Source organism: Dromiciops gliroides, chromosome 5 (genome assembly GCF_019393635.1).
Source record: "Dromiciops gliroides isolate mDroGli1 chromosome 5, mDroGli1.pri, whole genome shotgun sequence".
Classification (NCBI taxonomy): Eukaryota; Metazoa; Chordata; class Mammalia; order Microbiotheria; family Microbiotheriidae; genus Dromiciops; species Dromiciops gliroides.
In genome coordinates, this window is record NC_057865.1 from 255,533,035 (window position 1) to 256,686,467 (window position 1,153,433).

The 1,153,433-nt window shown below is 37.3% G+C and overlaps 2 protein-coding genes and 1 pseudogene across 36 annotated transcripts; 1 reads left to right on the forward strand and 2 right to left on the reverse strand.

The window, feature by feature from the left end:
- Positions 1-34,167: 34,167 nt before the first annotated feature.
- ACSS3 (acyl-CoA synthetase short chain family member 3) lies at positions 34,168-278,581 on the forward strand. The gene is made up of 16 exons (XM_043969220.1): positions 34,168-34,644; positions 79,021-79,165; positions 103,977-104,165; positions 109,802-109,936; positions 118,323-118,463; positions 143,779-143,859; positions 145,665-145,760; positions 179,210-179,361; positions 203,006-203,109; positions 238,646-238,741; positions 245,347-245,410; positions 260,833-260,914; positions 262,203-262,325; positions 274,093-274,192; positions 274,294-274,469; positions 276,510-278,581. The coding sequence occupies exons 1-16, from the start codon at positions 34,313-34,315 to the stop codon at positions 276,576-276,578; spliced, it is 2,085 nt and encodes a 694-aa protein (XP_043825155.1). The 5' UTR covers positions 34,168-34,312; the 3' UTR covers positions 276,579-278,581.
- Positions 278,582-280,403: 1,822 nt separating this feature from the next.
- PPFIA2 (PTPRF interacting protein alpha 2) lies at positions 280,404-958,296 on the reverse strand. Of its 35 annotated transcripts, none has more exons than XM_043966209.1 (34): positions 957,721-958,296; positions 942,749-942,999; positions 807,985-808,038; positions 527,069-527,170; positions 506,333-506,497; positions 491,700-491,774; positions 452,325-452,441; positions 421,944-422,165; positions 405,517-405,663; positions 404,841-404,975; positions 399,038-399,124; positions 398,483-398,566; positions 398,040-398,171; positions 394,420-394,482; positions 392,781-392,872; positions 386,531-386,666; positions 384,241-384,461; positions 371,090-371,327; positions 365,069-365,098; positions 361,931-362,061; positions 360,070-360,221; positions 349,086-349,179; positions 334,200-334,208; positions 319,713-319,794; positions 314,375-314,575; positions 306,818-306,880; positions 305,441-305,470; positions 302,218-302,411; positions 296,731-296,828; positions 292,607-292,782; positions 291,145-291,213; positions 286,059-286,218; positions 284,492-284,583; positions 280,404-281,786 (listed from the first exon to the last, which is right to left on the reverse strand). In XM_043966209.1, the coding sequence occupies exons 2-33, from the start codon at positions 942,995-942,997 to the stop codon at positions 284,525-284,527; spliced, it is 3,867 nt and encodes a 1,288-aa protein (XP_043822144.1). In that variant the 5' UTR covers positions 942,998-942,999; positions 957,721-958,296; the 3' UTR covers positions 280,404-281,786; positions 284,492-284,524. The 35 variants fall into 35 exon arrangements, with proteins under 35 accessions (XP_043822144.1, XP_043822146.1, XP_043822148.1 ...); XM_043966211.1 differs by having other exon boundaries at positions 302,218-302,393; positions 360,070-360,224; positions 957,721-958,295; XM_043966207.1 differs by having other exon boundaries at positions 280,405-281,786; positions 360,070-360,224; positions 957,721-958,295.
- A 188,299-nt stretch (positions 958,297-1,146,595) lies between these two features.
- On the reverse strand, positions 1,146,596-1,151,637 carry LOC122729020 (annotated as a pseudogene).
- Positions 1,151,638-1,153,433: the final 1,796 nt, after the last annotated feature.

Genomic DNA, 1,153,433 nt, shown 5'->3' on the forward strand with positions numbered 1-1,153,433 from the left:
AGACAGGATGACAAAATTTATATGACATTTTTCATATCTTGAAGTCCAAATGATGACTATCATACTCTTCATTTTACAGGGGAAAAAAAGATGCTTTGAGAGATTAATGGCATGCCTATAATCAATCATTAATATATAAATAAAGTGGTATTAAATTTCATTATTCATGACTCCAAATATAGGGCTTTCTCCACTATGCAATACTGTCTACATATGGAAAACACAGGATGCCTTGAGGACAGCTCGTGGTTTCATCTGTCATATATAAATAACAATAAAAGTGGCAAGTAGTCTTCAGATGTAATTTCATTTTTTTAAATTTATTTTTACTAATTTATTCATTCATTCATTCACTTGTTTGCTTACTTGCTTATTTCTTTATCCATCTTTTTATTTATTTACTTATTCATGCATCTATTTAATTATTTATTTATTTGATCATTCATTCATTCATTCATTTATTGGGGTAATTGGGGTTAAGTGACTTGCTCAGGGTCACACAGCTAATAAGTGTCAAGTGTCTGAGACCAGATTTGAACTCAGGTCCTCCTGACTCCAGGGTCAGTGTTTTATCCACTGTGTCATCTAGTTACCCCCAGATGTAATTTTAAATGGATCTCAGTGTAGTCTGGCACATAAGTAGTGGTTATAACGATGTTAGTTGTTGTTGTACATCTTTCATTTTTGAAGAGGACCTATTTTATGCAATAAATTTTTGTTGTTCTGTTGTTCCAATCCTCTCTGATTCTTCATGACCCCATTTGGGGTTTTCTTGGCAGAGATACTGAAGTGGTTTGCCATTTTGTTCTCTGATAGATTAAGGCAAACAGAAGTTAAGTGACTTCCCCAGGGTCACACAGCTACTAAGTGTCCGAGGCTGGATTTGAACTCAGGTTTTCCTGATTTCAAGCCCAGTGTTCTATCCACTGAGTCATCTAGCTACCTCTATATAATACTTAGAGATAATTACACTAAGCCAACGACAGGCAGGTTGTTAGAATGGATAGATAGCAAACTTCAGGGTCAGGAAGATATGGGTCAATGAAATAACTAGTTTGGTCCAAAAAAGGTGAAATCTACAGGTCACAAACCCATGTGATGTTTAAAATAGTGCAGTACCTGGACTTTGTGCTCCCATTCCAAAGAATTCAAAATAGAGTGGTTGTCATATTCACAAGATATATAATATGTTTACATATATATGTATATATGTGTGTATATATATATGTATATGTATATATGTGTGTGTGTATATGTGTGTATATATATATATATATATATATATATATATAAAAAATATGTGCATAATACTCACCATGAGCAGCTTGGTGGCACAGTGGAAGAGTGCTGGGCCTAGAATCAGGAAGACTCCTCTTTCTGAGTTGAAATCTGACCTCAGACACTAAGCAGCTGTATGACCCTGGGAACAAACCTATGTGTCTCGGTTTCCTCATCTACAGAATAAGCTAGAGAAGGAAATGGCAAACCACTCCAGTATCTTTGCCAAGAAAATCCCAAATTGGGTCATGAAAAGTCAGACATGACCGAAAAATGACTGAACAGAAATACTCACAATATATAATTTATTTGGATGTTACATATATACATACATACATACATATATTTGGGTGTATCAACATGTGGAATGGACCTGTGAATTCACTGTTGTTGGGAATTCTCAGTGAGGAAGCTGCTTTCACCAATGTAGAAGCCTTAAATAGTTACCTGGAGGGGCAGCTAGGTGGCGCAGTGGAAAGAGCACTGGCCCTGGAGTCAGGAGTACCTGAGTTCAAATCCGGCCTCAGACACTTAACACTTACTAGCTGTATGACCCTGGGCAAGTTACTTAACCCCATTTGCCTCACTAAAAAAAGAAAAAAAAAAAAGAAAAAAGAAATAGTTACCTGGGGATCTGAGAAGTTATAGCATTTGCTCAGGGTCACAAAAGCAGTGTGTTTCTTCAGTGAGACTTCAAAAGCAGTTCTTTAAATACTTCACCATGCGATGACAGACCTGTATACCTCCACTAAATGACTCGGATGCCTGATGGTGGCATGGAGGAGTTGGCCTTGGGTCCTCCTTATTTTTCCACATAAATGCTATCTTTTGACTTTGGGCATTTTCATCGGCTGTTCCCCCAAGTTAGAATGCTTCTATTCCTCATCTATGTCTCCTGGTGATCGTGTGAGCACTCGCTCTCTCTCTCTCTCTCTCCATATGTGTGTGTGTGTGTGTGTGTGTATGTATGTATATAGAGAGAGAAGCCTTAAAGAGGTCTATAAATGTTATCATTCTCAATGACCTCAGTGTGAGTACTCCCTCCACCAATGCAGATTGCCATTCATCTGTGGTTTTCTTCCTGTGGCTTTCTGGTTCATATCAGTTACTTATGAAGCAATCCTTCCCACCCCCACACCCCCCAAAAAAGAAAAGAAAAATCTAGCTGTCAGTCATTTCAGGGATACCAGGATATCCTTTCTCTGTCTACCTGCATCTTTTACTTTCTGTAAATAAGTAGTTTCTAATTATAGTCGTAAGTAGCCTCCTAGAAGAAAGGAAGTGTCAATTTATACCAGATGCTGAGTTTCTTGTACTCTGCCTCAAATACAATTGAGTTCCCACACCTCTGGGATCTTGCTGGTCTTTGGCTGGAGTTCATCTACAATTTTGGAGATATCAGTCATAGCCAGACACACTGTATGTACACTGAGTCCAGCCTCGTGATGTCATTTTGGTTCTCTTCTAGCATGAAAGACAAAAAAAAAAAATCATCTACAATCCCGAACTCCACAGTATAACTACTGAACAAGCTGAAGAGGGCTAACCTGTCCCATAAGCTTCATCCTTGGCATGTACTCCTCCTTGGCAGGAATTAGTGCCTGGGTAGGATCCAAGATTATGTATGTTTTGCAGAGATCAGGAACAGGGTGGCTTCTGGGGTTACTCAAGATCTTATATCTCAACTTTATTCCCAGGGGTGACAATGCCTATTGGCATTGAAAACTCTACCAGGAAAAATTCATTTATGAATTTGAACGGGGTCCAGATTTAAAGATGCTTCCATATTCATTATTCCATAGGAATAATTGGAGGCCACATTATTAGACTCTCCTACTCTGTCAATAAAAAGTGGGGGGGGGGGAAGCAGCTAGGTGGCGCAGGCACAGTGGATAGAGCACGGCCCTGGAGTCAGGAGTACCTGAGTTCAAATCCAGTCTCAGACCCTTAACACTTACTAGCTGTGTGACCCTGGGCAAGTCACTTAACCCCAATTGCCTCACTTAAAAAAAAGTGGCAAGGGAAGAGAAAGGAAGAAGTATTTATTAAATGTCTACTATTTACTAGGTGCATTGTTAAGCACTTTATAAATATTACCTCATTTGATCCTCACAACAACCCTAGGAAGTAGGCACTTACTATCCCCTTGTTTTACAGGTGAGAAAACCAAGGCAGGCAGAGATTAAGTGATTTGTCCAGGGTCACAAAACTTGTAAGTATTTGAGGCTGAATTTGAACTATCTTACTGACTTCAGACTCAGAGTTTTACCCACCAAGCCACAGATACCTTGGAAGTCATACCTTAACTCCTACAACCCACTTAAGTGACATTTCCACTGTCTGGAGACAGGCTAAAGAGGGAAGAGATGATTTACCATCCTAATTCCAATTCAAAGAGCCAGAAGGGGCCGGCTGTTAAATTTAACATTGCCAGGTAAAGGAGATAGTGAAGAGACCTCCCACAACCACACTTAATTTCCTTGGCGATATTTTTATGCCAGATGTTTACAAAACCACTGTTGACATATATTTTGAATATTAGGAAAGTGAGATGTTTTATGCTTCATAGTCCTATGGTATCACTAAAAGAATATTCTTGGTTATTTGTTTTTATTTAATGGGTTTTGTGCTAGCCTTCAGCTTCCTAGCTTTGAAAACAATGAAACATTTCCCAAATGCTAGTTACTTTCTTCTATTTAATCCTGAACCCCAAATTTCCTATCTAAGATCTTTGTGCTTATAGACAAACTCAGTGGGCTGCACATTCAACTACTTCTCATAAAGATAATCAATATCCTTAAGCCTTTTATCTTTTCCTTTTGGTGATTTCAATGAATATAGGTTTAATGCAATTATCTGCAACTTCTTTCAAAAACAGAAACTACCAAGGATTTCATTACTTGTACAGAATTCCTAGTGCAGTTAGACTTTTCACCAAACATCTTCCATGATAGAGGGATCTATTGGGGTAGGTGGAAGAGCCAAGTGTTGACCTTGAAATTAGGAAGAAGTGAGCTCCAATCCTGCCTCAAGCATTTGCTAACTATAGGACCCAACATATCAGGTAACCTCTCAGAACCCAGTCAACTCTCTGAGACTATAAGCAGCAGATGAGTTACTATATCCCCTGGAGCAGGGAGTTTTTCACACTGGGACTTCCCAACATGAATGAAAACATAAGCCTACTCCTCCTTCTTGCCTTAAAGAAATACATAAACAAAAGCAAGGGGAAAAAGTCTAAATATAGTACTAATCTCCATTGTCCTGGACTTGGAGTCAAGAAGACATCCATGGTCTTAAAATGTGAGTTCAAATCTTGCCTCAGACACTCACTAGCTGTGTTAATCTGGGCAAATAATTTAATCTTTCTCAGCCTCAATTTCCTCATCTGTAAAATGGGGATTAAATGAGGGCAGCTAGGTGGCACAGTGGATAAAGCACTGGCCCTATATTCAGGAGGACCTGAGTTCAAATCCAACCTCAGACACTTGACACTTACTAGGGGTGTGACCCTGGGCAAGTCACTTAACCCTCATTGCCCCCCCCCCAAAAATAGGGATTAAATGGGATTAATAATAGTCCCTACCTCAGAGGAGTGTAGTGAACATCAAATGAAATGATGTTTATAGAGTACTTTGCAAACATTACAATGATGTATAAATGTCAACCATTATTATCATGGGGATACTGATGAACAGCTTTGACAAATATACATTTCCATGTTTTATGCCTTACTCGACACTGAGAATCAAAAGACTGCTTAACAACATTAACTGTTTTATTATGTATGAAGGAATACTGTATTATTTTACCATATATGAGGAAAATGATTTGTTGCAGAAGAGCCATTAAGGCTATAATTTTGTAGATTGCTATATAAGGAAAATGTATTGCAGAGCAGAGCCCTGAAAAATTCTCAATACCCTGGTTCAACACCTATTCCTTTAATATATTTAATTGCCTATATTTTATATCACCTATATCCTGTTTTAGTTATCTATATCATATGATACATATATTTATTTGCTTTTAAAAATACTTTATTACTCTTTTGTTTTTATATCTTAAGTTTCTTTTGATATGCTTAACCCTTTTCCACTCAGAAAGCCATCTATTTATCAGCATTGTGCTGGTAAATATTTAACAATAGACTCTCTGAAGAAAAAAAAATGGAGGTATGATACACTTTTAAAGTTTAATCTACATTATTAATACTCTCTCCATTACTTTCTTAAATCTAGGTAATTAATAAAGTGCCTACTTCATTTTTGACACTAAAAAAACAACCTTGGCCTCATGAGTTACGCCAAATTTAGGCTTAGCTCATAATAAACTGCCACAAATGTTCCAAATCTTTGTCCAATATTCTCTCTCTTCAAACACACTCCTTCCTTACTATTACTGCAGGAGATCTAAATTTTCTTTTTCTTCCTTTTTTTTTTTTTTTTTAGTGAGGCAATTGGGGTTAAGTGACTTGCCCAGGGTCACACAGCTAGTAAGTGTTAAATGTCTAAGGCCGAATTTGAACTCATGTCCTCCTGACTCCAGGGCTGGTGCTCTATTCACTGTGCCATCTAGCTGCCCCTAAAAGGCAGGATTTTAGTGGAGACTTAAAAGAAGACAGAGAAGTCAATAGAACAAAGTAGTGTTTGTCACATCAGCATCAATTCTGATAAATATCTAGCTTCTAAGATGTACCAGGCTTTTTATATCTTAGGTGACCAGGAAGCTATATCAGTAGTTGGAGCTTTAGTTCTCTGGACCAATCAAGTTTCAAGGGAAAAAAAACAGCCTAGCTTATGTGTCAGGAACTCTGGTAGATGTTGCTCCAACAATATGTAAGGAAACTAATTTTTTATCTTCTGGCAATGTTTATTAAAATAATCACAAGCTTATTTTGCTATTTCCACTAAATAAATAAATAAATAAACTCCATTTGCTAGGAAAATGTTACATATCAGAACCCACATTCCTAGCCTGAAGAGTGTTTTTGGTGAGTGTGGCTTGCCTTTCCTTTATGCAGTTCATTTTTAATTCAAAAGGTTAAGAAATATTTAATTAAGGACCTGATAGGTACCAAGGAAAACAAAGGTAAAAGTGAAACAGCCCTTCTCCTCAATGAATGTATATTCTAATGAGGGAGAAAATATGGACAACTATAAAGATGTACAGAACACAGGTACAGATTTAGTGCAGTGTCATTAGGGCAGAGGCACGCTCAGCTACAGGGATCGGGAAAGGTTACATGGAGAACATGGTGAATGAGTTATTTCTTGAAGGAAACTAAAGATACCTAAAGATGAAGGTGAGTATCGGGAGCAGCCATTGCCAAGACATGGGGAGGAGAGAAAGAGTGTGATCAGTGTACAACAGCAGATAGACCAATATGACTGAACTATTGAGAAAGGGGAGGAATGTGTAAGAAGACTGGAAAAGAAGGAACTGGACAGATTGGGAAAAGGTGTGAATGACCCCGAAAGATATTTTTGAATAATCAAACTAATTAATAAGAATAATAGTTGTTATTAACATTTGTAGATATGGTCCATATTTCATATCCTACTTGTACAAAGAGTGGAGGGAGCGGCATTTCTCATTCCTTCCTCATACATAAGCTTGGTCACTTTAATTACCCAGCAGTCTTTTACCCCTCTGTTGCATATATTGTTCTCCTAATTCTTCCCACTTCACTTTGTTTCAGTATGAAAAATCTGTACCTAGAATAAAGGGTCAGCTTTAGATAGAGATATAGTCCTATGAGTCTCTGAATCCTTTTTTTTTTTTTTTTTGGTGAGTCAATTGGGGGTAAGTGACTTGCCCAGGGTCACACAGCTAGTAAGTATTAAGTGTCTGAGGCCGGATTTGAACTCAGGTACTCCTGACTCCAGGGCCATGCTCTATCCACTGAGCCACCTAGCTGCCCCTGAGTCTCTGAATTCTTAATCCTTTATTATGGCGCAATAGTAACATTCCATGGCATTCATGCGTTTAACCATTCACCACTTGATTGACATTTACCTTGTTTCCAGTTCTTTGCTACCAAAAAGTGCCATTATGAATATTTCAGAGCATATGAGATGTTCTTTCTATCATTAACTTCCTTTGGATATATGCCTAGCATTTAAAGTTTCTGGATTAAAGAGTACAGGTGGACATTTTAGTCACTTTCATAGCAAAGTTCTAAATTATTTCCAGGATGGTTTGTTCTATTTAAAATACCAAGAAAAAACAAATGTTGAAAACTATCTCTACATGTAACTGGAAAATAATAAAATACTTTTATAATTTAAAAAATACCAAGAAAACATTAGTGTTTTATCTTTACGTAGCCTCTCTCATGGTTAAAATTTCCATCTTTTATCATCATTGAGAATTTGTGTCACCCCATATCATTATAGAGAAAATGAAACCGAAGTCTGGAGAGGTTTGTAACTTGGGCAAGTCTACTCATGGGATGCTTTCCATTTCATTTCTCTTTCTCTTTTACCAGATTGGATGGGAAAGGTGTCATGACTTCTTCTACCACTAGGTGGAACTGAGAATAACAAGTTATAATGCTTTTGATGAGATTGAGCACCGCCAACCCTTACCACAATGCTTTAGGAACTTTGGATGCCAAAGCACTGCCATCTGACAAGCCAATGCATGCTAAAGACCATGCCTTATAGCTGAACTCTTTTATACATGCTATTTTCCCCATTAAGAGCATAAGTTCCTTGAGGGCAAGGACTGCCTTTATTTTATTTTTCTTTTTTTTGCAGGGCAATGGGGGTTAAGTGACTTGCCCAGGTTCACACAGCTAGTAAGTGTCAAGTGTCTGAGGCCGAATTTGAACTCAGGTACTCCTGAATCTAGGGCCGGTGCTTTATCCACTGTGCCACCTAGCTGCCCCTTGACTGCCTTTATTTTTAATTTTTATCCCCAGTATTTAGTACAATGCTCTGAATATAGTAAAGTGCTTACTAAAGTGTTTTTTTCCTGGCAACTGTCTCAGGAATCAAGCTTCACAAGTGCTTGAGCATGTAGATCCCTAGCCCCCGCCCCAGTCACAAACAATGTTGGATGGGAACTGAGACAGAGCCAACCAGACAAATGGGAAGGAATGAATTCAAGATTCTACAGGGGCTCTGATGCCTTTTGGGGATTCAGAAAGGAACAACATACCTAAGGGGGATTTCACGAGGACTCCATAGAGGAGAAAAATGCAATAATCAGGAGCTGTGACTTGACTGACTATCCAGCCCCTTTTTGAATGGCTTCCCTTGAGTCCAACTCTCAAGAAAAGTCTGATTGTCACAGTTCACAAACAAATCTGGGAATCAGCATTCATTCATATTTCCAGATTCAAGGTGATTTAAGGAACAGATACCATGTTGTAAAGTTCTCATAGGTTGCTACCTATCTTGATTTTTGCAAAAGGCATTTCCTAGCCCCAAAACAATAAGGAAACGAAAAGAAGAAAAGAAAATCAAACGTCTTTTCTCAGAAGGAAAATATCTCATTCTTCCAGAGCTCTTAGAGCATGCTGGACTTCTTCCAAAATGATTAGGGATATGGGGTTGAATGGAATCAATCCTTCAGGTGATAATCCAAACCCATTTTGGCTTAATACTTATGTAGCAACACTAATCTGCTTGCCTCAGTTCTACCAAAAGTATATTGTTGTTCTTATCTTCATCTGGCCCCTCCAGCATTGATTTCCACTTTTTAGTCATCATAAACATTTTGTGTTAACCCATACCATTATATAGAAGCACTAGTCTTTTCCCTGTTGAAGGACCTTTCCTTATGCTTTGGACTCAGTTGTGTATCAAGTGCTTCAAAAATCAAGTTCCAGGAACAACTGGAACACTCTCCTTTAACCAATAAGGACTCTTCTACACTCGACTAATGCCACAAAGAAGGCAGATATTCTAATATGGATTAAAATTTAATATTCTAATATGGATTTTAAAAATTGTTTTATTATTTTTTTTTGGATTTAAAAAATTGAACTATCTTTAGGGTGCTATTGACAAAATGGTAGCACTCCTATTTTAGGGATGTGAAATCCCCGGTTCTCATATTAATCCCAATGTTTGTGAAAGATTCACTGGGAAAGCCTACCTATTCCTTCATATGTCTTCAACATTGCTCTTAATGCATGTGTAAATTGTTCTTATAAAAATTTTACACAGATGGGAAAATATGAATATAGGTCGGGATTTCTCAATCATATCCTTTCTGTATTAATAAAGTCTGAATTTTTCCATACCTTTTTTTTTTTGTCCTCCCCTCCTTTAAATACCATATGAGTTGGTATTCAAAGCCTTCCAAATTGTCTTGTCTCTGGCTTGAAACTCCTCTTTGTAGACCCAGTCTAATAAAGCTCTTGTGTCTTTTTCCCCCTTTTTTATGTATTTGTTTATTTCAAGTATAGTGGTTCCACTGTCTTTGATAGATCTTTCATTTTTCTTCTGTTTGCTTTCCTTCTATTTACCTTCAATTTGTTGTCCTTCCATTTTCATTCTTAAATTTCTTCAGGGTGACTTGGCTTAGTTGGTTCTCTCATCTAGCTTTTTTCAAATTAGTTTTACTGTCCACTGCTTCTTTCTGTTTTATGAGGCCCTACCACTTACAATTTTTCATCATCATCCTCTGCAAAATTTTACAAATGGATTCGTTCTATTCTAAACCAGCCTTGCCCTTGGCTGTCATATCTCTTGCTTAGCAGTCTAAAATATTTTATCTTCTTTTGCTTTGCTTGTTATAACAATTGATACCTATCAGTTACACTTTTGTAAGAAATTCTTTTGGGGGCTATGTCCTTTCTTTTGTCCATATCCCATTTTTCATCATTGATAAGCTACTTTAGGGTAAAGTTGTGTTAATGGCATACTACATCATTTTCCCATTTTTAGTCTTTCTTCTGGTTTTGCATTAATTTCAATTAAGTTCATGGTTTTACTGTACACAGATAGCTAATTCAGGAATGACTTTCATATTAATGATGTGTAATTTGCTCTTTGTTCAAATATAATCAATTTCAATTTTTGTTATGTTAGCCAGAGTCAGTCCTGCACAGATCCTTCCATTCTTTTCTTTAAGGAATCATTCATAATATATAGTCACGGGCCTCATGTGTTATCCACATGTCTTTGCTTTCTTTAATTTTTTGTTCCTCATTCATATTTTCCAGCATATTTTTGTCATCCTTGCCTATTCTAATCTTTGCACTAAAGTCATATTTCACTCCCTGCTCCCTGACCATCTGCTCCTTCTCTCCAGTTGCTTTTCTGTCCTTGAGAAAAGTCTACCTTGGGGACTGCTTTCATGATTAGCCACTACCACTTTAGGACTAAACTTTCAGGAAAAACTCCAGTAATCTTTAACTTTAGTCCCCATCCTTTGGCCAGTATCTTCCCAGTAATCGTGTCCTAGGCATGTGTATGGGGCAGGGGTAGAAGGAGTATTCTTTCATTTCTCCTACCCCCTCAGTTATGGGACAATAAACTACAAGTGTATCAACTCTTGTCACCATTCTTGGATGGAGTATGTCAGTCTGTGCTCCTATGATCCAGGTGCCATCTTTTTTTTTTTTTTAAGTGAGGCAATTGGGGTTAAGTGACTTGCCCAGGGTCACACAGCTAGTAAGTGTTAAGTGTCTTAGGCCGGATTTGAACTCAGGTCCTCCTGACTCCAGGGCCGGTGCTCTATCCACAGTGCCACCTAGCTGCCCCTCAGGTGTCATCTTTTAAACTTCCTGAACAAAGTGACCCATGCTGGCCACCACTCCCCTTTGTGAGTCATTTTCCCGATAGAATTTAAATCCCTAGAGAGTAGGGACTATCTTAACTTTTTAGCATTTGTATCCAGGGCCTTTGCATAATGCTTGGCCTAAAGTTACACTAAATACCAGAGTGCATGCTGGTTTAGCTGAAGGGCATTTTATTGAGTTCTTTGTTGAAATTATTTTCATAGTGATGTTTTAACGGATACTTATGATGATGGCTGCAATGCAAGATTGCCAAATGTTCCATGACATTCAGAAGTATGATAAAATCCACACTTCCAACTCTTACTTGCCTAAGGTTAACTTTTGAGTCAATCTTCTATTTATCTTCAATTTCCTTCTTTCTTTTGGATTCCTTTATATCAAGACGATCAAGAACATTGTGTTTTATTCCCTCCAGTAATTTTGTTTGGTCATTGGCTATTGGACACAAGATAAAAGGCAGAGTGGTGGAAGGGAAATAAGAATGGACTTGGAGTCATTGAACATCTATCAAACTTTAGTCAATCACTCAACTTCACTGGACCTCAGTGTCCTCATCTGTAAAACGAAGGCATTTGTTTAGATGGGTCCTAAGGTCCCTTCAGGCTCTAAATCATTGGTTCTATAATGTTACATTTAGAGTATCAAGAGTTAATTTAAGGGGCAGCTAGGTGGCACTGTGGATAGAGCACCGGCCCTGGAGTCAGGAGGACCTGAGTTCAAATCCGGCCTCAGACACTTGACACTTACTAGCTGTGTGACCCTGGGCAAGTCACTTAACCCCCTATTGCCTGCAAAAAAAAAAAAGAGTTAGTTTAAAATGTATAGAGAGCATAAAAATTATATGATCCTTAATGCCCCTTGCCTCCTTTTCTGCCACTCATTTGCTGAAGAAATAAGAAACAGACTCGCTTGGATGAAAGTCACTTTATGTTTTTCTTTATTCATGAATGAATTCACAGCCAGAGATTTCAGCACCAAGAGATCAACCCTATGGGGGTCGAGCCTCTTCATGGCTATTTAGGCTGATCCTAAGAAAGCAGAATCAATCTGTTGCCTAGCCTGGCCTCAATCTCAGATGAAGTAATGTCTTTAAAACTCTTAGCATAGTGCCTACACATAGTAGGAGTTTAATAAATGCCTTTTCCTCCTCTCCCCCCTCCCTGCTACCTTTTGAGTATGGTTAAACCTGTGAGAACCTGCAATTTATTGATATAGATGTCAACAACCCATCCCCAACATGATGAGGTATTGAAGAATTCCTTTGTTGTTGTTGTTGTTGGGTTGTTTTTTTTGTTTTGTTTTGTTTTTTAACGGGGCAATGGGGTTAAGTGACTTGCCCAGGGTCACAGAGCTAGTAAGTGTTAAGTGTCTGAGGCCGGATTTGAACTCAGGAACTCCTGACTCCAGGGCCGGTGCTTCATCCACTGCGCCACCCAGCTGCCCCCTGAAGAATTCCTTTGTGAAGGAAGTACACAGAGCTTTCAATAGGTGGCAAGAAAGACATGGTAAAAGACATGAATTTGGGAAGAATCTGGCTATCCCCCAGAAAACAACTGAAAGTTATGATTCTTTGTTGAACTTTCACTAATGATATCCCTCAGGACACAGGTTTGGGAAAACCTTTCTCTCAACTACCAACTCTTTTAATAAACACTTATTTACCTTGGGTTTGGGGTTCTTAACCCGGGGTCCTTGGAATTTGTTTATATATTTTGAGAATTGCATTTCAATATAATTGGTTTTATTTCTGTGTTTCTATGTGTTTTCTGCATTTAAAAAACATTGTTCTGCATTTAAAAACACAGGCATCACCAGACTGCCAAAGCTATCCATGACATAAAAAAGTTAAAAACATTTGGATTAGAATGACAGAATTGACAGCTTTGAAGCTTCTTAAAGGGACCATCCAGGCCCACCCTCTCTTTTTCCAAGTGAGGAAACTGAGGCAGATATCAGGGAAGGAACCTCCCTGTGTAGAGCAGACACAGGAAACCCATATCTTCAGATAACCCAGCTGACAGTTCTTCGTTCTTTTGTTTTGGGATATTGATATGGGGCAAGAAAAAGAAGTCCATCCCCCCCAATTTTAAAACCCATATCTATTACATTCATTTCCAAGTTTTCTGGTTAGATGCAAAGAAATATAAAGTCAATGTAAACAGGTAAAGAAAAGGGACCAATTTCTGAATTGCTTATTTTAATTTCATAAACAAAACAGCTTGCCAGAAGGTCCTGGACCTTTTCTAAGGGGACTTTATAAAATTTGTAAAAAATGAATAAACATGAAATCCTATTAGCTTAACAAATATTGCTTAAAGTAAGCTAATATTTCAGATTGTTTCTTACTTTTTAAATTTAATTTTTTTTTTTTTTTGGTGAGGCAATTGAGGTTAAGTGACTTGCCCAGGGTCTCATAGCTAGTAGTCATTAAGTGTCTGAAGCTGGATTTGAACTCAGGTCCTCCTGTTAAGGGCTAAAATTCTAGCTAAACTGTCTAAAATATCTAATGAGTGGTCGCCAATAAATTATAAGCTTTAGCAAGAGTTAGACTTTTAAGCATTTATTAAGGAGAATAAGAATTTGGTAAAGAGAGAGAAAAAGGCCTAGATTTCTATCTATTAAAGGGAGAGCACATTTCTAGCTCCCCTCTTCACTAGCGTCCTCCGGAAAAAGCCCCCGAGTCAGCGCCAGTCTCTTCCTTCCTCCTCCCACTAGTCCGCGTCACTTCCTCCCGCCAAAGAAAAGACTCCTGGTCTTGCCCTCAAAGACCTTCGCTTCATGGGCAGAACTCTTCTACAGTTAGTATCCAGCAGGTGGCGTTATTCCAATCGTTACACTCCTGAATCCAGGGCTGGTGCTCTATCCACTGTGCCACCTAACTGTCCCTCCTACTTTTTAGGATGTCAAGGATAAGGTAAAATGATTGGTTCGAAGTTAACTAAGAAACTGAAACAAATCATTTCTTGGGCTTTTGAAACCATCTCTCCTGAAGCTTAAAGTAGTACATTGGCCAAGTTACTCAACCTTTACTTTGTCACTTACCTATTCTTATTCCCTTGTTATATAAGAGAAGTTCTTGACTTTTCATACTTGACCTAACTTTCATTGTCTAGTGTCCTTTCAAAATGTCCCACTTTGTAACAACACCATAAGAACTGACTGATAATCTAGAGAAATTAGTACAGTCTGTATACAACTTTCTGCCTTGATCTCTTGACCATTTCTAAGTTTCCTCTGAAATAATTTGTAGAAAATGTTTTAAGAATAAGAAATATTTGGGATATTACTGAGGAGGATTAGTTTAGAAATAGAAAATTTGGCACAGGAGACACAGTAGTAAATGACTTTAGTAAGGTACTGTTCGATAAACCCAAACTCCAGCTTCTGGGATAGGAACTCGGTATTTGACAAAAACTGCTGGGAAAACTGGAAGATAGTATGGCAGAAACTAGTCATAATTGGGGCAGCTGATGGTGCAGTGGATAAAGCACCAGCCCTGGATTCAGGAGGACCTGAATTCAAATCTGGCCTCAGACACTTGACATGTTCTAGCTGTGTGACCCTGGGAAAGTCACTTAACCATAATTGCCTCACAAAAAACCAGCAAAACAAACCAAAAAAACCCTTTCTTTGGGGCAGTTAGGTGACACAGTGGATAGAGCACTGGCCCTGGATTCAGGAAGACCTGAGTTCAGACACTTGACACTTACTAGCTATGTGACCCTGGTCAAGTCAGTTAACCCCAATTGTCACACTAAAAAATAGAAAGAAAGAAAGAAAGAAAGAAAGAAAGAAAGAAAGAAAGAAAGAAAGAAAGAAAGAAAGAAAGAAAGAAAGAAAGAAAGAAAGAAAGAAAGAAAGAAAGAAAGAAAGAAAGAAAGAAAGAAGAAAGGAAGAAAGAAAGGAAGAAAGGAAGAAAGAAAGAAAGAAAGAAAAAGAAACTAAAATAAGGTCAAAATGGGTACATGATTTAGACATAAAAGGTGATAACATAAGTAAACTAGGAGAGGAAGGAATAGTTTACCTCTCAGATCTTTGGAAAGAGAACAGTTTATGACCAAAGAAGAGGTAGTGAAATGCAAGATGGATGATTTTGATTACATTAATATAAAAAGTTTTGTACAAACAGAAGCAATGCATCCAAAATTAGAAGGGAGACAGAAAACTGGGAAACAATTTTTATAGCCAGTACTTGTGATAAAGGCCTCATTTCTAAAATATATCGGGAACTAAATCAAATTTATAAGAATCCAAGCCATCCCCCAATTGAGAAATGGTCAAAGGATATGAACAGGCAGTTTTCTGATGAAGAAATCAAAGCTATCTATTCCCATATGAAAAAATGCTCTAAAACAGCTATTGATTAGAGAAATGAAAATTAAAACAACTCTGAGGTACCACCTGACACCTATCAGATTGGCTAATATGACAAAAAAGGGAAATAATAAATGTTGGAGAAGCTGTGGAAAAATTGGAACACTAATAAATTGTTGGTGGAGCTGTCAACTTATCCAACCATTCTGGAGAACAATTTGGAACTATGCACAAAGCAATACCACTATTAGGCCTTTTTCCCAAAGAGATCATAAAAAAGGGAAAATGACCCACATGTACAAATATATTTATAGCTGCTCTTTTTGTGGTGGCAAGGAATTGGAAAATGAGGGGTTGCCCATCAATTGGGGAATGGCTGAACAAGTTGTAATGGAATACAATTGTGCTGTAAGAAATGATGAGCAGGCAGATTTCAGAGAAACCTGCAAGGACTTGCATGAACTGATGATGAATGAGATGAGTAGAACCAGGAGAACATTGTACACAATATCATCAACATCATGTGTTGATCAACTCTGATAGAATTGATTCTTCTCAGCAATACAACAATATGAGATAGTTCCAAAAAGACTCATGAAGGAAAAGACTCTCCAAATCCAGAAAAAAAAAAAAAGAACTGTGGAATATTGATTAAGATTGAACCATACTATTTCTTTTGTTTTAGTGCTTTTGTTTTTCTTTTTGGAGGTTTTACCTTTTTACTCTGATTCTTCTTTCACAGCCAGACAAATGCAGAAATATGTTTAATGTGATTGTACACATATAACCTATATCACATTATTTGCTGTCTTGGGGATGGGGGAGGAAAGGGAAGGAAGAAAAATTTGAAACTAGAAATCTTATAAGAACAAATGTTGAAAACTATCTCTATATGTAACTGGAAAATAATAAAATATATTTGTAATTTAAAAAAAACATTAAAAAAAGAAATAGAAAATTGAAATGATTCAATTCTATCAGAAGACTTCTCCCACATTCTGGAAGTTGAAAATTCAATTGGGCACAATTGCTGTTTTGATAATTTGATTAATATCTTGGTTATTCTTATTTTATTAGATTGTCCCCCAAGTCAGAAGCAAAGACTATAGATATTTCACCAGAACATTTCTATTTAAGTTACTCCAGATAGAAACATCTAAAAAATCTGGACAACTAAAGCGTAGGAAGCTATTTTTTTTAAGGAATCAGAAATTTGCGTACCAGTCAACTGTTGTGCCAAGTTTATCACCATTATGTAACTTAATGAAACATACTATCCACCTCCAAAGAAAGAACTGATACTGATGGAACAGATAGAAGCATGCTATTTTTCAATTTTCTTTCATTTAATCAAGTTTTCTTGTACAAAATGACAAATATGGTAATGTTTTACATAATCATAGATGTATAACCCATATATGATTGTTTGCCACCTAAGAGAGGGAGGGAAAGGATAAAAATTGGAACCCAGAGTATAAATAAAAATGTTTATTATTTAATTTTTTAAAAGGAAATTAATTCTTAATAGAAGATAACCCTAATCTTAGAATCACTGGCTTTCAGAGTTTGAAGGGACCTCAGGATTTATCTGCTACAACTAGTACACAAAAGGAATCCCCACTATAGTATATCAGACAAGTAGCTATCCGGCCTCTTTTTTGAAACTCTGTCCCCAGCAAGGTTGCCCATACCACTTTTGGACAACACTAATTGTTGAGAATTTTTTTTTTTACATCAAGCCTAAATTTGCTTCTGTAACTTAACCCATTGTCCCTGATTCCACCCTCTGGGGCCCAACAGTCTTTTCTTCTGTAGGACCAATATATCCATTTTCTTTGAATGATTCTCATATAACACGAATTCAAAGCTAAACACCATGCTGGTTGCCCACTTCTCACTCCTCCTTAGTTTATTCATGTCCTTCTTAAGCTGTGGTGGCCAAAGCTGAACACATTATTACAGGTTGTCTGGATACAACTGAGCACAGAATTGATTACCATCTTACTTTTTATAGCTGCCCTTTTTTTTGGGGGGGGGGGCGATGAGGGTTAAATGACTTGCCCAGGATCACACAGCAAGTAAGTGTCAAGCATCTGAGGCTGGATTTGAACTCAAGTCCTCCTGAATCCAGGGCCGGTGCTTTATCCACTGCCCCACCTAGCTTGCCCCTATATCTGCCTTTCTGTGGAATTCTGTCATATGGACTTACAGACTCTAAAATACAGAAGAGACTTCAGAGGAAATTTAGATCAATCTATCACTCATCAGTCAACAACAAGCATTTTTAAGTGCCTGCTATATGCCATTATTGTGCTAAGCACTGGATACACAAAGAACCACAAAAGGCTGTTACTGCTTTCTAGGAGCTCACAGTCTAATGAGGTAGACAACACATCAACTACCAATGAGATATATAAAGGAGAAATTGGAAAGAATCAACAGAAGGAAAGCACTAACATGAAGGGGATCAGGGAAGACTTCATGCAGAAGATGAGAGAGAAATGACCAAGAATTCCCTCTATAATACTGGAAACAAGGCATCCTCCGCATTTTGCTTGGAGGCTCCACCTCTCCAGAAGATCTATTTTCCCCTTGGATACCTCTAATTATGAGAAACCTTTTTTCTTATATCAAGTCCCAACATACATTTTTTCATAGTCCTGCTATGTAGGGCCAAGGTGGACCAAATCTAATCGCTCATCTATAAACAATTCTTCTAATAGTTAAAGACCATTATCACATCCCACACTTATCCCTAATCCAAGTAGTTTTCTCCTCCAGTGAAAAAATCCCCACTTATTTCAATCACTGCTCAAGATCCCCAATCCTCTCTTCTGAATGCATTCGGGTTTGTCTGTAGTCTTCCTAAAATGTTTCTCTCAGAACTGAATACAATATGAAACATATAGTCAGACAAGAAGCAGGTATATGGGAATTTTCATTACCTTTCTAGATACTGTGCTTAACTAAGTCACATAGCATATAATTTATTATTTTAGGCTGGGATGTTACACTCTCCACTCGTATTGAGCTTACAGACCTTTACAATCCCTAGACCTTCCTCCCCTCCTCCAAAGGGGTTGTTTTCTAGCCATGTCTCTACTATTCTGTATTTATAAAGTAGATTTTTGAAAATCAAGTGTAGCTTGACTCCTAATGCGTTTCATCCAGTATGATTTGGTCTCTTATTCTGGTCTGCTGGAGTCTTTTGATATTTGACTGTCACGTAATGAATCCACTCTCCACCACTCCTCCTCCAGCTTTGTGTCATTGACAGATTTGATAAGTGACTTTTATTCCTCCATCCACCTTGTCACACTCTGTAAAGACACATCTGTATAACAGAGGGAAATAAATTCTTTATCCAAAGGATTTGAGCCTATTAACACTTGCCACACTGAGGGAAAGGCTCAATCAGGACACAGGACATTTTGCAGTGAAAAGCCTCATCTTAGTGAAAAAGGCAAGGGGACAGGGAAGAGGGGATATTACACACAATAACTAGGTCTTGACTGTTTGGAGCTCCTATGTAGGAGTTGAGCTAAATTGCAAATGTAATCCACACCCCCCCCACCTCCCCACACACACACCCCAAAGTTGAGGGGAAATGTTTGTATGATTCCTCAAGTTGTACTTTTTGAAGTAAATACTCTTAAAACTAACCTGGTGTCAGCTAGGTGGCACAGTGGATAGAGCACCAGCCTTGGATTCAGGAGTACCTGAGTTCAAATCTGACCTCAGACACTTGACACTTACTAGCTGTGTGACCCTGGGCAAGTCACTTAACCCCAATTGCCTCACCAAAACAAAACAAAACATCTAACCTAGTGTTAAGTGGATAATTGGAAATAGGGCAATTGGAGCACTAAAATTGGGGGAATACAAGTGGTGGGGGGCTCAAACCAACAGAGGAAATGATAGATTTCCTCCAAACCCCCTGAGAGTTTTGGGAAATCCTAGGGAAGGGGTGAAATATAATATGCTAAGCCTTCAGATATTGATGACCAGATGAATATTATTAGAAATAAACAAGGTAAATTATGACGTGACATATGATTCACATACAATGTATTTAAGGAGTAACACTAGTGGGATATAATAGAAAAAGGTAGAATTTAGGAAGGTTGTCTCCTATTTGGAAACGCTCTTTCATTTCTTGGACTTGAAATACATTTTTGTACATTTGCTATGTTATCATTATGCCCTAGTTTGTGTTAGGAGAAGCCATATGGACTAAAGGATAGGAGGCCAGAAGACCTACGTTCAAGTCTTCCCTCTGACACAATCTAGCTGTGTAACCATGGACAAAGTCACTTATCTCCTCAGGGTCCCCAGAAAGTCTCTGAGGTTTTTTTTTTAAGTAATAAACACTTTTATTTATAGTTTTGAATTCCAATTTTTATCCATCCTTCCCTCCCTCTCCTCCTCTGGGGTCTCTTTAAACTCTGAAAGCCAGTGATTCTAAGATCAGGGTTATTTTCTATTAAGAATTAACTTCGGGGGCAGCTAGGTGGCGCAGTGGATACGACACCAGCCTCGGATTCAGGAGAACCTGAGTTCAAACCCAGCCTCAGACACTTACTGGCTGTGTGACCCTGGGCAAGTCACTCTAACCCTCATTGGCCTGAAAAAAAAAAAAAGAATTAACTTCTGGGGACAGCAAGATGGCGCAGTGGGTAAAGCACCGGCTCTGGAGGACCTGAGTTCAAATCTGGCCTCAGACACTTGACACTTACAAGCTGTGTGATCCTGGACAAGTCACTTAACCCTCATTGCCCTGCAAAAAAAAAAAAAAGAATTAAATTCTATTTTGGGGGGGGGTTTAGTTTTATTTTTGTTAATAATAAACATTTTTATTTATAATTTTGGTTTCCAATTTTTATCCATCTTTCCCTCCTTCCCCATCTCCCTCCCTGAGATGGCAAGCAATCAGAAATGGGCCACACATGTATGATTATATAAAACATTACTATATTAGTCATTTTGTGCAAAAAAAACTGAATAAAAGAAAAAAATGAAAGAAAGTGAAAAATAGCATGCTTCAGTCTGTGTTCCATCAATATTAGGTCTTTCTTTGGAGGTGGACAGTATGTTTCATCAATAGTCCTTTGGGATTATCTTAGATCATTGTATTGTTGAGAATAGTTAAGTCATTCACAGTTGTTCATTAAACAATATTGCTGTCTCTGTGCACAATGATCTTTTAGTTCTGTTCACTTCACTCTACATCAGTTCATACAAATCTTTCCAGGCCTTTCTGAAATCCTGCTGCTCGTCATTTCTTATAGCACAATAACATTCCATCACCATCATATACCACAGCTTGTTTAGCCATTCTCTGATTGATGGGTATTCCTTTGATTTCCAATTCTTAGCTACCACAAAAAGAGCAGCTGTAAATATTTTTATGCAAATATCTCTCTCTCTCTCTCTCTCTCTCTCTCTCTCTCTCTCTCTCTCTCTCTCTCTCTCTCTCTCTCTCTCTCTCTTAATCTTTGGGATATAAAACCAACAGTGTTATTGCTGGGTCAAAGGATATGCACACTTTTGTTGTCCTTTGGGTATGGTTCCAAATTGTTCTCTGAGGTTTTTTTTTTAAGCTACTTTTAAAAATTGATTTTTAAAATTGTCAAGCATTTTGTTTTCTGCTTCCCACCTTCTTCCCCATTGAGAAAAAATAATAAACCAAAACCATTGTAAGAAATATACATAGTGAAGCAAAACAAATTGCAAAATTGTCCTTGTCTAATATGACAAAAATGAGAATATTACCAAAATTAATTTATTTAGGGCCATATCAAACTACCAAAGGATTGCTTTCCATATCTAAGAAATAACAACAAAATTCTTGTGGAGAACAAAAGGTCAGGAATCTAAGGCCAAAAATTAAAGATGATCTGGTAATCTGCTTCAGTGTACATTTTTCATGCTGAGAGTTCTTTACACAGAGGTGCTGCAAAGTCAATAAAAAGAGAGGAGAAGGCAAGAGAGGGAGAAGGAAAGGAGAGGAAACTGATCATAAATATTTTGAGGGCATGGATTTTCTTGTTTGTATTCAAGCTAGGTGGTGTACTGAATAGGGGGTCCACCCTAGAGTCAGGAAGACCTGAGTTCAAATTTGGCCTCAGACTCTTATTTGTGTGACCCTGGACAAGTGACTTAACCCCATTTGTCTCAGTTTTCTCATCTGTCAAATGAGCTGGAGAAGGAAATGGCAAATCACTCTAGTATCTTTGCCAAGAAAACCCCAAATGGGGTCATAAAGACTTGGACACAATCAAAAACTGACTGAACACATACACATCATAATCACCAAGGCTAAAGGATGACATTCTGTGCTAACAGATGTTTAATATGACTGAATTGAACTGGCTAAGCAGAGGAAATAGAAGCTACAGTACTATAGAGGGACAGGAAGGGAATAAACATTTATGTAATGTCTACTATGTGCCAAGCACTGTGATAAGCACTTTACAAATACTACTGCACTTGAGCTTCACAATAACCCTGCCAGGCAGGTGTAATTATTACCTCCATTTTACTTAGGAAGAAACTGAGGCAAACCAAAGTTAAGTGACTTGCTCAGGGTCATACACTTAGGCAAGGGCTGTTATTTTTCCACTTTACACATGAGGAAACGGAGGCAGAGGTCAAATAACTTGCTTAAGGTGACTTGGTGTCTGGAATGGGATTTGAACTCAAGTCTTCCTGACTCCAGGCCCAGTGCTCTATCCACTGTACCACCTAGCCACTATATAACAGAGATGGAAAAGCACACAGCATAGCTGGGTCATGGAATAGATGAGAAAATGATAATAGCAACCCAGCAAAAGCTGCTTGTCTGCATGAAGAGGAACTCTCCTTTGGTGACCCCAGAGTGGCAGAAGTTCCAGAGAGAACCCATACAATCATTTTCCTTCCTGTGTTGGGAGACTTTCTCTGAAGGAGTAATTTTAATTCCTCTTGAAATTCTTCTTCTTCTTCTTTTTTTTTTTTTGCAGGGCAATGGGGGTTAAGTGACTTGCCCGAAGTCACACAGCTAATAAGTGTCAAGTGTCTGAGGCCAGATTTGAACTCAGGTCCTCCTGAATCCAGGGTCAGTGCTTTAACCACTGCGCCATCTAGCTGCCCCCAGTTCCTCTTAATAATAAGAACGTCACATCCTTAGTGATAGATCTTATTTTCTTCCTGATGCAAATAATCCTGTGATTGCTTGTTGTGTACATACATGGGCAGAATTTACACAGTTCACAGAAAGAGCAATTGTCTTCTGGGTTTATTCTGAATCCCAGTCCTGTGGCTTGTTCTGAGTCTGACCTTGGGCAAGTCTCCACACCTCAGTTTTCTCATCTGTAAAATGAGGGAGTTGTAGGAGATGGCTTCTAAGGTCCCTTCTAGCTCAAAGTCTCAATGATCTTATGGCCTCTAATGGCTTGGATAGACCCTCTTTTGAGGCTTAATGGACAGATATGAACAAGAGTCAGAGAATAACAGACTGAAAAAGCCAGAGATGGCCTCCCTGTTGGGATTAAGTAGTAAGGGGAGGGGGCAGCTAGGTGGTGCAGTGGATAAAGCACCAGCCCTGGATTCAGGAGGACCTGAGTTCAAATCTGGCCTCAGACACTTGACACTTACTAGCTGTGTGATCCTGGGCAAGTCACTTAACCCTCATAGCCCCACAAAAAAAAAAAAAGTAGTAAGGGAAGGACTCCAATCCCCATGAATGGAAGGACCCACACTGATGAAATAATGACTCCCTCAAAGTACTGAAATGCTGTCAAAACTGTTTATTCACTGAATCTGCAAACATCCATCTCTGCATACCAAAAGACAGCCAGTTGTCATACCAAGATGCAATATTTTAGCATAATATTTAGGGCAAGCGATTACAGCCGAATTTTATTATAATGTACATGAACATCCCACAAAGAGCTTTTTCATTAAAAACAAACAGCTAGGTACTTTAAAAGATCCCTCTATGGTCTCCCTTCTTTGAATTCTATTCCCTGACTACTTTTCTTGTTAACAGTTTGATGTTTTTATTTAGCCCTTCTTGTAATTATTTCCATAGCTGGGCTACTTTGCTCAGCTGGGGCACCCTAGGCAACGAATCAGAGTTAGAGAATCTCAGCCCTGAAAGGGGCCAGGAGGATGCAGATTGTGATAAAACAATGGGATTTGGCAGATGCCCAGGGGCCTCACCTGAATGATGAGTATTGTTGGAATTGGGTGAGAATGAGAAACTGACTGAGTATCTACTTAAGGATGATTGCATGGAGACCACACCTGGCTGGCCCTGAGTGATGCGCTGGTTTACTACTGATGTCTGTCAGCAGCTACCCTGAAGGACCTCCCCTTTGGGGGAGGGAGAGAGGAACTAGGAAGGGGACTCTTGCTGATAGAAGAACTTTTTTTTTTTTTGGTGAGGAAGCGGCTCGTGTAGGCAGAGGGAGAACAGGATTCCCCCTTGTTGTCTGGGACAACAGTATTCCCCCTTGTTGTTTGGGACAACAGTTTCAGGGTGAGAGATTTCACGTGGGCTGCTAGGAAAGGAAATTAATTTCTTTCTCTCTGGCTATACCGAATTAGATCTAAGCTAGGATTTCCATGCTATAAGGAATCTGTTCTCAATTTCTCTCTCTCTTCACTGACTTTTTTTTTTATTCTTTTTTTTTTTTTTTAGTGAGACAATTGGGGTTAAGTGACTTGCCCAGGGTCACACAGCTAGTAAGTGTTAAGTGTCTGAGGCCGGATTTGAACTCAGGTACTCCTGACTCCAGGGCCAGTGCTCCATCCACTGCACTACCTAGCTGCCCCTCTTCACTGACTTTTGTTTTTGTTTTTGTTTTTTTTTGAGGGGCAATTGGGGTTAAGTGACTTGCCCAGGGTCACACAGCTAGTAAGTGTTAAGTGTCTGAGGCCGGATTTGAACTCAGGTACTCCTGACTCCAGGGCCGGTGCTCCATCCACTGCGCTACCTAGCTGCCCCTCTTCACTGACTTTTAATGTATATTTTAATAAATCTTTAAAAGCCTAAACTCTTGTTGAATTTATCAGTGATTTTAGCCATCTTCCCCCCCCTCCCCGAGGCTGGGGTGGAGCAGATTAGGACCCACAATTTAGATTTTAAACAGCACAAGGTGATACTAATCAACACCTGAAATGCATAGAGAGCATCAAACCATGTGGCTTCATTGGAGAACACATTAGAGGGCTTGTTTGCCTTCTAGGAGCTTTCTCCCATGATATCAAATTACCATTTGAACTCCTAAGTATAAAATCCTTAAAATAGGCCAGGGAAAGCAGGAGACTGAAAGGAATAAGGGGAAGAGGAATAAGCATTTATATAGCACCTAGTATGTACCAGGCACAATGCAAAATGTTTTACAAATACTATCTCCTTTGATCCTCACAACGACCCTAGGAAGTAGGTGCTGTTATTATCCTCATTTGACAGGTGAGGAAACTGAGGCAGACATCAGTTAAGTGACTGCCCAGGTTCACACAGCTAGTAAGTATCTGAGGCTGAATCTAAACTCAGGTCTTCCTGACTCCAGGCCCAGTGCTCCACCTACTTGCATACAAAGAAAATCCCTAACATCAAAGAATTTATAATGTCTTCTCTCCCCCTCCCCCTCCTGCTGCCACGCCCCTCCCTCTCCTATTACAAACCATTAAAAATAAGCAAAGTTTGCAGCTAGGTGGCACAGTGGATAAAGCACTAGCCCTGGATTCAGGAGGACCTGAGTTCAAATCCAGCCTCAGACACTTGACACTTACAGCTGTGTGACCCCGGGCAAGTCACTTAATCCTCATTGCCCCCACCAAAAATAAAAAAATTAAAAAAGGATAATCTGTGCAGCCAACCAAGGCCTTAAGAGGTCTGGAGAAAGGAATAGGTTGTAGTATGCTTTTATCTTCCAAACCTGTGTCTGAAATGTGGTATGGCAGCACCATAAATGATTCACATCTTTGCATAGGAAAAGTCCCATTTCTGATATGTGTTTTGAGATCTCCTTTTGGTGAGTAATGTATTATTACCACCACCATTTCCAGCTCTACAATTGGGAATTTTCTAGCAGAGTAGTTGGTTGAAGGGGATGAAATTATGAAGGTGGAATATGCCCTGTTTACTCAGAGTGGGGGATCAAGGGGCTAGGAAGGATCGATCTTACCTATGATGCTAGCTTCTCTGGGGCTATCAGATTCCAGATTGACTTTTTTTTTCCTACTGAGAAAACAAGGGGAGATATTTTCATTTGGCTTTAGAGGTAAAATCATTCCTTATTTTGTAAAGGACAATTAATATAGTATTCATGCCAAATGATGTGGATGTAAATTTTCTCAGCCAGTTCTCTCTTAAATCATCCTGTAAAAACCAAAAGAATGGCCTTGGGTTATTCTCTCAAGTAAGGAATCAAAATCATTATAGAAGTTTTTATCTATCCCCTTCCCCTCCCCATAACTCTGACACACTTTGGGATTCTATCTACATATAAAATGCTAAATCAGATTCTGTCGGGGAGGGGGAATAGATTTCCAATACATTAAGATCCTAACAGAAGAATAAAACTCTTACTAATTAATGCAGCTATGATAGTTATATGTAATTCATGACTATGTGTGTGATATAACACTGATTTATTTACATTGCTCAATGTGAGGATTTCACTTATAGTTAACGGATTCAAAAACAATAAATACAGAACAAAGCAAAACATCCTTAAATCCATAGTGATAAGAAGGGGTCTTGAAACCACAAGTCTTTGTTGTTGTTGTTCATTTGGTCGTTTTTCAGTCATATCTGACCCTTTGTGACCTCATTTGGGGTTTTCTTGGCAAAGATACTGAAAGGGATTGTCATTTCCTTCTCCAGCTCATTTTACAGATGAGGAAACTGAGGCAAAGAGGATTGTGACTTGCCTGTGGTCACACAGCTAGTAAGTATCTGAAGCTGGATTTGAACTCAGATCTTCCTCACTCCATACCTGGTATTCTATCCATCGCACCCACCTAGCTTCCCCCAAACCATAAGTTAAACACTATATAATGAATCTTAGCAGTTACTGTTTAAAGGTTCCATGGAACCTTCTCCTTGAGAGATCACTATTTCTTTGTTTTCATATCCCTAGAGGTAAGCACAGTGCCTTTCACATAAATAATGCTTAAGAAATGCTTTGATTTTAAAATTCTTTTAAAAATAGCATTTTATTTTATTTTTCCAATTACATGAAAACATGGTTTTCAACATTCATCTTTATAACATTTTGACTTTCAAATTTTTCTCCTTCCTTTCCTTCCCTCCTGCCGAAGCCAGCAAGAAATCTGATATAGGTTATACATTACAATCATGTTAAACATATTTCCACATTAGTCATGCTGTGAGAGAAGAATTGGAACAAAAGGAAAAAAGAAGAAAGAAGAAACAAACAAAAACGTGAAAATAGCATGCTTCGATCTTCATTCAGACGCCATCTCCATATGTGGAGAGCATCATGAGTCTTTTGGAATTGTCTCTCATGATTTTATTGCTGAGAAGAGCTAAGTTAATCCCAGTTGATCAACACACAATGTTGTTGTTACTGTGTCTAATGTTCTCTTGGTGTTCTGCTCATTTCATTCAGCATCAATTCATTTAAGTCTAGGTTTCTCTGATATCTATCTGCTCATCATTTCTTACAGCACAATACTATTCCATTGCATTCATATACCACAACTCGTTTAGCCATTCCCCAACTGATGGGCATCCCCTCCATTTCCAATTCTTTGCCACCACAAAGGGAGAAATGCTTTGATTTGCCTCCATTGCCGGGTCATCGTCCACAACCTGCCCTGTAACTGTAGGTGTGCTCCTATGCTCCATCCTAGGGATCCCCCCACACTTTTCTATCATTTCATCATCTTCTATTGATTCTGCTGTCCTCAGTATACAACTATATCCCAGAATTTTATTTCTAGCCTTGGTCTCTCTGCTGAGCTGCAGTCACCAGTTGAACTACTGGATATTTGCAGTTGGTTGGCCCTTATGTAAGTAAACCTCATTATGTTCAAAACAACATCTTATCTTCCACCACCACCACCACCCCTTCAAGGCAAATCTCTTCCCATCTTACCAGTTTATGCTAAGGATTTAACCATTCCTTCTAGGTATCCAGCTTTCACAACCTTGGAGTTATCCTTCTCAACCCTCATGTATCCAAATTATTTAATTAGTTGCCAAGTCTTTTCAATTCTACCTCCATAGCATCTTTTACATCTGTCTTCATTGTGGTCACTTAGCCAAGAGGTTCATGACTTCACCTCTCACCTGCACTATTGCAATAGCATCTTAATTGGTCTCCAATCTGGACACACCCTCCTCTAATCCATCCACTACATAACTGCCAAAATGATATTCCTAAAGCACATTATGATTTCATTCCCCTTATTACTAAATCGAGTGAATCATTATCTCTACGATCAAATATGAACTTAACTATTTTCCATTTAATGACTTTCATAACCTAGTTCCAACGTACACATATGTAGAGGGAATGACAAATAAATCAGTTTGACTAGAACATAAATTGTGTAAGGGGGAATGATATGTAATAAGGCTAAATAATCAGGCTATATACAGACTTATGCCTATGCATATATGCACATATGTATGTACAAATGTGAATATATATGCACATAAATATAGTGCACGATACATCCTTATGTATATCCTTATACAGATAGGTATATTCTTACATACTTATCTTATATATCCATACATATCCTTATATACATCTATGTATATACATACATTTGGATATATATACATATACATATCCTGATTATACATCATTCCCTTTTATACTCTTTATTCCTAGTTGAACTAAGTTATTTGCTATTGCTTGTACATTATATTTCATCTTTAATCTCTGTTGTAGAAGAATTATCTCAGTACTATGCAATATTTTCTGGCTTGGATAAGGCAGTTTTTATCAAGCTGAAAACAGACCTCTAGACATGGAAGCGGGTCTTATATTCTCCAGCCAAGTAAGGTATGGATGACTAAATTGTAGTCTTAAAAATCAATTGAGAAGTCAGGGGATACTCAGGAGTGGTTTAGAACTGAAACATAAATGAGGAGCAATAGGAATGGCAAAAGACTATGTCCTTACTTAAAAGGTAAGGAGTTATATAAATATATAGTTCTCGGGCCACAATGCTGTGTTATGATTGGAACATTCTAAGATCATGCAATGCAAGGTAAGCAGAAACTTTTCACTGTCCTCCCTAGAAAAATTGTTCTTTTTCATGGCAATATTTCCCCATAGTTTCTTCAGGTTAGCAATAACTAGTTTACCCATAGGCCTAAGCAGTTTCCTAAAAGCAGACCAAAATAAGGTAAGCCTAGGGTTCTGATTCCATAATGTACCTTTGTCTAGCTGATTCTACGTGCTTGAAATGCATCCCTGCCTCATTTCTGCCCTTAGAAATTGACTTCCCTCTAGCTTCTTGAGACAAAGGATTGTTGCATTTTTATGGCTAGCATGGATATAGATAGATAGATAGATAGATAGATAGATAGATAGATAGATAGATAGATAGATAGATAGATAGATAGATAGATATAGATATAGATATATAATGATAAATAATTGTCAATTCATTGTTTTTAAATCATAAAAGTATTTTATTATTTTCTAGTTACATGTAGAGATAGTTTTCAACATTTGTTTTTATAAGATTTCTAGCTCCACATTTTTCTCCCAGCCTCCCTTCCCTCCCCACTCAACAAGACAGCAAGCAATCTGATATAGGTTATATATGTACAATCACGTTAAACATATTTCTGCATTAGTCATGCTATAAAGGAAGAATCAGAACAAAAGGGAAAAACCTCTAAAAAGAAAAACAAAAAAAGTAGAAATAGTATGGCTCAATCTGCATATAGATGCCATAGTTCTTTTTTTTTTCTGGATTTGGAGAGCATTTTCCATCATGAGTACTTTGGAACTATCTTAGACCGTTGCACTGTTGGGAAGAATCAAGTCTATCATAGTTGATCAAAACACAATGTTGGTGATACTGTGTACAGTGTTCTCCTGGTTCTGCTCATCTCACTCAGCATCAGTTCATGAAAGTCATTACAAGTTTTTCTGAAATCTGCCTGCTCATCATTTCTTACAGCACAATAGCATTCCATTACATTCATACAACACAACTTGTTGAGCCATTCCCCAATTGATGGTCATCCCCTCAATTTCCAATCACTTGCCACCACAAAAAGAACAGCTATAAATATTTTTGTACATGTGGTTCCTTTTCCCTTTTTCATGATCTTGTTGGGTCAAAGGGCATGCACAGCTTTATAGGCCTTTGTACATAGTTCCAAATTGTTCTCCAGAATTGTTGGATAAGTTCGCAGCTCCACCAACAATGCATGTGTTCCAATTTTTCCACAGCTTCTCCAACATTTATTATTTTCCTTTTTTGTCATATTAGTCAATCTGATAGGCATCAGGTTGTTTTAATTTGCATCTCTCTAATCAGTAGTGATTTAGAGCATTTTTTCATATGGGAAGAGATAGCTTTGATTTCTCCATCAGAAAACTGACAGTTCATACCCTTTGACCATTTCTCAATTGGGCAACAATTGATTGTTTAATCATAGTTTATTATTTTTGGTTAACTCAAGAAAATCTCAGACCATATAAAAACAAACTAATCATGACAATTTCTAGGATTCAAAATGGGTGGATGGATTTGGAGTCAGAAGAATTGGGGATTTAAACCCCTGCCACATAATAAATGTGTGAGCCTCAGATTCTTCATCTCAGTTATTTTATTTTATTATATATTATTTTATTTGATCTTCAAATTAACACTGTGAAATATAAGGGCTGTTATTCTATTTTACAGATGGCAGAATGGAGGCTGATACACACAGCTAGCCAGTTTCTGAAATAGGTTTTTACTCAGGTCTTCCTAACTCCAAGTCAAATAATTAACCCATTACATCTCTTAGTTGAGTTTGTTAGAGCTGGATTGCAAAGGGCTTAAAGGCCAGAGAAGCATTTCATCTATAAAATAAGGGGGTTGGAACAGATTATCTCTAAGGCACCTTCCAGCTATAAATGAAGATTTGATTTTGAGCCTCCCCAACTCCAGGTAAATTGATGTAAGATAAGTGAAATGTACGATGACATCGACTCCAGAAGTCACTGATAAGGAGGTATTGATATGCATTGATGGCACAGTGGATAAAGCACTGGCCCTGGATTCAGGAGGACCTGAGTTCAAATCTGGCCTCAGACACTTGACACTTACTAGCTGTGTGACCCTGTGCAAGTCACTTAACCCTCATTGTCCTAAAAAAAAAAAAAAAGATGTTAAGAACGATGATCCCTTTACCAAGGATGAACATCTCATTGGAAGCACTGGTAAAATTGGACATGCCCTTGGGGAAAGGGCAGAGGAGTAGCTAAACCCAATAATGAGCAGTTGGTGTGTTTAAGACAGTTAAAGAGAAGTCAAGAATTGAAAATAACCCCTCTTTTCCTCTTGGGTGTATGAGTGAGTGTGTGTAGGAGGGTACTTCTGGGGAGTCCTCACTAAGCTCCCCTCTGTGGGAAAGTTGTTCAGCTGGGCTCCCAAACGTTTCTAATCTCTAAAGTCCTACTCTCCCTCAAACCCTCCCTTCTTTGTTGTCAGGGACATTGAGATAATCTTCTAAGGATCTTTTTAATTATACATGTGTCACTATAGTGAAGTAAAGAGCTTGGTTTTTTCCTGACTGCTGGCATTCTCTTGGGCTGGCTTTGAGTCTACTGGCTAGTTTTATGACTTAGATATATAAAAACCCCAAAGGTAGGTGGCCATTTTTTTTTTTGGCCCAGCCAATCAGGTTGTCCCTTTCCTACTCATTCAGAAAGTTCACTTAGCCAAGAGGTTCGTGACTTCACCTCTCGCCTGCACTATTGCAACAACCTCATAATTGGTCTCCAATCTGGATATACCCTCCTCTAATCCATCCACTACATAAAATGATATTCCTAAAGCACATTATGATTTCATTCCCGATTACTAAATCCAGTGAATCAATATCTCTAAGATCAAATATAAACTTAACTGTTTTCCATTTAATGACTTTCATAACCTAGTTCCAACCTGCACTTCGGTTAAAGGATCACTGGGAGTTTGTCACATTTAGATTATCTTTGATTATATCTTATACATCAAGTGAGGTGGGAACAGGGAGGGTGGAGATAAATCAAATATTTCCCTTTCTTTATGACAAAGATAAAAAAGGTAAGAAGGCAATTGTTCAACCAAGAATCAACTTTAATGAATCATCCAGCAGGTGATTATAGTGATTCTCCTGGTTTTAGGTTCTATCAGTCACAGGAAAAAGCACATAGATTTGACCATTCTCTCCCTGGTTCACAAAGATCCACCTGTATTGCCTCAAGTGGAAAATAGAAGCTTCTTTAGCATTTAAGCCCTTCCCAATCTGGCTCTAACAAGCTCAGATGTACTGGGTTAATTATTGGACTCGAGTTAGGAAGCCATCAAAACAAATCCTATTTCAAAAACTAATTCTGTGTATTTGTGTGTGAGCCTCCATCTTGCCATCTATAAAATGGAATAATAATAGGCTCCATTTGAGGATCAAATAAAATAATATATGTAAAGCACTTCACAAACCTTAAAGTGCTATCTATCTGCTATTTTTTTTTCAGATTTACTTTTACTTTACTTACTCTATCATCTACACCAGAGCTTCTTAAACTTTTCCTGCTCATTACCCTTTTTTGCCTGAGAAATTTTGACGTGAGGCCAGGTATATAGATATATAAATTAGGTTTACATAATCTTTTACTGTTGCTGAATTTTTTTTGCTAACCACCACATTCAGTACGGGTTCCCAAGACACAGTTTAAGAAGTTTGGATCTAGGGGGCAACTAGGTGGCACAGTGGATAAGCACAGGCCTTGGATTCAGGAGGACCTGAGTTCAAATCTGACCTCAGAAACTTGACACTTACTAGCTATGTAACCCTGGACAAATCATTTAACCCTCATTTCCCTGGCGGGGAGGGGAGGGTAGAAGAAAAGAAACTATGATATTAACCTTTATTGCCCCCCCCCCCAAAAGGTAGGATCTAGATAAACTGGCCAACCTGTTGCTCCTTGTACACAACAATTTCCCCCTCAACCCCTTTGTACGGCTCCCCCAATTGATGCATTCTCTCCTTACCCCTGGCTCTTAGAATCCCTCAAAGTCTTTCCCAAGTGCTACTTCCTACAGAAGTTCTGATTCCGCCAGCTGCCACTGATTTCATTCCATTTCTTCGTACTTATTGTGTATCTATGCATTCAACCTGTAGAAAGGCAGCTTGGGAAAGTGAATCCAGAACTGGCCTGAAAATGAGAAAAAGATCCCAGTTCAAGTCCCATCTCTGACACATGCTGGTTAAGTGACCCTGTGCAAATCACATGATGCTCCCAGATTTCTCTAGTGAGGCTGTCAGTTTCAGAGTAGAAGGAGGTATGCGTTGGTGGGAGGGAATTCACCGACAGGAGTTCCTTGCACAGATGAAATAGCAGGTACATTTAAAAAAACCTGTTATGCTCTTCTATGAGTAACTGTCAGAATCCCTTTGTATCCCTAGCTCAGTGGGTATGGGCACATAATTGGTGATTGGGAAATGCTTGATTGATTAATAACCAAACTTAATAAAGAAAAAAAAGCCATTCAAAATCAAAGACTAGACTCTACTCTTCCCTCTACAACCCACAACAGCAAGAGCTTCATGTAAGTCATTTCTTATAAACAAACAAGTGTTATAGCCTCTTGTGACTGTAGGTTTGGAGAAGAGGGGCAGGGAAAGTGAGGATCCTTAGGTGATCTTGGAATCTGGAGACTGAAAGGACCTAAGAGATTATCTCCTACTAGACAAAACAAAGAATTTTAAGTGACTCCAAACAAAAGTTGTCTGCCTTATGCTGAAACAAGCACATGCCAACCCTCTGCTGCAATGGGGAACAGTCAATAGGTAAGGTCTTCTCACAAAGGATATTACCTTCCTTCAAGCCCCTCCCATTTCCTCCAAGGCCCTTCCCATTATTTTAAATCATTGTCTTTGCTCCCTCCTTCTTTCTCAGCAGTTAAGAAAACCTGGAGAAGCAGGCACTTCGGAGCTGGATTTCCTTGAGAAACTTTGGTTCGGATTGGTTAAAGTTGGGGATTAAAATAATATGGGAGAGACTAGACCGACTCAAGTGGTAGCAGACCCCCACCCTGCGCTTGAATGAATTTTTATTGTTGAAAATTAGATTTGTGGATCAAAGCCAGGCCACTGGTCTCTGTTATGTACAGCTGAGAAAGTTTTGTATTGCTCGTTTCATTTTCCAAATCTGTGGAAGCTGCATGGAGGAGGGTAGTTTCAAATTTCTTTGGAAGCTTTGCTTTAGAACTCAGCTTTTCAGAGTTTCCAGCTGGCTGAGTGTTGCGCACAGGTCACAGTGTCCGTTTATTTTCAGTTGAACTTCTTGAAGGGTAGGATTCACTTCCAAGGTAGGGGAAGAGTGAGGTTCAGTGCAGAAGAGACGACTCTATAGAAACAACAATATTATTAGTGAACAATAAAATACATCTTCCAAGTTACCATTAAAAAATAACCCTGTTTTTGCCTCGGGATCCAGCTCAGCTTTTCTCACCAACTTCAGAATCCAGACTGCCACTCTCCCCGCCTTCTCTCCCCCCCCCCCCCCCCCCAACAAAACAAAACCTGCCAACTTTAGAAGTTTGCCTAAGTCTTCCAGGCCCTGCAAAGTAGAAAGCTCAGCTCAGCAGTTTTGCCCCCGGGACAACAGTGAACTCCTGGAAGGGGCGGGACTGAAACTGGGCAACTGCTCTAACAATTAGCGACCCCTTTCTCTCCCCACTTCCCGACTTCAGACCTTGACCTTGGGGCTCGGGGCGGGCATGAAGCCCTCCTGGCTGCAGTGTCGGAAGGTCACGGGCGCGGGGGGTCTCGGGGCTCCCCTGCAGGGCTCGGCAGCGGCTCGGGGAGCGGCTCCAGCCCGCCGGGCATACCTGGCCCCCCCGCCCCGGAGTAGTCTCGGCATAAGTGGGGGCTGCCGCTCCCTGTCGTCGGGCAGCAGCACCGGTGGTGGTGCAGCCAGCGAGTATAAGACGCACTTCGCGGCCTCGGTGTCCGACCCCGAGAGGTTCTGGGGGAAAGCAGCGGAGCAGATCAGCTGGTACAAGCCCTGGACCAAAACGCTGGAGAACAGCCACCCACCAGCCACAAGTTGGTGAGTGACTCCCCGACGGGTCCCCGAGCCCGCCGGGGGTGGCATTAGCCTCTCCTGGCACAGCTGGGGCAAATCCAGCACAGAGTAACGCCCTGGCGTTAAAAGATCTGGGTTCGAATGCTGTCTCTGATGCTTACAATGGCTTAGATCAGGGACAGGTGTCTGGCCCTCAGTTTCCTCATCTGTAAAATCAGAGGATTGCGCTAACTGGCCTCCGAAGTGCCTTCCACCTCTAAATCCAGCAGCCTATGGAAGTGTCCTAAAAAGCCCTGGTTAGTGCTACAGCACAAACTATTATCCTCCTTGGAGGTAAAATGACTAGAGATGGGAGCAAGTCTCAGACTCGGGTTTTCACTGGCCCCAAATATCTTTAGCTAATTTCTACCCCCACAGTCTGTCCCCTAGGCACCCTGTTTGGGAAACAGGGTATTAACCTGGAAACAACGAACTTGTTTTTCACATGTGTATATATACATTATATGCATACATATAGATATATATGAAAAAAGTTCACTCACTCATAACGACTTCTTTGTAATCCCGTCTTTTATTCTATGCATTTAAACATAATTTAAGAAAGGATACATAGGCTTCTGACTGTCAAAGGTGTCCAAGACACAGAAATGGTTAAGAACTCCTCATTTTCACTCACAAAATTTAAGAGCTTTAAGGGATCCCCCAGTCTGAACCCTCTTGTTTTACAAGTGAGGAAACTGAGGACTAGTCCTGCTTGTAGAACAAGTGCAGGAACTCGGATCTCTTGAAGTCTCTAGAGACACAGCTGAGAGTGGTTTTTTTTTTTTTTCCTTTCTATTATTTTGGGAGGTCAAGCAGTGAACTAATAAACTACCTCCTTTTCTTTCTTGCTCAGGAGTGCCAAAATATTCTCTTTTAAGTGAAAAGGACCTTTCTGAAACTATCTTTTATTTTTAATTACAAATACATTTTGCCTTTTCTGGACGAGTCGTTTGACGGTACTTTATTTAAGTATTCATTATTGCCAAGGATTTTGTTAATCAGCTTTTCTTAATACATACACATTTGTACAAGGGAACCCAGGCCTGTGATTTCACCAGAGTGGAAACCCTCTTCACCAATGCTAGTTGGCATTTGCCTCTAATTTGGGGCACACTTTGAGGCACAGTTAAGAAGTTGAACCTAGTTCTTCTTGGCCCCAAGACCCAGCCTCTAACCACTCTGCCAAGTTGTCATTCTGAAAAAAAAATGAATGTGGCTGTAATCAAGAAGACATTGGCCGTACTTACATTGCTCAATTTTGTATTGAAATGATGCAGACTGCACTAAGATGAAGAATTGTCATGAGGTTTTGCTTTCAGAATACACACATACAGAGTGTCCAGAAGTTTTAGTGCAGTTTCTTTGGTAGGGGGTGAAGTCAACAGAGCCCCCTGGATTTAAATTCTGGAAGACCTGAGTTTGAATTCTCCCTCAAATATTCACTAAGCTTGAATAGCTGAAAGCTGCACTAAGACTTTTGGGACAGCTTGTATTTCTACCAAGGAACTTGATTTGGTTTGGTTTGGGGTAGGGGTTGGAAAAAACCATCCCACTGGGAATATATATTTAATGAGTTCATTTATTTTAAAAGATACACCCCAAACTTACTTTTAGGTTTTAGCAATCAGTTGACTATATCATACATGTATAGGTATAAAGACTGGTGAGTTCCCATCTCCCCATATGGCAGGGGGCCTCAGACTAATTTTCTTTTGGAGAGAATGTTTTGAGAGTCAGTGGAGATAGTTGGCAGATTTCAGACAGTTCATCTTGGAATCAGAAACCAGTTTGGAGATGGGCCAGCTAAAACCGATTGGGATTTTCTGTTATAGAAAAAGATACAAGAGCTAAGCCTCGAATGTCTAACTGCAATTTGGAAACAAAACAAAACTGGCAGCAACCTTGGGGAAAATCCCACAGTACCGAACAATATGGAGATGTCTGTTGATACATTGTTGATATGTTGTTGAATCAAAGGTCCCATGGGCTGAATGACTCTAGAGAGAGTTTCATGGAAAAATCCATTAGGTCATTACTTTTCTAAGCTCAATATATTGAGAGACATTTAGCACTGCTAGTAATCCTTTTGATAACAGACCAGTTTAATACATGGCTTTTCCCACCCAGGAATTAGACACCGATAATCCATCATTTAAGTTACTTTCCCCTGAAACTGAAATCAGACACGAAATCCCCCGCGTGTTTATACCACTCACTTTTTGTACTGAGCATCATAACTAGCTCATTTGTCCAGTCATATCACAAATAATTAGTTGTTGTTCTTTCTCTCTCCCTTTGAGATATGCCAGTGGTGTTAAACTCAAATAGAAATGGGGGCAACTACACCTTGAGGCAGCTAAATGTTACAATGGATAGCTCTAGAAGGGGCCTGGAGTCAGGAAAACCTATCTTCCTAAATTCACATCTGTCCTCATACACCTACTAGATTAACTGTGTAACCCTGGGCAAATCACTTAATCCCTGTTTACCTTAGTTTCTTAATCTGGAAAATGAGAAGGAGAAGGAAATGGCAAGCCACTCTAGTATCTTTGCCAAGAAAACCTCAAATGGGATCATAAAGAGTAGGGCACAGGGGGAGGCTAGGCAGTGCAGTGGATAAAGCACTGGCCCTGGATTCAGGAGTACCTAGGTTCAAATCCAGCCTCAGACACTTAAGTGACCCTGGGCAAGTCACTTAACCGTCATTGCCCTGCAAAAAAAAAATAATAAAAAAGAAAGAAAGAAAAGGAAAGAAAAGAAAAGAAAGAGTAGGGCACAACTGAAAAAAGTGACTGAACAATAAACCCTTCTGAAGGATGCTCGTGGGCTGGATCTTGACTTAAACCACAAATTAACATTATTTATGTTATATTGTATTTTTATTTATTTTGTTAAATATTTCCCCCTTATATTTTAATCTGGTTGTGGCTGCACTTGGGAGTGTTTTAAGGTCGAATTTGACACATCTGAGCTACATTAACTTTGAAGATCCCCTCCTCCCCTCCTCCCCTCCTCCCCTCCTCCAGTTTTGAACTAATGATATAATTTATAGTAATGGTGTTTATGAAGTTCCTTAAGTAAATACAGATCACTGGGGAGTAATGAAGACCTACTCAACATTTAGAAGACTTAAAATAAATAGAAAAGAACATTTACTATTTACCAAATATTAACTTCATTGTAAACTGTGTTTAGCACTATGAAGAATCCAAGGTTGTTATCCTAGAAGAGTTTATAATCTATTTGGTGAGGCGAGATATACACAATCAAATTAAATAGTAATAAATCAAGGTAGGACTAAGTATGATCTTGGTAAGTGACTTCTTTGTGTGTCAGTTCTGCTGCTCTTATTTATTAAGGAGAGGTGGGGGAGGGAAGGGGAAAAGGCTAAGTTTGAACTAGAATTATTCATAAAGCTTAATTTACCTTGGATGCACATAAAAATAAAATAATTATCTAAGACATAATTATATAAATAAAACCTTAGGCAAAGTGTTTTGTCTTTCAGGGACTTGGTCTCTCCATTTGCGAAATGAGCAGTTTCAATCAGGTACCTCTGCCAATGGAATAGAAAATTCTGTGGAGTTTGGACTTTGTTTTTTGTTTGTTTTTTGTATCCCCAGTGCTCTGTACATAGTAGGGATTATTTATTCATTGATTAGTTGTTCTCTAAGGTCTTTTCTAGCTATAACATTCCACAATTTTTCATGTATTATGCTGAAAGTTGTATATATGTTTTATAGGAAGTTGCCAAAATATATTACCATTGTGAGCTCCATTTGATAAGAAAGGTTTTATGAGATTCCATTCTCAAGGGTGGTATTAGAAGCCTTTTAGAGGCATTTATGGTTCCTTTTGCCTCCCCTCCCCTTTGGATTCTCCATGTAAAATTCCAAAACAGATTGCAAAAAGAAATGAGAATATAGTTCTAGCATAGAAGGATCCTAACATGTCCTAGATAACTATGTATTGCTTAGTTAGTCCATAAACATCTCATAAAACACCTATTATGTATGAAATCCTATACCAAGCTGTGGAGATACAAAGTAAGACAAAAGACCAGAGCTCCCAATCTTATGGGGGTGACAACATGCAAACAATGATGTTGAAACAAGCTATGGCCAGCATAAATAGGAAATGGTAAACAGAGGAAAGTGAAGATTTAAGAGGACTTAGAAAAGGCTTTCTGTAGAAGGTGGCATTTTCTCTGGGACTGGAAAGAAGCCAGGAGGCTTATATGTGAATACATATATTCATGTAGTTACATATAAATATGTATATGCATATATATTCTATGACAAGCAGTATTAATTCATTTACATTATTCAGAGTGAGAAAGGATAACACTTGCAGTTAGAAAATTCTAAGAGGCAAAATCATATCAATATATGTGTGTATCATCAGAAGAGACAATAGGAAATAAATCATAGCAGTCACACCTTAGCAGACCCTACAAAAAGCCATTAATATCCAGAGGAAGAGTCTGACTTTAAACCATAGGTAGGATGATAGCTGGGGAAGACTGCTGAATATGGCAGTAAAAGTAGTCCTTTTTCTTTTTCTTGCTCAACATTTTATTTTATTGATAATGAAGCTGAGGTTAATAACACTAATAACAGTAACAATAAATGTTTCTTAATAGAAAAAACTTAAGAATCTTTGAAGGGCTATTCATCAGTTGACACAGCATCTTTTTTGTTTCATCCATAGAAATAGAGGTAGTAGGATGAAAAATGTTATTTCAAAGTCAAATTGTGTGTGTGTGTGTGTGTGTGTGTGTGTGTGTGTGTGTGTGTGTGTGTATACCTGGTCATTCTAGTGTTAAGAGTTTACTATGTACTGGGCACTGTCCTATAAAGTAATCTTTTTTTTTTTCAAAGTAGCTAGAAGTCTTTATTCTTGGTTCTATGGAGTCATGATGTGTCATTCAACTGATCATATTTCTAGCCTTTCAAAGCTATATTATTTTTTATATTAAATTTATTTATTTAGAAATTTCACCAAGTTACATGTAAAATCAAATTTTCACTTTGATTTTTTAAAACGCTGTGTTCCAAATTCTCTTGCTTCCCCCTCCCCCCACCCTTCCCTAAGAAAGTAGTCTTTTAATCTGGAAAAAAATATGCAAATTGGATTAAAGGGAAGTGGAATGGAGTGTCAGGAAAATCACTGCAGGAATCCAAGTATAAGGAAATGAGGGTTGTGATTGAGCTCTCTTTTGTAAATCTGTCTGAATATGAAGGTTCTCTCCATGTCCTTTACCAAAAAGCAGAGGAGGCTCATTGAGGAGAGGAAGGGGGACTCCAAGCAAAGTAAGCCAAGTAAGAAAGTGGATCTCTATGTTGGTATGTTGCAAAATAGTGAAATGGCATACCTAAAGATCTTGGTCTACCATAGTCAACACTTAATAAATGTTTGTTGTGTGATTGGTAGGGAGCACTTATGGCTGTGATTTCCCTTCAGCCTGCACCCATGGCAGATGTTTATCAGCTCGACAGACAGAGGGAGGGAGGGTTTCTTAAATTTGCTGGTTGTGAACTTTTTTAAAAAAATGATAACAATTTCATTATAAATGCTTTCCTTTTTAATGCTGTGTATTTTAATGTTATTCATTTTAAAACATTATGCCAAGGAGGGGTTCATAAGGTTCACTGGACTGGCAAAGAGATCCATGGCATGAAAAAAAAAAAGGTTTAGGAACTCTTGAAGTAGATGCTGTGATGTCCTGAGTGAAATAGATGAGAAAATGTGCACCTTTTACCCAGTGATTACTCTACAACACTCCTCCACCCATCAGGTCATTGAGCCATAAGGAATTGCTCAGCATATTGATTTTTATCTTTCATTGAATTCCCAGTGCTTACTTTGTTCAGTGCCTGAAATACAGTAGGCACTTAATAAGTGCTTCTCAGCTTCACTGGACTCCAGTCAGTATAGTATAAATAAGCTCAAGACATTTTGTCCCTAATCCATGGCTTACTGATGGCTCAGGCACCCCAAGCAATGCACACCAGCATATACTCTGTTGACTATGTTTCAGTGACTTAATATTGCATCTAAGATCAAATGCAAAATCCTCTGTTTGGCCTTTTACAGTATGACCCCAACCTACTTTTTCATGCTTATGCATTACTTGCCCTTATGGTGATTTTGTCTGCTTGCTATTCCTGTAGGTCAAATTCCACATTCAGCCTCTGTATTTTTATATAGCCTGGCCCTCATGCTGGGTATGTCCTCATTCCTCATCTCTGCCTCTTAGAATTCCCAGTTTCTTCGAAGTTAAACTCAAACACCATCTCCTATGTAAGACCTTTGCTGATTTCTCTCTCACATCTATTAGGTCCTCTATGTTCAAAAAATTACCATGCATTTTAAAAATTCTTATTTTTGGACACTTTGGTTCCTCATATAGAATTTAATGTGTTAATTGAGAGCAAGGATTGTTTTATTTTTGTCTTTGTATTCCCAGTGCCTAACAGGAAAGGAAGGAAGAAAAGAAGAAAGGGAGGGAGAGAGAGAGTGAAAAAGGGTAGGAGGAAGGAAGGAGGGAGAGGAAGAAGGAAAAGAAAGAAGGAATGGAGGGAGAGAAAAGGGAAAAGGAAAGAAGGAAAGGAAGAAGAAAGAAGGAAGGAAAGGAGAGAAACAAAGGAATAAGGGAGAAGGGAGGTAGGGGAGGAGGAAAGGAAAGAAGGAAGAGAAAGAAAGAAGAAAAGAAGGAAAGGAGGGGAATAAGAAAAAAGGAAGGGAAGGAGGAAAGAAGGGAAGAAGGAAGAAAAGGGAGGGAAAGAAAGGGGAAGAAAGGAAGGAAAGAGGGAAGGAGAAAAAGAGGGAAGAAAGGGAAAAGGAAGATATGTTAAGTGATTACTATGTGCTATGTATTGTATTGATCTAATATACAAGCACACAAGATAGTCCTTCAAAGATTTTATATTTTAATAGAACATAGGGAGTGGTGACCAGGGAGAAATGTTTTGGTGTCATGGGGTAGTTGATTGAAGCATTGGATGTTTTATAATTTCAGAACTAGGGTTAGAAAAAATGGGGTGAGTGCATAGGGCATGGCATGAAGATAGCAGGGAAATGGCCTGGTGGATCAGAGTCTGGGCAAGATAAGGTAAATATTCACCAGTCTTAAGCCCAGGGTCACAGGAGTGGAAGCTTGACCTCTGGGGAGGAGGTGTATGAAGGCTGGCATCATGGCATGGAGATGACTGCGAAGCAAAAAGTGCTCAATAAATGTCTTCTTAATACTCCTTAATTTCTGAGAAATGGATGCAAACTGTAGATAATGGCAACTGTCTACTATAAGGTCATTATCACCAGCCCTCTCAGTAATTTGAATGCTCGTGGTCTTTCCATTCTATCCATCATCTTCAGAACATAATTCATGCTGACGGCATTGGTAGCAACCTAATTAATCAAGTCTTCAACCCCCTGAGCACTACAGTCTTTTCCTGTTATTCAGTTATTTCAGTTGTATCTGACTCTTTGTGACCCCATTTGGGGTTTTCTTGGTAAAGATACTGGAGTAATTTGCCATTTCCTTCTCCAGCTCATTTTACAGATGAGGAAATTGAGACAAATAGGGTCAAATGACTTTTCCAGAATCAGACAGTAAGTCTCTGAGGCCAGATTTGAACTAAGGAAGACAAATCTTCTTGATTACAGGTCCAGCACTCTATCCACTGCCACCTAGTTGTCCCTAGTTTTTTCCTACTTCACTTTGACCACAGAGTGGCATCACTTTTAAGATCTATAACTTTGCAATTACATTATTAGACCACAATCTCCTTTCATTACATATCTCCCTTTCTTTCACTCCATCTAACACTCATTTTCCTCTGAATGTGACCTCTTTTCCCTTGACCCATCCCAATTCTCCTAGTCAATCACACTTCATTTGCTTCCAGATTAATTTTTTATAAATTATAAAAGTATTTAAATATTTTCCAGTTACGTGTAGAGATAGTTTTCAACATTTGTTTTTACAAGACTGATTCACTTTTGAACACATTGTCAACACCTTTAATGTTCTTCCCCAGTTGCTACTCTAAAATTCCTTGTCCTTTCTCCAAACTACCACCGTTCCTAATCTGTGAATACTCATCCCTGGATGGATGCTACCATCTTCTGGGTACTGCTTGAGAAAGTCATAAAGTAACACTGGTTTTTACCCCCCACTACAAATTCATCATAATTTTCTCTGACACCTTGCTACTTCCTGATAATACTCTGATTCTACCTCTATTGATTTTGTGTTCCTTTCCCCATAGGGATTCAACTCCTATATTCCTAAAAGTGACTACTCCAAACCTTTTCTTCTTTTGTTCCTCTTATTTCCCACACCCCACCCTATCCTCTCCATTTAACCTCAGGCAACCAAGTATCCTACTTCACTAAGAGTATTGAAACCAAATTTCCCCATTTGAATTCCTAGTAACTGAGCAGCAGCAATGCCCAATCTGTTTTTTTTCATGCAGAAGATGTCTTACCTCCTAAATCCTAACTTAGTCAAGAAGGATGCTTGTATTTTTGTCGTTGCTCAGTTGTGTCCAACTCTGTGACCCCATTGAGGTTTTCTTGGCAAAGATACTGGACTACTTTGCATTTCCATATCCAGTGTATTTTGTAGTTGAGGAAACTAAGTCAAATGGGGTTAAGTGACTTGCCAGGGTCACACAGCTAGTAAGTGTTAAGTGTCTGAGGCCAGATTTGAACTCAGGTCCTCCTGACTCCAGGGCCTGTGCTCAATCCACTGCACCACCTGGGTGCCCCTAAATCTGAGTACTCTTAACCACCACACCACCTAACTGCTCCAACAGCAACATTGAGACCTGATATCTCTATTTGAATTCCTCATAATTTAGCAGCAGCAATGCCCAACCTGTCCTTCACTTTTTGGTTTTTGGTTTTTGTTTTTTGTTTTGGTGAGGCAATTGGGGTTAAGTGAAGTGTTAAGTGTCTGATGTCGGATTTGAACTCAGGTCCTCCTGACTCCAGGGCCCGTGCTCGATCTACTGCGCCACCTAGCTGCCCCCTGTCCTTCACTTTTGCTGCAGAATATGTGCTCTCACCAAGACTAGTCTTTGAACTTTGTGCTTCTGATCGCATTTGCTGTAGTCTATTCCAGGGCTTTGCTCTTCTTCCTTACAGTTCAGTCTTTCCCTTTCCACTGGCTTCCTGTGCTTGGGTCTCTGTCATCTCACTACAAACATGATTAGGTATTAATTCCAAAAAAGAAAATTCTTTACTTGATCTTTTTATCTCATTTAACTGCCAGCCCCCTATTTCCTTCCTTTTTCCTGAAAAACTTATAGGATTGATAAAGCAGTGATTGTGTGCCAGGCATTATGCTGAACACTGGAGATATGTAAATAAAATCTCTCAAGATGGTTCCTACCTTCAGGGAGTTTATACTCTCACGGAGGAAGACAGCCCATAGAAGGGAGGAGCTAGAAGTTGGCAAGGCACAAGACTGATGTGGAAGAGGAGAGGAAGTCTAGTTGGAGGTGGAATGTACATGGCTAGAGCCTTTCATGAAACAATGGCCCAAATTAGCATCAACTGGGCAAAGTTCATCCCTCAAAATTCAGAGGAGTCCAAACTGAAGTGAAAGCAAAAAAGTTTTATTAGGAGGACAATTAGACACTAGTGCCAAGGCATCTCAGTACAAAGTACAAAAGAGACCACACCTCAGGAGAGGCAGGGGTTATTTATACTTAAAAACCACAAAGAAGAGGTTTACTAGGGTTGGGGTGGTTGAGTTGAAGAATGGACAATCTTTCACAGCACAGGAGGGACATGGAAGCAGCATGTATTTTTAGGAACAGTTGTCCACAAGTCTAGTTTGGGCCTATCTGCCATAGGGCACAGTTCAGCAAGGTCAGCCAGCAGATACCAGCAAAGGCATCTGGGAATGAAGAAGACTTTGGTTCACTGAAGGCTCCTGATTGGCTCCTTTCAGCAAAGGGACTTACTCAGTGTCCAGTGCACCTGCTTAGCATGGTAACTCATAGAAAATACATATATTTATCTCAGGAGTACTCTCCAACTAGGGAACCAGCACTCAAGACCACAGGGCAAAGAGTAGATGCTGCTATCGAGAAGATGAAGTCCAGTGAGGGCGGAGTATGGAGGGTATATTATGCTTCTCATTTCTGTTTTCTCCTTTCCACTCAACCCTTTCTGACTAGGCTTTTGTCATTCCCCCCACTCCCTTGAAACTGATTTCTTAAAGGTTATCAATAACCTCTTTTAAAAAAAATAATATTTTATTTTCCCCAATTAAAAGTAAAAATAATTTTTAAATTATTTTATAAAATTTTGAGTTCCAAATTCTCTCCCTACCTTCCTGCCACGCCATCTTTGAAAAGGCAAGCAATTTGACACAGGTTAAATGTGTTTAGTCATGCAAAATATATTTTCATATAAGTCATGCTGTGAAAGAGAACATGGGAAAACCCCAACAAAAATAGAGAGCAAAGAAAAAGTATTTTTGATCTGCATTCAGACTACATCATTTTTTTAAACTCTGGAAATGGATAGCACCTTTCATCATAAGACCTTCAGAATTGTCTTGAATCATTGTACTGCTGAGAATAGCTAAGTTATTCACAGTAGATCATCATACAATATTGCTGTTTCTGTGTACAGTGTTCCCCTGGTTCTGCTCCTTTCACTTTGTATCAGTTCATGCAAATCTTTCTGGGTTTTTCTGAGAGCATGCCGCTCATCATTTCTTATACCACAATAGTATTCCATCACAACAATATACCACAGCTTGGTCAGTCATTCCTCAATTGACAGAAATCTTCTGAATTTCTAATTCTTTGCTACCACTAAAAGAGCTGCTATAAATATTTGTGTACATAGGTGCTGCTCTTTTTAAAAAATCTTTTTAGGATACAGACCTACTAGTGGTATTGATCATTCAAAGGGTATGCATGGTTTTATAGCTCTTTGGGTTCCAAATTGCTCTCCAGAATGGTTGAATCAGTATAAACCTTCAACAATAGTGCATTGGTGTTTTAATTTTTCCACATTCCCTCCAACATTTGTCATTTTCCTTTTCTGTCCTATTAGTCAATGTGATAGGTGTGGATTCCTTCCATTTCTATTTTACCTCATGATTCCAGAATATAAGGACAGTTTTCACTTGTAATTTCTTGAAAGATGGCATCTGGGCTCTTTTTTATCATAGTTTTCAGGAAATCCAATAATTCTTAAATTATCTCACCTGGATCTATTTTCCAGGTCATTTTTTTCAATGAAATATTTTCTATTTTCTTCAATTATTTTCATTTTTTAAAATTTTGTTTTATTGTTTCTTGATGTCAGAAAATCATTGGCTTTCACTTGCCCAATTCTAATTTTAATGAAATATTTTCTTCAGCAAGCAAATTTTGTACCTCCTTTTCCATTTGGCTAGTTCTACTTTTTAAAAAGTTATTTTCTTCAGTGGATTTTTGTACCTCTTTTTCCATTTGGCTAATTCTGTTTTTCATGGTATTTTTCTCTTCATTGGCTTTTTGTACCTTTTTTTGACCATCCAGCCTATTCTGTTTTTTAAGGTGTTTACTTTCTTCAATATTTTTGTGCCTCCTTTACCAAGATGTTGACCCTTTCCCCCCCTGATTTTCTTGCATCCCATTTCTCTTCCCAATTTTTCTTCAACCTCTCTTATCAAATAAATTAATCAAATTTTAAAAATCCTTTTTGCTCTATTCTGTGGTGTATGGCCAATTCATATTTTTCTCTGAGGCTTTGGATGTAGCAGTTTTGACTTTGTTGTTTTCTCCTGAGTTTGTATTTCGAACTTCCTTGTCACTCTAGTATCTTTCTATAGTCAGGTTCTTTTCCTGCTGTTCAGTTTCCAGCCTATTTCTTGACTTTTAATATGCTAACATGGGACTCTGCTTCTGGAGTGAAGGGGGAACTATTCCAAACTTCAGTGGTTTTTTAATGCAGTTGTTTCAGAGATAATTCTAAGGACATGTAAATTTTCAGTTCTTCTAAGGTGGCATAATCCAGGGGAAAGCGTGTTTCCTCTGGTACTGTGCACTGGTCTGTGAAAAGCCACAAACACCCCTTTTCACTGTGGAACTGTGAGTAGAGTCCCTGCTCCCATGGGGCCACAAGCTCCGGTGTGCTAGTGATCCTTCTCTGGATATAGTAGCCATGAGGAGCACGACCTAGTTCCTTAAGGTTCAGGGTAGGAGGTGGAATAGGGAGGGTGTGAATCTGCTGCAGCCTGAAGACTGAGAAATTTATTAGTGGAAGGAGAAGCTGTAGGAAATGATATGCTAGAGGTGATATGCAGTATAACCAGAATTGCTAGAGATATGAATCAAAAGAGAATAGCAGAATGAGGGAAGTAGGAAAGAAGGAACAACACGGCTGGCAGGATTACCCACTGGACTTGCAGTAAAAATGCAGGAAGCAGAGATTTGGCTAGTATGTGCTGGAAGTTTTCTGGGATTTGTAATTGAAGTGTATGTGTGTGTGTGTGTGTGTGTGTGTGTGTGTGTGTGTGTGTGTGTATATGTGTGTGTTGGGAGCAGGAAGGACAAGGTTCCCACCAGGAAGTGGGAAATAAGTATTCCATTGTTAATTGGACTTAGATCTCTGTATTGTTCCCCCTGTTATTTCCATGACTTGTAATAAACCTGTATAGGTCTAAATGCTTGCTGTTAGCCTGATGCTTGCAGGGGAACTGAAGGTTCCCTGCCCCCAACTGTGTGGTCCCAAATTGTCCAACCTACAGTGAAAGAAACTGAGACAAAGCTCTGAGCTGATAGCACTTTATGAAAAGGTCCATGGCCCTCTATAATGAAGCTGACCTCAGATCTGCTTCATGATCTGATGCTCCCTTTCTCTGAGGCCTTGGTTTCATAGTGCTTGATACCCAGATGATAGAGAAGAGGCAAAATAAAATGCATGGTCTAATTGGTCAGTAGACTTATATCTTGACCTTTCAAGAGAACCTTTAGCTCACGCTTTTGATAGATTAGCCAGGAGAGAATAACCATATGTGGCGAGACTTGATGATCTTTCATTGGCCCTATGGTGGGAAATACATTGGGGAATAGATATGCAGACAGAGTCAAACAGTGGTCAAGTACTCATAGGACCTGTTGGCCAAATGCCATTGGCCATTTTTCCAGTAAAGCAGTTACAAAGGTGGAAATACAAGCCAAAATATTTGGGGGATTTTTCATACCATTGAGTCATGTTCACCACACTGGACTTGGTTATTTACTCCTCAAGCATTGGTTAAGCTCAAGCATTGACTATATAATTGCCCCTTTGGAATCAGACACATTGGAAATAAACCCAAGGTCTAAATAAAATAGATGTCTAAAGTAATCATTTCTAACTCCCATGAGTCACTTAGAAAGTCAGATGTTCCTTGGGCTTCCCTGAGGTATGTCAACATACAAATAGTTGGTGAGAAGCCTTCAAGGATAAACTTGATCTGTATAAACCTAATCCTGAGACATTGAGAAGGGTTACACATACATGCACATGGGCCTAACATTTCTCTGCTTAGAAATCTTTAGTGATGGGGCAGCTAGGTGGCGCAGTGGATTAAGCACCGGCCCTGGATTCAGGAGTATCTGAGTTCAAAACCGGCCTCAGACACATGATACTTACTAGCTGTGTGACCCTGGGCAAGTCACTTAACCCCCATTGCCCCGCAAAAAACAAACAAACAAACAAACAAAAAAGAAATCTTTAGTGGATGCTTATTGCTTGTTGAGTAATATCAAACCCATTCATGATCCTCTACAAAGATTCTTAACATGGGGTTATAAATATATTTTGATACATGTATTTCAATATAAATGGTTTCCTTTGTATTTTATTTTTATGCATTTAAAAACATCATTCTGGGGGCAGCTAGGTGTCACAGTGGTTAAAGCATTGGCCCTGGATTCAGGAGGACCTGAGTTCAAATCTGATCTCAGACACTTGACACTTACTAGCTGTGTGACCTTGGGCAAGTCACTTAACCTTCATTGCCCCGCAAAAAAGCTGTGAAAAGTTCCTAGAAACTAGGGACCTTGTATTATTTCATTTTGTACCTCCATTAAGAAGGGGCACAGTCCTGTTTACACAGTAGGCTCTTAGTAAGTGGTGTTTATTTTGTGCTTTCTGAAATGCATTTTGGCAGTTTTATAAGTGGAGATACTTTCCTTTCTTCAGTGAACTTTTGCTCTTTTGACAAACAAATATGGGGCCCACTGAAAACCTGTTGTGAAACCTGGGTGCTTCATTCATTTTGGGCCCTGACAATTTCTAATATATCTAGTAGCTTTATTTAAGGTAAAGTTATGATGTTTAAAGTAAAGGATTTGCCTTGAAGATGAAAGTTTTGTCTGCTTCTTAAGTGACCACTGGAAAAGTTAAAGTCCGATAGTTTTTTTTCTTGTTTAGTCATTTTCAGTTGTGCCCTACTCTTCATGACTCCATTTGGGATTTTCTTGACAAAGATACTGGAGTGGTTTGCCATTCCCTTCTTCAGATCATTTTACAGAAGAAGAAACTGAGGCAAAAATGGTTAAGTGACTTGCCCAGGGCCACACAGCTAGTAAGTGTCTGAGGTCAGATTTGAACTTGGGTCTCTCTGACTGCAGGCCCAGCACTCTTTCCATTGTGCCACTTAACCACCGGAGTCCAAAAGCAATTCTTAGCATTGTTTCGTGGGTACTTTAAGCATTCAGAGGATGATAGCATCTGGCGCAGGAAGAGCCCATCTGCTCCAACTCCATTATTGTATAGATGAGGAAATGAAAGACAGGAAACGTTGTGATTTGTCCAGAGTCACTCAGGTAATAGGTGCCAGTGGTAGATTTTGAACCCAGGTCTCAAGAGGGGAGGGGTGTCCATGAATTTGTTTAAAAAGTTCTGTTGCCTGTGAAAGCCTTAGTTACTATGATCAAGACAATGATCCAAGACAATTCCAAGGGACTCATGATGAACAATGCTATCAACTCCAGAGAGAGAGAGAGAACTCTCTCTTGAGTGCAGATTGAAGTAGATTTTTCTTCACTTTAATTTTTTTTGCAATGTGGCTAATGTGGAATGATGTTTTCCATGACTCTACATCTAATGGGTATTATATTGCTTGTCTGCTCAATGGGTGGAGAAGGAAGGAGGGAAAGAATTTAGAAATGAAAATTTTAAAATGAATGTTTCTCTCATAACTGTATTTCCATATAACTATTATCCTCTGTAATCCTATGTAATTTGATAAATTTATAAAGATTATTTTAAACAGGTTCCTATAGACCTCGCTAATGTGCCAAAGGGGGGCCTATGACAAAAAAAGTTAATGGCTACCTCCCACCCCCACCCCAGCTAGAGTTTTCTCCACTACCCAATGCTACCTCCATTTAAGGCTGTGCCATTTGGTGCTATTCACCTTTACTAGTATAAAGTTCAGATTTTGATAAGTTATATAGCTTGACATGGTGGATAGATGACTGGACTTAAGTTGGGAAGACCAGGTACCATCCTGCCTCAAGATTGTATGACCCTGGGCAAGTCACTTAACCCCATGTCTCATTGGGTTGATGTGAGGATCAAAGGACAATGCATGGAAGGAGCTTTGAAATCTTAAAATTATATATACATATATAATAATATTATTACTGCTACTATTACTTAATTACTTGGTGGACATCTCTAATTCCTCATCTGTAATCTCACTCTGCTTCAAATCTCCCTTGCCTTTTCCCAACTCCCTTTTCTCTATTGTCTTCCCTTCTTAGAATGTAAGCTTTCTGAAGGTAGGGACTGTCTTGTTTTCTTGCATTTGTGTCCCCAAGCAGTTAGCACAGTACCTGTCATATAGTTAGTGTTTTATAAGATTTTTTCCAGCTATTTTTATTATTACAAAAAACTCATTTTAAAATAGTCTCTTCAAATATTCTCCCCATGAAGGACTCCAGAGATGGGCTTTAGTCAGTGTTCAGAAGGTCTACAGATTGGGGCCTCCATAGCTTACTTTCCTGTTTTAAAAAAACTGCTGAATTGGGGGCAGGTAGGTGGTGCAGTGGATAAAGCACTGGCCCTGGATTCAAATTTGACCTCAGACACTTGACACTTACTTACTAGCTGTGTGACCCTGGGCAAGTCACTTAACCCTCATTGCCCTGCAACAAAAAACAAAAACAAAACAAAACAAAACAAAAAAACCTGCTGAATCTTTAGGATATCACACAAAGGAGAAAAGCTAAAAACCACAACAGTTATGTAAGCATCAGTGAATTGCCTAGAAAACCTCACAATCAATGAACAATGGGAAACTTGATAGGCTGTGATCTCTTACCTCCTGAGTGGTGTGTGAGGGGAGTGGAAGAAAGCTCTTTTGCCACCTTCTGAGAGTAGCCTGTTCCCCCTCCTCACTTCCCCCACCCCCAAACCCCCTGCAACAACTATTCTTTTCTTTTCTTTTTCTTTTTCTTTTTTTTTTTAAAACAACTATTATTTTCCAGGTAGAACTGAGAGAATATATTCTGGTTAGAGGTACTTGATCCTTTCTTACTTTTCCATTCTGTAAGTAAAGAGGATGTGAGAGCATTACCTTCCATAGTGAAGTGACATTTAAGGAAGTAGTGAGTGGGAAAGTAATGAATCTACATAATAGTATTCATGAATTTTAAAACTTAATGTATGGTGTTATGAAGATCAACTGAAGAGGGAAGCAAAATCCTTTTATCTATATCATACAGATATGGAAATAGTTATCTTAAGAGTGTTAAATTTGTCCTTGTCAGTGTTGTGCACAGTACAGTCAATGGAAATTAATAAAATAGGAAAGGGATGATTTATGAAAACCCACTCCTTGGGTTTTCATATCACCTCTAAAGAGAAATCATGAGGTCATAAAGATTTTGAGATTTAGTAAGATTCTTGAAAGTGAGAAAATGGTGTGGAGTACATGCTTGTCATCTTTGTCATTCTTGCTACCTGGGAGGCTGAGAGGCTGGTGGGCTGAACTTATCAGATGTTGGGTATTAATATGGTGCTATTACCAGATTGTCTAAGGAGGGGCAACAGGTCCAGGTGGGGAAATGGAGCAGGCCAAAGATTCCCTGCTGATGAGATAAAGGCAGGGCCATGGGTAGTCCCCACACACCCAGCCTGAGCCAGATAGAGATATCCAGTATTAAAAAAAAAAAAATTAAAGTGAGACAACAGCTGGAAATGCTTTAAGAGTAGTAATGGGGAATAAGAGCATGATTACAACAGCTTGAAGTGCTTTAATGCTAGGAATGGGGAATAGGAGAGAGTATAACCACAAGCCATTTAGGTAAGTAGTAGACTCTGATAATTGAAAACATTAATTCCTCAATGTAGGAAACAAAAGCCTGATACAAGTCCATATGCATTGGTGGGCTTAATCTACACACTGAGAAAAGTATGCCTTGAGGTTGTATGGATATACTTCACACTTCCTGTTTCTGCCTATCCTTAGTTCTTTTGCAGGGACAAACAGAGATTGAAGCTTATTTTCTTAAAGTAGAAAATCCAGGGGGTAAGGAAAGACAGAGCATGCAGTGAAAATATCACTAGTGCAGACTTGTGAACAAATGCAAGTTTTGTTGGGGGTGGGGAGGGCAGGAAACAAGAAATCCCGAAATTTAAGGAAAATTATATATACATGATTGAATCTAAATGAGTAATGTTTGCTCTCTGGGGAAAAAAAAAAACCTCAAAACACTAATTAAAAGTATAGCACTCTTGGCTTACTGAATTTGCCAAGTGATTTTCATGGAGCTTCATAATGTACATAGGGAAACCCCATATTTACTTTAATGCACTTCATATTTTTCCTGCAGTTACAGTTTTTTAAAACTTAGGTCTATCACATATGTTGTGTGGTGAAAGACTACCTGTAGTTTGCACCCATTTTATCAGAAAAACCCCTTAAGCAGATATTGAAGGTCAGAGAGACAGGGAGTGAACGAAAGGGCAAGCTCCTGGAAGAAAACGAAGTGGCTAGGATAAAAAAAAAAAGGAGAGAGGTTGTTCTTCTCAAAGAGAGGCCACCTCTTCCTCCTAGTTCGAAGAAATCATAGATAGCTAGCAGTATAGACGAGTGTAGAGAAGGGGAGATGAGGGAATTCATAAGAGGACCTCAGTTTTCTAAGCTAAGTGGGAAGTGGGATCATCTGCTGAGAGACGTTCTGTTGGAGTTGGAGGATGATTCCAGAGCTACTTGATTGGGAACAGCTGCAGAAAGTTTGCTAAGTCAATCAGGGAAAAGAAGAAAAGAATTATTCTGTAATGGTACAACCCCAGGGGAGATTTTATAATAAGAATTTGCAGGGAAACCCGGTTGCCTCATTTCCTCCCACATCATCCAGCATCCACTGGGGAGTCAAAATAAATAAAGCAGCTGAATCATGGCAGTTATCCAGAGTGGAGGGTTTGCCCCACATGAACAATGGAAAGGTAAGGCTTCTGAGGTGAAGGATGGTGTTTCACTGAACTAATTTCTTATAGGTTTGGGACTGTGAAGGGAGGAAAATGAGATGAAAACCAGTTGTGATGAACTCAGGAAATAAAAAGGAATGGAGGGAAAGCAGTTTTTACAAAGAAATAAAGGACAGGAGTTTGGGATCAGAGTTCATGATGGTAGAGATGTAATAATTTGACTATGATGGTCAGGTTTAAGGAGTGGCCCTCTCTGTGCCTGGCTGACTTAGAGTGGAGAGGCAATCCTGGGATTTGAGGAAATTGATGAATAGAATAAGGAGAAGACTACTGTAAAAAGGTATTGAACTCTTTAAGAAGAGAGAGCGACTTGGGGGCTAGTAGATGACACCAACCCAGATTTGGTTAGTGTGAAGAGGAAAGAAACCAAAATTTAGAATCCTCTTAAATTTGTGTGTGATACCTATGTCTATCTATCTACATGCATATATAATATAAATAAATGTGTGTGTGTGTGTGTATATATATATAGTTCCCTAACATGATTTTTCACCAAATATTTGCTTCCTCAAATTGCTTATATTTTATTTTAAAAGGAAAAAAATTAGAATGGAGATTTTTGAGTGACATGATCATAGTGGAACCTTTGGGAGATAACACTGAAGAATGTATTGGGAAGAGGAAAGAGAATGGAGTCAGTAGAAAAGTAAGCAGAACAGTGGTAGGAAAACTGTGACACTGTTCATATCTATAGCATGAGTTACAAGAAAATCTCACTAGTTTGGATGAATTAGAGGAAAGGCCCACTTTAAGGAGTGATGAATCTCATTCACTTCAATATAGGACAGTAATGGAAAGTGGACTTAGAGCTTAGTAAAGATTTTTATCATGCTCCAATTTAATTCAACCTGAAAACCCTATTAAGTGTATTCTGCGTGCAGGGCTCAGATGTGTGACAGCAGCACAGTATAGTGGCTAAGCATTTAGCCGAATGGAGTCAGGAAGGTATGAGATGAGGTCTTGTCTCTAACACATTCTGGCTGTGTGAACATTAATAAGTTATAATCTCTTAGTGGCCATAGGAGGGAATTGTCTCCATAATAACAAAAGCTAACGTTTATATAACACTTTGAGGTTAGCAAAGTATTGTACATATTTTATCTCATTTGATCCAATAAACTTGGGAGGTAGGGGATGTTATTATCCCTATTTTACATATAGGAAACTGAGGCTGAGAGAGGTTACCCATGGTAACACAGTAAGTAGCTGAGGGAGGATTCCTACTTTAGTTTTTGACTCCAAGTCAAATACTTTGTCCACTGTATCACCTAGCTGTCTCTAAAATAGAAATTTTACACCAATGAGATTACAGTTCTAGACCAAAAAAAAAGTTGGAATTTCTGTAATGAGTTCTGAGAAAACAAAGACATAGGCTCTGCCCTCAGAAGGGATTATTGTCAGGGAGGATGAGACATGTATAGAAATAATTATAATAATGGACATAATGTAAAAAAAAAAAATTCAAGAAGAGGTCCAGAAAGAAAGCAACAAGAAATTTGTGAAGAGGTAATTTTCTGCTGGGGATTAGAGAAGACTTCCTAGAGGAGGAGGCACCTGAGTTGGGCCTTGAAAGGAGTAAGAAACATCAACATAGATTGTGGGAAATCCCTTCTAGGATCAAGGCATGAAGGCTACATGAGAACTGAAGATGCACATTAATCTTGTTTGGAATGTACAGTTCTTCTAGGGAAGTAGAATGAGATGAAGTTTGAAAGTGGTTGGAACCAGATGATGGAGAATGATGAATGATAAGATGTCTTGGTCAAAAGGATTCTTATGGCCTGATGCAATTGTTTGCTGCCATGTTTTTGATAGAATTTGACAGTCTCTGGATAACCCAAAGTAGTCAAAGCTGCCACAAATGGTTCCTTGGTTACTAGGAATGTCCTGAGTTCTAGGGCATTTGCTTTGGATGGATTGGGAATTTTTTTTAATACAATTTGTGATTTCACCCATTTAAGGAGCTCCCAATTCAAGAACTTCCGCTATAAATGTAGATCATTTATAAGAACTAGAGTAGGGGCAGCTAGGTGGTGCAGTGGATAGAGCACTGGCCCTGGAGTCAGGAGGACCTGAGTTAAAATCCGCCCTCGGACACTTAACAATTACTAGCTGTGTGACCCTGGGCAAGTCACTTAACCCCAATTGCCTAAAAAAAAAAAAAAAAGGAATTCATAAGAACTAGTGTATTTCTAACTTGGTTTTCAGGATTTGTCCAAGGTACTGAAAAGTTAAGTGACTTGCCCCAGGTAAATTATTTGTGTCAGAGGTGGGATTTAACCCCAGCTGTTGTTATGCCTTTTCAAGACTTCTGTTAGATGTGTGTAACCTACCCACTTATGGGGCATTTGTGACTTAGAGTAGGATCTCTTGCCCAAGGATCAGGCCTGAAAGGGACTTGTCTCAAGACCAGCACTGGTGGCCTTTACTCTCCACTACAGTGTTTTTCTTCACCTTTGGATTAAGTACTAGGCATATTCCCAGGACCTAAAAAAGATCCATTTAGACTTTGGAAAACTAAATGGACACATATCTTGAATCTTCTTTCTTTCTTTTTTTTTTTTACATATAAGGTATTTTATTTTTTCCATTACATGTAAAGATAGTTCTCAACTTTTGTTTATACAAGCTTTACAATTTCAGATTTTTCTCCCTCCCTCCCCTCCCTCCCCCCCTCCCCTAGACAGCAGGTAATATCTTTATATCTATATATCTATATCTATATCTATATACATATACATATACATATCTATATCTATACACACACATATATATACACATAATAACATTAATCCTATTTCTGCATTAATCCTGTTATAAGAGAAAAAATCAGAGCAGTAATGCAAAACCTCAAAATAGAAAAAAAAAACAGCAGCACCCAAAACAAAAGAAATAGTATGGTTCAATCAGCATCTATACTCCACAGTTCTTTTTTTTTTTCTTGGATTTGGAGATCCTCTTCTATCATGAGTTCCCTGGAACTCTTCTGTACCATTGCATTGGTGAGAAGAATATAGTCCATCACAGTAGGTCAGCACTCAATGTTGATGATACTGTGTACAATGTTCTTCTGGTTCTGCTCATCTCACTCGTCATCAGCTCACGTAAGACCCTCCAGGTTTCTCTGAACTCCTCCTGCTCATCATTTCTCATAGCACAATAGTATTCCATTGTATTCATATACCACAACTTGTCCAGCCATTCCCCAATTGATGGGCACCCCCTCAACTTCCAATTCCTTGCTACCACATAAAGAGCAGCTATAAATATTTTTGTACATGTGGGTCCCTTTCCCCTTTCCATGATTTCTTTGGGAAAAAGACCTAAAAGTGGAATTGCTGGGTCAAAGGGTATGCACAGCTTTATCGCCCTTTGGGCATATTGAATCTTCTTTCATGCCATAAAGTAATGAGTTTATACTTTATTCACTGGGCAAAGCTTCTGAAGGTTTTTAAATGACATGATTGATCACAGGTTTGCATCAGGAAGATTACATTGAAAGATGGATTGTGAAGAGGAAGAAATTAGTGTCAGAGAGATGAATTAAAAGACACTAATAGTCTAGGGTGAGACTTTGATCTAGGAGCCTTGTAGTAGGCATAGAAAAAAAGAGACAAATATAAGAACTCTGTGGGTCAGAAGGATGGGACTTCATAAGTACCTGGTACAGTGGAAAGAATATTGTGTTTCTAGTCAAGAGATTTGGGTTCAAATCTCAGCTCAGGGAAATTTGTGTGACCTTGAGACTGTTGCATCCTTGGGTCTGTTCCTTCCATTTTAAAACCTAGGGTTTAAAAGATGATCTCTAAGGTCTATTTCAATTCTAAATCCTATTATGATTGAATGTGTTTCGTGAGGAAGAGGAAAGAGTCAAAGATAACTCCCTTGGAGGATGGGTAACTGAGAGGAGTTGGAGGAGATAAAAAAAAAAGTTGTAATTAGCATTCAAATTATTGGATGTGTTGATTGTTATTGATTACTATTCATTTAAATAATTAAATATGTTAAGTTATTGATTACTACTCACTAAAATAATTAAATACATGCATTAAGTGTATATAATCTGATATAATAGCTAGTATTTATATATTGTTTTAAGGTTTGCAAAGTACTTTACATCTGTTATTTCATTAGATCAAAATTATTGGAGTTCTTGAAAATGTATTTTCTTTTGCAATTTAAGCATTTATTCTATAATGTTATTTATATTATTAATTTGCTTAGAAAGTGCTTTCTTTTTAGCAGTAACAAGGGTAGATTTCAGCCTTTTCACTTACCAGATGATAATAATAATAATATACCAATTCTACATTGAGTTCTAACAGAATATATATAATTTGTGCAATTGCCAGTTTCACTTACTGGTTTGCAGCCAAAGGTGTGTATGGGACAAAAAGTGAATGGGAACTTCTAAAAGTCAATAGAGAAGGAAGAAAGGATGTGGAAATGAGGGTAAGGCAATTCATTCTGTGTTCCTTTAGTCTATCACCTGTGATAAGACTTTAATAGTGTGGCCAGGACCTTTTGGGCATAAGTCAAATCAAATTATGGGTGGTGAATGCAACAAGAAGAGAGGGAAGGTCAGTGTGTAAAGAAGCCCCAGAAGTGATCCTAGTGGTATTAACAGCTGTACCAAGCAGTATACTGGTGATAAGGTGAAATGATTCCTACACTATCTAAGTTCTTTGACTTCTGTAAGAAAGAGACAGGTCTTGACACTTACTAGCTGTGTGACCTTGGGCAAGTCACTTAACCCTCATTGCCCTGCCCCCCCCCAAAAAAAAAGAAAAAAAAAGAAAGACGTGAGGGGCAGCTAGGTGGAACAGTGGATAAAGCACTAGCACTGGATTCAGGAGGACCTGAGTTCAAATCCTGTCTCATACATTTGAAATTTACTAGCTGTGTGATCCTAGGCAAGTCACTTAACCTTCATTGCCCCACCAAAAAAAAAAAGAAAAGAAAAGAAAAAGGAAAAGAAAAGAAAGAAAGAGACAGATGAGTTTCCCAATATGCCAGCTGTGCTCACCACGGGTTGGATGAAATGAGGTGCTATCGTGATAAAAGCTTCTTGGATTAACAAGATAATGGGGGTTTCTTTTGCTTCCCTATGCTTTTATTAAAGTTAAAAAACCTTTATTTTAATTATGCATGAAAGCTTGAGTGATTAGGAAACATAATGGGAGTCCTGATGAAGGGGAGGAGTTGGTCCAGGTAGGATGAGGTTTGTAGGCAGGAGTGTGCTAGAGCTAACTCATTTTCAGTTTGAGTGAGCATTTACACATTAGAAATCAATCATGCTTCAGTTGTTGTTTTATTGATGGTTTAGTATTAAGAAAATGATGGAGAAATATGAATAAGGAAAGCATGCTGTACTTAAAAGTATACCCTAGTTGTTACAAAACATTTACTAGTACATCTCTGCTTAGAGGTATAGATCTAATTGGAATCATTTACACCAACCTTTAAACTGAGAGATAAAAGTGATTTCACCTACAGGAAGCCAACTGAGGACAGGAGCCACAGAGAAAAGTTGGAAGCTTGTTGTTTTGTCCTTCATTCTCAAAGAGGACAATGGCATTGGGAGATGATATCATGACTTGGAGTGAATTGGATTTAAATAAGGGAGGGCTGTGCAAAGTCACTAGCCTCACTCTCCAGAGCCATCTGGGACCAGTGGCAAGAAATACATCAGGATAACTGGAGATGGCCCTGGATGTAGTGGGAAACCTTGATCCTTCCCATGTCTCAGTAATAAATGAATGAATGAGTGAATACATACATATATACATACATACATGCATACATACATACATACATAAATGAATGAATAAATAAATAAAACTCTGTCTGTCAGGGATTTCCCAAAGGTTGGAGCCTACTGTCCCCCAGAAGAGGCTGTGGACCTGAGTGGTGCATATTACTAAGTAGCTGAATGTTTGACAACACCTGCTCTGGTGCAGAAGCCAATCACAATACCCCTAAAATTGTACGTTTTTCCATATAACTTTAGACTGTGAACATCTGTGTGTTTCATTTGTCAGTTTTTTTACTTTTGGCTTGCACTTTTGATTTCATTAGCTTTGGGAAAGTCTAGGGCTAAAACTCTATTCATCAAACAAGAAAAGCAACTCTCTGCAACTTACTGTCTGAGAGGTAACTATGAGCACTAGGAGGCTAGCTTGCTGTGGATGACACATCCATGATGTAGGAGAGACAGAATTTGAATCCAATTTTTCTGACTAAGAATGGTCTTCTAAACATTGTACACAGTATCATCAATATTGAGTGTTGATCTACTGTGATGGGCTATATTCTTCTCACCAATGCAATGGTACAGAAGAGTTCCAGGGAACTCATGATAGAAGAGGATCTCCAAATCCAAGAAAAAATAAAAAGAACTGCAGAGTATAGATGCTGAATGAACCATACTATTTCTTTTGGTTTTGGTGCTGTTGTTTTTTTCTATTTTGAGGTTTTTCATCATTGCTCTGATTTTTTCTCTTATAACATGACTAATGCAGAAATAGGATTAATGTTATTATGTGTATGTATGTGTATATGTATGTATGTATATGTATATATGTATATATATATATATGTGTGTATGCATATATATATAAACCTATATCAGATTACCTGCTGTCTAGGGGAGGGGGGAGGGAGGGGAGGGGAGTGAGAAAAATCTGAAATTGTAAAGCTTGTATAAACAAAAGTCAAGAACTATCTTTACATGTAATGGAAAAAAATAAAGTACTTTATTAATTAAAAAAAAAAAGAATGGTCTTCTACCCTCTGCCATACTGCCTTTCTCTAGATAGTTTATTTGAATATAATTTAGAAATTCCTATTCATGTGGTGTCCAACCACATGGATATTAGAGACATTTAACACAAAATTCTGTACATCTCTTTAAAGTAGTATTTAAAAATAATATGATACAGTTGATGTGTTGGTTAGTTTCACTAAAATATTTTTTTCTCTTTTTAATAATTTATTATTATACAGAATTGCTGTCTGAGTAGGGGAATATGAAGGGATGTATTTAGAAATAAGGAAGATGTAAAACAAAGTATCTATAATTTAAAAAATTAAAACATTATGTAGGCAAATTAATGTAACCTATAATAGGGATTTTCCTTTAAGAAATTATATGGATTTCATGACTGGTTACCTTTCCAAAACATCTCATTGCCAGGAATAGTAATTTAGTTATTTCATGATTTCACAGCCTACATGAAAATCTTACATTTTGCCAAGGTGAAGCAAGGTCATTTTGTTAAAATTATAGGTATTTAATGTTGTTCTTATTGCTTATTGATATTATTGTTCAGTTGTTGACTTTTAATTTGGATTATCTCAGACTTCTCAACCTTGTGGCCCAGTGAAGGTGATCAAGGAGGAATAATGATTCAAAGCTTCTTTTATTGCTTTAATACTTTAATTCCAAGAGACCTTTCCTGGTTTCTCCCTCTCTGCCCCCCAGGTATTCTATCTCCTACTTCCCCAATCTAAAAAGCTTGACTTTCAATTTTGTAACTGAGGATTTAGAAATTAATTTGTAATTACTGCCTCCTTAACTCTTTACTTAGTTATAGAGGGATTTGGAATCTGGCAGTCTGAGTTGGCTTAAAAGGTATTCCAAAAGCCCTGTAGTGTTCTACGTGGTTCTCATTCACCTTTGCAGATGGCAAAGATTGAAGGTTTATAAACAAGCCCCATAGACCATGCTTCATTGTGATTTCATTAGCAGGACAGATTTGTCTTTCTCTTTTGTTCAGTAACTGGAGGGCACAATAGTATTTTAGGTTGTGAAAAAGATTATGTAGAGGTGCATTGTGCATGAAAGAGTGAACATTTTAATTTGTAACATATACTCTTCCCTTTCTTTGCCTGTTGTGGATAGGGAAGTGGATAGGGCCAATATTAAAGACAAGCTGTGTACTAGAAATTTGTTTTTGAAAATTTAGGGATGAGGGAGGGAGGGAGGGACGGAGGGAGAGAGAGAGAGAGAGAGAGAGAGAGAGAGAGAGAGAGAGAGAGAGAGAGAGAGAGCGCTAGTGAGAGCAAGAGCGAGAGATTTCCCATCTCTTCATCCAAACACAATTTTAACAATATATTTTTTGGGACCTGTGATTTCATGAGTGTAGAAAATTCCATGTATGGAATCTCCCTTCACTAATGCCCATTAAATGACTAGCCTGCAATGTAGTGAATTAAATGATTTGCACATGGTCATATAACTAGATTGAGTCAGAAGGAGAATTTGAACCCAGATCTTTGTGGCCTCATGTCCTATTCCTTATTCAGTATAATATATTTCCCCTCAATAATTACATAAGGATAATCAATTTTAATCTATAGACAGTTCCCCATTGTCTCTGAGATTTGAGGACTAATAATTACTAAAGAAAACTTTCCAACTTTATTTTATCTTATTGTGCCTCTAATAGATAACTCTCCCTGAAAAAATTTCAATGTCACTTTGTTGTTGTGTTGGTGGTAGTGGTTTTCCTCGCTCTTTGTACTGATAGAAGGAAATCTTCTAAAGTTTTTACTCAGTGTCAGGACCTGTGCTATAAGCATTTACAAACATCTCATTTCAGCCTTACATCAACACTGGAAGAGAGATGCTATTATCATCTCCATTGTATAGTTGAGAAAACTGAGGCAGACAGAGATTAAATAACTTGCCCAAGGTTACACAGCTATCAAGTGTCTTAGGTCTGGTTGGAACTCGGGTCTTTCTGACTATAGGCCCAGAGCTCTATCCATTGAGCCACCTAGCTGCCTGTTGGGAGATTGAAGGTAGTCTTAAAGAGAAAGGGACTAGCAATTGTTGGTGGTGATAGTGGTGATGGGGAGATGAGAAGGACCTCTGTTGAAGAAAGGAAGGAAAGAAAGAAGAAAATAAGCATTTATTAAGCACCTACTATATGCTAAGTGCTTTTACAAGTATTCTCTCATTGTATATAAAACAAAATAGAGCCTGGGGAAAATTTATTTTTATTTTAGAGAGATAGTTCTCCACTCTTTAATACTTTTTGCGTCCAAATATTTCTAGTGTGATAATTTGAAAGATTATTTGTTTCTTACATGCTGGTACTCCCTCTCCTGGTGGAGATTGTGAATTGCTTTGGCTGAAACATCTCTTGGTGGGCAACCTTTTGTTAATGAACCTCTGCATCCTTAGCTAGCTTAGTGCCTGGATGATCCACAAATAGTCACTGAAGCCTGTCTGCCTTAATACCTACTGGAACTTGTACTTTAGTAACATAGTTTTTATGAACTCAAGATTACTACCATGAGGCATCAAAGGGAGGCTGGAGTGGAAGTCCCTATCATATTATTGTGAGTTTGACAGTTTAGAAATTAGGAAATATGATCTGAGAACTGTGACAGATCCTTGTTCATTTAATACAGTTAACAGGTTGAATTATTGGCAAGTGCATGAATGATGAGTGAAACGGTGTGTATTAAGCATTTACGGTATGCACTAGGGTAAAAGTGTGCTGCAGAAGACATAGACTGCTAGTAGAATAGACCAAAAGGCATGAGCTACTTCCTTCTATCGAAAAAGTATTTGTCATTCACTTATTTGCAGATGGCTCCTTGTTGAGCATTGTATAGAATGAGGTTATATTTAGGTTATAGGTTATATTTAGTAGCTGTTCTTTGAGAGCCTCAGATACATAACATAGGTCCTAGGATAATATTTATCGTCTTATAATGAAAGAATGGAATAACTAAGGCTGGACGAGCTAGAATATTGGGTCATTTTTCGGACTTGTCAGACACTTTGTGACCCCGTTTGAGGTTTTCTTGGCAAAGATACTGGAGTGGTTTACCATTACCTTTTCTAGGTCATTTTACAGATGAGGAAATTGAAGCAAATGGGGTTAAGTGACTTGTTCAGAGTTACACAACTAGTAAGTATCTGAGGTAAGATTTTCCTTACTCCAGGCCTGACACTCTGTGAACTGTGCCACCTTGCTGCCCCTGAGTGTATATTATTAGGATGGGAAAATAATATGTATCCGTAAGTAAGGAATTTTCCCCTTACATTTGACTTAAATTGATTGTGTTTCTTCCACTTATTGTTCATGTTCTTGCTTTTTCCATTTGTTTTATAAAAAACCACTTTAATCTGTTTAATTTCTCTTTGGTTTTTAAAATTTTCATCTTGTAGGCTTTGCAAAATGTTGATTTTTTTTTCATTTTCACATTAATTTTTTTATAAAGGCCATTGGATCATAGATTTAAACCTAGAAGGGATCTTAGAGACCAGTTAGTCCAATTCCCTCATTTTATGGGTAAGAAAATTCTGTCCCAGTGAGGTACATCACAAGCTAAGTGGCACAGTGGATAGGGTGCTGGACTTGGAGTCAGGAAGGCCCGAGTTCAAATCTAGATTCACATACTCTGTTTTCTTATTTTAAAATGGGACTAATGATAGCAGCTACCTTCCAGAGTTATTATGAAGATAAAATGAGATATTTGTAAAGTATTTGGCCAACCTTAAAGTGCTGTATAATGGCTGGCTTATTGTTGTGTGATGTCAAAGGACATAGAGATAGAATGGTTTTTATTTCTTGCTCCTTTCATCTCAAATTCTGCTTTCTTCTGGGTCTGGTAATTGTCAGAAGTTCTTCAATATCCTTTCCTCCCCACCTCAGCCCCAACTTTGATTATTCAAAAAACAAAAAGGAAACCAAAACCCCCCAAAAAACTCTGCCCTGGCTTTCTTTCCACTTTGCATCCTAGAAACTGCCAGGGATGATTTCCACCCCATGGGATCTCTGTTTTAGAACATTTTTGTCTCATTTACTCACACCTATTTCTCTTCATTGATAGTAGGCCTAGTTCAGATAACAGGCATTGATTTTCTAAAAGCCTTTCTATTCTTTTTCCTGTTCATTGGCATTATTGCTGCTGGCAACTCACTCAAGCCTAACCTGAGCTGATCTGAGTATGTGTTTGTCCTTTTATGTTGTGGTGTGGGCAGAATCATGGAATCTGGGTATTGGTGACCTGGAGATTCCTTAGTAAGAGACTGACCATGCTTTATGACTATAAAGACACGGTGGGCCTCCAGTTAGAACAACCATTCCTTCAATAGAGAAAAATAGAGTACAAATACTTTGCCTAAATACCTTTCTGTACTATAGTGAATTAATTGCCTTTTTGTTCTTATTGTTACTTAAAGTTAGTTACAGTAACTGAGAGTTTTCCCAGGAAAATTCAATTGATACTGAACCAAAAGCAACTTTCAGTGACTTAGATGGAGAAGAGGTAGCTGACTCAGTAGGCAAGCTGATGCCTTCTCAAAAGATGGTTAAAGACTCCTCTGTTTGGAGGAGATAGAAAAGTAGCCTTTTGAGTAGGCCTTTGTCCTTGCAGAACTGTTATTTGACCACCTCTTGGGACTTCCCTGTGGATTAGCTTTTGTGTTAATGTGTCAGAGAAATGCTGCCTCCATTCCCTCCAGAAGGGAAAAAACATCAGCAGTTAACATGAGTGCTTCTAATCTGCTGAAGTTGTCAGGTATGAGATCATGAGCTAAGTGAGCCCTTCCTTGTTGAAATATCTATTGTTGTAGTAATCTTGGTGTGGGTAATGTTCTAGCTCATGGGGATCTTTGAGTTCTCATTCTGCTATCTATAGGTTCCTAATCCCTCCTAGATTTGTGTCTGTTCTACATTTTGTAAATATGCCATTGGTGGCTTTATCCAAGTCATTGATTAAAATGTTTAATCTCATAGGGCCAAGAACAGATCCCAGGGACAATCCACTAGACAATTCTTGCCAGTGACATCATAGCATACATGACTGTTTTCATATTTGCTAACTGTCTACAATGTTGTATAAGGGCTGTGAGCTGTAATAAGTAAATTCATCAAATCACAGATCTTTGAAGTATAAAGTCATTGAAATTAATTGAAATTGGGGCCAGCTAGGTGGCACGGTGGATAGAGCACTGGCCCTGGATTCAGAAGGACATGAGTTCAAATCCAGGCTCAGACACTTAACACTTACTAGCTGTGTGACCCTGGGCAAGTCACTTAACTCCAATTGCCTCACCAAAAAAAAGAAAAAAGAAAAAAAAAGAAATTAATTGAAATTAATCAGCCCTCCGGGCAGCTAGGTGGCACAGTGGATAGAGCACTGATCCTGGAGTCAGGAGGACCTGAGTTCAAATGTGGCCTCAGATGCTTGACACTTATTAGCTGTTTGACCCTGGGCAAGTCACTTAACCCCAATTGCCTTACCAAAAAAAAAAAGAAAAGAAAAGAAAAAAAAGAAATTAATCAGCCCTAAATAATCTCACATTCATGAATAACATGCCATTATTTGGTCCCTGTTGTGTGCCAACTTTATGAGAATGTAATAATGCATTTAAGATAATATTGTTAAAGTAAAAACTCCAAGTCTAGCTCTCTAACCACTGTACAGAGGTATCCAATCTTTTAAAAAAAATCTTACTGCTTCTAGTTTATTTAGGAAATTGATCATCATCATAATAATAGGTAGCACTTTCCCCCCTATTTTCCAAACCTCTAGTTTAATGTGGTTGGAGCTTACCTCTGCTTAGATATAAATTCTATTCATATGACCCTAAAATTATTTGGTTTTACTTTCTACTTTTGTTTTTAATTTAGGGAATAAAACAAGCATTTCTATAACATAGTACAATAAAAAAGATGATTGCATATGAAACTAAATCTACTATGTACAACTTTAATAATATTTGTGTAATACAACATGCTACAGAAAGGAGGTAGAGGCTTAGTGTACACCATTGTCTCTACTAAGTATCGTTATACACCAGCCATAATGTATTAGGATTTATTCAAGGCCATTTAGTAGCTGATAAATGATTTTTTGTTCTATATTGTTGGAAGAGCACTAGTCTGGGTTCTTCGATGACTGGAAAAGTGGGTTGGCATGGTGGTGAAAGACCCTCTTAAATTTACCAGATGAGTTTCAGAATTTCAGTGGTTCAATCAATCAGTCATTCAACTCATGTTAATTAGAATGAACCAATTCTTACAATGAGTCTACATTCTAATGGAGGTTCCATTCTCATCCTTGTAGGCATTCCCTCTACTAACACATCTTGTTATAACCAACCTACATCTTCTTATCTTGTGCAGTCCTTGTCCATATACTCCCATGAAATTCTCCATACAGGGTCCACTGGTTCTCTTATAATAACTCCTCTACTCCACTATAGATGTTGGGCTATATAGTCATTATGAAGAGTCTACTATAAGGGCCCGGCCCTAGTGTAACAGTAATGATTAATTTTTATTAGTCCCTACCCTCAAGAAACTTACATTCCATGGGGGGAGACAATCAAATATACAGAAAACTATATATTAAATAAATACAAAGTCAGTTGGGACTATATAATCGATGGGAAAAGAAGGATGGAGCCAGAAAGAACTGAGTTCATGTCTCACCTTTAACATATACTGCCTGTGTGACCTTTCTTTCAGTATCCAGGCAACTCTCCAAGGTGACAAGTTACAGAAAAGCCTACAATCTGCAGTGGTAAAGAGAGCTGTCCCTATGGGAGTTCACTATAACACTTGAGTTGCTAAAAAAAAAAAAAAAAGCATAGATATTAGTGGAGGGAATTTACCGAGGTATTTAGTTGATTGGTTGTTGTCCTTTGTTTCTATGTTAGAGTCAGGTTACAGTGTGTCCAACTGTGACTGATCAGACCAGTATGATCTCAGAATGCTCTACCACAGATCAGCACAAAGAGTTCATGTGAACATTTGGGGTGAATTCTCTAAATTTGCCCATTATGCATTTCTTTTGAGCTACTTCAGGTCTGTTTTGGGGGGTGTGTGTGTGTGTGTGTGTGTGTGTGTGTGTGTGAGAGAGAGAGAGAGAGAGAGAGAGAGAGAGAGAGAGAGAGAGAGAGAGAGAGAAAGAGAGAGATGATGGAGAGCCTTATGTAGGAACTGGTTTTAGAAATGAGCTTTAAAGGAAATTAAGGAAGCTGAAAGCAGGAGATAAGGCAGAAATGCAAAGGTAACCCCCACCTACCTGATCAGCACAGCAAGAGACCAGACTTGGCAGACTGATGAGTATATGAAAGTGAGCAATGTAGCATAACAAGGCTGGAAAGGCAGGTTGGTGCCTGGTTGTGAAGGGCTCTTGCCACATGACTGACCCACCTCTGCTCTTGATAATCTATTTCCTGGGGGCTATCTTTTATCTTCTGGTGTCATTTCTTGTTTAGCCATCATCGTTGATATGCTGCAGCTTACTTAAAGCTGCCATAATAAGTCACAATGATGCAGGGTTCTAAAAAGAGACTGTCTCTCCATTGCCCTTTGGGTCACCCTCAATTGTGATTCTTTGGAAATTGTGGTGTTTCATGATTTGCAGAAATGGAGCCATCAGTAGCTAGGTCATCGGTGCTCAGAATAAATTATTTCAGTTTCTTTAATTTTGACATTGATGTTTTCGACTATGATTTTGAGCATCATTGCTTATGATGCAAATTATAATGACTCATTTTCATATCTTAAGAACTGAGAGGCAGTGTGACATAGTGGAAAGAGATAGATGAAGCATTAACTTTTAGATTACATAGATAAAGCCTTAATTAAGCACTGACTAGGTGTCAGGCACTGAACTAATGGGGAGGAAGCCTTGAATTCAAGTCAGTCAATAAACATTTATTAAATGACTCCTACATGCTAGGCAGTCTGCTGAGCATTGAGAAACAAATACAAAGACAGCCCCTGCCCTCAGTGAACTTAAAATCTAATGGTAGATGACAAACAAACAAATGGGAACTGAAGAGAGGGGCTGGGGGGAAGAAGGGAACCAGCACGAGACATGTTGGAGAGTTCCATGGAAGTCACAAAGCAGTGGTGCTGGTGGAAAATGAGGAGAAAATCTGGATTGACCTCCACCTCCCCCTTTTAAATAGAAGCCCTGGAACCTATAGCCATAATCTCTAGTGAGCGGGTACAATCAGAGGGGCAGAGGAGAGGGACGAGGAGTGCGTACCAGGCAGATTCAATCTGGCAGCATAATGAGATTTCCCTGGGACAGGATGGCACAGGATGAGTTCTGAAGAAGTCCCAAAGCAGTATATCTGGTGGGAAACGACAAGGTCTCACCTCTGACACATCCTGGTTCTGTGACCCAGGACAAATAACTTGATATCTCTGGGCAATTCTTTAAAATTATCAGAGGGTACTGCCAACATGCTTTGGTAAAAAGGAGTTTTCTTATCCAGGGGTTCCCTATGGGAATGAAATCACAAATCTAGGTCCTAATGAATAATTAGAGCATTTTACTTGAATTTGCCAGCAGTGTGTATTTCCCCTCTCTATACCTCAGGTTCCTTTTTCTGTTAAAAAAGAAGCCAATTAATAGGATTGTATGCATGTGATTTTCAATCATGGAATTTTAAAAGTGGGAAGAACTTTGGATATTGAAGTTTTATTTCAGATCTTCCCTACCCTTAAAAGAAAAAAAAAGTTCAATTCATTTTATGACCCCATCCTCTTCATGGCTAAACTCTTAACTGGTAGTGTGTGCTTAGTCATTCTACTTTCTCACAATTTATTTTTTCCTATACCTTCTACAGTCTGACTCTGGATATTATCTAGCAATCAACAAATGTGGACTTATTTAAAAAACAAAACAAAACACCTGCTTTATGCTGAGCATACAGAGAAAAGAAAGCCCCACCAGTCCCTGCTTACATTCTGTTACTGAAACTGATCTCAGAAGTCATCAGTAAACTCTTAATTGCCAGAATCCAAATGGCCTTTGCACAGTCCTCATTCTCCTTGACCTTTAGATAATGCTTGGCCACCCCCTTCTCTTAGATGTTCTTGTCTTGCACTCCTGTGATCTTGTTCTGTTCCAATTCTTCTAGTTCTTGCCTAACTCTTCCTTATGCCCTTCACTTTTAGATCAGCTTCCTTCTTCTATCCCCATGTGTGGGTTCCTCCAATTCTTTGTACTCTTCTTTCTTCTAAATACTCTTTCCCTTGATCTCATCTTCGCTCTCAGCTTCAGTCATCACATCCCAGCAGAGAATTCCCAAATGTATAGCTCCAACCTGTGTTTCTTTTGAACTCTATTTAACAGTAAGAGGACCGAGATCTAAGAATGCTTTAAAGGACCGTACTATATCAAGCCTTCCCAGATTTAAAAAAATAATCTTTTGGTGTTTCTTATAGCACAATAGAATTCCATTACATACATCTACTATAATTTGTTCAGCTACTCCCCAATTTATGGGCAACCTCTTAGATTTCAGTTCTTTGCCAGGAATATTTTTTTACTTTTCCTCCTCCTTTGATCTCTTTAGGGTCCTGATAGTGGTATCTCTGAGTCAAAGAGGATATTACCTCTATCCTTAGATACTGTTTTCTATCCATGCCTTGCCATCCCTTTTTCCCCCTACTGTGTTGTATCTGCTACTTACAATATGTTATCTGGGTTGGCAGGTGAACATGTGGGTTGTTTCTCCCTACCCCTTCATCTGTTTTCAATTTAAAGCATTAAGAACTCAAGTCAAGGGGACAGCTAGGTGGTCCAGTGGATAGAGCACTGGCCCTGGATTCAGGAGGACCTGAGTTCAAATCTGGCTTCAGACACTTGACACTTAGTAGTTGTGTGACCCTGGGCAAGTCACTTAACCCTCATTGCCCTGCAAAAAGAAAAAAAAAAGAAAGAAGGAAAGAAAGAAAGAAAGAAAGAGAAAGAAAAAGAAAGAACTCAAGTCAAATGCATTTTTTATTCATCCTCTTGAGTTCTTCACTTCTAGTCAAGAGGCCATCATCCTGTATCTTAAGCTGTCACAGAGGAATACAAATCCTTCTAAACCAGCTGTTCATTTCTCACATACGTTTTCCTCTTCTCAAGCACCTACCTTCAGTCAGTAGCTATGATGAAAATACCAAAGGCTTTCTTGTCCCAAGCTTCATCATTCCTAGGAAGGCTTTCTACGTTGCTTCTGTTGATCATCTGCCCCAGGTGAGTCCTTGGAAAAGGATAATGGTAACTGGATTTGACAAGTTTCAGGGAGCTCTCCATCATACCTTAGATCCATGCCCTGGCTAGACTGTGTTATCTCCCTGTTACATCTGCCAGGTTGATATATGACCATCTTAGTCCCCCTCAGCAGGGAGTCACCAACCTCCTCTGCTTGTCTTGTCTTCCTCGTTTTTTCCTGTTAGAAAAAAATAATTCTTAGAAGACTCATGAACAGAAAACCCGAGAAGATAGTAATAGCACCAAAACAGTAAACACTCTTTTTATGTCAGCTCAGAATCATGAGATGTTCTATGTTATGACAGATAATTTACCAAAGGTGGCTGTGGAAGGTGAGCCAAACATTCCTGATCTAGTGGAAAGAGCTGTGGATTGAGAGTCAAAGGAACTGTATTTGAGTCCCTGCCCAGCCACTTACTCCTTGTGTGACCTTGGAAAAGTCACTTAACCTCTATCTGTCTAAATTTGATCTTCTGTAAAATGGAGACACTACTAGCACCTACCCTTTGGTGTTGTTGTGAGGATCAAAGGAGATAATATTTGTAAAGCACTCAGCACAGTACCTGGCACATAACACTATATAAATGTTAGATGTTGGTGGTGGTGGTAGTGCTGCTGTTGTTGTTGTTGTTGGTGGTGGTGGTAGTGGTGGTGTCTTGGGTCAGATTTTAATTTTTTCCTTCCTACCCCAGGTCCGGTGGTCTCTACACTGTACCACCTGGGTGCCCCAAGAAATACCCAGTACAGCTGGTCATTTTTGTGGGGCAACAGGGGTTAAGTGACTTGCCCAGGGTCACACAGCTAGTAAATGTCAAGTGTCTGAGGCCGGATTTGAACTCAGGTCTTCCTGAATTCAGGGCTGGTGCTTAATCCACTGTGCCACCTAGCTGTCCCCCTAAAGCTGGTCTTATAGCCATGACCAAAACCAAGATTTCCTTGCAAGGGGAAAAACTAAATACTACTTTTAGATGATCAGCTTCTGAGTCAGGAAGAAAGACCTGGAATCAAGTGTTGCTTTTTATACAGGGTGGCTGTGTGGCTTTGCTGGCCGAGGTCACTTTTCACGGACACATTTATTAAGGGCCTACTATATGCTAGGTCCTGTGTGCTTGGTTTTAGGGATATTAATATTAAGAATAAAATGGTGCCCAAGATGCACCATTTGAATGCAAGAGAAAATAGGTACACAAGTGTTTACAGGATAAATTCAAAGATAATACAGAAAAATACAAGGTAATTTGATTGAGAGGGTACTAACAGAGGCATCAGGAAAAGCTTCATTAAGAAGGCCTCCATTGAGGTTTGACAAGAAAGAGACAGATTCTTTTAGGAGACAAATTTTTTTTAGGAGACAAATCCTGTTTTACGATGAAATGGCTAGTGCTAAGGCACAGGGATTGGAGATGTAGTTTCCCATGTAAGGAACAGCGAGAGAGCCAGCTTGTCTGAATCTTGGGATGCTGGATGGGGAAAAATTTACAGGGCCAGTACATATGATCATTAGGAGAGGGGTTTCTCCATCACCTGTTCCCTTGCTCTAATGAAGTCAGAGGCACAGAACAGAAAAGAAAAAGAAATAATAGTTTATTTGTTTGGTCCTTAATTTTTCCAGAATCTATGACCTGTTTGGTGTGGGTCCTTCCTTTACTGAGATTCCTTGTTACAGCTGGGAAAACTCATTACTTTGTAGTTAAGCTTGCAATACACCTCTTCTGAACTTAGCTAGATGTGTCCTCAGGTGACACACTGTTTGTCACCTAGTCCATACCTGAAGCCTTTCCAGCTTGGTCCAATATGCCAGAACGTGCCACCAGAGAAGGGCTTTAGTAGAGATCTTTTGTTCCCTAGAACCTCCAAATGAGAGAAGTGGCAGTAATTGCTGGTTCTTCTCCAGTTCTGATAATGGAAGATTTCTCTAAATCAGTCATTCTTAAAACTGTTCACCCTTCTTTGCTGTCCAGAGAATCCACTGACCCAGATGTATCACAATAACTGTGAGATGACGAATGTGCAGCCAGGAGTGAGCTCATTGCCTTGGTCGGAATTACCCTAGAAACTGGATCTCAAGCATATACAATCTCAGGTTGAAGATAAAATCCACATCTTGCACAAAGACGATAGTCTCCCAAAACATGCCTTATGTGTTTGAGAAGCCCTTAATTCCCTCAGATTTTGGTGTGGTTTTTTTTGCTTTGCTTACAAATATAGATAGTATTTAAAAATCAAACAAAATGAACAAATATGTGTATATATATATATATATATATATATATATATATATATAAAAGAGTTCTTTTAGGGGCAGCTAGGTAGCACAGTGGATAAAGCACCAGCCCTGGATTCAGGAGAACCTGAGTTCAAATCCGACCTCAGACACTTGATACTTACTAGCTATGTGATCCTGGACAAGTCATTTAACCTTCATTGCCCTGCACAAAAAAAAAAAAAAACTTTTAGAAGAAGTTGAGTTTGGCCTAAGGGCAACCAACTACCTTTCTCCAATCACAGAATGAGACAAAAGATCCTTATCTGATATCTTTTAAAGAGAGAGCAGCAAACCTCACCCAATTCTATCTCAGTTATTTTATATTTGCTAACCAGTGGGATTAAAAAAAAAAAATCTGGTTACATGTGCCTTGATAGTATGACCCAACCCAATTTGTCAACCATGTATTCCTAGTGTCTCCACCTAGAATACAGATCTGCATATACTTGACCTCTTCATACAAGTATTATTTTATGACACTAGAATTTGGACCTTGCACTAAATAAGACCAGTCAATAAGTACCAGTTAGTGTCTGCTATGGGCAGCTAGGTCATGCAGTGGTTAGAATGCCAGGCTGGAGTCAGGAAAACCTGAGTTTAAATCTGGCCTCAGACACTAATTAGCTGTGTGACCCTGGACAAGTCACTTAACCCTGTTTGGCTCAGTTTCCTCATCTGTAAAATGACCTGGAGAAGGAAGTCACAAACCACTCCAGTATCTGCCAAGAAAAGCCCCCCCAAAAATGGGTCACAAAGAGTTGGATGCAATTGAAATAACTGAAACAACTGAACAAGAAGTATCTATTCTGTGCAAGGCAATGATTTAGGCGCTGGGAGATACAAAGATAGTGGTGAAAGAGTTCATGCCTTCAAGGAGCTTATTTATATTTATATAAGGGCTCTTAGTCTGGCCAGAAGAAATTGAAATTTTAAATATTTTTCAGATATACTTGGTTCTGTTATAATGAAGACTTTTAAAAAGGAAGGAGGTGCAGCTAGGTGGCGCAGTGGATAGAGCACTGGCCCTGGAGTCAGGAGGACCTGAGTTCAAATCTGGCCTCAGACACTTAACACTTACTAGCTGTGTGACCCTAGGCAAGTCACTTAACCCTAATTGCCTTACTAAAACAAAACAAAACAAAAAACAAACCAAAAAAATGTTAATATAACTTTAGGGGCAGCTAGGTAGCACAGTGGATAGAGTACCGGCCCTGGAGTCAGGAGTACCTGAGTTCAAATCCGGCCTCAGACACTTAACACTTACTAGCTGTGTGACCCTAGGCAAGTCACTTAACCCTAATTGCCTTACTAAAACAAAACAAAACAAAAAACAAACCAAAAAAATGTTAATATAACTTTAGGGGCAGCTAGGTAGCACAGTGGATAGAGTACCGGCCCTGGAGTCAGGAGTACCTGAGTTCAAATCCGGCCTCAGACACTTAACACTTACTAGCTGTGTGACCTTGGGCAAGTCACTTAACCCCAATTGCCTCACTAAAAAAAAAAAAAAAAAGAAAAAAAAGAAAAAAAAAAAGGAAGGAGCATTCAAGGGTAGCATATCTCGGCTTGCACATTGTTTTTTTTTGTTGTTGTTTTTGCGTGAGGCAATTCGGCTTAAGTGACTTGCCCAGGGTCACATAGCTAGTAAGTGTCAAGTGTCTAAGGTCAGATTTGAACTCAGGTCCTCCTGACTCAAGGGCCAGTGCTCTATCCACTGTGCCACCTAGCTGTCCCTTGCACAGCACATTTTAAATTATAGACCAAATAGAATTCCCTATAAAAAATTAGGTACCATTTTTATGTATCTTGACTTCACATATTTTGTGTATATATAGTGTGTGTTTATATTTATGCATATGTATATATACATGTACACATATATGTGTATCTGTGTATGTACATACATATGTCTGTTCATATATATGTATCTTCAAAATGTATAAATGTTCTCCATCTCTCTCTCTCTCTCTATATATATATACAAACAAATATAGGTATGTAAAATTTACACAGAAAGATTTACTTTGAAGATTTAGTAATAGACATATTATTCTTTAGCCCATTTTAGGATACATTCTCTCTTATACTACTTTGGTCTTTAGGAATGTCAGGCTTAGACTTAATGCACTTTCTAGGTAGCCTTGGTCCCACCAAACCAACATTAACATTCAACATCACACAGCTGGAGGTGAACCTTTCTCAACTACTGCTGGTATCGTGTGTACCTCCTAGAGGGTCTCAGAGTTTGACACATCTGCAGCCCTCACAAACTTGACTCCTTGCTTCCTGCTGGCTCATTCTTCTGACTTCTTGAAGGTTAAACAAGGCCATAGTCCTCTTTTTCACCTAAAATGAACAAACAAATACTTGGACAGGAGCCCAAGGTTTCATAGGACATATGTCAATCTTGGGTTAGGCAGGCCCCTGGCCTCTACATTCATAACATCTCTGTCTCTCACAAAATTCTGCTAGATTAGAAGTCAAACTAGGAGCTATTAAATATATTCCAGGAATATGTTTAAATTGAATCTAATTTTAAGTTCCTTTGGAGGCCTGACTGTTTATGGGAATAAATTATGAATCCCCTTGTAAATCTGGATTTTCTCAATGTCAGCCTCCCTTTATGAGCTTGTATTCTCATTCTAATGTCCTAATTCAGCTCCATGAATTCAGCGAAAGAAGAGACAAGGGTACTAGTTTCCCTTTCCTTTATGTTATGATGTGAAGTACTCTGAGGTTGGAGGAAGGAGAACCTTGTTTTCAAATTTATTCTTTCTACTTGTGTGGCATTGAACAATCTACATTGCTTCTATGACAGAAGTTCACAACATTTTTAGTCACCATTCCTATGGCTTTTCACTAATAATGATGATGATTGATAAATCAATAATGACTATATGCCAACCACTGTACTAAGCACTTTAATGTCTGATTTGATCCTCATATCAGCCCTGGGAGGTGCTATTCTGACCCCCATTTTATAGAAGAGGTAACTGAGGCAGACAGGAATTAAATGACTTACCCAAGGTCAAATGGCTAGTAAGTGTCTGAGATTTGAACTCAGGTCTTCCTGACTTCAGTTCCGGTGCTCTATCCAGTTTGCCACCTAGTTGCCGAATAAATTTTCTGTTCACTGTTCAGTATGTTCTATATGGAAGGCTATCAGTTCTAGGATTTACCATGTGTAAGTAAGAAAAAAGGTGAATTTTGCAAAGAACAAATGTTATTCAGTGTATAGCACTAAAAATATTATAAAGGTTTTAAATGTTTATCAGAACACAATCAAATGGGATTCTGTTTCTTGTCAACCAACAGTTTTATTTTTGGTTTAGTTTTTAAAAGAGACACCTGCATATCGTGTTTAGCTTCTAGTCAGATTCTTGTTTGGGATTTGATTGAGAATAAGACTGAGAATCCTGATTCACACTGATAGGTTGTTATAAATGTAATCAAAGAACCAGGCCTGCTTCTCCCAGCATACTCTGGAAAAAAAAATGCAACATCTTTGATTTTTTTTAAAACCAATTCACAACTTTTGGTTATTTTGGAAATCAGTCGGCTCATTTTCCACTAGATCATAGTCACTGATTTTGTTTTTCTACCCCACTACAAAAAAGGTTTTGTTTTTTTAATCTAAACTACATACATTTCTTTTTGGTCAGAAATTATTCTTTCAGCCACCTTTTTCAAAGTTCTCGGTTGTATTAATTCCCTCCCTTTCTGACCCAGTTTAGATCTATTCTATGTCCTCTCTCCAATCCATAACTTCCCCTCCCCCCCCAACAAAACACTACTACTTTTGCTATATTTCAGCAGCATAATAAATTTATTTACAAAATATTCCCCATACTCACTTGATAAGCTTCTTCTCATAACTCAGTTTGGAACTCTTTACTATCTTGGCCTCAGTTTCCTTATCTGTAGAGTCAGATGAATGGGTGACTTCTTCAAGGTTAGTCTAGTTTAGCTATAAATCCTGCAGTCTTGACTAGCATTGAATAACCAGTCTCTGCCGAGTGGATCACCTTTCAGTTCCATCAGTTAAGTGCCAATTATGCCCAAGACACCAAGCTTGGAACTAGGGATAGAAAGACCAAGTGATACAATCCCTAATCACCCTAAAATCCCTTTTATTTTTTAAATTGGCAAGTCATCTAAGTCTTCCCCCACCCCTTCCATATGTTGCTGCCCTGCAATGTGATTTTGTCTTATTTCCCCCAGTTGGATTGTAAAGTCTTTGAAGACAGAAAAACAATCTAATCTTGAAGAGTTTATTTCTACAAGAGGTAGAGGGCAGGTATGTAATATTGATACAGCTGAGTAAATGCAAAGTAGATTGAATGAAGAAAGGGAGGGAGAGAGAGGGGGAGAAGGAAAGGGAGAGTCTACCTTCACAACTAGAAAAATGGCAAAGATTTAACAGGGAGGTGACACCAGAGTGAGCTTCGAAGCATAAAAATGATGGAGAGGCAAAGGTGAAGAGGGAGAATGTCTCTATAAAGTCTTTTTAAAACTAGGTTTGCTTCCTTAAGGGATGTGTGAGATTATTATTCTGTTTAACTAAGTTTAACTTTTGTGACCTATGAGGATGTACTAGATTGCTTTAGGTCAAAAATTATTTCTTTGCTTCTCTGATGTAATTTTGTCTATAAAAAGCCTCATCAGAATCCTAATCTTTGTTCAGGGTTATTTTTCTACCTCCTCAACCTGTTCTTACACATAATAAGGCTTAGATTTTTGCCTCTGTAATTTCTGCATTGGGGTAGATTTATTCAGCAGCAGTAACCTAGTGCATGAACTCAAAGAGGAGATATTTTCCCCCCATAATTCTTCTGTTTTCTCCGTCTCAAGTCTGTCCCTTCTCCATTCTGTCTTTCTCTTGGGTACCAAAATGTTTTTTTTTCTAAATCACAATTTTAATTGTCTCACAGCTACAGGCCCCCTCCCCCATCCTCCAGTAGCTCCAATGGCTCTTTATTACCTCCAGGATCAAATATAAAGTCTTTTGTTTGGCATAAGAAAACTCTCCGTGACCAAGCCCTTTCTTGTCATTGCATTGTTTATGCACTTTTCCCCTCCATGTAAGTTGGTCATTCAATCAGTCAGTAAACATTTATGGAGCACCTACTATGTACCAGACCCTGCTAACAAGCCCTAGGAATACAAAGAAAATTATAAGATGATCCCCGCTCTCAAGGAGGTAACAATCTCATGTATGAGATGACGTGCAACTAACTGTACAAACAAGCTACATGCAGACTAAATTGGAAATAATCAATGGAGGGAAGGCCCTAAGGTAAGGAAGAATAGCAAAAAATCTCCCTGTCAAAGGTGGGGTTTTAGGGGCAGCTAGGAGATAGAGCACTGGCTCTAGAGTCAGGAGGACCTGAGTTCAAATCTGACCTCAGACAATTGATACTAGCTGTGTGACCCTGGGCAAGTCACTTAACCCTCATTGCCCTGCAAAAAAAAAGAAGAAGAAGGAGAAGGAGAAGGAGAAGGAGAAGGAGAAGAAGGAGAAGAAGGAGAAGAAGGAGAAGAAGGAGAAGAAGGAGAAGGTGGAGTTTTAGCTGGGACTGGAAGGAAGCGAGGAGGAGGAGGAGAGGGAAAGCAATTCAGTCATGGGGGATAAAGAGACAGAGGAGACGCCTGGAGTTGGCAGTTGAAATGTCTTGTTTGAAGAACAGTAAGGATTACAGTTAATGTAAAAAAAAATTCAAGCTAATGCTTATATCAAAATGAGGGGAGCGGGAAAGTAGTGTTTGAGATTCAGAGATGTTTTTCCCCATCCTTTTCCAATGTACATTGATTCCATTCTTGTGAAATCAACATATGTGTATGTGGCCAACTTTACATTCGAAAGAAGTGAGAGTGATAAATAGGCTATCCGATGAAAATGTTTTTAATTTATTGTGGTGCTCTTGGGCAAATGTGTCCTTTATAATTTGAAACACTTAGTATAATTTATTTTTTAAGTAACTTAAAATGCTGGGATAGGGAGGGGTCTCTGATATAAAGGATAGAGAGGTGGCCTTGGAAGCAGGAAGACCAAGGTTCAAGTCCTACATCTGACATTTACTGACTGTGAGCCTGGTGAGGTCACTAAATGTCTTGGTGTCCCAGGCAACTCTTTAAGGCTGCAAGTCACAGATCAATTGCATGTCTTTATTGGTTTCATCAAAGAGATGGAGTCACAGGTCTGATGTGAGGGAGAGGAGGAGAGGGAGGGGTTGAGGGAGATGGAGATGGAGAGGGAAAGAGGACAGAAGGGGGAGAGAGGGGGGAAGATGGAGTACCAGGAATGGAAGGAGAGAAGGGGGAGAGTGTGGGAGAGAGGGAAAGAGGGTGAGGGGAGGAAGAAGGAGGAAGAATATGAGAATAATGTTCATCTCCTTTTTGATGACTTTGATTCTATTATGTCTGCCAGAGCTCATTTTTAAAGGGCACATCTATGTTTGCATGTGGCATTTTAAAATTGGCTAGCATTCATTGCCAAGTCATGTTTTTATTTTGATTAATTGTAGTTATTTCAACACTTTTCATTTCCCTTTCAGGTTTGTGGAAGGAATGCTTAATATTTGTTACAATGCTATAGACCGCCATATTGAAAATGGACAAGGAGACAAGATTGCCATCATCTATGATAGCCCTGTCACAAACACAAAAGCCACTATTACCTATAAGGAAGTTTTGGATCAGGTAGGTTTTCTGCATGCAGATGGATCATATGATTTGGACACTAAATATTGACCCAAATCTATTGGGTCCATGATGTCATGATTGGTTTTCCTTCTGGCCATCCAGGTGGCAGCCTATCTCAGGTATGTGTTCTCTCCCAAATGCAAAACAGGGTTCGACCAACCTACTTTCTCTTGACTTGTGTGACGCTGGGCAAGTCACTTAAACTCTTTTTCTCAGTTTCCTCGTCTGTTAAATGGGGAAAATAGTAACATCTACATCACAAGGTTGTTGAGAGGATCAAATGAGGTAATAACTGTAAAGCACTTAGCACAAGGCCTGGCACACAGTAGGTATTATATACATTAGCTATCATCATTATTCATGGAGTATATGGTTTGTCAATAGATTTTACTTCAATCTCACTGTCACCATCCCATTTTCTTTTTGTTTCTACATTTGTAGGATGATATTTTTCCTTTGACTCTCCTTTGTAATTTTTTGTTTGTTTTTCGGTGAGGCAATTGGGGTTAAGTGACTTGCCCACAGCTAGTGTCAAGGGTCTGAGGTTGGATTTGAACTCAGGTCCTCCTGAATCCAGGGCCAGTGCTCTATCCACTGCGCCACCTTGCTGCCCCCTTTGTTTTTTCATAAAATGTCTTGTCCATTGTGGCCCTCTCTATTCCCTGTGGATGGTATTCATTTTCATTCATTTGGTGACAGTGGTGTTCTGTAAAATGTAGTCTTGTAACTTGCCTTCCCATTAGAATGCTGGTACTAAAAATGATGAGCCTTTCTATCAGGAACTCATTAGCATGGGTAGTGGATAGAAGGTCAGCTTTGGAGGCAGAAAGCCCTGAATTCAGATTCTGCCTCTGATGTAGACTAGGTGTGTGGGAAAGTTATTAATTCTTGCAGCACCTCAGGCATATCTCTAATGCTACAGTGGTCAGGATCTAGTGGAAAGAGCAATGAATTTAGAGTCATAGGACCTTAATTAGAATCCCAGCTCTGTCACTTATTACTTGGGTGATCTTGGGGAAATCACTTATCTTCTCCTCAGGTTCCTCTTAGATAAAATAAGAAGAGAAAGTTAGACTAGATTATCTCTATAGTCTTTTATATATCCCTAAATCTATTGTCCCAAGTTACAGAAGAGTGGTCAATCTACATCAGTGAAGAGTGTTTTCACAACAGGGAGTACCCAATACCAATGAAATCATGGATCCGGATTAGAAAACAAACAGTGGAATCAGGCAGTAGATGTATCACCAGATGGTACTTAAACACCTAGTGACAGACATATGGATTGGACCTTTGGTATTGTGGAATTAAGCAGGAGAGGAAAAAGCACTAAGATTTGCTTATCCACCGAAGGGTAGGTATATAGAGTAGACTTTATTTTACTGACACAGAAGTCTCCTTGGTGAGAAAACTCCCTCTGCTAGTGTAGGGCAGCATGTTCCCTGCATCCTGCAGCTTGAAATATTGAAAGGTTAAGTGATTACATAGCCAATATGTGTCAGAAGTGAGACTGGAACTTGGGTCTTCTTGGCTCTGAGGATAGGCCTCTATCTACTGTGTTTCCCTGACTGGCAAATAAACCATTCCTATTCTCTTACAGTTCTCTTTCCATTTCTATCTATGAACCAAAGTGAGTTTTTGATTTGCATTTCTGAATTCATTTCTAGTATATAGAAAATGCTATAGGATGAAAGAAATAAAAATTTAGAGGTGGAAAAGGACCTGAGAAGCCAACATGTCTAATTCCCTCCTTTTACACATGGGGAAACTGAGGCCCACAGTAACCTTGCCTCCTTCCCTTCTTTCCTTTTTTCCTTCTTTCCTCCCTCCCTTCCTTCCTTTCTTTCACAATTGGTGTTAAGTGACTTGCCCAGGGTAACACAGCTAGTGTCTGAGACTGGATTTGAATCCAGGACTGGTATTCTATCTACTGTGCCACCTAGATGCTGCCCCTGAGAGTCTAAATAACTTTTCTAAAGTCACACAGCTGCTGTGCCTGAGGCAGGATTCTATTTCAGGTCTTCCTGACTCTTAAGTCCAGCACTTGGCTGCCTCATTATTAATGTATTATTAATAAGTGGTATTTATTTGGTTGAAGAGAAAATATTATTAACACTAGTAATAAGTAACAGTTGTGCAATTGACAATTGCAGCAGCATTATTAGTTTCCTGCTATAGGCTTGGATTATTTTCTACCGGCCAAGGATTTTCCTTGCTTGGGAGGATGAGAACCATCTTTTCGATAGCACGCTATTTATCATTGTAATTAAGTGCTTATTTGTGCATGGCTTTGTGAGCTACCATACAAAGGAATTCTTAACACAGTCCATACCTTGTGTGAGTTGAGAAACTAGGGCAAAAGCATGGTTACACAAATGAACAACATGAGATACTCCCCACATTACAAGCATACACATTTTCTAGGATAGACGATGCATTTTGCCAGCTAAGTGCTTTTCATAAGGTGTTATTCAGAAAATCTTGGTGAGCCCTGCAGATCTAGAGGAAGCAGAGGCATTGCTGCTTCTCTCGCTAAGGAGATGATATTTCAATGAGGGAAGAAATAAGGGATATGGTAGAGTTAGCTTAGGAGTTGATTTAGAGGGCGGGCTTACTGTGGAAAGAGTAGAGAAAATAGAATAAGGTAAAAGAGGTGATAAAATTGAAATTCCACCCTCTTCATGGAGACTTTTCTGATATCCCTGGTTTGTAAATTTTTTGGGGAAAGAGTGAAATAGTGGATGGAGCACTGGGATTGGAAAAGCCCAATTTGAATTCCATTTTTGTCACTGTATAACAGAGAAAATCATTTAACCTCTCCGTGTATGTTTTCTCATTTGTAAAATGAGAGGGTAAAATGATACATCTGGAAGTTCAGTAATAAAACTAGGTTTGTAAAACTCCGTGAGTTTATAATAATAATTTTTAAAAAGCAACAACCCACAGTATTCTCTATGTAGCAAAAAAGAATTTAGGCTGTCTACCTAGAATCTCTTAACTCTTGCAACATAGCTGTCCCACCTCTTTTGTCTGTCATGCATGTTCCCAATATCTTAAGTCCTCTTTCTTGCATGCAGATCATTTTTAATATTCTGCAATTTGTATTTACCTGCCATGCTTCTCTTTATAGCTCTCCATCATAGGGTTTCAGGAAGCTAATATATAGGAGTCATATAAATATATCAATAAACAATAATGATCAATCATAAATAATAATTATTAATTAATAATAATTTTTATTATTTTTATACATAGGGATTAATGTAAAATATAAGGTCTTGCCTTTAGCATGAAAGAATAAACACAATGATCTGAAATATTATCTATAGCCCCTGGTAAAATACCAAGCATATAATAGGTTCTCAATAAATGCTTGCTGAATCACATGATGAATTAAAAGCCCCAGCTTGTTTAAGTGTTTTGAAAAAAAGTTATTGTTAAGCCTCTTAAGTGATTTTGTAGGTTTTTTAGTATAGTAGCACTCAGAAATAACAATAAAAAGAAGGAAAAATGAATTTGCTGCATTTAATAAGAAATGAAGACAAAAGTAAGGGGGGAAAGATATTTCACTGTGTTTTTGGCCAGACCCTCACTTAGTCATCAAGAGAGCAGTGCCACCAACACTAGCCACTGGCCAGTTGCCACCAATAGGCAGGTAAACCCAAGAACCCCAGGGTCGGCAGTGCTATCCAAACCACAGGCCCTGCTTATAGGTACAACTTGACAGCTATTGTCTTAGGGAGCTACCCTTGGAAAGTTGGTGTCTTGGCATTCCTTCTACCACCAATATCAGCTCTCACAGATGGCCAGGTAAACCAGAAGCCACGAGGCCAAGAAACATATGAGAGATGGTGCTACCAGGTGGGCCAAAACACCACTGATACTTCAGCTACCATCTTTGCATGGACCCCACTGGAGGATCCATAGTCCAAGAACTCCAAAAATATCAGTGCTCCCAAAGGACACAAACCCTGATTCTGGTCTTTGCTTAGCAGCCATTGCTCAGGGGAAAGACATCAGTAGACAGACGTGATCTGGTAACTTTTTCTGCAGGAGCTAAAGAAAGTTTTTGGTATCACCAAATGGTTCGGTGTCAGAATAAGTTATGTTTTTCATCAATGGAAATGATGAGAAGATGCACCTTAAGGACCACTGGGACTGTTTATTTGTTCTGTAGCTAAAACTACCTATATGTGCTATCTTCCTCTTGATTTGGAGTCTATGACTTTTTTATTTTTGATTACTCTGTTTTGGTATAGTTGGTTTCCTTTCTTATACATATTTTATTTTTTTTGCATTCAAAAACATGATTCTGAGAAGGGATTAATAGGATTCACCAAGGCACCAAAGGGATCCATGATGCATAAAATGAACAACTCTTGTTCTGTGAAATTGAGTTCCTCTAAATAAGAGCCCCTATTCTCTATTCTCTGTGTATCCCTAGTGCACAGCAAAACGACTTCCATGTAGAAAGTGCTTAATAAATATATTATCATTTATATTAAATCTTTGGTCACCATTTTCATCACTGTTTGATGTTGCAGCTTACATAATAACAGGCAAAGGAAAAGAATCCTTCATTCTATCTTAATGATCTGGACTGATCATAGTAAAGACTCATTTCTTATTAAATGATTTGTTATTAAACTAAACTAAACTAAACTAAATACCATTTTCTCACTAAGAGATCTCTATAAAAATTTGAGTGCTTCTGTATCATTATATTACATTACATATAGTAGATATGTCTAAATAAAAGAGCTTATTATTTAGAGGATATGTATGTTATAAAGATACATTCTTGTGGTTGTAGCTTCTCATAAATGGATTCAGTTTGCAGAATGTGAGAAATAGGGATTAGGAAAAGAGGTAGTGAAAGGGTGGGAAAATAGGCTGGCTGTTCACCATGGAAGATATTCTAGTGCAGAGAATTTCCCATGTTCAGAAGTTGGGTTTTTTATTATTAGTCTTAGATCCTGGAGTCAGAAGACACCAATTTAAGTTTCAGCTTTGAAATTTAATAGATTTAATGATAATGCTATTTAAAATCCCCATGCCTCAGTTTCTTCTTCTGTAAAATAAGAATAATACTTTCACCTCCCATAACATAGAGTTGTTATAAGGGAAGCACTTTGTTAAATAAAAAAAATGAATGAATAAGCAAACAACAAACAAATAAACAAATAAATAAATAGATAAATAAATAAGCACCATAGATGAGGGAAGTGTTGTTATTAGATGAAGAACCAACAGGTCAGATTGATTGACATCCTTCCCACCTATATATAGAAAGGTGCATGGTGAACTATACATCATCTCAAGACTTTCCCCATATTTTTTTATGTGTAAAGACTCTACTCAAATGAATATCTAATAGAGTGTTGTGATAAAAACTAGATAGAAATCTAACAGAGTGTTGTGATAGAGTAGGTAACTTTGAATTGAGACAGAAATTTTTTAAAAATGTTCATGGTATAGCAAAAAGTTCATTTCCAGGGCTAACATCAATCAGCTGTGTGGCTTTGGACAACTGGGTGGTACAGTGGATACTTTGAGTTAGACCTGGAGTCAGGTAAACCTGAGTTTAAATATGGTTGCAGATATTTACTAGTTACGTGACCTTGGGCAAGTCACTTAACCGGTGTCTCAATATCTTCATCTGTAACATGGGAATAATAATAGCACGTATCTCCCAGGGTTGTTGTGAAAATCAAAGGAGATAATATATGTCAAGCACTTAGCGTAGTGCCCGGCATGTAGTAAACACTATATAAATGTTAACTCTTATAATTTTGGTGGTGGTGGTGATGATTATTTAACTTCACTGAGCCTTATTTTCCTCCATCATAAAATGGACACAATAGGGGGGCAGCTAGATGGCGCAGTGGTTTAAGCACCGGCCCTGGATTCAGGAGTACCTGAGTTCAAATCCGGCCTCAGACACTTGACACTTACTAGCTGTGTGACCATGGGCAAGTCACTTAACCCCCATTGCATAAAAACAAAAACAACAACAACAACAAAAAAAAAATGGACACAATAATATTTGTCCTAACCACCTTACGGAGTAATTGTGACAGTCATATTAGATTCACACTCTGACAGTATCTTGGATTTTGTGAGGTCATCTAGTCTAATGTATACCTGTGCAGCAATCCCCTTTGCTGTGTCAATGACAATCCCTCAGCAAGCACTTATTAATCAGTTATTATGTGCTCAGCAATCATTTGTTTATTCTGGTAAAGGTTAGATCTGTGTGAAAATGTGATTTCGACTCTAACAGATAACATAAATATAAATGAGAATTGTTATAACCATTATCGACATTTTCAGCACCAGAAAAAAGTCAGATCAGAATAATAACCCCCTAATTACATCCAGTTTATCCATTTACACAAAAATCTAGCAGTTATAGAAAGGCAATGTAGAATAAAAGAAGGAAACTTTTGCCACCAGCTAGTTATCACTAATTAGTGACAGACCTGTTTTGTTTTGTTGTGTAGTCATTTTTCAGTTATGTCTGACTCTTCATCGCCCCTTTGGGATTTTCTTGGAAGAGATCCTGGAGTGCTTTGCCATTTCCTTCTCCAGCTCATTTTACAGATGAGGAAACTGAGGCAAATGCAGTTAAGTGACTTGCCCAGGGTCACACAGCTAGTAGGTGTCTGAGGCCAGATTTGAACTCACAAAGATGAGTCTTCCTGACTCTGGGCCTGGTGCTCTATCCGCTGGGCCCCCCTAGCTGCTCCAGTGAGAGACATAAAATATTAATTTGTACTAAGTGCTTTCCTTACAACAGCCTGTGATGAAGAGGATGTAAGTACCATGGCCATTTGCAGGTCAGGAAACTAAAGCTCAGAGAGGTTAAGAAGAAGCTGGATGATGGTGGTGGTGGTGATAATAATAATGATGATGATGACAACAATGATAATAATAAATAACATTTATATGGTGCTTATGTGCCAAGCACTGTGCTAAGCACTTTATACTTGTTTCACTGGAGCCTCCTAATAACCCTGGAAGGGGGTTATTATGATTATCTCCATTTCACAGATGAAGGGACTGAGGCATTCAGAGGTTAAGTAACTTGCCCGAGGTCACACAGCTAGCATGTGTCTGAGGCCACATTTGGCCTCAGGTCTTCCTGATTCCAGACCCAGCAGCACTCTATCCCCTGCATTGCCTAGCTGCCAACATGCCATTGGTTGGTTGGGAATATAATAATGGGGTTTATTTTGTCTACAGATTGGACGGGATGTCCGCTCAAGCTGCCTCCAGCTCTCATATATTGTCATTGTGTAACTTGCCCATGATCACAGAGCTTGTAAATTTCGGAGGTGGGATTAAAATCAAGTGTCCTGATTCCATTTCATTTGTTCCCATCCACTACAGAGATGCACTTTACCCCTCCCCATCTCAGCCTCATCACCTGTAAAATGAGGAGATTGGGTCAGATGACTCTGAAGGTTCTTTCAAACTCTAAGATTCTATGAAAAGTTGAATTTTGACTTTCTAGGACACCAACCCAGACACGCATTTTTCCTTGGATAGGCCTCCTTCTGTCTCCTGCTTTTCTGTAGTTCAGATGACTTGATTTGAGAGTCCCCATAGTCTTCTTTAGGATATGATAGAGGAGAACCTGTTTTACAGTGAGGGTTTTAGCTTTTGTCTTTTCATTAACTCTGAACCATAGAAAACATTTTGCATATGATTTCCACTAATAAGCCTTTCTAACTTCTTGTCCATGAGAGTTCACTCAGATGTTATTTTTGGATAACATTCTTCCTTCATTTAGTTGACAAAATGAACAGGTGATCTTATATTTCAATAAGTATTGCATGTTATGAGCAAAAGGGAGTGGTGAGGATAAAATCTCAAATAGCCACAAATTGCAAAGCTAATTATTATTATTTTTTGTTGTTGTTGGGCAATGAGGGTTAAGTGACTTGCCCAGGGTCACACAGCTAGTAAGCATCATGAGGATGAAACCTAATAAGTGAATGATGTCATGTTGGCATAAGTGTCCCAAAGCTTGTTGAGGGGTCTAGAGTATAATTGAGGGAGTTAATGACACTGTCTGTATTAATGACAAGATAATATAACCAATGAAAACATACATGTATAGTGTGAGAATTGGAATGACACCCCCTGCTGGGAGGGACATTGTGAGCTCTGGTCATGAAAAGAAAGCATGTGACTTTAGTGTCCAGAAGTGATCTTTTCTGGGGTTTCTTGGCATCAGGAAGTGATGGTTTGCCACCTGTGGGTCCTGTCAATCAGAGCTACCAACCAATTAGCTTGGAGGTGTGTGTGTGGATGGCCCTGTTTCCTGTTTCATAGGAGGCTTCTGGGAGGAGCGAGGCCTTTCGTTTCAGGACCTCGGTTTGGTGGGAGGACAGATGCTTGGCTCTCTTAGATAGTTAGAGGAAGTTTGCTTTTTACCTCTCTCTCTTCACTAACTTCTGATGCACTTTAATAAATACTTACAAGTCTAAACTCTTGCTAAAGCTTCTAATTTTAGACATCATAGCTAGAATTTTGGGCCCTTACAGTAGGCATCAAGAATGTTTCTATGACTTGAGTGTTATTGTCTGTCATTGATTGGCTAAATATGTAGTTGGGGAGAAAGATGAAAGGAAATAGGAAAAAAAATCTGGATTTTTGAATATTTCATAATTAAATTGGGAGATATAAAGGGAAAGACAGCAAAGAGGATGATAAAATTATTGTGTATGTTATTATAATAATGTCATTTTATTATGATGTAATATTATCAGTAGCAAAGAGGGTGAATCATGGGCCCTGAAGTCAGAAAGACTCATCTTTCCAAGTTCCTCAGATACTTTCTAGCTGTGTGACCACAGGAAAGTCACTTTACCACATTTGTCTCAGTTTCTTCATCTGTCACTAGCTATACTTGAGTTATTGATCAACTCTACTACCTATTATCCAAACTTTAGTAATTTTTATTAAAAGTCACTAGAGGATAAAACTAATCCAAATTGAAGGATACAGGCCAAGTGAACCAATTTGCATTCAGAATTTCCAGATGGAATTATTTTAATATTTCAAGAATTTGTGATTTAATTTTGTATGAGTACTTACTCTCTCCTCCAATTTAGATTGCAACCAATACACATTTTAGTAGGTATCTTTATGAGTTGCAATGGCCAAAAAAAGTTATCCCCTGTTTGTTAGTCTGCCATTGATGAGTTTTGCATGATTGACTTAGGGAGATTCTTGGACCATCTGTTGCTGGGATGATGCACTGAGACCTTCTAGAGGACTTGTCTTCCACTGGAATTCCTTCAACAACCCAAGGTGACCTCCAAATCATAGTGAGGTATCATAGTAGGAGTTTTAATTTTATAGCATTTCAACAAGCTCATTTAAATTACACACACACACACACACACACACACACACACACACACACACATTTATTTGTTTGTTTAATTACTTCCTGGCAAGGTCCTGTTTGTTGGTAGATTGATAAATTTTTCAGTCACCAGAATTTGTGTATAGGGATTGTGATCTACAATGGCATGGGCATACCCATGTTAAAGGCTAAAATTCTATCTATTCTGTCTAAAATCTCTAATGAGTGGTGGCCAATAAATTATAAGCTTTAGCAAGAGTTAGACTTTTAAGCATTTATTAAGGAGAATAAGAATTTGGTAAAGAGAGAGGGAGAAAGGCCTATATTCATCTATCTATTAAAGGGAGAGCACATTTCTCGCTCCGCTCTCCGCCAGAGTCCCCAGGAAAAGAGAGAGTCAGAGCGCCCGGCTCCCCCTTCTTCCTCCCTGATGCCAAAGAAAAGACGCAAGTTCTTGCCCTCAGAGACATTCACCTCATGGCGCAGCTTTTCTACAGTAAGTCTCCAGCAGGTGGCGTCATTCCAATTGTTACACCCAACTGATAAAGACATATTTAGAGCTGAGCAAAGCACTTACCTTTGCTTTGATTCACTGGGTTATCTAGTGCTCCTTTTTATTGCCTTATAGGAATGTAAAATACCAATAACAAAATAGTTATGAATAGATTGATGAAATCTCAGTTCTGACCAATTTGTTGGGTTGGGGGTATTGGGGTGATTGTAGTGCTTATTTTCTCTTACTCAATTTGATTTATTACCATTTCAGTGCCATTTTCAAAGTCAACCAGCTCTTTTTAAACTATATTGCTCCTGCGGCAGGTAGGTGGCACAGTGGATAAAGCACTGGCCCTGGATTCAGGAGGACCTGAGTTCAAATCTGGCCTCAGACACTTTACACTTAACTAGCTGTGTGACCTTAGGCAGGTCACTTAACCCTCATTGCCCTGCAATAAATAAATAAATAAATAAACAAACAAACAAACAAACAAATAAGTAAGTAAATAAATAAGTAAACAAATAAATAAACAAACAAACAAATAAATAAATATATATATATATATATAAACAAAATATATTGTTCCTATGGCACATGTGATGCAGTGATGTGTATCTTGGACAAAATTGTTTTGATGTATTTTGTTTAGAGGGCATGTGTAATGGTTAATTATGAGTTGGCTTTTGAGCCAGGAATACTTGGGTTTAAGCCCCAATTCTGGTATGTTATTGGCTAGCTAATCCTAGCCAAATCCCTTGTCCTCTCTATTTCCTAGTCAATTTTCTGAGAGTATAAGATGAAAAGAAAATGCCAAGTTACTCTAAGGGCCAAATTTAGTATGGGAAGAGTTAATTGGGTGGCTAACCATAATATTGGGGTAAGAAAGAAGATTAACAACCTCTATTCAAAAAACAAAACAGCTTTTATTAATGGGAACAAGTTTAAAACACAAGTGAGGATAATAGAGATAGGGACAATGAGAAAGGGAATAGGGGAAGAGCCCAGCTAGCTGCAAGGAGCTAGCTTCACCTCAACAACACAAGCTCACCACCACCCAGAATCCACAGTGCCAAAGAGAACCAGCTGTGCAGTGTATCCCAGGCCCAGTCTGAAGATCTGCCAGACTAGCGTCTCTCTCCTTCTATCACTCTAGTAAGAGTGAGATTCTCCTCCCCAGCTTCCTCCCGAAAACCTCTGTGCAACCAGAAAACAGGGCCAACCACACACACAACCCCAAGCTAATTGGCTGTCAGCTTTGACTGACAAAACTGACAGGCTGGCTCTACAGTTTCAAGCTGGCCAGCTTCTGGATGCTGAAGACCACCTGACTTGTCCTCACCAGGTTTCTCATCATGGTGGAGCTTCCCTACAGTATAATTTGGCCAGGCCCATGTAGATGTGCAGGTGTCCAGCATGAGCTCAGTGTGCACAGGCACGTGCCGAGGTTTCTAATTTTAGCCAAGGATGGGGTCATAGAAACCCCAAATCACAATTAATTCCTTACATTATATTGGTAAAAGTTATTTCCTCATTCGGGAGTTCACTAGACCAGGTAAAGTCTTTTTCCCTTCCTTCTGTCATTTGGTATTAAGAGTGTGCACAAAAAAAAACAAAAAAAAACAAAAACAAAAAAAAGGGGGCAGCTAGGTGGCGCAGTGGATAGAGCACTGGCCCTGGATTCAGGAGTACCTGGGTTCAAATCCAGCCTCGGACACTTGACATTTACTAGCTGTGTGACCTTGGCCAAGTCACTTAACCCTGATTGCCCAAACCAAAAAAAAACAAAAACAAGAGTGTGCACAATTAAGTGTGAGGTGGAAGGTTTTCTTCAGATGTGAACACTGTTCCTTGCTTCAGGGAGAAACTCCTCTACTGCAATTATGTGATGTCCTTGTAGCCCTCATAGACCATTTAATGAAATCTGTAGCAGCCTTTCATTTATATTGATTGACTTTCAGAATGTATTGACCAACCAGGAACGTAAAGGTTAACTGGAATGTGACCTGACATTGTTTAAATGCATTTGGAGAGCCCACAGCCTTTGCTGTGTGTTTTGTTCTGGGGAGTCTGCTTGGTTAATTATACAGGTGGGGTGAAATAGTTGGCACAGCATTGATCCAAACAGTTCAGGATTTTTGTTTGCATCTTTTTACTTAAGCAGGAGGGGTGTCTTGTAATTCTATATTTTCAAAAAGTAATAACTGGGTATTACCAAACAATAAACATTTGGTAATCTATCCGTTAAACTAAAGCTTCTTAAACAGTGGGTCATGACCCCATATGGTCTTGTGTAACTGAATGTGGGGGTCGTGAAAAATTTGGCAACAGTAAAAGGTTATGTGTGCCTATTTTATACATATATACCCAGGGCCACTTAAAAATTTCTTGGGTGAAAAGAGATTGTGAGTGAAAAAAGTTTACAAAGACCGGCACTACACAACTCAACAAATTTAGAGAAAGGATTTACTTTGCATGTCTAGGTATATTCATGTACCTTGTCTTCTATTAAAAAAATTCCCATGTACTCACAGTGTTATGTTTTGATGCATACAGTAGGCACTCAATGAGTGATTTAAAAAAAATTTTGAACTTAAGAAATAAAAGCATTTCCATAACAAAGTAGATGAGAAAAAGATAGTACCTGAAACTGCAGATCATGTAACTTTCTTTTCCCTCCTTCCCCCCAAAATGACTACCATTAGACACTAATACATATATGTATATGTATGTGTACATGTGCATGTATGTATGTATATCTACATATATACACACATGTGTGTATAGATAGATTTAAATATAGATTTCTTCCTCTACCTGCAAAAAGCATCTTCCTTCATAGAACCTTTTTAGTTAAGTTGGTTATTTATAATAGACAGAAGGACTTGGTCACTCAAAGTTGTTCTTAAGTGATGAAGAGTACAGTACACAGAATTAAGAGAACATGGTATATAGTAATAGTAATGTTGTTTTAAGAAAGAATTTGGGGGCAGCTAGGTGGCACAGTGGATAATGCATCAGCCCTAGATTCAGGAGTACCTGAGTTCAAATCCAGCCTCAGACACTTGACACTTACTAGCTGTGTGACCTTGAGCAAGTCACTTAACCCCAATTGCCTCACTAAAAAAAAAAATTAATAAAGGGCATGTGAAGAAAGATGCCATCTGCATCCAGAGAAAGAATATTTGTGTGTAATGATAGCTACCTTTAGAGCGAGGGGGAGGAAGGAAAAAAAAAAAGAAATCTACATGATAAAATGGTTGTATATTTGTAGGGAATAGCAAGTTGTACATGGTAGGTTTGCAGTTTCATGTCCTATCATCTTTTTTTTTAATTGTGCTGTGTTATAGAAATGATTATTTTGTTCTGTGAAATGAAAATAATTAAATAAAACAATGTTGCTGTTGCTGTATACAACATTATCTTGGTTCTTCTCATTTTGCTCTTCATTATTTCAAGCAAGTCTTTCCATGTTTTTCTAAAATCACTGAGCTCATCATTTCTTATAGCAGAGTAATATTTCATCATGAACACATACCATAATTTGTTCAGCCGTTCCCCAATTGACAGATATCCCTGCAATTTCCAGTTCTTTGCCACCATAAAGAGAGCTGCTATAAATATTTTAGAGCATATATGTTCTTTTCCTTTTTTCCTGATCATCTTGGGAAATAGACCTCATTGAAGTATTGCTGGGTCAATTGCTGGCTAATTCTAGATTGCTCTCCAAAATGTTTGGATCAGTTCACAGATACACCAACAATTAATTAAGGTGCTGATTTTCCCACATCCCCTCCAACATTTGTCACTTTCTCCTTCTAAATGATTGTTTTTTAACTGACTGCCTTCAAAGATTATTATAACTTTAAAAAATCCTATGATATATATGCTATATGTGACATTATTGTAAAATTTAATTAAAAATACACCAGTAAAATGAATCTTTTATTTTGTTATTAGTCCTCTTTTTGAAGATGTGGATATCCAGATGTGCTTCTCTGTAACCCAAAAAAAAGTTTTGACAGAAAATACATTCATGCCTTTTGTTGAAAACAGAAGTGACAAATAGGTAAACTGGTCCTATTTCCATTCCCTCCATTTCTGGTTTAAAAATACATCTATTCTAGGGACAGCTAGGTGGCACAGTGAATAAATAACCAGCCCTGGATTTAGGAGGACCTGAGTTCAAATCTGACCTCAGACACATTACACTGGCTGTGTGACCCTGGGCAAGTCACTTAACCCTCATTGCCCTGCAAAAAAAAAAACCGAACAAAACAAAAACAAAAAACAAACAAAAACATCTATTTTGATGTGTAAAAAGGATTGATTTTGTGATGAGAGGATAGTTTTCCAAACTAAAAAGAAAATCTTGCTTTATCATCAGTGAATCCATTTAGTGGCCTGCTGAATTTCTATTACCAATTCTATGGCTTATAGTCTCAGCAAGTTATGTGAGTTTCAGAGACATTTCAGTGACTTTCCTGTCCATATTCATAAAACCAATGTGAACCATAGGCAGCACTGGAACCCAGATGTTCAGGACTAGTGAGCATTCCATAATGCCTCTAATTACACTAAACAGATAGTGTTTATCTAGTAGATAGTACTGTAGAGAAAAAACAGCTAAAGGGAGACATTCAAGGGCCAAACGCTGCTTGCTGTTTCCAAAGCTTTATTTCTCATTTAATAATCTTAATGTTAATGAATAATTTATAGAATAACCGTCCAAGTGGATGGTTTTAAGTAATAGCTAAAGCTATCCCTTTTTTCTAACAAGTGAATCTCCTGTATTTTCTTTAGCCCTGGTAAGGGATTTTGTGTGAAAGCAGGCCAAAGTTTCTTTCATTGCTTCATATTCCCCTTTATTTTAAGGTACTCCTGGGGAAAATACAGGTAATCCCAAACTCAAAGAATGAATTGCATCCCAAAAGATTTTTTTCTTTTAAGTTTTATGAATACTTTAAAAATACATTATAGACATTTCTTGATCCTCTTTTGTCACAAAGAAAATCAATAAAGGAAAGCTAGCTGGTATAGAAACCACATCTAAGACTGGATGCTGTATTCTACACCTCATGTCTCCACTTCTCTACCAAGAGGACCAAGATATGTTTCATCATCTTTTCTCTTTATCCAATATTAGTACTGAACTTTAATTAGTACTAAACTTTAGTTTTAGTTTGCTTTTAGTGTTGTTTTAATTTATATTGTTTTGATAAACATCCGTCTTCCCTAATTTTGCTTGCTTTATTCTGTATTATCAAATATATATATATAAATCTGTATATACATATTTATATATCTTCTAATATTTTTAAAATATTTCAACTTTTATTTGTTTATACATGTGTGATGTTGGTGTAAGTTATTGGTTTAAATCTATTTTCTGCCAAAAAGATTTCCAGTTTTCCCAGAAGTTCTTGTTGAAAGGGGAATCTTTTCCCCATAACTTTATTCTTTTATTTTGAAATGTATGACTTTATTATGTATTCAAAAGGAATAGCAAGCCATACACAATAGACCCGCAGCCTCATTTGCAATCATCCCCTTCACCATACAATGCTATGGAAATGCCTGCTCCACTCCACAAATTAAAAGCAAAATAAATTTAATTAAAAAAAATACATATTCCTTGCCTTTATGGTTACTTGGTGAGCTTAGGGGTTCTGAAGTCATCTTGAGTTCTGGGTGGTGGTTGCCTATTAGTTACCTATAGAACTTCACTTTTCCCCCATTACTGTGTATTCTTGAGTTTGGCTAATACTGGAATACAGTGTTCATTTGTGTTGAGGCCTTCCCCCGCCCCCGCCCGCCATTTTGTTTTAATGACCTACTTTTTTATCTTCAAGTAAAAAAAAATGTACCAATTAGTTTTAACAATTGTCCCGTTCTTCAATTGTGTAGGACTTTGTGGCCCCTTAGACCCACTATCCATTGGGTTTTCTTGGCAAAGATACTGGAATAGTATAGCTATTTGCTTTTCTAATTTTATGAAGGCAGGGGTTAAGTGACGTGCCCAGGGTGACACAGCCAGTAAATGTCTGAGGTCAGATTCAAACTCTGGTCTTTCTGACTGCAAGCCCAGTGCACTATCCACTGTACCATCTACCTGCCCCATTAATACAGGTTCAGATCTGATAATGATCCAGACCCTTCATTCTTTAATTTTTTTTGTTGTTTTGGCGGGGGAATGGAGGTTAAGTGACATGTCCAGGGTCACACAGCTAGTAAGTGTGAAGTGTGTGAGGCCAGATTTGAACTCGGGTCCTCCTGAATCTAGGGCTGGTGCTTTAGCCACTGCGCCACTTAGCTTCCCCCTCATTCTTTAATTTTTAAAATAAATTTCCTTGAAATTTTTTACCTTTATTTCCTTCACATGAATATTGCTATTATTTGTTGTTTAGTTCCTTAAAATAACCCCTTTGTAGAATGATTGGCAAAGCACTGAGTCTGTAAATTAGGTAGTAAGCTCTAGTTAGGTTTCCAGGCCAGCAAACAAAAGTGTGTTTAAGCCACAATGTAATAGAACCATGAGGAATTGAGGCAGCTGAATGAGTTCAAGTGAGAAGAAAGAAGGAAAAGGAGATTAAAGAGGATTTATTGGTTCATGTGGGAGAGAAACTGCCTCAGGTAGAATTCATTGAGCTGAAAGGAATAGAAGAAATCTTAACAGGTACATGATCATGTTTGGCAGGAAAAAGGCGATAATGACGATGTTGAATCAGAAGTTGTTGTTTTTTTTTCCTAACATTGGTACATCCCAACAAGAAACAAAATAAATTAAATTATTTTCATCTTCCTTTTTCTGTAAAGAAGGATAATTTGTAGTTTTATTTATGCACATTTTCAATGTGTTGAGGTGGATTCACTTCAAGATATTTTATGCATAATTTAATTATTTTGAATGGAACTGCCCCATGTCTTGTTTCTGGAACTTATTAGTAATATAGGCTTGTCCTCAAAGTCTTAGTGCAGTTCTAAGCATTAACCCTGTATGTAAAAGGCTAATTATTTGGCAAGAGAATGTTATTTTATATTTCACTACTTTATTGAGCCTATTAATTGATTCAATTAATTTTTTGGTAAACTCTCTGGGTTGTCTAAATTAACTATCATATCATTTCCTAATGGAAATAATTCTGCTCCTCTGCCAATGCTTATTCTTTTAATTGTTTTTTTTTCTCTCTAATATATTTGCCCCTTCTAGCACTTTAGTAAGTCGTAGTGGAGAGCATAGGCATCCTTGTAGTAGCCATTGATCTTACTCAAAATTCTTTCACTCTTTCTCTCTTAAAATCCAAAAGTTCATTTGGAAGTTTATTTGGAACTCGGAGTACATCAACCCATAGAAACACTTTTAGAAATTCTAGTTAAGTTTCCAGGCCAGCAAACAAAAGTACGTTTAACCCACAATATAATAGGAACATGGAGAATTGAGGCCATTTCATGAGTAATTGTGAGAAGAAAGAAGAAAAGGAAGATTAAAGAGGATTTATGAGTTTATGTGGGAGAGAGACTGCCTCAGGTAGAATTAATTGAGTTGGTAAGAATAGGAGTCTGGATTTGAACTCGGGTCCTCCTGAGTCCAGGGACGGTGCTTTATCCACTGCGCCACCTAGCTGCCCCCCCTACCTGCCCTACCAAAATAAAACAAAGATGGGGTGATAGAAATCCCAAATCACAATTAATTCCTTACAATAGGTATATGATCATGTTATTCAGGAAAAAGAAGATAATTATGATATTGGAGTCTGAAGTTTGTGTATGGAACCATATGTAAGTGGCTGAGAAAATAGTGACCTTAGTGTGATTTGGAGTAGAGGGAATCAGGATGAAACCAGCTACTTATGTGTGATGTGTGAAAGTCGTTAATAATGCCTTATAGTGTGATCTATACCTGACTGGGATTCCCCTCAACAGCCCAAAAAGGAGTCATCCAGTTTTTGCTTGAAGATCCACAATTGTGTGAGAGGGGACTGAGGCATCTCAATCCGTATTTTAATGGCTTAAATTGTTAAGGATTTCCTTATATTATGCTCAGATTTGCCCATTTTTGCATCTCTGAGCATGGAAGGAGGTCAGAGGGCCAGGAGAAGGTGACCTGGGAAGACTTGAGAGAAGACTCACTGCTTTTATAGGATCTGGTGCAATGACCATGATTGGAGGTGAAGAATGGACTTATTCTAGTCTAGGCCAAGGAAACAGAATGAGAAAAGGCAAAGATGCAATAAAGTTAATGGGTCTCTCTGGAGTAGAGGAACGAGATGGAACAATGTGAGGAAGGAAGTAATATGGTATTATATTTAAAATGCTGGGCTGCCACTAGATTTCAGAGACCCTTAAGTGGCAGTGAAAGGCATTTGGAGTTTACTTTCTTGGCAAACACTGAAAATTTTTGATCATATATTCAGTCATATATTCATATAGAATACAATAAGCTGACATCGACAGCTTGTCTCTGCTTAGTGATGTAGTCTGTTTCTGAAGGTGCCATGGTGTGTTTGAAAGAGTGTCAGGCTTGGAGTCAGCCCTCTCCATATTTGAACTCTGGCTCTAAGGCTCCCCATGTGTCTATGTTTAAGTCATTTGGCTTCTCTAAAGCTAAGCAGACCAGCATAACATGAAGTTCAGAGAGCCAATCTGGAAGTCAAGAAGGCTCTGGTTCTAGTACAGCCTCTGATGTGTACTGGCAATGGAGCCCTGGAAAAGTCTTTCAAGCCTATAGGCAGCTCCCCACTGATAGAAGTTGCAGAGTAGGTGATCAGCATTAATAGAATGAATTTCCTAATTGCGAGTTTCCTATGCCAGTGAAATGATAGGTACAGCCCAAAAAATGGGGGCAATCATCTTTTTAACCCATAGGATTATTATAAATAAAATGCTTTGTACAACTAAATGGGAAGGGCTTGGGAACTATGATTTCATTTATATAATGAACCCTCAAGTGAAGAAACTCCCTCTATATAGGTCCGCATCTTCTCTGACATTTATAGTTTCAGAAAATTGCCTAGGACACTGAAAGGTTACATGACTCGCCAATTGTGTCAGAGGCAAGATTTGAACCCAGGTCTTCTAGGCTTCTAGAATAGTGTCTCTACTAATTCATGTTGTTTCTCTAAAGCTCTTAAAGTGGCTACTTTCTTAGTCCAAAATGTGTGTTTGCTCATTTGTTTTTTTCAGTCATTTCTGACTCTTCATGACCCTCTTTGGGGTTTTCTTGGCAAAGATACTGGAGTGGTTTTCCATTTCCTTCTCCAGCTCATTTTACGTATGAAGAAACTGAAGCAAATAGGGTTAAGTGACTTAACCAAGGTCACACAGCTAGTAAGGATATGAGGCCAGATTTGAACTCATGAAGATGAGTCTTCCTGATTCCAGACCTGCCACTTAGCAGCCCTAATGTATCATAGTCTAATTCTTTTATTTTATAGATGAAACAGACAAGAACCAAAGAAGCTGAGACCCAGGAAAAGTCTCCCCTTTGTTTTATGAAATACGCATCTTCTTTTGATATATACTATTAATTGTCTCCAATTACCAGCTATTAAATTATTGATCACTAACTCATGAACAAGCAAATTATTGCCTATTATTTCCCACACCAGGACTACAAAGACTGGACTCAAGGAGCTTGAATTCTATCATTGAAGCTACTTTCTGTACATGTTAAAATACTTCATGAAAAGTTTGTTGATGCTGAGGGATGTGCAGGACAGTGTAGACTGAAATCTTTTTGAGGGCGACATGACCACTGTGGGAATTAATTTCCTTGAATATACATGTTTGTAACAGCTGGATAAAAGGATTTTTTTATTCCATAATGGGGAAAATCTAGTCTTTTCAGACTTAGAGGAATAAAGCAGCTGTTCTCTCCCATAGATTTACTGCAAATCAGATCAGTTGTATCCCTCAAAGATTTCTTTTTAATAGAACAAATTCTCATCCCCCCTCTTAAAAAACATTTTCCTAGGTTGACTATTCAAATCTCCAGTGCTAGTTCAGATGCTAATATGTGGGTAAAGGAATAAACTCTGCTTCCACTTCAAAATAAACCCTTACAATTTTGGGGTAAATAATTTTGGGGGGTTAGAGTTAGAATATCCAACTTATCAATTTAACATAAGCCAATTTAATAATTTTTTAAGTATTTCTCACTCTGTGCAAGGCACAGTTGTTGGCTATAAGAGGTCATCTCTAGTCAAGGCTCAGTGAGTTTTGGAAAATAATTTCTTTCAGTGGGAGGCTATGTGACTTCTCTGGACCTGGCAATTTAAATTTAATTTGAGTCGACTTGATTAATTGGTGGTAACAGCTTCCAAGAAGGGAGTAGAGTTTGCTTAACTCAATCCACTTAAATGTTGATTTCATTGCTGTCAGAAGAAACCTTAATTCAATCCCTCTTTTCATTCAATAAAAATATCCCTTTAATGGAATGGTAAGATGAACCATGATGATTTCGTGGAAATTCACTTACTTTGTCATCAATTAACAGGTCATTTCTTATTAAAAAAAAAAAGGAAAAGGATCTATATATACAAAAATATTAATAGCAGCTTTTTTTTTCTGGTGGCAAAGAATTGGAAACTGAGTGAATGCCCTTCAACTGGGGAATAGCTGAACAAGTTGTGGTATATGATTGTGATGGAATGCTATTGTACTGTAAAAAATGATGAGGCGCATGCTCTCAGAAAAACCTGGAAAGATTGGCATGAACTGATACAAAGTGAAATGAGCAGAACCAGTAGTACATTGTACACAGTAACAGTGACTTTGTGTGATGATCAACTCTGAATGACTTAGCTGTTCTCAGAAATACAACAGTCGAAAACAAAACCAAACTCATAATGAAAGATGCTATCTGCCTCCAGAGAAATAACCGATGGAGTCTGAATGAACATCAAAGCATACTTTTAAAAAACTTTATTTTTTCTTGGTTGTTTTTTTTTTTGGTCTGTGTTTTCATTTACAACATAACTCATATGGAAATATGTTTTGCATGACTTCACATGTATAACCTCTATCAAGTTGTTTACCTTCTCATTGAGGGATCCTGGGGAGGGGGAGAGAGAGAGAATTAAGAACTCCAGATTGAAAAAGAAACAGATGTTAAAAATTGTTTTTATATGTAATTGGGGAAAAATAAAATTAATAAACAAGCCATAAACTAAGCTGTATGCTCTATGCCAGGAACCATACTTGGCAATTCAGATACAAAAACAGAAATTAAATAGTCCTTGCCCTCAAGGTGCTTATGTTAGTTGGGTAGAAACAGCATATAAACTTGTTGTTATTCATACACATCATAACATGTACACACACCAATATATAAATCCAATGTACTGGTTTTTAGGTAGGGAAGGGAGGAAGAGTTACTAGTATCTGTTGGCATTAGCAAATACCTTTTTTTTTCATGAAAAATGACATTAGATAAAAAGCGAAATGTGACTGTATATTGAAGCATGGGATATAGGATAAAGAGCCAGCCATGGAGTCAGGGAGAACTGGGTCAAGACATTCTGGTTTCATGACCCTATACAAGTCATTTAAAGTTTCAGTGCCCTAGGAAACCCTATTAAGAATAGAAGTTTCAGGGGGGCAGCTAGATGGCACAGTGGATAAAGCACTGGCCTTGGATTCAGGAGGACCTGAGTTCAAATCCAGTTCCAGACACTTGACACTTACTAGCTTACTAGCTGTGTGACTGTGTGACCCTGTGCAAGTCACTTAACCCTCATTGTGTCCCCCCCCCCCCCCCCCCCCCCCGCCAAGAATAGAAGTTTCAGGACAGTTGCCAGTCTTCTTTGGTAGATGAGGGTATCTACATGGGGGTCTTGTACACCAATGATAAAATGGGTAGGTCTGACCCAAATTTAAAAATAGATAAATGAAATTAATGGAAATGATATTTTAATATATGGATAAGAATGGTAATTGAGTTACTGGGAAGGCTTGTTATTGTTATTTTTTCGATGACGATGATGGTGATGATGATGATGATGATGATGATGAATGGTGGTGGTGGTGGCAAACATTTATATGAAGCCCACTACGTCCTAAGCACTGTGCTAAGCACTTTACAAGCATTATCTCCTTTGATCCTCACAACTCTGGGAAGAGGTGCTATTATTATCCCTATTTGGCAGTTGAGGGAACTGAAGCAAATAGAGGTTAAGTGATTTGCCCAAGGTCACATTGCTAGTAAATATTTGAGGCTGGATTTGAACTCAGGCCTTTCTGACTTTAGGCCAAGGCTCTATCCACTGCACCACCTAGCCACCTATATATGACACAACAGCTAAAGTTTGTATGCGCATTTAGTATGCTTGCAAAGTATTCCCTTCTAATGTTCCTACTTCCCCTCTTTGTAGAGTGAGAAGATTATAGATTTGGAACTTTACATCCAATGATTGTCACACTTTATGTGTCAGTTTTCCTGGAGTATATTTTCTCACGTTTTATTCTGTTATGTTAATACAGGATATTATTTGCACAGCTTTTACAACTATGTTTTCATTTGATCCCCTCATAATTCTGGAAAGTCTTCTTATCTCCATTTTACAGATGAGTAACTGAGATTGATAGAGGTTAAATAACTTGCCCAGTGTTAAAAATCGAGTAAGTGTCAGGCAGAATTTGAATGCAGGTCTTCCTGACACCAGATCTCCCACTCCCTACTATGTTACCTTGACCCATAAAGCATTACTGAGGAGAGGAAAATAAGGGAGCCATTGGGGAATGGAAGGGAATATAAAACCAAAAGATATCAGAATTAAAAAAAAAAAGATAACTCATTCCCTCTGAAAAAAGTTTCATAGGAATATCTGGGAGAATGATTGCCTGATTCTCCATGAGGAATAATGTTATTTTCTTTCCTTTTGCAATGATTGGTCTGGAATAAAATCAAGGCTGGCAGAATGGCCCCTGGAAACAGCTGTGACGATAGCACCCTTTCCCTTAGTTTCATCAACCTTTCATAAGAGATTTCCTAAACGTTGAGTTGATAGTGACAGCTAGGTTATTCTTTCCCATTTCTGTTTTGTGCAGACCAAGAACCCTCAATAGGATTTCAGTTAACTTCAGAAAGTAGACCCTGCTAGTACTAAGTCAGTGAAGTTTCTTTATGGATTTCAATTTGAAGTAAAACTGGAAATTATCTCATTAATTAGGGGCTCTCGCTACCCTCTTACTAGATTAATAGGTATCATCTGACTATATATGTGTCTTTTTCCCCCTATCATGAATTAATGATTTAGACAGCATAGACCCCTGCAAGGATTTCTAGTTTTAGAATCACAGAGCTTGGGCTGAAATGTGACATAGATTAATTACAACCTGTGTGACCTTTAATCAAGCTGGTTTTCCACTCTGGACTTTAGTTTGCTCACCTCTGAAATTATATTGGACTAGATGACTGGTGAGGGCCTTTCAAACTCTTAATTTTATGATCTTATGTAATTTTTACTCCCCCTTCTTTTAAAATGCCTTTTTCTTTTTACAGAACAAAAATCTATTTTCATGATTTGTAATAATATCCTCCCCTCAATGGGGGAAAAAAAGAAAAACAAAACCATCGTAACAAATATGAATAGTCAAACAAAACAAATCCCTGTGGTGGCAATGTCCAAAATAAACAAAAATATGTCTGTAGACATACAGACTTTCTGCCAGGTAGGAGTAGCATATTTCACATCATTAGATCTCTGGAATGATGATGAAAAATTGCATCCATTTCAATGTTATATATCATGAAAATGTTGTGATTTTATTGTATATATGTGTATATATATATATATCTACACACATGTATGTATGTGTAGGTATGTATATATGTGTAGGTATGTATGTGTATGTGTGTACACATACTTTTTCCTTTTTCTTTTCATTCATTCTGTTTCTCTTCATACAAGTGTTTCCAGATTTCTCTGAAGCAATCCCTTTCATCATTTCTTAAAACCCAGTCACATTCCATTCCATTCATACATTTCCACATTCGACTTTCCACCAAAAGTAACACATCCCATTCATTCAAGGCAGTGAGGGGGGTAGATTTCTTTTTTGTAGCCATAAATGGAAATGAATTATCAGTGATCAAAGGTCAATTAGAAGAGTTTGAGAACCTTGTTTGTCCAATGAGTTGGCTTCTTTAAGTACAGGATACACCTGTGCTATAAAGCTCAACTCTGGTCTGCTTATCAAGTAATTGGTCAATATTTATCAAGTGCCTACTATGCGTGAGGCCTACTAAGCACTAAGCACTGGTAATAGAAAAAGAAGCAAAGGACATTCCCCATCCTTAAGGAAGGAATAGAACAGAAGAGTTGTCATACTAACCTGGTGCAGTCACTTTTTCCTATTGGTGCTTGGGAGAATGAAAAGAAATGGAGCAGAATCTCTGTGTCTGCCTTTATCACAATTAAGGGTCCTGGGCTCAGGACTACAGCATGTCTTCATGACCTAGGTCTCTTTCTTTATTTTCTATTCTTATACTTTCTGTGCCTGGCCCATCAGTCTGACTAGATGATCTGGTTAGATATTTGACCTCACTGGATTGATACCTGAACAATTTTGTTTAAAAGAGAGCTAGGGGCTGCTGGGTGGCACAGTGGATAAAGCACTGACCCTGGATTCAGGAGTACCTGAGTTCAAATCCTACCTCAGACATTTGACACTTACTATCTGTGTGACCCTGGGCACAAGTCACTTAACCCTCGTTGCCCTGCAAAAAAAAAATGAGAGAGACCTAATCATTTATACCAAACAGAGCTGACACCTACTTACTCCATAATAGTATGGGCTTAGTAAGAAATCCTACAGTCAATGACATAGATCTTCATTCAAGGAAACTGTCCTAGACAGAGGCCTCTCCAATTGAATAGCTAAGTAAATAATGCATAAAATAGCTTTTTAATTACTTCACAATTTTCTCTCCTCAGGTCTCCAAGCTGGCTGGTGTCTTGGCGAAGCACGGTGTGCAGAAGGGGGATACCGTAGTGATCTATATGCCTATGATACCTCAGGCAATGTACACCATGCTGGCTTGTGCGAGAATAGGAGCCATTCACAGTCTCATCTTTGGGGGCTTTGCCTCCAAGGAGCTCAGCACCCGTATTGATCATGCAAAGGTAAGGCTTTTTGTCTGGGGGAAAGGTAAAATGTTATCATCTGGTAGGATAGGCTATTTTTGCTGTGACCAAATTTAATTCAAATCCACAAGTCTTTATTAATTACTTTCCCTGTGTGAGGCAGAGGGAGGCGTGGGGTAGAGAGTAGGGGACGGACTTCAAGAGTCTGGAAGATGCGCCTCTGACCCATCTTGGTTGTGTGGCGCCAAGCAAATGGCTTAACCTCTCAGTCCTCTAGGAGATTTTTGAAGACTAGGAATAGCAGAGAAGATGCTGAACTGCATCAATAGAGGGAGTTCCTCACTAGACCGGTGAAATCCTTGGTCCCATCCTTATTCCTGTATGGCAAGCAGTGTGCTGGGCACTGGGGTTGCAAACATGGTCCCTGCCCTCAAAGAAATGACATTTCAAACTGCACAGTGTGAAGACATAAGCACTTCAGTCATTCAAACAAGAGTTTTTAAGGTGTGTACTACACATTGGGCGCTAGAAGAGATGCTATGCTCCTTAGAGAAAAAAAAAAAGAAACTGATTCTACCCTCAGGCTGCTTTCATTCAGTTGGGGAAACAATACAGGCACAGACAGATATATACAAATATAGATGAAACACATACAAAGTGGGTTTTGTGGGGATACCTGATGGTAACAGGTAAGGCCTTCTTTGAGGTGAATTTTGAAGAGTCTGGCTTGGGGGAAGGCTTGTGCCTAGGCCTAGGGGCTTAGATGAGGTGCTCCTTGAGGACAGGGCCTATCTTTTGCCTTTGTTTGTATTCCCAGCATTTAGCATTTAGTGTCTGGTACTTAGTAGATACCTAATCAATGTTTATTAACTAAGAAGGGAGATGGATTCTATTTTTGTGTGTGAGGCACAGTGTGGCTGGATTGTAAGTAGTGAAGTTGAGTAAGGTTGTAATAAACCTGTAAAAGAACATAGGAGTGACTTTCAATGCCTAATGGAGTTTATACTTGATCCTGTATTAGGTAGTGCTTGCTGCTGTTTAATCATTTCAGTCGGGTCTGACTCTTTGTGACCTCATTTGGGGTTTTCTTGGCAAAGATACTGGAGTTTTTTGCCATTTCCTTCTCCAGCTCATTTTACAGAGGAGGAAACTGAGACAAACAGGGTTAAGGGACTTGCCGAAAGTCACACAGGTAGTAAGTGTCTGGGCCAGATTTGAACTCTGGGAGCTGGGTCTTCCGGATTCCAACCCCAGTGCTCTATCCACCTAGCTATGCATAATAGGTAGTAGGGAGCCACTTGAGTTGAAGTGACATGATTGGACCTGCTGGGCCTTAGGGAAATCATTTTGGTGGTTGTATCGAGGGTGGATCAGAAGTGATGGGCTTGAGTGAGGGAAACCAATTAGTAGGGTTTTACAGTGTTGTAATGTTGTGTTTATGAGGGCATACATTATTGTGGTGGCTACTTGGATAATTTTGGGAGGGAAAAAGTGCTAACAGCTTAGGGAGATCAGGAAAGGCTTTGTGTCAGAGATGGCAATTTGGAAGGGATTCTAGTGGACACAAGTGAGGAAAGAAGGCATTCCGAGAGTGGAAAGCAGCCTGGACAAAGCCAGGGAAATAAAAGATGGAAGGGAGAATCATGTTTTAGGAAAATGAAGACTCTGGTGGGTAAAATTGGTCTGGAAAGACACAGGAGGAAGGGAGACCAGTTAGGAAGACATTAGAATATTCCAAGTCTGAGCTGATCACTAGTATAGTAGTTAATGGAATGGTAAGGAAGTGGGGCATATGGAAAATGTAAACATTATAGAAAGGTTTTGATCATTTATTGGCTATAGTAGTCAAGGAAGAGGGAACATTCAAGATTATTCTAAGAAGCCCTGGCTTATCTTGAGTAGGATACCATTCATAGAAATATGGAAGTCATGGGGAGAATTGGTTTGAAGAGCAAGATTTTGATTTCCCTTTTAGACAGATTAAATCTGAAGTTCAAAATGGGGGTGGGGTGGAAGACAGTCAGTGAGAAATATCCAGAAAGTCACTGGAGACGTGAGAAAGAGAATACACCTTTGGGAGTCATCTTCATGGAAGAGAGACAGAGGAAGGACATGTTGAGAGAGGTGGGAAGGATTTAACCTTGAATCCTTTTATTAGTGTGAATAAACAAGAGCTGAGTGTATTAGGATATGATTGATTGTGCATTTACTCCACTTATGGTTTTTATTGAGGTACCAGTTAATAGGGAGCAGGGCAGGGTTTCACCTCCTGCTTGAAAAACAACATTTCATTAGTTTAAGTTCATTGACTTAGCAGTGTCAGAAGGAAATAGATACCAATGGCAGAACATTGATAGGCTTACATCAGATTCAATTTCAATAACCCTTCAGGTATCATCTGCTTTTTATCTTTTATCATTTTTTTGTGGGGGGACATCAGTTAATCTGGAATATGTAGTGACTATAGTTATTTTATTTTATTTTATTTTTTGGTGAGGCAATTGGGGTTAAGTGACTTGCCCAGGGTCACATACCACCTAGCTGCCCCTGACTATAGTTATTAATAATAGATTTTAAAGTATTTGGCTTTTTAAAAATGGTGGATAAAGTTAGCAATATTGTATTAGCAGATGCCCAGGTTGGCCATTTCATTTGAAAGTAGCCAGCCTTGGTAAGGCAGCTAGGTGGTACAGTGGATAAAATGCCAGCCCTGGATTCAGGAGGACATGAGTTCAAATCTGGCCTCAGACACTTGACACTTATTAGCTGTGTGACCCTGAGCAAATCACTTTACCCTCAATGCCCTGCTCCCCCCCCAAAAAAGAATTCTAAACATTTTCTGTTTCACAAAGCCCTTTGGCAATTTTGTGAAGTCCAAGGACCTATTCTTAAGAATACTGTTTTTGTTTTGTTTTTTGCGGGACAATGAGGGTTAAATGACTTACCCAGGGTCACACAGCTAGTAAGTGTCAAGTGTCTGAGGCCGGATTTGAACTCAGGTACTCCTGAATCCAGGGCCTGTGCTTTATCTGCTGTGCCACCTAGCTGCCCCCAGGAATACTGTTTTTAAATGCATGAAATAAAATATGCAGGATTAGAAAGAAAACCAGTTATATTTAAATAGTTTTTTTAAATTTATGTTTTTAAAATTCATGGACCCAGGGTTAAGAATCCTTTGGAGAGGCTATTTCTACCTCTCCTGTAATCCTACACCCTTCTTTTTATTTATTTCTATTTCTATTCATTTTATCTTATATATTTCTAGTTTATTTTTATATAGTATATTTTATTATATATAAATTTATATTTATTTATTTAATTATCTTCTCAGAACAATTTTTGATTGTAAGCTTCTTGAAAGCAGGAACTCTCATTACTGGTCTTTTAATCCTCTACCATATCACATGCCATCTTGCATATACTATGAGCCCACTAAATGGTCATTGGATGGAATTACATCAAAGAGAGAAAGAATGGTATAGCAGAGAGAATGTTGGACTTGGAGTCAAGAAGCCTTGGATTCAAATTCTGCCACTATCACTCACTAGTCGTGTGACCATGGACACGTCATTTAATGTCTCTGAAGCATAGCTGCCTCTTCCGTTAACTGAAAATAGTAATCACTTGAGACCCCATTTCAAAGGCTTTCTGTGAGGCTCATTTCATGATATTTGATAAATATTTTGCCAGTCTTGAAGCCCTAAATGCATTCTATTTCATCATACCCAGACTTGTAGTTTTATTGGTATGGGGAGCTTGCTACCAAGAAAATTCCCTCCAGATGCGCAATTAGTTTGTACTTTCTGGTCCTAGAGAGTTGCCTGGGTAATCTGCCTGGGTCATACATTCAGTATGTGTCAGAGGTGGGGGCTTGAGCTCAGGCTTTTCTGACTTGGAAACCTAAGCTCTTTCTCCTTCACTTCTTTTGTAAATGTCATTCATTCATTCAATTTGCTTGTTTATCATTAAACACTCTTTTGTAATGTGATTCATAGTATAATACGTAAAAAATAATTTAACACTATATTACTATAGTGTAATATGCATCTTTCCTTGTCTATTTCTTAGTCCAAGGCAGTTATAAAAGATCTACCTTAGTGCCTTTTTGAAATAATAAGAAAAAAAATGTTACTTTTTTAATAGAAAAGTAGGACACAACTCTACCGTCAACATTTTCTTAGTCTGGATGCTTATTTTTTCCATCTTAACCTATAAACGATTATTCCAATATAAAAAATTAATGTAAATGTATGAACTTTACCTTTCTAAAAGAAAGCAGTATGGAGGTAAATCTCAAAAAAAAAAAGTTTCATTCCAAGAAGGATCAAATTTTGACTTTAAACCTTTTATGTATACTATTTTTCCCTACAGGTAAATTATAATAATTTGCTTATCATTTTAAGTTGCTTAAGAAATGCTATCTAGGGGCAGCTAGGTGGTGCAGTGAATAGAGCACCAGCCCTGGATTCAGGAGTACCTGAGTTCAAATCTGACCTCAGAAACTTGACACTTACTAGCTGTGTGACCATGGGCAAGTCATTTAACCCCCATTGCCCCGGGGGAAAAAAAAAAGAAATGCTATCAAGCTGCATTGTAGAAAACTGTTGTGTTTATCAGCTATTTAAAGTACTATGGCTATTTACAAATGAATGATATTTAACTTTTAGGAAGCAAGAAAACCAGCCTGTTTTTTTTTTTTTTTAATCTTTGATGCATTTCATTTTTTTACTCTAGAATTTTTTGTAAACCAATCTTGGAACTTTTCTTTAATATATAAAAAGTACTATTACTGTTTGTTGGACCACTACATTTTAAGTATATAATCAATTGGATTAATAATTTTACCTGCTAACTCTTATTTATTATTTTCTTTGGAAACAGCATTTTAGAAAGAAAATCTAGGGAACTATTTGTTGGGGGGCAAATTTGTATATTTTGAAACTGTCTGCTATATTTAAAAGGTTAATGCATTTTGTATCTACCTTTTAAAAATACTAAAGTCTTTTTTATGACAATGAGATTTTATTTTAAATGTAGGCCTTATTAAGTCATTAGAAGTATTAGCGGGGTAGCTAGGTGGCGAAGTGGATAAAGCACCAGCCCTGGATTCAGGAGGACCTGAGTTCAAATATGACCTCAGATACTTGACACTTATTAGCTGTGTGACCCTGAGGAAGTCACTTAACCCTCATTGCCCTGAAAAAAAAAAAAGAAAGAAAAGAAAAGAAAAAAAGGAAAAGAAAAAAAGAAGAAAAAGTATTAGAAAGTCCTATAATTTTTCACAGGCAATTTAAATTTGTGTGGCCATACATAAGGATTTGTGGAAAGTAAGGGGGTTTTGTTTTGAGACCTTTCACATAGCGAGCAAAAGTATACTGTTTTTAGCTCAAGGCTTCTTAAACTTTTTCCACTGGTGATCCCTTGTCACCCAAGAAATTTTTACTCAACCCCAGGTATATAGGTATATAAATAGGTATGCAAATCAAGTGTTTACTGCCAAATTTTTCACCACCCCCAGATTTAGTTCCATGACCCCACAGCTTAAGAAGCTTTGTTTTAGATGTAAAACACTTTTCATGCCCTGTATGAAGGATCCTATCTTACTTATATCCTTAATTCTTGAAATTAAATGTAGCTGATATTTTAACTAATCATAATGATTTTCTTTATTTTAGCCCAAAGTGGTTGTAACAGCATCCTTTGGAATAGAGCCTGAGAGGAGAGTAGAATATATACCACTTTTAGAAGAAGCCCTGAAGATAGGAGAGCACCAGCCTGGCAGAGTTCTCATTTATAATCGACCTAATATGGTAAGTCTTATTGCTGATTTTTTTCTTATTTTTAAATTTTGTGATAAACATATCTTAATTGTATGGATTTTAGACCTGCAAGAGATAATGGCTACAGTCTTCAATATGTAAAATATACAGAGCTAGGAAGAGTTGCTTTGTAAATAAATGTATTATACGTATGTGAATGCATATAAATTCACGCACACACACACACATATATATACTGAGATACACATGTAGATACTTATATAGATATACATCTATATACACATACATACACACATATAGGTTTATACAGATAGATGCATTTGTATTTTATATGCCTAGAGAAGATATGTGAGATGTTCTATATTTCTCATTATCCTGTTTTCTCAGAGGTGTTGCTTGTAAGAAGACCTCATAGACAAAAGAAAATTAAAGACAAAGGTGGAATTCATTCAGATAAATAACTGGAGTAATTCGTGACAATATCTGTTTCAGTGCAGAATTGCTATTTGAACTTTTTTTTTTTTAGAAATTTGCATGGGAAAACATTCTGAGAATGGTTACTATCTATGTGTGGAAGTTTCATTTGATATCAAAAGTTGGCATTTTATAACTTATAGTCTTCAGTGGAGAAAACAATTGGAAAGTTAATGAATTGTTCTGGTTTATCTGTTTTAAAGGATTATCATTTAGTGGCATTGCAAGACTTCATGCCTTTATTATAGGTGTTAAAGGAAAGTGTCGATTAAGATCCCAGCCTTTAAATGAAATGCTTTCTAGGGCTAATGGAATGGATGCCCAACTACAACTTAGGAGTTCCAGTTTCCATTTACTCTCTTAGTAGCCTGGACTAGTCACTTAGGATCTGACCCTTGGTTTCTTCTGCTATCACATGGGGAATATAATAGCTCTCTCACCTATCTTACAGGGTTGTTGTGGAACCAAATGAAATAATGGAGGTGGGAAAGCTTAATCTCTATACATTAGTCTTAGTATAAGATTCATAAGATTTTCCAACAGATATGGCTTGTATAAAATGTTATTGGAGTTTATAGTTGGTATTATTTTGAGTGCATCACCATCCTTTTTTCTCCCCTTCATTTCAAAGCAATTTTATTTTAAGATTATGTCCCATATAGGATATGGATACGAACTGCACCTGTAGAAAAGTATACACACACATGCATATATACACAGACATATAGGTGTGTTTTTATACACATGTAGATGTGTATGTATTTATAGACGCACAAGAATTTATATATATATATGCATGTACATATTCACATATACACATATAGACATATATTCATGCATACACATATATATACCTACACATATGCTTATATCGTATATATGTCTATCACATATACTAGTATATATTTTTAAATGTTTTAATCTAAAACACAAAGTAAAAACACAAATGTAGAAAAATAATATATTTAGTTGTTTATTGATCAACACCAAGGAAGGATTTAATTTTTTTGTTTGTTCAGATCTACAATTTCATCATTGTTCAAATGTATGGGGAATTCCTAAAGTGGAAGCTCCTTCCATTGATGAATATCAGGAGTCTTTCTAACTTAGAGTCTTAAAACATGCCTCAGAGCATGGGAAGTTTGAATGACTGGTCCATGGTATTGTAGAGGCAGTATATATTAGAGGCAAGATTTGTAGTCATATTTTCTTAAACTGAGACCAGCCCTCTCTCCTCTGTACCATTGTGCCTCAGTGGTTTTAAACAAATTTCTTTTTGAAAAACTGAAAATTAAAAATAGAAACAAAAAACAACAAACAAAAAACAAAAGAATGATTGAAAATTGCCAAAAGAACTCTTGTAAAAAAAAAACGTTTAAGGCCTCACATTATTGGATTTATTACATAGTCTTCCCTTCTGTAGATATTAGACTTAAAATTCTCTTCTGTTTAAAAAAAACAGTTCACAGCTAAAGCCTCTCTTTGGCAAGCCTTGTGTTATTGGTAGCCCTCGCTCTTAATAATGTTCTGCATAGGTTCATGGTGTAACACTTATATTCTACATTTGCTCTATCTAAAATTTCTCCATGTTTTCTTGTATATTTCCTTTGGGAGCCTAGTGGTCAACACTTCCATGTGACTGACTGCTTTAAGGATTCTGGTCATTTATATAGCCGATACATAATTTGGAAATGCCTCATGTCTAGTATTACATTGTCATTTAATTGTCCATCCTAGTTACTATATCATATTTTATAAATAAAAATTTTCATTGTTATGAAATAAATCAACCAAGCACTAATTTTGGGTCAGAAACCAAAATATTTTCTGTAAATGGCCCTATGAACAATGTGATATTTTTGTATCCAAGAGAGTCATAGTAATACTTTTTTTTCAAAAGTGCACCAGGAGCTGAGTTTTAAAAAACCAACCAACAAACAAACTTAACAACACTTCTAAGCAAAGAGGGGAGAAAAATCATTTCTTATCAGTCCTTAATTGACTCTTGACATTGTAAATTTTTATTTCTGTGATTGAAAATATACTCAGTTTGGGATTTTTAACTGCAGCTTGGGTATCCAGGATACCTTAGGGATTTTCCAAGAGAGACACTTACATAGGTTCAAATATAATATCCAATTTTGTGATGCTCTTGAGAAGTCCTCTATTGAGTATGCTCAAAGTAAATGTCCAGATGGGGAGAAAAAGAAAGTGTTTTAAAACTGTCAATTTGATTGCTACCTGGTGATTGTCATCACCATTTTAAAATCCTGTGTGACGTTTAAGTACCCCATAAGCTCCTGAACTGCTACACTCACTGATTTTACTGCTCTTTCTGTCCAGAAGGTGAATTTTAAGTTTGTTTCATAGGACCTAAGACATTGATTTGTTTGTTTGTGTGTTTTTGTTGATGCTTTAGCTCTGGTCATTTTCACATCAGAATGTTTAAATTCAGTATCAAAGTCATTTATATTTGGGCATGAGGATGGAGAATAGGAAAGTATAAGCAATTCTGATTCCTGCCCCCCTTCTCCCCTAAGTACCACATGTAGAAATGAATGCTTCATTGCTAAAGCTTCCTCTTATCACAAGAGGAACTCCTAACACTCCCTCAAAAACAAAGTGGTGTTTTCAGAGAACAGTGTGTGTATCAGTTGTCTTTCCCCTTATGGAAAATCCCCACTGATTCAGATAGTAATTAAATCCATTGTAAACTCTCTTTTCTGCTTTGAGCTCAGTGGGGTTGATAGGTATTAAGAATGTGCTTAGAAGTGATTTTTCTCATTAGCCAGGCTTATATTTTAGCCAGAGGGGAAAGTAGCTTGGCAGCTACTTCTCAAACTGGAGTTGTTTTGCCTGGTATGCAGCAGCCTTAAGATACTATTCAAGTCATTCTTTCATCCCTCTCTCTCAATTCTGTTCTCTTAGGATCAATTGGTCCTGGTGATACCTGCACACTGCCTTGTCATTTCCTTAAAGTTATGTGTCTCTCTGTGTATTTGGGTGGGTGATTATCCTTCTCTATTTCCATGAGATATAGTGGTAAGTACTTTCTTCCTACTTCTCAGTCCTGACAGTTAAGACTTTTCCAACTAAGTCCAAAGCTTCATTATGATAGAATCTTTATCCTCAAAGGAAAACAAAGAACCCTGTCTTACCATTTTTATGGTATTTTTATGAGTTCAGATTATGATTCAAAGAAGTTAATGTTTTAATACTAGTTGAATGTGTAAAGGTACCAACAAAACAAATTGAATCACATGCATCACACTTAGCAGTATGTTTTATGCTTTTAGACTTCGAATATGTCTTAAGGAATACTTTTAGATCAAGGGTTTCTTGACATGGGTTCGTTAGATACCCTTCAAGACTATAAATATTCAAATCAACTCTAAAGGGCTTATGAAGGAAGATGCTGTAGACCTCCAGAGAAAGAACTGATAAATAAAAGTACACACAATATGGTTTTACATATATTTATAAATCTGTGTCACATGTTGGTCTTCTCTAGTCCAGGTGTGTGATGATTAAAAATATGAGAGGAATAATTCTGGGTAATTTGATCATTTTATTAATAAGGTCAGTAGGTTATTAATTAAAGGATGGTCATCGGTTGTCTCTCTCTGACCAAAGACCAAAATGGTGGTGTACTCACAGCTTATATACCCTTCTAACTGTAGGTGGTCCATCAAATAGCAATCAAATCTAATTGGTTAATAGCAATCAAATCTTTTCCCCCCTTAGTTGGTATTTTTCCCCAATTATATTCATTTTTGAGGGGATGCCCATCAATTGCGGAATGGCTAAACAAGCTGTGGTATATGAATGTAATGGAATACTATTGTGCTATAAGAAATCATGATGAGCTGGCAAATTTCATAAAAAACCTGGAAAAACTTACATGAACTGATGCATTCATTTTTTTAAAATCTTAATAATACTTTATTTTTTCAAGTTACATGTAAAGATAGTTTTCAGCATTCATTTTTTCTATGATAAAAGTATTTTATTATTTTCCAGTTACATGTAGAGATAATTTTCAACATTTGTTTATAAGATTTCCAATTTCATATTTTTCTCCCTCCCTCCCCACCTCCCCTAGACAGCAGGTAATCTGATATAGGTTATATATATATATATATATATATATATATATGTATATATATATATATATATATTTACATAATAACATTAAATGTATTTCTGCATTAGTCATGTTATAAGAGAAGAATCAGAGCAAAAAAAAGGTAAAACCTCAACAAATAAAAACAACAGCACCAAAAACAAAAGAAATAGTATGGTTTAATCAGCATCCATATTCCACAGTTCTTTTTATTTTTTTTTTCTCATGGATCTGGAGAAACTTTTCCATCATGGATCCTTTGGAACTTTTTTGTACCATTGTATTGATGAGAAGAATCTAATCTATCACAGCTGATCAACACATGATGTTGATGATACTGTGTATAATGTTTTTCTGGTTCTGCTAATCTCACTCATCAGTTCACACAAGTTCTTCCAGGTTTCTCTGAACTCCTCCTGCTCATCATTTCTTACAGCACAATAGAATTCCATTGCATTCATATACCACAAATTCTTCAGCCATTTCCCAATTGATGGGTAACTCCTCAATTTCCAATTCCTTGCCACCACAAAAAGAGCAGCTATAAATATTTTTTTACATGTGGGTCCTTTTCCCTTTTTTATGATCTCTTTGGGAAAAAGACCCAAAAGTGGCATTGCTGGGTCAAAGGGTATGCACAGCTTTAAGGTTCTTTGGGCATAATTCCCAATTGCTCTCCAGAATGATGCATTCATTTTTGTAAGATTTTGAGTTCCACATTTTTCCCTCTCTCCCCCTTTCTAAGACAGCAAGCAATTTGATATAGTTCATGTGTGTACAATTTTATCAAACATATTTCCACATTACTCATGTTGTGAAAAAAGAATCAGAACCAAAGGGAAAAAACACAAGAAAGAAAAAACAAACAAAAAACAAATATAGTGAAAATAATATACTTTGATCTGTATTCAAACACCATAGTTCTTTTTTTCTGGATGTGGAGAGAAATTCCCTTCATAAGTCTCTTGGAATTGTCTTGGATCATTGTATTGCTGAGAAGAGCTAAGTCTGTCATAGCTGATCATCATACAGTGTTTTACTGTGTACATACAGTGTTCTCCTGGTTCTTCTCATTTCACTCAGCATCAGTTCATGTAAGTCTTTCCAGGTTTTTTCTGAAATTTGCCAGCTCATCATGATTTCTTATAGCACAATAGTATTCCATTACATTCATATAACACAGCTTGTTTAGCCATTCCCCAATTGATGGGCATCCCCTCAATTTCCACTTTCTTACCACCAGAAAAAGAGCTGCTACAAATACTTTTGTACATGTGGGTCCATTTCCCTTTTTTATGACCTCTTTGGAATACAGACCTATTAGTTCTAATAGCAATCAAATCTAGTTGGTTAACAGCAATCCAGTCTAATTGGTTGACATAATTGGAGGTGGGTTATATTAAAATGAGGTGTTGGGATTCTTGACTTAGGTCACACAAATCTTGGTCAAAGAAACATCAGAGAAAGAATGTAGACTGCACCCAAGAGTTTCCACCTCAATGTGGTCTGGTTCAAGAAAGTTAGTCCAAATCTTATCAGTAAAGTCCTTCAGAAAAAAATGTGAGTTACTTAGAAAGGGGAGGGGGGAATAGTATTAAACCTTCTTAAGATGTCTATTATTAATTATTTCTCATAGGGGTAAAGAAGGAGGGAGACAGTTTGGAAATTAAAATGTAACAAAGAGAGAAAAAAATACAAGGAGACAGTCAGGGGCCCCATGAACTTAGAGGAGAAACAACTGCATCATTCTTTTCTGTAACCCTAACTGAGATTTAACATTTCCTTCAATCATTGAAAAACATTGTTTGGAAAAGATAATTCACAAGGCTGCAAAAGAAGTTCATGAAGGAGAAAAAAAAAAAGAACACCTGTACTATTGGTTGTAAATCTCTAACTAGAAGAGATCCCAGAGATCATCTAGTCCTATCTCATCATTTATTAGTCACTTGTGGAGACTGATAGACAACGACATTGTGACCATCTCAAGGTCTCATGGGGCAGCTAAATGGTACAGTGGATAGAGCGCTGGACTGGGAGTCAGGAAGATTCATCTTTGTGAGTTTAAATCCAGACTCAGACACTACTATCTGTGTGACCCTGGGCAAGTCATTTAACCCTCTTTGACTCAGTTTCCTCTTCTGTAAAATGAGCTGGAGAAGGAAATGGCAAACCACTCCAGTATCTTTGCCAAGAAAACCCCAAATAGGGTCTCAAAGAATAGGACATGACTGGAAAATGGTTGAATAACAACAAGGTCTGAAAGGTAGTATCAGAATTGGGATTTAGAGCAGCTAGGTGGCACAGTGGATAAAGCACCGGCCCTGCATTCAGGAGTACCTGAGTTCAAATCCGGCCTCGGACACTGGACACTTACTAGCTGTGTGACCCTGGGCAAGTCACTTAACCCTCATTGCCCCACCAAAAAAAACAACAAAAAACCAGAAAGAAAAAAGAATTGGGATTTAAATCCAATTCCTCTGACTCTCAAAGGACTTTAAAGTGTGCTAGAGGTCACCCAGAGTAAATGAATCATCGTGGATGTTCTTTTCATGTGTAATGAGTAAAATAGAAATGGTAGAATGTCATATTGACATATGGACAATTGTTTCTTTTGAGGCTGTGTTGCTGACAAGTTCATCTATCTTCTGAAATGATCAGTAGAGGCCGTGTGTCCTTAGCCTTACTTTCAAGGTTATGAGACTCGAAGCAAACCCATGACCCTGAGATCCCTTTCTGGTCCCTTGGTACTGTAACACTTTGTATCTGTCTGTCTTTCCATCTGTTCATCCACCTGCCTATCCATCTATTCATCCATCCACCCACCCAACCATCCATTTATTTATTTTTTTTTGCAGAAAGCAAATCTGACCCAGCTTTCTTATATTCCCCAACTAAAGGTATATTTTAACCAATTGTCTTCCCATTGAGAGATTCCAGGCATTTCACTGTAGTAAAACATTCTATCAAGTGAAATTAAAAGAAAAATAAGAAGATAGGAACCCAAGTTTTAAAGTTACGAATATTTGTTAATTTTCAAAGACATGAGGCTTAATTGAATAACGAGGGAAATTAGAGAAAACCTATAGATTATCTTAATTACAATAATTTCGGTTGTAATATCTAACTTGAGTGGTTTGCATGGAAATTTCTGTGTATTTGACTCTCAAGGTTGAAATCATGATGTTGGTCTCATGTGGAAGTTAAGTTCAATTAATTAGATGGAAAGCTAAGAGGGTCAGTGGGGCTTAGTGAATAGAGACCTGGCCCCAAAGCCTGGAAAAACTTAGTTGAAATCCTGCCTGTGATACATACAGGCTGTCCCTTAACCTCTTGGTGATCCAGGTAATTCTCAAAAGCTCTGAGGTGTGAAGAAGGTGCCTACCCAGACTGGCAGAATTCCCTTTATCAGTGATATAACAGGTCTAGTCTCTATCCTCTAATTAGACTGTTTAAAAAAAATAATAAGTCCGTGATGTGGAAATATGTTTAACATGATTGTACTATATAACCTATATCAGATTGCTTGCTGGCTTGGGGAGAGGGAGGGAAGGGAGGCAAGGGAGAAAAATTTGAAACGCAAAACCTTAGAAAAATGAATGTTGAAACCTATCTTTACATGTAATTGGGAAAAATAAAATAAAATACTATTTTAAAATATCCTATGTCAGAAATAAAAGGTTTCAGAAGTATTTTTTAAAGAAAAAATTAAAAATAAATCAGATATTTGAATTTATCTAAGAACTTTTACTGTCTCATCTCTTCCTCTGTGGTGATTATTTTTTCAATGAAAACTTCTGCATTTTTTTTTTTCATCCATAGGAAACTGTCCCTCTGTCTCCAGGTCGTGATCTCGACTGGGATGAAGAGATGGCAAAAGCCCAGTCACATGACTGTGTCCCTGTTCTCTCAGAACATCCTCTTTATATTCTCTACACGTCAGGAACAACTGGATTACCTAAGGTATACATTGTTTCTATGATAAACATCTCTGACTACATGAATTTCCGTAGCATTGTAAAGGTGTTTAATTGCAGTCAAAATGTTACCTAATGCTCCTCGCCACAAAGGATCCAATTCTTAGTGGACATGCAGGTTTGCTTTTTGATACTTTAAATCTTCAAGTTGAAATTTCCACCAAGTATTAGGAATACTCAAATATGGCTGGCATATTTAAAATCATAGAGGGTCATAAGATCACGAATTGAGAGGAAAAGATTCCACAGGCTTTCATGTATAGTAACCTTACTTTACAGATGAGGAAAACATGTCCTATATAAGTAATGTACTTGGGAAAGCAAGTCAGCCCTTGCCTCTGAATTCCCTTTCTGCTTTGAAGGTGATCACAGATCTGGACATAGTTTTCAATTAATAATTGGTCATGATTATTATAATTATTTAATAATATTAATGATTAATAATTTCCTGAATAATAAAAAACACCATTTTCCCTCAATAATTGACCCATAGAGTCAAAAGGAGTTAAGAAGTTAAGACAAATAATGAGTATCGGAGGGATGATTTAAACTCAGATTCTCTGACGCCAGAGACATATTACATTTTTCTCCAAGCAAGTCAGTTTATGCTCATTGTTAATGTTTCACATAGAATGTTTCAGTAAATATGTTCAAGGTTGCACATACATGAAGGGACAAGTAAGAGGTTCAAGTAAACAGGAGGCATGATCCTCAGTTTTTTTCTCCTTCTTCCACTCCTTCTTTTCATACTCCCACTTGGCAGGGAACCCCTTGACAGAGAAGCTCATTACTTTAAAAGAGAGGTTCTCGACTGTGTGTGTGTGTGTGTGTCTATACGTACTCCTAAACCTATCTAGTGAAGCTTATGGATCCCTTATCATAATTGAAGGAAATGGTAATGGTTGTTGGTGGTGGTGGTAGTGTCCTTCATTTTTGAAGAGGACCATGACATCAGGGTGACATCATGACTTGCAGTGAATTGGATTTAAGAGAGGAAAGAAATGGTAAATTTTAGTTAATGGCTAGTGAAGATAAATATGTAGTTTTTCCCCACCCATATTCCTTGCCTTTCTAGAATTGATCCCTGGAGGTCCATAGACCTCAGGGTAAGAACTTCAGCTTTAAACAATCTTTAATGTTTAGGATCAGGCAAAATTCCTCAGTAAAAGATAGGACCTTGATGGAATGTCAATGCCATTATGGGGAAAAGAAAATTCCAAAAGGGAAATGGAATGCATGTTTCAGTTGAAAGTCATCTTTAAGCCTAGATGATTGAAATGTTATCAGATCGAGCATTCAGAATTTACATAAGACATTAATCCAGAGCATTGAGCCTCTTGACACTCTTTGGACTTGGAAGTTACTCAGATGTTAAAATGCGTATAGATGAGGGTATTTATCAAATGAAAGTTGTCAGTTTTGTTTTCCCATGTCAGATACAAAATAAGAACTCTAGATTTTATGTTTCATCATGTGTTATTGCTATACTCATTTGTCATCAGAAATCACAATAACTTAGGATTTTATCCAGCAACATTAGGGAAGGAGGTTTTTATTTCCTAAACAAGTAGAACTTATCTCTTGAAATGTGAAAACTTTTTCTTATTTTTGCTTTATATTTTTCTAAACCATATTGCAGCTTTGACTGCTTTATTAAAAGAATATAGTATGGGGCAGCTAGGTGGCGCAGTGGATAGAGCACCGGCCCTGGATTCAGGAGTACCTAAGTTCAAATCCGACCTCAGACACTTAACACTTACTAGCTGTGTGACCCTGAGCAAGTCACTTTACCCCAATTGCCTCACTAAAAAAAAAAAAAGAATATAGTGAACATATATTGGGGCAGTTAGGTGGCACAATGTATAGAGTGCCAGGGCTGGAGTCAGGAAAACTGGGTTCAGATTCAGCCTTAGCTGGATGAATCAAGCTGTGGGAATCATACTACATGGCACTGGGCAAGTGATTTAATCTCTGTTTGCCTCAGTTTCTTCAACTTTTTTTTTTTTTTAGTGAGGCAATTGGGGTTAAGTGACTTGCCCATGGTCACACAGCTAGTAAATGTTAAGTGTCTGAGGCCAGATTTGAACTCAGGTACTCCTGACTCCAGGGCTGGTGCCCTATCCACTGCGCCATCTAGCTGCCCCAGTTTCTTCAACTTTAAAATGGGAATCATAATAATAGCAACCTGCCAGGGTTGCTGTCAGGACTAAAAGATGTTATAATTGTCAGTACAGTTAGTACATTGCAAGAACTACTGTATGAACAGTAGTTATTTTGTTTTCTTACTAACTCAGGGTCGTCCTTATAAGCATTATATTGTGCTATAGTACAATGATTTACTCACCAATTCTTGAGGCTTCTTGCACTTGGTTAGATGGACTCAAGTTTCTTTTCCTTTCTTGGTCCATATCATTAGGGGGTGGGGAAGATGAAGGGGTCTTTTTCCTTGACATCAGCTTGTTAGCTATCACTTTAGACTATGATTAGCATGCCTGTTTCCCTTTTAACTTGGTGCTCCAAACAATCAACAAAAGAAGCTGAGGATATATATATATGTATGTATGTTATACATATATATGTATGTATATGTATATATGTATATATACATATATATATACAGAGAGAGAGAGAAAGGAAAAAAGAAAAAATCTTTATTATTAAGGAGCTTGTATTATAATGGAGGGGACAACATGTATGTATGTAGGTATCTACAGATTAAATACTAAGGAAATATAAGGTAATTAGGAAGGATAAGGAAAAGGGGGAAGGAAAAAATATTAAGTTCCTACTATGTGCCAAGCATGGCATTAAGCTTTTTACAAATATCCCATTTGATCCTCCCAACAATTCTGGGAAGTAGGCACTTTACAGTAGAGGAAACTGAGGCAGGCAAAATTTTAGTGAATTGCCCGGGATCACACAGAGAGTAAGGATCTGAGATTGGATTTGAAGTCAGGTCTTCTTGACTCCAGGTCCAGCATTCAACGTGCTGAACCACCAGCTGTTAGAGAGATTAGGAAAGGTTTCATAAAAACAAAAATGACATTTGACTTGTGTTTTGAAGCAAGAGAAGGAATCTATGAAGCAGAAATAAGGAGGGAGTGCAGTCCAGGCCTGGAGAACATCCATTATAAATTCATAGAGATTTAAGATGGAGGGTCATGTGTAAGGAGCAGAGACAATTGTGCAGCAGAGAGTATTGTGGCAAGAGAAACAATATAAAGTAAGAAAGGAAAGTTACATTAAGGTAAGGTTGCGAAGGACTTTAATGGCAAAATAGAATTTTTTTTTTCATCTTAGAATCGTTTGAGAATCGCTAGTGGCTACCAACTAGAACGGTGACACAGTCAGATTTTTACCTAAGGAAAATAGTTTTTATAGATGTGTGTGGGCTGGACTGGCATGGGAGAAATTTTAGATGGGAAACCCAGATATAAGACTGTTGCTATCGCTTAGGCAAGAGGGTCTTAACTAAAGTTCTGGTTGTGTGATTAGAGAGAAGGGGTTGAATGAGAGAGATGTTATTGAGAAAGAATGGGCTAGGTAATTGATTTTCATTTGTGGAATGAGGAAGTATGAGAAGGTGAGAATAGCAACATGGTTCTCAACCCAGAAGACTAGAAGAATGGTGGTGCCTTTGACAGAAATAGTGAAATTTGGAAGATGGATGAGTGGGGGATCAGGATTGGAGAAGGAGAAAGAACATTAGTTATGTTTTGGACATGTTAAGTAAGAGTCTATAAGACTGACCAGAGGCCTTTTCTACAGGGTAAAGCACATGAATTTTGTGGCCACTATTTCAGCAGCTCAGATATTTTAAAATTTACTTTTGGGGTTACACTTTTGGTCCTGTGGGTATAAATTTCTGGAAGTCTTTCCTCTGGATGAGTAGCTTATTGAAAGACACACATTTTGTTTCCCAGTGAATTATATCAACATTTATTACCATTATGGCAGGCTGATGAATGTACTTTCTTATTATTAAAGATCTTATTTGGGGAAGGGCATAGTGAATTTGGACACATTCAGTATATCGACATATTTCAAATTAGAAATTAGAAATAGAGCTGGTATTTGTTGATTCGAGGAACTGTAAAAATCCATTCCATTCTCTCTTTTCTGTGTCAAGGCTTATGCATTAATTATAGGTCAAAAATATTTTGTTGGAGAATAAATTGGTGCCCATAAGTGGGTAACTGTTCCCTTTCATGTATGGATTGGCCTCTGAGATCTCTTGCAACTTTCAAATTCTGTGATTTGTGATAGAACTATATCTATCCTACGGAAATATATTATCAAACTGTGCATGGGAAACTGTTTTTTCATAGTGAGAGAGGATTGAAACCAAACCAGTTAATTAGTGTTTGCTACAACTCCCCAAGTAGTCATTTGTCTCTAATTCTTGCCTGTGTGTTTGTGTTAATCCCTGGGTTAAAAAGTGGCTATGTGGAGTTGAATTTAACTAATTTGAATTCAGTCCAACAAATTGTAAGCAGTTTAATGGGACAGATAGTGGGGGTTACAAAGATGAATAAAACTTGGCTCTTGCTTACAAGCAGATTGGAGGATAGTTTTTAACAAGTAACATTTTGTAGCACCAGGGGATACACCCCCACACACATTTGCATTCAGGTTCCCTTAAAAAATTACCCTAATATTAAGGTATTTAGTAGTTTTTCATCCATTCAGAGCCATAGGTCATGAGCCCCCACTAGTATATTTACTTTTATGACTTGGCTAGTTTGCCAAGGGATACAATTAGTTGAAAGTGAAGGCATTTAATGAAATAGCACAGTAATAAAAGTAGGAATAGACCATTTACTCCATAAACCTGGGGCACAGTCAACCACAAATACGTTGTCATTAGGAGTAGTGGACGCACATAGCAAATGAACTTAGAAAGGCACACATATCGGGGACAGGAGTAGCAATGAGGTGTGCGTGGAATATATATACACACTCACATTCGTATGTACATATACACATGCATATATGCATTTATGTAAATATATGTATACATAAGCATGTAGGGGGGCAGGCAGAATTGGAAGGTGTCATGCAAAAGGTTATGCTTTAGCTCTGTCTTGAGGGAGGAACCCACATTCTGCCAGGGCACAGAGACTAACTGCGACAGAGCTGGAAAATAAGCAGAAGGCAGCATTTGGACGAGTGAAGGATATTAGAGGGACCTGGGTTCACGGGCACTTTCAGATAAAGATGGTGGCCATATGGATGCTCCTTTTATCTTTCTGAACCTTCCCAACAGACTCTGGATCCCATTGAGGTCCCTATGAGCTCTGGCTTTCATCTGAATTATCCCCTGGTTGTCTTTTGTGGGAGCCTCTGACAGAAGAACAAGTGTTCTAAGTCCATGGAGAGACATTTGTGGCCTCCTAAAGAACAACCCTTAGAGGCAGGAAGACCTGGGTGGTTCACTGCCCTGAAGCAAGTCAATTTTCCTCTTAGTGGCCCTCAGGCAAAACTCTGAGATCATCTACTACTGATAGAGCTATTTATTTGCCTTGATAGAGGGAGTCCTTCACCAGGAGCTCCTATATGGATAAAATCACTGATCCTGTTTAGAAAATATAAAAGGAAAAAAAATCCTTTTGGGGATCATTCACTTTAAGAGAAATGGGGGTATAGAGCCACCAATAGCCATATAGAATGACTATCTTCCCCCCCCCCCCCCCGATATCTTGGTTCAATGGACAGTTCTCTCTTCTTAGAGAATTCTAAGATGGGTTAAGAAATTGGCAAATATTGCATGTGATAGTCATAATTAGATTTTGTGGTGCTGGGAAATATCTGAAGAGGACTCCATCAAGTAACATTCATTCCTTACATTATAAATGCAGGGATGTTCTCAGGGGTAGCATCATTTTGCTCATTTTTTAAAAATTTGTTTATTTTTGCCTTTCTTTCTCTTTCTTTCTTTTCTTCTTTCTTTCCTTTCTTCCCTTCCTTCCTTTTTATGTTGTATAGACACTCCATCTTTGTAACTCAATTAGGAAAGTTTGCAAAGGACAGTGGACTGTGGGGTTGGGGGAAGGAAAGGATTTAAAAGTGAATGGAGGGAAATGGTTTATAAAGACATTCCATTCAGATTTATTTTAATCCATATGTCATTTTTGTTCTTGCTATTTAATCTCACTCTCTGACCTTGGCAGGGGTGGGAGTGGAAGGTGAGGGAAGGGAACTTGGGGCAAAGTCAAGCGGAAAAAAAATCTGACTTTTGACTGCTGTACCAATTTGGCAGTTAAAATGCTAAACTGGTTTCCCCTTTGCCCTTTATCTCATGGTTGCTCAGATCAATATAAAATTATACAGTGCCTCAGGCAACCCCCATAAGGGTTGTTTTAGATCCATCTTGATTCATTTTAAAGCTTGAAGTAGAGATTTTGTTTCTGTTGAAATACATCAAACTAAAGCTAGCCAGTCACTCTTAAATATAATTTACTATTTTCCACAAAACTAAGGGCTTTTTAATCAGAGAAAGTATCTATCTATCTATTTATCTATCATATATCTATCTGTCTATCCATCTGTCCATCTATCATCTATCTATCCATCCATCTACCTACCCATCCATCTACCTACCCATCCATCTATCTATCCATCCATCCATCCATCCATCCATCCATCAATTATGATTATACCTAATATCTATATCATGCGTTAAGGTTTGCAAAGTACTTTACACATATTCCATTTGTACCTCACCACAACACTTCAAGGTAGGTGCTCTTACTATTCTCATTTTACAGATGAAGAACCCAAGGCAGGTATAGGTCAAATGACTTGCTCAGAGTCATACATCTATGGAGAGACTGGATTTGAACTCAGATCTTACTGACTACAGATCTAGTATTTTATTATTTTATACAATCTATCTAATAATCTACACACATACATATGTTCATGTATATACATGCAAATATGTGTATTGATACACACACATGTAAGACAGCTAGGTTGTTCTGTGAATAGAGAGCTGGGCCTGGAGTCAGAAAGGCTTGAGTTCAAATCTGGCCTCATACATTTACTAGCAGTATGACCCTGGGCAAGTCACTTAACCCTGTTTACTTCAGTTTCCTCTTCTGTAAAATGAGCTGGGGAAGGAAATGGCAAACCACTTCTGCCAAAAAAACCAAAAAAAACAAAAAACCCACAAACCCAAATCAGATCACAAAGAGTCAAACATGTCTGAAAAATTAAAAGTAGACATGCATATTATCTAGGATTTGTGTTTATCTTAGTTATTCAAATAAAATAAAAGATTATTATTGTACACTAGCTTTTTGATAGGGTGAGATCTCACTCTCTTATCCTTGACTAGTTTTATCTTCTTTGACTCATAGAAAATCAACTACTAAGTGGTGGATTTCCTACTGTCAGTTTGTAACATGTTTTCTTTTTTTGTCTCCCATCCTTTCCTTATGGTGAGATAAGTCTATTCATGGTTAAAAATTAACTCAAATTCAGAAAGTTTGAAATTCTTTTGATGTTGTCCTTGTTAATCCTTGTTGAAAAAAATGCTATGACTTATATTTTCAAAGTTTTCATGTTGGCCATTGACAAAAGGATTGCCACACTAGGTCCAATCCACATTCCAAATGTACCAGTCTTTATCAATTGATGTGTTAAAATGAAGGTGTGTGTGTGTGTATATATATATATATATATATATATATATATATATATATAACTGTGTGTGTGTGTGTGTATTTTCCTTCTGATATCAACCCTAAGACTTATGCATAATTTTGTTATCCTTTAGTATTTATGTATATATTTACTCATCAGTTTCTCCAAATCCCTTTTCAGTCTCTTTATATCCATTCAGGTACAATCTCAAATGGCTAATCATCAACAAAACCATGTTTCCTATTGTGTGAAATGATACTTTCTTTTATTTTTCCTAAACTCAGCATGCTCAAGCTTTAAAGGATGCCCCCTTGCCCTAACATTTGTGGATTTTCCATTTATATTTTCATAGATTTTTTTTTCATCCTGTTTCCTCTTGGCCTTTATCTTTTCCAAGTGAAAAATCATTCATCCATCCATTATTTATTAAGTCTTCACTATATTCGGATCGCTCTGATAGGTGCTTGGGGAATTTGCAGAGTTTAGATAATGACTCAGTCTAATACAGAGAGAATATTTCAGGATAAGTACATCAAAGAATGCTAAAACAGTTGGCTTGTAAAGCCCAACTCTATAGGTTTAAAGGGAGAAAGAGTGGTTAAAAGGGGTTGGAAAAGAAAGGAAAAGAACTCATTGGGCAGAGAGAGGCAAATTCATTCCAGGAATAGGGAAGATCGTGGGCAAAAGTTCAAAGATGAGAAAAGGCAGGATGGATTCATGGGATAAAGGGGTGAAAGGGTGGGGGAGGAGAGGGGACACATGAGTGATAGTATTCTAGTTTAGTTGGTGTTTATAATTCATCAAAGGGAATGTAAGATTAAACTAGTGGTTTCAACATATAAAGAAGCTTTTTGAACCAAGAGATTTCTTGACCAGAGTCAAGTATACTAGTTAGGTTACTCTGTAACTGGTATGACATTTGGCTTGGAGGGGAGAGGATATGAAAGGGAGGACTGTCAGAAATCCATTGCAATGGTATAGGCAAAAAGTGATGAGGGTATGTATAAGGGTAATAGCAGGTGCACCACAGATGGGGTGGTAGGTGCCAGGAATATTGCACAGATGGAATCCATAGGGATTGGTGGTAGCTTAACCAAGATGATATTTTTGATAGATATTATGAAGACCTGAGGCTTTTAGGGGGCAGCACACTCAATAATTGAGTCACCATTGCAAACTAATGTGATCTTGGGTGTCTAGCAGAGGCTGGATGACCCCATGATGGGTGTAGTGTTGTGGGGATTCCTTCCATGTATGGGTTGTCTTCGCTAACTGCCAGGGTTCCATTGAACTATGACTTCAGTGATTCCAAAGGAAAGAAAAAATCCAGTTATTTAAGTTTTGCATTTTCCAGCATTCAACTGCTCTCTGCACAGTCCTGTATTCTTTTCTTCCATACCTACACCTGTCTGGGAAAGTTTCAGTCTTCTCCCTCTGGACCTTGTCTTACATTTTTTAAAAAATGCAATGGATAAGAACTATGGTTCTATTTTGAATTTATTATCATTTATTATTATTATCATCATAATATTTATTACTTATGGATTTGCAAGCTGCTATGATATCATGGGGTTTTTTCCTAAGTAAGGGGAGAAGTAAAAAATTTTGTCTGATTTTTTTTTAATACCTTTCTTAATTCTGTTTAACACTTTTGATCCTTTTCCAGAGGCAGCAGTTCATTGAACAGATTGCCTAAGGGAAAAAAGACTATAATAATATTTCGCTTCCTTTTATGGGTGGTGACCAATAGCAAAGAGTTCATCTTTCAAAACCTTGCTTTGGGCTTTGCTATATCTAAATGCAGTTTTTCCTTTTTTTCTTCCTAGTTAAAAACGATACCACATTTCTTAGTTCGCTTTTGTTCTCTTTTGAGACATAAAATACAACTTTAGGATCATTCACATGATGGCTTTCAGTGTTAAGGCTTGTCCAGGATGAACTGCAACAAGATGGTGGTTCATTAGGGGTCTTTTCTGAGACTGCCTATTTTTAATTTTATTGATGCCTTAAATTGGCATACGTTGATTCTTTGAGAGGCAGCATGATGCAGTGGATAGAGAGCTGGTCTGGAAGTCAAAGAGTCCCACCCCTGGAACATACTAGCTTTGTGATGCCATTTAGGTCACTTTAACTCTTTTTTTTATATAAATGAAAATCTTTATTATTAAAAAAAAAGAGGGGCGGCTAGGTGGCGCAGTGGATAAAGCACTGGCCCTGGATTCAGGAGTACCTGAGTTCAAATCTGGCCTCAGACACTTGACACTTACTAGCTGTGTGACCCTGGGCAAGTCACTTAACCCCCATTGCCCCGCCAAAAAAAAAAAAAAAAAAAGAGGGGCAGCTAGGTAGCACAGTAGATAGAGTACTGGCCCTGGATTCAGGAGTACCTGAGTTCAAATCTGGCCTCAGACACTTAACACTTACTAGCTGTGTGACCCAGGGCAAGTCACTTAACCCCAATTGCCTCACCCCCACCCAAAAAAAAGAAAGAGAGAAAGAACAAGAATAAAATGTATATCCACTTCAGATAGTTGTTTGAAGGAACAAAAGAATTTAGAGTTGATCCTAGACATTTTGCAGATACACAAAGACTACGTGTAACCTCTTAACTGACTGTCTGTAAAGAAGGAAAATATGTTTCTTAAACATTATCATTATCTCTATGCTATTGTTTAAAACTCAAATAATGTAATAAATCCAAAGATCGCCTCACTTTTGTTATTTCCCTGTAAAATTTCTAAAGTGCTTCCCTTAGAACAGTCCTTTAAGGTAATTGGTACATATGAAATTACCCCACAAATGAGGGAACCTCTGAGACTAAGAGATTCCATGATTTGACTGGGGTGTCAGGACATGAACTTAGAAAGTCTAACCCCATTTCCATTGCTGTGTTCCAAGGCTATTCCTACTGCCCCACGCAACCTGCCTGGTCCCTAAACAAAATGATGAATCATCTGAGGCTCTTAATGGGAGTTATTGCCCTAAGTTTCACAGAGAGCTAAGGACCTCTGAACTCTGGAGTCCATTATCAAAAACAGCAATAGAAGTAGAGTGGGGAGGGGTCCTTCAGCTTTTTATGCAATGAGCTCCCGAATCCGAATTCCTCTATTTTAGGATGAGGAATTCTGGTGGTCATCGCTAGGTAATTCTAAATGCCTCTTAATGGGGAAAGAAGCCCTAGTTCTTAGTACCACAATTCAGGCATCCTTAAGGACACATTGGGGGTCAGAAGTAAGTTTGGTGTTATAGAATGTTGGTGTATACTCTTTAGCCTACATTCTTTTTTCACTATTTATTTAGAATTTTATTTTTCTCCCAATTACATGTAAAAACAGTTTTAACACCCATTTTAAAAACTTTGTGTTCCCAATTCACTTCTTCCCTCCCTCCCCATACCCCTACCGTGAATGCAAGCAATTCAATATAAGCTATACATGTGTAGTCATGCAAAACACTTCCACATTAGTCAGGTTGTAAAAGAAAAGAGACAAAAAAAAAACTTTAAAAAAAGAAACTCAAAAAAATATGCTTCAATCTGTATTCAGACAGCATCAGTTCATTCTCTGGAGATGAATCACATTTTTTATAAGTCCTTCAGAGTTGTCTTGGATCATTACATTGCTGAGAATAGCCAAGTCATTTATAGCTGATCATTGTACAATATTGCTCTTACTTTGTCTACAGTGCTTCTCACTTTTCATTAGCTCACATGACTTTCCAGGTTTTTCTGAGAGCATCTTGCTCATCATTTCACAGTTATTTATTGCTAACTGAATTTCCCTCCATCCTACTTCCTCCCCATGTCATTTACTCTATTCTCTATCTCCTTTTACCCTTTCCCTCCTCAAAGGTGTTTTGCTTCTGACTGCCCCCTCCCCCAATGTGCCCTCCCTTCTTTCACACCCCTTCTTATCCCCTTCCCCTCCTACTTTCCTGCAGCGTAAGATAGATCACTATACCCAATTGAGTGTGTATGTTATTCCCTCTTTGAGCCAATTCTGATTAAAGTTCACTCACTCTCCAACACCCCCCATCTTCCCCTCCACTGTATTTGCTTTTTCTTGCTTCTTTTATGTGAGATACTTTACCCCCAATCTACCTCTCCCTTTCCCTTTCTCACAGTGTATTCCTTTCTCACTCCTTAATTTTATTTTTTTAAAGATATCATCCCTTCATATTCAACTCACACCTGTGCCCTCTGTTTAAATATATTCCATCCACCTATCCTAATTATGAGAAAGTTCTTATGAATTACAAGTATCTTCTTCCTATGAAGGAATATAAATGATTTAACATTTTAATATCCATTATGGTTTCTTTTTCCTGTTTGCCTTCTTATATTTTTCTAGAGTCTTGTATTTGAAAGTCGGATTTTCTTTTCAGCTGAGGTCTTTTCATCAAGAATGCCTTGAAAGTCCTCTCTTTCATTGAATTCCCATTTTTCCCCCTAAATGGATTATACTCAGTTTTGCTGGCTAGGTGATTCTTTGTTTTAATACCCGTTCCTTTGCCCTCTGGAATATCATATTCCAAGCCCTCTGATCCTTTAATGTAGAAGCTGCTAGATCATGTGTTATCCTGACTGTGACTCCAAAATACTTGAATTGTTTCTTTCTGGATGCCTGCAATATTTTCTCCTTGAACTGGGAGCTCTGGAATTTGGTGATAATATTCCTGGGAATTTTCATTTTAGGATCTCTTTCAGGAGGCGATTGTTGGATTCTTTCAATTTCTATTTTACTTTCTGTTTCTAGAATATCAGGGCAATTTTCCCTGACAAATTCTTGGAAGATGATGTCTAAGCTCTTTTTTTGATCATGGCTTTCAGGTAATCTAATTATCTTCAAATTATCTCTCTTGGATCTATTATCCAAGTCAATTGTTTTTCCAAGAAGATATTTTACATTGCCTTTTATTTTTTCATTCTTTTGGTTTTTCTTTATTGTTTCTTGATTTCTCATAAAGTCATTAGCTTCCATTTGTTCAATCCTAATTTTTAAGGAGTTATTTTATTCAAAGAGCTTATGTATCTCCTTTTCCATTTGGCCAATTCAGCTTTTCAAGGCATTCTTTTCCTCATTGGCTCTTTGTACCTCATACCATTTGGCCTTGTCTGTTTTTTTAAGGTGTTATTTTCTTTGATATTTTTTGTGTCTTCTTTATCAAGCTGTTGGCTTTTTTTTTCTTCATGATTTTCTTGCATCACTACCATTTCTCTTTCCATTTTTCCCTCTACTTCTCTTAATTTATTTTCAAAGTTCTTTTTGAGACCTTCTATTACCTGACACCAATTCATATATTTCTTGGAAGTTTTGGATGTAGGGGCTTCGACTTTAATCTTCCTTGCCACCATAGAAAGGGGCAACATTTTTTTCTGTTTGCTGTTTTCCCAGCCTATTTCTTCACTTTTAACTCTTTGTTAAAGTGGGGCACTGCTTCCAGGGTGGAGGGTGCACTGTCTCAAGCTTCATGGGCTTTGTACAACTGTTTTCAGAGATACTTCTAGGCATTTGTATTTACCAGGTATTTGCTCTTCCCAGGTGGTATGATTTAAGGAGACATATGTTTGCCACTCCCCTGGCCTGCGCTCTGGTCTGCAAGCAATCATAGGCCTACTTTTCTGCCCTGGAACTATGAACAGAATCCCATTCCACTGTGACTGCAAGCTCTGGTGTGCTTGTGCTCCTCCCCAACCTGAGACAGCCGCTCAAGACTGTGACCTGGATCTGAGTCTGGGCAAAACAACACAGTCTAACCTCAGTCCTGGCAAAGAGATCCCCATAATCTCCTTCTGGCCAATTGTTTGACCACCTTACCATCTGTGGGCTGAGTTCTAGAAGCACATGTTGCCACTGCTGATTCAGAGGCTCCCAACACCTACTCTTGGCTTACTGTGGCTGTGGCTGTGTCTGTGCTGATGAGGCCTGCACTGGGGTACATTCCACTCTCACCCAGGTACAGCAGATCTTTCCCTCTGACCTTCTAAGTTGTCTTTGGTTGGAAAATTATTCCACCCTTTCTTTTTGTGGGTTCTGGTGCTCCAGAAATTATCTTATTGCATTATTTGAAGATATTTGAAGGGGTCTTGGGGAGAGTTCAGGCAAGTCACTGCCTTTCCTCTGCCATCTTGGCTCCTGAGATATAGTTCTTCACCTATCTCCCAAGCCTTTCTTTCATATGTTGTCTTCCTCCACTAGAATACAAACTCCTTGAAAGCAGGCACTCTCTGTATTTATATTTCTAGCACTTAGCGTGGTTCTCAGCACATGTTGTTCTTATCAGTCATATCTGACTCTTCATGACCTCGTTTGGAGTTTTCTTGGCAGAAATAGCAGAGTGGTTTGCCATTTCCTTCTCCAGCTCATTTTACAGATGTGGAAACTGAGGTAAATGGGGTAAGTGACTTGTTCAGGGTCAAAAAGATAGTAAGTGTCTAAAGCCAGATTTTAGCTCAGGAATATAAATCTTCCTGACTCTAGGCCTGGCATCCTATCCATTGAACCACCTAGTTGCATATAGTAAGCATAACTTAATATATGCTTCTTGAGTTGAGGAGACAGTTGAAATAACTCTTTCTACTTACTGAAACCAGATGGTAAGGATTGGATTAGAAACCTTCTTCATATTAAATTCTTGATTGATTTCCAATCAGTGAAGTTATGAAAATGTTAATATAATCCCAATCTGTGAGCATATTTTAGCAAGCATATCCTATTCCTGCTATAAAATGTGCTCACAGATTGATTCTCAATCCTGTTCTCATTCAAATCCAAAGCAAAGAAGCAATCTAGAGACTGAACATGAAACTTAAGCTTTTCTTTCAGAAATATATAGTGAGAATAAAATGTTTGACTGACAGGAAATGAGATCAAGGTTCTCCCTAATTGATGTGACTGTATTTTGATAAATACTTTACAACTTTATGATACTAAAAAGCATTATATAATGAATGTTTCTTTATGAAAATTAATCTCTATCATATTTTTGTTCATATACATGGTAAATAATACTTCCCTGTTTTATGTTGAATAGGGGATATGGGAATTTTAAGATAACAGCAATAATAACAATGATAATAATAATAATTTTAATTAATTAGCTATTAAAAAAAACTACTGGGACCAAAGAAATTTGAGAACACCTGCTTTTACCTGCTTTACTCAGTGGCCACAGTTGAATCTTTAAAGTGAATTATATATGCCACATATTGGGAAAGTTATTGATGAATTTGAATGAGTCCAGGAAGGAGCAACTAGGGAGAGATTGAAAGGAGGACAGGATGAAGGAATTGGGAGTATTTGTGTGCATTTGTGCTTTTTTGGATCAGATTGAAATAAATATGAAAAATTTAGGGAAACATTTAAGGGATTGTAGAAATTGATGGAGAGTAAAGTAAGCACAGCTTGGAGAACAAAATAAAGACTCAATCCCAAAAGAACACTGAAGTGAATTTTCTATAAAACATATGTATATCCTGCATAAATATCTCTCTGGTTTAATGGGACCTGTCTCTATCCCTGATTGATCAGGCTGCTAACTTTGGGCATCCTATGGATCATTGACAATAGATTGTAAACCATTTCACTATTTCAAGTCATCCTTAGTAATACCTGGTGGCCAGTTTACAGACACCAGAAATATGAGACATGGAGACTATGATTCTTTGAGTTTTTGTGTGTCATGATTCACAGCTTTATGTAAAAGTAGAAAAATTTGTTGGTTGTGAGGCTTTTTTTGGATGGGTGAACCTTTGATTTCATTAAATTCATGTAACATGATGGTGGCCTTGAGAATTCTCAATATGTGACTCCTCAATGACTATACCTTGATATAACTACATGATAGACATGGAAGGAGACATTGAATAAAAGCATTTTCTTTGCTTAATAATAATAATAATCATCATCATCAACCTTAGTATTTACACAGCATTTTAAGGCTTAAAAAGCACTTTTAAAATGTTATCTCATTTTATCCTCTTTTCATCAACCCTGGAAAAAAGGTGCTATTATCCCCCTTCTTTTTTTACAGAGGAAAACCCTGTGACAAATAGAAATTAAGTGACTTAGACCAGGGTTATACAACTAGTTTAGTACCTGAAGCTGGATTTGTACTCAATGTCTTCATGACTTTGGGTATAACACTTTATCCACAGTCCCTACTAGCAGCCTAACTAAAGACTAAGGGTTGGGATAAGATATTAATGTATGAGGTATTTTATTTTTTTTTCCATTACATGTAAAGATAGTTCTCAACTTTTGTTTATACATGCTTTACAATTTCAGATTTTTCTCCCTCCCACCCCTCCCTCCCCCCTCCCCTAGACAGCAAGTTGGGATAAGATATTGCTCCTTGATTCAAATGCTTATCTGGTTGCTTTTTGTCAGTGGTTATTAATTTTATTATAAACAAAGCAAATATGTTTCACTGGATAACTTCTGAGGTACTGTCTAACTGAGATTCTTTGTCTCTGTGATTCTGATATGCGGCGAAATTATTTTTAAAAGCAGGACATGAATATGAAATTTAAAGAATCTATTTAAAAGAAATTTAAAGAACAGATGCAGAGTGAAGTAAGAAGAACGACAAGCCCAATATAAACAGGGAGGCACTGAGATAAACCAAAGCAAATGTTAATAAAGGGAGATGTTGTGTGATTATAATAACAATCAGTCACAGCCCTGGAGAAGAAGTGAGGCAGTCTCTGTCTCCCTGCCTTAGAGACATGTGGAGTTATGTGTGTTGACAGTTTCACTTGTAGCAACTGTTTCAGTTGCTTTTGCTTACCTATTTTCTATATAAGAGAAGGCTCGGGATGGTGGGGGAATAGCTGGACATTAGTATCATTTAAAAACCAAAGATGGGCAGCTGGGTGGTGCCACAGTGCAGAGCGCCAATCCTAGAGTCAGGAAGACTTATCTTCCTGAGTTTGAATCTGGCTTGAGATGCCTACTAGCCACGTGATCCTGGGAAAGTCACTTAACCCTGTTTGCCTCTGTTTCCTCTTCTGTAAAATTAGCTGGGGAAGGACATGGCTACTCTAATATCCTTTCCAAGAAAACCCCAAATGGGATCATGAAGAGTTGGATGTTACTGAAAACAACAGAACTACAACAAAAACAAGGATATCAATAAAATTTACTTTGCAAATGAATGTGGTTAATGTTCCACAATTTAAAAAATATTAATGATTTGCAAGGTTCAGAAAATAAACTTATAGAAGGGTTGGGAATTGGGCTTGTGATTTCATTGGTGAAGGGAGTTCCTGGTAAAGAACTTCCTCTTCCAAAGGTGGTGTGATGTGTAAAATCTAATTGTGATGTCTAAAATCTAATATGTGGTCGCCTTAAATTAAAAGTTTATAGCACCAGTCTTTGGGCATTAAGAATTTATTAAAGTATATGAGAAGTTAGCAGAAGAGAGAGAGGAAGAACACGTGGAGTTCAGAAAGAAGAAACCTATCTATCCTGGTGACTTCACCAGGACCTCCAACCAAAATAAGGATCCCCCATTCTCTTAGAGTAGAAGCTCTCTGCGGGACCCCCAGAGAGGACAGTCCCCCTACACAGCTCCAAGCTAATTGGCTGGTAGCATTGATTGACATGACTTACAGGCTGTTCTGTGAACAGATGCAACTTCTGGATGCTAGTCACATGCTTTCTCATCAGGGTGGTGCTGCCCTGGTTCTCATAATGTCTTTCTCAGCAGGGGTGTGACACTCTGATTCTCACAGCAGGTAGGGACTTTCTCCAAAACTTAACCAGCCCTTTATTTATCATACCCTGCTGCAGCTGTGTTTTTTTATGCAGGTGTCTATATCTGTAGGAGAAAGGGAATGATCTGTGATTTCCTTAGTATGGGGATCTCCCAGGTGAGAAAACTTACTCTGTAAATACAGGTTGGCATGACATCCACAATGTCTATACTCTTAGAGATCTCCTTGAAGTCCTGAGAGGTCGTCAACAAGTTAACTAGTCTTTAAGGCCCTACTCTGTGCCAGGCACTGTGCTAAATACTGGGGAGCCAAAGAAAGGCAGGTGGGTGGATGGGTGGATGGGTGGATGGGTGGATGGGTGGATGGGTGGATGGGTGGATGGGTGGATGGGTGGATGGGTGGATGGGTGGATGGGTGGATGGGTGGATGGGTGGATGGGTGGATGGGTGGATGGGTGGATGGGTGGATGGGTGGATGGGTGGATGGGTGGATGGGTGGATGGGTGGATGGATGGATGGGTGGATGGGTGGATGGGTGGATGGGTGGATGGGTGGATGGGTGGGTGGGTGGGTGGATGGGTGGGTGGGTGGGTGGGTGGGTGGGTGGGTGGATGGGTGGGTGGGTGGGTGGGTGGATGGCCAAATGGCTGAATAAATAAATAAATGCATACATACATACATATATTCATATATACATAATCCCACAACCTCAGAGTCTAATGAAGGACACAACATGCCACGCCTATGTACAAAGAAGATACATATAAACTGGAGATAATCTCAAAGGAAAGATATCATGCTTAAGGAAGACTGGGAAAGGCTTCTTGTCACCTAGGAAGCTAGGAGCCAGAAAAGGGGATTGCATAGGCAGTATGGATCAGAGGGGGGATTTGAACCCAGGCCATTTCCCTATCCACTGTCCCACACTTTCTCTAAAGCTTATTATATAATAAGAGGGGAAAATGAGTAGCAAATGTTCCATCATTTTGTTTTGTAGTAATAATAAAATAATATTTAAAAGATAAAGCCATTATTTCTTATGGCATAAGCAGTCATAGTTTATAAGAAATATCTAGCCGTTTAGAAATTTTATGTTCTTGAGGGATGAATTTTAAAACATAAATGTGATTTTCTCACCTCTCAGGTTAACCAGCCAGTGGTTGCCTATCCATCAAAAATGTTTTCTGACTTTAAAATAAGCTTCCTTCCATTAGGTCTCAACACACTACAACTTTTCTTCATTATGTCAACCGCAGAATGAGGGTAGGGAATAAGTCTTTTAGGGGCCCTTCTTATGCTCAATCAATAATCCAGGCCATTGTGTGAAAATGGCCGGATCTTACTGGAGCTATTTAATAAACCCCTCCCGTCATTTCTCAGGCCTTCCCTTTCAAATTGCAGCCCACGGCATGAGCATTAACTATATAGCTTTTTGTCTGGCGATAATAAAGATTATGTGCTCCTCTGAAATATATGGATTTTTACATGGCTTTCAAAATGGGAATTTTTGATCTTTTCAGAATGCAGGCTTTGATCACCCACGATGAGACAAAGGTTTGAAGAACGACATTGAAATATCACAGTAAGATTGCCAACCACATAGTTGCATGAATATTGATATTCTAGCATGACTGTGGGCGATGAAAAGTGAGAAAATTAATTCATCCAGATGCCTTACCCATATACATTTGTTTATTCAACAAATGATGTCAGACATCTAGCTACTGGGAAATGCTTTCATCTGGGTACTTTGAACACATGTGGATATAGCCTAATTGATAGGAAGCTGGAAAGTGACTTATAGCCTCTCTTAGTCAGATATTAACATGGACCGCACCAACCTCCAAAGAATGAAAAATGGCTATCACCAAGAGGACAGTGGAAGGACATAGGTTGTGTATGAATAGGCCATTGTTAAAAACAGCCATTAAGAAATTCTGAAAAACACAGGTAAAATATAGCACCTAGAAACTGGGGGGAGAGGAAAGAGCAAATGTTTTCTTCTTTCATCACAGGAAAAGAGAATAGACTGGACATAGAGCCAGGGTCAGAAATTACAGGCATGAAGGCGCCAGTGATTCTTTCATCATGTCAGAACAAAAAGAAAGGTAGAACCCTCACGTTAGACTTTTGGGAGCAGTTGGTTAAGAGTTGCACAGGATGAAGAGGCATAAATGTGTTGGCACCTACTTAATTTCTGTAGTGTATCCCTAGCTTCTAGCCCAAGACATAGTAGGAGCTTAATAACTGTTTGTCTAATTGATTGTACCACTGAAGGGATTTTAAAAAATATTTGAGTAATGAGCTGTTTGACTTTGGGCAAATCACTTCACTCTCACTTTCTTAACTTGCAAGATAAGGTTAGTTGAACTAGATCAGGGTTCTTAACCTGGGGTCTGTAGATAGAATTTGGGGTATCTGTGAACTTTGATGGGGGAAACTTTTGTCTTTATTTTTATTAACCTTGATCTGAAATTTACCAAACACTCCAATTATTTAAAAACATTATTCTGAGAAGGGGGTCTGTAGTCTTTATCCTATGCTGCCAAAATGATCCATGATACACTGAAAGATGTCATCATGTGAAGTAGATCCAGGTCCCTTACAGTTCTGATAGTGGTCTTGAAGGCTGTGGAAAGTGAACACTGTTGCATGTGTCTGACTTCAGGAAATCAGGTAGCATAAAGAAAATGAAATATTTTGTTTTCCCTCCTTTGTATTCCCTATTCATTTTTCTTTGTTGGCCACCCTTCCAAGGGCACTTTGATTGCTTTGTTATGTTCTTTTTTTAAGATAGAAATAAAGGGATGAATAGAAGGAAGCTAGTTCTAAAGAAAGAAATCGTGCCTTTAGGAGACATTAAATTTCTATGGCTCTTATCATTTAAGACCTCCCTCCACACACACATATATATGATCTTTTTTTTTCTATACATGGCTCTTTGTGATTGGTAGGACAAATTTAATTACCCCCATTTTACAGGTATGATGACATGGGCAAACATGGATGGAAACAGCATGGCTTTTGTGGACATAAGGAAATATTTGCAGGTTTTATTTATATTTTGGTTTAAAAACAATCTGGGGAAGATAGGTGGTACAGCGGATAGAGCACCAGTCCTGGAGTCAGGAGGACCTGAGTTCAAATGCGGCCTCAGACACTTAACACTTACTGGCTGTGTGACCCTGGGCAAGTCACTTAACCCCAATTGCCTCACCAAAAAAAACCAATCTAATTACAGTATTGTCTAAGAGAGACAGACAAGAGACAGACAGACAGACAGACAGCATAGTAATGGAAAGAACACGAGTTTTGGAGTTTTGTTGGTTTGAAAATCTTTGTTCCCGTATTTTGTTATATGAGCATGGGTCATTCCCTTGACTTCTGTAGTTCTCAATTTCTCAGTCTGTAAAATGAAGGGGATACTACTCATTTGTGGTACTTCACAGGGTTGTTTTGATGATCAAAGCAGATGCCATATGGAAAACACTTTGCAAAAGCTTAAAATGTTATACGGACATATTAACAAACATACTGTAATCGAAACAAAATATCGTATATAAACATATAGCAATAATAAACATCATTCTTTTTTTAGTCATTTAAATTTCCTTTATAATAGATTTTTTGTAGAGGAGAGACTAGATATCATTAATATTGCCAAAGATATCCCTGAGTACGGTATAATTTATGAATTTATCTTGTCAAAATTTTTAGAGTTATTGAGTGACTTAAGTCCTGGACTTGAAATCAGGAGGATCAAGGTTCAGACCCCACCTCAGACACTTAGTAGTTATGTGATCCTATGCATATGACTTTATCTCTCCGGACCTTAGCTTCTTCATTGGTAAAATGAAAGAGTTGAACATGATTTCTTTTTTTTTTTTTTTTAAGTGAGGCAATTGGGGTTAAGTGACTTGCCCAGGGTCACACAGCTAGTAAGTGTTAAGTGTCTGAGGCCGGATTTGAACTCAGGTACTCCTGACTCCAGGGCCAGTGCTCTATCCACTGCACCACCTAGCTGCCCCTGAACATGATTTCTAAGGTCCCTTCCAGCTCTAACCCTGGGTTCTTATGAGATGCAAGAAATTATTTCAGAACTTGACTGCCCCACCACACACACACACACACACACACACACACACACACACACACACACACACACACACACACTAAAGACATCATCTTTGTAACCATTGGTTACAAAAATTATCTTTGAGGAAATGCTACACTTTTTTCTCCCTAGATATGACTAAATACTTTTAGAGGAAAGCTATTCATGAGTTGATTATCATCAAATTAATCAAGGTTTTGTGCTGAAAGAGAACTTCTCCGGAGGACGAAATAATTAGCCACGTCCTAGGAGGATGGATGAGAAGACTTTGGAAGAATAGCTCTTTGGCTTAAATTGGAACATACACCTGTAAAGTGTACTGGCAGGAGTTTTAGAATTGCTTATATTCCCATGGTGCTCCAGAGAGCCAGGCTGAATGTTAACCATATCATCCAGTCCAGAAAGCAGTTCACAGGTGCCAGGAAAGCTACTTGTGAGATTGGTCAAGACACCAGGTGTTGCAGGTTGGGGAGCTGAGGAAGGATATGTTTCCCAGTTTGAGAACAGTGTTTTATTAGTGGTTCCTGAAGAGAGGAGCAATTTTAGTAACTGCAGAAAAAGGTCAAAAACTCTTTTTGTCTCTGCTGGTATACGCACATGTGTATGTATGTCTGTGCTTTCGAGCTTAAGTTTGTTTAATTGTGAATCCTGTTTATTATTTTTTTACAACAATTATTGCTTTTTAAATTCCAGATCTGTGATTTTGTCAGTGTAGAAAACTTTTCCAGGCCTGTGATTGTTGTGCCCCCTATATGGGTTGCCTAGTGACAGCTAGGTGGTGCGATGGATAGAATAAAATGCCTATTGACTGGAAGACTCAACTTCCTGAGTTCAAATCTGGCCTCAGACATTTCTTAGTTGTGTTACCTTGGGCAAGTCACTTAACCCTATTTTCCTCAGTTTTGTCATCCATCAGATGAGCTGGAGAAGGAAATGGCAAACCATTCCAGTATCTTTGCCAAGAATACCCCAAATGGAATCACGAAGATTTAGATATAACTGAAACTACTGAACAACAGAATGATACTGAGAAATCAAGTGAATTGACCAGGGTCACAGAGCTAACTTAACTCACAGGCAGGATGTGAACCCAGTTCTTCCTGACTGAGGCCAGCCCTTTTATTCTCTATTCTATGCTGCTCCATTACCACTGCTTTTTAAACAAAAAATAATGGGCCTGAATCTAATAGAAGTGCAAATTACTTATGTTTTAGATTTCTAAATGGATATCTACTCAATTTTCATAGGCATGGTTTTATTATTAATATTACTACTACTGCTATTATTAAGTTATAAGATATTTTCTAAACTATTTAGATAATTATCTGTGAATTAATGATAGAACCTAAATAATGAATTTACTAATAGTTTTTTCTTTAAATTTCAGAGTGCCTAATTATTCATTGGAATTTGTTTGTCTTTTGATGTGCAGGAAAAAAAAAAAAGCTTGTAGCCCTAGATTAAAAAGCACATAATGGAGGTTTGCTAACAAAATGCCTGCTACAGAATACAATCTAGTATAAGGCAAGCATGCCTTGAATCTTTTCCAAGATGGATTATAACTAGGAGTTCTAGAAATATTTCCCAACATTTTTCATTGGTAATGGATTGCCTCCAGCATAATAAAAAACATGAGAGGGGTGTACTTGTGGGCTCTTAGAGATGATTTTCCTGCAGCACGTTGTGCCTTTACATCATGAAACTCACTGAGAGATACTTAAGTGTCCTAGCTCACTGTCTACTATTTGTCGACTTCCCAAAAGCTTTTGGTGGAACAGAGTTCAATCTTAAAGGCTGCTGTCCTCCAATCAAGTGTCTTCTATATGTCTGTTAAAATCACAAAAGTTGGGGGGGGCTAGGTGGCGCAGTGGATAAAGCACCGGCCCTGGATTCAGGAGGACCTGAGTTCAAATCCGGCCTCAGACACCTGACACTTACCAGCTGTGTGACCCTGGGCAAGTCACTTAACCCCCATTGCCCCGCAAAAAAAAATATATATATATAAAATAAATTTTAAAAAAATCACAAAAGTCTCTGACTAACACACCCATGGAGATAGCTATGTTTAACTCTCTGAGGGAAGAGAGGGAGGGAATAAACACTTATGAAATACCTACTATGTGTCAGGTGCTGTGCTGATCACTTTATAGATAATACGCCTTAATCCCACTTGATGATTATAACCATTGATGGGTTTCAGCATTTTCCGAGGCATAAATCAGATAGAAATGTTCACCTAGGTTTTTCCTCAGTGACAGGAAAGATGTCCCATGCAGAGAAGGAGTAGCAAAAACATTCTCTTTAGATGAAATGGTTCTCTAAATGCTCCTGGAGGTAAATAGCTTTGGACTAATTGCATCAGTCCCCGGGAAACCACAAAACCTCCAAAATGGAACCTCTGGTCATTTGAAAGAGATTGACCAAGCCATTCACAGTAGATGAAAGAGTCATGTAGCCTAAGATTTGACATGTAGTTTGATAGGCAGCCCACTGTGTTTGTCTCTTAGAGTGTGTGTCCATGGGCCTCAGACATTGCAGATAAATATGATGAGCTAGGCCCAGAATTTAATGGAATGATAGTACTGGGCCCAATCAAGATTTGAAAATTCTGCTGCATATGCAGCATTTTCTTGTTTTGTCTCTATTTCCTCAATCCCTAGTCTAGTGTTTTGTATGTGGTAGCTGCTTGTTAAATGCTTGGATATTAAATGGAGAGTTGCTCAATGCCTTAAACTCCAATCTCTTTAACGTTAGTAAGTCCTCAGGGATGCAAAATGGCTGTAAATCATGGAAAACTTTGATGTCCTAAGAGTTAACTTTGCAAGGGGGCCCAAAGGGTAATGGCAAGATTGGGCTGGAACACAATTCCAATGAAAACTTGAGTGTGAGAAGTACCATTGAAAACACAACACACAGAGTCACCTACCACATAATGGAGTATGGAGAATCATCAGAATGACTTTTTCAACTTTAGAAATAGCTCAAATTGTATAGTCAATATCAGCAAAGCCTCATGGACCTGGGGTCAGGAAACCTTTCAGCCTTCTCAGTCATGTCCAGCTCTTTATGACCTCATTTGGGATTTTCTTGGTAGAGATACTGGACTAGTTTGTAATCTCTTCCAGTTCGTTTGACAGATGAGGAAACTGAGGCAAACAGGGGTAAGTGACTCGGGAATCAGGAAAACCTGAGTTGAAATGTTGCCTCAGATACTTATAGCTTGTGACACTGGGCGATTCACTTAATGACTGCCTGCCTCAGTTTCCTCAATTATAAAAGAGGGTTAATAGGGGCAGCTAGGTGGCGCAGTGGATAGAGCACCGGCCCTGGATTCAGGAGCACCTGAGTTCAAATCCAGCCTCAGACACTTGACACTTACTAGGTGTGTGACCCTGGGCAAGTCACTTAACCCTCATTGCCCCACCAAAAAAAAAAAAAAGAGGGTTAATAATCATAGCACCTACTTCTCAGGGTTGTTGTAAGTATCAAATGAGATAATATTTGTGAAGTACATAGCACAGTGCCTGGCACATAGTAGGTACTTAATAAATGCTTCCTCCCTGCCCTTCACCTAAAACATTCCTCTATGAAGTATGTCTAGGAAAAAAAACATCTTTTAACAGAAAGCAGGGATCCATTCCTTTAACTGCAGCCATGTGATACTAAACTTGTCTTTTGTATTTGCAGACACTTTTGCTGCTAGTCATTGGACATTCTGGAAACATTCGATCCAATTGTATAGGTGGTGCAGGAGAAATGAATAATATGAAAATAAGCAGACCTTCTTGCAAATTTTGTTGGTTTAACTGAATGTTTTCTTGCTTAGGGTGTGGTAAGACCTACTGGGGGATATGCAGTAATGCTGAACTGGACTATGTCTTCTGTATATGGAATGAAACCAGGAGAGGTAATTATTATCGGTTTTTTATTTTGTCTACTAACATTAAAAACACACATTTTGGGGAGCCAGTTAGGTGGCGCAGTGAGTATAGCACTCCTCCTGGAATCAGGAGGACCTGAGTTCAAATCCAGCCTCAGACATTAACTATGACCCTGGGCAAGTCATTTATCTCTGATTGTCTTCCCCCCCCAAAACAAATATATATATATATATATATATATATATATATATATATATATACATTTTCCCATATATTTTGTTTTCACATCACCTCTTTTGCCTAACATCTCTCCATTCTCTCCATTTCCAGAGGGAAGGAGGGAGAGAGAGGGACAGAAGGAGAGGGAGGGAGCGAGGCAGAGAGAGAGAAGAGAGAGAGAGAGAGGAGTGTCCTGAAAACCCAGAGAGATGAGAGCGTAAAGATGGAGAGAGTGATCAGTAGTGTACAAGGCTGCAGAGAGGTTAAGAAGAATGAGGACTGAGAAAAGTTCATTAGAGTTGGCAATGAAGAGATCATTAGTAATTTTTAATGGAATGATCAGGACATCTTATGTAAAAATGTATTTGCAATAATGCAAAGCATTATTTAAATGCTAATTGTTGATGTTGTTTTTGTTGTTAAAAATAACAATATTTTACACTGTGGAACCTCTACCTCTGTAAAGCAGTAGGGACATCTGTTTTTCCATTTGTCTTTTTGGGGATAAGCTTGTTCTTCGTAATTCTGAAACATGGATTTTTTTATTCCTTTCTTGTTATTTAGTCCATTTCCATTGTATTGTAAGTGTATTGATTTCTTGGTCCTAATTACTTAACTTTTTGTATTTTGTATACCGATTTCTTGCTTCTACTTATTTAACTTTTCATCACTTCATTTACATCTCCCATTGCTTCTCTGTATTCATCATCATTGTTGTTTCTTTTACAATGTTTTTCAATGAGCAAAAAATCTATTTTCTCTTCCTCCTTTGTCCTTCCATTAGAAAGAAAAAAGGAAGCAAAATCTTTATGCTAAATGTACAAGATCAAACAAAAGAACCCATAACTATAGTTTATTATGCAATGGTACTATTTCATTACTGTATATTCATGGTCCACAATTTCTTGAGTTATTCCTCAATCAATAGGCATCTACTTGAAACAAATTCATTTATTTTCATATTGCCTAAATTTTTCCATTTCCCTCTTCCTTTGGCTTCCTAGAGAACCATGACTTATTATGTTGAGAGGAAAAAAAGACAAAGAGAAAAAAAGAAGGGGGAAAAGTCAGCTAAACTAATCAACATATCAAATATATATATATAAATAGATGCAGTATTTCATCACTTTGAATCCCAAACATATACAAAAGAAATGGGGAGAAGTGGCTTCTCATAACTCTACTTTGGATCTGTGTCATTCTTTGAAATTTTGCAATATTTGTTTTTAATTGTGCTGTGGCTATTTTTAAATTAATTTCCATCGTCATAGTCAATAGTGGCTTCTTGACTGCTTACTCCACCTTTGCATAAATTAATGTATGTCTTTCCATACTTCTCTATACTCATCATATTCATTTTTTTTTCTTACAACAAAGTACTACTACATTACATTCACATGCCACAATTGTTTTAGCCATTCCCTAATCGATTGGCCTCTATTTGGTTTCCAGGTTTTTGCTAGCACAAAAATAGTATGATAAATATTTTGGTTTGAATGGAGGCTTTCTTGGTATCAGTGACCTTGGAGAGGTCATGATGATTTTAAAATCCTGTTAGCATGAAATCTCTTTGACTAGGGCTTTCTGATCGTGTTGTTCTCTTGTTTTCCAGGTTTGGTGGGCAGCTTCTGACCTAGGATGGGTCGTTGGGCATTCCTATATTTGCTATGGACCTCTCTTGCATGGGAACACAACTGTTTTGTATGAGGTAATACTTTCAGAACTAACTTTAAATTTAATTCTTTAGGAAGGTAGGGTGTTCCAAAAGTCTTAGTGCAGTTTTAATTTATTAAATCTATTAAAGCTTAAAACTTTACTAGGACATTTGGAACACTCTGTGGAGATTATAATTGTCAAAACCAACAAAACTGTAACATTATTTGTCTCCTTTCTCATTTGATGTGATCTAGTATACATAAGAGTTACCTAAAAATAGAAGCCATGATCTGGCTTTATTGCTTCATGAAACTATATTTAGGGAGATGAGAGAGATTTGGTTGGAGTTTATAGATGTTTTGTTGTTGAAAAGAAGGGAAGACTTCAGAATTTACAACTCTTCTGCCTTGACCTTATTTCCCCTTCATTGGAAAGGGATATGCTTTGGGTTCATGCCAGACCTATAGGTATTAACACACCTTCTCTAATCACTGTTTCTTATAGGTATGCATGTGCAAAATAATTGACTGTTACATATATATGTTAACAAAACTGTACCCCTACATGTAGCAGGGGGAAATGTGTTGTATGATGGGGAGTGGCTCAAAAGGAAGCCCCCTTCTCCGTGATACTGATTCCTTTGAAGACAGGAAGTAGGAGGCTAAGGGAGGAAGTTGCAACTCTGCTCTCCTCAGGGAGAGAGAATTATATCTATCTGCTCCTTAAAAAACATTATTAATCTAAGAAATATGCTGCCAAGTAACATGTATTCTAGCTAACGTATGTTCCTCTTTGTATGTGTATGAGTGTGTTTGTAAACTGCGTGCATTGCCAAATCCTAGAATTTCTGTCAGGGCATCTTGACCTGATGTCTGTGAAATATTTTTTTTATTATTTTGATAAATATATTTTAAAACAATTATTTATTTGCTTTGTAATCTTATGCATTATTTCACATTTAAAAAAAAACATTATTCTGAGAAGCAATCAACACAAAAAAGGGTAAAATCTCTGAGCTAGATAGATATTTGCTTGATCAACTTGTCCTTGAATAAAAAAAAGAAAACCAAAACCTTGTTATATTGCAGCTTTTGTTTAACTTAACAATAGAGAATATTACATGCCTTTCACGATGGTCCTGTCCTTTCAGGGGATCTTGATGGCCCTGGAAGTGTATGTGCTTGTTCCTGATTGAAGGGAACAGCTGCCAGGTTTTCCAGTTTACCCAAAGGCTCTAAATTATCACCAAGCCAGTGAGTGAAAAACATTTGATTCCATTGGCAGCTACTTCTATAAACTTGGCACTCAGTGAAGTGGCTTTGGCCAAATGGATTGCCTGTCATGCAATATTGAGGGTGATATGGATGTTATGGCTAATGTGGGGGAAGAGGAAATATATTTTCTAGGTTTGGTGAGCAGTGTGGGTGTACACATACTCACACATATATATGCACATCCACACATTATAGATACATACAACATAGGCACATGTAGTTAAGTACAAACATTCTCAGCTTCTAGTAAATTTTTGGCTTTGTGTCATTCTTTGCTAGTTATTTTTCTCTTTTCTTTGAATTTCAAAGAATAAATTATCTCAGGGAAGATCCATTTTTGGGGGGAAGAGTACCTAAAAGGGATAAACTTGCTGAAGAAGACTTACTTCATTTATTTTAACAGATAAATCTAGCCTCTGGAATTAAAAATTCTATCTACATAGCATAGTGTCTGATGCATAGAAAGGACTTAACAAATGCTTCTTGGTTAATTGATATACATCTTCCTGTGATAATAGCTAATAATAGCTAGCATTTATATAGTACTTTAAGATTCACATCACATTGTACACATATTCTCATTTGGTACTCACAGTTACCTTGAGAGGTACGTGCTATTATTATGCCACTTTTACAGCTGAGAAAAATGAAACAGAAATCTTGCTCAATGACTTGCCCAATTAGTAAATCAGGATTTGAATTCATCTCTTATTGATTCCAGGTCTTAGAGCTCTATCTCTTGGGCCATTCAGGTGCCTCTAGGCAAGGTTATCTTTTTGTTTGTTTCTTTCTTTCTCAGACCTCCTTAACGCTCTCACACTTTTGTAACCCATAGTTACCATCATCCTCTAAAATCATGGAATATTTGGAGGAACCCAGTGGAATATGGTTGTTTGTGTTTTGTTTTGTTTTGAATTTTCTGGCCTTGTACTTGTTTTTTGTAGTGCATTTTATGGAATAAGTCAAAGAAAGTATTAATAATTTGGGGAAAAACCATAAAATGGAAGACACTGAAGGGCAAGACACTAAGAGTCTTTGTGTTTTGGGTTATATGTTATATTTTCACAGGGTTCTGGCTTTGTACTTTTCAAAAGTCAGATTTAAGATTTCATTACAGAAAACTCTTTTTTTCTGATTTTGTATACCTCATTTGCTTGGCTTTTAAAAATAATTTTATTTTTATTTTTCTCAGAAAATGTAGTTTGTTAACTATAAAAATAGACTAATATTTTTGACAGTTTCTTATGGGATCATGTTTAATTTTAAAGTCTTATTTTTAAAGGATTATCATTTCACCATAAAGTATAACTGAGAAAATGAAGCAAACCTCTGAAAAGGACTTTTCCTTTATGGCTCTTATTAAGATGTTGATATTTACAATTTAAATTGACATGGAGGTTCTCTTCTGAGAGTCAAATATGGGTATTTTTATAGGCTTTCAAGCTAAGAAAGGCTTTTTACATTTTTAAATAAAGTTTTATTATGTTTAAAAACATAAAAACCATTCTTAGCTCACAGCCCACACAAAATAGACTATGCTGGATTTGGATAGGTGATGTAAACATTGTAATTGATCTTTTTTTATTAACTACCACTTTTTTGTTAATTTCCACAAATTCCTTTCAAACAAAATATCTGCAACATTAAGAGGCTGTCTATAGTATTTCTCTACCTTTGACTGATACACACAACCATTTCTTTACCCTTAATTACTTAAAATAGCATATTATTTCATACTAATTGGCAAAGCATATTAGAAACACATGCCGCTTTCTGTATCCCTTCCCTTCTCACTCTTCACACCACAGCCAGGTCCAGGCTGTAATTACCTCTCATCTACCTGAGCTATTGAAGTATCTTCCTAATTGGTGGTTACTTGTTCTCAGGACTCTCCCTGTTCCCATTCACCTTCTGCCAGACTGATATCTCTAAAGTGTAGATCTAGCTATGTCATTCCCTGTACCGCAAGTAACTGAATATGTTAAATACAAGCTAAAAGAAAAGAATTATGCTACATTGCTTTTAGATTAAAGTACAATTTTTTTCTCTTGGTTCTCTGATCTCTTCATATCTTGAATCCAACTCACCCCTTTAGGGTTATTGCACATAAGTCATCCTCACATTGTCTGTGATACAGTCATATTGACCCACTGGCTATTCCTGATCATGATTATTACCTCTTGCGTTTGCACGGGCTTTCCTATATGCCTGCAATGTTCTTCTTCATCCCCTTTCCCTCTTAGAACCTCACATCCACTCCTTGGGCATCTCCAGTGCCACCTTTGACACAAAATCTTTCTTGATTGCCCCAAATGATAGTGGGTTCTCCCCCTCCCCCTTTCTGTGTATTTCCTTATATCTTTCTTCAGGTCACTTCTTTGGAAATGTGTTGTCTCCTATAGTATAATGTATGCTCCTTACTTGCTGTCTTCCTTTTCTCTTGATATTTTTGGTATGCAGCACTTTGCCTAGGCACTTGATAATTGCTTGTCGAGTTATTCAACAAACACAATCTTGCATATTTTCTAACTTGCCAAAAGGCTTTTATATACCACCAATCCAGCCATTGAAAAATCTTATTTCCAAATGTAGTAATGCATATGTTATGTTATGTCATGTTGTGTGGGGTGAGGGGTTGAGGGAGGGCGTGTGTCAGGGGTGTTGTGTATATGTTATGTTGTTACGCTATATGTTATATTATATCATGGCCACTAGGTGGCACCATGGATAGAATGCCAGGCCTGGAATCAAGAATGCCTGATACTTACCATCTATGTGACCCTGGTCAAGTCAATAAACCTTGTTTGCCTCAGTTTCCTCATCTGTAAAATGAGCTGGAGAAAGAAATAGCAAACCACTTCAGTATCTTTGCCAAGATAAAACCCAAAGAGGGTCACAAAGAGTTGGATGCCACTGAAATGACTGAATAACATTAACCATTGTATTGTATCGTGTTGTGTTGCATTGCATCATTTACAGTATTACTATATTATCTATTTATATATTTGCCTCTGCATGTGTATTACCTGTGAAGGTAATACTCTGATTTTACAGATAGGAAAGCCAAAGGTCACAGAGATTAAGTAATTTGTCTAAGGTTACACATCTAAAAAGCAACTGAGCTGGATGTCAAACCTGGGTTCTCAGACTCTAAATAATAGCAGAGGGGGAGGGCTAATTTTTTTTTTAGTTCATTAAGAGCAGATACTTGATACAATGGATAGATTGCTAGACCTGAAATCAAGAAGACCCAGGTTCAAATCCAACCTCAGGTATCTAATCGCTGTTTATAAATATATGAGCTCATGTTTTTTGATGCAAATTTTGACATCCAGGTTGCATATCCATTTGTTACTTGTCTTGATGTGAGGTGTTGGTCCAAGCTAATTTCTACCAAACTGCTCTCTAGTTTTCCCATCAGTTTTTGTCAAATAACAAGTCATCCCATTAACTGGCATTTGGGGGTTTATGAAATAGAAGACGGCCACTTGGTTCTGTGTGTTGTGTATGCTATTGATTCACGCCATCAAACTCTCTTTTATAACCTACAGCAAATCATTTTTATGGATGTGTACTAATGCAACTTTGTTTTAAAGAATCTCCCAGAACACTGCAAAGCTAAGAGACTTGCTGAGGATCCCACAGCCAGCGTGTATCCAAAGTAGGATTTGAATCCAGGTCTTCTTGTCTAGTGCCCCAGTCAGACTATAAATGAGGCGTAAGTAAAGTGCCCTGTGAGATCCACAGTATAAAGAAACTTTGACTGAAAATTTTAATGTAGTTTTCTAGCCTTTAGCCTAGACCTTGAAGGATAAGCAGAATCTTAACCAGAGATAAAGATAAGGCAAGATCTCTAACATCTAGATGAACAAATTCATGAAGAAAAAATACATAGGACATATGACTGGGGTATAATAGCATCTAGTCTACTTGGAAATAAACATTCCTGTGTTTAAAAAAAAAAAACATAACCAAAGCATTCAGTTTCTATTCTGTACAGAAAAAATGTAATTTCCTCATACATGGTCTCTTCATAAGATTCCTCTGCTAAACAAAAGAAAGTTAAAACAATTACTTTAAATGAAATTGTTGAATATTAAAATATAGCTTTTGTATCTGCCTGTCTCCTGCAAACAGACCAGAGAAATAATCTTTAATCTTTCCTACAAAATAAAAAAGATCAGAGAATTTATATCTTATATCTCCTACAAAATCAGATCAGAAAACATACCTGTCCTCGTATGAAACAGATCAGAGACAGAAAAAAACATATCGATTTAATTTTTTTTTAATTTTTTTTTAGTGTGGCAATTGTGGTTAAGTGACTTGCCCAGGATCACACAGCTAGTAAGTGTTAAGTGTCTGAGGCCAGATTTGAACTCGGGTTCTCCTGAATCCAGGGCTGGTGCTCTATCCACTGTGCCACCTAGCTGCCCCTCGATTTAATATTTTATCCCAAGAATAAATATTGGTCTCTGCTATAATTGTTAAGGTTTGGACTGATCTTTACATATGCACATGATCATGTGGAAATTCCCCTCCTAAGAGAGAAGCTCAGGGGACTCCCCATTTCTGAAGGTAGATATGATTACAGGGCATTGTCAGTTTCAATAGTATGATACAGAAACTAACCCAGAAGCAAAAGGCAGTTTAACAATTTCAGTTATAACAAGTATGGAGGAAATACAGAAGCATCATGATAAGACTACAGGATTCTAAAAAAGGGTCTGGCAAGGATGAGGACTCCCAGATGTTACCATAAGTTAGGGACTTATCCTGAGGGAAAAAAAGTCACTAGGTAGGGTCTTTTATCCGCTAGCTATCTGGGTTCAGGTTTGGCATTTAGTTGAAGGACATTTTGCTCCTATTAACCCAGGGTTTCATAAAAAGTATTTTTGGATAATAAGGTACCTCCATCAAATCCAGTTGATCCATATATTCATATTAACAATATCCATAATTAAATCTTTCATAATGTGTTCAGTTGTACTTTGTAGGACCTGTATGATACAATATTGTTTGAAAGACCTGTTCTAATTAAAAATAAATTGAAAGATAATAAGAAAAAGGGGGAAAGTAATTGGGAGATAGTGTTGCATAAGAGGAAGATCATTTGTTTCATAAGACCTAGGTTCAATCCCTCCTCTGTTTTTTTTTTTAACGTGTATAACTTTGGGCAAATCATTTGCCCACTCTTTCCCCATCTTTATAATAAGGAAATTGGACTAGATGGTCCCCAATTTTAAATCTGTGATCCTACATTTTCATATTAATGGATCATAGCTCTTCAGAGTCATACGAATAAAGAACTATTGAAGAACTTTTTTTTCTCCTCCATTCAATGATGAATTCTAATTTCTCAAAATTTAGTTCCTCAAGTGGTAGGAGATAGCTCTCTAGCTTATTAAGTGCCCCAACTCTCCAATATACAAAAGGCAGTTTGTGAAATAAGTGTCTTCTATCTACTGTGAAGTGCCCATGTAGTTTGATTAATAAGTAATAGATGGTTCTTTTTTTATATACTATGGTAAAAGGGAAAATTTTATATTCCAGACTATCATAATCCTTTGTCTATAATGACTGTAAGACACTCAAACAATTGGTAATTATTAATTGGACATTCTATTTATCTCCTGGATAGATAATGGTTGCCCACTTAGCAGAGTAATACATATCTTATCCTGGAAGTACCTAGTGAATCTCATTCTCTAAGGGGGCTCCCTTCTGGGATAGGGAAAAGACTCTCTTCATACACGATGCTGTGAGTGAAAAGAAATCACAAGTGTCTGATTATCTAAATTATTTTTAGCCTTAACTTTCTGATGATTAATAAGCAATCATAATTTTTTCTATGGGATTCATTAAATTCCAGCACTTATTCCTTCTACTTACTTGTTGAGAATTCATCACTATGTTACTGGGTTTTGTTTTTTGGGGAGAAGGCATTTTGTATAAGCAAAGTTGGACTGTGAGCCATGGTGATTGCCTATAAAAATCATCTTGATATCGCCTAATAACCAAGACTGCCTGATTGCTTTTAAAATAGTTTTTCCTTGCAGAATTCTTAACACTAGGCTATCTATAGAGCTAGAAATAAAGTGGATTTAGGAATTATGCATCAATACGATAAATGTTTTTAGTCAAACTGTATAATTCAGTTTAAATTACTCCAATTTAGGTTAGTTTTTTTGTTTTGTTTTGGCTCAGTTTTTCAGTGATCATAATCAGATTAGCTGAGATATCCACTATAGTTTACCCCAAAGAAACCTAGCCAGAACTAAAAGTATTGTATTCTTTGCAATTCATGTTTTAAATGAATTTTTTCATTATCTGTTTTTAATAGGCAAAGATTTTCATTGTGACCAATACAACATATCCATGATGAAGCCTGTTTTCTTTTGCATGCTCTCTGTCTCTCTCCCTATCTCTCTCTCTGTGTATTTTCTTTAGTTATATATACACACATAGTATGCATGTATATGTGTGAATATGTATATACATATATACACATATACATACTATAATAATTTATAATATACATAACATTATATATTTATCTCAATCAGTACATTTGTTAAAAGATTAATTCCTAATAACAATTCATATTTGCATAGCGGTTGATGACTTAGAACATTCTCTTCTCACAAATAGTCTGGAAAATAAGTAGTAAAAATATTATTACCTTCATTTTTCAGGTGAAGAAATTTAGGCTCAGACAGGAAATTATTTGCCCCTGGTTATAGAATTAAAAAAATAGAGTCAGTGGTAATCCAACAACAGTAATAATATTAAAAATTATAATACAGATGTTTAAATTTGCACAGTGTTCTACATATATTTTCTCATTTGGTTCTCACAATTACTCACCAAGGTTGGAGATGTTGTCTTCATTTCACAGAAGAAAAAAACTAAGGCTGAGCTAGTCTGAGGAAGGATCAAGCTCCTTGACTCCAAATGCACAGTCCCCTCCATTGGGCTGCCCAGGTCTTTTAATCTGTTGATATGGTCCTCTTTCCCTCCCACCATACTGCCTCTCTCTAAGGTGATGAAAAAGGAAGGTTCCTATGATAGATGAACTGTCTTTAGGAAATATATTTTCCTCTTAAATTCTTCTGAATCTTTAGAGTGTATGAATACATTGACAGCTGTCTGTATAACAGAATTCTTGACATTTTTCCTCTATATCCATGGACTACTTCACAGAATCAAACATATCCTGCAAATTATCTGCCCTATCCAGCTGTCAGTACAATAAATGGAGAGATGCTTTGGATGAGAAATAAATTATTAATTCATACTTTTATCACGTTATAAATACACATAGAAAAGAAAAAGGCTTTTTATGGAATACACAGATTACCACTGCTCCACAGATCATTTTTTTTTTTGGTGTCACAGCATGAAAATACAGTTATCAAATTCATAAAATTTGCTTTTCTTTCTGTGAATACTCATTTAAAGATATATGCACATTTAGAGCCTTTAGTAAACAAAAGTGTACTTCTGTTTCACTGACTGAATGTAATACCAAGGAGCTACTTTTAATAAACTATTCTTAAATCAATCTTTTATTTATAGCACACATTAGGGCAGAAAGTTTTGCTTAAATAATTGACCATGAAGATAAAATTAGAATGAAAATAATCGTCCACAAATTTGCTAATTGGTCTCTACTATAATTGTTAAGGTTTGGACTGATCTTTACATATGCATAGAAAATAGGTTAGAATTGAAAATCATTTTAATAAATAGGTCTTATCATATATACACACATGCATGTGCATAGAGGTATACATGTACATACATGTGTGTACATAGGCATACATATAAAATAAGTACACAATACATACACATGCATGCATGTATGTACACAGTACACATGCATGCATGTATTATGTGGGGGCACATCCACATATATACGATGTGTATATTTATATATATACACGTGTGTGTGTGTGTGTGTGTGTGTGTGTGTGTGTGTGTGTGAGAAATATATCCCAAATGTTGAAGTTTTGAAGAATTGAGTGCACCCATGGTATGGACTTTTCAAGTAGCTGGTCTATTTTTCAGAGTGAAAGTTGTGCTGAGTCAGTGTCCAAAGAAGACTTTGTTCCTTTTTTTCTGCCTTAATAATAAATGCAATTCATGATCACTGGGTTCCCATTATGACAGTCTCATGAGTGGTTCTGTCTTTCCTTCCAATAAAATGGCCCTAGGGGGCCATGAAGGCTTGACTTCTGTCCATGTGGAAATTGTTTCTCTACCCTTCTCTGTGTTTCTCCTCTTCACCTCACATATAGTCAAGGAGGAGGGGGAGGAATTCAGGGAGCCAGAACAAGCCAACAGGAGGGCTGCCACTGCCCACAGAGAAACTGGACTCCTCCATTTTTCTCAATCTTGCCTCTCTTCTTGGCAGCTTAGAAAAGTGAAAAGAGACCTATTTTTTTGTTGACTTAATGCATGTGTGTACTTAGATGAGAAACTCATACTATCTGAACCCAATTTCCTTATCCATAAAATGAGGAGATTGCACTAGAAGGTCTCTGAGGTCCCATGTATCTCTAAATCTATGATTTCAACAAACTAAAATAAATCTGTATGCAAGGAAACATGGTGATTAGTCCATTTGTATGGCTAATATATGCAAATGCATGATATGGGAGATAAGTTTAACTAGAATGTAGGGTATATGAAGGTGGTTATCATGAAATAAAGATAAATAGACTGGAGCTATACATCTATGGGCCTTGAATGCTAGGGTAGGTCATTTGTATTTCATTTGGCAGGTAATGGGGAATCATTTAAGATTTCAAAGTACAGAGGTGATCAGACTTGAGTTTTAAGGAGATTGTTTTGCAGCAGTTTGAAGGATCTATTGCAGAGACTGGCAGAAGGGAGATTGCTGAGTGGCTGTTAAAATAATCCAGGAGAAAAGCAGTGAAGATTGGAAATAAAATAGTGATGGGGAGAATGGAGAAGAGAAGCAGTTGTATGAGCTATTGCTGAGGTAAAATTGGTTGCCAGATGTTTGGATGTGGAAGATTGTTGGGAAGAAAAAACTCATAGAATCTGGGGGCGGCTAGGTGGCGCAGTGGATAAAGCACCAGCCCTGGATTCAGGAGTACCTGAGTTCAAATCTGGCCTCACACACTTGACACGTACTAGCTGTGTGACCCTGGGCAAGTAACTTAACCCCCACTGCCCCGTTAAAAAAAAAAACAAAGTGTTCTGGATGTCCCTTTCTAGCTCTGGAATGTCTTATGATTGTAGGTCATTTGAATAGTGACTTGAATGCCGGTATTTCTGGTTTCAGATTTCTATGATTATGAAGCTTTACTCCAGTTGCTGTGTTCTAAATTCATAATGAGTGCTGATGCTTGGGTAGATTTGTGATTTGATTGAAGAAAAACAATTTCACTCTTAAAAAAAATAGATACCATATGTTTTCAAAGACACCTGTTTAGTTTTTCTTTTCCCCAACTTTAGATCAGTCACAAAAGCCTTGACCCTGGATTTGTTGTGAAACCTAGTTCCTGTGGTGCCTAACATTTATGTGTTCTGAGAGGACTCTTTTTCTTTTCCCAAACCCCATTATGAAAATGTTGGACAAATGAGCATTTTCTGCAATCCTCATGACCTCTCAAACCTCTTTGAAATAGGAATACAAGCCAAAGATGAAGCAGTTTCACTTTTCTCCATGGCCTAGGTTACAAAAAACACAAAAGACAAAAACTTGACAGACTGAGCAGAGAAGGTCAATATTCCCTACCCCCTAAGGAACACACACTTGGCGCCCCCTTTTCCAGTTTTCCTGCTCCGTATTGCAATGATGCTCCCATATGCTTGTAATAGAATTCAACTTCACATTGGGTCCCCTCTACCTGCCAAAGTACTTGGAGATTCCAACTCCAAATAGCAGAAAATTGCTAATTTGGTGATGACCATGTGGCAGCATTCTATGCTATAACAGAACTCAGCCCAAGCAAGCAAACAGAGGGAGTGAGGAGGAAACACATCTGCACTTGTAATAGAGTCCAGTTCTACACTAATCTCCCACACCCATTAAATTTACTTAGATTGTGATAGTGAGTATGGAAATGCTATATGCCTCTGGGCCAGGGAACAGACTAATGGAGAAAGGCCAATGTGCATAAAACTATGTGACACTCCATTAAGCCTCTGGGAAAGAGCCTAGCATCTAGCTGTGGCTAATTCTACCCTCCATAAGTCATTTGGGACAATGACCAAGAATGGTGAACTGTGAATTGCCCAGCATGGGTGTATCCTGAAGTGCTATGATGATCAACTTCCAGGGAAATTGCCATCAAAGGGGAGGGAGTTGATCAGAAAGGAAGCAATAAGGGAAAATGAGGTTAAAAAGGCCCAAATGACCAGTGATCTCTGAAAAAAAGAAAACTCAAATACCTTAAATAAAGCAGATAAACCATCAGGAAAGACATTAACAGCAGAAGGAAATAGACTCTCCAGGTCTAATAAATGAGTTCAGATATCTATGAATAAGTATTGTAATATATAGGAAAGTGATTCAACATTTGGTAGAGCAGAGAGGACCCTATGGGTTTTGAAGAAACTGTGGATTCACAGCATATGGTTCTTGCATGGTTTAAAAAGAGAAATGAGAATTTTAAGAGCAGAATTTATGGCCCGCACAAGAGAAATAATTGGCAGAATAGAAAAACTTGAATCTACAGTGGCATGTCTGGTAAAAAGAGAGGGGGGATCACTAATTGGGAAGGCAAATAAATAGAAGCAAAGAATAATCAGGAAGAAGAGATGCAAAAATCAGTAAAATTAAAGAAAGCTTGCTCTCCATAAAATCAAAACTTTTTTTTCCTCAGAGACAAGATGTATAGAAACAATTTAAGGACAGAAGAAAATGACAAATCAAAACCCACTTGTTATAGTCCCTTGTAAACAGTTTATTTTTTCCTCTAAAAAGTTAACTTTTTCCAAAATCAAAACCCACTTGTTATAGTCCCTTGTAAACAGTTTATTTTTTTTCTTTTTAAAAGTTTATTTTTTCCATTTATTTTTTTCCCTAAATATTAAGGGAAATAGGTAAGTTAGATGAGAGTGTGTTAATCTACAACAAACCCTGACAAACTGAGCAACTGAGGGAGGTATTTTCTCTCTCAATCTTTAAGACCCTAAGCATTTAGAGTCAATCTGGGCATGAAATGTAATTGCAGATGTTGTCAACGTACAATGGAAAGGACACTGGTTTTGGAGTGAGAAGAGTTGGGCATATCACACCACTGCAGCCTGTTAAGTGTGTGACCTTGGTCAAGTCACTTAATTTCTATAACTTTCAGTTTCCTAATCTGTCAAACTAACGGGTTAAACTAAATGATCTCTGAGGACCCTTTTAGCACTAGATGTATGATCCTATAGCCTGTATCATTCATCTTCAAGAATTTTAAATGTATTTTATTTTCCCCAATTACATATTAAGTTTTTTTAACATTTTTTTTTAATTTTGAGTTCCAAATTCTCTCTCTCCTTCTCTCCTCTTTCCTCTCCCTAAGATGATAAGAAATCAGATATAGGTTATACATACCCAATCATGTAAAACATTTCCTTATTCATTTTGTACAAGAAGATTCAAATAAAAGAAAAGAAAGAAAGTAAAAAAATGCTTTACAATTTATTGTTAACATGACTTCTAGTCTTTTTTATTTGATCTTGGGATGGGTAGGGCAGTAGTCTTATTAGTACTTTTAAAAATAGTTTGTGATGCAGCTAGGTGTCATAGTGGATAAAGCGCGGGCCCTAGATTCAAGAAGACCTGAATTCAAATCCAGCTTCAGACACTTGACACTTACTAGTTGTGTGACCCTGGGCAAGTCACTTAACCCTCATTGTCCTGCCAAAAAAAAAAAAGTTTGGAAAATATGTTTCCTATTCTGCCAATTATTTCTGTTCTAGAGGCCATAAATTGTGTCCTTAAAATGCTTATTTCTCTTTTTATTTATTTTTGATTATTCAAGTTGTTTCTCCTTTCCTTATGGAAGAATGGGCATTATCTGAGTACAGAAGAGCAAGTGGTCTTCTCTCTTGGATGCTGTCCTACCTTGTATTTTTGTTTTTTGTGGGTTTTTTTTGTTTTTTAGTGAGGCAATTGGGGTTAAGTGACTTGCCCAGAGTCACACAGCTAGTAAGTGTTAAGTGTCTGAGGCCAGATTTGAACTCAGGTACTCCTGACTCCAGGGCCGGTGCTCTATCCACTGCACCATCTAGCTGCCCCTACCTTGTATTTTTGTATAGAGAAAATAGAAAATGAACTTAATGTTTCAAGCAATTACATACTCTTATCTGTATGGTAGTTAAAATTCAGTATATCCCATTTTAAGTGGTTGAGAAATATCAAAAAGGACAATAGGAAGTACAGGGGTAACCTACTTTTTAGTCCCATCTCTTCCCTGCTTTACCTATATCACTTTAGACTGGGAGTTGTTGTTTGTCCTTCCTTCTTAAAGAGGACCATGACATGGGAGTGATGTCATGACTTGCAGTGAATTAGATTTAAGTGAGGGAGGACTTTGCAAGCTCACCAACCTAATTCTCTCCTCCAGATCTATCTGGATCCAGTGGCAAAATATATATCAGGACAATGGCAGATGGCCCTGGATGTTTAAGGCAATTGGGGTTAAGTCATTTTCCCGGGATCCCATAGCTAGTTAGTATCTGAAGTGAGATTTGAATTCAGGCACTCCCAACTTCCGGGCCATTTGTACCAAATTGAAGGTGACACATTCTCTATGCACAAATAAAATAAATTGGAGATTTTCAAAGATTGTACCTGGTTTGCATACTTAACTATTTGCTGATGAAAATATGCATACCACAACTGCAGTAGAAGCTATGCTATATATATATATATATATTATATGATATGAATATAAATATAAATATAAATATATATATATATATAATATGTGAAATACAAGTTCCACACATCATAGAAAACCTATTAGTAACACAAAAGTGATATTGCTAGACAAGCATCAGTCAAGTGTTAATTGCATCTTCTGGCACATAATGAATTTCTGTTGTGACAATTAAAAATTTGAGAGACATAGTTTCTGGGCAATTTAACAATTTTTTTTTGGTAAGAAAAGCAGCTTATTACTAAAAGGATGGTCCTTGGTTGTCAATCTCTGCCCAAAGACCCACAGGGTGGTGGGGCACAGAGCCTATGTACCCTTGAAATAGTAGGTGGTCAGTAGGTCCAAGAATTGGCCCCTGCAAAGAAAGATTATCTCCAACTATCATAGCAATTCAAAGACTATCCTCCTCTAAACTGGGGGCGGGGGTGGAAAGTTACCTAGATAGAAATGAGAAGCCTTCCTAGCTAGACAAACTCATCTGTCTCCACCGAAGTTGGAGTAGAACATAATTTTTTCCACGCTAGATTCCTTAAAAACTTGAGATGGGGGCAGCTAGGTGGCGCAGTGGATAGAGCACCAGCCCTGGAGTCAGCAGTACCTGAGTTCAAATCCCACCTCAGACACTTAACACTTACTAGCTGTGTGACCCTGGGCAAGTCACTTAACCCCAAGTGCCTCACTAAAAAAACCAAAAACAAACAAACAACAACAACAAAAAAAAAAAAACCTTGAGATGGTCTGACCAAGATGAAGAGATTTAATGCAACCTTATTAACAAGGAGAAATTAGACCTCTAAAAATCAGGGCTTTGGAAGAAGGGGAGAAACTTTGAAATTCCCCAAGGTATCAATTATTAATAATCACTTCTTATGCTGTATAATGCTGTAAATAGTATTTCTGGGTACATTTCATATGGATTACAATAAAGGTCTAGCCCCAAACAAAATTACAAATGGTAAAGCAGAACCTGCAGGATGATTCTGGGTTTTTAAGCTTTATTAATTAAGTTTTTCATGCAGAAGGAAGGGGGCAGTTACACTGAAATAGGTTACAATGCACATGAAAACATATTTTGTTTCCTGTGTTTTTGTTCTCTTTATATTGCATTTTACATATACTTAGATGTGTACTTGTCATCTCATCCATTAGAATGTAAGTTCCTGGAGAGAAGAGATCGTTCTCTCCAGCACCTAGCACAGAGCCTGGAACCTAGTAGTGCTTAATCAGTGCTTATTGATCGATTGATCTGAAAGCTGAAATTTTCAGTAACGTTTTGATGGAGAAGAGGTTACTTTCTCCATAGCATCATTTCCAAAATATGGTGAAGTGGATGTGCTTTCCTTCCCTTGCTTTCTTATATCTTTGACTTATGTGACTGGGAGCAGTAAATTCTCTGTGCTTAATACCCGTTGTGTACATAGATAGGTACTTCCTTTTATTTGTCCTCCAGCTTGGAATGATGGAGAACACCCAGAGGATATAACACATAAAAAAAATGATTCAGGGGCAGCTAGGTGGCGCAGTCAATAGAGCACCGGCCCTGGATTCAGGAGGACCAGAGTTCAAATCCGGCCTCAGACACTTAACACTTACTAGCTGTGTGACCCTGGGCAAGTCACTTAACCCCAATTGCCTCACCAAAACAAAAAAAAAACAAATAAAAAAAAAATGATTCAAAATTTGATGAGGACAACCAGGAATGGTGAATGACCTCAAGTTGATGTCATGGGGGGAAAGTTGAAGAAAGGAGGGGTGTTTTACCTGGAGAAAAGAAGACTTGGGGTGAGATGTATCTAAGAATATTTAAGGGCCGGCACATGGATGAAAGATTAGACAGGTCCTATTTCTCTTTAAAGGATAGAGTTAAGGTAGACATTTAATCCATGAGGTAACTAAAATAGATGTACTTGCCTGGGTGCTGAGAGGTAGAGAGTGAGTGTTTAAAAAAAAAAAAAAAAGATCTATAGCCAAAAGGTGAAAATTTCAAGGGTGGTAAATTTTGTCTTATTTCAAGGAGAAATAATTAGAGCTAGCTAAAAATGGAATTTTCTGCTTTGAGCAGGAAGTACGGAGTTCCCACCTAGTAGAGGTCTTCAAGCAAAGGCTGGATGAATTAGACATGTTTTAGAAGGATTTTTTTCTAGGTGTGGATTGGACTAGATGCATTGACCCTTTCAAAAGTCATGCTTTTTGGGGCAGCTAGGTGGCACAATAGATAAAGCACTGCTCCTGGATACAGGAGGACCTAAGTTCAAATCCAGCCTCACACACTTGACACTTACTAGCTGTGTGACCCTGGGCAAGTCACTTAACCCTCATTGCCCTGAACAAAAAAGAAAGAAAGAAAGAAGGAAAGAAAGCAAAAATCAAGTTTTTAAAAAGACATGCTTTTTAATCGTGTAACTCCTGAACCCCTGACCTCTTTCATTCTTGCTCACTTGTAAGCAATACTACCTTTAAATGACACTCCCATAACTTCTTCTCATCTTTGATACTTAGAGTAGGTACCAATTAAATTAAAACTCATCATCACTAACTTTAAGACTTTTAATAAGTTGTCTTCCCAACTCCCAACTGGTGTCATATCTTCTAAGAACCAAAGAGATGCAGGCCATGAGTGCATATATATTCCTCCTCTATCCACCCCTTTCTTGATTCTGCTTCTGATATGGTACTTCTGATACCAAGTAACCTCTTCTTGGAGAGCCAGTGCAATACTTTCCTTGGCATCCTTCTCACAATATGAGGATATAATACTCTTTTTATTTTCTTATATTTTGTTTTAAGCAACTGGGACCAGTAAATTGTCCATGTATAGTACCTGCTGTGTAAATAGGTTCTGTACTTTTTATTTGTCCCACATCTACTTCTTTCATTCTTCAGAAGCATAGCAATGCCTTCTGATTTCGGTATTCTGGCATCTTGTGAGTAGGCCTGTGTTCACCAAGGTCATAACTTTCTAGGCTTTAATATTATTTCAAGTTTTATCTTTCCCAGTTGAATGATTCCATTTTTTTTGTTGTTCATCCCTCCTCATATAGAAGTTTCTCTACTCTCTTGATCACTGAAATTGACCTCCCTGAAGTAGGACTGTGTATCTATGCTTTTCTTTCTTGTTTTGTTCCTGGCTACATTATATACCTTTATTTATATTAATATCACATGACATTATACAGTGCTAGATAAAACATACTATTCAGTCATTTTTCAGTCATGTTCAACTCTTTGTGACACCATTTGGGGTTTTCTTGGCAGAGATACTGGAGTTGTTTGCCATTTTCTTCTCTAGCTCATTTTACAAATGTAGAAACTGAGGCAAATAGGGTGGAGTGACTTGCCCAGAATCACACAGCCAGTAAGTATCTGAATCCAAATTTGAACTCAGGAAAATGAATCTTCCTGCCTTGAAGCCTATCCACTGTGCCACTTTAAATATAATATTAATATAATGTAACATAAATATGTAATACAACATATATTACATTATAATATATATTTGTGTGTCATATATAACACCTGGATATCATATTACATGTTAGACAAATATAAGTGAGTGTTTGTATTCTACAGAATAACATTGATATTGAGTAACCAAGATGTAGAAACAGACAGTTTAAACTGAGATCTTAGATAACTCATATAAAGAAAGGAAAGTATATGAATTGCTAACTATTCCTGAAATACAAGCCTAATCTCTTTGTTCCATAATGAGATTCTGTCTAAGTATTCCCTTTCTAGATCTAGCCATCTGATCTCCCATATATCTCCTATTATCTCTATAGGATGGAATTTCTTAGGCATGAAGTATATGTTTTTGTGCATTCTTTGTTAATATTAATAATAGCTAGCATTTATATTAATCCTTTAAGGTTTGCAAAGTGCTTTACAAATATTGTCTCATTTGTTCATCACAACCATCTTGGGAGATATGTGCTGTTATTAGCCCCATTTTATGGATCAGGAAACTGATGCAGACAGAGGTTAAGTAACTTGTCCAGGGTCACCCAGCAAGTTATTGCTTGAGGCTGGATTTAATCTCAGGTCTTCCTGACTCTAGGTCGAGCACTCTATCCACTGTTCCACTTAGCCGTCAAAAGTTTTAGGTTTTCATTGGTTTGTCCTGACTTTCCCCCAAATTCCACAGTAACATCTTTAAGACTGACAGCTGTGTCTATTAATTTCCATTGCAATTCCCAGTAGTGATCTGCATGAGTGACTTTTCTTAATTGCACTGTGACTCTCTGCATACATTGAATTTTAACTAACATGGTAAACAGGGGCATAGACACAGAGAATGGGATGCCTTTTATTCTAATGTAATGAGAAAGGCAGGGGCTATTTTTTCTGGATGTTGGTAATACCTAAAATCTGTCCTTTAGTAGGAACATGAATAGAAGTTGATGACTCAGGTTTTGCCCGGATATTGACTATATAATTTGATCTATTTCTGAAATTGGAAAAAATCATACAGCTGATGCCAACTTCTTTCTACCTCCTTGCATGGCTAGTTGTCCTAATATATTTACTTATTGGATTTTGTTTTATTTTCCCTCTATTGGGTTTGTTTAGCTTTGGATTTTTTCTCATTTTTAAAAGACAGAATAGATATATATAGATAGATAGATAGATATAGATATAGATATATATAGATATCTATATATATATATATAGTTTTTTGTCATGGATAAGACAGCCAGTAATGTTCATTGTATAATTTTTACGTATTCAAAGGTGTGAGAAACTTTCTTGAAATGAGGACCAAACACAGTCCCTTGAGTTGCTATCAATGTATACTGTACTTGTGAAGATAAGATTTACAAATATGATGTAAAAATGGTGTAAAGCATTATATAAGGATGTAGATAGGATAGCTTGCGTGTTCTCAGACTTTAGTTAGGATGAAGCCGGTGAATCCACACTCGTTCTTCCTTAACTGCAACTTAAATGCTATCTCTACTGAACCATATTGCCTCTAAGTCCACTTTCTCTTTGATAAGAGATGGGCCCCATGATTTTCATGAATTAGGTCATGGGTTCTTAGAGAAAAAGAAATGGCCTTCAGGCCCTGCCCAAGAGGATATGAACAGAAGCAAAAATTTGGCTCTGATTTTTATTGCTCCATTTTTTGCAGTTGTGTCTGACTCTGCATGACCCCATGCAGAAATACTAGAGTAGTTTGCTATTTTTCTCCAGCTCATTTTACAGATGAGTCAACTGAGGCAAACAGCGTAAAGTGATTTGTCCAGGGTCACACAGATAGTAAGTGTCTGAGGCCAGATTTGAATTCAAGAAGATGTCTTCCTGACACTAGGCTTGGCTCTCTATCCACTACACCACCTAGCTTCCCCTATGAACTTTAGGTTCTTAGAATTTAAGTTGGAAAGAACCATCTGATCCTATTCTCTTATTTTATAAGGATCCCCAGGGAGGAAATGTATAATTCCTGTGGTCACAAAGGTAGTAAACAAAGGTCCTCTGACTGTAGTCAGTCTACTAATCATTAAAGAACCCATTAGACTAATAAGAAATTCAGCCTCCTATGGTAGTTGATAATGTGGAAGAACCCTTATTTATTGTGACATATCCCAGAGACTTCCCAGAAGCTGTGCTGTGTGTTTTACCTAATATTAACCAGGAGGAGAAGGAAGTAGTGATTGGAAAAGTCTATAATGCCCATATTCACTTCATATCCCAATAATGATACCAATCTTTTTTAGGAGAAAAGGAGAAAAAGCAAAATGGGCTGTGGCTCAGTCGTACCCTGAGTTGCCCTGAAATTGAGGGCTGCTATTGTGATCCAGTTAATGATGGACATTACATGACCAAAAGAGGTAGAGATCTTGTGTCTGGGAAGCATCTGTCTTAGTGGGATTTTGTTAGGTGCCATTGAGGTCAAGGGAATTACCCTTTGGTCATGTCTCTGTGACTCTGAGCATCCTTCCAGGGAAGAAGAGAGAAGAAAAAGTCACACACATCATTCACTGCTCAACCCAGTCTGTGAAGAAATGATGGGAGAATTGTAGGGTGGGAATTCCTGATGAAGGACTTGGATCCCATCAGATATTTCGCTCTCTAAGAGTTCTTAGGAGGGGTCTCTAGTATATCCTTCCCTCTCCTCTCCTTCCACCAAGGCACACACACACTCATATGAGAGAAGACTTAGGGAATTTATGGGAGCTTCCTTCAAACATTTGAAGGGGCTGTCTGCTTGACCTCAGAGGGCAGAACCAGGAACCCTGTGTGGAAGTAACGAACATGTACACTGAGGTATTACTATATCACCCATGACTGAAATACTTCATTGTTAATATAGGATTTATGCCTTTTCAAAGAGAAGTGGGAAGGGGCAGCTAGTTGGCACAGTGTGATAGAGCACCTGCCCTGGATTCAGGAGGTCCTGAATTCAAATCTGACCTCAGACACTTGACATTTACTGGCTGTGTGACCCTAGGCATGTCACTTAACCCCAATTGCCTCACCAAAAAAAAAAATCAAAGAGAAGTGGCATCAGATGTCCCATTCTACCTCTGATGCTTTATCATTCCGGATAAATATAGACTGGTCTCTAGAAAATGGAAAGAGCAAGTAAGTGATTACCTATAGTTCCAGTACTATCAAGGTTTGGTACTTTAAAGTGAAGAGGAAGCAAACAACAAGAGGAACTTTGAGTGTCCCTAATACAGGAGTGCTTCCCAAACAAGAAGTCACACAGCTAGTAATGTAAACTAGGGATAGGAACTACTCTTGTGATTTCACTGGCTTAGGGAACTCCTAGAAAGGAATTCTCTCCACCAAAGCAGGACAGCAGCTTCCTTGCAACTTATAATATTAGAAAGTTCCCACTGGCACCAAGAGGTTAAGTGACTTGACTAGGGTCATACTTATCTTTATCTTTATCATACTTATCAATATTTTTTGGAAATGGAATTTTAACTAAGGTCTTCTTAACACTGAAGCCAACTGTCTATTATAACCTTTTTCTTCTTATACATGGGACAGAGTTAAAAATTGAATTGTCTAAATACTTTATATAACACATTAGCAAGTACCTACTCTAATAGTTCATTCTTCTATCTTCAAGAGATATTGTGCCAAGAAATGATCATTCCTTTCTTGAGCATGGAGTCAGGTATTTATTAAGCAAGGGAGGAATAATTAAAAAAATGAGATTTTTTTTTTCCGAGTTAGCTGTTGATTTTATGGTTTTTAACACAGTCTCTGTTTAATAATTAATGCTAGTGGAGAGTAGAACTAATATTGGTTTTACAAAAAAAAAAAAAAAGGAATCCATAAATGGACTGTATTATATAATCCTTCCTCCTCTCCCTAAAGCACATTGTTATTATTATAACCAAGAGTTCCTGCATGGCATAATGGATGGAGTCTGGCTGACCTTGGGGAAAATGAGTTAGCCTCTCTCCATCTCAGTTTTTTCATCTGTTGGAAGAAGCAGTTGGATTGGATGACCTCTAAGATCCCTTTCAGTTCTAAATCTATTCAATTACCATTTTGGCTTTATGATTCTAGGCCAATCACTTAACCTTTCAGTACCCCAGAAAATGGTCTAAAACTAAGTTACTGGTTTGCTCTGGTAGAGGGAATTTTCTCCAGATCACAAGATTGGACCGTACCACCATCTGAGAACGTACTAGTTAGCTGGGTAGTAAATAGGGTAAAGCAGCTGGGAAACATCCTGGGTAGTGATGGAGAGTCTGGTCTGCTTTCAAAATTAATAAAAAGCAGTTTATGATATGGAAAAGGCACTTGTGGATATATAACAATAAGAAGAAACATTTAAGGCTTGCAGAAAGCTTTACAGAAGCTTAGAATAGGAGATTTGGGAGGAACATCAGCCACCATCCAATCTGACCCATACACAATAGGAATCTCCCCTGTAACATGAAAAATAGTTATGTAGACTCCACTTATGCCGCCAAGGAGGGAACATCTTCCATTTCTTGAGTTGCCTTCTCTGTCTCTGACTGGTTTCCTCTCTCTATCACTCTCTCCTCTTTCTGGCTCTATGTTTTTCTGTCTTTCCCTCTTTCCTTCTCTCTTCTTTCCTTTGGGTCTTCCTCTCTTACTTTGGTTCTCCCTTGCTATCACTATCTCTCTGTCATCCTATGGTTCTGTCTCTCTTTGTCTCTTTCTCTCTGTCTCCCTCCCTCCCTCCTTCTCAGTTTATGTCATTCTGTTTCTTGTTTCTCTGTCTCTGTCTCCTCTCCCCCCAAGTTTGAGTGGGTCCTAATTCCAAAATGCCTCATAAAGAATAATGTATTAGGGGCAGCTAGGTGGCGCGGTGGATAGAGCACCGGCCCTAGAGTCAGGAGTACCTGAGTTAAAATCCGGCGTCAGACACTTAACACCTACTAGCTGTGTGACCCTGGGCAAAGTCACTTAACCCCAATTGCCTCACAAAAAAAAAAAAAAAAGAATAATGTATTAGACTGAGAGCTGGGAAAATCTGGATTCAGATCCTGCCTCTGATACTCACTGTGTGAATTTGGGCAAGCCATTTAAGTGATTCTCTTAGCCTCAGTTTCCTCATTTGTAACCCAAGGGGATCATAGTAAATGAGGTCTAAAGTTCCTTCTTATTCTATATCCATAATCTCTGAAATTTGTTGTTGATTCATCCTATATCTGGCCCCAATATTTGGTTAAATTCAAACATGACCAGCAGTTTTCTATCACTGTTTTGCATGGGAAGAGGAATATGGATCTTACATCAAGTAGCCTGGGGTCCATGCACTTAAAAAAATATATAGATATAGATATAGATATAGATAGACACACACACATACACATATATATGAGTATATATATATATAGAGACACACACATACACATATATATGAGTATATATATATATATACATATATATTTCAATATAATTTGTTTCCTTAAAAATCTTAAATATGCTATAGTATGCTTTTAAAAAACATTATTCTGACAAGAGGTGCATAGGCTTTACTATATTACCATCGGGTTCTGGGACACACAGAAAGGTAAGAAGCCCAGTTTCATTAATGGAGCCATGATTTCATCGATGTGGGTATTCCCTCCACTGTTACAGCTTTTGATCCATCCATGCTGTCTCATCCTATGTGACTCTTGTCCATGACCTTTCCAAAAATCCTCCCTGGATATGTTAAGAGTATTCGGTGGATCATTAGTTAGGCCTGGAAGAGTCCTATGGGTAATTCCTTTTCCTTGCCCTCCCATTTTACAGATGAGAAAAATGAGGCAAAGAAGGATAAAGTGACTTTCCCAAGATTATAAGAATAGTGGGTGACCAAGAGCAGAGCTGGCATTTAAAATCTCAAGTTTCTGTCTCCAAATCTGGTGCTTCATTAAAAAAAGAGATAGACAGACAGACTTACATATAGATGCACACACATATAAGCACATATATACACACATATGTGTGTGTATATAAATATATTATATATAATATGCATGTGTATTTCATGGATGCTATTGTAATATTAAGGGCAGCTAGGTGGCACAGCAGATAGATTATGGGGCCTGAGTCAAGAAGATTCATCTTCCTGAGTTCAAATATAACTTCAGATGCTTACCAGCTGTGTGCCTGGGTAAGTCACTTAACCCCGTTTACCTCAGTTTCCTCATCTGTAAAACGAGCTGGAGAAGGAAATGGCCAACCACTGCACTATGCCGAGAAAACTACACATGGGGTCCTGAAGAGTTGGACACAACTGAAATGACTGAACAACAACCACCATCACACTAGAACACTACTGTCTTTCAGTTTTACTATATGGCCAGTCAGCATTCTTGGGGGGATAAGGAATGGGGACTGGTCATTGTGTCTTATTCTCTAATCTTTGCATAGAGGTCATCATTGCTCACCTTCTGTGGCTTATTGAATCCTCTAATCTTTCTCTCCTTTTGCCTTTGGGTTAGCTCAGTGCTGATCCCCATCAAGGTGTTTTTTAATTCTTAGTCCTATAGCACTCCCTAGAGACCATTGTTGCTTCTATTCACTTTACTCTCTATCACTTCATACAAATCTTCCCGTTTCTCTGAAACCATCTCTTTCATCATTTCTTATACCTCAGTCATATTCCATTACAGTTATATACTATAATGCATTCAGCAGATGTGAACCCTCTTTGTATCTAGTTGGGATTTTTTTTGTTTTGCCACTATAAAAAAGGGGGGAGCATACAGATCCTTTTCCTTTCTCTTTGTTCTGTTTACGGTATAGATCTATGTCTTGTTGGGTAAAAGAGTATACACAGTTTAGTCACTCTGGAGACATAGTTTCAGATTGCTTTCCAGCATGTGAATATTACATTTCATAGTTCCACCAGTCAAGAGAATAGTTTATACTATAACAATAACATAATAGATCAACATAAAGAACACCATCATTCCAAAAAACCTATGATGAAACATGCGACTTACCTCCTAACAGAGAAGTGATGGACTCAGAGTACAGAATGAGACATGTAATTTTTTTTTTTGGTCATGGGTGTTGTGGAGATTTCTTTTCCTTTACTATCCATATTTATTACAAAGGTGTTTTTTCCCTTTTGTTTTATACAATAGTCAAGCAGCAGAAGGAGGGAGAGATTATAGACTTTTATTAATCTCAGAAAATAGAAGTAAATTGAAGAGAGAATATTCACATTTTAAAAATTGGATTTTAAAAAGAATCATGAAGCAGATTGTGATCACTGGAAGAGCCCCACGATTTCCCAAGTGCACTGCTGTTTGCTACCCTCTTTCTGTTCAATCCTGAGCCCAGATTATTCTCCATCTGGGGTACCTGCCCAAGATATTTGTACTGATGGATTAACTAGATGGAAAGGATTAAGGGCCATTTTGGGTTTTTGTCTGGTAAGTGGGTGGTCATAGCAAAATAATTCATCGAATAATTGCCACCCTGTTGGTCATAAACCTCTGTGTACTTAGCAAGACTGGTCCTTGAAAAGTAGACAGAAGCTATAATCAGAGCCATAATCAAAGCCTTTTCATCTTAACAGAAGCTTCTGGATAAATATTAACTTTAATATTGAATTAACATGGGTTTTTTTTAAAAAGCCAACACTCAGTCACCTCTCTCGTGTACATAGCCATGTAGAACACAATTCCGTTATAAATACCACAAGTATTGCCTTATGATGTGGGTGTTATCCTTGCCCCCATGATCACATGACTCAACTGTAAAAGTTTATTTAATACTTTTTCCAGAGGAGATCAAACGCCCTTAAATTATTATATCTCTTCTCCTGGTTTGTTTGAAAAATAGTGACAGAAGGATTTAACTGTTTTACTGTTAGCTAAATAATTTTTACATGGTGATATTTGGATCTTCCAAGTCACAATCAAGTGCTTCCAAATACTAAAAAGAGATTTGCATGCCCCAGGATACCTAAGAGATAGCAAAATGTTTTTAACCTCTGTAGGCTTAAATGAGATGATTGCTAAGTATAAGTATGCACAGAATATTTTTATATACATACACACATGCACACACATATTTATATCTACATATCTATGTTTATGTCTGTATGCCTATTTGTTCTAACAGTAGTCCTCTCTAGGAGAAGAAAGAAAAAAAAAAGAAATTAGCATAATAATTTTGTTGTATATTTGAAAGGAATAGCAAGTTGTGCATAGTAGATTTGCAGTTTCATGCACAATCATCTTTTTTATCATACTACGTTAAGGAAGTGTTTATTTTATCCCATGAATTAAAAATGAGATAAAAAAACAACAACCTCAAAGTATAGTTCAGGGGACACTTGCAATTCCCCCCCCCAAGGGATTTCATCTTCTATCACATATTATTTCTACAGTATTCTTGCTGTTTTTAAAAATTATAATATCATACATATAGAACAAACCAACAACATTTGCATTAAAAAAAAAAGATAATGAAACTGACACATTCAAGATAGCCAAATTCAGGAAAAAATCATTTTGGATCTGATTTGTAACTACCAGTTTTGTTATATTATGCCAGTTTATTGACTTGAATAAGGAGAAAGAGAAATATGACTTTGATTTATGAAAACAGTAGGTGGTAAATAATTGTGCATAACTACTTTACTTGGGATTAGTTATGATAGATAAAATGTTTCACACAGCTATGTATCGCGTGTGTGTGTGTGTGTTTATGTTTTAAGACAGAGACAGATAATGAACAGGGGAAAGAAATTAGAAAGGAGAGAAGAGAGGAAAAGAAAGACCTTAGTGTAGCATCGCCTCTGGTCTGTTGCCTCAACTGCTGCTTATATAACCAGTGTTGGTTCTCCAGAGAGCAGCTGACTACCCTTCCCTAGAATTCTAGGGTGTCACCCTAAGGGGATGAAGTTGTCATGGACCTCTGTCCATTGTGTTTCCCATTGATTATCGAATAGCCAGGCAGAGTTAATTAGCCAAGGTGATGTAGTAAAAACAGTGAGCCCCAAACTAGAAATTCACTTTCCCCTTTCAGACAAGGTCTCTGTGTAGAATGAATTTAAACTTAGAGACTGGATGGGGCCAAAGGGTAATCTCATAGTTCCTAAATACTGGAAACCCCTTTATCCCTTCATGGGATCCTCTTGAATTTCTGCTTAGATATAGCTCTCTGCTGGGCTGCCATAAAAGGCATTTCTCTTGTAAAGACCTGAAACTGCCTGTCCTCAGTATGTTTAGATTGTCTTCAGTGCGTCTCAGTTACCATCCCAGATGTTACTAACACCCACTGCTTCTTAGAACACAGCTACTGGCACTAATGGGAAGTTCAATGTTGGAAAAATTGATCTTCCTTAGTTCACAAGGTTGTCCTCTGGTCATCTGGGGGGAGAGAGGGGAACTCCCTAGGATCACCCCTCTCCGCCAGACTCTTGTTGCCCTCTAATATTGGTGTAAGGCGTCTACAGAACATCTTCTAGATGTTCTGGAAGCTTAACTGCTTTTATGCTTAAATTTCTTTTCTAATATATAAAGGTCCAAAAGTGTGTCTAATTTTTTTCTACCCTCTGTAGCAATATCTGATTTCATCCAGTGGTTTGAAGCAATTCAATCCTCTACTATTCATTAAAGATATTTTTACATACATCAGAGTGCTCATTGTCTCAGGGAAGGGGGAGGGAGGGAAGGTGGGATAGAATTTGAAACTCAAAACTTTAAATATAAAAATGTTTAAAAACTGAAAAAATGTTTTTAGTTCCAAATTCTATTCCTCCTTCCCCTCCCCCCGCCCTGAGATGCTAAGCAATGAGATACAGGGTTAGGGTTAGGGTTAGTGCAATTATGTAAAACATTGCCGTATTAATCATTTTGCATAAGACTTGAAAAAAGAAGGAAGGACAGAAGAATGGAAGGAAGGAAGGAGGGAAGGAAGGGAAAGAAAGAAAGAGAAGGAAAGAAGAAAGGAAAGAAAGAAAGAAACATGCTTTAGTCTGTATTCAAACAATTTAAGTTCTGGAGGCGAATAGTATGCTTCTTCATTGTCCTTTGGGATTGTCTTGGATCATTGCATTGCTGAGAATAGCTGTCATTCACAGTTCTTTTTTGTCCAATGTTGCTATTACTGTGTACAACATTCTCCTGCTTCTGTTCACTTCACTGTGTATCAGTTCATGTAAGTCTTTACTGAAATCATCCTGCTTGTCATTTTATAGCACAATATTATTCCATTACTATCATATGCCACAGCTTGTTTAGCCATTCCCCAATTGATGGACATCCTTTTGATATCCTATTCTTAGCCACTACAACTAAAGGAGCTGCTAGAAATATTTTTTGTAAAAATAGGTCTTTTCCCCCTTTGGGGGGATGTCTTTGGGTTATAAACCTAACAGTGGTATTGCTGGATCAAAGGGTATATACGGTTTTATAGTCCTTTGGTCATAATTCCAAGTTTCTCTCCAGAATCATTAGATTACTTAATTACTCCACCAACAGCACATCAGTGTCCAAGTTTTCCCACATCCCCTTCAACATCCAACATTTTCCTTTTTTGTCATATTAGCCAGTCTGATAGGTGTGAAATGGTACCTTAGAGTAACTGAAAACTTTCTTTTTAAAAATGTTTACAAAATTGTTTTAACACATAATTGGGGAAAAGTAAAATATTATATTTAAAAAACCAACTTGTTTGCACGTAGTATATGCCTTTGGTTAACTGATTTATGAGAAGAAGGAAACTGGGAAGGGAGAATAAGGAGAGAAAAAGTGAGCAAAGAAAGGAAATGAAAGTAGAAAAGAAAGGAAAGAAACTGGAATGAAGAGAAGAGGAGGCAAGAAAAGAAGGGAGCATAAGTACATTTCAACAGGGACATAGGATTTAGATCTAGAAGAGACCTTCACAATACGTTACTTTCACCTTCTTGTTTCACAGGACAGGAAACTGAGTCCTTAAAAGATGAAGGCAGCTATTTAAGGGCAAAGGGAGTAAATCAACTTCCTATTCAAAGTAGGGTCTGGAGGGAAACATTCTTCTACCTGCTTAGTATGGGGAATGAGTGTGTATGATGGAGGATAAAGAGTGCTCATTTTGGGCTTGGAGCATCTGGCTTCTCTATTTACTGTTTCGATCCAGAGACTTACTCAGTTTCTTCGGCTACAAAATCACCTCCAAGATCTATGATTCCAACATATCTCCCACTTATCTCACTTTCATTTCCATGTGGTTTTCATGTAATCAGTAGTTCAGGACAAAACAATGCTGAAAGATGCTTGCAGTTGATTTAATTGGGATGTGGGAAGGAGTAGCAGTGATGAGAATGGCTAGGTATAATAGAGAGCCTTGCATTGGCAAGGATGGTTGAGGCCAGCACAAATTTTGTTATTAGTTACAATATCTTCAGACCTAATTATTTTTGAATGTCTCTCTCCATTGACATATGAATATAAATTGATGTTCAAAGAAAATATATGAATGGGGACAATCACTTAACATTTCAGTGCCCCAGGAACCACTTGAGGACTAAATATTACAAAATAGTTGCCAATTTTGATTGATGAATGAAGTTTCCTTGCCTGGTAGTTTTCTATACTGATGAAATAATGTCTGGATCCAAAAAAACAACATTATAATTAAATATTAGCTTAAGTATAAATTATGTGCCTTTCCAAAACATGCATGAGACCATAATCTTTAGGCTTCACATTTAATTTGTCTATGGAAGCTAAATAGTATTATTATTTGAATATGCCAGCAAAATTGCTTTTCTGACTTCCTTTTTTATTACGGGAAGTATATTTCTTATTTAGGCATAGAGATATTTTTATTTTTTTTTCAGTTCTGTTCTCTTTTTCTCTCCCCTCCCCTCCCCATTGAGAAAGTGAGAAAAATAGAAGCCATTACCAGTATGTATTGTCATACAAGACAAATTTCTGCATTAGCCATATCCAACAGAACATTTAAGAAAAAGAAAAAAGAAAAGAAAATGTGCTTCAGATTATAGAGTCTATCAATTATCTATTTGGAGGTGAACAGAATCATTCTTCATGAGACCTTTGGAATTCTGATGGATCATTGAATTGATCAGAGTTTTTAAGTCTTTCAAAGTTAAGTACAGAGTTTTTAAGTCTTTCAAAGTACAGCTATTAAGTGTCAAGTAGCTGAGGCCAGATTTAAACTCAGGTCTTCCTGAATCCAGGGCTGGTGCTTTATCCAATATGCTACCTAGCTGTCCCCACTTTATTACTTCTTATAGCATAATAGTATTCCATCACATTCATATACCATAATTTGTTCGTTCAGTCACTCCCCAAATTGTGAATATCCCCTAGATTTCCAGGTTTTGAAACCAGAAAAATGAGCTGTTATGAATATATTGTACATTCAGGTCCTTTTCCTCATTTTTTGAACTCTTTGGGTATGGCCCTAGTAGTGTTATTGAAGGGTCAATGAATATGGATAGTTTAATAGAATAAAAGACATAGTTTCAAATTGCTTCTTGGAATAGTTGGACTACTTTACAGAAGTGTACCTTTTTTTCCACCTTCCTTCTAGCATTTTTTGTTTTCCTTTTTTGTCATCATAGCAATCTGATGGACTATGAAGTGGTACTTCATATTTGTTTTAATTTGTATTTCTCTAATTATTGGTGATTTAGAGAAATTCTTAATATGACTTTTGGTAGTTTTGATTTCTTCTGAAAAATTTTATTCATATCCTTTGACCATTTATCAATTGATAAATGATTAATATTCTTTAAATTTTGCCTCAGTTCCTTATATATTTTAGAAATGAGATCTTTCTCCAAGAAAGTTTCTGCAAAAATTTTTTACCCAGTTTTCTGCTTTTCTTCTCATTTAAGCTGCATTGGTTTTGTTTGTGCATAAAAATAGAAATTTTATGTAATCAAAATTATCCATTTTATTTCCTATGAACATCTCTATTCATTGGTTATGAACTTTTCCTCTATGCATAAATTTAACAGGTAACTGCTCTATTAATTTGCTTATGATATCAACTTTTATGTCTAAATCACATATCCATTTTGAACTTATCTTGGTATACAATGTGAGATATTGGTCTATGCCTACTTTCTGCCAAACTCCTTTCCAGTTTTCCCAACAGTTTCTTGCCCCAGTAACTGGGGTCTTTGAGTTTGACAAACACTAGGTTACTTTGTTCATTTGCTTCTAAATATTGTGTTCCTAATGTCTCCCAGTGAACAACTATTCTATTTCTTACTTAGTACCTAATTGTTTTGATGATTACAGCTTTGTAGTATAGTTTGAGATCTGTTATTGCTAAGCCTTTTTCCTTTCCTTTTCCCCCATTGATTCCCCTGATATTCTTTACCATTTTTTCCCTTCAAATGAATTTCAATATTTTTTTTAGCTCTATAGAGTCATTCTTTATTATTTTTATTGGTTTATTGGAGATGGGGGAGAAGAGAAGGGAGAGATCTGAACCTGTAATCACATCACTATGAGTAAGGAACTCTTGGTGTGGAAGCTTCCCTCACTGATGCAGACTGGCAACCCCTTTGTAACTTAAAGTCCTGGAGAATTGCATGGGAGCCTTCTGGAATTCAGTGATTTGCTTGAGTTCATATATAACTAATATATGGCAAAGGCAGGAATTGAAACCAGATCTCATTGACTCCCAATCTGGCCTTCTGTCCTCTCTCCCCATCATGCTGCTTCTCCTGTGGTTTCTTGTCCATTAATAAAAATATAACACTTGATTCCCTTTGCATACAAACTTTTATCTGAAAAGGTTAAGCTGGTCAGCTTGTACATAGGAAGCCTGGACTCCCAATTTTTCACATTTCTGTTACATGGTTTGTGCCAGGAGATTAAAATCATTTCTCACTGTTGCCATGGCAAAACTGTTTACACGGAAATTCCCAGCAATCAAATTTCTTACTCAGCGCCCCCTGGAAAGTGATTGGCGTGGGTTCTTGGCAAACAGAAAAAAGAATATTGATGTAGTTAATTTTGATGGTGGGTGGGTAGGTACAAGAGGTTCTTTGATATATGATAACCTTTTGTTTAAAAAAAACTTTTATTTTTGCAATGTTAGGATTAGAAAAGTCTATTTAGATGCCTTTGTTTAGAGAGTTTAAAACTGAATCGAAAGGTAACTATATCTATCCACACATATATATACATATATATACATACATATACATACATATATATACATATACATATGTATATGTGTGTGTGTGTATACACACACACACACACACACACACACACATACATACCTACATTTTGGGGGAAGGGAAGGGGCCTGTAATTCCATTGGTGTAAGAGACTCCTGAAATGGAAACTGCCTTTATTGCTACAGATCTGTGACTGTTCTTTACTTTACCCTGTTAGAGAGTTACCTAAGCACTGAGAGGTTCACTGGCTTCTCTCTGGTTACACAGCAAGATTCTGTCAAAGGATGGATTGGAACCCTACCATCTTGATTCCAAAGCCAGCTTTTTATACATTATTGCATGTTGCCTCTTATATGCATTTTTGTTTTGTTTTATTTTGTGGGGCACTGAGGGTTAGGTGACTTGCCCAGGGTCACACAGCTAGTTTGAGGCTAGATTTGAACTCACGCCCTCCTGGATCCAGAGCTGGCACTTTATCTACTGCGCCACCTAGCTGCCCCTCTCATATACATTTTTAATGATTTTTATACACCTGTAACATGTTATTATGATAATTAACTTGTTTTAAGGCTAAGAAGAAATATAATGGCCTTTATGTTTCATATGGTTCTCTCTTCTTTGGCCTTATTGAATTTATTTTAGGAAAATCATTTTGAATTCAGTTACAATTGCAAAGTCCACAATTAGGAAGATTGCTAATGTTTAAGCAAAGGTTGGACTCTTTGCTTAACTATACATTTCCTTTTTAATTTTTTTCTATTTTTCAGAACAGTTTATTTAGAACAAAATGCCAGTACTGTATAAAGAAGAGTACTCCAAATATTCTTAGATCTCAAAGATCATCTTAGATTTCATCATCTTAGATTTCAAAGATCCCTCCAACAGCTTCCCACATATACAGATAAGGAACCTGAGCCTATTATATGCAACCAGATATAACAACAGCCCATTCAAGACAGAACTTGGATCACTAACCATACATTTCTATTTCTCCTTAGTTAACATCTGGCCTCTTTATGGTTGAGACAGAATTCAGCTCATTTCAGGTCGATCATATTATATTGTCTATGGTTGGACAGGCACCAGGAGGGACATGAATGGACTTTTTCTCGGAACTTCCCTCACCTGGGTCCTTTGCTCTAAGATGCATGTAGAGGCGATGATCCTCCTAGCTATCTCCCCTCTTTGAAAGAATCGAGTCCTCCTCTTACTTCTTAGTGGTGTGCTAGAAAGTCACATGCTCTTCATTCTAGCTAATCCAGTCCTTATATACAGGACTAAGAATATGTAACAAAATCTCTCACGTATTTTATGGTAGCATTTAACTCTATCCAATAACTTCCACAGACTTTGCAATACAGTCTATGATTCTTTGACTGATTAAAATATATTCTCACTCAACTAAGGCATCAGAACTAAAATGGGGTAAGGGGGTTTTCAACCCCACCTTGAAATAACTTCTATTTCTATTGTATTTTTAATCTTTACAAAGCACTTTCCTCACAGAGGCCCTGTGTGCTAGGTAGGTGGTATGTATTTGGGTTACATGAACTGATGGGAGAACCATGGAATCTTTTAAACAAATAAAGAACAACAATAGCCAAAAAGAATCCAGATTTTTTGGGAAACTTTTTATTCATATTATTCTGTTAAGTGCACAAGTCTTGAACTGTCAAGAAAAATAGGAGATATTTATATCCACTGACATTTTTAATTAATCTCATTGCAGGGGAAGCCTGTGGGAACGCCAGATGCCGGGGCTTACTTCCGTGTGCTCTCTGAGCATGGAGTGGTGGCCTTGTTTACAGCACCGACTGCAATTAGAGCCATCCGTCAACAGGACCCTGGGGCAGCCCTGGGGAAGCAGTACTCTTTGACAAGGTGAACTGAGGATACTGGGGCAAGTCACATTCAAAACTTAGATCTGAATCAGTGAAAGGATGATGCTCTGGGGACCTTGAGTAACTATGGATGGAGAAAAGCTATTGTGAATATGATTAGGATTGACTATCCTAAGGAGATGTCTTTAAAAGAAAAGAGCATAGTGTGGATTTTAAACTGTTTCATGGGGTTGCTTTATATAATATTATATATGATTATTTCTATTATTTCTATTTTATTATAATTACAATTTGATAATTATAAATTATAATATTCTCTCTTCATATGATATAATTTCAACATGAATTGAAAGGTAGTGGGAATAGGGGAAGGCTTCTTCTTTCACAAAAAGAAACACTCTGATAATAGTGTTCATTATACTGGTATTTGGTCTATGACTGAATGTGGGGAAGGAGGAAGCAGAGGGAAGCCAGACAGGATTTTGTCAAAGAATCACAGATTTTGATCATTGTAAAAGACCTCAGAGATCACCAAATCCAAGCCAGGCACAAAAAGAATTTCCATTTTAACATAAGTAGTCATCCAGCCCCTGCTTAAAGACTTCCAAGGAGAGGAAACTATTTCTTTGGGCAGTCTGTTCCATTTTGAAACAGCCCTAGTTGTGAGGTACTTTTTCCTGAAATTAAAAGCAAATGTGCTTCTATATATCTTCTATCCATTACTGCTGGTTCCAATGAGAACAAATCTAAGCACTCTTCCATGTGACAGCCCTTCAAATGCTTGATGAGAGCTATAAAGTCCCTTCCTGGGTCTTGTCTTCACCCGGATAAACTTGACCACTTCCTTCAGTCGATCCTTATAGGACAAGGCCTCAACGCTTGTCATCATCCTGATTGTCTTTCTTTGGACCTTCTCCTGCTTATCAATGTCATTCTTAAACCATGGGAACATTCTCTGAAAGCACTAAATGAAATACATTCTCTGAACTTAGGAATCTGAGCACCGCCCTGTGAAGATAAGTAACTCATAGGAAAGAAGGAAGGAAATAGTCATTTGTTAAGTGCCTACTGGAGATCATTCACTGTGCTAAACACTTTACAAATATTATGTCTTTTGCTGCTCACAGCCATCCTGAGAGGTAGATGCTACTATTACCACTGTTATACAATTGAGATGGGGCAGCTTGGTGGTGAACTGGAGGGAAGGGTGGGCTGGAGTCAGGAAGACTCATCTTTGTGAGTTAAAATTTGGCCTCAGACACTTAGTAGCTATGTGACCTGGGGCTGGCCACTTAACTGTTTGCCTCAGTTTCCTCATCTGTAAAAAGAACTGAAGAAGGAAATGGCAAACCATTCTAGTATCTTTGCCAAGAAAACCCCAAATGGGATCACGAAGAGTTGGACATGAGTGAAACAACTCAACAGCAAAAAGACTATAAGTTGCAAAGGAGGTGTCAACCTATGTTGAAAACTATCTCTACATGTAACTGGAAAATAATAAAATACTTTTATCAGGAAAAAAAATAGAAGGGACTTTCTTGCCTGGAAGTTTTTCACAGCAATAAAATCAGAAGTCCAGTCCCTATCCTTATCCCATGACAAAGATGAGAAGAATGATGTGAGATGAAGAATGGAAGCAACAGTAGGTATTTATAGAGTGCTGTAAGGTTTGTAAAGCTCCTTACAGGCATTATTGTAGAGTCTGAGCATTGCCTAGGGCCTTGGGGGGTTCACTGACCTGTCCAGAGTCATACAGACAAATGTATAAGAGACAGGTCTTGAATCCTGGTCTTGCTGACTCTGATGACTCTGGAAGAGAGAGTGGGGCTGAAGACTTTGCACAGCTCTGTCTCTCTTCAATCCAATTCACTTGCAAGTCAAGACATCACCCCCCAGATGTCATTGGTCCTCTTGGAGAATGAAGGACAAAAAATAACAGCAATCCTGGCCGACAGGTTCTATCCATCGTACTGCACAGCCTCTCATTCAATGAGAGGTCCCCACTGTGTGTGTGTGTGTGTGTGTGTGTGTGTGTGTGTGTAAAATATATCTTTGTGTATTTTGAAACTTAGAGGATAATTTGCATAGGGAGATTATTATTTGATTTAATATATTTAGATAAAATATTGAAAATCACTATCCGAATTATAAAAAATTCATTAAAAGAATACTCTTGCTAACAAAGCAGGATTAGACTGCCTTTTGTTTTCTAACAATATTCCCTGCATATATTGAATATTTTTCTGCTGTTCGAGACTGATTTCCTCATCCATTTCAGTTTAATAATATGTACATTGAAGAGTAATTATAGCTGTTTATATCTTCAAAGCACTTTCCAAAGCTTCAGTTCTCCCAGCACCTCTTTGAAGTAGGTTACTAATATCAGAAAATGAGACAGAGAATTCAATAACAGTCTTATGTCCAAAAAAAATTCCCTGAATAAAATGATATTTTAAGTTCAGACCAAAGGATTAGAATCTTGGGGAGCTGTATCCTAAATAAGTGGCATTGGAATGATGTTTTGTGGGATATTTTAGTGGCTCTGTGATATTATCAGGGCGGATCCAACTCAGCTTTGGGGAATATTAATTTTCGGTGGTGGGGAATGGAAGTCTGGATGACTGGGTTGACAATCAGATTTAGGGCTCAAAGGGACATTGAAAGCCATCTAGTCTAACCGGCTTATTTTTGAGATGAGCTATTTGGGCTAGAAAGTTTCAGTGAGTTATCTTAGATCATACAGCTAATATGTGGCTGAGGCTAAGATTTGAACCTGAGTCCTTTTATACCAAATCTAAGGCTCTTTTCACTGAACCAAGTTGCCAATAATGCACGGCCATTAACTATTAATTCTAATTTGGGGCACTTTAGCATCCTCTCAAATTCCCTTTCCCTTAATAAGTCACTATTTTTGCTCTTCCCTTTTAGCCACCCAAATCTAGTTGTTCTCAGTGAATTTTTGCTAAAGATTTATTTGAGTATGGCTAGTCTATGTACCATAGAAAGTTGTATTGAGTCTTCTGATTCATTCCTACTCACACATGATTGCACCCTAAGTTTAGTAGAGTGAGTGTCCTGGGAAATGAACTTGTCCCATCTGTTGAATTATATTTTTTCCTCTGTGTTGACTTATATTTATTTGCAATATTGTAGAAAACCCCCAAAAAGGTATCCTTTGTAAAAGCAAAGACTCTGTCAGCTACATGATTTATACCCAAGCACTTCCTAAATGAACACAATATTAAAATTAATTATTCTGTTGTTCATTCATTTCAGCCATGTCTGACTCTTTGTGACCCTATTTTGGGGGAGTTTCTTCTCAGAGATACTAGAGTGCTTTGCCATTTCCTTCTTCAGCTCATTTTATAGGTGAGGAAACTGGGGCCAAGTTAAGTGATTTGCCAAGGGTCATGCAGCTACTAAGTGTCTGAGGTGGGATTTGAACTCATGAAAATGAGTTTTCCTGATTCTAAGCCCATTGCTAGATAGAATGCTAGGGCACCTAGGGCTGGTACTCTATCCCCTGTGCTACTTAGCTACTTCCATAATATTACTTCCAGATCTCAAATAATGAAGCCATGATGGAGTTAGGGAGCCACAAAGGTGGAATGAACCTTAAATCCTTATCCATGCTGACCTCTCCCTGTCTCTATCTCTGAGAAAATCTTACATCTGAATTTGTGATATTATTTTTAATAATTTTTAGGGATGGAGATTAAAAACAGCCTCATAGACTAAGATGTATTTTAAGTAATTAAACTTAGGGGCAGCTAGGTGGCCCAGTGGATAAAGCACCAACCCTGGAGTTAGGAGGACTGAAGTTCAAATCCAGCCTCAGACACTTACTAGCTGTGTGACCCTGGGCAAGTCACTTACCCCCTATTGCCTCAAAAAAATTAATCTTCCTATATTTATAAGAGAAAGTGTGGTATAGAGGTTAGAAAGCCAGCTTAATCAGAAAGACCTGGGTTCAATTCCTGCTTCTGACACATACTGGCTACAGTACCATAGGCAAGCCGTTCAAATTCTCAATGTCCCTAGGCAACATTCTGAAATTGTAAAATGCAGAGCAGTTACCAATCAGCATTGGTGCAGAGATAATTGATTCCTTAGCTGAAGTTTTCCTGTATCATTGATAAAATAAATGTGTATTCCATGCAACACTCCTCCCCCTCTACATGTATAGCCTCTCTCCAAAAACCCAACATTAGTAATGATCTCACATGCTATTTTTTCTCTTTTATCCTACATTTCTTTGACTTGTACCTATAATTTTATCAATGATGACTAAACTTGTTCACCTTAAAACTGTTTTTTTTCCATAGTAGGGTTTTTAATTTTGGCTTATTGACATAAATTCTTCCCCCAAACTAATTCTGCAATACAATTAACTTGATACATGACTATGCTTTTTGCCAATAGGTTACCTTGCTAATCTGTCCCCTTTCCAATATATCGTCCTATGCCATTTAGATTGTTTGCCAGCTGGATTCCAGTACTGTCATTTGGATTAGACACAATCATTATTCGTACATTGTCTTAAAAAAGGGAGAACTCTTGTCTTTTTATTTTCTCCCAGCACACATTTTGGAAAACAGTTTTCCTAACAAAGAAAAAAAATCAAAACCCCAAACATCCTAAATTTGGCATTCTCTTAAAACACTAGGGGTAGAAAACACTCAGTAGTAGTTGAGCTACAAAAGGTGTTTCAGAGTAAAAAAAACAGATGGAAATGGACAAAAAAATACAAATCCTCAAAATAAATTTAAGGTTAGTTGTGTGGAAATTTATTTTGATTTGGGGACTCTACCTTTAGGCTGAGATTAGAAAGCCTTAGGCCCTCAGGGTCTCTCCCCCTCCTCCTCAACTTCAGCTGAGAAAAAAAGCCCCGTGGGCTATACAAGACGCCAGGACAGACAGGGGGGGGGGGGGGAAGCCCCAGCTCCCTCCAACCTGAGCGGAGCTGTCCGAAAGATCCCGATAGCCTGTGCTGAGGCATGAGGCTTGAGAGCACACAACCCCCCCCACCAGCTGCGCTCTGGCTGGCGGATTAGCTTGGTCTGTGGGGGCGAAGGAAGCCCCGAGATTTGAGTGGAGAGAAGAAAAGGTACATATAGACCTGGGAGTTAGAGGAGAAAGGCTGTCTAGGGGAGATGGACAGGAGGAAAGAGGAGGACGGACTAGATAGAGACACAAGATGAAGGAGGGGGGCTGACTAGAGGAAGATGGACTAGATAGACTAGGAGGAGAGAAGGGTAACTAGAGGGGAGCGCGGACAAGGACGGAGCAGACAGACAGAATAGGAGGCAGTGGAGAGTAAAGAAGCTGAGAAAGTGAAGATTAAGAGGAGTTAGAAGAAAATAGCTGAGCCGGGAAAGTGTAACTTGGCTGGAGGTGGCCAAGGCCCTTATTGTATTCAAGAAGTTCGAAGTGCAGCAGATGGGAAAGAGACAGTGAGACAGTGGAAAGAGACCGCAGGAAAGCAGTCAGGTTGTACATTTTATTTCCTTGTATTCTTAATTTTCAATAGTATCTCATAAATAAACTCTGCTTTGATTATTTGGTTAAGAGGCTTCTTAATATTTTGCTTATCAGTTTGGGAGTGGAGCAGTGTGGTGGAACTTTATAAACGGCCCATATTAAATTAAACGCAGTCTGATAGCCAAATAGTCAAAAGTCTCCAGATTAGTCCTCCAGTCAGATTAGTCCCCCAAATTAGGCTAGCCACAAAAAATATTTTTACAGTTGGAAGGAGGAGATTAATAATGGGCATGAATTTGGTTTTATGGTTTGATTCTTTTTTTTTGTTGTTGTTGTTCTCCATTCTAATCCTTTGAGATGATTCTTATGAATCTAATTTTTTGTCCCAATCAAATCCTTCTGTATTTTGCGGGCTTGTTTTGTTTTTAAGAGTGGGGGACAAGAGTACCATCGAAGTTATAAATGATAGATTTGAATAACAAGAAAGAATTATGAAAGAAAACTATAAAAAGAAGAAAAATTGGGAAGCTCAGCTCAGAAGGGGTGCATGTGTGTGTTGGAAGAGATCTTGAAGGCCACCTAATTAAGCCCGCACCTGAATAGAAATCCTCTCTTTTACATCTCCATTTACTACTCATTTAGCTTCAAAAACCTCCATTGATAGGAAATGGACCACACTCATGGGAGCCTATACAACTTCTTGACAACTTTAAATAAAATCTTAAATTTGATGCCCATAATTAAAAGTTTCTCCCTCACAGGAGAGGTAAACTCATTCTCCTCCTCTTCCTCTTCCACCTCTTCTTCCTCTTCTTCCTCTTCTTCCTCTTCTTCCTCTTCCTCTTCTTCTTCTTCCTCTTCCTCTTCTTCCTCTTCCTCCTCCTCCTCCTCCTCCTCCTCCTCCTCCTCCTCCCCCCCTCCTTCTTTTCTTTTACAAAAACTGTTAGATATTCGACAGAGCTTAAATAAATCCAAGATCACAAAGATGAGGCTGTTTCTCAACAGTGAAGTTTACTGCCCATTAATACTGGCCTGTTCTTGTGTGACTCTAGCTCATGCTCTCCCATAAGTTAATAACGGGGAGCCTTCTTTGCTTTCTCTTGCTATCATAAGGAAGTTGTTAGAGTTCTCCAACTATTTGCCACTCACCTTTTATTTTGCCATACAGCTATCCCCTAATGACATCCTTTACTCCTTCAAAATGCTCTTTTTTCTATATTCCTTACTTCTCCTTTGCCCCCCCCCCCCCAGTGACAGGGGGTAGACATAGGGATTGGACCTGCCTGTGATTTCATTAGTGTAGGGAATTCCCTCTACCTTTGCTAGTCAGCACCTTTTCTGGAATTTAACATCTTAAAGTCTTGCCCTAGGTCACACAGGAAATATGTGTCAGGGGTTGGGGTTGAACCTGGGTGTTCCTGCCTTTTAGACCTACTCCCTAGGTGCTATGCCACACTGCCTCTGACTGATAGTCATTTAAAATTCTTCAGCGGTTTTAATGGGTTTTTTGCTTTTTGGGGGTTTGGGGGGGGGGGTTGGGGTTTTTTTTGGGGGGGGCAATGAGGGTTAAGTGACTTGCCCAGGGTCACACAGCCAGTAAGTGTCAAATGTCTGAGGCCAGGTTTGAACTCGGGTCCTCCTGAATCCAGGGCCAGTGCTCTATCCACTGTGCCACCTAGCTGCCCCAGATCTTATGTGTTTATATGAGAGATAGAAATTGCATTAGCTGTGTAGTACAGTGGCTAGAGAGCCTCATCTTTGTGAGTTCAAATCTGGCCCCAGACACTTAGTTGTGTGACCCTGGGCAAGTCCCTTAATCCTCTTTGCCTCGGTTTCCTTACCTATAAATAAGTCGAAGAAGGAAATGGCAAACCACTCCAGTGTCTTTCCCAAGAAAATCCCAGATGAGGTCACGAATAGTCAGACGCAGCTAAAATGATCAAACAACAACAACAGAAATTCCACCGGAGAGAAGGAAGATAGAAAAAGCTGCTAAGTGAGACTAAGCATACAAAGACACAATCCACACTGGAATTGACACAGTTGGGAGGGCATTAAAGGCTTCCACGATTCACAAAATATCTGAAAGCAGAAAGGGTAGCAAATGTATGGGGAACATCCCAAACCTTATTAATAATGGAGGAAAGGTGACTGACAAAACAGCAACAGCTATTAACCTATAATGCCCACTTTTCCATCTACATGCAATTTTTATGAGAATCATCTGTAAACACACCTAAGGCATTCTTGTTGAGGGGGATTAATAGAACACAAGCAGGCTTTCAGAGGTTTTATTCCTCAGTAGATTCTATTCCCTGGCAGATATAACAGATAACGTTGTCCAGCAATTTTCTGATCATAAATAGCGGGCAAGGTAGAACAACATAGTGAAGCACGATCTTTGCCAAAGTATTCACCACGTGCCCAGATGAGATTCAGGGCAAAGTTCAAGTCGAAGCAATATTTCCCGTCTATCTTTTGTAAGTGGTGAAAATGATAGCAGAAGTGTCTTAAGAGTTTACATGTCTACGTGTGCCAATGAACACGTATTAAATTATCTACCTTGAATTCTTGGAGCAAATAATTTCAGAGATAACCAGTTGTTAAAACCAGTGTCAACAGGACAGTTTTAAATTGTCGGATGCCTTGGGCCCATGGTGTAGAGGTACTTAATGTTTGCTGAATTGAATTCTTAAAAATGTTAAGGTTGACAAGTTAGAGTTCCTCTAACTTATAATTTTATGTGGCTAGTGAGATTTCATTTTGAATGTCATGCTCTGAGGCCCTATATGAGAATTTTGCATTCAAATAACTTTTTAAAAAATCAAAAGAACCTAACTGTATTTTCTAATGGAAGGTTCCTCACTAGCTCAACTACAGAACTGCGGCCACAACTCCATTTCTTTGCAGAATATTGAGGTCATTTAGCTTATAAAAATATGGATGAGCTAGTCTCTGGGGCTATTTTAAGACCTTTTTTTCTTAAGGGAGGATTGAAATGTGAGAAAGAATGGCATTAGTGGAACCAAATTTGAGAAAGAGGGATATTTTGCAAGGAAGGCGATTGCATTTAATGCCTGAAAATAACTTTTGGACTTTGCTAAGTGGTTTTCACTTAAAAATATTTGTTGGTTCTTAGCACAAACTTCTTAGTAAAGTCTCTGGCTGAACTAAGTGAAATATGGAGATAAGAAAAGTAAGGCTGATTTGGAAACACTGATAAGAATCCGGTTAGAAAACATATGGCTCTGGGTCTAATTTGAGAACAAACAAAAGCAAAATGGTAGAACCTTTATTCTTAATTGGACTTGTGCCAAGTAGCCACTTCTAACTGGTGTTGTGCGCTATCATATTTCAAATATAGGAGTAGTATAAGAGGGGGCTTACATGTGTATATATACAGAGATCTGCAAATATATGTGTATGTGTATGTAAATATATATTTTGGTCCCAAACTGTGGTTCCATTAATGTAGGCACTGGCTCAGCCTTTGCAGAATGGCAGCTCAGTTTCAGTTTGCTGTCTTTGAGAATACTTATAGGCTCAACCTACATTCTTTTTTTTTTTTTTAAGTGAGGCAATTGGGGTTAAGTGACTTGCCTAGGGTCACACAGCTAGTAAGTGTTAAGTATCTGAGGCTGGATTCAAACTCAGGTACTCCTGACTCCAGGGCCAGTGCTCTATCCACTGCACCACCTAGCTGCCCCCTCTTTTTCTAAATAATAAACGTTTTTATTTATACTTTTAATTTCCAAATTTCCTCACTCCTTTCCTCCCTCCCTCCCTCCCCTCTCCCCTCCTTGAGGCAGTAAGCAATCAGTTATGCAACCTACATTCTTAGAGGTCATCTCCTTATCTAGGAGAGTCCCTATGTTAGTTCAAATCACTTCAGTAAACATTTATTAAGCATCTACTATATTCCATGCTCTGTGCTACGTGCTGGAGATACAAATGAGGAAAAAAAGAAAGACAGAGAAAAAGGAAAAAAGAAAGACAGAGAAAAAGGAAAAAAGAAAGACAGATCTTGCCCTCAGGGAGTTTACAATCTAATGGGGGAAAACAAAATATACGAAGGAAGCTGCAAAGGTTTGGGGATGGGGAACACTTAGAAAGCATCTTGTTCCATGGCATTGAAATCAAACAGAGGTGTAGATGAAAAGAGGGAGAGAGGGTCAGAAGTCCAAATCCTAGGCTCTATAAAGGAAAGCTTTGGGAGAAGTTTGGTGTTCTACCCTCCAGCCCTCCAATCAGAGGGGAGAGGAAACTAAATGATTTGGGAAGGTGTTGGGTGTCCAAGGCAGAGTTAGCAGCATGATGATATGTGATTTGAAACCAAAAAATGCTGCTATGCAAAGTGGAGTGTCCCTATGCCTACTAGTTCAATCGCTCTCCCTCTTATTATTGTTGTTATTGGTCCTTCATTCTCAAAGAGGACCAATGAATGATATTGCAGAGGTGATCTCCAGACTTGTATGTGAATTGGATTTGAGTGAGGCAGTCATAAGCCTCACTCTCTCCTTGAGAGTCATACAAGTCCAGTGGTAAGACAAGAAGCCCTGTCGATGGCCCAGCAGTCTGATGATATGGAACTTGAGAATACATTAGGGGTTGGATTGAGATGAGCAGTTGACACAGAGGGCTTGACCTTGGCAAGTTCCATTATTGTTATCAGAGAGTCCACATGTATGTATTAGAGGGTCAGCCTCAGAGTTAGGAAGATCAAGGTTCAGATCCTGCCTCTGATACTTGCTATCTCTGTGACCTTGGCCAAGTCATTTAACTTCTGAGTTCTGTAGGTAACTCTTGATGGCTATATAAATAGAAGATCAGGTGTTGATTTGGGAGTTTCCTTACTCACTAACTCCCCTATACCTATGAAACAACTTACCACGCCAAGTTATTGTTCTTACATTAATAATGGGAAGAAAGGTAGGCAGAGTTGATGGGGAATTAACATTTTCATTTAACATTGATCAATCTTATGCATTTTTGCTGATTTTCTGTAAATATTGAATGATACATTTCTTTTTTTAATTATTCCTGTCTTTTGCCTGAATAATTCCTCATCCTGAATTATTCAATTCTGTCCATTTCCTCATGTCTTCTCTCTAATCAACTCGCTGAATCATTACTCTTTTTTAGTTTCTTTTTGCTTAATTTTCAGATGCATTTGATTGCAGTATTGGACCCAATTTTGATGAAAATTGTGAAATAAAATTTTAGGTTCATTCCACAGCCTTTCTGTGGAAGATATAATTTAAGCTACCGTTGGAGGATAGTAGGACTTTGATAGGCATAGATACAGAGGGAAACTTATTATAGGTGGAATGAATAGCATGAGCCCAGACAGGAAATCTGCCCCTTAGTGGCAGGGAAATAAATTCGTGTAGAGCCCCTAGCATCCAGTAATGGTTCCCATTGATGTAGGACTTTAAGGTTCTTTTTAATTCATCAAATGTGTTTTGGCCTTCTGTGTGCTATAGCACAGGTGCAGAAGATGAGAAGACAGAAAAATTAAATCATGCCTGTCCTCAAGAAGCTTACATTCTGCTAGAGGCGGGTGATTGTATACAAGATGCTGTACAGATTTATTAACCTCATTTCATAGAAGTGTTCACTAACTACTCTGCATATACATATATATATATATATACATGTAGTGATTACACATTATACACACACATAGATATTTGTCTCCTCCATTAGTATGTGAATTCAGATTGTTTCATTCCTTATACTTGTATCTCTAGCACCCAGCACAGTGTTCCTCACTTAGTGGCACTTAATAAAAACTTTCTGATTTATGGATTGATTAAGTGACCTTTCCCTGACCATGAAGGTAAAGTGCCTTAGCTTCGTTTTGAACCTACCTTTCCTAATGCCAAGTCTAGTCCATATCAAAACACCTGTATAGTGTCTTAAGGGGTGTGTGGGGTGGGGGGTAAGACTAGAAAGAATGGATTACGGCCATACAAATAATGATTTTGATGGTCTTTGATCATGTAATGAAACCAGCTCTGCCAAATCCTTGGTTTGCATCTTCAAGGAGGTCACTTAGCTGTAGCTGTCTGGTATTCTGCTTTCTAGCTCTTAGCGCTCTTGGCACATAGTAGGTGCTTATTGATCTTTGGCTTGACTTGAATTTTCCCAAGAATACCAATATTCACATGGGCCACTATTCCCAATAGAATATTAACTCACTGGTCATTGAACAGAAATATCATATCTAGAGTGAAATCCAGTTAACACCATTTATTAAGTGCTTACTATGTGCCAGACACTGAGCGGAGAAAGGCAAAAATTAGTTCCTGTACTCAGGGAACACCAAGTCTAATGGAGGAGACAGCATGAAAATAACTATATAAAATGTACAATATATATGTGTGTGTATATATATATAAATATGGGTATGTATTATATACATATGTATAACAGTACAATATATATGTACTATCTACAGAATAAAATGGAGGTAATTTCAGAGAGAAGGTACTAGCATTAGGAGGGAACAAGAGAAGCTTCTTATAAAAGGTAGGATTTTAGATGAGACTTGAAAGAATCCAAGGAAGAAGACACAAGGAGAGAGAGAATCCTGGGCATGAGAGCCAGCCAGTGAAAAGGCAAAATCAGGAGATGGAGTATCTTGTGCAAGGAATAGCAAGGAGTTCTCTGTCACTGAGTCAGCTAAGTGCTGTAGTGGATAGAGTACCTGGGCCTGGGATCAGGAAGACTCATCTTTGTGAGTTCAAATATGTTCCCAGACACTCACTAGCTGTGTGAACTTGGGTGTCATTTAACCTTTTGCCTCAGTTTCTTTATCTGAAAAATGATCTAGAGAAGGAAATGGCAATTCACTCAAGTATCTTTTCCAAGAAAACCCCAAAGGGGGTCATGAAGAGTCAGAAATTACTAAAAAAAAAAAAAATGAATGAACAAACACACTCCTTCTGGACTAAGAAAGTAGCCACTTTAAGTGCTTTAGAGAGACATGAAGTAGTAGAGACACTATCCTAGAAGCCTAGAAGACCTGGATTCAAATCTTACCTCTGACACAGTTGGCAAGTCATGTAACCTTTCAGAGTCAGATATGACTGAACAACAACAAACCTCTGTAATTACATTGTAAAATATAGAGAGTATTCATTGTAAATGGAGAAGAGTAAGAGTTAGGAGGATTGGAATGGTAGAAAGGGTCAGATTATAAAGGACTTCAAAAGCCAAATAGAGGATTTCATATTTAATCATGGAGGTAATTGGAAGCCACTGGAGCCTGATGAATAAGGGAGGAAGGAGGTATGTGTGATATGGTCAGACCTTTGTTTGAAGAAAATCATTGATAATTGAGTGAAGAATGGACTCTAGTGAGCAAGGACTTTAGGCAAGGAGGCTAAGTGAATGGCTATTGCAGGGAACCATGCATGCAGTGATGATCCAGAGAATTTGCATTTAATTTCATGTCTATAGAGGGTGTAAAATCCTGTGATTCATGTGACTGTTTCCTTTGCTCCTCTTCCACCACTGTCAAAGCACAAACATGGGAGCTGGGGCATTTAAAATGTTTTCCTTTGTCTGATGGCTTGACAAGGTCAAAGAAATGATCACACAGTATCTGACTTACTAGTGATGAACCTCTCTGTACTTAGATTTGCCCTTGGAGAGCAGTTTTAGTTCATCATCTGCCTGCCAGGGTTTGCATAGCCCTGGAAGACCCAAGGTCATCTCTGCTCCATGATGAGACATTAACAATTCTGGCTAAATGGTTCTACTTACTGTTCTTCCTACACGATGTTCCAATTCCTACCTTTGTGTCTTTCCATAGACTGTTAACCAGGCCTAAACTATACTCTATTCTTCCCTCTGTCTGTTGGAATCCCTATCTTTATTCAAAGCTCATCTCCAAAACCTTTCTTGATCTCTCCCAGTTGTTGGTATTTCCTTATTACCCAGCAATCAATGCATCTTTATTTTATCTTGTAATTTACTTACTTGTACATATATTATTTCTCTTTGGTAGAATGGTTGTTGTTTGGAAGAGACTATTTAGTTTTGAGTCTTGTATCCTCCAGATACTCCCAAAATGTCCGGCACATAGTAGGTATTTAGTAAGCACTTCATGAATTGAATTAGATTGAATTGAAAATCTGATGCTAATCACAATGAACAACCCCTTTAGGGTCACCTGAAGTCTTTGTATAAATATGTAACCTTTTTGAATGATTAAAAATCTTTTAGTGTATGCAAAAGATCTGTCTTTCCAAATCAGCCTGGAGCACAATTTAACTAGATCTTGACCTCAATACTTTGAGAAGTATGTGAACTTGTCCTCATCATCATTTTTAATCAAAACTGTCTGAGTGCACATTCTCTCTCATCAGATAGGTTTTAAGAGGCTTTAGCAGTCTGGTGCTTTGGGTGTTACTATGCAAGCATGCTCATATTTTTCATTTCAGAGATTGATCTTCAACCCATTTCTAATTTCATAATTTACATATTAGTTCAAAACCTTACATTTTTAATGTTGTTTTTCCTGTATCATTTGAATTAGAACTTTGAATCCCTCGCCCCACTACTTTTGACATCTTTATTTTTTATCGTAGAATAATGGAATTTCTGAGTTGGAATGGCCCACAGAGGTCATATAGATTGTTTAGTTATTTGCTTTGCTTTTTATTTCAGCTTCAAAAATATTTTTATGATGAATTTAATAAACACCAAAATAAATGGCATTTATTATATATAGTAGAACAAAAAGAGAATTGTACATAAAACTGCCTATCTCTACTACGTGCGCCTTACTTTTCTCTTAAAGTAGATTGTGAGAACAACTTGTAGCATTCACAGCTGTTATGCTTATCTGGTCTTCTTTTTCTTCTTTGCTTTCCATTATTTTTTTGAAAAAGATGCCTCAGTGGCCTTCCTTCCTTCCTTCCTTCCTTCCTTTCTTCCTCCCTTCCTTCCTTCCTTCCTCCCTTCCTCCCTTCCTTCCTCCCTTCCTCCCTCCCTCCCTCCCTCCCTCCCTCCCTTCCTCCCTTCCTCCCTTCCTCCCTTCCTCCCTTCCTCCCTTCCTCCCTCCCTTCCCTTCCTTCCTCCCTTCCTTCCTTCCTCCCTCCCTCCCTCCTTCCTCCCTCCCTCCTTCCCTTCCTCCCTTCCTCCCTTCCTCCCTTCCTCCCTTCCTCCCTTCCTCCCTTCCTCCCTTCCTCCCTCCCTTCCTCCCTTCCTCCCTCCCTCCCTTCCTCCCTCCCTCCCTCCCTCCCTCCCTCCCTTCCTCCCTTCCTCCCTTCCTCCCTCCCTTCCTCCCTTCCTCCCTTCCTCCCTTCCTCCCTTCCTCCCTTCCTCCCTTCCTCCCTTCCTCCCTTCCTCCCTTCCTCCCTTCCTCCCTTCCTCCCTTCCTCCCTTCCTCCTTTCCTTCCTTCCTTCCTTCCTTCCTTCCTTCCTTCCTTCCTTCCTTCCTTCCTTCCTTCCTCCCTCCCTCCCTCCCTCCCTATCTCCATGAATCTGATGTTCAAACCCAATTTAGGGGGAGGAGAAACACCAAAGCCCTTATAACAACTGTGTGTGTGTGTGTGTGTGTGTGTGTGTGTGTGTGTCTCTCTCTCTCTGTGTCTCTGTGTGTGTGTCTCTCTCTCTCTCTGTGTCTCTGTGTGTGTGTATCTCTCTCTTTGTCTCTCTGTCTCTCTGTCTCTCTCTCCTCTTCCCTCCTCTCTTCTCCTTCCTTTTTTCTTTCCTCCCTCCTTCTCTCTCTCCCTCCCACATTGACTAGGTCCAAAAACCTATTTGTTATTTTGCACTTTAGAAGTTCACCGCTTTTCTGTTAAGAGATGAGCAGCATGTTTAATCACCACTTCCCCTGGAAAGGTCATCTAGTCTTACCTGTGGCTAATCAGGATTCCCAAGGACAATATCTTCTACAAGTAGTTCTCTGGTCATAGCCTGATGACCTTAAGGGATGTTAATAGTCTATGGCATTTTAGGGTTTAATAATTTACTCTATTAATAGTCACTTCTGGGGGCAGCTAGGTGGCGCAGCAGATAGAGCACCGGCCCTGGAGTTAGAAGTACCTGAGTTCAAATCCAGCCTTAGACACTTAACACTTACTAGCTGTGTGACCCTGGGCAAGTCACTTAACCCCAATTGCCTCACTAAAAAAAAAAAAAATTCACTTCTAAAAATGTGTCCAGTGAGATAATCCTTGATAAGCTGAATTTTACTTGTTACATATATCATTATTATTATTGTTATTATTATTATTATCAATATTATAATAGGATTTGTCATTTCATTGGTGTAGAGAGCTTCCAGCTCTCTAGTCATTACTTGATGCTATCTCATAATACATCATAATGTAGTTGCCATCTATATGGTACCTTAATATTTACTTTATATACACCTACGTACATATATAATACATTTATATTTCAAAGAAAATTATAGGGGCAGCTAGGTGGCACAGTGGATATAGCACCGGCCCTGGATTCTGGAAGACCCGAGTTCAAATCTGGCCTCAGACACTTGACACTTACTAGCTTTGTGATCCTGGGCAAGTCACTTAACCCTCATTGCCCTGCCAAAAAAAAAAAAGAAAGAAAATTATATATACAGACAGCATATTACACACACATATATATATATATATATATACTATATGTGTAGATTTTATAGAGATTTATATATACACATGCACATATGTGTATATACACATAGATCATTGCACATACATGTATATACATTTGTTCCTTTGATTCTCATAAGAGCCTTGGGAGGTGGATGCTCTTATTATTCCCATTTTTCAGGTGAGATTGGGGCTAAAAGAAGTTGACTTCCCCTGGGTCACACAGCTAGTAGTTGTCTGTGGTGGGATTTGAACCCATTTCTTCTTGATTCCCACATCTAACTCTATATTCACTAGACCAAGGGACATGCATAGAGCTAGAAATACATTTCCTAAACTCCCTTCTTTCTATAGCCTTTTAATACCAGATCCCTAAGCTAGTCAAGTGGAGGGAATTTAAGGAACCTGGAAATAACCACATTCACATTGGATAAGCTAATCCCAATCTCTTTATTTTTAAAGATGAGGAAACTGAGGCTTGCTGTTAAGTCATTTCAGTCATGTTTGACTCTTTGTGACCCCATTTGGGATTTTCTTGGCAAAGATACTGGAGTGGTTTGCCATTTCCTTCTCCAGCTTATTTGATGGATAAGGAACTGAGGCAAACAGGGTGAAGTGACTTGTCCAGAGTCACATAGCTAGTAAGTGTCTGAGGTCAGATTTGAACCAAGGAAGTTGAGTCTTGCTGACTCTAACCACTGCACCCCTTAGCTGTCCCAAACTGAGGCCTAGGAAGATGACTTGACTTTTTGAAGGTCACATAAGTAGGAAGTGGCAGAAGTGATGCTGGAACTCTTGTCCGGGGTCTCCAGGTTCAGGGCCCTTTCCACCCACCATACTACCTCCCATTTTTTCCCCTTTTCTTCCAATGCCATAGGCATGAATTAGTGCACAGGAAAGAATTCTTGGTTACAGCACGAGAGATAGGGATGCATTCTATCACTGATGGAGGTGTGTCTTCAAGTTTATATGAGCCTTTTTTGCAGAGGTTCCAGAATTTCAAATGCTTCTGTCTCATCACAAAAATGACAATTGTTATACTAATTATACTATTATAATTATAATTATACTATTATATAATATATTATACTGTTATACTATTCTAAATACAAATAAAAAACAATAGCTAGTAATTATAGAGTGCTTTGCAAAATATCGTAAATACATTATCTCATTTCATCCTTGCAACAACCTGGTGAGGTAGGCACACTCATTATTGCCATTTTACAGATAAACTAAGGCTGAGAGAAGTTCAGTGATTTACCAAGAGTCATGCAGCTAGTTAGTGCCTGAGGCAGGATTTGAACTCGGATCTTCCTGACTCTAGAACCAGTGGTCCGATGATCCAACTTCAGCTCTCCACTTACAATCTGTATGCCAGTGTACAGAATCACTGTTCTGCTCTGGGCTTCAATCTGCTGATCTATAAAAATGAAAAGTTTGGACTTTGAACTGAGTCTGCTACCTAGCCCTGAAGCTGTAATCCTATGAACATATGAGATTTAATTGAGAAGATGTCAATCTGCTTTGGTAGAGGAATGTTCTTTGAAATTCCCCATGTTATTAAATTTACCAGTACACATGCTTATGCATACGTATCCATGTGTCTCCAGTCAGTTAGTCAATAGGCATTTATTATGTGCTGCTAGGTTCTAGGCATTGTGCTAAATGTTGTGTACACACACACACACACACACACACACACACACACACACACACATGTGCACATGTCGAGTGGTGAATGCTCAGCCCTGATCAGCCCACTCTAGGCTCAGTACCCTGCCTGTCATCCCAGAACTAATAAGTAATAGATCCTGGGGTCACACCTAGATCTCCTGAGTCCACCTCTCTTTGCCCAATACCTGACTGCCACCCTTGGGCAGCTGGGTGGCTTAGTGCCAGACACTGAGCGGAGAAAGGCAAAGTTAGTTCCTGTACTCAGGGAACACCCAGTCTAATGGAGGAGACAACATGAAAATAACTATATAAAATGTACAATATATGTGCATATATATATGTGGGTGTGTATTATATACATATATATGTAACAGTATAATATATTTGTACTGTTATACATATGTATATAATACACACCCATATATACACATATATTGTACATTAAGGGACTTGCCCAGGGTCACACAACTAAGTGTCTGGGGCCAGATTGGAACTCACAAAGATGAGGCTTCCTGACTCCAGGCCTGGAGTCAGGAAGACTGCTCTTCCTGAGTTCAAATCTGGCCTCAGCCACTTACTATCCGTGTGGCCTTGAACAAGTCACTTAACCCCGTTTGCTTCACTTTCCTCATCTGTAAAATAAGTTGGAGAAGGAAATGGCAAACCACTCCAATATCTGCCCTCCCCAAAAAAACAAAGCTAAACAAAGAAACAAAGCTCAAATGGGGTCACAAAGAATCGGACACAAATGAAACAGCTGGAAAACAGCAAAACTGCCACCCTGAAGTGTGATTCCATGCCTGAGAAAATGCTATTGTGTCAACCACTTGAGGTTCATTTTGAACATTTCAGTATCAGTTCCTTTGGATTCTTACAGTGATTGCAGGAAATAAACACACTCTTTAGCCAAGCGTTGGTGATTAGAATCTCTTCACAGTAGCATTAGCACATGAGTGACAGCTGCCTTATTCTCCCTCCAATTAGATGGGTCCAACATCCTTGGAGATGACAAAAGAAAATATCTCTGAGTCATTGCGGGGGTGGAGATTATGCTTTTAGGGTATGGGCTTACAATTATACAATCTTGGGGGCAGCTAGGTGGTGCAGTGGATAAAGCACAAGCCCTGGATTCAGGAGGACCTGAGTTCAAATGTGACCTCAGACACTTGACACTTACTAGCTGTGTGACCCTGGGCAAGTCACTTAACCCTCATTGCCCTGCAAAAAACAAAAAACAACAACAACAAAAACCACAATTATAGAATCTCAGAGTTAGAAGGGACCTCTTAGGTCCTGTAGTCTGAGCTGAACCTGAGCAGGAATCCTTTCCTAAATTTTTTCATAGGATCGCAGTTCTAGAGCTGGAAAGAAGCACAGAAGCTGTCTAATCCAAGTGCCATTCATTTTATAGATGAGGGAAATTATGCCAGTGGAGGTTAAGAGGCTTGGACAAGGTCATACAGATAGAATATGGCAGAGACAGGATTTGACCCCATGTCCTTTGACTCCACAGCCTGTGCAAGTTTGATAATCAAATTCCCTCTGTGTTTCTTTGTACCTCCCCGGCCCCTTATTGCAGAACTGAATCTGGCTTAAATATTGTTGTTCCAACTGTTTGGAGAAAGTTTGAGAATGCCTGAACCACTTCACTTTGAGGGGAAGGGGAGGAGGAGAAAGAGAAATCAAAAGAGAGCGGTTCTCTTTTGTTCCTTGGCTTCCCTTGGCTGCTTCTCTTTGTTTTAAAGAAAAGCTCTCAATATGGCAGAATATAAATCTGGGAATGGCCAATGTCAATATAAAAGGCATTAAAAATGTAAATCAGAAAAGACATAACAGCTCATCATTGTAAAAAGCCATTAGATTTTGTTAAAGAGCTAGGCTAGAATGAGATCGTTTTATTGGCTGCATAGCTTTGCTTCAGCAGATGGTGACTCCTTTTCCTGGGAAGGCTTTTTGAAAGGCAATGCTATATTGGGTATTTAACATAAAATTAGCTACATTCCATTTTGGGAAATTTATTTTTAAAAAGCTTCCTTTTTAGACTGGAAAAAATTGCCATGTATGCCTTGACTTGGAAATATTTAAAGTCAAGATATCAAATCAAGTCAATTTGCATTTATTAAGCACTTACTGTATGGGCAGACAGGCAGTTAGGTGGCAGAGTAGATAGAAATCCAGAAAGACTCATCTTCCTGAGTTCGAAACCAGCCCCAGACACATACTAGCTGTGTGTCCCTAGGCAAGTCCCTTAACTCTGTTTGCCTCAGTTTCCTCATCTGTAAAATGATCTGGAGAAAGAAAGGGCAAACCACTCCAGATCTTTGCCAGAAAAACTCCAAATGGGGCATGAAGTGTCAGACACAACTGAAAAATGACTGAACAACATATGCTAGACATTGTCCTAATTACTGGGGATTCAAAAGAGGTAAGGGGGAAGCTAGGTGGTGCAGTAGATAAAACACCAGCCACGGATTCAGGAGGATCTGAGTTCAAATCTGACCTCAGACACTTGACACTTACTAGCTGTGTGACCCTGGGCAAGTCACTTAACTCTCCATACCCTGCAAAACAAACAAACAACATCAACAACAACAAAAGAGGTAAGAACGTTTCCTTCTTTCAAGGAACTCTCCTGATGGGGAGAACAACATGCAAACAATTCTATACACATAAGATGAATACAAGTTAAATTTGAGGTACTCTCAGAGGGAAAGCACCGGCCTGGAGGAAAGGCTTCTTGCTGCAAGGAGGAGTTGAACCCCGGGGGGTGGAGACACAGAGGTAAAGCATTTCAGACATGGAGATGGCTGGTGGCAGAGAGTAGAAGGATGATGAGTGTTGGGTATAACAAACAGCAGCAAGATGGCGGCTGTCACTGGATCCTAGAATACAAATTGAGTAGTGAAGAGGAAGAAAGGAGGAAGGTTAGGAAGGAGCCAGGTTATGAAGAAATTTAAAAGCCAAAATGGATTTTACATTTGATCTGGGAATTTAGGTGAAGCCACTGAATTTTGTTATTGTTTGGGACCAATGACATCAAGGGTGATGTCTTGACTTACAAATGAATTGGGTTTAAGGGAAGCAGGGTAACTCAAAGCCATCAGCCTCGCTTTCTCTTTCTGAGCCATCCACGTCCATTGACAAGGCCGGGACTGAGAAGGTGAAGTGATATGGTCAGATCTGCTCTGTAGGATGATCCCTTTCGAAGCCTAATGGAGGAGAAACTTGTGGTAGACAGACCAACCAGCAGAGTATTGTAGCAATTCAGGCATGAGGTGATGAGGGTATGTACCAGAGGTATGACTGTGTCAAAAGAAAGAAGGGGCCTATGGGAGAGAGAGCATTTTAAAGGGCTTCTCATTACTCCCCTTCCTATATACTCTCTGGTCCAGTAAAACTGGTCTCACTGTTCTTCATATAGGACACTCCAGTTCCCATTTATGGGAGTTAGCATTGGCTGTTCATCATGACTGTCATGCATGCACTTCTCACTTTTCCCCTCAGCCTCTAATTTCCTTTCAATTCAATTGATGTCTTCTATATGAAGCCTTCCCTCATTTCCATCCCCTCCTATAAGCTGCTAGTGCCATCCCCTTAATTACCTTACATGCCCTTTTTTTATATACTTATATATAGACTGTTTACCCCAATTGAATCTAAGTTCCTTCAGTGGTGAGATTTTTTAACTCTTGCTTTTGTATCTTCAACACCCTGTACAATGCATGGTACATAGTAAATACCTAATAAATACTTGCTGAATAATTATTAAATTCTAGACAGTTCAAGCTAGAAGATTGTTTGCTATAACATTCATCATTTTATACCACCTTAAATTCCTCAAATTATCAGGTTCCTTGGATAAGTTTTTTTTTCTTATTACCCTATACAGAGTTGTGCCTTATTTCCACAGTGACCATCTTTTCTGAACCAAAAATATGGACTGATAAATGATCATCTTTTGCAAAAGATGTTTTTCCCCCTTAAAACAGAGTGTGCTAGATAAATCCAGGAGAGTTTAGTCACTGTATCTATTTTTTTTTACACATAACCAGTTATGCCTGGCTTATTAACTTCTCTGCTTCTTTTTGGGGAGGAGGACTTATAATTTTCCCTGGTTCTTTTAGTACTCTTAATAAATATAAGCTTCTTATATGCATGCTTTTCTTTTTTTCTGGTAGTGTATTTAAAATTTTTTTATCATAAAAGTATTCTATTATTTTCCAGTTACATGTTTGTTTGTTTTGTTTTTTACAGGATAATGGGGGTTAAGTGACTTGCCCAGGGTCACATAGCTAGTAAGTGTCAAGTGTCTGAGGCTGGATTAGAACTCAGGTACTCCTGAATCCAGGACTGGTGCTTTATCCACTGCACCACCTAACTGCCCCTTTTTCCAGTTACATGAAAAGATAGTTTTCAACATTTGTTTTCATAAGATTTTTAGTTCCAAATTTTTCTCCCTCCCTCCCTTTCTTTCCTCCTCTGCAAGACAGAAAGCAATCTAATATAGGTTATATATATATATATATATATATATATATATATATATGCATGCTTAATCACCTTTTACATGGACTACTTTCTCCTTTCTGTAGGTTTTTCTAGCATTTCTAATAGAATCACAGAAATTGAGTTGGAAGGGACATTTTTCCAACCCATATTAGGATAGGAATCTTCTCAATAACAGCTTCTACTGATGGAGTGGGAGGGAGGGAGATAGAGGGAAACAGAGGTGGGAAGGGAAGGAGAGAGATAGAGAGATAGTGATAGATAAATTATTGATAGACAGACAGGCAGACAGATAGATAGATAGATAGATAGATAGATAGATAGATAGATAGATAGATAGATAGATAGATAGATAGATAGATAGATAGATAGATAGGTAGGAAGGATGGATGGACAGACAGAAAGATGGATGGATGGATGGATGGATGGATGGATGGATGGATGGATGGATGGATGGATGGATGGATGGATGGATGGATGGATGGATGGATGGATGGAAGGAAGCATTTAATAATGTGCTAGGCACAGTGTTAAGTGCAAGGAATAAAAAGAGAGAGAGAATGACTCTGACCTCAAGGAGTTTGAAAGTCAACACATTCTGGGAAGCTGAAAAGTGAGAGGGTGTGATGTTGAATGTCATAATTGCTTTAATTTGTATTTCTCTAGTAGCGATTTGAAGAATATCCCTGGATGGAGTGAAAAGGTCAAACATAGAACTAAATCTATCCCATTTGTTGTCAGAGGAAAGAGGTCCTTTTTAGACTTTTAGACATTTGTTAAATTGTGTAAGATGACATCTCTATCATTTTAAAGTCAAACTAGGTGGCCCAGTAGAGTCCCAAGCTTGGAGTCAGGAGGACCTAGGTTCAAATTCTACCTCAGACACTTGCTTTTGGGACCATAAGCAACCTCTCTCAGTTTCAGTTTCCTTGTCTGTAAAATGAGGGAGTTGCATTCAGTGACCTCTAAGTTCCCTCCAGTCTCTAAATCTACAACCCTATGATGATTTTCTTCTAGTGCACGTCAATAAATGCTTTCATAAAATCTCCACACAAATTGCCTTAGATAATAAGATTTTCATTTTGAGAACAGGGACTGAACTGGTGATTTCAATGGTATTGGGAATTCCTGAGTGATTAAGGCAGATCAGCACCGCCTCTGCAACTTTAGTTTAAGAGAGTTGCCTGAAGAACTGAATTTGTGACTTGTCCAGGGTCCCCACAGCCAGTATGATTATTATGTGGCTGAAATCATAGCTGCCCCCTCACTTGTGGTCAAGTATAGTTTATCTCAATCAAGTTAGTGACATGTGTTATCCCCCGAACACATTGTTGTGAGGAAGTCCTATTGTTTCTTTTAAAAATGTATCTGCCAGAAATAATTTAAAATATGCCTCCCTCTTCAATTTAGGTTCAAAACTTTATTTGTGGCTGGTGAACACTGTGATGTGGAGACACTGGAGTGGTCTAAAAATGTTTTCAGAGTACCTGTCTTGGACCACTGGTGGCAAACAGGTGAGCAGTTTTTGAATGCAAAATGAATTCTTGATGGGAAAATAAAAGACTTAAGGAGTGTCACTTAAGGCTCCCAAGGTAATGGATGTATGTTATGGAGATAGCCGCCAGCAAGATTCACAGGGCTCTGATTGCAAAGATGGGGAACCATGTGGCATCCATATTGTTAATTAACTCCCCTGCTTCTGTTCCTGATGTTTCTATTCTTTTGCTTCTCTAGACTTGAAAACTTAAGGTTATCTTTGATTCCTTTTGAGATCTGAGATTCTTGTGTTCAATTTTAAGAATTATTCAACTAAAGTGTATCTCAGAATCATCCTCATTTCTCTAATCTTGCTGTTTCCATTCTTGTTTATCATCAGACATCTGTCTTTATCTTAACATATGGGAAGGCAATCTAGAATAAAAACAATAATGATCATGATTTTTGCTGTCGTTGTTCAGTTGTTTTTCAGTCATTTCTGACTCTCCAACCCATTTGGGGTTTTCTTGGCAAAGATCCTGGAGCTCTTTGCCATTTCCTTCTCCTGCTCATTTACAGATGAGGAAACTGAGGCAAACAGGGTTAAGTGACTTGCCCAGGACAACATAGCTAGTAAATGTCTGAAGTCAAATTTGAACTCAGGAAGATGAATCTTCCATATTGCAGGCCCAGCACTCTGTCCACTGCTTAAGCCCCCACTCCTCATTCTCATCTCCAGATTCCTACAGTGCTTAATGTGTTGTAAATTTTGGGGCATTAGCATGTATGTCATGAGTCTGATCAGCCACAGTCAGATATACTGTATGTTGACCCTGACATAGTGATATCACTTTGGTCCTCTTCTTTATGAAGAACAACAGCCACCATCAATACAAGCTCCTTGAGAGCAGGATCTGTTTCATACATGTTTGTCATTATATTCCCATTGAAGTGTGGAGTGTTCAATCCAGAAGTGTCTTCAGGGTCAGGAAGCCCTTGGATTAAGTCCTGCCTCTGATACCTATTGGCTGTAGGTTCCTGGGTAAGTCAACCTCTCAAGTGCCCCCCAGGTGACAGTACATTTCAGAGAAGATTCTTGATTTGTATTGAGAGAGGGAATTTCATCACTGGGATATACCTATACCCATGAAATCACAAGAGTGGGACAAAATTCCCATTGCCTAACACAATGAGCACTCTTGAGTTTTTTTTGTAGGTCTATCATATATCTCAAGGGATTGTGGTTTCAACAGTGTAGTCACACTTTCTAACATTATGTAGATCATTCAAGTTGGTTACTTAGTAGTTCATTTTTATAGTATTTTTTTTAATTACATCTAAGGAGAATTTTTAACATTTATTTTTTTAAATGTTTGAGTCAGAAATTTTCTTCCTCCTCCCCCCCTCTCTTTCCTCCTCCCTAAGACAGTAAGCAATTTGATATGGGTTATATATGTTCAATCATGTAAAACATTTCCACATTAGTCGTGTTGTAAAAGAAGAAACAGATCAAAAGGAAAAAAGTCACAACACAAAGAAGATGAAAAAAGTATGCTTTGATCTGCATTCAGACTCCAGCAATTCTTTCTCTAGATGTGGGGAGCATTTTCCATCATGAGTCTTCTGGAATTGTCTTGGATTATTGCATTGCTGAGAAGAGCTAAGTCATTCATAGTTTGTCATCACAGTTTTGCTGTCACTGTATACAATGTTCTCTTGGTTCTGCTCACTTCACTTTGCATCCATTCATGTAAGGATAGCTCATTTATGTGACTTCATAAGGCTGAAGTCATGTGTCTGTTTTGGAGGTGAGTCACTCTGACCTGGCTTGTCCAAGGATTAGCCTAGCTAATGGTCTTTCTCAGGGCCTGCAGATGAGGCATTTCCTGTCTGGTAGGATCACAGAGCTGGTGTTCAATCGCATGGCTTGGCCCTGAGAATATAGGGCCATACTTCTGAACCATAGATATTAAACAGGAGGTAGCTGGGGTAGAGCTCTAGCATGCATTTGTAGTCAAAGGACTTTTTGACTTCAAACAAGTCACATCAAGTTTTCTGAACCCCACTATCCTTATTGTAAAAAGAAGGGATGATGGGGCATCTAGGTGGTGAAGTGGATAAAGCACTGGTCCTGGATTCAGGAGAACCTGAGTTCAAATCCAGCCTCAGACACTTGACACTTACTATCTGTGTGACCCTGGGCAAGTCATTTAACCACAATTGCCTCAAAAATAGAGGGGGTGAGCTAGATAATCTGTGAGGTTCCTTTCATTCTCTAAATGTTGCAAGCTGGTGTTTCTAAGTAGGACTTCATTGAGGGATGTAGAGACTCTGTTCCTAAAGATGTTGTGAGCTAGGGTAAGCAAATCAGCAATTTTGAGCTGGAAGGAAACTCAGAGACCATTCATTCAAGCTTCCTCATTTTACAGATAAGGAAAGCAAGGGTCACAGATGTTCAATGGCATGTCTAAGGTTGCAGACCAGAAATATCAGAGGCAGGATTTGAACCCAGGTCCCTTCACTCTAGAACCATTGTTCTTTCCTCAGTACTGCCCCCTTTGGCCAAGTAATGGGATTCTGGCATATGCTCAAGTGCTTCTTATTGGTTTGCCTTTTCTGTGCTTCTCACTCATCCATTTAATCATTCATACCTTGGTTTGAGAGCCAGTATGGCTTAGTGAAAGAATGATGTATTTGGAGTCTGGAAATCGGGGATCAAGCTCCATAGCCCATACTCAACAACTGTGTATTTATGGATGAATTACTTAGTTTCTTGGAGTTTCAAATTCCTCATTTGCAGAATGGGGATAGAAATGCTTGCACTACCTGCCTGACTTAGGTGTTGTATGAAAAATGCTTTGCAAGCTTAGTGCATTATATCAAGGTGTTCAGTATTGTGTCATTTTCAGTCATGTCCAACCCCATTTGGAGTTTTTTTAGCAAGGAGACTGGAGTAGTTTGCCATTTCCTTCTGCAGACTATTTTATGGATGAGGAAACTAAGGCAAACAGGGTGAAGTGTCTAGCCCAGGGTCACACAGCTAGGAAGTGTCTGAGGCCAGAGCTGAACTCAAGAAGATGAGTCTTCCTGACTCCAGGCCTGGCCTATGTACTGCTTTATAGCCACCCTATGTCAAGGTGAGTTATTATGTTTTACCTGATGATCTAAGTAGCCAAATGGATCAGTTCCTAATTACTCTGGAGTTTGTCTCATTACCTAAACTTTTCAGAAATATTTACTTTCTTCAGGAACAGTGGCCTAGTTTCCTAATGAGATAACCTTAAAAAAAAAAAAAAAAACCTTTTTTTCTCCCAGAAGAACTTGACAGACTGTAAATGGGATTCATAGTTTTTCTGTCCTTATTTTTAAGAACTCATTAAAGTTGTGTGAATGCCTGCATAGGTATGCCCCCTATCCACTTAGCTTTGGTGTTGAAAAAGGTTGTTGTTGTTTTTTTAATTTAAATTAAATTAATTTTTTTTTGTCTTAGTGTCCAGTAATTTCTTTGTGTAAAGCCTTTTGTTGTATTAGAGGGAACACAAACTATAGGGACCATGTTCCCCTTCCATTGTTTTAACAGTGAAGACAAAGCTTAGACTTTGGTGACTTTTAGCCCCACTCAATTGTCCCCCATTTTACATCCTTAATGACCTGAGTTGAGAGTCTACATGTCACCCTCCTCCCCAGGCAATGAGGGTTAAGTGACTTGCCCAGGGTCATACAGATAGTAAGTGTTAAGTGTCTGAGGTCAGATTTGAATTCAGGTCCTCCTGAATTCAAGGCCAGTGTTTTATCCACTGCACCACCTAGCTGCCCCACTGAGTTGTGAGTACAGATGCATGCTGTTAACTAACTGCTGATTTTCCATGTGTTAGTTTCATTGTTAAGATCGAGTCTGTTTAACAGAAGTAGACCACAAGTTCATTCAAAAAAGAAATGTTCAGAGTTTGATCTTTTAGGTTCTAAGGACCACTTTGCTTTCCCCATGTTCTTTTGCTAAGGTCCCTGGATTTAGTAGCTTAGCAGAAGGACATTTCTGTGCTCCTGGATTTTTCATAGGTTGAATGGTTAGCAGGGAGGGACGGTATGTTTCAGAAAGGATAAATTACAGAATCACAGACCTGACAGGCACTCTGAGGTCATCTAGTCTACCCTATACTTAAATAGGAAGCCCCTTTTTAACATCCTCCAAAAACAAAAGTGGTCATCCACTATTTGCTTTAAAATATCCAATGAAGGGGCAGCTAGGTGGCACAGTGGTTAAAGCACCGGCCCTGCATTCGGGAGGACCTGAGTTCAAATCCAGCCTCAGACACTTGATACTTGCTAGCTGTGTGACCCTGCACAAGTCACTCATTGCCCAGCAAAAAAATAAACCAAAACAAAACAAAAAAACAAAAACAAGCAATCAAAAATATCCAATGAAGAGGAATCCATTATTTCCCCAAGGAATCCATTCCACTTTTGGACAGCTCTGATGGTTAGGAAGTTTTCCTTGCATTCACTTATAATGGCATCTTGAACCCCATTGCTCTTTGATTTCTGAAGTCAAATGGAACATTTTTATTGAACAACAGTTCAGTAGTTTTCAGTTGTGACATTTCTGACTCTTCATGACCCCATTTGGGGTTTTCTTAACACAGATACTGGAGTGATTTGCCATTTCCTTCTCCAGCTTATTTGACAGATGAGGAAATTGGGGCAGACAGGGTTAAGTGACTTGCCCAGGACCATATAGCTAGTAAGTGTCTGAAGCCAGATTTGAACTTCCTGACTGTAGTCTAGTGTAAGGGCCTAAAATTCTAGCTATGATGTCTAAAATCTAATGAGTGGTCACCTTAAATGAGAAGCTTTAGCAAGAGTTTAAACTTTTATCCTCTCTAATTCCTTTTCTGGATAACAGGCTATTAGCTTCTTGAAGACAGCTCTCATAGCCCACAGAAGTTTTCTCTTTTTTAAGTTAAACATCCCTATTTCTTCAACTAATTTTCACACAGTTTTAACTTGCCATCATTAATCATTCTGGTTACCTTCTTTTGGACTCTCCCTTCTGTTTTTTTCCCCTCTTAAAATGTATACCCAAGACTCAACACCATAGTCCAGGTGCAATCTGACCTGGGAAGAATAACGAGGGACTATATCTCTCAGACACCTAATGGTGAATTCTTATTTTTAAATTCTCTTTCACATTAATACTCATTGATCTTGAAGCACACTGATGTCTTCAGATATTTGCATGAAAAGTTATTCCCAATCTTGTATTTTTGTAGTTACTATTTTTTTTATCTTAAGGTACAGAATTATATGTATTCCGTTTCATCATATTTGATTTGGCCTAATTCATTCCTGTCCAGATGTGTTAGAATTCTGCCTTTGTCATCCAGTGTGTTGACAGTCTGTCTCAGCTTTATGTCAACAGCAGATGATGCTACTGCTAAAAGCTGTAAATAGAACAAAATCAAACACAGATTCCTAGGTGTTTCACTTGAAACTTGCTTCCAATTTGATATCAAACTATTAATAACAATTCTTTGGGTCATCTTCTTTCTTCTCCTCCCTCTCCTATTTTTTCTCCCTCTCTACTCCTTTCTCCTTATCCTCTAAGTCCTTCTTATTCTCCATCCTCCTTCTCTTCCACTTTCTCCCCTTCCTCTTCCTCTTTTCTTTCTCCTCTCTCCCCTCCCTTCCTCTCTCCCCCCACCCCTCCCTCCCTCTCTCTCTCTCTCTCTCTCTCTCTCTCTCTCTCTCTCTCTCTCTCTCTCCTTTTGTAGGGTTTTTTTTTTTTTTTTTTTTTTTACTAACCATTAGTGAAATATCTTCCAGGTTTCACCACCACCACCATGGAATTGAAGTCAAACTCACTGGCCTTCTGGTTTCCAGAATATGATCTTTCATTTAAAAAAAACAAATCCGGATATTTGCCCTTCTTCCTCCATTTCTTTGAGGGTCTCTAAGTTCACTGACAGTGATTTATTAATCACATATGGCGATTCATCCAATATCCAGTACATCCCTGGATTGTAGTTTATTGAAAACTGTCCATTTAAATTTATCAAAGGGAGCTACACATTCCCTTCTCATCTCCTCACCTGGAGATCTTGGGTTTTAATTCCCTATTAGTGTTTATCTTCTTTCCTTTTCTGACCAAAGATTGTTCTTGGCAGAGAACACAGAAGCAACAACAAAACTGGGCTGCTATAAGAAGAAGCATGCTACAATTGAAAAAAACAACCTGACTCTGGAGTTGGAGAACCCGGGTTCAAATCTCTTCTCTCACACATACTCTGTGTATGACTCAATTGAAGCCATTTAATCTGTCTAGGACTCAGTTTCTCAATTTGTACAATAGACTTGGACAAGTTGGCTTCTTGGATGGATTGCTTTCAGCTCTGGATTAGATTCTGTGACCTTCTCCTTGTCATTCAGTATTGTTCCCCTCACCCCTGAACCATGTTCACTTTCCTTTCCTCAGTATCTCTTTATTGTCTTTAGCTTTCTCTGGCCATCAGATTGAAGCCACTTTATTAATGATCGAGTTTTATTTGTAGTGGACAAAAGCAATCCTTATTTATTTGAAATCCTCTTACTTATAAATGGCAATAGGCAAAGTTATGTTGGAGTTGGGACAGATAGAAGTTATAATTTTTAAATGATTTTTAATCAAAATTTATACAATCATAGACTAAGATCAAAGCTCCTGAAAGATAATGCATTTCTAAAAGTGTTCCCTTTTTATACAGCGGAGTTGGGCCTTCCTGGGTATGAAAAGAGGGAAAACTGTCCCATTCTTAACCTTTAGTGTTGTTATTCTATTGTTTTATTTGAGTCTGACTCTGTGTGACCCATGTTGGCAAAGATGCTGAAATGGTTTGCCATTTCCTTCTGCATTTCATTTTACAGATAAGAAAACTGAAGCAGACAGGTCACTTAAGTGACTTGCTCAGGATCACACAGCTAGTAGGTGTCTAAGGCTGGATTTGAACTTGGTCTTCCCTGACTCCAGGCCCAGCGCTCTATTCACTGCACTACTTAGCTTCCCTACCTTTTAATAGCCTCCCTTTAAACTGAGTGGAGGGAAGGATTGTGACCCCAGCTGGCTCCAGCAGCTTGTGGTATGCCTTTCAGACTGGATCTATAGTAAACTTTGTGAAAGGTAAATTGTATATTCATAAATAAAATTATGTTCTGCGATATCTCTAGATATAATAACAAGTACAGATGTATGCAGTTAGTGCATTGAGGCTTCCAAAAGGACTTATTGAAGCTTGAGAAACAAGCATGCTACATCCCCAGTGGGTGCTGAATTTCATGTGATTTTGCGATATTTCTTTAATGTGTTGTTCAGAGAGAATTAATAGCTGCACTATGTCAGTGCAGTGGGGCATTAATCAGGTTGGAAGCGGTTCTCATTACTGTGGAAAACAGAGTGGTTTTCTCCTAACAAATACTTGTACTTTTCCAACCCTCTTCTTCCATTTTATGCCATTTGGAGGTCCGTCTAGTCTAATGTTCAGGTGGGTGTGCTTATACCCATATCTGAACTTTGGAAGGAGAAAAAAGTTCATCCTTGGTTAGTCTCCCTCTGAGGGGGCTTCCAATTTACCCTGTATGTATCTTGTATGTACATACGTGTTTGCTCGCTATCTCCTCCATTAGAACATGAGCTCTGTAAGGCCAGAGGCTGTTTGCACTTTTCTCTGTGGTGGTGCTCTTAGTGGGTACTTAGTAACTGTTACCTTTTGACTTGAGTGGTTGGAGGTGGCATTGGAAGATGGACTTTGCTTACCTAAGAGCAAAGTCCCATAACAATGAAATAAGCATTTTTTAAAGCCCCATTTTTGTTTTGGTGATGGTGGTGTTTGTGTATGTGTGTGTGTGTGTGTACTTATAGGCAGCAGGGTGTCAAGAATTCAGAACTGCTCAGAAACAGGAAAACCCAGATTCATTATCCATCTGTGATGCATGCTAATTGTGTGACTCTGAGAAAGTCATATAAATATTTCTGAAAACAATCACTAGCCATAAAACAAACCCTAAGATTGTCTTATAGAATAAGTGCTCATTTGTGTTGGTAGTGGGAGTTCCTCACCAATCAATGACCAAATATGTGAAAGATATGTGTACATATATACACGTGTGTTCATCTGTGTACATATATATTTCTCATATGCGGCTGTGGGTGTGTTGTATGTATGTGGCACATATATGTAGATATATGCAGACATATCAGTATACATAGGCAGTGAGACAGAACCCAAAATTTCATTGGTATGTGGAACTCTTATGGTAGTAAAGCTCCTTCTAACCATGCAAGATGTCAGCATCTTTATTATCATTCATATAAATATAAAATATATACACACGCATATGTGTATATATGTATATGTAATGTGTATGTGTCTGTATATACACATATCTCTGTATGTAGGTAAGTATATGTATGAATGTATACCTACCTACAGAATGTATGTATACACAATATACCTATACATATGCACACACATACATATACATATACACATATATAGTATACATTTACTCCTACACATGCACACACATATGTGTGTATATTTAAAATTTCTCTACATATACATATATATGCATATCAGATAGCATTGCATAGTACCTAGAGAGCTGATCTTAAAAGTTTGGGTTCACATTCATTTAGTCTCTACTTACTGACTGTCAGTCTGTCCAGAGTTACTCTGTAACCAAATTGTATCTGCCTTTGAGTTTATTTTTAAATTTTCATTGTGAGCATTGACACCTCAGAAATCAGGCAATGTTACAAATCAGGGTTTGAGATATTGTTTTGTTGATTGTCTAGACTTAAGTTATGGAGAAAATGTTAATAATGTTAATGTACTGCCTTTTAAAAAAGTTTTGTACCATCTTTTTTATTTATTTGTTTGTTTTGCAGGGCAATGAGGGTTAAGTGACTTGCCCAGGGTCACACAGCTAATAAGTGTCAAATGTTTGAATCCAGATTTGAACTCAGGTCCTACTGAATCCAGGGCAGGTGCTTTATCTTAGCTTATCTTTATCTTATTTTCTTTTAGTACCACCTAGCTGCCCCGGTACTGTCCTTTTAAAAAACAACAGTGGTTAACCATTTCCCCCTGCAGTCTTGTTTATGACTTTGGACAATTTACTAAATTGCTCAGTTTTCTAGGCAGCTAAGTCTCCAGGTGATAAAGAGGGTGACATCCTGAATTGATGGAAGGAATTTTGTTACTACAGTAGCTCCCATGTACCAGCAAAATCTCAGATTTTGTCCCACTGCCTCTGTTTGTATGTGTGTGCACATGCATGAGAGTATAAATAAAATATTTAAAAGCTAAATGCCACATATAATTTGTAACAATCAGCAGAACCTTCTTCATAACTAAAATGTGTAAATAAAAATTGATTAAACTATGTGACTTGGAGTTTAAGAAAACAATCTAGTCGATATATGTTTATAAAACCAGGTTGTTTTTATAACCCAATTGTAATTTGTAATCTCAGGGATAGATTTCTTGTGACTAACAACTGCTTTTATTTCATTAATAACCATGCTCTTAGGTTACTGCTTTATTGTGCCTGTGGCTCAAAATTAAGAACATAATATGTATGAAAACTGAGAGCTGATCATTTCATAAAAGAATTTTAATAAAGAGATGTATATGTTTTATACTAGTGAAGCCCTGATCTTCAAGCTTATGCTTGAATTAGTGTTCACTTTCACATCCTTTATTAAGAGTATCTTGCTGGGGGGCAGCTAGGTGTCTCAGTGGATAAAGCACCGGCCCTGGATTCAGAAGGACCTGAGTTCAAATTCAGCCTCAGACACTTGACACTGACTAGCTGTGTAACCCTGGGCAAGTCACTTAACCTTTATTGCCCTGAAAAAAGAGTGTCTTGCTGGCTAATTTTACTGAGATGGGCTATATCTCTTTGTCACCACATATGTGTACAAAGGCTGGAAAATGGTCATTCATCCAGCTACTTCGGTTGCACAGTGCCCTAGAAGAGAGAGTTGGAAAACATCTGATCCATTAACTGATTTTATTTTTTACTTTTACTTTCTACCCACTTAGAAAACATAGCTTGAAAGTAAGCATCTGTAGCCCTGGGTGATAAAATGAGTTTGTAGTGTCATTTTTCTTTAAAACACAGCTTAACAAGGGAAAAGTAATTAAGAGAACTGGACTGTTCCTCTACGTGTCATTAATTGGTGAAAATCTTATGCACAAAAAGCCCAATGAATCTTCATTTTATTAAATAGGCATCACACTGAAAAAAAAATATTGCTACATTATCTTCCTTAGCACTAAGAGGGAAATTGCGAGAAGTGAATTAGTGAAATTCCATTTCAGAAGAGAAAGCCTATTGCAGTGGGGAAGAGTCAAGGGATGGTCTTCAGATATTTTTGATCACTCTAAATATTTTTTTTTATGAAAAAGCCTGATTTTTCATAAAGGGAAATCACTAAGTGTAAATGAGTCTTCTTTTTTCAGAGAATAGGTTTTGAAAATACCTTAGAGTTAAGTAGCTCTCTTTCCTTCCCACCATAACTTGTTACAGTTACTTTGATCATATTATTATCTATCTCATACAAAACTCCATCAGTCAACCAATCAAGAAGATTTATAAGCACCTACAGGTCATGTGTTAGGTATCAGGGATACAAAGAAATCAAATGGAAATAGTTCATGTTTTCAGGGACCTTCCATTTTATTGAGGTAATAGGAACTATTGAAAGACAGAACAAACAGAATCATAACTTCTGTATTTGTGGATAGTGCTTAATCCTGGGTATTTAATTAAGAAAAGAGAATGAACCATGTGGTTCCTTGGTATAGAACTCTCTGATGAGGCAACTCCATCTACTAAGTAGCAGGTCAGCAACTGATTGCATAATCTTAGAGTTTTGCCAACATACTGGAAGATTACAAATTACTCACCCACAGTCACACAGCCTGATGTAGGATTTCAACTTAGTTCTTCTTGGTTTTGAGGTCATTGCTTTTTCCATTCACCATATTCTTTCTATTCAACACAGCAAGTTTCTATAATAATTTATGTAGGCAGATGGCTTCTTCTTTCATTACTCTGAAGTTGATTAACTTTCTATTTCCAATTTGTCCTCTGCTTCTAAGAGATGTGGGCAGTGTTCTTTTATGATCTATTGAAATTTGATGTCTAAGATACATTTTTGGCCATGGCTTTCAGATAATCCAATGAATGAATGGTTCTTAAGTGAGATTTTCTTGATTTGTTTCAGGTAATTTCTTTTCTCCTCCTCCTCCTCCTCCTCTTTCTCCTTCATCTTGACTTTGTTTGAGTATTTCTTGTTGTCTCTTGAAGTCATTATTTTCTATTTGTTCACATCCAGTTTTCATATTTTGTTGCTTGGGGAAGTTTTTATACATCTTATGCCAAGCTGTTAACTCACCTTACAATACTTCCTCCTCCTCCTCCTCCTTCTTCTCCTTCTCCTTCTCCTTCTCTTTCTTCTTTCTTCTTTCTTCTTTCTTCTTTCTTCTGTCTTTCTTCTTTCTTCTTCTTGTAGGGCAATGGGGATTAAGTGACTTGCCCAGGGTCACACAACTAGTAAGTGTCAAGTGTCTGATGCTGGATTTGAACTCAGGTCCTCCTGAATCCAGGGCCAGTGCTTTATCTACTGTGCCACCTAGCTGACCCCTTACACATAACACTTTCTTTTCATTATTTTTAATCTTTTTTTTTCTTTTGTTTCGTCTCTTCTAGGAATTTAAATTGAATTTGTGCCCAAGCTGAGTTTTTCTTTGAGGCTTTGCTTATAGATGTTTTGGAGTGTGTATGTATGTATATATACACACACATATACACGCACATACCATATATACATATATACATACCATATACACAATACACATAGTTACACATAGTTACACACACACACACACACACACACACACACACACACACACACATTTTTTCCCTTCTGGGTTTGTGTCTTGAGTGATCCTGTCAGCAGAAATGGCTTTTTTACAGTGGAATTTTTTTTTTTTGTTTGCTCATTCTTTTAGTCAACTTCCTGCCTTTGGACTTTATGTGAAGGACTAAAGTTTGCATATTTCTGGAAGGAATATCTGAACTTTTCCTGCTGCTATTTTCTGGGAATTCAGTGTCATGTTATTCCAGGATCACAGAGACAGGGTCAAGTAGAGGAATGTTCAAGCTTTCTCCATACCCAAAGACAGCTATCTATAAAGGGCGATGTCTGATCATTGCCTCCATAGTCTCACCTGCAAGTTCCTTACCTGAATTTAGGTATGAGCATCATATCTGTGGATCTGCCCTGTTTGGAATTCTAGTAGACTGCTGCTGGATTCATATACTGTCAGTCCACTAGAAAGCTCTGCTGGTTTGGGGTGCTATTTCAGAACTGTAGGCTTTGTTCTGGCTTTCCTGTCCTGGTTATTCCTCTGTAGGCTTCAGACTGGAGTGGGATTTAGAATTGAGACAATTGCTATCCTCCTTGGGTCTGTGCAAAACATCTTCTTGTTGCTTCTGAATTTGCTTCTTGATCAATACACAGCCTAGGACCCATGAAACTTCTTCATCCTGGAATTCCACTCAAAGTCACAGGTATCTTCCTGGATTTTGACTTGAAGTGTGGTTGTAAGTGATGGAGACGCTAGTTGGCACCTGTTTCTGTGCACTACACACATTTTGAATTATCTGTGTTGCCTTGGTTCACTGCCTCTCAGTGCTGGAATGCCTGTTTTCTGGTGTCCAAAGGCTTCTCTATTTTGTCTCCCTATGCTAACCTGAGATGAAAAAATGACTCATAATGTTTTGTTTTTCTTAATTTCTGATCAAGATTTGTTCTGGTGCATTTTCTAAATGTTTGGAGGACTTCTGTGTATGTGTTGGGTGCTCACTGAACCTCTATCATTTTTACCCATATCATCTTTCTTTTTTTAAGAAAATACAACTAAATATAAAAATTCCTGAGTGGGGATAACAAAGAAAGTAAGTTTGTCATTTGACGAACAGGGAAGGTGGAGACAGGTATAGATATTGAGTTATTTTATCTTTGTATGCCATCTTTGCTGACATTTTGTTAGAGTTTTCTTCATCTGTCTACCTTGATTTCAATCCCTGTCTATTACATAATGGTTTATAGTTCAGGAATGCTCAGTAGGATAAGCCGATATATTTTGGAGAATGCTCCAAATGTTCCAACAAAATGTGATTCTTTGAATGCTGGGTTTAAAAAGAAGCATTGGTGCTAAAGGCAAACTCTGCCACCTAGTGTGCAGTGACTTTGATATACATTAGGGGACCCCAGGTACCATGGTTAAAACTTTCCAAACTTTGTTAGGAAATGGCTTTGTTGGCATTGGGGATAAAATATCATTCCAGACAACCTGAGAACACTGGAACTCACCAGAGCTTTGGAAATGCCTGGCAGCAAAATTGACACCAGTGTGGAAAATTTTGGTTACCTCTAAGCCTAGAACCTAACCACTGTCTCTATTAGAACATCCTGAGATATCCTAGGTAGGGGAGTGAAATGTCTGGAATCATCATGACTGCTAAAGAATATATATATATATATATATATATATATATATATATATTTCCTGGGTGACTATTTTAACTCATTTTCAGTTATATAATTCAACACAAAATTTATTACAAATATACCATAAGCAATACACTGTGATAAATATCAGGAATACAAAGGGAAAAATGAAACAGTCCTTACTTTACATTTTACTGGGGCGTGGGGCAGCATATACATAGCCAGGTGGCACAGTGGTTAGAGCATTGGACCTGGAGTCAGGAAGACCTGATCTTAAATCCCACCTCAGAGACTTACTAGCTATTTGACTCTGGTCAAGTCATTTAACCTCTTTCAGTCTCAGTTTGCTCATCTGTACAGGGGAGACAAAAGCACCCAACTCTGAGAATTTTCAGAAAGATAAAATGATATATTTATAAAGCACTCTGCAATCTTAAAGCATCATATAAATGCTAGCCATTATTACTATAGCCAGGTCCAGGTTAGTGCAAATAATGAATTGACCAGAGTGGGTTACATGTTTTTGAATTTCCACTATTTAAAGTTATAATTATATAGTAATTGATATATTTATAAGTTACTTAGCATGGTGCCTGACACATAGTAAATGTTGTGTGGATGCTTTTTCTCCCTTCCTTCCAGTCTGATGGAAATATACAGTGTGAATTCACATAATGCAAATACTTCAGAGGGATTCATTATTCTCACTAATCAGGATAAAGATGCAGTAATCAATATAAAGTATATAAAGAGTAACATGAAGTCACTTTAAGAGGATGAGGGTACTAACAGTAATCAGTTGATAATTCAAGACTAAAGATCAAAATGCATTTGGGGCACAGATGAAATAGTCTCTGCATATAAAGAAATAGCTTAAATTCTATTCAAGTAAAGGTGAAGATACCAAATTAACATAGGTAACTATAATACCGAGGAGTAATAGGGACAAAAGATATTAGACAAAGTATCGTTGGGATACTTATAGATGGAGGGAATGCTATTATTGCAAGGCAACAGGGAAAGCTAATTGGAGGAAATGACAGTTGAGCTGAGCCTTGAAGGGAAATAAGGATATTGAAAAACAAAGATGAGAGAGCAGTATGGTCCATGAATGTAAGACAGTTTTCATGAAAACAGATGACAGGTAGAGTTCACAGAATAGCTTCCTTGTCGAGTTTGACTGAAATGTACAATTCTTTTTTTAAAAAAATTAATATTTTATTTTTCTTCAATTACAAATGAAAACAATTTTTAACATTCTTTTTTTTTCAAATTTTGAGTTCCAAATTCTCTTCCTCTTTCCCTCCCCACCCCCATTGAGAAGGCAAGCAATTTGACATAGGTTATACATGTGCAGTCATGCAAAACATATTTTTTCCACATAAGACATGCTGTGAAAGAAAACGCAGAGAAAAAAAACACAAGAAAAATAAAGTAAAGAAAAAGTATGCCTAGATCTACATTCAGACTCCTTCAATTCTTTCTCTGGAGATGGACGACATTTTTCATGATAAGCACTTCAGAGTTGTCTTGGATCATTCTATTTCTGGGAAAAGCTAAGTTATTTACAGTTAATCATCATACAGTATTGCTTTTACTGTGTACAGAGTTCATCTGGTTCTGATCATTTTACTTTGCACCAATTGATGTAAGTCCAGGTTTTTCTGAGACCATCCTGTTTGTTACTTCTTAAAGCAAAATAATATTCCATCACAGTCATATACAACAAATTGTCCAGCCAAGCAACGTACAATTATTAAAGTGAAATCATATGAGATAAAATTGGAAAGGTAGGTTAGTGTTAGACTTGGAGAGCCTTCAATATCAGAATTAGAAGTTTGTATTTTGTCCTAATAACAGTAGGGAGCCACTAAAGGTTTTTAAGCAAGTGACTGGTTTAATCAGATTTCTCCCTTAGGCAGATTATATTACAAACCATGTAAAGAATTCATTGTTAAGAGGAGAGATTAGAAACAGGGAGACTAAATAGGTGGCTCTCTATTAGTTTAGATGAGTGGATGTGGGAACCTGAGCTAGATAGGTGGTTGTGGGTGTGGAATGTAGATGGATACATTTCAGATATTGTGGAAGTAGACTTCACAGGCCTTAGCAAGTGACTGGATAGCGGAGATGAGGGAGAGAAGGAAATAAGAGATGGCTCTGAGCTTTCAAAACTGAGAGTTTGAGTGTGATAACCCTTTGGGGGGAGGGATAAATTCCACTTTAGACACATTGAAATGGGAGAGGGGAGAGATGGTATTAAGGTAGAAACATCCAGCAACATTTTGATGTGTGGGACTGGAATTCAGAAGAAAGAATAGGTCAGAAGAGAGTGTATGGAGAAGTGGGCCCAAGAAAGAAACTTGGGGGTTTCCTTCACTTGAAAGATAGGAAAGATATAACAGTCCCCCATAAGAGACTTATAAGGAGTGGCCAGGGAACTAGGAAGAAAATCCAGAGAGAAGAGTATCATAGATATTAAAGGAGTAAAGGGTAATTGACCTCTGGTAAAAGCTTCAGTAAGGCCAAAGAGAATGAGTACAGAGAAAAGGTCACTCCATGGAGAAATTAGTAACCTTTTAGAAAGCAGTTTCATTTCAGTTAGAGGGTCATGGTCAGATTACAAAGAGTGGAACATGATATTGAAGTTGAGGTAAAGTCAATAAGAAAAACCTCTTTCTCAGGGTTTAGGAGCAAAAGAGAATAGCTATTTTATGATGATAGCTTTGTGGTGGGAGGGGGTAGTGGTAGTACAGTCAAGAAAAAGGGTTTTTTTGTTTGTTTGTTTTTTAATGATTGAGGAGATAAGAGGATTATTATAGGCCAAAAGTAAAAAGCCAATATGAAGTAACAGACCAAAAATGAGAAAGGGGAATCAGTCATTTAATAATAATTCGTTAAACACTTATATTTTGTTAAGTTCAGTACTTAGCTCTGGGACACAAAGACAAAAAAATGAAGTAGTTAATACCATACATTCTCTAAGGAGGAACAACATATGTTTCTGTCTGGAAAATCAATACTATATTTGTACAAACAGGGGTATATTAAAGCCATTTTGAAGAGCTTGGGGGTGGATCAGGTGGGCTGAAAACCTCCAGTTGTTCCTACTGAGAAGGTGGGTGTCTTGATCATGAGACTCAGCCACTTCCAACTATCTGGACAAAGGCATCTATCTCCAACTTGAGTGAATAATTTGTTGTATATGATTGTGATTGAATACGATTTTGCTTTAAGAAATGATAATGAGGATATAATCCTTTCCCAAATTTCAGGTAGACTTGATGAGGTTTTTCCTTTTGACAACTCAGAAAAACCTGGAAAAACGTATAACTTCTGCAAAGTGAAATGATCAGAACCAGTGAAACATTGTACACGGTAACAGCAAAATTGCACAATAATCTGTTATGAATAACTTAGCTGTTCTCAGCAATATGATGATCTGAGACAATTCTGAAGTACTTAGAATGAAAAATGCTATCCATCTCCAGAGAAAGAACTGATGGAGTCTGAATGGAGATCAAAGCACACTTTTTATTTATTTTTCTTGAGTTTTTTGTCTGTGGTTTCTTTTATAGCATGACTTACATGGAAATATGTTTTGTGTGACTGAAGATGTATAACCTATGTCAAATCACTAGCCTTCTCAATGAAGGAGGAGGGAAGGAGGAAGAAAATCTGGAATTCAAAATTTGAAAAAGAATGTTAAAATTGTTTTCATGTGTAATTGGGGAAAATAAAATATTAATCGAGAGAGAGAGAGAGAGAGAGAGAGAGAGAGAGAGAGAGAGTGTGTGTGTGTTTTTCAAGGGTGGGAGCCTAATTCTTTTAAATCTGGAATTCATCTAGATTAGATTCTATTTACACTTCAATCAGAAGTAAATGCTATTAGTTGGGTGGGTCCCAAACAAGATTGAGATTATTCCATAAGCATTAGGCCAATTTCATCATTACCTCTTTCCTTCAGAGACTGACTAACCTACCAGGACAGGAACCTGAATGAGGAAATAGGAGGAAAAATCTTGATCCTAATTTAATAATTGGCTATTAATAGAAACATAACATTTTTCTCAATAGATTGTTAAATTTCCAATGTGAGAATTTATACCTCACCATTCAGCAAATGCTAAAAATCCATGGTTGATTTATTGTGTTGTCTAAACTTTAAAAAGTGTTGAAGGGGTAGCTAGGTGGCACAGTGGATAAAGCACCAGCCCTGGAGTCAGGAGGACCTGAGTTCAAATCCAGCTTCAGACACTTGACACTTACTAGCTGTGTGACCCTGGGCAAGTCACTTAACCCTCATTGCCCTGCAAAAAAAAAAAAAGTGCAATGGTCATGAGAATTTTATTGGGGACATAAGGAGAGAGAAGAGAATATTTGGAACAGAGATAATCAAAGAAGAATGGATAAATTTCCAACAGAATATTGCATATGTTGTCAGACATGTTTGTTTTTTGCTTAATTATTTTATTCGTTACAAATTACACGAATTTTCTGGGGGTAGATGGGTATTTAAAAATATCTATCATCAAATAAGAGGTATTAATAAATGTTAAAAATAAATACCTAAATAAATAAATAAATGATTGTTATGCATCAGTGAATTTACATAACATAAGTTAGTAGTGGACAGAGCTAGGGCATGCTCACCACGTCCTTGAATAGTGTTAAATAGCTTGGGAATAGAGACAACAGATGATGGTAGTGTGCTGATGGTATTGGTGGTTTCCTGGGGAACCCAAGGTTGAGGATTGCCAGAGACACAGAAGAAAGAGATTAAGAACTGGAGAAAACTACTTTATTGAACTGGTTAACTATGCAGTCAAGACTGTGAAGAAAGGACTTTAAGGCCAGAATAGGGCTTGTAAACTACGAGAATAAAGAAGGCTGGAAGGAATTGGAGAGATTGTGTGTGTGTGTGGGGGGGAGTATGGTAAAAGGAAAATGGGAAAGTGGGAAAGATTGTGATGAAAGAGGGCAATTTCAAGATGATGGAGGCGAGAATATTTGGGCTGATGAGTTCTAACATGATTACTCTTGTGGGTGACCGAGGTGAAGTAGAGATGAAGGTCATGGGAGCTGAGGTTGGCAAAATGTCAGGCCAGAGTGTTTGAGAGGACATCATTCTAAATAAAAGGAAGTAACCAAAGATAAGGATAGGGGTGTGGGGTTAGTCTAGAGGAATGGATAAATGAGTCAGTTAGTGAACTCTTTGAATTAGGAAGAAAAGTAACACAGAGGATGGCAGATCATAGCAAAAAAAGTTCTGAATAGGTCATCTACATATTGGTGTTAAGCCCAGCAGAGGGAGTGCTGCTGAGTGATGGTGGCAGGAGAATCTCAGAATTGTGATGGGGAATGAGAAGCATCTTCCTCCTCGCCCAGTAGTACCAGGTAGATAGGATTTTCCAGGAGGTTTCAGAGTGAACAAGGTGAGATACAGAAAGAAACAAATGGCACAGATATAATAAAATGTCTTCCATACTTTATTAGAGAAAGCTGCTGCCTTGCCTGGCTTGTACATATTTGTGTGTGTGTGTGTGTGTGTGTGTGTGTGTGTGTGTGTGTGTGTGTGTGTGTATGTGAGAATTGCTGATGTCATTATTGTTGCCTGGCAACTCATTTCCCCCCTTCCTCTTGTTCAGAGCATACAATCTTCATTAGTCAAAAGTAGATGGTTTTACTGATGATTTAAGAACAGGAAGCTTAGAGTTAAGCCCCATGCATCTAGCTTCTGAAAGGATATAATCCTTTCCCAAATTTCAGGTAGACTTGATGAGGTTTTTCCTTTTGACAAGAGGATCACTGTTTATCCAATGTTAATCCAGCTACAGATGAATTTACCTAATTCAAAGAGTGATCATCTAATCATCAGTCATTTTCATTCTTATAGTATTACAATGAGTAAAGTATATAAAGCATCTTTGGTATGATTGCTACACGTGAAAAAGTCTAATTACTTATTATTGTCTTTGTTAGTAACTTATTGTCTCAAGTATAATGAAACAGAACAGGATCCAAAGAAAGCATGAATTACCATTACAGGGTTGGAAGAGACATTGAAAGATGATGGAGCTCCCTCCTTTGCGCTCAGGTAGCATCCTATTTCAATTACCTTAAGAAGGAGAAAATTGGTTCTGTTTTTATGTCCTTTAGGTAAGGCGATCCTTAAGCTTCCTTCAGCATTTCATACTGGTATTTCGGAGTTTGAGGATTTTTTTTTTCTTCCCTACTTGTTCTATCATTGTTTTTTGTTTGTTTTTTTTTGTTTTTTAAACTGGGACAATTAACTATTTTGTCTCATGTAGTTTCACTTATGCTTTTTTGAAATAGAACTCTGGAAAACTAGGCTTTGATAAAGCCCATTGGGATTCAAATGGATCTACCTGATGATGCCTTTAAACCCAAATCACTCTAGTTCTCACTGATTGGCCAATAATGGGCCCCAACCCAAGCCTCACTTGCTCACTGTTTGGGTTTTGATGACTCAGAGTAAGTGTAAATAGTAATTGTTTCTGTTCTGGACAGAAACTCTGAGGGTCTTCCCCTCCCTGAATGATTCTTTTGTGAAGGCAAACTAGGTCACCTTTGCTCTCATTTCTTACCTAGCCTTATTCACTGAATGGGTGTTGCCTCTGACAAACTGAGACATGGGAAAGACCTTAGTTTAAAAAGACTAAGGTCAATCACTTCATGGGGGCCATCGCCAGTCATCCTGACCTATGTCTTGCCCCTGGACTCAGATAACTCTGGAGGAGAGAGCAGTGCTGATGACTCTGCACGGCTCTGTCTCACTCAAATTCGATTCGCTTGCAAGTCAAGACATCACCCTCCTGATGTCATTGATCCTCTTCAAGAATGTATGAACGGGGCAGCTAGGTGGTGCGGTGGATAAAGCACTGGCCCTGGATTCAGGAGGACCTGAGTTCAAATCTGACCTCAGACACTTGATACTTACTAGCTGTGTGACCCTGGGCAAGTCACTTAACCCTCATTGCCCCACACAAAAAAGCAAAAAAGAAAAGAAAGAATGTATGAACAACAAATCTGTGGACAACAGCAATCTGGTTTTAATAATCCCTACTGGCTTGAAGACTTTCCTTACGGACCCCTAAAGTTATCCATCCTATGTATATGTTTTTCTAAAAAATATTCTCATTTTTCTCTTGTCCTGCCTCTTCTCTATTGGAGAGCAGATGATAACCATATGATATGATAACCCTTCCTGTAATGAACAGCCATTTCAAATAAGTCAAATTCATCTTTTCCTAAATATGATTTTTCACCCCCTTTGTTTTGGGGCTCCCCTTCTAACACTGGAGCAGGGGTGACATCACTAAGACATCATTTCCCACAGTGACTGGGACCAAAAGAGCATCATCACTCAGTAGGAGAGATACCCTAGGCCAGAAGTGTCAAACACAGGCCACACACACTTGGGTGCACCCCATACAAGATGAAAATGTAATTGGGAAATATTTAACAAAGTAAATGAAAATACAATAGAACATAGATAATATTATGTTTTAAAACTAAGTCAGTTTGAAGTCAATGGGGATCTTTATGTATGGCTTAGTGGCCCCTGTTTCTATTCAAGTTTGACCCCATTGCTATAGACCAGGGGGTCTGTAACCTTTTTATGTGTTTGTCACGAGCCCTGGGTGATGTTTAGGACTGCTTTTCAGAACAATGCTTTTAATTACATTAAATAAAATGCATAAAATCGTGAAGAAAACCTGTTCTCTGTTGGAGAACAGCTGGTAACCATCTGATATGATAACCCTTCATGTAATTAAAAGCTATTAGACATTGAAATTAAAATGGATTATTTTCCCCATTCAAGTCAATATATCCCAGTGAGCCCTGGATTAAGAATCCCTATTCTAGGGGGCAGCTAGATGGCGCAGTGGATAGAGCACCAGCCCTGGGTTCAGGAGTACCTGAGTTCAAATCCGGCCTCAGACACTTAATACTTACTAGCTGTGTGACCCTGGGCAAGTCACTTAACCCCAATTGCCCCGCAAAAAAAAAAAAAAAAAGAATCCCTGTTCTAGACTGTTTCCTAGAAGGCTGCATCTGAGTCCACTGTTCTTGAATGGTCTCTAATCAGTAGGGGGTGTGCCACATTGTGGGAGGTAAGAGAGCAGAGCAAATGAACCCGGGAGAGCAGAAAGAACAAATAAGAATGTGGCCATGTGATGGAATTCATGGCTAAACATGAGACCTCTTAGCTGAGATGACAGGTTTTGACTGAGCCCTGCAGATCTTCAGTAAGAGACTCCCCATAAATGGATCTCAAGGGGCAGGTGCCACGGTACCCCAAAATGCTCCTTACCGGAGTCATTAGTTCTGATGTGACTGCATCCTTTTGAGAGGCTGGGAGTGAAAGGGATTACAATTGTGTCCAGAAGTAGAAAGAAATTATTCCCCTTCTTTTACTTGAGCAGTAAATACTTTGCTTCTTGATGCCTTCTCTGTTACTTACCATGTTGCATGACTTAATTCAACACTTTCACTGCTATAGCTATGTGTTCCTTTTATGGCCTGCCATGAGAAAGAAAATTCATATTAGATTTAGAGTGAAGATTTTGAGTGGAGGAGTTGATTAAACAAAATAGCTTCATGATACCTTTGTTTCTCTGTAAAATCAGCAATCCAGAAATAAAGTCACCACTTGGTCAGTGCAGAACACAATGGAAATATGATTTTATTGTTCAGCTTCATTAATAATGTTTCCACTTAAATAATGTTAGTGGTTTATTTTATTATTTTCAAATAAGCCCCTGTGTGTCATTTAGTAAATGCTTCATATGTCAATGCTTGTTGACTGACAGACATAAATACTAAGATAAGGGTATCTCTCTCTCTCTCTCTCTCTCTCTCTCTCTCTCTCTCTCTCTCTCTCTCTCTCTCTCTCTCTCTCTCCCCCCCCTCTCTCCCTCCCTCCCTCTTCCCCTCTTCCTCTCCCTCTCCCTTTCTCTCCCTCTCTCTCCTGCCACCATTCAGGTTATTTGTAATTTTTGGTCTAAATTCAGGTATAGAGAGAGGAATCTCTTTACAAACTGTTCCTATGCCAGTAACATTCCTAAGCTAAGTGTCACTCAACAATTCTAGTTTTGGGAAATGATTTCATTTCATAGATTTGGCTTTCATTATGGGCCCCTCCTTTATGAATCCATGCAAAGAAGGCTTGCTGTCCATGAAGCAATAGAGAGACTAGCAAGGCTACGTTGTTGGATGCTATAGGAGTTCCCTCCTAAAAAGGTGAATTTCTGAACTTAGTACATTTACGGGCATTTCAGTCTCCCTAGCAGAAAGACAGGGGAAGTATTTAAAAAATATTTCCCAGCAACAGCAGCATAGCTTTCTTTGTTTCCCTCAGACCTTTGTTTCTAATGTTCTCCCTCCCACTGGCATATTTATAGTAGCTTTAAAAAATCTATGCATTCCCAAGCTTGATCAATAGCAGACAAAAAGCAGGTTACCTGACCAACCTTTCCCTGAAGAGTTTCTGGAGTGCCAGTTCTCATCCAGGGACACAGAAAGAGCATGAATGAAGTTGAGGCCTTTAAAGAGGCCACTGTACTCATGATGCTCATCAAGACCTGCTACACGAGGTCCTTCCCAGGCAGGCTCCTCAAGAGTCTCATTTAAACTCATTGAAGAGTCTGTGTGTGTGTATGTCCTTTCTGGTTCCTCATTCCCGTATGTTGGTGACTCTGGGTTCTCAAAGATTGTGCCAGCAGAGAGTAAACTGTGACAGGCTTGGTTTTGCTAAACTTGGGACCTACCCCTCCTCCTTACCTTTCTCCCTTCCTCTACTCTTCTTCCTTCCCTTTCACTACCTGCTCCTCCTTTTCCTTTCCTCCCTTTCTTCTGTATGTATGCATGTGTGCATGCACATATATATATGTGTGTGTGTGTATGTGTATTATAATATATACATACATGCATTTATATGTATGTATATATACACACATACATATATTTGTGTGTTTATCTTTATTTGTATGAACTCACACAATGTCCTAAAAATTTTGAGCTTTGATAAGCTTAAAACTTTACTAAGACTTTTAAAACATTGAGATAGATAGATGATTGATAGGTAGATAGATTATAGATAGATAGATGATTGATAGATTATAGATGATTGATTTATAGGTAGATAGATGATAGATAAATGATTGATAGGTAGATAGATTATAGATAGATGATTGATAGATAGGTAGATAGATTATGGATAGATGATTGATAGGTAGATAGATTATAGATAGAAAGGTAAATGATTGATATATAGGAAGATAGATTATAGATAGATAGATGGAAGGATAGATAGATGGAAGGATAGATAGATTGATAGATATGTATCTATACACACAAATGTATATGCCTATATACATATGTGTTTATGTGTTTATGTATACATATATATTTGTGTGAATACAATGCCCTAGCAAACTACATTACTAAGACTTTTAAGACTGTGTGTGTGTGTGTGTGTGTGTGTGTTTGAGACTACCATTGACAAAGAACTTGGACCACTTTATCCTGTCTCAATTAAAATGTGAATACATGACAGAGTTTATATAAGACCAGTAAAATAGACTGTAGGCTTGCAAAACTCATCTGTCTGGTATTATGTGATAAATACAGATCAATAAAGCTTTCTGACTGTATAATCATATGTAACTATTGCAAATTGCTCTGCTGACTTGTACTGATTGGTCTCATCCTGTCACAATTCGCATAGGGTGTCTCATATCTATTTAGGATGTGTCATTTTTATTCCTGCTTTATTATTATTTATTTTTCTGGCAGGGCATGGAGGTTAAGTGACTTGCCTAGGGTCACACAACTAGTAAATGTCAAGGGTCTGAGGCTGAATTTGCACTCAGGTCCTCCTGAATCCAAGGCTAGTGCTTTATCCACTGCACAACCTAGCTGCCCCAATTTATTTATTTTCTAAAAGTATTTTAAATTCCTTGATTAATAGTAAATTCATTTCTGGATCTACCACCCCCACATCTTGGTTTTTTGTTTGTTTGTTTGTTTTAAGTGAGGCAATTGGGGTTAAGTGACTTGCCCAGGGTCACACAGCTAGTAACTGTCCCACATCTTGTAATAAAGAAAAGAAATTAGGCAAAATCATCCAGAAAAATTATCACATCTGGCAGTATATATATATATATATATATATATATATATATATATATATATATATATATATATATATATATATATATATCATTCCATGCCTCTAGTACCTCATGTTTCTTTCATCTTCTGTTGATAAGATTATAGATTTAGAGTTGGAAAGAACCTTAGATGGCTTTGAGTCCAACTTCTTTATTTTGGAGATGAGGAAACTGAGACATGCAGAGATTAAGTGGGCTTTTTGAAACCAGGTCTTCCTAACTTCATGCTCACTACCCTATCTGCCATGCTGCTGCCTGGGCGCAATCATTTTAAACAGTTACTCTACATTTACAATTTTTCTGGTTTCGAATGGTACAGGTACCATTCAGTTATTCTCGATAGCTAGAGAGTTTTCCTGCTGTCCTCTAGCAGTTATACAATTTTTCATGTTTGTCGTTTCTTATAGAATAAAACTTTTTTGTCACATGAAAGAAGTAAGAACATTTCACCCTCACAATCAACAAAATTTATTTATTCTTTTTTTTTTTTTAATGGAGCAATGGGGGTTAAGTGACTTGCCTAGGGTCACACAGCTAGTAAGTGTTAAGTGTCTGAGGCCAGATTTGAACTCAGGTACTCCTGATTCCAGGGCCGGTGCTCTATCCACTGTGCCATCTAGCTGCCCCCCATTTATTCTTTAAATTAACAAATTTTAAAAATCAAGTTTTCATTAAAAAGAAACAAAACAAAACTTGCTTTTTTCTTTTTGACGCAGAATATAATTCCTGGTTTCAAACAGAAAACCTAATATTTTGTTCTTCTTGGTACTAGAGCCAGTCTCTTCTCTCAATCATTAAATATCAAATAGCCTTTGGAAGGAAGGTTGCCCCACTCTCAATGGCTCTGTGTATATTCTAGAAGATACATGACTCAGGCCTTACAAAATGAGTTGTTGGACAGTGGTTTGGATCAGAAATCCGAATCCATTCTTGGAGGCATTAAAACAAGGAGTAAATCAACTAAAGATCTGTGTCTCCAAGGTACCAAGGAGCAAGAAGTTTGTGCCCAGACCTCGTGTAGCAGTGAGGCATCTCCAGGCTTTTGGTGGCTTCAACCCAAGATCACCTTGGTGAGAATAGCATACCAGTGCCATCTTCACAATGGTCCAGGCAAGTTTTTTTAGGCTCCCTAGCTTCCCTTCCATTCAGATCCCACCATTTTCTCATCCATTTCCCAGTCACTGGGCATCCATTTCATTCTTTTACTTTCCATATGAGAACTTATAGGCTTAATGATTGGGCAGAACAGATGGCTTGTGCATATTCCTTCTCTGAACATAAATGAACTGGATCTTAGAAGTATGAAGTTTTTAGAAAAGTGCGTATAAATAAATAAATATTATGGTAAACACAGTAGAGCAGTGGAAAGCAATTAACAGAACCACAAGGCTGTAAGGCATATCCGAAAAATAATTAGCTTCATGAGCCACAAACACTAGCAGGAAACTAAATACCCTGAACCCACTTGCCTTTCTTAACCTCCACCCCTAAATCATTAACTTCTTTTCCCTCTCTTAGTCATCCCTTCACTGAAGGTCATGTATGTATCAACAATCAGTGCAGAGTAAGTGGCTTCCAAAGATGAGTAGGTTGGTGGTTTATTAAATGCCCATTTGGGCTGCACCCTATACTTAGATTTGGGGATAGAGATGTGAGTAAGGTGTTGTAACTGGCTGAATCAACCTCGAAGTTAATTAATTTCTGTAATGTAAAAAATGTTTCATTATGTTAATATAAATAAAACATTTTCTTTCATGTTTTTACAAATCAGTGAATATTAAAAGCTACCAGTATAAATCTGGGAAGGGGTAGGTTTAGAGGGGGAAGATTCAGCTAGATAACAATTCATATGAAAAAGTTCTGTTGTGCTTCTTTTTTAAAATGAATTACAATATTCCTATTTAATCAACAGGGTGAGACGACAGCCCGGGTGTGATGTTAGTGTACATGCAGTGTTCCAGATGGTCTGAGCAGGCCTGAGGAGAGTAGGATTGTAATCTCTCTCATACAGGACCCTAGGTCTTTTTTAAGGTAGCTTAGAATCTAGTCAGGTTTCTATACTGCCTTGTATTTGAACTTTACAGAATCTTTTGTCCATGTTTCCATCTAATGGTGTACCCATGGGCACCTGAGCAGATGCTCAGGAAATAATTGTCAAATTGAATATATGCATATGTATGTGGGCCTAGGATTATTCATAAGTAAATGTGTGTATGCAGCATCTGGGGTTTTTTTATGTTTTAATTACCTCTGCTGGCATCTTCCACCAAGGCTTCACCATGGTGTGGAGGGAACTCTGAGCTCCTGTAGGCTCTGCTGGTGGGGCCTAAGCTCTTGCTGCCCATAACAAATTGGAGAAGCTTTGAGTACAGGCCTAATGCTGGATTTTATGCCTGGCATCCATGGAGCGATCTAGCCAAGTTTGAAAGGAGGCATTCAGCTTCAGGGTGTTAAGGAATAGATCATCCCATCTTGTGTTCAGACATCTTTGGGGTCTTTTCCAGATCTGTGCCACTTAGACATAAAGTGCCAGCTGTATAGGTCACCCTTTTATTATTATTATTTATTTATTCATTCATTTATTTATTTTAGGGCAATGAGGGTTAAGTGACTTGTCCAGGGTCACACAGCTAGTGAGCCAAGTGTCTGAGGCCAGATTTGAGCTCATTTCCTCCTGAATCCACTGTGCCACCTAGCTGCCCCAGGCAACCCTTTTTTGCTGGGACTAATTATGACCTGGCTAACTATAACCTTTATAGGACCAATAATTATTTTCAGGCATCTTAATGAAGATAATTTTAGGCATCTTCACCATTACAGCCTATACTGAAGACGTTATAGCTTGGGGGAATGGTGGAGCATTGGCCTTCCATGGGTAGAGCCTTCAAGAAGCCAGGTTTACCTCTCTAATGTGAGAAGGCATTGGAGTAGGGCTGTGGCTTCTGAAGACCTGCCTAGCTTTTGGAAAGCTTAAGTCCCAGAAGGTTGGACAATGAGTGGTGATTTGGAAGGAGTGCTTTTGGTGAGAGATTGTGGCATCTGTTGATTGCCAGAGTATCCATGTGGACTCAGTCGCAGATCTTTGAGGTAATCAATCAATGGAGCTTGGCAGCTTGAAGGCAATGGAGATTTGAGTTAGATTTGCGAAGCTGCTTGGTTAAGTGTCTCCAAGAAGTAGACAATACAGTAAGTTCTGAGGATGGTGGTGTTGGTGTTAGGATGTGAGGGTGTGTGTGGGAGGGGGAAGTGGGGGGGTCTGTATGCATGTGGGCAAACATTGGGATAATTCAGGAGTCTCCAGAAGGTTTAGAACTACTGTGGGGAAAGCCCAAAGAGCATTGTCTTTTCTGTGCCCTTGCTGGCCTGAACCAAAAATTCCAAGCTAACCCAGAAACCTAAGAGCTGTCTCAAGATTTCAGATCAGTCAACAAGCACTTACTACCTGCTTGATGTTTTCATAAGGGCTAGAGGAAAAGAAGGGAGGGAGAGAGAGAGGAAGTCATGCCCTCAAGGAGTTTATATAATATCAGGAGAGGCATGTACATATATACAGAATAAATATATACAGGGGGCAGCTAGATGGCACAGTGCATAGAGCACTGGCCCTGGAGTCAGGAAGACCTGAGTTCAAATCTAGCCTCAGACACTTAACACTTACTGGCTGTGGGACCCTGGGCAAGTCACTTAACCCCAATTGCCACACCAAAAAAATAAATAAATAAATATATACAAAATGAATGTGGTATCGCTAAAGATGTGATAGTTTGGGAGAGTGGGCACCAGCATTTGGAGGAATTGGGTAAGATTTCATGAAGAACATTGTTCTTGAGTTGTGTCTTGAAGGGAAGGAACCTATGAGATGGAGATGAGGAAGAAGCGAATTCCAGACATGGTAGGTGACCTATGCCAAGTCATAGAGATGCAAATGCAGTGGTGAAGTTCGCTAGAAAAGAGGCCATTTCAGCTGGAACATAGAGTGATGAGATAGAAATAATGTTTGATGACAGATTGTAAAGGACTCTATGCATAAAAGCTTAGACTGAGAAAGTCAGTCAGTAAACATTTATTGACTACTTACTATTTGTTAAAGTCCTGCAGATCAAAAGAGTCCTTACCCTCAGGGAGTCCACATATACACAATATGCAAATAGCTTTGTATAATCAACTGTATGCAAGGATAAATTGGAAATAGTCAACAGAGAGAAGGAATTACAATTAGGAGGGATTGGGAGAGGCTTCCTTTAGAAGGTAGTTTTAGCTGGGACTTGAAGAAAGCAAAGAAAGTCAGGAGGCAGAGGTGGGGATCAAGAGCATGGCATGCCTGGGGAACATCCCAAGGAAATGCCTGGAGTTGGGAGGGGGATGGTTTTGTTTGGGGAACAGTAAGGAGACCAGTGTCACTTTATCAATGTATGTAAGGAGGCAGGTATAAGGTGTAAAAAGACTTGGAAAGGTGGGGAGGATAGGTAAACGAATGGCTTTGAATACTAAACAGAGAATGCTATATCTTATCCTGGAGATGACAAAGAACGACCGGAATTTATGGAGTAGGAGGTTGACATGATCAGACCTATGCTTTAGGAAAATCACTTTTACAGCTGAGTGGAGGATGTAGCAAAATGCACCAAACAAAGAGATTATTTAAATGACAAATGTTTGAAACATGAAAACTTGCATTTTCTATTTATGGCAACCTGCAGGGGATTAGCCTATTATTCCAATGCTGGTTTTTAAAATTGAGGTCAAATTAGTTCAGCTTAATATAGGGAAAAAATATATACACATTCCCTAGAGCTGTATTAGAATTTCACACATATCGACACACAGCAAGATGGCACACATATTTGACCGTAAAGCTAGCGATTTCCCTTTTTTTTTTTCTATAGTTGCTAGTTAATGATATGTTTTTAAACATCATTTTAATCTGTGCCACCTATGAATGTATGGCAGATGCCAAGGAAGGCATGATGTTACTGCATAAAGATGTTTGGGACTTACAGAAAAGCATGTCTAATGTTGAGCTTTCATTATACAACTGTAATTAAATATTTGCAGAGATTTAGGTAATCCTTCCTTGTGTTTATACTTGGCAACAGTGCTTTGCTTTCATTTTTTTTTTCTTCTTCAAAATAAAGCCACAAGAGAGTAACAGCATCTTTTAGAATATATCGCTTAGAATGTCCTAGTCCCAGAATTCCAATGAACAAGATTTAATTCCAAAGGAGAAATATAGGCATGCATCTCCTTTATTTCCGAGGTGGGGGACTGTGGAGGTGGGATATTGTATATACAATGTCAGATTTCACTGATGTGTTCATTTTGTTGGATTGCTTTTTAAAATCCTTTAAAAAATTATTTATTATAAAGGAAGACTTGCTGGATAGGGGGAGGTGAAACAATATATTGGAAAATAAAGGTGGAGAAAACAAAAGCTAATGTTGTAAAAAAGAAGAAAAAGAGCAAGTTCCTGAAGTTGTTTTTCTTTTGTATTAAGCCCAGGAAATTAGTAATTCACTTTACAGCTATCTATTAACAAATCATACCTGGAGCTGATGGAATTTGAATCAACAGGAATTTCACAAGCACCTACTGTGTTCCAGGCACAAACAGGAATGAAATAGTCCCTTCTCCCAAGGGACTTACATTCTCCTGGAGAGACATAATACATACCTGGTTGATACAGAATATTAGAAAATAATTTCTGAGGTGAGTGGGCTGACAAATTCAGAGATGGAATTCTAGCACAGTTGTTGCTCAGTCATGTCTGACTCTTCATGACCCCAGTTGGGGTTTTCTTGGCAAAGATACTGGAGTGATTTGCCATTTCCTTTTCCAGCTCATTTTACAAATGAGGGACTGAGGCAAATGAGGTTAATTGACTTGCCCAAGGTCACAGAGCGAGTAAGTGTCTGAGGCCAAATTTGAACTCAGAAAGATGAGTCTTCCTGACTCCAGGATCAGTTCCTTATCCACTTCGCCACCTAGCTCCCCTTGAATTCTAGTGTAACACTACCTCAGTATCTCAAAATAATAAGTGGAATTTTGTGAAAAGATAGTTTAGGTTAAAACATTCGTTCCCATACTGGGGAAAACAGCAAAAACTTGATTGGTACCACTTGTTAGTACAATTAATTCCTTTTTTTTTTTTTAATGCCACTTTCTAAGCATCCTCTATTTGTAGCATCTTGAACTCAATTCTGCCTTAGTAGCATTTCTTGGATTGGATACCCTTCTCTTGTCCACAGAACCAACTTTGGTTGATTAGTAACATAGGTGAGCATGTGGGCCCACCGGGCCCCTGCATTCCAGTACCCTCAGACTTAGAATCAGTGGTGACATTCACTTTAGGTTGTGCTGGCACATTCACCTAATGCTTATGATAAATAATACTGATCTATTATCATCTGTATTATCTGGTCAGCTCAGAAATTGGAAAGTGGGAAGAAGAAACATTATCATGCCTTAGGGACCTCAATGAATTGTTGTCATACTTTTAATTTGACTTTTTGGGGGGGCAGGGGAGGATCAAGTGATCACAGATGTCGAGCTGGAAGAGAATTTAGGGTCTATTTAATCCAACTTCTTCATTACACAGATAAGGAAACTGAAAGCCAGGGCCGTTATAGATGACTTGCCAAAGATCATTCAAGTAGAGGCAGGCAGTATTTAAACTTTAGCCCTCTGACTCCAAATCCAGTATTCTCAGGTTAAAAATAAAGTTTTCGAGTTCTCATGTGATTAAAATGTTTGAGAATTTGGGGATCAAAATAAGAAAAAATGTCTGTTTGCTCTTTCATTGGTTCTAGAACTATGACTTGATATGTTAAGTAATTCAGTTTCATTCAACAGACATTTTACCAAGCATCTATTTACTATATGTACAGAGCGCTGTCCTAGGTACTTGGGGAGATTCATAGTGTCCTCTTGGAGCACTGAATCTAGTAGATGGCTATGACAGATATACAAATAAGCGTAAAATAGAGAAAAATGAATATTTCTATAAAGAGGTGAAGGGATGATTGCTTATGAGGAGTGCCTTACACCACTGAAATCATAGGCCTAGCCAACAAATAAAAAATTACAGATCCCACATATGTTTGTTACTCTGAGAATTAGACTTGGGATGCCTGGTTTCAGGCCTCAACTTGGTAATATCTTGGACTTCTACCTCTTCCTCACATGTAGTATCCAATTGGCTCCTGAATCCTAGCTATTCTACCAAGGCAATAACGCTTGTAAATGCTTCCTCCTTTCTATTCCCATCGTCACTACCTTGATAGAGGAACTCATTACCACACTTCTAGATTGTTATATTCATTTTTTCCAGTCTCCACTCTTTAATTTATCCTTCATACCAAGCTGTCTCATGCATAGGTCTGGCCACTCCCAATTGCCTCTCAAGTAGAATTCAAGCTCCTTTTCCTGGAATTTTAAGCCCTACGCAGTTGGGTGCTGCCATACTTTTCTTGACTTATGTCCTTCTTTTCCACACACTCTACATTCAGAACAAACTCAACCATTCTCTACCTTTGTGGTGAATAAAATTCTGAGAGACAAAGTTTCCAGATATCAATTAGAGCCGGCCAATAATTAATAAATTAATGGTCCGTGGTATCTCTTGGTAACCAAAGACAAAAAGGGAGTGTCTGAAACACTTTAAAAAATCAGGCATTTTCCTTCTGACAGGGAACTCCCTTGACAAGTAAAAAGCAACTTTGTTTGGTGTATTTTTTTTTGTGGGGCAATGGGGGTTAAGTGACTTGCCCAGGGTCACACAGATAGTAAGTGTCAAGTGTCTGAGGCTGGACTTGAACTCAGGTACTCCTGAATCCAGGGCTGGTGCTTTATCTACTGCGCCACCTAGCCGCCCCTGTTTGGGGTATTTTTCATGAGGAGGTGGACTAAGAGTGCTCAGCTCTTCCTCAGTAATTTATTGTCAAGGGGGAGGGAGAGGTCAGCTGAAGAATGAGGCCTGGTCATGAGTCCTGAGCCCTCTCTAGGTAGCTGGGTGTTCCATCAGCTTTTCTCTGGTTTATTTCTCCTTCTTGAGCCAGGCCCCCCCAAATTCTAATGAAGGGACCAAGGACACACGGATCTATCTGGGTAGGATATAACAGCTTAGTTTTTGCAGAATAAACAAAAAGGGTGGGGCCCTGCCCAAACTAGGTAAGCAGGAGATACCGTGGGGGCTAGTAGTGATTACATTACCCTGTCATGCCCTTAAGAAAAGGATTGGCCTTTTCAGAAGTAATGTCTATACAAGAACAGGAAGAAGGATAGATTGCAAATTAATAATTGGTTTTTAATATAAGAGTATATATTAATTGTCTTCATCTTGAATAAGTCTTATGTTCTTTCATCTTTGTACTTGTTTGTTTGTTTGTTTTTGTTTTTGTTTTTATTTTTGTTTTGCAGGACAATGAGGGTTAAGTGCCCAGGGTGACACAGCTAGTTAAGTGTCAACTGTTTGAGGCTAGATTTGAACTCAGGTCCTCCTGAATCCATGGCCAATGCTTTATCCACTGCACCATCTAGCTGCCCCCTATCTTTGTACTTTTACTGAAATAATATACCTAAGATGACCTCTGTCCCCTGAGTTTTCTATTAAATTCCTGCATATCTTTAAGTCCAATGCAAATGCTATTTCTTTACTAAAGGCATCCAGGATACCACTAGAATACCCCTTTCCTCCATTTACATATACACATAATATGTGTGCATTTGTAAAGTGTGTATATATGCATATGTGTATGTCTAGGTATGGATATGCATATCCCTATGCATGTTTACATGTGGTTGTATGTTTGTATGTGTATCTAAATCCATAAACATTTATTAAGTGCCTTCTATGTGCCAAGTATTGTGCTAAGGGGTAGGGATAGAAGAGGAAGCAAAGAACAGTCCTTATCCTTAAAGGGCTCACAATCTAATGGAGGCACCTGCCTGTAAACAAATTACACACACACACTGAATATTCAGTGTATATATGTAAACATGCCTCACTTACATGGTGTATACATACATACATGGAAAATATGCATATGTGAATATGTATGTGCATGCATGATGAATGGTATGTGTGTATATGATCGTGCCTATACATACCTGTGTAGTGTGTATATGTGCCTATGCATCTGTATATATGTGTACATGTCATGTGCATGTATGTATGTGTGTATTTGTATATATGTAAAGGGTAAAGCGAACTCTTTGGAAGCTTAAAAATGGCAGTAAAACAATGTTGCCTTTTTTTTTTTTTGGTGAGGCAGTTGGGGTTAAGTGACTTGCCCAGGGTCACACAGCTAGTAAGTCAAGGGTCTGAGGCCAAATTTGAATTCAGGTCCTCCTGAATCCAGGGCTGGTACTCTATCCACTGCTCCACCTAGCTGCCCGCCACATCATCGACTTTTTAAAGTACCTCTACAATCTTATATATAACAATAACAACAACAACCAAAAACAATAAGCTATCATGGCTGCAGAGTACTCCCCATGAAGCTAGATCTTTGCCATCATTATGACTAGTTTGAAGATCAGGGGCTTATGTACATAGAAAACGATGAAATATGGATTTTATGATGTTTGGGATAACATTTAACAGTGGCAGGATCAGTGTTAGAGACAGAAATCCTTGACAATTCCTTATGCGGTTCTTCAGGAAGTCTGTTTTATTCACTCCATTCCAAAGTTTTTAGTAGATAAGTGCAAGTGTTGTTGTTCAGTCTTTTCAATTATGTCTAGCTCTTTGTGATTCCTTTTGGGGTTTTCTTGGCAAAGATACTGGAGTGGTTTGCCATTTCCTTCTCCAAGTCATTTTATAGATGAGGAAACTGAGGCAGTCGGGGTTAAGTGACTTGTCCAGGGTCACACAGTAGAAAGTGTCTGGAGGCTGGATTTGAATTCAGGGAGATGAGTCTTCCTGACTCCAGGCCCGGTGCTCTATCTACCCAAACGTGTCAGCTACTTACCCACAAGAATGTATTCACAGGGACAGTTAGGTAGCGCAGTAGATAGAGTACCAGCCCTGGATTTAGGAGGACCTGAGTTCAAATCCATCTTCAGACACTTCACACTGACTAGCTGTGTGACCCTGGGCAAGTCAGTTAACCCTCATTGCCCTGAAAAAAAAAAAACAAGAATAATTTTTTTAAAAATGTATTCATGTATCTGAGATGAGAACAACAACAACAAAAAATGACTTTTTTAAAAAAAATGATCTTTAGGGGCAGCTAGGTGGTGCTGTGGATAAAGCACCAGCCCTGGATTCAGGAGGACCTGAGTTCAGATATGGCCTCAGACACTTAACACATACTAGCTGTATGACCCTGAGCAAGTCACTTTACCCCAATTGCCTCACTAAAAAAAAAAAAAAAAGCGATCTTTAATTTAATTATGTCTTATTAAATTCCCAGGGTCACTTAGTTTTTGTCTTCTGAGCATGTTTCTCTAACTTAATATATGCTTTCTTTACTGGAGGAGAAACACTCTGTTGATGTGTTTTAGTTTAAATGTGAATCTCTGCCCTAAAGGAACCTCAGCTATACCTGCTTTGGGGAAGGAACACTGTGGTCAACAAGGATTGGTGTGTGGTTTGGAGTTAGAAGATCTGTTCTCTGTCCTGACTTCACCATTTCCTAGATTGTGACCTTGGTTAAGTCACATCCTTTCTTTGGGCTGTGGTTACCACGCCTCACAAGTTTGTTTTGAAGAGACTGCTTGTTAAATTGTAAAGCATGCTATATCAGTGTGAACTGTTCATTGGAAGCTTATTGATTTAAAACCTAGCTGGACTAATAATAGCCTCTCTTATTTCCCTAGAGACTGGCTCCCCAATTACAGCCTCATGTATTGGTTTAGGAAATTCAAAAACACCTCCTCCAGGACAAGCGGGAAAATCTGTGCCAGGATACAATGGTAAGGAATGACCATTTGCCTTTGACCTCCTCTCTTGTGTCTAAAAGAATGGCTAGTTAATTACATTTTAGGTGCTGGTGGATTTATGCTCTTGATTTCGTTAAGATCTTGAGTGTATAACTGCCTATAAATTTCCCAAGATATGGTCTCAATAGATGTCATCTAGTAACGGGAAAAAAAATATTCACTGAAGGCATCTTGACTAGGAGAGAAGATAATATTCTGTGATTATGTGTTCCTTATTATATATACACACGTAGCCTCCCATTGTTGGCATGCAATAAATATAAATAATGACTATAAGGAAACAGTTTTTCTCTTTAAAGGTTATGTGTCAAGCAGGGACCTAGTGAAACTCCACATTGATTTTTCTAATTTATAGTCGTAAGGCTAATGTTATAATCTAGACCTTAACATATTTCACATAGACACGTGTATTAATTAGAAAGAAATTGAATTATCCAATGCTTAGAGCTGGAGGTCCTTTAAAAATCATCTCACCCTCCTTACTCCAGTAAGGAAACGGAGATCCAGAGGAGTTAAATGACTCATCCAAAGTCAAACAGCATTGCCAAAATTCAAAACTAGAAGGGACCCCAGTGCCCATTTAGTCTAAGTCATACCTGAAAATGCATTTCCTTTATAAAATATCTTTATTCTATTCTATTCTATATATATATATATATATATATATTATAGAGAGAGATTTAAAAGGAATAGCAAGTTGTACATAATATATTTATCATTTTATGTATGATCATCTTTTTTATTATACTGTGTTATGGAAATGCTTGTTTTAATCCATAAATTAAAATAAATAAAATAAAAAATAAATTTAAAAATAAAATATCTTTGCACATGTTTTATCCAGTCACTGCCTGAATATTTCCAATGAGTGAGAATCTGCTATCTACCTAAATATCCTATTTTACTTTTGACTAGCTTGAATTATTAAGAATGTTTTTTTGTTATAGTCCTAAATTTGACTATATCTTCCATCTATTGCTCTTTATTCCCCCCCCCCAGGGCCAAATAGAACAAATATTCTTTCTCCATGTTGGCCCTCCAATGCTTGCAGAGAAACTCCATGGTCTTTGCTATGTCTTGTCTTCTTCAGGTTAAATATCTCCAGTTTCTTTAACAGTTCTGCAAACATTATAGGAATTCTCCACCTTTTTGGTGCCATGGTTCCCTTTGACAGTCCGAAGAAGACTATGAACCTTTTTATTAGAATAATATTTCAGGGACAGCTAGGTGGCACAGTGGATAAAGCACTGGCCCTGGATTCAGGAGGACCTGAGTTCAAATGCAACCTCAGACACTTGACACTTACTAGCTGTGTGACCCTGGGCAAGTCACTTAACCCCCATTGCCCCACAAAAAAAAAAAAGAATAATATTTCTAAATGCATAAAACAAAATACATAAGATTACAAAGGAAACTAATTATATTGAGATATATTTATCAAAATGTTTTTAAGGTCATGGAACCCAGCTCAAGAACCTAAGATATAGTTTATGAATTTCCTAGACTACCCTACATTAGAAGTTTTCCACTTTATTATTTTGACTCCCCCAAAAATAAAGACAGTACTACAGATGTGGCCTGACCAGGTCAGAGAACAGAGGGGTTATCACCTCCTTATTTCTAGACCACAAATCTATTTTACCATGCCCTAAGTTTTCATTTAACTTTTTTTTTTGAATGCAGTATCACAATATTGACAATTATTGAACTTGCAGTCCATTAAGACTTCCATATCTTCTTCCTGTGATTGTTTAGTCCTGCCCCTACCCACCTTGTACTTGTGAAGTTGATTTTTTCAACTCAATTTTAAGACTAAATTTATCCTTATTTTTTTTTTTTATTTGGTGAGGCAATTGGGGTTAAGTGACTTGCCCAGGGTCGCACAACTAGTAATTGTTAAGTGTCTGAGGTCGGATTTGAACTCAATTCCATCTGAATCCAGGCCTGGTGCTCTATCCACTGCGCCACCTAGCTGCCCCTAAATTTATCCCAATTAAATAACTTTATTCAATGCCACCCCAAATTCTAGCCTGTAAAAATCTCTCTGAATTTTGATTCTGTCATCAAATGTGTTAGTAATCCTGTAGTTTTTCGTCATCTGGAAATTGGATAAAAATGTCATCTCCTTTTTTTAAATCCATATTTTTTAAAATGTTCAATGTCTTAGGGTCAAAAATAGATTCTACCTGGAGATCTCCTAAGTTGTCATGGGAATGCCGACATTTTGTTCTGAGATCAAGAAGTTCAAAATCCATTTAATTATACTATAATCTAGTCCGCATTCTTCTACCTTTCCTACAAGAATAGCATGAAATATCAATTACTAAAATGTGGATAAAATATTTCTACAGCATTTCCATTATCTGTCCAGTAGAGTTATGCTGTCAAAAAAGGAAATGGGTTTTATCTGGCTTGGCCTGTTGTTCTCAAGGAAGCCACACACTTTGATATTACTGCTCCCTTTCCTTGATATTCAATAATTATTCAATCTCTTTAATAATGTATTATGGAATTTTGCCTAGAGTTGATCTCAAGCTCATTGGCCTACAGTTTGTGGACTCTATTCTCTCTCCTTAAAAACAAAAATAAAGGAAACAATATTTGCCCTTCTTTCATTCTGTGTTACTTCTCATTCTCCACAGTCTTTAAGAGATGACCGATAATGCCTCAGGCATCATAGTTGATACTTCTTTTGGTGTCCAAAGATATTTTTCCTCTGGGCCTGGTAATGTGAACTCATCTGTGGGCATCTAGGGCCTCTCATACTATCTCCTTATTTTGGACATCTACCCTGGTAGCAATATTTTTTCTGTACATTCCAGATCACAAAATATCATCCTTGGCAGAGGAAACAGAAACAAAATGAGTACGTTGCCAACATTGACGTTTCTTAGTTGTTATCATTGTCACATGCACACTCTGAGAATCGGTCAGATGGGTCAGTCAGTCTCTTTTTTTGGAGCATCCTCTTTTCATTATTGTTATTATATTTTTAAAAGCTGGCCTCTTCCTCTTTTTGTCCTTGCCTTTTTTTTTCCCTTAATGAGGGCTGTCTCATTCCAACATTTTTTGATATTGTTAACATGTTTAATATTGTTATTACTGTGCTATAATTATTCTAGATTCAATCTGTTATTTTTAATTATTTTTGAATTAAATCTGTTATTGACCTTTGCTGTCAACTTCGGTACATGTCTCAGACCCCCAATTACCCTGATTTGTTACTTTCTCCCCCGGCCCACTATTTCAGGCATGATTCACTTAAGCATCATCTCTATCCCTCCTCCAAGTTCTGGAACAATGAAAAAATCAGCTCTGCCATTGTTTCTGGAGTGGACATCCGTCTACTCCAATCTCCTCTGCTTCTGCCCATCTTACCAGACTTATAGCCTGTGGGTTCCTAGAGAGGAAAGACTGGTTTTGCCTTTCATGATATCCTCAATGCTTATCACAGTGTCTGGAGCATAATAAATGCTTGTTGATTGACTAAATCAAAGTGCCCCTCCCTTACCACACCTCTGTGTACTATCTCACAGTCTATGCTACAGTCTATGTTTTTGTTTTTTTCAGGGCAATGAGGATTAAGTGACTTGCCCAGGGTCATACAGCTAGTCAGTGTGTCAAGTGTCTGAGGCTGGATTTGAACTCAGGTCCTCCTAAATCCAGGGCTGGTGCTTTATCCACTGTGCCACCTAGCTGCCCATGCTAGGGGCTACTATGGATAGAGCACTGAGCCCTGAGTCAGAAAGACCTGGATTCAAGTCTGATCTTAGAAAATCACTTACTGTCTGGTCCTTGTCAAGTCCCTTAACAACTGTCTGCTTCAGTTTTCTCATCTGTAAAATTGAGATAATAATAGCACCTACATCCTGGGGTTGTTATGGGGTTGTATTTGTAAAGTGCCTTGCACCATACCTGGTATATAGGAGGAGTTTAATAAATACTCGTTTCCTTTCTTCCTTCCCCAATTAGAATGTAATGTAACAGTCCTTTGACAGCAGGGACTATCTAGGTTTTTACTTGTATGTTCCCAGCCCTTGGCACAGTGCTTGGCATGTACTAAGGGGTTTAATTAATATATTTTTTCATATTGTTCATTCATATCTTCAAACAAACCAACCAACCAAAACTAAGTTGTTCAGGCGAGTTCCCTTTGCATCCACACTCCTCTTTTTTTTTTCCTCAAAATTTGCATGCCTTCAGAGTTTCATTCATTCCCTTCCTTCCTGTGCTAACTTCCCATCTTTTCTCTGAAATTTGAAATCTCTTCTGAAATCTAGGGTGTTTCTCAGACTCTAGCCGACTTTCCTTTCCTTTTCTACCACAAACTTTAAGACTAGAACCAAAGATCCAAAAACATAGATACTTGCTCCATCCTATCATAATAAACTTGGTTTTTTTTTTTTATTTGACCTGTCATATTGTGAAATGGATTTTTGTTTCTCAAACAGTAAATTTGCTTCTAGAACAAAGCACTACCGATCCTTTGGTATGACCGATTTTCTTATGTGGAAGCAGAAATGCCATGATGAAGTCAGGTGAATTACTTAGCCCTGCAAAGTGAATTTCAAGTTCAGCTATAGTAAATGCTCCTACTGAAACATGTCTGCTCCCTGCATTTCTTTTGCCAGGAAGGCTGCTTGTTCCCACATTTCCAAGAGGTGGTGATTAAGGGAGATATTAAGCACATTTATCTTTTGGCCTTCCGCAATGCTTTTATGTCTAGTTGTAAGAAAGAGTTAGGCTCTGCAGCCCAGTGGGCCGCCTATGACAAAAGCCTTTCACTCTTTGGCAAGCAAGTCATTATTGATGTGCAGAAACTCTGCCTTGGAACTCAAGCCTCCAATGTTTTACACTCAAGAAAACACCAGTTTTTTCAGACAGCTTCCAGTTGTTTCAAGATATTCCGGGATTTCAGAAATGTGTGTGTGTGTGTGTGTGTGTGTGTGTGTGCGCATGCGCACGTGCGTGCGCTTGCATGTGTGTTTAATTCACAGCAAAGAAGTGGTCACCTTTAGGTAAGGGGAAGGAAATAACTCCCTTTCTCTTCCCAAGGAAGCCGTGCTGATTTCTGTTTTTCATATAAAATGGGAGGTAAAGCAACAACAAGGATTTATTAAGATCTCAAGAGGACTCGGTGATTTATTTTCAGGGGCAACATATAATGAGAAGAGAACTTAATAAAAGCAGATGCCAACAGCCTCTTGTGCCATCTCAGAGCAGAGGTAGCTTAGTGCTGAAAGTCCTGTGACAGTGCCAGGAAAGTTATTAAGATCAGCCCTTTCAAGGATTACAGTAAGGTGATATCAAAGCTTATATCCGGGCAAAGATCTCCTGGTTCTGATAGCTCACTTTCTTTTATGGGTAGCTATAGGTCCCAGGTGAGATATTATGACTTTTTGGGGGGAGAGGAAGAGCTAAACATGTTTGATTTTTTTTTTTTGAGGGGAAATGAGAGTTAAGTGACTTGCCCAGGGTAGTCTGGATTTGAACTCAGGTCTTCCTGAATCCAGTGCTTTATCCGCTGTGTCAGCTAGCAGCCCCTAGACAAGTTTAAATTAAGGGTTCTTTAGAAGAACCTCATTAATTTAAAATATATATATATGTTTTGAGGCAGCTAGGTGGCACAATGGATAAAGCACAGGCCCTGGATTCAGGGGGACCTCAGTTTAATCTGCAATCAGACACTTGACAGTTACTAGCTGTGTGATTCTGGTCAAGTCTCTTAATGCTCATTTGCCCCACAAAAAAGAAAAGAAAAAAAATGTTTTGTATATTTTATTGATTGTATTTTGACTGTAATATTGACCTCTGTTTCAGTATAAGAGATTTTCTTTGTAATCCTGTGTTTTATCTTATATGTTCAAAAACATTATTCTGAAGAGTTGTCCATAGACCTCACCACAATGTCAAAGGGTCTACGATACAGAAAAGATTATGACCCCCTGGTTTAAAACAAGTCCCCACTGTGCTGCTTAGTCTCTTTCTTGACCTTGGGAAGTTTAATTCACCATTGTGCCTCAGCTTCTGCATTTGTTTAAAAAAAATAAAAAGAGGAAGTTAAAAAAGATCTCAAAGATCTCTTCCAACTTTGTGACTGCCTTTGAGCAACCTGGTGAATATAGCTTTCTTCTTTTTCAGAGTCAACTTATCTTTAAAGGTATATAAAATATTTACAGTGGCATTAATATCAAATGCCAGCCTTATCACACCTTATTTTAGGGAGTCTTTGGTAGAAGATAATGGTCCTCTATAGGCTCTGCAGCTGTACTCTGGGGGTTTTATTTTTAATTTTTTTGAACAAGGAGTATGTTTTGAAGACTATTACTACTGCATGTTTCTACTCTTAGAAGAAATATCTCTTATAAGGAAACATCTCTTGTAGAGAAATTGTCTTTTAGAAATGAAAACACTATTCTATAGGACATTTTTTGTTGTTGTTTGACTCAGGAGAATGTGAAGATATGCTTTATTTCTGTTTTTAGTTATTGGTCTGGTAATTCTTACCAGTCCTTCAACTTGAATAGCATGCTGTATGCCACTTTGACCCAAAATGTATTTTTTATTTGACTTTACAGTTATGATATTAGATGACAACATGCAAAAACTGAAGACCCGCACCTTGGGAAATATTGTGGTCAAGTAAGCAACATTTCCAGAACTAGCTCATAAGACACCAATCATTGCCTTCAAGAAGACCAGATAGAAGCGTGCAAAATGAGACAGTATGGGGTGACCATTCTGATGATGATACTGGTGATGATGGTAGTTGTCACAGGGGAAATAGGTGTTGTGTGTCCTTTGCTATTCCTCTGTAAAGAATTACAACTCTCTCACACAGTCCAATTAGAATAAAATGGTCTTATATTTGGGCACTAGAGAAAGAGAACCAGAGGGAAGTGGAAGACTTTGCCTCAAGGGAAGGAGATGGCTTAGAAATATTTCAGTACAGAAGAAAGGCCAAAGGTTTTTATGGAGGATAGATGGAGTGACCACCTGACAATGGAAAGTTTCCTGAGAGTCAGGGCGGGGAGGGGTTTCTTTTGGAATGGTGGTCCAGACCTCTGGAGTTATCTCTGTCTTTGAGCTCATGCAGTAGCCATGCCCAGCTGACTTCTCTGCTATAGAGTTCAATCTCCCCTAGCTTCTTAGGTGTGTCTATCCTGATATCTTGTTTGCCAGTTTAAATTTTAATAGTCTTTTAATTCCTTGATATATATATCCTAAGCCCCATGCCAGTAGTCAAGTTTTTATTTAGGACATGGTTTCTTCTTTCTTATTTGGATTCTGGGGAGTTTTGTGGTTCTCAAATATAGGAGATTTCTTTTGACCAAAGAGTTCAAGATCATGTCATATATATATATATATATATATATATATATATATGGTTAGGGTTAGCATTAGGGTTAGCGGGTTAACCCTAATGCAAACCCTAACCCTAATGCTATTTTGTGGGGGCAATGAGGGTTAAATGACTTTCCCAGGGTCACAAAGCTAGTAAGTGTCAAGTGTCTGAGGCAGCATTTGAACTCAGGTCCTCCTGAATCCAGAGCTGGTGCTTTATCCACTGTGCTACCTAGCTGCTCCCCAAGTCATATATTCTCATGAATGATCTGTAGTCTCATTATTGCTGGCCTTTTACCCAGACAGATCAAAGTCCATTGATAGCTTCTCATGTATCGTGATTCTTTTCTGCATTTGACATCTTGGAATATAAATAGATTTATTCCTTTTGATTTGTGTATTTAGTCTTTTATTGGATGGAGTTTAGAATAAAGAGATGACCTTGAAGTCAGGAAGGCCTGTGTACAAGCCCTGCCTCTGGTATGTACTAGCTACGGGACCCTGGAAATATCCTTTAAATGTCCAATGTTGCCATACAACCCTGCCTGTAATTTGAAGGTGAATTGCTGACTGCATTGGTTGCAAGGGTTCCTGAACTTGGGAGCTTCTTATGTTCTTGAAATCACAGGTCTGGATTAATTAAAAGAAAAAAAAAAGTATTGCCTTAGCAGTGGAAGCTGAAATGCATGAAGCATGACCTCAGGGGCCATGTTGCTTGTCAAGGATCAATAACTGATATTGATGACTTTGATTTCTTTGATTAGTGTGGCTTTGGTGCATCCCATGGCTGATATTACTCATCTTTCCCTTTATATTTATTCTTACCTACATCACAACTGGGAGTTATAGAACTGAGAGGGGGTCTTAGAGGCTGGCTAGTCCAACACTTTTATTTTGACAAGCAAGGCCATCAAGCTCTAGAGGGGAGCCTTGACTTTGATACTGTCATTCAGGTGGTCATTGGCAGGGCTATAATTTGAACCTAAGTCTTCCGACTGCAAATTCCAGCACTTGGGGGAGAAACAACTTCTTCTCTAGACTTTTTTGTCCCAGATAAGGATCTTGGGAGAAGTTTGTTCCTTAAACTGTTAGAACTGGAAGGAAACTGAGAGCCAGAAGCACAAAATGACATGAGATGGTTAATCTTGAAATGTTCCCCCCACTTCTGTTCATTTTAATGAAAAGCAAAAAAGAAATGTTCATCTCTCTTATAGCATCTATTAACTTATTTGACTTTAATAAAAATTGGCAATTTCTAATAGAAAGCAATTTAATCTGAAAGCAGAAGTTGAAAGTAGCTATTACTTTTATTTTAGGGATAATGCAAGAATTCTTTTCTCATGTGTTGACTGTTGTTCTTTCTTTGTCTTTCTCTTCCTCCTCCTCCTCCCCCCTCCTTCTTCTTGCTCCTCCTTCTGCTTCTTCTCTTTCTTCTGTCTCTTCTTCATCCTTCCACAACCTTAATAAGCTGGTGGTGATGATGATGATAACTAACATTTCCATAGTGTTTTAAGGTTTAAGTTCTTCACATCTATTATCTCCTTTGATTCTTACAACATTCCTGTGAAGTAGGTGCTATATTTATCTGCATTTTGCAAAAGAGGAAACTAGGTCTGAGAGAAATTAAGTGAATTGCTCAGCATCACACAGTAGTCACCTAGTATTTATTTAGTACCTACCATGTTCCAGATACTGTGTTATATGTACTGATTAGTGTCTGAGACATGATTCGAATTCAGTTCTTCTTGAACCCAAGGCCAGCCCCCTATCCATTTTACCACCCAGTTGCCTATTATAACTTTTGCATCAGTTCATATTTTCATAATTGAGAAACCTTTATCATTTATGTGGTGCTGTTGTGCAATTTAACCATAATCTTTTTAGGAAGCTATTAGAGACAGACTGCAAAGAGAATACAAAAGAGACCAATAAAAACCCAGATCTGCCATAAATGGAAGGGGCAAGAGAAGTCTTGGGCAGTTAGGTAGCACTGTGGATGGAACACCCGGCCTGGAGTCAGAAAAGACATGTGTTCAAATCCAGCCTCAGGCACTTACTGTGTGACTCTGGGCAAGTCACTTCACCCTGTTTGCCTCAGTTTCCCTATCTGTAAGATGTTGTGGAGAAGGAAATGACAAACCACTATAGCATCTTTGCCAAGTAAACCCAAAAAAGGGTTGGAAGAAGAAGAGTTGGACAGGAATGAAATGACTGAAGAACAGGAGAAATCAGGGAGGGCCTGACAGAGTTTGAATTGACCAATGGAGAAGCAAGGAGCTGTAGAACAGGGTTGATTCAGGAGATATCCCTTTTGTCATTTTCCTAATATACTGGGAATAGCCAGCCTAGTATCTAGATAGGAATTGGAGCTGGACTTATTTTATTGGCATAGAAAAGTCAGTATGTTAATTCAGGCCAGCATCTTCTCTACAATTTGTAGTCTTAGTGTTCAGGGCACTAGCTTAAGTGATTAGATCACATAGCTATTTTTTGTCAAAGGTAAGACTTGAACTTCGGTCTTCCTGGCCCTGAGACCAACTCTTTAACCACTATACCATGCTGCTTCTCCAGAGGTTCCTATTTAACCTCTAGAAGTTTCTATTTTAAAAAAGCTCTGATACACACACACACACACACACACACACTCCCATGCTTATATATTATATAATACATATATTTTCTTCCTCCCTCTTTTTTTAAAATTTCTGTCACTTATGCCCTGGCTTTGTGATGCCAGACTAGTTATCTAACTTCTCAGTGCCCCAAGAAAAGCCTTAAGACTATAAATTGCTTAATAGTTGTTGATTTTCACTGATAGACTTTCCTCATTGAGTTGATCCAGAATAAATTAAACAACTAGTAGAAAAAGTTGGAACTGGGTGCTAATGAGTTCTTTAAGGCTTGAACAAAGATTGATTGAGCTTTTTCTTTTTTTAACATCTCCTTTGGCTCTGAGGAGGGGTGAGGGCTCTGGTACTGAGTATTGCTGATATTGCAAAGATGGGGTGCGATGTGAGGGAGGGATGGAGGAGTGAGGAGTTGAGACCAAAATGAAAATCAGGCCTGAAGCTGGGCCATCATTGGGGAAGGAAGAACTGCTTTGGTTGTTTGTCTTGTCTTTTCTTTTTTTTCCTTCTCATCTACAACCACCAATGCTTCCATGAGGTCTTTTCTATTGTGTTAGCCCTGGATTGAGGTGAAAAGTGTCTGTGTTCTTCAGAAGGTGGGTAGAGAAAAAGAGGGAACAGAAAAGAAAATCCCTGATTGGAAAGTCCTGTCACAATCTGTCTGGTCCAGGTAACAATGTTTCCTCATTTTGGCTGAATCATCCTTCATCCATGCCCTCTAACTCTGTGTAGCTGTAGCCAAGGGCTCTGTCCTGGATCATCTTCTTTCTCTACATTCTCTCAGTGATATCCTCAGGTCCCATGGGTACATTTATCATCCATATGGGTATGATGTCCAAAAGTCTGTATAGAACCTCAGTCTGTCTGTGTGTCTCTGTCTCTCTCTTTCCCTCTCTCTCTCTCCAGTCTTACATTATTAACTCTTTCAGACATTTCTAACTAGATATCCCAGAGACATGTTACACTGACATGCTCCAAAAAGAACTCATCTTTCCCCATGAAACCCCTCATTCTTGCTAACTTTTCCTCTTTCTATGGAAGGCATGACATTCTTTATGGTAACCCAGGTTCCCAGCCTCAGACACATCCTCAACGCTTCCCTCTCCCTCAAAAATTGTCCCCATCACTTCTAACTCCATGATATCCCTCACCTTCTCTCTATCTATACAGCCACCATTGTAGTCATGGTCCTCCATGCTTCTCTTCGGACCGTTGAGAATAGACATAACTGGACTCTCTGCCTCTCCTTTATCCTCTTTCCACTCCATTCTTCCCTCAGCTTTCAAATTGTTTTTTACTAAAATGGAGATCTGTCTGCTCATGAAACCCTAGTGATTCCTTTTTCCAAGATGCTAAGATAAAGTAGAAACCTCCCTGACATTTAATGCCCTTCACAATGTGTCTTCAACCTTATTTTTTTGGGAGTGGATTATGGCACATAACTGTCCTTCATTCATTTGATATTTAAGTAAAAATTGACCATCCTTCTGTTTCTCACACACAATAATCCTGATTCTTCCTCTTTGCACAGCTTGGCCTCACTTCAGTCCAACTCATGCGCAAGTCAAGACTCAGCCTGATGTCATGAGTTCTCTTCAAAATGGCGGACAGACAACATTTGTACATTTTATCTCCCATATCTAGCATGCACTCATTCCCCAGTTCTGTCTTATAAGATTCCTACCTTCCATTCAAGGTTAAGCTTACATACCTCTGTCCTTATTTCTAATATGAGACCTTTCCTGAGCTCTAGTTCTCTCTCCCTGGAAAACAATGTGTGTATATACATATATAAACACATGTACATATACATATATGTGTGTATATGTTGGTGGTGGTCCTTGATTCTCAAAGAGTACCATTACATCAGTGGTGATGTCATGACTTGCAGTGAATTGGATTTAAGTGAAGGAAGGCTATGAAAGGTCACCAACCTCACTCTCTCCTCCAGAGCCGTCTGAGTCCAGTGGCAAGATATATACATCAGGATGACTAGAGATGGCCCCAGATGTTTCAGGCAATTGGGGTTAAGTGCCTTGCCCAAGGTCACACAGCTGGTTGTGCCAAGTGTCTGAGCCTGGGATTTGAACTCGGGTCCCCCTAACTCCAGGGCCAGTGTTCTATCTACTGTACCACCTAGCTACCCCTGTATTACTCTCATAGGGTATATAAGTATGTGCACATGCATGTATGCATGCATGTATGAATGGACATAAAAACATATATAGCACACATGTGTGTGCATATATGGATACATGTGGGTGCATGTGTATACACATGTGTGTGTATGTATGTGTGTATATCTATCTATCTTATATGAGACTATTTTTTGTCATTGTAACCCAGCAGAATGCCCGGAAAACAGTTATCATTAATAAATACTTGCTGCATGATTGAAATGACTTAGATGTCATATTCCTTCAAATTTTCAGTTTTCTGATACTTGGGATCATAGCTTTTTCAATTGTTTTTTTTTGGGGGGGGGGTTTGGCGGGGCAATGGGGGTTAAGTGACTTGCCCAGGGTCACACAGCTGGTAAGTGTCAAGTGTCTGAGGCCGGATTTGAACTCAGATACTCCTGAATCCAGGGCCGGTGCTTTATCCACTGCGCCACCTAGCCACCCCCAGCTTTTTCAATTGGAGCCTAGAAGTAGAGATTGGGAGAAAGAAGGGGCCTGAGTGACTAAAGAGTCCAACCCCATCATTTTCTAGAAGAGAGAAACTCTTCCTGGTCCTTAGTCTAGAGAGGTCAAATGACTTCTTCAAGATGATTCCAGATCATCTTGAAGATTTGAATGCAAGTCTTCAGATTCCAAGTCTGATGTTCTTTTTAATGCATTACAAGTTAGTAGGGATGGGGATAGGGATAAGCACTGGACCTGTGATTTTTCTGTGTACAGGGAAACTCCCGTTACCAATGCAGGTTGGTTTCTTCTCTGCAAAGTCTTAGAGAATTGACTTGACACTTTCTCTCTCCTTCTGCCTCTCCCTCTCTCTATCCCTCCATCCCTTTCTTTTTCCCTCCTCCCCTTGTTCCCTCTCCTTTTCTTTCTACCTTGCTCCCTCCCTCACCTTCCCTGTCTTTGTCTATCTCTCTTTCTCTGTGTCTCTCTGCTTCTATCTCTATCTCTCTCTGTCTCTGTACCTCCTTCTCTCCCTCCCTTGTTCTCGCTCTTGATCTCGATCTCCCTCTCTCCTTCTCACTCAGGAATTGCTATGCTGTGATGATTCAATCCTGGCTCTTTCCTCTCCTGATTTGTACCTCCCTCCCTGGAACCCAACATTTTAGGGAGGACCTCAGTCATGTTTCAGCTTAGACTCTCTCTTCCTCTGGATTCCTACTTTTCCTAGCCTGCCAACTGCACTGTCTGCTTCTTCCTCTCATTTCTCTTTCTCCTCTATTCTCAGGTACCCTTTATGTATTGGCATCCCCCTTTAAAATGTAAGCTTCTGAATCACAGAAATTGGCTTGCTTAATTGTATTCCTCCCCCAGCACTTACCACAATACTTGATATCCAGCAACAGCTTAGAATATCCATATATCCATAGAATCAGCTTCCTTAGGGTTACCAAGCTAGGAAGCCAGAGGAAGGACTATAGTATAGTAGAACTGTGTATAAAGAGAAAATGAGAAATGTGCAATTAAATTTGACTCCAACTTTCTGTTCTTTCATTTTTCTCTTTCCCATAATTCTTCCCACCTCTTGACATCCCACCTTCTTCATGAAGAGTTTCCTAATTAGATCATAGATTTAGAACAGGAAGGGACCCCATCCAGCCCCCCCCCCCCATCATTTTACAGATGATAACGCTGGAAGTAATGTTTCCTTCTGACTGTACTTGGTCAAAACCTAAAACTTCCATGATTCTGCCTTCTCTCATCACCAGCCCTCCCAAATACTTTCTAGCCTCATTGCTTAAACCGAATGTGAAGAGACCCTATACTTAATACATCAATGTGTCCTATATACGTTAGATCCCGAGCTGTTATTTGTCTTAGAAGCAGGAATTATGTCCATTCAGTTTGCTTTTGAGTGGATGAAACAGATGGATACTTCAAAATCCATTCCCTCCCTTCCTCTTTTCTTCCTTCCTCCCTTTTTTACTTGATTCTTTCCTTCCTTCATCCTTTCCTTCTTTCCTTCCTTGGGGAGAGAGGAGAAGGAAAACTAAGATTATTTTGTTAAATACATATTCATTTGAACAAGCCTGTGACCTCCAGTCCACTGTTAATTATTTTATAAATGGAATAGATGCATATACTCTTAGAACTGGACTATTCTCTCCATTCATCTAAGCAGGATCCCAGGGTCATTTGGCAGCAATGAGTTCTGCCCTAGGGGTAGGACTTCAAAGCAGGTGGGTGGATTATCTGTGGCTTTTAATTATTCATGCCAACGTTCCTCGTTTTATATGAGATAACCTGAGCTGATATTTGTGAAGTGGGTAGTTTTGATTTCTGCAAATTGTAAAATGCTGTATAAATGCTAGGCAGCATCATTATTATTAACATTATGATGTTTACTGTACTTTGAAAAAGCAACATCTCCTAAATCTCTCCATTTTTTCTGAATCATATTTTCTAGGCCACATTTCTTAATGATTAGGAGAAGCTGTTTGGGGATATTAAAAATAAAATGGGCTATACCATTATTAAAATTTAAGTCCATAAAATGGAAACAATTTTCTTTCTTTTTTTCTTTTCCATATCAGGTGATTTAGTATAGTTGATGTTTTTGCCCTCGTTTTTAACTGAATCATCCATTATGATTGGCTACGTAATTAGCAACCGAGAAATAACCATGGAAACCACCTTTCCCTTGTGGGTTCATTCAAATCCAAAATTGCAACAGTCTTTCAGCCCTTTGCAGGTTACAATGATTCATTTCAGCATGCTAAGTAGACTGACTAGCAAGGTTTGGGAAATAGTGTTTTTTAAAATCATATGTTGAGTTGATCCACTTTAAAGATATTTTGCATTCCTCGCTGTGGCTTTGTGTCTGGATCCTTCTTACAAGGGGAAGGAATCTTTGCTTGTTCTTAGGAACAGGGGAGTCTGAACACGACCCATTTAGTAACTTGCAACATGGGAGAGAAATATTATTGAATCTGTGTCTTCTATGAGGTCCTGGTATATAATTAATATTGAGTCTACAGTTTCTTTTAGAGAATTCTTCTCATCTTGCGGGCTTTAACTTCTTATAAGATAGAAAATCCTAATGATTCCTGGCTTAAAATTCTTTTCATCTCTAGCACCTACTCAGAGCAGTTAATTTTGTAGGGGGGGGGGGACAGTTTTATTATTCAAATTGCAAAGAGGACAGAATGACCAGGACTCCCATGATCATGCCAAAGGTTTAGGATAGAGGGACACAGTTGTGTCACTAGTTCCCAGATGACACTGAGGTGGGCCGAGAATGAAAGAAAAACCCAGTTAGAAAGGCTAGAGAGCACAGTATTAGACACAAAGATAAAACTCTGTTTACAATCAGTTCAGTAAAAAGTGGTCAATTGGTTGCTGGGCCAAATTCCATCTGATTCCATGGCCAATTCTGAAATTTCGTTGGCACCTGTTCCTCTTTTGTCTAAAAGAGCAGTTGATTCCCTGATGGTTTGGAGTATTCTCTATTGTTTTTACACTTGCTGGTACACAGTGCTGGATGAGTTGAATAAAGGCTAATGATGTGAGAAGTTCACTCTTTAAAACTGGGCGGGGGGGGGGGGGAGTATAATTATGTTTAAAGTGCCATCATTAGAAACCAAAATTGTTACTTTGTCTCTTGGCAAGAAGAATATGAGTCTGTGGTGTATTTGTGAAAGGCTTTTCTTCGCCAGTTAATTTATTGAGTTTTCATTGGGTATATGGCATTATGTTCACTACAACCTCTCTAGAACTTTATGGACTAGCAGTCTTTAAAGAAGGTGGGGGTCCCCACTTTCCAATGGCTCTTATTCTTACATAACCCATGAGTTCCCCAAAATGGCCAAAGATTGTGATCTATCCATACCTTCTCATCTTTTATATCATACTTGTCCATTTGCTTGCTGAGTTGTTTTTCAGTCATGTCTGACTCTTTGTGACCCCATTTGGGGTTTTCTTGGCAAAGGTATTGGAGTGGTTTGCCATTTCCTTCTCCAGCTCATTTTACAGGTGAGGAACTCAGGTAAACAGGGTTAAGTCTCACAGCTTGTAAGTGTTGGAACTCATGAAGAGGAATCTTCATGACTCCAGGACTACTGTTCTATCCCCTCTACCTCACCTACCTGCCCTTCCTTGTCCTCTTTCCATAAATCATCCAGGGTGTATTTGCCCTACATATTCAAGTCTATGCCCCCTGATTATTTTTGTATTTCATAATAGCCCAATGCTAGGGTTGGGGATTGGACCTGATTTGGGCCTGTCCTTTGTGCATTTTAGTTCAATATTGGAATAAAATGAGGCACTAGCAGATTATTCAACAATTAACTTTAGGAGGTTTACCTACCCAAAGCATAGAAATGAAATTCAATAAGGATTCTCCAATACTTAGTTGGGTTAGCTGTGGCTGCTTCATTTCCATATGGAAATGTGGCCAACTGGGTAGCACACGGTGACTCACACCAAAGGGCGGTCCCTTTGTATGCCCTTAGTTGACATAGAAGCCTCATCAGATGACCAGGACCTGCCAGGAAGGTGCCTAGGCCCTCTGGGCTAATCAACTCCAGGAAACAGCTTTGCCACCTCTTAGAGGGGAAAAAAAACTAGCCCAGCCGACATTGAGGGGAACTCTGATAGGTGTTGGCCTTTTTGGATAGTGCAAAACTTGGGTGTTCATCCTGTTACTCATCAGTATCACCAAATAAAATACTAGACCATTTCCATGCCAGATTATAATGTTCTTGATTCTATCTTTAATACACTCCTTGAATTCAAGTAATTGTTGGTAATATGTGGCAGACACCATTTTTTTTTACCTTAAGTGCTCATCTTAAGGTTGATTCTTCTTATACAGTCATAGTGTTCCATGAAAACTTGACATCTAGCAACCCTGGGACAAATATTAGTATGCAAAAACAAAGTTTTTAGTGAGATGCAGCCTGAAATTATTGAGAAGTCCACACAGTAAGCTAAGGCAAATGGACCCCATCCTGCTAGCCTCCAATTCTACTCTGATCCCTGCTCACTTTCCAAGTATAGTACCTGTTCAAGAGATTTGGATTTTATGATGTAACTCAAACTGCATGTTATAATCTGCTCATTAAACATGCTTCATCTCATGTTTTATTTTGTGGATTACTAAATCTGTATCTTTTGAGCATCTTTTAAGGAGGCTATATAATTAACTAGGTTGCAAAATAGTTATCAGCAACAGAAGCATTTGGAGGACCTTACCATTTATAGATAAGCCTTTCTGCTAGCTGGACTTTTTCAGCAAGCATCCTGTATGACCTAGTGAACACCTTTGGCAAGAAGATGTCTCTCTGTTTTATACGTCACTTGATATTAATGATCAGAGAATCACTGACCAAAGTTATTTCTGTAGCTATTTAACAGGGATTGTAGTTTAGAGGAGACTGTAGTTATTTCTTTATCAGGAAATCTTGTTACAAGTCAGTGTTGTTTGAAATATTTGGGGGTGCCTGTCTCTGTTCTAAGTTATAGGAAACTTAGCTAGGGTTTCTAATATACTACTACTCATAAATTAGAGGCTATAGCACCAGTCTTTGGCATTAATCATTTATTTTTTTTTTGCAGGGCAATGAGGGTTAAGTGACTTGCCCAAGGTCACACAGTTAGTGGCAACTGTCTGAGGCTGCATTTGAACTCAGGTCCTCCTGAATCCATGGCCGGTGCTTTATCCACTATGCCACCTAGCTTCCCCCAAACATTTATTAATCATATTAAATGTTAGTAAAAAGAGAGCACATGGCTCCAAAAGTTCAAAAGCCCTATATTACCTAGGATATAGAGAGAAGAGAGCGGGGACAGTGTGTCTGCCTCCTCCAGTGTCCCAGGCCAAGAGAAAGGGAGAGAGCAAGGGAGGGAGAGAGAGAGCAACCTCCCTCTCCCCAAGGATTTTATCCTCTCTCAGGTAGAGGTGGGTCACTGCACCTTGACCCAAGCCAATTGGCCAATAACATTCAAGTCCATTGATTGGCATGCCTTGAGGGTGGTCCATATCAAAATGAGCAGTGCCCTGATGCTCTGGATCTGTGAAAGACAGACCCTCTGAGGGGAACACTTTTCAGTTCTAATCTCTATTGTCTCTAATTAGATTCTGAGCTCCAACTTTACTGATTCTGGGCTGGCCTTAAAAGAGGTCAAGCAAGGCTCCCTCAAGTGGGGAGCCTCTAGGTCCCCCCAAACCCTGTTGTTTTCTCATAGATCTTAACACATGAGTGTGTGACATGTTGTTGGAGAAAACTCTTTAGGTTTTGTCCTCGACTGACTCCAATCGTTTTTTGAAATCAATAAGCAATGAGTTCAACAGAATCTAAAACTATGTATCTCTTACTGTGTGGCTGGGAAAATGTGTTTTGCCATAAAAAATAATCTGTGAAGATACAAATCAGTGTTCTCTTGTTTTCGTCCATGTTCCCCTTCATACATGAATTGACCTTTTTCATAAATATCTCATAGAAGAGAAAAGAAAGTGTATGGATCCATAGTTGTGGACTTCCCTCTGTTCTAAGTAATTGCTGATGTCCTCCTATTCGGCTTCTATAGAGTGGAAGCACTGTGCCAATTAAGAGGCTATTGTAACAGTCAAAATGAGTGGTGATTGTGAGTAGGGAGAAAGGGACAGATACAAGATGCTGTGGAAGGAAAATTGATAAGTCTTGGCAACTGGTTTTAATTTGGGGACGAATGAGGAATCCAAGATGATTCTCAGGTTGCAGATCTCTGTGAACTGTCAAGAGAACAAGTAAATTCCATTGGATTGGACTCCCTGCACTAGAATAGGAAGACTTGGTCAAGAATCATACAGAATAGCAAGGCATGGATGGTTTGCAGACAGCCTAAATGGAGGGAAGACTCACATCTGTAAGATCATGCATACATTTTAGAGTTTCAGAAAACACCCATAGTACCTCTGATGTAGAAATGCTGTGAAGATCAAATGAGATAATATATATGTGTTTTGTAATCTTTAAAGCAGGTATCATTGTCATTAGGTTTTTCAAACCATGACACTTTTGTGAAGCGATTAATTGCCCCAAAGAAATAGAGTGGCTTATCTTTAGTAGTTAAAAGAAACACTCATTCAGTGGGTAGCATGAGAACTCTATGCATTCCCTGAACAAATATAGTGTTCAATTCCACAAGCATTTATTAAATGACATATCCCAGGTACTGCGCTAAGTTTAAGAGTTACCAAGACCAAAATGAAGACAGTTCCTACCCTCGGGGAGCTTAGGTTCTCCTAGGATGTATAATCATGTAGCTAGATAAATTATTATAAAGTATATACAACATAATGCAGTGTTATTTCAGGAGATAGCTTCAGATATTTGAGGCAATTGGGGTTAAGTGACTTGCCCATTGTCACACAGCTAGTAAGTGTTTGAGGTAAGATTTGAACTCAGATCCTCCCAACTCCAGGGCCAGGGCTCTATCCACTGTGCTACCTAGCTTCCCCAATGCAGTCTTATTTCAAGAGGAAGAGGGTCCTAACATCTGGGAAGGGGTATTAGAAGAAGCAGACTATAGGAGGTGGCACCTATGCAAGATGTAGATGGAAGGTTTACATTCCAGAGATGGGCATATATTGTCCTGAGTCATAAAGAGTCTAGAAAGACTCAAGATGTGACCTCTGACCTGAGGGCACTTATAATCTAAATAAGAAAAGAAAATGTATATAGATAGAATATGGTATATAAGTGATACTAAGAACATGGGCTTTGGAGCAAGTGCACCAGGATCATACTCCTAACACCAGAATTTCACTCAATCTTCTATGTGAAAGGCAAAGATTGAATTGTTGAAAAGTCTGTGACTTTGATACTAACACTAAAATAATGAGAAAGTGACATATGAGTGACATAGATAATGTTTTGTGGTTCAGTCATTTTTCTCAGTCATGTCCATTCTTATTTGGGGTTTTCCTGGCAAAGGTACTGGAGTGGTTTGCCACTTCCTTCTCCAGCTCATTTTACAGAGGAGGAAACTGAGACAAACAGGGTCACACAGCTATCACGTATCTGAGGTCAGATTTGAACTCAGAAAGATGAATCTTCTTGTTTCTAGACCTGGCATGCTATCCATTGTGCCACCTCTCTGCCCTTTAGATAATGTTTATCTACATGACTTCCTTGGAGGGAGACATAAAAGGTGAAAAATAGAATTGCAGGATGATAGATTTAGACCTAGGAGGGACCTTAGAAGCCAATGAGACCAACCTTTTTATTTTTCAAATGGGAAAACTGAATCACAGAGACACACAGAGAATCAAGTGTTTTTTCCTGATTGCAAGTTGGTGATCTAAGCACTATCCCACCTAGGTAGGAAAAAAAATAGAATTTAAAGAGGTAGACACCCTGGATTGGAAATGATCTATCACTGCTTGGTCATCAACTACATTGGTGTATCCTTGTTATATGATATCCATTTTCTTTTCTCTTTTTTGTCATGTGTCATGAAAAGTATTGTCATATATATATATATATATATATATATATATATATATAGAGAGAGAGAGAGAGAGAGAGAGAGAGAGAGAGAGAGAGTGCTGACCTTGGAGTCAGGAAAATCTGCTTTCAATTTCTGCCTCAGATGGATTCTAACTGTGTAACCATGAGTTACACCAGGTTGTTTTGGTGGAGTGAATTTCCATGCTGGGAGTTTGCTACCTGAATGATATAGAGGGAAAGACAGGGAGTGCATAAACTATAGCAGGAACTATGTTTTCTTTCTCATCACCAACAGAAAATAAGTAATGATGGAATTAATAGGCAAAAAGCAGATAGGAACATCTGAAAGGGGGTCTGGTTGCACATGGAATATTTGTTTGCCATGGAATGAACTAGAGATTGCTCGTGGAGTGAAAAAAGATACTTAGCTTTGTGAAGGAGATTTCCTCTTCCAAACCCTGGAGTAGCTTTGGTGACCCCCTCACCCCAAAGTTGCAGATGTACTAGAGAACACTGAGGTGATAAGATACAGTTAATTATCTTTATGACTTCTGAGGGGGCAGGTAAATGATGCACTGGATAGAGTGCCAGGCTTGGAGTCAAGAAGACTCATCTTCCTGAGTTCCAATCTGGCCTCAGACACTTACTAGCTCTGTGACCCTGGGCAAGTCACTTAACCCTATTTGCCTCAATTGCTTATCTGTAAAATGAGCTAGAGAAGGAAATGGCAAAATCACTTCAGTTCTTTGCCAAGATGATCCCAAATGGGTCATGAAGAGAGTCAAGTATTATTGAAATGACTAAACAACAATTGATCCCTAAGGACCTTTCCAACTCTAGGATCTTAGGACTTATTCCAAGAAAGTGACTTTACTTCCCTTTACTAGCCACAACATCTGGCCCGTATCCTCGTTTTTGTTCTGTTATTATTGTTAATACTCCAGTGACTTATCAGCATAAAAATGGGCCAGATATGTTTAGGTCACAGAAAGAACAATTAATTGTCTTTGAACTTTGGTTCAAATTCCAACCCTCCCTCTAGCTACCTAGGACCTTGTGTGACCTTGGAGAAGTCATTATTTTCTCCATCTATAAAATGTCCAGTCATCTGTAAAATGATGAGATTGATAAAAAGATGACCTAGGAGTCTTTCAGGCTCTAAATCGACAAGCCTGTGGTCTTATAAACCCATCTATACCTCAATTTCTTCATTAGTAAAAAGGCATTGGATGAGGTGACTTCTAAGATTCCTCCCAATTCTAAATCTATGATTCTATGATCTCTGCTCCTTAATGGTTTGTGTACTTGTAGTCACAGCCTGGCTGGTAGATTTGGAGATCTGAGAGAAATAGAACTGTTTTCCATCAAAGATCTGTTACCCCTCTCTCTCACTGACAATATACCTTCTAACTAGCCTACCTCTATAGACTTTCATTCAATCTCACCTGCTGAATGCTAACCTCTCTGTATTTTTCCCTAAGGTTGCCTCTGCCACCTGGATCATTTTCAGGACTCTGGAAAAATCAGGAAGCCTTCAAGCATTTGTATTTTGAAAAGTTTCCTGTAAGAACCTCTGAGATACTGTTTGAGATGACTCTGTTTCTTATCAAACTTATTCACACAAGAAAAAGCCATGAGTAACTTGTTCATAAAATCTAAGAGCGGAAAGGAAATTTAAAAGGCTGTTCGATGTCATTCCTTGCTTTGAAGTATTGTGAACTGCTCAAATTGTTATTTAGCCTGAGTCGGCATTTATCTTAATTTTAACCATTTATGGGGTTGGCAGTTCAGCTACCTCCCTAGATGACCTCTTTTTGAGTTGAATCATCTTTCCTTACTCTTTCACAGTGAGGAAGTTACTTTGTAGATTTTACTAAGCTCACTTGTTGCATTTAATCTCATTTCTTTCTCTTTTTTTGGTAATAACTCTGTAGAGGGGGTAAAATATTTTGCAGTTGGATTGGCAAAATAAAAATAATTTTTAAAAATCATTGCTCCATGGCCAACCTTCACACTTTGAGAAGAGAGCTATCAGAGAAAAGACAGTTTATTACTGAGATTTTATTTGAAGCAATTCTAGCTTGGTTGATTTACCATCTGCTGGCATAGCTTTTTGGGATTTTGGGCCCTGATGCCTCATCAGGGTAGAACAAGATTAGATTAAACTATGTGATACCTTTCAAATATTAACACAGAAAAAGTCTAATTTTGAATCAAGAAGGAATGTGCCAATCTAATGTTATGTGCTACTGATGGATATTGAGACAATACTTTTCCATTAAGAAAAGAAATTGGGTTCATAAACTTTGTAGCTCATGGTTTTAACTCAACTTGGATATACACAAGAAGCTTTTAATTTATTACTAGATGTTTAAGGACCAAACAGAATCTGGCAAGCTTTGAAGATTTTTTAAAATTAGGAGCTTCATAACACCTAAGATTTATTTCTTATATATTTCATATATATGTGTGTGCATGTTTATACACACACATATACATGCATATATACACATATGTGTGTATGTATGTGTATATGCATAAATATATATACATATATATATATATAAATTTATTTATTTCTTCTACTATTTCTTCTGGTTCTGCCCCAGCCTGGATGGATGGATGGATGGATGGATGGATGGATGGATGGATGGATGGATGGATGGATGGATGGATGGATGGATAGATGAATGAATGAATAAATGAATTAATGAATGCATGAATGAATGAAAAAGCATTTGTTAATCATTTCCTTTATTCCAACCATTCCTTTACAATATCCTGAGTTTAAATGTTAATATATTAACTACATGACAATTGAAGTGCATTTGTTTTGATCTTGTGTTTACAGGGTTATTATGATACCATGGATGCTGGTTACATGGATGAAGATGGCTATTTGTATGTTATGTCTAGAGTTGATGATGTAATCAATGTGGCAGGTCACAGAATTTCAGCAGGTGCCATTGAAGAGGTATTAAAGAATACTGGACATTGAATTCTCTTTCTAAAAAAGTGAATGAGGGAGCAGCTAGGTGGCCCAGTGGATAAAGCACCAGCCCTGGATTCAGGAGGACCTGGGTTCAAATCTGACCTCAGACACTTGACACTTATTAGCTGTGTGACCCTGGGCAAGTCACTTAACCCTCATTCGCCTGCCCCCCCCCAAAGTGAATGAGAATAGGGATAGGAATATAACTAGACCTGTGATTTCATTGGAATAGAGAATTCCTGGGTGAGGCAGAATTTTCTATGGATGAATGCTGGCACCTTCTCTTCCAGAGTTGTCTAGTGCAATAAGAGATTTAGTGACTTGGCCAGAGGTGCACAGCCAGTATATAATGGAGGCGGAATTTGAATACAGTTCTTCCTGGTTCCAAGAACAGCTGTCTATCAACTATAATGAGTTCTCTCTGAATTAGAAAATAAAAAATGTATCAAAAATATGATTGGAACCCTATTCAGTAAAAATATGAACACCCACTCTCTGTGACGCTTTGCTAAGTTTTGTTTGGGGGGGGAAGCCGGCTCTGCTAAGATTCAGTTCATTTTAGTTATTTGTACATTTGATGACCTATCTGCAAAGTGGAGATACTATTTACATGTCATAGAGCTGTTTTGAAGAAAGTGTTCTGTACACCTCACAGTGCTATATGAATATATGTTTTTGGTCCAGCTCTGTGATTTCATTCTTGGATAATGTTCCAAATATGTCAATTCCCTCTACTCATACAGATGGGCAACTCATGGATAACTTAGTTTCAGAGTTGCCTGGGACCAAAGGAGATTAAATATCTTGCCCATGGTCACCCATCTAGTATATGTCATAGGTAACCTTTGAATCCAGTTTTTTGCTGACACCAAGGCTGGTTCTCTTCCCATTACACCATATTTTCTCTCATATACAAGTTCATTGTTTATTATAATTATTATTATTAGGAGAGATAGCATGATACAGTACGTAAGACATAGAAAGACCTGGGTTCAAATTTTGTCTCAGACATTTGCGAGTTTTGTAGCCCTGGGTATATAGTTTAACCTCCCTTTGTTATAGTTTCCCCATCCCTTAAAAATTGTGGTGGGAATGACAGGAATGGACTTGATGGATTCTAAAGTCCTTTCCCACTTAAAATTGATGATACTAGGATTAATTTTTTTTTAGTTTTGCCCCAACCTATGTGGATGGATGGATGGATGGATGAAAAAGCATTGGTTAATCACTTATTGTATACCAAGTACTGGGATAAGTAATGAGGATACAAATACAGAAAATAATGTAGTCCCTACTCTCAAGGAGTTAGTATTCTAAATTTTATATTTCTATTCTGTATTTTAACAAATATCCCCAATGATATTGGGGAAGAGAGAACAAGAGAGAACATTTCCATATATAAACAAAACCGAAAAATAGGAATATATGTGAAAATATAAAACTTGATTGTATACTGTTTATGTTTTTAAGGATTATAGAATAAAAAGGATCTCATGTTCTAATGGAAGAGGCACCATATACAGGGGAGTGGTGGCCAAAGAAGGGAGTTTTGGTCCAGGGAGTCTGAGGAAAGTGCAAAAGTAACTTGTGGTAACTTGTGGTAAACTACTGTTTAAAAGGGAGAAAATGTTTAATAGCACAATTAAAGCTTCAGTGAGATCAGCAAAAACAAAATTCAAGGTTCAGCTAATCTCCTCCCCTAATTAAATGATAGCCACCTTCTGTAAAGTGGGTATTTATCTTCATTTACAGGGAGTTTATCAGCCCTGCTTCTGTATACTTAGCTGTCTCGGTGTGGAAGCCAATTCTCTCATGCTCCACTGACAGGAAGGCATTTCATTAAATATTTTGGTTGATATGACCCATGTGGACTCTTGTTATAGTGTCACCATTTAAAATTGACTTTCCCTTTTGTAAGACTTGGAAATTGAAATTCACGCCTCGAGTATTTTGGTTGACTTGCCAGACAGGGACCTCTCCTCCCTGCCCCAACTTTTAATTTCTTGCCTCTTTAAAATGACTTTTTACTTCCATATGTATTTATGGTAGACACAATTAATTCAAAATATAGCTATTTCATATGCTTAGCATTTACCATCAATCAGAATGCAATAGTTCTACTCTATTTGGGGAGAGGCATGAAAATAATAATGGCAACCAAGTATAAGGCATATTCTACTTGAAAATATTACAGGCATCAGTGTGTGAATGTAGATAGAAATGAAGTTTTGGAAGACAATGGGGAAAATAGAGAATTTGAATCCAAAATTCCAAATTTCTCCCAAGTTTGTGATTAGAATCTAGCCCATTTACCATCATTTAACAAATGAATGCATATAACCTATTCATGACTTCCAGGATGTCCTCTTTACCCACTCACCGCCCCCCCCCCAATAAACTAATTCCTTTATTTTATTTTATTTTATTCATTTATTTTTGTGGAGCAATAGAGAGAGAGAGAGAGAGAGAGAGAGAGAGAGAGAGAGAGAGAGAGAGAGAGAGGGAATACACGCAAGAACAGCTCAAATAGGGCAGCTAGGTAGCACAGTGGATAAAGCACTGGCCCTGGATTCAGGAGGACCTGAGTTCAAATCCGGCCTCAGATATTTGACACTTACTTGCTGTGTGACCCTGGGCAAGTCACTTAACCCCAATTGCCCCAACCCCCCCCCAAAAAAAGAGCTACATAAATGTTAGGTGTTACTCTGGGCAGCCAAGCCTTTTTGCATCAAACTTTTCAATGCTCTGTTCAGGGTCATTGGAGAGAAGATGTCAAGTATTGGACCGCTTTTGCCTCCCATACATAGTTCATCCCTTTGTTCAAAATAGCATGATAAATAAGATACTGGATGTGGAATCAGAAGGATGTGGGATCAGGTCTCTCCTTAGATGTTACCAGCTGTGTGACCTGAGCAAGTCACTTCATCTCCCTCAATCTATTTCCTCATTTGCAAAATGAAGGGGTTGTACTCGATTGCCTCTGAGGTCCTTTCCATCTCTAAGCTTTAAGACCCTATGTCTTATGATCTATTGTCCCCCTTTTCCAAGGTAAGAATTAGGTTCCTTTGATTTTTTTTCCTTCCTTCCTTTCTTTTTTTTTTTTTTTTTTTGGTAAAAAAGTTCTATTAGTATCCATGGAAACTTGGAAATTTGGTATTAAAATGCTATACTTAAAGCCCATGGCAGTGTTCAAAAGCAATTTGCCTCTTTAAAGGTTGTTTTGACCAAATCACCATTGTTTGTTTCCAAGTTAGTGCTTCCCACCCCCCCACTAGTACAGAAGTGATGACTTCCCCAGCATGATTATGCGCCCAGTGAGTATACATTGAGAATTTTAGTATTGGCCATGATTTTTAAAACTGTGAGCTTTAAATCATTTTACATTTGCTCAATATTATCTTGCATAACATGAATATTAAAGAAGATTGGATTTTTCTCACAATTTTTCTCAGATTGCTTTCTTAATGCATATTCAAGTTTTATTTTTAATCTCGACGTTTTTCTTTCTCCCTCAAATTCTTCCCCTTAACAAATAGACCCCCCACTGTGTTGCTGTCTGTTTTAAATTAATTTCTAAGAGACTGTTGAAAAGATAAATGAAAAATACCCTCTTATTTCAATTAAAATTCACAATCCAAAATGCCACTAAAATATTTAAGGAATATATGTTTAATTGTCTCATAAAATGATAATAAACATCCATCTTCAAGGGTGTCAGCTATTTCCCAATGTGACCAAGGCTACTCAAGACAGATCTCAGGCAACACAATTGTCCTTGAACCACAGCTACCTCATGCCTGGATATGCTTTGTACATAAGAGGCATTCATTAAATATTTGTTGATTCCATAAATGGGAATTTCTGGTCCCTGCTTTTGACACCCAGTTTCCTCATTGCCACAGGACTCCTTATCTCCGAAGTCAAATTATTTGTTGCCTTCTGCTTCAAAGAGTTGAAAATGATGTATTTTGCTGCCTTCTCAAGCTCCCGTGCAACCCAAACTCTCATTTTTGATCTTTTTTCCAAATAGTGTTTGTTTAATAATGATGAAGAGTTTCTTAAAATTGCTTTTATTGAGGTTCCTCAGCCTTTAGGTCTTTGTGACACAGAGGCAGAAGGAAATTTTCTAGGAAGGATTAAAACCCTTAAGTCATCAAATGGATCTGTCATAGCATTGGAATAAATAGGGTTTCCAGTGGTGCCAATTACAGCCCATCCCTGCCTGCCCATCTGATGTTGGCCATTGTCCTCCCATAAGTTGACCAGAGAAAGTCCACCTAACATATTAGAAATCTTCCACCATGCCATTTCCCAGTCATTTGCCAGCTGAGTCACTTACACTCTGACCTCCTCTCAAGATTCTCTTGTCCTGCCACTTTCCAACTCTAGCTCTCATGTGTATTTTTTTCCATTAACACATAAATTCCTTCATTGGAAGCAACTGCATTGCATGCTTGTATTTCCCTACCCTTTAGCACTATATCTAGCACACAGTAAGTGTTTAAATACTTTTATATTCATTTATTCATTCATTCTTTACATTTAATGGGTACCAATAGAACATATGAGCTGGCTAACACTTATCCCTCAGTCTCACCATCTGGCCAACCCCTCATCCTTTTTGATCATACCTTTCTTTGATGAAAACCCTATTCCACTTCTTAGGAATTCATTGCTTGTAATATGTCACAGCCAGCTGGTGTCTCTCATTTACTACTACATTGCCCTCTGAGTGATAATTGTTGATTCTCTAGAGTTTGGTAATTCATGAGTTACGCCATGCAGCAATACTAGGAAACTATTGGTGTTAGAAAGATTGTGGGGGGCAGCTAGGTGGTGCAGTGGATAAAGCGCTGGCCTTGGATTCAGGAGGACCTGAGCTCAAATCTGGCTTCAGACATTTGATACTTATTAGCTGTGTGACCTTGGGCAAGTCACTTAACCCTTATTGCCCCAACAAAGGAAAAAAAAAAGATTGGGGGCTTTGTTTCGATGAAAGTTTTGGATCCCAGAAACCTTCACTGCCCTTAGAATGCTGCCTCATTGAATTTCAGAATCTCACGCTATATAGACCTTGTTCACAATATATCTAAAACACACAGAATGGTTTTGGGAACAGTTGCTTAAAAGACATTCTCTAATCTAACCACCTCCTTGATATAGAAATACCCGACATGGTTGCCCCAAGTAATAATATCTCGCCTCTTCTTAAGGAATTCCAGTAATGGAGAACTCACTATCTCATGAAGCCAATAATTCCATCCACTTGTGCTAGTTCTGCCCCCTGGTAAAACAGAATAAATCTAATTCCTCATCTATACGAAAGACCTTTAAATATTTAAAAGTAGCCATCCCTAAGTCTTTTCTTTTTCAGGTAAAATGTTCCCTTTTATTTCACTAAGTCTTCCTAATACCTGCTTTTGATCTCCTTCACCCTCCTCTGACATGTTTCAGTTTGTCAAGGTCCTACCTGATATATGATGCCCATAACTCTGTCTGATTGGAATGGAGAATAATTGAACTATCAATTCCCTTTCTTTTGGATTCTGTATGTAGGCTGGAACAATAGCCTAAAGTTATATGAGCTTTTCTTTTAAGAAGAAAATTACGTTACATTGCAATCTTTCAATCAACCAATTCAATTTGCTGAGTATTTGCTATGAATCTACTATATGCAAGGCCTGACTCCACTAGAAAAGAACAAAAACAAAATCTCAGTCTTGGTTTGTTTTGTTTTAATGGATTGCTTTCTAGTTAGCCTCATCTCCTTGGCATGTATTTAAACAGTGTCTTTTCCAAACTATAGATTTCACATTTATCCTCATTAAAATTTACTTCCTATATCTTTTGAGAGATGGAAATTGTCAGTTGCACAAATAAAATATTTATCAGATGCTCTGCTTTTAGCATAAAAAGATTTCCACCGGGTTAACATGTAGTGAAGGTTCCCATTATCACTATAGCTTGTCTCAATGTAAGCTTTTGATCTATTATCATGATTCATTTCCGCCACTTGGCCAAGGGATCTGGTATATAATTCTAACAACACCCATTCTCTTTCTCCTCTTATCCTTACCAAAATGTTTCTACTATAAATGACTCTTGAGATTCATTAATGCCACCCAGCTCTATATCTTCTTTACATAGTACTAGTCTATTATTTCCTCTCTCCACTGTATTTCTTTGAAAAGAGATCTGTACTTCCATTACTTTCATCTTATTCATGTGTCCCATCTTGATATTTTTAGATATATTTACTTCTTTGCTTTAAAACCTTAAGTTTACTTTATTGCCCATATAATATGCATTGAGATATATATATATGTATGTGCATATATATATATATATACATCTAGATTCGTCTAGATTCCCATTCCTCCTCTGATGCTCATTATCTGTGTGACCTTAAGCAGGTTACCTAGCTTCCCTAGATTTAGTTTCTTTATCTGCAAAATGAGGGGGCAGGACCAGATTTTTTTTTTGCCAAGGCAATTGGGGTTAAGTGACTTGCCCAGGGTCACACAGCCAGTAAGTGTCAAATGTCTGGGGTCAGATTTGAACTCAGGTCCTCCTGAATCCAGGACCAGTGCTCTATCCACTGTGCCACCTAGCTGTCCCTCCAGATGGTCTTTTCTTCCACGATCCTATGGTCCAGGGTTAAAAGAATTCTTCCTCCCTCCTCCTAAGGTTGATTTTTTGGTTTTTTGTTTGTTTGACTGGGTTTGTGTTTTTTCATTGTTGTTGTTGTTGTTGTTTGGTAATTCTTTGAATTACTGGGCAATTGAGTCTCTATAGATTTTTCTGTATCAAGTTTCATGTTTTCCACAGGCTCAAACAAACTATCAAGGACCGTTTATTCAACAATCACCATGTGCCAGGCACAGTGTTGGACACTGAAATATACACAAATGTGAAATATTCCCTGTCTTTCAAGAAGTTTCTATTCTCATGAGAAAAATGTCATGTACACATAGAAATATTTATGCAGTATGTACTAAGCAAATATAAGATGATTTTAGTGGTGGAGGCAGGGTGGGGAGAATTTCCAGTGGAGTTTTGAATCTGGATTTTTTTTCCCCTCTACAACTTTATTTTATATTCAAAACTTTTAAAAAATATCATCAAATATCCAGCCAATCATATTTCCCCCAGCTCTTTTCATACTACATCGTTTACTAACGACTTATCCTTCTTGTTAACTGAGCCCCGATCCAGAAACCAAATCATTCATTATTATGTCACTGCCTATCTATTTTCCATGTCCTCCTTTCTCTTCTGAAATCTTAACTTTCAACTAAAAAAAACAAAAACAACCCCAGGCCGAAATTCCATGTCCCTACAAGTCTTCTCATTTCTGACTAGGATTTCAGAGTCCCTATAGATACTTTCCAGGTCATTTCCAACAGTATCATTCTCCTCCATGTGAATCACCAGAAATGAGTAGTGGTTTCAACCAACTTTCCATCCCATTCAAAGTACATGTGACAGGAAGATATTAGGTCTTCTGATTGGCCATGAATACACACACCCATTTCTGTACTCCTCATCAGGAGTCAGCTACTCACCACCACAATACATTCCTTCCAGTTTTCAAGCCAGCTGGCACTTAATGCCCTAAAGTCCAAAGCAACTAGCTTGACATTGCTGTTTCCTCAGGAAGCCCAGATCTATACTGTTGGGAAAGCCCCGGGTGATCTATTCAAAGCATTCTGACTTTCCTCTTCTTTTCCCTCCTGTGACAAAAATTTCTACTTGCCAAACTGTTGACCTTGGCTTCGATTTGCCTTTATCTCCTCAGAATCTCTTATGTCTATAAGATTGTTCATCCTCCTTTAATGTCATGGAGATTTAGAAAGCATCATTTCGTCTGTTTTGAAACAACACATCAGGATTTTAAAAAAAAGATGCTTGTCTCCCCATTTGTTTGGCTCATAATACATTACATTTCTCACTAAATTTTTCACCTAAGAAACGATTTCTTCTAAAAGTGTTATGTTCAAAGTGTTGGCATATGAGGAGATGTTGAAGTAATTGGTGGTGTTTGACTTGGAGAAGAGAAGACTCTGGGAGAAAGTGCTAGTTGTCTAAAAATATTTAAAACAGTTATGAAGAAGAGGGATTAGACTTGTTACATTTTAGCCCCAAAGAACTGAAATCAAGAACAGTGGAGAGAAATGGCAAAGGGGCCAACTTAGTCTTTTTTTTTTTCCTTGGGGGTAGGGCAATGAGGGTTAAGTGACTTGCACAGGGTCATACAGCTAGTATCAGGTGTCTGAGGCTGGATTTGAACTTAGGTCCTCCTGAATTCAGGGTCAGTGCTTTATCCACTGGGGCACCTAGATACCCCCCAACTTAGTCCTGATGCCAGAAAAACCTATCCAGAAGAAAGAAGCACCTCAGGAGTGCATGGGGTGCCCTTATTGGAAAATGTCAAGCAGAGACTAGGTGACTACTAGTTGGGTATATTTTAGTGGTAATTCCCTTTTTGTATGGCTTGGACTAAGTGACTGTTTGGATGTATTCTAACTCAAATTCAGTGATTCTGTAAAAACCATAGCAAGTGGAAATTTTCAGTCAATATCATCTATGTCTACAGGACATAAGAAAGCAGATTTAGTTAGTTTTTAAAAAAAAGAGTCACACTGATTAGTTGAGAAAACATCCGGCTTATAGTTCAATTTTGAAAAACTGAATAAATAAGATGTTTGGGAACTTTGTAGCTATCTTCCCTACAACTATGGTTCATTTCACTGGCTTATTTCCCCAAGGATGGTTTCAACAGGTAAAGTTCAGCATTATTGCTGAGGTTGACACAGCACAATTAATTACCAATGGAAAGAAACCTTTTGCACCTAGTTTAAGAAATTGAAGGCAAAAGGAAAAGGATGCAGCTGGTCCCTAGAGCATGTGTAGTGTAGCCTGTTCCATTTGGCAGGTAAATATTCCCTACTGTGACTGCAAATTCTGGGTCTTCACTATCTGGCAGTTGAATTCCTGCCATCTGGAAGCACCTATGGCTTGGAAAAGAGTCTAAAACAAGATCAATTCTTTGGGATTTTTTTTTTTTTGGTCAGATGACAGCATTGGCATTTGGAGAATTTGGCTCAGCATGTCTTCAACAGAAGCATCTTTGTTAGATACTGTCTCATGATGGAAACAATTGTGCATCTTTAACTCAGAAAATCAACAATATTTTCAGGGGGCAGCTAGGTGGCACAGTTGATAGAGCACCAGCCCTGGATTCAGGAGTACCTAAGTTCAAATCCGGCCTCAGACACTTAACACTTACTAGCTGTGTGACCCTGGGCAAGTCACTTAACCCTCATTGCCTCACGCAAAAAAAAAATATATATATATATATATATATATATGTACACATATACATATACATATACATACATACATACATACATATATATATATATATATATATATATATATTTGCAATACGAGAAACAACTACTATGTGCCTGGCACCGTGGGGATGCCCCAGAAAGTAAAAGCAAAAGTCACCATCCTTGTATCCAGGATTGGCTCGTATTGATTTAGAGCCAGACTGGAAATTAAAGATCATCTAGTCTGATTTTCTCATTTGACGGATGAGGAATTTGAGGCATTCCTTGTTTGTAACTTGTCCAAGGTCAAAGGTTATAAGGTGGGACTTGAATGTTGCACTCCAAATCTGATATTCTTTCCCTTGTTCCATATTGTTTTAAATCTAGCTGGGGGAAAAGACTTAATAAAATACTATAACCCTCAGTGATGGAGTGCATAAGATGATATTGACTCTGAGTGTTATAGGATCTGAGAGAAGAGAATGATTTAGTGACTCAGTGTACTTCATGTTTATCTACTATGTTCTGATTTCTTTACGTTGTCTCCTCCATGAGACTGTATGGTCTTTCAGGCCAAGGGCTGTCTTTGATTTTTCTTTGTATGTCTAGCACAGTGCCTGGCACAAAGTGAGCACTTAATAACTAAAGGATTGTTGATGGATAGATGGTTGGATTTGGGTTTAGTTAATGAGTACTTCATGGAGGAGGTGAAATTTACATCCTAGCAACACCCAGATCTGCTGTGATGGAAGAATCCTGCCAAGTCAACTCTATGTAGCTACTGTTTTTCTTTTTTCTTTTAATTTTCTAAAATCTGTGAGACAGTTCTGTAAGATTCTTTTTTTTGCTTAGTTGATATATGAGAGAGTGAGGTAATTTTTTAAGATTCTATCCAGTATTTTTTGGGGGGGGGTAGAGCAATGAAGGTTAAATGACTTGCCCACGGTCACACAGCTAGTAAGTGTCAAGTGTCTGAGGTCAGATTTGAACTCAGGTCCTCCTGAATCTAGGGCCAGTTCTTTATCCACTGCATCACCTAGCTGCCCCCACCCCCATTAAACTCTTAATAGTTTATTTTTTTTTAATTATGGGATATATAACTAGGTGGAACCTTAGAATTTATCTGGTCCACTCTACTCTTTTCACAGATGAGGAAATTGAGATACATCAGAATACGGAAGTTATTTGCCCAAGTGAGGATTGAATGTGGGTCTTCTAAATCTAAGGCAGCTGGGTGGCACAGTGGATTGAATATTGGCCTTGGAGTCAGGAAGACTCATATTCTTGAGTTCAAAACTGGCCTCAGATGCTTTTTGTGTGATACTGGGCAAGTCACTTAATCTTGTTTGCCTTGGCTCCTCATCTGTAAAAGGAAATGGCAAACCACTCCAGCATCCTTGGCAAGTGGGGTCACAAAGAGTTGCAAATGACTGAAAAATGACTCAACAACATCAAAATTTCTGAATCTAAATACAGGGCTCCATAGTCTAGTTTATCCATTCTTATTATTTATTTTTTATGATTTAATTTTTTTCCAATTAAGCATTTGTTTTACTTCTTTTCCACCGTCACCCCCCAATTTAAAATAAAAGTTTGTAACAAATATGCACAGTCAAGTAAAACAAATTCCCATGTTGTCCATGCCCAAAACTATGTACCACTACTCTATCACCTCTCCATTAGAAGATGGGTAGACAGGGGGCAGCTAGGTGGTGCAGTGGAGAAAGCACTGGCCCTGGATTCAGGAGGACCTGAGTTCAAATCTGGCCTCAGACACTTGACACTTACTAGCTGTGTGACCCTGGGCAAGTCACTTAACCCTCAGTGCCCCCTCACACACGCAAAAAAAAGGAAGAAAAAGATGGTTAGACAGTTTTTCCAGGGATCCTCTGGAATCAAAGCTTTCTCATGGTTTCTTCCTACTTCTCACTGGTGGCCCTGATCATCCTGTGTGTAAAGTCTGGCTTTTTGGACACCTTTCTCCCAGAGGCACTCCATTCCCAAGGCCACCTCAGCAATGTCTCATTGTGCCTCATGTCGAGGGCATGTTGCGCTGTTGGAACCTGCTCTCAAGAGTCTTTTGCTAATTGGGAACTGTTTGTTTATATTTGGCACCTATTGTACATTTTCCCTGGCTTCATTATTAAGTGGCTGTAATGAGGAAAATAATCCCCTTACTTGGAAATAAGCTAAGTGATTTGTCTTAATTATTGTCAGCACTCAGTGGCTACCTGGTGGTGCCTGAACAGATGCCTTGGTGGGTAATGATGTTAGGGATTAGTAAGTCATTTTCAGAGAGGTGGCTACAGGCTAATTTTTGGCTTCCCTAGCGTGTTTCTTCTTCTTTTTTTTTTACCCCCTTGATATAGTGACTCAAATTACTGCCCTGAAATTGATATCTTTCCCTCTTCTAGTCGGTCCTTTCCCATGGTACGGTAGCTGACTGTGCTGTCGTTGGCAAGGAGGATCCTTTAAAAGGCCATGTCCCATTAGCGCTTTGCGTACTAAGGAAAGGTGAGAACCTGCCGTCCTTCCTTGACTCTGTGTTGGTGCCTTGTGTGATTAAAGATGCCTTCCAAGTGTCCCATGCTCACAGCTGGAAATCTCTCCCCCAGAAGTAAATGCTACAGAGGAGAAAGTTTTGGAAGAAATCGTAAAGCACGTGAGACACACCATCGGCCCAGTGGCAGCTTTCCGACATGCAGTGTTTGTTAAGCAGCTACCCAAGACCCGCTCTGGCAAGATACCCCGGTCAGCTCTGTCTGCGCTTGTCAATGGAAAGCCTTATAAGGTAGTCGGCTGAGAATTTGTAACACTGAATTCCAGTTTCATCTTCCCTTTGATTTCATTTGCACTGGTGAGATATAGCGTCTACGTCATTCTCCGCACCCCTCAGAGATATTTATTAGTGTCTCTGGATCCAGCCTAATGCAAGGGCCAGTAGCCCCTGGTCTTTTTATTCCTCGGGCTTTTAGCTGAGCAGCATCTGGGGTGTAAAAGACTAAGAAATAAATGGAATGTGATGGTAATGAATTTGAAAATAAGGGGGCAGCTAGGTGGCGCAGTGGATAAAGCACCAGCCCTGCATTCAGGAGGACCTGAGTTCAAATTTGGCCTCAGACACTTGACACTTACTAGCTGTGTGACCCTGGGCAAGTCACTTAACCCTCATTGCTCAGCAAAAAGAAAAAGAAAAGAAAAAGAAAAAGAAAAAAAGAAAATGAGATATGTATGTTATAACTACTAGGCTTAACAGAAATGGGAATTTTTTTTTTTAAATTGCAAATTTATGGTGCCGCTCCTATTTATAGTTCTATCACTGGGGCAGTAAAGCATCATGGATAGAATAATGGACTTGGAGTAGAGAAGACTTGGGTTCAAGACCTGTTTCTGATGCTTGCTAGCTGTATGACCCTGGGCAAGTCACTTGATCCTCTTTGCCTCAGTTTCTTCATTGGTCACATGGCAAATCACTGCAGTATTTTTACCAAGAAAACCCCAAATGGGGTTGTGAAGAGTCAGATATGACTGAAATGGTCCATCAACAAAATTGGGAACAACAGCACTTAGAGTATCTACCTCATCGAAGTTGTAATGAGGTTCGAACAATATAACAAAGAACTTGCCATGTAGTCATATCCAAATGTCAGCAGTGATTGCCTTGATAGACATCTGTAAACCTAAGTAAGGGCATGTGTGTGTCTTCTGATTATACCTATGATTATAGGAAAATATTTTCCTTTCAAGGAAATGCAAGATAATTAAAATCAAACAGATTGTCATTCAAGGTCACGTCCGTTAGCACTTTGTGTACTGAGGAAAGGTGAGAACCTGCCAGCCTTCCTTGACTCTGTGTGTGATTAAAGATCCCTTAAAATTGCTCAGTGCTCATGATTTGAAATTCCTCCCCTGGCCATACATGGTAGAGGAGAAAGTTTTGGAAGAAATCGTGAAGCACTGGGCCAGGTGGCAGCTTTAATTAATGACTGCAATGAAGGGAAAAGACTTTTTGGTACTGTTTTTTGAGGTCCTTTTTTTTTTTTTTAATCAGTTCACTTATTTAGAGCTGCAGATGATTTTGAAGACCATCTAGTCCAGACACCTAATTTTACAGATGAGCAAACTGAGTCCCAGAGAGGTTGAATGAATTGTCTGGGATCATATAACCACTAAGTATCAAGAGCAGAAGCAAAGGATCATAAATTTAAAACTGGAAGAGACCTGAAAGACCTCATTTTATAGGTGAGGAAATTGAGGTCGAAGGATCAAAGGCAAAATTTGAACCCAGGACTTCTTGCTGTCAAGTTGATTATTTGGACCACCCAGTGCTTTACTACTTCTGTGACAGAACTACAAACAGAAGTTTCTTTATAAATATGTGATTTTGACTCTACTCTTTCTAACTATGACTTTACCATGAGACTTTATTATTCTAGTACAATTGATTTAAGTTGATGATGAAAATCTATATTAAGAAATTTTCAAATGGATTTTTTTTCCTTCTAGGGGTGATGAGACAATTAGCATCTTGATCTAGACTAGAGTTGTTTTTTTAAAAAAATATTGTGGGTAGCTAGGGGGTACAGTGGATAAAGCACCAGCCCTGGATTCAGAAGGACCTGAGTTCCAATTTGGTCTCAGACACTTGACACTAGCTTGGTGACCCTGGGCAAGTCACTTAACCTTCATTGCCCCCACACAAAAAAATAATAATAATAAACCTCATACAGGGTCACAAAGAGTCAGACGCTGAACAACAAAATAGTAAATGTGGGGGTGGGAGATGTGGGAATGGAGTCAAAGGCATTTCTAACTCTGATTTTCTTTCCAGATAACTCCCACAATTGAGGATCCTCGTGTCTTTAGCCATATAGAAGAAATACTGAAACAGACTTCATGACCTTTTTTCCTCTGCAAAAATTCGCATAACAGTGGAGAAGAAAAGTCACTTTGGAACACAGAAATAGGTGGAGAATTGGAGGATCTCTGTAGTCACTAAGCAAAGTATTTGGGAAATAGAGGTTAATGATGTAGTTGACTGGAAGATCCTTAATTGATAGTAGCCTTTGGCTACTGGTTATTTCTTAGGTCTTAGTATTTTTTTTGTCTTTTCATGTTTTTTTAATGCATTTGTGGCTTTGTTTTAAATAATTATACTAACTTCTAGTACGAGCCTAATGAAATAGCTGTCAGAACTGAAAGGGACATCAGAGATCATCTTGCCATCCTCCCACCTCCCCCTTCTCTAATTTTAGATGAAGAAACTGAAGCCAAATGTAACTTTAACCCTTCTTTCTGCCTTATCTTCAAATTTAACCACCCCCATCCCTAAGAAGCTGGAATTGTTGGGAGTTTGGCACAGGAATAGAAGTGGAGGACTTATTTTATGTGACAAATTAACCGTAGAAAGAGTAGGACAATCAAGATGGCATGGAATTAGATTATTGCTTAAAGGATATTATAAGGAGATTTAAAGCTGGATGAGACCTCAGAGACCTCGTCCCTTTACTCATTTTATTGATGAGGCAACTGAGTCCACAGAAGATAGGTGACTTGCCCAACGTCCCACAGAGAAGAGTGTCAGAAATGTGACTTGAACCCAAATCTTTGGCCTCATGAAGCAATGCCCTGTACCATGGTGCTTCCAATTATGCTAAAAGTAAAATGGACCAAGTGAGACTTCATCAGTAAGTTCATTCACACTGACCTAGAACGGATAAGATAATGGAGTTTTCCAATGAACTGAAATTTCTGATAAACCCAATTTTGAACAAACTAGTAAGCCCTGAAATATAGTTACTCCCCATAAAGTGTGTGTAGTAAACTGTATTGTGTATAATTACATTGTGGAGGATTCACAAGGTACTTCAGGACCTTTCAGTACCTCTGGCTCAGGAGAATGAATTATGACCTATGTACAATGCTGTAGTTTTATTAAAAAAAAAAACAACATAGCAGGGATTTAGACTCCTAATGCTTTAGAATTGGCTATTTGAATAAATATGTCAGCTTATTTACTTGTCTTTTATATCTCTTAAAATTAGTGTGTACCGCGCAAAGGGAAAAATATGGACTTTAAGCTTTCAGATTGTAGGGAAAATGCAGAGTTACTATGTAAGAAGCACTTAGTTTAAATTTTCTCCATTAACAGATGCAAAGAGGAATAATGTGGTTTGCCAGTTTTTCAATTGATTCAATGTATAGGAAATTATATTAGCTTACCTTGGAATTTTAAAGGAAGAAGCTTTTTTTTTTTTTGGCCATTTCATGTAATTATTTCAGCTGTAAGTCCCAACAGATTTAAAAGTCAATAATGTCTTTAAAGTCAATAATGTCTTTATGTCTGGGGGAAAAAAGTTATCTTGTGTCCTTTTTTTTTTTCCTTAATGTAGTTACATTGATTAAAATGGAGAATTCTATTGGAGATTCAATTTCTCCATGCAAGCACCCAGCTTCCATCTGGTGAATAGTCACAGCAAGACAGAGAGGATGAGCAGACCAATGATAATATAAAGGTACATTGGCAAAGTTTCATTTAGTACTTAAAGATGGAGGGGCCCTTTGGCTGCAGATTCTAGTGATGACTCAAATCAGAGGGATTGAAAAATGTTATATCGTACTTGGGGGAGGGTGAAGATCTATTTTATAAGAGCAAGATTGAGAAGCTTTGCATTGTTCATTACTGTTGAAGGAAGTGTCCCCATCAGTCAGACCCCCAAGTCCATTGAAATATATATAGCCATCCCTTCCACATTGCTGGGGTTAGGGATACCCTTGTCATATGGAAAATCTGCGTAAATGTTTTTGGCCATCCCTTCCTACCAGAGCAGAAATCTGAACTTTGTCTTTTATGGTATGTTTACAGAATTAAAGGATAAATATATATTATTATACAATACTCTACATATATTTTGTACATTTCTAAGTTTCCAAATTTTTTCCGTGTTATCTGCTGGTCTTTGCATGTTGACTGCGGCTTCTGCAAAACTCCCCCCAAAATTCCCATTTAATTTCTTATGCCCACCTGTGATAGATCTAAACTGTAATGGGGAAAGTCATGATGTGGAGGGGATAACTATACCTACAGGGACATTTTAGTCTATAGAAAGCAGCATTGACCATTTAGGCACTTCTTCATTCGTATTTATCCGCCTTTTCAGCCTGTGTTTTAATCATAGGAATCATTGTTTGAAAGAAAAAAAAAAGTTTTGAAAGCAGAATCCTAGAACAATCCTGATTTCCATTATTTTAGGTAGCAGCATAGTGGATTGAGAGCTGTCCTGAAAACCAAGAAAACCTAAGTTTTAGTCCAGTTCATGACCTCCCCATCCTGTAGCAGAAAAGGGAGGGGAGTCTCTTCATTTGAGAGTTTTCTAGAGTAGTGGAGTCAAGCAGATAAAAACTGGGGGCCACTCACCCATACGTAGAGACCCCTGCAGGCCACACACTGACTTAGTCACAAATTAACATTACGTTTTAGGGTATTTTTATTTCGTTAATTCATACTTAATTACATCTTAATCTGATTAGGTGGGCACTTGGGAATGTCACAGGCTGAATGGGCCTTGTGTTTGACACCTCTGCCCTAGACCATGAAAGTGCAGATCCAGTCCTTATTTCTCCTTGTGCAATATGACTAGTGACTTTGCATCTGTTTATTTAAGGGCAGTGCCAAAGAATGCTATTAAAATATCTAGTTTCCTTCCTATTTAAGGCAATTTGTATTCTATTTACCAGATAATTTTCTTATGGAAATTTATTTTTTTCCTATCCAGTTCTTTTACTTAAGAAAATTAAATGTATCTCTTGCCTAATTGGAAAGCTAGACCAAAACTATAATGCCTTCCATGAAAGAGATGCTGCTATATAACCAAGCCTAGAAGTTATGAATTGGCAGCCATGATTAAAAACTCTAAAACTACTTATTTTCAGAAGGCACCAAAAAGTGACGTTTTCTCTAGACCAGTACAGATTGAATTTAAATCCTTCTTTAGACATACTCTCTTAATAATACCCAGTGGGTTGGGGCGGCTAGGTGGTGCAGTGGATAAAGCACCCGCCCTGGATTTAGGAGTACCTGAGTTCAAATCTGGCCTCAGACACTTGACACTAGCTGTGTGACCCTGGGCAAGTCACTTAACCCTCATTGCCCAGCAAAAATAAATAAATAAATAAATAATAATACCCAGTGGGAAGAGTTCATAGAATTGATTCCAAGGGTGAATGAAGGGACCTTTGAACTCCAGTAATAAAAGATGGTATAGAATTTAGGAATCTGTCTTTTAAAAGGCACTCTTAACTCTTTGAAGGTGTGTTTAATAGCATTTCTTCTGAATAGCCCCTCCAGGCCTAGGAGTATTCATAATAAATAAAATTGCCTGTTTACCTATCTCCTTATAGATAGGAGGTACCTTAATCTAACTGCCTGTAAGGCATACCACTCGATTCCTGGTTTGTTTTGTCATAATTATCACTCACATTCCCTTCCCTATCTACAGACCTGGGATGTCTTCTACAGGTTTATAAACAAACATTTGCAAATCCTTCTAACAGCTCATCCCCACCGATATGCGAGTTTAGTCTTCCCTCTTGTGGCAGAATCGGGTAAGACAATCATCACATTGGAATATGGTGGCTGGTTTGCTCTTCACTGAGTCACCAATGTTGTGTGTTGGTTACATCTTCCCAAACTACACTCTTTGTGTGACTAGCTACAAAACAAAGATTAAACACAGCAGTGGAAGTATTTTTTTTTTTTTATTGACAATTGGGGGGAAATTCTCTCACCGTTATCTTTCTACTGAAATCTGTCAAACAGAAGACAACAAATGTTATGTACGTGCAAACATTGCAAATTAAACTGGGAAAAGAAATAACTAAAAGACAGGTCTTGAGCTTAATAAGGTCAAGCAGCAGAAAATTAGCATTTAGGTAAATGGCATTATTAAATAGATTGTACTCTGAAATTTCCCATGTAAACAAAGAATAAACAACAGTCACACCACCAAATAAAGCCACAGGGAAGAGTTGCTCTTCTATATTTTTATACACTATATATGTTATTTATTCTGTCTTTCAGTTATTTCCTCTGATAAAAATGGACTTCAGGGAAGTCTCAACAAGGCCATCTTGGCTAAAAGCTTATAACAATAGTCATGGGTCTGGCGAATGCCCTGTTCCAAAGACAAAAAAAGGTGTGTGTGTTGGGGGGGGTAGAATTTCTGCGTTACTTGTTTGTTTTTAAGTAGGAAATTTGAGCCTCAGACTCCTTGCAGTGCTTAGAGATCACTGTCTAATGCTGGCTGGCGACTGAAGACCTTAGAAATGTGGTTATTAGGAAAGAAAAGTTCTTTCTTGGTCCACAGGTAACAAGAAAAGATAATGTTCCTTATAAACTTGGTTTTTTAGTCGTTGCTTTTGTAAACAGTTTGCTTGGTTTTGTGTTGAAAAGGATAGTGAGCCATCACAGTGCTTTTTCTACGGGTACTGGGCATTTCAGGTTGCCTTTGAAGATCCATTTTGGCTTCATTTCCAGGTGAAATCATTCAGTTTGGATGGGATCAGAGGCAGGTGTCCAGCTTTAAGTATCGACAGATTTGAAGGAGGAACAAGTGGAAGCTAACTCCAATAAACATATTCATCTGACTGTTACAATCCAAAAAAACTGTAAAAATGGAATGATAAGATACAAACAGGATAATTGTCAAGTGCTTGCACTCAGACTCCATGAACCATAGATTTTTTTTATATAAAATCATATTTATATCAATTTTTACATAAAACTTACACATTTTAAAAGAAATACATACACAGTAATACATAAATGTCTAGTATATTACAGTAAAACAGATGGAACAATGTAAAAATGAGTGGTTCCATTTCGTAAAACATCTGGTGTAAAGGATGCTTGTTTTAAAATGACTTAAGCTTTTTCTTACAATTGTAGTGAACTAACCAAACAATGCATGGCCAAAGAATCACGTTTTCAGCTTAATAAACCTTGACTTGTCAGTATTTTCCCTTAGGGCTCAATTGTCCGTGTAGTTTTCACGGCTCCTCTTCTAAGGTGATAGTGCACTTCAGGTAGAGTAGACTGAAAAGATGACATCTAAAGAAACAGTAAATAAAAGGGTTATCAACTGCAGTCTCCTACTCTGAAGAGTAGAACTCTTTTTATTTTCTTAGGAACATTTACCTAAGAAACCAACTACTCTTACACTGACACGAATAGAATATGAGAATAACAAGTAGTAATGGGTCCTAGTTGTGTATAGTTGTTATCATTCTTTAAGAGTGTTAGACTGGGGCAGCTAGGTGGCGCAGTGGATAGAGCACCGGCCCTGGAGTCAGGAGTACCTGGGTTCAAATCCGGCCTCAGACACTTAACACTTACTAGCTGTGTGACCCTGGGCAAGTCACTTGACCCCAATTGTCTCACTAAAAAAAAAAAAAAAGTGTTAGACTGAAGTTAGCATATAACATGAAAAGAGATTTTGATCCACTTGAAGGTAAGTTCAGTAGTATTCCACTCTACAGACAAATGAGTGTGGCACAATGGAAATAATCATGAATGTGGAGGCACAGGACTTGATTCAAATCTTAGTTCTGTCATTTATAATCTGTAGGATTTGGGGCCCTCAATGCCAAAAAGAGGGGATTGCAGTTAATGACCTTTGTGGTTCTTTCCAACTCGAAATCCATGTTCCTTTGACAACCATAAATCTGAGGTGAGGGTCTGTGAATTTTTTTATTACAAAAAATTTTGATATCTGTATTTCAATGTGAAGTTTTACTTAGCAATTTTCTGTGTTTTATTTCACATTTAAAAACATCCACAGACCTTACCATACTGCCAAAGGGGTTGATGTCACAAATGTTTGAGAAGCCCTGCAATAATTGGGTATGCTTGCAGGAAAGAGACAAACCTAGCTAGTAATATGCTTGGAGTCAGTTGAATTAAACTGTTCTATTGAGAACACTTATTTGATATTATATAAATTTGAAACATATAGTACTAAAACACTTTTGTTACCTCTTATGCCACTGACACTTTTAGAAGCTGCTGTCAATGGTGTTAAAATAGTATGGCACAAAGTTGTTGAAATAGTCCAAAGGTGGCATTTATTGACATTCCTATTGCCTCTCTTTCAATCAATAATCAGAGATAGCATTTCTATAGTGCCTGACAATTCGCAAAGTGCTGTATGTTGACAAAAAACTCGTATAACTACTCAATCATAAAGGAAATTGAATAAGCAGCATGCTCTGAATTTTCCATAAAGTATGTATATATATATATATATATATATATATATATATATATATATATATATATATATATATGTATACTCTGTTCATCTAAAATCATTCTTTATGGGTTTACTATTGTGAATAAATATGCTTAGAATTCCCAAGAGAGAAGATCAGGAAAATGCTAACTGAAACATTATGTACAAAACAGAATGGGACTAGTTAGGAGAGAGAAATGCTTCCATTAGTCAAAAGCAGCAAAGCACTGATGAACATATTCAGTATTCATTGTGTAAAACAGTAAAATATTCAATTTGGGGGGAAATTAGCATGTTGTATGTAGGATGTATTTATTACAGAACATTATTCTGGAAAACCTCCTGTTTAATGAAATTATTATATGCTTCAGACTGTGCCCAATTAAATGCCAAATTGTATGCAGTAATTACATTTTTAATGTTAGGGTTGCATGTTTTTAATTAAGTCTCCTACTTGAATGGCTTTTTGATCAGTATGGCCCTCAAACAATGATGCAAATAAGGTACTAAAGCCAGCTAGCTTCCTTATTGGATACAAAAGATAAATTATAAGTTTGGTGGCACTTGGAGTCCAAGGCAACAAACAAGAGCTACTTCTCATACATTCCTTTTCTTACTCTCTTACCCTATGTGAACACTTCTAAAAATATTCCCAATTATCCCCCCCCCCAGAATGGCACTAATTTGATGAAAATGCTATACTTACCTACCATGTATGTGTAGAGGGTAAGGGGGACTTTCTTGTATGTTGGCATATTTAGTAATTGATTGTCTTTTACTGTGATTGTTGTGGAAAGGAGAGCCCTGTTATATTATGGATTGGACCAAAACAGTTTGTTGCATTTTCCAACAGTATACAGTAAAGGGGTTTTTTTTCCCCATTTTTTAGAAACTTAGTAACTTATAAAATTTGTTTCTTACCATCATTTTGGTGAAAACCAAGTCAAGATGAAGTGGCAAGTATCTTAAAATTTTTTGACAGAGATCCCTGAGACCACAGGCATGTGATGTTGTTTTGTTTAATATTTTGATCACTGTGTTTCAATAGGATTGGTTTCCTTTGTAATCCTGTGTATTTAATAATATTCTGAGAAGGGGTCCATGACACGACAAAATGGTTAAGAACCCCTGCCTAAGACCAAGGATGCCAAGCTATTTTTCCTACTCTCTAATTGGGTAGGTTTTTGTCTAAATCACTCTCTAACTTTTCCTAGTAAACTAGTATTAACTCATAAGGCATTCTCTCTTCCTGATATAAAGAACAGATCCTGATTCATTAACAAATACTGTGTCTCTTGATGTAAATGTCAAGAAGTAATAGAACAAATAGTGTCAACATAGCACTGATGGGATGGTGGTGATCAGATGACAGGTCACCATGAGACCTTCAACCACAGCAGACAGATAGATGTCCATGGTAGCACCGGATTTAGACATAGCAACTACCGGGGAATGCCGGAAATGAGGGGGATAGTGTCAAAACCGGTTACCGCACATTGTTTGGGAGTAAACCATAGCTACTCACAGCAGTTCAGTGCTGCCTCCTTTGATGAGCGTGTCAGCATGAGTATGTGCGGACAGTAGAACTGTCTAACCTCTGCAATCTCGATGAAGCCACTGTAAATGGAGAGAAGGGCTTTAGCAGGCCTGGGTGATGGAAGACCAGAGTCCAGAGTTAAGAGGGGGGGGGGGTGTCCCTCCTTTAGAATTTTTAGAATTAATTTTTAGAATCTGTTTTTTTAGAATCAGAGCAATTCTAAGCCAATAGTCATCTCTGGTTCACCTTCAACTATTTTCTTCATTCGTAAAAGTGAGGGGGGATTGAACTAGGGGGTTTTCAAGGCCCTTTCCAGCTGTAACTATTTATATAGGGTCATGTGATCCTTACTCTTCTCTGAAAAGGCTCAGCCTTGGGAAATTAACTCAGCTGAGTTTTCCATTTTCAAAAGCACTCAGGGCATTTAATTTGCTGATAAGTTGGGGAGAATGGCTTGAGGCTTCTAGCTGGGACAGTGAAGTGAGAGTATGCAGGTTCTTGGGGGATAGACGGGATCTTAGTTCAGATTTTGCCTCGGACTGGTAGATGTGTCACTTCTCCCCTCTCAGCTTTAATGTTCTCATCTATAAGATGAGAAAATTGGCCTAGATTCCTCTGTTTCTATGAGTCCCTGAATCTCTTAGTTGAAGCTTGAAGCATACTATATTACTCTCTGGTTTTGTTTTGGTGAAACGTAGAATACCCCAGTAAAACTTAGTTGACAGTGGTTTTATATTTCCTCTTTGTCCTGATGAGATTCTAGCTTTTGGTAACTAATAAACTCTTAGGACTTATTAAAAATTCTTGGACCATTTTAGTTGACTTCAAAAATCATGAACTGATGATGTGGCAAAGTAAGAGATTATGCCATAATGAATCTCAGTAGTGATATAAGTCTACTTGACAAGAATGATGATGATTCTCATGACAAAATCCTTTACTCAAATTCAACAAATTTATGAAATGCATATATTGTATGCATGATGTGTTAGGTACTAGAGGAGGCACGAGGTTTAGATGAATCTCCTTCCTAAGAGATGGTTTTCCCTCGCCATTTATCTAATAATGTCCGCTAGGAACTTCATTAAAAGCAAAGAAGGCTTTATACCTTTGTCAGAGAGGATATATACATATGCATAATTATGTATATGTACATATGTGTTTGATGAAGTCGGCTTACTGGTGTTAAATGAGAATTTAAATATTTAGTAGACTGCAACCAGTTTTTCACTTTTTAAGAGTCTACCTCTAGTTTCTTCCTAAAACAAATTGAAAAAGGAGAAGTCTAAAGAAACACAGAACATAATATTTTTCATTTCCCAGTGTAGCCATTAGCCAACAGTCTCGCTGGTGGTGACATCTATGCATTGAACAGATGTGAATTAAATTCACAGGCAGGAATTTCAGAGTCAACCACTTGCAATTTATTCAGGGTTTTGCTGAAAGCACAGAATAATTTTCAAAGGAAGGTAATAATCAAATCCTCAAAGTGATAATATGTACATTTGCTATCTTATCCCATCATTTGATAACCATAAGTGCAAAAATACTGTACCATCCGTTGCCATTTTCCGAGATTGCCCAGATGTGGTGGTTAGCCTAAACCCAGCTGGCAATGTCTCTGAGGAGCCAGGCATCATACTGATCCCATGGACTTCACGGGGAGGAAACTGTCTTCTCCATGAGGACCCACGCCTAAAATTCTTGTCATCACTCTGCCAGTGCAGATTTTTTTAATGTGTTGAAATAAAATACAATCAGAATGTTACAAGCATCTGAAAACACGTGGACAGAGATACATTATCTACAATTTTTACTTTGCCCCCCACCCTCCCCCTACTGTCAAGGATGTTGAATTCCTACACCTCTTGCTGAAAAGAAAAGCAAGTATATAAACGACTGGGAGGTAGAGGGAAGAAAAGACTGGCAAGCCTATGAAACTTTCTAGATTCTTTTTGGTATGAATCAAATCAGAGTTTTGTTGATAATAGAGCAAGATATTTTTTAAGGTAAGTTTGAAGGTCTGGAATTAGAACTGTGATCAGTTCCATTTCATACAGACTGATTTTTATAATGATATTATATATACATAATTAAAAATTTTATTACAGCAAATTCCATTTGACTGTCACACCTCAATACCTATGGTTTCGTTAAAAATGTGTTTCAAAATGAGGAAGACAATCTATCCATGAGATCATCTGACACAAGGCTTGTAACTCTATACAGGGTAGATTTACAAGACAGATTTCATCAGAGGATAGGGAAACACTTTCTGATGAATTTAGCTACCCCAGAATGAAATGCATGGACTGCCTGTTAGGAAATAGTATGGGGCCCTTGTCACAAAGGGATGTTTACTGAGTTAACCTCTGAAATAGTGTTGTGGTGTTTTTTTTTTAAACCACCACTCTTTTTATTGGTTTGCAGCTGTTTTGAAAACGACCAGTACTTTGCTAGGGGAAAGGAAAGGGAAATATCACCCTGCAACTTATATGTTTAATTCCTATTAACGTGTTTTCCTTATATCCTTGAAGAATGTCTGATATTGTTGTTACTCTTCTTTCCGTCCATACCCTTGAGATAGAGCTGCTATCAGAGAGCACAGTGATATAATTTTCCAGTTAAGCCATCACATTTTCTACTCATGAGTCCTGGTCTATATCAACGACTTTGTCTGTGACCTAAGTGTAGCGGTGCCAATTTCTCATGTCATTCCAGTTGTTTCTGATCTAAACTGGGGAGACGTATTGAAAGGGTAGCTGACTCTTCATGTGGATTTGAGTTGGTCAGAAGATGGTAATCTAGTTCCAATGATCATTTTGGGGGGATGAGTATTTTTCAAGAAAACATAATTTTTGCTGAATGAAGATAGAGGGACATTTTAAATTGATGGTCAAGCTTCAGTGGTTTCGAACTGGATGTTCCATTGATTCAGTATGTTTTTGACAAATAATGGATTGATGCTTGGAGACCTATCGATAGGCATAATTGGAAAAAATATTGTATATTCTATTTCTCCTGACTTATTGGTTAAAAACAACTATCAGCTCATTTAAGTGAATATGGGCAACTTTTTGTATATAGTGGGGGGGAAAAACCAAGCTGTATGTATTAGAGATTTGCAGTTTCACATACAATCCATCTTTCCTGTTTTCATTTACATATGAAATGTTTTTGCTACTCATTTAATAATGCCCCAAATTGGAGTACATAGGAGGAAATCTGCATTTAATTATTAAATTTAGTAGGAACATTTTTCTGTTTCTGGAAGTATGACTAGCTACTCCATAGTGTTTTTCCAGGCAGGGGACTGTTTCATATAAATATAGAGATATATAGGGCCTTCCAGGGTTTTGATTATTGAACAAGGAATAATCAATATTGACAGATTGGGACCTAGTTTCTTCTGTGACTTTCAGGTTTGTTTCCATTGCATTGGAAATTAGCCACTTCTTGTATTCAACTGCTTGAATGTTCAGAGACCCTCCCTCTTTTTTGTCAAGGCTACCATGTACCCCAGAGGATTCCACTTTAAATGTGACATCCATTTCTTTAAGACATCTGGTAAAAGAAGGTTTCATTAGATAGCTTTCCCAGGTCGCCTGTTAAGTAAGCCAGTTAATAAAATCAGATCATAAATTGTCAATATGGAAGTGGAAAATAGCCCACATTATTATTATTACAGGGGCAAATAATTTGAGCTCATTTTTCTCATACAGGGCAGCATCCACAGTATTGTGGATGCCACTTTTAATACTAGGAAGAGGGCAATAACTCTTTTTAAAAATTCCTAAGCACATTTAAAGAACGATATGGATACATTTGTTTTTATCTGTTCAATTAATATTATCAGAAAATCACATGGTAGACCCCATACATTGAAGTCTTCTTCTGGTTAGCTGAGACATTTAAATTTGGGGCTAACTTTCGGAATTCTCATTTTTTTAAATAAGAGAATCTGTCTTAGAAATCTCAGCCCAAGAAAACCAATATAATGTAAAATGGTATCAAAAGTTTTGGGTCATGATTCTGTTATTGTTTTACTATGAAAGGTGGCTTTATCTTTTATGAGCCCCAGATTCTACATCTCTAGAATGGGAATAGAACTTGTAAGATCCAGTTGGTTGGGCTACTTCCATGATTTATTTTTTTCCAGGGAGAAAGATAATGACAGAGGCAATATGGACTTCATTTTTATCCACGTAAAAAGCTCCCAGTGAGCAAACTTCTAATGCATAGCAATACCCAGCGACTTGTTCTTCTTAGAGAATTACCTGGTCGCAATGAGAGGTTAACAAACTTTCCTAGAGTAACTCAGCCAATGGGGGTCAGATATGACACTTGATATATCCTGCCTAGTGGCCAGCTCTCTATCCACTAAGGCAGCCTTCTGTTAGGATCCTATATCATTTGGCAGCCATAAAGGATCATCTAAATATGTTATTATTATTTTGAAATATATATATATTCATAGTTTTTTAATGTCTTTTGGAATCAGCTGCTAAGAGAGATAGATTAAGCTTTGGCTTTAGACCAAAGGTTCTCAATTTGGGGCCTGTAAACTTGAAAATATATCTTTTAATTAAGAGGATTTCAATATAAATTGGTTTGCCTTATAATCCAATATATTTTATTTTATGCATTTAAAAACATAATTCTGAGAAAGGTCTACAACCACCAGACGGTTAAGTAAGGGTCCTTCTTTCACCATCTCTACTAGAAAGAACAATGGCCTTGAGATGGGATTCCTGCTCTGCCTGTTAGTATTTCCATGTGCAATTGGGGTTTTCTACCTTCCTCAAACTTCAGTTTTCTCTTCTCTGACTCTAGGTAGCTTCCTGTATTTTATTACTATTATCTCTCTACCACACAGATAACAATAATACTTTACCATCTAATGTAGAGGGTTGTTTTATGGCTTAACATAAATGAAATAACATTTGTGTAAATCATCTTGTAAACATCACACATGACATTAATGCTAAGTGATATCCTAAGAATTCATGTAGAGTATTCTTATTGTCTAGTATTTTTTTCACACTTAAGGGTCCAGAATTATTTGGAAACAACTTTTCTGCCTGCACCACCTATGGAGCCTTCTCCAGAAACACCATAAGGATCATTAGCATGACCTAAGTTATCAGCAACTCTGGGCTTTGACTACTGTCTCTAGGACTTCATATCGATAGTTACAATTTGCATAGTTCTAAAGGATCTGCAGCTGCTAGATGGCTCAGTAGATAGAGTGCTGAGCTTGAAGTCAGGGAGATAGGAGTTCAAATTTAGTCTTAGATTGTGTGCCACTAGGTAAATTACTGTTTGCCTTAATCTACTGGAGAAGAAAATAGCAAACCACTATAGTATCTTTGCCAAGAAAATGCCACAGACAGAAAATGTCCACAAGGTAATGAAGAATTAGGCAGGACTAAACCACAACGAAAGACCTACAGCGTCAGTGGAATTGTTAAAAGGTATTCACTTTAAAGTGAAAATTGGCTAAAAATATGGAAAATTCATTAATTTTAAAGTCTTGAAATTTCACATTTAGAGAATCTTATATTCAGTGATACATTATTAAATAGCTGAATCTCTAAGTCTCTAAAAATTACCTTTAAATGTGATTCTATTCCTGGTTAAAAAAAAATAAAAACAACAAAGTAGAGGAACTTAACTTGGGGTCTAGCAACTTACAAATGACTAGATTTCAGGGTGGGGTCTATGAACTATATCACAAATTTATCTTATGCATTTAAAATATTATTCTTGTAAAGAATCTGATTCCTATGGTAAGAACTCAGAGTGATATCTAGGGCCCTCTGGTTCTACACATCTAAAAATTCTTAGATTCTTTGAACTGATACTCAGTTTATCAGGATAGTTGGCTTCCATTCATATGTTATGCAAAATAAACAAATATTCTGGGAAACACTATCTTCTTTAAATGATCATCTTTGATAACCTAAGTAAAAGTGCTTTGGAAACCATAAGGTTTCTCTATTAAATACTAGCTATTGTTATTCTTGAATGTTTTGTTATCACTGATTCCTGGAAAAACATATTTGCTATTAGAGATTTGTGAATTTCCAAATAATGAAATTAGTTTAGTCCCTTAGTTCAAGGGAAATATAGGTGGATTTGGAGAACTCAAATATTGGCACTGCTGTTTAATAACTGTGGGATTGTATGGGTAGCCAGAAATGGATAGGGTGCTGGGCCTGGAATCAGAAAGACTCATCTTTAAGATGAGTTCAAATCTGGTCAAGTCACTCGATTAACCCTGTTTGCCTCACCTTCTTCATCTGTAAAATGAGCTGGAGAAGGAAATGGCAAACCTATCCAATATCTTTGCCAAGAAAAAACCCCAAATGGGGTCATAGAGAGTTGGATGTGACTAAAACAGCAGCAACAAAAGTGACTACATACAAGCCATTTTTCTGAGTTTACCTATCATTAAAAATCAGGAAATTTTTTAGCCTCCAATGTTCCTTCCATAATCAGGCTTAAGAATGATAACAGGCAAAGTATACTACTGCACATAGAGAAAAATCACAAAAAAAATCTACCCTTCCTTCCTAAGAAGTATGCATATCTTTTATTTTCTATAAATTCTCTTCATTCAAATGAAACAAAGTGCTTACTTCATCCAGTCGCCGCTCAGTTCCCAGGGCCAAAAGATTGTTGTATTCTCTTTCAAGAATTTGTCTTGCCTGAAAACAAATGAGAGTTACTGTCACCTAAAGGACATGCTAGACAATTGGGTAAGTTATGTTCACAACCTGAGCAAATATTTGAAATCTTATTTTACTTTACTTATTGGGCCCTTATTTATTGTTTGTTTTTTTTTCTTAGTGAGGCAATTGGGGTTAAGTGACTTGCCCAGGGTCACACAGCTAGTAAGTGTTAAGTGTCTGAGGCTGGATTTGAACTCAGGTACTCCTGAATCCAGGGCCAGTGCTTTACCACTGCGCCATCTAGCTGCCCCATATTGGGCCCTTATTTAGACGCAGCAAGGGGACACAGGATAGACTACTAGACCTGGAGTCAAATATAGCCTCAGATACTCACTAGAAAGTCAGTTAACATTTATCTGCCTCATTTTCCTCATCTGTAAAATTGAGCTAATAATAATAGCACCTACCTCCCAGGATCATGAGTATAAATGGAGAGAATCTTTGTAAAGAGCCTTGCCTATCTTAAAGCAGTTATCAAGCTGCAAGGTATTGGGGTATGACTCCAATATTTCATTTTTAACAACGGTCCTAACGTTCTTCCTCTTCAATTCTACAGCATTAAAAAAGGATATAATTCTGCCAAGTCATATGTAGATTTTGTACTAAATTCCAGTGGCCATGGCTTTTATTTTATCCCAGTGAGATGTAAGCCTACTGGCAATTTAGACAAAGCCTGTATCTCTACCATGCCAAACCACTGAAGTGAAAAGTGAAAAATTCATTTATCTGAATCACTTTTCTGCATGATTTCCTTATTACTTTAAGTGAAAATAAGCTGCCTCACAAAGTATCGAGAACCTTGGCACCAGAAAAATAGAAACCAATTGACCATCTGTCAGGGATGGTGTAAAGAGGGATGACTGAATAGGGTAGGAAGTCCCAAGACCTGGGTTGGAATTCTTCCTGAGTCTACTGCTAACTCACTCCGTGACCATTGGCAAGTCACAACCTTGGTTTTCTCATCTATAAAATGGAGATAATATCACCTACCTCCCAGGGTTATTGTGAGGATCCAATATGCACTTAGCACATTGCCTGGCACAAAGTAAGTGATATGTAAATCATTACGTTCCCAAGCTAGAGATCATTAAGAAGTGGTGCTCAATCTATTTTTCACTCTATTTTTCTTGCAACATGGCCAATAACAAATATGTTTTGCAAGACTTCACTTGTATAAAAGTTCTCATACTTCCTACCCTCATAATGGGTGGGGGAGGGGCTACAGAGGAGAGAATTTGGAACTCAAAAGGAATAAATGAATGAAAAATAACTCTCCATCACTTCATACCCAGACAGATCATTTCCTGGTATAATAGTTTGTCTTTACATAAACATTATTTCGCAGAATTCGAAATGCCAAATGACTTACCTGTGTATTCTGCGTAGGAATCTGTAATAATAAAGCTAAGCTGCTATAGTCGAAGTTCTCATCCAGCGCTATAAGGGATCCATGCACGCCACTTTCAAGCACATTGTTTGCATACTCTCGAAGTCCAATTGCTTGTATCCAGCGAATCACTCGGTCGTTGCTCCACACCAACACATCTAGAAACAGAGATCAGCAATCACCTTAGGAGACATGGATTTACTTCATAAGCAATCAAAATAATAGTAGAAAGGAACCATTTCATTTCTTGACTGGTCCTTGTTGTGATAGGAGAGAGATGTCTACAGGGCTTCACTCCATCTTCTTCTAAAGCAGCCACATGCTATCTCTGAAACGAACTAGTTACTGGGTCACAACCTCTGTTTTTCCTGTTCTTCTGTATCTCAGACTGGGTATGCCACTAGTTGAAATTTTTATTATTAGTTGGGTGTCTCTGTTATTTGAGTCGAAACACGTTTATATAAAATGAGATCTTATTTGAAACAAGATATAAAGGAATGTAGCATGTAAGTACAACAGCTTTTAACCTAGTCCAGGTTACACTTTCCCAACTTCTTCCTTAGAGACTAGCCTTCAATATGTCTTTTGGGATATCAGAATGAGCTGAATACAACACAATCTACCTATTTCCACCTATTATTTTGAATTCTTTAGGGTGTTTGGGGCAGCCTTAGTCACGCTTTTATTATACACAATGGAAATTGTTTAGCAACCTATCCAGTTACCACTAAGCCTCCTAGGTAAGGTAGCTATTGATAGTGGCTATTTCCAAGATGGGTTTTTTCCCCTTTGATAATGTTCATTTTGGAGATGCTAACTTTGAAAAAATGGTATTCTTTGTATTAAGTATGAAACAGGAGTAGGTTGTACTTGCTCTAGTTTGTGTGAACTTAGATTGGTGAAATATAGACAGTGGTTGGGGAGACTTGTTTAAAAATAAACACAATCCCCACTCACACACAATACTATGGCCTTTGAGCAAGTTATCCAAGTTCTGGAGTTACCAAAGATGCCATTTCATAAAGGCAACTACATGTTGCAGGAGATGGAATGCTGCATCAGGAAGATCTGAGTTCAAGATCTGCCTCAGAAACTTACCATCTGTGTGACTCTGGGCAAGGAACTTGACCTCAGCCTCACTTTCTTCGGCTGTAAAGTGAGAATGATAATGGCATCTACCAGCCAGTATTGCTATGAGGCTAAACTGTGAGAATATTTGTAAAGTACTAAGTGCTATTTATCATCCAGTGTTTCCTCAAACTTCTTCAGGGGTAACCGAAAGCCCCCTTTCCCATCTTATTAATCTAAATCTAAAATCAGCTAATATTTTTTTCTGGTGAGCAAAGCATCTTCCCAACCTGCAAGTCTTTTGGAAACCTGTGATCTATATACCAAATGGCTTAGCAACTGATGCCTAGTGAGCTATCACCATGAATTAATTCAATGTTGGTACATCCTTGAAATGCAAATAGTTCTTTCCTTTCAGAAGTTTTTTTTTTTTTTTAAATTAAGGTCAAATCTAATTAACACTTCAGACAATAATGGGTCTAAGTCACTGGAGAGAATTGTTTATATGTATGTCATCGGATCAATTGTAGAAAAACATTTATAATCTCAGCCTAATACATGAGATCATTTGGTTATAATCATGCTCACCGCCTTCCTCCCCATTCTTTTGTCCAAAACTGCAAGTCCTTAATAACAAAATGATATTTGACTTTGGACTGAAAGGACACATCTTTCTCTTCTAGACCTACACAAAATGTCAAGAATCTCAAATAAATGTGATCAAGAGCAATACAAATTAATTAGGAAAAACCACACCTCTCTCTTACTTGGACAAAACCTACACCTGCACTCAACAATTTTTGTTAGCTCAGTGGCAGACTTCACTCTTGGTTACAGCCTTTGCCCAATTAACTCTGAAATTTAAATTCAAACAAACCACAATGTACTTGAAAACAACCTTTGATTTTCTAGAGACCCCAAAATAATAGGAAACTAAACAATTCAATTTTAATAATGGAAAAACATGCTCTATCTGCTAAGTAGGGAACCCAGTGAAGTGTTACAAGAAATGCATGGTGTGTGCCTGTCAACTCTCCAGTGAGCCATATTTAGGGAAATAAGTTAATCAATCATAATATCTTGTATGCAAGACCATCCTAAGAAAACTAACATTGTGGGCCAAGATCTGTGGAGGGAAATCAGCTTTGACATTGTTTATGCAGCTGACAAACACGACTCCAATGCTGTCAGACACTTGATGAGCTTTGGAACAAAATAAAGAATACTCAAATCAATGTCTAACTTTTTAGTTCTTTTTTTGGTGGGGGTGGGGGAATGGAGCATTTGTTTTTCATAAATACAGCACTAAATAAGGGTGAGTTTGAAATCATAGTTGACCCTGAGTTATGTATGCACCAACAAATATTGATTTTTTTAAATGCTTTTTAGTGTCAACTGCTATACCATCAGAAACAAAGAGCAATATAATTAATAGGGGTTATTTTATCTAGTTTCCTACAGAGTAGAAAGGGAAAAAATACTTATGATTCTTCCCTTTTACTTCTTCCCTCAGGAAAACAAGTAGTGGCCTCAAATTGCCATGGAATTAAAAATGTATTTTTTCTAGAAGCCCACTTTTTTGTATTTCATTTTCATAGTGCTATTCAGCATTTTGAGAACTCATTCAATGCTATTCTTAATGAAATCAGTAACTTGGATAAATGCACAGATTCTACCATTAAAACTAATTGCCCCATTTTGTGGTTACAGAGTAAGTGGTAGTAATTGGGAAAAGAAAGAATATCTTAGCATCAAAAGTGGGTAGAAGCCAGGGGATGAAATCATAGAGCCATCAAACTAATTGTCTCAAAAGAAGGAAAAACTTTGAAAAACATATTCACATGAAGAAACAAAAAACTTTCTGGGCCCAGCAGTGAAATTATAACGACATAACTCTGGAATAATCTACTCAGAGGAAAACACAGAATGAAGAATACTGAAAAGGCTCCCAACTTGCAATACTTCCTTTATCATAATGATCCCCTTTTCCATTTATAAATGTAAAAGGTGAAAATAAAAAATAAAAGAAATGCTGATGTGCTAAATATACTGTTTTGGACAAGGAATACCTATGTGGTAAAAGAACATTCAATCCAATGAAAAGTCAGTACAAGTGGAGTGAAGAGAGAGCAAAATTTGGCATCTAAAGGCCTAGGTTCAAGTTCTACTCCTGTCAAGAAGTCACATAATCTCTCTGAGTGGTAGTTTTCTTATCTATAAAAGGAACCCATATACCCCAGACTTCTTGTGAGGAAAGCACCTCAATAACCAAAAAGAGTTACGTTAATCTGACAATTTGATTTTACTGGCATGAATAGGAGCCCAATCTTTCCTTCCTTCCTTCCTTCCTTCCTTCCTTCCTTCCTTCCTTCCTTCCTTCCTTCCTTCCTTCCTTCCTTCCTTCCTTCCTTCCTTCCTTCCTTCCTTCCTTCCTTCCTTCCTTCCTTCCTTCCTTCCTTCCTTCCTTCCTTCCTTCCTTCCTTCCTTCCTTCCTTCCTTCCTTCCTTCCTTCCTTCCTTCCTTCCTTCCTTCCTTCCTTCCTTCCTTCCTTCCTTCCTTCCTTCCTTCCTTCCTTCCTTCCTTCCTTCCTTCCTTCCTTCCTTCCTTCCTTCCTTCCTTCCTTCCTTCCTTCTTTCTTTCTTTCTTTCTAGCAATGAGGGATAAGTGACTTACCCAGGGTCACACAGCTAGTAAGTGTCAAGGGTCTGAGGCCGGATTTGAACTCAGGTCCTCCTGAATCCAGGGCCGGTGCTTTATTCACTGTACCACCTAGCTGCCCCTGAGAAGCCCAATCTTTATGGCTTTGAGACCAGCTCCCTACTACATCAAAGCCACCCATCATAAATGATAAACAAATAAATGAATGGATGAATAGATAGATAAATAAAAATAATAAAACAGTATATATCTATATATCTGTATATTTTCTTCATTCTTCATCTCAATATCCATCATAAGCATAATTATATGGAATCATAGAGGAGAACCTGGCAATGCTAGGGAAAAAAAAATTTTTATCTGGGTAGTGAACATCTTACCTTTAATTTCATGTTGACTTGCTTCCCGTCTCCTTTCCAGTTCTTTCCTGTCATAATTCAACCTCTTTAAGCACATGATTCCATACTGTAAACTTGTTCTGTTGTATTTTTAAAAGGGAAATAGACATGTAAAAAATGTAAAACAATTGGTTCCTAGCTTAAGGAAAACCCAGCAAAAGTTATTTTCAAGCTTTTGAAGACAACTCCAGCTAGCCAACATTAGAGTTCTGACAGGCATTTTTTTTCTTTTTTTGGTCAAAAGAGCAGACTACCTAAACATGACAACAGCAGATTCATGAACTTTTTTTTTTAATTTCTTCCTTTGTGTGTGGAATGAAATGATAAGATTTTCAAACAAATAATGTAAATACAACGACCAGAAAAGTGACTGAAAGGAGTTGAAACAGAGTTCTGGAAGAGACTTGCAGAGATCATACAGACTTCAGGAAGCTAATTTATAAAATAATTTGCACTTAAATTATTCCCTTTCAAAAGTATCTATTGTACTTTAGAACTGTACTGTAGAAGAGTCATGATCTCTTCTAAGTGTAGAGAAATATACAAGAGGGAATTAAGAGATACAATACCTGCCTCCCGAGAGCTTAGGGAAAAATAGAAAGGAAGGAACAAAGGAAACACTTAAGTTATCATTTAAACTGGTGTGTAGCTTGGGTGTCCACATGAAATTAGTGGTTTGATTAATAAATGGTACCAGGGCACTGAGAAGGGAGAGAACAATAAATACCAGGATAGTATAGGAAGGAAGGAAGACTTGAGTCAGGATGCTAAAAGATTAGACAGAAGGCTTTTTAGGAAAGAGTGACCCAGAAGAGGTCACAAGATTTAGATCTTGAAAGAACCTTAGAGGTCATCTAGCCTCATGTTCCCATTTTACAGATAAGAGAAAAGACTTGAAGAGGATAAAAGAATTGGCCCAGTAAGTGGCAAAGCTGGGGGTTAAACTTAGGCTATCTGATGCCCAATCTAGCATTCTTTCCACTATACCATGCTTCTTGGAGCTGAGATTGACTATGGTACATTTGAGGAATATTACAAACACTACCCTGGGTCTAAGGAGAGGGAAGTGCTAAGAGGAGTTGGGAAATAAGTATTTATTTCTTACATTTCCATTAAAATCTGCAGGGATCTAGTGCTCGGCACAGTGCTGGGCACACATTAGGCACTTCATGTTTATTAACAAACTGACATATTGATGTGATTTTTCCTTTGTGTCCATTAAAATTCGCTGGCATCTACGAAGACATATTGATGAGTTGCAGAGAGCTCTGCACTTGAAGTCAAGAGGGCCTGAATTTGGATCTTGCCTCAGTTATCTTCTACCTTTGTGAACCTGAACAGGTTACTTAACCTCTCTCAGGCTGGGTTTCCTATCAATCAAGAAATCAATCTTAAGTTGTCCTCTATTTGCTAGACATTGTGGTAAGCACTGGAGGGAGATAATAAAAGAACCAGAAGACACACCCTGCCCTCAAGGGGCTTACTTACACTGTCCCACATGATCCTCACAGTAATCTTGTGAGATAAGTACGTAAATCCTTTGGAAATTTTTAAGTGGTTTATAAGTGTTAGTTATAATTCTTATGATATACTGATTTAGGGTATACTCTTTTTTTGTTTGTTTTGGTGAGGCAATTGGGGTTAAGTGACTTGCCCAGGGTCACACAGCTAGTAAGTGTCAAGTGTCTGAGGCCAGATTTGAACTCAGGTTCTCCTGAATCCAGGGCTAGTGCTTTATCTACTGGGCCACCTAGCTGCCCTGGGTATACTGGTTTTTATAGTACATGTGGTACAAGCTTTTTTGTTTTTTGTTTTTTTTGGGCAGGGCAATGGGGGTTAAGTGACTTGCCCAGGGTCACACAGCTAGTAAGTGTCAAGTGTCTGAGGCCAGATTTGAACTCAGGCACTCCTGAATCTAGGGCCGGTACTTTATCCACTGAGCCACCTAGCTGCCCCCTTGGTACAAGCTTTTATGGTACTCTAGATTCAAATCATGGCTTTGATACTTATGGCCTTTGAAAACCTTGGGTAATCCACTTAACCTCCTGAGTCTGGGTTTCTTCATCTTTAAAAAGAGGAGGCTGGAGTAGGTGGCCCCCAAGGCCCTGTCTCTGTGCTTCCTATGGCCGTGGGGAATAAAAACTTCTTTGCTGATGTCAGAGGGCCTTGAGGGTACACAGACAGGCAAAGGTAATTAATTTCCAGAAGTCTGCCCCATTACGTGAAGATTTGTAGATTAACATCAAAGGGGACCCAAGCTCTCAAGTTCTGGAATATGTGCATTTGAAGAAAGCTTTTGTGAGCATAAAAGGAACACATGTGCAATGGGGAAATATTGTGCCTGCTGCTGTCTGACCCTCAGCAAACAATCTCTATGAGTCTCACTGTCCTTGACTGTAAAATGATGTGGTTGGACGAGATGACCTTTAATGACCCTTCCAGATTGAAACCTATGAATTTCTGAAATAGGTGGTCATGGAGTTACCAATGATCTATTGAGGTTGAAATTCAAGTATAAAGTGGGATATGTTTCCCTAACATGTCTTTAAATGTTATGGAAGATGACTTGCATGAGGTCCAAGAAAAAGAATGTCTATTAATGGCTAGGTTGTTTTTTGGGTTTTTTCCCCACACTTCTATTGGCAGATGACATGGTGAGGGTGGCAGCAATAATGACATCAATCTCACAGGCCTTTTGCAAGGATGGAATAGACTAAGGAGTGAAAAGTACTTTGTGACTCTTAAAGTACCATAAAATTACTTGTACTATTTTTAATCATTAAATTATATTCATTGAATTGAGCCCCAGTGTGTCTTTGGTGAAAGAGACTGTTCTAATCACCCATGCTGAACAAACAAAATGTTGGATAGATGAAATACTGTATTGACCTGCTGTTCTTCTAACAGCCATAAACATGTATTTCTTGGACAGATACTGCAGATTCACAATGAATTAAACTAGAATAGAGAAGGAGAGAGCAGGTTGGGAAACATTTGGTTTATCTCAGACCTTTAGCCTTTAGGAACCTCCATCCCACGCCCTTGAGATATATACATGTGTATATATGTGTGTACATCAAGATGTATGTACATACATACACATATACACATCTAGCTACATATCTATATATGTATACATATATACACGTGCACACACCTACATGCATGCATGCACACATTCAGTAAGGAAATCAAGTTAGCTAACAATGCTTATTTAGTAATGGGGTGATATCAACAGCCATATACCAGCAATGGTCCTGTTCTATGTCCAATCCCATGGCCTAAGGCGGAAACAGACACAATTCTGAGTGAATTGCCAAGGTGCAGTTCACTATGCAGTTCTAACATCTGCATGGATCTGAGAATGAGAGAATAGTGGGGGTAAAGAGGCAGGAAAGTGTTATAAAAAGTTGCCTTTTAGAAGGTAGAAGAAAAATGATTTTGTCACATATGTGTATTATAGGAAGAAGGCTTTCTACCTAGTTAAAATCATAATTTCTCCCACTGAAAATACATAATTTCTTGCTAAAGGGAAAGAATTGGGGATATACAGTTTATTCAGTACACATCTAGAGATTTATGGTAGTTCCAGGCAGCACCTATTTAGAGGGTCTATTGATACCGGAGTGTGAAAGGCTTCAAGGTTGGGAGGGGTATAAAAAGTCACTAAGTATATGTTATTTGTTGCGCACTTAGAATGGGCTAAAATGCTGGAGACATAAAGAAAGAAAGGCAAAAATAATCCCTGCCCTTGAGGAGTTCATTTCTGAATGGAGCCAACAGCATGCTACATATGAAGTCTATAAAGAGTAGATGAGGGGTTAAGCTAGGTGGCACAGTGGATAAAGCACTAGCCCTGGATTCAGGAGGATCTGAGTTCAAATGCAGCCTCGGACACTTGACACTTACTAGCTGTGTGACCCTGGGCAAGTCACTTAACCCTCATTGCCCCACCAAAAAAAGAGAGAGAGAGAGAGAGAGAGAGAAAGAGAGAGAGAGAGAGAGAGAGAGAGAGAGAGAGAGAGAGAGTAGATGGGTGGTAATCTCAGAGGCAAAGTCCTACTCCTGCAGAAGGTGAGATTTGAATTGAATTTTGAAAGAAGCCAGGAAAATTAAGAGGTGTGACTGATGAGGAAGCGGTGTTGGGTCATAGAATATGTGGATGGGGAGGGCAATTCCTAGAAAAAGAGAGTATTCAGCCTGGAAAGAAGAGATCATGAGAGTTGTCTTAAATATGTGAAGGGCTTCATTCAACCCCTAAAAGAAGCCTCATCATTTTGCAGGTTTTCAAGGTGAAAGTTGTAAGAGGCAGATTTCCACTCAAAATGCAGGAGTGATTTCTAACGAATACAAAATATTGTGTAAAAACAAAATGGAAAAAACAAAATCAACTACTACAACAACAACCAAACCAAACCAAACCAAACCAAACCAAACCAAACCAAACCAAAACAGGCTGCCTTGTGAAGTGGTGACCCTCTAGCCCTGGAAGTTTTCAAGTAGAGGCTAAATGGCCACTTGTCAAGACAACTGTACAAGAGATTCCTGCACTGGGTAACAAGTTGGACTAGATAACTCCTAACGGCATTTCCGTCACCACCAGTCTTCATAACCCACAAAACAATCACTTGCCGATATAAATATGTACATTGGATCTAACAGAGACAAAGGACTTTGAAATCGTTTGACTTACATAACAACGTGTTCTCCATCCAATATTATCCGATAATGAATGAAGATACTACCTCTATCAATTCAGAACCAGTTTTAAACACATTTGCCTTTACTCTTTACTATCGATAGGGTCTCTTTAAGCTTTTCCAGTTCTCAGTGGGTGAAAGCTTTACATGGCTAAGCAGTGTATTTTCTATCTATAACTGGATTACATAGCACAGCATCCCTCCCCTAGCTTTGGGTAATGGAGAGTGAAAATCCAGAACCACTTAAAGGACCAGAAACATTTCCTTCAGGGAATGAATGACCCCATCTGCTGCTCTCCAGTCTTCCAAGACCATCATAGTGAACTAAAGAAAATCTGCTTTTTTATGCTCCAGTTTCAATGTGTGCTTTGAATATAAATTTTACAACCTTTTAAAAGTAGAGAGAAATGTATTCTGTTTGCTTGAACTTCATTCATAAATAACTGTTGCCATATTTTTTAAAGAAATCTATAAAGCCACACTGACAATTTCTAGAAGGACTAGATGAGAAAAAAAAATGAGGCAATGTGTATTGTGTTCTTTTGCACTGAAGAAGTTTGTTCTGTTATTATATGATAAGTTTTCAATGTCCACTTGCTGAGCACACAGCATCATATCAGAGATCAATCTGTATCCCTGGAAGATGGATGTGCCCTGATGCTTAATATGTCACATATTCTGCAAATATTCATGTTTTTACCTATTTTTAATATAGTAAAATGTATGTTGCTCATTTTGATGCCATCCTTTTGAAGAAAAAAGAACCTACCTATGAAAGCTATCCACCATTTTTAAATGGACTCGGAGATCTTTTTTCGTCAGGTGATCTAACATTCTTGCATCTACCAGGCATTCCATGAAGTAACTTCGGTACTGAGGTAATCCCAAGCTGGGAAGCCACTCATTACCAATCCACTCATGATTCATATCACCATAAGCCAGAGTCTGCAGAAAAACAGGACACTATAATTTATTTATAGCAGTCAGTTTCCAAGCCGAAAAAACAAGATGGCAATTTTATGATATAACTCCTTAAAAAGCCCCACTAAACCTAGCTTCTTTGTTTAATTCTCATGATGTATGGGGGAAAAAAAGCACAGGGCATTCATAGCTTAACAATATCTGTCTGCCTTACTTTAGGGAAAACAAAACAAACAATTCTCCATGCAAATGGAAGTGATTGCTGAATTGGTTTGTACTTGAAATCTGTGTCATCACTTGTCAAAAAAACAAAAGCAAAACCAAAAAATCAGTGTCTTGTTGATAAGGAAATATGTATAGTGAAATGAATCCATGGATAGACTTACAGATCCATCTCACTGTACAACTTGAGTTATGCATTTAGAGTATTGGAGAGATAGGGCTATAATGAGTAAGTTGGTCAGTTATACTTCTCAGTACTATAATAAAAAACCCTGCAACATTACCCTTGGGATTGGAACTCTAATGACTGAATTATTTAATGACTGAATTATTTGATGATAGGGAATTAAGATATTCTAGGGAATTCCTTAAAAACTTACTAGTTTGGGTTTCTTTTAAATAAAATGAATTCAACAAAGTGCCTACTCTGCAAAGTATTACTACAAGGCACCATGGGTCTGAAAGTAAAGATGACCCAAGTCAGGCCCTAATTTTAAGGAACTAACAATGAAATGAGGAGGAAATGAAATGTACACAGAGAAAAATAAAAAGGAGAGAGTGAGGTAAAATGCTATAATTATTTTGAGAAAGGAGAGATTGCTTTTAATGGGGGAAGAGCGGTCAAGAGAGTGAAAGAAGAGAAGAAAGGACTTGAATGAAGGACATATTTTAACAGATTTCAATGGATGTGCATGGCATGAGAAGGATGTAATTCCAGCAACTGAGGTCACTAGTAGTAAAGGAATTATGACAAACTAGAAGAGAAAGAGAATGAAAAGTAGAAGTTTGTTAAAAATGTAGAATGTTGTTCTTTAGTTATTTTCAGTTGTGCCCAATTCCTAGTGACTTCATTTGGGGTTTTCTTGGTAAAGATACTGGAATGGTTTTGCCATTTCCTTCTTCAGCTCAAACTGAGGCAAACAGGGTAAAGTGACTTGTCCATGGTCACACAATTAGTAAATGTCTGAGGCCAGATTTTAACTCAGGAAGATGAGTCTTCCTGACTCCAGGCCTAGCACTCTATCCAGAGCCACCTTAGTTGCCCCCCAAATTTAGAATACATACACATAAAGGATGAGATAAAGCTAGGAAGTATGGAACAGAGCTAGAATGGTGGGGTGGATTCATTCTGAAAAGGGCCACAAATTGAAGAATCATAAGTTTATTATTTATTCATCTGGCAGTGGATATTATCCTTTTGGTGCATTTAGAAAGATTAAATAGCAATGTGAATGATGGATTAGGTAATGGCTAGAATGGAAACAGAAACACTAGTCTGTCTTACTACTATAGTTGTAGTTGTGTAGTTGTGGGGGGAATATTAAGGATGAGATGGATGTGATTAGAAAGACAGAATCAACAGAACTCAGGAACTGAATACTCAAAGATGATTTCAAAGTGATGATGACCTTGGGTGACCAGGAACACAGTGATGTGATGTCACTAATGGAAGTAGAACAGTTAGAAGAGGAGAAAGTTTGGGGAGGGAGGGCAATGAGGGTTCAGTTGTACTTGGATTACTGGCGGGATGTTGGGATGGAGTTATAGATTAGCAAAGAGGTGAATGAGTAGAATTTCCAAGGGATAGAAAAGAGAAGAATCTCGGGGATCTCAGGTTTAAGGGGTGGGAGTAGGATGAGAACCAAGAAAAGGAGACAGAGTCATGATGTCTGAGATGTAGAATGAGGGCTGTTGATCATAGGTCTAGAGGTGGAAGGGACCCCAGAAGTCATCTATGCCAACCCACATTATTTTATAGATGAGAAAACCAGGGCCTGATAAATCAAGTGACTTGCCTAAGTTCACATAGTTCACACAAAAGCAATATTTGAACACAGATCCTGGCTCCAGAACCAGTATTCTTTTCTCCATACCATGCTACGGCTTTCCTTACACTGATGAAGGCATTGGTCTAAACCAAAAACAAAAGGGTCATGTGCTATTACCTAATATTGGCAAGGTATGAAATAAGTACTGAAAGTCTCTTCATTCTTATTGGGGTCTTTTTGGGTTTTCAGATGGTTTTGGGAAGAGTTCTTGAAAATGACAGTTCAGTCCAGTATCCTATATGTGTGTGTGTAAACACATATATACTCATGCATATATTAACATATGTGTATACATATATGCACACATGTATACATCTGTCTATTAAAATAATTTTATATACTAAATTTTTGAGTCATACGGGACATCCAAGTTCCCTTTGGGCAAATACAACATGGATGATTCAAAGTCAAGCCCACAGGATACATTGATTAGTTGTCCAGTACTGTGACCTACATGAGCTTATTCAGAACACAGCTTCAGGGATCACCAGGCCACAATCCCAAAGTGAATTTTCCAAGAGTCCACCAATGTATGACTACCTCACACCCCACCCTCATCCCCCATTCCCTCAGTCTCCTTCTAGTGTTGAGCAGACTGAATTGGAAAAAGAATATAGGGTTCAGTAGCATACATTGAATCCTTGGTCTCAATATGAACAAATGAACTCCACACTGAGTAAACATCTTAAATAGCTAATTTAATGTTCTCTGCTAAAATATTATATAGGCCAGCACTTCACATCACTTAGAAATTGTATTATGACTGGAAGATAACTAATTTGGTCCTAGTTAATATATTTTCCTTTTAGAATAACCCAGTTTGGTAAATGTATCTTCCTATAATGAGGGAATATTTTAAAATGTATGGTGCTGCCATTTTCGACTTGTAAAATGAAGTCTTACAGTGTTTATGATAGCTAAAAAAAAGTACTAAGCCCTTATTGCTTGCTAATTCATATGAATCGCTATGAATAAACTAATGCCTTACACCAAGTAAATTTGAACATAATAAATTCATACCTGGGCCCAGCTTCCTTCCTCAGATTCTTTCTGTTAGCAGAAGGAGCAGGTAGTGATTAATGCAGCAAGGAAAAATAAAATGTATCAAATTAGTCCAGGGGGATGAAATTCAACAATCATCACAGGGAAAAGTTAGTAATTCTGATGTATACACACATAATTACAGATAAAGATTTGCTTCTTACAACAGCAGTGGTCAGTTAAAAGGAATTGTTAAGCAATTAGATTTTTTTTATCACATTTTCACACCCACAAGACCATCCTGGGCTTTCTTGATTTTTTTTTTTTTTGGCGGGGCAATGGGGGTTAAGTGACTTGCCCAGGGTCACACAGCTAGTGTCAAGTGTCTGATGCCGGATTTGAATTCAGGTACTCCTGACTCCAGGGCCGGTGCTCTATCCACTGTGCCACCTAGCCGCCCCGTTTTCATGATTTTGTGAAAATTTGGTCACTTCTAAATTTTAGTTATCATGTCTGATAAAAATACACATCTTTCAATATTTGGTCACTAAGGAGTTTAAGAAAATTAGCATTCATTAGAAAATACTAAATTTGAATGGGAATATTTCTGTTGAATATCACATACATTTTAAGAAGTATTTCACTTTCAAATTCATCTAATAGTAAGAATCTTCATTATCCATAAAAACATTTGTTCCACTGGACAATGTGCGTACATCGCATTGTTCATAACAATTCCCCAGTTATTAAAGGGTTAACTACTCTGTGCTAAATTGCTCTGTAAATTAAAAAACAGTAACAAAAAGGGGATGTTTGCTTGTTAAAAATAATTACAAATATTTCACCTTTTATATCTTTAACCATGGAACTAGCATACATCTAACTCCAATTTAAAAAGGATTGAAACAAAACCTTTACACCAATTCTAGAAAACAGAACAGTAATCAGAGCAGTGCCACTGGGGCTCTTGCCTTCAGGAAGCCACAAGGCGGAGGGCACTCAGGGCTCTTCTGGTCCCTTTGGCATCCTCAAAACAATTAAGTTTAGCACTGCATTAGCAAGAATAATTAGTTAAAATAAGAAGCTACCAGATGATGTGTTTTCACACCAACACTATAAATATAACTGAGATGACCAAGTAAGAGAAACCACATGAATAATTTCTATGTCCTGTGCTAAAAACTTTCTCTGATGCCCTTTTTTAATAACAAAAGACTAACATGGCTCTGTTCCTAACTAGTCAATTGCCAATGCTGGACAGAATTTAAACTGTTATAACTAATTAATTCAAGGTGATTTTTAAATATTCTATAATTTCTAATGGCATCTCTCCTGGTTTATGACTCTTGAAACTATTAACAGAGAAATGATTTTTTGTTTTTAACCTTAAGATTGAACAAAACCAAAAATACTAACCGTTTTGGCTGGAGCCGCAAGGTTTTCCATTTCTTCATGGGTCACCCAAACATTGCCTGAGGGCTAAGGACAAGGCCCACAGGGAAGTAGGTAGAATCCACATTAGGTAAGCAGTGGTAAAGAAGAAAGGCAGCACCACTGTAAGTCAACAGCGGATAGCATCACCATCAACATAGCTACGTTCTTGTCTCTAGAGTGAGCACGACATGACAGAGAAGTCCACAGGGCTTTTAAAAAATCTTTTATATTTAAGGCAACTAGACATTAATGGACATGCCATTGATTCTAAGTAGATTCAAAATCAACATTCTATTATTATTATTATTATTATTGGGGTAGTAAGGCAATTGGGGTTAAGTAACTTGCTCAGGGCCACACAGCTAGTAAGTGTCAAGTGTCTGAGGTCACATTTGAACTCAGGTCCTCCTGAATTCAGGGCCGGTGCTTTATCCACTGTGCCACCTAGCTGCCCCTAACATTCTGTTATTATTAATCAGGAAAAGGAAGGAATGGGGACTGGACCTATGATTTCATTGACATAGGGATCTCGCACATGAAGAAACTCCATCTACCAATGCAGAAAATCACTTTCTCTTCACCTTATTGTTGCTCTCAGCAACTCTCTTATAGAGAGATTTAGGTGACTTGCCAAGGTCACACAATCAGTAAATATAGAGGCCAGATTGGAGTCCAAGTATTCCTTGTTCCAAGGCTAGCTCTCTGTTATGCCACAGCTGCTTTTCCAGGAAAAAGAAGAAAAGCAAAAACAAAAACAAAAAACAAATTGTGAATTACCAAAAACAAACAAACAAACAAAAAACCTTCTATTTTCTGGAGCAACAGGTTTGATGCAGGGTGCTAGATATTCTTATAAAGACTTTTTCAGCACAATATCCTCTGTAGTTTAATACAAAGTCATGTTAAGTATGAATACTGTTACTAGAAAAAGAACATCAAAAACAGGTACATATCTGCATACGTGACCTTGACAGAATCACTCCATCACTTTTATCTTGATGATTTCTTCCTTCTGCCATTTGGTAAATATATAGCTAGGTGGTACAATGTATAGAATGTCAGGTCTGGAGTCAGGAAGACTCATCTTCCTGAGTTCAAATATGGAGACACTTCTTAGTGTCTTAGCCCTGTTTGCCTCAGTTTCCTCATCTGTAAAATGAGCTGGAGAAGGAAATGGCAAACCACTGTAGTATCTTTTCCAAGAAAACCCCAAACGGGGTCAGGAAGAGTCAGACATGACTGAAGAACAACCACAACATATAAAACATTCACATGTTTGGTTTGGATAAAAAAAAAATCAATAAAGGCATGTTTTATTAAGCAAAACATTATCTGTGCTTTGTTTCAATGTCTTTGTGAGAAAATACAAATTTTTTATGTGTACAGTCATTTTTCAGTTGTGTTCAAGGCCAAGAAAGAGTCAATAATTTGGCCAGCATCACAGAGTCAACAAGGGTCTAAGATGGATTCAAACTCAGTTCTGACTCCAAGTCCACTTTATTCACTTCTCCCCCAACTGGCCTTGAAGAATTGAGCAATATTGAAGAACATTCTACTTCGTTATCAGAATTCTACTAATTGTACTTGTTTTTAAAGCTACCTTCCCATAACATATATTCTATACCTAGATGTTTTGTCTTTTACATAAATTTAGAGGAACAGGACAAATTACAGAGAAGTTGGTAACCAGAATCGTCTCCCCAAGTGATTCTATTTTCACTAGAAATTGTCTAGAAATCCGGGGACATTCTTCAAACTCTTTGTGATACCCTCTAACCATTCAGTTGCTTGGTCTTCACCATTCTGAAAGTTGGTCAGCACTGCAGGACTCCAAGGACAAAAGTGCTGTCAACCCAAATCACCAGCACAGTTCTCCTCCGTCCTCATACCTCTGACCCTGACAGCCTTATGAATAGACTCATTAAAATGATTAATATTGGGCACCTACTTCCTGATTGGTCTGTACATTAAAGTGACCAGAATAATAGCATTGAAACGGAAGACATTTTCAATTTTTGTCAGATATATTAAAAAAAAACTAGCTGAAAACTGGGTATGCTTAATTACACAAATGTTTGAAGTGCCTAAAGGATGATTTGATTTAATTGAGCAAACATATATGAACAACTACTTTGTTTCAGATGTTGCTTTAATCTGGTTTACAAAACAAAAAATACGTGAAAATGGTCCCTACCCTCCAGGAGCTTACATATTAAAATGACAGAAAGAATGTGCATCAGATTCCATGCCCTTGGCCATCCTCAGATTTCATAATGTACTTGAACTTCATGATAAAACAAAAAAAAAATTGTTTTTAGAATCTAGAAGACATGGAAAGTTGTTTCCACCCCCTTCCTCCTTTGGCTTTTAAAGTCATATTTCTTTTAATACACATGAAACTGTTTCCATCAAATGTCAGCCTGAATATTTGAAACATTAAATCATTTGGAAGAAATGATTTTTTTCTGGACTATCTTAGGAGTGCAGACTATACTCATTCAACTGTCACTCTCCTCCTTCCACCCAATGATCTTCATGATTTGCTTGACTTGTTTTACTTACTGTTGGTTCAAGGTGCCCTTCGCTGATTACTTAAGAGAAAAATTGTTTAATCCCATCTTGGTCTACAGGTTTGTTGAACTGATGTCTTAATTCAGATCCCAAATGGTAAAGAAGTTGTGACCTCTCTGACAAACCTGAGGTTAGCCCTATGGAATGCTGTATTTTCCTTAGAAGTTTTTCAAGAAAAACTCTAGGTCAATTTAAGTGGAGGTTTGCAAAGTACCAGGCTAAATAACTGACCTCTGATGTCTTCTAGTCTTTTCAAGTAAAGTGAAGTAGGTAACTGAAGCAATTCCTGAATCACAGATGGCCAACTTTTATAACACTAGTAGAATAGTCACAACTCTCATTTCTATAGGACTTTAATGCTTACAAAATCCTTTATCAATATGATCTCTTTCAAGCCTCATAATTACCCTGAAAATTATCTTCATTTTAGAGATGAGAAAACTGAAGGTCAGAAAGATAAAATCTTGCTTGGTATCACAGAGATAAATAGACTCTAAAATGGGATTCCAAGTGTGATGCCATGGGAAGAGTACAGGCTCTAGGGTGAGAGGATGTGGGTTCAAATCCTCCCTTAGACAAGTCCTTGTATCTGTATGTCCTTGTCTGTAAAATTAAAGGCTTGGATTGGATGGATTCTGAAACTCTTTCCATTACTTCACCTTTAATTCAATGACTTCAGCTCCACCCCTTTACCTGTAATGCTGGGCAGTCTCTCTAACCAGGGTATGAGGTTATTGACCCTAATTCTTCAATGGCACTTACAGGCTGGAGGGAAAGCAAATGATTGGACTGCCTGTCACCACCCTGGCCATCAGGAAAGCCTATCACTCCCATAGTTCTACTAACTAAGCATTCCATGGGTTAACAAATTCATTAATTTGTTAAAAACAAACACTTTGTGCTTCTTCTGAAATGCCTCAGGTGAAGGTCAAGTCGGTCATTAATTCCCAATTTGCAGGAAGCTGCTTCTCACTTTCCTTTCTGGTGGCTGGGGCACTGAAGGATTGTGAAGATCTGGTTGAGAGGATGAGGAACAAGGGTCTGGAGGAGATGCTAAGGCTGAGCAGCCCCAAAACAACACTGGGAAGCTGGGGCAGGTGACAGGAATAAAACACAGGCAACCAACCTCCACCTACTTACAAGGGCTCAGGGCTCCACTGGTCAAGAGTCAACAAATATTTATTAAGTGTTTGGTTGTGGTTCAGTTGTTTCAGTCATGTCCAACTCTTCTTGACCTCATTTGGAATATTCTTTGCAAAAATACTGGAGTGGTTTGCCATTTACTTTTCCAGCTCATTTTGTAGATGAGGAAACTGAGGCAAATAGGGTTAAGTGACTTGCCCAGGGTCACATAGTTATTAAGCGTCTGAGGTCACATTTGAACTCAGGAAGATGAGTCTTCCTGAATCCAGGTCCAGCACTCTATCTACTGTGCCTATCTACCATAAACCCTTTATTTTACGAATAAGGAAACTGAGGTGAAAGGTGCCCAATATCCCACAGCTTGTATGTACTAGACAAGAGATTTAACCTGAAATCTTCTGACTCTAAATTTAGCAGTCCTTTCAATAATATGCTTGTTGGTATTGTTGTTTTTTAGTTTTGTCTGATTCTCTGTGACCCTGTTTGGGGTTTTCTTGGCAGAGATAAAAGAGTGGTTTGCCATTTCCTTCTCCAACTCATTTTACAGATGAGGAAAATGAGACAAACAGGGTTAAGTGACTTGTCCAGGGTCACACAGTTATTGGGTCTCTGGCTATCTGAATTCACAAAGTTGAGTGTTCCTGACTTCAGGCCTGGCACTCCACCCACTCCTAGCTGCCCATATATTTTTAGTAATTAATAAATCCTACAAACCATGCAGGAATACCATGAAGCAATGAAGTTTTCACCAAATAAAACCCTGGATATGTCTGATTGCTGTTATACAGTTAACTTGCAGAAATTGTACTAAGATGACATGTTGTCTTATGAGGATTTCAAAAAGAAAATTTTAGAGGAATCACTGAAAAAAAAATAAACAACCATTTTCCTCATGAAATCATAGGAGAAAGAGGCAGCAAAGCTAAATAAATATTAAAAAGAATTTATGGAATAAGAACCTCCTAAATGAAGAAAGGTAATTGGGAACCAAAGAAAGGTTGAAAATAACCAGATGTCATCATGTCAGAACAAAGGAATAACAAAAAGGAGTTGTACCTCAGGACAGTCCAGCAGCTAACCTGGATCAAAGGGATTTCTGTCACTTATGCTGGGACAGTCTGACTTGATAATTTGGTTTTTGCTATTTTCCTGGTTTTATTAAGGTAGCTTAAAGTGTTCATTGAAATAGGCCTTAGTTGATTAGATTTGGTATTTTTTGTTCATTATGCATTAATTATATTAAACGTTTCATGTATATGTATATACACATGTATGTATATATAAATGTATTTATATGTTATATATGTACATATAATAAATACACATTATACACACACACAAATATATATATAAAACATAACTCTATAAGACTGTGTTTTTTTCTTGGAAGAAATTATGTAAATAGAAACTAAAATAATTCTAAAGTATGGTTTAGAGTGTTAATGGGCAGAAAAAAAAAAATGAGTGCAGTCAGCATAAGGAGGAGCCCATGAAGGCCACACCATGGGGAAAATGGCATTCTCTTGAGTTTGGCCTGCTCCCTCTTCCTCAGTGAGTTCCCCTCTTGGAACAAGAGTTAAGTTCTGCTGCCAGCCCAGAGACCAATCTTGTCCAAAAAAAAAAAAAAATGAAAGTGGGGCAACTAGGTGGCGCAGTAGATAGAGTACCAGTCTGAGGCTGAATTTGAACTCAGATCCTCCTGAATGCAGGGCCGGTGCTCTATCCACTGCACCACCTAGCTGCCCCTCTGATCTTATTTTAACTTTACTCTGAATTATATCATTTAACTTGGATATACAGGATAGCCATGGCATAAAGAACAATGAGGCAGCTTTCACAGTACAGTGAAATGAACACTGGTTCAGTATTCAGAAAACCTGGGTTCACATCTTACTTCTGAGCAAAGTCATTTATGTACCAGGGGCCTCTGGAGGAACAGGAGGAGGAGGAAGAAGAAGAAGAAGAAAGATGAAGAAGAAAGAAGAAAGAAGAAGACAAAGAAAGATGAAGAAAGAAGAAGAGGAGGAGGAGGAAAAGGAGAAGCAGGGCATACTGAATGGTTATGAGGTCTCTTCCTACTAGATGAGTATGATCTTTTTCCCCCATTATACTCCTTTTAGCAGAAGTTCAAATTATAGTTTGAAAAAAAAACCTAATAGAATCCTTTAAAAATAGGGCTTTTATCTCTAGCACTAGAATCTAGCTTTTGATGAAGAGAGGGAAACAAATAATGAAAACAATGAGAAAGTCTATTTTAAGCTGATATATAAACATATACAACAACAGAAATACATTGTCACTCTTTTTGGGGGGGGAGGGGCAATGAGGGTTAAGTGACTTGCCCAAGGTCACACAGCTAGTAAGTGTCAAGTGTCTGAGACCAAACTGTCACTCTTAATTTTTAGTCCAATAGAGAGTACACGGAGCTCAGAATCGAAACCAAGTTCGAGGCCCAAATGTGATACTTTCTGGTTGTGTTACTATGGCTAAGTAGCTTAATTTCTTTAAGCCTCACCTGTGCTCTTCTGTAAAATGGAGATAGTTATACTTATAATACTTGTCACACAGAATAATAAGAAAAACACTTTTTTTTTAAAAAAGAGTAGTATTTAATTATGAATTATTATTTTTGAGCATTAGTATTATCTGAAAAATAAAATTCAGTCATACCACTTGGGGCCAGGGGTCCACAGTGCCCATTTTTTTCTTATTCTTAATTATTATCCAATGGAAAAGAAGACAGCAAACCAGTCTATTATCCCTGCCAAGAAAACTCCATGCACAGTAGGGCCCATGGGTTCACAAAGAGTCAGATACAACCAAACGACTAAACAACAACAATTGTAATAGATTCTCAATAGGAACCGTGATGTAAACTTCTCAACCATGATTTAAAATCACAGGACAATCCATTATAGACTGTCACCTCTTTGAGAGCAAGAACTACCTTATTTCCTCTTCTGTCTCCCCAGAGCTTTGTATGGTAACTGGCACATAGTGAATGGTTAATAAAGGCCTACTGAGTGACTGACCTTAACTTCTAAAAAGGTCAAGTTGGTGTGAACAAAAAGGATAGCTTAGTGTCTGGGATATTGTGGATGGGGGTTACCTTTAAAAAAATGGTGGCATGGGAGAAGAGATCATGGATCAGTCTTTGTTCTGTCTATATTCTCTAGAGACGTGTGCTTACTGAAGTTTTCCTGAACATCTGGATTGGCCACTGCCTTATTTGGCCACATTTAAACTCATACTGTATTTTGAGGATGTATGGGAACATGAAGGAAGCTTAGAGGCTAACAAAGAAAAAAAAATTAAATCAGATTATGAAGGGATATAATACAATCTAGTATTCATAAAAAATTAAATCTGGAAGTATCTTTATTTCTCCTTAGGAAAACTGCTTAAGTGATTCATTGCCTAGTTGGCCTTAGGAAAGTATTGCATACAGGACATACTATAGGTGAAGCTTACTTATAAATGCTCTGTTTGGATTGAAAGAGGGAAGTAAGCATGTAGATGACATCTCAGTTAACCATCTAAACTTTCAGATGCTCAGATCTTTTGAAATTGTCTCCATCACTCTTAAAATACCACAGAATACTCAGATGATAAATGTACCCTTCCAGTCTGATAACAAAGATGACTTCACACGGGAAAGCTTATTACAAGTAGTGGCAAGGTTAATGAAGAGAAAGCTTCATCTCTTCAGAATAATTCCTACTAATTTGGAAGGGTGTGTTGCCATAGTTTCCCAGAGCAGCCTTCAAAATGTCAGTGCTGTTTAACACTGAAGTGGGAAGAGGAGACAAGCAGAAAGTGACTCACCGTTCGAGATGTTGGGGGAGCGGATGGGCTTGTTAGGGAAACCATCTCCTGGATCGCTAATCGGAGTTTCAGGCGATGCAGAGGGTTGCTGATGCCAATTTCTCTCTGGATCTCCGTGTCTGACAGAGCAGACATGATAGCGCCACTCTTGACATTGGCCCGGCAAGCTGCAACATACCAGGCAGGCATTCCCAACCACAGCTATGGGGAGAAGGTAAAGGGTGAAATTCACAATTACAAACATCCAAATTTCTCTTTTTAATTTAGTTCCCCCAACTACTGGCTTGAAATAAATATAATTCGGGTTTAAAATCTTCTTCCTGATTGGAAATTGAGTCCCTGCCCATCAATTGGGGAATCGCTGAAGAATCTGCAGTATATGAATATGATAGAATTCTATTGTGCTGTAAGAAATGATGAGCAGGCGATTTCAGAGAAACCTGGAAGGACTTGCATGAACTGATGATGAGTGAGATGAACAGAACCAGGAGAACACTGTACACAGTATCAACAACACTGTGTGTTGATCAACTGTGATAGACTTGATTCTTCTCAGCAATACGATGGTCCAAGATAGTTCCAAAGGACTCATGATGGAAAAGGCTCTCCAAATCCAGAAAAATTAAAGGAACTGTTGAATCTGGATACAGATAGAACCATACTATTTCTCTTGTTTTTGTTGTTGTTTTTCTTTTTTTGAGGTTTTGCCTTTTTGCTCTGATTCTTCTCTCATAACATGTTTAATACATAAATATATTGAATGTGACTGTACATATATAACCTATATCAGATTACTTGCTGTCTTGGGGAGCAGAGAGGGAAGGGAGGGAGAGAGAAAAATTTGAAACTAGAAATCTTATAAAAACAAATGTTGAAAACTATCTCTAAATGTAACCAGAAAATAATAAAATATTTATATGGAAAAATGAAAAAAAAATCTTCCTGGATGACTGTAAGTCAATTTCTTGGGGCTTAATTTTCTCATTTGTAAAATTTAAGGATTGGGATAGATGGCCCCTTTGGTCCATTCTTCTTCTCTGTCTATGCTCTTATGATCATCTGGTGTCTCAGCAACTTGGGGGAATGTGAGGAATTCAAAATAATTCAGTTCTATAAGCATGGTCCCTTTATGTAGAAATTCTATAGATTAACACATTAGAATTATAAGAATAGGGGCCTACATTGACTTAAAGTCCTGTAAAACTAACATTAATGGAAATCATAAGTGAGGATAGCAGCACAGTCTAGTGAAAAGAATACCATATCTGTAGTCAGGACTTGTCGTTTCCTTGCTATCCATGTGATCTTGGGAAAATCATATAACCACTCTGAGCATCAGTCTCTACAGCTATAAAATGAGGCTGGACTTGATGGATCCTGAAGGAATTCTTAACATGGGGTGTGGAAACTTGTTTTACTTCTACCATTTCAATAACTGTATTCCTATACAATTGATTTCCTGTGTAATTCTTTATATTTTATTTTATGCCCTTAAAGCCATTATTCAGATAAGGTCTTTTCAATCAACTCTTTATAAACTTTTAAGGTCTTAAGACTCCCATCTTGTACTATAATCACAATGAGAAAAGGAAGAGAAAAGAAAACCTGAAAGGGATGCTTTCCTCATAAGCAAGAATGAGATCCTTGATATAAATTCACTCTGGTGATAGGGAAGAGAAATCATTTAGTCAGTCAACAAACACTTATCGTCTACTATCTATCTACAGGGCACACTCCACAAAAAACAAAAACTGAATAATATTTGTCCTCAAGGATTTATATTCTGTCAAGATCACAGATTACTGCCAAGACAAAATGTCTAACCTAGAATCAAGAAGATGAAACATGAGGGTGTCTAATGCACATGAAACAGATAGTCAAATCAGGCTCTAGGCAACTCTCTTCTGGACTTCCATTTTAAAGCAGGATATGCTTTCTGGTGTTCTGAAAAGCATGGGAATTCATGGGAAAATGGGTTCAAGATATAGAAATTTTGATGAAATGTAAACCTTTTGGGGGCAGTTAGGTGGCGCAGTGGATAGAGCACCAGCCCTGGAATCAGGAGTACCTGAGTTCAAATCTGGCCTCAGACACTTAACACTTACTAGCTGTGTGACCTTGGGCAAGTCACTTAACCCCAATTGCCTCACTAAAAAATTTAAAAAAAAATAAAAAAAAAATGTAAACCTTTGGTGTTGACAAGGTATAATGTAATTGGATGATCAAACTAAGTAAGGGATTTAGGCAGAGATGAAAGAGTAATCCATCAATATGGCACCATTAGAACTGGAAACTTTTAGAGGAAACTGAAAAGACCTCTGTGAAATGAAGCAAAGTTAAATGGTCAGAACTAGGAAGACAATTTCTACTTTGACAACAACCTTATTAAGAAAAGACACATCTGAAAATTGTTGGAAGTCTGATTAAGATAATGACAAACCATAATTTAAGAAGTCCAAAGAGGGGCCATGCTACCCACTTCCTGCCAGAAAGATGATGGACTTTAAATACAGAATGAGACATACATTTTTGGATGTGGCCAATAAGGGACTTTACCATACATATTATGGAGTTGATCTTGATTTATTGATTTTTATTATTCAATAAAGGAGAGGGAAACAGAATAAAGAGAAAAATAAATGTTTATTTTGTAGGTGATCAGTTGAGAATGAGGAGCCTTAGTTTAAAATCAAGCATATCAGTTTCCAACATGGATTTAAAACTGGAAGGGGCCTCGGACATCATCTAGTTCAATACTTCCATTTTAGAGATGAAGAAACTGAGACCCAGGTCACAAAGACAATAAAGAACAGAACCATGGTCTGAACTTAGGTCTCCTAACTCCTGACCTTCCATTTCTATCATTCTGTCCTAAGTGACAGAATGGAATTACACGTATCTTGACAAGAAGCAGTATGTAATGAGATTTTTTTTGGATGTGACCAATTGCTTTGACTATGTTTATTTGTTGCAAGTCCCCTCCTTCCTTTGTCCCCTTTTTTTTCCCTCCAATGGTGGGGAGAGGACATGGTGGAAGGAAGATAAAATCTTTTTTTTTTTGGTTAATTGAATAGAATATTAAAAATAAGCCTATCCTAAACAATCCTTCTACAGCTCTATCACAGCCCCCAGTCGTGAAACTAACACCATCTTTCTCCTTTCCCTTCTGCATTCTGTAATATTAATAGTCCTACCCATCAAACCCAACCTGCCTCATTTGACCTTTGGTGATTCCACCAGGGGTCCCTAAAGCAGTTATTCTGATGTGACTGATGAAGCATAGCAATAAACACTTATGTCACAGATGGCCATGCCTTTTCATAAATGTCACTCCGGAGTATCCTTTGAGTGTTTTTTTTGACATGGATGAATTAGAGCCAACACTTACACATGTCATTCACAACAGAAATTTATACTCATGGATATTGGGGTGAAAAGTTAAGAACACTCACTCACTGTATTACTTAGCTCATTCATTCTGCTTGTTCAATTTTATGATTGGAGACACATCATGAAGCAATTATAGGCCAATTCCCAGATGTTCAAGGTAGGTTTAATTATTGCAAACTGTGCTGCCTGTCATTTCTTAGCACATTAATGTCAGTTGATGCTAGAACATTTTTACACTAAAAAATTCACTTATCTCCCCAAGTAGCAGTCTTATTACTGGCAATCTGAGAAATGTTTAATCATAATAAAAGAAAAATGAAAAAAAAACCCTAAAGGAATCATTATTATTCTTTTCAGGCTTGCCTGATCAAGTAGGCTGTCAGGTAATTGATTTTAAATTTAGTAACTTCAATGACCAGTTTGAAAAGTAAGACAAGCCCCGATCACAAACATGAAAACATTTGCTGATGGACTAGTATTGACTGAATTAAGTCATGGGCATCATTTGTTTGGTGTAAGCAGTTTGCTATGTCTGTTTTTGTAAAGAATTAAATAGTATTTTTTTGATGAATTTTAATTTTTTCCCATGGACCATACTAAACTCAGGTTGTTCCAAAATGATTGAAAAAGCTGAGTTGGGCTACTTTATATCCCCAAAAGAATAGGAATGCAACATGTGATTTCACTCCCAAAGAAAGGTTCCATGGAGGAATTTCCTCTACCATTGCACTGCATTATATCTGCAACTTAGAATACCTAGAGCAGAGAAGTTAAATAATTGGCCCATGGTTGCACAAACCATATGAGTAAAAAGCAGAAATTGATTTTAGACCTTTCTGAACCTACCAGTTTTCTATCCATTGGGTCAGATTGTCTCATCCAAGGCCCTTCACAAATCCCAAAGCCATCTGCTTTAAAAAAAAAAAGTTTTCTCCCCTTTGAGGTAAGCACAGTACCACAAAGTACAGACATAAGAATGACCTACCCACTGCCCAAAAATCCATAGTTGCTAGACTAGAAAGGAAGAATCAAAATGGTGTTAATGAGGCATGTGAAAGTAAATCCTAGGTTTAGCACAATTACTTGAGCTAGACTAGTTGATAGCACCCCAATCAGGAAGATAAGACAACGGAGCAGCAGGGACCAGAAGGCATAAGCTGCACCCAGAGAAGACACCAGTATCTCATTTTGGGCCAGCATTGATGAATTTGTGTGTTAGGCTGGTCCTTTATATTGTTTTTGAAAAGTTGTTTAACTTGGAGAAAGAATTCAGTTCTAGGTGCAGATGTACTTCTTCAGTATTGTACAAAATGACCAAGGAGAAAGATTTTGGCAGAAACTATCATCTGATGATGAATGACAATGACTCCCAATTGTTGTATTGGTATGATTTAGAGGAGACACCTTTTACTTGACTGCCCTTCCATGGGATTCTCTATTATCATAGGATCACAGACACCTTAGTGATCACCTGGTCCAATGGCCTCACTCTAGAGATGAGGAAGAAGAGGTTCAGAAAGATGAAGTAATTTGCCTAAAGTCACACAGGAAATCTGGAGAAGGAAATGGGAACCCACTCCAGTATCTTTGCCAAGAAAACCCCAAATAGGGTCATGAAGAATGACTACTACTACTACTGAAATGACTCAATAACAACAACACAGGAAATAAATGTTGAAGGCTCTCTGTCTCCAACTGTAGTGCTCCTTCCATTATATTAATCCCAGGGACAAACAGAGGGATGAAATCTCAAGACACCTGAGCGTAAAACTTTGACATGAAACACATGGCTCCCAAGAAGCATTGATGCAAACAGAAATGTGTGTCATCCATATCTGCAAATCCCTTGGGGAGTCATGGAAACTGCAGCTCTTGAGGTGAGCCCCTCTTCTGCCATCTCCAGTGAGCTCAGGTTTTGAGGGGCTTTTGATTTTATCCACCTACTTACCTCTAGCCATGCAACCACTGTGGGCCCATCCCACTGGGCAAAAGGTAATCCCTTTCTTCGAGCTTCTTCCAAAAGTTCATGCCTGAAGCATAAATAGATTGCAGATTGTTAGCTGTGGAATATGGAAGGAGATTGCTGTAATTACCGAAAATGGCAACATTAACACAATTCACTAATCTCCTTTAGGAATTCTCATGAGAAACCGCCAAATAAATGAGTCTTTCATCTCTTGAGCAAATGACTTTTGTGGCACCCAGTTCTCTTCCTAGAAATAGAACATTAGGTATCAACTGGAATCTTTGAAGCATCATTTTTTTCTGAAGAATTCACTGTAGCATTAAATACATATTGCTAAGAAACTGCTACTTGCTATAACTAACATATTTGACAGAAAAATCACTTTTGTGTATCCAGTATATATTATAGTTGAAGATGCTACCTCTTGAAAAATTTGGTCCTGGATTTATGAATAACAAATTCCTAGAACCATTTTTGAAGATAATCTCTCACTATCTTAAATAAGACCTTAGGTCTCAGTTACATATATCAGTACTATAAAGGGCAGATTCAACTCCTCCACTGGGTTGAAATACAAGGTGTGAAATCCTAACGTGCTTGTATAAAGTTTGTCATTTACTTTTACTCTCAGTCCTTTAATGGAAGTCAAACTTAGAACTTTATAATAAACAAATGGTTGTCTCTAACAATAGATTTATCAATAAAACTTTAACTGATGGCTTTGTAAAATGTACTATCTTGCTATGGCTAGCAGACAATATTTTGTCCTTAGCCCTGACTTTAATTTACATAGAAGAGTTCATTCCTGACCTAGTAAGCATATCATTTCACAAACCTGAAATGAATCCACATTTGATTCATTGTGCAATTTAAAATACATTCTGTGTTCCTTAGTGTTCTTCACTACAATACAGAATAATAATGGACTCGCTCTAAATTAATTTGCTTACACTTTACCCCTGATTTCCAAGTTGACATTCAAGGTATTTTAAAAAATAATCCTGCATCTTCATTATATAGACCCCTCAAAATAGAATGTCTGAAGATACACATATTTGTGTAAATAATTATGCTTCAGCATTCTGTCTGCTCTATGCTAGGTTATATTAATAAAGCAGAAAAATCAAAATGGAAATTTCTTGTAACACTGGAGCTTATCTTGTGTTCGTTATTGAGATGTTAACAGCACTCATGCAGTAAGAAAAGCAATGAGGAGGAAAGGAAACAAGCCACAGTTACATGGATAAAGGGACTCATAAATCACCTGCTATTTCACTTTGACAGGAGCAACAGGATGCATTGATTAGGTTCATACACGAACCATGTACTACCTAGAGCCCTTAGTTAGGATGCTGTACGTGGAATTCTCTAAGCAACTGCTATGGTGAGGCAGAGAAAGGAGAGAAGAGGAGGAAAGAATTATGGTTTCCAAACAGCTTTGTTGTTGTTGTTCAATCACTTCAGTTATATGCAACGCTTTGTGATCTCATTTGGTTTTTTGTTTGTTTTGTTTTGTTTTTTTGACAAATATAGTAGAGTGGTTTGTTCCTTCCTCATTCAGCTCATTTTATAGATAAGGAAACTGAGGCAAACAGGGTTAAATAACTTGCCCAGGGTCACACAGCTAGTAAGTGTCTGAGGCCAAGTTTGAACTCAGGGAGATGAGTCTTCCTGACTACAGACCCAGCACTTTATCCACTGTGAGACCTAACTGCCTCTTCCATACAGCTTGCTCCCTTGCAATCCTAATGAGTACCATTAATTAGAAACTAAGCTAACCTGGGCCAATTTTAGTTTGTTTATAGAAACAGATGGGGCAATCTAGCAATAAACATCCATTGAGTGTGACTTAATATAATAATAAAAATTCCCATTTATATTACATTTAAACTTCAAGTACTTTCCTTAAAGTACTTGAGCTATAGTATATAGTGTATACTATACTATAGCTACAGTGAGCTATAGTATATAGTATATAGCGAGCTATAGTATATAGTGTAAATATCTTTGGCCCTTTTTACAGATGATGAGGCAGCTAGGTAGGTATATAGAGCATCAGGCCTGAAGTCAGGAAGACCTGAGTTCAAATCCAATCTCAGATACTAACTGTGTGACCTAAGGCAAGTCACTTTAGCCCTCCTAAGTTTCCTCAACTGTAAAATGAGCTGGAGAAGGAAATGGAAAACCATTCCAACATCTTTGCCAAGCAAATGCTAAAAGGGCTTACTAAGAGTAAGGCACAAATCAACAACAACAATCAAAAACAGATGATGAAGCTGAGTCTTAGAGCAGTAAACTATTCCCACAGTCATACTTCTTAGGAAGAAGCAGAATCAGGATTTGAATCCAAGTCTTCTGCTATCTCTGAGTCCAATGTTTGTTCTACTATGGCAGAGTGTTTCAATAGAACAAAAACTCAATCTGTGCTAGGTAAGAATATAGAATGATACAAAAAGAATTAAATAGAAAATAAGAATAACTTAGGGAAATAACAACTAACCTTAAGTAACATAATCTAGTACGAGGGACAAAGAAAACACAAAACAGGATATATGATGAAGGGCCACACTTTGTGGTGAAAGTATAAATTCCATAGGATTTTTGAGAAAGGAGAGAACTTATGGAACAATGACTGTTAGAATAGTGAGTGAGTGTTTCCTTATTGGAAGCTGAATTAATCTGTACCTAGAAGAACTGGGTGAATGGAGGATGGGGGGAAGGGAGAGACAAGGGGGATGGAGTGACACTTTAAAAAATTCTATTTGCATTAATCATACCATGTTTTCAACTGAATTAACTCAGATGAGGCTGTGAAACTGGGCATAAATTGTGTTGTGTGCTGGACAGAGCCTTAGGTTCACCGACTGGAGACCTGGGTAAGAATACTAACAGTTCAACACTTACTAGCTGTGTGACCCTGAACATTACTCAGCCTTTGTAGGCCTCAGTTTCCTCATCTGTGCAATAGGATTTAGAGTTCTAGGACTTGGGATGAAATCCAGGCTCTGCTTCTTATTTACCTGCCTGACTCTAAATACCTCACAACTCTTCTGGGTTTTCCTTTTCCTATCTGCAAACAAAGGGGGTTGGACTTCATTAGATCATCTCTAAGGTTCCCTCCAATTTGAAATCCTATGATTCTGAAAGAACACAGGCCCTTCCATTAAGATTGCCATCATCAAAATGTAGGGGATGCCAGGACAGGGAATATTGTAAAACAAAAGTGAAGGGGTCCATGGGAAGATGAGTGACTTCCATAAAGAAAGTGTCTAATTAAAAATCTACAAGGTCTAGATTTATAGATTAGAAATCTATAAATACTCCTGCAAACATAAATCTGAACTGATAATTGCCCAGTAAAATGTTACTTCCTTGAGGAATTTTCACTTTCAAGTAGTAACTTTCATTTTTGTATTTAGGGCACTGAGAGGCAGCTATATGCTTCCCTCAATGGATAGATCTCTGGGCCTGGAGTCAGGAAGACCTGAGTTCAAATTTGGGCATTAGACATTTAGGAGTTGTGTGACCCTGGGCAAGTCATTTAACTTTGGTTTGCCTTAATCCACTGGAAAAGGAAATGGCAAACAACTCGTTGTCTTTGATATAAAAACCCCATGAACCATATGGTCCACAGGTTCATGTAGAGTTGGACATGACTGAAGAGTTGAACGACAGCAATGAGAAATCCAGGGCTTTGAGCATCTGAGAGTGATTAGCATATTAGATCTGGGCCTTTTATCTCCTTGGTGTGAGACATTCCAGGTATAGAAACTCTCTCCACATATGCACAAGGGGACCTCATCTTTAAATTAGCCAAGGTCACTGGAATGTTCTGCTACTTGCCTAGAACCATCTAGCTAGTATGTTTGACTTAAACCCAGATCTTCCTGCCCCCAAGGTATAACATTACATTGACTCATTGGGAACAGTAAAGGTGCCTGGGAAATGCTTCTTGAACAGAAGTGAATTTCCTAAGTAGTCCTAAAATATTGAATATTAAGTGACTTCATTTTTGGTGTCTCATGCTTCATCTTTGTTGGCAAAATTTATCTTTGAGGAGAAAAGACAGGCAACTAGAACTGAAGCCAGGCTTGCAACAGAATGAAATTTAAGATTAGTTAGAATATTTCTTTCCTCTTTATCTCTTTGTCACTGCCTCAAGCCCTTTCTTTCTTAAGACATGATACTAACAAAATCAAACATTTTAATTGGTCCATGCCATCCATTTGGGGAAGAATACTATTATTAACAAAAGCCAGTCAATGACATCCTTAGAAGTGAGGATTATTCTTCTATAATCCAACACACTCTTTTCCAGTCCAAAGATGCTGTCACTCAATAAGTACTCAATAAACTTGGACTGATGAAAAGCTATAATATAAATATGCCACAGAACTACATATACATGTAGTCACAAAGACTCAGATTTGGAAGAGACTTAGGTGACAATACATTCTGGTCCAAATATGAAAAGAATTCCCTCTACAACATTCCTGATTAGTGAACATCTAGTCTGCCTGAAGATCTCTAGTGGAGAAGAAAACATTTTACCTCTCAACACTGCCCAATTTACCATTGGGTGACTCTAAATTTTATGGAGTTTTATACCTTATATCCAGTTTAAATCTTCTTCTCTAACTTCCATTCATTGCCCCTAATTCCAACCTCTGTGTCTAAGCAGAATAAGTCTTATCCTTATTTAACCAGGCAGTTCTTCAGATATCTGAAGGCAGTTGTCATGCCCCTCTCAAACCCCTCAACTATATTAAAATGTTCCACTGTCTATGGATGAGAGATTGTCTGGTTCAAAAAGTAAAATGTGCATAAGAGGGACCATTGTGGTTGCCATGAGCTAATCCTTTATAAAGATTCCTTCCTCCTCTCCCTTCCTGCCTCAATTTCACATATAATTTGGAAGGACAGAAATAGCCCCACTATTCTTCTCAATTTTATTCTAGTAACAGAACCAGTAGCTTGTCCCACATGCCAAACAGCAGTAAATGAGGCCATTTAAAAAGGGATCTCCTGGGACCCAATTTCCTGAGGCAGGTAAAATAGAAATCTCAACATTCATTGTTTTGCTAATGGTTTAGTTAACTAACAAGGAAGAGAATGTGAAGTATGAACTTGTTTCAATGAAAATTTATTGGAGTACTTGCAGGCAATCTCCCAATTTAAAAGTTTAGATTTTTAAGGAATATCTTTCAAGATTTAAGAACTCTGATCAATACAATGACCAACCACGCTACCCATCTCCTGACAGTGAAGTGATGGGCTAAATATGCAAAATGGACATAGCCAATGTAGAAGTTTATTTTGTCCGACTACACACATTTGTTATGAAGATTTTGTTTTTTGTTCTTTTTTTCCCCTGGTTGGTGGAAAAATTGAAAAATAAATGAATATTAAATAAAAAATAAAAATAAAATGTAAAAAAGACTATCTTTCAGAATATTAATTTACTTCGAGCTATACTAAGGATGCTTGCAAAGCAGTAACATGTCATAGACCAATGTAAGTGATAAGAAGCATGCCTTCACCTGGGGGGAGGGAAACATATCACTCCCACCCTTAGAAGGAAAATATAGATCCAGGGACTGAATGTGGGTGGAGGGAGGAATTTTATTCTAGGAGGCATGAGACTGGAGAGGACTCATCTTATTGTAACCAGATATAACCTTACCATTTAAAATAATGATTCTTATTAACTAGATGGTAAGCTCTTGTTATTTATATGCTGATGTATTGTCAACCACTTCTTTATCTGACACTTTAGGACAAAACTCTGGCAGCCCTGCCTCAGGTACAATTCTGGGTTACATGGGAAAGTAACTCCCTTTTTGGTAGTCAATCAATAAATGTTTGCTGGCTGAATTCCTGAAGCACAAATGATTTTTTAAATTTGCATTTGATTCTAATTGGGACCAAGACTGGATTTCCCCCAAAACCCCAAAGGTATGTGGTTTCCCCTATTCATTTTGCTTCAAAGGCTCCCTGTGGGAATAATCCAAACTATTCATTCAGACACAGAACCTTCCACAATATCATCTCACCTGAACTACTCCTCTCACTCCCTTACTATTCTAAGCAGGCCCACCTTCTACCCTTGAATGCTATTCACCATTCAGTTCAATAGATTCACTTGAGTGCCTCTGTGTAAGGATAGGCATTAGTCCTCTAATTTCCCTTTGCTTATACTGGTTCCTCTGTCAGGTATAATAGCTAATATTCATATTATCTTTACAGTTGACAGAGCATCTTATAAAAAAATTATCTACCTGTGAGGTAGATAGCCCAGGAATGGGTAGTGATGTCATCCTCCACATTCTTTATGGTCCAGATCAAATTTTACATCCACCACAGAACCTCCTCCTTCTTACCTCCTACTCTTTGTTTCTTTCTACCTTGACATGGTTATAACCTGCTCCTATTTTTATCTAGGGATACAAGGTAGGGTAGTGGATCAGTAAGAAGTCTTGGAGTCGGGGCAGCTAGATGGCGCAGTGGATAGAGCACCGGCCCTGGAGTCAGGAGTACCTGAGTTCAAATCCGGCCTCAGACACTTAACTCTTACTAGCTGTGTGACCCTAGGCAAGTCACTTAACCCCAACTGCCTCACTAAAAAACAAAAACAAAAACAAAAAATCCAAAAAAAAAAAAAAAGAAGTCTTGGAGTCAGAAAGACCTGGGTTTCAGTCTGATTTCTGGCACATTCTAGGTGTGTGTGCTTGTGTAAGTCTTAAATTCTTTAGTTCCCAGGCAATTTGGAGAATTCTGAATTCAAGAGTCATAATTTGCTGATCTGAAGTGACATTTGCTCATTTGAACTTTTTTCACAGAAAGTTCTCAACATCAATAAAAGCATAAGACAAATCTAAAAGTTATTTTCCCCTGAATTTATCTCTCTATCCATCCATCCATCCATTTATTCATCTATCTATCCATCTATATATGTAAACATACATGTCTAATTATCTATGTGCTTTATCTGAACTCACAATACTATTAAGTATCTGAGGTAAGATTTGAACTCAGATTTCCTGACTCCAAGCCTCTAGACTCTATTCACTGTACCACACCACTGCTACCTAAACAAAGAACTAATGTTCCTTAAGGTCAGAGAAGATACCCCTGTTTTTGCATCTCCCGAGACACCCAGCATGCACTGAGTACAATGTAGGTACTTATAATAATAATGGGGCAGTTAAATGGCACAATGGGTAGAGTATAGGGCATGGAGTCAGGAATAATCATCTTTCCAAATCTGGCCTCAGATGCTTACCATCTGTGTAACCCTGGACAAGTCACTTAACTGTGTTTGCCTCAGTTTTGGGATCTGTGAAATAAACTGGAGAAGGAAATGGCAAACCACTCTAGTATCTTTGCCAAGAAAACCCCAAATGGGGTCACAGACAGTCACAACTGAAAAATAACAACAAAAATAATAATTAGTATTTTTTAAAAACCATTTAAAGTTTCTAACAACTCTGGGAGGTAGGTGCTACTATGATTCCCATTTTACAGTTGAGGAAACTGAGGCAGACAGAGTTAAATAACTCACTTAGGGCCGCAAAGCTAGTAAGTATCTGAGTCTGGAGTTGAACAAGGTTTTACTGACTCCAGGTCTGAAAGTGTATTCACTGTATCTCCTCTCTGCCTTACTAGGCAATGAGGATACAAATAAAAAATTAAGCAAACCCTGTCCTCAATAACCTTTCTTTTTATAACATGTGCACAAATGAGCAAATACAAAATATTATATATGTGGTACAATAGAATAATATTTGAATGATAGAGCATATTAAGGTTAAGTGTTATCAGGGATGCTTTCCAATTAGGCTTGATTACTAAAGGACATTATCAGAAAATTTAGAGCAAAAGAGTTGTTTATTAGTTTTCATTATGTGTTAAAAAGATACACTGGTCATCTTGCTTTATAAAGTTTATGATTAGCATAAACATATATTCACAAAGATAGTTGCAGCTTAAGACAGAACATTGGGGGGAAAACAAAACAAAACAGAACAGAAATTCTGTGAAGAATGTGACAAAATATCCATAACTAATGACTCCAATGGGAAGAAGGGTACTGAGGGGAAGGACAGCAAAAAAAAAAAATGTTGAAAAACATGGTTTGGAATCAAGAAATGTAAGAGGAAATGGTTTACCTATTGTCTCCAAACCTCATACTTGTAGAACCTGAGTTTTTCTTGAAGGAAGATGAAAGAAGGTGCTAGATGTGAATTTCAAAATGCACCATCCACACACACACACAAATAAATTTGACTATTTGTTTAAAGGATGAGTTACCAATGCATAAGTCATTTCAGAAACAGTTTTCTGTTTGTAGCCATAGCTGATTAGAACACATGTCTAAATCAATGACTAATTAGAAGTATAAAGTTGGGGAGACAGAGTACACATTACAGTTCCTCTTGCATGATATGTTTAAATAAATGGCAGATGCCAAAATATGATACATGGAGGGAGAAAAAAGTGAATGGAGTATGACTATCACCATTTCCTAGAGACCAACTCATATCTAGTCATCAGAATGTGGAAGTCAAAAAGCCCAGAAACCATCTGGGTTTCCAAATGTTCAACACTATTGCAAAGAGTAAAGGCTTGACAGACAAGGGTGATGACATTTTAAAGCACAAACTCCCTGGCAAAAAAAGGATAGAAGAAAGAGGATGGGAGATTGTAAATAAGATTCTCTTATAAAACCTTAAAAAAGTAGTTGAAGGTCAAGAGAGACCTATATGTTGTTTGCAAAGTAGTTTACATGTATATATATTCTCTTACTTGATGATCAGAATAACCTATTGACATAGTTGCTATGATATCCCTATGAGGAAACTGAGTCTTAGGAAGATTATTGTTTGTTGTTTTTGTTGTTCATTTGTTTCAGTGGTTTCCAAATCTTTGTGAACCCATTTGTGGTCTTCTTGGAAAAGATACTGGAGCGGTTTGCTATGGCCTTCTCTGGGAACCGAGGCAAAGAGGATTAAGTGACTTTCCCAGAGTCACAAAACTAGTTAAATGTCAGGGGCCAGATCTGACTTCAGGAAGAAGAGTATTTGTGACTTCATGCCTGGCACTCTACCCACTGTGCCAAGTAGCTGCCCATTTCTTTTCTTTTTTTTTTTTTTTTGCAGGGCAATAAGGGTTAAGTGACTTGCCCAGGGTCACACAACTAGTAGGTGTTAAGTGTCTGGGGCTGGATTTGAACTCAGGTCCTCCTGAATCCAGGGCTGGTGCTTTATCCATTGCACCACCTAGCTGCCCCCCAGCTGCCCAATTTTTAAGTGACTTTCCCATAATCACATGGCTAGTAAATTTCCAATGTAGGTAGGATTGAACCACAGGCCTCTCTTGGTTTCAGGTTCAGGTTCATTACATCATTAGAATGAGACCCAGCTAACCCAGGTCATCCTGAAAGCATTTTTAGATGAAGCTGGTAGAAAAACAATAAATGTGGAAGAAATGGAAGAGATCTGAGACCCTTTCTGTAGTTATGGATTCTCTGTGATTACAAGTCAGGCCACCACATTTGGATTGTTCCACCTCAATATGACTGGTTTGTCTTGTGAGGAAGCAGTAATAGTGCTCATAAAAAAGATGGAGTAGAGAAGAAATTTGTTCTGAAAACAACCCAATTTTAAAGGTACTTGGAGCCAGTTGCTGCTCTATTTCAAAGAAGGGATGATTCTAAAAAGAATGTGAAGAGAGGTTGCCACCCTACACACACACACACACACACACACACACACACACACACACACACACACAGAATGGTCATAAATTATGAGCCATAACTAACCATATGCTTACTTTCCCAATTCTATACAACCTTTATGAGAATGACTTTTTAGTTCAAGAGAGTATTCTTGATAGAAACATGAAAAGGCAAGAGATAATTGCAGTTATTTATAATACATTACATTTTCACAATTCTTGAACTGAGAGGCATGGAAAATATGATTCTTTTGTATCTACTTAGTTATTATAAAAAGAATTGGTAGATCAAAATTTGTAACTAAAGGATCTTAAGGGATGAATCTCTTGCATATGTTAAACTAATATATGATCACATGACCAACAACTGGGAAGATAGCTTTTTAAAGCAATTTGCAAAATATCAACATTAAGTGAGGAATAGATACTTTTCATGTGAGGTATTTGACATTGCCAAGAAAGGTGTTCCTCATGGAGTCCAAATAGAAAGATTTTTCCTATAGATCCTGATGTTAAACATATGAAGACTTAGAATATTAAGAAGTCTCTAAAATGAAGGTCATAATTATTTGAAAAAAGTAACTTAACCATCCACAATGGAGAAACAAAATAGATTAAAAATTCATATTACAAGATGTTGTTAGATAGCTAGCCCATTAATTTACTCCATTTCTATGTGTATCTATGTATAAATCTTGGGGGAAGTATATTAGCTGGACAATGGACTGATCCCAGAAATCAATTGGAAAAGGATACTGAACTGATTCCACTTAGACAATGTCTAGTCCCTTCAATGAATCCAAGTTGCTTGCTCCTACAAAAGCCCAACATTCTCCCACCAATTCTATATGGTTGGCAATAAAGGAATACCACACATCTGAAAGAATCAAAACTTCAAGAGAAGAAAAGGGAAATCAGAAGATATATAGAGGGATTAAGTAGGTGAAAACATATTTCTGATAATGGAATGTCATGAAAATCATTGGAAAGGACATGTAAAACTGAAATGTGTGTGAGCTGGTTATATAGCAAAAAAAAAAATTTGGGGGGGGGGGGCTAATGCCCACATATCAAAAGAATTAAAAGAACAAACCAGGGGAATGCCACCAAAAAAATGGGTGCATCCTCCAGAACGGAATCAAGGAATGATTTAAACCACAGTCACATAGAATGAAGTGTGGAAAGGTGGGAATCTACATCAGAAGAGGTGGTAATGATAAGGTCAACCTGGAGCATGCTGTAAGTTGCTATCATCACCTCTGTTTTCTTAAATGGATACTCAGGTACAAAGAGGCTATTTTTCCTTAATACAATTATCTACTTTGTCAACTTCAGAGCTAGGATTTAAGTTACAGATAATGGTGTTCTATTTTATATTTAAATGTAATTTTCTTTCTAAAGAACTTACTAATTTTAGTACTTCTTAAGGTACATTTTTTTCAAATCTGAATTGTTAATCTTTGGTACAAATGTACAACAGAGTACGTGAAGTTCTGGGTTATACTTGAACTGTTAATTTCTTCCATTGTCTGTTAGTCATTTTGGTGTTGCCTAAGTATGATTTTTGCCTATGTATTTCCTATTTTCAGGGGTCCCATTTCTAAGTCGCAGTCTCATACTTAGGAGAGAACTATGGAACAATGGGAGTTGTAATAGTGAGCGAATATTTCCTTAGATGAGGTTGTACCAATCTATACCTAGAAGAACCAGGTTAGTGGGGTGGAGAGAGATGATGATGAAGACATACTTCTACAGAGAAAGAACTGATGGTATCTGAATACAGCTTGAAGTATAATTTTTTTGTTAGTTCTAATGTGGCAACATTTCATATGACTGCATATGTATAACTTATATTGAATTGCTTGAGTTCTTAAGGAGGGGGAGGGAGGGAGGGAGGAAGAGAATTTGAAACAAAGTTTTTTTTAAAAATTGATATAAAAATCTGTTTTTAAGTGTAATTTGGGGAAAATTCTAAATAAATAAATAAAATTTTTAAAAATTCTGCTTTCAAAAAAAAAATTCTGCCTTCATCAATCATACCATGTCTGAATTAGCTCAGATAATTCTGTGAAACATGTAGTAAGTGGTGTGTTGTGGTGGATAGAGCCTTAGGTTCTGCCTGGAGACTTGGGTAAGAAACTTAAATTGATAAATGAGTTAAATTTTTAGTTAGCCGCAAAGTAGCCTGCATCTCTCTCTTTTTTTTTAAAGCCCAACAACATCTGCAGTCTGTCAAAAACTCTCTTAATGAACATATTTCTTCTAAGTAGAAATATTTCACAAATTCCAATCAACTAGTTCTAAACACTTCATTTCCAAGTATACGTATTAAATGCCTTCAAATCAAGGATGTAAAATAAGAAAATAAATGCATTTGTTTGATTTCAGAATTGCAATATTCAAGTAAAGGCCAATGTTTGAACACATTATTTAAACTCAGGTATGGGTTTATCCCATTAATGGGGCTCTTTGAAACATGAAGTGTTTAGAGGGATCCCAAATAAAATATCTATAAACTTATAGTTTAGGCTCCATGAAGAGAGACCCTGTTTGGATGTTTCAAAGTGGAGCCATTGAATTAAATTTAAATTATTGTTCCTTAGAATATTTCCATTCTAACTTCCCTAAAGTTTAAATCATATTTTCATGAGATTTAATTTCCATTTGATTGTATTTTGGATTTTGGAACATTTTTCTCCCTCACTTCAATTTGACCACTTACAAGGAAAAAAAAAATCATGTGCAAACACAAAGGTACTTGCATGAGGGTCTTATCAATCAATCCAGCAAGCATTTATTGATGACATTCGAGACTCCTAATTAAAATCCCATATTCTCCAAGAATCTTTTCTTTCTTTCTTTCTGGGCAGGGCAATGAGGGTTAAGTGACTTGCCCAGGGTCACACAGCTAGTAAGTGTGAAGTGTCTGAGGCCAGATTTGAACTCAGGTCCTCCTGAATCCAAGGCCGGTGCTTTATCCACTGTGCTGCCTAGCTGCCCCTGCCATTGCCTTTTGATGACTCAGAGTGGGCTAAATAATAATTGTATCTCTTTTGGCCAGAAACTCTGAGGGTCTTCTCTACCCTACCCACCCCCTTATCATTTTTTTTTGACTAGGTAAAAGAGGCCTTTCTTACCTAGCCTTAAGGGGCATCTAGTTGGTTCAGTGGATAGAGTACTGGCGCTAAAGTTGGGAGGACCAGAGTTCAAATCTCTTGCTTCAGACACTTACTAGCTGTGTGACTCTGGGCAAGTCATTTAAACATCCCTGGCCATCTCCAGTCCTCCAGTTGTGGACCCAGATGGCTCCAGAATCCAATTCATTACAAGTCATGATATCACCTCCCTGATGTCATATTCCAATTTTGAGAATGAGAACAAACAACAACATTCAAGCACTGTAGAATACAACTAGCTCCAGCTGGACCCTCTCATTTTATTGAAGGGAAGCAGAAGTCACTTACCTAGGATCATGCAAATAAACAAAAGTAAAAAAAAAAAAAGGATTTGAATTCAGGTTGTCTGAATAGAAATCCAGCATTGTCCATGTGGGAGGTGGGGAGGTAATTATAGATAATAGCATTTGGAACTTCTTGCTCTGCAGTATGAAGGACATGTACTGCTTTTCCTAGTAGTACCTATCATCCCAAAGTACATTCTGAACAGTTGAATTATTTAGGTTAATGTTGACTTCTACTATAAATTAGTGGATCAATTTTTTTTTTTTTACAGATAAGTCAAGATACAGCAAGGAGCAAATAAATTTTGCCAAGCACACAGAATAAATGATGACCAGAGACCATTAGTATACCACCCACCCTCTCTCTCCCCACCCTTCCCATAAACTTCTAGTTCAATTAAATATCCTTAAGTTTGATTTGCTATGCGCTCATTTAAATCCAAAAGGAAAACCTTATCTTTCTCCCCATCCCACACCCCCCAAAAAAGTTCTTCATACCTTTATCATCTTACCAGTGTCAAAGGGGATGTTGGCTTTTTTCCAAATATTTAAAATATTTTCTCTACTATAAAGCAATTTGCCTCATGAATCACAGCAAAATATTCTGATCTTATCAAAATATTCAGATCTTCTGATCTGATATTGCTGATTTCTGATCAAAATGCAGGATGTGAGCCTCTAAATTTGTAAGAAAAATAACCCATCTCTCCAAACTCTGATCTTGTCAGAAACAGTTCAGAAAATAGAAATTCAAGCAAACTCAGATTCTTTAGTGTTGAAGCTATTACTCAGGAACAAACTGGGTGTTCTAGGAAACCAAGTTTCTTGAAGTGGAAGGGTGGGGGAAATGCAGAGTTGAAAATCCTTTAAATCACTACCATTTATAGCTAAATGCTGTCACAAGGATACTAAAGTACCTTCAGGTGGCTAGGAATTGCAAATAGGCTTCTATCTCACCAGTAACTTGGGTACCATGAAGAAGAATAAGTCTTAAGTAACTCTAACGTGATAGAACAAAACAAAAGGCCGATAACCAAAAACATTATTTGTTGTTGTTTTTTGTTTGAACATTCCTTTGAGACCACTGGTTTCCTTTTTAGCTTGAGAATGAATCCTTCCCGTTTTTACTGTAGGTGGGTGGTGGTATTTCTGGTGGCTGTAACTGAAAGGAAACAACAGACCAAGAAGAAGAAAAAAAAAGAAAGAAAGAAAGAAAACAAGCATGGTGCTGAAAGTAGGCATGTTCAGCAGTCATTGTGGTTTGAACTTACCCAGATGTGCTTTTCATGGGATGGAGAAGGATGGATGGAAAAGAAAAGCACACACATGTTAATGGATACATTTCAATCCAGAGAAAGCCAAGTGATAAAAATAAAAGCAGCATTTCAGATATGAGAACACTCCGTGGGTGACGGATCTTTCTTTTTCCGTGACACACACAATAATCATATTGCCTCAGCATTAGGCTGGGTGCCAGTTCTCATATCTGACAAATCAGCTAGTTTGCCATATGCATACTGTTAGCCAGTCAGAAACATGCAGAACCATATTTTCCTAGCACCTGCTACATCCTGAGAGGAAGTAAGGCTCTTTTACAAATTTCATTAACTCATGATAGCCACTCCAAGACATTTGATAGGAAGCAGCTTGAGGGTAAGAACTGTCAAAAGACAGCACAGTGCCTGGCACATAGCAAGTGCTTAATAAATGTTTATTGATTGGTTGATTAATTTAATAATCCAAATAAATAGAGGCCAGAGTCTCATAGTACTTTAACAAATTACTGTCTCGGTTTGCAAAAAAGCACCTGAGTGATATAGAGAGATATTTTGCTTTAGAGGAAAGAATACTGGATTAAAAATGAGAAGACAAGGGTTTTAAGTCTGGCTAGGCCACTCACAAGCTGTGTGACCTTAAAAAACTCAACAAACCTTTCTGAGACTTCGTTTTCTCATATGTAAAATAGAAGGGTTGAATTCAATGATCTCTTTGGTTCTTTTTACCTCAAAAATCTTCTAATTAGTATGGGGCTACAAGCACAACCTTTGCTCCCTGGATGTAGCAGAGGAGCTGAGAAAATGTGACTGAAATTGGTTCAAATTGTTATTTAGAAAAAAAAAAACCTACAATGAACTGTGGACATTTTATAAAATTTGCACATAATGTGGTAAGAAATTCACTTCACTGCTACATTTCCTACTTAGCTATAAGAACTCCTCCAATACATTTTTCATTTATCAACAAAATGTCCTACCTACACTTCTATCTCTTTTGGAAATCACTTGGGTTAGATTTTTCCCTTTCCCTTTTTTGTCACATAGGAAAAGGGTGGAAGTAAAAGTGAAATGACCCACACATTTCTATTCTAAAGGCATTCATTCAAAGAACAGATTGAATTTGTTTTTACCTTATGGTAAATCTGCATATTTGAAAATTCTAGGCTGAGTTCTAAAATTGCTATGGAAAGCCTTTCAGACTCCCATATAAGCCCTGCATAATATCATAAAAGAAGTCACATCTTGAAACCCCAAGAAATTGCTTTCAAATGTGTTTTCACCTTGATAATAGATCAACACACAAATACAACAGAGGGAATGGTGAATCCAAAGGAAATTGCTTCCAGGTGGATGAACCAGCTCACCAGCTAATCAACCTCATATCCATGTGGTTGAGCCCAGAGGCAAAGTACAGCTGCCAACAAAACTGTCGAAGGTATCATTTGCCAGATGCCACTACCAACAATGTGTCTTCCACAGCTTACCAGATGCATTGAGAAATTATTCTCCCATGAGAGCAGATGAGTGAAATCCAGCCACAGTAAAGCAATATAGTCCTCCTAACCTCTACATTCAGTTGTCCAAAATTTTATTTAAGCAATCAACATGTGTTGGGGAAAGAGGAGCAGGGAGAAATGTGCCAAAACAGAAGATGCAAGCAAAAAAAAAAAGAAGAAGAAGAAGAAAGCAATTAAGATTTAAACACACCAAAAGTAGCTTAGTGGGGGGCGGCTAGGTGGCGCAGTGGATAAAGCACCGGCCCTGGATTCAGGAGTACCTGACTTCAAATCTAACCTCAGACACTTGACATTTACTAGCTGTGTGAACCTGGGCAAGTCACCTAACCCCCACTGCCCAGCAAAAAAAAAAAAGAAAAGAAAAGAAAAAGTAGCTTAGTGGAAAACTCTCCCAAATTTGGAGGTATTTTTCAATTGATTAGCATTTGTAACAATTGGAATGATGCCACCTGCTGGAGACTTGCTGTAGGAAAGCTCCACCATGAGGAGAAGGCATCTGAGGGCAAGCCATGTGGCTTTTCTCTGGCCTCAGGAAGTGATGTTTGCTCGTGGGAGAAGAGGGGGTGAGGCTGGCTCTCTCGCTCTCTTTCATCAGGACTCTGGTGGAGAGTGGAGCTAGAAATGTGCTCTCCCTTTAATAGATAGATGAATCTAGGCCTTTCTCTCTCTCTTCACCAAATTTTTATTCTCCTTAATAAATGTTTAAAAATCTAACTCTTGCTAAAGCTTATAATTTATTGGTGACCACTCATTAGATATTTTAGACAGACTAACTAGAATTTTAGCCCCTTACACATTTCTTCCCTATACATCTGAATCACTCAATGAAAATTCCAAAGTGAGAATGAACTGATACCTCAATTTAATAATATACTGAAGTAATTTTTAATTTGCCAAAAGAATTTTAATGAGCATATCTTCTCTGCATAGGACATGATAGAATATCCATGAAGGGTTAACTTATGACAATGGAATATATGATAATTATGTTTTTCGAGGTGACTTTTTGTTATCATTGCAATATTCAAAAGAAAAAGCATGGAAAAAAGCTGCATTCTTAATCAGTTACAAATATTTTTACAAATTATGAATTATTTTATTCCAATTTCTTTTTACTTGAATAAGAGCACATCAAAACCATGTCAATGGAGAGCTATATTTCATTAAAATAACACGGTATGAACAGGTATTAAATTAGAAAAAGTATCATATTTTATTTTTTGACGTATTCTTACTAATACAAATATTTCCTTTAAGTGTATTCAAAATGGCAATCTTACTTTACCTCATTGGCTCAAAGCCCTACTCAACAGATGGACTCTGTATTTTTCTTAATCAAATCAACTTTGGCTCTGATAACCCTACAGGAGAATTATTTTATATGCAAACAACACTCTTGGGAAGTATCTGATTTCCATCTTTTTTTTTCTTTAAAAATTGGGGAGTTAGAATATATTCATTTTGTCTCAACATCCCCAGGATATCAATGAGCTTGCTTGCTTCATAGCCGTAACATCAACAAAATTTTTTTATTCTCAGAAATAGCCAGGGAAGACTATTATGTGCTCTAATTGCTATAAAATCATATATGGCATCATTTCATATGACATTTTCTTACATGGGGTGCATACATTTGTATATACACACAATATACATATGTAGACATAGACAAACATCATTTCACTCTTGACATTTGCTATTGCTGTAACTTGATTAAAAAGGGAGAAATAAACTCAGAGTACCACACAGAAAGGTGTTTCTTAGTGTGAGTGTGTGTGTGTGTAACTGTTTATTTATTTATCTATCTATAGAGTGGTTATATTTATCACTCTTTTAAGGCTGTGAGGCCAAGTAATCTGTAGTAATTAAAGAGACAGAAATGAACTTAATGATGACATTCCCTTTGGTAGTTTTCTTTTTAATTGCTTATATTATCTATGTCTCATCTACTCTGAACTACTTAGGCTCCTCATTTAGTCACATATGATTACTTCAGAGAAACTTGAGACTTTTATTCAAGAGAACAAAAAGAGATGGAAGAATGGTTCTATAAGCCAGAATTCTCTCTTTAAAACAAAATAAAAGATTATTAAGAAAATATTTAATTTTTTTCCCTCTCATAATTTTAGAATGTAAATTGACCTTTAAAAGATCAGTGAAGTTCTTTAATTAAAATATTTTGATATAGGAGGCAAAAACAGGTTAACAGAAAAACCTAAGATCCAAGCTCTAATTCAGATATTAGCCCTAAAAGGGATTCAGACCCCAGTTAATGGATAACTTACAAGTCAGGATGCTAAGTTCTCTTACCCACAGTAATCAGTACCTATAATGGGAACAGAGGGAGCTAGGCCATGAAGGCCTAAAACTATAACAATGACAAAATTGACAGGCTATAGAAACTCAAATTAGGAATAAATGATAAATGAAGATGCTTTGAAACTAAGCATGGGAATCAGAAGGAGACATGTGAAGAAAAGGCCAAATTTGTCCCCAGATTCACCTTATGATGTGTCAACTCCCAAAACACACCTCCATGGAAAAAGGTACCCACTTTCGGGGGTTGGCTTAGGATCCCAGGAACTCCAAATTAGGATAGCACCTCCCCTGTACATCCCATAGGTGGAGATTATTATAATGAGAAGGACAGGCCCTCCCCTGTACCTCCCTAAGGTGGAGATTATGATAATGAGACTGATAAATCAATTTATCCATACTATAAATATAAATGTCTTTCCTTTCCTTATTGAAGAGATACCTTTCCACTTCTCTGGTTCCCCGCTGTGGTCACCCACAATACTGCAATAAAACTTGGGAAACTGAGTCACTGAGTCTTGTAATTCTTTTGGGATGACTCATGATCAATTTGAACCCTTAATTCCATCCCACATCAATTTCCCCCTTCATGTCTTTTTCTTTTGTTAAATGATATTTTATTTTCCCCCAATTACACATAACAACAATTTTTAACATTCATTAAAAAAAAAAAGTTTTGAGTTCCAAATTACATCATTCCCTCTCTCCCCCTATGGTCCCCCCCCCCAAACAGTGAGATAGTTATAAAAATGTATGTTTATATTTGGGTATGATTTATATTAAATATTTATATTATATTAAACATTTAAAATTCTTGTTATGAATGATTAAGCATTTGAAATAATTGTAATGAAATTTTATGAGCTAGGAGAAGCAGTGACTGAAGATCTTTTAAAATTATTTTTTCTATATAAAAAGGTTACATAAACATGACAAATAAGTTTCTAAGTAAAGCTCAGGGAGTTTTAAGCTTCTTAGCACTTCTGTTAAGAAGCTTTTACCAACAAATAGCCTAGGTGGAAAGTGAAATGGAAAGGGAAGTAGAAATTGTGGATTTGCTGATTGTTCTTCCTTGCTTTAGCTAGTAGTCAGACACAGATGAAATTTTTTGATATATATTTCTTTAAGACACCTATCAATTTCTAGTCACTCTCAAGTGCTCACATTAACTTAAAAAATATTTTGAGAGTGATTGGTTTCACTTTAAGTTAATAATTATGCAGAACTATGTTTGCATATTTAAAAAAAAATCTTTAAACATCTCAGGTTCCCCAAATTTAGAATGAAGTTGTAGTAAAACCTCATTGACTCAGAGGAATTAGGAAAGAGTAGAGGATGAATTAAAGGACCTCTAAGATTTTTTTTCCCCCCAATCATATAATTATAAAATTTATATTTGTAAAAAGCTTAACTTACACAATATTAAGGAAGTGAATGTTTATGCTTTCAAAAGTTTTCTTCAAAGAAGATGCAGTAATATAAAGCATTAGAGGTATACAAGGGACTTGCTTTAATAAGAAACAATAGTGATGATTTAAAGTAGCATAGGAATTTTATGTAAATGATGTTATTAAGGCAGTTTCTGAGGCTGCTTTCTGGTTCTTTTGTGTTATCTTAAGTGGTTCAAACATCCAATTCAGATAAATACTTTTTAAGTTCCTCTTCCTATTAGACCATGAGATAAAAAAGATTCAAAAAGTTCAGTCCCTAACCTCTAACTGTTTACATTCTTCTTGGTTGGGGGTAGGAAAATAACATGTAGGTGAGTAATTATGATACAGGGTAAATCAGAAAGATAACATCTTTTTATAATTAAATAGTATAGCAAGTGCTACTTTATAACCAGAAACTTTAGCCAAAGATCTGTTTGTGACACTAGATAATGATGCAGTGTAGTCTGAATCAAAGAGTTTTTTTGGTTTTTGGTTTCTTATAAATCCTTAAAAATACTAAGTTACAACTTGGGCAAAATGCTGCTAATTAAATTGAGTACAATGATTGTTTTCCTTAGGAAGAAGGGAACAACTCAGGCTCTGGAGATAGTGTAGTACTAGGGAAAGAACACTAACTGGAATAAGCAAACCTGAGTCTGAAACCACCTCTGACATGCATCACTTATGTAATTTGAGGCTTCCAGGTGGATAGAATGCTGGATTTGGAATGAGGAAGACCTGAGTTCAAATTCTGACTCACACCTTTACCAGCTATGTGACTTGGGCAAGTCAACTTCCCCAGCCTCAAATTTCCTTATCAGTAAGGTGAACTGAATGATCAGTTGGATGAATTGATTAATTTGTTAGGTGATTTTCTACACTAGTTCTATAGTTCTATCTTCTATTCATAAAATAGAACTATTTAAAAGGAACTACGAGAATTTGAAAACTTTAGGAAGACAATACAAAATTTCTGCACATATACAAACAAATAGGGAGAAATATTTCTAGGTAAAGAATAAAAGACAATAATTATGTGGACATAGATTTGAAGAGGAATTTAATTTAGGATTTTTTTTCTCCCCCCAAAAAACTTTTTTATAATGCACATTAAATGCTGACTTTGTGTGATTCATTAGAAAAAAAAAATGCTTCAAATTCTCAAGTTATCTTGTAATTTATGAGGGGTCATTGTTATTTCTATAGTAAACTGAATTACTACAGATAATTACCATGATTATAACAGCTATGAAAAGTAATATGCTACACATACAATGTATTTTAAAGACTCATAAGCCCTGAATTCCCTCAGAGAAAGGGGGTGGTTATTATGAATTTGGAATGCCAAATTTTGAATCCTGGGCATGTCTGAGATGAACAGTATGATGAAGAGGTAGGGTAATATAAATGAGTGTTAAGTAATAAGGTGAACACTTCTTCCTAGGGGTCCTCATTAGCCATTTTGACAACCATTAAAAAATACTCCACACAAATAAAGACAGATTTAACCAACTGGAGAAATATTAATTGCTCTGGGTAGGTCCAGTCTTTACTAGTGTGAAAAGTGTTTTGTCATTATGTTCATATGGTCCCTAGGTTTGTTTTGACACATGGACTCCCAAGTATTTTACATTGTCTGCAGTTATTTCAAGTGACTAAGCAAATACACCTAAGTAAATAAAAGGTAATTTGGAAAAGGAGAGTACATAAACACACACACACACACACACACACACACACACGCACACACACAACCAAGAGGGCCAGGGAAGACTTCCTCCACGAAGTGGCTGAACCTGGAATGAAGACAGAGATTTTGACAGGCAGAGGTGAGGCTCCAGTGTATGGCTAGGTATTGCACAACAGTAGGTATGGAAATTGTAGAGGGAATGGCCAGTTTTTGAACAGAGAACATGAAAGAAAGTAATATGAAATAAGCCTGTAAAGGTAGGTTGGAGCCACATTTAGGGCTGGGGGTGGGGTAGTTCACATGTCAGGTTCAGGAGTTTTTATTTTCATAATGATAAGAGTCAAGAAAGAGAAAATGAAAATTGTAGACCTTTGATTTTTGATAGCTTTATGGAGGATGATTATAGAAAGGAGAAACCAGGATGGGGAGGGGGTTGAGAGAGAGTTAAGATGTTCTTGGAATGGCCCAGGCAAGAGGGTGATTTGGCCCTGAACTAGAGAACAGACCATGTGAGTGGACAAAATGAGCTTAACATGAAAGTGGTGTGGTTAACCCTGATAAGACTTGTCAACTGAATGTAAATGTGATAATCCACAGATATTTAAGTCTGCAATGTGGCATTCAATGGGGATACAATGAGTAAAGTAGAATATCCCTGTCCTCAATATCCTTATATCATCATGAAAGACAAGAATATCCCTGTCCTCAATATCCTTATATCATCATGAAAGAGAAAATATGGACCACAGATCAAGAGATGAAAATGATGTAAGAGGCTGACAAAATGCAAGGGAGAAGGTGGCACTTGAGCTGAGTCTTGAAGAGAACCAGGGATTCTGAGAGGCAAAGGTGAGGAGGAAGTGCATCTTTAAGGGCTGGTTCAGCCAGAGAAAAGGTATAAAGATGGGATATGGCATGCCTTATGGGTAGAACAGCAAGTAGACAGTATGGCTGAAATGTAGAATTCATGGAAGGCAGTGATGTGTAAGAAGATTAGAAAGATAAGAAGGGTATAAAGACATTTAAATGCTAAGTAGAGGAGTTTATTTGATATTGGAAGCAGTTTATTGGGTGGCAGAGTAACAGTAGAATCTGCACTTAGGAAAATCTAATTGGCACTAGTTTGGTGGATAGACTGGAGTGGGTAGAAATTTTAAAGAGGGAAGTCAAATACCAGGCTACTTCAAAAGACCAGTTGATAGGTGCTGCTAGCTTCAACTAGGGCGGTAGCTGTGTGAGGCTTAAGAAAAGGCATAACTAAAGTAACTCTCAGATTGTGAGGCCCGCATTCTTGCCAGAAAATGAAGTTTCTAGACAGTCAGGTTTAGGGGAGAAGATAACCAGTTTTCTTTTGCACCTATTGATTTGGAAATGATTACAGGACATGCAGGTAGGGTTTTCTTAGCAGGTAATTAATTGGCAATATAGGACTAGATTTCAGGAGAGAATTAGGAAATCTTTTTTTTCTCTAGAGATAGATCAGCTAATCTCTATAAAGTGAGAGAAAGTATTATTTTGCTATTATATTAACAACCAACTATTAAATTAGAATTAAGGCTTTTTCACTTTATTTCCTAATTGAGAGACCAACCAATAGGTCAGTCAGCCAGTCTCTGAAGCACATGATTGATTGAGATTGCCCATTGATCATGGGCAGGACCCCACCCAAGTGGGAGACCTTACTTCTGTTTAGTGTGTAAACAGAATCTAATCAAGGTGAGCTCTTATCCCAAAGCAATGAGTCCATGTCCTTGTACCCCTCCATTGAAATTTTTTTTTTTTTTGCGGGGCAATGGGGGTTAAGTGACTTGCCCAGGGTCACACAGCTAGTAAGCTCCATTGAAATTTAAGGTAACCCAACTCATGAAAGAGAAAACCAACCAGAGTGATATGGGTAGAGATGGATTCCCCTGTCCAGATTGCTGGAGGCAACTAAATCTCATGATCAAACCACCTTCTCAGCAGGAGGAACAGAAGACTTCAAGCCCCCATCTTCATTAAAATGTCCACCAATCAGGATTTTTACCTGTCAGGATTTTAATTGTCAGGTATATTGATACTTTCAGCATCTCCTTGGTTTTGTCTTTGGCTACCAAAAGAAACCATTAACCATCCATTTATTAATTATTAGGTAGCCTAATTAAGAAATCAATTACTAATTACCTAGAAGCTTTGTTTCATGGTTTGTTTGTTTTTTTGGTTTCTTTTTTTTTTTTTTTTGCAGGGCAATGAGGGTTAAGTGATTTGCCTAGGGTCACACAGCTAGTAAGTGTCAAGTGTCTGAAGCTGGATTTGAACTCAGGTATTCCTGAATCCAGGGCCAGTGCTTTACCCACTGCGCCATCTAGTTGCCCCTTTCATGGGGTTTTTTATTCATCACAAAAGAAAGTGATAGAAAGGAAAAAAAGAGAGAGAAAGAGAGAGAGAGACAAAGGAAGGATGGGAAGAAGGAAGAAAGGAGTAAAGAATGAAGGAAGGAAAAAGAAAAAAGAAAGAATAAAGGAAAGGGACAGCTAGATGGCGCAGTGGATAGAGCACCAGCCCTGGATTCAGGAGGACCTGAGTTCAAATCTGGCCTCAGACACTTAACAATTACTAGCTGTGTGACCCTGGGCAAGTCACTTAACCCCAATTGCTTTGCACACAAAATAAAAAAATTTTAAAATTTAAAAAAAAAAGAAAAGAAAGAAGAAAGGAAAGAAGAAAAAAAGAAAAAGAACAGGAAGAAAGGAAGACATATTTGAGAGTCTGAGAAGATATTTTAAGTGAACTCATTCCTACTGATGTAGGAGGCAAAAAAGGGTTAATAGAAAAACCTAAGACCCAAGCTTTAATTCAGATATTAGCTCTAAAAGGGAGTCAGACCTCAATTAATGGATAACTTATGTTAGGTTCTCACACCCATAGTGATCGACATGCATAACGGACCAGAACAGGTCAGGTCAAAATAACAATAAAGGAAAAAGACAATCTATAGAAATTCTAATGAAAAATGATTATATTTTGAAACTAGCCATGGGAATCAGAAAGAGACATGTGCAGAAAAGGCCAAATTTGTCCTCAGATTCACCTTATGATGGGTAAACACACTTCCAGTGTAAAAGGTACCCACCTCGGGGGTTGGCCTAGGACCCCAGGACCTCCAAATTAGGATAAGCCCTACCCTGAAACACCCCTAGGTGGAGAAGATTATAATGAGAAGGACAGGCCTTCCCCTGTACCTCCCCAAGGTGGAGATTATTATAATGAGACTGATAATCAATTTATCTATACTATAAATATAACTGTCTTTCCTTTCCCTATTGGAGAGATACCTTTCCACTATTCTGGTTCTCTCCCTGTGGTCACCCACAGTATTGCAATAAAACTTGGGAAACTGAGTCACTGAGTCTTGTAATTCTTTTGGGATGACTCATAATCAATTTGACCCCAAATTCCAGCCCACATCAATACTCATGAGATCACTAATGGGTAGTGTGAAAAGAAAAAAAGACAAAGAAAGGCTCCCCTGTTTAGGGAACAAGACAGACAGTGTCTAACAAAGGAGACTGAGCAGAAACAAACATGTAGAAAGATATTCAGGACAGGTCAGTGCCCTGAAAGCTTGGGAGTGATCCACAGCTTCAAAAGTGGCAGGTAGGTCAAGGGCAATGATGAATGAGAAGATACCACATTTATCAATTAAAAACAAACCAAACCAAATACTTGGGATTCTTAGGATTAGCAGTTTCAGGTTGGAATCATATGAGTAGTTGAAAAATGAATGTGGGGTAAAGAAGTACAGGCAATGCATGAAGTTGAACTCCTTCCCTTTTCTCCCCTCCCCTTCCTAGGAATTTGTCTAGGAAAGGAGAGATGAGAGATATGACAAATAGCTTGAAGGAAAGCCAGGGTTCAGTGAGAGGTGTTTTTTTTTTTAATTTTAAGAATGGGAGAGACAGAAACAGGTCTACGGTTATCAGGGAAATAAGGAGAAATTCGGGATGAGAGGGAACAATTGAGAGCACAAGCTCCCAGACAATGGAGTAGATGGGATGATGATACTAATAGTTAACAAGTAACATTTACATAAGGCTTTCAGACTTGCAAAGCACTTCATATTATCTCATTTTACCATCATAACAATCTAGCAATTTAGGTACTATTATTACCTCCATTTTTATAGATAAGGAAACTGAGGCTAAGTCAGTGGAGAGGTCAAGTGACTTGCCCAGGATCAAATAGCTAGTAAATGTCTGAGGCATAATTTGAACTGAGATCTTCCTGACTCCAAGTCCAGCACTCTCTCTACTCACTATGCCACTTACCTGCCTCAAATCAAGGGATTAAGGACACAAGTAAAAAAACTGGCCTAGGCAAGAAGGGACACCTCTTCTTCAGAGACTGGGGTGTTCTATATCCTAGTCAAATTGGTCTACCTCTTGTTCCTCAGAAATGATATGGTATTGCCTGTATCTTAACCTTTTCCGGGTAGTCTCCCAAGTATGGAAAAGACATCATCACTTCACATTCTTCTGAGCTTCCTTCAAGTCCCACTCTGGTGCCATCTTCACAAGACCCTTCCCAATCCCTCCACTTTGTATTACTTTACTTTGACACAAATGGGATAATGTATATAATGTGCTTTGCAAATCAGAGTGCTGTATGAACACAAGCAATTGTTCTCACTGTTATTAATATTATTAGTCTATCTATGTATTTGGAGAAGGTTTAGTTTCTTGATCTTTTTTTTCTTTGCATATCTGTAGAATCTAGGCCAGTGACTTGGCTGTAAGTGCTTTCTGAATGAGCCATTGCATATGGCACAAGCAAAATGTCTATTCAATTGAGCAAAGAAAGAAAGAATGAGGGATGATGTACTGTGGTTTCAGGTGGGGAATAGGGAAAAAGAGGGAGCTCATAGGATATGGTTTTTCATCACTTTTCTCAGTAAGATAAAAGCCCACATCATTTGCTGAAAAAGAATCAATAGGGAATGACAAGTGGGGCTTTGGAGAGAGTTGGGAAAGATGTTGTGGGGAATGTGGTAGAGTCAATTAAGGAACAATAAAAGGATTACCATGCAACTGTGAGGGCTCAGTTAAGAGCAGATAATATTATTCCTGCCCCACCTCCCACCCACATGGACCTCATTGTCCATTGTATAATGACTTCTTTCAGCAATATTCAAGATCATAGGGGTAGGACCAGAGGATGATGGTGGGGGTAAATAAAGGTTGGGGTTTGGCAAGGTGTAAACAACAACAGAACAAAGGGAGAATTATTGAAGGATCAAAGACAGTTTATAGTTGAATGGATTGGTTAACTATAAAATCAAGACTAGGGAAGGAAGAAAATATAATGGGATGGAGGACTGAGAGAATGAGGAGGGTTATTGTAGTGACATGAAAGGATGGAGAGTTTTGATAGGGAGGCAAATGATGGTGCTCAACACTAAGATTTACTTTTAGGATGGCCAACACTTTAGGGCAGGGGCTGGCAAAGTACAGCCAGTAGGCCAAATCCAGCTCTGCCTGTTTAGAAAAACATATAGCTTGAATCTTTTAAAAAAAATTTTTTTTAATACAATTTTATTGTATTTTTTTTAAAAAAGCATTCTTAGCTGGGGGAAAAGAATATAGAACAGAATACAACTTGATTTAGCTATATCCATAAGCAGCTAAAAACAAAAAGAAGTCCAATAGCTACCATACAAATGTAGATAAACACACAGACACAAACACACAAAACATGAGTTACCTCTAGTTCTCTGTAAGCTGGAAAGAGAACCATCTAACAGATATTGTTTACTCAAACCTGGAAGTAGGCCAGCAACTGAACAAGTACAATATTGTATTGAAATACAATATCTTGTATTTCAAGGGTAAGTGAATGTCTTCTTAGATTTATTCCTATTATACAAATGTCAATATCATACTTATACTTGTTGATTTCATTTGTACCTCAACACTAAATGCAAGGCAAATTTCATTTTCTATATGCTTGTGAGGCCCCATCAGTGATATATATCATATTGTCAACACTTATGCTTGAAGACAAATTTTATTCTGCGGTGCCTCTAAGTATCTGTGAGTATGATTAGGAAGAATCTAGGGGATACCACAATCTGCTCTTAAGTTAGCAAGTGAGAATGTAGGAGACTCAGTTAATAATTTTATTTGAGCATTTAGGAACCCCTAAGTAATCTAAATTATATAGTGCATGAAATGATATAGCGCATAGCTCTCATGACAAATTAAAATATGTAATAACTGTTCATGAAATATGCTTCTTTTAATAACAATAGAAATAACCATAAAAAGAAAAATCTAATATTTTTAATCATGGATGTTTAATTGATTGCATTTACATGGGAAAAGCTCATATTAAATGTCACAAATACCAAAGATCAAAAATATTCAAGGTTTCAAAACATTTCAAGGGTCATTTTATAGAGGTCTCTCTTTGGCATAAACATATTAACAAAAGCTCTAGAGGAGAGCTTCTTAAACTTTTTCCATTCATGACCCCTTTTGCCCAAGAAATTTTTATGCAACCTTGGGTATATAGATATATATAAAAAGGTATACATAACCTTTTACTGTTCCCAATGTTTTTGTAACCCCCGCGTTCAGTTATGTGACCCCATATGGGGTCTTGACCCACAGCTCTAGAGTCTCTTTCTTATGCCTTTGAAGTTCTATGACAAAGATGCATTGGTAACCATTCATTCTTGAACTCTCAGATTCTAATGATAAGAATGGTTCAATGATTCATGATAAGAATGGCTCAAAGGGCATCTTCAGGCAAGGAGAGATGAACATGAAGTTGAATATCATTCAAATCTTAGAACTTAATGGTAGAAATAAATGTTGTAGAAATAAAAGATGAGAATGAATCTCAGGAAGAAAAGGGGGAATAAACAAAAGAGCAAATTATCGAAAGAGGGGAAATTTCTTTGTTTTCAAAGTATCTCCACTAACCATCCTCTTCCTTCTTCCCCCCTGATGTCTGGGATGACATTGGAAGCATTGTATATGTGTGTCTTTTTCCCCTTCTCTTTTTATGAGACAACTTTATTTTCTAGCAGCTGCTGTGATTCACAATATATCACTTTCACAAAGCATTTAACCATTACCCACTTTATGTGAATGAAAAGATATACTGTCAGTTTCCTGACAGATGTGAAACAAGAAGTCACTGGTCTGTAGGGATTCTGAAATAATTATACATTCACTAGCTAACAAAAACACTCCTGCCTTCTATTTTTCTTTTCTTTTTAAAAAGATCCAATAAAAGGTTTCACTTCTTGCATATGTGGCTTCAAAAAATGGCTAACCAGAATTTCGAGTATAAGAAAACAAGAAAGTAGGTGATTGGTGTGTCATTAATTCTTCCAATTAAAGAAACCAGTAAGTGAAATACCTAATCCCAGATAAGGGGGAAAAAAAAAGGCTGTCTCAATCTAACCCAATTTAAAAACCTGAGTTCTTAAAACTTCCAAACTGGATTCATGCATCTCAATGCATTTACTGTAAATTTTCTTCTTTGAATTTCTATGATTTTGGGGAGGACTAGGATGGGGCTTACTGTGAATTATAGAGGAGACTCTATCAGTAGAGGAAGTAACCCAATCTGGGTGTTCCCTGTGTATTAATCAAATCACAAGTCCTGGCTTCATCCTCTAATCCTCTCCTGAAGAAATTTTATTCATTACTATTACGAATTAATACTTTATACAAGGCATTTCAAATTTATATCCAATACAGCAAGGAAATATGAAATGAGAATCTATAACTTAAAAAAAAATCAACACAAGGAAACATCAAAGCATTATTTTGCCTTTCTAGCTTTCAAATCTGGCTGGTTTTGACTCTCCAAATAAATGAAAATACTAACATTTTACTTCAATATTAGCTGAGGGAGAAAAAAGCATTAAACTTACTTTTTCTTTAGTCGCCGGTCCTTTTCAGCTTGAGTTCCAAGTTTGCCTAACCCTAGAGACTCCTGTGCTGCAGCTTCTGTCTCCATAAAGCCTCCTGTGGAGAATCATTTTAGATGGGATAATATTAATGCAAGTATGTTGAACCTATTTAAGTACTTAAAAGTGAACAAGATGCTAAATTTCTCTTATTTCTTCTTCTTCATCATCATCATTTTGCTGCTAAACTTTTCTTTTTTCTTTCTTTTTTTTTTTTTGCTGAGGCAATTGGGGTTAAGTGACTTGCCCAGGGTCACACAGCTAGTAAGTGTTAAGTGTCTGAGGCCAGATTTGAACTCAGGTCCTCCTGAATGAAGGGCCGGTGCTCTATCCACTGTGCCACCTAGCTGCCCCTCTTTTAAAAGTTTAGCAGCAGGACAACTAGGTGGCACAGTGGATAGAGCACCGGCCCTTCATTCAGGAGGACCTGAGTTCAAATCTGGTCTCAGACACTTGACACTAGCACTTGACACTGTGACCCTGGGCAAGTCACTTAACCCTCATTGTCCCACAAAAAAAAAATAAACTTCTAAAAGTGTAGCCTCCAACCTTGCCTCCATTTCATCACTATCCTCTTGCTTTCTCTAGTCTCTAGAACTTTGGCAGCTATCCCCACCCAAGATGCTCATTCCAATGTCACTAGTAAACTTTTTTTTTTTGGTGAGGTTGGATTTGAACTCAGGTCCTCCTGAATCCAGGGTCAGTGCTCTAATCACTGTGCCACCTAGCTGCCCCACTAGTAAACTTTTAAATGAGATATCTAATGTTTTTTTCTCTCACTCCTCATCCTTTTAAACCTCTGACTTTTCTTTTTCCTTCATTCCCGACACCTACTCAGTGGAGAAGTCCTGGTGGATGTGCTTCAGAACCTTCTTTAACATTTGATCTTGTTGTCCATCCCTCCCTCTGCCATATTTTCCCTAGCCTCCTTTCTTGGTATTCTAGATAAAGTTATCCCCTTGGTTTTCCTCCTCTATCTGAGTGGTTTTTTTTCAGTCTCTAAAGTCTTTTTCCTAAAGACTCTTTCTTTCCCTTTCATCGTGTGTGTGTGTGTGTGTGTGTGTGTGTGTGTGTGTGTGTGTGTGTGTGTGTGTGTATGTTTGTCTGTGTCCCTCAAGGCTGTTTTTTTCTGTGGATACTTGAGAAAACCTGTATATGATAGCAGATGAAATCCAAAAAGGTTGGGTTCAAATTTTTTCCCCTAATATTTATTACTTTTCCCCAATGTCCAAATTACTTGATTTCTCTAAGGCTTAATTGCTTATTATGCAAAATAGGCACTATAATACTTGTATTATGGATTCCATCCACACCTCCTGCTGATGACAGTTTTATATTTACAAGGTCTGGATCAGGTGCTGGTTCTCCTTGACACTTTTCCCTGGCCTACTTCCTTTCTACTCCCATCACTTCTCATGGTATTATATTTAATTTCTCTTTAATCATATTTTAACAGCTATTCTTGTATGTGATGCACTGATCACTCCTCCCCCAACTAAACTGTAAGTTACATATTTATGTCCCAAATGTCTAGCGTATCATATTTGTGGAATTGCAATGAATTATAAATAGGTAGGTTGGCAGGTAAATATTTCACAAGAGGATTAAGTTGTGATTAAGAGAAAGAGCATATGGAAAATTTTTCAAGAAAATGGTCAATCATTTCTCTCTCAACTTCTCTCAAACTTCACCCTCTTTCCCTGCCGCCTAACTTCTTCTTATTGTTGTTCATTCATTTGAGTTATATCCAACTCTTTGTGACTCCATTCAGGGTTTTCTTGACTTGACATTTCCTTCTACAGCTAATTTTAGAGATGAAGTTCCTGACACAAACAGGGTGAATTGACTTGTCTAGGGTCACATAGCTAGTAAATGTCTGAAGGCAGATTTGAACTCAAGAAAAGGAGTCTTTCTGATTCTAGACCCAGTGCTCTATCTTACCTAAGCATACCAATAAACACTATTCCAAAGAGTAAAAAATTTTGATATGTTAACTTAGAACTATGTTAAAACTGGTTAAAATATGTGCTAACATTTAGAAGGCGTTTTTTTTTCTTTCTAAAGAATAATGGTTCTCATACTCAAGTCTAATTATTTTTATACAAGTGCTTTGAAAATTCTAAAAACTTTCATCCAAAACCCCTGGTGGGTACAGTGTCATTCCCCAGCAAATTCTATAACACTTGGTTTCATGCAAGTGTTATTGGTTCATAGAGCACACACAGCCTCGGGGCAGAAAAAGGGGAGAAATAAAAACATGCCGGGCACTAACAGTAAAACTATTGCAATTTACAATGTAATTATTTCTTTCAGGGCTCTTAAGTGGATAATTAACTCATAAATTATCTATTGAACTGTAAAAATGAGCATTTTCTTCTGTATCCTTTCTTTTCAGTACTAGTTAGACTCAGAAAATACTGAAAGGGGTAAAAAAGGCCCATTACCATTAGCTAATTCTATTAAGCCATTTATTTAGCTGCAAAGTTCAAGTTCAAACTGCAGATACTGTCAAGAATAGATAGAAAGGTTTAGCTAATGCTAAATCTCTTAGAGAAAAAAGCCCAGAATTTTACAATGTTGTTATAATAATTGAGCCCTACTAAAACTAACAACTTGTCTCCTACTCCAAGAGTGTAGGAAAAACAAAACAAAACAAAAATCCAACAACAACAAAAAGAGTATAGGAAGCATCTAACCAAATTAATATGTCAACTCTGGCTGTTTGCTTTTTTTTAATCAATCAATTAACATGCATTTATTAAACACTCCTTAAAAAGTACCAGGCACGGGCAGCTAGATGGCGCAGTGGATAGAGCACCGGCACTGGAGTCAGGAGTACCTGAGTTCAAATCCAGCCTCAGACACTTAACACTTACTAGCTGTGTGACCCTGGGCAAGTCACTTAACCCCAATTGCCTCACTTAAAAAAAAAAAAAAGTACCAGGCACTAAGTTAGGAGATGGGAGCACAAAGACAAAAGTGAAAAGGTTCCTGCCCTAAAGGATATTACATTCTAATAGGGAGACAAGATATACATGGATAAATATCAACTGAGATAATATATGTAAAGCAAAGGTACAAATCTTAATGTGTTACATAAATGTTGGCTATTATAAATATTCACACAACACAAACATCACAAGGTAGGTTGGGGAGGGGGACACTAGTAGCTGAAGGGAGCAGGAGAAGGTAGTACTTGAAGTGAATCATGAAAGAAATCAGGGACTCTAAGTGTTGGAGGTGAGAAGGAAGTGCATTGACCACAAGGTATTCAGAGAATACAAAGTTATCAATTAATCAATCAATAATCAATCAATAAGCATTTATTAAGTACCAAATTTGGCAGCTAGGTGGCACAGTAGACAGAGCACTGGGCTTGGAATCAGGAAGTTTCTTCTTGAGTTCAAATGTGGCCTCAGACACTAGCTGCGTGACCCCGGGCAAGTCATTTAACCCTGTTTGCCTCTGTTTCCTCCCTTGTAAAATGAACTGGAGAAGGAAATGGCAAACCACTCCAGTATCTTTGCCAAGAAAACCCCAAATGGAGTCACAGTCAGACACAAGTGAATAACAATAATCAATTTTAAAAATCATGGGCCAGCTTGATACTGAAATGAAAGAGGGAGAGATGTGCTGAACAGTAAGTAGTTCAATATATAGACATGGAAGAAAAGCTGAAAAGCTAGAAAAGACTGAGCTTGTAAATAAAAGATATTTTGCCCTAGATGTAATGGGGAGCTAACCAATGGAGTTAATAGAGGAGGGGTGGGAAAGAGAGTGAAACAAAGTCCTATTGCTTTGCATAGCACTTAGGCCGTTTATTATACTGTTACAAGGTAAATTGGTTGTTGATTGTTTTTTTTTTAAATCTCATTGAGAGTATTACAACCGCTAATTTAATCTCTTCTAGTTTAATATCCTCGCTCTTAGTACCAAGAGATACTGAGTAACTAAGTCATTTCCTTTGTAAATGCCAACACATCGCTCTGATTTGGTGAATTGGATTTTAGGGATCACAAATGCATCTTATCTAATTATGTATATGTTCCATGAACATTTCAAAATTATTTTTTAAGCATTGAAAATTTCAATTTCTTTGACCCCCTCGAACCTATATGAAGGTATGCCCACAACTAACTTAAGGTTACTTATATTAGTGCTTACTTAAGTAAGGCACTAAATTCTATTATTTTGGGAAAGTAATTCACCATGAGGCTAAAGTGTTTGTTAAGGCTTATTGTATAAGATGTGACTTTTCCATGGAAGAGTGGGTGAAGACTTTCATTTTATTGTTCTTTTTCACACATTTGAGTTACTATATATTCATAATTTATTATGCATAATCTGCTAGTGGTAATAAAATAGGTCTTTTGGATTTAAATGGGAATTAACAAATTCAGTCAAAAGTTATAAAATTCTCAATCAGTCCAGATGGAGAGCTATTTAATAGAATCAGAAACATTTTGAGTTACCAGGTGGTCAAATGAATCTTCCCTTCATAGTAAAACAAGGAAAAGTCTATATTATTATTTAAATGAGTTCTTTTTCAAGAACACAGTGTTTTAAGGGAGAACAGATATAAATAAGGAAAGCACTGCAGAGCAGAAATGCTAAAGCATATCCCAGGACAATTATAGGATATTTAGTTTCTATTAAAAAAAACTCAATAGAAAAATGAGATGTTAGGAAATATTCTGAATATATAGCATTTTGGTAGTTACCAGTTCTGTGTCTGCTGGCTCCAGGTTGTATAACCTTGGACAAATCACCTAGCCTCTCTAAACCAAAATTTTCTTCTCCATAAAATGGATAGAATAAAATTTCTGATAACTCCTTCTCAAGACTGTCATAAGGAAGAATTAAAGCAATTTATTTATTTATTTATTGTTTTTTTTTGGTGGGGCAATGAGGGTTAAGTGACTTGCTCAGGGTCACTCAGCTAGCAAGTGTCAAGTAGAATAAGATTTCCAATAACTCCTTCTCAACACTGTCTTAAGGAAGAATTAAAGCAATTTATTTATTTATTTATTCATTCATCCACATATATTTGTTTATTTGTTTATTTAGTGGGGCAATAATCATTAAGTGACTTCCCAGGGTCACACAGCTAGCAAGTGTCAAGTGTCTGAGGTCACATTTGAACTCAGGTCCTCCTGAATCCAAGGCCAGTGCTTTATCCACTTCGCCACCTGGCTGCCCCTATGTTGTTTTTCAAAACCCACCATGGACTCCCCAAAAGCTTGAAGATGAAGTACATGCTAAGAATTGGCATTTAAGGCTCTCCATCCTGTCCTCATCTTCTCTTTCCAGCATTTTCTTGTACCCCTCCCTTACAGGAGCTCTCCATTCAAGTCAAAGTGGTTAGCACACTGATGCAGAAACATAGACTCTCGGGGGCAGAAGTGCCCAATCCCAGAGCTCATCTAGTCCAACCTATCCCCAAATAGGAACCTCCTCTATAAAACAAAACAAATCACCAAAACAAGCAGAAATCTAGCCTCTGCCTGAAGACCCCAAGGGAATGAGTATCCAAAGGCTCCCACGGCAGTTCATGCCACTCCTGCGTAGTTGTAGATACTTAGACTTTTTCCTTATATAAAATGCATGCTCTTAGTACATGAGGCAGAGTGTGATTATCCTTGCATCAAAAATGTGTCTCAGCAGCTTCTCCTCATTACTTTTAGTTTAGCTCTCTAAGACCAAGCAGGATAAGTCTAATTCATCTTTAAAATAATAGCTCTTATTATTTTTAATTTAATATTTTAAATATTTGGAGAACTATTAAGTTTTCTCCTCCACCCATCTAAAGTCTTCTTTTTGTTCCTTACTCTTTCAGTTATGTCCCATTCTTTGTGTCCCTAAGGACCATACTGTCCACGGACTTTTCTTGGCAAAGATACTGGAGTGATTTGCCATTTCCTTCTCCAGTAGATTAAGGCAAACAGAGGTTAATACAGGGTCATACAGCTAGTTTAGTGTCTGAGACTGGATTTGTTTTTGGGTGGGGCAATGAGGGTTAAGTGACTTGACCAGGATCACACAGCTAGTAAGTGCCAAGTGTCTGAGGTTGGATTTGAATTCAGGTCCTCCTGAATCCAGGGCTGGTGCTTTATCTACTATACCACCCAGCTGCCCCTTGAGACTGGATTTAAACTCAGGTCTTCCTGACTCCAGGCTCAGCAGTGAGCCACCAAGTTAGTCCTTCTCCTTTGTAGCTCCCTTTTATTTGTTGTCTTCCACACATTAAAATATAAGCCCCAGAGGGCCAAGGACTACCTTGTTCACTTGTATATGAGTCCCCAATACATTATATTTGGCAAAGAGCAAACACTTAATAAATGCTCTGCCTGATTTTTGAAAAAAAATCTATTTCTAACTCCCCCCCCCCAAACAAAAAAAATTCCAAAGTAGTAATCTGGATAGTCAAGGATTAGATTGAGGAAAAAAAAAAAGACAGGAAGAAGAGATATAGGAAGAGGTTGAAAAAAACCAAGACCTGAAATTTCAGGCTTGTTGCCATTGACAAAATTGTAGGTGAAAAAGTGACTGATCATGTTAGTAAAATGTTAGGCAAGAGGAAAAGACATTTAACAATGGCCTACCAGGCTACTTGGTATGCACTGTTGTATATCAAAAGTTAAAAACAAGCTGGTATTATAAAACTCACAACTGGACGACAAAGCAAAGAAACTGGAAACAGAAGGAAGAGAAATGAAATCTATCTTGGTGACTCACTTTTATGTACTGAGCAATCAAACATCCCCTTACTCAATTATGAGCACTACCCCCTCCCTCCAAAGCCCCTTCACCCACCCCCACCGTCAGCTTGAGAGCTTACTCCCCTGGAGCACATAGCTCCAAAGAAGTTTAATACTCCTGCTTAATTATACTTAATCACTCAGCTGGTGGCAGAGTAGTTTCCTACAGCTTCTAATGTTCTCAGTGGGTTTCACACTGGGAAAGTCTGGAAAGATTTTTTATTTAAAAAATGTTTTTTGAAGGCTATAGACCAAAATTGGTAACCAAAGATACCATCTTTGGAAAGTGTCCCCCTGCCAAGTCAAGAACCTAAGCCTGGGGAGCCTGACTTTTGAATAAATCTGACTTTTCTTGGGTTGGGAAACAAACAAAAAAAGGGATGAGGAATCTGTGATGCTGAGTCAATTACTTCATTTTCACCCCCCCCCCTGTAGTGTTGTGGGTTATGAGTGAAACTGCACCCTAATGGTCAGACTAACTCTAGTCACCCTCCCAAACAGAATTCAAGGAAAAGACGAATGTAACAAAAACAAAAAATCAAAACAAAAACAAAAACAAAAAAACACTGGACTATCAACATTGGAGATGAGAAAATGAGATACGTGATCTAACTAGCCATTTGGATACATGTAAAAGCTAAGGAAATTGGTAGGATGGAGGACCCAATCATAAATGATATTGCCAGACAGTCATCATCTAAGACACTGCCCAGAATGTCTGTTCCCTGGTACCAAGTTCAGTTGTGGGACAATGTATAATAATCTCATATTTGAGCACAATCAACACTTGTTAATAACCCTCATCTTCTCCCGCTTGCCCCACAAAAACCTGGAAACTCTAGTCATTATAAGGTTTAAAAAAAAAATCAGGGCAGGTAGGTGGTACAATGGATAAAGCACCAGCCCTGAATTCAGGAGGACCTGAGTTCAAATCCAGCCTCAGACACTTAATACTTACTAGCTGTGTAACCTTGGGCAAGTCACTTAACCCTCACTGCCCCACAAAAAAAAAAAAAAAGATTCCCAGGGCAGCTAGGTGGCGCAGTGGATAGAGGACCGGCCCTGGAGTCAGGAGTACCTGAGTTCAAATCCAGCCTCAGATATTTAACACTAGTTGTGTAACCCTGGGCAAGTCACTTAACCCCAATTGCCTCACTAAAAAAAAAAAATCATACAAGTTTCCAGACAAACTCCAGTTTGGCCTTTTCAGCCCTTTATTACTTTAGTTCTGACCTACTCTTTTATCCAAATTATACATTACTCCCCTTCATGTACTCTTTTTTTTTTGGTGAGGCAATTGGGGTTAAGTGACTTGCCCAGGGTCACACAGCTAGTAAGTGTTAAGTGTCTGAGGCCGTATTTGAACTCAGGTCCTCCTGACTCCAGGGCTGGTGCTCTATACACTGTGCCACTGAGCTGCCCCTCATGTACTCTTTATTTTGGCCAACATGGCTTTCTTGACTTTCTTCACAGAATATCTTCCAGCTCTCTTTTCTGTGGTTTTTCCCAGAATGTCTCCAAGGCATGCAATGCATTCCTTTCTCAGCTCTACCTCAAACATTCCCTTTCTCATATCTTCAACCTCTTCCCTACCTATTGACTCATTCCTCCCCTTATTGCCCTCAAAATTTCCAAAACCTTTCTCATCCTTAAAAAACTTTTACTGGACCATAAACACTTTAAACCTTTCTCCTCTCCTCTTCTCTCCTCTTTCTCCCTCCTTCCCTCTCTCTATCTTTCTCCCTCCCCCTCCTTCCTTCACTGGGGTTCACTGACTTGCCCAGAGGCACACAGCTAGTAAGTGTCTGAGGTTGGATTTGAACTCAGGTCGTAATGACTCAGAGAACAACTGCCCCATCTCCTCTCCTTCTTGCTCAAATTCTTGGGGAAAAAACAAAAACAAAAACAAAAAAACACCTCTATATTTTCACTGTCTCTATTCCCTCACTTCTCAATCACTCAGTCCTTTGCAATGTGGCATCCCACTTGATTCATTTCACAAATAAAATTACTCCCTTGAAAATTACTGATGATGTCCTAATGGGCAAATCTGCTCCTATTTTCTCAGTTTTCATCCTTTTTAACCCCCCTTCTCCTTCTGGATACTCTCCCCTCCCAGAGTTTTCATGACAATATTATCTCTTGCTGTTTCTCCTAACTGCCCGAAGACCTTCTCCATCTCTCTGCTGGCTCGTCATCCAGAACATGCCCCCCGTTGTTGGTGTTCCCTAAGACTCTCTCATGAACCCTCTTTTTTTCTCTCAATCCCTCTCATGGGTTTAATTATTTTATCTATGTGAAATGATCTCTACAGATGACTCACAGAGCCACAGAACTGGCCCGGCTGCTTCTCTTGAGTTCCAAGCCAGTGTCTCTAACTGCCTACTTGGCCATTTCCAGTTGGCAGTTCCAAATATATTTCCCAATCCATAGATCAAAAGCAGATCAAACTTTTCTCTTTTCCAAACTTCCCTATTTTTTTTGAAGATATTACCATTTTTAAGTCTCTTATAATCAAAACTTTGGCATTATTCTCCAATCCCCACTTTCTTCTCATCCTATACATCCAGTTACCATTTATACTTCCACGACACTTCTTTCCTGCTTTCTTTCCCTTTCTTTCTTATTTTCTTCCTTTCTTTCTTCCTTCCTTCCTTTTTTTGGTATCCAATACTTTCTCTCCATTCCCACAGCAACAATCTTAGTTCAGTACCTTATACTTGCTTCACATGTTTCTCCACTATAATTCATATTCCACACAATGGTCAAAATGATTTTCCTTAAGAAGACTTATGGGGGCAGCTGGGTGGCACAGTGGATAAAGCACCAGCCCTGGATGCAGGAGGACCTGAGTTCAAATCTGACCTCAGACACTTGACACTTGCTGGCTGTGTGACCCTGGGCAAGTTACTTAACTCTCATTGCCCTGCCAAAAAAAAAAAAAAAGACGACTTGTGACCACATCATTCCCTTACATAATAAACCCCTGTGGTTCCCTATTGCTTCCAGGATAATATATAAATTCCTCCATTTAAGTTTTAAAGCCTTTTATTACTTGGTCCCAAGCTATTATTCCTACCTCTCCCTTTCCAGCATGCAGTAATCTATTCTTAGTGACCTTCTCTCTCTTCCTTGCACACAAAATTCTATCCATCTCTCTGACTTTACAATAACCTTTCCTCTTGCCTGGAATATGATCTCTCTCACATGTGTTTCAGATACTTTCTCTCTTCCTTTCAGAAACAGATTAAGCAGCATTCTTTCCATGAAGCCTCCTGGATTCTCTCACTTCTATCCCGGGTCCCAAACTGCCAGCTTTCCCTAACTACCTAGCATTTATTTTCTTTATATGTATACTGTGTATATCTATGTGTGTACTCATCTCCCCCATTAGAATATAGATTTCTTGAGAGTAAGGGTGATTTAATTCTTTTGTAACCATATCCCAGAGACTATCAGAGTACCCAGAACGTACTAGGAACTTAATACATGCTTATTGGTTAGAATCCCTAGTTTCCTTCACAGGTCCTACCAAATGTCAGTTTTTACATAAAACCTTTCCTGATGTCTCTAGCTGTTAGAGGCCCCAGCCCCATGGCCTACCTTGACCCCATTAGTTCCTGTTTTAAGTCTGTATATTTTCTGTGTCTACTTATATGTGTACACATTGTCTCCACTTGTAGATTGAAAACTCCCTGAGGGCAGGAACAGTTTTTTTCCCCACTTTAAGTACCCAGTACAACACCCAACACATAGAAAGTGATTAATAAATAAATATTCAATAATTGATTAGGTGTCATGCTTTTGGGGGGGGGCTTTTGTTTTATTCAAGTCTCATAGATTCACTATTTTTTTCTAGGATTTCCAGAGTCAGCTCTGTTTCATTTTTTGTTGTTGTTGTTGTTGTTGTTGTTTAAAAGAAAGACTTATCACTTAGCAAAATTATTTACAGGAAAAACTAAAATGGACCACTACAAAATTGTTTTAATGTAACACATCAGAACTTTTGTTTTTAAAAAAATTATAGCAGGGCAGAACTGGACTCAAGCATGGTCATAAACACAAGTTTGTAGAGTGGAAAGATTTTAAATGCACCAAGAAAAAAAAGTCTGAAAAAGAAAGCCTGCAGTGTGGATAGAACCACAAAAAATGCCAGAGTGATAATATAATAATTAAGCATAATTCCTTACTGAGTTGTCCAAGCCGGGCCTTCTCTTTTTTACCAAACAAGCGTCCTATTGAAGACTTGATTCCTTTCTTTTTGGGAGCTTTGTGGAGGGAATCTTGGCTGCTGTTGGCACTGCCAAGTCCGAAGGTGTCTGGTTCCAAGGACACGGGCAAACTACTGAAAAACATTAAACAGTGAGAATATCGTTGGGACACCACATCTGCATGATACATGATTATTTTTTTTTAACTGTAAATGGTGCAGAAGGGAAGCAAAGACTTATCTTCCATTTTCTCTCCTTCCTAAATTCTCTCCCTCCCTCTCTGATCCTACCTCAGTTGGTCCATACTTGTGATTTCATCATTAGTGGAAAGTGCATAAATTCAGAGTCCAAAAAACCTGAGTGTGAAATCCTGGCTCTACCATTTACTAACTGAAGAACCTTGGGCACTTAAGTACCTTTTTAATATCAAGTGACTTAATTACGTGACTTGGGAACTGGAATCGACTTTAGAGATCACTGAGTCCAGGGATTCTTTTTTTTTTTTTTTTTTTTTTGCAGGGCAATGAGAGTTAAGTGACTTGCCCAGGGTCACACATGAGTCCAGGGATTCTTTTTTTTTTATTATTCTTTTTTTAATTTAATTTATTTTATTTTTTTGAGTCCAGGGATTCTTAACCAACAACTCTAAAGGAGTGTGGGGATAGATTTTCAGCAAGTCTGTCTAAAATATTGTGATCCTTCAATATGAAGTAATTAACATCTCCAAATTCTGATTTTCCTCATCTATAACATTAGGTTTTTGGACAGCTTCTAAGATCCCTTTGTATTCTACCATTCGTGTTTCTGTGACAATGACAACAACCAGTGATGGAGTTGAAGCTGCTACAAAAATATTAAGTATATTTTCCCATGACTGTACTGTTTCTTTTTGGCCATAAAAATACAATCTTAAACTATTTGGTCTGAAATCACAATCAAGACATGAGACATTTTAAATACATACTAGCTTTACTTTATTAAAAGCGACTGTTTTGAGCAACAACATAGAGGTAGTTGGGCTCAGCTGTAGAGCATGAATTAAACACTTAGTGTGTGAAGCACATTATCCATATCTCAGTGTATCCTTGCAACAAACTTGTGAGGTGAGGCATGCCCCTCCCCATTTTAAAGAGAGTGAAACCAAACCCAAGAGAGATGAAATGACTTACCCAGAATCACACCTAGGAAGCGCAGCTGAATCTGAACTCGGGTTTTCCTGACTCCAGGTCTAGTGCTCTTTCTATGGAACCAACTAGCTGCCTTGGAGTCAGAAAGGCCCGTATTCAAGTTCCTTCCATCTTTGACACAATACTCATGATCACCTCTCAGAGCCCCAGGCAACTGTCTGCCACTGTAAGTTACAGAGCAGGGTGATGGTCTGGAGTGATAAAGGGAGCAACTCAACAATGCCAGCCTAATGAAATGCTAACTCTGATTAAAAAGAGAAAACTGACACATATGCCTAATAATGAAGAAGCTCTGGGTCTTCCAAATGTTTGGTCCAGCTTTAGTTCTGTCAGTGAATACATTTATTTTGGCAGTTTAATAGAATAAATGATGCATGTGATCCAATATATTGTACTTAAAGAAAGGATGAATCTGGAGAATTCAGAGAAGAAGGAATAGATATGAACGGTACCAAGTAAAGAAAGAAGAACCAGGAAAATCATTGACACAATATTTCCCACAATGGAATACAGCTCGCTTTGAGAAGTCCAACTTTCTATCATTACAAAGAGATTCATTCTTTCAGGAGGCATTTATTATCAGAGGCTATTTATGTTGACATATGGTAGGGCTTTCAAAAGGAGAACAGGTTTGTGGATAAGAAGAAGCTTACCTTCGGGCATCATTGTGATAGGAAGAAGGAAGGGTATGTGTCATTCTGATTGCTCTTGGTGTTGGGGGAGGAGATGTCTCACATTTTATTGTTGCTTTATCTTCACGACCATCTTCTTCAACCACTGCAATCTAGGATCAAAATTGTGAGCTATGACAAAACCTTTCCACAGAACAATTGCAAAATACACACAGGTCTATGCTCAAACCTATGAAGGGTCTACATAAACCGAGTCTTCACAACTTTGATTTTATTTTGTTCTGTTTCCACTCTACTCAATTCCAGTCAATAAATATATGAATTGTGGCAATAAGCAAGGTACATCTAAGGCACTGTGGAACTTAAAAAGGTGCAGAAGGTGAGCTTCCCTGTCCTTGAAGGGCTCAATCTAGTGGGGAAGATATGAAATGCATTTAAGAAACAAGTATGAGGTCTTAAGCATCAATCAAACAATAAGCATTTAGTAAATGCCTACTATGCATCAGATTCTGTCCTAAGTGCTGGGGATAAAAGCATCAGGAGATACAGAATTAAATAAGGCATTGTCTTTATTCTCCAAAAACTTATCTAGAAATGAACAGGAGGAAAATATTATAATGTAAAAAAAAGTCATATAATAGCATGTCCAAATTATATTGGTTATTATGATAGCTGTACACATACATACACACATATTGGTGTGTGACAGCTTTATTGACATCATTTTTATAAATAAGCCAAAATTCAAATTTGTCAGTCAACTAGCATTTATTAAGTAACTCCTTTGTCATTCCTTAAAAGTTCATGAGTGCTTAAGAAACTGCTGCATTTGGTTCAACAATGTGAGTAATGAATCCTATCCTGCTGCAGCTCATCTCAAGGGAACTGGTGGGGTGGGAAGGGAGGGAAGGCTCAAATGATGATGAAAAAGGAAATGCACAGTCCCTGAGGAGAGTGAGTGTAGAAAACTGGAAAAACCTTGTAAAATTGAAATACCCTCACTATGATGTCAATGTCATATCTTTGAACCTGATCTTTGGATCACACTCCTTTCTCAGCTTCTTGTTGGTCCTAGATCCACCTACTTGTTCTCCTCTGGGTATGATTTACTATCCTTGGTATATCAATTCTCAGAGTTCTGTGTCATTGCTCCTGAGATTTTGGCTCACTCTACAATGGGAACTTACAGACAAGCTCATTCTTTACTCTTTAGACCAAAAGACTTTAATTGGCACTGCAAAAAGACTTTTGTCCTAATCCATAGAACCTAGGACAGGAGGAACAGCATAACGGGTACCTATAACCAGATGAGCACAGTGGATTACTTCCATCATCTTTGGTAGAGAAGAAAATAAAGTTTGAGGAAGGTAAGAATTGGGGGGGAAAAGGGAGGGGGAAGAACTTTGAAGAGCTAAATATTTTAAAATTGGTCAGTGAAACACAGTCGATTATAATGCAAGTTTAATAAGAATCACTAAAGAACTGAAAAAAAAAAAGACTTTTTAATACAAGGAAAAATATTTGGCAGAACAATCCTGTAAAAGATAGATTAATTTTGTTACTGGAAGATTCACTGAGATAAACTTCACAAGGAGATGGGCACAAAGATTCTCTAGGAACAAGTCAATTAAATATGGTTTGTTTGGAAAATCATAATTGCTCTGTATGAAGGAACAGAGGTGTATATTCAAGGATAATTTACCAACTTGCATCTGTAATAAAGAAATAAATTTCTACATTGTTATTGCATATTTTTTCTTATATTACATAAAGTATGTTAAAGACAAAGAAAGGATAATCTCTTCTTAAATATTTTAAATTAAAATATTTAATATTTAATAACTATTTTAAACAAATATTTAAAAATAAATGCTTCATTATATTTCAATAGGATAAATATGACTTCAATAATAAGAAATTAAATGTAAATATTCTGGTGTCAAAATGACCTTGGATGAGTCATTTTTTATTCTTGTATTTTGATAAAAAATGAATATTTATAAAGATTACAATTTGAATATGATTGCCAAATTATCTGAATTTATTAATAATAATTTTAGGAAATTCTGGTTTTCTAGGCAGCATATATGAACTTAAGAGAGGGAAGTAGTATACTTCAAGATCTATTTTCTTTTCGGCTTAGAAAAAAAGGACTGGGAGGCTTTTAATGACTGAATAATTCAACTGGCTGCCTCTCAAGCATATAGCATATTATAGCAATGTGTGTTTTGTAATCTACTTTGTATTTCCAATGTGAATGGTTTGACCAATCTTTCACATTTATGTGAATTTCATTAGAAATGCAAAATTGACATCTGGGTTAGTTGCTATGAATATGAAACTATAAGTCCTTTTGAAGATTAACTCTTTTTTTTTTCTTCAGGGCAATGAAGGTTAAGTGACATGGTCACACAGCTAGTAAGTGTCAAGTGTCTGAGGCCAGATTTAAACCCAGGTTCTCCTGAATCCAGGGCCGGTGCTTTATTCACTGCACCACCTAGCTGCGATTGCCCCTGAAGATTAACTCTTAACATGGTGTGTGTGTGTGTGTGTGTGTGTGTGTGTATTTTTTTCTAGATTGTTTTGTTATTCACAGTTAGAATACATGTTAATTTCTTCTTTGGATATTCAGAGATTTATTAGCCTTTCTTTTTATTTTCAGAAATTATAAAGCTTATTTTTCTGATATGGATAGTGTGTGCAACTTTAGGATTATACATTACAAACAAAATCTATATGAGAAAACCAAAGCCTCAAGAGGTCAAATGATTTGCCCAAGGTAAAATAGCAGTAAATGACAGCCAGAATTTGAATCTAGATTTCAAATCTAGTCATCTTTCCACTGCTTTTTTGGGGGGGGGGCTTGGGTGGGGTGGGTTCAGGGAGAAGGAAGTAGTAAACACATAGATCTTCATTTCCTAGAATTGATGGACAGTTCTTCACCTGATTTTGCATACAATACAATTTCTACAATATCTAATAGATTTTCAAGGAATTAGGATCAATGCTTTTATTTAAACCATTTAGGGAAGTATACCATAATTCAGTGTCTCTCCTCTTCCTTTGATGGCAATGTCATTTTAACTAGTCTAATGAAAAAATATAATATTGCATTTTAAGTACCCATACAACAAAGTTTATTTAAAATATCTACAATACCTTTCTCCGATGTTTCCTTAGATCACTTGGCTGTCATTGGTAACCAAAAGAAAAAAAAAGATGACAAAAAGGGGAAAAAACTAGTCAATAAACAACATCATATAAAATGCTAAATGAGATATAAAACATTAATTTATCCTTAATTATTTTTCAAAGTAACAAATGGATCCCTGAATAATTCTCCAAGGATAATTTGAGGCAAATTAATTAAATTTTTAATGATTTAAAATTATAATGTAAACAAACAAATAAAAGACTCTTTCCTTTTTTATCTATACCTATATAATCTATATCTATACCTATATCTATTTTTCTAATGGGTCTCCCTATCTCACCCAAGATAGAAGTGTTATGGCCAATCACAGGCCGATCTCAGTTTGGATCAGCACAAGTCCATTTCTGACCTGAGCCAGTTCCTTTCTCCTTAGGCAGCCTGGTAGCTTCTCACTCCTGTGGGTTCACCATATTGGTACCAGATTTGTTGTGGACACTCAACTGGCTTTAGTCCTACTGTAGCTCTGAGCTCAAGAGCTACCATTGTAGCTTAAGCTCAAGAGTTCAAGCAATCTACTAGCCATAACTTCTCCCTGTAGCAGGAGTTGTAGTTTAGGTGGAAGTATACTCATCTTCTAATAGATTTCAAATTAAGATTGTCAAATATAACTTTTTTAAAAAAATAATAAACATTTTTATTTAAAGTTTTAAGTTACAAATTTTATCCCTCCTTCCTTTCCTCCCCTCTCCCTTCCCTGAGGTAGCAAGGAATCAGACATAGATTATACATATGCAATTATGTAAAACATTACCCTATTAGTCATTTTGTATAAGAAAACTTGCATAAAAGAAAAAAAATGAAAGAAAGTGAAACATAGCATGCTTCAGTCTGTGTTATCAATATCAGTTCTTTTTTTGGAGGTGAATAGTATGCTTCATCATTAGTCCTTTGGGATTATCTTGGATCATTGTATTGCTGAGAATTATAACTGTTATTTTAAAAAATTAATAAAGTTTATTTTCAAATGCACCCATCATTGGGTAATTAAGCTAGGAAAATATCTAAGTTGTACAGCTCTGGTTTTTAGCCACAAGCAAATATAGAGAATTTGTATTCAGCCAAACTAAGCTGAAGTCCAAAATCACTAGTCAGTCATTATTTCTCCATATCACTTTTTTGTCTTAGATATAGCTATGGATTTTCAATTGCTAAATTTCTTAGCAATCATAACACTGTCAGCTTCAGGATAATTGAAATTATAGTAGTTTCTTAGAATCAAAAAATTTCACATATCTGAAATCAATTTCAGGGTCAGGGTTTGTAGTCAAAGTAAATTGTGGAACATTTAGAAAAAGGATCAAATGAGTTAAACACATGGACAGCACTGTGCAAACCTTATTGAGCTAAATAAATGCTAGCTATTTCTAATAGGAAAAAGAAAAAAATGAATAAACATTAAGCACTGATTGCAAGCTAAATGTAACGTTGACACAATAAGTGTCTAATTTACCATATTTCTGCCTTTCTCAAATTCCTAGGAACTCCATACAAAATCATTCATTCAATATTTCTTAATTAATTAATTAATTCATCCATCCATCCATCCATTCATTCATTCAATACACATTATAACTGAAAATTAAGGATATTTTACTTAGATCAGTAGTTCTTAAATGTGATATCTGTGAACCATTTTTAGAAAAATATATTTTGATAACAGTATTTCAAGGTAATTGATTTCCTTCATATCATATATTTTGCATATTTTAAAAGTTTTTTTTTCTCTTGAGGAGTCCATGGACTTTACCAAAGGGATCCATGTCGCAAAAATAGGTTAAGTACCCAGGCCTTAGATGGATGTTCCCTTTTTCTTAGTATTTGTGCAACTAATTTTAAATTTTCAATTTTATTGAATCAAAAAACAAACCTTTGTTAACAACATTTATTGAACAATGAAGTTTGCCTAAACTCCATTTACTGTATTTTTAAATCTGATTCTTTAGTTCTAGTTACTTTTTAAGTTTTTGGTCCAGTCCTATGATTTCATCAATCTGGGGAACTACCCTTTAAGCCTCTGTTACTTGCCTGAGACTCTGACAAGTTATGGTATATGCCATAGGCAGGTTTTCAGACTTTAAGGTTGTCCCTCTATTCCTAGAGTTCTTAACTCTGTGTGTGTGTGTGTGTGTGTGTGTGTTTGTTATGTGCCCCTTTGGCAATCTGATGAAATCTGTGGATCTGTGTGGAGAAGAATGTTTTTATAGGCATAGAATAAATACATAGGATTACAAAGGAAATCCATTGATTTTGAAGTCAATTTATATAAAAATATATAAATAGATATATAAAGATGAAAATAGAAATGTAAATATGTAAAATATATAAAGACACACACATACATACATATGCGTGTGTGTGTGTGTGTGTGTGTGTGTGTGTGTGTTATGTGCCCCTTTGGCAATCTGATGAAATCTGTCTGGAGAAGAATGTTTTTATAGGCATAGAATAAATACATTGGATTACAAAGGAAATCCATTGATTTTGAAGTCAATTTATATGAAAATATATAAATAGAAATATAAAGATGTAAATAGAAATAGAAATATATGTAAATATGTAATAATAAATATATAAATACACATACATACATATGCCTGTGTGCATGCGTGCGTGTGTGTGTGTGTGTGTGTGTGTGTGTGTGTGTGTGTGTGTGTAGTTAGTTAGTTAGTTCATGCACTTCAGGTTAACAACTCCTAAGTGTCTCTGTACTTTCTGTGATAGCAAAAACCTGCAAACAAAATAGATTTGTCAAATGGGGAGTGGCTAAACACATTGTAATATATGCATGCAATTGAATTTGGTGCTTTTCTGTGAGAGACACCTATGATGAATACATAGAAGCATGAAATAAAACAATATACACAATTACTACAACAATATAAATTGAAAGAATGGCAGTCACAAAACAAATAAAAATAAATTAAAAAGACAAAGGATGACCCTAAACACAAGATATGAGATGATGATCACCAACACTCCTATGTAGAGTTCAGAAAACCCTGCATGTGGAACATTGCCTACATTTTTTTCCCAGATTTTTAATAGATTGGTGCCCTTGTTTGCTTTTTCTCTTCCATTGTTTCTTCTTTTCCTCTTTTTTTTTTCTTTAAAAATTTCTTTATTATACAGTATGACTCTCTGAGGGGGATGGAAACAGGGGAAATTAAGGTGATATAACAAAATCAATAAAATTTATATTAAAAAGAAGCCCTGAATCTACATTGCCAAGCTGTCTATCCCAGGGCATTTCAATCTTACAGCTATTGTATTCAAGTTAATAAAATTTCTTTCAGCATTGTGTTACCAGTCAAATGACATTTACCAAACATGCACTACTTAAGAAAACTTATTAAAGTCACTGCATCTTTCTATAAGATACCAATATTTTTCCAATCATGGAATTAATCTGAACCTATATCTAGGACCAAACCCTAGCCAAGTAGTAGTTCATGAACTAGCAGCAGCTAGTTGGAAACATTATTGAATATTCACTATCACTAAGCTAAAAGTCACACAGATGCTATCTATATGTTACTTTTTTCCTTTTCTTTCTTTCTTTCTTTTTTTTTTTGGGGGGGGGGGAGTGACGGGCAATGAGGATTAAGTGACTTGCCCAGGGTCACACAGCTAGCAAGTGTCAAGTGTCTAAGGCTGGATTTGAACTCAGGTCCTTCCTGAATCCAGGGCTGGTGCTTTATCCACTGTGCCACCTAGCTACCCCCTAAATATTACTTCTTTTAAAAAAAAGATTTTAATTAAATGGTAAGATCTGAAGGAGTGAGTGATGCTAATGACTTTGCTCAGCCCTGCCTCACTTAAATCCAATCCACTTACAAGTCAAGACATCACCTTGTTGATGTCTTTGGTGCTTTTTTTTTTTCTTTTTTTTTTTAGTGAGGCAATTGGGGTTAAGTGACTTGCCCAGGGTCACACAGCTAGTCAATGTTAAGTGTCTGAGGCCAGATTTGAACTCAGGTAGTCCCTAATCCAGGGCTGGTGCTCTATCCACTGTGCCACCTAGCTGCCCCTTTGGTGCTTTTTTGAGAAGGAAGAACAGCAAGATCACAAGCACTGGATATGCCTAAATCTTGGTAGTCTCCATGAAAAAAGAATTCATTACAGTTGCTTCCCTTGCTCCCTGCCCTCCTCCCCCAAAGTGATCCATATCATGCACATGGCAGATGCAGACTGCAGGAGAGGAAGGTTGAAGAGCCACCAACTTGAAGAAAATAAGGACAGCATAGGTTGACAATGAAAGAGAAAGAGACAAAAAGTAAAACAGCAGGGAGACAAAAATAGTAAAAATAGACCAATAGTAAAAAGAATTGAGAAAACAGAGGAGAGGGGCAGTGGGATATAAGATGAAAGACAAAAAATGGTGAAAGATTAGAAGGAGTACCCTCGATAACTCGACAGGAATATTTCCTTTCATCCTTCCCAGAATATCCTGACATTTGTATTGATGCAAAGGAGTCTGTGGGTCCAGAGGGCAGCCTTTTGCCCAAGAGCAGGATCATTTGGATAGGAGGTACCCATCTCTCTCTTTATTCTTCCTCCCTTGGCAAGAAATCCAAGATTAGGAATGTCTTTTTTTCTTCCTGTCCTCTAACAATTTCTTTTAAGGAAAGTTTTACTGTATGAGCTTGGATGTCTCCCTAAATTTCTCATGGCTTTGACGTGTGGACTTTACAAAAGCCATGTGAGTACAAGAGGCTCAAGGTCTCCTTGATTCCTTCTCAGCTTTATGTGCCTTTCCTAAAATCTGTAATTTCTTCTGACACCCCTTAGCCTTCTGTTACAGTCTGAAATGATAAATACACAGTTCACTAATTTGCATTTCAATTAATATTGAATCCCAAAATGACTCCCTTTTGAGCACTGCTAAACTGAAGTGCTGACATTTTTCATGGGAGTATTTTAACAGCCAAAAAAAAAAAAGGTATGTAAAGATGTCACTCCTTTTAAAATTGTATTCAGTGTTTCTCAGATTCATTATAATGTGATATAATTTTATCAGGTTATCCTCATATCTTTGACAAATTTATCTAGCAATGGAAACATAGTGGGGTTAAAGTTTCTTCTGCTTCATATTTTTTGTTTATCTTTGGTTGATAGTGTTCTGTATTTCATCTCAAATTTATTTTGGGGCTGGGGGTATCTTATAAATTTGGAAACTCAGGGTTTGAGCTAAATTAGAACAAAACTAACTTCTGTACTTTAAGAATTTCATTGGTGTAGCTTTCTTCCCTTTAACTGATGATGATAATAGCTGCTTCATGTCTTATTTTCTGAAAAAAATATCAATAACCTGGTAAACCCTCTGATGATGAATTTACCGAATCACACAGAAACACAAAATAAATTTCAGAACTGTAAAGCACTTCTGCTTTCAGAGTATAACCTACAGAATTCCCCCTAGGACATATTCAACAAGTAGTCATACAACATTTAAGTGAAGACCTTATATAAGAAGCAACCACTATTTTCCAAGGCAGCTCATCCCACTTTTGTACATCTGTAATTGGAAAGGATCTTCACATCATGCCTAAATTTGTCAAGTTGCAACTTCCATACCTTGCTTTTTAGTTTTAGAGCCCATGATGACATTGGGTTTTTTTTGTTTGTTTGTTTGTTTTTTGTTTTTTAGGTATAGCAACTCATAAAGACATGGAAAAGTAGTGGTTGTCATTGATTGAGACACAATGATGAAATGATGGAATTATACAAGTAAATACTTTTTAAAAATCATTAAATAACTCGCATGTTATTTCCAGGAAGAAGGACTTAATGCCCCTGGAGAGTGTTTAAGTTATTACTAAGAAGGAAATTCAATGGGCATATTTAGTTTTGTCACAGTGTCATCGACTACAAAATTTTCTTAAGGTTCATAAGCCATTGGGTTTTTCTTACAGTATTTACTTCTCAAGTAAGCTTGAGGTTAATATGATCCAGACTCATTTTCTTACCAAAGTCATGATTCCCATTCGATCCATCTCCCTGGCTGGGCTTCTGGGAGTAAGCTTAGGCGTGGAGTGGCCACTAGGAGGGGATGAACTTGCTAGTGATGAAGCTGTTACTGAGGCAGTGATTGAAGTACCTGGATGGACTCTAGCTAGATTCAAGCCTTCAAGGCTCACACTGGCCACTCTGTTCTCAATTTCCTCAGCACGTAGTTCTGTGGACTCTTTCTCTTCCTGAATTAATCTGAAAGGTACATTTGAATTTAAGTCACTGTAGTCTGCGGTTTGAAAGATTATACAATGAAGTGCAACAAGTAATAATTAAATGCCCACTAAGTGCCAGGCAATGACCTCACTAAGCACTGAAGATACAAGGATGAAACTAAAAACATTTCCTGTTCTCCAGAAGCTTATTTTCTTCTGGAAGGGAAAGGAACAATATGTACAAATGTTAATAAAAGCAAAATAAACAATTTGGAGAGGGCAGCACTGATAACTTTAGGAAGATAATTACAATGTCTCCAACCAATAGCTAGCTTTTGCAAAATGTTTTTATATATAGCAACATTTGGGGGATTTTGAGATTTCTTCATCCTATAAAGACAACTAAGTGGCTCAGTGGATAGAGCACTGGACACAGAGTCTGGAAGATGATATTAAATTGTGCTTCAGTCACTAAATAACTGGGAATCCCAGGAAAGTCACAGACCCCATCTGCCTTAGTTTCCTCATCTCTAAAATGGAGAAAATAATAGTAACTATTTACCAGGGTTGTTGTGAAGATAAAATGAGAAAATATGTTTATAGCAATTTGTAAACATTAAAGCACTATATAAATGCTATTACTACCATTACTACTACTACTACTGTAGTAGTAGTATTTTATCATCAATAAATCTGAGTAGCTTCAAGGCTAAAGTATAACCATTTCTTACTTTCAGATAATTTATATAACACTCCCTTCATCTTCCAGATTTTTTTTTTATCCTGAGCTACTTAAAAGAATTGTTTCCCAATCAGATTTCTGCTTTTAAGCTAAAATTAAACCTGATGATCCCTTTTCCCCATTAAGTTCTTTGCAACCTGGGCTCTTTTGGAACTTACTTTTTGCTTCAACAAGACAAAGTGATAGTTGTCAATATGACTTTTCATGATTTGAAACAAGTTTTAGATTTGCAAAACCAATTCATCTAAAAAGAATTTGAATGCTATGCATCTATATCATCATGAAAAGGTCAAATAACATATGTGACTATGCCTGGGAAGACTAGAGAACAAAGTGAAAGAAAAAAGGAGAAGAAGAAAGGAAGATGGTAGAGGAGAGAGAAAGATAAAGTAGTCTACATGGTGGTAGTGTTAAACTGTCATCAACAAATATCTCTGTTGCCACTCAGGACCATTTAGCTGTGTCTTCATTTTTGATGCCTATCTGCATTGTTTAGTGTGTATCTGTCTCTCTCTTGGTCTCTCTGGTAGCTTTTTTCCCCCTGTGGGGCAATGAGGGTTAAGTGACTTTCCCAGGGTAACACAGCTAGTAAGTGTCAAGTGTCTGAGGCCATATTCAAATTCAGGTCCTCCTGAATCCAGGGCTGGTGATTTATCCACTGTGCCTCCTAGCTGCCCCTCTGTCTTGGTCTCTCCCAAAAAACAAAAAACCCCAAATACTTGGCTTTAAAAATATGGTCCATACTATTTGCATACATGTACATCATATATTATATATACATGTGATATAGTACAGAAATGCTATATAAACTATACAAAAGTATATAAATATTTGTAAATATATACACACACTTATACAAAGACATATATATGTATTATATATACATGCTAGTAGTGATTTGTTCAATAGGACATAACCAGTATGGGTCTTGAACTCAGGTCTTCCTGACTTGTAAGTCCAAGTTTCTATCTCCTTCATGATTTATATAATGTATATGTATCCATTTATAAAGTTGGGGAGACCAAAGGAAGGATAAGGAGGAAGGGAGAAAGGTCAGTTTTCCCCCATGCTTCTAAGACCTGAAATTATTGCTGAACCAGGGAAACCAAGATGATGTGATGCCCTTGAACAATAACGTTCTTTCAAGAATTCTAACCCAATTTGCCCAACCACCTTAAAAAGTCACAACATTAGTGCCGTAATGTTTTCTGGTATAAAACTCCTGCTTGATATAATAAAGAGTGTTCATGTCATTAGACTCTTCAAGTCATGTTATAGTGGCATAACATGAGACATTTCTATAAAGTGACTTTGATGTGCTTGTAATGCATTTAAAGGAACATGTATAATGATTCCATAGCATTCATCACTGTGTTATAGGAGAAAGGCTTCAGAGTCGGAGGACCTGGATTCGAATTCTGACTCCGATACACCTAATACCTTTACTTGTGAGATCTTGGATAAGCCACTCAAGCTCCTTGGGCCCAAGATTCCTCATCTATAAAATGAGGGGGTTGACCTAGATGACGTCTGTGGTCCCTTCAAATCCTCCATGTTGTTGGTCCTTGAAGGCATATTTCCCACTATATACTCCCACAAACTATCAAAATATAATACGATGTCTGAGCATGAGGTCCTGGATAGATGAATAGTGAGAAATAACAAAGGCTTCATTTTGTTTTCCTTGTCCCAAGGTGACAGGTTGGTTTGTTTGTTTTAGCTATGTAGTAACAATTCAACATCTGGAAAGACTATCTAAAAATCCAGTTATTCAAAAGTGGAATGTACTGCCTTGTATGTCAAGGAGAGCCCATCTCCATAGAGATGATAACTGATCCCATGGGAATTAATTAGGTCAAGGAGTGAGAGAGTGAGAGAAAAATAGAAAAGAGCCCAGGAAAGAGCCTTAGGGTATACCCACATTTAGGGGGCATGAAATGGATGAAGATTCTACAAAAGAGACTGATAAAAAGTCAAATAGCTATAAGGAAAACCAATAGAGAGCAGTGTCATGACAACTCAGAGTATTTAGGAAGACGGCATCATCAACAGAATCAAATGTGGCCAAGAGTTTATAAAGAATGAGGATTGCAAAAAGGACAAGAGGTTTGCAATTAAGAGATACTTGCTAACTTTGGACAAAGCAGATTTAGATCATTATTGAGGTAAGAAAACATTGAAGAGGGGTTAAAAGAGAGTGAAATGAAGTGGGAAAGCAACAGGTACTGAAAGTTTTCTCATAGAGTGAAGATATGATAGCTAGTGGGAATGGGAGTTTTTAAATATAGGGAGACTTGGACTAATTCTCAGGTAGCAGAGAAGGAACCAGTAGATAGGAAGAAACTGAAGATAAGGGAAGGATGGTTAAAAAAGCAATCTTTTCCATGAACTGAGGCAAAGTGAAATGTATTGTATACAAAATAACAGCAATATTATAGGATGATCTGCTGTGAATGACTTAGTTTATTTTCAGCAGTGCCGTGATCCAAGACAACTCTGAAGGACTTATGAGAAATGCAATCCATCTATAAAGAACTGATGTTACCTGAATACAGATGGAAGTATATTGTTGTCCTTCTTAGTTTCTATTTCTAATTTTTTTTTGTCTGATATGTTTCGCATGACTGCACATGTATAGCTTATGTTAAATTGAGTTCTTAAGAGGGGTAGGGGTAGGAAGGGAGGAAGAGAATTTGGAACACAAAGTTATAAAAATCAATGTTACAATTTGTTTTTACATGTAAAGTGGGGAAAAATTCCAAATAAATAAATAAATTAAATTAAATTTTTTAAAAAAGAATCTTTTAAAGAATGCAAGAGGAGATGTGATTAAAGTAGAAGGTTCAGTCTTAATAAATAGTAGAGTGACTTCTCCATTAGAAACTAGAACATAGGTTCTTAACTGTTTTTTGTATCAAAGATCCATTCACAGTCTAGTGATAGCCATGGATCCATTACCAGAAAGTTGTTCTTAAATGTGTAAAATAAAATACATAGTATTACAAAGGAAATTAATTATGTTTTAAATACAATTGCAAAAAATAATAAAAAATAAAATTCATGGATCCCTGCCTCCAACCCTGGTTAAGAATTTCTGAAACAAAGGAGGGATGGCAATAATGCAAGATGATATCAAGTAGTTGGGAGATGAAGAGAATGGAGAAGGGGAAGGAAGATCAGAAAATTGTCTCATTTATCAGTAAAATTGTATGAGGTGAGATCTTGCGTTGAGAGGGTTGGGAGAGGGATAACAGGAAAGGCTTGAGGTCGCATGAAAAGAAATGGAGGCCTTCCAAAGGCAACCCATTTCACTTGTGAATAGCTCTAAATGTTTGGAAAGTTTCAGATAGATAGATAGATAGATTGATTGATTCAAAATCTGCTTTTCAGCAACTCCTAGCTCTTCCTTCTATAGCTAAGCAGAACAAGTCTGATATCTTTGTGGCATAAGAGCAAACTAAATATCTGAAGATTGCTACATGCTCTTTCTACCTGTCCTCTCTGCTCATAAAGGATTTTTTTCTCCTGAAAAAGCATGACCAATCTTTTCACCTGATTCTTATCTGCCATGATTTCAAGGTCTTTTCTCTTGGTTGTGCTTCTCTGGAAATTCTGTGGTTTATCAATATCCTTCCCAAAATGTGGCACTGAGAACAAAAGAAAGTGTCCTGGACTATAGTCTAAGCAAAGAGAGCATAGGAGTATCACTAACCTTGTTTTGGTCCCTATTAATAAAACATGAACTTGGGGAAACTAGTTAGGTGGTGCAGTGGACAGAGCATGGGCCCTGGATTCAGGAGGACCTGAGTTCAAATCTGGCCTCAGACACTTGACACTTACTAGCTGTGTCACCCTGGGCAAGTCACTTAACCCCAATTGCCTCACCAGAAAAAAAAAAAAAAACCATGAACTTTCTTTTGTCATAGCATATTGCTGACTCATAACTAAATGCAACAAAGATATTTTTAGATGAATTGCAATGGAGTCTTGTCTCCCTGATCTTATACCTATGAAGTTTATCTGAACTCATGGAGAAAAATGTGGTGTGGAGGAGTTTATCTTTAATGCTAATTTTACCCTGGAGTTAGACCTTACTGCTCTCTCATGTTGGGGAACTGACTTTTCACTGACTCCTTTCTCTGCTTCAAGTAGTTTCTAGAGGAAAACAGGACTGGACCCAGCTTGATCCAGGCTTAGTAAAGTCATACAGTTGTTGTTCAGTAACTTTTCAGTCATGTCCAATTCTACATGACCCTTTTGGAGTTTTCTTGGAAAGGATACTGAAGTGGTTTGCCACTTTCTCCTCAAGCTTATTTGACAGATGAGGAAACTAAGGCAGACAGACTTAACTGACTTGCCCAAGATTACATGGATAGTAAGAGTCTGAGACCAGATTTGAACTCAGGAAGATGAGTTTTCCTGACTCCAGGACTGGCACTCTATACTCTATGTCACCTTATCTTGCCAAATGATCTTCAGAATCTTTCTATGACAATTTAAATGGAAGAGATTTCATTGACTTGTATGGGCACTGGCATACTGTCTGGGTTTCACAGGCAAACAACAATGAGGTCAGTACAACAGTTCTGTAGATCTTTAGTTTCGTAGGAAGTCTAATACCTCTTCTTTCTCACACTTTCCTTTGGAGTCTCCCAAACACTGAACTAGCTCTATCAACACACACCATACCAATGCATCAACCTCATCATCTATGTGGACATCTCTGGTAAGCATACTGCCAACAGAACTGAACTTATCCACAGCATTCAGAATTTTTCCATCTGTTGTAACTGAAGGTTCCAAATATGGATGGTATTGGGCTGGCTGCATTTTCTTAGTGTTAACTGTTAGGCCAAAATTAACACAAGGAGCAGAGAATAGATCCATACTTTACTGCATCTCAGTTTCAGAGGCTGCATTGAGCACACAATCATCTGGGAAGAAAAAGCCTTGCACCAATTCTCCCTCCACTTTGGTCCTGGCTTTTTGTGTCATCAAGTTAAATAATTTACGGTCAGTATGGTACCTGACTTGGATGCTGTTCTCATCCTTCTTGAAAGCATTTGACAACATCACTGAAGATATGCTAAAAAGCATGGGAGCAAGCACATAGCCCTCGCTTCACTCCACTGGTGACTAGGAAAGTATGAGAGGATAGTCCATTCTCCAAGACCCAGGCAAGCATGCCCTCATGAAACTGATATACAATACTGATGAACTTCTCTGAGCAACCAAATCTTGCCATAATTTTCCTCATGATTGAGAGTGTCAAAGGCCTTCATTAGATCAACAAATGACATTTTGTATAGACCTCTGTTCTGCTCCTGGTATTTCTCCTGAAGTTGCCAGCCAGAAGATACCATCTCAATCATTCCTCTGCCCTCTCTGAAGGCACAATGGCTCAGATGATGACTATCTTCCAGGTGAAGGATCAGCCTACTAAGGAGGACTCTGGCAAGAATCTTGCTGACAATGACCAAGTGGGAGACCCCACCCCCACCATTGTTACAAGACAACCTATTAGGGGCAGCTAGGTGGCACAATGGATAGAGCACTGGCCCTGGAGTCAGAAAGACCTGAGTTCAAATCTGGCCTCAGACACTTAACACTTACTAGCTGTGTGACCCTGGGCAAGTCACTTAACCCCAATTGCCTCACCAAAAAAAAAAAAAAAAAAAAAAAAAAAGAAACAAGACAACCTATTTCCCTTTTCTTTATAGAGATGAACAACGTAGGCATGCTTGAACTCCTGGAGGATAACCTCCTCTTGCCATGTAAATCTGGAAAACTTCTGTTAGCTTTTATATGAGCAATGGATCCCCTGCCATGTAAATCTCAACTGAAAAAGAATCAGTAACAGGCATTTTGCTGCATGAGAACAGTCTAGTGGCCTTCCAAAACCTCTTCTTCAGTGGGAAGTTCAGTTCGAGAAGGACTGACTTCAACCAGGGGTAAACAGTCAATGGTTTCTGAATTAATTAATGATGGTCTATTGAGAACACTATGGAACTGTTCAGCCCATTTCTCCAGGATCATGTCTTTGCCACTAATCTATGTGGCTCCATCAGCATTGAGTATTTGAGATGCACCATAGGTCTTTGGTTCATAATTATCCTTCAGGGCGTCATAAAATTCCTTTGGATTGTTACCATCAGCATAAATCTCAATTTCATCTGCCTTCTTATTTATTTATTTTTGGGGGAGGCAATTGGGGTTAAGTGACTTGTCTAAGGTCACACAGCTAGTAAATGTTAAGTGTCTGAGGCTGGATTTGAACTCAGGTCCTCCTGACTCCAGGGTCGGTACTCTATCCACTGTGCCACCTAGCTGAACATGAAGTCTTTTTTTTTTTTTTTTTTAGTGAGGCAATTGGGGTTAAGTGACTTGCCCAGGGTCACACAGCTAGTATTAAGTGTCTGAAGCCGGATTTGAACTCAGGTACTCCTGACTCCAGGTGCTCTATCCACTGTGCCATCTAGCTACCCCTCATTTGCCTTCTTACTAAGCCAAGTATCCTGCATCTCTCTAAGTTTCTTTTGCACTTTACTTTTGATGGAGTTAAACACTGTCTTCTTAGAGATGTGTGAACTATCCTGCTGGTAAACCCTGTGGAGTTTTCATTTTTCATTTAGCAGCATCTGAATTTCCTCATTATTTTCATCAGACCCATCTTGATGTATGCAAATCTTCTGGCCCAGATGAATAAATTTGGTGCTGTACACCAAATCTCTGGAAGCTGCCCACTCTTCTCTACTCCACTTTTGCTAACCCCATGTTGGCTCAGCTTTTCCTCCAAGTTAGCAACAAAATGTTCACTCTCTGGGGAACACTCTAATCTGTTGACATTAAGTCTTCTGGTAGTCATTTTGCTTTGGGGCTGCAGCTTTTGTTGAATGTAAATGTTAAGCTTAGAGAGAATAAGTCTACTATTGGTCCAGCACTATGTATCACACTATGTATCACATATCACCTTTGTCAGTCTCACATCCTATCTCTTTTCCTTATAACGGCATAATCTATTAAATGCCAGCATTTGCTGTAATGGTGTATCCACAAAGGTTTTTTGTTTTTTTTTTTTGCATTTAAATAAATGGAAGAGAGTGTTGGTGATGAGAAGGTCATGAGATACACAAGTCTTCAGTAGTAAATGACCATTGCTATTGCTGTTTCTGACTCCATTCCTTTCAAGGACTCCCTGCCATGTCCAGTAATCTGGGTTTACTCTGGTGTTAAAGTCACTCAGAATTATAAGCATGTCCTCTTTTGACACATTGATGAAGAGGGTCTCCAGGTCTTCATAAAATTGTTCTTTGAGATCATCAGGTCTCAAGATACAAAATGAATTAATTATTGTAATGAAGTATTATATCTGAATACTGTCATTTTCCTAAAGTCCCTCTACCTTCATTATAGGCAACACTTAATGAATGATATGGATATAAATTCTACCTTATAAAAAGTCACTTATTTGACCTTCCACAGAAAACAAAGATACTTAATATGAAGGTGTGGAGAGGGAATGCTAATTAATAATTCCTTTGAATTTCTTTGGGATGATAGGCCCAATGGTTTCTTTTTGGGGGGGGGGTAATGAGGGTTAAGTGACTTGCCCAGGATCACACAGCTAGTAAGTGTCAAGTATTTGAGGCCAGATTTGAACTCAGGTCCTCCTGAATCCAGGGCCAGTGCTTTATTCACTGCACCACCTAGCTGCCCCATGCCCAGTGGTTTCAATGAATGATATGCCAGAACAGATAGAAACTTACTATGGGGACAATTCTTTTTTTTTCTTTATTTGTGCATGAACATAACAATCATGGTTTTAAAAAGAAGGGAAGCAAAGCATTTTGCTAGAGGCAGAAACAACAGATGAGGGGATTGTATAAGATGGACAAATCTGTTCAGAAAAAAAAAAAAGTCAATAGCAGTTTCCTAATGTTGAACAGATAATATTTCAAGCTGTCCCAGATGGGGCACTTTCACTATTGTCTCCTAAGTTAGAAGCAGCGTAAGACTGTGCAAATCATTCAGGCTCAGGAAAGTATTTGAAGTTAAAATTAAGATAGTCATAACAACAGAATTTCTCAATGTTTTAAACGATGACTTGTGAAGAACTATTTCAATTCCTGAGTACTATATTGTATCAAGAAGCCATCTGTTAGCTAGATATGGTCTTGAAATGGTACATTTTTTCATTATCTTTGATGGGAGAAAAATCAGTCATTACAAGTTAGCATGCTTTGCCAACATGTTTGATTGTCCCTGGAATAAGAATTTTGTGATAAAGGCATTTGGTAGGCACTCATATTAGATTATGATAGATTTCTGATACAAGCCTTGCCAATTTCCTCTGAGAAGTGCAAATTAATTTTAGATCTCATTTGATTCTTTAAGTAAGCTGAATGGACACCATTCTGGACAGTGGCATGAATTTTCCATGGATGATAATAAAATAATAACTCCCATTTACATATCACTTTATGGCTTACTTTGTGATTAACATATTCTAATGAATTTAAATCCTGCAGTTTTACAGCCTTACTAGCCCCCTCCTTTTTTTTTTTTTTCCTCGTGGAAGGGACATTAATTACTGTGGGAAAAGAGAGGAAAGTGAGCTTGGAGAGCCACTCATGTAAGTTACAGACCAAACGCATCTCCAGATAGGTATCATGGCACACTTTGAAATACAGTGGTGTAAGGATTTGAAAAATGAGTCTTGGGGACGGAAAATAATATCAACCTTAAGTACCAGGATGTGTGATATTCATTTATTTAAAGGAAATTTGTTCCTGGGGAAGTTTGATTTTTTTAAACTATCATCAGAATTAATTGGCACCTTTCAAAACCAATATTGCTTTAATTTCTCATACTTACATACATTATTGCACATATAGTGAACACTTTGAACACCACAGAGGAATTTCTAAATGATCTGTACCCATTAATGTAATGTTATAATGAGAAAAAGAAGACTGGAGTTTTATTTCTTTAGAGTTTAAATTGCTTCCTCAAAAAGGAAAAAGTAAAAAAAAAAAAAAACCCTAAATGATTACCCTTACTTGTTGGACAACTCCAGAATGTATCTTTTTTTTCCTTCTTCAGGGCAATGAGGGTTAAGTGACTTGCCCAGGGTCATACAGCCAGTAAGTGTCAAGTGTCTGAGGCCAAATTTGAACTCAGGTCCTCCTGAATCCAGGGTTAGTGCTTTATTCATTATGCCACCTAGCTGCCCCCTGAATGTATCTTATTGAGCACTTTAGTACCTGAGGATTTTGGTATTATAAAGAATATATTTTAACACCTTTTTAATCATTCTTATAAAATGCTTTTAGTTTTATTGGTTGATAACTAGCATTTCCTTATGAATTTTTCATCTATTTGTTGGTTAGAGAAGCAGTGTGTTGTAGTGGATGGGGAGCAAATTAGTAAAAATTTGAGTTTGAACATCCCATCTGACACGTATAGGCCATGTGATGATTTGAGGAAATTCACTTAATATTTCAGTGCCCCCAAGGTAACTCTCTAAAGATGTTAAATGACACAACACTTTCTGACTAAAGAAGGTGTTTCTTTTGCCAGGAGTTCCCTAGAACAACAAAATCCAGACAGCCAGTGAAAGCAAAGATCTAGCTACTGGCACCCAATGAAAGCATGCTATCAAATGTTTTAAGCTATATTGCAGTAAGACCTTGCTAACTTCTTGTTGTTGTTGCTGTTCTACAGTTATTTTCGGTGACATCTGAATCCTCATAATCCCATTTGGGGTTTTCTTAGCAAAGCTATTAGAGTGGTACCATTTCCTTCTCCAGCTCATTTTACAAATAAGGAAACTGAGGCAAGCAGGGTGAACTGATTTGCTCAGGATCACACAGCTACTAAGTGTCTGAGGCCAGCTTTGAACTCAGGGAGATGAGTCTTTTTTTTTTTTTTTAGTGAGGTAATTGGGGTTAAGTGACTTGCCCAGGGTCACACAGCTAGTAAGTGTTAAGTGTCTGAGGCCAGATTTGAACTCAGGTACTCCTGACTCCAGGGCCGGTGCTCTATCCACTGAGCCACCTAGCTGCCCCGAGATGAGTCTTCTTAATTATAGGCCTGGCACTCTATCCACTACGCCACCGAGCTACCCATCCTAACTTAACCCTTTGCTTTTTTTTTTTTTTAAACCCAACTGTCAGGATCTATTAGGATGGTCCAAAGACAGATGTCAAGATCCTAAAGAGAGCTTAGCACTTAGTACAGTGCTTGGCAAATAGTAAATGCTTCAAAAATGTTTTTCCTTCCTTCCTTCCTTCCTTCCTTCCTTCCTTCCTTCCTTCCTTCCTTCCTTCCTTCCTTCCTTCCTTCCTTCCTTCCTTCCTTCCTTCCTTCCTTCCTTCCTTCCTTCCTTTCCTTCCATTCCATTCCATTCTATCCCATCCCATCCCATCCCATCCCATCCCATCCCATCCCATCCCATCCCATCCCATCCCATCCCATCGCATTCTATAACATTCCATTTCTACCACAATGCTTTTCAAGAAGAAGGATATCACATTATTAGATGGTAGTCCCCTACTAAAGGGAACAAATATAGCATATTTTTTCCTAAGGTTGCTTTTCTATGCCAACCACTCCCAAAGCAGTGAGATATAGTAGCATACTGTTTGTAGCACAACCTCAGTTCAAATCCAACTCTTAATATGTACAAGTTACTTAATCTTTATTTACCTTATTTGTAAAAGCAAAGTGGGTGGTCTCTAAAGTTCCTTTTAGCTCTAAATATTTGAACCTATGAATCATGCCCTATCTACTTCCTGGATTAATCCCTCTACTCCATAATATTAATCCCTCTACTATCACTGACACACTCCTAACCCTCCTAGATCCACTTCTCAAAGAATGGAATATAGCAAATCAAACATCTTTTACAAAACAAAAGACGCTTTCCTAAAAGCTATTCCTAATTGGATGCCTTGATAATCTAAGAGATTATATATTTATTGTGGCCCATTCAATAACAAAATAGCATTACTGCTGTTTAAAATGCATATGTTCTTATGAACATAATGTGCTCAATGGATGGCACATTTCAGAGTTATATATACATATATATACATATATATACATATATATTTCTTTCCGGTTAATGATTTCAAAAATATATAGTTTGAACATATAAATTTATTGTCAGCAATAAGTCTTTGTTATTCTTTTTTGTTTTTTGTGGGGCAATGAGGGCCCAGGGTCACACAGCTAGTGTCAAGTGTCTGAGGCCAAATTTGAACTCAAGTCCTCCTGAATTCAGGGCCAGTGCTTTATCTACTGCACCACCTAGCTGCGCTCTATCAGCAATAAGTCTTTACCTAACATTTTAAGAAAAAAAATCATTTTTAAAAAGGGGAAACAGTTATGTGGAAATGTATGTTACAAACTATATTTTGGTTGCAGTACACATCTTTAAAAACTCAATATTTAATTGTGACTACTTTTCCCCACTATAAATTTAGGAGTTTCTTGGAGACACATTGAGTAGTTCTATTTGTAGTCTCACAAATTGAGACTATTGGACTAAGATAAGAGCCCAACAAACACTGATATTAGTTGGTTGGTTATTCTACCTCACTGCCACAGATTTCTGGCTTAACCAGGCAAATAAAGAATGAAATGAACTGACTTACTCTACCAATTTTCAGAGACAGAGAGGATTGCAAACAATTTTACCATTCTAGGTTAATCAAAGTAATTATAGCTTCACCAGGTAAACTTGAAAATGGAAATTGGAGGAGAAAATAAGAACACTTTCTAGATTCCCTACCAAAGGGCACAGAATAGAAAACTGTCCCTGAAATATTCTCTTGGGACACAAATTCAGGTTATCAAAACTGGGATTGTATCACTAAAATTAACGTGGTTTTTTTTTTTTACTATTCCTTAAGCTCTTAAAACTATCCCATCATGCTTTCTAATATATCACATTTCTGCTTAAAGGAACATTAGGGAATATAGTTATTCATTTTCTAATAAGACACTCAATTGAGATTTTTAGTTGACATAAGAAAGGTGCTAGTGAAGAACTCTATATACTAAGCAAAGACTCCATCCTTTCTTCTAAATATTCCAAAACATATAGGACGAAATAAAGACTTATTAGCTGAAACCCCATTCAGGACCAGGCTTGATATTTCTAATCTAAAAGATAGCCTAGACCAAATGAACATAAGCCAATACTTACCTGATTTCTTTATTGATTGCATCTAATTGTTCTTGAAGCATCATGGCTAGAGTCTGGGCATCAGAATGGCCACTTGGGGACAGAAGGTCCATTGAACTAAAAATAGTTTCTCTGTCATCATCATCAATATCAGACATTTCAGTGTCACTTTCAAAATGGTGGCTGCTCAACACTCCAATTTGCTGAGTTCTGTTCCATTCGTGGTCCCCGAGTGATTTCACCTAAAGAGCAAGTCAAATAACTTAGACTCTGTATAAGTCATCACCCAAAATGCTGAACATTATTTCACTTCATGGAGAAACTAAGCATTCTGTTAATGATTTGGGAAAATGGGAAAGAAGATAATGCTAAGAGGCTAACTTACTGAGACAGTGAAGGTCATTCCTTTGACATCTTAACAACAAATTATCAAGAGCTACATCCCATTTGTTTGATTTTAATGAGAACTGCAAACTTTGTTTTTTTTCTTATGCCTTCTAGTACAATTTAGAACTGAGTCAGTATTGCATAAGAGAGAAACAGATGATTTTGATACAAAAGCTACAGAACTGATTCATTAAAAAAAAAAAGTTGTTCCTTCTGTGATTTTCCTAGACTGCCCTTGTTAATTTGCTTAAGCCTATGGCAGGCTTATTTGTCTGGCTAAGGTGACTTAATTTCTTAGACTAGGTCTGTTGTATGGATAAGACCACTAGGCATCCAAATGGGGTCACCAGGGTAGTCACTTCTAATCCCAGATGTGCTGCTGTCCATTAATCCTTTTATAGATGAGTCCTTGTGTTTAAAATGGGAATAGAATGACTAAATTTGAGCCAGCTCATTAAAACAAACAAAAAAACAACCAACCAACCAAACAAACAAACAAAAAACTCACCTCATTCACAGGAGGAACTCTCCTCCCATTCCCTCCCCCCACACGCCCCCACCCCCGGCCAAAAAAAAAAATCTTATCCTCTGGTGTCAAAACTGTATGGTGCTGGTTTCAAGAACAGATGCTTACATATAGCATATTCTTCCTAAATTCTTGGTTCCCTGATTAATTTGCAAAGCCTTTTGGAATGCCTCTCTCCATGTATTGGAAAAACTTACAATGTATGAACTATAATACTGAGTGGAATAAATAATTACAGTAACAGTCTAATTTAACATACACACTCATCCAAGAAGTCTCTGCAAATTCACAACAGTTAATGACTTTATATTTTCCTTCAAAATATTATTTATACCCATGTACATTTAATTATATTCTTCTATTATAAAATAGTGGGAATAGGGCTGGGGTCCAGACCTGTGATTTCACAGGAATGGGGGACTAGAGGGGAGGAAGACTCACTTATTGTCCAAGCAGGCCAGAAGTTTTCTGAAACTTACAGTTTGGGAGAGTTGCTTGGACCATGGGTATCAAAATCAAATGGAAACAGGGGTTAATGATCCCTGTAAAGGATCCCCATGGTGTGTGTGTGTGTGTGTACACACACAGACACTCACACACATATATATATATATAATATTATCTTTGTCTTACTGTATTTGTGTATATAATGTATTATTTAATAATTTTCATAATTTATAACTTTACATTTTAATCTGGTTTGGACAGTACTTGGGGGTTTTTTGGATCACGTTTGACACCTCTGGCCTAGGACATGGAGAAGTTGAAGGACCTGTACAGGATCACTCAGCCAGTGCTGGGACAGACCATGAACTCAGATCTTCAGAAGGCTTTGAGGTCAGCTTTTTATCTACCACACCAGGTTTCCTTCTGATACATCTAAGAATTATAAGATATCAGAAACAAACAGGACCTTCAACAGTTTAGCCTCTATATTTTATATCTGAGGAAGGTGACAAGAAAGTAGGTGCAATGACTTACCCTAGATCACACAGCTTATAAGTGATACTGCCAAGACATATATTCGGCACTTGGGAAAGTAGGATGGTGTAGTGTATAGGTGGATAGGACTTGGAGTGCAGAAGATCTGGGTCCAATCTTACTTAGATACGTAGTAGTTTAGTGACGCTGAATAAATCATTTAAGTTCTGTTGCCTCTCCTTTCTTATCTGTCAAATGAAGGGGTTGGATTCAACAGTTTCTAATTTCTAAATATGGGGCTATGGTCCTCTGACTAGGACAACAGTTTCTTCCAATTTCAAATCCACAACACCATCCTTTTATATCACACATATCACTAATGTTGATGTCCATTGGAATTTAATGTTTTCAGTGCTAAGACTAGTAATGAAATAGAGCATAGTGATTATAGTCAGAAAGAAAAGTATAAAAATTAACCTTTGGTTCATCTCTTCGAACTCCCATACGGCCTCTTCTGGGTCTTCTTATGACCTTAGTTGACCTATAGTCAGATTGGCTGTCCACAAGTGAACCTACAGAATACCGAAGCTCTGTTGAGGTATCCAAGTGTGTCCTGTGGAAAGGGGAAAAAAAACACAAAATAGAACAAAAGAACAAAAATTAAAAAACAAACAAAAAACCACCAGTTACCCATCAAGTGAATTCAAAAGGCAAATAAAATTCAAATGGAAAATCACTAACCATCATGGAAAAGTCAGTCACTAATGTATCAGTAGCCACAGGAGTAAATCAGGCTTTTGTGAAAGCAACATTTACTATTTTGTGTCACCTTGGCTGTTGTTGTTGCTGTTCTTCTTCAGTTGATGTCTGCCTCTTTGTGACCCTGTTTGAGGTTTGCCTATTTGGCAAAGATATGGAAATGGTTTGCCATTTCCCTCTCCAGCTCATTTTAAAGATACAAAAACTGAGGCAAACAAGGGTTAAGTGACTTGCTCAGAGTCACATAGCTAATAAGCTCCAGGCCTAGCCCTCTGTTCACTGTGCCACCTAGCTGCCCTATCAACCCAGTGCCATTTTATAAGTTACTACTTCATTGAACTAAAGAGTTTTATTTAGGACTCTCCAGAACATAGGACACTAGCTGAAGAGAGAAGACTCTTTTAAAAATTTATTTTGATTGGTTTAATGACTTTAAACATGATTAGAACTTGTGCTCTCTCTCTCTCTCTCTCTCTCTCTCTCACACACACACACACACACACACACACACACACACACACAACCAATTCACACATAGAATTCCAGTTTACAAATATGTTTACTGCAAGCTCTTGTGGTAGACAGCAAAAATAATGTTATTTTCATCAGAAAGGTTAAGTGACTTGCCCAAGGAAAGCCAACTAATAAATATTCGAGTAGGGATTTAAACCCAGGTCAAGTGACTCCAACACCAGTACTAACTCTGTTTTATGATGTCTCTTGGATGATTAAATATAGATTTTTACCAGTAGCAAACTTATTCCCAGGAAATAAAGTACTTTTTGTACAAGCAGTCATTAAATCTTAAATAAAGGACATTTGATCATGAAAATGTAAATATAAAAATGTAAAGCAGAAAAAAGGTCTAAAAGTTATTACTGTTTCTTGAAATATTTTAATATAAATTTATCCATAAATATCCTTGGTTTAAACTAGCTCTTCTTTAATTTAGTGATTAAGGAAATATAATTATTTTAAGCCTATTGAAAAGGAAACTCACCTTTTTGTAGCATATTGTGCCTAACTGTTTGTTGGATTTGGGGGAAAATATGAAGAACCTTCCCCCACCCCCCTTCCAGTTGAGGTGGGCAGGGGGAGCTTCTTGTGTTGGACAACAGAGCTTATATGCCAACAAAAGCACAAATCATTAATGCTAAAAGTTCAAAGTACTCTTCATTCTCACTGACTTGACCAGAGCACATGTTTATAACATGATTACTTAATTTAGTGAACAATACTATTCTGTAGCTGGATAGACTTCTGGTCTTGGAATCAGGAAGATCTGGGTTCAAATACTGCCTCAGGTACTTATTAACTGTATATACCTGGGAAAATTCATTTCTCCTTTCTCCATCTCAATTTCCCCAAGAATTAAATAAGGAATATAACAAGAACACCACCTTCACAGGGTTGTTTTGAAGATCAAATGACATAACACCTGTAAAGCTCTCTGCAAACCTCAGTCATATATAAACGCTAGCTATTATCATCATTAAGATATAGATTCAGTCATAGACCTGGATGTTACTGAAACATATGGCCTCAACTATTTCTGAAGAAGCCTCTTTCCCACATAAGCCAAATAAATTGTTGAAATGGCCAATGAGAAGCTCCAAGTTGCTCTTTTCTATTCACTGGTTTTATTTACATTTAATTTAAGATGATCAGTGTTCCCTTGTTTTCCTTACTGATTTTTAACAGGACAAGAAAATGGTGAAAAAAAAAAAAAGCTAAAAGTTTTCTGTGATCAAAATGTTCTCTTCTAATATTAGGTGTAATTGAATTGAAAATCACATCTGGGCACACTCAGTACACACACACACACACACACATATACACATACTTACACACATATATTTAGAAATTATATACATTTACTTATTTATTCATTCATTCACCTATTTATTTATTTATATATTTATTCTCCAGGTCAAAGTAAAACACTGCATCCCACTTCTTTAAACAAATATTCTAACCCTGTTCAACTGGGACAGATAAGAAGAGCTTACAATCAGCCTTAGATGGTTCTTCTTTAAAAGGATTGTTATATGGTTAAAAATCATCATTTTCTTTCTGAAAAATAACATGGGATTGTTTTTCCTCTTTTAATCTTTTCTTTTAGTTTCCTGATAAGAAGGGAGCCCAAGGAGATGAAGGCTTGGCTACTTTGATCATAAAAGCTGCTTATGGGTCTTCAAAGCTGTGGCACAATTCCAAAGTGAACCTACCCATTAAGAAGACCACACTGATTTACTGTAAGCACTGAAATGGCAACCAACATGCTGGGAAGGTTTCACTAGTCATTTTATGCACTCTGCCCTCAGCAGAGTCCTAATTCAAAGGAATACAGCTGAAGAAATTCTGCAGATCTTGAGCTATATTTTAAAATGGTGGTAGTTATTCCTATCCCTCCTCACACCCCCCCCACCAGAAAAAAGTAAAGTAAAAATGACCAAACTCAATGGGTTTTCACCTCTATCAATGACTTATATAAACATTGGAACAGGCAAACTTGAACCATTCCTGTCATTGTTTGTCTTAGTTTGTCAATAAAAATGATTCATAAAAAAAAAAGATCCATTTTTAGAATGAATGTCAAAAATTGAAGGACAGTTGAAGCAACAGTATTGTTGTTGAGCCATTCAGTTGTGTTCAACTCCTCATGATTCCATTTGGGGTTTTCCTGGCAAAGATACTGTAGCATTTTGCCATTTCCTACTCCAGTTCATTTTACAGATGAGGAAACAGGGACAAACAGGGTTAATTGACTTGCCCAGTGTGACACAGTTAGTGCCTGAATCTGGATTTGAACTCAGGTCTTCCTGACTCCAGGGCTGGCCGTCTATTTACTGTGCCACCTAGTTGCCTTGTTTTAGCAATGGTAGTCTAGCTTAAAAGCTTTTCTTGATTAATTCTGTTTTATTTATTTCTATTATTACTACTTTCTGAATTCATTCAAATGGTTTTGAAATTGCTATAGAGTATGAAATCTGACAGGAATATGAAACATACACATGAAGACTGTGACACTAACAAATGAAGACAATGATATGTGTGTAGTGACAGTATAGCACGCACAGTCATGAAGACTGTGAAGACAAAGTCACGTTTGCTTTCTCCTTGACATTTTATATTACAGAAAAGGAAAAAGAATTCTAAAACATATCAGATATCTTTCCTTTTAAGATAATTTATGCCACTAGCATCCTTTTTTGTTGTTGGCACTGAGGGTAAGTTAAACCTAACAAGTGGCATATTAGTTTTGGAGTCTGGAGGACCTGTGTTCAAATCATACCTGGGAAAAAATCACTTAACCTTGCTATGTCTTATTTTGGATTCAGTTGCATCTAAGATGTAAATCTAAGATTCCATGATCCCAAATTGTAATTTTCTTTAACATTTTGATGTGGCAAAAGGCACCATAGGCAACTCAGACTCAAAAAAGTCCAAAAGAACAATAAATAATCCTTCTTCTTCCTCCCACCCTCTCTCTTTTGGGTTTCCATGATGCTTCTCTCTCGGTTCTATTTCTACCAGTCTTCATATTCTTTTTCTGGCTCCTTTCCTGGATTATCACTCATATCCTTTCCCACCTCCACTATCTGTGTTCCTCAAGTCTTTTTTTTTTCATGGGCCCTATGCTATTATTTCTTTATATTAACTTACTTCATCATCTTCCAGAGATTTAATGATCATGTCTATGCAGATGACTGCCATGTTTATATATATCCAGAACCAGTCTCTATCCTGAGCTCATCATTAACTGCCTAGAGAACATTTTGAACTGAAAAGCCTCATAGCCATTAAACCCAACAGGTTATCATTTATTCTCTTTTCTACCAAACACTCCTATATTTTCAAACTTTCTTATTTCTTGTTTTTTTTGTTTTTTGTGGTGGGGCAATGAGGGTTAAGTAACTTGCCCAAGGTCACACTGCTAATAATTGTCAGGTGTCTGAGGCTGGATTTGAACTTAGGTCCTCCTGAATCGAGGGCCAGTGCTTTATCCACTCTGCCACCCAGCTGCCCCTTAAACTTCCCTATTTCTGCTGAGGTGACTGAAAAGGCACCTAGATTCATAACCTTGGGGTCATTCTTAGCTCCTTATTCTCACCTACCCCACTTATCTAATGAATGACCAATTCTCATCAATTTTATCTTCACAAAATCTTTCCCATCTATCCCTTCTATACCTGCTTATAGAGCCACCACCCTAGTTCAGACCCCCCATTTCTTCTTGCCTGCAATACAATAAAAGCTTTCCAGTTGGGCTCCCTGCCTTGAGTCTCTAAAAAGGAGACATTGAAAGAAAAGCTGAGTCACACCAGTCTTGAAATTCTTCCTATAAATGCAAAAAGAGGAAATAGTTAAGTTGTACTTAAATGGAGGGAGGGTTTTTCTAGTTCAAGAGAGGCAGAATGCATATGATCCTATGGCCAAAGACAAAAGGAAAAACTTTTTCATTGAGTCTTTGACACTTATTGTGAAAGGGAAAGGAGAATTGCATAGTTAGTATGAACAGCATACAATATGTAATCAATGAAAAACTGTAAAGAAAAATGGAAATAAAAGATACAACCAAGGAATTTTATGATGGAAAGCATATATGGGATGATCAATCACAGGATGAAAACTAAAATAACGGAGGTAGCTAGCCAGAGTGGTTCCCTGGTATCCTCATAATACCAGACAGCTCTAAGCACAGTCAGGGTGGGTGGGGTGGGGAGAGGCTTCCTAAGGTAAAATTATGGAAAGCCCCAGTTAAAAGTCCCATAGGCATGAATAGATTTCAATCTTTATTATAGCAGTGAACTTGCAAACTAATGAAATCACAGATCTTTTTGAATATTAACCCTTGGAGACTGGTCAGTTGATTATTTATTGAAAGTCATTAAAAAAAAAACACCTTTTTTTCCCATAGTCTGTTGAAGAATAATTTTTAAATGAACAAAATAAAATATAGAGGATGACAAAGGAAGCCAATTATAGCAAAATAGTTAATAAAAAAAATAAGTCAAGGGAACTAGGTTAACAACCCTTGCACATGAGGCAGTAAGACTAGGTCAGTTATTTTATATGCAATACCTCTCATCAAAGAGGTTCAAAGTTGCTAGGAGTATTTGTAGAAGAGATGAAGAAAAGCTTCTGCAAACAACTGACCTTTGGAATTGTCATTCAATGTAAAACAATGTCAATTTTCCAACAGCATACTTCTGAGTAATGCAAATTCCAACAAAAGTCCCCAACAAAATTATGTTTATGTTTTAACCAAAGAACTTTAGATAAGATAGAAAATAATGATGACTCATGCTATGACAAATTAAAAATATTGGAATGCAAATGTTAAATTATTATTTCTCTAAAGAAGTAGAGGAATACAGAACTGAGTGAATGCAACTCCATTTAAACAAAGGTGCACCTGCATTTTTCTTGTATGATAGATTTTGATGTCAATGTAGACATTTCAACTCTTTGATTCAAGAAGTTATTTATTTTGAAATATAGACATGAATCAGTCAAAAGTTACCAAACAGAAGATCATCAAAGAAAAGCATGTGCTTTTTTTGTCCAATGAAGCTTTATTTTAAACCAGCATGCTTTAAAATGTTTAAGTTTTATGTTCTGTGTTGAGTGTAACAGGTACAAATGAGATTAAAATGGGGCAGAATAATCATTTTTCTACTGAATATTTTGGTGTTTGTGGTTTGGGGAGGCAGCAGAAAGCCAGAGATATGTAGCCTTTAAAAAATTTTTGAAAAAAAAATAATAATAAGGGCAACTAGGTGACACAGTAGATAGAGCATTGGCCTTGGATTCAGGAGGACCTGAGTTCAAATCTAGCCTCAGACACTTAACACTTAATAGCTGTGTGACCCTGGGCAAGTCACTTAACCCCAATTCCCTCACCAAAAAAAAAAAATTGATGCTCATTTTTAATGAACTAGATCAGCTTTTAATTAGAAGTTACCTTGATATTGTGGGTTCGATCAAAGAGCCAGTTCTTATTTTCAATTGGTCTAGTTCTGACCTCAGCTTTTCAATTTCTTCTGCTAATCTCTCCTAAAGATCAAAGGAACATTACTCAGACAATATGCACAATCATTAATAACAATATACAAATTATTAATTCAAATTCCTGCTTCATTACTCCAGAAAATAGACTTTTGGCAAGTATATTGTGAGGTATGGCAGTTCAAAGAAAGTTAATTTTTTGTTAATGAGAATTAAGCAGGAAGACACACAGACAAAAATTATTATATAGTGCCCCCTCTCTCCAGTTAAAAATGATCTCTTCTTTGCTCAAATTTTTCATGTGTTTTCTTTTTTTTATCTGTCACATTCTGCATTGCAGAACTATCCCTTAGCATCAAGCACAACTGGAGGTTTGTACCAATGTCCACAAGGGGGTGCATTTTCCTCATATTAAACATTCGCTGGGCATATGCCACCTACCATACCTGTACCCCTACCCACCCAATTCTTACTCTTTACTAGGCCCAAGATATCCACCCCTGAGGGTCCCATTGTTATCACAGTCCTTTTCTAGGGCCCCCCTTTCACCACTGCTACTCAAGCACAATAGAATGTAAGTAGGGCGAAATCCTTGTATTGCCCTGTGGAGAATAGGACATCAGTGACAGCATTTACTTAAGGACACCTAGTACCAATGGTGCTGTGTGCCAGATATCTCACCAATGACCTGGTGGTTTCTCTCTTCCCATCACCCTTGAAGATTTTGCTTCAGGAACAAAAATACCTTATTATGGCTCTGGTCCTTTTATCTTTGGTAGTTTTGTTCTTGTCCTGTCTCACACAAAGTGCAGGATCTAAGTCCCATGGGTCACTTCTCCGCCCCCCCCCCTCCCGGAATGTAAGGCATCTTTGGTTCTTAAAAAGGCTATGCAATTAAACTGTAAGCTCTGAAAATATCAACCTCATTGGAAAGGAAGACTATGTTTGTTGTCTTAGGAATGGCCTGGATGAGCAATATGAAATTTATTATCACAAAATTGGCTGGTAAATGATGGATTCCTTTGCCTGTGGTAACCCACAGTGACTTTTATTACATTATCTTAAATATTTATAGGTCCTTCTGGACTTCTTTATATTTTTCAATAGCATCAACATTCTCTCTAACTGGGGCTCAAAACTTCCACGTCCCTTTCCTTTTCTTCACTTATCTAAATCCTTTCTTTCCTTGAAGGCTTGAATCAAGTCTTATCTTATCTGTCAAGCCTTCCCCAATTTTATTTAGTTCACTGTAATCTCTCCCACCCCTGAGGTCACCACAGAGCCTTTATTGAGTAGATAAGGCTTTTTGGCATAGTCCAACATTCAAGCAATAAACATTTAAGCTCCAACTATGATATATATATATATATATAACCATGATTTGCTATATTTATGTATTCCCAACTAGAATATAAGTTCCTTGAGGGCAGACAGGGTTTAGGTATTATAGCTCATTTTATGGTCTTTTATAAGTACAGTGTCTTCCATATATAAAGCGCTCAATACCACTGCTTTACTCTTACTTTCTCATATCAGTAATATTTAAAAAATATGATTGTTATGTAGGAGACAAAATGTAAACCTTTCCATACTACCTTATCGTGCAAAGATTCTTCAAGGTTCTTTCTGAAACTTTCAGATTCTTGAATTAAAACATTCTAGGGGGAAAACAGATGACAGCAATTGAACAAGATAAAAACAATATACATGTAAAACAAAAGTCTATTTTTAGTACTTTAACTTACACTTCTCATAAACATAGATTCTTTAAAACAGATATCTTCACATTTTGGAAAATGTAAAATTTAAACCCTCATGGTTTAACTTATGATACTCAGGGAGAGGGAGAAGGGAGAGAGGGGCAGAGAGAGAGAGAGAGAGAGGGTATGAACGAACAGAATACAAGCACATTCTTTTTAAGGTAATAATCATTTTCTGCTTGTTTCATTCAGACCACATGTTTGATGGGAAATAAATGTCTCCACATCTTAAGAGGAACCAAAAAAAAAAAAGAGAAGCATTCATGTTTATTCATTTAACTTTCCTATAAAAATATGAGTTCCTAGTGAATACATGTTACATATTTCAGGAAATGAGTAATCATCAGATGGTGATTTTCTAATAGGATTCCTATTCCCAAGCTAATGTTAATTGCCAAATTTCTATGAAAATGAAACACATATGGAATAAAAATTAGATAGAAACATAATATAGATCTAAAGACAGACAGACAGAGAGACAGACAGGTACTAGACCCATGATTTCTTTCATATAGTGAACTAAAAACTTTGTTTATCAACCCAGGGTGGCGCTTCCTCTCTAACTTATAGTCTCATTGAATTACCCAAGGCAATGACGGATTCTGTGACTTACTCAGGGTCACAAACCCAGCATATGTCATTGAAAACAAGTGTTCCTGGCTTCTAGGCTTTCTCTTTAGTCACTACACAAACAAAAATTTTTACATTTGCAGAAGTTTCTTGTGAAAAGACAAGCTCTTCATTCAAGAAGAAATTTCACAATGACAGAAATAAATTGCATTGTAGAATATCACCTGCATCTTTGGGAGAAAGGAATGGCTATGACTGAAAGCAAGGTATCTCTTTTTCAAACTACTGATGCCACTGGTGGCACAGTAGATAAAGCACTGGGCCTGCAGTCAGGAAAGACGAGTTCAAATCCTACTTCAGACACTTACTAGCTGTGTGACCTAAGACAAGTCACTTAACCCCTCTGTGCTTCAGTTTCCTCATCTGTAAAATGGGGATAATAATAGCACCTATCTTCAATGGTTATTGTGAGGTTCAAATGAGATAATAACCATAAAGTACATAGTGCAGTGCCCGGCACACAGTAAATGCTATATAAATGTTAGCTGTTGCTGCTGCTGCTGGCTGTTACTTCTGCTGCTACTACTGTTGTTACTACTGCTACTACTACTACTACTACTACTGTCACTACTGTTAATACTGTTACTATTGTTATTGTTACTATTACTACTACTACTACTACTACTGTCACTACTGTTAATACTGTTACTATTGTTATTGTTACTATTACTACTACTACTACTACTGTCACTACTGTTAATACTATTACTATTGTTATTGTTACTATTACTACTATATCTACTGCTACTAATACTATTACTACTACTATTACAGATCATTCTAATTTCTTTTAAAAATATGCTTTTAGAAAACAGAAGAAGTAAGGAAAGAGTGGGATTACTGAGGGGACCAATTTAGTGACCACAGTTCCATCAGGAGGCCTAGATGTCACAGACCCATTACTCTAAGGGACCTAAGAGGCCACCTGGTCCAGCACCCCTCAATGTAAAGATGAAACTTGAAGCACACGGAGTTTCTGCAACATGTCCAAAGTAAGAGACGTCAAAGTCTAAGAGGAAGAATTTAAAGTCTGGAGTTTTCTGACTTTGCAGTTAGCATTTTCTCCACTGTACCACTTCCTATAGATGATAATGAAATATTTTAATGGCCAAAGGATATTTTCAGTCAAATATGTGTTATGTTTATTGGTCTACTTGACTATTGTAAAGGGGTGGGGTGGGATGGGTGTCCAAGCTCAAGTTTTAATAAGCGGTTATGCAGAATTATCATGATGGTTTTTCAGCCTGGGCTTATCTATGCCTATGCATGAATGTATATACATAAACCTATCTCCATATTTCTCTTCCTCTCCCTCCCCTTTTTTTTGATGCTCCGGGTTTTGGCTTTTGCTCCCTGAGAGGGAATCTCCTACATACCAACCATGCATATGATTATAGATATTGGACCACTAGGAAGTAACACATCCAGTCAAAAGCAGAATCATACATTGTGGAACAAAAGAGATGGTTTCTTTTTTTTTTTTTTTTAATGATTTTTGTTTTTTTTTTTTGTTGGGGCAATGAGGGTTAAGTGACTTGCCCAGGGTCACACAGCTAGTAAGTGTCAAGTGTCTGAGGCTGGATTTGAACTCAGGTCCTTCTGAATGCAGGGCCGGTGCTTTATCCAATGTGCCACCTAGCTGCCCCAATGGTTTCTTTTAACCCAAGGAATAAGGCAGCTTCAGAAAGAATGTTCCCCTAGATACCAGAAAAGAAAGTGGCAATTGACTAAAAAAGAAAAAAGACAAATAAGCAAACAAAAAACTAAAAATGACCCCCCAGGCAATAAAGTACCCATTGTTCCAAGTTGTCTTTTTGTCACATATTGAGGGTGGCCCAAAAGTCTTAGGGCAGTTTTAAGCTATTAAAGCTTGAAGCTTAAAACTGCCCTAAGACTTTTGGGACACCCTGTATAATCTTTATAGATGCCTCATTATCACTGTACTCTAAGTCTACCCAAGGACCTTTTTTATTTTTTATTTATATTTTGGGGGGGGGGGTAAGTTCTTTGACCACCCTCTCACCAAGATTTTGGAAGGAATGTTTTGTATCATCTCTTCTTGCCACACCATCTTGGTTAATACCTGTAGTAAAAAGCTAATCCAGAAGGGCTGATTGTCAATGGGGGCTTGTGAACAAAAGTACTAGGAATACTCATTTACTAGGACCCTGAATGTGATATTAAGCCATCTCTTGGGATAGCCCACCAATATGGGGTACAGGCTGGACCTGAAGAAGAAATCCCAGAGGTAGTGCTACATATAAGGATATGTAGAATGAGGACAGGGAGAAGGGGCACTAGCAGCAGAGGGCATCAGGAAAACAATGCTCAAGCTGAGGTCTCAAGGATGTAAGAGATTTCATAAGGGTTAAGGGGAGCAGTGAAAGCATTCAAGACATGGAAGACCATCAGTATAAAGGTAGGGAGAGGTGAGACAGAGCGCCCTGTGTGAAGTACAGTAATAAGGGCAATTTTGCTAGACTAGGAACTGTAGGAAGGGGACTTATATATAAAAAGCTTGAAAAGAAAGGGTATTTTGAAGGGCATTAAAGGTCAAACAAGAATTTATATTATATTTGGGAGGAAGTAGGGAGCCAATGGAGTTTATTGAGCACAGGAATGACATGGTCTGACAGGTTTCTAAGGAAGCACGTGTGTGTGTGACAAGTAGCATTCTGCAATGAGAGATACTTAGAAGGAAGTTGCTGGATACCATACCAGAAATCACTGGAACCATCCATTGTTTCCACCAATATTAGATCGGATGACCCATCTGGATTTGTATCACTTTAAGTGGGGTAAACATGCCTTCCAGTTTGTTTTACCTTCTCCTCTAGAGCTGCCATCCTTTCTTTCAGGTGTAGCTGCAGACGTTCATTGGATTCCGTCAAAAGTCGATCTACAGTGTCTGATAACCTTTTGTTGTGTTCCTCATTCATTTTTTCTCTTTGTCTAGCCTTAAATTCAGGGGGGAAAAAGCCCAACAACAACTGCTGTCAACAAATACAAAAATAATCTTTCTCCAGTTTATATTCAAATCTTAAATTTGTGTAGGTTAATTGAAACCCTTTTACTGAGTTCCCAAAGTGGATTAAACTTCTCGGTTGATGAATTTGTCAGGAACTTTTTTTTTTTTCATTAAGATGCACGTAGCCTGCCAAATGTGATTTAATTAAAGCCCTCAATCGATAAAGAGCATACTATGGAATATTAAACTGAGAGATGGTAGAAGGAAGTGCTGGGGGAAAGAGATCTGCAATTTACATACTCTTTGAAGTTCCTGGTTCTTCTCTTCAAGCTGTCCTTCCAAATGCCTCATCCTCTCTTCAATGTTACCATGCCTCTCCTCAGCCTGTAAAGAAATAGGAAGGGTTGGCCGGAAATGCCACGCTTTCCCCAACATTTTGTCTAAGGAAATTGAAATAAAACATAAAGCAAGCTACTACCAACCGCAAACTTAGTTTTCAAAATTGAAACTTTATTTAAAACAGGCAGCTGAACAGCATCGCTTGAAATGTGTCAGCTACAAAGGCCTGTTACATCCAAGCATCAGCAAAACATTGGAGTTGTTTATGAGCAATGAAATCAGCCAAATGTAGCATGCAGACTGTGCAGTTTGAACAGAAACCTGCCATTGGAAAAGTTTTAAGCTCCTGAAGCACTGAGCTGAACAATGGTTGATTATCAATAACTAAAAAAAAAGATCATTAAAATATTCATAAATGAGAATAAAACAAACCCAAAGAAACACAAACCAAAAAAACAAAAAAACAAAACAGATGGAGTCTATTTAGCAATAGACAGTAAAGTCCAGTAGGACTACCTTCCTACGTATGGAGATCAATTCTTGTAGTTTAGCTTCCATAACATATTGATAATCATCAGATGAGGTAGAGGAGGTTGGATCAGACTAACAAGTCAAGGAAAAGGAGAGGGACAAAATTGAAAAAATCAGAACTAAAGGCACACTGAACAGAACACAGCACAGAATGCTTAAAAGAAAAATGTGACTGCAAATTCAATACTTTAATAGACAGAATTTTGTGGAGAGAACTACACTGATATCTGGTGAACATGATGCTGTTGATGTACAGAAATGGAAAACAATGATAGGCTAAAAAAATAATAAAGAAAGCTATTGACCTACAGATGGAGTGTTAAAGTTAGTGATGATTGGCTGATATACAATTACTATAGAATGAACCAAAGAAACTCTAACAAACGTGTTATAGTTGGAATTATGGGAAACCAAACACCAGAATATGTCTCAGAGGCTGTTAGAGGGTCCTTATTGGGGAGTAGTCCCCAATCATTTGGATAGGAATGGAAACAATGAGGTTTAATGTTGTATAGGATGCTAAATAAGTGACCCAATTATAAGAAATTTTTTTTTTTTTGGATACAGCCTCTATTTTTTTTTCAAAAGAAAGAAAAGGCTAGGCTATGTTATGTTATAATTACAGGAGATGAAATATATTTTAATTAACTCAACAACATACTTAAGAGGAAAACTAATGAAATGAGTAGAGTTTGGGGCCTTGAATGCACATTATGGCTGTCCATTTGAAATTTAATTTTTGGTTCACTGGTTAATGCCACATATTGTGATATTTTCCTTTTTTTTTTTTTTTAAGATGTCACATTTCCATTTTGCTCAGGACACATTGATACAGTAAGGCCAAAGAAACATGTCTGTAAAACCTACTTAATTACTCCAATGATCAATACAGAAACCAAGTAGTATCCTGACTTGGCTGTTCTCAAAATGAGGTCTGTTCTTAAAGGGAAATCATAATGAAAAGAACACCTTTATGCATTATTCCATGATGATAGGTTAAATGCCAGGTTGTCACAGATACAATGTGTTCAATATATGGAATGCGGCTGAGAGCTGGGTTTTTATTAGTATGCTATGTACAAGTTAAGACTCTAAATAGATTTATAAACATTGTTAGTGAAAATAACCATTATAAGCAGTTAGAGGACCCAAGCAGCCAAAGTAGAAAGTTAAATAGTAAATAGTTTATTCAAATAATAAACTTTTCCCATCCAAAAGTCAACCTAAAACAGGGAAACATAATACAGGCCTATATCCCTATACATGGATATGTAATGCAAGATTTGGAATGAGATAGTAACCTATTTGAACATGATATCAAGCACAGATGACTATTTCCTCCACAAAGCACAACATTATCTGAGAATAAACACTTAGCATTTTAATACTGATGTAGGTAAGAGGCAACTCAACATTTGCTGTTTCCAAGATTTTTGTTCTGCTTCTCATTTCCTTGTTAAAAGAAAATAACAAAGAAAAACATAAAACAACCAACAAAAAATTATCTGTGAAAACTGAATATATGAACCTATTACATTTCCAAAGTCACAAAGTATATGCTTGTCATAAAATTGTCAGAATGGGAGGATTTCCATACTTCCTGTAGACTTCAATTAAGAACATAGTAAATGAATTGAAGTTTGGGTGACATTTTCAGTTCTACAGATGTTAAAATAAAATGTCTTTTAGTCACTAAAAACATTATGTTAAGAGAGTGTTAATAGTTCTAAAAATATCTGAGAGAAAATGTAATTATGCCAAGAAAAATGCAAGTGTGAAGGCTTTCGACTTCAGAAATTTTCTTGGTAAAATTAAAGTCTTTAAATAGCCTTTGATATTCTTTTCTTTTCTGTATCATTTCACAAAACTACAACAAATCAAGTTATTAAAAATGTAGCTAAGGGATGAGAAGGGCACCTTATTCAAACAACATTCAACACACAAGGAAACTTGCCTATTAGAAATACATACATGAGGGGCAGCTAAGTGGTGCAGTGGATAGAGCACCGGCCCTGGAGTCAGGAGTACCTGAGTTCAAATCCGACCTCAGACACTTAACACTTACCAGCTGTGTGACCTTGGGCAAGTCACTTAACCCCAATTGCCTCACTTAAAAAAAAAACCACATACATGTATCTTGCTTTTAGATACTCATTTGCATGTCTTCTCCTCCATTAGACTATGAGCGCCTCAAAAGCTTCCATTTCTTTTTATCCCCTGGGCTTAGTTCAATGCCTTAGTGTAAGCAATGCTTGATAAATGCTTATCAATTGACTGTCCAACTGTACTCTTACTATTAGAGTGATGATTTTGGGTACTACCACAATCCCAACTTGGACGTTGGGTAGAATGCTTGACAGATATTTTTGCTGTTGAGTACAATCTAACCATGGAAAGAAAATGATGAAGTTTTAAGAGTAGGGTGGATAAGGATCTGAGAATGTATCAAAGTACACATGTAGATGTCAAATCTTTAGACTTATTAATGAGTTGCAGCTAGGTCTCCTTAGGTCAAATCCTCTGACTTAGGTGTACATATGCAAATTCACACTATTCAATTTTATTGATATTCAAATTTATGATACTCAAAAATATGATAATTAGCTCCAGCCCAATGAATGAAAATATGCAGGGTGAGTTCCCATAATGTGACAACTTGGAAAATTTGTTATTTTTCACGAATTGGGACCTAACTGTATTATTTAACACAGTGAACTTTAAAAGTCATTTTTTTAATTAAAAAGCATATATTAAGTACTTTCTATGTGTTAGGCCATGCTAAGCCTGGGAAATACAAAGAAAAAGCCAAAAAAAAATTCTCTTGACCTCAAAAGGGGAGACCATACACACACACACACACACACACACACACACACACACACACACCTCTCTTTCCCTCTCTCTCTCACTCATTCTGTCTCATTTATATATATATATATATATATATATATATATATATATATATATATATATATATATATATATATATAAATATTTAAACCAGTTTGTTCAAGGAAAATACTGACTAGATCAAAGGTAGTCTGAGAGGGGAAGTCCCTCAAACTTACTTAATAAAAAGAATAAACACTGTTACTTAACTGAAGTTCACTGCCCCAAAGTCCTGTGTCTAGGTTATACCATTGCTTCTTCATTATAAGCTCCTCAAGAGTAGGGACTATGGATTTTATCTCTGTATTTCTGGTGCCCTGCCCATTGGGGAGGGGGGAAGGAGGTGTCGGTAAGAGACCAGGATCCGTGATTTCATTGCTATAGGGAATAACTGGTGTGGAGATTCTCTCTAATGATACGGATCACCAATTCTTCTGTAAGTTACAGTTTGAGGGGACTGCCTAGGACCCCAGGGAGTTTAAGCAACCCATTCACACTCATTTAACTAATATGTGTCAGAATCAGGAATGGAACATAGTCCTATCTGACTTCAATTCTAGCATTCTATCCAATAAATCATGGGGCTATTTCCTTACACAAAATAGGAGCTTTCTACGGATTTCTGGATTGAATTGGTTGTTAAGTAACATTAAATTTGACAACAGAAGTGTCAAGATATGTTCAATTTATTAATATGTTGATTATTGGTCAATGTGGGATTTGGGACCGCAATGGGGATTTGGGATTAATATCACTAGTTAGCTTTTACTGTGGAAAGCCTTATTAGAAGTTACATATGAAGAGGAACTGAAGAAAACAGAGAAGAGGGTTCAAAGAGATGGCAAAGAGACACAGAGAGGTAAAGAGCAATGATAAAGCAGGATAAACTTGGAAGTAGATAAAAGACAACTGAAGAAAGATGAATAAAATATGTAGGAAATTTGGCCAGGATAACTATGTTGAAACAGAGGCAATGTATTAAGATGCAGGAAAGAAATTAAAGAGGAAATATGCTTAACCACACCACAGTTTAATGGAAAGTGCTCTACAGCCGTAGACAGGAGGGTCCTGGGTTTGAATCTGATCTCTTTCAGGAAGGTCAAATCCCAATAGATTTCTAAACATAAAAAGTTGATGAAGTACATCAAATGATCAGAAGAGTACATGTTCCACTCGAGTTCTAAAAATGTTAGTTCATAAGACTTTTGTCAATTATTTGGGTAACTCCATTTGTTAAGATCTGAATTTCAGGGGGCCTTTTTTGCTCACTACAGCAATCATTAGTGTCTTTCACAGTGAATATAGTGCAAAAAAACCCAAAACTCCCTTTAGTATAAATGGGATCAAAATGGAAATAAAATGGTAATGAAACCATCTCCTAGGTTGTAAAGATAAAAAGTTCCTATATCTAGAGTTGAAAGGGACATTAGAGGTTCAGAAGATAATAAGTGATTGAGGTGTAAAGTAAATCTGGGTCCTCTGAGTCCAGATCTATCATTCTTTTCATTGCACTATGCTGGAGATAATATAAAGTAGTGTGCAAACCTTAAAATGCTATGTAAACGTAAGCTATCAATTTGTGAAATTGCATATTATTTCGTAATAACATATGATAATTACAGCTGACATTTGTATAGCATAGTAAGGTTTTCAAAACCATTTGACATATATTACCTCCATCATGGATCTGTGGTTAGAGTGCTGGGTTTGGAATCAGGAATATGCCATTTCAAATTCAAATGCCTGAAAAAACAGTGAGGTTCAGTGAAGCTAAGCAATTGTCTAAGTTCTTACAGTGAATCAAATAATAATTATAGAAGCTGATCACGAGTTTGATCCCATTTCTAGGGATCTTTCTGGCACGTAAGGCTGCCTTTCATGTTTTCAAAAATGCCTTTAGTGACTCAAATACTTCATTTTGACAACTTTTGTTTTGTGGAACCTCCTTAACAATGTTTTCAACATGTAGTTTGGACTTGATTAAACTCAATCACAGTGGCTCTGGGGATTCAGCCAAATGCAATCATTTTTTTTGACCATCCAAAAATTAGGCTACTTTAAAATTAATATTTTTTAAAATGCTCATCAATCACATCAGGATTTTATGTGACAAAAACTAGATATATACACATACTCTCTGAAGTTACTTCATTTCCATTTGATAGTAAGGTGTAATAACAGACTTTATTAAGAGCAGAGTGATTTTAAAAGTCTAAAATAGGCAGCTTCTGCTTAAGATACAGTGATAGGCTAACCTTCGACACTCTTGTGACTTTTCTTGAGTATATTAGAAAACATTCCCAGAGAAAGCCCATTTGGGCCACTCAATACCTGTATCCCTTTCTGTGATGATTTAACAAGTTTCATCAGACTTCCCACAGAAAGGAACTGATTTCCTTAATAATAATTTTGATGAATAACACAGCTTCATGAGTAAACTCCAAAGACACCGCATCCCATATGCCACATACACAAGTGAAAGTGATTATTGTTGTTTCCTTTGTCATTTTACTGATATGCAAAAGCATTATGAAAAAAAAAGTACGATTACTACATGAACTTCAAGTGGTTATTGTTTTAAGTTTGTAATACATGTCTAAATCTATATCTATCAATCTATCTCTAAAAACGTTAAATTGAATTATGGTTTGAACATGCAAACTATAATTTATGATTAATTTAAATTACAAATCTTATAACATTTCCTATTAAAGAGAGAAATTCATTTGAATACCAATTATTAATACTAATAGGAACAAGGCATATAATCTTTATCACTTTGATACTCAATTATCATGCTTAAGGCTACTAATTTGAAAGTGTCTGAGAATGAAGAAAAATGCACATTAAGTCACGATTTTTACTGGTTTCAGAGAGGAATGATCATCAAAGGATGTACCTTTGTTAAGGCTGCGATTCTCTGAGCAAGCTCAGCCTCCACTTCTGGTAAAGTCTCAGCTTTCCTCATGGTCTGCTGAAGTTTTTGCTCAGCCAACTCAAGACGTTCCTGTAACTGTCTGTTCTTCTCTTCCATCTGAAACCAGAGAGAACCATCAACAACTTATGAAGACTAAATTAGGAAATCAAACACTAGATAGATGTGGCTTGGTGGTTTAATTACTTCAACAGTTGCTAAATTAGTATTTGCTATGCAGCTTAAATTCTGTTTTTATAGAAAACGTACACATTCTCATAGCATTATAGAAATTTAAGATGCTCATTTAACAGGCAAAACCCTTATACATCCTTTTGTAAAGGGTGTCACCAAGTAATAAATCACAGCACATGAGGAAAAAAACCCCAACAACTTGGATATTGGACATCACCATGCATTGCTATGGCTTAACAATGATAAATAATACTGTCATTTTAAAGAATCACTACTATGCCCTAGTGGAAAAACAACATGAAACAATTCCTACGCTATTGCATTTTTCGTCCCATCCTTAACTGCAAATGGTGATCTAATTTCATGGAACCCTACTACCAGAGCTAATTTAGATTAACCTGTATCCTTCCAGAATGGTGAGACGTCACAGACATTCCCGAATAGAACCATGACATAGATACTGAACCTGACGTAGGATGGCTTCCTTATTTGCCAGCTCATTTTCTAGCTTATCATTCATGTCATGGATGGAAGTGGATTCTCTCTGGGCACTTAAGTAACGCTTCTCGAGAGTGGTGATTCTTTCTTCCATGTCTTCTTTCTGTGCCATAGCCTAAAGGTGATAAATATATTGAGTGTTTGGTAATTCCCATATACTGGAGTCATAAAAGTTTAGTGGCAATAGAAGAAATATAGGAAGGAGGTTTAGGTGATGTGAAAACAAAAGTTCTTCATAAGGATTCATGTTTTAGAATAAAAACAAAGCAAATGTGATGATGAAAGTTATTTGACTAATGAATAAAATGAATGTGAATAAAATGAATGCTTTTAACTTCAAATAATAAATATGGATCCTGTAAGATTTCTTGCCCCATGATGTCCATTTGAATCCATCTCATGACATAGGCAACTTTGTAACTTGCAACCATCTGATGAAATAATGATGCATATTTGCAAAGAGTATAATACAGCTGCTGACGTCTGCAAAGCAATAGTAGCGGAAAATGAATCTGGCATCTAGCACTCAGGAACACAGCAGCCGTTGGAGCAATAGCCAAATGCAAAGTCTAAATGGTATGGTGAAGAAAGGTCTCAAGAAACTCCAAACCCTGCAGTGAGCTGATATAACCACTTACCTGAAAACACTGTTGCAGGAGAATTTTAAACACTAGGGTGATTTCTTTTGTTTTCATGTTAGTCACCTATTCTTACAGAAGCAACTGGTGACACAGTGGATAAAGTGCTGAGCCTGGAGTTGGGAAGACCTGAAGTCAGCTCCCATCTCAGATATGTCCTGGCTATATGACCCTGGACATGTCACTTAACTTCTGATTACCTCAGTTTCCTCAATTATACAATAAGGATAATAATAGCAACTACCTCAAAGGATTGTTGAGAGAATAATATTAATAACACTTGTAAAGAACTTAGCACAGTGTCTGGCACATAAGTAAGTGCTCTATAAGTATTTCTTTATTTCCTCCTTTCTCTTATAACAGAGGACAATTAAGCAGAACTGAGTGACAGTGACCATTTTGGACAGTTATTTAACATTTTGCACCCATAAATTCTAAACTCTCAATAAAAAGAAGAGAAGCACAGTTCCTTATCTTTTCCTAGGGCTTAGATTGGTCAAAGCACTGTTTCATTGCAGGTTCTTTTCACTTCCATTCTTGTGGTCCTTCTGAATTTTCACTTCCTGGTTCTGCCTATTTTATTTGGAACATTTTGTACAAATCTGGCCATTGCTCTCTGAATTTCTCATGTCCATTATTTCTTATAACACTTCTTACATTGGTGAACCAAAATTTGTTCAACATACCCCTAAGTGATGGACACCTACTTTGTTTCCATTTTTTTCCTACCACAAAAGTGCAGCAATGCATATTTGTGTGTCTATGTGTGTGTGTGTGTGTGTATATATATGTGCATATACATGTTTACATATATGTATATACACACATATATGTGTAGATTAGATATAGATGTAGGTTTAAAAATAGATGTAGATATAGAATGACTCTTTTTTTTATACTAAGGTATATATCCAGCAGGGACTCTCTGGATCAAAGGGTATGAATAATTTAATAACTTTTCTCACCTAATTACAAATTGTTTTCCAGAATTGTTTTTATCAATTATAGCCCCACTAAAAGTATGTTTGGGTATCTATCCTCCAGCATTTACCATTACCACTGAGAACTTCCATCCATCCATCCATCCATCCATCCATCTATTCATTCATTCATTCATTCATTTACTTATTTATTTATTTATTCATTGGTCATCTTTGCCTAATTACTTGTGGTGAGGTAAAACTTAGTTGTTTTAATTTGCAATCTCTTATTAGTATTTACCTGGAACATTATTTCAATTTTTCTAAAGGTTTATATTTTTTTCTTTTGAAAAGAGTTCATATCAGAGGTAGCAACCCAGCTGAATTCTCCCAACATTCCTAAATTTTAAAATAACACCTCAGACCAAGTGGAAGAGCCCATGAAAGGTCAGGGTGAGACATTTTTCCAACCCACAACAATTTAGGAGGTTGGCATGAGACGTCTTGTGACACGGGTTTTAGGGTCGGCCTGGAGCTATTCAGGGAGCACCTGGTATGTTGGCAGTATTTCTGATAACAGTTTCAGAAACTCTCAGTCAAGTGAGAGGGTATAGCACAACTGTTCAGAAAAAGATGCCAGGGGACCCTGAGCTGACAATGGGTGCAGGACTTGGCACTGTTTGGCAATTCTATTGCCTATAAGCAGTTCTGGGTCTCAGTTCCAGGGCATAGAGGAATGTTTATGGTCTATGACAAAGGAGCAGGGGCCAAGTTCCAGGGCTAAGAGAAGCACTAGTAGCTGTGACTACAGGAGAATAATGTCTCTTCCTAGGTAAAGATTAGATCACAGATCAGGAAAGCAGTGATCACACCTGTTTCCCTGATCACACCAGTTTGGAAGCACTAAAAACATCCAGCCCCCCACTCTCATCCCCAAAGAACTAGCACTAAAAAGAATGGCACAAAAAAGCCTGAAGCTTGGGGCAATGCTTTTCAAAGCCCAGGTGAGAAGAGTACAACTTTAATGTAAAGTTCAAAGTCAAGAAACAAGGTAGAAAAAAAATTATCAAACAACAACAAATGTTACCATTAAAAAAAAAAACAGCTACTATGGTCACAGGGAAGACCAAGACATAAACTCAAGAAGATAACATGAACACAGCTACAACCCAAGCCTCAAAGAAAAATGCGAATTGGACCCAAGTCCAACAAGAAATCCTAGAAGAGTTAAGGAAAGAGATGGATGGTAGACGAAAAATTGGGAAAAGAATATAATGAAAGAAAATTTTGAAAAGAAAATTATAGCTTGCCAAAAAGAGGCACAAATGATACTGAATAAAATAACATCTTAAAAAACAGAATTTGCCAAAGGGTAAAATAGGTACAAAACTTCCCTGAAGAAAATGCTTCCTTAAAAATTAGAATTGAGTGAGTAGAAGTTAATGACTGCATGAGATATCAAGAAACAATAAAACAAAGTTAAAAGAATGAAAAACAAAGAAAATTTGAAATATTTCATTGGATAAATAACTGACATAGAAAACAGAACAAAGGGATGTTTAAGAGTTTTTGGACTACATGAAAGCCATGCTGAAGTAGTCCAGGAAATTATAAAGGAAAACTGCTCTGGGGCAACTAGGTGGTGCAGTGGATAGAGCACCGGACCTGGAGCCAGGAGTACCTGAGTTCAAATCCGGCCTCAGACACTTGACACTTACTAGCTGTGTGACCCTGGGCAAGTCATTTAACTCCAATTGCCTCACTAAAAAAATAAATTAAAAAAAAAAAACAAAAAAAACTGCTCCAATATCCTAGAAGCAGAGAATAAAATATAAATTTAAAGAATCTACTGATAACCACCTGTAAGAGAACCCAGAAGGAAAATTCCTAGGAATATTATAGCTAAATTCCAAAGCTACCAGGTCAAAAAGAAAATACTTCAAGCAGCCAGAGAGAAAGCATTCAAATATCATGGAGCTACAGTCAAGATAGCACAAAATTTAGAAACTGTCAAGTTATAGGAGTGGAAGGCTCAGAATATTATATTCCATAAGGCAAAACAGCTGGGATTACAACCAAAAATAACCCACCCAGCAAAACTAAATATAATCATTCAGGGGAAAAAATGGAAATTTAATGAAATAGAGGACTTTCAAGCTTTCCTGATGGAAAGACCAGTGCTGAATAGAAAATCTGACTTTCAAATATATGAGTCAAGGAATCCTAAAAAAACTAAATGTGAAAAAGAAATCATAATGTTAATGTTAAATTGTTTACATTCCTAAATGGATAAGTTGACACCTGTAACTCCTAATAACTTTATCATTATTAGGGTAGTTAAAAGAATTCTACATAGATGAGGGCATTCAGGGCATAGACAGGAGTGATTCAATTACCTTGTGATGATGTAAAAAATAAATGGATGGTTGAGAAACAGAAAGACATACATTCACAATTAAAGGGGCTAGAGAAGAATCTAATATGCTTCAGATGAAGTAAAAATAAAAACAGAGGTAGCAATCATGACCTCAGATAAAGGAAAAGCTAAAATAGTTCTAAATAAAAAAGAGATAATCAAGGAAACTACATTTTGCTAAATGATACTACAGACAATAAAATGCTATCAAAACATTTTACAGCAAGTTTCTGTGATAATGCCTCATTTCTCAAATATTTAGGGAACTGAATATAATTTAAAATAATAAAAACCATTCCCAAATTATAAATGGTCAAAAGATATGAACAGGCAGTTTTCAGAAAACGAATCCAAAGCTCTCCATAGCCATATGAAAAACTGCTCTAAATTAGTATTGATTAGAGAAATATAAATTAAGAGAATTCCAAAGTAAAACCTCACATCTATCAGAAATGTCAAATGCTGGCAGGGATGTGGGAAAATGGAAGGGGGGAGGGGAGGAAATACAGTAATGAATTGTTGGTGGAGTTGTAAACTGGTCCAACTATTCTGGAGAACAATTTGGAACAATGTGTAAAGGGCTATAAAAGTGTGTATACCCTTTGACCCAGCAATACCACTACTAGGTGGTGAGATCAAAGGAAAAGGAGAAGGATCCATATGTACAAAAGCATTTTTAACAACTCTTTTTGTTGGGGCAAAGAATTGGAAGTGGATGAGATGCACATCGACTGGAGTCAACTTCACAGAGATGGATAGGGCATGAAGAAACCAAAGTAAGTAAGAAGTCTTCCAAAATTCCGTTTGACATTGTATTCTATTGTGAAAATATGGAAAGGCAATTTATATTATGATTATGTTTTTCTCAATAAGCATCTTTTTCTATTTCTTCAACTAAAGTTCCAGGATAAGAATCAAATGATTTCGGAGTTGGAAGAGATCTCAGGGGCCATCTAGTCCAGCATGTACTTGAAATAATTCCCATTATAACATACTTGAGGGCTGCTAGGTGGCACAGTGGATAAAGCACTGGCCCTGGATTCAGGAGGACCTGCGTTCAAATCTGACCTCAGACACTTGACGCTTAGTAGCTGTGTGACCCTGGGCAAGTCACTTAATCATCACTGCCCCTCAAAAAATAAATACATGACTGACTGACTGAATGAATGAATGAATAAAATAACATAACATACTTGAAAAATAAGTCACCCAACCTTTTACATGGTGCTCTTTGTTGATTTTGTGTCTTAATTTGCATCTTTGGAACTTATATCTATGATCCATGACTCTGCCCTCTGGGACCGAAAAGAATAAATATACCCCATTTTTGTGACAGCTTTTCCAATTGAGTCCGGGCTGAAAGTCTGCATTTCCTTCAATTAGGTTTTCTTACAGAAGCAGCTCAACACCCTTCACCATCTTGTTTGCCCTCTTTTGGATGTCTCCCAGCTTCTCGATGCCCTTCTTAAAATGAGGTACTAGAACTGAACAAAGTATATCAGATGAGGTCTGAGAATATTAACTTTTATCTATGTTCTACTGTACTTTTATTTATGTTGTGTTAAATATTTTGCAATTACATCTGGTACAGTTGCACTTGGGAATGTTGCTAGCTGCTGCTGGCATGTTTGACACCTCTGCTATGGTGGCAAGAAAAAAAAAAGCATTTTCTAGTATCTATTATGCATTAGGCATTGTGCTAAGTACTTCACAAAATATTATCCCATTTGATCCTCACAACAACCCTTGCACTATTATTATCTTCATTTTACAGTTGAAGAAACAGAGGCAGACATGGGGGAAGTAAATTCTCCAGAGTTACAGAGCTAATGAGTATCTGAGATTGGATTTGAACTAATTTTTTCCTGCTTCCAGGTCTAGCACTCTCTATCTACTGTACCAACTAGCTTCCTGGATTCATGCACCATCTCTGCCACATAATTACTGAGTGATCTTGGGCAAGTCAGTTAACTTCTGAGTGGTGTTTCACTCAAATAGAAGAAGATCCCTGAGACTACATATTGACCTAGAAAACAACAACAACAACAACAAATTATCTAAGTTGGAGTATATTTTTATTTATTTTGATAAATACTTCCTAATTACATTTTTTTAAGTGAGGCAATTGGGGTTAAGTGACTTGCCCAGGGTCACACAGCTAGTAAGTGTTAAGTGTCTGAGGCTGGATTTGAACTCAGGTCCTCCTGACTCCAGGGCCAGTGCTCTATCCACTGCACCACCTAGCTGATCCCTAATTACATTTCAATCTTGTTTCTGTAGCACCCTGGAGTTCTGCAGACCTCATGTAGGCTGTAGTCCATGAGTCTGACACCTCAAATCTAAGGTTCTCTTTAAGACCATATATTGCAGAGAAGGTGCCAAACCCGCAATGTTTGGAGTTGGCTCCTCTGAGTTCACCATACTAATGAAAATGTAGGTCCATTCTTTATCCCTGTAATGAGCCATCACCATTTCCAAACCAATGGTAACTTGTAAGGAGCAAGTGGCCTGACATCAGATTCTTGCTATCATTGTAACTCAAGCATCACTATTTCCCTGTTAACTGAGAAAAATAAGGTTAAGTGACTTGCCCAGGCTCACACAGCAAGTATCTGAGGTCAGATTTGAACTCACATATTCTTGACACCAAGACCGGCACTCTATCCACTGTGCCACCTAGCTGCCCTAGATAACTATATAAACACATTCTATTAGTACTCTCAGGAATTCACAGAATCATAGGATTTAGAAACTGATGAATCCAGAGGCAACTCATCCAAACATGTAATGGATGAAGAAACCTAGGTCAGTGAGGTCAATGACTTGCCCAAGGTAACTCAGCTAGTAAGGAATAGGACCAATATTCAAACCTGGGTCTTCTAACTCTAGATTCTCTTTCTACTATATCATTCTTGTTTCTCAGATTTTTTTCTACTTCTTAACAATAACAACAAAAATTCTTAGTAGAGACCTTGTTTTTCTGTATATTTCATTCACAGTACTTATTTTTGGTAATATTCTGTCAACTTGACTTTTATAAAGAATACTGGAATTCCTAAATTACTCTGGTAGTCAAAAATAGATTTCACATTTAGCCTTCCTATTCAAAGCTCCCCCCCCCCCTCTAATTGCTGTTTGTTGTTGCTGCTGTCTGACTCTTTGGGACCCCATTTGGGTTTTCTTTGGCAAAGATACTGAAATAGTTTGCCATTTCCTTTTCAAGCTCATCTCACAGATGAGAAAACTGAGGCAAAAAGAGTTAAATAACCTGCCTAAGGTCACACAGCTAGTCTGATGCTGGCTTTGAAGTCAGGTCTTCCTGATTCCAGGCCTAGACTTCTATCCACTGTGCCACCTAGCTACAATGTGTATATGTGTGTGTGTCTCTATATACACACATATATATATCGTGTATTTATACACTATGTGTACACTTATATGTGTGTATACACACGTATAGATATACATACAGACACATATATACACACACACATATATACACACACACATATAAACACACACACAAAATGTCTGTTTATAATTTGTTTTAAAGAAGTAAATTTAGCAGAAGCACCTAAACATCTTTCTCTTGCTCATAAACAAATGGGCTATCCCCACTTGCCAATTCTGGGGCAGTCATCTACATGGACATCAGACAACATCCTATCTGACTTAATTTTCTTTCTGATTCGATGATCCATGTGAGGGAATTGGTTTTTAACTGCAGGCTGTGTTTCTATAAATAAAGTATGGATTCACAAGTCAAAGAAACAGCACTTGCTCTCTGTGTCATTTGGAAGAGCTAAAATAGGAAGCTATAACTATTCACTGAAAACAGCAACCTTGGGAAAGAGGAGGAAGGAGTAGAAAGGTTCAATTATATTATGGGCTGTTACACTCACACTCTGGATCTCATAACAATGAAATTACTCCACTGTTTTTCTTTTAAAATGCTGACCTCCTGCAATGAAAATTTAGCTGCCGTTTAGAACAAGTAGAATCCAATCTAATTCCATTTAACTTTTATTGATTTCCTACTCTGGAAAATGTGCTATGTTCATGTCTCTGGGGCATATGACAACGAAGGTGGCATGATTTAGGGGGATGTGTTCTGGGATTGTGACAGAAGGTCTGTGTTCAAATCTCAGCTCTGTCACTCACTCCCAGCTGACTGTGGATCAGTTACAGCCTCTCTGACCCTCAGTCTCCTATTTAAAATTCTTGGGTTTGACTAAATTATGTCAGATTTTCAACTGACATAACCCCTATCCATAAGGTGTTTATAAATTCACTTGGGGTAGGCTATAGGGAGCTATCTCAGAAGTAAGCACTTATTATTATGCTTATTATTCTTGAGAAGTCAAAGCAAGGCTTTCTAAGAATCCACAGAAGCAGATTTACAGTGTATTTACTGTTTGCGGTCTTCAAGAGAAAACTATTTGATCCAAGAAATGATGCAAGTGAAGGATTTCAAATGGCAGAGATGTAAAGGTAGAGGATTTAGGGAAAACTGACTAAAGGCAGAGAGACAAAAAATACTTAGAATATGTTTGAGGAATGTCAATTAGATTAGTTTGGTTAGAGCATATGGCATGCGGGGTTGGGGTGAGGAGGAGTAGAAAGAAATGAAGCTGGAAAACCAAGTTGAAACCATACTGTAGATAACCTTGAATAAGACGTTGTGGAGGGGACAGCTAGGTGGTGTAGTGGATAAAGCACTGGCCCTGGATTCAGGAGGACCTGAGTTCAAATCCAGCCTCAGATACTTGACACTTACTAGCTGTGTGACCCTGAGCAAGTCACTTAACCCTCATTGCCCTGCCCCCAAACAAACAAACAAAAAAAGAAGTTGTGGAGTTTGGAATTATTTTGTTGGGAGGTGGGAGCCATGGAAGACTTTTCAGCTTTACTTTCCACCTCAAAGAATACCTCTTTTTCTTCAAGACAGAACTGCAGCCCAAGTGCCATCTCTGATAAGGATGCTTTTGAATCCTTCAAACAACCAGCATCCTTCCTTTCAAACTAGCTGATTTTTATTATCTGGAAACATATTCTGTATATACTTAAGAATATTGTTGGATCCTCCATTAGAATTTGAACTCTTGGTTTTGTTCTTTGTAGTTTCAGCTTTTAGTCTCAGCACAGGGTCTGGCCCATAGGAGGTGCCTAGTAAAGGCTCGTTGACTGATTGATTGAAGTCATGCGAAGAGTCCTTATGATTAGGAGGAATGTTTTAGCAGCCATTTGTAGCAAAAAAATAGATGTGTGTGTGTGTATATACACGTATAACATACATGTGCATATAATGTACATAATGTATGTGTCTATACATGTGTATTTCATACATACGAAAGACAAACTAAAAGACATGTATGCACACATATATGTATATGTATGTATGTATGTATGACTTAAAATAAAAGAAGAGAGGCTGAGTGGGAAGTTAATTGTGTAATACTCCACATGGGGAGTAATGAGGATCTAAACTCGAGAGGCACTGACGGAGAGAAGGGAACATATGCAAGAGCTATTGGGAAAGGAGAATTGAGAAGACTTTCCAACTGATTATATATGAAAATAAGAGAGACGAATGTGTGGGAAAAAATTAATTTCCATTTGGAGGTGGATGACCAGGGGGATAATGGTCCCATTAACAAAAATTGATCAATTCCATTTTCACATTTGTTAAATATTTATTCTGTGTGTGTGTGTGTGTGTGGGGGAAATGTTCTGGGCACCGGGGGGAGATGTTAAGCTCAGATAAGACAGTTCTCTTCTTTGGAGTTTAGTTTTTGTTGTTTTTGTTGTTGGTTTTCTGTTGGGGTGAGGAAGGGGAAAAGATAAGGCATAAGTATGAAATGATTCTAAGAAACAATATTATAAGATAAGTACATTAGAGGTACAAGGCAGTGCTATGTGGTATCTTAGAGAGAAGTTCCTAATGAACTACAGAAAATAAGAAATATAAGAACTTCAGTAATTATAGGAAATTATACAAAATAGGAAAGCCATTAAGAAATCTAGGGGTGTGTGTGTCTGTCTCTCTGTGTGTATATGTATGTATGTATGTTTGTGTGGGGGGATAACTTTATTTTTGACTCTGTTTAGCTTCAAGGGCTGGTAATACATCCAGGTAGTGGTGTTCTTTGCAAGAATGAAAATATCAGTCTAGAGTTCCAGGGATTAGATTCAAGATATAGATTTGGAAGTTCACAGCACAGATGTCATGGCTGAAACCATTACAGGTCTAAAATTGCTAAGCATAAGACAGAAAGGCCAAGTACAAAAGTTTAGAGAAAGGCTCCTTGGGAATGTGAGATGGAGAATGGCAAAGAGGAAAAGCTTTCAATGATGTAGGTAAGGTAGAAGTAATCAAAATAACTATGAAGAGAACCATATAAGTCAATGTCATGGAAGCCACGTGAGAAGACAATGTGAAGAAAGAGAGGGGCAAGCAACAATATCTAATGTTGCAGAGGTCAAGGAAGATGTGGATAAGGGCAATGGATTTGATGATTAAGATGTCATTTATTGGTAACCTTGCAGAAAATCTGAGATTTGGGGTAGAGTGGAAGCTAGATTAAAGGGGATAATGATTGGTGGTGATAGTGAGGAAATTAAGATAGGGGTCTAGCCAAAGGTGAGATGTAGGATGATAGGATAGTAGAGCCAAGGGATTTCTTTTTTCCTTTTAAATAGAAGAAAACACACCATGTTTGCAGGAAAAGAAGGATCCCTATTTTCTTGCAAAGCTCAGCTGAAGGACACTTTCTAGATCAATCAGTGAATAAACTAGGATCTAATAAATGTCTGCCATGCACCAGATAGGCACTGTGATCCATGAAGTCTTTCCTAAATCCCCTAGTTACTAGTGCCTTTATTAATTGGGGGATATAAATAATTTGTATTCTTTAACAAATCACATATCTATGTGCTTTGTATTTTGTACATTCTTACAAATACATGTGTATATATGCACATTTATGGAATCAAGAAGACATCTTCACAAATTCAAATCCAGCTTCAAACACTTACTAGCTCTGTGACCCCCCCCCCCCATCCCCTGCCCAGGCTAATCACTTCACCCTGTTTGCTTCAGTTTCGTCTGTAAAATGAGCTGGAGAAGGAGATGGCAAACCACTTTAGTGTCTTTGCCAAGAAAACCCCAAATAGGGTCACAAAGGGTCAAAAAAGAATAAAAAAATGACTGAACAAATGAAACACACACACACACATATAAAAATGAACACATATATAGTGTCTTCTTATGGAATGTAATTTCCTTGAAGGACCAAGGGTTGTTTACTTTCTACATTTGTTTCCTCAGTATCTAACACACAACACATTTAAAATAAAAATGTATTGATTGGATTTCTGGGGTGGAGCCAAGATGGCAGAGGAAAGAAAGTGAGCTCTTGAATTCATGACACAATCGCTCCAAAAAACATCCAAATAACACCATAGGAAAATGCCTGGAACACCAAAACTCACAGAAGAATGTGCTGAAATCATCTTCTAACCAAGAATGGCTTGGAAGGTCAGAAGGAGGGAGCTGCTGTGCTGAGACAGGAGTCGAGCCCAACCCCACAGTCACCCTGACACAGATCCAGTCCCAGGAAAGCCTCATCAGAGAAGGAGACCCCCAGAGCCTCTGAATCAGCTGAAGCATCATCTGGAACTAAGCTCACAGTCTGGTGAGAGAGCTGAGCCCTGGGTAGGGGGGAGACTACAGGGCTCTATGCTGGTGCTGAGGTAGAACTTGGGTTTTTCACCCCTGCTGGGAACCAGGAGGCAGGCTTGAGGAGCAGTGGCCCAGGTGGGGGAGGGGCACAGGCTCGTCGGAGCTAACAACCACAATACATAAAGCTGGCTGATTAGCAAGTTGGTCTGGGGTCATCTAGGAGCAGGGAACAGGCCAGGAGAGTGAAGAACCTGATCCTCCTTAATTCATACCACCTGGGACTTCTTAAGCTTGGGATACTGCAGCCTGGAAACAGTGCCCCACTTTAAGGAGCTAAAAGTCAAGTAAAAGAAAGGCAAGATGAAAAGACAGAACAGTGAGGACCATGAAAAGTTTCTTCAGTAACAAGGAAGACCGAAGTGCACGCTCAGAGGAAGATGGCAACATCAGGGCCCCTATATTAAAGCTTCCAAGAAAAATATGAATTGGTCTCAGGCCACAGAGACACTCAAAAAGGACTTTGAAGATAAAGTCAGAGAGGTAGAGGAAAAAATGGAGAGAGAAATGAGGGCGATGCAGGAAAGACATGAGAAAAAAGTCAACAGCTTGAAAAGTCAAATGGAAAAGGTCTCTGATGAAAATAATTGCCTAAGAATTAGGATTGAACAAATGGAAGCCAGTGACTTTATGAGAAACCAAGACACAATAAAGCAAATCCAAATGAATAAAAAAAATAGAGGGCAATGTGAAATATCTTCTGGGAAAAACTGCTGACCAGGAAAATAGGTCCAGGAGAGATAATTTGAAAATTATTGGTCCACCTGAAAACCATGATCAAGGAAAGAGCTTAGAAATCATCTTCCAAGATATTCTCAGGGAAAATTGCCCTGAAATTCTAGAAGAAGCTAAAATAGAAATTGAAAGAATCCACCAATCACCTCCAGAAAGAGATCCCAAAAAGGAAAACTCCTAGGAATATTATAGCCAAATTCCAGAGCTCTCAGGTCAAGGAGAAAATATTGCAAGCTGCCAAAAAGAAAGAATTCAAGTACTGTGGAGCCCCAGTTAGGATAGCGTAGGATCTAGCAGCTTCTACATTAAAGTACCGGAGGGCGTGGAATATGATATTACAGAGGTCAAAGGAAATGGGATTACAACCAAGAATCACCTACCCAGCAAACCTCAGCATAATCTTTCAGAGGAAAAAATGGGACTTTAATGAAAAAGAAGACTTTCAGATATTTGTGATGAAAAGACCTGAACTGAATGGCAAATTTGACTTTCAAATACAAGACCCTAGAGAACTATAAAAAATTGGAATTGGGGGACATACCTGGGGTCGTATAGTGGGTGACTGTCTTGTGTCTGAGGGCAGGTTTTGGCTCTGATCCCCCTGGCTCCAGAGGTGGTGCTTTGTTCACTGTGTCACTTAGCTGCCCCATGATGACATCCTTAGGGTTAAATTGAGGAGTGAGGGGAATGCACTTGGGGAGGGGGAAGGACAGAGGCAAAATCCTACATGAAAGAAACAGGAAAGGGCTTATGCAGTGGGGGAAGAGATAGAAGAGGAGCAGGGCAGTAAATGAATTCTACACTCATCAGAAAAGGCTCAAAGACCTTAAACTCATCAGAGTTGGCGGAATGAAGGACTAATATACACACCCAACTGGGTGGAGTAATCCATTTAATCTGGGCAGTAAATGAGCCTAACACTCATCAGAATTGGCTCAAAGACCTCAATCTCATTAGAATTGGCCCAAGGAAGGAATAATGTACACACTAAATTGGGTGGAGTAATCTCTTTAACCCTGCAGGAAAATAGGAGGGGAAGGGGATAAAGAGAGAGGGGCAAAAGAAGGAAGGGCAGAGTGGGGGAGGGGACAGACAGAAGCAAATCCCTTTTGAAGAGTGATAGGATGAAAGAAGATGGATAATAGAATAAATATCATGGGGAAGGGAATAGGATGGAAGGGAAACAGTTAACAATAGTAATCATGAAAAAGAGAAAAGGGGGAAAATTTTACAAAAAATATTTATAGCAACTCTTGGTAGAGACTAAGAACTGAGAATCAAGGGAATGTCCATCAATTGAGGAATAATGGAAAAAGTTGTGCTATCTGATTGTGGAGGAATGGTCATGTGCTATAGGAAATGACAAACAGGATGATCCCAGAAAAACCTGGAAAGACTAATGAACACTGATGTATAGTGAAGTGAGCAGAGCTGGGAGGACATTGTGCATAGTGACAGCAGTATTGTTCAATGAGCAATTGTGAATGACTTAACTACTCTCAGCAATGCAATGACCCAAGACAATCCCAAGGAACTAATGAGGAAGCTTACTATTCACCCCCATAGAAAGAACTGATAAAAAGAACACTTGTGGATTGTACATATATAAGCTGGTTGCAATCTTGTGGAGGGGGGAGGAAAGGGAGGGAGGGAGAAAAATTTGGAACTCTAAATCTTATGAAAATGAATATTGAAAACTACCCTTACATGTAACTGGAAAAAAAATGTTTGTTGATAAAAAAATGTATTGATTAATTGATTGGTTGATTTAAAAAAAGGAAGATACATGACAGACATTATATATACACACACGTTTCTTTGGGCCTTCATGCCCCAAAAGCTTGTTAGTTAGGTTAGCGACCAACATTTATGAAAAGCACAAGGATTAGCTACAAATTGAGTGAAAGGAGACAGATGGAGTTTGGCTCTAAAGACTAAAGAAGAGGAGAATTTTTAGTAGAATATTACTAAAAAAGGAAGGAACACATTTTGTTAGGGAGGAAAAAGGAGGTGATTTTAGGTATACAGACTTGAAAATAGGAATGCGTAAATCATAAATGGGTGACAGCAGGCAGCTGTGCCTGCATATGTAGTTATAATTTAGATTATTTGGAGATGCATATTGAAGTTTGCTGACTATGGTTATTAGATAGGTGAGAAGGAAATCTATGCTGAAAGAACTTCACACACACTCCAAAACAAACTTAAAAAGGAAAGATAGAGTCATGTAGAGGACTGAATAGAGCCACTAAGAACTTCATTTTCTTTTCACCTTTTATCCTCTCTAGTTTTTGGAACAAAGACATTAAACTCCCTGAGACTTCATTCTTAAAATGGGGATAATGAAAACATTGTTAGTAACTACCTCATGGAAATACCGAGGACCTCAAATGAGATAATGTATGCTACGCACATAATAAATTTGAAGACATTATGCAGCCATCATCTTCCTTACCATCCTCATCCTTAACTCATTCTCAGTTTTTATGGAGTTCAGGTAGAAATATTCCTGGGTTACTCGCCTATTTTTTTGTTTGTTTGAATATAATTCCCATGGATAGATAAAATAACTATTTTTTTTGTAGTTTAATAAAAATAGGATGCAAGCTCATCATCTGTATGCTCATAGAAAGCATTCAGGGTACATTGCCAGTAACATATATGACAATAGGGATGCTATAAATATTACTGTTATTATTAGTACTGATATTATCTCATTCTCTTCTCTTTCAATGGGATTCAGATAGAAAAATAACAAGTTAATATCCTGCTCTTCACTATTTTACATTTACTATTCCATAGATTATTGCACAGGTGGATAAAATAAATCTTTTTTTGGTTGAATAAAAAGTACTTTATTATTATCATCTGATTCTGTGAATTATTATTCTGGAAAGGATCCCTAGCATCTGCAAATTTATACTCTAAAAATGCTGAGGCACTGACAGGTAAGTGACTTGGCAAAGTCAGAGGGAAGTCTTGAACCCAGGTTTCTCTGATTTAGAAACCAAATCTCCATCTACTACAACACTGTTGCCTTACTATTATTATTGTTGTTGTTACTGCTATTACTAATATTATTGATGCTCAAAGACATGTGGTAAAAAAACTTTCACTTTTTTACCACATTCCCCCCTTTGCTTCCATCAAGGAAACATTCTGTTTCTTGAGGAATGTGGTAAAAATGTGAAAGATTTTTTTTTTTACCACAGACATATAATGGCTCTTGTAAAAAGTAGTGTCAAGAGAAAATGCAAAGTTTCCCTGATCCCCCGAATATTTCATATACCTTCTTCCTGACCTGGAAGATGCCTTTAATGGGTGACACAGACTTACTTTCATACCTTACTTAGTAATGCAAATATTTGGGAGCAAGAATAAAATGACTAAAATTCACATGATGGTATATACCAGTGATATCAAAACCAAATAAAAATAGTTCCCTATGGAACCACTGAGTAAGCATATTGAGTAAGAAAACTTCAACCTAACATTCTCTATATTTTTTTGTATTTTTATTTATTTTGTTAATCATTTCCCAATTACTTTTTAGTTTGGTTCAGGCAGGACAAGAGAGTTTTATGGGCTTCTTTGGGCCATTGGGTGGTGTGTTCATCACAACCAATGTGTACTTCTCATTCTGGATTATTTTCTGAGAGCAAGTTTTAAATGAAGGGAGAAATTAAGAGGGATTTAGGACCTTGGAGAGTGTGACAATGCAAGCTACAGGGGTAGCCATGACTTACCTAGGGTCACATAGTAAATTGCAAAGGCTATATTTGAACCCAGGTCTTCCTGATTTCAAGCCTAAATCTCTGTCTTCAAGGCAAAACTGCATCTGTGACTATTATGATTCAAACCAAATGATACTTTTTTGAGGGCGAATGTGAGGAATGCATGTTATATAGTATGATATGATAGTAATAATATTCATTGCGAACTGCTTACCTCTCTAATGTCCCTTTGATATTTGGTGTTCATTTCCTCTGTTTTAATGAGATCTTTTCTGGCAGTCTCTGCTTCTTGCTCCACCTCTCCCACCCGGGAAGAAAGGGCTGCTAGGCGTTCTTTCATTTGGACCATCTCATAGTTTTGCTTTTCAAGTAATTCTTGTAGCTCCATCACTTGGCTGGTGTCATCTGTTGAGTCTATGGATCCATTGGACAAACGCTGCAAGGAAACAGAAAATAAAAATGCCACAGTTTTATCTTCTACCTTAATTTAAGATGCAAGATTGTAAAAGACTGGATTTGCCATATTTCTCCTCCTGAGAAAGAAAAACTTATAAAGAAAGTCAGATTTACATCTTGAAATTAAACAACTATTTTTTTTTTTTGGTGAGGCATTTGGGGTTAAGTGACTTGACGAAGGTCACACAGCCAGTAAGTGTTAAGTGTCTGAGGCTGGATTTGAACTCAGGTCCTCCTGACTCCAGGGCCAGTGCTCTATCCACTGCACCACCTATCTGTCCCTAAACAACTAATTTCTAAAAATAAAACAATAATTGATATTAAGGTATTTTATTTAGTTATACAACATTAATTAAGGGCTAACTTTATACAAAGCAGACTACTCTCAGGACGGGGAAAGGTTTGAAGAGTATAGAAAATTGAAATAAGAAACAGTGATTGCATTCATGGAGTCACATTCTAACAACATGATTAAATATACACAAAGATCATTTTAATATTCAAAATTATATAAGTACATTAGATATGTACAGGGGGCAGCTAGGTGGTGCAGTGGATAAAGCACCAGTCATGGATTCAGGAGGATCTGAGTTCAAATCCGGTCTCAGACACTTGAAACTTACTAGCTGTGTGACCCTGGGCAAGTCACTTAACCCTCATTGCCCTGCCCCCCACCAAAAAAGAAAAAAAGAAAAAAGATAAGTACAGAAAGGGGAAGGTCATTACAGTCTAGGAGCAAAGCCTCTTGGAGAAGAACCATTTATGTTGTGTTTCAAAGGATGTGCAGGGATCTGGCAGATAATGGGAGAGGAATTAAGTTTAGGAAATGAAAATTCATAAATTTAAAAATAAGTGAGCCATTCTTAAATAATTTCATTTTTATTGTGGTGTCTAACAATTCGAGAGAAACATCAAAACACTATGACACTCAAAGCGATTGCCATTGCTTTCATTATTTCCACAATTTGAGGGGTTCTTGTTTTCCATTTTATCTTCCAGTGAAAGATAAAAATAGATCTTTCAGAATACACACTGATAGCCATCTTTCAGGTGTTCTTCAATTCAGTGACAATGGCCTTCTAGCTATCCTACCAACAAGACACTCCATTTCTTGGCTACAGGCATTCTTTCTGGTTGTCTCTCATGCCTTTCCTTCCTCCACTCTGATCTCTCTGGCTTGCTTAAAGACTCAGCTAAAATCCCACCTCCTACAGGAAGCCTTCCCCAATACCTCCTAAGTCCAGTGCTTACCTTCTGTTAATCATGTCATACTTATCCTATATAGAGCTTGCTTTGTATTTTTGTTTATATGTTGTCTCACCTGTTAGATCGTAAGCTCTTGGAGGGCAGGGTTTGTGCTTTACTTTTTTTTTGTATCCCCAGAATGTAACACTGTGAACGACATGTGGGAAGTACTTAATAATGTTTATTGAATTGAAATGAATCTGACCTAACAAGATCAAGAGGCAGAAAAACAATAGCACAAGAAAAATCTTATGATTTCTTTCTTATTTTCTAGATGACAGAGAAAGGCAGAAACAGTCAATAAGATTTTCTTAAATACCTAACATGTGCTAGCAGCTGGGTGGCAGAGTGGAGAGAGCACTGGGCCTGAAATCAAGAAGACTCATCTTTCCCAGTTCTAATGTGGCCTCAGACACTTACTAGCAGTGTGACCCTGGGCAAGTCACTTAACCCTGTTTGTTTTGGCTTCCTAGTCTGTAAAAAGAGCTACAGAAGGAAATGGCAAACCACTCTAGGATCTTTGCCAAGAAAACCTGGAATGGGGTCCCAAAGAGTTAGACATGACTGAAAATGACTGAACAACAACAACAGCATGTCTTAGGCACTGTGCAAAGCAGAAAGAGACAGAAAGAAAAAGAGCAGAGACAAAATGGGAAGGCCAATTATCCTGAAAACTAAATCATGGAATAAATCAGAGAAATGGAAAGAACCCTAGAGAAATGGAGGCTGTAAGAAATTAAGTGACACTTTCAAGCTTGATATAACTTGTGAGTGGGTAGAGCTTTGTCCAGAACATGGCATAGCTAATTTTCAGTGTTGTCTACACTACCCTGAGTTTTCTCTAAGCAGAACTGTTATGAATGAACGTGATTCTTATAGGGTAGAATGCTTAGTGAAAGTTGTATAAATGTTTTCTGGATTCCATTGAGGTTGATTCTAATGGATAAATTAGAGAATGCTATAAATTAGCATGGGCTCTAAGCCCAGAAGAAATTGGGCTAGGCATGGAAGACATTAGGCAATTTCAAGTAGTATAAAATCAAACTTATAAATGTAACCCCTTGCCCTCCATTGCTGAGTCCTGATGCTCACTGCCAAGATATGCATAGTCTTTATATTACTTGATAAATGGAGGCAGGGCAGAGTCATTTTTCAGGTTATTAATTTTTATGGGTCTGATGTTTTTATGAACTTATCCTATTACCTATATACAGTTCATCAATCTGATGTGAATCTATCAGTCTGAATCACTTTAAAGCTATGATTTATGAGAAAATTCACACATACTCATATGCTCTCAGTCAAATTAACAGAGAACACATTTTATTTCCAGGACACACCTTCCATTTACCCCAATCATTATTTTCCATTTGCAAACATTAAAATATGAATTACGATGAGGAGTAAAGTACATTCTCAGATTGTCCAAAGAAACCGGTCAATTGATTTTCAATACTGTGTTAAAACTACTTGAAAGCATTTTTTAAAAAGCTAAATATAAAAATGGGAAAAACTTTAAAATACAACATATATTAAGGACAGAGATTATTTAATGATAAGTTATTTCTCATATAATTTAAATCTCAAGAACTTGAGCATCTGGCACAAACAGCTTGCATATGTATGTTTGCTGAATATGTTGAACCTCCATTTCAGTGGGGTTTGGGGACAGAGGAGAAAAGTGTCAATCTACATTCCTAGGGAACTGCTTTGTATCTTGGCACCTTGTGGCTAGAATGAAGGTCAATAACAAGAGGCTAGTTTGAGAGCTATAGATGTACCAACAAAATCTAAAAACCCCAAGACCACCTCGAGTTAGGCCTCTATGGTGGATCTAATGGAAGATTTGGAGAAAAATTATATAGGACTAATACTGACTGTACCACCTAGCTGTCTATCATCCATGGTATCTATATGCAGAATGTAAGTTTTTTCCTTATCTTTTCTGTGACTATTTTTACTACTGCCTTGTTTGGCATCATGATCATAACCTCTGCTTGTAAAAAAACATTCCTTTAAGGCACTATCCTAGTGTTTCTTTTCACTTTTGTGCCAATCTTTATGTTTCAACCATGTTTCTTATAAATAACATATTGCTAGATTTGGTTCTCCAATTCTTTTGCTACCCATCACCATTTTATGTTAACCCATTCCATTCACTCTCAGGGTTATCATTCAATCAACAAGCATTTATTATTCACTTGCTTGCGACAAATCCTGTGCTAAGCACTAGAGTAACAAAGAAAAAGCCAGAATTCCTTGCCTCAAGGAACTTATGATTAAAAACAATAACAACAACAATATAAACACCTCCCCCCAAAAGGAATACTGCTATATACTCAGCAGAACATTAGGTAAAAACTGAATATGAATTCATTGTTCTCCACTTCATACTACATTTAAAAGTATATGACAAACTAGATGGGCTTCCCATCCAAATTCATGACATCATTCAGGAAATCCATGATTCTTCTATGTGAATTGTTTAGACTGAATGAGTACATTGGGGAGTAATTAGAACAGATAGCCCAGCAGGTGACTGCCAACTGCTGTTATGCCTATGTGAAGGCTCCTAATTCTCTACCTGTTTCCTATTCTACTCTCAGTCAGGAAGAATTGATGTTTTATTTTTTCCTTTTGTTCTTGCAAAAGAAAACAATGACCTCTTGTGCACAGAGCTTTTTCAACATATCATTGGATAAAGTCCCTCATGTTCCTTTTGTGGACCAGGAGAGAAGTGATCTATCATATAAGAGTGAAATCTTGGACCCAGAATTGGGAAGAGTTGGATTCCATTGGCCTTCTGACATTGATTACTTATGTGTCAATTGAGAAAGCCATTTAAGGCCTCAGCCTTGGTGTCCAATGGTAGATCATAAGAGATCATCAAAAAGATAGACTGAAGATGAAACTACCAAGGCATGTTCACCTGTCCCTGACTGTGGGTATCACAAGACACCTCTGGAAACTAGAACAATGGGCCAAATGGAGTAAAGTGAATAAATAAAGTCAATAAAGTTTGTCTGAAAAGGTCAGATCTCTGATCCAGTCATCTTGATCCAGGAGGTTTTGGTAAATTGCAAGCTTGATATTAGTAAGCAGTATGGAATGAGTGCCATACACACTAATGCAGTCTCAAGATGCATTAAAAGAGGTGCCATCTGAGAAATAAGGAGAGCATCTGGCTCTACTCTATGTTCACAAAAAGCAACCTCAAAAAAAACCCCACCAAATAACAAACAAAAACAAGGGAGGGAGTGGTACAGATCTAGCCTGTAACCTGATGCCTCCACTAGAGCAGCAAAAAATCACATCTAGAATAAAATTAAAGTCTCCCATTCCACATGCTGACCCTGGGGATGGAGAAGAGAGTAGGGCCAGCCTGGAGAAGAACTCATAGTGTGACCACAGAAGGGAGGAAATGGGATGTCTGATATTTATTTATTTATTATATTTTTTATTCTTTTTTTAACTAGACACTAAGCTCTGTGAGTTTTTTCCTAACTACTGATTCTATTGGACCACATCTCAATTAGTGATTGAAAATATTTTTCACAAATTTTATGATGAAGAGGACAACAACCAGGAAAATATAAGATTTTGAGATCACTCCTTATAGGTTTTGCTTAAAGGAACTGGAAATAATAAGGAAATGAGAAGACAGTCATGATGGCTGGCCACAAATCTTTGAAGGATTTTCATTTAAAGGAGTAGTTAGACTGGTTCAGATTTGCCATCAAAGGCAGAATGAGTTGCAATGGATGGAAATTGCAGAGGATAATTTGGCTTCAGGGAAGTAGAATTTCCCCAATAATCAGAGTCATTCAAAAGTGGAAAGGACATCTCTCCCAGGGAGTTTAATGTTTGCACTCATAGGTCCTTTCCATCTCCAACTTAATTTTATTCTTTAAAACTCTCACTGCTGTTGGAGTCAATGAAAGCCATTAATCATCTTCAATGAGCCACCATTCATCATCAACATGGAAGTCAGCCACTGGTAGAGCACTTCATGAATCTGCACTGTTTGTTGTTTCTGCTGGTGGTGGTGGTATTCACTTGGGTCCAACTCTTTGAGACCCCATAGTCCACAGCATACCCGGCCCTTCTATCCTCCACTATCTCTTAAAGTTTCTCCAAGTTGATTGTTTCCATGGCCCTATCTGTCCATCTCATTCTGTACTTTTGAACATTTTTATCAATGATGCACATAAAGACATATGTAATATCCTTAAATTCTCCTGACACAAAGCTGGAAGAAAAAAAACACAACATGCTGAATGGGAGAATTAGTATCGGTTAGACTTGTGAGCTAAATGAAATTTAAGATGAAATTTAAAAAGAGTACAGTTGGGCACCAAAGACACCCATTTTAAAGTACAAGACTGGAGAAGTTGGGTTAGACTTAGATTTGTCTGGAAAAGGTCTAAATCCCTGACCCTCTGATCATATGATCCTGCTCATCTGTAAATTTCATCATGAGCCAACTGTGTAACCTGGGACTCAGAAACATTAATGTAATTCAGAGATGCAGTAAGAGATGCTTAGATTCAAGGAAGTATTGGTCATACTGCACAATGGCTATGTCAAACCACATCAGGAGTATTGTGTTTGTTCTAGGAACAATATTTTAGAAAGAAGATAAACTGAAGAGTCATCAGAGAAGAAAAATCACATTAGTGAAAAGCCTCAGGTTCATGCCACATAACGATTAGTTGGAGGAACTGCATTTAAGCAGAAGAGAGGATCTTAGATTTAGAATGAGAAGGATACTAGATTCCTTCCCTTCTAAATTTTTCATTGTGCAATTGAAGAAATAATGAGCTAGGGGCATTAAGTGGCCTGTCCAAGGTAAGTAGTAAGCACTTAATATGGACCTGGTGACTTATTGCCACATACACCTAGAAAATAACAGAGCAGAGATCTGAACCCAAGTCTTCCAGCTACAACTCTTTCTACTATACCTTGCTAGTCCACTTATCTTCATTTATTGTTGTTTAGTCATTTTTAGTAGTGTCCAACTCTTCATCACCCCTTTTGGGGTTTTCTTGGAAAAGACACTAAAGTGGTTTACCTTTTCCTTCTCCACCTCATTTTACATATGAGAAAACTGAGGCAAACAGGTCAAGTGACTTGCCCAGGATCATACATCTAGTAAATGTCTGAGGCCTGATTGAAACTCAGGTCGTCCTGACTCCAGGCCCAGCACTCTATCCACTGCAGTACTGTCTAGATGCTCTGAGATGGTCAATGTAAAGACACAAAGACTGGAGATGGGGTACAATTTTTGGAAAAACAGAGAGACCAGACCAGTTTAGATAGTCTGAAGACTATGGGAAAGAGGAATTATGTCTATTGATTTTTGAAAAATAAATTGGGGTAAAGGTTGTATAGGACTTTAAAACCTAAACAAAGGAGTTCATCCTTGATCCCAGAAGCAATAAGAAGTGAGTGTAGTAGATTGAGTGGGGGAGTCAGATCTCTAAGGAAAATTACTTTGTAGCAGTGAAGGTGGACTGGCTGGCAAAGAGCCTTGAGACATGAAGACCCATGAAGAGGCTGCTATGATAATTTAGGCCAGTTATGAGAACTCAGCCTACTGCGGTAGCTATGAGTACAGAGAAGGGCTCAGCTTTATCACATGTTGTGGAGATAGAATCAGTGGAGTACATGGGGTGTTCATGGAGCACTAGCACCTCTGGCGGGAAGGCTTGCTGAGCCGTTTTCAGGGCAGCTCTGGTGTCTACCTGTGTACTGTCAAGTGTGGCTCCAAGAATCCAGAGCATGCCCAGTAAAACCATCAAGGCCGATGGGCTCAACTGGGTTGAGGCCACTGATGAGTGAGGGAGAGTGTCAAGCCCAAGCATGTGAAGACTTCCCCAGACGCCACAGGCAGGTGAGACCAATTTGTTCCAACAGCCTTGGAGATGGCTGAAGCAGATGCTGTGGAGTGCTTATAGCTTGATCAGACATCAATGACATCAAGGTCATCCACTGCATCTCAGGCCATCAGCAATCATCTTGACTTCTGTCTTGCCACTAGACTCCAATGACTCTGGAAGAGAGAGTGAGGCTGACAACTTTGCTGACCTCTGCCTCACTTAAATTCAATGAACATACAAGTCTCACCCCATGATGTCACTGGTTCTCTTTGAAAAAGAAGGATCAACAACAAGAGAATCAGCAGGGCTGTTGTTGTTGGTGTTGTTGTTGGTGTGTGTGTGTGTATTCGGGTGTATCATATCTCTCTATTTCAAAACTCAATGGTAGGGGCAGCTAGATGACGCAGTGGTTAAAGCATCGGCTCTGGATTCAGGGGTACCTGAGTTCAAATCTGGCTTCAGACACTTGACACTTACTAGCTGTGTGACCCTGGGCAAGTCACTTAACCCCCATTGCCTGCAAAAAACAAAAACAAAAACAAAAAAACCTCAATGGTATAGGAATTATGCCAAACTTTGTGCTTTGTGTCTCCCCCGGAGTCTAATCCAGTTCCCTCTGTTTAGTAGGTACTTATAACAGTTTGTTATCTCCTTGTTTAGTAACCTAAGGTATGGTAGTGGGAGGATACATGCTTGGTTCCAGGTGCCTTTACCAAGGCCAAACAGGGGAGATTGCAAAGAATTGGATGTGGGCTTGATGTAAGACTTATTCCAAAGAGGAACAGTCTTCCCCACGAAGTGGATTCTCTTTCCTTGCTCATCTTCAATTGAAGGGGGAAGGGCCATAGGTCTGAGATATTATAGAGAAAATTATTGTTCAGTAGAAAGTCAAACTCGGTGGCCTTCAACTTCTCTTCCATTGAAAAAATTGTGTGATGCTGTGAATTCCCAAACTCCATCCTCTCAGAATTATTTTCCCTTAGTGAAACCTGGCCTGTTTTTATAATTTGACTACTTTTAAGTTTGATTGGTCACTCTTTAAACATGGTGTTATTTAAATTTATCTCTGCTTTCTAAGCTTAGAGAAATATATTGTCCAGGAGGAGTGGGGGGAAATAGAATTGCATCTACTTTCTTTTGAGAATGGTCTCTGAAGAATATAAAACAATTTTCTGTTAGGTTTGTTTTGTTTGTTTGTTTGTTTCCATCTTTCTAAACTCATTCAGTATATCTCCAAAACAAACATTTCTAAAAATTAACTAAAACCTTCATTAAAGAAGGACAGAGAGGGAAATATTTGTCTCTTTCCCCAACCAATTTCCTAGAAATAAAGAGATATAAGGAAGTTTACATAAAACTTTAAATGGCTGTTCCCAATAAGATTATTAATGAAGTTAAGAAATCTAAGTGGTAACTAAAGTCTTTTATTAGTGTTCCTGGAATTTTCTCTCTAATTAAAATATTTTTTTCTCTTATGTATTGTCACACTGAGTGCACCAACTATGGAAGACTTAAATAAAAACATTGACTCTTTCATGTAATGCACAGTCATGGATAGGTTAGAGTCCATTGTTGAAGATAATTTCTAAATCTATGAGATCTCACTGGAGAATTTCAGTATTTATTGCCACATTTCAAAATACCTCAACAGAAAAAATTAAGTAGAAAAGATGATGTAAAGAAAGCATGCTGGCATAAAACTAGATAATTTTTATTTTAGTGAAAATATTTTTTTCTTCTTTCCTTACAGTTTTTTTAAATCAGTGCAGATTGTCGAGATTATTATACAGTGGTATTTTTCCCTCTCTAACCCATAAATGTTATATGAGAAGTATAATGATTTCAGAGGGGTTTTTCATTTTTATTGAAGCAGAGCTAGATAATCACAATTCTGGTCTCCTAAAGTAAAATGTTAATTTTGAACTTTTAAAATTAGATTTTTCAATATAAATCCATGTCAATTCCATCTTAAACAACCTAATATGTTACAATAATCCCAGTGAGATAGTAATGGGTGTGTATTCTATTAATTAACAGAGCTTAAGCATAATATAATGAACTAGGCTATGGTAAGTAATTTCAGACCTGAGCCTTCCAACCTAATGAATCTCTGGTGTGACATATTCTTCTTCAGTGATCTATGAAAGCACAGGTGGGCACAGAACAACTCTTTGACCTGGAGTCTTTTTCTCTCTTGAGTAAGGATTTCATTAATGTCATCAAACAGGCTGATGCTTCTCATATTTGTAAGATATTTTCATTATAAATTGTGATGGCACTGCAAGTGCTATAGAGGGAACTAGCTCTGTATCATTACATAAAAACCCCCCAAAACCTCCTGGAATAAATGTCCATAGGAAAAATTCAGCCTCAAAGATTCAGATAAAACCAGGGACTATTTTGTGTCAGTATGCATACTCATATGCAGATGTGCACAGATACTCCAATCTTTAGTGATGTCTTTTATAATACTAACCCTAATGTGTAATTTTATACTTCTAATTAATTAACAGGGTAGTTAGGTGGCAAAATGGATAAACTGCCAGAGCTGAAATCAGGAAAATTTGTCTTCATAAGTTCAAATCTAGCTTCAGATACTTACTAGCTGTGTGACCCTGGGCAAGTTATTTAACCCTGTTTGCCTCAGTTTCCTCTTATGTAAAATGAGCTGGAGAAGGAAATGGTAAACCACTCCAGTATCTTTGTCAGGAAAATTAATGAATGCTAATTAATAAATTTTATACTACTAATTAATGGTAATACTAATTAATTCTACTAGATTAATTAGTAAAATGTAAACCACTTAGGGACAGAGCCATTTTTTGCTTGTCTTCATATCCCCAGTGTCTCTCACCATGCCTCGTACATAGTAGAAAGTGAATCTATTCTTACCATATTGTATATACTAAGTATAGGAATTATAGTAAACAGACACCAATGCCTCTATTCCCTCACCTGTAAAATGAGACAGAGAATAAAATGGCAAGCCACTCCAGTATCTTGGTCAAGAAAATCCAAAATGGAGTTGTGGAGAGTTAGATATGATTGAAAGATGACTGAACATCAACAACAACAAGTTGGATATAAAAATAATGCTACATGTTCTGGGCAAGATCTAGTTTGGGTTAAGCTCCTAATTCAGGCTCTTGATTGGGACACAATGAAAAAGTCATAGAGTATTAAATGCAATAAAAGCATTTTACCTCTAATCAAAGATTTTAAAATTAAATTACTAAGAGACTTATTGAAGGTTATATAGTAAGTGGTCTACCTTAGATTTGAACCTGCATCCTTTAATTCTCAATCCAGCAAATTTTCTGTTGACCCATGATGGGAAATGATGAAGAAGCCTTCATAGAGAATCCACATTGATTTTGTTGGACTTTCCCAGGGAAAGAACTTCCCTTTATGATAGACTATCCTGCTCCCCATTGTCCATCAAAAACAACAGTCTTGGCCAAGATGGTGGGGGAAAGACATTAAACCCACAGGGCTCCTGATACAAGAACTCCACAAAATAACAATAAAAGAACCCTTGGGGCAGAAAAACTATAGTCTTGCTTGCATCTCAAAGAATGGCTCTGTAAAGTATTTTTTTTTTTGTCCCATTACCTGGGCTGGCAACACTATGTTGCAGCTATTATTTCTGACAATGGTTCTGAGTTTATTCAAGATGAGTTGGAAGAATTTTTGGACAGGATGCTTATCCCAGCTGTCACCATCATGCATCACCACCCCCTAGCAAACCATCAGGCTGCAATGATGATACAGACTGCTAAAGATACCCTGAAGCAGACTGTTTTGGGAGGTTGCTCAACAAGCCTCACCATGTTTCTTATTACTCAATCTGTCATGTCATATTCAACAGTGGTAGTCAGCTCTACTGAATTATTAACAGCACAAAAATCCAAAGACCAGCCTCAACTATCCTCATCCAAATTTAGGATGACTTCTAAGATAAGCAAGAACTCATTCTCTTTCTGCAACATCTCTTCACTATTTAAAATTATTTTTAAATTTAATTTTTTCTTTTGCTTTTATATAGTCTAAACTTCTTCCTTCCTCTCTCTTGCTGAAAGACATCTCATGCAACATATTTTTTAAAGAAAAAAAGATGAAGAGAAAACTTATCAAAACCATAAATAAAAATGAGGAAAAATGATACTATATGAGGTGTTCTATACTTATAGCCTGACTCCCACACCTTCTAAAAAAAAGAAAAAAAGAATAGGAAGGTGTCTTCTCATATTTCTTCTTTGGGACTAAGGCTATTCTTCACAGTTTTACCACATTCATTTTTGATTGTGTTGTGGTGATTGTTGAATTCACATTGTTTCTTCCCTACACATGATCATCGTATGTTGTTTTCTTGGCTCTGTTTACTTCACTTTGCATCAGTTCATACAGTTCTTCTCATGTTTCTTAGTATTCACACTTACAGTTTCTTAAAGCACAGGAATGGTCTCTCACATCTATGTACCACAATTTGTTCTAAGCTAAGATAGTTGAAGGGGAGCCATGAGGGTTTTGAGGATAGATGAAAAACTTTGGAAAAGCCACTGTAATGTGTAGGACACTGTAAAAAACATTTCTTGCCTCAATGAAGGCTTAGCTGGAATTATGTTACATAAATTTGTAATAGACCAAGTTGGCATGGCTTCATGATTTTCCCCATCATAGTTTAGTCCCATCAGGTGAGTACGAACAAAGGGAAGAGATGGGGGAAAGTCATCAAATGCTGAAACTTTGCAGAGCAAGATTAGAGATAGGAGAAGGAGCAAGAGAAAGAGGCAAATGGACAGAAACACGGAAACACGGACATAGATAGACAAGGTGACAGAGAGTCAGACAGACATAGAAAGAGACCCAATGGCCAAATGGTTATGATCCTTTCTCTTTTTTAATGATGGTGGTCCTTGGGTTGCAGGGCTGTAGTCTGCAATTAAGTCTGTATTCAAACTCCTCCCAATTATCTAGACTCCACAAGAGCTTATACTCTACTGAAATCAAATTGAATCAATAGTAATTTCCATGTCAGGAAGCACTTTTAGAGGAGGACTACTGGGGAAGGGTTCTTTTGGTACTTTCACTAAATTATATAATCAGGTTTTTTAAATGTTATTGTTTCAGATTCTTTAGCAAAATAGTCTTACTTTTAATATGAAATCTCTCCTATATGCAGAACATTATGGCCTATAAAAGGGCATTTTTTTACTGATTTTTATTATTAATTATATTCTTTTATACACTATTATATGAGGCTTTAAATGTTATTCATTTTCCATGTTTTATTGGTTGCACATTGCCAAAGAAAAGCGGTACATTAAACAAAATTATTAACAATTTCATAAATTTATTTTAAATTGTTAAATAATAAATATTGACTAGGAAGCACTTGGGAAATCCAAATTGCTACATAAATACCACTTAATTGGGAAAATTCAGCTTCTTCGCTATGAGTTACTGTTCAGTATTTAGAAACTATTAATTTCCATCTTTTAAAGATCAATGGCCATCGCCTCTGCAGGCTAAGATATTTTTTTCCTAGCAAATAATTATTTTCTGGGGGTGAGCATGGGGGCAGCACTAATTTTTTCTTCCCCTTAACATCCTTCTCAACCTGAATCCTATCCATTGCTTCCTCAATATAATCTCAATTTAATTCAATACGGAAAATATTGATGGATACTTTTAGTCCAATATAGTTGGTTAGTACTGTGGAGTTTGACGAAATTAACCTGCCCCCAAAGTCAGCAGGGCTAAAGGATTCCCCCCCCCCAAGTGTTTTTCTTCTCTACCTACAGTAGAAACGAGCTAACACAGAGGCTTGTAAGTAGCGAATAATTCAGGAACACTGAATATTGTCATGGTTTGATTTTTGGGAAACATACCAATTGGTAGGTGTTAGTAAGAAATAGCAGAGAAAGAAAAAAAAGGATGGGAAAGTTCATCAATGAAATGTTTTCTAAAATCCAGAAATAAGTAAAAAAGAAGTTGATAAAAGGACAGAAACAAAAAGGGCACTTTTCTTGCTACTTTCCTAGGTTTAATATAAACTTTTACCAAATCATATTTAATTGAAGTTGAAGTTTTCATATGCAATTCTCTTTTTTTTGTTTCCTTTGCATATTGCATTTTTTGATGATTCTTGTTAAGTTCATAATAAAAAGGCACTTTGTCAGATATTATTATGATTATTATTTATTATTTTCCAAACAAAAATCTGGTAGACTCTGCTGTTACTCCTATTTCCAACTAGTAGAAGTAGAGTCATGAAATTCTTTCAAAGCACAGTCCAAATCCTATTTTCTATATTAGACATTTGCAAATCTCCATCTAGCTTCTTACCTCATTAGTGTTCTATCCCTTCCAAAATTACTTTGCCTTTACTTAAAATGTACATGTCTGTATGAATGACATTATTTCTCCCACCCCTAGCAGGACATAACTTCCTTGATGTCAGGGATTGTTGGGCTTTGTCTTTTTACCCCCAGTGCGTAGCACAGGGTCCTGCAAAAGGTAGGCACGTAGCAAATTTGGCAGAATTGAATGGAAAAGAAAAGACCAAGCTGAAGTGCTCATGGAACTTATGATCCTGTAAACCTGGCACACAAACAAACCATTAACATCAGCATAAAATAAGGCAGATTGATATTAAAAGCATCAGGGGGTCCAAGTAGAGGAACCTTAAGCGATTTGTAGAAGGCAAGACCACTTTTTCCCTTAGAGGAAGGAATGAGACAAAGCAATGAACCCATTTGTAGGAACTTTCTGGCTTTAACATTTTGCTTGGATAACTTTAAAAGGCAGGAGGAAAACTACTTATTTCATCAGGGATTCATTTATTTTCTTTGATTTGAATTAGATTTAATGAGCTGGGGGCAGTTAGGTGGCACAGTGGATAAAGCACCGGCCCTGGATTCAAGAGGACCTGAGGTCAAATCTGGTCTGAGACACTTGAGACTTACTAGCTGTGTGACCCTGGGCAAGTCACTTAACCCTCATTGCCCCGCAAAAACAACCAAAAAAAAGATTTAATGAGCCAAATGAATCTGAACCTAACCTGCAAAGGGTGCAAAGGGACAGATATTAAGATGTTACACATGGGATATACCCGTTTCAGGTCAGTTTGTCATTTAGAAGATACTTAGGTCTATGCCAAAATCCCTCATTAATTGTGAGTTCAGGCACATAACCCTTTAATTAATTTTTTTTTTTTTTTTTTTTTTTTGCGGGGCAATGAGGGTTAAGTGACTTGCCCAGGGTCACACAGCTAGTAAGTGTTAAGTGTCTGAGACCAGATTTGAACTCAGGTACTCCTGAATCCAGGGCTGGTGTTTATCCACTGCACCACCTAGCTGCCCCCCCCCCCTTATTTAATCTTGATGTGTTTGGCAGAGAACCAACATTTCAATAACAGAAGATCTTTTTTGGTCATTTTATCTTTGAATCATGGGTGACCAAGTAAATATCTAAAGAAAGTAAATCTCTTTTGTCTCAGTGTTGATATGCTATAAAAATGCCAGACAGCTTGCTTGAGCAACAGTGAATACTATGGGGCATTGACTTGAGTATAATCACAAGGGTTATACTCAACATTTTAAATGTAACCACAAAGGTTATACTCAACATAGACACATATTTGCTAACTATCATTACTGTTTTTAATTTGTTTAGACCTGTCAAAGAAAACAGAACCTGGGGTTCATCTGTCAAGATTTCATAAAATATAAGATCCATTTGCAAATAGCTTGAGGGATCTCTACCAGGATAGATTCTCATCCAAGAAATAGCCTTCCCCTCCCCAAATATACAACTGCCCTTGGAAATGAGGCAGTAGCAATATGTTTATTGGCTGCCAGGTTCTACCTAAAGAGAGGAATAGTCAATGAAAAGTAAGTCTAGAGGCCAACCTATCAACGTCTAAAAGGTGCTATATTTTTAGTAAGCATGTGCCTTACTAAATAAACAAACAAAACCCCCTTTAGACGAAGGAAAATAGAATACAGAAGAAGTCCAGCTCTGGATCAGACCTAGATTTTCAAATAACTTGATAGATTTTCTTTCCAGAGTTAGCTGGCCATGAAATTGTTTAAGGTTCTGTTCATGGATTGAATGATTCAGGACTCCTAAAAAACAGACCAAGTGCTGGCATACTTAGACACGCATTTCGGACTATATTGTGATCTAAAAATATTTTTAAAGTTCTTCAGCATATTTTAAAGTTCAAATATTAAAGGGCTTATTAATTTGGTGTAGAAAAAGTAAAGTCATCAACACTCTTAGACAAATCAGATGTTACTAAATACAATTTGGTTTCTTATTTAACCAGGAATTCACAAATGATCTCAAATCCCAATAAATGTAGGCCGACTTGTAGATAAAGAACTTGGAAATAGATGTTTCTCTTATATAATATCAGCATAGTGCCTACTGCACTAAGAAATGTTGATTGAATTGAATCAAAGAAATTGTTTTTAAAAAAATCAATTGAAAAAGAGTAGAAAAAGCAGAATCAGAGGCATTTGGGTACAAATCCCACTTGGACTGTTTCACTGTGATCTTGGGCAAGTCATTTCCTTGGGGCTGTTTCCTCAGGTATAAATTGATAGTTGGGCTAAAAGATTTCTTAAGTTCTTTTTATCTTTAAATTAGTGATCAATAATCTTGTGATTATATGTACAGTCTTGTAAGGAAGGTGGCATAGGTTTCATTATCTACATTTTCACAGATGTAGATTTCTAGACAAAAAGAGGGTTGGTCCTATGACTTGCCCAAATCAAACTGAGTTACTATGGAGTTGAAATTAGAATCTACACTCAGTGAATTCTATCCTATATTTTTGGGGGAGGGGTTGTTTTTGTTGCTATTGTATTAGAAAAAACAAGGGATAACAATCTTCAGCAATTAAGCCCCTTAAATATTGCCAAATGAAATAGTCTACAATGAATAGAGCTTTGATTAGAATCCGGAAAACCTGAGTACCCCATCCTTTGAATGAACTCCTACCTCTCCTTCTACTCTCAGAAATTCTGTTTTCTTCAAAATTTTTCGCAGGTAATGTCATCTACATGAAACCTATCCCAATTGCCATCAGCTGGTATTGTATCCTTCCAAACTTAACCTGAATTTATTCTATATCTGCTTTTGTACTACATAACCTGGGGCTCAAGACCATTTGCATAATGCATACTGTTCTGTTTATTGGTGGAGAATAATTACTCAATGCAAGGCAGAGTTAGTGAGAGCCCAGAGGAAGAGAGATTATTACTCTTACAGCAGCCAGCTTTGAAAAAGTATACCCTAGGATGCAGGTGCTTCTCCAGGGAAAAGTCCTGGAGGTTAGGGAATTAAACTAGGAAGAAGTTGATATATAGTGGAGCTGGTGTTTCAGTCTTGTCCCTCTCCCCAGTTTATCACCTTAGGGGCTTTGTGGATTTTTTCCTTGGGTATTCTCCTGTACTTCCCATACGTGTGTGTGTTACATTCCTTGAGAGAATGAAAGCTCTTTCTGTGTGTGTGTGTGTGTGTGTGTTACATTCCTTGAAAGAATGTAAGATCTTTCTTTTTTTCTTTTTTTTTTTTTTAAGTGAGGCAATTGGGGTTAAGTGACTTGCCCAGGGTCACACAGCTAGTAAGTGTTAAGTGTCTGAGGCCGGATTTGAACTCAGGTCTTCCTGAATCCAGGGCCGGTGCTCTATCCACTGCGATAAAGAAAGATCCCTAAGATCTTTCTTTGAAAGCAAGAATTGTTTCATCATTTTATCTTACCCCCAAACACCTAGAACAATTTTGGAACATAGTAATTATTAACAAGTGATTGTTGATTGCTACATCAATATGCATTTTATCTTCTATGATAATAAAAAAAGACTTAGAAAGTAAATTTAAAAAAATTGGGGGGGGTGTAGGGCAAAGAAACCTAACTGCCTTATGCCAAGATGAATGATATATTCTTAGAAGTAAAAAAGAAAAATAAACCTTAGGCACTAAGAAACACATGAATGCAATTACAGAATAAATGGTCACCAGGCCAATTCATCATCATTAATATTATTGCTGTGAGGGCACAGTATCTGGGATCAATAGAAGGAAAAGCAACTTAAGAAAGCACCATTCTGTCCTTTGGATCAAATTATAACTGTCTGAGATATGAAGGAAAAGGTGGATGTGGATCAATAACATAATCAAAAGTAAGATAAACTCGCAATGGAGATAAATTAGAGGCCTTCCCAATAAGATCAGGGGTGAAACAGGGATGTCCATTATCACCCCTATTATTTAATATTGTTCTAGAAATGTTAGCTTTAGCAATCAGAGAAGAGAAGGGAATTAAAGGAATTAGAATAGGCAAGGAGGAAACAAAACTATCACTCTTTGCAGATGATATGATGGTATACTTAAGGAATCCTCGAGAATCAAGTCAAAAATTACTTGAAACAATTAACAACTTTAGCAAAGTAGCAGGATATAAAATAAATCCACATAAATCATCAGCATTTCTATACATGACCAACAAAGGCCAGCAGCAAGAGATAGAAAGAGAAATTTCATTTAAAGTAACGGTAGATAATGTAAAATACTTGGGAGTCTACTTGCCAAGACAAACCCAGGAACTCTATGAACACAACTACCAAACACTCTTCACACAAATCAAATCAGATCTAAATAATTGGAAAGATATCAATTGCTCATGGATAGGCAGAGCTAATATAGTAAAAATGACAATACTGCCTAAATTAATTTACTTATTCAGTGCCATACCAATCAGACTACCTAAAAATTATTTTATACAGCTAGAAAAAATAATAACAAAATTCATCTGGAAAAACAAAAAATCAAGAATATCCAGGGAAATAATGAAAAAAAATTCACAGGAAGGTGGGTTAGCGGTACCAAACCTGGAGCTTTACTATAAAGCGGCAGTCATCAAAACTATCTGGTACTGGCTAAAAAATAGAGTGGTAGATCAATGGAATAGGCTAGGCTCAGGAAATGCAGTAGTAAATGACACTAGTAATGTAGTGTTTGATAAACCCAAAGACTCCAGCTTCTGGGATAGGAACTCAGTATTTGACAAAAACTGCTGGGAAAACTGGAAGATAGTATGGCAGAAATTAGGCATAGACCAACATCTTACATCTTATACTAAAATAAGGTCAAAATGGATACATGATTTAGACATAAGAGGTGATACCATAGGTAAATTAGGAGAGAAAGGAATAGTGTACCTATCAGATCTTTGGAAAGGAAAACAGTTTTTGACCAAACAAGAGATAGAGTATATTATAAAATGCAAAATGGATGATTTTGATTATATTAAATTAAAAAAATTTTATACAAACAGAAGCAATGCATCCAAAATTGGAAGGGAGGCAGAAAGCTGGGAAACAATTTTTGAGGCCAGTGCTTCTGATAAAGGCCTCATCTCTAAAATATATAGGGAATTAAATCAAATTTATAAGAATCCAAGTCATTCCCCAATTGAGAAATGGTCAAAGGATATGAACAGGCAGTTCTCTGATGAAGAAACCAAAACTATCTATTCCCATATGAAAAAATGCTCTAAATCTCTAATGATTAGAGAGATGCAAATTAAAACAACTCTGAGGTACCACCTGACACCTATCAGATTGGCTAAAATGACAAAAAAGGAAGATAATAAATGTTGGAGAGGCTGTGGGAAAATTGGAACACTAATGCATTGTTGGTGGAGCTGTGAGCTGATCCAACCATTCTGGAGAGCAATTTGGAATTATGCCCAAAGGGCGATAAAGCTGTGCATACCCTTTGACCCAGCAATCCCACTTTTAGGTCTTTTGCCCAAAGAAATCATGGAAGGGGGAAAGGGACCCACATGTACAAAAATATTTATAGCTGCTCTTTACGTGGTAGCAAGGAATTGGAAGTTGAGGGGGTGCCCATCAATTGGGGAATGGCTGGACAAGTTGTGGTATATGAATACAATGGAATACTATTGTGCTGTAAGAAATGATGAGCAGGAAGAGTTCAGAGAAACCTGGAGGGTCTTACGTGAGCTGATGATGAGTGAGATGAGCAGAACCAGAAGAACATTGTACACAGTATCATCAACATTGAGGGTTGACCTACTGTGATGGACTATATTCTTCTCACCAATGCAGTGATACAGAAGAGTTCCAGGGAACTCATGATAGAAGAGGATCTCCAAATCCAAGAAAAAAAAAGAAAGAAAGAACTGTGGAGTATAGATGCTGATTGAACCATATTATTTCTTTTGTTTTGGGTGCTGTTGGTTTTTTTTTTCTTTCTATTTTGAGGTTTTGCATCACTGCTCTGATTCTTTCTCTTGTAACAGGATTAATGCAGAAATAGGATTAATGTTATTATGTGTATATATATGTGTGTGTGTATATATATATCTATATGTATATGTATATGTATAGAGATATATAGATATAACCTATATCAGATTACCTGCTGTCTAGGGGAGGGGGGGAGGGAGGGGTGGAAGGGAGAAAAATCTGAAATTCTAAAGCATGTATAAACAAAAGTTGAGAACTATCTTTACATGTAATGGAAAAAATAAAATACCTCATACATTTAAAAAAAAAAAAGTAAGATAAACTCCAGCTGACAAAAAAGTTTTCTGCAAAGCAACTGATGAGATTAGTCAACATTTAGCCAGAGAGGATCATACAGAAATATATGTTTTCTTTTTATAAAAGGGATTAGGATCATGAAAAGAGATCACTATTGATCCTGACCCTATGTACAAAGCACATCTACATCATGGAAGGTGATGACATTTATGAAAAATTATGTTCAATCATAAAGAGTATTCTAGGTGTGAGACTAAGCAATTCTTAGCTTAGTTTTAAAAGCTACTAAAGCTTGAACATGGAGAATACCTCATATAGAAAGACCTTTAGCCTTATATGTTTTATAATTGATAGTGCCTTCCTCCTCATCCAGTTATATGATTACCAAATAAAACAACGGCCAGAGATAACATTTCCATCTTTGAAAAAATTTCAATTGCCGGTGAACTCTTGACATAGCCAGTTGTCTTGACTTATGTTTAGCCACTAGACTTCAATGACAACTTTACACTTTCCCTCTTAATTCCAATTCATGAGCAAATACAGACATTGCCATTATGATTTCATCAGTCTTCTTGGTCCATAATCCTGAGGTGTCCCTAGATTTTTGGAATCTTATGTAGTGGATCCTAGGTCTCAGCAGTTCTTTCTTAGTGGAGAAGGCTTTTAATATGAGCTTGGCATTTAAATTGCATATCTTTTGTCTCTGGACCAAGTTTGGTTGAGTTTGGAGGTCAGTGTGAGAATTGCATGAGTATCCCTTAAGCCCATATGGAATTTTCACATTAGTTTAGGCTTAATTTAGGGACTACCATTTTCTGATGAGCTGCGGCTCTTGCTGGCCTCTCCAAACACTACCACCAGATGCCATGACTGAGAGGAGCTAAGAAACATGGTTGGGCATTTGAGACTATAAAAGTCCTACTTTTCACCCCAGGCATTTTCCATTTTATGGTCTGGAATTTCTGCCTTGCTTTCTACCCCTTACTTTGAAAAGTATAACTATATGAAAACTATCATTGCCTGTATCAAAGAAAGTGATGTGCTCCATGAGTGAAGCAGAATTACAGTAGCTTAAAAAGAAACATAAGGTGCACACATTTAGGGACATTTCCATTTCAAATGTTCATGTGGACTATCTGCACATGATCTGTGGTCGAGTCTTCTGAGCTCATATTGCTCTGATCAGCCACAGTTGGAGACATTGTACCTTGACTCCAACATAATGAGGTAATTTTGGTCCTCTTTGAGAACACTGGGTAGGGGGCAGCTAGGTGGTGCAGTGGATAGAGCACCGGCCCTGGAGTCAGGAGTACCTGAGTTCAAATCCGGCCTCAGACACTTAACACTTACTAGCTGTGTGACCTTGGGCAAGTCACTTAACCCCAACTGCCTCACTAAAAAAAAGAAAAAAAAAAAAGAGAACACCGGGTAACAATGAACCAACCAACCAAGCAATGCCTCTGTAAAGGTCATGTCAACAGAATGTCTTATTTTTCATTCATGGTCTTTGTGACTTCCCAAATAAAAACTCCCTTCCCTGGATACCACTTCCCCATAGGAAAGGCAATGTGGCATATTAGATAGAGTGTTGGACTTTGATTCAGGAAGCCTGGATTAAAATTTTGCCTCAGACACTTAATAGATATGCATGTGAATGAGTGTGTGTGTGTGTGTGTGTGTGTGTGTGTGTGTGTGTGAGAGAGAGAGAGAGAGAGAGAGAGAGAGAGAGACCCTTAATCACATCATTGAACTACACTTTCCTCATCTGTAAAATGAGAGCACTGTACTTGCTCACCTCTAAGATCCATTCCAGCTAGAAATCTATAATCCCATGTGTTACCTTCTTCATTAAAAGGTAAACTTTAGATTTTGTATTTACAAGTGCCTGGTAAAGTGTTTGTCACATAATAAGTTGTGAATAAATGACTTGTACTCATTCATTCATTAATGGAGGATGGGATGGGGGATGTATTTTTAATGTGAAGCAGTTCAAATGAAGGCAGAAATTACACAGGTTGTATAAGCTGATTGCCTCAGAACTGCCTGTTTTCAAAAGTTTAATCTTAACAAAGAGCAGTCTTGGGAGTCAAGAAAACCTGGGTTGTCATACAATAGCTGTGTGACCTTGGGCAGGTCACTTAAATGCTCAATTTTCCCACTGACAACTCTTTAAGACCATAAGCACAAAATAGGTGCCCATATACCTGAAGGAACCACAGGTTGATGAAAAAATAATCTTTAAAATATGATAACTTTAAAGATAAATTTAAAAATCTTAAATGTATGGCCACTATGCTCTAGGAACTGGGATACAAGGACAATAATTAAGCAGCCCCAGTCCTCAAGAAACTTAAATTCTATTTGGGGAGAAAATGTGTTAATATACATAAAACCCTCCAGTAATTACAGAAGTTGGGGGAGACTCAGGAATATCTTATTCCCTGATTTACTATAAACCAGACCTATAATTAGTGATTTCAGTACTCTGGGCAATGACCTAAAAGCATCTTTTTAAGACAAACTCAGATTTTGTGGGGAGAGATTCTGGGTCCCATTTTGGGAGAGGTGAAAAGGGCAAGGTTAGAGATGCTAGGACAATGTAGCAGAAGTCACTGGGGGTAACAAGCTGGAATTTACCTTAATTGCATTTTTTCTTTGTTTTTTTGTTTTGTTTTGCCATGAAGAAGACTGATTTTCAGATTAGAACACATAAAAAAGAAGTTAGGAAAGAATAAAAGCTCAAGGCAAAAGAGGAATTAGGATATATTCAACTGTCCCTTTTTAAGTACTTTCACTTCATTTGGAGGAAGCAAATTATATCTAAAGATCCTGAAGAATACTTAGTTTTAATTGCTCAGGTGCTGAAACCTTGAAGTAGGTTCTGGAGGTCTGGAGATGGACAAACACTGCCCCAGGTTTCAAAAACAAAAATAAAATGGAGGCTAACCATAAGCCGATAATGTTAATACTGATCCCTGGCAGAATTGTGTGATAGCTTATTGGACAGACAAGTTTTAATACCTTAGAAAGGGAAATAGGATCACTGTGAATTAACTTTGATTGATTAAAAACTAGACATTAACAACTAGGTTTTCTCAGCTATTTGATAAGATTAGATGAGTTGGCAGGATCCTTTTTAGGTCCAAATATCTTATCCCGTGATATGAGGAAGTAAGACTAGTTGGCATAGTGGCTAGAGAGTGATCCTCAGCATCAGGAAAACAAGGGTTCAACTTGATTCTGACACATATTGGCAGATCTACTGATGATATCTAACAAAGATCACACTGGCAAAGCTAGGATTTGGGCCTAGGTCAAATCCAGTGGTTTCTCTTCTTACTATTCTTTTTTTCATTACACTACGCTGTCTCTTGTAGTTGAAAGACACCATGGTTGAGAATTTTTGAGAGAGAAAGTTTGAGAACTAACTCAGATGCTTACCCTCTCTCCACAAGCAGTCTTAGCTAGATGAACAAGGAGAACAAATTCCAGTCTCTTGTCTCTAAATTGAGTGGTTTCCAGGGCAGCTAGCTAGGTGGCACATAGTGTATCTATCACTTGGCCTAGAGTCAAGAAGATTCATCTTTGTGAGTTCAAATATGGTTTCAGACACTCACTAGCTATGTGACCCTGGGCAAGTCACTTAACCCTGTTTACCACAGTTTCCTCATCTGTAAAATGAGCTGAAGAAAGAAATGGCAAAACACTGCAGTATCTTTGCCAAGGAAACCCCAAATGAGGTCATGAAAAGTCAGATACAACTGAAAACAGCTGAACAATTAGTGGTTTTCATTAGTCTTTCTCCACATACATAGCCATTCTGACTTTTAACTATACCACAGTAACTCCCCTATTAGCTGTATCACCACAATAAAGTTGCTAAAACTGAGTCTCTGTTTCCTCATATGTAAATATAGAGATAAAGAGACCCAAGTCATAGGGCTTTTATGAAGTTCAAATGAGATAATGTATTTATATATATGTAAAGTTCTTAGCAAACTTTTGAAGAACAATTTAACACCAAATATCATTATATCATAAGATTTAGAACCAGATGGAAACTTTACAGCCCATCTAATTCAAAGCCCCAATTTTACAAATGAGGGAAGTGGTCTAGAGATAGTGGCTGGTGGGGGGTCACACTGCAAGTAAGTAGCAGAATGAGAATTTGAGACTTTCTGAATACTTCCAATGCCGGGCTCTGCTCCAGATGAATTTGTAGCTGTTACACACAATGGTTGTACTATTACCTTGTAGAATCTGTGAGTTATAAAAGCTTTGTTATTTTGTTTTATATATAATATTTAACATATAATAATATATAATACATTCTTATATGTTCTATATACTTCCATATAGCATATATCATATTGTTATATATATGAATATGAGATGTGAGGGATTTTTGCCATAGACCCCTTTCTTAATATGGTGAAGGTAGTCTGGTAAACCCATTCTCTGAATGATATTCCTAAAATGTAAAATATTTATATACCATAAATTATATACGTATATATATAATAAAATTATTTTTACATATAATGAAATAATATTTTTTTAATTACAAGATGAAATATATGGGATTTCAAAGAAAACCAAATATATTGACATATAATTACCAAAGTATTTTAACAACACATTCATAGATGATAGGTTAAGAGTCACTGTTTTAGAATAACTGGGGATTATCTGGACTCTCTCTCTCTCTCTCCATATATATATATATATATATACACACACACACACACACACACATACACACATATGTATGTATATGTGTATTGATAGATACATACAGATACATAGATATCTACATACACATACATATGTTTATATATAGATGTGTGTGTGTGTGTATATATGTATGACATTTGAAAGGTTTCTTTCTTATGTTTTGCAGTATTTGCCTCCTCCCCCATTTTTCTATTAATCAAGTTTTTGTTTGTTTTTGTATAGTGAGAATCACTCACTATTGCAAAGTGTGTTCTCAAGAGATTATTTTTATAACCAGAGCTCTCAAGCCGCTGACACAAAATATCCCCTACTGGCAAATATCCCTGCCTTGCTGTATAATTTAAGTGATTTCACTGCCCTAACCAAAGGCTAATGTTTGTGATTAGGGCATTCAAACTCACTTTCTTGACAATTCCATAATATCCAACAACAGTTTTTCCAAGAGTCACTTTTCAATGTGCATACAGATGCCATCATCCTCCTACATGCTTATAACTTTTATTTGCGGAGGAGGGGACTCACAAACTCTTCTTGCTTCCCCCATGACTCTTCTACTCTGTCTTTATGCCTGATGCTGAATTCCTTATTAGGTTTTAAAACACAGCCCTGGAATAAGGTGATTATTGTTGTATCAAAGAAATTAGAATATTTCCTGTGGCCTTTTCCTGATAGATCACTTTGAGGAGTTAAAAATGTATGCTTTCTATGTTCACTCTCTATTAAGATGGAAGAAAAGTTTATAGGAAGAAATTATAGAAAAGAAATAAAGGCTTGAAAAAGGTGGGTATTTCTATCCTGAATTCCTAGAAGTGTTTCTGATAATCTCCAGTGAAACTGTGTAATGCCCAAACTTTTAATTAAATCCATTTTGATATTCAGAACAAATATATGTCAATATTTTTAGTTTCAGGGACCAAAGAAGTATCTATGGCAAAAATCAAACATACTTGTAATGAAGGAAGTATGGCCAAAACTTTGCCTTTAGTGTGTGAAATCTAGCAGTTGCTGACATCACTCACAGTCCTGGGCAGCATAGAAATAAACAAGGCCTAGTTTGCAAACATTATTAGTTTCAATAGGAAGTTATCAAATGCTGGGCCCATGGAAACTCAGCAGCACCCTCAACAACAGGCCACAATACTTGAAAGGCTCAAATAAAATCACATCTTTTTTTTTTTCTTTTTGTAACCCCTAGTACCTGTATCAAAGTGCGTCACTTTTTATTTACTAAAAGCAAAATGAACGGCTGCTTTTCAACTCATAAACAAGATCAGCATTCTAAGCCAAAAACCTCACAAAATCATTCTGCCAAATTGTACATACATCACGACTATTACTTCTTTTAACTATTTCTGCAAAACAATGAGGAGAAAGTCTAAAAATGTTCATGTTTGGATAAAACTTACTTCCATATGAGTACCTTGGATTAAATCAAAGGTTTTCAACTATTAATAATGTTCTTTCCTTGATTCTTCTCAGCAATACAACGGTACAAGATAGTGCCAAAGGACTCATGATGGAAAAGACTCTCCGAATCCAGAAAAAAAAAAAAAAAAGAACTGTGGAATATAGATGCAGATTGAACCATACTATGTCTTTTGTTTTTGGTGCTGTTGTTTTTCTTTTTTGAGGTTTTTCCTTTTTGCTCTGATTCTTTTCTTATAATAGAACTAATGCAGAAATATGTTTAATATTATTGAACATATATAACCTATATCAGATTACTTGTTGTCTTGGGGAGGAGGAGAGGGATGGGAGGGAGGGAGAAAAATTTGAAACTAGAAATCTTATAAAAACAAATGTTGAAAACTATCTCTACATGTAACTGGAAAATAATAAAAATAATTTTATAATTATAAAAATAATGTTCTTCCATTTTTACAGTATGCCTTTTCTTGAGATAATCATTTTCCAATAAACAATCTCTCCCCTAGCTCATATAGTACCTCTCTCCTCCTCTCCAAAAGAAACAATTGAAACAAACCATACAATAAGGTAAATAGGATTCGTAGTGCATGAAATTATTCTTCTCTTACGGTTTATCATTTTGTAAGAGGAAGGGAGTGTGTTTTAAAAAGGGAGTGTGGTTAGTCATTGGAACCAAAATTGGTCATGGTATTTTTTCTAAATTCCATTTCCTTTTAACACTGTCCTTCCCTTAGGCAATTTTAGTTTATGTGTGTCTTAATCCTGCTCTCTTCATTGCCCTTTGAGTCACCCATAACTCTGATTTCTTAATGTAGCTAATTCTAGTTATGAGTGTAGATTTCATGATAGTATATTGAATGATGGTAGCTAAAAGGCACGTATTTGTTAGCTGGTGGGATTATCAGATTATCAGATTTCATTAGGTTACCCCATTGATTTCTCTATTTTCTTGATAGTAACAAATACTTCCTAACATGTAATAACTAACACTTAAAATACTGCATTAACAATCAAGTTAGTTCATCTCAATATTTATACCTAACATTATACCACATCCTACTTGCACAATTTTTATGCTTATATTACTATGATTAAAATTTCCACTGAGGAAAAGATTATCCAGAAAGTCAGCTGTGGTTATGAAAAACCTAACAGTATTCATTGATAGCAAATGAGTTTGTATATTCACCATGAATCTCAAAAATACAGCCTTCGCCCTTAGCTAAAAGAGGTCTTTTTTCCACTGCCCCTGAAATTTATTGTCAACTTCAGCTCATTCTGAATTTTATATCTTGATACTATTCTTTTAGGATGATTCCTGTCTTTTGAATTCAGACTCTAATGCCCCAGCTGTTGTTTTCTACGCTCATCTTTTCAAAATTTAAGTTGGTTGATGAAAGCCTTGTGTATCCATATTCATCTTTTCTGAAAATGTCCTTTTTTCCATCCTTATTGAAACGATTTCTGTTTAGTCTTGGGTGCTTCTCATTCATCTTAGGCCAATTTTAGCTATAAACTATTATAATGTATACAAAGGATAATATAGCATACTCTCTTTTCTCTGATGATTTTCTTTTCTTTCACAATTTAGAGTATATAAAAGACTGGATGAAGTTTTTCTCTCCTGTATCAGTCAACACATTCTGGGATGGAAGTGGTCACATGCTTAGGTTCTAATGATTTCTTCTTCAGTTACCAATTCTTTGCTGATGTTGAGAATCACATCCAGGATAAAAATGTTTGTTATGGTTCCCAAATCATCATCTCTTTCCTCTTTCTGTCCAAGGCTATGCAGTCTACTCCCGCAACCCTTTCCCTTCTGTTTCTTATTCTATTGATAATCACCCAAATGCTCTCTAGCATGTTTGATTCGTCCATATCTTATGATCACCCTTTTAATTTTTATTTGTTTTTAGGTTGTTCTTTGTTTCTTTTAATTAATTACCTGAAGCCAGGTTTTAAACCATGTTCTCAGAGATAAGGGGCTTTGAGTGATTACAATCCTATAGTCTCTATCAAGGAAAAAAGGTTTTTTGTTTTATAAATATCATGGCTGTCAATGTGCTTCTGTCCTCAGTAGCTGGCTAGCTGTGTTCTGGACTAAGGGAGAATCAGAATCCAGGTGTGCAGGGACCCCCAGATACTCTGAATTCAGGGCTGGGGTCTTCAGAAGGTTCGATGGGACCAGGCCCCTCTGCCCGTTTAGCTCTCCATAGAAGAAGTCCTCATCTGCTGAGCCCAGCACAGTGATGACATCACCAGTGCTCAGGGTCAGCTCTTCAGTTTTGCTCAGACTGGACCTCTTCCAGGGAGGGTAGTCAAAGACAGCCATCAGGGTCTGTGGGTGCTCAAACTGGGCTCACTGGCGGGGAAGATAACACTTTTTTTTTGCATTTTCATAAAGTATTTTATTTTTTTCCAGTTACATGTAAAGATAGTTCTCAACTTTTGTTCATACAAGCTTTCCAATTTCAGATTTTTCTCCCTCTCTCCCCTCCCCTAGATAGCAGGTAATCTGATATAGGTTATATATATATATATATATATATATATATACACACACATATACACACACACACATATATGTATAATAACATTAAACATATTTATAAGTATATGTATAATAACATTAAAAATATTTCTTCATTAGTCATATTATAAGAGAAAAATCAGAGCAATGAGGAAAAACCTCAAAATAGAAAAACAACAGCACCAAAAACAAAAGAAATAGTATGGTTCAATCAGCATCTAGACTCCACAGTTCTTTTTTTTCCCTGGATTTGGAGATCCTCTTCCATCATGAGTCCCCTGGAACTCTTCTGTACCATTGCATTGGTGAGAAGAATATAGTCCATCACAGTAGATCAACACTCAATGTTGATGATACTGTGTACAATGTTCTTCTGGTTCTGCTCATCTCACTCATCATCAGTGCACGCAAGGCCCTCCAGGTTTCTCTGAACTCCTCCTGCTCATCGCTTCTTACAGCACAATAGTATTCCATTACATTCATATACCACAACTTGTCCAGCCATTCCCCAATTGATGGGCACCCCCTCAACTTCCAATTCCTTGCCACCACATAAAAAGCAGCTTTTTTTTTTTTGGTACATGTGGGTCGAGATCACACTTTTTATAAATGATCACTTTTCTGGTTTTTATTTTGTTTTGTTTTTTGCTGGGCAACAGGAGTTACATGACACAGCTATTAAAGTGTCAAGTGTCTGAGGCCAAATTTGAATTCAGGTTTTCCTGAATCCAGGACCAGTGCTTTATCCGCTGTGCCACCTAGCTTCCCCCTAAATTCTCACTTGGAATTAATTGCTATACCTTATGTTGAGAGATAGTATGGGAAGGTAGAAAGTGTACTTCATTGGTATTTAGGAAAGAACTGGGTTTATACCGTATTTCTTATATTTACTAATTATGGTACCATGGGGAAGTCAAACTTTCTAAGCCTCAAGTTCCTCATCTGTAAAAAAGGGATATTAATTTGAAGAGCTTACACACAGGGTGTTTTGAGGCCCAAATTATATAAAACCGTGGAACAATGAAATCTTAAGGTAATATATAAATGTCTCTTGTTATCTCATTCTTTTTTATTTGGTTTCAGATAGAAAATCTGAGGACTACTCATTATTCATTATTGTTATTCTTTTCTATCAGTGTTCTGAGGACTATCATATAAATGCATAAATGACTGCCATTTGTAATTGATTCTTTGTTACTGTTGTTGATAGACATAGTAAGATAAAAGCAGGCAATGTGCTTGTGACTGCATTGATAAAGATAACTCTCAGATAATGCAACTTCCTCTATCAATACAGGTTGCTACCTTACTTGCATTTATACAAACAGAGAGCGGGTGCCCACAACACGGACAGGTAATATTCTTGGTTCAATGGACTATGCCATGCTGCCTTCAATACATGATAGCTACTCAATAAACATATTTTATTGGAAAAAATATTCTTGCTTATTTTTTCCTTCCAATTTTTATTTCAACTGCTATTTTTCTCAGTTTCATGAAAGTGTAAGTCCTTCACATTCTAGTATATAAAAAAGGACTAGTTTTTTTCCTCAATGAATGCAAATAAAATTCAATTCCTCTGCATCCTATATTTATAGTTAAGTATAGAAGAGAAAAATGTATCATGTGATTTGGATTAGAAGAAGCCATGACAATAAGTACCCTTTATAGATAATGTTTACAGCAAATGCTATGGCAAGAAACACATCCAATATAAGAATAAGTAAGGAACATCTAACCTTTTCATGGATTTTCTGGCTAGGTTCCATCCCCTCCATATGTTCTGACTCTGTGGACCCTTCTCCAGATGCCATTTTTCTTTGAATGTGAGCATTTTGTTCCCGCAAGGCAACAATCTGCAAAAGAAAAGGAGGTAATGGTTGAAGGAGTGAAGGGAAAAGAGTATAAAGTTGAAAACGACAAAAGGATTGGCTCAAAAAACATTGTTGAAATCTGGAAAACAGTACTGTAATGCCAGAAATTTAATCATCAATTCATTCCTATTATCCCTTTACAGTTTTTCCTGGCAGACATTAATGTTAATTCATTTTATTCCTAGGGCTTACATATACATTTCCTATGAAAAATTCAAGGTCCAAGGCAACTTTTTTTCTAAACAAAAAATGAACATTCATAAACACTAGCATATCCATGATAAATCTCTGGATCTGTCTTCTGTACCCAATGGTTTTTCACTAAGTAGTGACTTTTGTCTCAATTTCTTGCCTTTCCTTATTGAACAAAACGCATGATGATTGTGAATGCAAAAGTGAAGACTAATTATCACACCTGGTATCAGGGCCTGTAAGGCTAAAGTCATCAATTTCACAGAGATTAGACAGAAACCATTTTTGGGTTTTTTTTGTTTTTTGTTTTTTAGTGAGGCAATTGGGGTTAAGTGACTTGCCCAGGGTCACACAGCTCTATCCACTGTGCCACCTAGCTGCCCCCAGAAAGCATTTTTGAAGAGGTAATAATCCACACTTGAGCTAAAACTTTATCCTTCAGTGAGAATGCAGCACCCATTGTTTGGATGGCATCAGGACTATCACTTCTAGACTTACGTTCAAATAAATGAGAAATACCAGAAAAATCTGGAATATTGATTCATTTAAAATTTCAGCTCATCTTCATAGATTTAAAAATTTTTGGCACTGGGGTGGCAGCATGATGCTCAAAAAAGACCACCAGATTTAAAATTAGAAGGCTTGGGTTCTAATCCTAGTGCTTCTGTTTAAAAACTTCATAAGTTAGGGGCAGCTAGGTGGCACAGTAGATAGAGCACTGACCCTGGATTCAAGAGGACCTGAGTTCAAATGTGGATTCAGACACTTAACACTTACTAGCTGTGTGACTCTGGGCAAGTCACTTAACCCCAATTGCCTCACCAAAAAAACCCCTAAAAACTAAAAACACTACATAAGTTTAGGAAAATTCCCGAATATCTGACCCTCATTTTTCACATCTTTAAAATCAGGGGCCTGGATTATATGACCTTTAAGATTCCATCCAATTCCAAATCTAGACTTTCTTGAAGCTGAAGAAAGAAATCAGTTACTCCTACCTCATACAGTGTTAGCCAGAATCATGCTAAGGATAAAGTCTATATTTTCAAGATTCATATTGAACATACAAATGCATTTGCTATCTATATGAATGCTGTTAAGTTTTTGTAATCATAATCTTTCTGTATCATCTTCTCTTCAGTGGAAATGTAAATCATTGGAATATAATAGCAAAAATTGTTCAAGTTGAAATAGGATGTGATATAATATTAGTTGTAAATATTGAGATGAACTAACTTGATTGTTAATGCAATATTTTAAGCATTAGTTATTACATTAAAAAAAAATTTTGTGAGGCATTTGGGGTTAAGTAACTTGCCTAAGGTCACACAACTAGTAAGTGTTAAGTGTCTGATGCTGAATTTGAACTCAGGTCCTCCTGAATCCAAGGCTGGTGCTGTTATTACATTTTTTAAAAGTATTTCTTACTATCAAAAGAATAGAGACATCAGTGTGGGAACCTATTTCAGGTTACTATTTAAGTGTGAAAGTTCTTTGAAACCTGATAATCCCACCAACTGACAAATATGTACCTTTCAGCCACCATTATCCAATATAACTGTCATGAAATCTGTGCTTATAACTAGAAATAGCAACACTGAAAATTCAGAATTATGGATGATTCAAAGGACAATGAAGAGATGTATGATGAGCACATGTGAGGGTACCATATTTCCACTGATCTTTCTATACAAAAGAAGGGACTCTCAAATGGATCTGTGCTCTCATTAGTTTGGACATTTCCTAAAATGATATTGATGGCAATCCATCTATACTTGCCTATCCTGTGTGAGTCAGCCATATCCTCTTTACATTTACCTAATGTGCATTCCTCACTTTCTTTAGACATTGGGAGAATACCAGTGGAGAAAACAGATACATCATTAACCCTTGCCACATGATCAACCCATATTCTTATGCTAACAAGTTTTATAACCAAGGAAAAACATTTCAGTTCTCTAGAGTCCAGTTTCCTAACCTGTAAAAAGAATGGTGTAAATTACCTGATTTCCAAGGTGCTTCTCACTGCTATACACTAGTGGTTTTCCCAACTACCCCTACTGATACTTCTTGAATTCCAACCTAGTCTTTAAAACTCAACTCAAATGCCACATTTTCTAAGAAGCCTTCTTTGTTCTCCCAAGTTGGTAATGAATCTTTCTCACCTGGGGCTTCATGTACGATTTTGTTTATATCTTTCATTCACTTAGCACATATTAATGAATCACGTGAATAATTGATAAAGCATTTACTAAGCTCTTAGTGTGGACCAGAACCTATGACCATATCACTTATATCATAGTTATTTATGAATACGTTTTGTATCTCACTACTAGAGTCTAAGCAGCATGATGGTAGAGCCAGTGAGTTATCTGTGTGGCATAACTACCTTAACAGGTGTTACTGTGTTCACAGTAATGTGTGTGTTTGTATACACACAGAGACACACATGTATGTTTGTATGTGTATATGTGTGTGTATATGTGTATATGTCCATGTATGCATCCATGTGGACGGATGGATAGATATTGACATATAAACTTGGATGACTATTCTACATGTGTAACCTTCAAAACAAGAAAACAAGAAGCTTTGTTAATATCTTACTTGCTGCTTTTGTCTGTAACTATCAGTAAGAGTCATCTATTCAATGAAACATTTTAAGAGGGCTATTGATAAGTCAGAGTATACAGAAGAAGTTGACCAGGAGCATGAAGGGAGCAGAATGAGTGAAGGAAATGGGTATGTTCAGATGGAGAAGAGACAACTTGGTAGGTCAGGAGGAGGACAATTACCTTTAAGTTTCTGAAATGCTGCCACAAGGAAAAGGGATCTGACTTGTTTAGCTTAGCTATAGAGGTAATAAGAGCAAAAGGTGGAGACTGTGGAGGATGAGATCGAGTAGTGTGCTGGGTTTTCTCAAGAAGTACCCTAACCCTGGAGTTCTTCAAGCAAAAGATGGATGACTACTTTCTGGGACTGTGCACAAGGGATCCCTGCCCAAGCAGTGATTTGGTTAAATGATCTCTGAGGGGTTGCTTCAAAATCTGAGTTTCTATAATAGTTGTGTGCTCAATGAAAAAGTTAATTTAGTAATGGCAGGATGATTAGCGGGACTCTTCTTTCACAGTAACTTTTTTCTTGGGAAACACATCATCTGGAACAATAACAGCTTATCCTAATCTGTCATCTTGAACTGAAAAATAAGGGTTAGGGGCAGCTAGGTGGCGCAGTGGATAGAGCACCAGCCCTGAAGTCAGGAGTACCTGAGTTCAAATCCGACCTCAGACACTTAACACTTACTAGGTGTGTGACCCTGGGCAAGTCACTTAACCCCAATTGCCTCACTAAAACAAAAAAAACAAAACAAAAAAAAAACACACACACACACACAAAAAGGAAAATAAGGGTTAGCAATGAACTTTTCAAGGTCATAGCTACAAGTCATATAATTTTAGAGTTGGAAGGGATTTCAGAGGTTACCTGGTCTAACAGGTACCAGAAGTAAAAATTCCTTCAACTCTATCTACAATGTCTTCTATAGTAGAGGTGTCAAATTCACAGCTTACTCCTGAATGCAGTCAAACCAGATTAAAACATTATTGTTGTTTTCATTTATGAAGATTGTTATTTCGTCATTGTTATATTTATTTTATTATTTTTGAACCTGGGATCAAGAAGACCTGAGTTCAAATTCAGCTTTGGTCACTTAGATTCCAGTCACTTTAACCCTCTTTGTCTCAGTTTTCTCATCTGTCAAATGAGCTGGAGAAGGAAATGGCAAAGCACTCCAGGATCTTTGCAGAGAAAACTCCAAATAGGGTTAAAAAGAGATGGATGAAACTGAAATGACTGAACAACAATATTTATGCAGTGCTCTGTATCAGGTATCATACACATCTCATGCACATCTGCATACCTCATATTATCCCCATCTTACTGATGAAGAAACTGACACAAACAGAGGTTAAGTGATGCTCAGGGTTACATAGCTTAATAAGTGGCTGAGGCCAGATTTGAAGGAGGTAGGTGGTATTATTTTCTTCCTTTTACATATGGTAAAACTGGGGCAGACAGGAGTTAAGTGACTTACCCAGGATTATATAACTAGTAAGTGTCTGAAGCTGCATTTGAACACAGGTCTTCCTTACACCAGACCCAGCACTCTATCCAGTGTATCCCCTAGCTGTTTGTTATATCCAGTTGAAATGTATCTTTCTGTAACTTTAAATCACTGAACATAGTTTTTTCTTTGGGGTCATGTAAAACTAAACCTCACCTTTTTTTCCCCCTCATGACAATACTCTTAAATGCTTAATTCAACATTGTTATACAAGTGCTTAAAATACTTAAAAATACTTAATACTTAAATACTTATTCAAAATACTTAAAGACAGCTATCAAGTCCCCTTAAATGTTTTCTTCTCCAGCTTCAACATTGACTCCATTCACTTAACAACAGAAACAGACTAAAGGAACTTGGAAAAATAATCAGAAATCTGCTTTTAGGATAGATTGAGTTGTGAAAGAATGTTAACATGGGAATCAGGAGCACTGATTTAAATTGTAGGTCTGCTGCTAACTAGGGGTGACCTTGGGCAAATCACTTAACCTTTTAAGAGACTAGATTTGCTTGTTCATTAAAACAAAAAACACAACAAAACAAAAAGAAATCACATTTTTAAAAAGCCTCATAAGAAGGCAAAACTAATCTCTTAGAAGTAAATCCTGGCAAGAGCTTCATTGAAAAGTTAAACACAATGATAAGAATGAGAACACCAACAGCTTATTTAGTAGGTCTCCTTAACTGCAAGATTAGCCTTACATGCTCTTACCTAAACACTAAATCCTTGCTAAAATCATTATGTAAAGACAGGATTTGCAAGCACCTTTTTCCAATGAAAGGCAGAATGGTGTAATGGTTAGAGAGACAAGGCCTCAGATTCAGGGTGGCCTGTATTAATGTCCTGCCTCTATCTCATGACTATATTTTCCTGGGAAAGACACTTGACCACTCAGTACCCCTAGGTAGCCACCATGACTATAGATCTAAGAAAAGGGGATGCTTTTCTCCAATGAAATCACAGATTCAGTCCCAGTTCCCTTTTACCTCTAAATTAAAACAAATAAAATAATACTTTCAAAATCTAAGAAATTCCATGTATAGAAATAGGTATACATAGAAAGTTCTTTATGCTTAATGACTACAGAAGGAATATCTTCCATTGGAAACAATAATTCCAAGAAATTAATCAGGTTATGGAAACAGAACCTCAATTATTTGTTTAGTCATTTTTCAGCAGTGCCCGACTCTTTGTGAACCCATTTGGGATTTTCTCAGCAGAAATACTGGAGGACTTTGTCATTTCCTTCTCATTTTACAGATGGGGAAATTGAGACAAACAAGGTTAAATGACTCGCCTGGAGTCATACAGCTAGCAAGTGCATGAGGCCAGACTGGAACTCAGAAAGATGAGTCTTTCTGACTCCATGCCTGATGCTCTATCTACTTCACTATCTAGCCTACTGGAACTTTAATAGAACTTTGTTCTATTAAAACACATATTCTTATTGCCTTGGCCTGATCTTCCATTCCTCCCTTCTCTCCTGCAATAATACAAGGAATGTTGCATAGAGTAAGACATACCCAGGGGAGCTATGAATTCTATGCCCTCACTTCTGCAATTATCCAAGTAGTTACCTGGATCTTTGATGTACCTAGAGGTTTTCTGGGCTGCCTACCATAAGCTGAAATTAAACCAGTTTTGCTTTTTTTTTTTTTTTTTGGACAATGTGACTTGCCCAGGGTCACAAAGCTAATAAGTGTCAAGTGTCTGAGGCCAGATTTGAACTCACGTCCTCCTGAATCCAGAGCCAGTACTTTATCCACTGCACTAACTGGCTACCCCCGCGATAGGTTTTTTTTGTTGTTGTTGTATTTTTTTTTCCTAGGGCAATGGGGGTTAAGTGACTTGCCCAGGGTCACACAGCTAGTGTCAAGTGTCTGAAGCTGGACTTGAACTCAGGTCCTCCTGAATCCAGGGCCAGTGCTTTATCCACCGTGCCACCTTGTTTCCCCCCCGCCCCACAATAGTTTTAAGAACAGAATGAAGGAAAGAGATGGAGTGAATTCTCCTTCATTAGACACAGTGTCAGAATGAAGTCTCTACTGTATGCCTTTTACTACGTTATATGCAAATATTTCTTCCTAGATTGTATTCTACATTATGAAAATGGATGACTAAAGGTACTGTTATGATTTTTTTGTTTATTCAAGTTATTAAAACTGTTCTTTAACATAATCCCCAAATTTGGTTAAATACTATTGTGACCTGGTTGATAGAGTTGGCCTCAAGTGAGGTTAAAATACAACTTTGACCACAGTGGCTTAATGACCCTGAGCAAGTCACCTAACCTGTCTCTGTCCTCTAAGTCTACAAGGTGCAGGGAAGCTACTGACTTGTATCGTTAGAGGGAGTTTCTTCACCTGGGGATTCCCTATACACATGAAATCACAGTAGAGGCTCAAGCCCTTTCATCATCATTATCATCAATTAATTAATTAGTTAATAATTCAGGATAATGATGCCTATGATTATGGAGATGACAGACATTATAGGACCAAAGAATTTAGAGCTGGAAGGAATCTTCGGGATTATCTAGTCCAATCCTAACATTTTACTTTTGATAAAATTAAGCTCTATGAATGCCATATGACTTGCCTAAGATGATAGAGATAGTAAGTATCAAAGCTGGAATTTGAACCCAGATCTTCCAGCTATCATTAGTATTCTTTATCCTAAACCATGCTTCCTTCTTAGATGTCATTAATGAAAATAATAACATCATTACTTCATGCTGGTCAATTATATATTTATTATATAGCATGTAATTTTTTTCAAAAAATCCTAGGAGGCAAATATTATAAATATTATTATTTTCATTTTATAGATGAGGAAATTAAGATTGGAAAAGTTAAGTGATTTGCCGATGGTTACATAGTAAATTCTAGAAACAGGATTCAAAGCCAGGGCCTCTAAATCCAACTGCAATGTTCTTTCCACTAGCTAGTTGGCATAAGGTTTAGAATCAGGAAGACCCGAGTTAAAATCCAGCCTCAGACATTGACTAGCTGTGTGACCCTGGGCAAGTCATTTACCCTCTGCTGGGCAGTTTCCTCATCTGTGAAATGGGTATAATAATAGTCCTTACCTCACAGGCTTGTTGTGAGTACAAAATGGCTAATTATCAAGTGCTTTGCAAACTTTAAATCACCATATAAATGCTAGCTTTTATAGTTGGCTAGTCTGGACTTATTCTCCCCAACATGACTGATTTTCAAGTAAACTACATAGATTCTATAGTAGAGGGGACATTGAAAGTCTTATCATCTGATCCTCTCATTTTAAAAATGAGAAAACTGAGGCTAAAGGCAGTTGATTGACTTGCCCAAGGTCACACAAGTAGTGTCAGGTTAGGATCTGAACTGCTGGCCTCTGACTTCCGAGGCAGGGTGCTTTCTGCAGTATTACCCTAGAACTTTGGGAACTATGTGCAGATTTTGTTCCCCTCCCAAAGATAGTGGTCACATTAAGCTTAATCAGTTACACAGACTACAATGCCAGTATTGGACGTAGAACAACTAAACTTAACGTGACTATTCCAGGGCCAGAGGTAATGGTGCTTGGCTTTGATTGAACACAGAACTAAAGCTAGGAGACAGATCAAAGGTAAGGTTCAAAACCAAAGGCGGAAGCAGAACCTAGGAAGAGAATGGCTTCAGAGAATTCTAGGAAGCTTTAGATTAAGGAAGAATCAGGGATTCCCCAAATAGGTGGAACTCATTATGCTACATGTTCCTTAATGCTGTCAAGTACAACACAGTTTAAATAACATGAGACACAAGGAGTCAGGACACACTTCATGTGCATTATAACCAATACTCTAGCCTTAAGGATAAGGAAAAGAATAGAGAAATAATCTCAAGATCATGCAGAAATTAATTTCAACCAATACTTTCAATCTTCACCCCTTCTACCCCCCATAAAGCCTTTACTCAGAAGTGAAAACAAGCAGCAAAATGGAATGATTTCATTTGCACCTGCCCTCCCCTCTGTTTTCTCTCACCAGCCTCCTAGAAGTGTTAATGAACAGAAGATTGCTGCAAAGTTATAGAGGAAATGGAAAAGCATGATAAATCAGGGCCCGGAGAATCAGCTTCTGAGTAACCAAAAGGTAGCAAGAGCTTCCAAAAACATCCAATAAAGAAGATTCCTTTTTAAAGAGAAGACAAGTATTATTGCCCCATCTAGAACAGCTTCAGCTACAAATCAGATTCAAAAGACAAAGGTGAAAAGAAATTACCTTTTGATATGTCATTTATTTTGGAAGGTAAAAGTTGGGGCTACATCTTGATAAAAAGTCAAATTAATGTTTCAGCACACCTTTCTTGACAGGCTGCCACAAATTGCATTCAGTCATCTCCACTATCATCATCTTTCCAGTTTTTCTATTTTTCTCAAGTCAACATTTTTCAGCATGTGTCTGACACATTGCATCAATTCCCCTGTCATTAAGCAGTAGGCTGAATCAAAACTCAACTACTTCATATGTTGAAATGTAGAAATAAACTTTTTATTTATAATAACATTATAAGATATCTCCTTTCCCACCCAATACATTCTCTCTCCACTATCTCTCCTTTCTCGCTTCTCTTGCTTCCTTCTTTCTCTCTCCCTCCCTCCCTCCCTCTCCCTCTCTCTTTCCTTCTCTCTCTCCCTCTCGCTCTCCTTCCCCCCCCCACTCAAATATCTCCAGTACAGACTTGCATTCTAAAACCATTATGGAGTAATTAATAATTGTAGGCCTTTTCAGTAGCTATGCCATTAGCATGTGATCCAACTGACTCCTACTCTGTAGAGGTAAATATAGGAATTCTCAACATTGACTGTTCTGTGATAAATTATTACAGAGAATTACAAATAAGGATTTTTAAAAAGAATGTTCCAAATTACCATCCTGTAAAAAGCCAGGTGGTACAGTGGATAGAGGACTGGGTCTGGAGTCAGGAAGACTCATCTTCATGAGTTCAAATCTGGTCTCAGACATTTACTAGCTGTGTGACCTGGGGCAAGTCACATAACCTTATTTGTCTCAGTTTCCTCATGTGTACAATGAGCTGAAGAAGGAAATGGCAAACCACTCCAGTATCTTTGCCAAGAAAACCCCAGTGTCACAAAGAGTCTGACATGACTGAACAATAACAAATAACAAAAATGTGATTCAAATAGACATTCTGAAAATAAAAGAATATATTTAGAATTTTATAGGTGACATCCTGATAACCAAGGAATTTTAACTTGCCAAATGACACATAACCTAAATCTCAATTAAATACAAGGAGAATTATTGGTTCCAAAAGATTAATAATGAAACTCTTCTCTCATAAAGAAGATGGAGGGACTTGAGATTCTGAACATTCACAGGTCATCAATTTAGTGTTGGAAGGGATATCAGAGTTCCTATAATCCAACCTCCTTATTATACAAATGAAGAAAGGGAATTCCAAGGAGTTTAAGCAATTTGTCCAAGGTCACAGAGGTAGCATCTAAGGCAAGATTTGAACTTAGTTCTTTTGATGCTAGAGACAGTTTTCTGACATACACTATGATTGATACATAAGTTAATGGGATTTCTTTATTACAAAAGAGTCATATCAAAAATTATACAGTAAAATGACTGTGGTACAAAACAATAACAATGATACATTAAAACAAAGGTGATATAAATAGTTAATGGAAGAGCTAATTCCAGATTTTATGTTCTTAAACTTCTGATCCATCCTATTTCCATTATACTACAGCTGTCCTAGATATAAGAACTTAGCCTTCTAGCTTGGTGGATCCAAATCTTAGCACTGGATTGGGGGTTGCTTAGGTCAATAGCCTGGAGGTAGCATAGCAATTTGCTTCTTCTTCTTTGGAGAGAAAGTTAAAACCAGATACCGTGAAGGGTTCCATTATTTGATTGCTTCATGTTTTCTAGTGAGATGAAGACTGATCCTGTATCATTTTCTCATTGATCCTATTCACAGTTCATTGATTTTTGTCCTATAACTACTTATGTCATGGTTCTTTGGCTCTGAACTGCAAACTTTCAAAAATTTGAAAATCCAGCTCATCTTGGCTTAAGGAATTTTGCTAGTCTTTGGGAATATGCGAGAAAGCAAGGGAGTATGGGCTCAATTTCTTTCGTCTACCAAACTGTCCTTCAAGGATTTGTTGTGGTTTGTTGCCCAAAAGTCTGGACTACTATCCTGCACCTGGACTCAAAACAATGAGTACTTTTTAGTCTCATGAGACTATCCCCCATTACCAAATTTCCATTCAATCAAGTTGTTTCCTGCACCTTAGCTTTGAAATCACATGATGTCATTGACCCGATTCTGTTCTTTGTTATGCACTCCCCAAACCCTATATAAGGAGAACTGTCCTCTTGAACAGGGTCATTGGTATAAATTGCATAAATATTTATTGACAGGTAGTATGTCCCTGCTAATTACTTTATTTATTTATTTATTTTTGCGGAGCAATGGGAGTTAAGTGACTTGCCCAGGGTCACACAGCTAGTAAGTGTCAAGTGTCTGAGGCCGGATTTGAACTCAGGTACTCCTGAATGCTTTATCCACTGTGCCACCTAGCTGCACCCCCCTGCTAATTACTATTATCTTGCTTAGAGATCTGCCTTAGTTTATCCTTTTGTTAAAATCTCAAATACAAAAACAAAATAGTACATTTTTAAGAACGCTTAGAGATAGTGTGGTACACTGGAGAAAATAAAGCACTTCATCTGAAAGTGCCAGCATGTTATTTACTGACCCTGTGACCTTGGGTGAGTCATAAAATTATAGCATGGTATCACTGGATGGGTCATCATGAGTAACCTAGCCCAGTCTCTAATTAAAGCATGCATTCCTTTGTCAAAAGGAATGCAGTAAGCTTATTAAACCATTGTTGATTTATATTTTTTCCAGGTTAAGATCATGGTTAATTAGAAAACTAAATAACAAGTTGGTTCTTAGATTTTCAACAGCTAATTAAAGCATGCACTTGTGAAGTCATTAGTAAGTAAACCATTTTTAATCTCATTGGTAGGATCATAAGGTTGGGAGATGGAAGGAAGCTAAGAAATCATTTTGTCCAACATCATTTTTAAGAGTTAATTAATCATCATGCATTTATTAAGTGCTGGCTGTATGCCAGGAACTGCACTAAGAACAAAAATTTAGTCCCTGCTATCAAGGAACTCACAGTCGAGGCATTGTACAGACATCTCTGTGCAAACAAGAAAGAGATAGGATAAATTGGAGCTAATCTCAGGGAGAAGACACCATGATTAAAGTGGACCAGGAAAGGCTTCTTGTAGAAGCTGGGAGCTTAGCTAAGAAGGAAGTCATGAGCTAGAGAAGAAGAATATTATTGTTTCATAGTTGTAGTCAAATCTGTCTTTTCATGACATCATTTGGGGTTTTCTTGACATAGATACTTCTAAGCACTTTGGCATTTCTCTCACCAGCTCATTTTACGGATAAGGAAATTGAAGCAAACAGGGTTAAGTGACTTGCCCAGGGTCACACAGCTAGTAAGTGTCTGAGGTTAGATTTGAACTCATGAAGATGAGTCTTTCTGATTCCAAGCCCAGTGCTCTATCCATTGCACCACCTAGCTGCCCTTACAGAGTAACAGGAGAAGACAAAACACAATAGGGAATGGTGACCAGGGTGGAATATTTAGATTTGGAAAGAAACAGAGGATGGAGAGAAAAACAAAAGAGGAGTAAACTGACACACACATTTAAGGAACAATGGCTTGATTGATAGGATCATGATTCAGAACTGGAAAGTAAATAGCAGGGTTATGGGGGGGATGAAACAGAAAGGGGGTACACTTGGTGGCATGGTAGCTGGTGAAGAGGATGGGAAGTGAACTAAAAGGTCACTGGAGCTCGTCCTAGACTTAGTGGGGAATTGTGGCAATATTCAATCAAGATGGGGGAGGGGGGTACTAGATATGGAATTCTGCCCATGAAACTTTTAAATACTCCAGGGTTTGGATCTTGGTTCTTGTTTCATGAGAGCTAGTAAGGAAATGACTGTGAAGTGAAAATGGCAGGGGGTGGGTTGGGTTGGGGGCTTTAGATTGGAAGGTACATGCATATATACTTACATATATACATGTATATACTTACATATATACATGTATATACACACATACATTAGAATTGGATTTATGCTCTATTAGTTAAAATTTAATATTAATTTCTGTTATATATAACATATTTATATAAAATGTGTTCATGCATGTATATGTATATGCATATACATACTTGTATATACATTTTAACATATTTGCATATATATGTTATTTTTTCTACCAAAATGAATGTTTAGTTTTTCTCTAAATCAATACATATTTATTTAGCACCTAATGTTTACAAAGGTACTTTACTAAAGATTCTGGGAGGATGGCAAGAAATAAAATTATTATACTCATGAATTTATAGGGATAATTATGAAACTGTTATTTTTAAATTGCCTATGGAGCACATTGATAAGGAAATTCCCTCTAGCAATGCATGTCAACATCTTCTTGGTAAATTAATCTCAGATAATTATCTAGAGCACAGACATATTTATGGATTTGCTCATGGTCCCAAAGCCATATGTGTCAGGGATGAGACTTGAACTATCTGCTCCTGGTTTCCTGGCTAGCTCTCTGGCTAATATATCATGCTGCCTCTAGATAAAGTGGGTTTATATTTTATTTGATAAATGTATTTAATTAAACAAGCTTCAGATCTCTTACTGTTTTCTTTAATAACCAACATCTAAAATATTTTTAAACATATATTCAGAATTTAAATTATTTTTTATACCTAGAAACATCTTTAAAATATTTTTTATAGCAAAATAGCTCCAGATGTGGTTGGGCCTAAGATTTGCTTTTCTTATCTATGAAATGTAGACAGTAATAGGTCGTTTTCTTGCTTTAACAGAGGTAACATGTTTCATTCTTCTTTTTTTTTTTTTTTAGTGAGGCAATTGGGGTTAAGTGACTTGCCTAGGGTTACACAGCTAGTAAGTGTTAAGTGTCTGAGGCCAGATTTGAACTCAGATACTCCTGGCTCCAGGGCCAGTGCTCCATGCACTGCGCCACCTAGCTGCCCCAAGAGGCATCTTTTAAACCAGAGTGGCTTGAGTTCAAGTTTAGAATTTGACATATACTTATTGTGCATCCATGGAAAATCTAGTGAGCATTTAGGGAGGGAAGGAAAGAAGAAGAAAGAAAGGGATAGAGGCAAGGTAGAAAAAGGAAGAAAAGGAAGAATGAAGGGAAGGAGGGAGAGAGTAAGAGAAAGCAGGCAAAAGCATTTATTGAGTGCTTACAATGTACCAGGCATTGTGCTAAGTACTGAGGATACAAAGAGAAAAAGGGAAAAACTACCTACTCACTAAGATCTTCCATTCCAGTAGAGGAAGACAATATATGGAGGAAATTCATGGCCAGAGAATGAAATTCTAATCTAGGGAGTCAGAGAGGGGGAGATGATCCATAGTCGGTCAATTGACATGCCTTTCTAGAAGTAATTGTAAGACTGGTTATTTCTTTGCCCAGAGGAAAAGGTGGAAAGTAGAGGGAGTGTTGGCAAGGTTGATGGCATGATGGTAGGTGGATTGGGATGTAATGAGGCTTTGTGCAGGGCTGGTTAGCTCTGGTTCCAATCAAGACCACTTAGGGTTGGATTTCCCAAACTGCGTGGATTCACTTCTTCACAAATAGGGGTCAAGGAATGGATTCTGGAGGGTCTAGTGCAAAGAGTGTCATTACAAGTATAGTGATCCAGGGACAGGGGCACCATCCTTAACAGGTATTTGACAAGATGGTCAAACTACTTTCAAAAATGAAATTGCTGGTCAGCAGAAGTAGAGTTAGCTTCTTTAGAAGCATGTTAAACCACAGAATCATAGGTACAAAGATTTAGAACTGGAATGGAGGTTAGAAGTCATTAAGTCCAATGCCTCTATTTGACAGAAGAGGAAACTGACTCATAGAGCTATTCAGTGACTTTCCTGGGATCATCCAGTAAGCATCTGAAGCCAAAGTCCAACCCAGGTCTTTCTGAGGAATGTAGTCACATGTCTTAATCCACACTCCCTAATAAAAATAACTTTAACTTTTAGTAAAATTTTGTGAGGATCAGATATAAAACTGTCCATTGTTGATATTAAGGTGGGATAAAAAGTAGAAAAAGCTCTTAAGGGGCCAGAATACTTGAGCTCCCGTCTTGATTTTGCTACCAAATAGCTGCTTGAGGTTGGAATAGTCAGTCTCAGACTTAGTTTTTAATTGGTATGGTAGTGATAATGATCATTGCTCTATCTATATTGCAGTGTGGTTAGACTAAAGTGCTTTATAATCATTAAAAATATTGATCAATAGCATGATGAATTATAAATTTAAAAGTGCTATGAGCACTTAAATAAACCATTATTAAAAGTTCAACTTTTTATTTAAAATTCAAATTTCTGTTTTCAAGTAGTATGTTTATTTTTCCATCCCAGTTTTCTAATTTATCCAAGACCATTTAAAGCATCTTTCCATAAAGACAAATCTCCCCTCTTAAAGCTATTGGGAGTTAAATTTCTTTGTTTTTCTATAAAGACAAAACTCCCTTCCTAAAGCTACTGGGAGTTAAATTTCTTTGTTTTTCAATTCCTATCTGCCTTCACCTATTTAAAAATCTCATTTTCTAGAGAATCTACACATCTAATTAACAAAAATTCCGCTCATCTATTTTTATCCCAATTCAATTAACAATTCCAAGAGTGAGAGTAAGATGGGTCTCACTACACTAACACATTGTTTGTCTCAACACAGATGCTAACTCTAGCAGAAATCTGCTCAGATTACACTGAATTTACTGTCACAAACAGAAAAGAAAACAGCTAGCAGAATGGGAAGGATTGGTTTGCAGATATGCTATTAAATGATTCTCAATAAAATGGGTGGAGGTGTTTAGTATGAACTGAATACCCACTATGTTTGAATTATTCATTAGGTTTATGACAAGAATCTAAGAGTATGAATATTAAATTTCCCAGTTAGGGGTGCCTAAATCTGACCTATGACCTTTACTCCCATTAGCACCAAATTTTAAAATATGTCATTATATAAGTATACAAATAAAATATACACATATGAGAAACATATACATATAATATATAATATACCATATACACATAGATAGACAGACAAACAGATAGATGATAGATCTCTATTTCTCTATATATCTAAAACCCTTTCATCCAAGGCCAAAGTTAAGGCAGCCCATTAGTGTGTCTGTGTTTGCTTTAAAAATATGATTTGTAATTACAAGGTATAAACATACAAGAAAAAAAGATGTGAGAAAACAACTCCTTCCACTTCTTAGCAGAAGTACAAGTTTCCACAAATGTGGAATGCTGTACATATTTTCAATTTTTTTCAATGTCCTGATATTTTTCTCTTCTTTTTAAAAATTTTCTTCTAAAATATTCTTCATTTTATAGAATGATTCTTTGGGAAGTAGAGGGGAGATGTACAGGGGAGAAATTTAGGTGATGTATAAACAAAAGCTATTAATAAAAACTATTTTGAAAAACAAATGTGATTTTCAGATTGTAGGGAAGCAGGTTAACAAAAGTTTGGAACCTGATTTATTCCCTATCACCATTAGTTTTGCCTATTCAAATAGGTCCCTAAATCTTTATTTATAAGTGCAAGAAAATGAGGCAGGGGCATTTTTCTCAAAGGGAAGTCAGTGCTCTTTAAAATGGCAAAAAGGATGGTTGATATTAACACAATAAGCAATGTTAGGAAGTGTCAGTGGGCACCTTAATAAGTTTGGGACTCTATAGCTACAGGCAAAAGTTGTGAGATAAAAACTGTTTCAGAAACTTCCAGGGAATTATAATTAGGAATTGAACATAAGGGACAGAGCTAGAAGTAGGAATGAAAAGCAGGAGAATTAAATAGGGCCATGGGTCAGAGGAGAGAAGAATGCCAAAGTTGAGTGAAACATGTATGGAACTGTAAGAAAGACAGTGGGCAGCCAGTGGCCCAGTGGATAGAGGGCTGGACTTGGAAACAGGAAGATTTGTCTTCCTGAGTTCAAATCTAGCCTCAGATACTTATTAGCTGTATAACCCTGCATACATCACTTAACCCTCTTTGCCTCAGTTTCCTCATCTGTAAGATGACCCAGAGAAGGAAATGGCAAACTACTTCAGTATCTTTGTCAAGAAAACCCCAAACAAGGTCACAAAGAGTCAGACATGACAGACAATCAAACAACAAAAAGAAAGATATCACAATAGAGGTTGTAGAAAGAGAAGGAAGAAATGAATCAGTGTGGACAATAAGGTTAGGTTTGTTGTTGTTTGTCCTTCATTCTCAAAGAGAACTATGAAATCAGGAGGTGATATCATGACTTGCAGTGAATTGGATTTAAGTGAAGGAGGGCTAGGCAGTCACCAGCATCACTCTTTTCATTGGAGCCATTTGAATCCAGTGGCAAAATATACATCAGAATAACTAGAGATGGCTGCAGAAGTTTTTGAGGCAATTGGAGTTAAGTAAGCTGCCTGTCAGTATCAAGTGACTGAGGCTGAATTTGAACTCAGGTGTTCTTGACTCCAGGGCCTGTGCTCTATTCACTGTGCCACATAGCTGCCCCTTATGTCAGGTATGCAAAAACTGCAAGCAGGATACTAGCAATGTGAGATTACTAAGCAATAACTTAAAAAGTTTAGAATCTAAAACTATTTCTCTGCCATCTTTCAAGATGACATATAATAAGAATGAAGATTTATCTGTAGCATCTTTTTTTTTTTTTGAGGGGGGGCAATGAGGCTTAAGTGACTTGCCCAGTGTCACACAGCTAGTAAGTATCAAGTGTCTGAGGCCAAATTTGAAGTCAGGTCCTCCTGAATCCAGGGCCGGTGCTCTATCCACTGAGCCACCTAGCGGTCCCTATCTGTAGCCTCTTTGATCCACAGTCAGAAGGGACCTTGGAGACTATCTCATCTAAATCCTTTGTTTTAAAGATGGGGAAACAGAAGACCAGGGAAGTTGTGACTTGCCCAAGGTCACACCCACAGGAAGTGACAGGGGTGGAATTTGCAACCAGTTTCCCTAGCTCCAAGGGTAATACTCTTTCTCATGCTGCCTCTCCTTAATACAAAATCCTCATACTCCAAAAGAAGAAATGAGTCTCAGCGATAAGGAAGTGACTTGTTCAAGGTCAAATAAGTACAAAGTGCCAAAAGCAAGAGTTGAATCCAGGCCCTCTTATTTCAGTTAGCACTGTTTCCATATTACAATAGTGTCTTATAACCTACAGAGAATCCCCCCCCCCCCAAAAAAAATGTAGTTTGGCCATTTGCCATTGGCTCCATTACACTGAAGAGAATTGAGGCTCACTCAAGATTTCCCAGTTCATGATTAAGAGAGCTTAACCCTAGGGGGCACCTAGGTGGTGCAGTGGATAGAGTACTGGCCCTGTAGTCAGGAGGACCTGAGTTCAAATCCAGCCTCAGACACTTGACACTTACTAGCTGTGTGACCCTGGGCAAGTCACTTAACCCTAATTGCCTCACTAAAAAAGAGAGAGAGAGAGAGAGAGAGAGAGAGAGAGAGAGAGAGAGAGAGAGAGAGAGAGAGAGAGAGAGAGAGAGAGCACGCGCGTGAGCACTTAACCCAGAGCTTCTGAAGTACAGGGGCTGTATCCTACCTTTGTACATCAAAATGACTCATCTCTAACTCATCTAGTAAATATAGCAGAAAACGCACTGGGATCTAATACACAGTTATTCAATGTTAAAGATAGAGAAAATTTAAAATGGCAACAACAATATTAACAAAATAACAGCCCCGATTCACATTTGTGAAATGCTTTGCATAAAGGAACTTCTTTGATCCTCATGAGAGCTGTGAGGTAAATACTATTTACCCATTATAAAGATGAAGAAACTGAGGGCCAGAGGCATTGAAGTGACCTTACGAGGGGCTAAATACGCATAAAGTTTCCAGAGTCAGCATATGAACCAGCATATGAAGTCAGCATATGAATCCCAGGGCTTTACTACAGCACCTCACCAATGACCCCAAAGGTTACCCACAATGGTTTATGATATTTATACTTGAAAGCACTTGGCAGTTTCTTCCTTTCATACACCTGACTGTTGTTATCTCTCTCCCTGCTGCCAAAAATAAAGAGACAATGCATCATGCAAGTATATACTGACTCTATATTTTGTCCAGAAAAGAGAAGGTTAACGTCTCTGATGAAGTAGTGGAAAAGAAATGGTGGGAGGGTCAGAGAGAAGCTATGAAGATTATGCAAGAAACTAAAAAGTTCAGAGGGATCCCTAGATGATATTTCAATGGCAGTGTTGTCACTGTTCAGCATTTTTCAGTCATATCCAACTTTGCATGACCCCTTTTGGGATATTCATGTAAGAGTGGTTTGTCATTTCCTTTCTTGGTTCATTTTATGGATGTGGAAACTGAAGCAAACAGAATTAAGTGACTTGCCCAGTGTCACAGAGATAGTAAGGGGCAGAAAGGTCCACAGTGTGCTGGACTTTGAATCAGGAAGACATCTTCATAAATTCAAATCCAGCCTCACTTACTGTGTGACTCTGGGCAAGTCACTCAACTGTTTGCTTCAATTTCCTTATATGTAAAATGAGCTGGAGAACGAAGTGGCAAACCACTCCAATATCTCTGCCAAGAGAACCACAAACGGGGCCACAAAGAGTTGGACATGATTGAAATGACTGAACAAAAATAACAACAATACAGATGGTAAGTGTCTAAGGCTAGATTTGAATTCAGGAAGATGAGTCTTCATTAATTTAGGAACAGCACTTTACTCTGCCACTAGCTGCCTTTTCAATGGCAGTACTGTTTCGTTTAAAGGACCTTTATATTCAAAGCCGCCAGGGTTTTATCAATTGTTGAAGTCTACCAGAGAAAAAGGAACCTTTTATTTTATTTTATTTCTATTTTAGATAAACACATTAGGATACTTTGGACAAATAGAGATTGGGTTGTTTTTCTATGTATTACAAAAGTAAATCAGCATGATTATTAATACCTCTGTGTTGTTTATTCATTGGGGTTAATATATTAGGGGAATGTCTATATTTTAGAAGGAAGATTTAAAATGTGTACTAATTCAAACATCGCAATTCTCTCATTAACTACAAAGGTATTTTACATTATCAGGTTAAAACTAACCTCTTTGAAGGTTCCTTTACTGCTGAAATGATCTAGATTTTTATTTTTAGTGGCATGGGCAATAACCTCTTTAGACAGGCATGACTAAATTTCAAGCGTAGACTTTGTTCTAAAGAAAAATGATAATCACAGAAAAAAAATCAAAAAGCCCTTCACAGACAACACACACTATTTCAAAGACAGGTAGTGAGTGACAAAATTATAGCCTGTCTCCTCTCCAGTGCTCTCCTAGAGGAAAGGAAAAATGCTTTCAAAATGTTTGAAAAATACTTTAGAATATGTCCAATGTTGCTTTAGCAGAAACAACAACTATTAGTCATTCTTTGGTATGAAAACTAAACCAGGGCAGTGAAAGGGGCATGTTTAATTAGTTCTACCACTAGAAATAACAAAAGAAGCAAACAGGGTCCATTATCCCAAGTGATTCCTTTTAAAGCAATCTGTCTGCTCTGACAGTAGTCCTAGGTACATTTTATTAACTTGCACTTCTTTCTATTTATTCTAGAGGTAGTCCTTTTTTGTGGGATAAAGAGATAAAGAAGAAGAGTTCCAGCTAAAATTTTATCACTGTAAGACATTAACAGCATGGAAATACAGATAGACAACTCATCTCTATTTTAAGTCTTCTAGACCTATCTGGGTACTTGGCAATCAAGTGACTTTAACTAAGGTGAAAAAAAAACTAATATATATGCATACACACACACACACACACACACACACATATATATAAATGATTTTTATATGTGTGTATGTACAAAAACATATCTATATTTATCTATTATTCCCTCCTATCCCATCCAATCTATCCATCTATCCATCTATCTATCTATAATCTATCTATATATCTGTCATCATCTATGTATCTATCTATCTATCTATCCATCCATCCATCCATCCATCCATCCATCCATCCATCCATCCATCCATCCATCCATCCATCTATCATCTCTCTGTCTCTATATCTCAGAGGATAGACTTCTGAATTTAGGTCTTCCTGACTCCAGCATTTGTCTTGTTATTCATGCTTCCTCTTTTTAATACACAAAAGAAGTGCTAACATTTATACAATGTTTCATGTTTGCAAAGAGTTTTGCACATATTATCTCACTTGAGCTTCAGAACAATCACGTAAGAAAATGTTAATATCGTCATCCCTATTTTATACGTGGGGAAACTGAGACTGAGTAAGATTAATTTTTCCCTTCCTATTTGAAGCAGCCTCTCAAGTGCTATTTTGCATTACATATGTTTTTATCTGTAACTGAAGATTGCCCACTGAGCCAAGGCCTCTGGAGAACTGTCTTTGCAATTCTCCACAAAGAGTCTTTCTACCTCCAAGGCCAACAAGTGGCCCACAGATACAGGTCTCATTTCTTTTCCTCAGTTCTTTTTCTTTAGGAGAAAAATTAGTTTGGAGGTCAAACTATAGAAGGTCAAGAAGTAGAATCCATTTCCAATCAGCCCAGCATTGATATCCTAAAGAATAAGGAATGATCACTGGGTTACAGACCACTAGTACCTAAGGTGAGGACTCATCCAGTATCAATGCTATATTTCGATGTGAACTTGGTGTCACTCCTGCTTAAAAGAAATTGAAGTAAATCTGAGTCCATTCTCCTAATGCAGTGATTAGAAGAGACTGGGGTTCATTGAGCTGGAAGAAATATGAGAGATCATCAATTTTAATTTCGTTTAATATCCTGAGAAACTGACCTCCCTCCAAGTTAACAAAGAAAATATCTGATGGATTTAGGACCAGAATTCTTATCTCCTCACTTTCCCTGGATGGTGAATTTAAGTCTTTTTTTAAAATTATATTTATTTATTTACCTATTTATTCATTAATTTATTCATCCATCCATCCTTCCATTTATTTATTGATTGATTTTTGTTTTGTTTTTTCTTGTGGAGCAATGGGGGTTAAGTGACTTGCCCAGAGTCACACAGCTAGTAAATGTCAAGTTTCTAAGGCTGGGTTTGAACTCAGGTCCTCCTGAATCCAGGGCCAGTGCTTTATCCCCTGTGCCACCTAGCCACCCCTGAATTTAAGTCTTGATTGGACATATAAGTCCATAGAAGTTAAGAGACTTGCTCTAAGTGAAAAAAGGGATAAGAATTAGAGGAGAGAGGGGCGGCTAGGTGGTGCAGTGGATAAAGCACCGGCCCTAGATTCAGGAGTACCTGAGTTCAAATCTGTCCTCAGACACTTGACACTTACTAGCTGTGTGACCCTGGGCAAGTCACTTAACCCCCATTGCCCCTAAAAAAAAGTATTAGAAGAGAGATTCAAACCCAGGTTGTCCAATTAGTCAACTAGGGTTCTTTCTATTATGTCCCAGCTCTTTTGTAAATAAGAGAAGCAAAAACCACAGTGATTTTTGTGAAGGCATTGACATAATATATTAGCTGAGCTATTATTAAGAGAGGACGAGGGCAGCTAGGTGTGGCAGTAGATAAAGCACGGACCCTGGATTCAGGAGGACCTGAGTTCAAATCCAGACTGAGATGCTTGACACTAGCTGTGTGACCCTGGGCAAGTCACTTAACTCTTAATGCCCTGCAAAAAAACCCAAAAAACAAACACAAACAAGAGAGGACTAAAAGTAAAGTTTAAAAGGAGACGTTCATGTGCTGGTTTCAAAACTGCTATTCAGTAAATTTCTACAAGCTTTTTTTTATTTACCAGATATCTGACTTATGCCTTTTTGTCTTTGCTCATTGTAATATTCACCCCCTGAAAAATCTGTATATTCGGAGAACTGGTTAGAAGTTGTTCTCTGCCAGTAAAAGCCAAGGTCCTCTTTCCACCATATATGAAAATAGCAAATCAGAAATGTTTGTATTTAATGTTAATTACCAAATAAAATTCCCAAATTAACTGAGAAAACATGCTCATTTGTTTTGTCAAATATAGCAGTATGATAAATAAGCATCTTTCCATGTTGGTAAAAAATCAAGTGAAATGATGAAAAATTACTCAATATTTTAAGGCTTTGTGATTGTCAGTGTGGGTCTTCTTCCTTCTTGAAAAAAGATTAACAACAAAACTATTACTTGGGGAATAATCTTCAAGTATTGTCATGGCAAAAGATATTCCTTATCCTCTGTCAACATGGTGATAATCCTTTTAAAATTTAGCTAAGTAGGTTCTCGGATGATGGGCATATGTCTGTCACTGGCCCACACTTCAAGTCTTTCCATTTTGTCAGGACCTGTGAGAACTTGTATCTCCAAATCTTAAGTAAGGGTCACCTCCATAACTTTTGATGCAATTCAGTGAAGATCCAGTAATTAATAGCCCTTTAGTAAGTGTTGGTGTTAAAAATTCTAGTTACCTTCCTATCAATTTGAGTGAACCTAATCTTTTGGTCTCAGAAATACATGCTTCCTAAGATATCATCTGAAACCCTTATATCACAAATATAATTGGCACTGACTTTAAAGAAGAAAGTGAGATTGTCATCTAAAGAAAAAATGGAAGTCAATAAATGAGAGTTAGCTGCATACTGACATGTTTCTGAATGGATAAAGCCAATGTAGGACAATAGTTAGTAGTAAATTTTCTTCTGAGCATGATATTCTCCATCTTATCTCCCAGTGATGGTGTTTGTTATAGAGGGATTGTCCCTGAATAATACACGATAGATTATTTTTATTGACACTTTATTAACAAAAGAATGAAGAAATTACTAGCATCAAGTGCCCATAAAAGAGAGCTCGATTAAGAGAGGGAGTTGAAAAAATATTGGCTGAGGGAGCAAGTCCTTCTCAGCGGATCCAACCTAAGGTGGATTTTTGTTTTGTTTTGTTTTTACCATGAAACTTTTCTAAACCTATAATCTCCAGAAGCTATTTTGTTCAGGAGGGAAAAACAAAATAAATGGTAGCACTGAAATAATTCTGCTTATGCACTCAATTGCTAGTGTCCTAAAAGAAGAAATAATATTTCACATTGTAGGGTTTCCGAACCACTAGCCATTTCTTACATAATCCTCTCAAGTTAAAAGGAAAAGGACAAAAAATGTTTTTGGGAATTTGTATATACAAGGTAGAGTTTTACACTGCCTAGCATTACTTCACCTACATTACCTAAAATTGAAATGTATATATAGAAAAATATAGCATGCTCCCATATAATTGATTTATGGAATTAGATGAGTATTCCATATACAATATGCCCCCTGAAGTTTAAGCTAATAAAGGTTAAAATGGTACTTAGTGTTTTAAACAAACTGTATTTATGGCCACCACTTTCTTCTCCACAACACTTTTCTTGATTTTTGCCGTCACTTCTTAGAAGACTTCTAATCTGTGATGCATAGGAATATAAGAATGATGGTGCTAAAAGCTGAACCTTCAGTATAAAGGTGAGGGTCATTAAGATCACTTCCCACTTATTCAAAGGCTTTCCATTCCAGTGCCCTCATCTGGTCAATTATGGGTGTGGTTACTTTCTTTACAAGATACATGCATACATATGTACAATGGCACATACCTATATGTGAATATCAAATACAAATATAGGCTATAAACACACACATGTATATACACACGTTTCTATCTATGTATATAAGTATAGATATAGATAGATCAATAGATAGATACATACATACATATACACAAGTACACACTGATGGATAAATGTCACATCAAGGGCTACAGAAAAGATCGTGGTGGGTATAAATAAGCCATACTATCCTTGTAAGCAAGAAGAAAAAGGGACACAAATGATGTCACCAGGACAATTTACGGTGGAAAAAGATGTGCAAGTCATAAGGGATAATCAAAGGAAAGTGCGTGTGTTCCATTGATGGACTACAAGAGAATGAGAGGAAGTTCCCCTTCCCCCATACTGCTGCCACCACTTCGATGTACCCTCTGTGTCACATTCAAAGAATATCAGACCACTGTCATACAGGAGATGTAAACATGGACAGGTTGAAATAAGGATCTTCAGATGAATTACCCACCTTGATATAATCTCCCATTGGAGTATTGAGTATTAACATTAAACCCTACTTCATTGCCTTATTGTGGGGTTGAGATGAACTTGGGGTTATGAAAGTTGTAACAACAGAACCTATGCTAATAAGTGTCCCAAGAAGAATTTGAACTAATGTCTTCATGACTCTAAGTCCAATGTTCTATCCATTAAGCCACTGAGTGGCCATAATTTATCCATTTTCTAGAAGTGGTAACATCTCAAAGTAGGCAAACGGGATGGTATAAGTAAATTCAGTGTCATTTCATCCTTATCCTCTTTCCTCTAGTGCTGAGGAACGAATGAGAATTTATTTACAGAGTAGGCACTTAATGTTTATTTCCTTGCTTCTAAATGATATATACTTTGACCTTTGCTATCAAAAAATCAAAATTTTAAATATAGCCCAGTGGTAAGCCAGTTATCTACTTTCTTTGACCCACCCTACATAAATATAGAGAAGTTCATCACCTAAATGTTCTTCATGGACCTTATAAAATTCTTGATCATAGCAAACAGTTATATATACAAACAACATAAAATGGTGCTCATTTTCCTTCAGCCCATTGCTGCAGTGACAATGATAGGGTAACAAAAAAGGAGACAGAGGGTACTGAGAATCACAAAATTCTGGGCAAAACCAAGATGGCAGAAAAAAGGCAGGGAACTTTGCTGAGTTCTCCCAAATTCCCTTCAAGCAACTTTAAATAATGCATCAAAAAGAATTATCAAGCAACAGAACCCACAAAAGGAAAAGGTAAAACAATTTCCTAGTCCAAGACAACTTAGAAGGTTGGTAGGAAAGTCTGTTGCATTTGGGTGAAAGTGGAATGCAATCCTGCATAGGCTACACCAGCACAAGCCGCAAACCAGCAGCAGGCCTTGATTGAATCAGTAGTGGCATCTGCAGCCTCTGGAGCTCTCAGGCCACAGAAAGTAAGGGGGTATGCTATTTAAATTATTGGAGGACTAGGTTGGGTTTTCTAAAATATTACTAAATTATATGTTAATAGCTATTGCAAACCCCATTATTAGTAATTATTTTCTCACAGGGGTCAGACAACTAGTTAGAAGGAGATTACAGGAGTCCATTTGCTAGCACTAGGTGCAAGACTCTGTTGCACTGCCATATTCAGATCTGGGTTACATTCTCAGGGTGAAGAAGACCACCAGCATACCTAAAGAGGGAAGATCAAAACAGAAATTGAGAAGACACCAAAGTTGAAAGCCTCAAAGGAAAGTGTGAATTGGTCTCAGATCCAAAAAGAATTCCTAGAACTCACTTTCTTTTTAAATTAAATAAAAGAGCTAGAGGACAATTAAGAAAAGTAATGAGAGTGATGCAAAAATCATGGGAAAAGAGTAATAACTTGGAAAAGGATGCACAAAAATACTGAAGAAAATAAAACCTTAAAAAAAGAATAGGTCAATGGTAAAAGAGGCACACAAATCTACTGAATAAAACTTCTTAAAAAAGCAGAATTGGCCAAATTGAAAAGGGACTATAAAAGCTCATTGAATAAAATAATTCCTTAAAAATTACAATTGGGCAAGCAAAAGTTATTGATTCCATGAGACATCCAGAGGTGATAAAACACAATCAAAAGAATACACAACTAGAAGAAAATGTGAAATATCTCACTGGAAAGACAATTGACCAGGAAAATAGATCTTTGAACCTTATGCTCATCACAATTGGCTCAAAGAGGGAAAAACATACACACTCAGTTGGATATAGAAGTCTCTCTTACCCTACAAAAAAGTAGGAGGGGAAGGGGATATGAGAAAGGGAGAAGTGGCCGATAGAAGGAAGTGTGAATTGGGGCAGGTGGTAGTCAGAAGCAAAACACTTTTGAGGATAAACAGGGTGAAAGGAGAGAGGATAAACAGGAGGAAAATAGGATGGAAGAAAACGCATTATTAACAATCAAAACTGTGGGGAGAATTTTACAGCTAGCTTCTCTGATAAAAGCCTAATTTCTCAAATGTATAGAGAAGTTAAATTTACAAAAATAATGAGTCATTCTCCAATTGATAAATGGCCAAAGGCTATGAACAGACAGTTTTCAGATAAAGTAATTAACACTATCTATAGTCATATGAAAAAATGCTCCAAACACTATTGAATGCTCTATATCACTACTGATTAGAGAAATGCAAATTAAAACAACTCTAAGGTACTACCTCACATCTATCAGATTGGTTAACTTGACAGAAAAGGCAAATGACAAATGTTGAAAGGGATGTGGGAAAATTGAGACACTAATGCAGTCAGTGTAGTTTTGAATTGATTAAACCATTCTGAAGAGCAATTTGGAACTATACCCAACGGGTTATAAAACCATGCATACCTTCTGACCGAACAATAACACTACTAGCTCTGTATTCCAAAGAGATCAAATGAAAAGGACCCCTATGTACACAAATATGTACAGCAGCTCTTTCAGTGACAGCAAGAAAAAGGAAACCAAAAGGATGTCCATCAATTGAGGAATATCTGAAGAAGTTGTGATATATGATTTTAATGAAATACTATTGTGCTATAAGAAATGATTACCAAGATACCTTTGGAAAAACTGGAAGGACTTAGATGAACTGATGCAAAGTGAAATGAGCAGAACCAGGAAAATATTGTACATAGTAACAACAATATTGTGCAATTTTGTTCTGTGAATGACTTTGCTATTCTGAAAAATATTATGATCCAAGACAATTCTGAAGGACTTGTGAGAAATGCTATCTCCAGAGACATAACTTGAGTGCATATCATATGTACTATTACCTTCTATATTTTTAATGGGGGGGGGTTCTGTGTTTTCTTTCACAACATGGCTGATATGGCAATGTTTTGCATGACTGCACATGTACAACTTATATCAAATTTCTTGACTCCTGAATGAGGAGATAGGGGAAGGAGAAAGGAAAAAGAGAAAAATTGGGACTCAAAATTTTTTTAAAATGTTAAAAACTGTTTTTACATGTAATTGTGGGAAAATGAAATATCAAATAAATCAAAAGGAATTACACAGCTCTTAATCTACAAATAATTCAACACCTGTCATCTGCCTCAACATTTCCAGGTTGGTAAAACCTTCCAGAGTGAGTTACTGACTTGCATAGCTCTTAACAACTGAATTATTTCTAAACCATGTCAGTGGTACCCCAGAAGGTCAGCTATAGAGTACAGTTAGAAAATTTTTCCTCAATAAACTGCAGGTAGTGAGTATAAAAGGATGAGATAAATTTGCCTGACAACAGCAGAAGGTGAAATCCTCAAAAAGAATCCTATATCATCACTTTGGACAGGCTCACTCAGCCTCAGTTTCTTCATCTGTAAAGTAGGAATAATGGCATCTACCTCACAGGGCTCATTTTTTTTTTGTGAGGCAATTGGAGTTAAGTGACTTGCCCAGGGTCACACAGCTAGTAAGTGTTATGTGTCTGAGGCTGGATTTGAACTCAGGTACTCCTGACTCCAGGGCCGCTGATCTATCCACTGCGCCACCTAGCTGCCCCTCACAGGGCTCTTCTAATGAACACTGTAACAAATGATAGGTCCTTTAAAATCTTAAAGTACTTTGTTTGTTTGTTGTGGGGCAATGAGGGTTAAGTGACTTGCCCAGGGTCACACAGCTAGTGTCAAGTATCTGAGGCTAGATTTGAACTCAGGTCCTCATGAATCCAGGACTAATGCTTTATCCACTATGCCACCAAGCTGTCCCCAAAGTACTTTATAAATGTTATTATTTCAAATCATGAGCCTTTTTTTTTTAAATGGAGGATCATGCATATACATCCTTATTACCTATGTGTATACATTTCACAGGTCCATTTGCATTATATAGGTCAACATTCCAGAATTATGATCACAGTGTCAATGTATAATGCAAAAGACAAAAAATATATAATCAAGTAGTTTTGGACATGTCTCCTGAATATGAATGAGACTTTTTTTTTCCTTTTTTTTTTGCAAATGGTTGTGTAAAAACTCAACACGAAGGGATTATGTTTAAGGAACAAGTTTCAAGTCAGCTAATAGCTGAAGAACAAGTATTTACATGAAAGAATTGAAAGAGATTGGTGTGATTTTCTCACAAATGTATATCTGGCTTTTTTTTTTTTCTGTTTTAAGAGCCCAGCCTAGAAATCACATGGTTTGAAGGTTTGTGTTGCTTATGATCAAATAATTGATTTTGTATTAATTCAGGATAAAAAACATGACACTTTGTGCTTCCTAGTTATTATCCACCAAGATAAAATAACTATGCATCAAATCCCAGAAGTGGGATGGATGAAAGCAAGCTTTTATCATGGAAAATATTCTAACCAAAATAGGAAATAAAAGACTGCAAAGATTGGCAAACTTGACTTCAAATGTCTCATGCTCAACAGGGGACTATTTTAACAGGCATTTTAAACAATTTCTTCACACAAGTTTAGGGAACAGAAAAAATAGTAGAAATAGCAATTTTCTGAGCACTCTGCTCTTTTTTTTTTTTTTTTTTTTTTTTTTTGCGTTTCAGTATGTGTTGTTGTAAGTCACCCGGATTCCCTTTTGTTGGGCAAAAAAGATTCTTTGTACTGGGAAGGTACAATTAACAGCAGTGAGGAAGGAAATTTCTGCTGATAATAACTCAGGTAATTTACAGTTTCGAGACTCATCTTTGTAATACAGTATCACCATAATGGAAAATCGAGACATAAAACAGGAAAGCAAATACCATTGTGTGAAAAGTTACAATGAAGAAAAAAATATACTTTTTGTTTGCCTAAGATGAAGCAAAACTGACTTTTAACATCATTCAAATGTTCAGTGAAATAACATCAGTTAGAAAGGGTAAAGGATACACGAAAAATTTTGCACAGTGAAACAGTAATATAAACAGACTTCAGAGGAGACAAATTTGATAAGAAAATGGTGGAAAGAAATTCATAATAGACTGAAATAATTTCATTTCTATGGACAAGGGAGTAAACAAAGTTATTTCTATAAAAAATAAAAACATTCAACCAAGAAACTATATCTAGGGGCAGCTAGGTGGCGCAGTGGATAGAGCACCAGCCCCGGAGTCAGGAGGACCTGAGTTCAAATCTGACCTCAGACACTTAACACTTACTAGCTGTGTGACCCTGGGCAAGTCACTTAACCCCAAATGCCTCACTTAAAAAAAAAAAACAAAAAAAAAAAAACAAAAAAAAAAACCCAAAAAAGAAAGAAAAGAAACTATATGTGATTCCCCCAAAGAAGTGGGGGTAAAGTTCAAGAGTGCAAATATATGTCACCATCTTCTATTTATACCAAATTTTTCACCAAAATGGAATTAAATAAAAAGACCAGTCAGATAATAGCATATGATTTTTAATGTTACTAATAAAACTTTGCATGTCAGTTTCTCTAAACTCTTTGTTTTCCTCCTGATTCTTCTATCCCCTTCCCACTAACTTAGACTTCTCAAGGGCAACCAAAGCAAAAGGACTAGGGAGCAAATATCACTAGAATGCAGCCAAATCCCACCTTTGACATTATGTGTAATATTCTGGGCAAGTCATTTAAATTCCCTGACCCTTGTTTCCTATTTTGTAAAATGAGGGGAAAAAGAAGGTCTCTGAGTTCCTTTCTCACCACAATTCCAAAACAGTGCTTTGTACAAATGAGTTTAATGGAGTCCAAAATAACTAGGCACTTGAATAATGAAGACAATAATAGCTTCTAATCCAAAGGAATATGTACCACTTAAGGAAAGGGGAAGAAGGTTATATTTGGAAATTATCTACAGTTAAAAGAAAAATAAAAGCAATCTGTATGATCTATGTGGTACCCAGAAACCTATAATAGAAAAGAATTTGTGGGAACTACACTCTGAGGCATCAAAACTGTGGCTTCCTGCCGCAAAACTCCTGAGTGCTGCCTAAACCAGATTAAAATGTAATTTGGAAATGGTTAACAAAGCAGAAAATAATACGACATAACATAGACTGTTAATTTGTGGTTTTCTAAGTCAATGCATGGTCTGCAGGGATCCATTTCCACGTGCTTCTACCCATCACTATAAATTATAAATTTCATTTTTTCTCTATTACTAAATAGCTTTGGTAAGGATTCTCATAAAGCCACGAGAGGGACAGGGGAGAGACAATTTAAACTTTCCTTAAATAAATTTTATAATTATGTCATAAGAGTCGATCAGGAAGGTTGACACTATAAATTCCTGTTCAAAATAATTTAATTTGTTTTTGCAACATACATCAGTATGATCTGTTTTACTACCTGTCTGACCAAAAAACCAAACAAAAACAAACCCACCTTTTCTTCTTTCCTTTAATCACTGAAGTCAACCATGACTTTCTTGAAAGCATGGTGGGTATTCTTTAGCTTAGAAGGAGGCATTGTAATTGACTTAAGAGTGAGAATTGGGGGCAGCTAGGTGGTGCAGTAGATAAAGCACCGGCCCTGGATTCAGGATTACCTGAGTTCAAATTCGGCCTCAGACACTTGACACTTACTAGCTGTGTGACCCTGGGCAAGTCACTTAACCCCCATTGCCCCGCAAAAAAAAAAAAAAATAGTGAGAATTGTAGTTCATGAAATTGAGGAACGTCATTTTACTGGGGCTCTCACTGGTCATGCAAGACTTGGGTTTTTTTGTTTGTTTCTTTTTTAAATTTTGTTTTCTAACAATTATGTTCCTACTATTTGACATCACCACACTTGTGACCTCTAGACCTAGCATCTCTAGGCCAAAAGAAATAATTAGCAGTTCCATTAAGGAAGGGTAGCTAGGTGGCATGATGGATAGAGTGCTGGTCCTGAAGTCAGGACTTCCTGAGTTCAAATCCAGTTTCAGACACTTACTAGCTTCATGACCTTGGGCAAGTCACTTAACCATGTTTTCCTCAGTTTTCTTATCCATAAAATGAGCTGGAGAAGGAAATGGCAAACCACTCAAGAATCTTTGCAAAGAAAACCGCATATGGGGGTCACAAAGAGTTAGACTTGACTCAAACAACAAAAATAAGGAGTTAAGTAAATGAATTCAAAATATCCCTTGGTGGCACTGCAAGTTTGAAAACTCTGGAGTTATGCCAATTCCTACTATATTAATTTTCTATGTGAACAATACATGCTTAATTTTGAGCATATGGTATTAAAATAGAAATTAAAGGTTGATTTTTCCTTCAGATCTTCACATGGCACATTGACTTCTCCAAAGACAAGTGGGGACAAAATCTGCCTTTCTGTTTCTCCTGTGGTGGAAAGAGAAAAGGGGGGATGCAAGGAGGTGAGGCATATGAGTAAAGTGTACTGGCAAATTTGTGTAACACCAATTTCTGATCAATTGGATTTATGATTATCCTACACTGTGAATAACAGTCAAATTAAGTTATGCTAGCAAGCACTGTAAAAGTTATTTTACCTAAACCTTTGCCAAGTGGTAAGGTCTTCAAACAAATATTTTTCATTTAAAAAGTATAAAATATAATTCAATATAAAATTTATATTTATTTAAATTTTATAACTTTATATGAAATTTAAATTATTATGAACTCCCCTCCACTGCATGTTGGGGAATTTTATCATATTCTCAGAAAATTGCCTAGATCACTGACTGGTTATTTGTCAATCCTCAAAGAACTGTCAGATTCAGGACTTGAATCTAGTCTTTGAACTCAGTGCTGGATATTGATCCAGCCTATGCCATAATACCTCTCACACAATGAGTCAAAAATCTAGAGGATGTCATGAACCTTAATTCAAATATTATTTTGTTTTGAGAGAATCCTTCCCTGTGTGATGAAATTGCTAGGAAAATTGAAAAGCAGTCTGAGAGAAAAGCAGCTTACACCATCTAACACAAGAAACTCCAGTTGGATACATGCCTAAAGATAAATGCAAATCATTGTAATAATACAGGAAAAATGATGGTGGTGTACTTTTCAACTATCACAAGGGGAAGAATTCTTGTCTTAGAAAGAGGAAGATATAATTAGAAAAACAAAATGAACATTTTTTGTTCACATGAAATTGGAAAAAAATCAGTAAGAGCAAAATAAATGAAGTTAAAATAAGTGAAGCAATAATTTAGGAGAGAGTAATCTTTACAGCAAAGTTCTTTCATAAAAATGTACTATTCTAGGTTTATTTTTAAAATTTTATTTATTTTTTTTCTGAACTTAAGAAATAAAACAATCATTTCCATAATATAGTATGTTTCCCATATCAGAAAAAAACATCCTTCTACCATTTTTATGTTGTAGATTTCTCTAGCTTACTTAAAGACAACTTAACTGCTGCCTTCTCAAGGGAAAATATCCTTCCCTCCCATCCCTTACCAGTTGTTAATGCCACCTTTCATAAATCACTTTGCATATATAGGATATTTCAAAAGTCTTAGTATTTTTAAGGTTAAAAGTGCACTAAAATTTTGGGAACACCTTTTATTTCATATTTAATTTGCTATGAAAATGTTCTTTTCTGCTAAAGGAACATAAACTCCTTGAGGACAGGGTTGGTTTTATTTTTGTCTTTGTATCCCTAGCATCTAAGCACAGTATTTGGCATACAGTAGATTCTTAGAAAAAACTTGTCTACTGAGATAAAAATAAATGTAAGTCTGTTTAGTAGAATGACTCCAAGTACAAGGAGATATTCTCCAAATGAATTTGTGTGTGTATAGAGTATATGTATATACACATAACACATACATATATACATGGAGGGAGAGAGAGAAGAAAAGAGGAGAAAGAGGAAAAGAGAGGGAGAGACAGGGAGGAAGGGAAGAAAAGGGAGGGAGAGGGAGAAACAGTTATGATGAAACTGGACAAAAGAATGTTGCACTGAAGTAGGTTGCATTTTGTTATCGATAATGACTCGTGCTAATAGCATATGAAACTATAAGACTTCAGAGATCACATAACCAATGCAACCCTTTCATGGTCCAGATGAGGAAAAATATGAACCCGTATGATCAGAAAATAAGAGTAATGGATCACAGATTGACAAATTTTGCACTGTTATCAACAAAATATTAAAAAGACTCAGTAGAAGAGCTCTGTTGTACTTAGTAGATAATCTGGAAAAGATTTAAGGAAAACCAGAGATATGAACTTTTTATAAGGTAAGGGGAAAAAAGAGCTCTATTAAGTTTTCTTTTGCACCACTGTAGGGAGTACCCTAAACTACAAACCTAGGGATACACTAAAGATATGAAGCATGTGAACCAAAACCTAATAGCTGGGAAACAAGGAAACTAAAGGAAATAAACGCTTAATTTAAAAGTTGTTAAATTTGTACAATGTTAAACACAATATAAACACAGCTTCCACATATTAAAAAAAGAAATTTGTCCAGAAGAGTTAATTTCAAGATAGAAAGAAATCTGCTCTCATTCTTAATATGAATAGCTAAAATTAATTTTGCATGGTCATGTAATAAAGTCCAAAATTAAATAACATTTAAGGGTTCAAGCTATCCTTTGCTTTTCAATTGATTTTAAGGAGCAGAGCTGCTAATGGACATGTATGAAAGGATATAATGGGAAATGCAATTTTGCCTTGGAAACTCACATTTGGCTGCTTGTAATGTCTGTGTCTAGAATAAACATATGTGAATTAAAACAACATAAAACTGTCAACAGATTTGTACCCCAGTTCTTGTTCATTTAATGTGAAATTCATTTTGAAAAACAACAACACTTAAACAAGGATTCATTGCAAGTTTCTTTTTCTTTTTCTTTTTTTTTTTTTTTTTTTTTAGTGAGGCAATTGGGGTTAAGTGACTTGCCCAGGGTCACACAGATAGTTTGTGTTAAGTGTCTGAGGCTGGATTTGAACTCAGGTACTCCTGACTCCAGGGCTGGTGCTCTATCCACTGCGCCACCTAGCTGCCCCCATTGTAAGTTTATTGAGAAGTGTTCCTTCAATTGATTTTAATGATTACTTTAGATTCATCCATTTTTCCATTTTAAATCAAATAATTATGAAAATTATGTGGGCTCATGTTAGAGAAGAATGAAATTCTGAACACAATATCTCAATTTTCTTTTGTACTTCTCTTTGCTGTGACTTTATCATAAATTTTCAAATTTTCAAATTTTCAGTAGAAAATACTTGGCAACAAATGAAGCTTCTTTTTATTTTTATTTCATTCATTCATCCATCTATCTATCCATCTATCTATCTATCTATCTATCTATCTATCTATCTATCTATCTATCTATCTATTTAGTGGGGCAATGAGGGTTAAGTGACTTCCCCTGGGTCACACAGCTAGTAAGTGTCAAGTGAGGTCACATTTGAACTCAGGTCCTCCTGAATCCAGGGCCTGTGCTTTATCCACTCTGCCACCTAGCTGCCCCTACAAATGATGCTTCTCAATAAGGACATGTAAAGTTTCATTAACATAGCTATATTTCTTTGGATTATGTCCTTAGGAAAAACTTATGTGTTAAAAGTGGTCTATCAAATTAAACTGAACTCTCATTTTACAGTTATTGTTGAGAACAGTTAATAGTCTACTCAGAGAGAAAAAAAATGTAATGTAGTCAAAAACCATGAGTTCTCTCCTAGAATCTGTCATAATTAGTTATGTGGCAGTGATCCAAGTCTCAGTTTCCTCATCTCCAAAAAATGAGAATGGATAAGACCTACTCTAAGTATGTCTTTGGACTGCTATGAGAATCAAACTAAATAACATATACAAAGGTGCCTTTAAAACTCTAAAGCTTTATATAAATGCTATTATTCTTAAATTAGCTCACTGTGATCAATGCTACCTTAATGAGATGCACAAAAGTTAATTTACTAACATCAATGGTCACTCTAAAGAATGTACCCATCTAGTTCAGGGTGGATGGTATTTGGGAAATTGGATAGCATTTTCAATTATCTTAAAGAGCTTATTGCTGCAAATATCTTTTGTAGCACAAATGTTCTCCAGAGGTTTCTAGTTGTTGTGAATCAGGGAACAGCTGATTCACATAAGATGTCAAATTTCAAATTACCCAAAGGGCACTGGAACAATTGTTATTGTACATAATTAGGTTGCAGCATATTAGCAAAACTGATCGGCACTCAAGAAGTGGAGTAAAAGACATCAGTACTGACCTGGATGCCTGAAAAATAGAATTAGGCTGGTTATATAGTTTTAGGGAAAGAAAGTAGACAAACAGTCCAATGGTGGCGAAAACATGCAAAAATGTTCAAAAGAATCAGAGCAAGATCTCCAGAATGTTTGGCAAATTATCTATATAGGGCCCATGGAAAGATATTAAAAAGAATCAGAGAAGATGAAAAGTCACGAATGGATTGTGGTCAGGACTTGTAGATGGAATACTCCATGATGAGGAAATGAAAGATCCATTTAAGATTTGGTGTGACATTCTGCTGTGTTAAGATTTTCCTGGATCCTGATGATTTTCCAGAACATTGGCCATCCTTGCCAGCTTTGCGTTATTTGAAAATTTGATAAGCATGCCACCAATATCATTTATACTATACATATATAAAATCATATAGATATATAAATATTAAAAAGAAAAGGTTCTTTTTTACTTCTCCAAAACTTAATTGGGTAAAAGAGAGGTCCATTTGCAATACATGTATAAAATGCACAAGTACACATGGATATTTCTTCATGTCTTTTTGTATTACACATATCTATATATGCACAAACACATATACATATATCTATGTATGTGTATATCTATGTCTATCTAACACAACAAAAGGCCAAGCATAGATTCTCAGGACATTCTGCTTGAGACCTCCATCTAAGATCCAAGTTGACATTAAACCATTAATGACTACTTTTTTGATCTAGCCATTCACTCAGTTCAGAATCCATCTAATTGTGTTATTATCTGGCTTTATTTTATCCCTTTTCTATAAAAGCCTGAGAGACCCTTTAAAATGACTTGCTAATATCCAAGTAGATCAGATCTATATAATTGCCCTATAACATCAATGTAGTGAACTATATAGTTAGTCTCACATTACCTGCTCTTTCCTGAAGGCCAGGTGAGCTCTTTGTAATCACCACTTCCTCTTCTGAATGTTCACTAATTATTACATAAAAATGTTTTAGAATTTTGTTGGGGATCAAAGAAAAGTAAAGTAATGCAAAGTTATCAGCCTGATCATCCCTTTCTTGAACAATGGAACAATATTTACTCATCTCAAATTCTGAAGAAATCCTCCCATTCTCAATTCTCTTTTAAAGTTAATTGTCATTGGCTCAGTAATTGAATCTACCTTGTTTATTCATTTGTCAAGGATCTTACTTTATCTGGGTCAAATGACTTCAACTCATCCTTTTCACTATCTCCTTAATCGTCTTGGGCATTTACATCCTTAATGGCCTTATTTGTTCTGTCTTTTCCCATCAAGTATTCTTTTTCACTGGTGAGAAAACAGAAAGCTGATGAATGGATCAGTCATTCCTTCTCTTAGTCACTGATTATCATGGTGTCCTTCATCAAAAGCAGTGGTTCTATCCTTTCTTTGATCCTCTTTTTTTCTCTCACAGTGACTAGAAAAACCAAACAAAAAAATCTTTTTGTTCTCCTTAGCTGACCTCACCAGTTTCCGATTGTTAGCACTTCTCATACTGTTCTTACACTATGCTGTCATCATCATTTTTCCCCTTACTTGCCCTTTCTTAGCATTTCTGTAGAAAGCTTAAAATTACATAAGACTGGTGAATTTTCAATTTCATTTTGCAAATGATGCAACTGAAGCTCAGAGAGGTTAAATTGTTAAGGGTCATAGAACTAATTCTTATCAGCCTTGGAATCTGAACCTGGTTCCTTCAAGTCCAACATATTTTCTTCATTTACATTAGACTGCCTCTAAAATTATTAAGGTTTTGCTGTGTGTCTAATGTATTCAATCCTTCCTTCATTGGGCAACATTATATTTGATTTCTCCTCACCACTTACTACTTCTGGAATAAATCAAATATGGAATAGAAAATCATTGGAAATGTCAAAAATACAGCTTAGTCTCAAGCTATTTGGGGGTGCATGTCTGAAGTGGAGGGCAACCTCAGTCCTAATAATCCCAGTTCATTTCTATATTTTTAATATTAGTACAAGTTAAAAGAAAAAATAAGCATGGGCTCTCTGGAATAATTATGTTATAATAATAAATTCATAAATATTCTGATATAAATATCATTCATGTTCATTATATTACAATATTTTATATTATTTATAATCCATAATGCCTGTCACATAATAAATGCTATATAAAATATTAGCTATTATTATTTATTACTATTATTATTGCTATTTTGAATACTTAATAATTTCTAATGGTGTCAGACCATCAATACTTAAGTGGAATATATTAAATATTTGTGTGAAAAATGGAATCTCCTATCAAATAGAAAAAAGCACACACTTCTATGTGTTCCCAGTTTGATAAGTTGGAGAATGAATGAAAGCACTAGAAAGAAAAAAGAAAGTGGGAGGGAGTTAACCTAAAATCTCAATAAGGCACCAAGATTATATCTTCAGTTCTCCAAGGAAACAAATGACATTATGTATAAAGAAGAGAAACTGAAAGAGAAAACTCTGTATTCAGAGTACATTTATGTAGCATTTTATACCCTTGGGGAAACTACCTTTGATCAGTATATTGTATTCAATAAAAAGTCATTCTGCTAAGGATTACAGGAGTCTAGAAACAGCAACATAGATTTTTGAAGCAAAATAATCAAAATGCTTATGGTACTTAAATATATATGTATATATTCTGATACACTGAAGCATCAGTTTAATTAGGAGAGTAATTACCAAACAAGATTCAATGAAAGTAGTTTTCTTTAATTTTCACATGGTATTTACTCTTAGATTAATCACATTTTTGAGTGAACTATTAAGGTTTCTCTTTAGCATTATTTATTTTTTTTTGTGAGGCGATTGGGGTTAAGTGACTTGCCCAGGGTCACACAGCTAGTAAGTGTTAAGTGTCTGAGGCCGGATTTGAACTCAGGTCCTCCTGAATCCAGGGCCGGTGCTTTATCCACTGCGCCATCTAGCTGCCCCTCTCTTTAGCATTATTGATTCTTTAATGAAATATAAATCATTTTCTGTGTATACAAAGCTAAAAATGAAACTGTCCTCTCTTTCTATACATATGTATATATATATATATATATGTATGCATATGTATCATAAAATAAGAGTAAGAATTGGTGACATTGTTTATGCACAACCCATTATTTGTAAACATTATAACTGAATTATGGCCCCATGCTTTGGCAAGATAAGAGAATTCAGGACTTAAGAGAAAGCAGTTTTAAAAGAGTTGTGGAGTTCAGTTCTTTGAATTTATATGTTTTTACTGTCATGTCTCTGATGGTATTACAATGTTTGATATGAATTCCAATTTAGGGCTTGTGTTCTCTTGCCTGAAGTGACTGGAGTTGAGGTAAAACCTCAGCAAATTCCTGTGTACAGAAAACTAAAGGGATGTAGGGGACTTGTCCCTAGCTCTTGGCTTTTTCCCTCTTTTGTCTTCTCCTGGTGACATATCTGAATAAACTAAGAATCAAGAGATATTCAGCTCTGACAGTTTGTTTCAACACACCCTGTTCAGTGGCCTTGCCTGCATGTAATTTATCCTTTTTTCTTGGTGACCGTTGCAATAAAAGTAGTGGAAAACACAAGGGCCAGCATGTTAGCAATATTGAACCTCAAAAGGGGAGAAAGTGGGTGAGGTTACCTCCTGGTTAGCAGCTGTTAGTTCTTCTTCCAGTGCAGAGACTCTTTCTAAAGAAACCCTCAGTCGCTCCCTTACCTAGAAGAAAAACCAAAACATGTGCAGTAATGTGCATTCCATAAGTCTTTAAAGGTGTACAATCCATCATTAACATGTCTGTAAAATGGGTTGGACTACTACTAGGGTATCATCTAACTCTAAATAAATGATACTATGATATCTCAAGAGACATCATTAATTTCTGTAAAACCCTAAATTATCTGAAAATTATACATGATATAATGGCTGTTCCTAAGCTAGTGTCTCAGGAGTATGGCGTCCAGCATTCCTCCAATATCACCCACCCCTTTGGATGCAGTCCTAAATTGATTTGCCTTCTAGTGAATTGTGATTTATTATAAAGAACAGTTTAGCAAGACTCAAGTGTCATTTAACCATGTTCGCTTAAAATTAAGAATACTAGGAAAAAAAACACCTCAAAACTTCTTATTTCTTTAGGATGCTTAACTAATTTCCAAAAGGCATTTAGGATACATCTGGAAAAAGAAAAGCACATAGTTATTAATTCAGTGCTAAAGAATGAATGTGGAAAAATTATTTATTAGTGTTTATAATGATGATGATGGAGATGGATGATAATGATGACGGTGGTGGCGGTGATGATGATTGATGATGATAATGGAGGAGGAGGAGGAGGAGGAGGAGGAAGAGAAAATATAGGCTTTTGGAGTTGCTAAGAAATATGAAGTTATGTGTCTGTCTTCTGATCACTCAGAGATAAACTTTTGGGCCCCCAGAAATAGTTGAGGCATGATACAGTGAAAAAAAAAAAAAGTACTCAATTCGGAGCCAAAAGACCTGGGTTCCAATATTGATTCTGTCACTTACTATCTTGTGAAATTGGGGAAATCTTGTAAACTAATCTATAAAATGATAGAATAGGATTAAGTTGCCTTGAATGTCCATTCTGGCTTTAAATGTTGTAATACAGAACAGGAAGGAGACCTGAGAATTCTACCTAACGCCTGGCTATCCCCAAAGAAAGAAGTGTTCCAAATGCCCCAACAAAATGATTGTACTGTTGTCCTCTTACCATTTGATAGTATTCTTATGCACAGATCATTTTCTATTTTATATCATATTTTTCTGTGTGTGTATCATGCAGACTTGCCATCAGATGCCAAATATCTTGGTGCTAAAAACTGATTCTTGTTTATCTACACATTATATCTATCCTATTGCCTAGGACAGTGCATAGTATATATTCAGTGCTTGAGAGATGATTATTGAATGGATGATTCGCTATCTTCCAATGATGAATGAATTGAGAAATTGGAACTGTGGAAGAGTAGATACTGCATAGGAAAATGGGTATGTGAATGAAAACTATATGTTTTTCAGATATCATATAAATGAAATGCAAAATAAGCTACATTTTGTTTTCCTAATAATAGTTTTAACGGTTTCTGTAATTATAATTCTAGCCTAATGTTATCAGTGTGATGGCCTTATGGCAGGGCTTCTTAAACTTTTTCCAATCAAGACCCCTTTTCACCTGAGAAATTTTTATGTGACCCTAGTTACACAGGTGTATAAAATAGGTACACAAATCAAATGTTCGCTGCCAAATTTTCCATGACCTGGACATTGTTACATGACCCCATATCGGGTCATGACCCACAGTTTAAGAAGCTTTGGTCTATGAAATATCCTTCAAATGTATATCAATTAAGAGATTTTATTCTTGTGGGGCCATTAAAACAGAGGGCATATAATGAACCGAGACAAACCACTCTACATTGAAATGAATGGACTGTGTAATTGAAAATTTCCTTTAAGTAACATTTAACAATTTGAATGTCACAGGAAATTTTATTTAATGTAAGCAAAATTTTTAAGGCAAGAGGTAAATATCTACTGCTTTTTGCTCTTCTTAATCAGCTAATATTATTCTTTTTTAAAATCTTTTTAATTTTTTTTAAAATATCTTAAGTTCAAGTAATCTTTTTAACACTTACCATGCCCAAGGTATGGTAATAGGGATAAAAATACTAAAAGAGGACTTTACTAAAAGAGTAGTTGTCTTCAATCAGATTACTGGGGAATTCAGCATGTGTACAGATAAATAAATGCATGCTATTTTAGGAAACAAGGATAGCATGAACAACTGGACAGAGGAATGATGCAGCCTTTGTGGAAGGGGAAGTATCAGAGAGGAGATTCACAGGCAGATAAGAATTTTGAAAGGTAGAGGTAAAGACAAGGTACACTGCAAAACACAACACAACTCAACATAACACAACATGAAGATCTAGAGTTTAAAAGGGGTTAAGAAGCCATCTAATTTACACTATCATTTTTTTAACACTATCAATTTTTTTTGTGGGGCAATTGGGGTTAAGTGACTTGCCCAGGGTCACACAACTAGTAAGTGTTAAGTGTCTGAGGCCGGATTTGAACTCAGGTCCTCCTGAATCCAGGGCCGGTGCTCTATCCACTGTGCCACCTAGCTGCCCCCGAGGCCATCTAATTTAAACCCATCATTTTACAGTTGAGGACACTGAGGTCCAGGGATATTAAGTGACTTGACCAAAGTCACACAGATAATGGGTATCAGACTTAAGAAGATTTCAAAACAGACCATCAGATTCCAGGGCCAGTCTACTTTCCGTTATACTAACATGGTCTCACCTTGCAGGCAGTGAGTTTCTGTTTAGCCATTAAAATGTAATTTAAAATTTTAAACAATACCAAGTTAATGAACTTGATAGTAACTGATTTTTATTTGAACAAAATCCCATCTTTCTTAAAATAAAATTATACTCAGTCATAGAAATGAAAAATAAATGCTGACTTGGGAGAAAGTGGCATTTAAAGGTGTGTTGACACTTCATTTAGCAAATACTGTAAATTTCCATCCACCCAGAATCTAATTCAGAATGGTTATGTAAAGGGCAACTAGGTGGTGCAGTGGATAGAGCACCAGCCCTGGAGTTAGGAGGACCTAAGTTCAAATCTGGCCTTAGACACTTGACAGTTAATAGTTGTGTGACCCTGGGCAAGTCACTTAACCCCAATTGCCTCAAAAAAGCAAAAAAACAAAAAAAACGAAAAACAAAACCCAAAACAGAATGGTTATGTAATGTAGACTTCTTTTCCAGAACTATTGAAGGATAATAATTCCTCATCATGATGACCACATGGTTCCACAGATCAAAGGGTGATTGATTTAGGGATGGAAGGGACCCTTAGTAGCCAGCTACTTTAACTCTCTCATTTTACAGATGAACCAATTGAGTCCAAAGGAGGATAAGTTCCAAATAGGATAAGACAACTTGCCCAGTGATCACACCAATACTAGAGTCAAAGCTGAGTTTTGAATCCAGATAACCTAATTCCAAATCCAGCCCTTTGTTCTAAAATCATTAAGAAGCAGATAATTTTCAGGATTTTTGGTGGCAAAGTATTTGCAGAGTAATGGATATTAATTCACAAAAATATCAATAACGTTCAAGACAGATTGGCACTTGGCAGTATATCTTATGGCATACCTGTAGATAGATGGAGAAATGTAGGTTGTATGCTTGTTAATTACAATTGTTAATTATAAGTTAGTGATAAGCCACAGGAAGGACTAGAAGACAATGAAGGCATGCTTATGAAATCAGACAGAAAGCTTGGAGGACTGGCTAATTATATGCTCATGACAGAATCAAGCTTGAAAAGTTTTTGACAAGTTGGAAACATGAATATAACTGCGACAAAAATTTAGTTGGGCTAAATGTACAGTTCTTCACAGACTAAAAATAAATTACTCAAATGCAGGATGTTGGAGACCTGACTAAAAAGCAGGCCATTTGTAAAGGACATGGGCCTTGGAAGATGGAAAATTTAACATGGGCTATACCATGTCTCATATAATCTAATGACCAACATAATCTAATTTTAAACTGCAAGTGGAAATAGTCTTCTTCTCCTTCTCCTTCTCCTTCTCCTTCTCCTTCTCCTTCTCCTTCTCCTTCTCCTTCTCCTTCTCCTTCTCCTTGGCAATAAGGGTTAAGTGACTTGCCCAGGGTCACACAGCTAGTAAGTGTTAAGTATCTGAGGCTGGATTTGAACTCAGGTCCTCCTGAATCCAAGGCCAGTGCTTTATCCACTGTGCCATCTAGCTGCCCCCAAGTAAAGTCTCTTAAAGCTCTGAAACCTCCTTAATAAAATAATGGGGTTCACCTACAAGATCCCCGAGATTCCTTCCAGCGATTACATTCTTTGCTTCCCTAATTCTGTGATACTATAAGATAGCAGCATTACCATAGTAGGGCAAGTGGATCATGGGATCATGAATAGTCTTACAAACCATGTTGCATGAGAATGGACTGAAGGAACTGGTGAAAAGAAGAAATTAAAGGGAATATTTGGATAGGATATTTATATTCAAATATTTTAATGAACCTCTTGTGAAAGGCAGAAAACTTTTTTTTTCTGTGATGAGCTAGAGAACAAAATAAGAATCAATGGGTAGAAATTATAGAGGAAGGTTTTAAAGTCAAACTAAGAAAGACCTTCTAGCCACTAGAACTGCCCCTTAATCAAATGACTTCTTATTGAGATACTAAGTTTTTTTGTCCTTAGAGGTATTTGTTGTTGTTGTTATTGGTCCTTTGTTCTGGAAGATAACCAGAACATTGGGAGGTAATGTCATGACTTGCAGTGAATTGGATTTCAGTGAAGCAAGGCTCTACAAAGTCACCAGCCTCACTCTTTCTTCCAGAGTAATCTGGGTGTAGTGGCAAGATATACATTAGGAAGACTGGAGATGGCCCCCATGTTTGAGGGAATCAGGGTTAAGTGACTTGCACGGGGTCAAAAAGATAGTGTCAAGTGTCTGAGGCCTGATTTGAACTCATGTCCTCCTGACTTCAGGGCCAGTACTCTATCCACTATGCCACCCAGCTTTCCTTGGAAGTATTTAGGAAGGTGTTGGATGAGCATCTGTTAAAACTTGTGTGCTGGAGCACATACACACCAAAAACAAACAAAACCAAACAAAATGACAAAATAACTTCCCTCCTAAATTCTGTCCCCCACCAATATATATATATATATATATATATATATATATATATATATATATATATATATATATATATATATATATATATGTGTGTGTGTGTGTGTGTGTGTGTATGTGTGTGTATGTATACACACATATATGCACACATATACATACATACATGTATGTATGTACGTGTGTGTATGTGTGTATATATATGAGACAGAGGATTTGGCTAGATGATTGTTAAGGTTCTTTTCAAATCAACAAGTCTCATGACCTCCAATTAATGAATGTGTTTTAAAAGGAAGGCCAAATACTGAGCAGAGGTTTTTTGTTGTTGTTTTTTTTTCTTTTTTTAAAGAGGGATAAAAAGTTCTCATGGCTAGTGAGCCACTGAGCTACTACTTGGGATGTATAGAGAATGTCATTTACATGTAAAGGGCATATGAAAATTAGTCATCTTAATGTTTATGACTGCCAATATTACTAGTGGAAATTAAATTGATTCAATTAATTTAGTGCAAACGTAATAACAAAACACTCAAGTTGAAATATTCCCATTGTCTATATATTATGTAGGTTGATACACATATCTTACCCAAGTTAAAAATGGAACTCTTTGGATATATCAAAAATGAAGATAGATGCAGTGTTACTCTCATGAATTTTATAATTTCTAGTTTTACTCAAAACTTAGGGAATAAATGAACATCTTTGTATATATAAATCTACTTTTTGGTATATGCTTATATATTTGAAATGACTGAGTTTTTGCATTATTCTTTCTACAATGACACCCTCATAAATTCTCCCAATTATTCTCTAATTGTTAGAAGCTAAGCACATTATATTCTCTGAGCAGAGAGCCTCTGAGGAAAACCTATCTGACTATGTGATAAGATAAAAATGGAATAATAATCCAATAAAATGGGAAGGCCTATTCCTTAATTGCTGCCACATTAAACATAAATTATGATAAAGGTTGTTCTTCAACAAGACAAAGAGGAAGGTCATTTCCAACCTTATGTTGAATCAACACCATGAATGTCTGTATCAATGCTACAAACTGAAACATTCAGATATGAGTATTTTATTCATATTCAAATAAATTATCCTTAATACATGTACTTCTTACAGAACCTTCTGGCTAATTCATCATGTCAATCAATATTATAAACTTAACACTGATCTAATATCTGTCCATTTCAGAAGAGTAAAATAAATGCTTCCTAAATAATGATGGGTACGAGAGCAATACTAATAATAATGAATAACGATTGTGCTATAGTTTTAAAAAACATTTTCCTAACACAATTCTTTCCTCAACTATCCTTTTAGGTGGGTAATATGTATATTAACATCTCCATTTCACAGAAGAGAAAACTAAGGCTTTAGACAGAGGAGCAGACTTCCCCCAGAGTCACACAACCAGGGAGTGTAAGATTTACGATACGAATCTAAATTCTGAAGCCACATTTTGTGTTCCTCCCAACACAACTCAGCTAACCTTCTACAACAAGTACCACATTCTTCTTTTTTCTTCTTCTTTCTTCTTCATGTAGACTTCATGCAGAACATGTAGAGATATGTAAAGCAAAAACAACTGTGGTGGAAGAAGTATCCTTCAAAAGTATTATAATGTTCCAGTTCTATTGGAGACCTAGTTCAAGAGCAAAAGTTCAAAATCCATTTTGACACTAAACTTCAGGGCTAAAGAGCAAAATGAAGATATAGGTAGATCTACTCAGGAGACAAGAAACATTTGCTAAATGTTCAAGAGTTACTTTTCACACACTTTCTAACATGTCATCTATCAAACAACAACAAAACACCACCATCACAGAGCTGCCTCTAAGTGCTTTTGAGCTATTGTTAAAGGCAAGTATGACACCTTCAGAACTCATATAGAAAGTGCTTGGGAAGTTGAAGTGAAATCTAGCCCAACTTCATTGTGAAATAGTTGCACTGAAATAGCCCTAGATTGCCACAAAGAATAATAGACTATATTAGTATGTATTCTTTTATGTATCTATCTAAATCCACAGAAGGGAATTCATCCATAGTTTTATAAACATACTAATTGCATCCCTTTCTTCCTTTGAGATCTTTGTCTTTGAGTGAGCATGAATTCTTGTGTTGAGCTTTGCTACTTGACTTAGGCTTTCCACTGGAGTTTATGAGGCATTATAAAGATGTGTGAGGCAATGGAAGAGTGAGGGGAATGATAATCAAGTTGGAAAGATCTGATGTGTAGTTCAGTTCTTAATCTTTCCTTCTTTCATCATTCTTTACATTTACATAATACTATAGACTTCACAGCACTTTGAGCAACATTTTCTAATTTGATCCTCATAATATGCCTGTAAAGTCAGAAGAAAAACTATTATCTCCCCCTTCCTTATATTACAAATAAGAAAAGGACGCTCAGAAATATCGTGTTCTCCCTTTGTTCACATGGCTAAAAATGGCCAGAGCTTATTAAGAACCAAGCTTTTTTGACTCTGAACATAGAGTTATTTCCACTATACTATGTTGCCTCATAGGATCTGATACAAGATATATAGTAGTAACTATAAATATCTGCAAAGAAACAAACATCCCCTCCCCCTGCCAAAAAAATAAAAATGCAAACCACATACAGATAAATTTTGGGAAGAAACATTTGGAATTATAATATTTTAAAGATTTTTTAAAATGTAGTTTTAATACTTTCAAGTACTTAAACAGACTTAAGGAATCTGCTTTAATGAATAGCTGAAATGATTTATATTTAGCATACCAGCCATTTGTACGGTAAAAGCACTTGTACCCTCAAGTGCTTGAAATTTTTGTTTTGTTTTGTTTTGTTTAGGGAGGGCAGACATCTCCCATAAAAATCTTATTTGCATTCGTGTTTTTTTTTTTCCTTAGCAAAGCCCTTCTACTTTAATTCTATAAATATCTGTAAAACACTGTCTATGCCAGCCAAGTCACTACACTCTGGGAATTTATTCAGGAATATTACTGTATTTATCACCATTATTTTGAAATTATTAATTTATTATTAAAATATTTTTTATTATTGTGAAAATCAACAAAAGCAGTCCATCAAGCACTAATTTGTAGTATTTAACAATTTCTGGGATATGAATATCATTATTATCTTGGCTGGGAAGTTGAGGTCTGTACTGGTATATTCACTCTCTCCCTTATAGAGAGATCATTGTGGAGAATACCAGAATGAAAAAAGCTATCATCTCTAATCTTAAGTAGTTTAAAACATAGTATAAATGTCAGATTTAGATAAGTATTTCTTGGAATTTTCATAATTTCTGCATTAGCAGAAGCTAAGTTGGTAATTCGGAAGTTTAATATTGCACAATTTCAGATTGGTATAATCTACTCTTTAATCAAGGTTATTGGTTAGTGACCCCTTAACTCATTTTTTAAAATTTTCTGAGAAAAATAATTCCCTCTTGCCCTTAAATTTTATCCTACCAATATTGCTACCTCAACTGTTAAGGGCTGATATTCAGGAAGGAATGTCTGCCAGGTCGTCCTAATGCATGAGTTTGTAAATAAATCCCAGATACCAAAATTGTCAACATCCCAGCTCTGTTGTCTTAGGCTGCACAAAGAATTCTAAAAGTTCACAGGCAGGACATAACATAGTTCTGGATGCCTGAAAAATTAAAAGTGGATAATAGTAAACTTGTGGTCTATACAAACATTCTAATACCTAACCTGCAACTGGAAAACACCGAATTTGATGACTTAGTACCAGCTAGTTCCACCCCACCTGAATAGCATCAATTTTTGACTCCCAGGATTCATAGTTTATTTTTCTCCTCCATTCTCCTTAGAAGAATGAATATACTTCCCCCCACACACACACACACTGTTGCATAGATGAATCCCTCCCAACCCAAGAAGGATTTATTATGTACCTTCTGTATATAAGGCAAGATTAAAAAAGGTGTGGGGGGTTGTTTTCTAAGAGATTGTATAATGGATTTTAATGTAAGAAATATCATACTGTAGCAGTTCCAGGACCATCCTTTACAATATTAGAATGTTATACTTCTGTCATTTGTAGCTTCAGATTAACCCCTTTAGAATCTCTTTGTATTTTCAGACTCTGAGGAATTCCATCTCTTTATTACCCAAGTGGAAAATAATATCTATTTTAATTCTCATGATGACTCATGATAGGGTTCCCTGTAGCGTTCTACAATACTAGAACACGGGAAGTTTTCTAAGATAGATGAAATTAATAGGTTCAGACCCTGCCTTGTCCCTCCCCACCAAATCATACCTCTTCTCAATTCTTGTCTTTCCAGATGGAAAAATTGTATTTTACTCTATTCTTATTCTAGGCTTCTAGAAGACTAGAATCTGGGATATTCTCTTGAGTCAGCAAAGATAATATGAAAAGTGAATTCTCAGAGTGAACTTTTCCCATTCCTTTCATGATTTTCCTAATTGTAATGAAACATTTCTTTAATATTCTAAGTTCATTATGTGTAGCTGAATTACATTGGTCCAGGGAGTTTCCTCACTCTGAGTTTTAGAAAACTTGCTGATCTACACCAATGAAAATGATTTCCACATTAATAAATTCTCCACCACCTCCTCTAAATCATAAAATTCTCAACTTTTTTTTACTGAAAACTCTATTTTCTTGTCTTTTCTTATATGGAAGTTCATTAGTAACTGTAATTTTATTGTATCTCTCTTTAAAAGAAATGACCAGAAGCATACTCCATATTCCAAAGGATAGATTATACAGAAGTGACTCATTTGGTCACAATTTCAAAGCAGGCTTGGCCATGCTTCATTTTACTCTCTTTTATAGTTTCATTGGCTGCCTTGACACTGTATTCTTGAACCAGAGACCATGCCCTGGATAAAGATTAAGTGTTTTCTATCTTCAAAATTCACCCCCTCAATACCACCCAATGGTGAATGCTTCATGTAGTCCATTATAAGAAGGTGGCCTCTGTTATGATTCAGTTAACAATCCACCATCTCACTAACCACCCACCTTAAACTCTCTCTTTTGGTTTCAAAATTATAATCTGATCAATATTATTATTACTACTGGAAATTACAGGATAACCTACTCCCCTATGTCTCCATTCCTCATCCCTGAAAATTTCCAAACCAAAATAACAATCTCTCTGACTACCACCCCACCATGCATGGTTTTTTTCCAATTATTAGCTCCTGGGGTGGGGCAGGAACTTTCTGCATATTTATATTTCTATCCAAAACACTTAGCATAGTGCTTGGTATCCAGTAAATGCTTAATACTATGAATATTTTTTCATTCATTCACTCATTCCATTGAACTTTAAAATTCTATGATTTTGAACATATGGAATATTACTTCAAAGATTTATTAGTTCATCACTATAAGTACTCCATTTCCCAATTCTGAATGCATTGCCTTCATTCCTTATATGTTCCACAAAGGCAGACACCATTTCTAATATTCGTATTCCTAGTGTCTATTAAAGTACCTGGCACAAAGTAGGCACTTGTTAAATACTTGCTGAATGATTTTTTTTAGTCCTTCGAGTTTCTTTTTTTTTTTTTTAATGAATTTCTACATGCACAAATGTGATTCCATGGTGCCTGACCTTTTGGTAAAGATGAGATTCCCCACACTTAGCTGAGCTCTTCCTGAACACATAGATCATTGCTGTGCCCAGGTTTGTAGAATCTGCCAGTTTGTAATCCAATGACACATCCACTGAGAAGTCAAGGTACTTTCCATACCAACAAAAAAGAATGAGAGTAGGGGGGGGCAGCTAGGTGGTGCAGTGGATTAAGTACTGGCCCTGGATTCAGGAGGACCTGAGTTCAAGTCCAGCCTCAGACACTTGACACTTACTAGTTGTGTGACCCTGGGCAAGTCACTTAACCCCCATTGGCCCGCCCAAAAAAAAAAAAAAAAGAATGAGAGTAGGATGTTTGTAGAGAAGATGACATGGTAGCAAACTATCATAGATACAGAGCTGGAAGAGACCTTAGAAGCCATCTAATCTAACTCTCTCATTTGTCAGCTATGGATAGTGAGGCATATTACATGCATAAAAATTTGTCTAGTATTTAATTGTATTCTGGGAGCTTGACTAATATAAAATGTTTTACTGGGGAAAGAAGGGAATGCTTAAGACATCTACACACTATTCTCCTACTCTCTCTAAACTATGATAACTAGTTTCCTTCACACTGTCAAGTCAACAAGCATTTATTAAGTACCTACTGTGTGCTAGCTAGGCACTTCATTAAACACAAGGTTTACAAAGAAAGGCAAAAACAAAACAAACAGAAAAATACATAGTGTAAAGAAAATATGCTCCATTAATTCTTTATTGGGTTTGGGGAGGGGGTAGTAGATTAGTGAGTCTGAGAGTGAAATACCTTGAAATGTGTGGATTATGCATTTATTGTGGGAAGTGGCTTCTGTGACTAAACTGGATCATTAGCCAGTAAAGTTGATTTTGTACTTTAGATGATGAAGAGTGTCAGGACTGGTAGAGATGAATGGAACCACTGAAGACACTGAGTTCAACTTTTATCTGAATCCTCTTTACCAATATTCTTATGAAATCAGAGATCATTTGATTCATTGGAGAAGAAAGGTGTATGAGAGAATGAGAAAGAGAAGACAGGAAAGGAAGAAAGATAATCGTGGGTACTACAGAAGAAGAAAGAATATTCTATCAATTGGGACATGGCCTTAAAAATGATCAGCTGACTAAAATAGTTTTGTTTTTGAGGAAGTTACGAGTGGCTTTTTCACATGAATAAATTATTTAAGATACCCACAAAACAGCATTTAATTTTTAACCTCTTATTTTAGTATTACCTCTATATACTGTATATTTAATATTTTCACCTTAAGGATATTTTTAAAATTATATATCATTAAGGGATTCTGCTTTTGTCAACATTAAATCATTCCCTCAGTGTTAGAAAAACTAAAATCAGCTCTTAGAAGGAATGAATCATCATCTCATCATTAGACCAAATAACCATTCCATCTCAATTTATGATTAGGTTATATCATCTATTTTCTTTCCACCATCTCTATAAAATAAAATATCACCTTGTCAGATTTCTAGAATTAATAGGATTATTAAGAAAAACATGGAGTCAGATTTCTCCTGGAATCCAAGGAAGAGGTATTGATGAAAATTACTATGTACCAACTTTTTTTTAGTTTAGTTTTTTTTTTTTAGGTGTATCTATTGCTACTTCACTCCCCTTGCAAAGAGAAGCCATCCCTTGTACAAACTCTATAATGCAGAGTAAGGAAAAATAAATCAAGACACTGTCCATGTCAAAAATGTTTGCCTTATTCCCTACTTCTGTATCACATCTCTACCAAGAGGTGGAATGTGTGATTCATCTTCAGCCTTCTCAAGTCATGAGTGGCTACTTTTCTCAGAGTTATACAGTCTTTTAAGTCTTCACTTCAACTCAATCTCTGTTCTACTTTGGCTCCACATCATCTACCTCCCCCATTCCATGCAGCTCCCTGCCCTGTGTTACCCTTCTTCCCTACCCACACCCACCATCAACTAGAGACACTGACGCTTATCTATGTGTATATGTGTGTATGTATTTGTTTTTTTCTGTTAGAATATAAGCTCCTGGAGGGCAGGAACTGTATTATTTACTTGTGTTTCTATCTCCAATTATTAGCATAGTTCCTGGCACATAGCAAATACTTGACAAATGTTTCTTTAGCGATCTAAGCCGTTTTCTTTTATCCATTGTACTCCTTATGGGAGTTGTTGTGTACATTCAAATGTTTTTATGTGTTGATAATTCTTACTTTCATAATATAAAATATATACATCTATCTATATATGTGTGTAGATTCATGTGTGTGCATATATACATGTATGTGTAAACAGCTACACACAGAGTCTTTCTGGGCATACATGCACACATACATATATGGTCAGCAAGATTGTGCTTCCAGGTAATCCTTCTTTAATTCAGGAAGAGATACCATAATTAAAGTTTGTTTATTTTTTTAATTGTTAATTTGTTTTCGTGGAAATCTGTGATTTCTGTGATATGATAAACATCCGATGTAGTGAGGCCTTTCACTCAGCTCAACAACTTGCCTATCATTTATCATCCTACAGAATTACTTGACACATTTAGAAGTTGAGTGATTTGTCCACATTCATATAGTTACTATGTGTAAGAACTGTGGCTTGAACTCAGAACTGGCCTTCTGTCTCCTATGTCTCATGAAAATTTGTATTTATTGCCTTTTCCTACCAAGAGTCCAAAATCAGAGCTATTTCTGAACTTAAAACTGATAGCCCATCACATTTAGAAAACAAGTTTTAAAAATTTACAAGACCTTACTGCAATTTTAGAAAAGTGAGAATTTAACAAAGTACTAAGAAATGACAGGAGATTTAAATATTACTGCCTAATTTTGCCACATTGGCAATTATGCTAGTAGGGCCCGCTATATATACAAATCCAATTCTGGTATATGAAAAATATTAATGAATTAATTGTTGACTTTGATAGCTTAAGTGAAAAACAAGATATAATTTATTTCTCAAAAATCTAGAAGGCAAATTATGGTTATCTTCATGCATATTTGTACATTAGCCCTTTCTGGAAGAATGAGAGATAGATAGCTGAGGACTGAGAAGAAATGCATGTATTAATAATGAGCGAACATATCTGCATTGGTACAAAATGAAGAAAATTGCTGCATAATCACTGGTTTGGAATTCAGTGTTCATGACCTGTCACTTACTTCACAATGAAATGTCAAAAAAGTCCTGAGCTTATAAAACACCAAAGAGTACAGAGTACTTATTTTTTTTAGTCCAATCTTTTACATTCTACAAAATTGAAATCAGACCATAAACCTTAATAATCTCCAAGGGGTATTACACTCAGACTGGCTTATATATGTCACTAGAATTTATTTCAGCAACAGCAATGAAAGAGCTTAAAGCTACTTTTAAAAAATGCCTTAAAGCACATTTTTTCTACTGATATCACTCTGTTACATGGAGTGACTTCTACATAATGTAGTCTAGGCCTTACAGAATTGGTGAGCTAAGAAATGCAACCTTTAGGCAAGGTTATCCATATGGGAAGGAAGAAACTGCTTAGTTTCCTTTTGTTTTTAAAACAGATTTTCAGTGATAGCTTTTGTTTTTCATGATTGAGGTCTCCCCACATATTCTATCCCTCTTACCTCCCAGAGAGTCATCCCTTATAATAAAGAATTTTTTTAAAGAAAAAGAGGAAGAAGGGGGGGGGACATAAAATAGGGTATCTGGGCCAGCATTATTAAATTACAAATTCCCATTATGTATGACAAACTCTGTTGGGCTACAAATAACAGACTGATGAAAGTTCATGATAATGTTCTACTGGGATATCAAAGACCTTGGTAAAAATTTGAATGTTTTCATGCCTGTTTAGGGAATCTCTTTGAATAACTTACTTCAGGAAGACATGTGCTTCACTGGATTAAAGTAGGAATGCCATGAACGAGAGAAGCACAGCTAAGGTGACTTAGGAGGTTCTTTCCATACTGTACCTTTTCATCCAATGCCTTGTGGTGCTCAAACAGAGACTTCAGGGCTTTGAGAACCTCGACCTCACTGGAAACACCTGATGGGGACTGGGCTTGCCTTTTCACCACGGTCATTCTTAGTGACCGCTCATGTCTTGAAACAAGGCACTCCAAATGCTCCAGCAACAACTATTGGTAGGAAACAAAAGAGAACATAGTTAGAGGTTTTCTTTTCTCTCATATGCAAATATCATCAATGTTAGTGACGCACAAGATCTAGTCATAATGTACCAGTCAGCTATCAGTGTGCCAAGATGCATTAGAACTAGAGGTGGTATTCTACAATGAGAGCAATGACCATCAAATGAAGGGAAGGGAGAAGAGGGAAGGGAGGGAGGGAGGAAAGGAAAGATGGAAGGAGGGAAGGAAGGAGGAAGGAAGGAAAGGACGTGGAAGGAAGGGAGGAAGGAAGGGAAAAAGGAAGGAAGGAAGGAAGGAAGGAAGGAAGGAAGGAAGGAAGGAAGGAAGGAAGGAAGGAAGGAAGGAAGGAAGGAAGGAAGGAAGGAAGGAAGGAAGGAAGGAAGGAAGGAAGGAAGAAAAAGGAAAGGAAAGGAAAGGAAAGGAGGGAGGGAGACAAGGGAAGAAGGGAGAATTGGTTAGAGAATAGTTGAACAAATTCAGTTAGATAAATGTAATGAGATATTGATGCATAATAAGAAAGGGAGAATTTGAGGAATTCACAGAAACATGGGAAGACTTCTAATCAATTGATGCATAGTGAATCAATCAATAAACATTTAAGTCCATTCAATATGCCAATCACTGTGCTAAGAGTTGAAGCAAGCAAAATCACAAGGGTATTAGCCCTAACCAAAAGAAAGCCGAACAAAGAAAACATGTATGTAATGATAACAAGTGTAAATGGAAACAACAACAAAATCATTGAAACAAAATGTTATAAAATTATTAAAAAATGTTTTTTAAGTCTGAAGGATGATTAAATGAGGACCAATGATTTCATAAGGGAAATCTGGTGATGTTGTGCCTCCCATATGAAAGTTGAGTACTACTGAGTACCATGAAGCAAGATTTTAAGTCACTGAGAGATACAATTAAGGCAGAAGCTGGGGCTGGGGTGGTCAAGAGTGGGCAGGAGACGAAGACTGAAGGTGGTGTTGTTGAAAATAGCTTTGCCAGTGCTATATGAAGATAAGAGCAGCTCACAAGAAGACTGACTACTTGTTCCTGATTGGCTACAGAATGGCATCCATTGTCTTTAGAGCCACATAAAGCTTATTAGAAGTGAAGCTCTTCAGAAGCACCTGTTTCTCTTTGCAGACCATTTTTTTCTAGATTGTGAGGGAAATGCAGACAGGGGATGGGGGAAGGTGGTGCGGAGAGATAGGTCTTAGAGTTTCTTTGTTATAGAGGAAGAGGTTCTAGAGTCTAAATGGATGAAAGAGAATCTTAATGAATGAAGTAGTTAGGCTCCTTTGCCTGGCTCAGAGAGGCAGCCACAGCTATTAAGAGGGTGGAAGTGAGGCAGCTGCAGAGGAGTTCCATTTTGATCGAATGGTGCTGAATCCTAGTGAGTGAACAGCTGGCTGGGCTGGCCTGCAATGCCCAGTGAGTCCAGCCTGATAAACTTTTCAGTGCTCTGGCCTATAGAGAACTGCTAGCCAATTCAATCATCTAATTCTTTTCCAAGGCTTTTTTCCCAAAGAATGATTGTAAGTGGAAAGAGACTGAAAATGTGATGCTGGTTTAAGAATAGAAGATGAAAGGATTTGTCTAGCTGGAGAAGGAGCAGCTAGGTGGTAGACTGTATAGAATGTGACAGTCAGGAAGTTCAAATTTGGCCTCAGACAGTTATTAGCTGTGTGATCCTGCACAACTCACTTAACTCTGTTTGACTCAGTTTCCACATCTGTAAACTGAGCTAGAGAAGGAAATGGCAAAGCACTTCATTATCTTTTCCAAAAAAACAAAACAAAACAAAAAACTTGTAAATGGGGTCACCAAGAGTCAGACATGACTTACATTAACAACAATAACAACAACAACTAGCTGCAGGGTGGTGAAGATCAACAAACATGCAGTTAGTCCTGATATGACTCAGAGTCCCACGTCTGTTCCTGAATAGACCAGTAACATCAAATTTTACCATCAAGATCTGTGAGCTACACTGTACACAAATGTTGTCCTCCCTCATGTGCTTTCCTATCAGGTTTCTACAAGAATTTATGTATTTGAGGGGCAGCTAGGTGGTGCAGTGGATAAAGAACTGGTCCTGGATTCACGAGGACCTGAGTTCAAATCCTGCCCCAGACACTTGACACTTACTACTAGCTGTATGACCCTGGGCAAGTCACTTAACCCTCATTGCCCCATTAAAAAAAAAAAAGAAGGGGCAGCTAGGTGGCACAGTGGATAGAGCACCAGCCCTGGATTCAGGAGGACCTGAGTTCAAATCCGACCTCAGACACTTAACACTTACTAGCTGTGTGACCCTGGGCAAGTCACTTAACCCCAATTGCCTCACAAAAAAACCCCAAAAACAAAACAAAAAAGAATATATTTGCTACCAGAACAACTGAGTTTATTATTGGGATAGTGAGCACTAGGTTTGTGTATGGATTGTGATTTGTCCCTGATTTGAGGAGCTCTGATGTTAGTATTATTTCTTTTGACTTATCACCAAGACATTACACAGTAAGTCATTATGTTTTAAGATCTAGAAATCTGATCATTTCATGTACCTGGATTGTGTAGATGGAAATGCATCACCTTGGGCTCAAAAGCTAATATGCTGGGGGCAGCTAGGTGGCACAGTGGATAGAGCACCGGCCCTGGAGTCAGGAGTACCTGAGTTCAAATCCAGCCTCAGAAACTTAACACTTACCGGCTGTGTGACCCTGGGCAAATCACTTAACCCCAATTGCCTCACTAAAAAAAAAAAAAAAAAAAAAAAAAAAAGCTAATATGCTGAGCAGAGACCTCTAAGATCCTGAGAGGAACTGTGTGTAAATGAGTGGTGGTCCTTTGGTAGAAACACACCCTTGCCAGTATGAGAACATATAGGTGTTACTGAGCTAGCTCAAGTAAGAGGTGTGAAGTTTTAAGATTGGTAAACATTATACATATAAGGCCAGCTTTTTTCAGATTTGGTTACATTTACTGAATTTTTTCTCCTAATTTTTTTTCTTTTATAAGTGGTGGCTCTCTTGGAGTGAAAAGATGTACTGGGAAATGTAGGTGTTGCAAAAAAAAAAAGATAATAAAAGTTTCAAAATAATCATAATCATAATAATCATTCTTATTCCTGTAATTATCTCTCTATCTCATTCATTGCCTAAACTAGTACTTTATACTTAGTAGGTGCTAGATGAATATTTGTAGAATTGAATTCAATTCTCTTGCTAGCACAAATTGTGTTTCAATTTATATTAAATTAAGTGACCTATTGTTGAAGGACATAAATTTATATGAGGGCACAAGTGTCAATTATGGAGAATTACATAGCTGTAATAGCAACAGCCTGGATTTATCTGGGCATAACTAATCATAATAAGGTTCTCTGGCTCAATTGGGGGGAAAAAAGGACTTTTTATCTGTGTATTTTAAGGAATGTTTCAAATACAATTTCATCTTCCTCTTGCAGTTTATGACCCCTGAGATGGATGGAATTATAGCTTTATTATTTATAACTGACATTAAGATAGAAATCCCAGATGAGGGCTTTAGATATCCAAGTCACACACCATGAAGGATTACATAAGAGAAATTGTGTTGGGGGCAATCTAATTTAGTGGCACAAGAATGAAAAAAAGAATTACTTTAGTTGGTGGGAAATAAACACATACCAAATTATTCTAACCCCAAGTCATGGATCAACATTCAAGACCCCAGATATTGAGGATATAAAAGTTTTTTATTTGGGGTTATTTGGCCAAAAAAACCAAAACCCAAACCTTGTATGATGTATGTTTGAACTTCAGTGCGTCAAAAAAAAGGATGAAGGACTTCTTTTCTTTGCTTCCCCCTTTTCCTTTTCTTTTTAAAAAAAAAAAAACCTAACATTTCTTAATTACACAGTTGCTGGTTCAGTAGATAGAGCACTGGGTCTGGAACCAGGAAGACCTAAGTTTATATCTAGTCTCAGATACCTCCTAGCTGTGTGACCCTAGGCAAGTCACAGCCTCTTATTGCCTGACAAAAGGATCCACTAGAGAAGGAAATGGCAAACCACTCCAGTATCTTTGCCAAGAAAACCCTATGGCTTCTCATTCCCATTGCCTAATCTATTATCATGTCTTACTGATTTTTACCTATGTAACAGATCTCGCAAACATCACTTTCTTTCTTCAGATATTGCCACCATTTAGATGCAGCCTCTCATTTCCTCATGCCTAGATTATTGCTTTAGCCTTCTAGTTGGGCAAGTATCTCCCAACGAGTCCATTGTCCATTTGGTTGCTTGAAGGAACTTCCTAAATTAGAGGTCTGACCATGTCATACCCCCTACTCAATTAATTTCAGTAGCTCCCAGTTACCTACAGAATTAAATATAAAATCCTTTGTTTGGAATTTAAACCTGTCTTTATAATCTTCTCCCTCACAACACCTTTCCAATCATCTTACACCTTGCCTCACTCCCTCCAGCTGCCAATTGCACACATTCTTCCATTCAATCACAGCACCCTGCTTGTTATTCCCCCAATAAGAAATGCCATCCTCCAACTCCATGCAATCGTATTAGCTGCTTCCCATTCATAGAATGCCCTTTCTTTTGGTTTCTGCCTCCTTGGCTTCTCCTTCAAGACCCAGGTAAAATCCTACTTTGTACAACATCCCTTTCCTCCTGGTAATCTTTAATTTCAGTGCCCTCCCTCTGTCAATTATGTTCTGTAAATATATAATATATATGCATATATATAATTTCATTAAATATTACTAATTACATGTAAAAACATTCAAAAAATTTTTGAGCTCCAAATTCTCTCTCTCCCTACTGCCATTCTGACCTCCTTAAGAAGACCAGCAATTTGATATCAATTATACATGTGAAGCCATGCAAAACAAATGTCAATTATTTTCAACAAATATTATTTGTTTATTACTTGTTTATCCTGTGCGCTCTTTGAGAGCAGGGGCTATTGCTTATGTTTATTTGTATCCAAAGCACTTATTACAGTACCTGACACATTACAGGTACTTAAGACATATTTATTGATCAAAAATTTGGGAGAAAAGAAAAAAAAAACTTGTAACAGATAAAGATAGTATACATACTGAGTTAAAATAAGGGGTGGGAGCAAAATCTATTTTTGTTGTAGTTGTAAGTAAAAAAGACAGGGGTAGCAATCATGATCTGCTAAAACAAAATTAGACCTAATGAAAAGAGCTAATAAAGGAAATTACATTTTGCTAAAAGGCACCATAAACAATGAAATAAGATAAATACTAACCTAAGTTATAGCATAGGGCCAGAAACAGAGACAGTAATAATACCACATGGGCAAGGCTTTCAAGAGTTTGAAGTAAATGATAAAGCATCCAAATTCTTACAGGAAAAGTTAAATGAATTATAAGATGAAATTGTAAACTATACTTTCCCCTGTTAGAACTAGATAAAACTAATCATAAATAAGAAAAAACATTGAGAAGATGAATGGAATTTTAGAAAAGTTAGATGAGACGTCAGGAAAAAAAATTGAATGAGGAGAGAAGGGGGTATTCCTGTTTTTCAGGTGTACATAGCATCCTTCACAAAAACTGAACACAATGCAATAAAAATAACATTTAGTAAAAGGCTAGGGAAGCATAAAATAAATATTTAGAAACTAAATAATGTAATCCTAAGGAATGAGTCAAAGAACAAATCAGAGAAACAATAAATAATTTAATTGAAAGTAATACCAACATTGAGACAACATACCAAAATTTGTAGGATGTAGCCAAAGCAACACTTATGGGAAAATATATATCTCCAAATACTTACATCAATAAAAAAAAGAGGAATAACGTATCAATGAATTGGGGGTGCAAGTAAAAAACTAGAAGAAAATTTAAATTCCCAAATAAAAATCAAAATGGCAATCCTGAAAAATCAAAGGAGAGATGGATAATATTGGAAGTAAAAACAATGAACTAAGAAATAAGACTAGGATCTGATTTTGTCTGGAAAAGGATAAAAAGCTTGCTAATTTGATTTAAAAAATAAAGAAAACCAAATGGCCATTATCAAAAATGAAAAAAAAAGTACCAGCAATGAAGATGAAATTAAGGCGCTTATTAAGAGCTCTTTTGTCCAATTATATCCTAACAAATCCAATGATCTAATTGGAAATGGATGAATATAAACAAAAATATGTCCAGATTAACAGAAGAAGAAACAGAATGCTTTAGAAACCCTGTTAGAAAAATAAAAAAGCCATCAATGAACTTTCTAAGAAAAAAAAATCCCAAAGATCAAAATACAAGTAAATCCTACCAAATATTTAACAATTAATTTTAATATTATATAAACTATTTGAAAAAAATACAAATAAGGAATCCTAACGAATTCCTTTTGTGGCACAAATATAGTCTTGATACCTAAACCAATGGGATCAAAAACAGAGAAAGAAAACTATAGGCCAATTTCCCTAATTAAAAAAATACAAATATTTAAATAAGATACTAGAAAGGAGGTTATAGCAATATATCACAAAGATTGTATGGACAGGTGGGATTTGTTCAATCAATGTACCAGGAAACTGAGGACAGCAAAGTTGTTAATTGTGGAAACTAAGTCAACAACAATGATCTCATCTTGTGGCTCAATTCTGGGGCTAGTTTAGTTTCTTTTCAATTATGGATCTAATCCCATTTCTTTCTGTTACAAAAAAAAAATCACTTGTGGGAATTGGGAGATAACCATTAGTGCATTGTTCAAACTTAGCCCTGTGTGGCTAGAAAATTGGACTACCTCTCCCTGCTTCTTCGAGATTCTTAACCAAACTCAGTCAGATCCAAAGGTACAAATGTGAGAAAACTTCTTGCATCAACACCTCAAGCAACCTGTATATCTCATCTAAAACTGGCCACGTGCTAATCAATCAGTTATTGTTTCCATGTTCCTTTGAGTGTTTTACAGATACTTGGAGAAATAAGAATAATGTGAAGGAAGGTAGCCTATGAGTCCTAGATGTCAACCTGTATTACAAAGTGGTATTTATCTAAATAACCTGATACTAAGAAACAGAGGGGTAGATCAGTGGAATAGAGTAGGTACATAATGCAGAGTAATAAATGACCATAATAATCTAGTCCTTGAAACCAAAAGATCCAAACTTTTGGGTCAAGAACCAGCCATGTGAAAATAAAATTGTGGGGAAAATAGGAATGTAGTTCGACAGAAACTAGTCAAATACCAACATCTCACACTGTATATCAAGATACGGTCTAAATGATTGCATGATTTAGGCATAAAAGGTGATATAAGCAAATTACTGAAGCATGAAAGCAATTACTTGGCCAAAGTATGAATAAAGGAAATTTGACTAAACATAAGATAAAGTAAAATGAATAGATTTGATTGCATGATTTTTTAAAATTTTGCACAAACGAAATTAATGCAGCCAACATTAGAAGGAAAGTAGGAAATTCGAGAAAAAAATTACACCAACTTTCTCTGATAAAAGCTTCATTTCTCAATTACATAGGAAACTGAGCCACATTTGTAAAAAATAAGATTCTCCAATTGATAACTGGGCAATGGACACAAAAAGGCAGTTTTCAGGAGAAATCTGATCAATAGTCACATGGGAAAAAAATCTCAAGCAGAGCTTCTTAAACTGTTTCCACTTGTGACCCCTTTTCACCCAAGAAATTTTTACATGACCCTGTAGCAACATGCACAGTGCAAAATTCATATGTTGTGTGTTCAGAACAAAAGCTGCAGTGACCCCCATCTTCACTTACTCAACCCAATATGGGGTCATGACCCATAGTTTAAGAAGCTAAGCTCTAAAGCACTATTGATTAGAGAAATGCAAATTAAAAACACTCTGAGGTACTACCTTATAACTCTCAGATTGGCTAATATGACAGAAATGCCAAATACTGGAAGAGAATGTGGAAAATTGGCACACTAGTAACTCTTGTTGGACTTGTAAACTTGTTCAACCATTCCTGAGAACAATTCAAAACTATGCCCAAAGATCGATTATAACTGTGCATACCATTTGACTCAGCAATACTTCTACCAGGTTAGTATCCCAAAGAGAAGAGAGGAAAAAGACGTGTATGTTCAAAAACATTTATAGTGGCTCTTTTTGTGGTAACAGAGCCAGAAATGTAGGGGATGCCCATCAATTTGGGAAAAGCTGGACCAGTTGTGCTATATCATTGTAATAAAATATTGTTGTGTTAAAAGAAATGAGCAGGTTGGCTTCAGAAAAAACAAAAACAAACAAAAAAACCCTGGGAAGGCTTATAAGTGCTGATACAAAGTGAATTGAGCAGAACCACTAGACGATTGCATACAGTAACTGCAATATTGCATAAATGACCAACTGTGAAAGATTTATCTGATCTGATAAATATAATGATCCAAAGAAACCATAATGAAAATGCTCTCTACCACCACAAAGACAACTGATGAACTCTTGGTATAGACTGAAACATTTTCTCTTGCCTTTTTTTGCATGTATTTTTTTTTTTGCAATATGGCTAATATGGAAATCTGTTTTGTATGATTTCACATGTATAATTATTTTTTCCCCATTAAGTTTTATTTTCCCAAATTACATGTAAATACAAATTTTGGCATCATTTTTTTTTTAAACTTTGTGTTCCAAATTCTCTTCCTCCCTCCTGCCAAGAACTGAAACAATTCAATATAAGCTATGCATGAGTAGTCATTCAAAACATTTCCACATTAGCCAGGTTGTGAAAGAAAACAGACAAAAACAAAACTTCAGATAAAGTAACTAACAAACAAACAAAAAATATGCTTCAATCTATTCAGACACCATCAATTCTCTCTCTGTAGATGAACTGCATTTTTCATAGAACCTTCAAAGTTGTCTTGGATCATTTCATTGCTGAAAATAACCAAGTCATTCACAGAAGATCTTACAGTAGTGCTGTTATTTTGTATACAATATATTTCATGTTGCATCAGCTCATGTAGGTCTTTCTGGGTTTTTCTGATAGCATCCTGTTCATCTTTAAAAAAAATAAGGGGGCAGCTAGGTGGCACAGTGCATAAAGCACTGGCCCTGGATTCAGGAGTACCTGAGTTCAAATCCGGCCTCAGACACTTGACACTTACTAGCTGTGTGACCCTGGGCAAGTCACTTAAGCCCCATTGCCCCACAAAAATAAAAATCAAAAACAAACCTCTCTCTCTCTCTCTCTCTCTCTCTCTCTCTCTCTCTCTCTCTCTCTCTATATATATATATATATATATATATATATATATATATATATATATATATAAAGAGAGATTTATTTATTTTTATTTTTTTTATGGGGCAATGGGGGTTAATAAGTGACTTGCCCAAGGTCACACAGCTAGAAAGTGTCAAGTGTCTGAGGCCGGATTTGAACTCAGGTACTCCTGAATCCAGGGCTGGTGCTTTATCCACTGTGCCACCTAGCCGCTCCTAGAGAGATTTCTTTACAAAAAACCCATGATGTTGATTCTTGCAGTAACAGTAATAGATAACATTTATATAGTACCTTGTACCTAACAAAGAATTTTCTTCACAATAGCCCAGCAAAGTAAGTGGTAGTGGTGGTGATGATGATGGAAAAAGGAATGTTGATAATTTGGGTTTATTGTCTAAAAACCTCTTGTAGCATTTGGATATTCCAGTAGCAAACTGTGTTTCAGGTCTACTTCAGAATCACTGGGTGTTTGGTGATGTTTTTAATTTATTCTTTATTTTTCCCTCCTATATAAAACTAACTCAACCTATCAAAACTTTGTAAGAAGAGATAATCCTAGACAGTTAGAACAGACATCCTTTCATGTCCTAGCTTCCATTTATGGTTTCTCTTTTGAAGATGAGACAATTATGTCACTGCTAATTATTGATATGTGATGAATAAATGGTTTAATTTTTTTTACTTTTTTTATTTAGAATTTTCCCCCTAAATTACATGTAAAAATATATTTTAATGTTAATTTTCAAAACTTTGTGTTCCTGAATTCTCTTCCTCTCTTCCTCCCCACCCCCTTAAGAATGCAAGCAATTCAATACATGTGTAGTCATGCAAAACATTTCCCCATTAGGTTGTGAAAGAAAACAGAGATAAAAAACTTAAGAAAAAGGAACTAAAAAAATTATGCTTCAATTTATATTCAGACACCATCAGTTCTTTCTCTGGAGATGGATTGCATTTTTCATTACTTCTTCAGAGTTGTCTAGGATGATTGTATTGCTGAAAATAGCTAAGACGTTCACAGTTGATAATCTTACAATATTGCTGTTAATTTGTATACAGTACATTTCACTTTGTTTCAGCTCATGTAAGTCTTTACAAGTTTTCTGATAGCATCCTGCTCATCATTTCTTATAGTACAATAGTGCTCCATCATAATCTCATCCCACAATTTGTTCAGCTGTTCCCCAATTGGTGTGCATCTCCCCAATTTTGAATTCAACTTTTTGTTTTTTACATCTTTTTGGATACCAACCTAGTAGTGGTATTATAAGGTCAAAGAGTATTTGTGGTTTTATAGCCCTTTGGCCATAGTTCCAAATTGTTCCACAGAATGTTGGAGATAGAGTATTTTTTTCATATGGCTATAGGTAGTTTTTATTATTTCAACTGAAAACTTCATCTTTTAATCATCTATCAGTTGGGGAATGGCCCTTATTTTAACAAATGTCACTCCATTCCCTATGTATTTGAGAAATGAGGCCTGTCAGACAAACACTTCAATTTTTTTTTCAGAGTTAACTATTGCTGTGTATTTCCCTCCATCCTATTCCCTCCCCATGACATTTACTCTATTTCTATCTTCTTTCACCCTGTCCCTCCTCAAAATTGTTTTGCTTCTGGCTGCCCCCTCCTCCAATCTGCCCTCCCTTCTTTCATACCCCTCCCCTTCTTACTTTCCTGCAGGGTAAGATAGATTGCTATACCCAATTGAGTTCGTATGCTATTTCCTCTTTGAGCCAATTTTGATGAGAGTAAGATTCACTCACTCCCCAGCACCTCCTCCATCTTCCCCTCCACTGTATGTTTTTTGTTGTTTCTTTTATGAGATTCATTACTCCATTTCACCTCTCCCTTTCCCTTTCTCCCAGTGCATTCCTTTCTCACATCTTAATTTTAATTTTTTAAAGATAACCTCCCTTCATATTCAACTCACACCTGTGCCTTCTGTCTAAATATATTCCATCCAGTAGCCCTAATAATGAAAAAGTTCTTATGAGTTACAAGTATCATATTCCCATGTAGGAATATAAACAGTTTAACCTTTTAATATCCCTTATGATTACTTTTTCCTGCTTACCTTTTTATGCTTCTCTAGGGTCCTCTATTTGAAAGTCAGATTTTCTATTCAGCTCAGCTCTTTTCATCAAGAATTCCTGAAAGTCATCTCTTTCTTTGAATTCCCATTTTTTCCCCTGAATGATTATACACAGTTTTTCTGGGTAGGTGATTCTTGGTTGTAACTCTAGTTCCTTTGCCCTATGGAATATCATATTCCATTCCTTTAATGTAGAAGCTACTAGATCTTGTATTACCCTGACTGTGGCTCCATAATACCTGAATTGTTTCTTTCTGGCTGCTTGCAATATTTTCTCCTTGACCTGGGAGCTCTGGAATTTGGATATAATATTTCAGTTAGTTTTCATTTTGGAATCTCTTTCAGGAGGGGATTGGTGGCTTCTTTCAATTTCCATTTTACCTTTTGCTTCTAGAATATCAGCTCAATTTTCCTTGACAATTTCTTGGAAGTTGATGTCTAGGCTCTTTATTTGATCATGGCTTTTGGGTAGTTCAATAGTTTTCAAATTATCTCTCCTGGATCTATTTTCCAAGTCAGTTGTTTCTCCAATGAGATATTTCACTTTGCCTTCTATTTTTTTCATTCTTTTGGTTTTGCTTTATTGTTCCTTGATTTCTCATAAAGTCATTAGCTTCAATTTGCTCAATCTGCATTTTTAAGGAATTATTTTCTTCAGAGAGCTTTTATCTCTCCTTTTCCATTTGGCCAATTTGGCTTTTCAAGCTGTTGACTTTTTTCATGATTTTCTTGCATCACTCTCATTTCTCTTTCCATTTTTTCCTTGACCTCTCTTACTTTATTTTCAAAGTCGCTTTTGAATGTTTCTATGGCCTGAGACCAATTCTTATTTTTCTTGGAAGCTTTGAGGGTGTATTTTGATCTTTCTTGCCACTATAGAAACTTTCTAGGGTCAGCATTTCTTTCTGTTTGCTCATTTTCTCAGCCTATTTCTTGACTTTTAACTCTTTGTTAAAGTGGGGCACTGCTTCCTGAGTGGAGGGTGTACTGTAACAAACTTCAGGGGATTTGAGCAGCTGTTTTCCGAGATACTTTTAGGAATTTGTAAGTTTTTATTTATTCTCAGGTGGTATGATTTATGGAGAGGGATGTTCACTACTCTCCTTGCCTGTGCTCTAGTCTGCAAGCAACCACAGGCCTGCTTTCCTGCCTTGAAACTATGAATAGTCTCCTGCTCCACTATGGCTGCAAGCTCTCGTGAGCTTGTGCTCTCCTGCCTGTGACAGCCACCCAAGACTCACCTGGATCTGAGTATGGGCCAAACAACAGAGTTCTGCCTCAGTGCTAGTAAAGAGATCCATGTAATCTCCCTCTGGCCAACTGCTTGAGCAATTTGTGGGCTGAGTTCCAGAAGTAGTTCCTGCCACCGCTTATTCAGAGTCTCCTGAGGCCTGCTCCTGGCTTGCTATGGCTGGGGCTGGGGCTGTGCCAGCATGGCCTGCACTGGGCTGTGCTCCACCCTCACCCTGGCCCAACAGACCTTTCCTGCTGACCTTCTCAGTTGTCTTTGACTGGAAAATGATCTGACCCTGTCCTTTTGTGGGTTGTGCTGCTCTAGGAATTGTCTTATGGCATTATTTGAAGGAATTTGGAGGGGTCTTGGGAAGAGCTCAGGCAAGTCACTGCCTTTCCTCCACCATCTAGGCTCTGCCTCTGAGCTGGGTTAAATACTACATTTTGTGGTAATGGGTTCTTTTAAAATTATCACCCAGAATCAGAATCACCATCACTACCTGTTTTAATTATTTTTTCTTGAAGAATAAGGACTAAAATAGGATTTTCTTTAATTAAAAAGAACTGCAGTCATACATTCATTTACTTAATAATCATTTTTCAAGTCTGGCAAAAGAACAATTTGTTAGCACTTGAGGAGAAATAAAATTTAATAAGTCATTGACTTGGTCCTTGTGGAATTTTTCCATGCTAGTAGAGGGGATAAGACATACCCTAAACAGATAATCATAACTTACATTCCATGTTAGCTGAATTGGTGTTATCTCCCCTATTATAATGTAAATTCCATAAGGGCCTGGGCTCTCTCACTTTTGTATCTGCATTAGGAGTACTTAGCACTGAGCATGCCATGTAAAGACAGAGATAGCAAATGGACTTTTTTTGTTTGTTTGTTTGTTTGTTTGTTTGTTTTGCGGGGCAATGGGGGTTAAGTAACTTGCCCAGGGTCACACAGCTAGTAAGTGTTAAGTGTCTGAGGTCAGATTCGAACTCAGGTACTCCTGACTCCAGGGCCGGTGCTTTTAACCACTGCGCCATCTAGCTGCCCCTGCAAATGGACTTTTGATTTCATCAGTCTCGTTATTTCCTTTCATTTCTAGGAACTTTTCCTAGTCAACAACTTTTCTGCAATTTATAGTCAGAGAGATGTCTAAAGTTTTTAAATGTTAAGTCATGATGTGTTAGAAATGGGATTTGAATTAAGGTCTTCCTGTTTTTGAAGTCAGTCCTCAAAGCTTCCACCACACTTCTTGTTTGGTACATAGTAGGTGCTTACTTACTTGAGGCATCTAGATGACTCAGTGGATAAAGTACTGGGCCTGGAGTCAGGAAGACCTGAGTTCAAATCTGACCTCAGATACCTATTAAGTTGCGTGACTTGCGTGACTTTGGACAAGTTGCTTAACCCCTGGTTGCTTTAATTCACTGGGGAAGGAAATGGCAAACCACTTCAGTATCTTTGCCAAGAAATCCTCATGGATAGTATTGGTATGCTATGGTCCACAGGGTCACAATAACTTGGACACTACTGAATAACAAGTACTTAATTCATACCTTTTGATTCATTTATATATAAAGCCAACGGAGGAAGAACTAGAAAAACATAGAAGCCTCCTTGGAGGACATGGCATTTAAATGGGACTTTAAAGGATAGTTAGAATCCTAGACATAAAGAGGAGAAGGAAGAATCATGTTGCTAACTTCACAATGTCTCCCATATACAAACCCCTTTCTCTGCTCACAAAGTCACCATCTTATTTTAGGCTGTCATCACCTCTCATCTGAAGTAGTGTTAGTACTTTTGAATTAGCCTCCCTACATCATCTCTCTCCATTCTAGTCTATTCTCTACCTAGCTGATCACATCTCCTCCCTGCTCAATAAACTCCAGAGGCTCCTTAATACAGCTAGATTAAAAAAAAATACTCTTGTTTGGCATTTAATGTTCTTTATAACAAAGTCCCTTTCTATCTTTATAGGTTCGTCCTATATAACTCCCCCTTCTACAGCACACTGATCTTTCTGGTCCTCATACATGGTGGACCTTGTCTACTCTCCAGACCTCTGTACTAGATGTACTCCATGGGTAGAATTCTCTAGCCTCTCACCTCTGACCTCTTCCCCTACATTCCTTCAAGACTTAGCTCAAATTCCACTTTCAATGGGAAGTGTTTTTCAACATCCTCCCCACTCCAGTTGTTAGTTCCTTTACCTGTAAGATAAGCTTCCATCTATTGCATAATAAATGCTTGTTAACTGACTGACAAGAAATATCTAAGGAGAAACACAAGGAAAGGAAGAGGAATAGAAAAATACTCTGCAAGTTTGGGATCCCTACATAATCTGGACAATAGAATACGTAGTGGGAATGCAAGCAATTAACTTTTTTTTTTTTGAGTGGGATAAGGTCAGAAAGCAAAGAGAGGACAATTATGATAGTATAATAGTACAAAAATGGTTTAACTGTGGGCCATCTTTGCTGTCCTCATCACCTCAAGAATGTGATTACATAAATACGAACGTTCACTCTATTTGTACCATTTATAAGTAGAATGCTATGTGTGTAGGAGAGGGAGTGAGCCATATACTTATCAAAGCTTTATAAAGGTCAATAATATTTATTATATTCAAAGATATTAAAAATTAATGTGGGGGCAGCTAGATGGCACAGTGGTAAAGCACTGGCCCTGGAGTCAGGAGGACCTGAGTTCAAATCTGGCCTCAGACACTTGACACTTACTAGCTGTGTGACCCTGGGCAAGTCACTTAACCCTCATTGCCCTGCAAAAAACAAAAAAAAACAAAACAACAAAAAAAATTAATGTGTTTGGGGCAGCTAGGTGGTGCAGTGGATAGAGCACCGGCCCTGGATTGAAGAGGACCTGAGTTCAAATCTGGCCTGACACTTAACACTTAATAGCTGTGTGACCCTGGGCAAGTCACTTGACCCCAATTGCCTCAGCAAAAAAAAAAAAAATTAATGTGTTTGATAATATCAGGTTGCTATGGGTATTCCCTATGTAGGTTATGTTTTTAGGAGGAGGCAGCAATGAAAAGAGAGAGAGTTAGCCTTTCTCCATCACCTTTGAGATGAACATTCTAACAGTTCCACAAAAGATCATAGGTTTAGAAATCAAAAGGAACACTGAAATCATTGTCAGACCCTTTTCTTTTAAAGACGAGGGACTTGAGGCTTAGAGTTGTTTCAGGGTCATGGGACTAGTTAGTATATGAGTCACAATTCAAAACTCAAGCCGTCTTACTGCAAAGTCCAGATGGACCTGCATTTGAATATTAGCTCTGCCATTTACTATATTTACTGTATGATTTTGAACATATCACTTAGTCTCCTTCACCTCAGTTTCCTCACTTCAATCCCTTCCAGTTTAAGATCTATGAGTCTATGAATTATACATATGTATACAAATATGTGTATAATAACTGCTCAAAATGCTTACAAATTATTGATTAGCATAGCAATTATCAATACACCAAAGACACAGTAGGCACTTAGTAAATATTTGTTGAACTGAATCCTCAGTTCCATTCTACGGTTGCTTGCAATCTTAGGCTATTTTCCCTTCCCCCTTCACAAAAGAACTATGCTAGAAAGATCTTGAACATCATCAATCACCATGGTGGTGTGGTTATTGATCCAGAGCCAGGCATCCTGCAGAATGAAGTCAAGTGGGCCTTAGGAAGCACTGCTAACAATAAGGCTAGTGGAGGTGACAGAATTCCAGCTGAACTATTTTAAATCCTAAAAGATGATGCTGGCAAAGTGCTACACTCAATATGCCAGCAAATTTGGAAAACTCAACAGTGGCCACTGGATTGGAACAGATCAGCTTATGTCCTGATCTTAAAAAAGGGCAATGTCAAGGAATGTTCAAATTATGAAACAACTGTGCTTATTTCACATGCCAGTAAGGTTATGTTTAAGATTCTGCAAGCTAGGCTTCAGCGATATGTGAACCAAGAATTACCAGAAGAGCAGGCTGGTTTTCAAAGAATTTGAAATCAAATTGCTAACATTTGCTAGATTAGGGAGAAAGCTTGGGAAGTCCAGAAAAACATGTACTTCTGCTTCAGTGACTACACTAAAGCCTTTGACTGTGTTGATCACGACAAAATGTGCCAAGTCCTCAAAGAGATGGGAATACCAGATCATCTTGTTTCCTGAGGAATTTGTATGCAGCTCAAGAAGCAACAGTTAGAGCTTAACATTCAACAAGTGACTGATTTAACATTAGGAAAGGAGTACGACAAGGCTGTGTATTGTCACCTTATTTATTTAACATATGCAGAGTACATCATTTGAAATGCCAGGCTGGATGAACTAAAAGCCAGTATTAAGTTTATTGAGAGAATATCAACAATTTTAGGTGTGCAGATTATACCACTCTGATGGCAGAAAGTGAGAAGGAATTAAGAAGTCTTTTGATGAGGGTGAATGAAGAGAGCATAACAGCTGGCTTTTAGCTTAACATCAAAAAAGCTAAGATCTTGGCAACTGGTCTCATCACTTTCTGGCAAATAGAGTGAGAAGAAATCAGAGTAGTGTCAGAGTTTATATTCTTGGGCTCAAAGATCACTGTAGACAGCAACCACAGCCATGAAATTAAAAGATGCTTGTTCCTTGGAAGGAAAGTTATGGCAAATCTGGACAGCATACCAAAAAGAGTTCCCTAAAGTCAAAGCTGTGGCTTTTCCAGTAGCAATGTAGCCTGTGACAGTTGGGCTATAATAAGGAAAGCCAAACGCTCCAGAGACTATGCTTTTGAATTATGGCACTAGAGAAGACTTTTGAGAGATCCTGGAAGAACAAGGGGATCAAATCAGTCAATACTTAAGGAAATTATTTCAAACTATTTATTGAACGGTCAAATTCTGAAGCTGAAGCTTAAATACTTTGGCCACATATTGAGAAGATAAGACTCATTGGAAAAGATTTTGATGTAGGGAAAAATTGAAAGCAAAAGGAAAAGGGGATGGCAGAGGATGAGATAGGGAGTGTCATGGAAGCAATGAATATGAACTTGGACAGACTTTGAGAGATAGTGGAGGATAGAAGGGCCTGGTTTGCTGTGGTCCATGGGGTCACGAGGAGTCAACACAACTGAAGAACTGAAGAACAACAAGCCTAAGATCAATAAATCAGATTGTTATGACAAAATAATTTTTTTTTAAAACCCATAAATCTAAAAGCAAGATAAGAGGCAAGATGGTATAATGGAAAGACAAATGGATTCAAATCTCAGTCGGGAAGGATTGAGTTAAAGTCTCTCTTGTGACACATACTTGCTGTGCAAATCACTTAATTTCTAAAGATTCTAGGAAGCCCTCTAAAATTGTAGGTTTCAGAGTAATTGCTGATCTGCTTTGGTAGTATCCTCGATGGGATAAAAATATTAGACAAAAACTACAAGTTCAGACAAAAAAAATTAGAAAATACATAATAAGATAATTTCCTCAACATTTAACCAGGGAGATAAAGAGGGAAAAAAACCAATGTGGATTTTCAGTCCCTGGGTTGGTTCTGTTGACCTTAATAAGGAGCTGCTTTATAATCCTCTTTGATCTTAGAAAAGAACATGTGCATTTACCTTGCCCTCTAAAAATAATCTCTTTATGACCTAAGCCATTGGTTCAAGAAAGCTAAGGATTTTCCATGTTTATCTGTTAATTCAAGTTTTGTTGTACTCAGCCTCTTTTTACAACCTAAATAAGGTTGAACGTTCATATTTTCTTCAATTTTGATTCCAAAGAAAGCAGAGGATAACAAAATTGGTTTGTATTTTTTTTTTAAAGCCACACTAGGGAACAGGTTCCAAAAAGCAATCTGATCAGGTTTGGTTTGCATGGGAGGACAATTGCCAAGAGAGAGAAAGCAGAGTTACTCCCCTTGCCCTCTCTTGTTTTTCTTCTATCTTTTCTGCAAAGAAAATTGTCCATTGCTTTGGAAATGAAAGAAAAGGTGGGGAGAAATGGTCACTAGGAAGATAAGAAACAACAGGGAACACTTTGTTTTTCTCTAAGAATTCAAGTGACCCAGACTGGATGATCTATATCTGGGCACTGAAAGAAATGCAATGTGTACCTGCTGAGACACTTTCTGGGATATGTGAAAGAGTGGCAGGCAAATTTTGTCCCAATTTTAAAGCTCATGTCTGGCCATGCCACTCCCTTGTTCTGTTACATGTTCCCTCTTGCTTATAGGAAAAGATAAACTCCTCTGTTCAGGTTTAAAACTCTACACAATCTAGTTCCAGCCAGATTTCTAGACTGATTAATGCACGTTGATTTCCTCCACACATGTTGAGATACAGCCAAACTGGTTCTTTTTGCTCTTCTCCATATGTGATATTCCATCTTCCATTAATGTGCCTTTGTGAATATATGATATACACTCTGCCTCCTGGGGTTCCTAGCTTCTCTTGAGCAGCTAGATGGTACAAGAAACAGTGTTTGAACTAGAGTCCCTAAAACTGAGTTTGAAGTTTGCCTCAGACATTTCCCACTTTTCCCATGACCCTGGGCAAATCATTTCTGTCCACTTAAATTTCCTCCTCTGTAAGACAGGGTTAATAATACCACCTACCTCCTAGGACTATTGTGAGGATCAAAGATGCAATGTATATAACTTATGTCATCAACTTTATAGAGCTTTAAAGTGCTATGTACGTGCTATCATTTTAATGCCTATAGAAAACCCATTGTGATATCCTCAGGCACTAAGGCACCCTCCCCCATTATATTTTATTTGCTTTGTTTGTGTTCTGTATTCATTCACCTTTGTACATGTTCTTTCTTCCCAGTAGAATAAAAAGTCCCTGGAAAGAGGGACTAGTCCACTTACATCTTTCTAACCCCAGTGCTTATAAAAAAATCCAAATTGAATGAATGAATGAATGAATGAATGAAAGAAAAGACTGGTTTGGGGGTATTTGCCCAACACACAGGAACAAGGAATTGAAAGGTTATAATATTCAATGAGAAACGTGGCAAAGTAGTCAATCCTTCCAGCATCCTCTATTTTATTTAAAGGTCAGAGAAGACCTAGGTAATGGCAATGGGAATTAGGGTAGCAGAGGGGAGAGAGACTCAAAGTCTGATAGAAGAGGTGGATATCAATATGTGGGTAGATAGACTATAACTTGGGGGAGGGGGAAAGAAAGATAAGGGAGAACAATGGACAGTATTTTGCAATATGGCCAACCTGCTCATAATTTTTTGAATGAACACATAGTAAGAGATTAATTAATTGTTTGTTGACTTGACATAGGAAGTAGGACTTTTTTTCCTCTTAAGTGAGGACAAAAAGTGTCTTTAAATAGCGATAACATGATTCATCAATGATTAAATGTCCAATTTCTTAAATAAAACTCCCATGTTCAATCTTTTTTCCCTGAGTACTACAGAATATGAAGCCTGGGAGGGTCTTTAGTAAACATTTAATTCAAAGAGATATCACTTAATTAGGAAATACAAGAGGGCAATGCAGAACCCAGGTCTCCTGGTAATACTTCTGTATTCTTGCCACTGATAATATTTCCAATCCATGTGCATAAACATAAACATAATCTTCAAAACTCTAAGTATCTTTTTTTAAAACTTTTAAGGGCATACGTGCTTGTCTGGGACTTGCATGAGGCAGCTGGTGGCACAGTCCACAGAGTGCTGTGGTTGGAGTCAGGAAGAGCTGAGTTCAAAACCAGCCTCGGACATTCCTTCTAGCTGTGAGACTAGCTGTGTCTGTCCCAGTTTCCTCAATTATAACAAGGATACAGTGAAAGTGACTACCAACAGGGTTGTTGTGAGGATCAGTTGAAAGAATATTTTTAGCATAGTGACTGGCATATAATAGACACAATATTAATGTTTATTCCCTTCTCTTCTCCTGATCTACGTGGATCTTTGCTAGCATATCACCAAAGAGCAAAGGAAAGCAATTCATACATGGAAAAAAAATTATTTAGTGCATGTCATGCTTACTCTTGTGTTGTTTCTCTCAGCCTTAAGTTCAGAAATTTCTTCTTCTTTTTCTAGCAACTGTTCCCGGCATGCATTTAATTCTTTTGTCAGAGCAGCAAATTCCTAAAAACGGAATAAAAAGAGTTATGGAAATATTTTAAAATTATCAAATGCTATTATCACACTAGCACTTAAAAACAGGAAAATTCCAAACACACAAGAAAACTGATGCAAAGTATCACATCCTTAAGTTTTAAAATGGTTGCTGCTGTTGTTGTTTGTCCTTCATTCTCAAAGAGGACCATGACAGATGTCAGGATTTGCAATGAATTAGATTTAAGTGAGGGAGGGCTATGCAAAGTGACAAGCCTCAGTCTCTCCTCCAGAGAGCTATCTGGATCCGGTGGCAAGATGTATTATCAGGATGACTGGAGATAGCCCTGGATGCAGTAGGAGACATTGGCCTTTTCAGAGAATATATAACTACTAACTTAGCAGGTCAATAAATATTGCTTTCACCATCATTTACTTACTCTGAATAAACTGGTAAGTGATAACATTTTCCTTCCAAATATTCTGCTTCCATTAAACAAATATCTTATTGGTGTGGATTTCATCATATGTTTTCCCAGATCTATTTTATAAAAATCCTGGGTGCAATCTCTAATCAGTCTATTATCTGTATAGATATTGTTTTTTCAAAAAGATCTAATCGTAGGGTTGTAGGTTTTGTTTGTTGTTGTTCAGTCTTTTTTCAGTCATGTCCAGCTCTTCATGACCTGATTTGGGTTTCTTGGCAAAGATACTAGAGAGGCTTGCTATTTGGGATTTTCTTGGCAAGGATAATGAAGTGGTTTGCCATTTCCTTCTCCAGCTCATTTTACAGATGAGGAAACTAGGGCAAATAGGGTTAAGTGACTTGCACAGGGTCACACAGCTAGTAAGCATTTGAGGCCAGATTTGAACTCAGATGAGTCTTCCTGATTCCAGGCCCAGAATTCTATCCACTATACCACCTAACTGCCTGCTGCTTTTATTTAGATGTTGTCTGATATGTGGCATACTTGAGTTTTCTATTATATTTTCTAATTTTACTCATAATCTGATAATTTACAGAAAATTAAGCTCCACTAGATTAAGCACCTTGAGGTCAGGGACTCTCTTGCTTTTATATGCACTGAAATTCTTGCTATTTGCTCTGTTAAACATTTGGTTTAAGATAAAGGTCATTATGGTGTCTAGGGTCAGCAATGGCAACATAAAATGAAAAATGATACCTGCACATAACAATTACCTATAATTCATGATACCTTATAAGAATATTATATCTAATTCTGAACTCAGAAGGATGTGGAAAAATTGAAAAAAAAATAGAAAAGAACAATGTAATCTTTAAGATGTGGGGATTAATCATCTTAACAAAAAGGAGGAATAACTACAATTAGGTAACCAGAGAGAGAGGCAACAGGAAAAAAAAAGCAGATAGAATTCTGGACCTGGATTTATGGGATCAAAGGACTCTATAATCATTAGTTAATGAGCATTTCTTAAGCAACCACTAAATGCCAGGTACTATGCTGAGCTGTAATTCTAATCATAAAGGACCTGAACTCATAGACTAGACACATAGACTCATAGACAGACTAAGAAAATGACGCACACATGGATTAAATGATTTGCCCAAAGTCACATAGACTGTTAGGTATCTTAGCCAGGATTTGAATTTGGCACCTCTGATTTGGGTCCTACTGGCATAGTGGATAGAGTGCCAGACATAGAATCAAGAAGACTTGAGTTCAAAAATTTGTGTGACCCTGGACAAGTCACTTAATTCTGTTTGACTCAGTTAACTCATCTATAAAATGAGATGGAGGAGGAAATGGCAAATCATTCCATTATCTCTGCCAAGAAAACCCCAAATGGGGTCATCAACAGTTAGACACAACTGAACAATCTAAAAACAACCTGTAAGGTTGTACTGATTATTAACTAAGATGATAGTTATAAAATATACCAGCTACATATTTGGCTCTATATAAATGCTTATTCCTTTTCTCTCTTCCCCTCTATCTACTATAGCACACTACTTCCCATAGTATCATTAAACAATAAAATCAGAACCCTAATTTCATTTAATAGTATTTCATTTCCCTCCAGTTACATATAGAGATAGTTTTAAACATTCATTTTTGTAAGATTTTGAGTTCCAAATTTTTCCCTCCCTTCCTTCCTTCCTCCCCAAGATAGGGAGTAATCTGATATATTCTATACGTGTACAATCACATTCAACACATTTCCACATTAGTTATGTTGTGAAAGAAGAATCAGAAAAAAGGGAAAAAAACAAATAAAAAGTGAAAATAGTATACTTTGATCTACATTCAGACTCCATAGTTCTTTCTCTGGATATGGAGAGCATTTAGACCCCTAACTTCATCAGTATTGGGAGCTCTCAGTAAGGAACTCCCTTGGCCAATACAGAGCAGAAACCTCTCTGTAACTTAGTCTTCAAACTTCTTGGCCTCACTGTGGTTGTGACTGTTCCCAGGCTGCATCTTCCATATTATCAGTAACCTTCTTTAAAATGATCTTCAGAAATAGCAATGGCACTAGCCACTGTGGTCAAGAGGGCTGTGGCTGGTCAGTTTCTGGCCCAATGGAGGTTAATTTTGAAGTTCAAAAGGGAAAAAAGATCAAAGACAACATATTCATTTAACTTAAGCTATATGCAGAAAAAAATTAAGTTAAAAGTAAATGGTTAGATTCAATGTGGAGAGGGGTTTGGTGGCTTTAGGTCTGTATTTTGTTTGTGCTTTAAACCTTCCTGCACTCCCCCCATCCTCCCAAGTGGGTACTTCAAAGGCCTCAGAGCAGTGTTCAGGACTCAGATTCAAGATGAAAGGGCTCATTGTCCCCGGTTTACAGATTAGTCTGATTTTTCCTGGTGGTGGCTTGATTGCATCTCCTTGTTAGTCTCTGAGCATATTATTTAAATAGAAATTGAAAAGGGAGAGTGAGGGAAAATGAGAAACCTTCCCCAAAGTCATCATCTTCTATATATAAACAAGTTTGGTTTTGACAGAGGGAAAACCCACAAAGAAAAAATATTGTGTCCATTATATCATTTCAGAAAAGAGGCATAGTGGTAAGGGCACTGGACAGAGCTGAAGGGATCAAGGTTCACATCCTGCACTCCCTCCCTCCCTCCCTCCCTCCTCCCCTCTCTCTCTGTCACACACACATACACACACCCACACACATACCAGCTGCCTGACTCTGGGCAAGAACCTCTTGGTTCTCCAAACACTTGTCTAAAACTGAAATTTTCAGATAAACAATTCCTTTCTGTAATGAAATCAGGGGAGTCAGACTATAATCTTAGAAAGTAAATTCCCTAAAGAAAAAAAAAGCTTCTAAATGTTTTGTTCAGAATCTGCAGGGTTATACACATGCACAAACAGACTTAAATATGTCTATATGAGAGATTTCATATATGTCTAATATCACACATTAATGTCTCTATGAGAGATTATATATTTGTCATATATATCTGATATTTGCCACAATATATTATAAACTAATGCATAATATCTAATATATGTATATAAATGAATGAATAAATGAATACGTAAATGAATAAAGATAGATGAATAGGTAAATAAATAGATAGATAGATATCCCTCACACTGACATATAAGTATCTTTTGGGGAGAGAGGTGATTTAATTACTATTATTGTTTTTTTGTCCTTTTTACTTGAAGAGGACAGATAATACCACTATGTTGGAAAAAGGCGTATTGTGTCCAACTGTTGCTGATCAATTCAATTTGAGGTCAGAAGGCTCCACCACAGGTAGGGCACAAATATTCTGTTTGAACCTTTGGGATTGAGATGTCTCTAGATTTGTTGCATCTCACATTTCCTTTGTGCTGCTGTGATTCTGCTTTGCTCCTAGAGCACTGCACCTTCTTTGAAATTTCATTATCATAGGGAGCACACATAGGGGAGGGAAGTCTTTATATATCTATGCACATCAGCAATAATTTTACATTTTTTTAAGTATCCAAGAATTGCCTAGAGTCACTGAGATGTAATTTTCCCAAGACAACACAGCTAGAAAAGAGGCAAAGGCAGGTCTTGAACCAAGCTCTTCAAGACCTGGTCTATCCACTTTCATACCACCACTTTGGTGTATATGCATTATGTAGTTATGCAAGTACAAATATTTATGTGTATATTTATTATAGTTACCTATATATACACATCTATGAAATGTATCTTATCCCTCTATTAAATTATAAGCTCCATGAGTACAGGGATAATATTTTTTTTTCAATTTTGTACCATATGTCCATTTGAATTTTTGAATTATACTACATTGTGGTGGTGGAGATGATGCTGCTGATGCTGATGAAAAGGATGACGACGATGCTGATGATGCCATCTCACAAGCATCTATCACACATCTACGTTTTTATAGTAACCACCTTCATAGGTAGATTTTGTTGTTGGTCAGTCATTTCAGTCCTCTAACTCTTTGTGATCCTGTTTGGAATTTTCTTGGCAAAGATACTGGCGGATAGTGTGCCTTGGACCCATAGTTAGTGAGGTCAGATTTGAATTCTTATAGACTCAAGGCCCAGCACTCTATCCAGCAAGTCAACTCGCTGCCCAGCAAAGGAGATAGCAGAAGTATCCTTTCTTCTTTTACAGATAAGGAAATTTAATTTCTAAAACTAACATTTTGTGACTTGTGTTTTTATGGTCACATATCTAGAAAATGTTGGAATGAGAATTCAAGCTTGGGTCTCCTAATTCCAGGTTTAGTATCCAACTATCCCTTAATGTCTGCTTTAAAGACAACAACAAAACATATAGGGGAAATTGCTCCACAATAAAAAGAGAGTTAATCTATTAATTGGTCACATATAGACTTATTGGTAGATGTCTTTTCTTTTCCTACTCATTTCCTTGTGCTTGCTCTGATCCTTGAGTGAATGCCTGAGTGAGTTTAATATAGGTTTTTTAAAAAGTCACATTCCCTGGGGGCAGCTAGGTAGCACAGTGGATAAATCACTGGCCCTGGATTCAGGAGGATCTGGGTTCAAATCCAGCCTCAGACACTTGACATTTACTAGCTGTGTGACACTGGGCAAGTCACTTAACCCTCACTGCCCCACAAAGAAAAAAAAGTCACATTACTTTGGGATCATTTTGCCTGCAAGAAGTTACTAGGTTTCTGCACTGAAGAACTGTGAGAAAAGTATTAATAATACGGTGTTTAGGGGACTCAGAGAGACCCCCCCCACACACACACACACAGAGGAACTCTGGCTGGTTTTACAGGGCCAGCCCAGCAGTGTCAGGAGAATTTCAAAGGAAATATAGATCAACCTTCCTAACTAACTAAAGGAAGTCAACTAATTTAAGACACCTTCAAGTCAAGTCAATCAATGTACTTGAATGTTACCAGCCAATTAGCTTGGATAAAGGTAGAGTGACCCATCTCTAACTGAGACAGGTTAAAAACCCTGGAGAGGGGACTCTTGCTCTCTTGGCATGCTCTTCCTTCTCCCATGCTGCTCTCTCTTTCCCCTCTATCCTAGGTATGTAGGGCTTCTTAACTTTCTGAGCCATGTGCTCTATGTCTTTACTAATATTTAATATATTTTACTAAATGCTTAATGCCCCCAAACTGGTGCAGTAGCCTCTAATTTCTAAGTAACAAATATATTATAAATTTCAGATAAATTCCCTAACACTAGGGACAAGTATAGGGTGACTACATTTAATTTTATTCGGCACAGAACCTCAATAACATTAAAAATATATTTTACAAGGACATGTAATTGACATGCTAATAAGAAAAGAATCCTCTAAATTATAATATTAATTCAAAATAGAAATTACAATTAGTCAAGGGAAAATTAACACTACAATAACACAGATGCTAAATAATATGCATGTATATAATACAAGTATCATATATATTACATGATAAAGATATATAATACAATAATAAAATAATATAAACTTATGCCATACTGACAGCTTTCTATCCCCTCTCTACATTCTCGCTTGTCCTGAAATTTCATTTCACTAAATCGAGAATTTGTGTTCTCCTAACTTAATATTTCAACTCTCTCATTAGTCACACAAAACTTGCTGCATGTCACTTTTAGTGGGGTGGCAGCATTGTTGCATTTGCTCACCCACTTCTGAGTGCTGGTATGTATTCATCTGAACTTGATGTATAACTGAATACTATGAATATTTAAAATTTAATCTCAGCAGTTAACATTCCTAAATGCTAATGATCTAGTAATACCCTCCTCACTGGCTGGATGTTTCATAAACCCTAATACAAGGGGAAAATTCTAATTTCCAAAATAAGTTTGGGGGAGAGCATGACTAAGTGGACTATGTAATGCTGGGTTGAATTTAATACTACCATGTGAAAACAAATTCTTCATCAACAGAGCATGTGGCAATGCATTTACTAGCATTATCATTTTGATAGTTGTTGCATTTCAGTTAAATAATTGTTGTTGTTCATCCTTCATTCTTGAAGAATACCAATGTTATCACTTAGGTACAAATCAAGACATTCAAATGAACATCACCTAATAGCACATTGTCAGGAATAAAGTGAGTGCTTAATAAGTGCTTGTTGAATTATTCAATGAATTATTGAAAGAATGGGTTGACAATGATACAGGAAATTCTCCTACATTTCTCAGAATAGGTGCTTTTTAAAGAAGGCATCTCAAACAATGTATTTTTCATTAATTCAAGGATTTTGTGCTTTCATCAGTGTGGAAGCTCCCACCACAGAAGCATATGAAAAGGCCTTTAAAAATGACTTTGACTAACAAAAATTATCAATATATGTCCAACCTGAATGGGAGCTTCTCCAAACCGAGTTGGCCTGGTGCTTGAACAATAGACATACACTTTTTTGCAGGTCCTACATTTAAAGCCCTTTTAACTTGGCAGAAATGACCAGAGCTTCTGCTCTATAAGCATAGCCTTTGAGAATCTACGGTTACCTCCACACTACTCTGAGACATGAAAGGAGGGCTATAACATAGTTTATAAACAGCATGGGAGGAAAAATGAAGAAGAAAGTGGAACACAACCATCTTGCCCAATTATACCACCCCAATTTCTTCTCCACTCCCCATCGAAGAATCTAAGTAGTTCAATGACCTAACATTTTTTGGGGTGTAAGAATAAATGGGAGGAAAACATATGGTGTTGGATCATATTGTGAGCACCCTTAGTATCTTAAGTTAGTAAAAATGAAACATATCCAAATATCTTTTTATAATATTTTCCTTGAGCTATGTTCTAAAATTGTCATGTTTTAATATCCTCTCTCTGGAAAATAGAAAACCCTTCTAGCAGTTCTATTTGCAATGATCTATGATAGAAATTCCTATTTTTTTATGTCAAAGACCCCTTTGGCAGACTGGTGAACCCCTTTCTCAGAACAAGGTTTTTAAATTCACAAAATAAAATAAATAAGATTACAAAGTGAACCAATTATATTTCAAAGAACATGTAATTTTTGTAGGGTTTCTATCCTTAGACACTTTGGTAGTCCACGTGACTTCATGTGAGCAAACTCTGCACTAATACAATCAAATTACATTTCAAGTCTGTGTGCATAATGAATATATCTACACAACTATATGACTACCCTACATGTAACCATTTCTAAAACTGATTAATGATAGCAATGAATTTGGGAAGAAAAAGGAGCAAAACAGTGAGAGATGCTCATTAGATACATTATTTAATTCCTTATTCATAGTCCTCTTTTTCTATTCACCAAGACTAGATAATTTATTCTGAGCTATCACCAAAACCACAGTGATTCATAGTAATGGTTACTCGATTTGAAAAGTAAGCAATGAGTGAATTTCATAGAAGTTAAACCCACAACACTCATATTTGTTTGTTTGTTTTTCTGTTATGTAACAGCACAGGATGCTAATGACCTCTGCTCTTGCATTTGCCTCCTAGACTCATAGGGACCAAGGAAATGCTGTCATCTGGAATTATTACTTGTAACAGCAATGCTACATGGTCAGTCATAGGTTAGAAGGCCGGGAGGGAAAATCCGCTGTATAACTAATACAATTTGACAGGCACAACTGCACTTTTGAAGTTTTCACAGAAGTTGTTGAGCTAGGGAGCCAGTTTTAAATCAAAACAAGTTTAAAGCTGCATGGAAATTATAGAGGGTGCCTTTTTCCATGTTCAAATACTGATGAGCAAATTCTATGACAGAGGAAGGATCATTCCATATTTTTCCTGCTAAGGAAAATTCACAACACAAAGAGATATTATTCCTTTTGAATATGCCTCGAGTCTAATAGATGTTGAACATCAAGCTTTCCATTTCTTCTTTAATCTTTGAACTCATGGAATTTCCAAAAAGTCCCTCTTTTTGGTTTATTTTTTTTTCTTAAAAAAATGAGATTAATCCAATGTAGAGTGGCATTATAACAGCCCAAATGGATGAAGTATGCAATTCCTTCAATGAATTTTCATGCCCTACAGGGCTTTATAGATGCTGAATTCTCACCTAATATACCAAGAATGTCCCATGGGTCTATTCTGAGCTGTCATGGAAGGCCATTTCTATGCCCTTGATACTATGATTGCATGACCTATTCTGGGAACATAATGAAATAGCAGTGAAAAGTAAAAGCAAGGAGTACAAGTTCCCATAAAAAGATCAAACTGTGAGGAGACATAACGAGTTAGACACTTAGTTCTACAGATATCTTGCTTTATAATCCAGCAACTGTTGTGAGGCAGCTGTATATACAGCAACCAGAAAACAAAACAAAACAAAAACAAAAAACCAACAAAACAAAACAAACAAATAAAAAACAACAACAAACCCCAGACAGTCATTAAAGCAACTGAGAATGACTTTTGGTCAATATATTTATGGATCACTGTCCCCAGGAGAATTTTACTTGCCAGTCTGATGATTCCTTAACTACCAGCACATGAGGACTATTCTCCAATGAGATTAAGGTCTCTTCCTTTCCTCCTAAATATACCACTGAATCATGTTAATTTCCCTCTTCAAAAAACACAGCTCACCAAAGTGAATTTCACTCTTTTGTATAGGAGAGTATATATGAAAATTAGTCAGCTGTAGTCAGAACTTTTATATGTTGGCTATAGTAATACATATCTTTGTCTCTATCTTTTTTTTTTAAAGACATTGCTGAGGATTTTTTCTGTCACCTTTTTCTAATGTCAGGCATTCAGAATCTATTTTGTGTGGCATCAACTGCTTTAACAATTTTGTGATGCCTCAGGACCCCTTTTCTGAAATGCTAAATTTTGGTTAAATGTTAGTGAAAATAAAGATGTTAATTTTTTTCTATTCAAACTCATGATGATTCCCCCATCCCAAAATCTTTCTATAGGTTAAGAATCGTTGTTCTAAATAAAACTAGTGTGAATTAGCTAAGTCTTGAGGAGTAGAAACAACAAATCCCATGAAATAGTCTCATTCTACAAATTCACAATAAATATTTCCTTTGGGTTAGAACCCATGACCATATTTTTCATAATTGTAACTTTGAATAAGGTGAATTCTAAAACATCAGACTACGTCACAGGATTCATTATTTGTACTAACGTGGACCTAGGCTGTGCTAATGTCATGAAATCTGTTATATTTGGAGGTTGAGGCAGACTGGTTGATATAGTAATATATAAAACATTTACTGCCAAACATGTAATACTAACTTCCTAAAGAAAAAAATTTAAATGTTAAAGTATAGACAATAACATAATGATGTAGTAACTTCTCACTTATTAGTTCACTTAACCAGACTAGAAGGACTGGGAGAAAAATATAGTTGCTTAAATTTACAGTTAATTACCTCTAGAAAGTAAACAGTTGTCATCACTAAAATGCTTCCAATATTAAGCAAGTCTAGCCTTGGAGAAAATGGTGATATAGACCAACTTTATGTTGGTTGTCCTTCTCTACCATTGGCAATCACTTTAGCCAGATGCTCCAATCATTGCAATGCTAACATGTATATAGGAAATTCTCATCTTGTCTCCTAGCAGTCAAATTTTGTCCTTGGAATGCTTCACTCACACACTTTAACCTCCACTTTGATTATTCTTATCTGCTGAGCTCCAAAGGGCTGGACAAGAAGAAAAAAATTCAATTATTAACCCCTTTTACCTTTCTTTGTACTTCCAGACCTTAGCACAGTGCTTTGCACAATAGTGATTTCTTAATAAATGCTTGTTGGCAAAGAGGGGAAATTGTAGTGACAGATTTTGAAAGTAATGGAACTCTTCTTAACAAGAAGATCTATCCACAAGTAGGATGGGTTGACTTTTGATGCTGGGGTTCCCCTTCATTAAAGATTTTCTAACAAAGGCTAGGAATCCAATTATCAGGGAATTCGTGGAAGGCTTTTCTGTGTCAAACACTGATGAGACTAGAATGCTGCTGAAATCCCTTCCAAGTCAGAAAGTCTGTGATTCTTACTGTTAAAAAAATAATTATGATTTTTCATGGAAAGCAGCTGGTAAATTGAGGTATCTAAGTGGCTTAGTGAATAGAGTTCTGGGCCTGGAGTGAGAGAGATCTGAGTTCAAATACAGCCACAGAAACTCATTAGCTATGTGACCCTGGCAAGTCATTTAACCTTTAATTGCCTTAATCTGTTGGAGAAGGAAATGGCAAACCACTTCAGTATCCTTGCCAAGAAAACAACATAGAAGGGTCACACGATTATTCAACAACAACAACTGGTAAATAATAACTGAGTCTTCAGAATTGAATGAGTTTTTCTCTCTTAATTTTTAGATTATTTTCTAAATGTTCTATAATTTTCCTGTTTCTGCCTTTTCCAAGGCAGCAAGAACAATGACATCTAACCAACAAAGTAGCCCTGCATCAATAGATTCTCATGGGAATTATTAATTGGGGAAAGAGAGGAGGAATACAAAATTCATCTGTGAAGATGCCTTCTGAAATACCAATTTCAAAGTCTTAAGATTTTCAACAAATAATGCCATTTATCTCTTATCTTATGCTTCAACCATCTGATGATATTTAAACCAGAACTCTTGAATATATTAAAACAATCATCTGCCCTAATAAGCATGATGTGTAAAATGGGTCAATCATGGAGCCATTGCTATATTTAAGAATTGTCCCAGTAGGACAAGTCTATTTTCTACACCTCTGACAGTGAGAAGTCAGAGGCATGTACAACATGATGCTCTATTAATTTCTATAACTTGAGCATCTGTTTCGTAGCAACTTCTTTACCAAAGCACTCATAGATATATAAAGTCAAATTCATATTGAATATTAAATGTTTCTCAACATAGCCTCAAGAAAAATTATTTTTATGAGTAGAAAAAAAAACATCTTAGTCTCACCCTAAGAATCAACAGGCTTCAAAATGTTTTCAAACAAAAGATATGGCTGCAGTATTATTCTGGATTTAAACCCAAATTCTCTGATTATAGAATCAGAATACTTTCCTTAATGCCAAGCTGATTCCTTAACATGAACTATGTTTCCCTTTAAGGACCTTATAATATAATGCATTAGTTTAGAGTTTTTTATTCCTGCATCCTTCCCCAATAATGATACTAGGAGAAAATATGCCAATTTTCTCATTGCCCTCAACCCTACCTACTTGCTATTTTTAGCACCAAAGGGAAAAAGGCATTGATAGTTCTTTAAGCTTTTTAAAAATTTAAAACAGAAAAGAGGGTTTTTTTTAAAAAAAACAGAAAACAAATAAAAATTCATAACCCTAATAGATGAAAGCAAAAGGGAACCCTCTTCCAGTATTCTTTCCAAGATTATAGAGACAGCAAAGTGGTGAACTTTTCTCCCAGCTTGATATTATACAAAATTATATATTCTGCATGGATCTTAGTATCCACCTCAAACTTTCTTTATTAGCAACAACAGAGTGGCCTAATATATCAGAAAAATATTGGCTAGAACACTAAAAACCTGGAGTTACAGAAGGCTTAAATTCAAATCTGGCCTCAGACTCTTAATAGCTGTGTGACCCTGGGCAAGTCACTTAACTTGTTCTTGCCTCAGTTTCCTCATCCATAAAAAGAACTGGAGAAGGAAACAGCAAACCACTCCAGTATCTCTGCCAAGAAAACCCCAAATGGCGTCACAAAGAGGCAGACATGATTAAAACGAATAAACAACAAAATGCATGTGTTATATTTATGGTTGAATAAAAGCTTCTTGAAGGCAAGGATGATATCATTTTTGTCTTTTCATCTATAACCACTAGTATGGTACCTAGTATATGTTGTTCAGTTGTTTCAGTCATGTCCACCTCTCTGTGACCCCATTTGGGATTTTCTTGGTAAAGATACTAGAATGGTTTGCCATTTCCTTCTCCCATTAATTTTACAGATGAGGAAACTGAGGCAAACAGAGTGAACTGACTTGCCCAGGATCACACAGCTAGTAAGTGTCTGAGGTCAAATTTAAACTCAGGAAGATGAGTATTCCTGATTTCAGAGCCCGCTGTACCACCAACCTGTCTTGTGTGTGTGTCTGCCTTGTATGTAGCAATTGTCTAATTTATTTTTGCTGAAATAATATTGGATGAATCATGATAAATCAAAATATCCACAGAATTTAAGGAAACAGAAAAAATATACGGTGGGTGTAAGTAGGTAATAAGACACTAACAATGATGACATGTATATAAATAGTACTATATAAGATAACTAAGTACTATAACAAAAAGGTGTGATTGGAAAATGAGGTGGGTTTGTCAGAAGGAATGACAGCAGATGGAATGTTTGAGCTCTACAATGGTACACAAGAAATTCCAAACTCATAAATAGGGTCAGTTCTCTTTTGAGAATTTATGTAAAGACATGTGCAAGAAATTCCCCAAGATCAGAAGGCATGCATAGGTGGCAATCTGTACCAGTAGAAAGATAAATCCAGGGCAGCTAGGTGGCACAGTGGATAGAGCATCAGCCCTGGATTCCTGAGAACCTGAGTTCAAATCCTGCCTCAGACACTTAACACTTATTAGTTGTGTGACCCTAGGCAAGTCACTTATCCCCAATTGCCTCACAACAACAACAAAAAAAGACTAAATCCACACCACTTTCAGTGCTTTCCATCACAACATGAAAAGTACAGGTGAAAAAAAAATCTATGTACATCCATATAAAAAATTGGAAATATTCTCTAATTAAAAATATATGTCACTGTATTCTTATGGAGATGGGTAGGAACATAAAAGAAAGAGACACATAAGTCTTAATAAAATGGAATTATCCTGACTTCTATTTTTCTTTTTAAAAATTATTACTTTTCCAAAAAGAAGTTTCTTCATATGAGATTTGAAGCTTTGATATTTGGTACATCATATATATTATGATAATAGTCCCCTTCAAACTTCTTTTGTGACCTATAACAGATAAGGCAACTTGACACACAGATGTGAAAGCCAGTGGTTTCCCTGTATTCAATCCCTCCAAGGAATCATTATTAAACTGGCTCCAAACTATCTGGGAATTACCTCTGGAGACTTAGATTCTTTATTTCCTTGACAGTTACCTAGTTTCTGAGAAGCATGATTAAATGTGACACAGAGAATTCAGGAATTCACAAAGGCAACCACATGGAAGCTTAGGATTTCCATAATACAAAATATTAAAAAAAAATTAAGCAATTGTTACAGATAATTAGCTTTGAGAAAGGGAGATTTGAATAGTAGAGGATATGAAAGCTGCCTTCAAATATCTGATGGTCTGGTACATGGGAGAAGGAACAGATTTACTCAATATTTCCCCATGAAATAATACCAAGACTAAAGGATGTAATGGGTAGCAAGGGGTGGTTCCATGTAATAGGAAGAACAGACCATATGGCATACTTTATGGACAACTAGCTTTGGAGTTAGGCACTGTTAGGTTTCCTTATCACAAAGTTTCCCCATACATAAGAAACTGTAGGCTCACTCCCCTCCCTATAAATAGGGAAGCTATTCAAAAAGTTGGGGCAGCTAGGTGGCACAGTGGATGGAGCAATGACCTTTGGAGTTAGGAAGACCTGAGTTCAAATGTGACCTCAGACATTTACTAGCTGTGTGACCCTGGGCAAGTCACTTAATCCTGATTGCCTCAAAAAGAGGTCAAAGGTATATTTAGGGAGGCTTTACCTATGAGAAAAGGAAAAGCTGGTGTGGAACTTTCTGTGTCTGGTGGGTTGGCAGGACCTAAGAGTAGTAGCATGGTGATAAGATACTAGGGAATTAGATTTAGCTATATTTTAATGGATGTCTTTTTTGTTATTTGGACTTTTTTCCTGTTTTCTTTTCTTTTCCTTTTTTCTTCTTTTTTGGTCAGGGAAAAAGGTGTGAGCAAAACTTTGATGGAGAATGCCAGGTAAATGAATAGGTGAGCAATGGGAGATGATTTCTGTGGAGAGGTCCACAGTGATATATGGGGTGTCCCAAAATTCTTAGTATAGTTTTAATCTTAAGCTACTTGGGAAACTTGTGTAAATTTAAGCTTAAAATTACAATAAAACTTTTGGGACACCATCTATGGTAAAGATTCTCAAAAAAATTAATAAATAAATAAAGGAGCATCAACAGGAGTCCATATTGTCATTCCTTTCCCACAAGCTTCTCTTTTTTTTTCTAGGCTTTTACTTCCATCATTCAAGGACTCCCATAAAACCTGTCTCTAGGCCTTTTCTACAGAGTCCTTTTCCTTTCCCCTTCCACACACACACCCCTTTTATTCCAAATAAACTGAATTACTAGCCATTCTCCACCTTTTCCTGTCTCTATGCATCTCTTCTGGCTATTACCCCTAAGCACCTATATTTCTAGTGCATTGAAACAGCTGCCATCTCTGTGTTAAAATTCCTTTCTGCCAACCCTTGGATCACCACTTCCAAGAAAGCTCCATTGATTCTTTAGCTTGCAAGGATTCCCTCCCTCTTCTCCCATCCCAACTTCCTAATCCCTCTCAATGTGACCTCCCAAATGCCAATATAATATAATATAATATAATGTAATGTAATGTAATGTAATGTAATGTAATGTAATGTAATGTAATGTAATGTAATGTAATGTAATGTAATGTAATGTAATGTAATGTAATATAATATAATATAATATAATATAATATAATATAATATAATATAATATAATATAATATAATAATATATATTTTAACAATTTGTTAATACCATTCCCCTTCTAGACCAGGGCTTCTTAAACATTTTCTACTCACAACCTCTTTTTACCTGAGAAATTCTTACACAACCCTGGGTATATAGGTAAATAAAAAAGGTAGACATAACATCGTACTATTGCCAAATTTTTCATGACCCCCACATTCAGTGACTCACAATTTAAGCAGTTTTGCTCTAGACCATAAGTGCCTCAAAGTTTTTAAAGGAGTGTCTCAAAGACACTTCGGGGGAAAGGGGGAGAATGAAAAGATTTCTTACATAGAGAAAAACATGAGTGACAGTGCAGAAGTGGAAAAGTGAGCCCAGGATTGGAGAATGAAGAGACAGTCTAGTTTATTTAAGGAGAGAGAATGTGGTGGCGGTAAAACAGAAGTGAAAATTATAGAGACATGGAGTGCTCCAGATTGGGGCCTTGAATAATAGGCAAAAAATATTTGGATTCTATTTAAAATAAATAAAACATCACGGAGTTTTTATATAAACATAAATAAGATTTTTTTTTTTTGGCCACAGGCCTGGGGTACTGCAAGGATGGAGAGGATTTTAAGTTCTACACACTGATCTTTTTATAACACCCAACTTGCTACTGTTTTTGAGGTTAATAGATGAATCAAACTGAAAAAGATTTTGCCTTATTTTTTTACACATGCAGGTGAAAATCATAGAAACAACTTGTTAGGGGAGCAAGATGGTCAAGTAAGCAAAATAAAGAACAGTAAAACAGTCCCCAAGTGATCAGATGGCTACAGAGGGTATTCACAAAGTCAATAAGCTATTATCTCTTGTGGTTAGTGGGGAAGGAATGGATAAATAAGAACCCAGGATACTATCTCTTTTTGTTTGTGGGGCAATGGGAGGTAAGTGACTTTCTCAGAGTCACACAGCTAGTAAGTGTCAAGTGACTCAGACTGTATTTGAACTCAGGTCCTCCTAGGAATCTAGGGCTGGTGCTTTATCCACTGTGCCACCTACCCCCCCCCCCGGGTACTATCTCTAAGGAGCCAATAGAGTGGAAATCATCTGCAAGGGTCAGGAAGTATCAGCTCACACCAAATCCTTTGATTTGAGAGTCAATGCTCATGACCTCTCTTTAAATGTAGCATTGCATGACCAGCTGCTCATTGCTGATATTACAGAAAACATTCATGAACTGAAAGAGAAATTCATTTATATAGATACAGTAAGCTTCTTTTTGAGATTCTGTCTGTCTCTGTCTCTCCTTGTACATATGTCCATATTCATATCCCATTTAACTTAAAAATTGATATAGGGGCAGCTAGGTGGCGCAGTGGATAGAGCACTGGCCTTGGAGTCGGGAGTACCTGAGTTCAAATCCAGCCTCAGACACTTAACACTTACTAGCTGTGTGACCCTGGGCAAGTCACTTAACCCCAATTGCCTCACTAAAAAAAAAAAATTGATATAGACAAAACAATTTTAAAAGTCAAGATTCTAGATACAAAGCAGTTATTAAAAATGTTGTTAAATGAAAATATTGAATGTTAATTCTTTTGTGCATACCATGATGGAGGTGAAGTTTCCTATGAGGTTTGGGTACAATATCTGCCATACTCATCATATCAGAATTAAACTCAAGAAGAAGAAATGTTTTCAGCATTTGTCCATGGTGCTGAAGTTTAACTTCTTCAAGTCCATGGCATATGTGGAGGATATTGGGATGAATTTCTTTACTGGATTTAATGTTATATCAGTTTAATGAGAAAATATCTCTAAAACTCAAGCCTGCAAAGAGTAATCTTTCATTTGGATGCTTTTTGGGTTCCAAGGTGGCTGCCAGTTTTCATGAGATTCAACTAGTTCCATCTGTGTGATACTGGAGAAGTCTCTTAACCTCTTAGTACTTGAACCAAATCTTATAGACTGTAAGTTGTTGAGAAGCCACTGATAAGCATTGATAAAGGGAGTTTGCTTGAGAGGAATTCTCCATACTCATTGAAATCACAGGCTTAGTGCCTATTCCTATCCTTTCTGAATTAGTAAGATATTGTATTAATGTGAAAAACTACATTATAACCATTTATTACATGTCTGCAGGTGCCAGGACATGGTCATACAAAGATTAAAACAAACTGTCCTTGCCTTTAAAAGCAGTGGGTGAGTGGAATATAATATGAACACTGCCAAATAGCAGAGAAACTCAGAAATAATAGAAGCTATCAGCAAATGATTCTATGACAATTTGAAAAGAGAGACAATATTTTCATCACCTCATAAAATATGGTATTAAACTGAGTCAAAAAGAAAATTAATTCACTAAGTTTATCATACTTAAGGAAGTCTTTTCATCTCCCAGATGATACTGTATTGATTACATAAAGAACCACACTTCACAGCCTTCTAAAAGAAATCCATGGTTACATAAAATAATTTGGTCAAACTATTCACACAGTAAAACCCAAGTGAATGCATATATGATAGGATTTACAACCAGCAAAGTTCAATTATTATTATGCATATCTAGGACAGATATCATGAATAGATAATGAGCTGAACAGGAGGAAAGTGAATTGACCTGCTTTGGGGAAATTATGCAGTGCTTTTTTTTTTCCCCCACTGAGGCAAAGGGCCATTTGAAAACAAGAACAACTCTAATGTTTTTCTGCTGTTTATAGTATTTCAAGACTTGAAACTATATAGAATCTTCAAAGAAGTGAATTTGAGGTTCACCCAAAGGTTGCGTGGTGGACAGGAATAGCCTGCAACAGTGTATAAAAAACAATGATGAAGGATGGAATCAAATAAATAGATGAGAGGGGGGAAAAAGGGCTGATCCAACAACCAGCATGAGGGATAATCTATGAATCATCAGCATGCTCCATTAATAGGTTTGTGATGTCAAGAAAAGTCAGTCAATAAACATGAAGCAACTACTACATACATAACATTGTGCTAATAAATGAAGAAAATGAAGAAAGATCACTGTTGTGTTGGGTAAGCCCTGTGTGGTGAATATTTGGGAGAGGATAGAAAAGAGTTTTATATGATGGAAAGACATGAGTTGGTTGCAGTTTGTGTTCTTAGAGGAAATATCAATACAGGTAAAAAGACACATGAATTGTCATATGAAATATATTTTTTAAAAAAGCATACAAATACAGAAAAGACAATGTTATGGAGATGAACTCAACTAACAAAGGTTAATTAATGGGTCCTCCACAGGAATTATTCTCAGTATTCCTTCTTTAGGATATTAAATCAATAGATTATTCTAGCATAAAATAGAGTTAAGACAATTCTCATCTAAAAAAAATGAAACTTCTCTGTGACTACAGATTCCCTAAGGATAGATGAGAGTGTTAAAGGAGACTCTGTACCTCATTTCTTGAAATTCCTCCAATCATTTTGAAATAAAATTCTGGTTTCTTAATTTTTCTTTGATTTTTCTCTAAAAAATGGTAAGCCTATACTATCTTCAATGCACACAACTATTATTAGAAGCAACAGGAAGATATTCATGTTTTCATACAAAAGCCACTGTGCAAAATATCCCTAGAAATAAATTAGGCATTTGAAGTTATATCAATCCCATTTTGCAAGAATGTTTCATTCTGCTGCTGTGACTTTCAAGAACTCCAATGCCTTGAACATAGCAGGTGTGTTTAATATATATGACAGATTGAAGTATTGTGTTCTAGAAAGTTACTAGATTACTGTCAAGATCTAACCCACTGACTCTAAGTCTGGAGTCCATGGACCCTTAAAAAGTCTACCTGGATGGGGAAAAATATAGACGTTAGAATTTTTTCAATTATTTTAGAACATTTTCTTGAGGAGAGGTCTGTAGCCTTTTCCAGACAACCAAAAGGGTTTATGGTACAAAAAAGCTTATGAATCCATGATCTAACCCTTATGTGAAGGGATATGACATTCTCTTTCTTGAGTGTCTTTGCACTTTGAACAGGTGTCTCCCATTCCTGCAATGCATAACTAGTTCACTTCTACCTCTGAGAACTGAGCTTCCACCAATTGGCAGTAACTAGAACGCGGGGTAGATAGGTAACACAGTGGATAGAGTGTCAAGACCAGAGTCAGGAAGACTCTTCTTCCTGAGTTCAAATACAGCCTCAGACACTTATGAGCTTGTGTGACCCTGAGCAAGTCACTTAACCCCGTTTGCCTCACTTTCCTCATCTGTAAAAAAAGCTGGAAAAGGAAATAGAAAACCACTTCAGTATATTTGCCAGGAAAACACTAAATGGGGTCATAAAGTGTCAGACATGGCTGAACAACAGCAATGGTGACAACAGAAATGAGAATTCAAATTTCTTGGGTCTTTCCTCCCAGTATCCTGACCTCATTATCGCTCTTACTACACTCAAAAGAATTCAGAGGTCTTACATGAGAGATACTTTTTTGTCTCCAAGGAGGCATGCTCCTATCCTCTGATGGTGGCTCAGTGACTTGAGAGTTTTCAAAGCTGTGACAGAGAAGTAAAAGCACTGGCAAGTTCTACCATGCTAGAAAGACTTACAGTATAACACTAGTAAGAGACTAAGGGTATTTTCCAAAGACCACCCTAAATTACTATGGAAAAGCATGTCACTAAATGGCTGACTACCTAGAGATAACTCTTTTTTGGGAGGTAGGAGTTGGGGAAGGAATAAGGTGATCAATGAAACAAAAGAAAAATTTGAAATGCCTCTCTGTCATGGATAGGCCCTTATCAATTTGGCAATAAATGTGGTTGGATGGCAAGAAATGGAGCAGAGGGTGCTAAAGAATCACATAATTTTAGACTATCTGTAAACTCCATTGTTTAGATCCAAAAGCATTCAGTAATTAGAGTTATCTAGTTGTTGTTTCTATGTATACTTGTGCAATTTTAGAACGTTTCTTCTAATGCAGGGTTCAACTCTCAGCACATTCATGGGTGGGTTTCAGCTTGTCAGTGATCTGGGATTGGGGAGGGGTGGGACATTTACATCTTTATTTTCAGTAACCTCTAGAGTCCTGTGTCCTTTAATTTATACATTTAAAACATAATCCTGGGGGCAACTAGGTGGCGCAGTGGATAGAGCACCGGCCCTGGATTCAGGAGTACCTGAGTTCAAATCCGGCCTCAGACACTTGACACTTACTAGCTGTGTGACCCTGGGCAAGTCACTTAACCCTCATTGCCCCGCAAAAAAAAAAAAAAAACAAACAAAAACAAACAAACAAAAAAAACATAATCCTGAGAAGAGGCACAATAGGTTTAACCAGACTGTTCAAGGAGTTCATCACACACACACACACACACACACACACACACACACACACACACACACACACACACGGTTACCTCCATCTAGAGGAACACTATCTAATGAGTACTTGGGTAGGGGGTTTAGATGTGTTACTTAGTAAAAGATGATTTATCAGAACCAGTAAGGAGACAGATTACCAATGGGAAATTACATTCACTTTTCAGCACCTGTTGCAGAACTACTGCTTCCATGAGGGATTTGTAAACTGGATTTTCTCTTTGTGTTTATTTTCTACCATTTTCAGAGTCTCAGTGATACTATCTAAATGAGGCATAACATTGTACTACAGAAGATGGGTATTATGAAACAGGAGTATATGTGTGTGTGTGTTTTTCTAACACTTGTTTGGCAATGAAAGTAGTGTCAAACTATTGAAACTGTGAACAGTATGTATACTCATTTGTATATTGTAATGAATATTGTATATTCATTGTAATGAATCACAATATCAAAGGCTGAGACTTCAGAAGTCTTAATATACAAAGCATTGACCCATGATTTTTTTGGGGGGTGGGGCAATGAGGGTTAAGTGACTTTCCCAAAGTCACACATCTAGTAAGTGTCAAGCATTTGAGGCTGCATCTGAACTCAGGTCCTCCTGAATCCAGGTCCAGTGCTTTATCCACTGCACCACCTAACTGCCCCCAAATTTTAAAGTGGCACTAGAAAGTGGTGTTTCAAGCTATGCTTGAATGCTTCCAATGATAAAGGAAATCTACTACCTCATCAGGGAGCCCTTCTACTTTTAGATAGCTCTAATTATTAGGAAGACTGTTTTAAGCAACTTTTATCACGACAAAATCCGCAAGTCTGCAATTTACAGTTAACTCCATGGAACAAAATTGAATCCCTCTTCCAAATGACATCCCTTCAACCATTTGAAAACAACTATCTTGCCCTTCCTTAATATTCTCTTCTTCAGGCTAAACAACCCCCAATTCTTTTGACATCATAAAATATGACATTCAGTTCTCTTAACATCCTGGTCACATCCTGATTTTGTTTTGACATGCTCTGAGCAGTATAGGAAAATTATATCTGTATGTTATTATTGATAGAGAAATATCTATTTATCTTTACACACATATATAGCCATTCCTCTCTTTGCCCTGATATACACTTTCTAATCAGATTTGCTTAAAAAAACCACTGCTAATTTTCTATACAAAACAGGCAATCCAAGAAAAGAAATTGAATAGCAAACTATAAAGCAAATTGTAGATATGATCAATCTGAAAAGTCTAATGGGTGTGATTGTTTTATGTCTTTTAAACTCAAAGTTTAAATAATTTTTTAAATGTATAGATTCAATTTATATTTCAACTAAAAGTATTTATTTAATTCTAAGGTTATAAAATCTTTATTGAATATGCAGCAGTCAAATTGTAGTTTCTTTATTAAGAAATGTACTCCACTAAAACAAGTAAATAAAGATTTCTTCTTTTTACATATATATGCTAAATTTCCTCATTGACAAGTCAATCTTGTCAGGCATTCTAGCACATGCCTGTAATCCCTCATATGAGAGAGACTGGAGTTAACAGTTATTTTGAGATCAAGAGTTCAGAGTCACAGTGGGCTAGGTCAATTTGGTGTCCACGTCAAGTCTGGCAACAATCTTGTATCTATCATAACTATCTCCTTGGACATACATCTTAAATAGATACTGCAAACACATATAATATATGTATGGATTAATATATAACATATGGCTATATACACATGTCTACAGATATACATATGTTTAAAGGTATATCTATATATTCATACATTCATGCATGCATGTTTATGTGAATAGACTTGATTTGAGGAGGTCTGTTGACTTGGATGGGGAAATGCATCTTTATTTTCACTAACCTGTGACTAAAATTTATCATTTCCTTCATTTGTGAATTAATTTTTCTTCTTGAGAGAGCATTTACAGATCTCATCAGAATGTCAAAGAGGTCCATCACACACAAAAAAATGGCTAATGATCATCAGTCTATTGATTGTATATATTAAAGCTTTTTAAACTGTGGGTTGGGACCTTATATGGGGTCATGTAACAAGGTAAGAGTCATGAAAAATTTAGCAGTAAATGTCTGATTTATATACCTAGGTCATGTAAAAATTTCTTGCATTAAAGGGTTGCAAGTGAAAAAAGTTTAAGAAGCCCTGGTATATATAACTGCATATCCTAATCTAGACAAGAAATATCCTTATTTAGCTTAGTTTTTCCTGTGTATGTATTGAGGCAAATTCTTTTGAGTAGGTACAGTTCTCATCCTGAAGGTTCTGAAATATTCTGGGTCTTGATCTATCTACCATAATATCATTTATAAATGAGCAACTAAAAGAATCACCATGCATGGAAAATCTTTCTTCAAATTTAACTCTTCAGTAGAACTCTGACAGTGGCCAACACTTGGCAAGCATGTGTAGCCATTTTGTACTTTAATTGATACACTTGATATTTATGATCAAAAGATAGTTGAACAAAGGTGTCTCTATTATACTTTTTGGGTACTCAAGTTCTTTTGACATATTTACTTTAAGGAAAGCAGTCTTTAAACCACCATTTTGGTACACTCAATTAAATGTGGTGAATATATGTGTGTGTATGTTTGTGTATCATGTGTGTTTATAGGTAGTCCTTAGCTTCTCTACACTTTTCAGATCATCATGTAGTGATAAAAATGTGGTTAGCTGTGGAATACCATTACTACTTTCTTATTAACACAATCATGGGGGTCACTGATGTATGGTGTACAAGATCCTCCTAAAATTTTTACATAAATGAAAAAATGTCAAATAGATCAAAAGTTGATGTTAACAGTTACAATTTTTGGCATGAGTAAGGTCCAATTTTTTTCTTTTCCATGACTCTGTTATCTTCCATTCCTTCGGGTACTTACTAATTGTCCAATGTCCTTACAATTCTGTACTTCTGTACTCTCCAGAATATATTTTCTCTTTGCACTTGTTTTTATTTACTTCCCCGTCTTTGTTGTCTTTAGTGTTATTCTACCCTTTTATCTATATCTATATTTAATCTACATTTTGATCTATATAATCTATGATTATATTTTAGCTCAAGAGTGATAGGTTTCCTGTCCTTGATGATGAAAACATTTTTGTCATAAAAACCTTTGCAGGGGGAAGCTAGATGGCGCAGTGGATAGAGCACCAGCCCTGGAGTCAGGAGAGCCTGAGTTCAAGTCCGTCCTCAGACACTTAACATTTACCAGCTGTGTGACCCTGGGCAAGTCACTTAACCCCAATTGCCTCACTAAAAAAATAAAAAATAAATAAAAACCTTTGCAGATCTTTTCCAATTTCTTCTATTTGTTGTTCTTCCATTTTCATCTTTTAACATCCCTCATATAACTCTTGGGTTGAGTGATGTTACTCAGATTTCTTTAAGCTGGTTTTATCTTATACTTTTCCCTCTGCTTTTATATATACATATACGCACACATATATGTATATATATGTATATGTACACACATATACACGTGTATGTGTGCATGTAAAATAAAATATCATAAATGGCAAAAATAAAGAAAAATAATTTTCAAAAGATTATTCAAATATCTTTACTTTTGGCCCACCCTGTATGTTCATCTATGTGTGTGGATATCTATAGATGTATATATGTATGTATGTATGTGTGTGTGTGTATGTATGTGTGTACATATGTATGTATATAACTTGTTGCTGCCTACCCTCTCAACAATCTATCCCCTCAAATGTAGATGGTCCTTAAAATTTAATTTTTACTCTAAAACCCCCAAACTGTTAAATTCAAGCCTCTCTTCATCATTCTCTTTTTTCTTTAGTGGTAATAATATTCCCAACTAGAAGAACTGTGTTTATACAACCACAACACACTCTACCTACATGGAGTGAGAATATTTAAATGTACCTCTGCATTGACATTTGCCTATAATTTCCCATGTTAACAATATGAAATGTAGCTTTAGATTGTTTTTATCTTATATTTGTTCTCTCTGCTTATGGGTTGCCAATAACCTTCCATCATCCTTGTTCAATAAATTTTACAAATGAGATTATATTCTGAATGGAACATTGTAAAATTAAATTTAAAAATAAGTCTATATTCTGAATGGAACTTAATGACTAATAAAATGATTTCTATCTCCTGTCACTACAATGCTGTGCCACACAAGATACAGATTTATATGGATCTGTGGCTCTTATCTGAAACTAGCTGATATAATAGAAACTGAGATTGTCTCAAGACTTCTTGACCTTCTTTTGTGTCATAGCTTCCTTGGGAAATCTGATCAGATCTATAGAATCCTTCTCAAAACTTTGTTTTAAAATATATAAAATACTTCAAGCAAATTTTTTGAGATGTCATCATGAAAACATTCTTTTTAGTTCAAAGTATTCTGGGCTAAGAACACCTGGGGTAGGTGGTCTTTGAGAAAGGCTACTACTCTTTTGGGGGCTTCACATTTAATTTTCTCAACAGAATTAGGGTATATGTGGAATTGCCTATATTGACAAAGATGGTAACTGGTCCTATGTGCCCAAGACCTATTGTATTTGTGCTAAATATGAAAGGAAGTTCCTTCCCATTAGTTAGCAAGTGAATCACTGTTATGTAGGTGGCTATGTATTTGTGTGTGTGCACACATGTCTACATAAGTGTCTATTGTATGTAAAGAACTGTGGTAGAAACTGGAGGGGTGGAGGTTGGTTGTAAAGGAGGGTAGATCTCCTGTTTCATTAGTGTAGGAAATACCCTGTAACAATGTTGATTGGCACCTGCTCTTCAGCTATATAGAAGTTATATTATGTGTATCTAGTGTTAGAGCTGATGAGGCACAGTGGAGAGAAAAGTTGTAATGGAATCACTGCACTGATGTGCATGTGTGTATCTATATACACACACATTGGGCATCTAGGTGGTACAATGGATAGAGTACCAGATCAGGAGTCAGAAAGACATCTTTCTGAGTTAAAATCTGACGTCACACCCTTACAAGCTGTATGCCCAGGGTAAGTCACTTAACCTAGTCTGCCTCCATTTCCTCATCTGTAAAATGAGCTGAAGAAAGAAATGGCAAACCACTCCAGTATATTTGCCAAGAAGTACCCAAATGGGGTCACAGAAAAGGAAACAAATGAAAAGACTGGACAAAAACACACACATACATATATGTGAATGTATAATGCATATATGCATACATACATACATGGATTATATATGCATTTATATGCATGCACATAAATAATGGTTTTCCTTGCCAATTCACACATATAGTCTACCCAATGGGTTTTAGAGAGCTATATTCAAGCATCCATGGAAAGCTCTGGATGTTTTCTGTTAAGCCTTTTCCTGAGTATATTGCTTTACAGGTTGTTTCCAGAAACATGTCTTTCTGAAAATTGCCAACGCAAAAATTAGAAGTCCAGCATAAATGCAAACACCTGTCTCAATGGAAACCCATAATTGCTAACCAGAGCGAAATACATCAATGGTATCAACATAATTCTTTTCCGTGGTTGTCTCAATAACCATTTTGCCATCATTTAATGTTTCTAAATGAGACAACATCCTCCTTTCCTAAATTGGATGTTTACATTGGAGATAATATAAAAGTCGAGAACACTCGGTGCAATTAGAGGTTTGCTGAAGTTGGGATACTTAAAGGTTGCCAGGTCCACTATTACCAGGAATTAGTGAGTCTTGGTAAACAGCTTTGATTCACTTTCAAATGCAGGGCAAGCAAACATAGAGTGCAGGCAGCAGGGAATCACTTCAGGCCTTCAACCTCACCACAAGCTGGCTGCTGCTTCCTTGCTTCTTCCATATCCCTTTCCTTTTTATGGCATTGTGGTTCAGTCATCTTTCTGTTGTATCCAACTCTCTGTGGTCCTGTTTGGGGTTTTCTTGGCAAAGAGAAGGAAATGGGAACCATTTCCTTCTCTTTGCCCTCGTTTTATTTTCTCTCATCTAAACACTCTTCTCATTTTACAATTCTTCCTATGCTTGGTGGACATTTCCTTGTAAATAGATGGATTCAATTCTTTCCTAGACTGTTGCAATGGTCTAATTTCTCTCTCTTCCTGCAGTCTCTCCTTTCTCCAATCTGTCCTCCATAGAACTGGCAAAGAGATATACCCACAGTGCATTCTGACCACCTGATCCTGATCAACAAACCATCACCACATCTCCAACTTGTATTCTACTCTGCTTTCTGCATCTATGTTCCAACCAACATAGATGTTTGATGGTGCGCGCGCTCTCTCTCGCTCTCGCTCTCTCTCTTTCTCGCTCACCCCCACCCCCCTACCAAGAGAACAAGAGCTTCTTGGGGGCAGGGACTAATTATTTCATGTTTGTCTATGTATCTCCAGTGTCAGAGAGACCATGAGAGTGGAGTGAGAAGTGTGGTTGGAATCTGAAATACAGTGGTACCTCAGTGCTCACTGCTAATTGTTTCCAGAAGGCATAATGAGTGGTGAGAACAATGAGTATCCAAGTTTTTTCCATGAGAAATTTCCATTAGTAAGTTTACATTAGTAAATTGAAATAATCCATTTCTGAATTCCAGAAATTTCACATTTTCTTTGGCAATTTATAAATTGATGGGGTTGTGTTTTTTATATAAACCCTTAAAACTAGACAGACAAATTTAAAAAAAAAATTAGATAAAATAAAAATTAACTTCATTTTACCAGTCTCGTCACAATTGAAGACTTGTTAAGGAATAAAACCCTCAGCCTCTGCCCAGTCCCTAAACTCCATAACAGAGGTTTCAGCAGCTTCTTTGCTGACACTGTCTCCCCTCTCCATGCCTTACCACACTATGAATGCCAGTTCTCTTCTTAAAGTTATCAAAGTAGCCATGACTGGCTTTAAACACTTCACTGTTCTCACCACTTGTTCCAGGCTTGTATTTTAACAGATCAGCATGCAATTGTTTTACTTTCTTTCAAATTATTTCCTTGGAACTACTATCACCTGCTATTTTTCATTAGTCCAAATGTACAACAATTTTTCCATGTCTTCCGATGTCTGTGACCTTTGCTTAGTCATTTCCTTCACAGCTCTAGCAACACTGGCTCCTTTAACAGCTTCCTTATTTTTTCACTATCATAGAGATCATTGTTCTAGGTATTTTGTACTCAAGCAGCAAGATCAGACACATAGCTATATACTTATATAGGTTATACTTATATATGCTTATACTTAACTATAATTTCTTTTTTTCAGTTCTATCATTGTTCTCACTAATTTTCTTTTATGCTGAGTGGTATCACTAACCATCTTTGAACCCATGATGACTTGTAAGACAAAAAAACCTTGAGATTAAAAAAAAAAGGTCAAGAAAGTGCATGGCAAAATATGTGGGGTTATGCCCTGAGCTCGAGCTAATGCGAGTCTAAAACACTGGTCTTTGTTTAGTCTAGAGAGAGATGGGTTGCGGGGTGGCCTCTTGACTCATACAGATTTTAGCAAGTAGGACGACTGTGCTGAGCAAGCCTCAAGGACTGAAGCATTTTTTTTTTTAAGCTGAGATATGACTGGACCTGCATTTCTATTCTGCCTTTCACATTCACTAGTCACATCACCTTCGACAAGTCACTCAACATCTAGCTTTCCCAGTCAGGTCTCTAGGACTATAGTTGAAAGGTAGGAACCTATCTACATTGGGATGAAATGCCTTCTACACTAATGAAACAGCAGGTTTTCCCTCCCCACCTCTCCCCCCTCTCTCCCTTCCTCCCTCCCTCTCTCTCTCTCCTTCCTTCCCTCCCTCCCTCCCTCCCTCTCTCTCTCTCTCTCTCTCACACACACACACACACACACACACACACACACACACACACACACACACACACACACACCCCCCCCAATAACAACAACCACAACAGCAGCAGCAATATCAATGAACAACCCACTTAACCCTTTAGGTTCTAGCAAAGTTCTTGACGTACAATAGACAATAATTGCTTACTCCATGGTCTACCTCGCATCCAGCCAGTGAACTTTCTCCACTTATCAAACTTTAATTCAAATCTCAATTCTTCCAACTGCAAACAATAATGTAGGTACTTAAAGCATTTATTAAGTGCTTAGTACATGGCAGGCCCTGTGCTACATTCTGAGAAAACAAATATAAGCAAATAAGACTGTCTCTGCCCTTAGGGCACTTCCTTTATAATGTGGGAAGACAGTGCATAAAAAATGGGGAAGGATGGGAAGTTTGAGGGGATTTTGGAAGGTATGTACACCCAGATATAGGGTGGAACTCCTAGAAGTAGTATGAAGGACTGGGCCCTGGGAAGTGCTCGCAAATGCTGGCCTATTTCAGCCACAGGACCCCAAGGGTAAAGCCCAAATTATGTGAAAGCAAAGTGGAGGTGATGCCCTGCCACCCAAAATGGCATGTAATTAATAAGACAAAAATTAAATTAAAAAACACAAACTTCTCAAATAGATAGGATAAAGACTTCACTAAAGAGTGTTTATTATATTTTGGTATGTGTAGTGGAAGAACACAGATCATTTGCCACTCGCTTCCTATGTGACATTGGGCAAACTGCTTAAGCTCTCTGTGCCTCAGTTTCTTCATCTGGAAAAGCACGGGTTTGTACTAGATGATGTTAAAATTCCCTTCTAGTTGTAAATCAAAAATCCTATGATTTTATAAGATCCACTAAAACTAAGAATAAAAACCCGTCCAACAGACAAATCAAGTGCTGACAATCCTCATTTATTTTTCAATGAGTCACTGGTATGAGTCTAAAAAACAAAACAAAACAAAAACAAAACCTGTCATGATACTAAGATTTATCTTTCATTTTAAATTTCAAGGGAATGTGACAGAAGAAGGGGAAATATAGCAACAGTCATGGAGCTAATTGTTAAAGGGCACTGATTCTATTTTCAGAGCAGATTGAGTTAAACTCACTCATGCTGATTGTTCATTATCCAAATGTGGACCTTTCCAAAAAGCTTTCAGATGAATCTAGAAAAGTCATATCCAAAGATCACGAAGAGGAGGTAATCTGGCTCTAGAAATTATTTTGGCCAATGTAACTAAAAGGGTAATTGGTAAATTTAAATTTTCAAATATTTTCTCTAACTGGGCCAGCCCTCCTACAATCCTACATCTACCCAGGGTTCCAACTCTCCTGCTGTACTAATTAAACTCCTCCTCTATAGTCAAATTCATCCTTTCATTTTCCCTGGAAATGTGAATATATTGTCACCTCTGTGAATTTGATCATGCCTTTCTCCCTGACTTGAATGCCCTTCTCACCTTCTTCTACCTATAAATCCTACCCTTCCTTCAAGGGTTGGCTCAAACTCTACCTCCTTTGTAAAGATTTCATCGATTAATCCAAGAGTCTCCTCCAATCTCTGGAGTCTTTATATTTATATTACTGGTCTCCAAGCTTCTTTTATCATATACCATTCTGAATTTTTAAAAATTGAAATATACCACCAAAAGATTTTATTTATTTATAAATTATATACATGCACAAGCATGCTAATAATATGCATATATGAAAGGACAAATATAAATTATAAAGGGATGTATCAGTGAAATAATATCTAATCCTTGATTCAACAAATTGTCATTGGAGTTTATGGTGTATGGGAGAAACACAATATGTACTTTAGGAAAAGGTATTTGTCAGGTTTGTGGGAAATGGTTTGGAGGGAACATAAGACAGGAAAAAAACCAACAATCAGGTGACTATTTCAATAGTCTAGGAGATAAGGGATGAGGGTCTGGATTAGTATGGTAAATGGGGAAAAGAGAAAAAGATGGGAGAGATGTTGTAGAGGTAAAAATAACAAGATATGGCAACTGATTGAATAATGTTCTGATGCAACTAAACATGATATAATGCATGAATGAGAACATTTGGAAGACTTTGCCATTTTGGTAATTCCCTCTTCAACTTGCTTCTACATTGGATGACTTCATTACAGTGGAAAACACCTTTGCTAAGCATGTTTGGCAGCTATGTGGTACAGTGAATAGAACCCCAGAGCTGCAGTCAGGAAGACATCTTCCTGATTTCAAATATAGCCCCAGACACTTATTAGCTGTGTGACCCTGGGCAAATAACAAGCCTGTTTGCCTCAGTTCCTCATCTGTAAACTGAGGAGAAGGAAATGGCAAACCACCCCAGTTTTCTTTGCCAAGAAAACCCCAAATGGAGCCATGAAGAGTTGGACAAGGCTGGAACAACTGAACAACAACAGGCATGTCTTTCTATTTTTATGCTTTGCCTCAAATTGATCAGAACAATTTAGGTTATCTTTTTTGTTACTCAAGAAAACAGAACTTGAGCTTTGTCTAGAAATACTATGTGTAACGTAGGCAATTTGAGAGTTCTGTGGTACTAATGCTAACAGCATGATAATGATTTTAGACCCTTCTCTCATCCTGTGTAGGCGAAAAGCCCATCATTACTTAAGAATGGACAAACATAAACTAGAGGAATCTGTCAGCCATGAAGTACCTTTAGCTGGGAAGCAAAAACTTAATTTACAGCCAATGAAACTTTTTGAGCAGGAAAATATTTAGGACAATGAATTAGGCATCCAGGAACTATGGGAAAGACTGGAGGCAAAAAGATTAGTAAAAAAACTAGTGAAATAATCTACTTAAGAGCTGATAGGGGCCACAAGTCAGGAAGATATAGGGGAGATGAAGAAAAGTGTACTAGAGACATTTCAAAAGTAGAATCTGAAATAGTTGGGAAGTGACTTTTTGTGAGTTTAGAGAGAGTACTATGTAAAATATATTCAGGCTGACATATCTGGGAAGGTAACAATGACATTAACAAAAATTAAGAGATTGTGAAAAAAAGTTTCGTAATTTGGGGGAGGGACGGGATGACGAGTTTGTTTTGTATACACTGATTTTAAGGTGTTATCTCTGTGTCTATCCCAAATACAGGACTAATTTAGGAAAGTTTCCTTGATAGAAAGGACAGTATCTATCATTCTTGTGAAGAACAGGTGTGATGTGCAAAACATGCTCAATTATTTTTGTTTTACTCCACTGGCTGTGTTTTTGTCTGCATAAAATAGACCCTACAGTTCAGCAGTTTTTAACATCATAATAAAAAAGTTGGCTAAAAATCACCATGACTGACCGTCATTTCTCACCTCAGTTGGAATCAATAAAGTCATGAATTTATTTGAAGAAACAATAATATCAAATGTTCATTATTATCCTCCTAGATTTTCTTTAATAATTCAAATGAGAATTTATTGGTTTGGGTCTTCCCTCTACAATGCAACACATTGTAAGAATGCAAGCCTCCTGTTATCTTAGCAAATAGCCTTCAAGAGTTGATGTGGATACCAGCCTTGGATTCAGGAGTACCTGAGTTCAAATCTGGCCACAGACACTTGACACTTACTAGCTGTGTGACCCTGGGCAAGTCACTTAACCCCCATTGCCCCGCAAAAAAAAAAGAAAAAAGAAAAAAAAAGAGTTGATGTGGCTTAAAAAGCAGACAAACTATACAAAACAAAACTCATCACCTTGGACCCATGCTTTCGATAAAGGCTCTAAATTTAGTTAGACTGGTCCTCAGGCAAAAGTTGTACCATTCACCAATGAGTTTGATTTCTTTCTACCCAGGTAGGCTCTTCCACAGGGTTACATTGTACTGCCATAAACTTTGATCATCTACCTCCTTGCCACAAGGAGATGAGGCAATGGAAGGGGGATTTACTGGAGGATTCTAATAACATACATTGATTTTAATTACATAATGAAAATGTTCTGGTCAACTTTTCAGGGTGAATTATATCCACAAAAAACATTGACTTATTATTATGAAAAACAACTGATTTCTGAAAAATTGTCCAATTCAAATCTGCTTTGGATAATAAATACCTACAGGTAGGTACTCATGTCAATGCCATGATAGTTTTGATGAAAACAGTTTTAGGAGGATATGGAAACTGATGAAAAAAACATAGCTATAAAACAGGAACAATTGGAAACGAAGCCCATACTAAATAATCTGATGCTCCATTACTAATGATACCTGAGACATAAAGGTCAAAGAACATGATGTAATTCATTCCGACCTCATCATGCATATGAAAAGTTTGGCAGTATTGATATTATTTTTTTTTTACCTAGAGCCAACCAAATGTCACATTCATCCATGCCAGTTGTGACTGCAAAATTATCCTATGACTCACTGTTCTTCGTGATTTATGACAATAGATACAATTAGAGATGCTTTTATTTTCAGCTCATTGTTTTGGAGTAGAATGATGATTATAAAAATGAGATAATGGGGGGAGAATAAAGGATTCCTCCTTTTAAAAAGCTGCTTAACTTTTTCTTTTAATTTTGCAAAGACTAATTTAACATGAGATTTCTGAAACAGCAATTCACAATGAGGCAGAATGGTATATTTAGAGAAATGCGGGGAGACTTGGATTCAAATTCCACCTTTGAGGTAGACTAGCTGTGTGACTTTAATCAAGTCACTTAAATTATTTGTGCCTCAATTACCTCTTCTGCAAAATGATAGCATCCAAGATCTATAATCTATCATCCCATGAGCTCTACTTGTAATTCAGGTTTCCCCTAGTATCCCAATATTCACTGTCCAAATTAAAAAAATAATAATAATAACATCCATGTTATCAGATTCAATGGTCTCCTTTTAATTTCCATCATCTTTGCAATTATTAAGCACCAAATCCCTTTAGAACCTTACTTTGGCTTTCATTTTATTCAATAATTCTAGATATCTATCTACTTTTCAATGTACTCCTCTTTTCCCTTCAAGGGTTCTTTATCTATCATTGTTCATTCAGTTGTTTAGTTGTGTCCTATTTTACATGAGTCCAAATGAGATTTTCTTTAGAGTGGTTGGTCATGTCTTGCTCCAGTGTATTAAGGCAAACAGAGGTTAAGAGACTTGCCCGGGGTCACAGAACTAATAAATGTCTGAGACTAAATTTGCATTCAGGTCTTCCTGACTCCAGGCCCAGAGTTCTATTCACTGAGTCATTTAGCTGCTTCTCTTCATCTATCAATGAACCCATAAATGTGGATGATGTCTTACCATCCATATTTGAGAGGACAGTTCTCAGCCATCTTCTCTATGCATTTTTCCCATAAAAAATATATCTACTTTCATGGCCTCACCTTTTATCCACATAAAGATTATTTGCAAATTTATATCTTTAGTCCTAACCTGAACTGTAGTCCTGTATATCCCAATGACAACTTAGTATGTCACTAGGATGTACCATTAATGTCTTAATTTCTAAAGCTTAGGTCAACATCTTGCAACCAAATTAGTGCTTCTATCACTTGTAAATTCCTATTTATATTGTTTCACCTGACAAGTATTCATTAAAGGTATACTCTGGACCATGCAGTAGACTATTTCTTATCTGCTTAGTAGTTTTACTCCTCATTGTATGTTAAGTGGCTTGCTGATAAAACATCTGTTACTTTTCACTCTCCTTTGCATAAATCAAGTCTTCAGAACCAGGACCTTTGCATGAACTGACAAAATAAACTTGTTGAACACAACCATAAGACTGATTTCAAAAGAAGTGATATGAAAAGGCATTTTTATTTCTGCAGGGTTGAGTGATGATGAATGTGCAACATTGTATAGAATGGTGGACTTTTTGGGTGTATTGGTTAGTTCTGATGACTTTTTTCTCTTTTTTTTATAATAAACATTTCTCAGAGAGGGGGAGAGAGATAGAAAGGTAGGTTAAATAACAATAAAAGTCAGGGATTGGTATGGGAATTAGATTATGGTCTCATTGTTATAAGGAACACCTTGATGAATAAAAGACTTCCACCAATGAGTACTGACACCAAATTGCACCTTCTAGTATCATAACATTTCCTATAGTACTAAGAGACTGTGTGAGTTGCCTAAAATAATCCAGCTGTTACATTTCATAGAGAAAATTAGAATCTAAGCCTTCTTGCCTCTGAAGGTGACTCTCAACCCACTGTCACACTTACTCTCCAAAAAAAGAGAAAGAGAGAGAGAAAGATATCAATTAAAGAAGTTTTTAAAATACTGAATCTAAGAGGATGAGAAATAGGCCCAGAGTTTCAGCTTGGCAGCCAATTATTCCATCAGTAGGTCTATCTTTCTCCCTTTGGTCTCTACCTACCACTCAAGCACTGCCTTAGAAACAATTTAATGAAGGTTGTGGGAAAGGAAGTATTCTATTACTATCTTCAACTTGCTATAACAGTAGTCATCAAATCATGCTGGCAGATGGCAAAAGGAAGATGCTAAGGAGTAGGTTTGGAATCAAATATTCAGTTGTGATGAATCAAAGAAAAGAAGCCTTTGAGCCATCATCTCATCATGAGGTTGGACAGTTTTAGATGAGGCATCAGGGACTTAGAATTGGAACAGATCTTAGAATTTATCAAGTTCAAATCTTTCATTTTATAGATGATGAAATTGAGGCCTACAGACAATAATTGATTTTTCCATGGTCACAATGGTCAAAAGCAATAGAGTTGCAATTCAAATTCAGATCTTCTAACTCCTAATGTAACACTTTCCCCAGTATAGTATGGTCCATCTTACTAGATTCTTCATCAATGCACTAAAATACCCTCAAGGAAAGAACCCCATCCTCTTTTTAACCAAACATTCTTTTATCATGTCTTCCTGGAGTTATCATCACATAACCTCACACTATATTTTCCCAAACTAATGTGGGAAATAAGTAAAGTAAGAAAGGGGAGAAGTTATTAAAAGAAGAATAGGTGTCAGGATGCTGTAAGGAGCCAGAAAGTCATTAATAAGGCAAATAAGCAGTAATCTAACCATATTATAAATCCATTTTCATCCTCTGGGGTTTCTTCCCTTGACAAATTCCCAATTCTATTTCCAAATGAATCAAAAAAGTCCCATTGCATTTGAAAATACATAAGCAGTAAAATTATGGAATATCTCATAATTTCCATAGAAAATGGATGTGAAAAGGGAACAAATTGAAGAGTAGCTGGGTTAAAAAAATATCATCCATCCTAAACACTCCTAAATATTACATCTCACAGGAATTACAACTTTTCTGCAAGCTCTAGGCAATGTGAGCCCTACCAAGTTTTTTTTTTTTTTCCCTCATGGTGATTTTCCCCAGTTATTTATAATTTCACACCTACTTTTACACTGTGTGTATGACTTAGATATCATTGCAACCAGTGATATTTTAAAGAAGAGAAAATAAAATCGGTGGCAAATGAGCTGAACCTTAAAAGAAAGGGGGCTAGAAGAAAAACAAAAGAGCTATAATGTATAAGTAACAAAGTCACCTTGCTTTGGTTATGATGGTGCTAACTTTAAAAATGATCACAATGGCTGATATGAAAAAGAAATATCTAGTGGGAAAGAAATAACCTTGCCTAGAAAGAATAAAAAGAAGTCTATATCTGTAAGCACATATTCACAAAAACAAAAACAAAAAACAAACAAGCAAAAAAAAAAATCAAGTGAATGTTTAGCCAGAAAAGCTAACATTCCTATTACGATATTTTCATTTGTTTTCCTTTATTTCTTCTTGGTTTCCCATTTTTCTTTCCTCTCATACTTTATCTTCAAATGGTCCCTATTCAGGCAGCTATAACTTTAGCTGGAGAAGCACAAAGGAATAAATTACTAGCAAAAACTGAAACAAAATTCTATTAAGGGTTTTCACTATAAAATAGAATGGGAAAAAACAAAGTATGTTGGATTTGAAGTCACAGGACCTTCGTCATATTTTGACTCTGCTACTTACTAATGGCTTACCGTGGCTGAATCACTTTCCCTCTCCAGGCCTCAATTTCTTCATCTGTAAAATGATAGGATTGGGGGGTCAGCTAGGTGGCACAGTGGATAAAGCACCGGCCCTGGATTCAGGAGTACCTGAGTTCAAATCTGGCCTCAGACACTTGACACTTACCAGCTGTGTGACCTTGGGCAAGTCACTTAACCCCCATTGCCCCACAAAAAAACCCAACCAAAAAAAATGATAGGATTGAAGTAGATGATCTTTAAGAGCATTTGCAGTCATAGATCTAAGAAATGACTATTTCTTAAACTTTGAGGAGGCATGGATCTTTTTGACTACTTCATGAAGCCTATGAATCCCTTTTCAGAACATGCATAAAATGTAATATACAGCATCCAAAGGAAGCCAAATATATTCAAGTATGTTGGGGGAATGAAAAAACTGAGTTCATATTGTGTAATTTAAGATTCTAAATGTGGATTCTAATCTGTTCCCCCAGTTTTGGGGGAAACTGACTAAAATCACTGATAAAACGACTTTAGGTTTTTAAGGGTTTATTGGAAAATAGAAAGAAAAAGATTGAGAACAGAATTCCAACAGCCTGGCATTCCTATCTTTCCTCAAATTTCCTGTGAAGTCCTCTGCTGTCACCACCACCATCAAGTCAGGAACCCAAAAGAAAGAGCGCTCTCCGCGCAGGCCCTCCTTCCTCCTTCCTGTCTCCTCCCAGAAAATAGGAGGCTCCTCAAGTTGATTGGCTGGTAGCCTTGATAGCACCCATGAGCAAACGTCACTTCCTGATGCCCAGGAAAAGCCACATGGCCTTGCCCTCTGAGGCATTTTCCTCATGGTGGAGCTTTCCTATAGTAAGTCTCCAGTAGGTGGCATCATTACAATCATTACAATATACACTGAATGGCTAAGGAATGTACCTGTGACTTACTGTTATAAGGTGCAGCTAGGTGGTGCAGTAGATAGAGCACTGGCCCTGAAGTTGGGAGGACCTGAGGTCAAAACATACCTCAGACACTTACTAGCTGTGGAACCCTGGGCAAGACACTTAACTCCAATTGCCTTAAATATCTGGGGCCATCTCTAGTTGTCCTGACATATATCTTGCCACTGGACCCAGATTACTCTGAAAGAGAGAGTGAGGTTGGTGCCCTTGCACAACCCTCCTTTACTTATATCCAATTCTCTACAAGTCATGACATCACCCCAATGTCATGGTCCTCTTTGATACTGAAGGAAAAACAACAACAAATGTTATAGGGGAAAAAAAACAACAACACTTGATCAATGAAGTTTTACGCCTTCTCTGCAGTTGATTTTTTTTTAGAGAATTATATAGGAAGCTGAAGTTAAGTGGCTTGACCAGGGTAACACAGGAGGACTTAAACCGAGATTTCCTGGGCTCCAACATCAGCTCTCTGTACATCCCACCATACCTCCAAATCTTTTTTTTAAAGGACAAGGGACATTAGTGAAATACATGGAGAAGATGTCTAATTCCTATTTAAAGATGAAGACATGAGGGACATCCAAGAAGAATTATAAACGATGGTGAGTCATCCCCGTGATTACATTCTTGACCTAATCCTGTCCTCTTTCCAACCATATCTAATGAAATCCCCTTTCCATTGGATAAAGCAGTCAAGAAAATATGCAGTGCTTTTCCAAAAATAGAGTGTGCAGAAATGAACACAATATTTGACATGTGTGCTGACCAGGGGGAAGAGTTCTGGATATGCATTTATATAGATTTTTTGCATTTCCTCCAAGTCATATCTCATTGATCATTAGATTTCAAATAATATAACCAACAATTCATGTTTATAATTAGAGAATGTTCATCTTAATGATTTATAATCCCCTTTCCAATGCTTTTACTATGTCCTTACCCTATAAAAAATGAAATTAGGAAACATTCTTGGGCCTAAAGTTCAGTCTATATCCTCATTTATTTCCTAAACTCTATGGCAACCCCCTTCCCCCCCCCAAAAAAAATAAACTATCTGGGGGTCAATACCATGTTGATGAGCCTCTGTCTAGTTATTTAGGTTAGTTCTTGTAGAACAGGCATGATATGGTGCCAGATCCATTCTTCAAGTGTTTTCCACTTTATAAAACATGCCAGAGCCTCCGTTATGCTAGCATATGCTTTGTGGAAGTCAGGATAGGCACCAAGCCATGAGGAAGCAACAGAGTAGTAGTTTCATGTAGTAACAGGCATAACAATTATAATACAAAAGCACAAATTCATCATATAGAGAGAAAACACACTCCTTTGTAAGGTCTGGGGAGGGTATTACCATCAAGAATATTTGGGTTAGATTTCAAGGAGGAAATAGTCAGGTGCATTTGGTTTTAAAGGATAGGTAACAAATGAAAAGGGGAAAAGAAGGAATTTGGGGCATAGGGAATGGTGTGAGCAAATGTATGGGAGACAAGTCTAAATTGGTAGAATGAGATATAGCTGGAAATGTAGGGTAATACTAGATTGTGGAAAAGGGGAAATGAATTACAGATAGAGAAATTTGAATTTTACTCAATAGAAAACAAGGGCGAAAATGAAGGGTTTGTTGATTTCTCTTCATAGAAGAAAAATATGATCTGTTCTTGACATATAAGGGAGATTATTCTGGCTGCAACAAAAATGGGGGAGAGGAGAGAAGAGAAGAGGGAAGAGGGAAGAGTGGGGAAAGAGAGAACAAGGGAGGAAGAGGAGGAGGAAGAGGACAAGAAGGCAGAGGAGGAAGAGAAGAAGGGACAAAGAAGATGGACAAAGATGCAAATAAGATGAAGAAGAAGAAATTCAATTCAATATAAGAAAAAATGTAGAAAACACTGTTCTAGGTACTGGGAAATAGATAATTACCAAAATGGTACTAGATTTCAAGGAATTTTCATTCTCCAGCAATTGTCTAGGTTGATGGTGTAGTAATGCGGTCCTATACTAGAGTAATAACAATGGGCAAATAGAGTAGCAAAGAGATAGGTGAGAGACTGTAGATATAGAATTGGCAAGACTTGGACATGAGAGGTGAAAAAAATCTGATGATATGACAGTTCTGAACATTGGAGATCAGGTGAATGGTGGTATTAATGAAAAAGAAAAGTTAAAATGAAAGACAGGTTGGGAAGGAAGTATAAAAATCTTGATTTGGGAAACCATAAGTTTGAGGTGTATGTTTATAGCCCAAATAATGTTATGTTCATGGGTATATAACCTATAGATTTGTCTTTCATTGTGTGGAGCAGAAAGTACAAATGAAAATCCTGTCTTCTATAGGAAGACTTTCCCAACCCCTCTAAATTCTAACACCTTTCCACTCTTATTCATTTCTTATTTATCTTGTATATAGCTTATTTGCACATGTCTATTTGCCAATTGTCTCCTCCACTGGACTGTAAGCAGCTTGAGGGCATTTAGCATAGGACCTGATACACATTAGCTCTTTAATAAATGTTTACTGACTGAACAATGAGTTTGGGTTCAGAATCCAACAGACAGAGGACCTTCAGAAAACCTCAAAACTCCTTTATTGATCCCTGGCTACTCCCAAAACCAAAGGCTAATTTTAATAGCTATATTCTATTAGTGTCAAAATATGGCAGCAAGTCATGGAACAGAGCACACAGTAAAGAATACATTGCTCAGGAGCAGCTAGGTGGTGCAGTGGATAAAGCAGTGGCCTTGGATTCAAGAGTACCTGAGTTCAAATCCGGCCTCAGACACTTGACACTTACTAGCTGTGTGACCCTGGGCAAGTCGCTTAACCCTCACTGCCCTGCAAAAAAAAAAAAAAAAAAAAAAAGAATACATCACTCACAATGGAGATGTGCATGGTAAGTGTGATCAGGATGCAACCCGTATTGAATGAGAAGCCTTCAACAATTACAGTCGTAAAATGTTCCATCTGGGAAATGTATGGTAGGAAAAGGAGATGGGCCAGTCATGTGACAAAGAAAAGGGATAACAGATTCTTGACGTGATCCATTATTATCCTTGCAATGTCAAATAAATATACGAATGTTTACAATGTGTTGGGGGAATTCCTACAGTGAACTCATGAGAGTATCTAGACACATCATACAGGATGGGCAGGTATGCATGAATTGAAATATACACCTTTTGAAAGAATATACACATCAATGAGATCACAGATTGACTTGAATATATCCACATGGTAAAATCAATCAGACATTTGGACATGCACATATCCAACCAGAGATATTTGTCAGAGACAAAGATGTGAGAATCAATGGTATGTATAGAAGGCATAGTTCAGGTGACGTAAGTGAATGATATTGCTAAGGGAGAAAGGGAAGAGAGTCAAAGCTAGAACTTTGGTAAATACTTTGGGAAGAGAGATCAAAGGAGGTCCAAGAAGATGCATGATCCTTGAAGTCAAAGATGAGAATCCATTTACTGTAGTACAGTGGAATAGGGGACCTGGGTTCAAATACCACTTCTGATGATTAATACTTGACTGGATTTTGGCAAGTCACTTAACCTCCCTGGGCTTTAGTAACCATATATATAAAATGGCAAGGGGAAAGGTTGGACTAGATATTCTTGGATGTTCTTTACAATTCTAGATCTACTGTTGTTGATCAGTCATTTTAGTCATGTCTAACTTTCTCTCCCCATTTGGAGTTTTCTTGGTAAAGATACTGGAGTGGTTTGCCATTTCCTTCTCCAGCTCATTTTATAGAGGAAGAAACTGAGGCAAACAGGGTTAAGTGACTTGCCCAAAGTCACACGGCAAGTGTCTGAGGCCAGATTTAAATTCATGAGTATATCTTCATAAGTCCAAGTCCAAGGCACTACCCACCACTCTGCCTCATCACCTTTCTAGATCTATACTCTTATTCAAAACTTAAGTGCTCTCAACATTACTAGATGATACAAGAAGATCAAGAAGGATGGCTTTTAAAAGGAAAAGGCTACTGAATTTGGTAAGTAGAAATGATGACCTTCGAGAAGACAATTTCATTAGCATTGGGTAAAGAGTGGAACCCAAAGTTCAAGAGGGTGGAGATAGTGCGTGGTGAAGTTCTAGGGGCATCCTTTCCCACTCCCATGAAAGAGGAGGTCAGGTCTAGTAGGACCAGGAATAGGGAGTGGATCTTAAGATCGATAAAGGAAAGCTTTAGAGCTAAAAGTGATTTAAGAGTCCAACTATCAGAATCCCCTCATTTAACATATGGGGAAATTGAATCAGAAGGAGGTCTAATGATTTTTCTAGGGTCATGTTGTTAATAAATGTCAGAGGCCAAGTATTTCTGATTTCAAGTATAATCCACACTGTCGTACTACATTTCTCAGTAGCTGGGGCTTATAAGGGAAGTCTCAGTAGTGATCTTCCTAAGACAGGCTGGACATATGAGTGTTAACCTACTACAACTCAACATGACCTAAGATGAAGACAGATGACTGGGCCAAAAGCACAATTATCTCTACTGTGTCCCTGATATTCCTGGTAATATTATTATCCATTATCATGACTTTACATTGGGAGACTCTCTGTGAACTACAAAGATTTTCAATTACCCACAATGTGAAATAGATCATATTAAGAATATCTCAAAAAAAAAAAAAAAGATCAAATAAGTTTGTTTTGTGTGTGTGTGTGTGTGTGTGTGTGTGTGTGTGTGTGTGGCAACTGGGGTTAAGTGACTTGCACATGGTCACACAGCTAGTAAGTGTTAAGTGTCTGAGGTCGGATTTGAACTCAGGTCCTCCTGAATCCAGGGCCGGTGATCTATCCACTGTGCCACCTAGCTGCCCCTTCAAGTAAGTTTTTGCATGAAATGACACACTTAAACTTGTTACAGTTATGGCTTCAATAAGGTCCTTCAGAATGGATTAGGCAAAGACTGATTTGCGGCTGTTCTGGGATTTCTTCATTCTCCACATTCAGTCACTTCTTCAAGGGGGGAGTGGAGAAAGTGTTACATGGGTTGATGTCCATTTTTTGTCTTTATCTTGAACTAAGATCATCCTCTTCCTATCCTAGGCTTCTCATCTATCCCATGGTTGCTCAGGAAAGACCCTCCATGAGCTGTAAAGAATTAATTGTTATTTGAGGTTTTTATGCCTCAGTACCCACTGGCCTGGGGCTCCGCAAACTGCACAGTGCTCCACCCACTGGTTGTAGCGGTGAGGTGCTGGCACCTCATGTCATCACCACTCGCCATGCCTACATGGGCCTGGTAAATTATAATGATTGTAAGCCTAGTGAGGGAAGTCATGTGACTGTCAGAGCAGCCATCCCATTGGCTGGGGCTGTGTGGGGGTTTTTCTGGGATTGGGGGAGGAGGATTGGGGGAGGAGAATTGGGCGTGGAGGTCTGCTGCATATTCTCAGCTGATTCCTGGGCAGTGGTATTTTTTGCAGGTATTATAATTTCCCTTTCTCCATTTTATTTCCTTTCCCTTGATCCTACTGATCCTGTTTGTGTTTTGTTTTTTGTTTTTTTAAGTTCATTCTTGTTAAAATAAATCCTGTTCTGTTTTGAGGGAGGCTACCGGTTTCCTTCCTTGCCCCAATATTGCAGCGAGCCACTTAGCTAACACTCCCCAATTACAAATTGGTCCCCACAGAGCACATACATGGTCCTCAAGAAGATGGGAAGACCTTTAGGACTTTGTTACCAAAAGGTAGGATGTGGTAGTAGACTAGGTTATTTTTTCATTGAAAGGTAATTATTTTTTGTGGTTGTTGTTCAGTCATTTCAGTCCTGTCTGACTCTTCATGATCCCATTTGGGCTTTTTCTTGGCAAAGATACTGGCCATTTCCTTTTCCAGCTCATTTTACAGATGAGGAACTGAGGCAAACAGGCTTAAGTGACTTTGCCAGAGTCATATGGCTGGTAAGTGTCTGGGGCTCATTTGAACTTGGTCTTCCTAACTCTGGGTCTGGTACTTTATCTACTGTACCACCTAGCTGCCCCCAAAAGGTAATTATACAACCCTCAATACTTAATTAGTGTAGGAGAATGAACTCAAATTACTCTATAGCTTCCTGACACCTACATACAAAATTCATGGCAGAAGAAGGTGGGGATTTCTCAGGCTTGAAGCATGTCTTTTGACTGTGGGGGCACCACTTGAAGGAAGCTGCAAACAAGTGTTTAAATGCTCTCTTTTTCTGAATATCTTTCTATGCTATTGTTAAATCAACCTTCTCTTCTAAATTATTAGATGTTCCATTAAGTGTCTCATTTCATTCTTACCTCCAACCTAAAGCACTGGACTGGCCAGGTTTCACCTATACCTCTTCTAACCCCCATCCAATTTTCTTTTTCCATGAAAATATACTTCTTGATACTTCCTCCTGTCAGACTTTGGGAAAAGATGGTATAACAATTTCAAAATAACTTATTTTGGGAATAACTTTCCAAATAATTAGCACTTGGGAGAGCTTTTCCTGATTGCCTTACCTGTTAGTGATAGCCCTCCAGAATGATTTAATGTCTATTTTTGTGTGTGTGTGTACATACACACACACACACACATATATATATACACACACACACACAGTACCTCTTCATTATATTGTAAGCACCTCAAGGTCAATAATGATTTCATTTTTAATCTTCTCATGCCCTTCAATAAAATAGTATCAGACAGAGGCTCTTAATAAATGCTTGCTGACTGGTTGAGACTCCTAGGACCAGGACTTCTGAAAAACAGTCACATAAGGTTAGTGGAGAAGAAGGATGTGGTAGGGTTAACACAGCTACAGCCCATGTTTCAGACCTAATATATCCATCCCTCAGGTCCTACCTATGTATCCAGTACATCTTACAATGGGACTTGGGGCAGCTAGGTGGCAGGGGCAGCTAGGTGGCACAGTGGATAAAGCACTGGCTCTGGATTCAGGAGTACCTAAGTTCAAATCCAGCCTCAGACACTTGACACTTACTAGCTCTGTGACCCTGGGCAAGTCACTTAACCCCCATTGCCCCACAAAAAAACAAAAACAATGGGACTTGACACAGCCTTGATTCTTTCCTTCTGGAAGTGACCCTTTTACCCGGATCTCTAGAAACCCTACAGCATATGCCTGCCCTGACTCCATTTTGGGACTTTGTCCTGAGGCCAAGCAGTCATAATTAATAAGAAAATTAAAAACTTAGTTAACTGGGTACATCTAACTGATGCTATCCCATGCTTTATGAATCACTGGGTTGTCCACCATCAAGTTATAAGGTCATCAAGACGAGTCAGTATCTTTTTACTGCCCTGCAGCTACATCAATACTCCCTTTCCCCCAGACTACAGCCAAATGACCAACATTTTCCACCTCTTCTTCTTGCTCCAGAAATGATAACATAATAAATAGTACTATAACAATGGTACTAGAAAGCCTTATGGCCATTGTGACAACTCTAGACCAAAGTTCCCTCTTCTGGCTAACACTCCCACACATGTTTTGAATTGCTCCAGTATTGCAGAAAGTATACTCTTGAAGGCAAGAATCATTTCAAATTTTTACTTTTGATCCTAGCACCTCACACATTGCCTGTCACATTTTAGATGATTAAAAAGTGTTTACTGATTGAAGTTAGAGTAGAAAGAATGTGTGGTTCTGGACTCAGTGGTATCAAAGGATTTTAACTCCACCTCTGTTGTTTATTTAATCCCATTGGGCCTCAGTGTCCTCATATGTAAAATAACAAGTTGGCCTAGATGATCTGATGTTCTTTTCAAGTCTGGATCATGGCTTCCTAAACTTTTTCTACTCATGACACCTTTTTGTTAGAGAAATTTTTATGTGACCCCCAGGTATATAAAATAGGCATACATAACCTTTTATTGTTGCCAAATTTTTCATGAACCCCATATTCAATTCCATGATCCCATTTAGGGTTGCAACCCACAATTAAGAAGCTAGGAACTAGGGGCAGCTAGATGGTGCAGTAGATAGAGCACTGGCCCTGGAGTCAGGAGGTCCTGAGTTCAAATTTGGCCTCAGACACTTAAAACTTACTAGCTGTGTGACCCTAGGCAAGTCACAACCCCAATTGCCTTAGCCCCCCCCCCCCAAAAAAAAAGAAGCTAGGCACTAGATATATGATCCTTTGATAGGGGGTGGGGGTAGAAAGGGAATTATAATAGGGTATACATAAAAGTAAACCCTTTATACATGGTAAAGAAATAGAATTCATGACTTTGCTCCTAAAAGCAGTTACAAAAAGTGATAATAATCCCTATCAGCAGTGCTGTGACAAGAAACAGAAAGTCAGAATGTTTTCCTCTTACAAGTGTGTATTCAGAATTTGAATGATAGGCACATTAGAAACTGTGAATTAGTATTTCCACTTAGGAGTGGAGATTACTAAAAGGGGGAAAAAAGTGAGCTCCTACCACAACTGCATAAATCTGAAAGTGCATTTTCGAAACCTGACACTGCTCCCTATTTTCTCCATAGATCAGTATTAGAGTAGTAAATTCATAGTTTTTTATCTGCAGGATCTCAGAGGGGAGTATCAACATGGCAGACAGATGGTGTCAACATAACAGCAAAGCTTTCAATTCAGTTAAATAAATTTTCAGTCACACTGAGTGTCATTAGATAGATTAGGACCTGGTGGAGTGGCTTGATTTTTACTTTTTCATCAGGCCTTTTGGTAATCTGGTAGATAGAGCCGCATCACAGTGGCTGGAAGTAGCCATACTACATGTGTCAGAGAGTTATATTCTTAATTGGGCATTGAATATAAATATGATCTCACCTTCATTATTCATATATATATATATATGTATATGTATATTTATATATATATACAATATGCATACACACATATGCAATACATGTACATATATATTTGTATATGCAATATATATATATATATGGATACATATTGAGATACGTGATTATGAATAACCGAAGATTTGGGGAGATCCATAGTTCTCCGCCTTTTTCTAAAGCCTTCATTTCAAGGCTCATCATATGAAATGCAGAACTGATGATAGTAGAAAAGATTATCATCCTTCTTAATCTAGATATTGCTACCCAATCCAGCCTTACAAGGGATTGAATCTCAAGTGAAACCCCTGGACTGTTGTGTTTTACTCAGACTTGGGTGGGGGCTATAGATCCTTTGTCTAGATTTCCTTGAGGCTGGGGGGGGGTGATTTGGAAGTAAAACTCACATCTCTTAGCCCTTAGAATAGGTCTACCTCTCATTATAATATCCATTCTCTCATTAATTATTAACCAATCAGAGTTGATTGTTAACCTCAGGAATACCTGCTCTTCCAAAGGCATATAAACTGTAAGCCCATTGCTATGATTCATCTTTGATCCAAGAGAGAGATGGCCAAATGTCCATTCCTTTTATTAATAAAATTCTAGTATTAATAAAATTATTAATTACAATGAAACTATCTCTAATTTTTAAGTATCACAATATATACATACACATGCAGATATAATACGTTAACACATTAAAGAGCAACCAATCCATCAATATATGACTTTACAGATGTGGGAATTCTTTCCATCAATGGTGATCAAAACTACTATAATAATAGTAGCTACCATTTATATAGAGCTTTAAGTTTTGCAAAGGACTTTGCAGTTATTATCTTGTATGATTCTCAAAATAACCCTGGGAGGTAGGTTCTTTTATTATCCCACTTTCAGAAAAAAGTTGAATTTTCTTGGCTAGGGTCATAGAACCAGTGTAGAGTGTGTTATATAATATATGATTATGCTGTGACATAATCTTAGAGCCTTGTCTGGGGTCTACAGAGTTTAAATGATTTGCTCATGGTCACAGATAGGATTTGCACCCAGGTCTATATGCAAATTAAATGAGGAAACTTCTAGAGTCTTCACCAGCATTTGAAACTGTTCCCTTGCAATCATATTTCTATTTTATTTTAAAATAGAAGGTCTTTCTCTAACTCCTTATAACTTTTAAAATGTGAAACTGTTCCCACACAAGTGAGGCATCACTCCACATAACTCACAAAGATTTTAAAATCCTCAGTCACACAACAGATTTTCTCTCCAAAAACTACCCCAAATTCCATTCAAAAGTTCTATTTCCTTATGCACATATTTTAGCAGTTTATATTAAAACAAAGTTTGTTCCTTATTAGGTATCCCAATGTTCATTCATAACAGGGGCAATATTCCACACTGTCTTGCAATTAATACAAATCTCTTCCTTTATACCAAAATGCAATCAGGCAGGGTACACTGACATTCACAGACACCAGAGAAGGCATCACATAGATGTCACTTGAATCAAAGTTTTAAGGGAGGAGCTTGAAGATATGGAAGTGAAAAGACAATGCACTCCAAGCATGAAAGACAGCCTACTTAGAGGCAAGGAGGTAGGATATGGGATGTCGTGTTCAAGGAAGCCCAAAGAGACTCATTTTTTCCTATAATTCAAAGTACATGGTGGCTTTAGCCTTATTCATCAACAAGTATTCTTTTAGTTTCCATTTCCTATAGTCATATGTAAGTGTATTGTTTATCAATATAACATAATTTGTACATACAAAATCATTTGTTGCAATGCTTTTCAACAAAGTCTTTGTTCTAAAGTCTCACTCTGGTATAAAAGGAACCTTGTGTTGCTGATAGCTTTAACAATATCATTAAAAAATCCAGTGGTTTGTATCAAGTTGCAAGGTTTCTAGTAGAAGCCCAGTGATGGGCAATGACCAATGCAGCTAAGTTTTATTTGGAACTTTCCTCCCTCCTTCACGTTATTGCTCATATTTCTTCTTTTGAGAACTTCTAGTTCATACACATTAGCCAGTTTTCTTTTGGAATAGCTTTTGTTCTTATATATTCATATCATTTCCTTTTATTTCTTTGAGGTGAAACCTTTATCAGAAAAAAAAAAACTTACTGGAAAGATTAGTCCAGCTAAATTTCAAGAAACAAGCCATATTCAGAATATATGGCTAGCTGCACATTCACTGCATATGAAGTGTTGTGCTGGCCACTAAATACACAAAGGCTAAAAATCAACAGCTTCTGTCCTCATTTCTTTATCCTCCATTGAACACATTATGTTATTCAGTTCTGGATTGTTTCATGCAGTTTGTATGGAATTAACCAAGATGAACTAGCATTATTTGACTATTTCTATTGTAAAATTTATCTGCAAATGTTTACTACACCTGTAAGTTAAATTTCCTTAATAACTCTTGCTGATCATAGAGATTTCTTTATTTCCTCTCTCAAAATAGATTTGGCTATTTAGAAGCCCAAGAATATTGGGCACCCTAGGAATATATCAGTAATATGAGTGTATCTGACCTTCTCATTTATCTTATTTTTTCTACTCACCACAGATGGATTTAAGAGATTAAAGATAACACCCAAAACGTTCATGAAAAGAATGTGGAAATAATAAGAGAGCCATGGTGAATATAAAAGATATCCTCTCTACAACAAAAACACAGTATGTCAACATAAATGGTAAAATGTCACCAAATAACAAATGAGTTAATTCCAAATTTGTTTTCAAGGGATGATCAGCAAAACAGGGGCACACACGAACTGATTTTTAAGTACTCTTCCTGCAGTTGTATGTTATGCATTTAAAAAAAATTTTTCAGATGCTAGAATCGACTATGGAACAGTGAAAATACCATGTGTGCTTGTGAGAAGTCTGTTAGGGAACTATTTCAGAGTTGCATCATTTTAAAACACCATTGCTACCTCCTCCATCCCTCCTCCTCCCACAACCCCAAAAAAATCTCTAAAGAATTGATAATGACATGTTTTGGAAGGAACAATAATTTAGTTTATCTCTGTGTTATATAAAAAGAAATAGAATTTGTGTGAGAATCAAAGAACTTTGTATTCTTTTCATTCAATTCTGCAAATCATCATTATAACATTTATATAACCCTTTAAAGTATGCAAAGTGTTTTCCAAAAATTATTTCATCTGGGGCAGCTAGTTGGCTCAGCAGATAAAGCACCAGCCATGGATTCAGGAGGACCTGAGTTCAAATCCGGCCTCAGACACTTGACACTTACTAGCTGTGTGACCCTGGGGAAGTCACTTAATCCTCACTGCCCCACTATATAGATAGATAGATAGATAGATAGATAGATAGATAGATAGATAGATAGATAGATAGATAGATAGATATAGATATAGATATAGATATATAGTCTGATCCCCACAAGAACCCTAGACAGTAGGTATTTTTATCCCCATTGTACTGAAAAGGAAGGTGAGGCAGAGAGGATCTAAGTGACTTGCCCAGGCACCTATTAAGTAAATGAGGTGGAATTTGAATTTAGGTCCTTTGACTCCAGATTCAGCACCCAGTTGCATATGTATGTATATAATGCCTATTTTGAAAGTACAAAGCATTATGGTCAACCCTACCAAGCCTAAAATTTTTGTCTCCCCTCTATGAGTTTAAAAGAGGAATAAAAAATGTTTACAATTGAATATGCTATACAGTGTAAAGGTGCACAAGACAGGCACGGATGCTCTGAAAAGTTCGAAGAAAGGAAGGACCATCTCCATTTATGGTGATCATGGAATATTTCATGGAGCAGGGAGAACTGACCTTGAAGAACAGCAAGTTGAAGTGTTTTTGTGTGGCAAAGAACATGTGGACTGGCCATTGTAGGCATGAAGACCTAATCCAAAGATGTGAGAAACCATTATTTGTCTTTATTTTCTGGACTCACATATAGGGAATATTGGAAAGTGAAAAGGTAGGTTGGGATGCAGCTAAGTATTATCACATTTCCTTGGTAGGGGACAGGGGGCCAATGAACTCTGACTCATTGTTCTCTTTCCCCTCCCTTTTACTACTCCCTCCTTAGTCATTTGCTCTTTTCCTCCTTCTTCCCTTTCTGCTTTCCCCCTCTTTCATTTGTTTCCTTTTCTCCTCCTTTCTTTAAATAAGAGTTAGCATTTGTTCACTGATTTCACCCTCAGAACAATCCAATGAGGAAGGGCTTTTATTATCATCCGCCATTTTACAGATGATGAAACTGAGACCCAGGGACTTATTTAGAGACTTATTTAGCACCACAGAGCTAGAAAATGTCAAAGGCAGGATTTATACTCAAGTCTTCCTTACCCTACTGTACTACCTAATTGTCTCTTAATATGTCACAGTTATATAGTATTTGAACATTTGCAAATCACTTTACAAATATAATTCCATTTGATTCTCACAACAATGGTATGAGGTAGGTATTATCATTCCTTTTATTTTAGAAATGAGAAAAAAAAATGAAACAGTGACTTTCTGAGCCTTAAACAGTTAGTAATTGTCTAAAGCTGCAGTTAAGCTCAGGTCTTTCTGACTCCAGGTCCAGTACTCTATTTTATCTTTTCACCTTCTCTTCCTTCTCCACCCCCCTCCCCCAGAAGACAACAGAACAAGTAGATGATTCAGCACATTGCATTAGGAAGATTAGTTTGCCAGCTGTGCCTAGGATGCCCAAGAGGAAATGAATATACTATTCAGGAAGCTACTGCAATAGCTCATTGGAATGATAACTTTTTTGAGATGGGGAGTATCTCACTAACTAGTCATCAGAGAGTAAGTTAAAACTATAATTAGTTCTATTCCGTGTACTTATGGGCAATATATTGTCTTTTTTTTTCCAGTCTTTTTCACTCATGTCTGACTCTTCATAACCCTATTTCAAATTTTCTTGGCAAAAATATTGGAGTGGCTTGCCATCTCCTTCTCCAGCTCATTTGACAGATGAGGAAACTGAGGCAAACAGGATTAAATGACTTGCCTGGGATCACATGGTTATTAAGTGTTTGAGGCCAGATTTGAAGTCATGAAGATGAAACTTACTCACCCCAGGTCTGGCACTCAATCCACTATATATACAACCACCCTGCCCCACAGTAGGACTATATTATGTCTATTAATGACAAACTCTATAGGAGATCCTTTAAAATAATGGCATTGTAAGAAAGAATGTTTACTTCATAGATTACCACATTCTATCAAGTTTTAACAATATTGCTATTGGGAACTCTCTTAACCAAAACAGATCTTTGTGGTTATTGTTTGTTTGTTTTTAATTTAGTCTTTTTTGTGTGTGTGTGAGGCAATTGGGATTAAATGACTTGCCCAGGGTCACACAGCTAGTAAGTGTCAAGTGTCTGAGGCTGGATGTGAACTCAGGTCCTCCTGAATCCAGGGCTGGTGCTTTATCCACTGTGCCATCTAGCTGCTCCTTTAATGTAGTCTTTAAAAGTTTCTTTGATCACTGAAATATTAAATGATTTTGTGCAGGGTCTCACAACTATCTTCTATCAGAGCTTACAACTGAAGCCAGGTCTATCTTACTTTGAGGTTATTTAGCCATTTGCTCCTTTATATTGTCTCTCAGTACCAAGGCACTACACACACACACACACACACACACACACACACACACACACACACACAGAGTCTAAATTTAAATGATTTACAAGACAGCACTTATAACTCGGTTCAAGAGGGAGGAAAAGATCCTAAAATTTACCTGTTTAACGCTCAAAAGAAAACTCAAAGGTTTTTGTTGTTGTTTGTTTTTTCTTTTTTCTCCTGATTGGGCAGAAAGAATTTTCAGGCAGTTTTGAAATAAATCATTTTTTGTATATGGAACTCTAGTTGAATAGGCAATCACCAAAAAGACATAAAAATTACCTCTTGAAATACAGACCATTGCCTGATATTCATGTGTGACTATATTAGGCCCCCATCCCTAAGAAACCCAATGGTCAATGCTCTACCTTTATTCTTGCTCTTTATTACCTTATAATTTATATCAAAATGACCTTTTCTACTTCTTTGGTGGAAGTTGTGTTTAGAAAGAAACTGGTAGCCAAAGAAGATAAATAGGTTTGTCAAATAAAGAAGGTTTCTATCAGTGTGTTAAGGAAACAAGAAATTGACTCTGGATCAAAGACCCTGCTCTTTAATGAGTGGGGGAGAGGGAGATAATGTGACTAAGAAATGTTAATGACTTTAAATTGGGTCAATATAACTTTCAAGAGGCCAGGGAAACTAGGCACCCCCCCCCCAATCCACCAATCCATCTTTTGTATAATTAGCCCCTCAGGTAAAAATGCCCTAAATAACAATGGTTCTTTAACAATTCAAAGGCTCTCTTGCTTCCCTTTTCTAGAATTCTCTTTTCTAACCCATTAAATAATGCACATCTGGCAACTGAAGCCACAGACCAGTGTTTCTGAGAAAATGAAGGTGCCAATCCCTTATGATTCTACAAGGGTAATTTTTAGGCTGATCCAATCATGGATACTTAAATTGTAAAAGAGACCAATTTAAGACTGCTTGCTACATCTTGCCACAATTTGAAGTGATTCCCTTCTAAATGGAAGTTGTCTTTTCATTCTTTGCTAGATTACAAATTCCTTGGAGGCAGGGACTATGATTAGTTTCATCTCTGTATCATACTGAACCCTGCAGGCATAGTGCATTGTACAAAGTGGATATAAATATATAAATTGTACAAGTGGAGATATATACATATACATACATGCAGGCACACAGACACACACACACACACATAGTAAAGATTTGTTGATTTTGGAGAATTCAGAGGGAAGACTTCAATGTGGACCCAGTTGTCTTCAGGATTTTTATCAATTATTTATTTGTGTGAAGGCCAAGATGCCATAGGCAGGTAGGTGGCTTAGTAGATAGAGAACGGGGTCTAGATTCTGGAAAACTTGAGTTCAAATCTGTTCCCAGACATTTTCTACCTGTGTGACCCTAAGCAAGTTTCTTAACCCTGTTTGTTTTAGTTTCCACATCTGTAAAATGAGCCAGAGAAGGAAATGGCAAACAACTCCAGTATCGTTGCCAAATGGGGCCATGAAGAGTTGGGCAAGATTGAAGAACAACAACAATGCATCAAGCTAACAAATATTACAAACCAGGACTCAATGTACTGTTTTGTAGCTCATCTAGACTTAATAAAGTGATGGAGAAAATATTAATAATGCAGCACAACGATTTAGAACATCATATAAACAAATCTTTTTTTTCCATGCCATCTATTTATCTCAGCACCTGCTGTCCCCTTTTCCTTTTTTTTTTTTTTTGGCAGGGCAATGGGGGTTAAGTGACTTGCCCAGGGTCACACAGCTAGTAAGTGTCAAGTGTCTGAGGCTGGATTTGAACTCAGGTACTCCTGAATCCAGGGCCAGTGCTTTATCCACTGTGCCACCTAGCTGCCCCCCTCCCCTTTTCCTTTTGCCTTCAATCTTTCCCAACATCAGGGTCTTTTCCAAAAGAGTCTCATCTTATCATTATGTGGACAATGTATTCAAGCTTCAGCTTCAATACTGACCTTCCAGTAAAAAGCCTTAATTAATTGCCTTTAGTGCTGACTGATTTGATCTCATTGCTGTCCAAGGGATTTTCAAAAATCTTCTCTAGCACCAAAATTCAAGGGCTGATTTTGTGGTGCTCAGCTTTCCTTATAGTCCAACTCTCACAGACATTTGAACTTGGAAACATATTGAGAAGAAGTAGAAGACAGAAGGGCCTGGCAGACAATGGTCACAAAGAACTGGGCACAACTGAATGACTGAATAACAATTTTTTCTGCCCAGAGAACCAGAATATTTACCACCCTGAGAAGGAGATGCATAGAGGTGATGAATTAGATGAACTCTAAAGTCACTTTAGACTCTTATGATTTTATGTAATTCTAAAGGGTTTTATGGCTAGCCTAACTCACTCTTGTCTATAACACTGAGCCAATTTTTAATTGTACAACCTCTCACATAATTAACGGGCACAGGTTTCAGAATCAGTCCATGCCTAAGGCTTCATTTGTGTAGGAAATTCCCTCTGACAAGGGAGACAGAAAATAACCATGCAATCATTGGCTTAGATAGTGGTCATGGGCTGAAGTATTAAATATTTGGGCAGCATTCTCCACTGCAGCCACAATCAGATTAAAATGAAGTTGGAAAATATTTAACAAAATGAATAAAATTACAATAAAACAAATTTAATGTTACATTTTAAAACTAAATGAATGGCATATGGGGGTGAAAGGAGAATTATTGAGACTGAGATTTAGAAGAAAGAAACAGGTGAGGACTCATTTATAGGAGTTCACGATTGCCTAGGGCTATAAGTTTTGATGTCCCAGAACCCATAATTGCATGAAGAGGCATTGATGGAAGCTGTGGTCTGATCCAGCCAAGAACTACAAGAAGAGCTTACATTAGTAACTAGCACCAAACATCTAAAATATTACTCACTACCACTATGTGAAAAATCTAACTCTTGTGCATTTTACCTATTGAGAGACAGCTCACCATTTCTCTAAGACTGTAAGATTAATTTCTCATTAACTAATTTATTTATTCATTCATTCATTTAACTAATTTATTTCTTAATCTCTCAACCTGATGCAAGTCATAGAGATTGCTAAAAGAAGAACACAGAAGAACAACCCTGATCAGTTTTGTAGGTAGTGACATCAAATAATCATTCAACAAGTATTTAATAAGAATCAAGGGGTACCAAGAAAGGAGTCAATAAAATTGGTCTTGATGCCAGAAAACAATGAGATCAAACATGGCTAGCAGTCTTAATCTTGTTAAGCCATTGTGAACATCAAGGCAAGAGAGCACAAACTCCAAATAGTTTATGTGCCTATTGATTTCGTCACACACACACACACACACACACACACACAAATAGAATAGAATAGAAGCTCACACGTGAAAAGTGAAAGTGCCTTCAATTTCAACATTTGAATATGTAAGGAATAAGCTGCCTGAATTAATTAGGATCAATTAACAAAGTGAATTAATTAGCAAAGCATAGAAAATGTAAATCTTTTAAAAGCATCCATAAATGCAACTAGGCTAAATACTGTGATTTTTGTTATTATTATTACTTCCCAATCAGATTAACCTAAAATTAGCAAAAGACAAGATAAAGATAAATACATCCTAGGTTCTAAGCCTTCCTTACAGAAAACAGCACAACCTATTAACATAAAAAAATCCATGAATATTTAGCAGTACTTACTAATTGAAACTTTCATCTAATAATCTTATTGAGTCTTTCAAACAAACCTTATAATTGCATTTTCTATACTATCAAAGTACTTCACTCAAAGGAAATAATTCCCCTATTGAAGAAAGTACACCTTTGCGTGAAGACCTAAACATTAAATTTTTATTCCCGGAATATCATCTATATGAATTTCCTCTCAGTCAAAACAAATAAATTAAACTGAGTAGGTAACTGAAAACTTTGCTCAGTGTTTAAATACATTTGGATTACATTTTAGAAAGAATCGCAAACACTCTCACTTTTAAAATGTTCCCTGGGGGGAAATACATTTTTTCAAGTCAACATAAAAAGAGATTATTTTTAGAGAGAGAATTGAGATCTTCTAAATAGTAACCTTCAGCAGTGAAAACCACCAAATGTCCCCTGTCACTTGTACCCCCTTTGTGGTCTTTATTCAATTCTTTCCCATATATTGATAAATCATCTGGTTAGAGTATTACAACAATTTAGGGAATGGGTTTAGGGAAAAGGATAATCATATAGCTCATATTTACATAGTGTTAAATGGTTTATAAACCTCATGATGTAAGCTGTCCAAATGCTGTTTTCAATATGATATGTATGAGGACCTGGAGGCTAAGAGCGATTAAGTGATGGCCCTTGACACACAACAAAGCTGGGTCAAACAGGACTTGAGCCTATATTTTCTGACTCCAGGTCTAATATTCTTTCTATCTCAGCATTCTGTGGCAAGGGAAACATCACCAGGATACAAAAAAAAAATGGGGAAAAGTACAAATCAAAACAAAAATGTGGCCATTTGGCATGAAACATTTGTCATTCATCTCCTGCCTTAAACTGTAAACTCCTTAGGAACTTAGTCATTGCTTTTTTCTTTGTCTCTGGATCATTCTATCTGATAGTAATGAGTGACACATAGTAGGGGGTTTCATAATTGCTTGTCAATTAAGTGATTTAATCTGGAAGACAGAGGAATATACTTAGGAATATATCAAAAAGAATAAAATGCTATAATACACTACAAACTAAAAGCCAACTTTGTTTGGGGTAGGGAAAGCAAAAAGACCCCCTAATTAAAGCATTCAAATTCCTTGTCTATCATTTTGATCCAATCCTTCTTACCAAAAAACAGTCTCATCTGGTAGGAAGGAAGGAAGGAGAAAAAAGTTAGGAAGATATAAAGGAAGGCAAGAATATAAAGGGAAGGAGGAAGTTGAGTGAAAGAGGAACTAAAACAGTACTTTCTCTGAAACATTTATGAAATATTATTGAGGACAGAAAGAACTCCATTTAATAGTTCAGTTCAGCAAACAGTATGAAGTATGCATACAGAGAGAAGCAGTGAAGAGCAGTGAACAGAGAGAGCGCTTCAGAGTCAGGAAGACCTGGGTTGAAATTTTGCCTCTGACTCCTACTATATACTTAGCTTTCCAGTGTCCCCAAGAAACTCTCTAAATCTATATATAAATTACTGAGGAATGGCAGCTGTGGCAGTTTCCACCCCAGGAGAGTTCAGTTTATCAGTGAAATCACAAGTCTGGATAAGCATGTACATATACTGATAAAGCTCATTTAACACCTACAAATCCAAGAAACCCCCTGAATATCCCTTATTTGCTATGCTGGGAGAAAACAAAACAACAATAACAAAACATAATAACTACCCTTTCTCCTCCATGCAATTTTTCCAATTCTTCATCTCCAAAGTAACTATTAGAACCTTTGCATTATTTTAGGGGTATTTTTCTTCCGTCCTGCATTACAAATGCCATCATGGTCAAGATAACACTGCCACCAACCAATTCTGTTTTTTTTTTAAGGATATGATTAATAAATTATAACAAAAGTATGACCAAAAAAACCCCAACACTATGCTCTAATGTCCTTCAGCCAACTGCTTGAGGTCAGCAATGACCCAAGCATATTTGTGATTCCCATTAGTAACTTCCTTAAGGACCAACGGTTTTATGTCCCTATACTGTTTATTGTGGATGCATAGATAAATCATTTTATCCTAAGTTTGAGAGCTGGCTCAGATGTTAGATGTCAAATAGCCCAACTGCCTCATTTTACTGACAAGAACACTGAGACCTATTTTTTTTTTTAGAGAAGAAAATGGTTTTGTGTTATTTCTAATTCCCCTACAATTCATCCAAACTGGTCTCTCTGTTTATAAAATATATTTCTATGGTGCTGTGCCTCCCTCTGTATCTTACCCTATTTCAGTTCCACAGGCATCAAATGCCCTCTCTCGTAATCTTTTATATTGTCCCTCTCTTCCTTTAAGAGACAACTCAGGGGCAGCTAGGTGGCGCAGTGGATAAGGCACTGGCCCTGGATTCAGGAGTACCTGAGTTCAAATCTGCCCTCAGACACTTGACACTTACTAGCTGTGTGACCCTGGGCAAGTCACTTAACCCCCATTGCCCCGCCAAAAAAAAAAAAAAAAAAAGACAACTCAAATAACTTCTTCAGGAGGTCACTCAGTTTTCCAAGGTTGCTTTCCCCTTTGCGATCACCCTCATATATACTCCCTCACTCTGTGTGTGTATGTGAAAAACACACACAAATATATACAAATATACATGTAAACATACATGTATTTATATGTGTGTGTTATGGGGTTGGGACATATCATTGAAATTGGGACTATTAAAGTTTAAACTGGCCAGCTAAACTGAAGGATAAACACACCCTGAAAAGCAAGGGAAATAAGCCTATAAGGTGTGGCTACTTCCTGATCAACACCAAGGGACAGAGATAACTCCAGAAGTGAAGACCACCACCCTTCACCAAAGCTTCCCCCACCCCCAAAGGGAACTTTCCATTGTCAGGTGGTGATCATATCATCTAACAACTATAAAAGCTTTTGCCTTTCTCCTGTACAAGAAGAACAGGAACCATCTCCCCTTGAGGGAATTGCTTGACTTTTTTCTTGGTTTCCTTTCTCTAGTGCCTAAATAACAGACTTTTATTATAAGTGGCTTTGTGTGTGAGACAGTGTAATTCTTTTTTTTTTTTTTGAGGCAATTGGGGTTAAGTGACTTGCCAAGGTCACAGAGCTAGTAAGTGTCAAGTGTCTGAGGCCGGATTTGAACTCAGGTCCTCCTGAATCCAGGGCTGTGCTCTATCCACTGCACCACCTAGCTGCCCCTGAGGGTGTAAATCTTTACAGAGGAATACCTATGGACCCCCACCATCAATTTCCCCCATGACATATATCCATATTTATATTTAGAGCATTCAGATATGCTATTTCTTTTTTTCTGTATTACTATTCAGAATATTGTATATTCAGCATGAATCCTACTTGAGAAAACAGGCTGTGGGTCTGTTTATTTGGCTTTTATCTTTAGGGCCTAGGACATAGTAACTGGAAAAGAATATAGCTTAGTGAATGAATATTAGCTCTGTGAAAGTAGTGATTACTTTATTCTCTATATTTATAATTTCAAGGCCTCACACAATGCCTGGCATATAGTAGGCATCTAATAAATACTTTCTGATTGATTAATTAGTACACCTGTGTGATTTTTCAGCAATTAATAAACATTATGCAAGGCACTCTTGTAAATTGTGTTTGTTTATATCATGATTTTCAACCCTTTGACCTATACCTTCTATGCCAAGGTACAGTAACTGAATATAAAATATGTATATGTTTACCATTTTCTAACTGTAATTTGCAATAATTTTTTGGTGGGCCCTCCTCCCTTAACCCCTTACTCTCATGCTTTATCTTGACCCAAATGTGACCTTTAAAGACGTTAGGAATGGAATACAAAGAAAGACCAAAGCTGCCATCATGGGAAGGTTTGGGATACTTTTTCTAAGGCTCAGCACCGGAAGCTCACCACCACTGGGTGATGAACCACGCTGGTTTGCCACAAAGGTGAGGAGTTATTCAGGTCACATTAACTCATAGTGACCATTACTGAAGACATAGAGGTGTTCTGCAGAGGTGGAAATCGTAGTCACATGGGTGAAAATACACATCTTTTGCAGTTAATTAAGCAAAACAAGTGATAGCATATCTCAATGTTCTCCTCATTTCCAAAGAAGGAAGGTCACTCCTTAATCAAGTTTAACACAGGATTTGAGACACATGTATTGTCAAGGACAGATAACAGAATGTTTTCTTTTTATAGTATTTTCATATTTTTAACTAGCAATACAATTCGGAAAATTTAAAATGTGTGATCCATCAGCAATTAATACCATGAACATGGAAAAATAGGCAGAAAGGACTTTTACACTGCATCATAAATATGAATATTTAAAACATAGAAGTACTACTTTCCTTATGTTGAATGATAATGTTCAACTCTCTTTATGCACTCAATACAATCTTGTGAATTTCGCAGAATGGTCTTCCCACAAAAATCCATTAAGCCAAGTATTTACATTACTACTATGTAAGACACAGGAATAAGAATACCAGTGGAGAGACCAATTATTTTAAAGGATATAATAACCAAGAAGAGGGGCAGTAATCACACTAATGTATTCAGGTATCTATACATAATACATAGAGAATGGACTTTAAAAAAAAGGAACTATACATGTAGGTTAGCTAGTGGATAGGGGACTGAATAGGGGAGGCAGGAAGACCTTAGTTCAAATCCTGCCTCAGATATTGACTAGTAATAGATCCTTGGTAAAATTACTTCACCTGTCTGCCTCAGTTTCCCTATCTGTAAAATGGGGATGAAATAGTAACTACATCACAGGGTTGTTGTGAGTATCAAATAAAATAGCATACCCTAAAAGGTTAAACAATTCTTAAAGTGCTATATAAGTGTAATTTTTATTGCTATTATTATTAATATGCTCAAGGAGGCAAATTTTATTTTTCAAGTATTAATGCAACTGAATAGAATACAATTTATTATTGGGCTATGACAATGGACATGTATATTGTTTAGTGGAAACCAGTTAAAAGAAAAGGGACAATGCATTATATCAAGAATATATGGGGGACAGGGCAGCTAGGTGGCGCAGTGGATAAAGCACTGGCCCTGGATTCAGGAGTACCTGAGTTCAAATCCAACCTCAGACACTTGACATTTACTAGCTGTGTGACCCTGGGCAAGTCACTTAACCCTCATTGCCCCATGAAAGAAAGGAAGGAAGGAAGGAAGGAAGGAAGGAAGGAAGGAAGGAAGGAAGGAAGGAAGGAAGGAAGGAAGGAAGGAAGGAAGGAAGGAAGGAAGGAAGGGAATATATGAAATCAATGAACTGGCAGGGAAATCAAAGTGGATAATATGTGGGTAAGGCTCACAATAAAGAAAAACAAAAGCAAGGTTGTGCTATGATTATTATATAGCAGGTCAGAAGAGCGCATGGGTGACAAGTTCCAGAAACAAATTCCAAACACTTGGTACTTCCCACTATCCAGGCATCTACAGGGGCTTTGTCTTTAGTACCAACAGAGCACCTGATAATTTTTGGTGCTTAATTTGCCTTAATGATAATTTCATCCTTCAAAAGGTGAAGAACAGCTCTTTTGGAATTTAGTCTCAGGAATAAAGAAGAACTTTGCAAACAGAGAAGTGATGGAAACCTTGAAACAAAGTAGTCTTTTGATCTTGGGCTTCCAAAAAGGGGAAAACTGAGGACCACCACCATCATCACTGCTACTATTATTCCCAAAGCATATAATCTGACATACAGTATAGATTTAAGAGACCATATTTCAAAGTGTTCAGACAATGAATAGGATCCAATGGCCTAAAATCTCTGAGATTGGCTCAAAAAGTACACAATGCTCTCAGAAATAAAATTCTGAAACATGAACACAGAAGAATCCTACTGGGAAGCAAAGTAATTAAAAATCATTCTACATACATACATGTCCATCCATATAAATACATCCATCTATCTACATACATACAAATCCATTCATCCATCCATCCATCCATGGATAGTATACAGTCCATGGAGTGATGTATGGATGTATGAATTGGGATGGATAGGAATGGATGGGGATGTATGGGGATGTATGTATGTATGTATGTATGAACTATCAGCTGGGAGGGGTATGTGGGAACCTTGAAATAAAGTAGTCTTTTGATGTTGGGTCTTGGATCTTAGCTCGTAAACTAAGATTTGAGAGAAACTACAGTTTCTAAGAAGCAGAGGTGAGGAATGAATTCATCATCTTGGCCTAGTCAAAGGATTACTAATGTAGGATCCACATATTTTTAATAAATTCTTTTGATGACTATATTTAATAGTTTCCTCTGTCATTTTAGGTACTTTATTTTATACATTGAAATATATTATTCCGAGAAGGGTTCCATAGGTCCCAGTAAGGCTGCCAAAGAGGCCCATTACATAGAAAAAGTTAAGAAACCTTGGTCTAGTCTCTTTATTTGTAGATGACAAAGATGAGGTCTGGAAAGGTGAAGTATTAGATTACAGATCTAGAACAGAGCTGCCAAACATTTCCTGATCTCAATTAAAATTTAATTGGGCAATATTTAACAAAATAAATACAAATACAATACTACATGTTGTATTGTAGTGTCATTTCAGTCTTGTCCTCATGACTCCATTTGGGATTTTCTTACCAAGAATACTTGACTGGTTTGAAATTTCCTTCTCCAGCACATTTTACAGATGAGGAACCAAGGCAAACAGGGTTAAGTGACTTGTCCAGGATCACACAGATAGTAAGTGTCTGAGGCTGGATTTAGAACTCATTACAATGAGTCTTCCTAATTCCAAGCCCTATGCTCTATCCACCATGCCACTTAGCTGCCATAATACCACATAGATAATATCAATTTCTGGTTTTCTAAGTCAAACTACAACTTTCAGGAATCCTTTTCTATTTGAGTTTGACAAGAATGCTCTGGAGTAAGAAGGGGCCTCAAAGGTCATCTACTTAAGTCTCACTTTGTTGATAAAGAGAACGAGGACCAATGAATAGATGTGTCCAAGGTCATAGAGTGGTATATAAATCTAGGTAGTTACATCTTTATATCACACAGAAAAGCAAATCTGTTTTCCAAAATGAAGTAACCAAAACTTTATATAATTCTTTATTATATAAATGAGGGTCATTAGTCCCACACATACCATGGCTATATTTTAAGATGTTTTTCACATTTCCATGTATATATGTTTGTCATATTAACATACATATTTTAATACTTTAAGGATCTGTGATTGAGGTATAGATGCTCCCTCCAGTGACACAAAGCACACCTTTACACCTAAACAGATGGTCATCATGAGTTGCTGTGGCTGACAAAATTATCATCACCCTGGGGCCAGCCTCCTGGTGGCCAGTCTTTCCCAATTTAGCTAGGCCTTCCCTCAAATGACAGACACACAAAGTGTCACTGGGCCCATGTTCTAAGCCCCTTCATCTGGGTAGTATCTGCCAATGCCTGTCTTCTCCTTGGCACAGTTTTCAACTTGCCCAAGGTCACCTCCATGCCTGGGTGATGCTGGATAACAAGACCTGAGTCAATGATTTAGGAACACATTCAATTTTTTAAAATAATATTTTCATCTACTAGAGAATACTTCTACTTTAGCATTTTGTTAAGTTATAAACAGGAGTTTCTAAATTTAAAAAAAATCATCCAAAAACATGAATAACTGTTTTCCCTTTCATCTACACAGTTTAGATTTATTCTGTGGTAGGTAGACTGATTAAAAAGAAAAAAAAAAACATTTAAAAGCATTTGCTCTGTGCCAGGTGCCAGGCTAAAGGCTGTGGACACAAATATAAGCAAATAAGTAATTCTTGTGCATAATAAGGAGCTTACTTTTAATAAGGGAGACACCACCTGAGGGAGAGAGGAAGAAAGAGGAGCACTTTAAAAAGATAAGCACCTGGAGAAAATAACGTAAGAACTCACCTACCTGGGCTGGGGGACCCAGGGACAGAATCCATGTTGGAGTGATAAAATTAAACTTGGAGAATTTTAATGCCACAAATAATTTCCCCCTGTTTCCAAGCTTCCCCCCTCCAAGCTTTTTAATCTAGTAGCAATTCTAATAGAATATTAGTCCTCCATCATCATCATCAACAACAACAATGACGACGATGACAACACTGTTGTTGAGTCATTTTTCACTCATGTCCAACTCTTCATGACCCTATTTGGGGTTTCCTTGGCAAAGATACTGGAGTGGTTTGCCATTTTCTTTCCAGCAAATTTTGCAGATAAGGAAATGATCTGTCTGCATTCCTGTCTGTCTTTATCTATCTATAATTGGGGTTATAGGATTCTACATTAGGATTTTAGGCAAGATTTTACTTGACTCTACCCAAAAAGCAAAAATGCCATCAAGTTAGTGACACAAGGAGCTTGCTCAATAGCGTCAAAGCACTGCCTGAATTAATTCCCTTGTAGCTTTGATATTCTGTAAGAACATAATTAGCTTATACCAATGTATAAAAGTGAAGACTGATTCTGAGGACAGGAAAACGGTGGCCATTAGTACCAAATATGTCTCTCTGCATTTGCTGAGCAACTAAGTACAAAACCTTATCCATATGTTCCTACAAGAATATCTTTGGACCTATTTTTAGTGAGGAATGAATCCCTGCAGCTTTCAATAATGAAAATATGGGGGAGGGGAAAAGGGACTTATTTATAATGGTTCCTGCCATGTGCAGTTTATATAACTGTTCTCACTTAGAGTTAACATTTTTTTCTTTTATTTTTTTGTGAGGCAATTGGGGTTAAGTAACTTGCCTAGGGTCACACAGCTACTAAGTGTCAAGTGTCTGAGGCCAGACTTGAACTCAGGACCTTCTGAATCCAGGGCCGGTGCTCTATCCACTGTGCCACCTAGCTACCCCTAACATTATTTTTAAGAATAAAACACAGTTCAATAAACTCAAGCCTCATTTGCTATTTCAATCATTTTCTACTACTTACATCATTTAATTTTGACTCAAACCATTATCATCTTCCCTGATCCTATAAACTGATGAACTTACCACCATGAAGAATACATAAGCTTTGGTATTTCCATTGTATCCGGCCCCTCAGCTGTTTCTGCTTCTCTGACTTTTATACTTATCTCAAATCTTCCTTCTTACAATTTCATTCAGCCATCCAAACATCCATCCACATTCTTCAAACCATTGGTGAATATCCAAATGTAAATTAGGCCTAATCCTTACCCTCAGGGAGTTTATAATCTAGTAGTAACCAGGACCATAATTCAGTCAATCTAAATGGAAACTTTGTCTCAGGTCAAGTGACATCAAGAGCACTTTGAGCCCAGAATTATAGAAACAATTTAATTTAGCAAGCAATGACAAAGAGTAGTAAATTAAAATAAAAACCTAACAGATGTAATGCTCTCTCTCCCTAAATTAGCCATGTCCAGTGAGTTTTTCCCAATCCCCGATTTATTTAAACACTTCATTACCAAAGTGGACCCCTATCCCAGCTTAGAACAATACTTGGAACTGAGTAGGTTCCAAGTGTTTATTGATTTATCCCAGTTTTTTTCATTCTCCCTTCAAATGAATTGATTGTGCCTTTATTATGCTTATCATAAACCGTATGAGTAGGAATATAGTTAGATCTGAAATGGGCCTCAAAGACCATCAAATGCAATTCCTCAGTTTTGCGGATGAGGAAATTGAGGTGTAGAAAGATTTAATGATCATTCAATATCATCAAAGCTGAATAGCATAGCTGGGATTTGAAGCCATAGCCTCTAACTCTAAATCCCATGTACTTACTATTTGGACCGTACAGTTTCCTTCATGTGAGGTGAAATGAGCCTTAGCCATTGTCTAGTTCCATTTTCTTGTGTATGAAGAAAGAGAGGCCTATAGAAGTTATAGGAATTTCCATGGCCAACATCTGGGCCCCAGTGCTGGTTCTGATCTCTTGAATAATATAAAATAATATAATTGTTTAAAATAGTAACTAGCATTTATACGGCATTTTGCCAATATTATCTCATTCTATTGTCATAGGGGTAAGTGGGAGCAAATGTGCTAAATTCTGAGGTGGAAGACATAGCTCTCACCTCACCTGTACCACTAACAGTGTGACCTAGAATCAGTTACTGATACTTTCTGAACCTTAGTTATCCAAATTATAAAATGAAGGGGCTGGGCTAAAACTCTTTTCCATCTCTAGATCTGTGATCTTATGATGGTAAGACAATCGTATCTTATGATCTGTGGCCATATTCTGGGTCTCAGTTTCCTCCTTTTTACATGAGACTAGATGACATCTGAGGTGCCGCCCAGCTCTAGAGTTAGGATTTTATGAATATACCCTCAGTCACCAGCACAGTATAGTATGACAGCACGTCTATACCGAGAGAGGGGATATTACTCAACAAATATTGACCCTAATTTTCCACTGAGAGCAGTGTCTTTGTAGAGCCAGCAAACTTGACTGAATTTCATAATATTGACGATACCTGTGGCCAGAGTACTATCTTATGCTAGTCTTAGACTAGAAAAAAAAATGAGGTATTTGTAAAGCACTTAGAATAGTGCTTGGCACATAGTAGGTGTTATAGAAATGCTTATTCCTATCCTTTCCATTTATCTTCATCACATGTTTTGCTACAAGAGGAAAAATGCATAAAGTCATTTTAACATCATTTTACATATAAGCAAAGTAAGGGTCAGAGGGTCACATGACTTGATACAACCAGGATTTGGACCCAGGTGCTGCTCTCACTCCATGTATCATGATTTCCTTCTAACATGTTGTGGCCACTTGATGATTTTTTTTTTGTGGGGCAATGAGGGTTAAGTGACATGCCCAGGGTCACACAGCTAGTAAGTGTCAAGTGTCTGAGGTCAAATTTGAACTCAGATCCTCCTTAATCCAGGGCCAGTGCTTTATCCACTCCACCACCTAGCTGCCCTCACTTAATGATTTTTAAACCTCTCTGCCACAAACTGGCTTTTTCCTGGAGGAATAAAGACAGATGTGGACATTTCCTGTGTGTGTGTGCTCATTCCACTCATTTGCTCAGCTCTTTATAAGAGTTGACAAAATCCTGGTGAGCTGGTGAGGCTTGGGTTATCATAATTGCTATCATCCTCCCCAGAGCAGAGAGAATTAGCACGTTGTGACTGCTCCCTTTCCAAGCCTGCCATCCTGCTGGCAGTGAGAGCTACAGCAGATGCTAGGGGTGGGTGTGTTGGATGGGGATGGAAAGAACACAATTTGCCAGTGCCTCGGCTTTGGCGTTGGCAATACAGTCACGAAGGACCTCTTTCAAGCCACATCCAATTTGGGGAACTGCTCTCAAATGGAATCAATCTTATTAATAATTACTGTATGCAAATGTTAGAGTTGGGGTATTTCTCTTGGCTTAATGTTTCAAAGCAATAATCAGATCATGAAACTTCATGTAAAATCCCCATGTTCAACTTCTGAAGTCTTAAAACAACTTAGAATGTTCCCTTTGGGGTTACTTTCTTTTATGTGCCAACTCCTCTTTAGATAGATTAATGACACAATCAATTAAATAAGTGACCAAGACAAGCCTATGGAGAAAAGAAAAGAGGATTGATGGTTTGAGCTTAGTGGCACCATGGCTTTCCTTGGCAGATGGTTTAAGTTACTGGCAATTCTTCCCTCTCATCACTAAAATAAGGAAGAATTTGGACAGATCTTACTTATGCTCATTTTGGAACAGGCTTTCTTTGCTTGGAGTCCATAGATCCCCAAAGAGTCCGTAGATTTCAGGACATCTGTGAACTTGAATGTGGAAAAAATACAACTTTATCTTTTACTAACCTCCAACTGATATTTAGCATTTCCTTCAATTATTTGAAAACATTACTTTGAGAAGCCGTACATAGGCTTAACTAGACTGCCAAAGGGTATGTGACCAATATAAGTAAGTTAAAAATCCCTTCATTTGAAAGAATTGTGCTTTCCTTGAACAAAGGATCATAAGATCCTCCAACTCAAGCCTTTCTCTAAGTAAAACAAGGAATGGAGTAGGATGCCAAGAAATGGACTTGAAAAGAGAACTTCTTTGCTGTCAAAAATGGCCAACATGACCCTACTTATGCCTTGCAAGGCACAGTTTCATTTGTATTTTAAAATGATTATCACAGGAAAAGACAGTTCTCTTGTTCTTTCCACTATGTTGGCAGCAAAGGCTGATGCATGGCAATATTTGGGTTTCAAAGGAGAAGAATTCACTGAAGTAATTCATTAAAAATTCAATAAAGGGATGAGGGGTAAGCAACAATAAGCCTGTCCTTCTTGTTCTGATCATTGTTACATGTGATTGAGGATTCTGGGTTCATTTTATCCCCAAAGTAATAGCAATTCTCTATTTAGTCTTCAAAGAATTCCAATCATGAAGATCTGAAGAAAAATAACTGAATGAATGAAGGGAGGAAGGGAAACCAGATAGAAGACTTATTGAAAAAAAAATCCAAGCAAGGGTTAATAAAAGACTAAACTTGGGACTGGAACAGGAGGGAACAATGCATTTGAGAAATATCATAGGGGTAGAGTAAATGGGATTTGACAATTAATTAAGGTAGGGAGTGAGTAAGAGGAAAGAATTCAGAATGATTCTGAGGTTTAGAATCAGTGTGAGCAGAGAAATGTTGTCATTGGCAAGAAATAGGATTTCTGGATCTCCTACTTGTATATCAGTAAGTCAGGCTCTAAAAAAGACCCTGCTTCTCTACGCTTCTTGTTTCCCATGTATGGATTTGGATGTGGAGATGCCTAGTGTGCAGAGCTTAAGAAAAATACAACCTGTAATAATCTAGTCAACCAAGACTATGCTATGTTTTCCAAGATCCAACTTTTACAAGGATAGGCAGGTTGATGAGATCTGAAGCCAGGAGGACCTGAGTTTAACTCCCATTTCTGAAACATACTGGCTATGTGACACTTGGCAAGTAATAGGATCACAGATTTAGAAGTGGAAGGGATCTTAGAAATCATGTGTCCAACTCTCATTTTCCAAATGAGAAAACTGAGCCACAGAGAGATTAAGTGACTTGCTCAGTCTCAGATAAGAAATGTCTGAGGGAGGATTTGAACTTGGGTCTTCCTTTCTCCAAGTCAACTTATCTACTATGTGTAACTTAGGAGTCTCCAGGGACTCTCTACATTGCAGCAAAAGTGCTAACCAAGACTGGCAGAGGGATGATGCACTCACAGGTCCAGTTCCTATCCCCTTTATAATAAGAAATACCTACTGTATGTCTATTGTACTATTTTACTCCATGTATTGCCAATACGCTGTCTGACCAAACCATAAGAACCATGAAGAGGATTTTATAATCCATTTTATTATTCTCCTAAAATGAATTATTGCTTTTTATTTTTTAATCTACGCTAACAACTTCATTGAGATTGGAACTCCCAACGTGGAGCCTCTTCTACCAATGCAGATTAACAATTTTGTCCACAACTAAATGCATTAGAGTTCTCTACAGAACTGAGATGGGAAATAACTACTATGTGACCATATGTTTATCAAAAACAGACCTTAAATCCAATTGCATAAGCAATAAGCAAGCATTTATTAAGCACCTACCATGTTATAGAAACACTTTTCTTTTTCCAGGCTGGTGATCTATTACTCCAGCCATATGTTGTGGTGTCCCTCAAATGAGTTATTCTAAGTAGTATTAAGGAACAATTCAATAAACCTTGCTTTGTATTTATTTCTTTGCATTTAAGTAGATAATGTTCAACTAGAGAGGATGATATAATTCCACTGGAAGTGTCTATATTTGTTTATGAAGGATTTATATCTGTTTACAGCACCATATTTGCCAAGAAAATATTTATAAAATCTATCCCTTGAGTATGGTTCATAAGCTTTTTCTTAATAGAAAGATAAGGAAGCTTTATTTCCCACAAGAGAAATGAATTGCATAAATGAATACATTTGGGCCATAGTGTGCCTCCACAAAGATGGTAAATCATACCCACTCTCCCATCTGTTCAGACACAAATGTATCCCTTAGAGAAATAGACCTCTCTGGAGAAGAAGTGGCATGGAGATTTGCTTCTTTGTACACAATTATAGTTTTGTCTTGTTGTTCCCAAAACCTTCATTTTCAGGAAGATTGATCTGCCTACTTGCAAAGCTACCAATCAGTATCATTTATAATCAGAAATAATTATTCTGAGTTCATCAGTGAAGGTCAATCATATGTTGCCAGGACCAAATATATATTTTGAAAATACCATGGTATGTTACTGATAATGTAGAAAATTGTCCTTTTTCATTGAGATAATTACATGTTAAAATGGAATTTTCAAATAAAATGATTTGATGTAGTATTAACATAAGAAATTGAAAAGGACAAACAAACATAAGAAATATGGGGGAAGAGTCATATTTGGTGGCTCATTCGTAAGTCTAACTTAGTCTATTCAAATGAAACTAAGGGAAAAAATCACCTTTTATATTTGGAATCTATAATGACCCTGAAACTAGAGTCAGTTCTGTTTATAAGTATGGTGCTACTTTCCAGGATCCAAAACACTCTCTCCAGTCCTAAAGATATTAATTTCTTCATACCCCTTTATCCTATTGGATTGTTTTCATATAATTTCCATATTCATGTAATTCCCATAATTCCCATCAAATAGTCATTTTTAACTGTTAGTATATGTCATGAATCCATCTGTCAATCTGGTAAAGTCTATGAATGCTTTACAGGAAAAAAATATAAATAAGTGTATAATTGAAGGAAACGTTTAATTTCAGATACAGATTAGTGAAAATAAAACTGTATTTTTCCCATTCATAGTTATGGTTCTTTGATATTCATCCATGCATCCCAGCTCAAGAAGATTCAGTGAACATTTTGGTAGAGACCTTCACCTTATTCTTTCCATAGTTTAGGATTATCAATATACTACCTGAATTGACCATCCTCGCTGTATGATTTGTAAGATCATAGAATTTAATATTGGAAGGGACCCCAAAAGTGAAACATCCTACCCCTTCCCCCCATTTATAGAAAAGAAAACAGACCTAGAGAAGGAAAGAAAGTGACTTTCTTTTAAAATTTGCAAAGCTTCTAGGTAGCAGACCTGGATCTCTTGAGGACAAACCCTGTGTTTTTCCCATTACTCAGAACTGACCAGCTCCCTTCTTTTTCAGTCCCGCAAAATTTATTTTATACCACTTTTTATTGTTGCTGTTTTTCAGCCATTTTAGTCATGTCCTACTATTCATGACTCCATTTGGGATTTTCTTGGTAAAGATACTAGAGTGATTTGTCATTTCCTTCTCCAGCTCATTTTACAGGCAAACAGTATGCAGTGACCTGGCCAGGGTCACACAGGTAATAAGTGTCTGAGGCTGGATCTGAACTAAGGAAGAGGAATCTTCCTGACTCCAGACCTCGTCACTCTACCCACTGGGCCACCTAGCTTCCACTTTTTGCTCTGAAGATAGTAAAACAAGAAACTTCACTTGTACCCACCGTGCCTCTTACCATTCTCTTTTGGGTTATTTGTAACTTTAATTCTTTCTAGTTCAGATGATTTTGTCTTGATCCATCAAGTCCTGTAATACCCCTGAAAAGCTCATTCACAAAACTCACAGACAGAGGAAGTTTCACTCCCTTAAATACTTAGCTTGGTTTTCACCTTCTGCCAGAGGTCCTTCTTGGTTTGTCTGTCTGTCTCTCTCTCTCTCTCACTCACACACACACACACACACACACACACACACACACTGCTCCCTCCCCATTGCTAGTATCTTCCCTCTAAGATTATGTCCCATTTATGCTACATACATTATAAACTTATACAGATTTTTAATATATATTTATTATACATGTAAATATTTGCACACATACCAATATAAATTTTGTGCATAGTTGTTTGCACAGTGTCTCCCTCATTAGCAGTAACTATGTGGCAGAGATGATAGTGCTCCAGGCACAGTGTTCTATCCAATGCTTCACTTAGTTGCCTCAAGAAGACCTGAATTCAAATTCTGCTTTCAATACTTACTGTGTGACTCTGGGCAATTCATTAAATCTTTCTACCTTCGAATTTCCATCATCTGCAAAATGGGGAAAATAATAGCATCTACCTCCTAAAATTTTTGTGAGGATCAAAGAAGACAATATTTGAAGTCTTTTGCAAATCTTTTTTTTTTTTTGGTGAGGCAATTGGTGTTAAGTGACTTGCCCAGGGTCACACAGCTAGTAAGTGTTAAGTGTCTGAGGCTGGATTTGAACTCAGGTCCTCCTGAATCCAGGGCTCGTGCTCTATCTTTTGCAAATCTTAAAGTGCTACATAAATGCTGTTTATTAGTTTTCATGTTTTCATTTTGAGTTCTTTGAATTCACTGTATAGTCTCCTGACTTTCTTTGTTTCTCTAGCACTTAGTAGTATGCAAGACACATAGTAGGCACTCAACAAATGCTGGAAGCTGATGCTGAAAATGCATACTGTCCAAGAGTATGACCTACGGAGAGCTAAGCATCCTTTGACTTAGCTAGTCCTACAGTACAAGCATCCTGGGTAAATCAAGCATATAGATGATGACTGGGATCAGAACCAACAAAGATTGGCTAAGTTACATTTGAATGGAAAACAATAAGGTATGTAATAACATTAGCATCCAAGTGATGGTAAACATCCGTGAATCATGAATTAACTTTCACAAGGAAGAAGACCACACCTTGCTCTGAAGCAACAGGCTTTGAGGAAGAGAGGGACAAAGATGTTGGCCAAGAGATACATTGCCAAAGACTGGAAGAAGGTTGAATTGGATTGGCCTTGTTATAAAATGAATAGAAGTCCCAGGCATGTAGATGAAAGAGCATTTTACCAAGAAGGATGAAGTTTGACTTTGAGTCCCAACTCTGCTATTAACTAGATGTGTATCTCTGGGAGCCAGTTTCCTCATTTATCAAATGAAGGTGCCAAACAAGATGAATTCTAATTTTATATTCATTTTATGAATCTATCTTCTACAAAAAAGTGGCAACTTAATCTATAAATTAATTAATAAGAATTTGCTATATGCTGGGCACTGGGCTAAATGTTAGAAATAAATAACAAAAACAACAATACAGAAGTAGTCCTTGTTCTAAAGGAACTTATATTCTAACAGGTCAGATAACACACACATATGTATATGTGCATGTATATGTATACATACATGCATACACATATACACACACCATGCATATACTATATACAACAATGTATAGTATATATTGTCATATATAACAATATATAAAATATATCACAAATTATATATACAAGATGATATATATATGTGATAGATGATACAAGATTATATATGTGTGTATATATGTATATATACATGTATATATATGTATACATGTGTGTATATATATATATATATACATATATATCTCAAGATAGTAGATGAACTGTATTCTATTTTTTTTCTTTCTTTCTTTCCTTTTTTTTTGGTGGGACAATGAGGGTTAAGTGACTTGCCCAGAGTCACACAGCTAGTAAATGTCTAAGGACAGATTTGAACTCAGGTCCTCTTGTATCCAGGGCTGGTGCTTTATCTATTGTACCACCTAACTGTCCCCAGACAGTATTCTTAAAAGAGAAGTCACTATTAACTGAGAGGAATAGGAAAGTACGTAAAGTGGCATTTGAGTTTCTTGAAATAAGCTAAGGATTCTGAAAGAAGGAGGAAAGGAAGGTGACCAGTGTTAAGACACAAACATATCATAAGTTAGAATAACAGCAAGGACGATACGATGGCTGATCTGTAGAATGTATGGAAAGGAGATGTCATAAAAACAGAGATGTAGGAAGAGGCCAGGATGTGAAGAGTTTTTATTTTATTTTATCGACAACTAGGTTTGGGGTGGGGATGCTGGACTGGCATGGCCAGTTTTTCAATTTAGGAAAAATCAGTTTGGAAGCTATGTGGAGATTAACAAGAAGCAGAGGTGGGGTTTTTAACTTGAGAATGGAAGAGGTTTTAAATAATCTTGAGAGGTATGGAATAATGCAAGAGTCCTTAACCTCTGTGTGTGTGTGTGTGTGTGTGTGTGTGTGTGTGTGTGTGTGTGTGTGTGTGAGTGTGTGAGAGAGAGAGAGGGGGGGGAGGGAGAAACCCCACTGGCAACTGGTAAGTTTCTATATAATTGGTTTATTCTATAATCCTATGGATTGTATATATTTAACAACTTTATTATTGTCAGTAATCACTCAAAATATGACATTTACATGACAATCTTAAGATTATTTTCTATACTAAAAACTAAAATAATGTAGATTCCCAAATGAAGATTTTTGTGCCTATCAGAAAGAACCCTCACATCAGAAAAAAATAATATTTGTTGTTCAAGTAAATGTATCATGTATTACTTGGTTTTCCCACTAAATGTGATTTTTCATCTGTAATTACTTTAACATTTCTTAAGAGAACCATTCCTAACAACTAATTATAAGGTTACAGTGATTTAAAGTAATTAAAATTCATGTTCCTATTACCCTTTGGAATGTAGAAGTGATTAGATTGAAAGTATAGGTATGGAAGTTCAAGAGCTATGAATTTGAGCTTTGAAACTTTAGGAAAGAGGTAGATATGTAAAAAAAAAAAATCAAGATAATAAAAAAAAGCAATTGCAGTATTTTGAAAGTGAAATCTTGGCCAAATACATATTCATTTTCTGAAAATGAAGCCTAGAATTTTTATAGCATAGAGGTTCTTATGCATGCATAATAAATAAGTGTTTGGAAAAATTACTTTTCAAAATGTGTACAATTTCTTATATTTCTAGATTTTGAGAACCTGCCAGCAATTAAATGAGGTGATCCCAAAGAGTATGATGTGAACTAATGTGTCTCATCCTGTACAAAATCTTCCAGAACTACTTCCTAAAGTCTCACTGCCAGCCAAGCTTGTGGTCCTGTGGATGTCTGAATACTTCTCCTCTCAGGGATCTAGAGATAACACTGAAGAGTCATGACCCTATCCCTCACTATGCTCCACCCCTCCCCCATTATCAATCAGCCAATCATTCTTCAATCAGCTTTTAAGAAGAATATTTACTAATAAATGATAGAAAGAACAGTCATTTTAAAAAAAATCTTCCATTAAAAAAAAACAAAACAAAAATAAAACTAGAGGCACATTCTCCCCCTACATGCACAACATTCCTGAGTTTAGAATGGGGTGGGGGCACATGTGGTGAAAAGGTAAACTTGCATTTCCTGGTTACTGGAAGTCCTTGTGTCCCTTCAGAGTATGCATGAAGTTCACTTGAAATGTAGCTCTTGGGATCTGCAGAGTGCATGCCTCCACTGAGACCACAGTATAGATCTGTGTTCTAAGAGATCTCACTCCCTAAAACTGTAACCATCTTTGGTGACTGGTTCTCTACATCCAAATGGAGATTCTTCCTTTGTCAATGGTTGGTATTAATCCAGCAGCCACTTTTGGGGTGGTGGTGGAAAAAGAAGTGGAGGAAGGAGTGGGGGGAAGAGTTGGACAGAAAGGGAGGGAAGAGAGAAAAGGTTGAGGGAAAGAAAGGGAAGAGGAGGAAGATATGAATAAGGGAAGAGAAAAAGTGAGCTTTCATCCTTACTTGCATTTCTCAATCAGGGGGTTTAATTGGAGCTCTCAACCACTAAACCAACCAGTCATTGTACCGTGAGACTTTGAACTCATTTGCCATTTTATACATAGGTCTAGAAGTATGTCTGAACCTTTTAGTCTATCATAAGATAATTCCCTAATAGTGTTATCTCTCTTTGTCTAAAGATCAATGGTTTCAAACTGATTAAGAACTTATTGGTGGGGCAGCTAGGTGGCGCAGTAGATAGAGCACCAGCCCTGGAATCAGGAGTACCTGAGTTCAAATCCAGCCTCAAACACTTAACACTTACTAGCTGTGTGACCCTGGGCAAGTCACTTAACCCCAATTGCCTCACTAAAAAAAACAAACAAACAACAAAAAAAAACCTCATTGGTGCCCACTTAACACTTTGGATAAATGGATTTGAATCAAGCTATCTGGGTTTCTGTCATTACATTAATCAGGATTTGGGTGGAAAACCTCACTTTTACAACTGACATGTAGTAGGAGCAATGGTGCTGGACCTTTACATCTGTTATCACATTTTTATCTTATAATGATCCCATAAGACCTCTATTCTCCTTCTAGGTCACTGCCTTGGGACTTGCACAGTGCATTGTTTCACTGAACATTGCACTGCTTGAATCTAAGACCAACCATTCAACATCACAGTAATACAAGTCTACGTGTGTTCCAACCACTGATGTTGAAACGGCCAAAGTTGATCAATTTTATGATGACCTACAACACCTAGAAATTAAAAAAAAAAACAAAACAAAAACCTCTCTCACACACAAAGGTGTCACATTCATCATAAAAGAATGGCCTGGGGGCAGCTAGGTGGCACAGTGGATAAAGAACTGGCCCTGGATTCAGGAGGACCTGAGTTCAAATCCAGCCTCAGACACATGGCACTTACTAGCTGTGTGACCCTGGGCAAGTCACTTAACTCCCATGGCCCCGCAAAAAAGAAAAGAAAAGAAAAGGAAAGGAAAGGAAAGGAAAGGAAAGGAAAGGAAAGGAAAGGAAAGGAAAGGAAAGGAAAGGAAAGGAAAGGAAAGGAAAGGAAAGGAAAGGAAAAGGAAAGGAAAGGAAAGGAAAGGAAAGGAAAGGAAAGGAAAGGAAAGGAAAGGAAAGGAAAGGAAAGGAAAGGAAAGGAAAGGAAAGGAAAGGAAAGGAAAGGAAAGGAAAGGAAAGGAAAGGAAAGGAAAGGAAAGGAAAGGAAAGGAAAGGAAAGGAAAGAAAAGGAAAGAAAAGAATGGACTGCTAAAGTAGAAAATCCAAAGTTAATTGGAATAACAGGCAACGTTGGCCTTGGAAGAAAATGAAGAACAGCAAAGACTAAGAGTTTTGTCACTATAACTCACTGGTCATAGCAAATACTCTTTTTCAACAAAGCTAAAAGGCAATTCCACACATGGACATCACAAGATGGTCAATATGGAAATTAGATTAATATATATATACATATATATATATACATACATACATACATACATATATATATATATATATTTGTAGCCCAAAGTGGAGAAGCTCTATAGAGTCAGTTAAAAGAAGATCTGGATCTGACTGTGGCTCAGATCATGAACTTCTTATTGCAAAACTCAGACTTAAATTGAAAAAAGTAGGAAAGATCATCAAACAATATAGATGTAGCCTAAATGATATCTGTTGTGAACATGAAACAGAAAAGATGAACAGATTTTAGTTATTATATCTGGTAGCTGGAGTGCCTGAAGAACTATGGACAGAGGTCAGAATATTCTACAAAAGGCAGCAACAGAAAACATTCCAAAGAAGAGTAAGAAAACTAAATGGCTTTCTGATGAGACTTGACAAACAGCTGAGTAAAGAAGAAAGGGAAGGGGAAAGGAGAAAGGGAAAGACATAGCCAACTGAATGCAGAATTCCAGAAAATAGCAAAGAAAGATAAGCTTTTTTTTAAATAAGCAATGCAAAGAAATGGAAGAAAACAATAGAATGGGAAAGATGAGAAATCTCATGAAGAAAATAAGAAATACCAAAGTAATGTTTCCCTCAAAAATGGTCATGGTAAAAGACAAAAATGGTAAGGACTTAACAGGAGTAGAAGAGATTAAGAAGAAATGGTAAGAATAGAAAGAAGATGGTGACTGCAGCCATGAAATTAAAAGATGCTTGCTCCTTAGAAAGAAAGCTATAGGGGCAGCTAGGTGGTGCAGTGGATAGAGCACTGGTCCTGGAGTCAGGAAGACCTGAGTTCAAATCCAACCTCAGACACTTAACACTTACTAGCTAGGTGACCCTAGGCAAGTCACTTAACCCCAATTGCCTCACCAAAAAAGAAAGAAAGAAAGAAAGAAAGAAAGAAAGAAAGAAAGAAAGAAAGAAAGAAAGAAAGAAAGAAAGAAAGAAAGAAAGAAAGAAAGAAAGAAAGAAAGAAAGAAAGAAAGAAAGGAAGGAAGGAAGGAAGGAAGGAAGGAAGGAAGGAAGGAAGGAAGGAAGGAAGGAAGGAAGGAAGGAAGGAAGGAAGGAAGGAAGGAAGGAAGGAAGGAAGAGAGAGAGAAAGAAAGAGAAAAAGAAAGAGGGAAAGAAAGAAAGCAGGCAAGCTATGGTAAATCTGGATAGCATTCTAAAAGGCAGAGATATTACCTTACTGATAAAGGCCCAAATTGTCAAAGCTATGATTTTTCTGGTAGCAATGCATGGCTGTGAGAGTTGCAGTGTATGAGAAGAAGGTTATTGCAGAATTAATGCCTTTGAATTATGGAGCTGGAGAAGACTTTTGAGAGTACCATGGACAGCAAGGAGATCATATTCATCAATATTTAAGTAAATAAATTTAGGCTATTCACCAGAAGGTCAAATACTGTAGCTGAAGCTTAAATCTTGTGGCCACATAATGAGAAAATGGGATTCAATGGAAAAGAACACAATGTTAGGAAAGTTTGAAGACAAAAAGAGAAAGGGATGGCAGAGAGTTAGATGGATAGTGCCTTAGAAACAATAAACATGAAGTTGGACAGACTGTGAGAAACAGAGGAGGATAGAAATGCTTGGTGTGCTATGGTCCATGGGGAAATAACTGAACAACAAGAACAAGAAGTTCTGTATTATAGATACTAGAGAACTGAAGATAGAGAGTAATCCTGATTTCATTGCTTTAAGGAACTAATTCCCATAACTGGACGCTCCCTCTACCAGTCTGTCCCATTCTCTACAACTTATAATTTGAGAGAATTGCCCAAATCAGTGAAAGGTTAAATTGGTTGTCCAGTGTCACACCGCCCATATAAGGTACAGGCTGGTTTCTAACTCAGGTTCTGTTGACTTTGAGGCTACATCTCTGCTATGTCACACTCTTTCTCCATAGGTATTATTGCCACCAATTGAAAGGTGAGGAAAAGACAAAAATGCCAAGTATCCTTCTAATAAGTATCAGAGGTGGCATTGGATTTGAATTCCTCCTGGCTCCAAGTCCAGCCCATTATCCACTAGGCCATTTGCAGCTTCCTCGTTGCTTTGAACTAGATTTTACAGTAACAGAGGCTAAATATTTCATCCAGCCTGGGTCACCCCAGGACACAACCTGTGGTTCTCTCAGGGTTTAATTTAGAGCAGTTCTAGTAATTACAATGCCATATTGTGTGGTTTGCCAATATAATCTGATTTAGGATAAACCCATGCAGTTAAATTAATCATCTAAATTTAAACTCTGTTCACATTCTAGAGAAAGTCATAATATATTTTCCTAAAAGGAAATTAGAGAAATGTCAGTGATATTCAATCCTAAGAGGGACAACAAAGCAAAAATGTTGCTTAAGTCTCTTTTAAAGTTTCTTGTGTCTTTTCACAGATAAATCAGCTTGAGAGAGAAATTATTGTTATAAGATATCTTCCAGTACTTAGCTAACCTTAAAGTCAAGTCAAGCCAGGTGAAGTCAACAACCATTCATTCAATGCCTACTATGTGCTAGGCACTGTGCTAATTGTAGGGCATACAAAGCAAGGTAAAGGCAGTTTTGCCTTTTTTTTTTTTTAGTGAGGCAATTGGGGTTAAGTGACTTGCCCAGGGTCACACAGCTAGTAAGTGTTAAGTGTCTGAAGCCGGATTTGAACCCAGGTACTCCTGACTCCAGGGCCAGTGCTCTATCCACTGTGCCACCTAGCTGCCCCATTTTTTTTTTGCAGGCTAATGAGGGTTAAGTGGCTGCCCAGGTCCACACAGCTAGTAAGTATCAAGTGTCTGAGGCTGAATTTGAACTCGGGTCCTCCTGAATCCAGGCCCAGTGCTTTATCCACTGTGCCACCTAGCTGCCCCAAGGCAGTCCTGTTTTTAAGTAAGTCACAATCTAACAGGAGAAAAAACATCCAAAAACTATGTACAGATAAACTAATATATGAGAAAAATAGGAAATAAGCAATAGGGGAAGAATGGTAGGATTGAAGAATACTGAGAAAGACTTCCTATAGAAGGTGAGATTTTAGCTAGGCCCAGAAGGAACTCAGGGAGACTAGGAAAGGTAAAGAAAGAGAGAATTTTAAAAATGATGGATGGCCAGGAAAAATACCTGGAATCTGGAGGTGGAGTGTGTGAAGAATACCTGGGGAAACAATGAAACTTCTTGAATGGTGTATTTCTGGTTTCCCATACAACACATTTATATATTAAGGAGTAATCCTGTCAAATTTAATTATATACTATGTTTTGCCAAGTCCTTGAGTTTTTATAAAGTAAAGTTCTACAGTATGAGAGCTTTGGGGAAGGGAGCAAGGCAGTTAGAGTGATACAAAAGCTTTGCCTCCTGGGGCATGTGCATGCAAACATGTAGTTTGCACACATATGTCACTGGCCTTCATAAAATGGGAAGTCTTTTTTTCTGGGGGGGGTGGGTCAATGAGTGACTTGCCCAAGGTCGCACAGCTAGTAAGTGTCAAGTGTCTGAGGTCAAATTTGAACTCAGATCCTCTTGAATCTAGGGCCAGTGCTTTATCCACTATGCCCCCTAGCTGCCCCCTAAAATGGGAAGTCTTAAAGAGGGAAAGCAAATTAGAGGGTAGAATAGATCAGAGGATCCTGGGACCTTAGAATTTGAAGGGCTCTCAGACATAGCTAACTAATAGCTAACCATTGGCAGGCAGGAGTGTAGTCATCCTGATAGATTCTGATCATATTAACAAAGGGAAATGGAGACCCATTGGTTCTTCAGTCAGAGGATTTGGGGTTAATTCTTAGCTCTGATGATTCTCTAAACAACAGAGAGTATGGTATGACAAATTACATTTGCTACCTATGTGACCTTGGACAAGTCACTTGCCCCGATAGGCTCTCCAATGCTTTAACTATAAGATGGGAATGAGAGGAGAGAGCACTGGATTTGGTGACCTCAGAAGTCCTTTACAGCTATATATTCTATATTCTGTGTGAATGAAAAGACAAAGGACAAGAGCCACCTTATTTGGATAACATATTTAGCTACTGTTATGTAAATGTTTAGTTCAAAGGAAAGGGAAAGTGAAGAACCACAGCTAGGCAGTTGTGCCCATGGTGTGGGTGGTTCAAGCATTCCTGAGGCTTTGCTGTCCATCCAAACTCTGAATCCTTGGGATTTTTAGGCTTTTCTATCTACTAGACAGCTGAACTTTCACATGTTGTCTTCCACCAGTAACATGTGAGCTTTTTTGCGAAGAGGGTTTATTGCATTTTCCCTCCTATTTATAGCCGCACTGCTTAGTAAAGTGTTTGTCCTATAATAGGAACTTAAAATGTTTTTATTCATCATTTTTCGTCCTTCTCTATACTGAAAGGAGACCTGACTCTCAAAGAACTTGCTTGTTTATTGGTATGTTGTTTTTGAATTAACTCTCAGAATCCTCTTGTTTGGAATCTGGGATGTATCTTCAGCCCAAAAGCATGGTTGTCTAGATCCTCTATCTTTAACACTCCTGCTGCCTGATTCATCCATTAGTGGAAGGTTTTGAAGTAATGAGAAGAACAAAGCATTAAAAATAGTTAATACAGACCAATATCTTATACCATTTACCAAGATAAGTTCAAAAATGGATATATGGGGGCAGCTAGGTGGCACCGTAGATAAAGCACCGGCCCTAGATTCAGGAGGACCTGAGTTCAAATCCAGCCTCAGACACTTGACACTTACTAGCTGTTTGACCCTGGGCAAGTCAACCCTCATTGCCCCACAAAAAACCCCAAAAACAAACCCAAAAAATGGATATGTGACCTAACATCAAGGGAGCTATCATAAGTAAACTAGAGAAGCATAAATTATATTACCTATCAGACTTATGGATGAGAAGAATTTATGAATAAAAAATAGCATTGGGGACAGCTAGGTGGCACAGTGGATAGAGCACCGACCCTGGAGTCAGGAGTACCTGAGTTCAAATCCGGCCTCAGACACTTAACACTTACTAGATGTGTGACCCTGGGCAAGTCACTTAACCCCAATTGCCTCACTAAAAAAAAATAGCAATGTGGGGTATAAAATTGATGATTTTGATTACATGAAATTAAAAAGATTTGGCCTCATTTCAAATACATAGAGAACTGAGTCAAGTTTATAAGAATACAAGTAATTTCTTTCTTTCTTTTTTGGGGGGTGGTGCAATGAGAGTCAAGTGACTTGCCCAAGGTCACTCAGCTAATGTGTCAAATTTTTGAGACTGGATTTGAACTCAGGTCTTCTTGAATCCAGGGCTGGTGATTTATCCACTGTACCACCTAGCTGCCCCAAAGTAATTTCTTAATTGATAAAATGGTTAAAGGATATGAAGAAGAAATCAAAGCTATATATAGTCATATAAAATGCTCTAAATAATTATTGATCAGAGAAATACAATTTTTAAAAAATAGAGATATGATCCCATACGTATCAGATTGGCTAAAATGATAGAAGATGGAACTGACAAATGTTGGAGGGGTATGGTATACCTGTGAACTGATCTAGCCATTTTGGAGAAGAATTTGGAATTTTCCCCAAAGAGTTATACAATTGTGTACACTCTTTGACCCAGTAATACTACTTTTAGGTATGTTTCCCAAGGAGATGAGGGAAAAAGGAAAAGAACTATATGTTCTAAAATATTTATAGCAGCTCTCTTTGTGGTGGCAAAGAACTGGAAATTGAGAAGATACCCATCATTTGGGGAATGGTTAACTAAAATATGGTATATGATTGTGATGGAATACTATTATGTTAGAAGAAATGATCATCTCAATGATTTTAGAAAAAAACATGGAAAGACTTGCAGGAAACAAAGCAGAGTGAAATGATCAGAAACAAGGGAACATTATATACAGTAACAGCAATTCTGTTTGAACAGTAACTGTGAATGACAAAGCTATCTTCAACTATGAAGGAAAATGTTCTCCACTTCCAGAGAAAGAACTGATGTATGGAAATATGTAATGTATGCTTCCTTCTCTAATAAGGGATTGGGAGGGAAGGAGGGAAGGAGATAACTCAGAATCAAAAATATAACAAAATAAATAATAAAAATTGGTGATCCTTATTCTACCTATGTAACTCAACTTTACCTGACCCTATACAAATACATTTAACTTTTTTAATCTAGATGCATTCACCTCCTTTTAATTATTTTGAATTGTGATAACATTTTTCAATGTAACCTTTGCTTCCTAGGTTTGTGATATGTAACTAATCAGATTCTAACCTACAGTTGCCAAAGTGATTTTTCCCAAAGCACAAGTCTGACCACATCTATGCCCCTCTTTCTTAGACTCCAGTGGCTCTCTATTGTCTCTGGTATCAACTATCAAGTCCTCTGTTTGGAATTTAAGGCTTTTCACAACTTTCCTCCAATGTACTTAATTGGCCTTATCATACATTAATACCTTTAACACATTCTAGGGGTCAGTCACATTGGCCTTATTCTTCTTTGGAGCCTACCTTCTATCTCATATATACACTGTCCCCAATGTTAGAAATGAACTCCTGGGGCAGCTAGGTGGCACAGTGGATAGAGCACCGGCCCTGGAGTCAGGAGGACCTGAGTTCAAATCTGGCCTCAGACACTTAACGCTTACTAGCTGTGTGACCCTGGGCAAGTCACTTAACCCCCAATTGCCTCAGTTAAAAAAAAGAAAAGAGAAGAGAAGAGAAGAGAAGAGAAGAGAAGAGAAGAGAAGAGAAGAGAAGAGAAGAGAAGAGAAGAAAAAAGAAGAAAAAAGAAAAGGAAAGAAAAAGAAAAGGAAAGAAAAGGAAAAGAAAGAACTCCCTCTTCATCTTGGCCTCTGAGACTCGTAGATTCTTTCAAAGCCTACCTGAAGCTCTAATTTCTGCATAAAGCTTTTTTGCTCTCCCAACTGTTAATATCAAAAATTACCTGTATCATTTGTTATTTGTTATTGTTGTTGTTGTTTGTTGTTTGTGGTGGTGGTGGTTGTTAATAATAATTTAGAAGAAATTTAGCTGGGGGAAGACAACTTGTTTATATAAAATAAAATGTATTATTACTATTATATAAACAAGTTGTTGTCCCTCAGCTAAATTATAATATTATTAATAATAAAATATAATTATAATAATACATTTAGCTGTCTTCCCCCAGCTGAACTTCTGAATTTCTTGAGGTCAGGGGACTGATTCATTTTTATCATTGAATTTCCAGGAGCTTGGCATACAGTGAGTGCATAATAAATGCTTCCGTTTTTAATCTTTCTTTTTTTTTAATGTATGAGGTATTTTATTTTTTCCATTACATGTAAAGATAGTTCTCAACTTTTGTTTATACGTTTTTAATCTTAAATCTAAAAGAGTTATAAGATATATGCTGTTGATTGTATTTCGCTTTCATTCAAATGAATGAGTCCAAAGAGGAATATCTTGTATCACTACTCTAAAGACTTCTCATCGATGGAAAATCTATTAATCAATATTCTTTTAATATCATTGTTCAATAAGCTGATTCCAGGTGACTATACTGTCATTAAGCCCAGGTTTCCTTCATGATATAATGACTTGGGGGCAGCTAGGTGGCAAAGTGGATAAAGCACCGGCCCTGGATTCAGGAGGACCTGAGTTCAAATGCGGCCTCAGACCCTTGACACTTAACAAGCTGTGTGACCTTGAGCAAGTCACTTAACCCCAATTGCCTCACAAAAAAAACCCCAAAACAAAAAAATATGATATAATGACTTGTAACTCTAGATCTGTATATTCTTCTTAGGAAGATTCTCTCCATCTTAGCAGATTTTGATCTCACTATACTAAATACTTTTTCATATTTTTTTCTCCCCTGAAACCTTCAGAATAAATGCCTACAACACATTCCAATTGTTACTTTTATTTATTGAGTGCTTTATCTATGCCAAATGCATCACTGAGGTGATTTGTTGTCTTTAATTCTTTCCGTGATAAGGGTCTGACTTCTTTTCATGTCATGTATGTAAGTTAATCTTAAAGTGAGAGACAGCATTGGAAATCTCCTAGTCAATGCCTTCATTTTACATGCAAAGAAAATAAGGCCTAGATGTGTGAAGTAACTTGTAAAACTTCATAAAAATAGGAGGTAGCAGACATGAAATTCAAACCCAGGCTCCTCTCATTTCAAATCCAATGATGTCTGCATCACAACCATGCTGACTGTCACAGGGAGCATAATGTTGCCTACTTACACCCACCATACATCTTTCCATTGCCCTTTGGGCTATTTGTAATTTCAGTTCTCCTAAGATCGTGATGTTCTATGATTCATACTCATGTAAGTATTACCAGGAGAATACTGCTATTTAAAAAAAAAAATGTTGGGTTACTAAGCAGTCTGGAATGACTGAAAGTACTGTGTAATTTCCTAATTTTCAGAATGCAACCCAAGCTTATTTCCTTCCATTTCCTCAATTCTAGGCCCAATTCAATGCTTGCCAGTGGTATTTTTAGGTACACATATTAATACTGTCTCTTACTACCTATGGGCTTCTGGACAATCATTCATCCTCTCTGGATCTCCATTTCTTCATTTGTAAAATAAAGGGGGAGGGAGAAGGGGGTAGTGTAGAGGGAGGGTGAGAAAAAGAAAAACACCTACCAAATCCCAGAAACCCTCTCTAGGTGGATGGCCACAGGAAAACAGTGATGATGACTATGACGGAAGGAATCAAAGTTCAGGGCTTGCCTCCAGTTCTATCTAAAACTCCAATTATGAATGCATGGATTGGGTCTGACTTCAAAATAATTGCAGGCCATTGTCTAAAGTCCTAGGATTCTAATGGTACTTAGAAAAGTGTATCTGAGACAGCATCATAAGCTTCCATTGAAACTCTGCAGAGTTGGAGGTGGAGACTCAAGCCCCAGAGACCCTTAGTTCTTGGCTTCATAGCATGTGTACTGGGAATTATATGTGTATGTGTGTGTGTGCATGGATGTGTGTATATATATACATACATATATATACATATAAGTGTGTGGAAGATTTTGTGATTATAGAGAAGGAGAAATTATTTTATTATAATATCCTCCTGGCTGCAATAAGCCATTGAAATAATAATAATAATAAGCTATTAAAATGGCTATTGAAAATTATACAGTAAATATAGTAAATAAAACAAATTTTGGACAGATGATAGCAATTAGTCTATATTAGAGCCAAAGTATACCTCCCCAAAGTAACTCTATAAGCAATAAAACTCTGTTATAGCAGAGTTAAAAACACAGGTCCATAGATTTAAAGCTGGAAAGGTGCACACAGGTCATAAAGATCAAAGCCCTCATTTACAAGAAAATGAGAAAATGAAGTCCCTCAAATGGGAATGACTTGTTCGAGATCACACAGACAGTAAGTGGCGAAGTCAGATTCCACACTGAGGACCTCTCTCTCCATATCCAGGCCCTTATTCTACTACAAGGGGTAATTCTTCCCTTTCCTACCACCACAATGAGGAATCCACGAGTGATTTCCTCAGAGTCATGTTCTTCAGATGAATTCATAAATATTTTTCACAAGCCAATAATTCAGTGTTGAACTTGGATAGGAGCAGATTGTGACAAGTGCTCTCAGAAAGAGGGTCAGTCTTGGGTGATGGTTAACATTTTAATTGATTTGTTAAATTAGATGAAGAGAAAATATGCCAATTAAACTGAAAGACAGCAGGAGATGAGGAAGATACCCTTTAGCAACAGAATAAGTCTGAATGAATTTGGTTATTTGGTGGTATAGCTGAGGAGTAGGAGTGGAAACTGACATATGAATCAAGAAAATTCCCACTTATATCCTAAGGGAGGGAAAGTAAACTGCAAAGAATCCCAGTGGGAGATAAACTGCTATATAATAGGGGGATACATGTATGCATACATAGATACATACATACACACAAAAAGACACTTAATATGATGACAAATATATTCTTTTTCCATTCAAATCTACATAAAAGCAAGGGGATAAATGAGATAGAACATTTTCAGACATCATCACTAACTCAAATGATTCCAAAGAAGAATAGTAGCTACAAAAATAACTGACATTTAAAGTTTCCCAAATGCTCTACACAGATCTTCTTACTGAAGCTTCATAATATGCCAGTGAGGTAGCTACTACAGGTATTTTACAGATAATGAAACTGATCTCAAAGGGATTAAGTGACCTAGCCATAGTCACAAAGCCAGTAATAGCAAGGACACAAAGAGTTAACAAGGACTTATTGTGCCCTTGCTATGTACCAGTGTTAAACCCCAGTCATATGAAGCACGGCAAAAACACAGTCCCCACTATCTGGGAACTCACATTCTAATGGGGGAGATGAGACAAAAACAATGATGAACAAACAAGATAGAGAGACAGAGTGACATCTTTCTGTCTGCCTATCCATCCTGCCAGCTAGCCAGCCAGCCATCTAGCATTTCCATGTCCCAAAATGCTAAGTTAAAGATAAAACTTCACTAGGACTTTTAGGACACCATACACACAGGGCAAATTAACATTAATCTCAGAGGAAAGGTAATTCTGATTATCAGATAATAAGACCTAAATTAGCCTAGATGCACAGAATCAGGTGAGAAACCATTTCAGCACCATAAAACCTTGCTATTAATTTAATTAATCTTTGCTGAAATTCCAACATATGTGTGTGCACATGTGTGTGTGTGTGCATGTGCATGTGTGATTAGTAAGAATTACAAGCAAGTATTAGTCCTAGACCTTTCTGAGTCCAGGTCAGGTTCTCTATTTATGATACCAGAATAAACCATTAATCATAATAATGCCTCTTAATTGAGGCATACACTGAACCAACCAAATCAAGGCATATTATTCACATGTTACTCATTACAAGATTATGGTTGGAATTCCTATAAAATTAGTTGAATGAATAAAAAGATTCTATGGACATCACATAAATGATTTTCCTCACAAGAGATTATGCAAACAGATAAATTGGGATTCTAATATTTTAAACTATCTGATGCTGAGACTCCATTAATCAGTGAGTATTTTACTACTTGACTCCAATGAAATTCACATTCCCTCCCCGCCACCCACCCCCAGGCTGATTAGAAAGAATGAGAGACAGGGTGGCATAATAGACAAAAAGCCAGACAAGTTTTTGTGAAATCTTGCCTTTGACACATATTGGCATATAATCATGGGCAAATCTCTTAATCACTCAGTGCTTAAGGCAGTTTCCTAAAATCATACACTGAAGATTAAACAATGTCTGCTAATCTTATGGGACAAGAAGGTCTCTTTGGAAGTTTTTTATATCAATGAAATTAGAGGTGTAATCAAAAACATGCACGCTAACCTTTATTACTCTGTGTGTGTATGTATATATTTGTATACATTTGTACAAATATAAATGCAAATACACACCTATATCTTGCTATTAACAGAAGCATGCACATATTAACACCCTATTGCTCTATCATCTACTGTTCTTTACCTTGCCCATCCATTCAAACTCTTGCTCCCCTCTAGGTACTATCTTTCACTACTGAATGTTAAGCTCCTTACATCAGATAAAATTACAGATTGAAAAAAAGGGAGAAATTTAGATAAAAAAATATATTCCAACTCTTAAATAACTTGTTTGCATAGGAAATTTTATAACTCATACAAAATTCTTACCATCCATTCATTCACACATGCATACAAAAATACTGAAAGAGATTATGTCTCCACATATATACCAATGAGCTATTTTTGGAACCCAAAGAAGGAAATCCTTGGTAACGAAGGGAAAAAAAAAATCTTTTACTAAGGTCTGGAAAGCATCCCACAGCCTATCTATCCCTAAGACTTTTGTTTCAAAAAGAGAGGGCAAAGAAGGCCACTTTGTTCTAGGATTTCATTCTTCCCACTAACTTCTGATTTAGAAAATAGTTATATGTGCCTTTGTCACACCAGAGAACAGGCATCCTCGTTTCCTTCATTCATTCTAACCCCACCCTTCCTAGCATATTTCCCACTGACCAAAGTTTGATTCCTTCTGCCATTCTATGTTAGCAAACCAGGGGATGGAGAAGAAAGAAAATATTCCCATACTTCTTAACATCATTTTACCTCCTTCCTCAACAGCTGTTGTGCCTTCAGCAATATTGTTCTTAAAACGACTTCTATTATCTTCGCAACTTCACATATTCTATGTATAACCTACATAATTATTTTCTTTGATAACTTCAGAAATGGAAATTTTGGGTGATTCTTAAAGGACTGTGTCTCAAGATGGTTGGGGACAGTTTCTGTGTTTTTATTTGGTAGTCCACCTACTAAGTACAATAAACATATATTTGTTTCCTTTATCTTGTTTTCTGAAGAATTTTGGAGAATTCCAGCACTTTGGTGCTTAAAATTATGAGAACATCCCTGCCAGAATCCTGAAAGAATCAGAAACATATCTCATTCAAATTTTAAGACTGCAAATCACATCTTTGAAATAATTTGATTACTTTCTTACACTAGTTGTGGACATGAACTCTGTAGTGATTATTCTATGGTATATAGTAGATACATAGATGATAGGTAGAGAGATAGACAGACAGACAGAAAGACAGACAGACAGATAGGACAGATACACAGATAGATATAAAAACAGACAGTTAAATAAATAGTATAATTCCTTCCTCACAGGGCAGCAGGACAAAGGAGTTACTACTACTAGCCAATTAGAAGTATTTCTGAGGCTCAGAGCTACTTGACATAACAGGGATTCTTTGCCAGTGAACTCTAGATGAATTTGGTGAAGTCTGTAGCTTCCAAAAACCACAGAGCCAGCCTTGATCAGCACAGGGGTAATCTTGAGCAGAAGCTGCAGACTTGATCAGGACTTTCTAAACATCCTGCTTATCTTGTTATCTGTACTTTAGCCTGGGATTCATCTTGCTTATCTCAATGTATCAAGAACTCAGTATCCAGGCTTCTAGAACTCTCCCCTACCTGGTGCCTAAGTATACATCCATACTGGATCAGCCCATCTCCCACCTCCCTTTGTCTGAAAAGAAAATAAAGCCCCCCTTTCTTTCTCCACATTGAGCTCTTTCAGAGTTTAGCTGACTCCTCCAAGTGATCCTATTTGTGCCTGCTGAATAAAGATCATTCTAGACTTTTACATAGTGATTTTACAAATTAATTACACTTAGTTTTGGCAACAGGAAGCTACAGAGATATAGATAAATGTATCTTTGTTTATCTTTGAAAGATAAAGGTAAATGTGTCTCAGAATGACTTTGTTACTTCCTTAGAGCCACTTTGTTACCTTTCTTAGTAGAACTTCTTAGAGTGACATCTCTCAAGGAGGAAACACTTTCTACCAATATATAAATGATAGTGAGAGAGAACTACTTGGGGGCAGTGAGAGGTCCAGTGTCTTGCCTAGGGTCATGCAGCCAATAAAAGTCAAAGAGGTTTTAGGATCATAAATTTAGAATTAGAAGGGAGGACCATCTAGCACAACAGCCTCAGTTTTCAGAAGTGTGAACCAAAGCTCCCAAGGAGGAAGTATTTGCTTGAGGTCACACAGCTGGTCAATTTCAGGGGCAAGATTTGAAGCCAGGTCATCCTAAATTTAAAGTCAGCTCTACCCACAACTCCACATTGCCTTGCATCCCTCAGATATGGTTATCATCATTGTAAGATCATTTATTTAAAGTAGATATCTGGTGATATTCATTGTGAGAGTGCTGATAATCTTATTAGCAAAAGGCATTATAAAATGGGATAAAAGAATATTTATCTTCCTTTATTTCAGAAAGGTATCAAAGTATCTTTCAGTTTATAATGAATATGTATAAATGTAAGCATAGGCAATTAAGTGCTATGGGAGTTAGAGAACCAGACCAAAGTTGGGAAGAACCAAGTTCAAATGCAGTCTCAAAAGCTTACTAGGTGTGTTACCCTGGACAACACAACATCTGCCTGACTCCATTTCCCTATCTGTAAAATGGGGAGGATAATAATAGCACCTACCTCTCAGAGTATATGTCAAATTCTTTACAATTTTAGCCCCATATAAACAATAGTAGTTTGTTCATATATACATTCATGTATATTTAACTATTGCTAATGTACAATACATATAATTCATATTTAAGTATGGTCAAAAGTCATTTACAAATAAGTGAAAATGAGCCAAAATGACAAATTGCCTAAAAAGACCAGTCTTATCTGAGCAGCATAATCATAAAACTTGTTATAGCTTCTTAGATTACAAGAATAGACTATGTTGATAAGTATGTCTTTTGCTTCAATGCATTTCAGTTAAGAACCTAGAAAATTTAGGTATTTTCCCACCTCCTGAGAATACCTATTCACAAATCTTCAGTAGAATTCTATTGCAGAATGAATCTCTTGATGAACTCTTTCCAACAAGTGTTGGTTCTCTGTTCTTACTTGGATTTTCCACCTGCTAGAATGCCTTGAGACAGTCCTTTTGTCTCACAGAAAATGATGAGATGAAACAATCTAGATCTTTGTGGATTCCCAAAGGAATAAGAACTAGAGCAAAGGAGGCAAGCCCTGTTCAATTTCAAAGAAAAATGACAGTTTATTCCTCATTTTATATATCTGTACCACAAATGGTTGAGAGATTCTTCATGAAAAATTAGTTCAGCTACTTATAGCTATTTTTATGTTCCTCAACTATGTTTGTGCTATGATTCATTCAATTAATTAATAAACTTCAAATTGTTATAATCAATTCCATGATTCACTTAATAAATAACAGTGACATATATACCTGTTGTTCCTTGAACAGTTAAAAGTCAAACACACCAATTTTAAGACAGGAAAACTGCATTATAAAGAGACAAATTTTGAAGAAAACTATCCATGGGATTCCAAATTCTATTTGATCAGTTAACTCCCTTATTTTCTAATCTGAAGCACTACATTTTGGGGGGGAGGTGTGGCCAAATCGGGTTAAGTGACTTGCCCAAGGTCACACAGCTAGTAAGTATCAAGTATCTGAGGGCAGATTTGAACTCAGGTCCTCCTGACTCCAGGGCCTGTGCTCTATCCACTGCACCACCTAGCTGCCCCTACTACATTTTTAAAAGGAGGGCTTATGTATCTTATAAAAGGAAGTATTATGGGGTTGGAACATATTAAGGAATTTGGGACTATTAAAGTGTAAACTCTCCAACTAAACTGAAGGACAGACACACCTTGAGAAGTAAGGGAGATAAGTCTGTTAGGTGTGGCTGCAGCCTGATTGGCAGCAGGGAACAGAGATAACTCCAGAAGTCAGGACCACCACCTCATTCAAGCTTTCCCTCATGCCCAAAGGGAACTTTCCTTTGTCAGATGGTCACCCCACCAGTCACCCCATCTTTCTACCCCATCTACCATCCATAAAAGCTTTTGTCTTTCTCTTGTTTGGGCAGATAGGTATCTCAGAGCACATATCTGAACCATCTCCCCTTAAGAGAAGTCCTTGACTTCTCGTTCTCCTTTCTCTGGCATCTAAATAAAAGATTATTTAATTCTAATTGGATCTGTGTGTGAGAGGGTTGTAATTCTTTAAAGACAAATACCTAAGGACCCCCACCATCACCAATTTCCCCGTGACAGCAAGAGCAGAATAGGTGTGACAACAAAACAACAACAACAAACCAAGTAAACTCTTTTGGAGAGTTTAAAGCCAATAGTAATCCTAAATGGGAGAATGATGATGAAATTGAAGAGCGTTACTATAACAGAGTCCTCAGAAAGCTAGTACGAAAAAGAGAACTGAAACAAAGATTGATGAAAACACTTAGCTAATGGAAATACAAAGTCAAGTTTCATGCCAAGAAAGGTCCCTTAAATTCTCTAATCTGGAAGAGACAAAGGAAGGATGGATACAAATATAACTTGTTTGTCTCCAAATCTCAAAGAGGACCACAACATCGAGAGGTGATGTCAGGACTTGCAGTGCATTGGATTTAAGTAAGGGAGGGCTGTGGGAATTCACCAGCTTTATCCTCTCCTCCAGGGCCATTTGGATCCAGTGGCAAGATAGAGATCAGGACAACTAGAAATGGCTCCAGATGCTGTGAGAGACCTAGGTAAACATGGAGGGGTGGTAAAGGTTAAGGGGGGAAATAATCTCATGAAGGTAATAGCCATAAACAAACAAAAAATAAATTCTGATTCCAAAAAGAGTGAATTAAAAAGAAGAGAAATAAAGAGGAGGAGAAAGGGGAGGAGGGAAGGGAGAAGAGAAAGAAAGGAAGGGGGAAGAGAAAGGAAGAAATGTGATTGAAGAGGACTGCCCATCAATTGGGGAATGACTGAACAAATTGTGATAGCTGAATGAAAAAGAATAGTATTACACTAGTAATGATGAAAGGGGATGATTTCAAAGAATTCTGGGAAGTATGAACTAAAAAGGGAATAGAAGCAGAAGAACAATATTTTAAAGGGGGGAAGGGAAGAATGAACAGTTATATAGTATCTACTATGTGCCAAGCACTGTGCTAAGTGCTTTACAAATTTATCATTGGCTCTTCACAACAATCCTCTGAGGTAGATGCTGCTATTATTCTTTTAGAGTTGGGGAAACTGAGGCAAACAAAGGTTAAGTGACTTGTCAGAGTCACACAGCTAGTAAGTATCTGAGGTAAGATTCAAACTCAGGTCTTCCTGATTCCAGGACCCGTAGTACATCCACCGAGCCATCTAGCAAAAATTTAAGTCTTCAAAATTCTTTTTAGTGTAATAACCATACCTCCAAAGTATCCATGATTCATTTAGCTTGACTGTGTTTATTTGTTACAAGGGTGTTATGGGTTTTTTTCTTCTCACAGTTTTTAATTGGGAGTGGATGGGTAGCAATTGTGAAGAACATTAAAACATTTTCCAGGGCCAAGCAGAGAACAGAAGGTTCAGATGAAAGCACCAACAAATGAGAAGTTTTGCAAGTCAAATGTGAATTGATTAAAAAGATCAAAGGAGATTCATGATCACAAATACAATCCTCTTGTGTTTGCTGGGTATATGAAAAAGTTATTTGCGTGTGTGTGTGTGTGTGTGTGTGTGTGTGTTTAAATTGAGAATAAAAAAGTAATTTATTTTTAGAAAATTTAGTTTTTAAAATTTAAAGTTAAAAAATAAAAAATAAACAAATGCATATAGAAATTTGTATTTATGAAACCTCCCCAGAGTAAAAATTAGTTGAGGAGTAGGGGCACCTAATTTCTTGGAGCCTCAGTTTCCTCATCTGTAAAATGAAAAGACTGGACTTGTTCATTTCTAAGGTCCTTTGCAGTGTCCATTTTTTTTGGTTCTGTGATGCTTGTTCTGAAATGCTTCAGAAACTTAAAAGGAATCAACTTTGGTCATATGAATTACCATGTAGTGTTTCAATGTCAATGAGTCTTGCATCCAGTTTCTATAAGAAGCAGCAGAAAACCATGCAGGTGCCACAGCACACAAACACTTTAACTGCTATCTACTGGAAGCAAACAAATAAGGATGAAATTCTGGAAGGAGATGTACATGTGGAAAATAAACATGATATATGAATAATATGTAAACTTCATTTTGTTTTAAAAAAATCCAGTTGATAAATAATATTATGGCTTAAAAACCTTCCTAATACACTAATCAAGGTATCTGAATTTTTTTCAAATCCCTATAGATACATGAAGTTTCATAGGAAAATTTAGAAAGAACTAAAAGAAATTGGAAAATATATTTGATGTCTCAAAATGAAATCAACCAATCCCCTTCTTTCCTAGAAATTCAAACCATATTCATTATCTGAAAGCTAGTGAATTTTGTATTTTATCAGCTTGGAAATTTGATATCACAGAATCTGAGGAAGTTAGAAAGGAACTCAGACTTCAGAATCAGAGGCCAAAATGTTTGAGCTAGAAAAGACCTTAGGATCTGTTGAGTTAAACTGTCCCATTTTGCAGATGAAAAACTGAGGCACACAGAAGTTGTAACTTGCATTATCTAGACAACCAGTAAAATGTGTGAGGTGTGTGCACCTTAACTGGAATTCCCTCTCCATGAATACTGCAAAGTATTTCTCTAACTACAGCATAAAGACCACCAGTGAAATGACTACCCAAGGCAACACATATTGCTTTTGGATGACCTATAGTTACAAAGTATTTTTACCCCCCATATACCAGCTGTAAATATTTATCTGTGCATTAAAATGTGAAAATTATAATAATTTGGTCATTTAAAAGATAAATGATATCCTATAGTGCCATATTAAAAGAAACCATAGTATTATAAAGGTAAGCTATCATCTCAGAGAGAATATTTATTGTAGTAAATTAATACTGACATATGTTGACCAAGTAAGTAGAGAGGAAAAAAATTCATGCATATAATAGATTAGAATCATAAAAAAATAATACTTATGTATGACTTTGACACTTAACCTTTGACACTAACAGTTTCCTCAGTTCAATTCATCTAACATTAATTAAACATCTATGAAGGCTTGGACTCAGGATGACACATCTTCTTAATTTCAAATCTGGTTTTAGACACTTAATATCTGTGTGACCCTGGGCAAGTCACTTCACCTTGTTTGCCTCAGTTTCCTCACGTGTAAAATGAGCTGGAGAAGGAAATGGCAAGACACTCCAGCATCTTTGCCAAGAAAACCCCAAATGTAGTCATAAAGAGTCAGACATAACTAAAAAATGACTGAAAACACAAGTTTAAGGGACACAAAGATAAGACATGACAAGTTCCTCCTCTCAACGAACTTACATTCTCCTAAAGGTCAGGTAGGAACCAACCCGTAAACAGGTAAATCAGTAGGTTATAACTTTCTAAATCTCACCTAGCTTCCCAGATTCTCAGTTTCCTCTTCTGTAAAATGGGACAATAATTATACTTGTAAGATTTAACCCACTGAACTGTTGTGAACAAAGTACTTTATAAACCTTCAAGTAATGAGGAAATTTTAATGTTGATTTTTATCACTGTAATAGAAAAGATGTTTATATTTCAATAATTCCTCTATCGACAATACATGGGAAATTCATTTAATTGAAAATATATTAGGAAGACATAAGATTAAAGATTTTGAAAGGTTTTTAAAAGATAAAACTTATTATAATGAGGTTAATTATCTAGATCAAAAGTTAATTGAGAAATTTCACATGCTACACAGGTAAAAATATCAACTGAAATCCCAGACAAGAAAATTTTAGTTCATTGTACTCTTGTTATAGGTGTCTTAAACTAATCACAAGCCTTTCAAAAGAAAAGCATTTATGTAACAACATGATTGTAGGTAGTGTTGTGAGCTCAGAACTATGAATAAAAAAAATCAGAGCTTTAATTCTATATCTATGCAAAGAATTTCAAATTTATTTAAACTCATCTGTGCATATATTTGTTCTTTCAGCATATTGTGTTTTTTTAAATTAATTTCTATTGCTATGGACAATGGTTTAGGGTAAGCATATTATTATTTATTAAAATTATACCAATAAAGGATAGACTATGAGTCTCCCTAATTTCTTATGGTCTCAGGCCACTTTATAGAGAAAGCAGAGAGAGAAATTCAGAATGGCAGTTAGCTTGAGCAGGAGAAAAGCACTCAAAACCTAGAAGCCAGAGAGCCTCTTCTCTTCTAAGGGTGTTTATTCTCCTTTGATAGAGAGGCAGGTCATTATACAATGATCAAAACTAATTGGTTGGCATCACTCATTTCCACTGGTTGGCATGATATGAAGGTGGTCTACAATAAAATGAGCTAGACAGATGACATCAGGGAAAAGTATGCAAAAGACCTTCACCCAAGTTGCTTAAGGCTGAATTCCATTATCTAGGTGTGGGTTGATACCCACAGTCCCTTAATGAGCTGGACAAGAGAGTCTATCTCCATTTCTTTAATTCCCTTGGGTTTGTCCCAGATCAAGGAGAACTAGAATTTGGGGGGGGAGGGGAATGAGAAACTGATCTCTGGGTCCCCCAAGAAATCCATTATTAACAATTATTTTCTCACAATAAAAAGAGATAAAAACCCATGTAATAATGTGTCACTTAGGTATTCCCTTCATTATACAGGTGAGGAAACTGAGTCCTTCAGAGATTAAATGGTTTGCCAAGATTATACAGGTAGCAAGTAGCAAAGACACTCTCTAAGACTATTTATTACTAAGAAAGAGCTAATTTGCATCAAAAGAAAAAGTTCCCCATAAGGAGTTCCCTACAACAGATGAAATCACAGGTGTATCACACTAGCAAAAAAATTAAAAAACGTGGCTAAGACAGAATTGGAACCTAGGTCTTCAGACTCCAAATCAAGTGTTCCTTCCAATACAACAAGCTGAATCAAATCATAATTGAGAATATACTACACTATATAAAGGCAGGAGAAGCTACACTGTAGTCCTTGTCAACATGCTCTGATCTACCACTTTCATGTTCCTACTAAAAGTGCAAATGAGGAAAAAGAAATTCTATGTAATTTAATGGATAATTATTCTATGGCTGCCTTGTACAATGCAAAAAACTAGAGACTTGGAATAAATAGTTAACATAAAGCACAGTCCCCCACTCTCAGAGAATTGACTATCTAGGAGAGAGGAATTGTAAACAAACCAATTTAAAACAAATTGAGAGTGTGATTTCAGCATAGGAGAAATTCAATGTACAAGGAGATAGATGAGAGAAAATTTCTAGCTGGAATCAGAGAAGATTGGAGGATGTGCTAATTGAGTTTTAATTTAATAAAGACAGAAAAAGATTTTATAAGTTCCTGATGGGAAGGGATTCAATTCTAGACTTGGGAGATGGTGTGAAGATAGTGATAACCACAATTTACTGAAAACTGATTGATCCTCACTTATTCCCCATTCCCAGGCCCAATGAATTGCTTGGACTGACCAATCTTTGTCCATTCCAGACTCTTGATTGTTTTATGGATCTCCCAAACAAATTATCCCCTTCCCAAAGATTCCCAGACTTACTTCCTGGACTTTAGATTATTGTGCAAAAAGATTCATTTAGAGTTAAGTAGTTTCTATTTAGAGTAAAGTAGTTTCTATTTGTGAAAAACTTACCCCAAGTCTCACAGTTCCTTTTGTTCTGTTACCCCTATATAAACCCTGTCCTCAGTCCCCATATTTGGTATTCCTTGAAAACTGGCTTTCTGATACTCCAAGTTATAGTTCCTCTGCCCCAATTAAAGACTTTATTTCTCCTATAGTGATTGTTTCATTAATTTTCAGGTTGACAATAGCAAGGTAGTAGAGGAAAATATGAGATTGGGTAACAGTGAGTGATTCATGGACTGGTACATGGAACACATACAACAAAAGAAAAAGGTCAGAATCTAAGAGGTATACAAATGAAAAACAGTCAAACACAATGCAGAGAGAATTTATTTTCCCAGGAGCATTTGCATTTTAAAATAAACATCATTTGAAAGAAAATTTTCTTGATTACCCTTTATTTTTATACAACTTAAATTTCCCCTGTGTCCTCCTTTTCCTGTTCCAAAAAGCCATCTCTTACAGTGAAGAATTAGGGGTGGGGAAGGGAAAAAAGAGGAAGAAGAAAAAAAGTTATGTAAATCAATTAACACATTAAAAATAAGCCCTGATATTGTATGCAAAGTGTTTCAAACTCAGACCACCCCATCCATCTCTACAGAGGCATGTTTTCTCATATTCCTTGTATGGGAGCAAGTTTGTCATTTTGCAACTATGATGATTGTGAGGAAAATGATTCCGGCTCAATAATTCTCTGGAACACAGTGGCAGTGATGTGTCAAAGGCTCATTTACTGTCATTCTCCCAAGAGTGGGCAACCCAGTGTGCAGCTGGTGGGTGCCAAGAATAGGGGTTTGCTGGCCCCATTGTAAACCCTAATCCCTAACATGAATGACCTTTCCCTTTTTCATCACTGGTCTGATTACTCACAATCTACATGCAAAAACTAGCAGTATTTCTTAGCCAATGGGGGAGGTGATACAGGGATAATTCTTCAATCCTCCCTTATATGGACATAGCTCAGGAGCAGACCTGATTGAGAGCAGCTCAAGGCTTCCCTGAATCATGTGATTTTGTTGGGGGGGAGGAGGGAGTGAGGAAAAGAAGACAGACCTTTCTCCCTTTTTCCTTAAACAGGTCTGGAGCAATGTAATTTGAATGATGACTATTATATTCTTATTGAGAGGAGACCATTCCCCATTTCCACACAATGATGATGATTATTTATTTATTTGTTTGTTTGGCTGGTTGGTTTGGTGGGGCAATTGGGGTTAAGTGACTTGCCCAGGGTCACACAGCTAGTAAGTGCCAAGTGTCTGAGGCCGGATTTGAACTCAGATCCTCCTGAATCCAAGGCCAGTGCTTTATCCACTCCACCACTTAGCTGCCCCTTTATTCTATATTATTATTATTTTGTCATGGCGGTTCTTTTTTATTTACAATGTTGTATATGTACATGTCCCAAAAGTCTTACTGTAGTTTTAAGCTTTCATTTTGTTGCTCAGTTTTTCAGTCATGTCCAACTTTTCATGACTATTTGTGGTTTTTTATTTCCTTCTCCAACTTATTATTAGGGATGAGGAAACTGAGGCTAACAGAATTAAATGATTTGCCCAGGGTCATACAAAACTAGTAAGTGTCTGAGGCCAGATTTTAATTCAGGTCTTCCTGACTCCAGTTCCGGTACTCTATCCACTGAGCCACCTAGCTATACCTTTAACAGTTTTACTAAATACATTTATTTAATAGCATTGTTAAAATTTTAAGCTCGTATAGCATGAAAGAATACTAATATTTTGGCAGCGCCCCATGAAGAGGGGATTTTTATTCAGGGCTGAGGTATGCCAGATGATCTCCAACATCCATTCCAATTTTGAGATTCTATCTTTCTATGAAGTTTTTCCCTACATTGAGCTGAAATCTATTTTTGTAAGAGAACCTCGATTTGAACCTACCTCCAGCCAATAATTAATTTGATGACACATCCAACATGTTATTGTCTAAACTCTAAAGACTGACAATGATGGGGAAACCACCCCCTTCTGAGGAAGTCCATTATACTTTAGGGGACGTCTAAGGAGTTTAGAATGTGTCTGGGAAAGTAATTAGGAGCCAGATTATGAAAAGGAGTGTTAGCTTAAATCCTATTTTATTTGATAGGCAATGGGAAGCTATGGAAGGCTTATTAACAGGTGAATCATATGCCCAAACTTATACAATAGAAACATTACAGGGGGCAGCTAGATGGCACAGTGGATAAAGCACCGGCCCTGGATTCAGGAGGACCCGAGTTCAAATCTGATCTCAGACATTTGACACTTACCAGCTGTGTGACCCTGGACAAGTCACTTAACTCTTTTGGCCTCAGTTTCCTCATCTGCAAAATGAGCTGGAGAAGGAAATGGCAAACTACTCCAATGAAGAGTCAGATACAAGTGAAAAAAAACTGACATAAAAACTTAACTGACTAGCATAATGGCAGAAGAAGGACAGGGAACATTAAACAATGACTTGGCTTTTAAGCCTGAAGCAATCAATGGTTGAAAGAATATTGAGGAAGCTGCAAGGAAGAGTAGAGTTGGGGAAAAGTACATAAGATCAGATATGGACATTTTAGCTTTGAGATGTTGTCAGGATATCTAGGTAGCAACAAGCAGGGATATAAGACCAGGGATGTAAGACCAGAGCTCATACCAGTCAATAAGCATTTATAAAATACCTACTAATTGACAGGCATTGTGCTAAGTTCCAAGAACACAGTATTGAAAATTAAAAATAGTTTTTATCTGCTTTTCCCCTGCAAAGAATAATTAATAAAAATATCAGAGAGATGAATTTTATAATATCTCCTATGAAAACAAAACAACAAACAACAAAAAAAAACCACAGATCAGAGAACATGTCTCCTACAGGACAAATCCAGATCAAATCAGAAATTATTTTTCATAATTTCTCCTATTGGAAAAACCAGATAAGAGACAGACAGAAAAAAACATAATACAAATTTATTTGTTCCAAGAAGAAAGAAACATGATCATGTGGGGATGCCCTCCTAAGAAGGGAGATCAAGGACTCCCTTTTTCTGAGGGTATATAAAGGTGTTTCTTTTTTTTTTTTGTCCATTGGTTACAGAGTGTTATCAGTTTCAATACAAAATCAACCCAGAAGCAAAAGCAGTTTAACAATTTCAGTTATAACAAGTATGGAGGAAATACCTAAGCATCATGATAAGATTACAGGATTCCAGAAAAGGGTTTGGCAAGGATGAGGACACCCAGATTTCCCATAAGGTAGGGACTTACTATCCTGAGGAAAGAAGTCACCAGGTAGGGACTTTTATCTGCTAGCTATCTGGGTTCAGTTCAGAGTTCAGTTGAAGGACCTTTTGCTCCTATTAACCCAGGGTTTCATAAAAAATACTTTGGGATAATAAGGCACCTCCATCAAATCCAGGTGATCCATACATTCATATTAGCAACAGAGATAGGCAAAGGACACTTCTTTCCATTGAGGAATTCACAAAATAACGGAGGAGATAATAAGAAAGCAGACATGGACAAACAAACTACATAGAGAAGAAATGGGAAATAATTAAGAGAAAGGAGGCAAAAACCTTTACTAAGTACCTACTATGTGGAGAACACTATAATAGGAAAGATTCAATGTGCTGCGGTCTTGGTGGAAATCACATTCTAGTAGAGAGGCTATGATGCATATGCAAATAATTACAGAATGTATGTTTGAGACATGCAAAAGAGAAGGACTAAAGAGAGAAGGTAATTAATTACCCAGTGGGGTTGTGGGGTACAATTACAAAATGGAGGAGGTAGCATTTCAAGGAGTCTTTCAAGGACAGGCAGAATTTTAGCCAGCAAAATTATTCCATAAAATCCTAGAATTTTACGGTTAAGACCAGAAAAATTATTTAGTTCAACTTTGTCACTTTATAGATTCATCAGTTGAGATCTAGAGAGGGTCAATACCTTTCCCAAAGTTAAATAGCTAGCCAATAAGAAACCAAGTTAGAATTTAAACCCTTCCCTTCTGACTCCAGGTCTGGAAGGGTTCTTTCCACATTGTCAGGTGTTTATTTAGTCATTTCAATTGTTTCCCACTCATTGTGACCCCACTTGGGGTGTTCTTGTCAAAGAGACTGAACTAGTTTGCCAATTCCTTCTCCAGCTCATTTTAGAGATGAGGAAACTGAGGCAAATAGGGTTAAGTGACTTGCCAAGGGTTACAGTGTCTGAGGATGGATTTGAATTCAGGTCTTTCTGAGTGCAAACCCAGTATTCTTTGTGTGCGTGTGTGTGTGTGTGTGTGTGTGTGTGTGTGTGTGAGAGAGAGAGAGAGAGAGAGAGAGAGAGAGAATTGGGGTTAAGTGACTTTCCCAGGATCACACAGCTAGTAAGTGTCAAGTGTCTGAGGCCGAATTTGAATTCAGGTCCTCTTGATTCCTGGGCCAGTGCTCTATCCACTGCATCACCTAGCTGCCTAACCCAGTATTCTTTCCACTGAGCCACCTAACTGCCTCCCTGTAGAGGGTCTTAAAAGCTATATTATGGGGGCAGCTAGGTGGCACAGTGGATAACACACTGACCCTGGATTCAGGAGGACCTGAGCAAATCCGGCCTCAGACACTTTACACTTACAAGCTGTGTAACTCTGGGAAAGCCACTTAACCCTCACTGTCCTGCCCCCCCAAAAAAAGTTATACTATGGAATGTGAACTTTACCTGCTAGGTAGTAGTCATTAATGACTTTAGTATAGGGTTGACATGAACAATTTTATAAATAATAAAAATAAATCTAATAGTTGTATGAAGAATGGATGGGAACAGGGAGAGAGTGGCAGTGAGGAAGAACTGTTAGGAGACTGAAACAGTGGTCTGTGTCAGAGCAAGGCGCTGCCTTGCTTTGGTGGCAGTGGGAATAACAACAGAATGAATGTGTGTGACCATGTATAAAACTAACAGGATCTGGTAATTTAATTGGAAATGAAAGGTGACTCAAAAACTTATTATGAAAGGAAAGGGAACAGTCCAAATAGCATGATATAATCTCCAATCTCAGAAAGATGATATACACTGATGAATTTGTTGATATTCTATAGAAATGAATTACTATTATGAGGTTAGTAAAAAAAAAATGAAAGGTAAAGCTTGCATCTACATTTTCATTGTGTTCAGTAATTAGGGAGACATACTCCATGACAGGTGACCCACATAGGAAGGAATGACACTGCCAGAAGGTATGTGCTATAGAATAATCTCCTGACCTGATGATTTCCATCTCAGCAATGTACATGTTCCTATAGGGAATATTTCAATGCGTGGAGATTATTTTTGCCCAATGGCAAAGGAACTAAAATTTTAAGAGTGAAATATCATCTTGCTGTTCAGGTAAAAAATTCTCCTCCATCTTTCCCACTATAACTATTACTTTTTCTATCTGTCCTTTCCTGCAGTCCCATTTTCCTGTTTCAGAGGAAGTGGGCTTCATACTTTCAAAACTAATTCCTCTGCTGGTGTTATTGACACCTCTTCCAAGAACTAGATCCAGCAAGGAGATAATTCCATTTCTCCTCAGCTTCCTCCCTTCAGCATTCAAAGATATATAAAGGTCTCATGAAATCACTAACAGCCCTTAGGGTATATAAAGGTAGGTAGCACTTAATTGCAATGACATTTAAGGTCCTTCATAATATGCCTCCAACTTTTCCTCTTCTTCTCCTTTTCTTCCTTCTCCTTCCTCCTCCTCCTCTTCTTCCTCTTCCTCTTCTTCCTCTTCCTCTTCTTCTTCTTCCTCTTCCTCTTCTTCTTCTTCTCCTTCACATCACCACCAAATATTCATTTCTCCTCTTTGCCCCTAATCATATTTGGAGTTTGTCTCACTTTGGCATTTCTGTCTATATTCTTTTTTTCCCCTGGGGCAATGAGAGTTAAGTGACTTGCCCAGGGTCACACAGCTAGTAAGTGTCAAGTGTCTGAGGCTGGATTTGAACTCAGCTCCTCCTGAATCAGGGCCGGTGCTTTATCCACTGTGCCATCTAGCTGCCCCTGTCTACATTCTTAAAATCTTAGTATTTCAGATTTGGAACTAGAAAAAATGTTAGTTGATATCCACTATAATGTCTTCATTTTACATTTGAGACAACTGAGGACAGAGTTCAGGTGCTTGTTCTAAGCTTGCACAGGTAGAAAATGTCAAAGCCAGGATTCAATGCCCAATCCTCTAACTTCAAATACAGTATTTTTTCTGCACTAAGCTCAACCTGAGGAGAAGGAAGTGGGGAGTGGTGGGGGGGGGGCAATCATTGACACTAACATTTTCTATAAGAGGCATCTCAGAGTCTACAGGGCAGGTAGAAGTTTTAATATTATCCTTCTGGTGTCCAAGTGATGGAGTCTTAATATATTCAAGATGATTTTAGGTAGTATGATACAGAGAAAGAGTAATGACTACAGAGTCGAAGGGATTAGGTTCAAATGGCTACTCTGATCCTTAATAACTGGGCAAGTCCTTCAACCTCCATGAAGCTCAATTTTCTTGGTGGTAAAATGAGGGCCTAGGTCTTTGAGGTTCCTTTTACCTCTAGACTTATGATGCCAGTGGGGCAAATACTTGTTACATAGGAGAGAAGACAAACTCCCTCATCGTGTTCATCCACAGGGCCATCAGCAAATTCAGACTCCCTGGTCAGGCCTATTGGCAGCTCAATATTTAAAACAAACAAACAAACAAAGTAAGTTATATGTAAGCTTTACATGGGCAGTTAGGTGGTGCAGTAGATAGAGTACCAGCCTGAAGTCAGGAAAGTTCATTTTAGTGAGTTCAAATCTGGCCTCACTGCCTAGCTATGTGACCCATAACAAGTCACTTAATCCTGTTTGCCTCCATTTCTTCATCTGTAAAATGAGCTAGAGAAGGAAATGGCAAACCACTCCAGTATCTCTGCCAAGAAAACCTCAAATGGGGTCATAAAGGGTCAGACATGATTCAAACAATTGGACAAACTCTTTACATAGGATTACTTCATATAGCAGCCAGGAAGCAAACTTACTCTCTCTTCATTCAAGTATATTAAAATCAATAGCATAGGCAGCTAGGTGTCGCAGTGGATAAAGGACCAGATCTGGATTCAGGAGGACCTGAGTTCAAATCTGATGTCAGACACTTGACACTTACTAGCTGTGTGACCCTGGGCAAGTCACTTAACCCCAATTGCCTCACCAAAATAAATAAATAAATAAATATGTCTATTCTAAAGTGTATGAATTATACAAAAGCTTTATCCAGTCATATTTCATTAAAAAACAAACAAAAAGTTCATGATAAAAAAATGAAAATAAAAAACCACCACCACCACCATTGTGGAGAGCATAAAAACTTTGATTAATATGGTAAAAAAGATGAAACAACTATTTTAGGAGCCAGCTGCCAGATTAGGCCATTCAAAATGACACTTGAGATCATAAGATCATATTTCTAGAGCTAAAGAGACCTCAGGGGTCATAAAATAGAAAATCCTCAATTTTACAAATGAAGAAATTGAGGCTGGGGGATGTAAAGTGATTTTGTTCTAGCATGGTATTGATAGAAATGAAGGAACCAAAGACATTTTAGACCTTGGAAGTCTTCATAATTCAATCTCCTTCTTTTAACACAGTAAAACTGAGGCTTATTATGTGACTTAACCAAGGTCACATAACTAGCCCATGGCAAAGCCCAAATTGCTACACCAAGGTCTCCCGATGCTGTAATTATTTTCCAGCCTACTACACTGAACACATTAAAAATAATTTTCATGGTGAGTTGTGCCCACCCCTTTCTTGCGGTAGATACAGTGGATTAAAGGACAGCATTTTAAGGAATACCAGAAGCATCTTTTCTCCTCCTAAAATTACTCTGTAGAAATTACAAACTCCTAAGTTGAGCTCTCACTAAACTCTCTGGAATGCTCAAATACATATTTAGCATAATAGAAAATATGAGTTGTCCTAAGGAACTAGAATAATGAAACCAGATTCCTAGTGACATTCTCCTCCCTCATGCCTCTCCCCCACCCCTGCAAACAAGACAAACTGTGTCTATAAAACCATATAATGGTCAATGTAACCAATAGCCACCTTACCTGTCAACTGAGCAGTTTTATTTCCAGACACATTCCCAACTGGAAATATAGGTGCCTATGTTCTCTTTGGGGAAAAAAAAAAACGCTAAAGGCATTTTTTGATACTGAATAAATCATTCATTTAGTTAGGAAAAAAAACCCAGACATACACTATAGTGACAGCATGAGAGAAAGAAAAATTACACACACTCTATATAAAATAGACATATACAAGGATTATATTTGGGATTTTCATCAAATTTGGATTATTAAAACATATAGAACTGGCTACCATAAAACTAAATTCTGATTAGTTGTACTGTCTGGAATATTTGATGGGTAAACAAATGTAGAATATTGATGCTGACATCTGAACAGGAGAATGGTCAGAGATATCCACGAATATAAGAACAAATAATGTGAAACTAAGGGGATACAACTTAATAGCAAGATGAAATATATTGAGCAATAAATTGTAAACTCTGTACTTGAGTTCCAAGTCATCTTCAGAAATACAATGGAAAACTTGGACACAGAGAAACCTGACTTTAAATTTTATTTCAGACGCTTAAGAACTGTGTAGTCATGGGTGAGTCAGTTAATTTCCCTGAGCCTGGGTTACCTCATTGATATGTCGGGGTATGGGGGGGATAATAATAGTACTTACTAGGGTTGCTGTGAAGATTAAATGAGATAACACACAAGAGATATCACAAAGGTATCTCCCTCTATATCTGCTGCTCTACCTGGTTTCAATTCCACAGAACAAGATGCAAGCAAGGCATGGCATCCCCTTTAGGGTCCTCAGCCTCTGTTTTCCTGCCTCCTTTTGTGTGTCTTCCCCTTTAGACTGGAAGATTCCTCAAAGGCAAGGATTGTCTTTCTCTTTATTCAATGTATCCCTAGTACTAAGCATAGTGCCTCATACATAGTAGGTGCTTAATAAATGTTCATTGGATTGGAGATAACACATATAAAGCATTTTCCAAACCTTAGAACACTAAACAAATTCTTGTTGCCATAATAGTCTTCACTGTAGCCATCATCATCATCATTACTAATTACTACTACCTATACAATAGGTTCTACAAAAATATTTGGTGATTCTAGTGGACTGCAATGGCAGGCAAAAATGAAATGGTATCCTAATCTGTACAAAGAGAAACATGGTATTCAGTGTAGAAAACTTATTCAGCCCTTGTACGCTGTCCTGGCCAACCGCTCAATTTTAGCTCCCACATTTTAGGATAATGATATGATGAAGGGATTAACTGATGGAGCCGGGGATATTTAGCTTGGAGAAAGGAAGACAGAGGGAAACATGAGAGCACTGAAGTATTTTCATGTGAAAAAAAGATTAGAGTGTGTGTGTGTGTGTGTGTGTGTGTGTGTGTGTGTGTGTGTGTGTGTGGGCATGCGTGCTTAGCCCCAAAGAGAAGAAATCAGAACAAGTAGAGATCCCAGAGAAAAAGTCTGGAAACTTCAAATGTCATCTTGATTTTTTAAAATGCAATTTTCAAAACACTTCTCAAATTAGATGATCATGAACTGTGGGTTACCTAATATTTTCAACTAATAAATAAGTTTCTCTTGCAGTCTCAGGCTGCTATAAAGGATTAAGACCCACTTTTTACCTTCCTAGTTAGTCACTGTTGGTCCTCTGATCTGATGGGGTTCTGTGGTTCATTGCCTAAGTTACCCTTACTTGTTAGACACAAAATTCTGCTCCATATCTAGAAAGTAAGAGATGAGAGACAAGGGACGGAGAGAAGACTTGCAAAATAGCTTTTTTTCCTTTTAAGTTTCAAGTTGGGGATATAAGTGCCTTTGTTCCAGGGAAGTATATTGCAACTATAATGGGTAGATCAAAAGACTTGCTTTTGTGTCTCAAAGCAGCAGAACAATTTAGTAGGTGTCCTCCCCACCCCCAGGTTTTTTTCTCTTTCTCCACCAGTACCATGTGCTCCCTTCATTTTCAAACAATCAAGTTTTCCTAAGCAAAGAAGAGGACTGAGCTATTTAAAAGGAGACTTTGATTTTCTAGGTGGAGGAAGACAAAGGAGTGTTCAGTTGGATTCTGCTTAAAGAAAGGACTCTTAAAAATCACAAACTATCTACAAGATGGGAGACTTGCCAATTCTTTCTTTTCTCTCCTCCCTGAGTCCCATTTGTATCCTCTCTATCCATCATTGATGGTTCTTGAATTTGATCATTTTGTTCGTGCTATGTATTGTCAAAAGTGAGTTTGCACAAATAATGGGCTCAGTGTTATAATGATAAGCATGTCATATTTATGACAGTTTTTTCTTACTCCAGAAGAAAGAAAATCCTGTCCAGATGTCAAATTTTAAGCAGAACAGCAATAAACTCGATGTCAATCATTCATTATGAGATTCACCAGGTAATGATAAAATCAAGTAATATGAAAGCAGTACACTGTTACATAGATGCTCTAGAGAGAGAAACAAGAATGCTAGATGACATCTCATAACTATGCAACAGGCCATTTTTAATCTCTCCATCCCCCATCCTGTAAAATCTCCATTCACACATTAAACTGATGCATTTGCAATCCCACTGAGGTGGGTGGCTCCTCCACCATAGCAAGGCCCAACCTCTCCTAGAATTCCCATCCTATATAATTCTTGTCCTTGTCGTTCTATAAATCTTGAATGAAGAGGCCACTTGATGATATTGATTCTTTGCTGTACTCTTGCCCTTGCCACTTGGCAGGGACAGATATAGGTCCTATGGCACACTGGGTTAAGTTGATTTTATGAGGTAGCACTGAGTCTCCCTAGCTGAGGAACAAGGGAGGGAGAGATTAAAAATATCCTTCACAGATAAAAGTCAGACACACTGCAAAATAAAACAGATCAGGAACAAGGATGAGGCTTTTAGAAATGGAAGGCTCAAAGATTGAGAGCTTGAAGGGATAACAATAATAATAAGAAGAATACTTTTATGTCACTTTAAGATTGGCAAAGCACTTAATATATATTAACTCCTTTTATCTTCACAATAAACCACAGGAAGTAGGTATAATTATTATCCCCATTTTACTGATGAGGAAACCGAGGCAGACTTTAAATGAATGACTTGACCAGAATAACACAGGTAAATGACTTGACCAGAGTAACACAACTAAGTAACCAAAACCATATTTTAACTTAGAACTGGCCTGGCTCCAGGATCAGAACTCTATCTCCTGGGCTACCCAACTCCTTACATACTTGGAGATCGTGGAATCTTGGAAGTCATCTAATCTAGCTTGCTCATTTCTTTACAGATGGTAAAACTGAGACCCAGAGACATTACATGTCTTATTTGTCCAAGGTCACACAAGTTGTATCTGGAAGACATATAATTTGTTTATATTATCATATAATAATAACTAATGTCTACTTACTACATGCCAGGCACTATGCTAAGTGCTTTACAACTATCTCCTTTGGTTCTTATGTAAAAAGCAATGGTCTTATATTGATGCTTCTTTCCTTCCCTCCCCCATCCCCTAATATGGAAAGTGAAGCTCAGAGAAGTTTAATGACTTGACCTTGGTCAACCAACCAAAATATATTAGATGCAGGATTTCCACCCAAATCTTTCTGGTTCTAAGTCTAACACTCAGACACATTGCTCTCATAAGTCATGCACACATTCCAAAATTTTGTAAGGAAAAATAGTTGGCAACCAAAAACCGGGTTGTTCTAAAAATCTTAGTGAATCTTTAAGCTACAATATCTTAAAACTTAACTACAACTTTTGGGATATCCTACATAAGAACTTTAAAAAGACCGAGTTTTCAGTTTAAGCTTATGATAGAACCCAAAGCACATCATATTTATCATCTCTCCCACTCTTTCAGCACAATTACTATAAGGCACTTTTGCTTAAAAAAATCAGATTCATTTCACTTATTTTTACTTTAGAGTTTCTCTTCTTCATTAATGTACCCTCTACAAGGCTAAAAATGCTATCTAGATGCATGGGCATTTACTTAGGGGGAAAATACAATAATACAAAGAGTAACATACTCTAAGAGCTATCTAAGAAGGTAGGGAAGGTCCCCTTTAATTTATTATAGTAGACTACAGCTACATTAGGAATAAAGAATTTCATGAAGAAAAGCAGAGAATTCTTTCACAATATCAAGTAGGAAATTAGATTGGAATGGTTTTTATCACAATGAAATCTTCAATCCCCAGAACTGTACAGTATAGAGAGGGTGTGTGTGTGTGTGTGTGTGTGTGTGTGTGTGTGTGTGTGTGTGTGTGTGTGTGTGTGTGTGTGTGTGTGTGTGTAACAGAGACAGAGACAGAGAGACACAGAGGAAGGGGAGGGGGAGAGGTATATGGAGGGGGGGAAAGTGGTGGGGGTCTCAATACATAGAAATAACTTTTCTCTTAATTCTAGAGATTAATGGAAAATGACCACTGATACATTCTGAAATAGCTAGTCCAAAGTAACATCCAGAAAGGTCCTTTGATAGGAATATCACAGACAGATTTCTTTCTTTTTGTTTTCTTCTCAAGTAGGAACAGGGAATATGAAAAGCACAGACATGTATAAACATCATCTTAGATTATTAGGCTATTCTTATAAATATGTCAGTTAACTAGTCATGTCTCAAAGGAGGTCAGAACCAGCTATAGTCATTCTGGCCACTGAGGCAAGCTCCACCAAATGTGCTTTAAAATTATTCTCAAATAATTGAGGTAAGAGGGCTCTCAAATGTCAAAACACAAGCCCTCCAACCTCTATGCTCACCCTATGGGCAGAAATCTTGGGACATTATCAAGCATACTACTGGGTCAAACTAATGGACAGGACCAGTGGGAAGTTGACCTGGGATGCAATAAGGGGAGGGGGAGGTAAGAAACCCACCATCTGTTAGGTCCAATTTTAACTATAGTCTGTTCTATTTAGCATTTGTTTTGAAAATGTGGCTTTGTTTTGTTGAGATTAATATATTATGAATAATCTTACCATGATGTAAATTAGAAGTTTGTTTATGTTCAATTTCATCTATGGGAAACAGCCAAAAATATAGAAAATTGAATCAATTCACAGTAAACCACAAATTGCAACCCTTTAGACACCTATTTCCACAAGCAAATTTCAGATATTTTTCTTTTCTTCTTTTCTTCTTCTTTTTTATGAGGCAATTGGGGTTAAGTGACTCGCCCAGGGTCACACAGTTAGTAAGTGTCAAGTGTCTGAGGCCAGATTTGAACTCAGGTCCTCCTGAATCCAGGGCCAGTGCTCTATCTACTGCACCACCTAGCTGTCCCTCAAATATTTTTCAAGGTAAGTGCCACATTTATTGTAGAGCTCCAAGATCAGTAGTTGCTTTACCTTGAAGGCTGGCTTGTATTTATTCATTCTACTTCCCCATCACCTTCTGTGCCCTAGAAGGCACTCTCTTCACCATTACTGAACTACCCTTGGTATCATGGACTAGGGCACAGGACTAGCAGCAGCCTGAAGTTGCATATGCCATCACTTTTTATTGTAGTATTTATTAATCATTAACACATATTTTAAAATGGTTTTTCTTTTGGGGGAAGGTGGGACAAAGAGGGTTAAGTGACTTGCCCAGGGTCACACAGCTAGTAAGTGTCAAGTGTCTGAGACTGGATTTGAACTCAGGTCCTTCTGAATCCAGGGCTGATGCTTTATCCACTGCTCCATCGAGCCGCCCCCAAAACTGCTTATTATTAGGTTCCTATTCCTTTGTGTTACTGAGGAAGTTTTTGAGTGTTGTACCCTTAACCTCATTGATTTTGCATAGTATGGTGATTTTTAGGAACTTGGATTTCTGGCATGTTTTAGTAGAACTGACTATATTTATTCTTACTATTTATATTCTAAACTTATTTGTCTTATTATCCATTAAATTGTAAGCTCCCTGAGGGCAGGGGCACTTTTTACCTTTCTCTATATCCCCATCAATTAGCATTGTGCCTGGCATGTAATAAGCCCGTAATAAGCACTTAACAGAATCTTCTAACTTGATTTGTGCTGAACTGATGAAGGCCGATGAACCTTTTCAACCATGTTTATATTTTGAAAAGGTGGGACAAACCTATCCTTGTTTTGACTCTGAAGGAAAGTAAACAGCAAAATTCAATGTTCTTTTAACAACTGTTATTGATGATATTGACAACAAACATTAATTACAAAAAAGCAAAACTAGGTAACTGCACAGAACACACAGAAGTAAACACAAGGAATATATGAAAATGTAAATATACTATAGGATTCCAAGTTGTTTTGGATAATACAATGGAGCCATGTTATAAATGATAAATTACGGGGGCAGCTAGGTGGCTCAGTGGATAATGCACTTGTCCTGGATGCAGGAGTACCTGAGTTTAAATCTGTCCTCAGACACCTGACCCTGGGCAAGTCACTTAACCCTCATTACCCCTCAAAAAGAAAAAATATATATATAAATTCATAATGCAAAAAGCCTAATTACAAAAAGAAAAGAGTACAATATTATGGTTATTTGAAACACATCATCTGTATCCGAATTTACAATACCTTAACTTTCTAAAGCCACAAGTGATTTGGTTCTATGATGCTATAGGTTTCAAACTTGACGATGAATATTATTCCCATGAAAGTCTGATCATTAATAATCTTTTGTTAAGTTTGTTTTAATGTGTAGTATAAATTACATGGCTTCATGTTATTTTGTAGAACTAGCAAAGAAGGTCTTGGAGTTGACCTTAAAATCATATAATGGCTAAATTTTTATATCTACATTCCAAACACACTTTTGAAAATACTTAATACCCTTATAATGGGAAGAAAGAATTTTTTTTGCTCTGTACATTATAACTAGACTGGAAAATTACCCAGGAGGAACTATGCATTTGACCTTCACCCTCCCATTAGATACTTAATATGCCAACTCTATAAACATCATTTTGATTTGCAACATGCCAGATGGTAGCTGACTGCACATTTGATGTAATCATAACACAAAAAATTAACAACAGCTGCATATTCATGTTCTATTGATTCATAGGGAAATATATTTTTGCTTTAGCAATTGAATTGTGTAATGAAAAGAGCAGTAGGGACTTCCAAGGTAGAGGAGTAGAGAAAGCATTCAGATTAGTTCTCTCAACATTTCCCTCCAAACAACTTCAAAATAACACCTCAAATAGAATTCTGGAGGGACGAAGCCAACAAAACATCAGGTTGAGACATTCTACAGCTCAAGACAACTTTAGAAGGTTGGAAAGAGACATCTGTGACATGGGGGTGGAGGCTGGCCTACAGCCCAGATGGATCAGATAATACAGAACTAAGTGATGGTGACAAAAGAAGCAGCAGTTTCAGGAGCTCTAAAGCCAGAGACAGTAAAGAAACCTGGGACCGGTCAGAAAGAGATTACAGGGGATCCCTGTGCTAGCACTGGATTCATGATCAAATGCTGTTTAGTGACTTCTCTGCCCATACCCACTTCTGTGACATAGTTTAAGACCAGAGAGCAGTACTTTTTGTCTAAAGGGAGCAGAAGCAACAAGGGTAGTATGACTTTTGATCATAATAGATCAGGGACCTTGAGGAACAATATCACTTCTTGTTTGAAGGGATTAGGAACAATCTGGTACTGACTAAGCAATAGAGTAGTGGATTAGTGGGATAGATTAGGTGCAGAATATATAGTAGTAAATTACCAAAGTAATTTAGTGTTTGATAAAACTCAAAGATTCACGCTTTGGGGGGAAAAACTCACTATTTGACAACAATTTCTGGGAAAACTGGAAAGCAGTTTGGAAGAAACTAGGCATAAATGAATAATTCACATATACTAAGATAAGGTAAAAAAGAATTAATTATTTATATATAAAGGATGATAATATGAGATATACCTGTCAGATCTATGGATAAGGGAATATTTTGTAATGAAATAACAGACAAAGAAAATTGTGGGAAGACAATTGAGTACATGAAATGAAAAAGGTTTTCCACAAATGAAATTAATGCAGCTAAAATTAGATAGAAAAAAATAAACTGGGAAAAATTTTAGAGAATAATAAAAGTCTAATAAAGGTCTCATTTCTAAAATATATAGGGAACTGAGTCAAATTTATAAAAATAAGAGCCATTCCCCAGTTGACAAATGTTCAAAGGAAATAAACAGGGGGCAGCTAGGTGGCGCAGTGGATAAAGCACTGGCCCTGGATTCAGAAGGACCTGAGTTCAAATCCGGATTCAGACACTTGACACTAGCTATGTGACCCTGGGCAAGTCACTTAACCCTCATTGTCCTGCAAAAAAAAAAAAAATTTAATAAAAGGAAATGAACAGGAAGTTTTTAGAAGAAATCAAAACTATCAAAAGTCACATGAAAAAATATTCTAAATCACCACTGATTAGAAAAATACACATTAAAACTCTGAGATAACATATCACACAAATAAGATTACCTTATATGACAGAAAAGGAAAATGACAAATGCAGGAGGGAATCTGGAAAAATTGGGACATTAATGCACTGCTATTAGAGTTGTGAACTAGTCCAATTACTCTGGAGAACAATTTGGAGCTACGCCCAAAACCCTACAAAACTGAATGCATCCTTTGACTTAGCAATATTGCTGCTAGACCTGTATCCCAAAGGAAAAAAAAAGGGAAAGGACCTATATGTACAATAATATTTAGAGAAAACATTTTGTGGTGACAAAAAATTGGAAATGAATTAGAATGGATGAATAAAGTTGAGGCATATGATTTTGATTAAATATTATTGTGCCATGAGAAATGACATCCAGAATGATTTCAGAACAAAACCTAGGAAAACTTTTATAAGCATATTCATAGCGATATGAGCAGAACCAGGAGATCATCATACACGGTAATAGCAATATTGTAAGGATAACTAATTATAAGACACTTAGCTTTTCCAATCAAGGCAATGATCCAATTGTTTCAAAAGACCCATGATAAAAAATGCTATCCTTCTCCAAAGAGAGAACTAAGGAGTTCTGAATGCAGATTGAAGCAACTTTTTTTTTTTAACTTTGGCTTTCTTGCTTCATTTCTTTGTGTTTTCTTTTGCAATATGTCTTTACAGGTATAATTGGTATCAAATTGGTTAGCTTCTCAGGTAGAGGGGAGAGGCTGGTGAGATGGACATAACTTGGAATTCAATACTAAAAAAATTGTTAAAATTTTACATTTAATTAGATAACAGTTGGGGCAGCTAGGTGGCGCAGTGGATAGAGCACTGGCCCTGGAGTCAGGAGGACCTGAGTTCAAAACCAGCCTCAGACACTTAACATGTACTAGCTGTGTGACCTTGGGCAAGTCACTTAACCCCAATTGCCTCACCAAAAAAAAAAATAATAATAATAATTAGATAACAGTTAACGAAATTGTGTGTGTGTCTGTGTGTGTGTGTTTATAAAAGAACAGTAAACCAAGTACTAGGAAACCTGGGCCCTAATTTTCACTCCAATGCTAATTATCTATGTGATATTATTAGACAAGTAACCTGTATTCTCCAGACCTAAGTTTCTCCAAACATCAAAGTTGGACTGGATGACTTGAAGGAACCTTACAGCTTGGAACTCGTATGATGCTTTGAAATGTTGTTCCCTTACCCCTCTACATCGTTACTGTTAAAGGCTGCTTCAGTTAAGCATTTATGTCTTTTTCATTTATTGATATACAGGTTCCTAGTTTAATAAACTTAATCTTAATAAGAAATGCAAGTGGGTCAAATTAATCACAGAATCTGTTTAATCAAGAAATAGCATATCTATCTTATGCAGACTCATAATATTCATGGAATGTGGTGTGTGGTATTATTTCTAAAAATCAATCTCAATAAACATTTTTACATGCCTACTGTGTACCAGGCACTCTAGAAAGACAGTGTTAGAATCAAGAAGACGTGTATTGACGTCCTACCTCTTACATATTATGTCTGTGTGTTCCTGAGCATGTAACTTAACCTTTTAGGGCAGTTCTCTCAAACTAAGTGGCAGAGCAGGTGTTGAGCTACACTGGTAGATGGGGATTTCCCTACTGTGAGTTCTCCGTAACAATGAAAACATAGTCTCAGTCCAAAATAAAATAAACTGTAAGGAATATGGTATGAAGCACATCATTAATGTCAATTACCATTGTGCTGATAAATTATAGATATGTCCATTAAATGAAATCTCTGGCTAATGAAACAACTTTAACTGTACTTAAATACCTCTCATGTTCTTTCTTATTTCTCATTCTGTTGAGCTTCTCTTTTTGTCTTGCTTAAATGTAAAATATTGAGCTTCCCCAAGTTCCTCCAATATTTGTATGTTGATAATAGAATATTCCAGGGGATAATTTGTGACCCTTAATTACTGCTCTGTAGATTTTTTAGGGCATTCACGGGGTTGGGCTACCTTAGAAAAGCAGGTCATATAAAGTCCTGTAACAAAAGGCTGACTCACTAGGGAGGTGTAGACTTTTGCTTCTTTATTCCCCATTAAATAGGGGGAGGGGAATGTTCCCTTTATGAGTCACTGGATGAATTTCTAACTACTCCCTGGCATAGTTAAATCTTCATCATACTGCCTGCTCAGCTACTTCTTTCGTGTGTATCCACTAAGGGTTAAAGACAAAAGAAGCCCTTCTGTGGGCTGGCACCACAACCTGGGTAATGATTTTCTTGTTGACTTAAGTGATGTGTCTCAAGGGATCAGACTGTGGTGCATCAAACATTCAACTGTTTTTTAATTAAAATCAGAGCTCTATTATAAATGGCCTATATGTGTTGCACAGGCTAGCCTTATATTATATCAAGTTTAATATTTTGCTGTGGCAAACTTTGGTGTTAATTGAGGTCACTTGACACATTGTGGATGAATGTTCTTCCAGATGGAAAAATATTAAAGGCAATTTGAATACAGAAAAGACAGATGTCTCTTACTACTGTGAAAGTTGACAGAAAATTCTATTGTAAAGAAAAAAAATATGAACATAATAGATAGGACTTGTCTAAATAAATCTTTTTTAATTATACTGTTGATTAAAGAACAGTAATTTGCAGAAACAGTGGACCTTAAAAATGGCAAAAAAAAAAAAAAAACTTTATCAGAATGAAGTCCTGGATTGAGAATTTTTTCTGGATAGTTTTCTGATAAGGTTGTGCCACAGGTGGTATACTTGATAGAAACTGAGGCATGGGAATGTGGAAGGTTGAAGGTTGTGGTTGTGACTGTGTTTTTACCATTGAACAATCTTAGTCACAAGTCATAATCTTTGTCAATAACTCCATCCCTGAAATGGAGAAAAAAATCTTTAAAGAATGGTAGTACATATGAATGAAGTGAATGAAAAAGCACTTATTAAGCACTTACTATGTGACAAAGATTTGTATTAAATTCAGGAGATATAGATGCAAACAAGCAAGAGTTTTGACCTCAAGGAGCATACATTCATTCTAATAGGGAAAATAGCACATACATGAGAACTAACATGGCAACTGGACACTGGTGGCATGGTTTAGAGCTGACACAGAAGCATCATGGTCATCTCTTTGCAGGTACATTCAGGTGACATTTCACCTATCAATCAATATTAATTAAGTAGTTCCTATGTTCCAGGCAGTGTTCTAAGCACTGGGAATACAAGAGGCAAAAGCCAGTCCCTATCTAAAGGAGATAATGATCTAATGGAGTATTTTATTACTGTTATATTATTATTATCAGAGTTCACGATCCCAGTCTAAGTTTCAGTATTTGGATGAGATCCAGAGTGGCTTTTGTTCAACTTGGATCTGCCCAATACAATTTGTAAATTGTTTCAAACACAGTGCTAATAAAGCACAATCGTTATTCTAGAGCCTAAAGAACCCATAGGTTTAGAGCTAAAAGGGACCAAGGTTAACTGGCCCAACTGCCTCTAATGAGTGACTTGTCCACATTTATGAAGGCATTCATTGGTAGTGATAGGATAAATAAGTCCATGCCCTCTCACTCTAAATTCAATGCTTTTTTTCTCCCCCAACTATACTTTCGTCTCTCTTGTTTTCTTCCTATCACTCTATTCATTTCATCTCATGGTTACATAGAGTTCCCATCATACCAACTAGTCAATTTACATTGCAATTTTAGTGGGATAATAAATAAACCTCATATTAAATGGTTTTGATTACCTTGGCATAGCTGTGAGCTATTCAGGACCAAGGAGCGCACCAGGTCCACGGAATACCCCCAAATATGATGTCATTGAAGGAAATCCAACCCAAAGCATGCCTAAGGATGGGCATTTGTGTCATCTGCACACACTTTCCACTCTGAAAACATTTTTCTCACAGCAATGCTTTGAGGTAGACATAACAAGTTGTTAGTATGTCTCTGTTTTATACATGCAGAAACTGAATATTAGCCATGTAGCTAGTAAAGAGGAGAGTGGAGATTCAAACCCAGATACAAATCTGACTCAAGTTCAGTGCTCTAGTGACACATTCATCCCTCCTAATTACCCAGTTTAAGATTGGGCATTCATAATATGAAACTGATGTCTTTAAGGATCAATGAGCTAACTTTAGTAAAGCACTCTAAGCTTCTTAGCAAAGTAGTCTGGCCTGGACAATCGCAAAAGCTTCTTAATTAGTCTTTGTGCTTGCCACTAGTCTTGGTCTCTATCTGTCTGACTTTCTCTGTGTGTCTGTCTGTCTCTGTCTTTCTCAAATCATGCTATATAGCCTGCTATATTAATCTTCCCAATGCACAATGTTTGTGATTTCACTTGTCTGTTAATATAAAGCAAAAATAAAACCCCTTTAATGACTCTCCGATGCCTACTCGATAAAATCAAAACTCCTCAGTCACTCAAAGTGATCTTCCTAAGCATATAAAGATAACCATGTCATCTCCTTACTCCACTGGCTCTCCAGTATTTCTGGCAAATATAAAATCATCTGTTTAACTTTTAAAGGTCTTTGGAACCTTGACTTTTCCCACCTTTCCAATCTTTTCACACTCCCCTCAACTTACATGAGGCTTACTTTGGTTCATATAGGACACCCTATTTCCCATGCCTAGATTTCTCTCTTTGTCTTTTCCTCCCATCTTTCTTCAAGTCTCAGCTAAAGTCTTGTATATGAAAGAAGTTATTCCATATCCCCTTTAATGTCAGGGCATTCCCTCTGAGATTCCCTACAATTTCTTCTATATTTATCTTGCCTGTACTCAGGGGTTTGCAATTTGTTTCCCTCACAAGACTGTGGGCTCCTTGGGAACAGGGCCTGTTTTTGTTTTTGTTTTCCTTTCTTTGAATCCTCAGAACTTTGTTGAGTATATTATGTCCTTAATAAGTGCTATTGAAGGTCCTCCATTATTTGGCCCAAACTTATCCTTTCAGGCTTCTTTTACCCCACACTCCAGTCAAAATTGACTATTCTTATTCCCAGAATATATTTCATGTTTCTCTTCTTGTCCTTTAGTCTTTGGTCATACCATTTTCTTTATGTAAAAATGCCCTTCCTATCCTTCAAGAACAAGGTCAAAATGTATCTAGTGGGTCATAAAGGACCATGTACTTGTTCCTTGTCAGAAGTCAAAAATATGTCACACTTCTTATGGGCCTCAACATGTAATATCCCTCTTACTGTAATTTTCACATCAGATTTTAAGTATAGCTTAATTTGCTTCCAAATTAATAAGTAACATTGGTTTGTTAGGAGGGATGTATGGACCACCTAGATTTCATGGAGCTGCCTTGTTATCTAAATCGATTTTTATGAAACCCTGGCTCAGCAAAATGCCCTTTGACTAAACTTCAAACTGAACCCAGACGGTTAGCAGGTCAGTCCCTCCTCGTTAATTGCTTTCCCCAAGAGAATAAATATATCTTATTATTCTTCTCATCAAATATCTAGGCATCCTTGTCCTTGGTAAACCCTTCCTGTTTCTTTTTTCTTTTTTCTTTTTTTTTTGCAGGGCAATGGGGGTTAAGTGACTTGCCCAGGTCCACACAGCTAGTAAGTGTCAAGTGTCTGAGGCCGGATTTGAATTCAGGTACTCCTGAATCCAGGGCCGGTGCTTTATCCGCTGTGCCACCTAGCTGCCCCACTTGCTTCTTCTTAGGAAAAAATAAAGTGGTACTATGTTTTTCCTGAAGGTTGAAATTATAACATATATATATATATATATATATATATATATATATATATAATTTTTATGATGTGTTTTTTCTGCAGGAGACATTATGAAAATATTTTTTCTGAGCTGATGTGGTTTTGTCCTGGAGGAGACATTATGAACTCTGATCTGTTGGGTTTTTTTTTCTGTAAGAGACAGGCAAAATACAATAATTGACAGGTTAAGGCATTGGAAGTATAAAGATGAAATCAGAAAGAATATGGGACCTCACAGAGCTTATGATCTCATAGTGACTCTTCTAGACTTCTTTATCAATATCAATATTAAGCCACCACTATTTTTCTGGTTGCCCAGGTTCACAATCTCTGCAACCTCCATGACCCTTCACCCTCACATTCCCTCTATATATCCAATTCATTTCCAAATCTTGCCATTTTTACCTTCACACATGGTCTCTTGTATATGTTCCCTTCTCATCGCTCATACAACTGCCCTACGTATTCATTCCCTCATGATCCCTTGCTTGGAATAATGTAACATCCTTCTTCTTATTTGTCTCTCTTTGGCATTTCCCTTCCCACACTCCCATCTATCCTACACTCGGTAGTCAACATGATATTTCTAAATTATAGGTCTGATCATGCAACAATCTGACTCAATGGACTCTAGTCACTCAGTATAATCTCCAGGATCAAGTATGTAGTTTTCTCTTTAGCCTTTAAAGGTCATCAGAATCTGGCCCCTTCATACTTCACTGGTATTCTTATACTTTATTCCCCTGTAATGACTATATAATCCAGCTATACTGTTCACTTTGGGATTCCTTGCACATGATACACCATCTTTATTTCTTTATCTTTGCACTAACTATCCCCTTATCCCTGGGGAATGATCTACTCTGTCACTTTCCTAAAAAGCTAGGTGCTGCAAAGGATAGAGTTTGGGGCTTGTAGTTAAGAAGACCTGGGTATAAATTCAGTCTCAAATACTTACTAGATATGTGATCTTGTCCAAATCACTTAACCTACGCCCCAGCTTTCTCAACTGTAAAATGGGGATAATAACAGCCCCTGCGGCACAGAATTGTGAGGATTAAATGAGATAGTATTTTTAAAGCACTTAGCACAATGCCGGTTATATAGTAGGCACCATATAAATGCTTATTCCTTTCTCCTTCCCCTGGCCTCTATCAGCTCAAATCCCATTACTATAGGAAGTCTTTCCTGGTTCCCCTCCGTTGATTATCCCTCCCCTCTCAGGGTATCTTCATCTCCTAGGTAAATATCGTTTATGTATTGAACTATTTACACGCAGTCTCTTCCATTAGAGTGTAAGTTCCTAGAATACAGTGACATTATTTTGCTTTTGTGTGTGCCCTAATGCTTCAGATAGTACCTGGCACATGGTAAACACTCAATAAATGTCTGTTGCTTATTTGCTTAATTATATACATGCCCTATGTCCACGGCCATACTTTAAACTCCTGGAGGACAGGGAAAACTTGGTCTATTTCTTTTCTTTCAAAATGCTCAGCATAGTGTCCTGTACAAACTCAAATTGTGATCCCTATTTAATCATGAATGTAATTATTATAATTATCATAATTATCATTAGAGTACCAGTACCTTGATTCAATCGTTCACCACACAATTGCCAATTGTGTGCAGAGTACTCCACTAGGTCCTGGAGGAGATTCAAAGTTTGGATAAGATATGTATCATGGGATCATAGATTTACAGTTTGAAATGGTGTCAAAGGTCATTCATCCAATTGCCTCATTTTAAAGAGGAGAAAATAGATGCTTGCCAAATTCACACAGCTAACAATGGGGAAAGTTTGGGTTCAATCCCTGATCCTCTGATGTCACATCTGTCACTCTTGCCATGACACCACACTTTATTATCAAGGCTTTCATAATGTGGTAGAGCAAACAGCAAACACTATAACATACCATGATATGACATAATGGCCTCATTAGAAAATTGCAAAGCTAAGTTGTATATGAGATCCAAAAATCAAAGTCATTAACAACAGTGGTGTTACGGGAAAGGAATCAAAGAAAGGCTTTAAGGGAAAGGCAGCTTTTGAATGATGCTTTAAAGAATAGACAGGTGAGGCAGCTAGGTGGTGCAGTGGATAGAGCACTGGCCCTGGAGTCAGGAGTACCGGACTTCAAATCTGGCCTCAGACACTTAACACTTGCTAGCTGTGTGACTATGGGCAAATCACTTAACCCCAATTGTCTCACTAAAAAAAAAAAAAAAAAAGAATAGATAAGTATTCAATAGGAGATAAGAAGGGAGGGATACCCTTATAAGCATGGGAAACATGAGGAGAAGGCATGAAACAGATAAACTGAGAGAAAGTCATATTTTGCAATTTGTGGGAATGTACTAGACTGGCTTGATTATGCCAATGTTACTTCAGGAACTGGGTAGATTGCCATTTTGGAGGTAGAAAGATTGCTTCCATAGCCTCACTTAATTAAAAGAGGAAAAAAAAACAGTAGTGGGAGACTTCTTTACTAGAAGGTTACAAATGTCAAAAAAACAATTTCCTCCTAATATTGTGGCTGGGGAGGAATTCCTCTAGCTTCCACTATACAATAGACATGAATCAGGCTTTCTCAGTCACTCCACTAAGATGCCACTTTCCTCTTCACTGTAAGGATGTTTGCTTGGAACCAGGGCCATTTACCTCTTGAGTGTTCCATGGGAACTGTTGCTAGGCCACAGAGCTCCATCACTTACAAGTTGCTTGACAGCTTTATAGATTCATGTCATCAAAATGATCCTTAAAAGGAATAAATGAGCAAGAATTCTTTTGATTTTTCCTATTCTCTTCTTGGAGACAATGAAATGACAATCCTTTTGAAATGTAATCTGGGAATAGGGGAGGATAGAGTCTTCTTGTGTAAGTAAGGAGGGCTGGATTCTGACCCTACTATTGTGACCTTCATTAAGTCACTCTGAAAACCTAAACCTTAGGTTTGTAATGTACAGAATGGAAATTATAATGCCTGTCCTGCTTAGCTCTTTAGCTTGTTCTAAGAAGCCAGGGAGATGAGCTGAAATAAAATGTGTACATATACTTTGAGAAGCATTTAGCAGGTATTCTAAATTCCTTGAGGTAGGAACAATGTCCTTCTCTACTACCTTTTTTTTGCAACGTGTCTGGGTCAGTATCTTGCAAAATAATCAGAATTTGACAACACACTGTATTACAATCACAACTATTATAATTATTATTATTCAGAGTATGGGTAGACCTTACAAAGTGATTCAGTCATTTACCAGTTATTGATTGACAACTGAGTATAGAGTAGTAAGCAAGGGACCAGAGAACATTTAGAATTTAGACAAGATGTGGATCACAGAATCACAGATTTATAGTTTGAAGGGATACAAAAGAAACAAAAGCTATTATTAACTGCCCAGATATGGTATTAGATACCTTCATAAAATGTGAGGATTGGGCAGCTAGGTGGCTGACTCTAGGGTCAAATATAAAACCTTCCATTTGGCTCCCAAAGTCCTTTACAGCTTGGATCCAACTTATCTTTCCAGCCTTCATTACAAAATATCACTAACCTTCACACACTCCATGCTGTTGTTGTTTTTTCCCCCTCAAACCATCCTTATTGTTCCTCACCCATTGCAATCCTGTCTTTATGTTCTTTACACTTTATATCCCCTGATAACTACAAATGACTGAGAACTGACTGATTCCCCACCTATTCCCCATTTCCAGGCCAATTCCAGACTCTAGTCTTATGGATCTCCCCCAAACAAACTATCCCCTCCCAAAGATTCCTTACCTTACTCCCTGGATTTTAGGTTATTATGTAAAAGGATCTATTTACATTAAGTAGTTTCTACTTAGAGTTAAGTAGCTTCTATACTTAACTAAAGGGTAGTCTCATAGCTCCTTTTGTTAAAGGTGCATTTACATTGTTCCCTTCATTCTGTTACCCCATATAAACCCTGTCCCCAGTCCCCAATCTTTGGGTATTCCTAGCATCTTGCTTTGAGACCACTAGTTATAGGTCCTCTGCCCGGATTAAAGACCTTATTTCTTCTATATTGATTGTTTCATTAATTTACAGCTTAACACCCCTATGCCTAAAATGTATACTACCTCTTCATCACTACTATATGGCCTGTCTGGTCCCCTGTAGTTTGTAAATCTATGATCTCACAATATGAACCTATGATTTTCAAAATAGCAACAATGGATACTCAAATTTATGATACCCCTGATGGGCACACTCCTTCCAGTGAGGCACACTCATCCATGCCTGCCCATCCTGTGCACCTGTTATCCATGAATTCCCAAATGGTCACCCCTCAGAGGTTGCAACTAATGACCAACAGAGATTTCTTGACATCAGGAGGATAACAGTCCAGTACATGAGCTACAATGACTGTCTCATATTTTTATTACATTACCAGCTCATATACTTTGTTCTTTGTCAGATGAAATCCTTTAATCCAATTCTTATCATTTCTGATTTGTTCATTCTGTATTATAGCTTGCTCACACCTATTGCACACCTCTCCATTGCCCCTCTGACTGACTCTCAATTTTAATTCTTCAGATACGTAGTGTTTTGTTTTGTTTTGTTTTAGTGAGGCAATTGGGGTTAAGTGACTTGCCCAGGGTCACACGGCTAGTAAGTGTTAAGTATCTGAGGCTGGATTTGAACTCAGGTACTCCTGAATCCAGGGCTGGTGCTTTATCCACTGCGCCATCTAGCTGCCCCTACCATAGTGTTTTGAGATTCATAGCCATGTGACAAAGGATTTCTCATATATTTTCCTTTTCTTTTTTTTATTTTGGGGGGGGAGCAATTAGGGTTGAGTGACTTGCCCAGGGCCACATGGCTACTAAGTGTCAAGTGTCTGAGGCTGGATTTGAACTCAGGTCTTCCCGAATCCAAGGCCAATGTTTTATTCACTTCATATATTTTTCTATGAAAATGGTTGGTACTCAAAAATTACTAAATAGTGACAAATTAACCTAAAAATCAAAATTATTCATCCAAATGACAGAATTATTCATCATTTCTCCTTCCAATCTAACCATAGTCAACTTCTTTTAACTTTCAGAAGTACTTAAAAAACTCTGTATCATCACTATATTACATTAAGAAGCAATTAACCATACTGTCATTTTCCCCAGAGTGGCTTTGTTAATAATGAAGAAGAAAAATCAGTTGGTATAACTCATTCCAATTTGGTCTTTTGGGGGGGTTTTATAAAGATAGTTATAAAATTTCCAAGTTACTTAATAATATCACTGACATAATCTACCTTTTGGATTAAGAGACTCCAGAGAAGTGTTAAGTACTAAATGGACAGTGCCAAAATGCCCTGTTCAACCCTTCCATTCTTCCCCCTCCCTTTTTTTTTCTTTTTGTTAAGTAGGATTGTAGGGACGTATCAGTTATTTATTTACATTTAGTTCAACTAATTTTCCATTCATTTTTCCCCATTATTTTGTCTTTTAAAATACTATTTATTATATGGTATTGTGAGATTTAAAATTGGATATTAGATCATAAATCTCCCCTACTTAACCTTTCCCTGAATTTATCTCCCAGACTAGTAAATGGAAGAAGCTTTTGGTTTTCTAGATAGACCTTTTATTGTTATGGTAGTCACAAGGTGATGTTGATTAGAAGGATAGGAAAGTAGAAACACAATACAAATCGACTTAAGTCTAAGCTTAGTCTATATTCCTTATAAAAACTCACCAAAACCGAAAGCCACCTTTGGAGAGAGAGAGACCGTCTGTGCAGCGCAGTCAGGAGACCAGCATAGCAGGAATAAGCTCCCACTTCCGTTCTCTCCTTGTCTTTTAAGCTCGCACCCCGGAAGTGGAGTGCTAGCAGGCAGTCTGACGTGTGCAGTAGGCGGACTGTTGGTCTCCTCCCCAAAAGGGTGGTCCTTCAAAAACTGGTGTCTTTCAGTTATCCTAACCGACTGTTAAAAAACTTTCATATTTTTTTACCACAGTATGGATCTTAGGGAGGGTGAAGGGTAGAGATACTGGGGGAAATCTAATGATGTCAAAAGAAGACAAATACAATTTATATAAAAAAAAGATAATAGCAATGTTTATTTTTTTTAAATAAAATATTCATCCATATACATGCACATATTTAGTTGCATATGAATATACATGTATGTATATATGCACACATATGTGAATATGTATAAAGACATATGCAAGTAATCTCTGCCCACCAGGAAACATGACAAAATTCATGATCTACAACTTAGTATAAGAAGAAAATTTCCTAAAGTTGGAATTGGGAAATCTGGTTATTTTTACCCTTCAGTTTCCTCATCTATAAATATCTTAGACTAGCTGACCTCTAGAGTTCTTTCTTATGCTATAACCCTTTACCTTTAAATCCACCACATTTTTCCTTATTATGTTACCTTCACATCTGCCTTATTACCTTCACATGTATAATGAACCATATGTGACTGCAGCTGTATCTGTTGTTGGGCATCACCAGTTCTTTCACATTTCTGTGTTTTTGCTTCCAGCTAAGAAGTATCCTTCAAGCATATTATTAGTTTAAAAAAAAAAAAAAAACAGGGGCAGCTAGGTGGTGCAGTGGATAAAGCACTGACACTGGATTCAGGAGGACCTGAGTTCAAATCCAGCCTCAGACACTTGACAGTTACTAGCTGTGTGACTCTGGGCAAGTCACTTAACCCTCATTGCCCCACAAAAAAGAAAAATATACAACAACAAAAACTAGAGTGGGCACTTTCTTCAAAATTGTACTCTAGTCCTTTGAAAATGGAAAAACAACAAAAACTCATGCTTGACATAGAAACAACACCCATATTTAAAAGTTAATTAGGAGGGGCAGCTAGATGGCGCAGTGGTTAAAACACCGGCCCTGGACTCAGGAGTACCTGAGTTCAAATCCGGCCTCAGACACTTGACATTTACTAGCTGTGTGACCGTGGGCAAGTCACTTAACCCCCGTTGCCTAAAAAAAAAAAAAAAAAAAAGTTAATTAGGGGGCGGCTAGGTGGAACAGTGGATAAAGCACTGGCCCTGGATTCAGGAGTACCTGAATTCAAATCCAGTCTCAGACACTTGACACTTACTAGCTGTGTGACCTTGGGCAAGTCACTTAACTCCCATTGCCCTCTCCCGCCAAAAAAAACCCAAAACAAAACAAAACGTTAATTAGCCTAGTTTTCTAAATTTTATGTTGGGCATAATGCAATTTTATAGCCAGGAGACTCAAATATATCACTAAGTACACTATGTCAGGGAGCTATCGTGGAAATTCTGAATCTCTACATTATTTATAAGAGCAACTTGAATTCATTTTAACTGAAAAAGTAATTTATTTAAGTGATGAAATTCAATATCACTTTTCTTTGCTAAGAAAATATTTTATCTAAATAACTCTCTGTGTGTTGTTCATCAATCTAAGTAAAGAGAGAAAAATCATTAAAGTTTCCAGTGAAAAACACATAGCAATACCACATCATTTTTAAAGGCTCACACTAAAAGGCTTACACTAAATGAGCAAAATGGAGCACAATATTATCTTATGTCTCCTTTTGAAAACACTTCATGTACTCTATCCAGATGCAAAGAAATTGCTTTGGAGTGTGTGTCTGGTTGTGTGTATTTAAAATGGATTAGTCTTAATTATTTTTAGGATGATACCTACTTCTTGTCAGAATCATAGCTGGAATTTTTAGCACCTCTGGGCAAACATTTTTAAAAAGTGCCATAAAATCAACATTTACAGATAAACTCATCTGGGGAAGGGTGAGATAGGAACCACCCAGGACATTAGCCCCCTAGGGCACAATGGGGCCACCTGGGATGCAGCAGCTGAGAAAAGCACATGCATTTTAGTAGCTTCTTATTTTAAATAATCTTGCTAACTCAGTCTAAGCACAGTTGTTTTTACAGTGGTGACTGACTACAAGTGTTGTCTTCACCTTCTACATTTCAGCATCCTGGATGAGTCCCACATTCTCTGCCTTTGATTTGGTTCTTTGCTAACCTTGGTTGTACCCCTCCTTTTCCTCCTTTCCTCAGCCTATCCTTATCATTCATTTCTCTTCTTCCCCTGTCCCTCTCAGAAAAACATTGATTCTTCTCTGTACTGGGAAATATTTATTATATAAATCTAATATATTTAAACTACAACGTATAGAGGGCATATCATGTCTGAATAGTTGTGCTAGGAGCCAGGAATACCAAGGCAAATAAAATAATTCATGGTCTGAAGGAACTTAAAGTGTAAAAGAACCTTTTTTTCCATCTTCTATATCGGGGACTTTCAACCCGGATCATTAACTTTTTTTTAACATTTTGATAACTGTTTCAATGAAATTTATTTCATTCATAGTCCTACATATTTTATTTTAGGCATTTAAAATATGATTCTCTGAAGGGATCCATAGCTTTCACCACAATGCCAAAGGGATCCATGACACAAAAAAGTCAAGAGCCCATAATCTAGATAGTCCCTTTGTCTGAGACTCACAGTTGAATCAAAATTAAATTCATCAGACTGTGACAGGAGGAACACAATATCATACATTATAGCTGCAAGCTAAAATCTACTTTACTTTTGTTCATTCTTACTATGCAGAGTGGAAGGAAGCATTTTGCTGCAGCCATTGTCCACACATATATCTTATTTTAAATTTTTTTCCATTTACATATAAAGATATTTCGGGAGATTCAAATTTTTCTTCCACCCTCATTTCCCTGCCTCCTCCCAAGGCCAGGAAGCAATCTGATATAGGTTATACATTACAATCATGTTAAACATACTTCCACATTAGTCATGTTGTCAGAGAAGGATCAGAAGAAAAAGAAGGAAAAAAACACAAGAAAGAATAAATAACAACAACAAAAGTGAAAATAGCATGCTTCAATCTGCATTCAGATTCCACAGTTCTTTTTTTTTTTTTTTTAGTGAGGCAATTGGGGTTAAGTGACTTGCCCAGGGTCACACAGCTAGTAAGTGTTAAGTGTCTGAGGCCGGATTTGAACTCAGGTACTCCTGACTCCAGGGCCAGTGCTCTATCCACTGCGCCACCTAGCTGCCCTTCCACAGTTCTTTTTCTGGATGTAGAGAGCATTTTCCACCATAATTCTTTTGACATTGTCTTGGATCATTGTATTTCTGAGAAAAGTTAAGTCTATCACAGTCGATCATCACACCATGTTGTTGATACTGTGTACAATATTCTCTTGGTTCTGCTCATTTCACTCAGCATCAATTCATGTAAGTCTTTCCAGCTTTTTCTGAAATCTATATGCTTATCATTTCTTACAGCAAATAGTATTGCATTACATTCATATACCAAAACTTGTTTAGCCATTCGCCAATTGATGGGCATCCCATGAATTTCCAATTCTTTGCTACCACAAAAAGAGCAGCTAAAAATATTTTTGTACATGTGGGTCCTTTTTTCTCTTTTATGACCTCTTTGGGTTATAGACCTAGTAGTGGTATTGCTGGGTCAAAGGGCACAGTTTTAAAGCCTTTTGAGCATAGTTCCAAATTGCTCTACAGAATGGTTGGTTAAGTTCACAGCTTCACCAAACAGTGCATACATGTATCCATTCAAGAAATATCTAAGGAATATCTAGATCTCATATATGCTATGGTTAAACTCTCAAAGGAATAGAAGACATTTTCCCAGCCATTGAGGAGCAGGCAAATCAATTTTCAGTGTGCTTTGGTGTGCTGAACAGAGAATAAGGCACTAACTGTAACATAATCATTTGACTAGCAAAGATGCTAAAAGTGGGGAAAGGAAGATGATACTAATACTTAAGCTTAGGGTTTTTCAACCTGAGTTGTTGTTTGTCCTTTGGTTGTGAAGAAGACCATGACAGGGAATTGTATTTAAGTGAGGGAGGGCTCTTCTCCAGAGCCATCTGGGTCCAGAAGGGTGTATGTATGTATGTATGTATGTATGTATGTATGTATGTATGTATGTATGTATGTATGTGTGTATGTGTGTATGTGTGTATGTGTGTATGTATGTGTGTATGTGTGTGTACGTACGTACATGTGCATGCATATACTATATGTGCATGCATGCCCCTACACATATACATGTGTGTATGCTTATGCACATCTATGTGAACATACAAGCATATGTATGTGTGTATTAATATATGCATTTATATATGTGAATATATATGAATATATGGCTGTATCTATGAATGTGTATGTGTATATGTGTGTGCATGTGTGCATGTGTGTATGTGTGTACACATGTGTGTATGCATGTGTGTATGGGTGTATGTATGTGTGTGTGTGTGTGTGTGTGTATGTATGATGACTATAGATTGCCCTGGATGTTTAAGGCAACTGGGGCTAAGTGACTTGCCCAGGGTCACATAGCTAGTAAATGTCTAAGGTGAAATTTGAACTCAGCTTCTCCCCAATTCAAGGGCCAGTGATCTATCCACTGTGCCACCTGGCTGCCCCTTGAACATGAGTTAAAATGAATTCCAAGGACAACACTCAAAGAAGTAATTGAAAGATTAAGACCATACAAAAACTGATATATTCCATTTTATTATAGTTTGACTTCACAATGTTCTTCAAAATTCATCCCAATTATTTCCCTGAAAACATTACTTCCCTGTGTTGGGAAGAAATTATATGGAAGTACAAATTAAGCAAAATTTTTTTATCATTATAATTTAGCCAAGGGCTAAAATATAATGGCCAAATCTAGGGAACTGATTATTTTTGAGATGTTAATATTATTTGGTTAATAAAGTCTTTATTTGAATTAAGTACTGTGACAAACAGAATGATAATCAATTTCCCAATCTGAAAACAGAATTCAAGAAACCATTCAAATTTACTGTAGCAAATACATTTATGTTTTATTTGGACATTGGCTTTGAGACAGATGAACCATTAATTGACAACAGATGTATATCAATCCTGACATGGCAATATCTTCAGCCTGAATTTTGAAAAGCCTGTGAGAAACAAATGCCCTCAAGGAGGCATAAGCTAAAGGTCCTCATTACTGGAAACCAGTCCTAGATTTAATTAGTTTATTTTGGTGTGAAGAGGAAGCCTGGAACGCTGGCAAACCATACAAGGAATGAGGTCAAACAAAGGCATGTGCAAAACCACTGACACAATTAGCATTCCAGGAACAAAGAGTATATCTTTGGAACTCTAAATAATCTGAGGATCTACAGTTGTAAGGAACCTTGGTGATCACCTGGTTCAAGTTCTTGATTTTACAGATGACTGGAAGGACTTAAATCCAGATCCCAACTATAGGAAAATGAAGATGACAGTAAAAATAAATATAGTCAAATGAGGATGATACACTTTTACATGGCCCCTTCTCACCTCTGAAATAACTAGTAAAGAAACTCCTGTTCTATAGGGAAAAAAAAAAAGATCTCAGGGTATTAAATCAAATAAACCCAAGGTTTGGAATCCAAGGAACTGCAACCAAAAGGAGACTGAAACACAGAAGGGAATAAGAGCATATGAAATACATGTTTAACTATTCTACCTCCATATATTAATATATTTGTGTGTTGAAAAATAATGGAATAAGGGCAGCTAGGTGGTGCAGTGGATAGAGCACTGGCCCTGGAGTCAGGAGTACCTGAGTTCAAATCCAGCCTCAGACACTTAACACTTACTAGCTGTGTGACCCTGGGCAAGTCACTTAACCCAATTGCCTCACTAAAAAAAAAAAAAAAGAAAAAGAAAAAGAAAAAGAAAAGAAAAATAATGGAATAATTCTGTGCACTAAAATGCAAAACATGGTCTGTATCAAATGATAAGGATACACAAGTAACTAGAATATTTTAACAGAAAGCAAAAAGTTTTACCTTTAGCTTAAGAATATTAAAACTGTAATCTTATTTACTTCAATTGACTGAATAATAGTTAACTATTTATGAAAAACAAAATAAAGGCATTCTAGTTTAGTATATAGAGTACTGGAATACCTTTCTCTTGTACAGTGTGTAGACTCTGTAATATCTGGGATTTAAGACCTGTGAAAATGATGAGCTGTGTGACCTTGAGTCGGTTACTAAATCTGTATGTGTCTTAGATAATTCTGTAGGATATGGGCATTAAGTCATAGTCTTGTTTTGTTCTGTTTTGGTAGAAGGAGCTCCCTATTCTTATGACATCACAGATTTTTCCTACCTAAAAAAGTAGCGGGAAAGGTAATAATGGAATACAAAACAAAATAGGCAACTATAATAGAAAGGGAATGCTAACTGCCTTAACTGTGGGGAATTCCAGTGTTATTAAAAACAAAAAACAAAAGATGGAAATAAAAATTCATTATAAAAGATGGAATTTATTTTTTTAAAGAAAAAATCTGTTTAGCATCCTGACAATAATGGTTTAATTGCACAGGTACTGATTTACATAATCTTCCAAAGTAATGTTATACCATGAAGATGGGGGTCATGGTCACTGCTCATATTATATCATGAAATAGACGTGACATAGGCCCTATCAGATTAAGTCAGTGTTCTGCAAGTATTTGGTCCAAAAAGTACTAGACTTTTTTTTTTAAGTGCTTCTGGAGCAGATCATCTTAGCCTTTCTTCTTCCTTCTTCCCTCTTCCTACCTTCCTCCTCCTCCTCCTCTTTCTTTCATTCTTTTTTTATTTTTTGACATAGATATCTTTCAGAATCTGGTAAAATCTAATAATCCCTTTACAAAATAATGTTTTGTTACCTACATTCATAATTAAATGAAATGCCCAATTTCAGTTAGAAGTTAGTGAAAATCAAGATTTATATTTTCATTCAAGTTCAGGCAGCTTGAAATTTATCCGTGTCTTATTCTGCACTTCTAGTCTATTTCCTATCTTCCAAGAGGTGGTAAGCATAATTCATCATTTGAGTTTGGAATCATGTTTGGTTATTTTTCTGATCAGAAGTCTTTCATATTTGTGTTCTTTTACAATGTTGTCACTGTACATTGTTCTACTGATTCCATTCACTTTACTCTGTATCACTTCATAAAAAGTATTCCCAAGGTTCTCTGACTTTATCTCTTTCATTAAATTTTTTTTTTTTTAGTGAGGCAATTGGGGTTAAGTGACTTGCCCAGGGTCACACAGCTAGTAAGTGTTAAGTGTCTGAGGCCAGATTTGAACTCAGGTACTCCTGACTCCAGGGCCAGTGCTCTATCCACTGAGCCATCTAGCTGCCCCACCTCTTTCATTAATTTTTATGGTACACTATATCATCTTATGTCATTGCTTCAGCCATGCTTCAAATATTGGATGCCTATTATATTTGTTAAAAAATAAGCCTTATATTTTTATCGTGTGTAAGTAATGTCCTCCTGTCTTTCATCTCTTTTGGGTAAAAGCCTAGCATGATCTTGCTGGGTCAAGCAGTATTGCACAGCTAAGTAACTTTGGGGCTGGAGTTCAAACATAGAATAGTTAGACTAGTTCAATACTGCATGAGTGTGACTGTCCTTTTATATCTACTCCCAACAACTATCTTTTACCTTTGCTAATTTAATGGTTATGAAGTTGAACCTTAGAGTGACTTTGATTTTGATTTCTCTATTAGTGCTCTGAAGCATTAAATACTTGCCTTGCCTTTTAAACATTCTTCCTTCCTTTTTTCCTTATTCTCCTCCCTCCCTCTCCCTGTCCTTAGTATAAGGTGAATTGAATTGATTGGATTTGAGAAATTTCACAGCATCTTCAATGATCCCAAGATCCTCATTAGAGCCAAAGGCCATCTTTTGAACAGGAGTATTCTCTTAATGCTATATGTTTATGCATTATGCAACATCACAACTTCAGTAGAATCACAATGACAGGTGCAGCTAGGTGGTGCAGTGGATAAAGCACCAGCCCTGGATTCAGGAGGAACTGAGTTCAAATCCGGATTCAGACACTTGACATTTACTAGCTGTGTGACCCTGAGCAAGTCACTTAACCTTCATTGCTCCACCCCAAAAAAAAAAAAAGACAGAGAAAAGAATCACAATGGCAGCAACTGAAGAGAAATGGAAAGTGATAGAAACAGGAAGCAGTATGCCACTAATAATATTTTTATGATAAAACTGGTGTAAAAAATTGGTAAATATAATTATGAACAGAAAATTAGTTGAACTCAAAGCCCAGGAGATAGCAAGGGGAAAGTCTAAATGTTGCCTGATACACACAAAATATTAAACCAAAAACAAATAAACAACAACAATAACACCAACACCAAAAACAAAAAAGAAAAAACAAAGAAAAAACAACAAAAAACGAGGGTAGTCCCATATGTTCACTGGATAGATTTTCCATAGTGAATTTATGGAAAAGTACAGACATGTACCTTTCCATATGGAAAGAACAATATGACAAGTGTGCTTGTGGGTTTTGATCTCTACCAGTAGAATTACATGAATGAGATCACTGATGAATTTTTTTTTTGCAGGGCAATGGGGGTTAAGTGACTTGCCCAGGGTCACACAGCTAGTAAGTATCAAATGTCTGAGGCCAGATTTGAACTCAGGTACTCCTAAATCCAGGGCCTGCGCTTTATCCACTGCGCCACCTAGCCACCCTAATCACTGATGTATTGCAATAGTCAATACATTGTTTCATAACTTAAAAAAAAACATTGGTCTTGCAATGGGCCTGGATGATTTTTACATTTTCACTTGATTTTCAAATTTTCACAAGACTTAGTGAAGAACATAATAAAAACACAGAAATGGTGATAAATAGTGACAACAGCAAATTGTGACTTGGTAGTAAATTACTAAATGCACTTAAAAGGAGAAGCAGAAGACTACCTTTAAATCCATATTTAGGGAATGTCAAGCTACTAAGGATTTGATTTAAGAAAGTTTTGGATTGGGATAGTCAAAGCATTCTTCTAGCATTCTCTGTTCTTAAGTTAAATATGATTTCAGTTAAAAGCATTACACTCAGTAAAATCTGCCTATTGTCTAGTAGGGCTGCTAAGGAACATCTGATATAGATATTTATCAGATAACAGCTAATGAATTTTTAAAAATAGTTTTCAACCAAAAGAGCATATAAAGTATGCTGCATATTTTGCTGAAAAGAAAAGCATTGCTGACCCTTAATCTTAAATTCTTGATTCTAGTTCCAACATTAGGATTTTGTATAGATTAATGTACATTGACACACAGTGCAATTGGCAAGACTGGAGAATGAGTTATTTTGTGGTATTTCACATGTGCATGTATATACATGTGAAATACATATATACATATATAAATATATAAATACATATATGTGTGTGTATATATATATTATATATATATAAACAGATTTTCAAATCTGGCCTTAGACACTTAATATCTAGGTGACTCTGGGAAAATCACAACCTTTCCCTACCTCAATAACCTCATCTGTTAAATGGAAATAATAACAGCATAGACCTCTTGGTTGTTGTGAAGTGCCGGGCAAAATTTTAAGAGTTACTAGTTATCATTGTTGTTGTTTTATCATTTTAGAGAAGCCCCCAGTAAGAAAAGTCCCTCTAATGGCTGAACAAGTTGTGGCATATGAATGTAATGGAATATTATTGTTCAGTAAGAAATGATGAGCAGGCAGATTTCAGAAAAACCTGGAAAGACGACTTAAGTGGACTGATGCTGAGTGAAGTGAGCAGAACCAGGAGAACATTCTACATAGTAACAACAGCACTGTGTGATGATCATATATGATAGATTTGGCTCTTCTCAGCAGTGCAATGATCCAAGACAATTCCAAAGAACTCACAATAGAAAATTTTCTTCACATCCAGAATAAAGAACTGTATATTCTTAATGCAGATTGAACTATAATGTTTCTACTTTTGGGCCATTTCTTCTGAGATTTTTCCCTTGTGTTCTGATTCTTCTTTTACAATATGACTATTGCAGTAGTATGTTTAATGTGATTTTGTGTGTGTGTGTGTGTGTGTGTGTGTGTGTGTGTGTGTATATATATATATATATATATATATATATATATATATATATATATATATATATATCAGATTGCTGTCTGTGTTGGGGAGGGGGGAGGGAAGGGAGGGAGGGAGAAAAATTTGTGAAAACAAATATTGAAAACTATCTTTACATGTAACTGGAAAATAATAAAATATTTTTATGATAAAAAAGAAAAGTGCCTCTAGCAATGGCAAATGACATCTTTTGCACACCTTTCTTTTACACAACTGCCTAGAATATTGAGATGACAAGACATTGCCAGTCACACAGCTAGTATATATGGAGATTTTCCAGATGGACCTATCTTATGAAAAAAATCTTTGTTTTAAGTTAGTTTTTGAAGTACTTCCTTTCAAAATGTACATTTTTCTCCTCACTTTCTGGCTTTATTAATATGTGATCCTTGATATTACTTCTGAGTTTTGAGGTTTGGGTGTGTGTGTGTGTGTGTGTGTGTGTGTGTGTGTGTGTGTGTGTGTGTGAGAATTTTCTCTGTTGATTTTAAACAGTGACATCTACTAACACTGTTCTTACTTCCAAGAGCTTCCCCCACTTTCCCTCTAAGATTCCATGGACTGGGATAAAAATCTAGGCACTTTTAAGAATGATATGCTAAATTGAGGCAACAAATGTATTTGCCCTAGGAAGAAGGGGTATGCCTTGAATGGCAATGATTTATTTCAGCCATGTGTGGGGTTCAAAGGTCATTGACATTTCCAGATGTGTTCTTCAGAAACCCAATCCCCTGAAGACATTCAGAGATAAGAGCAAAGATATGTTAGAATCTAAATTCCTGCATCTGGGAATGTATGCACATTCTACAGAAGAATAAACCCATCTTAGTAGAGAAAGCAAAGGCAAATATAATTAGAGAAAACTAGAGTGGGGAAAAAATTAGTTACTTAACTGGAAAGAGATTCTTCTTTTTTTTTCTCCTATGGCTAATAGGGAAAATGAATTCTATTCACAGATATGGGATTTGGTGATATCTCATTCCATGTCCTGAGTGATGATAGAGAGATCTTAGAACTTTGTATGGATAACTATGTAAGAGAAAATACATTTTATGTACACATGGTAGTGAACATATGCAATAAGCAGAATCCAGGACTACTTCCTAATGAATCTTGTTCTTTTTGGTTACCATTTGTTACTTGACTTACAACTTTCTGGCTTCATATCCAGGACATGTTACTGAACTATTCCCTTTGCTAATGCTGGACAATCCCACTGCAGATGTTTTCCAACAGTGCAGTTATGTAGGGCTGATTGCAATTCTTTTTCTCCTCAGTTGGAAAAATCAAACCATCTGTTTGCAAAGGCACAGTTACACTCTATGTGTATGAATCCATAGGATACTGAAAAGTCAGCACTCAATTAGAATGAGTTTGATGCTTCAGCTGGTGATTTGTTTCTTTGGTTTTTTTTTTATTTTTTCAAGGCAATGAGGGTTAAGTGACTTGCCCAGGGTCACACAACTAGTTAAGTGTCATGTGTCTGAAGCTGGATTTGAACTCCGGTACTCCTGAATCCAAGGCCAGTGCTTTATCTACTATGCCACCTAGCTGCCCCCTCAGCTGGTGATTTAGGTCACTCATTGTTGCTATTGTAGACTAAAATTAAGCTGACCAAAGGAAATGTAGGTGCAGGCAAGTCAAGGGATTCTACAGTCTGGTTAAGTCAACCAAAGGATTTTAGAATCAAGCTTAGGCAGCCAATGGATTCCACATTCTGAAGACAATGAAAGGATGTTTTATAAATACGCTGGTCATCTGGGCCTGTGACTTTTTATGTCTATTCAATTAAAATAATAATTATCAACTAAAATAACTACTATCATGTTCACGTTCATGCTCAAATGCTAAAAAAATATTACAAAAGAAGAAAATATAGTACCAGAATATATTCCCCAATATATCAAATTTGAACTTTAAATGCAATCCTTTTTATCAATGTCCTAACATTTTTTGGGGGTGGGGTAATGAGGGTTAAGTGACTTGCCCAAGATCACACAATAGAAGTGTCAAGTGTCTGAGGCTGCATTTGAACTCAGGTCCTCCGGAATCCAGGGCTGGTGCTTTATTTACTGCGCCACCTAGCTGCCCCCCTAACATTTCTAATATGACTTTAAGCAAACCATTTTTAGCACACTACGCTAATTTACTTGATTATATTCACACATTAAGAGAACTCTGTGGATTTATGACCTTGTGTTTTTTAATGAGAGTTTTTTGTTACTTATTTAATGTATAAATGCATTTTTCCCTATCACAACCTTGAATCCAGCTGAAATACTATCTGTATAGGTTTGAGCAAAGCCATAACTGTAAATTGTTTCTCATGAGGCAAACATGTTTGAAGGGAAGGAGGAGGATTCTAAGGAGACAGTCTACCATGAGTGCATGTGTGCCAGACAAAAGAAAGACCTATTCCTCAGAGTATAGCCTGTGGCTCTAAAGCATGGGTGATGATAGCTGAGATACAAACTTCTGAGAAGATCCAGGGTGGGAACAAAAGAGGGAAGGGCACAAAAAGAAAGTTCCCAGAGAAAGACATCTTGGTAATAGCTTTGTAGAGGTCATGGCACAGGGTAGGTATGGAAGCACGGGATTAGTAGGCCAAAGGACTTCAACTTGTAGCCATTTCTAATTCTTCCTAAATTGGTACATTAGGACAAACCATGTTCAGTTAAGGTTCTAGCACTGTTAAAACTGTCAAATGTTCACTGGGATTAGGCCATTGCTGTTATGAGCTAAGGAAGTCCTAAAATAGGGAACTTGGTAAGAGTATACCCAATAGGGTTTTAGATAGGAAGATGAATATATTTGGGAAAGATTCTTTTTATAGCATCAGGAATAAACTGGGAAGGAGACCATGGCCTTCTGAGCCCCTTGGTACATTATCACAGTATCTCCACAGCAGGATCCTAGGATATCATTCTGTGACTGTCAATAGAAGTACTGATAATAGCTATAAGGACTGACTGAAACATGTGCCTTAGGGAAAACAATCAAAACAAGAATGTAGGGCAGCTAGATGGCGCAGTGGATAAAGCACCGGCGCAGTGGATAAAGCACCGGCCCTGGATTCAGGAGTACCTGAGTTCAAATCTGGCCTCAGACACTTAGCACTTACTAGCTGTGTGACCCTGGGCAAGTCACTTAACCCCAACTGCCTCACCAAAAACATTTAAAAAAAAATTTAAAAAAACAAACAAACAAAAAAACAAGAATGTGATGTAGTGATCAAGGACAAGAGATAAATTTAAGTCCTAGAGCCACTGAAATCCTAGATCAAGGAAAGGAAGTAATGTCTTGGCTAGAATAAAGGCTAGGAGAGGGATGTCCAGAATATGGATGAATAGAGGTCTTTTTCATTCACAGAGTAAGGCCAGAATTACAAGGGGAACCTAGTGATCTAGACCAAAGGATAAGGGAGGAAACTATTAGAAATATACAGGGGAGCGGCTAGGTGGCGCAGTGGGTAAAGCACTGACCCTGGATTCAGGAGTTCCTGAGTTCAAATCCAGCCTTAGACAGTTGAAACTTAGTGGCTGTGTGACCCTGGGCAAGTCACTTAACCCCCATTGCACTGCAAAAAAAAAATAAAAGAATAAAGAACTATACAGGCTAGGGTCAGCTAGGTGGTGCAGTAGATAAAGCACTGGCCCTGATTCAGAAGGAGCTGAGTTCAGGTCCAGCCTCAGACACTTGACACTTACTAGCTGTGTGACCCTGGGCAAGTCACTTAACCTTCATTGCCCCGCAAAAAAAAAAAAAAAAAAGAACTATACAGGCTAGAAATTCCTAAAAGTACTGTCTTAGAGGACAGGAAGGATGATGTGGGATACAGGTGGAGAAGAGAATGAAGTACTGTCTAAACCTGGGGCCCTAGGAGCTAGAGCAGGATTTAAGAAAGCACTCAATTACCTAACTTAATTAAACTCCAGGCTATTATTACCTTACCTAAAAACTGGGATCCCCAGTCAGCATGCAAGGGGCAGGGGGAAATTAGGTTGAATTAGAAGAAAAGATTTAAGTTAACAGATGATACATGCAAACATACATCACTAGACATAGCAGAGTGGGTAGAGTATTTATTACTCTTTCGGTCAGGAAGTGTCGGTATCCTGCTTCCGGCCCATACTAGCTATGTGATGCCAGGCAAATCAGCTTCAGTATTTTCATGGGTAAAATGGGGATGATGGCAAATTCTTTTGCTATAAGAAATGACAAGCAGGATGATTTCAGAAAGGCCTGGAAAGACTTGTATGAACTGATGTATAGTGAAGTGAACAGAACCAAGAGAATGCTGGGCACAGAGACAGCAATATTGTTCAGTGAAGAACTGTGAATGACAACCGTTCTCAGCAATACAATGATTGAAGATAATCCCAAAGGACTAATGAAGCATACTAGCCACCTCCAAAGAAAGAATTAATATTGATTGAACACAGACTGAAGCATGCTGTTTTTCGCTTTCTTTCAGTTTTTCTTTTATTCAAATTTTCTTGTACAAAATGACTAATATGGTAATGTTTTACATAATTGCACATGTATAACCCATATCTGATTGCTTACTGCCTCAGGGAGGGGGGAGGAATAAAATTTGGAACTCAACACTATAAATAAAAATGTTTATTATTTTAAAAAAGAAGAAATAACAGAGGAGACAAGCCCCCTCAAAATGCTGGAGTGGTTTGCCAGCCATCTCCAGCTCATTTTACAGATGAAGTTACTGAGGCAAAGATGGTTAAGTGATTTGCCCAGGATCACTGGTTAGAATCTGAGGCCAGATTTGAACTCAAGAAGATGAGTCTTCCTGATTACAAGCCTGGCACTTTATTCACTGTGCCAACTAGGTGCCCTAATTCTAGGTTTCATGCTACTTATTCCTCTTAAAATGTATAATTTAATTCATGGGAACAAGAACAACTTTAAACAGATAGTTATACTACATATACAAATGACTATATTCAATATTTCCTATCTTTCTTTGCAGAGGTTTATTTTGATTGCAAAATAATTTTAATTGAATAGAGAAGCAGTGTATTGGTATATTGTATAGGTAAGACCTAGGTTCACATCCTTTCTTTGATACTTACTAGATGTGTGACTATACTTAAGTCTCTCCCTCCCCCCCCATCCACTTTATTTATTCACCAATTTATTTAGTCACTTATTTATTTAATTATTTTTGGAGGTAATCAGGGCTAAGTTACTTGTCCAGAATCACACAGCTAGTAAGTATCTGAGCTTGGATTTGAATATACCTGAATATTTTAAATTACTGTAGCCCAAGGGAAGTCTCTAAGATCATAAATCAAAGAGAAATTGATGCATACTTTAACAGTAGATTAGACTTCCATAGACTTTAAGTACCAGGAATTCCAATAGTAACAAAATTCCAGGCTAGATTTCTCATTTGTTCTCTGCCTCGTCCCCTAAATTGTTAAAAAATTGCAGAAAACTGCCACCTCAGTGATACTGTGATATTTCAGTTTCTAGGGACCTCCCTGGAAAGAAATCCTCTTTACCAATAGAGATTCACAACTTTTTCCCCACTTTATTATGTTGCTTGGAATCCTAAAAGGCTTATTCATAGTTGCCACAAAGACAGTTTATGTTAAAACTGGGACATGAACCTAGTCTTCCTGACTCGAAGTCCAACTCTTTATTTACTAAAACAAACCAAATCTCTACATAATAAATACCATTTATTTTTTTTTGTAACTTTAACCTATGTCTTTATGGATTGCATTTCCCACCACCCCCGCTTTCTTCCCATCAGTAATATGAAACAGACAAAAATAAATGTATGATGCATTATTATGTGTTACTTCCAAGATCAATACCAAGAATCCTAATGGATTTTATTCAAATAGATAAATGAAAAACAGAACAAAAGAAAACAAAGAATGACAGCACACTCAAGATAATGTATATGACATGGCAGGGAGACAACTAAGAGGCCCAGTTTAGATGTAGGTCACTTTTCTTTTGATTTCACTTGGTTAAAGGAAGCCTACAAATAAAGTCTCCTCCTCTCAGTTCAATTCCTACCCTCTGGGTTCCACCAATATAAGTCATGCTTCTGCTAAATATATTTTGGTTTCAAGGACTCTGACATTAACACCATTTCCTGGAGATGTTGCCCAAATTTTTTTTTTAACTGGACTTTGCCCAATTCTGCTTTGTGATATCCTTTAAAATTCCAACTCCGGTAACATTATGGTCCTCTCCAAGACACTGATGACATGCTACCTGCCTTTAAGGGTCTGTCTTGTTTTCTAGCAGCTCTGTTGGAAGCAAAATTGTTTATTATTGTTTACTAACAGGAATACAAACCTCTCTTAAAAAACCCACATGATGCACAGAAAAAATCAGGATGTAAAGCAAGTGATTCTTTTCATAATTTGCTGATATTTTGCATTCACTCTCGAAATTCACCAGTTCCATAAACTGGTGATTTTCGTTTTGTCTATACATTCAACACTTTAAGCCTGACAAAAGAAGCAATAATTAAGACGCAAATAGTAACATTCAAAATGCATTTATCAGATGAATGAAAATATCACAGGAGGGGCTGGAGTTCTGGGTCTAGACAACACATTTTAAGCTGAGTTTCTTTGTAACAAGAAAACATAAGAGTAGTAATCATCAGGACTTTAAATTTCCATTAAAATATTAAATGCCCATCGAGGTGTACTTGTGGATTTACATAAAAATAATTTAAAGTAATGTAAGTGGATTGTGACCATGAGGAATTTCAAATTAACAAGCAAATTGACTACTTGTTACCTCTTTGGCTTTGGGCAAATCACTCAGGCTCTCTGGGTGTCAGTTTCTTCATCTGTAAAAGGAAGCAACTAAACTAGATTACCTCTGAGGTCCTTTCTGGTTCTAGATCTATGACACCATCACTCAGAAAGAACTCTAACACTGTCTTGCTTTGGAAAGAGGATGAACATTATACTCCAGGTCTAATTTTATCAAATATCATATTGCCAAAGAGGGGGCTCATAAGAAAACAAAAAAAGACACTTCTGAAACAGGGACAGGGAGAGAGGAGAAGGGAATAAGTGTGTGTGTGTATGTGTGTGTGTGTGTGTGTGTGTGTATGTGAGAGAGAGAGAGAGAGAGAGAGAGAGAGAGAGAGAGAGAGAGAGAGAGAGAGAAAGAGAGAGAGGGAGAGAGAGAGGGAGAGGGAGGGAGGGAAGGAGGAGAGAGAACGAACAGTACAGTGCCAGGGACTTGACCTATATTGCAAATACCACCTCATTTGATCCTCATAACAACCCTGTGATTTAAGTGCTTTTATTAGCCCTATTTTACCGGTGAGTAAAGAAGTAAACAGAGATTAAGGAACCTGACCAATACCACACCACTAGTCAGTATTGAAAGCCACATTTTCTAGGCACTGGAGATGCTGGGGATCCAACTGTAAAATGTCTGGAACAGAACTTTTTGTAAGAGCTATGAGAGGTTTAGTAATTTCACCAAAAGAGGGTATCCATTGTCTACAGTACCCAGCTGCTCCCAGAATGGCTCTTAATTGCTTCTTAGTAGAGGGGGCAGAAAGTTGTTGAATGGCCTGGACTCTCTTAGAAGAGACAGAGCGAGTTCCAGCAGCCAAAATAAATCCTAAATATTCTACCTGGGGCAAACACCATTGTACCTTTGTCTTGGAAACCTTGTGTCCTCTCTTGTGCAGCTCCAGCAGTAAGTGACGGCTATCTTCCTGACAAATTTCAGCATTAGGAGAGGCCAAAAGTAAGTCATCTACATATTGTACTAGTGTGGAGCCTTTAAAGGTAATAGAGGCCAGATCCTGCTGTAAAATTTGGGAAAATAATGTAGGACTGTCTACAAATCCCTGTGGGAGTCTAGTCCAGGTCCACTGTCTATTTTTCCAGGTAAAAGCAAATAAATATTGGAAGTCCTCATGTACTGGTATGGAGAAAAAGGCAGAGCAGAGGTCTACCACTGTGAAACATGTAGATTCATAGGGAATGGAAGAAAGTATGGTAGAAGGGGAAGCCACTATAGCATGTCTAGGGATAACATAATTATTAATTGCTCTAAGATCTTGCACAAAACGATAAACAGGTTTACCATCTGGCCCAGGCTTGGGTTTTTTAACTGGCAAAATGGGAGTATTGCATGGAGAGTGATGACATGGAATAATAATACCCTGGCTTTTCAAAGCCTCAATTATAGGTGTGATCCCTTCTATTGCTTCCCTAGACAATGGATAATGTGGAATGGAGGGGGGTGGTCCTCCCTTAACTTTAAAGGTAACAGGTATGGCAGACTTAAGGAGCCCTACCTCATTAGGGGATGAGACCCATAAAGACTCAGGAATGTCAGAGGGGATTTTGGATACCTCCCCTGCTGTTCCTTGAGCTTCTGTAAGTAAAATTGGTAATAAATGAACAGTATCCTCTGGCAATTGTAGGGAGACAGCCCCATCTGGAGCACAAGATATGGTTGCTCTAAGCTTACAAAGGAGATCACGACCTAATAAATTTACAGGGGCATCAGGCATGAGTAAAAATGAATGTTCTACTGTTAAGGGCCCCATAGATATCATGCGAGGATTCAATTTTGCCACTCTCTGGCTCTTTCCTGAGACTCCTACTACATTCAAAAATCCTACAGGTCTACACCCAGCATCTGGTTTGCTTATTAATACTGATTTAGAAGCTCCTGTGTCTAGTAAACAGTCATAATACGTGTCCCCTACTTTGAGGGTCACATGAGGTTCATTACTCTGGGGAGGTGAATGAACTGGCACAAGTGCATTCAAAAAATCCAGATCTGGGAATATGTTGCTTTCATTATCTTTGTTCCATTCCTCCCCTTCCTCTTGTCAATCCTGTGCCCCCCTTTGAGGGAGTCCATGGTTACCCTGATTCTGGTTCTGTCCTTCTGTTCCTCCCTGATAGGGTCTACGGTTATTCTGATACTGTCTCTTTGTATCCCCCTGAAAAGATTTATATCCATTTTGATTCTGCCTGTAATAAGGGTTATAATAACTCCGGTTGTTTCCTTTCTGATAAAAGTTTCCAAAATTATTTCGATTTCCCCCAAAGAATTCCTCAAGGCTCTCGGTCATTGTCCTCTTAAGGTCTTGTTTTCTAGTTCTACATTCCCTCAAGAAGTGTCCTTGTTTTTTGCAGTACTCACAAAATTTAGGGGGTTGATAACAATTTTCAATTTTCCAGTTTCTCTGCCCTGTTGTTTCCTGTACTGGAGCTAAAATGTCCTGTCTGTTCCTTTCTTCTCTCTCATTTCCTTCGTAAATATATGTTGCTATTTCTTTAAGTCTGTCAGGACTCAAACTATTCCACCCAGGACATTGCTTTTTAAAATATTTCCGAATTTCTGGTAATGACTGGTTTACAAAATGAGAGCAGATAATATGGGCATCTCTACTGTCTAATGGGTCTAGTCTAGCATATTGCCTGGCATACTTACACAGCCTGTCATAAAATCTATTAGGCCTCTCATCAGGTCCCTGAACTATATCTATAAATTTTTGCCAGTTATCAGTCTTTCTAATACAGGATTCCATTGCCTTCAGCAATGTTTCCCTTGCATCTTTCAACATATCAAAATGCTCGGGGTTATTGGGGTCCCAGTCAGGGTCTTGAATAGGCCACCCAATATCAACCTTTCCTGTGGCTTCCAGGCTGTTTGCTGCAGCTACTATATCTGCTCTTTCTCCTGGGGACAATATTATTTCCATAAGGTCAGTAACATCATTCCAAGTGGGCTGATATGCTCTAAAAATTGCTCTAAACTGCCTGATAACTGCTGTGGGATCTTCATCAAATTTAGGAGTGCTTTGTCCCCATAAAGCCAAATCCTTGGGTGTAAAAGGTGTGTATTGTCTGAGCTTACGTATAGTACCTTTTTGACCATGGGCAAGGATCTCTTGAAGGGGAAAAATTTTTACTTTCTCTGTCTCTTCTACAGGGGAATCATTTCTTTCTTTCTTTCTTTCTTTGTTTGGCATGGAGGAAGTAGAGGGTGAGGGAATAAGAGTTGGGTCATTTGGAATTTCAGTTTGAATGGCCTTGGATTTAGTTGTACTATTGGGCGTTTCGGTTTGGCAGGCCATGTCTGTCTGCCAGTCTATCGTTTCAGTTTGGGTGGCAGACTCAGATGTAAACTGGGGCCTGGATTTTCCTTGTTTTATATTTTTAGTATGATAATTTTCACTTGCTCTGGCCCAGATTTTCCAATAACGTAAATGTTCAGGTGGACATCTACTTAGGGTTCTTTGCAAATGCCTCAATGTTTGGGGATCAAATGACCCATATTGGGGCCATTCTTCCTGTAATTCCTCATGCCACATAAAACACAGTCTGATAAGCTCTCCTCTGGTCATGGTTGTATTTAGTCTAAGTTTTCCCTCATTCCAATCCATAAGTAGCTTTCCTAATGGGGAATCCCAGGGAATCATCTTTATTCTAACATTATCTAGGGCATGCCAAATTCTCCATACCATACCACAAAGCCCTACAAAACCACAAAGAGTAATAAAAATATATTCAAATTCAAGCTGGCCAACATCTTTGATTAGTGAAGGTAAAGCTAGAAAAGGGGTACTTAGGATGTTTAAAAGATCCATTTGAAATTTAAAATAGCCTATACTCGGTAGTTCTTTCCAATTTAAGGGGACAAGGGAGGGGAAATCTTACCCAATCAGAAGATCAGAAGATGAACGTTCGGTTTTCCTCTTCGTGGTCAGCCAAACTGTGTAATTTAAGATTCTAAATGTGGATTCTAATGTGTTCCCCCAGTTTGGGGGAAACTGACTAAAAATCACTGATAAAACGAGTTTAGGTTTTTAAGGGTTTATTGGAAAATAGAAAGAAAAAGATTGAGAACAGAATTCTAACAGCCTGGCATTCCTATCTTTCCTCAAATTTCCTGTGAAGTCCTCTGCCGCCACCACCATCAAGTCCGGAAGCCAAAAAAGGCCAGCGCTCTCTGCGCAGGCTCCCTTTCCTCCTTCCTGTCTCCTCCCAGACCATAGGAGGCTCCTCCAGTTGATTGGCTGGTAGACTTGATAGACAACACCCATGAGCAAACGTCATTTCCTGACGCCAAGGAAAAGCCACAATGCCTCTGAGGCATTTTCCTCATGGTGGAGCTCTCCACAGCAAGTCTCCAGTAGGTGCCATCATTCCAATCATTACACCAGCACACCATATATCTACAATCATATGGCTAAATCTTACATAGATTTACATAGATAGGTAAATTGTATACTCTTGTTGTTTGTCCTTCATTTGGAAGAGTAACCATGAGATCATGATCATTGGGATGGCATCATGTCACAATGGGTATGTCATGACTTGTGGGTGAATTGAATTTAAGTGAAATTGAATTTAAGCTGCACGAAGTCACCAGCCTCACTCTTCCAGAATCATCAAAGTCCAGTGGTAAGACAAAAGTCAGGATGACTGGCAATGGCCCAGGATGCAGTGATGACTTTGGCATCTTTGATGTCCGACCATCATGTCATACCCAATTGTATAACAATCTTATATAAAATAAGGTAATCTTATATAGGAAGAATAGTGAGTCCATCAGTAATCTCATACCATTTCTTGTTTAAGTATATATCCCTATAGTCTTAAAAATTTACACTGTGTAGTGAAGTGAGCTGAACCAGGAGAATATTGTACTCAGTAACAGCACTATTTTACAATGATCAACTGTGAATAATTTAGCTATTTTCAGCAATACAATGATCCAAGACAATTCTCAAGGACTTATGATAAAAAATGCTATCAACTTTCAGAGAAAGGACTAATGAAGTCTGAATGCAAATTGAAGCACATTTTTAAACTTTATTTTCTTGTTTTTTGTTTTGGTTTGGTTTTTGCTCTATGCTTTCTTTCGCAACATGGCTAATATGGAGATATGTCTTCCATGCCTGCACATGTATAATCTATATCAATTTACTTGCCTCTTCAAGGAGCAGGGAGAAGAGGGAAGAAAGAAGGGAGAGAATCAGGAACTCATGGATTTTTAAAAATGTTAACATTTGTTTTTAAAAATAATTAGAAAAAATAAAAAGTAAAAAAAATAAAAAAGTTACATTGTCAAATTATATGATTATGAATTAATTTTGTTAGTGTTGTTTTGAGATATGGTCTCACTATCTCTTCTAGCAGTGAAATACAATAACCACTCACAGGACAACCTCAGTGCTGATAGGTTCAGAGATTGTAACTAATCCTGTTTCTAACCTGGGTTGATTCACCCCTCCTTAGGCAGGCTGGTAATCCCTCTAGTATGCCCAGAAGGACAGGCATAATCCAGACCTTCAATCAACTTTGGTCCTATTATAGTTTAGAACTCCTGAGCTCAATCAATCCAGTGGCTTCAGCCTCCCCAGTTACAGAGATTTTTGATGTCTGTCATCATGTCTAGCAAGAGTCATGCTGTCAACAGCATAATGAATTGTAGGTATGGGCTTTTTTTGTTCCCTAACAAAACAGATCACAACTCTTTGAAATTTAACATAGAGACACATAGAGATTGAGTGACACAGAGAGACTGAGTACGGGATCACACATACAACAGTTGTCCAAGGAAGGATTGGAGCCTCTAAGCTAAATACCAGGTAGTACATTTGCGTGTATACACATGTATACGGACTTCTTTGTGCTGATGTATTTCTATACATAGATGCACAAATAGATATATGTGTGTATTGTATATGTATACATGTACACACATGTGTGTATATGCATACATATAACAAACACAACATGGGATGGAAATCAGCTCATTTCTTTTTTCTTTCTTTCTTTCTTTCTTTCTTTCTTTCTTTCTTTCTTTCTTTCTTTCTTTTTTTTTTTGGTGAGGCAATTGGGGTTAAGTGACTTGCCCAGGGTCACACAGCTAGTAAATGTCAAGTGTCTGAGGCCAGCTTTGAACTCAGGTCCTCCTGAATCCAGGGCAGGTGCTCTATCCACTATGCCACCTAGCTGCCCTGAAATCAGCTACTTTCAACCTAGGGTCCTCTTTTCAAATGTAGGAATAAACGAGGATTGCTGAAATTGATAAGAATCTGCTCAAATCACAATGACAATCCCTGTCTACCTACTCCTGGACCCCCAAAGAAAGGAAAAACCCAGAACTTTATCTCCCAGGACAACCTAAAACAAAACAAAACAAAACAAAACAAAACAAAACAAAAAGAGAGATGACTATTTTTAACTCAGTCAAATTTCAGTTAAATTCAGTTAAAAATTCAATAAACCTTTGTGGTAAGGCAAAGACCTAGGCTCTGGGGATTCCATGTCCATAAGCAGGCAATGCAACTGACTCTTTTTAATCACCACTTTACTCTTCTGGACAGTCACTTTCATTGCTATCAAAGTCCAGAGACAAGACAAAAGTCAAGACAATTGGTGATGGTCTGGGATGCAGAGGATGACCTTGATTGGGTTCAAGAAGACATGGATTTCGGGGGTGGCTAGGTGGCGCAGTGGATAGAGCACCGGCCCTGGAATCAGGAGTACCTGAGTTCAAATCCGGCCTCAGACACTTATACTTACTAGCTGTGTGACCCTGGGCAAGTCACTTAACCCCAATTGCCTCACTAAAAAAACAAAAACAAAAAACAAAACAAGAAGACATGGATTTCACACAAGAATGAAGATATTACCTGGTGATGATAGTGACCTTCTTTGAAAATAAGGGATGGATAATTTGTTGCTGCTTGAGTACCCATCTACTTATTCAATATTCAATTACAAATAGCTCATATACTCTAAAAAATTCATGAGTTTATTGTTTAGAATGTGGAATACATCCTTCCTCCCAAAAAGTAGCATTTAGGATACTGGGTTACTATATATAAAATTCTATTTTATCTTCATATAATTGCTGGGATGGTGGGACACTCCATCTTAAGCTTCCAGCACAGATGCTAAGAATATGAAATCAAGACAAATAGGAGAACCAAGACAAATGCTGGAAGAGAAGAGATAATCCAGGAGGAGAGGGCAAGAAATCAATGAATCTAACATCTACCTAGACACCTCAAGTAAAGAGAAATTAAAGGATCACACACAGCTGAGGTTGGATTTAAACCCAATTTCCTTCCTCAGGTACATTCCACTTTACCACACAATGTCTATCTTGTTTTCATTTAGTAAAACCATCTCACTTAATTTTTATTGCTGTAATTGTTTACCAGAGGGGAAAGGAAATCCCTTCTGTAACCAAACCACAGAGAATGAAATAAAAAAACTTAATCCCTGGAATTGTACCTGAGGGAAGGACATCTGATAGAGGAGGTTCTTTCTCAGAGAGAAGCAATTCCCTATTAATGTACATTCAATGGCAAATAATGAGGAATGAGGGAATTCTACAAGAAGGGATGACTACTTCCGCACAGAAGATAATTTCCCTTATCCCAGTTGTATGTTCCTGGATTCCCAGTTCAGAATGTGCTTCCCATACAAATAATGCTCATAAATAGGTATAATAGTTAGATCCCCATGGTACTATGCCAAGGCCTAGGTAACCAAAATTAAGCTGATTACCTCCACCAATCTCCTTTATATTACTTTGTATATATTTAGGTTGTATTTACTTGGGTACTTATTTCCTTAAGGTAGAATGTAAACTCATTGAGGACAAGAATTGCTTTCATTTTGGTCTTCTCTGGATTTGCATTCCCTTACCTGTACAATGGGGATATTCGGTTGATATAGTTGTTTTGTTTTTTGGGTTTTTTTTTTTTTGGTATCATGGACCCCTTTGATACTCTGCTCTATCCTATGGACCTCTTCTTAAAATAGTGCTTTTAAATATATAAAATGGACTACATGGGACTTCAAAGAAAATGGATTATCTTGAAATATATTCATTTACATATTTGTACACATGTGCATTTGTGTGTACATATTAGCTATTATTTATAATTATTATTAACCTATGAGGATATTCCCCTTGGACCACAACCCATTCATGCCTTCTGAACTCATTGGAATCACTGTCCATATCTGTCTATCAATCCTCCATATTTACCTTGTATAAATCAGTCACCAGTAGGCAATGTGGTCGGTTTGTTGGAAGGATGGCCTCAAATCACAAAGACTTGGGTTCAGCTCCTAACTTCAACACAAAGTGGCCATCCTATCCTTGACAAGTTACTGAACTTCTCAGTGACTCCCAGAAAGTCCATCCCTAAGACTATTAGTTGCAGAGAATTTTTCCAATTTTCATTGAAAGCAGGGATTATCACTGGAAGTCTCCTATACCAATTAAATCACAAAGTGAGACAAGAAAGAAATTGATCATAGAAACTGTTCTCCATAGCATTTACTTGTCTAAGGAATGCAATACCAAAATAGGTCTACCTCTCTTCTTATTAAAGGTATTTTCTCCAGTTCATGTTTCTCCTAAACATTGGTCAGAACATGGGGAAACCAATTCTAAACTGACAAAGCAAGATGACTCCATCTACCACAGTTCCCTGCATTGATGCCACAGCTACATTTAGGCTTAATTACCAATAAAGTAAAATGCACATCAATTAAGGTTCATGATCTGTGTGTGAGAGGAGAAGAGAGAGATTTTTAAATATACCAACTATTATTAATTTGCACATAACAAAAGGACTAATAAAGAAAGCCTCTAGGAAAAAATGTAAATCCCAGTAAGATCCTGGCTTTTGCTTCCATAGAAACCCATTTACCCCAGAATTCAAAGCTCTTACTTCATAGATTATTCACATTATGATTATGTATTCTGAAGAGTCCAAAGATTAAGCACAAAGTCAATGCTTGGCAAACAAATCTCTACACCTTCCCTGATGTATTTTTATACTAGTAGCATTTGCTACTATTACTGCCACAAATCTGAAAGGACTGGGGAGGGGTGTAGGTTGGCCAACTACATATTGAGAAATGGGAATTCCCAAGCAGTGGACAAGCCACATCGTCATTTTGTCAAAAGAGCAAAAGAAAGGCTACAGGAATGCTGAAGTGAACTCGCTATATTGGGATTATGAGAGGACAAGAACCAGAGTTACAAGGGATGGGAATACAAGAATGGGCTTCTATCATCCTGTGAATGGACCCAGAATCTCTGCTCAATTTCAGATCACCACTCTTAGAATCCCATTGCTGTGATTCCTCTCTCTGAGGGCCTGCCTCCCCTTGCAACCTACTCAGAGGCATACAACAAATACCTAACAGGAGGGGCCCAGACCACATATATATACACACACAAACACATATGTACAGCTGAACTAAGGGTCACATGATAATATGACCTACTTCTTGTCTTCCCAAAAAGTTTTTTGTTAAATATGAAAAAAATTCCAAGTTTCAGCTCTGCTCCAAAATTCTACATGGCACAACCTTCTCATTCTTACACACATTTTAATTGCTTTCATAAAAAAAAAAAATCTAGGCATCAAAGTTCAAGAACTTCCCCCCTTTTCAATTCACGATAAGCAATTCAGTGAAGACAACTGCTCAAATCAGAGCTCATGAGAATTTACAATCCTAGGCTACCCTGAGGAGAAGAATACAAGCAAACATATCTTCATGCAGTCATCACACATACATAAAATTATCAAGGAAGTAACATGCCTATGAGAAATCATACCATACATGAATAACGAAATACTGACTCAGACTGAGGATTACATTAAATTTTATAAATACTAAACTCCAACTGAGGATTACATGAAATTTTATAAATACTAAACTGCATTTTCCTAAAAACCTGTAAGTTAAAATATTTGACTAAAAATGGAAATGCAATTTTTTTTAAAAAGTGTGTGGTTTTAGTAAATTTCTATCCCTCACCTGCTCCATTTTAAACTTTTAAGTTTCATTATTCTTCTGCTTAAAAAAAAGGGCAGTTTCATCAAAATAATGGAAAGATATTCTGAGCATTCAATCACAGAGAACTGAAGCACAGTCTTCTTTTTGCTAACCTACCTTGGCTGATTACAAAAGATAACTTCTGTGTAAGGTTTGAAAAGGAAAAATTTCAAAGACCATGGTTTCTCCCCACATTCTTGATGCAGAATTTCTGTAGGGCTTTTTAGCTCAACCTTCTGAACAAAAAAACTTGTCATTTTAAACTTAGTGAAATACTGTTTCTAAGATAACTTTTAGATTAAATATATCTACTTGGTCTATGCCACTATAACAGTATCATCTTTCTTGTTACAGCTTTCAAATTCGAGTTTTACTAATGGCAATCCCACCAAAGAGAACAACAAATAAAAGGAGATATACACACACACACACACACACACACACACGTCTGTATGTATGTATACATATATTTCTTTGTTTTTGTCAGATGCAAAGCAGTGGACTTATCCAAGCATATAGTTTCACACAAGGAACCCCCTCCCCTCTACCTTATCCCACTCCCCCAGTATGTGAGCACAACAAGACGACTGTCTGATTCTAGACATAGGTGAGTTTCTTAGGATCAAACACCAATTTATATATAAACAAAACCGAGCAGAAGAACAAACAGCTTCTTGCCAACTTGAGTCATATATGAAATCCTTGATATGTGGCATGAATGTGTTCCAAGAAAAAATTGGGGAGTCAGATAAAAAATGTTATATACAATAGAACATCACTCTCTCCTCCTCCCCCAACAACAACAAAAAAACCCCTAACCCTGCCCCCCCCCCAAATGACACATAAGTCATAGTGACAAGGCTGCACAATGACTGAGCATAAAGAAACTTGAACTTGAGATAAGGGTAGAATCCCTAATGCGTAAGACAGTGCCCAAGATCCAAAATAGAGGATATTGCAAACAGTTCATATCTCAGGGCATGAAACAAGAAGTGGTCCTTCAGTGGAAAGGCAGCCCCAGGGCACCTGCCTTTCTGAATCATTGCCATGCTCTGCCCATCACCACAGGGACTGAGGAGAATATACACTCCAACAGCACAGCCTTCCACTATCAGCAGACATCAGTGTAAAGCTAGCAAGCAGAGCAGGATTAAAAATAGTGGTATAAAAAGGGAAAGTGTGGGGGGGTAGCCATGGGGGTGGAGGGGCACAGAATAATTATATCCAGGGCTCACAGTTTGTGAAGCTCAGTGAGAACAACAAAGGAGGCATGTGCTTTTCCAGTCTTTATTTCACAACTTGAAATTCTCTCGTTAGCTCGGTGGCTGCAAGTTATTGTGTCTAGACTTTCATATTTCACTTCTTGTTGACAGCTACTAAATTAACCTAAATCAAGGTAGGGAAATTTTTATTGCCCCCACAATGGACTAGGAACAGAAGAAGAAGCTTTTTTGTTTGTTTTTAATAATGATGCATCTAAATTATGATGAAATTCTTAGTTTTGAAAGATCTAATTTGGGGAAGAAATAAAGGGGGAGGTTCATTGAGCTTTGATATAGGTTTGCCTCTTCAGCAGACTCAGTTCACGCAAATACTTTTGAAATACACACAGTGGATAACGGCTTTGCATTTCAGACTCACATAAATCAACCATCCTCTGATAACATAGCAAAACCTTTGGCTCCGTGAGCATCTATCTACCTTGCTGGAAAAAATGAAAATCTTAATAAGCACAGTATTAATATCTACTCCGTTAGCCACTGATCATAAGTAATATAAAATATCAGGAAAGATGCAAGGCTTTAGAAGGGATGATCAGGGTATTCTCCAAATCTAACAACAGTTTACAAAGTTTTGCCCATTTTTTTTCATACTAAACACTTTCATATTTGTAAGAAAGTGCCTAATACTCAGCAGGGGCAACACCATGTCTATGACTGACATTACAAAACAAGTGATATCTAATAAGCTTTTAAGGAAAATGATCTTGCAAATTTTTTTTTTAAAAAAAAGCAATCCTGGTTTGATTCAGTTAAAGTGCTTATGTCATTTCAGTACTCATTCAGTGAGAAACAGAATGCTATTCTGTAGAACCAAATGAACTGTCCTGAACACGAACAATTTCAAATCACCTTTTCTGTAACTTCATGTAGTTTCCCATCCTTTTTTTTTTTGCTTCCCTTTATTAAAAGTTTTTTTTTTACTTCATCTGAACTTCTTAAAGCAACTGAAACTAATAAAGCACACTTACTTGAAAAGTATAAAACCGGGTCCCGTTAGGAGGATGCACTTTAGGGGAGCCAGGAACGGTGTTCATATCCGAGAAAATCATTTCTGATCCTAGAGACAGTACAATCCACAAGGAGCTCCAGATGCAGAGCAGAGCAGTAAGCATACAGATAAATCCTCTCATGCATTTAGGGATGCTACAGTGTAAAATGAAATCTGCCCCATCCTTCCAGATATTCACAGCGAGAGCATTTTGAATCCCTCACTCCTACGTTTCAGAGCTCATCTGGAAGGTCACCAGGCAGCGACTTTTAGTTCAACTAGTTCTTTGGAACATGCATGGGGGGAAAAAAAAAGCAGACCCACCACATACACAGACATAAAATGAGAAGCATGGAAGGAAAGAAAGCTAGAACCAACGATAAATGGAGCTTTTCAGAATCTGGCAATGCTTTGGACCTGCCCATCTGTTCTCAGTGATAATCACCTCCCTCCACCACAGTCTAGCAGAGTGATTATGCTAAACATCCTGGTTAACCAATAACATACAGTTTCATTTCAGACAAGCATGCATAGTGTAATACAGAGGACCTCTTCTGACTAGCCTGAAGCATGCTTCCTAGTATATTTAAAGCAGTGTATAACAACAAATGATTTGTAACCATTATATTCCTGGACACGCCTTGTTCTTTCTTCCATTGTTTCCTGTTCATTAATGATAAGACTTTTGTATTCTTTCTCCCAATAAAGCTTTTAAAAAACAAATGTTTTTAAATTCATTATTTATAGTACAAATTAAATCAAGGTAGATTAGTGTGTAGAAAATAGTAAGGAACAGCAATTAATATAAAGTATTTAGGATGTTTTTCAAACAAGGCCCGCGCCCGCACACACACAGAGTTCTGGCTTTCTGGACTCCAAGTGTCACCAAGTTTTTATAAGCTAAGATTACATTTCATTCTCTCCCTTCCCATCTAATCATTCCTCTGTCACTTCCTTTCTGTATGTTCTTGGGCAAGCAATTTCTGTTTTCTCCTGATTTATAAAATACTATGAATTATCATTCATGTAATTTGACTTTTCTTTAAAAAAATAGTGCAAAGGTTCTTAATCTTTGTGTAGTATGTGCTTGTGTGTGTGTGTGTGTGTGTGTGTGTGTGTGTGTGTGTGTGTGTGTGTGATAGACCCCTTCAGCCTATGGTCACCTCAGAATAAGGTTTTTAAGTGCCAATTAAGTTAATTTAATTAAGTAACTCAAAATGCATAGGATTATAAGACAAATCAATGATTTTATAATGCAGTTATCAAAATATTTTTTTAAATAGTTCAAGGATCCTAAGTTAAGAACCCCTAATGCTGAGCTTTATAATAATTGCATTGCTTTCATCACAATTACAAATTATTATTTTCTTCCAGAAATCAAACCTCATATAAATTTAAAACTTTGTACCTTGAAGGGTCCATGATGTCTCTGATGTGGGTAGTCTCTCCACCAACACAGATAACAAACCCACCAAAACTCATTCTGTTCAAGTCTTATTTAGATTTTCACAAGTCTTTTTCTTTTCTTTTTTTTTTTTTTTTAGTGAGGCAATTCGGGTTAAGTGACTTGCCCAGGGTCACACAGCTAGTACGTGTTAAGTGTCTGAGGTTGGATTTGAACTCAGGTACTCCTGTCTCCAAGGCCAGTGCTCTATCAACTGCGCCATCTAGCTGCCCCTCTTATTTAGGTTTTCACATAAATCTTCCACAGACCCAAGACAAAAAACTCTTGTTGTTTCAAGAGATTTCTTACCCATAGGAAAGCTTTCTTTAAAATCTCAAAATGTTACTTTCAGACAAGTGTTCTACACAGCAAGCACTGTTCTTGACACCCAAGTTAACCCACAGTGTAGTCAGCCAGTAGGAAAACATTAAAGATCATATTCAAATCACTTGGCACCTTTTAGTGGCAAAAATAAATGTTCCATTTACACATTTTCCAAGGTGGAGGCTAAGGGAAGGCAAATTTGGGAGGGAGACAATGGTTCCTGCGTAAGTTTATCCACCCTAGAGAATCAAGGAATATGAAGTAGTGGAGACTGTTTTGAATCTATAATATGTCAAGTAATGCCATCATAAAATCTTTTTTAAAATGCTTTAAAAAAATCTCTCCACTAAGGCTTTACACTGGTAAATACCATAAAGGAAATGTCTTGTCTGCATGAGGGTGAAGGTTGAATTAGAATAAGGATACTTCTTCCTTCCTTCTATTCCATATAGCCAACTAGGGAAGGCACTATATAACAGGGAAAGGTATAAGAAGCCTAAGATTTCTAAAATTATGTTTTTCCTCTGAATAAAAAGTCACATTTTGCTAAGATTTTCTCTCTCCACTCAGTGAATAATAGTTATTTGCCCTTTGATGATAAAGTCACTAGTTGATAGGAAAGTCACCTCCTAAGTGGTCTCCTTTTTTCTTCAGAGTATATTTTCTTTACTTATTGGTCTAAATATTGAATCTCCCACCAAAGCTCCAGGAGGTCAAGGATGGTGTCATCTTAGTCTCTGTATGAATAGGCACACACAGGATTTGTGGTTTCATGGGGCAGCTGGGTGACTCCACAGTGCATAGAGTGGCAGTCCTGGAGTTCAGAAGGCTCATCTTCCTGAGTTCAAATCTGGACTCAAACACTTATTAGCTGTGTGACCCTGGGCAAATCACTTAACTCTGTTGGTCTCAGTTTCCTCATCTGTAATATGAGCTGGAGAAGGAAATAGCAAACAACTCCAGTATCTTTGATTAAACAAACACACACACACACACACACACACACACACACACCACCACCACCACCACCACCACCACCACCACCAACACATGGGGTCACTGAAGCGCTGAACACAACTGAAATGACTGAACAACAATCACAAAAACAGGGGTATGGTAATTATCATTACTAAAACAATGCAAATGTATATATTACCAAGTCAGTAAGTAAAGTATCAGGGCATGGGGCATCTGGGTGGATGGGACAGCTAGGTAGTTCCATAGCATACAGAATGCTGGACCGGAATGCAGGCAGAATCATTTTCTTGTGTTCAAATCTGGACTCAGATTCTAACCACTTGTGTGACCCTGAGCAAGTCACTTAACCATCTTTGCCTCAGTTTCCTCATCTGTAAAATGAGTGGGAGAAGGAAATGGCAAACCAAACCACTTCAGTGTCTTTGCCAAGAAAACCTCAAGTGAAGTCACAATGAGTTAGGCACAACTGAAACAAATGAAAAAATAAAGTCTCAAGACTCTGAGAAGTTCACTTATGAAACTATAGTCACACAGATAGCTAGTAAGCGTCAGAGGCAGGGAGCTGGTCAACAAGACAGAGGACTAGACATTGCCTGCTATCCTAATAACTACACCAACCTCTCTAAAGTAGGAATTAAGTACAAGGGATAAAGAAATCCCAGCTATTGTCATAGCCTAGGACAACAAAAACCCAAGCAAGGCAATAATTCAATGAATTAACAGCAGAGACATGTCAGAGAAGGGTTTTAAGGACAAGACTCCTTGTCCAACTGCCTACCTGGTATACCCATAGTAGGTTAGTATTGTTTCTTGATTGAAGTTAAGTAACTATGTTTTGTTCTAATTGCATAACGCAGGCACATTCCATTGTTTGCCCAAGCCTTCATTTCCTGCCCACCCCCCACCCTTATTTTTAATAGTCAATTCAGATTCAGGCAAATGGAATGTCACCCAAAATATGTGCATGATTGTCTTATCTGGCCAAACAAACAGATTGTCACATTTGGCCAAACAAATAGATTAAGGATGATTCAACACATCTACAGTATGTTCCCAATATATATTTTTTTTACCTGTTAATTTCAGAGTCTCCTTGGCCACCTTTTGTCACCACATGCTAAGAGTATGTGCCAGGTTTTTTATAAATCTAAGTACACAAACCTTTTGAAATAGAAATCTCTCTAGATCATACTTTCTCAATGTGTTTATGAGAAGATGACATTTATCTGGTCCACTGGCATTTGCTTACCATAGAACAGGTAAGCCACATGGCTAAGTAGGCACGTAGAAAATTAGCAGACAGAATGTAGAACAACTGATTTAGAGAGGGAGGGTCCTTTATCACAGAATAAAGAACTCCTAGTACAGTGCTAGATTGGGATGCAAGATCTGTGTTTAAATCTTGCCTCTGATACTTACCAATGGTGCCATCATGGGCAACTTCTCAAAGCTCTTTGAGCTCTACTTTTCTCACCTCTGAAATGAGAATAAGGAAAGCTTGAACAACTCCTTAACTGGGTTCTTGTGAGACCCGGATGGCACATAATGTATGTAAAGTACTCTGCAATAGCTATAAATGGAGTGTGTGTATGTGTGTGTGTGTGTGTGTGTGTGTGTGTGTGTGTGTGTGTGTATGGGGGGGGGTGGGTGTGGAGTGGGTGTATTAGCAAGGCATGGTGGATGGAAATCCAGCCTTGGAATAGGAACTGGTTTCAAGATCTGCCTCTGACTCACACTGCTTGTATAACCCTGTGCAAACCTCTTCACTTCACTGTCTAAGATAATAAATTTCAAAGAAAGTAATGACCTTCACTAGTAAAGTGAACTATTTCACCCTACAGAGGAAATTGTGAGCCCAGTCAGTACTGATAGCTATTTTTTTTATTTGACTAGAATCTGCCCTTTACTCTGAATGAACAAAGAAGGCTAAATAGTATCTTTAAAATCATGTCTTCCTTCTTTGATTTTGCCATTGAGAAAAAAAAAATGCTACATCCCAACAAACAACAGCTTGTACATTCCTTAATGGCAGGGATGTTTTCATTTTTGCCTTTTTCTCTCCTAGAAACAACAGAATAAGGACTTACTTAGGGGCAGCTGGGTGGTGTAGTGGATAGAACACCAAAAACACAACTAAAAAACCCACAGAAAAACAAAAGGGACTAAATAAATGTTCCTTAAATTGAACTGAACTCCTTCTCATAATGTACTATGGTTATGTCAAGGGAAAAAAAAAAGAAAAAGAAACCTGCAAGTGTTCTCTTCCTACTTGGCAAAGCAGTGCTGGCCTATTTTATATTTGAGAACCCATATCATTATGGCTTTTTTGTAGTCAGGGAGGTGTCTCCAAACTCTACTAATCCCAGACACACAGCCTGGCACAAGATGCTTTCATTTATACAAATATGAAACATATTTTACATAGAAATTCTCCAGCTTCCTGGCCAATGGAATTCTTCGTAGGTGGTATAATGGAGAGAATGCTAAAATGAAGTCAGAAGACCTGTTATTAAAGTATTGACTATGTCAATGTAAGTCACAATCACCTTAAACTTCTTTTTCCACATCTGTTAAAGGGGATTGATAATAATCACATTATCCGCTTCCAAGCACTATTGTCACTTGGAGAACACCCTGGATGAAAATTAGACTACCCATCTAAATCCTAATGCCACCTCTTACTCCACAATGACCAAGAAACAGATTTAGGATTTTCTCTGACTTGACACAATGGGGAAGAATATCTAAAACCTTACATTTTTCCCTTAAAAATTTAACCACAATTAAGAAACCATCTTATTGACCACCCCACAATGACAATCTGTTCAACAGTAATCAGTTCCTGAAGACTGTGATAGCCTATTGATCTTTCCAAATGACCATGGAACTGAAATGTAACTCTGCCAGGGTGTCATTGGTGGCAAATGTCAGAGGTGTGATTTGAACTCAGGTATTTGAGCTCTAGAGTGTACCAATTGTCCTAAGTGAGAGAAGACAGTTATCTCAAATAATGCAATGCTGCTAATCATAGATATTTTTAATTCATGGCTTTTGAGGGGGGGGGCAGGGCAAAGAGGATTGTTTCTGCCTTTCTTTGTATCCCCACACCTTGGTACAGTTACTAGCACTTAAAAAGCAATAAATACATTCTTATAGATTGACTGACTGTAGCCAAATTAGAGGGTTGCTTCTGGCAAATGGAATTTATCTGACTTACTCATAGCCTCACACTTGAACCCAGGACTTCCTGAACCCTAAGTTAACTGTGTAACCACAATGCTAAGCTGCCTTTTATTTTATCTAGACTTAAAAACTTCATGCTTGCAACTCAAATTCTTTCAATAAGCATGAGCATGCATGTGACTATAATTATAATTCCAAGTATCTTTTCTGTAAACTATTTTCTATAGTCCCGTGCAGTTTTCACTTTGGCCAAAATATCCCCTGCTACCGTACAAAGTGTATCTATAATTTCAACACAATAAAGACTTTTCATAACAGGTTAAAAGAAAATCACCAAACCAAGGTAAATACTTATTTTGCTTTTTAAAAGCACAGTCTCTTCAGCAAGACCTCTCCTGATAAGACTAAAATGGGAATAACATGATGCAGAAAGGATGTGTTTCTTAATAATTACTCATTTAATTAAATAAAAATCTGTGATTTAAATCTTAACACATTTGGTTTTCTAATACTTCACACACATTTGTATATATGTATATATTTCTACATATGTGTGTACATAATATATTTGTCTGTGGAGAGATGACAATGTATCACATGGAAAATATATTTTGCTAAAAGAATCTAAAATTTTTAAAAATTGAATTCTTGGGCAGCAGCTAGGTGACACGGTGGATAAGGCACCAGCCCTGGATTCAGGAGGACTTGAGTTCAAATTCAGCCTCAGACACTTGACACTCATTAGCCATGTGACCCTGGGCAAATGACTTAACCCTCATCACCCCACAAAATAGAATAATTAAAATTTACTTCTCAATATACAAGCATATACATATATATATACCATATATGTATGCATATACATAACATATAAACACATATTCATAGAAATACATTTATGCATTTACATATACCTGTCTGTCCATCCATCCATCCATCCATCCATCCATCCATCCATCCATCCATTCATCCATCCATGCATCCACCTGTCCATCAATCTAAAAAAATTATGGGCATCTAAGTGCCTCACTGGATAGAATACTAGGTTTGGAGTATGGAAGACTCATCTCCTCTGTTCAAATCTGGCTTCATACACATACCAGCTGTGTGACCCTGGACAAGTCATATAACCCTGTTTGCTACAATCTCCTCATATGTTGTCCTTTGTTCCTGAAGAGGATCATGACACTGGGGAGATATCATGACTTGCAGTAAATTGAATTTAAGTGAGGGAGGGCAGTACAAGGTCATAAATCTCATTCCCTCTTCTAGAGCCATCTGAGTCCAGTGGCAAGATATACATCAGGACAACTGGGGATGGACCTGGATGTTTAAGGGTTAAGTGACTTGCCCAGAGTCACACAGTTAGCAAGTGTCTGAGGTGAGAGTCGAAGTCAGGTCCTCCTGACTCCAGGGCCAATGTTTTATCTACTGTGCCACCTAGCTGTCCCATATCTGTAAAATGAGCTGGAGGAAGAAATGGCAAACCACTCCAGTATCTTTGGCAATAAAACTCTAAATGGGGCCAAGAAAATGCCTTCAGGTTGCACAGTTCATCATTCAATCAAGGTGAGGTCTTTGAATGCTACAGGCAAATCAAACTTGGGCATCTAGGTTTAGCACACTCTATGTACACGTTGATTAAAATATGCCAAAATCATGCAGAAGATGAAAAGGAAATAGTTTTTAACTGTTTAGTATGTGTCAATGTGTCAGGCACTGTGCTTTTTAATGCTTTATAATTACCATCTCATTTGATCTTCACAACCCTGAGAGATAAGTGCTATTATTATCCCCAGTTTAGAGATGAGGAACCTGAGGCAAAGGTTAAGTGATATGGTCAGAGTCATACAGCTAAGAAATATATAAGATTGGATTTGATATTGTATTAGAAATGTTAGCTATAGCAATAAGAGAAGAAAAAGGAATTAAAGGAATTGGAATAGGAAAGGAGGAAACAAAACGTTCACTCTTTGCAGATGATATGATGGTATACTTAAGAGAATCCTAAAGAATCAACTAAAAAACTCCTTGAAACAATTAACAACTTCAGCAAAGTTACAGGATATAAAATAAACCCACATAAATCATCAGCATTTCTATACATGACCAACAAAGTTCAAAAGCAAGTGATAGAAAGAGAAATTTCATTTAAAGTAACAGTAGACAATATAAAATACTTGGGAGTCTACCTGCCAAGACAAACCCAGGAACTCTATGAACATAATTACAAAACATTTTTCACACAAATAAAATCAGATCTACGTAATTGGAAAAATATAAATTACTCATGGATAGGCTGAGTTAATATAATAAAAATGACAATTCTACCTAAATCAATTTACCTATTCAGTGTCATACCAATCAGAATATCAAAAAAGTATTTGGTAGATCTAGAAATAATAATAACAAAATTGATTTGGACAAACAAAAAGTCAAGAATACCAAGGGAATTAATGAAAAAATGCACAGGAAGGTGGGCTAGCCATACCAAATTTAAAGCTATATTATAAAGTGGCTGTCATCAAAACTATGTGGTACTGGCTAAGAAATAGCGTGGTGGATCAATGGAATAGGTTAGGCACAGGATACACAGTTATAAATGACTATATAATATATAATATATTAATTACTTAATTAATTAATGAATATATAATATATATAAATATAATATATAATCTAATGTTTGATAAATCCAAAGACTCCAGCTTCTGGGATAGGAACTCAGTATTTGACAAAAACTGCTGGGAAAACTGGAAGATAGTATGGCAGAAATTAGGCATAGACCAAAAACTTACACTTTATACTAAAATAAGGTTAAAATGGGTACATGATTTAGACATAAAAGGTGATACCATAGGTAAATTAGGAGAAGAAGGAATAGTTTACCTTTCAGATCTTTGGAAAGGAGAACAGTTTATGACCAAACAAGAGATAGAGAATATTATGAAATGCAAAATGGATGATTTTGATTACATTAAATTAAAAAGTTTTTGTAGAAACAGAAGCAATGCATCCAAAATTAGAAGGGAGGAAGAAAGCTGGGAAACAATTCTTATGGCCAGTACTTCTGATAAAGGCCTCTTTTTTTTTTTTTTTTTTTGGTGAGGGAATTGGGGTTAAGTGACTTGCCCAGGGTCACACAGCTAGTAAGTGTCAAGTGTCTGAAGCTGGATTTGAACTCAGGTACTCCTGAATCCAGGGCCAGTACTCTATCCACTGTGCCACCTAGCTGCCCCAAGGCCTCATTTCTAAAATATATTGGGAACTAAATCAAATTTATAAGAATCCAAGTCAGTCATTCCCCAATTGAGAAATGGTCAAAGGATATGAACCCGCAGTTTTCTGATGAAGAAGTCAAAGCCATCTATTGCCATATGAAAAAATGCTCTAAATCACTATTGATCAGAGAAATGCAAATTAAAACTACTCTGAGGTACCACCTCACACCTATCATATTGGCTAATATGACAAAAAAGGAAAATAACAAATGTTGGAGAAGCTGTGGAAAAATTGGAACACTAATGCATTGTTGGTGGAGCTGTAAAGTGATCCAACCATTCTGGAGAGCAATTTGGAACTCAGCCCAAAAGGCTATGGGATTGTTCATACCCTTTGACCCAGTGGTACCACTGCTAGGTCTGTATTCCAAAGAAACCATAGAAAAGGGAAAAGGACCCACATGTACAAAAATATTTGTAGCAGCTCTCTTTGCAGTGGCAAAGAATTGGAAATCAAGGGATTACCCATCAATAGGGGAATGGCTAAACAAATTGTGGTATACGAATGTAATGGAATACTATTGTGCAGTAAGAAACGATGAGTGGGGGCGGCTAGGTGGCGCACTAGATAAAGCACTGGCCCTGGATTCAGGAGTACCTGAGTTCAAATCCCGCCTCAGACACCTGACACTTACTAGCTGTGTGGCCCTGGGCAAGTCACTTAATCCCCATCAACCTTCGCAAAACAAAACAAAACAAAACAAAACAAAAAAGAAACAATGAGCAGGAGAAGTTCAAAGAAACCTGGAAGGACTTACATGAACTGATGCTGACTGAGAGGAGCAGAGTCAGGAGAACATTGTGCACAGTGACAGCAACATTGTGTGATGAACAATGGGGATAGACTTGGCTCTTCTCAGCAGCGTAATGATCCAAAACAGTTTTAAAAAACTCGTAATAGAAAATATTCTCAACATCCAGAAAAAAGAACTGTGAATTATGAATGAAGATTGAATTATACTGTTTCTACTTTGGACTGGGTTGTTTTTTTTGTTTGTTTGTTTGAGGTTTTTCCTTTGTCCTCTGATTGTTCTTTCACAAGATGACTAATGTAGAAATTTGTTTGATATGACTGTACATGTATAACCTATATCAGACTGCTTTCCATCTTAGGGAGGAGGGAGGGAAGGGAAGTAGGGGAGAAAAGAAAAATTTGGAATTAAAAATCCAAAGTAAACAAATGTTGAAAACTATACTTGTATGTAATATGTAACTGGAAAATAATAAAATTAAATTAAAAGTCTGGATTTTAACTTGTCTTCCTGACTCCAGGCCCACATTCTATCCACTGTACCAACTATCTGCCCAGCTCTTCTATATGCACTAAGGTCATTTTTATTGTGAAATTTGGATCATTACATTTCCCTTAGGCCTCATGTTCCCCAGTTCTTTTTTTTTTTTTGCTATTCTTGCTACACTTATCATAAAAAAGTTTGGTGTGTAGTGAAAAGAGCACTACAGATGGCACCCAAGTTTACATTCCCCTCTTGGATCACACTCAGTGACATGACCTAAAGCAAGGACTTGTCCTCCCTGGGTGCCTTCCTCAGGTGTGACAGTATTATCTACAATAAATACCACAGAGTGCTATTGTAAGGATCAAAGGAGTTCATGTACATTGAACATTTTGTAATTTTGAAATACTGTAGATGTCTATTTTTGCTATCTTCATCATAATCTACTCTTGGAGTGGACCAATTAAAGAGAATGTTGCACAGTGGATAAACAGCTAGCCTTAGAATCAAGAACACCTGGGTTCAAGTCCTGCTTCTGAAACACACTACCTGCAAAACACACCTCTCAGAGCCCCCAGACAATTCTGAGTCTGAAAATTTTAGCATAGTTATTGGACTTCATTGGTAAATGGAATATCTTCATTGACTTTCCTATATAAATGCAATTATATGTGACACATTTATCTCTGTCATATTCTCCTACTAGATTGTAGTAATAGTTGGTATATGCAAGAGGTACCCAAAATTTTAGTAGGATTTTTGCTTAAAATAATTTGGGCTTTTGCCCCTAGCTTCTCTCTCTCTCTCTCTCTCTCTCTTTCCTCCTTCCTTCCTTCCTTCCTTTACCTACTTGTGCATTTATGTGTTTTTATTCTAAATTTTAAAAATACAACAAGCATTTCCATAACATAATAGAAAAAGATGATCACAACATGAAACTGTAAATCTATTACATACAACTTGTTATTCCTTTTAAATATATAATAATCATATAATTTTCTTTTTTCCCCCTCTCCTTTCCTAGCCCAAAGATGGCTACCTTTAGAAATAGATACATGTATATACATACATAGGTATATATGTAAAATCATTCTATATATCCTTCTATTTATCAGTTCTTTCTCTGGATGCAAATGGCATCTTCCTTTATAGTTAATTTGAGTATTTATAATAGTGAAAATGACTTAGTCACTCAAAGTTGTTCATAAAACAAAATTTCTGTTTGCTTAATGCAAAATTTACTACATGTTTATTTTTAAACAAAAATCTTGCTAAGACTTTTGGGACATGATATTCATAACACTTAAAAGATTAACTCCGGGCAAAGCCAAGATGGCAGAGGAAAGGCAGTGAGCTCTTGAACTCACAACACAATCACTCAAAAAAACATCAAAATAATATCACAGGACAATTCCTGGAGTAGGAAAATCCATAGAAGAATGTGCTGAGATCATTTTCTAACCAAGGACGGCTTGGAAGGTCAAAAGAAGGGAGCTGCTGTGCTGAGACAGGAGAGGAGTCTAACCCCACAGTCATGCTGACACAGATCCAGTCCCAGGAAGGCCTCTCCAGAGAAAGAGTCCCCCAGAGCCTCTGAATCAGCTGCAGCACCAGTGTCATCTGGAATTAAGCTCACAATCTGATGAGAGGTCTGAGCCCTTTGAAGGGGGGATATTACAGGGGTCTAGGCTGGTGCTGAGGAGAAACTTGGGTTTTTCACCCCTGCTGGGAACCAGGAGGTAGGGTTGAGTAGCAGTGGCCCAGGTGGGGGAGGGGCACAGGCTTGGTGGAGCTGACAACTACAGCACACAAAGCTGGTTGCTTAGCCAGTTGGTCTGGGGTCATCTGAGGATCAGGGAACAGGCCAGGCAAGTAAAGAACCTGTTCTTCCTTAAATCATACCAACTGGGACCTTCTGAAGCTTGGGATAGTGCAGAATGGAAACAGTGCCCCACTTTAAGGAGTTAAAAGTCAAGTAAAACAAAGGCAAGATGAGCAGACAGAGAAAGGTGAGGACCATAGAAAGTTTCTTTAGTGACAAGAAAGATTTGAGGTGCACCCTCAGAGGAAGATGTCAACGTCTGGGCTCCTATATCTAAAGCTTCCAAGAAAAATATGAATTGGTCTTAGGCCATAGAGGTACTCAAAAAGGAATTTGAAGATAAAGTTGGAGAGGTAGAGGAAAAATGAGAAACCAAGACACAATAAAGCAAATCCAAATGAATAAAAAAAATAGAGGGCAATATGAAATATCTTCTTGGAAAAACTGCTAACCTGGAAAATAGAGCCAGGAGACATAATTTGAAAATTATTGGTCTACCTGAAAACCATGAGCAAGGAAAGAGTTTAGACATTATCTTCCAATAAATTGTCAGGGAAAATTGCTCTGATATTCTAGAAGTAGAAGGTAAAGGGGGCAGCTAGATGGCACAGTGGATAGAACACCAGCCCTGGAGTCAGGAGTACCTGAATTCAAATCCAGCCTCAGACACTTAACACTTACTAGCTGTGTGACTCTGGGGAAGTCACTTAACCCCAACTGCCTCACTAAAAAAAAAATAAATAAATAAAAAGAAGTAGAAGGTAAAATAGAAATTGTAAGAATCCACTGAACACCTCCTGAAAGAGATCCCAAAAGGAAAACTTCTAGGAATATTATGGCCAAATTCCAGAACTCCCAGGTCAAGGAGAAAATATTGCAAGCTGCCAAAAAGAAAGAATTCAAGTACTATGGAGCCCCAGTCAGGATAGCAAAAGATATAGCAGCTTCTACATTAAAGGACCGGGAAGGCATGGAATATGATATTCCAGAGGGTAAAGGAATTGGGATTACAACCAAGAATCATGTATCCAGCATAACTGGGTACAATCTTTCCAAGGAAAAAATGGGACTTCAATGAAAAAGAGGACTTTCAGGTATTCATGATAAAAAGACCTGAACTGAATGGCAAATTTCACTTTCAAATACAAGACCCGAAAGAACCATAAAAAACTGGAGTTGGGGGACATCCCTGGGGTTGTGCCTCAGACTGTCTTGTGTCTGAGGCCGGATTTTAGCTGTGGTCCCCCTGGGTTCAAAGTGCTTTGTCCACTGTGTCACCTAGCTGCCCCATGATGACATCTTTAGAGTAAAATTGAGGAGTGAGAGGAATGCACTGGGGGAGGGGGAAGGGCAGAGCTGGGTGAGATCCCACATGAAAGAAACAGGAAAGGGCTCATGGAGTGGGGGAGGAGTAGGGCAATAAATGAACTTTACACTCATCAGAATAGGCTCAAAGAACTTAATCTCTTCAGAGTTGGTTCAAGGAGGGATTAACACACACATCCATCCCCAATTGGGTGGAGTAATCTATTTAATCTGGGCAGTAAATGAGCCTAACACTCATCAGAATTGGCTCAAAGACTTCAATCTCATCAGAATTGGCTCAAGGAGGGAATAACATGCACACTCAATTGGGTGGAGTAATCTATCTAACCCTGCAGGAAAATAGGAGGGGAAGGGGATAAAGAGAGAAGGGCAAAAGAAGGGAGAACAGATTGGGGGTGGGGGGACAGACAGCAGCAAATCCTTTTTGAAGAGGGATAGGGTGAAAGAAGATAGATAATAGAGTAAATATCATTGGGAAGGGAACAGGATAGAAGGGAAATAGTTGACAATTTTAATGGTGAAAAAGAGAAAAGGGGGAAAATTGGAAAAAATATATTTATAGCAACTCTTTGTGGTGGCTAAGAATTGGGAATCAAGGGAATGTCCATCAATTGAGGAATGACTGAAGTAGCTGTGGTGGTATAAGATTGTAGTGGAATGATATTGTGCTATAAGAAATGACAAACAGGATGATCCCAGAAAAACCTGGAAAGACTCATATGAACTGATGTATAGTGAAGTGAGCAGAACTGGGAGGACATTGTGCATAGTGACAGCAGTATTGTTCGATGAACAATTGTGAATGACTTACAATGATCCAAGACAATCCCAAGGGACTAATGATGAAGCTTACTATCCACCCCCATAGAAAGAATTTTTAAGAAGAGCACTTGTGGATTGAACATATATAACTTATACCAGATTGGTTGCTGTCTTGTGGAGAGGGGAGGAAAGGGTGGGAGGGAGAAAAATTTGGAACTCCAAATCTTATAGAAATGAATGCTGAAAACTACCCTTACATGTAACTGGAAAACATAAAATAAATGTTTAGAAAGTTAAAAAAAAAAAGATTAACTCAGTGTATGTTACCTTACTTCACCCTCAAGACAGCCCTTTTCTATTACCATTACCACCACCACCTATTATTACCTTTCAGTTAGTAACAGTGATAGTTAATATTTATCTAGTTCCAACTATGTGTCAGGTCCTATACTAAGCACTTTAAAATTGTCTTGTTTTATCCTTACAATAACTCTGGAAGGAAGGTGTTTTTCATATCCCCTCTCTATGGATAAGGAAATGGAGGCCAACCAAGGTCAAATGTGGACACACTTGTCCAGTGTGTCACAGAGGTAGTAAGTTTGAGTTCATAGCTGAGGTCAGGTCTTCCTGACTCCCATCTACCCCCTATGTACATGGTAGTATTAAACCCATTGTAAAGATGATGAAACTACAATTGAGAAAAGTTAAATGATTTGCCCAGCTAGTACCTTTCTGACACAAGACTTAAACTCTGGTCTTCCTAACACCAGATCCAGTACTCAATTCACCAGATCAACTCAATGTCTACGACTATTGTAAAAGTATGGGTGATGTTTCACTTAAACTTTGCATTTCTCTTCAATGCCTAAATGTTCAGCATTGCATGCACACTAGATTCCTGATAAATGTTGGCTGAAATCTCCTCTGGAAGCACTCCAGCTCATCAATGAATCTTTAGACTATGACACATAGGACAAATTCTAGATGTGGTCCCATCAAAGCATAGTACTGCAGGACACTTAGTCTCCTAGCTCTGGACACTCTGTCTCTATTAACATAACCCAAAACTGCACTGGTTCTTTTGAGACTTCATGGGATACTGACTCATAATGAGTTAATTACTCAATACTTTTCATTTGAATTGTTTTCTAGCCATGTCCACCCACATTTTGCACTTGTACAAATTGTATACTTTTAAAATCTTGGCCAAAGTTTTGAGATAGCATTAAAAAAATGTTGCTTAATGAAGTTATATATTTGAAAGCAGTTTCTGACTGCTTATTTCAAAAGATAAACACATCCTGTTCTCAACTGCAAAGTGCTGCCATGAACCCAAAAGCTATTTTGTGAGCTTTTCTCTTCTTTTTCACAGACTCTTGTGACACTTTTCAGCCTCTGCACCTGTATTCCTGACATGGTCAGCAGAGGTACAAAATGTAGCTAGATAGATTGTATTCCACCCCAACCTCATCTCTACTTTTAAAAACCCAACAGATAATATGCTAGTATCCAGACTTCAATTATAAAATACCTTTCTTTCTTATCTTAACTAGTACCTTGCATCTCTTATGTGCTCACAATATTTCACACTGTACTATAAGAAGCTTATGTGTCCCAATTCAATTGACTAGAAGCATGTATTCAGTAAAGTGCTGAATTTGGAATTCGGGAAAGATGAGTTCAAATCCCTCCTCTTCCTCTATCTATATTGCCATGGGCTAATCATATAACCTTTCTGGGACTCAGTATTCCCAAAGGTAAGATCAGAATAATGCTAGACCTAAGTACCTACCTTACCTTATATCATTTAGATACAATCTATATGGGAATTTATTTTTCTTGACTATACATGTTTGTTCAAAGGAATTTGTTTTTCTTTTCTCTCTTTTTTTCTCATTAACGTAAGAGGGAGAAAAAAATAGATTTCTCTTAATTAAAATAAAGGAGAAGCAGAGGTTGCTACAGATACAGAATGCTGTATGCACTTTTAAATGAAGTCACTACATGGTTAATTTTATTTACTTCTTACAAGATACTTTTCACAGAGTGAGAGTGTTCTATAAATGTATGTAACATAAAAACAAAACACATGACTTTCAAAAATTAAAAAAGTAAATTGATTATCTTTTGTTTCAAGCAATGTCTATAAATTTTTTTTTAATAGGAATTGAGAATTTGCCTATTTGAATGACTTCATATAAAAAGTAACCAAATGGCTCCAGATTTATTTTTTAACAATAGAAACTAATTGAGTACACAGAATTAAAAAAGTTTAATATTACACACTTGAAATGTTATATCAAGGAATGGAAACAAAGTAGACAAAATGAAGTTGCAGCTAAAAATGAAGAAATATTCTGAAAGTCAATACTTATTTGTCATAGAATGGGTTTTACAGAAAGCACTATGTATATTTTTCTGTCTTGTAAATGAACTATACCAAACCTCTTGAAAACCAATGTTATTGTGTGTGTGTGTGTGTGAGACAGACAGACAGAGAAAGAGTCACAGAGAAAGACAGAGAGAGAGAGATCCCTGCTTTTCTCTAAATTAAAAAAAAAATTGTTTTATTTGTTAAAGATATCCAGCTATAAGTAACCTGATGGCCATTATCTCTACATTGTGTTTTTGTTTTATCAAGTGTAATGATTGGAATGACACCATCTGCTGGAAACTTACTGTAGAAAAGCTCCGCCATGAGGAGAAGGCCTCTGAGGGCAAGCCACACTGTCAAGGTCCTTGGTGTCAGGAAGTGATGTTTGTTTGTGGGTACTGTCTATCAAGGCTACCAGCCAATCAACTTGAGGAGCCTCCCATTTCTGGGAGGAGGACACGAAGTAGGAAGTGGATGCTGGTGGAGGGGTTCTGTCTCTTTTGGTTCCTGACCTTGCCATGGTGGGTTGGATGATAGGGTCTCTTAGAAATAGTTAGATTTTTACCTTTCTCTCTGATCCTAATGCTCTTTAATAAATACTTAAACACTTAAATACTCTTGCTAAAGCTTATAATTTATTGGCGACCACTCATTAGATTTTAGATGGTATAGCTAGAATTTTAGCCCCATACACAAGGTAACAAATGTTATGTGATGAAACAACACATAAGAACACCTTTATTTTTTGTCCTATTCAAAACCTTCTACTTAGCATCATGGAAGCCAGACTGGAACATTGGGCATCTTGAGTATATGGCAATTTAAAAAAAGATCATATTAGCAAGTTGAATTTGCTGCCTTGCCATATATCTATCAAACTACAAGTGTTTAAGTGCCTACTATATGCGAGACACTGAGCTAAAGTCCCTTTCCAAGGAGCTTCTACTTTATCATTGTGATTATTAGGGAAATCAGCCAATCAGAAAATAAATAGGGTCCTTGAGACAAATGCATAAAATAACATTACAAATAAATGATTGTTTAGTTAATGACTAATATATAAGTTCTCGTTCCTTTCACACAATAGCTTAAACTGAAGAATGGACCCTTGGCCATTGATGCTTACATGGAAAAATGATTAAATCAGATTATCCTTCCCCGCCCTTGCTGATCGTCATACCAAAAATATTTTCCTTTCTCCTTTTACCCTCATTCAGTTTTTATTTTTATTTATTTATTTTTAACTACTCCCCTATTCTTGGATTTATCTATTCTTGTATAATGTTAGCTGGAGGCAACTGTATGCCATAGGTGATACTGTCCAAAGGAGTTTACAGCAATACATCTGACTTGACTGATAGCAAAATATAGAATTCATAATTTTCTAGCATTAAATAAATGCCAGTTTATAAAAACACACTTAAAAGTTTCCCACCTTTTTCTCACTTATGTGTTAGAGTTGCCTAAATTACTTATCATTAGAAGTAGTCCAAAGGATAGGGTCAGGATATATAAATGATTGCCATAAATATGATAAAAGACAATTGCCAATGAAATACCTTGAATTTTTTTTTGGGGGGGGGGTGAGGCAATTGGGGTTAAGTGACTTGCCCAGGGTCACAGAGCTAGTAAGTATCAAGTGTCTGAGGCTGGATTTGAATTCAGGTCCTCCTGAATCCAGGGCAGGTGCTTTATCAACTGTACCACCTAGCTGCCCCCTGAAATACCTTGAATTTAAAAAAAAAATCTAGTTAGACCTTTTTCTCCCTAAGAAATTTTCCCATCATCCATAACTTTTGTTTTTGTACCTTCTTCTCAAAGAAAATGCACAGGTAAAATTTTCACTTATAACAGAAATCTGTTACTTCCTAAATGAAAATGCTAACAAAAATAGTACATAAAAACAATTTTTCATTAATTTATCATGATGTGCACAAACACAATAAATACTTTTATTTGAAATGAGTTCATTCCAAAAACACAGTAACATGGAAAAAGAAATGAGAGGAGGGATATATGGAGGAGAGGGGAAATCAAGACACCACACAAATGCAATTATAATCTTTTAAATTAGATTCAATGTTGTTTATCTAGATCACCTGTACTGAACATTTTGTCCCATTTTGGAAGAAAAGGATGAAACTGATCATGAGAAAGGATTACAAGGAATGGCACATTAACCCTGAGCTTTGCTGATCTCACAGTTGTACCCCATTTAGTATGACTTATTTTCCCCCCAGTTCCAGGCATATGAAATAAAGCCCTTTGGTCTGAAGCTATATTTTTTATGAGTCAAGATCTCCAGGTGGGGAAACTCTTTTTCTCTACCAATGCAGATCAGCTAACATTTTGCAGTTCAAGTCTTAGAGAGTTGCCTGGGATATTGAAAGATTAAGTAACATGCCCAGGATTCCATGGCCAGTGTGAGGTGGGAATTGATTCCAGGTCTTCGTGTATCCAATACCGTGCCAAAAAGAAATAGGTTTAGGGGCAGCTAGGTGGCTCAGTGGATAGAACACCGCCGCCCTTGGAGTCAGGAGTACCTGAGTTCAAATCGGGCCTCAGACACTTAATACTTACTATCTGTGTGACCCTGGGCAAGTCACTTAACCCCAACTGCCTCACTAAAAAAAAAACAAACTTGTAGAAAGCTTAAATTGTTAGAAAAAATGTCCCCTGATATCAAGCCTAAATTTTTCTCTTTAGATTTTTTTTTAGCAACAGTATTTGCTATTCTTCCATACATGTTAGTTTCATCCCTCCAACTAGACTTTAAATTCTTGACTTAAATGACCATACTTTGTACCTCTTCTGTATTACCCAGAAGCTGTCAACATAGTTCTGCATGCACAACTGGAATTTAATGAATATTTGTTAATTAATTCATCGATTCATTTCTGTATAAATCTTGCTAGGTTACTACCTCCTAAGTCATGAACCAGTGTCATGTTACAGAAAGAATCCTGAATCTGTAGAATCTGAATTTGAGTCTTATCTCTGTCATATACTGTATGGCTTTGGGCAAGTTACTTAACTCAATAATGATTTCCCCATCTGCAAAATGGGGAAAATTATACTTGCATTAGCCATCTCATGGGGCTTTTGATATGAAAGCTCTCTGAAACACTATGTAAAGTTGTGTTGTCATTGAAAAGTACCAATGGATAAAAGTTGCTAATTATGTATACCTTTTCAAGCATATATGCATTTTCACAGAGTATTCACAAAAATACAAGACTTTCATCCCAACAGATGAAATTCAAACAGAGAAATTTCTATACAGGTGTGGGAATTATGAGAGATTATTCTCAGCATCTTTGCTAAAACAAACTGTACCTCAGGAAAGCAGCCCAGGGAAGAAGAAAGATAACCCGATATACTGTCAGCCCCATCTTAAACAAACTGGACTTTGGTTTCTTCATATAGAAGATAAATAGATTAGACTAGATAATATGCAAAGCTTCTCTCTTATCTCTAAAGCTCAGACCTGATCCCAAGGGTCATATGTTTTTGTTTTTGTTTTGTTTTCTAGTTTGAAGGGTCAGTCTAGGTAAACTGTAGCCATTAAGTTTTGATATCCTATGCCAATGCTTCATCCTTATCTAGTTCCAACAACTATGGTAGACCTGCTAGACTGAAAAGGCTCTGAGGAGAGTCCAGTGAGAGACTGTATTTCCTTTAGTCAAGGACCAGACAACTTAATTTTAGGAAAACTCATTATCAAACTGGATGCAAAGTGATGATTATCCTTGGCCATAGCAACTAATAAGAATGACCAAGCTAGACAGGGAACATGGCCTACATTGGTGAAGTACTGTATATTAATAAAATCATGGATCTTTGAAGAAGCTAAGTGTTTAATGCTCAGAGGTTCTTTCATATGTATAAAAGCTTCTCTGAACTCATAATGATAATGTGTTGGTCGTTGTTTTTTGTTTTGACTTTTATGTTTTCTCCATAAAAAACCAACACTTCATTACAACATGGAGATGACCGTGGGTTCTTAAAGGCAATGCTAGTACAAGCCAAGATCTTACAAACTCTACTATGTTGAAAAGCATTCCAGTATGGTTCTGACAATAGATGGAGTCTTTTGGATGGCTAACCTAATTAGAATAAGTCTGGTAATGATTTTTTTGGTGATAACAACTGATGAAGAACATTCAATTCCATACAGATCTTATCTACTGTTTTGGTGAAAATGGCAGAGTTGTGGGAAAGAGGGCTAAGTGTTAAGCTCTTATGTAATTTTTGGAGCACCCATAAATTTATTTTAGGTGTTGATATTCCAAATATCAGTTCCTCTGTGTATGAGATCCTTTCTCTACTGTCCAATGAGTAGATATGCTAAGAGAGGAATGTCTTATATCGATATTGACATTTCACCATAAATGAAACCAAAATAAAGAAGGAATGTGTCACCAAATTGGATAATGGAACCCAAGTTCTCCTTGGATAGGCAGATAAACAAGGTGCTAGAATTGAAATGAGTGTCCCAAGGCAACAATAAATATCTTTAAGGAATATTTGACCATCTTAATAATTTGGTCATCATTAAAATTATTTCTAAAGAGACCATCATGAAAAAAAGTTTCTTCCCTGACACCTGTAACAAAAGATAAAAAGGTAGAAAGTTACTTTAAAGGGCACAATAAATCTCTCTAAATTAATTTGAAATATATTGTGATATTCAGTGACTTCAATGCAAATTTGGCAAAAGTTGAAGACAGTGAACAATATATTGCTCTAGCACAATGAGCTTGGTAAACAAAGAGAAGGCTACATAATTAACAGCAGGGCATGAATACTTTCTTTGACAAAAGTTTTTCAGCTCTGGACTTGTCCAAAAGCAAGTAGAACAAAATGGCATTGTTTATATTTTAATATATAAGAAATGACTCACTTATGATGTGGGAGTTATTTCTGAATCAGCTATCTCTGTACTGACTTTTTAGAGCAAAGATCTAAATGAGTACAAAGCTAAAAGAATACAAATGAGGGGGGAAAGGATGCAATACAAGTAAACCAATCCTGACCTATTTAAAGTAGTTAATAATGATGAAAAGGGGATATACATAGAACAAAGGACATAAATGCATATGTATCATGTATTATGTGATACAATCTGGGAATCATTTTGGTTTCATTGTTATGGAGACTAAAAGCACTAAAAAAAATACTTTTAGTCAAGGAACACTTAACTTAGACATCAAAAAGAGAAATATGGCAGTCAAATCTTATGCAGAAAGGCAATTCAAAATTTTGAGTAATCATCATCATCATCATAGTTAGCATTTATATCATACTTTAAGCACTGCATAGCATTTTACATATGCTATCTAATTTTCCCAAGTGTGATGGAGGCATGTTATTAGTTTACAGATGAAGAAATTAAGTCTCAGAAGTGTGAGGTAACATGTCACGGTAGCATTACAAGTGCTAGTTCCAATTACAGAGTTCTTTCTAATCTGCCATGTTTCTTTAAACCCTCACTAACATAACCTAATCTTAAGTAAGAAATAGAAAGTTTTTTGCCTTCCTGTTCCTATTACCCACCATCATACCCACTCCTTTATTGCACCTGAAACTCAGAAAATTCTTATTATCTGTCACCATAATATTAAGGACATTAGAGGCAGCTAGGTGGTGCAGTGGATAGAGAGCTGGACCTGGAGTGAGGAAGATCCGAGTTCAAATCAAGTCTCAGACATTTCCTAGCTGTGTGGTTCTGAGCCAGCCACTTAACTAACCTCTCTTTGTCTCAGTGTCTTCAAATGTAAAATAGGTCTGTGTAATAATGGCTGTTGGATCAAAATGGCATCCCTGTGTTGGGGTCAAGGCCGATCAGATCAATAGAGGCTTGGAAGGCTCTAACTTATGTCCATGTGAACATCTCATATTTCTTTTGATCAATCCACTTCTGCTTTGCTCACAGAACATAGCACCTACTTTGATGCAGGTGTGCCGTGGTGGGCACCTATCCTGCAGGATTGTTCTGAGGATCAAATGAGATAATATTTGCAAAGTGCTTGGCATAGTGCCAGGTACATAGTAAGAGCAATATAAATGCTTAATTCTCTTCCCTTCTCCACTTTGGGCCCTATGTATTTATAACTCTTATTAGTACAGCTGGAGAGGAATTCAGAAGCCATCTAATCCAACCCCATTTTTTTACTAATGTGGAAACTGAATTCCATTGTGGTTAATTAACTTGCCTAAGGTTACATACATAGTAAATAACAAAGGTAGACTTTTTTTTAAAGCAGCAAAGAACTGGAAACATAGTAAATGTGGATCACTTGGAGAAAGGCTAATCAAATTAATCGATAACGTATTACTGTGCATTCAGAAATGATGGATATGGAGAAAGAGTGAAGCATGAGAATTATGTGAACCGATGCAAGCTGAGGACAAGGATATGCACAACGAAAATCAATAATAATTTATAGGTACTAGGATGATAGATACTAGGGCTAGGAAATGGAAATACTAAGGCAAAAAATAGTACTTTCCCTCAAGGAGCTTACATTTAATGGAAGAGACAAGTTGTATGTAAATTGATTCATACGAGTTACATATAAAGTAGATAAGAGGTAAAGTAAGAGCAGAAGCTGGGGAGAGAAGAAAAAGTGTCTTGCAGAGAGCTGTCTGAGCTAGATGTAGACAAAGGCCAGGGGTCCTAAGAGACAGGGTTGAGGAGGAAAAACAAATTATGGCCTTGTAAATGGAAAGAACAATAGCAACAACATATTGATGCCCATTCCTCAAGAGATGAGAAAACACACCTTCTCCCTTTCTTTTCAGAGATAGATGGAATATAAGTAATGAAAATAACATGCACTGTTGGATCCAGTTGGTAATAATAATAGCTAACATTTATATAGCACCTAATATGCACCAAGCACTGTCTTAAGTACTTTATGATCATATGATCTTTCAAAACAACCCTGAAAGGTAGATATTATTATGATACCCATTTTTACAATTGAGGAAACTGAGGCAAACAGAAGTTAAGGGACTTGCTCAGAGTCACACAGCTAGGAAGCATCTAAGGGTTCATTTTATTCCAGTCTTCCTGATTTCAGGCCCAGTGTTTCATCCCCAGTGATACCTAGTTGCCATATAATCCAGGTCTTGTTTAATAATTGAGGTATTGGTTACTTTTTCTTTTAATTCTTTGTTACTGGGGATGATCTTCCGGACAGAACAGGGGCTGGCAAAGGAATACAAATGGAAAGAGAAGTTATTTAAAAGATGGTAGATCTCCACATTTTCTAAAATGGCAAAGTTGAGGTCTGAACACAGGTCTTCCAGCTGCAAAGCCAAAAGTGCTTTTTCTATATCAATACTCACACAGGATGGAAGGGGCAGCTGCCTAAATCATTTGTCTTTAGGAGAATGCTCATTTCATTGTACACTGAGGTACTTTCTCCAGCTAAACTGCCATGCATTCAAATTACTGCTGAGAGCACAACTCTGATGAGCTGGCAATGGTGTTCCAATGCCAAATATACTTTTGCCTAAAAGACTATTTTATGGAGAACTCACACAAGGAAGAAATTTACATCGTGGTCAGAAGAACTGATACAAGGACACTCTCAATGTCTCTTTGAAGAACTTTGGAATCAACTGCATGACATGGGGAGACACTAGCAAAGGACCACCCCACCTGGCATGCCCACATCAAAGAAGGCGCTGTGATCCATGAGCAAAGCAGAATTGCAGGAGCTCAAAAGAAACATGAAATGCACAAATTTAGAGACATCTCCACCCCAAGTGTTCATATGGATTATTGGGGGTCAACATGTGGTAACGCCTTCAGAGTTCCTATTGGTCTGACCAGCCACAGCTGGACACATCGTACCTTGTTTCCAACATAGTGATGCCATTTTGATCCTCTTCAAGAATGAAGGACATGGGGCAGCTAGGTGGGGCAGTGGATAAAGCACCAGCCCTGGATTCAGGAGGACCTGAGTTCAAATCCGGCCACAGGCACTTGATACTTACTCGCTGTGTGACCCTGGGCAAGTCACTTAACCCCAATTGCCTCACCAAAAAAAAAAAAAAAAAAGAATGAAGGACAACAACCAACCAATTTACTTGGAAGATAAGGAGGGAGGAAAGACCACAAAAAAATCCAAGCATCACTGATAAAACTAAAACAGCTCTGAGGGCTGCTCTTTTCCTGTCTTTTGGACAAGGGCCATTATTTCAATCATCTTTCTGAGCCATTTGTCACTTCATTTTTCTTTGCTAATCTTCATTTCTTGGTTTTCACACATCTGTCCTTTCTCTAAGGCATCAAGGTCATCTTGAAGCACTACCATGGTCATCAGGGAAGCTTATTAGACATGCTTTTAATTCCACTAACCCTCAGAAATGATCAACTCCTGAAAGATTAGGATCCAAATGAATGTCTGCTATTTTCTAGGTGTATAACCATGAAAAGCTTTTCAACCTCTCAGCCTCAGTTTCCTCATTTATAAAATGGATGCAATAAGACATATAGTACCCACAGGAGGGTTGTATTGAGGGGGAGTGAATTTAAGCTCTTTTTGTTGGGAGAACATGTATCCCAGTAAACTTTGAGCATAATGTCTTCCACAAAGGTGCTTAATAAGATTTAAAGATAGAAAGGACATTTGAGGTTACCTTGTCCCATAGCACTGAACTCAAATAGAAAAGGGGGCAACTAAACCATACATAGTAACTTAGAAAACCACATCTTAATATTATCTGTTTTATTTTATTTCTCATTTATTTTGTTGAATATTTCTAAATTATATTTTAATCTATGCACTCAGGAGTATTTTGAGTGGCAGGCTTGAGTGTTTTTCTTAAAAAAATAAATAATATTTTATTTTTTCTGAAAAGAATTAATCGTGCTTTAGAAGCCCCAGGGCGCCCCGGCAGGGGCTCAGGCACTGTGCCTCCATGCCAGCACAGTGCTCCACCCACCTCAAGCAGACACCTACGTAGGCCTCGCTAAATTATACTGATGGGAAGCCCAGTGAGGGCAGTCAGGTTACCTTTGGCATGTGGAAGCTGGGAGGCTAATCATTCTACAACTGTCTGTTAATTCTGTCAATCAGGGCTGCCAACCAGTTAGCTTTGGGCTGTGTGTGTGTGTCTGCCCTGTTTCCTGGGAGAGAGGGTGTTGCTGGTAAGGAGAAAGGAGGAGATTCACCATTCTGGTGTACAATCTGGATAGAGACAGGACATAGCTGTATGTTCTGCTGAGCCTCAGGTGGTAGTGTGATAGCAGGTCATATAAGCTTCCTTTGCCCATCCCTTTATTCCCTTGTCCTTAATTCTACTAATCTTACTTGTGTTTTAAGTTCATTCTTGTTAATAAAACCTGTTATGTTTTTGAAAGAGGCTGTTAATCTCCTTCCTTGCCCCAATATTGCAGTGAGCCCGCCTAATTAACACTCCCCAATTAAAATTTGGTCCTACATTTCCCAATTACATGTAGAAAACATTTTAAACTTTTAAAATATTTTTGAGTTCCACATTGTTTCCCATGTTTTATCCCCTCCCCCATCACTGAGAAGGCAAAGCAATTACAAGTAATACAGGTGCAGTTATGCAAAACATATTTCCATATGTGTCATTTGTGAAAGAAAACACATACCCCAAAACCAAAAAAAAAAAAACCAAACAAACAAACCAAAAACAAGAAAAATAAAGCAAGAAAGAAAAAGTTATGGTTTGAGCCGAATTCAGATTCTATCAGTTCTTTCCCTGGAGGTGGATAGCACTGTTCATCATAGGTCCTTCAGAATTGTCTTGGATCTTTGTGTTACTGAGTAGAGCTAAGTTATTCACAATTGATCATTATATGACATTGCTGTTACTGTATACAATGTTCTCCTAGTTCTGTTCACTTCGCTTTGTTTCATTTCATTTAAGTCTTTCCAGGTTTTTCTGAAATCATTCTGTTTGTCATTTCTTATTGCACATTATTTCATTACAATCATATCCCCTAAATTGTTCTGCCATTACCTAAGTGACGGGCACTCCCTCAATTTCCAATTTTATGCCACCATAAAAAAGATGTTATATTTTTGTATTTATAGGTCCCCCCCTTTTTTTTTGCCTTTGTGGGATACAGACTTAGTAGTAGTATTACTGGGTCAAAGGGTCATTACAGTTTTTAGGCCTTTGGCCATTTAAAAATTTTTTATTCTAGTTTAACCACTGCATTTTATAGATTTCCTTAGGTCATACCAGAAGTAAATTGGGGTGCTAAGATTCAAATCCAAGTCTTATGACTCCATTCCCAGCACTAATTGCCCTATAACAAATATTTAGATAAGCATTTACCACCATTACAGATGACATGCTACATGGTCCCCCAATGACAATAAATTATTGAAAATTAAGCTGCCCTGAACACAACACTTTAATGGGATATTTGTATACTTAAAATTATATGATCCATTTATGTTTTTGAAGTTTGCTGTTAAGTGTGGCATGCAGAATGGAATAAGAGTCTTATTCAAGCCAAGATAAATTACAGATGTACTTCTATTATCTTCCCCCAGCTATCAGCCTTTGGACTTGACTGATAGAATTTAGAGAAATCATATCCAAGGATACCATGCTATACAAATAAGTCCATCATAAAACTATAAACATTCATATTCCCTCTGAAATTCAGAAATATTTTATATTATATCTATCTTTGACTTCCCTGCCCTCTTGTCCTAACAACTGTTGATTCACTGCTAGTCCTCAGCCCAGGCTGATGAACCCCATCATCATTTTATGTTCCTTCATCTATATTGCTTGATGCTGGTGAAAAAAGTCACATACCTGGCAATCTCCACTGGACCCTCGCTGCCACCCAGAAATCTATTTACTGTTCATTCAGAACAGTCCAAATGTGTTCTAGAGCTTCCTAAAATGACTTCTCTCAGCCAATGGCCACTACTTTACTGAGGAAATCAGGAATATCTTTCATGAGTTCCTTCATTCTCCTAGTTCTCTCCTCAATTTTTTTTTATTTCTTCACTTATCCTTTCCTCAATTCTTTTTATTTTCTCCATAAGGTATTCTTTTTTGCTTACCAAGGCCAAGCCAAGGTTGAAAATTAAAAAAAAAAAAAGATTAATAGGATTTGTGTTTCTCCAGTATTTTTCAACAGGATCTTTCCCTGTGGCTGAAACATAACCAGGTCCCTCCCTCCTAAAACAGAAATTGTTTTTGTTGGGTCATCTTTTGGTCATTTAGGGTTCTTTGTAATCCCTTTTGGGCTTTTCTTGATGCTGATTCATCTTCCCTCTTGAGGCTTCACGTGTAGGCAATTTGAGAGTATTGTCCTCATCTGAGTTTGTGTTTTTCTCTTCCCTGTCCACACAGAAGCTCTCAATGGTAAGGGCCCTTTTCTGTTTCTCACTCATATTGTAGCTTATTTTTTTTAAGTTGAGGTCTGCTCCTGGGGCACAAGCATCACTGTTTCAAGCTTCTTGTGCTGGGGGATAGGGACTGTGCCACTGGCTTTCTACTCTGAGCCTTCTGTGGCTTGTGGATTCCTCACCGCTCTGGGTTTGCTTACTGTGCTTGCTCCAGGCACTGGGATGGCCCAGCCCAGTTGTGCCTGTCCTCTGGGTGGCCCTCCAGCTGGTAGCCTGCCCTCTCAGCTGCTGCTGGAAGATCTCACAACTGGCCCACTGCTCCACTAGCTTGCTGAGCCAGCATCAAGAGGCCTCAGTTGCTTGGCTGTGGCCAAGAGCTTCCTGCTGACTTGCCCAGATCCCCTTTGGGCTATGCTGTCTGAAGCTGAACTGTGCTCCCCTTTTTTTTTTTTTTTAGTGAGGCAATTGGGGTTAAGTGACTTGCCTAGGGTCACACAGCTAGTAAGTGTTAAGTGTCTGAGGCCGGATTTGAACTCAGGTACTCCTGAATCCAGGGCCGGTGCTCTATCCACTGCGCCACCTAGCTGCCCCTTTTTTTTTTTTTGTGCTCCCCTTTTGCCTGAGTGAGACTGAACTTTTCTGAAGTCTTCTAAATTATCTCAAGTTGGAAGATTGTATCGCTCTGTCTATTTGTAGGTTCTTTAGTTTCGGAATCCGTTTAGAGGCTTGATTTAATTTCTTTTTGAGAATACCACAGGAGAACTCAGGCAACTTGCTGGCTTCTCTCCACCATTTTGGCTCCACCCATTTTGGCTTTTCTTAGCAAAATAATGAAGTGGTTTGCCATTTCCTTGTCTGGTTCATTTTACAGATAAGGAAACAGACAAAGTGACTTGCCCAGGGTCACACAGGTAGTAAGTGTCTGAGACCAGAACTGAATTCAGGAAGATGAGTCTTCCTGATTCTGAGCCCAGCACTCAATCCACTGCATCAAATAGCTGAGCTAAACATAACACAATAGGAATAGCAAAAGCATATATCTCTGCTCTTTCATTGCTAGACTTCAAGAAAGTTTCAGCTTTTGCTGCTGTGAGGAGATCTTGGCTGAAGTACCAAGAAGAAACATATGTCCTCAAAAGATAATAGTTCTCGCAGTTTACTAGTCACAGGCACACAGGTGTACAACTCTACCACCTTAGAATCCCACAGGCACATGAGCAAATGATGTCTTGGGGGTCCACTGGGATGTGCAGCCCAATCAAGAGCCCAAATCTCCGGGTCTCTATCCTTATACCTGATTGCTTTTGGTGGGAAGATTCAGGAGGACTAAGTAGAAGGGGGACCTTAGTGGCAAACAATCTGTGACCTGCCATTATGGACAAGGGCATTATGATTTGCAAAGTTCGCTAACCATGAATACATGAATTAGAAGTTTGATCAACTAATTATAGTCAGCAGGGATTTTCATTCCTTACCTAAATGAAGTTGATTAAATCAGTATTGGGCACACAGGAACTTCCCAGTACATAGCCAAGTCAATCAGAGGCCAAACATAGGAATCCCTTCCATCAGCTTGTACCCAACAAAAATCCAATCCTCCCAGCTACTTACACTTCTTCACTACCTACTCACTTCTCAGTCCCTTGTAATTGTAACTGCTATGGCCTTTTATCAGTCCTTGGCTATTCACCTTTTGACATTATTGACCACCCTCCACTCTCATAACTTCTGGAGTGGGGATAACAAACTCAATGTGTTCCTTAGGGATCTCAAACTCAAGGTGTTTAAGACAAAAATAATATGTATTTTCCTCTAAACCTGCCCTTCCCAAGAGTTCCCTCTTCAAGTGTAGGGTACCATTATTCTCCCAACTAATGAAGATAAACTTGGCATCACCTTTGGTTATTTCCTGTCCCACCCAAAATCCTAAATATTTTAAAGTCCCAGCTCCACAACACCTTTTCTGTTTTCTTCTTTCTTTCTTTCTTTTTTTTTTTTTTGCAAGGCAATGAGGGTTAAGTGACTTGCCCAGGGTCACACAGCTAGTAAGTGTCAAGTGTCTGAGGCTGGATTTGAACTCAGGTCTTTCTGAATTCAGGGCCGGTACTTTATCCACTGCACCACCTAGCTGCCCCCTGTTTTCTTCTTTCTACTCACATACCTAACACACTAATTCCGGCAGTCATCACCTTTTGTCTGGAATATTGGGGGAAGCTGACCTAGTGGAAAGAGTGCTAGACTTGCAGTCAGGAAGACTTGAGTTCAAAATGTGACTCAATGATTTCAAAGCTTTGTGACCCTGGATCAATCATTTAACCTTTGTGGGTCTCAGTTTCTCAGTTGTGAAATAAGGGAATTAGACATGATGGTTTCTAAGCCATCTATGGTTCCATAATCCAATGAATAGCCTAATTCACCTTTCTGTATCCTAAGCCTTTCCCTTTCCCAAAACTTTCACACAAGCTGTCAAAATAATAATATATTGCCTGTGTCCCTTTCCTGTTCTAATTCCTTCAGAGATTCCCCATTATCTTCAGAATAAAATACAACCTACTCAGGCCAGTATTTAAGGCCTTCCACAACATTACTCTAAGCTATTTTGCCAGACATTTTACAATACCCTCTTTCATACATGCTATAATTAAATCAGACTGGACTACCAGCTTTTCACTGAATTTGATATTATACCTTTTGTCTCTTTACATGTGTATTTCCCATGACTAGAATGCACCCCATCTCCACCTCCTCAAATCTTCATTTTCCTTCAATTCTTAGCTCAGGTAGCAATCTTTTTTTGATTCACTTTAGAATTTTTTTTAAATTTTCTTTTTCTTCAAACTACTTTGTATTTTCTTAATAATAATATCAACAATGATAGTAAAATAGTACTACAAGGTTTGCAAAGGTCTTTGTTACTATTACTATATTGTATTTACAAACAAGTAGACTAGGGAGGCAGTTAGGTGGTTCACTGGGCCTGGAGTCAGGAAGACTTGAGTTCAAATCTGGCCTGAGACACTTACTATCTGTGTGACCCTGGGAAGTCACTTAACCTCTGTTTTCCTTAATCTACTGGAGAAGGAAATGACAAATCACTCCAGTATCTCTACCAAGAAAACTCCAGGGACAACATGGCTGACAGAGTCATGAAGAGCTGGACATGACTGAATGACTAAATAAGACTAAGGCTCACAATGGTGAATGGTCTAGCATCACTTAACTAAGTATATGAGGCAGGATTTAAACTCAGTTCTTCTTGATTCTTATTCCAGTATCCTATACAGTATAGCACACTTCCTCTATTTGTGTACATTTATTTGGCTCCAAGTTATATCCCTTCTGTGGAAAGCAAGATAATTTGAGGACAAGAATTATTATAATTTTATCTTTGTTCCTCAAGTGCCTAGCCGAGTACTTGTCACATAGTAGATGCTTAATGTTTGTTGACTTAAAAGGGTCAATGGCATAATGAGAGTGCTACAAACCCCATCATTATTGATTGATAAATATCAGTTAGATTGAACTGATTAAGAGGTGAGTAGCTTATTTTACAATTCTGATTGGATTTATGTTAGATCATCTTCATGCCAATGAGACTTAGCTCCAAATTCATTACTATATGCTCTCCTTTCTAACACAGGTTGAAATAAAATATTTAGAGTTGATTACACCATGCATGTATTCAGGTAGTTGGGTGATCCTATTAAATAGTTAAGTTTTTATGATATCTTTTGCAGTGCAGATAATTCGTCTCCAGTCTATCTGGATCTCTCCTATATCTGGACCATTTGGCTATGAGAGATAGCTTCCATTTCTCCACCCCCTCCATCTGGTCAGAGGGCTCATTGTTTCAGAATTATTTACGTGTTTCAGGGAACTCAGACTATTCTGTTTTTGTCTGTCTGAGCTTTTTGACAATGAGATGCCTCCCTAATAAAATCTGGACTCTCATGTAAGGGAAAGATAATAAAAACTGTTCTCTAACTTTTCCAGATTTCTGATCATCTATGGTTATATACAACGTATGGTGGTATATGTATCTACCTAAGCTACAATGGCTCAAGTATCTGCTCTACTTCACTAAATAGAAAAACAAAGCAAACAAAAAAAATTCAAAAATCCAAGGGACCTTGTCATAGGATCATCCATAACATTAACTGGTAGCCAATTCCCTAAAAGTCTTCTTGTTTGTTTGTTTTGTTTGTTTTTGCCAGGCAATGAGGGTTAAGTGACTTGCCCAGGGTCACACAGCCAGTAAGTGTCAAATGTCTGAGGTTGGATTTGAACTCAGGTCCTCCTGAATCCATGGCCAGTGCTTTATCCACTGTGCCGCCTAGCTGCTCCCCCTAAAAGACTTCTTTTCCCCTACCAGACTAAAACTGTGCCAGTCCCTGGGTCTACACTCCTTGCTTCCTTCCTCCCAATACATTGTCCCTCTAGACCCAGATAAGAACTCTAAAAACCTAGTAGACTTTCCTGGTTGGGGTGGGCCAATTTCCTGTAGGGCTTTGACAGGGTGAAAAACTGGAATGGAAAGCTACCACACCTGATCTCTTTCTACCATCCACACTAACTGCCCTTCATGGTGTAATTATGTCTCCTCAGCAAAGCTGGCTTGCTTTACTGTTTTTTTCTTGTTTGTTTGTTTGTTTGTTTGTGGGGGTGGGAGGTGTTTTTGTTGTTCTTTGACAAATGAAACAAGTAAGCTTCACTTTTTCCATTTCCTTATTACTTCACAATGCTTCAGGAGTATTTCACACATTGAACCTTTGACGCTATAATCATTGAATTCATATTTTACCATTCCTTCCTTGCCAGATTGGAAGTTTCTTTAGAGTACAGCTGGTGACTCAGTTATCTCTCTGATTCCTCTATTCAAATATTTGCTCAATAAATGTTAACTAAAGGTATGGCTGTAGGTCCAATCTTGTATTTCATTGGAGAGGATTTCTGCTAAGATAATAACTCCCTGAGGTAGAAAGGCAACTCCTCCATAAGAGTTGCCTAAAGACAATAAGAGGTTCGGTGGACTGTCTAATGGTTCCACAGCTAGTATGTGTCTGAGGAAGGACTCCAACCCAAGTTTTCCAGGCTTTCAAGTTAGTTGTCTACTGACTGAAACAATTTCCTCATTCACTGAGCCAGAAGTGGTCTGCACCACAGAAAGAAGTGCAACTGTCTGGTTTTTGCAGCTGGAAGATGCTGCTACTTGATACCCCTGACAATTATAATCACTCCCTGATGGAAGGGGGGAAAAAAAAGAGGAATCAGAAAGGAATGGAAAACTGTAATTCAACATATTACTTCCTGATGTTGGGAGGGGACATTTTGTCTTTATTTTGAATGTCTCTCATTATAATCAATCAATTAATCATTTGTTAAGCACCTACTATGTTCCAGTCACTGTGCTGAGGATACAAAAAGAAGCAAAAGACAATCCCTGCCCTCAAGAAGCTTACAGTCTAATAAGAGAGACAACAAGCAAATAAATACATACAAAGTGAGCTATACATAGGCTATACAGGTTGTAAGAGAAAGCACTAGCATTAAAAAGGGGTTTTCAAACAAGAGTTGTAGTCCTACAAAATAAGATATAACTCTTATAGAACTCTTCATCTATATCCTAAATGCCAATGACAAAATGCCTTTTCAAAACAGAATAAAAATAGTTTGCATGAATATATTCCACAAAATATAATCAGTCCATTATCCTTTTCTTTGGGCAGCTGGGTGGCACCATAGTATGCAGAGTGCAGGGCTAGAGTCAGGAAGACTCATCTTCTTGAGTTCAAATATGACTTCCGATACTTACTAGCTGTGTCACCCTCAACAAGTCACTTAACCCTGATTGCCTCAATTTCCTCAATAGTAAAATGAGGTGGAAAAGGAGATGGCAGATCACATCAGTAACTTTACCAAGAAAAACCCAAATGGAGTCATGAAGAGTCAGACATAACCAAAATGATTAAACAACAGCAATGTCATCTTCTTCCCTAGACACATAGTTTTTGAGCTCTTGAGTCAGCACACTACATTTTTCTTAACTCATATACTACTTATGTGCTCCATTCTCTCCTTTAGATACAGTGGAATAAAATCTCCTTAAACCCCATTTTCCCATCTAATGGAAAATCTCCTTAATGTTCCCTGAAATGATGCTTCTAGTCTTAAGGGAAAGAGCTCCCACATACTGTTTATATTACTAGTGTTTTGCTTAGCCAACCCCCAAGCAGGCATGGAGGAAAGTCCTTCCAATCCATACAAATGAGGAGAGCTTTATTTGATAACTGTAGCTTCCACCACCGTCTGCTATCCCCAGTGCATCATTTCCTTTTTGGAAGTAATAGGACTGTGCAAAGTTATATCAATCCAATTGTGGGGAGAGGGTGAGGCAAAGACAAGCATGGGTGCCTCTCCCCATAAATAGCAAAGAAACCCATTTGGTCATTGTTTCTGTTTTTTTTTTTTTTGTAAAAGTGGGAATGATGAAGAAAGTATTATTGTTGTTAGTTAAAACTGTGAATGCATATTCCTTCTTTGTCTTTACAACCAGATGAATAAGAATTGTCAACTCCTCTAGGGTTGCCAATGGTGCTGATTTATTTCTATGTTTTCTCCATTAAACAGCACCTAGAGTCCCACAGGCTCTATTATTTTTTGAAATTATTTTTAATAAACATTTATATTTAAAGTTTTGAGTTCCAAATTCTATCCCTCCTTCCCTCCCTCCCCTCTTCCTTCCCTGAGGTGGTAAGTAATCAGATATAGGTTATACACGTGCAGTTATGTAAGACATTGCCATATTAGTCATTTTGCATAACAAAACTTGAATAAAAGAAAAAAATGAAAAAGTGAAAAATAGCATGCTTCAGCATGTGTCCAATCTATTACTTTTTGTAAAGCACATGCCAAATAAGATAAATATGGCCAGTGAAAAGGGTTGGTTGAGATAATAAGGGTTAATATTAACAAGTCTAAGAAGTCTTTTTTTCCCTTCTCTCTCCCTTCCCTCTTCTTTTCTCTCCTCTTTTCTCCTTTTTCTTTTTCATCATTTATAAAGAGGGAAACATGTTAGGCATTTCAGAAATAAATATTTATTTACTAGCCTATTTTATTTATTTATTCACCTACTTATTTATTAGACTATTTGAAATAGACAATTTTGGGAAGATATCCTCTATATTGATTGAGGACAAAGACAAACATTCCAGCACTTAAATACCTTGGAACAGAAAATGCAATTCCAATTTGAGTTAGAAAATGGCCATTCCTGAATGCGTTGGCCATTAAACCATTCATAATATAGCTTAAAGCTATTTGTTGGACATAGAAAACAAGCTAGCATTGATCAATACTGACTGAATAGTACTTCTGTTCTGTTAAGTATTCAAATATCCATTCTAGGAGACTCAGAAGAATAAAATCCTATTCCTAAAGGACATTATTTGAAATGTGTTCTTTATTGTGGACAGCCTGTTAAGCAAAATGTTAGCTACAATACAGAAGAGAAGAGAACCTAATATAACCTAACCTAACCTAATATAATATAAAATAAATCCAGATGTACCTGTTTGGAAACATTAGAAGGAATGTTTGTCCATATAGGTGTACACTTTCTATAACCTTCCACTTAATTTATAATTTACATATAATTTAAAATAGATTGGGGTGTTGTTTTTCTTTGGAGGGGATGAAAATGTATTCAAACATCTAGATAGTTTCTCAAATTGGTATTAATTCTGATCATAATTTGAAGAATTCTTTCTTTCTTCCTTTCTTTTGAATCAGTGAGTTCTTTGAATGTTTTCATTTACTACTTAATCTGTGATTTGATTATATATCTTTCCCTAAAGTCTTACGCTGCTACCTGATCATGTCAGGTATGAGACACCAGGTTTTCCAGGACTTTGCTAATAATACCTGAACTAGTATGGTAGCTGTCTAATTTGAGAGGAGGAAATATATGCCAGAGAAGTGGGTCCATTAAGTAGAAATTAGAGACTGATAGATTTTAAGTCAATGTAAGGAAGCAAAACATTTAGAAGACAATTAGAGGGCAGCTAGGTGGCACAGTGGATAAAGCACCGGCCTTGGATTCAGGAGGAACAGAGTTCAAATCTGACCTCAGAGTCTTACTGGCTGTGTGACCCTGGGCAAGTCACTTAACCCTCACTGTCCCACAAAAATTTTTTTAAAAGACAATTAGAGCTCAATTTGCAATGTATCTCAGAGGGAAATGTTAAAAAAAAGAAAAGAAAAATTCAGGAATTGTATTATTACTCAAAGAAAGTAATAGAAAAGACAAACAACCAGTGATGATATATGTCCCTACTATCTTACTTCCCTAAAATATTTATGATTTTAGAACAGTGTGTTAGTACATTGAAGGGCCCTCCTTGATGAAACCATAAGCGGTTAAAAGGCAGTAGAACCCAGATGATTTTCTTCAGTAGACCACATCATAAAACTAATTGTTATGGACAAGACATTATATTATTTTGTTAATTACTAGCCCTCCCCCACCCCAAACCAAATGTACTTGATTCAGTAGCACAAAATGTAGCTTACTAGGTTTTTCTCTAACAAAGTATCTCTCACGTATGTATTAAGAACATTCATGGGGGTGGCTAGGTGGCGCAGTGGATAGAGCACCGGCCCTGGAGTCAGGAGTACCTGAGTTCAAATCGGGCCTCAGACACTTAACACTTACTAGCTGTGTAACCCTGGGCAAGTCACTTAACCCCAATTGCCTCACTAAAAAAAAAAGAACATTCATGGTTTCTTGCTAGATTCAGGATAAAAGATATTGAATACTCCTTATTAGACAAACTCTTGATTGCTATGACTTCAAAAGACTTGTGATGGCTTTCTACTTCAACCTATTGATATCATAATCCCTGCAACTCATTTTGTGTAAAGTAGATGAGTATGATTCCCACATCTTTTTGAACTTGGAAGATGTCAGCTCAGTGTTTCTTATCACCTCTCATTTGGACCACTGGAATAATTTTGTATTTGGTCTCATTGCCTCAAGTCTCTTGTCTTTCCAATTCTTCTTCTACTCCACTACAAAAGTGATTTCCCTAAAGCACAAGTCTGATCATATCACTCAATAAATTTTAATGACTCCCTTTTACCTTCAGGATCAAATGTCAAATCCTCTCCGATTTTAAAAACCCCTCATAAAGTAGTTCTGTCCTAACTCTCCATTTTTTTTCTTACACTTTACACTCCTCCATGTACTTTAAAATGCAGTGGCATTGGCCTCTTTACTATTCATTTAACAAAAGAATCCATCTCCCAACCCTGGGTATTTTCACTGACCCTCTCCCCCTTGCTTAGAATGATCTTCCTCCTCATCTCTGCTCCTGGCCTCCCTGGATTTCTTCAAATGAGGGCTAAAATCCCACCTTCTTGCAAGAAACCTTTCCTAGCCTCTCCTTAATGCTTCCACTCTCAGAATATCTACTGCCAAGTTACCCTCTATATATTGTTTGTATGTAGTTTTTTGCATCTTGCCTCCATTAGATTGCAAACTCTATGAGAAAATAATTAATAATGAACTTCTTGGGGGGACCCAGAGATCAGTTTCAGTCCTTACTCCCTGCCTACTCCAGAAAATCCGGGAATTTTAGCAAATCTTGTTTGGAACAAGCTCAAGGGAACAAAGGAAATGGAGATTGATTCTTTTGTCTATCTCAGTGGACTGATGGCATTAAACCACACCTAGACTTGCCTTTGCTCCTCAGGGAGAATCTCTTCCATTATGTCATCAGGTAGACTTCATTTTAATTTGGACTACCCTCAAGTCTTGTCAACCAGTGGAATTGAATGATGCTACCCAATTAGCTTTGACCAATGTGTAATGATATGCTTCTATCAAAAGAGGATAAAAACCCTTGATTATGCCAGGGGTTCTCTCTCGACTCTCTAGATCCACTCCCTTGGCTCAGAATGCTGTTTTGCATGCTCTTCCTCCTAGGACAACATAGGTCTTGTAGAGCTTCTGAACTCTCCTTGAGACCCCATGATGTCTCTCTGAGAAAGGCATGGCTCTGGGGCTTTTCTCCTGCTTGTGCTAACTGTCGGTATATATGATATTAATAATAAATGCTTACTGCCAAAATGGGTGCAATAGCCATTAATATATAAATAGCAATTAATTTATAAAGTAGAGTAGCCACAATAATTTAAAAATAAACACACACACACACACACACACACACACACACACAACTCCTTGAGGGATAGGGCTATTTGACCTTTCTTTGTTCCCCTAGAGTTTAGCACAGTGCCTAGTAGATAGTAGGTATCTGACAAGTATTTGTTGTTCTAGTACAAGTAAGTTCTTTTCCTCTTTCTTTGATCTCTGCAGGGTACAGAGTTAGGAGCAGTATCCACAAATCAAGAGGTAAGCCCAATTTAGTAACTTTTTGGATAGAGTCCTAAATTGTTTTCCAGAATGCTTGAACAAGCCCACACCTTCAACAACAGTATGCATGTACCTATTTTACTACAAACCCTTCAACATCTGTCATTTTTCTTTTTGGTCAAATTTGTGAATCTAAGTGCATGAGATGAAAGCCCAGAATTGCTTTAATTTTCACTTCTCTAACTAGCAGTCATTTCAAGCATTTTTTCATATTGCTACAGATATCTTAGATTTCTTTCCCTGAAAACTGTCCATATTCTTGGACCATTTAACAATTTAGGAAATCACTCTTATTCTTTTTGTTTTGTTTTGTTTTGTTTGCAGGGCAATGAGGGTTAAGTGACTTGCCCAGGGTCACACAGCTAGTTAAGTGTCAAGTGTCTGAGGCTGGATTTGAACTCAGGTTCTCCTGAATCCAAGGCCAGTGCTTTGTCCACTGCACCACCTAGCTGCCCCCACTCTTATTCTTAAATCAGTTCCTTATATATCTTAGAAATCAAACCAAATAACACAAATTGTCCATTCTTCTGTGATTCTCTCTACCCTTTGTTAAGTCATGAACTCTTCCTCATCCATTGCTCCTCTAATTTGTATGTCTAAGGCATGCATCTAAGATATTTAGAGTTTAACTTGGAATATAGTGTGAGATGTTGACCTATACCTAAGTTTTTCCCCAGAATGCTGTCCAGTTTTTCCAGCAATTTTTGTCAAACAGTAAGGTTGTAACCCAATAGCTGGGATCTTTGGGTTTCTGAAACACCTAGATTATTGTGCCTGTTAACTTCTGCACATTGTGGACTCATCTGTTCCACTGATTGACTTATTTCATATCAAATCCATGACAAATGCTTTAAGTCAGAGGTCTGGAACTCTCTGCCCTTCCAAACCTCCCCACTACATTGGAATCTCATTTCAATATAATAGGGAAATGTTTAACAAAATTAGTAAAAACATAATACACCATAAGTAATATTAATTAGTTAATTAATTTATCTTTGAATTTGATAGTACTACCTTAGATCCTTACTAAGGAGCAGTACATTTTGAGATCTTATATTGTGTTTCTTTTCTTTCCATTTTTTTTTCATTATTTCACTTGAGATCATCACCCCTTTGTTGCTACAGATGGATTTCATTTTTTTTCTAATTCTATACAAAAATCCTTTAATATGTTTGATAGGTATAGCACTGAATAAATGTGAGAAACAAAAGCACTCAAAAATTTTTGAGACTCAGCATTGGAGAAAGTATCAAATGTCTTTATTTATATTCTTCTGAGAATGGCCTCATTCCCTAATGGAATGGTGCAAAAAAGGCAGTCCGTGAGCCCTTTTTATTCTGTGACTGGGCCCATGGACTGCCATTTTTGCACCATTCCATTAGAGAATGGGGCCATTCTTCCCCAGCTACAATCCGTGCACCAGACATGACGCCAAAAACTATCCAATCAGAACACAGTGTAGCCAATGGTGGGGAGGCACACAGAGACAGCCCTCTAACCTCCTCCCCCTGCCCATCACCCCCAGGGTTACAATCTACACAAGGAAGGGTTAGTCAATCAAAGCAGCAGCCCTATATTTTAATTAACACCCATTTGTGGATATCAGTATTTGAGTATGTCTTTCTATTCTGAGTTCACTTTCCAGATACTTAAGTTCCCCAGACAGTTTCAATTAACTTTGAGGAGGGGGCGGGGCACATTTCCCACAATAAGTAAATTAATATTAGTAGTATTGTCATTTTTATTATATTGGCATGGGCTATTAATGACCAATTAATATTTCTTCAGTTCTTTAGATCTATATTTATTTATATAAAAAGTATTTCATAGTTGTATTCATATAGTCCCTGCATATCTTAGTATGTATACTATGCAGCATTTTATATTCTGTATTAAAAAGAACTCTTTCCATGTCTTCCTGCTGGGTTTTGTTGGTAACTTACAAAAATGTTATTTACTTATAAGGGCTTTGCTGAAGTTATTGTTTCAATTAATTTTGAGGTCTCTATGTTTCTCTAAGACAGTCATCATGTCACCTGCAAAAAGCAACCATTCTGTTTCCGTTTTGCTTATACTAATTTCATTATTTTTGGTAGTCCAGGACTTTCTATTTTTTTTAATGCATTTTAGATCCCTTGGGAATTCTGGTGAAATCCATGGGTAGAAAGTGTTTAAATGCATAAAATAAAATACGGATGATTACAAAGGAAATCAATTATATTGAAATAACATTTTCAAGATTTTTTTTTAAAAGCCAATCTCACAGATCACCTAAATTTAAGGATATTTGACCTAGTCAATCTCCTCAATTTACAGATGAGCAAACTGAGGTCCAAGGACCTTAAGTAGCTTGTCAAAGTCATAGAGCTACTGATTATCAGAGAATCCAGGTCCTCAGACTCCAGAGCCCACATTCTTTTCATAGCACCGTAACTTCAGTCATTATTTTCCAAACAAACATCTTCATAGCCTAGATGCCTATCATTGTTACTTATGTTTCATAAAATAATTAAATGAAACCAGGATTAATATGCAAATGTGGGGTCACATGTAGATGTAAGGAGACAATTCTCTCTTTTTTTTCCCTTTTCTTCAAGAAGCAGCACCTACCAAGCAGTTTTCAAAAAGAAAAATGGGAAGAAAGTGTTTTTTCCTTGTTCTCTAGGGGGAAAAGAAAGCTGTAAGAAACACTATGCATAATAATGAACCAGCAATAGCAACCATTATCAGCCTATTTTAATCAAATAGGAGATTAACATGCTAGAAAAAACTAAGTGGAAGTGAGGAAAGGAAAGCAATCCCTTGCTGCCCCTTCAAGAAAGATTCCCATTCACACAAAGCGTTTCTAAACAGAAGCAATAAAAGTGGCCCAAATATCCAGAGAGAAAAACACTTTTAAAAAACCAGTTTGAAAACTATGTATAGTTTATAATGGGAAATGAGGAAAACAATTTACAGGTCCTATCAAAATTTGAGCAGTACATCGTCAATGTAATGTATGAAAATATCTCATTAACCTCAACAATTTTAAGAAATATCTCCCAGAGAAGCCCCAAGATAGAGTGGATAATGAATGTCCTCATAGTCAGGAAGACCTGGGTTTAAAGTTTAAACCCAGCTTCTGTCACATACTGGTAGCATGATCCTGAGCAAGTTATTTTAGCTCAAAGGACCCCCAGACAACTCTCTAGGATACACACACACACACACACACACACACATATATATACATATATACATACATATACACACACACACACATATATATACATATATATTTGGGGGGGGTAGGGAGGGCCAATGAGTGTTAAGTGACTTGCTCATGGTCACACAGCTAGTAAGTGTTAAAGTGTCTGAGACTGGATTTGAACTCAGATCTTCCTGACTCCAGGGCTGGTGCTTTATAGGATAATATATTGAAAAGAATGTCACGATATGCATTAGTAGGAGCAGTTTCCTTTAAGTTCCCTATATCACAGATAACACAGGTTTAGTCTTTAAAAATAAATACACACAGACACACAAATATACACACATCCTCCTAGTATTATGTATTAGTATAGTTTTTTCTGTTTGTTTGGGTTTTTTTGGGGGGGTGAGGCAATTGGGCTTAAGTGACTTGCCCAGGGTCACACAGCTAGTAAGTGTCAAGGGTCTGAGGCCACATTTGAACTCAGGTCCTCCTGAATCCAGGGCCAGTGCTCTATCCACTGTGCCACCTAGCTGCCCCTATTAGTATAGTTTTAATGTGAAAATCAGAATAGACCTAATTTACCATTGAAAACTAGAAATTTTTCAGGAACAGATTTCCAATTTTGGTTTCTCCACATCCTGGGTTGTTTTTTGTTTGTTTTTTGTTTGGTTTAGTTTCGATCTTTTTAAAGCTCCATATATGTGAAATATATCCATAGAACACCACATGTGAGTTCAAATGGAGTGGACATTCTTTGGATAAGTAAAAGTACAGATAATCTCAAGTCTTAAGAACTTTCTAGTAAGGCTGATGGAGACTGAAAAGGCAATGTGGAGATAACATCTAATTTTGTATAATGACCCAGTGGGAACCTCTCCAGGAAGCATGAAATTCCTAAGTAATGACATACTGACCTGGTGGGGACAATAGAGAATTCCTTTTGCACAATTCATGTACAGAGGTTTAATAAATCAAGGAGGCACATAGGCATATAAACCAGGTTGTGTCCTGCCTTTATTGGTATATAATCTTAGATTTAGAAGGAACTTCACATGCCATTTACTCCAATTCTCTGTGTGAAACATTAATCTCCTTCATAAGTGTCTATATATCAAAGGGCCATCTCTAATTGGGGGAGGCATGTTGGTTAAAAAAAGAACAAGAAAAATGAAAAAGAAGAAACCAAAGGCAATTCTGGTGACCAAGAGGTTAAATTCTTTAGGGTATAGGCAAGAACTCATATGGGTCCACAACCCCTGGTGGCTTAAAGAAAGCTATGAGAACTGTTTTTTATTCTACCTCCAAATATTATTTCATGGGAAACATGACCACATTTTTAGGATAAATGATGGGATGAATGGGTTGGACTAGAGAAGAAGAAACAACAACAATAGAATTATAGCTTCTTCTAAAAATAAAGGATGACAGGACCTACATATGAGCCCAAGAACATACCTTGTGATTGTTGCTCAGTTGTTTCAGCCATATCTGACTCTTTGTGACCCCATTTGGGGTTTTCTTGGCAGAGATATTTGAATAGGTTGCCATTTCCTTCTCTAGCTCATTTTACAGATAGCAAACAGGGTGTACTAACTGGTCCATAAAGTGTCTAAGACCACATTTGAACTTATGAAAATAAGTCTTCCTGACTCCAGGCCTGACACTCTCCACTGTGCCAACTAGCTGCTCCAAGAATGAACAATGTCAACTGATTGTTTGCCTAGAGGAAAGAGGAGGCATTCCGCTGATGGATATTAATCACTTTATTTATTAGACTAATAAATTCAACTAAGGTAGGATTTCTCAATTTGGAGGGAAGGTGGCTAAATGATAATTGAGGAAGACCGATACATAAGGGACTCTTGATTTAGGATATGGAGATCCCCCAGGGATTTTTAAAATATATTTCAGGGGCCCACATACTATATCACAGTTTTTTTTTTTTAAAAAAACATAATTTAATTGCTGTATTTAAGATACCTAATTTTCTTTTTAACTCTAATTGTTTTGCATATAAAAATATTATTCTGACAAGGGTCCATAAGTTTCATCAAATAATTCCTGCTCTAGCTGAACTATGAATCTATTCTGAGTCTTTTTTTCCACAAAAACTATGAAGCCTCAATAAAGTGCTGATGCAAATCAAGGTTGACTCAAAATTATTACCAGGATTTAGGAGGCAGGAATGAAAGAGCAGTGGGGAAGTTACATGGTGGGAGGTGAGGGAAAAGAAGAGGGAGAGGGAGAAAGAGAGAGGGAGAGAGGGAGAAAGGCAGAGAGGGAGGTAGGGAGGGAGGGAGAGAGAGAGAGGAATACATTTCAACAAAGGTGATTAATCTAAAGAGTTGTCATTTTTAATTCTACTTGCATCCCCAACCATGTGGATTCTTTCCAGAAAGCTAGATTTGCCAGTGCTTGCCTCAATGACTTGCATTTAATAGGCACGTCTATAAACCTTTGTTGAAGATTCTCCAGGGGAAGAGATGTTTCTTTTTTTGTCTTCTCCAATGCTAAATATGACCCACTATAAGTTGTTTACTTTCTGTAGTCCTGACTTGTGGTTCCTTCTGAGTAGAGAACTCCCAGTGAGAAAACTCCCTTTATCAAAGTAAGTTGGTAATGATTCCACACCTGAGAGTCTTGCTTGAGGCATTTATAAGTTAATAGACTGCCCCTAAATTAGAGAAGTATAATTTGTCAAAGGTAGAAATTTGATCCTTTATCTTCCTGACTTCCAGGCCACCCTTTCGTCCATGACACCAAACAACTTCTCCTTAATAAAAGTTCCTTAAACTGAATTCACCTGAAATTGATTTAAAAACACATGGTATAGGAGATATGGTGTAGGCATGGAGGCAAGAAGATCAGGGTTCACATCCAAATTCAAACACTACCTGTCTTGTTTCTCTTTAAATCATTGAATTTCTATATGGATTAGGCATGGATATCAGTGACCTCCCCTGCACCCTGCCCCCCATTTTCTTTTCTTTTCTTTTTTTTTAAGTGAGGCAATTGGTGTTAAGTGACTTGCCCAGGGTCACACAGCTAGTAAGTGTTAAATGTCTGAGGCCGGATTTGAACTCAGGTACTCCTGACTCCAGGGTCAGTGCTCTATCCACTGCTCCACCTAGCTGCCCCTTTTCCCAGCCATTTTCTTTTAAATTAAACTGTGATTGAGTTGGTACAGGTAATTCCTATTTAGAAAATTTCTTCTACCATTTCAGATGGACAATCTTGCAATTTACAGTCTTCCAGAATTACCTGGGAATGTACAAACAGAAGTACAAAGGGCTGTGACCTGTCCAGGGTACCACATTCTGCATGAACTTGGCTCTGAGTATTCCTGACTGAGACTACCTCTCTATTTACCATAGGATGGACACTGCTTTTCAGCTAAAAATACCACTTAAGGGGTTTCCTAAGCCAGTATGCTTTGAGTACCATTAAATGCCAGGATTGATAATCAAAACAATGCTATCTTTGTTTCTATATATGGGGCATGACAATTCAACTTCCCCAATTATTATTCTACTCAGAAACCTTGCCACTTGGAACTAAAGGCTACCTAAGGGCAAGCCCCCATCCCTAGGCACCACTTTCAACTTTCTTCATATTATACCAGGGCCTTTTTTCCAGAAATAACTTTATTTATACTTTGTGCTTACAAATAAAATAAATGTTGTTCCGCTCAAATACAAAGTGAGCTTCTTGAGAATTGTTTTGTCATTGTACCTCCAATCCCTAACATCGGACCTAATACACAGGAAGTATTTTAAGGACTACGGGTTACTTGCAGTTTTTAGAACACAACCTCCATTTCCAACTCTGTGCCTTTGCAGAGGCCCAATGCATAAAATATTCTGCTTTATCATCTCTGAGTTTGCCAGGCTTCCTTCAAGACTAGGCTCATGTCTCATCCTCTTCAGGAAGCTTTTACTGCCCACAGCCAAATGTCTCCAGCTTAAAGGGTTCTTTCCCTTTCAAGTTATCTTGATGGCATGTAAGTATTTTATCTGTTCTATCTACATGTATGTATTTCATATATTGTATATACATATATATGTGTATATGTGTGTGTGTGTGTGTGTGTGTGTGTGTGTGTGTGTGTGTGTGTGTGTATAAATGTCATGGGGTGCAGAGCACCCCAGAAGTTCTCTGGGGCACACCAAGGAATCTTCTCCTTGAGAACCTAAACCAGAGGACAGATAATGCCTAGAGATAAACTGAACCAAATCGGACTGAGCTACCTTGGGATTCCTACCCTTCATTCTGGTCTCCCTTACCCTGGGGAGATAAGTTTGGGGTGTGGCTTCGGCCTTTGTGTTCTGAAGAGGGATCTGTAGCCACCCCTCACCCAATTCCTTTAGTCACTACCAGTGGGGGATGGTCCTCCACTCCTCACCCAATTCCCCCAGCTACCACCAGTGGGGGATGGTCCTCTCTCACTAAAGGAACTTTTCACGGGCAGATGGTCACCCCCATCAGTCCTCTATAAAAGTACCTTCCAGTCTCCTGTTTGAGGAGATTTGGTACCTCTGAGCCATGTGCTTTATGCCAAATCTCCCCATGAAAAGTCCAAGGATTTCTTTCATGGTTTCCCTCCCCCCACCCTTCCCTTGCTCCTAAATAAACTATCACCTTATTCTAACTACGTTTTCTGTGCAAGAGGGTGTAATTCTTTAAAGAGGAATTCCTAAGAACCCCAATCCCTAACACAACTCGTACCCCATTTTCCCACTATATCATATATATAAAATATGTATACACCCCCCCCCAACTATTGACATGTTGTCTCCCTCTAAGAGAATGTAAATACCTTGAGGGTGGGAACCTTTTTGATTTGTTTTGTTGTTATTTCTGTTTTGTATATCTGCAGTACTAAACACAATGTCTGGCACATAGTAAGCACTCAACAAATACTTGAATGCCTGCTGCCTGAATGACTTGAATTCAATTTGCAATGTAGAACCTTTCAGTCTTATGCCATTAACTACTTTAATGCATTCCCCACTTTATATTCCTTTTCCCACCCAGGCAGTCACTAGGAAAAAAAAAAAAAAGGTCTGATGCATCATGCCAGTGCCACTAGATTTCCCCAGCACAGATCAAAAGTAGGCCAATATAAATTAAATTGCCAACACACAAAGGATCTGTTCAGAGCCTGCCAGTTTATCTGTCCTTGGCAATACTGCAATTACAGATGGACATCTCCTTACCTAGTCGCAATTTATAATGGAGAATACAAATAATGCCTCCCTTCCTCATTCTTTTACAGATGGAATAATAAGTCTCCAAAAAGAGGGCAGCAATGGATGATGTGCTGTTTAAGACATTCTACATTATTCACTCCCCTTTATGCACTCTATCATAACACCATACTGACCTTCTTGCTCCTCACACAGGACAGTCCATCTCATCTTCATGCTTCGCACAGGCTGCGCCTCAGGCCTGGAATGCACTCCATTCTCACTTCCCTTTCTTGTAACAGTCTAACTTGCTTCCAGTCTCAGCTCAGATGCCATCTCCTTGTTCCCAAAGGTCTCTCTCAAAATGACCTGGCATTTACTGTGTATATACTTACATATTTGCGTGCTGTTTCTTCCTACTGAATGTAAGCTCATTGAGGGAAGGGACAATTTTGTTTTGATTTGTTTTGTTTTTTTTGTCTTTGCACAATACCTGACATAAGAGGTATGATAAATAATTGAATATAAAAATTTTCTTTTATGTGTAATTGGGAAAAAATTAACTACTACTAAAATATAATAAAAAAAAACTAAAAAAAAATAGTGAATGATGGGACTTGTATGAGGGAGTATTCTGTTAACAATGATGGTAGACCTTTTCAGTTCAAAAGTGTTGCCCCTTTAAAAGAGAAATATCCCAAGTGAATCCCAGATCAAGTTTAAGGATGCCCTGAGACCACACCCTAAGGATTTAATCCAGTATGGAACTGACAGGCTGGACTGATTGGTGAATAGAAAAAACCAGCATACCTGACTTTGATATCTACATTGCCCAGATTCCAGCACTAAACCACTTTTTACATCATATCAGACTCTCAAACGAGATCATTTCCTTGCCCTCTGTCCTACTGCATACTCTTGCCTCTTCTCTCCTTTTAATAACATTAATCAAATCAACAACAGCACTGATTCTGGAGAGAGCATGGCTTCACTCATCATCCCTGCATCTTCCTCCATTTCCCTCTGGCCCAATAACACAATTTCAAACTTATAGATCACACCCCTTCTGTGATTCAGACAAAATGATGTTCTTGTTATTCCTCATACCTAACAAGCTATCACTCATTTATGTGCCTTTGCACAGGTCATCTGCCAGCATTAAAATGTATACCATTTTCACCTCTTCAGTACTATTACTCCTTTACACTGGGCACAGAACTCAGAGTAAACATTCCTTTCTTGCCTTCTCCTCTACTCATTATTTTCCCTCTTTTTATTTGTGTATTACATTTTGAGTTCCATGTTGTCTCCCTCCCTTCTCTACCAACCCTGAATAAGAGAAGGCCAACATTTGACTCAGATTCATATGTGGAACCATACAATATATACACCCTACTATTAGTTCTTTCACTGAAGGAGATAGCATTTTCCTTCATAAGTCCTTCACAATTGATTTGAAGGATCGTATTACTCGAAATAGCTTATTCATTTACAGGTACTCTTCGAAGAACATTGTTGTTATTGTGTACAGTGTTCTCTTGGTTCTGTTCATTTCACTTTGCATTATTTCATGCAAGTATTTTAATGTTTTTCTCAATCCAACTTGCTCATCATTTCTAAAAACACAGTAGGATTCAATCACAATCATATACTACAACTTACTTAGCCATTCTCCAGTTGATGGGCATCCCCTTGCTATCTATCCTTCTTAATATTTCATTCCCTTGGGGCAGCTAGGTGACACAGTGGATAAAGCACTGGCCCTGAATTAAGGAGGACCTGAGTTCAAATCCAGTCTCAGACACTTGGCACTTACTAGCTGTGTGACCCTGGTTAAGTGACTTAACCCTCATTGCCCCACAAAAACAAAACAAATATATATATAATTCCCTCTTCTTACCCCTTGGTTTGGACATAGTATACCTACCAGGCTAAGGTATATACAACTAGGGCCCAAGTAGGTAATCTAATTTCACTCAGTGTAGGAATGTTAATGCATTTGCTTAGGCCTGTTTCAATGGCACAGAGAGAGCCTAATAGAGGAAACTCACTCTGGCAACAAAGATGAGCAACTGTTCAGCAACTTCTTTTCTTACTGAGATGTATGGGGAACTGAGAAGCAAAAAGATGTAAGAGTCATAAAACCTGAGGCAGACCTTGAGCCTGGGTGATTCTACCCCTAGAAGAGCCTCCTCTCCAGTCTGTCGGACTTTCACATCTTTATGATTACTGTTAAGAATTATAACCTCAAATGAGAGCATTTTTATTGAATAGAATTTTCATGTCAAACTAAGGGTTTCTTCAAATTCCCCATGATGAGTTAAATTGTTCTTTGCATCTATTAAGAAAAATGGTCTAGGTGTATTTCAAAATAAACCCATTTCCAAAGCAGTTCAAGCAGTGTTCTCTCTCTCTCTCTCTCTCTCTCTCTCTCTCTCTCTCTCTCTCTCTCTCTCTCTCTCTCTCTCTTTTTGGTGAGGCAACTGGGGTTAAGTGACTTGCCCAGGGTCACACAGCTAGTAAGTGTCAGGGGTCTGAGGTGAAATTTGAACTCAGGTCATCCTGAATCCAGGGCCACTGTTCTATCCACTGCGCCACCTAGTTGCCCCTTCAAGCAGTGTTTTCAAGGGACTTTTACCCAACCAATTGACTCACAGAATTTTAAAGTTGGGATATGTCTTAGGGATAGAGTCTTTAAGAGATGAAAGCATTAGGAGCTGAACAGATCTTGAGAGGCTAGCATTGGGTGAAATCTAACAAGAGAAAATGCAGTAGGAATAAATGAAAACCTTCACATATGTTTTTTAAAAAATCGACTTTCTACGTTCTGGGTAGGGAAGACATGCTTAAGAAGCTTTGTTCTTGGGAAGGGGGTGGGAAAGAATCCAGACTCCAAACTCCATATGAATTATGGGTGAATAATCGCATTCCACAGAAAAAAAAAAAACTAATGTAATTTTGATTGGGATCAAAGAAACAGCTTCCAAAAATAAGGAGTTAATAACTCCACTATTTCTATATTCAACAGATCACATTTGGCATATCATGTTCAGTTCTGGGCTCCCAAGTTCAAGAAGAGCATTGAGAAGTTGTAGGGCATCAAGAGAAAGGCAGCTGAGATGGTAAAAAGACCTTTACCCATTTTATGAGAAGTGACTGAAGCAACTGGAGATAGTTAACCTGGAGAAAAGTTGGCCATTGGGAAGATATGTCAGCTGTACTCAAGCATATGAAGGGCTGTAAGTGGAAGAGGAACTACAATTCATCTTTCTGGTTCCAAAGGGAAGAACCAAGAGCAATGAATGAAATGTGAAAAGAAGCAGATTTAGGTGTGATGCCAGCAACAAACAAAAGAGGGGGGGGGAGACATAGCAACTAGAGCTACCCCAAAGTGACCTGAACTGTCTCAAGAAATAATAGGGGCTTCTTCCTAAAGATCTTCAAGTAGAGGGCCATTTTTTTAGGCTGTGAATTTTTATTCTTGATATAGATTGGATTAGATGGCCCCAAATTCCTTTTTTTTTGTTTTTGTTTTTGTTTTTGTTTTGTGGGGCAATGAGGGTTAAGTGACTTGCCCAGGGTCACACAGCTAGTGTCAAAGTGCCTAAGGCTGAATTTGAACTCAGGTCCTCCTGAATCCAAGGCCAGTGCTTTATCCACTGCACCACCTAGCTGCCCCCTTCAATTCCTTTTTAATTAAAAAGTTGGGGTTCTCTGGCTTCTCCCAGCTTAGCATGTTATTGTCAACTTGCTAAAGAGGCAGCTAGGTGGTACAGTGGATAGAACGCTGGGCCTTGAGTTCGGAAGACCCAACTTCAAATTGAGTCTCAGATTTTGGTTTTTTTTTGTTGTTTGTTTGTTTTGGTTTTGTTTTGTTGTTTTTTTTTGCAGGGCAATGGGGGTTAAGTAGCTTGCCAAGGGTCACACAGCTAGTAAGTGTCAAGGGTTTGAGGCCAGATTTGAACTCAGGTCTTCCTGAATTCAAGGCCAGTGCTTTATCCAATACGCCACCTAGCTGCCCCAGAGCCTCAGATTCTTAAAGTAAAAAAGGTAGATAATAGTAGTTCTTCCCTCATATGGCTGTTTGGAAGAGCAAATAGAATATCTATAAAATGTTTAGCACAGTGTAGCACACATAGGAGGTGCTTAATAATGGCTTATTCCCCTCTCCTAAAAGGATTATAAAAGTTTATCTGGGGGGGCAGCCAGGTGGAACAGTGGATAGAGCACTGGCCCTGTATTCAGGAGGACCTGAGTTCAAATCCAGCCTCAGACCCTTGACACTTACCAGCTGTGTGACCCTGGGCAAGTCACTTAACTCCAATTACCTCACCAAAAAAAAAAAAAAAGTTTATCTGGGAATGAGAAGGCAAATGTAGCCCATAATCTGTACTGAAGAAATATTTTTTACAAATAAAAAAGAAGTCTAACATTAAGGGTCAGTATTAATGGTCTACAGATAAGAAGTGAGGATGTCGAACTATAAAAGTACTATTTCTGTGTGTGCCCCTTGAAGTGACAGAGAGAGAAAGAGAGAGAACGAAGAATTTCACATTCCAAAAAAGTCACAAAGTACAAATAAAAACTATGATCAATTTTATATATGCTTACCAATTAGGAAGTACATTCTGTTAAGGGCTAAAATTCTAGCTAAACTGTCTAAACTATTTAATGAGTGGTCACCAATAAATTATAAGCTTTAGCAAGAGTTAGACTTTTAAGCATTTATTAAGGAGAATAAGAATTTGGTAAAGAGAGAGAAAGGCCTAGATTCCTATCTATTAATGGGAGAGCGCATTTCTAGCCCCGCTCTCCACCAGCATCCTCAGGAAAGAGAACCATACAGAGCGCTAGTCTCTTCCTTCTTCCTCCCACTAGCCCGCGTCACTTCTTTTTCCAAAGAAAAGACTCCTGGTCTTGCCCTCAAAGACCTTCGCTTCATGGGCGGAACTCTTCTACAGTAAGTCTCCAGCAGGTGGCGTCATTCCAATCGTTACAATACTATTTCTTGAATAAAATATCTTTGTGATCCTGGGCAAGCCATTTAACTTCTCACTGCTCTAGGCAACTCTCTTAAGACTGGAATTACAAATGAGGGGCTAATCTGCATTGAGAAAGGATGTCCCCTCATCCAGGAATTCCCTATACCAATCAAATTACAGTGCTAATCCCTATCCCCTAATTGTTATTATTCTCTTTTGATACCATTATGAACATTCTTAGAACCATTCTTTTCTTTTATCCAACAATCATAGATAAGTCATTTCCCTCAGGCAATAACTACCTGAACCTACTCATTATTTGACATGCTACCAAGATTATTAGGCATCCATAACTATGAGTGCAATATGGAAATTCTGTTTAGTTAAATGGTACTCAAAATTGTTGTAATTACAGGATTTATACCGAAGAAGAGATTTTGCTTTGCTTTGTGGGAGAGGTCTTACTTTTTATCTGAAGGTATAGTACTTTGAGTGCATAGCCTATTTTGAGTCAAGAGGTGTTAACAAGCTTGCTTTCTGCTAAAGTATGTGTGAAGACTTAGACTAAGGTTAAGAGCAAAGAAGCCTACTTCAGAAGCAACTCTTAACTTAGCACAATCCCTCCACTGCCAACTTGATAACTACAACATGATTTCATGGAAAATCACTCTTTTGCTTTGGAATCATGCCCAAAGGGCAATAAAACTGTGCATATGCTTTGACCCAGCAATACTACTACTAGGTCTGTATCCCAAAGAGAACAGGAAAAAGGAAAAAGGACATACATGTACAAAAATATTTATAGCAACTTTTTGTGGCAGCAAAAAATGGGAAATAAAAGGGATGTCCATCAATTGGGGAATAGTTAAACAAGTTGTGGTACATGGATGTCATGGAATACTACTGTGCTTTAAGAAATGACAAGCAGGATAACTTCAGAAAAGAAAAAAATGGAAAGACTTACATGAACTGATGTAAAGTGAAGTGAGCAGAACCAGGAGGCCATTGTACACAGTAACAACAACAACAAAGTAGAGTCATCAAATATAACTTCACTCTTCTCAGCAATACAACGATTCAAGACAATTCCAAAGGACTCATTATGGAAAATGGAAAATGCTATCCATATCTAAAGAAAGAACTGCTAGATTCTGAATGCAGATCTAAGCATATATATTTTCAATTTATTTTTTTCATATTTTTTCCTCTCTTGATCTGTTTTTTTCTCTCACAACATGACTAATACAGACATATGTTTTACATGCGTACACATATATAACCCATATCAATTTGCTTGCCATTTTTGGGGGGGAGTGGAGGAAAGGAAAAAATTGGGAACTCAATTCTTTTAAAAAAATGAAAGTTAAAATTTGTCTTTACATGTAATTGGAAAAAAATACTATAAAAAAGAAAATAAAATTGTTCTTTGAGGAATGCTCAGGCCACACTATTTTTTTCTTTTTATACCGGATTAGTTAAGCCAGCAAAGAGTTCCAGTGAGACATCTCATTTTTTTTCCTGTTACTTTGGTAACTTCAAATGGCTCTTTCCATTTCCTAGCCAAAGGCTCCTCTATCTGGCATTCAAAGTCCTTCAAAGCCTAGCCCCATTCCTACCTTTCCAGTCTTCTTATACCTCACACATCGCAGCTGTAACTTTCTAGTTTATCTGGAAAGAGGTCTGTGTATGGGAGAATATGGTGCAATAAGTCTTGCAAAATAATTTATAGGCAGTGTTTTAGTATGTGAATAGAGGATGTGAGATATATATATATGTATATATATGTGTGTGTGTATATATATACACACATAAACATACACACAAACACATATATACATGCATGCATACAAACACAGATATACCATATAGAGGGGGATGATATATATACACATATATAATTTATATAGAGGATTATATATGTATGTATATATTCTAGAGGTGATAGAGAGGCATGGGAATTTATCAACAAGAGTAGCTATGTGATCAGACCTGTCTTTTAAGAAAATAAGTTGGGGAGCTGCGTGAAGGATGAATTGGAAAGAGAAGACTCAAAGCAAGCAAAACCAGCTAGTATAGTACTGCAATAATCCTGAAGAGAGGCAAAAAGGACCTAAATGATGGTGGATGAGTTAGTGGAAAGAAAGGGAATGAGGCTTGAGAGATGTGGAGAAAAAAATTAGATGAGGGATCTGATTAGTTATGTGGGGCAAGTGAGATAGATGCATTTAGGATAAAACTGGGAATTTGAGTGACTGGAATGACAGTGATGCCCTCAACAACAACTAAGAAGTTCAGAAGGGCAGTGAGCTTTTAAGAGAAGGATGAGGGGTTGTTTTTGTTTTTGTTTTGTTCCTTTTTTTGTTTATTCTTGAGAATGTTGAGTTGGAGTTGCTTACAAGACATTTGATTCCAAATACCTGGGAGTCAGTTTGTGAAACAGAACTGGAGCTCAGAATGGTAACTAGGCCATCACCTCCCAATCTGAGAGTCATCAGCATATATATGATCATCAAACTTCAGATGAGCAGATCAAGTTCATAAGAGAAAATAAAGAGAGAGAAGAATAGAGAGCCCAAGAGAAATCCTTGGCTTCATTGATAGCTGGGAGACTGACAAACTGGAAAAGCCTAACCTTTATCCTATACAATCTAAAAAGAAAAACTTTCACCATTTAATTGCTCCCCTTCTTTGGAGCTTTAGTTGATGGAACAGAATTCAGGAGCATTTGAGGCAAGTGTCAGCACCCTTGTTTTCTCCCAAAGGAGTTGTTAGGACTTAGACTAAGTTTTACAGTCTAAGTTAGGTTGACTCTCCCTTGCCTGGGGGAATGAAGCCATATTTAACACCTACTGTTAAACCCAAAGCTTTCTCTCAGTTGTTTCTAGCCTAAATAACTGAAACTGCTCTTTGCAAAGTTCTTGCAATTGCCAAATGTCATTGGCTTTTTCCGAGTCTTCTTCCCTCTCCACGCCTCTACTGGATTTGGCATCATTGTCTGGTCCTCTCCTCCTGAAGACTCCTCTGGATTACTATGAAATTGCTCTCCTTGGTTATTCTCTTACTTCTCTGACCCTCTTTCCTCATGCTCTCCATTGCTGATTCATCATCCATATCACACAGGCTAACTACGGGTATCAACAATTTCTACCCACTCTTCTTTTCTTGCTTCTCCCTACATTCCCTCTGAGACCTCGTACAGGCACCTGAATTTAATTATCTTCTCTTCACAAATTATATCCAGATCTATATATCTAGCCCTGGTTCCTTTCCTGAACTCTAACTGCTTGTTGGATATTACATGTCCAAAACAGGTTAATTTGATATTTTCTCCCAAACTCACTCCTTTTCCACATTTCTCTTTTTCTGTTGAGTGTACCATTATTTTTTCCAATCATCTAGGTTTACAACCTTATCATTCTCCTTGGCTTACCACTCCCCAATCTCACACAGCTCCTCACCCAATCTTATTGTCTCTGTCTCCAAAACATCTCTTCACTTGTCTCTCTTTAAATGGATACCAACCCAATTCAAGCCCTCATCACTACTCACCAGGTTTATTGCTATAGCCTCCAAATTGCTATCTTTTAATTTCCTCACCTCTCCAATTCATCCTATGCACAAGTGCTTTTCCTAAACTGAGGTCAGACCAAGACAAAAACTAGGAGTGTATTTTTTTTAGAATTCAGAATACAGAGCAGTAGATGTTCAGGAAAGCAGACCTAGAATCCCGACAAATATGATAGGATATGCAATGTTATTATTTTTTCAGTGGAAATCTCATGTAGTAAGCACATTCCATTTCAAACATCTTTATTTTAAATACTTAGGCAGTGATGTTCAAAGCAATGACTATCAAGTCTATATATAAACATCAAGTATGTTATAATGGTGTCATCTAAGTTGATATATCTACCCATACACATGTATTATGCTTAATAACATACATGAATTGGGTGTTCAGTGGCACAATCTTATAGTCACTCAGTATAAAACATCTCAACCAATAAATAGCACAACTAATCTATTGCCCTGTCAACAAAGGCCTATAATTCTATACATTTACATTTAGATCTGCTATGGAACTTGGTTTTTATTTCCCCCAATCAGAAGCTAGGAATACATTTCTAGATCACAAGAGATTCAAAACCTGTCAGAATTTGCTGTTTATTTATTTTTATAATTCCAACTTATCAAATTGAATTTTCCATTAGATGCAATAAAGCTCAAGATATTATAGGAAGTTGGTTAGGGATAGATGAAGTACTCCTGTTTTTCAAGGTAGTAGCCAAAGAATGAGATCATGATGATTATACCACTAATAATAATAATAACAATTAGAATTTATAGTATACTTTGCTATTTGCAAAAAGCTTTGCAGATCTTATTTAATTTTTTGCAATTATCTATTTCATACATGTGGAAACTAGACTTGCCCAAGGTCATACAGCTATTAAGTATCTAATTCAGAATTTGAACTCAGGTCTTCCTTATTTACAATCCAGGATTTTATCCACGACAACACCTAACTACTATATACTTTAACCCTTGCTTGAGAATTGGTCACTTTTCTGTCTTTCCAAGCACAAATGGATAAGATGAGTAGATTTCATTAATTCCTTTTTAGGAACAGTTACCATAAACAAGACAGGGAATAATGACAGCAGAAACACAGCCAATGTTGGGAATGATTTGCCAGGCTGCTGCACTCAGAGATGTCCTCCCTCAGGTACAAACGGACCCAGGGGAGTCATCCTCATGCTATTTCTTCTAAGTTTTCTAAGTTTCACTACCATACTTGGATATTAACAGTTGTTCTCACTCAAGGTGACTTCCTGAAGGATAGAAATCCAGTTTGTGAGGATGAGGCTCAGACAAAACCTTCACTTCCAGGCACCCTCAGGTTCCCCTGTGGCCAACTTTTAGTGTGGTCTCCTCCTTCTACTGGATGGAGTTTTGGTGACTACACTGCCCCAGGTGAAAGAGCAAGAAGTCTCAGGCCCAGTCACACACCTAACCATGGTTTACTGGATTCTTCTACCAAGCTGCGCATTGTAAAAACTTTACTGCAGGATTCTGTAGCTTCCTGGTGAGTCAGGGATTTTGGAAGAAGTCCAAGATCTCCTCACAGCCCTGTTTGGTGAACTAGTGGTATTTGGACCACATGGATGGTGTCCTTATCCTCTTGTTACTATTTTTCCAACATTATGTGGGGGTTGAAGAGGCACAATCTCATGCCCATTTAAGGTCACTTATATTTTCTTTACTTAAATAACTATGTGGGGGCAGTAGACATTGTAGCTTTGTTATAGATATAGTGCTACAGAGGCTTTCACAATTATCCTGTCACATGAAAAATGACAACTTACAAGTTTGAGTAAGTTCTTCTCATTGCCATGAGTAACAATTACAGATATACTTCTATTGTTCTGCTATGGGTCTAAGAAAAAATAGTAAATTTGGTAGTGGGTATGAGAAAAGGAGAGAAGGTGAGAAAAGGAAGAAAAGGAAAAAGAGAGGGAGGGAAAGGGAACGGAGTCAAGAAGGGGAACAGAATAAGCATTTATATAGAGCTTACTACATGTCAGGCACAGTGCTATGAGTTGTACAATGATCTTATCTGAGCCTTACAACATCCTCTCTAGGTAGGTGCTGTTAATACCTTCATTTTTTATTTGAAGACACTGAGGCAAACAGAGGCTAAGTGACTGCCAGGGGTCACAGTCTAGTAAGTATCTGAGGCCACATTTGAACTTAGGTCCTCCTGACTCTTAGCTCTCTCCCTAGAAGGGAGGAAAAAAGAAAGGAAGTAAAAGGAGAAAGAGGGAAACTGGAAGAGAAGGGGGAGATAGAAAGAAAAGAAGGCAATGTAAAGAGGGAAAAGAAGAGAAAGCAGAAAGGGAAAAGAGGGAAAGGAAGAGAAGGAAGAGAAAAGGAAAGATGAAGGGGAGGGAGAGAGTGGAGAAGAATAAGAGACAAAAGAACAAAGTGAAGAGGGGGGGAGAATAGAAACAGAGAAAGGAGGAACAAGAGGGGAGAAGGAATGCATAAAAGAGAGAACATGGTTATGGGGACCAGTAAAGGAATAAGACAAGGTGAAGACTACTTCTATATATAATAGTATAAATATTATGTGAGTCATTCTTCAAGAGTAGGTCAATCAGATTTAAAAATTAATTCTGTTTCCATATATTATGCAATATCTAGACCATTTAAACTGATGTTTAAATGGAACAGAGACTAGTTCAAGAAATCATTTATAAATGCTTGCTATAGAAGATTTTAAACTATTGGAAGAGGTATCAAATATTAGTATTCACTATGTCCCTAGCATCATGCAAAGCATAATGGGAGGGGGTTCAGAAGAAGGAAAGACATGCCACTTGCCCTCAAGGGACTTTTCAACTAGCTGAGAAGACAAAAGAATAGATATAGGAAATCTTCCAAAATAGCATGTCAAAAAACCTAAATAGCAATGATAAGAAATTACATTTATATAATTCTTTAAAGTTTGCAAAGCATGACACCACCTCATCTGAGCCTCAAAAACCTCAAAAACTTGTGAAAAAGTACTACAATTCTTATCTCTATTTTCAAGATGCAGAAATTGGAGCTCAGCTAGTTTAAATGACTTATATATGGTCACAAAGTTTATAGCATCCCAGATATGGGATTCAATCTTGGTCTTGCCTTACTCCAAGTTTGAAACTTTTCACCTCAAAAAATCACATCTTAAATTGGCATTGGGAAGTACCAAGAGAATTCAAGAGGTGATGTGATTTTGGACTTTATAATGCCATAGTCCATTTATATAGTATCCTCTTCCAAAGGGAGTACTATTATCATGTGTTTGTAGAAATGTGCCCTTATTGAGTCAAAATGGGCAATAACTGAAGTAGCAAAAAGATGTCAGCATCAGCATCATTCATACAATGCTTTATGGTCTTCAAAACCTTTTGTATTTCTTATCAAAACTGACCTTGGTAATTAAGAATTAAGCAATCCAATTATTAATTTTCAGAAAAGTACACTGATGGCCAGAGAAGGATCATGATTTAAACCAAAGCTGCTGCTGCTGCATCTTCTCTTTCTCTTTCTCCTTCTCCTTCTTCTCCTTCTTCTCCTTCTCCTTCTTCTCTTTTTTTTTTAGCAGAGCAATGAGGGCTAAGTGACTTGCCCAGGGTTACACAGCTAGTAAGTATCAAGTGTCTGAGACTGGATTTGAACTCAGGTCCCCCTGAATCCAGGACCAGTGCTTTATCCATTGTGCCACCCAGCTGCTCCTAAACCAAAGCTTATTAAACTGTGGATCACGGCCCTAAATGGAGTCATGTAATTGAATGTGGGGGGTCACAAAAAATTTTGGCAACAGTAAAAGATTATGTATGTCTATTTTATATACCTATATACCTGGGATCACATAAAAATTTCTGGAGCAAAAAGGGGTTGCTAGAGGAAAAAGTTTGAGCAGCCTTGATTGAAATGGTATTGCATCTAGGATGAGGCAGTAATGAAAACAATTTTGAAGTCATTTCTAGATATGGCCATTGTAGCACAGTCATCCAGATAAACAGATTGTCACACAGACAGATGAGAGAAAGAAAAGAGAGAGGAGAGAGAAGTAGGGGAGAGAAGAGAGAGAGGGAGGAGGGGAGAAAAAGGAAGAGGGGGAGAGATGGGGAGAGAGAGGGGAAGAGAGAGGGGGAGAGAAAGAGGAGAGAGGGGGACAGAAGGGGAGAGAGGGGGGGACAGAAGGGGAGAGAGGGGGAGAGAGAAGGGGAGAGAGGGAGAGAGAGAGGAGAGAGGGGGAGAGAAAGGGGGAGAGAGAACGGGAGAGAAAGAGGGAGAGAAAGAGGGAGAGAGAGGGGGAGAGAGGGGGGGGAGAGGGAGAAGAGACTTTTTGTTCTTTAAGCATACATCGAGTATCAAAATTCTCAATTTTTACAGGTAAGTGATGCAAAAGTGCCCCATAAAACATAAGTCGTAAGTCTGTGTAGTACGATCAAGCAGTTTTAGTACATCCTGAGTTTAGAAATAAGCTGGTGTATAAATAGAAATGCTCTCTCATGAGCAGTTTGACTCATCATGCAGTACTTCTGGTAAGATGGGTAGAGTAGCACAAACAATAATGTAAAAAAAAGAAAAAATGCAGAACTGGGTCTTGAACATTTTGTTATTGGCATGAATTAAGGTGCAACCATCAAAGGGCATCCATCTCCAAAATGACATCTCTGTAGATCTCTGCCTCATGGACAACTCCCAAGAAACAGGAATTAACCTACACTGGGTTTTTATGCATAGGCTTGTGCTTCTTCTTGTTGTTGTTATTTTTATCAGCGGGATGGAGGGTAAGGTAAAAGAGCTGATGTGAGAAATGTTAGAAGTACCAGTTTAGATGTCCAAACAAATTGAACTGCCCTATGACACTGACTTTGCCTTTGAGGCTTCATCTCCTCCCCTCTTGACTCAGTATCTTCCCTTTGACTCTGTTCTACCTAAATCCTCATATTATTGAGACATAGAAGCCATGTTTTACTCGGGTTGGTTTCACCTGTCAAGAAAAGTAGTTGGGAGAATGAGAAATCTCAACTGTTACATAAGATCATACTGTCACCTCCAGCAGTGGTGGGGAAGTTAATCAAACACAATCCCATGAAAAACACAAGGGGAAAGCTAGTCATTCTGATTGGTGGAAAATGTCTCATTCCATTCCCTTGGATAAAAGGACTAATAAATCATTATCATTAATCTCCCTAAACAATGGTATAGCTTGCATTTGAATTAACTGGAGGGTATAAGGAATTGTGCTCCAGTGTCTGCGGAATAAACAAAGTAAAACAAAAACTTGGCCTGCTTAGCTAATGTGCTTAATTGACAATTACTCATGATAAATCACTTTTGAGGCCTTTACCTTTATCTGGATGAGCCGAATTAGTTATTAAGAGAATGGAAGGGGCAGCTAGGTGGCGCAGTGGATAGAGCACTGGCCTTGGAGTCAGGAGTACCTGAGTTCAAATCCGGCCTCAGACACTTAACACTTACTAGCTGTGTGACCCTGGGCAAGTCACTTAACCCCAATTGCCTCACCAAAAAAAAAAAAAAAAAAAAGAGAATGGAAGAATGAACTTTGACGTTCTGAAAAGATATCTACATTCATGATTTATTAATATTTGTTTAGGAACATATCTGTATGTACATAAGCATATATACACACACATGCATATACATACATGCATGTAAAAAAACCACACACACATACACACCAGTCAAAAGACCCAAGTCCAAACAGTTCAGTTTGAGGGTGTATTTTATTTCTAATCATTTTCATGTATTGCCCTCTAGTGGCCATATGTGATACTACTGCTAGCAAATAAAAGTTTCATAAAAGCATCTAAAATATTTTAAACTGTCACATTATATTGCTTAAATACTAAATTGTCTGCAATTCACAATGAATCTCATATTATAACTATACTAATCCATAGTTATACCATTTTAAATCCAATATCCCTCTTTTCCTCCTCCAGAAAACCAAACCAAACAATAAACTTGTGTTTCTCATAGAAATCAAAGAACAAATAGGTTCATGGAAACATTGAATGGCTCCTGAGTCCATGATAAGGAAGGATTGCACCAAGAAAAAAATATGGGTTACTACTAAACATAAAAAGAATCACCCACAAAATAACGACAAGTCACGCTTCACATTTATATATCATTTATGAGTTTCCAAAGTGCTTCATGTCTTAGAGCTCTATGAAGTGGGATAAATTAATGCATTAAAATGACTGCTGTTGGGGCAGCTAGATGGCGCAGTGGTTAAAGCACCGGCCCTGGATTCAGGAGTACCTGAGTTCAAATCCGGCCTCAGACACTTGACACTTACTGGCTGTGTGACCGTGGGCAAGTCACTTAACCCCAATTGCCTCACTAAAAAAAAAAATTAAATTAAAAAAAAAATGACTGCTGTTATTACTGTAACTGATGGCACAGTGAATAGAGAGCTGTGTGTGGAATTATCTTGGACAAGGCAATTAACCTCTGTTTTCCTCAGGTCCCTCAACTCTAAAATGGGGATAATAATAGCACCTATCTCCCAAGGTATTTGTAAAGCTCAAATGAGATAATATTTGTAAAATGCTTAGCACATAGAAGGTGCTATATAAATACTAATTCCTTCTCTCCTCCACCTTTAAGGGTCTTGATAAATTTGGTCTATTGAATCAATTTCCCTTTATCAATGCAGGTAAGTACCTGCTCTGAAAATTATTGTTTTAGAGAACTGCCTGGAGAACATAGAGGTATAGTGACTTGCCCAGGGTCATACAGACAGAATGTGTCAGCTCTGGGACTTGAACCCAGATAGACCTGACTCAGCCATTTCTCTATCCAGTGCTCCATGCATGCCTAGCATGGATGAGGATATGTAGATAAAAAAATTATTAAGTCCCTGCCCTTGAGAAGCTAACATTCTACTGGGGGGTTACAACATATAGTAAACCCATGATATTTTGAGGAGGGAGAGACACTATTATAGATGGAAGTCAGGAAGAGATTCCCCTCAAAAGTGATATCTGAGCTAACCTAAGTAATTAAGACGCATATGAGAGGAGGGAGTAAGTATATCCCAGGCATGTGGGGTGGCGCTAGCCTTGACCTTCAGAGTAGCACACCAGCAATCAGAACTCCACCTAGGCATGTTAATAGCACTTTGTACGCAACATGTCCCCAACTTAACTTGTGTCTTCTGCCCTACCCCAGTTCCTCCAATGAAATTCAGTACTTCTGTTTGTGGTACCACTATTCACCCAGGCATCCATATCACTAATCATTTCATTATATGCCTGGAAAGACTAGAATAATTTGATGTAAGAATATAAACAGAATAAATTGAGATGTAAATTATTCAAGATAAAACAGAAATGAATTCTTTTCTCCACATATTACTGGTTTATTGAGAAGTGATTAATCTAGTCATTATGTGAAAACAGTATAGGTTCATTGACCTTCCAAATTCTCCCTGAGGGCTTCCATGAACCTCTCCTACTCTACTTGAGTTTAAAAAAAATCTGATCTTCATCGTAATAGGTTCTATCCATCAGAAAACAAATTTTTTTAGGGGGGGGTCTTAGTGATTTGGACACAATTTAGGAATAAAAAATCATTTTCAGCATTTTATAAATGCATGTTTTTCATTAGGATGAAGAGGGTTTAGAGGCAAGTTTAGATATCATGGCATTCAACCTCCAATCCAAATTAAAAAAAAATAATTTCTAAAGATAACACTTATTTGTAACAAATTGCAGTACACGAGGAACTTATAACTAATTTTATCATCATAGAAAATTTCTGAAAGAAATAGTGTAGGTTTATCAGATGAGGAATATGGGGTACAAAGAATTGTGACATGTGGGTCTGGAAACTCTAAGTAATACACTTATGAAATAATGTCCCAGGAGGCAGCAGACAATCAAAATGTAAACAAGTTCAAAAGGAGATTGAGGTACTGGTTTATTAAATGAAGTTGGAGACATCTGAGGGTACAGGCATAACCTTTTGAGGTATTCTTATCAAAAGCAACCATGATCTCCCACAAAATTTCTCTTAGTGTCCTTAGGGCAGAATGAATACTTAACATGCAAACCATCAGTCTGTCAATATGGTATGCCTTATTTTATTCTTTTAAAAAACATATCTATTTATATATTTGTGTGTATCTATACATGTGTATGTATATATACACATACACACATACACACATACATTTTATTTTTACATCACTTAATTATCCCCCTCTATACTTTCCCCTCATTTGCCGTCATCTCTTAAAATATTTTACATTATTTAAATTTAAATATTTTAAAGTATTTAAAATATCTTAAACATTTTTTAAAAGAAAAAGATTATAAAAGGAAAAAATTACAACCAATCCACATATTGGAAAAAACTGATGTTATATGCAATGTTCTAAACATCTTATTTTCTTTAAAAAACAACAACAATAAACTTTTCACAATATCTTCAGCTAAATCTTTTCTTACAATGTCAATTTTCAGTGCCCATAATCTCACTGCTTCTTAACATAGTGGTTTTGGAATGGAACTAATATAAAATCCTAGAAGGGATTAAATTAGAACTTTGTTTCTTATCTAATAATTTATGACTGATTACTTCTTTTGAGGGATTAGATTAGTTATCAAGGTAGTTTATACCTAGTTCTCTAAGAACAAAGTAAATAATTTGGCAAGTTTTGTTTTGCTTTTTTATTTGTGAACAGCATAATACATAGTTGGCCACAGTTTAACGAGCACAGAATCAGAACTGTAACGGGCACATTTGCTAAACATTTACATGGATGGCCCATGAATTCCTTCAACAAAGGGACATATTCTAGGAGGGAAGAGCAGGGACCTTACTTTAAATGTCATCAGTTCTTTCACCCTGAATGTAAAATTTTATCATTCATATACACAAGAGCTGAAACAGAAGAACTTTTTTTTTTTAATTTGCTCTACTTAAAACTATCAGGAGCAGTTCTAAGAAATGTTTTTAAGGGTCCAAATTTCCCAAGAAGAAGTGTGTCTGAGTTGACAGAGAAGGAGCTTCAGAGTCAGAAAGACCTCAGAGAATTGCTGGTTATATGACAGTATAAGTCGCTTCCTCTCAGTGAGCCACCACCCCACCCCCCCAACTCCCTGAAGAACAATTGCTGAGCATTTGTATAGAGAGTTCCCTAAGAGGTGAATCCTCTATATCCATGGAAATAAAGGTGCTGAACAAGCAAAACTAAACTTCCAAATCTATACAAAAGGTTCAAATGGGGGTAACAAAAATAAACAAAAACAAAAACCAAGATCATGATGCTGTCATATCATGTTAAGCTACTGGAAGCACCTATTTCATGTTTTAGTCTAACAGTGCTATTTCTCCAATATGTTGATTGTATGCATGTCACCTAACACAATGCCTTTTACATAGTATGCATTTAATAAATGTGTGTAAATGCAATTGAATTCATTCATCAACATCACACAGCACAGAATCCCTGATACACAAGGAGAGCAGATTGCAATTCCATTCACTAATAAACAAATAAATAAACAATCAATCCAATAAATGAATTTATGAATGAATAAATGAATGAATAAATAAATATATATATTTATAACCTATAGTTTATTAAAAGCACTCATACCATAGATGGCTATGTCATTAATTTGTTAATGCTCTTGGTTTCTTTTCAGCTTCACTGAATTCTTTCCTCAAATTTTGGGGGAAGCTATTGCTAAATTATATTGATTTTCTAAAGGATGTGCTTTTTGAAAACCTGCATGGATACCAAGCATCTGTAAATGATACAGTTTGGTACAGTAGTTACAACACTTGTCTTGAAGTCAGAGGACCTGGATTCAAATCTCCACTTTGATGCTAACTACTACTGTGACCTTTGGCAAGACACTTCACCTTCCTGGGCCTCAGTTTCCTCACCTGTAAGAAGAGGGAGTTGAACAAAATGTCCTCAGATTGCCTTCACCTCTATGTTCAGTCATTTTAGTAGGACCCAATTCTTTGTGACCCTATTTGGGGCTTTCTTGGCAGAGATGGTGGAGTGGTTTGCCATTTCCTTCTCCAGCTCATTTCCTCAGATGAAAAAACTGAGGTAAACAAGGTTAAGTGACTTGCCCAGGGTCACAGAGCTAATACGCGTCTGAGGCCAGATTTGAACTCAGGAAGATGAATCTTCCTTATTTCAGGCATTGCCACCCTGCCACCTAGCTGCCCACCTCTATATCTATGATCCTATAAATTAACTCATCTTAAACACTCTCTAGACTATGTGTGTGTGGGGGGGTGTTTCTATCATGGACTCCTTTTGGGATTTAAAAAAAAATCTTTTAATTAGTCTTGTGTGGTAAAAATTATTTGTAGTAAAAATTATTGGAGTTTTAGCTGACTCATTTGGGAGGGGCCACATTTGGTCTACCCTGAAGGTACATATGCTACTGAGGTCAGAAAGAGAACTTTCCATAGGCAGTTTTGAAGGACCTCCCCTTTTGGGGGAGGGAGATTGAACACTCTCTGAGGGAGGGAGACTGAACACTCTCTGAGGGGAGGAGATCCTCTTCCAGAAGCTCTTGAGCTTGCCCTCTGGCTCCTCCTTCTCCTCCATGATGCAGAGAAACTAGCAGATATACCAGGTGTGGTGAGTTTTTAAAACCCTGCATTCCTTTGAATTAGCTTAATTGGAAATGATCCGGGGATTGCATAGACTTAGTTTAGAGTTAAGAGAATTCACCTTTTTCCTATTTCCTTATCTTTGATTTTTATTAATTTCACCTTTGTTGTTTAATTATTTCCCAAGTAATAAAATCTGATCCTTTTGTGGAAAAGAAGCTATAAGGCTCCTTTCTTATTGGCCAGGGAGAAATATCTAAAAGGGCAGTTCAGAGGGGAGGGAGCTTTGAACCTAGAGGTCCGTCATTATTTCCGGGACCCCAATATTTCGGCAAGTCACCTAATTTACGCTCCATATATTAAATTTCGGTCCCCATGCTTGGTAAGCCTATGGACTTCTCAGAACAATATTTTTAAATGCATAAAGTAAAATAGGCAGGATTACAAAGAAAACAAATTATATTGAAATACAGTTGCTGTTGTGTTTTTGTTTTTTCTTCTAAGTCATAGACTCCAGGTTAAGAATCTTTGCAATTGTTGGAAGTACAAAGAATTTCTGAAGTGACTCATGCTGCCAAGAAAAAAATTTCTATATGATAGCATTCTTGTGTAACATAACCATGCGGTAGAAATTTGAATGTTTACTTACCCAGTTTTTTTTTCTTTAAAGGGCATGAATAAGTTGAAGAAGAGTTCTTCAGGTTGAAGAAAAGAAAGGGATATTTCATTTAAAAAAAACCACACATATCATTAATAGGACTTCAGAGTAAATCAGAATTTATTCTTCCCAATTTGTTTTATCTCCTCTTGCCCATTTCTTTTTCTCCTCTCTTCCTCTAGAGGGGACCAATAATAATACTTTCTGCTGTAGGAATTCACAAGGTCTTCCAAAGCTGCATTTTAAGATACCCTAATAATCACAGAATCTGGTTTTGCCTACTCAGAAAAAGCATTGGCGCTCATGTGGCTACAGCTAGAATTGCAGATACATGGTTAATAATAGCCAGATGAGTGATTTAGAAGTATGTGTGAGCAATACATAAAAAAACAAAAAAAAATATTGGGGGAGCAGCTAGTTGGGGCAGTGGATAAAGCACTCGCCCTAGTTTCAGGAGGACCTGAGTTCAAATCTGACCTCAGACACTTACTAGCTGTGTGACCCTGGGGAAGTCACTTAACCCTCACTGCTCCTCAAAAAAACAAAAAAAACAAAAAAACAAACAAAAAAAAATCCCCAAATGCTTACCACAACAATATCAAGAACAACTCGAATAAAAGAAATGCAAAAAAAAATTTTTTTTGAGCATTACTCCTAAGCCTTGAAAGAATGCGGTGATACTGAAACATAGCCCACAGGCTAGGAAAATAAAACACAATCACCCACTTTCACTCCTACTCTCCAGCATGGCACAAATATTTTTCATTCCTATTATCCACACAAAAATAATTTGTACACAACCCAATTTTTTTCTTTTGATAGCAATAATTTACATTTTATGGTTAAAGAAGGAGCTTGTAACAACTTTGTAAAAGACCTTCCTGAATACAAGGGAGGAAACCTAAGAATACACCAATCTTGATTATGAGATATTCTTCTAAACACTAAAATGGGTTATGGGTTCTTACAGAATGCTCATTACACACACACACACACACACACACACACACACACACACAGGTTCATATGTTCATATATGTGAATAATTTAGTAACATGATATAAAGTACTTTCCTTTCAATGAGTAAGTCTCTTATTATAGAAAAAAATAGAAAAAGTGATAAGTCAAGAAGCACTGAATTAAAGGGGGTAACATATCCAATCCTCCACACCCACCATCTTGGGATCACAGAATCACAGACTGAGCAATGCAATGGACCATACAGTCCAGTCATCTAGTCCAACCAACACTCCCATTTTGCTGATGAAAAAAACGAAAGTCCACAGAGTTTAAATGGTTTATGCAAAGTAAATACAGAATAGGGATTTGAACCCAAGTTCTCTGAACCCAGGTCCAAAAATTCCCTTTAGAACTGCTGGGTGCCTTACTGGATAGAACACTGGACCTTTCCCCCATATTACCTTGTTCTACCTTCAAGTTTGTATTTGGACAAACTATGTATCCTCTTCTCTCTTTCCATTTTGTGCCCCCCCCCACTCTGGTTCTCTCCTTGGGGGCATCCACTAATGGCATCCTTTTCACTAAATTTAAATTGAAATAGATTATCTATGATCATTTGGAAGACCAAAGAGTTAAGAGGCAGCTAGAATGAATAAAATGTTCATTTCTCAACCTATTTATGCCATCCTCATAACCACTGGCAAAGAAAGACCTTAATGATTAGCACTTTGTAACTAATTAATGGAATGAAATGGAAACATTAGCCCACATTTTCTTGGGAATCAAGGAATATTAGAAGTTTCCCTCTGGTTTTTATTGTGGCAGCTTTCATTTAATGAGAGAACACAGATGAGGAAGGAAAAGCTTAGAGGTATGTGTGGCAAGGAGACTGGAGAGCAAAGTGTTTCAAACTTCTCAGTGATAAACTAAAACACCTCCCAACTGTACCTTTGGATCCCCCCATTTTTCAGAAGGCACTATTTTCTAGCTAGTTTAAATATATGTGTTTATTTTCCTTTATATTATATTTCCACCTAATTTCTGCTCTGATGCTTTTTCAGGTGAAGGCTATCCTCAGTTCTTGGAAGATACAAAGTTTTTAAGTGAGTATCATCAAGAGCTAGAGGTGAGGATATGCCTGGCATGGAATCATGTCTGCTTTATAAAGGCCAGTCTAGATAAGTACAGTAATTCATAAACAGAAGACTGATAACTGGGGGCAGCTAGGTGGCTCAGTGGATAAAGCACCAGCCCTAGATTCAGGACCACTACCACATTCACTCCTAGGCAAATCTGATCATCTGGGACAAGTGTATAATACCGACTCCATATTTGTTCTACTAATTTGTAGTTTTATACTTATTTTCTTACAAGGACTCACATTACATTTCAATTTCTCACATGACAGTTGCTTGGGTTCAGTTGTTTTTAAGTCCTCTCTGACTCTTCATGGACTGATTTGGGGTTTTCATGGCAAAGGCCGTGGAGTATTTTGCCATTTCCTTCTCCAGCTCATTTTGTAGTTGAGGAGACTGAGGCAAAAACAGGGTGAAGTGACTTGACCAGGGTCAAACAACTAGTAAGCATCTGAGGCAGGATATGAACTCAGGAACATGAATCTTCTTGATTTCAGGCCTAGCTCTCTGTCTCACCACCTATTCTTGGGAGGCTTACCATAATTTTAAAGATGGGATCCAGGGAAGCTAGGTGGTGCAGTGGATAAAGCACCACCCTGGATTCAGAAAGAACTGAGTTCAAATCCAGCCTCAGACACTTGGCACTTACTAGCTCTGTGACCCTGGGCAAGTCACTTAACCCTCATTGGCCCACAAAAAAAAAAAAAAAAGATGGATTCCAATGAAGTGGGAGAAAAATAAAAGAGGATTGAGGATTTGGAATGTAGTCTTTAGGATCTCTGTGGGCTGCACTTTAACCATTTGTAAAATATGAGGTGCTTTGAAAGCCATAGTTGGTTCTTGTCTTTTATTCTCAAAGATGACTACAATGGCATCACCATGTTTGAGTCAAGGTACGATGTGTCCTACTGTAGCTGATCAGACCACGAGCTCAGAAGGCTCTACCTTAGGTCAGGCACAAAGAGTACCACATGAATAGGAGAGTAATAAACCGATATCTAAAAGTAGCTAGGTGGCACAGTGGATAGACCTCCAGGCCTGAAGTCAGGAAGAACTGAGTTCAAATCTGGCCTTAGACACGGTGTAAAGCTATCCAAGTCATTTTTTTATTTAAAAAAAAAAAAAGCTCTCTTTGCCTCAATTTCTCCATCTGTAAAATGGGGATAATAATAGCACCTACCTCCCAGAATGGTTGTGAGCATCAAATGAGATAATATTTGTAAAGCACTTAGCACAGTCCCTGAACACAGGAAGAACTATGTAAATGTTAGCTATTATTGCTGCTGCTGCTGCTACTCTACTACTACAATTACTACTACTACAACTATTATTATAAATGAGAGGTAATGTTGAATAGTACATTGAAAATCAGCCTCAGTGTCAGGATATCCTGCACTTAGGTTATCCTGACATATACTAGCTACATGACCCTGGGCAAGAAGCTTAAATTTCTCAGTATCCCTCAGGCAACTTTCCAAGACTATCTGTTTCAGAGAAGTTGTTGATCTGAATTGGTAGAGACAATATTCTCAGCAGGGACCTCCCTAGACTTGTGAAATCATAGGTAGGGAACAAAAACCAATGTATAACTAAAAACATCTTTAGCATTTCACAATTAACTGAAACAATACATGATATAAGATCCTGTTAGGGTTTTTCCTCATTTTTTTAAAGCACTTGATTTGATAGATCAAAATACTATCAGGTATGAACCATATAGATTCATAATTAAAAAAAATTTTAAAAACATTTATTTAAATTTAAATTTTTTTAAAAAATTAGAAATTGGGGGCAGCTAGGTGGCGCAGTGGATAGAGCACCGGCCCTGGAGTCAGGAGGACCTGAGTTCAAATCCGATCTCAGACACTTAACACTTACTAGCTGTGTGACCCTTGGCAAGTCACTTAACCCCAATTGCCTCACAAAAAACAAAAAAAAAATTAGAAACTTTTTCATTATTTTTTAGTTATATTTAATTTCTAATTATAAATTTGGCAAACCTCCACAAATATGGTTGTTTTCCTATATAAAGAACCAAAAGAGATTGCATCAGAAATTTTGAATCTCTATCACAAACATCTCAGTTAAGTATCTAGTAAATTCTAAAAATCAACACAAACACTGTCAGATTTTCAACTTATATTCTCTTCTATACCTTTTAAAATGTCTCACTGAAATTTTTCTTTTTTATTCCTTTTTTTGGGAGGAGGGTGGCAAAACAATCACTTCTCTCCCTATCCTTATATCAAAATACACAACTAAATAAAAAATTAAGGACCTCCTTTGAAACAAATAAATGGAAAGGGACTGGACTTGTGAATTTAATGGCATAAAAAAATTCCCTCATGAGAGAAAGTACCCCTACCAAGGGGTCCTATTAACCACAATCATGAGGGGAAATCTCTAACAGGAGGGACATGGGGTTCTTTTGTTAGTCATTGCTTCCTAACAGTGGGCACATGGAACCCTGCTCACCCATGCCCAGGTGCCCAGCTTATGCTTTAGAAAGGGTTTCGAGTGAGTCAGGTAGCATGAGCCTGGTTCTTCCAATCATACTGGTGGCACATAGGGAATAAGGCATCAATCACACTTTAATAAAGCACAGAGGAAGATGCTGAGGGACTAGAATGGGAGAGGGAAGCCGGGACACACAGGGGAAGAGGGGCACAGAGAGTCACTTTTGTAACTGCTGATCAGAATTGGGAGCACTTAGGCAGGATGGACCAGTATCAGTTGGAGGATTGCTCCATGGGGAGGGTTTTGGGGTCTCTTCTTATGGAGGTTTTTTTTGGGGGGGGCAACTAAAATTTATTATACTACCTTAGGTTTGACTCATTAGCACATCATTGTCACCTGAAAATTATCAAGATCACCTTTGGGTTGCCTAATTTATATAAGGTTTTTAGGATTTACTAGAAAAGCACCCTCATTGTGAGGTTAACCTGGGCTAGTCTTTTCTGATCCTCTTTGAGAACAAAGAACAAGAACCAACTATGGCTTCCAAAGCACCTCGTGTTTTATAGATGGGGAAAGTGAGGCCCTGAAAAACTCTAAAGACAACGCCAAAATCTCAATCCCTTCCCCCCCCCCAACTTCACCAAATCCCCTCTTTAACATGATAGTAAGCCTCTGAAGAGCATCTAGGTGGCACAGTGGAGGCCCAAAGTCAAGAAGACTCATGTTCCTGAGTTCATATCCAACCTCAGATCCTTAATAGCTGTGTGACCCTGGGCAAGTCACTTAACTCTGCCTTATCTGTCAAATGAGCTGGAGAAGGAAATGGCAAACTACTTCAGTATTTTTTCCCAAAAAATCCCAAATGGGGTCACAAAGAGTCAGACATGCCTGAAAAATGCCTGAATACAAGCATAGGGTTCATGTCAGGAATTTATCTGCAACTCATAAACTAAGGACTTGGGGCTTGCTGGCTTTTCTTGGTGTTGTACATGGTCTCTGGATGAGTCCTTAATTATGGATGCCGCTTTTTGCAAGTGGCTTCTACATTTCCTCTTTCACTCTTAGTTTCTATTTCCTATTTATTGTTACCTTGCACTGGCTACTTACATACTCACCATATTAACACTGTAAGAATAAGATACAATTTCTTTCTTTTTCCTTTCCTCTTTCTTTCTTTCTTTCTTTCTTTCTTTCTTTCTTTCTTTCTTTCTTTCTTTCTTTCTTTCTTTCTCTTTCTCTCTTTCTTTCTCTCTTTGTCTCTCTCTCTCTCTCTCTCTCTCTCTCTCTCTTTTCTTGGTAGGGCAATGAGGGTTAAATGACTTTCCCAGGGTCACACAGCTAGCAAGTGTCAAGTATCTGAGGCCGGATTTAAACTCAGGTTCTCCTAAATCCAGGGCTGGTGCTTTATCCACTTAGCCACCTAGCAGCCCAGAATGGATACAATTTCAATGCACAAGGAAGGTCAGTACCTTATCTGCAGTTTATAGTCAGAGGCAAGGCATGAAAACAGGTCTTCCTGACTTGCAGGCATGCTCATGATCTCTTGTGCATAAGTCCACATATTCATTATGTCTGAAAATACCTGTCTCATTCTGCAACTCTTTGGGACAGCACAAATAGACAATGAATTAGACAAAGGCTTGGACAGAGAGAGAAGAACAGGGTGGATTGCTTTCGGTAAATTGCAAAGCTACTTGCTTCCAGGAAAATCAACTTTTACCTTGAGGGCGGAGAAGCTGCTTTTTATGTTAAGGGCCCCCTGAATCAGGGATATAAGTCACTCCAACTTCTTTTTCAAGGTGAGACTCTTCTCAGATCCTCAGAACATACTGGTGACTGATAAGGATGCTAACAGACATGGTGGATGGCTCATTAGGTCCCTCCCACAACAGGCGAGCTGTGGAGTATCACAAATACCTTTTGTGCACTATGAGTCTAAATTCTGTGATCAAAATTATTTTCCTTACTAGTGTGAGATTAAAATTGGATATTAGATCATAAATCTACCCTACTTAACCTTTCCCTTAATTTATCTCCCAGACTAGTAAATGGAAGAAGCTTCTGGTTTTCTAGATAGAGCTTTTATTGTATGGTAGTCACAAGGTGATGTTGATTAGAAGGATAGAAAAGTAGAAATACAATACAAATCGTCTTAAGTCTAGGCTTAGTCTATATTCCGTATAAAACTCACCAAAAGTGGAAGGCCACCTATGGGGCGAGAGACCGAGTCAAGCGCGTGCTGTTAACCGAGAGCCGGGCTGAGTCAAACTCCAGTCCGCGTCTGTCTGTGCAGCACAGCCAGGAGACCAGCGGAGCAGGAAAAAAGGCCCCACTTCTTTTCTCTCCTTGCCTTTTAAGCTCACACCCTGGAAGTCGAGTGCTCAGCAGGCAATCTGGCATGCGTTGCAGGCGGACTGGTGTGCGTAACTCATGCTGTTGGTCTCCTCCCCAAAAGGGTGGTCCTAAAAAAAAAACTGGCGTCTCTCCATTATCTAATCGACTGTTAAAACTTTTTACCACACTAGATTGACATTGTTCTAAAAAATGTATAATAAAAAAAATGAAGAGAAGGAACTTGTTTCCCTCCCAAAAAGATTGTTTTATTTCATAGTCATTCATTGTGGAAGAAACAAAATAAAATTAGATGAATTCATTGTAATTTCTTCTCAACTTTTCTTTTCAGAAATGCCTTCCAGTTTCCTTTCCATGTGAATTGGTTTCATAACCAGGCTCCTTCCTGCTTTTCCATTCTCCTTACATCTTTTTTTTTTTTTTGGGTGAGGCAATTGGGGTTAAGTGACTTGCCCAGGGTCACACAGCTAGTAAGTGTCAAGGGTCTGAGGCCAAATTTGAACTCAGGTCCTTCTAAATCCAGGGCCGGTGCTCTATCCACTGCACCACCTAGCTGCCCCCATTCTTCTTACATTTTAATCCTTTCCATGATGCAATGATATTGAATTCTCTGCTACTCTTTGCAAATGATACTTCATTTCCCATTTTCATTAGCTGTCCTCCATGCCTGGAATTCTCTTCCTCCCCATCTCTGCCTCATGGGTTCCTCTGAGTCTCAGCTGAAATTCCAATTTCTGAAATAAACCTTTTCTGGTATCCCTTAATGTTATTGCCTTCTCTCTGAGATTATCTTCAGGTCATCTCATAGTGGTTTGTGTGTTGTCTCCACAGTGAGATGAGGGCAGGGGTTGTTTTCACCCTTCTTTTTTTCCTAGTGCTTAATACAGTGACTGGCACATAGGAGACACTTAATAAACATTTGTAGTCTGAAGGATTTCCTTTATCTTTCTACCCATATTTTGTTTTATTTGGTTTGTGGCCTCTACTTCTAAAGTCTAGCACATTGCAGATCCCTAAGTGAAAAATGAATCCAATTAAATTATATAGTTCTAGGTGGATTGTACTACATCTATTTGGAAAATTAATTATTTTACTTTTTACAATCTCAATTTTTTAAAATTAAGATGGTAAAAACTCATAGTTCCACAAGGTGGTGCTCTTTCTTTAGAAATGGAAGCAGTACATTGAACTAACATTTCTATTGTGCTCCTCTTCCCTCTGAAACTGATTTCAATATACGATAAATAATGAACGGTAGAAAATTCAGTTTTAACTAATCAAATGTGATGATAGACAAGTTTCAGTTACCGAATTTCATTCTTACTTTTCAAGATAAAGTTCATTAAATACTTGACTTGTTTATTAGCTGTAATAATTATGAATAATAACTTGTCTCATGAGAAGTTAAACTTTGGAAGGTGTCACGTAATTTTTCTTATCTAGCTGCCATTTAAAACTTATAAAATCTTAATCTACTTTAATATTTCCTAAAAATGTGACATTCCCTTATTGAATGCGTCTCTTAGTAATTTCAGGCAAAATAAGGCCTGATCCCCCTGATTTTTCACATCATATCAGTGTCTACATATCTGGCACAGTAATGAATGTTGATTTGGGGGATTTGGTTTATCTTAAAGAGGATTCATCAGCTTACATGACCAGTGCAATAAACGAAGGATTTACTATGTACATGGAACTTTCTTAGACACAACATACATTTTAGGAAAGACTGTGTGCATAACTTCAAATGAGGAAATAGCAAGCATTAAAACTGTTGAGAAAATTAAGGAAAAAATTAAATAACTAATAATAACATTTTTTACAAAGTATAATTTACTCCACTAGGTTGTGCTGAAAGAATGAGCTTGCATATGCCCAGTTTTAAAATTTCCTGAGGACTACTGAGATTGCAAATGAAGAAAGAATTTTGTGAGAAATTAAGCACCTATTAATGTCTAAATCTTACCTAAAAAGTGTTTTATAGATTTAAATCAGCTAGTTGGAAATAAGAATGTACTTTTCCCAGGGGAAATAAAAATGTTGGAAGTCTTCTTTGGTTAGCTCATAAGCCCTTATTTAAAACATAATTTGCTGAGTACAGTACAGTAGCTAATATAACTAAATAGTATTTCTTTTACAAAACAAAACACTTTGTTATAATTTTTATCTCACTAAAAATTTCCCCAGTATTCTTTCTCTCCTCACCTTCCTGTAAGTGCCCCCATATATATGTATATGTATAGATGCACACACATGTGTGTGCATGTGGCACATATATACATATTTTTGAAAGAAAAAATTAAAAAGAAAAATAGTAAAAAAAATCAATAAATTGCAAAAGTCTAAGGATATTTTCTGTGTACTATGTCCATGGACCACCCCCATCTGCAGTAAAGGGGTCAGAATATCTCATAATCTGTTCTTTAGAGACATGTTTATTCTTTCCATTTTTTGTAATAATCACTTCTGATTTTTCTGGGACTGTTCTAGCTACCTTTTCTACCTATTAGCTACCTATTAATGACATTAAAACTAAATTTGCTCTAGGAAAATCCCGATTCTAACACTGCTTCTTTCTCTGGGTGGGGTGGGGTGTTCCATGTTAGAATATCAGGAATCAATCTCCTCATGTTCTGCTGTTAGGTCTATTCTAGGAACATCTCAGATTTATACAATTTAGTTTGATCTTTCTCAAGTTTTGTTTTGTTGAGGAGGGGTGGGGTGGGAAAAAAAAAACAAAAACTAGACACCTGCAGCCAACGTTCATTCTCACGTACAAGGTTATTTCTCCTTTTGTCAAGAGTTCTAACCAAATGACTTGGGTTTCAGTATACTCCAAATCAAGTTACTAAATTCTTGGGGGTGGGGGACAATTGGAGTGGGGAAGAGGACAGCCAGTAGCACCTCATTCAAAATAACTTTTTTTGCAGACTTATTTACATTACTTTCTGCTATACAAGAAAGGACAGGGATGGGGATACTTCATGTGCATGTGGCCCAGGTCAAACAAAGGATCATTCTCTTAATTTCTTGGCCATGCTTGAAAATCCAAGTGTTATAGCTGAAGAAATAGCTTATATTTGGAAAGGAAGAGGAAGTTTATATAAAGGTGGGGGGGGGAGGCGGGGGCGAGGGCAGAGTTGTGAGTACATAGGAAGGTTTAAAACTATGGCTAACTACATTGGAGAAAAATTGTGCAAAGGAGAGAGATGCAATAAAGCCACAAAGCAGATGTGACTTCTGGCCTTTCCTGATTCTCTTTTTCCCTCTTACCTAGAGTACAGTGCGGTGTAGTGGATAGAAAGATGGTCTCACAAATAGGAATGCTCAGGTTCAAGTTTGCTTCTCTCACATACAGACTAAGGAACCCTGGGAATAATTTAATTTAATTTCACGGTGCCCCTGGCAACTCTCTTAAGATCATAAATTGCAAAGAAGGAACCGACCTTTCTTGGTAAATAAGTTTCTCAGCATGTCCTCTCTATATGAATGAAATCACTGGTCAAAAAATAGAAAATAAAACCAATATCTTGCTTCAAACCTAGAATGTTGGCATTTAGTCCAAATAACAAATGCCCCCTTTTCCCTTACCACCTTTATTTTGATGATGACAAAACTGAAGTCAAAAGAAATTAAATGAATTTTCCATGGTCAATTGATTTGGATGCAATACACATTTGTTAAGCACCTACTGTGTGCTAGGCCCTGAGAGTTTGGAGACAAAAAATAAACCAGTCCCTGACCACAAAGGAGCTTATGATGTTCTGCTGACCATGCCCATGACAGTTCCAGGACAAGAATCCACCTCGGAGAGCTTACTCTTCACCAGACCAATTGGTTCTGGGCCACCCTTAGAGTTATTCTTCAGAAGGACACTGTTAAAATGTGCATACATCTCTGGAGGACAGAGTTGGTCCGAGGCTGATGACTTTGCTGAGCTCTGCCTCACTCAAATCCAATTCACTTGCAAGGCAACACATCACCTTCATGATGTCATTGCTACTCTTCTACAAGTAAGGACAACGCTACCACCTCCTTAAGTAGGGGGTGTCCTTTAACTTCCTCACAGCAGCAGTCAGTATAGTAGGGTGAAATTTAGCCCCAGGTAGTGAGTAACCAGATAGAGATCTAATCTAATAGGTTTTAATCCAGGATAATAAGATAGAAAGGGAATGATATAAGGTGAAAAAAAATTAAAATGGCATGATTCTTGACAAGTTTATTCAGGTACATTCAATACCAGCTTTGCTGACCTTCAACAACTATTTACGGGACTAAAGATTCCTTTGCAGTCAAAACACAACTAACCTTTAGGTCCTTTCAAACTTCTTTTCCTACTCATTACTGTTTTTTCTTTTGGTCTTCAAATATGCAACAGATATCCACTACCTTGTGGAGGATGGGTGGAGGGAAGAGAAATACTTTCATTTGACCCTGTCGTCTCTTTAACTTTTCAAGCTACCTTTTTCAAATCTTTCATAACCAACTTCTCAAATCAAAGGTCAAGTCAGTTCACTATCTCCAATTCCCTCCTACCATCTTTCTCTAACTAATTATTTTTAAGTCATTTTTAGTCATGTCTGACTCTTCATGACCCCATTTGGGGTTTTCTTGGCAGAAATACTGAAATGGTTTGCCATTTACTTCTTCAGCACATTTTATAGACAAAGAACTGAAACAGAGTTAAGTGACTTGCTCAGGATCACATAGCTACTAAGTGTCTGAAGCTAGATTTGAATTCAGGAAAATGAGTCTTTCTGGTTCCAAGCCCAGTACTCTATTCACTGTGCCACCTAGCTCCCCAGCTAAGCACGTATAATATGGGCTAGAACACTCCCAATAATTATATGAAAATAACATTGTGAAAGAGAGATGACCTCTAATCATTTGTACAACCAATGTCCTCTTCTAAGAAGGCATTCTCTTTGATTTTTCAGTATTTGATCTCTGTATTCCTTGCTACTAGGGAACATTGAGGGGGTACTGAACTACAAATAAGTTTAAAGCTGATTGTGTATTTGTGTTAAGTCATGGCAATATGGTGAACCTCAATAAGGAAAGTTATCAGAATGTTAATGAGGAAAGAATCAGATCAGGTTAAAAATTAAGCAGATCAAAGGTTCCATGACATTTAGTGCTGGGGTTGTATCATAAATGTTTATTGTCTTTCCATTCTGGGGGAGATGATGAAGACAGATGATTTGATGTGTTTCCTACAATTCTTTGCTTAGTATTGTAGGGGCCAAATTTATCATGAGGAGAGTTAATTGGGTGGCTCGCCATAGTATTGGGGTTCAGAAAATAATGAGAGACCTCTAGGTCCAATGTTTCTTCCCTTCCAAAATGCCTTTTTTAGTTATTTCTCCCAGAGTAATAAGAAAGGAGATTAACAGCCTCTTTTCCACAAACAAACCAGGTTTTATTAATGGGAATAAAAATTTACAACAAAGGTGAAGTTAATAAATCCAGGGACAAGGGAATAGGGGAAGAGAAAAACAGATAAGCTCCCTGGCACTAGCAAAGACCAACAAACCCCAAACTTGCTTCCAGCTCAGCTAACTTGAAGAGCTGGCCTTGTTTCTAATAACTCAGCACCTGTTGTCCGTAGTTTCAATGGGAGTCAGCTGTGCAGTCCCTCGCCAGTACCGTCCCCAAATGGAAAGAGACCTCTCAGAGCCAGAGTTCCCCCTCTTACTTTTTCTCTCCCTCCCCCTAAGGGGAGATCCTTCAAGCTGGTTGGCTGAAAGTGCTCCCCTGTTGACGTGAGTAGTATACCAACACGACACTCAGGGCCAGCCAGGTGTGGCTACAATTTAATCATCCCCAAGTAGGTACTTAATTTCTCATTTTCACCCATTTCAAACAATACTAAATCAATCAGGTGGGGCCCCTGGGCATCTGCTAAATTACATTATTTTATCACAGTATCTTTCATATAGTAGGCTTGATTGTTAATTATTTGAACAGGGAGGAATTGAGCAAGGGGATGATATCACTTAGTTTTCCAGATCTTCCCAAGTCTGGTCTTCCATCAATAATGAAACTAGACTATGGAGTTAATTCTTAACATATTACCTACACCTATGAATTAATGTTGAAATGTCCATATCAAAGATCATTTCTTTGTAGGTGAATTTTGAACAACATATAATGCACTTCTTTGGGCAAATGATTTTATTTCTTTGGGTCTCAATTTCTTCAAATAGGAAATGATGGGGGTGTCAGTGTATAGGATATCTCTTTGGGTCTCTCAGATTTAATATTCTATTATTTTATACACAGTGTGTGATTCATAAATTTTGGATGATTATATTAAATTAGCTCTGTCATCATCCCCTGTAGTACAATGAACTGGCAACTGGCAATCGTTAAGTGATCTCTTCCCTCTCCCTAACTAGCCTATGCAATGACCCATTACCACAGGTCCTAGAGAGATACTGGTTCATTATTGGTATTTCTTCCCATCAGAAGGATTTTCCCTAGATGTTTTCTAGACCCAAATGAAAAACTCAAATGTAAGAAGAATTTCAGATAGCAAGATGGATGAAAGAAGATGTTTTTATAAAGCTGTACTGTCTCTTATTTCTCAAATAATGTATAAGCAGATATTTGCTCAGAAGTAAAAAAAAATGCAGCTAAACCATAAAAATAAAAAATACCATTCCCTTATGCAATAATTTCCAAGATAAGGTTAGGGCTACCACTTTGAAGTGAAAAAAAGGTCCATCTTGTTCTAGGTGAGAATCTACTCAATTTTTTTTCTGATGGCAACAACTTAGAATGGAAAAGAGAAAGAAAATTGTCTAAAGTCACTTCTATAAAAGAAGACTGGCTATGAAAAGGGAATACTCTTTTCTTTTTGAAAGGTGCCTGACACCCTATCTGCTCTGATTACAACTGGAGTTAAAATCGGAATGAAATAATGAGATTCCTCATTAAAATAGAGTTTTTATAGGATACTTTGGAAATGCATTTAAAATACACCTTCCACGTTAATATATGTGTAACATTTTCTACTTGGTATCTGTGGTAAGGATTTTCTTTGATATTAAATCTTGAAAAGTGGCATCCCTTTGTGTTCCAATAAATATTTAAAATCTATTGAATAGCATTAGAAAGATTTATGTTGAGGTTAACATCACTACAACTTGAGAATTATAACTCCTTAAGGGAAGGACCTGGCAAATTTTACTTACTCTATACAACATCTAACAGACTATAGTTGGAGGGCTGCCAAACTTGGACCAAGAAAAAAGCAGACCACAAATAAGAATTCAAATGGAGGTGACTGGGGGTGGGGGAGGAGGAAAGAACAAAACAAGATATAAAAACAAGATAAAACAAAACATTATAATTGGGCTCTCATCAAATTCCTTTAGGAGAGTGATACCCTTTAAAAGTAATATCACAAAAACATTAGAGAATATAATATAAATGTCATGCTCTGATTTTTGAAGCTAAAGGTTAATAATGATGCTTAAGAAATGTTAATGACTACAGCTAAAAAGTATACTCTGAGATTTTTATATATGAAATACACTGTACATTAAAATAAAAAAGAATTGTTTATATTAGTAGCTCACATTGCTATAGTACTTTAAAGTTTATAAAGTGTTTTGTGTGTTATTTCATTTTATTTTTGTAATAACCCCAGTAGGCAGGTGTTATTATTATCTCCATTTCACAGATGAAGAAACTGAGGCTGAGAGAGGTGGAATGACTTGCCCAGAGTCACAAAGATGCTTATAAAATACCTACTAGGGGCAGCTAGGTGGTGTAGTGGATAAAGCACCAACGATGGATTCAGGAGGACCTGAGTTCAAATCCAGCCTCACACGCTTAAAACTTACTAGCTGTGTGACCCTTGGCAAGTCACTTAACCCTCATTGCCTCACAAACTAACCAAACAAATAAATAAATAGGCATATTAATAATCAAATAAATAGATAAATAAAAATGAATGAATGAATGAATGAATAACATAAAATAAAATGAAAATAAAATACCTACTAAATCCCAGGCACTATGGGATTCTAGGAGCTTATATTCCACTGAAAGGTAGCAGGGCTGTATTTAGACTTGAGAGATCTTGGTTCCAACATTGATTAGCTATGTGACCCTGGGCAAACCCTTTAATCTATTTTGCCCTTGGTTTTCCCACCTGAAAAAATGGACATAATAATATGCTATCTACAACAGGGTTCAGAGAATCATAGTTTTTCTAGAGAGAGAAGTAAAATTACAAGTCATCTACTTATGGAGCCTTAGATCTGGATGTGGAATGGAAATCAGAGGTCATCAAGCTCAACCCTCTCAGAGTGGTGAAATAATTTTCCCAAGATCATATTAAACGTGGGACTACTGAGAGTCAAGGTCAGGGCTTCTGACTTCCTATTGAACACTCTTCCCACTGAACCAAGTTGGAATGTCATCACTTGTTCCTGGTGAAGCATGCAAGAAAGCTTGGCCTTGGTTCTCCCCTAAGATGCCCCAGTGTGCCCTGGATTGTGTTGTAAACCTCAATGCAATAGAGAAATATGAGTTATTGATTGCCCAATGGGAGTGAGGCCTTGTGCCCAAGCTGAGTAAATGCAAAGCCTTTGGCTTAATCAATAACCGATTAATCTTTATGTTCCAAATGTTCATGATGAGAGCAAGAAGGTTCAATAGGGAGAAGATACGCAGAAGCAGCCTGTCTTCATGGAAACTCCCTGGTTATCTCAGGCTGCTTCTACCTCTCCATCTACACAAGGAGGTTCCTGAGATTTTCTGCCTTGCTGCTTGCCATGTGTTCGACAAGGCTAAATCGTGTAGATTTTAAAAACTAGTTGTGATCCTCGAGATCATGGAGGTGTGAAGGATTACACTGCCTACTAATAGCAACACACCACAGATAAACAGCCTCAGCACTTTATTTTAGGAAATCTGTGCAAAATCACAACACTCCCAAGGGCAAAGTCCTATTTTATGTCAAAATATGGCTTGTGTCAAAAATGGATTCTAGAATCAGCACTAAAAGAAACTGATTAAATATCTAAGTGGATTAACATTTTTGAAATGGATAGTTCTAGCAGTTATGCCAGGAAAGAACTAAGAGAACTAATTCTTGAAACACTGCCTGTGGAGGCAAGGAAGGGAGAGGTGGAGGAAAGGGAGAGGAAAGGGCATGGGGAAAGAGGGGGGTAAGTGAAGTTGCAGGGTTGGGGGAAGAGAAACAGAAGGGTAGATTAGGAGGAGAGGAAGAGCGTGGGAAAGTGGGAGAGCTCAATTTAGGGAGGAAACAGGAAGGGTAAATACAGTTTCAAGTATCTTAGCTATCTATTTATTATTTATCTACTAAAAGTTTTAGTGTAGTTTTAAGCTTTAATGGATGGAAATGTCATTAAGATTTTTGGGACACCCCATGTGTATATGTATTGTTCAATTGTTTTTGACTCTCTGTGACCCCCATGGACCATATCGTCCATAGTGTTTTCTTGGCAAAGATACTAGAATGCTTTGCCTTTCCTTCTACAGTGGATTAAGGCAAGCACCAGTAAAGGGCCATACTGCTAGTAATTATGGTAGAATTTGAACTCAGGTCTTCCAGATTTCAGGTACAGCACTTTATACACTTAGCCATCTTACTGCCTCATTTGTATATGTATATAAATACTTAAACATCTACATATAGATATATGTATACATGCATATGGAAGGCTTTATTATTTTTATTTTTTATTTCTGAATTAGTCATGTTGTGAAAGAATCAGAACACAAGGGAAAACCTCAAAAAAGTGGGGGAAAGGGGGGGCAACTATGTGGCAACAGTGGATAAAGAGGACCTGAGTTCAAATCTAGTCTCAGACATTTGACACTGACTAGCTGTGTGACTCTGGGCAAGGCCTTTAACTATCATTGCCCCATGGGGGGCTGTGGAGAGAGAGAGAGACAGAGACAGAGAGACAGAGACAGAGAGACAGACAGAGACAGAGACAGAGACAGAGAGAGAGAGGAGAAAAGAAAAGGGAAGGGAAGGGAAGGGAAGGGAAGGGAAGGGAAGGGAAGGGAAGGGAAGGGAAGGGAAGGGAAGGGAAGGGAAGGGAAGGGAAGGGAAGGGAAGGGAAGGGAAGGGAAGGGAAGGGAAGGGAAGGGAAGGGAAGGGAAGGGAAGGGAAGGGAAGGGAAGGGAAGGGAAGGGAAGGGAAGGAAAACAACCAAAAAGTAGAAAGAGTATGGTTCAATCTGCATTCAGAATCCACAGTTATTTTTCTGGATGTGGAGAACATTTTCCATCATGAGTTCTTTGGAATTGTCTTGAATGATTGCACTGCTGAGAAGAGCCACAGTCTGTCACAGTCGATCAAGACACAATGTTGCTGTTACTGTGTACAATGTTCTCCTGATTCTGATTCTGCTCACTTCACTCAGCATCAGTCCACTTAAGTCTTTCCAGGTTTTTCTGAAATCTGCCTACTCATCATCTCTTACAGCACAATAGTATTCCATTACATTCATATACCACAATTTGTTCAGCCATTCCCCAATTGATGGGCATTCCTTCAATTTCCAATCCTTTGCCACCACAAAGAGAGCTGCTATAAATATTTTTGTACATGTGGTTCCTTTTCCCTTTTCTATGATCTCTTTGGGATACAGACCTAGTACTGGTATTACTGGATCAAAGGGTATGCATGACTTTAGGTATATAGGACACATGTGTACATTCATGAATGCTTTATATATGTCTTATATATATATATATATATATATATATATATATGTGTGTGTGTGTGTGTGTGTGTGTGTGTGAGACTATACATTCAGGTCTGAATATATGTATATGCATATATTATGCACACATATAATTAGATGCAACCTTCAGTCTAACCAGGGAGTTCTAACTTTAGAAATGTATAGAAATGCTCTCTACATAGCAATCTACAAATACACAGAAGCTGTTCCCATTAAAGGGAGATGCGGTGAGAGTGGATAAATTCGTAACAGGAAATAACTGTGAAAGAGAACAGAAAAGAGTTTAAAAAGAAAAGAAATCCACAATACTCCCCCCCCCATTGTTGTGATGTCATGATGGCTTTGAAGACACCTATTCATATTGTAGGTAGTTAATTAATGAAGATCGTCATCCATCTCATTACATTCAAACTTTTAAAAATAGTGCTTTTCAATTTTTAGATTAAATGATTTGGTATTAAGTAATTTTTAAAAATCTACTTATTGGTGTTAAAAAAATACTAGTGTTTAAGCACGGAGAACTTGGGAACAAAAATGAAGCTCTTGTGCTCTTTCCTCTACACCACACCTGGTTGGTTGTGTTGATTCTCTCCCCCATTCTCACCCACCTCCAGAACAACTCTGAACTAGGGGGTAGGTGATCTGGATTCTTGTTCATCACTAATTCACTTGGTCTGTTTTCTTGGGTGGAGAATGGGAAGGTTAGCCCAGATGAGTTCTCAGATTCCCTCCAGATTTACTACAATATGATTTTGGGACAGCTAGGTGGCGCAGTGGATACGGCACTGGCCCTGGATTCAGGGGGACCTGATTTTTTATAAAATGTCCCCTAATATGAGGTCAGTGGCATATTTGCCCCCTTTACCCTTCATCAATAATAACTAGTCAAATGTGAGTCATAGATTGGCTGTTTGCTAAACAAATGACCAAATGAATGCTTTTTGTTTGCTTTAAATATGGCCTGTGGCATTCTTTGTTGTACTCCCGTAACATGTTCAGTTGCTGAGAAAGTCCAACAAACTGAGAAGACCTGGCTCCTAGTTTCTGTTCTGCTATCATATTGACATGTGATCTTGGGTAAGTCCTTAGTTCCTCTAAACCTCATTTCCCTCATCTATAGAATGGAGGCTTTAGTGTAAAGCAGGGATTCTTAGGCTCTTTCTTGCCATGCACCCCCTCCTCCCCTTTGGCAGTCTCACAAAGCCTTTGTAATAATTCTCAAAGTGATATTTTTTTTTAGTGAGGCAATTGGGGTTAAGTGACTTGCCCAGGGTCACACAGCTAGTAAGTGTTACGTGTCTGAGATCGGATTTGAACTCAGGTCCTCCTGACTCCAGGGCCGGTGCTCTATCCACTGTGCCACCTAGCTGCCCCATCAAAGTGATATTTTTAAATACCTGATGCATATGCTAAATTTCAGTTAGAGGTTAGTCAAAATTAAGATGCATTATTCTTTTCCAATTAACTTTGCAAACACCCTGAAATCTACATATAGCACTGTCAGGGATCCCAGGTTAAGAACGTAAGACTAGATGGTCACTAAATTCCCTTTCACCTCTAGATTCTATATTCCTAGAAAATATATGCAGTGGTGAAACATGGATGCTCACGGTGACTAGCTAGAACAATCAACCCATAACCCCACATAAATGTCCAAATAAGACTTGGTCAACTCCTCATGGTATAAGACTGAGCCAAATGGAATCTAAGAATGTTTTGTTGCTTAACTTATCCAGGAGACAGTAAGATTAGTGAATCAATGAGTCTGAGAGTTATTATCTCAGTGCTGATGACAGATCCCTCAATGGATGCTACTAAGGCTCTTAGAGTCTCATATCTATCAGACTATAAGGTATCTGAGTACAGGGACCATACCTCAATCTCCTTTTCTAAGGGGGAGGTTTGGGGGGATCCTCTACAGCATCTACCAAGCACTTATGAACAACTGACTGAATGGCTGTATCTCTCAACTTCCACCTCTTAATTGGCTCAATGGCTTCCCTAGCTTTTAAAAAGTCAACTGGAGGGTTCTTCCCAGAATCACCTGAGCATGCCACAATTCAAAGCCATCAGTCTAATCTTTTTGTTTTTTGGGGGTTTTTTGCGTGTGTATGAAGGGGGTTGAAAAAGATAAAACCCACAGGAACTTGGTTATCCATTGGAACAATGCTCATTTGTCTGCCCTCATATGACTGTAGGTGTTATAGTTACTAGAGACATAGAGATAGATCATCTAGTTCAATCCCCTCATCTTACATATGAGGAAACTGAGGGTTAGGGAAGTCAAGTTACTTACCCAAGGAAGCACAGGAAGTAAAAGTAGGAGAACTGGGGCTGGAATTCAGGATCCCAGACTCCATATTCAGTTTTCTCTCCCTTACGTGACACTGCATCTTACGAAAATGGAAGTGATAGAAATTTCTAATCCATAACACACTACCTGTACTTGCATTGAATGCAGTATTTTCCTCACTCAACCAAGTTTTATTTCTGAACATAAAAGAAAGATTTACAGAAATAGAAATACCTATCCTATGAAAAATACATGAGTTTACACACGGCCTAATTCTTATGCTTCCAAACAACTGAATGCAATCCCTAGACATGGAGCTTTTTGTCAAGTAGATAATAGCTCTGTATCTCAAGTATGATTGCTTGAAACTGGAGTATTAAATGGGAACTGAGTGGAAAAGACTAGATAAATACAACTGAGCAGCAATCAAACACAGCAGGCCAGTATTCAACCACCTAAGGAACACAAAGTTCTTGGGGAGGGGAATGAGGGAGAAAGGACTCCCTGTTCTGTGAGAATTACTGGAAAAAACTGGCAAGGAGTTGGAGGGTGAAGCAAGTACAACTAAGGGAACAATCTATAAATCTATATGGCTACAATAACGCAAACAAAAGCAACATGAAAAAGCACTAACTGTAAGGACAAATCCTGGTTGCATGACACAGAAGGAGATACATTAACTCCCTCATCTTGGAGAAGAAGGGACTGGAGATAAAGAATAGGTCCAATGTGCTGGCTGGTTTGCGTAGCTGTTTCTTTATGTTAACCAAGGAGGATTCTGGACAGGGGTATCTGGCTAAATGTTTAAAAATGGGCTGTGGGAAAGAGAGGGAGAGAGAGGGAAAAACAAATGACAACAGATTTGTAAATTTAATCTAAGTTATTAACATTTTATCTATTACTTTCTTAAATCTAGACAATTAACAAAAGAAGAAATCAAGTCCTCATTTGTAATATTTGCCAATTTGATGGTATAAATGCTCACATTTAATTTTAGAGCCTTGCTGACTTGGGCACAGTCAGGGGTGTGCCATAACAGGAAATAATTATGAAGATTCAGTGGAAAGAACACTGAGTGATGCCAGAGGACCCAAGTCAACATCCTCTCTCTTTTATTTACTCCATGTAGTAACCTTGGGCAAGTCATTTAACCTCCATGGCTTTCAATTTCCTCATCTGTAAAAATTAGAGTGCTGGACCCAATGGCCTGGAAGGTCCTTTTTAGTTTTACAACTATGATCCTATGATGGAAAAATAAAATCAATAAAACATTTTTACCCTTTGAATTAAGGCAGCGCAGAATAGAGGCGAGAACTCCAGGTGTGAAGTCAGAGGACTTGATACCTACTACCTTAGTGACCCTGGGCCAGTCACTTAAATCTTTTTGGCCTCAGTTTTCTGATTTGTAATAGAAGTTTGGATTATCTTTAAATTCCCTCCTGAGTCTGTGAGCCCATGTTATTTAAAATCGAAGTGGAGGATATGAAAAGATACAGGAAAGCAGAGCATTCAAGAAGTATAAAAGACAAAAAGTGAAATGGAAATTCCACTTATAAGTTCTCTGACTGTGATATTGTTCTTCAGTCATTTTGTAATTCATGTCCAACTCTCCATGATCCCATTTGGGGTTTTCTCGGCAAAGATATGGGAGTAGTTTGCCATTTCCTTCTCCAGCTCATTTTACAGAGGAGGAAACTGAGGCAAACAGGGTTAAGTGACTTGCTCAGGGTCACACAGCTAGTAAGTATTTGAGACTGAATGTGAACTCAAAAAAAAATGAGTCTTCCTGACTCTAGGCCTGGTGCTCTATCCACTGTACTACCTATCTGCCTGACTGTAAAATTAAATGTATTTTGACTCAAAGACTTCATGCCCAAACTCACATCAAGTAAGGAAGTTGGACAACAGGAAAAATAGTCAGCATTATGGTCATAAAACATGGGGGTAAATGACCAATTAGCATTTATAAACGTGGCTACTTGAGGATCAACCCCTTCATGCCCAGCTCGACATCTCATTACCAACCTCTCAACAAAAGCTATCTTTAGTCTCTCGTAGTTACACTAATTACATTTTCCCCTCTAACCATGCATCTCCTTATACTTAGAACTTTCCCCCACTCTTTTAACATAGATGGCATCTACTACTATATATATCTGATGCTTCACCCCCCCCTTTAGTAAACCTAATCGTTACATTTCACAGCTCCTAAAAAGATATAGAAATGTACACTAAGCAAATTCTTTTTACTGTATAAACATAAATGAACTCACTGTTACCTACTTCCAGCTGTCATCCCATCTGTCTCTCAACTCTTTACTGCCAAACTTATTGGAAAAAAGTCATCGACACTGGATTCTTCTTCACCCTTTCCCTAAGCCCTTTCAATGTGACCCTCAACCAACAGTCAACCAACATTAACAGGCACCTACCATATGCCAGGTACTGGGTCAGGAAGTGAAGAAACAGATGTAAGTGCTTTCCCTCAAGAACCTTATACTCTAAGAAGAGGATCCAATACATGGAGAAGGGAAATTTTAATTGTAGCAGTCACAGCGATTATGAGAGGAACTTCAGGGCAGTCCACTATCATTCCCTTTTCAGTTATAAAGATAACGGTGGCAAGAGATGAAAAATGGTAGAAGGGAGTTGGAGGACAGAGGGGAAAGAAGCATGCTCTGGAATTTGAGTTTTTGTTCAAATATGTGTTGGATTAAATTCTCAAGGATTTTTTCTGATCCTGAAATTCTATGATTTTATCTATAAGGGGTGGGGCAGTGAAAGGAAGGATCAGGGGAGGCTTTCTCTGAGGGAGAGATGGCATTTACAATTGGGCTTTAAGGGGCAGACTAAAAATACCCTAGGTGACAAGCAAAGAGGGGACACAGGTGAAGAAAAGGGTAGAAAATGCTGGAGAGACAGATGGAGTGGTCCAGCTAGTGTTGAAGAAGACACATTAGAGAATGAGGTATGTGTATATATACATAGATGATATACAACTCTTACTTAGATGAATTCATTCAGATGAATCCTTGTATCAGACAAGCATATGTAAGTATATATATAAATATATGTATATGCCATATGTGTATGTATGATACATATATCATATATTGATTTATTATAAAGGCATATGTGTGTCTATGTACACATGACCAATATCCATCTAATTTTTATTTAAAGTCTTCCAGCAGAAGCCAACTTTGCTTCTGACAACTCTAATTATTAGGAATGTTTTTCTTACATCAGGCCCCAATTTGTTTCTTTACATTTTCCAAGCTCATGAAATAGTTTGTTTTACACCTATCTCATGAACTTTTCATGCATGCTTTTGTATCACATTCTCCATATTTATGTCACATTAACCTCCAAGAATGTGAATTTCATAACAGAAAGAAATATCAATTATGCTATATTTTCCTATTCTTAGTATAGTACTGTGCACACAGTAGTTGACTAACAAATGCCTGTAAAATTTAATTAACCCTTTTGAACCAAGAAAAAGGTAACAAAATCTCTCTTATTTCCTGGTTTCCTCATTATACGCAGATGGGGAAAAAACTGCTAAGAAATTACACATTTTTTTCCTACTTACTATATTATTAAACATACATTGACAAAACAAGGTAGGAAAGAGTGTGTTGTAAATAAAATGGAGTCCTTCGAGAGAGGTAATGTTTTAAGTCATGTTTCTTTTATTTTTTAAACATTTTCCTTGATTAAATATTCCCCAAACTACATAGTATAAATGTATTTCTAAGATTCCCAGTGCTGCTTCAGGGCCACTGATTAGTGTTGAGAAACATGACTAAACATGTAGCAGTTAATTTAATTGATATTATATATGCTGATTACCAGCAAAATGGAATTGGTAGGAGATACCTGCTCTGGTGATTTAGACCCTTCCAGTGGTTGTCATCTTTAATGTTTTCAACATGAATTTATTCCTTATGGAAATGGATATATTCAGAGACAAGAATTTAATCAGAATGATTGTCACGACCAATGCTTTGTCATGGTCCCTGAACACTGATTTCTCTCTTGGACCTAAATAAAGTTTGTTTCTTTTGTACCTGGTAACTTTCGGAAGCATTTGTTAAAACTGAATATAAAATGGTGGGGAGTACTTACAAATATGGACCAGGGAAATCCCCTCACAGATATACTGACTGTAAATAAGTACATTTCATAGAGGCAGTTAGACCTGAGTAAAAAGAGCCTGAAATTGAATTCTTCACCAGGCACTCATTGGTTGTGTGACCCTGGCCAAATTTCTCGACCCCTCTGTGTCAGTTTCCTCATCTGTAAAATGAGGAAATCAAACTCAATGGTCTAAGTTACTTTCCAGCACTTGGCCTTTAAAGTACCATGAAATGTTTAACAATTTACAAAGAAAAAATCCGATGCATAGTAATGGCCCAGTGAAGATAAACCTCTGAGATCATCACTCCAAGGAACATCACACTCATATATACACTTCAAAAAAATATTTAATGAAATGACTAATATGGAAATGTTTTACATGATTGTACATGTATAAACTATATCAGATTACTTACCATCTCAAGATAGGGGCTGGGAGGGAAGAAAGGGAAGGACAGGGAGAATTCATCAGTCAAAACTTGGAAAAAATGTTAAATTATTTTAATGTAATTGTGGTGAAAATTAAATATTATTAAAATATTTGATGAAAAGCTGAATCAGAGTACAAACCTTGGGTACAAAGTCAATTTTATTTACGACAGAATTTAAGAGGTGCAAGGGGCATCAAAAGTCACCCTGTCTATCCCATATATGTAAGGAATCCCCACTATCACATAACCCATCAAGGTGTTAATCAGAATAAATGTCATAAGCAATCTTGATGTGTCATTTCTTTTCTATTCATTGCATGAACTCCACCAGTGATAGGGAATACCCCCTACCTCCCAAGGTGGCCAATTCTTTTTACAAATAGCTCAAAACTTAAGAAAGTTTTTTTTCCCCTTGATATTAAGCTTAGATCTGCCACTTTGTGACTTCCACCCATTACTTTTGCTTCAGATCACTGAGAAAGTCCACCAAGGTAAGTGTAATCCTCTTCCACTTGACAGTCTTGAAAACAGCTAGCATGTCCACCCCTGAGTCTTCTATTTCTTCTATAGGCAATTTCCCACCCCACTTCCTACTGATCATTGTAAAACAAATTTGAGGCCCTTCAAATGTTTGGTTGTCCTCCCCCCTGGGCACTCTCTGGCATATCATTGGTCTCCCTAAACTGTGGCACTCAGATCTGAACCCTATACTTCAGATATATCTGAATAAAAAGGATGAAAGATAAAAGGATAAAGATATAAGATAAAAAGGAGCCATATCTTTTTCTATAGCAGTTATTCCCCTCTTAATGCAATCCTATATTGCAGTGTCTGAAAAGTCAAAGTGGAGCTCCCTATCACACTGTGAAGAAACGTTCACCTTGGAGTCCACTAAAACCCCCGAATATTGTTCAGGAAAACAGAGGTCTAATATGTATCTTCCATTTATTTTTACATGAAAAGTCAATTTTAAAACATAAGACTTTACATTTCATCATATTAGATTCATTTGAAATCTCTAGGCCAGGAGGCAACAACCTACATAGAGCCTGTGAGCCAAATTTCTCCCCTCCACCATTTTACTGTTATTTTTTCAAATGACCCATAAGCTCAGAGTGTTTTTCTTATAAAACCATTCTAAGCTCACAGGCTAAAGAAAGATAAAAATGTAAACACCATTCTGAGTTCATGGGCACACAATAATATATGGCTTTGGCCCAAGGGCCATAGTTTGCCAAGTCCTCTTCTAGCCTACTGAGAATGCTGTCAATTTATCATTTAGTATGATAACAAGTCTTCTTAGCTTAGGGCATTGGCAAATTCAAAAAAGCATACCATCTGAACCTTTATCTGTCATTGATAAAAATGCTAACCAGCACAGGATGAAGTAGAGAACTCTGGAGCACTCTCCTGGGGCTTCCCTGCCAATGTGATATAAAACTATTAACAGGTATTCTGAGTCTAGCCATTTGACCAATCTCAAATCTGTATAATTATATTCAGATCTCTCTCAATAAATGGATAGATATAGATAGGTATTTTCTATCACACACACACACAGATATAATAATAGTACGAGCTGCTTTATCAAGTGCTTAGCTCAAGATCCAGATAAACTATATATGTATGTGGGGGAGGAGAAAGGGAGGGAGGAGAGAGGGAGAGATGGAGAGAATTCCTCTTGATTTAACAGTTTAATAGGAGATAGATTAATTTTTAAGAACTGAATTGGTAAAGATATGTTAGCTCTTTCCATTTTTTTCCCCTACATGGGTATAACTGGCTCACTGATGTTGTGTTCTAGAATTTTTGAGGAATTATACTGAAGGTCACCAGCATATAATTTGCAGAAAATTTTAAAGGGGAGCGGCATTTCTACTTATCTGTTTGTCTTTTGTTTTGCTCTACCTCTCAAGGGTCATGAGTATTAGCAATCAATCATATTTGGACATGGCTCATCTGGATCAAGTAACTGAGGGGACAGCAGAAATAACATTGGCTCTGGATTCAGATCAGACTGGTACAGATCCAGGAACAGATACTACCCAGAGGACAGTGGACAAGTCACTTAATCTCCATAAGGTTTCAGGTTCCTCATTTGCAAAATAATGGACCAGCCAATCAACAAGCACCTTTTAAACACATATTATGTGTCATGCACTGTTTTTGGACTAGATGGCTTCCATCGACTCTCCCAACCTTAGATCTCTGATCCTAGGATGTTAATTCATCAACAACATTTAAGTCTTATGGTCAAATATAAGTACAGAAGCAATGGGAGAGTTTCCCATTGTAGTTTCCCTAGTTATCTCTTTAAATTAGATCTATTTGCTTTATCTGAGATTATGATTGCCATTTTTATTTCCCCTGATACATAAAAGATTCTGCTCCAGTTCCTTATTTTAACTCAGTGTGTTTTTTCTGTTTCAAGAAACATATGGTTGCATTCTGGTTTCTAATCCAATCTGCTATCCACTTCCATTTCACATTCACAGTTATTATTACTGTTATTTCCCTTGGTTCTCTTTTCTCCTATTTATCCTTCTTTCTCTTTTTATCCTGTCACTCCTCAAAAATGGGTTCTTTTATCCCCCTTTCCTCCTCCTTCCCTATCAGAGAAGATAGAATTCTATATCACTTCAGTGTGTGTGTGTGTGTGTGTGTGTGTTTGTGTGTGTATAATTCCCTCTTTGAACCACTTTCTATGAGTGACATTCAGACATTTCCCCCCACCCCTCATTTTCCCCTCTACCATGAGAGCTCTTCTATGCATGCATATTTTATGTGAGGAAAATTTCCCCATATCCTTTCCTTCCCTCTTCTCTCAGTTCATCACTCTTTCTCACTCTTCTTTGTCCTCTTATTCCTCCTTCTTCTTTTCTTGTTGGAGATCATCCCAACACAATCAATCAACTCACTCTCATGCCTTCTGTCTATGTAGAGTCCTTCTAACAGCCTTAATAATAACATTCTTAGAAGTTATATGTGTCATCTTCCCATAGGAATGTAAACAGTTTAACTTTATTGAGTTACTTTATCATTACTCTTTTTGGTTTACTTTTTTCTGTTTCACTTGAGTCTTGTGTTTGAATGTTATGTTTTCTATTCAACTCTGGTCTTGAATATCTAGTAGTCCTCTATTTCATTAACACCTATTTTATTCTGCTGAAGAATTATATTCAGTTTTGGGTAGGCTATTCTTAGTTGTAATGCTAGGTTTTTTTTGGTTTTGTTTTCGTTTTGTTTTTTGCCTTCTAGAACATCATACTCCAAACTCTCTGCTTCCTTAGTGTGGAAACTCCTAAATCTTGTGCTCTCCTGTATATGGTTCCATGATATTTGTTTCTTTTGGACAATTTACAATATTTTCTCTTTGACCTGGAAGTTCTTGTTTTGATTTTCAGATCTCTTTCAGGAGATCATTGATAAAAACGTTCAATTTCTATTTTACCCTCTGGATCTAAGATATTGAGGCAGCTTTCCTTGATAATTTCTTGAAATATGATATCCAGGGTCTTTCTTTGATCATGGTTTTCAAGTAGTCCAAAAATTCTCAAATTATCTATCTTCAAGTTATTGTCCAGGTAAGTTGTTGAATGAAATATTTCATATTTTCTTTTACTTTTTCATTACTTTGGCTTTAAAAAAATATTTCTTGAAATCTCATGAAGTGATCAGCTTCCACTTGCCAAATTCTAATTTTAAGGCATTATTTTCTGTAGGGAGATTTTTCTATTTGGTCAATTTTGTTAAGAAATTATTTTCTTCAGTGAATTTTTGTGCCTCCTTTTCCATTTGCCCAATTGTGTTTTTTAAGGTGTTATTTTCATCATCATTTTTGTGCCTCTTTTTTTTTTTTTAAAGAAAGCTGTTACTTCTCTCTTCACGATTTTCTTGCAACACTCATTTCTTTTCCTGTTTTTTCTCCTACCACTCTTACTTCTTTAACTCTTTCAGGAATTCTTGTTGGACTTGGGTCCAATGAGCATTTTTTAAAAAAAGGCTTTTGGTTTTCACATTGCTATCTGATTCTGAGTTTATATCTTGGTCTACCCTGCCAACTTAATAGTTTTTATGGTCAAATTCTTTTGTTTGTTTGTTTACTCATTTTCCTAGCCTATTTTTTTACTTTGAATTTTATATTAAAATTGGACTCTGCTCAACTGTGGATGGGGTGGCACTGTCACAAGGTTCAGGGTTTTTTTCATGCTGATATTTTCAGAGGTGGTTCTGGGGTTCTGAAAGTTTTTGGTGTCTCCAAGGTGGTGTGAACAAATGAGAATCATGGTCACTGTTCTAGTCTGAGCTTTAGTCTTTAGCCAGTAAGGCTGCGCTGCTTTGCAACTCGAAGTGCTAGTGCTCTTCTTTACCCTAGAACTGCAATTCAGAATTATGTAGGGACAATAGAGTTGCCAATCAGCTGTATACAGTTCCAGGAAAGGGTTCCCTGTAATCTCTTTCTAACCAATTGCCTGCTTCCCCCCTCCCTGACCCGTCCCCCACTTATCATCTCTGGGCTCAGAGCTCCCAAAGCTGCTGCTGCAACTGTTGCAGCCATCTTCAAGTCCCATAGCTGGTACTGTGCCTACACGTGCTTAGGGTTGGCAGTATCACAGACCTCTCTTACTGACCTTCTAAGTTGTCTTAGGCTGACCTTTTGTTGTCTCTGTTGCTCCAAAATTTGATTTGAAGAGTTATTTTTAAGATGTTTGGTAAGAAATGTTGAGAGTTCAGCTGGATTGCTGCCTGTATTCCTCTACCTTGGTTCCCCTGGTTTAAGGTTTTTACAGGAATTTCAGGTAGAAGTAATTATGTGAGGTGGGAAAAGTGTGTGAGTGTGCATGTTTGGCTATTCCATTACTGTAAAAGGAACAAAAAAATAAGGATAAAATTCTGTCCCACTCCATTTCAAAAGACTGGCATTTAGAAGAATTTACCATACAAGCAGAAGGTTGTAACTCCTAGAGAACCTTTAATTACTTTTTTGATCACCAATTTTCTTCTATCCACTCATGTAGTATCTGTAATTCCCTTAATTGATTATCTAATGGACTAAAATATATAAAATAATTATCATATATTGAATAGAATGGTGTAAAAAATTTTCAGGCACAATCCTTAGACATGGTCATCTTTGATCAAACCAGACATGCTATTTCAGTAAGGAAATGAATGGATTGAAAAATTTGGATTTTATGTGATGCATATATAATTCAATTCATTTTTAAAGCACTTGGAATGCCTATAAATTATATTAAGTGAGAAGAGAGAGAAGCATATCCAATTTTGACCACTTATGATTTCATTGAAAAGAATCATCTACAAATTTGACATTATTTCTAAAACAATATGTTTATAACCATTGAATATTCCCTCTGAAATACTTAAGCACTACATAACACACAATGACCATATTCTGAAACCTTTACATCAGAAATCAAAATTTCTTAATGTGATCTGGTTACCAACAATAAATGATATATCCATTTCTATTTTTCTTACAAAAAATTCAAGTCTTGGGACAATCTAAATTATTCAATGCAGAATGCAAGATATGGACTGAGAACAGCAGAAATTTTGCATTCCCCCAATTATCTCTTATATTTCTATAGTAATAACAATAACAACTGGAGCTTTACAAATTTTATCTCCTTTTTTTCCTCTCAACAACCCTGGAAATAGGTTCTATTTTCTTCCCCATTTTACAGATTAGGAAACTAAGGCAGACAGAGGTTAAGTGATTTGACTGTGAGCATATCACTAAACTAGACTCATGTACTAAGTGTGTGAGCTTATGTCTTAACTCATGTTTTCCCAATTCCAGCAAGTTATCCACTGTTCCACCTTGTTACCTAGGATCACAGTTTTAAAGGGAGAAAGAATTTTAAAAGTCATGGAGTCTGATCCTTTCATTCTGTACATGAAGAAACTGAGGTCTATTGAGATTAAGTGACTTGCTCAGGGTCACATGTCCTATGGTTAGCATCTAAAGTGGGATTTGAACACGTCTGGGCAAGTCTAGCATCCTTTTCTCTATACCATGGTGCCTCTCAATGGCTTGGATGGGCATTTACATTTTTACCAATAGAGAAATTCTCCTCAACTTTGAGGCATTATCTCCCAAATTCCCAACTGTAAGATAAATGATTTTCATAATAATTAGAATGACAACAAAGGAAAATGAGCTGCCTCAGTCCATTCTTGGAGGTTTTTAAGAAGAGATTAATAACCAATTTTTAGGTATGATACGGTGAAAAATTCTGTTGGGTTTGTAGTATATAGATGATCACTAAGGTCTCTTCTAGTTCTAAAATTCTGTGGTTCTATTCAAATTGCTCACAAAAGGAAATGTTATTCATAAAATTAGATGAGTTCATTAAATTCATAAAATTTAGACTTAGAAGAGACCTTAAAGGTCATAAAGTCCATTTTGCTGATGAAGAATTCAAGACTTAAAGAGGGTAAGTGACTTAATGGCAGTCACCTATATAGTACAAAGCATAACACAGATTTATTACTAAGGTCCTTTTTCAGATCCAAAGCATTATTCATGACATCATTCTTCATTAATAGCCAACTGTACACAAGCATCAATTAATTTTTTTTTTCAGAGTGGGAAATGAAACACAGATGGATAAAGCAGAGAAATAGAACACTGGGTACTGCCCATAAAATATCGGGAGGAAGTGGGGAGCCTTGCACACCCACAAGTAAGTAGAAAACAAAGGCAAAATCAAGGTGGGGACAGCACAGAAAAATCTAATGTTCCCAAGGGTTGACCACATCTGCAAGAAACCATACTGATAATGCATATTGTTTATTTTTTTCATAAAATTATTTTATTATTTTCCAGTTACATGTAGAGATAGTTTTCAACATTTGGGTTTTTTTTCAACATTTGTTTTTATAAGATTTCTAGTTTCACATTTTTCTCCCTCCCTCCCCTTCCTCTGCCCTCCCAAAGACAGCAAAGCAATCTGATATAGGTTATATACGTACAATCACATTAAACATATTTCTGCATTAGTCATGCTGTGCAAGAAGAATCAGAGCAAAAGGAAAAATCTCAAAAAAACAAAACAAAACAAAAAAAGAAACAGTATAGTTCAATCTGCATCTAGATTCAATAGTTCCTCTTTTCTGAATTTGGAGAACATTTTCCATCATGAGTCCTTTGGAACAATATTTGGCCATTCTATTGCTGAGAAGAGTCAAGTCTATCACAGTTGATTAACACATAATGTTGTTGATACTGTGTACAATGTTATCCTGGTTCTGGCTCATCTCACTCAGCATCAGTTCATCTAAGTCCTTCCAGGTTTCTCTGAAATCTGCCCGCTCATTGTTTCTTACAGCACAGTAGTATTCCATTACATTAATATACCACAACTTGTTCAGCCATTCCTCAATTGATGGGCATCCTCTCAATTTCCAATTCCTTGCCACCACAAAAAGAGCAGCTATAGATATTTTTGTACATGTGGGTCCTTTTCCCTTTTTTATGATCTCTTTGGGGAAAAGACCTAATAGTGGTATTGCTGGTTCAAAGGGTAGATAATGAATATTGTTTAATAAATGGTAGGCTTTCACCATTGGTTTTTCTATTACTTTGCATTAAAATAAAATTCCAATTTTCATCACAAATAACGTGATGTGACAACAGAAAGATTGGAAAGTTCTATAATTTTCTCCATTTGATGTAAATCCTGTAGAAACATGTATCAGTTCTTATATCAGGGTTTTACATGAGGGGAAGATGAGGGAATCAATTCTGTAACATCATCTTCCACACCACTGTTTCTTTGTGCAGGCTACCATGTGCACAGGATACTCCATGTCTGGAATGCTTCTCCTTGGAATTCTTAGCTCCATGCAAGAACTTATCTCAAATGTCAACTTGTACACAAGATCTTTTTTTAATCCTTTCCCCAGGTCATAGGAACATAGAATCATAGATTTAGAGTTGAAAAGGGCTTTCAAACTCAATTTGACTACATCATTTCCCAGAGAGGGAGATCTAGGTTGAGTGAAATTAGATGTTTCCTTGAGTAGTAAGTAGCAGAGCTATAATTTGTCCTCATTCTAAATACGATGACCTTTCCACCATAACCTTGTTGCAGTCTGCTTCCAACCCCTACACTTTGTATATTTTGAATTTAATTATTTACATTACCTGCTTTTTGTAGAATGTCTGCTCCTTTGGGCTGGGAATGCTTTCATTTTTACTTTTTTATCCTCAGGCTTCTATCATGGTGTCTGGCAAATAGTAAGAGCTTAATAATTGCTCATTGTATTAAACTGAATTGGACTCCAGTGAATTATTTTTTAAACTCATTTTTATGCCAAGTCAACACTCTTTCACCACAATGCTTCTCAACATCCCTAAGAACTAATCTTCTAGCCTCTGCTCTGCTGACGGGGAATTAATCAATTCAACAGCAGTTCACTCTACTTTCAGAAAGTTCTAATTATTTGTTTGTATTGTTTATAAAGATTGTTGATTTAGAAATGAGAGAAACCTTGTAGGATATTGAGCCCAACAACAACCATTTTTTACAGATGAAGAAAATGAGGCAAAAAGAGCTTAAGCAATGACCCTTCTGTGGTATCATGGCTATGATGGATCTTGAGTCTAGGTCTTCTTTAATCCAAGTCCAGTGCCTTGTCTTCTTGTAATTTCTATTTACTCTTATTCTGACCTTGGGAGCCACACAGGAGTCACATCCCTAGTCTACCTTAAGCATTACAAGTATCTGAATTCTAATATTTGCTATTCTGACAGGCAGTATAACACAGAGGAATGAACACCCTATTTGGAATCACAGGGCCTGAGTTCAAATATTTCCTGTTACCACTTGATTAACATCACCTCATCACTGTGGGCCACAGTTGTCTGATCTTTAAAAAAGTAAGGGTTGGGGGGCAGCCAGGTGGCGCAGTGGATAGAGCACCAGACCTGGATTCAGAAGGACCTGAGTTCAAATCCAGCCTCAGACCCTTGACACTTACTAGCTGTGTGACCCTGGGCAAGTCACTTAACCCCAATTGCCTCACCAAAAAAAAAAAAAAAAAGAAGTAAGGGTTGGACAAGATGATCTCTAAGGTCCTTTCTAGTTCTGAATCTACAATCCATTTGTCTACATGCGTTCTTTTCTTTCCCAGGTTAGCCGAATCACCACAGTTTATTCAACTATCCTTCATATTCCATATTTTTCAGATTCTTCCCCATCCTGGTCATGCTTTTCTGTATAAAGTTGAGTTCATCAATACCCTCCTTTGAATATTATTATAGAACAGAACATGGTATTTCATACATCATCTGGTCAATAGAGTCAAAAGGACTATTACTGTCCTTGTTCTGAATCCTAATTCTATTATGACATTGCTTAAAAATTGATTACCCTTGTTTGACAGCCATATCTCACTATCACTAAGTTTTTATTCAACTAAATATCACTACATCCATATGGTTTTTTTGGGGGGGGTGGTTAACATCTCCAATCTCCCTAATCCTATGTGTGTGTGTTTTTTAAAAAGCCTACATAGAGTACACTTACTCTTAGCTCCAACTATGTAAGCTTTATAAATTCTGAGCAGTGATATGCCATCTTCCTTTGGGGGACATGCTGTAGTAAGGCATTCTTCAGAAATATATTATTTTTAGCTTCCGACACTCTTGCTATATAGAAAGGATGGGGAATCAGCTTTAGGACTGTAAGCAAAATCTCATCCTTCCTTGGAACTGAAGTATAGACATGACCTAATTCCATGCTTGTTGTTATCACAGTTACTTCCTGCCTCCTGGTACTATATCATTCTCTTTTACTTTGGTGTAGCTTCAATGTAGCATCATCCAGAGCGGCTTTACAATCATGCCTTAGAGATGAAGACAGCATCCTCCTTGACACTTCTTTCGATACAAAATGTTCTCCCATTAGAAGCAGCCATAACTAAACCACTTCATCTTCATTCACCAACTGAGACAATGTATTCTATCGTACTACAAAGTCTAGAGATGCTTTGCAGAACATCAAATAGTCACTGAATTCTGATTTTGTGCTACAATTTTGAACTAAATTACCTCTTCGCTGATGCTTTACCATAAAGCACCAGAGCTGTACTTAGCCCCAGAATGCAAGATGGCATTGAGGCACCTATTGATTACTATTCTGAAAAACAATGCCATCTACACTGTGAAAGCATAGTTACTTCAACAGCTGTGCCTTTACAATTTTAATTATTTATTCTGTATACCTTATTAGATATGCATTGTCTCCCATGAAGAATGTAAGTTCCTTGAGGGAAGGAACCATTTCATTTTTATCTTTGAATCTCCAGGTCTTGGCCCAGTGCTTGGCACAGAGCAAGTGCTTCTATGTTTGTTGATTTATTACTAGTTTTGAATGATGAGGTGTCACTAGGAATCCTGCAATTAATTCAGTTGAGTTAAAGATCTAGGGACAGCCTGCCTTAGGCAGGGTAGGATAAAGTTGTAGCCTGGGTCCCTGCAATATGGCTGACAACTCCTCCCTGCCTTATTCCCAAGAGAAGACAAAGGGTGGGTGAGAGTGAATCAGAAACCAGGAATGGGTAGCGGTGGTCGATTCTTGGAAAGAGGCTATAGGGTTAAAGGACACTTGGAGATGGTGTCATGAGGATGTTACCCTTGAGGCTAAGCAAGCAAAAAGAGGTGCTTGCATAATGACATAAAGCTTGGAAAATTAGGGGGTGTGGGTTTGCTTTAGGAAAGATCTATTATACCTACCCCTCCTCAAGATATCAGCTACCCTAAGTGTTACAAAGCAAGCCTCCAGTCATGCTACTTTATTAACAGCTTTCATTTCACAAAGTAATTTTCTAAAGAGAAGTACTTTTTTTGGTTGTTTTTTGTTTTTTATTTTGCAGGGCAATGAGGGTTAAGTGACTTGCCCAGGGTCACACAATTAGTAAGTCTCAAGTGTCTGAGGCCGAATTTGAACTCAGGTCCTCCTGAATCCACTGCTGGTGCTTTATCCACTGTGCCACCTAGCTGTCCCTGAGAAGTACTTTTTCTAAAAGAAATGACATCCTGATTTGTTTCCAAGGAGCCTTGTGCTCATTGCTTATGGATACATTTGCTTAGAACTTCAGAAGAACAATTCAAATGTTGCTGCCCCAAGTTCACTTCCAGTAGAGAGTCTGAATCACGGCCTTCTATCTCCAATGGAAGTTTAATGTTACAAGATCTCCTTTGGATCTCCTCTTTGGCCACATAGCTTATTTTAAAAAGATTCTAATCTGGCCAATCTCTTTATACAAAGTATAGAAGACATAGTCAACAGAGAAATTCTACAAGAAAATAGATTTATCAATAAGCTATAGTTATCCATCCACAAAAGGTAACTTCAAAGGTAAGTCATATTGGTTTTCCTGAGCGCCATCATCTTATATTATGGGTAATATAATCACAGCATACATGGGGATTGCTCACAAGAAAGCAGGATTCAGAACTCTACTTGCTTTTCTAGAATTGACTGATATTTTTAAAGACTCAACATTCCTACTAGACTATTAAGTATTACCTACTAACAACATCTATCTTTCCAGGAGAAGTCACCAAGAAGGCTTGGTGAGAGAATCATGGATAGTTTTTCTAAGACCATTTTCAGGGGAAATAGTTACTGAATGCTTTCAAGATATATTTCAATATTCGTGGTTATATCTCCAAACTTTGCTAAAATGGATTTTGCATAGTTGGCATTTAGTTCTGGAATGAGCAGATAAATGCCACAAACAATCCCAGCTTGACACAAGTGATTTGCAGCACATGAATTGCCAGATGTTATCCTTTCAAGCACTAAGTTTTCATTTATCTCAGCTGAATTAAATGCCTTTGTGGACAGGAACCTTATCTAAGTTGCCAGAATCCCATACGTTCTTCAACAACATCAAGCAAGTAAAAGCAAGCTAAGACCCTTAAGAAGAGACAAATGGTCTACTGGGAGGATTCCAGGCAATAAAATAATTTAAGTTTCTTATTCCTCGGCAGGTCACAGCACATTCAATAACAGAGGCCTTTTGTGATGAATTACCAATAGTGCAAAATTTCAAGGTGTGTTATAATTTCCTTTATCCAGATGCACCCAAAGAATTCTAGCTGTGGTTAGGTGGTGCCCTGACTAGAGCACAAGTTCTACAGTCAGGAAACAATCAGTTCAAATATAGCCCCATGCACCGACTAGCTCTGAGACTCTGTGTGAGTCATTTGAACTCCATTTTTCTCAGTTTCCTCATTTTAAAAATGGGGGTAATAATAGCACTTACCTCCCAGGGTTGTTGTGAGGATATATTAATATGATATTTGTAAAGAACTTAACACAGTACATAATGCATAGTAGGTGCACTCTCAAAATAGATGTGTGTAGGGGGCAGCTAGGTGGCACAGTGGATAAAGCACCGGCCCTGGATTCAGGAGTACCTGAGTTCAAATCCGGCTTCAGACACTTGACACTTAACTAGCTGTGTGACCCTGGGCAAGTCACTTAACCCCCATTGCCCCCCCCCCCAAAAAAAGATGTGTGTATATAGGTAATATATTATATAACCTGTAGTTAACACATATTATTTATGTAATTAGTATATAATATATAATGCCTATCTATTTATCCCTTGAAGTTTAATGTTATCCTTAAATTCAGCTAACCTATTACCAAGTGTCTATTCTTTAGGGGTATAAGAAAATGCGTTCCCTCACTTTATATATGCATATATTCACACACACAGAAGGAAGCTTGGAGATCACCTACTCACCCATCAATGGCATAAGAATCCATTTCTACAGCAGCCCTAACGAGGGGTCACCTACCCTTTATTTGTAGATCTCACATTGAGGGGAACCCATGTTCTTAAGTAACAGGAAGCTTTTATCTTCTTGACATCAAGCCTAAACTTGTTTCTTTGCAACACCCAGCCAAGGCTCCTACTTCTGAGCTTTGGAAACAAGAAGAAATCAATTCCTCCTTTAAACGATACTCCTTCAAATACTTTAAGACAGCTATCAAGTGCCCCATAAAATAGAGGAACAAGTTTTTAAGCTCTTAACTGGATTAGCCCTGTTTTTATATCACTTAATTTCACATAAAAAGAAATGTGGTTTTCCTAGGTGACAGTCACAATTTGGAACTTTGGAGTAATTATTTCAGAAAGGAAAACAATTTTTTTTTCTTTCAGCATTTATAAAAAATCCTTTGCTCCTGTACTGGATCATTTTTGTTAAACACCGCACAACAATCTCGAGGCTGTCAGGTATCTTATGAGTCAGGAGCTCTGTGCATTTAATGGCTTTCCTCTGCCATCTTGGCCCCCACTCCCCAGACTCCTGTCAGGTATCTTGTGACTGTTTTAGTTGGATTTAAGCCTCTGTTAGCTGACAAGCTTTGAAAATTTCAGGGAGGTCTCTTTCTTTTTAACACTGAAACTTGAAGATGTTTTCACGTTCAGACTTTATAGTTTTCCTGGCTATCACTCCTAAAACAAACACATTTCATTGCTCATTGATTTTCCTAATAACTTGCAGTCAAAGTATAGTAGGATGACTTACCCAATATTTCTCAATGTCACCATTTATGTGATTACGTCACTCTCTTAGAACTTTTTTCATGGACCAGAAATTTAACTGACAAAAGCAATCATATGTTTGCGTTTTTGTTGTGGAAGAAGGATGGAATAGAAGGGTCACCTAATAACTTAATAATGCCATTGGGACTTAATGGGGCACTAGATGTAGATAGCATTCCAGAAGGTGGAGAAATTTGTATTGTCAATAAGAGAAGAAGCTATGTGGCACAGTGGAAAGAGCTCTGGGACTAGTATCAAGAAAATGGGTTCCAATCTAGCCTCAAACACTTAATTAGCTGTGTGATCCTGGGAAAGTCATTTAACCTTTGTCTCAGTGTCCTCATGTGCAAAATAGGGAATAGTAATAGCATCTATCTCCCAGGGTTGTTGTAAGGATTGAATGAAAAAATAATTGTGAAGCACTTAGCATAGTTCCTGGCACATATGTGCTATATACATATTAGTTGTTGTTATTATCATTACCATTACTATTATCATTCTAAGAAAAGCAGCTAGGTGGCACAGTGGGTAGAAGTCATTTCCATGCTATATGAGGAATTGATTCAAATTTACAAGTCTAAGAACCCTCCCCTGATCATAGATAAATGGTAAAAGGATATGAACAGGCAGTTTTTAGAGGAAGAAATCCAAGTTATCAATTATGAAATGAATAAATATATTCTTTTTTTTTTTAGTGAGGCAGTTGGGGTTAAGTGACTTGCCCAGGGTCACACAGCTAGTAAGTGTTAAGTGTCTGAGGCCAGATTTGAACTCAGGTACTCCTGACTCCAGGGCCAGTGCTCTATCCACTGCGCAACCTAGCTGCCCCAATAACTATATTCTTAAGCATTAAGAGAGAAATGCAAATTAAAGCAATATTGAAATTTGAACTCATGCTCACTGTACTGGCAAAGATGACAAAAGAGCAAAGTATCAAATGTTCGTGTGGCTGTGTGAAAACAGACACACTTGTGTGCTCTTGGCAGAATTGTGATTTGGTCTAGTAATTTTGGAATTCAATTTGAAACTATGCTAAAAATATTAATTAAAAATACTCTTTTGATCCATCCATCTCTACTAGCTATCAATCCACTTCTTTTCTACCTTTTGTATTATATTATGGTGGGGTTGACTCTCATATTTTTGAAGGCTATACCTTAGGAGCACAGGATTTGAAAGGTCAAATAATGCTGACAAACCATTAACTTGTACAGGCAAGTTCTTACAGTATTATCTGTCCAATAACCAGGCTAGCTAATTTTGAAAAGGTTCATCATTAGAAACTTGATAACTGGGTAATTGGTATTTTGGCTATAGCAATTGTGAAAAAATATCTTCAAAGGCAATGAGAAGTTGTGATCTCCATCAGGAAAGAACCATCCATTTTTAGTAAAGCCATGAATCTTTGAAGAAGTACAAAAATTTTAATGTACAATAGTAATGACTGATATTTATAGAGCACATTAATATTTGCAAAATATTTCCCCAATATTACCTCATTTAATCCTCATCTTCTGAGGATAACATTTTTCCCATTTCACAAGAGAGAAATTGAGACTTGTATTGCTGAAATGACTTACTCATTGTCATATATATTTTAAGTATTAGAGTTGGAATTTGAATCAAGACTCTCCTCTTTCCCAGTCCAGTCCTCTTTCTATTTCACCAAATTTCCTCCAATCAGTTAATACTTTTGGTGCAACAGTAATACTCCAACCCTAATGTTGTTTAAGAGTAATATCAAGTATTTATTCTTTTTTTCTCCTAACGGTCAACAAATAAATCAGCATTTGGTGTCTAAAATCAGACTGCAACTGATTTAGAATAATTCATGACAGCTATTTTTTTTGCCTAGGCATAGGATCAAAAATAATAACTTATCTTTAAATTTTTGGTTATGAGAACTGGAAAAGTAGATAAGAACTTGTCTAAATATTGTTCAATTTATTATTTTTGTTGTACTTAATGTTACTCAAGCAATTTTATCTTTCAGGTCTCAACTCATTTCACTTATCTCAGCCTAAGTATTAAATAACATTTGTGTGTCTTCCAACAGTTTTTCATATTTTTTTTTTTGCCTGTAAGTTCCAAGTCATGTATAGGAAAAAAGAGTAGGTAACAGTCAATAACAGAATAAGCTCTATTTCTTCACAAGAACTTGATTCACCACACTGAGTTTCTCAAATACTTTGGCTGATAGCAAGAAAATTGCTTCCAAAATGTCTCTAAGGTGCATTAGTCATCATTGAGAGAATATATTGATAGTTTGAGAATAGCTTCTTAATCCACTTTTATCCTACATGTTTTAGATAGATGATAGATAGATAGTGATAGAAATAGACAGGAAGAGATACAACCCTCCTAACACATTAAAAATGCTAAATCTAAAAAAAATCATAAAAAACTGCCTAAATGCTGTAGCTTTGGGATTAGCTGCTGTTTTGAGTTTATAGAATCTTCTAATTCAAGAACAAGTCAATTAATGAGTGGTCTTTCAGTGCCATCCCCTCACCCCATCCCAACTCACACCCTCCCCTCCCCAGCACCTCCATTGCTCTCCAATTTTATCTTTTACTTCTACCTTGACATTGTACTATTTCAGTCAAACTAGAGTACATGCTTACTATCCCTCACTTAAATCCATCAATTCTCAGGTTCCATGTCATTTTGGAAAGGCAATTCCCCTCTCATTTCTACCCCTCATTCTCTGAAATCATCCATCCCTGTCTGTTGAATCCTACCTATCCTTCAAGACCTTGCTCAGATACAAACTAGAAAGAAAGCCCCCTTGGATGCTTCCATTTAAAACTCATATTTCTTTCCCTGGGCTTTGTACAATACCTGGTCCCTTTTTGGAACTAAGAATCCTTCTAAATCAACAGTTAGCTCATGTTCCTGCATGGGATGTATCCCTACTGCTAGAGTGTGATTTCCATGCAGGTAAAGAGTAAGTCTTAGTGGTGAAGAAATCACTTCATATATCTCTAAGTGTTATATAAACACGACCTGTTGTTATCATTTCATGGTCAACTTATACTTACTTGGTCTTTAACTTCTTGTAAGCAAGCTCTGCCTACCACTACTACCACTTCTCCAACCAACCCAATAAGCCATATAAAATCAGGAGGGCCGGCTGCACTAGATGTGTCAAGGGATGGAATCTGAGAAGGCACTGCCTATTGAGAAAGGAGGAGGAAAGAACACTGGGGTGAAAAGAAACTGCTATTCCATCCCAGGCTTCCCCATTGACTAGCTGTGTAACACTGGGTAGGTCACTTCTCCTTTTTGGGTCTCACTTTCTCCATCTGTAAAATTAGAAGAATGGGTTCAATGACCTCTAAGATGACTTCCAGTTCTGATTTTCTGTAGTTCTAATAGGCCACTGTTTCAGTATAGAGGAGCCCATGTCTCCTAACATGAAGCAAAAAGGTGTGTTTGACTCTTTGTATCCTCAGAGCTTAGCCGAGTTCCTGGCACTCAGGAGATGTTTAAAAAGGCTTGTTGAGTAATTGACAACTGAAAAATCAGGCCACAAGGTCGAGCACCAAATCTTGTGGCCAAACAAATCAATGAAATAGAGACCTACAGCTGTCCCTGATTCCCTTAGAAATAATAATTATAAAAGCCATTTTTTACCTAGAGATTTAAAGTTTGACAAGGGTTTCACATTTTATCTCATTTGATCTTCACAACTGCCCTGTGAGGTATATGCTACTTTTATTCCCATTTAACAGATGAGGGAGCTGAGACTGAAGAGACTCGCCCAGGTTCACATAGTGAGAGTCTGGAGTAGAGTTTGTTCTCTTGTCTTTCTCACTACAAGGGAAGTACTCTTACCCACTTCAACAACAAGGATGCAAGCTCCCATAATGCAGCAGAAACACCAACACATTTGGAGTCAGAGAACCTGATGGTGAATCTTTGCTCTGCCAATTACTATCCATGTGACCCGAATGCATGTCACTTAGAAGTGGGACTTTGGATAAAACATTTTGCCTCGACGTGTGCCTCATTTGAAAAATGAAAGGGATGGACTTTATGTCCTCTAAAATCCCTTAAGCCAATTTTCTCATCTATAAAACAAGAGGGTTAGATTGATGATTTGTAAATTACCCTCCAGCTCTAAATCCTCAAAAAATACCCAGAATCCCCTTAGTGGAATATCAGCTCAGTGAGGGCAGAGACTATTTCCTGTCTTCTCTTTGTAAGGCATCACCTTGTACAGGGCTTGATATGTAGTAGGCCATTAACAATGGTGGTTGGATTGAATGGAATTAATTTATCCCTATGAATTACTGGATCTCTCTGAATCTATACAAGACAAGAAGACTTCTGTGAGGTATACAATCTGTCTTCTATCCACACCCTTTAAAGTTAGCAACCATAAGCAGCTGCACAAAGAGGGAGATAGGACAAACAATAATTTTAAAGATCGTTCAGTGTTGAAATCACTTTGCTTTCCCCTAAAAATCCTCAGTGGCTGTATGTTACTAAATACTAATATAGAAAAAGAATTTAAAACAATCCCATGACCTGTGAAAGATATACTCCTTCTTCAAGAAATAACCAATGTAATTAAGGCTATTAATTATGAGCCATAAATTTAGTTTTTGTTATTGTTGTTCAGTCATGTCCAACTCTTCATGATCCCATCTAGGGTCTTGTTGGCAAAGTTAAAGGAGTGATTTGCCAGTTTGTTTTTTTCTTCTAGCTCATTTTACAGAGGAAAAAAGTGAGGCAAACAAGGTTAAGTGACTGGCCCAGGGTAATGCAGCTTGTAAGCAACAGAGGTCACATTTGAACTCAGGACAAGGAGTCTTCCTGATTCTAGGTCTGGCACTCTATCTACTGTCTCCCTCACCTAGCTGCCCCCATAGTATAATTGCTATTTGCATAAAATCTTTTACAAATCATTTTGTTATCAAAAATCCACTTGTACCAAAATTAAAAACTAACCACATAAACCTAAAATGTATTTTTTTTTTGTGGGGCAATGGGGGTTAAGTGACTTGCTCAGGGTCACACAGCCAGTAAGTATCAAGTGTCTGGGGCTGGATTTGAACTCAGGTACTCCTGAATCCAGGGCCAATGCTTTATCCACTGAGCCACCTATCTGCCCCCTAAAATGTATTTTTATGGATACAAATTAAAGAGTAGTTATAATTAGCTTGTTTTAGATATCATCACTATGTTACCATTTTGGGCTATTTTGCTTACTAATAACATTCAACCAGGTTTCCATGCACAAGAAAGTTGAACATGATGCAAAACTATTTTGAAATATAAAACAAGGAACATAGAATATATTGTTGGTCTCTGATTTATTTTCTTGGTAATATTTATCCTTCCCTTGCTAAGAGAAAAACAAATAACCCCCATCAAGTCTTTTTCTCTTGAATGTTTAACTAATGATAATTCATGGAATTGGCAAATGGACTAGGAATTAACCGTGCTCCAATAACATTTTTCTTTTCCTAGAGATTTTAGAGGTTGAAACCAAACATTTTCTCATCTTTTCTGGGTTCACAGATTCATAAAAACTGGGCCTTTCTTTGGCACTTCAAAATATACCAACATCTCAGATGCCTTAATTCTTTATGTTCTCTCTCCTCATTCTGTTCAGACATCACATCTAAATATCCTTCATGGGTAAGGTAATTCTTTAATAAAACACCTCTAAGTGGATTAGTCCAGGCATCATCTCTCTGTAACTCTCACTGGGTCAGTACAACTCATCTACTTTCCACATGAATCATGAGTTACAGACCACTGGGCGAGCTGCACAAAATCATCCGGAGGCTAAATTTACCGATAAAATACAAAATTCTTCTGAAGGTGACAGAATCAAGTTGACATGCTTCAAAAACTATAGTATTTTTTTTAAATCTTTGAAGCTTTTTAAACATTACTCATGATGACTATTCTAGAAGTATACTCTACAATGGCATCTGTCAGAGTTTGGTTCACAAGGCATCACTATTAAAAAATTTTTTTAGCACTACAATATTCTCTAAGACTAATAAGCTTTCCTAACTTAAGCTCTACATTACAGAATAGAAGTAAATGCCCCAAGTTAATATTTATATATAGGCATATATGCAATATCTATTACATATACACAAATACATATGAATATGCGCACCTAAATGCAATATCTATCATATATAATTTTTTGTTTGTTTGTTTGGTTTTTTTGGTGAGGCAATTGGGGTTAAGTGACTTGCCCAGGGTCACACAGCTAGTTAGTGTCAAGTGTCTGAGGCCGGATTTGAACTCAGGTCCTCCTGAATCCAAGGCCGGTGCTCTATCCACTGTGCTACCTAGCTGTCCCCTATTATATATAATTTTGTAAGTATGTGCTTTTTCTTTTCCCTGGTCTTCTGTAATCATGATGTGTCTGTTAATTAATTAATTCATTCATTCATTCATATATTCACTCACTCACTCATTTACTTATTTGTTTGTTTGTTTATGGTGAGGCAATTGGGGTTAAGTGACTTGCCCAGGGTCACACAGCTAATAAGTGTTAAGTGTCTGAGGCTGGATTTGAACTCAGGTCCTCCTGACTCCAGGACTTGGTACTCTATCCACTGTGCCACCTAGCTGCCTCTTGTCAGTTTATTTTTCAGAGTTCCTAAGACTTTTTAAGAGAGTTTCATTTTTTACAAAGCTGCTGTTATTCTATAAATTGTTCTTCTAGTTCTGCTCATTTTACTGTGCTTAATTCAAATGAGTACATGTATCTGGACATGGTCAGTGTGGGAGTGTGTTTTCCTTGATTACATACATTTAGCATTTTGACTATGCACTGAGTCAGCTAGTGATGCAGTGGATAGAATGGTGAACTGAGATGCAAAGACCTCAAGTCAAACTCATTCATAGACAGCTTCTAGCTATATGTCTCTGGGAAAGTCACTAAACCTCTCTCAGCCTCAGTCTCTTCATCTATAAAATGGGGATAACATAGAATTGTTATGAGGGTCAAATAACATGTGTGAGTGCTTAGCAAAATTAAATGTACCACATAAATAGGTTATATTATTATCATTGCTATTATTATTAATTTGAAATAAAAGTTTTCTTTTCCTTTTTTTCCCAGTGGGGAGAGCTGTGATGAATAGAAAATAAATACTTTAACACTAAGAAAAAAATTACCTTTTTCTCTGTAACATATTCAGCTGATGTGGAAGTAATCTTTTTTTTTGGGGGGGGGAACTTTTGTAGAACTTTAACCTAGAAGACATCACTAAAGGCATTTAAGGAGCAGAAAAGAAAATAAACATTTATGAAGAATAAGAAACCAAGAGCATATAGATTAAGTATTACAGCAAAATTGTGCAAGATAGTTCAACACCCAAAGAAGTTCTCCAATGTGTTAGGTAGATAGATTATGAAAGGAGATAAAATAGCAGCAGCAGTGATGTCAGTGAAAATGTCTTTTTAGAGATTGTGATTTGCACTGCCAGGAGAATTATCAGTATGGATGACTGACTGAATGGAAGAGCAGACAACTATTAACATTATTATAAAAACTTAAGAAAATGGCTATAAGGATCACAATCTTTCTTTCTGGCAAAGACAATAAAGTATATGGAAGAAAGAGGTAAATTGATCTGGAAAGATATTAAATTTGACAGAGTCATTGTTAGTACTCCACTAAATAGTACGATTTATTTTCTCATACTTTTGGAACATGGGTTTCTGGAGTACAATGTAATCTCCTTGAGGGCAGAGATTATCTTGCTTATATATTTGTATCTCATCTTTAGTGGTGACAGATTACTTGACACATAGCCAGTATTCAATAAAAAAGCATTGGTTAACAATTTGAAAAACCAAATAAAGTAATTTTCAGACTCCAATATCATATGTTCATTTTAGAAAGCCAAGACACAGTAACAGGCCAAGTAAACTCACCCCAAATATTAAACACACTTTTAAATTATTAAGGTAGGGGCACGCTCTTCCCTCTCCCACACTGTTCTCTCTTTCCCCTCTATCCAAGGTATGTAGAGCTTCTTAACTTTCTAAGTCATGTGCTCTCTCTTTACTAATATTTAGTATGCTTTAATAAATGTTTAATGCCCTCCCAAATTATTAAGGTATATTTAATTATTGTACTGGCCATCATCATGGAGGGAATAGTAAGCAATTTTCTTTTTGAAAAAATACCTTCCTTATACCAAAGTTGGGTATTTTGACCCCTAAAACAAAGTGGATACACTTGATCCAAAGTCTCTCAGAAAAGAATTTACACTATCAGGAAAACTTAGGTTTAAGCTGTCTACAAAGACATTAAGACCCAGACAGAGTTGCCAATGCTCTTCTCTAAGGTCCTGGACAAAGAGAGAAGATAACTAGTTGTTTCTATTCCCTCCCATTTTATGGATTGAGAAAGTGAGGTTTACAAAGGTTAAGTGACTTGCTTAAATTCACCTTGTTAGTAGTAGAGGTTGGATTTCAATCCAAATTGTTTGACTCTAGCGATAGTGTCATTCTTACTATATAAGAACATTGTAGTGGCAATTAAAGAAACCCCAAATGCCAGGAAGTACAAAACTGATAGATTAGGCAGGAGGAGGAATTTGAATGAAGCCAACTCAGCAATTGTTCAGCTAAATATTTCAAAAGAGTTGGAGCAAGGGCCAGTTAGGTGGCACAGTGGATAGAGCACCAGCCCTGGATTCAGGAGGACCTGAGTTCCAATCCAGCCCTAGACACTAAACACTTACTAGCTATGTGACTTTGGGCAAGTCACTTAACCCCAATTGCCCCACAAAAAAAAAAAAAGAGTTGGAGAAAGTAAGGGAAGAAGCATCATAGGGCAACATAGGTTCTCACCCTGGAGATAGAACAGAAAAAAGTACAAATTGGCCAGGCACAGTAGAAAGGATTTCCCTAGACCAGTGTCTACCTTAATCTTCCTTTTGATGAAAAAATCAGGGATCCTGAGATGATTCTCCTAGACATCTGTGAGACATGCTCCCTTTGGTAGCTGGTATTTGATATTTGGTATTTGAAAGGAAAATCAAGATTTTAAAGACACACATTTCAATTATTCACAATGTTACACTGAATTTATAATATTTTCCAACAGAAGTTTTTAGATTTAATGCGACTGCTATTATGGAAGTTGATGAAATGCTTTGAAAATTACAATAAAGTTTTGATTTAATGTATTTTCATAAATGTCATCTCTACAAGATGGCCTCCTCTAACATAATACAATATTAAAGTTGTCACATTTTAGAAAATAATGTCATTTCAATGCTTGAATTCTATTTCTGTTTTAAGTATGTAGGCAATGTTACAGAACAAAGGAAAATAAAATTGTTATAGGAGCATTAAAAATGGTATTAGAGAATAAGGATTATGCCTGAATGATAAACCTTCTCCAAATAAGAGGGAGAAACATCCACCAAACAGGCCATACCAAATTTACAAGTGGGCTGTGTTCCAAATGCTGATTTGAAAGATGAATGTCAAGACATGTTTTGGTATAGAAACAATATCAGCAAGAGTAGGTAAGTTCCTTGGTCAGCACACAGAATGCTGTTGATAACACAATGCACCTGGAATTCAATACAAGTTGTTTCACAGAATGTAACTACAACTGTTTATAATAATGTTTCTATGCAAAATTGCATTCAACCTTCAAGCTTTGAATGCCAGTAAAGCATCCATTCTAAATGCTAAGCCAGTACAGCAAGCAGGGATTCCATCCCTCTCCTCCTACTTGCCCCCAAAAGAACATGTATATGTATGTGTGTGTGTGTGTATACATATACACATATATACATATATACACACATATATATGGAGACACATACATATACACACACACATATATAAATACACACACACATATATATAAATACACACGCACATATATATAAATATACACACACATATATAAATACACACGCACATATATATAAATACACACATACATACATACATACATACATACATACATACATACATACATACATACATACATACATACATACATACATATATATCCCTGGGTCCAAGTCACTGATGGTGGTTTCCAACCATGGTCATGAGGAAAATGTCTCTATCATGGCCAAAATCTTCAGAGTAGAGGAGATAGAAGAATCAATTTAGTGATGACAAAACTGGGGTTTATATACTAATAGATCAGTGGATGGGAGAAAGTGAAGAATTGCAGCTTATTTAAGGTTGAAGATGAAGAACTGAGATGAAGAAGAAAACAAAGAATGGATGGTTAGTAGAACATGGCAATGAGGTAAGGTTTTCCTCTCTTCCTTCTCATGTAGGTTACTTTCTGGGTCAGAATACAAAGCACTCATGGAAAGTGGAAATCCATAGTGGAATAACAGGAGTTAAATGTATTAAATAGATTAATAGAGACAGAAAAATTGCAACTATTGTAAAATTATGATACAAACCAACTAGAAAAAAGAAAATAGATGAGGAACTTAGAAATGATAAAACTGGCATGGGAACAAGATATAGGCATCATGAGAGATTTACTTCAATTACACAGATAACTATTTGAGCTATCTCCCTTTCCAAAGCAGAGTGGGTAGTCAGTCATTTCTGGCCTTGCCTTAATGATGATTTCCTTGTTCAAAAGATGGAGAAATTATTGACAAAAGGTTCAATTCTGGATAAAATTTGCATCAACAAGGAGCAACTGGATGATGAAAAAGAAATGCAGGCGGGGTGATATTCACTCCAAACATCAGAATATAAGGAAAAATAAAAGCTAGCTTAGAAATATTGGGAAGAATATAGAAAAGATGACTATAATATTATTTCTATTCTTTTCACACCTCTGTTGTCTCTTATATGATAGGCCAGAAAGTACAATTCTTCTGTTGTCTCCTTCCTCCTTTTCATATCTAGATGATGCTCTGCCTTTCTTTTCTCTTTGTAAGTAAAGCATTTTATGTATTTCATTAAATATTTCCCAATTATATGCTGAATGTTTTAACACGTTAAAATAATTTCAAGTTCCAAATTGTCTCACCCCCCCACTTTTAGAAGGCAAACAATTTGATAGCAATTATACATGTTCCACAAAACAAAATTCCATATTAACCATGTTGTAAAAGAAAACAGAAACAAAATAAAACAATAAATCTAAGGAAAGTAGAAAACAAGTATGCTCCACTCAGTATTTCAGAGTTCATCAGTTCTCTCTCTGCAGATGGATAGTATCTATCATTATGAGTCTTTTGGAATTGTCTTGGATCATTGTCTTGATAAGAGTAGCAAAGTCTTTCACATCTGCTTATCCTTACCATATTGTTGTTACTCTGAACAATATTCTCCTGGTTGTACTCATTTCACTTTGTACAAGTTTAGGTATGTCTTCCCAGGTTTCTTCTGAAACCACCTTGCTCATAATTTCTTACAGCACAATATTATTCTATCATAATCATATAACACAGTTCATTCAGTCATTCCCCAATTGATGAGTAACCCCTTGATTTCCAATTCTTTGCCACAATAAAAAGAGCTGCTATAAATGTTTTGTGCAAATAGGTCCTTTTCCCCTTTCTTCGGCCTCTTTGGGATACAGCCCTAGTAGGAGTATTGCTGGCCCAAAGGGTATGGACAGCTTTACAGCCCTTTGGGTAAGTTCTGAATTATTCTCCAGAATGGGTGGACTAGTTCAAAAGTGAATTAGTGACCCTTTTCCCAATATCTCCACCAGCATTTGTCATTTTTCTTTTTTGTCAGGTTAATCAATAGTCAATCAAGTTAGTTCAATGTGGTTTCTCAAGAGTTGTTTTAATTTGTCTTTCTCTAATCAATAGAAATTTAGAATATTTTGTCATGTTTCCATTAATAGCTATGATTAAAAACTGCCTGTTCATATTCTTTGACCATTTATCAGTGGAGGAATTGCTCTTATCCTTTATAAATTTGGACCAACGACCTATATATTTGAGAAGTGAGGGTTTTTCAGGATAACTTGCCCTAATTTTTTTCTAGTATACTGTTTTCTTTCTAATTTTGGCTGTATTAGTTTGGTTTGTGAAAAACCTTTAAAATTTCATGTAATTTTATTTCCCATGATCCACCTTATTTCTTTTTCATTTATAAATTCTACCCTTATCCTTAGATCTGATGAGTACATTTTCACATTAAGTTTTTTTATACTATTTTTTTTTTTGGTGAGGTAATTGGAGTTGTGACTTACCCAGGGTCACACAGCTGGTAAGTGTTAAGTGTCTGAGGCCAGATTTGAACTCAGGTCCTCTTGACTCCAGGGCCGGTGCCCTATCCACTGCACCACCTAGCTGCTCCACATTTAATTGTTTTTATATTATTTTTTTTGGTGGGTACATTTTCCATGCTCCCCTAATTTAGTTATGACATCCCCTTTTATGTCTAACTCATCTATCATTTTGACTTTATTTTGGTATATGACGTGACATGTATAGTTTCTGCTGAACTATTTTCCATTTTCCCAGCAATTTTTGTCAAATGGTGAGTTCTTTTCCAAAAGCTTGGATCTTTGGCTTTATCAAACACTAGGTTATTATGGTCATTTATCACTGCATATTGTGTATCTAATCTATTTCATTGATCCATCATTCTATTTCTTAGCTAGGACCAGACTGGTTTGATGATTACAGCTTCATAATATAGTTTGAAATCTGGAACTGCTAGTCCACCTTCCTTAACCCTTTTCCCAATTGATTCCCTTGATGTTCTTGACCTTCTGTTCTTCCAGATGAATTTCATTACTATTTTTCTAGCTCTATAAAATAATTCTTTGTTAGTTTAATTGGTATGGCACTGAAAAAGTAAATTAATTTATGTAGAATTGTCATTTGTATTATATTAGCTCTGCCTTCTCATGAGCCCTTAATATTTCTCCAATTATTTAGAGCTATTTGTGTGAAAAGTAATGTGTAATTGTGTTCATATAATCCCTGGATTTGTCCTGGCAGATAGACTCCCAAGTATTTTATGTTGTCTGCAGTTATTTTAAATGTAATTTCTCTTTCTATCTCTTCCTGCTGGATTTTGTTGGTAGTATATAGAAATATTGATGATTTATGTGGGTTTATACTTTATTGTGCAACTTTGCTGAAGTTGTTCAACTAGTTTTTCAAGATAATTCTATAGTGTTTTCTTAGTATACCATATTACCATTTGCAAGGAATAATAGTTTTGTTTTCTTGTTGCCTATTTTTATTCCATCCGTTTTGTTTTTCCTTGTCTTACTGCTTTAGCTAGCAACTCTAGTACAACACAGAATAATAGTTTTGATAATGGGCATCCTTATTTCACTCCTGATCTCACTGGAAAGACTTCAAGTCTATCTCCACCAAAATAATGCTTCCTTTTGGTTTTTGATAGATACCAGTTAGAATTTTAAGGAAGGTGCTATAGATTCCTATACTTTCTCATGTTTTTAATAGGAATGGTTGTTGCATTTTGTCCAAAGTTTTCTCTGCATCTACTGATATAATCATATGATTTTTGTTGTCTTTTACTGATATGGCCAGTTATGCCAATAGCTTTGCTAATATTAAATCAACCCTGCATTCCTGGTATAAATCCTGCCTGGTCATAGTGTATGATTTTGGTGATATTTTGCTATAATCTCCTCATTAATGCTTTATTTAAATTTTTTACCTCAATATTCATTAAGAAAATTGGTTGGGGCAGCTAGGTGGCGCAGTGGATAAAGCACCGGCCCTGGATTCAGGAGGACCGAAGTTTAAATGTGGACTCAGACACTTGACACTTACTAGCTATGTGACCCTGGGCAAGTCACTTAACCCTCATTGCCCACCAAAAAAAAAAAAAAGAAAGAAAAAGAAAAGAAAATTGGTCTATAGTTTTCTTTCTCTATTTTTGATCTCCCTAGTTTAGGTATCAAAATGATATTTGCGTGATAAAGCAAAGTTGATGGAAATATTTCTTTACTTATTTTTTTAAAAGAATTTGTATAATATAAGGATCAATTTTTCCTTAAGTGTTTGGCAGAATTCACTTGTGAATCCATTGGTCTTGGGGATTTTTTTTTTCCTTAGGGAGCTCATCAAATGCTTGTCAAATTTCTTTTTCTAAGATAACTTTCTTTAAGTATTCTCTTTTCTCTTCTGTTAACCTGGGCAACTTACAGTTTCATAAATATTTATCCATTTCGCTTAGATTTTCAGATTTATTGACATACAATTGGACAAAATAACTCCAAATAATTGTTTTAATTTCATCTTTATTTGTGGTACACTCACCTTTTTTTTTTTTTTAGTGAGGCAATTGGGGTTAAGTGACTTGCCCAAGGTCACGCAGCTAGTAAGTGTTAAGTGTCTGAGGCCGGATTTGAACTCAGGTACTCCTGACTTCAAGGCTGGTGCTCTATCCACTGCACCATCTAGCTGCCCCAGTACACTCACTCTTCCATTTTGGTTATTAGTAATGTGGTTTTCTTTTTTTTAAATCAAATTAACCAATGGTTTCTCTATTTTATTGTTGTTTCCATAAAACCAAATGCTAGTTTTAATTACTAATGCAATGATTCTCTTTTAAATTTATTAATCTATTCTTTGATCTTTAGGATTTTAATTCTGGTGTTTAATTAGGGATTTTTAATTCATTATTTTTCTAGGGTTTTGTTGTTGTTGTTGTGTGTCCACTTAACTGATCTGTTCTCTCTTTTTTATTAATAAACACATTAAGAGATAACTATAATTTTGAATGGGATGGACTTGTTCATAAAACAGAAGAGAAGAGAAGAATGGATTAGAAATCAGAATTCAACCATATGTTAACAAGAAACACGTTTGAAATAGACACAAAGTTTAAAAAGGGGGCTAGAGTAGAATCTATTCTTCTTCAGCTGACGTTAAAAAGGCAGGGGTAGCAATCATGATCTCAGACAAAGCAAAAGCAAAAATAGACCTAATGAAAGGGGATAAGTAGGGAAACTACATTTCACTAAAAGGGACCATAGACAATGAAGTAATAGCAATACTATGCAAATATGCACCAAATGGCATAACATCCCAATTTTTAAAGGAAAATTTAAATGAATTACAAAAGGAAATAGTAAAACTATAATGTTGGGAGATCTCAACTTTTACCTCTCAGAGCTAAATAAATCTAAAATAAATAAGAGAGCAGTCAAGGAGATGAATAGAATCTTAGTAAAGTTAAGTATTATAGACCTCTGGAGAAAAATGAATGGGAATAGAAAGGAGTATGCCTTTTTCTCAACTGCATATGGAACCTTCACAAAAATTCACCATTTATTGGGGCATTAAAAAATCTCACAACTAAATGCAAAAAAGCAGAAATGTTAAATGCATCATTTTCAGACCATAATGCAATAATAATTAAATTTTATAGGGAGGCCATGGAAGGATAGATTAAAATTTAATTGGAAACTAAATAATATAGTCCTAAAGAATGAGTGGGTCAAAGAACAAATCATAGAAACAATCAATTATTTCATTAAAGATAATGAGAATAATGAGACAACATCCCAAAATGTGTGGAATGTAGCTATAGCAGTAGTTAGGGGACAATTTATATCTCTTAATGCTCTTCTTTTCTGATGGGCACAGTATACAAACAGATTCAGCTCCTCTACAACCTCCCTCTCAGAGGTTGGCTGGCCTGAAGGTATAAGCAATAAGCCTTAGGCAACACTGATTTGTAATCTAATTTCATCCTCTTTGAAAAACTGTTTATGGCCTTTTAATCTGCTGCTAAGAAATCTGGCAGAGAACAAGGCCACAGTTTTAAAGTATATTAGTACTGTTATACTTCATACTTAGATGTCTGTATCTTGAAGGTTTATTGTTAAGAATTCTGACTCACAAGTGTGTTTTGTTGTATTTCTCTTGAATGAGAAATGTCTTTCCAACTCTATATTCTTCTAAGTATTTATTTGATTGACAGAGTTAAAATATTAATTAAATGCTTACTAGATGCCCCCACCACATCTTTGGGTGAGTTTTTCTTTGAGTGAGATTCAGTCTACCACTGACTCTTGCTGGCTTTAAAAGATTCCCAGAGCTGCTATCTTGGAACAGGGTATCAGGTGTCCCTCCCCAAAAATGATCTAATTGGAGCAGTTTTTATAATAGGAGACATAACCAAACCTTTGAATAATAAAGGTTTCTCATATATTTATAGAGAAATGTATATGTTAATTTATGTTTATCTATGTATCTATCTTTATATCCCCATTACTGCATCATTCTTGTATTCTATGACAATATTCTTCAGCAGAATTAGAGCTTTTTTGTCCAAGTGTCTGTTCATGCTTAAATCCCTGCCCTGTCTTTCAGACCCACTATGGTTTCCGGTCTCATACCTTTGTCTCCCACATGAACTGGACCCACCCTTCAAGTCCAGTCTTCTCATGACCCGGTCCCCATAGCTGCTACTAGTTCTTCCTGATAGCAGCTACTCACCTGGGCCTCCATCAAGAAGCTATTATTTATACCTTCATTGAAGTTTTTGTAAATTGTACTTAAACATTCTTCCCTTCCCTTCTCCCCTCCCCACAAAAAACCTACAGTCTCAATTTTAGGTCTGTTTTTGAACTCAAACTTTATCCTTGGAATAATTAATTTATACTCTTGCTCCCTTGGTTAGATTCCTGGATATCATTCAGCCCGGTGTCACTCAGAACTGGTTTTGATAATCTGACAGAAACAAATGCCTTTAAAAAAGGCTTAAAATAAATGTTTCATAAGCTGGAACAGGCTCTGACATTAAGAAAATGCCCAAATCCATGAACACTTGTAAATTCCTTCCTACAATTTTTGTGTGCCTTCATTTAGATACAGCTTTGGAAAGGGTGTTATTCTTTTAGGTCAACAAGTATCTTGCAGCAAAACCTGATTATAACCACAGAGAAAATTAGGTAATTGGAACATCTGGTTTTATGAAGAAAATGAAGCTTTTAAATGATTGTTTTTAATTCTGTTTATAATTAAAATGTGATCTATACTGATAACATTGGAAGGAGTTCTCATATTCTTCAGCTCACAAATCTCTTGGTTTTATCAAAGTTGAATTTATTCTTTTTTTCAGTATGAGATATGCTTACCCTGTCTATATACTGTATATGTGATATCCAGGGAGGGAAATTCACCCTCTTTCTTTGCCAACATGTATCAAACTCTCAGGTTTTCTACTTTTTAATCTTGTGAGGATTAAATGTTCTAACCAATACGGAATGATCACAACATACCAAGGACTACTTTATAAATTAATCATAAGATGTTGTCATGTAATACTTCAAAAAATTCCTTGCTTTTATCATTGTGTGAAAAGGTAAATGAGGTAAAAATGGAGAGATGAAAATTTGGGTGCCTTGTAAGTATAAAGTAACTAATTACTGGGGCTTTCCTAAAGCGAAAATAAGCTCTTCCAGAATTTTGCTTCACTAGGATGTTTACGTGAAAAGGTAAGGCGAATTTCAGAGGGCATTACATTCTGGTATAAATTGAAATTCTTGACCACTGAGATAGCTTTTGACCCTAGTATTCTGGTACTCCCTCCAACAGTAGAGATTACAATACATACAACCGGGAAGCAGCTAGGTGGCACAGTGGATAAAGCACCAGTCTTGGATTCAGGAGGACCTGAGTTCAAATATGACCTCAGACACTTGACACTTATTACCCTGGGCAAGTCACTTAACCCTCATTGGCCGCAAAAAACAAACAAACAAAACACACACACACACACACACACACACCCCATACATCCATTTTCATCCGATGTGATAATTATTTGGGTTTTCCTTGTACATCCTTCACAGGTAGTCCACAATATATTCTCAGCACCTCTCTCTAATATTGTAACATGACATGGATACTAACGTAGCACAGAGCTGATGTTATCATTTTGTTCAAGTTTCATAAAGGAATGAAAGAAAATCTATAATACGATTGGACTATTTTTTAAAGAAACAAATTTAAAATATAGGAAAATAGTTTTCTTTAGGTATTATTTTCCCCACGACCACCACAAAATTATAGTATCTAAACATAGCTAGAAAATCTGCCATTTCCATTTGCTTCCCTGATAAATTTCCAGTTTCAAAAGAGAAAATATTTTCTTCTTCATTTCATCCATTTATAGATTTAAATTGCTCTAATTTTCACTTGATATTGTGGATATAACTCTTTTTTTCACATATCTCACTTATGTCATTAACCTTGGATAGAAATAGCTCTTTTGTTTAGAAAAATCAAATGTAAGTGAAAATCAAATATAAGTGAAAAAAGTGATAAATCATATGTAAGCTCCTAAAATGAGTGTAAGTCACAGAAACAAATCCAGGAGTCTTTCAAAATTTGCTAGTAGGGACTGCATTCACAATGGAGGAATGAAGGTCACTTTCGACTGAAATTTTTCAATGTTAACAAGCAACTGCACACATTTTGTAATTTCAAATGATGAGAACTTGGCTTTTACAACTCCTTTTCTTTCCTAATATGGCTTCCAAGGAGCCATTTAGGTATTCCAGCAGTAAAATCTGCAATTCCATTTACACCTTAGTCACCTCAAGAGGTCTATTTAAATAGCTTCCCATTATCTTGGTGGAGGAACTGTCCCATGGCTATGGATCTTTGCAGGAGTCTATTCAGAATCCAGTACTTAATGTGCTCTGGTCAATGAATGTATAATCATGGGACTTTGAATTTCATTCTGATTAAAATGCCATAATCAAGTGCTTTGGGTAGTGGGTTTTAACATTGCCATGAAGGCCATGGATCTTAGACCTGAAAAAAAGGAAAATAGAATGGCTAATCTAGCAGAAAAGACAAGGAATAAAATGCAAGACTTCACACTGAGTGCCTTTATCTATCATTCAATAATAATTTCTGCTTTTATTTTCCAATTGGAAGGTATTTTTTTTTCCTTTGGAGAAATAGGCAGAAGGCTTCTTGATACCTCATATCAAACTCCATAGTTGAAAGAAGTGTGTTTGGGGTGGGGGAAGGGGGACTCAGACATTGAATGAAAGTTTTTAGTTCTAAAAAAAATTAAAAGAAAGTTTAGAGTATACAGAAGAAATATGAAGCCAATTATCTTTTACCAAAGTATCTCCATTGCAGTCCAGTAAAGGCTAAGTTGTTATGGGATGTAAGCTTGTCTGTGGGCCCAGCACGTAATAGGCACTTAACAAGACTTTCCTGGAAGGTCTGAAAAATCTATAGGACTTCCTCCTCCAAATAATAAGTATGAGGTGTACTCTGGTTTTTTTGTTGTTGTTGTTGTTGTTGTTTCACCTTAATGAAAATATAATATAAATTAGCTTACCAAATGATTTTCTGAGAAAAGACTTTTAATAGTGGAGATTGGTGGAAAAAGCTGAGGGAGACATGAAGATGAAAATCAGGAGGGGGTACTAGGGACTGCATACAATAGGTACTGAGATAATATTTGCCAAATTGATCAATCAAAAAGCATTTATTAAGCCCTAACTCTATAAAAGAAATTGTGTGAATGCTGGGGGCACAAAGACAAAAAAGGAACAGTCACTGCTATCAAGATATTTACCTCCTGTTGGGGAAGCACATGTATATGATAAGTATATACACCATTCCAATTGAATATAAGGTAGTTCATCCATACAAAGACGGAATAACATTCCTTTATTTCTACAGGATTACTTTAAGGCACCATATAAAATTATAAAAGTAAAATTAAAAGGTTTTAGGTATTACCTTTTTCCATGGAAAAATCAAAAGAATGAATCTCTAAATTCCAACTAAAGTCCTTAAACACATCCATCTCCATTCCCTCCCTTCATATTTCCTCTCTCCCTCCAAGTATACTGGGCCATCACAGGTCCTACCCAATTATGAATTGTCACAAGGGCTTAAATCTGCTCTGTTTCTGACCTGGGCCAGTTTGCCCTTCTTGGGTGCTATTATATTGCTTATGGTGTGAACCCTACATAGGCTTCAGATCCTTGCAGCTCAAACTACAGAGCTTAAGTGATCCACCAGCTTCAGTCTCCCTCAATAGCAGGAACTAAAGGCAGGCACTTGACTTCTCCTTAAACATCTGTAACCTCATCTCTGATCTATCCATGGATGATGTCTCAAAGGTTAAATTCAATACATTATCTCAACACTAATCCTCTTTTCATAGTTCTTCAGTTTTTGATCCTGTTGATCACCCTCTGCTTTTGGCTATTTTCTGTCCCCCAGGTTTTCATTTCTTCGACATATCTGATACCTTCTTCATCTCCTCTCTTGGAACTTCATGTATGTCATCACACCATACTGAAAGCCACTTGCTGTATCTCTTAATTAAGTTTCCCTTGGATGTAGCTATATAATAATTATTTTCAATCAATGATCTGTGAACATATATGTAGCCCCCAGTGGTTTCAGTACTCTCATGTATATTTCCCAGGATCATCTCCTAGTATCCTGGATTGATCAAGTCTGAGGAAATCAACAAAAGTATCTGGCTACCTAAAAAAATAAGCAAGCAAATTTCCCCCACACAAATCACATCAAATATGGAAAGAAAACCAAAGAAGGGTATCCATTAAGCCTCTCCTCTTTGGAAGTGCCTTTTGGAAAAACTCATAGGAACTTGTGAGAAGTATAACACTCCAGACATGTTAACTTCCTGCTTTGTTAACCATGTGATAGAATCTTGCTATATATGAGGGATAACCATAAAATTACAAGATTGCCCTAGAAGTTCTATGAATAATATGACTCATAAATTCAGTCACATTATAACATGTGTACACCTTGTAGTCAGTTTTATCCTTCTAACTCTGTCATAAAGGATCATTTGAAAGATTGTTTTTCCATGTTGTGTTCCCTTAATTAATGTTCTCTGAAAATAGACATAACCACCAAGGAAACGAACATGTGCAAATGCTGCACCATTAACATTTCCTTAAAGCTATTAAGAGATCTAATTTGGAACAAGTTCTGTCATTTTCTAGAAGCTTCTCAAAGCTTTTAAATGAAAAACAAGCCACACCACAGCTGATATCATATCAGAAAATGCATCTCAACTGAGATCTGCTCTATTCATTTCTGGAGCAACAAACTCTCAAACCTACTGCTTCATATTAGACTGAAGAGAAAATCACATTTTATTCACTCCAAAGACATGACAATATTTCCATGTACTATGAAAGGGTTTTTTTTTTAGTGTTATTTAAATAACACAAACTAGAAATTGAAATAAATCTAAACTTGGATAGCCTACCATTTTATAAGACTGAAATTTCATCTCAAAGCATTTTCTATTTTTTTTCCTTTTGCACAAGTATGTCACCCTTTGAAATTACATAACCATGGCAAATGGCATGCAGCTAATTATCATATCTGAAAGGCTGTGGTACACATCGTTTCACTCAGTAGTAATTAAGACTAATGTGTTGGATAGAAAGTTACACTTACCGGTGGATCAGCCCCCTTAGAACCAGCCAGCCCTCCTGTTAGGGATTCGATATCCTGAAAAGAGAGAGGCATTAATTGTAAAAGACTACTCAGAATAGGACAAATGTCCCAAACTTACTGAATATTATTCATCATAAAGTTTCATTGCATCAGTAAATGTGTTGAGAAGTCTCTCCAAAACATAAAAGCAAACTGGACACACAAGGATATGCAAATAGTATCCAAAGAACAAGCAATTTTATTATAATTCTCATCAAAATGTTAAATAATTCAGAGATATGCTGTAACTTAAAAAAAAATAAAGAACCCTGATTTCAAGAACTATGTATGCTGAGAGGATGACTACAAACTGGAGTTCTGACAGTCTACCATTTTCCTGACTTTGAACTGTGGAGGAAAAATTTCAGCCAAATAAAATTGGGTCATAAAATTGAATTTAAATAAGATGAGATATTACAAATTGTAATAGTTTTCATTATGTATGCAAATCAAATAACATTTTCTCTAGTGAACCCTTATTTAACCTCTCTTATGTACTTTATATTTTCTATATTGTACTATGATTGTGTACCAACCTTTCTCCCTTAAAAGAGTTTAAGTTTCTTAAAGCTAGGGACCATGTCTTATTCAATTCTGTATTAATCTCCTCTTCTCCTTGTGATCATGAGACACTTTTTTTTTTGCAGGGCAATGAGGATTAAATGACTTTCCCAGGGTCACACAGCTAGTAATTGTCAAGTGTCTGAGGCAGGATTTGAACTCAGGTCCTCCTGAATCCAGGGACGGTGTTTTATCCACTGAGCCACCTAACTGTACCCTGCTCCCTTTCCTTTGATCAATTCTCTGTTGCCATCCCTCTAGACCTGGTATATCAAGAAGGGAAGAAGCATGACTTGGATGCTAAAGTGAAGATTCCATCAAATTCATGTCTTACTGCCTTTGAAGTTCTTTTCTTTAACTTAAATTAACAAGTAAATGAGGGGCAGCTAGGTGGTGCAGTGGCTAAAGCACCAGCCCTGGAGTCAGGAGGATTGAGTTCAAATCTGGCCTCAGACACTTGATACTTATTAGCTGTGTGACCATGGGCAAGTCACTTAACCCCAATTGCCTCACCAAAAAACCCCAAAAAAACAAACATACAAAAAACCAAGTAAGTGAGTAAGGAAGGAAAGCCAAGACAATGGAAAGAAGGGAGGGGAAGGGACAAGGGAGGAAGGGAAACTCGAGGAGGAAAGGCAGTGATGGAAAGGCAAAATAGTAAAGGAAAGGAAAAAAATGAAGGAAGAGGTAGGCAGTAAGAAAGAAATGAGATAGATAAAAGGCAGGGCATATTGACAACTATTTTATTCTATGTTTTTTAGAGTAGGGTCACAGGCTCAGTCTATTATGCTTAAGGCCTGGACAGTTTTCTGGAGGAGTCTCCTTCTGTCCTAGACACTGGAATCCATTCTGGATATAGAGAGAGATGAGAAAATTGGAAAAGAGAACTTTGATAAAGACCAAGAGATAAGCACAAGAATTGGAACAAAAATCAGAGATAAAATCATCAGCAGACCATCATTCTTTGTGCAAGTAAGTTCCCAACTCTCATTCTTTCTTTTTTTTTCCTTTTCTTTTCTTTTCTTTTCTTTCTTTTTTTTTTTTTTTTGGGTGAGGCAATTGGGGTTAATGACTTGCCCAGGGTCACACAGCTAGTAAGTGTTAAGTGTCTGAGGCTGGATTTGAACTCAGGTCCTCCTGACTCCAGGCCTGGTGTTATATCCACTGTGCCACCTAGCTGCCCCCTCATTATTTCAATACTGATTCCCATCCTATCCTCAACTCCCAAGTACCTAAAATTTTGTATGTGTGGTTCCAGTGATGAGCAAGTACTAAACAATAAGCATGTATGTACTGCTTACTATGTGCCATGCTCTGTGTACCTATCAAATTAGATAACAGAAGTAAAACACTTTGAAAACCTTCAAACAGTCATAAATGCTAGTTAATAATAGCAGTAGGGAATAAGGTTAATAAATTACATTCTACAGGGATAATTATATTTGCATGAAGGGAAGAAAGAATGAAAATCCTATAACAAAATTCATATGGAAAAACAAAAGGTCAAGAATATCAAGGGAAATAATGAAAAAAAAATTAACAGGAAGGTGGGTTAGCGGTACCAAATCTGAAGCTCTACTGTAAAGCAGCAGTCATCAAAACTATTTGATATTGGCTAAGAAATAGAGTGGAGGATCAATGGAATAGGCTAGGCACAGGAGACACAGTAGTAAATGACTTTAGTAATGAACTGTTTGATAAACACAAAGACTTCAACTTCTGGGATAGGAACTCAGTATTTGACAAAAACTGCTGGGAAAACTGGAAGATGGTATGTCAGAAATTAAGCATAGACAAACATCTTACACCTTATACTAAAATCAGGTCAAAATGGGTACATAATTTAGACATAAAAGGTGATACGATAGATAGGTAAATTAGGAGAGGAAGGAATAGTTTACCTTTCAGATCTTTGGAAAGGAGAACAATTTATGACCAAACAAGAGATAGAGAATATTATGAAATGCAAAATGGATGATTTTGATTACATTAAATTAAAAAGTTTTTGTAGAAACAGAAGCAATGCATCCAAAATTAGAAGGGAGGAAGAAAGCTAGGAAACAGTTTTTATGGCCAGTACTTCTGATAAAGGCCTCATTTCCAAAATATATTGGGAACTAAATCAAATTTATAAGAATCCAAGTCATTCCCCAATTGAGAAATGGTCAAAGGATACAAACAGGCAGTTTTCTGATTAAGAAATCAAAGCTATCTATTGCCATATGAAAAAATGCTCTAAATCACTATTGATTAGAGAAATCCAAATTAAAACAACTCTGAGGTACCACCTGACACCTGTCAGATTGGCTAAAATGACAAAAAAGGAAAATAATAAATGTTGGATAAGCTGTGGAAAAATTGGAACTCTAATGCATTGTTGGTGGAGCTATGAACTGATCCAACCATTCTGGAGAGCAATTTGAAATTATGCCCAAAGGGCTATAAAGCTGTGCATACCCTTTGATCCAGCAATACCACTTTTGGGTCTTTTTCCCAAAGAGATCATAAAAAAAGGAAAAGGACCCACATGTACAAAAATATTTCTAGCTGCTCTTTTTGTGGTGGCAAGGAATTGGAAATTGAGGGGATGTCCATCAATTGGGGAATGGCTGAACAAGTTGTGGTATATGAATGTAACAGAATTCTATTGTGCTGTAAGAAATGATGAGCAGGAGGAGTTCAGGGAAACCGGGAAGGACTTGCATAAACTGATGATGAGTGAGATGAGCAAAGCCAGAAGAACACTGTACATAGTATCATCAACATTATGTGTTGATCGGGGGCAGCTAGATGGCGCAGTGGTTAAAGCGCTGGCCCTGGATACAGGAGTACCTGAGTTCAAATCCAACCTCAGACACTTGACACTTACTAGCTGTGTGACCCTGGGCAAGTCATTTAACCCCCATTGCCCTGCAAAAAAACAAACAAAAAAACCAAAAACATTATGTGTTGATCAATTGTGATAGACTAGATTCTTCTCACCAATACAATAGTACAAGAAAGTTCCAAAGGACTCACAATGGAAAAGGCTCTCCAAAGCCAGAAAAAAAAAAAAAAGAACTGTGGGAAATGGATGCTGATTTTGGTGCTGTTTTTCTTTTTTGAGGTTTTCCCTTTTTGCTTTGATTCTTCTCTTATAACATGACTAATGCAGAAATATGTTTAATGTTATTGTACATATATAACCTATATCAGATTACCTGCTATCTTGGGAACGGGGTGAGGGAGGCAAGAGAGGGAGAAAAATTTGAAATTGGAAATCTTATAAAAACAAATTTTGAAAACTAACTCTACATATAACTGAAAAATAATAAAATACTTTTATTTTTTTAAAAAAGAATTAGTATTCTGTTTCATGTTAAAACTGCTTAGTAATGGGGCAGCTAGGTGGCGCAGTGGATAGAGCACCGGCCCTGGAGTCAGGAGTACCTGAGTTCAAATCTGGCCTCAGACACTTAACACTTATTAGCTGTGTGACCCTGGGCAAGTCACTTAACCCCAATTGCCCCACAAAAAAAAAAAAAAAAAAACCCCACAACAAACAAAACTGCTTAGTAATGATAATATGGTATAGAAACTTCCTCCCCCAAGACAGAAATATATCTATAGTCATTCAGTCAACAAGCATTTAAGCAGTTACTGTGTTCCAGGCACTGTGTAAAATGCTGATGATGCAAAGAGAGGCAAAAGACCAAACAAACAAACAAAAAACCACTGTCTGTACTCACAATCTAATAAGGGAGAGAAAATACAAATACCTAGTTAGATACACGATAGATACAAGGTAGAATGAAAGGTAAGCTCAGTGAGAAGGCATTAGCATTAAGGTATTATTAAGATGTGTGGGTCAACTCTGTTTCATTACTGGAAAAATGTGTGTGTACAAGCAAAAACCTATCTCCTTTAGTCATCTTCCCATGCTGACTTCAAGAAATGAAATTTCAACATAAATTAAAATAAAAAATATCCCCCCCAATCACATACAATACCCCACAGAAGAGGAATTTAAATAGTTCCATTTACAAAATAATCCCCTCACTTATCTTGGGTATGCTGGCCTATGGAAAAACAATGGTCATATGTCAATGGCTCTTTTCCATATTCCTTGACAATTTTTGGTGATATCGAAGATTCAGCTCTCCATTCATTTGGGTACCTTGTTGATACTGTGGATGGTATTAGACTTGGAGACAAAGAGAGTTCAATCCTACTGTGGATGCTTACTATTTCTGTGTCCCTGGGCAAGTCACCAAACCATTCTTTGCTTCCATTTCTTCATCCGTCTAAGATAGTGACAGCAGTATCTCCTCCACAATGTTGTTGTAAGGAACAATTGAGATGGTATATGTAAAGTGCTTAGCAAACTTCATAGTGCCATATAAATGTAGGCTGTTATTAACTATAAATTTGTATCTTTAGATATATTTCTTCCCATATCCCGACTGATTCCCATTGAAACTTGTTGCCCAAAATAGATTTCTTTTTTCATTATTTTTGTCAATGGTATGTTACCTATTTTTTTCAATTACATGTAAAGATAGTTTCAACATCCCTTTTTGTAAGATTTTGAGTTCCAAATTTTCTCCTTCCTCCCCAAGAAAACAAACAATCTGATATAGATTAGATATATACAATCATCTTAAACATATTTCTTCATTAGTCAAGTTATGAAAGAAGAATCAGAACAAAAGGGAAATACCACGAGAAAGAAAAAGAACAAACAAACAAAAATAAAGTGAAAATAATATGCTCAAATCTGCATTCAGACTCCATAGTTCTTTTTCTGGATATGGAGAACATTTTTCAACAGGAGTCTTTTGGAATTGTCTTGGATCATTGCACTGCCGAGAAGAGCTAAGTCAATCATACTTCATCATTGAACAATGTTGCTGTTACTGTGGATGACGTTCTCCAGTTTCTGCTCACTTCTCTCAGCATCAGTTCATGTAAATCACAAAATAGATTTCTGTCATTAACTATGAAAGCAATATATTTCTAAGACTAAGGTTATGGGTATAAGTACGTATATATGTATGTTTTTATATGTATGTGCATATGTATATTTTATATATATATATATAGAGAGAGAGAGAGAGGGAGAGAGGGAGAGAGAGAGAGAGAGAGAGAGAGAGAGAGAGAGAGAGAGAAACACAGAGATACACATATGTTAAATAGCTACAAATCTGGCATCTTCACACATCAGTAAAACAAGATCTATGCCATTTTCTTGACATTTATACCATCACGCAACTGAATATCTGTTTAGTCATTACTGTTTATAATGAAATTTTACATAAATATTCTCTTTCAATGCCACCAATAGTTACCCAAGTCTCAAAGCCCACATTTTGAACACAAACAGCTTGAGGCAGAGGGAGCTCTGATAGCTGCCTGTGACTCCATCCCCTCAAGGGACCCACAAAATCATGCCAGAAATACACTTGACAGTACCTAGCCTGCTTCTTCCCAGGTGTTTCCCTGGTAACCACAGAGAGACCATAGTCCCTAGCAAAATCTGTACCCTCAGGTCTGTGAGTTCATAAGATGTAAACCCAGAAGGAAATGTAGAGATCATCAAATCCAGTACTGTCAAACTCAAATAGAAATGAGGGCCACTAAATCATATATAAGGATCCCTGCAAGCCACAGGTTAATTTTTAAATGTATTATTTTCTCTAATTATGTTTCTATTTCTTTTGTCAGATATCTCCCAATTATATTTTAATCTGGTTTGGGCCACATTTGGGAGTGTACATGCTGTGTGTCTGACACTCCTGAAATTCTGTGCCCCTCACTTTAGAAACAAGGAAACTCTGGAGTCAGGAGGACCTGAGTTCAAATCTGGCCTCAGATACTTGACACTTACTAGCTGTGTGACCCTGGGCAAGTCACTTAACCCCAATTGCCTCACCAAAAAAACCAAAAACAGCAAAAAAAAAAAAAAAAGAAACAAGGAAACTAAGATTCAGTGAACTGATTTGTCCCGTCATACAGTTTATAAATTAATAGACACAATTTCAAAGCTAGATTCCGGGAAAGAGATGGATTATCCATGAGGTGGCAAGTTCCTGCTGTAGCTGGGTGTAAATTTTAGGGATTTTGCCTCCTACTTAACAACATTCACCTCTCCAGAGAATACATGCTATCTGTTTACTAGGTACAGTTCTTGGATTCCCCAGGTGATTTTTGAAAGTAACAAAAATGCAATGACCTCCTTTGTTTAAGACTGTCTTATATTCTTTTATTTCTATATGGTTTGAGAGAGAAATAAAGATGAAGGAAGGAGAAAGGGGGGGGGGGAGAGAGAGAAAGAGAGAGAGAGAGAGAGAGAAAGAGAAAGCAAGCGCGCGCAAGCGGCCACAAGTGAGCACATATGAACACCACTTTAAGGAGTTATTATAGTAATGTGCATGAAAAAACGAGTAAAATTTACATAGGTAGAGAGCAAAGGTCCTGATTGGTCTCCTTGCCTCAAGGCCCATCTATCTCTAATCCAATCCATCTTTCACACAGTTGCTAAAGTGATTTTCCTAAAGCATAGGTCTTACTGTGTCACTTCCTTATTAGAAGAGACCCAGTGGCTCCTTATTGCCTCTTCTATTTGCTACTTAAATCCCTTTACTCCCTGGCTCCAGCCTCCTTTCCCAGACTTATTACGCACTAGTCACATTAGTCCCTTCCATGAACCAACCCTCCTTTTTCTGGGGCCATGTACATGTTATCTCTCCATGGCTGGAATGCAGTCCCATCTTAGCTTCCCTTCCTCGAATTCCTTGTATTTATTGTTTTTTGTTTGTTTGTTTGTTTGTTTGTTTTTTTAGTGAGGCAATTGGGGTTAAGTGACTTGCCCAGGGTCACACAGCTAGTAAGTGTTAATTATCTGAGGCTGGATTTGAACTCAGGTACTCCTGACTCCAGGGCTGGTGCTCTATCCACTGCACCACCTAGCTGCCCCGAATTCCTAGTATTTATGAAAGCTTTGCTTATACTAAATAAGGATTTTCCTGATTCCATCAGCCATGTAGATCTCTCTGGCCAGCAGTAATGAAATTATATCTACTTTGTTTATATTATTTATTTACTTGTGTGTTTCTATGCTGTTTCCTCCTACAGAAAGGAAACTGCTTGACTACAGGAATGATTTCTTTTTTTCTTCATGTTCCCTGCACTTAGCACAAAACCCCATACACACTAAGCATATATTGTTTGTTTGTTTTTTTTTTTTGGTGGGGCAATGAGGGTTAAGTGACTTGCCCAGGGTCACACAGCTAGTAAGTGTCAAGTGTCTGAGGTCAGATTTGAACTCAGGTCCTCCTGAATCCAGGGCCCGTTCTCTATCCACTGCACCACCTAGCTGCCCCCCATATATATTGTTTTTTAGTGATTAAATGGTAAAGACATACAAGGGACTTGGATTACACCCATAATAACAAGGAACTTGTACATATAATTTAAAGGGTATTTTTCATATAATTTAAGTTTGAAAAAGTGTTTCATTCTTTAACAACCTTGTGAGACTGATAAATTGTTATTATCCCTCATTTTACAAATGCAGAAACTGATAATAGAATAAAGTTAAGTGACTTACTGAGGATCACATAGCTATGGAGTATAATTATACGTTGTATCAGGTCTTCAGACATCAAGGCCAGTATCCCTAAGACTCATTACATGAAATAATAAAGAGTGAAATAAGCAGAACCAAGAAAACATTGTATGCAGTAACAGAAATATTTCAAGACTGACCGAGCAAACAATTTATTTTATCTATTATAAACACCCAAATTAACTATGAGGACATGTGAAGAAAGATGCTATGTGTATCCAGAAAAATAACTGATAAATAGAAATATGTCTAAAATAATTTTATGTATATATGTAGGTTTAGATGCCTACAAATATAACTTACATATTATATATATACACACATATATATAATTTTACTTATATAAATTCATATATAGCCATACATACACCATTTTGGGGTGTCTAATGGTAGCCATCTTTAGGGCCAGGGGAGGGGAAGAGAGAAAAACAGAAAAAATTTACATAATAATTTTGTTGTATATTTAAGAGGAATAACAAGTTGCACATAGTTGATGTGCAGTTTCATGTGCAATCATCTTTTTAAAAAATTTAGTATGTTATGGAAGTGCTTGTTTTACTCCATAAATTAAAAATAAAATAAAAACATCTCATTACAAACCCTGCTATCTATGTATTTAAGATTTTAGGAATAGTGTTTTGGGTACAACTAGGTAGTGTAGTAGATAAAGCACCAGCCCTGGATTCAGGAGGACCTGAGTTCAAATTCAACCTCAGACACTTGACACTTACTAGCTGTGTAACCCTGGGCAAGTCACTTAACCCTCACTGCCCTGCAAAAAAAATAGTATTTAGCTGAAGGAAAGGATGAATGTCAGAAAACTGGGGGAAATCATGTTGGAGATATATATTTGTAGCCACAATGTACAGAACTTCCAAATATAGGTAGAGAAGAAATAAGGATAGGGGCTGACTTTCCTTCTCTGAAATTTCTAGACATACAGAGTTATATAGAGCAATGAGACTAAGTGACTTGCCAAAGATACCACAGTTTTTTCAGAAGAGGGACCTAAACTCAGGTTTGCTTGGATACTAAGTTAGCTGTCGATCTTCTATGTGATGCTGCCTCTCCACAGAGAGACCTTGTTATGAGGGTCTACTGATCACTAGTTTGCAAGTTTTTAGTCTCAAGACTTCTCATTCTTAAAAATTGAGAATTCCCCAAAGAATTGTTTATGTAGATGAAATCTATTTATATTTATGATATTAGAAATTAAAATCTTAGTATTATGATAAAAATAATTTTGACATCACAGATGTTCTGAAATGATTTTGAGAGCCAAACCCTTACCCTCCTCATAGTCTCTGAATCTAACTTACTTAGCTTTCTCCATGACAAAATGGAAAGTACAATTCTAGCTTTGGTTCTTTCTAATTACCCAACTTTGGGCAAGTCATTGACCCAACCTTCATTTATTCCCAGTATAATGTAAAAGGCTTTGATAGCAGCAAATGTTTTTCACTTATCTCTATATCTCCAGCATCTAGCACAGTACTCAAAACATGGTAGGGCATGGAAGGAATGCTCATATCTGATTGTTGCTTAATTAGAACAAGAATTTAGGGGTCTATTTTGCTTAGTCATTTCAGTCTTGTCCAACTCTTCACGACCCCATTCTGGAGTTTTCTTGGCAAAGAAAGATACTTGAGTGGTTTGCCATTTCCTTCTCTAGCTCATTTTACAAATGAGAAATGGAGGCAAATGGGATCAAATGATTTACCCAGGGTCACACAGCTAGTGTCTGAGCCTGGATTTGAACTCAGGAAGATGAGCTTTCCTGATTGTAAGTCCAGTGTTCTCTCCATGGCACTGGATAAAATGATAAAACTGCAAAGATAAAGTGAAAACATCTCTGCTTTCAATGAGGTTACATTCTACTGCAGGGGAGGGTATGAAAGAAAACAAGTAGGGGAAACTAGATGATACAGTAGATAGAGTACTGTACCTGAATGAGTTCAAATCTGGCCATATATACTTACTAGCTATGTGGCCTCAGGCAAGTCACTTAACCCTGTTGGCCTCAGTTTTCTCATTTATCAAATGAACTGGAAAAGGAAATGGAAAACCACTCCACTAGCTTTCCCAAGCAAATCCTAAATGGGGTCATGAAGATTCAGACATGACTGAAACTAAGCAACACTAACTACTAAAAAAATGTGAAAAGGTTCTCCTTCCTCTTTCTGACCACATCTAAGCCTCATTTGTAGGCTCAATTTCTTGCATTCTATAAGGATGGTAATCTACCAAAGTCTCTATCTTTAGTCCTCTTTGCTTTGCTGTTTTCTCACTCTTGATCTCATTTGTTCCCGTGGTTTTGATTATTACTTCTCTACAGATAGTACCAGGTTCTATAAAAAAGCCCTTTTCACTTTCTTAAACTTCAGTACCACATTTCAAATGATTATACCGGAAAGCTCTCCCTGGATGTCCCCATCCTCTCCTATATTTATTCATCATTTTTTAGCTAATTGCATGGCACATAGAATTTGCTTAATAAATGCTTGCTGACTTGTCTGACATTTCAAACTCATCAGGTCCAAACTGGAAGTCAACACTGACCCTTTAATGCTGCAGTTTCTCTCTACAGAGTCTGTCCATCAGATGGAATTGAACAGTAGCTGCAACTCTTCAGTCATTTCTTCAATTGCAGGGCAACGTCTATTAATTATTTTTCTCTTATCCTCTCCAGTCCAAAGATCATCAGTAGAGGGGAAATATCAAAATAATAGCTGAAAAGTTACATAGCTCCACTCTATGTCATACATCATTATTAGCTAAACATCCCTCATTCTTTCAGTTGTGAGATTTAAAATTGGATACTAGAGCATTAGCCTCCCCTTTGTAACCTTTCCCTTATTTATCTCCCAGACTAGTAAATGGAAGAAGCCTCTGCTCTCTAGTTAGAGCTTTTATTGTTTGGAAATTACAAGGTGATGTTGATTAGAGAGACAGGAAAGTAGAAGTGCAAAACAAATAGTCTTAAGTCTAAGCTTAGTCTATATTCCGTATAAAACTCACCAAAAACCCAAGGCCACCTTTGAGGGGGAGAGCCGAGTCAAGCATGTGTTGTTATGGCGAGCCAGGCCGAGTCCAACCTCCGTCAGCATCTCTGTGTGCAGCGCCAGTCATCGGACAAGGAGAGCCGACCAAAGACGTCACTTCCATTCTCTCCTTGCCTTTTAAGCTCGCACCCCAGAAGTGGAGTTCCTAACAGACAGACCTGGCGGTTCATCACGGTCTCCTCCCTGAAAGGGTGGTCCTTCAGTTTTCGCTAACCCACAGTTAAAAACTTTCACTTTTTTACCACATTCCCCCCTTTGATTCCTCAAGAAACGAAATGTTTCCTTGATGGAACAGTAAAAAGAATATAATAACTATTGCTAACTAATAATATGTTAACAACAATATAGAAAAGGAAGAGAGGAAAGTTTTGTCCAGAAGGGTGATTTTTTTTTTTGTCCTCATGAACCGACGCTTTGACATTGGTCTTGCAAAGAGAGGACCTCTGCAGAGAGTACATGTTACAGATGGCATATAATAACAGAAAGGAGATAGTAAAAACAAACAAAACAAAACAGTTCATATAAAGTCTCTGAGTTCTCTTGTCTTCTTGAAGTGGTAAGATGTCATCAGGAGGAAACTGGATTCTGGACTCTGGTCTGGATTCTGGTCTGGAAAAACTGGATTCTGGACTCTTGTCTGGAAAGCTGGATTCTCTTCTTTAACTGTTTGAATTGCTGCATTTTTACTAAACCTTAGCATAGCATTGTCAATGATCAAATTAATAAATTCCATTACACAGTAGTGTCTAACTCTTTGTGATCCCATTTGGGGTTTTCTTGGTAAAGATACTGGAGTGGTTTGCCATTTTCTTCACCAGTTCATTTTACAGATGAGGAAACTAACACAGAGTCCCACTGCTAGTAAGTGTTTTTCACATTTGAATAGATTTGAACTCATGAAGATGAGTTTTCCTGACTCCAGGCATGGCATTCTATCCACTGCATCACCTAGCTGTCTGCAGTGCCTTAGATATGCTAAATAAATCTAACAAGGAAATGGAGTTAGGGTTGGTTTTTAATTATCACTTAATCTATTCTGAGGTTTAAAGTCCTGATTCACAGGGAGTTATTTAATAAAAAAAATGTGAAAATATTCATGGAACTAAGCATAGGCTTCCAAGAGAATATGAGTGTACAAAAAAAAAAATCCACATTTGAGTAAAATTCCATTACAATGCAGTCAGATGTGGGGGGAAATCTCTATATAACAATTTTTTTCCTCAAACTATAGCCTCTATTTTTAGATCAACATTACATAAGACAAAATTATGGAAAATATTCATTACAATCTACACTTTTAAAATTAAGACTCATGTTAATCACCTTTTAGGACTTCAGAGGACTTCATAAGGCTGATGGAATTTTATGACAAAAATGTGTGAAATGTTAGAATGATCAGAAAAACCTAGGCTTAATGTAAACTCCTGAAATTCAGTTTAAGGTCAGTAATGCAAGAATCATAACCAACATTAAGTTTTTTCATGTACCTGAGAGACTGCTATCTCAGCTGTAAAGATTAGAAATAATGGTGAAATATCTCTGTCTGACTTTATAGATATAGTATATATGATACATACTTTCTTTACTATTATTCCTCATATGTAATATATATGATATATAGATATTCATATCTATGTATATGGCGATATTATAAGTTTATATATGTGTGTGTGTATATGTATGTGTATATATATATATATCAATATATATATATCACCTATGAGGACCAGTAGTGAAGAAATTGTATTACAGCCACAACACTTTTTCAATTCCTATCATTCCCTGGCAGTGTGGTATTAGAGGAACAAGAGGGATTATCCAAGGCCATTTGTGTAGTCATCTTGACTTTTGTCTTGCTCCTGGACTTTGATAACTGGAGGAGAGAGTGAGATTAACAACTTTGCACAGCTCTGCCTCACTTAAATCCAATTCAAGCATAAGTCAAGATATTACCCTCATGATTTCATTGGTCTTCTTCAAGAACCAAAGATGAACAAGAATCAAATAATATGTATCTAAACATATGTATGTGTTTATATTTATATATGTATGTACATATATACATACACGTGTGTGTGTGTGTGTGTATGCCTTTGTGTGTGTATATACACACACATTCAGTCATCCCAATCATGTCCAACTCTTTGTGACCCAATTTGGGAGTTTTCTTGGTAAAGATACTGGAGTGGTCTACCATTTCCTTCTCTTTCTCCTTTTACAGATGAGGAACTGATGCAAACATGGGTAGGTGACTTGCCCAGGGTCATGGTATATAAGTCTATAGATCACCTACAAATAACTTAGTTCTAGAATTAAACTTTTGGGCATAAGTATAATGTGAGCTATCATGATATTATATTACAAATTCAATTTGATACATCTTCCATTTATTTAACATCCTTTATGGGGTCTGTTATGGCAACTTTTTAAGATGCTACTGGTATAATTTAAACATTTTTCAAAGCCTGAAATCAGATTATCTTCTATTAATAATATTCACTTGCAAACTATTAAGAGGAATATCATGGGAAAAGTAATAGCACAGTACCTAAAACCCAATATTCCCAGATTCAATTCTGCATGATACAGGCCTTTATTTTGATAGTTAAATGACTCAATTATATGCTTTGAATGTTATAATTGCCTTACACATACTGAAAAGTTCCATTTTGGGGGGCTGCTTGATAAATTTTAAAGTAGCTCTTAAATATTATCACTGAATCATTTGCAAACATACTTCATGCTTGTTCCAGGTTTTTTTTTCTTTTTCCCCAATGTAGTTTTTTATTTCAGCCCTTCATTAGCACAGCTAAGAGAAATGCTAAGCAAAACACTGCTGAAGAAAACTCAGGCCCAAATGGGTAAATTCTCTATTTTCTCTTCCAGATATATATATATATATATATATATATATATATATATATATATATATATATATATACACACACACACACACATATATACATATAATATTTCCTCTGGTTCATCTACAATATGAAAATATTTAAAATTGTTTTCTGCAAACCACAGGTAACTTTTGATGATATGTGATTCTAATTACTAGGCCATATGTTCCTTAAGAATTATTTTGGAGGGGCAGCTAGGTAGCACAGTGGATAAAGCACTGGCCCTGGATTCAGGAGGACCTGAGTTCAAATCTGGCCTCAGACACTTGACACTTACTAGCTGTGTGACCCTGGGCAAGTCACTTAATCCTCATTGTCCCACAAAGAGAGAGACAATTCTTTTTTTTTCCCAATTTTTTTGTTTTTTGGTTTTTGTGGGGCAATGGGGGTTAAGTGACTTACCAAGGGTTACACAGCTAGTAAGTGTCAAGTGTCTGAGGTAGGATTTGAACTCAGGTACTACTGAATCCAGGGCCGGTGCTTTATCTACTGCACCACCTAGCTGCCCCGACAATTAACTTCTACTCTAGTTATTCCTTTATTTGTCTTATCTCCTTATCCCATTAGATTATAAACTCCTTGAGGGCTGAAAAAGTTCTCTTTCCACTTCTGGATCCCTAAGCACAATGTCCTAACACCTAACACAATGTCCTGTAAATGTTAAAGAAATGTTTTTTGAGCAGGATTTTATAAGAAAATAGGGTTAGGAGCAATGTTTATTTATCATGGTCTACTCAAAGAAGGACAGGTAGGTGGCACAGTGGATAGAGTGCTGAGCTTAGAGTCGGGAAGACATCTTTGTGAGTTCAAATCTAGCCTCAGCCACTTACCAACTATGTGATCCTGGGAAAGTTACTTCACCCTGTTTGCTGCAGTTTCCTCATTTGCAAAATGAGATGAAGAAGGAAATGGTGAACTCCTCAGTATTTCTGATAAGTAAATCCCAAATGAGGTAACAAAGATTCAGACACAACTGGAACAATGGAACAACAACAACAATTCTGAGGTTTAAAATGCTGATCCATAGAGAGGTATGTAATAAATAAAAGAAGTAGAAATATAGCCCAATGTATAGACAACAGAACTTGGGAGTTAAGAACCCGAGTTTGAATTCTACTACCTATGTGACATAGGCAACTCATTAAACCTCCTTCAGTGTCTGTTTCCTCATATGTAAAAGGGATAAAATAATAGCAACTAATTCTGAGGATTGTTGTGAAAATCAAATGGGAAAATATATGTAAAATGCTTTGCAAACCCTTAAGAAAATATAAAATATTAGTTATTATTATTGCTGCTGCTATTATTAAACTCTTCCTTGGTTTTTAGGAAATAGTGAGTGAAAAGTAATTCCAGATGTGGGTAAAATTCCATCAAAATAATGTCAAATATATAGGGAAAAAATCACTCCATATAACAAAGGGATATCTAAACTCTACTCTCTATTTTTAGAGCAATATATTTTACAACAAAATTACAGGAAAACCAAAAGAAGGGGCAGCCAGGTGGTACAGTGGATAAAGCATGGCCCTGGATTTCAGTAGGACCTGAGTTCAAATCCAGCCTCAGATAATTAACACTTACTAGCTGTGTGACCTTGGCAAGTCACTTAACCCTCACTTCCCCATAAAGAAAGAAAAAAAAAGAAAAAAGAAAAAAAAAAAGGAAAACCAAAAGAAGATGCAAATTATTTGTTTAGAATCTCAACCAGCTAAAGTTGAAACCCATGTAAATTACTTATTAGAACCTCATAGGATGGTAGTATCATAGTTGAAGAGCTAGGAGGCAGCTCAGAGATTCTGTAACCCAACTCATTATTTTAGAGATAAGGAAACCAAACACCATAAAAAGTTATGTGATATGTCCAGTGCCACATAGGGAACAACATGTACTGTCAAGCTTCAAACTCAAATTCCACTGAATAATTTTCATTTCATCCCAGACAGATTTTGCAAATAAATTATATTATTTCTTAAGCTATTATCAATGTCTTTATAATTAAATCCAAAATATTTTTTGTTGGCATATACTTTCCTTTGGACCCTAGAGATTATCAAATCTCCTTTGAACTATATGAAGGGAAGAAACTGAGCCCAGCAAGATAAAGTGATTTTCCTAGCTTCTTGCAAGTTGTGAATAGCAGAGATGTAATTTGAATTCAGATTGTTTTATCCCAAACACAGTGTTCTTTCTATACCACCACGCTGCCTTCTAAAGGCTTTCTTCTTTTATATAAAACATTCTTAAATAGACAAGAGAAATTCTTGGTCTACAGATTGAATTAAATGGCCTCTAAGATCAGTTTCAAAATTGAGATTGCTATAGGACCTATTTTCCTTATGCTTTTAGACTTTTCACAGCATGGAGAGTTGTGTCTAGCTATATGTTACAAAAAGACCTGGAGATCTGGGTGTTTAATCAATTGAGCCCCAACCCATCAGGTAATTCAGGGGCTAAATAGATTTATTTCAATGTTAGGTCCTTGAATCACTCATTGGTTATCTAGACCGATAAAAAGAAAACTAATTAACACATCTGGTCCTGGTTCAACTGGAATAGGGAATGCAAGGAGCCACAGTTGGTCTAGGTGGGAACCAGTAAATTCAGACCAGGATTTAGGACAAATGAAGTTGAACAGAAATAGGGATTAGAGAAATCAAAGTTCTAGTAACAGAAATAAAGAGACTATAATAAGAAGGCTGAATAGAATGAGGATAAGTGCTTCCATAAGAATAAATTTTGTCTCAGCACAGGAAGAGAAGGACTGCATGAATTTTACTCTAAGACTAGCACCATGGGCCCTTATTATTATAGCCTTGGAGTGAGGGAGTGAGAAAGGTGTGTAATTAAATAGACAGCTAGGTGGCACAGTGGATTGAGCATTGTAGCTGAATTCTGGAAGAGCTGAGTTCAAATCCTGCCTCAGACATTTATCAGTTGCATGACATTGGTTAAGTTGCTTAATCTATTTCAGCCTCAGCTTCCTCATTTAGAAAATGGAGATAATAATAGCACCTCCTTCATAGGACTGCCATAAGAATCAGATGTGTTAATACATGTAAATTGCTTTACAAACTTGAAGGCAGTCAATTTTCATTAAGTAGAGAATTTGATGGAACTAGGACTGCAGGGGTTCCAAGGATGATTCTAACTCCAATTTCTCAAGGTTTGCTTAAGGTTGTGTTATTTCCCCTGGAACAGAAATCATGGAAAGGGGGAAAAGGTCATTCTTTCCAATAGCTTCCCATTCCTAGGAAGAGGAGCTCTTTCTTGACAAGTGTTAAGTCCTTAGCTATATTAGCTATTCCCTACATCCTTATTTTGGGGATTGATAAAAAGAATACAAAGTAATTTTACATAGGTTTAGAGAGAGATGAAAAGAAAAATAAAAAAAATTAAACACATTAACAGAAGTCCATTATAGGACTCAGATCCTCTCATGTCTAAAATTTATATTGACTTATCTAAAATTCATTAACAATTTTTTTAGAACCTAATTTGGCTATTATCCTATTTTAACTGAAGGTGAAAAAAAAGACATAAGATGATAGCATTCATTTGGGGGTCATTTTTTATTAGTTGGAAAATGTTCATATATCTAATTTCATTTCATTTTAGAAATTAAATATAAATATCCCATATAAATATAAGCTACATAGAGTTCATTTGAACAAATATATGAAGACTTGACTATCTAGATTTACCTGGATCTTTGATCATTCTTCTACATCCAGATCATTACTGCCTCCACATTGATCTCAAATAATAAAAAGATTCAATGTTCTATTCCTTTTTGACATCACCTCACTCCCTTAAAAATGGTATTCCAGATGAGACATGCCAAGGGCAAAGCAAACAAAATACCTTAATCTTTTATCATCCGACCTGTAGAAATAAAAATCTACTTATATATGCATTCCACACTTTCTAGTTTATTCCAAGAAACAAATAAATCTTCAAATAGGAAAAGTAAACAATATCTTTGAGACTATCTTTATTTAGAGTATTTCAAGCATGACCCAACATGGTCATGATTTAAAGGGAAACAAACCCATATTTGCTAACTCCCCTTAAAAGTTGTCACCTGTTACTCAACAGTTAGTGAAATAACCCCAACACCAAAGTGTTTTCATTTTCTGTTAATGTTTTACATGATGTAGGTTCAAATAGAAGAAATAACTCTGAGTCCTATATTCAATTAAAAAATGAGGAACCCCCCCCACCCCAGATAATGCTTTACAGAAACATTTGCTCACAAAGAGGTCCTTGAGGCAAGCACCCAGTTAATGAAGCTAGTTTTCTAATGAGGAATCCTCTTTCTACCTTGGACTTAGGCAGCAAGTGTTTCCTTGGTAACTTTACAGTAGGGAAGTAACTTTACTGGGAAGAAACAGACAACATATACAAGATGATTTTATCAATCATCTTTTCATAGTAAGCCCTAAGGGTGTATATTCATTTTGGGGGAGATGGAAGGAAGGATAGGACAATGGTTATTTTCAAAAAGCATTTTAGGTGAAGACTAGAATTTTTCCTCAACTGCATCTGTCAACCTAAACACAAGAGTATTTTTGAAGCTCCGAGAAATCCTGGATTCAAAAGACAACTATGTGGCACAGTGGCTAAAGTGCTACGCCTGAAGTCAGAAAGACTCAGTTCAAACCCTGCCTCATGCTGTGTAACCTTGCCAAGACTTCTGTCTGCCTCAGTTTCTTCTAAAGTAAAATAGAGACCGTAATAGCAACTATCTCATAGGAATGTTGCTAGGATCGAATGAGAGAATATCTTAAAGCATTGAGCACAGTGCTTGCGACTTAACAGGTGCTTAGCAAGTGTTTGTTCCTTATCCTTGTTTCCTACCCTCTCCCCATGTAAGAAGAACTCTTATATCAGTAATTGTCCACCTTAACAATCCTCGTGCAATTTCCAAATTTCCTCATAAACACAAAATGGACCCTTTGGTCAAAACACAAGAACTAGGGGCAGCTAGGTGGCGCAGTGGATAGAGCACCGGCCCTGGAGTCAGGAGGACCAGAGTTCAAATCCGGCCTCAGACACTTAACACTTACTGGCTGTGTGACCCTGGGCAAGTCATTTAACCCCAATTGCCTCACTAAAAAAAAAAAACAAAAAACAACAAAACACAAGAACTATTTCTTTGGATGGAAACAAATTCAACATCCATTCATTGATCCCATATTTATTAAGAGCTTCCCATGAGCATCGTTATAGGTTATAGGGAGGCATTATGTTTAAATAACAAAAAATTCCATGTCCTAATGGAGGATACAGTTCAGTAGAGGGTTAAGATACCAACAGAGAAAGCAATCATACAATATTTATTAAGTGCATTACAGAGTTGCAAAAGAGAGTGCTGTGGGATTTCTACTTGGCACGGTTCATAAACTGATGAACTTGGAGACAGGAAGACCCAAGTTCACATTCTGTTGCAGACAATTAACTAGTTGCATGGTCCTGGGCAAGTCATTTACCTTCTCTCAGTCTCAGTTTCCACATTTTTAAAAGGGGATAATAATAACACCTATTTTACACGGTTGCTGTGAAAACAACTGAAATGATATTTGTAAAGTGCTTCACAAACCTCATGAGTACTATATAATTGTTAGCCATTAGTGGTGAAAATAGCTTATAATATTATCCCAATCTAGAACCAACTGTAGTAACATCCTGGTGGTCCTGGGTCCAGTTAGGGAGGGGGACACTATGATCATGGACAAATACAGTTGATCAGCTTGCTAGGGTCAGTTAGAGATTACTCTTTTCTTGGAAAAGCAAAGTAGTTAATTAGCCAGGTTAGTGGTTAATCAAGCAGATAATAAAGCAGGAATGTCAGGGACACCCAGATAGCTGGGCACCTTGAATTTCAGCATGAGCTTATTTGGGAGCCGGTCGTGTTTGCTATGTGATTAGGACCAGGTAGTGACAATAATCTCAAATTAGAAATGTGGAATTTTTATTATCCAAATAGCTAACATCATCTTTTTCCATACTGCTGTAACTTTTCAGTCTTAAGTCTTTCCCCCCACCCCTTTCTCACCTCTATAAAATTGTCATCTCCTTTCTTCTGGGAGTTGAATTTTAGAACTTTTTCTCCCAGTCTTACCGCTAGGTGCTGACTGATTAAGGAACATGTTATAATAATAAAAACTTTGACTTAAATTTTGATTGGTTTGTGTGGGCAAGTAATTCTTTGAAAGAGGAATATTTTCTGAACCAATTTCACAGTAACACAATTCTAACTTGTATTTGATGTCCATTGAGGTACAGTGAAATAAACATTGGCTTTAGAGTTAGAAGACCTTGGCTCAGATCTATCTCTCAGTCTTACTCCCTAAGTGACTTGCTCTAGGTCATACAATCTTCCTGGGGTCCAGTTCCATATCTGCTAAAAGAGAGGGTTGAACTACATGACCTCTATGATGCCTTCTATTTCAGGGTCTTATAAGTGAAGTCCAAGGGAAGAATGCCACTTACTCCAGTATTAGGGTGGATGAGTGACAGAATAGAACAGCATACAGAGGAAAAACAGGAACAACATGCAGCACTACGTTTCTTCACTGTTTGAAATTTTATAATAGTCTATTGAAAAAGAGTTTTAGATCCTATCCTTGCAACTCCAAGGAAGGACACAATGTAAAAAACCAAAGGTATTACTGTTAACTATACATAACACGGACGGTTTTTTCTTTTCTCTATCAGCCTTTGTTGGTTTACTGACAGGGGCCCCATTACCATTATTTTAATTTACAATTAAACCACCAATTAACTGATGATAGTGTCCTCCCCCAACTGACAAAAAAGTACAAGTAAATAACTAGGAAGGAATGCAGTACACCATTCTTTGAAAAGATTTAGGTTTTATTTTCAACCTACTAAAAATAGTCTTAGGCAACTGCCTAACATTAAGAGACACACTTTTGAGAAAACACTTGCAATGATTTTTTTAGGCCAGAGGATAAATTAGTTTAAACACCTTATAAATGTCCTTAAGAAGAAGCCCAGTAATAAGAAATTCTCATAGTCATTTATTCAGTTAATATACAAATAATCCTGAGTGAAAAGTAGTTTGTATACCAAGAAGAAAAATAATGCAAATGGTTAATCTGAAAACAAACTAGCTGTGTTTGGCCACCAGCATTCCTATTGTAAGCTAATTATATGTTAGGACATTTCTAAACATATAAAAAATTGCAAAAAAAGCAGGCACACTATTTTCCCATTCCTTAAGGACTAAACCCATATCATGCTCCTACTCAGTAGATTCCAATGACTCTCTATCACTTGCAGAATCAAATATAAACTCCTCTGTTGGCAAAGTCCTGTATAATGTGCCTCTCCCACCCCTTTTCCAGTGTTCTTAAGGCTTAACTCCCCATGTATTCTGCAATCCAGTGACACTGACCTCCTTGGTGTTCCTCAAACAAGATACTCCATTTCCAGACTCAGCATTTTCACTCATTTCCTCCATTCTTGGAATGCTAGCACTCTTGCTCGCCCCCTCTCTCTCCCCCTCTCCCCCTCCCCCTCCCTCTCCCCCTCTCTCCCTCTCCCCCTCTCTCCCTCTCCCCCTCTCCCTCCCTCCCCCTCCCTCTCCCCCTCCCTTTCCCTCTCCCCCTCTCCCTCCCTCTCCCCCTCTCCCTCCCTCCCCCTCCCTCTCCCTCTCCCCCTCTCTCCCTCTCCCCCTCTCCCTCCCTCCCCCTCCCTCTCCCTCCCCCTCCCTCCCTCTCCCTCTCTCATCTCCACCTCTTGGCTTCCTTTGAGTCTCAACTAAAGTCCCATTATCTACAAGAAGCCTTCACCAATACCCCCTAATTCCAGGGCCTTCCCTCTGTTGATTATTTAAAGTTTCACCTGCCCATGCATTGTGTGTACATCACTGTTTTCGTATTTTCTCTGACATTAGACTGTGAGCTCTTGAGAGCAAGCACTGTCTTTTGCCATTCTTTGTATCCCCAGCCCTTAGCCTAGTGTCCCGCATATAGTAGGTACTTAATAAATGTTTACTGACTACTATTTGGTATTGGCACCTTTATCTTTGATTCCAAAATTATGAACAGAATCTAATGATAAATTATGGGAAAATACATCATAATTGAGGTCATTTAAAAGAACTCAATGTAAGCTTCCATAAGGATCCTGATTTCAACCACACTGACATTGGATTGATTTTTTTAAATTGTTATACTTCTTTGTAAATCCATCACTGAGGTCCCCTAAAGCACAATGATAAAACTTCAAATGAATTTCCTATTTCTTAGTTCACTTTTTGGAATGATGGATGATGATCCTAATGATGAAATAAAACCAAGATAAGGCATTTTCATTTCCCCATATTTCTTCCACGCATCCCTGTTTTGCATCAAAGTTTTTCTTTCCAACTTAACACCCAGCCAGGAAAGTAACGCAAGTGAAGATGGCTGAGAAGGAAGAATTAAACACCGATGCTGTGGTTAAGGTGGCATTGTGGCTATGGCATAACGAGGCAGTTACTTATGCATTTTGCTGATTCAAAGGAAGCCAGTCATAGAAAAATGCCTATAGAATGATGTTTCCCAGCCTAGATCTATTCAGGACCAGTTAGCTCCAAAATTATTGTTATTGTTATTATGAACAACAATGAATAATAATGATAATAATTGAATAATAGCTAGGCTTTACATAGGACCTTAAGGTTTGCAGAAGATTTTACTAATATTACTTAATTTGGTCCTCACAACAACTCTTTGAGGTCTTATTATGATTTCCATTTTACAGATGAGGAAACTGAGGCAGACATTAAGTGACTTGGCCCAGGGTTATACAACACAAATTGGTAGTGGACCCAGTCCATATATTTTTGTGACTTTCTCCTGCTTCGTTTGGCAGCATGAGAACACTTCCACCTTCCAGTGCTTTAGCTCCTTTGTTTTATAATCTCCACTGGGACTTCATTTAAGCAAGTGATCATTTTATACCTTTCTAACCAATTAATTATGCTACTACGGCATCAGGTTTTCCAAACTTTTTCATCCTTTCTCAAACTTCCTATGGCTCTCTGCCCCATTCCCAGGTGACAACCTTGCCTAATATTTTATTGAAAAGAAATGGGGGGGGCAGCTAGGTGGCTCAGTGGATAGAGCACCGGCCCTGGAGTCAGGAGTACCTGAGTTCAAATCCAGCCTCAGACACTTAACACTTACTAGCTGTGTGACCCTGGGCAAGTCACTTAACCCCAATTGCCTCACTTTAAAAAAAAAAGGGGGGTTATTCACCAAGAACTCACGCTTATTTCTATCTCATCTCACTTTTTTCTCCTCTATTTCACATGACAAGGTGGCCTTTCTCCTTGCCAATACAAACTATTCTACATGCACACGTGATCCCATTCCATTTCATCTTCTTTAGCCAGTTGCCCTGTCCATCATTCTGACTCTAAGTTGCAGAGATACCAATGTAAATTAGAAGAGGGACTTGCCTCATCTGAGCTATTCCTACAAGTCTAATCCCTCTCTCCCAGTATATCAGTCTCAAATTCCCATGGATTTCATCTTCAGTCTGAGTTAGCCACAGGCAGAGTTAGTAATTTTCGATGGCTTAAATGATCTGACTCCCATGATCTTGAACACAGATTCCCCTCTGTGATCATAAGCTATTATTCTTTTCTCTATCCCCATCTTTCTTCCTTTTCCTAAACCTATCCATCATTCACATTCCCTCTTCAATCATTTCTCCCTCAGTTTTTCAATTTCTCACTATATGTTGTTTTCTTCCCTACTGTCTACAAAGATAACATTTATATAGTGCTTGAATATTTATGAAGCACTTAACCCATGTTTCATGTTTCTCACAACTCTGTGAAACAATGGTTATTATAATTCCCATCTTACAGATGAGGATACCAAAACTGAGAAGTTAAGAGACTTGTCCCAAGTCATAGAGAGAAGGGTCTGAAGCAGAACCGAGCTCTGGTCCAGGCTCCAATTCCAGTACTCTATCCATTACTTCTCTTAATGTCTCCTGGTGACATAAGACTTGGATCCCTATTTTTCAAATATTCCCCTTAGGGCAGGGAAATCCCTCAAGTAACCTATGAATTATCACCTTTTCACAGCCCAATTTCCAGATAAATTTAATTCTTCTTATTCCCTTCACTGACTCACTACCCCCTTCCTTTCTCAGTCCTTTGTTGTCTGGTTTCATATCATAAGAAATTACAAAATAGTTTTCCCAGGAGTCATGAGTAATCTCTTTGTTTGTTTGTTTTGTTTTGTTTTGTTTTGCAGGCAATGGGGGTTCAGTGACTTGCCCAGGGTCACACAGCTAGTGTCAAGTGTCTGAGGCCAGATTTGAACTCAGGTCCTCCTGAATCCAGGGCCGGTGCTTTAACCACTGCACCATCTAGCTGCCCCCCAATTTTTGTTTGTTTGTTTGTTTGAGTAATCTCTTAAATACTAAAATCTGATGCTCTTTTTCAGTCTCAATCCTCCTTAATGTTCCTGTCACTTTTGACACTAATAAATTAGATTAGATATTTACTATGTATAAGACACATCTTAAATACATATAAACATTACAAAACCAATAAGAAATATATACCTACCCTCAATGATATTAAATTCAAATAGGGGAAGTACCCTAGGAAAGGGAGCTGAGAAGAAGGGGAATGTACCCATTCTAGAGAAAGATGGATAAATAGTCTGAAAAGTCAGGAGCTGAAGGGTTCTAAGTGAGCATGGATGGCCTAAGTATTTCCTCATATGGAATTTCCAGGAAGGAAATCACCAATATGAAGAGGAAGTATACAGTGCAGAGATATCTTCAACCACTTGGACCTAAGTAGAGTACTACTAGTGTATTACTAGTACAGGGACTCAGGAGCTGAGCTGAGTCAGAACTAAGTAGAATTGTATCATGATCACACTTCATCTCATGGGTAGTCTTACCTCTCAGCATCTATGGGGCTGCTGCCTCTTCATTCTCCTCCTTCTGGTCTGAAATCCCAAATATTTCTGATGGATGGTCTTGGTGTACATATACATAGGTGTATTCTAATGCATTATACTAGGGGGTTTTAACCATTTTTTTCTGTCATATACTGTTTTGGCAGTCTTATAAAGCCTATAAGCTCCTCAGAACAGTTTTTTTTAAATGCCTAAAATAAAATGTACAGGATTACAAAAAAAACCAGTTTTGTCATAAGTATTTACCCATGTGCTATGTGATAACATATTGTATAAAATAGAGCATTATATAACATATAGCAATATATCCATGCATTTGCAAATATACTGATAAGAAAATTTATTTGAATATGTTTAAAATATACTTTAAAATACAAATAATTTTTGAAGACATACCCATGTAAAGTCTGTTACTATCTACATTTATAACTTAAGGAAATGCTAGATTTCTGAGGTTAATCAAAACAGACTCTTTTCCACATCCAAATTCACAGACCCCTTGAAATCTATAGACAGACCAGCTTAAGAACCACCAGCTTTATAATGGACTGTCTTTTCTCACCTTTGGTGAGCTTCTCTGCTGCCACATAAACCTTCATGCCGGTGACTCTCAAATCCGTTTTTCCCTTGAATTTCCATCTTATATCTCTAAGTATCTGTTGAACATATTCACCTGGATTTCCTACAATTCAATATACATACCCACAAACGAACTTCTCATCTTATTCATAATACTGATCTCTCCCCTTAAATTTTTAAAGTTCTAATGGCAGTGGTATTTCCTTGACACAGTCACATCTAAGTGTGTAACCTATGTGTCACCTTTGCACCCGCTCCATGCATTCTCTCCATATATGACCATTTTCCAAATTGGATGGATCCTGTCTTCCCAACATCCCTTGCATCTATCCCATTTTCTCCTACTTCCTCTGCCAATAATCTAGCTGAGTCTCCCATTACCTCTCACATACACTCTTGTAACATGCAGTCACTGATTCCACCTGCCTTTAATTTCTTCTCTTTTCAATCTATCCTTCAAATAGCTGCCAAAACAATCTTCTTAAGGAACAGGTCTGGCCTTGCTAAAAAAAAACCCAAAAAACCAACCAAACAAAAAAACCCCTCCATCACTCTATTTTTGTCTCAAGAATGAAATACAAATTCCTTAGCCAGGCTTTTAAAGCCTTCCACAATCTGTCTCTATCTTACTTTTCCAGCTTTATTTCATATTACTTTTCTTCACGCACCCTTAGAGCAGCTGAAAAGGACTACTAGCTATTTACTAACCTTGACCTTCTGTTTCCTGCCTCAATACATTTATACAGGATGTTGCAAAAAGTCTTAGAGCAATTATAATCTTTGTACCTTAAGACTTTAGGACACCCTCTCTTTTAGACACAGTCATGCTGGGAGCTCACAACTTTTTGAGGTAGACATTGCAGGTATTGTCATTCCATTTTACAGATGAGGCAACTCAAGCTCACGGGGATCCAGTGATTTGCCCAGAATCATATATTTATTAAGTGTGATGGTCAGGATGTGACTGAGTCACAGCCCTTTTTCTGCACATTTATTCACTACCTTTAGTATTACAGAGGTTATTTCCTCACAACAACCTAGCAATGTAAATGTAGTACAAGCATTATGACCCTATTTATATAGAGACCGAGTTCTGAGAAATGAATCTGCCTTGCCCATGTTCATCCAGTCATAAAATGCTGGAATTAAAGCTCATTTCCAAGCGTCCCAAGCTATTTCTCTTGTTAATGATGGTTATTGGATTGTATATTTATATTAATAATATATTACAAGTTAATTCTAGTTCCAGTTAACAAGTTGGTTCTAGTTTCCAGTCATTAGAATATCAGATATCATACAGCCCAAGACTACAAATGACAAAAACGTTAATATATAAAATTACAATTAGCAGTAATCTATGCTACCTAATATGTTATCCTTGCCAAGGGCTCTATTTTTGCCTTGTGACCAGTCTCCTGGTTAAACTTCAGAATCTTGGATTCATCCTTTATCCTCACCCCACACATCTGATCAGTTAACAGAATGTAATGACTCTACCTCTGAAATACCTTTCACATCTGGCTCCCATCTCTTTCTAGTCACAATTGGTGACCTCAATTCAGACCCTTGTTGTCTCTTTTCTAGGTGACTGCTGCTGGTCTAGCAGTATCCAGTCAACCTCCCTTAGAATACATTCATCATTCTATTTTCTATGTAATCTCATTAATGGATTTTCCTGATCAGTCACTCCTTTATTCAAAAATCCACAGTGGCACCCAAATAGAAGATAAATTTACCCTAACACTGAACCTGTCCAAAATTCTGTCACCAATTTGCCTTTGCCAGGCTTATCTCACACATCACATTCTTTACTTTTTTAGCCAATGTGGAGTGTTATTTCTCCCACTCTCTGCTCCTGTAACACATCTTTGTTCATGCTGTCCCCTATGCCTGAAATGGATTTTCCCAATTCATTCCTTTCAAATCTCCTGTATGAATACCTTCCTTCTTTCAAGGTTCAATTTCAATTCTACTTTTTCTTTGAAACCATCTTTGATCATCTCAATTAAAAGTATTCTCTCTCCTGTGCAAATCCTCCTCTATTTCAATCATATTTTGTGCATGCCTTTCACTCTGAATTCAACTGTAAGATCTTTGCATGGACTGTGTCATAACCACATGTATTATGAGTACTTCACACAAAGGAAGAATGTATGAAATATTTCTCTAATGGCATAAAGTGAGAGTCATAAAAGTTTCATCTATATGAACTCAAAAAATGAGGCCACAAGAGGCAATTTAAAAGGGATTAGCCTTATTAATAATAGGTAAAGACATCGTTTTGCTTTTGGCACTGAATAAAAACAATTCATAAATAGAATTTAAATTGCAGAAATTTCAAGTGGTAAATATTTATTGTGGCAACAAAATATCTTTTCATCCATTTCAATAGGATGATTACCATAAAGTATCCTTGACAAGATCACCTGTATTTGATTTTATATTATAAAAATTACTTTCTTTCCTTTTTTTTGTGAGGCAATGAGAGTTAATAAGTGACTTACCCTGGGTCACATAGCTAGTAAGTGTCAAGTGTCTGAGGCTAGATTTGAACTCAGGTCCTCCTGAATCCAGAGCCGGTGCTTTATCCACTGTGCCACCTAGCTGCCCCCTTTCTTTCCTTTTCAATACCTATCCAAGTCTTACTGATCCAACAAATTCCATTTCATTCATAAAACAGTGTTAATGAAGCCAAGACTGATTATTCAGTGAAGCAATTTGTTGGACTAGAAAGCATGGGGCTTGGATTCAGGAAGCCTGAGCTCTGCTCTTGGCTTTTTTTTTTTTTTTTTTAGCTAGCTGTTTATTTTTTTGTCAAGATAACTATTCTTCTCCAAGCTAAGGCATATCTAGAAAGTTAAGGGGTTGACAAGATCTTCTGTGAGGGGGCTCTTCTCTCTTTACACCTATAGCACTGTTTGTCAGTACATCTGGGCTTGATTTTAATCAAATGACTACTACACATTTTATTTTCTTTAAGCATTATTCCTGTTTAATAAGAGGCAGCCAGGGGGGTATAGTGTCTTCACTTAGTCTCTACCACTGTCTATGAGACCATGGGGAGGTCACTCAACTTTCTTGGCTCAGTTTTTTCAACTGTTAAATGGGGATAATAATAGTACCCACTTTCCCAGGGATGCTGTGAGGGCCAAATGAAATAATATTTGTAAAGTCTTTAGTATAGTGTCTGGAACATAGTAAGTGTAATATAAAGGATATCTCATTATTATCATTATCGTTACTGTTATTATTACTATTTAATGATTCGTTTTCCTCAAAAAATAGTAAGCTGGGACAGCTAGGTGGCGCAGTGGATAGAGCACCAGCCCTGGAGTCAGGATTACCTGAGTTCAAATCCGACCTCAGACATTTAACACTTACTAGCTGTGTGACCCTGGGCAAGTCACTTAACCCCAATAGCCTCACCAAAAAAAAAATATCAAAAACAACAAAAAAAAATTGTAATCTGTTAGTTCTGCTACTTTCCCAGCTGTTTAAGCATTTATCATACTGTAGGAATTCCATGAATATTTGCTATGTTAAAGGAAAGAAAAATAAATTATTACAATCATTTCCAGATTCTACCCAGTGAGTTGAAAATTCTTAACTTCAAGACATCTCTAAAGGCTTTTCATTGTTCTATTTCTTTTCAGATATCATTTTTTCTGGACTATTAATACTGACTGCAAACTTTATTTTTAAATAAATGATAAATTTCGATAAAAATAGTATTGCAGACAATCACCTGACATACTCAGTTTCAATGCTTCACAATATACATAGGATATGAGTTGAGTCAGACACCGGGTTTTTAATAATATTATAGATATGTCTTTCCAAAAGGAAATCCAGAGTTTTCTTCCTTGTAAGAGAAGTAAAACCTCTCTTATTATCATAAGCTACAAAGGACTGTAACTTCATGATTCCTGTAACTTAAATTACCCAATATGGGAGTTTGAGACTAGTGATTATAGGAGGGAGTGGGAGGCAGCCAATATGGCAAGTAAGAATGAGAAATCACATTAGTAACCTCCCCAAAGGTGGAGTGGTTACCAACTGTGGAAGTTAAATGGAACTTCTATAAGTCTAATGATTTTTGGAAGCAATACATAATGGCTCAACTAATTCTTCTCCAAGGAATTGTCACAAAAAATCAAATGTCATGTAAATTATAGACTCAACAGGCATGAACATTAGTGGCTTAAGTTCAATGGATATAATTCCCTGGAAACTTTAAATTGCTAAAATCCTACTTTTAAATGTATAGAAATTAGAAAAGACAATTTTCCATAAAAAAGAAACCTTTCTATTTGAAAGTTCTAACATGCATGTTAAACTTTCACTTAACAAAGCAGAGAAAAATATTGCTTTGAAAGGCTCTGTTCTACAAAGATGTCACCCATGTTGACAACAATATCATACACAATTTCATGGCAGATACAACAACAATGCTAAGTTTTTGATGATTTGCTGATTATTAATATGCATTCACACCATAGTCTTGGAGAACGTTTAGCTTTGAGTCCCAACAGTGGTGGGATTCTCTGTAGGGAGGACCCCCAGATGCTTCTGATTGTGATGGCCAATGTGCTCACTGTATCATGTGTGTGTGTGTGTGTGTGTACACACACACACACACACAGGTATATATAAAACAACTTAGAAGAGATTGGCTTTTAACAATCCAAAGGAAAAACTGAATGGATGAAGACAGCCTACTTAGCTCTAATTTCCTTCAAGATTCAGTTCAAATGCTATCCTCTACATGAATCCTTTCCTATTCTCTGCCTTGCCCCAACTTTTAGATGCCAATATCCTATTGTGTCTTTTTTTAAAACACACATATACATATATGTCTGTGTGTGTGTGTGTGTGTGTACATATTCTCTCCCCCAAAAGAATGTAAGCTCCTTGAGGGCAGGTACTATTTCATTTTTTTAAATTAGTGCCTATCAGAGTTCTTTGCACGTAGCAAGCACTTGACAATTGTTTGTTGATTAAATGATGATTTAGGCTATTATACATAGATGGGTGGACGAGCCACAGAGCTGGTCCAATGGTACATCATCATCATCACCATAGCAGCTAATGTTTATATAGCAACTACTATGTGGCACACACTATGCTAAATGCTTTACAAATATCTCGTTTGTTCTTCAGAACAACCCTGGGAGATAGGTACTGCTATTATCCACATTTGGCATTTGAAGAAACCAAGGAAAATAGCAGTTAAATAACTTGCCCAAATTCAGCTAGCTAATCTGAAGCTAAATTTGAAGTCATCTCCCTGATTCCAGGTCCAGCACAAGCACTACACCACTTAAGTGCCTATCTTGGACACATAGTAGACTTGGGCAAGTATCTCAGTCCAGAGTTCCATAGGAGGACAGTGGATTGGAAAGCATTTGTGAAATTATGTGGTAATTCTAATGACTAGGCTTGTCTCCTCTTCTCCTTTTACTCCACCCCAGCCTGAGCAAAAATCCTTCTTAATACCAAAATCATTTTGCTGATTCCACATCACACCATGCATATCATGGCATGCCGCAGCCTTTTGGCAGGCCCTTTACATGGCAATGGAGTATGGTGGGCATAAAGAAATTAAAGCATATAACCTATTAAGAATCAAAGAAGGAGCAGCTAGGTGGTGCAGTGGTTAGAGAACCGGCCCTGGAGTCAGGAGGACCTGAGTTCAAACTTGGCCTCAGACACTTACTAGCTGTGTGACCCTAGGCAAGTCACTTAACCCCAATTGCCTCACCAAAAAAAAAAAAAAAAAGAATCAAAGAAATTCATGACAGGAAAAAGAAGGATTAGGAATGTAGTGAGATAATGAGACAAGTTATGGGATTAGTATGTACCATAATATCCAAGTAATATCAATGTGGCACAGGGGTATCATTTTGTGACTTGGATGGAGAGAGAATAGACATCTCTAACCTCTTCTCGCCTCTAACTATCTCCAAGGCAAACTTTAATTCTTGCCAGGAGGGGAAGCAGGAAGTTCAAGCCAAAGGCCACACCACTCTGCTCTCCTCAGAGTTTACAAGTACTAGTCTGAAATCATGTCTATTTGCTCTCGTAAATATGATTAGTGTAGGGGATGTAATCAGGTTCAAGTTAACTTTTGTTTGTTTTTTTTTTTTAGTGAGGCAGTTGGGGTTAAGTGACTTGCCCAGGGTCACACAACTAGTAAGTGTTAAGTGTCTGAGGCCAGATTTGAACTCAGGTACTCCTGACTCCAGGGCCAGTGCTCTATCCACTGCGCCACCTAGCTGCCCCTCAAGTTAACTTTTGATCACTGTTCTTTCTTTGGGGAGAGGGGAAGGAAGCCCACCCCTCAAGCTTTATATCCAAGACTTGAATCCCTTTCCACCAAATATCAATTCTACAATGAACATGTATAACAATGAGCCAAGAAACTTATTTATCCAAATCAATGGCAAAACAGAAATTGGAGAAAGTATACATTAGATATTATATACCAGACAAAACACAGTAAAAGACCTCTTCTACTGGGAGTAAGGTAATTCAGTTCAATTAACAGAAAGTATTAGATCCCACCCACAGAGAAGTTCCCTGAAGTCCCACTAAGTTAGCAAGCTAGGGATAGAGTCACAATATAGACTGCCAGAACCATTCATGTCTTTCCCAGTGTCTTTTCCTTCATCCTTTTTTGTCAGCAACCTCAAGTGGGCTTGGCCTTCATCATCCTGCTAGAAGCATCCAAATTGAGTCAAAGCTCAAAGAAGACTCAAAACTTGAAGACAATTTGAAGTAGACTTGAAGATATTTTAGAAATTTCCTTTCTCATCCTCTCCTACTCATCCCACCCTTTACTCAAGGCAGGGCATCAATCTACTCTCATGAGAAGAGTACCATACTCATGGGCTTTGGGATTGGGAATACACTGAGATATGTAGAGGAAGGTTCCCATGGTTCCTTTGGTGAATGCTTCCTTAGCAGGTTAGTGGAGGAACATGGGCAAGAGTGGGAACAGGATGAGGTTGTAATCTATACCACCAGAGGACAAATCACATTCAGGAGTTCCCTGATCCATCCAAGTAGGAACTTAACAAAATGGAAATCCTGCAATTATACAGGAGGTTTTGTTTTTTATTTGATGCTTAATTTTCCCAGCAGAGCACTTCACAATAAAAATTGAGTATTGTTCAAAGGGTGAGGCCTTTTTATACAAACAGATACCTAAAATTAATGTGTGTACCTGGTTTTATGATTATCCACTTACACTAATCTAATTGCAATTTTTAGATGTAAGCACTGTAACATTAAATCCACGGATTACTATTGTGTTGCCCTCATTAGTTATTATAATTTATAGCAAATAATCTTCATAATTATTCATAATGTGCATTTTTGAATGCCAATTTCCATAATCTTGACTAATTTAAAATGTTCAAGCATGATTATTTCTAAGAAAGACATTTCCAATGTTGGATACTGATAGGACCAAATTAGAATTACTCAGACAAAAGAATATACCTTCTCACACTCAACTATAGCGTGGATAACAAAGAGAAGAAAAAATTGCCATCCCTGAGTACTCCTGCATAGATTTTAGATAACTGATACAGAAAAACATTTAAAGTGTTCCAGGGAGGGAGAATCATAGCTGATGATTTGGGTTTCTCCAGCCTGAGGTTAAAATGCCAGTTTTGCCAATGTCTCTGACCACATAATGAACATATTAAAATTGTGTATCACAAATCGGGTCCTGGCCCTCATACAACTAACTAACCCTGTGACCCTAGAGGTCATTCGATTTTCAGCCCATTTGTTTCTTTATCTATAAAATGGGAGGGTTGGATCCTTAGGTGCCTACCGTCTCTAAATCTGAGATCCTCTGATGATATTTTGCATGCCTCAGTGTTTATATCACTAAAATGGGACTTGGGATACCTGCCCTTCCTAGCTCACAGGGTGGTCTTAAGGATGAAATAATATAATGCACAGGGACTATAACACACTTTATACATGTAAACTATTCCTTTTACCTTTTTCTTTTGCTGAGAAGAAAGCAGTTATAAAACCTTTGATTTTTAGAATCTTATAAAACCCTTAACAGTAATTGTTCAGTTTTTCTTTTGTACATTGGTGCCAAGGCCTTTACATGATGAAAATATGCTAGAGGACCTCTAAGAGCTCCCTAATATGTCTTTGTAATTTGTTTCCCAAATGCAGGGTGTTTTGACATAGAAAAATGTGATATAGAAAGATTCCCATTATTGAACAAAGTTTATATCCCCATTTCTCAAAACACAGAAGTTGGCTTAGAACCATATGCTGAAAGTACACTCTATTGATAAAAAAGAAGTAAAGGGTAGGTGGGAGAGAAACCAATGAGCATCAAGGTCTTATCATAGGAGCCTGTTCCTCCTTCTGTATAAATGTATTTTAATATTATTTGTTACATAAATGTATATATGCAGATGTGCATAAATACATGAATATGTATGTGTAAACCAGCCACCTCCTCTCATTAAATGAAAGATGAACTCCCTTCAACCTTAAGAGATGCCCCTTTTCAGTCTTTAATTGTATACTCAGAAATACTGACAAATCATGTATACTCTACTGCATGCTAAATTTCCAACACCCTTTCTGGCACTGAAAGTCTCTTTGTTTCTGTGACTCTATGAACTTGCAAAGGGAGACAGAAACATTGTTAGTTGTCATTCAGTTGTTTAAGTTGTATCTGACTCTGTGTGACCCCATTTAGGATTCTCTTGGCAAAGATCCTAGAGCGGTTTGCCATTTCATTCTCTAACTCATTTTACAGATGAGGAAACTGAGGCAAACAGGGTTAGGTGACTTACTCAAGGCCACACAGCTAGTACCTAAGGCCAGTTTTGAACTGAGGTGTTTCTGAGTCCAAGTCTAGCTATTCTGTTAGTGGCATCATTTTATTATGTTATTAGTGAGAAAGAAAGTATTTCAGAACCCCTTTTGGTGTTAAAGTTCCTAACTCACCCTACATTTTAGCTTATTTCTGGGAAACTATTTTGGCTTGAGGGTACCTGCTTAGGAGAGAAAACACACACACACACACCAAATTCTGCCTTCAAGAAGGAGGAGCATTTTGAAAGACTTTTTATTTTCAAAAATAAAATGCAGCTATAAAAGTTTGACATCTGTATTTATTAGAAATCATGTGTACATATTAATGGCATGTTTATATGCATAAACACAGACATATACATTTCATAGAAACTTTCTATGTTACTACAACCTTAATTCATTCCTGATAAAATAGCCACTGTCTTGCTCATGAGTTTTTTTCCCCTTCTCCCTCTCCTGCTGCGATCTTATCATGCTGAAATATTCTTTTGATGTGGGAAACAAAAAAACCACTCTGCTTTCTGACCAAGTCTGCCCTGTGAAAGACTACAAAAGTGCTAAAGAAGAGAGTTTGTCATAGTTATAGACTTTCTCTATTTCTTTCCTAAGGAATTATTTTGAGAGAATCAGAAACTGCTTGCATTTGATGACTTTAATAGCTCACTTCTATAATCCCTTTGTTCTCACTGCCCTAGTGTCCCCTATGATATAGATTTTTGGAAGCAGGAAAAAATAAATTATGACAATATGTCAAAAATGAAGCCTCTCTTTTTAAGCCCAAAGTTGGAACAACATTTTGCTACTATCATCATAACAGCTGGGCTACCTTGGGACTCATAGGAACTGTCAGTGGGTTAGTGCAAGATCTGAGAACTCCAGAAAATGGACAAAGACATCTCTCACAGATGAAAGCAAGGAGGAAACCAGTCTCACCATCCATGGCCTAGACATTTGCAATCCTATATATGTTCACTCAATTTTGACTTCAGATATACAAATTTTGGAAAGAGGCTATCTTTTTTTCCCCTCTTTCTTAGCTTAGCATACGAAAAAGGTCACATTTAGAAAATACTTGCTACTACATGGTGATAAATTATATTTTTAAAAAGTATTTTAAAGACTTGTATGAATTGATGCAAAGTGAAATGAGCAGACCCAGGAAAACACTGTATACAGTAATAGCAATGTTGTGTGATAATCAGCTAGGAATAACTTTGCTCTTTTCAGCAACACAACAATCCAAAACAATTACAAAGGATTCCGAATGGAAAATGCTGTCTGCATCCAGATAAAGAATTGATGGATTTTGAATGAAGATAGAAGCATACTTTTTTTAAACTTTATTTTTTGTGTGTTTTTTCTTTGGTCTGTTTCTTCTTTCACAAAATGACTAATATGGAAACATGTTTTACATGATTGCACATGTATGAACTATATCAAATTGCTTACCATTTTAAAAAAGAGGGGAGTGGAGGGGATAAAAATCTATGCTAAAATCGTCTTTACATATAATTGGGAAAAATAAAATACTATTAAAAGGGCTTTTCACCTCTCCTACCCTCAACAAACTTTTGCAACTAAATCAGTAAGAAGAGACAGTTGTAAAGATAGACCTTTCAAAAATATGGGTCTCATTGGCATGCACACACACATATGTTTAGTAGTCTAAAACAACTGGAAATGGATCCAAGAAAGTTCTAAGTTCAAATCCGGGTTCCAATATTTGTTAGTTATATGATTACAGGCAAACTACAGTTTCCCAGATCCTCTTATCTAATGTGAAAAATAGTGATAATAGTTATAGTACTTACTTCACCAGATTGTTTTGATAAGTAAATGAGATCATGAATGAAGTGGTTTTCAAACCTTAAGGCATGTACATACGTGTATTATACACACACACACACATATGTGTGTATGCATAAAGTATGTTTATTTTGTAATGATTGGAATGACGCCACCTGCTGGAGATTTAATATAGGAAAGCTTCACCATGAGGAGAAGGCCTCTGAGGGCAAGGCCATGCGGCTTTTCCTTGGCGTCGGGAAGTGATTGTTTGCTCATGGGTACTGTCTATCAAGGCTACCAACTTGAGGAGCTTCCCATTTCTGGGAGGGACACACAAAATAGGAAGCGGACACTGGGGGAGGAGTTCATTCTCTTTTGGTTCTTGACTTCACCATGGTGGAGGGGAGAGACTCCAGAGGACTTCACAGGGAAATTGAGGAAAGATAGGATTGCCAGGTTGTAGGAATTCTGTTCTCAATATTTTTCTTTCTTTTACTATCTTTCAACGAACCCTTAAAAACCTAAACTCATTTTATCAGTGATTTTAGTCAGTTTCCCCCAAAACTGGGGGAACAGATTAGAACCTACATTTAGAAATTTAAATTACCCAATTTTCAGCAAGGAAACAGAATTTATATTAGTGGTCTTGTCTTTATAAATTGACCACCTTGGGGCATCTAGGTGGCACAGTGGATTAATCACTAGCCCTGGATTCAGGATGACCTGAGTTCAAACCAGCTTCAGACACTTGAGACTTACTAGCTATATTACCCTCGGCAAGTCATTTAACCTTCATTGCCCCACACAAAAGACAAAACCAAAAAAAAAATTAATTAAATTGCCCACTAAAAATACACAAGAGTCCTATTAGACCTGGAAGGTATCTTTGATATTATTTGGCATAAATGCTCATTTTCCTCACGAGTCAGTCATTCAGTAAATATTTATAAGTCTTTCCTATGTTCCAGGCACTGAGTTACAAGCTGAAGGATAGATTTCACAAACTAAAGAAGGGACTGACATGAAAATAACTATGTACATATGAGAAATATACACAGCAGATGGAGGTAATCTCAGCAAAGGAGATATTACACGTTAGTGAAAGGGAGGGAAAAAACAGCAAAGGGCAAGATGGAAATAAAGAAGCAATATATTCGAGGTGTGATGGACAGTCAGCATTTTTTTTTAACAAGACAGATTTGGGAGATAGAAGGTTAAATACAGCCAACAAGTAGGCCAGGGAACCTGCACCACAGACTACACTATGACATGTAAAGTTTAAGAAGATAAGAAAGGAATGGAAAGGATGATCTGTGAAGGGTTTTAAATGTCAAAAAGAAGATAGTATATTTGATTCTAAAAGAGGTTCTTAACCTGGAGTCCAAAGTCCATGGAAAGACTTCTTACTGTCCATAAACTTGGATTTGAAAAAAATATCCAACTTTATTTTAACTAATCTCTAGCTGAAATTTAGCATTTCTTTAAAGCATTCCTCTTTTTTTTTTTTTTTTTGTAAGGCAATTGTGGTTAAGTGACTTGTTCAGGGTCACACAGCTAGTAAGTGTTAAGTGTCTGAGGCCAGATTTGAACTCTGGTCCTCCTGAATCCAGGGCCAGTGCTCTATCCACTGCGCCACCTAGCTGCCCTAAAGCATTCTTCTAAAATAGAGTCCATAGGCTTCACTAGACTATCAAAGAGCTTGGTCCATGACGTGAAAGAAAAGTAAGAAAACTTTTTAAACAGGTAATAAAGATAATAGGAGTTTTTAAGAAAGGGGTGATAGATTTGTAATGGGAGAAAAATGGAGGAAGACTTGAGGCATGAAGACCAAATAGAAGATTATTGCAATAGGCTGCATTAGTGACTGAGTGAGTAGTGAGAAGGGACTATAAACAAAAGCACTTGGCAAGACAGAAAGAGAGAGATTTTATAAGGCATTAAATATGTGAGGTGAGCATGAGATGAAATAACACCAGGATTATAAACCCAGATTACTAGGGAATGAATGGTTGTGCTCACTTTTGGAAAGAAGGATAATCTTTGAAAACTGTTGTGGCTGAAAAAACCCCCATTACCCTATAGTCAACTTGGCAATGAGTTTCTCCAAACATAAATGTTCAGATCTCCAGATGGCAGGCATATAATCCATCACTGAAGTTTGGGAAACAGGGTGCTACAGTGATAAGTAACTTTTTGTTGTTCATTCATTTCAATTATATCCCACTCTTCATGACCACATTTAAGGTTTTCTTGGCAGATACTGCAGTGGTTTGGTATTGCCTTCTCGCACTCACTTTATAGATGAGAAACTGAATCAAACAGGGTTAAGTGACTTGCCCAAGCTCACACAGCTAGAAAGTATCTGAGGCTGGATTTAAACTCATGAAGATGAGTCTGATTCAAAGCCCAATGCTCCATCTATTGCACCACATGGCTTCCTGGTGATAAGTAATACTAGACCATAAGTCACAGAACTCAAGTTTGAATTATGGCTCTACTTAGTATCTTGTGACCTCAGCAAAGTCTCATAATCTCTCTGGTCCTCAGTTTCCTAATCTGTTACATGAAGGTACTGGATTAAATGCCCTGTAAGGTCCCTTCCTGCTTTCCATCTACAATCCTTTGATGCAATCTTTATTAATATCTACACTTAAAAAAGTCTAGGCATTCGTGACAAAACGGAATTCTAAAGAGACTATTCAGTAACACTATATTACAGAATATGTAAAATGACTGATATTTTTAGCAAAGATGGCCAAGCCCTGGGAAGAGTGTGCCAGACAGTTGCAAATATGTGGAGCTTAAATGATATTTCAATAAAAATTGAGATACAACAGCTCAACTGTTGGAAAAGCCAGCATCAAAACAGATTAATCTAGCCAATTTTACACAGCATAATGTGACAAATTTTATAATATGGTTTGGGCTAGAATAGCTCTTAAAAGGAACATGACTTTCAGATTGTTGAACTGCACTTACGAAAAACATGGAAAACAATCTTAATTAGAGTCTAAGACTTGGAAGGAACATCAGAAGACGTTTAGTTCTTCTTGTATTTAACCAAAAATCCCTTCTACAACACCTCCAGAAAATAATTATCTAGCTTCCTCTTGAAAACTGCAATGAATGGGAAGCCACTGTTAACCATTACAATTTGAACTAGTTCTATTTCTGTCTCAACTTCCATCCATTATTCCTGGTTCCTAGCCCTGCCCTTTAGAGGTGCATGTAGAACAAGTAGAAGGGTGTGGCATGTTATGGTCCATGGGGTCAAAAAGAGTCAGACATGACTGAGCAAGAACAAGTATAATTATTTTTCCAGATAACAGACCCCAAATATTTGCATACAGAGGTGATCAAAAGATTCCATGATAAAATTGAGGTACTTATAGGGTACTTAGCTTTTGTGAGGGACCTTATCCCTCAAGATTGCATTATCTACACCCCCAAAATTATAGTATGTTATTTCATCATTATAATTTTCTTTCACATAATTACTGCTTCTATGATTTGTACTCCTTCACTTAGACTTTCACTGTTAAGTCTCCATTTAGGGCTGTCTTTTGTTTTTACTCCCTCAACTGATACTATTTTCACTGCACTATGGTCTGTAAGCAATGAATTTACTATTTCTACCTTTTGACCTTTATTTATAATATCTCTATGCCTTCATACAAGTTCAGTTTTTGTAAAAGGTTCATGTTGTGTTGAGAAATACATTTTATCTTTAACAGTCCAATTTAGAGGATATCATAAATCTTTTTGCTGTAGTTTATCCAGTAATTTGTTCAATTCTAGATTTATATTTTATCCCTAACTTAGAGAGGGGCATGCACCTCTGCTACTACTGTATTTATTTGGGACTTTTCACTGTATTTCCCTATAAAGCAAGGTTTCTTTTATATATATATATATTGGGTGCAGGACAATGAGGGTTAGTTAAGTGACTTGCCCAAGGTCACACAGCTGTAAGTGTTAAGTGTCTGAGGCTGTATTTGAACTCAGGTCCTCCTGAATCCAGAGCCAGTGCTTTATTCACTGTACCACCTAGTTGCCCCCTAAAGCAAGGTTTCTTAACCTTTTTTGTCTCCTGGTCTCCTTTGAAAATCTGGGGAAGCCTATTTCAGAATTTTGTTTTTCAATGCATAAAACTAACAACATATGATTAAAAAGGAATCCAATTTTATTGAAAAACAATTACAAAATGTGTAAAAAAAAAGTCAACAGATCACAGGTTAAGAACTGCTAAAGAAGGCAAGAATATACTCCCTCACCAACTCCTGGAAAATGGGATCCATTAAAGATTTATTTACAAGATAAAATGGTTCAGTACCTTCTGGAGGATGTTTCATTGGTGGGGACTCTGCCAGAGGTGAGTTAGTTTGCTTGGATTCTGGGAAGGGTAGACTTCTCTTACAAAAGACAAAGACTTGCAAAGAAGAGATGATTGGCTCCTTTTTATTTTGCACTTTTTTTTGTCCAGAAAAGTACTTGAAAGGGCAGCAGCTGAACAGTTAGTGGTGGCTTGTTGAAGAAGCAAGGGGCAATGCAGATATATGACCCACCTGGTGGCCTGAGAAAGGGAGTTATTGAACAATATCATCCCTCAAGCCAAATTTCCTGGTTGGGGGAGGAAATATTTCAAGGTCAGTGCTAGCTACAGGGGATTACTCAATGGCATCCCAACTTCCAAGTAAAGCTTTCTGAACTCTCAATGCAGCATTCCCTAAACACAACTGCTCTTATAGAGGGAAGAACTTGCATGTAGATTCCACCACTCAGAATTATGACAATAAGTAACAAAATGCCAAAATATGGAAGAACAGACAACTTTTACCTTTTATTATACTACGGTAGTGAGCTATACCAAAGAGTCTACAGGAAAGAGAGAGAATGACTGCCTATCAGCCCCATATGTGTTTCTCTTTTAGGGAGTCTAAATGTCAGAGAAGCACCATGAGGCCGAAGGCCTATTTGCGTCTCCATGAGATTAAAGGGACTTATTTTAAAGTTGGAATGGAAGCTATATAGCATTCCCAACTCCATTCCCTTTCAACAGTAATCTAACCCCTGAGATAGACTAAGTGTTGAGGAATTTGAGACCCAGGAAAAAGGTGGGAGCCACAAGAAAAGGAACAGGATTTTACAAATTATTTATGACTATTTGTGGATCCTTTTTGATTTTTCCATTTTCTGCAAGAAGAAATAAAGAGTTCCTCATTTCCAATAAAATTACTTGTTGTTTTGAGATCTTGTATAGTGGAAGCAGCAGGAGATTATTTTTTACCCACATTTGTGGAGATATAGACATAAGCTACAGCATATTTTGAAATTTCCCAAAGTAAACTGTGAGTGGGGACGATAGGACTCAAAGAAATACTTATATTTTAGGAGAACCTCCAGAATTCCTGGTCTTTGTGAACCAAGCGATCCAAGTTGATGAACCTTGTGGTACAACTGGAGATAGATGTCATGTACTAATGCCCTTAAGTCTTCTTTTCTCTAGGCTAAACATTTTCAGTGTTTTTTATGTATGCTCAAGGAACTTTCTGTAGTCCTCCCAACATCCTATGCTGGTGTCATATTCTGGGTATACTCAAGCTTGTCTATACCTTTCCTAGAATGTGCCACATAAAAATGAGCAATACTTCAGATATAGTCTAATTTGAGTGGAGTACAGTTGAACTATGTACTTCCTCATTGTGGATACCATGCCAATCTGGGATATCATTTGCCTTGGAAGAGGCAAACCTGAATTGTGTGCGTGTGTGTATGTATGTATATACATTTTTCTTATTACTTACATAAACATTATATGAATTCACCCCCCAAAATCTTAACCCATTTTCAATGACTCAATGTCCACAGTAAAGGTGGGTACATTACCATGACCCCAGGACCAGCCTTGCATGTCTCTAGCACCAAAAACCCAAGCTCAGACACAAAATAAATAAGTTAATAATAATAATAACAATAATAATAAAATAACAACAACAATAATAATAGTTTCTCTTCTCCAGGATCATATCTCACTGGTGTCTTTCTATTATCAAGTTCTGACCTACCCATTTCTCTTTACTCTTTTTTTTTTGGGTGGGGCAATGAGGGTTAAGTGACTTGCCCAGGGTCACACAGCTAGTAAGTGTCAAGTGTCTGAGCGCAGATTTGAACTCAGGTCCTTCTGAATCCAGGGCAGGTGCTTTATCCACTGTGCCACCTAGCTGCCATACTTCACTCTTCCTATACCACTATTCTCCTTAGCTAAATATACTGAAGTCAGAGATCACCTAAACCAAAGCAGAAGCAAGTAATAACAACAACAACAACAACAACAACAACAATAATAATAATAAAGCAGGTTACTTGTCTGGATCTATCTACCTTCATCTCCCCAATAATGAATGAAATCCACAAAAAATAAGGTACTTTCCACACATCAAATTTTAGCATAATAAAATTGAAATCACATTCTCTTTTGCTAAGCGACTGGGGCAGCTGGGTGGTGCAGTGGATAGAGCACCAGCCCTGGAGTCAGGAGGACCTGAGTTCAAATCTGGCCTCAGACACTTGACACTTAGTAGCTGTGTGACCTTGAGCAAATTCGCTTAACCCCAACTGCCTCACACACACACAAAAAGTCTTCTCTTTTGCTAAGGGAGAAATGTTTTAAAATTCTGTGCCCAATGAAAAAAAGATACTTTTAAATGTGTTAAATCATTGAAGGAGTAGATATGAAACTATTAAAACTAGGCAACTGTGGGGCATTTTATTAACCTAGGTTTAATTATGAGCTACACTTATTAACATCAGTGATGCTTTATGCTGACATTATTACCTTTTACCTGGTCCAAAGCTCTGATCTTTCAGCCAAAATTGGGCCCTCTCACTTCCCAGGGGAAGTTGATGATCTCCCCTCTTCTGGGGCTCCAGACACAGATTTCATAGACATTACAGATTAGGAACTTGGTGAGGTTTTGTGGTACTGAGTGGGACAGTAAATATTCCTCATGGATATAAATGGGGGCATTATGGGGGGAGGATTGAGAATTTAACTATTTAACGTGGGAAAATTTGTAAAAAACCAAAACAACAAAACAAACGAAAACCCCTACTGTATCAATAAATCTAGGTTGTTTTTTTTTTTTCATCTGTTGAATACACTGAAGAGAAATGTGAAAAATGCGTGGGGCACTGAATCCATTGTTCTAGGCTGAGAGGTAATCCTCCTATTTATTACTGCTACAGGAATGGTGACAAACTCTCTCACTGTAAAAATAAAGGTCATCTATAAAGAGGTAGCTTTGAATAATGGAAAAGCAATTACTAAGTACATACTATGCATCAAACACTATGCTAAATGCTGAGGATACAAATACAGAAAACAGATGGACAGTCTCTTACCTCAAAGAGCTAGCATTATAATAGGAAAACACAACACCTAGAAGGGAATGCCAGCCAGGAAGGGATATCTTGGTATGGAAAGGTACAGAGAGAATTAGGAGTCTAACCACCTGATTCCATTGTAAGCTCCTTGAGGGCAGGGACTGTTTTTCCTCTTTTTGTATCCCCACCACTTAGCATAGTGCCTTGCACATAGTCGACCTTTGTTTTTGTTATTGTGCAGCCGTGTCTGACCCTTGATGAGCCCATTTGAGATTTTGTTGGCAAAGATACTGGAGTAGTTTACCATTCACTTCTCCAGCTCATTTTACAGATGAGGAAACTGAGGCAAACAGGCTTAAATAACTTGCCCAGGATCACACAACTAGAAAGTGCCTGAGTTCAGATTTGAACTCAGGTCTTCCTGACTCCAGGCACTGTACCACCTAACTGTCTCAAGTAGACACTTAGTAAATGTTTATTTATTGATTTGTGGATGGGAAGCAGAAAGATCTCTTTCTAAGAACACTGATGGATTTGCTTTGATTATGGTTCCACAGAAATAGACAGGTGGGTAAAGCATGACAGCATAGCAGCTCATAAGACGACTGGCAAGTGAAGTGAATTGTGTCTGGAGCTGTTCCTAGAGGAAGGAGATGAGTGAGGTTACCATTAGACAGAAATCTCTACCATGGGAATACTAGGCCTAAAGTGGGTTAAGTCCTTAATGGCTTGATTTCTGGTCTGGGAAGCATGACAGCTGGTAAGACAGATAGGGAGTGAAGTGCATTGTTACTGGAACAGGGCTTGGATGGAGTGGATGACTGAGGCAACCACCAACCAGCAATTACTCCCTTTGAGTCAGCTAGACATTTTTTTTTGGTGGGGCAGTGAGGGTTAAGTGACTTGCCCAGGGTCACACAGCTATTAAGTGTCAAGTGTCTGAGGCTGGATTTGAACTCAGGTCCTCCTGAATCCAGAGCCAGGGCTTTATCCACTGCACCACTTAGCTGCCCCCAAGTCAGCTAGACATTTGAAATACTTTAAATAATTGATGGTATAATTAATGCTTGGGAAATTCAATTGTTTCCCCTTATCAGTTCCCTAACTCATACCCTACAGCAAATGTTCCAAAGCTGTTATCCTCAACTTTTGCTAACTGTCCTTTTCTTTCCATTCCCATTTTTAAATTTTTTTGTGTGTGTGTGTGAGGCAATTGGGGTTAAGCGACTTGCCCAGGGTCACACAGCTAGTAAGTGTTAAGTGTCTGAGGTCGGATTTGAACTCAGGTCCTCCTGAATCCAGGGCCGGTGCTCTGTCCACTGCGCCATCTAGCTGCCCCTCCATTCCCATTTTTACAAAAGATGATCTACCCTCTTTTGATGGAGAAGGTAGAATTCATAAAACAGGAGAAGTCGGAGCTTCCAGCAGTCAACTCCTCTTCAAAACTTAGCAGCTTCTTCTCCAACCTCTTTCTTCTTCACTCAGGTCATAGATGGGTAGCCCTAATCCTTCCCGAAAATCCAATCTCAACCTCATTCAAAATTTTCTCCAAAAAACCTTTCCTCTTCCAAACTTCCCTCTGCTCACATTGTTTCCTATACGTAGAATATGCTCCTCAGCCTTTCTCACTCATTAAATTTGTCCTTCTCCTCTAAAAGATGTCATTGTGCCATGGAACCAATCCTAGGGCCCTGGTGTCTTGGCCAAAATAGAGTAAAGTAAACTTCCAAGACAAATAACCTTCAGTAACAGCAGCTTTCAAAGAACATCTAAGAGACGGATTGAAATCCGCCTAAGTCCAACCTTTTATTCAATCGTGTCTGATTCTTCATGACCCCATTTGGGGTTTTCTTGGCAAACATACTGGAGTGGTTTGACATTTCTTTTTTTCCAGCTCATTTTAAAACGAGGAAACTGAGGTAAACATGTTTAAGTCACTTGCCCAGGGTCACACCACTAGTGTCTGAAGTCAAAATTCCGGCTCTCCTGATTCTAGGCCCAGTACTCTATTCATTGTGCAACCTAGCTACCAGAGAGAGAGAAAGACACACACACACACACACACACACACACACACACAGAGCAAGAGAGAGACAGACACAGAGAGACAGAGACAGAGATAAAATCTGGGTAAACAAATAAAAACAAATAAGCAATCCATCCTTGTAAGGACTTAAATTCTTATGAAGAAGGCATATATAAGTATCTATAGACCAACTACACAATGGATAAATACAAATAAATATAAAGCAGTTAAATACAGGGACATTTGGAAGGATGGAAGGAAAAGGAATTAGGAAAGGCTTCATTAAAAAAAATACCTGGGGCAGCTAGGTGGCGCAAGGGATAGAGCACCGGCCCTGGAGTCAGGAGTACCTGGGTTCAAATCCGGCCTCAGACACTTAACACTTAGTAGCTGTGTGACCCTGGGCAAGTCACTTAACCCCAATTGCCTCACTAAAAGAAAAAAAATACCTGATACTTGACCTACTAATTTTTTGCAAGATGGCACAGCCACAGTGGCAATCTTCAAAAAATTTTTAAAATGTGGAAAGAAGACTTTCATAGAATCTACTGGATTCTTAAAGGAACAAGAGAAACATTGATGTAGTAAAGACCTTTACGTGATAACACTAGCTCTGCTTAGTTATTTCTAAAGTTTCTCTGTCTCTGAACACAAGTTCATATAATTGGAATTGCCCACAGAGTCAAGTGGAGTCAAGAAACTCAGAGGAAGTCTTGTCCTTTCAATGGATCAATAAGGCTGGAAAATATTTCAAACTGCTCTGGAGACTTGGATGTGTTGGAAAAGTGCCTGCTACTTTGCAGAAAAGGACACTCACAATACTTGTCACTCATTCTTTTCACAAGAAACTAGACACTAGGATTTCTTTCCCCAGCCTCATCTCAATAGCAAACTGATAAAGACTACTCTACCCCACCCTGTATTTAGGGTTATATCTTTTGAAAAATATTCAATAGTACATCTATTAGGCAATACCTACAAGACCCTTCAAAGAACACATGGTGATTTAGCAGAATGAACTCTGGCTTCTAAGATGCTATAACTGTGCTCACTGGTCATCTCGAAGTGGCCCCAGTTAATGATGGTGGGGGGTGGGGACACAGGGGTTATACAGCATTATTTTTTTTACTCATATACCATTTCCAGGGCCCAACTGGTAAAATGACACACATTACTGCACAAAGACTAAATGTTACTAGAGCTAAGAATTGGGTCACTGTTTAATTTTTTAAAAAGAGGTAGTTGTCAAAAGAACCCTCATTTTAGGACTTTGATAAAGATACTATGATAAAGGTGGAACAGTGGATAGAGTGCCGGCCCTGGAGTCAGGAAGACTCCTCTTCCTGAGTTCAAATCAAAGCCTCAGATGCTTCCTAGTTGTGTGACCCTGGGCAAGTCACATAACCCTGTGTGCCTCAGTTTCCTCAAATATAAAATGATCTGGAGAAGACCATGGCAAATCAGCCCAGTATCTCTGCCAAGAAAACTCCAAATGGGGTCATGAAGAGTCAGATATGACTGAAAATGACTGAAGAAGATAACAACAGCACTGTGATAAAGGAGGTAGGCACAATATAATAGAGAGATGTTCTCATTGTCAAGGTGAAGTGGGTTCATCCCCTGCTTCTGACACATTCTTTCTGTATGACTCAAGATGAGTCATTCAACATATCAATGTTTCCAGGAATCTAAGGCAGAGGTTAACTACGTATGTGTGTGAGTGTGTGAGTGTGTGAGTGAGTGTGTGTGTGTGTGTGTGTGTGTGTGTGTGTGTGTGTGTGTGTGTGTGTAAGAAAGAGAGAAATGATTCCCTTTGCCAGCCTGGGGAAGGCAATGAACCACTTAGAATTTTTAATGAATATATGAATTTGTAAAGTTTTTAAATGCATAAAATCAAATATATATCATTATAGAGGAAACAAATAAAATTATAATTAGTTATGTATAGATATGTGTGTACATAGATATTTTTATATATACACATATATGTATATTTACATACACATATATTCACAGAGTCTAGCTGAAGAACTCTTTCCCTAAGACTATAATCAATGGGCAATGTTTCTTCACTGGGAGTTCTTTCCCTATATCAATGAAATCATATATTCAGCTTCAATTCAAAAATCTGTGGTAAGATAAAATAGTACTAAATATAATATATTTGGATATATAGAGTTTCCTTTTAGGGAGAAATAAAAGTCTGGCAAAGTATCAGATTACTTGCTGTGTTAACATACAATATTTTGAAGTGTTACTCATCACATGCTCCATTTTGCTTTTTTCAGTGAATGAATATTTAAGAGACTACTTTTGTGGTAAACCAGATCCTACGGCCGATCAGATCTTACAGATGTTGACACTTCACCTTGATTGCAGGGTGGGAGAGTCTAATAAATATGCCATGGGATTTGAAATTTGAAACTACTCCTTGGTATATGTTGTACAAGGAAACTGGCCCCCCTTCTTTCACCTGGTTATAATCTTGTAATTTTTCCTGGCTTGGAAAAACAACAAGCCCTGGTTTGTTTTAGCTCAAAGTACAATTTGAGTTTGGAGTCAGGAGGTAAGGGATGGCTCTGCCAGTAAGGAAAGAAAATGGGGAAACATGACCTTTTAGTGCATTCTAAGCAAGGATTTGTATAGAAAACCAACACTACTTTTAATCTTCCTTGTGTCATTAAGGATGATGACAAAGAGGGGCAAGAAGGAAGTCCTGACAACAGTGGAGGTCAGAAGTGTTGGTCTTATTTGGTCACTTCTCCTTCCGTGCTCCATTTTATCACATGATACCTGACAGAATCTCTAACTTCACCAGCAACAGAATTACTTCACCATGGCAATCCTCAACAGCTATAACCCAATAGCTAATTCCTAGACATTTAGACACACAGAGGTTAAGTGACTGATCAGCGTCATGTAGATAGTAAATTTCGTGTGTAGAATTTATGTCCAGTTCTTCTGGACTCCAAGTCCAGAATTCTATCTAGTGTATTATGCTACCATTTTGTCATCACTGTTTGGACCCTGTACAAGTCATACAACCTCTTTGAGACTTTGTTTCTCACCTTTAAATTGTATATCACCATAGCTGCCTCTCAGAGTTGATGTATCAAATGAGCTAATATTTAAAGGACCTTGCAAATCTTAAAATGCTGTATAAATTCTAGCTACATATTTTCCATTTTGTTTGTTTGTTTGTTTCTTTTTTTAGTGAGGCAATGGGGTTAAGTGACTTGTCCAGGGTCACACAGCTAGTAAGTGTTAAGTATCTGAGGCCGAATTTGAACTCAGGTACTCCTGACTCCAGGGCTGGTGCTCTATCTACTGCGCCACCTAGCTGCCACTGCATTTGTTTTTAATAGAATGATTTAACAAAATTGTCACAGGAAAAATGCTATGAAAAGTAAATTTTCTAATACTAAAAGGATACAATTTAAGGCCAATATATAATTGGGATTTTGTAAAATTAATACGGACAGTTATGTTGCACAGTAGATAGAGCACCAGGCCTTGAGTCAACGAGAAGAATTACTATACTTATACTTTAACTTAAATAATATATATATTTACTAAGACTAATGAGGAAATAAGATATTGTGGATAAGAAGATGATCTCACAACTACGTTAAGAATTCAAGTGCAGTCAATAAATACTATCTCCCACTGATCACCCCACCTTCTTCCATAGAAAAGACCGACTTCAATTATTTTTTTTTAAATGGGGCAGTGAGGATTAAGTGACTTGCCCAAGGTCACACAGCTAGTAAGTGTCAAGTGTCTGAGGCCAGATTTGAACTCAGGTCCTCCTGAATCCAGGGCCACTTTGCCACCTAGCTGCACCTATCTCCTCTTTCTTATACATGATACTCTAAAACACACACACACACACACACACACACACACACAATAACTTTCCCTAGATCTCATTTCCTCAAGCTATCAGACTGTACCTCTCCTGTAGCTTTCAAAATCCTAGAAAAAAACTTTCTATGTTGACTGTTTATTTTCCTTGACCTCTCATTCACCCTTCAAATCCTTACAAGCTAGCACCCCACCTCTTCACTCAACTGAAATTGTTTTCCTTCAGTGACCAATTATATATATATATATGTACATATATATATATATATATATTTTTTTTTTTTTGGTGAGGCAATTGGGGTTAAGTGACTTGCCTAGGGTCACACACCTAGTAATTGTTGTGTCTGAGGTCGGATTTGAACTCAGGTCCTCCTGAATCCAGGGCCAGTGCTCTATCCACTGCGCCACCTAGCTGCCCCAACCAATTATATTTTAAATGTGAAATCCAAAAGTTTAATCTTTCTTGAATTCTCTACATCATTTGACACTGTTGAATACTGACTTTTCCAGAACATTCTCTCCTCCATAGGATTTCATAATATTCTTCTCCAGAGTCACCCTTCTGCTTGGCCACTCAGTTTCCTTTGCTGGACTGGCATCTTAGTTCTATAGTTAGAAGCCCAAGCTTCTGTCACAGCCCCTTTTCTCCTGACAGTCTCTCTCAATGACATAACCAACTACCATGGGGTCTTCTCTATTAAAATGACTCACATCTCTATCTCCAGTCTTAGTCCCCTTCCTAAAATTTGATCCATACCAGAAACTATATTTTGTTGTTGTTGTTTAGTTGTGTACAACTCCTCATGATGCTATTTGGAGTTTCCTTGGTAGAAATACTAGAGTGGTTTGCCATTTCCTTCTATAGCCCATTTTAGAGGTGAAAAAAAACCCTGAGAAAATAGGCTTAAGTGACTTTCCTAGGGTCACACTGCTAGTAAGTATCTGAGACCAGATTTGAACTCAGAAAGATGAGTCTTCCTAACTCTAGGCTCAGTGCCTTATTCATTTTGCCACCTAGTGGCCCTACTAGACACCTCCCATAGATATCTTAATCTAGACATGTATAAAACAAAACTCAGTATGTTTCTCCTATTCCTTATTACCTTCAAAGTTATTATAAGCCTTCCAGCAATCAAACTTTCCATATTTCATTCTCCCTCGATTCTTATATCCATTCAGTTCTCAAGCCTTGCCAATTCTACCCCCACAATCTTTATTACATCCACCCCCGCTCCAATCCTTTCTCTCCACTCAAACCTCCACCACTGGTTCAGGCCTTCATCGCATTGAAGCTAGACTACCCTACAGCAGCCTCAATAATTTATTTGCCTCTTGTCCTTCTTCTCTGCAATATATTCTTCACACAGCTGTCAAATTGATATCCCTAAAGCACAGGTCTGACCATGTCATGCCCTGGCTCAAGGAATTCCAGTAGTTATTTCTTGCTGCTCACATAAAACAGAAACTTCTCTGTTTAGCTTTTAGAGCCCTGTACAATCTGTGTCCAGTCAACCTGTCTAGATTTATTGCACAGTCCTCTCTTTCATACAACTTCTATTCCAGTCACATGGACTTACTGGCTATCCTTGGTACACAAGATTTCATCTCCCACCTGTGTTTCTTTGCGTAGGTTACCTTAACGCCTTAAAGGAGATTCCTCACCATTTCTTTATTGTAGAATCCCTCAAAGCTCAGATTTAGTGCTTTGTCCTACACCAGGCTTATGATGTTGCTCATTACCCCCTGCAACAAACATTATGTTTTTCATGTTTATTGGGTCCAGTGATTTCATTAGTATTGGGAATTCCTTATTCTAAGGCTGATCTGCAACTGATCTATAGCTTAAAATTTTAACATTTGCCTGGGTCACTAAGAAAGTAAGTGACAAGGTCAGATATGCAAGAGGCAGGGCTAAATCCTAGGTCTTCCTTATTCTGAGAACAACCCTTAGTCTACTACACCATACCTCCCTCCCTTGCTCCCTCTCCCTCTCTCTCCCGCTCTCGCTCTTGCTCTCTCTTTCTCCTTTGTATATATTCTGCACTTTCTTTTTTGTGTACAAGTTGTATTCTCACAGTTGGCAGGGTGATGTAGTGGCGGGGAGGAAGTAATGGATCTGAAGTCAAAGAAAGCAGGTCCAAATCTCACCCCTAACATGCCCTTCCTATGTTATCTTCAACAAGTCCTAACATCTCTAAGACACGTTTCCCTCATCTATAAATGAGGAGGTTGGACACCTGATCTCCTCCAGCTTTATACCTGTGATCCTGTGTTCCAATATAAAGAATGTAAGCTTCTTGAGAGTAGGAACTAGTTTGCTTTTGCATCCCCACAACTAAACACAGTGTCTAGCACCCAGCAGGTGTTTAATAAATACTTGTATAAAAATATGGATATTTAGATACAGTAATTAGATTTAGCAACAAACATCACTGGAAAACTTGGTCACTTTTAGTTTGGTGATGGAATGAGAAATCAGACTGAAAAGGAGGGGGCAAGAAGGATATTGGGAAGAAGAAGTAATGAGGGCAGACAGCTTTTCCTAGGAGGATATATGATATGGTGAGATGATGACAGGGTGAAGTGAAGCTTCTTGACAATGAGAGAGAAATGAGCAACAATAAGGATCTCCATTTGAGCCACTATTTAACAATAAAGGATGTCACATGGACATCGACATTTTACATTCAACATGTGCAAAAATGAACTTATCTTTCTCTCAGCACCCTACCCCTGGTTTTCTAACTTCCTTACTACTGTCTAGGGCACCACCCCACCTCAGTTTCATGTATGTACAAAACACAAATGTCATTCTCAACCCTTCACTCCTGTAACACTCCCCCCCATTCTAAACAGTTTCTAAGTCATTTTGAGGGCAGCTAGGTGAAGTGGATGGAGTGTCAGACTTGTGAAATCCTCAAGGCTCACACTGAGTGCCATGCCCTATATCAGAATCTGAGTCAGGAGGGCCTGAGTTCAAATTCAATCCCAGACACTTATTAGTTGTGTGACCCTGCACAAGTCATTTAACCCCATTTGCCTCAGTTTCCTCATCTGTAAAATGAGCTGGAGAAGGAAATATCAAACCACTCCAGTATCTCTTCCAAGAAAAGCCCAAATGGGGTCTTGAAGAGTCAGACACAAATGAAACTGAACAACAAACAAGTCTTTCTGATTCTACCTTTATAAAATCTCTTAAATCTTGTCCCCTTTTCTCTTCTGACACAGTCACTACCCTAGAGAAGTCTCTCATCAAGTCATTCCTGGACTGTTGCAACAGTATGCTGCTCGGTCTCCCTTCCACAATTATTTCCTCACTCCAGTTCCTCCTTCAGTCATCTATCAAACTGATCTTCCTTCATTCCCTTTAGTTGAGAGTATTTCCTGACAAAGCATCCCCCACTGAGACTCTAAGTTCCATTAAGGTCGTAACCATTCAAACTCTGTATCTCTGCCAGTACTTGGTAGAAGGTCTAGTACCCTTTCCTACAGGGTAGAGCTTAATAAATATTTGCTGAATTAAAATCAATAAAAGTAATGAGCTTCGAAAGAAGGGAAGGAAGTATATCTGTTGATAGGTAATGGAAAGGAAGACTGAATATGGTGGGGTCTAAAGAAGACCTGGAGTAGAGAGGGGAGGAGGAAAGAATACTTGAACATATTCAACACTCCCCTTCCTACTGAGAGCTGAAATATGAGTGAAAATCAAACTGTTGGGATGAACCAACTGGGAGACTGGAAATAGAATACATTTGAAATAGCTACGGAAGGAAGTGGAATAAACTCAAAGTAAAACTTATTAAGTCACTATAGCAAAAACCGCTATTTTGATCATAACACTTTAAATCTAAAAATTAATCAGCAAGGTTAATATGGAATAATAGTGAAATGCTGTAGATAGTCCAATTTATAATGCTTCCTTATTTCTACATGGTGGTTTATGACAAAATGGGTAGTAACTACCAACTGTGCCACGAACATTTCTACCAACAAGTTTAACAACCTCCTTCAAATTTATTCAGAATAACACAGTTGTTAAAATGCATGAGGATACACTCTGATCTCCTCCTTTACCTAAATAACTTACATTAGCCCGTGCCTACTAATAAAAAACATCAAACTCTCAGTGGAAAATTTTACTAGTTTTCCAAAGTGACAGTTTTATAATGAGTATTATTACTTTGAGCCTGACTCCTTGTTAAATTAAAATGCGAAGCAAAGGAAAGAAGTCTTTTGAGGGGAAAAAGTATTGAAGGGCTATTTACACCTTAAAACAAGTCCCAATGATATAAATGCCCTGGCGCAGTGACATTCACACTCTCATAGTAGAAAAACAGGTAAGTTCATGCATTTGGGACCTGGTACATCACAGAAAGAATATTAAAGTCACCTGGAATGAGGACTATTGAGTCCTGTTCAGGTTACTGATGCCTGCTTTTAGTCTGGAAGCAGGCATATATCAAGGAAGTCCAGCAAGCTTCAAAAGCCTATACCTTATTGCTCTAAATTGAGCTATTTCCATCATTTTGTGGAGGTGGGTTTTGTTCGGCAAGTTTCCTGAATTCAAAGTGAACTCAACAATTCAATTCCAGACATGCCGTTTATTGAAAAGCGCACTCTTTTCTGGGGGAGAAACAAATTGTAGATAATATAGGATTTCTGCTTTCAGGTGGGCTATATTCCACTTGGGGTATACACCCACATGTATGCATATATATGTATATGTTTATGTATCCATATACATAATATGTATACGTGTGTGTATGTGTATAAATTCAGCAATAACAATCCTTCCCTTAAAGCTGAGCTTCTTAAGCTTTGTAATTTGGACCCCTTTGACAGTCTGGTGAAGACTACAGACAACTTCTTAGAATGTTGTTATTTTTTAAATGCCATAAGATTACGAAGGAAATCATTTTTTCCTATCTAAGTTTGCAGACACCTGGACATCTATTGGTCTGTGGGCTCAGATTGCCAACCTCTCTCTCTGAAGATATAAAAGGTTTACCTTTGAATCTGGCTAAGAAGTATCTGTAACAAAGAAATAAATGGTTTTTCTGAAGCACTGACATCAAGATAGCAGTATTTTAAGGGAGACACAAATATTGGTTAATATTTTCTCTTCCTGCATAAAAATCTCTGCATTTTGAAATTTTGAAATTCATCTTCATTGGTTCAAAGGTTCTTTCTAAACCTAAGGGGTCCTTGAGGTCAGAGACTATTTTCTGATTTCCTTTAATTCCAGTTAATCAGCACAGTGTCCTTACAAACTCCTTGCTAGGTCAACTTTATCACCTGCATGATGTTTTGGTAGTAGTTTGGATTCACTCAATTCCCACTACTGGGCAAAATTATTGAGTAGAGGGCTTGAAACTCTTGGAAATAGAGGACACAATGGTTACTACCACAGTATAATTGGGAATTCTGGTGTCTGGACAACATTTGTGAAAGTGTGCATTATAGCTATAAATTCTGTGCTAGTTTTGTCAACATCACACAAGTGGCATAACTACACTAATTCAAGGTTCTGAGCCCATCTTTTTAAGTTAAGGATTAGGAAAAGAATCATTAATACAAAAGAAGTCAAAATGATGATATCCTAAGAGGCAACATGGAATGCATACTGGAAAGTGATAGACTTTTAGTTGGCAGAATAGGGTTCAAAACCCACTCGACACATGCTAGCTGTTACAATCAACAGTCCTCTCAGAGCTGCAGTTTTCTCATCTGCACTACTAATTCACAGAGTTTCCATGAAGAAAGTTCTTTGTAAACCTTCAAGTGTTATGGAAATTTGAGTTTTTATTTTGGAGAAAAACTGTATCATGTAGGAGGAATCTTGGTGGCCAAGCACCTAGAATATGAGACTTGAGTCAGAAAGATGCAAGTTTAAAACCTGGCTCATACACTTAGAAGCTTTGTGACCCTGAGCAAGGCATATAACATCCCTGTGTCTCAGTTTGCTCATCTGTGAAATAAAGGGGTCTAATCACTGGCCTTTCTCTTCCAGTTCTAAATATATAATCCCTATGAAAGTCTAATAGTTCTGGAAAATCCTGTAGTATTAATATCAATGTCATCAATTTTTCAAGCATCTGATCCTTTGCATGTATAAATAATAAAAATAATGTGGCCTTTCATCTAGTTTAAAGCCATTTTTGATGTGATGAATGCTTCAATTACAAAAAATTTACATACATTAAGTAAAACTAATAGAAAATAACATATTCCTGGAAAATGCAGTTTCAAAATTAGAGTTCCCTATTTCTTTTAAAATAACTAACAATAGGCCCGCAGAAGTTTATTTCCTCTCTATTTTTGCTATTTTGTTATTTTATCTCTATTATGCTAATTCTAGAATGAGCCACATTCCTATTTAACATCAAGAGTGTTGCTTTCACTCCTTCTTTCTTTCTCCCCAACCAAAAAAGAAATATATTGCAAAGACCGAATTACCATTTTTTTTCTATTCCTCAACTCAATATGGGGGCAGGAAAGGAATACATATACTATGTAGCATATAATGAAAACTATCTTGCAGTACTATAAATATTAATGACAATGCATGCTGTTTAAAATTTTTAATTAAAGATCAGTGATTATTAATGTGAGGATATGATAGAAGTCAAAATAAATGTGTTGAGATGTTTACTGAAAATCTATTCTCACACAAATTACTAATTAATGTCCCATTAACATAAAAATATTCATTATTTTAAAATAAGATAATGATGAAATAATTAGCATGCATTAAAACAGGACATAATTTAATTCAATATACCACCTTCAATCAGATATTTATTCAATATGTCAGAATTAATTAAAAAAGCAAAATCTAGAAATCATATGTAACTGATCTTCACACCTGTAATTCTTTAAAAGTGAATTTCCTATTTTGCCTTGAGGCAATATGGAAATTAGGGTTGAGTATGGCAATATTTCCTGATGCTAATGATTCATAATAATTTTCAACATAAAAAGTTTACATATATATAGGTCAAAGACTGAAACACTCATAAAAGTGCTGCCCATGAAGCTACAAAGAGGCTAGAACAGTGGAAACATGTTAAAGGAGTAGGTCCGACAAACTCCACAATCATATAATCATATTGCTCTTTAGAGAATGTACACATCCTAACTCTATCGTATACAACGTTAGAAACTGGAATTGTTAATTGTTAATTTTTTATTTTTATTTTTATTTTTTTTGTGGGGCAATGAGGGTTAAGTTTCTTACCCAGGGTCACACAGCTAGTAAGTGTTAAGTGTCTGAGGCCAGATTTGAACTCAGGTCCTTCTGAATCCAGGGCTGGTGCCACCTAGCTGCCCCCCCCCATTTTTTAAATAATAAAAAAATAAAATATTTACGCGTGTGTACTGACATGAAATAAAGATTCTACTTTTGCACGCAGTTTGTAATAGATATAGATGAATAAAAAAGCATCTATGAAACAATCAGTAAGCCAATAAATGTATTAAGCATCTATTGTATCCGATTATTGTGCCAAATGCTGGGGATACAAACACAAAACTGAAGATAGTTCCTGACCTCCAAAGAGATCACCATCTAACAAAGGGAAGGAAAGAAAAAAAAGTTGTAAAGGTATAGTGATGGAGGAGGGATATTATGGTTTGGAGAGTATGAGGAACTGATCAAAAGCATTTATTAGTTGCCTCTATGACCAACACTGGGTTTTTTTTTGGGGGGGCCCAGGCCACCCCAGAAGTTCTCTGGGGTGCATCAAAGAACCTCCTTGAGAAACTAAACCAAAGGACAGACACACCTAAAGAGATAAGTGGAACCTGATCAGGACTGAGCTAGCTCCGGGACCGCCACCCTTCATTCTAGTGTCCCTCACCCCTGGGGAGATAAGATTAGGTCTGGCTGCTACCTTTGTAGTGTGAGGAGGAGAGAGATGGCTTGAGAGATCTTCAGCCACTCCTCACCCAATTCCCCCAGCCACCACCAGTGGGGGATGGTCCTCCCTCAATAGGAGAACTTTCCACAGTTAGACGTTCACCTCATTGGACCACCATCAGACCTCTATAAAAGTATCAGCCTGTCTCCAGCTCAAGGAGATTGGTATCTCAGAGCCATGCTCTGTGCCATGCCGACCCCCCATGTGAAGTCCAAGGATTTCTCTCTTGGTTTCCCTTCCCCAGCCCTTAATAAACTATTATCTTATTCTATTGGATTTGTGTGCAAGAGGGTGTAATTCTTTAAAGAGGAATTCCTAAGAACCCTAACCCCAAACCCCCTACCCAATTTTCCCACAACATAACGTTCAGTTGTTTCAGTTGTGCCTAACTCTTTATGACTCCATTTGGAGTTTTCTTAGCAAGGATACTAAAGCAGTTGGCCATTTCTTTCTCTAGTTCATTGTACAAAGAGAACACTGAGGCAAAAAGAGTGAAGTGACTGGCCCAGGTTCACACAGCTACTAAGTGCCTGAAGCCATATTTGAACTCAGGTCTTCCTGACTACAAATCCACTGCTCTATCCACTGCACCACCTAGATATCATATACATGTATGTGTGTACATGCAAATGTGTCCAGGTGTGTATCACATGTGCAAGTTATATACATGTATTCCCTATAAATATATACACTTATAAATGCACATATATGATAAGTGTGGTATATGTATACAGACATGCACACACATGGATGTGTGATACTGTCTTGTATATGCACATTGCTCCCAATAGAATGTGAGCTTGATAGCAGGGAATGCTTTTACTCAGCACAGTATTAGTTATATAGTTACATATGCATATACACAAATGTTTGAGCAAACACATTAAATAAATTAAACATTCATCAAATGAGAGCTTATTTTCCATATTTTGTTGTTATTGTTCACTCATGTCAAACTCTTCATGACTCTGTATACCAAAGTATGCTAATAGGGATCTTAGGATTTTCTTGACAAAGATACTGAACTGGTTTGCCATTTCCTTCCCCAGATCATTTTACAGATGAAGAAATTGAGGCAAGTAGGATTAAGTGACTTCCCAGGGTCACACCACTGGTAAGTGCCTTCGGTTTGATTTGAACTCATCAAGATGAGTCTAACATCAGGCCTAGTGTTCTATCTACTGGGCCACCCAGCTATCTTCCTATTTTCCATAATACAGAGTTATAATTAATAACTTGAACCTCTCCTTGGTGTTGTTTTCATTTCTTTTTATTCTCTTAAGGGATTAAATTTGCTGACAATTCCATAGTATATTTTTTAGGAGTCAATATGCTAAATATTTTCTTCCCCTGGAGAAATAATCATCTCTTCTAATTGTCATGATGGCATACTAAACTTAATGTCAAAAACACTAGACTGAAATTTCCACTGGGTCATTTACTATACATCTGACCTTAAGCAAGGCTGAGCCTCAATTTGTTCAGTTCCAAAATTGGGATGATGATGCCTGTCCCAGCTTAGTATTGTTGCTAGGATCAAATGATATTATACATAATAAATATTTACATATATTTATGTTTGCAATATCCATTTATTATTTATAAGCCCTTTGCAAAATGCAAATGTAAGACAGCATTCCATTATCATATGACCTTTTCTCTAGCACTTTCTCCTTTTACTTTCTCATTACTTTAGTTAACCAATTAGCTATTTCATTCTCCTCTGAATCTATTTCAACTTCCCACATCCCCCTCAAGTTGAGAAGTCCATAATGAGAAAGACTCTCAATACCTCATAAGAATAATATACTTCATCTATGCAACATTTATCAAAAGCCTACTATATGGAGATGTGGAAAAGAATATAGTGCCTCAGAGTAGAAATGTAAGGAAGAAGCCCCTGACCTTCAGAAGCCCACAATAAATCTAATTGACATCCTAAGATACATACATATAACAATTAAAATTCAGAAGCTACATTTTAAAAATTCAGTACCAAAATGAAGGTCGCAGACAATAAGTGCTTTGTGAATTCAGAGCAGGAGGAAATCAGCATAGGCTAGAGTTAGTAGAAAAGGCCTCAGGAAAAATGTCAATTTAAGCTTGGCTCTGAAGGTACAGATAGAAGTTGGAGAAGTAAAAGACTGCCAGAAGGGCTCTCAAGGTGAAGAAAAGAACAGGGATAGAGGATTCAGAATCAGAAATCATTATTCCATCAATAAACACATTACATGGGGGCAGCTAGGTGGCTCTGTGGATAAAGCACTGGCCCTGGAGTCAGGAGGACCTGAGTTCAAATCTGACCTCAGACACTTGACACTAGCTGTGCGACCCTGGGCAAGTCACTTAACCCTCATTGCCCCACAAAAATTTAAAAATATAAACATGTTACATTATGTGCCATTATTTCAGTCATGTTTGAGTGTCTGATACTTAGTGACCCCATTTGAGGTTTTCTTGGCAAAGGTAATAGAAGAGTTTGCCATTTGCTTCTCCAGCTCATTTATGGATGAAGAAACCAAGGCAAACTGGTTTAAGTTAAGTGACTTGCCCAGGGTCACACAGCTAGTGTCAAGTGTCTGAGGGCAGATTCAAACTTAAGAAGATGAGTCTTCCTGACCCCAGGTCTCTTATTTTATCTAGCTATCATGTACATAATCATATGCTTAGATGCTGGGGGAAACAGTAAATTGAAAATGGTTCCTTCAATGGAGGAACTTTCAATCTGGATCTATGGGGAAGATAAAGCCATGTAGCTAAATATAAGACAAATTATAAAATATTCAGTACTTAAAAGGATTATATAATACTATAAAATTAGAGAGAAGTCATTTGCAGCTGGGGGAAGAGGGATAAGATAGCACTTGCAAGGGATTTTGAAACAGGGGTCAGATATCAATGAGGGTAGACGGAGAATAAGGAATTTTAGGGATAGGAGAAATTCAATGTGATGTGATTAAAAGAGCATCTTCCATGCAATCAGAGCTGGGTTTGAATCCTAGCCTTGACCATTAAGTTGGGAAAGTCACATAAATCTAAGCAAGAGGTGCTGGATTCGGTTCAAATTGGCTTCTGAGGGCAAGGCAATAAATTTTCACTGTGCACATTTACACTGTCTAGACTTAATAAAGTAATGGAGAGAATGTCAACAATATGATTAAATTTAAAAGCTGGCCCTGGGGACATTTATTTTTTTCCAGGGAGTCAATTGTTAAACATTTGCCATCGTAAAGCTGGCTCTGAGCCTCAGCTGTAAATTATGGATGATAATACACTACCTATCTCTCACAGGGTGGTTGTGAGGAAACTGATTTACCCTTCAAGTGTTATCACTTTGGGGACTTTCATCATGTTTATAATAATTGAAAGAACAATGGTTTAGGAAGTCAGACCTGGATTTTTCAATTGTGTAATTAATCATTTCACTCTCTCAATAAATATCAGCACACACTTAGGTATTAGGCAAAAGATAGTATAGTGGGGGCAGCTAGGTGGAGCAGTGGATAGAGCACTGGTCCTGGATTCAGGAGGACCTGAGTTCAAATCTGGCTTCAGATACTTGACACTTACTAGCTGTGTGATCCTGGGCAAGTCACTTAACCCCAACTGCCTCACCAAAAAAAAAAAAATTAGGAAAAGATAGTATAGCATAGTAGATAGATTCCTAGGAAAACTGGATTCGATCACCACTTCCAACACATATTTGGCTGTGGTGGTTGGCAAATCATTTAATCTCCCAAGGCCACCAAGAAAATCTCTACAGCTGTGGTATAGAGCAGATGCTGATCTGATTCAGCATAAGGGATTTCCTCACTACAGGATTAGAAGGTCAGGACAAACCAATTAATTTTTAAAAAAAGGTTCTACAGAAGAGAAAGAAAATTATTAAAACCAGGTCCCTTCCCTCAAGGAGCTTAAAATCTAATAAGGAAGACAAATGATGCAAACAAATTATAACATATGGCAGGATCTCAAACGTGAATTCTTACTTTATATTCTTTATCATAGCATTGAAAAGACATTGGATCCCTGAAGACATGACCTCTGTTTTTAAAGGAGCAAGTACGCTGGGTGATTTAGCTCCAGGGGCAGATCTAAAAGGAGAATTCTAGAGTCCTGGTAGGGTCCAAACTGTCAAAGGCCCACGAGCATAAGGACGCAACAATGACTAGATGAATACCATTCCCTAGCAGCATTCTGTCTCATCTTTCAGGACATTATCAATGTCCATATATGGCATGGAAGGTATGCTAGTCAAGTCATTGCCCTTGGTTTTTTTCTCAATGTAAAACAGCTGAGCTAGTTTTGCCTCCAACAAAGAGGCAGTCAATTTTACCAATCCAACAGAGGTCAAGGTTGAGGAGACTTGACAATAGCTAATCTGGGGCATCTGAGAAAGTGAGTATCCAGAAGAATTAAGTGACATTTCTGCTCTAGTAAACCCTCCTCTTGTTAATCAACTAGGTTCAATTTGGAGGCTGCTTTTTAGGAAGGACCTTGCTGAATTTGAAAATATCCAAAAAGGGAAGACTAAGACGGTAAAGAGATTGAAAATGACAGTAAATATTAAATGAGGAAACTAGGGACATTGAGCCAGGAAAAAGTAAACTTCTTGAACCATAATGGTTATCTTCAGGTGTTTGAAGGGATATGATATGAAAGAGGATTACACTTGTTCTACATGGCCTCGAAGAGCAGAATGAGGAATGGGTGGAAATTAAATGGACTTGTTTTGTCTCTATTCAAGGCAATTTTATCATTCAGTCCTTTTAAACTATGTCCAACTCTCCATGATCCCATTTGGTATTTTCTTGGCAAAGATACTGGAGTGGTTTGCCATTTCCCCTTCTTCAGCTCATTTTACAGATAAGGAAACTGAGGCAAACAGGGTTTAGTGACTTGCCCAAGGTCACAAAGGCAGGAAGTGTCTGAGGCCAGATTTAAATTTAGGTGTCTTCTTGACTCCAGGCATAGTGTTCTATTCATTTCACCAACTAGCCACGAGTCAATATTTCCTAGCGATTACATACAGACAGCCCCAAAGTGGAATGGGTTACCATGAGAAATAAGGATTTTCCATTATTTAGCTCTTAAACTGGAGGCTGGATGATCACTTGTGGATGTAACAGAGGAGATTACTGTTTAGGTTGGAATTAGATTAGTTGTCTGCTGAGGTTCCTTGATTCACCATAGTTCAGATAAAAAAAATTAAAACTGTTTAATCCTCAACCCTCCCTAGAATTCTTCAGTAAAGATTATGAATCAACATTCATATTTCATTAAAAGTTTAATTATAATAACATACTTTATGTCATATTTTAAGGTTTAATAATTAAATTATTTTAATTAATTATTTTAAATAATTTCTTCACGACAAAACTAGTCAGATAAATAATATAAAGATTCATCACATCCATTTTTGCTTGAGGTAACTGAAGCTCACAAATTGGATGATCAGATAAATTGTGTCCTGTTTCTGGATCAGCTTTATCAATTTATTCCCCCTACAGTTCATCCCATTAAACCTATAACCTTTTGGATCAAAATGCCCCTTTCCAGCTCACACTCCCTGATTAGAATCTTGAGGGTGCAAATTGTCTCTCTTTTCAGATTTGCATCCCCTAAGAACAGTGCTGGAACTTAAGTGATCAACAAATGTCGATTCCTGTATTCATTCATTCATTCATTCATTCATTCATTCATTCATTCATGGAAGTTAAGTGAGCTCATGTTCTCACAGCTAACTATGAAAATAGATTTAATTTTCATGATTACAGTTCAGGAAGATGTTCCCACATTTCAGTCCCCTATTCTGGATTTTTTTTTAACATTTACATTTTTCTTCTACAGATTAAACTTTTTTACAAATGGGTCCCAGCAATTCAATGAAGGGTGGCCTAGGAGAGCAGCGGTTATTTCATTGATTTCTTCTCCCAAGACTTCACGTAGGCAGTAACTACTCTGTCAGTATTTGCTTGAGAGAGTAGCACATTTGCCAGTCTCCGAGATCCTCCTTTTCCCTACTTGCCTGTGTTCCTTTCTGACAATTAAGATTAGCTGGTACACCTGTGCACACAATTCCCCAATGTAAACAGCAGGTCACTGCCGCGAAGCCTTTTTCATGTAGGACTAGTATTTCTGGAACACTCTGCCACCCTTGATCAAACAGAACCCTTTATCTTCAGGGCAGAGTGCAAGATTTAAAAAAAAAAAATCCCTGTAGCCCACCTTGAGGGAGTTTAATTCTCTTACTATCTGAAGTTGCTCTATGTTTTATATTTTTATTGTTTTACATTTTTTTCCAATTGTGCATGGAGTGATTTTGTGTCAGGCACATTTTTTATAAACTGAGGGTGGGGAGGAGCCATGAATAAAATTACATTTCCCAGAAATATCTTACCTTCACCTCCAAGAGGCAGAAAAAAAATTGCAGAAAAAGGCACTTTATGCAGAAAATCCAATCGTTTTCTAATTTCAAAGCATATTTTCCCACCATTAAGGTTTTAATGAGATATGTGCCATCACTTTGAGTCTATCATTAAAGGGGGGGGTGAGTCTGACTAAATGAAGGGATGAGTGATGAGAAATGGATTTAGGATTTATCGGTAAGGCTGGTACACAAGTTACAGGAAGGCAGGCTTAAACGAGCCGTAAACAAGGACCCTCAGAAGCATACCATTTATGAAAGCCCATGGCCATTAATTTACCACCACCCCCTTGATCTTAGTCTATCTCATAGCTTCTTATTTTCAAAAGAGAAAATTATTTTTATCACAATGTCGCACACTGTAATCAGCACAAATACGATTCCTACATATGACTGAGCTGAATGTGTATAAACAGAAGTGCTAATCTAATTCTTAATGGAGGTCACATTTACATAGAATTTTAATATATTTTAATAAGTTTAATATCCCTTTACCTCATTAATTTTAATAACTATAGCAATAGCATTTAACATTAATCCAGCTCCCTGGATCTTGTGGTTTTAGTCTGTAATAACCAAGGATTTGTTTTCACTATATAAGGCAACTGAAAATGAAGGAAAACAGCCTGAATTTTGAGTCTGAGAATCTGAGTTCTAATCTCAAATCAACTACCTACCTTGGACAAGTCACTTCCCCTATAAGCCCTCTATTACTTTATATGTGTACACGGATGGCATTAGACTGAGTGATTTTCAAGGTTCCTTCTAGTCAAGTCAACAAACATATATTAAGCACCAACTATCTACCAGACACCAATGCCAAGAGACTTGAGACACAAAGAAAATCAAAAGATGGTTCTTGTTCTCAGTGGGTTCTAGTGAGGAAAACAACATGGGTACAATTCAAATAATATATATGAAGGATAAATGGGAGATAATCCTAGAAGGAAGGCATTTACATTAAGGAGTCCTGGGAAAGGCTTCTTGGAGAAGGTAGGATGTTTTCTGAGACTTAAAGGAAGGCAGAGAAGTCCTATGAAGAGAGCGAATCAAAATGTACAATCCCATGAAATTGAATAATGTGGACATACACAATGTTCTATAGGGGTTATAATGGATTTGAGCAAAATATGCAAAAGGTAAATTCTACTGATCCATTTATCCAGATTTTTTTTTTTTGGTGTTGTTACCACTGTGAATAACAATAATTGATTAGAGGCAAACTCTTCATTGATGAATCAGTGAGGTATTATGGTATGGCTGAGGAGCACTTACTCTAGCAAAGGACCCAAGCTCCAAGGCTCACTGTTGTTCAGTCATTTTTTAGTCACATCTGACTCTTCATGACCCCATCCTTGGCAGAGATACTGGAGTGGTTTGCCATTTTCCTTCTTCAGCTCATTTTACAGATGAGGAACCTGAGGGAACTAGGGTAAAGCGACTTACCCAGAGTCACACACCTGAGATTGAATTATAAATCAGGAAAATGAGTCTTGCTAATGTCACTATGCCACCTATCTGTCCACCTGAGCTTTACTAGTTGTGTGATATTATGATACTTACCTTCTCAGGTTATCAGTTTCTTCATCTGGAAACTGAAGGGGTCAAACTATCCTTTGAACGCTGGACTCTTCCAGCTCTAACTTTAATATTATGAGCTGACGAACTGACCTATAAAGGGATCCACATGGTCATAAACTTCAACTCATGATTCACCCACTCAACAACCCATTTTAATATATCAAAATATATCATTAAAAACGTACTCTGTGAGGGGCAGCTAGGTGGCACAGTGGATAGAGCACCGGCCCTGGAGTCAGGAGTACCTGAGTTCAAATCCGGCCTCAGACACTTAACACTTACTAGCTGTGTGACCCTGGGCAAGTCACTTAACCCCAATTGCCTCACTTAAAATAAAAAAAAAAATCAAATTTAAAACATACTCTGTGGAAAAACTCTGCCATGTCTGTCCTCTGGGAATTTTCTCTGGCTGTCTCCCATATCTAGAATGTCCTCCCTCCTCTGTTCCTCCTATTCACCTTCCTAGTTTATTTTAAATTCTATTTAAAATCCCCTAATTTTACTGGAGGTCTTCCCCAAGCTGTCTTAATTCTAATGTCTTCCCCCTGTTAATTATTTCCTATATAGACTTGTTCACATATCCTTTCCTGCATTAGATTGTAAGCTCCCTTAGGGCAGGGACTGTCTTTTGACTATTTATTTGTATCCCCAGTCCTTAGCATAGAATCTGGTATATAGTAGGTCTTTCTAAATATTTATTTATTAATTAAAGGGCTAAACATGTACCCTTTAAACTAATATGCTTCAATGTCATCACTCATTCTTTGAATAATTTACATTATGTCCTAAGAACTGGCTTCTTAAGGATAACTCTTTTGTTGTTGTTCTTTAATGGCCATGAAAGAGCCTCTAAAACTCTCCATTTGAAGAGATCTACATGAACCAGCCATATTTTTTAACATTTCTTTGTTAACTTATTAAGAGTTCATGCAGCTCCCACCCCAAGAGGTCCTTTTGATCCCACTCTTGAATCTTTATCATTTCCTAGGCCCCTTCAAAGGTAATGTACACCTATTATCAGTCCATAATATTGCTTGGTGAAATTATATCTGCTCATTTTAAAGTATTTTTTCAGGATTTTTATTTTCTTTCAAATAAAATAATAAGCATAAAATGTTTTGCAAACCTTAAAGCACTATGTTCATGTAGCTATTATTTAATTCTTACCATATCTTAAATTCCATTGAATTTAATTAAGTATGTCCTTTGCTGGATCATAAAAGGTAAAGATTGTCGAGAGATCATGACATACAGGGAGGAATGCAGACCCACAAAATTCCTTGAACCTGTGGTAGTAATATTATGAAATAAGATTCCTAAGTTCCATACTGCTCACAGACACCACACTAAGCCACCTGATTTCTTTATCATTTCATCAACTCTGGTTAAAATACAAAGACATCAAGATCAGGATGCAATAACTTTTTTTGTTCAGCTTTTTCAAATTGATATCAATGGTGTGAATGAATTAAGGTAATTATATATATATATATATATATATATATATATATATATATGTAAACCATATTATCCCCATATCTTAATCACCCTTTCCATTTTCCATTTGGTGGCATACAGTCACCAGTGAAATAAAGATTTTTAAATTCAAAGTAATAAATCAGAAAAAATTAAACAGTTACCATCTTTATCTTGAAAACATCAACATATAAGTATAACTGAATGTATAATATTCAAAATCCTGTTTCAGGCAGATGTTTGAAAAAGGCCCCAAGGACAAAATGATTGGTTTTTTTTATAAAGTTCTTTTTTTTTTTTGGCTAATGCATCCTTCTGAAATATTTTTATACCATTAGAAAGCCTCTTTTATTTTGCAATGATTGGGAAGGAACAGAGATTCTTTAAGATAAATTTCTGTTATGGTCAAATTTATTTTAAACAAGGTAGTTTTGATGAATTATTATGTCATATTTGGGAATTCACAGAATATAACCAAAGCCCCATAGCAAGATGATACAACTACAGGGTTTATTGATGGTATATAAAACAGGAAGACATGAAGAATATAAGAAGCACACCTGCTTCATAAAAACCTACAGCGTTCTTTTTCTGTTCCAGGGAATGAAACTGTATTCATAAGTGCTCTTGAGAGGGTAGTTTTATTCAGACAATAGCCCAAGCTCAGATGGCCCACAACTGTTCTAGACAATTCAGTGTTATACTTATACAGACAAAAGGAGATCCCTCCTTCTACAGGAAACCTTTCCCAATTTCCTTTCATTCTAATGCCATCTCACTGTTGATCATCTCCAATTTGGTCTGCGGTTTGTACATGGTTGTTTACATTTTGTCCCTCTGCCCCCCAATAGACTGTGAGCTCAAGAGCAAAGGCTGTCTTTTGCCTTTCTTTGTATCACCAACACTTAGCATAATGCCTGGCATATTTTAGAAGCTCAATAAATGTTTATTGATTCACTGATTGCCTCTGGTCTATGGTGAGCAAACCTTAAATTGTATACAGGATTTGGGGAGAGATGTTTTGAAGTTAGGAAGTGAATGTATGGTATTGATTCATCATTCTAGATCTCTCTTTGCATATTTCCTACCCCCACCCCTTTGACGGAGCCTGATTCAACCAGCCAGAATCAATTTTATTTTAAGATACTTGGATTACTGTATTTTAACCATTCATCTTCTAAATAAAGAAAACCAAGTACAGGCTGAAAATGCTTTTAGTAGTAAGTCTCCTGCCATGTTTTACATAAGATACCTGTTTAATAACTGTTCACTGTATTGAATTGTTGTCTTAAAGCAAGAAGTACTATTGTATTATCTATCCTTAATACATAAGTAAGTACATTGATGGCTTGGAAATCTGAAAATCAATGGTAATTAAATGTCTTCTGTCAGTCTTTCCTTTAAGTCAGGTCAGACTGTATCATTGTGAAATAATCTATGATGTAATAGGTAAAGAAATGTGTTCAAAACATGCCAGAACAGTAAATCCAAAGTCTTATAATTTCAAATAAATCTAGACTCCTAATTTTCCCTATTTTCCTCCACATAAATGGCCATTCCCAATAGTTATCATGGTTCTGATATGGTCCAGTTAATAGGAGCTCCCAAATATGGTGAAGAGAGATATTACAGGAAAAGGTACTGGACACAAATCAATCAAAAAAGTGGAGAAGTGTATATGCTTCCATTATGCATGCATGTGCGTGCTTTCTTAAACTGAATGATGTTATAAGCTGGCATGACCTTATAATTAGTGCTGAACAAGTGAAGATTGCTCAGGGAATAATATTGCATTTTTTCATCTGACTAAATCTTAAAAATTAATGAAAGTTATGATGAATAAAGAATATTTATTGAGCACTTATTACGTTTCAACCATGGGGCTGGGGATATAGAAAAAAAAACAGTTCTTGCCCTGGAGAAGCTAAGGAAATGATGGCTAAGAAAAGCTGCCTCACCTCGCCTCGCCTCACCTCTCTCTAAACTCTCTTCCTTGGTAACCTCATCACCTCCCCTGAACTGAATAATTCTCTCAGGGCAGCTGATTCACAGATAGATCTAGATCTGTAGCATAACTGTCTATAGAAAGATAGCTCCACAAAGAAATGCAAAATAAAACAATTCTGAGGTACCACACCTATCAGATTGGCTAATATGACAAAAAAGGAAAATAATAAATGTTGGAGAAGCTGTGGAAAAATTGGAACTCTAATACATTGTTGGTGGAGCTGTGAACTGATCCAACCATTCTGGAGAGCAGTTTGGAACTATGCCCAAAGAGCTAAAAAGCTGTGCATACCCTTTGACCCAGTGGTACCACTCTAGGTCTGTATCCCAAAGAGACCATAGAAAAGGGAAAAGGACCAAAATGTACAAAAATATTTATAGCAGATCTCTTTGTGGTAGCAAAGAATTGGAAATCAAGGGAATGCCCATCAATAGGGGAATGGCTAAATAAGCTGTGGTATATGAATGTAATGGAATACTCTTGTGTTGTAAGAAATGATGAGCAGGAGGAGTTCAGAGAAAACTGGAAGGACTTACATGAACTGATGCTGACTGAGAGGAGCAGAACCAGGAGAACATTGTACACAGTAACAGCAACTTTGTGTGATGAATAATGGTGATAGACTTGGCTCTTCTCAGCAGTGCAATGATCCAAAACAGTTTCAAAGAACTCACGGTAGAAAATGTTCTCAACATCCAGAATAAAAGAACTGTTAATTATGAATGCAGATTGGACCATACTGTTTCTACTTTTGGACTGTTTTTCCCTTCTTTTTTGAGATTTTTCCCTTGTTCTTCGATTCTTCTTTCACAAGATGACTAATATAGAAATATGTTTAACGTGATTATACATATACAACCTATATCAGACTGCTTTCTGTCTTGGGGAGGAGGGAGGGAAGGGAAGGTGAGAGAAAAGATTTGGAACTAAAAGTCCTGTGAAAACAAATATTGAAGACTATCCTTATATGTAACTGGAAAATAATAAAATACTTTAAAAAAGAAAAAGAAAAGAAAAGAAAAAGAAAAATAGATCTACCTAGCCCTAGTCTCTTCCGGAAGCTTCGATCCTATATCACCAATTACTCATTGGATATTTCAAAGTGGATGTCTTAGATACATCTTAAACTCAACATGTCCAAAGCAAAACTACTTACCTTTCCCCCCTAAACTCTCCCTTCTTTCAAACTGCTATTTCAAATGGGGGACCACCATCCTTCCAGTAGCCCAGGCTTATAACAGTGGCGTCATCTAGTACTCTTTACTCATCGTGGACTCAGTGATCTAATAAGCTGCCAAATCTTGCCACTTGTAACTGCACAAGAGTGCTCACATCTATTCTTCTCTTCTCTCCAATCTTATAGCTCCCACCTGTGCAGGCCCTTATTGTCTTTAGCATAGATAATTTCAAAAGCCTAAACTGGTCTCCCTGCCTCCTGTCTCCAGTCCACGTTACACAGTGCTGACAAAATTATTTTCTATATGAGTGCAAATCTAATCCTTCAACTCCTTACTCAATCAAGCCCACTTGCATCCTATAATCTCCAGGATAAAATATAACCTCTACTTTTTAGCTATTAAAGCGCAATACAAATATGACCCCAAGCTATCTTTTCTGGCTCATTGAACATTACTCATGCTTCTGCATTCTGCCATCCAACTAAACTGTTCTTCTCTCTGGTGCTCAGAGAGGGCACTTTATCTATTCATTCTATCCATCCAGTAAACATTTTGTTAATCACTGCCTATGTGCCAGGCACTATGCTAAAGGTTAGAGACACAGTCTCCTGCCCACAAGGAACTTAAGATCTAATGTACAGGAAACAACATGCAAAAGGAGGCAGGAAAATGAAAGAAAAGAGGAAGTAAACTAGGGGATACCTGGCCTGGGGGCAACTTGTGCAGAGTTGAAATCAGGCAGAACAGCATCTGCAGAGTGGAGCATATCTCCATGTCTGTGCCTTTTTAGTAGCTATCCTAAATGCCTGGAATGCATTCACTCCTCACCTGGACCCCTAATAATCCTTATTTTCCTTTAAGATCTAACATGAGTATCGTGTTCTACATCAGGCATTTTTAACCCGGGGTCCTTGAATATGTATATGTCTTTCCATTCATCTCAATCTAACTGATTTTATTTGTGACCTTATGCATTTTACTTTATGTATTTAAAACATTCTGAGAATATGCTTCATATGTCTGCCTGTCAGATAATAAAAATGATCACAAAAAGTTTAAGAACCCCTATTCTACAAGAAGCCTGTCTTGATCCCCAGACCCCTGCTAGTACCTCCCTCGAAAACTACCTTCTCTCTGCCTGCTCGACATACATTTGTATTTATTTACTTTATATTTAAGCTCTCCGTGTGTAAGGGGGTATAAAAGTAATTTGTTTTCTCTCCATTACAATCTAAGCTCCATGAAAGTTAAGATTGTTTCATTCTTGGTATTTATATATCCAGTACCCACCACATGGCCTGCTGGCTGGCATACAGCAGGTGATTAATAAATACTTATTAATTGTTTTTATACATAAATATACATATCATATGTATGTGTGTGTGTGTATGTGTATATATATGTACACGTGTGGACAGACAGACAGAAAGACAGTTTTGTGCACCAACAAAGTGTAGAATTTAAGGGTCCTCAAAACCAAGAACTAACTTTCTACTTTGCCATTTTATCCCTGTGGCATAGCACTGTAGGGACTGAATTAATAATTATTCACTGAAATGAACTGAATTACTTAAGTAGAAAAACCCCGTGAAAGCTAGCCCAACTTATCACCGATTTTTTAGTTCACTGTTGCATGTATTGGATACTTTCTAATAGAGATTTATGTTTCAACCCCTCGTTTGCCCATGTCCAAATAGATCAAGTTAACAGAGTAAGCTGAACCAGGACATGGAATATGCCATCAGGATTTCACTCTAGAGCAAGGGTTTCCTTTTTTTGTGCTGTGGATTTCTTTGTCAGTTTAGTTGCACATATGCAACTTCTCAAAATAACATTTTGAATGCAAAACCTCAAAGTCACAGGCTTACAAAGTCAATTATATCAAAATGCCTATTGAAATATTTAAACAAGAAAAAAAAGTTCAATCAGCTTTAAGATGCTGTTTCTTCTAACACATTGAGTTTTTACATGCCATTGAAAAAGGTACCTGTACTGTCTCTAAAAATATTTTAATTAGTCGACAACCCAAAGGTAAGATTATCTATAAAACTGCAAACCACACCATGAGAACAGCAATATAAATGAAAAAGATCACCACAAGGAAATATCTTGATTCGATGAAAAACCATTGAAGGCCCTAAAGTAAAGATAATAAAAAATACACCACCACCATCTGCCCCCATGCCCCAGCACCAAAGGTAAGATAAGCACATCGAGTACATGATCACTACATGTAATCACTCCATCAAATGTTATTCCTTATTTTCACTCTGTCACAGACCAGGAGATAAGGTAGGGAAGGGGGAAGCTAAGGGGCACAGTGGATACAATTCTGGGCCTGGAGTCAGGAAGACTCCTTCCCAAGCTCAAATTTGGCCTCAGACACTTACTAAATGAATGACCCTGGACAAGTCACTTAACCCTGTTTGCCTCACTTTCCTCATCTGTAAAAATGAACTGGAGAGGGGGCAGCTAGGTGGTGCAGTGGATTAAAGCACCAGCCCTGGATTCAGGAGATCCTGAGTTCAAGTTCAGCCCTCAGACACTTGACAATTACTGGCTGTGTGACCTTGGGCAAGTCATTTAACCCTCATTGCCCTGCAAAAAAGTGAACTGGAGAATGAAATGGCAAACCACTCCAGTATCTCTTCCAAGAACACCCCAAATAGTGTCACAAAGAGTTGGACATGACTGAAAATGACTGAACAACAAAGAGCAAAATAGTCTTTGCCAGATATGGCCTTTATTTAATAAAGAAATGCAGAAATACTGTGAATTAAAAATAAAATTACAACCTTGTCAAATGGTGACCCTATCTTATTCATGTATTCTACGTGGTCAAAATATATCATCAACTACATTCATAGAAAATCATTACTTTTTTGTAGAAAATTCTCTAGACACACTTAAAAGGCTTCCACTTAAGGTCTTGCGAAAGCATTGTAATACAAACCATGGCATCAAAGGAAGTATGATATCCTATATGCAAAATAATCTCAGGGAACAATGACAACATAGCAGCATGGCTCAAATCCCCCATGGGGGAAAGGGATGTGTGTGTATGGATTTTATGCCTTTTTTTAATCTTTTCCAAAAGCAGATATTAGATGAGGAGAAAGAACACTGAATAACTCTTCTCTTCAAAATCAAGACTGAATTAAATTGCAGATTATGATATTTTCTGTGAATTTCTTCAGAATGAATTGTCAGATAAAAACTCTGGGAGGGAAACAAATATTTCAGTATTTCTAGCTCCCATTATCACATTGTCTACTTTAAGTAATATGGCTGTCCAAAAAAATATGAACTGGGGGAAGAATGCTCATGTTTCCCACTACTCTCACTGTCAACTTTTGGCTGTGAGCTAAATATTACTAAACTTGGGCAAGTTATAAAAATAAAGCTTAAGAATGTTAATTGAATATTCTGAAGTTAAAATGTTTTTATCTACTATAGTGAATAAAGTGATCTCTTTCTAAGTTTTAAATGTCTATTTTTAAGGCTTGGCAGAGCACTTGTTTTAGTTAGCATTCATTTAAAATATGGGACTGGAAAGTAATTGCACCTATGATTTCATTGGTAAAGGGAACTTTCAGGTGAGTAAAAGCCCTAAGGCCATTCTCTACAATTTATATACTTTTGCTTGGGCCTCTAAGTCAGTATGGATCAGGGGTAAGGCTTGAAACTAGGGCTTCCTGTCCTCAATATTTACTCTCAATCCACTACACCACACGACCTTTCCTTTGTTGAATAATAAAACACAATAACTATAATTCACTATAATAACTGGACACAGGGCACTCAGTCACTAGACCTGTAGTTTCCTCGATTATGGTGTTCTCTCCAGTGATGGAGATGGTAATCCATCCATGCCAGCCCATCCTATAGGGCTCTTGCCCTTCCTCAAATTCTTTTGATATTTGTACATACATCTATCACGTGAAACGTAAGAGCTGTCCTTTGGTCATCCCTAGCTCTTGGTACAAACATCACTCATCTTCTTTTCCAGAGACACAGAGAGAAAGGTAGAGATAGAGATAGCTATAGATACATAAGTATATGCATATAACTAAATATATGTTTATTGCTGATGACCTTTAAGCCACTTCTCTCACATAATACACAGTTTGTTGCAGCTTCCTCACAACCCAATTCCTCTACTATTCACTGTCCTGTAGGTGTTCTTCAACCTGACATCTTCAGAAATGGAAATAGGCCATGATTTCCAGTCACATGAAAACACCAGAACATTGGTACTAACAGTAATAAACCAAATATTCCACTTACCTAAATTTAACAGAAATCATTTAAACCATTAAGGTTAAAACAAAAATTTTCACTAAATCAGAGTTGATATTGCAACTTTTTCATAATGTGTAGCTGATTAGGGTACTACATGTGATGTGAGGGCTTGCACAGAAACATCAGTGGGACAGGGGGAGAATCGCCAGAGAATAAACTTGGAAACCAGAGTCCTAATTCTAATTTGGGATTACTTAATAACTATGGACAGGTGACAGTGGGCCTTAATGTCTTTGTCTATAAAATATGGAGAATTTATTGAAAAATAATACTATGAAAAAAAAAGGAAAAAAAAAGAGGGGGAAGCTAGGTGGCGCAGTGGATAAAGCACTGGCCCTGGATTCAGGAGTACCTGAGTTTGAATCCAGCCTCAGACATTTCACACTTACTGGCTGTGTGACCCCGGGCAAGTCACTTAACCCCCATTGCCCCACCAAAAAAAAAAAAGGAAAAAAAAAAGAAAATAATACTATGGGGGCAGCTAGGTTGCACAGTGGATAAAGCACCAACCCTGGATTCAGGAGGACCTGAGTTCAAATCCGGCCTCAGACACTTGACACTTACTAGCTGTGTGACCTTGGGCAAGTAACTTAACCCCAATTGTGTCACCAAAAAAAAGTAGTACTATGGAGATAGCTAATATTCACATAGCACTTTAAAATTTACAAAGAATTTCACAGATGCTATAAGAGGTAGGCCTCCCCAAAGCCCTGTAAGGTATGAGTATGATTGTGATTTTTCCCATTTTAAGATGTGGTAACTGAGAAACCAAGAGGAGGAGTGACTTGCTTACGGTGGCATAGCAGTAAGTGTATGGAGCCAGGTCTTTTTGATTCCAACTGCATAAATTTATCCACTGTGCTACTTAGCTGCTCTAAGTGTCTGTCAGAAGCCTAACATTGGGACTGACACTGAAGGAGAGAAAGAACTAAGTAGCAGTAATTACAATGATTTTTCTGAAATAGTAGGGGGCATACTGTATGTGACATATAGGCAACTCTAACAAATTAGGTATGATAGAGAGAGACAGAGACAAATACACAGATAAATGATAGACAGACAGGAAAGTGAAGAAAGAGAAAAGCACTAGACAAGCTCAGTAGAACTGAAATTGGGACAATTCACTTCTCCAAGCTAGTTTCTCCATCTTTCAAAGGAGGCAATTAGATCTGATAATTTCCTAGGTCCTTTTTTGGTCTAATGGTATATTGGAAAACATAATGACTCTGGAATCTGTCTTAGGGTTCATATTGGGCTTCTGACACTACCTATGTGTGCAAGTAATTTAGCCTTTGGGTCTCAATTTTCTAATCTGTATAATGAGCACTTTCTATGAAATAACTGTCTTCCAGCTTTAGATCGATGATCCAAGAAGCCCTCAAATTTTAGAAAGGGCATATGAAAGGAGAAGTAGTACACATTTTCTTAGGCTCTGTTATCCAAAAATATTGTGAAACTGTATGTAAAGAAGATAAAGCATTGTAAGAATTTAGAGGATCACTTTCAGATTGGAATAAAAGGAGCTTTCATAGAAGAATGCTATTTAATCTTGGCTTGAAAGGATAAGCAGTATTTTAATTGGAAGAGAAAACAAGGAAAGTATGGAGGTTGGGAAATATGTTTAAATACGTTCAATATGCAGTGACTAATACAGTGATGATGCGTTCCCTGGCTCTATCATTTAGAGCAGGGACAAAATAATGCAAAAAATTATTTTCATTATCAATAAAACATCTTTTTTCTGTCTCATATGTATTCCCTCCTCCATGTAAAGGGGCAACATCCATGGTTATAGCTGTGAATATTAGCTTGGGACTAGAAAATGTGCAATATTGTTATACCAAAGGGTTTCACTTGTTATGTCTACAGAGGTCTGGGCCTTATTTTCCACCACACATCTTTCCATTCTTGATCTGCATATCTTGATAATGATTTATACTAGCCAAACATTTTCTGAAGAAAATGGACACCGTGGTTTCTTTTCCAAACCATAATAATTGCAGAACCATCCTCCTTACAAAGTGATAGCCAATCAGAATTGGAATGGAAAAACCTAGGCCATCCATTCATGGGAAAATGTAGGAGCACCATTGTCATGACTTCTAGATGGGCCATGTGAATCCAGAACATGCAATTAAGGGGATTGACTCTGAGCAATTAGAGAGAGAAGTACTGATTAAAGAACCTGCATGAGTTCATTAAGGACTCTCTTGACTAGCCTAATTTGCATTTTTGACATTTATTAAATAAAAAGAACATAAAATATATCTGGATGTCAGTAAGACATCTGATAACATCTGTCATGATATCTTTGTGAACAAGAACAAGATGGAATAACATCAGCTGAATAATGCATTTAAGTGAATGTAAATAGGAGGAATGGTGAGACTACAAATTGGTTAATAATATGTCAGTGTCTACCTTCTGTCTGGAAGAAGGTCTCTACTGGCAAGACGAGCAGTTCTGTTATTTTTTTCACACTTTTAATAAATGTTATGATGAGAGACACAGTTTGAGCACATTTATCAAATCTTTGCAGCACAGAAAGAAGTAGATATATGGGATGAAAAAAATCAGAATTCAAAAAAAGCTAGAGCAACAGGCTAAACACAACGACAATGAATATATAAACATCAATGTTAAGTCCTATACTTGGGATAAATAAATCAACTGTATATTTGTAGTTTGGGAGAATTTGGTTTATATAATACTTGTTACATTTGACTTTTTTGAAGTGTGTTCATTTAGGGTTAATTTAGAAAACAATTTGTTATAACAACCCCATAAAATTGAAAAGGAGACACTATAAAAAGGAATATCAGCTGAAGATAATTGAATTCCATTTAATCAATCTTATGTATATTTCACATTTTTCTTGAACTAAACAATCCAAACTCCACTAGGAAAAGTGACCTAACTTTCAAACATCCTGCAATGTCCAGCAACAATCTGCAGTCATGGCGGATATAAGAGAACAGAGAAGGAGCAGGCCTACTGTGACTTGAGCAATTATTACCTATCACACAGCTGGCTAAAATACATTTAGTGACTAGAGCTTTATTGAGTTCTGAGCCAAGTACTACGATATTACAATCTAATGAAATTGACTGTGTTATGGAATTATTTCCATCTAAATAGAAAGGTAGACCCTACAGATTAAATACATGTGCACACACTGAAAGATCTTAGTGTAATCCTCTGTTCTTATTGGAATATAGGTTCATAGTTGCATGACACAAAGCTTCGATTTAAAAAAAAAATGTGAATGTGGTGCTTTACGATTTATTGACCAACTATAATCCATTCATTCTTCCTTTCATTCAAAGATTAACTGATTTTGTCTTATATACATGGCATTTGGTCCCTGTGACAACATGGAAAGAGCCCTGCCTCTAGAGGCCAAAGAACTGAGTTTGGGTCCTGCATTTATAAATTTAGTACTTGTGCAATGAGAAGGAAGTCAAAACTACTTTGGTCCTTAGATTCCTCATCAATAAAATGAAGTGTTTGAACTAGATGATTTCTGGGGTCCTGTCCAACTGTGAGGTTATCATCCTATAACCCACTATGCTAGGTCATCAGGGGATATTAAGACATTTAAAATATTATCCTTGCTTTCAAGAAACATGTTCTAAAGAGGTGGGAGCTTGGGGGGAGGGAGAAAGGAACAAGTCAACCTGCACTCTGACAGCTTCTACAATCAAACTTCTATAATTTTTAAAAGTATGTTACTGAAAGCTTATAGGTGGTGCAAGAATTCTGATACTGCAAGATATTTCAGTGTATAGACTAGCAAAACAAGTTTTAGAAACAAAGCAATTTATCTTTGACTTAAAAATGCTACTCATTAACCACTACACAAAATTTACAACTTAACATAAGATGACATACTCATAATACAAAATTTACAAAAAACTATATTAAGGACAATCAAAACAGCATTTCCCCATCTATGTTCTCATAATTTTTAAGAGTATCTCTATTTGGGGCAGCTAGATGGCGCAGTGGATAGAGCACTGGCCCTGGATTCAGGAGGACCTGAGTTACTAGCTGTGTGACCCTGGGCAAGTCACTTAACCCCAATTGTCCCAGCAAAAAAAAAAAAAAAAAGTATCTCTATTGAAGTTGTGGAAAAATTGGAACACTAATGCATTGTTGGTGGATCTGTGAACTTATCCAACCATTCTGAAGAGCCGTTTGGAACTATGTCCAAAGGGCTATAAAGCTGGGCATACCCTTTGACCCAGCAATACCACTATTCGTTCTTTTTTCCAGGGAGATCATGGAAAAGGGAAAAGGACCCACATGTACAAAAATATTTATAGCAGCTGTTTTTGTGGTGGCAAAGAATTGGAAATTGAGGGGTTGCCTATCGACTGGGGAATGGCTGAACAAGTTGTGGTATATGAATGTAATGGAATACTATTGTGCCATAAGAAATAATGAGCAGGCAGATTTCAGAGAAACCTGGAAGGACTTGCATGAACTGATGATGAGTGAGATGAGCATAACCAGGAGAACATTGTTCACAGAATCAACAAAATTATGTGTTGATCAACTATGATAGACTTGATTCTTCTCAGCAATACAATGGTCAAAGATAGTTCCAAACAACTCATGATGGAAAATGCTCTCCAAATCCAGAAAAAAAGAACTGTGGAATCTAGATGTAGATTGAACCATATTATTTCTATTGCATTTTTTGGTTGTTTTTCTTTTTTGAGGTTTTTCCTTTTTGCTCTGATTCTTCTCTCATAACATGACTAATTCAGAAATATGTTTAATGTGACTGTACATATATAAGCTATATCAGAGATTATTTGATGTCTTGGGGAGGAGGTAGGGAGGAGATGGAGGGACAAAAATTTGAAACTAGAAATATTATAAAAACAAATATTCAAAACTAACTCTAAATGTAACTGGAAAATAATAAAATATTTATATGGAAAAAAGAGTATCTCTATCAATAGACCCAAATATGTAGAAAGTTAATTAGCAATTTTAAAAAGAAATGATGTATTTGTAGACTCAGAAGCTCCCCAAATATATGGACTGGCCAGGGTTTTCTAGTTTTATATAAAAAAGACATAAAATGTCAAGATTATGCTGATATGTTTAATAATAGCAGAGATGCTATGTCACAGTTGGCATGCTACATTTTAAAAGTCTATTAATACTTACCTCAAAGAACTGTTATGAGAAAAGCATTTTTCAAACTGCAAGAAATTATTACACTACTTGCAACTATATGTATTGATCTTGTATATTTAAGTAGATCACTGCCTCACAGGACATTAAAAGACCTTACAGACCAATTAAGCCAATCTCTTCATTTTATGAATGAGGGAAACTGAGGAAACTGTAGTCATGACTCAGCATCCCAAAACTTGCCAATTGGTATATTTGAGACTAGGGTCCCATTTTTTCTATTTTTATTGCTGGGCATTTTCTACCACATTCATGACATACTTCATATCTATAAGTAGGGACAAAATAACTTCAATAGCAACTTTAGAAAACACTTTTAAGGATTATAAAGAACTTTATCATGCCAAGTGAAATGAGCAAAACCAAGAGAACATCGTACATAGTATCAACAGCATTTTGTGATGATCTACTGTGAAGGACTTGGCTCTTCTCAGCAATGCAACAATCCAAGACAATGCCAAAAGACTTATGGTACAAAATGATCTCCACATTCTGGAGAAGAACTATAGCATCTGAATGCAGACCAATGGATTCTATTTTCACTTTTGTTGTTGCTTTTTTTGTTATTGTTCTTTTTTTGTCTTGCATTTTTTTCTTTTGTTCTGATTAGTGTGGAAATATGTTTAACATGATTGTAATGTACAACCTATATCAAATTGCTTACTGGCTTTGGGAGGAGGGAGGGAAGGGGAGGGCGGCAGAAAAATTTAGAACTCAAAAAATACATTTCCATGCAATTGAAATTAAAAAAAAACAGAGATCTTGTAATGAAGTATTTTATTACATATTTCATTATTCTTTTGTGCGAAGTGCTATACTAAGTTCTGGGGAAACTGAGAGAATACAAAGACAAGCCCTGCTCTCCAGGAGCTCATATTCTTTAATTGGATCCTCACAGCAGTCCTGTGTGGAGACAGTCCCATTGTCCTTTGATCTACTTAAAACATGTCCAATGTATTGTGTTCATTTGCTGGTACCATATTTTATGAAGGAATCCAAAAACCATTTAGAAGAGGGCAACCAGGGTAGTAAAAGACCTTGGATCATGTCATATGAATACTGGTTGAAAGGAATGTGGATACTGTACACAAAATAAGGTCAAAATGGGTGTCATTAACACATAAAGTGCAATACAAGCAAATTAAAAGTATTTAGAAATATTTGCCTGTCAGATCAATGGATAAGGCTTTCTGACCAAATAAGAGATAGATGGGATAATGTGAAGTAAAATGAATAATTTTGATTACATCAACTTTAAAAAAAAAGGTTTTGCATCAAAAAATGAGTGAAGTCAAAATTAGAAGGAAAGCAAGACACTGGGTTGGGGTGGGATTTACAGAAAGCCTCTCTGATAAAGTTATCATTTCTCAAATATAGAGAAATATACCAAATTTACAAAAATAAAGCCATTCCCCAATTGAGAAATGGTCAAAGGATATGAACAGGCAATTTTCAAAAGAAGAAATTTTAACTATCAAATCACATGAAAAAATATTCTAAATCACTAATGATTAGAGAAATGCAAATTAAAATAACACTGAGCTACCACCTCATATCTATCAGATTAGATATGACAGAAAAGGAAAGTGATAATTGCTAGAGTGGTTGTGGGAAAATAGAGACACTAATGCACTATTGGTGAAGTTGTGAAATGGTCCAACAATTCTGGAGAACAATTTTGAATTACCCAAAGGATTATAAAACTGTGCATACCTTTTGGCCCTGCAATACTACTACTAGGTCTATATCCCAAAGAGATAAATGAGCCTATATGTACAAAAATATTTATAGCAGCTCACTTTGTTGTGGGAAAGAACCAAAATTAAGGGGATGCCCATGCATTGGGAAATGATTGAACAAGTTGTGGTATACGATTGTGATGGAGTACTTTTGTGCTTTAAGAAATAATGAGCAGGGGGGCAGAGCCAAGATGGTGGAAGAAAGGCAGTAAGCTCTCAGAGCTCCTGATACATTCACTCCAAAAAAACTCCAAATAATGCCATAAGATAATTCCCAGAGCAGCAGAACCTGCAAAAGGATAGATTGAGATAATTTTCCAGCCAAAGACTGCTTAGAAGGTTGGCAAGAGGGCTCTGCTGTACCTGGGTGGGAATGGAGCCCAACCCTGCAGTCCCTCCAACACAGATCCAGCTCCAGGCAGGCCATGCCAGAGAAATTTACCCCCAAAGCCTCTGAATCAGCTGCAGTGCAGGTGTCTTCTGGAATTAAGCTCATTGTCTGGTGAGCGGGCTGAGCAATTGGCCTTGGGGAGAATTACAGGGGTCTCTGCTGTAGGTGAGGGGAAATTACGTTATTCTACCGCAGCTACAGGGAACCAGGAATCAATCTTGAGTGGTGGGCCTAGGTTGTGGAGGGGCACAGGCTCACCAGAGCTTTTAAATCACCTAAACAAAATTTTATTGACTAGTTGAATAGCAAGTAGGCTTGGGGTTATTTATTGACCAGAACACAGGACAGATGAGTGAAGAACCTGACCCTCCATAAATCATACCACCTTGGACTCCTTGAAGCTTGGGACAGTGCATCCTGGAAACAGTGCCCCACTTTAAGAAGGAGTTAAAAGTCAAGAAACAGGTGGACAAAACGAGCAGATAGAGAAAGGTGAGGATCATAGAAAGTTTCTTTAGTGACAAGGAAAATTGAGGTGCACCCTCAGAAGAGGATAGCAACATCAGGCTCCTAAATCCAAAGCTTCCAAGAAAAATATGAATTGGTTTCTGGCCATAGAAGGGCTCAAAGAGGACTCTGAAGACAAAGTCAGAGAGTTAGAGGAAAAAATGAGAGTGATGCAGGAAAGTCATGAAAAAAAAAGTCAACAGGTTGAAAAGCCAAATGGAAAAACTCTGAAGAAAATAATTGCCTAAGAATTAGGACTGAACAAATGGAAACTAGTGACTTTATGAGAAACCAAGACACAATAAAGCAAATCCAAATTAATTAAAAAAACAGAGGAAAATGTGAAATATCTTCAGATGTCCTAGAAAATAGATCCTGGAGAGATAATTTTAAAATTACTGGACTACCTGAAAACCATGATCAAAATAAGATCTTAGACATCATCTTCCAAGAGATCATCAGGGGAAAATGCCCTGATATTCTAGAAGCAGAAGGTAAAATAGTAATTGAAAGAATCCATCAATAACCCCCTGAAAGAGATTCCAAAATGAAAACTTCCAGGAATATTATAGCCAAATTCTAGAGCTCTCAAGTCAAGGAGAAAATATTTCAAGCAGCCAGAAAGAGAGGTGTGAAGGAAGGGAAGGCAGATCGGGGGAGGGAAAGTCAGAAGCAAAACACTTTTGAGGGGGGATAGGGTAAAAGAAGATAGAAAATGGAGTGGATATCATAGTGAGTAAACAGGATGGAGGAAAACACAATTAATAATAGTAACATGGAAAAATTTTGTAGCAGAGGCAAGAAGAATGGAAGATGAGGATGCTATCAGAAAGAACTTGGAAAGACTTACATGACCTGAAGCAAAGTGAAATGTACCATATAAAAAATAACAGCAACATTATAGGATGATCTGCTTCAAATGACTTAGTCATTTTCAGTGGTGCAGTGACCCAAGACAACTCTGAAGGACTTATGAAAAAATGCAATTCATCTACAGATATCTGAATACCGGTATCTGAATACAGATGGAAGTATATTTTGTTGTTGTTGTTAGTTCCTATTTCTAAAGGGTTTTTTTGCATGATATGTTTTGCACAACTGCACATGTATAGCTTATGTTGAATTGTGTGAGCTCTTAAGGGGGAAGGGAGGGAGGGAGGAAGAGAATTTGGAACACAAAGTTATAAAAATTGATGTTGCAACTTGTTTTTACGTGTAAGGTGGGGAAAATCTTAAATAAATAAATTTTAAAAAGAAATAAGAAATAATGAGCAAGATGGTTTGAGAAAAACCTGAGATTTATATGAACTGATGCAGAATGAAGTAAGAAGAACCAGAACATTAAATAGTAACAATATTGTTGATGATCAGCTGTGAACAACTTAGCTATTCTGATAAAGACAATCATGCAAGACAAATCCAAAGGATCCATGAAGAAAGATATTATCTACCTTCCAGAAGAGAACTTATGAACTCTGAATGCAGATTGAACTTTTTTTGCTTTTGATTCTGCAACATAGCTAATATGAAATTATATTTTGTATTATTTTGCATGTATAATTGATAACGTATTGTTTGCCTCAACAATGAATAGAGACTGGGCAGGAGGGAGAGAATTTGGAACTCAACACTTTAAAAAATTAATGTTAAAATATTTTTTTAAAAAGAAAAAGAAATAGGAATATTTTGCTAGGGGACTTGAAGATTTAAGAATATTGGAATATATATCTTTATCTGAAGAATATTTTCATGGATTAATAAAAAAATACTAGATTTCTTTTTTGCTTAGATCTTAAGGACAGACTTAAGACAAATAGGTAAAAGTTACAAATAGGCAAATTTAAGCTTAATGTACAAAAAAGATTACATAAGAGTTGGGGCTATCCCAAAGTGAAATAAACAGATTCCAGAATTAGTGGGCTGTCACCTACTGAAAGTCTTCAAGCAAAGGCTGGATGACAATTTGTCAGACATATCATGAAAGTGTTTTTTGTTCAGATATGGGTTGGACCACACAGACACCTTCTGAGGGCCATTCCAACTTTGAAATACTGCTTTTCCAACACCAATGTAATGCTTATGCATACCTGAATATTCACTATTCTCCAATGATGGTGGCTAAATGGAGATATACTAATATGATTTGTCCACATTGGGATCATGAACTGATACTAAAGTATTATAAAAATATAACTGAGGCAAGCATTGAAACAGGGAGGTCCAGTCCCATTGTTTTAAGTCACATCTTATACCTGTTTCCCAGAGTTATCTGAAAGCATAGCCTGTTATGTAGACAAAATGAAGCAAATGTATATGATTTTTGTACTTTCATTGGTGTAGGGAGTTAGCAACAAACTGAGGAAATGGCCTCTTCCACCCCAGATGTGCAGGTGTTCTGCAACTTAAAAGGTGTAGAGAGTTGTCTGGGGTACCAGGAGGTTAAGTTACTTGTCTTGACTTGCATAGTTGGTTCTCTCTCCACTAGGATATGCTGCCTCTCAACTTCTTACGTGTTACTATATAATTATGTGAAAATTGAGCCGCATATACACTTAATCATGCACATATTTAAAATATATATCAATGGCATATATTTGTAGAAAACACATCTTTGATGCTCTATTCAGAAAGATCTCTGAGTTATAATAATAGGTATTTAGCAATAAGAATACTGATAGCTACTCTTTTGTAAGGAGTATATAAATTTAGTTTACCATAAAAGGCAGTTTAGCGTATTCCTAAGCGGTATGACTACTTAGATATTTATCTGGTAGAATGTGAATATCATGTTATAAATTATAAATATCCATCTGGCCCCACTGTTTTCTTGGCTACAGAATCTTTAATAGGCATTTCCATTTCTGAAATATCATCTCATTTTAAAACACACTGTCTCCATTCAATATTTAAGCACACTGGGAAATTTCCTCATTTTACTTAAATGAGTTTCATATCCTAGGACATAAAAAAACCCAGAAGTCATGTTTTAGAAATCTGCCAGTTCAAAAGTTTTTCCATTTAAGCACAATAATGCCTATAAACTACTGTTCTATGTCTAGGAAATAACTAGACCTGGCCCCATTTTTTTTCTTTTGCAAAATAGAAGCATCTGAGTGTTTACCATTGCACAGAAATAGCTTTAATTATGAAGTATAATACTAAATCACAATATTATATTACTGTGCAATGTTCTTTTTTCATTGTTTTCATGGGACCAACAATAACATAAGTGATGTTTATCAATAAATATACTTCATGTTCTGTTTTTTTAAACAATCAATATTTTTCCTACATTGCAGATTCAGAATGGTGTACATGTATATATTGAGCACCAAATGGGATCTGAAACAATCAAACTGTATTTATTTCAATGGACATATTATCTCATCAGCATGAATGTTTTCTCCATCAGTAAAAATGATGACTCATCCATGGCTTATCATCATCTGAGGCTCCTACCTATGCCCTTTCACAAACTTTTCATCAAGGATCTATCCAACATTCTAGATGTCTCCTGAAGTGTCTTTGGGCATTTATACAATGCAACACTTGGGCTGTTCATTTATTTTTACTGAATATCCAATTCAGCTTCCTTTCTAATAAAAATGGTATTAAGAACAGTATGCAAATACAGGAAAAATCTTTTATTTCATCAGCATGTGGAACTCTCACTGTGGAAAATGCCTAACGTGGATTACAATTTTTCTGAGATAAGAAATAAGTCACATGGAATTGTTCAAAGTACATAGAGTTTGAATGACTTCCCTAGGATCACACAACTTATGTAAGAGGTGGGTAGAAAATCTCAGGATGAGAAGTCCTAAATTCAGTCCACTCATAGATATTGCCTCCATTAATTTCAAGAAAAGATATAATTGCATCTTATTTTACATTTATGCCATAGGATCTTAAGTCTCAGGCATAATCCAATGGATTATAGAAGTATTTATGTATTATAAAAATAGATTTCTAAATTATTTCAACTACATTGGATTCTCTTGTGACATTACATACTTGATGGATCATGATTTCAAGATTTAAGTGGCTGTCTACACATCCCATATTCTCTCATTCTGCATACTTCCTAAATACATTTCTATAATTCCTACATAAAGGACCTAGTCAACTTTTTGATTTTTCAGTGTTCTTTTTTTTTTTTTTTTTTGCGGGGCAACGGGGGTCAAGTGACTTGCCCAGGGTCACACAGCTAGTAAGTGTCAAGTGTCTGAGGCCGGATTTGAACTCAGGTACTCCCGAATCCAGGGCCGGTGCTTTATCCACTGTGCTATCTAGCCGCCCCCTATTTCAGTGTTCTTTTGAAACATTAATTCGTTCATATATAGATATATATGTGTATATGTATATGCATATGTATATGCATATATGAGAGAGACAGAGAGACCAAGAGAGAAAGAAAATAAGAGAAGGTAGCCCTAAGGTGCCACAGGGACTATCCATCTGTTTTTTTTTTTTCTCTCATTTTCACTATACAATGGATCTCCCTTATTTCTCTGGCATATATCTTTCATGTTACCCCCTTTGTAAGTGTCATCATTGATAACATGTTGCAGCCTATTTATACATACCAGAGGTTTTTATGTTTCCTTATAGTCCCTTGTGACTTTGATTCTTCTATAATCATCATGTCTCTAAGGTAAGATTCATTATTCTATATTCTAAGATAAGGTGGGTTACACTTCAGATTTAGATATGATGATTCAATCCCCAAAGTACCAAGAATTCATCGTGAATTGGCCATCAGAACACAGTCTTAGAGAAACTTTTCAGTTTATTTTACTGGAACAATTCTAAATTACTATTTTTATAGAATCATAGCATATCAGAAACTGCTTCATCTCAATAAAGACAAAATTAAAGTTTCAAGAAGTGACTTTCCTACTGGGACCATAGTTACATCATCCATTTTCATCAACAAATATTCTTGAAATTCCTTGAGTGAAATAACTGGATCATTGAAAAGGTATATGAGGACACTGGCATTAGAACAACAAATAGGAAATAGAAGGGTTTTTATAATGTTTTTACTTTAATTTGTTACTACAGAAATAGAAATGAATCTTACACAAAACTAAGAAAAAATTAATAAAGAAACTTAAAAAAAGCAGGACTATGCCAGAGGCAAAACAATTTTTCAGGTATTAAAGTTTCCTTCTCAAAATATCTTAAGGCAAAAAAGGAGGTAGTGAGATATGAAATACTTAAAAATATAGAACTTATTGTTAGCATGAGAAAAAGGAATATCAATAATGATTGACTAATGTATTTATTTTTAGATGTCTAAAAATATTTTTAAAATAATCTATACACAAAATCCATGGCTTCTTTGAAGAAGGTATAATAAGGGAACATGCACACTTTTCAAAAAAATTTCAAAGTGTGGTAAGTTGTTGTTTTTTAATAATAATTAAGGAAGCAAAGTTTGAGCAATGGAACTTTTCAGCAAAGCATGCAGTTGCAAAACAAATCTGGTCCAGGGTCCCCTCAGTAGGCACAAGGACCCTGAAAGATTTATAAAAGTTTTTAATAGTAAATTACAGTTCCTACTTTTAGCATTACTATTTTTCAATATACATACTTTACAAAGTTCAGGAACTCTAATTTGTTGCATCCACTTGCATCCTGCAAAATACTTAGGAATATAATGATAAATGACATCCCCAAAATTCTGTGACTTACAGGAAAACTAAACGTAACTCAGGAAAATAAGACTTAACTCTACCAGACGTACAAAATGCCAGTAAGGATATAAAAAATGGAGTCAGTTTGGTTCTCTCAAATGTGGGATCTTATCTGTACAGTTATAAATTATACTACCATAGAATCATAGATTTAGAGTTGAAAGGAAAGATGGAAGCCATTGAGTCCAAAATCTTCATTTTACAGATTAGGAGGAAAGTGAAGTATATAGAGATTAAGTAATTTGCAAGGTTCATCTAGACAGTGAGAGTCTGAGGCAATACTGCAACTCACTTTTTCCTGATTACAAGGTCAGCAGTTTGTTCAAAATTGAAAAGTGAAGAGAATAAATTATTCCATTATGGTGTTGGCTGGCTATTAAATACATTTGATTCAATAGTTTAAAACATGGATTTCCTTTAATATTACATTTCCCATGCATACGTCAGAATCACACAAGATTCCTTCAAGATATAAAAGAGATGATTTTGTTCAATGACCTGTGAACAATATCAATTAACCAACAAACAGGGAGATATATGCTTGCCAAAGGTGTTTGTTACTCTCACAGAACAATTCTACTCAAAGTAGAAAGAGATTTCCTGTAGATCCTCTTATTTGCAGATGACATTACATGGGTTTGTCATACACAGAATACTGCAGGGCCTCCTAAATGAAATGAAATCTTGTGTTCTTTTTTTTTTTAATTTTTTTTTTTATTTTTTGCGGGGCAATTGGAGTTAAGTGACTTGCCCAGGGTCACACAGCCAGTATGTGTCTGAGGCCGGATTTGAACTCACGTCCTCCTGAATACAGGACCGGTGCTCCATCCACTGCACCACCTAGCTGCCCCGAAATCTTGTGTTCTTAATGAAAGACATAAAAATCACAATTTGATATAGAATGACCATATAATATATGCAGTTGGATAAATGACCCATATATGTGGTCTACTGGTATACATAGATGTGAACCTATCAGACAATATGCATAGATAAAGAGTTGATCCCCAAATTAAACAGGAGGTGGAAGACAAGTTTATATCTCCTCTGAAAAATGCTTTCATATCTACATCTCTATCTATATCTATACACACACATACACACAATTTTTAAGCTACATATGAGCAAGCATACAAAACATTTCTACATTATCCGGGTTGTGAAAGAATACAGACAAAACCAAAACTTCAGATAAAGGAACTAACAAAAAATGCTGGAATCTGTATTCAGATACCATCAGTTCTCTCTTTGTAGATGGGACTGCATTTTTCATAAGATCTTCAGAATAATATTGGATCATTGTATGAGAAAAGATTTCAAAGAATCCAAGCTGATCGCTAAAAGACAGACCCACATCAATAATGATTCTAGGGAAATCATGGAACATTGCAGTTACAAGGAAATGTAGTGGAGAGACATATGGTGGATGTAATAAGTACTGTTAAGAAGAACAAACTGTTGTTCAGAAGAAACAGAATAAATGTCTGATTGTAAAAGGAGATGAGTTAGGAAATTAGCCAAAGTATGGGATCCCCAAACGATGTTCCACTGGCAATATCAGAATATATACAGGAAGGTTCAGAAACCTTAGGAAGATACCTCCCTTACCTTAAGAGAAGATAAATTACCCAGGGCAAGAAAGTATGCATGGGTCTTTATTTTGGGCCTTCATCACCCCTTACCTAGATTATTGCACAATAGTCTCCAATTTGGCATACCCACATCAAACCTCTCACCACTGCAATCTATCTACTACATTGCTGCCAAATTGATTTTCCTAAACTGTAGGTCTGACCACATCAACTCATTGCTTAATTCCACTGATTCACTTTTGTCTTGAGAATAAAATATGTACTTTTCTGCCTTTTCAATACTTAGAAAAACTCCTTTATTTACCACCCAGATCTACTCCTCTGGACCTCTTCATGAAGTAACTAGGAACCTCCACATTCCACAAGATCAAATTAAGTTTGGTACTTATGCCTCATCAGTATCCCCTGTACCTCTGACTGGAGGCTTATGAGCTTTTCCTACCATTATTTTAAAAGAGGAGACCCTGGCTACTCCATTGTTCAATTATCACCTGGCTATATTCCTTTGGATGTCTCCATTTTATGGTCCTATACCAGTTATCTTCTCTTTCTCCTACCCTCCTCTTCAGCCTCCTTTTGAGTGTCATTATCCTCCATTAAACTGTAAGCTCCCTGAAGGTAGGGACTTTATTTTTCTTCTTTGTATTTACACGATTAGGACAGTGACTGGCACATGATAGGTATTTAATTAAAGCTTATCAACTGACTCACCTCAATCTATCTTTTCAGCCTCATTGTATATTACATGTCCTCTTGCATTGCAGTACAGGCAAACTGTCTTCCCTCTGTTTCTCATAAATGACGCAGTGTCTGTACTTTCATGGTGGCTGTCCCTCATAACTAAAAATCATTCCCTCCTCACTGCCACTTCATGAAATTCCCATTTTCTTTCAAGGTACAGCAAAAACACCACCTTTTATATGACTACTTTCCTGCCTTCACCAGCACAACTTCTAGCTTTTTTTCATATCCCCAAACTACCTTCAATCTTTTCTCTTTCTATTTTACGTATATACTATAATGACACCTACACACAAAAAAACCCCACATATAGGTTCTAAATAAACTTCATAAATATATGTATGTTCTCTCTATATATATTACATATAACATATATATACAAATTTATCCTGTATAAACTATATAAATACATACATACATTCTGTGTAGACTCTATAAACATGGATTTGTGCTATATATACTATACAAATATGATTATACTTTATATATTCAATGTATACATAAACACATATCTATATATGCATGTGCATACATATATAATATATACACATAGTAGTATAGTATATACACACATATATACATATACATATACACACATACATACATACATACACACATACTAGTTTACCCTTTAAAACAGAAGCTTCTTCTGAGTAGAGATTGTTTTGTTTCATTCTTCAAATTATTATGATCAATGCCTGGCACGGAAATGCTGAATAAAATCTTGTTGATTGAGTATCACATTAATTACACCACAGTTTCACTTACGTTTACACTATCCTTTCATATGTCTACCTATGTACTGACGTCAAATCTCAATGTAGACAGCATTTTAATCAAGTTCTCCAAAGAATGTCTCTAGTAATTCATGCTATGCAAAAAATATTGGTGTATAAGATAAAATTATCTTCATAGTGTTCTGTTTACTTATGGTAATTCTGCACACAATAAAACGAGCTCACCAGCTGTCCCAAGAAATAAAGTTTCTGATTGCATTTCGAAGGAATTCCAATAATTCCTACATTTACCTCTTTCAGAAGGAGCTAAGAGTTTTTCAACTTAGCTACAACTTTTTGATGGCTTCTAATTTAATATCTAGTGAGGATGGACATTTCAGCTCTTCCATAGCCTATCAAGGACTCAGCTGGTCCTTGAATGGATATTGAATAATCAAGATACCAAAGATATAAACTTATATGTGTAGATGGTAAAAATGTGATTTTCCACTCCTTTCTACTACCAATAATTCAGAAGCAACAGGAAGTCACACGTTATGTGACTGCTGATTGGCCTTTTATCTGTTTCATGGGTCTCCAAGAAAACAAACAAACAAAAAAAGAATACCTAGTGGTCACTATGAGGTCATCACTTCACCACTACCAAGTGGTAATGAAGTTTCTGGACTAGATCAGGGTAGTCCTTAGATAGCTGATGATCTGCTAACAAATCTATAGTCTATTATATCTATTTTCTAATCTTCTCCAATTTAACAAGGAGATGGCCCTAATGGGGCTTTTGTTGGTATTGCCTTTAATAACCTGGGTACCCCCAATGCTAGGATAAGGCAAAGGGGCAAGATTTCTGGGCTGGTCTGAGTCTATACGAATGCAAACGTGCTGGTTAATTTTTTTTTTAAATAACTCAACTTTAAAGCATCACACATTAATTCCAATTCTGCAAAAGTAAAAAAAATACCAAGCTTGATTCAAATGTCTTGACAAAAATATTTTGAAAACATTGGGTAAGAATTGGGGAAATACAATTTGTCATGTGGCCAATCAAAAACAAAACACATGGGGAAAATAAGGCACTTCTAATCTATCTTCAAACCAACACAGAAAGAAAAGAAAAAATTCAACTCGACTGAAGAAACATTTGCTAAGTACTTTAAGTACTGTCAGTGCTATAACTGTGTTCAGAACACAGTTGTAGGTGCCAAGACAGAAAATTGTTTAGCTAAGAAGCGATTCCCTTCCCTCATGAAACTTAAAATCTTATAAATAGATAAGATTGAAAAAAACACATTACACAAAAAGTGCAAAATATTGCATACTGCATACATCAGAGAATTGTTTATAAGTACTAAACTGGATGGTTGATGTTACTCCTGCCAGAAATTATGAAATCTGAGGGAAGATTTGTGAAGGGAAAGATCTGATAATTTTGCGCTTGCTGTCGCCAAGCTATCTTTGACCTATGCAAATGGAAATGTCCTAAGAGAATGAAAGGGAGGAACTGAGGCAGGGAGGGAACAATAGAAATAATGACAAACAAAAAGAGATGAACTAAGATTAGGAAGCTGAGTGTGTGTGTGTGTGTGTGTGTGTGTGTGTGTGTGTGTGTGTGTAAAAGAAGTGGTATGACATGGTGGAAAAAGAAGCCTTAAACTAAGAAAGACTGAATAGCTTTGTTTTTCTTTTTTTGACCAAATAGCTTTGTAACCCCATGTAAGTGATTTAACTTCTCAGTGTCCTAGGAAACACTCTTACTCACTCCCTCACACACACTCACTCTCTCTCTCTCTCTGTCCATCTATCTACCTATCTTCCTGTCTATCTATTCATTTATTGGTATAAGCATATATGTATACACACATACATATACAATACATATATGTGTACATGCATGTCTATACGATGTGTACATACATATATACACATGCATGAGATGGTTAATTTTGCCTGTCCCCTTAGGTTCAGGAAATGAGAGCCAGAAAAATGAACAACTTGGGGTGCTTGATAGTTATAAATGTCTTGTTATATTTGTATCAAATATCCCTACCAATAACATGAAGTAAAGAGAAAAAAATAGATTACGACCAGAAAAAACTGGTTGCTAAAACAGAAAAGAGCAGAACATTGCTGGGAACTGATCATTGTACCTCAATATTTGCAAAAAATAGGGCAAAAAAAATCTAAGAATGGTGTAAGAATGCCTTGGATCTCAGAGTACTAGCAAAGGCTATATGATATTGCATGAGGCAAATCCAGGCCAAAATGAATGGGATTCTGATAGGAATGAAATTCTGAAAACATGAATATAAAAATATTCTAATGAGGAAGAAAAAGAGGATCTTTTCAAAGCAGGGGTTCTTGAATTTTCTGTGCACCCTTTTGGTTGTTAGAAGCCTAGGAATCCCTTTTAAGAATAATGTCTTATTTAATGTATATAAAGATGTAATGTATTACAACGGTTAATTGCTAATATTGAATTCATTTTATATATAGGTAAAGTTACACATATGACCATAATCATATGCATAAATATGTATATATGCATATACATATATTCATTGTACATATATACACAAACTTAAATACAGATAAAATTTTATGGACTCCACGTTAAGAATGATAAGTGTAAAGAAAATAAATTCCAAACAATAAGTGTTGTCTTGGGGCAGCTAGGTGACGCAGTGGATAAAGCACCAGCCCCAGATTCAGGAGGATCTGAGTTCAAATCCATCCTCAGACACTTGACACTTACTAGCCATATGACCCAGGGCAAGTCACTTTATCTTCATTGCCCCGCAAAAACCAAAAACCAAACCAAAACAAACCCAAAAAAAGTGAAGAGTGATACAGGGAATAAGATTAGCAAAAAATGTAACATACAAATGTTAAGTTGTGGATGGCTCAGCTCAATTCTCACTTTGTACCTGAGACCTGTGTGTCCTTTTACCTTCAATCATTACCACTTCTGTCCCTTGAAATAATTTTGCATGTATTTTAAATTTATTTAAATGTGTCTATGTTATTTCCCCTTCTCCTTAGAAAAATGGAAACCCCTTGCAGGCAGAGGCAGGTTTTCTTTTTGTTTTGCATCTCAAGTGCATAGCAGAGTTTCTGGACTATACTGAGCCTTCCTCAAAAGATGCTTATTGAATTAAAACAAGAACGATCTACTACAAGTGAATGGACAAAGGTGGGAAGATATGGGTTTACAAACAAGATGCTAGAGAACTAAAGATTCTGCATCCAAAGATTCATAAATATCAATTTAAAGTTTACAACCATGTGCTTACTTCTTGTGAAAGGTGAACACTTAATCCTCCTAAATTTGATGCAATTCAACATTTATAACTGTCAAGCACCCCAAGTTGTTCATTTTTCTGGCTCTCATTTCCTGAACCTAAGGGGACAGGCAAAATTAACCATCTCATGCATGTGTATATATGTATGTACACATCGTATAGACATGCATGTACACATATATGTATTGTATATGTATGTGTGTATACATATATGCTTATACCAATAAATGAATAGATAGACAGGAAGATAGGTAGATAGATGGACAGAGAGAGAGAGAGAGTGAGTGTGTGTGAGGGAGTGAGTAAGAGTGTTTCCTAGGACACTGAGAAGTTAATGCCCGTCCTGCTTTGGGCTTAGTGTAAGACGCTTGGAATACAAAACCCCAAATCAAGCAGTTCTCACTTATGAGGAGCTTCCATTCCAATGGATTTTTTCAAGTGTGTGAGACAGAAAATAGGGAGATATTCACACATTTAGGCCTGCAATGAAAAGCACTCCCACTTGGCGTATCCAACAAAGAGTCATGCATCAGAAATATATTGTTGTCTCTCTTTTCAACTAGTTTGTGATTCCACTGAAATATGGACTCTCCATTGAGAAAATTCACTTACCAATACATATAAAAAGTTACTAGTGGGGCACCTAGGTGGCGCAGTGGATAAAGCACCAGCCCTGGATTCAGGAGGACCTGAGTTCAAATCTGGCCTCAGACACTTGACACTTACTAGCTGTGTGACCCTGGGCAAGTCGTTTAATCCCCCTTGCCCCGCAAAAACAAACAACAAAAAACAAAACAAAAAAGTTACTAGTGATCTCTTTCTTGACAAATCCAGTGGTCTTTTGTCACTCCTCACTTCTTGTCCTCTATGAAGATTTTGACACTGTCCATCACCCTCTTTTCCTTGAAACTCTCTTTCCTCTAGGTTTTTGGAACACTGCTCTCTCATAGGTCACATGACTGCTCCTTCTCAGTCTTTACTGAGGTCTTGTCTATTAACCATAACTATCCCCTGGATCTTCATTTCTTCTCCCTCCATACTATTTCACTTGGTGAACTCATCAGCTCACATATATTTAATTATTATCTCTATACTGACGAGGATTCTCAGATCTATTTATCCAGTTCTAACCCCTGTGCTGACCTCCTGTTTCATCTCCAAGTGCCTAAAGGACATCTTGAACTGGATGTATTTCCTGTAGACATGTCCAAAACTGAACTCATTAGTTTTCCCCAACCCTTTCTCTTCCCAAACTTTCCTATTATTATTGTTATTGTATTATTATTATTATTATTATTATTATTATTATTATTATTAGGCAATGAGGATTAAGTGACTTGCCCAAAGTCACACAGCTATAAAGTGTCAAGAGTCTGAGGCTGGATTTGAACTCAAATCCTCCTGAATCCAGGGCTGGTGCTTTATGCACTGTACCACCTAGCTGTATCCCTTTCCTATTATTTTTAAGGGAACCAGCATTCTTTCACAGTCCTTCAGGCTCACAAGCTAGGTGACATCCTCCAGTCCTCACTCTCACACTCCCCATATCCAATCTCTTGCCAAGACCTGACATGCTACTTTTGCAATATCTCTCAAATAAAGCCTTTAGCTCCTCTGATATTATGATCACACTAACGTAGGTCCTCACCACCTTATGCCTGAAATATTGCAACTTCGTGAGGGTAGGTTTGCCTACCTTGAGTCTCTCCCCACTAAAGTCCAGCCTCCATTCAACTGCCCAAGTGATTTTTTCTAAAGTACAAATCTGATCATTGTCACCTAATTATTCAATAAAGATTGGGGCAGCTAGGTGGCACAGTGGATAGAGCACTGGCCCTGGAGTCAGGAGTACCTGAGTTCAAATCGCCTCAGACACTTAACACTTACAAGCTGTGTGACCCTGGGCAAGTCACTTAACCCCCATTGCCTCACTAAAAAAAAAAAAAAAAAAAAAAGATTAGTGGCTCCCCATTATCTCAAGAATTAAATGATTCCATGTTGACCATTCAAAGCCCTTCTTAACCTAGCCCTTTTCCAGTCTTCACACACCTTATAAATTGCCCATCTTCAGTACAGATACTCCTTGATCCAGTAACACTGATGTCCTTGATGGTCCCTGACCAAGATGCTTCCTCTCCCAAGTCCAGTCATTTTCACATACTATTCTTCATGCATGGCATTTTCCACCTCTTCATCTCTACTTCCTGGCTTCCCCAGCCTGCTTCAAGTAAAAATCCTATGTTCTACAGGAAGCATTTCCCAAACGCTCTTAAGTCTAGCATATTCCATCCAATGGCTATTTCCTATTTATCCTGAATATAGCTTGTTTACTCTTCCAATAGACAGTGAGTTCTTTGACTGTCTTTTGTCTTTCTTTTTATTTCAAGAGTTCTATGAGAGTGCCTGGCAAATAGTAGGTTCTGAATAAATATCTATTGGTTGATTTAGATCATCACTTTCTCTACAATTTATAATCTTAGAGTTGACTGAGCTATGACAGATACAGTGATATTCTCAGGATCCCACAGCCAGGATGTACCCAAGGTAGGACTTCAACCCAGCTATTCCTGACTGAAGCTGACTGAACTTCTTGAAGCCAGCTCAAAATCTTCTATCCATGCTGCCTCCCAAAATCAGGAACATTACTCAAGATTAAATTTAGACCTACACATATTCATTTGTATTCTAAGAAATTCCAGGTTTGATTACCTTTTGCCCTTTTTGCCCCTCCCCCCAAACTTTACTTTGAGACATGTGCTTCTCTCTCCTCCCTCCGCCCCCCCCCTCCTGGCAGTGCATTTAGGGTTAAGTGACTTGCCCAGGGTCACACAGCTAGTAGGTGTCAAGTTTCTGAGGCTAGATTTGAACTCAGGTCCTCCTGAATGTAGGGCCATTGCTTTATCCATTGCACCACCTAGCTGCCCCACATCTATTTCTTAATCTGAATCTCCAAATGAACAAATCTTTCAATTGGAATCTTCAAATAAATGCAATATTCCTATCATTCTGCCCCTTGGGAGTTTATCTTTTGTACCTTCAATTAAAAATGAGTAGTCAAGGGGCAGCTGGGTGGCGCAGTGGATAGAGCACCGGCCCTGGAGTCAGAAGGACCCGAGTTCAAATCCGACCTCAGACACTTGATACTTACTAGCTGTGTGACCCTGGGCAAGTCACTTAACCCCAATTAGCTCATCAAAAACAAATAAATGTCTATTGGCTTGACTGTTATTCTTTGATAATAAACTCTTTTGGGGCAGCTAGGTGGCGCAGTGGATAAAGCACCAGCCCTGGATTCAGGAGTCAAGTGTCTGACACCAGATTTGAACTCAGGTACTCCTGAATCCAGGGCTGGTGCTTTATCCACTGCTGTGTAACCCTGGGCAATTCACTTAACCCTCATTGCCCCTCCAAAAAAAATTAAAAACGATAATAAACTCTTTTTTCTATGAAGGTAGAGCAAAGTACTTATGAAAGCATGAAGACCTTCTGATATGCAATATTAACTATGAGTACAGAAAAAGGTAAATTTTGTTCTTCTACTCCCTTTAAATTAAAGGATATTTCACTTGCTGACCAGATGGTGTTTCAGACTATTAAGGATGAAATAGTTTTATGGATCCTCTCTCTTTAGTTCTCAATTTATATTTTCATAAATTTAACATGGTGAAACCAAAATAAAGAAAAGGAGGGGGGAGTCAAAAATCAATGATTCAGAAACATTGCAAAAGCTGGGCCTCAGTTTCTTCATCTATCAAATGAGAACATTGAAACAGCTGAGCCCAAAGATCTCTCACTAAATTCTTAGATTATATTCAATTAAAAATATTTTAAATAATGTTTTGTTTTCCCCAAATACATGTAAAAACAATTTATAAACATTTTTTAAAGTTTTGAGTTCCAAATTGATCTGTCCCTCCCTTCCCTCCCCACTTCCTGACAGGGTAAACAATCTGATATAGGTTATATATGTGCAAGCATGTAAAACATTCCCATATTGGTCATTTGGGGAAGGAAGGAAGAAGGAAAGAAGGAAGGAAGGAGGGAAGGAGGGAGGGAAGGAGGGAAGGAGGGAAGGAGGGAGGGAAGGAGGGAAGGAGGGAAGGAGGGAAGGAAGGAAGGAAGGAAGGAAGGAAGGAAGGAAGGAAGGAAGGAAGGAAGGAAGGAAGGAAGGAAGGAGGGAAGGAAGGAAGGAGGGAAGGAAGGAAGGAGGGAAGGAAGGAGGGAGGGAAGGAAGGAGGGAAGGAAGGAGGGAGGGAAGGAAGGAGGGAAGGAAGGAGGGAGGGAAGGAGGGAGGGAAGGAGGGAGGGAAGGAAGGAGGGAAGGAAGGAGGGAAGGAAGGAGGGAAGGAGGGAAGGAAGGAAGGAGGGAAGGAAGGAGGGAAGGAAGGAGGGAAGGAAGGAGGGAAGGAAGGAAGGAAGGAGGGAAGGAAGGAGGGAGGGAAGGAGGGAGGGAAGGAAGGAGGGAAGGAAGGAGGGAAGGAAGGAGGGAAGGAAGGAAGGAGGGAAGGAAGGAGGGAAGGAAGGAGGGAAGGAAGGAGGGAAGGAAGGAGGGAAGGAAGGAGGGAAGGAAGGAGGGAAGGAAGGAGGGAAGGAAGGAGGGAAGGAGGGAAGGAAGGAGGGAAGGAAGGAGGGAAGGAAGGAGGGAAGGAAGGAAGGAGGGAAGGAAGGAGGGAAGGAAGGAAGGAAGGAGGGAGGGAAGGAGGGAGGGAAGGAGGGAGGGAAGGAGGGAGGGAAGGAGGGAGGGAAGGAAGGAGGGAGGGAAGGAAGGAAGGAAGGAAGGAAGGAAGGAAGGAAGGAAGGAAGGAAGGAAGGAAGGAAGGAAGGAAGGAAGGAAGGAAGGAAGGAAGGAAGGAAGGAAGGAAGGAAGGAAGGAAGGAAGGAGGGAAGGAAGGAGGAAGGAAGGAGGGAAGGAAGGAGGGAAGGAAGGAGGGAAGGAGGGAAGGAAGGAAGGAGGGAAGGAGGGAAGGAGGGAAGGAGGGAAGGAGGGAAGGAGGGAAGGAGGGAAGGAGGGAAGGAAGGAAGGAGGGAAGGAAGGAGGGAAGGAAGGAGGGAAGGAAGGAGGGAAGGAGGGAAGGAGGGAAGGAGGGAAGGAGGGAAGGAGGGAAGGAGGGAGGGAGGGAGGAAGGAAGGAAAGGAGGGAAGGAGGGAAAGAGGGAAGGAGGGAAGGAAGGAAGGAAGGAGGGAAGGAAGGAAGGAAGGAAGGAAGGAAGGAAGGAAGGAAGGAAGGAAGGAAGGAAGGAAGGAAGGAAGGAAGGAAGGAAGGAAGGAAGGAAGGAAGGAAAACTTCCATCTGTATTCAGACATCATCATTCTTTCTCTGGAGGCAGATAGCATGCTTCATCATGAGTCCTTTGGGATTGTCTTGGATCACTGTACTGCTGAGAATATCTAAGTCATTCACAGTTCATCATATAATATTACTGATATTGTGTACAATCTTCTGGTTATGCTCACTTCACTTTATACTAGTTCATGTAACTCTTTCCAAGTTAAAATTTTTTTTTCTGATGTTTCTATAAAGGAAACAATAGAAACTGCTTTTTATAGTGATTTATGCTTTAATGAACAAACATTTTTATTCCGTGCTTGGCACTGTGCAAGACACTGAGAATAATAATAAAAAAAGATAAAATAAAATTGTCTCTGCTTCCAAGAAGCTTACATACTATTGAAGAAAACAACATAGGAATGCACATAATCACATTTTCAAAGTACAAAATTAATACAACATAGTCCTTTGGCTGAAGTAGACTGAGGAGATTAAATAATCCATTCAAATACCTTTATTAAGCACTTACTGAATAGGAGCTAGAGCTGGAGAGGATCTTTGAAGAAAATTAGGGATTCCAAGAGATCCAAGTTAATAGGAGACTCATTATAGGCATGGGCAACAGACTGTGGGAAAAGCCAGGAGACAAAAAGAACAGCAAGGTTTTCTGGGCTACATCACAAGGGTTCCCAGAATGAGCTGAAAAGACCAGTAAGACAAACTTTTTTTTCCCCACTTCATTCCAGAGATAAGACTCAAACATTGGTCTTTGGACTCCAAGACCAGCATTCCTTCCATTAATAGAAGATTCTATCCGTCTTGGAATCTTGGTGAGAATACAAACATTTCATTTCATCATTCAATAACCAAAATTTTCATGTTGAACTGTATTTGTGTTTTACCTCATGCATTTCCTCAAAGTGTATTTTAATCTATAAACATAATCATTCTATTATAAAGACATTTTTATTCTTCTTCAAGTTCCAAACTGTTTTAAACAGGAAATAAATTGAGCATTTTCACACATGGAACAGAATAGGAAAAGAAACCATGACTCCCTATTATATAGTTCATGCCTTTCTTTTAAATATGCAACAAATTCAACCCATAACTTTCGAAGCAGTCCTGTTAGTCTGTGATTCCTTCTGGTCTTCCTTCTGTTCTCCTTTGCACATTTTTGAAAATACATTTTTTTTTTTACCATTCAAGTCTCTGAGGCATTCTGTAATAAAATGAAAAGCCCTGGAGCCAGAAGACTGGAATTCATACTCCAGTTCAGACATTTATTTAGTTGTGTAATCTGGGAAGGAGTAAATAAGCTTCTCTGAGTTACATTTTTATCATCAGTTGAATGGAAATAATAATACTTGTACCAACTACTCCAAAGGGTGATTTCTGAGGAAAGCATCATAGAAAATTTTGCCAATTGTGTGATTCTAGGTAAGTCACTTAAATTCCACAAACCTCAGTTTCTTCATCTGTAAAAGGTAGGGAAGGGGCATGTAGGTGGTGCAGTGGATAAAGCACCGGCCCTGGATTCAGGAGGACCTGAGTTCAAATCCAGCCTCAGACACTTGACACTTAACTAGCTGTGTGACACTGAGCAAGTAACTTAACCCTCATTGCCCTGACAAAAAAGAAAAAAAAAAAGTAGGGAGTAGGCTTCTGAAACTCTATCCAGCACTAGATGTATGTGGGTTTTTTTTTTAATTTTTGCAGGCAATGGGGGTTAAGTGACTTGCCCAGGGTCACACAGCTAGTAAGTGTCAAGTGTCTAAGGCCGGATTTGAACTCAGGTACTCCTGAATCCAGGGCCGGTGCTTAACCACTGTGCCATCTAGCTGCCCGATGTATGTGGTTTTAATGCTAAATCTTTAGGCACAATCAAAATATGATTTGTTATTATTAGTAGTAGCATTATTACTATTATGATAAATTTTGTTGTTCAGTTGTTTCAGTCATGTCTGACTCTTTTGGGGGTTTTCTTGGCAAAGATACTGGAATGGTTTGCCATATCCTTCAACAGTTCATTTGATAGATGTGGAAACTGAAGCAAACACGGTGAAATCATGTGCTCAGGGTCAATAAGTGTCTGAGATCAGATTTGAACTCAGGAACATGAGTCTTCCTGACTCCAGGCCTTGCACTCTATCCACTGCACCACCTACCTGTTCCTATTATTAAAAATAATAGCCAGATATCAAGAATTTGGGGTTCTATTCCTCACTCTACTACTGTTTTATTCCAACTCTGAGCAAGTGGCGTGAAACCCAAATATAAAGAGGACACTAATCTGTATATAAGGATCACTTTGGCTTCATATTGACTTAATTTTTAAATGTAATATTATTTATGTTTTATTGCAATTTTATTTATTTTGTTAAATATTTTCCAATTACATCTCCATCTGGTTTGGGTAGCACTGGTGAGTGTTGTGGACCACCTGTGGCCAGCAGGTGGTATATCTGACACCTCTGCTCTAAGCACTTCAATCTAGAAGCTAACAAGTGCTTGCTGAGGTGCTACTTCATGGCCTTCCCTACACTACAGAGAATATAGAGGAAGAAAAAAGAGAGAGAAAGAAGTCATGACCTTTTTGCTCAAGACACTTAAAATAAATTTGAAAACACTGAGCCACGGAAGACAAGGGGGGAAAAAGTGAAGTCACTTAGTCTAAACTATAAGTACTGTTACAGAACCTTGATCTGGGCTTTGGTTTCTCAGACTGAAAAGTCAGAGTGAGTCTCACTGGGATCTAAAGAGAATAAGTAAAATCCTAATGCATTCAGAGCTACTAGAAAGGTAAGTTCTATAAAAAGCATTAGTTTATTAATCAACAAGCAGCTGGTGGGACATTGGATATAATGCAGGGTGTGGCATCAGGAAGAACTGTATTGAAATCCAGCCTCAGACACTTCCTAGATGTGTGATCCTGGCTAACCTCTAGGGGGCCTCAAGTTTCCTCATCTGTAAAATGGGGATAATAGGTCATTGTGAGGATCAAGTGAGATGATACAGTAAAGCACTCAGCAAAATACATGGTATATTTGTCCTTCAATAATTGTAGTCATGTCTGACTCTTCATTAGCCCATTTGGGGTTTTCTGAGCAAAGATACTGGAGTGGTTTGCCATTTCCTTCTCCAGATCATTTTAACAGATAAGATACCTGAGGGAAACAAGGTTAAGTACCTACCCAAGGATCACACAGTTTAGTAAGTATCTGAGGCTGGCTTTGAACTCAGGTCTTACTGTCTTCAGGCCTCTTATCTATTGTACCACCTAGCTGTTTATCTGATATATTATAGTAAGAATTATATAAAGGCTTATTCCTTTCTCCCCTCCCACTACTTATTAAAGTACCATGTTTGATGCCAAAGATACAAAGGGAAAAATGAAGCAGTTTATTCTCTCAAGGAGTTTACATTTAACTGAGAGGAATCCCCATATGCACAGATGAGTATATACACTATAAGTATGTATACTATCTCTATCTATACATTTATGTATATATGTGTGTACACACACATATTATATGTGTGTGTGTGTGTGTGTGTATTAAAGAATTAATTGTTATTTGAGGTTTTTATGTCTCGGCGCACAGACCTGGGGCTCCGCAAACCGCACGGTGCTCCACCTACTGGTTGGAGCCATTGCCATGACTGGCACCTCACGTCATCACCACTTGCCAAAGCCTACATGGGCCTGGCAAAATTATAATGATTGGAAGCCTAGTGAGGGCAGTCATGTGACTATCAGAGCAGCCATCACATTGGCTGAGGCTGTGTGGGGTTTTTCTGGGATTGGGGGAGGAGAATAGGGCATTCTAGATGGATACTGGAAGGAGACAGGAGTTCTGCGGTGTATTCTCAGCTAATTCCTGGGCAGTGGTATCTTTTCAGGTTGTATAATTTCCCTCCCTCCATTTTATTTCCTTTCCCTTGATCCTACTGATCCCGTTTGTGTGGTTATTTTTTTAAGTTTGCTTTTGTTAAAATAAATACTGTTCTGTTTTGAGGGAGGCTGCTGGTCTCTTTCCTTTCCCCAATATTGTGGCGAGCTGCTTAGCTAATACTCCCCAATTAAAAATTGGTCCCCACAGTTTAAACAATGCTGACAACTAACTTTTATGTAATGCTTTCAAGTTTACAAACTGCTTTACAAATATCCTCAACCCAAACTTGGAAAGTGCTATTATCTCTATTTTATAAATGGGGAAACTGAGGAAAACAGAGGTTAAGTAATTGGCCCAGAATCACATTGTTAGAAAGTATCTGAGGGTTAGAATAAACTGCTGCTGGTGGTGGCAATCACTCCTTCAGATCATCATAAAGGGATTAAAGGTGTACCTCCCCTTCCCAGTGCCAATAGCTTGCAGATGCTTCCCACATGATTTTTGTTCTCTGTTATTTCTGATTTATATTTTAAGCTATTAATAATCTTATCTCTTATTAACTATGATAAGTGATCTGTGACATATCTATTAATTATTTTTATGCAGGGGGAATACAATGGAAAATGCCAGTGATTAGCTTGATATACACAAAACTAAACCGCTCAGAGGTTTAAAACTTTCTATAATGTTAGGGTTTTTCCCCCCAAGACAACTCTAACACTTTTAATGGTGTGATTTTTTTAAATTAATAATTCATGGAGGCTCCTAAATAGCAAAGACAGGGAAAAAAACATACCACTTGGGATGATGCAGCTGAAGTGATTGGTGAGTCAGAACCAGCTGACTTAAGAACACAAGGGTCTCAGTGAAGCATTTACCTCCTAAGGGAAAGGCAGAGTAGAGGTCTGGACCAATGGAAGGTCACACATTCTGAGCTACCCAATGGGAGGAGAAAGGTGTGGTCTAGAGCTGGCCCTGCCCACATTCCTAGGATTGAAGAGGCAAACAGAAGGGTATCTCTCTTTCTTTTTATTGTCCCTTTGCCAATTCTATTTGTAAAACTGCTCACACAGTTACTGTGAAATACAAAATAATACATGTAAAGCACTTTATAACCATTAGAGTGTTATGTTAACATGAGCTATTATAAAAGCTCAATTTTCCTTATCTTTAAAATAACTGATCAATAATCTTGATGAAAACATAGGGTATTTTCTATATGTATAGAAGCACGGTGCCACAGTGGATAGGGAGTTGGCTTTGAAACCAGAATATATAATGACTGTGCGACCTTCAGCAGGTCACCTAACCTCTAAGTGCTTTCAAGGAACTGTTTCTGTTTGTTCTGAATGTTCTTCATGTTTTAAAAGGACCGGTGACATCATGAAGTGATATCATGATTTTTTTGGACTGGATTTAAGTGAGGCAAGAGCTGCACAAAGTTCTTTCAGAGTCATCACATCCAATGGCAAGACAAAAGTCAAGACAATTGGTGAGGGCCTGGGATGCTGTGGATGACCCTTGGCATCTTCTTTATCTGACCAAGCTCTAAGCTTATCACAACACCTGCCTCACCTGCCTTCATGGCCCTTCGACCAAATTATTCTTATCTCCCCATTCTGCAGGGGGAGGTCTTTACATGCTTAGGGTAAATACATCTAACTTACCAGTGGGTTTTAGGTTCATCAGCTATCCTCAACCTAATTTAGTCCATATGCCAAGACGGTTTGTTGTGGCCACTGTGCATGCAATATAGCTTCCTCGTGCCACAGGTGAGAGTTGATTGCCAGGCAGACACCAAAAGTAAATGAGCAGCCCTGAAAAGGACTTGGCAAACCCTCACACGAGAGGGGTTAGTCCTCTTTGCACACCATGTAATCCCTTCCCAAGCAACTAACTCTCCAAGAGGATAAGATGCAGCAAAGGTTCCAAACTTTATTGGTAGGAGGTTTTTGTTGTATTACCCCATTCAGTGGTTCCCTATACCAATGAAATCACAATTCTAGTCTATCCCTTACACACATATTTCTATGTTCTTCAATAAACTTCTAAAGATAAATGAGGTCAACCACTGTGATTTCATTCCCAACATTTTTAATGCTTAGAGGAGCTATCACCACCTTTATCCCCTCACTAAACTATGTCAGCTTCGGAAGAAGAAAACTGAATTACTGCATCCATTTCAAAATTTACAACAGGGACAAATTAGGTCTAGCACTGCTGAAAAGAGCTTGAACATTTTCAAAAACAAAATAGAAGCAAGGAAACCAGGTTAGGCATACACTCCAAATAGGCATCATGTGGAGAAATTGCAAAATGAAGATCTCCTTTTGAAAAGGAGAAAGAGGCAAGAAGGATTTTTTTTCACTAGAATCACCAACTAGTAGCTAGTGAGTCACCAAGTAAACACCACAGGGTAGGGACAAGCTGGGGGAGAAGGAAGTAGAAAAGTGATGTTTTTTTCGCCCTGCCCCATCCCAAAAATTTTATCGAGAAAAACGTCAAATGTTTCCTTTTATTTAAAGTCTGATACAAGTGTACATACTCTCATTTTTTCCTTTCTTTCTTTTTCTTTTTTTTTTTTTTGCAGGGAAATTAGGGTTAAGTGACTTGCCCAGGGTCACACAGCCAGTAAGTATCAAGTATCTGAGGCCAGATTTGAACTCAGGTACTCCTGAATCCAAGACCAGTGCTTTATCCACTGTACCACCTAGCTTCCCCAAGTGTACATACTCTCAAGGGACATATCTGGCCCCTGTGTTCCAGGAGAAGCATTGTAAGTAATAGTGGCAACACTGTATAAGAATTGTTTCTAAAATCCTGCCTCAGTTGTTTCGATGTGGTGATTAAGAGGAATAGGAGCCTTGTCTGTTAACACTATTTTTCATAAAGGTAGGTAGCAATGTTTCAAACACTATTTGTCTTCTTTCAATAGGCAAAACCACATCAGGAATCTTTTGGTCTAATAGAAAAAAAACCTGACCTACTACTCTTCAAATAATTTACAAAATGATGCCGAGTCAGTGTGGGCATAGTGAATACAGTGCTTAAGATTTGGGCCCAAATCTTGACTCACGAGTGACCCTGGGAAACTCACTTTGACTCCCCATGCCTCAGTCCCCACCCCTCCAAGGTCTAAATCTATGATACTATATTAGTATCTCCACATGTACTACCCAAACACAAAGAGAGATGGTTAAATGTGCTACTTGACACCATAAATAGAGTTTTAGACCCAGAGTCAGGAAGACTCTAATTCAAATCTATTGTCAGACACTTACTATGTTTGACCCTTGGGAAGTCAATTAATCTCTGCCTCAGTTTTACCAGGGTTATTGTAAGAATCAACTGAGTATTATGTGCCAAGAGGTTTGGAAACTACGATAGCCTACATAAATACTAGCTATTATCATTTAAAAATAACCTATATTCACTAAATTGCTATTTGTATGTGTGTGTATATACATACATGTGTGTGAATTTTATTTTATTTTATTTTATCTTTTTATAAATTGGGGCCATTCAAGCTATCCCTATGTTTGTCTGAAGTTTTCTCCTTTGTCTTCTGGACATTTCCTGAAGGAGGGAAAGATTCGGACAGACTACAGAGATGACTGCTATGAAGTCAGCTTTGCCAGATTTCCCAAACATTGATGATTCCCAAGGTTGCTTTTAGCTTTAGGGTCTATGACTGATTCCAAAAGCTCTTACTCTATACTATTGTCATTGAAGTCCAGGTAGGTAAAACAAGTTTTCTGAGGTCTCAGGGATAGCAGAGGACAGAGTTAAGATTTGAATTTCAGTTTCCTGCCTCAAATCCAAAGCTTTTGCCACTAAATCAGGCCAAATTATCGATTAGTCTGGCACGAGTCAGAACAAAGAAAACCTGTCTTGATAGGTCACTTGCTTCACCTAACAGTAGGTGAGAATTAAAAAATTTTCACTTTAACTCTAGCGTTTTCATAACAAATATGCTAGAGGCAGCTAGGTGGCGCAGTGGATAGAGTACCAGCCCTGGAGTCAGGAGTACCTGAGTTCAAATCCGGCCTCAGACACTTAACACTTACTAGCTGTGTGACCCTGGGCAAGTCACTTAACCCCAATTGCCTCACTAAAAAAACCCACAAAAATGCCCTAAGATAGGAATAATGTTACTGATCTCTGAGGCTGGATTAGTCTATTAAAGCAGTAAGGCAGAGTTCTCCACTAATTTCTGTTGTAGAAATCTCTGGAGCTTCTGAAACAATGTCATTTCTCATAATTGCTTCACTTCTAATTTCTGCCAATTAAATGTGAACAAAATGTAAATTTGCTTACTTATTGTTATTGTTGTTTAGTTATTCAGTCACGGACAGCTCTCCATAACCCCTTGAACTTTGTCCATGGGGCTTTCTTGGCAAAGATACCCAAGTAATTTGCCAATTCCTTTTCCAGTGCATCCCCACTAGAAAAAATGTGGAACTGGAGCAAACAGAGGTTAAGGAACTTGCCCGGGATAATACTGCTAGTTAGTATCGGAGACCAGATTTTGAACTCAAATTTTCCTTATTCCAGACCTGGTGCTCCACCCACTGAATCACCTAGCTTCTCCTAGTAAGTTGTACAATAAATAATTTAAAGAACAGTTAATAACAACAATAGCATATATGTATTGCATTAAAATCTGCAAAGCTTTTTATAAATACTATTTCACTTGATCCTCATACCAACTGAGAATTAGGTGTGATTATTTCCATTTTATAGATAAGGAAACTGAGTCACAGAGAAGTTTAAATGATATTTTCAGAATCACACAACTAATAAATGGATGAAGCATGATTTGGACTCAATTCTTTATGGCTCCAAGTTCAACACCATAATCCACTTGGATGAATAGTTGTCATGGTTACTTATGGTGAGATAGGTATTCCTTTCCTTTGCTATAAGCAAAATCTTTTTCAAACACATATACTTCTTTTACCCCAAATTTCTCAAGGAAATGCTACAGTCAACAGAGCTGACAGCTAATTGATGTGTGTAACTGAATATGTGAAGTCATATCAGATTTCTAATTGTGAGCAAATTTATCAGTGTGTAAAAAAAATGTTAAGTTTAGACTGTCATGTTTATTTAAAAAAAAAACAAAAACAAAGGATGTTCCATTGGCAAAAGGCTTTTAGAGCCTCAGGCATTAGTTTTGTTTGGTCAAGAAATAATAGAAAAGATTGGGCTACCTGGAGAGACTTCTTGTTTGTTTTTTGTAAATTAAATTCCGATCAAACTGATAATATCTAATTAGTAAGGAGAATCAATTAATAAGCATTTGGTAAGAGCCTATTGTGTTGCAGGTACTGTGCTAAATGTTGAAGATGCAAATATATAAAAAGAGAATTAATTCCTTCTCTTAAAAAGCTTATACTCTAATGGACAACTAACATATTCACTCACTCCCTAAGGTGGGTCTCACTGACCAACCTGCTCATCCACACAACTCTGTCCTTGAATGCCTGGAATTAGATGTCCCATCAGCATCCTAAATTTAACATGTCCAATTGACTCTTCACCCATATTCTGAATCTCCCAATTCCTGCCCATGGTATTACCAGGGTTCTACTCAGTAGTATCATTTTCAAGTCCTAAATCCCCTCACCCTATGTATCCCTTCAGTTGCTATCTTGTCAATTCTATTCCACATCTCTAGAATTTATCCCCTTCTGTCTACTCACACTCCCAACAGCCTAATTCAGTGTCCCATCACCCCCGCCACTATTGTAATACTTTCCTAATTGGCCTGTTTGCCTCTAATCCCTCCTTTTTTTTTTTAGTGAGGCAATTGGGGTTAAGTGACTTGCCCAGGGTCACACAGCTAGTAAGTGTTAAGTGTCAGAGGCCGGATTTGAACTCAGGTACTCCTGACTCCAGGGCCAGTGCTCTATCTACTGCACCACCTAGCTGCCCCCATCTAATCCCTCCTTCTTTCCATTCCTTCCCCAATACAGCTAAGTGAATTCATTAAAGCACAGGTCTAACCATGTCACTACTACTCTCTTCACCAAACCCCAGAAGCTCTGGGTTCAAATAGTCAATTCCTGTTTGGCAATGATAATTTTTTCATAACCTGGCTCCAATCTATCTCTGTAGTCTCATTATATATCATTTATCTTAATGCAACAGACTGGCCTACTTCCTGGTCTTCATTCATAATATTTAGCCTCCTCCCCATTTCTTCTGTCTTTGCACCGATTGGCCCCCATGCTTTGAATGTACTTGATCCTCACCTCTACCTCTTAAAATCTCCAGTTTCCTTCAAAAATATCATAACATGCCACTATCTAAATGAAGTCTTTTTCGACCCCTCCAGTTACTGGTGCTCCCCAAAGAAATTAGCTTGTATGTCATCAATCACCTACTATGTGCCCAGGGATCCAAATATAAAGAAACTACCTTCTATTGGCACGGAGATTATAGTTGAATGATGGAGACAATAAGTACATATATAAGCATAAAATATAAAGAGAAAAATACAAAGTGTTTAAATACAACATAGTTGTAGAAAGAGAGCACTAGGGTTCGGGGGATCAGGAAGGGCTTCATATAGACAGTTGTCCTTGAGTTACATCTGGAAAGAAGACTTCTGAGAGATGAAGTGGAAAAGATTTCAGGCATAGGGTGAGGGCATTGATTACAAAGATAGGGTTGTTGTGTATGTACAGTTTGTCCTTCATTCTCTAAGAGGACCATGATATCAAAGTGATATCAAGACATATGCTGAATTGGATTTAAGTGAGGGAGAGCTATCCAAAGTCACCAGCCTCACTCTCTCTTCCAGAGCCATCTGGGTCTATTTGTGAGATAATATCAGGATGATGAAATGGCCCTGGATGCTTAAGGCAACTGGTGTTGGTGACTTGCCCAGGGTCACACAGCTAGTAAATATCTGAGGTCAGATTTGAATTCAGGTCTGCCTGAATCCAGGGCCAGTTCTCTATTTACTGTGCCACCTAGCTTCCCCAACAAAGGTAGGGAGATTGGGAGCTGGGGTAGGGTATGTGAGGGCGAGGGAGAAGGTCAGTTTGTCAGAATTATAGATTGTAGAAGGGGAAGGAATACATGATAAGGTTGGAAAGATAGGTTGGGGTCAGGTTATGTAAGACTTTAAAGGCCCAAAAGGCCCAATTTTATCCTAGAAGTAATAGGGAGCCACCACAGTTTCATGGAGTAGTAATGTAGTAACTTTATGAAAATCACTGAGGCAGATTTGGGGAGAATAAAATTGAGTGGAGTTGAGAGTAGGGGCAGGAAGACCAATTAGGAGGCTGCTCTAATATTCTAGAAGCAAGATAATGGCATGGAATAAGGTATTTTGAGCAAAGAAAAGGAGGTCAATGCCAGAGATACTGTGGAGATAGACAAGAATGGGCAATTATCTGCAAAGCAATTCACTGCACTGATCGTCCTCCTCCGGACACTCCTCAATTTATCAAAGTACTGAAAATTGTTGCCTATGATTAAATACATCATCTCTATGTGTCCTATTGATGGAACTCCAAGTATAATAAAAACACAACACAAGCGGTTTTTAGTAGTATCATTTTTTGGTTTAAAAAATGAACTTCAACTGAAAACATAAAACCATAAAGTCTATTTTAAATAACTTCATCTTGAATGACTGATACGTATCATTATAAAATACTTTTTCTCATTCTAAATCTTTTTCTCCAAATTAACTGAATTCCTTTATAGTTCTATGAAGTAACTCTGGCAATTTGTTAGATTTCACATTAAATCTGTTAATTAATTTTAATAGTATCGGGATTTTTATTCATTATGTTGACTGGTCCCAGCAAAGAACAATAAACTACTTTTGCTTTTCTTTGTGTCCCAACATTTAGCAAAGTGCCAAACACATAGAAACTACTGAATAAAAATGATTGTTGATTTATCTTTTTAGAAGGAGCACCACAGATCATGCCTTGGCAAGTTAACTCCCAGATATTCAATGTATTTTCTGCTTTTTTATTTTGAATGGGACTTCTGTATTGTTTCTTCCCTTTTTGTTAATATTACATACACTACTCAAGATTCTTATGGATTTATTTTTCAGGCTATCATTTAATTGCCAAGTATTATATTCTGAAAATTAGCTCAGTCTTTGACAAAACTATTTAATTCTTAACTAGATCATCATTTACATGGGGTAATTTTTGTAAAGTTATAAAAAGATCATAGATAAACTAGTTTAGGTGGTCTCGTTCTACCTTCAGTTCTTTATCAATGATGCCCTCAAAAGAGTCATTGAAATTACCCAAAGTCCCACAGACTAGCAAAATTTGAGGCAACACAGTGACTGTATCCAAAAGCAAGTATTTATCGAGAGAGATCAACCTCTTAGGAAATTATGAGTGCTATCTCTGATAAGAGTAAACAGAGTGGGGTGGCGCAGGGTCAGCTAGGTGGCACAGTGGATAATGCACCAGCCCTGGATTCAGAAGGACCTGAGTTCAGACCTGGGGCAAGTCACTTAGCACTCATTGCCCTGCAAAAAAAAAAAAAAAGAAAAAGAAAAAGAAAAAAACAAAGTAAAAACAAAAAACAAACAAAAAAAACTGAAGAGTAAACAGAAACTATCTGAACACGTATGCAAGATCAACAAAAGCTAGGGCCAACAGGAATCATTCCTGATGCTTCTGGAAACTATTCCAAGTTTCACAGTTTGGTATTTGATTCATGGGGAAACTATAAGTTCTCCATAAAACTTGATTGCAGAAAAGCCCAGTTCTAAAGGAGGCAATTTCTAGGCATGCTTATCCTATATCATGGCCTCCCATCCAGAGAAGTCTTATGTCATATACAGCTATTTGTTACAAAGAGTAAGGCAGAAGTCCAATTCCCCATTCCCCAAACCCACCAAGAAAATCTTCCAACATCCCTTAAAAAAATCATCACAGTTACAGGTAAAACTTTGATCTTGAATTTTAAAAGGTAATTCACATGGTTATTTCACTGTTTGTAAAGTAAAGTGATAACTAATTTTTCATCTCTATGACATTATAAATAGCAGTTTTAAAACTGAAGACAGGAACATCTCATTTATCTTTGCATCTCTCACAGAGCCTAACACACAGTTATAGAATTTGTTGAATGATCAAACATTTGAGTGCCTACCAAATGAAGAGTGCTAGAAGTCAGAGAAGAGATTGCATATTCTCAAGTCCATTTTTTGGTTGTTTTTTTTTTTAATAACTAAAACTGTATTAAAGGGAAAATGTAGTGCTATATTTATACTGTCATCTCATGTTATATGGTTACCTTTAAGGAGATTTTCACTTCTGAAAGTCTGAACTCTGGATTTGTTTAAAAAGGAAGAATCTGATGTCCATCATAACAGCTTGACAAGTGATCTAAATAAATTGGAACACATGGCTCACAAAAGGTGCAGTTTATTTCAACTATCAGTTTCAAGAGGCTTTTGTCAAATCTTACTTCAGGAAGCAATAAAAACAAATTTAATTAATCTGTGCTCATATTTTTCTTAAAAATCCCTACAAATCCTAGTGGAGAACCTCAGGTCAGAAATAAATCTTGATATGACTGCTTCCATTTAAATTAGATAACCTTGATACTAATTTAAATGGAAAAATATTTTTCAAAATGAAACCTGTTCTAAAGACAGGAGATAATGAAGTAAAAAGCCAAATATTACTTTAAGAGTTTCTCATTTTTCACACAGCTAAGATCTAAGTTCACCTCAAGGGAACAAGGTATTCCAGTTTGATTAAATGTGTATTTAAAATATTGTATATGGCAAATTCTAGGGATTATAATAATAATAACATTAAGAACTGACATTTATATAATATTTTCAGGTTTGCAAAGTGCTTTATCTATTTTACTTTATTTTATTCTTTCAACAACCTTATCAGGAATAAAGATATCATTATCTCCATCTGACAGATGAGGAAGGTGAAATTCTAGAGAGGTTAAATGACTTACATTAGCTCATCTGGCTAGTAAACAATAGAGCGGGTATTTGAAGTGAGGGTCTATAAGCCCTAGTCTGATACACTGTCTGGTTCACCGAGCTACTTCTCAAGAATCAGTGACTAACAGCATACTTGTTTTATAAGGACCAGACCAATTGCTCCTTAATTCTAAAAATGTGCATTTTTTTTTGTTTTGTTTTGTTTTTGTGGGGCAATGAGGGTTAAGCGATTTGCCCAGGGTCACATAGCTAGTAAGTGTCAAGTGTCTGCGGCTGGATTTGAACTCAGGTCCTCCTGAATCCAGGGCTGGTGCTTTATTCACTGCACCACCTACCTGCCCCCCAAAATGTGCATTGTTATGGAAGCTAGGTGGTGCAGTGGATAGAATGCTGAGCCTGGAGCCAGGAAGTCTTGAGTTCAAATCTAGTCTCAGACCCTTACTTGCTATGTGATCTTGGGCTCTGTGTCTCCAACTATAAAATGAGGACATGAATACTACCTACCTCTCAAGGTTGTTATGAGGATAAGATGAGATAATTTTTGCAAAGCACTTAGTTCAATGTCTGGTACATGGTAGGAACTATATAAATACTAGCTATTGTCATTGTTATTAATCATAAATTTGAGTTAGATTTAAAAATCCACTATTTCTCCTCCCTCACTTCGTAGATGAGTAAACTGTGTCCTTGAGAGATTAAATAATTTGGCACACAATCACATTCTTAAAGAGTAGCAGGCATACTACTGTCAGTCTCTTTCCACTATAACAAAATCTCCTTTATAAAAGTCTTACAAAGCACATCATTGTGTTATCATCTACTAAAGAACTAATGTAAAACATAAGGATTCTGAAGGCTTTACTCATGGAAGACAAGTTCTGATAAAGCCTACACCAAGCTGGAAAGACAAATTCTTCCACTGAGCTCAGAACAGACTACATATCTGTCACATACAGGAAGTCTCTAACCAGAATCATGGCCAAGTAATTATTTTCATCCACACCCACTTACAAAGATTGTCTACTATGATTATGAAGGCATTCTGACCACAATTTTAGTTTAGGCTATTATCCACATCAACAAAATCAGCCAAGCAAACTATTGTAACAAATGCTAGCTCACATATATTTACTACTACTTCCTTTAGGGTTCCTCATTTGGATTCAAAACAACTTTGTCAGGCAGATGGTTGTCCTTCATTCTTGAAGAGGATCAAAATGAAATCACTATGTTACAGTGTGTCTGACAACGAGTGATCAGTCACATATGAGCTTGGAATGCTCGACCACAGATGGGGCACTAATAATCCATGTGAACATGTGGGTTAGATTCTCTAAATCCATGCATCTCGCATTTCTTTTGAGCTACTTCAATTCTCCTTTGCTCATAGAACACAACACCTTCTCTAGTGAGAGCATGCCATGCTGGGTGATCCCATGCCTGTGTCTCCCATGTTATGCAATCAGTTCCAAAGGTCTTAAGAGAGACCTTGAGGGGCAGCTAGGTGGTGCAGTGGATAAAACTCTGGCCCTGGATTCAGGAGGACCTGAGTTCAAATCCAGCCTCAGACACTTGGCACTTACCAGCTGTGTGACCCTGGGCAAGTCACTTAACCCTCATTGTCCTGCCAAAAAAAGAAAGAAAAAAAAAGAGAGACCTTGACAGTGTCCTTATATAACTTTTTCTAACCCCCATGTAAACACTTGCCTTCTGTGACTTCTCCATAAAACCGTCTTTTAGGCAAGAGTGTATTTTGGCATTTGAACAACATCAGATGTGTGCTCCCTGAGGCAGTCTAGTGGTATGAACCCATCTTACAACAGAGGAAATTGAGGGTTAGTTGTGATGAGCAACTTGCTCATTATCATACAAGCACTAAATATCTGAGAAGGGACACAAACCCAGATCTCTGATGTCTCCATGATAGTTCTCTTTACATTAAACCATGGTACCTCCTGTAAATATAGCTTCATTATGCAGCAGAATATGATTAACTGAGGTACAAAATGTTTTTCAAGGTCCCAAGAAAGAAAAACAATTTTTTGGGGGGAAAACAATTTCTAACTGGAGAGATGAGGGGAGGACTTCATCAAGACCTTCACTGAGGACTTCAATTTGGTTAGAAAGAACCTCTCAACGTGTACTCATCCAATTTTTGTTTTGCTTTTCCCCCTTCTCTCCTCGAAGTTTCCAACTTCCCTTCTACCTTCTTTCCATTTCTCTCTCTCCCATGATCTCTATCTCTCTTTCCCTCGACAGCCTTCCTTTTTTTCTCCCTCCATCTCTCTTTCCCTTTCCTCTCTCCTCACCTCTTTCTACCTCAATATTTTTCATTTCTCACCATATCCCCTCTTTTCTCTCTTCCCACCTCTTTTTCTATTTTTTCTCTCCCTGTCTCTCCACATCTCTCTCCATTCAATGTTACTCCCACTTCTCCTTCTCTGTCTCTCACACACATTCTCATTCTCTTCCGGTTCCCTCCTCGCTCCCTCCTCCCTCCCTCTCTCTCTCTCTCTCTCCCTCTCTCTCTCTCTCTCTTTCTCTCTCTCTTACTCACTCACACACACACACACACACACACACACACGCACACACACTCACACTCACTCACACACACACACACACACACACACACACACACACACACTCCCTCTCCCTCTCCCCCCCCATGGTTGTTCATGAAAACTGGGAGGAAAGTGTAGTCATTCCTTAGCCTTGGTACTGACTATATTTATGGACAGACTATGTATATTTTCCTCAAGGTTGTTTTTTGTTTATTTTTTTAAGGACCAGCTGGTATAGCCACCCTTTTATGCCCCCTCTCCCACTCTCTCCTTGAGTCATTGTTCATGTGGGCCTCCTTTGAAAACCTGGATGAATGAGTGGGTGAACACTTAAAAAAAGAAATTAAAATATGAGTTTTAATTAGCACAAAAATGAAAGGAATAATGAAATGTACATTATGCAAAATCAGGAACTGCCAATGTCTATGTACAGGCTGTAATGCCTTCTCTATTATCCAACAAGCCTAACTGCAGGAAGGTACAAGACTGAAAGTCTCATCTTTCAAAGTATGCCAAACATTTCAACCTTATCAAAAACTACTTCAATGAATCCTGAGCTTCCTTCAAGGGCCATTCCAAGTATCACCTCCTACACAAATCCTACACTGATTCCCTCTGTTACTAGCACCCCTCTCCCCCAGGAAATATGGATGTGTATATATACTGGAGAATGAAATGGCAAACCATTCCAGTAACTTTGCCAAGAAAACCTCATGGCCAGTATTGGCGTGCTATGATTTTACAGTTTCATGAAGAATTGGACATGACTGAACAACAAATGTGCATACACACATACCTATGTATGTATTTCACATTTACTGATCTGAATCCATATTGTGAGCTCTGTGAAGGCAAGAACTACTTATTTAATTTTATCTTTGTAAACTCAATGCCAACACAATACTTGGCACATAGTTACTGCTTAATTGATGTTTGAGGACTGAGTAAGTTTATTTATTTGAAATGCTGGAGCAGCATAGTCCTCAAGATTGAAAAAATCATGGTAGTACATAAGCACATTTGCAATAGTGCCTTGAAAATATTAGGTACTCCATGAAATAAACAAATATGGAATTAGGTCATATTAAGTGTTCATTAAGTGTCCTGCAGTGTGCTAAGCATTTAAGGAAAAAGAAATATTTCTGAAATGCCTAATATACAGAAGCAGTTTGGAAGAGGACTGGTAGGGGGTTCTTAACTTGGAGTTCATGAACATCTTTTAAAAAATAATAATAACTATTTTAAGACAATCGTTTTCCTTTGCAATCCTATTTTTTTTAAGATTTAAAAAAAACATTATTCTTAGAAGGGGTTTATAGGATTCAACAAACTCCCCAAGGGATTCATAATATCCAAAAAAATCTAAGAACCCCTGATATGAGGGAAAGAGCCTTGAAATCAAGTCCTGCTCTAATTATTATTGGTTTGAATAAATTACTCCTTGTTTAGGAAGGCAAAGTTATCTGGCATGGATAAGGAAGTAGGGTAGGAGATGAAGTAGGTGGACAGAGTTTATAACAACCACAAAGAAAATCATGCTGGGAAATTAATAAGAGATGAATAAAAGGAGGGCTGAAACAACATACAGGGCCAAGTTGAAGTTTAATAGTTTGAATTTTGCTGGGGGGTGGGAGGAGGTAGAGGTTCAAACCATTATTTTACTGTTCTCCAATAGTACTCAGAAGGCTGGTATGAGGAACAAAAAAAGTGATAATAATGGTTGACATAGCCCTGATGACTGGCATGGTAAGCATAACAGTGGGGAGGTGGAATCTGGAGGTTCTACACAAAAACAACTGTGGTAACACAGAGTCGGAAAAGAGGGGTGAACAATTTGGGTTAAGAGATCAAGAAACAATAAAAAACAAATGGAGATGAATTCCTAATGATTCACTGAAAGAAGGCAACCTACTTAGAAGAGAGGACTATTTGGAATGATAAAACAGGTAAAGAAGTTGTGGTCAGAAATAATGCCATAGGATAATTCCTAGAGCAGCAAACCCCACAGAGGAACTTGCTGAGATTATTTTCCAACCTAAGACAGCTTAGAAGGTCAGAAGGAGGGGGCTACTGTGCCAAGGCAGGAGTGGAGTCCAACCCCAGTCACTCTGACACAGATCTAGTCCCAGGAAGGCCTCACCAGAGAAAGAGACTCTCAGAGCCTCTGAATCAGCTGCAGTGCCAGGGTTGTGTGGAACTAAGCTCACAGTCTGGTGAGAGAGCTGAGCCCTTGGCAGGGGGGTGATTACAGGGGTCTCTGCTGGTGCTGAGGAGTAACTTGGGTTTTTCACCCCTGTTAGGAACCAGGAAGTAGGCTTGAGTAGCAGTGGCCAAGGTGGGGGAAGGGCACAGAATCCTCAGAGCTAACAACCACAGCACACAAAGATTTGCTGTCTGGTTAATTAGCAAGTTGGCCTGGGGTTATCTATGGACCAGGGAACAGGCCAGGTGAGTGACGAATCTGCCCCTCCTTAAATCATAACACCTGGGACCCCCTGAAGCTTGGGAAAGTGCAACCTGGAAACAGTGCCCCACTTTAAGGAGCTAAAAGTCAAGTAAAAGAAAGGCAAGATGAGTAGACAGAGAAAGGTGAGGACCATAGAAAGTTTCTTTAGTGACAAGGAAGATGGAGGTACACCCTCAGAAGAGGATAACAACATCAGGGCTCCTACATCCAAATCTTCCAAGAAAAATATGACTTAGTCTCAGGCCACAGAGGCACTCAAAAAGGACTTTGGAGATAAAGTCAGAGAGGTAGAGGAAAAAATGGAGAGAGAAATGAGGGCAGTGCAGGAAAGACATGAGAAAAAAGTCAATAGCTTGAAAAACCAAATGGAAAAGCTCTCTGACAAAAATAATTGCATAAGAATTAATATTGAACAAATGGAAGCTAGTGACTTTTGGAGAAACCAAGACACAGTAAAGCAAACCCAAATGAATAAAAAAATAGAGGGAAACGTGAACTATCTTCTGGAAAAAACTGCTGACCTAGAAAATAGATCCAGGAGAGAGAACTTGAAAATTATTGGACTACCTGAAAACCATTATCAAAGAAAGAGCTTAGACAGCATCTTCCAAGAAATTTTCAGGGAAAATTGCTCTGATATTCTAGAAGAAGGTAAAATAGAATTTGAAAGATTCCACTGATCACCTCCTGAAAGAGATCCCAAAAGGAAAATTCCCAGGATTTTAGCCAAATTCCAGAGCTCCCAGGTCAAGGAGAAAATATTGCAAGCTGCCAAAAGGAAAGAATTCAAGTACTGTGGCGCCCCAGTCAGGATAGCACAACATCTAGCAGCATTTACATTAAAGGATCAGAGAAAAGGAAATATGATATTCCAGAGGGCAATGCAATTACAACCAAGAATCACCTATCCAGCAAAATTGATTATAATCTTTCAGAGGAAAAATGGGATGTCAATGAAAAGGAGGACTTTCAGACATTTGTGATGAAAAGACCTGAACTGAATGGAAAATTTGATTTTCAAATACAAGACCCTAGAGAACCATAAAAAGGTAAACAGGAAAAAGAAATGAAGAGGAGTGTTAAAAGGTTAAACTGTTTACATTCTTACATAGGAAGATGATAAGTCTAACTCATAAGAACTTTCTTAGTATTGGGGTAGATGATAGTAATAAATTTAGACAGAGGGCACAGGTGGGAATTAATTATGAAGGGATGATAAAGTATTTATTTTTTGTTTATCTCTTTTTGTGGGGTGGTTGGAGTTGTATGACATGCCTGGGGTCCTTCAGTGGGTGAGTGTCTTGTGTCTGGGGCCAGATTTGGGCTGGGATAGTCCTGAGTCCAAGGTGGGTGCTTTGTCCACTGTGTCACTTAGATGCCCTATGATGTCTTTCTGGTAAAATTGAGGGGTGAGAGGGATGCACTGGGGGTGGGAGAAGGAAGAGATAGCATGGGGTGAAATCCCACATGAAAGAAACAGGAAAGGGCTTATGGAGTGGGGGAAGAGATGGGGGAAGAATGGGGCAATAAATGAACTTTAAGCTCATCAGAATAGGCTCAAAGAACTTAATCTCATTAAAGTTAGCTCAAGGAGGAATTAACATATACACCCAATTGGGTGGAGTAATCTATTTAAGATGGGCAGTAAATGAGCCTAACACTCATCAGAATTGGCTCAAAGACCTTAATTTCATCAGCTCCAGGAGGGAATAACATACACACTCAATTGGATGGATTTAACCCTGCAGGAAAATAGGGGGGAAAGGGGATAAAAAGGAAGGGGCAAAAGAAGGGAGGGCAGATTGGGGGAGGGCACAGTGAGAAGTAAGTCTCTTTTGAGGAGGGATAGGGTGAAAGAAGATAGATAATAGAGTAAATATCATGACGAAGGGAATAGGATGGAGGGAAACAGTTAACAATAGTAATTGTAAAAAAGAAAAAAGGGAAAAAATTGTACAAAAAATATTTATAGCAACTTTTTGTGGTGACTAAGAATTGGAAATCAAAGGAATGTCCATCAATTAGGGAATGACTGAAGAAGCTGTAGTATATGATTGTAATAGAATACTGTTGTGCTATAAGAAATGACAAGCAGGATGATTTCAGAAAATCATCCTGGAAAGACTCATATGAACTGATATATAGTGAAGTGAGCAGAACTGGGAGGACATTGTGCACAGTGACAGCAGTACTGTTCTATGAGCAATTGTGAATAACTCGACTACCGTCAGCAATGCAATGATCCAAGACAATCCCAAAGGGCTAATTATGAAGCATACTATCCATTTCCAGAGAAAGAACTGATATTGATTGAACACAGACTTAAAAAAAAGAAAAGTACTTGTGGATTGTGCATATATAACCTATATCAGATTGGTTGCCGTCTTGTGGAGGGAGGAGGAAAGGGAGAGAGGAAGAAGAATTTGGAACTCTAAATCTTATGAAAATGAATGTTGAAAACTACCTTTACATGAAACTGGAAAAAATAGAATAAATGTTTGTTACCAAAAGAAAAAAAAGTTGTGGACAGTAAAGTCGAGCATCCATTCTGAAATCATGTGATGAAATATATAAAGCAATCATACTTGTGAGTTAGAGATGAAGATCCAAGTAGCTGGAGTCAGAAAAGAACCATGGGATTGGTCAGAAGGCTCTACACAGTACAGATATTAAAGTCACAAAGGGTGATAGCAAGGGTCAGGATACAGAGGGGAAAGCATGAGCCAGGTGCTCAAGTCTATCATAGATGTGGAAGCTGATAATGGTAGGGCAAGGGAGTAAAGGAAGAATGGAAATGTGACAAAGCTAATGATGTCAGAAGGGAATAAAATAAGGAAATGCACTTGGACAAAGAACAAGCCAAAATAGGCCCTGACTACTTAAATAATGAATTTTTCCATCAGAGGCACCATGGAATAGTGGGAGTTAGGCTGGATTTTTGAATACTGTACAGGAGTAGTTCTCAAGAAAACCTGAATATAAATTTCAAATTCTTTTTTTTAATCATAAAAGTATTTTATTATTTTCCAGTTACGTGTAAAGATAGTTTTTAATATATTTTTTTTTTAGTGAGGCAATTGGGGTTAAGTGACTTGCCCAGGGTCACACAGCTAGTAAGTGTTAAGTGTCTGAGGCTGGATTTGAACTCAAGTACTCCTGACTCCAGGACCAGTGCTCTATCCACTGTGCCACCTAGCTGCCCCTAACATTTCTTTTTATATGATTTTTAGTTCCAAATTTTTCTCTCTTCCTCCCTTCCCTCCCCGCCCCCCCCAACAGAAAGTAAGCTGATATAGGTTTTATATATGTACAATCATATTAAGCATTTTTCTGCATTAATCATGTTGCAAAAGAAGAATCAGAACAAAAGTGGAAAACCTCAAAAAACAAAACCAAAAAAGGTAGAAACAGTATGGTTCAATCTGCACTGAATTAAAATTCTACCTTAGACAGTTACTACCTATGTGACCCTAGGTAATTCACTTGATCTTTCTATGCCTAGTTTCAGAAGAGGAAGAGGGGAAAAAAGGGAAGAGAAGAGGAACCATTTCTATAGCATTTTTAGGCTAGCAAAGCTTGTAATATTTCTTATTAAATTTAGTCTCCACAATCCCCTTGTGAAGTAGATATGATTGTATCTCCATTTTACAAGTGAGGAAACTGACAGAGAGATTAGGTGACTTACCAATGGTCACACAGTTAGAACTGTCTCAGGTAGGATTAGATCTCAGGTTTTCCCATCTTCCAGTTGGGCCCAACATTCTCTGAACCAGTGGATATCAACCTTTTTGTCGTGAGGACTTCTTTATATTTTAAAATTGTGAGGGGCTACAACGAGCTTTGATTTCTAGGGGCCATGTCTATCAATAGTTGCCATATTAGAAATGAATACAATCTTAGAATTAATAGGAAAACAGTTTTGACACCACAGATTTCAAAGGATCTCCAGACCACAGTTTGAAAACCATTGCTCTAGACTACCAATATGCCCCATAAAAAGCAGCAATTCCTAAATTAATGAAGAATAGGGTAGTGTTTTTATACACACACACACACACACACACACACACACACACACACTTTTTCCAAAGTTCCCTTCCACTATTCAATTTACCCACATTGAAGAAGAGTCTGCCTTCAAGAACATTTTCTTCACATTATTTCCTTGCTCAGAAATATCCAAAGGCTACCAACACTATTACCTCACATTCAAATCTCTCTACTTTGCCTCTAGCATCTTCAACATTTCTCTGGTCCTTCTTCCTACAACTCTATCATCCACTTCAAATCTTAACATATTCATTCCACACTTCAGTTCTTTGGAATCAATTGAATCACCCCACTTTTCAAATACATGTTAATTTTCACATATATTTACATATACACACACATTTTGTGTATGTATGCCTATACAGTATAAATACACACACGTATTCACAGATGTCCATATATATATGAAAAGCGTGTAGGAGAGACATGAAGAGGAAAAGGGGAATATTTGGAAATATATTCCCAGACTATAAGCTAATTGAGGGAAAGCATTAAGTGGTGTATTTCTTTTGTATCTTCCTAGGTGCTCAATTAATATTGAATGTGTTAATGGAGAAGTGAAATTTTTTCACAGAGCCTTTCTTAGCTACTTTGATGGATCTGTGATTTCCCCAGAATGGGTATTTCCTCTAGAAGTGAGGATCACAACTCCTTCAAGCTGTCTCACTCATCCTGTGTGATTCTAGCCTGTCTTTCCATGAATCCTTCATAGAATATCATCACAGAGGATCCTATAAGTATTTGAATATCTCTCAGCCACCAGTGCTACAATCAAGTTGTCCCTTGCTCTTGAGAAGCCCACCCACATTTCTAACCTTCCATATCTTGAATGTCTTTTGAGTAATTTCTTGAACACGCCATTGTTGGTAATATACTTCAGCCTACTTATTACTACTCTGTGGTCTCTCCACTGCCCTTTGGATCACATCTATTTTTTATTCTTCTGAGATTTTGGTATCCATTGATTGCCATTCATATAACATCAGGAAATTACTAAGAGAGAACTAGAATTGAAAGGTGGTCTTTTTCCAATAGCAAAAAGCTTTAGCTAACTGAAAAGTATGCACAATTCCCCAGATGCACACATAACTCAAGAAATGACAACACACTTAAATTACTACTACCTTTCAGGTACCATTCTAAATTAATCCTTTGGTTAAAGAAAAAAATAATACCCTTGGGGAAAAAAGAATATCATTACCCAAACTATATTCAACTTCTACTTAAACAATTCAACAGTGATATATTTGGCAAGTATTATGTATAAGGCACTGACCAAAATGCCAGGAATACAAATACAAAAATTAAATGGCAGGTTCAAAGAGCTTGAATTCCAATGGATATTGTTATAAAAATATATTCAGTGATTCAAGTTTTATTCTCAAGCTTCTTTCTAGAATCATCCTCCACCAATATTCCCAGTAAGTACACCAGGGCTAAATAGCACTTCTCTACCAGTTTATTTTATTATTCTTTTTGTACTCCTTGGATGCAAAGAAATTAGCTGAAATTTCAATATTTTGATGGATGCAGATGCATAAAGAAAAAATTGAATTATATGCATTGTTCATTAAATATGACTATATATAATATGAATAACCCAGCAGTGTTTACTGTATTGTTAACATTTCATAGGCTTCTAAAAAGGCATTAGAATTATAAATGTTATTATTAAATTATGTTGTTGCTCAGTCATTTTCATTCATATCCATCTCTACTTGACCCCATTAGGGATGTTTTTGGCAAAGATAACTGGAGTGATTTGCCATTTCCTTCTCCAGGTCATTTTACAGATGAGAAAAGCTGAGGCAAACAGAGTCAAGCAACTTACCCAGGGTCCCACAGCTAGTATCTGAGGCTGGATTTGGATTCAGGAAAATGAGTTTTCCTGACTCCAGTCCCAGCACCCTATTCACTATGACACCTAGTATTCCTCTTCCTATTCCCAGAGAACTGCCCAATTTAGCATGTGACATTTTCAAAGACAAAAAATTAGAAGAGGAAAAAATCATCATAACTGATAAATATATAGAAAATGTCTGGAAGACTTTTTATTTAAGAATTATTAATTAATTCATTCTTTTTTGTTTGTTTTTGTTTTTGTTTTGTGTGGGGCAATGAGGGTTAAGTGACTTGCCCAGGGTCACACAGCCAGTAAGTGTCAAGTGTCTGAGGCTAGATTTGAACTCAGGTCTTCCTGAATCTAGGGCTGGTGCTTTATTCCTTGCACCACCTAGCTGCCCCCAATTCATTCATTCTTAGTTCCTACTTCTCAGAATGAACTCCTTGAGAGAAAGGACTATTTTTGCCTTTCTATCCCCAGAGTTTGCTACTGTTCTTGATATAGTTGGCACTTAATAAATGTTTGCTTCTTTGACTTGTTACTTTTTAAAGGAGTAATAGAAAAAAAGATACTAAGAAAACACTAAAATAAACATTTTAGGTATTCTCTAAATAAAGTATCATGAATTACAAAGTTTATATCTGCTTCCCCTATTTGATAGTCCCTAAAATAGTTATCATTGAGGGCAGCTAGGTGGCGCAGTGGATAAAGCACCAGCCCTGGATTCAGGAGGACCTGAGTTCAAATCAGACCTCAGACACTTGACACTTAACTAGCTGTGTGACCCTGGGCAAATCACTTAACCCTCATTGCCCCGGAAAAAAAAAAAAAAGTTTTCATCAGATTTCAACATGGGAAGATTTGTCATTCTTTGTTTCTGCCCCTAAGCTCCACCTTATGACAATTATCTTGTCCTTCCAATTGAACACCATCTGGGATTATTTTCATTAATGCTGCTCTTGAAATCATTCCAAAATATTGCTAGGTACCAATGTGAAAACTGCTACTACTTGCAGAATACTTTCTGATCCTTAAGGATAAGGAGTAATAGAGTCCTATTGCACCACAAAAGTGGGTTTTTTTTTGTTTGTTTTGCCACTACTCTACGCAAATAATTCCTAGTTCTATATAGGTAGCCTCAGTCTTTATCCTAACCTCCAGTCTTGCAAAACCAAGTGCTTGCTGGACATCTCAAATTTGATGTCCCATAGACTTCTCAAACTCAATATAGTTAAAACAGAACTCGGTAACTTCACCCCAACCTGCACTCTTCTTAATTTCCTTATTTCTGTTTCAGCATGACCATCCTCCTAGATACATCATTTGCAATATTGGAACCATCCCCGATTATGCATTCTCACCCTTCCTATCCAAAAACTGCTATCTTGTCAATATTACCTTTATAATTTACCTCATCTATTCCCTTTGATCTTTGTCCCTCAAGAGGATAAAGCCTTCTAAGTACCAAGTTTGAGCTACCTCTTCTGATTTCTAAGTAATAACTTTGTTAATCTTACCTCATCCTCCCTATTTTCTCCTGTGCTTGTTTTTTGTAACAATCAATTCTTAAGGAGAATAACATCACATGCAAGTTGTACTGGGGGGGGGGGTAGGAGCCACTCCTCTATATGTCCAAAACTGTGAGGGGATGCCTAGTGCCCTACCCTTCTGTTTTTTTGATGATCAGTCCCTATTTTTTTTAAAGTCGATTCATTTCTTTTCATTTCTCATTCTAGGCCCCCTTCTAGCTCTGAGTACTGGCTCCCCTTGGAGGCTCATAAATTACATCTCCAGACATAAGACGCTGTAGAAGAAAGTACAACCCTATTCTCAAAAAAGGTGTTTTCCTAGGGTACAAATTCACAACAAAGGAAATTCATTATAAGATCACTGCTTCTTACTGAAAAAATATAACTCCTCTCTGAAGAGAATTTTCTTTATTGAAAACCTCACCCCCCCTGTTATGAAGCAAGATTTTTTTCCTACTTGCCCTCCCCGCCAACCTGAGTCCCTCCTGCCATTGCATAATTCCCACTCTTGAGAGGTCATGAAACTTTCAATATATATTATACTTAGGGAGAATACATCACCTATTTCTCACTCTCTTTTATCTCCTCACTTCCCATTCATGCAACTTCCCACTCAATTATTCCTTTTTACAAAAGATGTTGATTCAGTATTAGGCAGATGGGATGTTTAGCACTGTGCCAGGAACTGTGTTAAGTGCTTTACAATATTTTTCTCATTTGATATTCACAAGCTTGGGAGGTAGATGCTTTTAATATCTTGATGTAACAAATGAAGACATGGGGCAAAGAGAGATTAAGTTACTTGCCCAGGGTTACACAGTAAGTATCTGTGGCTGGATTTGAACTCAGGTCTTCCTAACTCCAAGACTACTGCTTGGGATAGTTGTAAGCCAAATAACTCCCTCCTCTTCTTATTTTTTCAAGATTACCTCAAATTCTTCTTTTAGTGAATGCCAATTCATTTATTCTCATTCATTCTCTCTCTCACTCACTCACTCACTCAGTTTTTCAGGATATTACTTTTAGGCTATCACCTGAGCTGCTCTATTGTGTGGGTTTTGTGTTTTTTGGTGGTGTTTTTTTTTTTTTTGTGAGGCGATTGGGGTTAAGTAACTTGCCCAGGGTCACACAGCTAATAAGTGTCAAGGGTCTGAGGCTGGATCTGAACTCAGGTCCTCCTGACTCCAGGGCCGGTGTTCTATCCACCGCACCACCTAGCTGCCCCCATGTTATGTGTGTTTTTAATACTTTACATTATTCCAATCTTTCCTAAAATTCTTCATGAATATGGAATAATCCTGTTATTTAAATAACCCTTCCTTCCCCCTTAAATATTATTCACATGGCATGAAAAATGTGTAATTTTATCATTACATACTTCAAAGTTTAAAACTTTTTTATTAAATTTTGGTGGTCATCTATAGATGCTCTCAAACAATGCTCTGTATTTAGAAATCAGTGATGTTTCTTAGAATATGTATTTTATTAAGGTATTCAGCATTTTAAAAATGTCTCATTTTATTGGGGGGGGGGCATACTATCCTCAAGGGTTATCCTGTTATCAAGGTCATTTACTTTGTTTTTTAGTGAGGCAGTTGGGGTTAAGTGACTTGCCCAGGGTCACACAGCTAGTAAGTGTTAAGTGTCTGGGGCTCAATTTGAACTCAGGTACTCCTGACTCCAGGGCCAGTGCTCTATCCACTGCTCCATCTAGCTGCCCCAAGGTCATTTACTTTGACTTAGAATCCATGTGATCTTTGAAAGTTGCCACTTCTTCATTTCTGCTTCTGTACTTTTGCATTGCAAATATGGCCATTTCTCTCCCAGAGTTTCTATTTATTTGGAGAGAAATTCTCTATCCTCTGTGCAGTTTTTCCTACTCTGCTATTTCTATTTTAATTTTGCATTAAGAATTCTGATTTCTGACCTATATTCATTCTCAGTTTCTTCTTTTAAGAGTTTTATTTCTCTTTTGAAATACCATGGTGATTCTTGAAGTCTCAGACATCTATAGGCTTCTCTTAGGGCAATATTGCTTCATTTCTCTTCATATCATTGTGTTATTTTTGTTTTTCCTTTGAGACTTTGCTAATTTTTCCTTCCAATTAAGACATTTTCTTTGGGAATATTTGCTTGCACACTCAGCTTTTATTTGGACTCTGAATATTTTGTTTTTATTTTTTGTTTTATTTTTATTATTATATTTATTATTATATTTCTTCTTTTAAACAAAATTTTAGGGACATACCTTATTCTTTGGTTTTTCAACATCACACTGATGGCGCACATCTCTCAAGCTTATCTACTGGGTGACCTCACCTTCCTTAAGCTGGAGGATATGTGGGTGATGGGAAAAATCCTAGCCTAGCTGGGTCCCTAAGGTTCAAGATCATTCTAATTATGTAAGAAAGGCAATCTGGCCTGCTATTCTCTTGTTCTGGGAGCACAATGGATAGAGCACCTAGCCTGCAGTCAGAAAGAACTGAGTTCAAATTTGACCTCAGACTCTTACCAGCTGTGTGACCCTAAACAAGTCATTTAACCCTATTTGTCTCATTTTCCTCATCTGTAAAATGAGCTGAATTTCCTTCCAGTATCTACCACAAAACTCCAAATGGAGTTACAAAGAGTTGAATACAACAGAAATGATTCAGTGAAAAACAACAAACTCTCCTGTTCAAATATGGGTTCAGTTTATTGTCCATACATCGTCATATGTCTAAGACATTTGCACTGATAGACCAACTCTACTGAGTATTTATCCAATATCCCATGCAACTATCTACTGGGATGCCAAGGATTAGTTAGCTGGTCAATCACCTTTTTCCCATCAGGAGGAGCAAACTATCCTGGAAAACAGAACAACTAAAAAACATGAGTTTACCTTAGGGAAGTTAATACACTTAACTTTGAGATTTACCTTGAGATAGAACTGCCTAGTTTTCTGATGAATAAATCAAAGCTACATATTGCCATATGAAAAAAATGCTCTAAAGCACTACTGATTAGAGAAATACAAATTAAAACAACTGTGAGGTACCACCTGAAACCTAACAGATTGGCTAATATGACAAAAAAGGAAAATAATAAATGTTGGAGAAGTTGTGGAAAAATTGGAACACTAATGCATGTTTGGTGGAGCTGCGAACTTATCCAACCATTCTGGAGAGCAGTTCAGAACTATGCCCAAAGGGCTTCAAAGCTGAGCATACCTGTTGATCCAGCAACAGCACTATTAGGTCTTTTTCCCAAAGAGATCATTTTAAAAAAAGGGAAAAGGACCCAAATGTACAAAAATATTTATAGCTGCTCTTTTTGTGGTGGCAAGGAATTGGAAATTGAGCAGCAGCCCATCAATTGGGGAATGGCTGAACAAGCTGTGGTATATGAATGTAAAGGAATACTGTTGTGCTGTAAGAAACGATGAAGAGGCAGATTTCAGAAAAACCTGGAAGGACTTGCATGAACTGGTGATGAGTGAGATGAGCAGAACCAGGAGAACATTGTACACAGTATCAAAAACATTATGTGTTGATCAACTGTGATAGACTTGATACTTCTCAGCAATACCATGGCCTAAGAAAGTTCCAAAGGACTCATGATGGAAAATGCTCTCCAAATCCAGGAAAAAAAGAACTGTGGAACCTAAATGTAGATCGAACAATACTGTTTCTATTGGTTTTGGTTTTTTGCATTTTTCCTTTTGGCTCTGATTTTTCTCTCATAACATGACTAATGAAGAAATATATTTAATGTGATTGTACATATATAACCTATATCAAATTACTTGCTGTCTTGGGGAGGGGGAAGGGAGGGAGAAAAATTTGAAACTCAAAATCTCATAAAAACAAATGCTGAAAACTATCTCTAAATGTAACTGGAAAATAATAAAATATTTATATGGGCAAAAAAAGAGATAGAACTGCCATGGGGCAGCTAGGTGGTGCAGTGGATAAAGAACTGCCCCTGTATTCAGGAGGACCTGAGTTCAAATCCAGCTTCACACATTTCATGCTAGCTGTGTGAGCCTGGGCAAGTCACTTTCACACATCTCCCCTTAGGAGATGAGAGCAGGGGCAACATCACTGGATGTGTCAGTAATTCAAAATAATTTCTCTAGTTTTTGCAATGGAATAGTAACTCCACTTGCTGACCAACTGCACAATACTCATTCATATACTCTTTTTTTTTCTTTTGTGAAAAGCTACCCAGTAGTTTGGAAATGGTTTTAATCTTTGCTCCATCAAGCATGGTTTGAATTCTTTTAATTTTGTTTAAATAATGCTTTAAAAAAATCTTATGTACTGGGGCAGCTAGGTAGAGTAGTGGATAAAGCACTGGCCCTGGATTCAGGAGTATCTGAGTTCAAATCCAGCCTCAGACACTTGACACTTGCTAGCTGTGTGACCCTGGGCAAGTCACTTAACCCTCATTCCCCCCCTCAAAAAAAAATTCCCCCTTCATACATAGGGGGATTCAAATTTAAGGGAGGGGGAATTTTTTTTAACCTCAGAAATAATTATGATAAAATAGCAGAAGGCATAAATAAAATGCAATAAACTAATTTGTAAGTGGCCATTGCAGCAAATGTTTTCTCTATAAATTTCAAACAGGTAAGCCTGAAGCCCAAAATAAATACCAAAAACTCAATGCTTTATAATAAATATGTATCACTGTTTGGGTATCAGAAAATTCAAGAACCTCTGAACAACTTAAATATAAGGAAAAATAAAGTAAGGGTAATAGAATGATTTTTATCCTAGGGTACCTGAATTTTAAATAAATCGCTTGATAACTATATTTCAATATCATTGATTTCCTTTGTAATTCTGAATTATTTTGGTTTGGGGAATTTTTTTCCTTTCTAAATCTCCTTAAATTATTTCTAAATTAGTGTTTCCCTTTATGTTTTACATTTTTCATCAAGTCTGATTAATTCATTAGTTCCCATTCTATTAGTTATTTTCACCTAATCATGTTGCAAGGTCAACCAAAATATTTGAGAATTTCTGCAATGAGAAATAGATAACTGTAATGAGCTGCAAGCTAATATTCCTTAAAGGCACCATGCAAACTTGATATCCAATTCCACTTTCTAGGAATAATATAACTGACTTCTCCAGGAAAGACCTGTGCTATATGCCATATGAGACTTCATTTGTGGAGTACTGGAAGATTCCCCATACACAGTCTTCCTCCCAATTGGATATGAATCAGATGCCATCCACAAAGCTTGCATTTAACTTCCTCTGAAAGAAAGATACTATCCATCAGGTTTCCACTTTGTCTTATCTTCAGCTGAGAGGAAAGGATTTTAAAAAAATAGACCAAGAGACTTTACACAGTTCTATTTAGAAATACTTGCCTCAGGTTATGTTGTTATGTATAGACTGTTGGAGCTCAGCAAAACCAGGAGAGAACGAAGAAGCCTTCAACACGACAGCCCTTTATTACTTCAAAACTGTTCTGGTTATACCTCACTCTCCCAAATCACCACAAGATTCAACTCCAGGAACTCCAAAAGGAATACCACATGAAAAGGAGTGCAAAAGACATAAAGATACTAACACCACATCATAGCTTCCATCCCTACAGACTTGAAATAAAGCAAGATTCACTCATACTGTAAATGGAGGATGCTAGTGTTAACAGTTACTAATTCAAATTTCTAGTTTGTAAAACACCTTTGGTAAGGCAGTATATGGTACATGCATGAGTGCAGTTCAACAATTTCTTTGCTTTCTATCCATCAAATATGCATTCAAATTACAGTCCTCCTGTCCCTTCCCTGTGAAATATCAGAAATAAATTGGTTTCAAAACATTTTCTTCAAATCTTGTGGTCAGGAGAACCTCTTCCTGGATCTGGTGGCCTCAGACGCTTACTAGCTGTGTGACCTTGTGCAATTCACTTAACTTGACCCTCTTTGCTTCAGTTTCCTCATGTGTAGAATGAACTGGAAAAGTGAATGGCAAAGCACTCTAGTATTTTTGCCAAGAAAACCCCAACAACAAAAACACTCTCTCTCTCATTTACACACACACACACACACACACACACTCACACTCTCTCTATATATTCATTAATTTATATATGTATGTATATATGCACATATGCATATACGTATATGTATGTATATACACATATGTAGACACATTACACATATGTATATGTGTATACACACACACTGCCCAACCGAGTTGTAGGAATGAGATATTTGAGGATGAACGAATAGGAAGTAAGAGTTAGGAGCTGGTATAATTCAGTATCATTGGAACTGGATGTTGGCCAACCCCTCAACATATGACCTTCATCCCATCCCCTTCTCAACTTCTACAGCACATTATATTTTCACACTCTCAACATCATATCTTTTGGTGGAGGGAGAAACTCACTACAACTCTCTGCTCCTTTAATCTCCCTCCACTTTCACAGACAAAACCCTGGGATGGAAAAGCTCTCTATGCTTCTGGACTCTATTTCCCTTCATTTCTCTTTTGAACTCTTTGCATTCAGACAGAACTCTAACTTCAACCCTCACCTCAAACTGCACTCTGCAAAGCTATCAATGAACATTTAATTACCAAATCTGATGGTCCTTTCTCAGTCCTCATTCTTCTTAATTTCTCTAAACTCTTTGAGACTACTCACCATCCTCTCTTCCTAAATACTCTCTTCTCTCTGGGTTTTCAAAATACTAATCTCATCTCTCTTCCTGCTTGTTTTCAGGATCCTTTGCTGGTTCATCATTCATGTCATGTCCACTTACTGAGCATGGGCCTTCTTTTTTTTCCCCTCTGGGTTTACCTCTCTGTAATACTGATTGCCAACCTATATAAGTAGCCATAATCTGACCTCTGACCTTCAGTCTCATGTTACTAACTTCAGTAGAGTACTGACTTTTCTCCATCATATGGCACCTATCTTGTTCTCAACAACATTCCAAAGATTACTGAAAGAAGTTTAGCAATTACATTCTCCATTTCTATTAACAGCCTTAGATGTGGTTTTGTCTAGAGCTGCTGACAAATTCATTTAAGGCAGCATGATGGTTTTTTCCCTTACACCGTAACATTTTCCACAGATAAATTTTCATTTGTACGAGAACTACCAAAGGTGTCTAATAAAAATATTTGTGAACTTTAAAGATTAAAATAGATAAAATGTATTCATTCTACCTAGCAAGTATATAATTAGAGGTATTTATAAATAGCTACAGTATCATTAACTATTTGCTTTTTATCCACATGAAGGGATAGTAACCTTAAAATGTCTTTATTATAAAAATAAGCAGGTACAAGTAATTTGCTTCACTACCAAAAAGGTAATGTGCAAGCATTTCTTTCATCTGAGTGAAGTACAAGGAATTTAATACCGTGTGTGTGTGTGTGTGTGTGTGTGTGTGTGTGTGTGTGTGTGTGTGTGTGTGTGTGTGTACATATAGTGATCAGTAGGAGACCAGCTCTCTTTCCCACTTGGGTCAATTAAGCCCAACTTAAGCAAGGTGGTCCCCTCACTTGATTGGATTTAATGAAGACAGCCAATCAGCTTGACTCACTACATGGAAGAACTCCAGACCTTATAACATCTGTCACTCTCCACCTACCTAATAGCAAGGATTATGGGTCTTTGCCATAAGATCCAGCTCCCCTATTTACTTCTTTATTTTTTTCTGGTAAGGCAATTGGGGTTAAGTGACTTGCCCAGGGTCACACGGCTAGTAATTGTTAAGTGTCTGAGGCTGGATTTGAACTCAGGTACTCCTGAATCCAGGGCCGGTGCGTTATCCACTGCGCCACCTAGCTGCCCCACCTATTTACTTCTGAATGATATCACCTATTCTAAGAGTTGCAAAGGACCCCAGTGGCCCTCTAGTCCAACCATTATCTCAACAGAAGTGTTTTCTACCACATACCTGAGAAGCATCACCAAGTCTCCACTTGAAAACATTTAGGGAGAATAGAACCACTATCTCCCAAGGCAATACATTGCACTTGGGGACAGCTTTAATTCTTAGAATTTTCTTCCCATTTTATAATTAGCCTACATTGCCTCTTTAAGTTTTTGTTAGTTTTGTGATCTAAGCCCAGCTGTGGTCCCTCTTTTGCATGAAACCTGTTCAGATACTTGGAAACTGCTATTCTCATTCCCATTCTCATTCATTCTCTCTCTCTCTCTCCCTCCCTCCCCTCCCTCTCACCCCATCATCACCACCACCACCCCCATTCCCCTTTCTATAGATGTTCTTCATACTGCCAATACCCTCCTTAAAATGTTGTGCCCAGAAAAGACCACAATGCCCAGATGTGCTACGATCAGAGGAGAATACAGTGGAATGATCATTTCCAGAGTTCTGAGGATTATGTGTCTCTTAATGTGCTCCAAAATGACAATAATCTTGATTGGGAATATCGCCATGCCACTAACTTAGGAGTTTGTAATCCACTAAGACCAAAGCTTTTTTTACATGATGTTTATGATATGTTCTCAATCTTATACTCATATAGCTGATGTTTTGTACTCCATGTATGGGATTTTACCTTTTTTCTATTCAATTTATCTTAATACATTATGTAGATTTTCCCCTTGCTATTTCTTTCCCAACCAACACCCCTCCCTCCCCTGCCCCCACAATTTGAGGGGTTAGAATGAATGGCAGGAAGAGCAAAAGGTAGCATTTATACCGATGGGACTGACATAAATCTTGTTGAATTTTCTACTGCAGTGCAATATGAACATACGATAGAAGAATACCTGTGGAATGGTTGAATTAAGCTGTCGCTGGAGTGAGTCTCTATCATAGATGACATCCTGAAGTCTTTGCTGTGCGAGTGACAAGCTTTCCTGTGTCTCTCGGAGGGTTTCCAGAAGGCGATCCCTTTCATCTAGCATATTCACCATCAGCTGCTCAAAATGGGAATCCGAGTCCGAGCCACTACTTTGGGACCCCCTTTGACTCATTGGGGTGTCCTCGTTTATCGTGGGCATCACCTCACACATCATTGCTTAAAGAAAGGAATGGAAAGGAAAGGTTAGTAAAAAGAGCATCATTGTGATACACGGGCTCTTTGACATGTATGATTCTGCCCTTTCAAGGGCTGGCCTTTCTTACTTCAACAGTTTTAATGTTCAATGTTACCCTACTGAGATCTTCATCTCTATAGAAGTCAAGAAGTTGAACTTGCAGCATTGTTACTTCTGAGACCTGGTATGCATCATTCCCTCCAGTTTGGTCTCTTTAGCTAACATGAGTACCTAACTACCTCTAAAAGACAGTTTCAAATTGCACTGCTTCTGAAAAGTGTTCTACAATGAATCCCCATCACCCTGCACATACTATTGAGAGCTAGAAGGGACATTCAAAATCATCTAGTCCCAACTCCCCCATTTTATATATGAAGTAGCTTGTCTAGAGAGTATAAAATGACTTTCTCAAGACCACCCAGATATGAACAGTTTTCAGAAGAAGGAATCAAAGCTATCTATAATCACATGAAAAATTGCTCTAAATCACTATTGATCAGAGAAATGCAAATTAAAACAACTGCAGCATTACCTCACACCTGTCAGAGTGGCAAAACTAACAAAAAAGGAAAATATTGGATGTTGGAGGGGATGTGGGAAAACTGGGATGCTAAACCACTATTAGTGGAATTGTGAATAGATCTATCCATTCTGGAGAGCAATTTGGAATGATGCCTAAAGAGCTATAGAACTGTGCAGACCCTTTGATCCAGGAATACCACTGCTAGGTTTATATCCCAAAGACATCCCAAAGGGGGCTGCTAGGTAGTACAGTGGATAAAGCACCGGCCCTGGACTCAGGAAGACCCGAGTTCAAATCTGGCCTTAGACACTTGACACTTACTAGCTGTGTGACCCTGGGCAAGTCACTGAACCCTCATTGCCGGGAAAAAAAAGACATCCCCCCCCAAAAGACAAAAATACCTATTTGCCAAAAAATATTCCTGGCAATTCTTTTTATGGTGGCTAAGAATTGGAAATCAAAGGAATGACCATTATTTAGTGAATGGCTAAACAAGCTGTGGCATGTGATAGTCATGGAATATTATTGTGCTATAAGAAATGACAAGCAGGATGATTTCAGAAAGGCTTGGAAAGATCTATATGAACTGATATAAAGAGAAGTGAGCAGAATCAGGAGAATGTTGTACACAGTAACAAATATGGTTTTTGTTTTGTGAGGCAATGAGGGTTAAGTGACTTGCCAAAGTTCACACAGCTAGTAAGAAATATTGTTTGATGAAGAACTGTGAATGACTTAACTATTCTCAGCAATACAGTGATCTGACAATCCCAAAGGACTAATGATGAATCATACTATCCACCTTCAAAGAAAGAAATGATATTGACTGATATTGACTGAACACAGACTAAAGCATGCTGTTTTTCACTTTCTTTCTTTTATTCATTTTCTTATACAAAATGACTAATGTGGTAATGTTTTATATAATTGCACATGTATATAACCTATATCTGAATGCTTACCACCTCAGGGAGGGAGGAGAGGAGAGGAGGAGAGGGAAAGAAGTGATCGAATTTGGAACTCAAAACTTTAAATAAAAATGTCTATTACATGAGGAAAAAAAGAAATTATTCTAATTTTGTGTGTGTGTCTTAGGGCATGGGGCGCAATGAGGGTTAAGTGTCTTGCCTAGGGTCACAAAGCTAGGAAGTGTTAAGTGTTTGAGGCTCGATTTGAACTCGGGTCCTCCTGAATCCAGGGACGGTGCTTTGTCCACTGCGACACCTAGCTGCCCCCTTAAAATTTTAAAGTAAAAAAAAAAAAATAGAACACTCTAAATCACTGCTGATTAGAGAAATGCAAATTAAAATAACTTTGAGGTACCACCTCACCCATCTATCAGATTGGCTAATACAACAGAAAAGAAAAATAAAAATGTTGGTGGGGATGTGGGAAAACTGGGGCAGTAATGCATTGTTGGTGGAGATGTGAACTGATCCACCCATTCTGGAGAGCAAATTAGAATTATGCCTTAAGTTGTATAAAACTGTGAATATACTTTGACCCAGCAATACCACTGCTGGATCTGTATCCCAAATATATCAAACAAAAAGGTAAAGGACCTATAAGTACAAAAACCTTTTACAGAAGGTGTGTGTGTGTGTGTGTGTGTGTGTGTGTGTGTGTGTGTGTGTGAGAGAGAGAGAGAGAGAGAGAGAGAGAGAGAGAGAGAGAGAGAGAGAGAGAGAGAGTGAGTGATGTGTGGTGGCAAAGAATTGGAAATTGAGGGGATACCCATAAGCTGGGGAATCACTGAAGAAGTTGTGGTATATGATTATGATGGAATTCTATTGTGCCATAAGAAATGATAAACAGGATGGTTCTAGAAAAAAAAAGCTGATAAAACTTATATGAATTGATGTAAAGCGAACAGAACCAGGAGAATATTGTACACTGGAACAGCAGTATTTTATGATGATCAATTGTGCAGGAGTTAGGTCTTCTCAACAGTACAATGATCCAAGACAATTCCAAAGGACTCATGTTGAAAAATGCTATCCACCTCCAGAGAAAGATCCGATGCAAAATGAAGCATAATTTTTTCACTTTCTTTTTTTTTCTTCTTGCTTTTTTGCAACATGGCTAATATGGAAATATGTTTTGTGTGATTTCACATGTATAAGTGACATATTTCTTGCCTTCACAATGGGTGGGGAAGGGATGGTAGAGAAGGAAAGAATTCAGAACTCAATTTTTCAATTGACAGTAAATATATAATTTTTAAAAAAGAAGGGATATTGTGTTTATATTTACAAACAAAAAATTTTAAAGGCCACACAGGTAATAAGGAAAACAAGATTTGAACACAAACTGCACTGTGCCATATCACCTCTAAGTAAAGAGACCTTTCTTTCTTTCTTTTTTGTTGTTGTTGTTGTTGAGGCAATTGGGGTTAAGTGACTTGCCTAGGGTCACACAGGGAGTAAGTGTCAAGTCACTGGTACTCCTGAATCCAGGGCTGGTGCTTTATCTACTGTGCCACCTAACTGCCCTAAATAGATTTTAAAGTAAATTCTTCTCTCCTCTCACAATCTTGATCATCTTCTCACAGACATAATACAGTTCTCTTGTCTCTCCTAAAATGTACTCAAGATATGGCTTGACTAGGTCAGAATATTGCAGGAACATCATCTCCCTTATTCTATATGCCATGTCACACTATCCATATGTTGGTGTTGCACCTCTCAAATCCCTAGGTATTTTTCATAAGAGCTATTGTCTCCACTTCCACACTTCTCTCATTCTGTACCGGTGATATTACTTTCATCTCAGTGTCATTTTATACTGATAATTATCAATTTTGACCTTATTTCCTTTGTTGCATTATTCTAGCCCAACAAGTTTCTTATGGATGTGGATTCAGTCATCCTATTTATCACCAAACTTAATGTCATTTGCAAATCTGAAACCCAAGCTATATATTCTTTTATCAAAGTCATGAAAAAAATGTTAACTAGCACACCGCCAACCCCCCAAGTTGACCATGGCCCACTGATGCTAACCAGTCTCACAAAGCGTTCATCTATACATACTAAGCCAATAACACTCCATTGATCTACACATCCAATTACCCTCTCAGAAAAGGAAAATTAAGGATGAAATGTTTTTGTTTGTCTTTAATAAATGTCATGCTATCTTTTAGTGATCACTGTACTCTTAAGTGCTCGTTCCCTTAATGTATTGTTCTAGATTTTGGCTAGGGGAGAAGTAAAGCTCATTTATCTATCAATTACAGACTCTACCTATCTCCCTGCTATTTTCTTAAAAATCAAGGTAAAATTTTTCTTCAGTTTTATAGCTCATGTATATGCGTATACATATGCATATATGTATACGCATATACATGTGTTTATTTATAGATGTATATATGTGTGTACACAAGTGCACTTATATATATATATTCACACCTACATAGATACACACATATACATACACATATGTGTATTTATATTTACATTTATATTTCTATTCATTCATCCTCCATGACTTTTCTTTCTTTCTTTCTTTTATTTTGGTGAGGCAATTGGGGTTAAGTGACTTGCCCAGGGTCACATAGCTAGTAAGTGTCAATTGTCTGAGGCCAGATTTGAACTCAGGTCCTCCTGAATCAAGGGCTGATGCTTTTTCCACTTTGCCACCTAACTTCCAACCTCCATGCCTTTTCAAAGATTCTTTCAGTGGCTGAGCAATTAACTTGGCCAACCAAATCTTCTTAGTCTGTCGACTTGAATTCACTGCAGTAGTAAGATACAGTGTCTCCATTAACAAGTATGTATTAAGTACCTACTATGTGCCTGAACAGTGTTCTAATTACTAAGGCAAAACAAACAATCCCTGTCCTCAAGGAGTTCACATTCTTAAATCTTCAACTATATTTCATTTTCACTGCTATCAATTCCCATTCTGTCCTTCCCAATATAGAAATGGTTGCCTTTGGAAAATTAAATATAAGCATAGTATAAACAAAAGTTGAGTAGTTCAACTCTTTCTGTTTGAAAATATGGTCAAAACTCCTCTCCTTTAAACACATTTTCTCAACCTGATATACTTACTGTGTGACCCTAGGCTAGTCATTTAACCTCTGCTTGCCTCAACTTACTCATCTGGAAAAGGAGCACAATAGCACTCTATTTCCTAGGGTTGTTGTGAATATTAAATGGGATAACAATTATAAAGTGTTTAGCACGGTGCCTAGAAAAACCTAGGTGCTTAGCAAATGCTTATTTCCTCCCTTCCTTCACCATTCTATGAAACTTGGCAGTGGAGGACTACCTCATTTCTCTAGCTCTCTAGATATACTCTTGTTTATCTATCATGATACTCTTCTCTCTCTCCTTCTCTCTTTATACATACATATACACACACACACACACAGATACATACAAATAAAAACATGCACAACATGCACATAAACACATATACATATATATACACATACATGCACATATATGTATGTGTGTGTACGTAGGGACTGATCCTTTTAAGTCTCATTCACTTGCAATTTTTTCATCATTTATTCCCTATGTTTTTTGTCCTTAAAGGTCACCTCTCATTGTGACCAAAGGTTCAAATACCATGTTTATCTCACTATAAAAACTTATCAGGGGCAGCTAGGTGGCCCTGGAGTCAGGAGTACCTGAGTTCAAATCTGACCTCAGACACTTACCACTTACTAGCTGTGTGACCCTGGGCAAGTCACTTAACCCCAATTCCCTCACTTAAAAAAAAAACCTTATCGGTGAACATGGCTGGCCTACTTTTTCCCCTGAATGGAGGCGTCTGACTCTTCCTTCTGACACCATGAACACCTAATCACTGGGAAGGTCCTGTTGATTCTTCCTTGGCAAATTCTCACACATCGTCTCCTCTTTAGTTACAGTGATGCCATCCTGGAACAGAACCTTACCTGTCAAAGGTGATTGTGATTAAATCCTAATTGTTTTCCTTGCCTCCATTCTCTACAATTCCAAACTACTTTTGACTATGTTGCCAAAATAACCGTTAGGTATTAACTCTTCTAAAAAAACTTTCCCTGGCTCCTTGTTGCTATAGAATAAAAATACAAACTATGAAAACTAATAGCAAAAAACCTTCTATAGGGGCAGCTAGGTGGCACAGTGGATAGAGCACCGGCCCTGGAGTCAGGAGTACCTGAGTTCAAATCCAGCCTCAGACACTTAACACTTACTAGCTGTGTGACCCTGGGCAAGTCACTTAACCCCAATTGCCTCACTAAAAAAAAACAAAAACAAAAAACAAAAAACTCTTCTACAATACAATCTGGGTCAAAGCTCCTTTTGCTTTCATACAACAATACCTTTCGGTGTACTCTGTGTCCCAACCAAACTGAACAAATTGTTGTGCTTGGAACTAATTCTTCCCTCTGGAAGGAAAGAAGGAAGAAAAAGAGCAAGAGAAAGAGGGAGGCAGGAAGAGAACAATGAAACAAGGATTTATTAGACACCTACTATGTGCTTAAAAAAGCTAATGAATGAAGGGCAACCAGGTGGCACAGTAGAAAGAGAGTCAGGCCTGGAGTCAGGATGATTCATTTTCTTGAGTTCAAATCTGGTCAAAGATACTTGGCAGCTGTGTGACCCTGGTCAAGTAACTTTACCATGTTTGCCTCAGTTTCCTCATCAGTAAAATGAGCTGGAGAAGGAAATGGAAAACCACTCTAATATCTTTTCCAAGTAAACTCCAAATGGGGTCATGAAGAATCAGAAACAACTGAAACTACTGAACAACAACTGAATGAGAGTGGGTCCCAATACAGAAAGAGGACAGTATCATGGTAGTTGAAGAAAGAACATATACCAAGAAAGATGGGGTAGTCAACTAGCACCAAATTTCATAGAATGATCAACAAAAGAATGAGGGGAAGAAACAAGCATTTGTTAAGCTTCTATGATATTCCAAGCACTGAGCTAAGCCCTTTACAATCATTCTCTCATTTGAACCTCACAACAACCCTGGGAGGTAGGTGGTATTGTTAGCCCTATGTTCTATTTGAGGAAATTTAGGTAAACAGAAAGTATACAACTCGTCCAGGGTCACACAGCTAGTAAGGATCTGAGGCTGAATTTGAACTCAGGTCTTTTTGACTTTAGGCCCAGCTCTCTATTTACCTTGTCAACTAGCTGCCTCCAATTATATTCTGAGTTATATTCCCACAAGTCGTTCTCCCATGCCTGGAAAAAAAAGCACATCTTTAACTGTAGAAATACTTCTCTTCCTTCATAGGCCAATCCTCCCTTATTTATGAAAGAATTCCTGATTTTGCTTCTCCCATCACCCCCCTCCCACCTTGTGTGTGTGTGTGTGTGTATACACACACATATATATGCACTGGTCCTTCTCGGTCTCATTCACTTGCCATTTTTCACCATTTATTTTCTTTATATCTGGTCCTAAGGGGAGGGAGAGGGAGAAGGAGAGGGAGGGGGAGAGGGAGAGGGAGAGGGAGAGGGAGGGGGAGGGGGAGGGGGAGAGGGAGGGGGAGAGGGAAGAGACAGAGAGAGGTTTCATTTATAGACATACATAGATACATATAATGCAGAAATTTATCTATATGTATGTTATACATGGGAGCATAGGAGAGAGAGGAAGGACAGAGGGAGGGAGAGGGGAGGAGACTAAGGTGGGTGGGACTTCTCTCCCTAAAGATTCTATAGCACTTGCTCTCTACCTTGTAACAGTCAACTTTCTGGCATATTTAGTTATTTATAGGCCTTATCTTATATTCTCCTCATTAGATGGTACACTCCCTGAGGACAGGGACTACTTTATTTTTCATTTCAATATCTTACCACTTAACATAGTGCCCTGAACAAAACAGAAACTTGATAAATGTTCTTTGGATTGACAGATACTCAGTAAATGGTATAGATACACTTGGACATAAACTCTATAAGGAAAATAAAGGTAGACATTTTTTTGGATTGTTACATTGGAATTACAAGATAAAAGCTTTTGGTTTCCTGTCTGGCACACAGAAGCATAGGACTGGAGAGCTGAAGTATCTTAGAAGATTAAGCATTCCAAACTCCAACATTCAGACTTTTTACATCCCTAAGAGTTGACCTTTCTTTGCAGGGTTACACAGCTTAGTGGCAGCGTTGGGCTCCCGGCTTCCAGCCTAATGCTCAGTCTCTACTCCACCATGCCATGTACTCTACATCCATACAATCTAACTTCCCTAAATGTTCCAAAAAGTCAATGACATAAATGATAATATTTTATCTATTAACTTCACATTTTTCTCTACCAGTAATAAACTACCAGATAGCAGAAATCCTGAATTAGGCTATATTTCTCTCTGTCATTTTAATTTTACTTCTATAATTTTCTCTCATCTATCACCTCCTTTTTATTTTCAACAGAAACCACATGATGTAGTTCTTTTCCTCATCACCTTTGCCCTGGACTCTATAGCTTCCTAACATGTCTTTTTCCTCTAACTCCTCTCCTCTGATCACAATCAGGGTAAGCTTTTGAATAAGATAATGGATGCAAAGTACTTTGACAAAACTTAAAGGACCTTATACATCTGAGCTCTGCTCAAGACACTCTCCTCAAAAACCTTCAACGGATCCCCATTGTCTACTGAGCAAAGCACTAAACTCCTTTATCCTGACATTCAAAGAATTCCCAAACCTGTCTTTTTCTATTCCCATCCCCTATTACTTCTCTTTCACTACTCTATAGCTGAGCTAAAGTAGACCACTCACTATTTCTTTTCTCACTGTATTCTCCCTCTGACCTCTACAACGTTGCTCTAATGAATGTCTTCCTCCATACCTTGACCTGTTTAATTCCATTCCATTAGTCCCCAGATCAGGAGCTACCATTTCACCAACTCCAGGTGTCTCCCCTTATGCAATTCCTCCCCAGGTGAATGTGCTCTCCTTCATCACACTGCTTGTAATATAAATCACCTGTTGCTCTCCTTTGCACTTACCATATATACCTTTTAGCATTTTTATTCGTTTATCTTTCTTATCCCCCCAGTTAAGTTGTTAGAACCCCGAGGCTATAAATTTCATTACCTATAACACCTTTTTCTTTAGCACACTGTTTCACACTTAGTGGGCATTTAATCCATAATTATTGAAATCAGTTTCAAATCACCATCATATCGACATACTATTCAAATAATTCAGTGCTTTAATCAGTTTGTATTTCTCTTACTGTTACAGATCACAAACTCTCCACACTGGAAGAGACAAAGCTTTTGAGAGTTGCTGCCCTCACCTCACTAAGAAAAAAAATCATTGCCCAGTGGTCAAGCCTCCTGGCAAAAAAACAAAACAAAACAGAACTGTATTTAGTCAACCTTATGTGAAGATGGTAGTTTCTCAGTCTATCACATGGTTCATAATTCAAAGCCTGTCTAGCTTGGTAATGTCTGGCACAGATACTGCCCTTTTGGCATAGCCTTTGACAGTACAAAGTCACCTCTACATCGTGATAAGGCATGAGAATAGGACTTTATTTTTTGGCATAAGAAGAATAAATTTAAAGGCAAATTGACAATGGAGGGGAAATGCTTCCTGGTACGAATTTGGCTATGACAACCTATTTTTAGTTGTTGCATAATTTCATGGGATCAAAAATTTTGAACTCAAAGGGATTTTGTCTTTAAGTCATTTCTCAGTTTTGTTTGACTCTTCATGACCCCATTTGTACTTTTCTCAGCCAAGATACTTCAGTGGTTTGCCATTTCCTTCTCTAGCCAAAGGAACTTTACAGATCACCTAATCTAATCCCCTTATTTTGTAGATGAGGAAAATGAAGTTCAGAGTCATTAAGTGACTGGTCCAATGTTACATAAGAACTAAGAGCCAGAGTCAAGATTTGAACCCTGGACTATTGAGTCTAGATCCCATGCTTTTATCACCATGCTTTAGGGTAAAACCCAACAGCCATTATTGACAGAGGTCATGAAAGCTTTTAGAACTCTTCACCAAATCTTTAATCTTCTATAATTTCCCATTTGTTACATGATTTTTTATGTTCTTCCATTGCCCAAAAGTATAAATTGCTAACAGTCAGTACTTTGGAATTTTGGTATAGTAAAACCTGGTCTAACTATTTTAATACTACCCTCTGATTTAAAACTACAAGATCGGTTCATCATTCTATCAAAATAGTCTCTCTTAGGTGTCATTTCTTTCAGGTCATCTTCTTGAAAAGGAAGGAGGTCAGCCTCCAAAGATTTGACACTAGTTACTTATTTTATCATTCCTTTCTAAAAATTGGGTTATTAGTGAGAGAAATGAAATTGCCTGTGACTGGATTGGTCAGAATGAAGAAAGGAAGCTGGAGTTGGAGTCAGAGGACCCACGTTCAAAATCTTGGCCCTGCCACTTACTTACTTACCTGTAGAATCTTGGACAAGCCTTTTAAATTTTCATGAACTCAGTTTCTTCATCTCTTAAATGAGAGGGTTAAACTAGATGTCCTGAAACGTCCTTCCCAGTTCCATACATAACATCTTACATTTCTGAACTGTCCTGATTCACTAAGGAGAATACAGATCCATCGGGGAAAACAAACATTCCTTCATTTTGAACTAAATCAAAGTGACCACTATAATACATGGTGACAGCATAACCCAAAAGTCTTAGTGTGGTTTTAAGATACCAATGTTTAGAAGCTACTAAATATTAGTATATTTAAACTTCACTAAAACTTTTGGGGCACATTAGATAAATAGAGATAGAAATTACTGATCCACCATCAGTGAAGAGAGAAGCATAAAGCTAATTCTTCATAACTTTAAAGAAGTCAGAGTTTTCACACAAAGAGAAAGATGCCAATTTTTTTAATGTACCAGCATGGGAGAAAGTGAAAAAAAAAGTTATTACCTACAATAACATCTCACATTTACACAGTGAATTAATAATTACAAATACTTTCCTCACTGAAATCCTGTAATAATGTGAATACTGGATTCCCATTTCACAGATGAGGAAACTGAGGCTTACAAGTCCCTTTTTCCAGGTAGCAAGTGTCAGAGTAAGGATGTATTAATAGGGTCTTATGTCCTTAAAACTACTCTTACAGCTTGTTATGTTTCTTTTAAAATTCTTTTTAAATGGGCATTTTTGTGTGCTATCTTTATTATTCTCCATACTTTAAAAAATGATTGCATATATATAAGTTTTGATGATCATTTTTATGCATTAAATAACTTACTTGGGGAATTCCTTCCAGAAATATCAACCATATATTGGTCTGTACCATAGTATTTAGTTTCAGAGTCATCTAAGATTCACAGATATGCTAAATCAGTTGTCCATATTTATGCAGATAAAGTCAATGGTAGAATTTGAACTCAGGTCTTCCTGACTCTAGGTTATAACTTTCAATAATGCATCATGCTGCTTTTAGCAAAGCTCTAACAAAGGGCACTTTATTCTTCAACTACTTGACAATGCCCAATGGGTAAGAAGACAGCATTCTGAATTATTCTCATCTTTACCTGCTATCAGAAATTATCAGAGAACAGAATAAAGAATGGATAAGTGCCTTCAAAATTTGCTTTATGAAATTATTAAGAAATAGGAATACATGGGATGTGACAGTTAAATATGCAAAAACTATTAGCACACATGCCATGCATGAAATGAATACACCAAACAGCTGTGCCAGTCGCAAAAACAATCCTAAGAAACCCATATTGCTTTCTTTCTAGTACTTAAAGTCAAAACCAAATCTCAGGCCACAGAAAATTATAATGCTTTGACAGCATCTACTAGGGGTGGGGGGAACAATTGAATTGCTTACTAAAGTTGCTCCTTAGTTGAAAGATTGGAGAGACATAAAAGTTTTTTATACTATTATCTAAGTCAATACCTACTTCAAAAAGCACATTATTAAACTTGATCATTCCTCCAATTATTTTAACTAAAACTAATCTAAAGAGAACTAAGTGGTGTAATAAAATTACAGATCATTCCTTTAGATTGTTGTGATTGAAATTCAACAGAAAGGGGGCAGCTAGGTGGCACAGTGGGTAAAGCACCAGCCCTGGATTCAAGATTCATTGCCTGGCCAAAAAAAGAAAGAAATTTAACAGGAAGGTAAACTGAGGCAAATTTCCAAGCAAGAGTAGGAACACTAGGAAAATGAAACAGGATCAATCTTAACCTTCTCAATATACTATAAGACTTTTGGTGGGGAGGGGCAATGAGGGTTAAGTGATTTGCCCAGGGCCACACAGCTAGTAAGTGTCAAGTGTCTGGGCTGGATTTGAACTCAGGTCCTCCTGAATCCAGGGCCAGTGCTTTATCCCACATACTATAAGACTTTTAAGAAAAATGCTGGCTCAATTGTATTAGGGCCATTCTAAAACTAAACAACTTTTAGACTTACCAACATAAAGCTAGCCTCTGACTTTCTCAACCAAAAGGTTTTCTCATGAGCAAGGAAGCCTAACACCACACTACAAAAAAAGGTGATACAAATTCTTCCTGGCTCATTTTGCCTCTGTGATGAAACATTAGTTCCAATAACTATGCCAGCAACCCCTACTCAGAAATATCAACATGCCACCATTACTGATTACTTGCAAGATAAAATGAATAAATCTTATGTTTACTTCCCTAAAATTTTGGGATAACTAAAAGATTCTAAAGAATTCCACCTGAAACTGAAAACCAGTAAAAACATGCTGTTCTCAGAATAGATCATTCTGAAATGAAGAAGACACACACATACATAACAATAGCAACCAAAACCTTGTTCCAATTCATTTAAAGTCCTGTTCTTTAAAAATGCAATAAATTAGCTACTAAAAAAAGGGGGAAGGATTGTTTAAAAGACTATGCCATCCCCCCCCAAAAAAGCACCACTTCTAAGTCTAAGCTCCAGTTAATATATCAGCACCCAATTTCATTCTAATGAATGTCATCATTTGAAACTCCACTTTCAATGTTCCCTGAACACATGCCTCTCTTTTTTTATAGGCAGTTTATCCATTTAGATAGATCGAACAATTTAAACACTTCATTGCAGAATGGATGACCAATGAAGGAATTTTCATGGCTTGTTGGGATTCCCCACACCCTCCTCATCATATTACCTATGGCTTTCAAACATATATTGTCAAATATGAAAAAAAATGCAAGTTTACTCTTGGACAGCAGGAAAGGACATGTTTAAAATTTGCCTGAGCTGAATATAGTATAACAATCTATTTGGTAGCACTTTCCCTAGATAACTCTTAGGTCAAATTCGGGAGTTAGAGATATCCTTCACTGGGGAAGGGGGGGGGGCTGCGGAGGCAGAAAAATAAATGTAGATACTTTAGGTTAGTGACTGGTGCTTGAATTGGTCTTGAAGAATTTCAATTTCTCAAAAATGGGAAACCAGGAAAATGTTCTTCTGACCATAACCTTGACTGCCTTTCAAAACCCTCTGGTCTCCAAATAAGTTTTGGATGCCAGCTGGACTCCAGGCTCCAGGACTTTTAGGATGGAAAGCAATTGTTTTCTGTCCATCTCAAGCAATCCAAGGAGTACCTATTCAGATGTGATAGACTACAAAGACTTAAACTCCTTGATGGATGTCATTGAATCTTTCTATCCCAATAGCTCCTCAGAATGTAAAACTCATGAAAGGCAAGGAGGTAGTTATTGGTAAGGATGAGTTTCTACTGCAATGGTTTATTCTTAAGAACCCCATGGGCTCCACCTCAGTTAACCTACCGGGAGTGAGTAATTCAGCGAGAATCTTTGCCATTGTCTGAGTGGCATTACATGCATATTCCCCCTCCTACTTAACTCTTTGACGTCTTCCAGGAGAGAAGACTGTCACTTCCAAGCGTAGCATCTCTCACTTTTTTCACCTAGTGATTTGCATATGTCCTAATACTCACTGGGCCAGTCCCTTTCCCTCTCGAACTCCCCCGGACATCAAACCCAGCGGCCACACCCCCCCCACCCAGAAGTTGACTTCACGATCCGATCCCCACACTAAAATTCACCACCAAGCATCAACCTGGAGAACAGGGAGAGGGGCGTGGGTAAAGAAGTAGGGGAAGTAGGAAAGGGGGGAAAAGAAAAGGGGAAGAAGATAAGCAGGGCTAGAACCCCCAGCCTGCCAGAATCCTGTATTACTTACATCTTCCCTGGGGGTGGGGTGGGGCCAGGGTGGGGGGGTGGAAGAAGGAGGAAGAGCGCGCGGAGCTATCAGGGAGATTTAGTACCTAAAGCCTGTGTTTCGGCGTCTGCTCCTTCAATTGATCAATGACAACCGCAGTCTCCACCGGCTTGATGGGGGGTTGGGGAGGGGGTTGGCGGCTCACGCCGGGCGCTCCTGGACCGTTTCCCTAGCAAGGGTAGGAGGAAGGTGGCTCAGAGAAAGCCGCGGCCCCAGCGCTTTGCCGGCAAGTGTCTGGGCACGGAGGCAACAGCATCCCGGCATCTTCCCGTGCCTTCTCCGTCAGCAGCCAAAAGGAGAAGCGTCCATCGGAAAAATGGCATATTACAAATTTTGCTTTGGGAAGCAGAGCTCGGCTCAGACCATTGTCAAGAGGAGGAGGGGGGGGAGGCGGCTCTTAAAGCCCCAGCGGCCCCTTTCCAGGAGCAACCGCCTCCACACCATCCACGCTTGCAGCTGGAAGAAGAGGCAAGCGAGGGAGGAGGATGGGGGGGAGGGGCGGAGAGGGAGCGTCCTGACTTTCCAAACTTAATCGAATGGACCAGAAATCTCGACTACATCTCCCTCCCTTCCCCGCCCCACCCCCCAAGTCTGGGTCACTAGAGGTGAATAAACTCACTCTTGTGTCCCTTAAAATGTTGGCACTAAAAAAGGATGGGGGGAGGTGGTGGGAGGAAGAGCGCCCCACCTGGTTCTGAACAGCCACCTTCTCCACAAAGGAGTTGTTAGTGAGCATTCATTAAGCCCCAAAGCAACAGCAAAAAAGGAAGCCCACAGCAGGTGAAAAAGGCTAGGCAGGAATTCTGCCCCCCCCCCCACTCCCTCTTATCATGTACAGGTTTGTTCTAAGTTCTATCTTAATGCACTTAAAAGATGCGCTCCTCGCTCAAAAAGGCAGGTGATACACGCCCTCCCCCCGCCCCCCCTCCACACACCCACTTATCCTCCCCAAGCCTCGTGGGGAGGCTTACGAGTCCCAACCACTCTAAGAAGTTGGCCCGCCCCAACCAACCTGCTGCCTGCCCGCGTTGTACTGAAGTTGGGGTCTGGGGGGCCGCTAAGGCATCGCCTTTTCCCTTGCTCGTTCTCGGTGCGCCTCCTCGTTCTCTCAGGCGGGCAGGGGCTTCCCCTGGAAGCTGCTGCAGTGGTTTCCACCGGCCCTTAAATAAATTCTGAAGTAATCACGTCTTTGCTCTCCCCCTCACGCACACGCGCTCTCTCGCAGATCCACACACATACACTCTGCTCCCCAGATGCAGCGCGAGTGCAGTTGTTGCTGGTGCGGCTGCCGCTGCTAGGGGCCGGGCCGGCGGCTCCCACGGGCTCACGTCGCCCTCGCTCGCCTGCCCTCCCGCGGTCCCCGAAAGGCGCTGGGAGAAAGCCCTGCGGAGAAAAGAGCCGGAAAGAAGGCGAGTGCCTCTCTGGCCTCGCCCCGCACCCAGCTCACGGGGATCCAGAGGTGCCCCACACAATGGTACCTCCGGGAGAAAGATGAGCCCTGCTTCAAGCGAGGACTGCTGGGTCGGTGCCACCTCCAACCTCTCTCAGGCCGTGGCAGGCGTGCGGTATGCCACACCGTGGCTCCTTGAAGGAGGAGCCTGTCTTCCCACGGTGCTGGAGGAGGAAAGAGCTGGGGTTAACTGTGGTCTGGGTGTGGCAGCAGGGAACTGCTCCAGCACTCTTCTCCATTCATTGCTTTGGCGATGCTGATGTACCCGGTGAAGAGCGTGACAGCAGTTATCAGCTCTCCAAGCAGAAGACTTCCAGCACCAGCATTGTCAGTCCAGCCTTGTTCCCCCCATCCCACCCCAGCCAACTCCCTTCCCCCAACAACCCCCCCCTCCCCATTTCCCAGATGCGCACACTAGCTAGTCTTCCTCCTTCCCACACTAGCCCACTACACAGGCACACATTCCAGAGAGGGAGCAAAGAAGATGGTGAGAAGAGAATGTCTGAATTGCAACCTTCCCTACTTAGAGAACAAGTTCTGTCAAAGTAGCTCATCCATTCTTCTAGTGCTGGTGATTAGAACTTTATGCAATTGAATGGTGCAATTTTAAAAATAAAATAAAATAAAACACCGACTCCAGAGTCAGAGAACAAAGTTCAAATCCCATTTCTGCCACTTACTGTGTGACCTTGAACAAATCACTTGAATTCCTAGGGTCCCAGTTTCCTAAGAGATAAGGAGTAAGAGACAAAGAGAAAAATGTAAAGGGCATGAAAAAATGATGCCTTTAAACTAGACTTATCTTGTGTTTCTAAAGATACAGCTCTTTTCAAGAACTAGTGTATGGATCTTGGAAAATACAAGGGACAGGTTTTACTGACAACCCTTCAGGGGACAGTCCGAAGAGCTATGATTTCAGGGACATTTTAGAAAAACTATCTTCCCTTTTTTCAGATTCACAGGAGCAACAAAATGGAAGACTATATATTTTCTCTAATCCCCATGACCTCTCAAACCTCACCAAAACAGAAATTATTTGTCAAAGATGAAGCAACTTCAGCTATCTCCATGGTCTAGGACACCCAGAATCCAAAAGAAGATTTAAAAACACACACAGAAACAAGAATGGACACTCACTTGACCCTGACTTCATTTAGCACAATTTCTCCACCTCCCATGCTACTACAAGTTAAGCTGTACTAGCACACTCAAGGATAGAACATAAACTTACATGAATCCGTTCCACCTTGATTCCTCCTCCCTCTTTCCAGTGTCATGGACACCCCAGCTTTGGGCTGTTGAATTTTGCTTAGGGCTAAATGGCTTGTCTCAGTCACAGCCCTTCAGAAGGAAAAACTTGCCCAAAGTGGCAACCTGGAAGTACCTACACAGCAAAGCTCTGACTTAACTGTGAGAGTGGGAGGTGAGGAAGGGTCAGGCTCTGGATTGCTGGTGCCTGGTCAAGAGAACTAAGGAACAGAGGGAGTTGAACAGGTCATTAAAGATGTGAACAGGGAATTGCCCAGTGTGGGAGGAGTCTGAGATGCTTTGAGATACAGCACCTAAAGAAACCATTATCAGAGGGGAAAGAGTCAGGAAGTGAATAATAAGGAAAATAAGGGAGGGGTGGGGGAAACTGAAAGTACCAAGGATTTTGGAAAGAAGAAACCTCAAAGACCTTGACCATAAAAAATAAATCAACAGGAAAAACTAATAGAAGAAGAAAACTATAGACTTCCTGAAGCAACACTTCTGATTTTGGCTTTATTACAAATAGGCATAGGGCCGGGAACTGGGGATTAATTAATATAGAATATTCCCAGATGATAAAATCCCTACAATAAATGCAGGTTATCACTCTGTAAAGGAGAGTCTTAGAGAACTAAATAGATCATTGAGAGTTTAAATGACTTTACCAGAATAAAGAGCCAGTTATGTGTCAGAAATGGGACTTGAACTCAGTTGCATCTTTCTGGCTTTGAGACTAATTCTCTTTCTACTATGCCATCCATGCTGCTTCACATCATTTCATATACCAAACCAAAAATTTATATGTGATCTCATCAATTTAGGGATTTCCTCCGATGATTTAGATGTCATCCCAGTCATGCCTGTCCCTCTTGTGTGACTCCTGTACATGCTGGTGATTTGTAGAACCGTATATTTAGAGCTAGAAGAGCCCCCAAGAGACTATCTTGTCCAACCATCATGTTTTACAGATGAAAAAATGAGGCACAGAGTGGATAAGTGGTACCTTGTTATCCCCTGGATTAAATGAAAACTTCTTTCTTTGGCATATAAAACCCTTGATGACCCAGATCTAACTTATCTTTCTAGACTCAGTAACCATTTGTCCTGTTAAGGTACTCTATGGTCTTCTTGCAATGCCTTTAAACAAGCTGTTCTCTCCTCTGTGTACAAGAATTCTCCCTTTCTACATTCAATCATACTTTGCCAAGCTGATGTTGATTTGCATTGATAGAGGGAGTTTCCTTGTTGGGAGTACCAGTGAAATTGCAGGTTGAGTCCAATGTAAAAATGTGTATGGGTATTTATATATGTGTATGTTGTCTACTACGCTAAAATGTAAGGTCCTTGAAGACAGGTCTTGTTTCATTTTTGTCTTCTTGTCTTCAGTGCCTGGCATATAATAGGGACCTAAAATAAATGCTTTTAGAATGATCAGTTGATCTGAGGAGAGAATAGGACTAGAAACAGGCACAGTTGAAATAGAGCCTCCTGCTGTACCACTTAGTCCCAGTGGCCAAAATCTAAGGTCAGATGGAGCCAAATAAGTCAGAAGGGCAAGATAACAGGGGGCATCATTTCTAAAAATCCATCAAACGCCAGTATCCCCTCTCTGCAGAGTTTTCTTGACTATGTCTTTTCTCACTAGACCCTTAGCATGACTACTCTGTCTTGCCCTATGGTGACTAATATCTTTGTCTGCTACTATATTTCAGAAAAGCTCAATGGGTTATGAAAGAGTATTTGTTTTATTTGAAAGCAAGGACAATTGTGTTTGTCAAGAAGAGGCTTAGTGTCTGGACATAGTAAGGAGCTGCCCAGCTTGTCTCCAACTCACCATTGAAAATGGCTGATTAAGGCAATGTATCATCACAATAGGAGTGATTTAGGAAATAGCAGCCATTTCCTCACTAAGTCCAAGGATATTCTTGCTACAATGAAGAAAGATAATACTATCAGTAGTGAACTGACTTATGAACTGCTTTTTTTCGCCCCCTACAACTGGATTTCAGACTGTGATTCTACCCTGTGTAAAAATGTTTCTCAAGAAAAGATGCAGAACAATTCCAAGGACCATTAGTTTTGGACCTTCAAGGCACCTCTGAGATCATCTAATGCAACCATTCACTCTACAGATAAGGAAACCTAGAGTCAGAAAAGTTAAATGATTTGCTTAAGGCCATAAAAGTACTATAAGCTGAACCTGGATGGGCAGAATTCACCACCACCCCTCTAGAAAAGTCAAATTAGATTGGCACTAACTACTTACAGGTAAGATCACTATGAACTATATCACTGTGATGATTTAGTAGTCCCAGAGCAGAAAGAGAATTTAGAATCCATGTAATCCAGGAACCTCATATTACAGATAAGAAAATTGAGGCTGAAGTGGGAGGGGGGAGGATGAGTAACTTGCCCAAGGTCATTCAGGTAGTATCAGAGGGGGCATTTGAACCCTAGTCATCAGCCTACAGGGTCAGCTGATGTTCTTCACACCGTACTAGGGAGCTGTCTGGGGTTTAGGCATTGCTCATGTCAGAAACAGGATTCTCACCCAGATCTCTGAGACTCTGTCAGGAGTTCTTAATATTTATTTTGTCAAAGATTCTTTTAATAATGCATTGAACCCAGTGAAACCCTTCCCAAAGCAATGTTTTAATATATAAAATAAAATATGTAGGATTGTAAAGGAAACCACCTACATTGAAATAGTTATTAAATACTTAAAAATTCATGGTCCGGGCAGCTAGGTAGCACAGTGGATAAAGCACCGGCCCTGGATTCAGGAGTACCTGAGTTCAAATCCAGCCTCAGACACTTGACTACCTGTGTGACCCTGGGCAAGAGACTTGACCCCTATAGCCCTACAAAAAAAAAAAATCATGGTCCCCAGGCTAAGAACCGTTACTTAAACCCAGCCCCTAATCCCTATGCCCTGCTACTTTGCCAGGATTACCATAACAGAAAATAACCCCATTAAGATTCCCCTTTAGGGGCAGCTAGGTGGCACAGTGGATCTCTATCCCTGAATTCAGGAGGACCTGAGTTCAAATCCAGCCTCAGAACCTTGACACTTACTAGCTGTGTGACCCTGGTCAAGTCACTTAACCCCAATTGCCTCACCAAAAAAATAAAAAATAAATTCTCCTTTATAGTTATTGTTAACTTTGGTTTGAAGATTTATTATAGATATAACTCTTGGAAGCAGATACTATTGATACTATTATCTATGTTTTTACAAAATACTTATCGATATGATATAAATATCAAACAAATCAAATTCTTGATTGTAAACATTTCATTATCTCATTATATGCAGTTGCACAGATTTATAGCTAGAAGTACACTTCTCTCAGTTAATAGATGAGGAAAGTAAAGTCCAGAGACTTTATTTAAATGATTTGCTCACCATTACACAGGTAGTAAGAAGGAGAGACATCATTTGACCTCAGCTCCTCAAATATCAAATCCTCATCCCTTTCCACTATACCGCATTGCTACCATAATGAGACCCAAGATATGAAGAAAGTGCTTTAGTAATTCTAATCCTTTTTATGATTCATAAATAAATATTTGGGCTAATTAAAATACTTAACTCATTAGTACTACTAAAATAAATCCTAACCTGAATTTATCAAAACCAACAGTTATGAATTTCATATGTTCCATGTATTTCCATGTAAGTGTACTGCACTAATGGTCTCACCTCTCTTCCCACCTATCTAAACAGAATAAATTCCAGTTATGAAACCCATACCAAGCTCATTACATCTGATTTTTGCTGCCTCTGCCTTCTCTTCTTCTGCTTTCACAGATGAGTAAATGTCTTAGCATCATTTCTCACAAGATAAATGGTTGCAAAAAAGGGCTACATTAATCAACCCATATTTATGTATTTATAGTCCATTACTATAGTACCGAGCAGTGTGACAGGTACTCACCAAGGTTTCAGTTCAAAGCTAAGATGATGATGGCTTGAACAGGTAGTTCAAGCCATCATCATCTTAGCTTTGAACTGTTGGTTGCTTTTAAGAAGAGGTCAATATATAAGAGAGAGAATTATATCTTAATTTTGCTATTATCTCCTCAGTATATTGCACCAAGTGCAATACTAGAAAAAATGAAGACCTAGTTACCATTTGAAATTACCTTGCTCATCCCATGGGTGGTGACAGGGAAGGATCTTTTGGATTATTCCCTTAAAATAGGCTTTCTTAGCTTAAGGGATCTCCAACATAGCTATAGATAGATTCCAGGAGATCTGTGAACCTTATTGAAAAAAAAATATATATTACATCTTGATTTTCACTAACATTTAACTGAAATTTAGCATTTCCTTCAGTATGAATCCAGGGAACTAAAGTTTTTGTAAGTCTTCATAGGCTTCAGCAGACTTACCAATGGGGTCCATGACACCTACACTCCAAAAGGCCCAGAGATTCTCTGCATTAAATGTTTGCTCTTCTTTATAGCTAAGGTTTCATTTTTTTAAAAAAAGTTAACTACCATTCACCTGCCCTAGTATAGAAGACCTCTTTTTATAATTGTACATGAGTATCATAGAATTTCTGAAGTAGATAGGTTCTTAGAGACCATTTAGTCAATGCCTTGATATTGTAGATGGTGAAAGTGAAATCCAGAGATTGCATAATTTGACCCAAATCATACATAACATGTAAGCTGCAGAGCCAGAATACCAAAACTCAAATTCAACTTTATTTATTTATTTATTTATTTATTTATTTATTTATTTATTTATTTATTTATTTATTTATTCATTCATTTATTTATTCATTCATTCATTCATTCATTCATTCATTCATTCATTCATTCATTCATTTATTTACTCATTCATTCATCCACTTATTCATTCATTCATTCATTCATTCGTTTGTTTGTTTGTTTATTTATTGTTGGTGAGGCAATTGGGGTTAAGTGACTTGCCCAGGGTCACACAGCTAGTAAGTGTCAAGGGTCTGAGGCCGGATTTGAACTTGGGTTTTCCTGAATCCAGGACCGGTGCCACCTAGCCTACTTTCCTTTGTGAGGATTAGATAACAGAAATAATACTTATACTTAAGTAAGTGAATATAAAGTAATTTGAAAATAAAAGATGATTTGTATGAATGGAGACATAAAGGGATGCCAAATTCAGAGACAATCTAGAGGTCCAGTTTGGCTGGATTGTAGAATGTGAAGGGAGAGAAATAGGAAATATCTGAAAATGGAGGGTAGAGCAACAGGAGAGAAAGAGAGAGAGAGAGAGAGAGAGAGAGAGAGAGAGAGAGAGAGAGAGAGAGAGAGAGAGAGAAATGGACATGGTCATACCTGAACCTTGGGAAGATTGTTTTGGTTTCCTTGTTAAAGACTTCTTAGAGAAGGGAGGGACTGGAAACAACAGTAATTAGGAAGCTGTTATACTACCCAGGTAAGAGGGGATGAGAGAATGAACTAGGTGGTGGCTATGAGTGGAGAGAAGGAGACAGCTGTGAGAGATGTATAGGTATCATAAATAAGACTGGATAGCTGATTGGACTGGGGGTGTTGAAGCAGAGAAAAGATTCAAGAACAACTCAAAGCTTCTGAAACTGGTGGATGGTCAAGTCTTCAACAGAAATAGAGAAATTTTGTACAGGGGCAAGTTTGCAATGGAAAACAGTGGGGTTTTGGCACTATTAATTGAAGATACAGTCAGGGGACATATCTCACAGGCAGCTGGTGATGTGGAACTCCATAGAGATAATGATTGAGCATATGTGATTTGATGTGATTACCAGAGATCACACAGAGAAGTCAGTCCCATAGAAGATCCTTGGGGGCACCTATGCTTAGGGGGAGAGAGAGGGATTGTGATCTAGCAAAGGAGTATGGGAAGAAGCAGCTGGAAAGGAGAAAGAAAGGCAGGAAAGAATAATGTCACATAATCCAAGAAAGGAGAGCTTCTGGGAAATGTTCATTGGGGGGTAGGGGGAAGAAGAGGATTACCCCATATGGTCAAATGCTACAGTGGAGTAAAGGAGAATGAGAACTGAATTGAATTAAGAAGTTAAAAGAAGGGGGCAGCTAGGTGGCGAAGTGGATAGAGCACTGGTCCTGGATTCAGGAGGACCTGAGTTCAAATCAGCCCTCAGATACTTGACACTTACTAGCTTTGTGACCTTGGGCAAGTCACTTAACTCTTATTGCCCTGAGAAGAAAAAAGAAAAAAAATCGCAGTTAAAAGAAACCAAATCTGATCCCAGGCTTATTTTTCTCCAAATTTCCCACTATTCCACACTACCTCTCATAGTAACTTTATGTTATTTTGTATGTCAGTCTATTTACAAAAATAGCAATCAAGGATTTTTGAGACATCAATGATAAAAATAAGGATGATAGATTTTATGATCAATTATCAACTTCTTGAAATTGTCAATGTACAAAAAAACCCCAAAGATTTTAAAATGTAGAATGATCCCCAAATATACTTACACACACACACACACACACACACACTCCTTTCTTTTTTCAGGGATTCCCACATTTTCAATTTAATAAACATTTATTAAGCAACTGTGGTATACCTAGAGTACTCCCATCCTTTCTTCCCACAAAAACCATATCTTCCTGCTTCTTAAAAACATTACTCAAAATTCTCCTGGTTTATTCTTTACAGATTAACTCCAAAGTGACTCCTATCACTCAATAACTCCCTCAGCAGTGTATATTTCTTATGGAGACAAGAAAGAGCTTGAAAAAGAAAATATATATTTGGCCTTGGAAGCAGGAAGATATGGGTTTAAGGCCTTTCTCTAACACACACTTGCCTGTGTGACCCTGGGCAAGTCTCTTAACCTCTCCATGCTCTTCCCCACCCCAGAAACTCTCCAGGATGGTAAGTTACAGAACAGGTGTCAATCTGTAGTGTTTCCTATGCAAAGGAAATCACATGTCAGATTCAAAAAAATGAAAAGGAAAGAAAATCACAGCTGTGGGATATTGAAATGTAAGGAATAAAATTATAAAGCAAAGAAACTAATTTTCTTGTGTGGTTTGTGCACAGCAAACTCATTAATTCATAGTCACACTGTTATACCTATACACAGCTCAAGTTAGTTATGTGTCTATACATTTGTGGTCTGTGCCATCTTCTGTATTTTTAATAAGAATTTATCTTATTTTCTCCATTATATCTTAAGCAAAGTGAAGAGGGATTGTGCTAACTGCCATAGTCATTCTTTCACCGAGCATTGAGTTAATAGAATTAATTACTGCATGCTAAGCACAGTGACATATTCAAAGCTGTGTGCTATTCTCGGTTTTAAAGAAGGACATCGCTTAAAAAAAATAAAACATAGGGGCAGCTAGGTGGCTCAGTGGATAAAGCACTGGCCCTGGATTCAGGAGGACATGAGTTCAAATCGGGCCTCAGACACTTGACACTTACTAGCTGTGTGACCCTGGGCAAGTCACTTAACCCTCTTTGCTCCAGACAAAACAAACAAACAAATAAAGTAAATGAATGAATGAAGAAATGAACACATAAATAAATAAATAAATAATAAATGAATATAGAGTAGAAAATAATGAATAAATAAATAGGTAGATAGATAATTAGATAAAATACAGAAACAGGAAAGATCAGATTTTATGAAGATGAGTATAATTTCTGCCATGTTGATCTAGGGGTAACTCCAGGATACCACCATTAATATCATGATATAATAATTAGGTGGTGTCTGGTATACAATGAATCTGATGTACACCTTGGATTCACTGACTTTGGATATGTTCTGGAATCTGTTTTCTCTACTGTAAGATGAAGCAGCAGGTCACTTCCCATTCTGGATCTGTGATCTCGTGTGAAGTCACTTCTAAAATAAGTAATTTATGACAACAATTTCAAAAGAACATAATTTATGATCAATGATCTCCTTAGGAACTTGGGGAAACTAGTTAATGGTGGCAACCCTGAGGCAGCTAGGTGGCAGAATGATAGAGTGCTGGGCTTAGAATCAGGAAGACACCTTCATAAGTTCAAATCAGGACTCAGACACTAACTAGCTGTGTGACCCTGGAAAATTCACTTAATTCTATTTGCCTCAGTTTCCTCATCTATATAATGAGCTAGAGAAGGAAATGGCAAACCACTCCAGTATCTTTGCCAAGTAAACTCCCAATGGGGTCAAAAATAGTTGGACATGACTGAAATGACTAAACAACAACAACATTTTTGTTGTCCCTTTAAAGAGGGCAATGACTTGGGAGCAACAGAAAGAGCCCCAATTTTGTAGTCCAAAAATCTGGGTTAGAATCCTAGTTCTGCTGCTTTATTGGCTGCATGATCTCATGGAAATGCTTCTTCTCTCTAAGCCTCAGTTTCCCTCTATGTAAAATGAACATTTTTGGCTTAGATGATACCTAAGGTCCCTACTGATTCTAGGTAACCCTAATGTTTTGCCAGCTACTTTTGCAATTTCTCTTTTGTACTGTTCACACACACGTGTGCACACACACATATTTATATATATATATATGTATACAATGCATATATATAAAATATGTGAACATGTACGTGTGTGTATATACATATATGCATACATACATACATGCACACCTATTTATGTATCTGTGTGTGTGTGTGTGTGTGTATAAAAACATTTTCAATTCATTTGTAACATAAAATTCCTGCTCCAGAGTTGAGACTCTCCAGCCAGAATTGAAAACTTATAGCCTGGGAATATCTTAAGCTGCCAGAGCTTCCAGATCAGGGATACGGAGTCCTTCTTGCTAACTACCTCCTCTCAGTCCTGAATGTCCCTAGGTAACTGTCCTTTATCACACAACAGCATCACAATGTACTACAGACAGTAGACACCCAATGGTTGTGTGATTTACTCTTGACCCTGGGGATAAGATTATTTAAGCACTTACCAGCCCCAGCAAAGGAAGCAAGAACTTATTTCCAATAAGGGTTTTCCAAAGCAGCTTTCTCATTACTATTATTAATAGATCCCAGAGATCCTTGAAGGTGAAATTTGTTTCTTCTTTACCATAATATTCCCCCCACCAACTCTGTATTCACTGCACTATAATATTTATTTCTTATTATATGTAGGGTTTTATAACTATTGAGAAAAATTGATTTTAAAATAGAAAATTTTCAGTCAAGAAAAGAAAATTTCCAGGAAAATGATTTCTTAGTAATTGTTTCATAAAGAAAGCACCATGCTTCAAATAGAGTACTGTGAAGACTCAGAAAGGCCTCAGATCAAAGCAGGCTTTAGGGATTGGTCAGAATTAGACAGAAGAAGGGAAGGGATAAAGGGGAAGGGAGGAGGGGAAAGAAGGGAATGATGGTTTTGAGCTGATTAATATACAAAGCAGAAGAAATTAGGGCACTAGAATGAAAAAAGGACATTCATTTCATTCAGCAACATAAGAAGACTTCATAACAGGAAAAATAAATTTCTCAAATTTTGCCTTCAAAGTCAATGCTTTTGAATTTTGAAAGGGAAAGAATTCCCAAAGACAAGTGCTTTATTTAAATATAAATAAAAATGCATAAATGTAAATATATGTATAAATTTATATGTATGTATGTGTGTATACACACACATGCGGCTTCCTATGTACTGCAATTTGAACAGCAGAGAAAAGTTGGGAATGATCTGAAATTAGAGTTCATTAGGGCACACATGATTCTAGGGTACTATTTTCCCCTTATGATCCTTCAAACCTCCTTAAGTTGACTGTCTTCATGTAGGCTACAGCCATGGAATCAGTCACAACCAGCAATTAAATATTTTTTTTATTTTATCACTGTAGCATCAGACATAGTCCATATTAAGTGACCTGATTTAGTCATGTGATTCTTCAGTGCTTTTACAGATCTGTGACCTTGATGAGAGTTGTATCCCCATAGTGAAGATCTCAACGGATTCATGCCTTATCATTCTTGTTTACTTTTATCCAAGTCCCCCCATCAGCAGTCTATTGAGCCTGGGGCAGTGTGTGTGGGGGTCTAACTAACTTGCAAAGTGTCTTTTATTTTATTTTATTTTTTTAGTCAGGTAATTGGGGTTAAGTGACTTCCCCAGGGTCACACAGCTAGCAAGTGTTAAGTGTCTGAGGTCAGATTTGAATTCAGGTACTCCTGACTCCAGGGCCGGTGCTCTATCCACTGCGCCATCTAGCTGCCCCACAAAGTGTCTTTTATATGTGTTCACATTGTAGAATTACCAGTGGAGCATTTGGGCTAACTCCTAGACATGCCTTACTCTTGCTACAAACATCTCCTCTGGAGCCAGAGTTTGCAGTTGTCCATTTGTTTTAGTTGTCCAACCATCTGTGACCCCATTTGGGTTTTCTGGCCACAGATATTGGAGTGGTTTGACACTTCCTTCTCCAGATCATTTTATAGAAGAGGAACTGAGGGAAACAGAGGTAAGTGATTTGCCCAGGATCATACAGCTAGTGTCTGAAGCCAGATTTGAACTTAGGTCTCCCTGACTCCAGGCCTGGCAGTCTATTCACAATCACAGCAAAAGAATCTTAGTGGAAAAAAAAAAAGAATCTTAGTGGATTACAAGTGGAAGAAAATTCAGTGGTCACCAAAAAAAAAACAAAAAACCTCTTCATTTTAAAGATGAGGAAACTGAGACCCCGAGATGTTACATAACTTGCACAGGGACATACAACTAGAGTTTGAATCAGGTTTTGAATGCAGGTCTTCTTAATTCCTAGAGTCATGTTTTCCCCAAAATACCATGCTGCTGCCACCATTTGGTTTTTTGATTATTTTTGATTAGCACCAAATGGCTATGAAATCATATATTCAATAAGTATGTCTCTTGACTCTCAAATCAATTGCTTCTGATAAATTTCCTATTTCTCTTAATGTTACCACCATTTTGAAGGATATTAATAACATAAAAACATTTATATAGAGTTTTAAGATTGACAAAACATATTACACATATTAATTACCTCATTGGAGCCTCATAATAACCCTGGGATGTAAATGCTATTATTATCCTAATTTTACAGAATTGGAAACTGAAGCAAGTAGAGGTTGACTTGTTCAAGGTCACACAACTAGTAAGTGAATGAGGCAGGAATACAATGCAGGTCTTCCCCTCTTCTAAACTCCAGGGCCAGTGGCCTATTCACTATATCATCTGACTAGAATTACATTTTTTTTTTGTTGTTTATAGGGTGTTGTCACTTTTATAGAATACGAATATACTAAGCTAAAGGAATGAGACTGTGATCAGGGAATGTCAGGCACCATGAAACAGAGGCAGAGCATTCATTTGGATATAGCGGGCTTTCATGTACCCATAAAATTACATTCTATCCTGCCTTGTCAATGTCTGCACTCTCGGGGTAAAAGTCTAATCTCACCCCCATTTAACAATACTTTAAATTCTTAAGGACAGCTATCACTGGAGGAGGGAGGTAGCATAGAGAGTCCATTTTGGGGTTAGGGAGACCTTCGTTCAAACCCTGTCTCAGATGCATTATTCAAATAAAAATCACCATGATAGTAATTCTGTGGCTATACATGTCTGAGAAGCCAGGAAAAGACTCATCTGTCCAGGGACAGAAATAGCTTTTCTACCAAGCTCCTGAAACTTTGTCAGCTGCTGTCAGTCCACTGAGGACTATTAGTTTTAGCTCTCACATGGAAATGCAAGGAGCTCATAAATGGATCCTTGGGGAAAGAAGGGGAAATTGGACCCAATGAATATCCAAGGTTGACCAGCTTACAGGAAACTAATATGTTCTCATAGAATGCAGCTGCACATGGTGTAAATAACAGAACTAGTAGTAAGCAACAGTAATGACTAAATTCAAAGGAGCACCCTTCCAAGCCAGAAAACTTCAATTTAAGAATAGGAAGAAAAGGAAAAATTAAAAAAAAATTAAAACAACTCAGTCTTGAACAGTAAAGAAAAATATACGTTGAAGTCCATTGGAATCTCCTTGAGAATAGAGATCATTCTGCATGTCTTTTTTTTTTTCTATCCCCAACTTGTGAAATAGTGTCTAGTACATATTAAACGCTTGTTGATTGATAGATGGAACTTCATGAAAACCACAAAGTGACATACTTTTTTTTGCAATATGGATCTACTTTAGACAACAAGCCAAAGACATACCTGCCTTTTGGCTTTTGAAATGTGCAAAATTATTTCATGAATCAGATTGGCTAGTAAGAATTCTTCAGGTAGGTTACATAAACATGATTTTTTCCCCTTCAAAATACTTAAGATATATTTGGAAGGAGCATTGGTACATTCTAAAAGTCTGAGTCCTAACATAAGTGGAAGTAGCCAGTCTGGAAAAAACACTACACACTGAGTTAAGGAAATTTAAGCTAATGTCTTTTCTCTGCCACTCACTTACATAACCTTGAGTGTCACCTTGTATTTCTAGGCTTCATTTTCTAAATCTGCAAAATATATAATTTTTTAAAAAATAGGATTCTTAGTTCCTTTTATTTCAAGGATAGTTCAGTACTCTTTTAAAGCTGTCAAGTCCTCAGAATGTTTTTAAATGCATACAATAAAGTAGAGAAGATTACATTGGAAACCATTTATATAGAAATAGTTATCAAAATATTAGAATGATTAAGTTCTCAGTGGCCCCAGTGATGAATCACTACACCAGATGATCCATAAGGCTTCTTCTGTCTGTAAGAATTCATACTGAATATAATAAACAAAACACAGAGAAGTCAATGCAGCCCTTTAAAATAATTTAGAAATCCACTTAGTTCATATTAAGAACATTAATATTTAAAGATGGAAAATATAATTTTCTTCAGAAAATCACCATTAGAATTTAATTTAATTTTAATTTTAATTTATTTTTTTATTTTATTTTTACCATTAGAATTTTAGAACTCCATTTCTATTATAAGGAAGAAGACACAAAATATTTCTCATTTGGATGGCACATGTATGAAAAGGACCCAATTTGTAGCTTTCCTTAACATCTAGAAGACATACCTTCCTCCTGTTCTTTTCATTAATAAATATTAATTAAATTTATTAATTAAATTATTAATTTCATTAATACATATTAATTAATTAACTCTCATGTTTGAGAGTTGTTGTTTTTTTCTTAGCAATAATATGCTGCTTGATTCATGGAAATCATTGTCCTATACTTCAAAAATCCTTATATCACCATTTTGGGGGGATGGAGAAATGAGGGTTAAGTGACTTGTCCAAGGTCACACAGCTAGTAAGTGTCAAGTGTCTGAGGCCGGATTTGAATGCAGGTCCTCCTGAATCCAGGACTGGTGCTTTATCTATTGCGTCACCTAGCTGCCCCTATATCACCATTTTGACTAGCATTTTGCATAATGATTTCATTTGATTTTTACAATAGCCCTGTGAGTTAGATGATAGTATTATCCCATTTTTATGGATGTTGAAATTGGGACTTGAAGATGTTAGGTAACTTACTTAGGGTGAGAAAATATATAAGGGGGTAATTGAACCCTTGCCTTCTTGATTCCAAGGCTCATACTCTAATCACTGTCTTAATAAAATGGACCTTTTGCAAGACTGTACTTTAAATAAATTTCCCTAAAATTTGCATTCATTACTTTTATGAATAATCACACAAAATTATTAGTATTGAAAAATGAAGTTATTAGGTAAATAATCATTACTATAATATGATAATTATATCAAGTTTATAATGAAAATGTAATAATTATACAAAATAAGAATGCATTTGAAGATAGAATAAATCTTACCAATTACCTAAAAGACTGCATCTCTTTTGATCAAACACCATTATTTCCTTCCTGGATTTTGTGAATTTTGCTTTCACATGACCCAAGATTCTCCCCAATGTTCCTGTTTATTTAATTCGTGCCTCTTTATAATTTTAGAGTTGAAAGGGAACTCAAATTATATTATCTGACTCCCTTGCAGAGATGGAAATGTCTTCTTTAATATGCCTGATAGGTCATTATTCATTCTTTCTTTGAAACTCTCCAAAGACAGGGAACTCACTACCTGCTTTAGCTTCCTATTCCATTTTTTGAAAAATCTTATGGTTTGGAACTCATTCCTTATTTTGAGAAAAAAATCTGATTCCTTCTAACTTCCAGGCATCTTCCCCTTGGGAAGCAAAGAGAATTAATTCTATTCCTCTTCTATATATCAACCACTAAACAATTTCAAGATAGATAGCAACCCTCTTCTACTTTCATAAAGTTCAGTTCATACATCTCATGATAGCCCTTGGTTTAATAAACCTAGTATTATATGGAGAGTAGCAAGAATATATTTCCCAGTGTTATTCACTCTGGACAACCATAACAACAACAACTCTTAAGATGACAAAGCAGTTGTGGGCTACAGTTCAATAGAAATCCCCTTAAACCAGGTCTCATTTGCATTCTGCTTAGTAATGATGAAATAGTATGCCCATTAGGGCTTGCATGATGATATTGAGAAGCTTCACATAGTAACCTTTGAACACTGTCAACCTAGGCTGACTATATGTCTCTCCTTTCAAGGTTAATGAGTTTCCATCCATTATTCTGTCAGGTTGCTGAGATAGATCATTTCTAAATAATACTGTTCTAGTGCAATTTTTTTTTCACCCGAGGAACCACTTTCATTGTGCCATACAAAACCTAATTAATGTGAAAGGGATGTACATTAAAATATATGTACCTGCTTCATGAACCTTTGTCTACTCAGTACATTATCTATAATTTCATAGACATACACACATTAAAAAAAATATTTTAGAAGATTCTTTGTTTTGAAAATTTTAATCTAAATATTTTAAATGTACAATTTAAGCTTATAAGTAAACAGTTTAAGCTTTTCTGTAACCAAGGAGCTTAATAAAGTGAGCTAATTCTCTCCCTCAGTTTCTCTCATCTATAAAATGGGGCTAATACTACTGACCTCACAGCATTGTTGTGGGGATAGCAATTTATAGACCTCTTATTGTGTATAATGCAAGTTTTAATATTCAACATTATTATTCATTATAAAATATTAATTATATAATTACATCTAGTTAATCTTTATTATTTTAATATTTTTTATCATTTTTATATATATTCTTTATATTTCATTGATTTCAGATAAAAAATGTCACATGACAAATTAGCAGCATATTACTCTTCCTTTAGGTTTACTTTTTGGCAGATTATTGTTTAGGTGAATAAAATTGTTTTTGTTGTGGGCCCAAAGTCCCCCAGAAGTTCTCTGGGGCACATTGAGGAATCTTCTCCTTGAGAAACTAAACCAGAGGACAGATACACCTAGAGAGATAAGTGAAACCAAATTGGACTGAACTAGCTTAGGGACCTCCACCCTTCATTCTGATCTCCCTTACCCCTGGGGAGATAACTTTGGGTTTGGCTGCGGACTTTGTGTCCTGAAGAGAGAGATGACTTCATAGATCCATAGCCACCTCTCACCCAATTCCTCTAGTCACTACCAGTGGGGGATGGTCCTCCTTCACTAAAAGAACTTTCCACAGGCAGATGGTCACACCCCCATCAGTCCCCTATAAAAGTACCTACCGGTCTTTTGCTCGAGGAGATTGGTACCTCAGAGCCACGCACTTTGTGCCTTTCTCCCCAAGAGAAGTCCAAGGATTTCTCTTGGTTTCCCTTCCCTTCCCTTGCCCCTAAATAAACTACCATCTTATTCTAACTGCTTTTGTGTGCAAGAGGATGTAATTCTTTAAAGAGGAATTCCTAAGAACCCCTACCCCTATCCCAACCCCGTACTCCATTTTCCCCCATAACATTTTGACAACTTAATGTATTAATTTCAAGGTTATTTGATGTTGTTGGTATGGGTACTCCCTATAGTAAAATAGGCTATTCGATACTTAGTAAAACTTATTGGCTAGTCTTTGACAGTTTGTGTGGTGACCAACAAAACTTAATGCCCTGAGACATGCATGGTGATAAGCTTCTCCAAACTTAACTAAGCTAGTCCTTCAATGAAAGGAATCTCATTACATGTCCTATTCTTGAAGATTTTTCAATTTAGTAGGATCTATCAGAATTTGCAATCCACTGGCATGGTCCTTGAGAAAGAAGAAAGGAAGGAAGGAAGTTAGTTTAAAAGCATTTATTAAGCACATACTATGTGCTAGGCCCTATGCTAAGTGCTTTACAAACATTATTTCATTTGATCCTTACAATATCCCTTGGGAGATAGGTGGTACCATCATTTCCATTTTACAGTTGAAGAAATTGAGGCAGACATTGGTTAAGTGGCTCAGGATCACACAACCAGGAAGTACCTGAGGTTAGATTTGAATTCTCTTTCTGACTCCAGGTTCAGGGCACCACCTTATTGCCTTAAGGTATATGTGTGCTGTGATGTGGTATTGGAGTAGGGATTTTAATGAAGGATTATTATTATCTGTTAAAGGAAAAAGTTGAATTAGAACAGGGTTTCTTAAGTGTTTTTGGTTTTGTCTTTTTTAAATCATACACTACTTTGGCAATCTGGTAAAGCCTATAAACTATTTCTCCAAATAATATTTTTAAATGAATAAAATAAAACACATAGAATTAAGAAGGAGATCACTTAAATTTAAATAAAGTTGTAATTTTTCCCATATAAGATAATGGGACCTCTGAAATCTAGCTCTGAAGCCCCTGATTAAGAATGTAAGGCTATTTGACTTCTGAGATCTCTTAGAAATATTTGACTCATGAGTAAATCAAGGCAGCAACCTTAAAAGACTCCCCAAAGCCAGATAGAAGTTTAATAGTAGAGCAAATACAAGAATTCAGGTCTGTGTTTCCCTTTTTCCACTAGATACTGCATGAGGGGGTGGGGAACAGCTAGGTGGCACAGTGGATAAAGCAATGGCCCTGGATTCAGGTGGGCCTGAGTTCAAATCTGGCCTCAGACACTTGACACTTACTAGCTGTGTGACCTTGGGCAAGTCACTTAACCCTCATTGCCTCCCCCCAAAAAGATACCGCATGAGGCATCCCTGACTTGATTCAGAATCTGCTTAAATATTAGTTAATAAGAAACTGATATGGGAAAGAAAGCTCTAGTAACTCACAGTAAGGCCCTGCCATATTAAAAAAAAAAAAGAAAAGAAAGAAAGAAAAAGAAAAAAAAAAAAGAAAATCTTACAGAATACATTATTTGTTTTATCTGTCCAGAGTTGAAATGTTACCTAATTGAATGTTTCATCCAATTTTCATCCTTCAATCCCATTTCAATGATCTTCCTTTTGAGGTCTGCCCCACAACTAGGAACAGGGAGATGGCATCCCCCAAAGGAGCAGGTTTCTTCTTGTTCTTGTTTACTTGGCTACAGAGTGCTCAGGGAAAGTGCCCCTGCCATATTTATTTGGGAGTAGGAAAGAAAAGAGCATCCATTTCCTTTCTCTACTCAGCCTTGTATGACTGACATGTCAAAGGAAGATTCATTTATTATCTCTGAAGGTTTTCCTTTTAGACCCAGGCACCACCATAAAGCACTGCATGCAATCAATTACTACAGACCCTATTAATTAATATAAATGACTTACAGCATAATTCAACCCTGCATAATCTATTTACTACATCAGGAACTGACTTTTACTTACTATTTTTATATTTTTTTCTTTACTCTGGTCAAGAACACTTTTTCTCTAATTACATAGAAGGTAGAGACATGCACAGTCAGTCTATGCTGTATTAGAGGAGAACATGAGACTTCCCTCTTTATTTTGCATCTGTGACAAATCTCCCCACTGGTTGGCACTCTTCATTTCCCATGTGCTAAAGGAAAGTGACAATTAAAATGTCTGAAGCAAAAAAACTACATTAATCCTAGGACTAGGGACAGGAACCATACATTTATGTACCAAATTGTAGGGGAAAGTCATGCTGTTTAAAAATTGTCTTGACATGATAAAGTTAAAGTGACTTCTGGCACTGAATATCATACATATGTATATTAATATAAGAAAGATATTTATGAATTTCTAATGTGTATATGGAGAGAGAGGGGGGAGAAAGAGAGAGACGGAGAGAATTTAAGCACCATAATTGAAGTCATATATTCATATTTAAATCATATATCATTCTTCATCACAAACCACCCTTCCCCAAATTTAGGTCAAGATGATGAAATCACTTTTAGGGGTATAGGAATGCAGGTTATCTGCTTGAAAATAAAAAAAAATATATTCAAATGTCCATACTCACAGAAAGCTCAGCTATCTTCTTTTTTAGTGACATGTTCTATCATTTTATATCCAAATTATCTTGATATCAAAAGATGTGCTGTTTTGTCTTTTTTTTCTATCACAATGCTGAACTAACAATAGAAATGTTCAATGATGAAACCATGGTTACATTATAAGAAGTTCTTGCTGTATTAGTCAGAGAGTCAGCTAATTTGTGTTATGTCCTTCATTTTGGGCATACGCCAATTTCTGAAAGCAGCAGCAAATACTCTGTTGGGGTGGGAGTTGATGATAAGAGAGAGGCTTTTAGGAGTTCTACAACCAATGCCAAATAAGAACTAAGGTTTCTCAACCAAATGGAACTGAACCAATTGAAAACATTGATTTGACTTATAAAATAGTTTCTTCCTAGATGAAAGTGTTCCTCTTTTAATTCTACAGTTGAAGCTAATACCAAAACAGCAAAGAAGAATATTTCTCACATAACTAGGGCTGTCCTTTTCTAGAACCAGAAGTAAGCAAACACCATTTCTTCTAAGATACCATCACCATATGTTGTCGAAACATAAAACATATTTAGTTATTTTATTCATCCACACCATCTTCAGGGGTTTTTTTTGTGGGTTTTTTTTTTTGGCATTCATCCCTTTGCTATAAATAACAGTTCTTATATTGCCTTTATAAATTTCTCCAACCTCCAAATTTAGCCTGAAGAAAAAAATTCTTAATCACCTATGGTAAGTCTGGATCTCATTGCTACAGTATACTGATAATAAAATATCTCATTCTAAAAATGCTAGTGTCCTAACACAATGTTGAATATCTTTAAACTTATAAGACTATATGAGTATACACATTTCCAAATTATTTTCTTCCACTTCATTTCTCCATTATAACTAGATTTGGGGGCAGCTAGGTGGTGCAGTGGATAAAGCACCAGCCCTGGATTCAGAAGGACCTGGGTTGAAATCCAGCATCAGACACTTGACACTTACTAGCTTTGTGACTCTGGGCAAGTCACTTAACCCTCATTGCCTCACAAAACAAAACAAAACAAAACAAACAAACAAAAAAACCAAACAAACATTATAGCTAGATTTTAATTTTGTTTCCAATTCAACCATTACACAGTCATGGAAGGCTCATAGCTAGTATTAATCTTTAGGTTTTATGGAAAAAAAAGTAAACCATGTGATGAAATTATCAATAATAAATTAATGATTCATCTCTGGTACACATTCCTGAGCAGTTGAGAACTAACCAATACAACCCTGTTCCCTTAACAAAAGCAACACTACCTTGGGTATTGGCACACTGGAGAATATATTACCAGAATTTTCCATATCTGAGAAAGGATAAAGCCATTGGTATGGGAGGGAGAGGGGGGAGATAATCAGAATGTCTTATTTTTCTGGGCTTCTTAAGATACTTCTGTGGTAGGGAGGTTTCAAATCAACTTCCTGTAAAGACAATCAGCTTGTAATCACAGAATCAATCTTCTTTCAAATTCCACATGGTTAGTGTGTAAGCTCCTTGAGGGTCACGCTTGTTTTTATCTTGTCTTTGGATCACCTATTTCTCAGCGTCATCATGCCTTGTACACAGTGGATATTTAACAAATACTAAATTAAATTGTACTCCTACTGGGGCAGCTAGGTGGTGCAGTGGATAAAGCACTGGCCCTGGATTCTGGAGGACCTGAGTTCAAATTCAGCCTCAGACACTTGACACTTACTAGCTGTGTGACCCTGGGCAAGTCACTTAACCCTCATTGCCCTGAAAAAAACAAAAACAAAAAATTGTGCTCCTACTTAACAACATGTAGTAAGGACAGACACAATAGATGTGATGTATGAAGACATGGATACTCGATAATTATTGTTTCCCCCTCCCTCAACCACTTGATGCCTTTTCTGTGCCTCAACCCCACTCATGGAAGGCATGCCCACAAAAAGACAAAGGGGATATTCTCTAAAATATACACACAATAATAGTTCCTCCCTTACTCATGCACTGAATGTTTATTATATAAATAAACCTCTCCATTAGACCAAAAATTTTCTCCACAAAGTCACTGGGTTATGATCAGTACAATATCCCAAATCAATAGTAATTCTTTTTCTTTCCTCTCAAATATCCAAGTTAACCACCATCTCTAGAATGACAGTTTAATTACTCATGGCATAGTGGACCTTCTTGTTTCAGCTCCATTGGGCTTTCCTCCTTAGAATACTAAGACAATGGAAGTTGTACTACTGGTAAATTTCTCATTAGCCAATATTTCAACTTCTCTGGAATGGCCATGCCATATAAAGACTGATGTCAGGCATATCTAGAGACTGGTGATCTAAGCTACATACTTTCTTCTCTAACTATGTAAAACTTGTTATTTATGGAAAGAATTTTCATGATCTAAAGTTAGACTAAAGGCAGTACCATGTGAGTTAGGGAAAGTTCTTCATAACTTAATCTCATCCCATATTTCTATTCTAGTCACATATTATTCCCTTCTTTATACTCTTTAGACTTGCCAAATTGGCCTTGTTATGTTTCACACACAACACTACATCTCCAACCTTTGTGAATTGGTACTGATTGTCCCCTGTGCCAGAAATGCATTCCTTCCCCATTTCTGCCTCTTAGAATCTCTGTCTTCCTTCCAAACTCAGTTCAGATGCATTCTTCTTCAACTGTCTCCATGCCTCCACACAGACCCCAGCATGTGTTAATGCCTTCCCCCATGTATATTATCATTTATCTGTTTTGCATATGTTTTGTATTATACCTATGTATGTGTATGTGGTTTTCTCTCTTTAAGGTGTAAGTTCTTTGATGACAGAGATAGTTTGACTTTTGTCCTTGTATCCTTGATGCCTATCTAGCACAATGCCTGGCAAATAGTAAACATTTAATAAGTATTTTTGATATTGTTTGATAAGTGTTTTGAGACTTCCTTGTGTTCCATTTATATAAGTTGGTGTATCTCCCTTAAAAGTATGACATTTAAGGGCAGCTAGGTGGTGCAGTGGATAAAACACCAGCCCTGGATTCAGGAGAACCTGAGTTCAAATCTGGTCTCTGACACTTGACACTTACTAGCTGTGTGACCTTGGGCAAGTCACTTAACCCTCATTGCCCCACCAAAAAAAAAATAAATATGACATGTAAAATCTAATGTCTGGTTGCCTTATTCCTGTCCCAAGTATAGGGAATGCTAGCTAGGATTTACTTATAAAATAGAAGTTTTAGCACCAGTTTGGGGCAGTAAGCATTTATTAGTGAAAAAGAGAACACTTGGGTAAGAAAGCCAAGAAAAGGCTTATCTACCCTAGAAGAGAGATAAGAGTCCAGCCTGGCCTGCTTCTTCCAAGAGTCCTCTGCCACCAAGAGCCCGTTCCTGAGACGAACTGCCCCAGAATCCTTCTTCCTCATCCAAGGAGAGGCAGTCCTTCCACCCTGCTTCAAGCTAATTGGCTAGAATCACCCATATCCATTGGTTCACTGGACTTGAGGGTGGTCCCGTGTTGAGGTCAGAGTCCACAGCCTCTGAGAATATACCTTCTTCAAAGTTAGGTAGGTGTAGCTTCAACTGAATTAACTTTAAGTAAGTTAATCAGTGAAGTCAGTCAATTTCAGTCAATCCAATCAGTCCAAATCAATCCCAGCTGGGGCCTTTGGGCATTGGCAAAGCCCATTATTTTCTTTAAAAAAACTATTCATTCAAGTCTGTAGCAAGGGAGTGGTTTTTGTCTATGGTGGCCAGAAAATCCCAATAGGAGAATTTTTTGTTTATATTTGTGTCTATCTATGGCAGTAAGAAAATTACTAGACCAGAGGACTTGCCACTGTCAACGGGTACTGGTCTGAATCTAGGCTCTTATCTCAGAGTTCTAAAGGGCTATCCACCTCTAATATCAATATTATACAATATATGTCACAAAGAAAAGAGGGGATATCCATATAAATGAGATTTTGTATATAAGATATTTTCAGATATTAAATAATGTAATATATTTGGCCAAAATGTCATTCAAAGAAAAATAGAATTCTTTCTCCTAGTAGAAAACCATTTCTAATGGAAGGCATTTTAATTACTTATTGAATTTGCAGTTAACAAAAATAATCAAGACAAGAGCATTTATTAAGTGTGCAGAATGCATCAAGCACTGTGCTAGCCATTTGGGAGGGAGGGAGGTATGGATGGACAGATGAATGGATGGATGGATGGATGGATGGATGGATGGATGGATGGATGGATGGATGGATGGATGGATGGATGGATGCATGGGTGGGTGGGTGAGTGGATGTATGGATGGACGGACAGACAGATCGATAGATGATATATAAATAATTTAATAAGCACTTACAATGTATCTGGCATGGTGATATTTACTGGGGATATGATTAAAAGCACACAAATTAGTCTCTGTTCTCAAGGAGCCTTCACTCTAATGTCTAAAGGAGATCTAGAGAAGTAGTGTGGTAGTATTTTGTGGAGATGGCTAACGAGTGGCATGGAGACTTGGATTTACACAAGATAAGATGAAAGCTCACTTATCAGAGCCTGGAAACACAGAGAAAAGAGTTTAAGATTTCAGTAAAACAGTGAAATAAGACCTGGAGTCAGCAGTGTAGGCAGCATGGTTCATAAATGACTGGGAAGATAAAGGCAAAAATGAAATAGTCATTGACCATATAGAACTTATATTCTTTCAGGAAAGAGGCAACATATGCCAAACACATACATATACACAGATGTATGCATATGTATTGTTTATGTGTATATATGCATATGTGTGTATGATACTGATAAGAAGAAAGTCTCCATTTACACCAAAATATTTATAGAAGCAATTTTATGTGAGGACAAAAAAGGGCAAAAACATAGATGCCTATCAAGTGGGAAATGGATAAAAAATTGTGGTACCTAAATATGATGGAATGTTATACCACAAAAATTATGAATATGATGATTACCAAGAAACATAGGAGTATCTATATGAACTGATTCAGAATGGAGTATGCCAAATCAAGAAAACATTATACATACACTGGGACTCTGACTGTGAAAGAAAAAATAGTCACAATAAAAACAAATGTGAATCTTGCAAAATTATAAAGAACAAATATAGCTCAAAGGAGGAGATATAAGATATCCCCTTCCCATAACCTTGCAGAGATGGATTTTCCATGAATGTGGTTCATTTCACATATTTTCATACTTTTCCAATATATTAGTTAGTTTTGCTGATTTCCCCCCTTTTTCTTTTTTGTTTATAAAAACATAATTTGTTATATGTGACAATTATCTGGGAGGGGGGAGGAAAGGAATGCTGGGGAAATTGTGGTGATATTAAGATATGTTAATAAAACATTTGAATAGATGTTTTTATATAGTACTTCAGGGTTTATAAAACACTTCATATATATATATATATATATATATATATATATATATATATATATATATATATATATATATATATATATATATATATATATATATATATATATATATATATATATATATATATATATATATATATATGGAGAGAGAGAGAGAGAGAGAGAGAGAGAGAGAGAGAGAGAGAGAACACTCATTTGGTCCCTGATTACATGTTGATAGTACTGAGAAAGGGATTTATTTGTAATCTAGCCTTCATTCATTAAACATTTACTAAGAAATGACTGTATATAGAGCTCTGTGCTAGGTGTTGAGAGAGATCCAAAGTTTAGAAAAGACACAGTCCCAAACCTCATATAGCTTTCAGTCCAGTAGGGGGTAAGGTACAAATACTACGTAATAAGTGCATTAGAAAGTTGTAAAACAAAATTTATGTTAATTATGAAACTAAAGGTTATTAGGAATGGATCTTAAGAGAATGGCATGGGGCAGCTAGGTGGCCCAGTAGATAGAGCACTGGTCCTGGAGTCAGGAGGACCTGAGTTCAAATCCGGCCTCAGACACTTAACACTTACTAGCTGTGTGACCCTGGGCAAATCACTTAACCCCAAATGCCTCACCAAAAAAAAGAAAAAGAAAATGGCATTTAGGTGACCCCTTAAAGACTAGATATAACTTCAATAGTTGAAGCATTTTCTAACCATGGAACACAGGATGAATAAATGCTATGAAGCATGAGCTTGTATTGCATGTTTATGGAATGAAAGATATGTTGCTTTGACCAAAATATAAAATGGATGGTGGTTAGTTGTATAAGATAATACAAGAAAGTTAATGCAATATGAGATTGTGAAGGGCCTTAATACCAGGCAAAGGTGTTTGGATTTTCCTCAAGAGGAAACAGGGAACTAGTAAAGAATTTTAAATGAAATAGTAGCATGGCCTGGTCAAGACTATCCTATCATTTCCATGTATGGTGAAATAGAAAGAGAATGGAAGAGAACTAGAAATAGAAGTAGAAAGAGAACATGGAGACCTATTCAGAACCTAATGCAATAGTTCAGGCATGTACTAATAAGGGTTTGCACTAGTGTTGTCTTCATGAGAAGGAGAAAGAGAGGGAGAGGGAGAGAGACTGGGAATGGGAAAAGGGGAGGGGGAGAGGGAGAGGGAGGAGGAGGAGAAGGGGAAGGGAAGGGGGAATCGGAAGGAGGAGGAGGCAGATATGTGAGAAACAAAAGAGGTGAAAGTGGCAGGATTTTAACTATTAGACTATAAGTGGTGAGGTAAAGGACAGGGTTAAAGTTAATTCCAAGTTCACAAACATGGGAGTCTGAGTGATCTGTGGTGTCACCAACAGAAATAATGAAATCAGAAGGAAGTGTAGGTTTTAAGGCAAGTTTGGTTTTCAACAAGTTGAGCGTGAGGTGCTCATGGGACATCTATGTGTAGATATCCTTAGGGTAGCTGGAGATGAGGGCCTGAAGCTACAAAAAGAGGTGAGTAACAGACATAGATGGAATCTCCATAAAGACTGCTGTTGTCATTTGGGGAATGAAGTGCGAGTCAATGCAACTGAAGAAGAAAAATGTGTTGGATTTGCAGTCACAAGACTTGATTTTTGAATCCTGGCAGACACTTGTGACCTATGTGAGGTCACTTAAACTCTCGCAGGCTTGGTTTCTTGATCAGTTAAATCAGCAGATTCAACCACATGACCTTTAAAGTCCCTTAAAGCTTGAAATCTATGACCTTATGAGGTGGTGAAAGTAAAGAATATACAGAAAAGAAGATAGGTCAAACCCTTGGGGAAAATCCTCATAAACAAGGGTCCAAACATGGAGGGGTTAGAGAGGTAGAATCAACCTAAGGCATTAAAAATAGATACCATTTTTATACTCTTGCCTGGCATCTTAGACGTATAATTGTATGTCCTTTTAAAGGATACAACTGCTGTGACTAACTAAAAAAATCTAACTCGATTACTTTTTTTTCTTTATAAAGTAATACCATTACTGGCTTTCAAGGTTGTGTAATGCTGGATGGTTCCGTATCAAAATAAAAACTAAATATAGGAATTCTAGACAGGAAAAAAACCCAGCCAACACAATGGCTTTTATCAATGTTTCTGAAAATATAGTTACAAAGCAACAAGAGTATGCTGTTATGGAATGCAAATCATTAGACTTTAGTATTTTGTCCTATGCACATTAAGATGTTCAATAACTCTTTGGCTAGTGTTAAGGGCTAAAATTCTAGCTAGTCTGTCTAAAATATCCAATGAGTGGTCGCCAATAAATTGTAAGCTTTAGCAAGAGTTAGACTTTTAAGCATTTATTAAGGAGAATAAGAATTTTGGTAAAGAGAGAGAAAGGCCTAGATTCCTATCTATTAAAGGGAGAGCACATTTCTAGCTCCACTCTCCACCAGAGTCCAAAGGAAAGAGCGTGAGACCGAGAGCGAGCACCAGTCTCTTCCTTCCTCCTCCCACTAGCCCGGGTCACTTCCTGACGCCAAAGAAAAGACTCCTGGTCTTGCCCTCAAAGACCTTGGCTTCATGGGCAGAACTCTTCTACAGTAAGTCTCCAGCAGGTGGCGTCATTCCAATCGTTACACTAGGATGAGGTATTCTCCTAGGTACAGTGATTTGAACTCATTGAGGGCAGCCAAGTATATTTTTACCATCTCACTTGTGCTGAGTTTTTGGGTTTTTGTTTTTTTTTTCTGGACTGGGGAGGGGAGCTAGAAACTATTTAATAATCAGCCCTCTGGAGAAAATTTTTATGATACTTTTTTTTTGGGGGGGGGGGGACTGGGCAATGAGGGTTAAGTGATTTGCCCAGGGTCACGTAGCTACTAAGTGTCAAGTGTCTGAGGCTGGATTTGAACTCATGTCCTCCTGAATCTAGGGCCAGCACTTTATCTACTGAGCCACCTAGCTGCCCTATGTTACTTTTTAAACTTTAATCTGTGACAGCAATATTGTTTGAAGAAGAACTGTGAATGACTTAACTATTCTCAACAAAACAATGATCCAAGACAATCCTAAAGGAATATTGATCAAACATACCATCTACCTCCAAAGGAAGAACTCATATTGATGAAACACAGACTGAAGAATGCTATTTTTCACTTTCATTTTTTCTTTTATTCAAGTTTTCTTGTATAAGATGACTATTATGGTAATGTTTAACATAATTGGATATTTATAACCCATATCTGACTGCTTACCACCTCAGGAAGGGGGAAGGGGAGGGAGAGAAGAAGGAATAAAAATTAGAACTCAAAACTTTAAAGAAAAATGTTTATTACCTTAAAAAAATAAAGTTTAATCTGCATTGTTGGCATCTTCTCTGTCACTTTATTAACTCTAGATGATTGGCAAAACAATAAAGTTAGCCACAATTTGATGGTTTCTGGGGTGTAAATGCTTACACTGAAAATTTAACGATCCTTTTGTGAGCTAGTTTAAGCTTGCATATCCCTTGGAATTCCCTATTAATAGTTTTTATTCATCTGTCCCAAATTCAAGATAGGTAGAAAAAATAGAAATAATTTCTTAGACCTCCATTATCATTATTCAATGCACCCAGTAGAGCTGCCCTATCACTATTTCAACCTGTCTGTCTTTTTGTTTTGTATAATTCTAAAGTTCCTTTTCTTGCCTTAGGTTCATTCCTTCACTTCGCTTATTCTGAATTACAGTACCTCTGACACTATTCTTACAATCCCATGATATTCTTCCATATCTATTCTTAAGTCTTTACATCCATCCACCTTCAATGCTTTTCTCTTTCTCTATCTTTGACTACGACTCTTTTTCTATATTTTTCAGTCTCTTTCTATGTCTTTGCCTCTTCATCTTCTTCTTGCTTTGTCTCCTTACTTTGTCTCTTTGTCAGTGTTTCTCTGCCTCCTTGTCTCTCCCTTGCTGTATCTCTCAGTCCAACTATGTCTTTCTATTTCTTTATCTCTATCTTTTTACTTCTCTGTCTCTATTTCCCTTTATGCTTCAATCTCTGTTTCCCTAAATCTCTCTGAGTAACCTGTTGTTTGGCCTTCATTCTCAGAAAGGACTGTGACATCTGGAGGTGATGTCATGACTTGCAGTGAATTGGATTTAAGTGAGGCAGGGCTGTGCATTCACCAGGCCCACCCTCTTCTCCAAAGCTATGTGGGTCAAGTGAAAAGATATACATAAGGACATCTGGAAATAGTCCCCAATGTTTAAGGCAATTAGGTTAAATGACTTGCCCAGGGTCAAAAAGCTAGTAGTGTCTAGTGTCTGAGGCTGTATTTGAACTCAGGTCCTCTTGACTCCAGGGTCAGTGCTCTATCCATTTCACCACGTAGCTGACCTTTAAGTCATCTGACTTTTTATTAAGTTTTCTACACATATACATTATTTTTAGACAGCTTTCCACTTTTTCCCTTGTCAGATTTGTTTGTGTCAGAATTCCTTTTCAGAATTTCATTCTTGAGAGTTTCCTAACTCTCTTGAGTAAACCTCCCTATACAATTGGCTATTATGAGATCCTACCTATCCTTTCTCTGAATTCTTAGAAATTCACTCAGACTTCAGACTATGTTAAGCTTTTCTCTCCTTACTCATTATCAACTACAAGATGGAGTAATCACTTAGTCACTTTTCAAGGTTCCCACTATTTCTACTTCAGCAATCAATTTTTCCTTAGAATCAGATGACTAGTATATCCCAACATTTCCTCCTCTGGCTTTTGAAAAAGAAATAATTGCTTATTAAGGCATGTCAAGTATTTTTTAGTCCCCACTGTGAGAGAGAGAGAGAGAGAGAGAGAGAGAGAGAGAGAGAGAGAGAGAGAGAGAAACAGAGACAGAGAGAGAAACAGAGACAGAGAGAGAAATGTAGAGGTAGAGAGAGAGACAGATATATTATAGTTTTAGTTTTTTGATTCATTGAAATATTATATAAAAACTATATTATGAGGGCAGCTAGGTGGTGCAGTGGATAAAGCACCAACTCTGGATTCAGGAGAACCTGAGTTCAAATCTGGCATGAAACATTTGACAATTACTAGCTATGTGAGCCTGGGCAAGTCACTTAACCCTCATTGCCCTTCAAAAACAAACAAAAAACCAAAAAACTATGTCATGCCCTGAACTAGTTCTTTATTTCAAAATCTTCATAAATATTCTCTTTGTCTCTCTGTTTTTCTTCCCCTCTTCTTCTTCTCCAGGAGGCATCTGTAGTTTCCTTCCACCATGACAGCATTTAGAATTCTCCTTATGCTAGTCCTTACCCAAATGTTCTCCACTATCTTTTCTAGTCTGGCTTTCTGGATATTCTCAAAATTTTCTTACCATACAATTCAACTTGTCACATACAAGGTTATCATATTTATTTGCTGCTGTAAATTGCATGTCTATTTCATTGATCTACTTTTCTATTTCTCAGCCAGTAGCAGATAGTTTTGATAATTACTGTCTTATAATATAGTTTAAGATCTAGTACTGCTTGTTTTATTCTATAAATTAAAAATAAAACAAAATTTAAAACACACAATGCAACCGAAACATTCTTAAACAGATCTATTCTATTCCTTTGAAATAAGCTGTTGTCTTCCATAAGCATCCCCCAGTAATGAGATGTATCTTCCTAATTTTAGTAATAATGCTGATGTCAAATATATGTTTTTGCTATAAGAGATCTATTTCACTTTGTTTATTTCTTATACTCTGCACACTTTGAACAGACATTTAATGCAATGGGTTTATTATTGACCTTATTATCACCTAAGATTTTTGTTATTTCTACTGATTTTCTTCTTCCTATTTTCTTATTGCCAGTTTTTGGTACTTTACTTAGTAGTTATCTATTTGCTTTTACACATGTTGAAAGTGAGGGGAAAAATAAAAGTAAATTAAAAAAAAATTTAAAAAGTGAGGACTAAAGAGGCCAAGGCATTTCCCCATGATCAAACAATTATGAAATGATGAATCCTGTTCTGCTTCCAGACTTGACTATTTCTTTCAAAAATTCCACCATCCTTCCCAGATTTACAATCTTTTTTTAATCAGTGACTTCTCACCCTTGAACACTCCAAACATCACAGTCACCAAATATTTCTCTTCCAACTCCACTAAATTTCTCTCTCTTCCATCCTATTATATCCATCCATCACCTCAGTTCAGGCTGTCATCACCTCTTACCAGTAGTTTGCACTAGTCTTCAACTGATCTTCACTCCAATTCTCTACCTTCTCACAGTTGTCAAAGTGATTGTGCTAAAGTAAAGGTTTTATCCATATTGTTGCTGTTGTTAAGTCATTTTTCAGTCATGCCTGACTCTTCATGACCCCATTTGAGGTTTTCTCAGCAAAGGTACTAGAGTAGTTTGCCATTTCCTCCTCCAGCTCATTTTCCAGATGAGGAAACTGAGTCACATAGGGTTAAATGACTTGCCCAGGGTCACAAAGTTTCTAAGTATCTGAGGACAGATTTGAACTCAGGAAGTTGAGTCTTCCTGACTCAAAGCCCAAGACTCTATCCACTGTGCCATCTCACTGCCCTAGGTGTGCATATCTAGCCTCTATTCCATATACCTCAGTGGCTCTTTATTACCTCCAGGATAAAACATAGTCCCCTGACTGGAATTTAAAACCCTCTACAACCTGACCCTAACCTCATTTTCCAGCCATATTTCAAAATATTCCTTTTGATATCCATACTACAGTAAAGATAAGCCATCCATGTAGCTGTTTTTTATACATGGTATCATAACTCTTGTATCTGTTACTTTGTGCTGGCTCTTCTTCATGCCTGGAATATATTCCCTTCTCATCTTTGCCTCTTACAATCTCTAGCTTCATTCGAGATTCAAGTGACACCTTGTCTACATGACAATTTTTTCTGTTCCCCCCCAACTGCTAGTGCTCTTCTGCCACCAGAAACAATTTTGTATCATTTTTGTATATATCTTATAAAAACCTATATATTTACAATTTGTCTACTGCAATAGAACACTAGATTGTGAGGGTCTAACACTATTTTGTCTGGAGGTCTGGTTCAGAAATCTTAATCTTCTTTTCAGAGACCATTTCCTTACCCACCTCTTCAGTTCCCACAACTGCTTTCTCTTCTGAAGCCCTTCTATGTGGAGAAGATATCACCTATGACTTCAAGGCAGAGGTTCATAAACAGGGTTCAGTGGTTTTGTTGTTTTTTTAATACCTGAGAAACTGTATTTTAATGCATTTGGTTTCCTTCATAACCCTTTGTATTTTTTATAAACTTAGAAATATCATCCTGAGGTGGAGTTCATAAGTTTTATAAATCTACCAGAGGTGCCTGTGAAAAAGTGAAGAACCCTTTCCTTAAGGGTTTCAGTTTCTCACTCAGATGCCTATACTGTTACCTTCACTTTTTTAAAGTTCTTTTTACCTTTTTGTTAAGCACAGTTGAAGGCTGCAGAATGAGTCTAAGATGGGTTTTTGAATAGAATATTTGCTAGAGCAACAAAACTCAGTTCTATTGAATGCAGATGTGGAGAAAAGAATCCTAAATTCAGCAACACAAGACCTTAGTTTGAGTCTCAGTTCTAGAACTAACCAACTATGTGAAGGCCTCCCTGCATGTCAGTTTCTACTTCTGTCAAAAAGAGGGAAATAGATCAAACATCATGGAGTGTTTCATTGGATTCTAATGTTTACTGATTCTGTGATCCCAGTCATCTTTTGAATATTGCCAACACATTACTCAATAATATATCAATAACTGCTGCCTGGTAAAGATAACAAAAGATACTCTTTGGTGGATGGGTGGCAAGAAGATAAGTCCATTAATACCATTGTTGTGGGACCATGGATTGGTCTAAACATTCTGGAAACCCACTTGGGATTCTGCCTTTAAAAGTGATTAAAAAAACTGTACCCCCTTTCCCAGAGACTCCACTACAGAGTGTCTACTTAGGTATGTGGGAAGGATGTCAAATATGTAACCAAATATGGTACAACATATGTAAAAATATCCACAGCTACACTTTTTTGTGGGAGCAAAACTTTAGAAACAAAGCAAGATGACATTGATGAGAGAATAGATAGATGCATTATTCTACATTAATGCAAGAGAAAATTACTTTAATATAAAACCTGATGATAGGAATACTTACACTGAATGATGCAGGGTGAAGTGAGTAGAACCATGAAAATAACATACACAAAGTCTACAACAATGTAAACTGAAAAAAGTAATGAAAGGCAATTGATCATTGCATACTTATTAGAACCACATTTGTCTTCAGATAAGAGTTGAGAAAAGGTAAACTTCTCCCATCATTGGAGAGGCAGCATTTTATGAGAGTTGAATATTACATATTTTGTCAGACACACTCAGTGTTGTTAATTGGTAAATTTGGTTACTTTTACTGAGCCACTAATAAACAAATCATTTTTATAAGGAAACAAATTTTACTGAGCCACTAGAAAATTATTGTTCCCACTGGATGGGTTGATGGGTGAGGAAGGAGAAGGGGGCAAGTATTTGGAAATGCATGAGATATAAAAATAAAACTAATAAAAAAATAACATGCCTGGGAAAATCTTATTGTAGAATCCACACAATCAGAAAAGAAACCACTTTTTAAGAGCAAAATTCTTTAACAAGATGAAATGCAACCATAAATTGAGAAAAAAACTGAATTTACGTCCAAAACATTCAATCTCTGTACAGTTTGCATCGCATCTCACTCTGACCAAGTTAAAGAGTTCCCTGAAGGCAAAGACCATTCTCCTTCTTTCACATTCTTCATAGGATTTTGTTGCAGAGTTGTCATTTACACATACTCTTTGGGTTTATTGGGGGAAAAAAAGGTAATGTTAAGTACAAGGACTCAATGACCAAGAATATTGTCCTTTTCTCCCTGTTTATATACTCCAGCCTCTACTTCTAACCCATTAATCAAGTCCCTGAGCCTCTGATTGGTTAACATTCACTTTATCTTCTTCATACCAAACCCACCATGCTGCTTCCTATTCAATACATCCATGCTGACTTCTCTCCCCCATCCCTTTTCCTGTTCTGCTACTCTAGCCCTGAGAATGGAAATTTGGTGATACAGTGGAGAGAGTGCCTGGCCTGGCATCAGGAAGACTCCTTTTTTATGAGTTCTAATCTGGACTTGGACACCTACTAGCTATGTGATCCTGGACAACTCACTTTACCCCAAATGCCTCGGTTTCCTCATGTGTAAAATGAACTAAAAGGAAATTGAAAGCCACCCTAGTATCTTTGCCAAGAAAACACCAAATGGGGTCACAAAGAGTCAGACATTACTAAAAAATGACTGAACAACAAAAAACCCTGTGTATAGTAACTAAATCAATATGACCATTCTGGGAGAGGATATTCCAACCTATTACCTTATGTGTCCATCATCATCCTCCTGACTTCCCTTTCCAAAATATCTCTTCTTGCCAACCTTTCCTTATGTGTTGTTCTCTTCTATTAGACTACAAGCTCCTTGAACCCAGGGACTATGTCACTTGATTTCCTTTGCTCAAATTTAGCAGTTCGGTATAGTTGTCTTATAAGTGGTCAATAAATTCATTCATTCATTCATCCATTCATTACATCATAGGCATATGCAACCTGACAGATGACAGTTGTCATTCAATGATTTCTTCAACTGGCTCCATCAGAATATGTAGATCATGTTGAAAGCAAGAGAGCTCTCTATGCTCCTTTGACTAGGTACTAATTGGCCATTCAAAGGCACCTTTCATCTTAGCTTGATCAAATGGAATAGGCTCAAACACATATTGTCCTGAAACAAACTTTCAATTCTCTTTGTTCTCCCATCCCCTCCCCTTTCCTTTCCTTCCCCTACCATCCTGTGGCAAGGCAAATATCTTGAATGAGAGTAAAGAAAGGAAAGGGTAAGGTGAGAATATTCAGAGAAGTATAATGAAAAAGGAGTTTTCTAAGACATATGGGCTGTGTGACCTTAGACAAGTCTCTTAATCTTTCAGTTCACCTGGCAACTCTTTGAAACTAAAATTTGGAGAGCAAGTGTAGATCTGTATTGGTAGGTAAACTTTCCTATCAGAAGTTCCTCACATCAACAGAGTCACAGTTCTGTTCTTTCCGTTATTTGTGCCTCCTTCCCCTCCTCCCCTACAAAAAAAGAAGAAACAAAAAACCCACACAAGGAGTTAATTTGTTTGAATTTCAGGCTAAACTATTTGTATAGTTATTTTGTTTTTGTGGCCATGCAATTCAAATGAGATGTATGTTATTCATTTCAATACTTTAAGAAACTGTGATTTCAGCAGTATGACTAATCTAGTTGCTTTACCAGTGCAAATTACAGCCCTTATACAACTTAGCTGAGGGTCCGTGTGAGGTATTATGGTTAAAACATACATTACCCTACAACCTGCAGATGATTCTATCTGAAATGAGCCAGACTGGTCACTGCATGCTGGACCAAGTGTTTAGCGCCAAGCTTGTCCTTGGAGCCCTTCCAATGTGGCATGACTTTCCTGTCAGGAATTCTACATTGGCATAGTCAGGGTGGGTTTCACTCAAGAACCATTTTTTCTTTCACAAAAATAGGTAAGCTCTATTTGATACTTACGTAACACTTTTTTATATATAGACAATTGTTTAAGATTACAAGCTGGAGAACATTTGGTAGTTTGCACTGATAGAAGCGATTTCCTCACTGAGTTCTGTAAACCAGTGAAATCATAGGTCCACATCAAAAAAGAAAAAAAGAAGAGATTACTCTGGAATAATAGATTGGGGAGTTAAAATTGTACTAAAACTAGAAATAGATGAGATTTGTGTTCAATCTTACTAGCTGCAAAAATGTGGGCAATCCACTTAGATTCTGACATTCAGTTTTGTCTTGTAAAATGGGATAATAAAACATCTATAACCACCTTCAGAGGGTTGTTAAAGGAATCAAAGGTGATAATATATGCAACACACTTTGTAAAGCTTAAAGTGCCATGTAATTGTCAAGTATTATAATATAAAACACTGTGATTTCAAAGTGATATGTGTATAGATGTTAGGACAGCCTCACAGGTCACAGGATCATGTATTTAGGCCCAGAAGGAATGTTGGAGCCATCTACCCCAGTCCATTCATTTTAGAGATGTAGAGAAGTAAATTGACTTGCCCAGGGCTACACAGATAGCAAATGTCTGAGGCAAGATTTGAACTCTGGCTTTCCTTATGCCAAGTCCAGCTCCCTATGTACTATGTCACACTGTAATGTCAAAGATGAAGAATTTTATCAGTGTGGCTATCCCCACTATAAATCTCTATTAGAAAATAGACTAGACCAAGTAGACTATGTTATCCTTTGCTGTGGCTGGAAAAAAAACACAAAACATTGCCCGGTGGCCAGTCTTATGGTAGCCAATCTTGTTAATTTCCTCACCACCATCTTTACCACCATGACAATTACCATCATAATGGATATTGATCATTTGGTGTTATTAGTGATAGACTTGTTTGCTCATGCTTTTAAAGAAAATTCTAGTTCGAGTTAACAAATGGACTATAATGCACCATTTTGCTTCAAAGAAAAACTTAGTCACCAGGAGGGTTATGAGCCAGATTGTGTGGGAATATCATTGCCAATCACTAGGGCAGAACCAAAATAAGCTTATCACAGTTTCAAAAATTCCATCTTGCCTGTTTGCTCTTTTGACAGTTGCAAATCTTGATAAGCAGAATCAAAGGGGATCAACCCAAGAAATAGATTAAATATGATGGATACCATTAGAACTCAGAAGAAAACTAGGGGTTTGTGAAGATAGTCCCACCTGTTTATCTGATCAATAAATTCCAAATAAGCAACCGGTAGTCTCACCTCCTAATAACTATTCCTCCGCTCAATCCATCAGGTAAGACTGATTATTTTAGAAGAAACACAAGACTAATTATAGCGAAATATTTAATTTCATTTAACAGCCTACAGATAGCTATCATATATAGCACTTGAAGGTTTGGAAATGACTTTGCACATCATCTCATTTGATCCCAACAACAACCCTGTAAGGTAGGTGCTATTATTATCTCTGTTTCCTAGAGAGATTAGATGACTTGCCATGACTGCTCAACTAAAGGTTTCAGCTTCAGGTCTCCTGTCTTATAAGAGATGACATAGTATCCTTCACTTTGCCTCCTTTGTAGGGTCCTAAAGTGCCTCTTCTGCTGCATAAGAAAAAAACATTCTTTTTTTGAAACTTTTGCAAAGCCAAATGTTTGTCACCATGTACAAAATCTTTATGAAACAGATTAAAAAAACTAACATCAACTCAACTGATAGCCATGCCTCTTTAAAAAATGTGGGAGAAAATAACTCTGTAAATGATGGGTGAATTCAAAGACAAATAGTATTAAAAGAAAAAAACAGTCATTGGTTGATTATGATGTTAGGAAAATAATGATAGCCAGAGATGAGAATTTCATTTTCTAAAGAATAGTACACACATATGTATATGTGTGTGGTTGTTATAAAATTAAAGATTACTCCTACTCCTACTCAAATCTTAAACCATTATCTAAATGCTAGCTATTATTATATAGAGAGTTGTAGACAAGGAAGAAAGTTCTCAGGTGTGGGTTCACAGGGGTTAGGAATAGAGCCATAGGGCTATCAATTTTCATATTCTTTATAGTAGCAGTGGCAGTAGTGATTAGATTACTATTCTCAGAGTACAAGAGAATATAGGGAAGAGACATGGTTGCTGGGAGGGAAAATGGCCAGATGCCCAGGTAAGTCCTGGTTTCTTGGTACTAGATGGAAGGTGAATCCAAGCCTAGAGCCACCTATGTATATAGGTAAGTTGGCATTCACTCACCTACCAATATGAAGAATTCAAGAATCAAGAGTTAACATTTGAGCTAGTCTTTGAAGGAAACTAGAGAGGCTGATAATGGGGGGTGGGGGTGGGAATAAGAGACAAACTTTCCCCATTCATCTTCCTCTTTACCCCAGGGCCTGAACTGGGTATAGAGCTGCCCATTTCTGTTACAGGTATATTTTGTAGAAAAAATAAAGGAAATCTTGAAAACAAGGACATTCTTTGCCACTATTAAGAATGTGGAGCTCTACTAGCTGTGCGACCATGGGCAAGTCACTTAACACTCATTGAGCCACAACGAACAAAAAGAAAGAAAGAAAGAAAGAAAGAAAGAAAGAAAGAAAGAAAGAAAGGAAGGAAGGAAGGAAGGAAGGAAGGAAGGAAGGAAGGAAGGAAGGAAGGAAGGAAGGAAGGAAGGAAGGAAGGAAGGAAGGAAGGAAGGAAGGAAGGAAGGAAGGAAGGAAGGAAAGAAGGAAGGAAGGAAAGAAGGAAGGAAGAGAGAAAGAAAGAAAGAAGGGAAAAAGTAATGTAGAGCTTTTGGGGTTTTTTTCCACACTAATACTAGGAAGCATCTCTGGCATACAGAGATAAACCTTTTTTTCCCTCCTGTTCTGAACCTGGAGCTGACCTTGCACTTGCATCCTTCCATCTTCTTATTCCTTAAACACATCTCTTTTCATTTTAGACTTGTGATGACCACCATCATGAACCTTTCACATTATGTCAGGGAAATTCTCAAATATTTTAATATTGTTTAAATTAAGGACATTCATATGAAAATACTTGTTCCCCTTAGAGAATATATCAAAATGTAGCCTGATCTCTGTATTTTCCTGAATGTCAAGGACTACAATTCACTTTCATCTCCACTGCCAAAGCACAATGCCAAGAACAATTTGTTACAAGTTTTCTTCCAAAGACATGCAGGTTGCCTAGTAATAGTGATTTCTATTTTGCTGTCATAGGCCTGAATTTATTTTTTGTGGCAACTGTCCCACATCACAGGTCTGGCCAACAGAGGCCCGAAATTGGTGACACAAATACATTCAATCTGCTGACAGGGAGCAAGAAGCTGATTCTTACTTGGAAGACAAGTACAAGGTCATGTTCCAGTACTATAATGGGCCACTATGGAAGGGAATGGCTTCCCTGTCACTTGAAGTCTTGAAACAGGTTGGATGACAGTGAGTCAGATACTAAGCAGGTCAAAAATTCCTATTCAGCTGTGGGTTGGACTACTGGATGACTCCTGAAATTCCTCCCTTTTTTATTTACCTGGACCTGTGATTTCATTGACTTAGGTGACTGCCAGTGAGTAAATTCCCTCTATAGATGCACATGGACAACTCCTCTGAAATTTCTAGTCTTAGCTACCTGGAGCTACTGAGAGACAAGTGACTTCTCCAGGGTCACACAGCCAATGTGTCAGAGTTGGTTCTTGAAACCAATATTACTGACTTTTAGTAGGGGTTCTTAACTTTTTCTGTGCCATGGATAACTTTGGCAGTGTGCTGAAGTCTATGGAGCTCTTCTCAGCATAATGTTTTTAAATCTATAAAATGAAATATACAAGGGGGCAGCTAGGTGGCACAGTGGATAAAGCACTGGCCTCGGATTCAGGAGGACCTGAGTTCAAATCTGGCCTTAGACACTTGACACCAGTTGTGTGACCTTGGGCAAGTCACTTAACCCTCATTGCCCCTCAATACCCCCCCCCAAATGAAATATACAAGATTACAATGGAAAACAAGCCAAATTACATAAAAATCTCTTACCCTTTCAGTTACCCTGCTTTCGTACTTCTCTATCATGCCTTTCCTCCACAAGAAACTCATCATGGGGAAATCACATTATCTTGGAAGACTGAATCCACCTTGTACTCACATCTTATCAGTACCCCCATCCCTCTGATTGGACAACCTGCCTAGAGGGCAGAGAAATGTGCTCCCAGACTTCTATCTATAAAGAGGTTCAACATACGCTTTTCCCCATTCCCACTAACTACACTGATTTTGGACTACTTTGCTTTTCCCCATCATGCCCCTGTTCTGGGAACTATGGGTGACATCTTTCCCTATTAGACTGTGCGCTTTTGAGGGTAGGGACTGTCTTTTTTTTTAAACTTGTATTTGTGTTCTTAGTGCTTAGCACAGGGCCTGGCATAGTTTGTGCTAAATAAATGGTTATTGACTGACTGAAATATAGTTATTAATATATATGTTCACACATGTATCTATGCATATATACATATGGATATGCACTCACATATATATGATACATGTATACATTCATGAATATGTGTATAAATATGTAGGTGAGTACACACGTGGGTGTTTATATTGTGTGTATATATGTATACATGTATGTATTCGCAGACATCAAATTAAGAAACTTTACTCTAAGGTCCATTCTCATCTACTAGTGCTATGCTGCTTCTGCACAAAAATCCTGTCTAACTCTGAAATCCCTTGATATATATATATATATTTTTTTTTAATTTTTAGTGAGGCAATTGGGGTTAAGTGACTTGCCCAGGGTCACACAGCTAGTAAATGTTAAGTGTCCAAGGCCGGATTTGAACTCAGGTACTCCTGAATCCAGGGCCGGTGCTCTATCCACTGCGCCACCTAGCTGCCCCAATCCCATGATATTTTGACTATCAACTCCAAATTAATCTCTACAGTGACTAGACAGGGGCACCCAGCAGCACAAACCCGAAGTCTTGTCCTTGCCTACCTCTGCCTTAGCCAGGAGGTTCTGAAGCTGAGAAGAAAAAGACTCAGTGAATTCTTGGCCTTGACCCCAGTGAAAATTTAACAACATATAATTCCTTTGGGAAATAATCATTGTCCTCTTTCTGTTTGAAATGAGCTCATTTGAATTCATGAAAATAGCAAACCATAGAAGCATTTGGGACAAAGATTCCTTCTCTCCAGAGTTGTAACTAACATTAAGGTAACAAATACAACAATTAGCTTTTAGTCAAAATAGTAATCATTTACAGGTAGATAGTATATCAGAATCCTATATTTATAGATGATTGCAAATGAATTATAACCTGAGTTAAAATCTCACCTTTGTCATTTATGGCCTTGAGCAAGTCATTTCAACATTCTCGTACTCTGTTTCCACATCTGTGAAATAAGGGGGTTGGGCTTTTCAGTTCCCTCCCAGCTTTAGAGTCTGTGACAATTATCTCACAGTGTTGTAAAATTTGAAAATAACTATAATAATAGACAACACTCACATAGCACTTTCAGTTTTGCAAAGGTTTTATAAATATTATCTCATTTGATCAAGTGAACAATTTGTGGGCTAGGCACGATTATTGTCCTCATTTTACAGATGAGGAAACTGATACTAAGAGAGTTAAATCAACTTGCCCGTCAAAGATCTTAATCTCATCAGAGTTGACTGAAGGAGGGAATAACATACACACTCAATTGGGTGGGGGAATCTATCTCACCCTGGAGGAAAGTAGGAAGGGAAGGGAATAAGGAGCTAGGGGGTGAAAGAAGAAAGAAAAGATGGGGAGAGGGGGCAGTCAGAAGCAAATCCCTTTTGAGGAGGGATAGGGTGAAAGAAGAAGAAAATAGAGTAAATATCAAGAGGAAGGGAATAGAATGGAGGGAAATAGTTAAAAATAGTAATTGTGAAAAAAACTTTGAAGCAGAGGCAGGAGCAATGTCAGATGACGAAAATGATTGATTGATGGACTGATGATGATTGGATGAAGATGGGGATTGTTTGACGACAATGAGGATGGATTGATGATTGATGAGAATTGATGGATGATGATCATAAAAGATGTGGTGCTCACTTTTCTGGGCTATTGTAAAGAAAATTCTTTGTCAGGTATAAGGTACTATATAAATGTTTTCTATTCCTGTTGTTCCAAGAATCAACCTCATGGGCTAATTGTAAGGAAATCTCTCTTTAATTTACTACATAGGGGGCAGCTAAGTGGCGCAGTGGATAAATCGCTGGCCCTGGATTCAGACGTACCTGAGTTCAAATCCGGCCTCAGGCACTTGACACTTGCTACCTGTGTGTCCCTGGGTAAGTCACTTATCCCTCATTGCCCTGCAAAACAAACAAAGTACTATATAAATGTAGTATAAACTATTAAAAAAAATCATGAGCAGGATGCTATCGGAAAACCCAGAAGAACCTACATGAGCTGATGCAATTTGAAATATACTGTATACAAAATAACAATAATACTGTAAGAAGATCTGCTGTGAATGACTTGCTTATTTTCAGCAATGCAATGATCCAAGACAACTCTGAAGGTCCAATTAAAAATGCAGTACATCTACAGAGAGAGAATTTATGGTGTCTGAATACAGATTGAAGCATATTGTTTTTGTGAAGCATATTGAATATTGAAGCATATTGTGTTTTATCTGAAGTTTTGGTTTTGTCTGTTTTCTTTCACAACCTGGATAATATAGAAATGCTTTTCATGACAGCTCATGTATAGCTTATATTGAATCGCCTAAGCTCTTGGTGGGGGGTTAGGGAAGGAGGAAGAGAATTTGGAATACATTTTTTTTAATTGATGTCAAAATTTGTATTTACATGCAATTTGGGAAAATGAAATGTAATGGGAGAAAACAAAAATAAGGTGACTTGCCCAGGATCACACAACTAATAAGTGTCTGAGACAGGATTTGAGCTCATTCCTTCTTGACTCTTAGTCAAATGCTTCATTCACAATGCCACCAGGCTGTCCACATGGAATAATATCCATTGCAAAAGAGAACATTATATATGGTGTCTTAATAGCTTCAGATTTCACTAGGATTTTGGCATACCCTATAATAAAATATTTTATTATTCCCATTTTACAGTTGTTAATACTGAGCCTCAGTGAGGTTAAATGACTTTCTAATGATAAGCAAAAGGAAGCTAGGTGATCCAGCGGATAAAGCACCCAGGTCCTGGAGTCAGAAAGACCTAGTTCAAATCCAGCCTCAGACACTTATTAGCTAAGTGACCCTGGGCAAATCACTTAACCCTATTTGCCTCAGTTTCCTCATCTGTAAAGTGAGGTGAAAAGGAAATGGCAACCCAATCGAAGATATTTGGCAAGAAAACACCAAATAGGGTAAAAAAGAGTCAGGCACAACAAACAACTAAACCACAACAAATGACAAGTAAATCACGCCAGAAGTATTGGAGGCATTTGGATCCAGGATTATTCTGTCTCCAAGTCCAATTCTTTTCCCACTAAGATGCATAGCACCATAATCTGTAATGTAGTTATTGTGAGAGAATCACTCTGTCAGTCTTAAAGTTCTATAAAAATGTGAATTGATTTTATTAGGAGAAGCTTGGCAGAAACGATCCCATGGAGAATTTCAACTAAAAAAAAATGCTTTATTGTCAGCAAAGCACTTTGCTAGATAGTGGGGTTATGAGGACAAACTTTCTCTCAGGAAGTTTCTTTATTCTCCTGGAGGGATAGATCTCACAGTGATAAGTAAATAGCAGTTATTTTGAAAAGGAGAGAAGAAGAACTAATTCCTTCTATCATTTTTTCAACATTGGTTTGAAGGCAAGAAGGCAAGATCTAGGGTGAGAGAACCTTGGATTTAAATCATAGGTTCATAGAATCAACACTGTATGGGACCTTGGAGGTTATCAATTCCAACCACCTTCCTTTAGGCATTAGAAATCTAAGCCCAGGAGCAGCTAGGTGGCACAGTGGATAGAGCACCAGCCCTGAATTCAGAAGGACCTGAGTTCAAATCTGGCCTCAGATGCTTGAAACTTACTAGCTGTTTGACCCTGGGCAAGGCACTTAACCCCAATTGCGTCACAAAAAAAAAAATCTAAGCTCTGAAGAGACAATGACGTGCTCAAGAAGATCCGGGATTTAAACTTAGATTCTCTGAATCCAAATTCGAAACTTTCCATTGCATCAAACAAGTTTTGTCATCTTGGGTGATCTTCATAAGTGCTTCACACAATGCCTGACACATAGTAAGTACTTAAGAGAAATGCTTGATGACTGACTAAAGTCACCAAATATAGGACCTCGGGTTCTTCATCTGTAACAGGAATGCATCTTGCTTATTGACCTGTAAGCCTTCTTCCAGCTATGATCCCATGATTTCTCAAGGCCTCAGTTTCTTCATTAATATAATGAAGGTCTGGAAGGACATGGTCTGTACCTAAGGTCTTTTACACCTCTTAACCTATGCTTCTATAGGAAAAGAAATTGGGAGATATTTTCAGGGAGAGAATAATCTAGAATTCTAACAAATAAATTAAAAGTTATATTTTAGGAAAATTCTTTTTGACTTAAGAATCGAAGGTTCTCAGTTTATAGGAAGCAGGGGCACTTTTGTACAACCTTTGCAAAAATAATGACTAAAAATACTATGTCACATAAAATAATATTAAAGTTTAAAATTCCTTTTTGTTGTTGGTTGGTATTTTTTGTTTTGTTTTGGTTTTTCTTTAAATGAATTGTGAGCACTTTATGAACTAACCTTTCATCAGGAATCAAGAAATTGACTAGCTCTTCCAATTCAAATCTGTATCACTTAGTTACACAGCCTGACTTGGCACCAAGAATTAGCCTGTACTTTGCTTTGCATTTAATACACTAGCACACACACACACACACACACACACACACTAAATTAAGGACACAGTGGGTGGGGAATCAGGAAATGAGTTAACTCAAAAGTATTCAGTATGTGAGAGACAGTAAATTTGCTGGCCTCCCATGCCTTTTGTCCTTTTGTGTCCTTCCTAGTATTTCAGGACCAATTAACACCTGAACTTTCTCATTTATGAGCATAGCTAGGTCTGAAGTGAGAAACTTATTTTTTACTACTCAGAGATATTTGTTACATGTAGGAGGGCTGTGCTATGTAACCAATTTTCAGTTGCTTACAAAGATGCTATTTTTAGAAGAGAAGAATAAAACATTTTTTTTTAATTTCAAAGAAAATCTTGAAATGGGCCAATCACTTATAGCATTTTAAAGGATGGCCTTCCTTACCAAAATAGTATTTATGTTTTGAAAAGACTTGATTTTCTGGCTATCAGATGAATTTCATACTATCAAAGGTGACTATATCTCCATGCTGATTGCTGTGGAAAGAAATGTGATTCACGTTTATATAGATATATAATAAAGTGAAAGCACTAACAGCATCAATCAGTGGTAACATAGTTTACTCCTAACTCAAACAGAAAAATTTAATTGGATGGGCCAGCTTCCATAGTCTGTTCTTATAAATAAAAAATATAAGAGGTCATGTGGTATTATGAATAAAGTGATGCATTTGGAACAAAGAAAATATGGGTTCAAGTGACCCATGATCTCTACAAACAAGGATAAGTTGTATAACCTGTCTAGGTCTCAGGCAGCTCCATAAGATAAGTCATGGAAGTCATGGAAGCATCATAAAATGGAGCAGTGGAGGGAGTTCCACTGACGTATGACAACAGCTCCATGGTGTGTATGTGTTATGTCCTTGACTGGAACTAACAACCTCCAGAGGTTAAATCAGACTTTTATACAACATTGTTTTATGTTGTTAAACATCTCAGCCTTTTGGAAGCTATGATCCATGGGCTCAGAGAATTTTAGATGTGCAAGAGAGTTCAACTATTGTAAAGTCCAATCTCCTTATTTTACAATTGAAGAAAATGAGGTTGAGAGAAGTGTAGTGACTTTAAGAACCAGTCACTATGGACACAGTCCCAAATGGACACAGAGTTCTTTCCATTGAACTGCCTCTCTGATCTTGTTGCTGTGAGCATTTGAGAGAATGAGGGAATTGCCATATATTTAATTGCCATATATTTAATCCATCCATGCCTGTGTTGATGTACTCTTTTTCTTTTCTTTGTTCTTTTCTTTTTCTTTTCCTTTTTTTGGGGGGGTGGGGCAGGGCAATGGGGGTTAAGTGACTTGCCCAAGGTCACACAGCTAATAAGTGTCAAGTGTCTGGGCCAGATTTGAAATCAGATCCTCCTGATTCCAAGGCCAGTGCTTTATCCATTGCACCAACCAGCTGTCCCCTGATGTACTCTTTTTCATGTCCTCTCATACTTTCACCACAAAGACCTAATTCTAACATGTTGGGACTTTTCCTCACATTTTCTTACTATACCTTAGATACCAAAACCCCTTTTTTCCGAAGTTACTAACCATCTCTTAATTGTCAAATGTAATGCTCTTTTCTCAATTCTCAACCTTCTTGACCTCTCTGAAGACTTTGACAATGAAATTATCTCTTTCTTCTTGCTGTTCTCTTATTTCTGTTTTCAAGACGCTGCACCCTCCTGGTTCTCCCCCCTACTTATCATTCTGTCTTCTTTGCTGGATCTACATGTACGTATGAAGCTAATTCAAACAATCAGTCCTCCACCATTTAGCATTTATTGTCTACTATATGGCTCATACTATGCTAGGTTTTGCTGACACAGAGATGAAAATGTGTATCTATCTATCTATATCTATCTAATCTCTCTTTGTATATATAATCTATGAATATATATATGTATCAAACATTATTTTTCAATTTTCAATTAGTTATACTTCCTTTACAGTGTATATTTTCAAAATTTTGCACAATTTTGATATTAATATTTTAGAGAAACTTTGTTCTTTGACTCTTGAAAGAACAAAAAATTTAACAAATAGATACTTCCCTTGTGCCCTCCCTGCCCCACTTCCCCAAAACCCTCTTAAATATGTTGAAAATATTATGTGATATGAGATGGGACTGGAAAAAATGTGTTTGGAAAGGTAATGTGAATGATTTTTTAAAAAAAACAAACTCTTTGGAAACTACACATCTAAATGAATGTTCTCTCCTTCAATTAATTCACCTTGAGAAGCTATCAACTTCAATGAATCAGTCATTCTTCCAAAATTTATGAGGTGTACTTCATGCCTCACACTATGCTATGTTTCAGGACTAATGCAAAAATGAATCAGTCCCCACTTCTTTTGGTCCATGATGCTAAAAGCAGTAGGCCTTCATCAGGCATATGGTCTAACTCATGTAAGTGGAGGCCTACTTGAGGAATCCTGGGGCTACGGTACTAAATGCTATATGGGATTTAGAGGAATGGAAGAAGGGCAAAAAAATGTAGCTAGGATAATCCACAGACTTCAGAGTTTGGGGAACATGGCAGAAGGAGTAAGGCACTTAATCTAATGATATTAGGCACAGCTGCAACATTTTGGAAATCATTCCTGGAATTGTCTTCTGGGCTTGTGACTCATTCTTTTGGAGAGCTTCAATAATAATAGCTTATGTTTACTGAGTGTTTTACGGGGACAAAGCATTTTCCTCACAAAACCACTGTGGGAGAAGGTGAGCAAGTACTATTGGCATCATTATGTAGACAGGAAACCAACACCTGGAAATGGTAAGTGATTAGCCCAGTAGTAATAAGAGAAATTTCTCTGTTTTGGGGAAAGTGAGAGCTCACCCTCTTCGCTTCAAGATTCCTCTGTATTAGACTATACCCCACTTCCTTTTGTTGGGGACTTTTTGTCTTACTCCTTTGTGTAAACTTCTGGAATTTTTGATGTTTGAAATTTCCATAAGCCATATTGGAAAAGGGGGAAGAGGCAAAGGAGGATCTTTTGTTTGATCAGTCTCACTGTTCCTGTGATATCCGAAATGGGAAACCAAACATGCACCCCTGTGAGAATCCTCCCCTCACTATAAAACCTTGACTGTCTCTGGCCTGCTTCACTGCTATCTCCTGACTAACCCTCAGTTGACTTGATGTCCAAACTATCCTCAGATGTGAAGATGGTCTGATAAGCTTATCCTATCTACAGTTGGGGAAATGTCACTTTGGCTCTAAAGGTAAGGGATCTGTGAACAACACTACTGGAAAGGATAGAATGCCAACCATCCAAAGAACTGAGTCAAGAAGGGCAACTTCTTTGTAGAGATTTCTTCTTTATTTTTCCTGTTGAGTCATGAATCATTAAACTGAAAGAAGTCTTTAATTTGTAATACATAGAAATGTATTAAGCACTTTATTAGGCTTGAATGATAAAAAGGCAAAAAAATGAAACTATCCCTACCCTCAGGGAGTTTACAGGACCATAGAACCTGAAGTTTGCTAACCATTCCAGGGATATCTTTGATTTCTCTTGGCTTTCTCTTCTTACTTCCATATATCTTTACTTGCCCTGGCCCCCTGAATATCTTGAGTTAGACTGGATGCTCTCCCAAATACTTAGATAATTAGAGAAAGGAAGAAAGGAAGAACAAAAGGAAGGAAGGAAGGAAGGAAGGAAGGAAGGAAGGAAGGAAGGAAGGAAGGAAGGAAGGAAGGAAGGAAGGAAGGAAGGAAGAAGGAAGAAAGAAGCAAGCAAGCAAGAAAGAAAGAAAGCAAGAAAGAAAGAAAGCAAGAAAGAAAGACAAACACATAAAGAGAGAGAGGTAAACAGAGAGAGGGTAACAAAGTCAGAAAGAGATAGAAAAGATCATAGGTAGATAGGTAGGTAGGTAGATAGATAGGTAGGTAGGTAGAGGGAGGGTGGAGAGCATTTTTAAATACCTCCTTTAGGCCATACACTGTGAAAAGTGGCGAGATTATGCTACAAACAAACAAGATAGTCTGTACACTCAAGGAGTTCATATTTGATGTGGGAAGTCAAAATATATATGACCGTGAGAAAGGGAGGGAAAGGTATTTGAGAATGGGCTACTGAGGAAGAAAAGACACAGGGAGTATATGGAAACATGCATGTGCCCTCTCTGAAATAGTCATCTGGGTGGAAAGGTCTTCCAATCATGAAAGGAGGTTCTTCCAGGGTGGAAAAGCAGCTGACTAAAAGTCATAAAAGGCCAGTAACAGCATCAACATGTGATTTAAAACATGAGGCTCACCAAGGCCATCTCTTTTAATATCACTAGCTGATTTGTTTCTTTGTTGAAAGCCATTAATCTTAGAGCAACTATGACAACATGGGACCCCAACATTCACAGAGAAAAAAGAATTTGAGTCAAGACTACCATCTAGGTCTCCTAACTTCAAAACCAATGTTCTTTCCAATTTTTTTTTTTTGGGCAGGGAAATGGAGGTTAAGTGACTTGCCCAGGGTCACATAGCTAGTAAGTGTCATGTGTCTGAGGCTGGATTTGAACTCAGGTACTCCTGAATCCAGGGCCGGTGCTTTATGCACTGCGCCACCTAGCCGCCCCCTCCAATGTCTTTTAAAGGAAATGTTTTATCATTTGAGGATGGATTTAATTTTTAAAATAGCCAGTGCTCATTCAGAGCCAAATCTGGAATATAACTTGGATAACCAATCTGGGTAGCTTCATTTTTTTTCCTTTAAAAAATGAAATGACAAGGATTTAATAAGATTGCTTTTCTTATTTGGATTGTGAAGCATCTCTTAAAGTAATTCTAAATGAGGAATTCCCAAAATGTATTGAGTTGTGACAGCATCACTGGGAACACACACACAGAGCTGAAGAATTCTATTGCTCAATGCACATATAAATATATGTTTTTATGAGGATGGTAGATCATAAAACATATGGTTTTATTTTATATAATGAATTGAATAGCATAAGGCCAATTTTCTCTTTTAATAATTTAATTTGTACATTTGTATTAGTAGATCTCATAAGAATTCTGTTCAACTATCAATAGTTATGTATTTTTTTGTAAAACAGTCATAATAAATCTAAATATTATATAAATTGTAGTATGTGAATAATTTTAAATGCAAAACCAAACTGTAAATTCTTATGTAAAACACATGTGTATGTGTGTATATATATATATATATATATATACACATCTGACTGACCATATGAACACTGTATATAAATAATAGGTATACAGAGTTGTCTCTATGTACATACATATGCATTTGGATTATAGCTGTTCAGTTGTGTCTGACTCTGACCCTATTTTTTGATTTTCTTGGCAAAAAGTACTGGAATTCTTTGCAATTTCCTTCTCCAGCATATTTTATAAATGAGGAAACTGAGGCAAACATGGTTAAGTGACTTGTCCAGAGTCACATAGCTTATTAGTGTCTGAAGCTGGATTTAAACTCATAAAGATGAATATTCCTAATTCTAAGCCCAGTGTTTTATTGACTGGGCCAACTAGCTGTCCCATGCATATAGTTGGGGGTTGAAAAATGTCTATAAATAAATATATAACAGAATGTGATTGTGCTGAGATCAAGATAAAGTGCCTTAGGAACAAAGGAGGAGTTAGAGATTACTTTAATCTGGGAAAATGAAGAAGTCTTCTTTCAAAGGTCGATACCTGAATTAGGCCTTGAAATAAGTTGAAGATTTCATTAGAAGACAATCTGAGACTACCAGAGTTCAGTTTTGCTGAAATACTAAATACATTAAAGGTCATTTTGAATCAGATTAAGAAGGACCTTAAATATTAGACTAAGGAATTTAGACTAAGGACTTAAAGTTGTGATCCTTTAAAAAAAATGGCAGAAAGATGTAAAATGATTGCCTACAATGTACCTCAGTTGTATGTATGCTTTTTTTTTTTTTTTTGGTGAGCCAATTGGGGTTAAGTGACTTGCCCAGGGTCAAACAGCTAGTAAGGGTTAAGTGTCTGATGCAGGATTTGAACTCAGGTCCTCCTGAATCCAGGGCCTGTGCTCTATCCACTGTGCTACCTAGCTGCCCCTGTATATATGTTTAAAGATTATTTGTTCTTAGCTCTTCTTAGCAATACAATAATCAAAGACAATTCCAAAAGAGTCATGATGGAAAATCTTATCCATGTCCAGAAAAAGAACTCTGAAGTCTGAATACAGATCAAAGCATACAGTTTTCAATTGTTCTGGGGTTTTTTGTGGTTTTTATTTTTGTTCTGATTCTTCTTTCACAGTATGACTAATGTGGAAATTTGTTTAACATGATTGTACATGTATAACGCATATTAGATTACTTGCTGTCTTAGGGAGCAGGAAGGGGAGGAAGGGAGAAAATGTGGGACTCAATCTTATAAAAAAGAATGTTGAAAACTATCTTTAGGGGGCAGCTAGGTGGCACAGTAGATAAAGCACCGGCCCTGGATTCAGGAGTACCTGAGTTCAAATCCAGCTTCAGACCCTTGACACTTACTAGCTGTGTGACCCTGGGCAAGTCACTTAACCCTCTTTGCCCTGCCCCCCAAAAAATTAAAAAGAAAAAAAAGAAAACTATCTTTACGTGTAATTGGAAAAAATACTATTTAGTAAAAAAAAAGATTATTTGTTATTTCGTTAAAGTTCTATGTAACCACACGTTCATTTTCCTTTAAACAGCACTAAAGAAAAAAAAAGTCACGAAGGGATCTGAAAGAAAAAAGACAATGTTTAAGAGGAGAATAAAAAATATGGAGAAGGTAGAAAGCATAAAATATTTAAAGATAGAATGGATATCAGAGAATATCATGCCTAACACTTCCATTTTACAGATGGGGAAACTAAGGCCCAGAGAGATTTAGTGACTTGCTTGAGATGATACAGATCGTGATTTTCATAATAAGGATTTGAATCCAGATCTGATCATTTCAAATCCTGGGCTCGTTACTCTAGGTACAGGTAAAATTAACTTTTAATTCATTCACAAATTGAGAAAAATTAGAAATCACCAGCTTATGACCACGCACTACTAGTGGCCCAACTATATGATGCCATTTTCAAAAAAGAAAAGAAAAAAGGCAACTTATTCTTTCATCTATTTTGTGATCACTTGCTATAAAGTAGGCATCTTAAGCAATTTTCCCTTAGGCAATATGCAAAGTCATTTTTCTATAAATAAAAGGGAAATGATATAAAAGGGGGAAAATAGATGGATGGTTACATTGGAATAGCAGTAAGGCTATTTTTGAAAAATACTTAAAATTACCTATTCCTGAGAAAAGAAATATGCTTAGAAAAACCATGAAATTGGGGGCAGCTAGGTGGCGCAGTGGATAGAGCACTGGCCCTGGAGTCAGGAGTACCTGAGTTCAAATCCGGCCTCAGACACTTAACACTTACTAGCTGTGTGACCCTGGGCAAGTCACAACCCCAAATGCCTCATTAAAAAACAAAACATGAAATTGTAATCAAGCAAAAACCTGAAATTAGGGGACAAAAAAAATATATAAGAATCATAGTCTGAAATAATTATATTAATGGTTACATTTTGTATTCCATATTTGTAGCCATAACCTATTGAGAGGGAAAAATATTTTGATAGATTCAATTAAAGGTAACTGCATCTTAAAAAATAAAACTTGTGGGGGCAGCTAGGTGGCGCAGTGGATAAAGCACTGGTCTTTTATTCAGGAGAACCTGAGTTCAAATTCAGCCTCAGACACTTGACACTTACTAGCTGTGTGATCCTGGGCAAGTCACTTAGCCCTCATTGCCCTGCAAAAACAAACAAACAAACAAAAACTTGTGGCTAGAATTTCCCTTAAAATTGGCATAGTTATACAAAAACCTAATTCATTTTGAGAAACTTGAAAATGTGATGTTCAATAGACTAACTTTTGTGGGGCAATGAGGATTAAGTGACTTGCCCAGGATCACACAGCTAAGAGTTGTCAAGTATCTGAGTCGGATTTGAACTCAGGTCCTCCTGAATCCAGGACCAATGCCGCACCAACTAGCTGCCCCAATAGAATAACTTCTATCCAGTATTTTTAAGCACCAGATTCAATGATACTACCTGAATCTGTCATATCTTTGCAGCTAAAACCATAGCTAGTTAACATTTTTGGTAAGGGAAGATACCAAGAAAGAACTAAGCTGGTGAAAAAAGATAATTTGAAAAAAGAGTTAATGTTTCATGACATGGTAAGATGGAAGAAAGCTTTGAGATCAGTTTTCTAAAAGTGGAGAAAGGGTGAGCTTCTTTTGTTCAAAGATTACAATTACTGCCAAAGTGGGATGACACAGAATAACTGGATTAGAAGTGCTAACTGTCCTTCCAGACAAAGCATAGGACAAACCTAGGAAGGTAATAATGTGTTGTCAATTGTCAATAACATGGAAGTTGTGCCCTTTAAGTTGGTGACTGCCATAGAGGGAAAATTTTGCTGATCATCTAGGAAGATCAGAGTGTAAGCCTGTCACCCCCTTGTATGAATGACACCATAAATATAAAAAAAAATGGCTCCCCTCCCCACAAGGGTTTCATTTGTTTATTATATGAAAAGAAGCGAGCCCCTAGGGCATCCTGATAGTATTACTAACTGTGATAGAGATTAAATGATGAGCATAGCATTTTTTAAAGGAAAGTACTTAGAATTGCTACATCTGATTGGCTCCATGGCATAGTAGGTTATCTATGCCAGAGGGGGCACCCACCCCCACTCCCAACTTGTATTTTTAGGCTGCTATTTCTGAGGGATAACGATGGAAGTTTCAAGGTACTCTGTGAGTCCATGTTTCTGAAACTCTAGATCACAAATTCTCACTGATGTGTTTACTTTTATAGTCAACCAGAGCACACAATTAACTTGAAGCAAAGGCATTTCCTAAAATGTCATAATAAGAAAAGTAACTCTGAAACATCTGTCTTGAAAATCTGGAACATACAGTCCCAAAAATATATGGAGCATCAATGAAAAGATGGTAGGCGGTAGGCATGCATAGAAGTCATAAGTGGAGAGGTACATATGTATGGAACACATGTAGCCAAGATACATGGGAGGAGAGGTAACTCACTCCTTTGAAGCTGCAGGCCCTGAGGGCCTTCTAATGCTCTCACTGACCCTGGCCTTGTAGGGTCCAAAAGATGCTGATTCACTGAATGGCTGTATTTGCCATTATATTTGTCCCAGTATAAAAGCAAATTAGGCATTTAAGGAGACAGTGAACTCTTGTCAATCAAGACCATGGGGTGTATGGAAAGAGCTCTACTATTTTTCCTTGTATCTCTTCCAGAGTATGATGAAGGGGAGGAGGGGATTTATATTTCCTCAATCCATCCCCATTGGACATTATTCAGGAGAGGCACATGGCTATAAAAGGCACTGTTTTAGGTAGAGAACTGGACCATAATTGATGAGCCTACTAAAGAGTCCATCTGTTAGAGCCAAATCAAGGGAAATGATGAGAGGGGTAAGACTCATATTCCAGAGTTCAAATCCAGCCTCAGACATTTAATTTAATGTGTGGCCTTTGGGTAGTCACAACCCCGTTTGCCTCAGTTTCATCATTTGTAAAATGAGTTGGAGAAGGAAATGGCAAACCGCTTCAGTATCTTTGCCAAGAAAACCCCAAATGGGATGAGAAAGGGTCAGACACGATTGAAAAATGACTGAACAAAGGGTATTGCTTGGAGGGGAGAACTTGCTTGAGAAATGAAGCCAAGAACTTGGGTCTTGGTTGGGCTCTTTCAATATCCTTAGAATTTATCTTGCATTCAGTCTCTCCACTATTTTACTACATCACTATGAGGTCATTCATCCTCTTCAAAAATGAAAGATGAGGCAGTTAGGTGGTGCAATGGATAAAGCTCCGGCCTTGGATTCAGGAGGACCTGGGTTCAAATCCAGCCTCAGAGACTTAACATTTACTAACTGTGTGACCATGGGCAAGTCATTTAACCGTCATTGCTCTGCAAAAAAGAAAAAAAGGACTCACATGCAACCGAAATGATTCAACAACAAAAATGAAAGATGAATAACAACAACATGAGTATGTGCACAGGAGGAGGATGTAAGGTGTAAGAAGAATGGAAAGGTGGGAACAGGTTATGAAGTGATTTGAATATGCAACAGCATATTTTATAGTTGATCCTGGAGGTGATAGGGAGCACCTGGAGTTTATTGCATAAGAGGTGACATAGTCAAGACATGAGTTTTAGGAAGATTACTCTGACAGCTGATGCTCAGGATCGCATAACAGGAGGATGGCCTGGAATGGGGAAAATTTTGTATCAGTCAGGCCAACAATGGTTATTGCAAAAGTCTAGGCATGAGGTAATGTAGACCTGTACCAAGATCATGGCAATGTCAGAAGAGAGAAAGGAAGCATATGTGAGAGATGTTATAATGTTAAAATGACAGGACTTGGAATCAATTTGTCTATATGGGTGGGGAGGGGTAAGAGAAAGCAAGGAGTTGATGATAATATTTAAGTTTTAAGCCTGTATAAGGTGGATGGTGGTCATATCAATTGTAATAAGGAAGTTAAGAAGAGGAGAATATTTAGGGGGAAAGCTAAGCAGTTCAGTCTTGGATATATTTATGGGACATCCATTTTGAGATGTCCAATAGGCAGTTCAAGATGCAAGTTTGAATTTAGTGGGCAGATTGCTGGCTAGGTAGATTTGAAAATCATCAATGTGAGTGATAATGAATCCATGGGAGCTGACAAGATCACCAAGTAAAATTGAGCAGAGGCAGAATAGAAGAGGGTCCAGAACAGAGCCCTTGGGATGCACACAGTTATTAGGCATGACCTGGATGAAGATTCAGCAAAGGACAGTGATAAAGAATGGTCATGGGGCAGCTAGGTGGTGCAGTGGATAAAGCACTGGCCTAGGATTCAGGAGAACCTGAGTTCAAATCGGGCCTCAGATATTTGACACTTACTACCTGTGTGACCTTGGGCAAGTCACTTAACCCCCATTGCCCACCCCCCCAAAAATAATGATCAAATAGGAAAAGAACTAAGAAAAAGTGGTATCACAAAAATCTAAAGAGAAGAGCAGATCAAGGAGAAGGTAATCAACACTGTCACCAGCTGCAGAGAAGTCAAGAAGGATGAGAATTCAGAAAAGTTCTTTCGATTGGGCAACGAAGAGCTCATTAGTAACTTTAGAGACATTGGTTTCTGTTAGTAATGAGGTCAGAATCCCAACTGTAAAGAATTAAAAAGAGAGTGACAAGAAAGGAAGTGAAGCCCCCTGTAGATGACCTACTCAAGGGCTTCAGTCACAAAATTGAGGAGATAGGATAAGAGCTTGTCGGGTAGATAGATCAAGTGAAGATCTTTTGAGGATGAGGAAAGCATAGGTATATGTATAAACAATACAAAATTAGCCAGTAAATAGGATGTGATTAAAAATAAGTGAGAGAAAGAGAATGACAGAGAGGGTGCAATCAGTTAGAGAAGACAGGATGGAATAAAATCACTTAGGAATAAAGAAGCTTGCTTTGGCAAGAAAGGTCACCTTTTCATGTGAGATGAGTGAAAGAGCAGATAGTGATAGAAGGTATCTACATAATAAGTGAAGAGGAGGAGAGAGAACTGTTGGCAAATGGCCTCATTTTCTTTTTAGTAAAATATTAGGTGCAAACAAGATTAGAAGGAACGTAGAAATGTGGAAAACAATTTTATATTACCTGATAAAGGCCTCATTTCCCAAATATATAGATAACAGTCAAATTTATAAGAATACAAGTCATTCCCCAACAGAAAAAATGCTCAAAGAATATGAACAATCAGTTTTCAGATGAAGAAATAAAAGCTGTCTATAGTCATATGAAAAAATGCTCTAACTCACTATTGATTAGAGAAATACAAATTAAAACAACTCTGGGATACCACCCCATACCTATAAGATTGACTAATATGACAGAAAAGGAAAATGACAAATGTTGGAGGACATGTGGGACAATTGGGACATTAATGAATTGTTGGTGTAGTTGTGAACTGGTCCAAAAATTCTGCAGAGCAATTTTGAACTATGACCAAATGGCTATAAAACTGTGTGTGTATATATGTGTGTGTGTGTATGTGTATGTGTATATATATGTGTGTGTGTGTCTGTATATATATATATATATATACACATACATATACAACCATATATGTACATATATATAAAACTGCATACTTTTTGATCCAGAAATACCACTACTATGTCTGTATCCCAAAGAGATGATAAAAAGGTTAAAGGTTAGTTTTTCAACTGTGATGACTAAAATTTAATGTATGATAATCTTTCGCCATCCCCAGTGTAGGGAAAGCTAGCTAGGGTTTGCTTATAGATTAGAACCTTTAGCACCAGTTTGGGGGCATTAGGCATTTATTAAAGAGTAAAGAGAGACCACGTGGAATTCAGAAAGATAGGAAAGCCTAGCTAGGATCTAAGGGGGAGAGAGGAGAAAAAGCTGCCTTCACCCTCAAGCCCCAGGCCACAAAGAGGAAGTTCCTGTGCCTGTTAGAGCAGAAGCTCCCTGTGGGTCCAGAAGACAGGCTGTCCCTACACACATCTCCAAGCTAATTGGCTAGTAGCATTCAAGTCCATTGATTGACATGAGTTGAAGGCGGTCCATGAATAGAATGTGCTGAGGTCAGAGTTCAGATCCTCTGGCTGGAACAATACTTTGTAAGGTAACTTCCTGATGCTGGATTGACCTTAAATCAAAGGTCAGCCAGGCTCTCTCAGCAGGGGGGGCCCTGGTAATAATTTTCTCACAAGGTAAAGTAGCTACTCATACAAAAATATTTATAACAGCTCTTTTTGTTGTGACAAAGAATTGAAAATTGAGGGGATACCCAACAAATGAGGAATGGCTGAGTAACTTCTGGCATATTATTGTAATGGAATATCATTGTGCTATAAAATATGACAAGCAGGATTATTTCAGAAAAACCTGGAAAGGCAGACATGAACTGATGCAATATGAGGTGAACAGAACCAGGAGAATGTTGTATGTGGTAACAGTAATACTGTATGATGATCAACTATGAATGACTTAGCTATTCTGATAAAGAAGTCGATCCAAGACAATTCCAAAGGTCTCATGATGAAAAATGCTACTCACCTCCAGAGAAAGAACTAATGGAGTCTGAATGCAGATTGAAGCATACTATTTTTCACTTTCTTATTTTTGGTGTTTTTCCCCTTTGGGTCTGTGTCTTCTTCTACAGTATGACTACTATGGAAATACGTTTTGCATGATTGCACAAGTATAACCTATATCAAATTGCTTGCCATCTTAGAAAAGAGTGAGGTGAGGAAAGGAAGGAGAAAATTTACAATTATCTTGTAAGAAAATGAATGTTAAAATTGTCTTTACATGTAATTAGGAAAAGTAAAATACTATTAAATAAAAAAGAGAATACTCACAAAAATATGAAGCAAAGTTCTTAGCTGATAAGGTAAGGGGAAAGTGAACAATGGGAGAGTTGAGGAAATAAGAACGTTGATAATGAAGACAGCATTTGATTGAGAATTAGGGAATCTAGGTTTATAGTAGCTCTGTCATTAATTACTTGTATGAACATGAACAAATCATTTTACCTTTCTGACTCTGAAATCAGGCTCTCTTGGGCACAATTTCCTCATGTGTACAATAAAGGAACCTAGGAAACAGAGGTTCAGTGGAAATTATAATGGATTAGGAATCAGTACAACATTGTTTTGTCATTGACTCCTTGTATGATTTTAGGCAATTTGCTTATTTCTCTCAGTCTCAGTTGCCTCATCTTTAAATTATGGGATTGGGATCTTCTAGATCTAATTAGTGTGTCCACTAAGATCTATTTTAGTTTTCAAATTATTTAGTTTCCTGCTCATTGTTATTAATCTCATTCTCACTCTTATTAATGGGGTTCAGATAGAAACTGTCCCAGGAGTCATTATCTTGCTATTTTAACAATTTAGTTAATATTTAACTTTTTCAATGTATTCAAAAGGTGGATAAAGATAACTGCTGTTCCCCAATTTAATAAAAATTTTAGGATGGAGGCTCGCTGTAAGTATCTTTGGTATAACTTTTCTTGGAGACAGTAGTGATGACATGAACTTCAATCTGTGCACATGATTCTGATGTCCACGGGTGGGACTCTGTACTTTGAAAACCTTTTGTTCTACATAGCTTTGAGTTTATGAGAGTTTGAAGTGACAATATTTATTAACAATCTTTAAACGTGCTTAGATTGGTTCAACATTATATGAAGGCAATCATGGGCAACAATATGATCATGTTCTTCTAGGACAGTTTATTGAATGAATTCTCTAGAATATTTTGAAGCCTGAATTTGTATTGTGTCCCTGTCAGATTATAGATGATAGCAAGGTATTATAGAAGATAGCAAGATACAACCTAGGTACTGGGTTGTGTTTTCCTAGGCATTCAATAAGAAATAAATTGTTATAGCCTAAAAGTAATACGCTGCACAGTTCTTTTATTTCCTTGAATAATATGCACTGGTCACTATATCTAGCTAGGTTCCTTAAGGTTAGTCCTTCTTTAATTTCTCATGTGAATGACCTCATCTTGAATTGCTATCATAATTACTTCTATTTCTACAAACAAACATGTACAAAAGTAATTTATTCTATCTTTCTTTCTTAACATATAATTTACTGAATTCATGGGAATATTAATTATTAAGGGTCTTTTGATTCGACTCTTGGATCTTAGCTGTCCCATGATCTCCTTTCAGGAGTAAACTGCATTCAGTTATATTTTAATCATCTACATATCACAGTGGATGGACAGAATTCTGGACTTTCATTCAAGAAGACATGAGTTTGAATTTGTCTCAAACACTTACTAGTTGTGCGACCTTTTGTGAGTCACAACCTCTCTTGACTCATTTTCATCTGTGAAAGTGGTATAATAATAGCAGGGCTGCTGTGAGGATCAAATGATATGATATGAGTAAATCTTTTTAAGCGAATATAAGTGTTTACTATATGGAAATCACTGTAACAAGCAGTAAGGGTAGAAATAGAAAACCAAAACAATCCCTTCTCTGAATGAGCTCATATTCTAACAATATGTTAGTCGTGACATAGAGTCAGATACAAAGATCTGGTAGTACTTTGGGTGCAGAGGCAAAGCAAAGGGCAATGCTACTACTTCAGGGCAACTGAAGATGCTGAGGTTTGTGCATAAGTAAAGCCATCGGTGTGAGGGTCACTGTTTATTTCTAGAATTTTCAGGGCCAAGGGTTCTAGGCTGTCTCTAAAAGAAATGGAAAGGAGGTGGCACCGACAGTCTCACCCACAAAAGATATGTTGCCTCCTTTCTCTTTGTCAAGATGTCTTGCTGCTTTGCCTAGGTTGGTTTGACTGTCCCATCAGTGGCAATTAATTGATAGTTGGTGTGGCTGGTAGCTATGATGGTGAGGCTTTCTCCACAAAGTTTGCTTTCCAAATCTTAAATCAATATATACACATTAGCTATCACCACCACCACCACAAGCATTGTCACCATCTTTGTTGTTTGTAGTCATCAACAACATCACCATTATCATCATCCCCATTGCTCATTGCAGTGATGTCAACTTGTTTCAAAAGTATCTCTGTAGATATCGACTTATTTATCAAGTTTTCTAAGGATGGTTTGTTTGTTTTTTCACGAGGAAGGAGTAATCTTTTTAAGGTTACCTTCAACAAGAGTTTTTAACCTGAGGTCTATGAACATTCTTTTTAATATAAAAATATCTTCATAAGTAATTTAATAAAATACATTTCTCTTGTGATCCCATGTATTTTATTTTGTACATTTAAGGATGTTATTTTGAGAAGCTGTCCATGGGATTCACTGGAATTTCAAAAGAATTCATAGCATACACACTAAAAACTCTTTCCCTCAGGTACTAGGCAATGTATGGGTTGTTGTTTTTTTTAATTTTGTGGGGCAATGGGGGTTAAGTGACTTGCCCAAGGTCACACAGCTAGTAAGTGTCAAGTGTCTAAGGCCGGATTTGAACTCAGGTACTCCTGAATCCAGGGCCGGTGCTTTATCCACTGCACCATCTAGCTGCCCCATGTTTTTTTTTTTTTTTAATACCATATGGATTTTGGTTAGGATACTTTCAAAATCTGCTTTGGTCTATTTTACAGTTCTGAAGGTATACATTTAGAGTGGCATCACTTTGAACTTGTTCTTACCAAATCAACTTTGATTTCAGGATGCCTGTAAGTTTCTTAACATATTCAACCACAGCCTTTCCTTGACCTTTACGTCATTCGCCTAGAGAAAACCAAGTTACTTGTAGGCAACTTTTTATTCCTTTGGGTTGAAGAGATCCCTAAATATGAGCTCAGAACTTCCAGTCTCTATTTTTATTTCTGTATGTTAAGAATGTTGCACTTGTCAAGTCCAAATGATGCTTTGAAATCAGTAGAGAAATGTTAAATCATATGAAGGATATCTTTATTTTTTGTTTGTTTGTGGGTCAGAGAGGGTTAAATGTCTTGTCCAGGGTCACACAGCTAGTAAGTGTCAAGTGTCTGAGGTTGGATTTGAACTCAGATCCTCATGTATCCAGGGCTGGTGTTTTATCCACTGAGCTGTTTATTTTTGTTGTTGCTAGCGCCACATATATAATTTGGTGTCATCCGTGGAAATCCAATGATTAATGAGATATTTTGGTTAAACTCCTTTTTAAAAAAAAAATAGGAAACTACTGTTAGTCCTATTTAGTAAATATAATAATGGATTTAAAGCTAGGTAAAACCATACTAGGCTAATAATTTCTCCCTGAAAATGTCATATTTTATAGGAATTATTCTTGTAATTCTGGTGTTGGTGACAGATTTTAGAGAATATTTTTATAGATTATAGTCTCTCAATAATAAATTTCTTTAAATTTTGGGGTAGCTAGTTGGTACAGTGGATAGAGCACTGGCCCTAGAGTCAGGAGGACCTGAGTTCAATTCTAGCCTCAGACATGAGACACTTACTAGTTGTGTGACTCTGGGCAGGTCACTTAACTCTAATTGCCTCAAATATCTACAGCTATCCTGATGTATATCTTGCCACTTGACCCAAATGGCCCTGGAGAAGAGAATACGACTGGTGACTTTGTACAGCCCTCTCTCACTTAAATCCAATTCACTACAAGTCATGACATCAGTTCCTGATGTTATGGTCCTCTTCGAGAATGAAGGACACACAGTAACATCAACAACATTTCTTTAAAAAGAATGTAAAGGAAAGTAAGCTAATTGAAAGATGGAGGGTTTTCAACATGAAAAGAAGTCCCTACAACTTCATCACTTCACCTGGTAATAGCCTATGCCTTATCTTTTTCATACTCCTAAAATGGGAAAAGACTTCATTATAGAAGTACTTATACAGCATGAGGAAATTCTTAATTTGCTCATTTCTTTCACTGTACTTAGTAATTTATTACTAAACTTCTTGTGTAAAACTAGGGGTCATGGTTTTGTGGGTTATAGCTTCTATGGTAGCATAGCCCAATGAGACTGGGAAAACACCTCCATTTGTTGCTCTTCATTTTTTTTGAAGAGCAGTAAGACCTTCTTCCCATCCCCATTTTGCTATAGCCAAGAGTGATTAAAAAGTCCTGGGTTCCTGAATGGGCAGCTTAGCAAGTACTTTTCTTTTAAGGTCCACCTGACACTTGATTGAATTGCCCATAAATATTGGATACTTCAAGCCATTTTTTTTGGAAACAGTTATGATTTGATTAATCTGAAGCATTCTCATGTTCTTCGGTCTTTCAGCACTGGTACATTTCTCAGGCACTATTGAAATCCCTGATGTCTAATGTGTCACTCTGATTTTTTCCTTCCCCTTAAGAGCTTAGAGTAGATATGAGTCAAATTTTAGCAATAATTATTGTTGTGATATTATTATTGTTATTATGAAGTGACATATCTGTCAATGAACATTTTTAAAGCACCTATCATGTGCCATATGCTAGAAATACAAAGACAAGAGAGAAAAGGCCCATATATTTTATTATATAATAATAAAAATAAATTTATAAAGATTAGGTTTTTTTGACATGGTGTGAGGTAGGGATAAGGAGACACTAGCAACTCAGGGGATAAGTTCTTAAATGGAGATCATATATGACCTAAGAGTTAAAAGGTTTGAAGAAGGTTTGAGGAAGGGGTATGTTCTAGGCACAGTGCACTGCCAGATCAAAGAAACAGAGATGAGAGGTAAGGTGTCAGCTTAATTGTAGAGTGCATAAAAGGAAATAATGTATAATAATGGTGGGAAAAGTAGGTTGGCTCCAGGCTATGAAGAGCTTTAAATGATAGCAAATTTTGTATTTGATCCCAAAGGTAATTGGGAAGCATTAGAACTGATTGAGTTAGAGTGACATGGTCAAACCTACACTTGAGGAAAAATTACTTTGTGATGATGGAAGGGATTTGAGGCAGGAAAATCAATTAGGAGACTATAATAAGAAGTTTGTCAGTATGTAATGAGCGAATGCCTTAATATGGTAAATATGTGAGTTGAGAAAAAGGGTCGCATGTTAGAAATGTTGTCAAAATAGTATGAACAAAACTCAGTTTCTCATTGATATATGAGGTAAGGAAGGGCGAGGTTTGCTGATGACTCTGAGATTGTAAACTTGAGTGAATAGAAGGGAACATGATGGCCTTATAAAGACAGGGAAGTTCAGAAGGGTAGTGGGGTTTTAGGGAAAATATGAGTTCTGTTTTGAAGATTTTGACCTGAAGATACCTAAAGGACACTCAGTTTGAAATATCTAAAAAGTAGTGATATGGAAATGGAGAGCAGAAGGTACTATGGTTGGAGATCTATACCTTCACACACATGTGAGTGTATATGTATCTATGTGTATAGATACATACATATATATATATACACATTGATACATGCATGTATCTATATACATATATAGAGTGATCTATATATATAGATATAAAACAATCTCCTAATAAATATCTTTTTTTTTAGTGAGGCAATTGGGGTTAAGTGACTTGCCCAAGGTCACACAGCTAGTAAGTGTTAGGTGTCTGAGGCCAGATTCAAACTCAGGTACTCCTGATTCCAGGGCCAGTGCTCTATCCACTGTGCCATCTAGCTGCTCCCATCTTTTATTTTTAAGAGTATACTATATTAAACATGTGTGTATCTGTGATTTTTCCAGTGTAAGGAGATTCTAGTTAGGAAACTCCTTCTATCACTACAGCAAAAACCTGCAACTTAACTAGGGCACTGAGAGGTTATGTGACTTAACCAGGGTGATACAGCCAGTATGTCTTAGATGTGAGACTTGAACTCAAGATTTTCTGAATCAGTGGCTGCTACTCTCACCTCCTGCACCATACTATCTTTTAAGCAATGGGCAACAGAAAATATAGCTGACAACTTGGTAGAATGTATTTAAAGAGCAAGATGTCCAGAGATAAAATTCAAAGCCAACTATGCAACTAACTTACAGTTTGACCTTAAGAAAGGTGTTTTCCCTCTATGGATTTAAATTTCTACATCTGTGAAATGAGAGGACTGGACAAGTTGCCATTGGTAAAGTTCATTCACACTTCATTTTACTCCCTGCAGGACATCTCTTCCGCAGCCTTACCCAGAGCCTTCTTGGCCCCAAGGAACTTGACTGATAACTGCATCTCCCAAACTATTGTTCTGGGAATTCCCCAGCTACTAGGCTTCTCTTTACTCCTCAGGCTACTAAAATCTCTTTTACAAGTTGGACAACTTGCAAAGTGGATACCATACCCTTCCTTCTGTGAACCTTTGTAGTTTTGGAATTCTGAACAAAGATCAGATCAACTCTCCCTACTCTCCTATGGACTCAATAACCATCTATATAATAGCATGGAAAAAAGACGCCTGATCTTATGGGTGTTACCTGCCCCATTAAAATGTAAGCTCCTTGAGGTAAATTACAGTTGTTGTTTTTAAATTTGTATTTTGCTTTAGCATTTCATTTTATTTTAGCACAATATTTGGCAACATTATATATGAGCATAATAAAAACCTCAATTTTTTAAAATAGAAAATGTTAAGAAATAATATTTCCCTTTAAATGCCTTTCCAAAATCCTTAGAAAAGCCTTTTGGAAGTGTGGGTGATAGGTCAAGGACAAAAAGTCTTTCATAGAAAAATGAATTAATGGTGGTACCCAACCTTTTACATCATAACCTCTCTGTTCCCTTTAGATCTGACAAATACCATGCCCCACCCTTCTCCATTGAGAACATATATTTTGATATTTAATTTAGGAAGAAAGTCCATTTGTTTCCTCCTATAGCAAGGGACGTAATCTAGGAAGTAAAAAGTCTTTTTACTCAACTCTTCTGGAATATTAAACCTAAAACTATAATTTACATATTATGATCTTCTTGTTTCATATTCCTTAAAAAAAACTCATTCAGGGGGCAGCTAGGTGGCGCAGTGGATAAAGCACCAGCCCTGGATTCAGAAGTACCTGAGTTCAAATCCAACCTCAGACACTTGACACTTACTAGCTGTGTGACCCTGGGCAAGTCACTTAACCCCCATTGCCCCGAAGAAAAAAAATCAATATAAAAAAAAATCATTCAGAGAGAATGTGGGACTATGCCAATTTGCCTGCTATCTTCATAATAGAAATGTTTAAATATTAGACTGATGTTATATATTCTTATTTATCTATTTGTTTATCCATTTATTTGCCTATTTGTTTATTTATTTTCTTATCTATTTATTTGTTTGTGTGTTTGTTTATTCTTAGTCATAAAAGTATTTTATTATTTTCCAGTTACATGTAAAGATAGGTTTTAACATTTGTTTTCATAAGATTTTTAGTTTCAAAATTTTCTCCAGGGGCAGCTAGGTGGCGCAGTGGATAAAGCACCGGCCCTGGATTCAGGAGTACCTGAGTTCTAATCTGGCCTTGGACACTTGACACTTGCTACCTGTGTGGCCCTGGGCAAGTCACTTGGCCCCCATTGCCCCGCAAAAACAAAAAAAACAAAAAAAAAATTTTCTCCCTCTCTTCCCTCCCCCCTCCCCAAGACAGAAAGCAATCTGATAAAGGTTATATATGTACAATCATATTAAATATATTTCTGCATTATAGATTGATGTTATATTAAATAAAATTGTTTCAGATAGAGTTGAACCTAAAAACAGAGTACAGAATTAGTATTAACTTTTCTTTTCTTTTATTCATTTCATTCTAAGGTGTTATGCAGTTTGAAGAGTTCTTCCTCTGCTGTAATTATGAAAATAAGTACTCACATTACAAAATTTGCAGACTTGAACAATATCTGGGTATTTTCAACATTTCCTGTTATGATTTTTCTTTCATTCTAAAAGAGAAAACAATTTCAATAGAACAATCTTGCATTTGTCATTGAAATCCTAGTTTCCCCAAGTAATCTGTAACCCAGCTTTGTCCTTGAGCATTCCTGGGGATGCCTAGTTTGGCAGAGTTCTGACTTGCTTTTAAGTCATATATTACACAGTTCTTCAGGCTTCATAAGTTTAAGTCTCTGCAACTGTCAGCTGAGTATTTGCTAAAATTGGGTCATGCCTAAAATTTGCATTACGTTATAGATTACTTGTAAAAACTTTGGCTCAGAGGGCAAAAATGGGTCTCTTCTATTTCTTCCTAGAAAGGTGCCATATATAAAAGACCATTTCAATGATAAATACACTGTTCTGCTCCTAAAATTGCTTTCTCTGCTACACTGAAAGAAAAAGTATTTTTAAAAAGCATTACTCTGTGAATCTTCCAAAATGTTCATTGAGATACTCAACATAGCTCAAACTTCATAAATCTTCTGGTTTTAGGATAAACACAAGTCTTTCTTTTATTTCTCCTGCTGGTATGATTTTTCTATGAGCTATATTGCTTTGACTTGAATTATTCAATTAGAGAAGTTTGTTATATCAGTTAGAGCCAGCCTCAAGGCTAAGCATATCTGGGTTCAAGTCCCATCCTGGAGGCTATGTGATCTTGGGCAAGTCACTTAACTTCTCAGAGTTCTATGCAACTCTCTAAGTCATAGGCTAACTTGACTCAGCCAGTGGTTGTTTCCTCAGCTGGTTGTTCCCTGCAACAGTGAAATTATAGGCATAGTTACTATCATGATTTTTTTTTCTTTCCCCTCAGTGATTTGTGGATATTAGAATTGTTTCTGTGTTTCGATCTTTCATTAAATTAGCATATGGAAATCTAAATGTAGAAACTTCCTTTACCTATACTGATCTGTAATTCATTCATAACTTAATAGGACTCCAAAGCAGGAAATTCTTTGTCCATGCAGATTAGCAACTGTTCTGCATCTTGTAGAGGTGTTTCTTGTCAAGGCTGAGAAGTTAGTGATTTGTCTATGGCCACATAGTAAGTTGTCAGAGGCAAGGCTGGAATCTATATCTTCCTGACTCAGATCATGTGACCTCCTATCCATGAACACCATCTGGCCTTTCAGGCTGTTGATAATAATTAATTATTTGGAGCTCACTCATTCAACTTTATATCCAGGGGTCTATTGAAGCTATGGAGCAAGATAAAAAAAAAATTAACCCGGTGAATGACTTAGTTCAATATGAATATCATTATTGACATAAGTATTTTCAGGGATTTTATTTAATTCAAGTATTTCTAGAATAAGTTTACTGCAATATCTTTTGATTTTACCATTTTACTGAGATGTTGCTATGGATACAAATCCAGAGCACACTGGTACTGAAATCAGGATTCATTGGTTAAAACAGGTAAGGAATTTGCTATTGAATTTACAGTATAATACCTAGTCACAAACCGATTGCTCATCATGTTTGATATTTCAAAACTTGCCAAAATGTCTGACCTCATTAAGGTCTGTTGCAAATCTTAGCCCATTTACAACCATCTCTTTTTGCACTATTAGCATCCATTAATCCTCCACAGAAAATCCACCCAATGTACTAGAGATGTTTGTCCAGTCAATTATAAATATTGTGCGTACCAGTTCTGTATTTGGATGGTCCATTTGTCATTCCTTGCTATTAATACCTGACTGGCCTTTTCTAACCCTCCATTCCCTGAATGATATCCTTGCCCAAATTCCTTGGCATAAATATCAATGGATATATGTCATTATCTATGAGCATTTGTCATAAATATTTCCTTTGACCTTTGTGCCACCCAACATTTGCATTTTTAGGTGATTGAGAGATTCCAAGATTCATAATCAAAAAGCATCACTGGCAGAACATTTGTGTTAAGAGGGTCATTGGGAATCTTAGGATTATTAAAATCAATATTCAATTTCTCACATGCAATCCAATCTGTTCTCTTCTTGTTCAATTCTTGACCCAACTTCTTCTTGTCTGACTATAATCCCTGTCTCAGATACATGTTTTAGATGACTAAACTAAGGTTTTAAGAAAAAAAAAACACCTTCATATCATAATATAATTATCATACCGATATTTATAGTTGCATGTATATATATGAATATATACACATATATGATACATATATATGTCAATTTGATGTATATAAATATATGTTTATTAAAAATTTGCAATTTTTCATACTTTAAAACTCATTATCTATTAACTGCCTCTTTATATAAACTACAAACGATTATTAAATTATATATTTTCAATTATGTATATCACCAATAGTTAATAGAGCAAAGCTTTTTAGTTTTCCCTAGTAATGCTGCATATGTGGATTGATTTATTCAGATATCCATGTGCACATTACTCTTGTGAAGAATGGGTCCCTCTTGTAAGGATGCTCACAGGTTTTAGAGATGTTTTCTGTAGTCAGATATATAAACACATACATGTTTGCATACATACCTACACACACACACACATATATATTGAAGAAGTCTTCTCTAACCAAATTACTAACCATTACCAGACACTAACCATACTTTAAAACCTGGGTATTTTGTGTGATAGTAGTAATTTATTGATTTTTTAAAAAGTTTGAGTAAATTTATTTTAATTGGCAAGAATTTATTGTTTCTTCTTTTCATTAATACTTTCAACTGGTGAAAAAATGAAAAGCAAAGTTCTTGTAATAAATATGCATGGCCAAACAAAACAATTTCCACTTTGCCCATGACCAAAAATATAAATCTCATTCTGCATCTTAAGTTCATCTCCTCTCTGTCAGGGGGTAGGCAGCATTTTTCATCATCAGTTTTTGTATCCGTAGTATCTAACACAGTACTTGAGACATGGTAAATACTTCATTAAATACATGTGGTGTGATTTTTTTGTTCCTTTCCCCCATGTTATTCTAACCTTAAAAGAAGCGAGTCTATTGATGAATTAATAAGATCAGTGTTTTAAGAAAGGCTTGTATATCCTTGATTTATGCCATAACTGCAGGGGTTCAAATTCATTTGGGTCATTAGCCTCTCAGCGCTGGCTGATAATTTTATCCCTAATTGCTATTCAAATTTGAGAAGGCCCAGTGATTAAGACAAAACCAAACCTTTTAAATGTGACTTATATCACTACTTTTCTACCTTGTTGTCATCTGGCGTCTTTGGCTAAAAAGAGCTCAAGCTGTGTTGGTACAAGCATTCCTGTAGAAGGTTAAGAAATCTTCCGTCCCATTGGTTCTTTTGGGTGAGATTCTGACTCCATTGCACTGAGGGGATTTGGATATTGCTGTCACACCATGGGCAGTAAATGTGGTCCAGTCTGAGAATTATCCTATTCATCCCAGCTCTATTTATTCAGGCTAATGTAGGTCTATATGGAATTGAAGGACAAATAAGAAACCTAGGGAAAAGTAGAAATCAGGCCTTATCCCTGAAAGGCAGTTAAAAAAAAAGGAATAATAAAATGGCCAAAACAGAAAGGAGATGCAACTTGGAAAGTTTAAAAAAATGTACAAAATCCTTCAGATATTTTGGTCAAAAGAGGACGCACAAAGAACCTTTTGTTCACTTGCTACAGAGGGAAGGAATATTAATAATGGAAGAATAACAACAACAAAAAAAGAATGAGGCTTGTAAAGCCTTCTTTATTTCTATCTTTTCAGAAAAGATTAAAGGCAAACTTTTAATTGGAGAAATTCCCAGTTCTGAGAGAGAAGGGAAGGTCAAATGCAGAGGAATGCCTCTGTTTAAAGAGTGCTTAGAGAATATGGATACATTGAAATCAGGTTTTAGAAACAAGTCTAGAAGTGCTTAATGAATTGGTAAGTGCCTTTTTAGAGCCATTGGATTTGAGGGCTGTTTTTTTGTTTTGTTTTGTTTTGTTTTTTTTTAAGAAATCATGGAGGATGGGGACATTCTCATGTTTTTCATTTGTCCAATTCGAATCACAAATCAGTTGCCTTAATGTTGATACCTAGCAAGACACTAGGTCTGATGACTGCATATCAGGTATTGGGGATTCCTTTTGTCTATGGGTTGTATTAGACAGATACTGAAATCCCTTCCAATATTCAAATCCCATGAGACCAGATAACATTACAAGATCAAGTTCAAATAAATAGTAATGGGAGACTTGTCACAGCAATCAACATGACTATGAAGTACAAACTTTGAAGCCATATGGATTTCAGAGCTGGACAGGACCTTCGAGAATATCTAAGCCAATTTAGGGAAATAGGATTTGGAATCCTGATGCCCAGATTCTAGACCCCACTGCACTATTTACTAGCTCTGATTTCTTGGACATGCCACTTAGCTTTCTCATCAATATCATAGGGAAAATGATATTAGAACTACCTGCCTCATAGGCTTGATAGGAAAACCAAATGACAAGAGCGTGCTGTTACTTCATACCAGTTAACTATACAAATGTTAGATTTTGTTGCATGAGAAGCTACTAAGCATTGTAAAGCGAAGACAAGCTTTGGAGTCATTAAGAGCTACCCTGTGACCAGGTCTTCAAGTCTAATCTCTGAGACATACTGGTTGTAGGATCACAGAAAAGTTGCCTAACTTCTCAGTCACTCAGATGACTCTTTCTGAGTGTTATGGGAATGCAGTGGGAACCCAAGAAATCTAAAGATCCCATCCCCTCAAGGAATTCTTGAATTCTCCCAGGGGAGGGGCAGCTCTGTCTCCCATCTCAGGCACGACCCTGGTAAGCTGATAAACTATACAAGGGTATGCAAGATGATATTGTCACAGGGGAAACTGGTTCTGATGTGGATCATTAGGTATTCCTCTTTAAAGAATTTCACTGTCTTGCGCACAAATCCAATTAAATAAAGCAATCTTTTATTTATATGCTAGAGAAATGTGACCAAGAGAGAAGTCAAACTTCTCTCAAGGGGAGATAGTTTCATAGACATGGTTCTCTGAGATACCTATCTCCTGGAACAGGAGAAAGGCCACAGCTTTTATAGATGGTAGATGGGGTGATCACCTGAGCTCTTTTGGGGGGTGGGTTGGAAGAAGTCCAGTGAGTGACAGTTGTTCTGATTTCTGGAGCTATCTCAGGCAGCAGCCACACCTAATGGGCTGATCTTCCTTGCTTCTCAAGGTGTCTCTGTCCTTAAATTTAGCTGGCCAGTTTAAATTTTAATCCTAACTCCATAATAGCATTATGCAAGATAAGGATTGCTGCAGCATATTTTACTGATGCCCCATTATTCCGAAATCCCCTCTTTGCTGCATTTCCTTCCCAATGCTTTGTAATTTCCTTCCCTTTCTTTGTTTTGTAAAGATACAAAATCTTCTCTTACTCCACTGGGATAGTCACCAAGGTGATCTGTTTCCTGGCCGTATATCCTCCCTCCTAATAAAACTTTAAAAAAAAAATTTTATTTTACAAGATTGTTGATGAGCCTCTAATTCTTTGGGTGAGCTAGCCCCCCTCCCCCCCAAAAAGAAAAAAAAACAAACCCAGGTCACAAGTCCCCCCAAACATGAGGAAACATAATAACTGGTTTGTACATTTGTATAAACAAAGGCACTTTTTCCAAACCATGAGTTCTCCACACTGATGGAATAATTGGTGAAGATTATACATACACATATACACACACACATACTCACAAAACACATGCATAATTGTGTTCTATTATTAACCTAGTAAATTTATATATTGACCTAATATATTATATAATATGTTTATTATAAGTATAGGATTAGTGTATATATAACACAGAACTGAACAATTTCACTATATATATATACATATATATAAATATATAATAGTACATATATACTTAAAGACACACACACATATATATAATAGTACATATATACTTAAACACACACACACTTGTGTGTGTGGGGGGGATATATGACCATGGGATGACCTACTTCACTTATAGATTTCCCTTTTTAACCCTTAAATTTATATATATATATATAAATAAATTTATATATATAATATATAAATAAATATATACATATATATAAATATATATATGGTCATAAGCTGAACAATTTCACTATATATGTATACATATCTATAAATATAAATATATAATAGTACATATATACTTAAAGACACACACATATATTTAATAGTACATATATACTTAAACACGCACACACACACACACACACACAGATCATGGGATGACCTACCTCACTTATAGGTTTCCCTTTTTAACCCTTAAATTTTTCCCATATTTAGTCTCATAATCCTAAACTGTAGAGTAATCAAGAGGTATGTTTTAACTTTTTTCTTTCTAGTTAATAAAATTGTGAAATCTTTCTCATTAATTAGTTTAAGTCCCCCAAAGTCTTAAATATTGTCACATTTTAAGTCTTGTCATATCTTAAGTATTCAGTCATATTTGACTCTGTGACCCTATATGGAGTTGCCTTGGGAAAGATATTGTTTTGCCATTTCCTTCTGCAGCTCATTTTACAGATGAGAAACTGAGGCAAACGGGGTTTAGTGACTCATCAAGGGTCGCACAGCTACTAAGTGTCTGAGGCTGGATTGGAACTCATAAAGATGAGTCTTCTTGATTCCAAACTCAGGAGTCTATACACTATGCCATCTAGCTTCCCCAAAGTCTGAAGTACTATTTATTAAATAAATCAGAACAATCTCCCTTACCAATATTATTTACTCACTTGTATTCTATTAACAAATGAAATTAATAATTCATAAAGACAAAAATAATCACATAATATTTTGGCTATAAGAAAGATTAGAGCTAGAATCACCTCAGAACCTCAGTTTAAGAATGATAGCTTTTCTTCATCACAGTAAACATGAATTTACCTTTTAATTCACTGGAGATACTCATTAAAATTTCTCAAATTTCTCATATCTCCCTCAAGATACGTTAATTTTTTTTCAGGAAATAAAGTATAATCATCTTTTTTATCTGTCCTTTCTTCAGTCATGAGGGAAAACAATCTATCCAGGATTCACTGTACTTGCCAGCTTCTAACTGACTTTTTATAGAACTCTATGTTTCTTTATAGTATAAAAAAGTTAAGGCAGTTTTACAAAGAAAGAAATTTCTCTTCAACTTCTTTCTTTTTATCCTCTATACAGTTTATCTTATAGATACTTGTAGATATAAGACAAAACACACACCCTCCCTGATGCCATAGGGAGAAGCAAGATGGCAAGACAGTGCAAAACTAGTTTCTATAATGCCAGGAAAACTACCTTTCCCACAACATTCCATTTTTCTATTAAAGGTATAGTAACTGTATAGTCTCTGTGGGACAGAATAATGAAAAAAACAACAGGTGTTACATAATAAACACACATACTTATATGTATTTTATATTAGAGAATGAGCAAAACATAGTCAATAGAGAGTCAACAAGGCCCTGGCTCAAGTCCAAACATGTGACTATAGGCAAATCATTTCAAGTCTCAGTACCTGAGGCAAGTTGCTACAACTACAAATCGCATAAGAGGTAATGGTCTGTTTTGCTAGAGGGTGTTCTCTCTTCTAGCTGTCCATATATCAATGAGACACTATGGTGTAGCAGGAGGAGCACTATATCTGAAGTTAGAGGACTGGGATTTAAAATCTACCTTTGATGCTTACTACATAGTATCCTTGGTCAAGTCACTTAACTTCCTTAGGCCTCAGTTTCCCCATGTCAAAGATGAGTGAGTTGGACTAAAGTGCCTCAGAGGTTTCTTCACAAAATTATAGGTTTAGATTTGGTGTTTAATATTATTTTGAGGGCATCAGATCCAATATCTTCTTTTACAGTTGAGGAAATCAAAGCACAAAGAGGTTAGTGAGTTGTCCATGGTCACATAGCAGTTAGGTGGCTGAGGTGGAATTTGAACCCAAGTCTTGCTGAATTCAATTCTAACACTCCTTTCACTATACCACACTGCTTAATAATAGCTAACATGTATAGGACTTTAAGGTTTCAAAAGAATGTTACATACATTGTCTCATTTGGTTCTAATGACAATCCTGTGAAATAAGGGCGATACTATTTCCCTTTTACAGATGAAAAAACTGAGAGAGGTTAAGTGCTTTGCCCAGAGTCATACAGGGTAAAAGAGTCTGAAGCAGGATTTGAATTCAGGTTTTCTGACTCAAAGTTCAGCACTTTTTCCACTCCATTACACAGGAGAGATGCATGTATATGTGCATGTACGTAGGTGCACAATGTATGTATATGTAGTATATGTACATGTATGTATACATATATGTGCAAATACATGTATATGTATGTGTGGGCACGCACGTGTGTATACATATACAGACATTTGTGTATCATGCACACATGTTATAGTTATTCTTCAAGATCAGGCCAAATACATGATAGGTGATATCAAGTTGTGGGACTTGAAGAATATAATCTATTATGATTTTAGAAAGGTATCTTATCTTGTCTAGAAGGAAGAAATAGTTGAAAAAGTTAAATTAAAATGTACAGTAATCACTTAAACAATTAATGGATCTCATCCATTTGTGTAATTCCTTCAGGGGTGCAGATAAAAACTCATTCATGGGGGACAGCTAGGTGGCACAGTGGATAGAGCACCACCGGCCCTGGAATCAGGAGGACGTGAGTTCAAATCCAGCCTCAGACACTTGACACACTAGCTGTGTGACCCTGGGCAAGTCACTTAACCCCAATTGCCTCACTAAAAAGAACAAAAAAAAAATCCTCATTCATGACCTTTCATCCACTATGTCTCTTGTTAGTATCCTTCTATAAATTCTCCTAAGACATTGACCAAAATGTTGCATCCCCTCCTATAGGTCTTTTAAAATTATTTGGGTACCAGCATACTATGTAGAATGTCCATCTATTATCTTTCTCTTTGGCCATATGACGTGACCACATACTTTTTGGTTATGTATCTTTTGGATATTTTTACAGCACTTCCAATGAAATTCCTCTTGGAGACTGAAGAAAAGATTGTCAAGCTTCACTGTTGTTGCCCTTGCTTAACTCTCCCAACCAGCTATTGTCCTGGCACTTCTAGTCTTTTCAAGTGGAGCTAGACCTCAGCTCATATCTACCCATGCCACTTGCCAGCCATGGCTTTATAATTACCCAGCACACCAACACTAGACACACAAAATCACATAATTTTCATTTCAGGAAAAAGCTGAGAGGGGGGTATTAAAATCTTGAAAAAATTCCAACAGACATTCCAGACTGCTCTATTCCTCCTATTTTTTTTTCTAGGTACAACTCATCATCCTTCTGTATGAGTCAACTTAATGGGCTGTTCACTCAACTGTGTGTCCATGTAAACAAAAGGCATTCTTCATCCTCTTGTGTTTTGTTTTTGGTTTTCCCCATTAATTATTTGTCAAATCCTTTAAAGTGCTTGTGGACCTCGTTTAGGGGCTCCTATAATATCATACAACTTGATACCAAAAGTGCCCTAGCATTAGGAAACAAAAGCATCTGGAAAATTGCATTTTTCAGAGGGAATAATTCATTCATTTCAACTCTGTGCTGGAAATTGTGTTGTTGAATATATTTCATGAGTGCAAGCCTCATGGTGTTATATGATGCTAGATATTAATAATAAGAACATCACCAAAATTATCTCCTTTATTGCATCTGTCAGTGATTCTTATGTGACTGAAATATATGTTTTAGGGAAGAGAGACTATAGATTTAGACTGAAAAGGGACCTCAGAGGCTATCGAGACCTATCCATTTATTTTACAGATGGTAAAACTGAGACCCTTATTAGGAAAGGCCTTGATGCTACATTTAAGTAAAGCAAATCAAATATGTTTATTCTTTTTGTGTGGGGCAATTAAGGTTAAGTGACTTGCCCAGGGTCACACAGCTAGTGTCAAGTGTCTGAGGTCAGACTTGAACTCAGGTCCTCCTGAATCCAGGGCCGGTGCTCTATCCACTGTGCCACCTGGCTGCCCCCAAATATGTTTATTCTTAACAATCAATAAGCATTATTGGATCTTGTATTCTCTGCCGCTTTCACTTGGCAATGACTTTAAAGATATGGTCTGTTATAGAATATTGTTTATAAATATCTGCCCATTCCATTCTTATAATTTATTAAAGTATGCCCATGAATCCATGACCATTCTAAGTAAAGGTAAAAGAAATGCTACAGGTAAGTCATGTCACTCCATATATTTAATAATTAATAACTAGTTCTGCTAAGCTCAGTTTTTTGCTACTGATTCTGGATTGTGTTAAAATCAATGAATGTTCTTTTGGATTTCCTTTACACATAATTAGGAGCAATACAACACTGAAGTTGAACTATCATCCTTTAAAGACCAGACTACAACATGCAGGTAGACATGTAATCACTTGAATTAATCCATCAACATGTATACATTGGACAGGTACTACAAATGGAAAATGAGCTAGATTCAGAAATAACTCAGTAGAAGAGATTAGGCTGGTGATTCCCAATATCAGTGTAATCTCTCTCTAACATACCAATATTCTCTAGGTTGTGGTTTGAAGCTGCAAATTATAGAATCATGGGGTCATAAGAATTAAAATTAAAATCAATTCAAAGAATTACAAAGAGATATGACTAGTACATTGTAATATGAGACCAAAGATAACTGAAGTATAAGGAGTAGTATTATGGTAACATCAATGTTATATATAAATGTCATTGGAAATATGAAAATGAGTTAATGATATACTATATAGTAGGGATGAGAGATCACCAATGGATAATTGAATTGCTACATTTAGAACCCTGTTCAAAGACCAAGAAGAGAGAGGTAGAATTCAGAGTTAGTTTTGGAGTCAGGATGACCTGGAATCAGGTTCTTTCTCTGAAATATACTGCTTGTGTGATGATATGAAGTCACTTGACCTTTCAGTGCATCCAGTCAATTTTCCAAGAATTTAAGTTGTGTATCAATTATTGATCCATATTGGTAGAGAAGTTTCATCACTGAGGTACTCTGCCCTGACTAGACTTTGATGACTCTGGAGGAGAGATTGAGGCTGACAACTTTGCACAGCTCTGCCTCATTTATTTGCAATTCACATGCAAGTTAAGACATCACCCTCATAATGTCATCAGTCCTCTTTAAGAATGAAGGACAAACAAAAACAACACCCTGAGGAAATCAGAGATTTTGGCTTCCTCTCCCCTTCCAAATCAAGAAGAAAGCCTTCAGCACCTTGGACAGATTTATAGGGAAACAGACAAGAATAACTAGGATGAGATAATATAAAAGGAATTATCAGAATGAAATGGTATAATAGTTTTCTGCATTGGTGGAGGTAATACCCATCCTGATGGAATCATGGATGCTTGCCAAATGGCAAAGGATAGGCATTTCTCCATTTGAATTAATGTCTTTAAAAGCATGCATTCATTTTTGGCGTCATATCTTCAGAGTTTAAAAAAAATTCTTGTGTTGCCTATTCTGTGCAAAGAATTTTGCATCATACCATAGCACCATGCTAGGACTTTCGGTGTTGTTGCTGTAGTTGTTAACATGGTGTTATTTAATTGAAGTTTTAGAACATAATTTCATTCTAGGCACTAGGTCTTTAGCAGTGGGGAGAAAAATGATGCATGATTTCTCAATGTCCTATAATTATAGACTCATTTATATGAAAATATATGTCTAGGAATATGCTGTCTCATTTACAGTGGTTATGAAAAAGCTTTAAGTAATGTATCAAGCCATTGCATTCTTCTAAGATTTCATAAGAATTTAGTCCATGAGTTAATCAAGATAGGTCACATTGTTATAATAGTAAAAGGGGTCTTCTGATCATATATATTCTCTTCTTCCCCTTAATACATCCCATACTCTCCCATGAATGTGGCTATACTGTCTGTCACTTTCCCTTTGTTGAGTACTTTTATGTGGAATACTTCCCTGTATGCAGGAAACAGCACCATTTGAAGGTTTAATTTGTACTTGCCTCTAAAACAGTGGATTGTATAATTGCTTATTTATCCTAAATTTTTGATATATAAAATAGATCATTAGGGGAGAATCCTATAAAAAAGATGATTCAAACATCAAAATACAATTAATCTGATCAAACCCCCTTCTTTTGCCTAAATTTATTATCCTGTGTTCCTAGTGAAAAAGAAAAGCTATTTACTTAAATATAAAGAATATGGTGGGTGTCACTCAGAAGGATACATAGGGAAATTAATTCTGGTGTGTTGGTCAGATTGTAGGTTGTTCTTGTTGTTGTTGTGCTTCCCCAAGGACTTCCCTGCAATGTGATGTGTAGATGCATATCATAATATATTGGGTCTTATGTACCTTGGTGTAATGAATGGAATGATGCCACCTACTGGAGACTTGCTGTGGGAAAGCTCCACCATGAGGAAAATGCCTCAGAGGCATTGTGGCTTTTCCTTGGTGTCAGGAAATGACATTGGCTCATGGGTGCTGTCTATCAAGGCTACCAGCCAATCAACTTGAGGAGCCTCCTATTTTCTGGGAGGAGACAGGAAGGAGGAAAGGGAGCCTGCGCAGAGAGCTCTTGCACTTTTGGGTTCCTGACTTGGTGGTGGTGGCGGCAGAGGACTTCATAGGAAATTGGAGGAAAGATAGGAATGCCAGGCTGTTGGAATTCTGTTCTTAATCTTTTTCTTTCTATTTTCCAATAAACCCTTAAAAACCTAAGCTTGTTTTTTCAGTGATTTTAGTCAGTTTCCCCCAAAACTGGGGGAACAGATTAGAATCCACATTTAGAATCTTAAATTACACATTGGGTAACTGTCTCCAGATGAGGATCACTTTTTTTCAGACAGACATACTGCAAAGAACTGAGAATGAATTAGATGCCTTTGAAAAGTAAGTGGAAAAACAAATTATGTCCTTTGAATGTAATTGAATGTAACTGAGCTATAAGAAACAATGAACATGACAAATGTAGAGCAACATGGGCAAACTTACATCATGCAAAGTGAAGTAAGCAAAATAAGGAAAATGTTCTACATACAGACTAAAGCAATGTAAATGAAGGTATAACAATCACAAAACAAGTGACATGGAATGTTATGGAAATACAAAGAAAAAACCTGTCCTCAAAGAAGAGATCAGAAGACATTTCCTCCCATCACTCATTTAAAAGGATTGGGAGAGGGCCTATGCTGTAGAACACTGAATGGAACATCATATTTCTTTTTTTTTTTTTAACATATTTAACTTGCTTTGGTTGATTTTTTCCCTTTTTCCTTTAAAAAAATCCTGTGTTTAAAGGGATAGGTCTGAGAGAGAGAGGGAGGATACAAGGGAAAATCTAGGTGATATAAAAACAAAAAAAAATGGTAAATGAAATTACAAAATAGGCTCTATTAAATGAAATAATGTATGTATGCATGTGTGTATGTATGTTTGTACAAATGTATGTATTTTAAAAAGAGATTTATGGCACCCAACCAGGAATACTATCAGTAAATGTTTTCTACAAGACAATTTAACACAACAAACATTTATTTTATTTTTATTTTTATTTTATTTTATTTTTTGGTGGGGCAATTGGGGTTAAGTGACTTGCCCAGGGTCTCACAGACAGTAAGTGTTAAGTGTCTGAGGCCGGATTTGAACTCAGGTCCTCCTGAATTCAGGGCCAGTGCTTTATCCACTGCGCCACCTAGCTGCCCCACAACAAACATTTATTACATAGCTACTATGTGTCAGGAATTGTGGCACGTTCTGGGGATACAAAGCCAAAAATGAAGTAAATACCCTGCCTTCAAGGACCTTTAATGCTACTGTGAAAGGAGGGGAAATCAGAAGAAAGGGAAACAGTATTTTCACAAATAAATCGATCAATTATAGAAATAATACAAAATAACTTCAAGATGAGTAGTGCTAACATTTGGCAGCAGTGGTTAGGGGAAGAAGAGGGGAAGAATGAGGAGGATGGTGGAGGAGGAAAGGGAACCAGGAAAGTCCCCCTAACAAAGGTAGCACTTGAATTGGGCTTAAAGTAAATCAAGAATTCTAAGACTTGAAGTGAAGAGGGAGAGCAATCCAGGCATAGGGTAACTATTTCTAGAAAGTCACAAAGAAGAGAGAGAAAGGGTCATGTACAGGCCATAGCTAGAAGGCAAATTTAAAAAGAACAGAGGGTGAAAGTAGAGAGGGGGACTGATGCAAGAAATATCGCGGAGGGAGGAAACAGAAAGTTTGGCTACTGAATTGGATATGGAGGTTGAGGGACAGGGGAGAGTCAAGGATGACTACAGTTTCTGAAAGTTTATTGGTACTCCCAAAAGACATAGCATTCATTGGGCTGTGAATTTGGATACAAAATTTTACTCTGTAAAAAAAAATAGAAAACTAACTCCATGTACTATGACACTGTAGATAGAAAGCTGCCCTCAGCCATGAAGATTCACGCCTCTGAAACGTACTAGCCATCTCACCAAGGACAGGTCATACTTTCTATCTACTTTATACTCTAAGCATCAGAGAAGGTATTGCCCTGCATTTTTTTAAAATGTTTTTTTTTTTTTTTAGTGAGGCGATTGGGGTTAAGTGACTTGCCCAGGGTCACACAGCTAGTAAGTGTTAAGTGTCTGAGGCTGGATTTGAACTCAGGTACTCCCGACTCCAAGTCCAGTGCTCTATCCACTGTGCCACCTAGCTGCCCCTGCCCTGCATTTTTAAAAGGATTTTCCTCACATGGGAGCTCCCAAATCCCTGAAATCATGTATCTCTTCCCTACCTTTATACCAGTGCAGTGTATACTGTTGGCTTTAGAGTAAGGAAGAGCTGAATTAAAATCTTACCTCAGAAAGTTAATAATTATATGACCCTGGAAAAGTAACAACCTTTTTCAGCCTGAATTACTTGATCTGTACAGTAATGTGAAACTCAAATGAGATAATATACAAAGCATTTTGAAAACTTAAAGTTCTACATCTAAGTTCTGAATATTAAAAAATCATCCTGTTATTGACTTTTTCAATATTTATTTCTAATGGTCTGAAATCAATGACTTTTATATAAATATAATATTTACTTCAAAAAGTTACAGATTCAAATAATGTGATTACTTCATAGGATTTATTATTGGCATTTTCCAGAAGCTAGCTTTATACATGACCTAACTATTATTGTTTTTATTACAATACAACTAGTGCCATATATAATTTTGTGAATTTATAATATATCTTAATATATTATATTTTAGTCTTCCATCAATAGCATCATAGAGGAAATGTAATAAACTATTCAACTATTTCTCCAGGATTTTTTAAGCACTTAGATACATTAACAGAAGGCTCAAAATAATTTCTTAGCCAAACTTTCCATTCTAGGACATAAGCAATTAATTCCCTCTGTATTTGTACCTGAATTTCTTGTCTAGACCAAAATGTTTAAAAAATAGTGTCACAAATTGATGTTCTTCCATCTCTTGGTTTCTGTTGGGTCCTTGTCCATAAACATCCTCATGAGTGTCAGCATCACTGAAGCCAATGTCTCAGTTCTAGAAAACCCAATGTTTTCTTGTACAAGTTTATAGTCTAATACAAAGAGAGCCATTTGAAAAGATGGGTGAGCATGAAATTTCTTTACAATTCAGCTCTTCAAAAAGATCTTTCTTGCTGTTTTCTTGTCTTCTTGTTTTCTTCCTTTCCTTCCTCATTTCTCTTTCTTTCCCCCCTCTCTCTCAATAGCTAAGAGACAAGAACATGACTTTGCTTGATCAAAGACTACTTTATTGTAAAGCCTTAGAATAGCAGCCGAGTTCCCTGCTTCCTTTTCCTTATTTGCAAAATGGGGGCAATTATTTTGACCTAACTTGTTATACATCTATTAATTCAATGTCTCTGAAGGGATCTGAATGTAGGAACAGTTTCAAAAATATTAATTACTGATTTATCCAGTGCCAGTGTTTCATAGGAATGAGCAGCAACACAGAACAGCCATATAAAATACTGCTTGAATGAAAATCATTTAAAAAGATTAAAATACTGAACAACAATGAACATGTTATATCTACCTACCTGTCTGAATGTCTGTCTGTCTGTCTATCCATCTATCTATCTATCTACCTACCTAACTATATCCTTGCTAGTTGTGCAGGGATGGAGCCAGAGGTAAGGACTTGGGTGTTGCATTAGTTATCTGCAGCCAAAGAAAAAGTGTGTATAGAATAATTTTACAAATATATACATATTTGTGTCTAATAGTAGCCATCCATAGGGCAGGGCAGGGGGAAGAGAACAAAAAAAAGGGAAAAAATAATTTCACATGATAATTTTATGACTTTTAAAAGCAATAGCAAGTTGTAAGTAATAGATTTGCAATTTCATATGCACCATCTTTTTATTATACTATGGTATAGAAATGTTTTTATTCCATAAATTAAAAATAAAATAAATAAATGTAAAACAAAGTACCTATATGACCCTTTGTCCCAGGCTCTGAATGGAAAAGTAATTTGAAATATCATGAGTTAAAATGAAGTGGGGAGGTATGGCCACATACCTAAAGCAGTCTGTGAATTGGTTAAAAAAAAAAAAGTAATCCATTGGTACAAGGTGGCAGGATTATAAATTAGTGTGCACTAGTATGTGTACGTAACAGGACATTTGATTGCATTACAAACTTTCACACCCCAGAGGATATTCTCTCAAGCTCCTTCTAATTCTTAAGATCTATGATCCAATGTTGCTTATAGGAAAAGGGTAGGCCAACTCAATGAATCAGAGGTTCAGTGATGCAATGGACCATATAGGCCTTATCGAGTTCAACTATTTCCATCTTTCCAGGGTTCTCTATCAGATCTTCTTCATTCTCAAATATTTTGGGGGGAGGCAATGTGGTATAAGAGAAACGAACAATTAATTTGAAATCAAAAGACTATGGATTCAAAGAACAACTCTGCTACTTCCCATGTAAACTTGCATAGGCCACTTACATTATTTTAGACTCAATTTACTCATTTGTTAATTTATGATACTAAATCTTACAAAAAAAAACCCATCAATGGAAAAGCAGAGGGTATTGGAGGCCCAACAACAGCATTTCACCTGAATGCCAAAAACGTTTATTGAAAAATTATGGCACATTAATAATAGTAACTTCCTGAACAAAGTAAACAGGCTAGCTACATGCTCTAGGTTGGCAGGCAGAATGGGGGCAGATTTAGCCATTTGAGAGGAAGTAGAAACCTCAGGACTGTGAAATAGTTTTAGAAGCCAAGTATTTTCATGAGAATGATTGGCTGATATTGTGTTTGCCCTCTCTCCAGCTGTGTAGTGCAGTCTGGGCCTCAGTTGCCATCAGTTTCTCTTGATCCTGTTATATGAAATTCAGCTCTAGTTTCAGAGTATGAGGTTGCCAGGAAGATAATTTGGAAAGATACTATTCACAGCCCTATTTGGTTTTCTCACAACTAATAAGCAGTTCAATGCCATTTAATTCATTTGAAATCAGTGATGCTACCAGTCTATTAGCAAAAGAAAATTATGCTTATCTCCCCATAACATTTGGCAAGTGAATTATCTATTTGTGCTGAAACCTGTTTCCCTTTCAGTCCTTAAATGATTTTCCCCCCAATATGAACAACACAAAGACATGGGTAAATGTCAGCTGTAGAGTCAAGGCCCTTATCACCTCATGCCTGGAATTTTGCAATAGCTGGGCTCTAATTAGTCTCTTTGCCTAGTGTCTTTTCCCTATCCAATTAATCTCCCACATGGGGATGCTATGGAAAATGTTCTGAAAGACTTCATTTTTCATATCACTCCTTTTTTTCCATACCTAATGGAATCAAGTTTAAATTTACTGATCTTGAATTCAAGGTCCTCTGTAGCTCTTTCTCATCCTTGTTTACAATTTAATTTCCCTTTACAACTTACCAGTTCAGACCTAGGTGATAAAATAGGGCAGTACACTTGGAGTCAGAAAACCTGAATTCAAATCCTGTCTGTCTTAGATACTTCCTGCATGATGCTAGGCAATCTACTCAACCTCTCTGGGACTCATTTTCCTCATCTCTAAGATGATGGAATTGAATACTGTGGAAGTCTCCCATAACTAAATCAATGAATATGTGGCTCCATCGGTTCTAGACAGGCTTATTTGCAAAGAGAAAGGACATAAGCATTTGTATAATGCCTACTATGTGCCAGGCATTTTGCTAAGTGCTTTTTTGGAAATAATATCTTATTTGATCTCTGCAGTAACCCTGGGATATAGTTACTATTATTATCCCCATTTTACCCCTGAGGAAACTGAGACAAAGTTGAAGTGACTTGCCCAAAGTCACACAGCTAGAAAGTATCTATGGCTGAATTTGAATTCCGAGTCTTCCTGATTCCAGGCTCAGGACTCTAATCATTGTGTTACCAGCTGCCTATTCAAAGTCCTTCTGACCCACACATGCAATTTTTACCTCTTTGCCCTTGATCATGGCTTTCCCATTTCTTAAGTGCTTATTAGAGCCTATCCAAAAAAAAATTATAAAGAAAGAAAGAAAGAAAAGAAAAGAAAAAAAATCTACCCATCCAACAAAGCTCAGCTCAAGTCCCCCTTTCTCAATTAAGCCTTCCATGACGACTGGAGCACATAGTGACTTTTCTCTGTGCTAAACTCATGTAGTATATAGTACAACTTGAGGCAATTTAAACCTACTTTGTAGACATCTGGCTTTTTTCATCCATCTTGTGGTTTTCTAATGGATTTGGAGGACTTTCAAAAATCTTTCATAGCCATCACAGCCCTGCAACTAGTGAAATTACAAGAACTTGAACTGATTGTTAAGCTAGAGGTGATGTTTGTAGAAAATTTCATCCCACTGAAAGCCCAACCATCATATAGTTATCAGAGCATCAGCTTCCTTTATTTTTGCTGCTCAAATTCCTTACAGCTGTATAAAACTCTTTCACCCCATCCTTCCTTCTCTCCCCACCATGTCTCTTGCTTGTTATGTATAGTGAATTGGTAAATGATGCTGCCACCACCCACCCTTCCCCTCCTTTACCACATAAAAGTTTTGAGATTTAATTTGAATTATTTAAAAAGTAATAATTCATTTAATAATCTATACAATTGCTTTCTGTAAGATTTTTTTCAAACCAATCAGAATGATTCCTATGCCAATGGCTATTTATAGTCTTTATTTCACAATTATATATTACTCTGTTTAACTTTTCACCAATGTACGTCTGATTGTAATTATCTCAGGAAGCTGACTTGAATATCACCCAGAATAAGACAGCCTCTTCCACGGCCCAGTCTATCCAAGTTCAAGGGTGGATGTTAAATTCTCTATTTTTGCAGGGTACATAAATGTTATACAATATTCCACCTTCCCATCAGGATGAGCATGGCGTTTGTGAACAAAAGCAGGGAAAGGATGGTGAGCTGAACTTTTACATGAACAGATGTTATTTCTATAGTCCATTGCAGAAAAAACTGCATAATATAAGTAACTTTTTTAAATAAATTATACTTTTTTAATAATGTAGCCCAAGAGGGATGGAGATCTTAAGGAATTTTGGAGGATATCTAGTGTAATCATCATATTTTACATGTGAGAAAACTGAGGCCGCATATAATTACTGTTGTTTCTCTTTCTTAGACATGGAAGTTAATGGAATGTAGACACCAACTATAGGCATGTAAAAACATGAGCTAGCTCAGTCTGTATACACCTAGCTGAAGTATATGCTTATAGAAGAGACCAAGGGGATGGCAGATATGGTTGACATCATGAGAAGAACGCTTACTTCTCTCACATATCTGTCTTTTCTCTGTGGACAATATATAACAATAAAAGAGCAGGTATTATGTAGCTGTACTATGGAGTAGAGAGCAGTTTCTCAAAGTCATCAGGAGAAAAAATACACTGGAAGCTAACATTAGGAAAGGAAGTCGCTGTCAGTCAACAAGCATTGATTAAATGCTTACTATGTGCCAAGAACTGTGTAAAGTGATACGTGGCCACACAAAGAAAGGCAAAACTAGCTCCTTCTTTCAAGGAATGTTCTTCTTAATGAAGGGGACAATGACATGTAAATAAGTAGGAATGTTTAGGATATGAACAATGTAAATCCAAGGTAATCTGAAAGGGGAAGGAATTAGTGGCTGGGAGGTTGGTTGTTGTCTTTCATGGTGGAAGAGGAACAAAATGACACCACTATGTTAGGGACAATGCACAGTGTGTCCATTTGTGGCTGATCAGACCAAAATGAATTTGGAAGGATCTATCACTGGGTGAGCACAGATAGTCCATATAGCTAGGATAGGGTAGAATACTATAGTTGTTTCTCCTTCATTCTAGAAGAGGACTATGACATTGAGATGATGTCATAATTTGCAGCAAATTGGATTTAAGTGAGGGAGGATTAGGCCAGGGCAGCAACCTCACCCTTTCCTTCAGAGCCATCTGGATCCAGGGTCCAGTGGCAAGATATATATCAGGATGATTAGAGATGGACCTGAATGTTTAAGGCAATTGGGGCAAAGTGACTTGCCCAGCGTCACACAGCTAGTAAGTATCTGAGGTGAGATTTGAACTAAGGTCCTCTTGACTCCAGCGCCAGTGCTTTATCCACTTATACCACCTACCTGCCCCATGAACAGTATAGAAGAGTATAGTAAAGTATAGAGCACAGGATAGGATAGTACGGTATAGTATATATTGTGTTGTGCTGTGGTGTAGCACAATATCTAGAGGGAAGCAGAAAGGCCTCTAGCAGAAGATGAATTTTAAACTGAGACTCGAAGGAAGCCAGGGAAATTGCCTAAAGACCTACAAAATGATACTCTCCTGAGATTTATTAAATAGAGAGAATTTGGCTACAGCTCTTCCTGATGAGGGATAAAAGTGAAAGCCAAGAGAAATTTACAGACCAAAAGGTTACCAGACCTGTTTTAAACAGAGCCCTTGCCAATGCAGATAGCTACAGGGAAACAGTTATTAATCAAATACACATTCTCAGATAAAAGAAAAACTAGCCTTTGATAGCAGAAAAAAACAGTGGAAGATAATAAGGGATAACTCACCACTATGTTCCAGGAATTGTATTGGTCCTGAGAAAACAAAGACAGAAGTGAAACAGTCCCTGTTCCCAAGGGACTTGTATTCTCCCAGGGTAGATGTCATGTGATTATATGTCTAACTCTATTCCAATCTCTAGCTCTATTAATCTACGAATAGGTGTGTATATGGGGGGGGGGTGGCGCAGCTAGGTAGAGCAGGAGAAAGGCAGGAGATAGAGTGCAAGGCCTGGAGTCAGGAACACTCATCTTCCTGAGTTCAAATCTGGCTTCAGACACTTACTATCTGTGTGACTGCGCAAGTCACTTACCCCTGTTTGCCTCAGTTTCCTCATCTATAAAATGAGCTAGAGAAGGAAAAGGCGAAGCATTTAAGTATCTCTGCCAAGAAAACCCCAAATGGGGCAACGAAGAGTTGAACATGACTCAATGACAACATACATGTTTGTGTGTATAAATAGAGATATCAAGGGGGCAGCTAGATGGCATAGTGGATAGAGCACCAGCCCTGGATTCAGGAGTACCTGAGTTCAAATCCGGCCTCAGACGCTTACCACTTACTAGCTGTGTGACCCTGGGCAAGTCACTTAACCCCAATTGCCTCACCAAAAAAAAGAAATAGAGATATTATTCAAATCTAATTATTTAAATATCTCTCTGTAGATATTTATCTATGGTCATCCACATATATGTACACACATATCACTCTCTATAAAAATATAGACATTACATGCACATATATGTATATGCTGCCTACACTGATAATATGTAAGTTTAAGTATATATACATAGGCATACATGTGTGTACACACATATGCCTGTACATATGCAGGTGTGTATTTATGTGTATGTGCATCTATACACACACAAAGTAAATACAAGATGATTTGGAGAGAGGAGAAACTGGAGAGGAAGATCAGGAAAGGTTTCATAGGAAACTGGTACTAAAATTGAGTTTAGAACAGAATTAGGTATTCTTAGAGGTGGGATTGAGGAGGAAACTCAGAACACCTGGGTTCGTCACTCTAAATTCTTGTTTTGAATTGGCATGTCACTTACTATAACTTTTCTTTCTTTAGAATATGTCCTTTTATAATCATATTTGCTTCATAAGGATTTTGCATGGGATAGAAAAAGGGAAATGTGTTTTATTTAATGTCTGTTGTTTCAACAATTTTGGCCTACAGAAAGAAGTCATAACTTGTGGGAGGGACAAGGATTCATTAACTTTTGTTTGTTTGTTTGTTTTTGTTTTTGTGGGGCAGTGAGGGTTAAGTGACTTGCCCAGGGTCACACAGCTAGTAAGTGTCAACTGTCTGAGGCTGGATTTGAACTCAGGTCCTCCTGAATCTAGGGCCAGTGCTTTTATCCACTGTGCTACCTAGCTGTCCCTCATTAACTTTTTAAAAACAGCCATTTCAATGCAGTTGGTTTCCTTTGTACTTTTGTTTTATGTATTTGAAACCACTACTCTGAGAAGTGATCCATAGACTTCACCAGATTGACAAAGGGATCCATGAAACAATGGTCTGCAGGATCAGGGAGAGAACTTTACTTATGCAGCAAATACTGTGTAATAAACAACAGTGCCTTCTAGTGTCCATTACCCTAACTACATTACCCCTAAGGCCTTTATCATTGAGTGGTATGACTGGGTAATATAAGGTACTTCTGTTATGCCAAGCAAATCAGGGTTGGGATGGAGCCAACTGAACCAGCTCACAAGAACTCACTGCTAACTTTTCAGTATGAGCTTTTACTAGAAGCAGCAAATTCTACAAATCAGGGTTTGATTTTTTTTTGTTTTATTGGCTATTGAGATTTAAAGTAATGGGAAAAATGTTAATAATGCAGATTAAAGTTAAAAGTGTATCATCCATACTTTTATTCCTCCCACACCCAGAGAGCCAGTTGTTAAATATATACTAGCATGCCAATCTACCCATGCCTTTACAGAGTCTAGTAGTACTTTATATTTTAAAAATACCATGTCTTAGGAGGCAATCTTCCTAAGATGATGTTGTAGGGAAAAGTATCACCTGGTAGCCAGCCTTTAAGTACTGTGCCTCTCTGAACTTAGATATGTTAGTCCTTGAGAGATGGAGAGTTTATCACTCAGTCAAACTGACAGGCTCCCAATATTTTTAAGAACTACAAAAAATTGCCCCCCACTGGCAGAGTCTTTAAACCTTGAGGTCACTTCCATGCCACCATGAGGCATCAGAGAAAGTGCACACATATTAGGTGCTCAAAAGGGTATAGTGGAATGTGAACTGAATTTTGAATCAAAGGCCTGACTTTAAATCCTGGTTTCTATTTACTATTTCACTTGGATAAATATTCATCTCTCTAGGTCTATTTGTTCATTAGCAAATTAATGACACTGGCTTAGAAAATCTTCAAAGCTCCTTCCAAATGAAGAACTTATAATCTTATGAATATTTGTTGACTATTTCTCCCTTTTCCATTTGGATTTCATTTTCTAACATTTCCTTTAAGGCTTGCACCCTATTGACAAAGTAGTGGCTTTCATTTTCATCCTGGAAAACAGAAGCCATTTGGCACCAAAACTACCTTATCAGTCAACTGACAAACTGCCAAAGATAAGAAAAAATTTTTGTAGATGATCACTGACAAAAGGGGAGTTCCTCATCATTTGTGGGAAAAAAGTTTGAATTTAACACTGACACTGGCGGCAAGTTGCTTTGAAAATCTCTAATCAAAATCAAAGCAAAAAGCTCAATCAAGATGCTGATTGTAACAGTCATGTTCTCTTTAGAAATCTTGTGGCTCCTTTTGCACCTGAGGGTTTTTTAAATATACTATTAACCATCTCTCCTCTACTTCCTAGTGTAGCTCACATTTAATATATTTCAGAAGTGGCTACTTTTCTAAGTTCTTCATGCCACATGAATTGCAGATAGATAGATGATAGACAGATAGATAGGTAGATAGATAGATAGACAGATGGTAGATAGAGGAGATAGATGTTGTAGAATTCCTCCCAGTCTTTAGAAAAACATTGTGTATTAGGCTATCTTTATTATGTATTTAGACAGACATATATTTATCTATCTATCTATCTATCTATCTATCTATCTATCTATCTATCTGTCTGTCTATCATCTATCTGTCTATCTATCCACACATAAATATGTATTTGTGAATGTTTTAGAATTCCTCATAATTCTTAGAAACATATACATATGCATATACATCAGGACAACTGGATATGGGCCCCATATATTTAAGGCAATTTGGGGTTGTGACTTGCCCAAAGTTATGCATCTAATAAGTGCCTGAAGTCAGATTTAACCTCAGGTCCTCCCAACTTCAAGGCTAGTATTCTATCCAATGTCCCACCTTGCCTCCCCACTTGAGTATGTACATACATACATACATATATACACATATACATGTAAACATACATACACAGATCAATGTGTACATAAATATCTATGTATTTACACACACACATATATGTGTATATATACATACACACACACACACACACACACACATATATATATATTGCAGAATTCCTTGAAATCTTTAGAAACAAAATTTAATCTCAGGATACCTCTTTTGTAAGTGTACACATACACACACACCCCCCTCAAGATGTATATATGTATTTATATAAATATATACATTTGTGTGTGGCAGAATTCCTTAAAATCTTTAGAAACAAGATTTCAGCTCAAGATGTCTTTTTTGTATGTATACATACTTAGACACACATACATCTCAAGATGTACACATATATATTCATATATGCATGCATACTGACATATGCATGCATGTGTTTAGAATTCCTCAAAATATTTAGAAACAAAGTTTCATTTCAAGCTATTTTGTACTAAGAAAGGTAGGTATAGTCTGTTGGGGAATGAGGTCATGAATATTATGATACATTAAAATGTAAAGCCAGGGAAATGTGAAAGCATCAAGAAGAGCAGGAAACAATATTAATAAAACCTTAAGGAATCAGAATCTACAAATATGGATAATAACATCAATCCAGGACTGTGCCAGATTTATTTTCTTCATTAATAGATAGATGATAGGCTCACAATCTAGATATCATCCTCAACTTATTTGTCTCCCTCACCCTCTACAAACAATCTGTTGCTTCATAACATCTCTCCCATATGCCCCCTTCTTTCCCTGATGCTGTTGTCACTTTGCTTCAGACCCTTATCATTTCCTACCCACAGTATTGCAGCTTCTACTCAAAAGGAGTTGCCTTTCTCTACCTTTAATGCTTAGCACAATGCCTGGCAAATAGTTGACATTAAATAAAAGCTATCCTTCCAGTTTTTAAAATAATTTTATTTAAAAATTTTTTATTTTGAAAATTCATAATTCTTAACATTACCCATGACTCCATATTCTCAACTCACATATCCAATCAGGTTGCCAAATCCTGACTTTTCTATCTTCACAACATATCTCACCTCTGATTCTGCTCCACTTACCACCTTACTTTAGGCCTTTACCACTACCTCTTGCCTAGATTATTGGGACAGTCTCCTAATTGGCCTCCTGCCTCAAGTCTCTCACTGCTTCACTTCAGAGACAGTAGTCCACTCTGCTTCCAAAGTAATTTTCTCTAGGTAGAGAAATAACTATGTGACTCTTTTCTCCTCATCCAACTTCAGAGCCTTGATATTGCCTCTAGAATAAAATATAAACTCTACTGCTTAGCTTTTAAAGCGCTACATAACTGGGCCCAAGCCTTTTTTCCCAGCTTCATTTTACTTTACTGTCCCTCCTCAAATCAGTGATCCAGCCAAGCTGGCCTTCTCTTAGGAAATGGGATTCCATAGTTTATATACTCACATTAGAATATACTGGTTTATAACCACAAAACAAAATTGTATGTGATGTCTCAGGGTAAGAGTTTTTGTTTTTGTTTTTGAATTGGGATAGGGGGTGGCTACAGGAAGCTTTCTTGTAGCATGTGCCACTGTATTAGGGCTTTGGCAGAGGAACAGCAAATAAAGGCAAAAAAGGGGAAGGGAGCTCTTCTAGTCAAGAGACAGTGCAAACAAGAGCATAGAGTTGAAATCGAATAAGAAATATGGGGCATATTCTAGGGCCAGTGTGTAGTCCAATCTGGCTTGATCTTAAAGCATATGGAGGGCAGTGATATGCATAAGGCATATAAAGTGGTCAGTCATAATGTAAAAGACTTCAAATATCAGGCCAAAAAAATAAATTTGACATGTTAGATGACAAGGAGAAGAGTAATATGACCAGACTGAATCATAAGGAATATTATCTGGACAGAGTTATGAAGGATTTGGCATTTGTGGGGGAGACTGGAAGAGGGAACCAAGTAGAAGGGTGTTGTAATCATCCAAATGGGTGCAATTGAATTAAAGTAAGAGAAAAAAGGTAGAATAAGGGTTTGTGTTAGGAAGGTGGCAGATGGAGAATACAAAGGAAGACCTGGATGTGAGAGAGATTAGGAATAGGGATAAAACTGTGATTTCATTAGGATAGAGAACTCCCAGGTAAGGGAGTTCTAACTTAATGCTGTTGGGAACTTTCTCTTCAATTTATAATTTTAAAGTTGCCTAGAGCAGTGGTGTCAGACTCAAAAATGGGGGTCACTAATCCATACATAAGAATCCCTGCAGGCTGCATTTTGATTTAGTTTCAAAATGGAATGCTATGTTTTATTTTATTTTTCTTCATTTTGTGAAATGTTTCCCAATTACATTTTGCTCTGGTTCCCTCCATACTCAGGGATGTTGTGTGTTTGACATTCGTGACCTTGAGATGCTATGCTAAGGGTCTGGCTCAGAACAATACAACAAGTATGTATGAGAAGTGGGACTTGAAAATTCCTATTCTGTATTTGTTTGTTGTTCCTGTCTTGACTCTAGGGTAACACATTATACTGTATGTGTATGTGTGTATGAAGGGGTGGTAAGGGAAGGGGAGGGAGAGAGAGGGAGAGAGGGAGAGAGAGAGAGAGAGAGAGAGAGAGAGAGAGAGAGAGAGAGAGAGAGAGAGAGAGAGAGAGAGAGAAAGAGAAAAGAGGGAGGAAGAAAGAGAGGAGGGTGTGTGGAGGCAAATTTGAAAAGACTTTGTAACTAATTTGAGAAGTACCTGGAAAGGAATTCATGAAGATTAGGAAAAAATTTTAAAATAAAGGAAAAATCATAAAGATAAAAGAAAATTTTAAAGACAGCTTTGGAACATGAGAAACTGAATAAATGTTATCTAAAAAGCTGAGAAGAGGGACACCACTAGGAAATGGACCCCAAGGTCAAATACTACAGGAAGGTCAATGAGGATGAGACTTAGGGGAAAAAGGCTTTTGATTTTGGATATTTGGGAGTCACTGTTGACTTTTTCTTTTTTTTTAGTGAGGCAATAGGGGTTAAGTGACTTGCCCAGAGTCACACAGCTAGTTAGTGTTAAGTGTCTGAGGCCGGATTTGAACTCAGGTACTCCTGACTCCAGGGCTGGTGCTCTATCCACTGTGCCATCTAGCTGCTCCTTACTGTTGACTTTTAAGAGAACAGTTCAAATATATTGTGAAGAACTGGGAGAGAGAATGATGGTGAGACAAGAGAGGCTTTACAAAATTTAGCAGTAGGGAACAGCTAGGTGGTACAGTGGATAAAGCACCGGCCCTGTATTCAGGAGGACCTGAGTTCAAATCTGGCCTCAGACACTTGACACTTACTAGCTGTGTGACCCTGGGCAAGTCACTTAACCCTCATTGACCCGCAAAAAAACAAACCAAATCAAAAAAATTAGCAGTAAAGGGTAGGAGAGAGATGCAATGGAAGCTTGATGGGATTAAACAAATCAGAGACATTTTTTTAGGATGGTTCAGTTTTGTCGTTGTTGTTGTTTTAGGCAGGTCAATGAGGGTTAAGTCACTTGCTCAGGGTCACACAGCTAGTAAGTGTCAAGTGTCTGAGACTAGATTTGAACTCAGGTCTTCCTGAATCCAGGGCTGGTGCTTTATCCACTGTGCCACCTAGCTGCCCCAAGGATAGTTCAATTTTAAAGGAAGCTGAAAAGGATGCTGGGAAGAAAACAGTAAAGAAAGTGATATACTAATAATTGGCATTATAATACTTTTTAAAGTTTGTAAAGTGGGGCAGCTAGGTGGCGCAGTGGATAGAGCACCGGCCCTGGAGTCAGGAGGACCTGGGTTCAAATCCGGCCTTAGACACTTAACACTTACTAGCTGTGTGACCCTGGGCAAGTCACTTAACCCCAATTGCCTCACTTAAAAAAAAAAAAGGAAGAATAAAGTTTGTAAAGCACTTTGCATATATCATTCCTTTTATCATCTCCATTTTACAGAAGAGGAACCAGGTCCAGAGAATTGGAGTGACTTGACTGTGGTCATATCACTCATAAACAAAGAAGACAGGATTTGAATTCAGGTCTTCCTGACTCCAGTTTCAACACTCTAACTACTACATTATGCTGCCTTTCATAACTCCCTCTCAAGAGTGCTAGTGCTATCCTGACGAAGGCTCAAGGGGAGGGGGGCAAGGGTCCACATAGGAGGGTTAGCCTCAGTGAAAAATAGGAATGCTTCTTCCATGAGAATGAAAAAAAAAATAGGTGGTGATGCTAACAAATTTTCAGGAGTATAAGAGATTTAAGGGAACTCCACCAGAATGGCTATTTTCTCAGACAAGTAAGAGATTTAAGTCATTTGTTCTAAGTATGATGGGTTGAGTATAGGCAGCTAGGTGGCACAGTGGATGGAGCTCTGGACCTGCAGTCAGGAAGACCTGATTTCAAATCTGGTTTCTGATGCTAAGTAGTTGTATGACCCTGGGCAAGTCACTTCATCTTGTTTGCCTCGGTTTCCTCATCTGTAAAATGAGCTGAAGAAGGAAATGGCAAAGTACTACAGTATCTTTGCCAAGAAAACCCAGTGGGTTCATAAAGAATCAGACATGACTGAACAAGAACAATATGAGTTGTTGAAGATCAACAGGGGTTGTGGGAAATCACAGGGACAGAATGGGTAAAAAGTACGGCATAAAATAGCCCAGAGAAAAGAAATTATAAGAATCAATAACACTTGTTTGTGAACAGGATGACCTGAATTTAAATTCCATCTCTGGTGTTGCACTTGCCATCTATGTACCCACAGGCAAGTCACAACCTTGGTCTCAGTTTCCCCATCTATAAAACAAGAGGTTTGGACTAGATCAAAGCTTCTCAAACTGTGGGTCACATAAGTGAATGTAGGGTTCATAAAAACTTTGGCAACAGTGAAACGTTATATATGCCTATGGTGGTGGGGAGAGCAATGAAGGTTAAGTGATTTGCCCAGGGTCACACAGTTAGTAAGTGTCAAGTGTCTGAGGCTGGATTTGAACTCAGGTGCTCCTAAATCTAGGGCCAGTGCTTTATCCACTGCGCCACCTAGCTGCCCCCTATATATATATATATATATATATATATATATATATATATATATATATATATATATATATATATATATATATGTATATATATATATATATGTATATATATATATATGTATATATATGTATATATATATATATATGTATATATATATATGTATATATATATACATACATATATATATATACATATATATGTATGTATATATATATATATACCTATTTTGAATGCCTATATACCCAGGGTAGAGTAAAAATTTATTGGGCAAAAAGGGGTCACGAGTAGAAAAAGTTTAAGATGACCTCTAAGGTCCTTTTGAGCTATAAATATATGCCCCTGTGTTCTCATTTATTCATTATGTGTTAATTTGGTGACTACTGTTTTCTCCACTGTTGGGTGTTATTGGAGAAAATGGGGCCACAGTCTATAGGGGATGAAAAATAAAGGACAAGAAATTAGAAAATGGAATAAACAGGGTATCACTTTCTCTACTCTACCACATCATAATGATGATAATACCTCATAATTACACAGATCTTTAAGGTTTACAAAGTCCTTTAATATATGTTACTTCATTTGATCTTCAAAAGAATTCTGTGAGGTAGGTGCTATTCACATCACCATTTTACAAATGAGGAAATCACAGTTCAGCGAGATTAAGGCATTTACCCAAACTCACAGGGTTAGAAAGTGCCTGAGGGAGGATTCGAACTCAGTTCTCCCTAACTTCAAATCTATTATGCTCTTTCCCTTCTAGCTTTTTATACACCACCTAGCTGCTTCTATATTTCCATCTATGTGAGACCAGATGAATATTGCATTTCATCACAATAAAAACAATCACATTTTAATAAAAGATGATTAGATACATAAATAATGCATACATATAAGAATAAAGATTTTATCAAAGACTTGCTATGTGCCTAACACTGTGCTGTGTGTTAGGAATACAAATACTGGCAAACAAGACAATCCCTGCCTTCACTGAGTTTATATTCTAATGGGAGAAGAAAATCCATTCAGAGGAGCTGCATTAATTAATGTGTATGAAACACTCTCTTGAATTTGGAAGCCTGGCACACTTCTGAAGTACTCATTTGTATTATTATTTTTTCTTTTTCTCCCCTTGGTCCAGGTGATTCTCATTCCGCAGGTAGCAAACTTGTCCTGTGTGCCTGTCGCCAATCTGCATTCCCCAGAATGGCATCTGGAAGTTAAACACCCTCCAGGTGTTTGCCTGTTGGATGTCATTACAAAACAGGGCTATTTTCCCAGGCAGCAGCAGAAGCAAACTGGCAAGAACATGCTTGGCATAGGGATTTTGCCCCTAGGGAAGGGTTAGCAATCACAGTGGCCTATTTACCAGCAGCCTCTTTTAAAACTGCAGTGTGTTAAAGGGGGGGCCCTTGTAAGTGGGTGCCCAAATAGGGATGTTTTTACTGCCTTGTGGGACTCAGCCATCATTTTTGGGGGGTAAGAGATGTATGACTAGGGATGCCTGACAGGAGGGAAGATGGTTAAGTGTTCACAACATTGACTTATTCCTGTACCTTCCTCCTACACTTAAAGAAAGACTGAGATGAGATATCAGAAAAAAAGTGACTCACTAGAAAAAAAGGTAGAGTACTTAAGGGCAGTGTTGGGAAATATAAAGAGATAGAAAGTTCAAAGACACACTGAATTGATAGTTAAGTATTTTTTGTTTGTTTGTTTTGTGTTTTTTTTTAATGAGCTATATTTAAGTGATCCAAAGGGCAACAGAAAAACACATGATCAGTATAAGTAGGTTGCAGCATGTTACTAATTATGATCTGTCTGTGAGAAGTGACAGAAAGGACATAAGATCAGGGGATTCAGGACTTGAAAGTACTTGATTTGTTTGTTCAGTAACTCATTTGTTTGTTAATTGAATGAAACTGAGTCTCCCTGTCTCACCTCTGGCTAAAAGTACCACAGCCATTCTTGAGCCCAATCTCTCTGTAGACCTGCTTAGAAGCTTCTCTGACCTGGGACAGTTTGCCGTTTCTTCCTTAGGCGGCCTGGTGGCCTCCTCCTCCTGGCTCACCACATTGATGCCGGACAGTGCAGAAGGTGAACTGGTTTAGAATTCTCAAGCTCAAGGAAGCCGGCAGCCTCAGTCTCTCCAATAGCTGGGATTATGGACATATGCTACTATATACAGCCTGGAAAGTACTTTAAGGAATCCTTACTCTAAGCCCTGTATTAAAAAAAAAGAAAGACCTATAATTTTATCATTCTAGGGAATCCCCAGGGTAAAAACTCCATCCACTAATGCGGATCAGCAACTCTTTTGTTATTTGAATTAGATATGTATTCTGATCCAGAGCCACTATGCTGATTTCGTTGGCTGGACTTGACCTATTTGTTACAAGGGAAGGGTTCAACTTGAACAGAAATTTGGAGGGGACTTGTGAAAATGTCTAATTTGCAGGGTTAGAGAAAGAAAAACCAAAGTCTCCAAACCAAAAGAAAAATTAGGTTTATTGAGAGAGGGATCCTGTCTCACAATAAATCTGGTCTAGGACCCAAAGAACCAAAGCCTCAGGATCCATGGATATTTATATACCATAACTCCTCCCACAAATTAACGTAATCTCAGAGGTACAAATACAATAAGTATGGAATAGGAAGAAATAAACCATCAGTCATACACTAGTGCAATCCCTTGCCATTCTATAAATCCTACTTCAAATAGCCTTGCTACTAAGTAGCAGGCTCATAACATAAGAAGCCACCTACTGGAGTGCATCTTTGCCATCTTGGACAAAGCCTTTCTGGCCTATCTTTCTCTGAGTTGTTTCTCAGCTATGAAGTCTTTCCACCATATTGGTTAAACCTGGCTTTCCAACTTCTCTCCTACTCTTATTGGTCCCTTATAGCTCAGAAATGACTATTTTAGGTATCTGACCTTTAAGCTGACTGGTAGCTATACCTAACCACAAGTCAGATAGTTGAATCTTTGGTTAAACTTGTAGAGTACACAAGTTAGCATTTTCCTTAGCTCCTTTCAATATTTATCGTACTATTAAGTTAGTAAAGAATATCTAATATTAATAACTATTAAGCTGAAAAGAATATCTAATTTTTTTAAATTCTTAAGCTACCAAAGAATATCTAAATATTTTTACTCTTAATTTGTAGTCTATGAACTGATTAGTACTATAGTTAAATCACTTGTATCTAAGGGGTGGGGAAAAATCTCACTCACAGGGGTAGATTGATGCATTGTGAGATTTTAAAAGAGCATCAATAAAACACTTTCTAAATTATGCAAAATTTTTATAGCATACAGAATGAGACACAAACAGATAGAACAAAAGTTCAAAAATTTAGAGATAGGAGGGACCTTTTGTTGTTACCATGTCCAACTCTTTGTAATGCTTTTTTTTTTTTTTTTTTTTGCGGGGCAATGGGGGTTAAGTGACTTGCCCAGGGTCACACAGCTAGTAGGTGTCAAGTGTATGAGGCCGGATTTGAACTCAGGTACTCCTGAATCCAGGGCTGGTGCTTTATCCACTGCACCACCTAGCTGCCCCCTGTAATGCTTTCTTGGCAGAGATACTGGAGAGGTTTGCTATTTCCTTCTCCAACTCATTTTACAGTTGAGGAAACTGAGGCAAACAGGGTTAAGTGACTTATCCAAGGTCACACAAGTACTAAGTGTCTGAGGCTGGATTTGAACTCATTCCAGGACTGGTGCTCCATCACTATACCACCAACTTAATAGGAGAGACCTTAGAGGGCAACAATCCAACCTCTATATTTTATAGATGATAAATTGGAGGCCCAAGAAGATTAAATGACATGACTAAGTTTCCAGAGGTAATGATCAACTTAAGTGAGATTTGAACCAAGGACCTCTAATATCATAATGTATGCTTTTCCCATTGTACCTCAGCAGTTTTATCATTATATTGTTAAATTTCATATAGACACAGAGTTCCAAAAGTCTTAGTGTAGTTTTACTCTTTAGTAACTTAAATGAAACACACACACACACACACACACATACACACACAGAGGAACAGAGGAACAGAGAGTTCCAAAAGTCTTGGTGCAGTTTCCATCTTTAGGAACTTGAAATTGCCCTAAAAATTTTCAGACACCCTTTATATATTTATGTATATACACACACATATGCATCTTAAAAATAAACCAACTGGGGCAGCTAGGCGGTTCAGTGGGTAAGGCACTGGCCCTAGATTCAGGAGGACCTGAGTTCAAATTCGGCCTCAGACACTTGACACTAGCTATATGACGCTGGGCAAGTCATTTAACCCGCATTGCCCCACAAAAACACATACATACATACATACATACATACATACATACATACATACATAGATAAATAAATAAACCAAATACATATGACAAAAATTCAGGTTTCTTATGCAAGCCTGTTCTTTGTTATATGACATAATGTTTGTGCTTGTTTCTGATTACTCATTTCACAACAAACACTTTATAAAAGGGTCATCTTAATGTCCCTCATTCCCTTCCTCTCATAGAAGAGGACACTGAAGGCCAAGGAGCCTGATTTGCACAAGGTCAGCTATGGCCTTTCTATGTAGCAGCGCCAAAATCTAAAGTCAATTGTTTTGACTCCAAATTTACTGCTTATTCCACTCTGCTTTATGGATTCATGCATAAATAATAAAGCTAGGAAAGGAGGTAGTCCAGTCATGGTATCCATTTCAAGAAAAACAGATTGTCAACTTAAATACTGTACCAGTTTCCACAAAAATATTATAAGTTGTATGTATTGAGTAGATAGCCTATGGTAGATTTGTTTAAAAAAAAAGATGTGGATAATTATCTCAGCTTGAAAAGCTACAGATAGGTTGCTATCTCTACTAATGAAAGAATTACCCACACAGAAGATATTAGAGATCCATTAAAATACAAAGATAATAAGAAAAAAAATTCAATAGGACACTTATGCCAAGTTTTGTTTAATATATTCTTGATACTTTGTTCTATTTAAATATTTTCAGTAACAGAGCTTTCTAATCTGTGAGAAAGCCCATTCCCTTTATGGACAACTATATATTTTTTAAAAATATATTTATTTTATTCTGAACTTAAATGAAATAAGCACTTCCATAATAGAATAGAATAGCAAAAAAAGATGATTTCACAGGAAATTGCAAATCTATTATGTACTACTTGCCGTTCCTTTTAAATACATTTTGGGGAAGAATTTGTTCCTTACATTTAACTAAAATCTACCTCTCTGTAAGTGGATCTAATTCAGCCTTCTTGGACCAAGCTTGATCCTGCCTTTTTGTTTTTGACAACCCTTCCATGTGATACTATAGTAAATTTAAAAAGAGAAAACAATAAGAAAATCTATGAAAATCATAGCATCTTAGAGTTAAGTGAGTTAGATGATTCAAATCTGGCTAATGAATGAATGAATCCCAAGAGTATCTATCCTTTCAAAAGCAGTCATCTAACCTTTTTTTGGACATTTCCAGGGTTTGGAATCCATTATTTCAGGCCGCTGCTTAGAATTTTGCTGAAAAGCTACTTGACCTAGAGGCTGAAAACTGAAGGTCAAACTCCAGGTTCTAATTTTTCTTCATTGCAAATTGATTAAAGTCCTTTTAAGTGGGAATTGAATGGTATACCTCCATTCTCCCATTCTCTCATTCTTTTTTTCCATGTTTTCCTCCTTGTTTTCCTTAATTGGAGCTTAACTTCAGATGGAATGAAACCTAGTTCTTGAATGATTTCCAGGCAGGGAAATGAAATGTTCCCCTTTTGGTATTTGTTTGGGTTTACAGCAACATGGCCTGGAGCCATTTTCTCAGTCTCTAGAGGATGCCCATTTGACCAGCAAGGAACAGTCTTCTATATAAAGCTTTTAGTTTATAAATTAGATACAGAAAAATATTTTTTCAAAGAAAGAAGACGTTTTCTAATATTTTACAGCATAAAGATAAGCCTTTATTATTATTGTATTGCTGCAAAACGTTGAACACAACCATCTATCAAGAAACAAACATGAGTATCATGCAGAGGGCAGTTGTGAGGTGCATGGTAGTGTAGGTCGGCTATAATTTATATCTAAATGAAGAAAAAATAGCAATAGATTTCTCATCAGGGAAGGCAAGGAGAGAAGAGAGGCTTTTCTTGTAGCTAGGAGAAGGGATGAGAGATAGACAGCTTCAATTCTCTGCCGACATCCTGGAGATGTCATGAGAAAGGAGGGAGGTCACCAGCATGTTGAAGGGACCAAGATTCATGCAGGTTGGGCAGGTATGAAATCTGTGATATGAATCACTGGAGAGAACATCTAAACCCTTGAACTTTCATGCTTATTTGAGAACTTGGATAAAGGAAAACCATTTCAGAGAGATGTTTATAGAAATGAGTCAGGATCTGTGCTCACCCCAAGTTTACCCCAAGGAGATCCTGAGGCCTACTGTTGAGTCCTTTCCCCCAAATACCCATCACTATTCTTGACAAGATCTGATAGTTCTAATGTGCCCTAAAGAGATGGCTCTACACATATTTCTATATCTTGATACTTCCAGGAAAAAAAATCCTGGTATTCCAACAGACAGGATTAACAGGGATATGGCATTTGAATTACAGGAATGTAAAGAGCAAAGGCATAGATCATAGACAAAGAACTGGGATGGGAGAGATTTTGAGGTCATCATGTATTATTTTGTATTTTGCAGATGAAGTAAGTAAAGCTCAGAAGGATGGGGTGAAAAAGTCATACAAGTGGAAAAAACCTCATTGTAAAACTGGATACTCTTATTCCAAATCCATTTCTCTTTCCACTAACCTACAATGGCTTCACTGGAGAGACAGAATTTATTCACTGATCACTCCTGTGGTTTATCCACCCCCCAAAACCAGAGAGAATAAAAAGAAAAGAACAGTGATATTATATTTTGATGATGATAAGAGGGGAGAAAAAGGAAAGAAAAGAGGAAAGAAAGTGTTATTTAAAATCTCACTGGGATACTCAACTGGGAGACTCAAGAAGAGTATATAAACATGGAAGAAGGAAGGAGCTGGTTGTACATTAATCTCATTTTAATTTGAACCAGAATATACAAACACAGTTTGGTCTTAACACAATAGGAAATCAGATGGATACATGGAGAGGAAAGAAAGTAATGGAATAGAAGAAGAGTGGATTAAATATAAATCAACTGTGTTGAATACACATTCTCTCAATACCTTTTTCTTTGTCAAAGGTAGAGGGAATAAAGGGAAAAGTCTAGAAGAACAGCATGGTGTGAAAGACATAAGATTGATAACTGAATGTGAATGGAATGAATTTACTCACAAAATGGCAGAGTAGAATAAGCAATAAGAAAGTAGAATCCAAAAATATACTGCTTACAAGGAACACTTGAAAAGAGAAAGATTCACAGAGTTAAAATAATGAACTAGGACAAATCAATTATTCTTCAGGTAAACTCAAAAATAGGGAATAGGAATCATAATGTTAAACAAGGTAACAAACAAAAGACTTGATTAAAATATATAATTAGGGAGATTATACCCAAAGGCATCATAAAAATGAATATTGGTAATTAATATGTATGACCAAATGGCACGCTACCTAAATAGTTGAAGAAAAAATTATTCGGGGCAGCTAGGTGGCGCAGTGGATAAAGCACCGGCCCTGGAGTCAGGAGTACCTGAGTTCAAATCTGGCCTCAGACACTTAACACTTACTAGCTGTATGACCCTGGGCAAGTCACTTAACCCCAAGTGCCTCACTAAAAAAAAAAAAAGAAAAAGAAAAAATTATTCAATATATAGGGAAAAATGTACAGTACAACTATAATATTGAGGATCTCAGTGTACTACTCTCAGATCCAGCCACATCTAACAAAAAGATAAGCAGGTAAGGTAAAGACCTGAGTAGAATTTTAGAACAGGTAGATATGATTGGTAGGTTTTTCATGATCACAGATTGGAATGGCAATTACTTTATATATTTCCAATATGTACATTTTAGCTGAAGCTTAAAGAAAATCAGGGAAGGCAGGAGATGAAGATAAGGAAGGAGAGTATACTAGGTATGGTTAATGTCCAGTGAAAATGTTCAGTCTGGAGACCATATCTTGTTCAAGGAATAGCAATGATGCCAGTATAATAGAATAGAAGAATATGCTCAAGTAAGGAGAAAGTTAGGAGGAAGATATGTAAAGGGCTTTGAATGCCAAAGAGATGATTTTATATTTGGTCACAATTGATCATGGAGGTGACTGGTAGCCAATGGAATTTGTTGAATGGGGATGGGGTATAACATGATCAGATCTGCACTTTAGTGATATTAATTTAATAAACTGGAGTTTAGAAAGAATTAAAGCAGGGAGACAAACCAACATGGTATTGAAATAGTTCCCATAGTTTTTGTTTGTTTTTCTCAGTAATAGTTTGAAACCTCTGAAAGCATTATTCATTTTCCCAGGTGCAATCTGTCTTGTTTCCTTCAACTATTATGTCTTTCCAAGATAAATGCATTGATGAAGTAATTTATTGATCTGCCAATCACTCTGCCTGGACGATGGGTAAATTTTATTTGTGTTCTAATGGGGGGAGGACAGCACATTAAAGGGAGCAAGAAAGTAAAAGGGAGCCAATTTGGACAGGAAATATTGTAGTGACATGGAGTACTAGTTACAGGAAAGCCCAAAGTGAGTACAAAGTGATTCCAGGGACGTAGTCCAAGATTCTTATAGGACAGGAATGAGGAGGATGAATATTATGGCTGGAATGCAGGAGGCATGATCTGCCAATGGTAGCCTGGAATTGAGATTCTATAATTTTGTATATTACACTAGTCCCAATACTTCTCTTTGTTGGTTACCACAAATATCACATGTTAATTGTCAAATTATCAAGTTGCAGTAGTTGCCAATAAATGTATTCCTCTTACAAGAATTAGAATGATAAACAAACTTTATTTCTTAGAAGATATAATGCATGGATATATGTATATTTCCTCTCGAATTATGGTCATGCAATCTTCTTATTCAAGAGCTCCATATTTCCCTTTGGATCTGTATAGTCAGTTGACTTGTCATTATCCACTTGTGACTTATCATTACCCACTAAATCAAAGGTGGTTTTCATTTAAATTATTCCTTCAGGAAAAAAATAAATGTTCTCAATTATAATTACAGAATCTAATCAAAGATCTTGCCTAGTTTCTTTCATCTTGAACTGAGAACTATTTATGGCTGTGATGTGAGTCTCTGGAAGGATGGATTAGTATAACAATTTTGTGATCTTTTGTTGTCCTGGGTAAGACATTATATATGTTAGTGAAGCAACTGTACAAGAGTCTATATTGTAAGGATATAAGCAGTTTCTGCAAACATGGATTAAATATCTTTCTATTCTCCAAATCACCAATAACAGTGCCTTGTGCTTGTTAAATGCATAATAAATGTTTGCTGAATTAATAAATCAGTTCACTTGAATGCATGATTATTAAGCATCTGTATGTATCAGGTACCATTCTAGGTACTGGGAATATAAGACCAAATTTAAAAAAAGAGTTTTTCTCTCATGGAGTTTCTATTTTACTAAATTATTACTTTTAATCATTTAGAGCATGTGCCCCCTAGTAAGTGGCCATTGCTTTAGTCACTTTTCGTGACATGGTTCCTTAAGAGCTGGTATTTGAGAAGGAGCCTGGGTCCTAAAAATTAACAGTGATTTACTAGAAATAGAAACCAAAGAAAATGCTATAATTTTCAGTCTTTACCTTGAACACTTTCCCCACCTCCTTTTGTCAGTATTTAGATGTCTTTGAGATTGAGCAACTGTGGGTGGCTTCATAAGTGGTATAGACCTGCATTAGTAAAGTACAGAAGAAAAGTTTCCTTATTAAATTACTTGTTTTCAGATGCAATTAAAGAGTTTTTCAAGTATCTGAAAGATGCATCGAAGATAGTGTAATGATTGGAATGATGCCATCTGCTGCAGAGTTACTGTAGGAAAGCTCCGCCATGAGGAGGTGTCTGAGGGCAAGCCACGCAGGTCCTTGGCATCAGGAAGTGATGTTTGCTCGTGGGTACTGTCTATCAAACTACCAGCCAATTAGTTTGGAGCTGTATGTGGGGGATGTCACCAGTTTCACAGGAGGCTTCTGGGAGGAAGGAGGAAGCATTGGGTCCTTTTTGTTCCTGATCTTGCCATGAGGAGTCGGTTGATGGGGTCTCTTAGAAATAGTTAGATTTTTACCTTTCTCTCTGATCCTAATGCTCTTTTTTTTTGTAGGGCTATGGGGGTTAAGTGACTTTCCCAGGGTCACACAGCTAGTAAGTGTCAAGTATCTGAGGCTGGATTTGAACTCAGGTACTCCTGAATCCAGGGCCGGTGCTTTATCCACTACGCCACCTAGCTGCCCCTGATCCTAATGCTCTTTAATAAATACTTAAACACTTATATACTCCTGCTAAAGCTTATAATTTATTGGCAACCACTCATTAGATTTTAGGTAGATTTTAGCTAGAAGTTTAGCTAAACACAAGCAAATAATTCTTAATAAGCTGTAGATTATGTAAGAGCGTAGGGTGGAGGTGAGGCTATTTGTTTTTGTTTTGCTTTTTTTCTGACTTTTTCAAATGAAGAATTTTCTTGCTAGATAAATTATAACTGTACATCACCTTTTACTAATTTGTCCTGCTGAGTTTTATTTTTGTTAGAAAAAGTACTAAAAATAAAACAAATCAGCAATGTACTTGTGAAGGATGCCACAATCACACTGTAGGCATTTACATAAATGGCAATGAAAAATTAAATTTCCCTCTATTTGACACACTTCTACATAATTTTTTCCCCTGAAGCCACAAATAGTTATGGTTTCTTCTTCATTTGCTGCTGTCAGTGTCACTGTTGTAAATTGGAATTCCTTTAATTGAGGAAAAGAAAGATTAGTGTGCCACACAGGGATTTTTAACAATTTACACTGACTAACATCAGTCTATAATATTTTCGTTTGTTTTGACAATGTACTGGATAACCCTATTCCCTTATCCTTTAAGGATTCAATTTTGTTGATTTCTCTCTGCACTCATCTGAAATCAATGGGAGGTTAGGATTACATGTGTGGGAAACCAGAGAAGCCAAAGGCTGCATGCAGGTGATAGGAGCAGAATCTGAAACAAATTGAACTTGTTTAAATGCTTGTAGAACAACCCCCAAGCTGACCAGAATGTCCTGACTCCCCCATTCACTATTTCAACCTATTCTACCCATCTCACATATGGTCCTCCTTCATGAAGTGTTCCAGAATCAGTCCACACAGAAGCGTTCTGTTACTGAACTTCAAAGCACTTTATTTATATTTATCTTATTTATTTTATTTGTATTTCTATGGTGGTCATCTATATAAATGCCTTTACTGATAAACTCGACAGTAAGCTTCTTAAGGGTATGTGTGGAATAGACTTCCTTTGACATTGATGCCTTTTTACATCACCCCCTCCCCCCCCCTTTTTTTTTTTACAAGTTTCAAGGAAACATAAGTGATCATTTTTTCTATGAATTTTTCCCTGGTCCTCCCAGATCAATATGATCTCTCTATAATCATACTTTGTTTACTATCTTTTTCACACTTACTCACATTTTCTGCCTTGTATCATAATTTTTCTACAAGATGTAAATCAAAGGAGTACCTGATAGAATAAGGGAGGACATTAGTGTAAGCTCATAAACAATAGGTGTGTGAATTCATATAGTATCTTAAATTCATAGGAATGATCATCAGGGAGGCCCGACCCATTATTTTAGGGGTTCCTTATCCAGTATGCTATATTTGAATATATACATCCCTCTATTCCTTGTAAATTCCTTGAAACCAGAGACTTAGGCTTTTTTATCCCCAGAGCTCAAAACAATGATTTGCACATAATATTTTATGTATGATTGAATTTAATTAGAAATCTTTTTATCCTCCAAACACAAGCGATTTGCCCATATTGGGAACATAATAAATATCTATAAAATGAATAATTTCTTTAGATAATTCTGGGAATCTGCCTCTCTTAGGATTCTATGAATCTGGGTATGCTTTCTACTTTATTATGACATATTTATAGATAGGCTAATTAATATCATGATTTAGGGGGTCAAGAACTATGATTTTTCATATTTGGGGAAATCTCAGTGGCAAAACTCCTTCTATAAATGCCAATCAGCAACTACAAAACTGCCACTTACAGTGTTGGCTGATTTAGGGCACTGAGAGTTTAAGCAATCTGCCTAGGGTCACACAAGAAGTTTGCAGAATTAAAACAGCTCTCAGGTATTACCTCACACCTATCAGAGTGGCAAATATAACAAAAAGGGAAAATATTGGATGTAGGAAATGATATGGGAAAACTGGGATGCTAATCCACTGTTGGTGTAGTTGTGAAAAGATCCAACCATTCTGGAGAGCAATTTGGAACTTTGCCCAAAAGGCTATAAAACTGTGCATATTCTTTGATCCATCAATACCGTTGCTAGGTTTATACCCCAATGACATCCCCAAAAGGAGAAAAAGACCTATTTGCACAAAATTATTTATAGCAGCCCTTTTTGTAGTGGCTAAGAATTGGACATCAAAGGAATGCCCATCAACTAGGGAATGTCTAAATAAGCTGTGGTATATGATGGTGGAATATTATTATGCTATAAGAGATGACAAGCAGGATGATTTCAGAAAGGCCTGGAAAGACTTGTATGAACTGATGTATAGTGAAGTGAGCAGAACCAAGAGAATGTTGTAAGCAGGGACAGCAATATTGATTGATGAACAACTGTGAGTGACAACTTTTCTCAGCAATACAATGATCCAAAATAATCCCAAAGGACTAATGATGAAGCTGACTATCCACCTCCAAAGAAAGAAGTTATATTGATTGAACACAGACTGAAGCATGGTGTTTTTCACTTTGTTTTTTTTTGTTGTTGTTGTTTTTTAAATTCATTTTCTTCAACAAAATTACTAATATGGTAATGTTTTACATAATTATACATGTATAACCTATATCTGATAGCATACCACTTCAGGGAGGAGTGAGGAGAGTGAGGCAAGGAGGGATAAAATTGGGAACTCAAAACTTTAAATAAAAATGTTTATTATTGGGGCAGTTAGATGGCACAGTGGATAGAGCACTGGCCTTGGAGTCAGGAGGACCTGAGTTCAAATCCGGCCTCAGACACTTAACGCTTGCTAGCTGTGTGACCCTGGGCAAGTCGCTTGGCCCCAATTGCCTCACTAAAAAAAAAAAATGTTCATTATTAAAAAAGAAGTGTTCAGAAGGTGGCTATTGCACTCACATCTTCCTGATTCCTGATCTTACCCTCTATCTACAAGGATATACTACCTTTCCCATCATGTTACTGAAAATTCATGTATAATATATATATATATAATGTGTTCCTGATCCTACAATGGAATAGAAGCTACCCAATATCTAGTCAAAAAATAGTCATTTGTGTGTTTATGTGCACATGTGTATATGTAGGTGTATGTATATTTGGATACACATACAATCATTTTCCTCTGACTTTGGGCCTTCTACTTCCTACTACATATGTCCCAAGAGAGAAGGCAGAAAGGGGATGGCCCTACTTCCATCTGCTCCAACAGAGACTGCCTACTGTCCATGAGACTTCCAGCTCTTTCTTGGCCTGTGTTATCTCCAGCCTCAGATAAGAAGAGAACCTATCCTTTCTTCTGACTGCACCTTCCATTTCCTGCTATGGCTATCCCCTGAAGGAAGGCTGCTAAAGGCCAGCAGCAAGACTTCCAGTTCAACTTCTTCCCTTTGCTGCCTATGTGATCTCCCATCTTAGATGTGGAGAGCTTTGGGTGGGAAGAGGGGCAACCTTCCCTTTAGGAATTCTACTTTCTGCTGTACCTGTCCTTTGAGGGAAGAAGAAAAGAAAAGTCAGTGGAGAATGGGGCTTCCATTTTCAGCTTCTTTGTATCCTGTCTAATCTCTACCCTTTGGAAGGAAGAGGGACAGAGAAGTGGGGACTCTCATCTTAGCAACTGACTGTTTGCCTTCCATCTCATGCTGCACTCGTCTGCTATATTTCCAGCCTCCTCTGGCTACAGGAGTACACCTTTACTCAATGATGGACATTTTCATTCCTAGTCATTCCCTACATATCCCAATGATTCGGAACCCCTGTGCATCATCCTCCCAACACCATTGCCCATCCCCCAATTCTTCTCAACTTCATCCTCATCCCTATTCTCCTTAACCCTCCCACCCCAAAGTTCCAACCAAACACTACCCTTCCTTTCCACCTACATCAACTATAATACCTGTTGTAAACCAAGCCAATTCTTAGCATATATGATATTGCCACCTAAAGTTCAACTCTGACTGTGTTTCCTCCCAAACAATCTCCCTCACTCTCAGGTTACAGTGAGTTTCTTGCCTTTGGGGACAAACCTCAGTCTGTTTATATTGTCAAATAGTGTGCATATGCTTTGTCTGCTTTCTGTATTGAATAACAATAAAGCTTGTGATTGTAGCATTTTCTTGAGTACCAATTGCTTAGAAACTCCAAAGCTAGGTGTTTTAACTAAAGCCATGAGGCCAAATAAAGCATTCCCTACCTCCATCACTCAATAACCTCTTTTGTTGATGTTCATGCTATTCATCATTACCATTCTATTAAAATCCTAGTTGCCACTGTCTACAGACTTCTGGGTCACTCCCTTTCCTTCCTCAGTGAATTTAGTATTTGGTTTATAATTCTCTCTTTTCTTACTCCTGCCTTCCTCCTGGAACTTTCCTTCATCTTACCCACTAAGTTCTTCAACATTCTTACTTCCTGTGACCTATTCTACCACAAAGCTGCACAGAAACATGCCCATACACTAGATCTTGCCATCACCCACAAATATGCTACTTCCATGTCCCTTTATCTGACCTTTCTATGCTTAGTCATTTGTGTGTTTATGTGTACATGTGTATGTGTAGGTGTATGTATGTATACCTTTCTATGCCATTCCTTACCAAACCTTGTTCTTCATCCATACCATGATCTCTAAACCCTGGACTCCTCAGTTCTCTCCCAGGTCATCCCTCCAGGTCTAGCCATCCTCTCCTCTTTTCCCAACATTGATCCCTTAGTGAAACAGTTCAAATCAATCCAGTCCTTTTCTCCTGAGTATCTGGTTCTCTTGTCACATCCACAATTGAACCCTATAAAGGCTCAGTCTTGGAAAACTCCCACCATCAACCACCTTTGTTTTTATGCATTTGCTGCTGAATGCTATTGGGAAAATCATGCAACCCTTCTTATTAAATCCACTACAGATTTATATTACACAAGCTCACCTGGGCTCTCACTGACACTAGGCAATCCTACGTTATCAAGAAACTCTCAGTATCCGACAATGTTTCTTCCAAATTGTTTCTCCTCACCTCAAATGATCCATGATTCCCCTTACCTCAGCCTTATCAACTTAACATATTGCCTCATATGTTACAGAAAAAAAAATAAAGTTATTTGTCATGAGCTTTCTCTTCTCCCTTCATTCTCATCTGTTCCACAAACAAAACACTCCATCTCTTGACTCAGTATTTTCTCTATCAGCCATGTCTGGAATGCTCTCCCTCCTCATCTCCATCTACTGGCATCCCTAGTTTCCTTTAAATAACAACTAAAATTCTGTCTTCTACAGGAAGTCTTTCCTAACCCCTCAATTATACTGCCTTCTTTCCCTCAGTTATTTCCCATTTATCCTGTATATAACTTGTTTGTACGTATTTGTTTTCTTGTTCTTTTCACCATTAGATTGCTAGCTCCTTCGGCACAGGGACTGTCTTTTGTGTCTTTTTTGTATCCCTAATGCTTGGCATAGTGCATGGTGTATAGGGTGCTTAGTAAATGATTATAAACTGACAAACCATAGGGTGCAAAAACATCATAATGTAACGAGGAAACATAAAATTACCTTCTTAATTAAAAAAACTGTTAATATTTTAAAGGAGATTAGTCAAAGGCAGTCTTCTAAAATAGTGGAAGATGTTATGAATGAAAGTTATAATGATCTGGTTTTTTAATTTTTTTAAGTCTAAAGTGGATAAATACCTAGGGCCATGGTTAAAGATATAAGGGACTAGTGAAGTGACGTAGGATGATAAGGGTAAAGGAAAAATCTCATATGTTAAACCAGAATATATACATCATATCACTTTGTAGGTCAAATCTAATCCTAGTTGATATCAATTTCTTTTGAAGGAATAAGGTAAAAACCTATGATTTCACTATGGGGAATTATGGTGTAGAAAGTATCTCTATCAAAAGAATACTGCATGTGAATCCTTCATTTTACATTTAAGGACAAGAGTTCCCAGGCACACTAAGAGGTTAGGTGACTTGCTCATGGCCAAACAGTTGTTATGTGTCAAAAGCATAACCTGAACTCCCTTCTTCCTTATTCTGGGGTTTGCTTCTTATCTACTGAACTATACTACCTTTTCTAATATACAATTTTACATTATATATTCATATATGATTGTTATTATTATAATTATATTATGATTATTTAGTCATGTCATTTGAGGCTATGAGTAAGTGATAATGATATTTTATAAGTTTTCAAAGTAAAAATTTTAATCTTTCCCCCCATCACCTTTACTTAACAGTTTAAGTGGTGTTCTAAACTCTGATCCAAAGTCCTAGGTCACCTTGAGTTCAGTTCTTTAGAGAATCTTCCTTGATTTCGTATGATGACATATTTAATCAGAATGTCAATATTCCTCATCTATTTCTTAAAATGTGAATAAAATGGGGCAGCTAGGTGGCACAGTGAATAGAGCACTGGCCCTGGAGTCATGAGTACCTGAGTTCAAATCCGGCCTCAGACACTTAATACTTATTAGCTATGTGACCCTGGGCAAGTCACTTAACCCCAATTGCCTCACTAAAAACCAAAAACAAACAAACAAAAAATGTGAATAAAATGAATTTGCATGTTGTCATGTGAAATTCAGAAGTAGAAAAGTTACTTCACAAATAAAAAACATATGTTGATAAATTTGACAGATAACTATTATGGAAACATCCCTATTTCTTATTTATTATTAGTAGCATTAATTGAAAGTACAAATCTATATGAAATGTTATTCAACAACATTAATAATGAAAGAACTTGGAATAAAAACAACTATAAGGGTACATGTTATATATGTCCAAAACTGAACCCATAATATATTTTCCCCTAAACCCCCACTCTTTGCCCTCTAACATCCTTATTATTATCAAGGGCAACAGAATTTTCCTAGTTCCTTGGCCTCACATCCTAGGTGTTACCTCGGCTCCTCACTATCTCTTACCTTCCATATCCAGCTTGCTGTCAATTGCTTCCATTTTGACTTTTTAACATCTTTTGAATATGCAAGCCTTCCCCCACCCTTTTGTGGGACAATTAGGGTTAAGTGTCCAGGGTCACATAGCTAGTAAGTGTCAAGTGTTTGAGGCCAGATTTGAACTCAGGTCCTCTTGAATCCAGGGCTGGTGCTTTATACACTGTGCCACCTAGTTACTCCCTCCTGTTTCTTTCATGTGAGATTTCACCCCATGCTACCTTTCCCCTTCCCCCTCCCCTAGTGCATTCTTCTCACCCATCAATTCTACCCTAAAGATGTCATCGTGGGGCAGCTAGGTGGACAAAGCACCACCCTAGACCCAGGAAATCTCCAGCCCAAATCTGACCTTAGATGCAAGACCCACTGAATGTCTCCAGGCATGTCACCCAACTCCAACCACCTCACAAAGAGACCCACCTGTGTTCTCTGTCTAAATTTATTTCTATCATCTGCCCTAATACTGAGAAAGTTCTTATGGGGTAGACTTATCAACTTGCCATATAGGAATGTAAACAGTTTAACCTTTTAACATCCATCTTCATTTCTTTTTCCTGTTTAGCTTTTTATGGTTCTCTAGGATCTTGTATTTGAAAGTCAAATTTTTTCATTCACTTCAGGTCTTTTCATGACATATACCTCAAAGTCTTCTTTTTCATTGAAGTCCCACTTTTTCCTCTGAAAGATTATATGCAGTTTTGCTGAATATGTGATTCTTGGTTGTAATGCCAATTGCTTTGCCCTCTGGAACATCATATTCCATGCCCTCTGATCCTTTAATGCAAAAGCTGCTAGATCTTGTGCTATCCTGACTGGGGCTCCACTGTGCTTCAATTCTTTCCTTTTGGCAGCTTGCAATATTTTCTCCTTGACCTGGGAGCTCTGGAATTTGGCTATAATATTTCTGGGAGTTTTCCTTTTGGGATCTCTTTCTGGAGGTGATCAGAGGATTATTTCAATTTCTATTTTACCTTCTGCTTCTAGAATATCAAGACAATTTTCCCTTACAATTTCTTGGAAGATGACGTCTAAGCTCTTTCCTTGATCATGGTTTTCAGGTAGACCAATAATTTTCAAATGATCTCTCCTTGATCTATTTTCCAGGTTAGCAGATTTTCCAAGAAGATATTTCACATTGCCCTCTATTTTTTACTCATTTGGATTTGCTTTATTGTGTCTTGGTTTCTCATAAAGTCACTAGCATCCATTTGTTCAATCCTAATTCTTAGGGAATTATTTTCATCAGAGACCTTTTCCATTTGGCTTTTCAAGTTATTGACTTTTTCTCATGTCTTTCCTGCATCACCCTCATTACTCTTTCCATTTTTTCTCTACCTCTCTGACTTTAAATTCAAAGTCATTTTTGCGTTCCTCTATGGACTAAGACCAATTCATATTTTTCTTGGAAACTTTGGATGTAGGAGCCCTGATGTTGCTATCCTCTTCTCCTCTTCTGAGGGTGTACCTCGATCTTCCTTGTCACTAATGGAACTTGCTATGGTCCTCACCTTTCTCTGTATGCTCATCTTGCCTTTCTTTTACTTGACTTTTAGGTCCTCAAAGTGGGACACTGTTTCTAGGCTTCACTGTCCCAAGCTTCAAGGGGTCACAGGTGGTATGATTTAATGAAGGGTAAGGTCTTCACTTGTCTGGCCTGTTCTCTGGTCCATAGATAACCCCAGGCCAACTTGCTAATTAACCAGACAGCAAAACTTTGTGTGATGTGGTTGTTAGCTCTGATGAGCCTGTGCCCTTTCCCCATCTGGACCACTGCTCCTCAAGCCTACATCCTGGTTCCCAGCAGGGGTGAAAAATCCAACTATCAAAATATTTAAAGTATCATATTTTTGTAGTAGTTAAGAACTGGAAAAAATTAGATATATTTTGGGTTAACAACTAATTAAATTGTAGTACATTAATGGCATGGAATATTCCTGCTAAAATGAAGAAAAAGAATAATGCAAAGAAATATGTTTTATGAACAAATAAGAATTAAAAGAAATAGACAAGAATACATGCTATACAATGATTACAACAATATAATGGATAATATAAACTCAAAATTGAACCTCAATGTAATTATACTATCATAATCTGTCTTCAAAAATAGATATAAGAATCTCTGCAAAGGATGGTGAAGGAAGATGTGAAGTGGCATTTACAGTTGGGATGAAATGAAGAGCAGAGATGTATGATACTTTAGAAGCAGAATAGGAAGAATGGTGTGGCTCAATGTGGGATGATACAGGGCAGTCACTAGTGGAGTGTATCAAGATTCTGTCTTTTACCCTTTGTTATTACTTATAAGGTAAAAGAAGTCAAAGATGATTGAATTTTCAAGTTTGGGTGACTGCCAGGCTGCTTAGACAAATAAGAGAATATTGGAAATCTAGAAGAGTCAGTGTGGTTAGGGAGAAGATGAGTTGGATTTAAAATGTGTTGCATTTGAAGCATCAGTGGATCCCTCAGGTAAAGAAAATGATCAAACTGTTGGGAACTTGGATCAATAATTCCAGAGAGCAGTCAATGTTGACAGCTTGGCGCTTCCATAGTCAGATGACAGCAAAATAGAAAAGAATACCTCACTGGTGCTAGAGATGGTTTGAAACAGTGGAAAAAATTTTCCCTCAAAAATGTTTGTGTTTCTTCTCCATAGATTCATACACTCAGTTGATGAATTTAAAAAGATGCATGTCTGTGTTTGATATTCTATGCAATAGGGCTAGAAGATGAAATGATCAGCACATCACTAGCATGAAAATGCATCAGAACTATTTTTTGTCCTTTTTGCCTTCCTGACAGGTTTAGTTGCATCCTCAAATGCATCTGACTGTATTGAAGCATATGGTAAGACAATGAAGGTGAATTCTATTAGATATGTCTGCTTTCTTTCCAAAGAACAGAATACATAGTTTTGAGTCTTAACATTACTTTTTAAGTGTTCCTTAAGCTTCTTGCCTTGTGAATTTTTTTTAATTTCAAATGCATCAAGTAAAAAAGTCTATGTGAGGCTGAACCTCATGTAGCTAACTCATGCTCCATTCCAATTCAATCATTAATTAATCCCTCTTTTGATGATCATATCATTAGTGTTTACTAAGTAGCCATATGTAAAGCACTATAAGAAGCCCTATGGGAATAGACAAAGAAGTAGGAGACATATTTCTTGTACTCAATGAGTTGAATTGGAATAAAAGATATGCCAAGCACACTTCAAAAGAGATCTAACAATACAGAACATCATATATGCTTCAAATGACTGATGTTGACAATAAACACTGTACAAATCCCTGATAAGTAAGGTTTTAATGATGTATTATTCAGCAAAGTTGGTTTTAAACATTTCCCCATATCTTATAAAACTATTTTCCCAATTATGGCCCAGTGTAATCAATATAGTCTTTAACAGCCATTGCCAATGTGTATAATTCACTTATTAATGGCTCTGTAACTTGTCATTAGACTTCAAGGCTTTGCACATTTATCCTTTGCTACACCCATCTTCCTTGGTATGAATTTGTTTTCTCATGACAAAATAAAGATGTATGACTATTTTACCACCTGATCAATATGCTTTAGTAACTCCTTTCTGCTTCTATGATAACATATACATTTGTTTGTTTAGAACTTAAAGTATTTGATAATCTTGCTCAAGCCTATCTTTTCAGGCCAGTCCCAACTCATTCTTTTCTCTCCCCCTTCCCACAATTCATTTATCTTCTAGTCAAATTTTCTACTTTCTGTTCCTAGAATACCATACTTCATGGGGCAGCTAGGTGGCGCAGTGGATAGAGCACTGGTCCTGGAGTCAGGAGTACCTGAGTTCAAATTCGGCCTCAGACACTTAACACTTACTAGCTAGGTGACCCTGGGCAAGTCACCTAACCCCAATTGCCTCACTAAAAAAAAAAAAAAAGATTAAAATAAAAAAAAAGAATACCATACTTCATCTCTTTCCTACATGCCATTGCCCAGACTGTCCCCCATGTGTGGAAGGCTTGCTTTCCTTACCTCTATGTCTTGGAAACCATTGTTCCTCACAAAACTCAACTTAAGCACTACTTTCTACAAGAGGGCTTTTCTAATTTCCCAAGGTCTGAGTGGTCTCTCCCAATTAGTGTGTATTCATTTCATTCATTCACACACATACACATATATACATGTATGTATATGTATGTATGTTTGTGTGTATAGATGCATATACGTGTATATGTATATGTGTGTAACATAATGCTATATATGCATGTTATATATATATATATATTATAATATGTATATATGGCAAAATATAGTATGTACCTATCTGTATAACTATTATATCCCTGCAGTATAATGAGGCAGCTAGGTGATATACTTGGAAAGAAATTAAAAAGCTGGAATTCAAATCCAGCCTCAGACACTTAGAAGTTGTGTGACTGAGTAAATCACTTAACTTCCACTTGTCTTGGTTTTCTCACCTATAAAATGGGGATGATAATAGCACATATTTTGCCAGGCTGTAGAGAGGATCAAATGAGATTACAGTTGTAAAGTATTTAGTACAGTTTCTGAAACATAGTAAGCATTATATAAATGCTAGCTGCTGCTGCTGCTGATACTGTTTAAGCTGCTCAAAACTCCTATGTATTCTAAACACCTTGGACAGTGCCTGGACCAAGTAGATAATGAATACATTGACTTGAAAAAGATATGCTTATTTCTTCCAATAGTACTTTACTTCTGCTCATATAGATGAATTAAATAATAGTTTTATACTTTTCAGTGAGTTGTTGAATTGTGCTTAAGGATCATATGTGACCATCAGAAATACACATAGAATCAAACTCTGACAATAACTTTAAAACAACAATTAGCCTATTTTGCTTTTAAATAGAATTATATTGAAATAATCCCCAATAAATGAAGATAAATTCTATATTTGTTGATATATTGGACCCTATGGGCACAACCCATGATTATATTTAGAATATTTTAAATGGTCTTAATTACCTTCAGCTATAATTTAATTACATAATGCCTTGTACTGTCCTTACTAGATAAAAACATCCAGTTGTTTCTTCTATGACAAGTCATCAATTTGAAGGTCATTATAAGATCACTTCATTTTTCCATTTTCCAATCTAAGTAATCACAAATCTATTATTATTTTTTAAACCTAACATCAACTCCATTTCTTTCTTAGGTTATTTGTATTTCCTTTTACTTGAAGAGTTAAGAATTAAAGATAGTACTCTCTTAGCCTGGGATTCATTATAAAAGAAAGTTCTAATAGCTCTAAGTCTGTATAACACAGAGATCACAAAAAAGGGGAAAAGACCCACATGTAAAAAATATTCATGGCAGCTCTTTCTGGTGGTAGCAAAGAAGTGGAAATTGAGGGCATGTCCATCAATGGGGAATGGCTGAACAAGTTGTGGTATATGAATGTAATGGAATACTTTTTTGCTATAAGAAATGGTGAGCACGTGGATTACAGAAAAACCTGGAAAGACTTACATGAACTGATGCTGAGTGAAGAGAGCAGAACCAGGAGAACACTGTACGCTACAACAGCAACATTATGCAATGATCAACTATGATCTTCTCAGCAATGCAATGATCCAAGACAATTCTAAACACCTGATGATGGAAAATATTCTCCACATCCAGGAAAAGAACTATGGAGTGTGAATGCAGATCAAAGCATACTATTGTCACTTAAAAAAAAATTCTTTCTCATGGTTTTGCCCTTTTCTTCTGATAGTCTTCTTTTACAACATGACAAATGTGGAAATATGTTTAACATGAGTGTATTATATAAAATATCAGATTTCTTGATGTATTAGAGAGGGGGGAAGGAAGGAAGGGAGGGAAAAAATTTGGAACTCAAATCTTAAAAATATGGATATTGAAAAATATATTCACATGCAATTGGGAAAATTACTTTTAAGTTGGAAAAAAGGAGAAAGATTCACTGATCCTTTCGAAGTCTTATTTACTTTAGGTTTTATGCAATGTCCTATAGCCTTCTGTGAAATAAAATTCAGGTAAAGATAAATTTTTGATACATAAAATGTTGTTTTAAATGGTATGTATGGGAAGAGGTAGGATTTTTTCTTTTCTTTTTTTCTTTTTTGGTGAGGCAATTGGAGTTAAGTGACTTGCTCAGGGTCACACAGCTAGTAATATTAAGTGTCTGAGTCAGGATTTGAACTCAGATCCTCCTGACTTCAGGGCCGGTGCTCTATCCACTTTTCCACCTAGCTGCCCTACATAGGATATTTTAAAAAAGGAATCCTGTAAGTAATCTTTTATATATAAAATTTCTTAACCTGGAGCCCACAAACTGTTGTTTTGTAAATTTTATGTTTTGGTAATTATATATTAATATCATTTACTTTCTTTGTAATCCTATATATCTTATAGATTTAAAAACATCATTCTGAAAAAGGGTTACCTGTGTTTGCATTCCCAGCTCTTATCACAGTGAATGTATTTAATGAATATTTCTTCACTTACTGTAGTGCTCCATAGCTTTCACCACACTACAAAGGAATTTATGAAACATGAAAAAGTTAAGAACCATGGCATTAGAAGGCAAAGTAAACTTTTGAAAAGTGAATAATTATTGTAAAATTAATCCATTTTCTATATCTAGATTTGAGTGTATTTGGTTTACTATAATGGAAGGAAGCTCAAACAATAAAAGACAATCTTAGAAAAAGAAATTGAAAAAGACATAAAATTAATTTCCTGAAAAAAATCCCCAGGACCAGAGAGATTCACAATTGAATTCTACAAAACATTTAAAGAGCACTTAATCCCAATATTATAAAAAACTATTTGAAAAAAATAGTTAAATGAGTTTTATCAAATTCCTTTTGTGACATAAATAGGGAAGAGAAAAAACAGAAATAAATTATAGACCGATTCCCCTAATGAAGATTAATGCAAAAATTTTAAGTAAAATGTGAGCAAAGATATTATAGCAATATACCACAAGGATTATACACTATGACCAGGTGGGATTTATACCAAGAATGAAGGGCTGGTCCCATATTAAGAAAACTGTCAGCATAATTGATCATATCAATAAAAACCCAATAGATTTCATATGATTACCTCAATAGATGCAGGAAAAAAAAGTTTTTTAAAAATACAACACCCATTCCTATAGAAACACACATACAGATATTTAGTATAAATGGATCTTTCCTTAAAATGATAAATAATATTTATCTAAAGCCATCAGCAAGCATTATTGGTAATGGACATAAGCTGGAACCTCTCTAATACAATCAAAGATGAAGTAAGGATGCCTATTATCACCTTCATTATTTAATATTACACTAGAAATGTTAGCTAAAGCAATAAGAGAGGAAAAAAGAATTAAAGGAATTAGAACAGGCAATAAAAAACTATCACTCTTTGCAGATGATATGATGCTATATTTAGAAAATCCTAGAGAATTAACTAAAAATTACCTGAAATTATTAACAATTTTGTCAAAGTTGCAGGATACAAAATAAAACTATATAAATCATCAGCATTTCTATATATTACCAAGAAAGTATAACAGCAAGAGATAGAAGGAAAAATTCCATTTAAAATAACTGTAGACAATATAAAATATTTTGGAGGCTACCTGTCAAGACAAACTCAGGAATCCTAAGAACACAACAATAAAACACTTCTCACACAAATAAAGTCATATCCAAACAATTGGAAAAACATTAATTGTTCATGGTTATGATAAGCCAATATAATAAAAATTAAAATTCTATTTAAATTAATTTATTCAGTGCCATACCAAACTATACAAAAAATATTTTGTAGGGCTAGAAAAAATAATAACAAAGTTAATCTGGAAAAACAAAAGTCCAAGGATATCAAGGGAATCAATGGGAAAAATTACAAAAGAAGGTGGTCTAGCTGTACCAGATCTCAAACTATATTGTAAAATGGAAATTATCAAAACAATCTAGTACTGGCTTAGAAATAGAGTGGTGGATCAGTGGAATATATTACAGACAAATTACATTATAGTAAATGACCATAGTAATCTTGTATATGATAAACCCCAAGACCCAAGCTTTTTGGACAAAAACTCATTATTTGATTAAAAAAAATAACAACCAACAAAACTTCTGGGAAAACTGGAAAATAGCATGGCAGAAACTAGGTATAGACTAACATTTATACCATATAACAAGATAAGGTCAAAATGGGTACATGATTTACATATAAAGGTGATACTATAAGAAAATTAAGAGAGTATAGAATAGTTTATCTGTCAAAAACATGGATAAGGAAAGTATGTAGGAACAAAAAAGATATAAAGAACATTACAAAATGTAAAATAGATAATTATAATCACATAAAATTCAAAAGTGTTTTTCAAACAATAAAATGAATTCAATGAAAATTTAAGGAAAACAGAAAATGGGATATAATTTTTTTTGCAATAAGTATTTTTGACAAAGGCCTAATTTCTCTAATATATAGCAAACTAAGTCAAATTTATGAAAAAATACAAGTTGTTCCCCAATTAATAAATGATCAAAGGATATGAACAAGCAGTTTTCAGACAAGGAAATCACAACTATCTATAAACATGAAAAATGCTTTAAGTCACTCTTAGAGAAATGTAAATAAAAAAATCTGTGAGGTACCACTCAAAGCTATCAGATTGGATAATATGACAAAAAGGGAAAATGTTGGCTATTCGAGAGTATGTGGAAAAAGTAGGACACTAATACATTATTGTTGGAGTTCTAAACAGATATAACCATTCTGGAGAGCAATTTGGAACTATACCCAAAGGGCTATAAAACTTTCATAACCCTTTGATCCAGCAATACCACCACTAGGTCTAGATCCCAAAGACATACCAAAAAAGGAAAAATGACATATCTGTACAAAATATCTACAGCAGCTCTTTTTGTGGTGCCAAGAACTGGAAATCAAAGGGATACCCATCAATTGGGCAATGGCTGGACAAGCTGTGGTATATCATTATAATGAAAAATTATTATGCTATAAGAAATGACAAGCAGGATGATTTCAGAAAAACCTGGAAAATCTCACATGAACTAATGCATAGTTAAGTGAACAGAACCAGAAGAACAATGTGCTCCATAATAGCAATATTATTTTATGAAGAACTATGAATGATATCTCTATTCTTACCAATACAGTGATCCAAGACAATCCCAAAAGACTAATGATGAACCACACTATCTGCCTCCAGAGAAAGAACTGATGTTGTTTGAATACTGACTGAGCATGCTATTTTTTACTTTCATTTTTTTCTTTTATTTGAGTCTTTTTGCACAAAATGACTAAGATGGAAATGCTTTACATGATTGCACATGTACAATGTATATTTGATTGTTAATCATCTGAGGGAGGTGGAGGTGTGGGGAGGGAAGGTGAAGGACAGAAGGGTAGATTCTGGAACTAAAAACTTTAAATAAAAATGTTTTTAAAAATTATAGCGACTACCTTTCAGGGTGGTTGTGAAAATCAGATGAAAATAACATATGTGGGTCACTTTGAAAATGTTAAATTATATGTATGTGTGTATATATTTATGTATGTAGTAAGGCTCAACTGTGGCAAGGGGGTGTTGGTGTATGGCTTAAAGTGAGGCAGAATACCCATCCCTTCCTCCCCCCCAAAAAATAATGCTTCAAATGAAGATCTAGAGTGGCAAAGCCAACAAAAGGTGAGGTTGAGACATTACTACTGCACAAGATAATATAGGAAGGAAAGATTTGTGGAATGGCTGTGGAGACTGGTTCAGAATCCATGTAGATGCAACAGCAATGGTGGGAGTGGGTAGTGGCAAGAGAAGCAGCAGCAACTGTAGGAACTCTCAAGCCAGAGATGCAAAGGGCAACTGTACAGAATAAACATTATATGGAATCCTTGTGCTAGCACTTGCTATAGGACTGGGCACAGTTTGGCAACTGCATTTCCCATATCCACTTCATGGTCACAGTTCAAGGGTGGAAAGTAACACGTTAGTATGACAGAGCAAGTGGTCTGAGGAACAGTGTCACTTGTAATCCCAACTGAGCAGAGGCCCTGAAGACTGGTATCATATGCTGTCCCAAGTGTCCAAGTGCCCTGAGAATTAGTCTCAGTTACAGCATCAAGGAATCTTGGGCTTTTCCTGGGTCAGAACCTGAGTAAAGACTATAACAGTGACCACACTTCTTCCCAGATCACACCACTTTGGAAGAATGGAAAGCTTCCAACCCCCTAAGACTAATTCTGAAATCAGTATTGCAGCAAAAGTTGAAGCTTGAGACAGTACCCCTACACTTCCCCTTCCATGCAGTGATCCCAATATTAACATAAAGTTCAATGTCAAAATATAAACTTGAAAAATGAACAAAAAAGAACCTGACCATAAAAACCTACTATACTAATTGTGAAGATCAGGACATAAACTCAGAAGAAGCAATGGCATCAAAACAGATATGAACAAAGTCTCAAAGGGGAAAAAAAAACATTAATTGTACACAAGCCTAACAAGAATTCCTGGAAGAACACAAAAATAGTTTCCAAAATTAAATAAAGGTGGTAGAGGAAAAATTGCAAAGAAATTAAAGCAATTGAAGAAAACTATGAGAAGACAACAGTTTAGTAAAGGAGGGACAAAAATAATGAAAAAATAACATCTAAAAATGGAATTGGTCAAAGCGGGGGGGCTGGGGGGAATCCTACAAAACCTCACTGAAGAAAATAACACCTTAAAAGTAGAACTGGGCAAGTGGGAAGTGGGGGTGGTGGTGGTGGTGGGAGATGTATACAAACTCAATGAAGAAAATAATTCATTAAACATTAGAATTGGTCAAGTGGATATTAATTACTCCATGAGATATCAAGAAACAATAAAACAAAGACAATGGAATGAAAAATAGAAAAAAGTGTGAACTATCTCATTGGAAAATATGAACTAGAAAATAGATCAAGGAGACATAATTTAAGAATTATTGTAGTTCCTGAAAGTCATAATAAAAAAAGAGCCTAGACATCATATTTCAAGAATTCATCAAGGAAATTCACCTCAATATCATAGAACCAGAGGATAAAATAGAAATTGAAAGAATGCACTGACAAAAATCACCTGAAAGAGATACCAAAATGAAAACTTCCAGGAATAACATAGCAAAATTTCAGAACTCCAAGGTCAAAGAGGAAATATTTCAAGAAAGAAACCATTCAAATACCAAGGAGCCACAGTCAGGATCACAAAAGATTTAGCTACTATGTTATATGAATATAGGGCTTGGAATATATTCTGGGAGTCAAAAGAGTAGATTAGATTAGAACCAAGAATAACTTTTTTTTTTTTTTTTTTGCGGGGCAATGGGGGTTAAGTGACTTGCCCAGGGTCACACAGCTAGTAAGTGTCAAGTATCTGAGGCCGGATTTGAACTCAGGTCCTTATGAATCCAGGGCCGGTGCTTTATCCACTGTGCCACTTCACTGCCCCCAAAATAACCTTCTTAATGAAAATAAGTATAATACTTGAAGAAATAAAATGGATATTTAATAAAATAGACTTTCAAGCATTCCTGATAAAAAGATCAAAGCTGAATAGAAAATATGAGTTTAACATATAAGACTCAAGGGAAGGATAAAAACATGAACATGAACAAGAAATCATAAAGGACTCAAAAATGTTAAAGTACTTGCATTCCTTTAAGGGAATATTATGCATATAATTTCTAAAAACTTTATCATTTTAGGTTACTTAGAATGACTCTAAATTAAGGACATGGGAGTGAGTTGATCATATTGGCATAATGTAAAAAATGAATAGGAGAGGAAGAGATGTCCTGGGGAAATAGAGAAGAGAGGAGATGAATAGGGAAATTATATCATATAAAAGAGGCATTCAAGACAGAGTTTTTATAGTGGAGGGGAATATGGTAAGAGAGGGTGGGTAATGCTTGAAATTCACTTTCATCTAAATTGCTTCAAAGAGGCCACACACACACACACACACATACACACACACACACACACACTCAACTAAGTAGAGAAAGCTATCTTACCCAACAAGAAAGTAGGATGGGAGGGGGATAAGAGAAAGGGGGTAGTGATAAAAAGTAGAGTTTATAAAGAAAGAAGTGGTCAGATTCCAAACAGAGCTGTGATGAGGAGCAGGATAAAAAGAAAGAAAAAAGGGGGCAGCTAGGTGGCACAGTGGATATAGCACTGGCTCTGGAGTGAGGAGGGCCTGAGTTCAAATCCAACATCAGACACTTGACACTGACTAGCTGTGTGACCTTTGGCCAATTCACTTAGCCCTCACTGCTCAACTAAAAGAAACCAAAAACAAACAAAAAGGAAAAGAAAAGAAAAAAGAAAAGGAAAGAAAAGAAAAGAAAAAAAGACAAACAAAAGAAAATCGAATGGAGATAAATGCACAGCTACTAAACACAACTGTGAATGTGAATAGGAGGCACTCACCCATAAAAAAGAAGTGAATAGTACAATAGAAAACAGATTACACAAGTATGCAGTTGACAAGAAATATACTTAAAACAGACATATGTAGAGTTAAAATAAGGGACTGGAAGAGAATGTATTATACTTCAATTGAATTAAAAAGGGAAAGGTAGAAATCGTGATCTCAGATAAAGCAAAATCAAAAATAGACTTAATTAAAAGAGATAAACAGGGACATTATATCTTACTAAGAGGCTTCATAGACAATTAAGTAATATAAATACTAAATATGTATGTGTGTATATGTATATATATATATGTATGTATGTATATGTATATGCACCATATGGTATAGCATCCAAATTGTTAAAGGAAAACTTAAATGAATTATAGGAGATAATAGGAAAAACTATACTAGTGAGGCCATCAACTTTCCCCTCTTAGAGTTAGATAAATCTAACCATAAAATAGATAAGAAAGAAGTCAAGGAAATTAATAGAATCTTTAAAAAGTTAGATATTGGTCACTTGGAAAAAAAATGGATGACAATAGAAAGGATTATATCTTCTCAGCTATATGGGGCATCTTCACAAAAATTGACTATGTGTTGTGCCATAAAAATCTTGCAACCAAATGCAGAAAAGTAGCACCCTTTTCAGATATAATAAAAGTTACATTCAATAAAGGTCCATGATAGCACAGTTGCAAAAATCATTGGAAACTAAATAATCTAATCCTAAAGAATGAAGAAGTTGGGGGGCAGCTAGGTGGAGCAGTGCATAAAGCACTGGCCCTGGATTCAGGAGGACCTGAATTCAAATCCAGCCTCAGACACTTGACACTTACTAGCTGTGTGACCCTGGGCAAGTCACTTAACCCTCATTGTTCCCCCCGCAAAGAATTATAAAATATTACCTAAGATTTTTTCCAGCTTCCTGAAATCTTCCCTAACTCAAACTATCAGACTCTCATAATATCTTACCCTACTCTCAGTACTTATGTCTTCATTTATACAATGCATATGGTTTTTTGTTTGTTTGTTGGTTTGTTTGTTTGTTGTTGGCAGGGCAATGAGGGTTAAGTGACTTGCCCAGGGTCACACAGCTAGTAAGTGTCAAGTGGCTGAGGCCAGATTTGAACTCAGGTCCTCCTGAATCCAGGGCCAGTGCTTTATCCACTGCGCCATCTAGCTGCCCCAATGCATATGTTTTTATGTCTTTTTAATCTCCATTTTGTTTTGTTTCATCTTTCTTGGTGTTTGATAAATGTTTTCAAGGCTAATTTTTCTTTCAACCCTAATAACTCTTGATTTAGAGACCCTCACATGACAGGAATGGCCATGGCTATATCTCCTTTTTCCTGGTTAATTGCTCCTAGCCAGAACATCTAGCAAAATTACTAAGTAATTAGTGTATTGAAAACAATTCCCCTCATAAGCGCAAATTCACAAAATTCTGAAAGAGAGCTTTTATTGATAATTTGAAGGGGAAAAAGAAAACTCAAAATTAGTACTCAAAATAGAGCAACTTTCACCTCATAGACCTGCACAGATCACAACTTATGATCATGAATACACTGCTCATAGCAGTCATTACCTCATACAACTTGTCATTAGGTGACTTATCCTGTAGTTTTGTATAGCTCCCAATAGGTGGCAATAGTATTACCACACTTTGTGCCTCCTCTTAGAGCTCACAGGGGGTGGCACTCAGATGTAACTCCCTTGACATTTTTTTTCTAAGGTTCAAAGCAGGATGTTTACTTCACACCCTAATACAACTTGTCCTTTACGCCTGCTTAATGGGTAGAATCCAGCATTGATTGCTCCCCATTATGGTTTCTGTAGTTGTCAGTAGGTGAGCTCCTGTGTTCTTATCCCAGTTCTTCCAGCTATTCTGTTCAGTGGAGCTCTTTAGGAACCATTCATACTTTGATAGAGAAAAGCTTTTCCTGTCACAGACAACATAACCCTACTTCATAGGAGTAAGTGCCAGAGGTGTCCAGCCTTGACAGGGTTTCAGAGTTCTCCCTGTGACACAGTTCTAATGCAGTATTACTAGATGAAGAACCCCAATTCCCAAAGTTCCTTCCATGTGCTGCTGTCCCTGCCAGTGTCTGGTCTGGCAGAAATTTGCTCAAGGATCAGAAACACGCAGGCACTTTCTGTCTCTATGTGGATTTCAGTTAACAATTCCAAATTCAGACATGGTGTCTCATGAAGCCCAATGTTTTCTCTCCTTCCAGAACCCAGGTTATGTAGAGCTGAGAGGGTTCTTAGGGGCTACTGAATTCCACTTCTTCATTTTATATATGAGAAAACAGTGTCAGAAAAATTAAGTGACTTGTCCATGGTTACAAAGTTTGTAAACCAAAGGCAGAATTTTAAACAGGGTCTTCTTAACTGAAAGCCCAATACTCTATCTGCCACACTCTGCTATGGTATGTCTCCTTCTTTAGTCAGGATGCTTCACTTCACCACCCTAGCAACTTGGGCAAGCATCTTAATTTCTCTCTAATTGTCTCTAATGTTTCAGGAGATTTGCTAGGGGCAGACTGGTGGAAATGTTCAAATTAGTTATAAGCTATATTCATTTCCTTCCATAACTGAGTGAAAGGAATGGGGTGGAGGAAGAGATCTATGCAGGGAGATTGATAACACAGTGTCTGGACTATAGAGGAAAAGAACATGCTCTGCAGAGTTCAAGATAAAGTATTTTGCATGTATATTTTCAATGAATGTCCTTGATTAACTGGCCAGTCCTAAGATGGAAAGGACCTCAGGGCATCATTTATTTTGCTTCCAAGTATAATTGGATTGTCAGGGACACTATGACAGACATACAAAAAAATAGACCTTAGGAGAAAAAAGTAAAAGATAACCAAAAGTCTCATAGAATATCATTAATATATTGAAGTGTTTTATAATCATGAACTAGGGGAAGAAGGGTTAAGTTATAGTTTATTCTCATCCTTCCTTAGTCCTAATTTTAACGTGACATATATATATATATATATATATATGTGTGTGTGTGTGTGTGTGTGTATGTATGTATGTATATATATATCTATATATGTGTGTATTTGTGTGTATACATATATACATACATATACATATACATATATATATATATATATATATATACACATACATACACACACACACACAAAATCATACCACCACATATACTCTTAGTAAACCAGGAAAGAATTTCCTGGGCAGCTAGCATCGTTGACTGTAAAGATTACCTGCCATTAAAGTGGAGCCAAACTCCCACAAACCTTTAGAATTGAATCCAAACCTGAGAAAGAAATATGACAAGCAACTTCTAGAGTTATTAGACCATTGGCTCAGTGTTGTCATCAGTGGAGTAACATCAACATAGTATGATTTTGGTGGCATTTGAGATGAATTTTGTGAAACATTAACTGACACCAGGGCTTACCTTTACATTTATGCAATGCATCATAAAACATTATCCTATCCCTATTTTAAAGAAAGCTCAGAAAAGAAAAATGACTTGCCCATATTCGTACTTCCTCTATACAGGTACCAGAGTGATATTTCTAAAGTGCAAGTATGATCATATCACCCCAAAATACCAAAGGCCCTCTCTTACCTCTAGAATGAAAGATAGATAATTACATTTTTCATTTAAAGCCATTTACAACACAAATCTAACTTACTTTTTCAGTGTTATCATGCATTTTTTCAAGTATTATTTGTTTCGGTCAGACCACCTTTCTTACTATTTCCAACAACGTGATGGAAATAAATTTTGTCCTATGTGACAACTGACTTAGAAATTATAAACAAAATGAAACCCACAATTTAAATAGATTTAAACATATAATTTATTTATTAAGAACCATAAATATTGTCTTTCTTATATTTTATAGCTTATATTTATTGGTAGAAATAGACATATTCCTAAGGATGTGTGGTACTTCCCAAGGCATTGCCATAGGCCCTCTTCTCTCTATATATACATCCTCTCTATTTTCAGTGACCTTATCAATTCACACTGGTATAATTGTCATCTTTGTGCTTATGAATCCCGGATATTTATATCCATACTAAGTATCTTTTCAGTGTTTCACAAACCTTCAACTATTTTTAAATAAGAATTCTCACAGACATCTCAGATTCAATACATCCAGAATTGAACTCATCATCTTTTCCTCTCAATATGGTCTGGCCATATTAAAAAAAATTGTTTAGGTATTCATTAAGAAAACTCAACCAGAAGAAGAAATATATAATAATGAAGTTACCTTATATAGCCTCATTATTTATATTTTTATTAAGCACCTATTATATTCAGACTCTGTCATAGGCCCTGGGGGAGAAAAAAAAGTGATGTGATATGGTCTCTGCGCTGATGGAACTTTTAGTCTAAGGGGACTATGACAAAGCCACAAATAAATATAACTTTATAAAGGGAGGTTTTTTCTTGAAAACTATCATATTGGAAGGATATTTGGACCACTTCAAAATTTTCCTGATTCTGTTGTGAGGACCAGCCTCTTTTTTATATTTATGTTTTTTTTCAAACCTATGTTTATAATGTCACTTATCCCTTCTGACTCACCACAAAAATTCAATCAATTAATTTTAGAAGCAGGAACCTAATTCAGGCTCTCATCATTTCTCATCTGGACTATTACAAGAACCTACTAATTGGTCTCCTTACCTTAATTTTCTCAAACTCCAAATCCACATAGCTACCAAATTGATTTTCTGAAAGTTCAGCTCTGATAATGTCACACAATCCCCAAACTCAAACAAGCTTTGTTTTCCCCTTTTGCCTCTAGGATCTAGTATAACTACCTCTCTTTAGCATTTGAATCTCTCTGAAACCTTACTCTAACTTACCTGTCCAGCCTTAAGTCACATTCCTCTCTTCCATGTACACCAAAGTTCAGTTAAAGAGGATTTTGAAATTTTCTCATACACCACTGTTAAAGAAAACAAAATTAATACTAATGCAGCACTTTGCAATATAGTCTCAAACCTGCTAGAAATGTTAAATTATCATCATTCTATATCTAAGTTATTTCTTATTTAGAAAAAGAGATTTAAAATAGCATAGTCCCCCATGACCTTTTATATGAATCTCTTCCCATTTAAATTGCAGGTAACATTTGTAGAAACCTAGGTGAAGGAAAAAATACAATCAAGGGTATTCTAGTCCATTCCTCCTTGCCTACTCCCTTGGAAGAATCAATGGGGCTCCTTTCAGAGGTCTATATAGAAAATCTAAATGAATAAGTATCTAAGAGGATGCCTTCATTTCCATGGAAAAGATTACTTTCCCTCTGTGGGTAATGACCTTATGTAGAGAAGAGGTGTTCCTTGTTAAACTTCCAGTTACAATCTTTGTTCCATTTCTCTAAGAAAAAAAAAGCTCCATTGTTCTCAAATTATGACCAATGGGACTTTTCAGGGATTTGGGGAAGGAAAATATCATTTGTTAATATTTTCTGTTTTGCTTTAAGTATGCTTGTGCAGCTCCAAATGAGTACATCATTTAGACATAACAAGTAATGTCATAAACAGAGAAGCATGGAAACAATGAACTGTCAGATCTATAGATAGAGGGAAAGTTAATGACCAAAGATTCAAAAGGATCATAGGCGGGACAGCTAGGTGGCGCAGTGAATAGAGCACCAGCCCCGGATTCAGGAGGACCTGAGTTCAAATCTGACCTCAGACACTTGACACTTACTAGCTGTGTGACCCTGGGCGAGTTATTTAACCCTCATTGCCCTGCCAAAAAAAAAAAAAAAGGATCATAGGAGGTAGGTGGACAATTTTTAATAGATAAAATTAATTTTTTCCCAAACCAAACTGACACAGCTAAAATGAGAAGAAACCCAGGAAATGAGGGGGAAATCTTTGCAATATTTCTTTGCTAAAGTTCTCATTTCTAAGATATATGGGGAACTCAGTCAAATTTATAAGAATAAAGGGGCAGCTAGGTGGCGCAGTGGATAGAGCACCGGCCCTGGAGTCAGGAGTACCTGAGTTCAAATCCGGCCTCGGACACTTAACACTTACTGGCTGTGTGACCCTGGGCAAGTCACTTAACCCCAATTGCCTCACTTAAAAAAAAAAAAAAGTTAAAAAAAAAAATTTATAAGAATAAGAGCAATCGAAACTTAGTTTTCAGAAGAAGAAATCGAAGTTATCAATAGCCATATGTAAAAAAATGCTCAAAATTAATAATACTTAGAAAAATGCATATGGAGATTACTCTGACATATAACCTCATGGCTGTAAGCTTGGCAAAGTTGACCCCAAAAAAGGAAAGAAAGAAAAATAACAAATGGTGAAAGGGTTATAAGAAAACAGATATATAAAAGCACTGCTGGGATAGCTTTGAATCATGTTTGCTATTCTGGAAAGCTCTGAAAAGTAACTATGAACCAAAAGCTATTATATTTTGTGTATAATTGGCCCAGGGATACCACTATTAGGTCTAAAACCACAAGAGATCAAAACAAAAAAACAACAACCAAGCAACAAAGGAAATATATGTACAAAAATATTTATGGCAGCTCTTTTCATATAGCCAAAAAGTTAGAATCTGGGGTGAGCTGCCCATCAATTGTTCAAAAATATTCATAACAGCTCTTTTCATAGTGTAGAAGAGGCTGAAGCAGAGAGGATGCTCAGCAACTAGGGGAATGATTGAAAAAATCATGGTATATGAGAACAGTTGAATTTTTTTCCCCTTGTGCCCCTAGTACCTAGAAAAGGACCTGGAACAAAGTAGGACCTAAATAAAATCTTGCTGATTGGTTGGCTAACTGAATGCATAAACAACCATTAGAATATGTGGTTCTGCTAAACTTACTCCTCCTTTTCTTTCTTAGTTTTGTTTTGGTGGGGCAAGGAGGGTTAAGTGACTTGCCCAGGGTCACACAGCTAGTGTCAAGTATTTGAGTCTGGATTTGAACTCAGGTCCTCCTGAATCCAGGGCCTTTATCCACTGTGCCACCTAGCTCCTCCACTCCTCCTTTTCTGAGACAATTTTGTTTGTTTACGGAAAACTTTATTTGGTTTGAATCTATATAAGCTACTACTTGTAAATAGGTTTGTCTTTTAGTACATATTTGAATTTTACAAGCTCTATACTTCACACAAGGAATCAAGTATCAATAAAATAATTTCATTTTTTTCTAAATGTTGTAATTAAGGCATAACTAATAAATTAAAGGAATGAGGTGCAGTGAAAACCATATTTGGAATAAGAGGACCTGGGTTCAAATCCTGGTTTTGTCATTCATTGTGTGATTTGGACCTTTAGTTTTCTTATCTTTAAAATGGAGAGGTAGGACTGGATCAATTTATAAAGTTCTCTTCCAGCTAGTGTGATACTAGGACCTTTGGAATTTGATGTAGAAATATAATTACTAGTACCTGAGTTGGTTAATTGTTCTGTATTTGAGGTATTTTCATGGGAGATAGAAAATTAATAAAACTATCCCTGCTCTCAAGGAGCTTACAATCTAGTAAAACATGCTCAAAAATAACCTTAATAAAAAGAAAATGAGCTTTCCTGTTAATATATAGGTTGGGAACTGTACCTCACTGTTCTCTTCATGACTTACTACAGAGAGCTCTATATACAGTGGATACTTTATTATCAAATGAGTGAATAAATGAATGAACAGTATTATTTTGGATTGGGTCATAATATAGACAGGATCACTAGACTAGAGAACAATAGATTAATAATATTCTGAAAGTGTTAAATTCTAACTGAATACCAAATGTATTCCACTTGCTTTTGGAAAGAAACAATAATATATCAATTGGAATGTAATTTATCTTCTGTTTTGGGAAGTAGTTTAAAAGAATCTGTGCATTGAAAAGATCATTAAAGTTTAAGCATAATAGTTCTTGAAAAACCACTCTGACTCTATCTTATTTCTTTCCTCTCCAAGAATATATTTTTCTTCAAGTCACATGTTTAAAATATTTTATTAATATAATATTAATTTCTAACATTTGTCATATTTTTCATTACAAAGTCTGGAATCAGGCCAGGCTATCTAAATTAAATGAAGTGAAAACAAGCAATAATTTCAGTAGCTTCAGGCTCTGCAGTCTTCTGTTTTCCCACCATCACCCTATAAACCTCATATATATTCTTATCTCTATATTTTGTTTGTCATGAAAAAACCTCTTTATAAACTCTGAGTTCTTTGTTAATAAGAATGTCATCTATGGCCCATGGGACCCATTCTTGTAAGTAGACCCAGGATAGGACTTGTATGTCTTTGTAAATTCAGAGTACTATAATAATATGAATGTCACACTTAACTGATGGGTCCAATTTCAATGAACAGACCTAGGTCAAGTTACATGCATCATAAATCACAAGTCACATCTGAAAATGAATACTAGCAGTCATAGAGTTTAGTACCTTCATTTCATAAATTATTATCTTTGTATCCATTCATAGGGCCAAAACCAGATAATTGATGACAAAGTACAAGCAAACCTGTCCTAGACATGAGACAATATTTGAGCTTCAGATCTTTCCTACTACCTATCGAAGGCATCTCACCATCTTCCTGTCACCCAGGAAGTTATGTATCTCCTTTTCTCTTTTATCACCCTTGAACAAAACAGTTATCCCTGGTCATCACAATACTTGTTGTCTTCACCTATTAGAAATTAAACTACTTAATAACTTCTGGTGACCATGGATATTTTCTCTAATTCTCAATCTTGTATTGTGTAAAATTATATGTGTTGTTGCCTTATTTCTGTCCCAAGTTTGGGGAAAATTAGCTGGGGTTCCTAGGTGGTATGATTTAAGGAGAATCAGGTTCTTCACTCACCGGCCTGTTCCCTGGTCCTTAGATGACTCCAGACCAACTTGCTAATTGACCAGCTTTGTGTGTTGTGGTTGTTAGCTCCAATGAGCCTGTGCCCCTCCCCAACCTGGGCAAATGCTACTCTAGCCTACTTCCTGGTACTCAGCAGGGGTGTAAAATCCAAGTTCTGCCTTAGCACCAGCATAGACACCTCTAGTCTCCCCCCTGCCCAGGGGGCAGCCCACTCACCAGACTGTGAGCTTAGTTCCAGACAACACTGGCACTTCAGCTGACTCAGAGGCACTGGGGGTCTGCTTTTCTGGTGAGGCCTTCCTGGGACTGGATCTGTATCAGGGTGACTAAGGGGTTGGGCTCAACTGCATCAGCAAAGCAGCTCCCTCCTTCTGACCTTCCAAGCTGTTCTTGGTTAGAAGATGATTTCAGCACATTTTTCTTTGAGTTTTGCTGCTCCAGACATTTTCCTATGACATTATTTGGATGGTTTTTGGAATGATAGTGTCATGAGTTTGGGAGCTCACTGCCTTTCCTCTGCCATCTTTGTTCCTCCCTGTAAGTCTATCTGGGGTTTCTAATATAGTTGTTACTTATAAATTAAAAGCTTTAGTCCCAGTTTGGGGGCATTAAACATTTATTAAAGTATATTCAATATTAGCAAAGGGAGCTCACATGACTCTAAAAGTCAAAAAAAGGACTATCTAGGGGCAGAGCCAAAATGGCAGAGAAAAGACATTAAACTAACAGAACGCCAGACACAATTAACCCAAAAACAGAAATAAAATAACCCCTGGAGCAGAAAAAACACACAAAAAGATGGGCTGAGATTATATTCCAGTCAAAGACAGATTAAAGGGGGCCATGCTGGGCTGTAAGAAGAGTCCAACCTTGCAATTTCATCAACACAGACCCCAGGCACACTGCACAAGAGGATATTAACCCTGAGCCTCTGAATCAGGGGCAGCACCAGTGTCTTCTAGAACTAAGCTTATGGTAGGGTGAGAGAGCCGAACAGCTAGCCAGGAGAGGGAAATACAGGGATGTATGTGGGACCTAAGGAGGAATTCAGCTAACATGACCCAGCAGGGGAACCAGGAAGAAATCTTGAGCAGTGGGAGGCCCAAGTGGGAGAGGGGCACAGGATCATTGGAGCTAGGAAACACTACATGACTCTGCTGGCTGGTTAATTAGCAAGTTGACTTGAGGTTATTTTTGGATTAGAGAACAGATTGAGAAGGAGAATAACCTGCCTTCCCTCAAACCAAAAAACATCTGGGACCCTCTGAAACTTGGGACACTGTAGCTTGGAAGTAGGGCATTAAAGAGGGAGTTAACAGTCAAGTAAAAGAGGGCAAGATGAGCAAGCAAAGCAAGTTGGGAATTATTGAAAGTTTCTTCAGTGACAAGGAAGATCAAGGTACACCCTCAGAAGAGGATAACAACCTCAGGAAACCTACATTGTAAGCTTCCAAGAAAAATATGAATTGGTCTTAGGCCATGGAAGCACTCAAAAGGAACTTTGAAAAGAAAGTAGGAGTGATAGAAGGAAGACTTGGAGAGGTGGAAGAAAGAATGGAAAGAGAAATGAGAGCAATGCAAGAGAGCCATGAGAAAAAAGTCAACAGCTTGAAAAGTCAAATGGAAAAGGAGATACAAAAGCTATATGAAGAAAATTATTATTAAGAATTAGGATTGAACAAATGGAAGTTAGTGAATTTATGAGAAATGAAGACACAGTAAAGCAAATCCAAATGAATAAAAAATGGAGGGCAATATTAAATATCTCCTTGGAAAAACAGCTGACCTGGAAAATAGATCCAGGAGAGAGAATTTGAAAATTACTGGACCACCTGAAAACCATGACCAAAATAAGAGTTTTGACAGCATCTTCCAAGAGATTGTCAGGGAAAATTGCCCTGATATTTTAGAAGCAGAAGGTAAAATAGAATTGGAAAGAATCCACCAATCACCTCCTGATAGAGATCCCAAAAGGAAAACCACCAGGAATATTATAACCTAATTCCAGAGCACTAGGTCAAGGAAAAAATATTGTAAGCCACTAGAAAAAAGGAATTCAAATACTGTGGAGCTACAATAAGTATAAAACAAGATCTAGGAGCAGCTACATTAAAGGACTGGATGTCATGGACTATGATATTCCAGTGGGCAAAGGAAGTGGGACTACATCCAAGAATCACCTACCCAGCAAAATTGTGTATAATCTTCAGAGGAAAAAATGGGATTTCAACAAAAGACAGGATCTTCAGGCATTTGTGATGAAAAGAGCTGCACTGAATAGAAAATATGACTTTCAAATACAAAACCCTAGAGAAGCATAAAAAAGTAAACAGGAAAAAAAAGTCATGAGGGATATTAAAAGATTAAACTGTTTACATTCCTACACGGGAAGATAATACTTCTAACTCATCAGAACTTTCTTAGTATTAGGGAAGTGGAAAGGAATAGTTAGAGGACACAGGTCTGAATTGAATATGAAGGGATGATATCTGTAAAGCACTTTTTTTGTTTATCCTTGTTCTTTGTGGGGCAAGCAAGGTGGGGTGTCTCATGTTTGGGGCTCGATTTGGGATTGGGACCTCCTGGGTCCAGGGTTGGTGCTTTGTCCACTGTGCCACCTAGCTAAACCATGAAGACATCTTCAAAATAGAGTTGAGGGAGGGAAGCTAGGGGGAGCAGAGGATAAAGCATTGGCCCTGGATTCAGGAAGATATGAGTTCAAATCTGACCTCAGACACTTGATACTTACTAGCTGTGTGACCCGGGGCAAGTCACTTAACCCTAAGTGCCCCTATAAAATTTTTTTAAATTAAAAAAATAGGGTTGAGGGATAGTAAGAATGCACTGGTGGGGAGGGGAGAGGTGGACTGGGGAGAGGTAGCTCACATGAAGGAAACAAGAAAAAAGCTTATGGAGGGGAGAGGGAGAGGGGGAAGGAATAGGGCAGTGAATGAACCTTACCATCATCAGAATTGGCTCAAAGAGGGAATAACATACATACTCAATTGGTTATAGTAATATGTTTTTGCCTTGAGGAAAAGTAGGAGGGGAAGGAGATAAGGTGGGGATTATGGGGGAGAAGAGGGGAAGGAGGGAAGAGCAGATTGGGGGAGAGAGAAGTAAAAAGCAAAACACTTTTAGGAAGGTGAAGATGTTCTGCATAACTGCATATGTATGACGTATGTTGAATTGATTTATTTCATAGTTAGGGTTGAAGAGGGAGGAAAAAAATTAGAACAGAATTAATTCAAAGACATTAACTTCATCAGAGTGGGCTCAAGGAGGGAATAAATACACACCTAATTGGGAGGAATAATCTATTTGACCCTACAGGAAAGTAGGAGGGGAAGAAGATAAGGAGGGAAGGGTGAAAGAAGGGAGGGCAGAGCGGGAGAGGGGGCCGTCAGAAGTAAAATACTTTTGAGGAAGAAGAGGGTAAAAGAAGATAGAAATAGAATAAATATCATGGGAAGGGAATAGGATAGAGGGAAATACTTATGATGATTGACTATAATGGCAAAATGTATGGTATCTACTCTGCTGGGCTATTGTGAAGAAAATTCTTTGTCAAGTTTAAGGTACTATATAAAAGTTATGATGAACAGGATGCTATCAGAAAAACCTGGGGGGGCGGAGCCAAGATGGCCGAGAGGAAGCAGCAAGCTGCCTGAGCTCTCCTTCTGTTCCCTCAAAACGAACATTAAATCAAGCCTCTGGACAGATTCTGAAACTACAGAATCTGCAAAGAGACAGAGAGACACAGTCCTCCAACCAGAGATAATTTAGAAGACTTCAGGAAAAGGTTGGTCTGACTCGAGCAAAAGGGAGGCCCAGCGCAGGGCAGCAACCCAGCGCTGAGGGGGTCGGGGCAAGTCAGCAGGAGCTGCGGGCCACAGCCGGACAACTGAGGCTCCCGGAACCTGGTTCAAAAATCTGGTGGCCAAGAAGGACAGTGGAAAAACCTACCTGCACCGGCCGGGAGGGAGACGAACGGGTCAGGCGGCATCAGATGCCGGGGTCTGGCGCCTGGCTGGCCGAACACAATCAGACAGGAAGTGCAGGGCGGGGGATCTCCACACACCATAAAGGCCTCAGAGTAAAAGCCCGGTCACACAGCACCTATACCCCTGCACAAGAAGCCCAAAACAGGGACCCTGGTGCCCCCAGAGCAGACCTCGACTTAAAGAATAAATAAATAAGCTGCAATAATGAGTAAGAAGCAAAAAAGAGCCCTCTCCATTGAGAGCTTCTGTATCAATAGGGAAGAAGCCAACACAAACTCAGATGAGGACAATAGCCTCAAAGTGTCTACATCTGAAGCCTCACAAGGGAAGGTGAATTGGTCGCAAGAACAAAAAGCCTTCCTGGAAGAGCTCAAAAAGGATTTTAAAAATCAATTGCAAGAGGTAGAAGAAAAAATGGGGAGAGAAATGAAAGCAAAACAAGAAAACTATGAAAAAAGAATCAGCAGCTTGGAAAAGGAAGCTGAAGAAAACAAAGCCTTAAAAAATTCATTTGGCCAAATGGAAAAAAAGCTGCATAATCTCACTGAAGAAAACAATACCTTAAAAAATTCACTTAGCCAAATGGAAAAAAAGGTGCATAATCTCACTGAAGAAAACAATGCCTTAAAAATTAAAGTGGGACAGTTGGAAGATAAGGAATCCATGAGACACCAGGAATCAGTCAAGCAGAATTAAAAAAATGAAAAAATAGAAGAAAATGTGAAATACCTCATTGGAAAGACAACTGATCTGGAAAACAGATCAAGGAGAGACAATTTGAGAATCATTGGACTGCCTGAAAGCCATGACCAGAAAAAGAATCTAGACACCATATTCCAGGAAATTATTAAGGAGAACTGCCCTGATATCATAGAATCAGAGGATAAAATCATCATTGAAAGAATCCACCGATCACCTCTTGAAAGAGACCCCAAAAGGAAAACTCCAAGGAATATTGTAGCCAAATTCCAGAATTATCAGGTGAAGGAGAAAATACTCCAAGCAGCCAGAAAGAAGCAATTTAAATATCATGGAGCCACAGTCAGGATTGCTCAGGACCTGGCAGCTTCAACATTAAAGGACCGCAAGGCTTGGAATATGATATTCCGGAAGGCAAAGGAGCTTGGATTGCAGCCGAGAATCTATTACCCAGCAAAAATGTGCATTTTCTTTCAGGGGAAAAGATGGACATTTAATGACATTGGGGACTTTCAATCGTTCCTGGTGAAAAGACCAGAACTGAATAGAAAATTTGATCTCAACATACAAGACTCAAGAGAAGTTTAAAAAGGTAAACAGAGGGGGAAAAAAAAAGTTACCCTATTAGGTTAAACTGTTTATATCCCTACACAGGAAGATAATACTCATAACTCTTAAGAACTGTAAATGTATTTGGGCAGAAGAAGGACTTTATATAGAGGGTATAAATATAAATTGTCTTTAATGTGATAATACAAAAGAATTAAGGGGTTAAAAAGGGAGTCTATGGGGAGGAGAGGAAAGGGGAGGTGGAATGGGATGAATTATATCATATGAAGAGGTGGAAAAAAACCTATTACAATAGAGGGAAAGAAAGGAGGGGGGAACATTGTTTCAACCCTATTCTCATTAGATTTGACTCAAAGAGGGAATAACATATACGTTCATTGGGATAAAGAAACTTAACTCATTCTTTAGGGAAACAAAAGAGGAAGGGAAAGGGGGGACTGATAGAAGGGAGGACAAAAGCAAGGGAGAAAAGGGTAAAGAAAAGAGAGGGGAGTGATAAAAAGGGAGGGCAGATCGGGGGAGGCAGGGGTAAGAAGTAAAATGTCGCTGAGGAGGAACAGGGTGAAAGAAGGGGGAAAAGTACAAAGGGGGTAAATAGAATGGAGGGGAATAGACAGTCAGTAATAATAACTGTGAATGTGAATGGGATGAACTCTGCTATAAAACGAAAGCGAATTGCAGAGTGGATTAAAAACCAGAACCCTACAATATGCTGTTTACAAGAAACACATTTGAAGCAGAGAGATACACACAGAGTAAAGGTAAAAGGCTGGAGCAGAATATATTATGCCTCAGCTAAAGTAAAAAAGGCAGGGGTAGCAATCCTTATCTCAGCAAAGTGCAGGCAAAAATAGATCTCATTAAAAGAGATAAGGAAGGAAATTACATCTTACTTAAAGGTACTATAGATAATGAAGTAGTATCAATATTAAATATGTATGCGCCAAGTGGTATAGCATCCAAGTTCTTAGAGGAGAAGTTAAATGAGTTACAAGAGGAATTAGACAGTAATACTATACTAGTGGGGGATCTGAATCTCCCCCTCTCAGAATTAGATAAATCTAGTCAAAAAATAAATAAGAAAGAAGTGAAAGAGGTGAATAGATTACTAGAAAAGTTAGACATGATAGATGTCTGGAGAAAACTGAATGGGGATAGAAAGGAATATACCTTTTTCTCAGCAGTACATGGCACATTTTCAAAAATTGACCATGTATTAGGGCACAAAAACATCATAGTCAAATGTAGAAAGGCAGAAATAGTAAATGTATCCTTCTCAGATCATGATGCAATAAAAATTACATGTAAGAAAGAGCCAGGGAAAAGTAGAATGAAAATCAATTGGAAACTAAATAATTTCATTCTAAAGAATGAATGGGCCAAACAAGAAATCATAGAAACAATCAATAACTTTATCCAAGAGAATGACAATAATGAGACAACATACCAAAATTTATGGGATGCAGCTAAAGCAGTGCTTAGGGGAAAATTTATAGCTCTAAATGCTTACATGAATAAGAAAGAGAAAGAGGAGATTAATGAATTGGGCATGCAACTTAAAAAGTTAGAAAAAGAACAAATTAGAAATCCCCAATTAGACACTAAATTAGAGATCCTGAAAATTAAAGGAGAAATTAATAAGATTGAAAGCAAAAAAACTATAGAATTAATCAATAAAACTAAGAGCTGGTTTTATGAAAAAACCAATAAAATAGATAAAATATTGGTTAATTTGATTAAAAAAAGAAAGAAGAAAACCAAATTACCAGTATCAAAAATGAAAAGGGTGATGTTATCACCAATGAAGTGGAAATTAAAGCAATAATTAGGAAATATTTTGCCCAACTGTATGCCAATAAATTTGACAATCTAAATGAAATGGATGAATATTTACAAAAATACAAACTTCCCAGGTTAACTGAAGAGGAAATAAAATCCTTAAATAAACCCATATTAGAAAAAGAAATTGAACAAGCTATTAATGAACTCCCTAAGAAAAAATCCCCAGGGCCAGATGGGTTTACGGGTGAATTTTACCAAACATTTAAAGAACAATTAATTCCAATGTTATACAAATTATTTGGAAAAATAGGTGAAGAAGGAGTTCTACCAAATTCGTTTTATGACACAAATATGATGGTGATACCAAAACCAGGCAAAGCAAAAACAGAGAAAGAAAATTATAGACCAATTTCCCTAATGAATATTGATGCTAAAATCTTAAATAAGATATTAGCAAGGAGATTACAGCAAGTGATCACCAGGATAATACACTATGACCAGGTAGGATTTATACCAGGAATGCAGGGCTGGTTCAACATTAGGAAAACTATTAACATAATCAACCACATCAATAAGAAAACCAACCAAAATCATATGATTATCTCAATAGATGCAGAGAAAGCTTTTGACAAAGTACAGCACCCATTCCTAATAAAAACACTAGAGAGTTTAGGAATAGGGGGAGCTTTCCTTAGAATAATAAACAGTATCTACCTAAAGCCATCAGCAAGTATTATATGCAATGGAGATAAATTAGAGGCCTTCCCAATAAGATCAGGGGTGAAACAGGGATGTCCATTATCACCCCTATTATTTAATATTGTCCTAGAAATGTTAGCTTTAGCAATTAGAGAAGAGAAAGGAATTAAAGGAATTAGAATAGGCAAGGAGGAAACAAAACTATCACTCTTTGCAGATGATATGATGGTATACTTAAGGAATCCTCGAGAATCAAGTCAAAAATTACTTGAAACAATTAACAACTTTAGCAAAGTAGCAGGATATAAAATAAATGCACATAAATCATCAGCATTTCTATACATGACCAACAAAGTCCAGCAGCAAGAGATAGAAAGAGAAATTCCATTTAAAGTAATGGTAGATAATATAAAATACTTGGGAGTCTACTTGCCAAGACAAACCCAGGAACTATATGAACACAACTACCAAACACTCTTCACACAAATCAAATCAGATCTAAATAATTGGAAAGATATCAATTGCTCATGGATAGGCAGAGCTAATATAGTAAAAATGACAATACTGCCTAAATTAATTTACTTATTCAGTGCCATACCAATCAGACTACCTAAAAATTATTTTATACAGCTAGAAAAAATAATAACAAAATTCATCTGGAAAAACAAAAAATCAAGAATATCCAGGGAAATAATGAAAAAAAATTCACAGGAAGGTGGGTTAGTGGTACCAAACCTGGAGCTTTACTATAAAGCGGCAGTCATCAAAACTATCTGGTACTGGCTAAAAAATAGAGTGGTAGATCAGTGGAATAGGCTAGGCTCAGGAAATGCAGTAGTAAATGACCCTAGTAATGTAGTTTGATAAACCCAAAGACTCCAGCTTCTGGGATAGGAACTCAGTATTTGACAAAAACTGCTGGGAAAACTGGAAGATAGTATGGCAGAAATTAGGCATAGACCAACATCTTACACCTTATACTAAAATAAGGTCAAAATGGATACATGATTTAGACATAAGAGGTGATACCATAGGTAAATTAGGAGAGAAAGGAATAGTGTACCTATCAGACCTTTGGAAAGGAGAACAGTTTTTGACCAAACAAGAGATAGAGTATATTATAAAATGCAAAATGGATGATTTTGATTATATTAAATTAAAAAAATTTTTGTACAAACAGAAGCAATGCATCCAAAATTGGAAGGGAGGCAGAAAGCTGGGAAACAATTTTTGAGGCCAGTGCTTCTGATAAAGGCCTCATCTCTAAAATATATAGGGAATTAAATCAAATTTATAAGAATCCAAGTCATTCCCTAATTGAGAAATGGTCAAAGGATATGAACAGGCAGTTTTCTGATGAAGAAATCAAAGCTATCTATTCCCATATGAAAAAATGCTCTAAATCTCTAATGATTAGAGAGATGCAAATTAAAACAACTCTGAGGTACCACCTGATGCCTATCAGATTGGCTAAAATGACAAAAAAGGAAGATAATAAATGTTGGAGAGGCTGTGGGAAAATTGGAACACTAATGCATTGTTGGTGGAGCTGTGAGCTGATCCAACCATTCTGGAGAGCAATTTGGAATTATGCCCAAAGGGCAATAAAGCTGTGCATACCCTTTGACCCAGCAATTCCACTTTTAGGTCTTTTGCCCAAAGAAATCATGGAAGGTGGAAAGGGACCCACATGTACAAAAATATTTATAGCTGCTCTTTACGTGGTAGCAAGGAATTGGAAGTTGAGGGGGTGCCCATCAATTGGGGAATGGCTGGACAAGTTGTGGTATATGAATACAATGGAATACTATTGTGCTGTAAGAAATGATGAGCAGGAAGAGTTCAGAGAAACCTGGAGGGTCTTACGTGAGCTGATGATGAGTGAGATGAGCAGAACCAGAAGAACATTGTACACAGTATCATCAACATTGAGTGTTGACCTACTGTGATGGACTATATTCTTCTCACCAATGCAATGGTACAGAAGAGTTCCAGGGAACTCATGAAAGAAGAGGATCTCCAAATCCAAGAAAAAAAAAGAAAGAAAGAACTGTGGAGTATAGATGCTGATTGAACCATATTATTTCTTTTGTTTTGGGTGCTGTTGTTATTTTTTTCTATTTTGAGGTTTTGCATCACTGCTCTGACTTTTTCTCTTGTAACAGGATTAATACAGAAATAGGATTAATGTTTTTATGTGTATATATATGTGTGTGTATATATCTATATCTATATGTATAGAGATATATAGATATAACCTATATCAGATTACCTGCTGTCTAGGGGAGGGGGGAGGGAGGGAGGGAGGGAGAAAAATCTGAAATTATAAAGCTTGTATAAACAAAAGTTGAGAACTATCTTTACATGTAACGGAAAAAAATAAAATACCTTATACATTAAAAATTAAAAAAAAACAAAAAAAAAAACCAAAACACCTTAAAAAAAAAAGAGTCAGAAGACTTGGAAAAAAAAAGAAAAAGAAAAACCTGGAAAGACCTTAATGAACTGAAGCAAAGTGAAATGAGATGATCTGCTAGGAAGCACATGGTTATTCTCAGCAAGGCAATGAGCCAAATCAACCCTGAAGGATTTATGGAAATTGCAATCCAGGGGGCAGCTAGGTGGTACAGTGGATAAAGCACCAGCCCTGGATTCAGGTGTACCTGAATTCAAATCCAGCCTCAGACACTTGACACTTACTAGCTGTGTGACCCTGGGCAAGTCACTTAACCCCCATTGCCCTGCCGCAGAAAAAAAAATGCAATCCATTTACAGAGAAAGAACTGATAGCATCTGAAAACAGATTGAAACACATTTTTTTTTGTTTTAGAACAAATAGTGAACATTACTATCATCAGAAGTTTTGTTTTCAACTGTTTTCTCTCACAACCTAGCTAATGTGGAGATGTTTTCCATAATTACTAAAGTATAACTTTAAAAAATAAAAATAAAAAGAGTATATAGGATTCTCATATAGCAAGAGTGAGGAATAGTAATAGACAGCTCATATTCTCCATTGGTATATACTCCCTGTATCAGAAGAACTCAGGACTCAGGAAAGGCATTTAGTATATTTGTATAAACCACCTGTGGCAAACATGGGAGAACATGGACAAGAAAATCATTGAATTGGCAAGTACAGGTAGATTGCATTTTGCACTATTGGAGAAAACAACCACATCCATTTTAGCATTTTAAAGGAAAAGATAGAGACCTTGGAAGGTAATTAGGAACCAAAAGAGGTGATACATTAGGTTGCTATTGCTTGGGAAAGAAAAGAGACAGATGAGAGAGTCAAATACACAACTGAGAAAATGATCAAAATTTTGAACAGATATCTAATCTATATCATGAAACAGTGCCATCAGATTGAGAATGAATGTAGCAGAATTATTCGTTTTCTGTGTAATTACTGAATAAATGTATCATATCAGCAATTCAAACATGAACAAAACCACACTAATCGGATTTTGTTTGAATGGCTATATTGGATCTGCCATACCACTGATGAATGTTTTCATCTACAACCATTCATATGGATGGAGTAGAATTCCCTAGAAGGTAATTCACCAAGGCACCATGGAGTTGCATCTTATCAGCTGGCTTATGTTCACCATTATGGAGTATGTGAACAGCTAATTAAAACCCAAGCAATCATTGCAGTTTATTGAATAATTATGGCTTGGAATTAAATATGCAGAGTTCATGTTAGCTTGATTTAAGTGATTGTTCCATTTGGGCAAACTGGATTGGATATGTCCATAAGGTAGATAGGTACTCATTTACAAAGCTCCAGAGGCTCCAGTTGAACAGAATTGGTTTGTTTGTTCAGCAATTGTAAGATCAAAAGGTACTTGTTAATACCAACAAGTGCTTAGCATCAAAAAGTACTTGTTAACATAAACAGGAGTCACACCTACTGTGTAAATCCTTCTTAGGTGCCAGTTGATTGACATTTTCACCCACTGCCCTACATAGAGAAGTATTTATTAAAGGAAATATTGCAACAAACAGTATTGCAATGTCCAGTCATTGCTCATTATTAATAGAATAAGCTTGCGTTTTCATTCTTAAAGTGTAAAAGAGATATTTGCATTATATGTGTGTGCTTGTATGTAAGTTCCTTGACATTTTTTAAATGTTTTTACAAGCAGGCTACCATGTCTTTGAACATAGAGATATCCTTTACTATTTTTTATTTCTTTATACTCAACATATCTAATAATAGCACATTTATATAGGAGGTAATCATAATAATAATAGGTAACATTTATATAGTAACTAGTGTGTGTCAGACATTGTGCTAAGTGCTTTACAGTTATGTTATTTGATCTTTGCAACCAACTTGGGAGGTAGTTGGTATTATCATTCCATTTTCTAGATAAGAAAACTGAGGCAAAGAGAAGTTTAAATGATATCCAGGGTCATATAGCTAGTAAGTTTCTGAGACTAATCTGGAGTTCAGGTTTTCCTGACTCCAGGACCAGCCCTGAGCTGCCCATAAGTAGCATGGTGTAATACATACAGTGCTAGGTTTGTTGTAAGAAAGTCCTGAGCTCAAATCCCACTTATTGCACAGATAAACTCTTTGCCACTATCCAAGTCACTTACCTTGCCTCATACAATCCCCTAGGGCTTTTATAGAAATAGTTTCTAAATTGTATTGATGGAGAAAGCTGCCATGCCAGAAGTTCCCCATCCTTCAAAATCATGGATAATTTTAAAAAATTATATCTTGTTATTTCTTACATACATATGATCTTGTTTGAGCCTTGTAGCAATCGTACAAGGTAGACATTTGTTATCAGCCCCATTTTACAAATGACACTGTTCCTCTTGATATGGAAAGGAAAATCTGGTCTTCCTGATTTTTCTCACATGACATTCCACCACACATTTCTGTGCCTTTCTCTAGGCTGTCTGCTATGCCTGAAGTATATTCCTCCCTTCTCACCACGGCCTTTTAGAAACCTTCCATTTCCTTTAAAGATTAATTTGACACTTCCTGCAAGACACCATTCCTACATTTCTGCAGCTACTATTCTTTCCCCCACCTCCTTTGTATTCTTGGTATGTATTAGAATTTGTATTCTTGTCTTTACAGAAAGAATGCAAGAACATTGAAGGTTGAACATGTTTTATTTTTTTCATTGAAACCCTAAAGGATTATTAGGCAGCTAGATGGGACAGTGGATAGAGATATGGACCTAAAATCAGGAAGACCTGAATTCAAATCAAGCCTCAGATGCTAAATAGGTCACTTCACTTTCTCTGACTATAAACTAAGGAACACAATAGCACCTATATCATATAGTAATTGTGAAGATCAAATAAGTTAATATTTTAAAACACTTAGTACATTGCCTGTAACATACTAATCATTAAGTAAATAAGCATCAGTGAAAGGAGAATACATTATCTGAAATCATGTATCCTTTAGCTAAGGAAATAAGCTCCACAAAGACAGGAGCTTCATTGTTGACAAAAACATAATGAAACAAAAGATAGTATTTTTTTTTCCTGTTTCAACACTATAGATGAAATTCTCCTCACATTTCCCCAAAATTGAATAGAAAATAAAATTCTCATGTGATGAAACTGACTCAACATCCTCCTAAAGATGCTATTTGAAGGAGTCCTTTAAATATGATAAGGGATGCTGTTAAAATATATCTGGACTTATAATGGAAAATGCTCTCCACATCCAGAAAAAGAACTATGAAGTTTGAATGCAGATAGAAGTATACTATTTTCACTTTATTTGTTGTTGTTTCTTTTTCTTCCTTTGGTTTTCCCCCTTTCCTTCTGATTCTTCTTTTACAACATGACTAATATGGAAATATGCATAATATTATTGTATGTACATAACAGATTTGATTGATTCTTGTCTTGAGGAGGTGGGAAAAGATTGAAACTCAAAATCTTATACAAATTAATGTTGAAAACAATCTTTACATGTACTTGAAAAATAAAATAAAATACTACACACACAAACACACATATACACACACTTGTGTGTGTGTGTGTGTGTATGCGTGTGTGCACTGTGCAAGTTAAAGAGTCTAGTAAACAGAGGGATGGGAACTGAAGAATGCTTAAGAATATCTATAAATTCATCAGGACCTAAGGTAAATTAATAAGAGCTAAGCTTTTATGTCAGCAGAAGTTACAATGAAAATTTCAATTCAATATAATCCTCAGCAGGAGAGATTTTTGCATCCTGAGGGAATCTAATTTCTGATTTATATTAACAAAAGCATCAAAGTAACAAGTTGGTTTCAGGATGCTGCTAACTAGCCAGGGGTAAATGATAAATCCCTATACATTTTGTAATAATTTGTTTTGATTTAACATTTTTATATAACTTTTTCCAAAAAAAAAATTTACAAAAAACTTGGGATTAATTTTCCTTAAAAATGGAAATCAGTCCCATATGCCCTTCAGGATTTGCATATGGGATTGATCTGGTACTTTAGTTGATTCATAATCCCACCTATGTTGGTATTCCTATCAACAATATAGATCTATGCAACCTGTTTTTGCACACTATGGGACTCCAATCTATTTCTTCCCCTAAATCCACCACAGAAAGTCCACCCAATGTGCTGCATCCATATACAGATCTCTTGACATTACAAGGTAGATGCTGTCTAATCACATATTGTTCTAACTTTATGACTGGCCCATCTCCTTTTGCAGCCATACATCTTACTGATTTTATTTGTCATATTTCTTCTCTTTTGTAATTCTTCATTGGAAATATAGTATACTTAAGCCTCTTAAGCATTTTTCCATTGCTCTTCCTACAACCTACAAATTTCATTCTTTATAACAGAGTGAAATAATATCACCAGACTATTGACATTAAAAACAGAATATTTGAGAGTAAAACTTGATTTTATTGAGTGAATTAATGAATGAATTAAAAAAAAACATTTATTATGCTCTCATTTTATGCAAGGCACCATTTTAACTGCTAGGGATACATTTTCAACAGATGGACAGTACCAGCCCTCAAAAAATTTACATTGTAATAGGAGTAGATCATATATAGAGTGAAACAGTGACTAAGGAAGGGTGTTTCCATTTGTGGAGTCATAGTGATAGCGAGTAGAGCCATAAGACAGTTAATAAGCACTCTCTATCCAGAAACAATGGTATTTTTTATTGAATTACTATCTTCAGAGCCAAAGATGAAAAGCAGTGATTGGGAAAGGAGAGAATGAATATGTTGTCATATTAATAAAATGGACAAGGAGAAGCATGCTAGGATGTTATCATAGTTAGGGAGCCTCTCTTTGAGTTGTACTTTTCACTATACATCTTTATATAGTTATTTATTTATTTTTGTAGGGCAATGGGGGTTAAGTGACTTGCCCAGGGTCACACAGCTAGTAAGTGTCAAGTGTCTGAGACCAGATTTTAACTCAAGTCCTCCTGACTCCAGGACCGGTACTCTATCCACTGTGCCACCTAGCTGTCCCTGCACTAGACATCTTCTACAGGAATAACAAGAACTTTGCATGTCTCTCTCTTATAAGCCTTGTTTGATACAAATTGTCAAATACATATCCATGGCAATAATTAATGTTGAAGAAAACTGTCTAGGCTTTTACATCTTTCCAGGAATCTTTTATGACTTTCCACATACACAGGAGACACCATGTTGGAGGAATACATTTAAGGCTGCATTTCACTCTACCAAATCAAATGGTATTTATAGTGAACAAACAATAAGGATACAGTTCTTCACATTTCTTTAAACTGTATCATTGAAGAGGGGTTCCATAAAATATCCTTTGTTAAAGGCTGATCTTCTGTCTTCATATTAAGAATACCCTGATTTATGTTTCCTAAAGATTTCATAAAGATAAGAAAAGGGCTACATGCTGTAATTGTTAGTAATGATTTTTTTCACTTAACAACCATTGATTTTATCTTTCTCTAGTACCTCTCCACTGGAAAAGAAAACCTTTTGTATCAAATATCCATATTCATGAAAAAAAATCTCCATATTGGCCATGTAGCAAATTGTGAGTTTTGTTTTCTATATTTAATCTATTACATCCCTTCGGGAGGTAAGGAGAAGTCTTCATCACTGGTCTTCTTGAATCATGGTTGGCCACTGCAGTGATCAGTTTGGGGGTCTTCAAAAACAGTCTTTTAAAGTCTTTCAGATGCCATCTTTGGAAGGTGGTATTGTTTGTTTTAACAATGTTGTTACAGTATAAATTGTTCTCCTGATTCTGCTCACTTCACTCTGTATCAGTTCATACTTTTTATTATCAGTTTTCTCTAAAACAATCTCCTTTGTAGTTTCTTATATCACAGTATCATTCCATTATATTCACATCATAATTCATTGTCATTTACCAATTAATGGCCACTCTTGTCTCCAAATTTTTAGTAGTGTCATTGATTCAACCTTAAATGCCTCTAATCATTATCATCATTATAATTATTATGACTAAAATTCAGATAGTGCTTAATGTCCTAGGTAGTCTGCTAAGGGGTTTAGAGGTATTATCTCATTTGATCCTTACAAGAACACTGGGAGGTAAGTACTACTATCATTTCCATTTTGAGGATGAGGACATTGAAACAAACAGACTATGTGATTTGCCCAGAGTCACATAGCTAATAAAAGTCTGAGGCTAGATAATTTCCTTCTCTATATACACCTAGAAGCTTTTCTCCTATGTTTCAAGTTGTAATTCAAAACCTACCTTCTCCACGAAGCCTTATTTTATCATCTCAAGAGGCAGTGATCTCTCCTTCATCTGAATAGCATTTTGTACTTTTCTTATGGCACTTATCACATATTACCTTATATTAAAATCATCTAATGCACTTCATACTGTCTCTATTAGAGTGTAATCCTCTTGAGGGCAAGGACATTGCTTTTTCCTCTTTGTTCATTCTTACCTAATACATAATAAGCGCTCAACATATATTTGGAACCATTGTCACAGAAAGAAGGCCAGGATAACTGATCCCACTGATCTCCCACTGGTCATTGAACTTTTTCTATTTTTCTTTTACTTCAGCAGTATAAAAGAACCTTATATAAATGGACTAGATGATAAAATAGATCTCATAATTATATGAACATTTAAGATAGTTGCTCTTAATCTGGGTATCTGTAAATTTAAAAAAAATACCTACATAGAATACACATTTACATTTAGATAACTATTTTAGGATAATTGATTTTTTTCAATCCTAGGTATTTCATTTGATGCATTTAAAGCTATTATTCTGAGAAGGGGTCCATGGCTCTCACCAGACTGCCAAAGGGGTCCATGACAAAAAGAACCCCTCATTAAAGAATGTTTTGCATTTGATAATAAATGATGCTAAATTATATTTCACTAACTTAGGTATAGGGAATGACTTCTGTTTTTATTGAAAGACTTCCTTTTCTGTCTAAAAATAGGTAACATTATTTATAATGTGGGAAATCAATTTGTTTTCAGCTTTATTTAACACTGTGTTGATATAATACTTCCTCTCTGCCTCCTATAATTCAGTATAAGGATACTGGTCTGATATGAATAAAGGTAGGTACCTGGTAGAGAGAAACGGGATGGAGGGAAGATCCCAAGAATCTGAGTATTGATAACTGAATAGGGATAACTCTAAAATGCTTGCCTGTAACTTACAAAAGGGAGACATCCCTGAAAGATGAAGAGTCAGTACTTTTTCTTTTTTCTGAGACATTTCAAGGGAGAAAAAGTCATATTTTTATTCTGAGTGATACAGAGAAATAGTAGGCGGTGGTAGAGAGAGGTCCCCATCTCCTAGCCGATTCTGCTGCAAATAGCAGACAAAGAGTAAACAAAGAAATTACATATGAGGGCTTCAGTGAGAGATTGCTCATATTTAGACTGAGAATTTATTTTGCTTTAATCTATTTTGCCTTTACCCAGATATTTTGTCTAGTATTTTCTGCATATATTTTGTACATGGCTGTTGATCTCCCTGAGAGCAGTAGTTGTTTTTGCCTTCTTGGTATTCTCAGAACTTTTCATAGGACTTTATACACAAAAGTGCTTAATAACTGCTCATTACTTTGCCTTGACTTTACTTGGAATAAAACCACCTTTCATAATATCGTAAAATGCCTGATTTACAATAGGAAACTGGTTTCAATATAATAGGAAGGATTAAATGGGATTGAGTCTACATTTTCTTTGTGTTCTTCTCTGGATACAAGTTCATCTGCTAAGGAACTACATTTCATATAACATCTTTTCCTGGTCCATTGATTGTATAAAATCTATGGTACATAGTGATTGATTCAGTAATGGAGACTTTGGGAAAGTATGAGGAGTGGTATAGAAAGGGTAGTTATTGCAGCACACTGCAAAAATGAGAGGTAGCTATAGGAAAAAGGTTTTACTTTAGTAGATGGTAATTCCAAATTAAATGGATGAGTACAACAAAAAGTAGGAGTTTGTTTAATATGACAGAAAAATCTAGCACGTATAGGGGAGGAGAGACAGCAATGGTTATCATAGGTAGGAAAAAACTATGAAGCAGACTTCAGTAGTTTTCATTCCTGTAGTTTCCTATCTCATTTGCAGCTCCCTTAATTGAATAGAGCAGTAGACAGGAAGACCAATGGCAATGATGGGCAGGAATTCATGACAAAGAGCTGCAGCTCTATCAAAGCTTTACATTTACAAGAAAAAAAAACCATTCTCCAATTGGTAAAAGACCAAAAAGATATGAACAGATACTTTTCAGAGGAAAAAAATCCAAGCTATCAATTGTGCTAAGAGTATTGGAATTTGGCTGACTCATTGGGAGGGACCACACCTGGCCTGCCCTGAAGTGAGGAATGCTGCTGAGGTCAGAAGGAGAAACCACTTTCCACAGGCAGTTTTTGAAGGACCTCCCCTTTTGGCGGGAGAATTCGCTGCTCTTCAGGAGTTATCTCTCATCTTGGTGGCGTGAGTAGCAGCAGCAACAGCAGCAAACAAATCCTTCAAGCCTGGTAGTAAGCTGTTCTTTCCATTGAAGCTACGAACTCCAGGTGGTAAGTTAAAATACAAACTCTGCTCTTTTGAATTAGCTGAACTGGAAGTGAATTTTGTCATTGTATAGACTTAGGTTAGAGTTAGGAGGATTATCCGTATTTCTTTTCCCCTATTCCCTTGTCTTTGATTTTATTAATTTCACCTTTGCTGTTTACTTTATTCTCAATAAAACCTGATTCATTTGTGGAATGGAGGATGTTAGGCTCCTTTCTTATTTTCCTGGGAGAAATATCTAAAAAGGCAGTTAGGAGGGGAGGGAGCTTTGAAGAGCCACCCAATTAACTCTCCATATATTAAATTTGGCCCCCACACAATTGTCATATAAAATCCTCTAAATTACTAATAATTAGAGAAATGCAAATTAAAACAACTCAAGGTACTCCTCACACCTACTGGATTGATCAATGACAAAAATGGAAAGTGACAAATGCTGGAGGGTTTGTGGGAGAATAGGCATGATCATGCACAGTTGGTGGAGCTGTGAAAGAAACTATTAATTCTACAAAGTAGTTTGCAACATCACTGAATTGCATAACCTTTAACCCAGAAAATTCTGCTACAAAATCTTTACCCCAAAGGGATTAAAATAAGACAGAAAGGACCCACATGTAAAAAAATATGTATAGCAGCTTTTTTTATATATATACTGGCAAAGGATCTATTGGAATAGCTTTCAAGAATGCAGTTTTTCATTTAGACCATTATGGAGCACTGGATTAGGGCTTTATAGTTGTAGAATCTTATTGTGTTGCAAATAATAGTTTACATCTATTAAGCATTTTGTAGTTAGTTTACAAAGTACTTTCACACACTTTTGATCCCAACAACAAGCTTGAAAATTAGACAGGGCAGATATCATTTTAGAGATTGAGGAGATTGAAACTTACAGGGCCTAAATGACTTGCCCCAGGCCATAAGTCAAATACATAAAAATACTGGGACACCAAAGGAGGTCTTCTGATTCCAAATTCCATGTCCTTTCTACTTTAGAACACTGCCTCTAAGTTATATGGAGAATTTTTAAACATAATTCATGGCTAAATTTTAAATAGTTACTGAGATGCAAATGTTGAATATAATGTTTCAGAATGAATTACATTTACCAAAATTATAATAATGGAAGTCTGAGATGCCTTTCAATATCTTAGATTGTGCCAATATGGAGAAAAAGCAAATGATGTTAAAATGAAAGTAGATATGATAATAATTATTACTGGCACATGCCATTTAATTTGTGGAGTGCATTTGAAATTGGTTTACTTTGGGATGGAACCGATATAATAGCTAAATTCCTGGAGTGTAATCAAAAGGCCTTCCATGGGCAATAAATGCTTGAAAAGCCCCCAAAATATCTCAACCAAGAAGCATCAAACAAATGGCTGAGTCATATGGAATTTTTGATGGAAATAGAGGGGCTTGTGATATTAATTGTAAGCAGAAATTAAAGAAGTCATCCATAAGGAGCCTGGAATTAATGACCACTGCTGCCTATGCAATAATAAATAGGAACTCTACAACACATCACTGAAAGTTACAAAAATATGTCACCTCCCCAAATCTGGGAAATATATGACCTAGTAGCTAGAAGTATACACCAGAAATTGAATGCATACCTCAACTTATCTTTAAGAACTCAACCAGGGCAGGCAGCTAGGTGGCACAGTGGATAAAGCACCAGCCCTGGATTCAGGAGTATCTGAGTTCAAATCTGGCTTCAGACACTTGACATTAGCTGTGTGACCCTGGGCAAGTCACTTAACCTCCATTGCCCTGCAAAAACAAAAACAAAAACAAAATGAAAAACAAAACCAAAAAAAAACCCCTCAACCAATCAAGCAACGTGAACCACTATCACTATTTACAGTTTTTGCCTACCATCACTCAGACATAGCAATAATCCATAAAAACATCAAAACCATCATTTTTAATTGATGTTGTCATACCAAATACTCATAATCTCCAAGAAACATAGAATGAAATGTGAAACTTAACAGAGGAGGACAAATACATGTGGAAATGGGTTTTGTCCTCTTTGCTAGTAGAGTTTTGCTGATCATGCTTTCTGTGATTTTATTCAACTTTGATTTTATTCAACTACAAAAAAGCCCAGTTATTTTATCCACCCATTTGATAGTACATAGAATATCAAATATGAGAAAAAAAATAACAGTACAGCAAAGGGTCCTGGAACCATTTTAATCTCAACATCATTGAAAAAGATGTTAATAGATTTTTATTTTGTTCAGATGTACTTTCATTCATCTATAAATCTCTGTGTTTATGGAACTCTTACTCCAATGCAAATGAGCAACTGGTTGATAACTTATAGTTTGACATTATGTATTCTAAAATATGCAAAGTGCTTTCTATACTTTATCTCATTTAAGCCTTTTGACCCTGTGGGACAGCTACTATTTAAGTATTATTATTATGATTTTGAATATGAGGAAACAATATGTGGGAAAATAATGGAATTTGGCAGAGGCCCAGGAGTCTAACTTGATTAATTTAGTAGTGTTTGAATTGGTTGTGAATGAGAAATTACTAAGTACCCACTTAAGGTGATTAGAACTTGAGCCACACCTGGCCTGGCCTGCCCTGTTAAGCCTAGTCTAACTTGGTCAAACCTGAGAAGGAGTGTCCTCAAAGGCTGTGGACTGGGTCATCAACAGAAAACTAGTCTCAGCCACACTACTTGAAGGACCTCCCCTTTGGGGGAGGGAGAAAAAGGTAGAAAAGGGGACCCTGACAGGAAATAACAGACACTTTCTCTCTCTCTCTCTGGCCTTGGAGTGGACTAGAGACTGGCTGTTGACTCCTATAGAAATTACAGACCCCTGGTTCTGAGTTAAATCCAGCTCTTTGAATTAGCTGAGCTGGAGTTAGGGGGATTATCCATGTTCCTCTTTCCTATGCCATTGTCCTTGACTTTATTAATTTCATCTTTGCTGTGTATTTTATTTCCATTAATAAAACCTAGAAAAGAGACTGTTAAGCTCCTTTCTTATTGGCCTGGGAGAAATATCTAAGAAGGCAGTTCAGAGGGGAGGAAGTTTTGGACCTAGAGGTCCCTCATTATTTTCTGAACCCCAATATTATGGCAAGCCACCCAATTAACTCTCCACATATTAAATTTGGCCCCTAGGTTGTAGGTCCATAGGTTGTAAATGTTTAAGGCACCTTTCAAACCCCTATACAAAGTGATTTGCTCGTGAGAGAAACAATAAATTCAGTTTCGGATACCAAAAATATTCCAGATAAATTGTTAATTTTTTTTCTTTTTTTGAATGGCTGTAGTCATGACCCCTAAAGGGATTCACATGCTATTATTATCAAATGCTATAGAAAAATTTACTTAAGAAACATTTAGGGCTATATCTCGAAGAAAACCTTCATTAATGTGAATGGAATTTGTCAGGGATAGGATTTAGGCTCCTGGTAATTAGGACTCAAGCACACTAGTGAAGATTAGTGACATGTCAAGTTGTTCCATTTCATTTCACATTTCTCTGATGGCCACCATGAAGGAAAAATGTCATAGGAGACAATTCTATCAATATCCTAAGTCTCATTTCTCAACTTTTAAGTACACAAGCACATTATTAGCTGAGGAGTGATTTCCCTTTTGACAGAGAAAGACATCACTGAATTATAAATTCTCTATAGCATGTTGGCTCTTCATTAGTTTCCTTATTCATTTCTTTCACATGTATAATAAGGAATAATGACACGGACAAATGCCACTGTTTTCAAACCAGATTGTTAAACAGCAGGCCAGATCTCATGCTGAGGCAAAACATCTGAGTCCACATTCCAGTCAAAGTTGGCTCAGCTCAGGAGAGTAAACACATCAGTGTCCCTTCCCCTTGTTGAGAACTCTGGCTGCTTGTTGTGACGAAATGGTAGCTCAGTGGCTGTGGCTTCTCTAACTGTGGCCTGAGCCCCATAAGTTTTCAAGAGATATCTGGTGACAATAATTTGATGGAGAGATGTTTTCCTCCTTGATGAGTTTACTATTAAAGAGAATGAAAAGAAGCCCTGTCTCCTGCAACCCAAATCTATATCTCCTGAGTCCTACTTCTATTCCTGACCTCCAGATTCTCATTACCCACTGACTGATGGATTTATTCACCTGAATGACCAAAATTCTAGCATTTCAAGATGCCCAACATTGAACCTACCCCCCTAAAAGAACCTCCAACTCAAGACTTTCCAGTTTCTTCCAATATTACCTTCATCCTCCCAATCACCCTAGCACAACATTTCAGTTGCCTTAGATCTCTTCCTATTTCTCTAAATCTAATAAAGCACTAAGTCCTATCATTTATTATTATTTTTTCTTTTTTGGCAATATTTCTATCTTCTTCTTTCTATTCCTCCAATACTTTGCATGGCATAGGTGTTTTTTTAGGGAATTGGGGGACAGTTGCAATTTTATTTTATAAGGAACTCTCAGTGGGGAAATTCTCTCTACCAGTGCACATCCCTATCTACCCTGCAACTTACAGAAATTGAGAACTGCTAAAACCTAGGTCAAGGAAAAATATTACAAGCAGCCAGAAAAAAAAAAAACAATTCAGATATCATGGAGTCAATCAGGATAACACAAGATTTGGCAATTTCTACATTACAGGTTTAATGGGCTTGGAATATGATATTCCTCAGTGGATTTTGTTGGTCTCTTTTTTGTTTCACAATATGTCTGATATGTAAATATGTTTTGCATGACTGCAGATATACAAGCAATATCAAATTGCTTGTTTTCCTAGTTAGAAGAGAGAAGGAAAGGGAGAATTTAGAACTCAATTTTTTAAAAATGAATTTTAATTGTTTTTAATTGTAATTGGGGAAAATAAAATATTAAGTAGTCAAAAAACCAAAAACTTTAGGTGTCTCTCTTTTTATATTTTTTCCTTTTCATAGTCTCCAGAGATGAGGTAATTTAATTTTGTTCCTTTTCTTCTTACTTGAATTATTTATATTTCATATATCTCTGTGAAATGCTTCCAAATAAAAGTCTGCTAGGTACTTTTTTTTTGGTAGAAATGTTTCATGTATCTCTATTTAATATTAAAGATCCATCCTTTTTTCACTGATGACCATGATTAGGTTTGCAGGGTTTGTCATTTTGGGTTGCCTCTTAAAATTCTTTACTTTTGAGGTTATATTGTTCCATTCCCTTCTGTTTTTTTTTTAAGAGAGCAGAATGGTTATTTCAATTTTCTTTCCTCTATATTTGAAGGTTTTTGTCTTTATCCCTTTTAAAATTTCTTGTTTCTCATTGGAATTGGCAAATTTAGCCACTACATATGACTTGGAATTGTAGCATAGTGATTTTTTTTTTCTGGAGGTGATCTGTGGATTCTTTCAATTTGTGCTTTGTTTTATGTATTCAAAAATTATGAAGAGTTTTCTTGTATTATGTGCTCTATCTCCTGCACCACCTAGCTGCCCCCTGTCTCTTTTGTTTTAATATCTTCCCCAAATAAAAAGCTGACAATGAGAAAGATAAGCATCTTAGTGTTGATAGTTCAAATATTGCTGGGTGATTGCATATCAAAAGCCCTGGGATTCTAGAATTTTTTTCTGAGAAGTCATTTAATCTAATGGTCTCATTTAAAAGATAAGGGAATGGAGACCCATAGAAGGAAGGCTAATTCAATCAGTGAGATGAGACTGAAATAGAATCCCACCACTTTTTGGAGAAATCATTTTTCAATGGTCTCAGTCTCCTGGGGGGACTGAACTTATTCCAGATGGAGTCTATACCCTTTTCCCTTCAGTCCTGATGCAGCCCTCCATGTGTGCTGGCACCCTGCTCCAATTCTCTTTTTTACTTCTCTGGCTGAGCCCTGTTTCAGCTTGCTGCTGCCCTAGACAACTGAGCTCTTATTTCCTCATATCTCCCCTTCTTCCCAAAAGGGTGAGCAGAGTTGAGTTCTGCTACTTACTGCCACAGAATGATGGGTGAGGACAAGGGAAAATTGTTCTGGCACAGACTGACACAGTAGAAGAAAAATTTTGAGGGGATCTCAGAGCACAAGTAGCTAGCCCTGTTTCTGTACCTTGCCACAGTATGGGAGTTTGTTGTAGAAGGACCACCAGAAAGCCTATTAGGGCTTAGTTGTTCTCTACTGTTAATTCATAAGGCTTGTTGGGCTTCCTATTGTAGACTATGCAAACAGTACAATTGCTTTACTTATTTTGCATAATTCCTCTTTCAGGTAGATTTTGAGATTGTGAGAAAATAATAGGGTTTGGGGAAATGCCCTAATTGACTGGATTAAGTGTAACTGAATTGATTGTCTTAGCTGATTAACTCACTTAAAGTTAATTCAATTAAAACCACAGTTACCTGGCCCTCAAGAGGGTGTGTTCTCAGAAGGTGTGAACTCTGACCTCAACACAGAACCACCCTCAAGTCCAGAAAACCAATAAATTTGCATGATGCTAGCCCCTTAAATTAAACTAGTATATAAGAACTGCCTCTCCTCCAGACCCAGAAAAATCTTCCACACTCAGTTATTCTCAGGTAGACCCTCTCAGATGTGCTCTTGGTGGCAGAGAACTTGGAGGAAGAAGCAGGCCAGGCTGAGCTCTATTTTTCCTCTAGGCTAGAAGGCCAGGCTAAGCACTCTTCTCCTTTAGGCTAGATAGGCCTTTTTTATTGGTAAGTATATTTTATTTTATTTGGAAACCATAAATTCACAAATATCACCTGTGACAATCATTAATCAATCAATCAATCGATCAATTAATTCATCTTTAACTAGAAACTTTATTCCCAAATGGTGCTGAGTAGCATTTTACTCCACTTATACTCAACTGAGGATAAAAATTTAGTTGCTTTTGAATATGGGGGTAGAGGCTGAGCTGCAAAAACAAATTCAGACTTCTGGGGCAGAGTCAAGATGGCTGAGGAAAGGCAGTGAGCTCCTGAACGCATGACATGATCACTCCAAAAAACATCCAAATAACGTCATAGGAAAATGCCTGGAGGAGCAAAACTCACAGAAAAATGTCTAACCAAGAATGGCTTGGAAGGTCAGAAGGAGGGAGCTGCTGGGCTGACACAGGAGTTGAGACCAACCCCACAGTCAACCTGACACAGATCTAGTCCCAGGAAGGCCTCACCAGAGAAGGAGACCCCCAGAGCCTCTGAATCAGCTGAATTGCCAGTGTTGTCTGGAACTAAGCTCACAGTCTGGTGAGTGAGTTGAGCTCTAGGCACAGGGAAGATTACAGGGGTCTATGCTGGTGCTAAGGCAGAACTTGGATTTTACACCCCTGCTGAGTACCAGGAGGTAGGCTAGAGTAGCAGTGGCCCAGGTGGGGGAGGGGCACAGGCTCATTGGAGCTAACAACCACAACACACAAAGCTTGTTGATTGGCAAGTTGGTCTGGGGTCATCTAGGACCAGGAAACAGGCCAGGCAAGGGAAGAACCTGATTCTCCTTAAATCATAATACCTGGGACTTCTTAAGCTTGGGATACTGCATCCTGGAAACAGTGCCCCACTTTAAGGAGCTAAAAATCTAGTAAAAGAAAGGCAAGATGAGTCAGCAGAGAAAGGTTAGGGCCATAGAAAGTTTCTTCAGTAACAAGGAAGACCAAGGGGCACCCTTAGAGGAAGATGTTAACATCAGGGCCCCTATATCTAAAGCTTCCAATAAAAATACAAATTGGTCTCAGGCCATAGGAATGCTCAAAAAGGACTTTGAAGATAAAATTAGAGAGGTAGAGGAAAAAATGGAAAGAGAAATGAGAGGGATGCAGGAAAGTCATGAGAAAAAAGTCAACAGCTTGAAAAGTCAAACTGGCCAAATGGAAAAGGAGGTACAAAAGCTCTCTGATGAAAATAATTGCCTAAGAATTAGGATTGAACAAATGGAAGCCAATGACTTTATGAGAAACCAAGACACAATGAAGCAAATCCAAATGAATAAAAAAATAGAGGGCAATGTGAAATATCTTCTGGGAAAAACTGCCGACCTGGAAAATAGGTCCAGGAGAGATAATTTGAAAATTATTGGTCTACCTAAAAACCATAATCAAGGAAAGAGCTTAGACACCATCTTCCAAGATATTCCCAGGGAAATTTGCCCTGAAATTATAGAAGAAGAAGCTAAAACAGAAATTGAAAGAATCCACTGATCACCTCCAGAAAGAGATCCCAAAAGGAAAACTCCTAGGAATATTATAGACAAATTCCAGAGTTTTCAGGTCAAGAAGAAAATATCACAACCTGCCAAAAAGAAAGAATTCAAGTACTGTGGAGCCCCAGTCAGGATAGCACAAGATCTAGCAGCTTCTACATTAAAGGACCAGAGGGCATGGAATATGATATTCCAAAGGACAAGGGAAATGGGATTACAACCAAGAATCACCTACCCAGCAAAACTCAGCATTATCTTTCAGCAGAAAAAAATGGGACTTTAATGAAAAAGAAGACTTTCAGATATTTGTGATGAAAAGATCTCAACTGAATGGCAAATTTGACTTTCAAATACAAGACCCTAGAGAACCATAAAAAATTGGAGCTGGGGCTGGGGCTGGGGCAGGGGCAGGGCCAGGGCTAGGGGCAGGGCCAGGGGCCAGGGGCCACAGTGGATAAAGCACCGGCCCTGGGTTCAGGAGTACCTGAGTTCAAATCCCACTTCAGACACTTGACACTTACTAGTTGTGTGACCCTGGGCAAGTCACTTAACCCCCATTGCCCTGCAAAAACAAAAAAAAAGAAAAAAAATTGGAGCAGGGGGACATACCTGGGGTCATACAGTGGGCGACTGTCTTATGTCTGAGGCCAGGTTTTGGTAGGGATCCCCCTGGATCCAGGTCAGATGCTTTGTCCACTGTGTCACTTAGTTAGGTGATGACATCTTTAGGGTTAAATTGAGGGGTGAAGGGAATTCATTGGGGGAGGGGGAAGGGCAGAAGGGAAATCCTACGTGAAAGTAACAGGAAAAGGCTTATGGAGTGGGGAAAGAGATGGGAGAGGAGCAGGGTAGTAAATGAATTTTACACTCATCAGAAAAGGCTCAAAGATCTTAAACTCATCAGAGCTGCCTCAAGGAGGGACTAATAGCCACACCCAATTGGGTGGAGTAATCTATTTAATCTGGGCAGTAAATGAGCCTAACACTCATCAAAATTGGCTCAAAGACCTCAATCTCATTAGAATTGGCTCAAGGAGGGAATAATGTACACACTCAATTGGGTGGAGTAATCTCTCTAACCCTGCAGGAAAATAGGAGGGGAAAGGGATAAAGAGAGAGGGGCAAAAGAAGGAAGGGCAGAGTGGGGGAGGGGACAGACAGAAGCAAATCCCTTTTGAAGAGTGATAGGATGAAAGAAGATGGATAATAGAATAAATATCATGGGGAAGGGAATAGGATGGGAGGGAAACAATTAACAATAGTAATCATGGAAAAGAGAAAAGGGGGAAAAATTGTACAAAAATTATTTATAGCAACTCTTGGTGGAGGCTAAGAATTGAGAATCAAGGGAATGTCCATCAATTGAGGAATGATGGAAAAAGCTGTGTTATATGATTGTAGTGGAATGGACTTGTGCTACAGGAAATGACAAACAGGATGATCCCCCCAAAACCTGGAAAGACTAATGAACATCGATTTATAGTGAAGTGGTAGGATATTGTGCATAGTGACAGCAGTACTGTTCAATGAGCAATTGTCAATGACTTAACTACTCTCAGCAATGCACGATCCAAGACAAACCCAAGGAACTAATGAGGAAGCTTACTATGTACCACTATAGAAAGAACTGATAAAAAGAACACTTGTGGATTTTACATATATAACCTGATTGTGATCTTGTGGAGGGGGTAGGAAAGGGAGGGAGGGGGAAAATTTTGGAACTCTAAATCTTATGAAAATGAATATTGAAAACTACCCTTACATGTAATTGGAAAATAAAATAAATGTTTGTTGCTGAATAAAAAAAAAAATAAAAAATATATAAAAAAACCAAATCCAGCACTGATGGGTGCTCATCTGTAATGTGGGTAGAGAAAAAATGGTGAAGCTCTATTAGTTTATGAATGTAAGAAATTTTGGTGTTCAGGTGAACTGTGCTGGGTCAGCTTATAGTTAAAAAAAGCTTAACCAGGAGATGGTGATAAGGCAATCTTATCCAAGTTTTTTTTTTTTTCTGTTTAGAATTTTATTTTCCAAATTACATGAAAAAAATTTTGACATCAAGTTTTTAAAATGTTGTGTTCCAACTTCTCTTCCTCTCTCCCTTTCTATCCCCCACCCCAAGAACTCAATTAATTCAATAAACATTATACATGAGTAGTCATGGAAAACATTTCCACATTAGCTAGGTTGTGAGAGAAAACAGATAAAAACAAAACTTCAGATTGAGGAATTTTCAGAAAAAAATGTGTTTCCATCTGTTTCCAGATACAGTTCTTTTTCTGTAGACAGATTTCAATTTTCATAAGTACTTCAGAGTTATATTGGATCATTGCCTTGCAGAAAATAACCATGTGTTTCCCAGATCATCTTACACAATTGCTGTTATTTTGTATACAGTACATTTTACTCTGCTTCTGCTCATATAGGTCTTTCCAGGTTCCTCTCTGCTCCCCTCCCCTGGCCAGTGCATTCCTCCTACCCCTCATCGCTATTTTAAAGATGTCGTCATGGGTTAGGTAGATGGCACAGTGGACAAAGCACCAGTCCTGGACCCAGGAGGTCCCAATCCCAAATCTAGCCCCAGACATAAGACACCCCACCCTGCTTGCCACACAAAGAACAAGGATAAACAAAAAAAATAAATGCTTTACAGATATCATCCCTTCATATTCAGTTCAGAACTCTGTCCTCTAACTATTCCTTTCAGCTACCCTAATACTGAAAAAGTTCTTATGAGTTAGAAGTATTATCTTCCCATGTAGGAATATAAACAATTTGATCTTTTAACATACCTCATAATTTCTTTTTCCTGTTTACCTTTTTATGCTTCTCTAGGGTCTTGTATTTGAAAGTCAAATTTTCTATTCAGTTCAGCTCTTTTCATTACAAATGCCTGAAAGTCCTTTTTTTCTTAGAAGTCCCATTTTTTTCCTCTGAAAGATTATAATCAGTTTTGCTGGGTAGGTGATTCTTGGCTGTAGCCCCCGGTCCTTTGCCCTCTGGAATATCACATTCCATGCCCTCCAGTCCTTTAATGTAGCTGCTGCTAGATCTTGTTTTATCCATATTGTAGCTCCACAATATTTGAATTCCTTTTTTCTAGCTGCTTGCAATACTTTTTTCCTTGACCTAGGAGCTCTGGAATTTGGCTATAATATTCCTGGAGGTTTTCCTTTTGGAATCTCTTTCAGGAGGTGATTCATGGATTCTTTCCAATTCTATTTTACCTTTTGCTTCTAGAATATCAGGGCAATCTTCCCTGACAATCTCTTGGAAGATGCTGTCAAATCTCTGATTTTGGTCATGGTTTTCAGGTAGTCCAATGATTTTCAAATGATCTCTCCTGGATATATTTTTCAGGTCAGATCTTTTTCCAAGGAGATATTTCATATTGCCCTCTATTTTTTTTTTATTCATTTGGATTTGCTTTATTGTGTCTTCGTTTCTCATAAAGTCACTAGCTTCCATTTGTTCAATCCTAATTCTTAGGCAATAATTTTCTTCAGAGAGCTTTTGTATCTCCTTTTCCATTTGACTTTTCAAGCTGTTGACTTTTTTCTCATCACTCTCTGCATTGCTCTCATTTCCCTTTCCATTCTTTCCTCTACCTCTCCAAATCTTCCTTCTATCTCTCCTACTTTCTCTTCAAAGTCCTTTTTGAGTGCTTCCATGGCCTGAGACCAATTCATATTTTTCTTGGAAGCTTTGGATATAGGTGTCCTGAGATTGTTATCCTCTTCTGAGAGTGTACCTCAATCTTCCTTGTCACTGAAGAAACTTTCAATAGTTCCCAACTTTCTTTGCCTGTTCATTTTGCCATCTTTTACTTGACTTTTAACTCCCTCTTTAATGCTCTATTTCCAAGCTACAGTGTCCCAAGCTTCAGAGGGTCCCAGGTGTTTTTTGGTTTGAGGGAGGGCAGGTTTTTCTCTTGCCTGGCCTGTTCTCTGTTCTGAAGATAACCTCAAGCCAACTTGCTAATTAACCAGCCAGCAGAGTGCTTTGGTGGTTCTTAATTCCATGGAACCTGTGCTTTTCCCCCACCTGGGCCTCCCACTGATCATAATTTCTTCCTGGTTCCCCTGCTGGGGTGAGTTAGCCTAATTCCTCCTTAGGTCATGCAGACACCCCTGTATGCCCCACTCCCTAGCCAGATGTTTAGCCCTCTCACCCTACCATAAGATTCATTCCAGAAGATTCTGTTGCTGCAGCTGATTCAGAGGCTTGGGGCTAAGTTCCTCTGGTGCAGCATGCCTGGGGGCTGTGTTGATGCAATCATGGGGTTGAACTTACTCTCAACCCAGCATGGCACCCTTTAATCTGTCTTTGGCTGGAAAATAAGCTCAGCCCATCTTTTTGTGGGTTTTTCTGCTCTACGGGTTCTTTTATTGCTGTTTTGGGGGTAATTGTGTTAGGATCTCTGTTCATTTAATGTCTTTCCTCTGCCATCTTGGCTGTGCCCCTATGATGTCCTCCCCATATACTTTTTTTTTTTTCAGGCAATGAGGGTTAATTGACTTGCCCAAGGTCACACAGTTAGTGTCAAGTGTGTGAGGCTGGATTTGAACTCAGGGCCTCCTGAATACAGGGTCGGTGCTTCATCTACTGTGCCACCTAGCTGCCCCCCCCATATACTCTTGATCGTATATTTCTATAATGGATCACTTAAAATACTTTATAATTTAAGTTTTGTAATATATCATGTCCTGTATGAACAGGCAGTTTTCAGATGAAGTAATTAAAGCTATCTACAGCCATATGAAAAAAAGGTTCTCAATCAATACTGATTAGAAAAATACAAATTCAAACTATTCTGAGGTACTACCTCCTACCTAATTGGCTAATATGACAAAAAAGGAAAATTATAAATGTTGGAGAAGATCTGGGGAAATTGGGACACTAATGCACTGTTGGTACAGCTGTGAATTGATCCCACCATTCTGAAGAGCAATTTGGAACCATGCCCAAAAGGCTATAAAACTATGCATAGTTTGATACCACTACTAGCTCTATATCCCAAAGAGATCATAAAAGGGAAAAAAGGATCCACATGTAAAACAATATTTATAGCTTCTCTTTTTATGGTGGCAAAGAATTGAAATTGTGGGGATGTCCATGAATTAGGGAATTGCTAAATAAGTTGTGCTATATAAATGTAATGGAATAGTACTATGCTGTAAGGAATTATAAGCAGATGGATTTCAGAAAAAAAAAACACTTGGAAAGAATTATATGAATTGATGAGTGAAATGAACAGAACCAACAGAATATTGGACATACATAGTATCAACAACATTGTGTGATGATCAACTGTGATAGACTTAACTCTTCTCAGCAATACAATGATCCAAGACAATGCCAAAAGACTTATGGTGGAAAATGCTCTCCATATTCAGAAAAAGGACTATGGAGTCTGAATATAGTTCGAAGCATACATTTTTCACTTTTGTTGTTGCTTTGTTGTTGTTTATTCTTTCTTGTACTTTTTTCCTTTTGTTCTGATTCTTCTCTTACGATGTGACTAACATAGAAATATGTTTGACATGATTGTAATGTATAACCTATATCAGATTGCTTGCTGGCTTTGAGAGTGAGGAGGGAAGGGATACTGGGAGAAAAATTTGGAATTCAAAAAATGTTTACATGTAACTGGAAAAAAACTTTAAAAGAAATAAATTAAACCTAAATATACATGTACATATACACATACATACATACCTGGCATCATGCTTACAACAAACATCCACAGTGGTATTCAAGCTTTTTGAGACAAACAGTAATTTTGTCATGATTCTATTATTTTGAAACATTGATGGTTTGCCTGTGTGTGCTTTTATTGACACTGGATTGATCTATTTTTTCAGTCTTTAGTTAGATCTCTTTTAGTTGAATTTGAGATTTTGTCAGTCTTCCATTTTTATCTTTTGTTGCATTTTTAATTCTATGTTTTTCTGAGGATTGAAATTATCACAAGGAAAGATGCAGAGTGTATCTGGAGAAGAATATACTTCAGTGACTCTTAGGAGTATTGCACTGACTGTTGATTGGTGTGAGGAATTCAAGCATTTCAAGAATCATTTACGTCCATAATGATACAACATCAGTTATAATGAAGTGCAGACAGCAGTTAAAATAAAAAATGTTAAGAAATAATAAATTATTATTTTGAAATAGCCTAATTAAGCCACAGAAAACAAATGGAGACTTTTGAAGGGATTTCATAGCAAGTTAGGCTGTTACTAAGTCTTAGTACGCTACAGCCCTGTTGAAGGTAGAATAGTGAAAAGATCACTCATTAAACATTCCTAATCAGGCAGAGCCAAGATGGTAGAGGAAAAGTAATGACTTGCTTGAGCTCTTCCCAAAACCCCTCCAAATAATGCTATAAGATAATTCCTACTACCAGATCTCAACATATAAAATATTATACTATTCCCAAGAATATTTCAATATTAGAGTGCTTTAGGGTTGCATTTGAGTAAGTTATCTACTTCAATTCAATAACTGGCTTACTATAATCTAACAATGACAGCCAAGTCCAATATTTTCTCTTTTGATGGGATACCAAGAGTAAGAGCTAAGAAGGACCTAGGAGGACATTTAGTCCCAACTCCCTCATTTTAGTAGAGAGCTATTGGAATGCCCAATTCATTCATAGCAAAAGAATTTTAATCCAACAGATAAACTCAAAACCTTCCAGTTTCCTCAAATTTCAAAAATCTAATTTCCTTGCCACAGGAGAATTCAATTGAATTCTTATCCAAATGATTCTGAGATCACAGCTTCATCATTTTGACTTCAATATGCATTGTCCTTATTGGAATCGAATGCCAGAAAATGGCACACACCAGGAAACTGATTGCTGTTCACACAAAAAACAGTCAGCTAGGCTATTTTGGCAAACTGGAACAGCAGGAAAACACCAGGCTGACAGTCTATTCAACTACTATCGAGTCAGTGGACACATCTGATGATGAAGACAGTGCCTGAACCCCCCAGTAAGTCCCCAATGGCTAAGCTGTTCTCTCTACTTGGACAGGTCTTTGGTGTTTTATTTTATACATTTCATTGATCCCCATTTCCTTCTTACATTGTTTCTACTATAATGTTTATGAGCAAAAACTCATATTGAAGCTTATTTCTTTCCTACTACAACTATTCCCAGTAGAAAAGTAGAGATGGTATTAAAATAAAATTTATTGTTAATGTAAAGAAACTAGAGATTTAATAAAAGCTGGGCCATGACTATTATTCCCCCAACTATTGTAAAGATCACTTCAGTTTATATATCTGCTGCTCTGAGTCTGACACAGGGATGGATTGTGATGTTTCTCTGACCATGTTTATTACCATGCTTCCATGGAAATTATTAATATTATTGATTTATATTATGACTTCTGATTATAAATATTCATAAAATATGAATTAAAACAATATTTTTTCAATCTGTTGGGATTTTTGATAGATATTCGGGACATGTGTCTGAAATTGAATGATTTTATTATCAATCAATCACTCAAGCAACAAGCTTTTATTAATTACCTACTATGTGCCAGGATTTTTAAAACATGTTAGTCAGTAGGCTAGACCTTGATGATACAAAGATAAAACAGAAAAAGCTCTTGACCCTAAGGGGTATAGAGTCTATTAAAGGAGACAACAGAAACATGCATGAGTATATAAAATATTGGGAAATAAATATAAGATTGTAATGGAAATAAATATTAATAACTGAGATCAAGAAAAACCTTCATGTAGAAAGTGGTGATTGAGCTGAGTTTTGAGGTAAACAAGGGATTCTAACAGACACAAAATACAATTCAAAGAAGAATACATTTAGAAAACTTAAAATGCAGTCATTTCCCTTTAGTTACTTGGTGGAACTCCACATTAGAGAACTGTGAACTGGGGTTGAACTGAAAGGCACAATGAGTAGATTGCGTCTGAGAAGAGTTCCACAGTGCTCTTCTGTGGTCAGACTTCATCTAGGAGGACATGTTCATTGGTTATCTGCCATATTTTTGGAGGGATAGTCACAAACTGAAATGTCAAGAGGAGGTCAGTCATGATGAAGAGAGAAGTGGAAATCATCAAAAGAAGTTTGGTCAAAAGAGCTGAGGCTGTGTCAAATTGAGAGAACACTTAAGGGAGACACAAAAGTTGTCTGAGTATTTGAAGCCTGGTTATATGACAGAGATATGAGACCTGGACTGCTTGACTGCAGAGGGAAGAAGAAGGATCACTGGGCAGAATTCACAGAGAGGCAGATTCCAGGTTCTCTGTAGGAAAATTGAAAAATTGTCCTAATAGTTAGACTTAACCAAAACTAGAAAAGGATCCTTCAGATTGGAAGTTCCCCATCATTGGAAGATAACAAGTAAAAGCTAGATGGTTACATGCTGGTGATATTGTAAAGGGAATAGTTTTTAATTTAACTAGATAACCTCATATTTGGAAACTCTAAAGTTTCCCATTGGCTTGAAGTTCCTGAATAGATATTAAAAGCATAACTCATGATGTAGGAAAAGGATGGTAGCTATTGGAGTGAGGTTGACCTGGAATTAAGCCTTGCCTCTGAAACACACTGACTATGAGATACTGGGTCAATATTTAATCTCTCAGTGTCACTAGGCAACTTTCAAAGACTAGAAATTGGAGAGGATTTGCTTATCTTCATTAGTTGACACATTCCTTACTCAGGCATTCCTTACACTGATAAAATCATGGAAGGGGAGGGGAATATTTATATTAATCTATTTCTATTACAAGGCCAAAAGATGATAGAAATGTTTATCTCCAAATTATCATAGGTCCAAGTGAATTAACTTTAATTTTTGAAGGATCAACTACATTTAGAGTTAAGAAGAACCTTGGAAGTTATATGTAGTTAAGAAGTTGTGATTTTTTTTCCTAATTACCTAGGTAATTATTATAAGATTATAATGAAGGTCTCTTGATCAAGTGTCTTTTTCTTTCCTTTTAGTAACCCTCATGTAGATGGAAGAGCCCAGATAAACAACTGAGGCAGCAAGGTAACCTAGTGGATTGAGTAGTAGACCTAAATCAGGAAAAAATGAAGGAGTTTAAATCCATTCTCAGACACCTACTAGCTATGTGCCCCTGGGCAAGTTATTTAACCCCAGTTTCCTCAACTCTAAAATTGGAATGATAATAGCCCCTATCCCCCGGAGATATTGTGAAGCATGAATGAAATAAATATCTGTAAAACATTTAGCATAGTGCCTGGCACATAGGAGATGCTATATAAACGCTAGCTATCATCATCATCATAATTATCTTTATCATTATTAAAGCCTGGTACTGGATATTAACGTCATGGTGTGGGCAACAAAATACAAGAGTAGAGGAATTCCTTTGGGTCTATATATCAGTGATAAATATCAGACTCAACACTCATATTTAGAAGGCTATCTAACCAGATCTTAATCCAGCTAATGGTACTGCCTTCTGGCTCCTATCTCCTCATCTTCCTTTGATGAAGCGCATGAGATTCTTTATGAAATGCTTCACTAAAATCCAGGGAGATTTTATCTGTGGTTACCTCCCAATCTACCAGAATAGTGTATATTTATCAAAAAGGATAGAGGGCTATAGAATTTGACAAATTAATATAAAACTAATATGATTGAATAAACATGGGACATAATGAGAAAAGTAGAAAAGAAGGGGATTCTTAATGCCACCGAATCTCAAATTATGTTAATTAACTGGGGTAGCAGGATAACACAGTGGACAAGGCACTGGGCCTGGAGTTAGACTTGAGGTCAAGTCTAACCTTAGACACTTACTCACTGTGTGACTCCAGCAAGTCATTTAACATCTATCTATCAGCCTCAGTTTCATCTGTAAAATGAGGGTAATAGTAGCACCTACCTCCCAGTGATAAAGTAAGGATCAGATGAGAAAATATTTATAAAGCACTCAGCACAGAACCTGTCATGTATTAGACAGTATAAAAATGCTATTATTATTTTTATCAATTATCAAAAATATCTGGCACTTAGTAGAAACAGAAACCTAGTAGAATACACTAGGTAAGCAGGATTTAGAAATAAATATGCACATCAATTTAAGTCAATAGATTAGAAAGATCAGACTAATCTTTTGGGTTCCGTGACTATATTCAGAATGATGAGACCTCTTTCATAAATATACCACCTGATCACTACTCTGGCAACTGTGAAGCCACCACATGAGAGTGAAAATGGAAATGAACCACTTCATATATGACCCTTAGTCCATTTACATGCCCAGGTTTTGGCCGATTGAAGCTAGAACACTTTTGCCCCTTAAAGTTGTCTTGGATTTCAGTATTCCTCTATTTCCAATGGGTACTTTCAGAAAACATTCACGAGAAATTTGTCATGCTCATTCATATATCCCAATAAGTACAATTATCCCTTCCACATTGTGGGGGTTAAGGGCACAGTACCCCTGCAATCTGGAAAATCCATGTAAAAATTTTTGGTACTCTCTTCAGATAAGAGACGTCTGATTTTTTCTCCTATGGGTTGTTTAGAGTACCTTTTGTAAAATTTGGATTAAGTATTTGGTCCTAGGCTCTGTGTCATCTGTGGCTTCTACAAAAATCCCCCCCAAACTCCCATTTAATTCCTTAGGTAGGCCTGCCATATACCCCAACCATGATGGGGATAGCTACAATGTGGAAGGAGTAACTATTCAACTTGAGAAATACTCTCACTTATTTTTATTCATCTTTTAGATTTCTATCCTCCATTTTTCACTGAAAATCACAAAGATGGTGTTTATTATAAATGGTTGGATCAGGAGTGACAAGCCTGCAAGCTATACAGATGAGGTGTCTTGAATTAAGACACTTTACTTATTCATTCATTCATTCATTCATTCATTCATTCATTCATTTATTTATTTTAGTGAGGCAATTGGGGTTAAGTGACTTGGCCAGGGTCACACAGCTAGTAAGTGTTAAGTGTCTGAGGCCGGATTTGAACTCAGGTACTCCTGACTCCAGGACCTGGTACTCTATCCACTTCGCCACCTAGCTGCCCCTAAGACACTTTATTTTAAATAAATTTAACCCTGAATATTTGTATGTTTATGAAATCTCCTGGGCAATCTTTCCCAATGTTCCTCATGATGAAAATGTGCTGTGAGCTTTTGATTGGTCCTGTCACAAAATCAATTTAAAATCTTGTTAAGTTTTAGGCATAGATGGCGCTCTTAACTGGTTTGTCCTGGTACAAACCTTCAAAAATTTACTCATAAGGAATTATCTTTTTAAAGTCATTTGGGTTTGATCCTGTAGGAAAGTTGGATTCAAAGAGCAAATTCAACTATTTTAGATGAATTTCTACTACTACTTATAAGCTGGTCATGCTTACTGGGAAGGAAAGCTCCTCTACTTTTCAGAGAAAAGTGGACAATTCCTTCCTTATGATGAGGAACCTAAAGTCAGGGTGGTTCACAATCCATAAAATAGAGATGTCCAACTTAAATGTATTTTTTTTATCTTTTAAGACATTTTGAAATTGGGGGTCCATAATTTTCTTTGACACAATATGGAAAAACCAGGTTAAGTTTGGTACAATATTAGCTCTAGTAGTGATCATATTTGTGTGTGTGACACACATATCTATATAATACAACTGAAATCATTATTCTGAGAAGGGATCCATAGGTTTTCCCAGAATACCAATGGGATCAATTACACATTTAAGAGTCCCTATTCTAAGGGGAAAAGGAATCAAAAGAAAAGTGGGTAAAGTTGATTGTAATCAAGGGGATTTTAGAAACAAACCAGACCATCTTCATTTTACAAATGAAGAAACTGAATCTAAGAGGGATTAAATAACTTACCCAGGGGCAGCTAGATGGTGTAGTGGATAGAGCACCGGCCCTAGAGTCAGGAGTACCTGAGTTCAAATCCGGCCTCAGACACTTAACACTTACTAGCTGTGTGACCCTGGGCAAGTCACTTAACCCCAATTGCCTCACTAAAAAAAAAAAAATAATAACTTACCCAACAATATCCATAAAACACATTAGGAGTGCTCAAAGAAGGGTATTCCCATGAAAAATGAAAGCTGCTGTCAGATAGTGTCAAAAATTTTTGACACTAAAGTAATCTGGAACTCCAGTGTTCGTGATGCTGGAGCTCTTGATGTTAAGCAGTGAGAAATCAGATAAGTTCCAGTGAAACTGTTTCATCAAGTTTGTGAATTAGATGAAAGCTTATGAGAGAAATGATTATTTCTGTCTCAAACCAATAATCATTTATTGAATTAGGACCATGTTTTTTTTCAGAAGTCTATAAGTTGTTCCGTCTCTGAAGGACATTGCTGATAATGAGATTGAATTAACTTTTTCCTCAATCTTGTTCAGACCCCAACCAAATGGGGAACCCTATTCTGGTAGAGGTGGGGATAATTTTTTTTTTGCAGGGCAATGAAGGTTAGATGACTTGCCCAGGGTCACATAGCTAGTAAGTGTCAAGTGCCTGAGGCAGGATTTGAACTCAGGTCCTCCTGAATCCAGGGCCAGTGCTTTAGCACTGCACCATCTAGCTGCCCCCATATATATATATATATATATATATATATATATATATATATATATATATATATATATATATATATATATATATATATATATATATATATATATTTTTTTTTTATTACATTGTTCAAGGATGGACAATTTGGAAGTAAATGACATAATCAAAATTACCTCCCTAAACCCCTCATTAAAATAGGTCAACCTCTCATTGTAATATTCACTTTCTCTCATTAATTGTTAGCCAGTCAGAGTTGATAGCCACCCTCAGGAACAAGCACTCTTCCAAGGGCATATAAATTGTGAGCCCACTGCCATGCCTGGTCTTTGACATTTGAGAGTGTCATTTGCCCATTTTATTGGCAATAAGCTAGCATTATTAATAAAATGATTAATTATTTAGAAATTATGTCTCAAACTTTTTAAATGTCACAATAGGTATAAAGTAATAATCCTTAAGGATTTATTTTTTAAAGTACCAAATTTTATCTGATGACTAAATAGTGTTATTTAAGCCTATCTTTAAAGACTAATACTTAGGTATTAGAGATATCTTTTAAAATGTATTAAGCAATCATTTAAAAACTTATCTATTTCATTAAGGATTTCTATTTTTGTCACACAAGCAGGAACATTTACTTTTGTATGGTTCAGGTCTATAACTCAACAATTAATAGACATTTTAGATGTTTTACTATGTGTCAGACTCTGTACTAAGTACTGGGGACAAAAAGAAAGGCAAAACATGATGACTACCCTAAAGGAACACACATTCTAATGGGGAGGAACAATGCATAAACAATTAGGTACACATAAAATTCAGAGAGAATAGATGAAAATAAACTGAAAAGGTAACGCATTAGCGATTGAGGAGGACCAGAAAAGTCTCTGCAGAAGGTGGGATATGACCTGTCTTCAAGGAAGCCAGAGAAGCCAGAGGAAGGAAGTGAGGTAAAAGAGCCTTCCCTGCATAAGGAACAGTTAGTAAAAAGGCAGGAAGTCATTATATGGTGCACTGTGAACAAGGATGCCTCCTCTTTGGACACCACAGCCATAATAAAATGTGACACCTGGTTACAGCTTCCCCAAAGGTGGTTTTTACCCTTTGGCATGAGAAGAGCTTGGGTGCTGACCTTATATATATAAACATACATGATGAGAGGCCAAAATATATCCATCATGGGCAGCAGAGTTGTGCTTTTCCTTAAAGAGAAGGCTTTGAGTGAGAACCCAGTATGCCCTCTTGCTGGAAGGATTTTAAAGAAATCCAAAGAGAGAAAAGAAAAGAACAGAAGCATATAGGGTGTGAAAGAAAAATCAATCTCCTGAATTGGAAGTAAGTCTGAAATTTTGCTCGAGTTCAAGAGGAGTAGGGGAAGAAAGGTTTCTCTTGTCTTTGTTTTGCTAGCAGGGCATAAAGGAGCAAGATGTTGAGAGAGAAGTACATTGGAAACCTTGGAGCTACTGATGCTTCAGTCCAGGCTAATAAAACCATGGGAAGCAAGTTATGCTTGGCTATATCATGGCTCATCAGCTTAATTATGGATGGACTAATCTATTCAAACTTACTCTCTCATCAGTATGAAAATAAACCACCTGAGCCAAGGCTACTTAAAGAAATATTATTTCTAGTTGGTTAAAGCACAAGATTGATATATGGGTCTTTCACACATCATTTATACATTTAACTTTAGGAACATGGTTAGGAACATGCTATTACTTATTATAAGAAAGGAAAGTCTTTTATAATTATTTTATTATAGGAAAGATAAGATCATAAAAAATCCCTTAAAGATCTCTTTGTAAGAGACTGAGATCTAGGGAAGAATAGATTTCAGAGGCTCAAATCACCTAGTTTCTTCTGTGTTACTCAATAAAATCAATAAACCATTATTTAAATTTTCCACAGGGGCAGTGTATCATAGTAAAAAGTGAACTGGCCTGCAAGTCAAGAAAAAGTGGGTCAAATCTTATGTCTACAAAAATCAAAAAAGAAAGGAAGGAAGGAAGGAAGGAAGGAAGGAAGGAAGGAAGGAAGGAAGGAAGGAAGGAAGGAAGGAAGGAAGGAAGGAAGGAAGGAAGGAAGGAAGGGAGAGAGAGAGAGAGAGAGAGAGAGAGAGAGAGAGAGAGAAAGAAAGAAAGAAAGAAAGAAAGAAAGAAAGAAAGAAAGAAAGAAAGAAAGAAAGAAAGAAAGATCTTACACACACAGAAGGGTATGACCTAGGGCAAGTCACCTAACTTCTCGGTGTCCCAGGTTAATCTAGGGGAAAAAAAGCTTACTAGTTGTTTTCAATATATAAAAGATATGTTGGGGCAGCTAGATGGTGCAGTGGATAGAGCCCTGGACCTGGAGTCAGGAAGACCTGAGTTCAAATCCAGCCTCACACACTTGACACTTACTAGCTGTGTGACTCTGGGCTAGTCACTTAACCCCAATTGCCTCACCAAAAAACCCAAAAAACCCACCACGACCAACAACAAAAATACAAAAAGATGTGTCTCATTTGATTTTTTAAAAATAAAACAGAGTTAATGTGGTGTATTGGTTAGAGGATTGAACTCAGACTCAGAAAGACCTGAGTTTAAGTCCCAATTTTGACATACACTGATGATACAAACCCAGGCAAGTTGAAACCATTCTGTTCCCCAGGCAACACTATAGGACTAGAAATTATAGATGTGTTAAGTTAAGCAGCATCAATGGATGGAACATCCATGCTGGGGTATTGTCCACACTGAAGAAACACAAAGGACAAAAGAGGAGGCAGGCTTTTTTTTCCTTCAAAATGTGTACTTGATTTGACCAATTTTTTTTAACACTTGGTCCTCAAAACAGAGAGACAACAGGGTAAATGCAATATCTGGCAAGAGTCTTTAGGGAAAAAATTTATCCTGGGAGTTGTCTTAAGGTACCATCTGTGATGTGAACTCCTGCTTTCAGTCAGATAAAAGGGTTAAGAGGTCCTGAGGTATATAGCTTGTATATAGTTCTTATCTAAGAAAAATACACCTGGTAGAAATGGTCTTTTTCAGGACCAGGGGAAAAATTATACGATGACAATACAGGGCTAGGGCCACTGTATTTCAGATGTAGATTGTTCCAAAATAACAAGCAAATCATAATAACAATCCACACTTGATAGTGCTTGAAGGGTTTACTAAGTGTTTTATCCCATCATGATTATGTGAAATGGACAGTACAGCAATTAGTAAGTATAGATTCCAGATGAGGACACTGAAATTGAGAAAAGTTAATTGACTTGCCTGCACTCACACATGGCAGCTAGGTGCCTCAATGGATAGAGTACTGGGCCTGGAGTCAGGCTGAGTTCAAATCTAGCCTCAGACACTTACTAGCTGTGTGACCCTGGAAAAAAAAGTACTACACTGTTTGTCTTCATTTCTTCACCTGTAAAATGAGCTGGAAAAGGAAATGGCAAACCACTCTAATATCTTAGTCAAGAAAACCCCAAATGGGATCATGGAGAGTCAGACATAACTGAAATGACTATAAAAATAACAACAGTAATCACAAAGATAATAAGTATCAGAAAGCCCCAGGTCTTCCAATTCCAAATCTGGTCCTACATCACCAGTCAGATTCTATTAGTCGTCTAGATGTTATTTTCTTTAGTGTAAGCCAGAGGTTTCAAACATGTAGGCTGTTCTCAATGCTCCCCAGTGCTCACCTGAACCAGATTAAAATATAATGAGGAGAGGGCAGCTAGGTGGCACAGTGGATAAAGCACTGGCCCTGGATTCAGGAGGACCTGAATTCAAATCTGGCCTCAGGCACTTGATACCTACTAGCTGTGTGACCCTGGGCAAGTCACTTAACCCTCCTTGCCCCCCCCCAAATGTAATGAGGAAACATTTAATGAAATAAGTAAAATTAAAGTAGAACATCATTTTTTTTTGAGACTCAACTCAGGATTCATAACTTCTGGTTAACCTTCACTAATAATTCTAGTTGATTGTACCTTTTCCCTTCTCAAATGTACTTGTCTGTGTTCATTAGGCTTAATTCCTGGTGGGTTGCTCAACCTCTCAGAAACCCAACTACAAAATGAGGAGGTTGGCTAAGTTGGCTTTGGAGGTTTCTTCTACTTCTAGATCTATCTCATGAGCCTACATTTATCTCCCAATAATAACTGAAGTTCTTTGAGGATATAAACAATTTCATTTTTATCTCTATATCCCCATTCTCTAGCATGGTGCCTGGAACATGAGTGGCTTCATTAACATTTGTTGAATTGAATTGCAAATCTGGACTAAGTGGTGGTAGCCAAGAGTAAAAGTCATGCTATAGATATCTCTATAGCTAGATATAGATATAGAAACACACATGCTTTTATATACACACATACAAGTCTATATGTACTTATATCTTATTCCTAGAAAATTATGCATACTTAGATCATATTTAATCATTGACTTTTTGATGCAGTTAAATGCTACTTATTGTTGTCTTGTACTTTGTGTGAGATTTGGAATCCTAGGATGTGTACAAAAAGGGGGAGAGCCAGCAGAAAGGAGAAGAAAGTGAGCTTTAGTGAAATACAATATGAAAAGGCAGTCTTAGAGAATGGAACTCACTCAGATCCATTGTGGTGCCCAGTGGAATAATCCAAAAGAAAATAGTAATGCCCTGTGGGTTTTGTAGGGTTCTTATTTGGGTCAAGCAGGATTGGGTAGGTGTGTGTGTGGGGGGGAAGGTTGTAGAGAGCCTGGACCTGTTATCCAGGTTATGGTTTGGGGATTGGTGTTGATTCTTGCTGAGGAGAACTCCTGGGGATTTGTCAGGAGAATTGAAAATTAAACTCTCAGACACCCTGAAAAGAAGCTTTAGCTATTACCACTCCATAGCCACTTAGGGGATCTGGGTTTCTCTAGTTTCTTTATTTAGAAGGGCCAAGAAGCCACTAAGTTCTTTAAAGTTGTTTCTCTAAGTTCGAATAACAAAACTCCTTATCATTGAAAAAATCACAGTTCTGAAAATAACAGGAGAAATGCAAAATGTTCATGGAAAAAAAAAGTTGTTTTTTTTTTCATCGCAAAATAAAATGTACCACTCTCAGGAAATTAGGATGCTTTGGAGCTGGAAGATTGGAGGCCAAATGAACAGAAATTGCTCCTTCTCTGAAGGTCTTCCTCTCCAGTACAAAATGGTTACAAGAGGACAAGAATTTTTTGCAATTCTGTGAAGAAAATTGATGGATGTCAGGAAGTAGCTGGAGCCATGGTATATGGCATTTGGTTGGGCTGAAAGTCAGCTCAGAAGCAGCAAACAAGGTACATTAGGAGGAGAAGCTTTGGAAGCAATGAGTATGCATTGTGATTGAGAGAAGCTGAGGACCAAGTTGAATCTAAATGTCTTGGATGCTAACTGATAATTGAGATCCCTAGTGTGGTTTTAGAGTAAACTAAGGGCAAAAGATAGTGAATGAGTGTAGAGCTTCAATCTGAGTTGGCGTATTTGAGGGGTGACCTGACAGAGTATCAGGGGAGTGAATCTGGAGGCTGAGAGTTGAAGCTTTGACATGTCAAAGTGAGAATGCACAAACCTATGAGGAGGCTGGTGGAGCTACGTTACCCTGATCAACAGAGTTGTCACTGATCATACCCCCACCCCATCCTTGTGTGACTAAAACCACTTCTCTTGACCCCCCCCCTTTAGTCACTCACAGAGGTCCTCCCTTCTGGAGGTTTGGGAGTTTCCTTGCAATCTAAAATCAATAAATAGGAAGAAAAATAGTAATGGCCCCAACTCTAATGCTTCAGCCCAGCTATTCAAGTCTCGCATTGACTCATTCATTGCCTTTAGAGGTTTGGTATATAAATATTCTCTGTGTTTCAAGATGTTATGAAACAAAACAAAACAAAACAAAACAAAACAAAAAACAGAATCAATAATTCTTACTCTTTTTGCTCTGAGGCTCCATCCAGAGAACTGATCTAGCAAGATACCACAGCTGTAAATTTATGTCTCTTCCTTCTTGAATGGGCTCTTATGGTCCTTTTCCACTGCACTGGAGCAAAGATAATATAGATTAGCAATGTGGTGGTTAACCATATTTACCATATTTAAAAGAAAAAATAAGCAGGAAGATAAATACAATTTTAAGAAAGTTTTTGGGAGGGGGAGGTACAAAAATTTATGAGAAAGGGAGGAAAGGGGGAGAAGGGAAAAATGAAGCAACTACTTGGGTTCAGTGGGGTTTCAGCAAACATTCTAGTATTTCTTGTCCATTTCCTGCCCATTCAACCCCAGGCCTGAGGTCTAACACTAAGGATCACATGTCTACTATTGTTTTTACCCCTACAGTTTCTCTTACTTGTCACAGGGGTTGCCACACCTCTCCACCTGGATGCCACAAATTTGTGTACCACAAATCATAGGGTCAGAGCAACCTCCACAAGGTCAAGGAGAGAGCACTGGGGTAACGTCTGCCAGAACCAGTAGGTTCTGTCTCCAGCATCCTGATCTCCTTTGTAATAGCAAGATAGAACTTAGAGAATTAAAGGGGCTGGGAACCCCCAGCATCCAAAGATTAGCATGGGATTCCTTACCTTCTGGAGCATTGTGGTTAAACACTATAGCACTGGCCAAACAAAACATACCAGGATATAGTGATGAAGGGCCGAACTATCAAATTTGTCTAATAGAACTTCTCCAAGGAAGAGTTCAACTATAGGCTGCTTCAAAAGGAGGGCTTTTGATATGGAAATTGACCTTAGAGAAATTAATGGCTTCCTATCATTTTCCAAAGGAAAGATTTCCAGCCAGCTAGCGAAACATACTTCCACCTATCTGCCCAGCATCTAGCCATCTATCTACTGGCTTACCTTTCTGTCAGTCAATAAGTCTATCTGTGTGTCTATTTACCTACCTTTCTATCCACAAATGTATATAGACATTCATATACATACACATGACTGTATGTTATATAATTCATTTATTACACATACATATGTATGTCTTTTACCATAGCTGTAATTTCATTGGTATAGGAAATGCCTGGTTAATGGACGTCAGCAATTTTCATGAAGCCTATTCCCTTGTTTTAGATCATTGCCTAGGACACTGAGAGATTGATTCTCCCAGAGGTATATGTCAGAGGCAGCCACCTAGCTCCAAGTCTTCCTGACTTCCAACTCAGTTTTCTTTCCACTACTTCACATTGCCTATCTAAATTACTTTTTAGATTTTTAACTTCAATGTCAATAACACTTTTCCAAATGAGCTGTGAGGTTGAAATGACAGAGAGAGGAGGAAGCAGACAGGGCAGAGTAGTAACATGACAGCAACAAGGAAGACAATTTTTGGCTTTGAGAATTCATTGACCTTAAAGCAAAGGCATTCAATTTATCTGTTTTTAAAGGGCAACTGTAAAAAAAGAAATAAGAGTACTGTCACTGAATTAATCTCTCTTTCCTTAAGTGTATAACATGGTTGAGAAACATCAACAAAGAATGCCTAATGGAAATTCATTAATTTCATAAATATTACTGAGCACCTGCTATGTGCCAGGCACTGTGTTAGAAACTACGTTGGATACAAAAATGTATGCTATAAATGACTTTTTTTTTTTTGCGGGGCAATGAGGGTTAAGTGACTTGCCCAGGGTCACACAGCCAGTAAGTGTCAAGTGTCTGAGGCCAGATTTGAACTTAGGTCCTCCTGAATCCAGGGCTGGTCCTTTATCCACTGTGCCGCCTAGCTGCCCCCTATAAATGACTTTTTAACCTAACTGGGGCCGTGAGATTTGGATACAACAAGTCTGTAATTTAAGGCAATATGTCTGAATTGCTATGTGAATAATACAAAAGAAGAAATCACATTCTATGTGGTGAAAAATGCATGAGAAAAATGCATGAGAGCTCTGATACTGGTAGCTAGGATTTAGTGTATTAACACCTATTATGTATTTAATAGGTAACTCAAAATTTTCTAGGGAAGATAAGTATTACTGTGAATGTCTCTAGGGCTCAAGTATCTACTCAATGCTATTTTGAAAGGGTTGCCATTAGAAAAACATTTCATAAAACTTAACAGCACTTTATTTTTTAATGAGGAGGAAAACATTGTTCTTTTGATTTCATTGCTATAGAAAACTGCAAGAGAAAGTTCCCTCTGCTAAGGCAAATTAGCATCAGCCTGTCAACTGATAGCCTAAGAGAATTGCCTGGCTATTGAGAATTTAAGCGACTTGCCCAGAGTCACATAGACAGTAAGCATTGGAGATGGAGCTTGAACCTAGGTCTTTGACTTGACTTCCTAAGCACTTGGTTATTGTGTCTTTCTGTCAATTATTAGCATAATCAATAATTATCTATCCACTTAAGCTCCTCTTTGATGCCTCCTTGTGGTACTTATGGGGATGGTGGGTTCTCAAAGGCTATGCAAGGGGTTCACAAATTCTAGTATGTCCTCCCAACCTGGGAAAGTTCAAGTACAATCATAGTGATGGATGAAAGATCATCTTGGTCAAGTTCAGAGGCTCATCATATGGATGGCTTCAGGATGATAAATTCCTCAGACATGAGACCCTTTAAGACTGTCTACATAAGCCATGCCAGCCTTCCTAGCAGAAGCAGCAAGATCCCCTGGGAAAGAGAAGGGGATTAGTAAATGCCAGGCAAGTCAAATGATGGCTACCACCCTGACCACTTTCCTAACACCCTTATGAAGATTCTGAGCCCAAAGGCTTTGTTCAAAGTACTATAGATCATATCCCCAACCAGTTCTGCTTCCAGCTTGACATACCTAGCCATCATCATTGAGAATGTATCCAGCACCACCACCACCACCACCATCACCAATGAAGTTCCATCAAAGACTGAGAAGCCAAAAGAACTTTGAGAACAGCACAAATTTTCAAAAGCAAGCCCTATGAGAAGGGGCCATCCTTTCCTACAATTTGCCTTCCAATTGCCATTAAGGAAGTCTAATTAGCAGGGTCCTGTATGCATCAACAAGGGGCAGCACTAGTCAAGCAAATCAAAGCACCATTACCACCTTGATTAACACCTCCCATGAGACTCTGATGGAGATATCCCAGGACACTGAGATGGAGAATTCTGGGAACAGAACCAGTGACCCTGCTTCCAGCTCCAGGTAGTCATCATCCAAGAATCATCCCTTGGGGAAATGCAACTTCCTTTCAGATAATATAACGTGCTCCTCCTCATCACCCACAGCTCCTAAAGACCCAGAAAAGAAAATTTTCACCCTTAAATAACTTGATACTGTCAAATAGTCCAACATCAGAAAAGTACATGGCTTTATCAGTTAGAGAAAAAATATTTTTAAAAGCACATTACCATCTGCTTTATCACTGACCCCTAAGGACCACTGAACTGTTCCATCTGATTTGCAGCTAAAGCCTCTATGTGTTGTCTCTCCCTACTGCATTTTGAGCACCTTGAGAATAGACACTCTTTTGCTTTTTGATTTGTATCACCAGTGTTTAGGAGAGTGTTTTGGATATGATAAACACTTAATAAATGCTTTTGCAAGGTAATGAGGGTTAAGTGACTTGCCCAGGGTCACACAGGTGGTAAGGGTCACGAGTGGGAGCACAGATTTGAACTCAGGTCCTCCTGAATCCAGGGCTGGTGCTTTATCCACTGTACCACCTAGCTGCCCCAATAAATGCTTTAAAAAATCATTCACTCATTCATTGATGTGCCTCTGAGAAGGAATTATCCATGCCTAGACAAAACATGGTTCTTTGAAATATTGAAGTGAGATGTGTGTCACATACTGATTGCCTATGTCTTTGGCAAATATGGGTCACAAGGAACGCCTTTCTTTCTTGTCAAATGATTGCACACACTTAAATACTTAAAGTTTGTGGAGTGCCCTTGGGGAGTAGACCTTTTAACTAGAATCTTGTCAATTTTAAATCTAGTCATTTTGTGAGGGGGAAAAGCAACTTTAACATCTATAATGATCTCTCTATTGTCACTTATTCATTTCAGTAAATGTATTGATGTTATTTAATTCCATGGACAGACTGGATGAGGACTAAATGTTAATTGAGGATTTCTCCTATAACTGACAAGATGTAAAAATTCAGATACAGTTAGGGAGGCAGCATAATAGAAAGACATGAAAATAGTAGGTAGCAGAGTGCAGTAGAAAGAGTACTTTTATGAGAATGGAAGGACTTGAGTTCAAATTCTGGTTTTGCTTCTTATTACTCATTTGATTTTAGGCCTACTCTCTGGGACTCATTTTCCCTCTCTGTAAAAGTATAGAGATTAAATGGATTGATTCTAAGGGTTCATCCAATCTCACTCAAAAATTAGTTTATGAAAAAGTTTATGGTTGACAAAAGTTGTTAATGGTTTTTCACATTGACTGTTTCTTGCCAACTGACCATTATTCTGAATCTGTAGAGGATCATGGGGATACTATTTTAAATTAAGAGTTTGAAAGGACCTCCACAGCTCATGTAATCCAACCTCTTTGTTTTAAAGATGAGGAAACAGAGGCTCAAAGCTACACATCTAGAAAGTAACACAATTTACATTTGAATACAGGTGCCTTGATTTCAAATTCAGCACCCTTTCCTCTGTACCACTGGTTTTTACCTTACTCCATGTCCTAAATTATCATACCCTATCATACCTAAATTATATACCCTGTAAAGTATAATTGTTAGCCAATTATCATTTCCTATGTGTTTTTCATGTTGTTGACTCTGTATATGACCTGAAACATTCTTTTAATACTACATATAGGGGCAGCTAGGTGGCACAGTGGATAAAGCACTGGCCCTGGATTCAGGAGGACCTTAGTTCAAATCTGGCCTCAGACACTTGATACTTATGAGCTGTGTGACCCTGGGCAAGTTAACCCTCATTGCCCCACCCAAAAAAGTTAATAGCATACTATTTCTAATTTTTTTTTTGTTTTCCTTTTTAGAGGTTTTTCTCTTTTGCTCTAATTCTTTCACTGCATGGCTAATGCGGAGATATGTTTAGTGTGATTGTACATATATAACCTATATCAGATTGCTTGCTGTCTTGGGGAGGGGGGAGGAAAGGAGAAAAAAGCAAAACTAGAAATCTTATAAAAACAAATTTTGAAAACTAAAAAATTAAATTAAATTTTAAAAAATACCACATACGAGGCAGCTAGGTGGCACAGTGGATAGAGCACTGGCCCTGGAGTCAGGAGTACCTGAGTTCAAATCTGGTCTCAGACACTTAACACTTACTAGCTGTGTGACCCTGGACAAGTCACTTAACCCCAATTGCCTCACACACAAAAGAAGAAGAAGAAGAAGAAGAAGAAGAAGAAGAAGAAGAAGAAGAAGAAGAAGAAGAAAATATCATATACAATTATGATTCTCTTCCTAGGTTGCTTTTATTATTGTTACTGTTAACCCACTCATGATTTTATCAGCTTGGGAGAAATTCCAGTGTGGAAACATTCTCTACCTAAACAGATTAACAACACATTTGGATCTTATCATTATAGATAGTTGTGGGAGCAATCAAGATAAGCTAACTTGTCCATCATCATAAAGCTGTTTGAGATGAGAAGAGCATTTGAATCTACTACACCTTCCTGAATCCAAAGATTGGCCTTTTTCAACCACTTCACACTGTCTTTCACTCAGCCTTGGAAATGGTTACAAAGTATAAATTATTATAACTCAAAACATGTTAGACCTGAAAGGTACCTTACAGATCACCTATCTTTACAGCCTTATTTTACAGCTGAAGAAACTGAGGTTGAGAGGGTGAAAGTGACTTGACCAACTCGCTCACCACACAATGCATTTGGGTCATTGGCTGAATTAAAAGAATCAGGAAGATGACCGAAAAATATGAATGTCTCTCTTGAAACTTCAATGGGCAAGAAGTCGACTGATGTTTTCAAGCTTATTTTACTGTTTTAATAGCTTACATTTATATAGTCTTTTAAACTTTGCAAATAGCTTTGGAAACATTAAATTATTTGATCCTCACAACAAGTAAGCAATGTAGCAGGTATTATTACTCCCATTTTATAGATGGAAAATCAAGGCTCATAAAAGCTAACTGATCAGTCAATGGTCACACAATTGGTAAGTGTCACAGGTAAAGGATGAGCCCAGGTCTTCCTAATTTTCATGTCTTGTGCTATACCTATGAGACACTGTTCCTCTTGGGTTTGGTATGTTTTTGAGTCTGAATGATTGTACCTTAGTTTTAGGCTACTCCTGTGTGTGTGTGTGTGTGTGTGTGTGTGTGTGTGTGTGTGTGTGTGTGTGTGTGTGTTTTAAACTTAAGTTTCTGACTAGATACAAAACTGCATAATTCTAGGTTCATTCCTGTTTGTATTATGCTTACAGAAGGATTTTTTCTTCCAATTCAGCAGTAAAGTCATTATGAGTTGCCACATTAAAAATTCACAGGTTATGTGTGTAGAACTACATAAGTAGTATTTTATTAGTGTTTTTCTCAGTATCGCTGTATTAGTTAGATATCAAATTTCTTAGTCCTGATTTCAAATGGTCGGAAAGTCAAGATCTAATTGGATGTTTTTGAGAGCTTTGGGATAATGGGCATTTTACATGCATCCAGGGATTAGAATTCTTAGTTAATAAATTCTGCAATGAATCTGTGATTTCATAATTATGAGTATTCTTTCCACTGTGCAGATCACAGCCTATCTATTCCTTCTCATCCCATGCAATTATCAGGTGTATTTTTCTGTTAATAATCCATATGCTGGACATTTTCCTATGGTTCTTATACAATTTGTGGTAAAGCATTGTGGTGATGGGACTTAAATTTTATCTTTCCCTTTTGTAATTTGATCTGCTCACTTCTTTTTTCTGACCTTTAGACCCTATATTATTTGTCAACTGCAAGTCATCATTGGTAATTTGCTACCTGCACCCATAAATGCATTTTCCCACAGTTTTTTATATCCCTGGAACCTGCAATTCTTCTGAAATTTTGTTCTCTGACATACAGCAATATTGGAAGAATGTTGACACTTAGAAAAATGGGAATTTCCATCATTAAAAGTACTGCATGATTTTCCAAATATGGTCCAACTCAATCTACCTTATTCAATTATGGGCACTGTTTATTATCCATAAGCAGAATTTGTCTGATTTTTTTATACTGATGGATTAATGAGATGGTTGCCCATTCAACGCCATTTCATGGCCAACTTTGTATTTCAATTTTGTTTTTTCCATGATAGATGATTAACACCTTTTTTTTACTTTTAAAGTTTTATTGCTGATTTTAGATTTTCTTTTGAAGTTATTTCCATATATACCTCCTTCATCACTAGAGAGTTCAGCCCTCTGATCACAGTGAGCTTTCTCTTACAATGAAGGAAAAAAAATGTCAAGCAAAACAAGTCAATGCATTGATCAATTCTCATAGTGTATTCAACGTGAAAGAATGAATTCCATTGATTACTCTTTGCTGATAATTGTACTTATTTAAATGTTTGTTCTTCTTTAGCTTATTTGAAAGTCAAAAAGGTTGCTCACTTCTGATTTTTAAATTTTTTTCATGAATAATACTTTTATTGAAGGTTCATATTTTTTGAATTTATTAATAGGCTCTACTTTGCAGAATATTCTACTTGGAGGTACATCTCAGGCTCCCTGCATTTTGAGAATAAGCTATTCCAATCTCTTCTCTGATTTTTTTGAGGACACAGAATAATACTGAATTAGTGAATTGAATTTCTTTCATAGATTAAGCCTTGTTCTGCCAACTCGCAGTTGTTTTAGCTTTGCAATTCTGAAATTTAAATTCTACATACTTTCCAGTTTCATATGTAAAGTTTCTGTCTGGTGGTGATCTATGGATTTAATCAATCAAAAATTTTGCATCTGCATCTAAAACATAGTGATTGTATCTGACAAGATAGGCAACATCCTGGATAGCTAGATAATAGATAGATAAAAGATTGGTAGATAGATAGGAAATTGGCAGAGTTAGATGGTAGATAGAAATAGAGAATAGATATAGAGAATAGAGAGAGTTGGGACATTTCCTTCTATAAATTTTTTTACTTTTTTTTTCAGGGCAATGAGGATTAAGTGACTTGCCCAGAGTCACACAGCTAGTAAGTGTCAAGTGTCTGAGGTCAGATTTGAACTCAAGTACTCATGAATCCAAGGCCAGTGCTTTATCCACTGTGTCACCTAGCTGCCCCCATTTCTTTCTATTTTTAACTACATTTGGGGTAAATATGCCTACTAATTAGATCACTAAGAAAGGGGAGTGGACATTTTTGTAACTTTTAAAAAGAATTCCAGATTACTTTTGAGAATGGATGGGCCTGGGGCAGCTAGATGGCGCAGTGGATAGAGCACCGGCCCTGGAGTCAGGAGTACCTGAGTTCAAATCCGGCCTCAGACACTTAATACTTACTAGCTGTGTGATCCTGGGCAAGTCACTTAACCCCAATTGCCTCACTAAAAAAAAAAAAAAAAAAGGAGAATGGATGGGCCAATTAACAGTTTTTCAATACAGTTTAAGATAACCTGGCTTCCTGTATCCTCTCTGACACTGACTTTTCCAATTTCACAGGAAGAGGTTTTTTTATGCCAATAATACTGACATCTTTTAATTTCTACAACATTATCATAATCCTTCTATCATGTGATAGTCACACTAGTCTCAAGAGTAACATGGAGTTCTTATTATTCCCTCTTTTCCAGATGAGGACATTGAGATTCTTAAAGGTAAAAATTTCCTGAAATTACTGGACACTAAGGGATAGATAAGGAATAAACTTAATAAATGCTTACACACTTGACTAGAATCCAGTAGAGTCATCAGAACCTGTAAGGAAGAGGGGAGTGAGCTTGCTATGTTTTTCTGGCAATTTGGAATTTTTCTGGCAAAGTCATTAAGCCAACTCTGGGGATCTACTAATTACTTATTCACCTCTGGGAGAATTTGAGATTGGGAGGGAAAATGCAGGAGAATGGGTCTTGGGAGGCCTATAAAACTCCAGACTACTGACCCTGAAGTGACAGTGAATAGTCACAGAAAACTGAAGTTAATAGTAGGAATAGCCAAGGGAGCTACAAAGAGTAGTATCTCCATTTTAGCAAGTAAAGAGGGGGAGTCAAGTAATCTAGCAACCTACAGAGAGTGTGCTATCCTCATGTTTCTGTCCCAGTCCATTGGCTAATAAGCGTTCACTGAGAGCAAATTGACCTCCCTGCTGGGGCAAAAAATAAATTGATGAAAAAAATGGCTCTTTATTCCCTAGTATGCCAGCAGGTTGGAATAAGAACCAGGGGTGGGGGGGGGAGAACAAAGAAGGATACACTCTAAGGAAATGGAAGGTGATTCCAACCAACTACAGTATTGGAAAGGCACAAGGGAAGATGAGGACATCTAAATTTGGAGAGAACTAAGTACTAGATTCTTCCCAGAAAAGATCAACCTGAATTTCCTGATAAGAAGGTCACTTCTCATGCCCCATGGAAGACTAAGATGCCACTAATAGTAAGGACACTTGTCCTTACTAAAAAAAATTGTGTCTAGACTCAGTAATTACTATGGGTAAAAACAAGAAGAAGAATAGCATTTCAAGAACACTTTAAAGCTTCCAGAGAACTTTGTATCTGGTATTTCAGTTGTTGCTCACAACAGCCCTGGAGGGAAGATGCTATTATTATCACAGTTTTACAGGTGAGGAATCTGAACCTGAGAGAGGTAAGGGATTTTGTCTAGAGTCACAAAGCTAACAAGTTTTTGAGGTGGGATTTGAACTCTTGTCTTTCTAACTTCAAATGTGGCACTCTATTCCCTATACCAACTATTTGACATAACTAAGATGAAAGCTCTCTTGAGCTGAAGATACCTCAGGAGAAAATGGAGGGCGTTTGTGTTCATATAACCAGACATTAAAAATTTGTACCCACAATCACAAAGCCAAGTGAGCATGGCAAATGGCTAGCTTTTGTCTCTCTTCAACATCTTTTTGTTTTCTTGCTCAGTCCTTCATTAGTGTTGCCTGAACTTTTACTTTGCTGCTTTTTTTACCCCTTCATGACCTAGTTGTAATTCATGGGTTTGATAGAGCTTCCTTTTTAGACAATTGATTGTGCATCTGGCCCTTTCACCTCTATGATTCATCTACCCTGATCTTGATCTTTGCTCATTTACACTGTGGTTTTGACCTTTATATACATAGGAGCTGTTCACCAGCACCTCTCCCCCACCCATAAATACATTTCTAGTGATTGCTACCTCTCAAGAGGATTTGCTCAAGGTCATAGGTCGTACTCAGGCAAGCACTTGAAAGACCTTAAACCTTTACAAGGGAGTTCGTAGAAGGAAGTTAAGACTCCCTTTTTAGAGTTATGGAACCTGTCATATTTTAGCTTAACCTGAACCATGGAAAATACCTCTTCTCCCCCTTTTACCTCAGGGCCCATGTTCAATCTGTAAGTGGAAGTGTATTGAAATTATTGAGACCCAAGAACTTCTCTCCACTTCTGGTGATTCTTGTATAATCAAATAATATTGCCAGAAGGAAGCCAATGATGGGGGGTGGGGGGGGAATCTGGATTTTACAACATAGCTCATTGTTTCATTTCTGATTTAACTAAATGTAGGGTTCTCAGGAGAATGTTTCATAGAATGGGATTTAGCTTTCTGAGGTTTGGTACAGTAATGACCCGCTCTTGGCCTGATGGGAGTTCAGATTTTAATATTTTCCCTACATGCACTGAGGAGCAGGGTTGGGAATAGAATCTGCCAGGATCTACCACTGTGGTCTTCTATCCCATCCCACCCACCTTGAGAAAAGCTAAGATGTTTCTCTGGGAGAAGTTGCAACTGGACACTGCCCAATAAAAGAGGGGACAAAAATATTGAATTAGACAAAGTCAGGGGTCAGTAATCAAGGATATTGACTGTTAAGCAATCAATTTTATATCGGGCCTCTTTGACAAGTTAGTGAAACCTATGTACTCCTCAGAATGGTGCTTTTAAATTCCTAAATTGGATTAAATAAGATTTCAAAAGAAACCAATTATACTGAAATACAATTGTCAAAATATATTTTTAAAATAAGTATGCAGAGAGAAGTTTAAAACCACTATAAAGGCAGTAGTTGAAGTCTATATTAGAAGTTATAAGTATATAAAAGGAAATCACAAAATTGGAGGGATAGACCAAGAAAATTGTTTAGAGTCAAGTAGGATATCAGACTTGAGAAGTAAGGAGGGGGTCAAGGTTTAAAATGCTCAAGAAAATGTGTAACAGATTTTTCCAGCTCATATTTATTTTTATGCCTGGGCATGACAGATCACCCCTCTCTTCCAGCTTCACCTACACTCACTTCAGTTGGAGTGTTTCCCTTAGCCCCATACATCCCTACCCCCCACCCTGCCAATAGCATTATTATAAAAGAAACTGGCCATATCTAACTGGGAGTATAGAGGAATACTTCCAATGAAAGCAAAGAGGAATGTAGTTTACCAGAGACAGGATCATCTGATTCAGAGGCTTTGAAAAGAGATGGAAAGGAAGAAAAATTCCCAAGATATAAGTAAAAAACCACATACAATAGAAAGAAGATAGAAATAGAAAGAAGATTGCCAGTAGATGTATTCAATAACGTGTAGCAAATCATGATGTCAAAGAGGATAGGAAAAAAAAGAGATGTATCACCAACTGTGTTGGCAATTTCCTCTAAGGATGGTGGACCCTTTACATCTGACTTGCAAATGAAACCTCCTATCTAAGTTGTCTTTCCCAATTAGGATGTCAACTTGAGGACAGGTACTACTGTGGTTCTTTTCTATTTGTAACCCCCCAACACCCAGTACAGTTCAGTGCACATGTTAAACTCTTGATATATACATTAATTCATAACCTGGAAAAGTCAACACAATTATCATACCAGTTTTGCAGATGAAGAAATTGAGGCTGAGACATTAAGTGACTTCCTCAGTGTCAGGTAGTAAGTGTCTGAGGAACAAATCATTGGCAGGTTTTTCTCCCTTTATGTCATGCTTCTTTTTTAACATGAGCCACATGATTAGCAGAGAAAAAAGATACATTTACAAAGAGGTTCTTTGATTTCTATTGAAAGGAGAGAGAGGAGCAGCTAGGTGGCACAGTGGATAAAGCACCAGCCCTGGATTCAGGAGGACTTGAGTTCAAATCCGGCCTCAGACACTTGACACTTACTAGCTGTGTGACCCTGGGCAAGTCACTTAACCCCAATTGCCTCACCAAAAAAAACGAAAAAGAAAAGAAAGAAGAAAGGAGAGAGAATATGAACTAAGAAAGGTGATATACTCTTTCACCAGTCCCCCCAAAACAAAGCTTCTTAAACTGTGGGTTGTGTCCCCATATGGCATTATATAGTTGAATGTGGGGGTCAAATAAAATTGGCAACAGTAAAAGGTTATGTACCTATAGACCCAGGGTTGCATACTTTTTTTTCTGATAAAAACAAATACATAAATAAAAATTTAAAATTAAAAAAAAAATTCTCTGACAAAAGGGGGTCATGAATAGAAAAACTTTAAGAAGCCCAGTCCTAGAGCACAAACCCCCTGAAGCATAAACTCCAGGGAAGTCAGTGATAGAAAGAAAGGTCTCATTTATGGCAAAATGGTCATAGAAGTTCTTTTTGTGGTGGAAAAAAATGGGAAATTTAATTGGTGCCAAGTGATAAAAATTGTGGCATATGAACATAATGAAGTATTATTGTGTCATAAAGAATGAATATGAGGAATTTCAGGAAAAAGGAAGATATATATGAAGTTGCCCAGAGCAAAATAAGTAGAACCAAGAAAACAATGTATATCAGTTACAATTGTGCAAGTAAAATAGCTGTAAAAGGCAGCTGAACTCAACTTAATTTTATATTGTTCATGGATAACAGGTGATATAATATAGTTTTTACCATCTATATTAACCTGGGATGCCAGATATTTACAGTCACAGAGCCTCCATAAATGATCCTGACAGACAGGGCTACAGGTTCTGAGCTGTGGGTCTTAAGGAAACCCCAAAGATACTTCCTGGGCCTGTTGGGATGTGGCTATCTTGCCAGTACCAGTATCCCAGACTGGATCAAAGTTAAGGACAGGGGGGCAGGTTGGTTGCTCAGTGGACAAAGCACTGGTCCTGGATTCAGGAGGACCTGAGTTCAAATCTGACCTCAGACACTTGACACTTATTAGCTGTGTGACCCTGAGCAAATCACTTAACCCTCAATGCCCCACCAAAAATGAAGAAACAAACAAGCAAAAATTTAAAAAAATAGTTAAGGACAACTTTGCTCCAATCCTTTGCATTATCTGCAGTTGCCTAGGTATGTACATGTACATGCCATGCTGATTTTTTACCCTTTTTTGGCAGGGTAGCTAGACTGGTAGATCAGGGAAGCACTATAGACAGTCTTACTTTTCTTGGATTCTATTAGGCAAAACCTCCCATCATGCTCTCATCTTATTCTAGAGATCACCATAATTACCACCACAGCAACAATTTTCTTAGTTATTTCAGCTTCCCTCTCATCCCTCTCCCTCATGTTCCCTCATCACTAATACAGGCAATCACAACCAGCCCAAAACATTATGACAGGGTATAGGATACCTACTACACAATTGGTTCATCTGACTCCCCAAAAATATATCTCCTTTCAGAGTATCCAAGGATCATCCATTTGGTCCCATAGTGCTTAATTCTTACAGGGCTGATCTCTCCAGGAAATGCTCCTTGGCCACTTCATAGCAATTCTGAGCAGCTAAATCAATTTTTTCCCATTCGATTAAAAATCAATGTTAAAAAAAAAAAAAAGAAAGGGGCAGCTAGGTGGTGCAGTGGATAGAGCACTGGTCCTGGAGTTAGGATTACCTGAGTTCAAATCTGGCCTCAGACACTTAACACTTACTAGCTGTGTGACCCTGGGCAAGTCACTTAACCCCAATTGCCTCACAAAAAAAAAAAACAAAAAGAAAAATCAAGGGAGACAGAATGAGCTCCTCATACAACTTTGGTGTTCGCAGGCACTTTGGCTCCATTGAAAGTAATGATGAAATGCCACAGGCCTTTCTTGGCCATATTCATCTTATCATCCACACCCCAATGAGGAACTTTCTGGAATCTGTGGAACTTGACTTGGAACATAGCTTGAAGCCTCATCAATAGTGATTAGTAATTCCCCAAAAGAGAAAAAGACCTATTTGTACAAAAACATTTATAGCAGCATTTTTTGTGGTGGCTAAGAATTGGAAATCAAAGGGATGCCCATCAATTGGGGAATGGCTAAAAAAAAACTGTGGTATATAATGGTGATAGAATATTATTGTGCTATAAAAAAATGACAAACAGGATGACTTCAGAAAGGCCTGGAAAGACATATATTAAATGATGTATTGTGAAGTGAGCAGAACCAAGAGAACATTGTACAGAGACAGCAATATTGTTTGATGAAAAACTGTGAATGACAACTATTCACAATAATACAATGATCCAAGACAATCCCAAAGGACTATTGGTGAAACATACTGTCCACCTCCAAAGAAAGAACTGATGTTGATAAAAAAGACTGAAGCATGCTAATTCCCCACTTTCTTTCATTTTTTTTCCTTTTAATCAAGTTTCCTTTTACAGAATGACAAATACGGCACTGTTTTACATATTCACACATGCATGACCCATACCTGATTATTTGCTGTCTCAGGGAGGGGGGAGGGAAAGAAGAAAAATTGGAACCCCAAACTATAAATAAAAATGTTTATTATTTTAAAAAATGGTCAGTAACTCTGGAGGAGATTTAAGGTCAGGAGTAGAGCACCCGAAACTGATCATCTTGAAGGATCATAGAGACCTAGAAGGAACCTTAGAGACCATTGACTCTCACACCTTCACTTAACAAATAATTTTTAAAACCCTTGAGGTACAGGAAAGTCACATGACTTGCCCAAGATCACATAGCTAATAACTATCTAAGATGGGTTTTGAACCCATGCTAACTTCATTAGCCCATTAATCCATTAATTCATTACCTCATTCCTAACTTCAAGTCCAGTGTTATGTCCAATATGCCATCACTGCTAGTGGGAGAGGTAACTGTGGTAACTATTATCCCATCTTTGGATACACTTTTTGATAGAATAGCTAGACTGGTAGATAAGGGAAACACCAGAGCCATATTTTTATTTTTCTTTGATTGTATTTGGCAAAGCCTCCTCTGATATTCTTTTCTCATTCTAGAGCCAGGGAGAGAGGATAAGAAGAAGGCTAAATGGATTTGAAGTTTTGTGAATAGCTAGACTCAATAACTGTTGATTAATCCAAGTCAATTTTGAGAAAAATTATCAGTAAAATACTGTATGTGATCTTGCTTACCTTGTTGAGTTCAATACTTTTATCAATGATTGGGATGGGATCAAGACATAAATGGTGTACTTATCAAATTTGCAGACAACTTGCCATTCCTTACCTATGACTTTCCTCCTACCTCTGTGCCTCTGCACTAGATGTTGCACAGGCCTGATATGCTCTCCACTATCACTAATACTTCTTAGAATCCATAGCTTCCTTTCTTCAACATGCATTTCAAATACCACCTTCTGTAAAAGCCCTTCCCTGACCTTCTCAGTTGCTAGTGCTGTCCTCTCTAAAGTCACTTTCAATCTCCTCCATTCATATCTTAGACATGCCTATTTATGGATATGTTGTCTCACTCTCAGAATGTAAGATCCATGAGGATAAGGAATAATTTTTGCTATAAAAAATTCCTATGTCTAGCATAGTACCTAATACAAATAAGAGATTACTACATGCTTGTTGATTTCCACACAATGACACTTTGAGGGGAAAACATCTAATTTACTGGATGACACTATCTTTGCAGACAAGATTATAAGCAGTATGTGTGTGTATATATATGTTTTATATATATCCTCTCCCCTCTGTCTTCTTTCACATATATA

Excerpts from the sequence above, each read along its gene's own strand:
- ACSS3 (XM_043969220.1), top strand. The coding sequence starts at position 34,313 with ATGAAGCCCTCCTGGCTGCAGTGTCGGAAGGTCACGGGCGCGGGGGGT. Across the intron at positions 143,860-145,664 it reads ATGGAATGAAACCAGGAGAG|GTTTGGTGGGCAGCTTCTGA; the intron begins GTAATTATTATC and ends CTTGTTTTCCAG. Across the intron at positions 262,326-274,092 it reads CAGCAGGTGCCATTGAAGAG|TCGGTCCTTTCCCATGGTAC; the intron begins GTATTAAAGAAT and ends TCCCTCTTCTAG.
- PPFIA2 (XM_043966207.1), bottom strand. The coding sequence starts at position 942,997 with ATGATGTGTGAGGTGATGCCCACGATAAACGAGGACACCCCAATGAGT. Across the intron at positions 491,775-506,332 it reads ACAAGGCATTGGATGAAAAG|GTAAGGGAGCGACTGAGGGT; the intron begins GTACAGTATGGA and ends TTTTTCTTCTAG. Across the intron at positions 305,471-306,817 it reads TTGCGGCTCCAGCCAAAACG|AAAGAATCTGAGGAAGGAAG; the intron begins GTTAGTATTTTT and ends TTCTGCTAACAG.